The sequence below is a fragment of the Pinus tabuliformis genome, chromosome 3_1 (genome assembly GCF_031772625.1).
Source record: "Pinus tabuliformis cultivar Carrire ecotype Pingquan chromosome 3_1, CPIR1, whole genome shotgun sequence".
NCBI classification, from domain to species: Eukaryota; Viridiplantae; Streptophyta; class Pinopsida; order Pinales; family Pinaceae; genus Pinus; species Pinus tabuliformis.
In genome coordinates, this window is record NC_142301.1 from 820,207,328 (window position 1) to 821,360,760 (window position 1,153,433).

Genomic DNA, 1,153,433 nt, shown 5'->3' on the forward strand with positions numbered 1-1,153,433 from the left:
AGCACTGGACCTGCGAGTTCTTAGTGTACTACAGGAGCACACTATCCCAAGTGGAGCCACTGTTATCACTTAAGAATTTTAATGCCAAAATTTCTCATACTAGCTTGATGGTAAAGATTCGGTGCTAGTCTAAGTTTGAGTTTTTGTTTGCCTTAGAGTCTGAGTCTTAGGAGTCCACTATGCATTCTCATTCACCACTGGTCTCATAATTCACACAATTTCCATGTGTCAGCTCTGTTCAAAGGTTATTATGTGCTACAAAGCTCTCTAGGTGATTTCGTAGACCCGGTCTAGGTGATTTCGTGCTGATCCATAGAAAATCTCACCCAGCTGTCATATCATAATCCTCATCATTAGGTCATTAGCTATCTTGGTATGCACAGGTTGCAAGTTTCAAAAAGAAGCAAAGAAAAGAAATACATTTATGAACTCCAAAGTTTTATTATGAAAAGGTAGTCAACTTCCAGGAGGTCTCTAAAGCAACTGAAAGCCTATTTTGGGAAATGGAAAGAGGTTTTTATTCCTAACAGACTGAACTAGAAAAACCTCCTTCAGTTTCCTCAAATCCATTACGATCTGAGAGAAATTAATGACCAAAGTTGCGCTACGAAACTGCTGTAGGTGCAGTTTTTCATCTCCTGTTTTACACCTGTTTTTCAAAGACACATTCTGGGCGGTAGGGAAGGTGTTTCAAAAAACCAAGATAGGTTTTTGTTCAGCATGGATTGGTTCACAAAAGCCTCCTTCAGTTTTTCCAAATACGTTTTTTGTGAGAAGTTATGAGCTCTGTCCCAAGCCCTATTTTTCAGCCAGAATAGAAGCTTATATCTCATGTCATCTTCACTTACCATTATATTGGCAATGCAAGAAAAAGGAAGCAAGGCATCATGATTTAGTTCCAGAAAGGGGTTGGGAAATCAATCTAGATCAACTTCATACAATTGCAGACAGCAACACAGTGGCAATGGTTGTTATCAATCCAAGCAACCCATGTGGCACCACTTTTACCCATGATCATTTGGCTAAGGTTGCAGAGACAACTAAAAGGTTAGGTTTGTTAATAATCTCAGATGAAGTATATGCTCATATTGTCTTTGGTAAGAATCCATTCATTCCAATGGGATTCTTTGCATCAACTATACCAGTAATTACTCTTGGGAGCATATCGAAGAAATGGATGGTTCCTGGTTGGCAGATTGGTTGGTTTGTGACATGTGATCCAGATGGTATTCTGAGGAAATCTCAGATAACTGAAGGCATTATTGCAACCCATTTAATTGACTAGGCACTAGATAGGTTTGTTGCTGCAGCTGTCCAGAATCCTATGTGTAATCTCTCATTAATGGTTGGCACAACAGATGATTGGTGTTATGTGGAGGCATATGGAAAGAATGGGGTCCATATATATATTCAGTTTGAAAAGCTCCAAGGCACATGAAAAGAGACATTTCAAGATAGCAAAGGGCTCAAAATGGAAAAAATTTGGTCGAAACTGTGTCTTTTTAAATAACTCAGCAGTTTTGTAGTGCGCTACGAAACTGCTGAAAGTGATGATTTCAACATAAATCAAGCAGTTTTGAAGTTGAAGCGGGAAAATTTTGAAGGACAGTTGTATACAACGAGAACACCTGAAGTTACAACAGCCAATCAGACTAGCACAAGTGGAAATAAATAGTTTGAATCAAAAAGTGGCATTTTGTCATATCATAAGGAAATTGAAGCATGTATCAGACAGCTTGAATACATTTTCCTTTTTGTTTTCGAAACAGTGGATGACACGTCATCAAATCAGGTTTCATAACAGCGGACAGCACATCAAAACGTGGCCACTGTTATATTTTGAGGGACAACAATTAAAAAACCGACTTATGAAGATTTGAAGATAATAAAGCCGAGAAGCAAGGATAGTCTCCTAATTTTTTTGGACAGTAAAGAAGATATAGCATCCAAGGTCAACATGGAGCATTAAACACCCATCTCAGCCAAACTAAAAGAGAACCAGATGTCATAGAAAGGAATCATATTAATTATAGCCATCATGCATGTAATATGGAGTTAGAGTCATAATTGATTTAGATCTCTAAAAACTCTAGTCAACACTTTGTTGTATTTATTAAGTAGTTAGAGTTTAAGAGTTGTCAGTAATAGAAGTAGTTTTCGAATTCCCCTCATGCTGGAGGAGGAATCTCGATCAGTTAGAATAAGAGCTCTATATATAGCTGAAACAGCAATGTAATCAGGGTTGGAAATTTTTATGGAAAAGCTTGTATTTGGCCTATGTAAGACTCATTTTCAGTAATACATGCTTGACTTTACTTCTCAGGATTCATGAAGGATTTTTTATGTTCAGAATATGTGATGTTGTCCTTTTCTTAATTCTTACAGTGGTATGGATGTATAATCACTCAGAATTCACTGAATGTGCTCTGACTTCCTGTATACATTTATAAACTGTGTGGTCCCATATGAATTTATGTTCTGAATGTTTAAATGCTGAATGCCTTGACTTCCATGTAGGGTTGAGTTCATTGTTATATTGAGGTGTTGTTGACTCCATAAGCCCAATGGATAGTTTTGTTTAATGTGTTTCCACCATTCATATTTTTCACAGTTGTTCTATAAGAGTTAGCCATCTTATCTTTAATCAAAATCATTAATCCATCAAGAGAGAGCCCTCTCAGGTTGAGGAGGCTAAGCCTCAGCCTAAAGTAGGTTGAAATAGTTACTTAGAGTCAACCTGACCAGCAGCCTATCAGGATCTGATTTTGAGATAACAGGATCAATGACTATCTCTAATGGACAGGAAACCAAACAGCTTACCCTCTATCCTCATGCTACACCCATGATGAATAACGACAATTCTGTATGGGTAGATTATGAGGATGAAGAAACCCAACCTATATTGACTGTCGGACAAGCCTTAACCTTCAAAGATTCTACCGAAGATGAATTAATCAGCAGCTTCATTTCTGAACCTTCTTCGGTCAGCCCAGAAATGTATAATCACTTCACTGCAATCTTAGAATCTGAATCTCAGCAGAACCTGAAAGATAAAAGTTTATTTCAGACAACAGTAGGTAGCCCCTCCAAAAGTACAACAATAGAAATTGAGCCTGGAAAAACATTAAATATAAATCCTAACTTAACTGATAATGAAAAACAACAGTTAATAAAGTTACTCCAGGAAAATAAAGAAGCATTTGCATGGGACTATACAGATATGAAAGGGATCTCCCCTGAGCTATGCACTCACTATATTTATATTAAAGAGGGATCCCGGCCAGTCTGTCAACCCCAGCGGCGATTGAATCCCAATCTAAGGGAAATTGTGAAGGAGGAACTTCAAAAACTCTTGAATGCAGGATTTATATATCCTATATTTGATAGTGAGTGGGTTTCCCCACTTATGATTGTACCCAAGAAAAATGGCAAATGGAGAGTATGTGTGGATTACAGAGCACTAAATAAAGCCACCCAGAAGGACCATTTCCCTTTACCATTCATTGATCAGGTATTGGATAATTTAGCAGGTAAGAAATTCTTTTCATTTTTGGACGGGTTTAGTGGATATAATCAGATTAAGATTGCACCCCAAGACCAGGACAAGACCACGTTTACTAGCCCATGGGGGACCTTTGCTTACAGGGTACTCCCATTTGGACTATGTAATGCTCCAGCAACATTTCAAAGAGCAGTGATAGGGATTTTTTCTGATATGCTAAATGATTCATTAGAAATATTTATGGATGACTTTACTCCTTATGGAGTGACTTTTGAGGATGCACTGCAGAATCTTGAAAAAGTACTTAAGCGGTGTATAGAAGCACACCTTGCCTTAAGCACTGAAAAGTGTCATATGATGATGAATCAAGGTATTGTATTGGGTCACTTTGTCTCATTCCTAGGAATTCAAGTCGATCCAGCTAAAATACAGGTAATTCAGACCCTCCCTATCCCTAAAACACAAACTGATGTAAGAAGCTTTTTAGGACATGTTGGATACAATAGAAGATTTATTAAGAATTTTTCCAAAATAGCTTCTCCTCTATTTGTGTTATTAACAAAGAATGCTGAATTTAAGTGGACTGATGATTGTGAAAAAGCATTTAATGAACTCAAACATCAGTTGTCTGCAGCTCCCATTTTGAGAGGACCTGATTGGGCACTACCCTTTCATATATCCTCTGATGCCTTAGACACTGCAATTGGAGCTGTCTTGGGTCAGGAAGAAAATAGTCTTCCCTATGCCATTTATTTTATCAGTAAGAATATGACACCAGCTGAATTGAATTATACAGTCACTGAGAAGGAATTTCTAGCAGTTATTTATGCTATCAATAAATTTCGACATTATATTACTGGCTACACTACTTTTGTGCATACTGATCACTCGGCCATTAAATACTTGATGAATAAATCAGTCACAAATGCCCAAGTCACCAGATGGTTGTTATTATTACAAGAATTTGACATCACAATTTTAGATAGGCCAGGAAAAGAAAATGTAGTTGCTGATTTTCTTTCTCGATTAAAAACTGATGAAAATGCTCCAGTAGATGATTCTTTTCCTGATGAATATTTATTTGCAGTATCTGCTCACTCACCTTGGTATGCAGACATTGCCAATTATCTAGTTGCAGGAAAATTACCATCACACCTATCACACAGGGAAAGAAGAAAGATCATTCAGCAAAGTGCTAGGTACAGCTGGATAAGCGGGTGTCTTTTCCATACAGGAATCGATCAGGAAATCCGAAGGTGCATTGGTGAAGATGAAATTTATGATGTACTAAAAGCTTGTCATGATGGCCCTTGTGGAGGACATTTTTCAGATAAAAGAACAGCACACAAGGTACTCAGAATGGGTTATTATTGGCCATCACTCTTCAAAGATGCTAGAAAATATGTCAAGGCCTGTGATAGCTGTCAAAGAATGGGCCAGCCTAATCACAGGGATGAAATGCCACTCAATCCCCAGGTAATTCTTGAACCTTTTGAGAAATGGGCATTAGACTTCATAGGTCCCATTAATCCTCCATCCAATCAAAGAGTGTACATATTAGTATGCACAGATTACATGACTAAATGGGTAGAAGCTAAGGCACTCATTAAAGCTAATGAAGAAGCAGTACTAACATTTTTATTTGAAGAAATCTTTGTTAGATTTGGACTGCCTAGAGAATTAGTCACAGATGGAGGACCTCCTTTCAACTCTCATGGCTTCAAAAATACGCTCCAGAAATATCATATTAAGCACAAAATGACTACACCTTATCACCCCTAAGCAAATGGGCAGGTAGAAAGTACCAATAAAGTCATAGAAGCCATCCTAACAAAAACAATAAAGGAGAATAGAAGGGACTGGTTTCAAAGGTTGCCCGAGGCATTATGGGCCTATAGAACTACTTGGAGGAATACTACAGGATTTTCACCCTATGAATTAGTTTTTGGAAAGAATGCTATTTTCCCTGTAGAGTTTGAGATCAAAACTTTAAGAACTGCTTTAGCTGTTAATCTTGATTTGACTGATGCACAGACAGCTAGGTTACAGCAACTTCAAGAATTGGACGAGAAAAGACTGGATGCCATCCATCAAACAACCATGATACAGCAACAAAGAAGCAAGTGGCATGACAGAACCATCAAGCAAAAGCAGTTCCAGAAAGGTAACTGGGCTCTACTTTATGATTCTCGTTTCGAGAATTTTCAAGGTAAGTTAAGAACAAGGTGGTTAGGGCCTTATGAAGTGGATGTTGTTTTTCCAAATGGGACAGTTAGACTTTTAACAATTGATGGAAGCAGAACACCACTACTAGTGAATGGCTATCGACTCCGTTTATATCAGAGGCCTATTTCTAAAGAAGATTTTAAAGCCACTTGCATGGCAATTAAACAGTATTCTTTTCCAGGGGAACTTGCTGTTCCTCAAAGCACTTAAATTTCTGTTTATTTATACATTTTTTTTTAAGGATAGATATTCTTTTTAATTACTAATAGTCCCTGCCAAGGGTTACCATATTATATTTCAGTATTTTGCAGATTTGAGTTGTGGAAGATAGCTGAGAATGAAAGCTTTAAAGGAATCACTTTGCGGACTTGGAACTTCTTGTTGCTGCAACACCAATTCCCGTTGCTGCAATACCTTTTCACGTTACTACAACATCTTTTCTCGATGATGTAACATCACTTCCAGTGGCTGCAACACCAAGCCCCGTTGCTGCAACACCACTTCCCGATCCCGTAATAACTTTTCAGCAATTCTCTCATTTATAAAAACACCAGTCTCCCCACTTCAGCCCCAAGAAACGATTTTTTTTTATAAAATACACCACTTCTTGTGATGATTACGATACTCCACTATCACTTCCCATCATTATTATCAAAAATCGCCGGTATTCTCATGCTCTTAGATCCGCGGTAATCATTATGATCCAGCAAAAGATAAGACAAGACTTTTTGACGCAGCAACCAAAAAGGTAAAACATAAAGGTACACATGATTATGTATGGACATTAAATAATAGTTAATGCGGAGAAGCTGATAGAACTACCAAATAATTGTACTTCCAATCATATCACTTACGCATAGAAAGGGGGGGGATTACCAAAGCGCTTTCATAATTGCATACTACGCCAACTGCCGCCGCCCTTAACTCTCCCGGTAATATGTAAAAGTCACCTTATCACGGCATGTTACCATTTGCAACGGTTTACTCTGAACTGAACTCGGAAACTCGGCTCTGAACTGTGAAATTCACTGAAACAGCAGCTATGGGAGGAAATCTCATCACATATGAACCTGGCACAACAGCACTTCTTGAGCTCTATCCCGAAGTTTATCAAATCTTTCTGCAAGCTGGATGGCTAGATTATTTTAGGAGACTTCCAGACTTTGACGCGCAGCAAGTCCTCGAGTTTGCATGCAATTTAACAGAAGGATTTTCTGTTGTTCAAGGAGTCCAAATCCCAGTCACGGAGGAAGTCATAGCCCAAGTTACCGGGCTACCAGCTAATGGCATACGGTGGTTCAGTAGGAAGCACTTGATCCTTAATGCGCAGCAGGATTTTCTTCAACCAGGCGAGCAGGTGGAACCGAAGGGCAGAGGTGTAGCACTTCAGTCATTGCCTCAACCGTGGCTGAAAGTTGCCGAATTTGTGAAGCAATACCTAACGTACGAAGGCCGGTACCAGGTAATTTACCAACACGATTTCGTCTTGTTGAATCATTTGAGGAATGGTCGGTTGATAAACATGCCATATTATTTATTGGGATGTCTTAAAAATATGTCACGTTACACTGTCAACGCAAAGCATCCGCTTCTTTCCTTGAAACACCACCGTTTAGCTCAATTGCTGATAAATAGAGGCCTTGCCTTAAATAACCCTCCACCCCCCATTAATCCCCATCAAGAGGCAGAAATTCCCCAGCCAGAACATGAAATCCCTCATCAAGAAGAGGAAATTCTTCACCAAGCTGAAGATATACCTCAGCAAGATGAAGAAATCCCTCAGCAAACAGAGGATATTCCTGAGCAAATACCTGATGAAATCCCTCAGCAAACAGAGGATATTCCTGAGCAAATACCTGAAGAAATCCCTCAGCAAACAAAGGATATTCCTGAGCAAATACCTGAAGAAATCTCTCAGCAAGCAGACGACATTTCAGAACAAATTCCCAAAGAAATCCTCCAGCAAACACCCCTACAAGTTGCTGAAAATGAACACTCAGCAGTAGAAATACCCGCGGAAACAACCCCATCCCCTAATATAACCAATCCATCCATTCCCATACTTGGTATTTCTACCGATGACTCTGATGATAACATCCCTATTACCCTGCTCAAACGAAAAATGCAGAGGAAAATTGAAACCCCATCAAAAAGAAGAAGAACTAGGGCTTCGGCTAAAGCAGCTACTATTTCTGCCACTATCCCTATCTTAAAGAAAGCCAGCCTGAAAAGAAAAATGTCTGAATTCCCTGCTTCTCTACCCAAGCAAAGGACTCGATCGTCTGTAATAGCTGAATCTCCTAGCCACACCCCTCCCATCTCGCCATCCATAACCTTAAAAACCCGCATTCCCATCAGTCCTGAAAACTCCTCTCCCTCACCCTTGGAGGCTGAGATGCAGAGTGTTCACAGTTTCGTGACATCATATTTTAAGGCAGCTGATACACAAGAACGAGCTGCCGACACCCAAGGTAATATTGGCCAAGAAGCTGCAACACAAGAAACAACAATTACCCCAGGTGACACATAAGAACCACCTGTTGAAGGTATAAGGGATCAAATTAATATTGAAGCACAACCTCTGCCTCCACTGGAACCTGCTGCTCCACAAGCTCAACCAACCATATCTTCTCTGCAGGAAGAAATTGAATTTCTAAAAGCTCAAATTCAGGACTACCAGGAGGAAATAATAAGGGTCAAGGAAGCCTATCAAAATGAATTTAGCTTGCATATTTTAGCACGAGTAGCATCTGCAGCAGAGAAGAGTAAGGACAATGAATATGTGTGTACCAGTTGTGGTGACATATATACTCAAGCAGGATACAAGATAGTGGCAGAACTAATGAATGAAGTCCCTGCTGTTGTGGTTGAAACAAAAGAACCTGTTGTTACACAGACGGAAACACCACAACCCTCCGTTCAAACAGAAGAACCTATTGTCACACAAGAACCAACAGGCTCTCCAGAAAAGGTGCAGGAGCAGACAGAAGAACCTGTTGTCACACAAGAACCAACAGGCTCTCCAGAAAAGGTGCAGGAGCAGACAGAAGAACCTGTTGTCACACAAGAACCAACAAGCTCTCCAGAAAAGGTGCAGGAGTAGACAGAAGAACCTGTTGTCACACAAGAACCAACAGGCTCTCCAAAAACTGCACCAGAGCAAACAGAAGAACTTGCTGACACACAAGAACCAGTAAGTTCTCCAGAAACTGCACCAGAGCAAACAGAAGAACTTGCTGACACACAAGAACCAGTAAGTTCTCTAGAAACTGCACCAGAGCAAACAGAAGAACTTGCTGACACACAAGAACCAGCAAGTTCTCTTGAAACTATGCAGGAGGTAACAGAGAATAAAGAAGAGGAAAAGTCACCACGGCCTACCCAAATTGCCATGGAACGAGAGGAAGAAATGGTTACAGAAGAAAATCAAGAAGAAAACATAGACTCACCCAGGCCTATTCAAATTGCCATGGTTACAGAAGAAAATGAAGAAGAAAATATAGACTCACCCCGGCCTACCCAAATCGCCATAGAACAAGAAGAGGAAGCAGTTACACAGGAAACAGAAGGAAACAAGGAAAAAGGCATAGACTCACCCCGGCCTACCCAAATCGCCACAGAACAAGAAGAGGAAGCAGATACACAACAATCAATATAGAATATAGAACATGAAGAAGAAACAGTAGCTGGAAATGGAAAGGAAGACATTGGATCATCCCAACCTATTCCAATTATCACGGAGCAGATTACCCTTGTTGATGCCTTTACACAAACAGAACTTCCCTCTGTTAGTGAGGAATGCACAGAAACAGATAGTTTTCAAGAACTAAAAGGAAAATGGTGGAGAGAATATGAGCTGTCACAAGGCAAAGCATTCCAACAGCAAAAGGGGACCTGGTTCAATTATGCATATAAGAACTGGGAAACACTTGAGGAGTGCAAAGCTCAGTACAAAGAAATTAAGGAACTAAAAGCCAGATTGTCCCAGATGTTTGAGTTATTCCAAAGAATACTTGCCACAAGGAAACCCTCTTTCAATTATGCAACATTTTTGAGGGAAAGACTCACATTCTTACAGATAAAGGCTGTCAAAGAAGTTAGACCTCATCAGGTAGTTACATCAGAGCAATTTATGCAAACCTTTGCAGAGGCACCTAAAAATGATCAAAATTTGTTATGCGAACTGTATCTCCACAATGAAGCCATGACCGAAGAAAGAAACATGAATATGCTACCTGTGGTTGGCAACATACAGTTGAGAGCTTTTATCTCCTTTTTAGCCAACCAACTTACATGGCAGAACGCTTTTACCTCAGCTCAACATAATGAACAGAATTGCCTTCTGTGGATTAGGGCTGAACCTCAGAATGCAACCACCTTCATTGCACAACATCAGAGAATGATAAGTGATCCTGAAATGAAGGACCACGTCAGGCAACTACAAGCAGTGGTCCTGAGAGACTGTCAACACTATGTGAGAACTAAGGCTCCCTTGGCTGTCAAGGGAAATAACTTGTTCTGGGAAAACTGCCCCAAGGAGAGGCAGGAATATCACCCTTATAATCCACCTAATTTACAGGCAGCACTCTCAAGGGTACCTTACTATGTTAGATGCATGCAACACTGTGCTGAGAATTGGATTGGCTACAGATTTAAATTTCCACTTCTATGGTTATCTAGTGAACAATACAAGGGTCAATTTGGATCATCCAAAAAGGAAGAAGCAGCAACATGGAGGCAAATACAGACTGTCTGTGGGTTCAGAGATAAGTTTGATGCCACTTCCTATAACTATTGTCTCAGTAATCTACACTGTTCATCCCAATACTTCGATTCAGACTCAGAGTAAGCATTGCATGAGGACATGCAATCTCTTCAGTTGGGGGGGATGTTAGGATTCAGAATTGACCATTTTTGACCTTATATTTTGGCCATAATATTATCCTTTTTCAGTTCAATAGTTGTAAGCTTTGATTACATGATGACTTAATCACCCCAAGGTATGAATTAATTCTCCGCATATCTATATGTTTAATTGTTCATTACATTTTCATGATTATCTTTATATTTACCTTTGGGAAAGCTAACTAAGTGCCAAGTAACCGTTGAACTGTCTAAAGTCTGTAGGAATTATAATTCGCAGTTGCTGTAACACCAGAAACAGCAACTACGCAGTTGCTGCAACACCAGAAGCAGCAACTACGCAGTTGCTACAATCAGCAACGGCAATTATCTAAAGCAGGGGAATGCTATTTTGCAACAACTGGGAATAACAAACGACAACTATCTGAAGATCGCCAGAATTCCGCGCTGACGCAGCATGATCAACAACTGTCCAAAAAGGGCAAAACACAGTTGCTAAAATATCAGAAACAGCACGGGTTTACTAAATCAGCAACCATGGGGAAACAACGAAGGATAAGGCAAGAATCCCAAGAAGACGGTCAAAGTTTGGTTACCAGCTATGTAACAGCATGAAACCTAAGAAAGAATACATTATTGTAATAGTATCCTGTAACTCTTATTTTTGACAGAAAGATTTAACTGAATGAACTGTGATAATCTATTGTAATAGATGTCTCCTCTATAAAGAGGAGACATCTACATTGGAGAAGGGAAAGAAAATAGTTTTGTAAAGGGAATTTTGAAAGACAACAGCAAGTCTGAACTCTCACTGTAATTGAATCTTTTGGCAGATGAATAGAAGATTGTTCTGAGCATCTAATCTAGTATTTGCGTTCTGGGGAATCTTATGAGAGGGACTGGGCCCACCTTCCTCACAAGATTCACCCATTTACTTTTCTGTCAAGTGTGTAAGTGTGTTTGGTAATTTCTTTATGTTGGTACTCTGTTTTGGGATTCTGTAGCATTATCTCTGATAGTTTCCTTTTTGCTGGCACTCTGTTTTGTTAATCATTTAAAACTGTACTTCACCGGTGAATTAGAATTACAGTGTGTATTAGCAATCTGGTTACAGGGGCAGGTGCTGAATGTCCTTGTTTGGAGGATAGGGTCCTGATCCTCTAATAACAGAGCATCCATCACTTTTATTTTTAGATTTGTCATCTTAATTTAACTGCTTTCATTTTATCTTTATAGTACACTGTTATCACATAACGTGAGAATTACGTATACTACAACTTTTTAATGCTTTTAGAGTTAAGTACATACAGTACGTGGTAGCCTTTGAAATAAAAGACTTTCCCAGGTTGACAATTTAATGTGGTACTTGATTGTTAATCAATAAACAAATCAACTAGCCAACAATATCTATAAAAGCTAATTTATCCTTTTACTTAATCAGACATTAGTTATACCTAGATTATCAGATTTATAGATCTAATCATGCGCCAAATATAATAGATCAAAATCACACAATGATACTACTATTCAAGCCTTGAGATCTTGACCCATCAATAGATCTTAACCATCGTGTAATGCTCAGGTTCCTCCTTGATTCAGATCTAGCTGTAACTCACCAACCAATCACCAATATTCCAGATCTTGCTTCTCTCAAGATATTCAACTTATAAGTCGATACCCTTGCCAAATGATCTCCTTCCCTTTTTATAGTCTTAGGCCTTACTCAAACCATGGTCCAAAACCATTGAGAACTAATACTAGGGACCCAATACTTGGGTTCAACACTTTAAATGCAATACCAAGGACCAACCATAAGTTTTCCCACATGTACGCGCTTTTCTTCGCATGAAAGTGCGTGCATACGTATACGTGCCTTTTGATCGGTACAACCGCGTGTATACGCGATTTTGTTAAGATGAACCTGTGTATACCTCATTTTCTTTCATTCTAAGAGCCTGAACTATGATCTGCCCTTTGAGTGAGTTGCCATCAAGGACAACACCTATGCCATAGTGCCAAACCTGTGCCATAATGCCAACATAGAGCAATTCTGGACAACCCTAGCATTGGGATTAACAGTCAAACGTTTTGTAGAGACTTTCAACATTTGAGGTATAGGCTCAACTACGGGCCTCTCAATATGAATTGGTTATGGAATATCAGAAGGATTCTTAGCCTTAGAAGATTCTAGTTCACCATAATTATGTGATCTTGTAGAAACATCAACATGGGACGTTACCATATAGACATTCAATGTAGATTTCCCTTCCTGGTTGCCCCTTGTGGGGGTTCCAGTACCAACATTAGTGCCACCAAACATTTGTTGCCCTTAGGGAAGGATTAGTCAACAAAGTCTGGGAACTCGAAGAACCCTGCTGAGCTAATAAGTGCTGAGAATCCTGAATCTTAGGGAAAATATGGGTAAGATGATCCCCACTGCATAAATTGCATGGGAACTTTACTTTCTTTTTCTATTCCTTCTTTCCCTCCACAGTATCATTACTCAATTTATTCACATTCCCTTTCCCAGTCTTATCTTTCTTCTTACCACATCCCTTCCTCTTCCCATCAAATTGTTGGTCTCCTTTGGGGTTCAAAGATTGGATAGCATTAACTGCTAAAGGTTGGGAAGACATAGGCATTGGTGATGATGCCTACATTGGAGAAGTAGATTGTAAAGACAACTCCTGCAATTGATTTAGCAGGTTAATTGTGCTACTATCAATCGATCCCACAATTACTTCATCATGGGGTCGTGGCTTCAGTTTGGCTAGATTGATCTTCGATCGAGCAGAATGAGGAAAAATATTATAGAGGACTCCAAATTGAGAATATATAAGCTCCAACTCTTGGGCTCTAAAGATGGAATGTTCTTCAATGAACACTCTGGAGAGTGACACATCCTTTGAAAGATCTGGGTATAAAGATTTCAAAAACCATTCAAGAAGGAATTCATTAGGGATATAGGCCTTAATGAACCTCTTTCTTCTGTGCCACTCTTGGATATGGTCAAAAATATGAGTTTCTTTGTCTTGTCAGAAACTGGCTAAAATCTCAATTTCGGCAGCATATCGGACAGACAACCGAAAATGGTTTAAAAACATAGTATCCAGCTCGCCAAATGTAGGAAAGGTAAATCCATTTTAGCTCAATATACCATTTTGCAGCATTTCCAGTTAGGGTGTGTTGGAATAATCTCAACCTAATTGAATCATCGACCAAAGAGTTCGATGAGCACCATAAGTGGAATGTGGTTATATGATCAACTGGATCTTCCCCAGACTTCCCTTCAAATTTAGGAATATTAGATGGAAGTTTGGTGGGAATCAGAGTCCAAGCTAGATTGTATTGGATCAGATTTCTCATTAACTTTTAAATATCTAGAAAGTTTAAAGTTTCCAGGAATGGTAAGCACAAAGGAGCCGAAGAATTCCACCCACCAAGAGCAGAATTTCCAATATTATGAAAAGAGTATCCTAGATTTTGAAAGGTAACAGGTTTCCATGGATTTCTCGTAGAAGGAGCTGAATCATAAGGAAATCCTTATGGCCTAGAAGTATTCATAGGGTATCCACCTCCTACTGTAGGGTTACCATACATAGGGTATTTTCCTCCTGACAGGACATTGAAAGAAGGGGATAACCCCTGATAATGATCACTTGCACCATCTAGCAGAGGAAATACCTATGAGGTCCCGAAAGAAGGGAAGGGCATACTCCTATGCTAACCAAATAAATAGGATGAATTCCTATCCCCTAACCCACTAACAGAAGGATTTGGCCATCCTTTACCTCCTTGGAAAGGATTAACATTTTAAGCGTATCCTAAGTTTAATGATGGATATGACCACTTCCAAAAGCCAAACCCTGAAAGAATGCTGAACCACTTGGAATAGAAGACATAGATGTGGAACATAAGATGGAAAGGTTGAGGGAACTGGTGGAGTCCCACTAGGTGGCATCCCAAAAGGATATGTACTAGTGAAAGAAGTGAAAGTTTGGATGCCTGCACTCGGAACAGGAATGGAGGTAGGTCCAAGAGTTAGTGTACTAGGTGTAATAGTATAGATATCAATAGTACCACCTCCTACAACTAAAGGAGGGGTATGCACACTAGAAGTATCCACAGCCATGGTTATGCCACTAACATTGGTCATCTGGAAAAAAGGAGGAGAGTGAATAGGTCTTGCCGGCCTATGAGTCAGGGTATCCACGTATGATACAACATATGGAAGATGAGAAGGAAGGGATGTCAAAGGAGTCATGGGGGACTGAGGGACGTATTCAATATCAATCTCGTCTTCCGATTGGAAGAGCACCCTAGCAAGGATCGAAGTGTTTCTATCCAAATTATGAACTGCACTAGGTTCACCTTGTGAAATAATACCCCCTAAAGATGGATTAATCTCTGATGTGTCAGCTGCTACTAGTTGAAAATCACCATCATAACTACTCACACGCATTTTAGATGAAGGCTCGATACTCATAGGTGAAAGCCCACGAAGCCTCCTAGACTGATGAACATGTCGATCAACCACTTCTAAATGTTAAGATATTATTTTAAAGACTCAAAAAATAAAAACTTATGGAAATCTAGGTGCAGAGAGCACTCACTAAAAAAATCCCTAAAGATATAACCAAACAAGCAGCTTCCAGGTATTTCCATTCTAGGTGATTAGGATCGGACACGAAAATACAAGAAAGTGAAGATAAGGACCTTCCAAAGATAGTTTGGGCTAATTACGGCCAAGACTACCATCGAACGTATCAGAAACAATTATGTTGGCCTCGAGACAATAGCCTTTGCCGGTGCAAGTACCCAAGCTTCATAAGGGCACCCTCCGGAGGTATTATTAAAGTGATACAATGTATGTCTTAGGTACCACGGGTATTCCCCCCACATTCACCTATGTGGTCCCTAGGATATGAAACTAAGGTCAGTGGTTCGTAATCAGAAGTTGGGCGGAACAGTTGTGGGTGCAGGATCCAACAAGTAGGAGAGGGGTATATCTCTTTCCCTATGTTCACTCGTCCTCATGCTTAACACATGTGTTATAAGAGCTTTCCCCGACATCTTAATGAGACTGGGTTTCACTCTTTAATCAACTTCTATGTTTCATTTTAGAGTGCCCTTGGAGAGTTTACTCTCCACACACCTATTCCAAGGCCCTAAATGCCCTAGACTAGTTGATGTATCTAAGACAAAAAGAAAAATCTAGTTCATTTTAAATTAAGCGGTTGATTTTATTGGTTGTTACTTAATTTAGGGGTAGCAGAAGTGAAACTTATGATGTTATGACACAAAAATAAATCAATACAAAACTAGGCTACATGTGAAATGCAACTTCTTTTTCTTCGATGAAAAGTAGTCTCTACAAGGTTCTATGTGAAAAATATGAAAGAAAAAACTATTTTTCTCTTTTAAATTGGCTCACACATTCATCATCTATCTAGGGATACGAAAAAAGAAATGCCTAAAATGCAAACTACTTAATTCATACTAGAATGCCTAAGTGCAAGATTCTATGGAATGCTCTAAACAAACAAATGTGCTCTTTTAATATCCTAAAGTCAAAATTTGACCAAACAAGGAGAAACAAACATCCAAGAAAAAGATCTCTCAAGAAAAAAAAATTCCAACTTCAAACAAATATTCACACACTTGTTGATAAACAAAAAGATCAAATCAAAGAAAAGAAAGGAAAAAAACAAATGTTTTTTCACTTTTTCCTTTTAAGTGCTTTGAATAAAATATTCAAGAAGAAAAAACAACTAATGACCTCAAGATTAAAATCAAGCGAAAAGACACCAAAGTTCACCAACTATAAACAATCATCGAAATGATAAGATGAGAAAAAGGGAAAAAACACTTGAATAACCTGATCTAAATGACACACAAAAGATTCAACAAACAAAAGATCTAAGAAAACCAAAATATTTCACTGAACCAAAATTGCAAATCTTTCTCAAACCAACAAGAAGAAACAAAAAGAGGCAACTTCAAGAATGCAAATGAACCAATGAGAAGATTGGATCGTAAGGCAAGTTGAAAAATAACTCTATGTTCCAAATGTATAGAATAGTCAGACACTTTACCAAAAGGTTTGCAATCCAAACTCAAAAGTACAAAACTTCACAACATAGCAAACCCTAGGTTGACAAAATATTTTTGTAAAAAGAGACAAAGAAACCGACAACAACAAGAAACCATATCATTCCAGATTGTAAAGGACTCTAAAAGAGATGGAAAGCAAAGATACTTCCCAAAATTGGAGTAATACATTTGAAAAATTCAAATTTTACCAGATATCCACGTTTGTGTATAAGGAAAGTTGTGTGTATACGTGACTGTGTTTGAAGAAACATGCGTGTACGCAAGTTTCTTTGGAAGAAACCATGTGTGTACGCGAATTTATACAAAGAAAAAGGCGTATATGCATAAAAATATGGAAAAATAAAAAGTACACGCCTGATCCAGAAGATCAGATTGACTACCTAGACTAAAAATGAATCAATAAGACTGGATCAAGACATGAACTAAATTCCCTGTCCAAGCTAAAGAACTAACTCCAAAGAGTCCTCACAAATCATGATTGAGACGACAGATGTATATACAATGTGCATGGCAGTAGCTGCTTCAATGGGATATTTCATCCTAATCGAGGGAGAAATTACTAAAACAAGATAGGAAAGCCTAGACCAAGAATAAAAAACACTTCTAAGAAATACAAGACTGTATTCCCCAGTGGAGCCGCCAATTCTATTTGCAGGAGAAACCTCCCTTAGGTAAGGGTGTTATGAAACCAACTCACAAAAATATAGAAAAGATAGATCAATGCATTAGAAATAAGCCTCTTCGAGGGGGCAACCTCCCTTACATTACACACATGAAAAATTCTTGGATGATTCAAATGACAAGATCTCCTTTCTATATATGGGAGTCTAAGGGGTCATAATATGATTAGAACCGACATAACAATAATAATGTAAGGGCACAATAATAACAATAGTGGGCTTCTATGGGGCACAATAATAACAATATGGGGACTACATGGGCACAACAATATAATAAGGGGGTTGCACTAATAACAATAAGGGGTTACACTAGTAGTATAGGGACCTAACGTGCCCCTCTCCTTCAAAAAGTGTTGTCCTCAACGCTTGAGTAGTTCTTGATGCTTTTGTATAAAATTCTTGTCCTCCCATGTGGAATCTTCAATGGGTAAGTTCTTCCACTTGATGAGATACTCTTAAATTGATCGATTTCGTAACTGTTGGGTTCTTGTTTCTGTGACTTCTCCAGGTTCCAATATGATTTTTCCTTCCTCATCAAGTTCTAGCAATATTGTTTGAACTAGGACCTTCTACAACTTTTGAATGAGTGGAGACACCACTTCGTCCTTCTTCCATTTATCCCTTGCTTCGTTTATCCAATCTAGTTGGATAATAGAAACAGCACAAAACAATGCTTCCACATCCTCATCCTTTCTTGAGAGTGCATCTGCCACAACATTTTGCTTCCCTTTTTTGTATATGATTTTAAAGTCATAATCCAACATCTTTGTGACCCATTTTTGTTTCTCTTCAGGAGATGATCTTTGTTCTAAAAAGTATTTAAGACTATCATGATCTATTTTTACCTTGAAGTGTCTTCCCATTAGGTAGGGTTTCCATTTCTTCAGTGCATGTAGTATTGCCAACATTTCCTTCTCATAAATAGCTTTGTGTAAATACTTTCCTTTGATTGGATGAATTTCGAAAGCAATGGGTCTTTCATCTTGCATTAAAATAGCACCAATTCCATTTCCTGAAGCATCACATTCCACAATAAAGATTTTTGTGAAGTCCAACATAGCTAAGACCAGTGCTTGGCACATTGCCTCTATAAAATGTTCGAAGGCCTTTGTTTCTTCTAGAGTCCATGAAAATGCATATTTCTTCGATAATATTGTTAGAGGTGCTGCTATTCTCCCATAATTCTTAACAAACTTGTGATAATACCCTATCAAACTGAGATAATCCTCACAAATGCTTTATGGATGTGGGGTTTTTCCATTCCTTAATGGCTTTAATTTTGCTAGGGTCTACCTTAACACCTTCATGAGATAAAATATGACCTAGTTATTCCACCTCTTGTACTCCAAAGAAACATTTGGAGATTTTTGCATATAATTGTTTCTCATCCAATAGTTTGAGCACCCTTTTAACATGTTGAACATGATCCTTCCAAGACTTGCTATAGATTAGTATATCATCAAAAAATACTAGCACAAATTTTCTAAGGAAGGGTTTGAAAATAGAATTCATCAAACCTTGAAATGTAGAAGGTGCATTTGTAAGGCCAAAAGGCATGACCAAAACTTCATAATGACCCTCATTATTTCTAAATGTTTTTTTTCAGAATGTCTTCAGTCTTCATTCTGATTTGATGATATCCTGAATGAAGATCCAACTTGGTGAAGTAAATTGGTCCGTGCAATTCATCCGATAATTCATCAATAGCAGGAATGGGAAATTTATCTTTAATAGTGAGCTTGTTGAGCTCCCTATAATCCAGACACATGCTCCATGACCCATCCTTGTTGTGCATCAATACTTTTGGAGCAGAGAAATAACTTTGATTAGGTTGAATTATACTAGCCTCTAGCATTTCTGCAACCATACATTCAATTTCACTCTTTTGGGCATAGGGATATCTGTAAGGCTTGATGTTTGGAGGAACACTTCCTGGAATGGAATGAATAGAATGATCATGATCATAGATAGGTGGGAGGCCTTTGGGAGTCTCCAATACCTTGGAATGATTGTCCAAGACTTTTTGGAGATCTCGAGAAATAGTTGATTTCGGTGTGGGAACCTCTTGCAAACATAATTGTGCAATTACACCTCATTTTCCTTTCTTTATAAGCTTTGTCAGTCTGTTAGAGCTGATTATATTTTGTGGTTTCCCTATGATACCCATTAATTCAACTTCCTTTCCTTCCAAATAAAATTTCATGAAAAGTTCTTGAAAATTAAAAGCTATTGTACCCAGGGATTATAGCCATTGGACTCCTAGTACAACATCAACACCACCCATTGGAATGGAAAGAATTGGGCTATTCAATACATATTCTCCCATGGATAAATTGATATTATGGCACTTTCCAGAGAAATTTATGGTTCCTCCATTTGCAACCATCACTTGACACTCTACTGCTGGATATAGGAAGCAATTCAATTCCTTGGATATCTTATAATGAATAAAATTATGCGTACTTCCCGAATCAATCAACACTATTACCTTTTTCTTCTTGATATTTCCTTCTATCTTGATAGTTTGAGGAGTGGTAATTCCGGCCAATGCATTACAAGATATGGTCGGATTCATTTCTTCTTTCTTGATGTGATCTTTCACTTCTTGAAAATTTTTCTTCTTGATATGTCCTTCTATCTTGAGAGTTTGAGGAGTGGTAATTCTTTCCAATGCTTTACAAGATATGTTTAGATTCATTTATTCTTTCTCTAGGGTTGGTTCTTGGTGTATATCCTCTTCTTTTGATGTTTCTTGATCCTTTTCTTCCTCCTCTTCACAATCTATGTAAAATAGTTTCTTCTCAGCACACTTATGACCTTTAGTATATTTGCTATCGCAAATGTAACAAAGTCCTTTTTATCATTTTTTCTTCCAATTGTTGTCATGTAAACCTTGTAGGTTGTAGAAGGATAGAAGAAAAAACACTTCCATGTTTATAGTTGTGAGTGGTAGGATTCTTTTTTTCCATAATTCCACTTTCAATTTTTCTTGCCAACCTGAATGCCTTCTGCAATGAATTAGGTTCCCAAAGACGAACCTCATGTTGAATGTTATCCTTTAAAGTCCCTATGAAGACATCAATCATTTTCTTCTTTGGAATATCATTTACCCTTATATTCAATTTTTTGAAATCCTCAATGTGCTCTGCCATTGAACCCTTTTGTTTGAGATTTATCAATTGGCTAAATAAGGTGTTACTCTTTGTATACTCATAATGTGCTATCATTTCTTCAATGAAAATTGACCAAGTGACAAGTGCTTTACAAGAACACAACCCTTTATACCATAAAAATTGGTCCAACTCTAAATATGAAGATGCAATATGTACCTTTTGTAATAGTTGCACCTCATGTAGATCAAAATATTTCTCCATCTGTAATATCCAATTTATCGGATCCTTGCCATAAAACTTCCTCATATTGCCTTTTCTTGATTTTAGGAGCTTGATCTTGAAACGACTATAACTCTGTAATTTTGGATATTCCAGTTCTAAAATCACGACCTACAATATCCCTTTGTGTCCTCTTTCCAATGCCACTAGTCTGATCGAAATTGGATTCTCCAAGAAATAGATATGCAAAATCTCCCATGATGACCTGATTATATACCTTTTCATAAGAGTGAATTTGTATGAAGTGCCACGTGTCACTATTTTGACATTCGAATATGAAAATTATAAAAAGGAAGCTACGGTCCGTCCTCTTTCTGTAACTTTTTACTAAATTTCAATTTGATTCCTAGAGAGAAAGTTATGACAATTTTCCCAAGGTCACTTGTTTAAGATGTAATTTGGGAGTCTGAAAAAACCCTGACTTCCTCAGACTATATATCTGAAAATGTAGTGAGACAAGATCTGAAATTTGGACCTGAGATTTAGATCGATTTCTTCTCAAATGGGTTTTTTTTTAGCTTCTGAAACTTCATAGCAAACAAGTTATAGCGAAACTTCCATGATGACCTGTTTTAGATGAAATTCTAGAGTTTGAAACAACCCTAACTTCCTCAGATCATATCACCGAAAATATAGCGAGACAAGATCTGAAATTTAGATGTGAGCTTCAGTTCGATTTTATCTCAAATGGGTTTGTTTTTTAGCTTGTGAAACGTTGCAGAAAAACAGTTATAGCGAAAATGCCACAATGACCTATTTGGAGCAGTGAAACCCTAGAATCCAAAGCTCCAATGCCAAATGTTATGAAGCCAACTCACAAAAAGATAGAAAAGATAGATCAACGCATTAGAAATTAGCCTCTTCGAGGGGGAAACCTCATTTACATTACACAAATGAACAATTCTTGGATCATTCAAATGACAAGACCTCCTTTCTATATATAGGAGTCTAAGGGGTCATAATATAATCAGAGTCAACATAACAATAATAATGTAAGGGCACAATAATAACAATAGTGGGCTTCTATGGGGCACAATAATAGCAATATGGGGATTACATGGGCACAAAGATATAATAAAGGGTTGTGCTAATAACAATAAGAGGTTACACTAGTAGTATAGGGACCTAACAAATGGCTGACAACCTCAACATATCAAAGGCAGACTATCAACAAGAAGTCCTCATTCAAGCAAGAAATATATGAAAAATACTATAGTTGGGTTTGTGAAGAATACCGGAAGTCCTACATTTGATGTCGATCCCATAGGGTCCAAGCCCTCTACTTCCTCCAAAGTTTCAAACTTGCAACACAAACCAAAGAAGCATATCCATAGAATGTAGTTCAAAGAATGTGCATAATAAACATGTTAGATCATTAAGTATAGATATATATAAACCGTGATATATTGGACATGAATTATAAAAAACATGAGATCATAACATTTCAAGAACAAGATAGAGCTTCTTTATTGATATTAGCAAATATGAGTGGAAGAATACAACTTGATTCAACCATGGAACCAATGAACCTTCCTCTAGATCCATCCATCCCAAGCCTCAAAGATCACCTCTCAACATGTGAAAAAGGATATCATATAATAGAAGATGAACATCTATGCAAGGAAACAAGGATTTCCTATGATTGGGAATGGAGGAGGCACACGGAAAATCAAACTTGATCTGGGGAGAAAAGGACTATAATGTCAATATCCTATCTCCATCTATGTTTTAGGCCTTCCCATGAGGTGTATAAATACCACCAGAAATCAGTTGATTTAGTTAGGCACGAGCTTCTGTAGGTGGGCTTTCAGTGAAACCCATAAACACCGTCCGATAAATAGGAAAGATTTTATTTTTTTCATATTTTAAATTATGTATGCAAGTTTGGTATTATGGTACCTTCATGTATACACACTTTTATAAGGGCAGAGTTGCGTATGGAATTTAAAAAAATATTTTTTAATAAATTACCAAGTCTGAATGGGAAAGGGATGCCTAAGACCATATAAGAGCATCATAACTATAAGAGTGTTGAATAATGCTATAACACTTGGGGAAGAAATTTCTAATCTGTTCCCCGACAAATTCGCCAAAATATCTTGTAACTCTCAAAGACAGGTCCTGGCTGTGGGGGAACCAGTGCCCCAAACATATTAAGATTGAAGGAAAGTTTTTAAAATTAGTGTCCAGAGTGACACACCATGAGGGATTCCCACCAAAACTTCTAGTTCTGAAATCCTAGTCTTCCAAAACATATTGGCTAGAAGAACTGTGAGAGTTGCAAAGTGATGGACAAAAGGAGAGGCTTGAAGAAAAATAAAGATGATATATTTTACACACAGAAAAATTAAGAATATGTGCATAACTACTGTAGAAATAATACTAAAATATTGAGAAGATATGGATGAATTTACAGTATGGTGGAGTGCCTTTTAAGGCTTCTTTAATTAGGTTTTGTAAGTACTCTCTACTGAAAGACAACATTAGTAAAGTTTTTGAATAAAATAAAGTAGAAGATTCATTACGCTCACACTGACAAAGGAGAAACATTCATGAGAGATGAAAAAAAGAGAAGAAAACATAACTATGACTCCCAAATCTAGAATCAAACTCCAATGTAATCTTCAGATTTCAAAGAGATTTTTATGATTACAATATCAATCATGGAGATATGGGCTCCAAACCTCTATAGGAAGTTGGTTTCCGAATTAAATCCATGCCCCTAGCCTAACAGACTAACTATCTTAATCGGTTCGAAGAACTGAGTTTGGGAACAACTATTCAACTTCCCTCTCTTTTAAAAATATTTAGAAATAAAACAAAAACCTATAAAATATTATATATATATATATATATATAGATATATATAGATAATATTTATTTCCCTTCTCTAAAAATAATACCCCATCCTCTTACATATTAAAAATATATGAAGTCAAGTTTTTTACTATAAAGTGTGTATATGAGCAATGGAATAGAAAATATGTGTGTGGGCCCTAATACTCTTCATCATGCATATGGTCACGAACCACATATAGTTATTAAAGATGTCAAGTAGTCTACAAGAACACCTCTTGTGGTTTATGGAATAAGGAGGAAGTGATGTGATAATGGATATTGACTGTTGATCTCTTTACAAGTAGTTTTGAAACATTGCTTCCCGAGACCATACTTTGGCTTAAACTTCAAACAGTTTGTCCTCCCATGACTCTATGATATTTGGGTAAAAGGACTTCTGGGCCATATATTTTTCTTGGATATCAACTCCTTATTTGTAGTGGAACATGCTTCAAGTCGAAATTTTCGATAGTAGTGGTATACTTCTAATCATTAATCCCAGAAAGCACAAAGTCTTGTTGAACACTGCTTCTTGAGATCCTTGACTATTTGCCAGTGATCATAGGATAATATTCTTTTCCAATAACTCAAAGAAACCAAGCCTTCCATGGTAAGCTATCCGTTGAAAGCCTTGGTGTCGATAGATCTATCATCTTGCCTAGATACAAGGCATTAGTTACAAGCCTATTTTGGTGGGATTATTCCATTGGAAAAAAAATGGCTTTGATTATTGGTGATTAATGAGGTCCTAATCATGACACTCGATCTGAATATTTTGCTGATCAAACTATATATCTGTAATTTTTGAGAGTGTGATTGTACTCCATCTCCAGGTGGTGAACAAGCATGTGAAATATGAGAACGTTACCTTTCAAGCCTGCCATCCCTATAATGCTTTGATTTATGGTTGATGTAATCTTCCTGTTTACTTGATGAAAGACTCATTTCTTTCTCTCCTTGAACTAAAATAACCCATCTATTCTCACTATATTTTTCATGTAATCTTCTTTCTTGATCTGTATCACCATCCTTAGGTCTCAACCTATAAAATTCCATCTCCTTCGTTCTCTCCATTTCACTAACATTTTCAGAATCTCGTACTCTTCTTTTTCCCATACCAATATCTGACCGCTAACCTAGTGAATCATAGAGGGAAATCCTGGATGTAACACATGAATAAGTTAACTTTTCTGTGGAACTCAAAGAGATATCTAATGGAATGAGAGTGCATCCTGAGTTAAATTTTACTTTCTCTATTTTACAAGTTTTATGTGAACTTGAAACCTCTTCATTGTTCCTAAATCACATATCTTTCTGCTTCCTTATTCTTGGACGCTCTTACTTTGGAAAATGATATCATCCTTATATAGATGCGCTATTATGGAGAACTTAAGGGTGGCAACAAGCTTGATGAATTGGTAGCAGTTACATCAATAGTTTTTGTGGCTTCTCTATAAAAAAAGATGAATCATGGACAAATTCACACCCTACAATATGCTCCTTTCTTATTTTCACTTCTTTGACTTCTTGCATATATCACCTTTATGTTTCGATGAACTCACTAAATCTTTTATCACCAAGAATTTTTCCTTGCAAGGAACTTTGGATGGTCTTTTGTGGAAGAGGATGTGAAGCCAAATAATTCCATGAGACTGCTCCTGGTGGAAATCTAGAAAATAAGGTAATACTGAGGGACCCAAAATACATCCCCAACACCAACTCTAACATGCATGGGATTTGTTCCGATTGGAAATGCATTTTTAATTCTTCCCTCACCCCTTGTCATGATTGCATACTCTGTCGCATAGGGATTGAAATGAGGAGAAATAATTGCTCCCGTGTTAAGGTTGACATAGACTATTCCAATGTTAAGCTCTTTCAACACAGGGTAGTCATATCTGTCTACTGCAAGGCTCCATCCATAGTCATTCTGAAATTTGGGCTCCATTAATATATGATACATTGAATGCCAATAACATATACTCCCTTTTGACTATGGGTTCCTCTTGGACATTGTTCATTGTATGTGTGCTAGTCTTAATTTACTATTGTTGTATTTGAAAACTTTTGTCTTTGCCTCAAATCAATGCTTGGATTTGTAATATAAAATTCACTGATTTGAATACATAGATATATCTTCCATACATCCCCAACAATATGCATTTAGGTCGTAGATTCTTACCAACACTCAACAACACCATGCAAACGATCCTTCCAGACGAATTCAAACACTGCTTAATCATTTTTCCACTAGGAAAATAGAAAATCAAAGCAATAATTTTCCTCCACTTCATAGGTATGGCCTAATCGAGCATCCTTATCTTCAAGTTTCCTCAATATCTCCAAAGAGAGATCCTTCTCAAATTTCCTAAGAGGATGTTGATGAGGCCAAATCTATCAGTCTGAAATGATCCATGTGACATATATGCCTGAATTTTTCCTCATGGCCACCTTGCATTTATATTGTCTTTCTAGGAGCTTATAAATTGACTCTCAATTGGAAACTGACTTGTCAATAAATGCAAATAGTGTGCCAACTTCTTGTTCGTAGTAATGATGATGCCTTCACCAATTTTTTCAAATTGAGGCCTTCCAGCTTTTGGATCATACAATTGTGTTCCCTTTATGATAATTGCATGTGTAGGTAATTTAACATCTCATGCTAAAGTTGTTGTTCATACAAGCACTTTTAGCACTCCTCCATAAAAAGATTCTCTGTAAGTCTATGATATGCACACAACATCCCAACAGTATGGAGGCTAAAACTAGACTAGAACAATTCAATAAGTTCTCGATCTCTGGATTGATGCACCTCATTTTTTTTTATTCCATACTGAGGGTGTGTTTCAATTGAAAAGGAACCAATCTCATCATTCCTTTAGGAAAATTCAACCAAAATCCATGCATTTTTCCTAGTATCTTTGTGTGAATACACAAAAGCCATTTCTTGCTAAACACATATTTAAATGGTTCCCGTAAAAATATATTTTCCAAAAAACCCATATGTCTTACCTTTGTAGAGTTGCTAATAAATATTGACAATTGCCATCAAACTTTGCAAATTTAATCATGTGTTGGAGTTTTCTTTTAAAATATTTGACCTTTTAGCTGGGCCAGATTATGCTACAACAGAAACCAAGATAAACCTTACATTTGAATGGTTGGCTTGATACTCTGAATGGTGCTCCTACTCTAAAGAGTGTGAGGTCTAATTGGAACTTCACATTAGGGAGACCACCTATATGTTGGTGGTATCCAATACTGTTAACATTATGGTGCTAGAAGGAGGGATAGATGTTGTGTCCATTGAGTATGTTTTGAATCTCTTATCTTAAATGGCTCTTTCATAAATCATAATCCTGATATGTTTTCCTAAAGAGCTTGATTTTACCATCCCTATGTAAATCATTCATGACTTGTCTCAATTTAAGTTTGAGGGTAAGAGTAAACTAACTGTCCTTGAACACTTCTTTCAATTTATGCACTTTTGTCTCTCTAATGGAATACATTGTATATATGCTATGGGTAGGTTGTTCACCCTCTCATTTGAAGGTTGAGTTAAGAAATGGTGTCATATGTTACTTGCTTCTTTCATCCATTCAATCGAGAAACTTGTTAAGGAGCTTCATGGAGCCTTAACAGGTATGATTATCAATATGTATGTGATATAATTTTTTTCTTAGAATGGAACCTAGTGAATTTGCAAAGGAATTTATTAATCAGTTTATTTACCTTTTCTCTAAATTTCCTTAGTGAGTTATGATTCAGATTTCATTATGGAAAAATTTTAGAATTTGATTCTACTCTCTTTGATATATTTTGAATCCAAACCCTCGGATGATTCTCCCCCCCACCAACGTTTTTAGACCATGGGATACCTCAATCTTCCAACGAGGAACCTATTATTCCTTTTTTTCCTTGTCCTCCTCCTTTTCCAATACCAATTTGCATTCCCCCTGGTGATGATTCTAAAGTCTGAAAATCTAAAAATCGAAATGTTGATATGTCCATTCAACATCCACCCAATTCTTATGATCCACATCCTACTGAGGAAAACTTGGAATGGTTTAGTAATTATATGGATTCCAAAGTGAAAGTTGATCCCTTGGGTTTTCAAGATCATATTAATGCACATAAGTCCAATATTGAATATGATCCAAATGAAAACTTGATTGTCTCTAGGGATACTTTAAAACCTCTACCACATATGTTTCATGATTCCTTTCTTCATGATCCACTTGTTTCACTTACTTCAACTCATAATGATGTTTCACTTATTATTTCAAGCGGTAATAAAGAATGAGGTGGTAGTATTTCACATGCAGAGGAGAAAAGTGTTGAAGATATGTATTATCTTTCCTCCCTCTTTCAAGATGATAATCTTGCCTTTTTAGCTGATCTCCAATCTTTTAATTTTGATAACCGGTCAAATGAATTTGAACCTCACATCCAAGTTGTTACTTTGGGCAACCATCCTCATGATATAACTTTTTCCATTAACACATTTGGTGGTGAATATTCAAGTATATCAGATGATATCTTCTCTTATTTTGAGGGCTTGGATTTGCAAGGTATCGATTCAAAATCTATTTCTCACAATTTACAATATCCATTTGTGAATTGGGATGCTCTTTTAATTCATAATGATCATGAATATTCTTTAATTCATACATCCTTGGATGAAAAATATGAAGTGGTAAGTTGCCATGTTTTTGAATATTTGGGATATCTTGGTCAATCTGAGTGTCATATTGGTATTCCTATATTTGATCATTATTATGATGTTGATCGATTGTTCTTTCAAGTTTAATTTGATTTAAGTACAAGTGTTTCTCCTCCTCCTAAGTATTTCAATCCTTCTTCACCTCTAGCACACTATTCATTGTACCCATATATGTTTGATAAGTTTTTCACACCAACAGCCCCCCTAAATTCTTTCAATCTTTATCCAGATGATCATGGTTGTAATCAGGTATGTGATTGTGTGATACTACAATTAGAGGATGAAAAGATTGAATCTATTATTCATGATTTGTTCAACTGTAAATATTTTGTAATTCAAGAGGAAGATGTTCCAACCATGAATAATCAAGGGATTTTTCCAATCGATGTATTTCAATTCTATATGCATCATGAATTTGATGTTTTTAATATTAAGTTTGATCAAACCAATGGAATTAGAAGTGTTTTCATTGATACCTTTGTTGATAGTGGTGCATGTCTACCTGTTGATGTTTCTAAGCCACCCAAATTTGATGATCCACCATCAGAAAGTTATAAGACCTGTTAGGAAGTCGAGGCACTTTGGCTCCTACTAATGGTTATGTCAAGTCCTCACAATCCTATTGAGATCCCCGAACTAATCTATCTCCATATTTTCACACATAATTATTTCCTTAACATTCATCCATTGGTTATGAGTTCATTCGTAAAAGAATTTAAATATTTTCAAGTGAATCTTTAAGATATAATTTATGATCAAATGAATGGCTCTTCTTTGGTTAGTCCCTTTTCATGTCAACCCCTTGAGCCAAACTAAAGGTTGGAGAGAACATATTTCACGGATCCTTACAGGGCCTGTCATTTTTATGATCAAGATAAGGGTCATTTTGTGTTGGATTATTCCTATTTGTTAGAACCTTCTGAATCCGATAATATTTTTATCTATTTTATGCATATCATGAAGCTAATCATCTCCATGGAACATTTCCTTTTCTAGAGTAATTGCAATTGCTTCAACAATTTAACCGACAAATGACCTTGTGTTACTACTAGGTTTGATTTGACACATGTTTCTAATATTTTGTCAACTCATTATCCTGATCAGTTTCTTGGATTCACAATGTCAATAATTGTATTGAATTCCCTAAGATTTCTTATTGTTGACTTTGCATGTAATTGGATACAAAGGGAACCGATAGAGAATCGAGAAATTTGTATGTTAATTAACCAATCTGATCATAACACTAGAGATTCTCATTATGATTCGAATGCATTAATTGAAAATCCATTTTTCGATAAGTCCCAGGGTCTTCAAATTGGTTATTTTGAATATCAAGATCCAATCACTGAATGGTTAGAGAAATCCTACTTGGCAAGCTCCTATGAAAATAACAAGTTTCAATCATTTTTTATGTTTGCAAGAATTTAGAGTGTAGATGAATGTGTATTCACAAGTAGCCTGGAAGGTTTGTATAATTGAAATTCCAAACAACAAGGTAAAGTTTGAAATTGGATCAAACCAATTTGTATGGAAAATTATTTTGTTAATATGCAAGACCTTCAGTCAGTTGTGCAAGTTTTCAAAGTTCTTATCTTTGCTATTGCACATTGTTTTATATTACTTTTAATTTCTCGTATCTATGTGTTTTCTTGTCGGGAACGATGATCGCTGCACTGTAAATATCATTATACTTAGCCTTGACCTTCTAGCTCATTAGGTTAGGAGTAGGCTTAGTTGCATTTGGTTTCCCTTGCATTGCATCCACCTTCCATATTTCTCTCAATCAAGTCCTTGCATTTGTTTAATTTCTTATTGTATATTTTGCATGTTGTTTCATGTTCCACCTCCCTTTTCTTTGTTCTTTAGTTTTGTTTTATTTTTTTTCATGTATTTCCATTCTTTTTTTTTTCAATAAGGCTTTGCATGAAAGATTCTCTTGTTGGCTCAAAATACAACATGGAAAACCTTCAAAACGGAAATTGTGATGGCGAACATTGCTTGGCTTATTTGTTACTTCTTCTCTGTCTTGGGTTTACATATCTTTAAATTCAATGTTGTCTGAATGGGAAATATGATCCACTCGAATGAAAAGACTTTGGTTGAACTTATAAAGTTCGTATCTATTCTAGGTTCCTCATTCCTCAACTCGGAAGTGTAAGTAAATAATGTTTTTTCTTGTTGATCCAATCGATTAGAGAAAGGTAAGGGGAAAATCGATTAGCAAAAAAACCAATATCATAAGTTATATAAATACTTCTATGAAAGGGAAAACTCCTCTTCTCTCAACAAGTCAAGATTTCTCTTCCACCCATTGAAAATAATTGCTGAAGCACAGTCCTATTAAATAAATAAATAAAGGGTGAAAGAAGAGAAAGATTTCTTGCATACGGAAGTGAAGCAAGTGACTTCACCGAGGTACTTTCCAGAACTGTTAGCAGTGGATCTGTTGGGTTGTGTTATATTCTTTCAACGACTATCCCATGTAGTTAACCGGGGGGTTAGAAGGGGGGCAAAGCCCCCCCTTCATTACACCAATTGCGTAGTGGGGGGAGTCTTAGGGGTTTTGAAGGGTATAGGTAACCCCACTCTAATGGGTCTGGGGCAGCGCCCTAAATTTTTTTGTTTTTGGACCCTATATTAGGTTGGGTAGACCTACCTATGGTTTTGTGCATGATTTTTCACACATGGTTTTGGACGCGATGGTTTTCGGTCCATGGTATCGAATGCTTAGGCATGTATAAATATGTATTGTAACATTGAAAAGAATATAATGAAAAATCAAGCTAGTAGTCTCATTTTTGGGATCTAGGGGAAAATATCTATGTATATGTGTTTTATGTGTTATGCTCTCACATTGTTTATTTTCTATGTTTTAGAATTCGTATGCAGGTAATTTTTGTACAGGGTTAAAACCTACATTTGTTATCGAAGTTGTTTTGGCTTCAAGGGGACACCTTTGGTGCTGAGGGGTTTCGCTTGAGCCTGTGGTAGACCCTGTCTAGTGGGAGATCCGCGGGATCGATTCTGGTAGTGAAAGAAGATGGCGAGCAGTGGAAAGATAAAGATCGAGAAATTTAATGGTCAGAGTTTTGAGTTGTGGAAAATCAAGATGGAGGATCTATTGTTGGATAAAGATCAATGGATTATAGTAGATCCGAGTACTAAACTAACGGGAGTGTCTGATGAAGAATGGAAGAAGTTGGATTGGAAGGTAAAGAGCACAATATGATTGTGTGTCTCAGATTCAGTATTGCTGAATGTATCAGGAGAAGCTACGACAAAGACTTTGTGGGACAAGTTAGGGACTTTGTACGAATCTAAGTCTTTGGTGAATAAACTATTCCTATGGAAAAATCTATATAACTTGAGGATGAAAGATGGATACTTGGTGACAGAGCATCTAAATGCATTTAATACTGTGCTAAGTCAGTTATCATCTGTTGATATCAAAATTTCAGATGAAGATAAGTGCATTAGTTTGTTGTGTTCTCTACCAGATTCGTGGGATAGTCTAGTTATTACAATAGGTAGCAATGCTACTACCATGCAGTTCGATGAAATAGTCTCATCCTTGTTGATGGAGGAGATGAGACAGAAAAATATGGAGAGCCAGAATGGTGATGCCTTGTCTGTACGAGGACGGTCCCTGAATAGAAACAAAAATAAGTCATCGAGTGGGAGATCTAAATCTAGAGGGAGATCTAAATCTCCAAGAAAACCTATAAAGGTGGTGTGCTAGAAATGCTGAAAGGAAGGGCACTACAAAAGGGACTGTAAATTTAAAGCTCCTGACAAAGGAAAGGGATCTGATGATACTCCTTCTGCAGAGGTGAAAACCACCTCAGATGAAGGTGGGGATGTGTACTTCGCTTCTTCAAGTACACATGTAGATCATGAGGCATGGTTGATTGACTTAGGTTCATCCTTTCACTTCACTCCCTATAGAGAGTGGTTTTGCGAGTATGAGAAATATGATGGTGGTGATGTCTTGTTAGGGGATGATAGGAAGGCTAGAATCATTGGTTGCAAAAAAGTAAAGTTGAATTTGCAAGGTGGAAGGGTTAGAACACTTTCCAGTGTTCTACATATTCCTGCATTGGCCAGAAATCTGATTTCTATAAGCAAGCTGGATGATGCAAGTGTAAAAACAGTGTTCGAGAAGGATACCTGCAAGATGGTTCGGGGAGCACTGGTATTGATGCGAGGAGTTCGGATTAGAACTCTGTATAAGCTACAAGGTAGCACTGTTGTTGATGGGTGCAACAGTTCTGTGGTTCGTGAAAGTGGAGCAGAAAATCTAGTGGTCTCTGGAGAGAAGACCATGATGTGGCATCAAAGACTTGGACATATCGGAGAGAAGGGCCTTTGAATACTTCATGGTAAAGGTATGGTAGAAGGTATGAGTAATAGCTCTCTAGATTTTGATTTCTGTGAAAATTGTGTTTATGGGAAGCAAAATCGGGTGAGTTTCCCCTCTAGTAGTAAGAGGGCGAAACATATATTAGAGCTTGTGCACAGTGATGTGTTTGGACCTGTGAAGGTTCCATCACTAGGTAAGTCTGTGTACTATGTATCATATATAGATGACTTCTCATGGAATACATGGATATATTTCCTTAAGAAGAAATCTGAAGTCTTTGACAGGTTTAAAGAATTTAAGACTCTGGTGGAAAACCAGATAGAGAAGAAGATAAAGGTGCTAAGGACAGATAACGGTGGAGAGTTTTGCAGTAAGGAATTTGAAGAATTTTGTAAGAAGTGTGGTATAGCACTACAGAAGACTACTCTATATACACCTCAACAAAATGGAGTTGTAGAAAGAATGAACAAGACGTTGATGGAAAGGGCAAGAAGCATGCTCAGTGGTGCTAGGTTAGGACAGGAATTCTAGGCAGAGGTGGTGGATACAACATGTTACCTGTGTTAGCACCTAAATCTGCCTTAGGCTGAAGGAAGGCAAAAATTAGGGTAACCACAAACCACGCTCGGTCTGGTAGCTAGCCCTACCAGAGCAGGAGAGGGCTCTCTCCGAGTCACGCTCAGTGAATAGATGATAGAAAACGGTCTGAGATGACTTACAATGCAATATTTACCTTAGGCTAGTAAGTGAATAGGGATTCTGGAAACAATTTTGTGAATGAGCGAGCTTCTGGGATGTTATGGGACCGACGCTCAGCAAAGAACATAGAATTTAATACAAAGGCACAGATTATTCCGTGAGACAAGGTAGGCAGAAAATGTAACAATTTAGTTTGAGGTAACGCGACATGAAAAGAATGATAAAGAAAGTGAAAAGGGCATAGTGACATGAATCATTTTCAACTGAAGAGTAACACTAAACATGAAATTTTCCCAGAGGCAGAGCAATAAAATTGAATTCTACCTAATCTCACTCAGAAAATTTCACTGGAAATGAACATGAATTGAATTAGGAAACATAACGAAATACATATGAAAAGATAAGAGACACATTTGCTACACTCACAACCACAAGAATCTCATGAAATAGAGCCGCTGCCTTTCATTAATTCTCTGTCAAAAATACACAGTGAAGAAACAAAGTTTCTTTCCCACAGTCTCCCAGAAGTTACAAGCCAACCAACCCTTTGCAAATAGCTTGCATACAATATATAGAATGTGTAAGGAAGAGATAGAATTCCCAAGGGTTGGGGAGTTACTTGAATCATTACAAAATGGAGATGGAGAGCCAACCATCAACTACAGGTGCAGCGCTACAAACATGACATTTGGCTTGGGGTGACCGTTTGCCTTCCTTCGCCACTTGGATAGAAGCCAATCTGGAGAAAAAACACTTTAAATTCCGCCTTTGGTGCCAAAAAACTGAAGTGTAGATGAGCAGGCCCACTTGGAGAAGTCGTGAACTGAAATTTCGCGAAACAGAAGAAAATTGGCAATTTTTCCTCTATGCGCCATGTCATTTTCTCTGTGCGTCACGCTACTTTGGGGCCTGTTTTGGGGCACTTGAAGGTGTTCAAAATGCGCCCAAGTGGGATTTTTGGAAAGCCTGTCTTGTCTACTTTCTAACCCCACTATAATTTTCAAATTTGGTGCTCATTTTCCCCTCCAAATATTCATTCTCCCAAGACTGCTTTCTGTGTGTCAAAAAAGTGGCAGAGAGGCCATTTTTGGGTTTTTTTGACCTTTATGAGACCCAGATCTTGTCAAAATTTCTTGCCCAGACACCAGTAGTTGTGATTTTCCATGCTAAATCCAAAAATGCAAACCATTCCTCAATTGGAGCCCTAGAATTTTAGTGTCGCGCCAGTGGCGCGACTCATAGGGAGGAATTTCCTGTTTTTTGTCCAAAAAATCACCATGTGACCAAAATTTGCCCAAATTTTTTAAAATTTGAGCTAGAAGTTCTGTATGGGGTGCCAGGCTAAGCCAAGGAAGCCTCAACCAATATTCTAAGCCTATCTTATTCTTTTTCCTGTTTTTCCCTTCTTGTGGCTTTCCTCAATTTTGCTTTTAAACTCCTTATCCAGGCTTGTGCACTCATGTTTCGCACCATGTAACGGAAAGCCATAGGTCTCAATAGAGAAAGGTCCTGGTCAGCTTTTTCCAGCAGCCTCTCCAATTGCATGTTCCTGATCTTGAGATAGGCCTCCTGGTCTTCATTGATAGCCTGCTCCAATGATGTGGCCTGAACTCTTCTCCTTTGAGTAGCTTGGCGATGCTCACGAATGTTTTGAAGCTCCATAATCGTCTGCTGGTCCTCCAGCTGCTTGTTTCTCTGCTCCAGGTAGTTCATGTTCCATTTGGCCCTCTCCAAGTCAAGGGACAAGGAGTCAATCACTGACTGCTACTCCTGGATGATCTCTGTGAGCTCCTCCTTTGTTGGTTCAGCATCTGTCTCATCATCCTGGAGGAGAAAAAACTCAGTCTCTTGCTCACCTGATGGTCCTTCCTCCTGCACTGGCTCCTTACCCTTACCCTACTCCTGTGGTGTTGATGTCAGAATCGAAGCCCCTTCCACGCCGGGTGGAGATAACACTCACTTTGCTGCTGCAAATAAGGGTCTACTGCCTTTCTAATAGGTAATATATACTGGCACAGTGGCAGTCTCATGTTGCTCATACTGATGAGATGGGCCCCCCATCTCATGCTCTGCCTCTGAAACCACCTGTGGAGTGCTGAAGAAGTCACGGGAGATGAAGTCCTCCCAAGCAATACCCTGAAATCCCAACTGATGGTCTACCAAAATCTAGATAAGGGAAAAGTGATAAATGCTGATGAGCTGCTGTCGAGGGGTCTTATGCTGCATGAAATTCATCATCCTCTCTATGTTCCCACAAATGAAAAATGGGAGGCTCATCATCTGCACCCTGGTGAAGTGCATGAGCAAACTGATGTGATAGGCATAAAGGCGAGAAAACCTCCCCCCGCAACTGAAATACTTCATGATCAATCTCATGAGTGGGGCATACTCATCCCTCAAAAATCTGAATGGAAAAACTCTGGTGAGCTGGCTCAAACAACTGTCCTTGATGTAAGGCTCATAATGATGCCTCTCCACCTTCTTTTTCTTATGCCAATGTTCCCCAATGTTTGGTATTCCTGTTGCCACTGTTATGGTTTCCGGTGTCAATGTGAAAGTGACCCCAGCCAGGACAGATTGACCTCCCTATAGATGAAGTGCAAAAAAACGGGCCAACTCATGATGGACTCTGACATTTGCCAACCTTTGACAAAATTCATAACATGCCAAGTGCTGGAAACAAGACATGGCAAGAGGGCATGCCTGCAGCTCAGTGAGGGTTTTTGGCTCCTCTCTAAGATGTCTGCCACTACAGTGATGTCTCCTAGGGGCCCTCTCTCCTGAAGATGTGTCACTGTGGGTCCCCTTCTCATACTCTGATGAAACTTCTGATGCCATTACTGCTGTTTGTACCCTGAGTTTTATGCTGCCCTCTGAATCCAATGGAACTGGTAGATGCTCTGAAAATATGTCACCAAGGGGACAATAAAACAGGGAGTATTAGGAGAGGAATGATGAAATGGGAATAGGGGCTAAAGGGAGCGATTATCAGGGATTTGGGAGTGTTTTGGGTATAGTATTGATGGGGTAGGGTTTGAATTTTTTGAGTCGTAGGAGGAGGGGGGGAAAAGGAATATGATTACAGTGGTGTTAGGGTGATGATAAGGGGAAAATGATGCAGGGAAAATGGTGATAGGGGCAGGGTAGGAGAATACTTTGACAACACTGTTACTGTAGCAAAAACCCTAGGAGCTTGATTTCTTTGTGTCTTCTTTTGTTTACTAAAAAAAAATTTGGCATTAGATTTATACTCATCAAAATCATGGTATTCTTCTCAAGTTTAATGCCAAGAGTGAAGGTAGTTTGTCTACCTCTCAAGTTTGATAGGCATTCACAAAATTTTTAGGCAAATTTGTGGTTTTCTGGGCTTATATCTCTGTGCACCGCGTGCACTACCCAGTGCGCCATGCCAGTGGCATTTTACACTATGAACCGGCTCCTAGTGCGCCGCGCACAATGAGTTCACTGCACCTCCTTGTGTGTGCACCACGCGCTCAGAATCTCACCGTGAATTGCTTGCAGGGGTAGGGAAAGGGTTATGTAGTGGTTTTAGGGTGGGGTTCTTAGGAAAAGTGGTCAAGGGGAGATGAGATAAATGATGGGTGAGGGGACAAGGGGAGTGGAGTGAAACCTTGGTGCTATAATCACATTTTTGTAACCGCAGCCATCATTTTCTTGGTGATTTTTTTCATGGTTGACCTTATGCTTTTGGGTGACATTTAAACATCTCATAAACACCATATCAATGACAAAATTGATGGAGAAGAGGTGTCCACAGGGCCTACCTCTTGTTTTGCTAGCCTTCACCAAGACTTGAAGTGGTTTGGCAATTTTTTATGCCCCTGGCTGTGTGCGTCGTGCGCCAAGCCTTGTGCGCCGCGTGCTGGGTGTGCGTCGCGCCCTTGTAAATTTCCCATTGCAGGCGGGCTGCGTATGCACCGCGCCCTCTGTGTGCGCCGTGCTCCTTGGTGTATGCGCCGCACCCTCGAAATCCAACTCTCACTCACTCAAACGCTCACAATTTCATTTTCTCACTTTTGCAATGTCTCTCCAAAGCTTGCAAGAGCACAATGGCTTTGATTTGGGCAAAACATGTATTTATAGCCTTGGAGGAGATGAATTTGATTTTTGCCTCTTTGAAAACCCCCTTTTCTAATGTTGAGTTTTGCACTTTTTCATTGACCTTCAAACACACTGATTTTCACTTTCCCTTTGACGTTTTGGCTCAAATGATGAAATTTTCGGCACCTCTTTGCAGGGACTGTATGACAGAGCATTTGACCATGTAAATCATAACTGCATTTGAAAATTCAACTAGTGATTTTTTGGAAAATTTAGTCATAATTGACCTTGTTTGACTTTTCTTCAAAACAAAGTTTTGAATAAGAGTCGATGTATCTCCAGGTGATGATGAATCTTCTGAACCATAGTTGTGTAAGGCCTCCCTCTGGCCTGCATGGCTTGTTCTGGACATGTTTTTCAAAGACCAAATTGATGAATTTCTAGACCCAAACATAAAAAATGACTTTGCCCTATAAAGGACCAGACCTGGAATTTCATGAGTTTCGGTGATTATGGACAAAGACCTGAGCCAACAGGGGCTAGACATGAGGGAAAATGACTTAGCATGACTTTCTCCATCAGATCATGGCATGTCCCTAGAGAAATGCAGCTGAGTGAATGGAGCGGGACACCTAAAATTGAAATGCACAAAGAGTTTTGATCTCTAACGGAGGGCTGTCCAGACCGACTCTAACAACCTGGTCAACAGATCACCTTCATCAGTGTTGGAGGATAAGACTCCACAAGAGGTATGGACTGGTAAGAAACCTTCTCTTTCACATCTGAGAGTATTTGGATATGATGCATATGTACATGTTCCAAAGGAGAAACGAACCAAGTTGGATAGTAAATCTGAAACATGCATCTTTATTGGGTATAAGGATGGTTTAAAGGGCTATAGTATTTGGAACCCAGTGACAAGGAAGGTTGTGTACAACTGAGATGTGGTGTTCAGAGAGGTGAAATATGTTATTAAACATGAAGTCCAACCAAAGGAACCTGAGGAGATAGAGTTTGAGCTAAAGGAGGAAGAATCAAACTCTACAACAGAGGAGGAATCAAAGGATGAAGAGCCACAAACTCCAGGTGTGAGAAGATTAGTTCGAGAAAGAAGGCATCCAAAAAGGTATAGTCCATCTACTTTCTGTTCAAACTTTTCTTTATCTATTACTGATGATGATCCCAGAATTTTGAAGGAAACAGTAGATTCAGAGGATGGAAAACTCTAGAAAGAGGCCATGGTTGATGAAATGGCATCTTTGCACAAAAATGAGGCTTGGGATCTAGTGGAGTTGCCGGTTGGAAGGAAACCCATTGGCAGAAAATGGCTGTTCAAGAATAAGATGAATGTAGAAGGAAAGGTTGAAAAATACAAAGCTCGGTTGGTAACAAAAGGTTATTCCCGGAATTGATTTCGGTGATATTTTTTCTCCTGTTGCTAAGGTAACTTCTATTATATCACTTTTATCTGTTGCTGTTGCTTTTGATTTTAAGGTAGAACAGATGGATATGAAGACAATATTTCTTCATGGAGATATGGAAGAGGCTATCTACATGAAGCAACCTGAAGGCTTTGTGGTGAAGGGTAAGAAATAACTGGTATGCAAGTTAAAGAAGTCCCTGTATGGGTTAAAACAGTCACCAAGGATGTGGTATCAGAATTTTGATACATTTATATGGGGACTTGGATTCACCAGAAGCAAAGAAGACCACTGTGTGTATTTTAAATTAATTGGTGACCGTGTTATTTATCTAGTCTTGTATGTGGATGATATGTTGCTGGTTGGAAATGACAAAGAAATTATCCAGGATTTGAAGACCCATTTTTCCTCCAAATTCGACATGAAAGATCTTGGTCCTGCAAACTATATTTTGGGCATGGAAATTAAAAGAGATCAGACAAAGAGTAAGCTCTGGTTAAACTAGAGGAATTATGTCAAGAGAATATTTTACAAGTTTAATATGTAGGATAGTAAACCGATGAAGGTTGCTATTCCTGTAGGTGTAAAGTTATCTGCTGAACAGTGTCCCGAGACACAAGAAGAGGAAGAGGACATGTCCTGTGTTCCATATGAAAGTGTAGTTGGTAGCCTTATGTATGCAATGGTCTGTACTAGACCAGACATTGCACATGCAGTGGGAGTATTGAGCAGGTTTATGTCAAAACCAGGGAAGGAGCACTGGATAGCAGTGAAGCGGGTTTCCAGGTATTTGCGTGGCACTCATGATTATGGCTTGTTCTATCATGGAAGACCAGGATTGGACAGAGTGTTGGATATTCGTAGCTTTGTTGATGCAGAATGGGCTGGAGATTTGGATTATAGAAGATCTACAAGTGGGTATGTGTTTAACCTGTTTGGAGGTGCAGTCAGTTCGATGAGTAAGAAACAATCTGTAGTGGCACTATCAACTACAGAGGTAGAATACATGGAAGCCACTCATGCAGGCAAGGAAGCAGTTTGGTTACAATGATTGTGTTAAAGAATGGGGTTAGTACAGGGAGCTATAAGGATAGACTGTGACAGCCAAAGTGCAATTTTCTTGGCAAAGAACCCTACATATCATTCATAGACAATGCACGTTGATGTTTAGTATCACTTTGTGAGGGATATGATAGAAGACAAAAAGGTGTTGCTGGTAAAGGTGGACACTTTGAAGAATACTATAGATGCATTGACAAAATATGTGAGCTCTAAGAAGTTCTCTTGGTGTAGAGAAAAAATGGGCATTGCAGGGTTGGATAAATGACTAAGCTCTCTTGTGGCCCCTTGTGGAAAGAAAACAACAAGTGGGAGAATGTTGGGTTGCGTTATATTCTTTCCACGACTAGCCCACGTAGTTAACTAGGGGGTTAGAAGGGAGGGAGAGCCCCCCCTTGTTGTGCTGATTGTGTAGTGGGGGGAGTCATAGGGGGTTTGAAGGGTGCAGGTAACCCCACTCTATGGGGTCCAGGGTAGCACCCCGGAAAATTTTGTTTTTGGACCCTATATTAGGTTGGGTAGACCTACCTATGGTTTTGTGCATGATTTTTTGCACATGGTTTTGGATGCGATGGTTTTCGGTCCATGGTTTTGGACGCGATGGTTTTCGGTCCATGGTATTGGATGCTTCAGCATGTATAAATATGTATTGTAACATTGAAAGGAATATAATGAAAAATCAAGCTGGTAGTCCCGGTTTTGGGATCCAGGGGAAAATCTCTGTGTATATGTGTTTTATGTGTTATGCTCTCGCATTGTTTATTTTCTATGTTTTAGAATTTGTATGTAGGTAATACTTGTACAGGGTTAAAACCTACATAACACTAGATATGAAACTCATACTCTGAATATCTTAAACTCACTCTTAATACTACATGTTCTTAGATCAAAAAAATTATGATTTGGCAAGGCTTGATATTTTTTTAAACCAAGGGAATGAAGGGGACTATATCTATAACTAGGTTAAGTAGGGAAGTCAATGTAATCCATAATATGAATCAATACTTCCTGAAAGACTGAGACCTTGCACTTAGAGAATTAAACCTAAACAAAGAAGTTGGAGTTATAATAGTGTGTCGCTAAGTGTTGTCATTGCAATCAACACCCTCCAAAATTTTTCCTACACTTAAATTTTGGAGCCTACTGAGGATCTTACAATCTGTCACTCTATGGTTACTTTATGATTGTTTGATGTTTTGCAAAGCGTTCAATTCTTCTTCTAGTTTCAAATTGTCAAGTCACTTGCACTCAAATGCAAAATTTTCAATGATTTCATGAGAACACTTCCTTTATACAAGCTTGAATAGGCATAACACCATCCATCAAGATATTTATTGTGAGATGTTAAACTCATGTTGAAAGTCAACGGGCACTTTTATTGATAGTCCCCCTCACTTTGTTGTGTTTGTGCTTCTATTTTGTTGAGTTTTCTCAACTATCATCTTTCACGCATTTTCTCTTTCACATTCGTGACTGTCCTTTTGACTTGCTTTCACTTTAATATGTGTCATTTTCATGTTATCTTCACACTTGTAGGTGTCTTTTTCGCAGTTGTTTGAATTTTGCAAGTGTTGTATTATGTTTTCCTCATGTCACAGGTGTCACTTTAGCAGTTTTCACTCCTGCATGTAGCAAAACTTTGCACATCTCCTGAGTTAGTTTTAGCACACTCTTTCGCATTAGATTTTATTACATATCTGATTCATTGGAATATGCACTAGACACATTCTTTCAACTTAGTTCACCTTTTGGTCATAGTCGCCATAGTTGTCGTAACCTAGTTTCTAAGTGTTGTAATGTTTCGTTTCAATTGTTGAACTTAGAACTACATGTTGCTTTGTTGTTGTTTTAAGGTGTGACTATTTTTCATGTGTCTTGTGAATTCCATTAGCTTGTATTGATGGAATTTATGTGTGTGACCCATGTCTGCATCATGTTAGGATGCATTCCTTTCTCCTACTCTTCTGGTCCCACACTTAGCTATTGTGAGATCTCTTCTTGGTCCTTTACCCCAACACAAGTTATAAAGGCATTAATCCTCTTACTAGGTGATAATAGCAACTTATTCATGAGCCTAGATTACATATCTTCCTCCCATACTTGTGCACTAAGTATTTTTTAAGGTCTCCTCCCTCTCACACTGCATTAGTACTTCCTAAGGATAAGTCACCTAGCCTTGTGTTTCCTCCCTCAGTGAAAAATTCATTCCAAATGAATAAGTAGCTAATGTTGGAGGGAATTGCGCCCTCCCAATCTCAAGTGCATTTTGTAAAAATGAAGCGCACTTCAAAACAATGAAGTTCACTTCAAAACAATGAAGTGCACTTCAAATTCTAAGTGAAAACATGCACTTTAGAAGAACAAGGACATTCTATCCCCTAAAAGGCACACTCTAGACAAATAGGGACATTTTTGCCTTCAAAAGTGCACTCTGAGAGCCTTAGCGCACATAAAAATAATGAGCACACTTTGGGATTGTGAGCACACTACCTTGGCTCAAATAACTACACCATCCTTGAGTGCATGGTGCACTCACGAATCATGAATATTCATTCTTCTCTTAGAGTGCATGGTGCACTGACAAAGCACAAAGCCTTAGAGCGCATGGCGCAATCACAAAGCACAAAGCTTCATCCTTCCCTTTGAATGCATGGCATTGTCATGAGGTGTTGGCTTGATGGACCCTAACCCAGGTTCAACATTAAGCAGCCAAGAAAATACCTACACTACTGGCCCTTCTGGAATCAATCCGTGGAGTGTGGACTGAAGTCTCACTAGAAGTACTATGGGGGGATGCAGGAACCAAGTTTCCACACCCTAAGATAATCGTGATGTCGATTTTATATCCTCACTCCGGTATTTACACAGATCGATAAGCCCTAAGGGATTATCAATGTGTTTCCTTTTCCATCTTTCAGAACCTCCACGAAGGTACTCGATTTCCCTTCACGTAGCCTTAGACAATGATTTAGGCACTTACGTGCCTCTTTAACTAGGTTACCGACTTAGTACTCAAATTGTCCTAGGTATTAGCCAGCTTTACCATACAAGTAACATTATCCTCGCATAAACATATATTATTACTTGCATTCATGCAAAATATGGAAACATATAATTTCATGCATCAACTTAACATTATATCTGAAACTTAACATTCAACATAGCATAATCGTAGCATTCATAACAGCAGTAAAATAACAATAAACAGATGGAAAGTACACAATAAGTTTAGAACATCATGATGGGGAAAGCAACAATACAAAAATATCTAGATCTAGGGAGCCCCATTATGAAATTTCACATTGATGGAATTGAAATACCAAACACACTGATTGATCTAGGAGCAGGCATAAACAGAATGAGTAAACAAATCATGGATTCACTAAGGCTTCCTAATCTTCAATAAACACCACATTGTTGCAATTAGCAGATAGGTTTGTAATTAAACCTGATGGTGCGTTAGTATATGTTTATATATCCTTAGGTTCTTTGGAATATCCTATTGACTTCATCGTTTTAACAACCAAGAATAATTTAACATCCAGTAACTCTAGGAAGACCTTGGTTAGCTATAGCTGATGCTTTCATCAGTTATAGATCAGGTGACATGTTTATTGATGAGCCTCAGAAGTGGGTAATTATATGGGCTCATTCGGCCTCTTATTTTGACTTAATCCACCATTCTCATTAGTTTGTTGCATGTTTTTGAATATATTTATGCTAATAGAGTGAATTGGGTTAGTCACTTTGCCATGTAGTCTAATGAATGTTTTATGCAGATTTTTTGGACAATTTTGGACAAAGTCAAGGAATTTATGAGCAAATGGCAGCCAAAACTCGAGGAAAATAGGGAAGAGGATTTGTAGGGGGGGTGTCTCCTTCATTTATGACCCCTTCCCTCAAATCCTCCATCAGCAACTCGGAGCACAAAGGTCCACATTGATGATTCCAAGGGGCAGTCGAGCAAGTAAAGTAGGACTGTTGTTTATCTTCAGTTCTAGGGAGTCGAGTTCCTCGATTTTAGGAGGACTGTTGGAGGTCCCAATTTGTATAAATAAGGAGGCTCAAACCCTCAGTAGGTTAGCCAGTTATTAGTAGGTTTTCATACTTTTGTACAACATTGTGTTCAACTCAGTTTCGAGTTCCTTTTTGAGAACAATTTATGTAATGTAACTGCTATTTTTGATAATGAAGATGAAACAGTTTTTGAGCCAGCATTTATCTCTTTCAGAGGGCTGAAGCTCTTTTTTTAGGGCCCAACCCAAGCTACCTAGCACCTCCTACTATGTACTTATATGCTTTTGCTTCAATTCATGAGTTAATTTCTATTGCATAGATTCATTTTACTTTGTTAGATTAGGTTGCTTTTGATGGTTAGTATAGTTGCTTTTGCTTCAAGTTGCTTAAGTAAGTTACTGTAGTGATAGAAAAAGATTCAAAAAAGCCAACAACAAGCCCTAATCTCCTTTCTCCCTTCGTGGGACTATGATTTGAGGTCAAATCACTGTTGTTGCCACCAAAAACATAATTTTTGCTCTTCCAACAACTGCTAGTGTGATAACTTGATTTGGGAAAGTTGATATTGGTTCAGATTCAGTTTATTAGATAATTTCATGTTCTTTTCCCATATATCTCTCTGCATACCTTTCTATTCATCAGTTACTCTTCAGCATTTTCTGTTTGTAGGTCAGAAATTAGGTCAAGCTAGACAAAGTTCTATTTTCATGGTATAGTTAGTTCTTTCTTTGCTCAGTTTTGATAAGTAAATGTGTAGATCTATTGCAGAACATATCAGCTCACCATACATCCATAGAACAGCCAGCACCAGTCCACTTCTCACAGATTTCCCAACTCATTTGCAACAGTTCGCCAATCTACCCTAATTTCTGTGGTTTTTTCATAAAGCTGCTTTCTTGCCATTTGAACAAATCCAACCGTCACGTTCGTTCTTGATCTTCCTTAACAAGTTCTAGACACCTCAAAACCTTCATCTAGCCTTCAGTTCCCATTTCCTATCATTTTTTCACCTTCAAACCTCCAAAAATAGCTCTCGGCTTCCTCTTGTAGATCCTCCTGTAGATCCCCTGCATCCTCTTGTAGAATCTACTGTGAGTGATTTTTCGAAGTCTGATCGATATGGAAGTCTCTAGAAGGGTACTAGGGACTTCTTATGACCTCTCCACACCTTCCTCCACCTCTACAACAACCAACTCCATCTTTCATTGCCACCAAACCTCTGCACAATCACAACCAGATAAATCACAAGCATAATAATTTCACATAAAAACACTCAAAAGCACAAAAAGATGTTTTCTTCTCATTTATTTTTAGAAGTAGCTTGAATAAATGCAATTTACCTTTTCTGTAGTCAATGGCATTCATTTCTTCAATTTTCATCTCTTTTCTTGCAAAAGTAGGGTTAATAGGTAAATTAGGGTTTGCTAGGGTTTGCGTTACATTTTAATTTTCCTTCTCTTTCTGCAAATAGAATAGCCCCTGTAGAGTTAGCTTTCTTTCATCACAGTCAAAGCTTCTTCTGAGAACTCATAGGAGTTGGCTTAAGCTCCTAGTGAACTTGCGCCAGCTAATCAAGTGACAGCTTGCAGTAAGAGCTAGTACTTGTGCATACAACACCGTCGTTTCCAAGTTTGTTACGAACTACTGGGTTGATAAAAGTAAAGTAGGAAGCACTAGGAGTTGCAACATTATTGCTGCAATACTGGTGCTCACCATCTTTTTGGCGCCGTTGCTGAGGAAGCGTCAGAGTATTTTGTGATCACTGATTTTCTTCTATTTTCTACTGCAACATTCTGCCAAGTAGTTTATTTTAGCAAAAGTAGAGTAGTTGTTTCATTTCAATTCTGCAAAAGTAGATTAGGCATTTCCTGCTTTCATTTCAATTCTGCAATTTAATTTCAACAAGTGTAGATTAGGAATTTCTTGCTTTCATTTCAATTCTGCAATTTCCATTCCAGCAAAGTAGATTAGTCATTTCCTGCTTTCATTTCAATTCTGCAATTTCATTTCAGCAAGCGTAGATTAGGCATTTCTTGCTTTCATTTCAATTCTACAATTTCCATTCCAGCAAAGTAGATTAGTCATCTCCTGCTTTCATTTCAATTCTGCAATTTCCATTTCAGCAAGATTCATTTCAGTTAGTTGCAATTTGTTGTTCAATCCATTTCAATTTTGCAGGTACAAGCAGAAAAAACAAAAATCACCCAAAAAGAGATTTCTTTTCATGCCTCATAGGAACAGAGACAATTTAGGAAAATTCCTACCCAACACCCCCACCACATCACTAAGTCACCCTTCTCTCTTCTTTGGTGGCAGTGATCCAGAAAAACCTATAGGTGAACCTCGAGAGATATACAAAGATCCTATAATAGAAGAAGACCAAGAAACCATTCCTCCTGAGACCATGGATGAAAACATAAACGTTAGAGGAAATGGGGAAAGAATAGAGGGTGCCTTTCCTATCCAGGAGACCAATGGGGTCAGTAAAATGAAAAACATAAGTCCTTCAGCCTTACCTCACTTCCATGGATTGACTACTGAAGATCCTGATACCTTCTTGTTTGAATTTTCTGTTCTCTATCGAACGTATGACTATGCAGAAGATGAGAAGAAGTTGAAACTGTTTCCTTCTACCCTCAAGGATGCAGCGTTGCACTGGTTCATGGGGTTACCTGGAAATAACATCGCAACTTGGGCTCAGATGTAGAAAGCATTCAACAACAAATACCGGGACTACTGTATATCAAAGGATACCAAGGAAGAAATCTTCTGAATGACCATGGGAAGTGATGAGTCCTTAGAAGACTATGAAGAGAGGTTTTAGTTCAGTTATAAAAGGGCCAGGTGCACACTTGACCCCGAATCTCTGAAGTTGGTCTTCCTCAGAGGAGTCCCTAAAGACCTTCTAGATACCGTCCATTTGCTGGCTAGGGGAGACATCTACCAACTACCTTATGATGACATAAAGACTGTGTATAGAAACCATTGTAGGTTAGCCAAAAAGAGAGGTAGGGGAAGTCAACCTTTAGCTAGTACATCCTCATCTAGTTCATCCCTTAGAAGTGAATTTGAGAAGTGGCTGGAATATTTCAAGAGCGAGATGAGGCAGACCCTTACCATGCCAATGGATAGCTTGCATATCAAAATGAAATAAGAGGAAGCCGAGAGGGCTTTGGCCATCTTTTGTCCTAGGTGCACTAGGAGGCACCCTCGGAACGAATGTCCATTGAACTCTATAGAAGTGTGTTCAGTCTGTGAAGAAGACCATCCAATGAAAGTGCCCTTCCTTGCCCAGACTTAATGCTTATCACGGGGCCGAAGGAGCCACTGGACCACTCTATTTCATGAACCAAAGGAGACCACATGGGCCCAAACCTTACCAACAGGGAATGCAAGGGACATTTGAGACCTATTACAACCCCAATCAAGACACTTCCATGCCTTCTTAGGGTCCCCCAGCTCATCCTTCTTGGTCCACACCCCCTCCTTGGTCATATCCATCTCAATACCATGCTCAACAAGTTGCTCATTCATTTCAATATTATGCTCAGCCACAACCTCAATGGAATGCACCACATCAGGGGTGGAGGCCCCAGTACAACTCTCCTCCTACTCTTTTTCCTCCACCACCTGTTCAACCACAACCATTACCTCCTTCTCCACCAAGGAAACCTCAAATACCTACTCAACCAAACCCGAACCCCAATAACAGACAGGCACATTAGATATATAGTGGAGAAACATCATGCTCGACCTATGTTGTGGAGATTTAGGAGATTAACCTACGATTTGGGAAGGTTCCTCTCAGATAACCAACCTACCTCTAAGGAGGATGAGGAGAAATAGGAAATTGAACCAAAGGCCATTCCACCCTTTCTTGAGAGATTAAATAGAACCACACAACCGACCCTAGAAGAAACTAAACTTCTAGGAGAATTAAAATAGTTATGTGTAAAGATACCACTTCTCCAAGCCATAAAGGATGTGCCTATATACAACAAAATGACCAAGGAGAAGTGCTTCAGGCACTCAGGCAGACGCAGGAGAGATGCTCCAACCATTAATGTCATAGGACAACTTTCCAACTTGGTGTTGGGGTAGGTGATCTGTCACAAATATCTAGACCTTGGAAGTCTTGTAGTCGATGTCCACATCAATGGCACCATAATCCCCCATACCCTGATTGATCTAGGGGCTGCCATTCATGTGATGACCAGGGACACTATGCTCAAGCTCAACCTCCAAGGATCCCTGAGAAATACCACAATAGTACTGTAGTTAGCAGACCGCTCCACCGTGACCCTTGAGGGGATTGTGGAAGATGTAATGGTCTCCATCGATTCTTGGGAGTACCCTGCTGATTTCCTAGTTCTCCAGCCAAAGGAAAAGCTCACTAGGTATCCTCTCATCTTGGGAAGACCTTGGTTGGCTACTGTAGATGCCTACATCAGTTGTCGAGCTGGGAACATGACAATCAAGAATGGGCATATGTCCAAGCAGCTAGTCCTATACCCTCTTGTCCAACCTTTGTTAGAACATGACTTACCTCTTTGGTTGGAGGAGGAAGATGAGGATGAAGTCTATTTCGCACCATTGTGTATAGTAGAAGCTACCATGGGGGGCCCACAAACCAAGGATGATATTATTGAAAACTTGATTCAGAATCCACCCCCCAGTGTGTTGCCATAAAAAGATCTGGTGGAAGAAACCCAAGCCAATCCCTTAGTTGATCTCTGTGTGGCTGATCTGACCTCTCTCTGAGTTAAGAATGTGGAATTTGGCCCAAAAAGAACCTTGAAGATCAACTCATCCCTATCCACCTCTCAGGAGAAAGAACTATGTAGCTTATTAAAAAACCACTTGGATGCTTTCACTTGGAGCTATAAGGAGATGAAGGGAGTCCACCCTTTAGTCTGTACTCATCACATTTACATTAAAGAAGATTGTAAATCAGTCAGGCAGCCTCAAAGGAGGATGAATCCAGCCCTTAAGGACATTGTCAAAGAAGAACTGCAAAAGTTGTTGGATGTAGGATTCATCTACCCTATCTCTGACAATGAATGGGTCTCTCTTTTGGTGCTAGTGCCAAAGAAAAATAGGAAGTGGAGAATCTGTGTTAATTATCGAGAACTAAACAAGGCCATCAAGAGGGACCATTTCCATTTACCTTTCATAGACCAAGTGTTAGATGGCCTGGCGGGGAAGAAGTTCTTCTCCTTCCTAGATGGGTTTAGCAGGTACAACCAGATCCAAATCAACTTGGAAGACCAAGATAAGACCACTTTCACTTGTCCTTCAGGTACCTTTGCATACCGAGTCCTTCCCTTTGGGTTGTGCAATGCTCCCACCACTTTCGAGAGAGAAGTACTAAGTATATTTACTGAAATGGTTCATGATTCAGTGGAAATCTATATGTATGACTTTACCCCTTATGGTTCTAACTTCCAAGAAGCTTTGATTAACCTGGGAAAAGTTTTAGCGAAGTGCATTGAAATGAACCTGTCCCTCAATCCTGAAAAATGTGAATTCCTGATGACTGAAGGGACCGTTCTAGGTCATAAAATTTCTCAGCAATGATTACAGGTGGATCCGAACAAAATTGCCATCATCCAAAGGGTCCCACCTCCTCAAAAGGTAAGAGATGTTTGGAGTTTCCTAGGCTTAGTAGGGTATTATAGAAGATTCATTAAGGATTTCAGTAAGCTAGCCTCTCCATTGTTTGGTCTTTTGGGGAAATATGTTGAGTTCATATCGACTGAAAACTGTCAAAAGGCTCTAGATACCTTGAAAAGTAAACTGGCGACTGCCCCAATTTTGACAGTTCCAAACTAGGCCCTACCTTTCCACATTCATACAAATGCCTTGAACAAACTGATAGGAGTAGCCTTATGGCAAGTTGATGAGAAGTTGCATTATGCCATATATTTTTTAAGTAAAAACTTGTCCAAGGTAGAATTAAACTACACTGTAACCGAAAAAGAGCTCCTAGCTGTAGTCCATTCCCTAAATAAGTTCAAACACTACATCACTTGCTATCAAACATTCATACACAATGATCATGCTTCAATTAGGTATTTAATGAACAAACCAGATGTAAATGCTCGTATTATTAGATGGTTACTTTTATTGCAGCAATTTGATTTAACCATTGTTGACAAGCTGGGTAAGGAAAACATTGTTGTTGATTTTCTATCTAGATTAGATCTGCCTGCAGGTGAAGAAGGAATGGTGGATGATCAAATGCCAGATGAAAACCTATTTGCTATGTCAATACTCTCTCCATGGTTTGCTGATATAGCAAATTACTTGGTTTCAGCACAGTTTCGCCACACCTGTCCCCAAAAGAGAAAAGCAAGATTGTGAGGAAAAGTGCTCCATTCACCTGGATTAGGGGCGATCTCTTCAAAATTGGCCCAAATCGTATTTTGAGGCGATGTGTCGAGGAGGAGGAAGTTTTTGATATTCTCCTAACCTGTCATGATGGGCCCTGTGGGGACCATTTTGCAGCAAGGATGACCGCCTTCAAAATTTTGCAAGAAGGTTACTATTGGCCCACTCTTCATTAAGATGTCATGAGATATATCAACCAATGTGACCGATGTCAAAGGATGGGGAAACCTACTCCAAAGGATGAGATGCCCCTGCAACCTCAAGTGACTTTCGAGCCATTTGAGAAGTGGGGCATGGACTTTGTGGGTCCTATCAACCCTCCTTCAAAACAAAAATCTTACATCATTGTGTGCACTGATTATCTGACAAAATGGGTAGAAACAAAGGTGATCAAGGCAGCAACAGAAGAAAATGTAGCTGAGTTTTTTAGGGAGAATATATTCTACAAGTTTGGATATCCAAGAGAATTAGTCACAGATCAAGGGAGTCAGTTTACATCCAATCTGATTGAAGACCTGCTCACACATCACAAAATTAAGCATAGAACATCCACCCCTTATCATTCACAGGAAAATGGACAGGTGGAAGTCACTAACAGAGCTTTGGAAGGAATTTTGACCAAGGTAGTGAGCAGCAATAGAAAAGATTGGGCAGATGTAGCATAAAAACTATGCTGAAGCACAAAATACTGATAGCTTGTACATTGAATGTAAAAATACACACAGGTATTTAATAATAATAATTTATTAATATATATAAAATGTATAAGATGATTTGAATGTACAATGAGGACCCTGCTTTTATACCTTAGCAGGTGACCTTTCGTGAATGGGCATGTCTTTTAGACATGCCTTTTCACTTAATTTAATGACAAATTAACCTAAATAATATTTAATTATTTAATATTTATATTTATTTTATTTAGCTAATTGTTATGAATAATATTCATAACATAGCCTCTCCCTTCGGAAGCTTTGTCCTCAAAGCTTTTAATACTGGGCTTTTCTTCACTCAGTCGCTGTCGATGTATATAACTTGGTCATTGATTCGTCAGGTAGCTTCTCAATACTATTTACTTGGATATATATATATATATATATATATATTTTATTTTTTAACTCTTTTTTTTTATTAATAGTTTTAACAAATTTTTTTTTGTAACTCTATTAATTGTTTTTTATAACATTAATTATTATTATTATTTTTTTTAACTTCTAATAATTTTTTTTGGGAATCTTACTTTTTACCATCTTACCATAGAGGTTGAGGATGTTTTCGAAAATAGTGTCAATCCCTGCGGTAAATAGTTGTTTAAGAGAGCATTCCGTTTGATTCAAGGACGAATAAGGATCTCGAGTCATATATTGCCGCGTGGATAAGTGACAGAGGTGAAATGTACGACTCTCGTAATTGTAATCGAGGGCTTTCAATTACGCGGCTCCTTAATAGATTTTATCATAAACAGGTGCAAAGCCTTCCGGTGTAAATAATTCGTTGAAAATGCCTTATATAATCCTTTTTCCCATATCCTTAATTTACTATATACACAGTATATTAACTGAACGTCTTTATTGAGTGGTATACTTGATGTCATGTCTTTCGACCTGGGGACGTGGCGTTTGATGGGAGACGACAGTAGCATTTTAAACTGAATGTATGGGTGGATGGCTCGTCGGCTATCCGTTTCGGTGTTAGTCTCGTTATCCAAGTCGTCTACATGTTGCCAGGGAGATTGATTTTCCAAAGCACAAGTGAGATGAAGATCCATCTCCCAACCATCGCAACAACAAGGATAGAACCATCCCATTTTTACACACCCTGCATCCAATTCCGACGCATTCTTTCCCCGACGGGTTGTCGAATGGGCACCAGAGTCATCGGAGCAATATACATCGATGTCTCTGTAACCTTTGTAATCTTTAAACAAACTAGACTCGTCAGTCCAGATAAATACATGAAGACTTCTTTCACCTCTGTAACGGAGGGTTGTGTACTCCTGATCTGTGCCATCATAATTACTTGCTTTAAATCTTACTCTAAGAGAGGCAGCTCTAGCAAGAGGCAGATGGGGGCTGAGAAAGCACAACAATATGGCACTATGTGAATGGAAATTCTCTATCTTCATATGCCACCCAGTTGTACGTGTATCAAAGGCAATATCAACCATTTTGATCTTAAACTTCCCCATGATATAACGTACTTCTTGGTCATTGGATATCGATTTATCGTCTGCTTTTGCACTAAAGATGGCAGCTGACAGATTTTCATGTGATGCCAGAAAATGGGAAATGTCATTCCAAATAAGTCCATTGTTACTTGAAATGTGGAGACAATTCAACCATTCCAGCTGACTCAAGCCTTTTATCCTCTTTAGCATCCAACAAGCCTCCGCTTTTATTTCTTCCAATGACGTCAGACCTTCAACATTCAAGGTTTCCAGTGTAATGCATCCATTGATCTTGAGAAATTTAAGATTAAACAGATTTGAAATATTTTTCACTATCTTCAACCTCAAGCAGCTTTGCAAGCTTAGTCTTACTAATCTGGACAGTAACACATTTATCTGCATTAGCCAAAAAAATTTCTGAGAGATCAAGGGTTTCGAGACTGCAATAAAAGCCTTCAGGAATGGATATCTCAAATATGGATGTTTTCTTCAAAGTAAAATCTCTTAAACCACGAAAGCCAACATCCATGGTGTCCCGATTCTCAACAATGAAGATCGCTACCAGAGAATCCTCTCTAACCAAAACTTTCATATTTGGCCCTAAAATTTCCGCTGTTAAGATGTGCTTTAGAGAGTGGCATTCAATCATAATCAACTCTTCTAAACACACCAAATCACCAATGTAATGTTGCAACTCTTTTAACTGTGAACTCCCTATTCTTAGATGCTCTAACATGTCTAGTAGTTCCAACTTCATGGGCAATTGCATCAAATTAGTCCATAGTAAATTTAGGTACCTTAAAGACCTTTGATATGCCATTGCACTTGGCAAATGTACCAATTGAGCACAGCCTTCCAAGTCCACATACTCAAGTGTGGACATTTCTCCCAAAATATCAGTTGGCATGGATAGATTGTTGCAGTCTCTCAACGCTAGATATTGGAGGTGCGTTAATTTGGAGAAGGAATTTGGTAGTTTGGTCAGATTAATGCAGCCGAATAGATCTAAATGTCTTAGGATTTTAAGTTCCGAAAAATCAATAGGTAGTGACTATAAAAATGTGATATTTTTCAACACTATCTTATTCAGGAATTTCATGCTGGTACCTATCCATTGAAGAAAACGGAACTAGAAACAATAAGGTGCTGCCTCGCCTTCCTCTGCACCACCATCTGAGATATTTTTATGGGAATGTTCAACTGCATCGAAGGCCCTGCGGCTGCTCGAGGTACTTGGAACTGTGTCGCTTACATCAACACTCAACTCGCTCAAATGCCAAGGTGGCTCATTAAATCTATGGAAAAACTGCTCTACGTCACCTTGACCCTGTAGTTCCAAAACTCTTAATCTTCGCAGTGAAATAGTATCAGGAAAATTGATGGAACCGAAATTGCACAGGCGAAGCCACACCAAGTCTCCATCCATATCCCACGAACCAAAAGCTATCGGAACTTCAAGAACAAGAAGGTTTACACCTACACCCTTGGTGTAACTAGTCCCATGAGGCTGCTCTTCACCTTTTAGGATCTGAATGCCTTGTATCCTAAAGGAATTTGCTCCACTCTCAGCATGTGGAGCTTCATTCTTACATAATCTGATCACTTCAAAAAGGGCTATGGCTTCTTGCTTCAATATTGAGAAATTCATTTGGGCCAGTTTTGCATGGTCTTTGTCTATCTTCTGAAGTTCTACATCATCTTCCCCATATTGTCCTTCAAGCAACAAATTTCCCTTTATAGCCAATGCTACATCTAAATCATCATTCTCATCCACATCAATATCAACTTCATCTTCATTTTTATTATTTTGATCATTTTTTGTTTCTTTACTGTCACTAGTATCTTCATTATTATTGATTTCCTTTGGACATTCTTTAACTTCTGCACATGATTTTTCTAGACGTTGAAATGCTTCTTGAATACTAAACTATTCAATGTAATCACGATGTGAATGTAATGGCACATTGTGCGGTGAACTACGTTCAAAGGCCTGCATGATTATATTGTGTTCCATGGCTCTGATACCACTGTAGCATAAAAACTATGCTGAAGCACAAAAGACTGATAGCTTGTAGATTGAATGTAAAAATACACACAGGTATTTAATAATAAGAATTTATTAATATATATAAAATGTATAAGATGATTTGAATGTACAAGGAGGACCCTGCTTTTATACCACAACAGGTGACCTTTCGTGAATGGGCATGTATTTTCGACATGCCTTTTCACTTAATTTAATGACTAATTAACCTAAATAATATTTAATTATTTAATATTTATATTTATTTTATTTAGCTAATTGTTATGAATAATATTCATAACAACAGATCGATTGGTTGAGGCCACCTGGGCCTATAACACCACTTGGAAAACCACCACGGGGTTCACACCCTATGAGCTGGTCTATGGGAAGAAGGCTTTGCTGTCAATAGAATTTGAATATAACACCTTAAGGATGGCAGCTCAGCTGGACCTAGATCTCAGCCATGCACAAAAGGAAAGGTTACTTCAGCTAAATGGATTGGATGAACAAAGATTGCAGGCCCTTCTCCACTCAGAGGTAGTCCAAATTCAAAGGAAAATATGGCATGATAGACACCTCAAAGAAAAATAATTCTAGGAAGGAGATTGGGCTCTGTTGTATGATTCCAAATATAAAAATTTCAAGGGAAAACTAAGGACAAGATGGCTGGGACCGTACACAGTAGAAAAATGCAATGACAATGGTTCAGTTCTGATTCAGACCATCGATGAAGAAGCCATCCCCATGTTCGTCAATGGACATCGGTTGAAGATCTATAGGAAACCCCTTTCCAAGCAACAATTCATTGAGAATCTGAGTAAAACAGTGTTGGCAGTGGAGCAGGTCTCTGCCTCCACTCCACCCACACCCTAACAAAAAAAAAAAAAAACAGAAAGAGAAAAAGAAAAAGTAGCGAACAAAAGATCCCTAGGTGAAAACCTCCTAGAGGAACCCAAGGTAGGTAGTGAGGGTGAAAGCCTCCTGGAGGCGCCCCAACTATCTCAAAAAAAAGAGAGAAAAAATGAAGAAAAAAAGAAAAACAAAGAAAAAAACAGAAAAACTAACTTCTTTTGAATGCATTGCAGATTGCAAGAAGGTCACAGAAGAAAAAAGGACATGGCCAGGCTGAATACACCCTTGATAGCTCATTTCTCCATCACCATTGTCTTTTCCCAGGCCCTGGTCTCACTTGTTCTGGAAATTTTGCATCCTACAGGAAGCTTTGTGCATTCTACAGGAGGCTCCTGTAGAAACCACAGAGGGCTTGAAATCAAGTTCAGAAAAGGATCAGAGGGCTAGAAATTTGTCCAGAAGACCTATGGACCTCCCTACCACCATTCATCCTCCTAACTCTCCATTCCATCCCTGCAACACTACATTTCCACTCGCTTCTTTCTTCCCTGCATAGAAAACACAAAAATTCTATTTCTTTTGTTTTTTTTTTTAAATGAAGAATAAACAGCAGCATCCTTAACTTGTTTCTTACCTAGTGCATACTAGATATTTTTCCTTTAGAACCTTCCTCTCTATCTTTTCAGTCCCTACTTAAACCTCAACCAGAAATTTTACAGAGAGAAGCAGTTGCAGGAAATTCTGCAGGATTCCTGTAACAGATGATCCCTTTAAAAAAACAAGCTCCAGAGGTAGAGTCAGTGCAGCTACAGGTGTATACAATGTGCAAGGAGACGTTCCTGATCAAAGCTCATCATCATGAGGTAGCCAAGCCACCAGTTCAGAAGCCATGAGCACCCACAATAGCAACAATCCAAGAACAAAGTGCCAAAGTCAAAACATGCAAAGCATGGTAGCGACTAAGAGGTAAGTGGCTAAAACCGTTCCTCTATTGCATGAACCATTGAGATGGTCGTGATTAAACAAAATTTGTGGCTAGATAACCAGCCATCCTCGTCCAGTTCGAACAAGCCTCATCCAATTCAAACAACGTTCAGTGGATGCAATCGGCATGTGTGTTTAGTCAACTCGGGAATAAAAACTCAAAACAGATAGTAGTGGCGGCGTATAACGAGAATGATGGAAGTGATTGTGGGTAGGTGGCATGAAGTATCATAATGGCACTAAAGTAGGGACCAATGGTCCAGATGGGGATAATGTACCCTTCCTGCCACCTCACCTTGTCACTGCAGAACACGCCATAAGCTTAAGTACGCTGCAGTCGAAGCCTCCACCACCTTTGTTTTCATTTGCATCGACGAGTTCTCAACTGCAACAACTCACCTACCACCTTCAGAACCTCAAAACAATCGCTCTCTACCAGTTTCAAAATCCTTCCGCTTATCAAGCTCTACAAGAGCATTATCGCACTCTACAGGAGCAGAAACATAGTCTACAGGAGCCTTTCTACAGGAAGCCCAGTGAGCAACTCTGCAGAGGGAAAATTTAGGATTTTATGCCAAATTCAAGTTCACAAAAGGTATGCTCAGACAACCCACTCTGCATGTTAATTATCTACAAAAGGTGGTGGATTTGAAATGAAGTACTGAGTTGAAAAAGAAGGGAAAGTGAGAACAGAAGTCTGCTTGTGTTTTTCTGAAATATATATAGTCTCTCCATTTTACTCTCTGCACTAAAAGTTTGTCTCTTTCTCCTCCATGGTATTCTCCTGTATGAAGAAGTGATGCAACCATAGGAAATTAAGCCTGTAAAACAATGAATTTGCATTGGTGGTCTGCTTACTTTGTGAAAAAGAAAAACACAGTCTTGTATACTCTTTGTGTTTTTTTTTTAAATATTGATTTCCTCAAATAGCCTGAGAAGTAAATTAAGGTTGAAAACAGAGTTTGAAAGGCAGGAAAATTACAATTTGTTTTTGTTAAAAAGAGGAAACACGAAAAACTCTCTCTGGTTCTAGAAAAAACCTCAGTTGTTCCTCTGTTTTCGGGTTTGAGAATTTGCTGCCTTCCTCCTCACTTGAGAATTTCCAGCAGTCACTGAACATCATGACAGGGGGTTTTATGAGAAAGGAGCCTCTGAATTCCACCAAATTGCATGAACACCTAGAAGTGGTAGCCCTCTTTACCAAGGAAAATTGGATGCCTTTCTTTGAGAAATTTCATGGGTATGATGAGGAAATTACAGAGGAATTTTTATTGTCTTTAAGACCCCATTCAAAAACCCATGCTACAGTCAGTTTTAGGGGTCTAACCATAGAACTTACACTAGAATTCATCAGCAGAATTACAATTCTTCCACTTGGGCTCCCCTGGAGAAAAGAAGAAAAGCCACTAGGACAGGTTGCTAAAAAGACCTTTTTCTAGCCTGATGAACATCCGGTGGAGGATAAGAATGAGATCAGAAGGACAAGTATACCTTATCCATGGGTGAGGTCAGCTACCAGATCATGAAATATATCTCTTGTGAAGGAAGATACAGTATAGTCTATCTTTATCATTTCCGATTGTTACATGAACTAAGATATGGAATGGACCTACATGCATCTAGGAAACTCAGTCTTCCATATTTTCTCCTCCAATCCTTGATAAAGTGTAGGAATAAATTAAATTTAGGGATTCCAAATCAACTGGCTCACCATGGTCTCATAGAATTGCTGGTGGAGGATGTCCTACACACATACATAATCCCTATAGCCTGGGAAATTTTCGGGAACATGACTAAAGAAGATGACATAAAAACTCTCACTGATGAGCTTAGTCTGTCTGATCGTGAAGAGGAGGAGAAGAAAGAGGAACTTGAGAAGGAAATCCATGAGGAAGCACATAATATTCAAGTAGAAGAAGAAGAAGAGGAAAAAATAGAGAGGAGAGGAGAAACATGACACAACCACTGTTGAACCTAAAGCAGAGAAGAAAACAACATCAAAAGTAGAAAAAGGGAAGACCACAGTAGAGAAAAGGAAAAGGACAAGAACTGAAAAGAAGAAGCCCAAGACAGCTCAGAAAAAGACTGCCACAAGAAAGATAGAAAATCAGTAAGTAGAGGAGAAAACAACACCAGAGACAATAGAAACAAAATCAGAGATAGCAGACATAGGCAAAACAACAGAGGAAGAAGAAGAAAAACAACAAGAATAAGTGTCCCATGAGACACTAGCAAAGGAAGCAACAACTGTTCTTGCTACACTTAGTACTCCAGCTAAGCAGAAAGGGAAAATAAAAAGACAGCCATCTATGTACTTCAAAGCTAGAAAAAGCACCAAAATCAAGATGGGGAAGCCTGAGCCACCTTCGAAAGAACCCATCATCATTGAGGATGCACCTACTGTAACAAAGGAGGAATCTCCCTCCAAAATATCCATCACTTACGAGAGAGGAAGTCCTAAGACCTCTACTTGGAAGGAAAGGATCAAATTAATGGACTCTAAAGTAGTCCTATTGGAGCCATAGGCCTCTCTACAGGAGACATTAGCAAAGCTCAAAGAAACTGAAAAACTTGAAAAGAAGGTAGAAGAACAGACCCAGGAGGAAGATAAGAAAAAAGAAATACCAAAGCCTAGACCTCAGACTAACTTAGACTCCTACTACAACCTTTTGGAAGGTGGGAAGATCATCCCACAAAAGTTTGCAGTGCCTCTTTTCTTCGATTTGGAAAAGGAAAGAGCCCGGACCCATATATGGATGCAGAGCGCAAAATCAAAAGGATTAGAAGACATTGGGCACATGGAGAACAGGTTGAGAGAGATGGGCAAAGAATTAAGCATGGTTAGTCATATAGAAAGCATCAAGAGCTCAATTACATGAAGAAAATGAAATGTTGAAAAAGCAGCTACAAGAAACGGGACCTCAAGGAGGAAATGAGCTGTCAATCTTAAAAGGACAACAACAGAAAGAGGAACCCCTGGTAGATAGTGAGGCAACAAATAGCCAACAACAAGAAGAGGAACCCTAGACAGATAGTGAGACTTTGATGAAACAACAATAGGAAAAAGAATCCCAGGTAGAAAATGAAGTATTGATTTTGAGAAGGCAGCTACAAGAAAAGGAAGCCCAGTTAGCTTGCATGGCCAGCTGAGCAATGGAGGCATTATAGTGCAGGCAGCTAGCCAAATCATATGCACTATACCTCAAAGATCAGTGGCTCCAATTTCAGATTAAAACACTGGCCCATAGGGGCACAATACCTTTTCAGGATTATGGCCAATTTATGCATTTGTGTGATCACAGTTCAGTTGAGGATAAAGTGAAGCTAGCAGAATTTTACCTATATAACATGGCACTTACTGACATGAATTTATGGGATCCAAATGTTCTTGGGAGATTTGCAGCTACTGGCTATGGCTTCCTGTATGAGCCACGAAGAGAAGAGGGCAGTGGAAATCTAGAAAATGACGAAAAAAGAGCTGAGTGAGCCCCTAATGATTAGAGAAGAACCAACAAAACCCTTGGCTCTCATCTATGCCCACCAACACCTTGAAGCCAATTCTCAAGTTTTCCCTGACTATGTTGACAAGAAAGCTCAGGCTATTGCTCATTTCGAGGATATGGAAAGATTGTTTGGTGATGACTACATTCATGCCTGCATGAGAAGGTGGAATACATTGCCACATAGCCTAAGGATCAGGAGTATCACTCCCCAAATAGGATGAGGGAAACCATGAGGAGAGTGCCCCTGTATAAGAACTCAATGCAAAGCTTGAAGGCAAACTGGATTGGCCTTAAATTCAGTCGTCCACTATTGCTAGGACTATTGGAAGGAGTAAAGGAGGAGGAAGAATAGAAACAATGGGAAGAAGTAGATAGGAAAGTAGGTTTCCATGATAAAGAGGAAGACATCACAACAGAGGCTTGGGATGTTAGGAAATCTGTCAGAGCCATTAAAGATGAAGAGTTAGATTAGTTGCTCATAGGATGAGCAATGCATTCAGCAGGGGGGTGATGATGAGCCCCAGAAATGGGTAATTATATGGGCTCATTCGGCCTCTTATTTTGACTTAATCCACCATTCCCATTAGTTTGTTGCATGTTTTTGAATATATCTATGCTAATAGAGTGAATTGGGTTAGTCACTTTGCCATGTAGTCTAATGAATGTTTTATGAAGATTTTTTCGACAATTTTGGACAAAGTGAAGGAATTTATGAGCAAATGGCAGCCAAAACTCGAGGAAAATAGGGAAGAGGATTTGTAGGGGGGGTGTCTCATTCATTTATGACCCCTTCCCTCAAATCCTCCATCAACAACTCGGAGCACAAAGGTCCACATTGATGATTCCAAGGGGTAGTCAAGCAAGTAAAGTATGATTGTTGTTTATCTTCAGTTCTAGGGAACCGAGTTCCTTGATTTTAGGAGGACTGTTGGAGGTCCCCATTTGTATAAATAAGGAGGCTTAGAGCCTCAGTAGGTTAGCCAATTATTAGTATGTTTTTGCACTTTTGTGCAGCATTGTGTTCAGCTCAGTTTCGAGTTCCTTTTTTAGCACAGTTTATGTAATGTAACTGTTATTTCTGATGATGAAGATTAAATAGTTTTTGAGCCAGCACTGATCTCTTTCAGAGGGCCGAAGCTCTTGGGTTAGGTCCCAACTCAAGCTACCCAACACCTCCTACTATGTACTTATATACTTTTGCTTCAATTCATGAGTTAATTTCTGTTGCATAGATTCATTTTACTTTGTTAGATTAGGTTGCTTTTGATGGTTAGTATAGTTGTTTTTGTTTCAAGTTGCTTAAGTAAGTTACTGTAGTGATAGAACAAGATTCAAAAAAGCCAAAAATAGGCCCTAATCTCCTTTCTCCCTTCCTAGGACTATGATTTGAGGTCAAAGCACTGTTGCTGCCACCAAAAACACAGTTTTTGCTCTTCCATGCAACTACTAGTGTGATAACTTGATTTGGGAAAGTTGATATTGGTTCAGATTCAATTGCTTAGATAATTTCCTGTTCTTTTCCCATAGATCTCTCTGCATACCTTTCTTTTCATCGGTTACTGTTCAACATTTTCTGTTTTTAGGTCAGAAATTAGGTCAAGCTAGACAAAGTTTTGTTTTCATGGTATAGTTAGTTCTTTCTTTGCTCAGTTTTGATAAGTAAATGTGTAGATCTCTCGTAGAACATCTTATATCACCATACATCCATAGGACAGCTAGCAACAACCCACTTCTCACAGATTTCCCAACTCATTCGCAACAGTTCACCAATCTGCCCTAATTTCTGCATTTTTTCCATGAAGCTGTTTTCTTGCCATTTGAACAAATGCAACCATCACATTCGTTATTGATCTTCCTTGATAAGTTCTAGACACCTCAACACATTCATTTAGCCTTCAGTTCTTCTTTCCTATCATTTTTCCACCTTCAAACCTCCAAAAAGAGCTCTCAGCCTCCTCCTATAGATCCTCTTGTAGATTCCCTACAATCTCCTGTAGAATTTCTTGTGAGTGATTTTTCGAAGTCCAATTGCTATGGAAGTCTCCAGAAGGGTACTAGGGGCTTCTTAGGACCTCTCCACACCTTCCTCCACCTCTGCAACAACCAACTCCATTTTCCTTTGCCACCAAACCTCTGGACAATCACAACCAGATAAATCACAAGCATAATAATTTCTCATAAAAACACTCAAAAGCACAAAAAGATGTTTGCTTCTCATTTCTTTTTAGAAGTAGCTTGAATAAATGCAATTTACCTTTTCCGTAGTCAATGGCATTTATTTCTTCAGTTTTCATCTCTTTTCTTTCAAAAGTAGGGTTAATAGGTAAATTAGGGTTTTCTAAGGTTTGCTAGGGTTTGCGTTACATTTCAGTTTTCCTTCTCTTTCTACAAATAGAATAGCCTCTGTAGAGTTATCTTTATTTCATCAAAATCAAAGCTTCTTATGAGAACTCATAGAAGTTGGCTTAAGCTCTTAGTGAACTTGCATCAGTTGATCAAGTGATAGCCTATAGTAAGAGCTAGTACTTGTGCATACAACGCCGTCGCTTCCGAGTTTGTTACGAACTACCGGGTTGATAAAAGTAAAGTAGGAAGCCCTAGGAGTTGCAACATTATTGCTGCAATACTAGTGCTTACCATTTATCTCAAATGAAAGTTTTACAAATAAATTTACATTGTATCCACCTGCAAAAACAATAATAGAAATAGAGAGTGAGGAATGGATAGATGATGACGATGATATACAACCCGTTTTCACTACTGAACAAGTAATTGTGGAGGACCAAATTTTAAATCTAATGGAAAATAGTGAACCCTCCTTACATTAAGACCATAGTTGAATCAAATATCTATCATATAGACAAATGTATTTACACTCTATGGAAAAATTTGGAAATTCTTCAATAGAATTTTTTCCAGGGAAAACTTTGAACATTAATGAAAACCTGGAAGAATTACAAAAAAATCAACTGGTAGAAATTTTACAAAAACACTCTTCTACTTATGCATGGGAATACACTGATATGAAAGTAATTAATCCTAAAACTTGCATGCACCATATCTACATTGAACAAAGTGTGAGACTAGTTAGACAACCACAAAGAAGAATGAATCCAAATCTCAAAGAAATTGTTGAGGAATTACAAAAATTGTTGAATATAAACTTCAATAATCCAATATCAGATAGTTAGTGGGCTTCACCCCTAGTAATCATTCCTAAGAAAAATGGGAAATGGAAAGTATGTATCGATTATAGGGAATTAAATAAGGCAACATTAAAAGATCACTTTCCATTTCATTTCATAGATCAAGTTTTAGACACATTAGTAGGGAAAAAGTATTTTTCATTTTTGGATAGTCTTAGTGGATACAATCAGATTTAGGTAGCACCTGAAGATCAAGATAAAACCACATTTACCTGTCCATGGGGAATGTATGCTTACTGATCACTTCCTTTTAGATTATGAAATTCTCTAGCAACATTCCAAAGAGTAGTCCTCGGAATTTTCTCTAACCTTTGTTACCAGGAAAACTAGTGTCTATTCAGAACTGTTAGTCCCACTAAGATGGGTAGCTATCTTAGAAACAAACAAACTAAAGTTACTTGTATTTTCCTTTACGAGAGATAGATGAGAAAGAAGCAGAGAGTACCAACCTCAGTCTTTCACTTGGCTCCTTGCTTGTTTCCTTTCCCCTTTGACAGAATCTCGCCACTGCTTCCTTACTTGTCCCGCTTCAAAGAGCACCTGTAGAGTCAAAGCAACATAATACCATCAAAGCATAGAGATCTATCACTGTAAACAATATAGGATCAGATATATATTGACCATACAAATGCATATATCAACACAATATTTAGAGATACACAAGAATATGGAGGAAAACTCAAATAGCTTTATTGATAGAAGTAGTAGAAGAGAGAATTACAACCACTTGGTCTGACCCAGCACCATCCTCCCAACATGAAATCCCTCTTCACCTCATACAAAGCAAGATCACCCAACAATGTCTTCAAAGAGAAACCAACAACACTTCTTTGCAAATTACCAAATTCCAACCTCTGGATCTTTGGGATGAGGGATCCATATATAGATATTTGCAGGGGGGTGAGTTAGCTTCTGGGATTTCGATTAGTGTCATCTCTCTGATAGTTCTTGGTTCCACTTGGATATTTCATGATCTCTTACTCATCCTTGGGCGAATTCAGGGAGGCAAGCGTTAAATGAGTAGCTTCTAGAAGATTCTCAGGGTCTCCACCTAGCAAACTACTTGTGCCATTTGTATGCTCTCATTCATCGCACCCTACAGAAGGGCTTTCCAGTATGCATCACACTTTTTACATGTGGCAGGTGAGATGCATCGCACCCTTAGCACTGGGCAATCTGTATGGTCCTGCTTTAACCAGTTCTGAGTAGTTTTTCATGGATAACTTCTGGGAGATGATGTAATAAGTTGACCTTGCTCCTTTAGGGTATGAAACAACACTTTTAGGGACTTAGAAGCACTTGGTTTATGGACATATGTGATTGGGGTTACAGTGCCCAAATATGTATATAACAGTTGCCCCCTAAAGCATGAGGTCGTAAATCTTTTGATGTCGGGTGAAATGCTTTATAATGAGGATCCGAGGTTTTTCAAACTGGAAGGTGACCTATAATAAGATACAATACAATACATTATCTTCATAATATTTTCATGATCTAGCTGAGGCGGGCATTCCCATGCTCAGCTTGATAAATTCATTTTCATGTACATAGGACAGACAACCGTCTGTGTGTAGACTGATGATTCTTGTAGAGCCATCATCCCTTAGTTTGGATGATTAGCTGTGCAGCAATGAAGTACATTTGATGTCTTTATTTTCCTGAATATATCGTAGCCTGGATGGATGAAACTAGATTCGGGATCTTCAAAACTCGTTCAATATTCACCCGAAAGTACAAGTTGATCCATGTGAAAAGATGTTCTAATGTCGAACATGGAAGGACATCGCTTGATTACCAGCCAATGATGTAAGCTGTTAATAGGCATGAGAGGAATCACCGATGATGATGATGACCCTCAAGGTACTACAGTACAATTCACATGGTGTGAATACATGAGTCGATGTCGAACACCACACAAAATATTTCAGTCGAAGGCGATTAATGTAAACCTGTCACCAGAAGTGAGAAACCTACCATTGAGGCATGCAAGCTTAAAAGTACTGAAAGGGTTGTTCCTAGGTCAGCTTCTTGGATAATGAGCTGATTTCGACAAGAAGTGACCATCGTAGGAGGGCATTGATGGATCCCACATCTACGACATGGAATGGAGCAAATGATTTTGTAGAGGTGAAAACGACACTGAAATGGATTTGTAGCGTTAACCCCAAAAGTGGATGGTACGGTGGACCAATGGTGATGTGACCGGTGAATGGAATAACCCAACTCGACTCAATCATGGTGATGGAGTGAAAGTGTCATGTTCAAGAGCAACCTGCTACCAATAAAGTTTCTTCAAGTTTTCTTCCCAATTTTCCCTAGTCATTTCTGATCAGTACCTCTTTATTTTTGTCAAGCTTGAGGAGGATAACATGTTCTTGTTCTATAATTTGCCATTCGGGCAAACCTGTCACTATGTTTTAATGAGCCTAGCAGCAGTGAAACTCACTCTTGTCTGAATGGACAAGTTTGTCGCTATTGTTTTAACGAGTTTAGCGACAATGATAAGTCAATCCTTTTCAATTTTAGAGAGTCTGGAAAGAGACGGAAAGGAAACTCCAATATTCCTTTTTCGTAGTATAATCCCTTAAGTCCGAAAAAGTATAAAACAATTCGAAAGGGATGACTTTTCGATATTTTTAACGAGTCAAACAAGACAAATGCTCGATCTTTTTGTGTAATAATCCCTCAGGTCCAAAAAGATTAAAATCTAGAGGAGGGATGGCACTTCCAATCACTTTAACGAGTTGGAGAGGCCAATTGCTTGGCAATATTTTCATATTTTACGAGTCAGATGAAAAGAGCTTAAAGGAGACTCATTTTTTAGGAACGAATGATATTTCGAGTAGCTGCTGGTTCCAGGTGAGGGTTGGAACTTTCCAATCATGGTAGTGTTAGGAATATGGATAACAGAATCATTCATCGTAGCTATTCCTCAAAAGGGGTAAACAATCAAATGGAGGCGTATGATCGGCTAAAACAAAGTGGATGTGATAGTAAGAACACGACCAAGGCTCAAAAGCTGATGATAATGCATTCGCAATGGTTATTTACCGGAGGTGGGTTCATTTTTTAATGAGCTTAAACTCTGGTGGAACATATGCTCATTGTTAGGTTTATTTTTTAATGAGCTTGAACTTTGCATAAAACTGCTCGTTCCAGTCGTATAATAAGGATGTCTCATCGATAGGTTCATTTTTTAGGGAGCTTGCACCATTCAAAATTATGCTCCGAATCCTTTTATTATGTAAGCTAGTAATGACAAATCCTACGAGTTTAAAGGGGTAAGAACCTACAAGCTAAGAAAATAAATGGTCACTTTTCACTTTCATGCAAAAAGGTTTGCATGCCCCCAGGTATAGCGAAGTAGAGTTTCCCAGGTTACCCTTCAATTTGCAGACAAAACTCTTGCTCTGTCGGGAAAGGCATACCTAGGTTACCCTTCAATTTGTAGACAAAACACTTGCTTTGTTGGGAAAGGTATACCTTCTGACAGAGGTATCCTATTCCAGTCTAATCCCATTTTCCTAAACGGATGGGTGTGTTAGACTAGTCATATATCCTTCGCAGAAAACCACCCTATACCTAAAGCTTTTTTGCCGAAGCAGACCAAGGTGCATGCCCCCTGGGTTTCAGTCACAACCACCGAATCACTCGCGTTCATCAGGTGGACGGACTAGAGATTGATGAGACATTCCTTACGGAAAAATACCTGTTAGGGATGGCATTTGACTATTGGCTATGTGTGAACCAAGGAATGGAAGATGGTCTACGAGCTGGACCACTCTTCCTTCATTTGGAAAACACATCACTCGAAAGAGTGAGGAAACAATAGCTCCCATGCTATAAATTTAGTCACACCCAAGGATTAGATTTTAATATAAAAGTCCTTGGACTAGCATTACGTTCAGATAAATGATTTTCCTTCTCAAAGTTATAGGAAAATTTGGAAGGATCCCTAACGGTCGACTGGTTCCTTTGTTGAAGCCTGTTAGATTTTGTATCTCAGGCAAAAGCAATGGCGAACCAAGTGCTTTCCAAGCAATTAAGGAAAGGATACTCACAGAAGCCCCTTCATCTATGATGGTACCAACCATGACCATTCTGTAAGTTTGCACTATGATTCGGAATGGTACATTAGATGGTAAACGAGGTCTGCCTAGTAGATTCCAATCGAAGGAGACAACTAGGTTTCTTAGAGGTGGGACCAAATAAACAGCCGGATACATCTCTGATGAACTTCCTTCATGTGGTAAAGGAACGGGTAAATTTCCCCCATGTTCATCGGAGTCTGTGTTTACGAAAAGAATTTGAACGGTGTTGTTCTCATTCTCTTTGGTGATTGTATCATCTAAAGCTAAATCCTCTAAAGACAAGATGGGGTCGACTGTTGTCTCGACTTGTTGACTTTGGTCCGATGTGGACTCAGAGGGTTCATCTTCAATGATAGGTGCTTCGACCGACAACAAAGGTGCGTCAGTCAGATTTTCAACTAGCAATGGACTCGGCAAGAGTTTCTTGTATCCAAGAGGGAGTCGTTGCGGTGACGTAGGACAGTTATCCAAGACTCTTTTAGCTTTGTCCAGGAAGGGACAACAGTGGAGGGCATGATCACCTTCACACAGTCTGCAAGGAAATTTAGATTTTCCTTTCTATCCAGTGACTTCGTTTTCACTAGTTGACAATGTACTCTCAACATGATCGTTAGAGGTTGACGACACCAGATTGTGCAAGTGAGGAGACCAGTCCCTTAAGATCTGTGGGATGCAAGGACAATCTCGATGATAGTGGTCCCCTTTGCAGATGACAGATGGAGATTTAGGTCTGGATGGTGCAGTGTGTGGATTTTCACTAGACGATGCACGGTTGCCCCTTTTTGCCCTTGGCTCCTTCTTCTTCTTCTCCTTCCCTTTCTTCTTCTTCTTAGTTACTTGGTTTTTAGTTTTACTGTCTTCACCAAGTGAAGAGGAAGAAGGAGGGGGAGAAACAAATGAAGTAGAAGGTTGGGGGGTAGCTCTCGTATCATCTAGTTGCTGATTTGATTACTCAGGAATCATGGTGCTTTGAACAACAGAGGTCGAGAAAAGCCATACCAGTAGGCCAATTGTCAGTCCTGGAAGGGACAATGTGGCCATATGAGGTGCACCAACATCCCCCCAAGAGGAGAAAGGACTAGGATTCCCCCCAAGGGGAAATCCTTGGTTGGCGGACTCCATTTTCTCAACCTAAGATCAACAAGGGAACAGTGACTTTATTCCGATTAAAATAAATTTTAGATGCTTTGACACAACTTGATTTTTCAATTTTTAAGAGTCGAGAAAAAGCTAAAGATGACTCTAGTCGCCTTGATTTTTTATGAGCCTGAAGTGACAAGTGCTCAGATGGACCTTTTCCTTTAAGGAGTCTGAAAAGGAACAAAAAAGACTACTCTAGAAATCTAGATAGAGGGATTACCAAACCAATCACAAAACTGCAGAATAATTTTTATGGTACGGCAGTCAATCTTCCCGAATGTTGTGTTCAGTATTGTGATCGATAGGGCGGCAGACACGGCTTCCTATGGATAAAGGATATAGCCTATTATGGTCTCCCAATATATACTCGACAGTACATGGGAGCACAAGTCCGTACTGGCACTTGTTGTCTCAAAGAGGAGGAATCACCCAACCTACGATGAAAGCGACAGTTACCAGGCTTTACGACGCCGGAATACGTCTCTAGCCTAGACTTCTAGATGTTGTGCGTTAGGTTCCAAAGAGTTTTTATGTTCATTGAATTTATTTTACAGTTGATCTTTCTTAAGAAGTTTTCCTTTAAGGCTCACCGCATGATGTAGATATACAACTCCTAAATATGCAATATAAGATGATAAACAATCGTTTACTCTTCTTTTTGCAATGAAAATCCTAGCTACTAAGGAAAGAGAAACGAAATCCTTTCAACATAGAGCAGAGAGCACACACTAGATGCATTGTCCTAAATCAAAATCAACAAGCAGTCTAAATGCAAATGCACATGCATGTATTTGTTTTCCGCTTTATTAATGTGTGAATGACAAAAAGAATGCTAAGTACAAATCTGAATTATATCTTCTTTCAAAGTGACAGTACTAACGATTTTCTTTTCAAAAAATGAAAAGGAGACAAGACGACACTTTGCGATTTTGAATTGAAAACTGCTTTTGACACTTGAAATACTTTAGATTTTAAGCTTCTGTGGAAGTTTTTTGTAGTGTCATGATCCGGATTATCCACAATTTCTAGTTCATTCTGCCAACGTTTCAAACCCTAAAGGGGGTCCATCATCAGGACAAAACAGAAAGAATATGAGTGAAAGATTATTGAGAGAAGAGAACCTTGCGACCAGGATATAAATAAACAAGAACCCTAATTTTATAAAGACCAACACAAGAGTAATAGTGTAATCAACTATCAAAAAGAGAAGGATTCTTTTCCTTGACTGAAAATGACACTTGCGACACTTTCAAATCAAAAGACGACAGTCCGATTAAACTACCATTTTGTAAATGAGAACTGTGAATGGCGAAAAATACATAAAAAAAACATTCACAAATCTTTGTACAATGGAGGCTGAATGATGCAAAGGAAGGGGGTTTCAACAGTGGTCTACTAATCACAGATAGCAAAACCCCTGAATAAAGCTGAAGATAGTGAAGAAAAAACCAAAATCTGGAGGTAGAAACAGTCTTATCTGATCATCGCACCTGTAACACAGGGAAACAGGGATGCATCTCACCTACTGCACACAGGAGGTGCGATGCATCCAGATTGCCAAGAAGAGAAGGTGCGATGGTCCAGGGACGAGACTTTAACTTGGTTTTTGGTCACAGTCTACAGCTTAGTTCAAGGATTTAGGCCAAGCTAATGATAGTCAGTAAACACAAAGTATAGGGGCTGATCTAATGAGGTTACTTGAGCTACCTCTAGGGCACTTAAGATGTTTTCAAGTCAGTTTTTCAGTTCACAAACAAACCCGGAGATTGACTGAAGCAGCGTTGATCTACTTTGCACTTGCATAGCAAATGTAGTTCAAATTCTAGCTAGCTTAACTTCAGGCTCCGTCTGTGGTTTATGAATCAAACAAATAGAGACAAGCACTCAAACTAATTCATTCCCCAGCGGAGTCGCCATTTTGTTATCGGGAAAACTAGTGTCTATTCAGAACTGTTAGTCCCACTAAGACGAGTAGCTATCTTAGAAACAAACAAACTAAAATTACTTGTATTTTCCTTTATGAGAGATAGATGAGAAAGAAGCAAAGAGTACCAACCTCAGTCTTTCGCTTGGCTCCTTGCTTGTTTCCTTTCCCCTTCGACAGAATATCGCCACTGCTTCCTTACTTGTCCCGCTTCAAAGAGCACCTGTAGAGTCAAAGCAGCATAATACCATCAAGGCATAGAGATCTATCACTGTAAACAATATAGGATCAGATATATATTGACCATACAAATGCATATATCAACACAATATTCAGATATACACAAGAATATGGAGGAAAAATCAAATAGCTTTATTGATAGAAGTAGTAGAAGAGGGAATTACAACCACTTGGTCTGACCCAGCGCCATCCTCCCAGCATGAAAGCCCTCTTCACCTCATACAAAGCAAGATCACCCAACAATGTCTTCAAAGAGAAACCAACAACACTTCTTTGCAAATTACCAAATTCCAACCTCTGGATCTCTGGGATGAGGGATCCATATATAGATATTTGCAAGGGGGCGAGTAAGCTTCTGGGATTTCGATTACTGTCACCTCTCTGATAGTTCTTGGTTCCACTTGGAGATTTCATGATCTCTTACTCATCCTTGGGCGAATTCAGGGAGGCAAGTGTCAAATGAGCAGCTTCTAGAAGATTCTCAGGGTCTCCACCTAGCAAACTACTTGTTCCATTTGTCTGCTCTCACTCATCGCACCCTACAGAAGGGCTTTCCGGTATGCATCACACTTTTTGCATGTGGCAGGTGAGATGCATCGCACCCTTAGCACTGGGCAGTATGTATGGTCCCGCTTTGACCAATTCTGAGTAGTTTTCCATGGAGAACTTCTGGGAGATGATGTAATCAGCTGACCTTACTCCTTTAGGGTATGAAAAAACACTTTTAGGGACTTAGAAGCCCTTGGTTTATGGACATATGTGATTGGGGTTGAAGTGCCCAAATATGTCTATAACAATCTTATTCATGATTGTGTGGAAGTATATATGGATGATTTCATAGTTTATGGAAATTTTTTTGAAAAGGAACTTGAAAATTTAGAAAAAGTTCTAATACGATATAAAGAAACAAATCTTTTGTTAAGTCATGAGAAATGTTTTATGATGTTTAATGAAGGAATTGTTGTAGGTCACCATATTTCAGGAGATGGAATTAAGGTAGATTCATCTAAAGTAGAGGACATTTCTAAATTATCAATACCAAATTGTCAACAAAATGTTAGGAGTTTTCTTGGTTTTGCTGGATACTATAGAAGATTCATAGAAAAATTCACAAAAATTGCATCTCCACTCTTCAAACTACTTACCAAAAACTGTGAATTCAGTTGGGATTCTGATTGTTAAAATTATTTTGAATCTTTGAAAAAGAAAATCTCTTAAGCACCTATTTTAAAAGGACCTAATTTGGAATTTCCTTTCCATATATCAATCGATGCTTCAAACACAACCTTAAGAGCTTTGTTACAAAAAAAGGACCCTACTCCTTATGCAATCTGTTATACCAATAAAAGTTTAACTCCATTAGAGCTAAATTATACTGTAACTGAGAAGGAGTTTTTAGCTGTAGTTCATGCCCTTAATAAATTTAGACATTATATAACTAGCTATGAAACTTTCATTCACACAGACCATTCTTCCATTAGATATCTAATAAATAAAACAATCACTAATGGTAGAGTAACCAGATGGATCTTACTGTTGAAAAAATTCAACATCACCATTCTAGATCAACCTGGAAAAAAAAATACAATTGTTGACTTTTTATCGAGAATTCAATATGATAACAATGATAAACCTGTAGAGGATAAATTTCCTTATGAATATCTTTTTGCAGTATCTACTAAATCACCTTGGTATGCATATATTGCTAATTATTTAGCTACAGGGAAATTACCATTTCATTTTCTCCTAGAGAAAAAGGAGGATAATTCAAAACAATGCATCTTACTCATGGATAAATAAATAATTGTACAAAACAGGACTAGATCTCATCATCAGAAGATGTGTTCGAGAATATGAGATAGTAGAAATACTTAAAGCATGCCATGACGAACCATGTGGAGGACATTTCTCTGACAAAAGAACTTATTATAAGATACTTCTCTTAGGATATTATTGGCCTTCCATTTTCAAGGATACCAAGGAATATGTTAGGAGATGTGACAATTGTCAAAGGATGGGGAGACCTAATCTCTCAAATGAAATGCCACTATAACCTCAGGTACTCATTGGACCTTTTTAGAAAGGGGCGCTAGATTTTGTTGGTCCAATCAATCCACCTTCCAAAGAAAAAAGGTATATTCTAGTATGTACTGATTATCAGTCACTAAATGGGTAGAAGCTAAAGCACTTCCTTTTGCTACTGAAAATGTTGTAGTTTCGTTTCTTTTTACTCGTTTTGGTGTTCCAAGAGAAACTGTAACAGATCAAGGAACATAGTTTACATCTAGAGTAGTTCAAAGGCTCGTGGAACAATACAAAATCAAGCATCAGAATATACTCCATACCATCCACAAGCCAATGGACAAGTTGAGTCTACAAACAAGGTGATTGAAGCAATTATCACCAAGACTGTAAACTTACATAGAAAGGACTAGGTAGAAACGCTTCTAGAAGCTTTGTGGGCCTATAGAACTACATGGAGAAGCACTACATGACGTACTCCCTATGAACTTGTTTATGGGAATCAAGTCTTACTTCTAATAGAGTTTTAGATCTAGACCTATAAAACAATAGTCCAGTTAGATCTTAACTTATTAGAAGCACAAAAGCAAAGGATGGGACAACTCAATGAGCTTGATGAAATAAGACAAGATGCCTTCCAGAAGACCAACCTAGTTAAACAACAGAGATCCAAATGGCATGTCAAATACATCAAAGAAAGAAAATTCCATCCAGGAGATTGGGCATTACTTTTTGATTCAAAGTTCAAGAACTTCCAAGGAAACTTCCAAACTCACCGGCTTGGATCTTATGAAGTTCAAAATGTCTTTGAAAATGGTGAAGTTAGAATCAAGAATATTGAGGAAGAGAAAATTCCTCTGTTAGTGAATGGAAATCAACTTAAACTTTATCAGAAGTGATTGACAAAAGAGGAATTTGTCAAATTTTTCCACGACAACTCAAAATTGAAGATGGTTAAGAGGAATTCTTCTTCTTTTCCACCTGAGAAATTTTATTTTTCTTTATTTCATATATTTATAAACATGAAAACCAACAATTTGTTGGCATGTTTATACAGAAAATTTAAAGTGAAAACCAAATTTTGTTGGCACCTTAAATTTTCTCTTAATCCTTTTCCTAAACATCCCTTAAAAAAAAATAGCTATAAAGTTAGTGACTTTTTGCAGCTCTGGCAAGCTTTTGCAGCTTTGAAAAAGATTTTGCAGCCAATCTGACAAGGACATTTGGTGGCTCAAATTTAAGAAATGATTGACTCCTTCCAAGTGTAAAGTACCTATAAATGACATCAAGTACAAATAAAGGTTAGCAAATAAATCTAAGGTATGTGACACTTTAATTTTACAATAGGGGTTAACATATTATATCTATGAAGTACATGGAAGTAACATTACTGAAAAACCAAAATAATTGTAGTTCATTGATGATATTCCATTTTCAAATCCATTATAATATGCAACCATTTTAACTCCTATCTCATACTCATTTCAGATCCATCAATTTGATCGTTGGATCATTGAATCAAATGAATTCAAATGACTAACTCATCCTCGTGAACCTTCATTGTACTTTCCCATTCTCTCATTCTTTCAATTCATACAGTCTCTCCAGGCTAGAGCGAAACCCCTACTGAGACTATTTTCCTTGTAAAGTAAAACAGTTATTGAAACAAAACATCTCTCACCATGGGCGTTATTATTCAAACAGAGCCAACATGAAGGAAATTTTTGGAAGGATACCCCTAGACTAGAGAATTGTTACAGAAAGCTCAGTGGTTAGATTTCATAGAAAAGTTTTATGGTTTCCATAGGGAGGTGACAAAAATCTTTGCACGATCTTTTGATGGTGCAGAAGTCGAAATAGGCGATGTCATGTTCGCAGTGACAGAGTCCCTGATTGCAGAAGCCACTGGACTGCCCAGAGCCAGAGAAAAGTGGTTCAAGAACAAAGGAATCGAAGGGGAAGACTGGAAAATTTTCTTAAAAAACCCAAGCATGGATACTATTGTCTTTAGAAAGGTATTCCTATGTCTGCCCTCAAAAGTAAGTGGGGAAGTTTGCTCCTTATCCTTCAGAAATTTGTTACTTATGAAGACTGGTTTGGGTGTATGTTTTTCTATCACATTAGACTATTTCCGAATTTCCTTGAAGAACATCAAATGAATATTCCATATTTTCTGTTGAATAGCCTTAAGAAAATGTCAGTAAGTGTTCAGAAGAAAATCCAGTTTATAGACAACACAATGTACCATCATGGGTTAGTAAAAATTTTGATCGAGTTTCATCTTTAAAGCATAGGCGATAATTGGGAAGATTTTCTAGTAAGAAATCACTTTGAAGAGAAAACCCCTGAACAACCAAGTGGTAGCAGAACCCTAAGGGGAAGAAATAGAAAAATTGAGACAATAATAGAACAGGAACCATAACATCAACAAGATTTGTCAGAGGATGATCTACCAATTGTAGAAATTTTGCAGAAATGAACACAGAAAGTCTTAGAAGAAAGAAATCCAGCAAGAAAACAAAGCTTTTACCCCAAATAAAAACCCTGCCTTAGAAAGAAATTCCAAAAGTTAAGGAAAAGAATATTCAAAGGATACCGACCACAGGTTTGAGAAGAAGCACCAGATTGAACACAGTGAAAGAAGCAACCTCAAAAGTTGTAGAGCATATTGATCTTGAGTCAAAAGAGAAATTTGAAGATCTCAAGGACTCTCCAAGAGTATCATTGAGACTATCACCAAGGGTATCACCACCTCCCTTCATTTCACCTCCAAAGAGTCTAGTAAAAAGCCCAGGTATTGATCCTATACAACAAGAAATTTATGATTACATAGAATCATTAGAGAAAAAGGAAGCAACAACCAAAGGATCAATTTAGATCCTAGAAGAATAAATCAACCAGTTTAATGAGCCATAAGAACCTCCAGTATCTAATGTCTTGAAACAAGAAATCTTTGAGCTGGAGACATTAAACAGGTACCTCAAAACTGAAAATCAAACACTGAAGGCACAAAATGGAATTAAAATACCCAAAAGTGATAACCTAATGATTCACTTAAGTCTATGGTATAAAAAGAATAAGAAATTGAAGAAAGAAAACAAGGCCATGAAAAGAGAAATCATTAACCTGAAATACAAGATCCTTATGAGGAAGCCAAGGATGGCAGTAACTACCAAGAAGAAGAAAAAAGTGAAACCTAGATGTGTTGGAAAAGGTATCTAAAGAAATACATAAAAATGACAATTTTGTGTTGTATGAGGACATACAAAACCTCCAGTGTGGGGGAATGTAGAGTCCTGAAACTGCTTTATCTTAGCATCCTTTTTGTCCATATTTACCTCCTTTTTCCTACCACTATCATCCAAATAAATGCAACAAACATAAGGTTTTGACAAGGTAAACATTCATATGTACTCTTTTTCATATTTTGTCAATATGCCTTTTTTTTCTATTAAGGTTTACATGCAGCTACAGAATTGGTCTGGTTCTATAGCTAATCCATAGATCTGTGGCCATTTCCATTGTTGATAGGGTTCGAGTGCTCCAGCTCAACAGAGTATATGGGTAGATAAGGAATGATCCACTCATGGATTTCTTCCTATTTACTCGAGCTAATTCACCAGGAGATCTGCACTATAACACAGTCAACCATGGTGTTCAACAATATGACAAAACATTTGAACAGAGTCTGACTTTTAAGAGATTTCATCGATTTGTTGTTTCAATAGAAAATGGACAAATAAGAGATATGATCTAGTTTTGATAAGGACTGTAGTGAAGTCCTGTAGGCTTAAATTTCTCGTATTGTTAAAAAGAACTCTATAAAAACATTGGCAGCTCTGTGTAAGGGGTGCGCCACCATATGTAGTTTGAGCATCTTGTAGAACTATTTTTCGATTAATGAAAAGTTCTTATTTCATATATTTTATGTGTTGTTGATCTAAGGTGACTGACTGTCTTGTGGAGGGCCCCTGTGTGTAGATCAGGTCTCTGATTCATAGTAATTAGATTTTCCATTTTAGTTTTTATTTCATAGATTTAATTCATGGATGCCCTATTTTCATGCTTTTAAGATGCAGTTCAATGAAGATTGCGACTAGGTTCACTTGATTGATTTCTGTATCATTAATTTCATTTGATTAATACCTAGCATAAAATCAGTAAATTCGTTTCATTAATTTGCCTAGCACAACTTAGTGATTTCATAGCTCAGTAATTTCGTTTCTATTTTTCCTTTTGCATTGAAATAAAGTTGCAGTAGATAAGAGTGACAGTGTTTCTCATCTTTTGAATTCAAGCACATTTCATTTCCAAGTTGATAAATTAGGATTTTCTTTATGTCATTTTATTCTTTCATATTTAGCTTTGTTTATCTGCAGCATAAAAGTTCAAAAACAATTGATAAGTTGAAAGAAAGATTAAAATAACACATCTATTGAAAAGAGTTAAAATCATTATCCAATCATTATAAAAACTCAATTCAATGAGAACTAATTCTAGAGATAACATTTAGGATAATCAATTAATAATAAAATCTTAGGAATAACATCCTAGTATAGATAATAACATCACCTAAACACTAATTCTAGAGTTTGACATTAACTTAGATAACAATAACATAATCACTTTAACAACATAAAAGACTTCTATACATACAGTGCACTTGCACTTCATCAGTTTACCTGCCTTGGTCAATAATTTATGCTTACAATTTAAGAACATTAAATTGACTAAACACTCAAAATTTGAATTTGGTGTAATCAAGGGCTCTCTAGAATGGGTTGAATTGTTCTTTGAAAGGTTGTAATCGAAGCTATTCATGTTTAATGGGTTTCATTATCCTGGGTTCCTTTGGATATCCTTCATAAAATAAAGAAACTTACACAACTTTTTGTATGGGATGGAAATAAAGAAAAGAGGCTATTTTCCTTGAATGTTGGGTCCTCTATAGCCACTCCAAAATCTCTAGGTGGATGGGGTTAAAGAAAAACTCATTTGGCTCTCAAAAACTTTGGTGGCCAAAGGAGTTTGGAAATTAATCAAAGGAACCTATCTTTGGGCCAAAGTGGTGGGGAAATGGCATATATATCCATCTTCTATTATGGAGTGGATCAGTGATCTAGATCTTGGGGGGAGGTCCCCAAGATCTAAAAAATTGAAATGGATCTTGGGGGCAGAGTCCCCCAAGATCTGAAAATTTGAAATGCCAGAAGAAAAAGAGGAGAACACAAAATAAACAAAACCACAAAGAAACTTTTATTATTATTAAAACATATAATAATTCTAAAGGCTACATTGTGGTGGACAATCTATCCTTTTACAAAGTGTGACTTGTTACTTATATCATTTTTTGGTTACAATAACATAGCTAAATTCCATGGGTGGGTAAATACCATGGGTGAATGAATACCATGGGTGGATGTCATTTACAATACCATGGGTAAATTCCATGAGTGGATAAATACCATGGGAGGATGAATACCAAGGGTGGATGCAACTTGAAATACCATGGGTGGGTGCCACTTTCAATACCATGGGTAAATTCCATGGGTGAATAAATACCATGGGTGGATAAATACGATGGGTGGATGCCACTTACAATACCATGGGTAAATTCTAGGGATGGATGAATACCATGGGTGGATGTCATTTTCCACTTGGATCATTCCTCCCTCCTTAAGAATAAATGGTCCCCATTGCGTGAAGTTACTTCATGAGAAGCCTTTGTTGAATATGAGGATCTACTAAAGAGAAGGATTTTGTGTGGTTAACCCATAACAATGATGAACGAAAATATGAGGATAGAGATATCATGTAATTCTTGTGCAGCCTAGAAAATGCACTTTGATGAAGTGTGGATTTGTGAATGACCCATAACCATGACAAATGAAAATTAGAGGATAGAAATATCTTGTAATTCTTGGGACCAATTGTGATACTAATAGTGTGCGGCCTAGCAAATGGACTTTGATGACAAGGATTTTGTGCGATTGACCCATAACCATGATGCTCACTGTTGATGAAGTAGCAGGTGCCTACATAGCTTGGGGCAGGAGGGCATGTCTCCAAAGAAATCAAGACAGATGCTGCTATGATGAAACTGATGAATGTGAAGTAGGTTCTGCTTAAAGTGGGGTGGGAGGGCATGTCTCCAAAGGGAAACTACTCTGAATGCTACTCTAATTATAAAAACTAATTTAAATTGGACATAACTAGGTCAATATAACTCATAATATTTATTACAACCTATTTTTGAAAATAGAATGACCATTATGCATATCCCTATGTGGTTGAAACCCCTATCTGGACATTCTGGAAACTCAGATTCACATTGCAAATATCCCGCTGTCACAAAAATTATGAAAAAATAGTTGATTTTAAATCATTGACATCTCCCTCATTCGAACTCTGATTCAACCAATTTATTTTTTGAAATTGGGTGATTTTTCAAGAGGAGCTCAGATATGCAATCATTTTTCTGAATTTTTTGCACAAAAACTGCAAAAAATGATAGGAGAGTCATCGTCCACAAATTGTCATCAAAAAAATTTCTGCAGCATAGTTGATTTTAAATTAGTATCTCCCTCATCCAGACGATTTTTTTTTTTTGAATTTGAGATTTTTTTTTGCAAGGAATCCAAATCATTTATTTGTTTTTGTAAATTTTTCACTAAAATTTTTAGATATGATCTACAAACTCGCCACCCAAAAAATTCCTGCAAAAAAAATGAAAAAACAAATATTTCAACTTTGTCCAAGAAAGTGCTCTATGGAGGTCATAGCACATGCATGAAGTTTGTTGAATATTTATGAAAAACTTTGAAACTGAAATATGCATCAAACCCTCATTTCCATGGAGCTATAACCTAAATCTAATACCACTGATCAAGATCTTGTGGGGAGGCTCCCAAGATCTAAAAAATTGAAATGGATCTTGGAGGTAAAGTCCCCCAAGGTCTGAAAATTTGAAATGCTAGAAGAAAAAGAGGAGAACACAAAATAAACAAAACCACAAAGAAACTCTTTTTTTTATTATTATTAAAACATATAATAATTCTAAAGGCTACATTGTGGTGGACAATCTCTCCTTTTACAAAATGTGACTTGTTACTTATATCATTTTTTGGTTACAATAACACATGTAAATTCCATGGGTGGGTAAATACCATGGGTGAATGAATACCATGGGTGGATATCACTTACAATACCATGGTTAAATTCCATGAGTGGATAAATACCATGGGATGATGAATACCATGGGTGGATGCCACTTACAATACCATGGAAAAATACCATGGGTGAATGAATACCATGGGTGGATGCCACTTACAATACCATGTTTAAATTCCATGGGTGGATAAATACCATGGGTGAATGAATTCCATGGATGGATTCCACTTACAATACCATGGGTAAATTCCATGGGTGGATGAATACCATGGTTGGTTGTCATTTTCCATTCAAATCAATCAGATCTCCAAGGAAGTCAACCCATAATGGATTATATGGAAGGCCATCATTAACTCTTTCAATATCATTGGGAAATGGATCAGATGGAAAGTAGGGGATGTTTCTAGGCTTATCATTGGAATGATACTTGGATTGGGATAAAAAATTCTATATATTCTATCAAATCATCTGATTCATACTCTTAATACCGACGAAGTTTTTTTTCTTCATCAATCCTCCAAAAAGATTACTTATATTGGCCCACAATCCTAGGAGTCTTCAACAATACTGAATATGGAAGGTGACCTAGAAAATGAATGGATGACATATACTACTTCCTTGCAACAATCTTGTTGGGCATGCATTAAATTTTTTCCACGACAAGACCCATGCATGAAGCCAGGCGGTTAGAGGTGGGGGGGGAGGGGGGGCGGGGGGGTGAGTCCCCTCTTTGTTGCGTAGCGCACAAAGGGGGGGTTGCAAGGCAGTGGAAGCCCCCATATCGAGGGGTTTGAAGGGGGAAGTAGCCCCCTCTATGGGGTTTGGGACAACACCCTAGGGAATTTTTTTTGGGACCCTATATTAGGTGGGTGGACCTACTTATGGTTTTATGCATGGGTTTTGCACATGGTTTTGGGCATGATGGTTTTCTGCCCATGGTATCTTATAGATCCAGTCAAGAGAACTATGGTTATGTTCTGATTCAGGGTTAATGGATTGGGGTTATGAATGCTTTGACATGTATATGTATGTATTGTAACACTGAAAGGAATATAATGAAAAATCAATCTAGTAGTCCTGTTTTTGGGATCCAGGGTAAAATATCTGTGTATATATGTTTTATGCTCTCATCATTGTTTATTTTCTATTTTTTAGAATTCGTATGTAGGTATTTCTGTATAGGGTTAAAACCTAGAAATACCTTATTTATTTTCACTTACTAAGGATCATATAGTATGGCCCTTAGCCCCTTCAGGAGACTACAAGAAAAATATTGGATATTTATCTTTAGCTCTTCCATTTGTTCGTCGGCCTCCCCCTTGATTAGATTCACTCTCTCTCTATACCTCCATGTCAGCACCAGATGCCAAGCAAAATGCAAGCATATAGATGGTAATAACAAGAGGGGTTTAAAGTTACGCAAGTTGTGGTGACCTTTGTGCACTAGGTGTGAATAGTTGGATAGGATCCCTGTGTGACAATTTAGACAATGTGTTCTTCTATCAAAGAGTGTCTAATTCTCCATGCAATCTTGTATATCCTCATGCCCCACAATACCAGCTCCATATTCTCCCCCACACAACTTACTCATAGAGCCACTCTTTTATCAATTTTCCCTAGGGCCACTCCCCATAATGATAGGCAATTATTCCCTCGATTCATTTATAACCAGTCACTTACATCAACCCTAGATTTTTCATGAGTGTAATGCGAAAATACCTTCACCAAGACCCCGAGCTATTTCCTCTCAACTTTGTGTCTTAGCTAGACTCATCGACCCCCTTTCCTCCTCTATACATCACATACCATTGTCGATGAGTTAACAAATGCTTGCATGTTTATGAATGCATGGGTTCCATTTAATGTGTTTGTCTTTGCATGATGGTGAGAAAGGCCCCAGTCCCACCATTCTCGTCAATAACACCCCATCGAAAAAAAAAAAAAAAAAATTAAAATAAAATAATCATATTAAAATTAGAATATATTTCCATTATATATATATTTGAATTTTTTAATGTTAAAATATATTTAAATATCTTAACAAAACTTATAGAATTGGAAAAAAAATATTCGCCATAGGGGTTCCTATTTTGACCCCAGGTGGATGGGGCATCATTGACTTTATTTTTATTTTTATTTTTTATTTTAAATTTCAATGAACGGATAAGATTTAACCTGCGGGAATATAGCTATAATATCCTTTTTCTGAGTCTCGCATCCATGTGAACCCCAAAGTTGATCGGCGAGGTAGAGTAGAATTGTCGATAATGATCATGCCTTCTGCCATATTTGCGGACAAAGTATCAACTTCTTTGAAGAAGGGATTTCTTGCAGATAAAATTTTCAGGGATCATGGCAACAAGAGATCAGATAAAAATAAATAAATAGATCGATATGGCAGTATTTCTACCTCAGATGTTGAGAGAGTAGCCTATTGACTGTGATTCTACCACTAAATTATCGTCAATTGCACATGATTATCTTGTTCTTTTAAAGAATTTAGCTCTTTCTAAAATTGTCTCTATCATAGATTAATAATAAATACTAAATTTATCATCAATTGCACAGAGTTATCCATTTTTATTAAGAATCTAGCTCTTTTTGAAGTTGTTTCTATCATAGATTAATATTAATAACATCAATTGCACAGACTTGTCAATTTTTTTTAAGAATCTAGATCTTTACCATAATCTTTTCTATTGTTTAAGGTTTTACTTTTTTCAGAATAAAGGTGGATATGAGTGTTTCTCATTTTCCCTTTCCAGAGTAAAGGCTAATATGAGTGTTTCTTTTCTTATAAATATTAAAGTTTTCTAGTCAATTTTATTTACAATCAAATGATATTTTTCTTTAAAGCAATTTTTATCTACTAAAAAAGTGATAGAAATCTCTATAAAACTTTGCATAAACTTGTATAACCTCTTTTTTTTTTTTTTCTTTTTTCTACAATTTTCAAAATTAAACATTAAAATATTATTTCTAAGCTTAAAAAAATTTAACCATAAAATTATATTTACAAATTTTAACTTAATTTGAAATAATTTAAATCATTACATTAAAAAAAATTAACTTACACAAAAGTGTTAATCACTCCTATTACATCACTCTACGTGCACTCTACCACCGGTAACAATTTTACTTTTCTCTTATCACACAACACAACCACTTGGAACCACAAAGTTATTAAGAATTTGTTACTATCTAAACTAAGTTTCTCTACTTGTATACCGTAAGAAAATTATTCTCCAAGGGACACATGCTAACTGAGTTCGGTTCAAGTCCATTCCAAAAAAGATTCCATGCTTAACAACAACTTTGTTCAACGAAACGAGAGGGGTCTTTATAGAAAATTATATTTTCCACACTTAACAACAAAATTAAGGTACTTGAAAAGGTTCCCAAATCTTTAATATTTTAATCTTATATGAATAGATGTTATGGTATAACAAGACCAGTTAGAGAATGAAATTTAAGCCTTTTTATTGGTGAACGCGGAGTCTTAACCAAAAAAAACTAAGGTGTTAGTATCAATAGGTATCTGTTTCAACAAATTTATATAAATGTTTCATTAACTAAAAGCTTGTATAACCTCCTCTTTTTTTTATTTTCTAACAATTTTCAAAATTAAGCATTAAAATTTTATTTCTAATCTTAAAAAAAATTTAACCATAAAATTATGTTTACAAATTTTAATTTAATTTGATATACTTCAAACCATTACATTCAAAAAGGAAAATTTAACTTACACAAAAGTGTTGATCACTCCTATTACATCACTCCTATTACATCACTCTACCACATGTAACAATTTTACTTTGGTCATATTGCACAACACAACCACATGGAACCACAAAGTTATTAAGAAGTCATTAAGTGTCTCTAATTGTATACCGTAAGCAAATTCTTTCTCTAGGGACCCATAACAACTCAACTCAGTTCAATTTCATTCCAAAAAAAATATATTTTCCACACTTGACAATAACCTTGTTCAGCGAAATGAAAGGGGTCTATGTGGAAAATTATGTTTTCCACACTTAACAACAAAATGAAGGTTCTTGAAATGGTACCCACATCTTTAATATTTTAATATTATATGCATAGTTTTTATGGTATAACAAGACCAGTTAAAGAATGAAACTTAAGAATTTTTACTAGTGAAAGTGGATCCTTAACCAAAACACAAACTAAGGTGTTAGTATCAAGGGATATCTTTTTCACCAAATTTATATAAATGTTTCATTGACTAAGGAGTGATGAGCAAGAGATGTTACTTTACGAAATTTAAACAAATGTTTCTTTGATGAAAATGTTCATACCAAAGGATATCTACCTTTCCCAAACTCTTAAGTTTTTCTTTAATTAAAATATCAAAATTATATGTACCACTAAATTTATCTATCTACAAATAACAGCTAATATTATTCTTTCTTATAAACTAGCCATTTAATTCTATTTTTTAGATATGAAAATGAAATTTTAATTTATATATCAACCCTATGTAAACCTTGTGAATCTCAGGTAAACATGTATTCCTTTTCAATAGAAGAAAAAAATTATAATATTCAAAACTAATTACATAATCGAAAAAAACGTTGTAAACCTAAACTTTATTACCTATTTTTAAATATATTTTTTTCCCTTTATATAGCTACACTACAAGCTTTTTCCCTCATAGACCCATATGCTTCCCACCATCCTTTTACTTGGATTATTTCCAATGTCACATTCTGACAAATATAGTCAACTATGGTCAACCATGGTCCAATGTCCCATTGTAACAAAAATTGTCTCAAAATAAAAATCAATCATGGTCAACTATGGTCCAACATCACATTGTGAAAAATATTGTCTCAATATGAAAATCAACCATGGTCAACCATGGTCAAATGTTGCTTTCTGACAAAGGGTGTCTCAACATGAAAATAAACCATAGTCAACCATGGTCCAACATTGCATAGCAACAAAGATTGTCTCAATATGAAAATCAACCATGGTCAACCTTTTTTATTTTAGGGTTTATATTATTTATCTTAGGGTTTATATTCCTATGGTTTTTAGTATCAATCCCTTTGGTTTATTATTCCCTTGGGTTTATAATATCAATCTGTTGGGTTTATTAATCTAAGGTTTCATATTCCTAGGGTGTAATATTATTCACAGGGCTTATAGTATCAATATGTTGGGTTTATTAATGTAAGTGTTCATATTCCTAGGGTGTTATATTATTCATAGAGTTTATAATATTAATCCTCAGGTTTAATATAAATCTCTTGGGTTTATAATCATGGTCGACCATGGTCCCACGTCACATTGTGACAAAGATTTTCTCAATATGAAATCAACCATGGACCAACATCGCATTGTGATAAAGATTGTTTCGATGTGAAAATTAATCATTCTCAACCATGTTCAACCAAAGTCCAATGTCAAATTTCGACAAATATTTTCTCAATATGAAAATGAATCATGGTCAACCATGTTTATTTTAGGGTTTATAATATTTATCTAAGGGTTTATATACCTTAGGTTTAGAATATTAATCCCTTGAGTTTAATATTATTCCCTTAGGTTTATAATAAATTGGAGTTTTAGAATTAATCCCTTGGGTTTATTAATCTAACGGTTCATATTCCTAGGGTATAATATCATTCATAACGTTTATAATATTAATGTTAGGGTTTAATATAATTCCCTTGGGTCTATAATGACAGTCGACCATGGTGAACCATGGTCCAATGTCACATTGTGAAAACAATTGTCTCAAAATGAAAATCAACCATGGTCAACCATGTTTATTTTAGGGTTTATAATGTTTATCTTAGTGTTTATATACCTTGGGTTTACAATATTAATCCCTTGGGTTTAATATTATTCCCTCGGGTTTAATATTACCTTGGGGTGTCAAAATTAATCCCTTGGATTTATTAATCTAAGGGTTGATATTCCTAGGGTATAATATTATCCATAAGGTTTATAATATTAATGTTAGGGTTTAATATAAATCCCTTGGGTTTATAATTATGGTCAACCATGGTTCAATGTCACATCGTGACAAAGATTGTCTCAATATGAAAATAAACCATCCTCAACCATGGTCCAATGTCTCATTGTGACAAAGATGTTATGAGAATGAAAATCAACCATGGTCCAACTTCGCATTGTGACAAAGATTGTATCAATATGAAAATCAACCATGGTCAACCATGGTCCAATGTCACATTGTGACAAAGAATATCTCAATATGAAAATTAGCCATGGTTAACCATGGTCCAATGTTGCACTGTGAGAAAGATTGTATTAATATGAAAACCAGCCATGGTGAACCATGTTTATTTTAGGGTTTATAATATTACCTTAGAGTTTATATACCCAGGGTTTATAATATTAATCCCTTGGGATTTTAGTATTAATCCCTTGGGTTTATAATATCGATCTATTGCAGTCTATTAATCTAAGGGTTCATATTCCCAGGGTGTAATATTATTCATAGGGTTTATAATATCAATCTATTGGGTTTATTAATGTAAGGGTTTATATTCCTAGGGTATAATATTATTCATAGGGTTTATAATATTAATCATTGGGTTTAATATAAATCCCTTTGGGTTTATAATCATGATAAACCATGGTCAACCATGGTCCTACATCACATTGTGACAAAGACTTTCTCAATATGAAAATCAACTATGGACCAACATCGTATTGTAACAAAGATTGTCTAGATGTGAATATCAATCATGCTCATCCATGGTCAACCATGGTCCAATGTCGCATTTCGACAAATATTTTCTCATTATGAAAATGAAACATGGGCAACCATGTATATTTAAAGGTTTATCATATCTATCTTATGGTTTATATACATTGGGTTTACAATATAAATCCTTTGGGTTTATACTACCTTTAATTTCAGGGTTCATATTCCTAGGGTATAATATTATTCATAAGGTTTATAATATTAATCCTAGGGGTTAACATAAATCCCTTGGGATTATAATGATGGTCAGTGATGGTGAACCATGGGTCAATGCCACATTGTGACAAAGATTGTCTCAAAATGAAAATAAATCATGGTCAACCTCGGTCCAATGCTGCATTGTGACAAATATTGTTTCAAAATGAAAATAAACAATGGCCAACCATGGTCCAATGTCACTTTGTGAAAAATATTATCTCAATATGAAAAGAAACTATGGTCAACCATGGTCCAATGTTGCATTGTGACAAAGCTTGTCTCAATATAAAAATCAACCATGGTAAACCATGGTCAACCATGGTCTAATGTCGCATTGTGATAAATATTGTCTTGATATGAAAATCAATCATTCTCAACTATGGTCAACCGTGGTCCAACGTTGCATTGTCACAAAGATTGTCTCAATATGAAAATGCACCATGCTCAACCATGGTCAACCGTGTTTATTTTAGGGTTTATAATATTTATTTTTAGTTTATACACCTTGGGTTTATAATATTAATCCTTTGGGTTTAATATTATTCCCTTGGGTTTATAATAACTTGTGGTTTTAAAATTATTCCCTTGGGTTTATTATTACCTTTGGTTTTTAATACCAATCCCTTGGGTTTATTAATCTAACGACTTCATATTCCTAGGGTGTAATATTAGTCCTAGGGTTTATCATATCTATCCTTGGGTTAATATAAATCCCTTGGGTTTATAATCATGGTCAACCATGGTGCTACGTCACATTTTGACAAAGATTTTCTTGATATGAAAATCAACTATGGTCCAACATCACATAGTGACAACTATTGTCTCAATATGAAAATTAATCATGCTCAACCATTTTTAACCATCGTCAAATGTCACATTTAGACAAAAAATTTCTTGATATGAAAATGAACCATGGTCAACAATGATCAACCATGTTTATTTTAGGGTTTAAAACATTTATTGTTGGACATTGGATAAACCAACACTCCTTGTGTGTTTTGCAACATGGACCAACCGCCTCTTGTGGATCCTTATCTTTAACGATGCAATCGTTGACTAACACCTGTGGGTTTTGGTCTAATGGAAATTGTGATTCCCAACAAGCGGTATCAGAGCATGGGTCATGAGTTCGATACACACTCATCTCACGTTGGTGGGGATAATGTTGGACATTGGATAAACCAAAGCTCCCCTTGTGTTTCACAACATGTACTAACCGCCTCTCGTTGATCCTTATCTCTGGCGATGTGATCATTTCCTAACACCTGTAGATTTTGGTCTAACGAAAATCGTGATTCCCAAAATTTATACTAGGGTTTATATTTTACAATATTAGTCCCTTGAGTTTAATATTATTCCCTTGGGTTTATAATACCTTGGGGTTTTATAATTAATCTCTTGGCTTTATTAATCTAAGGGTTCATACTGTTAGGGTATATTGTTCATAAGGTTTATAATATTGATGTCAAGGTTTAATATAAATCCCTTAGGTTTATAATGATGGTCATCCATGGCCAACCATGGTATGATGTCACATTGTGAAAAATATTGTTTTAATATGCAAATCAATCATGCTCAACGATGGTCCAACATCTCATTGTGACAAAGATGGTCTCAAAATGAAAATCAACCATTGTTAACCATGGTCCAACATCACATTGTGACAAATATTGTCTCAATATCAAAATCAACCATGGTTAGCCATGGTCAACCATGATCCAATGTCGCATTGCGACAAAGATTGTCTCAATATGAAAATCAACCATGGTCAACAATGGTCGAATGTTGCATTGTGACAAAGACCATCTCAATAAACCATGGTCAACCATGTTTATTTTAGGGTTTATAGTAATTATCTTTGGGTTTATATACCTAGGTTTTATAATATTAATCCCTTGGGTTTTTAGTATTAATTCCTTGGGTTTATAATATCAATCTACTGGGTTTATTAATATAAGGGTTTATATTCCTATGCTATAATATTATTCATAGAGTTTATAATATAAATCCCTTGGGTTTATAGTCATGATCAACCATGATCCAAAGTCATATTATGACAAATATTTTCTCAATATAAAAATTAACCATGGTCCAATGTCGCATTGTTACAAAGGTTGCCTCAATATGAAAATAAACCATGGTCAACCATGATTATTTAAGTGTTTATAATATTTATATTAGATTTTATATACCTTGGGTTTATAATATTAATCCCTTGGGTTTAATATTATTCCCTTGGGTTTATAATATCTTGGGGTTTTAGAATTAATCCCTTGGGTTTATTATTCGCATGGGTTTATAATATCAATCCCTTGGGTTTATAATGATGGTCACCTATGGTCAGCCATGGTCCAATTCCACATTGTGGCAAAGATTTTCTCAATACAAAAATCAACCATGGTTAACCATGGGCCAACATCCCATTCTAACAAAGATTGTCTCAATATGAAAATCAACCATGGTAAACCATGGTGGACCATGTTTATTTTACGGTTTATAATATTTATCTTATAGTTTATATACCTTAGGTTTATAATATCAATCCCTTAGGTTTATAGTCCTTAGGTTTTTAGTATTAATCCCTTCGGTTTATTATTCCCTTGGGTTTATATTATCAATCCTTTTTTTGTTTATCTAAGAGTTCATATTGCTAGAGTATAATATTATTCATAGGGTTTAAAGTATTGATCCTTGGGTTTAATATAAATCCCTTGGGTTTATAATCATGGTCAACCATAGTCCAACATCATATTGTGAAAATCAACTATGGTAAACCAACATTATTTTAGGGTTATAATATTTATCTTGGGGTTTATATACTTAGGGTTTATAATATTAATCCCTTGGATTTATTATTCCCTCGGGTTTATAATACCTTAGGTTTTTAGTATTAATCCCTTGGGTTTCTTATTCCATTAATATTAATTTATTAATTTATTATATTAATATAACTTAATTTATATTAGTAAAATTAATATAATTAATTAATGTAAATTAATATTAATTAATATAATAAATATAAATAAATTATTAATAAATCAATATAAATTATTATTGATATTAATATTAATATTTTTTATAATAGTTATTTTTTTAATATTATTATTATATATTTATCAATATGCATATTAATATTATCCTTAATAATAGATCTATACCATTACTGCTTATGACAATTTTCAATCACATTTACTGATGTGGTTGTGCTACCATATCTTAAGTTGATGCCTACGACGTATATCAACCATATTTATTAATGTGGTTGTGCTAGTGTTTGTATATATGTATAAGAAAGACAGGTTGCAAAATATAAGTTACAAGATAAATATTTAGTTAGTTCTCATATTCAAATTAGTTAAATAAAAAAAATTAAGATAATAGTTTGTCGATAATTAGTGAGGTGATTAACCTGATGTAAATAAATAAATATGTTATAAAATGTTTTTTTATATGAAATATATTTTTTAAAATTATATAAAACAAATTATTATAATAATTATAAATTAAATAACCCCGGATGCAGGTGAAATATGAGACGGGACAGGAGTGGGTGGCTGGACACATGCCGCCCCTCCGCCATCACGTGGCACCCGCTGCGAATATCTGGAAAGGACGAGGAAGGTTTAAGGCGAGGGGACCTGGAACAGTTAATGTTTGCAAAGCGTATTCGACCCAGCGTAAGGCAGCAGTAATGGCGGTTAGGATCCCGAGCAGGGTAGATGAGGAAGCTGAGAATAAAACAGGGTATGGGCAGGGAATGTTGGCAGTTACACAGTTGGCTGGTCTTTCTGTCGCTGTTGAGATCCCTTCTCAGGTGGTCGGGTTCATCACGCGTTCGGCTCTAGCTTCAGAAAGCCTGGTTCATCTTGTGGTTTGCTGGAACTCTCATCCCTCAATGGTGAGACCTCGACAGCGTATGCTTAGCCGTCGGGGCTCTTCCAGAGGAGGGGTCTCATGCAGGCCTGAAGGGGACAGTGCTGGTCATTGTTGCCACTGCAATCTTGCCAGTTCTATTGGAGCCAACCCCTTGCACTCCGGTCAATTCATGGATGCAGGGGTATCAGGCTCGGCCACCCTGCCTGCCTTTGGCTCCACCATCTTCAATTTTACCAGTTTGACAAACAACCCAAGGATTAGCGCGCATGTCTCTATTCTGTTTATCGAGAACGCTCCAGATGATGATGACCCCATGAATGTTCAGGGGCAAAGGATGCAAGTTGGTGAGCTCCAGTATTGTAGCAATAATGCTACAACTCCTGGGGCTTCCTGTCTCTTAATTTTATCAACCCAGTAGTTCGTACAAACTTGGAAGCGGCGGTGCTATATGCACAAGTACTAGCTCTTGTCGCAGCTGTCACTTGGTCAGCTGGCACAAGTCCGCTAGGGCTCAAGCCAACTTCTATAGGCTCTCAGAAGAAGCTTGCTAATTGATGGACGAAAGCTACTCTCAAAGGAAAGCTACTTTACTTGGCAAAAATGAACTGAAATCAAATCAAAGCATGTAAACCTAGGAAACCCTAATTTAACTAGTCTGGCCTCTACAATGCAAGGAATGTAAATGCAACTTCTACCAATGCTGTCACTACCTCTAATAAATGAAAATGCATGGATCTAAAATACTTGCATCATGAAAGTTATGTTTTTGTATTTTTCCTTTAAGTGTGTGGAATGATTGTGATCTTGTGCTAACTAGGGTTTGGTTGTGCAGATGGGATGGAGAAGGAAGGAAAGTGTGGGATAGGTTGGGGAGGCTAAGAGAGGTCCCTAGGGATCCTTAGCATCCATCCACAGAGGTTCCTCGCATTCAGATGCTCAGCAACCGAGAGAGTTGCCTCCTACAGGATGGCTGTGGAGGATCCTACAGGATACTCTGTTTTCTACAGGATGTCTACAAATGGCTACAGGTTGACCTACCGTGAGTGTTTGGAGTGATGGAGGAGTAATGAAATGGTAGAGGGAGATGTGTAAGGTAGGAATGAGGCTGGTGATGGCTGTAGAAGTGGGAGAATAGGATGAGGGAAGAGTGTATGCAATGGTTTGATGATTGGAAGGATGGAGCCAACGAAAGTTGAAGGAGATGGAGCTATGTGGGGGATGAGAGAGTTGGAGGGTAAATGAGTGAGACAGAGGTTAAATAGAACTTGAGGAGGTGATGAAGATGATAGAGATGCCCTGCACAATGCTCATTTAAACGAATCAATGAATTCTTGCAAACAAACCAAGTCCTAGCTAACTTAATCTATTTTTCAATGAAATAAATGAACATCAGCTTTGTTTGGAAAGAGAACCATGTACTTCATGTGAGAAAGAGCATTCCAAAAGATCTAAATGCATAACAAACTCCTACCAATCGATTCTAAGCATAAAAAGCTACGTTACCCATCAAAACCAACTACCATAACAAAGCAAGATCTAAAGAGCAGATTTTTATTTCAAGAACGCAGCAAACACATAAAGATACACAAGGGAGGTACTGGGTGCTTGAGATGGGCCCAACCCCAAGAGCTACAGCCTCCCATGAAAGATTTAGAGCTGGTGAAAAGCTGGATCCATCTTTATTATTCAAGAAATGAAAAGTACATCAAAACTGTCCATAAGGAGAGCTTGAGAATGAGCTGAAAGCAAAGCTAATCCATGGCCTAAAAATCGAACTACAAGCTAGCTAACTAATGGCTAAAACAAAATGACTAACTAGCTAAACGAATTGACTACCAACTAGCTACCAAAAATGACCAACCACTAGCTAACCAAAATGAGGCCCCAAGCCTTCTTATTTATACAATTTGAGGACCCAACAGTCCTCCTAAAAGTTAGGGACTTGGCTGCCCAAGACTTGGAGTTAACAGCAGTCCAACTTGACTTGCTTGGCTGCCCTTGAGCTGATTGATTCGGTGGCCCTTGAACTCCGAGCTGATGGTGGAGAATTCGAGGTAAGGGCCCATAAATGAGGGGGACACCTTCCTACAAATCCTCTAGCTTGTTTTCCCACGAATTTGACTGCCAAGTGCTCATTAAGACCTTCAAATTTGTCTCCAAGTTGACCAACAAGGCTACACAAAGCACCCATTAGACTTGTTGGCATAATGACTAACCAAATTCACTCTATTAACATAAAAATAATAAAAAACATGCAATAAACAAATGAGAATGGTGGATTAAGTCAAATTAGGAAGTTGAATGAGCCCAAATAATTGTACATTGTTGGGGCTCATCATCACCCCCCTACTGAAAGTGTTGCTCATCCTCTGAGCAACCAAATCTCTCCCCTTGTCTTTGATGGCCTTGGTGACTTCCTTGGCTAGCATTTCGGCCGATTTCTCCTTTGGCTTCCCGCTTTTCAGACTTTCCTGTAGAAACTGTTCTGTCTTCCTGTAGAAACAGACTCTGTCTTCCTGTAGAAACAGACTGCACCATTATATCTTGCTCGGCTGTGGGTGGTTTTCCTTTCAGCTTGGTTGTGGCTATCCTAGACTCAAGCCTGTAATATCTCATCCCGGGGTAAAGCACAAACCATTTCGGGATAAAGCACATAGCCACAATCAAAACTACTCAAGAATCTGTTAAGTGGGGAATGATAAAACCTCATCTTGCTGCAATCAGCCCATACTGTAATTCCTTGGCCCTATTTGCAAGACTTGTCAGCTTCAGGGTTTTACTCTCTGTAGATATGTAAGGAACTTCCACCTCAGAAATGACTCTCCACCAATTTTCGAGCCAACCCTTATAAGCATTCTCATTGTAGCTCCTATTTTCCTTTACCCTGGCACCAAAACTTGATGCTGGGGCTGAATAGCATGACCACAGACAACCGTATTAACTCTCAATCAGTAAGGTAGCTCTCTGATAATGTCCCCTTAGAATATGATAGACCAAGTCATCTGCCACCAAAGACAGGTGCCAATCTTCATAACTTTCCGACTGGCAGCTACACCTTGTTTCAGTCCATCTGTTCATTTTTCACTGCAGCGCACAGGACCTTGCAATCATTTTCAACTGAGAAAAGATCTTGCAGGCTCAGATAAAATTGGCAGTCAATTGTTTCATTTATGGCTCTGCATGTGTTTCAAGGAAAATAAGAACTATAGACACTGCTGAATTCATTTATGTGATCAACATTCTACTGCTCTGTTTTGAATTCATGATGATATTGAAGAGATGGCATCTTTCCTCAACAATTAATTCTCCCCATGTTCCATATTGGTCCAGGATAAATTCAAATTATTTTGAAGAAAATCTCATACAACTCCTAAGAGATGAAAGAACCTACCAAAGGTATTCTTACTCTTTGATTTCCATATCGTTCAATGAAGCCGGGGGATTTCTCCAAGAAGGATTCAAATGAATCACTTCAAAATATACAGCTCTGTCCCATAATCAATTCCCTGGTGAAGACCCACCAATGAAGAAGCATAACATTTCAAATCAGAAAATAATGTTCTATTTGGAAAAACTTCGTAATCTTGAGCTCTTTTCCTCGCTTTCATTCAAGTGCTTCTTTTGCTCAAGACTTCGCGCTTTATCCCTGTTTAGCCTGCCCAAACTCTGCCGCGGAGAAGCAATCCATTTGTTCCTGGGCTGTAGTTGTTTTGCAACAACCTTGACCTCATTTCTTCAAGCTTCTCTGCTCTGCTGCACTTTCCTGTAGAAGACCCCACCCGTTTCCTGTAGAACGTGATTGCATAGGTGGGTTAAAGAAAAACATATGGCCGAGAAAGCTTGGTGGAGGATGACAAGTTAATAGGTTGTGCGGACTTCAATTGATGATGTGGCAAGTGCAGGTGAACAACAGCTGAGCGCTCGGATTTCTGCGTGATTTTTTTTTTTGAGTGAGGTGGCACATACGTGTGCTGGCCCATGCAACTGGTTATCTCCACTGCAGTGTTTAACTATGAACTGTAGTCCTCTGCTTGTAATCACTTACCATCAAGCACGCTGAAGTTTAACTGTTCACCACTGCCCGTTTTCAATTTCTTCCTGAGTTGGCTGAGCACACGTGGCGTATCCACCCACCGAGCGCTGTTGAACTAGATGAGGGTGTCCAGTTGGCTGGCCACCGATTCTCTTAACCACAACCATCTCATTCATTCATGCAATGCTTCGAATTACATTCATGCAACAGAGGAACAAAGTTAAGTCACGTACCTGCAAGTCGTGCGTGGTTGCTTTGTGAAGCGTCTTGCTGCATGCATGTGTTGATCTTCATTTGCTGCATGTATGGTAGCTTGATTGATGATTTATGGCTGTTTTCTCTTGTGCAGGTGCCCTCTGGACGGATGCATGCAACAAACGTTCATTTCCACGTTCAGATTTGCACATTCAAGCTGCTGTTGCTGCATCTTCACCAAACCAGAACTTCTTTTTGCCATTTCTCCCAAACGGCAAACCGGATTGAGCTGAAACTTGGTGGGCATGTTCCTACCATCATTATACATCTCCCATAGTAAATTCGTGATCAATGGATGCACGGATTTCGAGAAAAATGAAAAATGGCTGAAGAATTCAGAGGTCGATTTCTCGGAAACCGTGCATCAGAATCAGCTGAAACTGCTTGGGTAGGCTACTATCATCCATGTGCATCTCCCCATGAAACAGGTTTTGAAACGGATGCACGGTTATGGAGAAAATGCAAAAATGGCTGATGGTGATGGAGGCTGATTTCTTGGAAACCGTGCACCGGAATTGCATGAAACTGCTCAGGCATGTTGTCATTGACCTTGTACAATCCCCCATAAAACAGTTTGTCAAATGGATGCATGGTTCTCAAGTTATGGCAAAAACAAATTTTGCTCTATGTGTTTTTGGCTTCAAGGCATTTTGCATGTGTTTGCATGGTATGACAAAATGAATTTTGGCTGTGATGCAGGTATGGAGATGATGGAGGAGGAGTTGGAAGATTGCATGAGGACTTCTGAACCTTTGAGGAAGCTATCATGCTCGCCAAACCACATTTTGAAATGCATGCCTAGTTTCCCACAATTTCTACAGGAAGATCCTGTAGAAGCACAATGAGAAGCACAAGGAGGTGAAAAAAATGATGGATGAAGGCAAGGGATGGACACACAAGTGCTTGCAGGCCTAACCAATAGACTCCCACCATCAGATTCACTTTTGAAATTGAATTTGGCTCGTCCAAAGGTTCTACAGGATGTTTCCTGTAGAAATTTAGAGCATCCTGTAGAAAACACAGTTTTGAGGAAAGAAGCATAATGACATGAAAAGAATGATGGAAAAGGGGTGAGGAGTGGAAACATAGATGAGTGTAGGCCTCATGGACATATTCCAAGCCTTCAGGTCCTCTTTGGAGATCAATTTGGCTTTTTTGTAAGCTTCCTGTAGAAGATACGAAACTTCCTGTAGAAGGCACAAAAACTCCTTTGACCTTGATTTGAGTGCTCCTCCTGTCATGACACGTCCTCCTTTAACCTGCAATGTCATTGCTGCAACATGAAATGGAGATTAGCTTTATTTTTCTTTTTCTTTTTTCTCTTTTTTTTGAAAAACAACTAGGGCGCCTCATGGAGGTTTTCACCCTAATTGCCTGCCTTGGGCGCCTCCAAGGGAGGTTTTCACCCAAAGATCTTTTTCTCTTTTATTTTCTTTTCTTTCCAACCCATTGACCGCCTCATGGAGGTTTTCAATCAATGAGCCAATCTAAGGCGCCTCCGAGGGGGTTTTCACCTTAGATTTTTATTTTTCTTTTTTCATTTTTTTTTCTTTTTCTTTTTTTTCTCTTTTTTTTCTTTTTTCTACCCTACCCTACTTGAAAAACAAAATCATTTTCAAGTATAAGAATACTTCCAATGGAGCCATGTGCACATCGAGATTAGAGACAAGATGATGTAAAGGCTCGGAATGCATGCTTTGACAACTATCCAACTTTCAGAGACAAAATGATCTGACTTTGAAAGTACAAAACATAGCTGAGGAAGAGAGTACTGCTGCAACTTAGTGACTGTTTGGAACCATGTCTCAATATAGCTTTGATATCCTTGGTTCTTTTGCTGATCTGGATCATTCTTCATGTCACCTTCTAACATGACTTTCTCATCTTCCTCTTTTTGTTGATCTTTCCCTTGAGTACATGGAAGATTTGATGGTAACCATGAGGGATCTTTCTTTATCTTTGATTCTGATGTCTTCTCTTCATTAAGTGCAGCCCATGGTTCTTTGATCTCCTCTTTTGAATATTCTTTTGCTGGATGTGATCCTTCAGTGCTTTCAAGATGATCTCTTTTTTGTAATGCTCTTCCCGAGCTTTGGTGAAGATCATTGGGCTCAAGAGGAGTTGTTTGGATATGTTGTGCCTCAGATTTGCAATGGGGTTGAGCTACTCCATTGCATGGATTTGGAAATGGCACGGGTAGATGAGTGGAGGTGTGAGTTTGAGATGGATATGGATGGCCTTGTGGTTGGTTAGGCATTTGGGGTTGCCTTGGTGGAGGAGGAGGCGATGGTTGTGGATGAGAAGGTGGTGGAGGAAAATGAGCGGGATGAGAGTTATACTGGGGCCTCCACTCCTGATAAGGTGCATTCCACTGAGGTTGTGGCTGAGCATAAGAGTGAAATGAATGAGCAACTGGTTGGGCATAATATGGATCTGTGAAGGAACAAGGAGGATATGACCAAGGAGGAGGTGTAGACCAGGAAGGATGAGCAGGGGGACCCCAAGAAGGCATGAAGGTGGCTTGGTAAGGATCATAATAGGTCTCGGGTGTCCCTTGTAGTTCCTGCTGGTAGGGTATGGGTCCATGTGGCCTCCTTTGGTTCATATAACAGAGTGATTCAGTGGCTCCCTTGGCTCTTTGATATGTAGCTTTGATTCTGGGCAAGGAAGGGCACTGATCTGTAGGATGGTATTCCTCACAGATGAAACACACTTCTAGGGAGTGCATTGGACATTCGTTCCTAGGATGCTTTTTAAGGCACCTAGGACAAAAAATTACCAAAGCCCTCTTGGTTTCCTCTTGCTTCTTTTGGATCCGCAAGGTATCCAGTTGCATGGCAAGAAACTGCCTCATATCACTCTTGAAATCTTTGATCTGCTTTTCAAATTCATCTTTGGATAAGGGACTGCTCCCAACATTTCTGCTTGTAGCCATTTGCTTCAGAGGAATGTTTCTTCTTCTTCTCCCCTAGAGGTTCTTCAGATATGTCTTGATGTCCACCCAGGGGTCCTTTCATCACAGCCATCGAAGAAGAACGTTGGTTGTGTGAAGCAGTGGGGGTGTTGTGAAATCATTTTTCTAACTTATCTCTACTCCTACAAAGCATGAAATAGATTGAACTGCAACTAACTATCTTGCGAAATTGAAATGAAAGCAGGAAAGGACTAATCTATTTTGCTCAAATGAAATTGCAAGAATGAAATGCTAGGCTACGCTTGCGAAATTGAAACACTAATCTACGCTTGCAAAATTGAAATGTGGAATTGAAAGGCTATTCTAGGAAAGCAGGAAATGCTAATCTATGAAAGCAGGAAATACTAATCTAGGAAAGCAAGAAAGGCTAATCTACTTTTGCATAAATGAAATTGCATAATGGAAATGAAATAAACTACGTAGAAGAAGGTTGTAGTAGAAAATAGAAGAATAGCAACAATCACCAATACTCTGCCGCTTCCCCGGCAACGGCGCCAAAAAGATGGTGAGCTCCAGTATTGTAGCAATAATGCTACAACTCCTGGGGCTTCCTGTCTCTTAATTTTATCAACCCGGTAGTTCGTACAAACTTGGAAGCGGCGGTGCTATATGCACAAGTACTAGCTCTTGTCGCAGCTGTCACTTGGTCAGCTGGCACAAGTCCGCTAGGGCTCAAGCCAACTTCTATAGGCTCTCAGAAGAAGCTTGCTAATTGATGGACGAAAGCTACTCTCAAAGGAAAGCTACTTTACTTGGCAAAAATGAACTGAAATCAAATCAAAGCATGTAAACCTAGGAAACCCTAATTTAACTAGTCTGGCCTCCACAATGCAAGGAATGTAAATGCAACTTCTACCAATGCTGTCACTACCTCTAATAAATGAAAATGCATGGATCTAAACTACTTGCATCATGAAAGTTATGTTTTTGTATTTTTCCTTTAAGTGTGTGGAATGATTGTGATCTTGTGCTAACTAGGGTTTGGTTGTGCAGATGGGATGGAGAAGGAAGGAAAGCATGGGATAGGTTGGGGAGGCTAAGAGAGGTCCCTAGGGATCCTTAGCATCCATCCACAGAGGTTCCTTGCATTCAGATGCTCAGCAACCGAGAGAATGGCCTCCTACAGGATGGCTGTGGAGGATCCTACAGGATACTCTGTTTTCTATAGGATGTCTACAAATGGCTACAGGTTGACCTACCGTGAGTGTTTGGAGTGATGGAGGAGTAATGAAATGGTAGAGGGAGATGTGTAAGGTAGGAATGAGGCTGGTGATGGCTGTAGAAGTGGGAGAATAGGATGAGGGAAGAGTGTATGCAATGGTTTGATGATTGGAAGGATGGAGCCAACGAAAGTTGAAGGAGATGGAGCTATGTGGGGGATGAGAGAGTTGGAGGGTAAATGAGTGAGACAGAGGTTAAATAGAACTTGAGGAGGTGATGAAGATGATAGAGATGCCCTGCACAATGCTCATTTAAACGAATCAATGAATTCTTGCAAACAAACCAAGTCCTAGCTAACTTAATCTATTTGTCAATGAAATAAATGAACATCAGCTTTGTTTGGAAAGAGAACCATGTACTTCACGTGAGAAAGAGCATTCCAAAAGATCTAAATGCATAACAAACTCCTACCAATCGATTCTAAGCATAAAAAGCTACGTTACCCATCAAAACCAACTACCATAACAAAGCAAGATCTAAAGAGCAGATTTTTATTTCAAGAACGCAGCAAACACATAAAGATACACAAGGGAGGTACTGGGTGCTTGAGATGGGCCCAACCCCAAGAGCTACAGCCTCCCATGAAAGATTTAGAGCTGGTGAAAAGCTGGATCCATCTTTATTATTCAAGAAATGAAAAGTACATCAAAACTGTCCATAAGGAGAGCTTGAGAATGAGCTGAAAGCAAAGCTAATCCATGGCCTAAAAATCGAACTACAAGCTAGCTAACTAATGGCTAAAACAAAATGACTAACTAGCTAAACGAATTGACTACCAACTAGCTACCAAAAATGACCAACCACTAGCTAACCAAAATGAGGCCCCAAGCCTTCTTATTTATACAATTTGAGGACCCAACAGTCCTCCTAAAAGTTAGGGACTTGGCTGCCCAAGACTTGGAGTTAACAGCAGTCCAACTTGACTTGCTTGGCTGCCCTTGAGCTGATTGATTCGGTGGCCCTTGAACTCCGAGCTGATGGTGGAGAATTCGAGGTAAGGGCCCATAAATGAGGGGGACACCTTCCTACAAATCCTCTAGCTTGTTTTCCCACGAATTTGACTGCCAAGTGCTCATTAAGACCTTCAAATTTGTCTCCAAGTTGACCAACAAGGCTACACAAAGCACCCATTAGACTTGTTGGCATAATGACTAACCAAATTCACTCTATTAACATAAAAATAATCAAAAACATGCAATAAACAAATGAGAATGGTGGATTAAGTCAAATTAGGAAGTTGAATGAGCCCAAATAATTGTACATTGTTGAGGCTCATCACAAGTCAATCCAGAGGAAGCAGAGCAGGCTCTGGATGTTGATATGGAGAAGGAAGCAAAGGCACTGGCTACCGACCCGCAAATTGCCAAGCATACTCAAAGCGTTCCAACGGCAGGAATTGGGGAAGAGGCAGCGACCTCTCCAACTGACGCTGAGCCGGAATACTATGGGTGGTGCCCAATTATGGAAGAGCAACCGGACGAATGATGGCGCCCGCGCTCAAGGTTTGCCTGGTCGTTCAAGTTTCAGTTCGAGTCTATGGCGTTTTATGTTTTGTTATCAATGTCATGTAATTTTTGTTAATGATGTGGGCATGAGCAATCTCCCCTGCGTGGGAAGTAATGGATGGCAAACCTTTTTTTGTGTCCGCTGCCCCTGCGAGGGCCTAAGTCTATGGTCAGCGACAGTCCGTTGCCCCTACGAGGGCGTGAGTATGCTTTGGTGTCTGATGCATTATCGGCTCTTGGGTGTAATGCCCGGAGCCTGTCTCATACTGGTATAGCCATGATGTATTTACGAACTTTGTATATATTTTAATAGATTAGTTTTTTCACCGAGAAAAAGAATTATAAATTAAATAAAGGTAATAATATAAAATAAAATACTATAAGTTAATTATAGTTTTAATGTATAAATATTAATAATTTATATTGTTTATTAATTATATAGATTATATCTCAATTAAAACAATTACAATTACCTTTTTCTAAGTTAAGTATTCACTTTTAATAAACATTTTTAATTTAGTTTGTTTTGTTTGTCAAGTGGTTTGAGTTCATGAGAGATTTCATTAGGCTTGACCTATGGCTTGAGAAATCTCCACCCAGGGCATCTAAGTCATCCTTAACATGATTGGATTTTTTCCCACAGAGTTATGAACTGGTGACGTTCACATCACACAGTGACTTAACAGTACACTCTATCACCATTTATTCACCATCTATTCTACACCCGGTAGGCTATCCTTAATTTAAATTTTAAGAATAAATTAAATATAATAAAAATTTAAATATAATTTAAATTTAAATATAAGTTTTATAAAAAATATTATTATCAACCAATTAATAAAATAAATTTTAGAAAATTATTATTCAAAATTTAGATTTAATTAAATTAAATTTATCAAATTGTAGATACTATTAATGAAAAAAATACTTAATCTACAAAATTATAATTATAATTATAATTATAATTATATATATAGATATAAACCTTTCTAAATTAAATTTTTTTCAATAATTTTTTTTTAATTGATAATACAAATATTTACATAATTAAATATGTCTCACGTGTCTTCATTTTTCACTAAAAAATCTAAACCAATAATAATGCTTCAAGCTTGGAAATAAAACTTTTTATAAATAATTACAGTTTTAAATATCCTTGACATGCCTTGATTTGTCACTAAGAAATGAAAACAAATAATAATGTAACCATTAGGGTGGCTTAAATAAATTTGACTCACTCAAGTTATTATTTGTTTTTAAGTTTTAGTTTTATGAGAAACTATGATTTTTCCCATGGTAGTCATGTGCAAAATAGCTTATTTAAATGCTGAAAGGATCAAGTAAATTGGTCTTCATGATTAGTGGAATCTTAGCAACAATGTCTTTAAATACCACTAATTCTCTTTTTGTTTCATAATCCTGACAATTGGTATCAAGTCCTAGTGAATATCAAAGTTGGTATGGCCTGGTAGAGTATGTATTGTAGAAATTTGTGCAGAGGAAGATACTATTACAAGCCCTAAGAAATAGAAAGAACAAAATCCCATTGAAGAGTCCAAGCAAGAAATACCTACACCAGAGTATGAAGGGAATAAAATCTAAGGAGAGGACACACAATGATAATGTGGACGAGGAAAGGAGAGAGATTTCAAGTAGTGAGAAAGACAAAGTCAAGGTATGAATTAGAAAAGCTAGAGATGTAATAAGATAGTGGTCATAGAGACAAGAAAATGGAGATGGACTCAATGGTTTGAAGTTTAGTGAAGAAGTCAACATGTGATGAGAGTTGCGGTGGTGTGACAATAGTAGTGGTGTGTGAACACCCTAAGGTTTTTGGTCCAAGGCAAGTGTATTTCCCTAGGAAGTTGCAAGACTTGTTTTTCAGGCATACATATTGTTCAAAATCATGGGTTGATGTAAGGCTTTAAGAATTTGATCAAGCATACATGTTGTGCAAGAGCACAAATTGTTGTAAGGCCTTAAGACTTTGGTCATGCATACATGTAGTAAAGTGGCACATGGAGTCATCGAGTTGTGGAATGAACCACTTGGATAGGTAACAAGGTGGCAGGTGTATTGGTATCCTACCTTGAGGGGGGAAATGTGAGATCTCAAGTGAGATGGTTGATCAATGATTAATCTCCCCGAGTCAAGTTTAAGGGGGGGATTGTTTGGGTCGTTTGGGTAAACTTGACTCGCTCAAGTTACCAGTGGTTTTCAGGCTCTAGGTTTATGAGAACCCATGGTATTCAAGTATAATATAGTTTATTTAAAGACAAAAATGCTTGAGGTAAATTGATCCTAGTTACTAGTGGGATCCCAACAATGATGCTTTTAGACACCACCACTATTGTCTTGGCATTTCTTGATCCTAACAACAATAGGATTTTAATTACGTGGATATGCATGCTTATTTTGGAATAAAAGTTTTAGAATTTTAATTTAATTATCAATAACTATTAGGTGGATGGTATAGATTTAACCTCTATATTCTTAGTAGCATACATAAATCAAAGGTTGAGATTTATCTTTAAAGAAGTTATGTCATTTTTTCCTTTCAATTAAATTGATTAATTAAAATAAATTTCATATAAACAAGTGTCTTGTGAAATTAGTTATCAATTTTTGGGCTTATGGTATTGATAATAGATCGCATTGTAACACAACCTATTTACAAATTGAGAATCTCCATGGTAAAATTGGGTAAGTCTCCATTGTTAAAGAATCTTGTTGCATGTTTTTTTAAATATGTATATGTTTAGTTTATATATGAATTATTTTTGTAACTATTAATAAGTACACTAGGACTAAGGATTAACATTGTACATTGTTGGAATGAAAACTGGGGATTGAGAAGGAGAAGCTAGGGTTGGAGTTGAAGACAGGGTTTTGGATTCAGGGTACCATGGCAGGGAGCACAGGGGGAGTGTTGCTCCCTCCTACAGCCGAGCAGTCTCAGGAGGGAGTCAGGACGTGGGAAAGAAACATTTCAAAAAACCACTAGACAAGATCTCAGAAACACGAAGTCAAGGGACATCTGGAAGAAGCGGAGATCAGGATCAGGAAGGGAATCAACAGGAAATGAGAAAAGAAAAGGGGAATGGAGGCAATAGTGAAAGATTGGCTTCCAGTAAAACCACTGGAGTCTGCAAGCCCAAGTCAGGCATTATTCCATGGGTTGTATTGAGTGACCCAGTGATACAAGCTCATAGAGATCATATGACGGAGCATGCAATCATATGCAAGTTCATGGGGTTATGGTCGACGGAGAGGCCGTTACATGTCTGGATAAGGAGCCATTGGAAGGCAAAGGAAGAAATACATTTACATCTGGGGTCTAAGGACTTTTTCGTAGTAGTGTTCACAAGCCTAGAGGACAAAGATAGAGTGTTTGAAGGGGGGCCCTATTTCTATGTTGTAGCAGGGCTCTACATGCTGCCATGGATGATGAGCTTTGTCCTGGAACGTGAAACATTCACATCAGTACCGGTTTGGATTAGACTATATTCCCTTCCTTTGGATTATTGGCTGCCAGAATCTTTGAAAACCATAGGCAACAAGCTGGGACATTTTCTAAAGATCTCAAAGGCAACTCTGAAAGGAAGATATAACACCTTTTCCCGAATATGTGTGGAAGTGGATCTATCTAGAGCCCTTCTAGAAGTGATAATTTTAGAAGTATATGATGAAGAATGGGTGCAGATAGTGGGCTATGAGCACATACTGTTTAGATGCCACAAACGCCATGAATATGGGCATCTATATAGAGACTGCCCCACAATCAATAGGGAAGATAACTAGAAAACCACTATGGAGAGAGATCGTGAGGGTTTCACCAAAGTTGGAAGTAAAGGAAAAGGGGGTAAGTGTCCATACAAGAAGGCAAATGAGGACAGACATACAAGACAAAACAACTTCAAGATCTTGGAGAAAGAAGAGGGGAATAAGGAGACAGTCTAGGACATGGAGAATGCAGCGAAGGAACAGGATAAGGTAGCTAACATGGAGGATATCACAGTAGACAACTAGTAAAAGGATGATATACCAAGCCTGAAGGAGATCAGTAGGGACTAGGAAATGACTACAAGTGAAGCAAGAACATAGGACCATGAGTTAAAGGAGATCTTGGATAGCGAAATCTAGATCTAGAGAAATTTCTGGAACAAGGAAAAAACATAGGGGTGGACTCCATACTAAAAGAGGACTATGATAGAGTACAACAGCTCTTTCTCTAGAGTTCACAAGAAAAGGGAGATGGAGTCAAAAGAAATCATGAAATCCAAGAGCCAAGCGGGGTCAAGATGATGGAGAATTCTTAGGAACAATTTCCAAAGAACTTGGGTAGGAAAAGAGGGAGAAAGAGATAGAATGAACTACTCAACGAATGTGGAAAATTGTTGATCAACTCAGGTAAGATGAAAGATCTTACCAGTTATTCCTTTACTAACCTTTCTTAATGAAGTTCACAACCTGGAACATTAGAGGAATAGGGAATAGGAGGAAACAAAGAAATCTTAGTAACAGAATGAAAGAAGAAAAACCAGACATGGTTTTCATTCAGGAGGAAAAATGTTTGATGGAAAAGATCAGAGATATTCATAATAAGTGGTTATTTAAATATGAGTATTTAGAGTTTAAGGAAAATCACTCGATGAGGGGGATTCTCACCTTGTGGGACCCACAGAAATTTGGAATTCTAGATGCTGAAGCATCCAGGAACTATCTCTCCCTGATATGTCAACTTGTAGGGGAAAACGAGATATACATGATTAAAAATGTTTATGGACCTCAAAAGCAAGCAGACAAACTCAAGCTTCTCACTTCGTTGGAGGAACTAAGAGCAAGACATTGCATCTTGCCCTGAATCGTTAGTAGATTTCAATATGATAAGATCTCTTTCAGAAAAAAAGAGGAGGTACTATACAGTTAGGCAGCGACTCCATGGCCTTCCAGAACTTCATTATGAACATGAGGCTAGTGGGCGCTGAAACAATTAATGGAACCTTCACTTGGAACAACAAAAGGGGAGAGGCTCATCAAGTTGCTTCCAAACTCGATAAGTTCATGATTTCAGAGGACCTCTTTCTCTCATGACTTACCATGACAGCCTCCATTCTTCCCTTTGGAGGATAAGATCATTGGCCTATACAGCTAGAAGCTACCTTTATGGGAATTCCGAGAAACAGAACTTTCAGGTTTGAAAATGCCTGGCTCTCACACCCTAATTTCACCAATTAAGTTGATAAATGGTGGAGAGAGGAGTTGAATATTCAGGGCACAAAAATGTATATGCTCTAGCAGAAACTTAAGCATATCAAATCTCGTCTTAAAGTTTCGAACAAAAATGAATTTGGAGACATCTTCAAAGCCAAAAGAGAAACTGAATTGAAGCTCCAGGAGATCAATCAGATCAACATCACAGATGGATTCATCGAAGAGTGGCAAAAATTAACTAACTCTCTGCAGGAAGAATGGGAGGATCGATGCTTACAAGAAGAAATTTTTTGGAGGCAGAAATCAAGGATACAATGGATCAAAGAGGGAGAAAGAAACACAAAATTATTCCACAAAACCACTATGGCTCACAGGGCACACAACAGAATCACAAAAATCAAAGATTCTCAAGGCATTGAGCTTGTTTCTCACAATGATATGGAATCGGTCCTTGTGCAACACTTCTGCAAAATTGCAAAGGAGCCACTGGAGGATAGATCTAGGTTCATTGATCATTTCACTCGGTACATCCCTCAACTAGTTACCAAAGAGGACAACCACAATCTCAATAAGCCAATATCAGAAGAGGAGGTCAGTGAAGTGATAAATGAAATGCAGAGTGGAAAAGCACTAGGCCCGGATGGATTCAATGTAGACTTCTTCAAAGCCTGTTGGGAAACTGTCAAACATGACATCCTTGAGGTTGTGGAAGACTCAAGAAGATCCAAAAAAGTTTTGAAGGCTCTGAATGCATCATTCATAGCTCTGATTCCAAAGCAAGAAAATGCCATGACTCCGGATGGGTTTCGGCCCATAGCCTTATGTAATGTGGTGTATAAAATTATCTCCAAAGTTATAGCCAATCGACTCAAACCACTTCTACCCTCTCTCATATCAGAGGAGCAAACAGGCTATGTGGAGGGAAGACAAATCCTCAACAATATCATCCAAGCTCATGAGGTAGTACACTCTCTCAAAAACAACAAACAAGCTGGTATGATCATTCAGTTGGACCTCGCGAAAGCCTATGACAAATTGAGCTGGGCTTACATAAGAGCAATTCTAAAAGCCTATGGTTTTGATCAAAATTGGATAAGATGGGTCATGGCTTTAGTTACCTCAACCAGTTTTTCCATACTGCTTAATGGAGCTCCATCAAGGACCTTCACTCCCTCCAGAGGGCTCAGACAAGGAGACCCGCTTTCACCATTCCTCTTCGTCCTCATGATGGAAGGGCTAGGTAGAGCGATTAAAATGGCAAATGCTGAAGGAAGAATTCAAGGTATCAAACTCACCGTGGATGGAGAAGCAAACACTCATCAACAATTTGTCGATGACATAATGTTGCAGGGCATACCTATAGTCAGGGAGGCCAGAGCAATCAAAAGCATCTTAAATGACTTTGCTATGGAAGCAGGAACTGAGGTAAGCCTTCACAAGTCCAAAGTTTTTTTCTTTAACACTAATATTTCTATTTAGAGAAATATTACCAGAATTCTTGGATTTCAAAGAGAACAACTGCCTTCCAAATATCTTGGCATTCCCCTTACTGACAAACTACTAAGCAAGAAAGTGTGGGAACCAATTTTAAATAAACTTCAGGACAAGATCAAAAAATGGACATGTAGATCACTAAATCTGGCAGGGCGCCTTGTGCTCACATAGGTGGTCTTGCAAGCCATTCCCATTTTTATGTTTTCAGCTCTTCCGGCTCCTCAAGGTATTAAGCAGCAAATAAGAAGCATACAAAGGGACTTTCTGTGGGGCAGAGGGGAAGAGAAAAAGAAGTGGGCTTTAGTAGCCTAGGACAAGCTTTGCAAGCCCAAGAGCCATGGTGGATTGGGGCTTCATGATCCTAAGACCCTCAACAGAGTCTCGGGAGCCAAGCTTTGGTGGAGATGGATTAAGGAACCAAATGCCCCCTAGGCTAAGCTTTGGAAACAAAAATATGCCAAGCATTGGCAGGAGAAGGATCACATTAGAATGTCAAGGCAAATCAGGGGCTCCCATATTTGGAACCTTGCCTAGGATAATAAAAACATTGTTCAGCACCATTGTTTTTGGTAAATTCAAGCAAGGGATCTTGCTCGATTTTGGGAGGACAACTAGCAACAAGAACCCAACCTCTATATGGATGAATTTACAGATCTCAAAAGTGACACAAACAACAAAGGTATGGTTCTGGTAAAAGACTTCTGGGATCAAGGAAGGAATAATGGAAAATGGAGGGAGTGGAAGGATATTGGATACTGATCTGATATTCACCCTATGAGTGCCATCAGTTAAAGATTTATTAAACTAAAGGTATTACAAACTCATGTGTTGGTGTGTGTGTTCTGTGTTATTGAAACAATGGGTTGATTAGATTGCCAATACACAGACAATAAAATGGAAAGACAGCAGAGAAATACACCAAGCAACACAAAGACACAAACAATTTTTAATAAGGAGCTCACCCTATTCTCCAGGGCTACATCTCCGGTCTAGCTTCAGTGGTGGACTTGTTTTATTGTGTCTTTCAGTAGAGAAATACAATACAGGACTCAATATGAGTTCTCTTGAAGTAGATTTTGCTTGGTAGGGTGGTTCTTGGATTCCCCAAGCCACTTGGAGTACACAAACTCTTCTTCTTCCTACCAGCTCTATGACCTCTTGGTCTACAGTGGAAAGAGCCAAATTTGATGCTCAGTCCAGACAGATTCCTCTATGGGAAGGCTTGAATCTTCAATCTTTCTAGTGCTCAATGCTGCCTATGGTCAGCTCGTCCCTCTGTCTCTTCTACTTAGCTTTACTGTTCTCTGCATTCAGTCCTCCTCTCAGGGTTCACCGTTCACTGTCTCTCTTGGTTTCTTGGACTCTTCTCAATTCTGACTCCAAATCAACTCTAACTAATTTAACTGTCTCTGTTCACGGCTTTAGCCATTCAATCCCTATACCTGTTCAATTACTCTTCCACCTGTGCCGATTCACCTTCTGTAGCTGTGCTTGGAGTTCCCTGCGTTCGGCGTCATCATGAACGCTCAGGTAGTGGCCACTTATCCTCCTCTAAATGGCACCAGCATGCTTCGTCAGTTCATTTCTTTAGTTACACCGTGGATGTATTCTTCATCCACTGTGGTGGTCAAACAGATTCCAAATCCCTTTAGAACACGGCTTAATTCCCTGTCGATTCCACTTCTTTTCATCAGGTGCAATCTCAGCCGTCTGATCTGGGCCCTCCATATCCGACGCCATATGCACGTTTCACGCGGTTGACTTGCTCGACCGATAACATGTGATCAACGGCGGTTTTCTCTCACCTTCGCCTACCACGCGTCGATCAGTGTATGGAATCGCTCTGCTCCTATCCAAAACCTCTTACCGTTTAAGGGCACCCTGATCAATACTACTGGTTTTCCAACGCGCGGGTCCCGCCTTCGTACATTAGCGTTTTTTTCTTTTTCCTCCTGCGGTTTCTTGGCTCTCGATGTGACTGAGTGCTCATGCTCCCCTTTCAGGGCCCTGTTCGCCTAGTGATGCGCGATTAGCGCTAATCGCGCATCAAAAACCTTGTCCCTTTCCCATTCTAGGGCTCCCAGGGGCTACTTTGGCCTCTTGTGTGGTCTCCATGGGCCTCGGTCAGCACGCTTTGACTGACGTACTCGTTGTTCCACATCTGCTACCATGGCCACTGGTTTAGGGTGTTTTTGATACTGTTTTGGATTTCCTTAGAGATTTGTTCGACCTAATTCAGTCATGGTTCTCGATAGTCTTTCTATGGATCCAATTCAGATCATAGCCTCCCTACTGAAAAGCTTTTGGACCACCAAAAGTTGGTTTTCAAGCATCGACTAAGTGAGGACACTGTTCCTTCACTTTTCCAATCTCAATCCACTTTGTGCTGCTCGACTTTGAACCTTTGAGCCTAATCCTGAGGTACTCAACTTCTCCCCTGCGCATTGTCCTCGCCTTCCTATCCAGCACTGTGTCTTCCTGCAACTCATTGAGGTATTCAGGTAGCACGTCATCAATAGAAGGCAATTGACTTTTCTCTTCAGTGTCCTCAATCATTGAGGGTTCAAACAATCTCAAACAATCCGCATTTATGACTGAGTAGATGTGCATGTAAGCTGGTATATCAAGGAAAAAAACATTTTCACTAATTTTCTCAAGTATCCTAAAAGGTCCATACCTAATAGGCTTTAGCTTTTTACCTTCACCTTGCATCCTGTCCTTTCTAATATACAACCAAACTTGGTCTCCAACTTGAAAACTATGCTCCATTTGATGCTTATCATGCCTAGCCTTATACTTGGCCTGGCTCTTTTCTAGCTATTCCTGTACTGCCTGATGGATATCCTGGATCTGTTCAATGAACCTGGTTGCCTTATCCACATCACTGTGTCCATCGACCATGGTATCTTTACCAAAGACAAAATCCAAAGGAGACCTTGGTGTGAAACCAAAGCAGGTCTCAAAAGGAGATCTCTGTGTAGAAGAGTGTTTGGCTCTGTTGTAAGCATGCTGCACATAACCCAAGTGTTCATCCCAGAGCTTAGGATGTTTACTACAATATCCTCTCAGTAACTGGATCATAGTCCTGGTTACTACTTCTGTTTGGCCATCTGTTTGTGGATGAAAAGTTGTGCTTTTCTTTAATTTGGTGTCCATCAGTTCCCACAGACTAGACCAAAACTTCCCCACAAATCGGGTGTCTCGATTAGATATAATGGAAGTGGGTAATCCAAATGAACCCATACATGTTCAAAGAACAATTTTGCAGTCTGTTCAGCTGTGATTTGTTTACTACAAGGTATCAAAATACACATTTTGTTAAACCTGTCCACAACAACATATAGATAATCATGACCTTTCCTAGATTTAGACAGTCCTCCAACAAAATCCATGGAAACACTTTCCCAAGGGTGAGAAGGAACTCACAATGGAGTGTACAAGACTAGTTTTCTATTGCTGGGCTTGCTTTTAGCACACATGGCACACCCTCTTACATATCTAGAAATTGTCTCATTCATTTTCGGCCAATAGTAGAATCTTTGCAGTTGTGCAACTGTTTTGCTTACCCCAAAGTGACCTGATATCAGAGAAGTGTGCGCTTCCCTAATTATCTTTATCCTCTCAGTTTGTGGAAGGCAAAGTTTCCCACAATGGTATAAGAGTCGGTCCTTTATGTGATAGTCCAATTCTTCTACTCTTTTTCCTTGACTCAAAGTTGCATATACATCTTTAAAATCCATATCTTGAGCATATTGTTCTATGTAGCTTTCATGTAGTACAAAATTATGCTTAAGTATGGTAAATGCATTTATAATGCGTCTAGATAACATGTCTACAACCTTATTATGTATGCCCTTTTATATTTGATGACTAAGTGAAACTGTTGTAGAAAACCCATCCATCTATAACGTCTTGATTGTTGCAACTTAGTTTGGGAGTGTAGATATTGAAGTGGCTGATGATCAGTATGTATTACTATGTCTTTACCCATTAAATAATGTGTCCACTTTTTCACACTTTGAACTAATGCATACAATTCTTTATCATATGTACGATAGTTAACTACTGTAGGATTAAAAGTCTCAGAATGATAACATATGGGTTTATCGTGCTCTGTCAACACTGCTCCCATGGCATAGTCACTAGCATCAGTTTGGATCTCAAATGGTCTTTGTAAATCTAGCAGTGCTAGTATAGGTGCTGTACTTATTTTCTCTTTCAAGGTGTCAAAGGCTTTCTGATGTTTTCCTCCCCACTGAAACACCTTATTCAATCCTATTAAAGCATGTAAGGGAGCTGCAATCGAGGAGAAGTTAGAAATGAACTTCCTCCAATATTGTGTTGCTCCTAGGAAGCTTCTCACTTCTGTAGCAGACCTGGGTTTAGGCCAGTGTACAATGACTACCACTTTAGAGGGATCTATTTTCAATTCACCTCCCCCTACTATATGACCCAAGTAGTTTAGAGATGTTTTGCCAAATTCACATTTTGAGAGTTTAACATAAAGTTTTTCTCTTTTCAAAACATCTAATGTCTTCTTAACATGCTTTAAATTTTCTTCCCACGTTTTACTAAAAATCAGAATGTCATCCAGATACACAATAACAAAATCATCAAGAAAAAGTCTAAGCACATCATTCATTATTCTCATGAAAGGAGCAAGAGCATTAGTTAAGCCAAAAGGCATAACTAGCCATTCATACAATCCCTACTTTGTTTTGAAAGCAATCTTCCATGCATCTTTCTTTGCAACTCTGACCTGATGGTATCCACTGTGCAAATCCAGCTTGGTGAAATAAACAACTTCTTTTAATTGATCTAAAAGATCATCTATGCGAGGAAGGGGATAATGATTTTTTATTGTTATCTTATTCAGTGCTCGGTAATCAATGCACATTCTCCACGAGCCATCTTTCTTTCTCACCAAAACGATTGGTGACCCACATGGTGATGTGCTAGGCCTGATGAAGTCCTTCTCGAGCAACTCCTGCACCTGCTTCTTGATTTCAGCATTCTCTAAAGCAGACAACCTGTACATCCCAATGTTAGGCAATGGAACATCTTGCTGCAAAATAATATCATGTACTATTCCCTTTTTGGGTGGCAGACCTTTAGGTTCTTGAAATAAGACATCATACTCTGAAACAACCTTTTCTATATCAACTTGTTGTTCAGTATTACAGCCCTCAAATGCATTGGTTTTATCAGGTTTCTTTTCCTTTACAACCATCAGTAAGAATTGTTTGCATGAATTAATCATTCTTTTCATTTGTCCTGAGTTTATGAGAGTATAATTATTCTTGAGCTTATGAGCTCTTACAAAGTATTCAATTCCATCTTTAACCAGTAGATACTTGTTCTCAGCTCTATAGAAAATTGCTTTTCTATCATACAAGTAAGGACTTCCTAAAACAATTCCACATATATCCAAAGGAATTATGTCTAACTCAACCTCATCTACAAATGCTAACCCAAAAGAAAACTTTAGTTTGCACTATCTAGTCACTTGTAGTTGTGCTTTATCATTCAATTGTCTTAATGGGTATGGTTTCTTGTGATGTGTAGTTGCTATTCCCAATTTCTTTACAATTGCTTCAGAAATCAAATTAACTTGAGAGCTACTATCAAACAAAGTATCAATCTTTTGATTTTTGGAAATAACTCAAATATGGAAAAGCTCATGTCTTTTTCTCTCATTCTCTTCATCAATAACAGATTGAGCAGAATTACAAGTAGATGCTTCAGAATTCTTACCTCTTATATTGTGGCTGTTATAGTTGTTTCATCTCCCGAGTCTGACCCCACATCTCTCTGAATAGCTATAACTGTCTTCTTCTTCTTGCCCTTGGACTTCTTAGGTCTCATATCTGGATGCAGAATCCAACAATTCTCATCATCATGCCCCTCCTTTTTACAGTGAGTGCATGAAGCTTTGGCTTTCTGCTCAGTGTTAGCCTTCCTTGCTTTCCATTTCAGTTTTCTCTTCTCCTTGCTCTTGCTTACAGTGGGTTGGTATGGTCCCCCAACTTCTGGATTTCCATTCTTTCCTCTAGCCTCTAGATGAGTAGCTTGTATAGATACCTCATCTATACTAGTGGGATTAAACATGAGGATGGTATGCCTTATGTAGCTGTGTAGACCACCAATGTACTTCAAAAGAGTCTCTGGTGAGTTTAGTGAGATACCCAACGTCAATGCTCTCTTTCTGAACTCTTTAGTATACCCTTGTACACTTTGTCCCTTCAACTGCCGAAGAGTTTGCCAACTCATAATGGCCTGCTGCATGTAGGCCAATGGATAGAACTGTTTTCTGATTGCAGAAATGAAGTCACTCCAGACAGAGATGGTCTTACCATGGCTTTTGATATTAGCTTGGGTTCTACCTTCCCACCAAACCAAGGCAGTGCCTCCTAGGCATAGGCTTGTCAGCTGAATCTTACTCTTGTCTGATTTTATGTTCTGTACCCTACAATACACATCAATTTGTCTAATCCATTTGTCCAGTTTTTCAGCATTTAGCTCTCCATCATATATGGGCAAATCAAATTTAACATCTAACTTAATCAAAGATGCTTTCTTATTATGTACAGGGCCATTAGGAGGTGTGAGAAAGTTTTCCTCTCTCCCCTTTCCTTTGGAGTTGTCATGGAAGTGAGTCTCATCTTCTTCTTTCTCTTGCTTAGATCCTGATGCATCTTCCACCTTTTGCTTTCTAAAGTCTCTGTACATTTCTTCAACCATAGACTTTATAGCTAGGAAACTCTCAATGAATTGAGGGTCTGGCTCCATAGAACTTTCTTCTGACATGGTCTTTCGAGGATAGACTCTCCCAATTTCAGGATTAGTTTCCACCAACTCTCCTTCTCCTAATTTGAGCTATGATCTTATGAGCATTCACATCTATACCAACACAAGCTTATCTAAGCTTACAACCTTGAGCTCTGATACCACTTGATCGGATATTCACCCTATGAGTGCCATCAGTTAAAGATTTATTAAACTAAAGGTATTACAGATTCATGTGTTGGTGTGTGTGTTTTGTGTTATTAAAACAACTTGTCGATCAGATTGCCAATACACAGACAATAAAATGGAAAGATAGCAGAGAAATAAAGTAAGCAACACAAAGACACAAATAATTTTTAATGAGGAGTTCACCCTATTCTCCAGGGCTGCGTCTCTCATCCAGCTTCAGTGGTGGCCTTGTTTTATTGTGTCTTTCAACAGAGAAATTACAATACAGGGACTCAATATGAGTTCTCCTGAAGTAGATTTTGCTTGGTAGGGTGGTTCTTGGATTCCCCAAGCCACTTGGAGTACACAGACTCTTCTTCTTCCTACCATCTCTATGACCTCTTGGTTTACAGTGGAAAGAGCCAATTGTGATGCTCAGTCCGGACAGATTCCTCTATGGGAAGGCTTGAATCTTCAAGCTCTCTGGTGCTTGACGCTACCTATGGTTAGCTCGACCCTCTATCTCTTCTGCTTAGCTTTACTTTTCTCTGTGTTCAGTCCTCCTCTCAGGGTTCACCATTCACTGTCTCTCTTGGTCACTTGGACTCTTCTTAATTCTGACTCTAAATCAACTCTAACTGATTCGACTGTCTCTATTCACGGCTTTAGCCATTCGATCCCTATGCCTGTTCGGTTCCTCTTCCGCCTGTGCCGATTCACCTTCTCCAGCTGTGCTTGGAGTTCCCTGTGTTCGGCGTCATCATGAATGCTTAGGGAGTGGCCACTTGTCCTCCTCTAAATTGTGCCAGCATGCTTTGTTGGTTCATTTCTTCAGTTACACTGTGGATGCATTCTTCATCCACCGTGGTGGTCAAACGGATTCCAAATCACTTTAAAACACGGATTAATTCCCTGTCGATTTTGCTTCTTTTCATTGGGTGCAATCTCAGCCATCCAATCTGGGCCCTCCAGATCCGACACCATATGCACATTTCACGTGGTTGACTTGCTCGACCGATAGCGTGTGATCAACGACGGTTTTCTCTCACCTCCACCTGCCACACATCAATTGGTGTATGGAATTGCTATGCTCTTGTCCAAAAACTCTTACCGTTTAAGGGCACCCCGATCAATACCGCAAGTTTTCCAGCACATGGGTCCCACCTTCGTACGTTAGCGTTTTTCACTTCTTCTACCCGCGGTTTCCTGGCTCCCAATGTGATCGAGTGCTCAGGCTCCCCCTTCAGGGCCTTGTTCGCCTAGCAATGCGCAATTAGCACTAATCATGCATCAAAAACGTCGTCCCTTTCAGGGAAAATTTTAAGAACCCCCCCTAAATTTACATGTATAATAAATGGGTGAATCTCCATGGTATATAGGAAAAATGGAAGACGATTTTATCAATAATATGATATGTATATATAATTTTTTGGTGAATCTCTCACGAGGCATGGCGAATATTTTACTCAATTATAAAATCTTTTGTTTATTGAATACACAAATGAAATCATTGCATTTCTTTAAAATATCTTTTGAAATCAAAATTACCGAAATTACATATTGGTAACCTAGTGGGTGTAGGATAAAATTCACCCATGCCATTCACAGAATGCATGAGAAAAAAACCTAATACTATATATAAAACCAAGAAAAATTCAAATTCATCACTTCTAGGGACCTCGTAACCACCCTACCAATACACAAGTATGTTCCTGTTTGCAATTAGAAAAATTACCCAAATTACAATCTGTTTACTCCATCATATGTTGGAAAGTTATAGAAGGATGACTAGTGCAATCAATCCATTCCTTCTAGCCCTGGATTTTTTTTCAGTTTAAAACAGAAGTATACAAATATACTTGTCCAATGTCTATACTTTAACCATTCACCTTAAGATGTTTTTACAATATAATTTCCTAAGTCTATTTAATATCTTCATTATCATAAAAACCAACCTATATCCATCGTAACTCCACATCTACCACTCTTAGGGGGATGAAATCTATTTATCCCTCTAAGCACTTGGTAGACCCAGAATTAAGATGGATCTAAGATGATAAATTTCCCCTTTAAATAGTTTATGCTCACATGAATACCATGGTATTACCATGGGTTATCATAAACCTGGAGCTTAAAAATTACTATTAGTAATTTATAAAAATTAATAAAATTAATAGTTGATTTTTATTTTATTTTTTATTTTAACCAAGCTAAAATGTTCAACATACATTAAATTACAACATCCATTTTTACTCTTGATCGGATCAAATATTTTTTTTCACTCTACGCTAGTTTGCATATCACGATATTTGATACCTCTCGGGGGTTAGTAGATCCTGAGTAAAGATGGCTCTATGCTGGTTTAATTACCCCATTTAAATAGGCTACATTCCATGTGAATACCATGGGTCAATACCATGTGCCATTTTGGTGAATACCATGGGTCAATACCATGTGCCATTTTTATTTTTATTAATACTAATATTAGGGTTAATAATGTTTTTTTTCATGGTATTAATAACAATCTAGTCCATGGTATTTGTCCCATAGTATTTTGCCCATAGGTTTCACCTAATCAAATATTTTTTCACTCTGTGCTAGTTTGCATTTCACGATATTTGATACCTCTCGGGGGTTAGTAGATCCAGAGTAAAGATGGCTCTATGCTGGTTTAATTCCCCCATTTAAATAGGCTACATTCCAGGTGAATACCATGGGTCAATACCATGTGCCATTTTGGTGAATACCATGGGTCAATACCATGTGCCATTTTTATTTTTATTAATACTAATATTAGGGTTAATAATGTTTTTTTTCATGGTATTAATAACAATCTAGTCCATGGTATTTGTCCCATAGTATTTTGCCCATAGGTTTCACCTAAATATAACGCATTTTTTGAGTGTTCGTAAATATAAGGTGACTTATGGAGTAAATATAAAAAAATGTTTTATTTGTTTACCATACCTCTCGTTTATTTATATTTTTATTAATTTACCATACCTCTTTTACAAATATGGTATTTGGCCCATAGGATTCATTTAAATAAAACCTCTTTCCTGAGCCTTCATAAATAGAACGAGGGTTATGGACTAAATATAAAAAGAGGTTTTATTTATTTACCATGTGTCTAGTTTATTTATATTTTTATTTATTTACCATACCTTTTGAGTAAGTATAAAAAGACGTTTTATTTATTTACCATAGCTCCACTTTACTTATATTTTTATTTGTTTACACCCTTGCATGTATATAAGGTGACTTATGGAGTAAATATAAAAAATGTTTTATTTATTTACCATACCTCTCATTTATTTATATTTTTATTAATTTACCATACCTCTTTTATAAATATGGTATTTGGGCCTTTGGCCCATAGGATTCACTTAAATAAAACCTATTCTTGAAAATGGGCAAATGGAAGGTTGTAACTCCTAATTTCAAGGGCTAAATTTACCTTTTTTACCCTCTCCCTTAAAATAAGGTGGGCTATTTTAGGTGATTTGTAAAAATCTACTATGATACAAAATATTTGCCCACTAAAATTTTCTATGGTCCCTTTCCCATTCCAGGGCTCCCAGGGGCTACTTTGGCCTCCTACGCAGTCTCCATGGGCCTCGGTTAGCGCGCTTTGAATGAGGTCCTCATCGTTCCACGTCGACTGCCATGGCCACTTGTTCAGGGTGCTTTTGATATTGTTTTGGATTTCCTTAGAGATTTGTTTGACCTGATTCAGTCATGGTTCTCGACAATCTTTCTATGGATCCAATTCGGATCAGATACAATGATGAAAACCAGTTGAAGACCAAGGCAGAAGCCCTCACCCAAGAGCTAGAGCATAGAAGGATTCTTGTCTCTTCCTAAACGAATCAATTAAGATGGGGTAAGAACACTGAAGGAAACTTTAACCTCAAAGAGGCCAAACAGGAAGTCACAGGATTTAACTTTGTGAATCCTGATTAGATCTGGAAGAAACTTTGGCAAAGTCCGCATTGGATGAAGATAAAGCTTTTCATCTGGCTAGTGCATCAAAGGAAGATCTTAACTTGGGAGAATCTCCTCAAGAAAGGCTTCATTGGTCCTTCCAGGTGTTACCTTTGTGGTGCTCATGAGGAGACGATTGAACACCTTCTCAACCTCTATCCTTTCACTTCAAAGGTGTGGGACTGGGTGGCTGCTATTTTTAGACAAACTGATAGGGATAGTCTCAGCATATCCAACACTCTAAAGAACTAGAGGAAGAACTTCTCAAGGAATGAGATAGTTAATAAAGCCTGGATTCTGGTTCCAGGTTTTATCATCTGGAATGTGTGGAAAGAACACAATAGTCGAATCTTCAAAAACAAATCAAACAAGCCCCAACATATAATTGAGCAAATTCTGAGGTAGCTCAAAGACACAGTAAGAAGCTTGTTGAGGACCCTTCCTAAAGATCCTCCCCTGCCCCATGAGGAGAGAATTTTACTTCACTTGGGTCTCCAGTCTATCAATCCTCTGGGAATAATGAAGGCAGCGAGCCTTATAAACAAGTGTGCTACCATTTGGAAGCCTCCTCCTTATGGTTTCTTAAAGGTTAACATTGATGGAGCAGCTAAGGGCAACCCAGGTTTAGCGGGCTTTGGGGGTGCCATAAGAGACGATCAGGGACAAATACAGATAATCTTCCATGGCCACTTGGGGAAGGCCACAAACAACATGGCTGAGCTCATGGCATTAGAGCAATGCTTGGAAATCTTGGTGAATTCAAGTTTACACAATGTTATAATTGAAGCAGATTCAGAATTAATTATTAGAGCTGCTAAGAAAATTAGCAATGGAACCTCTCCAGATAAAGTGTTGAAGCACTGGAAGCTCTTGTAGGTTTTTTACTATATCCATTTTCACCTACGAACCCTTAAAACTATCATATTTGCTCATGTGAAAAGGAAGGCTAACATGTTAGCAGATCGTTTGGTGAATGAAGGAGTCACAAATAGGGACAGGGATTCTAGGTATGCCTGGGATTCACTTCCCACAAGTAAATTACAGGAGGACTATCTTTGTCAGGCTACCCAGGATATGGAATAATGAATTAACAGGTTGGATCAAAGGGACCCTAAAGAACAGCAGGAGGTTGGAGAACTCCACACAATCTAACCCGCCTTGGTTTGGTTTTTTTTTTCCAAAGTCCGGATTCCCTTTGTTTGAATGATGAAAGGTTTGACTCGGACAGCTCCACAGGATGGGGTAGCCCTCATCATTTGGCTTAGGTGGTGGTTGACAGAGAATCCAGGTGAACGGGATTGGCTCAAGTACTGCCCGCTGGATGGAATTAAGGGACAACACATGGCGAAAGGATGTGTTTGGTTTTTCCGCGAGTCAACCGGTCCAATACCACAAGCGGTATATCGGGTGGGGTCTGAATGGTTTTTGGTTTTTCTGTGTTTGGCTTCGATTCCACTCTTTGAGTGACGTGTGGCGAAGTGAGGTGAGAGAAAACGCCCCCATCGAGTGGTTAACTCACGCGCTTCTCATCCTTCTGATATCCACGATGACCATTGGATCTTCATCTATGGATCAACGGTGGTGATTGTTTGTGTGTTTTGGTTAGACCCGAAATATGTTTAGAGTGTTATGCTTTTAACTTCCGTCGGGTCCATTTGTCAGTTTTCAGGTTGGCCTGTGGTGGGACCTCTTGTGAACCCACGACAAGTTATGGGCTTTCCCTCCATGGTTTTCTAGGCTCATTTGATGCACAGAAGCACTGCCAAATGACCTTGTGCTCTGTTTGGCAGTTCTCCTTGGATTTCTAGTTTAGGTTTCTCTTAGTTTTGGGTGATTGGTTTGGCTTGGCCTGCCCTGCTGACTGTTGGATGCTCGCAGAGCAAGTTTGTGGCTCCTTGTAAATTATGTATATTTGGCTAAGTTTAATAGAAGGTCCTACTCTTACCTGATCAAAAAAAAAGTTCACTAAGACTACAACCCCCTATGGGAGAAATGTTGTCACATTACATTACATTAAAAGAAATAAAATAATAATGGTATAGAAAATTAAAAAACATTAATAAAAAAAACTTTCAATATTCAACATAAATATTGATAACAAAAAAATATTTCAATGATGGCCATAAACAAAACAATAAATAGCATAGATAAAGTAATTTACAATAAAAAATTCTAATTTAGTTCATAAGTGTTGCTTTCTACTTTTTAGTATGAGGGGGATGTGTAATTCCTTCACCATTCAACATGGAGATTACACATTACATCTAAAAATTCATTGATATTACAACCCACTTTGAAGGAGATGTGAAATACATTCCATTTTCAGTTGACATGTGGTACTTAAAAAATAAATATTAATAACAAAAAGCAATCATTGTCAACCATAAATGAAATATTTCATTTCCCATATTAAGTAACATACTTTTATATCAACTTTTACATAGAGAAAAATAAACTAAATGTAAATTGTTTTATTTATTTTTTTTACTTTTGCAATAATATTTCAATTTCCATAATAACATAATTTTAAATCAATTTTATATATAGAAATAAAGAAATTGAATGTAAAAAAATTCTTATATTTTTACTTTTGTAATATGAGTTAGCTATGCAACTCCATACTTGAATGTGTATTTTGAATAAAATATTTGAACACCCCTATTAAATAATATTTCAACAATGATGTCATACTAACGTATATACAAAAAGATAAAGTAAATAAAAAAATTATTTTAATGTTCACTATAAATAAAATATTCCAATATCTTATTTATGTAAAATAATTTAATATCAACTTGATAAATAGTTTATAATTAAGGGTTTGAAGTAAATGTGTAATTCTTTCATTATTTAATATGGAGTTGACATGTAATATTTTACAATAATATTAATAAGAAAAAAAAATCATGCTATATATATATACACACACAAAGAGAGAAAGAGAGAGTGTGTCTTCTTATTTCATAGGTACATGTTCTCTAATCCCCAAAAAGTCTTCCATTGTCAAATATATATACACTGTATAGAGTAGTTAAAAATAAAATTTCTTATTGTTAAAATGTTTATTGGTGTTGTTTAAAATAAAAAAAATGTAGAATTATTATTATACTTAGCAAGGAGTTGACACACGGTATGTATATATATATATATATATATATATATATATATATATATAATCACTGTAGATCCATCTTAAGCTTGGATCTATCAATGGTTTAGAGGAATCAAGGCTCTTGAGTTGTAAACTTGTTTTTTCAAGTTTTGAGTTTGAAAAAAAGTTTACACCTTGAAAGATTTGATCCATTTCAACACTTAGTAAATAGAGCTTAATATGAATTGTAATAACACTTTAAAATAAATTTATAATTCAATTAATTTTTTTTTTTAATTTTAACCATATAAAATATATTGCTAAATATTTTAGTACTTATGATAAATAAATATTTATTTATTTTTATCAATTATTTAATTTATATAATTAAGCTAATTAATGTAGTTTGGAAAAACCCGACATGGGTGCGGCAAAGCAGGACGACACTGCCAGCCCAGCACCACTTGGATCAGGATGGGACGAGCCTCATACAGAGGAGGGTGAGTTCACATGGCCTTAAGCATTGGGAAGGCAGCATGCATAGCCGGAACCTGGACCGGACCATCACCTCCGCATGCTTCAGGTATAGCTGGGCTTCGGCTCCATTTATTGCAGAAGTTATGGCGGGGGAAAGTCGAGAAGAGCTGGCGGCAATCAATCTCATGTATAGCCATGGTCTCGGTTGGAAGTTTCATACGCATTGTTGGTCGGGCGAAGGTGGGTTCTGGAACGCTGTTGGGTCATGCCCGGCTTCTGAGACGCGCCCTCCGCCAGCTCCAAATTGGCTCTTTTCTCCTCTCTCGGAGAACCTGTGCGCTCTCTCTGCTCCATTCCCCATCATGGTGAGACAGTGGTTAATTAGCAGGAGGGGCGGTTCGAGGGGCGGCAGCTCTCGACAGCAAGTCCGGAGGCGCAGCATCTCGGGCTCTCCCTCTTCCTCTGCGGAGAATCCTAGCCATCCCAACACTAGAAGCGGACGAGGTAGAGCAGGCCTTCGCTCTGCTCCATTTCCTCTGCCCCAGCACCCCTCCACCCATACTACGCTCTTCCACTTCCGCAGCACTCTCAACTAGCCTGTTATCACAGCCACCATCGCCATCTCCTTCTCCGAGGAAGAGGTTCAGAATGCCCAGATGCCCCGCCCTGGAGGCGACATGCCTAAACCGGAACCCAGTCACCGCAGAGACCAGCAGAACGAAAGAAGAGACAAGGCAATGGCGCACGGTGGACAGCCCAAGCGGAAAGGGAAGGAGGCTATGAGGGAAAGGCAGGAGGATTCAGAGCCTCAATGTGCCAAGCCAGTCATGGAAGTGGGCAAGATGAACGAGGAGAACACGCAGCAAGCTGAAGGAAGAGGAGAAGGTGAGCCATCGCAGCCAGATAACCGCGAGGATTGGAGCTGCCCGGTGGTGGAGGAACCTGCCACGGAGGAGTTCATCAATCAAATTACCAATGCCAGGTGGCACTTCATATAACGTTTGGTTCCACCTCTATTTTGTCCACGTAGGTACATCCAGTAGGATGAATTGCTGGTTTTTTGTTGTTTTCTTAGCTCTCTACAGAACTCTGAGGAAAATGTTCAATGTTGTCCTTCTTCTTTTTGTAATTCCCGCACTATCAGACTGGTTTCCCCTCTGTTGGGGCAGTATTAGAACCAATTCTTCGGCAAGCTGAGATAGGCGGTTTTCTTTTTACAGCCAGTTCCTCTCCGTAAATATCTTTTTTCCTACTTAGAAAAAAAAAATTGTAGTTTGGGAAAAACATGAAAATTAATATTAATTCTATTCAATGAAATTTCATCACTTAAACTCAGAAGAGGAGTTAAACTAGAAAATCCCGCCATAATTTCACTATATTCGATTTGGATAAGAGGAGTTAAACTAGAAAAGCCTGCCATAATTTCACTATATTCGATTTGGATAGGGTTACACGTCAACTACGTAATGCAATCTGATTTATTCCCGATATTTTCAAATTTGATACGAATCATTTGTTTGTAATGCTTCCTTCATTGAACCCAAACATACTAAAATCCCGTTTGTGCTCAGGGAAGACAAATTCAATAACTTTATTAAAGCGAAGCTTTCCATCTCTGATTTCATGGCCGCCGTGTTTGATTTCTACTTATCGCCATGTGCACGCGTCATTATCTATGTATTAGAAAGGAAAAAACTTATATCAACCATAACGTCACTGGTTAACCACTTTGCTTCCTTTTATTATAACAGAAGTACATACGGTGCAGATCTTCAAACCAAGCTTTGACATTTAATGTGCAGATCTGCAGGATTCTACTCCATAACTATTCAAGTTGACAGTTCTGTTTTCTCAAGAGTAAGTTGACAGTTATATATTAATGCTTACTCCCGTCACAAATGGCAAACCGACATAGAGAAAATGTGACAATGAATAAATAACAATAATGAAATCCGGCCCTACAAATCATTAGATATATGCATATGGGACGGAGTCACGACTAATTTTGTCATTTCATCTGTGGGGCACCGCGGCGGTTATGGTGACAGTCTGAAAATCACAGATTTTCTATTTGATTTGACCAAAATCTGTGATAGTTTCAAACATTGAAGATTATTGGTGTACATTATTGAAAAGGTGCAATTCTTTTGATTCTTCACATTAAATAGAGATCTGTGTCAAATTGAGAGGTCGACTTGATGAGACATTCACGGAATCATTGTCGGCATTTTTTTCTGAAAATTTGTCCAACGATGGACTCTTCACAATATGTTTAGAATCCTATGTTAAATGATATAGATCACGTACTGTTGTCCAGGCCCTATTCATTTGTCTACCGACAATGGTTAATAAGGCTTTTCAATCGGTGGTTAAACATAGCGGCAGTCCGTGACAAAAGTATCATGTCAGGGGTTCTAACCGCCCAATGAAAGACCAGCAAATTTCAAATGCTGCATGTGAAAGAACCATGACAATCCGGGAGAAGATATTTTTGGATCAAATTTGAAAGGGTAGGGTTCACTGAAGCTTTTCATATTGATAAGTTAAAGGAAATAAAAACATTATTTAATTTATTAAAATAATATTCATATATGTTTTAATATTAATGGTTGTTGTCAAAAGGGATTAGATTTAATAATGAAAAAGTGGTGTTTTTTATCATTGGGTAAGGTTGAATTTATGTGGGGCAACATATTTTGGAATTATGGGATATTTTAAGGTAGTATTTAAATATGTGGTTGTATCTAAAGAGAATATGTTAATGATCATTTTATGTTTTAGTGGATTTGTAAGCATAAAAGTGGATCAAAATCTACTCCATATCTATTTTTTGAAAGAGTCAAATCTACCTAGCTTCATTAGACTTTTAGGGGTTTGGTTTGTAAGGTGGCCAAGGTTCGAAACTCATTGTAGTTAGGAGGAGATGACAAAAAAAAAGCCATGTTAAGGTTGTTGTGGCCCAAGTAGGTGTGATTCCCTGGTAATTTTGATTATAAGTTGTGTTTTCTTAGATGATCATTTAGATGCCTAGGTCGCATTTTCTTAAACCACATGATAGTCCCGCATGTCAAGAGTTGCACAGGGAAGACATAAAATGACAAACCAACACAAGAGGAGCTCACAGGTGCGGATCACCAGGAGCTCCTGCAAACAAAATGCCACACAAGCATCACATTAATCTCCAATGTTAAATAGATACAATTTGTTAGGGACAGCAAATCATATCCCTGAATAATAGGAACTGAATGACTAAGAAAAGTATAATGCACAACTATGTAACAATAATAACCTATTCTTCGTTAATTCTAACACTCCTCCTTAATGGAGAAGGGGTTCATAAACACACCTAATATGTCCCTAAACAATTCAAACTTTAGTCTTCCCAGAGGCTTAGTAAATATATCAACCATATTATCACAAGAATTACAATATTCAACACAAATCTCTTTGGATTGCACCTTTTCCCTAACAAAATGAAATTGAGTGTCTATGTGCTTAGTGTTTTTATGAAACACAGGATTGTAAGCCAGTTTGATGGATTTATGATTATCGCAATTGATAACCATAGCTTCTGTCTGTTCTTCTCCTGCATCTTGGAGAAGTCTGTGCAACCAAACTGCCTCACATGCTACTGCACACATAGCTTGATATTCTACTTTTGCTGAGGATAAGGCTACAATATGCTACTTCTTTCTACACCAAGAGATGACCCTGGACCCAATGCTAAAGGCGTAACCTGTAATTGATCTTTTATCATCTAAATTTCCTGCCCAATCAGAGTTTGTATAACCTTTCAAGCTAACATCAAATGAGTCAGAATAGAAAATACCAAAGTCTGAAGTTCCTTGCAGATACCTCAGTACTACTTTCGCTGCAAGCCAATGGTTCTCATGAGGTTGAGTAATGAACTGAATCAAAACACTCACTGCATAAGCTAGATCTGGTCTCGTTGTAGTCAAATAGATAAGACTACCAACTAACTATCTGTACAAAGTTGCATCTGCATATTTCGAACCATCATTCACCTGAAGTTTGTTGTTCTGTTGTAAAGGCACAAATGCAACCTTACACTCATCCATTTTGAATTTAGTGAACAGACTCTTAGCATACTTACCCTGGGACAATAAAGTTTCGCTTGAATCTCTCCAAAATTCTAGACCCAAACAGTAATGCATTTCTCCAAGGTCCTTCATCTCAAATTTCTGTGATAACTACTACTTGATTTCTTGAATGAGATTGTCTGCACTCCCTGTCATGATCAGATCATCTACATATAAAGAAATCAAAACTATCTGCCCCTCATCATTAAACATAGTATACAAATTAGGATCATATTTGCTCCATTTATAACCATGCTTGAGGAAAAATGAATCAATTTTGTCGTACCAAGATCTAGGAGCCTGTATTAAACCATATAAAGCTTTCTTTAATCTACATACTAAATGCTCTTCTCCCTTCTTAACAAACCCCTCAGGTTACACTAAGTATACTTCTTCTTTTAAATCACCATTTAAGAAAGCAAATTTAACATCTAATTGGTGCATTTTCCAATGATGCTTAGTGGCTAAAGCAATAATCAATCTAATGGTATTTAATTTTGCAACAAGGCAAATGTTTCCTCAAAATCGATACCTTCTTTCTAGGAATACCCCTTTGCAACCAACCTTGCTTTATACTTATCAATAGACCCATCTGCTTTAAATTTCAACTTAAATAACCATCTGCAACCTATGGGTTGTTTATCATGAGGAATCTTTACTAGATCCCAAGTATTATTCTTAATAATAGATTCATATTCCTCCTTCATTGCTTCCTTCCATTCAGAACTCTTACTAGCTTCATAAAAATTAGAAGGTTCTGCAATGTTTAACATACCAGTCATGAGCGCACAATCCCTATACCGAGCTGGTAACTGTTTCGGCCTGCTAGATCTCTTGAGTGGTGGGGTGTCAACTATTCTACTCTGTTCTTCTCTTTGTGGACTGAACTCAATTTCCTCCTCTTTATCCTGCTGCCACTGCTGCTGTTGTTGTTGCTGCTATTTTTGTTGCTGTTGTTGTTGATTGATCCCTATTTCAACATCCTCATCTGAAAGTAACGGTACATGCCATTCTTCATTACCTTGAACAAGATTTTCATCATCAACATGTTCATGGAATACTACGTCTCTACTAACAAACACCTTATGAGTAGAAGGATCAAACAATTTATAAGCCTTATAGTCATTGTAGTATCTAATGAAGGTACATTTAATGGCCTTTGAATCTAACTTCTTCCTATTTTCTTTAGGAACATGTGCAAAAACTTTACAACCAAATACTCTAAGGTGACTTACCATAGGCTTGAAGCCAAACAACGCTTCAAAAGGAGTTTTATAATCAAGACTTTTAGTGGGACTCCTATTCTTCAAATATACTGCAGTATTGACAGCTTCTGCCCAAAAACCATTAGTTAGATTCTTACCTTTTAACATACTGCGAGCACACTCCACCAATGTTCTGTTGTTCCTCTCAGCTACTCCATTCCACTGAGGAGTGTAAGGTGTTGTAAACTCCTATTGTATCCCATGCTCTTTACAGTATTTGTTGAAATCCCCTTTCTTGAATTCTCCGCCTTGATCTGATCGAAGAATCCTGATGAACTTTCCTGTCTGCTTCTCAATCATGTTCCTGAACTGCTTGAAATACTCAAAGGCATGACTCTTCTATCTAAGAAAATACACCCATGTGAATCTTGTACAATCATCAACAAAGATTAGAAAATAGTAGGCCCCACCTAACAATCTTGTCTGCATAGGGCCACATAAATCAGTGTGTACAAGTTCGAGTGTATCCCTCTATTTCCTATCTTTAACAACTGGAAATTCATCTCTATGCTGTTTACTGGATGCACATGCTTCACAACCAATATGAAAATTTTTCAAAACAGGAAGACCATCTACTATACCTTTGTTCTCCAACAGAAGAAGGTCACTGAAATTGATGTTCCCAAGTCACTGGTGCCACAAGTTTTCAGCAGACTTATCTGATGACATCAATGCTTGTTGTGGTGTACTCTTCACATCCAGTTTGTAGAGTCCTCCTATACAAATACCTATAGCAATAGGCTTCATCTGGTCCAACAAGTCTTTAATAATACAATAAGATTTAAATAATTCTACCTTGAGATCCTGATCTGTAATCTTTGATACAGAAATCAGGTTCTTCTTAATACCAGGAACATACCACACATCAGATATATTCCTGATCTTTCCATCAGGCAGAGTGACAAGGACATCTCCATGTCCCTTGATCTCATACCCTCTATTATCTCCAAGGTATACTTTTACTCCAGTGTTGGATTCTCTAAAATTTCTGAACCATTGCTTTTTACCTGTCATATGTGAGGAGGCTCCAGAATCTACGAACCAAATATCTGATTCATCCTCCTCAGTGGCTAGTGCAGTCTCAGCCATAAATAATCTCACATCTTGGTTCTGATCTGCATCAACCAAATGACCTGCATGTCTTCTCTGCTTGTACCTCTCCCCATCTGCCTTTTTCTTATGGCAAAATTTAGCAATATGGCCTATCTTACCACAATAAAAGCATTTAGGAGTAGAGTCATGTTTATGCGAGGTCATACCTTGTGGTGTCCTTTTTCGTGATACGCTGCCCTTCCTGTGATCAGCCACTACTTTCCCCTTTGGCTTGAACTTTGTCATCAATGCAAGATCTGGATTTTGAGGTTTGAGAGATAACCTCCTTTCCTCTTCTTGTAGCAAGATCCCAGTGAGTTCTTCAAAGCCTGGAGGCTTTTCTCTTGCATTCAATCCTGTTATAAACATCTGATAATCATCTATCATGTCGTTCATGGTAATTGTCACCCGATCATCATTCGCCACGGTCTGACCGATATCAGTTAGTTTATCTTTAACCTCCTTTATTCGAGATATGAATGAAGAAACAGACTCGTTCTCCTCCATCTTGATGGAGAGAATCTTCTTCCTAAGGTACAAAGTTCGACTGGTGTTCTTGATCTCGTACATTTCTTTGAGAATCGTCCATATGTCATTTGCTGTCTTGTAATCCCGAATGTGAGGGATGATGCAATCTTTGACTGATAACTTGAGGAGAACCTTTGCCTTCATCTCCCTTTTCTCCCAGTCTTGAATTGTTGTATTTGATCCACCAGTTGCAGTAGTCGGCTTGACCTCATCACCAGTGGCAATGCCATAGGCATTCTATCCCTCAAGCAGATTCTAGAGCTTAAACTTCCAATTAGTGTAATTGGAACCATCAAGCTTGTTACTTTCATTGAGATAAGCTTCAACAAATTGATTATTCATCTTAAATGAATAAAATCTTAAATAATTTAAACAGACCCCAGATCTCCTTTACAAAAAAAAATGCTGACCCCAGATTCCTCTTTTTTAAAAGAAAAAACACCCCCTTAATATCAGATAATAATCCCTTCAATCAAAAAAGAACTCCAAATTTTTTAATTAAAGCTTAGAAGAAAAAAACTTCAATTAAAAAAAAACTTAATTATCTGTTCTTAAGGGACCACCGCAGTGAGTAAAAAAATGGCACTTTCAGTTTTCACCAACCAACTTCACCACACCCACATGGAAGCCAATCAACTTAAGAACAAAACAAATGGCAAGGGTCACAATAATGGTGGCCTAAAAAAAAAGACGAATATTGGAGAGTGAGATTTGTCCCTCTTCCACTAACATTGTGACAGGCCCAACTCCTTATAAACACAACTTACACGATGGCCACGCCAACCACAACAGCCATGAAGGGGTTAATCTGTTGTAGCACAAAAATGATTTCAAAACCCGTGCTCACAAGCGGTTAGACACGTTTTCACACATCAGATCAACTCAGATCTCCACACAATGATCCATCTATGGATAGATAGGCTCGATGGCTATTCAATTCTCCTTGCGGCTCTGCTTCACACGCAACTCACGTAGTTGCTCTGGTTTTCTTGTTAGTTTAACACGCAACACACAACTTCCTCTACGACCTTGAGCGATCTCGGCTTCCTCACCTTCTCCTCACAGCTCTGCTTGGCGATCCAGCCTCCTCCTCGACGCAGGTCCAACCTGAACGCCTCCTTCCTGCGGCCTCTTGAATGAGGGTCTCATGTTGCTCCGTAAACTTTCGATTTCCATGATCTCCCTCACCTCTGCGCAATTCAGGGCTCCATGGTGTGCTCTCAAGTAATCTCCACGGTGCCTCCTCTTCTCAAACAGAAGAGCAGAACAAACAGTTTTGTTCATCAGAGCCTTTTTTTCTAGCACACAACACAGTCTTTCCATGCAGCATAGCCGGCACGTTTATCACACAACACAGTTGGCATGTTTATCCACAGGGAAGTCACGAAGCTCTTCACAGTTGTACACGTCAGAGTTGCGACGCTCCACCCAAAGCTCACGCTGAGTTTCCAAAACGAAAGTGTGAGAAGGGTTACAGTGCGGTCGTCGCACTTTTCCACCCAAATCTCGCGACGACTCTGCTACAGTCACACCCTCACTCAGCTTATAGGATTAACAGTCCTATAACTCTCATACCATGTCAAGAGTTGCATAGGGAAGACGTGAAATGACAAACCAACAGAAGAGGAGCTCACAGGTGTGGATCACTAGGAGCTCCTTCAAACAAAATGCCACACAAGCTTCACATTAATCTTGAAAAGTAAATCGATACAATTTGTTAGGGACAACAAATCATATCCTTGAATAATAGGAACTGAATGACTAAGAAAAGTAGAATGCACAACTATGTAACAATAATAACCTATTCTCCATTAATTCTAACACCGCAAATCATGGACATGCTAAAAAAATGAAAAAAAATTGTAAATGTGAAATTTGATCTTTATAATACAAGTTATCATTTTATTAATTTGCTATCACCCCTGCTACTTATGGGACTAGTATGTGGTCAAAGGAACTGTGACCTAGAGGCATCTACATTGTCAAAATCACTCGAGGATCACATACAACCTAGGTTGCACCATCTCTTACATTACTGGATTTTCTTGGTATCTTCTCTTGATTACCATGAGTTTCAAATCCTAGTCACTTTACAAAATGAAACCCTCAAAATCCAATCACACTAATAAGATTTGAAACTAATGTATTGATATATAATGCACATAATACGATTGAATGTATGCATGGAGATTAGAATAAAGAATAAAGGTAAGCCTATTTTTTTATGTGTGGATCAATACAATAAGATGAGATTCTTCAATCCAAACAATTATCCAATGAATTTCAACAATATGGCATAATGTGTTTTGAATATTTCTAACAAATATCTAATTATTAATAAATATATTTTGTTATTGAATAAGACAATCTTATGTATAACCTAATCAATAAAAATTACCAATATTAGTACATACTTTTTAACACTTTACTTCAAAAGATTCATATGAACAATTTTAAAATATTTTGTAATCTAAACATTTAGTAACATCAACCATCACATCAACCATCATATTTTTGAGTTTGCTATTAAAAAAAATTATAATGGTCAAGAGGAAAATTAATGAGTTTTTGATACCTAAATTTGAGATGGGTAATTTTTTTAATTTTATGAGATACATTGAACATACTCAATTTGAGTTTGCTATAAAAAAAATTATATTGGTCAAAAAAGAAAATTAATAGTTTTTGATATCTAAATTTGAAATGGGTATTTTTTAATTAAAAAAATGTTTATTTGTGGTAAAATATGAAATTATATTATAGGAAAAATATCATTTTTTTATTATAATTATGATTAATTGACATAATGTAAAATTTCATAAGTTTCATGAAAACTAAGTTCTCATGACACATATACAAAATCAAGTTGCAATATAAATCTGTTAGGATATTCCGACACATAGGAAATAGTTAAGTACAACTTGGTCTAGTATAGAGTTAGGTAAAGTGTGTTTCTTTACTATGTACATTTTGTAACTTACAATCCGACGGTCACGATATGTAGTGATCCGATGGTTCATTCTCTCCTCGGTATTACCGACACTTGATCCGTGGCTTAACACTCGATTGGTCCATGATCTCTATTTAAAGAGCATGGAGGGTCATTTGTAGGTTAACCATTCATGAGAGAAGCTTATGTAAATTTTCATTCTTTTATTAATAAATTTCCTGAAGTGGCCACGTTGGCTCAAGCCGTGGACTGTTTCTCTCTTTGAGGGTTTTAGCCACGTCAAAAGTACTGGTGTATTGATCTGCGATCTATTTGTGAGCGGTGTCCTTTGGTGTTCTGTCTGAGGAACTTACCCTGTAAATTCCTACATGGTATCAGAGCCAGGTTGAGGGCCGCGTCCATTGGTGATCCAGATCTGAAGCCGGTAGAACTGCATCTGACTACCGTTTCCTAGATCTACTGTTTCTGACTGCTTTTGGGCCGAGAGGACTACTCTGTTGTGTTGGGAGCATCTATTCCAGTGAGGAACCCCTTTCGTTTCACACGAAAAGGTTTCTGATAGCCCTAGCTGCATCATTTTTAAGGTCTGGAGGTATACAGTGTTTATTTGCAGTTTACAGTTATTTTCTCTCTGTTTATTTCGGTTTTCGGTTTATTTAGTTTTTTTATTATCGGATCTATACCTTTCATTTCTGCATATGCTCTTTGCCCTACGACTCTGTGCGATCTGGGAAAATCAGAAACAGAAAGGAAGGATTTTTCTCATGCATATGCTTTTTTCCGCTACGCCTTAGTGTGATCTTGGAAAATCAGAAACATTGAGGAAAATATTTAGTTTCTGGCTAAAGCTAACTTTGAGCCGCAAGGTTCGTTTTTGAAAATATTTAGTTTCTAGCTAAAGCTAACTTCGAGCTGCAAGGTTTGTTTTTTTTGTATGTCCGTGTTGGGTTTTGTGTTTTTTGTTTTGTAGGGAAAAAGAGCTTTCTTAAAGCAAGCACGCAACCCAAAGCATCAACCTCTCTCTCTCTCTCTCTCTCTCTCTCTCTCTCTCTCTCTCTAACTTTTTGTATAGCTCACTTGGTGCAAAGCTAATTTATGAGAGGAGAGGTCTTGGGTTCAAGTCACCATTTTGTGGGGGTGGATTTTTCATTTCCGCACATTCCCGCACTTCGTCGGCGACTTCATCAAATTTTCTTCAAAAAGCCATAACTTCTTCATCCGGAAGCCGTTTTCAGAACCGTTTTTTTTTTAAACAGCCTAATTTTTCGAGATATTTCCATTGAAACACTTAGTTTCAGCATATATAGCTTTAGTTTTTTTAAAAATGGAAAGTCCATGCCAAGTTATTCTTGACAGCACCAACTACTTCCAATGGTGGTCCTACTTTGTGGATTTACTTAGAAGTAAAGGTCTTTACAGAATAGCCACAGGCCAAGAGACCAAATCGAAAGATGAAGACAAGGCAGCTAAATGGGAAAATAGACAAGACCAAGCACGTGGGTTGATAGGGATTTCTTTTTCTCCAGATCTTAGATTCCATATTGCAGAACTTGATACTCCTGATGAAGCAATGAAACAAATTACTAAAGTCTTTGGAATTAAAAATGAATTTAAATCCCATCAACTTGAAAATGAATTGCTTACATTGGACCCCAATAATTTTTCTTGCATTGAAGATTTTTTGTCCAAGTTCAAGACCCTTAGACTTATCTTGGAAGGTATTAAGGTTAAGAAAGAAGATAGTAGCCTTATCTACTCCATTCTTACTAAGTTGGGACCAGCCTATTCTGTGTTTGTTTCCACCTTCCATTCTACAAGAGAAGCCTTCATTTCTCAAGGACAAACCTACAAGTCCCCTTCCTTTGATTCCTTTTGTGATTCTTTAATAAGAGAACAAGAAAAACTCTTACACCTTGGTCTTCTTCATCTTGGAAACTCTTCTAAGAAAGCGTTAGCCGCCCAGCAGCAATCAAATCCAAAGAATCCTAAGAAGTTGTATCCTAAAAAGAATGGTCCTAAACCAAACAAGGGTCCTAAGCAATTTCAGCCTCAAAATGAAAAATCATTTCAACAAAATGATAAGACAAATAAAAACAAAGGGAAGAAGACTGATAGACATTGCAACTTTTGTAATCGAGATGGCCACTTAGAATCCAAATGCTTTAAGAAGATGGAAGCCTTGGAAGCAACAATGAGGAAGCATAACATCCATTTGGAGCACTCTTCAACTTCAACTTCATCTTCAGGAATGGCACTTTCTGCATGTGGTTGTCAAGCATCTCGGTCTGGCTATGCACTAAATGTATCTTCTTCTTCTCGTTCTCATGAGTGGCTCATTGATTCTAGAGCTTCTTATCACATGGCCAAAAACAAAGCCATGTTTTCTTCTTTAAATGATTGTAACACCAAAAATATATATGTTGGTGATGATAGATCTCTTAGTGTTGTAGGGACTGGAACTGTTCATATAGACAATGTTCAGTTTAATGATGTATTATGTGTTCCAACCTTATCCTGCAACCTTCTATCTGTATATCAGATAACTCATTCAGGTGAAGGTAAAATCGTTGAATTTTCACCTCACGATGTTGTAATTAAGGACCTAAGAGATCCTAGACAGATTTTAGCTACTGGCATTGCTGATGATTCTACAAGGTTGTATAAGTTTCACAACTTTGGGTCATCAAATTTTCCCTCAGTATTTGTTGCTCATAATGATGAAGTGAGCAAACTTTGGCATGAGTGATTTGGTCACTTAAACTATCGCTCTCTTCAAAATCTATGTAAAGAAAATATGGTGATAGGTCTTCCAATGGTATCTTGCAGAGATGGTGTTTGTTTTGGATGTGTACTCAGAAAACATCATTGGGACAGTTTTGAAAAACGTGTCTCTTGGCACGCCTCAGCCCCTCTACAGCTTGTGCATAGTGATTTATGTGGTCCACTTCTAGTTGCTTCATTCTCTGGCTACAAGTATTTCTTAACTTTCATTGATGATTTCTCTAGACGCACTTGGGTATACTTCTTAAAACTCAAGAGTGAAGTATTTAACATGTTCTTGGCCTTTAAGGCCTTTGTTGAAAAACAATCTAGACATCAAATTCTTAAGCTAAGATCTGATAATGGCAGAGAATATGTTAAAAACACATTCATCAACTTTTGCACTGAGAATGGAATTCAAATGCAACATATTGTTCCATATACTCCACAACAAAATGGTGTAGCTGAAACGAAGAATCGCACCTTAAAGGAAATGGCTAATTGTATGCTTCAATCTAAAGGACTTAGTCTTAATTATTGGGTAGAAGCAATTAACTGTGAAAATTACATAATAAATCGCACTCCTACTAAGGTTTTAAAGAATATCACTCCAGAAGAAGCGTGGAGCTCAATCAAACCAGATGTAAGTCACTTTCGTGTTTTTGGAAGTGAAGCATGGGCCCATATTCCAGATGAGAAACATAAAGCTTTAGAACCTAAGAGTGAAAAATGTATTTTTGTTAGATATTCTGAAGATGTCAAAGGATATAGACTTATTCCACTTAAGTCCAAAAATTTTATCATTAGAAGAGATGTAAAGTTTGCTGAAAATATATCGGCCTGCGAGCCTAGTTCGGCGGATGTGCCACCTCTCCCTATCTCTTCTACTTTTGAAAATATTTCTTCTTCAAATGATGAAAGCGAGGATGAAAATCCTCCCCCACCTTCTCAGTATCCTCCTTCAGCTCCTCAGCTTCCAAAATGGGTCCGTGCTACTCGGGATGCAGCAGGTGACCTTGCCGGTGATCCTATAGATCAGCGATGTACACGTTCTCAGTTCGAGAGAGCCTCTTATTTACTGGCTCAAGCTTCAGTGAATTATGATCCTGACACCTTTGCAGAAGCTTCAGGCCATCTAGATTGGGAAGCAGCTATGAATGAAGAATATAATTCATTATTGGCAAATGATACATGGGATCTTGTTCCTCTACCATAGGGACGAAAACTTGTTAGATGCAAATGGGTTTACAGAACCAAGTATGGACCAGATGGGAAAGTTGATAAACATAAAGCTCGTCTTGTTGCTAAGGGTTTTTCACAAGTTGAAGGCTTGACTATACTGAAACCTTCTCCCCTGTTGCCAAAATAAACTCTATCCACCTTGTTCTTTCCCTTGCTGCCTCTTTCAAATGGGAAGTCCATTAGATGGATGTTAAATCCGCCTTCTTGCATGGGGACTTGCATGAAGAAATCTATATGGAACAACCTATTGGCTTTATACAAACAGACTCCAGCCTTGTATGTCGGCTTAAGAAATCCCTTTATGGTCTCAAGCAAGCTCCTCGAGCTTGGTATGCCAAAATGGATAACTTTCTTTTAGAAAATGACTTTTCTAGGTGTCATTCTGACAATACTGTCTACACCAAGAAAGTGGGCAAGTCTCTTATCATTCTTGTTCTTTATGTTGATGATCTCATCCTGACTGGTAGTGATCCCAACCTTATAAACCATGTGAAGTCTAGCCTTAAAAGGAAGTTTGAAATGACAGACTTAGGACACTTAAATTATTTTCTTGGTCTTCAAGTCTTGCAATCCAAGGAAGGTATTTTCCTTTCCCAATCCAAGTATGCCTGTGATATTCTACGCCATTTTCACAAGGAAGACTGTAAGCCAGCCCCTTCTCCCTTTCAGTCTGGAGTCAAACTTTCAGTCACTTGTACTTCTCCTGAAGTTGATGCTACCTTATACCATCAACTTGCAGGAAAAATTTTGTATCTAACCCATACTCGTCCTGACCTTTCCTTTTCTGTTGGCCTTGTTGCTCGGTTCATGCAAAACCCACGTGAAAGTCATTGGAAAGCAGCTAAAAGAATACTTCGTTATGTTCGAGGTATAGTTCAGTTTGGGATTCATTACAGTGTCGAAGCATCTCCTCTATTGGTTGGTTTCACTGATTCCAATTGGGCTGGAGACCCTGATGATCGGAAGTCTACTGCAGGTTATGTGTTCACTCTTGGTTCAGGACCTATTACATGGGCTTGCAAGAAACAAGGTGCCATTTCTCTTTCTTCAGCAGAAGCAGAGTATCGTGGTGCCGTAGAAGCTAGTAAGGAAGCCTTGTGGCTTCGTCAGATCCTGTTAGAGTTTGGCTTTCAGCAGCAGCATCCGACTACAATTTGGTGTGATAATCAAAGTGCCATTCAGCTATGCAAAGATCCAGTCCAACATCAGCGCAACAAACACATTGAACTGCACATGCACTTCATCAGAAAGCTCATTCACGACCATGTTCTTGAAGTGCAATATTGTTCAACAGATGATCAAGTTGCAGACATCTTTACAAAGGCTCTCACAGAGGCGAAGTTCACTAAACTTCAATTTATGGTTGGAGTTCAGGAAGTTGTCACTAAGGGGGGATAGGCTCTAGTGCCTCCTTCCTTCTCCTATTGTGTCATATTTGTAAATCCTTCAATCCTATCCCAAGTTGTTCTTAAGGGGGGATGTTAGGATATTCCGACACATAGGAAATAGTTAAGTACAACTTGGTCTAGTATAGAGTTAGGTAAAGTGTGTTTCTTTACTATGTACATTTTGTAACTTACAATCCGACGGTTACGATATGTAGTGATCCAATGGTTCATTCTCTCCTCGGTATTACTGACACTTGATCCATGGCTTAACACCCGATTGGTCCATGATCTCTATTTAAAGAGCATGGAGGGTCATTTGTAGGTTAACCGTTCACGAGAGAAGCTTATGTAAATTTTCATTCTTTTATTAATAAATTTCCTGAAGTGGCCGCGTTGGCTCAGGGCGTGGACTATTTCCCTCTTTGAGGGTTTTAACCACGTCAAAAGTACTGGTGTATTGATCTGCGATCTGTTTGTGAGCGGTGTCCTTTGGTGTTCTGTCTGAGAAACTTACCCTGTAAATTCCTACAAAATCTTTATAAAATATTATTTTAAGAATTATATAATTATTAGAAAAATTTACAAAAATAATCATTTAAAAAAAATGATTTGAAAAAAACCAACTTGCTAATTTATTAAGAAAGCTAATCATAAATTTATTAACGTATACTCAATACTAAGATTAATGACTATAGAAAATTATAAAAAAAAAATTGTGAAAGAAACCCATTACCCTTATATATTACTACATTCAAATATTATATTATATTATTTTAAATTTTTTAATTACATTTAATATACCATCTAAATTATTTATTCTTAAAAATTAAAGATTCATATTCACTCATATGATAACCTAAATTTGCAATAATATTTAATAATTCTCACTTCATCATTAACAAACAGCTTTATAATTTATTTATTTTTTGAAACAGGATAATTTAATACCCTTTTATGAAGGGCTAAAGGGATATTGAAGGATAATAAAGGCTTGAGATTTGATTTTTGGATGTATATATATGGAATATGATAAAGTGTTTAAATCAATACAAGTTGTGTGAGGATTATTATTAGGGTAGAGTGATTTAGTAATGGTAGTATGTTGTTTACAATTAAGAAATATATAGTTAGATTTTGTTTATAATGAAAGTTTATATATCTATATATATAATTTAGTACAGTGTTTATTTTTAGTATTTATATTAATTATTTAAATAAGTAAAGAAGATATGTGGTGGTAGGAATTTTTTTTAAGGAGTCATTGTTTTTTCATTTTAGTTATTTAGTTATATGTTTCTCACAATTATATGACACTCTAAACTTAATTTCTTCTCCAATCTTCAATCTTTCTTTCCCAATGATTAATAGGTATGCATGAATAGTTTGCATATCTTTTGAGAACTCTCAAAATCCCTCTTGCAATCCCACCACAAACATTAAACATAAGTGTACATGTAAATAATAGCACTTTCTATACATATTGTCTTAAACCTACATTAAACTATGTAATAATTGAGCAACCCTCATGTAACTTATCTAAACAATTAGTAAATACCTCATAACATATATCATATATTTTTTTTAACAAGGTCAGGTAGTTTTAATATTACCAAAAAGCTTTGATGGAGCAAGCTCCCATTACAAAGACTGTATTATGAAGAACCTCTAAGCCATGAGATAGGAACGCAGTCTCTTCTCCTAGGCTTGATTTCAGGGCTTCTTGAATTTTTTTGTGAATTCTAGTGTACTTCCTAATAAACTGACCTACTAAAAAGAGAAATTTGCATGTCATGGATTCTCCGAGAGATTTGTAACCTGATTGCCCCTGGTTTGACTGATTCTTCTTGTCACAATTGTCTGGGTTCTCTCCTTCGTTGCTCGAAGAGTTCTCTTCTTCATTTGATTGAGATCATGTGATTTGTTTGCTTGTTCTTCCTTTGTCTCTACTTTCTACTCCGAGTTTCGCTGTGCATCTTCGATTTTGTGTTGCCTGCGGTGCTTCTTCTTTGGCTGTTGATTTCCACTTTCCTTTTGGTATAAATGGGGACCGTTGGATGTGTTAACAGACGAGGTTGTCAGGAGAATATTGGCCAAGAGAAGTTCACAAAGATTGGGGTCAAGGGATGTGCTGTGGGGATTTACCAGAGGCGCAAGAGGAGACTGGAGGAGCCGTCTCAAATGACGATCGTTGAGATCTACGGTTATCGGGATCGAACATGTCTGCGTGTTAACCGAGGAGAAAGGCGGGAAGAAAGGCGGAGGTGGTATATCAGGCAGGATATAAACCATAAGTGGTAAAAGGGAGAGATCGCCCAATTCCATTGACCGGGCGACACGTTGCATCGGAGGTAAGAGAAGAAACCACTTTTCGGGCGGGTAATCTCCATGCTTGTTGACCACCCGAAATCGGTGTAAGTCGTCTGATCCTCTGTGTACAGATCGACGGTGGGGAAGGTTCATGCAGGTTTGAAAAGATAGGCTGATCCGCGACCGTCAAATCGAGCGCTCGATCAACGGTCTTGAATTGATTGGAGATCGGAGAGAGGAGGGGACAGCGATACGGAAAAGGTTTAGGAGAGTGGGCCCGACAAAAATAATAGAATCAAATGAAAGGTTTTTTGAAATCCGAATAAGGTGCACAGGCCAATTTTTCCTTTGTAAAACAATAGAGTTGAAGTCCCTGCCAACGACAAAGTTGTAGGGGGGCCCACTTCTAGCTAGATCAGTCAGGGATTGATATAATGAGAGGGGTAGATGGAGGGCGTAGGTGTTCAGAAGGGATTTGCGCTTGCTAATAGGAGGGAAAGAAGGGAGAAAAGAAGTACGGAGAGAGCATTCTGAATAAACAAAGGGTTGAGGGCTTAAGATGAAGTCTGCATGTTGAGGAGGGTAAACACTGTTGGCTATTAGAGAGGTCAGGGAGGGTCTTTGACACTAGAGAATTATTATAATATCCTGGAAAAAGGAGGTTTTCTCACTGAAATTGTTGCTGCAATTTTTGTGAAAGTGCCTTCTGTTCTTATAATGCTTTATCTCAGCCTGGAACCTGCCTTCAATGAGATAGATTGCAGAGCAGTTCTTATCTTTATTCCTGCGGTTGCTCAGTCGAGAGTCTAGAGTTTCATGCTTTTTCCTTTTATTTCCCATGTTTTCCTGGCTGTTGCTGCAGTGTTGTGTCCTTTGTTGGTTTACGACTATTATTTTTTGATTTATTGCTTTTCTCATTGTGAGATTTCCTTTGGAATTGATTAGCTCGAAGTTTGTGGTTTCGCTGGTTATTAAGGAACTGAGCTATGGTATTCCTCCTGATTTTCATGAACATGCCCTTCATTTTTTTCCACTGCTTGGTTTGCAAAATAATCTGTCAGTTGATTGTGAATTCTCAAGACATGTCTATAGGTTACATCGCTAGAGCCTTCCATGTTCTTCTTAATTCTTCTTGAGATTTTTTTCATGTGCTCATTGCTTGGTTTTTTGTTTCTTGCCATTGCCTCTATTATTATGGCTGAGTCACCAATTATCATGGGATTTTGGATTTCTATTTTTTTTATTATTCTTGTTCCCATCAACAAGCTGTGTTCTTCTGCCTTATTATTTGAGATTTGTCCCAAGCCCCATTCATAAGTCACATTTTCTTTCCCATCAGGATCTAGGATTATTCCTCCTGCCCCTACCTTTCCCGGGTTATACTTTGAAGCCCCTTCAAAATATAAACAATATCTATTCTGATTTTTCCTCCAGTTTGTTAGTTTCTCTTCACTCATTCTTATTTTCCAAATAACTCCTATTCAAAATTTATTCCTATTTCCAAAGGACTTATCAGCTACTGCCAACATTCTTTGCTAAAGATACATTCTTGGAAAAGATGATGAACGTTTTCTTCAGCCTGCATGCATAATAGACATCGTGTTGGGCCTTGAAAGCCTTTTTTTCTTAAGTTTTCACTGGTCAAAATTCTCCCTTTTAAAAGAGTCCAGATGAACATTTTAATCTTAGGCAAACTTTCTGATTTCCATGCTATTTTCCAAGAATCCCAATCTTGTTGATTTGGTTGTTCTTGGAGGATTTTATATCCAGTCTTAACTGTACATTTTCCACTGCTTGGGTCCCAGAGATATTCATCTTCCTCATCCTGGTGGATTGGCACTGCCCCTTTTAAGAACTGCCTGATTTTGCTCCATTGCCCTTCCAGGTCTACCGGAATTGCTGAGATTTTCCAGTCTTGCCACTCCTTTTGGTTCCAAATAGAGATTGAGTGTAAAGTATTGAAGCCTTTACCTTTCATCCACTCTTGTATGTCTTCAATTTCTAGATGAGTCTGAAGTGGTTCTTTCCCCATGATTCTGTCCTCCCAGATTGAAATTGATTTTCCATTGCCTGGAATTTTAGAAATGTATCTACTCATTAATGGAATTGTTTTTTTAACAAGCTTCCAGACTTGGGTACATTGTCTTATTGGGATATTTCCATTAAGCAATCTTTCCTTGGTGCCATCCATATATTTTGATAAAAGAGTCTTTTTCCACCAGCTCCCTTTTCCTATTATTAATCTCCATACTATTTTCATTCCCAGTGTTGCATTCATGAGCCTAGGTATCCGAATTGATAAACCTCCTTGTTCATAAGGGAGAACAACTTGCTCCCACCCAACCAGGCTATATTTTTTGTTTTCTTGCTCCCCCCCTACCACAAGAAACTTCTTAAGATGAGCTCCATTTGTTTGTGGGCACTTGTTGGAGCCATGATTATTGCATATTGTTAGATAGGTAATGCTACAAGGAGTGCTTTGATTAGTATTACCCTTCCTGTCATGTTCAGCCACATCATATCCCAACTTTGAATTTTGTTTTTCATTTTTTCAATTTGTTTAGTCCATATTTCTGTCTTCATGTTCTCTTTTGAAATTGGAAGTCCCAGATAGAAGAAGTGTGTCCATTTATCCTAAACAGGGATGTCTAAGATTTGTGAGATCCTTTGCATAGTTCTTGGGGGGGTGTTCCATCCATATATCCTGCATTTTGCATTGTTTAGTAGCCCACCTGAGACCTGTAGAAATTCATCTATAACTTTTTTGAACCTCCTTGCTATTATTGTTGAAGCCCCTCCCAGCAGCAAAGTATCATCAGCAAATAGAGAATGATTTATTGTTTTAACTCCTTTTGCTATTCTGATCCTTGTGATATTTCTTTCCTTTCTTTGGTTTTCCAAAGCCCTGCTTAAAGTTTCCACCATTATAATATATAGGAAGGGAGAGAGAGGACAACCTTGCCTGAGGCCTCTTGTACTTTGAAAGAAGTCACTTGGCCTTCCATTTATGAGGGGGGCAATCCAAGGAGTTGAAATGCATGCCTGTATGACTTCCATTATATCTCTTGAGAAGCTGAGTTTCTGAAGGACAACCAATAGATATGGATGGCTGACCCTGTCAAATGCATTAGCCATATCTAGCTTGATTATGAGACCTTTCTCTTGCCTTAGCATACTGGAGTGTACAACTTCCTGAACAATAATTACATTATCTATGATTTTCCTGTTAGGCACGAATCCTCCTTGGTTTTCAGATATGATTATTGGAAGTACTTTCTTGATTCTATTTGCAATTATTTTTGTTATTATCTTATAAGAAGAATTGCAAAGAGAGATAGGGAAAAACCTGTTGAAGGTTGAGGGGTTAGCTTCCTTTGGGATTAGAGCAAGATAGGAAGATTTTGTGTTGCCTCCTATTTTTTTTCCTGAAAACATTCTTCACCATTCTTAAGAAATCCTTTCTGATGGTATACCAATGAGATCTATAGAATGCTATTGTGAAACCATCTGGCCCTAGAGCTTTGTCAGGGTGCAGGCTCCATATTTCCGCCACTACCTCTTCTTCTGTGGGATCCTTGCACATTGCAACATTTTGTTCTTTTTAAATTATTTTTTTTGTGTGCTTTAATAAATCTTCACTCTCGGCCATTTCTCCATTAGCTGAGAGTAAGCTTTTAAAGTGCTGATAGGTTGCTTTTTTTAGTTCCTCTGCACCTCTAACCTCTTGGCTTTCAACTTGAATTTTTTCTATTTGGTTTCTTGCCCTTCTTATTTTCATTATGTTGTGGAAGAAGGATGTGTTTTTGTCCCCTGCCTTGAGCCACAAACTTCTGGATTTCAATCTTGCCTCTTCTTCTTCTTTTTTGTTTTCCATATATATTTCCCAGAAGATTTCCTTTTCTCTTAGATAATATTGCTTTCCTTCTTCTCTATTTTATTTTTCAATTTTCATGCTTTCCATTTTCTGCTGTAACTCTTTTTTCTTTTTTAATTTCATTTGCTCTTGCCCATTCCTTTAATTTGGCTCTTATAGTTTTTAATTTTGTTTCCCAAATATACTGGGGTGATCCTGTTACTCTTGGCTCCCATGCTTCCTTGACTAGTTCACTGATTTCTGTGTTGCTGTCCCAAGTTGAGCTGTATCTGAATGGGAGCGGACCCTGGTTTTCCATTTTGCCCATGACTATTGTCACCGGTTTATGGTCAGATGCGGTGGTGTGTAAGATTTTTGATTTTATGGAGCTATGCACTGCTACTATATTTTCTTGTATCAGAATTCTATCCAACCTTTCTTTTATGTTTCTTTTTCCCACTCTTTTATTGCTCCAAGTGTATTTCCCGTTGCTTGGCGGGATGTCTATTAAATTGTGTTGTTCCATTATTTCTTCTAGAATATCCCTGGATGGGTCAGTGTGGTATGTTCCTCCGAACTTTTCTTCTATGCTTCTTACCAAATTTAAATCTCCTCCTAGAATTATTTTCCCAACTTGTATTTCTTTTAGTGCTTCTTTTATGGTGGCCCAACATTGCTCTTTTTCTTTGTAGTGATTTGGGGCATATATGTTTATAACACTGTACCTCTCTTTTGTGCTGATTTGCATTAGATCCGTTTGGATCCAATGCTGATCTTTTTGTATTTTATTAACTCCCATGTTCCTTTTTTCCATATTATGCAAATACATCCAGACTCTCCTGTTGCCTGTATTGCTTCCCCTTCATAATTTCTGATTTTTTTTTAATATTTTCAGTTTCTTGGTTGTTTGTTTTTGTCTCCTGAATCATAAGGATATCTTGAATTTTTTTTGCCAAAATGTCTCTTGTGGCATTTTCTTTGACGATTGATCCCATTCCTCTGCAATTCCAGGAGACCACTATCATTATTTACTTGTTGGGTGATGCATGGCTCCTTTCCCTCTTTGGTGGCTCTTTTCGTTATTTCCTGTGTTCCTTCCTAAAAAAGTTTCCATAGGTTGTTGTGTTCCCAACGCCATTTCCTTTGCTACTGCTTCATCCCTAATTTCTTTGTTTGTCTTTCTTCCTGCTTTCTTTTGATATTCTACATTTGAGGGTGCTTCCTTTGACTGTTTTTTGGTTAGAATTCTGTCTACTGAGGGGGGGAGAGGGGTGTGAGAGTTTGGTGCCAGAGGGGATGTAGGGGGGCTGGGGGTGTGTTGTGGGGATTTAGATCTAGATCTAGATCTTAGTCCAGGGGATGGGGGGGCTGAAGGGTCCAGAGGCTCAAAAGGGTTAAGGTTGGCAAGGGCATTGTTATCTTCTTTGGATGATGAGGGATGGAGATCAGAGGATGTGGAGGGCTGCGAGGAAGATAGATTTGGTTGTTTGTGGACTGCCTTCTTTCTTTTAACCTGTTCCCATTTATTTTCCGGATCTTCAATCTTTTCATTTTCTGTTTCTTTTTTTTTGTACATCTATTTGCAAAATGACCATATTCATGACATCCCTTGCATTTAAAGGGGATTTGTTCATAATCCAGTCGTTGTATGTGTGTCCACTGGTCCACTTTGATTTTGATGGCTTCTGGTAGCCCTTTCCCAAGATCCACTTCTACATAGATTCGGGCGCAAGCATGCATATTTTCCTTTGGCTCGCATCTGTCTATATATTTCCCCATTGCATTTCCTATGGCTTTGACTGAATCATCCCCCCAACAGTGAAGGGGAAGGTGTGGCAATCTGACCCAGACTGGGACAACATTGGGAACATCCATTTCTGGGTCGAAATCTAGCATCCATCTGTTTAGATACAAACCCCTTGTATCCATAAAATAGGGTCCATTCCTGAAAATCAGATCTCGATCCTCCTTGGTTTCAAAATGGAAGGTATAGTAACCTCTTCCACAAAACCTGATTGAGATTTTTCCATCTATTGACGCGGTCCAGTTCCTTTCTACCCATTTTTGCACAGTTTTGGGCGATGGCCATAACCCCGTAAACTGCCCCACTAGTCCACGCTCCGCCAAGGAAAGTGCTGCTCGACGGGGGAGAGCAGGAGGAAGTGAGATTTCAGGGATGTCTTCCAATCTTTTAACGAACTTGGTAACTGAAGGTCTGTTCTTTGCCGGGCCTATTGCAGAGATGAGAGAGGCAAAGGCTTTTGCTGTTCTGTCATTTTCTTGATGTTGGTCTGAGAGAGGTTCTTCATCCTCTGAGGCGTCCATGGTGCCCAAACCCCAGTAGCAGGAGGTTGCTGAGGGGCAGCTACGAGGCTTCTTTCGTCGTTTGCTGGCTAGGGCTATGTATCTCCTTCAGCTAGCAGAGCGAATCCATAACATATATCATATTAAAAAACAAAGGGGTAAACTAAATAATTAGATTATTGTAAATATTAGTCATTATTATCATTATCATAAATTTTGGTTAATAACTATTTATAATAACATTTAAAAAATTAAAACTTTTTAATTTAAAAAAAACATTAATTTTATTTTAATTAATTATTCTTTATTAATGTGATATATATATATATATATATAATTTACACATTTATATTAAAAACTAATTCTGGCTAATTAAGCTAAACGTTGTTATCTAAAGATATGTGGTCATATATGTCTAAAAGGTTGTTTTGAGTGTTTTGTGCTATGAAGTTTGTTTAAATCCCTGAGAATGGAATGTTTGATTCACAATGATATTATTGATTCATGCCCAATGTCTATTTTCCGGCTATTTTTCTACCTTATTCAATTACTCCTACCATCTTGACTCCTCTCGCACTATATTAGTCATTATTTTAATTCATGTCATGGGATGCTATTAGGTTAGCCTCCGTAACCCTCCACCACATCTTCGTCTAATAAAACGAATTACATCAGCGATTATTAACATGCTATCATATCCCTTTTACGTATTTCAATAAGTATAAATGCGATTATTAACATGCTATCATATCCCTTTTACGTATTTCAATAAGTATAAATGCGTTCTACACAAAGCAGATTAGAACTCTCGTTGTTTTGGGGACAACTCAAGTCCATAACATTTGTGCACGCAAAGGAAGATATGAATAACACACCTCAAAGCGTATCTAAGTTAAATATACATATAGAATTTCAACACAATTGAAATGAGCATGGCGGTCTTAATGGCTTTTATTCCATTGCTATGGAGAGTTGCTAGTATATTGTTGCGTGTGTTGTTAGGAGATGTAGATTAATTGGAATATTTGTTAAGAGCTATATACCAAATATCTTGGATCTCTTTGTGACCTCTTCAATATAAAACTAATTCAGAAAATGAATATTACTCACCATTACATCCATCTTTCCTACTAACCTATTAAAAATACCTTTATCTTTATATTACTTATATTATATCACTAGTTATAAGCTACTTTTCTCACCCTTGCACCTATTGTTTTAATAGGGTAGGGAAAATGCCTTTGTTTTCATCCTCATCCATGTAAACATAGAAGCATCTGGAAACTCCAAGAGAAGAGAAAGACAAATTGAAAAGTGGAATGTGCATATAAATTGTTGTGTAGCCCTAAGAGTATTTCTAAAAAATTGATGTAGTGTGGTGCTTGTATAGCAAACAAGTATAGCACACATGATATTGTGTTATATTTGAACGAATAATATTGATACATATCAAATAATAGTAATAAATAATTTATTTTGTCCAAATGGGCATTTTAGAGCCAAATATGATGGTGACGTGTGATTTCATTCGTGTTCAATGTGGAGTTGACACATATTGTTTAAAGAAATTAATAATACTCTAAATAAAGAAACAATGTTGGTTAAAATAAAAACATAAGTGAATATACATATATTTAGAAATTTGAGGAGTAGACAATACACAAATTACACACGGATAATATTTTTTTATTGCATACACTTTTACTCAATTACAATAAATTTATATAATTGGTCTCAAATGCAACTAATTTCAAACATAGATATAGGTTGAGATATTCTCTCAACAAAATCCCAAACCAATTCTAAACTTAGTACACTGCATTAAAAGAAGCATTATCTCCAAGTCACTACCTTAATGGTTATATGTCAAAGACTTAAATCACAAATTACAATAATAATATTGGTCTTTATCTTGTTAGTCTTCATTGAGCCGAGAGGCTCATTCTACAACCCAGTATTATGTGTAACATTGTTCGTCCGTCATCAAAGTTGAAATTTTGCTCATGTAGGCCAATATAAAAATAAAAATAAAAAATTAAATAACAATATAAAACATTTAAGTAATGTCGGCTCATAAAAAAAATTGCACGTGAAGAAATTTTATCCCTCTCGGCTCATGTTAGATCCGTATCTAAAATGGATCTATGTTGGTTAACACTTATACCCACTTTGAAATCTCATAGATAATTCTCTTTCTTCAGCCACCACAACTTCAAGCTTCCCACTTGATCTTGATTTAAAATATAACTACTTTTGACTGTCATTGACGTACTTGTAATAATTAACAATATTGACATACTTCATTTTGCTAAATTACATAGCTTGTTGTATTAGTCAGAAAAAGTAGTCAAGTAACCAAACCATCCTATGAACATGCTCCCATCTATTGGATAAGATAGCTCGATGTATCCTCTAGTTATCTAGGATAGATTTCTAGGTACTGAATGTATTCATAAGTCAATCATATGACTTGACCTCTTCACACACACACACTCAACAACATATATGGATAACCTATAGCTAATGTTCTTGGCTTCACATGACCCATTAGATTTATAATAGGCTATAAACATAATAAAATTAACGATATGTTCTCATGGCACCGTATACAATAAGAACCACCAATTGAATTAGTGTACTATGCTCTATTGTTCAGTTCATTATATATAACTTTAGGAACCAACATAAATAATCATATAGCCATCATAATACCACAAAATCCATAATACTAGCATGGAACTAATTCAAAAAATGGTAATGAGAGCATAGGAAGAGTATTCCCTGGAAAAATGTTTTGGATGACCTATATTACTTGTCTACCCTACGGAATCACCCAAAAAGTCTCTTCATTCTTAGAAAAATCCTGCCAAGTGATGTCACTATGGTCAAAGGGTATTGCTTCCATGACAACTCAACAAAGACAAGTAATGATCCCTCACAATCATCCATAATTCCACACACAAAAACATTCCATAGATCCACTTCCACATATGTAGATCTTAGCTTGAAATGTAACATATGGATAACCTGTATCGTCACTATGAATGCAGAAATATCCATACCTATGCTTATGATGGAATATCGGATGAATTTCTTTCCATAATTTATGGGTGAGGTATTATGGTAAACCCACACCACCAAGAAAATGGTGGTGAATTCCTTAGACTTGAGTGACAAACTAACCATTATGAAAAATCCCTTCTCTCTCTCTCTTCCCTCATTCTCTCCTCTCTCACTCACTCTCTCTCCATCACTCCCTTACCACTCTCTCTCTCTACCTATATATCTCTTTTTCTTTGTTATTCACACTCTCTCCCCCACCTTCCAAATCCATCTCTCTCCCTCCCTCTCTCCTTCTCTCTCTCATGTCCTCTCTCTCTTCCTTCCTCTCTCTCCCTTTCTCTCCCACCTCCCTTTTTCTATCCCCCCATCACTCGCACTAGCACACACACTCTCTCTCCCCTCCAACTCTATCACTATCTCCCTCCCTCTCCTATTCTCTCTCCCCCTCTCTTTGATCTGAATGTGTAAACTTGAAGATTTTTAACAAGTTTGCAAGTTAAATTTATATGTGTTTCAGGTATAGGATCAACTTAATAAACAAATAAATAATTAAATTTAAACCAAATTTTACAACCAAACAGAGACAAAACCAACATATCTGAAACACATAACACAAGCATGATAAAGGAGTTCACCCCTTTCTTGGGCTACATCTCCTGGTCCAGATTCTAATGTAGGGTCTCTTTCATTAAAAATGTTCAAAAGTGTGTTTACATGTTTTACATAGCTCAAATGGCAGAAATGATATCTCCAATGGATCCAACGCTATCAGAAAACCCCATTTTGCTTCTTTTTTCACCTCATTTGGCCAAAAACTGAGCAAGTTATTCTTGTCTCCTCCTTTTTCCAAATTTTGCTGCTAACCATCCTACAATTCAGCCTCAACCTAGCTTGAGCACCCCAAACGTGGAACCGACACACTAAACCTGGCATAATTCTCGGTTAGTGGGTGAATTTGTAGGACCGTTAAGGGCGCCATTAAGCCCCCAATCCCGAAATTCTTGGTCACGTGGTGCCATGTGACCGCATAGGGGGCCGATATACCAGGGCTCTGTCTGGCCCCCATATTTGGCACGTGCCCTTGGTTCCATGCAGCGCAGGTGACCATGGGCTGGCCCCCTCAACAAACACCTTTTCGCAAGCTCCTTTTCTTGTCCATGGTCACATGAGGCCCCATAGGGGTTGGGGTTGGTCCCTTGTGGCTAGCCCTCCGAAGTACACCATGCCTGTGGTTCCAAACGGGTCATACGACTTGGGGCTAGTGTTGATCCCCTATTTTGTATATATTACTATCAGTTCAATCCCCATTTTGACCCCTTTTTGGTACCATGGAACCTATTTCTCTACTAAGTTATTGTCCTAATCCTAGCTCTACTCCCCACTTGAGGTAAACCTTCTCAGTGTTGCATTTAGCTATTCGTTGGTAGATTTAAGTGAATAGAAGTAGCATATTTTTAAACTAACTTATTATTACAATAGAGTGTAGACTCTCAGCAGAATGTGCAGGATGATACCAGAAGAAGCAGTTGATGCATGAAGAATTTCTACTTCAGTACTAAAGGGATATATGCAGAATTGGCACTAATGAAATGGATAAGGTGCAGTACATTCTGGAAGATGAAGTGGCACAACCATAAGAAGAACACATCATGATCTTGAGATCTTCGCCCGATTTCCTTTGGTTGCAGCATATACAAAATTGGGAGTTGGTTACGAGTTGATAAACCAATCCGAGATGGCTGTTCAAACCAACTCACCTGGAAGGAGTAATGTTGTTCAATGGTTATTTTTAGTTTTATGTTTTATTGTAAGTGAATGCCTATAAAGGCAAGGGATGTAATATGTTAAACTGGCACCGAACTTATGAAGCATTTTACTATATGATCACAACCAATTTTAATATAATTGTGATGCTGCTCTTGTTCTGAAGCCGTTTTTGAATGCGTTGATTGGAATGGAGTCCATGTTTTGACTGTGAACCAAATCATTTAGTTACTGTAAGTTATCAGCCCCAGGTGTGGCCGGGCCCACCCATCTAGGATTGTTTGTATTTGTATCAGCAGTGACACTGCGAACTTAGATTCGTTCAATTTCCTTTTCCATTTACAAGTCGGTTTGCATGGATTATTATTGATTGATTGATTAATAGGTGTGATTGCAGAAGTCTTTACCGTTTTCATGAATTGCAATTAGATTTCGGTGTGATTTTGTGCCTTCTGAACCAGAGCCACTCCATCGCTTTGATTTGCCCTCACCTTGAACGCATTGTATGGTCACTGATACATTGATTGGAATTGTCACCAACAGTTGATGCCGGAGTCCTTAAATCTTTCAATAGATATAGATGAATGATGACCTCAATTGAATAGGACAGGTTTTGTCTATTTCCTCTAAATCAACCTCTGTTTCACTAAAAATAATTGACTTAGATCAATCCCAACTGTAGCATTTTAGAGGCACTTGAATATAGGATGGCACTGTCTAGATCATTCAAAGACTTAATGAATTTGATTAAACTATCGAACTAGTAACTTAAATACAAGGATGTCTGGTTTGCATGAATGATTAATTGGTTTGTTTCATTGTGGATTGATGCGCTGTAAATTGGTATATAACATTACAGGAACGTTTTCAAAAGACCAATTCTATAGTTATCATTTATTTCTCCTGTTCATTTAATTGCCAATATCGGTGGTGAATTGAAATGATTATCCTCACTTCTGTGCAAAAGACAGTCTTCTTTGAATGATTGACTCCTTTCTCGGTTCATGTGTTAGGGTGTCTACTTCATGATTAGATCATTGTTATGACTTACAACAGCATAGTGGTAGGGATTTGCATGATTGTAGCATAGAATTAGGTATAGTCTCTAGGATTGATAGCTGGGCATTAAGTAAGATAAGTATCAGAGTTGCTTTCATTTATTAAATCCTGTAAGTGATCCATTGAAGACAGAACAACAAAACAAAGAAATTCTTCCAATTGGTACTTAAACCCTGAACCTTGATCTGGAAATAAGCTCTTAAGTACAAAATGATTGGTTGATTGAAGTACTATCAGAATAGATCACTCATTGAATTAGTAATTGGATTGCTATAGATTAGTGTCATTGTTGCTCTGGGAATGAATGATTATGGCATCAATAGTTTAATAAGCTGAGTGGTTATTATCATAGGATTGTTTGATTTCTTTCAGTAAGAACTGTCAACATAGAATGATTGTTGAAATGATTGAGTGATTTTTCATAGAGAGTCTGGTACCAGCATGCAAAGTTTGATTAGAGTTTGGTGTGAATAGAAGCTAATTTTTGTCACTAGAAATGCATAGTTAAGTACACATTGAATACTAGAACTCGTGAAGATTTTAGGTTAAATTTGATTGTTGGGTTTGCTCATTAGACGATAATATTTGTGAGTATTTATTTCATAAATCATTATAAGGAAATGATTAAACTCTGACCTAGCCTGAACAGAGAAAGTGCAAGGCAATTTGTGCTTACGAACCCCAGGTTGACGACTAATCTTAAGGGATTTAATCTGACAAATTAAACTCTCAACATTTTGGCGTCGTTGTCGGGGAAGTTGTCATTTCTTATTCAGGTAACCATTATTATCAGAGTTTCAAGATCTTGCAGGACTGTCAGAGGGTGGAGAGAGTATGGTAAGACGTGAGTGAAGAGCCACGCATCCACTTTTGTTGGGGTTGCTCCAAAGTCTGACTGATCACTGTTTGTTCTTGATTTCTATTTTCCTTTATCTTTATGCGTAGAAGTACAGGTAGACCTAGGGACAATAAAGGTAGATTTATTTCAAACTCTAAATTTCCTACAACTTTTGGATCAATTAATATACCTGTTTTAACCGCTGTTAATTGATATGCAGGTTTAAGACACGAGGGAGTAAGTGTTGATGCCAACGTGACTTCAGATCAGGAATTCTTTGATCGAGAAGGAAGGATCATACAATAGGTTGTATTTTACAACCACGTAGAAGAACCATTGGAATAGTCAGACCCCTTGGACGAGCAGTCCACCAACATCTACCGTGATCTAATACCCTCGGTCCACACCATAATTAGCAAGCCCCACCGTGTACCTGTTGCAAATATGGAACATTCAGATGGTGAGGACGAAAACCATGATGAACACCATGGAGAAGGGGAAGGCCCTAGATGGAATGTTAACCCATTTCGAGGAAACCAAGAAGAAGAAGAAGTCACTTTCAGATTCCCTATCCTGGATTTGACTCGCGACATCAACATGAAGAACATTCTGATGGCATCTCTACCACTATTCTATGGTAAATCATCCGAAGATCCTGATGCATTTCTCTTTGAATTTGATATTTTATGTCGTAGTTATAATTACTATGAGGCTGCACATAAACTCAAATTGTTTCCTGCCACATTAAAAGACGCAGCCCTTATGTGGTTCATGAGTTTAGGGCAGCATACCATATACACATGGGATGATATGAGGTCAACTTTTCTTAAAAATATCAAGATTTCTGCAAGAGTAGGGACATTAGTGATATCCTTAGGATGTAGCAAACTAAAGATGAAAACTTAGAAGAGTATCTTGAGAGATTCCTATATAACTTTCATAAATCTCGTGGAAGCACCTTAGACCAAAAAATCATCAGAACTGTGTTCCTGAAAGGGCTAAGAGATGATTGCATAGAAACATTGAACTTTCTTAGTGGTGGGGACATTTACAAGAAAGCCTTTGCTGAAATCATTGACCTTTGTCACACCTACTCTAGAAGCTAAGCTAAAGTAGGTAAAAGGCTTCGTGAACTTCAAGAAAATTCTCAAGACTATGTGCAAAAGAAGACTATAGCTAATGCTGTCACCAGAGTTGAGCTGGGGAACCTATTAGAGAATTTCAAAACTGACATCTTAAATACAATCAGCGACTAGCTCGACACAATGAAAGTCAATCAAAAGCATGAGGCTGAAAAGGTAGCTATGGTGATCTTTTGTCCCAAGTGTAGGCGTAAACATGCAGAGAGGGAATGTCCTCTGAATTCCATAGAAGTTTGTGGGATCTACACTCTAGAGCACCCAACCAAGAAGTGCCCATCACTTCTTGGTTTACAGGCCATTTACAAAGGAAATACCAAAACCCTTGACCAAGCTCAAACAACCAAAAGACCCACCTGGAAAGGTCAGAGTCAGAGTTCGTTCCCAGACTCGAATTTTCAAGGATATAGCCAAACCCAGCCTTGGACCTTTCCTGCATCCTACCCCCCTTGGGTTGCTCAACAACCACAAGGTACTGCTTGGAACCAGAATTGGAGAACGAGTCCTTATGTTACCAACTATCAACCCCAATTCTACACGCCTTATCCAAATATGCCGAGCACTTCATATAATCCATCCATGCAAACTTATCAGCAGGCATATAACCCTAACATGTATCAACAACCTACACAGCTGCCACCTCCTTTGCATCAATTATTACCAGCGCCTGCCAACACAACACCTCCTATACATCAATTATTACCTGCACCTACTAACACCCCCCCCCCCCCCCCGCACAAGCACCAGCTAATATAAACCCACCACGACCTACACTGCTTCCTGCACAACCTGTACCTAACCCAAATCACAATAAGACACCTCAACCTGTGCAAAACATAGACATCCAGCCCTTTCCTACATACATGATCACGACCATTCCTATGAATGAAATCCAGTTGCGGTCAGGAAAAATAGTGAATAAAGGGAAATTGACTGTGGTTATTCAAGAAGAGGTGCCCTCCCCGTCATCTGAAAAACATGTGCAAAATGAAAAACAACAAACAACAAAATAAGATTTAACTGAACCACCATACCCGGAGGGACTGATAGTAAAAAAAGAAGAGGTCCCAATCGAATATGACCTGGAAAACGAGCTTAGGAATGTCTGTATTAAAATTCCACTTTTACAAGCAATCCGAGACATCCCTATATACACTAAAATTGTCAAGGATCTCTGCATCAAGAAACCGGGGAGAAAAGGGCATAAAAACTAGAATGTCAAAATTATGAGTCAAATGTCCACGATGATTTCAGACATGCTTGCCAAATACAGTGACCCTGGAAACCCCATCGTCACTATCGAAATAAATGGAGTGCTTCTGCCAAATACTCTTGTAGATTTAGGGGCTGCAATAAATGCAATGACTTATGAAACAATGACATCACTACAATTTCCTAGATTGAAAACCACCCCTATCCTTTTAGAGATGGCAGATAAATCCATTGTCAAACCAATAGGATCCTTGGAAGATATAATAGTCACTATTTCCTCCTGGCAATATCCTATAGACTTTGTAGTCATTTCTCCAAAAACCTCTAGACCTGGACACCCTGTGGTCTTGGGAAGGCCATGGTTGGCAACTGCAGATGCCGTCATTGGATGCAGAAATGGGGAAATGACCATTTCAAATGGATCTCACAATCAAACGTTGTCCATATTTCCACATGCTCAAACAGCTGTTGAAGTACCAGTATGGCTCAAAAATCCTTATGGAGATGAAGACTGCATGTTTCCATTATTAACATTAGAACAGTCTAGAGGTCTCCAGGAACACTCTGATGAGCATGTTTTGCAGCAGTTTCTAGCTGATAGTTCTTGCATCAATTATCCCATCTCATTTAATGGTTATCAACATGTGTTTAGTGATGAGTTTCAGGAAACCTGCCATCCAGCCGTCTTCGCCTCATTTGCAGCCATGGAAGGAAGCCAGGAGCTCACCACAGAACCTGTGGAAATATTTGAAGGGAAAATTCTACATATTGGCACAGGATTGACTGCAGAACAAAAGCAGCAGTTGATGAGTATGGTTCGAGAACAAACCAGAGCATTCGCATGGGATTACTTGGATATGAGAGGTATACATCCAGACACTTGCATCCATCATATTTACACAAATGAAGAAATGAGACCTGTTCAGCAGCTGCAAAGGCGGATGAACCCAACATTGAAGGATATCGTTAAAGAAGAGCTTCAGAAACTTTTGGCCACAGATTTCATTTACCCCATTTCCGATAGCAAATGGGTATCACCTCTAGTAGTAGTCCCAAAGAAGAATGGAAAATGGTGGATCTGCATCTATTACAGAGAATTAAATAAAGCCACGCTGCGCGATTATTTTCCATTGCCTTTTATTGACCAAGTTCTCGACACGCTTGCAGGTAAGAAATATTTTTCTTTTCTAGATGGTTATAGCGGGTACAATCAAATACAAATAGTTGAGGAAGACCAAGAAAATACCACCTTCACGTGCCCATGGGGTACTTATGCATATAAAGTCCTTCCCTTTGGTCTTTGTAATGCTCCTACCACCTTTTAAAGAGTTGTGCTTGCTATCTTTTATGACCTAATCCATGACTGTGTGGAAGTCTATATGGATGACTTCATAGTCTATGGGGATGATTTTCCGCAAGCCTTGGAAAATCTAGAGAAGGTATTGATCCATTGTCAAGAAGCTGATCTGGCCCTTAGTAGTGATAAATGTAGGATGATGCAAACTAAGGGGATTGTTTTAGGCCACCATGTATCCTTTGAAGGAATTCAGGTCGATCCAACAAAAATCGAGGTAATTTCGCGTATCCCTATTCCGAGCTCACAAAAAGAGGTAAGAATTTTTCTAGGGCACGCAGGATATTATCGACGATTCATTGAAAATTTCACTAGAATAGCAACACCATTATTTAAATTGTTAACTAAAGATGTTGAATTTGTATGGAATGTTGATTGTCAACAGGCTTTTTAGGTACTGAAGGAAATATTGTCCACAACTTCGGTGCTAAGAGGACCAAACTGGTCCTTACCCTTTCACATTTGTACAGATGCTTTGGATACCACACTGGGAGCAGTTTTGGGACAAAGGGAGGATAACTTTCCCTATGCCATTTACTTTGTTAGCAAAAATCTCTCTCCCACTGAATTAAATTATACGGTCACTGAAAAAGAACTATTAGCAGTTGTACATGCTATAGGAAAGTTTAGACATTATATTACTGGTTATGAGACATTTGTTCATACAGATCATTCTATTGTTAGATTTTTAATGAATAAACCAATTACTAACGGTAGGATAACTAGATGGTTGTTGCTTTTACAAGAATTTAACATAACTATAATTGATAGGCCTGGAAGGGATAATTTGGCAGCTAACTTTTTATCTCGTTTAAATCTTACGCAGGGAAGCATGCCAATGCCAGTGCCTGATGAATTCCTAGATGAAGCTCTATTTGCCATTTCTACCATTACCCCTTGGTTCGCTGATGTTGCCAATCATTTGGTATCAGGAAAGCTACCTCAGAACATGTCGGCTCGGGAGAGGTATAATATAGTACAAAGCAGTGCTAATTACTCGTGGATTGAGGGAGATCTATTCTATACAGGGCCAGACTTGATTATGAGGCGATGTGTGCGGGAAGACGAAATGCATGACATACTAAGCGCCAGTCATAATGAGCCTTGTGGCGACCATTTTGTCGATAAGAGGACGACATATAAAGTTCTCTGCACTGGATACTATTGGCCTACACTCTTCAAGGACGCCAAGAAGTTTTTTTTAAGTTGTGACGCTTGCCAAAGAATGGGGAGACTAGTGGCCTCTAATGAAATGCCCCTTCACCTACAAATTGCTATTGAAACCTTTGAGAAGTGGACATTGGAATTCGTCGGGCCCATCTCCCCAATGTCAAAAAATAAAAATATATTTTGGTATGCATTGATTACGTCACCAAGTGGGTGGAGGCTAAAGCATTGTATGCCACCACAGAAAAGGCGGTAGTGGAGTTTTTGTTCGAGGACATTTTTACAAGATTTGGGGTCCCTCGTGAAATTGTCACTGACCAGGGCACCCAATTCACATCAAAGCTGGTCAAGGCACTTACAGAGCAATATCAAGTGAAGCACCACAAATCGACTCCTTACCACCCCCAAGCTAATGGGAAAGTAGAGTCCACAAACAAGGTGTTGGAATCCATCCTTACAAAGACAATTCAACTACATCACACAGATTTGGTGGAAAAGTCACTAGAGGCACTTTGGGCTTACCGAATCACTTGGAGAAATGTGACCGGGCATACTCCCTGTGTGCTAGGCTATGGTAAACAAGTACTTCTGTCCATTGAATTTCAGGTAAAAACATTTAGAACAACTACTCAATTAGGCATGAATTTAAACGAGGCTCAAGAGCAAAGATTGATGCAATTGAATGAGCTAGATGAAATCCGACAAGATGCCTACCACCGAACTGCATTAGTACAGAACGAAAGAGCCCAATGGCACAATAAATTCATTAAGAAGAAAGTCTACCGTCCAAGCGACTGGGCCTTATTATACAATAATAAGTTTAAGAACTTCATAGGTAAATTTTCTATCAGATGGTTGGGACCATATGAGGTAATTGAAGTTTTTGATAATGGCTTAGTTCGCCTCTGTACTATTGATAATGATAGGACTTCTTTTGTGGTAAATGGTCATCAACTTAAAGTTTATCATAAGCCACTCTCACGTGATCAGTTTTTGCAAGAAATTCAAAAGGACCCAGGATTGGAGCTGATTCATGCAAAGGACCAGCCCCTTGCTGGTTCAGTTAATTAATTTTTTTATCTATTATATATATAATAGTGGGTTGTCATTTTTGTTATCCATAAGTGGTCCTCCCCACAACCCATGTAGAATAAAGGAGGAATTCACCAGGAGAAAGTTTATCCCTTTAACCAAGCCTGGTGGATTACATATGGAAAAGGAACTTGTGGAGTCTTCTTTGGAAGCCTTCAGACTCTCTAAATATGAAGCTCCTGAGCAATGGCTGATCCAGGCTCGTAAATGAAATGGACCAACAGTAGTCTAGGGATTCCTTGAGTACAAAATTGTTCTTTTTTGGGCTCAAGGAAATGATTACAGAAAGGAAACCTGTGGAGTCTACTTTAGGTAATTCAGACTCTCTAAATAAGAATGCCTCGAGCACTAACTACTTTAGGCTCGTTAAAATAATAAGGTAGTAGTAGCATAGGGATCCTTTGGGCTAAGAATTATTCTTTTCCAGGCCCAAAGGAATAACTACAGAAAAGAAACCCCCCTAGAGCTCTCTTTCTGGCCATTTCCAGCTCCCAAAAAAGAAATGCCCCAGGCAGTCACCATTCCAGGCCTAGTTAAAATCCATGGATGGTAAGTAGTTCCTTTATTGATATAACAAGAAATCTGGTCTATGATATGGAAGCTAGAGATTCCAGGAGGGTGGCAGTTGAACTATACCCTACACTCTGTTCATTTCAGTTGTTTTTATGTGGATCTCAGAATTTGGTTCTACCTAATTCTATTCAAATAACTGTGTTTATGGCTGACCATAATACCTTGGTTTCATAAAGGCCTCTGTGCTTTACTCTGTCCAAGAATGTGGCTCATATTGCACATGAGGGCCTGAGAGTTTTCTTAAAAGAGGGTCCTACAATCCCTCAGCTACTGCCAAAACATACACACGGGACTACCCTACAACATTTTGTATGTGTAAATCAGGGTTTGTCTTATATGCAGTCGAAGAATGCTTGGAACTATCAATTCGCTCAGAATTAAGAACAGGTTCATAGAATTAGTATTCTATCCACCAAGGCATAGCATGTCAATCTTCCAGAATCCGGGCACCACGCACGCAATCGCAGGAGGCATTGTTTAAGCACATGGAGCTCACACTCGACGCAAATCACTTAAGTGGTTGAGGTATGCACTTGTTTTTGCTTGAATTTTACTGATAAGTAGTTAAGTGTTAATCATTTGAAGCATGCCTCGGGATCTATCATATGATCACCATGATCACATATCTTATGCCTCGCCTGTCTAAGTCCCGATTTTATAAACAAATGACCCTCCTGCGATTCATCCTTATTGTGTCATGATGACCGCTCCCCGCTTAACCGTCATTTCGTGATGCCTTTTGTCATCATGGTGGTAACACACTACCTCATCACAGGGGAGCTCCCACGCTCTTCCCACAGATCACATCCCGCACTCAAGTGCCCATGCTTCCAAACAGAGAAGGCGAGACGATTACCATTATGGAACCGATCCCTTGTATCTGATTACCATCATGGAGCCAATCCCCGGTATCAAAGCCATCATCACAACGACTGTCCAGTGGTAGTTAAATAGAGGACGTTTGAAGACAGAGGCAGAGAATTAATCAGAGTCCAGTAGCGCAGTCAATTACAGTTGAACCATAGGTTCCATGGGAGCGGATAGACATGAACCTACCTTCGTTCAGTTCTCCCATAGCCCAGAGTATGAAGGGTGTAAGGCAAGCTTGGAAGAGAAAGGCTGGATTCCTTTTCTTCAAAAATTGCAAGGATATAATGATTAGGTGACGCTCGCATTCGCTTGGAGCTTCAATGGTGAAAACACCCAAGTTGGCAACCTCAGCTTCGGGATCACCGATGAGTATGTGAGTAGGGCAATTGGACTACCAATTGACGGTGAGAAATTTTTCAAAGGTGGCTAATTAGAGGTACCAAATTGCACCATGTTCCTGAAACCAGCTTACAGGTCCATTAGTTGGACAAAGGGAGTGCTTCGTAGCTGTATTGAAGAGCAATGGTACCCACTCCTGACGATGCTGCAGCGCTTTGTGACCTGTGAGGGGAGGTTCGTTGTTGTTTTTCTCTATCATGTTTAGCTCATGGTCCATTTTACAGAAGGTAGACACCTCAATATCCCTTATTTCCTAAGGTTAAGCTTGCATAAGATGGAAAAGGGAATTCAGTCTCATAGCAAAAATCCCGAAACTGCATTATATCACCATAGTTTGATCAAGATTTTATTGGTTGCTGAGCTGAAGAAATGGAAATGGTCATGGGAAGATTTCCTCATAGAGGCGTTTCCTGGGTAAGAAACACAAACTAAAGGCAGACAACGTGCAGTAGGCCAATCTTTGAAAAATGAAGAAGCAATTCTCCCATCCGAGTCTGAGCATACCCATTCCCCTACCCCGGTGTCCGCACCTCCTCCTACAGCCGTAGGTAGCTCGAAGGATGGCACATGAAGAACGTTGGTGGAAAGTCCCATAAGCTCACTTCAGAAAAGGAAGTATGACCGAACAAAACCTACCTGACCTGATCTTAGTCTCATGATCGAAAGTGACATGCCGTAGTCTCCAACAGATCCACCCCTCAAACCTGGAAGCACTGCTCCTAAAGCTAAACAATGGAAACCCCGATTTCCTTCCAAAACTTTCCCAATTCCTATAGCTGAAACTTCGGCTCAAGGTCGCCGTCGGACCCGCAGTATGGCCTTTTCCCCGTAGAACACTGTTGAAGGACCCAACATTGTCCATATCCCTATTTTATCCTCCCACGAGACCAGTCTTCTGTAGTCTCAAATGCCCATAGCAGAAGAGCCCACTGCCACACCTAAACTCCAAATCCCGATGGATATTACACAGGATAAAGAAGCCTTGTCCCCTACCGAACCAACAGCAAGTAGGAACACTACAAAGAGCACCCGACATCCGTCATCTTCTAAGCAGCATAGAGGAAAATCGCCAAGGGGGAGTATCTCGCAACAATCAACAACCCCGACTAAAAACCCTACATTGGATGCTGAGGAGAACTTAAAAATTAGACTTGTGAAGCTGCGAAAAACAATTACCAAGCTTAGGGAATATGCAAACAAATACAAGGTCTTGTTTCATTTTGTAAAGGACATAAATCAACAGGTAAGAGATTCTAATATGAAGCTGTATGTATAGAATGATGCTTTGGTATGAAAGAACAAGCGCCTTATACATTGGAAGGCAGCCAGCAACAAGCCTGCGAAACGATTGAGTACTAAGGGCCTAGCATTGCAATTTCAGAAGTGCTCGCCACATATTGGGAAAGGGATTGAAGTCTTAATCAAGACTGCTAGTCTTTGATAGCAGTCTCCTTCAACTAGTAGTCTACTTTTTGTTGGATGCATGAGGGCATGCATTAGGTTAAGCATGGGAGGATGTTGATCCCCTATTTTTTCCATATTACTATCAGTTCAATCCCCATTTTGACCCCTTTTTGGTACCATGGAACCTATTTCTATGCTAAGTTACTGTCCTAATCCTAGCTCTACTCCCCACTTGAGGTAAACCTTCTCATGGTTGCATTTAGCTATTCGTTGGTAGATTTAAGTGAATAGAAGTAGCATATTTTTAAACTAACTTATTATTACAATCGAGTGTAGACTCTCAGCAGAATGTGCAGGATGATACCAAAAGAAGCAGTTGATGCATGAAGACTTTCTACTTCGGTACTCAAGGGCTATATGCAGAATTGGCACTCAAGTAACGAAATGGATAAGGTGCAACACGTTCTGGAAGATGAAATGGCGCAACCATAAGAAGAACGCATCATGATCCTGAGATCTTCGCCCGATTTCCTTTGGTTGCAACATATACAAAATTGGGAGTTGGTTACAAGCTGATAAACCAATCCGAGATGGTTGTTCAAACCAACCCACATGGAAGGAGTAACGTTGTTCAATGGTTATTTTTAGTTTTATGTTTTATTGTAAGTGAATGCCTATAAAGGCAAGGGATGTAATATGTTAAACTGGCATCGAACTTATGAAGCATTTTACTGTATGATCGCAACCAGTTTTAATATAATTGTGATGCTACTCTTGTTCTGGAGCCATTTTTGAATGCGTTGATTGGAATGGAGTCCATGTTTTGACTGTGAACCAAATCTTTTAGTTATTGTAAGTTATCAACCCCAGGTGTGGCCGGGCCCACCCATCTGGGATTGTTTGTATTTGTATCAACATTGACACTACAAACTTAGATTCGTTCAATTTCCTTTTCCATTTACAAGTCAGTTTGTGTGGATTATTATTGATTGATTGATTAATAGGTGTGACTATAGAAGTCTTTATCGTTTTCATGAATTGCAAATAGATTTCGGTGTGATTTTGTGCCTTCCGAACCAGAGCCACTCCATCTCTTTGATTTTCCCTCACCTTGAACGCATTGTATGGTCACTGATACATTGATTGGAATTGTCACCAACAGTTGATGCCGGAGTCCTTAAATCTTTCAATAGATATAGATGAATGATGACTTCAATTGAATAGGACAGGTTTTGTCTATTTCCTCTAAATCAACCTCTGTTTCACTGAAAAGAATTGACTTAGATCGATCCCAACTGTAGCATTGCAGAGGCACTTGAATATAGGTTGGTGCTGTCTAGATCATTCGAAGACTTAACGAATTTGATTAAACTATCGGACTAGTAACTTAAATACAAGGATGTTTGGTTTGCACGAATGATTAATTGGTTTGTTTCATTATGGATTGATGCGCTGTAAATTGGTATATAACATTACAGGAATGTTTTCAAAAGACCAATTCTATAGTTATCATTTATTTCTCCTGTTCATTTAATTGCCAATACTGGTGGTGAATTGAAATGATTATCCTCACTTCTATGCAAAAGACGGTCTTCTTTGAATGATTGACTCCTTTCTCTATTCATGTGTTAGGGTGTCTACTTCATGATTAGATCATTGTTATGACTTACAACAGCATAGTGGTATGGATTTGCATGATTGTAGCATAGAATTAGGTATAGTCTCTAGGATTGATAGTTGGGCATTAAGTAAGATAAGCATCAGAGTTTCTTTCATTTATTAAATCCTGTAAGTGATCCATTGAAGATAGAACAATAAAACAGAGCAATTCTTCCAATTGGTACTTAAACCCTAAACCTTGATATGGAAATAAGCTCTTAAGTACAAAATGATTGGTTGATTGAAGTACTATCAGAATAGATCACTCATTGAATTAGTAATTGGATTGCTATAGATTAGTGTCATTGTTGCTCTGGGAATGAATGATTATGGCATCAATAGTTTAATCAGCTGAGTGGTTATTATCATAGGATTGTTTGATTTCTTTCAGTAAGAACTGTCAACATAGAATGATTGTTGAAAATGATTGAGTGATTTTTCATAGAGTGTCTGTTACTAGCATGCAAAGTTTGATTAGAGTTTGGTGTGAATAGAAGCTCGTTTTTGTCACTAGAAATGCATAGTTAAGTACAGATTGAATACTAGAACTCATGAAGATTTTAGGTTAAATTTGATTGTTGGGTTTGCTCATTAGACGATAAGATTTGCAAGTATTTATTTCATAAATCATTATAAGGAAATGATTAAACTCTAACATAGCCTGAATAGAGAAAGTGCAAGGAAAATCGTGCTTATGAACCCCAGGTTGACAATTAATCTTAAGGGATTTAATCTAACAAATTAAACTCTCAACAGCTAGCCCCCTACACCTTTGCGCTCGGTCTTCGGAATTTTCGCTCTGTTAACATTTGGGTGTTCTGGTTGTGGACCATGTCTATGGGCTAGGGTAGGCCCTCACCCACAGTCCTATGGTGCAGGGGTGGCCAGGGACTAGGGCTTAGCCCGACCCCTCCCCCATACGCGCTTTCACGAAAATTCAAATACAATTCAAATTCGTAATATAACAAGAGACATGGTGGTGGCACGGTGGTGTTTTCCTTGGTTTCTATGCATGACGTCTAGGTTTTGAAACTCAAGGGTGTTGTTCGACCTCCAAAAATTTTGATTGCCTATTAGGAGGCGACATGGAAGCTAAGGATTGGCCCATGTGGCTCCTCCTAATTGGTTCACCCAAAACAACCATTAACCAATAAAAATAAACTATGCCAACAACAAGTCAATTGATGATAAGTGTCAACCAACCATTGGCTGATGAAGAAACCAGTCAAATGGCCAGTCAACGTACAAACTGTTGAGTGGGTGTACCTGCAACTTTTTTCCAAAACTTTTAGTTATTTCCAAAATCAATCAGAACGCGTTTCTGGGAGCATCTGATGTCAGATTTGAGTGAAACGAGTTGCATTGGATTCAGATCACCGAGATCTATCCAATCATATAGGTTTTGAGCTATGTCACACAATTTCAATTTTCGGCATTATTTTAATCCACTAGATCACTCCTCCCCATTGGAAGCTTTTGGACCTCCAAAAGCTCTTTATTAGTCAACAAATAATTGAGGGTACAACTCGCTCACCCTTTGAGTCTCAATCCACTGAACTTTTCTTCAACTTGTCATTTTGGGATTTTCATGAAAATACATCATTTTCCCTGATTTTGGAGTCCTTGTCTTGCTGTCATAGATGACATATTGGTGAAAATTCCCAGAATATGTAGAACAACAAACTACCTTGGAAGGAATAAACACATTCCCTCCTCAGTATCCAACCAGAGGAAACTTAAATAATCTCAAATTATTCTCACCTTGAACAATGTCATTGTGATGATGCTTACCATGTCTAGCCTTATACTTGGCTCGCCTCTTGACCAAATGTGACCGCCATTGCCATGCACCATCCATTTTCAAATCCAACACATTATGAAACCCAAAAGAAGTTTTGGAACCAATTTCATGTTTGTCAATTTGATTTTGCATTTTCTCTTTTACCTTTGCACTCTCTAACAATGGAATCTTGTTCACACCAATATTCAACAATGATGCATGCTGCTGCAAATTTACTTCATTTTGTTTACCTCGCTTAGGAGGAAACATGGTAGACTCCTGAAACATATTATCACATGAATTAAAAACATCAATGAAATCAGATTTCAAACTTGATTCATATTCTTGAAAGGCTTTAGATTCTTCAACACATTAATGTTTGATCATAAACAATGCAAAGTTCTGACTAGCATTAACAATCCTCTTCATTTGTCTTGCATTTACAAGAGATGCATTCAACTTCTTTTTGTGTTCTATAACAATGTACTCAATCCCATTCTTGAAAAAATGATATTTTTTCTCATCGCAATGAAAAATAGATCTCCTATCATATAGATATGGGCTTCCCAAAACAATACCACATATATCAATTGGAATTACATCAAACTCTACCTTATCTAGAAAGTTTGCAGTGATTGCAAATTTCAATTTACATATTTTTGTCACATGTAATTTTGCATTTTCACATATCCAACCTAAAGGATAAGGTATAGGATGAGGAATGGTTTCTAATTTCAACTTCTTGACAATGTATTATGAGATAAGATTTGCTTGTGAACCACTATCAAACAGTGTATCCATCTTGCTATGTTTTCAAATAACTCTAATATGGAAAAGCTCTATTCTTGTTTGTTCATCTTGAGTTTCATTGAGACAATTTGAAGTGCGAGTACTTGAAATTTCATTACATTTCAAACCCATGGTTGTGATCTTCATTTCATCTCCAGAATCTGAACCTAAATCTTGTTGTGTAGTTGCAACTGTCTTCTCTTTCTCCTTGTTCTGAAACCTTTTGGGTCTCATTTATGGATGAAGTTTCAAACAATGATATTCATCATGGCCCTCTTTGGAACAATTTTTACATGTGATATTTTCTTTCTCCATATTGATGTCAACATTCTTCTTCCCTTTTCCTTTGAACTTAACTTTTCATTTTTCTCCAGTCTCAAAGGAACTCTCACTAGTTTCTTCAGAAATATTTTTCCCTCTTGCCTCTAAATGAGTGGCCTGAACAAAAACTTCATCTAGTTTTGTAGGGTTAAACATGAGAATGGTATGTCTCAAATAACTATGCAAACCTCCAATGTATTTGAGAAAAGTATCTTGTGAGGACAAATCTATACCCAAAATCAAAGCTCTTTTCCTAAATTATTAAGTATAAGATTACACATTTTGCACTTTAGCTTGCCTAAAGTTATGCCAATCCATACTAGATTTTTGCATGTATGCTAATGTATACAACTGCCTTCTTATTGCAACAACAAAATCATTCCAAGAGGATAAAACCTTACCATGTTTCTTCATGTCCTCTTGAGTTTTGGCTTCCTACCGAATTAGTGTTGCACCTTCCAATCTAAGAGAAGCAAGTTGAATCTTGGTCTCATCATCTTTGATTCTTTGTATCCTGCAATAAATTTCAATATGACAAATCCAATTATCTAATCTCTCTGCATTTACCCCTCCATTGTACATAGGAAATTCAAACTTAATTTCAAGCTTAAGAAAAGGAGTTTTTCCATGACCCTTTGGGGAATTTGGATCTGTTTGTGAAAGGGTAGAAGAAGTTGAAGATGAGGATGAAGATGAAGACGTGGATGATGATGATGGAGGTGAAGGTGGTGGTTTGTCACCATTCCCTCCATTCCCTTTTGGAGGCTTGTTTCCTTTTCCTCCATGATATTTTGAGCTTTCTCCATACAGTCTGGAATTCCTCTCCTCATACAGAACTTTAACCATTTCTGACATCTTAAAGAATTATTTTATGAAAGTATTCTCATCTTCAAACATTTCCTTAGGATATTCTTCATGTGCCATGACTATTGAAGATTCAAGAGTGTTTGTTTGTTCTCCTTGAAACAATTTGAGATCTTGGCTCCACCAATTCTCCTTCTCCTCTCTTGAGCTTCAACCTTGTAAGCATCATAAAAACACTTGCAAACAAATCAAATCTTCATAAAAACCTGTTGCTCTCACACCAAAATGATTTGAATGTGTAAAATTGAAGATTTTTAACAATTTTGCAAGTTAAATTTATATGTGTTTTGGGTAGAGGATCAACTTACTAAACACATAAACAAGTAAATTTAAACCAAATTTTACAGCCAATAAGAGACAAAACCAACATATCTAAAACACATAACACAATCATGATAAAAGAGTTCACCCCTCTCTTGGGCTACATCTCCTGGTCCAGCTTCCAATGTATGGCCTCTTTCATTAAAAATGCTCAAAAGTGTGTTTACATGCTTTAAACAACTCAAATAGTAGAATTGATGCCTCCAATGGCTAATGGATCCAGAACTGTCAAAAATCCCTCCTTTGGTTCTTTCTGCACCTCATTTGGCCAAAAGATGAGAAATGTATTCTTTCTTCGTCCTTTTTCCAAATTTTGTTGCTAACCATCCTACAATTCAGCCTCAAACTAGCTTGAGCACCCCAAACGCGGAACCAACGCACTAAACCTAACACAATTCCTGCTTGGAGGGTGAATTTGTACGACTATTAAGGGTTCCATTAACCTCCCAGTGCCGATATTCCTAGACACATTGCACCATGTGACCGTAGGGGGGGGGGGCATATTCCAGGGCTCTATCTGGCCCCCATCTCTAGCGCGTGCCCTTGGTTCCATGCATCGCAGGTGACCATGGGTGGGTCCCCTCGGTAAGAACCTTTCTGTTGGCTCCTTTTCATGTGTGCACTGTTGATCACATGAGGGCCCATAGGGCTTGGGGCTGGTCCCTTGTTTCTGGGCCTTCAAACTACGTCGCGCCCATGGTTCCATGCAAGTCATATGACGTGGGGCTGGCCCCTCAGGGCTACCCCCCTACTCCTTTATGCTCGGTCTTCTAACTTTCAGCTGCTTTAACGCTTGGGTGCAATGGACATGGGCCATGTCCTTGGGCTAGGTTAGGCCCTAACCCTTGCCCCCCCGCCCGCGGTCCTATGGTGCATGGGTGGCCAGGGGCTAGGGCTCAACCCAACTCCTCCTCCATATGTGCTTTCACCAAAATTCTAATACAATTTAGATTCGTCGTATAACAAGAGACATGATGGTGGCACGATGGTGGTGGCCTTGGTTGCTATGCGTGAGGTCTTGGTTTCAAATCCTGAGGGTGTTGTTTAGCCTCCAAAAATTTTAATTAGACATTAGGAGGCCATGTGGAAGCCCAGGATGGGCCTACGTGGCTCCTCCTAATTGGTCCACCCAAACCAACCATTAACCAATAAAATCAAACTATTCCACAACCAATCAATCGATTCCAAGTGTCAACCAACCATTTGCTGATGAAGAACCCAGTAAAATTCCCATTCAGTGTACATACTACTGACTGGGTGTACCTGCAACATTTTTTCCAAAAATTTTAGTTGTTTCCCAAATCGATCAGAATACGTTTATGGGAGCATCTGATGTTGTATTTGAGTGAAATGAGTTGCCTTGGATTCAAATCGCTGAGATTTATCCAATTGTACAGGTTTTGAGCTATGTGACACACTTTTAGTTTTGAGCATTATTTTGATCCACCATATGACTCTTCCCCTTCCATCTCTATGTCTCACTCTCTCTCTCCTCTCCTTCTCTTTGTCTTCCCTCCTCTCCTCTCTCCCTCAATCTTCCTCCATATATCCCTTGTCACTCTCTCTCTATCTACCTCTATCTCTATATGCCTTTGTTATTCTCTGCCTCTCTCTCCCTCCCTATATCCTTCTCTCCCTCTCCTCCTCTCTCTCTTTGTTCCTCTCTCCCCCTCTTTGTTTCCAAGAAAATTTCCCTAAGGAAAGGGTTGAAAGCCTCAATAGAGAAGGATAAGATAATCAACAAATAACACTTAGAAAACCATGCCAAACATACGAATTATCAAGTTTGGATTTCGAGACATACCCAAATGTCCTATGTTTGAAGATTTTCCCGTAGGTTCCAAACCCTTTTCTTCCTCCAAGATGTGAAAACCTACAAAAAAATCATAGAAGCATACACATAATAGATAATTCAATGTGTATACATATTAACATGTTAGATCAACATATAAACTATCATTCATAAGATGATAACATATATACGGAACAAGACATGAGCTTCTTTTTTGATTAACAACAATAATTACAGGAAAGATACACCCTGATCCAAGCCAAAGGCACTGATGAAGCCTTCATCCAGATCCGTCCAGCCCAATCACAATCACAACCTCTCTAATAGGTGCAAGTAGATGCTAGATAAGGATGTTAAGTATCCATGCAAAGGAAACTAGATTTTCCTAGAGACTGAGAGTGCAGGAGGCATGGGAAAAGCAGACATGATCTGGGAGAAATCGAGTATAATTTTGATATCATTCTTCTTGTATGAATTAGGCCTACCCAAGGGGTGTATATATACCACCCCAAATTGGCCGCGGGCTCCTGTTAGTGGGATCTCGATAAAACTTGTAAACCCCACCCAAAAAATAGCATTTTATTTTATTTTTCCGTATTTTAAAAGGTATATGCAGGTATAGTGTTATGGGACTCACGTATGTACATGATTTAGTATGGGAAGAGTTGCGTATGGAATTTGAGATACTTTTTTGTAGTATAAATTCAAGTCTGCATAGGAAAAGGGACTACATAGGGCCATAAAAGAGCATCAGGTCTACATGAGTGTTGAATGATGCTATAATAGATGCCCCCTAATATATGAGGATAGAATGGGAACATGATGGATGAAATATATTAAGTATAGAGAGAGGCTTCATTTGAAAACCGAGGAAGAGATCACCAGATTCCATCCCATCAAATACCTGTGGAAGGAGTTAGAAAGAAAACTCATGTCTGAGGTGGGCATACCCATGCTCAAAATTAGTAAAGCATGTCCATTGATCAAGTATAAAGTGGATCCAGAATGTATACATAAGTGTACAAAAGGAACTTAAGAATACATAGTGGATCATGATATCACAGTCGCGAAAGAACACAACGGAGCTATGTATCAATATCACATATAAAAGAACGTTTGATCAATGATGCTAGAAGATTGTTTGATTAATGATGTTCCATAATTGATCCTTATAAAAGGACCAAGTAATATAGGTGGAATAGTGGTACTGCATAAACTCGGGTGCCAACATATAAGATGTTTCTGTGAAATACTACAACATATAAAAATGAGATGTGTCACTAGTAGAAAACTGAATTAGTTGTCAAATGAACCAAGATGCTGACACTACTCGAGGTCTTCATTGGCTGCAGATAGTACATTTCTACACTATGGTAATAAATGAGTTGGAGTAAACCATGTGAGAAATCGTGTGATTACCGGTCATTGATGTATACTGTTAACAAATGCGAGATAACTCACAAATAATGGTAATGAGTGTCAAGGTACCCGAGTACAATCTAACAAATGTTAATAGATGTACAATCTAATATTATTATATCATATTAAATTAAATAAAACAAAATTAATAAAACAATTTAATATTAATACAAATTAATATTTTTTCATATAATATTAATAAAACATTTTAATATTCTAGAGTTAACCTTCCCTAGGTATAAATTAATTTCTTTTTAGTGTTAATAATAAATTCATTTAGATCTAGGTATTAATTAATTTCATCTTAGAGTTAATTTTAATTTCTTTTAGTTCTAGGTATAAGTTATTTTCTTATTAGAGTTAGTGTTATTTTCTTTTAATTCTAGGTGTAATATTAATAAAACAAAGCTAAATTAATAAAACAAATTAATAAATCAAATTAATAAAATTAATTAAAATTATAAAAATTAAAATTAATTAAAATTATAAAAATTAAAATTAATTAAAATTATAATATTATAAAATTAATGAAATTAATAAAATTAATTAAACAAATTAATAATTAATTAAAATTATAAAAATTATGTCAGCCGACAGTTTGTCATTCTAATTGTTTTATCCTCATCCCTATTTATCAATTCTTTGTTGCTCTTCTGCTCATCATCATTCTCATATCCTGATGATGGATCCCATTTGGGATTTGAAACGTTGGTACAAAAATCTTAAAACTGTGGATTCTCCGGTCATGAATTCAAAAGATGTTTTGAAGTTGAACACTTGAAAGAATCTATCAATCAAAATACATTTATGTATTCTCATTGACGATAGTGAAGGAGTCTGCCATTGATGATTGAAAAGACTACGCTTCTGAAAAAAGGACTCCAAACCTTGTTCCCAAATAAATGAGTTGGAGTCGATGGAAAAAGATCCACTGGAAGGAAGGCATGAATGAATCCCACATCAACTAGCGCAATTGTAACTGGCAGGCCAATAATTTGGAAGAACTCCAACGAAAATATATGAATTAACTATTCTGAATTACATTTTCGACATACACAAGATGTAGCTAGTGCAAGATAGAAATCCTGTTAACCAACCAATAATGAAAGCTAACACAGAGGTGAGGAATCCACTAACACGGTCAAATGGAAACCAATGTACTGCACGAATCCCAATGTGTGTTAATGTAAGCTGACTTTGAACATAATGGAAACCACTGAGTCAAAAATACATAATGTTGATTGATGTTAAGCATAAGGTCACCTATCAATGATGTAAATAGGGCTAGGGTGCAACTCTAGGTATACTCTTAGAGAAATTTGTTGGAGTCGATAAGAGAAGACCCACTAGTAAGAATTCATTGGGGACATTCTTAACCAGCACAAGTAAAGGACCATGTCGCTGATGTGATGCTGAGAATAACTTGAAATACCGGGTATGGCTGATAGAAATGAGTCAAGAGACACCACAAAATGGCCAACAATAGGTTTACTTCCCTTGAACAAAAGCACAACTTGATGTGACTTTATGGTAGCATAAAATAACTTTGTATAAGTTTGCAATGTAGGAGGAATTGAGAAACTCTAAATATGATTGGACGAGATAACCAACCGATGGAGGAATGACTCAAGAAAAAGGTTATGGCTTCCTTAAAGTCAAATTAAATCCCATCCCGATGGAGAAAAGACTCATTTTAAGTGCTTTGTTCAAGGACGACATGACTGACGCTTGCTACCATCAAATGATGATGAAACTATCCCATTTTTGCTTTTCTTTTTTGGATTTTTTTTTTTCATATTTAAATCTTGAAAAAGAATAAATGAATTCCTATAGTACTATGGAGAGAACAAGTGTTAATGAAAAGTGCACTAGTTCCTGGGAATGGAACATTCATATGCTCAAATGCAAGGTGGAAAATGCTAGTCATCAACACTGAGGGGATATTCCCTCCACGGAAAAGGGTGCCAAGTCGCAAAGGCTAATGAATGCATGGTTTGAACTTGCAGAAAAGTCATGGTGAAAAGTGGCTTATACATGAGTCAATGGGGCGTGTGAATGGTCAATTTGCAATGCAACAATACAAATCAACACATGGTATCCTCTAAGGTATAAATTGAGAATAATAGCAAAGAAGAAGAAGAATAAGGCTTCAATGCAATGTCATAGTGGGACTAAAGAGGACTCCCAAACCTACTCAATACTTGTACCATGGGCAACATATGCTAGCAAGGTTCTAATTAGGAAGCCCATGGAAGGAAAGGATCTACCACTATGTTACGATTTTACAAGACGACGAGTGAAAGAGGTTAATAAATCACAACATAATCGGGTCGACCCTGTGGCTAAATATCGCAATATGAGATCAAGATGTATAATGCAATGGAAAAGTGATGTCTTAACCTATATTCTAGTTTAGAATACGATACCTGCCATGATAGGTCAGTGATTGTGGAGTCGAAACAAAAGAAAAATATTAATAAGTGATAAAAAGTCTTCGTCACCGTGAAAAAAACCTTTCCCAACACTCCAAGAAAAGCTCAAAAGTTCATAAAATAAAATAATAAAGTTAAAAAAAAAATGAAATTCAGGAAAGTGTGTTTTATATTTTAATTATAAAATAGAGTTTTAGACACACCCAATTTCAATTTCACCATCCAAGAGTTGAGAAGTGTAACAACCCTGGTGAAAATTCCATATAATAAAGTTAAAAACAATAACCACAGATGAATGAGACACTTATTCCAAGCTGAATGCTTGGCAAGACATCCTAGGGGGTGTTCATTTGTTTTTTTATGGCTAAGGAAATTGGCAAAGGCAATGACTAAGGCATTAAATGTAATTTTTTGCACAATTATTTATGAAAATAATGGAAACTAGGAGAAAAACAATGTGAAGGGTCACATGTTGCATATGAGGAGGAAAATGAAGGAAAATAATGGAAAATGAAGAAAATAGAGGCCTCATCCATAAAAAGGATTCTAAGGATCATTTGGTAACCTTTTGTCAGTTTAGCTTTGGAGCTCTCTCATTATTCTCTCTCATACTCTTGGACACTTTGATTTTTGTTGGAGCAGTTTGGCATTGGAGCAAGAAAGGAAAAGAAGGAAAGATAAAGCAAAGATAAAGCATCTATAACAGGATTCATTATAGGTACCATCTTGCATGTGTATTTTCCTTGCTAGATTTGACATGCATGGGATTGGATGTGTTTATTTTCTACCATGGCATGGGTTTTGCCAGGTGTGACAATATTTTTAGCCTAGCCTTGTTGTTTCCTGATAACTTTGATGAGATGGGTTCTCTCATGCAGTTTATGTGGGATGGACATATTGGATTCAAAGCTGAGTGGGGTGGATCTCCAAATTGAAAAACACATGGTGGTAGTGATCCTTGACCTAGACTGAGGATGCACGAAGCCACTAGCCTAGCAACCTTTGAACCATATTGTGGGTTGTGGTAAAGCCATTTTATGTGCCTCGGTGGGCCTAGGAATCCTTGCTGATGAATGGAGGGATATATGATCAAACCAAAAGGTGGATTTTCTCTCCGTTGGGCCTAGTGATTCCGGGATGGAATGAACGGTAAATCCTAGAGAGTATGTCTCGGTGTATGTCCTAGTGATCCCTAGATCGAAGTGCAGATGCACATTAAAGATTGAGAGACTAGGAGGCACTCAAATTCCTCATGATGTAGGTGGAGAATTCCGGTGGCATCCACATTGATTAATGTTTTTTATGTGTTTTATTGTCACTCACTTCTTTACAAGTTGTCAGTTGTCCTAAATGCCTAACAACAGTGAATTTTAAGCCATTTCCAACACCAAAAAAGATCTTAGAGATAAATCAGACCCTCTCCATTGCCTAGTGGTCCGAAATAGCTTTCCAATGATATATGGAATTCCAACAATGGACTCCTGGAGCTGAAGTTAGAGCAAGTTGAAGTTACCATTGTAAAGCTTGAAAAACAAAGAGAAGTGACCCAATTATGAAGGAAAATCGACTATTGTAGGGGTCCCAGGAATAGGCTTATAGATTATCGACGGGTTATGGTATCGATCGCCAATATCATAGTCCCACCCCTGCAGTTGCGCATCATCGGAACATCAGCATATTGATGTATCAGTGATCAACGAGGTCCTAACTTGAAAGCCTCACAGTGTTGCAATTTGTGATATAGTGTCACATCGCCAGGAGAGGCCGAAAAGAGTTTATAAAGGAAATGCAGGAAAAAAAAACCAAGGTAGGTCCGCCCCCTTCTCTCTCCTCAACGTGGTGGTACAGCTTATAAGCAATTGGCAGTGGGCAGTCTCGTAATTCCACATATCGGGCATGTCGCATCCCGCAGGTCCCACATTCTGCATATCAATGTCCCCATAGTCCTGCAGTCCCCCAGACCTGTAGTCTTGCAATCCAGCAGTGTCGTAATCCCGCAGTGGGCCATTCTTAAGGAATTGCAGGGGTGAAACACACCGATATCACAAATCGTTGATAATTCGGGCCCTTAGTGTTAAAGTGTCAGGGGAGGGCTAAATCAGTTTACAAAGGAAATGCCTGCGAAAATAGGGTCGGGCAGGCCATTTTCTCTCTCCTCTAGGGGGGCCACGTGGAGCCATATGATTGGTCCTAAGAGTTGACATGGCAGCTGATGTCATTCCTGACGTGGTAGTACGGAAGCTGACATGACAGTATCGGTGGACATGTGTAACTCAGTTTCGGCGTTTTCAGGGGTCTTATGAGGCCATTTCTGAGTGACACATGTCACCACTCATCGGGTTCCACATGGAAGTGATGAAATCACCCCGCAGATTGGTGATCGACAGTCACACAAAGTGTGAGATTGTTTTCCCTGCTGATACTCCTGCCCAACTGCGATTGCGATAAGGAAAAGGGTCCCCAGATGCGATGTTTCATAGGTTATATTTTATAAGGATTTCGCGTCTGGGATATCGGTCGATGCGATATAAAGAGTTATCAAAGGAATTCCATGTTATGAAGGAAAAGGTCCCCTGGATAGCAGTTGAGAGCCTTAGTCCCCGAGGGCTAAGCGCTTAGTCACAGCCCACAGTTAAGTGATATGAATAAGCAGAAAGGGGTTGAAGCAAAGGGGGCCCAATGGTAAATGAGAGCACGCATGTTTCATGGTATTTCAATGATAGAGGCACACATCTAAAGGACTTCTTGTTACATCATAAACGTAACCCTAGGTGTATCAAAGCGTTGAAAGGCTTGTGAAGAGCTATTAAGGCAGAAGGGTCGGCAGCTGTGATATTAAATAGAGTATGGGAAATATTAAACCAATATGGGAGGCTCACAAAAACTTAATGACTCGGCATGGAGCCTCACTCCTCTACACAAAAAAGGACTTCTGAGATAGACACTGGCAGGGACCCACTCCCCATTCCACAAAACTGGTCGTTCACGCAGTAAAGGCACAAATGACAGAAAACAACCTCAGCAGCAGTGGAACCCATCACAACATGGATGTGGCTTGATCAGGGGCCTCCAATGGGACAACTGAGGGACACCTGATCCTTCCTCTTTCCATTTTCTTTCTTTGTTCATTAATTTCTGTTTATTTCCAAGAAGGGATCGAATCCAAATTGTAATCGTTTTGGGCAACAACACCTTGCACAGGCCGAGACAGCTAGTCTAGCAGACAGCTGGAACTTTGGCTTAGATATTTTGTAAATTGTAATTCTAGCTCCCCCTCTTCTTATAAAAAGGGGGAAACAACACTTTAATTGGGGTTGGCTGGTTCCAAAATTTATCACCCGCAGAGTCTAATTCTAAGAAGCCATTTTGGTTGAATTTGTTTTTAAGGTGGGCTTCACTGATATCGTGTTGAATGTATGGATTAGTTATTTGGACCCTTTAAGATAAATGGAATTTACTTTTTGATTCCAAGCATGATTAATGTGTAGCATGTTCCTCTCGGCAATCTCATTTCATTTGTGTTTTTCCTCACTTGGAATAGTATAATGAATGCATTTGGTTCCTCTCTAATCTATGGATTTATCTTAGCTGCTCATTAGAAGACAATACATGTGTTATCACTGACCTACATGTGTTATTCACTAGCATTGCAGTACCTATAAAATTATAGATTTACTTGTGTATTTGATTGACCTGTTGGACCTAGGTTAGCTCAGATCTACGTTAGCTTTTGGGAGAGAACGATACCCATGTCATGTTTGGTCTGAAACCTTCTTTTGCACCCCGTTGTTTCTATCATTCCACCTCCTCCCTCTTTCATACTTCTATTGAAAACTCTTTCCTTAGGATTCTGTGTTGTTTACAGCCCTATACATCAAATTCCATATTTTTGTTGTAACATTGCTGCTTAGGATTCTGTTTGTTACATCCCTATGCATCTATTTCCCTCCTTCATTTCCTCCTCTCCACCATTGCTACAAATTTAGTTTTAAGTTGTCTCATTGTTGTGTTTCAGCCACTAGAAGAAGAGGCCATTTCTATTTGAGATTTCCCCAATATATCCCCAGCATTTGGATCCATGTGTTGTCTTGAAACCACCTCAGTGAAGGCTTATTGAACCAAGCCCATCCTATTACCTTTTTACGTGACAATTGGTGTGTTGAAAACCCCTCACATATTATCTCTTAAGAACTCCTCTACTTAAGATGTCATAGGTAGTGGTCTACAATCAACCTAGAGGTTGTCTCTAGGAGGCTTTCTATCTCCCCTATAACACTTGTGCTACTGGTGAGATTTGAAGCGAAAACATCTTTCTGGCGCCGTTGTCGGGGAACAAATTAGAATATTTTTCCCTGGGTACGACAAAATTTTACATTTCCTCTATTAGGTGAGCAAGGGAAGTGTGGGTTGAAGATCTCTCACCTTGGCGACTCCACTATCAATTTTATGGTAAACATCCTGGCAAATCCACTATCCATATCTGTATTTGATCATCTTGGCTTTCAAGAAGCCTCATACTCACTCTGATGCTACAGCAGTCGGAAGCTTTCCATACCTATGAACCTGAGATAACTCATCTAGTGAGGTTTTCGAAATGGCCATTCCTGCATTTCTAGCCAACAAGTTTGCCCCACTGAATTTCTCTTCTATTGTTGGCTATCCCAATCATGTCCCTTCGTTTCATGAGTGGTGTTCCTATTTACCTAGATTCAGTGGGAATATAGACAGAAGGCCTCACCAGCATCTCCAAAATTTCATAACTATATGGAACAACAAGGCATATTTCTTGAAGACATACAAATGAAGTTGTCCATGTATTCCTTAGACGAGGATGCTAGAGTTTGGTACAGAACAATACCTTGTGGCAGCATATATTCCCTTAAAAGTTTTCATATAGAATTCAACCACTACTGCAAAGGACTATATTTACCAAATGCTCTATTTGAAGATTTTTTCACGCATTTTAATTACGAAGACATTCCCAAGTTTGAAGACCCTGCTGAAGATGTTTGTGGACCCCCGCTCGAAGAAAACATTCACTCGTATCAAGAAGCATCACCCACTGGGTGAGGAAGAGAAGAAGGAAACATCATCTAGATTCAAATAAACTCGCAAAGATATTTTTCATTTGAATATGATGTTTCTCCTTCTTATGATGTATATGAATCTGATAGAGAGTCAAGTGATGTAGATCCTCCACAATCCCTGTTATGGGAAGTTGCACAAGAAGAGGAGGCTAGAAAGAGGCTCCCACACATGATGCACAACTTTCACATGGAGAGCAAGCATGTTTGAAGACAAATTTTCAGCAGAAGTATCAACCCCTAACTCAGATGTCACCCTTGATGATTCATCTCCATCCACTGAAATAACTATTTTTTGTTCTAAATCAGTCTCCATGGGAACATACACATAAGATCTAGAAGATTCTTGCAACAGGGAAGACACTTCAATGCCAAATCCAAGTTTTGCAATAGTATTTAAGATTTCAATCAATACATCCACCCCATGCCCCCTCAAAGAAGTAGCATGTCATATCAGCTCATCCAAGGTAGATGATAAGGACCCAGGAGTGTCACCTGCCAAAGCCCATAAGTAGGTTTTTGATGTAAAAAAATTCACAAAAGATCTTAGAGCACCATAATCATTAATAGCTTGAAGTCTAAGGTTATTAAGGCACAAATCATCTAATCATTGTGGTATACAAGCTACTGCATCTGCAGAAGGGAGGACTCCAACCATGATGGCATCCAAAAAAGCATTAGGCAGACCAACAACATCTAGCATAGAATAACAAGTTGGATCTTTATGAATAATATCACTCGTGACTATAGCTGCAAGTGAAAAGACCCCACCACCAAAGTCCTTTGATCTTCTGAATATAGTGCACAAGAAAAATGGCAAAGAACTCTCTTCAGATCATATAGTCATGTAGTATTTCTAGGAGCATATGTGCCAAGAGATAGAGCCCAAGGGAAAGCCTTCATAAGAAGTCTTCTATGATAAGGAACCAATGTGTCAGGTTGAGCAATTTGCATTGCCTCTGACCTAACAACATTCTTCTAAGGAGAATTTCCCTTGGAACCTGATTGTGATTCTCCACTCTACTTCCTTTCTCTTCAAAATGGCAGACTTCAAGCTTCAAGCATGCTATGGTGTTGTCCAAGCCTCCTAAATCCCTAAAGGAGGTTGCATCAGGATTACTATAGTCCATAAAAGCCTCAAGAACATGCACAATAGTTGTTACCAAGTGTATATGTTGTGGATCCAAATGTTTGAGAAGAGGGAGAAAAGTTGGCATTAAACCCACATCACATAAAGCAGTGTAGCCAAAAGAAGAAGTAACTAGAATTGTTACAAGAGAAATCAGTGCTTCTAGTAAAGATATCAAACAATAGGATGATTCACTAGAAATAACTTATTTCCTTCCACAATAGACTAGGTAAGATGCCACAATGTCCTCCTAATGTGATGACATTTAAAATCATTGACTAACAAGAGTTGTCCTAATAGAGGGCCCCCAATACCAATATTGCCAAAATACAAATGTCTTCAAGAATCACATTATCAAATGGTACTAATGTTACAAGTTCATTCACAAACTCAAGTTCATTGGTGAAAAAAGTAGGTAAATCATTAGTGTCATTACTTTCTTGCACCAGCACTATAAAAGCCAGAAGACGAATATAGATGTATTTCTACCTGGTGTCTAGATGTGAAAAGGCTCTTACAAAACGTAATCTTGTTAGTAAAGAAAATCTAAGGCCAATAGGAACCTTGTATTCATCTACTAGATGCTTCCAAAGATGGACATCACTTTGACAATTCATACTCAAATCGGGTATATGAATAACTTGTAGCCCTGGGTCTCTTCATAGTTCCACTTCAGAAACTATCTTCTAAATAGATTAGTCAACATTAAATTCAAAATGAAGGGCAGAACTTAGCTGATATGCAATAGGGTTAGACCCATTTTTAGTAGAACAAGCTAATAGACCAAGACCTTGTTCTTTACCACCTGATCCTTGAGACAAGGAAAACAAATTTGTATTAAAAGAAGTATCTCTAATCAAGCATTCCCCCCTGGTTTCTTTACAAATGTAGCCAATGTTTGTATACTAGAAATTACTACATATGCATCTGAAGAAGCAAGTAAAGTCGAGAGATGCTGCCACATAAAAACAATATATAAGAAATCAACAACAAAACATAAATAGGCATGCATCATTTGAAATGCCACAAGATGGAAAATACATAAAATGAAGGAAACAATTTCACCATGAGTACAGAACAAATCATCACCATAAAATGTGTGCATTACCATGAAAAGTATACAAAACAATAAAGAAAAACTATAAATTACAGAATTCATAACTAGAAGGCTTTTATGGGTAAAGCAAGAGAATTTATATACTTATTGGGATGAGAATCAAAATAGTAGCAAAAATTACCTTATATTGAAATTACAGAAGATAGAGAGAGAACAAATGTCACCTATAACCTATCATCATCTTATTACTTACAGTGGATTTTTAATATATTTGTCAATTTTAGAAACCTTCAAACATTTTTATTGACCAACTCCTTGGGAAAAGAGAGAGAGAGAGAACTTTGGGTAGTAAAAACTTGAAAGTAGTGAAAAAAACCATAATGCATATAAAACCTCAGACTAGGAACATTGATCATTCATAGATATTAAAAAGAGAAGGGAATCAAAGAGAGAAAAAAGGGTCTCTACTGTGAGAGCTACATGTAGGCTCTTAGGATTTTACTTTCTTGAAAGCCTCTATTTTTATATCTGATTAATATGACTTGGTTTGTTGGCCCATTTGATCTAGAAAGTAATGTTATCCTTGATGAAAAATTGATCTTGTCAAAAGATAGACCTCATGATCAAGAATTTGGTGAAATTAAATCATCTCGGGTGATTAATATTTCCAAGAAATCATAATGACCTAATTATTTATTCTTTTTTAAAGTAAAGTGTTCAATGTTGATGTATCAAACCCTTCCACTAGATGCTAATCCTAAGTGATTTCCTAGTTGTATTGTATATTTTGTTCCAGACCTGTGAGGAAGAACTTTTTCCATTGACTCATAAGCTTGACCAAATTCTATGAGAAGAATTGCATTCACATGTTTTCAAGGTGTAATCTATCCTTATGTGCTATATTGTTGTTTATGTCATTGACACTGTTATTTAGTCTTGACATAGCTGCCATGAAAAGGAATTTAATAATGGTTGATATGGACATGTGGATGTGGCTTGTTAGTGTCATTATCTGCATACTTCCATCAGGGATCAAATTTCTCTTTGCATTTTCATTTTAGGGGTCCCATACTGAAATTTTTACATCATTTCATTAGGTCATGTCAAACTGATCCACTGATGGTTGTCTTCTCTTCAGAAAATCTAATTTCTCCCTCATAGAGTATACTTGCTGACCCTTCTTCAGGTTGTCTTCAGTTATGGTTTCATGGTCAATTTGCAATCATGCTTTCATTAGGTCATAGGGCATGTTTCATTAGGTCATAGGGTTTCATTTCCAAGGTCAAGAGAATGATTTAAAGGTGTAAATAAAGGGTAGCAAGGGCATGAGGATGATAAATAAGTCAAGCATGATAGCTTGTAGGTCATAGCCACTATATAATTATCTTGTAAACTAATGTAATTTTCACATCAAAAACATGTTTTTGAGGTGAAAACAGAGTATTTTGAGTTAATTTGTATTTCTTATGTAATTTAAAGTCACTTTATGTAATAAATGATCCCGGATGCACCAAAGCATCTCTCCTTGTTGCAAGACAAAGAAACACTGCAAAGATTAGTTCAAGTTGAACATTATCCACCTGAAAAGAAACAAAGAAGGAAAGGAATTATAAATAGAGTTTTGAAAAAGGCCAAGAAACATTAGAAAGTGGGGTTTTCAAGTGAAAAATCAAAATTTACTCCTATATAAGGTCTCACATTTCATTTTCAAGTTCATCATTCTCATTTGGAAAGCAAGGAGTCAAAAGTGAGGAGAAGAGGAAAGGTTGAGTGAGTTTTGGGCAAAGGAGAAGTGGCGTTGCTCCTCTGGAGGGTGGAGCTGCGAGTTTGGAGCGGTGGTGAAGTGGCACTACACTTCTACTGTCTGGCGCTGCACATTTCAGGTAGGAGGAGTGGCACTGCGTGTTGAGAGTTTGGCGCTGTGCTTCTAGAGATTTCCACAGTGTAAATTTACACTGTGCTACGCTTCTAGAGGTGGCGCTGCGCATTTGTGGGTTGGCGCTGCACGTTGAGTAGAAGGACCAGAAAGGCCTCAAACTTCATAAAAACTTCAAATTCTCCATAATTCCCCATGGCAAATTTCAAACCCTAAATTATCCCTTGGATATGCCTAAACCCTAAACCCCAATTATTCCTCATATCGCCTATCACTAAAACTCTAAACTCTTTCCCTATTACATTCCATAACATCCACATCCCTTTATCCCTCTTCCCAAAAAGAAACATCTCAAACAAACCAAGCCCTCCCTCTCATTTTTATGATTCCTACTCCCTCATTCATTTTCTAGCCCATAAGGTCATCTCCCATCCCCTCACTCCTAAATCACTCTAGATCACTCCATTTATCCCTTTTCTTGGAGTGTACAGCCTCAAACCTTGCAAACATGGATAGAGAAGACCAATATTATGAGGAAGAGGAAAACACCGGCAGTGACAGTTCAACAGATAGACCTAGGCATCATAGAAAACCACACAAGGGAGGCATAATTATCAGGGAAGAACCATCAAACCTCAGAGAAATGCAGACCTCTCAGTTGGCGGTCACTTGTTTCAGACATCTTGGGTGCTATAAGTTCTGTGAGCAGGTAGAGAGAGTTCAACACCACCTTGAGCTCACCAGAATTTTTGTAGCCCATCTTCAGGACAACAAGGTGACTCTTGTTGGGGTGACATTTACAGTTTCACCTTCCATCATTGCAGATGCAACTAGGATTCCAAATGTAGGGGAGAAGTGGTACAAGGCACAGGACCTGAATGAACACTATTATGAGCCTTATATAAAACCCAGGTACAGAAACGAGGCAAAAAGGCTTTTTCCTTTCAGATTCCTTGAGGACAAGTATGCCCCCATGATGAAAACCATCATGAAATATTTCACTTGTGAGGGTAGATTTTCCAGGCTGTATACCTATCACATCAGGATTCTCATTCATTTTACCAGGGTGAGGATGTTAAACCTCCCTTATTTCTTATTCAAGAATATTCAGAAGATGGCCCATTTTGTGCAGAAAAAGCCATACCCTCAGTAAATGAGGAGTCTCTATCATTATTCCTTGATCAAGATGATTTTGATTCATCATCTTAGCCTTCTCAACATCTCTTGGGAGACATTTATTGCTCATGACATGTTTAGGGGTCCTCAAATTCCTCCACGAGTGTCTCAAGAATTAGGGGGACCTTCTAGCAGTGGTCAGGTGAAGACCGATGAGGAGGCCAAAGAAACTACTAGAGCTACTGAGGTGCCTGGGACTTACATGACATATCAGAGGGGCACAAGGAGATTGTTTGCAGCTGATAGGCAAGTGTTTGCTCCACAGGATGTGGAAGGGACCTTGCCTTCTTCATCAACTCATAGGCAAATGCTAGCTCCAAATAATGTGGAAGGGGCTTTGCCTTATTCATCATCATAGCAGGTACAGGTGCAGCAGCTGCACAAAGGGAAGGAAAAAATGCCAGAGGAGAGTTTTGATGATGAGGAGAAAGTGAGGGACTTTGATTTGACAGAGCATGATGAGCTAGAGCAGTGTTATACTCATCATGGTGTGGAAATAATTTACTTAGAGGCTCAGGATGAAGAAACAATAAAGGACATCATCATGTAGGAAAACGAGGCTCAAGTGCAAGCTTTGATGGACAATTTGGAGAGGGCCAAGTATGTCATCACATATTTGGAACAAGAAAAAAGCAGTTGAGGGACAAGCAGGTCCTCATGGAGCTGGAACTTCTCAAGGTAAAACGACAAAGTGACAAAGACGCACAAGCCACTTTGACTCCTATTGAGAAGGAAATTAAAGATGATAGAGAGAATTTTCTTGAGAGATTCAATTGGTAGCTAGAGAAGTTGTTACAGAAGGCCAATAGGGAGAACCAAATGATCAGACACATGGCCTACCATTACAGGACCCGAAACAAAATTTGCAACATGAGGGTCAAAAAGATGAAAGTTAGGCTAAGGCAGGCTCTTGAAGGAAAAAAGGAGGAGGATAGGCTTATATTTCTTGCTAAATATTCCTTGGCTCATCAGGATACTTGATGATGGTGCTTCTCACCAATTTTGGTCAAGTTTGGAAGATTTTTTGTCACTTGCAAATTTTGAAATTTAAAACACAGAAAATCAAGCTCAACGTGCAGTGCCACTGGCACTGCGCTTTTCCTAGGGGCATCCAATGCACAAATGGTTTGTATTTTTGGATTAATATCAATGAGTACATGCACCCTATGGATTTTCTAAGTTTTTGGGGCAAAAATGGTCCACCAAAAGGTCAAAAAACACCCTAAAAATGACCTTTTTGCCACTTTCTAGACACACAGAAGCAGTCTTGGGAGAATCACGTTTTGAGGCTTCCAATGAGCTTCAAATAAATAAATTATAGGTGTTTTGGAAAATATACTTGAATACCTTTCCAATGAGCTATCATGAGCTCAATTTGGATGCCGGGAAGGCCTCCAAAAGGGACCTGAAAGTGGCGTTGTGCGTAGGGCAAATTTGCACAGGATGGCTATTTTTTCCATTCTTTTTTATTGTGTTCATGGATTGTCTCTCATGGAGGATGTTTTACCATTGTAAATGATGAATTTTCATGTAAATATGATGGATAATTAGTAGTATAGGGTAGATTCATTACATTAAAAGTCAATTTGAGCTCAAATGAATCAGTTTTTCACTTTTAGAGGCAAGTTATTAAGATGCCTATATTCTTGTTTCTTGTTCAATGTTGGTTAGATTAGCTCCTCATCTTAAGGATTTGACCACTGAGGATGGAAGGAGGTTGAAACAAATCCTATATCTTCTTCTTATTTCTCATGGTAAAGGGTTGGACTCACCTGGATGCTCAGAACTTGATTGTACATCATTTTGTAGCAGTTTAGCAGGAGATTAATAAGAATTGCAACTATTTTTATGGGATCCATGTGGTATGGAGTTTTAGTACAGTTTTTCCTCTTGTGATCATATGTTAGTATGTTTTGTGTATTCCGTTAATCATTTCATTGCTTCTAAGTGAATGCTTTCAAGTTGATAGGCATAATTCATTACATCAGTGCTCTACTTTGGGAAAATATTCACCATTATATGTTTTCTACAGTTTGGGGAGGATCCATGGTAATCACATGCTTTTCCTAGCCTCTCACCAGTCTTAAACACCTCACCCATCAAGCCCTAGAGTGCTAAAACTTATGCCTACCTTGCCCCATTGAACACCCTGCAATTTTGACCTAATTCCCTAGCCCTAAACTGTCCAGCTCCTCTTGATCCAGCAAAACCACTTCAAAATCCAATCAAACTTTGTGCTACTATATCTAGCCTAATATCCTTTTCCCAATCCAGTCATCTTGCCTGAGATCCTTACGAAGAGAGCCCTCTCCTGGCCTAGTAGGTCTAGCTACTTGGCTAAGCATGGTTTGTGGTTACCCTGGCATTGCCTTCCTTCAGCCTGAGGTTCAATCCAGGTGATAACATAGTGGTGACCATACTAGGGAACGAAAGACTAATCACCCCAGTAGTATCTTTCATTTGAATTCTTAAGTTTATGGATGATGAGTTTTAGAATTTACTAGGATGAATTGGAAAGTTGTAAAGCAATATATAAAACTTAAAAAATTGAGCACACTGGCTTCGAGAAAGTACACTAGGGCCAATCCAGATCCAAATCCTGCCCCAGTAGTGGATAATCCTAACCTGATTTTGAGAAGACTCAAAAGACAAGAAAGTTCAGTCAGTCCAACACCTTCAATAAAAGCAGATTCCTGCCCTAATGAGTGGTTTTTTTTAGAAGACCTTCCCTTTGATCTGTCGTTTGACCTTTCCCTATTTAGAACTAGGTCTGAAAGTGCACTTGATGACATAGTTCTAGATCCAAAGTTTATTGCAGGTCTCAAAGTCCAAAAGGCAAACCAGACAATTGATGAGCATATTCCAAATTCCCCTCAATCATCCCTTGCTACTACTAATATCGCCGAGCTTTCTGAACCAATGTCCACTACCCTTAGTTCACCATTATTCCCTTCAACATCTGAAGTTCATTCCCCACCTCCATTTATACCTTCACTTCCCTATCAACCTACCATTCCCCATCAATCACCTATTACTCCCAGTTCTCCATCAACTACTACATCATCTCCCTGTACCCCAATCCTTTCTTTAAATCCACTTCGCGTTATGGCTGCCTGGTATGCACCCCTTGTTTTACCTCAGAATCTTGGTGCCATGCCCACTGATTATCAAAACAAAATACCTTTCTTTGATGCCACTCAAACCATTACATCTCAGCAACATGTAGATAAAATGAATGATTTCTTTGACCTCCATGAAGTAGAGATTGAAGATGTGATGATGAGATTGTTTGTACAAAGCTTTGGAGGTGAAGTTCATAAATGGTTCAGAGCTTTACCACAACTTCTATCACCACTTTACCAATCCTCCATAGGCAGTTCCTAGATCAATGGGAGGTGAAGAAGAATCCACTTCAGATTTTTTCCGAGTATGAGAACATCAAAATAAATGTCAGTGAGAGTGTGCAAGATTATTGTGCGAGGTTTAATGCAGTATATAACGTTATTCCTGCCAACATTAAACCACCAGAGGGATTGGATTTGCTCAAATTTCCAGACGGTTTCGATGCTGATATGGCATATCAGTTGCGGGAACGTGATCCTACCACACTAGAAGACATGAAAAAGAATGTTGTGAGTGTAGAAGCAAACTTGTTGGCCAAAAGAGCAAGAATGAGATCTGAGAAAAGAGTGACCATGAAAGAAGAAGCATCTACTTCAGATGTAAAGATGGATACATTGATTCGAACAATGGAGAGGATGGTTGACCAGTTATCCATCACAGATAGACCTGAACCACCAATCTGGAATCCAAATTTTAGAGGACAGCAGCAGCCCCAATTCTGAATCAAGTAGAGAGAATAAAAAGCACCAGAGCAACCAGCGCAACAATAGTAGATCAAAACTCCCTTACAACATAATTATGTTCAAGGAATGGAAGAAGAAGATGAGGAAGATCCAGTAATTGAAACAAATCACTTTTTCATTGCTGATGGTATGCCTATATTTCTAACCGAAGATGAAGAATACACAAAAGTTCCAGACATTCAAAGGGATGAGGATTACATCTTAGCAAATGATGTGGTTTTGGAGGCTGAATCTGATGATTATCAGCATGGTTATATGAATGCTTTGACCGCACAGGAGAGGTAGTACTCTTTAAGGAGCAGAGATGTACCGGTAAATCCCATTCAGAAAACAGAAGATGTGCAATCAAAGAATGATTCCTCAAACTCTCAGAAGAAAGGGAAAGAGCTTACTGATCCGAATTCCAGCAAGGTGCCATCAACAAGTATCACTGCAAACAAGAAGAACAATCAGCAAAAAGATAGTGCAACAAAAGAGCAAGCAGATAAGAAGGACATTAGTGTCACAGAGGTAGAAAAAGTTTCATCCTTTAATTTAGAAATTGAAATTTCTAAATTAAAAGTGTCCATTCCTTTGATTGAGCTTGTTAAGAATAGCAATTATAAACACCATGTATCTAGAATATTGCAAATAGATCCTTTGTCAGACATGGTGAATGTCGAGGATGATCATCCTAAACTCATTTTTGGTCCAACCATAGAAGGTTAGCCTGAAGATAATGAAGTCCCTCCCTTTTATCTGAGTCTTAGACTACATGAGTATATTCTCCATAATGTTATGTTAGATTCCGGAGCTTCCCACAATTTGATGCCTAAAGCCATTATGGAAAAGTTGGGCTTGGATATCACCCAAAAATATCATGATTTGTACTCCTTTAACTCTGGTAGAGTTCATTGCATTGGTCTCATCAAATATTTGGTGGTTTCTTTAGATCAAATCCCAGCCAAAACTATCTTAAATGATGTGGTAGTTGCTGATATACCGCATCGATTTGGTATGCTCTTATCTAGATCGTGGGGTGCTAAACTCAAAGGCACTTTACAACTTGACTTCTCTTATGCTACCATCCCTGTTTTTGGTCCATTGACGAAGCTGTACTGGGAAAAGAAAATGAAGTATATGATCACTAGTAAAGAGAAGCTTGTGAATCATTCGATAAATGTTGTACATACTGATTTAGAGTCCTTTGTTTTGTACTCTGATAGTGGATTGAATGATGTAGATATTCAGCTTGTAGAAGTAGATTATGTACCAGAAATTTCCAAGAATTTTAGAGCAGTTCTTAATCAAGAAAAAGAAAAAATAGAAATTTCTTATGAGAAGCCTACACAGTAGCAAAAGGTTAGTGAAGAGCAGAAAAATGAAGTAATCAGCAAAGGTAAGGTTGAGAAAGAAACAAAATTCCAACATCTAGAAGATGAAGCCGACCTTTGGAGCATGGACTTCGATGGTGCTGTGGGTAAGGACGGTGCTGGTATTGGAATTTGGATTCGAAGCCCTACTTTCCAGCCTACCAAAGTCCCAAGTAATGTTAGAGTATGTTCCTACAAGTTAGCTTTTGATTGCTCTAATAATGAAGCGGAGTATGAGGCTTTGATTACAGGTCTTAAAATTTTGAAGAAACTGGATGCAAAAAGGATTTTTGTTTATGGTGATTTAGAGCTAGTGATTAAACAAGTAAAAGGAGAATATGAAGCAAAACATCCGTGGATGAGAGCCTACAGAAATGCAGTTCTGGATATTTTGAGGATGTTTCTGGATTATACCTTGACAACAGTATCCCGGACACAAAACATCATTGCAGATTCACTCGCCACTGTGGCCAGCAATTTGAAGATTCCAATGAATTGTAACAACAAATTTGAAATTCATGTCAAACATAGGCCTGTTGTTCCTGATAATTTGAAGTATTGGCAAGTTTTTTGGGATGACAATGAAATTAATGCCTTTTTGTAGAATGAAGGAAATTTTAAGAATGCTTTCATTGATGATGTTTGTGATTCCGATTGTTATAGACATTTTTGTGCCCTACAACTCCAAGCATGAAATGTCCATAAACCAAGGGCTCCTAAGTCCCTAAAAGTGTTGTTCTAACCCCTAAAAGAACAAGGTCAACAAATTACAGCTTCTCCCAGAAGTTCTCCACCAGAAACTGCTCAGAATTGGTCAAAACAGGATCATTGCAGCTGCTCCACTGGCTAGGTGCATTGCATCTCACCCAAATGCACTGTGAGGGTGCGTTGCATTTCAAAACTCCCTTCTGTAGGGTGCGATGGGTGAGAAATGACAAATGGCAGTGTCATTCCATGAGGTGGAGAGGCAATGGAAGCTTCCAGAATCTTCTCTTGTGACACTTGCCTCACTGAATTCGACCAAGGATGAGTAAGAGGCCCTCAGTCTCCAAGTAGAAGCAAGAACTGACAGAGAGAAGACACTAATCAAATCACAAGCTGACTCATCCTCCTTATAGATATCTATATATGGATCCCTCATCCCAGAGATTGAGAGGCTGGAATTTTGCATATTGTAAGGAATTGTTGTTGGTTTCTAGAGACAAACATCAGATTGTTGGGTGATTTATGCTTTGTTTGAGGTGAAGAGGGGCCTCTTTGCTGGGAGGTTGATGCTGGTGTTGAGTCTTGAAAATGTCATTCATTTCCATTACACTTTCACTATTATGTCCATTATATCACCTCCATTTCACTACTATGTCACCACATTCATCCCACTTTCATTATCATTGGGCCACCTTTATGTTTTTCCAATCTTTATTATTTCTAAGCCTTTTAAGTGAATTTGTGGTTAAACATTAGAAAATAATGTGCATATGCTTATACCTAACAAATGGGTTGAGATTTTTGACATGTGTAGGTTGAAAGGAGGCTTCTAGAAGACCCTTATGTGGCACCCCAAGGACAAATTCGAATTTGAGTGGAAAGAATCATGGGATCATGAGGATATGTGTCACATCTCCTAATTGTATTGTAACTCTAAGAAGACATGTGTCTTATCAGTTCCTATTTTGATTAGGACTCTAGAGGTAGAGGGAGAGATTCATGGATTCTCATTAATGAGATGGCTCTCATCTTTTTGTATAAATAGGAGATCTCTCTCCTTCATTAGTTAGTCCTCTTTAGCTTAGAGTTTGGAATTCTTAAGTATTTTTAGCTTGTGAGTTTGTAGTTCTTCCTTGATGGCTTTTGAAAGCTTTGGAGAGCTTTGTTGTACTTTGTAATTTTGAAGAATTTGAATAAAGCTTTGATGTTCTCAACATGGAAGGAGATGTGAAGTAGATGTCATGGAGCACATTAGAATGTAAGGTAGAGTAGATTTCATTTTGTAAATATTGCTTTGTAGATTGTAAGGTAGAGTAGATTTCATTTTGTAAATATTGCTTTGATTTCATTATGTTATTTGATTGCTTTCAAGTTTGATAGATTAGATTTTTCATTCATGCAATTTTAATTCATGCAAGTGTGTTCAATTTTGCTTTGATTTCATTATGTTATTTGATTGCTTTCAAGTTTGATAGATTAGATTTTTCATTCATGCAATTTTAATTCATGCAAGTGTGTTCAACCGGTTGATTGTAGATTAGTGATGCACATAGCCTTTTAATGACTAATGACATGATAGAATCATCTTGTCCTTCTGCTGAAGCAGCAAGGATACTGGGTCTCATAGTCACTAGCTCATTGTTTAGTTGTTGCATTCTATTTTGATCGTATATTAGTGATGCACATAGCCTTTGAATGACTAATGACATGATAGAATCATCTTGTCCTTCTGCTGAAGCAGCAAGGATACTGGGTCTCATAGTCACTAGCTCATTGTTTGGTTATTGCATTTTATTTTGATTGAACTAGCTATATATTTAGACTTTTGTTTAAATACTAATTCCATCAATAACATGTTTTAAGTTCTTTTGAAGTGCTAAGTTTTGGAAGTTACCATTAGGGACATAGGCCTTGTCTTGAAATCTTTATCCATACTTGTCCTTTAAAAGTATTCTTAAGACCTTAGGATAGGATTTCCATTTGCATTAAACAATTTAGAAAACCAACAAGAAAAAAACCTCAAAAACAACATAAACTATAAAACAACAAAGTAAGAGAAAGGTTAACTAAGCACATATGGTGCACCACACTTCATCAGTTTACGATACCCGGATTGATAATTTATGTAGAGCAATTTAAGCCGTTAAATTGACTAGACAGCTGGGTTGGAACCACTGGTTGTATCTCCTCCTGGATCTTTTCTTGTTTATCAATAAAAACTATTTGAGTTCTCCTCCATGCTTTTGTATCATTGATGCTTGTTACATTTGTATGGTTAACTTAAATCTGATCCTAAGTTGTTTATGAATATAGATCCATGTCTTTGTATAGTGCTCTTCTTCTGTGATCTTACAGGTACTTTGTGAAGCTGGGCATGCAAGGGAGCAGGTAGCTGGAGACTATCAAAGAAGAGAGGGATTGGATCAAAGGATTAGCGCAAGACACAGGTTGGTTCTTTCTATTCCTCTCTATCTATAATTCATAAAGGAAATACAAAAGTAGTTTTTCTCTGTTTGTTTCTAAGGCAGCTGTCACACCTTAGTGGGATAGAGCAGTTCTAAATAGACACTTTTCCCTGTAACAAAATGGCGACTCCGCTGGGGAATGTCTAATTAGTTTGTTTGTGTATCATTCTTTGTTGTTTGTTTCATAAACTTATAAGTATATTTCGAACTGCATTTGCCATAACAAATGCAAAGTAGATAACTGCTGCTTCAATCCATTCACTGGATCTGTTTATGATTTAAATAGTTGATTCACAAACTATCTGATTGCCCCTGTGATAGCTCTTAGATCCTCCTTAGATCTACCCCTGATTGTTGCATTACTGATTGCTTTTTACTCAGCCAAAAACCAAGGACTGAACTGCAAACTGTGACCCGGAACCCAGACAGAGTCTCGTTTCTGGCCCAGCGTAGGTACTATTCAGAGATCTTGAATTTCAGCACACTTCCCGAAGGGGCAACCTGCATTGCATTTCAGATTCTCTGTGTTACAGGTGCGCTGATCAGACTAGCTCTGTGTAGCTGTGGTTCCTGTGCTTCATTCTTTCCAGTTCTATCCCTGAATTTTGCTGCCTGTGATCAGTATATGTCTATTTGAAACCTCTTTTCCTTGTTGTTATTCTGCCTCCTTTGTACAAAAGAACTGTAGATGTTTTTGTGTGTTTGTTGAGTCGTTTACAATTTTCCTTTGCAAAAGTAGCATAATCGTACTGTCGTCCTTTGATTTGAATCTGTCACAAGTGTCGATTTCGATCATAGGAGAAAGTTTGATTGTTGTTGATGGTCGATTATCCTGTTACTATTGCCTTTGGTCTGAATTTGTAATTTTCTAGTGTCAAGAACAAGTGTTCATTTCAAAATTGTAAGGTGTCGTAATCATCTCTCTTTTTGATTTCGAAAAAGAGCTTGTTTATATTTGTCGCTTGAAAAGAAATTCAGATTTGTAAATCAACTTTCTTTTTAGCATCAATACTAAGAAAGTCGAAAACAAATACATGCATGTGCATTTGCATATAGACAGTCTGTTTGGCTTGATTTAGGAAAGTGCATTTACAGTGTGCTCTTTGCTCTTTGTGAAAAGATTTTGTCTTTCTTTTCCCCTAGTAGCTAGGATTTTCATTGCACAAAAGAGATAAAAGTTTGTTTATCATCTTTAGATTGCATTTTAGGAATTACATCTACATCTCGTGGTGAACCCGAAAGGCAAACTTCATAAACAAGATCAACTTAAAATAAATTCAATGAATCTAACAACGCTTTGGAACTTAACACACAACATTTAGAGGTCTAGGCTAGAGACGTATTCCGGCGTCGTAAAGCCTGATAACTATTGTCCTCACTGATGGTTGGGTGATTCCTCCACTTTGAGATGATAAGTGCCAGTACGGACTTGTGCTCCCACGTACCGTCGAGTATATTTTGGGAGACCCCTATAGGCTTAAATCCTTTATCCATAGGAAGCTGTGTCTGCCGTCCTATCGATCGCAATGCACTGAACACAGCATTCGGGAAGATTGACTGCCGTACCGTAAAAAGTATTCTGCAGTTTTGCGATTGGTTTGGTACTCCCTCTACCTAGATCTCTAGAGTAGTCCCTTTCGTTCCTTTTCAGACTCCTTAACGGAAAAGGTCCATCTGAGCACTTGTCACTTCAGGCTCATTAAAAATCGAAGGAGACTAGAGTCATCTTTTGTTTTTTCTCGACTCTTAAAAACTAAAAAAACAAGTTGTGTCGAAGCGTCTAAAATTCATTTAATTCGGAAACATACTTCCCCTTTATTTTAGTTGATCGAGTAATCCGCAATCGTGGAAGAAAGTCAATTGAAACCCCGTCGTTCGCGGAGGCTTATGAGTCAACCGTCTTTGTCTCCGGAATCAAAGCCAGTACGGACAAATCGAACTCGTTTAACCAGTTCCAAATCTCCTATTAAAGTTAGAACAAGTGTTCCAACGACATCAGAGACTCCGGTTACTCCAAACATTTCTGGAATCCCTGCCTCTACAGAAGAAGTTCAGCAGCCACAGAAGGACAGTGATACTGATCCTAGTCTGAGAGTAAACACTTGTGTTACCGAACTAGTTCCATCTACAACCGGTTCAGAGAGTCTTGCTCTTCAAACATCTGTCGCTGCCGATTTCACCCCCTCTTCGGCACCAGAAATATTTTACAGACCTGACGGTCTTCCCCTTCCACCTAGTCTGATTGCCATAGAAGAAATTGTAGAAGATCCTCAAACAAGTACTCCAACGCACTTTGGAGTTGTGATCACTCTATATCCTTCTTCGTCAGAAGTTAGTCTACCACCAGCAGAAGCTCCTGTAGAATCGCTAGGCAATCTTTTGGATAGACTACAAATGTCTGAACAACCGTCAACATCTAGGACTATGTCGTTTGACACCGCGATGGCAGAACTCCCTGCTATCACTCCGACAATGTTCGCCGGTATACCATCTGTCCCGACTAGCTCTCAGCCAGTAGAAGGAGCCCACTCAGGGGCTATTTCGACAGTATGGTCTGTTCCTGTTTGTTCATTTGGAATAATATCCGGAAACTCTTATGTTGAGTCTCAACAAATTGATCCATTTGGAAGTCAATTTGGGCAGTCCGGCCCCCAAGGGAAAAACATTCCCTTGAGTTCTGGATTACCACCGTATGGGGGGCAGTATGCCCTTTCATTATCCCCTTCGGGAGGATATCCGTATGTGAGTTCACAAAAACATTCAGGTTATACTGGAATTACCTCAAGCGGTTGGGTACCTGTACTACCTCAACAACCAAGAGTTGTATATTCGATGCAACAATGCTTACCTATGTCAAACACATCGACTACGCCAGCTATTGTGACGGTGTCACAAGTTCAAACGTTGCCTGTCGTATGCCAACCTCAGGTTTCTCAGGTTGTAATGCAACAGCCCCTTGACCCTGCAACTCAACCACAATCGTCGACTGGTGGAATGACACAGGTTCAGATGGGTACAATTACCCCTCATCTTGGTCAAACTGTTAGTATCGGTCAACAACACATGGCTTCACAACCATGGCTAGTACAATACCAACAACCGCAATTCCAACAAGTATACCAAGGTTCTGAGCAACAAATCTGTGCTAACAGTGGACAGTCGTACATTCAAAATGGTCAAAATCAACCATTTTACAATGGTCATGTCCACCAACCTTACCAAACATGCCAGCATCAAATGCATTATGCCGGTATGCAAAGACCAACTGCTCAGGCAATCCCATCTTACCCTGGGTATGCTTCACCTAACCTGAATCATCAGTTACCATTTGTGGCAACTTTGGAGTTACCTGATTTAAACCGGTTAACCAATGATCCAATTGCTTACGCCCCTTGGTGGCCAATGATTCCGCATAAACTTCCATCAGATATTCCTAAATTCAATGGAAATCTGGGTGAAGATCCATCGAATCACGTGATGACCTTCCATCTATGGTGTTCGTCAAACACCCTAAATGATGATTCGATAAGACTTCACCTCTTTCAGAGGATGTTAACGGGTTTGGCGGCAAAATGGTACATCGAATTTCCTAGAGCTTCGTTCAACAACTTCAGTACCTTAGCCACAACCTTTTTAACCCATTTTCAGTTACCAATAATGTACTAAATAGGAACAAAACTTCTTACCAATTTCAAACAAACGACGACCACTCACATATCTGATCATATACATGAATGGCGATGTCGTCGTAGAATGGTAAAAACGTATGTCCCCGATCAGATCTTAGCTAAATGGTTTATCAAGTCATTACTACCTTCCATCACGGAAGATGTGGCAAAGGGGGGAGTCGTAACAGAAGAGCAAGTTATCGCTCGTTCGCAATATCTGGACTTGATTTACACTCAGTCCGGCACGCTCTATGATAAAATACCTGACGCCCCTAGACCGGAATTCTCAATTCCTCCTCCTCCTAAATCAAACAATGACACTCATGCCGGCGATGGCATGATTGGCACAACAGACATGAAGTCGACAAAGGCTACATCCAAAAAGGCCCGTAAGATTTCAAGTCAAAATGCAAAAGACGAACTTCTTGCTTCAGAAGTAAATGTCGTATCGACAGATAAAGGCAAAGAAACCAAACAACCAGGAAGCAAGAACCTGAAAAATCTTCTTCAAACCCTCCTGGAGATAGGAAACCAAAAAATCCATGCTTGATATGCGATGAGGATCATTGGACCGCAAGTTGTCCACACAGAGTTGAGGTTAAAAAATTCTTTAAGAATTCGAAAACCTCCGCAGTATTAACTGATCCGTTTCCAAATCTAGGAACAAATCTGGTTGAAAGTGGAAATGCTTCACCGTCTCAAGTGCTAATGTTGTCGGTTTCAAAACAGCAAAATGATGCTTTGATATCGATGAGGAACAAGGATTATGGGAATCCACAGCTGTCAAACAACAAGGATAAAGATCAACCAAGTAGTTCGACAACAACTTCGACAGAAATTGTGCCACCCACCATTCGTGAATTGACGATAAAACCGCCAAAGGGAGTAGTACACAAATCAATATTTAATCCCCACGCTAGAGCGACACAACATTATAATATAGTGGAAGATTTGGCCCAATCGCCATCCGCTATGTCGACTCTTGAAGTACTACAAAATTGCCCATCCCAAAGGCAGGCTTTATTATCGGCCATTGGTGGGATTGACCCAAAGGATTCCAATCTTGTATCCTTTGATCATAAAGGATACGATCCTCAATTACCAGCTCAACTAGCTTTCCTTGTTCAAGTGAAAGCCCTCAACAAAACTGTTCATCGAACGATTATTGATGAGGGGGCATCTACATGCATTATGTCGATGAGTTGCTGGAAGACTTTAGGATCTCCACCCTTGTCGCGATCTTCGACGACATTAAAAGCATTCGATGGAAGGACATATACCCCATATGGTATCCTAAGTAACTTGAAAGTTGAACTAGGAGGGAAAACGGTAGAAGTAGATGTTGAAGTCATCGATGGGAATCTTGATTACAACATCCTACTAGGAAGACCATGGATATATGCCATGGCAGCTGTTGTGTCGACCTATTTTAGAAAGATTGCATTTCCCTTTCAAGGAGGGATTACAATTGTCGATCAACAAAACTTCCTCCCCAATGGTTCTCAAGTTACTGGAAGCTTTCCCATGATCCATGGAAGCCCCCATTCGCTTCAGAATATCGGAGTAGGCCTACTAAAAGATCCTATACTAATGGGAACTTTCGCTCTTCCACCCCCAATCAATCTGGCGGAAGTAGCATCGATAGGAACCTGCAACATGATATCTTCTAAAAATATCTCAGAAAATGAGATCAACATGGATCATGCAGTGGTTTTGCCCCCAAGCCCAACGGAAATATTGTAGCAATCAATGTTCCTAGCATGGGAGGCAAACCCAAATCAACGCTCATCAAGCATTTGGATAGATAGGTCCAGAGAATATGGTACCCCTTCAGATCCTTGGTCGCAAGTGCATGTCACCGACGAAGGAATTGTCCAATCTATGGTAATTGAAGGGACACCATGGAATGATTCCCACCATCGTTCCCTTCTTCCAGATTGTGGAGAAGATAATTAAGATGACCTGTATCATCCTTCAGTTTTTGAATTCCTATCAAATATTGTAAACACGGTGGATTCCAAGCGAAACTTGTCCAATATTGAAGAGACTATTGCCATAAATATCTCGACCAAAATAGATGTTGTAGAGAATATTTATGTCGGCAAATGTTGTTCTCCTTCAGAACTAGAGATATATAACGCTCTTTTTCACGAATTCAGAGATGTCTTTGCTTGGTCATATGATGAAATGCCGAGCATTGACTCGAGTATCATTGAACAAGAGATTAAGATGTATCCAGATGTCAAACCAGTACGACAACGGCTACGGTAGGTGCACCCCAAGAAATCCGCTGCCATTAAGGCAGAAGTTGAAAAACTTCTACATGTTGGTTTCATCTACCCGGTTCCTCTAACCGATTGGGTATCGAATATTGTCCCCGTTATGAAAAAACAAGGAACAATTAGAGTGTGCGTCGATTATAGGGATGTAAATCAAGCTTGTCCAAAGGACAACTACCCTACACCCTTCATTGACCAGATAATTGATGAATGCGCCGGATGCGAAATCTTTTCATTCATGGATGGATTCTCCGGGTATAATCAAATAAATATCCGCCCACAGGACCAGTCAAAGACTGCATTTATTTGTCCGTGGGGCACATTCGCATATCGAAAATTACCCTTTGGTTTAAAGAATGCAGGGGCGACATTTCAGAGGGCAATGAATTATGCCTTCCATGACATCAAAAACATCGTTCAACCATACCTCGAGGACCTTCCGGCTCATTCACGAAAGCGGACTGATCACCCGCAGCATTTAAAAGCGATATTTCTACGGTGTCGGCACTACAAGATACGACTCAGTCCACACAAATGTGTATTTTGCGTCAGTTCTGGTCGTTTACTTGGCTTTGTAGTCTCGAAGGACGGGATTCGTCTCGACCCATGTAAGGTCCAGGCAATCATAAATTTGCCTCCACCTTCGAATTTGCTTCAGATTCAGAAACTCCAAAGGAAAGCGAACTTTCTGAGGAGGTTCATTCCAAATTACGCCGAACTTGCTAAAGGTTATACATGTCTTTTGAAAAAGGAAGTACCCTTTGTCTGGGATCAGGTTGCGAAAGCTTCCTTTGATGCTTTAAAAGATTCCCTAATGAAAGCATCATTAATGTACGCCCTTGATTATCAAAAAGATTTTAACCTGTATCTGGCTACAGCGGATATGACCATCGCAATGGTTTTAGTTCAAGAAGTCGATGGAATTGAACATCCTATATATTATTTAAGTAAAAAATTAAATGATACAGAAAGCAAATATTCTTACGTCGAAAAGCTAGCACTCGCAGCTGTTCAAGCGATACAGAGATTTCGACACTATGTCCTCTTTCGGAAAACTACCATTCTATCAGATTGCAACCCCATGACTTATATATTGTCGCGACAGTTGCTGGGGGGCAAATATTCAAAATGGATAGCAATCCTACAAGAGTTTGATCTAAAATTTGTAAAATCCAAGTCAAAGAAAGCTCTAGTTTTCACAGAATTATTGTGCGATCTCCCATCGTCGTCCAATGATGACACATCCGAAGAAACAATCGTGGATGAAAGTTTGTTTCTGATATCTGAAAGCAATGAGTGGTATGGAGATATAATCAGTTATCTCCAAACTCAAAAATACAGGCCAAACACCTCCCACTCCGAACAAATACGTATTCGATACCAAGCAAAAGACTACATGATCGTCGGTGATACACTCTACCATCGTAGTATCAATACAGTTCTGAGAAGGTGCCTCACCCATGAGGAGGCCGAAAAAGTCCTGAATGATTGTCATTCAGGCATGTGTGGGGGGCATCAATCTGGATATGCTACGGCACAAAAAATCTTACGAGCAGGATACTTCTGGCTGACAATGTTCAAAGATTGCATAACCGCAGTCAGAAGTTGCCATGCTTGTCAAATTTTCGATAGCAAAACCAGAAGACCACCCGCACCTCTGCAACCAATAGTTACTATTGGGCCGTTCGCAAAATGGGGCATCGATTTCATGACATGTAACCCCACCTCGACCGGGGGGCATGGGTACATCATAGTCGTAGTTGACTATTTTACCAAATGGGCCGAGGCGATGCCTACATTAGATAATACTGGTGAAACAGATGCCCTCTTCTTTTTCAATCATGTAGTCTCCAGAGTCGGCGTGCCACAGGCTATAGTCACAGATCATGGATTGCATTTTCGCAATCACATGTTGGTCGAATTAGCTTCCAAACTAGGGTTGTCTCACGACAGCTCTACTCCATATTATCCACAAGCCAACGGACAAGTTGAAGCAATCAACAAGGTCCTCAAACGCATGCTGCAAAGGATGATTGGAGTTCACAAAAGAAGATGGCACCTAATCCTCTACTCAGCTTTGTGGGCTTACCAAACATCGGTAAGGAATGCAACCGGGTTCACACCTTTCCAGCTGGTATATGACCTGGAAGTAGTCTTACCAATCCAATGTGAAATCTCGTCTCTCAAACTCGCAATTGATCTCCTCCTCGGAACTTCAGAAGAAGAAGCTCGTTTCTTGGAATTAATCCAATTGGATGAAACCCGTCGTGATGCCGCTTTGGCTAACGAAGCCCATAAGAAATGAGTCAAGGCGCAGTTCGACAAAAATGTCAAACACCGTGTCTTCTCAGAAGGTGACTTAGTCTTGCTTTACGACCAAGAATCCGATAAATTGGGAGCAGGTAAATTTAAGTCTCTATGGATGGGCCCCTATATTGTTAAATGAGTGTTAGCAAAAGGAGCCTATGAGTGAATGGATTATGACGGAATTCCGCCGGCGCAACCTCGTAATGGGTTGTACCTCAAGCGTTACTATGCATAATGGTAACTTGTGTGCTTTTGTTATATTTTTGTTTTCGCTAAAGCGTTTATTTTGGTCAAGTAATCAACTTTTTACATTTGCTGCAGATGTCAAACCTATTGGAGTCATGTGTGGGATATGCCGACGGAGCGAGTCGTAGTTCGTGGGACCTATCCTCTGCAGCCTGGGCCATTTTTTATCCAAGCGGTGAGTTAGTAAGTTTCAGAGGTGTATGTATTGGTCGATCAACGAATAACATCGCTGAATATAGCGCGTTGATAGAACTTCTCTCTGACGCCATCACATATGGTATACATCGACTAATTGTCAGGCTAGACTCACAACTCGTAATACTACAACTCAATGGTATATATTCCGTCCGAAACCCAGCGATTTATCGCATGTTCCTAAGGGTTAAGATTTTGGAAAGACAATTTGATCTTATTCAATATCAACATATTTCCAGAAACTTAAACACATTAACTGACTCATTAGCAAACTATGTTTTAGATAGACATTTGCAACATTTATAAAAAGAAACACACCATCAATGTTTTGCATGTGGATCATGTAGCTCAACCAAAATAATACTCCGAAAATCAAAAATATATATAACTGTTTATGGTTTACACATAATGTTCTGTAACCAAGACAAAATCGGTCAAATGACCCAAAAACTCAAAATGCTAGGGGGCACCCTAGTCTAATGATGCTCGTGATAGCAAGTCACAGCCTGTGCAATCATGCGTAAGAGACGAGTCCATCGTCTAGGCACACCAGTAGTATGCCACTGTAACCGCAAAGGTAGCTCGTCAGTCCTCACATCTGGAATACCGAGAGTGAGGCCCTCAACCTGCTCCTGTAATGCTGTGAGAGTCTCAGCCACATCGAGGTCACGAAGAATAGCCCTTCCGACAACCTCTCCTGCTGGGGCAGCAGCTGGTACTCTCAGTCGAACTATTGGGCAAACGGGACTAACATCTACATGTACACATGAGTTTGATTAAAGTCTTGATAGAATAAAGCACAAGGACATTATAAACAAAAAATGATAAATAGGAATATGGTCAAAGGTTTTACCAATAGCACCCCACTACTCGCCATCCAACAGTACTAAATATGGATCACCCCGGAAGTCCATGCCAGCGTATGGATACTCAGAATAAACCATCTCCTGACGATCAAACCACCTGAAGAAGGTATCAGAAAATGAAATCTGAGACTGGCCAGCATGCCTAGACATATGGTCAACCCATCTCTGCATACATGGTTCAGTAGGAGAAGGTAAATCGAGTGCGATGTATTGCGGCTGCATCAGTGGTATCTTCTCCAAGGCAAAGGTGGTCAAAATAGAACCATACCCAAATTTCTTCAATCACCCGCTATTTATCTTGGTCAATTGTTCTTTCATCACAACAAGTACTGCGTCGCACCAGTTGAACACCTTCGGTTGGAGGCATTCCAAGGCATGCTGCATGTAAGATCGGTTGGCTACATGGAGAGTCGCACCACCGGCCATCCTACCAAAAGTAAACAGAATGGTCCTGAGGGACCTGTCAGTGACATCACGGATGATGATCTTGCCATCTTTACTCGGCTGAGATACTTCTCTGCAGTACCGGCGGACATAATCTCTCACAGAATCGCCTCCTCGGGCCGAACCTGACAAAGAGATGGGGACACCCCACCTCGACAAGCCAGTCAAGAAATAGATGTCTACTACAGTCAAGGGGATAGATTTGCCCTTGATCTGGAAGACTTGATTGGTAGGATCCCAAGCATCGAGCAAATACTGCAGTAAGTTGATCTGCTGTCTCATGCTAGAAATGCGGAAGAACTTTAGCAAGCCCCAGTTCCGCAGCGCGTTCACTGTAACTGGATCATGTAGGGAAAGCATGTCCTCTTCTTCATGCTCACATTCTCGCCATGTAATGGTCATCTTACTCCAAAGATCTCTGAAAAACAAACAAGAGAGGAGTTAGATCCTGATTTTGGTGAGAAACAGGCAAAATTTCCATAAAAAATTGTGCATCAAATTCCCTTTTTGCACCCAACGCACCTGCAGCAGTGTTCTAGGTGCATTGAATGTCAGATAGCCTTTAGACAGGCCAACATTCAATGCAGTTTTCGATACACTGAGGGTGCACTGATGGCAGAACGAGTTCTTTAAAACCCAGGGACTCAGAAAAGCTAGGAATCAAGCTCAAAATGCAAAATGGAAACCATGAAATGAAAGAGCTTAGGTTTAGCTCCTACCTGGTCCAGACGACGCTGAGAATCGTCCACAGAATCTCCCGAAATCAGCTGATGAAAATCGAGGGGGAAAAGCACCTCCAAAGCTCCAACAAACCAAGTTCAAATGAAATGGTAAAATGAGAGGTAAAAAACACTTTTTCATTACTTTTACGTAGTTCAAAGTAAAATATTAGTGTTCTAACTCGTTTCCAAGCATATATTGTTCATTTCTGACTAGTTTGATGAAGCAGTTGAAAATACAGTACGATCTTTGAAAGGACAAAGCTATTTATGGTAAAATCAAAACAAGACTGGATTAATTGAGCAGTTTTAGCACATAGTTCAAGCTCGTTAAAAAATAAACATAAGACATGAGCAAATGTTTCCACCCATGTTTAAGCTCATTAAAAAATGAACTATTCCCCGGTAAATAACCATCGTGAATGTAGTACTTCAGCCGTTAAAGCCTTGGTCGTGTTTGCACCGTCACCTCCACTTTCCATTGGCCGATCATTCACCTCCATTTGATTGTTTACCCATTTTGAGGAACAACTGCGAAGAGTGATTTCAGTAGCCATCCTTGTGACACTGCTGTGATTGGAAATTTCCAAACCTTACCTGGAATCAGCTGCTACCCGTTTTATCACTCATTCCTCAAAAGACAAGTCTCCCTTAAGCTCTTTTCAACTGACTCGTAAAATATGAAAATATTGCCGAGCCATTGGCCTCTCCAGCTCGTTAAAGGGACAGGAAGTGCTATCCCTCCTCTAGATTTTAATCTTTTTGGACCTGAGGGATTATTACACAAAAAGATCGAGCGCTTGTTTTGTTCAGCTCGTTAAAACTATCGAAAATTCATCCCTTCTGTATTGTTTTATACTTTTTCGGACTTAAGGGATTAGATGACGAAAAAGGAATTTTGGAGTTACCTTTACGTTCCTTTTCAGACTCTCTAAAATTGAAAAGGACGGAGTTATCTTTGTCGTTAAACTCGTTAAAAAGATTAATAGCGACAAACTTGTCTTTAGACGAGAACGAGTTTCACTATCGCTAGGCTCGTTAAAACATAGCGATGGGTTTGCCCAAAGGGAAAATTATAGAACAAGCATATGTTATCCTCCTCAAGCTTGACAAAAATAAAGAGGTACTGGTTAGCAATGACTGGGGAAAAATTGGGAAGAAAACTCAAAGAAACTTTGTTGGTAGCAAGTCGCTCTTGAACATTACACTTCCACTTCGTGTCCGAGTTGGGTTGGGTTGTTTCATTCACCAGTCACATCACCATGGTCACGCCATACCATCCACATTTGGGGTTAATGCTACCAATCCATCACATCAGTGTTGCCGATATGTTTAAGAGAAGTCATCCAGAGAAGTCACCTGTGTCTCACCCACTACCATACATTATACTCCATTCTTTCATGACCGCCACCCTGAACCTTATATCACCAGATCGTTTTCACCTCCATCAAAATCATTTGCTCCGTTCCGTGTCATTGATGTGGGATTCATTAAGGCCCTCCTGTGACGGATCACTTCTTGTCAACATCAGCTCATTATCCAAGAAGTTGATCTAGGAACACCCCATTCAGTACTTTGAAGCTTGCATGCCTCAATGGCAACTTTCTCACTTCCGGCGACAGGTTTACATCAATGGCCTTCGACCGAAAGATTTTGCGTGGTGTTCGACGCCAAGTCCTTTATTCACACCACGTGAATTGTACTGCAGTACCTTGAGGGTCATTATCATTATCGGTGATTCCTCTCGCGCTTGTTAACAGTTTACATCATTGACTGCTAATCAAGCGATGTCTTTCCATGTTCGACTTCAGAACATTTCTCACATGGATCGACGTGTACTTCGAGTGAATATTGGACGAGATTGAAGACCTCGGATCTAGTTTCATCCATCTGGGCTGCGATATTGTTATAGACATTTTTGTGCCTTACAGCTCCAAGCATGAAATGTCCATAAACTAAAGGCTCCTAAGTCCTTAAAAGTGTTGTTACAACTCCTAAAGGAACAAGGTCAACAAATTACAGCTTCTCCCAGAAGTTCTCCACCAGAAACTACTCAAAATTGGTCAAAACTGGATCAGTGCACCCTCAACATAGAGGTTTTGACATCCAGCGCAAGTTGTACACACGGGAATTGCGTTTCAGTGCACCTAAATACACTGTGAGGGTGCGCTGATCAATAAAATACAAGTGGCGGAGACAGTTTGCGAGGTGGATGATCATGGAACCTTCTAGAAACTTCTCATGGGACACTTGCCTCTCAAAATCGCCCAAGGATGAGTTAGAGATCAATGAGATCTCCAAGTGGCATCAAGAACTATCAGAGAGAAGACACTAATCAAAAACCCAGAGCTGACTCACACCTCTACAAATATCTATATATAGATCTCTCATCCCAGAGATCCAGAGGTTGGAGGCTGGAATTTTGTTATTGCAAAGAATTGCTGTTGGTTTGAGACTGGAAACATTGGGTGCTTAATGCTTTGAAGGGAGGTGAAGATAGGAATTCCATTTTGCTGGGAAGGAGATGCTGGATTGGAGCCCTCTGGGTTGTATCTCTTCCTGAACCTTTTTATTCATCAATAAAGCTATCTTGGTTTCTCCTATATACTGATGTATCTTTGATGTATAATTGCATTAGTATGTTTAGTTTACTTCTAATCCTGAACTAGTTATGATTATGAATCTATGTCTTTGTGTAGTGTTCTTCTCTTGTGATCTTGCAGAGACCTGTTGAAGCTGGGCGAGCAAGAAGACAAGTAGCTGTGAACTCCCGAAGAGAAGAGAAACCGGATCGAGGGACAAACGGAAGACACCGGTTAGTCCATCCATCTCTCTTCATTCTTAATTCATAAAGGAAGAATACTAGAATAGCTGTCTCTGTTTGTTGCTAAGGCACTGTCACACCTTAGGTGGATAGGATCGTCCTGCATAGGCATTTTTCCCCACAACAAATATATATTCAGGTTAATAAAGACATTAAATGTACGGCATTGTAGCACAGATAATCATCCTATCAAAAGGATGATGGCTCTATCAGAATCATCAGTCTACACTCAGATGATTTTCTGTCCTATGTACATGAAAATGAATTTATAAAGCTGAGCATGGGAATGCCCGCCTCAGCTAGATCATGAAAACAGTATGAAGATAATGTATTGTATTGTATCTTATTACAGGTCTCCTCCCAGCATTGAAAGAACTTCGAATCCTCATAATAAAGCATTTCACCCGACACCAAAAAGTTAACGGCCTCATACTTTAGGGGGCAACTGTTATAGACATTTTTGTGCCCTACAAATCCAAGCATGAATGTCCATAAACCAAGGGCTCCTAAGTCCCTAAAAGTGTTGTTCTAACCCCTAAAAGAACAAGGTCAACAAATTACAGCTTCTCCCAAAAGTTCTCCACCAGAAACTGCTCAGAATTGGTCAAAACAGGAGCATTGCAGCTACTCCACTGGCTAGGTGTGTTGCATCTCACCCAAATGCACTGTGAGGGTGCGTTACATTTCAAAACTCCCTTCTGTAGGGTGCGATGGGTGAGAAATGACAAATGGCAGTGTCATTCCGCGAGGTGGAGAGGCAATGGAAGCTTCCAAAATCTTCTCCTGTGACACTTGCCTCACTGAATTCGACCAAGGATGAGTAAGAGGCCCTCAGTCTCCAAGTGGAAGCAAGAACTGACAGAGAGAAGACACTAATCAAATCACAAGCTGACTCATCCTCCTTATAGATATCTATATATGGATCCCTCATCCCAGAGATCGAGAGGCTGGAATTTTGCATATTGTAAGGAATTGTTGTTGGTTTCTAGAGACAAACATCAGATTGGTGGGTGATTTATGCTTTGTTTGAAGTGAAGAGGGGCCTCTTTGCTGGGAGGTTGATGCTGGGTCGGAACCACTGGTTGTATCTCCTCCTGGATCTTTTCTTTTTTATCAATAAAAACTATTTGAGTTCTCCTCCATGCTTTTGTATCATTGATGCTTGTTACATTTGTATGGTTAACTTAAATTTGATCCTAAGTTGTTTATGAATATAGATCCATGTCTTTGTATAGTGCTCTTATTCTGTGATCTTACAGGTACTTTGTGAAGCTGGGCATGCAAGGGAGCAGGTAGATGGAGACTATCAAAGAAGAGAGGGATTGGATCAAAGGATTAGCGCAAGACACAGGTTGGTTCTTTCTATTCCTCTCTATCTATAATTCATAAAGGAAATACAAAAGTAGTTTTTCTCTGTTTGTTTCTAAGGCAGCTGTCACACCTTAGTGGGATAGAGCAGTTCTAAATAGACACTTTTCCTTGTAACATCGATGAACAATATATTGAGGTAAATCAGATGGAGATTTTACAGCTAAAGGATAATATTATTCCTAGAGGTCTCATACCTTTAGAGGAGATTTTTTATCAGGATGATGTGGCAAGAAAACCGACCTTGGTTCCTACGAACAAAGGAGTTGAAGATGTAAATCTTGGAACACCTGACTGGCCCAAGCTTGTAAAGTTATCAAAAGCATTGTCTCCCGAAGTAAAGGCTAAGTATGTTAGATTACTCTCTGAATTTTTTGGTGTTTTGGCATGGGATTATTCAGATTTGAAAGTGTATGACAAGGATATCATTCAACATACTATTCCTATCAAGCCAAATCAAAAACCTTTTAGACAGAAGTTGAGAAGAATCAATCCAAAGCTTCTTCCATCCATCGAGAAAGAGGTAAATAGATTGTTTAAAGTTGGCATCATTGTTCCAATTAGATTTTCTGACTGGATTTCAAATTTGGTTTTAAAGAGAGATTCCATATAGGCTGGCAGAATTTTTATGCTAGTGGAAAAACCTGTGAACAATTTATGAAACCAATGTTTCGGACTAGCTAGGTGAGTCCATCATCAGGGCAATGAGATCTTTATTTTGATAAGATCTCATTGCCCTGATGATGGACTCACCTAACTAGTCCGAAACGTTGGTTTCATAAATTGTTCACAGGTTTTTCCTCTAGCATAAAAACTCAAATTTAGTTGTGGTATCAAAGAAGACTGGAGAAATAAGGTTGTGCATAGATTTCCGGAACCTCAACAAAGTGTCCTTAAAGGGTAATTACCCTCTTCCTAAGATGGACCATATTCTGCAAAGAGTAGTTGGAGCATCACAGATGTCATTACTCAGGCTATAATCAGATCTTGGTGCATGAAAGGGACCAAGACAAAACTGCCTTCACAACACCATGGGGAACTTTTCAGTATGCCAAAATGCCATTTGGATTAAAGAATGCTGGAGCCACTTTTCAGTGGGCGATGGACATAGATTTTTCTAATGAGAAGGATGTTTTCTTGGTAGTTTATTTAGATGATTTGACGGTATTTTCTGGTTCTGATGATGAGCATTTGCACCACTTAAGGATTGTCTTTCAGAAATGTAGGAAGTTCAGGATTTCTCTAAACCCGAAAAAGAGTCTTTTTGCCATGGATGAGGGTAAACTCCTTGGTCATATAATTTCTAAAGATGGTATTCGCATTGATCCTTCAAGGGTGGAGGCAATCCCGCATATAGATTTTCCGTGCAAAAAAAAGGGGATTCAAGATTTCAATGGTAAGATGAATTTCTTACATAGATTTATACCAAATTTGGTTGAGCATTTACGTGAAATAACTAATATGTTGAAAAAGGACAGCACTGTGAAATGGACCAAGGATTCCATGAAATCGTTCAACTTGGTAAAGTTTGCTTTGACCACAGCCCCAGTCTTGATTAGTCCTGATTATACTCATGATTTTATTATTTTCATTTGTGTCCGAGCACACCATGGCTACGGTGTTGACGCAAAAGAGGGATCAGGTGGAGCAACCCATTGCTTTTTTTAGTAGGACTATTTGAGATGTTTCCTTGCATTATAATACAATGAAAAACAAGCATTGGCTCTTATAAAAGCATTGAAGGATTTCATAGTATACATTCTACATTCACATACTATAGCATATGTTCCTAACGCAGCCGTCAAGGATGTTCTCATGCAAACTGATCCGAAGGGGAGAAGAGGTAAGTGGATAGCAACAATGTTGGAGTATGATCTTGAGATTAAACCTACCAAACTCATCAAAGGACAAGGCTTAGCAAAACTGATGGCTGAATCAAATTTGCATGCTCTAGAAATAAATATCATTGCAGCAATGTCAAAGGATGAAGATGGTGGCTCACTCATTCAAGTATCATAAATGTTTCTCAAATCACCTTGGTATTTTGATATAGTTTATGTTCTTTAGCATCTTTCACCGCCTCCTGGAATGTCAAGGACTAAAGGTAGATCACTAAAACTAAAGTCTACAAAATTTTGCATTTTAAATAGTGCTCTCTATTGGAAAGATCCGGGAGGAATTCTTCTTAATTGTTTGGTTGAAGATGAAGCTCAGCAGGTAATGAATGATTTTCATAGAGGTGATTATGGTGGTCATTTGTTTTGGAAAACAACAGCTAACAAAGTGTTGAGAGAAAGATATTATTGGCCAACTTTGTTTCCAGATTTATATAAGACAGTTATGGGCTACCATGAATTCCAAGTTTTTCAAGGAAATAGGAAGTTGCTTCCTATTCCTTTGAAGCCAGTTGAAATAAATGCACATTTCCAGTAGTAGGGACTTGATTTCATAAGATAAATCTATCCCACATCATCAGCACAACACAGATGGATTTTGACAGCTACTGATTACTTCACCAAGTGGATTGAGGCTATTCTGACAAGGCAGGCCACAGACATGGTAATTATCCAATTTTTAGAATCTAATATCTTGCCTTGTTTTGGTTTCCCTCACAAGATTATAACAGATAATGCAGCAGCATTTAAGTCCAAGAAGATGGTTGAGCTTTGCAACAAGTACAATATTACATTGGGCCATTCCACGACATACTACCCATAGGGCAATGGATTGGTTGAGTCATCAAATAAATCCTTGGTGAATATTATCAAGAAAATGTTGGAGGCAAACAAGAAGAATTGGCATCGAAATCTTGTTAATGCCTTGTGGGCTGACAGAGTGAGCAACAAGAAATCAATAGGTATGTCACCTTTTGAGTTGGTTTATGGTACTGATACAATATTTCCTACATCACTTGCAGTCTCGGTCATGATATTATTACAGGAAGTTGGCAGTGAAGAGGATGATATTCAGTGTAGAATTAATCAAATGATTCACCTTCAACAAACAAGGGAAGAGGTTTCCCAAAACACTTTCTGGTTGCAAGAGAAGATAAAGAAAATTTATGACCGCAAAACCAAAGCAGAAAAGTTTCAGCTGGAAGATGTAGTGCTGTGGTGGGATGCATGGAATGAGGAAAAGGGAAAGCATGGTAAGTTTGACAATTTATGGAAAGGACCGTATAAAATCTCAGCTTATTAAGGACAAAATGCATTTTTGTTAAAGGAAATGGATGGTCAGGAATGTTCAGGAGGGCCAGTGAATGGTAGGCTCTTGAAGCACTACTACTTTTGAGGTTGTTCCCTGAAGTTACTTCACCTTCATTGTATATACCAGTTTGCTTTTCCTTGCAAAGTTTCAAGTACACTGTCATCTGAGCTTGGGGCCCGAAGTGAAGGCTATAAAGTTTGAATGATTAGTGTCAAGTTTGGTTGATTTGGTTTATAGTCAAGTTTAGAGTCAGTCGTGAGTCAGTTTTCAAATTGCATTGAGTCATTTTCACTTTTTTGTTTGTTTGACCATATTTCCCAATGGATGAGGCACTTGGTCTACGTTTTTCTTGACACCTCCAAGGAGTTTCCATCCCCAATAAGGCTAATCTTAGTGTCAGTATCTGCATACTTCCATCAGGGATCAAATTTCTCTTTTCATTTTCATTTTAGGGGTCCTATATTGAAATTTTTACATCATTTCATTAGGTCATGTCAAACTGATCCACTGATGGTTGCCTTCTCTTCAGAAAATCTAATTTCTCCCTCATAGAGTATACTTGCTGACCCTTCTTGAGGTTGTCTTTAGTTATGGTTTCACGGTCAATTTGCAATCATGCTTTCATTAGGTCATAGGGTTTCATTTCCAAGGTCAAGAGCATGATTTAAAGGTGTAAATAAAGGGTAGCAAGGGTATGAGGATGATAAATAAGTCAAGCATGATAGCTTGTAGGTCATAGCCACTATATAATTATCTTGTAAACTAATGTAATTTTCACCTCAAAAACATGTTTTTGAGGTGAAAACAAAGTATTTTGAGTTAATTTGTATTTCTTATGTAATTTTAAGTCACTTTATGTAATAAATGATCTCGACTGCATCGAAGCATCTCTCCTTGCTGCAAGACAAAGAAACACTGCAAAAATTAGTTCCAGTTGAGAATTATCCACCTGAAAAGAAACAAAGAAGGAAAGGCATTAAAAACAAAGTTTTGAAAAAGGCCAAGAAACATTAGAAAGTGGGGTTTTCAAGTGAAAAATCAAAATTTACTCCTATATAAGGTCTCACATTTCATTTTCAAGTTCACCATTCTCATTTGGAAAGCAAGGAGTCAAAAAGTGAGGAGAAGAGGAAAGGTTGAGTGAGTTTTGGGCAAAGGAGAAGTGGCGTTGCGCTTCTAGAGGGTGGTGCTGCATGTTTGGAGCAATGTTGAAGTGGCGTTGTGCTTCTATAGTTTAGCACTGTGCGTTTCAGGCAGGGGGAGTGGCATTTCACATTGAGAGTTTGGCGTTGTGCATTTGAGCCCGGCGCTGTGTGTTTGGAGATTTCCACAGTGTAAATTTACGCTGCGCTGCGCTTTTGGAGGTGGCGCTACGCGTTTGTGGGTTGGCGCTGCGCGTTGAGCATAAGGGCCAGAAAGGCCTCAAACTTCATAAAAACTTCAAGATTGCCCTCTCTTCCCTTCATACAAGTAAGTTGTCCTCCCATACTACATTGTTGGTTTGCATTCAAACTTTTAAACATAATTCCCCATGGCAAATGTCAAACCCTAAATTATCCCATGGTTATGCCTAAACCATAAACCCATATTATTCCTCCTATCACCTATCACTAAAACTCTAAAATCTTTCCCTTTTACATTCCATAACATCCACATCCCTTTATCCCTCTTCCCAAAAAGCAATATCTCAAAAAACCAAGCCCTCCCTCTCATTTTTATGATTCCTACTCCCTCATTCATTTTCTAGCCCATAAGGTCATCCCCCATCCCCTCACTCCTAAATCACTCTTGCTCATTCCCTTTATCCCTTTTCTTGGAGTGTGTAGCCTCAGACCTTACAAACATGGATAGATAAGATCGAGATTATGAGGAGGAGGAAAACACCGACAGTGACAGTTCAGCAGATAGACCTAGGCATCAGAGAAAACCACACAAGGGAGGCATAATTATCAGGGAAGAGCCATCAAACCTCAGAGAATTGCATACCTCTCAGTTGGCTGTCACTTGTTTCAGACATCTTGGGTGCTATGAGTTCTGTGAGCAGGTAGAGAGAGTTCAACACCACCCTGAGCTCACCAGAATTTTTGTAGCCCATCTTCAGGACAACAAGGTGACTCTTGTTGGGGTGACATTTACAGTTTCACCTTCCATCATTGCAGATGCAACCAGGATTCCAAATGTAGGGGAGAAGTGGTACAAGGCACAGGACCTGGATGAACACTATTATGAGCCTTATATAAAACCCAGGTACAGAAACGAGGCAAAAAGGCTTTTTCCTTTCAGATTCCTTGAGGACAAGTATGCCCCCATGATGAAAACCATCATGAAATATTTCACTTGTGAGGGCAGATTTTCGAGGCTGTATACCTATGACATCAGTCTTCTCATTCATTTTACCAAGGTGAGGATGTTAAACCTCCCTTATTTCTTATTCAGGAATATTCAGAAGATGGCCCATTTTGTGCAGAAAAAGCCATACCCTCAGTAGATGAGGAGTCTCTATCATTATTCCTTGATCAAGATGATTTTGATTCATCATCTTAGCCTTCTCAACATCTCTTGGGAGACATTTAATGCTCATGACATCTTCAAGGGTCCTCAAATTCCTCCACGAGTGTCTCAAGAATCAGGGGGACCTTCTAGCAGTGGTCAGGTGAAGACTGATGGGGAGGCCAAAGAAACTACTAGAGCTACTGAGGTGCCCGGGACTTACATGACATATCAAAGGGGCACAAGGAGATTGTTTGCAGTTGATAGGCAAGTGTTTTCTCCACAGGATGTGAAAGGGACCTTGCCTTCTTCATCAACTCATAGGCAAATGCTAGCTCCACATGATGTGGAAGGGGCTTTGCCTTCTTCATCAACATAGCAGGTATAGGTGTAGCAGCTGCACAAAGGGAAGGAAAAGATGCCGGAGGAGAGTTTTGATGATGAGGAGAAAGAGAGGGACTTTGATTTGACAAAGCATGATGAGCTGGAGCAACGTTATACTCATCATACCGTGGAAATAATTGACTTAGAGGCTCAGGATGAAGAAACAATAAAGGACATCATCATACAGGAAAAGGAGGCTCAAGTCCAAGCTTTGATGGACAATTTGGAGAGGGCCAAGTATGTCATCACATATTTGGAAAAAGAAAACAAGCAGTTGAGTGAAAAGAAGGTCCTCATGGAGCTGGAACTTCTCAAGGTAAAACGACAAAGTGACAAAGAGGCACAGGCCACTTTGACTCCTATTGAGAAGGAAATTGAAGATGATAGAGAGAATTGGCTTGAGAGAGTCAATTTGCACCTAGAGAAGCTATTACAGAAGGCCAATAGGGACAACCAAATGATTAGACACATGGCCTACCATGAGAGGACTCAAAACAAAATTTGCAACATGAGGGTCAAAAAGAAGAAAGCTGGGCTAAGGCGGGCTCTAAAAGGCAAAAACGAGGAGGATATGCTTAGGTTTCTTGCTAAAGCTTCCTTGGCTCATCAGGATACTTTATGATGGTTCTTCTCACCAATTTTTTTCAAGTTTGGAAGAGTTTTTGTCATTTGCAAATTTTGAAATTTTAAACACAGCAAATCAGGCTCAACGCGCAGTGCCATTGGCACTGCGCTTTTCCTAGGGGCACCCAATGTACAAATAGTTTGCATTTTTGGATTCATAGTGATGATTACATGCATCCTATGGATTTTCTAGTTTTTTTGGGCAGAACAGCTCCACCAAGAGGTCAAAAAACACCCTAAAAATGACCTTTTTGCCACTTTTTGGACATACAGAAGCAATCTTGGGAGAATCAAGTTTTGAGGGGGCAAATGAGCTTCAAATAACAAAATTATAGGTGTTTTGGAAATTAGACTTGACGAACCTTCCAATGAGCTATCATGAGCTCAATTTGGATGTATGGAAGGCCTCCAAAGGGGACCTGAAAGTGGCACTGCGCGTTGGGACAATGGTGCTATGCGTAGGGCAAATTTGCACAAGATGGCTATTTTTCCATTTTTTTTTGCTATGTTCATGGATTTTCTCTCATGGAGGATGTTTTACCATTGTAAATGATGACTTGGCATGTAAATATGATGGATAATTAGTAGTAGAGGGTAGATTCATTACATTAAAAGTAAATTTGAGCTCAAATGAATCCGTTTTTCACTTTTAGAGACAAGATGTTAAGATGCCTATATTCTTGTTTCTTGTTCAATGTTGGTTATATTAGCTCCTCATCTTAGGGATTTGACCCCTGAGGATGGGAGGAGGTTGAAACAAAGCCTATATCTTCTTCTTCTTTCTCATGGTAAAGGGTTGATTCAGCTAGACGCTCAGACCTTGATTGTACATCATTTTGTAGCAGTTTAGCATGAGATTAATAAGAATTGCAGCTATTTTTATGGGATCCATGTGGTATGGAGTTTTAGTACAATTTTTCCTTTTGTGATCATATGTTAGTATGTTTTGTGTATTCCGTTAATCATTTCATTGCTTCTAAGTGAATGCTTTCAAGTTGATAGGCAGAATTCATTACATCAGTGCTCTGCTTTGGGAAAATATTCACCATTATATGTTTTCTACAGTTTGGGAAGGATCCATGGTAATCACATGCTCTTCCTAGCCTCTCACCAGTCTTAAACACCTCACCCATCAAGCCCTAGAGTGCTAAAACTTATGCCTACCTTGCCCCATTGAACACCCTGCAATTTTGACCTAATTCCCTAGCCCTAAACTGTCCAGCTCCTCCTAATCCAACAAAACCCCTTCAAAATCCAATAAAACTTTGTGCTACTATACCTAGCCTAATATCTTTTTCCTGATCTAGTCATCTTGGCTGAGATCCTTACGGAGAGAGCCCTCTTCTGGCCTAGTACGGCTAGCTACTTAGCTAAGCGTGGTTTGTGGTTACCCTGTATTTGCCTTCCTTCAGCCTGAGGTTCAATCCAGGTGATAACATGGCTCACAAAAATGTCATTATGATCTTGTTGGAATGTTCTTGGAAATGATCAGTTATAAATGGTGGTTATAATTTATCAGATGACCAGTGATGGCATATGTATGGCTAATAGAAATATGCACAAGAACTCTATTTTTTGGTTAAATTTTATAGTTTTAATGTTGTGATTTTTGAATGGTCTTGATTCTTAATTTTGGATTCTCCTTTTTATTTTTATAGTTATATATATATATATATATATATATATATATATATATATATATATATTTATATATTTTTATATTTTTCTGTACTTGCCATTTCCCTATTGTATATGGATCTTGGCTTTTTGAAAATTTTCCATATCTATATGTGTTCTGATAACTTAGGTTGGGGTTGAACTAGGTTCTCAGGATTTTTGGTTAAGTATTGTCGTGATTATGATCAAACCTAGACTTACAACCCACCTAAGGTCTTTTTGTATGCAAAAATTTTGTTGTGATTTGATATGTAAAGGCTCTAGGAAATGGCACTCATTGCAATGAGACCTCCTTACTTTTTTATTTTTTGGTTAGTAAAACAGTTAAATTATAGTATATTTGTTAGATGTTCTAGACCATGGTAATAGATTCTATATTCAAATAATCTCCTAAAGCCCTAGGTATCTTTTAGCTTTACAACCTATCAAAACTGCAATCTTCAAAGGCTAGAAATTGAAATGCATACTGCAGAAAGTATATGACAAAAATCTCACAGGTTCGTCCCAAATCACATCATTCTTTACGATGGTAGAAAACAGATTAACAATGTTGTAGATAGACCCTAGTTATTTTGAATGGAGGTTTAAAAAAATGACTACTTAAACTCTACCGTGAGTCCTCCTAGTAGAATAAGGTCATCTAGGTTTTACAGTAAAAGCATATCCAACCCTTTGGTCAATTCCCCACCCTCGATCTATTTATGGCCTTGTGATTAGCAACCTCAACCTGCACGAAGAAACTGCTTTTAATGGAGTGCTTTAGGAAGACATAAATACCCCACTGGTATCTGTGTCCTCTACCTAAGATTAAGTTCCCTCGTGTGCTTTATCTAAAGCTAGGAAAAAACAATGTAAAAACATCTTTCATAATTATGAAAAATTCAACTCACAAATAGAAAAAGTAGAAAATTATGTGTGTGTGTCTGACCTTGATCCTTGTAGTAGGTCAGTGATAATCATTAAACCATCAACAGTTTAATGCACAAATAACGTCAAAGATCCAACAATTATAACTTGTAGCATTGTCATCAAATGATCAACTATAACATCAACCTTAAAGTTTCAAGTTTTAATAGATAGCCTTTGTCATCAACAAACTGAAACAGGGCATCTTAACAAAAGATTTGTAATGTGCAATTGACAGTTCAAACTTTAACTGTCATATGATGTTTAATAGGCCATAATAAATATGTATCTCTTAGTTCTCGAATATGAAAAAGACAAATAATTATACTATTTACTAAGCTTTCTTAAGCCTTTTTCCATCAACAATTTCTAATTTCTTTTGTCGTGGTCTAGTAGCAACAAGATTGTTTTGGAAATGTGAGGAATCATTCCAGGAACACACTTCCCTCTAAAATGAGTTTTGGGAGCAGAAGTATGGTCGGGGTTGGGAGGACAGGGGTGGGGGGGTGAACTTCCACATAGATAGGGGAAATCGACTTTAGTAAAACTAGGAAAGAAAATAGCTAAATCTTCACTGGAAAAAATTAGAATTGTAGTCCCTCCATAGAAAATTTCTTCCATAGTCAACGTGTCATATGGGACTGAATATTTCTCTTAACAACTTCAGTTGAAGAGACTGATGTTGCAACTGCAAGGTATGCCCTAGTCTGTAACAGGTGCCATAGCTGGAGGATTGTTCCAAGGTATAAATGCTGATAATATTCATATAGATATTACAGAAAATTTATAAAATTTATTTCTAGTTTGAAACATACAGGTTCATCAAATCATGAATGCTTCAAACCAAAATCAGGGGGCTCTCTCCTTTGTTCCTATTACCAAGATGCTTGACCACCTGAATACATAACAAATTAACAAATTGCAAGTATTTTTATGAAGCAGTGAAGGCACAAACCTTGCGAATCAGAATGAAATTTGCAAGGGATGGGATTTATATGACAACCCTACACACAAAAATAACCAATATACTTGATTAGTACAACCATAATTAAGATATCTAGCTAGCTGAGGTCAAAAATAGTCATGGGAAAAAAATTCCACGTGTCATACAAAGATATACCTAACCAAGAAAGTTGGCCACTACTGCAGCTTTGCACCTTCACAAAAAACAAAAAATGATTGGTTCACATGTTAAAATCATTGGGGTAGTTAGTGGGGCAGAGAAAAATTCTCTTTTCACCATGTATGGTTTCATTGCTTGGAAAATTAGAGTTTGGTTAGTTGGATCAATAAAATTATATTGTGGATACATTCTAGTTTTGAGGGCTGTAATGTTGACTATAATTAAGGACTTGGTGTTGATGAGTTAAACTACATCTCCTTAAATCTGAGTTGTAGATGGTAAACCTCGTTATACTATTGATGTGGATACTATTGGTGAAGTACTTCTAGTGAGAGTTGACCACCTTGAGATACTTGGCCATGAAATTGAACTCAATATTATCCTTTTGGGGGCAGAAGCATGGTTGGGGTTGGGGGGGAGGGGTGGGGGGGTGAAATTCCACATAGCTAGGGGAAATCTACTTTCGTAAAACTGGGAAAGAAAACAACTAAATCTGCACTGCAAAAAATTAGAATTGTAGTCCCTCCATAACACATGTCTTCCATAGTCAATGTGTCATATGGGACTGGAGACTACTCTTAACAGCTTTAGTTGCAGACACTGATGTTGCAACTGCAAGGTATGCCCTAGTCTGTAATAGGTGCCATAGATGGAGGACTATTCCAAGGTATGAAAGATGATAATATTCATATATATATTGCAAAAAATTTATAAAATTTCTTTCTGGTTTGAAATATACGGGTTCATCAAATCATGAATGCTTTAAACCAAAATTAGGGGGCTCTCTCCTTTGTTCCTATTACCAAGATGCTTGACCACCTGAATACATAACAAATTAACAAATTGCAAGTATTTCTATCAAGCAGTGAAGGCACAAACCTTGAGAATCATAGTGGAATTTGCAAGGGATGGGCTTGATATGACATCCCTACACACAAGAATAGCCAATATACTTGATTAGTACCACCATAATCCAGATATTTACCTAGTTGAGGCCAAAAATAGTCATGGGAAAAAAATTCCACATGCCATACAAATATATACCTAACCAAGAATATTGGCCACTACTACGGCTTTGCACTTTCACAAAAAACAAAAAATGATTGGTGCACATGCTAAAAGCATTGGGGTTGTTACTGGGGTAGAGAAAAATTCGGTTTTCACCATGTATGGTTTCATTTCTTGTAACATTAGAGTTTGGTTAGTTGGATCAATAAAATTTTGTTGCGGATACATTCTAGTTTTGAGGGTTGTAATTTTGACTATAATTAAGGACTTGGTGTTGATGAGTCAAACTCCATCTCCTTAAATATGAGTTGTAGACAGTAAACTTTGTGATACTATTGATGTGGATACTATTGGTGAAGTACTTCTAGTGAGAGTTGACCACCTCGAGATACTTGGCTATGAAATTGAACTCAATATTATCCTTTTGGGAGTAGTTTTGGGAGCAAAAGCATGGTTGGGGTTGGGGGAGAGGGGTGGGGGAGTGAACTTCCACATAGCTAGGGGAAATCTACTTTCATAAAACTGGGAAAGAAAACATATAAATTTGCACTGCAAATTAGAACTTTGGTCCCTCCATAACACATGTATTCCATAGTTAATGGTCATATGGGACTGGAGACTGCTCTTAACAACTTCATTTGCAGAGACTGATGCTACAACTGTAAGGTATGTCCTAGTCTGTAACAGGTGACATAGCTAGAGGACTGTTCTGAGGTATAAAAGCTGATAATATTCATATAGATATTGCAAAAATTTATAAAATTTCTTTCTAGTTTGAAACATACATGTTCATCAAATCATGAATACTTAAAAAACCAAAATCAGGGGGCTCTCTCCTTTGTTCCTATTACCAAGATGGTTGACCACCTGAATACATAAAAAATTAACAAATTGCAAATATTTCTATCAAGCAGTGAAGGCACAAGCCTTAAGAATTAGAGTGGAATTTGCAAGGGATGGGCTTGATATGACATCCCTACACACAAGAATAGCCAATATACTTGATTAGCACCACCATAATCAAAATATTTAGCTAGCTAAGGCCAAAAGTAGTCATGGGAATAAAATTCCACGTTCCATACAAATATATACCTAACCAAGAAAGTTGGCCACTACTGCAACTTTGCACCTTCACAAAAAACAAAAAATGATTGGTGCACATGTTAAAATCATTGGGGTTGTTAGTGGGGCAGAGCAAAATTCTCTTTTCACCATGTATGGTTTCATTGCTTGAAACATTATTGTTTGGTTAGTTGGATTAATAAAATTTTGTTGTGGATACATTCTAGTTTTGAGGGTTGTAATGTTGACTATAATTAAGGACTTGGTGTTGATGAGTTAAACTCCATCTCCTTAAATTTGAGTTGTAGATGGTAAACCTCGTGATACTATTGATGTGGATACTATTGGTGAAGTACTTCTAGTGAGAGTTGACCACCTTGAGATACTTGGCCATGAAATTGAACTCAAGATTATCCCTCACTAGATTTTAGCCATATCCCAAAAAGATTTTCTTAACCTCCATATAAATATTAAATCTAAGGGTGAATATGGATTTATGGGATAAGTGTGTGATATGGTGGTGGGTTTCTCTTCTTCTTTGACATTTTTGTTTCTTGTCTTTGTAACTTCCCTACCATCTTTAATATATTGACCAATCATTTCAAGGCTCTCTTTCACTTGGGAAACTATTCTCGAGAAACCACATTGAATGCTTCTATCTTGGGGCAATGAGTGATAATGTTTACTTCTTAAAGGAAGGGCTAGTAGGAATTTGGTTGAGATGTGGTTTTCCATGGTGGACACCACTAAGAAGAAAGGTGATGCAGATGCAAACAATGTGGGAAGGAAGGTGGCACAGGGAAGTAGAACATGCACACATAACATATTAATGTGGTCAGTTCAAGGGAGATGGTAGAGTGGGGGATATGAAGATGTTGAGGATCCTTGTTATATATAATTGGTTGTTTGTGGGAAATTCGAAGTTAGAATTGTTGACCATGAAGCTTAGAAGTGTGTGAGCATTATTTTAATTAGATAAGGATATTGTGTGTCAATTATAAGGAAAACCTTAGGGGATTCCCCTTTATTTCTCAAAATATCCAGATGGATAGCAGCTCAATTGTTAGCCACAATAGTAGTTGGTAACCTATCGCAACTTAGTAAGACTCGAATGTTGGTTGATATAGTACTAGAGACCTCATGGTGAATGGTGCCTTGAAATAATTAAATGAATCCACTGGTTAGTGAACACAAATATATAGCTGATAGGAAAGCTAGTTAGGGTGTGATAACCATTAATGAGTATCATGATTATTCTTGGAATCTATGAAAATAAATGGCCGCAGAGATTGTGTCTCAGCCAGTGCTAATGTTTAACTTCATTCATTCAGGGTGGTGTCTGGTGTTCACAGGATTCTTCATAGCAGAAGTTTTATAGTGGTGGTAGTTATCCCCCTTAAGCAAGAGACGCAAATGTACAATTTGCCTCTAACAGGCATCTATCAGTTCAACTTTGTTATCTCACTAATCTTATCCTACTTGTATTATTTTTGTATTGGCATCTCTACCTGCAGTATCCCAGTTTACTAGTGTTCCACATCAGCCTGTAAGTGTCTAGCAATTGAAAATTAAGCACTCTAGTATTCTGGAAGGTTGTAAGAAGGAGTGGACTAAGTCCTTCCTGTTGCTTTTGGCCTTCGAATACTCATCGATAGTACTATATATGCTTTCCTACAAGTTGACTCCAAAATTCTAACTGTCAAGCTCTAATTGGGAAATGGATCCATTTAGCTCTAACCAAGAAAATTTTGATCGAATTGATTAGTTTCTAACTTGCTATATATGTACCCCGAATGGATATTTATAGAGTTTTTCTAGTGGTGTTCCATATAATTTTCTTTACTTGCATGGATGGTTCTTTAATTTTTTACTACGGTGTTAATATAATCCACCTTACAAAATATATTGAAAGCACAGGTTGTAAGGTCAATAATTTGGTTTTTTTTTCCAATAAAAAGGAAATTAGATAAGTGATTTGGACATGAATAAGAGATATAATGGATCATGAGAATGCAACTAGGATTTTCTGCAAGAAAAAGTCATGAGTTGTGAACACAATTTCCTTTGAATCATTTGGAAACAATTACTGCACAACCATTCCAGACTATTGTTCCTGATTCAAATTACAACTCAACTTCCCCATTGTCTAATTCTCATACACATCCCTCCATTTTATTAAATTTGAATACATAATACACAAATTTGTAATTCTATGAACCAAACTATAGAGCTACAAATCTGAAAACCATCTAAACACTTCTAAAACTAGCAGATTGCATAAACTCAAAATTTTGATTTGTATATTCAAAGGTACAGACACCGCATAATACGAAAAATTAGAATACAGTAGAGAACTAAATCTACAAAACATTTTTCTAGGAATAATGGAAAACAAACAGAATGTGCAAGAACTCAATCACATAATTTTCCATTACTTGCAAAGAATAATTATAAAGCAATTGTTCATAACCCTGATTGTCTCACTACTCCAGTGAAACACCCTACCATTATTTTATAGATAAATAAGGCTTTGGTTTACAAGGAAATTCCATCATTGTTGTGGTGTGTCTTCTCTACAAGATGAAAAAACACTAACCCTAGATGCCTCGAAAGAGTGCACCTGACTTGCAAGAGAATATTGCCCATAATAGAGTGCCTCCTTACCTAGGAAAGTGTGCCCTAATCTAAATCTAGCTACTTTCTCTTCCATGCACTTTTCCTAGAGATGGAAACAATGCCCAAAAGACTGAAAAGGAACTGAAACAACACTTCTAAAAATGGAATTCCAGTGCCTAACTAAACTCAGAGACATGCTAAATATGACACTATTGAAGTTTGGGATAGCACCTCACTCAAGACATAACGGATCCGAGCATGCATGTATACATCAACCACAAGATGCCTACAAAAGTAATGTTCCTACTCTAGTGTTCCTAATTAATGCACTTCAACCATCCACAGAAAATATTGTTGCACAGTGACCAAGGTGCAGAGAACCTGTTGGATATGATGAATTGGATCCTAAAGGATAATTCCTTCTAAGCTATAGGTAAACTAACACATTGTTAAAGTCAAGGACCCCTCAAAGCTCAACCACTCTTACCTTCTTTGCCTCCTCACCTTCCTTCGGAAAATGAAATAGCTAAACAATTTCATCCAAGTTCTTCTATACATGATGACTGGTTTCAAACATTGTTAGGCTTGCTCTTACATGTTACCATGAACCCATGATAATGTGGAGCAAGTGGAATGGGCAAGTGAAAGTCCTATGTGAGCCGCAACTACTTAGCCCAAACAGTTCTCTGAATTTGATAGTGTGCTATTGGTAGTGTTCTCCCTATTTATGGATGGGAAAGAAAATAAAATCTGAGTCTAGCCACCTATTCCTACTCATTAATAGAGAGACAAACAGTTATTGGCCTGTTACACTAAAAAATGTCACCATGACTACTTACAGTTAGTATGGCTCAAATCAACAGTCATACTACCCTTTTTAGGCAAGTCTTATGCCTCTGCTATCCATCTCAAACTCAAAGAAGAGAGAAAGTCTTGTAGGAAATGTGTTTATCTCTGGGGTCGCAGGTTCTCTCAAGCCTTACCTGCGGGGACGCTCACAATGTTCACAAAGTCTGCGTCTTTGGACGCTCTGTATGTCAAAGGACAGGTGCGTCCTTCTGTAAAAGGAAAAATGCGCAAGTTTCATCTTAAAAAAGTTACTTGTGGTTACTTCTAGAACTTTCTAGAGGTCGGTTTGATGAAATGGATGCGCCTCCAGTTGGTTCATGTATCTCTATTAAGGGGGAACTTATCCCATCAATAAGGGAGCTATCCCACCCAAAGAGGGGGATTATCCCATTGATGGTGGACCTGAATAACCTCTTTACAGCACTATAAATAAAGGCATTGAGCCAGAGGGAGGAGAGGTTGAAGCTATACATTTTCTTTGGGTAAATGCTGCAGGAATTAGGACTCCCATTTAGAACTTTGTGAGGAGAGATTGTCTTTGCTTGATTCTACTTGGAAGTGGGTGAGCTTTGTCAAAGTAGAGGAAAACCCTTGATGGACCCTGGGAGGAACTTGCACAACACCAAGGCCAGGTTGTAAGAGTTTCTTTGTTTCGTTATTAATACAAACTGGTTCATTTTTCTCAATAGCTTGTGTTAATGAGTTATTTCATGTGTTCCTTGGTCTGCATGTTGAATATATGTTTTATTATATGAGATGCAAGTGCTTGGTAATTGTTTGATTGTTTGTGGTTGCAGGAATTGATGTGAAGGAGGAGCTCATCCGGATCGGCAAGGACGGACTACAACAACAGCGTTTTGGAATAAGGTAAGCCTAAACACTTGTAGTTTTCATATTTTAAAAGATGTATTTAGAGAAAGATTGCTCCATTTTGTCTTGTTTATCGCTAGAGAGTTTAGACTCCTAGGGAGGTCAGTTGTGCCCGCACAAACGACTTTTTCCGCCATGACAAATTGGCGACTCCACTGGGGAATCCATTAATGAGAAAGTCTTTTCCTTTGTGTGAACTTTGCTCTGAGAAAATCATTTTTATTTTCTGGTTTTTGACTGTGAGAATTAGTATTTGGGTGGCTTAGCTTTAGATTTAGTTAGATTTGGTTTTTCTTAACTTTTCCAAAAAGACGCACCCTCTGAGTGCTGCACAGTGCGTCTTTGGACGCGCTGTTGCCGTTTGCACAGAGCGGGCCCGCGCCTGTTCTAACGGGTTGCCTGCGTCTTCCTGTAGAATTTAGGAAAACTCCATTTTTGCTTTAATTGCTTTTAGATTTTGTTTTTTCTTAGTGTTTTCTGCCCAGATCCTTTAGTACCCTGTCAAAAATTTTCACCTGAACTTGTTTTGTGAGCTTTGAGTGTTTTAGTGGATTTCAACGAAGTTTAGGCCTAGGGTTTGATTTTTGAATAGGTCCTGTAGTGACTTTGACGGTAGAAAGTTGTCCAACCTTAGATCTCTCTGGCTTGTCAGCCTTCTTAGAAGTCGGGCCTGTCGTAAAGTCTCCTTGTGTGAGCAGCTTGCCATTTAAGTTGTCTTTTGGGTCAAATTTCGAATTACTTGTTTATAAAGTGTTGATTTCCATTTTACAAAAGAACAAAAAGATTAGAGTTTTGTTTTGACTAGTTTTTGGTTCTGCAATAAGCTAGTCCTTGATTTGATTGTGATCAAGTAAAACACCTTAGAATAATCATTGTTGGCTTTGCCTCATTAGGATTAATTAGGGTAATTTCCTTTTGCTTTGTTTTGTTTTTTGAGCGAATTTTCATAGATTTCATAGTTTGCAATTGATTTTTATTAAAATAGATTTATGTTTTTCGTTAAATAGGAAAAATACAAAAACATCTTCTTTAAAAGTCTTGTTTCAAGTAGCCTTTTGTTTTTGAAAGAGAAAAAGAGTTTTTTCGTGCAAGTAAAGAGTGGTCATGTTTTTATGCTTGGAAAAGACAAACGAATTGTTTCTTTGATTGTCCTTAATTAAGAAGTTGCTTTTATAAAAAGTGCATTCTCTCAACTTTTTAGTTAAGCAATTCATCGAAAAAGTAAAGTAGTGGGTAAATCATCCTAGGTCCATTTTGTAGTGGTTTCGAGTCGAGTCAACACACCACTGGTTTCAATTCCATCACCTTTTGACTTAAGAAACAACCTTAAAAGTAACGCTTAAATTAAAATCAATCTAGTAATTTTTATTTTTCTAGGGCTCTGAAACACCAACATAGCTTAGGCTAGGGTCTTGGAGTAGGTGAGTACTTAACTCTCCAAGACTACAAAACCAAACAGATAGTTTATCTTGAGTAGAATAAATCCAATTGTTTCAATTGCATTCTGGGAAAGCTCCTCTTAAAGGAGAAGCACGAGCTCGTGTCCGAACCAGTGAGGGGATCATTCCCCCCTCGTTGGGAACGACGCCAGACAGTACGTATTACAAACGGTAAACCTCGGATTAACCATTGTCGAGGAGCCAGGGGTCACTTATCGGTAAACCTTGGATTAATGTCAAGGAGCCGGTAAGGGGATTGAGCTTGTTACTCTGCCCTTGCGTGCTGTCGGAGTTTAGATTGTTCCCCCAGGTGTAATTGTTGTGATTGGTAACTTTAGTGACCATAATCTTTAGGGTTCTACCGAGGTGACGGTGCAGGGAAGGTCCCACTGTACCTGGAACAGACGTCGGTTATACTCACTTGGATTTTTCGGGGGGTTCACTTCACTTCGAGACGGTTAAAGTGGAGGAACTTGTGCCGGTCTATTCATTAAGCAGGTTGCCGGGGTAACTGTTCCACCCGCCATTTCTGTACTGAATCCAGCGAGGTTGGATTTCATCACCAACTAGCGCTTTTGGTCCAGAAGACTACTGTTTGTGTTTGGTTTGACGCTCTAGATTCTTTAGGCGTGTGCTTCAAATTTGTTTGCTTCTTTAGAAGACTTTAGGTGGTTTGATTTGAAATTTTTACTTTGTTTTCGTGTGTTGTAGTTAAAAATCTTTAATTGTGGCGGAATTACCGAGACAGTCCCGTAGACTTCGGGGACAGTCTCCTGAAGTTGTTTCTGTGGCCGAATTGTTGAGAAGATCCCGTAGACTTAGGGGATCACCTCCTCGAGACGACCCGGGTAATTTAGAAGGTTTAAAGGTCCTTGTAACTCCTCCTAGTGACAGTAGAGTAGGTTCACCTGAAGAAGGAGAATCTTCCTTGGTAGTCCATCCAGATTACCAAAGTTTAGAGACAGGTTATAATCCCGAAGCTGTTACAGTTTCCGAGCTTGCTGGTAGTTTTTCATCTGCCAGTGAAACAGGTGAGGAACCTGAAATTTCCGAACCTGTTACTCCAACTTCTAGTGTTCCAGATTCACCAAGAATAGAAAGAATTATCACCGAAAATCTTCCTACTGGTTTGATTGCTATAGAAGAACTTGCTCCAGAGGAGGATATAGGTGTCTCTAACCTTGAAGGTCAACTTACTATTGATCTAAGGGAGCGTGAATCCATCTTTTACAGTCCTCCTAGAAGTACTACTTGGTACCTTTCGTTAACCAATTATTTGGACAACTTAGGGGTAGGTTTTTCTCCACCTCGTACTCCTTTTCCACCTAGAGGTATTTACACTCCTGTAAATATGACTGGTCAGTCGTCCGTGTTTACTCAAAGTCCTGAATCTTTTTTACACGGCGGTCCTTCTATTCCCACTAGGTATCAATCTCTTTCTGGTACCTTTGCGGGGGCATCTCCTCAACCCGTTGATCGTGGGTTATTAATTGGAAACAGTGGTAATGTACCATTGGGTGTAGGAGACATTTACATGATGTCAGGTTCAGTTCCCATTTCTCAACCTCAAGGTGGCCAATTACCGCCTGGGGGGCAACCGCAGTTAACGCCTGGGGGGCAACCTCAAGGTACACAAATCGTGTCTGGGGGGCAACCTCAAAGTCAGTATGCACCTATGGTGCAATACGTGCCTCAAGGTCAACCCCAACCTCAATATGTACCCCAGGGTCAACCCCAGTATCAATATCAACCTCAAGGATGGCAACCTCAAGGATGGCAACCTCAAGGGTATCAACCCCAAAGTTATCAACCTCAAGGGTACCAACCTCAAGGTCAAGGTCAACCCCAGTATCAGTATTTACCTCAAGGTTATCAACCTCAAGGTCAATACTCGAGTCAAGGTTATCAGCCGCCTCAAGGTCAATCATATGTTCCAAGTTTGGGAACTGCACCTTACAATTATCAATCCTACCCTCAATCCGGTTATGGATCTCAGTATCCTCAACCTGTTACGGGTCAATACCCTGGAATGTTAGTATGGGATCCATCACAGGGTCAACAGGTGTTGCAGCCAAGTGTACAGATGGTTCCTCAAGCTGGACAACCCGTAGTTTCTGGTCCAACCCAGCAACCGCAACCTGTCCAGCCAAATGTTCAAACTTCTGTAACTTCGGTAGTTACTCAGCCGCCAATTGCACCTAGCACTCCATCTCAAACGGCTGCTACAACTACCGCTACATCTACCATACTTACTTCTGGAGTATCGACGGCTCCAGTTTCTACTGTCTCTGTTACCATACCTCAGACATCTTTACCGTTGTCTGGATCTACGATTCAAACCACGGTCCAGATGCCTATAGGTCAGCCTGGTATAAGTACGGTTGTTACTACTCAACCTCAATTTGTTCAACCTCCGTACCAGGGACAGTACCAACATGGGCAAGCTGTCCAACAACCGGTTTACCAGTATCAACCGTATCCTGGGTATACTTATCAACAACCTCAACAACCCCAGTACGGTCCGGTTAATCCTGGTTTTCCAGGAGGATATAATATCCCAAATGCGACTCCTGTTCCTAGTTATCCTGGATATCCTCCTCCTGGGGCTGGTATTGTGACCCAGAGTTTTAGAGATCCTAACCGGCAGTTACCGTTTATCGCAACTTTGGATTTACCAGACTTGACGCGCCTAACGAATGATCCAATTCAATATCTTCCATTCTGGCCGCCAATGCCAAACAAGTTGCCCAGTGATATACCCAAGTTTGAAGGTAAGTCTGGAGAGGATCCGTCCAATCACGTGATGACTTACCACCTCTGGTGTGCTTCGAATTCTATCTCAGATGATTCCATCCGCTTACGTCTTTTTCAACGTACACTCATTGGTCTCGCGGCCAAGTGGTACATTGAGTTACCACGGGCCTCTTTTTACAACTTTAGTTAGTTAGCTACGTCGTTCTTAACTCACTTTCAGTTGCCGGTCAGATACGATAACGGCACGGAGTTATTAACTTCACTAAAACAATTGATGTCCACGTATATTTCTGATCACATTCATGAGTGGAGACGTCGTAGGAGGTTAGTGAAAGTTTTTATCCCGGACCAAATCTTAGCTGAATGGTTTGTCAAATCATTATTACCGAAGATTACTGAAGATGTAGCTAAGGCCGGAGTAGTTACTGAGGAGCAAGTCATTGCTTAGGCACAATACCTTGACTTAGTTTACACTCAGTCGGGTACATTACACGAGAAGATTCTGGATCTTCCAAAGTCGAATCAAATCGCTGCTACTCCTTCGGGATCTCATGCCGCTGATGGTATGATTGGTATCGTGACTACAAAGAGCAAGAAGAAGTCTTCCAAGGCTTCGAATACTCCAATTATCACTTTGCCTGATTCTCTGACAGGAGAGTCTTCTCCTCCTGAACTTACCGCCGATATTCACGCTGTAGAAACATCTACGGCCAAATCAAAAAACGGTGGAAAGAAGAAAGGAAAGAAGAAGGCTAAAGCAGACAAGGCTCCGAAGGAGAAAACAGAAAAGTCGGAAACCAATGACGAAAAGCGCAAACCTCGATATCCTTGTCTTATTTGTGAAGAGGATCATTTTACGAGAGATTGCCCTCATCGGGCCGAGGTTGTGAAAATAGTCAAAGGTGCTCCCACTCCTGCTGTGTTAAAAAATCCATTTCCGGAGCAGGAGAATAAGATGATAGGTTCTTCTTCGAATGCCAGTGAAGAACCCATTTTGATGATGTCTCATGTGAGGATTGCGACTCGATCGCAAGATTATGGTAGTAAGAATCCTGTTGATGGTAAAGAAGTAGAATCTTCTCACTCTAACCCATCAACCTCAGCTCCTGGTTCCGATCCACTACAGATCGAAAAACCTAACCCAGACTTAGTGATTAAGCCGCCCGCCAAGGGTGTACTTCGAAGGTCTGCTTTCAATCCACATGCGAGAGCAGCCCAGAATTACAACATTGTTGAGGACTTAGCTGTTTCACCCTCAGCAATGTCGGCATTAGAAGTGCTGCAATCATGCCCAGTGCAACGAAAATTGCTTTTGTCGGCTATCGGAGCTGTTGATGTTCAGGATCCAAATCTAATGATCTTCGATCTAGAAAATAGTACACCGCGTCTCCCCCATCAAATGGCTTTCCAAATTCCAGTGATAGTCAAAAACAGACCTATTCATCGGACTGTGATTGATGAGGGAGCTTCTACGTGTATTATGTCGATTCAATGTTGGAGATCCCTTGGTTCTCCTTCGTTGAACCAATCCCCCACCATCCTTAAGGCCTTTGATGGCCGTGGGTTCCGTCCGTTTGGTATTCTACAAGAATTGCCTATAGGGGTAGAAGGTAAAACCGTTAGTCTGGATGTGGAAGTGGTTGATGCCCCTCTAGACTACAACCTTCTTTTGGGTCGAAGTTGGTCATATGCTATGACAGCGGTTGTTTCATCGGTCTTCAGAATAATCAAGTTTCCACATAACGGTAAGATCGTGACTATTGATCAGCTGACATACTTTTCATCCGACCCAGCCTCTTTAGAGAGTATCCAGCATGTCGGTAAGACGACAATCCCTTATAGGGACGTTGGTGTAGGTTTAGTTAAGGATTCCGGTTTACTGGGAACTTTTCCTCTCCCTCCACTCAACGTAGGCCCTTCATTTGCGACAATTCATATGATTACATCAGAAAATATTGTTTATGAGGATCCTTGGATTGTCCCATCTGACTCTGAGATAGACTCATTCGGTGATGCTATGCCTTTGAGTCCATATGAAATTGCTTATGAAGCTGTCATGTCTTTTACTGACTCGCATTCAACCGAAATCGACCAAATGAATGTGGTCAGTGAAGAATCACTTTTCACCTCAACCTTAGAACGGATAGCATTTCCCGAAGTCGTGTCATCTGACGAACAACTTCGCGAAATCCTAAGTGTAGATGATCTACCATGGGAGGATCTCCATCACAGATCTTCGTTTTTACCTAAGGATGATGCATTTGAAAATGATTTTTCATCTATCTTTACCGCTGAATATGTCAAAGACGCTCAGGATCCAACGAAACATTCTGATTCAGAGCTGAATTTAGGGAATATTTCTCGTACTATTCCCATTGATATTTCAGTGAAGCCCGGAATTGAGGAGAACATTCATATAGGTGCCGCATGTACTGAAGAAGAAATCCAAATTTACAAGGCCCTATTCCAAGAATTCCGCGATGTGTTTGCCTGGTCTTACGAGGAAATGCCGGGAATCGATCCTGCCATTGTTGTTCATGAAATAAAGACCTACCCGGATGCTAAACCCGTCTGACAACGGTTGCGTCAGATTCACCCTCGAAAAGCGGCTGCGATTAAAGCAGAAGTCGAAAAGCTGTTGAAAGCAGGTTTCATTTATCCGATCCCGTTAACGGATTGGGTATCGAATATTGTTCCAGTCAACAAGAAACAAGGAACAATAAGAATCTGTATCGACTATAGGGACATAAATCGAGCTTGTCCAAAGTCAACTATCCTACGCCTTATATCGATCAAATTATTGATGATTGTGCCGGAAGTGAAATGTTTTCCTTTATGGATGGTTTTTCGGGCTATAATCAAATCAATATTCTACCTGCCGACCAACCAAAAACGGCATTCATTTGTCCATGGGGGACATTTGCTTATTGCAAATTACCTTTTGGGCTTAAGAATGCCGGGGCTACTTTTCAACGGGCGATGTCTTATGCATTTCATGACATCAAGCACATTGTGCAACCCTATCTCGATGATTTGCCTGCTCATTCTTTACATCGAGCTGATCACCTTGTCCATCTACGAGCAATCTTTATGAGGTGTAGGCATTATCGAATTCGGTTGAATCCCCACAAGTGTGTTTTCTGTATAGAAACAGGTCGATTGCTGGGATTTGTTGTTTCAAAAGCCGGCATTCGCGTCGATCCCTCGAAAGTCGAGGCTATCATCAAATTGCCTCCTCCTTCGAGTTTGCGCCAACTCCAAAGTTTGCAAGGGAAAGCGAACTTTTTACGCCGATTCATCCCAAACTACGCCGAGGTCACTAAAGGTTTTACACGGTTGTTGAAACAGAACGCACAATTCTTTTGGGACGAGATTGCCCAACAATCTTTTGATGCACTTAAACACGCGTTGACCCATGCACCGTTGTTGCATCCTCCCAACTACAACCAGACTACTTCTTATACCTCGCAGCTTCGCATTCCACCATTGGAATGGTGTTAGTTCAAGAAGATGAATTCGGAGCGGAGCATGTGATATATTATCTTAGTAGGACCTTGAATCCCACTGAGCTAAAATATTCGCATGTGGAGAAATTGGCCCTGGCAGCCGTTCAAGCTGTCCAGCGTTTTCGTCACTACATTCTTCTCCGTAAAACTACAGTTATTTCGGATTGCAACCCTATGATTTATATCTTGACAAAACAATTGCTAGGGGGCAAGTACTCTAAATGGATTGTTATCCTGCAAGAGTTCGACTTGGAGTTCGAGAAGTCCAAGTCTAAGAAATCCTTAGTTTTCGCGGAATTGATGTGTGATTTCCCTAGTGCTGACACAGAGACTGTGGCAGAAGAGTCCATTGCGGACGAATCTTTGTTTCTTATCAGTACTATAGATCCGTGGTACGGGGATATAATCATCTATCTCCAAACCAAAACCTTTCGGCCTGAAGCTTCCAAAGCGGAACGTCGAAAAATTCGGTTTCAATCCCAGCCATACAGAATTATTGGAGATACACTTTATCGCCGGGGGGCAGACTTAGTTTTTCGACGTTGTTTAACTCACGAAGAGGCTGAGAGAGTTTTGAATGATTGTCACTCTGGAGCATGTGGCGGTCATATGTCTGGGTATGCCACAGCTCAGAAGGTGTTGCGCGCTGGTTATTTCTGGCCGTCTATGTTTAAGGATTGTATCATTGCCGTCAGAAAATGCCACAACTGTCAAGTGTTTGATCGCAAGATGCGCGCTCCACCTGCTCCTCTCCACCCTATAATTGCCGCTGGTCCATTCGCCAAATGGGGTATCGACTTTATTACTTGTAACCCTCACTCGGCCGGGGGGCATGCGTATATCATCCTTGCGGTTGATTATTTTACTAAGTGGGCCGAGGCGATGCCTACATTCGACGCAAGCGGCAAAACAGCTGCAGTTTTCGTATTCAATCATATCATAACTAGGTTTGGTGTCCCACAAGCAATCATTACTGACCATGGGAGCCATTTTCGAAACATCATGATGACTGAGCTTACAAGCCAGCTTGGTTTGCGCCACGATAGCTCTACTCCTTATTATCCGCAAGCCAACGGTTTGGTTGAGTCTATCAACAAAGTTCTGGTTATCATGATCCGACGAACCATTGGTGTTCATCGGTCGAATTGGCACAACATGTTATTTTCCGCGCTATGGGCATACCGGACCTCAGTGAAAAATTCAACAGGGTTCACTCCTTTCCAGCTAGTTTATGGCTTGGAAGCTGTGTTACCCATTGAATGCGAAATCCCATCACTTCAAATGGCTGTCGAATTACTTCCAGCTACTTCCGAAGAGGAGAAACGTTTATTATACTTGGCTAAATTAGATGAGACTCGACGTGACGCTACATTGGCAATCGAGACTCACGCGAAACGAATGAAAGCTCAGTATGATAGAAATGTAACCCCTCGAAGTTTTTCGGAAGGAGACCTAGTACTATTATATGATCAAGCTAACGATAAGCTAGGTGCTGGAAAATTCGTTCCTATGTGGCATGGACCCTACATTGTAAAGCGAAAGCTAGCAAAAGGGGCTTATGAGCTGGTTGATTTTGATGGGGACTCTTTGGGTAAACCCAGAAATGGACTTTACCTAAAGAGGTATTATGCTTAAATGGTGGGTTGAGAATTTTTTAGATAGGTTAGATTTTCTTTCTAGCTAGCGTATTTGTTAGTTTAGTCAGTGTGCTTAGCTTAGAGAGTGTGTTTTTTCGTCATTATTCTGGCTTATCTTGGTTTTACTCTTGATATTGCAGATGTCGACGCCTCTCCAAACATACATTGGATTTGCTGATGGTGCTTGTCGTAGTACACGGAATATCTCTTCCGCAGCTTGGGTTATCTATTCGCCCTCTGACGAGTTAGTTTCTATGCATGGGGTAAGCCTCGGTCAAACAACGAATAACATTGCAGAATACAGTGCAGTGGTTGAATTATTATCCGAATCTATTTCATTTGGAATTCGACGTTTGATAGTGAGGTTAGATTCTGAACTTGTTGTATTACAGCTTAATAGAGTTTATGCCATTAGAAATCCTGTGTTATTAAGGTTGTTTTTGAGAGTGCGTCTCTTGGAACGTGAATTTGATTACATTGAATATCAGCATATTCCAAGGTCTTTAAATACATTAGCAGATGCAATTGCTTCTCGAATGTTGGACAGACATTTACGATAATCATGCAAGTAAATTTAAAAAACATTTCATCACATATGTTAAACAAGATAAGCCGGTAATAGTGATATATATATAGATAGGAGTGTGTCAAAAAATATACATCGTCTTCGATCATAGGTTGAAAAACACCTTATGATCGGCAAAAATGATAAGTACAAAAAGTCAAAATGTCACATGTGACTACAAAAGTGACTAGTCAATCACTGGTGGTGCTCTCTGTATGACACCACTGCACGGGCTACCTTACGCAAAAATCTCCTAAACGGTCCAGGGACCGCGACTACGAAGCGCTGAAGCCTGGTAGGAATGTCGTCCATAGTAGTCTCAGGTATATCTGCCGTGAGACGCTCTAGATCATGCTCCAACTCAGCTAGTACTTCTGTAGCCGCATCCTGTGGGGCCGGTACCGGTGCAGCTGGATGTAGTCTATCAAAAGGCCGGAGGTTGGCTGGACGCTGTGGACCAACATCTGCATTTTGAAAATTTTACTGTTAGTTTTGAGACGATATATATGAAAAAATAAAAAAAATACATAATTAGAAAACTTGTGAAAAATAAAGTACCTCTGTCATCCCATTGTTCTCCCGGTGGAAGAACCATGTCCGGATCACCTCTAAAATCCACTCCGGCATACGGAAAGTCCTGTATCGAAAAAACCTGGTCCTCTAACCAGTGAAAGTAACTATCTGAGAATCGAACCACCGCCGTGCCCTCGTCAGGATGCCGGGCCATCACCGCAACCCATCGTATCAGCTTTGGCTCCCGAGGACCCAAGATATCAACAGTGAGTTGCTGAGGGATCAGCATTGGAACTCTCTCCAAGGCAAAGCTCACGACTAGAGGCCCATATCCAAAAGTCTTTAGTCGTCCGTTCTTTGCCTTGGTCAGTTGGCTCTTCATATGAGCCGACACAGCTTCACACCAGTTGAAAATGGTGCCTTGGTAACAGTCAATTGCCATCCGCATTTGGGATCCGGAAGCAATGTGTAAAGCGGCCGCGCCGCAAATTCTGGTAACCGTGAACGCTATGACTTTGAGTTCACGCAGAGTGATGTGTTTTATCTCTATGCCTTTCGAATGGTGAGCCCCAGTTGTGCACCACTCGTCGCGGAGACTATCAAGGGATTGGCCACCCGGCCTAGTCCCCGCAAGACTGAGTTGCTCGCCTCTGTTCGGCAAGCCAGTGAGAAAGTATACATCCGAGGGCTCTATCTCGAGCTGGTGCCCTCCTATGTAAAAGCATTGTTCTTGAACGTTCCATCGCTCAACCAGCCATTCCAAGAATCTTACCTGGCCCCTCATGCCCGGTATGGTCCAGTATTTGTATAACCCGCATGCTCTTAGGGCATCCAGGGAAGGTTGATGATTTATTGCAACTTCATCATCCTCTACATGCTCTCGTTCTCTCCAATCTAACATGGTTAATACCCTGCACATCAAAAATAGCAATTAGAAATTGATTTGGGAATTTTTGGTAGTTTTTTGAGGGAGTTGGGGTTTTGAAATGCGCACTTCTCGGAAGACGCACCCCGGCTTTGTAGCACAGGGCGCCCGGACGCGGCTGGCCTGAAGGCGGGCCGCGTCTTCCGACCATTTTCCCATATGAGAAAAAGTCGGGGGACGCGGGTCACCCGAAGGGCACCCGCGTCCGCCGAGAGGCGCATTCCAAAACCAAAACCCCCCCAAAAAATGAAACTAAGACCTAAAAATTAATTCTAAATGGATAGAAATGCAGAGTAGGATGTGTAAAATACCTGGATAAGACGGCGTTCGATTCCGACGGTCGGATTTTCTGCAGCGACCACGGGAAATTTTCTTGTCAAAAGCTCCTTTTTCAACCTCAACAGTGAAACGGTAAAAATGACATGGTAAAAGGTCTTTTTATAGGTTTTTTGGATGAATTAGTTCATTTTTTACCATGAAAAGGTATTTCTCGATGTATTTTTGCCTATTTTAAACAGGTATGAGTAATGTGTTGCTTTTGTGCAGGACAAAGGGATCTCGAGGGAAATTGTAATTTTTCACAAACAAAAATATCAGAGTCATCTTTTAAGCCCTTTTCTGACTCCTAAAACATGAAAAGATCGCCGAGCGTTTCTTTTACACTCGTTAAAACGGAATTAAAAGACGGTCCCCTTTTAGCTCTTTTCTGACCGCAAAATCAGGAAAAGATTGCCGGGTTTTTGTCGTTTCAAACTCGATAAGGAAATAAAACGACGTGTCCTTGATCGCTTTTTACTTTTCAGGTCAACGACACTATTATGAAAGTACTCCTTGGTCGCAAGATCAAGCGGTTCCCCCAGGTATTATTTTATACTTTTTCGGGCTTGAGGGACACAAATGTACGAAAAAGTTCAACGTGGAGTCTCCTTTAGTTTTTTCAGACTCTCTAAAATTGAAAAACGCCGAGTTTCTCCTATACTGGGCTCGTTAAACTTTTACAGTAGAGGACCTGTTCAATTACAAACAGGAACGAACCACTCCTTCCTAGGGTTCGAATTTAAACTAGGTTGGACTCGTCCGAAGGATGAGCTTATAATCAAGCATATGTTATCCTCCTCAAGCTTGTTAAAAATAAAGAGGTACTTGCCAGAAATGGTGGGGGAAAAGAGAGAAGAATGAACCTGTTTGTTACCTTTTGTCTCGAAAGAAACTTTATTACCGCTCTTGAACACGACACTTTTCATTCACCTGGGTTGGGAAATCTTTTACCTCACAGTTGATCAAACCACTTTGAAAGTCTTTAACCGGGTTTCGAGGATTAACTTTGAGTTATTCATCACCAAGCCATCTGTCATGTCGTTATCTGTTCAAGAGGTCTGCAAGCAAAACTTTCACCTGCAAAATACTTGTCATCCATTTGACCATCCTTGAGTCAGTCCTTACAGCAACATTTCTTCAACTTGAACAATGATTTCGTGTTGCGGGCTTGCCTGCAACGGGTCGCTTTCTATCGACATCAACACATTATCTAGAAAGATGACTTAGGAATCGACAGTACCTTGAAGTCTGCATGCATCAATGGCAGGTTTCTCGCCTTTGACGTCAGTTTACATCATTGACTTTCGATCAAAGGATTCCGTGAAGTGTTCGACATCAAAACATCTATTCACATTTCACGGGTTGTGCTTGGTACTTTGAGAACCATTGACATTACTGGTGGTCCCTCTCACGCTTGTTAACAGTTTGCATCATCGACTGGTAATCAAGTGGTTTCTAACATGTTCGACATCAAATCATTTAATCACATGGCTAGAATCGTACCAATTCGGGAAGTAGAAGTGAAGACCCTGGATCTAGTTTCTACCATCCAGGCTGCGAGGAGTTTTGTATTCATTATCTATGTAGACTAATCATAAACAGATGGCTGCGTCCATACTGTGTCTACAAAAGTCTATAAAAATGATGTACTGCAAGATCATTCCTGTATCAGAGTAGTTAGTCCATTAGTTAAAGTTTTGAATCTGAGTATGGGAATGCCTACCTCAGTGATGATATAATCTTATACATGTATTTTGTGTTGAAAATTGCAGGTTCCAACCAGGTCATCCACAAGACAATCCTTGAAATGATAAAGCGCTTCACCCTTCCTAGAATTACAAAACCCTAATCTATTCCAGGCTTCGCACTTTAGGGGGCAATCTGTTACACTAAAAAATGTCACCATGACTACTTACAGTTAGTATGGCTCAAATCAACAGTCATACTACCCTTTTAGGCAAGTCTTATGCCTCTGCTATCCATCTCAAACTCAAAGAAGAGAGAAAGTCTTGTAGAAAATGTGTTTATCTCTGGGGTCGCAGGTTCTCTCAAGCCTTACCTGCGGGGACGCTCACAATGTTCACAAAGTCTGCGTCTTTGGACGCTCTGTATGTCAAAGGACAGGTGCGTCCTTCTGTAAAAGGCAAAATGCGCAAGTTTCATCTTAAAAAAGTTACTTGTGGTTACTTCTAGAACTTTCTAGAGGTCGGTTTGATGAAATGGATGCGCCTCCAGTTGGTTCATGTATCTCTATTAAGGGGGAACTTATCCCATCAATAAGGGAGCTATCCCACCCAAAGAGGGGGATTATCCCATTGATGGTGGACCTGAATAACCTCTTTACAGCACTATAAATAAAGGCATTGAGCCAGCGGGAGGAGAGGTTGAAGCTATACATTTTCTTTGGGTAAATGCTGCAGGAATTAGGACTCCCATTTAGAACCTTGTGAGGAGAGATTGTCTTTGCTTGATTCTACTTGGAAGTGGGTGAGCTTTGTCAAAGTAGAGGAAAACCCTTGATGGACCCTGGGAGGAACTTGCACAACACCAAGGCCAGGTTGTAAGAGTTTCTTTGTTTCGTTATTAATACAAACTGGTTCATTTTTCTCAATAGCTTGTGTTAATGAGTTATTTCATGTGTTCCTTGGTCTGCATGTTGAATATATGTTTTATTATATGAGATGCAAGTGCTTGGTAATTGTTTGATTGTTTGTGGTTGCAGGAATTGATGTGAAGGAGGAGCTCATCCGGATCGGCAAGGACGGACTACAACAACAGCGTTTTGGAATAAGGTAAGCCTAAACACTTGTAGTTTTCATATTTTAAAAGATGTATTTAGAGAAAGATTGCTCCATTTTGTCTTGTTTGTCACTAGAGAGTTTAGACTCCTAGGGAGGTCAGTTGTGCCCGCACAAACGACTTTTTCCGCCACGACAAATTCCATCATTGTTGTGGTGTGTCGTCTCTACAAGATGGAAAAACACTAACCCTAGATGTTTCGAAAGAGTGCACCTGACTTGCAAGAGAATATTGCCCATAATAGAGTGCCTCCTTACCTAGTAAAGTGTGCCCTAATCTAAATCTAGCTACTTTCTCTTCCATGCACTTTTCCTAGAGATGGAAACAATGCCCAAAAGACTGAAAAAGAACTGAAACAACACTTCTAAAAATGGAATTCCAGTGCCTAACTAAACTCAGAGACATGCTAAATATGACTCTGTTGAAGTTTGGGATAGCACCTCACTCAAGACATAATGGATCCGAGCATGCATGTATACATCAACCACAAGATGCCTACAAAAGTAATGTGCCTACTCTAGTGTGCATAATTAATGCACTTCAACCATCCACAGAAAATATTGTTGCACAGTAACCAAGGTGAACAAAACCTGTTGGATATGCTGCATTGGATCCTAAAGGAGAATTCCTTCTAAGCTATAGGTAAACTAACACATTGTTAAAGTCAAGGACCCCTCAAAGCTCAACCACTCTTACCTTCTTTGCCTCCTTACCTGCCTTCGGAAAATGCAATAGCTAAACAATTTCATCCAAGTTCTTCTATACATGATGACTGGTTTCAAACATTGTTAGGCTTGCTCTTACATGTTACCATGAACCCATGATAATGTGGAGCAAGTGGACTGGGCAAGTGCAAGTCCTATGTGAGCCGCAACTGCTTAGCCCAAACAGTTCTCTGAATTTGATAGTGTGCTATTGGTAGTGTTCTCCCTATTTATGGATGAGAAAGAAAATAAAATCTGAGTCCAGCCACCTATTCCTACTCATTAATATAGAGACAAACAGTTATTGGCCCAAAAGTTATGTTGATTGGTTTTCTTTGCCCAGGGTCTTGTTTGTCAATTTGATTCAACTTTGTTGAAAAGATCAGATGCAACTATTACTATAAAACATATCCATTGTGCCAACTTCGCTGCAATAATTTGCCCAATTTTTGACAGGAGGTTATGGTGCCTTGCTGCTTTACAGTCCACTAAAAATTAGAAATGACAAAGGGGCATTCCAATACAGGTTTACTTGCCAATGGGATGTTGATTTAGTAGTGAGAAATCAATAGTTGGTTATGTCATAAGCCATACACCAAGTCTCCTATCTAGGGAAAGTCCTCCCATCACCGACTATGTAATTAGGACTAGGTGAAAGTGCCAGGTGACTTTGATGGAACAACTCCCCCTATTTTTTTGTGAGATATTAGATAAATAAGAGTTTGACCCTTTCCCAAAGGTTGTTGACTTCAGGGAAGCTTTCATAAGAAATTTAAATTATAAAGCTCAGTTGACACAATAGAAACTTTAAAATACACATTTTACCAGAAGTTTTCAACAACAATAGAAAATGTAACCTAACTTACTACTCTAGTGGATAAATAGCCTAAATCTCCACTCAAGTATACCAATATTAAGATCTATGAAAATGGTACCCTGAAATCCAAACTTTGCTATAGAGTTGAAGCATAAATTTAAGAAAATTGGAGAAAAACCTTTCTTGCGTGTTGTGCAATAGAGGAAAACAATCTTTAGTGATGCATGTATATCCTCACACACGACATTCTACCAAACGGACAGATGATGAGTCAGTGAAACATGATTAGATCACCTAGATTAACTATGTTAGACATAACCAGAATGGATACAGAACAACTGTAGGATATGCACTCCTTCAACTTTGTTGTTTCCAAGATTTTCATAAACCAGTGGAGTGATGGACTTTTGAATAGTAACTATGGTTCATTTTTCTGCTCTTTGTTGTAGCTTTGCAAGCCAAGAGGAGATATGCCCTGACATCTATAATTTGGTCTAATATTACTTCCCTAGATTCTGAAGAATAACATAATACATAGAATAATTGAGAAACCGATTTCCCAACAAAGTGATAATATTTTAATGGACAATGGAGTTTCCCAAATACCAACAACTTTTAGCAAATCTATATCTCTCAAGCTACTGCTATAAATATACGCAAATCCAAAAATTTATTCACATTCTTGTGCACTATGATGTTCTCCATACAAAACCATGTAGAGGCTACGATAACATAACACCAATGACATGCAATAATACTCAATTTTGAAATAAAGCCCATTAAGTCCGAGTGTTGAACTTGGGAGCTCTGATACCACTTGTAACACACCACCACCCTTTGTTTTTTTTTTTGGGTCTTCCATAAGTGTTCAAGATGTTTCCTCATTGCGACTCTAGTGTTCTTCTCTCACATCAGTTAAAAGAAAAATGCTTTTTGATCCTTTAGGGTTTGTCACAATCACAAATTTTCTTACCTCCTTTAGGATCAAATACTATCCCTAGTATAATTGTGAACAACTCTAAGACCTAGTACTCCAGGACAAGGAGATAAGGTGATGAAAAGTGTCAATAGAAGGAGCAGGTCCAACATGCTACCCATATCCAAGATAATATGGTCAAAACAATGTATAAGAGGGCCCTCTCCTTCCCCTATTTATATAAGAGGAAAAGAAAGCCAACAACGTAAGGTAAGCTTAAGCCTCTGCAGGCAGCCCAGTCTTGTACAAGATTGTAATCCCTCAATAAAAAAAAGGGTTGTAGATTTCTAGGATAAATAAGGAGAATAGTAAAGTAAACAGCATCAACACCCCCATCTCTGAGTAGCCATGACTCATGATAGCCACTTGTCCTCACTCTAGATTGATTTTGTAATAGTTTGTTCTAGACAATCTCTAAATTTCTTCCACATATTCCAAAGGAAACTATTATTTGTGATTGTTAAATATGTTTGAGTATATTTTCCCTAAGAAGTGAATGATAGTTGGTAAAGAGACTCGTTGCAGTAGAAAAACTGTTAGTTTTTGTAGCATTGGATGTGTTCTAGCCACGAAATTTGGTGGAGAGGATAAAATACATGTATTCTCCATAACCCATAAACCGTTTTTGGAAATTCCACCTAGAGATGACTTAATTATATTTATTAATAAGTTTTTAATATTTCCTAAGTCTAAACTTAGGAAATATGATTAATTAAGTAGAATTAATTAAGTCATGGTGTTAATGTTCCAAAACTCACACGGATCGACATGGAAATAATCTAGGCCATCGACTATTTTTTAATCTTGGTTGTTGGTGCCCCAAAATAATATTATAAGAAGAATTCGATGGGTAAATGGAGAACATATGAGTGTAGTTACTCAGTTTCCCAGGAAAATCAATTTTGTTAGTGGTTGAAGTTTAGCAGAGGAGATAGAGCCAAAGGGTGAGTTGCGGGAGAGAGAGAGAGAGGGTATCAGCAGTGGTCTGGGAAGTGCAGGATGAATTCAGGAAGAGAAAATGTGAGGAGAGACGCAATCCACTAGAGCATTGCGTAGTCACTGCATAGAGCGTGACACAGAGATACCAACATATGGGCAGAGGGTCCATCCCAGGGCTAGGGAGTCGCTGTGGTGAGTAAGAAATTTGTTACTAAATTTCTCTTAGTATTTTTCCTGTGTTTTACTGTCTAAATTCTTGTACTTGAATTATTGCTGAAAAACTAATAAAAAAACCCTCATCTATTGCACCAGTTTTCCCAAGTTGGGTTTTTCCAGGGACAATTGTCCAAAAATAATTGTGTCAATGTCTTTATATGTGTGCTAGAATTTTTCTAATTTTCTAGCATTTATTTTTCTTCCATGGTATTTGTTTTGTGACTGTTACAGTGTATATGTTTCAATATTTTCCGTAGGAAACTGAAAATAATTTGTTTAATTCATTTAACAAATAGAAGAAATATTATCAGTCGTTGAGTAGGATTCTGGGTTCAAAATTCTCACAAAAAGGTCCATTTTGGGCATTTTTCTTGGCAACAGAAAGCCTGGAGGTAAAGATATTTGTCAAGATATTCCCTTGTTGTATTCATTAGTATGGGACTATACCTTGACTATGGGGCACTCACATCTCTTTAAGGGCAATCATTTGTTTTCATGATAAAAGAATGATGATTGGGAGCTCTTTGGTAAAGGGACCTAGAGTCCTTACTGCTCCAAGAATTTGGTTGGATTGTTATGGAACACAAGAACTTGATTTGCAACATGGTATAGTTCGTGTCCTTGGCCAGGGATCAACTGTATACATTTTGGAAGCCACCGAGGTAGCTTTAAGAAAACAAGTTTTGCATGTAGAGCACACTTTTATCTCTCTAACTATCAAGAGTAAATCAAGCATTGTTTGTAACCCTCCCCTCGGCACTAGGAAACCATTGTCCCTTAGAATTTGAGCATTCATAATCCTTGTCTATGGTTGGTCTCTCAAAGCTTATATTACTACTGCTACATGAGCTAGATTTGGGGTCATCATCATAAAAATCACTATTGTTACAACTCCAATCAATGTAATAGATTTCAACTAATCTCTACAGTAGGAAACATGTTTATTAACCAGACATATATATTATTGTATTCAATTCTGCTTTACAATCTAGGTAACAAAGGGAAAAATGATTTTTTTTTTACGTATCTTCATATTAGAATTAAGTTATCAATTCCCTTCACATAACACCTGTTCCAATAGTTCTATAATCATGGTAATGCAATCTAGTGTTGATATGATGCAAACAATCAACAAAGAGAACAACTGCTACCCCTAACTTTATCAAACTCGCCACAATTCATCAACTATTGAGAAGTCAATTCCACAATGGATAAAACCCTCAAAACTAAATGGGAAACCAAGCTTCAAATGAATGCTCATTTGTTCATTTCTGTAATTCTTCTAGTTACGATGCAATTTTTGGCACTAGTGCCTCGTGTTTGAAATTGAATGCATAAAACTTCCAACCCAGCTAACCCCAACAGAGTCCAAAATCTAAAATAATAAACCAAGAAAACTTCATCCCATTGGAGCCTTGGTTCGTAGTGAACTAGCGTCTTGATTTAAAACTAAAGTGGGGTGTTTCATATCTACAAAATGTAGTCCAGGGAAAAATAATTTTGGCCTTTTGATAGTTGTTGGCCCTTGGTCCCAAAAGTGGACCGGAGGAGAGCCAATGGCAACTCGGTAAAGGGCTCGACACAGTAAATGCCAGTGTTATTGGAAAGGAGGTATATGCACCCATATTTGTTAATCATTGTCCACACTACATCATCTATGCTCTACTCTGAGCGCTCATCGCCTTCCAACAAGTGCACACCAGGATGCTTGTCGAGGCCTCACGTTGATGCCAAGGATCGAGCCGTGGCTATGATTCAAAATTTATGCTAAGAAACACAAGGGCCAATGCATAGTTAATACCTCCAATTGTGCATCCTGTGACTATCATCACATTGGGTTACTCTGCCATGGAGAGAAAATATTTAGGTTTGGTTTTTTAGTGCTATGTATGTTTGAATCGCAACTCGACTTAGACAATAGACATGCTACTGCATTAGGACACAAAGTGTGGACACCGAACAGTGGTGATAACATGATGTATAGCCTGTGGCAAGGTGAGGACACCAACCAACAAGTGAGAAACACAATCAGCAATAACTTTGACTCAGGGATTGAGAAAAATCCCCACTGTGGAACAAAGAGCACAAAGTTTATGGATCACAATTGCTAACAATCGCTTGTTTGCCCGGAGATACTCAAAGCAGGGCCCCTTTCTCCTGTAAGCAGTTAGGATGTATGCATCGAGGTGTTGTTACCCCAACATATTATACATAAGCTCATTTCATATCGACCCCAACACACTATATACACGCCATATACAACACAGGCAATACATTATATATTGTTACCTCTGTAACATAACCCATAACTAGATTTTTTCCTGGCATTATTTAAACATAGTTCACTATACAACACGGCATGCACATTACACATTTTGATCCTCTGTAACATAACATTACAAGAGCCACAATGAGGACTAAGATGAGAGGAATACTTATCTTATTGAACCACAGGAAACTGAGTGAGGGACGAGATCTCTCCCAACCTTAGGCAAGTTGCAAATTGAACTCTCTCTTATGCAACTTCCACCCCCAAGCTAGACTCCAGGGTGTAACAAGTTGCTCCAAGGGACTACTCTCGTGACAAAAAATAAGACGATTTTTCCTGAATCCCCTTGCCTGATGGACAAAGCGCTTTCTTTTGGGCATTGTTGAACTTGCACTCTCCCCCCTTTTTTTGTCTTTTTGTCATCTATTTTGGTTGGTTTTTTTTCCTTGTATTTCCACCAATCATATGAAGCCAATTTATAGTTTAGTTTCATATTTTATTTTATGTTTGTTAGCCTTGTCATCATTGGTTGACTTGCCCAATCTTGTAAGCCAATCATCATCATACAACCTTCCCTTTTTGCTTTCCATGTGTCAATATTCATGGCTTGATAGAAGAAATATATTATTCCCCTAGCAGCCCCCCCTCAACCATGGAATCAGTGTCCCTTGCCTCAACCCTTATGCCTATATTTTTATCTTTCATATTTTACAATCTTATATGGTGAAAAAAAATTTGGGGTTGTCACAAATATGCAGGTTATATTTTTCATTTTTCTCTTATACCAAAGCATTAGGTCCATCAAAAAGATTCTAACATGAGAGATTTCTTTGTTGTCAAAGGAACAAACCTGTTAAAAACTCTAATGCACATCTAGCTATTAGTAACACCATCTGAGGGCATCAACGAAGAGTAGTAAGGGGATAACAAACTCCTCCCTGGATCCATAGTTTAAGAATGGTTGACTTGAGAGTACTTACTTTTCCATTATCCTATCCCTGATAAATCTTCTTTTTGTGCTCTATTTATCCTTCATCTATCAAACTTTCTAAATTCTTACCCTCACACAATTTCAATAATAACTTATTTTCAATAAAAGTGCCCCTCCTCTTTGGATTTTCATTGGGAAGCCCTATCATGTGATCACACCTACAATATGACTACCAAGTCTCATTTGATCTGGTATATAAAATTCCTAACAGAGTTAACAAGGCCTTGATTCGCTAATGATATTGACGAATTGTTAAATTATTTACTAACATTCCATTCTTGTTATGCTCTACCTTGTTTGAATGGAATGCTCAAAAGAGATGCAACCAGATTAAAGCCCTGCATGCAAATTGTGGTGAACATAGTCCTCAGAAATGGAATATAAATCAATTGAGCTATGTGTTATTTATTGCAATGCCTCGGGGTGTGTTTGGGAAGCACTTCTAATAGATAAAAATAAGCCAAAAAACTTGAATCCTAACAGGGTTCCATACCCATTAATAAGTAGAACTTTGATCCTAGAAATATCATTAAATGCAAGAGTGCAAGAGGAAGAATTCACCAAAAATTATTCTTTTTAAACCATAAAACAATGGCTATTTGTCTAACTCAACAGTCATTGTTTATTGTAAAGTTGGTCCTTATAATCAATATATTTTGAGTATTCAAAGAAGACATTGAACAATGATATAAGATTGAAACAAAAGTTGTTTTTACTTACCATGTCAGACTTTGAAGCAGTGCCCTTGCATATAATTAGTGACTGAAGAATTTCCATTGCAACATTCCCAACATTTGTGTTCATGATTACTATTGTTCCTCTCCCTAATCCTTCAAACTCTGTTCCCAAGAATTCATGGTAATTGGTTAGAAAGTGACACTAAACTTTTATCATAAACTTGTAAATGCAACTCAAAGTAGAGATTATAAATCATAACAAAGGAGAACTATCAAATCTCCTCGGGTCCAGACCACAAAGCAACGAGATGACCACCAGGACTATTGAATATTAAAGAATCATTTTGCATCAAAGAAAAAAACCAGGTAAAATTGGATGTGGAGGTGAAATCGCAAGGATAATCTTCAAGTCACTCCCCTTTGTGATATTAGACTAGACAAAGCTATGGACAATGTACGGTTTATGGCACTTTGTTGATAATGTTGGACCTGCCAACATTCAGGGGATCACCTCGGTATGAAGTCCCAAATAGACCTCACACTGTTTGGTGTAGGAGTCCCATCTGGTATGATGGCCTAGTTGCCATTATCTTAAAGATTTGCCTCAACTCTTCCTTGTCAGCAGAGGAGAGTGGTTTGCATTTTCTTTCGAGAAGTGAGGTTCATGTGCCTGGTGATTATAAGTGTCACTTGTGTCAATGGTTCTTTCACCATAGAGGGAGAGGGTGGGAGTGAGTCCCAAGTTGGTTGGGATTAGTCTCAACTCTTATAGGAACACACAGCACAATGGGACATGCATAGCTTTTGGTGGAACAGTCCACATGGATGCAGTAGACACAACACACAAGGTAAGATAACACGTATAACTCTCAACAGATTAGTCCACGCAAGTGTAATGGTTGTTATAGAAAGTTTTTTGTGAAAGGTATTTCTGATGTTCGAGAGATTAGTGAACACGGGTGAGACAGCATTAACATCATATACAACACATTTTCATTAACATATATGTATTACAACAAGTGAATTAGTTCAAGTGTTAAACACAGTTTAAAGCAACATGCATTACAAGTGTTTAATATTAGTCTTACAATAGTTACAATGCATGTGTGAAAACGTGTTGGCCTAATAGCAGGCTTATGAATTAAGAGAAAGTTTCAAGACACATCATTACAACATACATCACTAACCCCGTGAGCGGGGCATTGTATCCACTACTTACTACTCAAACAAAAGATTACAGACTCTCAAGGCTATGTGGGAGGAGATGAGGTGAAAAAAAGTCCTTTGCATGTACAAATGAGGGGGTATTTATATCCAAGGATGAAATTGACCCTTGTGGTTGTTTGACTACCCTCATGACTGTTTGACTTCCATGACTTTTCAACTTTACATGACTCTTTGTACAACAAGTGGGTCTCTTGGACTTCCACGTTACATTACATTGATTGACAGTATGGCCCACAATAGAGATGTGGATGACATGACTTGACATGATAGTACTGGTACATTCGTGCTGCTGCTGGTGTGCATGTTGAGCTGCAGTGCTGTTGGGTGATGGATGTCCTCATGGTGTATCACAACTTCACCTCCACATGCAAAGTGTACGGAGTCTTCGATGTCATTGGTTCGCTTGATGTTGCATTCACACATTTCTCCTTGCTTGTATGTTGGTAAGCTTGACAAGTTCATCTGTTTGCAAAAGGTGCATGTTCGTCCATCTGTCTGTTCATGAACACACCTTGAATGTTTGCTCGTTTGTCTGTCCGTGAACACATCTTTGCATGATCATCCATTCGCGAGCACATTCCTTTGCATGCATCATCTTTTTGTCCATTTGTGAACCTATCCTTCTGCATGTGCTCCCTTTGCTCATCCCATTCATCGTCACAAAATTTTTGTTTGTGTACTTGTGTCTGTAGTCACTCATGACGAGATGACATCAAATCCATAAACCTCCTAGTATACCATGATGCATGATCATTTTAGATGCAGGTGACCGAGAGAGGTGACAAGGTTGCAAGGTGGGATGGAGGATCTGGGTACTGCTGATGAAAACTGCCCAAGAGTCACTGGGTGATGAAGATGGGCAATCTGGATCGACAGGGATTGTATGTGGGGTCTTGCTCAGCTGGAGGACAAAACTACGTAGTTTTTGAGAGGAACAGTTCGAGCTGTAGAAAGGCTGGGCAGGCAAAATCTGCACAATTTCTGGAACGAGCAGGCAGTGGGAGCTTGGAAACAAAAATTGTGCAATTCCTAAGGGGAATTGGCAATCAGCTGCTAGGTCACTGTCAGCAAAAACTACGAAATTCCTTAGGGGAATTGGTAGTCAGCTGTCGAGAGCTTGGCAGCAAAAACTGCGCAATTCTTGGAGGGAACTGTGAGTCGGCTGCTGGTGGGAAAAACTGCACTGATGCTCAGAGGCTGGCCTGCTAGTCACCTCTGCATAGTTCTGAGCTGAGCAGACTGGGCAGTAGAGGACTTTCTCATGAAAACTGTGCAATTTTCTGGGTGAGCAGCTGGTTGACTGTCGGGAGGGATGGCTGGGAAAAATGCGCAATTTTCTAAGGGAGACAGGGATGGGCACTAGGTGTCCATCTGGGTTGTATGCGAAATTTTCTCAATCAGTAGAGCGGGCAAGGTCTGTAGCCTCTACGTAATTTTTTAGGGAGTCAGTCCTCGAGTGGTTGCCGGGTCAAACTCTTAGTTGACCAGCATGAAGTTTGATTGATTTTTTTGTGGACATCGCAACTTGAAATGGCTTGCTTGGTGTGTTATATGGAATTTGCATCTATGGATAAACACATTTTCCCTAGTTGGGTAGCTACACCTAGAACAACAGAAAGCAAGTAGTTTAAACTTTTCCTATTATAGATAGATGAGATGAAGTAACTTACTTGTAGTCTTTCGCTTCCTTGATCCCCTTTGAATTGCTCATGTCGCTCCCACTTGAACTAAATCTTCTCAATTGGTACCTGTTTCAACAGAAACAAAAACAATAATGATCAAAGCATACATGATATATCTATTATAACCAATGGAATCGAAGACATTGAAACACATAATCATCATAGATATGAACAAGAATATGAGAAAAGGAATTAAAACTTTATTAATGTAGAAGGAAGAGTTTCACCCAATACAGTTCAATCCCATGTCACTCCTCTAGCTTCAGTCCAACCCTCGCCACATCAAAAGCACACTAATCCAGCAGAATAACATTGCTTGACATGAACTCAAATCTCAAACCAATAGAATTTCTCTACAATATTTAGATTCTGCCCCCCTGATCACTATGATGAGTGCTCAATATATAAGGAAATGGAGGTGGTTTTGTCATAAATGAGGGTATTGAATGGCCTTCCAAAATTGGAGTTAGTTTCCATGGAGAAAGGGATGAGAGGATAGGAGGTTAATTGATCCATAGACTATCCAAATTCGAGCTCATAGGAGGAGATAAGAGATGGGATGCTTCTAGAATGATCTAGAATCAAGTATTCAGAGAATCCAATGTGAATTTCGCTCAGTCTCGCCTAGCGTAGGTCAAAGAGGGCCTAAGTGCACTGCAGTGTAGGCCTGAATGGGCCTGCCTACTATGAAGCATAGTTACCCTTGACCAAGGCTACGCTAGTGTCCCAAAGGGGCATTTCAGCAAGGCTTCAGGCTAGGAAACTTTCATGGATGGAAGAATTCAATGAGATGACTTGTCTAGGGCATGTAACAACTGAATTAAGGTTTGATGAGCCCTAATTGTACTGATCTGAATGTGAGGAGTGATGTGCCCAAATAGACTTGTAACAGTTTCCCCCTTAAGCATGAAGTCAAAAATGATAATGTTGACTGATGTGCTTTACGATGTGATGGGGAGGATTTGAAGCAGACGGTGAACTACATTGCTTACAATACATAACATCATGATATTTTAATTTTCTCATGAATTGCTGAGGGAAGTCATACCCATACTCATCATATAAACTTTTCATTACATATACACAAATCAGATAGTTGTCTACAGATATAGACCCTTGATAGGATGACCATCTATGTAAATCCATCGTACAGATGATTTAGTACTCTCCTGAAATCGCAACTCGGATGGATGAAACTAGATCTGGGGTCTTCTATCTCGTCTAATCGTTCACTCAAGTACAAGTCTAGCCATGTGAATATGTGATCTGAAGTCGAACATGGGAAGACACCGCGTGATTACCAGCCAATGATGTAAGTTGTTAATAGACGTGAGAGAGATCATTGATAATGATAATGATTCTCAAGGTATTGCAGTACATTCTGCATGGTGTGAATAAATGTTTTGATGTCGAACACCATACAAAGTCTTTCAGTTGAAGGCCAGCATTGTCAACTTGTCGCCAGAAGTGAGAAACTTTCCATTGATGTATGCAAGCCTCAAGGTACTGGAAGGGTGTTTCTAAGTCAACTTCCTAGATAACGTACTGATTTTGACAAGAAGTGACTCGTCACAGGAGGGCCCTCATGTATCCCCCATCAATGACACGAAATGAGTGCAATGATTTTGGAGACAGAATTGACTGAGGACACAAGGTTCAGGAATGGTGGTCATGAAAATGAAGGTTTATGAGTATTGCAAAGGATGAATTTTACTAAGTGACTTCTCTTGAACATGTCAGCGACACTGAATGAACTGGCAGCATTGACCCAAAACCAAAGTGATGGATGGTGTGATAGACCATAGGTATGATAACCATCAAGCAGATAACCCAACCCAAATAGTCAAAGAGATGGAGTGAAAGTGTGATGTTCAAGAGCGACTTGCTACCATAAAGTGATTTATCCCTTTTCCCATTTTCCCTAGTCATTGCTAATCAGTACCTCTTTATTTTTTAACAATATTGAGGAGGATAACATATGCTTGTAGTATAACTCCACCTTTCAGGTGAATCCATCGCTATGTGATGTTTTAACGAGCCTAGCGAAGGTAAAACTCGGTCTTGTCATGATGGACACGTTTGTCGCTATTTGATGTTTTAAGGAGTTTAACGACAATGAGAACTTGGTCCTTTTCATGTTTAGAGAGTTTGAAAAGGGACAAAAATAAAAATCCACAAGTTCTTTTTCATAAATTTTTCTCTCAAGTCTGAAAAAGCGTAAAATAATACAAGAGAGAACCTATTGACCATGTTCGATCAATGTATTCCTTTTCCGTAAATAATCTATCTCAGTCCGAAAAAGGGTTAAACTTATACTGAGTAGATGTCGTTTCCAATCCGTTAACGAGCTGAAAAGGACAAGCGCTTGACAATATTTTCATATTTCAAGAGTCTAAAAAGAGCTTAAAGAGGAATCCACTTAGAGGAACGAGTGGTCTCTAGGATAGAAATTGGTTCCGGTGATGTTGGAACTTCTCAAAACATGTTGATTTATGTGAAAAGGTTGGTTAATAAGACCACTCATTGCAACTGTTCCTTAAAAAGGGTAAAACAACCAATTGAAAGCGTATGATTGGCCAAGCAGATAGTGATGATGGAAGGAGAAAAACCAAGGCTCATCTGATGGGAGAGGCTGATAGAATGGAAATCACGAGGGTTAAAATGGACACGGGTTCATTTTTACAGAAGCTTGAACCATAGGGAACTATGCTTGGATTTGGTTTCATTTTTACACAAGCTTGAAACGAAAAACTATGCTTGGATTCAGTTTCATGTTTACACAAGCTTGAAATGAAAAACTATGCTTGGATTCAGTTTACATGCCCCGAGCATTATGACTCGATTCTAAGTGCATGCCCCAGAAGCTTCATCGCATTCACCTAAGTAGACTACTCATGGCTATGAGGTGGATGGAATGAAGGTTCATATATGAGATCAAGTGAAAGAATCGACTCGGATTTTACGAGATCTAATCAAAATCTAGAATTGGAACTTTGCTCCAGGGGACCTTGTTTCATTTTTAATGAGTCTGACACAGGACAAGGAACTCTGCTCAGATTCCTTGTTTCATTTTTTAACGAGCTTGACACAAGACAAGGAACTATGCTCTGATTCCCTGTTTCATTTTTAACGAGCTTGACACAAGACAAGGGACTATGCTCATGGGACTTGTTTCATTTTTTTAATGAGGTTGACATAGTAAAATAACTATCCTCATATTCCTTGTTTCATTTTTTAACGAGCTTGACACAAGACAAGGAACTATGCTCATACCCTTTGTTTCATTTTTTAACGAGGTTGACACAAGACCAGGAACTATCCTCATATTCCTTGTTTCATTTTTTAATGAGCTTGACACAAGACAAGGAACTATGCTCATGATTCCTTGATCACGACCCATAAGAGGTCATGACTTCCAAGAGGTTCTCATCAGATGGGAGAACAATGCTCTGGAAGGGATACGTAGCAAGGAATCCATTAGAGAGATCTGGTTCCAATGCCCCTAATACATAATTCACAACATCACGGAATTGATCGTCAGTTGATGTAGGCAAGGAACGGGTTGCCACATAATTGACCCGTGGTGAGGAAGATACCATTGGGATAAAAGGACAATTTAGGGAAGATGGTTGACTAGAACCCATATTTGGGCTGGGAAATGAAAGCTGGTCAACGGTGACAATTCTTCCTTCATGCGGGAAACACATCACTCGAAAGAGTGTTGAAACAATAGCTCCCATGCCATAAACATAGTCGCACCCAAGAATTAAATTCTAGTCTAAAGGGCCTGGGACTACCATCACATTGAGATAAACAATTCTTCCTCCCAAAGTAATAGGCAACTGAGGAAGGATCCCTAATGGTTGAATGGTTCCTCTGTTAAAAGGCAACAAATTCTGGGTAACAGGCACAAGTGGCGATGAAACGAGAACTTTCCAAGCAGTAGAGGAAAGGATACTCACAAATTCACCTTCATTTATAATAGTGCCAGATATAATCATATTATAAACCTGTACTATGATCTAGAAAGGCACATAAGAAGGAAGACGACAATGTGCCAGTCAATTCCAATCAAAGGAAGTGACTTGACTACTTGGAGGGGGTACCGTAAGAATGGGAGAACTAACCCCTTGAGTTACGAGAATGGGAGGATTTTCCTCCTGTCTTGATGGAACAGGAGGGTTTCCTCCAAGCTCATCGGAATCTGAAGAAATGAAAAGAACCTGAGTGGTATCATACTCACTCTCTACGAGAAAGGTATGATTAACTGAAGGTTAAATCGAGTCAACTATTTCCTCGACCTGTGATTGGTCAGGGATAGAATCATGGGATTCACATTCAGAGAGAGTGGGTTTGACCAACGTTTGATTGGGTCAGTCACTTAATCGACTAGTGAAGGATTAAGGGAGAGTCTCCTCTAACCAGGCGGAAGTCACTGCAGATAAGCAGGACGGTTATCCAACACTTTTTTGGCTTCATCCAGATAGGGACAAAGGTGAATGGGGTGATTCCCTTCGCATAACCTACAAGAAAACTTAACTTTACCATTCTTTCCATGAACTTTACTACCACTAGTTGATGGTGTGTCACCAGCATGATCACCAGAAGTTGATGACACGAGATGATGTTAACGAGAAGACCATCCTTCTAAGGTTTGAGGAATACCAGAACAATTTCAAAGAAGATGGTCTCTCGTACAAAGTTTGCATGGATATCGAAGTTTGTGAGGCTTATCGGATGCTTTCTCATCAGAAGTTGCATTCAAAGCAATGGTTGCTTGGTTGCCCCCTGCTCAATTTTATTCTTCTTCTTCTTCTTCTTCCCTTTCTTCTTCTTCTTATCCACCTGGTTACTAGTGACAATACTTTCACTAGGCGAAGAGGAAGAAGGGGAGGAAGAAACAACCGACGAAGAAGGTAAAGGGTCAACTGGAGGTTGATTTTGTCCAGTTGTAGGAATATTGAGTTGCGGGGCCAAGGAGGTTGAGAACAACCATACCGACAAGCCGATGGTAAGTCCTGGAAGGGATAATGTAGCCATATAAGGAGCACTAATATTTTCGATAGGAGGAAAAGGACTAGGATTTCCAACAAAAGGAATTCCTTGATTGGTGGACTCCAGAGTTGTTGCCATATGTCTCAAACTAAGATCAACTAAGGAGTGACGTGGAGGATTTTATCTGTGGTCAGTTAATTTTATTTTAATCAAAATAAAATAACAAAACAAAAGAGGGATAATCTAGGCAAAAGGATTACCAAGTAACTGTGAACTGCAATATACTACCTCAGTAAACCAAGGACTTAACATACATGTAGGCAATCTCCCCGAATGTTATTTTTGGTGTACCAGAGTATATAAGGTGGCCGACTCGGTTACCTATGGATGGATGGAAACCTAATGTAGTCCTCCCATATATACTTGAAAGTACGTGGAGGCCAAATCCGTGTTAGCGTTGTCTAACGCAAAACCGCATAATGAGAGCATTCCTTTATACTTTTCATACTATAACACTGCCCTATATACCTGAAGGTACATGGATGAGCTACGATATACTTATGTACGTGGAATGAGGTATCACACTTAGAATGTATCGCAGACAATTAGCAACAACTGCTATGTTTAACAATGCCAGAACACGTCTCTAGCCTAGAACCTCTAAATGTTATGCGTTAAGTTACAATGCTCCATTAGGGTAATTGAGATAACTTTTAAGGTGATCTTGCTTAAGAGTTTGTCTTTTAGGTTCACCGCGTGATGTATTTGAAATTCCTAAAATGAAACTATGATGAGAAACATTCTTTTCATTTGATTTGAACAATGAAGACCTTAACTATAAGGGATAGAGCAATCAGAATGTTTAATCAAAGAGCATAGGGCACATCTAATGCAACTTTCCCTATACTATTCCTACAAGCACACACAAACCTCTAACTGCATAATGCATGTTTTTTATTTTCATTTCCCTTAATGTTTAGATGAACAAAAGGAGACTAAATGCACTTACAATCAATCAATACTTTTCACAAGAAATGAAGACTTTACGGAAGTTCCTTTTACAAAGAAATGAAGACTTTATGACACTTCCTTTTTCAGAAAAGATTAATCGACTATAAGCTAACTTTGACAATGAATTGATAATGATAAATAAATCACTTAAGAAACACTAAAAAATCAAGGCCAAAGTAGGGCTAGGAGGAGAAATGCAGCTTGATTTCAGAACCATAGAAAACATTGATCTTTCAGCAAACAAAATCAGAAGCAAGTTTGGAAAAATCAAACCAAAGGTGGGTTTTTTAGCATAAGAGGGATCAACGTAGGCTAGAGTGGGAGATAGTGCACTATAGTACACTGTCTCTAAGCTAAGGCGGCTCTGCAACGCACTATGTCAATACCAACACTGCGCTAGTGCCAGAGAATCAAATCAGGAGACATTCAAGCACAATTTTTTGACCAAACACACTTCAGAATGACTGAAATAAGATCAATGAGGTCAAGCAAAGTCTACTAGGATGTAATATGATGAGGGTAAGCTACTAGGAATGATAGTTGTTCCCCAGTGGAGTTTCCACTTTGTTATATGGAATTTTCATCTATGGATAAACACATTTTCCCTAGGTGGGTAGCTACACCTAGAACAACAGAAAGAAAGTAGTTTAACCTTTTCCTATAGTAGATAGATGAGATGAAGGAACTTACTTGTAGTCTTTCACTTCCTTGATCCCCTTTGAATTGCTCCTGTTGCTCCCACTTGAATTAAATCTGCTCAATTGGTACTCGTGTCAACAAAAACAGAAACAACAACGATCAAAGCATATATGATCTAACTACTCTAAACCAATGGAATCGAAGACATTGAAACACATAATCATCTTAGATATGAACAAGAATATGAGAAAAGTAATAAACACTTTATTAATGTAGAAGGAAGAGTTTCACCTAATGCGGTTCGATCCCATGTCACTCCTCCAGCTCCAGTCCAACCCTCGCCACATCAAAAGCACACCAATCCAGCAACATAACATTGCTTGACATGAATTCAAATCTCAAACCAACAGAATTTCTCTACAATCTTCAGATTCTAGCCCCCTGATCACTATGATGAGTGCTCAATTTATAGGGAAATGGAGGTGGTTTTTTCATAAATGAGGGTATTGAATGGCCTTCCAAAATTGGAGTTAGTTTCCATGGAGCAAGGGATGAGAGGATAGGAGGTTAATTGATCCATAGCCTATCCAAATTCGAGCTCATAGGAGGAGATAAGAGATGGGATCCTTCTAGAATGATCTAGAATCAAGGAATATTCCCAGAATCCAATGTGAATTTCGCTCATTCTTGCCCAACGCAGGTCAAAGAGGGCTTAAGTGCACTATAGTGCATGATTGAATGGGCCTTCCTACTCTGCAACACAGTTACCCCTGACCAAGGCTATGCTGGTGTCCCAAGGAGGCATTTCAACAAGGCTTCAGGCTAGGAAACTTTCATGGATGGAAGCATTTAATGAGATGACTTGTCTAGGGCATGTAACAACAGAATTAGGGTTTGATGAGCCCTATTTGTATTGATTTGAATGTCGGGAGTGATGTGCCCAAATAGACCTATAACATGGTGCTTCTATGCTGTTCTGGGTGAAAGTCGATTGATTCGATGGCGGGGTGATGGTCCAACTGTCAGAGGGGAATCTAGTCATTAGAACTTCAACAAAGTGGCTAAGTGTGTGAACGAGTGAAAGATGCATACGTGATCTTACAAACACACACTTACATGACTTGACCACGAGACGACTCAAACCATCTAGACACACATGCTCAATATGAGTGACCGACGGTATAAGTGACAATCATGACACTTGTGATTGATCGTTGGTCGACCATGATGATGTTTGCCTAACAGTGAATGTGACTCCATTTGTGAGTGCTATTGAGCCGCTAGTTTGTCATTATTATTATCACTCTTTAATGCCTATTTCATCCATTTCTACCATTATTTATCACGTCATTTATCATACTTTATCATATAATTCCATTTTATAATTATTTATGCTCTTATGGATAAATATTATTTTTTCTCCTTTATTTTTAATAAATTGATTATTATGCATGTTTTTACCAATGATGGTTTATTAATAAATTTTTTGTAACTTCACTCACCATTTTAGCCTCCAAGATATTTTCCAGATTGCATATTTGATCTCCAGCTCATCATTAAATGTGCCAACTCATAAATTCAGTGGAATAAGAAGTGAAAGTTTTGCATTGGACGTTTTGGGCAAATGGAGAAGAATCTGGAAAATACGAAACATGGGTTTTGTTCAAAACGAACCATATTAGTTTTGTGATGAGTTATTTTCCCAAATTTGGTCCGTATTAAGAGAAACGGAAGATTCTCTAAAGACATTTTTTTGAGATTCGCTGTTGCGGCCGGTTTCCAAATTATCTCAGTTGCAATACCAAATTCGACCTGTTCCTGTTGAATGCTGGTGGAAAGATATTTTAGACATGATCTTGCTGATCAATTTGTTGTGAACAATCCAATTTTGTAATGGGAATCATATTGTAATCATCTTGGTTGTAACTTCTCTTTTCTCTTTGTGTATTTAAATCAGAACAGAGATCAAAGAGAGGGAAGAGATTATTATAGGGATTATTAGAGATAGGATAGGATAGGATAGGAGGAAAGGGGATGGATCTCTATTATTTCAAATTGTAAATTTAATTTACAGACTTGTGCTGTCAAGAGAACGCGATCATATTGTAATGTTACTCAAGTTCAATGATTAATATATAATTTGAGGTTGTTGTTCATTTGCCTTATCTGAAGTAAACTAGCAGTGTTTGCTGGTGGCTAAGGGCCCGACCTCTGGTGGATTTAACTGCTTCCTTTGTGCCATACATTTCTGATTCTCACAAGTGTGATGGTTTGATAGTTTTCTTGCTTTATGTGATTTGATTTCCTTCGTTGTTTATTGTTTTCTTGTATTGACAGAATATCTTTGCTTTATATGATTTACAGCACTGTCGATTCCATTTACCTTCATTGCAGATTGAATTACTTTCGAATTGATTTAATCAACTGTAAAGGGTTTAATTATTGCTATTGGACTCTCAGATTGATATCATTGCTATTTGGATTATTTAATGAGGATTGAGTTTGACTTAGATTAAATCAGTTAAGAAGAGATGAGTTATCACTACTGTACTCTCAACTAATGCTGCTATTACTTGCATTGCTGTAAGATTTGATTTCGTTAGAGGATTGAGTTTTCTTTAATTGCAATTGGAATTCATTAGATGCATCCATTTACTCTCGTATTAAAATATCTATACTACATTTTAAGAAACATTACTCTCTGAGATTATAGCGTGCACATATTGTGTACACTCTTGAAATAATAGGACTTGCTTGGGTTGATGATTAATGTGGGATAATTAGGAGTTTTAAAAGGCACCTTTTATCAACCAACATTTTGGCGCCATTGCCGGGGAGATTGTTGCCATTTCACAGAGAGTGATGTACGTTTGATATTTTCTGCTGGGAAAGAATTGGGTATTAAAAATGGAAGGTAAGAACCTACATAATGAGCAAGTAAAGTGCTTGCTCCTCTGCCCGCTTTTCAGCACAATTGCATAGAAGTTGAAGTAGGTGTTTGATGTTTGTCTGCTGTGAATGAATTGGGTATTAAAAACAGAAGGTAAGAACCTGCATAACGAACAAGTAAAGTGATTTCTCCTCCACCCGCTTTTCAGCAGAATCTCCTAGGAATTGAAGTAGGAAATTTAGAGGTAGAACTTTTGAAAACAATCTCATAATTCCACTCAAGTAGTGATGTAAGCACCACCCATTTCACTAACCAATTGACTGGAACATTTGAAAGAGGAGCCTCAAAGAAACACATGAAGAACATCTTCTATTATGGTAAGAAATGGCTCACATTGCAACTTTTGAATTTCCTATCAAAGATTTAGGAGGAGTGACACAAATGCACATAATTTTTGACAAATGAAGATCCAGATATATTCTTATTTGAGTTTGAAATACTTTGTAGAGGATATGATTATTGTACTAATGATCAAAGATTGAAAGTGTTTCCTCTTACTCTAAAAGGAGCAGCTCTCTGATGTTTCATGAGCCTAGGTGGGATCTGCATCCAAACATGGGAGGACATGAAGAACATATTCTTGAAGAAGTACCAGGACTATTGCAAGGACAATAAAGATATTTTTGATATGATACAAGGAGAAGATGAAAACTTGGAGGACTATGTGGAGCGATTTCGATACAACCTTCAAAAATCAAAGCATAAGTATTTGGAAAAAGAGATATTAAAAACACTCCTACTCAAAGGAATCAAAGATGAATTTTTAGAACTCTTAAATCTGATAGGAAAAGGTGATGTTTTTCAGTTGTCATATGATGATGTTTGTGAATTGTGCATAAGATATTCAAGAGGAATTTCTAAGGCTGGTAAGAATTCTAGAGAATTTTCTTCTTTCTTTTCCAAATCTGTTACAAGAACATGAGACAAAAGACCTGAAATCAATGTTTTATTTGAAAATTTTAAAGTTGATTTTATTAGCTCTCTAAATTCAAAATTGGATGTTTTGCAGGTTCAGAAAAATCAAGAAATTGAAGAAGTGTTTTTCCCTCATTACTGAAAGGAGCATCCCATAGATAGTTGTTCTTCCTTATCTAGGATGGAAGTAGCATATCAAAGAGATGAGGAAGCTGCAACAAGGTCAAAACCATGGAAATCATGGCCTACAGGTATGGTTCAAAACACTTCCTCTCCATTCTCTTACTTGCATAATCCATTATGGAATACTCATGTGTTAGGGCAGTCATGTCCATCTCAATATAACCCCCACAAATCTTGTCTACAAGTTTGGCATGGTTCATCTTATGATTGCATGACTACTCTCCCTCATCTTATAGCACAAACACATCCTCTAGATTCTCCACCATCTCTTCCACAACATCTTGCTTTCCTATCAAAATCATCCACTCAACCCAATCAACTACATCATCAAAATGCTACATTCCGTACACAATTTTCTGTTCAACTCATTCCACACCCTCACCATAATAAACCAGTACAACATGCTTACAGTGTTGAACTGCAAAATTTACCTACCCATCCCACCCATTCTATCTCGCATGCGCCATTGGAGAAAACTTACAATGAGATTCAAAATGTTTTAAATTCAAAAATTGTAGAAGTTAAGAAAATGAGGTTTCTTCTAGTTTGCATCAACAAGTCGTTTTAAAAGCTCAAGAACTTCATCATATGATGGCTATGGGAAATCAAGAAGGTAAAGGATATATTGAATATTGGTTTCACTCCATCATTTGTTTGCAGCATCACTCCACACTTCAACAATTTTTGATACCATCTTTTCAAGGGAAGTTGGCTTCTCATACCCTAATATTTATTAACATGCATTTTTCAAATTTGGGTATGTGCATACTTCAAGTCTTATTTCAAAAATGGATCCAGGAAGTACTCTTATACGTAATCATATTCATTTTTCAAATCAGAATAGGTTAGTGTAAAAAAAAAAATAAGGACATAAATAAATACATTTTGTTTTTTTGTAAAAATAGTTGTTTTTGTTGCAACACGATGTGGAAATCAACATCGGTGATAAATGTTTTAATTCATTTGTGTATGTAGATGAATTATAATGGAAATAACAGTTCGAAAAACACTCATATTAATTTTTATCACCGATTTGGAAAAAATGCTTGAATATCATATTTTTTGGCTTGTGGGCTTGATGAAATTTTTGAAAATATAGTCGGGACAGTCATGTTTTGAGGGGCCAAAAGAGAATATTTTTAAAACCTGTTTCTATTCTAAGTAGCCATTGATGTCTAATTTTCAACCCAATTTGAATCACTCAATTTGGATTTGAAATGAAAACATTATAACCAAAACATTGACAGGGTGTCTAGTAGGCAGCTTAGGAAGAGAGTTGGGACAGTCAGTTTTTGGAGCTCTAAATGACTATATTTTTAAAACATGTTTCTATCCTAAGTAGCCCTTGATTTCTACTTTCCAACCCAATTTGAATCACTCAATTTTGATTTGAAAAGAAAATGTCATAACCAAAACATTAACATGGTGTCTAGTAGGCAGCTTAGGAACAGTGTTGGGACAATCAGTTTTTGGAGGACTAAATTACTATATTTTTAAAACCTGTTTCTATTCTAAGTAGCCCTTGATATATAATTTCCAACCCAATTTTTATCGCTCAATTTGTATTTGAAATGAAAACGTTATAACCAAAACATTGACTGGGTGTCTAGTAGGCATCTCAGGAACAAAGTTGGGACAATTGGTTTTTGGAGGCCTAAATGACTATATTTTGAAAATATGTTTCTATGGTATATTCCTCTATGAATATAGTTTACAAATAAATTTGAATCACTCATTTCTAATATCGTATGAGAAAGTTATGACCAAAATACTGACTATCTATTGTAAATCAGCACTCTTAAAACTTTGTTTTTCACACTGTTCATTAGAGTATTTGACCTATCAAATCTTCTTGTTTTAAAAATCTGTTTCTACTGGTGATAAAAAATTGAATTATCTCTCATTTGGCTTTTGAATCACTCGAATCAGAACAAAAACAAAGGAGTTGTGATTAAAACACTGCTGGTTAGTATGATTGGCCACTACTCTCCTGCAGGTAATAAATAAATTTTACTTTGTTATTTTTTCCGTGGATTTGTTTTATAGAGTAACTATTTATTAGTTTTTTGCATAATTCTTGGATTAGGGGAGCCTGATCACCTCTCTTTCTCCATGATTTAATGTTTTATTGCAGGTAGACACTCATTTTTTGCGGGTCTTAGGAGAATAAAGAAGGTCAATTTATGGACGAGTGATTCTTGAAAGAAATTTCAATGAAATAAGGGCATTTCATCCAATTCATTACCTAACGAGTTCATACAAAAGAAATGAAGAATTGATTTCCATTTGAAGATTCAAGTCACTGCTGCCAATACATTTTTCCAAGAGATCATTTTTTCCGATTGACAAATTGATATTCCCTTAAGAAATAACATCATAGCTGTTGTAACTTAATTTATTTATTTACATACTGTTTTAAAAATAAAGTGTTGTTTCTTTTCTAATTTGTCTTATGTTTTGTGTTTCAGGTGTTTCTTACTTCAAATTGTAGTTTTCGCTCCATTGACGATTGAACGATGAGGACCCCACCATGTAAATTCTCGCTGCATAAGGTCACTCTTTGACAACACTAGTCTCGTAAAGAATTTATTTTTGAAACTTGTACATACAATTGTTTCTATTTTTTTTCCTTTTTCTATTCGTTTGTATTTGATTAGAGTGGTAGAGATGATTGTTTGTTGTTTTTTTTTCTATTTTTCTCTATTGCTCCCTATAAGGAACAACACTTTTTTTGCGTGTATTTTTTTTTTTTTGGTTGTTCCCTATAAGGAACAATTGCTATTCCCTATAAGGAACAACACTTTTCTGTGTGTAGATTTTGATGTTCCCTATAGGGAACAACTGTTGTTCCCTATAAGGAACAACACTTTTTTGTGTGTAGTTTTTTTTTTGCTGTTCCCTATAGGGAACAACACTTTTTTTAGTGTATTTTCTATTGTTCCCTATAGGGAACAACTACTATTCCCTAAAAGGAACAACACTTTTTTTGTGTGCATTTTTTTGTGTGTATTTTTTTGTTATTCCCTATAGGGAACATCACTTTTTCGTGTGCATTTTTTTGTTGTTCCCTCTAGGGAACAACACTTTTTCGCGTGCATTTTTTTGTTGTTTCCTACAAGGAACAACCACTGTTCCCTATAAAGAACAACAGTTTTTCGTGTGCATTTTTTTGTTGTTCCTTATAACATTTTTTCGATACATTTTTTTGTTGTTCCCTACAGAGAACAATTGTTGTTCCCTATAGGAAACATCACTTTTTCGTGTGCATTTTTTTGTTGTTCCCTATAGGGAACAACACTTTTTCATGTGCATTTTTTTGCTGTTCCCTACAGGGAACAACTACTATTCCCTATAAGGAACAACACTTTTTCGTGTGCATTTTTTTTGTTGTTCCCTATAGGGAACAACACTTTTTCGCGTGCATTTTTTTTATTGTTCCCTATAGGGAACAACACTTTTTGGCGTGCATTTTCTTTGCTGTTCCCTATAAGGAACAACAATTTTTCGAGTGTTTTTGCTGTTCCCTAAAGGGAACAACACTTTTTCGAGTGTTTTTTGTTGTTTCTTCAAAGGAACAACATTTTGGGAGTATTTTCGAGAACAACCGTTCCTTCCTCTTATGGGATTATTCCTAGTTCATCGCAACCACATTTTACTGATTCCCTTTCATGGCATGAAGTACACTACTTCTATGAGGACAAGAATTATGGATTCTATTGAAGCAATTTAATATCATTCACGTTATGATCTTTAATAGGACAGCTCCTTGATGATAGATTCTTTTCAAAAGGGACACAATTATTTATATACTACTTCACTGCATTGTTTTCTGTTGTACATGATACTAATTGATCATCTTAATACCATGATGGTTCCACCTTTCCTGGTTATAATCTTATCTCTCTGTAATAAATGAGATTATGGGTATATTTTTTTCTGTTGACATGTTCAACTTCTTCCACCATCCCTACTCTTAAAGAGTACTGAGCCTCCCTCTATTTATCATAAAAATGTGTAATAACAACAAAATTTTGTCTTCAGATAGAAGATAGGGGGTCTCATTAAGACCCAGCCTACCATGTTCATAAGGATGTAGCGAAGTGACATTGCCACTGTGGCCACCACACCAAGGTTATGATCCATTGGATAGTCAAAATATCCTTGGAACAGGAGGTCTCATCACAAGCCGGCCTGATTACTTTTGCCACACCCCAGTGAATGGCAGTGTCGTTATCTGGTTACCACGCCAGCACACTGATCTCTTCTATAGAATAGCTTTGGAACTCTCCATTTATAAATTGAGGATCCTGGCTCATATAGGTTAAAAAGCAACCCTGCCAAGGCTATGGACGCCTGCTGAAACTAGAGGCTCTTCTTATGGTATTGAAGTTATATCTTATCGTCAATTATTACTATAATACCCTTTTCTTATTCTCTCTTTTTATCAGAGAAGTTATTTCCTTAATTTTTCCCTGTTTTGAACCTTTACGCATGAGAAATTGTTTTCTGATCAATCGCATCATTTTCAGCTAGAATACCGTCAACAAAGCATCTTTTTGGCATATTGTTGTCCTTTTTCTTTTTCGCATAACTTATCATCAATCCAAAGCATCCTATCTCTTATTCATAACTATGTTTACACACTTTTCTCTCATTATAACCATACCTCTCGTCGTCCTATCATTGATATGTGTACTCTGCTTCATTTACTGTCGTATTGTTCATTCCCTTGCCTTGCCATCAGCACAACACCTTTCATATGCTTTATGGTCATGGAATCCCTTTTCCAATTGGAGGGGGGAATGTATGCATTATGGGATAGCATGCGATATAATTACTGAACTCTGCCATAACTTGATGATTTGACAAAATATTAGTATTGCATTTATACAAAAGTTTTTCTGATTGAAATTCTTGCATGCATCTTATCTGTTGCTATTCAAAACTAACATAGTGGATTCAAGAAAATTGCATGCCGAATAGTGAATTTTTTACAGGAGAATAACAAGTATGGGCGGAATTATATTCGTAGCACAACCACACTATTGCAACTAACAGAAGAGGCTCGGGAAACTCGCCAATGCGAATAATTGTTTAGACATGATGTGCTTACCTGGATTCCACCTTTTGCATCACTTTTAGTATCCGCTTAGCCTACATCAACTTCAACAAATGCCAGTCCATACATGTCATTCCATATTTTTCTTTTCGGAGGTAGAAATTGAGGTAAAACAACATAATTTCCTGATTTATTACGAATTTGGGAGAATTTTATGAAAATCCATTGAGCATTATTTACAATCATTCATTCCACATCTTTACCACTTCCCATTTTTCAAAGACATAGCTTCTTTCAGTTTGGGGGAGTGTGCCTTTCATTTATTTATTTATTATGACCATGCCATTCATATTCTTTATCATCCATTGATCTTCTTATTCATTCTCAACACCTCCCTTATTCCATGTTGTTTTACACCAAGCATAGATTTCAACAGATGGTAGCAACCACCTCAATTTGTTTTCTAGCATTGCATGAGGGCATGCTAATTCTCCAGTTTGGGGGAGGAATTGCTACACATGATGAATGTTTTCTACTTTCTTTCTCATTTAAGGCATACAATTTCATTTTTATACAGTGCAGAAATTGATTGGTGTATATCTTTAAAACTATGAACTAAATTCTTGTGATTTTTGGATAACAAAGAGGTATCATTAAAATACACAAACCCAAAAAATTTCAAGTTAAATTAGTTTGTCAAATTTCAGATATCATGCATTGTCACCTACAACCATTTTGCTTATATCTCATGATCCCTGCATCAAAACGATCTAATTTTTGGATCATAGAAGCATTAATATAGTAGAAATCTACTTGCAAAATTTCAGCAAAATTTGGTTTGTAGTTTTTGAGAAAATGGTTAATGGAGTTTGTTGTTACTTATATCATATTTTGCTGCAACTTCATATACATATAGTTGAATGTCAATGTAAAAATTGTTACGCCTTCATCAACATTGCTAAAATTGAATATTCATTATTTGAGGAAGAATTCATTTATTCCATCCATTTCATGAGTTGGGATGAACAATTTTTGTATTATTGTTTGGTTAATACAGAGGCTTTGGGTTGCATGAGGACATGCAATATATTCAGTTTGGGGGTATGTTGGGCCGCTAGTTTGTCATTATTATTATCACTCTTTAACACCTATTTCATCTATTTCTACCATTATTTATCACGTCATTTATCATACTTTATCATATAATTCCGTTTTATAATTATTTATGCTCTTATGGATAAATATTATTTCTTCTCCTTTATTTTTAATAAATTGATTATTATGCATGTTTTTACCAATGATGGTTTATTAATAAATTTGTTGTAACTTCACTCACCATTTTAGCCTCCAAGATATTTTCCAGATTGCAGATTTGATCTCCAGCTCATCATTAAATGTGCCAACTCAGAAATTTGTTGGAATAAGAAGTGACAGTTTTGCATTGGACGTTTCGAGAAAATTGAGAAGAATCTAGAAAATCCGAAACATGGGTTTTGTTCAGAATGGACCATATTAGTTTTTTGATGAGTCGTTTTCCCAAATTCGGTCTGTGTTAAAAGAAACAGAAGATTCTCTAAAGATGTTTTTTCTGAGATTCACTGTTGCGGCTGGTTTCCAAATTATCTCAGTTGCAATACCAAATTCAACATGTTCCTGTTGAATGCTGGTGGAAAGATATTTTAGACATGATCTTGCTGATCAATTTGTTGTGAACAATCCAATTTTGTAATGGGAATCATATTGTAATCATCTCGGTTGTAACTTCTCTTTTCTCTTTATGTATTTAAATCAGAACAGAGATCAAAGAGGGGGAGAGATTATTATAGGGATTATTAGAGATAAGATAGGATAGGATAGGAGGAAAGGGGATGGATCTCTGTTATTTCAAATTGTAAATTTAATTACAAACTCGTGCTGTCAAGAGAATGCGATCATATTGTAATGTTACTCAAGTTCAAATATTAATATATAATTTGAGGTTGTTGTTCATTCGCCTTATCTGAAGTAAACTAGCAGTGTTCATTGGTGGCTAAGGGCCTGACCTCTGGTGGATTTAACTGCTTCCTTTGTGCCATACATTTCTGATTCTCGCAAGTGTGATGGTTTGATAGTTTTCTTGCTTTATGTGATTTGATTTCCTTCGTTGTTTATTGTTTTCTTATTTTGACAGAATATCTCTGCTTTATACGATTTACAGCAATGTCGATTCCATTTACCTACATTGCATATTGAATTACCTTCGGATTGATTTAATAAACTGTAAATAGTTTAATTATTGCTATTGTACTCTCAGATTGATATCGTTGCTATTTGGATTATTTAATGAGGATTGAGTTGACTTAGATTAAATCAGTGAAGAAGAGATGAGTTATCACTATTGTACTCTTAATTGATGCTATTATTACTTGCATTGCTGTAAGATTTGATTTCGTTAGAGGAATGAGTTTTCTTTAATTGCAATTGGAATTCATTAGATGCATCCGTTTATTTTTGTATTAAAAGATCTATACTACATTTTAAGAAACATTACTCTATGAGATTATAACGTGCACATATTATGTTCACTCTTGAAATAAGAGGACTTCCCGGGTTGATGATTAATGTGGCATAATTAGGAGTTTTAAAAGGCACCTTTTATCAACCAACAAGTGCAATAGATATTTTCATAGCGAACAAAACAAGTACACATGAAGAAAAGACTTTGAGTATAACCAGAACATGGTCGCAAGCATGACTTTGACATCAACATGCAAAACCTTGGGTGAAATGATCAAGCAAGGTGGGTACAAAGACTCCCATGAGCTCATAGAGTGAACTCGAGTGTGTGCAGTCATCAAGTGAAACCCTCAAGGGAGGATCCAAAATTGGGTGCAGGCCAAAATTTTGGAGGGTGGTTATAGCCGCTACAACACTTTGCTACACACTGGTAGAACTCCAGCTTCTCTCTTTTGGTTCATTGATACCACAAGGCATTGGTCTTTCAGGCAGTATTGAATTGATGTGTGGGTTACTCCAGATTCCCCAATTACCTCATGGACATACATGGTTCACCTTTTTCCAACTCACTCAAACATAATCAAAAGTTCAGCTTGATCACAGTGTTTCGAATTTGAAAATGGTAGTTTAGCTCGTGAGTTGAAGATTTTCAGAGTATAAGTTTTCATCTCTGGTGTTGCTCCACTGCCAGCAAGCCTAGAAAGTACCCCGGTGGAGTCACGTGTTGCTCCACTACCAGCGAGCCTGGTCAGTACCTTAGTGGAGTTGTATGCTTCACCTCTCTACGCAGGAAGCCTTTCTCTTCTTTCGCCTTTGTATTTTTCAAGAGGACTGTGCATAGGTATTTATTTATTTTTGGGGTGGAAGAGGGATCCCTACTTATTGAGAGAAGAAGAGGTTGTTCCTTCAAAGGAGCATGTAAGAACTCTGACATAGGTTTTCTCGTTTAGATTTTCCCCTTCTCTGTTTCTATTAGTTGGATGAGCTTGAACGCATAAAGTAGAAGTCCAAGTTTAGGCATGGGGCTTCCCAGTGTGGACACAGGTTCATGGTTGGACCAAAACTTCCCTTCCAGATGGATCATATTTTATGTCAAGACTTCATCGGCCGAAGGTTATAACCAAGCATAGAGAAGATGGACACAAGACTGGCCAAATGCTGTAGTGTCACAGGTTTCTTCAAATCTTAGCCACATACTCTATTCAAAAGCCAGAACGCAATAGTTGGCAACACTTATTTCCAGAAACAAAAATAGTAAGGTATCAAGCCAACAAAACAAATGTAAACAAAAATAGTAAGTAGAACAAACCGAGTAAGAACAAATATAGTAAGAAAGGCAAACAAAATGAAAACAACATATAGCAAGAAGACTATGTACATGGCACAAGGTGCAGCCTAACCTACTGTAAATAATTCTTGAGATCTTGGCCATTGACAGGAAGGTTTTCAACCCTCCCGTTAAGTGATTGCAGCCAGTACGTGTGTGGGCCAAGCTTCTCCTGGACTATGTATGTATTTTCCATCGATGTATCATGGATTGAAGGCAACAAGTTCTTACATAAGAGGCAGGATGATAGATAACCAAGTATTGATAGTTGTACAAGTCCTCATGTACTTCACCTAGCTTGTTTTAAGAGTCACACATGATCCATGCGAAACTAACCTACGGACATAAACAAGCAAAAAAACCAAAAATAAAAGCAAGAAGCAGAAGCAAATGCGTATGCAAAGCGAGTAAGCAAACAAACAAGCAAGCAAGAAAACACACAAAGAAAGAAGCAAACATGCATGCAAGAAAACAACTCAAAGAAAATACTACTCCTACTCCTAAGCTAACAGTGCATGGGTCGTCTCATGTGAAGTGATACTTCCAATGCAACCACCGACACATTGGTCGACCCATGTTGGTGAAGGCATGGTTTTCGATCATTGTAGTTGCGCAAACTAGCAAGCATGAAAGATATAATGATGAAGACGTACACACTCCGAGGTTACAAGCATCCACAGAACAAAAATGAGTGAAAGTGCATTTCATGCACTTTGTGGACTTTCCATGGTGTTATGCTACACTACGTACAAATGTTGAGTGTATGCATTCTCTTTACCGTGACTGTCAAGCAAACATGAGAAAGGTAGACCACTTACGTTGTGCAAGTGTGACTGTTGTGTAAGATTCCTCCAATGCATGAGCGATGGGATCATGTAGTTCTAGTGGAGGAAGCGAAATATAGGTGTTTGGTTGATATTCAATGGAAAGAAGAGAGTGATGAGGAGCCTTGCATGTTTCAACAATTTCCTGATCGGAAGTGAAACCAACCTTAGGACAGCAAGCACCTGACATAACCATCAACTCGGGCTAAAGTGCCTCGACAGTCTAGGGGGTTTCAACATCGTTGACAAATAGATCATCGTAGACCAATGTCTTAGACAGATTAACAACGATTGAATCAACGTCATGATCGGATGAAGAAGTAGAGAGATCACAAAAACCAAGATCACAAAACTCAGGATGTTTGTCGGCATCCTCATGATATAATGAATCACGCAGAGGGGTAGATAAGAAGCAAGGATGTTCACCCTCTGTGTTTTCATAAATGACAGATGACAGATTGGACGGATTTTCGGAGGATGGTGTGTCCTCTTCGCAATGTAATGACAGATTGACATTCGACATGTCCTGTGAACGATCGGAAGTAGGAACATCTGGGAATGAGTTTTCCCATGGGAAATCAATAGTGGAAGAATCATAAGGGATGTCAGGATAGAGTGAGTGAGGCGTGGATGGAAGGGAGTTATCCTTGACCATAGGTTCTTCTTTAGATCCCGCACACACTCATCATGAATAATGGCACAGGTTGGATGCATAACACCAACTCCATCGTCAACTGGATCCTCATTCACAACAGGTGAGGAGTCCGGAACGGAAGAGCATAGGATAGTACAATCCAGAGGATCGACAGAATGTGGGGATGGAGGTTGATGGAATGAATCAACATGACAACCAACAGGCTTGCAAGCCAAATCTACGTAGATATCAAGAGTAGGTGGGGTGGGAGGGTGTGACATTTCAACAGATGTGTATGCATGTTCTCCCACATCACTTTGCGGTGGTAGATCTGTTAAATGAAGTGAAGGCGAACAATCACTTGTGAAAACAAATGTGCCTACTTGTGATTGTGCAGCTCCATCACTGAGGTATGTTGAGCAGAATTCAAATGATTTCAAGAATAACAGATTCTCTGATATGTAAAGAATATACTCAAATCTTCCATCGAGAAATTCCCAATCAATTTCATCTTCAGGAAATCGATATGTAAGATTGCAAAAGCGTGTGTCAAACTATTCAACAGATTCATGAGGTGCTTTTCGTAATTCTATAATTTCTTTGTCGAGTGCTTTACAGTTAAAGTGATTGAAAGCAAGGTCTATCTCTGCAACCAGATGAGGAAGGGAATGAATATATTTTTCAGGCAGCGTGGCACACTAGTGCATGGGGTGTCCTCGAAGTGTGTAGATGAACAACACACAGGTCATGTATTCTTCAAAGAATCCATGTCTTTTGCATGAGCCTATAATGTCGACCGCGTGCCTAACCAAGGCTACATAGCCTCCTACATCATATGTTTTATGTGACAATTTATCTAAGAGCTCTTCCAAGATTTCAAAGTTGCTTCCATAAGACATACACTCCGAAAGAGAAACTTTGTAGTTGGTCATGATAGATATGCAGAGATTCAAAATAGATTGTGAGGACTCAGCTTGTCATCTGGCCCTCCTTCTAGCGCCAAAAATGTTGATGGTGTTATAGACATTTTTGGACACTGCAACCCCAAGCATAAAATGTCCATAAACCAAGGGCTCCTAAGTCCCTAAAAGTGTTGTTCTAACCCCTAAAGGAACAAGGTCAACTGATTACAGCTTCTCCCAGAAGTTCTCCATGAAAAACTACTCAGAATTAGTCAAAACAGGATCATTTCACCTGCTCCATAGGCAAAGTGCGTTGCATCTCACCTAAGTACACTCTTTGGGTGCGTTCCATTTCGAAAGCCCTTCTATGGGGTGCGATGGGCGAGAAGTGACAAATGGCAGTGTCAATCCGCGAGGTGGAGAGGCACAGAATCTTCCAGAAACTTTTCCTGTGACACTTGCCTCTCTGAATTTGACCAAGGATGAGTAAGAGATCATCAATCTCCAAGTGGAAGCAAGAACTATCAGAGGGAAGACACTAATCAAATCACAAGCTGACTCATCTCCCTTACAGATATCTATATATGGATCCCTCATCCCAGAGATCCAGAGGTTGGAATTTTGCATCTTGTAAGGAATTGTTGTTGGTTTCTTGAGGAAACATCATAGTGTTGGGTGATCTAAGCTTTGCATGAGGTGAAGAAGGGATTACTTTCTGAGAGGATGATGCTGGGTCAGAACAACTAGTTGTAACTCTCTTGGCTCTTTCTTGATTATCAATAAAGCTATTTAAGTTTTCCTCCATACTCTTGTGTCATTTATGGTTCATGCATTTGTATGGTCAATTTACATCTGATCCTAGAGTGTTTATGATAATAGATCCATGTTCTTGTATAGTGTTATGCTACTTTGATTCTACAGGTACTATGTGAAGCTGGGTGTACAAGGAAGCAAGTAGCAAAGGACTATCAGAAGAGAGAGGAATCGAACTAGGAACCAAGCGCAAGACAGAGGTTGGTCTCCTTTATTCTTCTCTCATCTATATTTCATAAAGGAAAACGAAAGTAGCTTTACTTTGTTTGTTTCTAAGGTATCTACCACACCTTAGTGGGATTAGCAGTTCTGCATAGACACTTTTCCCTGTAACAAAATGGCGACTCCGCTGGGGAGCGACTAGGTTGTTTGTTTATCTACATTTTTGTTTACTTTATAAACTTACAGATGGAGCCTGAAGTTAAGCCAGGAAGCTTTCGAACTGCATTTGCTATGAAAATGCAAAGTAGATAAATGTCACTTCAGTCAATCTCTGGGTTTCTTTTATGCATTGAACAACTAATTTACAAACTCTCTAATTGCCTTTGTGGTGGCTCTAGTAACCTCCTTAGATCTACCCCTGTTGTTGATTTACTGATTACCACTTGCTCGGCCAAAATACCTGAACTAAACTGCAAACTGTGACCCAGAACCCAAGCAAAGTCTTGTCTCTGGCCCAGCGCAGTCTCTGTTCTGTGAATCTGAAATTCAGCGCACTTCCCGAGTGTAGTAGGTGCACTACATTTCAAGTTCACTGTGTTACAGGTGCGATGATCAGACTAAGCATTGCTCCTCAATTTTGGTTTCTGTGTTCATTCTTTTTAGTTCTATTCATGAATTTTGCTGCCTGTAGTCAGTATAGCTCGGTTTGAAACCCCTTTCCTTGCTGATATTCCGCCTCCATTGTGCAAAGAACTGTAAATGTTTTTGTGTATTTGTTCAGTCATTTTTAGTTCTCCTTTGCAAAAAGAATAACGTAATTGTACTGTCGTTTCTTGATTTGAAAGTGCCGCAAGTGTCGTTTTCAGTCATAGAAGAGAGTCTGATTGCTCTTGATAGTCGATTACTCTATTACTATTGTATTTGATCTGAATTAGTAGTCTTTCTAGTGTCAAAAGCAAGTCTTCATTTTGAATTTGAAAAGAAACTTGTTAGTAATTGTCGCTCGAAAGTAATTCATATTTGCGCATTAGCTTTCTTTTTATCATTCACATATTAAGAAGGCTGAAAACAAATACATGCATGTGCATTTGCATTTAGACTATTTGATTGGTTTAATTTAGGATAGTGCATATAGTGTGTGCTCTTTGCTCTTTGTGAAAGAATACTGTCTCTCTTTCCTTAGTAGCTAGGATTTTCATTGCACAAAGAAGATAAAAGATTGTTTATCATCTTAGATTGGATTTTAGGAATTGTACATCTACATCACGCGGTGAACCTGAAAGGAAAATTTCTTAAGCAAGATCAACTATAAAATAAATTTAATGAATCTAACAACGCTTTGGAACCTAACGCACAACATCTAGAAGTCTAGGCTAGAGACGTATTCCGGCGTCGTAAAGCCTAGTAACTGTTGTTCTCACTGTTGGTTGGGTGATTCCTCCACTTTGAGACAATAAGTGCCAGTACGGACTTGTGCTCCCACGTACCATTAAGTATATTTTGGGAGACCATAATAGGCTTAATCCTTTATCCATAGGAAGCCGTGTCTGCCGCCCTATTGATTGCAATGCATTGAACACAACATTCAGGAAGATTGACTGCCATACCATAAAATGTATTCTGCAGTTTTGCGATTGGTTTAGTAATCCCTCTACCTAGATTTCCAGAGCAGTCCCTTTCGTTCCTTTTCAGACTCCTTAACGGAAAAGGTCCATCTGAGCACTTGTCACTTCAAGCTCATTAAAAATCGAAGGCGACTAGAGTCATCTTTTGTTTTTTCTCGACTCTTTAAAATTGAAAAAACAAGTTGTGTCAAAAGCATCTAAAATTCATCTAATTCGGAAACATACTTCCCCTTTATTTTTAGTTGGTCGAGTAATCCGCAATCGTGGGAGAAAGTCAATTGAAACCCCGTTGTTCACGGAGGCTTACGAGTCAACCGTCTTTGTCTCCGGAATTGAAACTATTACAGACAAAGCGAACTCGTTTAACCGGTTCCAAATCTCCTGGTAAAGTTAGAACAGGTGTTCCAACAACATCAGAGACTCCGGTTACTCCAAACATTTCTGGTATCCCTGCCTTTACACAAGAAGTTCAGCAGCCACCGAAGGACAGTGGTACTGATCCTAGTTTGAGGGAAACACTTGTATCACTGAACCAGTTCCATCTACAACCGGTTCGGAGAGTGTTGTTTCCCAAACATCTGTTGCTACAAATTCCATACCTTCTTCGGCACAAGAAATATTCTACGAACCTGACGGTCTACCTCTTCCACCTAGTCTGATTTCTATAGAAGAGATTGTGGAGGATCCTCCATCTAGTACTCCATCGCAATTTGGGGTCGGGATCACTCTGTATCCTTTTTCATCAGAAATTAGTCTACTGCCAGCGAAAGCTCCTGTAGAATCGCTAGGTAATCTTTTGGATAGACTAGAAATGTCTGAACAACCGTCAACATATAGGACTGTGTCGTCCGACACAGCGACGAAAGAACTTCCTGCTATCACTCCAACAATGTTCGCCAGTATACCATCTGTCCTAGCTAGCTCTCAATCGCTAGAAGGAGCCCACTCAGGGGCTATTTCGACGATATGGTCCATTCCTGTTTGTTCATCCGGAATAGTATCTAGAAACTCTTATGTTGAGTCTCAACAAATTGATCCTTTGGGATGTCAATTTGGGCTGTCTGGTCCTCAAGGAAAAACCATTCCTTTAAGTACCGGATTACTGCCGTATGGGGGGCAGTATACCCTTTCGTTCTCCCCTCTGGGAGGACAGCCATACGGGAGTTCACAACAAAATTCAGGTTATGCTGGAATTACATCTAGCGGTTAGGTACCGATACTACCTCAACAACCAAGAGTTGTATATTCGATGCAACAGTGTTTACCTATGTCAAGTATACCAACTACGCCAGCTATTGTGACGGTGTCGCAAGTACAAGCACTGCGTGTTGTATGCCAACCTTAGGTTTCTCAGGTTGTAATGCAATAGCCTCTTAACCCTGCAACTCAACCATAATCACCAACTGGTGGAATGACATAGGTTCAAACAGGTATAATTACCCCTCATCTTGGTCAAACAGTTAGTATCGGGCAACAACACATGGCTTCACAACCATGGCTAGTGCAATACCAACAACCGTAATTACAACAAGTATACCAAGGATCTGAGCAACAAATATTTGCAAATAGTGGGCAGCTGTATATTCAAAACAGTCAAAATCAACCATTCTACAATGTTCATGCCCACCAACCTTACCAAAGTTACCAGCATCAAATGCATTATGCTGGTATGCCAAGACCAACTGCTCAGGCAATCCCATCTTATCCTGGGTATGCTTCACCTAACCTGGATCAACAATTACCCTTTGTGGCGACTTTAGAGTTACCTGATTTAAATCGCTTAACAAACGATCCAATCGCTTACGCCCCTTGGTGGCCAGTGATTCCGCATAAGCTTCCATCAGATATTCCTAAATTTAATGGAAATCCGAGTGAAGATCCATCGAATCATGTGATGACCTTTCATCTGTGGTGTTCATCAAACACCCTAAATGATGGTTCGATTAGGCTTCGCCTTTTTCAAAGGATGTTAACTGGTCCGGCAGCAAAATGGTATATCGAATTGCCCAGAGTACCCTAGCCACAACCTTTCTAACCCATTTTCAGTTACCGATAAGGTACGAAACAAGAACGGAACTTCTTACCAATTTCAAACAAACAACGGCCACTCATATATCTGATCATATACATGAGTGGCGACATCGTCGTAGAATGGTAAAAACGTATGTTCCTGATCAGCTTTTAGCTAAATGGTTTATTAATTCATTATTACCTTCCATCACAGAAGATGTGGCAAAAGGGGGAGTCATCACCGAAAAGCAGGTTATCGCTCGTGCACAATATTTAGACTTGATTTATACTCATTCTGGCACGCTCTACGATAAAATACATGATGCTCCTAGACCGGAATTCTCAGTCCCTCCTCCTCCTAAATCAAAAAATGACTCTCATGCCAGCGATTTTGTGATTGGTGCAACAGACACGAAATCGACAAAGGCTACATCTAAAAAGGCCCGTAAGATTTCCAGTCAAAATGCAAAAGAAGAACTTCTTACCTCGGAAGTAAATTCCATCTTGACAAATAAAGGCAAAGAAACCAAGCAACCAGGGGGCAAGAAGAAAAGCAAAGGCAAGAAGAAGAAACAGGAAGAATCATCACCTGAAAAATCTTCTGCAAACCCTCCTAGAAATAGGAAACCAAAAAATCCATGCTTTATATGCGATGAGGATCATTGGACAGCAGATTATCCACATAGAGCTGAGCTTAAAAAATTCTTCAAGAATTCAAAAACCTCGGCAGTATTAACTGATCCGTTTCCAAATCCAGGAAAAAATTTGGTTGACAGTGGAAATGCTTCCCCATCTCAAGTGTTGATGTTGTCGGTTTCCAAACAGCAAAATGATGCTTTGGTATCAACAAGGAACAAAGATTACGGGAATCCACAGTTGTCGAACAACAAGGATAAATATCAACCTAGTAGTTCGACAACAACTTCGACAGAAGTTGTGCAGCCCATCATTCCCGAGTTGACAATAAAACCGTCAAAGGGAGTAGTACACAAGTCGACGTTTAATCCTCGTGCTAGAGCAGCACAACATTATAATATAGTGGAAGATTTTGCCCAATTGCCACCCGCTATGTCGACACCTGAGGTACTACAAAATTGCCCATCCCAAAAGCAGGCTTTATTATCAGCCATCGGAGGGATAGGCCCAAAGGATTCCAATCTTGTATCCTTTGATCATAAAGGATACGATCCTCAGTTACCAGCTCAACTAGATTTCCTCGTTCAAGTGAAAGCCCTCAACAAAATTATTCATCGAACGATTATTGATGAGGGGGCATGTACATGTATTATGTCAATGAGTTGCTGGAAAACTTTAGGATCTCCAACCTTATCGCGATCTTCGACGAAATTAAAAGCATTTGATGGACGAACATATACCCCATATGGTATTCTAAGTAACTTGAAGGTTGAACTAGGAGGGAAAATAGTAGAAATAGATGTTGAAGTAATCGATGGAAACCTCGATTATAACATCCTACTCGGAAGACCATGGATATATGTTATGGCTGCTGTTGTGTCAACCTATTTTAGAAAGATTACATTTCCCTTTCAAGGAGGGATTACAATCGTCGATCAACAAACTTTCCTCCCCAATGGTTCTCAAGTTACGGGAAGCATTCCAATGATCCATGGAAGCCCCCATTCGCTTCAAAATATCGGAGTAGGCCTACTAAAAGACCCTATATTAATGGGAAATTTTTCCCTTCTGCCTCCAATCAATTTGGCGGAAGTAGTGTCAGTACGAACCTGCAATATGATATCTTCGATTAAAAAGATCTCAGAAAATGATATCAACATGGATCATGTGCAGGTATTGCCTCCAAGCCCAATAGAAATATTGTAGCAATCAATATTCCTAGCATGGGAGGCAAACCCAAATCAATGCTCATCAAGCGTTTGGATAGATAGGTCTAAGGAATATGGCACCCCTTCAGATCCTTGGTCGCGAGTGCATGTCACCGACGAAGGAATTGTTCAATTAATGGTAATTGAAGGGGCACCATGGGAAGATTACCACCATCGTTCCCTTCTTCCGAATTGTGAAGAAAATACTCCTAATGACCTTTATCATCCTTTAGTTTTTTATTTTCTATCAAATACTATAAACAGGGTGGATTCCGAGCGAAACTTGTCCAACATTGAAGAGACTATCGCCATAAATATCTCGACCAAAACAGATGTTGTAGAGAATATTTATGTTGGAAAATGTTGTTCTCCTTCAGAACTGGAAATATATAACGCTCTTTTTCACAAATTCAGAGATGTCTCTGCTTGGTCATAATGAAATGCTGGGCATTGAATCGAGTATCATTGAACACGAAATCAAGATGTATCTAGATGTCAAACTAGTATGAAAACGGCTATGGAAGGTGCACCCCAAGAAAGCCACTGCCATAAAGGCAGAAATTGAAAAACTTCTCCATGCTGGTTTCATTTACCCGGTTCCTCTAACTGATTGGTATCAAATATCATCCCTGTTATGAAAAAACAAGGAACGATTAGAGTGTGCATCGATTATAGGGATGTACATCAGGCTTGTCCAAAAGACAACTACCCTACACCCTTCATTGACCAGATAATTGATGAATGCGCCGGATGTGAAATCTTTTCATTTAAGGATGGATTCCCCGGGTATAATCAAATAAATATCCGTCCACAGGATCAGTCAAAGACTGCATTTATTTGTCCATGGGGCACATTCGCATATCGAAAATTACCCTTTGGTTTAAAGAATGCAGGGGAAAAATTTCAGAGGGCAATGAATTATGCCTTCCATGACATCAAAAACATCGTTCAACCGTGTCTCGATGACCTTCCGGCTCATTCGTGAAAACGGACTGATCATCCGTAGCATTTAAGAGCGATATTTCTACGTTGCCAACACTACAAGATACGACTCAATCCACACAAATGTTTGTTCTGTGTCAATTCTAGTTGTTTACTTGGCTTTGTAGTCTCGAAAGACGAGATTCGTCTCGACCCATGTAAGGTTCACGCAATCATAAATTTTCCTCCACCTTCGAATTTTCTTCAAATTCAGAAACTCCAAGGGAAAGCAAACTTTCTGAGGAGGCTCATTCCAAATTATGCCGAACTTGCTAAAGGTTATACACGTCTTTTGAAAAAGGAAGTACCCTTCGTCTGGGATCAGGTTGCGCAAGCTTCCTTTGATGCTTTAAAATAATCCCTAATGAAAGCATCATTAATGTACTCTCCTGATTATCAAAAAGACTTTAACCTGTATCTGGCTGCAGTGGATACAACCATCGCAATGGTTTTAGTTCAAGAAGACAACATAATTGAACATCCTATATATTATTTAAGTAAGAAATTAAATGATACAGAAAGCAAATATTCTTATGTTGAAAAGCTAGCGCTCGCAGTTGTTCAAGTGATACAGAGATTTCGACACTATGTCCTCTTTCGAAAAACTACCATTCTGTCAGATTGCAACCCCATGACTTATATATTGTCGCGACAGTTGCTGGGGGGAAAATATTCAAAATGGATAGCAATTATACAAGAGTTTGATCTTGAATTTGTAAAATCCAAGTCAAAGAAAGCTCTGGTTTTCGTAGAATTATTATGCGATCTCCCATCGTCGTCCAACGATGAAACATCCGAAGAAACAATTGTGGACGAAAATTTGTTTCTGATATCTTCAAGCAATCCATGTTATGTAGATATAATCATTTATCTCCAAACCCAAAAGTATAGGCCCAATACCTCCTGCTCTGAACAAAAATGTATTCGATACCAATCAAAAGACTACATGATCGTCAGTGATACACTTTACCGTCATGGTATCGATACAGTTCTACGGAGGTGCCTCACCCATGAGGAGGTTGAAAAAGTCCTGAATGATTTCCATTCAGGCGCGTGTGGGGGGCATCAATCCGGTTACGCTACAACACAATTTTTTTTACGAGCAGGATACTTCTGGCCAACAATGTTCAAAGATTGCATAACCGCAGTCAGAAGTTGCCATGCTTGTCAAATTTTTGATAGCAAAACCAGAAGACCACCCGCACCTCTGCAGCCAATAGTTGCTGTTGGGCCATTCGCCAAATGGGGCATCGATTTCATGACATGTAACCCCACCTCGACCGGGGGGCATGGGTATATCATAGTCGCAGTTGACTATTTTACCAAATGGGCCGAGGCGATGCCTACATTAGATAATACTGGTGAAACAGCTGCCCTCTTCTTTTTCAATCATGTAGTCACCAGATTTGGCGTCCCACAAGCTATAGTCACAGATCATGGATCACATTTTCGCAATCACATGATGGTCGAATTAGCTGCCAAATTAGGGTTGTCTCACGACAGCTCTACTCCATATTACCCGCAAGCCAACGGACAAGTTGAAGCAATCAACAAGGTCCTGAAGCGCATGCTGCAAAGGATGATTGGAGTTCACAAAAGAAGTTGGCACCTAATCCTGTACTCAGCCTTGTGGGCTTACCGAACATCGGTAAGGAATGCAACCGGGTTTACACCTTTCTAACTGGTGTATGGCCTAGAAGCAGTCTTACTAATCTAGTGTGAAATCTCATCCCTCAAACTCGCAATTGACCTTCTCCCTGGGACTTCAGAAGAGGACGCTCGTTTCTTGGAACTAACCCAATTGGATGAAACCCGTCGTGATCCCGCTTTGGCTAATGAAGCCCATAAGAAACAAGTCAAGGCGCAGTTCGACAAGAATGTCAAACCCCGTGTCTTCTCAGAAGGTGACTTGGTCTTGCTTTATAACCAAGAATCCAATAAATTGGGGGTAGGTAAATTCAAGTCTTTATGGATGGGCCTCTATATCGTTAAGCAAGTGTTAGCAAAAGGAGCCTACGAGTTAATGGATTATGACGGGATTCCACTGGCACAACCTCGTAATGGGTTGTACCTTAAGTGTTACTATGCGTGATTTGGTGTGGTAACCTATATGCTTTGTTACATTTTTGTTTTCACTAAAGTATTTGTTTTGGTCAAGTAAATTCACTTTTTACATTTGTCGCAGATGTCGAACCTATTGGAATCTTTAGTTGGATATGCCAACGGAGCAAGTCGTAGTTCGCGGACCCTATCTTCTGCGGCCTGGGCCATTTTTGACCCAAGCGGTGAGTTAGTAAGTTTCAGAGGGGTATGCATTGGTCAGTCAACGAATAACATCGTTGAATATAGCGCGTTGATAGAACTTCTCTCTGATGCCATCACACATGGCATACGCCAACTGATTGTCAAGCTAGACTCACAACTCATCATACTACAACTCACTGGTATCTACTCTGTCCGAAATCCAGCTATTTATCGCATGTTCCTAAGGGTTAAGATTTTGGAAAGGCAATTTGATTTTATTCAATATCAGCATATTTCCAGGAGCTTAAACACATTAACTGACTCATTGGCAAATTATGTGTTAGATAGACATTTGCAACATTTATAAAAAGAAGCATCTCATCAATATTTGCATCAGGATCATGCAACTTAACCAAAATAAAACTCCGAAAATCAAAAATATATATATAACTGTTTATGGTTTACACATAATGTTCTGTAACCAAGACAAAATTGGTCAAATGACCCAAAACTCAAAACGCTAGGGGGCACCCTAGTCTAATGATGCTCGTGATAACAAGTCACAGCCTGTGCGATCATGCGTAAGAGCCTAGTCCATCGTCTTGGCACACCAGTAGTATGCCGCTGCAACCTCAAAGGCAGCTCGTCAGTCCTCACATCTAGAATACCGAGAGTGAGGCCCTCGACCTGATCTTGTAATGTTGTGAGAGTCTCGGCCACATCGAGGTCGCGAAGGATAGCCCTTCCAACAGCCTCTCCTGCTGGGGCAGCAGCTGGCACTCTCAAGCATACTACTGGCCGAACACGACCGACATCTGCATGAACACATGATTTTTGATCAGTCTTGATAGAATAAAGCACAAGGACATTATAAAAGAAAAATGATAAACAGGAATATGGTCAAAGAATTTACCAATGGCACCCCACTGTTCGCAAGCTAGCAGTACCAAATCTGGGTCACCCCGGAAGTCCATACCAGCATATGCATACTCGGAATAAACCATCTCCTGACGATCAAACCACCTGAAGAAGGTATCAGAAAAGGAAATCTGAGACTGACCAGCATGCCTAGACATATGGTCGACCCATCTCTGCATACGTGGTTCAGTCGGTGGAGGTAAATCGAGTGCAATATACTGCGGCTGCATCAGTGGTATCTTTTCCAAGGCGAAGGCGGTCAAGATAGAACCATATCCAAAGTTCTTCAACCTCCCGCTCTTCACCTTGGTCAACTGTTCTTTCATCACAAGGAGTACTGTGTCGCACCAGTTGAACACCTTTGGTTGGACACATTCCAAGGTGTAATGCATATAAGATCGGTTGGCCACATGAAGAGCCGCACCACCAGCCATCCTACCAAAAGTGAACAGAATAGTCCTTAGGGACTTGTCAGTGACATCTCGGATGATGATCTTGCCGTCTTTACTCGGCTGAGATCCCTCTCTGCAATACCTGTGAACATAATCTCTCACAGATTCACCTCCTCGGGCCAAACCTAATAAAGAGATGGGGGCACCCCACCTCAATAAGTCGGTCAAAAAATAGATGTCCACTATAGTCAAGGGGATGGATTTGCCTCTAATCTGGAACACCTGGCTGGTAGGATCCCAAGCATCGAGCAAATACTGCAGCAAGTTGATTTGTTGTCTCATGCTAGAAATGCGGAAAAACTTCAGCAAGCCACAGTTCCACAGTGCGTTTACTGTAACCGGATCATGTAAAGCAAGCATGTCCTCTTCTTCATGCTCACGTTCTTGCCATGTAATAGTCATCTTGCTCCAAAAATCTCTGAAAACAAACAAGAGAAGAGTTAGATCCTGATTTGGTGAGAAACAGACCAAATTTCCATCAAAAACAGTGCATAAATTTCCTTCCTTGTGATCATCGCACCTACAGTAGTGTTCTGGGTGCATTGCATGTCAGTTGGCCAGTAGACAGGCTAACATCCAATGCACCTTTCGATACACAAGGGGTGCACTGAAGCCAGGGCGAGTTTTTCAAACCCAGAGGCTCAGAAAAACCAGAAATCAAGCTCAGAATGCAAAATGGAAAGCATGAAATGAAAGAGCTCAGGTTTAGCTCCTACCTGGTCCAGACGATGCTGAGAATCGTCCACAGAATCTCCCAAAATCAGCTGATGAAAATCAAGGGGGGAAAGCACCTCCAAAGCTCCAACAAGCCAAAGTTCAAATGAAATGGTAAAATGAGAGGTAAAAGCACTTTTAAATAACTTTTTACATAATTTGAGTAAAATATTAGTGTTCTAACTCATTTTTCAAACATATATTGTTCATTTCTAACTAGTTTGATGAAGCGATTGAAAATGCAGTATAATCTTTGAAAGAACAAAGCTATTTATGGTAAAGTCAAGAAATGACTGTTGTATCGAGCAGTTTTAACGCGGACTTCATGCTCGTTAAAAAATAAACATAAGCAATGAGAAAATGTTTCCCCCAACGTTTAAGCTCAATAAAAATGAACCAATTCCCGGTAAATAATCATCGTGAATGTAGTACTTCAGCCTTTAAAGCCTTGGTCGTGTTCCCATCATCACCTCCACTCTGTATTGGCCGATCATTCACCTCCATTTGATTTTTTACCCCCTTTTGAGGAACAACTGCGAAGGGTGATCCCACTAGCCATCCTTGTAACACTGCCGTGATTGGAAAATTCCAAACCTTACCTGGAATCAGCTGCTACCCAATTTTATCACTCGTTCCTCAAAGACGAGTCTCCTTTAAGCTCTTTTCATCTGACTCGTAAAATATGAAAAGGTTGTCGAGCCATTGGCCTCTCCAGCTCGTTAAAGGGACCGGAAGTGCTATCCCTCCTTTAGATTTTAATCTTTTTGGACCTGAGGGATTATTACACAAAAAGCTCGAGTGCTTGTTTTGTTCGGCTCGTTAAAAAGTATCGAAAATTCATCCCTTCTATATTGTTTTATACTTTTTCAGACTTAAGGGATTAGATGACGAAAAAGGTATTTTGGAGTTTCCTTTACATCCCTTTTCAGACTCTCTAAAATTGAAAAGGACTGAGTTATCTTTGTCGTTAAACTCGTTAAAACCTAATAGCGACAAACTTGTCCATAGCAGACAAGAACGAGTTTCACTATCGCTAGGCTCGTTAAAACATAGCGATGTGTTTGCCCGAAGGGAAAATTATAGAACAACCATATGTTATCCTCCTCAAGCTTGACAAAAATAAAGAGGTACTAGTCAACAATGACTGGGGAAAAATTGGGAAGAAAACTTGAAGAAACTTTGTTGGTAGCAAGTCACTCTTGAACATGACACTTTCACTCTGCATCCAAGTCGGGTTGGGTTGTTTCATTCACCGACCACATCACCATGGTCCCATCACACCATCAACATTTGGGGTTAATGCTACCAATCCATCACGTCAGTGTCACCGATATGTTCAAGAGAAGTCACTCAGAGAATTCACCTGTGTCTCACCCGCTGCAATACATTTATGCTCCATTCTTTCATGACCGCCACCCTGAACCTTATATCACCAGATCATTTTCACCTCCATTAAAATCATTTTCTCTGTTCCGTGTCATTGATGTGGGATTCATTAAGGCCCTCCTATGACGGATCGCTTCTTGTCGACATCAGCTCATTATCCAAGAAGTTGATCTAGGAACACCCCTTTCAGTACTTTGAAGCTTGCATGCCTCAATGGCAAGTTTCTCACTTCCAGCGATAGGTTTACATCAATGGCCTTCGACCGAAAGATTTTGCATGGTGTTCGACGCCAAGTCCTTTACTCACACCACGTGAATTTTACTGCCGTACCTTGAGGGTCATTATCATTATCGGTGATTCCTCTCGCGCTTGTTAACGGCTTACATCATTGGCTGGTAATCAGGCGATGTCTTTCCATGTTCGACTCCAGAACATCTCTCACATGGATTGACTTGTACTTCGAGTGAAGATCGAACGAGATTGAAGACCGCGGATCTAGTTTCATCCATCCAGGCTGCGATATATATTCAGGGAAACAAAGACATCAAATATACATCATTGCTGCACAGATAATCATCCAATCAAAGGGATGATGGCTCTACCAGAATCATCAGTCTACACTCAGACAATTGTCTGTCCTATGTACATGAAAACGAATTTATAAAGTTGAGCATGGGAATGCCTGCCTCAGCTAGATCATGAAAATATTATGAAGATAATGTATTGTATTGTATCTTATTACAGGTCTCCTCCCAGCTTGAAATAACTTCGGATCCTCATGATAAAGCATTTCGCCCGACATCAAAAAAGATTAACGACCTCATGCTTTAGGGGCAACTGTTATAGAAATTTTTGGACAGTGCAACCCCAAGCATAAAATGTCCATAAACCAAGGGCTCTTAAGTCCCTAAAAGTGTTGTTCTAAACCCTAAAGGAACAAGGTCAACTGATTACAGCTTCTCCCAGAAGTTCTCCATGAAAAACTACTCAGAACTAGTCAAAAAAGGATCATTTCACCTACTCCATAGGCAAAGTGCGTTGCATATCACCTAAGTACACTCTGTGGGTGCGTTGCATTTCAAAAAGCCCTTCTATGAGGTACGATGGGCGAAAAGTGACAAATGGCAGTGTCAATCCATGAGGTGGAAAGGCATGGAATCTTCCAGAAACTTCTCCTGTGACACTTGCCTCTCTGAATTCGACCAAGGATGAGTAAGAGATCATCAATCTCCAAGTGGAAGCAAGAACTATCAGAGGGAAGACACTAATAAAATCACAAGCTGACTCATCTCCCTTACAGATATCTATATATGGATCCCTCATCCCAGAGATCCAAAGGTTGGAATTTTACATCTTGTAAGGAATTGTTGTTGGTTTCTTGAGGCAACATCATAGTGTTGGGTGATCTAAGCTTTGCATTAGGTGAAGAAGCGCTTACTTGCTGAGAGGATGATGTTGGGTCAGAACAACTAGTTGTAACTCTCTTGGCTCTTTCTTGATTATCAATAAAGCTATTCAAGTTTTCCTCCATACTCTTGTATCATTTATGTTTCATGCATTTGTATGGTAAATTTACATCTGATCCTAGATTGTTTATGATAATAGATCCATGTTCTTGTATAGTGTTATGCTACTTTGATTCTACAGGTACTCTGTGAAGCTGGGTGTACAAGGAAGCAAGTAGTAAAGGACTATCAGAAGAGAGAGAAATCGAACTAGGAACCAAGCGCAAGACAGAGGTTGGTCTCCTTTATTCTTCTCTCATCTATATTTCATAAAGGAAAATGAAAGTAGCTTTACTTTGTTTGTTTCTAAGGTAGCTACCACACCTTAGTGGGGTTAGCAGTTCTGCATAGACACTTTTCCCTGTAACAGATGGTGCTAGACCCGCCAACATTCATGGGATCACCCCGGTATGAAGTCCCAACTAGACCTCACAACATTTGGTGTGGGAGTCCCATCCGGTATGATGGCCTGACTGCTGTTATTTTAAAGATTTGCCTCAAATCTTACTTGTTAGCACAGGAGAGTGGTCTGCTTTGCCTTTCAAGAAGTGAGGTTCACGTGCCTAGTGATTGTAAGTGTCACTTGTGTCAATGGTTCTTTCACCATAGAGGGAAAGGGTAGGAGTGAGTCCCAAGTTGGTTGGGAGTAGTCCCAAATATACTAGGAACACAAAACACAACGGGACATGCACAACTTCTAGAAGAACAGTCCACACGGATGCGGCAGTCACAACACACAAAGTAAGATAACATGATAACACTCAATGGATTATTCTATGTGAGTGCAATGGTTGTTATAGCAAGTTTTCTGTGAAAGGTTTGTCTGATGTCCGGGAGAGTAGTCAACACGGGTGAGACAGCATTAACAGCATATAAAACACATTTTCATTAACATATATGTATTACAACAAGTGAATTAGTTCAAGTGTTAAACACAGGTTAAAGAAACATGCATTAGAAGTGTTTAATATTAGTCTTACAACAGTTACAATACATGTGTGAAAATGTGTTGGCCTAATAGCAGGATTCTAAATTAAGCGAAGTTCCAAGACACATCGTTACACCATACATCACTAACCCCATGAGCAAGGCATTGGAGCCACTACTTACTCCTCAAAGAAAATATTACAGACTCTCAAGGCTATTTGGGAGGAGCTGAGGTGAAAAAAATTCTTTTGCATGTACAAATGAGGGGGTATTTATAACCAAGGATAAAACTGACCCTTGTGGTTGTTCGACTACCCTCACGACTATTTGACATCCATGACTTTTCGACTTTACATGACTCTTCGTAAAACAAGTAGGTCTCTTGGACTTCCACGTTACATTACACTGATTGACAATATGGCCCAAAGTAGAGATGTGGATGACATGACTCATGACATGACTCGACATGATAGTGCTCGTACATTCATGTTACTGTTGGTGTGCATGTCGAGCTGCAGTGCTGCTGGGTGATGGATGTCCTCATGGTGTGTCACAGCTTCACCTTCGCATGGAAAAGTGCACGGAGTCTTCGATGGTCATTGGTTCGCTTGATGTTGCATTCACACATTGCTCCTTGCTTGTATGTTGGTAAGATTGATAGGTTCATCCATTTGTGAAAGGTGCATGTGCGTCCGTCCTTTCATTCATGAAAACGTCTTGCATGTTTGCTCATCTTTTCGTCTATGAACACATCTTTGCATGATTATCCATTCGCGAGAACATATCTTTGCATGCATTGTTTTTTCGTCCATTGGTGAACCTGTCCTTCTACATGTGCTCCTTTTGTTCATCCCATCCGTCTTCACGTCATGTTTGTTTGTGTACCTTTGTCTACAGTCACTGATGACGAGACAAAATCAAATACATAAACCTCCTAGTCTACCATGATGCATGATCATTTCAGATGTAGCTCACTGGGAGAGGTGACAAGGTTTTGAGGTGGGATGGTGGCTTCAGGCACCGTTGATGAAAACTATGCAGGAGTCACTGGGTGATGAAGATGGGCAATCCAGATTGATAGTTACTGTCTGCGGGGTCTGGATCAGCTGGAGGAAAAAATTGCACAGATTTGTATAGGATTAGTTTGGGTTGCGGAAAGGCTGGGCAGGCAAAATATGCACAATTTCCAAAATGAGCGAGCAACCGGAGCTTGTAAGCAAAAACTGCGTAATTCCTGAGAAAAACTGGCAGTCATCTATTGGGTCACTAACAGCAAAAACTATGCAATTCCTGAGGGGAATTGGTAGTCAGCGGGCGGGATCTTGGCAACAAAAACTACGCAATTCCTAGAGGGAACTATCAGTCAGCTACAGGGGGCTGCTGCTGGGAAAAAATTCACTGATGCTAGGAGGCTGGCCTGCTGGTCACCTCTATGTAGTTTCTAAGCTAAGTGGACTGCTATGTAGCAGAGGACTTGCTCATGAAAACTGCACAATTTTCTGGGTGAGCAGTCGGTCAACTGTCGAGAGGGCTAGCTAGAAAAACTGTGTAATTTTCTGAGGGAGATAGGGATGGGCACTAGGTGTCTGTCCAGCCTGTCTGCGCAATTTTTTCAGTCAGTGGAGTGGGAAAGGTCTATAGCCTTTGTGCAATTTTTGAGGGGAGTCAGTCTCGGGGTGGCTGTTGGGTCAAACTCTCTAGTTGACCAGCATGAAGGTTGATTGATTTGCTTGCAGACATCGTAGCTTGAAATGGATTGCTTGGTGCTTCTGTGTTGTTTTGGGTAATAGTCGATCGAGTTGATGGTGGGGTGATGGTCTGGCCGCCAAAGGGGAATCCATTCGTCAGAACTTCAACAAAGTGACTAAGTGTGTGAATGAGCGAAAGATGCATACATGATCTTGCAAACACACACTTACATGACTTGATGATGAGATGACTCAAACCATCCAGACACACATGCTCAACATGAATGACTGATGGTGTACGCGACAAGCGCGACACTTGTGATTTATCGTTTTTCAACTGTGACAACGTTTGTGCGATAGTTAATGTGACTTCGTGTGTGAGTGCGACAAATGTTTTCATAGCGAACACAACAAGTACACACAAAGCAAAGACTTTGAGTATAACCAAAACATGGTCGCAAGCATGAATCTGACATCAACATGAAAAACCTTGGGTGAAATGATCTAGCAAGGTGGGTGCGAAGACTCACACAAGCTCATAGAGTGAACCCGAATGTGTTCACTCATTAAGTGAAACTCTCAAGGGAGGCTTAAAAATTGGGTGCAAGCCAAAATTTTGGAGGTTGGTTGTAGCTGCTACAACACACTTGTATATTACCTAAAACTCTATATAGATAGACAAATTTAAAAAGTGCAGGTCTATAGAATTCAATATTTGGAAAGAAAAAATTATTATAAGTGAAATGTTTATTCGCTGAAGCAAAAACATTCAACTGTATTTTTTATTTGCTTTCGTGTTGGGTTGTTCCAGCTTTGAGGAAGAACTATTTTTCACTATGATCTTGCAAGTTCAACTTTTAGAGTGCCAGGATCTCTGGAAATATTATTGTGGCCATGTGCTATTCCAATGTCCTCCATCTTTCCCCCTTTTGTCACCTCACAAAGCAAGTGCACCGATGAGGTCAGTCTATACTCGTACTTCACATTCAAATAATTCTATGCCATTTTTAACTTATAAAACAAATGACGACAAAACCCTAAAAATGGTTGCAGCAGCTTCATTTAGCAGGAGGATCATGACATTGGAGCTCTGACATAGAAACCCTTGTAGAAATTTTGAATAATATAACACTTATTCATAGAGATTATCCTGATTATACACTATTTTCGGAATGCATGCATAATACATAACCTCCTCTACCATTGATCATCAATTTGCGGAATTAAAAAGACAATCGCATGCGCACATTGAAACATCAATCACACATATCAACACAGTATGTGATGGGGAAAGCATACAGCTGAAAACCCCCAACTATCTGTATATTATAATGATAGAGAACATGTAACAATACATGGTACAATACTCCTCACAAGTACTCAGTACTATCTCCACATGCTACACACAAACTAGCTCAGATTTGAACAAGTCACGGGTTCAAATCTCCTCCACTGTTTGCTTGCCTCTACTACGCAATCCAAGTTGAGAATGGATCAGATCCAAGTTCGAATTCCCTTGGCTTCTACTGTGCAATCCTCATTGGAAATCTCAATCAATGATTGTGCAAATCTCATGCATAGCTATAGTCACAACTGATAGTAGTACCCACCTCTAACACTTGTCTCCACTGAACTGTCCATGCACTGAGTTAACTGATGTATTCTTTAGTTGATTTATGAGTTAATAATTAGTGAATTAATTAATAATGAATTCACACAACTCATCACTAGTGTATTTGTCAGTTAGACTAAATACAACTAGTTCAACTAAGTCAAACTGAACACAACTCCATCAACTCCTCAATCAGCTCCACCAAACTCAATCACTTGAGTTCTAACTGAAGTCCATCATGCAATAGCTCAAAAAACCCATAGGAAAAGCATATTTCCTTCTGGAAGTTGCATGTGCCACATCCGTAGCTCGAACTGAAGTGCTGCAAGAGGATAAGATAATGTTTATAGTCCAAATATTATTAAGAGCTAATAATATTCGACTGTTCTATTTTTTTACTGGCAGTCTAAAAATAGACTCTGCCCATATGTCTAAAAATATAGGTCCATCTATTTTTACCAACATGACCAATCATCCTTAAAATAGCATCCTGCAACTCATATACCATGATCCATATGTCTAAAAATAGACATAGTCTAAAAATAGACTTTGCGCCAAAAATAGCCTGCGGGCCCACTTAGTGAAGGCGACTTCTTTTCACTAAGCTCCATCACCTTGTTGCATTTTCAACACTCCCTCTCAACAAGATATGGATTATCTACAACCCCTATCCTGCCCCTGTGGTATTCGAATTTTCTCCTGGTGGGCGCCTTCGTCAAGATATCAGCATCCTGATCCTCTGTGGGAATGTATGAAAGTAACATGATTCTCCGTTGCACACAATCTCTGGTATGATGGTACCTGATGTCAATGTGCTTGGACCTATCATGAAATACTGGATTATCCGAGAGTTTAATGCAACTCAGGATATTACAATAAATCACAATAGGCTCCAAGTGTGACCTGAACAACTCGACTAGGATCTTCCTCATCCATATAGCCTCGCATGCAGCCAAACTTGCTGCCATATACTCGGCCTCTGCTGAACTGAGTGCCACGGATCTCTGCTTCCTGCTATACCAAGAAATTGCTGTCGACACAATACTGAAGATCCCTCCAGATGTGCTCTTTCTATACATTGGGCTTCCTACCCAATCTGCATTCGTGAAGCCACACAACTTCACCTCATCCTCCTGTCTGTACCACAATCCATATCCCGATGTGCCTCTGAGATAACGCAATACATGCTTGCCTGCCTTCTAGAAGAGCTTGGTTGGCTTAACCATAGCTTGTGAAAGTTGGTTAACAGCATAGCATATATCGGGTCGTGTATTGACCATATACATAAGCAACCCCACCAATTATCGATAAACAGTGGCATCCACTACCTCTGCTAAAGTAGCATCCTCCTTCCTCCAACCTCCAGGAAGAGGAGTATCAACAAGCTTGCAGCAATGCATGTTGAACTTCTCCAGTATCTCTCAGGCATACTTACTCTGAGAAAAAAAATAGTCCATCACTGCGCTGCCAAATTTCCAATCCCAGGAAATAATGAAGGAGGCCCAAGTCGTTCATCTCAAAATCTCTAGCAAGATCCTCCTTGCATGAAAGTATCAACATCTCATCTCCCGTCAAAATAAAATCATCTACATAAAGTACAATGATCAAAAACTTACCCTCCACCACTATCTGGTATAGGTTAGGATTCGCCTCACTCTTGGAGAATCCAAGTCCGGTGAAATAATTGTCTATCCATGTGTACCAAGCACGAGGTGCTTGTTTTAACCCATACGGCACTCTCTTGGGCCTGCACACATGCGATTCACTGCTGAAGATCTCGAAACCTTTGGGCTGCTCTATGTACACCTCCTCCTCAATGACTCCGTTGAGGAACGTAGTCTTCACATCCATCTGATGGATGTGCCACCCCATCTGTGTTGAGAGAGCAAGAACCGTCTGTATGGAAGAATACCTTGCGACAGGTGCAAAGGTCTCCTCATAATCAATCCCCTCTATCTGTGAGAAGCCTCGGGCAAAAAATCTTGCCTTGTACTTCTCCACACTCCTGTCAGCTGCCTGCTTCACTTTGTATATCCATCTTGAACCCACCACTGATTTCCCTTCCGGTCTTGGGAAAATCTCCCATGCACTGTTTCTGACAATCGAATCATACTCTTCCACCGTGGCATCTACCCATGCGGGATCCTCCACAGCTTCCTCGAAAGAGGATGGCTTAGTCACGACACATTTTCTCACAAGAGCCATGTATTCAGTGTACTGATGGGGTGACTGTCTCTGTATGCACTGTGCTGTAGGTGGTCCTACAACCTTCTCTGCATCTTGAGCCAGTCGCTCAGCTTCTGTAGTGCGATTTCGCCCTCTGATGGTTAGCGCTGCATGAGTGGTCTCTTCCACTCCATGAACTTCATCTTGTGGCTGATCCACATCCTGAAGCTCATCCTTAGGAACTAATAGCTCTTCATCTGCATGCAAGTGTGGCTCCCTCTCAAGCGAACACTTCATGGCTTTCTCCTCCTGAAATTTGATATCCCGTCACACAACATTCTTGCGACTGTCTAGCAAATACACACGATAGTTGTGGGGCGTATCAGTGTACCCCACAAATATCCCAACCTCTGCGGTCGGCTCCAACTTCTTCCTAGCATCCTTCGTCACATGCATGTAAACAGGAGAACCAAAAATCCTCAAATGGGAAATATCAGGCCTCTTACCAGAATAAGCCTCATCGGGTGTACTCATGCCAAGTATCTTGTGAGGACAACAGTTCTGCACATATACTACAGTATTGCATGCCTCCGCCCCCAAGTGAAGGGGTAGGCCCTGATCATGCAACATCGCCCGTGCAGCACCCACGATCGTTCCGTTCTTCTGCTCAGCAACCCTATTCTACTGTGGGTTATGGGGAGCTATGAGCTCTCTTCGAATCCCTTTTGCACTGCAGAAGTCCTTGAACTCGCCAAAGATGAATTCACCACCATTTTCACTCCTAAGAGCCTTCACCTTCTTCTCCGATTCCTTCTCGACTAGTGCTTTGAACTCACAAAACTTTGAGTATGTCTCACTCTTCTTCTGCATGAAGAAGATCCAGCACTTTCAAGAGAAATCATCAACAAAGATCACATTGTACTTGTGCTTTGCTGTCGAAGCTACTGAGAAAGGTCCACAAATGTCTGTGTGAATTCTCTCAAGGATCGTTGTGGCGCGACTATCCTTCTCATGAAAGGTGGCTTTCATAAATTTTTCCCAAAGTACACCCCTTGCACTGATCTGACTGCGCAAGAGTGCCTTTAGGAAGCCTAGTAGAAATCTGTTGTAGTATCTTCAAAGCTCCATGCTGAAGGTGGCCCAAACTCCAGTGCCAAAGCTCGCCATCATCCCAGCTCACCACTCCTTCTACCTTACATGCCATTGTTGTGCAGCTATCAACATGCAATTGATAAAGGTTCTTGACTCGAACCCCTATCTTCCGGGTTTCTCCAGTTGTCTTACTGCGCAGGAAATCCTTTCCCTCGCTGAAGACAACATCATATCCCTTGTCTTCTAACATCGCCACAGAGATAAGATTCTTCTTCAATCCTGGAACATGCATCACTTTCTTCAATATGAAGGGTTTACCAGACTCCCTCTCAAAGGAAATGGTACTGATATCGGTCGCACTATATCTACCATCATCACCCATCTCAATGTGCACTCCAAGATCTTTCTCATCCAGCTCAGAAAACAAATCTCGATCTCCTGTCATGTGAAAAGGCACACCACTATCCAAGAACCATACTGATCCCATCACACTTGATACCAAGCATGTGATCAGTTAAAAATCCAGCTCAAACTGCGAGGCTAAGGCCTCTCCCACTGCAGATCCAACAGCTTGCTTATTTTTCTTCTTCTGCGGACAATTTGTGGCATAATGTCCGTGGTAGTGACAGTGAAAGCACTTCACCTTGGACATGTCCTGCTTCTTGCCTTTCGCACTGGAATGAGAAGATTTCTTGTTGTTCCCCTTCTTTGCTTTGGCAGCCAAAGCACAACTTTCTTCATCAAATGCCTTTGATGAAGATTCGTCCCTGGTATTCCGCCTGATCTCCTCTTGCACAAGATCAGACCAAAGTCTCTCCCATCCTGGAAATTTCTCTTGACCATTGACAGAGTCCTAATAGGAATGCCAAGTCTTCAGAAGACCAAGGAGAGCCAAGCTCACCAGGTCCTCATCATCGACAGTCACCCCCACACTTCCCAGTGCATCCCGGCATTGGGTGAACTTCATGAGATACTTGGGCATACTGTCTCCTTTCTCACACTTAATATTTCTAAGTTTATCCTTGAGCGCCAACTTCCTCTAGTCGCTGTTGCTTTGGAATAAATCTATCAACGCTTTCCACATCAAGTATGGAGAATCCTTCATGCCCTCCAACAGAATCCTTCGACAGTTTGTTGTCTTCTTTTGCCAAGCCTCAACTTGAGCAGCATCAATAGGCTTCGGGACATCAGCATCTATGAACTCCTTCAACCCATTGTCATCTAACACTGCCTCCATCCTATCTTTCCATGCAATATAATTCGAGTTTCCTTCAAGGGCATACTCCAATCGCAATCCGTTGAAAGACATTTCAACTTCGACACCAAGAAAACACTACTGCAAATTCGAATTCCACCAGCTCAAAACTCAACCGCTTCTGATCTTAAATTTGTGAGAACAAAGTATTTCTCATACAGATATTGACTGTATGGGAGTTTACTGGATATCTCACCTTCCAAAAGAAGGATGAATCCAGAGGCTACTTGGCCCAATTACATACTCTTCCTGAAGAAATAAAATGTAATCACTTTCTGAATAATAGATCTGATGATCAATTTGGCTCCCATACCATGTAGAAATTTTGAATAATATAACACTTATTCATAGAGATTATCCTAATTATACACTATTTTCGGAATGCATGCATAATACATAACCTCCTCTACCATTGATCATCAATTTGCGGAATTAAAAAAACAATCGCATGCGCACATTGAAACATCAATCACACATATCAACACAGTATGTGATGGGGAAAGCATACAGCTGAAAACCCCCAACTATCTGTATATTATAATGATAGAGAACATGTAATAATACATAGTACAATACTCCTCACAAGTACTCAGTACTATCTCCACATGCTATACACAAACTAGCTCAGATTTGAACAAGTCACGGGTTCAAATCTCCTCCACTGTTTGCCTGCCTCTACTGCGCAATCCAAGTTGAGAATGGATCAAATCCAAGTTCGAATTCCCTTGGCTTGTAGTGCGCAATCCTCATTGGCAATCTCAATTAATCATTGTGCAAATCTCATGCACAGCTATAGTCAGAACTAATAGTAGTCTCACCCTTCCACCCACCTCTAACACTTGTCTCCACTGAACTGTCCATGCACTGAGTTAACTGATGTATTCTTTAGTTGATTTATGAGTTAATAATTAGTGAATTAATTAATAATGAATTCACACCACTCATCACTAGTGTATTTGTCAGTTAGACTAAATACAACTAGTTCAACTAAGTCAAACTGAACACAACTCCATCAACTCCTCAATCAGCTCCACCAAACTCAATCACTTGAGTTCTAACTGAAGTCCATAATGCAATAGCTCAACTAACCCATAGGAAAAGCATATTTCCTTCTGGCAGTTGCATGTGCCACATCCGTAGCTCGAACTGAAGTGTTGCAAGAGGATAAGATAATGTTTATAGTCCAAATATTATTAAGAGCTAATAATATTCGATTGTTCTATTTTTTGACTGGTAGTCTAAAAATAGACTCCACCCATATGTCTAAAAATAGAGGTGCATCTATTTTTACCAACATGACCAATCATCCATAAATAGCATCCTGCAACTCATAGACCATGATCCATATGTCTAAAAATAGACATAGTCTAAAAATCGACTTTGCGCCAAAAATAGCCTGCGGGCCCACTTAGTGAAGGCGACTTCTTTTCACTAAGCTCCATCATCTTGTTGCATTTTCAACACTCCCTCTCAACAATATATGGATTATCTGCAACCCCTATCCTGCCTCTGTGGTTTTCGAATTTTCTCCTGGTGAGCGCCTTCGTCAAGATATGAGCATCCTGATCCTCCGTGGGAATGTATGACAGTAACATGATTCTCTGCTGCACACAATCTCTGATATGATGGGATGAAGATCTGCAACGCACAACGAAAGGAATGGGATGTGCACATACCTACAATACTATGGGCTTATAGGACTACTTGTAAGAAGCTAACAGGGCAAACATCGTTCAGATTGGTATATGGTCTAAAATCTTTAATGACGATGAAGTATATTGTGCCTAGTTTGTGCATAGCAGCTCTCATAGGTATGGCAGATCACGAGGCCTTGGAGGAATGGCTCGTGCAGCTAATGGAGCTCGAAGAGGATCAATTTTTGGCAGGATTTCATCAACAAGTATAGAAGGAACGTGAAAAAGTGTGGCATGATCACCATATCAAGCTTCACACTTTTAAGGTAAATGATCTTGTCCTATTATATGATAGTAATTTCACTAAGTTTCTAGTGAAATTCTAGATGCATTGGCTATGACCATATATTATCAAAGAAATTACAGATGGAGGCACAGTTCAGCTCACGAAGCTGAACAAGGAACCTTTCCTGGGAAGAGTGAATGGGAGCAGATTGAAGTTGTATACAAGGGATCCTACACAATGACTATATGGCAACAGGATGGTCTTAATGCTCCAGGTAGTTGCAAGGGAGCATAGGACTATAAACTACACTGCCCAATTTGAAAGACAACGTAGCAAGGAGGTTGCGCGGAAAGTGACAGAGAGGCAACCTATGAAGCTGCACGCAAGAAGCTGTGCCATGGAGGAAGATGTCACGTATCATAGTAGGAAATTGATCGTTGAAGTTACTATTCATGACTTGACAGCCAGAAGATGGTTAAGTGGAGTGGGGTGGCAGCATTTAAGGCAAAAATATTTGAAGATTTGCCACCAAAACAACATTTATTGTCATAATTTTGGGGCAATGGTCGGATTTGAATTCAAAAGTCCCTATAAATTACGTGTGCCAATCCAGCGAAGAACACTTTTCGCTCTCAGAATTGTTAGTGAAATTCGTTGTCTATCGCCTATGAACCGATCGACTTGGGAATATTTAGTCGTGAGAACCGTGTTTGCTAAGTTGTCTGAGATAAACCAAAAGTTTATTCTTGACAAAATTCTTACACCAAGTCCTGCTGAAACTGTGAGTACTGGCGATGTTGCCTCTGAGGCAGCTGCCTCGGAAGTTGTAAGTATGGAAGCTCCAGCTCCTGTGCCTATGGTGCTGAGGTCACCTAGGCCGAAGCCTACACCTACTAGAGAAACCCAACCAGCCAAATCAAAGAAGGACAAGTAGAAGAAGTTGATGTCATTCCGCGCTTCCTGAAGAAAGATAAGCAGCTAGAGAAGGTAGTGGACCTGGAGGCAGAAGAAGCCCAGGGAACTGAAGATATTGATGCTGAAGGAGCAGAACCTATAACAAGGCTCCCTGAGTATATCCCTCCATGGAAGGGAAAAGAAAAGGTCATGAAGGACCCAGATTCTGAGAAGTTCACCATATCTATACCCCTGCTACTTGACTAGGTCCCGTTTGAAGGTCCTCAGCTCGCGTGATCCAACTGTTGAAAATGGAGGATTGGGACCTCGTAGACCATGCTAGGTTTCCACACTTAGTGATGAAAAAGTACATGAGGTGGGTCTACAATGTGGAGTCGGGTGTTATCGCATTGGAAATGGAGGAATGGGTCTATGGTGTCGAGCATTCAGGGTTGCTCAATTTGCTATGGGTGCCACATTATCACTACACCCCCATTAACACAATATGTGTGCACTAGCTTCTCACAATGGTGCACAATGGTTGTTTATGTTTGGGAGGGCCTATCCCCATCACAAACATGCTTATTCAACATGTCATGCACTTGCTTTATAAGGGCGCGAACCTAGTCAAGGAGTTTGGCGGAAAGACTGGGGAAAAGGACCTTGTAGAAAGGATGAAGAGGGATTATGTCCTCCTTAAGAAATCATGAGGATATTAAATTCTTTTTATAACAGACCCGATAGTTCAATTGGTTGCCTAGATCTTAATAAGGAACGTAATGAGAAAATGTCATGCGGACGAAGTTCCGACGCCTGTAGTTTTCCTGGCTGCAGAGTGCGCGAATGACATGCAGTTTAATTAGGCACGATACCTCTGTCAAGAGTTCTTGGTGAACTTCAGTGAGGCCCAAGACGAAACCAAGACATTTCACTACGCTTGGTTGTTACTGTCAATCATGATAGTTTCACGGAAATTGTTGGAGGATAACCAGTTTCCTCCACTTGAGGAAGGATTATCGAAGGCAATGCAGTTTGCTTCCTTATGGTCTACAAAGGATGCTGTGCGAATCACTGAAACAAAGATATTTTGGGTGCTTATGGAAATGGATCTCCGCATGGCCATCAATCAGCGTCCAAGGTTGTCCCCAACCTTGTTCGCGCAGCTGTTAGCCTACGCAACATTCAAGGTTGACTTCCACAGAGTATACATTCAAGCGCGGAAGGATCCAGCAAAGGAATGGCACAACTTGCCATATTTGGTGAGAGAAATAGATGTGTAGGAGGTCGTCGCGAATGGATTGCAGGGTGGCATGCCCCATCAGACTTAGCTGCAGGACCAAACATGGGTGCAGAAAGTTTTGTCACACAAAAAAGAAAGGGGGTAGCTAAGCATGCTGCGCATAACCTGGAAGCATAGAAAAATAAGGAAGTCACTGAAAAGGCTCATGTGGAGCAATAACGCGTTGCCAAGGAGCAGGCGGAATAGGAACAACATGAGTCACAAAAAGGTGACAAGTCATCTTTGTTGGAGATAGAGGAGGAAGAACTTTCAGGGCAAGGCGACAGAGGAGATGAGGGGCAGAGCACCCCATTCATTCTAAATAAACGTGGCAAGGCCCAACAGGAAGGTACAAGGAAGAAACAAAAATCGAATAAGTCACAGGTTAATCCCATGGTGTTAACGAAAGGTGAGCTTAATGAGATCAGTGACAAAATTAGGGATACAACAACCGAAGTGCTGCAATAGTTTGAGAATCAATACATGCAGATGGTGGGAAGCGTCCAAAAGGATCTCCGCGAGCTACAGATCCAAGAAAGCAGACTACAGGTAGGCACCAGACAAGCGAGTGCGGAGAAAGTGATCCTGGCAACTGGGACGAGCCAAGAAGCAGAGCTAGTAAAGACCCTCAACCTCAGAACTATACCATTATTGGATAGGTCCATTCGCGCAGAGTTTGTTGACGACCGCATTGTCCTGAGTACAATCAATAACATTGGACTGAATATAGTAGTGCTCTCCAACGAGACCCTCCACGTGTTGCATGCAAGGGTGGCAGATGAATTGAGAGCCTGGGAGCAGCGTGCCTTCAACCTCATCAGTGAGTACAGAGTGAACAATGAGAAGATGTTTGCTGAAAAGACACAGGATTTGAAGGAAAAGGAGGCACTTCAAATGCGTAGTTCAAGTCTAGAGTCAGCAGTAGTAGAGGCATGTAAGATAGTACCTAAAATTTACATCCCATAGGATGCACAGCCAGAAGAAAATATTAGAAAACTAGTTGATGTTGTGTGCGAAGCTAAAGCAGAGGTTGGCCGAGTCTAGTTTGAGCTCAACATGAATATCACAGAGCTGCAGTTAAAGTTGTATCCCGCAACTCTGCCTAAGGTCCGGGAGCAGCACGGAGCCGTGATAAAGGAAGGCATGGCTACCTTGGATGCCGCAGTCACTGATTGTACACCATTGTTCGTGCAAGCTATGGAGTTAGTGACCAATCTGTAGGAGGATCCAAACCTGTAGACATTGAACACAAAAGTAAGGGAGCTGCAGCGGAAATATGATGGAGTCAGGGCGACTGCGCTCTCCATAGTGCTAGCACAACGCCTTGCTAAATTACAGGAAGGAAATCATCTCCTAGTATTGGTGGAGGAATCACAGAAGAAGGAGGCCTTGCTAAAGGCTAGGTTACAGCCTTGGTTAGAAGAAGCTTATCAAGTCACGACTACCATTCAGGATAAGCTTAAAGGGTTGCAACAGAAACAATAGATGATGAGGCTAGCTGTAGAAGGACCAGCTATAGAAAAATTGGTTGAGGAAGTCAAGAAGGAAACAACGTAGAGCATTGCCGAAGTTGCAGTGATCTAGGTGGAGCTGGGGGATCTTCACAGTAAGATCGCAGTGCCAGTCAAGTGACTTGAGGGTGAGTCACGATCTTTGTGTTGGGGGCCTGTTGGGATGGGGTCCCCTAGGTCATTTTTGGGGTTAAAATAACCCAAGTTTTGATACAGTCTTGTAATTAATGTAAAGTCTCTACGATTTGTGGATGTGGAGCACGTAGATGATTAGGAGTCAAAGGGGTTTAGCCCCTTGTTTTATGTAAAGTTTGAGTCAGTTTTGAGATCCACCCATGGTCCACAGACCATGGCATTGTATGAAAAAGGCTATAAATAGGTGTGTCTTAGAGATTCTAAGGCATAGGTGTTTAAGAATGAAGAGTATGATGAAGTGATAGTGAAGAGAAGGGGTCAGATAGGAGAAGAAAGGCTCTGGAGTTGAGTGCACAAAGGCCTAAGTAGAGTCCGCAACTGAATGCATGAACCCCTGCAGCTGTGTGCATAGGGTAGTTTTGAGTCTATAATTTTGAATTGAAGATCAATAAAGATAGTTTCCAAAGAATTCTTGCGTATTTTTGTTATCTATGTTAATGTGAAATGTTGTCGATGAATAATGTGTTTTATGGAATATTGATTAAATATTGAGCGATGCTCTTTAATAACTGTTAATGTTGTACGCAATGAATGTTTAAGTAATTTCACGAAGACTCTAATGTTTACTAATAACTTAAGTAAATCTATGCGAACCCTAATATAGTACTGCTCTCTGATGCGCGTAAGTAGATAGATTGACTGCTAAAGGTCCACAAAGACCGATCATAGACCTTCGCAAAGGTCTGAAGGCCATTTTAACAGAGTTACAGTAGTGTGACCTAAGAGTGTATTGATCTGCGCGAAGGTTCGCGCAGATCTAAGGTGCTGGAAGACATCACACTAGTCTCTAGATGCAAAGACTTGGTTCTTGGATCCCCCCATAGTAATTTGGGTGAGACTGCAGCCTGTGCTATGTGGGTTGTTGCCGAAAGGGCTAGTAGTATTGGGATTTGTTGGTTGGCGCAGCTAACTCTAAACCTAGGTCAGGATCCCCTAAGCCAACAGTAATGGTAACACTAACTGACAATTTCACATCCGGTTGTAGAAGTTGATCTTTGAGCAGGATCCACCTTGCATGTCCCAAGAAATGATGGAGACAATATTTAACATCGCAGATTGGTATGCCTCATCTATTAGCACCTTCATCAGAGTGTTTGGTGGAGAGAAGCCTCTGCATGTTCTACTAAGGTATGCCATGGACAAGATGGTCATGCAAGAGGTCTCATATCACCTCTCCATAGGGTTATCATCAAAACTTCACATGAAGAAGAAGTCACCATGGCCCACCCTTCCTTTGCGGATCAGATTGTATGATATTAAGAGCTTGAAAGGTGATGATTATGAAGCTAAGGAGATATCAAAGTTTATGTTCGGCACGGAATACTTCAATCCGTATGATCCCCACGGTATTTTTAAGAACCATTGTGCGAAGGTGTACCATCCATGGATCCATGGGACATTCCACTGGAACGAGGAGGATCCTTGGAGATAATGTCACAATGAATCAAGGCTCCATGAGCTGGTCAGTATAGCCACAACTTGGAAGGCTTCTCTGTAGGCAGCAACAGTGCAGGAAGTGAAAAAAACAATAGTAATAAGTAGCAATCCAGTGCAGGACAAGGGAAAGAGGAATATTTTCGAGAACCCAGAGGTTGAGCAAAGCTACAAGATGAGATCATATCCTATCATTGATAAAGCATCTTTATGTTATGAAACCAGCTCAAGAAAAGATAGAAAAGAGAGATCAACGCCTTAGAATTCAGCCTCTTCGAGGGGGCAACCTCCTTTACATTACATAAATGAACAATTCTTGGATGATACAAATGAAAAGACCTCCTTTCTATATATAGGAGTCTAAGGGGTTATAACATAATCAGAGCCGACATAACAATAATAATGTAAGGGCACAATAATAACAATAGTGGGCTTCTATGTGGCACAATAGTAACAATATGGGCACTACATGGGTACGTCAATATAATAAGTGGGTTATGCTAACAACAATAGGGGGTTACACTAGTAGTATAGGGGCCTAACATGCCCCTCTCCTTCAAAAAGCGTTGTCCTCAACGCTTGAGTAGTTCTTGATGCTTCTGTATAAAATTCTTGTCCTCCCATCTGGAATATTCAGTGGGTAAGTTCTTCCACTTGATGAAATACTCTGAAATTGATCGATTTCGTAGCTGTCGGGTTCTTGTTTCTGTGACTGCTCAAGGTTCCAATATGATTTTTCCTTCCTCTTCAATTTCTGACAATATTGCTTGAATTGGGATCTTTTGCAACTTTTGAATAAGTGGCCATACTTCTTCATCCTTCATCCATTCATCCCTTGCTTCGTTTATCCAATTTGGTTGGATAATATAAATAGCAAAAAACAATGCTTCCACATCCTCATCCTTGAAGAGTATTCTCATTCGGTAAGGTCGCCATTTTTTAAGTGCATGTAGTATTGCCAACATTTCCTTCTCATAAATAGCTTGCTTGAGATGTAGCAGTAAAAATACCCAATCACCTACATCAAAACATTTTTCACTACGATGTTGATCTACCTGTTGTTTCGTTTGATTTTGCACCGAAGTGGCGTTATCCTTTAAAAGTTGGAGAACTTGCTGTTGATGTTCGATGTGATCTTTCTCTGCTTGAACCTTTTTCTTCTTGATATGTCCTTCTATCTTTTGACGAGTGGTAATTTCTTCCTGTCCTTTACAAGATATGGTCGGATTCATTTCTTGATGCTCAATGTGATCTTTCACTTCTTGAACATTTTTCTTCTTGATGTGTCCTTCTATCTTGATAGTTTGAGGAGTGGTAATTTCGTCCATTTAATTACAAGATATGGTTGGATTCATTTCTTCTTTCTCGATGTGATCTTTCACTACTTGCACCTTTTTCTTCTTGATATGTCCTTCTATCTTGTGAGTTTGAGGAGTGGTAATTCTTTCCAATGCTTTACAAGATATGGTCTAATTCATTTCTTCTTTCTCTGGGGTGGTGTCCTGGCGTATATCCTCTTCTTTTGATGTTTCTTGATCCTTTTCTTCCTCCTCTTCATATTCTATGTAAAATAATTTCTTCTCAGCACACCTATGACCTTTAGTGCATTTGCTATCACAATTGTAACAAAGCCCTTTTTCTCTTTTTTCTTCCAATTGTTGTGGTTTAACCCTTGTAGGTTGTGGAAGGCTGGGAGAAACAACACTTCCATATTTATAATTGTGAGGGGTATGCTTCCTGGTTTCCATAATTTTTCTTTCCATTATGTCACAAAGCCCTTTTACTCTTTCCAATTGTTGTGGTGTTGCTCTAAAGAAGGTGTTGCTCTTTGTATCGTCATAATGTGCTATCATTTCCTTCGTGAAAATTGACCACGTAACAAGTTTTTTACGAGAACAAAGCCCTTCATACCATAAAAATTGATCTGGTTCTAAATATGAAGATGCAATACATACCTTTTGTAACAGTTGTACACCATGTAGATCAAAATATTGCTCCATTTGAAGTATCCAATTTACCGGATCCTTGCCATCAAACTTCCTCATCTTGCTTTTTCTTGATTTTAGGAGCTCGACCTTGAAACGACTGTAACTTTGTACTTTTCAATCACCTAGTTCTGAATTTGTGACCTGCAGTAGCCCTCTGTGTCCTCTTTCCAATGCCACAAGTCTGACCCAAATTGGATTCTCCAAGGAAGAGTTATGCGAAATCTCCCACAGTGACTTGATTATAGACTAGTTCAGTAGAGCGAACTTGTACGATGTGCCACGAGTCACTGTTTCGACCTTTGGATCTGAAAAACACCCACACGAAACTAAAGTTCGTCCGCTTTCTGTACCTTCTTACGAAACTTAAATCCGATCCCCAGAGAGAAAGTTATGACGATTTTCCCCAGGTCACCTGTTTTGAATGTAATTCAGGAGTCTGCAAAAAGACCAAATTCCTCAGATCATATCTCCGAAAATATCGTGCGAAAAGCTCTGAAATTTGGACCCAAGGTTCAGCGCAATTTCTTCTCAAATGGGTGTTTTTTGCAACTTTTGAAACGTCACAGAAAAAAAGTTATAGCGAAAATGCCACGATGACCTGTTTGGAGCAGCGAAACCCTAGAATCCAAAGCTCTGATACCAAATGTTATGAAACCAGCTCAAGAAAAGATAGAAAAGAGAGATCAACGCCTTAGAATTCAGCCTCTTCAAAGGGGAAACCTCCTTTACATTACATAAATGAACAATTCTTGGATGATACAAATGAAAAGACCTCCTTTCTATATATAGGAGTCTAAGGGGTTATAACATAATCAGAGCCGACATAACAATAATAATGTAAGGGCACAATAATAACAATAGTGGGCTTCTATGTGGCACAATAGTAACAATATGGGCACTACATGGGTACATCAATATAATAAGTGGGTTATGCTAACAACAATAGGGGGTTACACTAGTAGTATAGGGGCCTAACATTGAATCAAGGCTCCATGAGCTGGTCAGTATAGCCACAACTTGGAAGGCTTTTCTGTAGGCAGCAACAATGCAGGAAGTGAAAAAAACAATAGTAATAAGTAGAAATCCAGTGCAGGACAAGGGAAAGAGGAATATTTTCGAGAACCCAGAGGTTGAGCAAAGCTACAAGATGAGATCATATCCTATCATTGATAAAGCATCTTTGGCAGTAGAGGCAAAGAGGTAGCAGAGAATAAAGAGGGTAGAGAGAAGGAAGAACTAAGAACAAAGGTTGGAGGAAGAAAAACATAAGTTTCAGGAAACAGAGAATGAGTTGAAGGAAGAGCAGGAGCTGAGAAGGAGAGAAATGGAAGAGAAGCAAAAATAGGAGAAAGAATAAAGGAAAAGCATGACAAAAAATCAAATACTGACCATACAGGTTGAGGATTTGGAACAATGGGTAGCTAAAGAAGAGGGTGAACAGATGCAAGATCAGGACCTTTCTTAGCAGATTAAGCAACTGATTGAAGTGTCATACAAGCAGATGGGGGATGAGCTACAGAATGAAGACACCAGCCTCATGCCAAGAGCATTCAAGGTCACCTCTTAGACTCCCTCACCTCTACTGTTAGAACCAGTCCCGAGTGAGAAAGGAGAGGCTTTTCTCCTTGATGATGATCTGGTGATGGATGCGTTCAATCTTTCATTCGACGAGTTATAAAAGAATATTGTACAGGCGTGGAGGAAACACTTTCTGGATGATCACGCGTCACTTGCATTCGTAAAGGAAAGGATGATAGTGTCAGATGTCAGACAACATCCAGTTGCCATTGTTGATGCCACCTTGGCCTATGTAGGAGCCACAAGCTCTAATGTTAAGTTCCTATTGGCCGTGAATGAACAAATGGAAAACAACTTATAGGTAGTCAGGAAAGAGACAGAAAAACTCAGAGAGCAGAGCACATTTTTCGCAATGGAAGAAATGAGGAAAGAGATACTTGATGAAGTATCAACACTTGAGACTACCATGTGGAAGCTCTATTTAAAATTCTTCACCATGCATAAAGTTTTTATCCATGTGCATGGCTTATAGCAACAGAGCAAAAGTTTTGTTCACACTCTCATGGAAATACATGTTTCCATCGCCCATGTGCAAGAGTGGACAATGCGGTCCAAAGGGGCCCCGCTTCACTTGCAAAAGATGATGAAGTCTTAGGTAGAGGTGGAGAAAGCAAAGGTATGGATTTTGATCCAGAACTCTAAGCAGATTGCCCCATTCATCCCCAGCATATAGGCCTCATATGCATGGTTGTACAAGAGTTTGGATGTCATGGTGAGAATGCACATGATCCCTTCATTCGGTTCCCCCACCGAGGGTAAACACAAGAACCAAGTTCAACTAGAGATCGACAGGTACATGGAGTAGCTAAGGTGAGAGACCACCAGGGATGACTTGGAGCTCAATGCACATAACATGTAGAAGTACATTGGTGGTCCCATCATGGTCAACACCATGTTTCACATGCTTTAGGATGAGTTGGATACACGTTCCAAGACCATATACCTAGATTCTATGGATACAAGAGTCCACTAGCAGATAGACACCATCAAGCATTTTGGGGACATCATCTCACAGTACCAATCTTGGCATGAGTATGTATTTCCCAAGACTTCAGAGTCATAGTGTTTTGTCTTGTTAGGTTTTCTCTAGACTATTTTGTCTCACATGGGTACATGTGGAAAATGTAATACTATTTGTAAATGTGTTGTACGTGAAATTCCAAGTGTCATTAGTGGAATATGAAAGGTCATCATATTATGTAATGAGTTATTTTTAAAGAAGTTGAAGAGTCATGAGGGTAGTCAAAGAGTCACAAAGGGGAATGTTAAGGGTCGCCCCATACTTTGTTATAAATAGAACCTCATAACTCATTGAACAAGCTTTTGGGAGCCAAGATTTTGGCTAGGCTTAGGCTTAGAAAAGGCTTAGGAGTATTGTGACGAGCCTTGGATTCTCCACAACGTAGAGCGAGTATACTTCTTTGGAGGAGTAGGTGTTCTTGAATGTAATGTTCCACTATTGGGGCTAGTGGCCATCAATCGTGTATGTATGGATGGAACATTCACTTATAATAATAATAACAAAGCCAACATGCTTTCATGCATATGTTGTTATTGTAGTTGGACTATTCTGGTTGCTTTAGAAATGTATGTTCTTTAATTTAAGCATTTGATTATGAACTAGTTTGTATGCAATTGTATGAATCTTGTTGAATGCGTGTTGTTGGATTAACCTGTCACTTTAATTTTTTGAATATTCCACATTTTAGCTTGTGATTTCATTCCACTCGTGTGTTACTTTCAAGCTATGTAATATTACATGCTTCTAAGGGGCACACTTCCTTTTCTCCTTTGTGTGCTAGAACCCCCATTCATGTCACTTGACTCACCACAAGGTCACACACTTGCTTCCACCCAAAGTTATGATACTCATCTCTATGCACTACCACAGTCAAGGCATTACATTACCACCCACTATTGGGACTCCTACTCCAAATGGTCTGAGGTCTAGTTGTGACTTCTTACCAGGAAGAACCCTGAATGTTGATAGGTCCAACACTGTCAACATTTCATGCACTAGAAGGAGGGCCAGATGACATGCTGAGGCCTTGAAGTCTGTTTTGAATTTCTGCATGCCATTTGTGACTTATGTCCTAATCAAAACACCGACATGTTTTTATCACGCTATTGATTTCAACGTTCTGGTGGATGTTATAGATGACTTGTCCAAATACAAACTCAATGGCGATAATGGAACACCCCTGTTTTGGCACACATTTGCCTTTGGTGTCTTTTGTGACAGGCATGATGCCCCCTTGGATGACATTTCCTATGGGTTGTTCGCTTTCACGTTCGAAGGGTGTGTTAAGAAATGGTTTCACTCATTGCCCACAACCTCTATACACTCTTATGATCCCATGCTTAAATAATTATTTTGTGCTTTCGTGTTATGACCGGAAAGCACTCAATTGCAAAATTGTAAAATTGCAAAAAGCACCTGATGAATCTCTTCAACACTTTCACGACCATTTCCTTCATTACTGTTATGAATTTCCTAAAGATGAAGTTGACTAGAAATTTCTAGAGGGAATATTTCAATATCTTGTTTACATTTCTGAGAATCGGCATGAGTTACAAACTTTTGACTCTCTCCCAACATACCTTGGTGTTAGAGCTTTAGAATCTGAGATGAATGAAGTTTCTATCCCAAGTGACCCTCTGTCCCCTTCTAATCAAGCAACTCTAGCTCCACGAGATGAGGTGGGAGAAGTTGTGAACCCACCTATTGATCTGTCACCACCTTCTCCTACCCGATGTGTTCCGGGTTTCTGGATAGATTTAGACTACAAGCCTGATCGTTTTCACGTTATCTCATCCGCTTAGCCTCCATCCTCTATTTCCCTTTATCCTCCAAATTTTAGTGCGTTGTGTTCATCCATTCCAGATTCCACATGTGATGTTCACGAGGATCAAGTTTTGGACGGAGTTGGTGTTGGAAAACCAACCTATTTTATTATCTTTTATGTGCATGTGTGGGACCCTGAACAAGAATCTACGGTGAAGGATGACCTCCTTATGTCTTCACCTCATCCTCTTTATCCTAACACTTTCCACGGTTCCGCCATTTCTGTACCATCTTGTGAAAATTCATCTCCGGATGTTTCCAATTTAGATCATTCATAGAACACGTGAGATGTTAGTCTCTCATTCGATTGCGGAGAGGACAAATCTCTCTTCCTAAATCCACCCAATCTCTCATCTTACATTTCCAAAAACTTAGAGGGTGAAAATTCCTTTTTTTCATTGCCCTCTCTTTACGATTCATCAGATCATGAGGATTTCGTTGTTCATCTCGAATTTTCTGATTGTGGTTTTCGTGATCTTTTCACTCACTCGTCCGATCCAGATTCTGATTCACCTGTTGTTGATCTTTCTAAGCCACTGGTATTTGATGATCCATCTTTTGATGAAGTGGAGACCCCTCAAGATGTTGAGGCACTTCAGCCTGAGATGATGGTTATGTCAGGTTCTCGTAGCCTTGAGGTTAGTTCCACTTCCGATCAGAAATCTGGTTAATCTCTCTAGGCTCCTCATCACTCTTATGTTCACATTGAATATCAATTTGTTTCACAGATTTCACGTCCTCCACCAAAATCACACAATCCTATTGCTCATACATTCGAGGATTCATACGTAGCAAGCACTATCGTGAAGTGAAATATTCTTATTTCTTCAAGTTTGCTCATTTTTCATGTTTAAAGGAGTGTACATGCTTGTCTTCCAGTGCAATGCGATTATACACCATAATAAAACTGCAAGGTGCCTTTCATGTTCTTTCAAGATTTAATTTTCTGTGGATGCATTCAAGCTTTGAACGTTGTGGTTTACATTGTTTTATATTTCTTTTCTATTGGTATGCTTGAATATCTTTCTGGTCAATCATGTTGATGCCTACATGGTCAACCAATGCGTCGATGGCTACATTGGAAACATCACTTCACGTAAGTTGGCACGTGCTCTGCTTAGATTAGTAGTAGGTGTTGGGATGGGGTCCCTAGGGTCAAATTTTGTAAGTAAAAGTCAAGTTTTGTTAAAATATGTAAAGTCTCCGATGAATGTGGAGGTGGAGCGCAAAGATAATTAAGAGTCAAAGGGTCATTAGTCCCTTGTATGGGTAAGTGATAGGTCAGTTTTGAGACTCACCCATGGTCCACGAGCCATGGTATTGTAATGGAAAGGCTATATATAGTTGAGTCATAGCGAATCTTATAAGATAACTTTTGATAGAGAATCATTGTAAGGGAAAGGTGCTAAGGTAGGAAAATTTTGTTTCCTGTACTTAGGCAAAAGGGGAAGGCTCCTGAAGTTGAGTGTGTGGAGACCTTGGCAAGTCTGCAGCTGAGTGCGCAAGAATAAGAAGTATGTATCTAAACGTTACATCTTAATAAAGACTGATTTTGAGCAACTATGTGCATCTATGCCTTGTTTATTTACTTTTGTTTAAGTTTATGAATCTTCTCACTTTGATCCATTTATGTGAATTAATGCTTAATTTCTACGTGGAACAGATAGATCTGTAATGCTTATGCATAATTAGTATAATTAACCCCCTTCACAGAGATTGGGAAGTCCTTAGAGAAATATGTAGTAGTTAACTGGTCGGAAAGTGTAGATCTGCACGAAGGCAGATCTAGATCATAAGGGCTTCAGAATATATAGTTTATTGCGTGAAAGTAGTAAATCTGTCTCTTTTATGCATGTTAAGTACAAGTAAATACCTTCGTGAAGGTATGAATGTCTGTTCGATAAAGTTGCAGCAGTAGACAGTCGGAAGGAATAGGTCTGTGTGAAGGTAGATCTAAGCTATAAGAAGTTTTGTAAGACCATCACACAGGCCTCTGGATGAAGAAACCAGGTTCTTGCATCCTCCAATATTGCTTCGGGTGAGACTGCAGCCTGTGCTATGCAAGTTGTTGCCGAAAGGGCCAGCAATTAGGGTTTTGTTGGTTGGCGTAAATAAATCTAAACCTAGGTCAAGGCCCCGCCTAAGTATAGGAAATAAACTTTTCCTACCTTAGCACCTTTCCCTTACAATGATTATCTATCCAAAGTTATCTTCTAAGATTCGTTATGACTCAACTATATATATCCTTTCCATTACAATACCATGGCTAGTGGACCATGGGTGAGTCTCAAAACCAACCTATCACTTACCCATACAAGGGACTAATGCCCCTTTGACTCTTACTTATCTTGGAGGAGACTTTAAATTCTTTAATAAAACTATTACAAAACTCGACTTTTACTGACAAAATTTGACCCAGGAACCCCATCCCAGTAAGCCCCCAACACAAATATGGTGACTCGCCCTTGTGTCACTCAACTGGCTTCTCCACTTTATGGCAGAGTTCATTGAACTCCATCTTCAAGAATTTAAGGTTTGTTGTGCTCTGGACAACATCCAGTTGCACTTATTCAACCAACCTCTCTGTAGTTGGCCCCTCCAAAGCGAGGCGCATAGTCCTTTGTGTCTACAAGAAAGTCTTCAGCTTCTCTTGGATAGCCAAAGTAACCTGGCTTATAACATGGGAACAGATTAAATATTGTGTTGATATGCTCCGGAGTTTGAGCGTGTTCGTATCCTTGCCGAAGCACATTGAGGAGTGGCAGGAGGAAACTATGCAAGTAGAGTGACCACACAGAAGATTCTGTGCATAGGGTTATGGTGGCCAATAGTACATAAAGATTCTAAGGAATTTTGTAAAGAATGTGATGCTTGTCAAAAGACAGGAAAGCCACCAAGAGATGAACTGACCTTAAACCCTTAGGTTTTGTTACAAGTATTTGACAAATGGGCAATTGACTTTGTAGGTTTGATACAACCACCAGGAAGGAAGACAGGTGCGTGATATATTATTACTGTGATGGAGTACTTAACCAGATGGGTAGAAGCGTAACCGGTGAAAGATTTTAATGCTTTTACCACTGCAAAGTTCCTATTTGAATACGTCTTAACATGGTTTGGATTCCCTAAGGTATTGATGAGTGATAGGGGTACGCATTTCCTAAATGAAACAATCAATGCAATGCTTGAAGAATTCCAGGTTTACCATCAAAAGAGTACGCCCTATCATCCCCAAGCTAATGGTACAGTGGAAGCGTTCAATAATATTTTGGAGAATGCAATGAAAAAGGTTTGTAACGCTAAGAGAAATGATTGGGATATACACATCCTGGTGGCTCTATGGGAATATAGGATGACGTGTAATAAGTTGATCGACCAAACTGCATTTTGGTTATTCCATGCAATCGAGGCAATGATTCCTATGGAATATATTTTTCCAAGCTTGTGCATTGCGGCTTTGACAAAGATGACGGATTGCGAGACATTGGAGGAATGGCTCACGTAGTTGATGGATCTTGAAGAAGACTAGTTTCTTGCAGGATTTCACCAGCAAGTGCAAAAGTAACGCGAGAAGGCCTAGCATGATAGGCATAGTAAGTTGTGCACTTTCAAGGTGAACGATTTGGTTCTACTCTATGATACTAAGTTCACAAAGTTTCCGAGAAAATTCCAAATGCACTGGCTAGGCATGTATGTTGTTAAGGAAATCACAAATAGTGGCGCAATTCAGCTTGCGAAGCTGAATGGAGAAATATTTCCAGGAAGGGTGAATGGAGGTCAGTTGAAGTTGTATACATGGGATCTTGCCCCTGCGCAATGACTTTATGGTAGCAAGACAATCTTAGTTCTCCAGGAAGTTGCAAGGGAGAGCGGGACTATAAACTACATTGCTCCAAGAAGAAGAGAACACAGTAAGGAGGTTGCACGACGTATGCAAGGGGTACAATGGAAGAAGATGAGACAAAAGAAGTTGCGACAGAAGAAGATGCGATGGATGAGCTACACCATGAGGGTTGGGGTCGTGCAGCCGGGTCCAAAACTAGCCATTGAAGTCACTGTTCATGATTGGATAGCAAAAATCTCGTTAGGAGGAGCGGGTAAGCAACAGTTATGGCAAAAATATTTGGAGATCTGCCACCAAAGATGCATTTATGATAAGAAAATGGAGGAACAGTCGCATTTGAATTTGAAATCGCCTATAAATCTAGCATGTTGGTCTGTTGTAGAAAACTTTACCTTCTAAGAATCCTGTATGAGCCCTATTGTTTTCAATTTATGAATTGATAGGTTTAGGAGGATTTAGACTCAAGCCCAGCATTTTTGAAACTACCTAAGTGGAACTCGAAGCTTATCCTTGAACAAATTTCCAAGCCAGTAATTTTCGAAGCCGTTGTCTCAAGCTGAAGCCATTGAAGTGGCATCAACGGAAGCTACGCCATCTGTTCCTACAACGCTGAGGTTTCCTAGGCTGAAGCAATCGGCTTCTAAGGAGAAGCATAAGAAACCACAACCTGTACTAGTGAGGAAATCATCAAGGAAGAACCCCATGGAGGTTTGACAAAAAGAGAGGAAGGACAAGGCGAAGAAGCTGGAGGAACCCATGGATTTGGACGTAGAAAAGCTCTGTGTTGGAGTTCAGGAATTGGATTCTAATGAGGCCGAGCCTATCACTAGGATCCCGACGTATATCCCTCCATGAAAACGGAAAGCGAAGGTAACCAAGGACGTAGATTCGGGAAAGTTCATGGTCTCTACGCCACTACTATCGAATGAAGTGGTATTTGAAGGTGTGTTCTTAGTGCGTATCCTTGTGTTAAAACTGGAGGATTGGGACCTCGCTGATCATGAAAATTTTCCGCATTTGTTGACAAATAAGTACATGACCAAGATTTACTACGAAGAGACGAGGGTCACCAAGCTGGAACCAATGAAATGGGCAAAATGGGTCGAGCAAGCCGGATTACTACATATGTTGTGTGTGCCACAATTTCACCAGTCGATTATCAATACCATATGTGTGCGCCAGTTGCTCGCACTGGTGCACGATGGGTATTTGTTGTTAGGCGAACCCGTTCCTATAACAGACATGTTGATCCATAGAATTACGAAGTTTCCCTATAAAGGGGCGGATCCAGCTAAGGAATTTGGAGGCAAAATAAAGGAGAAGGAACTTGCAGATAAATTGAAAACTAAGTATGGATTGGTCAAGTAGTCGCGCGGATATTCTATCTACTCTATTGCATACCCAGCGGTGTAGCTTTCCACTCAAATTTTGGCTAGGAAGGTCATGAGAAAATTTCACGTGGACGAGGTTTCGGTGCCAGTAATTTGATTGGCTACACAATGCACAAAGGGGGTGCAGTACAAATGGGCACAGTACCTTTGCAAGGAGTTCTTAGCAAACTTCCATGAAGCACAGGAGGAAAGCAAGGCATTTCACTATGCCTAGCTCCTGCTACTGATTGTACTAGTTGCATGGCAACTACCAAAGGATAGTTAGTTCCCTCCATAGGATGAGTGGTTACTAGAGGTAGGGAATTTCACTTCATTGTGGGTGATGAAGGATCCAAAGAGGATCACGAAGTGAAAAGTCTTCTCGATACTGGTCGAGATGGACCTCCGTACAGTGATAAGTCATAGGCCAAGGTTGTCTCCAACCTTGTTTGAGAAATTACGGGCCATCACGTAATTTAAGGCCAATTTTCATAATGTATCTATTCGTGTAAGGAGAGACCCTAAGAAGATATGGCACAAGATTTCGTACCTACTTACAGAGGTTGATGTATAGGAGATTGTGGGAACATGGCCATCAGAATGGCAACAACCCACATATCTTGGCGTAAGTACTAGCAAAGGTGGAGAAATCTCTTCCATGTAGCCGACATCTACACATAAATGGAAGGAAGCAACATAGGAAGCAGCGCGGGAGTTGTCCGAGCAGAAGAAAAAAGAAGTCGTTGTTAAAGAAGTTGCTACTAAGGTAGCATCTGACAAAGAACGCACTGTAAAATAGGTCATAGTAGAATTCGAAGCATTTGCTTCCCAACATACTCAAGAGTAGGAACAATTCAGGAATGAAGGAGGTGATGGAGACAAGCATAGCACTCCCTTCAAAGTGCAGAAGCGGGCCAAGGAGATGACCTCTTGACCAAGGAAGAAACAAAAATTAGACAAATAGGCACACGCATATCCAATGGTCCTCACTAAGGGGGACTTGGATGAGATTGGGGACAACGTCTGAGACACCACGATAGAGCTTTGGACTCAATTTGAGCAGAAGTACATGCAAATGCTAGGGAGCATCCAGAAGGATCTACGTGAGTTACAAATACAAGATGGCAGAATTTAGGCAAGCGTGGGACAAGCGAGCGGGGTTTAAACAAGCCTACAGCAAGCGAGCGTGAGTGTAATGGAACCAGAACAGATTCTCGGCCTCAAATTCATTTCCTTGCTAGAAGGAACATTACGCGTAGAGTTAGAGGAAGATAACACCCAGCTCAAAAAGATCAAAGGTGTGGGTATGAATTTAGCCACATTTCCACTTCAAACCCTCCACGCGCTTCATCAGGGGGTCTTGGATGAGCTTCGAATCAGAGAATAGAGTGCGCTATTAGTGATTAGCGAAGTTAAAATGAACAATGAGCAGATCTTCGTTGAAAAAGTTCGGGCTCATAAGGAAAAAGAAGAGTTATCTGCACAAAGCTAGAGCCTAGAAGCAACAATTAAACAAGCGTGTCACTCAGTACTGGATCTAAACATTCTAGAGGATGCAGTTTCTTCAGCAAAGGTTCAGAAATTGGCAGTTGTAGTATGACAGTCTAAGGAGGAGGTAGGATGAGTTACTTTCGAATTCTAGATGAAGATCGCAGAACTACAATTGAAACTGCAGCCGACTACTCCGCCCGAGGTCATGGTGCAGTGCTACATAGCCATCGGAGAACACATGTCTACATTGGATAGTGCAGTAATGGGCTACAATTGCCTCTTTGAAAATGCAATTGAGCTATGGACCATTTTGTAGGAGGACTCAAACCTGTAGAGATTAGGTATAGAGATCAGAGAGGCACAACAGAAAGTTGATGAGATCAGGATGACTACATGCATTTTGGTGCCAGTCCAGCACTTTGTGCGTTTACAAGGAATGAGGGTGTTGTAGGCACAAGATGAGGAGATGCAATGCAAAGAACAATTTTTTAAGGCTCGGATTCAACCATGGACAGAGGAAGAGAGCCAAGTTACCCTGGCTATCCAAGAGAAGCTAAAGACATTCCAACTGACACAAAGGACCATGCGCCTCAAGATGGAGGGGCCAACTATAGAGAAGTTGGTTGAAGAAGTGCAGCAGGTCACCATCCAGAGCACAATAGATATTTAAGTCTTGACTATGGTGTTGAGTGAACTCTGCCATAAATTGGAGAAGTCAGTTGAGTGACTCGAGGGTGAGTCACCATATTTGTGTTGGGGGCCTATTCGGATGGGGTCCCTGGGGTTAAATTTTCTCAGTAAAAGTTAAGCTTTCTAATAGTTTTGTTAAAGAATGTAAATTCTCTTTGAAATGTGGAAGCAGAGCGCGAAGCTAAGTAAGAGTGAAAGGGGAATCAGTCCCTTGTATGGATAAGTGATAGGTCAGTTTTGAGACTCACCCATGGTCTATGGGCCATGGTATAGTTGAGTCATAGCGAGTCTTAGAAGATAAATTTTGATAGAGAATCATTGTAATGGCAAGGTGTTAAGGAAGGAAAAGTTTGTTTCCTGTACTTATGCAAAAGTGGAAGGCTCCTGCAGCTGAGTGCACGAAGAACTTGGCAAATCTGTAGATGAGTGCATAGGCCCTACAACTAAGTGTGCAAGGATAATAAGTCTGTATCTAAATGTTACATCTTAATAAAGACTGATTTTGAGCAAGTTTGTGCATTTGTGACTTGTTTATTTACTTCTGTTTAAGTTTATGAATCTTCTCTCTGTGATCTGTTTATGTGAATTAATGCTTAATTTCTGTGTGGAATGGATAGATTTGTAATGTTTATGCATAATCAATATAATTAACCCCCTTCACAGAGATCGATAATTCCTTAGAGAAATCTGCAGTAGTTAACTATAGATCTGTGCGATGGAAGATCTAAATCATAAGGGCTTCAGAATATATATTTTATTGTACGAAAGTAGTAAATTTGTCTCTTTTATGCATGTTAAGTACAAGTAAATACCTTCGCGAAGGTCTGAAGGTTTGTTCAATAAAGTTGCAGTAGTAGAGAGTCGGAAGGAATAGGTTTGCGCGAAGGCAAATCTAAGCTATAAGAACTTTGGGAAGACCATCACACAGGCCTCTGGATGCAGAAATCTAGTTTTAGCATCCCCCAATATTGCTTCAGGTGAGACTGCAGTCTACACTACACAGGTTGTTATCGAAAGGGCTAGCAGTTAGGGTTTTGTTGGTTGGCATGAATAACTCTAAACCTGGATCAGGCCCCCTTAAGCCAATAGTAGGAGTAGTGTTTTCTTTCTTGTTCTATTTTGATTTGCTTACTTTGTTTTTCTTTGTCTTACTTATTTCCTTGGCTTGTTTTTTTGTGCACCCATAGGTTAGTTTCTACATGAAACTGTGTTTGGCTTTTTGAGACAAGCAGGGTGAAATCTAAGAGAAACTTGTACAGCTACCAACACTTGGTTATATTTCTATTCCCTCTCTTTATGAGAACATTTCGTTTCTTTTAGTTGATGACACTCTAATGGAAAATATGTTCCTTTCAGAGAGAATCATGGTGAAAGCATGATGCTTGTACTCTTAACTAGTACTACCTACTCTAATTGGTTTTCTATATTAGGTTAGCCCTTGTCAACTCAGTCAAGTAGAGGAAGGAGAGGAGGAAAACCTTAACAAGTATGTTAGAGGTATATATAAACATCCTTCTCTGAAGGGAAAACCTCTTCTGCTCTCAATAAGTTGGGATCCCTCTTCTGCCTGATGAAATAAATAAGTTCCTACACATAGTTCTTAAAAAAAAAAAATGAAAAAATAAAAGCGAAAGAAGAGAAAGGCTTCTTGCGCAGAGAGGTGAAGCAAGTAACCCTACTGGGGTACTCTCCAGGCTCACTGGCAGAGGAGAAATGTTTTTGTTTCTGAAGCGACTCCATCAGCGTACTGTCCAGGCCTACTTGCAGCGGAGCAACACCAGAGATAAAACTAAAACTCTGATCGTCTATATTACTTGTGAATTTATATACCCCTCATCCCCAGTCGAAACAAATCAGTTTGACTTGGCTTGGTATGTGTGATGCTGATAAAGAGAATGGTAGGGACTATATATTTAACTCAAGCTATTGCAGAAGCTATGACAATCAAAGAATCGAACAATACTTCGGGAAGAGTTAGACTCACTTTGCACGAGACAAGTTCCATACAGAGAGCTAGAGTTCTACAAGTGTGTCTTCAATGTTGTAGTGGCTACAACCACCCTCCAAAATTTTTCCCATGCTTCATTTTGGAGCCTCCCTTCTAAATTACAGTAGCTTATCTTACACTGACCGAGGTGCTTTGTTTTTATTGAGCCTCATATTTGCATCATGGATTGTGTTTTCTTACTTGATTTTTTTCTAACCCACAAGTCGATCTCTTGACTTAGTTTCCACCCAGTTCTGGGCTTGCCTTAGAGAACTGTGTAATCCTTGAGGGAAACTATCCTTGCTCTCAAGAATTTCGCAGTCGAGGCTTCAGTGATCCTTCAGCTCCAAAATTTCCCAGATCCAGTTGACAGGCAGCCTTCATCTCGGAAGTTGCGTAGAGCTTGAAAGGCATCATAGAGCCACTCAACCCAAAAATTGTGTAGAAGCCTCTTGATAAGAAGTTGTTGAGTGCATGAGCCAGTGACTTGCCCAGTCCATCCTAGAACTATGCAATATCCCTGGGAAATGCATGGTAGCTTTTCTCAAAAAAGAAAAAAGAAAAAAGTGAAAAAGAATCCCTAGAAAATATGGATATATTTTTAGCGCCCTGGAGGAGACACTTCAGTTATTTTGGGAACTACCACCAAGTGTTGTTTATTCATTGATTTTTAGCCTTCGTGTCATAAACCCTAAATCGACCAAATTTATTTAATCAGCACAGCTAGAGCTCATTTTCACATTTGACCTTGGAGGTCCGGTATCCCTAAGGAGATCAAGGAACCATCAATGCAATCATCGTTGCTTTTCCGAGTAAGTATTTATTTTCTATTTTTTGTCACTTTTTCTATTGCCTTTTCTTGTTTAGCTTGTGAGAGTGTTGTTTCACTTTTTTTATTGAATGAATGCTAGTGTTTTAACTTGTTTTGTCTTGTAGAAGTGCTTTTTTAAGTTTTGCATTGCTTTTCCCGAGTGTCGAATGTGTTAGTGTTAGTATTGTTTACCTATCAGCAGTGATCAAAATATGATTTTACCAAGTCTTTCAGAAGTCTCAAGGTCAAATTTTATCATGTCACTAGGTTTTCAGAGTAAAATTTGGTCACTGGATAGTTTGTCTAGGAAGGTCTTCATTCTTTTGGAAAAATCACACATGTTGGTCACCTACCTCACTTAGATGAAGGAATCATAATAAAAATGATGTTTTCATTATATCAATCATCATCATTAACATTCCACCCAATCTCATGTATTCATTAAGTCATTAGGGTTTCAAGGTCCATCATCATCATGTGTAAATCCAGCATTGAATGAATCACAATAAGTAGATCTTCGGCATAAATTTGATGAAATTTCATAAGTTATCCATTGTTGAAATATCAAAGGTTCCAGAAGAATACCTCTCACTGTTCAAAAGGTAAAAAACAACTTAGGTTTTAGCTCTCCAAAGTGGCTCAGTTCTAAAGGTGAAAAATCAAGTTTTGAAAAGGTATGTGGGGCCCATTTCATTTCAAAAGGGAATCATGCTTCCCTATAAAAACTCAAAAGTTACCAAATTCATTTCATTTACGTTCTATTCCTAAAAATTTCCCTACCATCATTTCCATTCCTCAAACCCCTCATTTCATCTTTTCACTCATTCCTCACTGTTTTTTCCATTTTCCTGCTTCTAGGGTTTCTACCATCATGGAGGGAGATTCTTCACCAGAGAGGAAAAAACACCATAAAGGAGGCAAAATCCTTAGATATGAGCCTACCAACTGCAATGAAATCAACTCATCACCCTTCATCAAGTAGTGTTTTGAAGATGTAAATTGTCTAGAGTTTTGCAAAAGGGTATGTGAAGTAGGTTTTCATGAACAGTTGACAGATTGGATCGCCACTCATCTGAAAGGGGAAAGGGCCATCATAGCTGGGGTTGAGTTTACATTTTCAGTGGCTGCTATTTCACTTGCTACAGGGATACCTGATCATGGAGAATACTGGTTTAAGGGTATGAATTTGGATCTTGAACATTACAGGTCCTTCTTGAAAACACCCTACAGGGAGACCCATACACACATCATCCCATTTAGGTACCTGTTGGAGAAGTATGCTCCATTAATGAAGGTTTTCATGAAATTTTTCACCTATGAGGGAAGGTTTTCTAGATTGTATGCCTATCACATCCATCTTTTAATGCACTTGACAACTCAAAAACCTCTCAACATGTGCTATTATCTATGTAGAAGCCTTGTCAAAATGTCTGATAAGGTACAAGAAAAAGAACAATACCCTTGTCTTTTTCATCATAGCTTAATAAATAATGTAGTTGTCCATCACCTTGCAGAGAAAAACATGACATGGGATTCTTTCATAGAAACAACTTTGAAATGGCATGAGACTAATGTTTCAGTTCAGCATCCAAACATACCAACACAACAGATGGAAGTAGGATCATCAAGCCAATCAGTGGAGGTTCCTAAGGCACCTAGACCTGAGGTGACTAGAATGTATCAAAGAGGAAAAAGGGTTGCATTTACTTCTCATCTTAAGAAAGGGGCCAAGCCTACTACATCGATAAAACATGGATCACAGGTACAGGATAAAGACTTGATTGAGCATGAATTTGAGTTGGTGGACTTGGAAAAAGAAAATTCACCTTCAAACATGCAGTAGATCATCAAAGAGAAATATTCTCAGATCAGAGAAGTTATGGACAACCTTGAAAGAGCAAGGTTTTTTATCTCATTCCTTGAACAAGAAGATAGTCAGCTCAAAGCTAGACAACTCATCATGGAGAAAGAGAAAACTAAATTTTTGCAGCAAGTAAGAAAAGGAGAAGTGGTTTTGGAGCCTAGTGAACCTAAGGAAACAGAAAAATAAGGCAGGAAAAAGAGGCCAAGGACCAAGGGACTCAAGAAGGCATTGAAGGAGGAGAAAGAACACATTTTGCTAGATGAAGACCTAGACATGGAGGACATAATTTCCTTGGAGATCAATAAGGGCAGAGAGTATTGGTTGGATAAGGTCAATGACCACTTGGAAAAGCTTCTTGACAAATCCAATAGAGATAACCAACTACTAAGGCATATGGCACATCAATATCAAACAAGGAACATGACATGTAACATCAAGCTCAAACAGTTGAAAAACAAGCTCAAGGAAACCCTAAAAGACAAAAATGAGAGGGATAACTTAGAGATTCTTTCTGAAGCATCCATGAGGGCTTGACATACATCATTTTTCAGCTCATGACCAATTTTGAATGAATTCTGAGCATTTTTTCTTTTTTGGTTATTTTGGTGCCAAATTTAGAAAATTGGCTAGTGGCGCTGCGCTTTTTCCTCAGGCATATAAATGAAAAATGGTTTGCAATTTTTGAAATCTCGTGGAATCCTCTCAAAACCCATTTCATAAGATTTCTTAGAGAGGGCCTAAATTTTGAGAAAAAGGAGAAAAAGGGATCAAAAATCAGCATTCTGCCCCTCTTTTTGACAGGCGTTGCGCTTCTGGAGATACCTTGGGAGAATGAATTTTTGAAGGCCTTTCCATGGGTCATTTTAGAAAATTTAAGTTGTTCCAGAAACTAGATTTTGAAAGCTAGTTGACCATTCTTTCATATATTCATTTGGACCTCAGGAAGGCACCTTAAAGTGGGCTTAAATTTAGAACTACGCTTCTACAAATTTCTGTGTTTTTCATTTAAATTTCACTGTGTAAATTTCCTAGTTTTCAGTTTGACTTGGTCAAAGTCAAAACTCTTGATGTAATTGAAGTTAGTTCAAGGTTAGATGATGTAAGCATGAATAAATAGACATGATAGGTTTCTTTTATGGTTTATTAGGCCTCATTAAGGAAGCAAAATCCAAAACAAAGTCTACAAGAAGTGTTTGTATTTGACCTTCTCACTCTCACCTGTTGGTTGAGAGAATCTTGGAAATAGTTCCACCACCTAGGAATTCAACTCTTGAAGGTGGGGAAGTGGTTCAATTGATTCTATATGTATCATTTCTCATTCAGAGAGAGGGGTTGGACTTTTGTGGAGAAGGCTTGTATCTTATGTTCTCTTCAGCTAATACAGGAGCAGTTGCAGCTATATTTCAGGAACTCTAGTTCAGTGAGTCTATGGTGTTGTTTCCTTTTTCTATTAGTTTCTAATGGATAAATCATCTCTCTTTACATGATTTATCTTCTTCCTATGAATTTCCTTGCAGTTATATAGACATAAATCTTGAATTTAAGCTCTGTTTATGTGGAATTCATACTTGTGTTTCTTTTCTTCTAAAGCTAATGAATTCATGCTTTTACATGCTCATTAGGTTCTCTTAAGCTCAAAAATATATACTACATTGAAAAACACTCTAAGTGCACCATAACATACTAATATCTAGCTCCTATTTATACTTGTCTCTGCATACTTGAAGCCTTGACCTAATTACCTGTTCTAAACCCTAGTCCAGCAAACCTAAAAAACCTAAATTCACAAATACTCAGAACAAACTTATATATCTAGCCTAAAACTTGTTTCTTTACATATATATATATATATATATATATATATATATATATATATATATATATATATATATATATATATATATATATATATATATATATATATATATATATATATATATATATATATATATATTCATTGACAAATCCTTTTAGAGATCCCTCTCTGGTTCAGTAGGGCTAGCTACTGAGCTGAAAGTGGTTAGAGGTTACCTCTTTCGATCTCCTCCTTAGCCTAGGAAATTGTAGGGGATAACAATTTTGGCACCGTTACTAGGGAAAGGATTGATAAATCATTCTTGGGAATCATTTTAGAGCTTTCAGTAAAATTGGTTCTATAGTTGATAGTTTCCAGTATCTAAAGATAGGCTGATTTTACAAATTTCATCAATTTTAAGGTGTGAAAAAGAATTTTGGCTCCTAAAAGACATACCAGGTCAAATCCTGACCCAAATCCACCTTTTATTGTTGAAGACCCAGAATATTGATCAAAAAACTCAAGCTAACTATCTCTAAAAGTGCAGTTCGAAAAATAAAAAGGACAAGTTCTTTGCCTAAAAAGTTATTTTCTTTTGGGCAGCTTCCGGATATTGAGTTAGAATTGTCTCTTTCAAGGTCAAAATATGAGTCTTTCATTTCTAAAGTGATATCTAAACCTCTTCAATTTGAATCTCATTCCCATTCTTCATAATCTCTATCTGCTAGAGTTGATCATGAGTTGTGGTTGAATTTTGACAAACTTCAAAGTCTTGCTGACCAGCTCCAAATCACTACTGAAAAATCCTATATCCAATATCATCTTGAATACTTAACTATTGTTTCATCCTCTACTACACCTCCAAATACATCTACTACATCTCCAAATACCTCAGCTACCTCATCCCTTCTTCCACCACCTCCATTAGTGTCATCATATTTACCTACACAACCCATTGTAGTACCTCCACCACCTCCAGCAATCATGGCACGATTTGCACCTCTTATGCTACCTGCTCAACTTGCTGCTTTACCTCATAACTATGGTCAAAGACTCCCTCTATTTGATGGAAGCTCAGAAATCACAGCCCAACATCATGTTGATAAATTGATAGATTTTATCGATTTGGAAGAAATTGATGAAGATGATGCTAAGATGAGAATAATAGCTCAGAGTTTTTTCGGAGATGTGAAGAAATGGTTTCACAATTTGGCTGCTAATTCTATCAATAATTCTTAGAGATTAATAGAATTGTTCTTAGCATGTTGGCAAGAAAAGAAAAATCCACTACAGATTTTGGCTGAGTACAATTCTATGAAAAGGAATCCAAATGAGATAGTCCAAGAGTTCACAACAAGATTCAATTTGGTATACAATTCTATTCCTGATGATATGAAGCCTCCACCTAGTCTAGCACTTCTCCATTATCCTGATGCTTTCGACCCATACATGGCATATCATCTCAGGGAGAGAGACCCTGCAACTCTTGAAGAAATGCAACAAAATGCAGTAAGTGTCGAAGCTAATCTGCTCATCAAGAAATCCAAATCAAAGCCTGAGAGGACTGAGAAGAAAGTTGTTTTTAAAGAAGAACCCTCATCATCTTTAGATGTAAATCTTGACACTTTGATCAAAACCATGGAAATAATGATGGATAGAATATCCATAACTGATCGACAAGCGGAGCCTTTAGTGAGGAATCCAAACTTTCATGGCCAGCAACAACAACAGTTTAGAAATAGACAGAAAGAGTAGCGAAATCAAGATCCTCAAGGACAAGTAAGAGCTCCATTTCAGCAAAATTATACCGAAGGCCAGGAAGAAGATGAAGAAGAGATTGTAGAAGAAAATCATTTCTTTGAAGAAGATGAGATACCTACCTTTTTAACAGAAGAAGATCAGTTTTCTGAAGAATCTTTCATACCAAGTGATCAACAACTTGTACTTGCAAGTGATGATCTATGGGTTGTACAAATTGAAGAATACCAAAGAGGATATCATAATTCTCTTAGTCATTTGCAAAAATAGTACAACTTGAGGAACATAAATGTACCTGTTACATTGAACCAGAAGAGGAAAAATGCATAGAAAGACACACAAAGCAAAGAAGCAGCTCCTGCAAATTAGAATAAAGAAAAAGAGATTGTCATACTGAGTCGGGATAAAACTAATGAGGCCTCTACCAGCAATGTGAGAAAAGATAAGGAGTTTCAAAGTGAAAGTCATAAGAAGGAATCTCAAGCTAAAGGGCAGATTGAAAAGAAGGACATCGCTGCAAAAGAGGTAGAAAAGCAATCTAATTTATTTAGTTTGGAAAATGAAATTTCTAAGTTGAAAGTTTCAATTCCTCTCATTGAATTAGTGAAGAATGATAAGTATAAGTTTCAGATTGCAAAAATTCTTAAGGTTGACCAGATGTCAGATACAGTGAATGTGGCCGATGATGAGCCAACAATTCTTTTTGGTCCAGCCTTAGAAGGAAGTCCTGAAGATAGTGAAATTCCACCTTTTTATCTTAGTCTCAAACTTCATGACTTTATCCTCCATAATGCCATGTTAGATTCTAGTGCCTCACATAATCTTATGCCTAAAGTCATCATGGACAAACTAGGACTGAGTATCACTCAACCTTATCATGACCTCTACTCTTTTGATTCGGGTAGAGTGAAATGTCTTGGCCTCATTAAAGATTTAGTAGTGTCCTTGGACCAAATTCCCACCAAGAATGTGCTGATGGATGTAGTGGTCACTAATATTCCTCCTCGGTTTGGTATGTTGCTTTCAAGGTCTTGGGGAGAAAAACTAAAAGGCACTCTACAGCTTGACTTTTCATATGCTACTATCCCAGTATTTGGGCAACTCAGAAAACTCTATCGGGAAAAGAAGATGAAATTCATGATCAGTAGTAAGGAAAAACCAATAAATCACCCTATACATGTTGTGCATACTGATCTTGATTCTTTCATTTTGTATAGTGATATGAATTCAGTCGATGATGAAAGTCAGCTTGTAGAAATTTCAGAAGTTCCAGATGTTATAACCAGTGTGCAGAAAGTTATGATTGCTGAAGGGAAAGAGATGAATGAAGAGTGTTTGTAGCCAGTAAACCCTCTTGAAAATATTGTTGAGATAGTGCAGAAAACAGAGTGTCTTGAGACAGCCATCCATCCTCCAAAAGATCAAACAATTCAGCCTTCAGAAATCCTTTTTCTGGATGAAGAAAATGGTCTTTGGACCATGGAGTTTGATGGTGCATTGGGAAAATAAGGAGATGGGATTGGTGTTTGGATCCATGGTCCATTACATCAGTCATGTAAAATTCCACGCAATGTAAGAATGAGTTCTTACAAGTTAGATTTTGATTGCTCAAACAATGAGGTGGAGTATGAGGCATTGATTGCTGGCCTCAAGATTCTGAAGAAGTTGGGAGCAAAGAAAATTTATGTTTATGGCGACTCCGAGTTGGTAATCAAACAAGTAAAAGGGGAATACTAGGCCAAGCATCCAAGAATGAGAGCTTATCGCAATGTTGTACTTGACATCCTCAAAACTTTTACAGAATATACTTTGTCTCTTATTCCTAGAACTCAGAATGTTATAGATGACTCTCTTGCTACTGCAACTAGTATGGTGAAGATTCCCATTCACTCCAATCATAATTATTCTATCCATGTCAAACATTGCCCAGTTGTTCCTGATAATATGAGATTTTGGCAAGTGTTTTGGGATGACAAACAAATCAACAATTTTATGCAATTGGAAGGTGAATTCTAGAATTCCTGCATTGATGATACATCCAATATGAATGATCCATAGATTCAATAAGCTGAGATTGAAATATTGCAGCTGAAGGACAACAACATTCCAAGAGGTCTTGTACCTTTGGAGGATTTGTTTGATCGTGACGATGTTGCAAAAAATCCCACCATGGTTCCCACAGAGAAAGGTGTTGAAGATGTAAACATTGGTGCAATTGACAAGTGTAAGATGGTCAAAGTGTCAAAGTCACATAGCTTTAACGACAGAATTTTCTAATGTATTTGCTTGGGACTATTCAAATCTGAAGTTTTATGACAAGAATATCATTCATCACACCATTCTGGTCAAGTATGATCAAAATCCATTTCGCAAAAAACTAAGAAGGATTAATTCTAAGCTGCTACCATCAATTGAAAAAGAGGTAAATAGGATTTATACTTCTATTATCATAGTTCCTATTCGATTTTCTGAATGGATGTCTAATCTAGTGCTAGTAAGAAACAAGAATGGGGAGATTTGTCTTTGCATTGATTTCAGAAATTTAACCAAAATGTCCCTGAAAGATGATTATCCCATACCAAAGATGGATCATATACTTCAAAGGGTAGTTGGGTCTTCCAGGATGTCATTCCTAGATGGATATTCTGGGTACAATAAGGTTTTGTTGCATAAAGATGATCAGCTGAAAACAACCTTCACAACACCATGGGGTACATTCATGCATGCCAAGATGCCATTTGGATTAAAGAATGCAGGAGTGACTTTTCAGTGGGCTATGGACACATCTTTCACTAATGAAAAGTATGTATTTATTGTTATATATTTAGATGATCTCACAATTTTTTCCAAGTCTGATAAAGATCATTTACATCATTTGAGAATTGTTTTTTAGTAATGTAGAAAATTTGGTATCTCACTCGATCCAAAGAAGAGCCTATTCACCATGGAAGAAGGTAGGCTACTAGGACACATTATATCCAAGGATGACATTCGCATTGATCCTGCAATAGTTCAATCCATTCAACAATTAGATTTCCCAAGGAACAAGAAAGAAATTCAGTCTTTTAATGGGAAAATCAATTTTTTTGAGAAGATTCATCCCCAACCTCATTGAACATTTAAAAGAGATGACAAACATGTTGAAGAAGGACAATGAGGTAAAATGGTCTTTAGAGGCTAATAAATCTTTCCATGCAGTCAAATTTTCATTATCTACTGCTCCTATTTTGATTAGTCCAGATTATACTTCAGATTTCATCATTTTTTCATTTGCCTCTAAGCATACATTAGCAGCAGTCCTAATGCAAAAGAAAGATCAGAAAAATGAGAAACCTATAGCATTCTTCAGTTGCACAATAAGAGATGCAGCACTAAGATACAACATAATTGAGAAGTAGGCTTTGGCATTGGTGAAAGATCTCAAATACTTCTGAGTTTATATTCTCCATTCTCACACCATTTCTTATGTTCCCATGGCAGTGGTAAAAGAAATTCTTGTGAAAAAAGATCCTGAAGGCAGAAGGGGAAAATGGATTGCAACCATGCTAGAGTATGACTTGGAGATAAATCCCACAAAGCTCATCAAGGGACAAGGTTTGGCTAAGCTTATGGATGAATCTAATCTACATGCACTAGACATCAATTTGATTGCAGCACTTTCTGAAGAAGAAGAAGAAGACGCATAATTATAGGTGTCCGATATGTTCATTTCATCTCCATGGTATTCCAACATTGTTTGTGTCTTACAAATTTAAATCCTCCACCGGAAGTTCCTAAAGGTAAAACTAGATATTTAAAGTTGAAAGCTTCAAAGTAATGTGTTATTAATGGTGTGTTGTATTGGAGAGACCCTGGAGATGTGCTCCTGAACTATTTAGTAGAAAATGAAGCAAAGGATGTGATGAAAGATTTTCACAAAGGTGACTATGGTGGCCATCACTTCTAGAAGACTACAGAAAGTAATATTTTGAGGGCTATTTTCTATTGGCCCGCTCATTCTTTTGATGTATATAAAACAGTGATGAGTTGTCATGAATGTCAGATTTTCCAATGAAAAAGAAAACTTTTGTCATTACCCTTGCAGCCCATTTCAATTTCACCTCCTTTTCAACAGTGGGGTCTTGAATTCATTGGCGAGATTCATCCTTCATCATCAGCACAACACAAATGGATCTTGACAGCCACGGACTACTTTACAAAATGGATTGAGGCAATCCCAACCAGGCAAGCTACTGATTCTGTTATCATTCAATTTATTGAATCTAATATCTTGTCTAGATTTGGCTTCCCGCAGAAAATAATCATTGATAATGTTTCTGCCTTCAAGTCAAAAAGGATGGTGGAGTTCTGTGCTAAGTACCATATTGTATTGGGACACTCCACTACTTATCATCCACAAGGGAATGGTCTGGTTGAATCTTCCAACAAATCTTTGATCAACATCATCAAGAAAGTTTTAGAAGTGAACAAGAAGAACTGGCACAAAAAGCTCATTAATGCTTTATGGGCAGACAGAGTCAGTACTAAGAAATCAATAGGTATGTCTCCTTTTCAGTTGGTGTACGAGATTGACACAGTTTTTCCTTCATCTCTTGTTGTCCTGGTCATGAAAATTTTGTAGGAATTGGACAGCGAAACCAATGATATGCAAAGAAGGATAAATTGGATGATCCATCTATAGAAGACTAGAGAGGAATTTTTTCAAAACACCTCTAAACTTTAGGAAAAAATCAAAAGATCTATGACCGCAAGACAAAGGAAGACAATTTCAATTTGGGAGATGTGGTTCCTCGTTGGGATGCTACGAACGAAGAAAAAGGAAAACATGGAAAATTTGAAAAATTGTGGAAGGGACCCTAAAGAATTTGAGCTTTCAGACGGAAGAATTCTTTTCTATTGGAGGAAATGAATGGAGAAGATTATTCAGAAGGAGCAATCAATGGTAGGCTTCTCAAGCACTACCATGTTTGAAACAATTTCTGCAAATTGTCACCACCATTGTACATACTGGTGTATTTTTTATGTTCCAGTGTCTAAGTGGCCATCATAGGAGTTTAAAGGCCAAGGAGAAGGCCATCAGGCTTCTTTGATCAGATGTTGCTTTTATTTTACTTTAATAGTCCTGTCATGTCAAATAGTTAGTCAATTTTCAGTCAGAGTTTAGTTTTCTACATTTTGATTCCATTTCCCAATGAATAAGGTTACTTGGTCTACGGTGTTCTTGACACCTCCAAGGAGATGTCATCCCCAACTGGAGCCAATGTTAGTGTCAGTCTTGTTTTCCTGTCACCAGTGATCAAATATGCTTTTACCAAGTCTGTCAGAAGTCTCAAGGTCAAATTTTATCATGTCACTAGGTTTTTAGAGTAAAATTTGGTCACTGGCTAGTTTATCTAGGAAGGTCTTCACTATTTTGGAAAAATCACACATGTTGGTCACCTACCTCACTTAGATGAAGGAATCATAATAAAAAGGATGTTTTCATTATATCAGTCATCATCATTAACATTCCACTCAATCTCATGTCTTCATTAAGTCATTAGGGTTTCAAGGTCCATCCTCATCATGTGTAAATCCAGCATTAAATGAGTCATGATAAGCAACTCTTTGGCATAAGTTTGATGAATTTTCATAAGTTCTTCATGGTTGAAATATCAAAGGTTCCAGAAGAATATCTCTCACTATTCAAAAGGTAAAAAGCAACTCAGGTTTCAGCTCTCCAAAGTGGCTCAGTTTTAAAGGTGAAAAATCAGGTTTTGAAAAGGTATGTGGGGCCCATTTCTATTCAAAAGGGAATCATACTTGCCTATAAAAACCCAAAAGGTCCCAAACTCATTTCATTTGCCTTCTATTCTCCTTTATTCATCGAGCTCTCCCCTCCATTGGCGAAAAAAACACGGGTTTCTAGGCAAATTTGGTCAAAAATTGGTGGCGTTGCGCTTCTAGAGACTGTGTTGTGCTTTTGAGGTCAGCGCTACGCTTCTCAACACTGCGCTGCGCTTCTAGACACTGTACTGCACTTGTGCTAGAGCAGCCTGAAACCTTTCAAAACTCACCCAAATTCAATTTTGGAGCTTGCAATATAATTTTTTGCTAATCTAAGCCTGTCCACAAGTAAGTATAACACTTTGCTTACCTTTTTCCTTTAGCAAGATGAATTCAAATGCAAGTTCTCTTCATCTAGGGTTTTAGGTGAAATTTTCATGTTGTAAGCTAGGGTAACTGATGGTTTGTCTAGTTTTGATATTCTAAACATGTAAATCTTCCACCTCACACCTCTGTACATGTTTAAAATACACTTTGATTCACTAAACAACCTATAAATCATCAAATTGCCTTACCTTTAACTAAACCCTAGCTCATACCTAGTAGTTTGAGCAGATTTCCTAGAAGCTCTGTTTTTCAATTTCTCATAAGCATTCTTTTCCCTCATTTCACTTCATTTAAGCTTCATGAGTTGCTTGCAATCCCTATTCATCTCCTAAAAATTTCCCTACCATCATTTCCATTCCTCAAACCCCTCATTTCATCTTTTCACTCATTCCTCACTATTTTTTTCCATTTTCCTGCTTCTAGGGTTTCTACCATCATGGAGGGAGATTCTTCACCAGAGAGGAAAAAACACCATAAAGGAGGCAAAATCCTCAGATATGAGCCTACCAACTGCAATGAAATCAACACATCACCCTTCATCAAGAAGTGTTTTGAAGATGTAAATTGTCTAGAGTTTTTGAAAATGGTATGTGAAGTAGGTTTTCATGAATAGTTGACAAATTGGATCACCACTCATCTGAAAGGGGAAAGGGCCATCATAGCTAGAGTTGAGTTTACATTTTTAGTGGTTTTTATTTCACTTACTACAGGGATACTTGATCATGGAGAATACTGATTTAAGGGTATGAATTTGGATCTTGAACATTACAGGTCCTTCTTGAAAACACCCTATAAGGAGACCCATACACACATCATCCCATTTAGGTACCTGTTGGAGAAGTATGCTCCATTAATGAAGGTTTTCATGAAAATTTTCACCTGTGAGGGAAGGTTTTCTAGATTGTATGCCTATCACATCCGGCTTCTAATGCACTTCATAGCTCAAAAACCTCTCAACATGTGCAATTATCTGTGTAGAAGCCTTGTCAAAATGTCTAAGAAGGTACATGTGAAAAACAAAGAACACTACCCTAGTATTTTTCATCATAGCTTGATAAAGACTGTAGTTCTCCATCAACTTGCAGAGAAAAACATGACATGGGATTCTTTCATAGAAACAACTTTGAAATGGCATGAGACTAATGTTTCAGTTTAGCATCCAAACATACCAACACAACAGATGGAAGTAGGATCATCAAGGCAATCAATGGAGGTTCCCAAGGCACCTAGACCCGAGGTGACTAGAATGTATCAAAGAGGAAAAAGGCTTGTGTTTACTTCTCTTCTTGAGAAAGGGGCCAAGTTTTCTACATCAGAAAAATAGCAGGATAAAGACTTGATTGAGCATGAATTTGAGTTGGTGGACTTGGAAACAGAAAATGAGCCTTCAAACATGCAACAGATCATCAAAGAGAAAGATTCTCAGATCAAAGAACTCATGGACAACATGGCAAGAGCAAGGTTTGTTATCTCATTCCTTGAACAAGAAAACGATCAGCTCAATCTAGACAACTCATCATGGAGAAAGAGCAAACTAAATTGTTGTAGCAAGCAGGAAAAGGAAAAGCAGTTTTGGAGCCTAGTGAACCTGAGGAAACTGAAAAACAAGGCAGGAAAAAGAGGCCAAGGACCAAGGGACTCAAGAAGGCATTGAAGGAGGAGAAAGAACACATTTTTCTAGATGAAAACCTAGACATGGAGGACATAATTTCCTTGGAGATCAATGAGGACAGAGAGTATTGGTTAGATAAGGTCAATGACCACTTGGAAAATCTTCTTGACAAATCCAATAGAGAAAACCAGCTACTAAGGCATATGGCACATCACTATCAAACAAGGGACATGACATGTAACATCAAGCTCAAATAGTTGAAAAACAAGCTCAAGGAAACCCTCAAAGACAAAAATGAGAGGGATAACTTAGAGATGCTTGCTAAAGCATCCATGAGGGCTTGACATACATAATTTTGCAGCTCATTACCAATTTTTAAGGAATTCTGAGCATTTTTGGGTTTTTTGGTGCCAAATTTAGAAAATTTGCTTGTCACAGAAGCGCAATGCCTTGGCACTGCGCTTTTTCCTAAGGCATATAAATGACAAATGGTTTGCGATTTTGGAAAGCTCATGGCATCCTCTCAAAACTCATTTCATCATATTTCTCAGAGAGGGCCTAAATGTTGAGGAAAAGGAGAAAAAGGGGTCAAAAATCAGCATTCTGCCCCTCTTTTTGATAGGTGTTGCACTTCTGGAGACACCTTGGGAGATGAAATTTTGAAGGCCTTCCCATGGATAGTTTTAAAAAGTACAAGGTGTTTTGGAAACTAGACATGAAAATCTAGTTGACTGTTGGGCACGGGATCCCCCAAGGCACGTTTTGGGGCTTAAAGCCCAAGTTTTGACTAAGTTCGATGTAAAAACTCCATGATTTGTGGGCGCGGAGCGCGAAGTTGTAATTGAGTCATAGGGTTGTTGGCCCTTACTTTTGTAATGTAGTGTCGGCTTGATAGTTCTAACCATGGTTCGCAGACCATGGATTGTATAAATAGAGCGAGGCTCTAAGTGTAAAGGGACATGGAACAATCTAAGAGAAGATGATGAATTGAGTCTTAGTCGAAGCGTCGAGTCGTGTCTTTGGGTCATAGAGTAGGAGAAGGCTCTGCAGCTAAGTGTGAAGATGCCTAGTAGTCTATAGTTGAGTGCGCGGAACCCTGCAGCTGAGTGCGCAGGGTGGGTTGAGTCTGTAACCGATTGAAGTATTAATAAAGAGAAGTTTTACATCATTTTTGTGTATCATTTTCTTGTTCTGTGCATTGAATGTATTGGGTATAAATTCCATTTTTGTTGTTTATATGATGTGCAAACTTAGTAGAAGATAAGTAAGATCCGTAGTGTAACTTAGGAAAAGAGCACAGATCACTGCCTTAGCAGTGCGGAAGCACCTCAGCCCCTGGTTAGGGCTACGCGAAGGTGATTATAACAGATCGCGAAGGCCTCGCAGGTCAAGAAAGTGCGTGAAGTGACCTACACGAAGGTATTCATAGTTGGACTAAATCGACCCCTCAGACATCTCAAGGGTGCGAAAACTTGGTTCCAGCATCCCCCCATACTGCTTTGGGTGAGACCTGAGTCCGTGCTCCGTGGGATGTTACCGAAAGGGCCAGTAGTACAGGGATTTGTTTGGCTAAATAACTCCAAACCTGGGTCAGGCCCCATCAAGCCAACAAATGGTTCCGTTGTCGGGACCAGAATCTGGATAGAGATGTTTGATGTCATATCATTGGAATCCAACTAAGAAGGAAATTGAAGGTTGGTTGGACATCAGAATTCATGAGTACACGGCGTAGGAGAATAGGAATCCGTGACTCATAAAAGAAGAGTGGTTAGATTGCTACCTGTAGACAAAGATCCACAAAATTTGCTTTACATCTTTCCCTACTGAGTTATACGAGTGGATCGTGAAGCTAGCTGATAGCCAAGGAAGGTGGAAGCTCGACAATCCTATTGTGTGGACCCCAGAGTTGGTGCATATATTGGAAGCATCAGAGGATAAGATTGTGCGTGCAATTGATCACTGGCTTGATTAGATTATAGGAGGATTCATTACTAAGTTCATAGTAGATACTTCATTGATCTACGGCGAGGCAGAGCGACACTTTCTCAAAGGACCGTGAGGTAAGTACGTAAAGTCTCTGAATACTTGGATTAAAATGTTATTGTGTGAAAAGAGGGTTATGCAATTACCTTGATGTCCAGAGCTACGTGAAGTGGAAAAACCCACAGAAACGAAGGAAGTAAGGGACCATAGAGTAGCCCTTTGATTTCACCTGCACGAGGGGACGAGGAAGAGCTCGCGAAGGTCTCACCGTGAAGTGCAATCAATTTGATAAGGCATAGGATTCTGCACATACCACCTCCACCCACACCACCACCAGCTTCACTGCCTTCACCTCCATCTTCACCCGTACAACCTCCGCCACCACCACGAGTCAATATGGCAAGCGCGATAAAGTTTCCTGTATTCGAGGGAGTAGGAAATGAAGATCCAGACCATTTTTGGTTCATGATAAGAGCCGTATGGGAAGCAAAAAGAATTAAAAATGATAATATAAAGAAAGCGATGCTGGTCAGCGCTCTGCAGGATCGCACGCTGACCTGATATATTAAGCATTCTAATGACAATCCAAATGCAGGGATTGCGGATATCCAAATTGCACTGAACAGAGAATTTAGCAGGCCGAAGTCAGAGGCACAGTCGATCATTGGATTCAAAGAGATCACAATGCTACCAGGCGAGACTCCTTGGGAGCTGGATCAGAGGCTGAAGTGCACGATTCGTGAAGCTAATATGACTTTGATGGATGGAAAACACCACGAATGGTTTGTAGCATCACTAATGCCACATTTGAGGAACGCGTTGTTGCAACAAAGGCTAACGACTCAAGCAGAGGTCTTGGAGATTGTGATGAGGTTGCATGAGACCCAGATATAGGATCCTAACTTGGGAGTTCAGCAGATCCACGTGCAGTTGAAAAACTTATGCCTTGAGATGCAAAGTCTGAAACAGGACAGAACAACCTGACCAGAAGTGCGCGAAGAGGTATGGTGCGTTAAATGTAAGGGTCAGGGTCATGACAAGGACCACTACCTGGTGTTCACGAATTACCTCGCGGGAGGAGGACCAATGCCATTAAGACTGGAGGCACAAGTAGGACCTAGCGCAATGCCTGCTTTGTGGTGTATGATTTGTCAAATAGGAGGAAAGCATGCTACGAACAACTACCATTTGTTACAGAAGTACACACAAAATTCGCAACAGTTGTTCTGTAATTTTTGTAGATCGGTTGGACACGATGAGCGCACTTGTAGAAGCTATGAGATGATGATGGATAGAAATCCCACCCACAGATTTTAGGCTGAATCACGGCCCCTTGACCACAACACAGGAGTGGTGCGAGTGAGGCCGAGGTGGAGGAGGACCTGGAAGAGGTCGTGGACAGCTAATATGCTACAATTGTGGAGGGCCAAGACATTATGCCCATGATTGTATGAATCCAATGCGTCCATCATGTTTGTATTGTACCTTGTTTGATCATGAGACGAAGGATTTTCCTACGCTGATAGCTAGGATACGCGACAAGGGAGTGCTACCACCTCCCCCGACTCAGAACCTGTAGATGATGAGGTCTGAGCCACGCGAGGAAGATCCAAATGTGAACATTGTGCTTCGAAGTGGAATTACGACGGGAGATGATAAAGGAAAATAGCCCGAAGATAGTACTTGGGTTCGCAAGGCTTCGACAAAAGAAGAAGAGTTTGATTTGGAGTGCACTAAGGAAACCTTCATGGAAGCTAAGAAGAGCTTCGCTAATGCCTCCACTTCAGGAAGAAAAGATAGATCGGAGCCAGAAATGGACCCATCTATGCTTACGACGTTCCTAGAAACATGCATGAAACTACTGCGTGACAATAAGGCTGTAAAAGGATTGCAGGAACTCATTAACAGATGCGCTGGGACTGCGCTAGGAGAACCACACGTAGTCCAGAAAATTGGAAAGCATGTGATGAGGACAGGAAGGGAAATGAGGTTAACCATGCATATTAGAGAATATGAGATGGACTAGGTAATTCTAGATTTAGGATTAGATGTGAACATTCTGCCGAAGCAGACATGCGAGCGCATGGGAAGGCCTACGCTGCAATGGTCTACTATCCAACTACGAATGGTGAACCAGAAAAATATAATACCTATGGGGAGATTGCAGGGAATCACAGTGGATATTGAAGCAGCAAGCGCGCTAGTAGACTTTGAAGTGATATAGATTGTTGATGACAGCAATCTCTACCCCACACTCTTAGGAATTGATTGGGCCACTGACATGAAAGGGGTGATTAATTTGAAGAAGCACAAGGTGATTTTTGAGAAGACGTCTATGCGCGTAGTTATTCCCTTGGACCCTGCTGAGGGATCGCGCTATACAGAGCCAGTGCGCGACTATGAAAGTGACAACGATTTGGATTGCATCTACAAAATAGCCGCGCGAGAGCAAGACTGGGTAGATCCCACCGCAGACGGATGGATCTCATGGGAGTGCGAAAGCTCCTGTACTTCAGATTCAGATGAAGAGATAGAGTGATGGCAGAATCGATTGCACGAGGTAACCATACTGAACTGTAATATGATGACAATATCATTGCGTTTCGTATCGACAGAAGTGAGAGATCTCCCTATTTATGATGGATTAGGTGAGGTAGATGCTTTCTTGGACAGATTTGAAAGGGAGGTGCTAGAAAAGCAACGTTTTCAGGCCTTGAAGTGGGTACTGTGCGTTATGCCTGCGAGGTGGTGGGGTACACAGTAAGGAAGCTTTGAGGACTGGCGTGAATGTAGGAGAATGATGCACATTCATTTTGGGAAGCCTAAGATGCGACTAACAGATAAATATGATGGACGGGATGGTCCACACGCGCATCTGTCCAGGTGGGTACAGGCATATGGTAAAAAACCTACGCAAATGCACATGCACTTCGCATTAGGGAATACAGTAAATAAGCATGTGCTGGTGGGGCAATTGCACGAACGGTCCCTGAAGTTGGAAGGACAGAGTGTGGAAAGAACAAGTGCCCAGAAGGTTACCCACGCAGAAGCATTTAACAAAGTGTGCGAAGCACTGAATAAGGTATGTAATGCGTAGCGAAGTGATTGGGACCTGCGTGTACCAGTAGTATTATGGGCTTATAGGATGACATGCAAGAAACTGATGGGATAAACGCCTTCTAGGCTGGCCTATGGAGAAAACGTTGTAATGCCGATGGGGTATATTATGCCTGGTCCGCGCATAGCAGCGCCCATGGGTATGAAGGTTCGTGGAGCCCTGGAAGAAGGGGCCGGGTAGCTGGACGAGGAAGACAATTTGGGACTTGATGAAGAGATCCAACAGGGTAATCTTAGGCTCCAAGAACTCATGAATGAAAGATCTTGGTTAAGGGAGAAAAGTGCTCTGGTGGACGCAGAAGTCAAGAAGCTTGAGGAAGGAATCAAGAAGGATTTTCTCGATAAGAAAATTGTGGTGATAAAACAGGATGCACACGATTATGTTTACAAATTTGGGGACTACCGCTGAGAGTTGATTAGCTTGATGCCTTGGATTGGACCGTATATTACTAAAGGGATCACCGATGGTGGCATGATACAGATGGTAAAGTGCATGATGCAGATAGTAAAGTTAAAGGATGGACTTTCCTAGAAAACGTAATTGATGGTCGCTTGAAGCCATATACAGGTGGCCCGGCGACCTGACTAGACGTGGGAAGCACAGTCTTAGCGCTCTAGGAAGTTGAAAGGAGGTGCGGGACTATAAAATACCTTGCCTGAGAGCTGCGCAATGATGAGAATGTGTGCAGGAGCAAAGTGTCATGAGGTCTGCGACAGCGCAAGGGTGGCTGTGCTGCTGCACGGGTTGGCTAGAAATTGAGCGTTATAGTCACTATTCATGATGTGATGCTTGGTTTGAGATCAAATGGAGTGGGCGGTAAGAATTAAAGGTAGACTGTATGGGCTAGATTTGGGAAAATCTGTTGCCAAGGGAGCATTAATGAACCAGATTTGGGGGGAACGGTCGAATTTGAATTCAAAAGGCGCTATAAATTGCAAAGGGCTACCCAGAAAACAACACTTGGCCATTTGAGAATTGAGCTATTGCGTGCCCAAAGATCTATGAACCTAGATCCATTTGATTTTTTGAAGTTGAAGGTGTTGTTTGAGCACTTACCTGAGCCGTTGAGAGATTTGTGGAGCAGCAGTATGACAACACCAGAGGAAGCCATGGATATCGGCAAAATGACCACTGAAGAGGCCACGCAGGCCATAACAGTAGGAGATGCCCCTAAAAGCGTCGGGATAGTCATGGAAATCCCTAAATCGCCATGCACACTGAGGGCCAAGAAGGATAAGCAGCCTATGATTCTGGTGCACGTGTCCCCTCAAAACCCATTGAGAACTAAACTGACCATGGAAGAAAAGGGGAAAGCAGTTAATGTGGAAACCGATGAGGAGGAGGAAGACCTTGAGGAAATCCTGATGGAAGAGGAGGAGGAACAATAAATGGAGGAAGAAACTGAGGGTGCAGACCCTTAGACCAGACTTCCCATGTATGTTCCTCCATGAAAGGGAAAGGAAAAGGTGCCCAAGGACTTAGATGACAGCAAGAGCTCTCTGTAGACTGCGCTGCTACCTGACGATATCATTTTTGCAGGAGCACACTTGGGATAGGTGCTGAGTCTAAAGTTTAAATAATGGGATCTCATGGACCACGAAAAGTTCCCAATCTTGGAAACCATGCAGCTCATGAAGCCGAAGAAAAAAACTGCAGTGAGAGTTGTAGAGTTGGAGCCACACAAGTGGTTGCGAGGGGTAGAGAAAGCAGGGTTGTTGAACCTGCTCTGGTTGCCGCATTACCATCGCACCCTAGTAACTATCTTTGTCATCAGACAACTGCTTTGCCTGGTGCATGATGGGTGTTTGTGGTTGGAGGATCCCATCCCTATCATGGACCACCTGATTCATAGAATTACCTAACTCCCTTGCAAGGGGGAGGACCCATCGGATATTTTGGAGGGTAAGAGCACCGACTTGGCCATCGCAGAGGCCATGAAGGCAAAATTCAAGCTCGAGAAGAAGAAGAAAGGGTACGTGATCTCCAGTATCAACAACAATGCAGTAAAGGTTGCGATCGAGATGTTGGCTGGCAAGGTTATGTGGAAGTGCCGCGCGGATGAGATGCATGCGCCGGTGATAGCACTTGTCGCGCAGTGTGCAGAGGGTGTCTAGTTTAATTGGTCAGAGTACTTGTGCAAGGAGTTCTTGGAGAATTGTGCGAGGCACAGGAATAGGGGAAGACCTTCCACTATGCATGGATTTTGTTGTCCATAGTGCTGGTGGTTGGGGAATTTCATGAGGTTAGCCAGTTCCCCCCAATTGAGAGGGATATTATAGAGGCAGCAAAGTACGCTTCGTTGTGGGCCACTAAAGATGCGTGAAGGATCCGATATAGAGAGATATTTTGGGTGTTCATGGAGATGAAAATTAGAATGGGATTAACCGCAAACCACGGTTATAGCCCATTGTCTACAATAGCCTACAAAGATTCACGGAGTTCAAGGCAGACTTCCACCACGTCTATGTCAGGGCACGCAAGGACCCCATGAAGAAGTGGAATCAACTCCCGTACCTGGCCATGGATGATGTCCTATTCGTTGTGCTGGAGTCATGGCCACTGGGGTGGCATGCTCCAACCATCTCCACGATGGAAACAAAAAAGTATGCTACACAGCAGAAGAAGGAGGACACAAAACTGTGGATGGCGCAATTGGCAGAGAAGAGAAGAAAAGAGGCAGCAACAGCTGAGCAGCAATAGGCAACAGAGAACGAATGTGAGGGCCATCAGTCACCCTCGCCCGAGGCAGACCCTGAGATAGAGGAAGGTGGCGCGGACCCAGAAACAACATCTACAAAGTTAAAATGCCAGTGCCTGAGAGAGCAGGTGGGGCCGCGAAAGAAGTTGAAATCTTCTAATACTTCTTTCGACCTGATCACCCTCACAGAAGGATATCTCCATGATATAGGGGAGATGGTGCGCGATGTCACCGCGGAGGCCCTCCAGCAGTTGGAGGAGGAGGATAAGATTGTGTTGGGGGCCCTTCGGGCACAGATTCAGGAGTTGCAGGTGTGCACTCCCCAGGCTGGTACTCTCTCGACTATCCTCACAGTAGGAATGACCACGACTGAGGAAATGTTGTACGCCCACACGACCAACACAATAGTGCTGCCAGAGGGGGCACTGGTTACAGAAAACGAGGCCGATAGGCCTACGGTCAGTGCGTTGAAAGGAGTAGAAATCAACATGGTTGCGCTCCCTCGGGAGACACTCTATGTCTTGTAGGACGGGGTGACTGTAGAACTGCAGGCCAGGGAGGGCCGCGCGCTACAGGTGTTAATCGAACAAAGAATCAATATGGAACAACTAAGCCTGCAACGCGATGACATAGTCGCGCAGAACTGGTAGAAGGTGCAGGTGGTTGAAGAGGCCTGCTAGATGGTCCTTGAGTTGGCCATCCCAGTAGAGGCACCAGCAAAGGTGCACATCCAGAGGTTATCAACAGGAGTGCTCGAGGCACGAGAAGAGATGACCAAGGTTCAGTTGGAGCTGAACCTTCAGATATGGTTGAATGCGTAGCCTTCAACTTCTCCAGAGGTAAGGGAACAGTGCGCCGGCACCATCACGGCTGGAATAGAAGAGATCAACAGTGCAGTGAAGGACTACACCAAAGTTTTGGAAGAATCGTTCGAGGTCCTCACTGCTCTATAGGAGGACCTGAACATACAACGCTTGGAAATAGAGGTGCATGAGCTACAACAACGGTATGAAGATGTCAAAGTGACCACGTAGACGGTGGCCCTAGCATAGAGGCTTGCACGAATGCAATAGAAAAAGCACTTAAGGAGCAAGTAGACAGAACGCCACACAAAGAAGCGGTTCTAAAGGTGCGCGTCCAACCATGGATGGACGAGGCCTTCATCATCACAGCAACAATTGAAGGAAAGTTCACGTAGATGCAGGGGATGCAGGAGCAGATATAGGGAAGTAGTTTAGATATTGTGGTCTTCGAACAACGTGTCCAGGAGATATAGCAGGCAACTGCTCAGTGCATTGCCGACCTTGCAGCAGTTCGAGCAGAGTTGAGAGGTCTCTGCGCGAAGATCTCCACACCGACATAGTGACTCAAGGTCAAGTCACGATGTTTGTGTTGGGGACCTGTTGGGCGTGGAATCCCCCAAGGCAATTTTTGGGGCTTAAAGCCCAAGTTTTGACTAAGTTCGATGTAAAGAATCCACAATTTGTGGGAGTGGAGCGTGAAGTTGTAATTGAGTCATAGGGATGTCTGCCTTTAGTTTTGTAATGTAGTGTCAGCTTGAGAGTTCTACCCATGGTCCATGGACCATGGGATTGTATAAATAGAGCGAGGCTCTAAGTGTAAAGGGACATGGAACAATCTAATTGAAGATGATGAATTGAGTCTTAGTCGAAGCATCAAGTCATGTCTTTGAGTCGTAGAGTAGGAGAAGGCTCTGCAGCTGAGTGTGCAGAGGCCTAGTAGTCTGCAGTTGATTGCGTGGACCCCTGCAGCTGAGTGCGCAAGGCGGGTTGAGTCTGTAACTGATTGAAGTATTAATAAAGAGAAGTTTTACATCATTTCTATGTATCTTTTTCCTGTTCTGTTCATTAAATGTCTTGGGTATAAATTCCATTTCTGCTATTTATATGATGTGCGAACTTATATGAATGTGTTGAATAAGCGAATATAAGATAATCATATATTTACATGAAGTTAAATAACAGTTATAAGAAGATAAGTAAGATCCACAATGTAACTTAGGAAAACAACGCAGATCGCTGCCTTAGTAGCGCGGAAGCACCTCAGCCCCTGGTTAGGGCTGCGCGAAGGCGATTATAATAGATCATGAAGGCCTCGTAGGTCAGGAAAGTGTGCGAAGTGACCTACACGAAGGTATTCATAGTTGGACTAAATCAACCCCTCAGACATCTCAAGGGTGCGGAAACTTGGTTCCAGCATCCCCCCATACTGCTTCGAGTGAGACCTCAGTTCGCGCTCCATGGGCTATTGCCAAAAGGACCAGTAGTACAGGGATTTGTTTGGCTAAATAACTCTGAACCTGGGTTAGGCCCCATCAATCCAACATTGACCATTCTTTAAGATATTCAGTTGGACCTCAGGAAGGCACCTTAAATTGGGCTCAATGTTGGCGTTGTGCTTCTGCAAATTTCATTGTTTTTTATTTAAATTTCATTGTGTAAATTTCCTAGTTTTCAGTTTAACTTGGTCAAAGTAAAAAATCTTGATGTAATTGAAGATAGTTCAAAGTTAGATGATGTAAGAATGAATAAATAGACATGATAGGTTGTTTTTATGGTTTATTAGGCCTCATTAAGGAAGCAAAATCCAAAACAAAGTCTACAAGAAGTGTTTGTATTTGACCTTCTCACTCTCACCTGTTGGTTGAGAGAATCTTGGAAATAGTTCCACCACCTAGGAATTCAACTCCTAAAGGTGGGGAAGTGGATCAATTGAGTGTATATGTATCATTTCTCATTTAGAAAGAGGGGTTGGACTTTTGTGGAGAAGGCTCGTATCTTATGTTCTCTTCAGCTAATAGAGGAGCAGTTGCAGTTATATTTCAGGAACTCTAATTCAGTGAGTCTATGGTGTTGTTCCTTTTTTCTATTAGTTTCTAATGGATAAATCATCTTTCTTTACATGCTTTGTCTTCTTCCTATGAATATCCTTGCAGTCATATAGACATAAATCTTGAATTTAAGCTCTATTTATGTGGAATTCATACTTGTGTTTCTTTTCTTCTAAAGCTAATGAATTCATGCTTTTACATGCTCATTAGGTTCTCTTAAGCTCACAAATATATACTACATTGACAAAAACTCTAAGTGCACCATAACATACTGATATCTAGCTCCTATTTATACTTGTCTCTGCATACTTGAAGCCCTGACCTAATTACCTGTTCTAAACCCTAGTCCAGCAAACCTAAAAAACCTAAATTCACAAATACTTAGAACAAACTTATATATCTAGCTTAAAACCTATTTATTTATATATATTTATTGACAAATCATTTGAGAGATCCCTCTCTGGTTCAGTAGGGCTATCTACTGAGCTGAAAGTGGTTTGAGGTTACCTCTTTCGATCTCCTCCTTAGCTTAGGAAATTGTAAGGGATAACAGAATGCATTACCTAGTTTTTTCACTAAGGATCATCGTTACGGTGACTCTATCCACATGCATCATTTTCCTTTAGTTTTCTTGATTCTTGCCCTTGTTTTACTTGCATGCATCATTACTCAATCAGATCTACATCTAGGATCACAACATCCTTCAAATATTCTCGTTTTCACACTCCTCTTGGGCAGATATCGGCTTCCCTTGTCCATATCTCTCCTTCCCTTGCATGCACTACACATGTAGGGAGATCAAGATCCAACCTTAGCTTCTAGAATTGCGCAGAGGCTACCTTGACCTAGCTCCAATTGTGCACTACACAGTTCGAGGAGAAAATATCCCACCCTGGCCATTAAGACAGTGTAATGTGCAGTCTCTCCTGCCCTGCACCCAGACTGGACTGCGCATTTTGCAGTTCCAATCAGTAAGGCTCCCCTACTGATTGTCGGGACTACACAATGCGCAATTCCACCAAGTAGCCAGTCACCTATGTGAACCAAGATTAAGCAATCCTTCCCAACAATTTCCTAGTTTGTTGGTTGGTCTTGTCTTGAAGTGATTTTGGTTTTATGCTAACATTTGCATGCCATGAGTGTCCTCTCTGTATCCGGGTACAGTATTTGTTTATCATCTCTCTAGCAGTTAGAGTTAAGATGGCTTCCAAGAGAGCTACATCAAAGGAACTGTCGAGAGTAGTACTGGGGAAGAAGTTGAGTAGGTGTTGTTTAACTTGCCAGTTTATGCAGACACCCAACTATTCATTGAGAAGGGCATGAGGTTGACATGGTAACAAATCAAGGATATCTTTGCAGAGGACTTCAAGGAGGAATTAGAGGACCGACAGGTTTATATCAGTATCTAGTAGTCAAGTTTTTACAAGGTTGCATGCAGGTATCTCGCCTTCCCATGTGTGGACATTAGCAGTTGGATTGTCTCACACACAGATCTAGAAACCATGATACTAAGAAGTGCCAGTGAGATAGAGCTTGCCACTTTCAAGGGGAATAACTATCATCAGATGTATCATTTACCTCAGACAGAAAGGTGCATGGACACACTTTTCTATGCCATGCATAGCTAGGTGAACACGGGAGATATAGTCAAGCGCTAGGTGCAGTCAAAGTTCGGGAAGACACCTAATCATGTTTACAAGACGAAGTCTCTCAAGAAGGCCTACCATTTCTTGATCATATTTTCATGTCGAATATATGGTCAAGAGAGCACGGAGACCCTTCCTAAAGTTTGGGTGGTTGTATTGGACCAGTTGGTGAGTGATGGAAGGTCGTTCAACTCGTCAGACTTGTTGGATTATCAGTTGAAAGTCCAAGTGATAAACACCCAGAATCCACCAAAGGATGAGCAAGCGAGATTCTACATGTCTACATACTTACTAGATGCAATCTTGGCCTAGGAATAGTTTCCTAGCATGAGTTGTACGTGGACACCGAAAGAGACTGTAGTCAATATTTATTGCAAGTTTCTTTCTAACTGAAGTTATCGAGGGGTAATGGCAAGGATGATTGACCATTTGATCATCCCGTAGTACAATTTGATCTTTGAGCAGGATCCACCTTTCATGTCCCAAGAAGCGATGGAGGTGATACTTAACATTTCATATTGGTATGCCTCCCCCGTTGACACCTTCATTAGAGTTTTTTTATGGAGAGAAGCATCCGCATGTTCTACCAAGGTATGCCACAGACAAGTTGGTCATGCAAGAGGTCTCATATCACCTCCCCACAAGGTTATCATTAGCACTGCATAGGAAGAAGAAGGCACCATGGCCCACCCTTCCTTTTTGGATCGGATTATACAATATTAAGAGCTTGAAAAATGTTGATGTCAAAGCTATGGAGATATTGAAGTTAGAGTTTGACACCAAATACTTCAATCTGTATGACCCCCATAGTAATTGCAAGAACTACTGTTCGAAGGTGTACTATCCATGGATCCGCGAGGCATTCCACTGGCACGAGGAGTATCCTTGGAGATATTGTCACAATGACTCCAAGCTCCACAATCTAGTTAGTATAGCCACAAATTGGAAGGCTTCTTTGTGGGCATCAACAACATAGGAGGAAACAACAATAGAAGAAGTAAGAAACATTTTGGTGCAGCAGAAAGGTAAGAGGAAGATTATCGAGAACCCAGAGGATGAGAAAAGCCACAAGATGAGAGTAGATCCTATCACTGAGAAAGCAACTTTGGTAGCAGACGCAAAGAGGAAGCACCAGATAAAGAGGGTAGAGAGAAGGAAGAAAGAAAAGCAAAGGCTAGAGGAAGTAAAATGGAAGTTGTAGGAAACAAAGAAGACGTTGAAGGAAGAGCAGGAGATGAGAAGGGGAGAAAGAGAAGAGAAGTAGAAACATGAGAAAGAGGAAATTGAAGGCACGACGACACAGAAAACAACACCCATATAGGTTGAGGAATTGGAACAACCGACAACTGAAGAATAGGGTGAGCATATGTAGGATCGAGAGCTTGCTCAACAGATTAAGCAACTAATTGAAGAGATGGAAATGGAGTTGGGGGATGAGCCACAGAATGAAGACACTGACCTCACGCCAACAGCACCTGAGGTCACCTCTCAATCTCCCCCACCTCCAGTGTCAAAACCAGTCCTGAGTGAGCAAGGAGAAGTTTTTCTCCTTGATGATGATCCAATAATGGATGTGTACAGTCCTTCATTTGACGAGTTGCAGAGGAAGATTATACAGGCATATAGGAAACACTTTCTGGATGACCACATGTCACCTGCATTCAGAAAGGAAAGGGTGATAGTGTCATATGTCAGACAACATCCGGATTCCATTGTCAATGCCACCTTGGCCTATGTAGAAGCCACAAGATCTAATTTTAATTTCATGTTGGTCGCGAATGAACAAATGGAAAAGAACTTGTAGGTGGCTAGGAAAGAGGAAGAAAAACTCATAGTGCATAGCGCAGTTTCAGAAATGGCAGAAATGAGGAAAGTGATACTTGATGAAGTATAAACACATGAGACTACCATGTGGAAGTTGTATGACAGAATGGTCACCGTGCATAAAGAAGTTTTCCATGTTCATGGCTTATCACAGTGAAGCAAAATGTTTGTTCAAACTCTGAGAGACATACATGTTGTCATCGCCCATGTGAGAGAGTGTACAATGCAGTACAAAGGGGCCCCAATTCACTTACCAAAGATGATGAAGCCTCAAGCAGAGCTGTAGAAAGAAAAGTTCTGGATGTTGATCCAGAACTATGATTAGCTTGCCCCATTCATCACCATAATACATGCATCATATGCATGGTTGTACAAGAGTTTGGATGTCATGGTGAGAATGCAAATGATCCCTTCAATCAGTTCCCTCATAGAGAATAAACACAAGAACCAAGTCTGGCTAGAGATCTATAGGTACATGGAGGAGCTAAGGCGAGGGGCCACTAGGGATGACTTGGATTTCAGTGCACATAACATGTAGAATTACATTGGTGGTCATGGCATGGTCAACACCATGATGCACATTCTTTAGGATGAATTGGATACAGGTTCCAAGACCATATACCCAGATGTTATGGAGGCAAGAGTCCACTATCAGAAAGACACCATCAATCAATTTGAGGACATCATCTCATAGTACCAAGCTTAGCATGAGTACGTCACCGAGAAGCATCAAGTATAGGTTGTCGAGTTGGTATTTCCCCAAACTTCAGAGTCATAGTGTTTGTCTTGTTAGGCTGTCTCTAGCCTATTTTGTCTCAAATGTGTACATGTAGAAAATGTAATATTATATGTAAATGTGTTGTAAGAGAAATTCCAAGTGTCATTAGTGGAATATGAAAAGTCATCACATTATGTAATGAGTTATTTGTAAAGAAGTTGAAGAGTTGTGAGGGTAGTCAAAGAGTCACAAAGGGGAATTTCAAGGGCACCCCACCCTTTGCTATAAATAGAACCTCATAACACATAGAACATGATTTTAGGAGCCAAGATTTTGGCTAGGCTTAGGCTTAGAAATGGCTTGGGAGTATTGTGACGAGTCTTGACTTCTCCACAACATAGAGAGAGTATACTTATTTGGAGGAGTAGGTGCTCTTGATTCTAATGTTCCACTATTGGGGCTAGTGGTCGTCAATGGTGTATGTATGGATGGAACTTTCACTTATAATAATAATAATAGATCCAACATGCTTTCATGCATATGTTGTTATTGTAGTTTGATTATTCTGGTCTCTTTAGCAATGTATGTTTTCTAAATTACATCTTTGCATATGAACTACTTTCTATGAAATTGTATGAATATTTTTGAGTGCATGTTGTTGGATTAATCCGTCACTTTAATTTGTGGACTATTGCACATTTTAGCTTGTGATGTCATTTCGGTCGTTTATTCCTTTCAAGATGTGTACTATTACAGGCTTCTAAGGGATACAATTCCTTTTCCCCTGCATGTGTTAGAACCTCCATGCATCTCACTTGACTCATCGCAAGGTCACACACTTGCTTCCACCCAAAGTTATCATACTTATCTCTACGCGCTACCGCGGTCAAGGAATCACATCACCAACCACTCCTGGGACTCCTACTCCAAATAATTTGAGGTCTAGTTGGGGCTTCTCACCGGGAAGATCCCCTAAATGTTGGTGGGTCTAGCACTGTCAACAGTCCTATAGCATGGCACTCATCCATAAGATAAATCCTTGCTTTGATTGCACAGATGGGTTGGAAGATCAACTAGATGAATGTGAAAGAAACATTCCTTAATGGAGTTATTGAGGAGGAGGTTTATATTGAGCAACCAGAAGGCTTGGAGGCTTTTGATAGAAATTATCATGTGTGGAGACTGAAGTGAGTGTTGTATGGTCTCAAGAAAGCACCTCGTTCTTAGTACACCAGGATCGATAGTTATCTCACCAGTTTGGGCTTCACCAAAAATGAAGTGGATGCAAACCTCTATCATATTTTGTTAGAAAGTAAATTGTTGATTATTTTCCTATATTTTGATGACTTTATTTTGACTGGTGGTGAGAAGCTAATCATATCTTACAAGGAGGACCTTGCAAGAGAGTTTGAGATGAATTACATGGGTCTCATGCACTACTTCCTTGGATTGGAAGTATGGAAAGGTGATGGGGAATTGTTTTTCTGTCAAGGAAAGTATGCCAACTAGATACTTAATAGGTTCCACATGGATAGTTTCAAACTCATGGAGACTCATCTAGCGACCAACTAGAGGAAGGAGGATGCCACTTCAGGTGAGGAAGTGGATGCAACTATTTACTGGCAATTGGTGGGTTCACACGTGTATCTTTTGAACACATGACCAGACATGTGCTTTGTAGCCAATCAGTAGACCCAATATATGGTTAGACCAACCAAACTATTTTGGAGGGAATCTAAGCATGTTTTGTTCAGAGGCACTACCCAGTTTGGACTATGGTATAGACGGACAAAGGGAGTGAATTTGTGTGGCTTCGCTGTTGCAGATTGGTTGGGGGGTCCATCAGACTGTAAGAGTACATTAGATGTAATTTTCAATGTTCGATCCGAAGCTGTTTTTTGGTACAATAGGAAGAAAATATATGTGGAACTCATCTCGGTGGAAGCAGAATACATTGTTGCAAGTCAATCAACATGTGAGGGAATCTGAATGAGAAAGATACTTGTTGGCTTGTTTGGTCAAATGATGGATCCAACTATGATTTATTTTTATAATTAGAGTTGCATCAATCTCTTTGAAAATCCTTTTTTTCATGATTGATCCAAGCATGTTGATATTTGGTATCACCATCTACGATATTGTGTGCAGAGGCAAATTATGTTGTTGTATTACATTCCAACAAAGGAACAAGATGCTGAGATTTTGACAAAGGCCTTGTCGAGAGGGAAGTTTGAGTTCCACATGTGCAGGATAGGGGTGGTTTATAATCCCTTTATTGTTGACAGGGAGTGTTGAAAACACAACAATAAAATCTCAGTTTGACTTTTCCTTGGTCAAACTAGAGAAAATTCGAATTTCTATTTCCGCAGATATCTTGGTGGTAGTTAACTAAGGTGGCATGGCACTAGTCACTCAGTTAAATTAGATAATCTGAATTGGGGAAGCTTCAGCTCAATTTAGTATGATTGATTTCTAATTTGTAGAAATCTATTTCAATTAATTTGAGTTATTGTGAGTTAAACTAGTTCTACCTGTCAGAAGAACTAGTGGAGGTCAAGTTGTGGAAGTGGAATGTCAACAACACTCAGTGATCAACTAGCTAACTAATCATTCAGCCAACAATAATTGTTGTATGCAGAGAATTTGAGTTACCCAATTGAGATGAAGATTCTAGGGTAATGTACTATCAATTGTATCATATTCCCATGTGTACAGGTGGTGCATGTAGTCAGAGGAAGGACATATAGGAGTTGCACAATTCAATAGCGGGAAATTCCTAAATAATAAGGGCCAATTTCCTAGAGTAAAAACACAAAATAAATATGAGATTGTAGGGCTTGAAAATTGGCTAAGTGTTGCCTAGATTCAGTAAGTCAGGAAAAGGGATATACTATAGACTTGCAGGGTGTGTTCAATCTTGAGGAAGCATATGTATTTCATCTCTATTCTCTAATTAATGAAATATAGATAGTAAGGGGTTTTCAGCAGTTTCTTTACCCTAGATAAATATTTGTGCATGTGTGATGTTTCCTTTTGCATGTCTATGATTTTTGTTCTACATGGTGAATTAACTTCTTCATATCAGTTGAGTAGCTTCAAGTCTTGTGATTTAGTAAATTTCATGAGTAGTTTTGAATCTACACATTAATCTCTATAGATAGGACTTATATTGAATCCCCAAATTTCTAAGGAATTTCAAGCTTATTGTATAGTTTCTTAGTGTAATCCAAGGATTTTTTGTATGTTCTTAACATGGAATAAATTTTACCAAATTATTTATAGAGGTTTAGAAATATTCCAGATCCTAAGAGGCTTAGAAAAATCTATCCCCAATTAGGCTACCTCTTAAAATAATATGAGGAGATGGGCAATGGCCAAACCCACAATTTTACAGAATTGTATGAGATTCTTCTCACTCCTAATCCATCCTCCAAGCTCTTACAAATATAAAAGCCATCATTATAGTCTTTCTCTTGAGGAAACAAAGTCCCCACAATATTTATTTGTCAAGATCATTTAGATACACTTATATACTTATACACATTCATAAATATATTTACATATTCATACTTAATATGTTTTACATTGTTTGAGGCTCTTGTATACTGACAAAAACATTCTAATGTTGTCCCAACTAGGGTATTTTACACAACTTTCTAAGCCTTTAGTGAAGGACGAAATTTTAATTCTTCTGGCTTCCGAGTAGGGATACAACACAATTATTCCATCACATAACTAGCCTAATAAAGGAAAAATGCTAATAGATACATGAAAAGCATTAAATCTCATTTTATCTTATACATTCTACTTCATAAAACCACACATATTTAATTTATTATAGGTAACATAATTTAGAGAATGCCTTTGTTTATAAATTCCATTCACAAAGGAAGTAAAATCTAGTAACTAAGCATAGTTAAACATTGTTCTAACTCATCCACATAAGAATACTTAGTATCCGAGCATAGTAATATTAAAAAAAAACTATACTGTAACATTATTCCATTAACATAACAATAGTTACACTTATCTGGGTCACTTAAACTTGAATAGGAACTGAAGAAGGGAGAGCCACCATCCACCCAACCATAGGCTCAGCTACACTACAGTCTTGCTTGCATCTATCCACAATAAGATAGATCTGATGCATTAAGAGGAAGAATCCCTTAGGGATTAGCAGGATTTAAAAAAAGGTAGAGAATATGAAGTAAAATTTCCTTCACATGTAGAAGTCATCATGCGGAAGTTCGACTACTCAGCCAAGACCTATTAACAATTCACAGTTTTTCAACAATGTGATTACATGGCACAAAGGTAGTTCTTCTCTAATCCAAAAATTCCTTAATACTTCCCTTTTTTAATGATTTATATGTACATATAAAACGAAATTACTAAGAATTTTTTCCTTTCTCTCTAGCTCAAGCTAGGAACTCTAACTTTGACTTTCTTACCCAATCTGGTAATTGGAAAATCCACACAGGCTTCTTTAATTTTACAAGGATTTAAATCGCATTTTATTAAGAGTCATAGTATCATCACCCATTTGTGTTTTTTTGTTTCCTTTCACTAGTTATCTCTCTTTATGCATGACCATGTAACTCTGAAACAACAATTTCTTTCACTCAATCTGCAATGACATAGACATTTCTCTACTCATTTTCAAATTTCCCAACCACAATCTATCTACATAAGAAAATGTGGCCCTTATGTTGGATTACATGATTTATTTGTAAGGCTTCATATGGTTACATTTCTCATACCTCCAGAAGTAGTCATGTATCACCCCCATTCTTCTCATAACACTTGACAGTTGGGTAGCTCAACTACCAAATCTAAAATCTAGAATTAATGGAAATCTACCCTTATATTTACGATGGATAGAAAAATTCCCGATTCACTCTCACAACTCCTCAAAAAAATAATTTTTAAGGAATTAAAAATGAAACATAATGTAAATATGAATGGATGCCAAAAGTGTAATCTTATATGTGCAACTAGACCAATCCTCTCTAGGGTTTAAAATGGCCCACACAATCTAGCTACCATATTTCAGAATATTCTTAATTTCAATGCTTTTACTTTGAGGAGTACATGGTCACAAACTCCAAATTATTTATTTTACCTAGTCTTATCTGCATAGCATTTCTACTAATCTTGTACATCCTTCAAGTTCTACATGATTTTCACAACTTGCTCTTCCATTTGATTGAGTAAATCTAGCTCAACAACATATCTATCTACTAGGTTGTCCAAACTCATAGGTGTGTAAAATTTCCTACCATACAAGGACCCGAATAGCCTCATATTCAAAGATTCTTGATACCCATTGTTATATGAAAACTCCAACAAGTGCAAATATTCTTCCCATTTTGATGGTTTGTCCATCACATACATCCTCAATATATGTTCAATCAATTGATTAACCCTATATGTTTTTCCATCTCACTTTGAATGATATGTTGTACTATAGTTCAAATTTCTTTCAAATCTTTTGAACAATGCTTTCCAAAACTGTGATGTGAACTTGGGATCCTTGTCTTAAAAAATTCCTTAGGCACTCTATGTAGCCTATCAATTTATTTCATGTACATTTCAGCAATGTTTTTTGCCTTATGCATCAATGGAAAATTTCAAATAGTCTTAGGAAAATTTAAAATAAAATTTATTGAAATAATGTCCCACTTCCACTTAGGAATGGGTATTTTTTGTACCAATCCCAACACATGTCTATGCTCAACTTTATCTTTTTTTCATTCCAAGCACTCACTATGTAATTAGCTACTTTAATTTTCAAACCTAGCCAAAAGTATTGACATTTTATAGCCAAAAATGTTTTCTGGTACCAAGGGTGTCTATCATAAAGTACCTTGTGCATCTCACTTAGCACTATACTTTTCATCCCCTCAACATTTGGCACATAAATTCAACCTTTTCACATGAAGGTTTCATCCTTTTTCAAACCATAAATCTTGCACTTTGGCTGTAAATTACCTTGTTGTGGATACTCTTTTATTCTCATGTGTTGTTGATATTAGTTTTCAACCTCTAAAATTCTAATTTTAAAATCACATTTGTGCATAATTATGGAAATATCGTGCATTATATGCATCCTTTGTTGAGTGCATTGACTACCTTATTTTCCTTTCCTTTTATATTATTGATTTCAAAATCATAGTCAACCATAAATTCATGCCATCTAATTTATTTGAAATTCCAAGTTGATTGTCCAAACAAATGCTTTAGACCATTGTGCTCCATTCTCAATTTAAATATTTTTCCCATAAGATAATGCATTCACATTTTCAAAGAATGAATAATGGTTCCAACTACAAATCACGAGTCGCATAATTCCTCTCATGCTCCTTCAGCATGTTTAATTCATAATATATTACATGCCCATTTTGCAAAACGAATCCTCTAATCCCTTCCTTGCATGCATCACTACACACAATAAAATCACCATTTGGATCAGTTATCCCTAATATCAGTGCACTTGTTATTATAATTTTGAGAGGCTAAAGTGTCTCACCACTGTTGGAATTGATGTAGTTGTTAGTGTAGGCATTGTGTTGTAGTGATTGATGGTTGGAATTGATGTCAACCTGGGCATGTATTACAAATGATTGTGTTGCAGGTGGTTTGAGCTTTGATATATGGTTTGTGGCTTGTTACAGATGGATTTTTGGTTTGTGCCACTAGTTGTAGATGTTTTATTCTTGTAGGTGATTTGGCTTGTTTTATGTTTTCTTGGTTTATGTCAGATGTTTTGGAGTCGAGTTGTTTTCAATTCTGTTTGAGAATTTTCTTTGGTTTCCTTATGTATCTTGCATATTTCATGCGTAGAGTATTACCATGGTATATGAATTCTTGGTAGTAACATTACCATGGTATTGGTATGTGTGTGGAGTAGGTTGGCATATGATATTACCTTGGTGCATATAGTCTTGGTATTGACATAACCATGGTATTTTCCCATGGTATTTTTTTGGAGATTACCATGGTATAGGAGTATGTGGCATTGGCATAAACATGGTAATTATCTATGTTATTTACTTGGAGATTACCATCGTATAGGGGTCTGTAGTATTGGAATAACCATGGTATTTACCTATGGTATTGACTTGGAGATTACCATGGTACAGGGGTCCATGATATTGGCATAACCATGGTTTTTACCCGTGGTATTTAATTGGAGATCACCATGGTACAAGTTTCTGTGGTATTGGCATAACCATGGTATTGCTTTGAATATTACCATGGTACATGTATATTATCTATTGACATAACCATGGTATTTTCTTGTGGTGCTGGCTAGGAGATAATTGACGATAATTTGGCATACACTAAAAAAAAAAAGGAAAAAGTACTGAGTTGTTTTTTTTCTTTTTGGTGATGGTTGAGTGAGAAAGGAAGAGTGTGTGTGAGAGAAGAATATTCTGTGTAGGTTGTGCATGGATTTTTTCATAAAATCTACAACATTTTACAGCAGTAGTAAATGGCAGTAGAAGTGTGATTCAACTAGAATTTTATGCAGCAATATGGTGATGAAGGAAAGCTTCTAGATCATTTCCTATATGATTTATCATTATATTTTCATAAAATTATATTTTGTGTATGCAACATGTATTATTGATGGGTTTTTTTAGTGATTGAGTGAGGTATTGAAAATTGTTTAGGGTGATTATTGCATTTGTTTTCAACCTATATTGCTAGAGGTTATTGTGTTGTTCTATTTGAGTAGTTCATATTGACTCAAGTATCAAAATGAATGAAACGAGTGTCACATAGAAGAGTGTAGTGGGGGCTCCGAAAAATTAAATATAGAGAACATATTTCTTCATGAATCCAATCGAAGTTGGGTGAGGCTCATTGGGCATGGTGGCTTCCAGTAGATGAGGTCCATAGAGTCCTGAGATGAGGATCATATTTCTTCATGAATCCAATCGAAGTTGGGTGAGGCTCATTGGTCATGGTGGCTTCTAGCAGATGGATGTTTTTAGAGTCGTGAGATGAGGATCAAAGTACTGAATGATAGTATCCTATAATGTATTTTTTATGTATTGAATTGCTTGACGAATAATAATTTTTTGAGTAGCATAGTAGTAGCAGTGGGTGGGTTTTCCACCAGAAATATCTTGTTCCCTCTTGTGCATGTTTATCTGGTTGATTTTATGGTTCACATGTGATGCTCTTGGTGTAGCTACAAATTAAGATTTATTATTTGTTGAGTTTTGTAATGTCTTATGTGATCTTATCTGCTAATGGGTGAATGTAAGTGTGTGTGAATTAGTAATTATAAAAGAATTGAAAAGTTTTATAATTCCTATCACTACTAATTCACCCCCTGTAACATCCCTAGTGAAAATTCCATGTAATAAATTTAAAAATAATAACCACAGATGAATGGGACACTTATTCCAAGCTGAATGTTGGGCAAGACATCCTAGGGGGTGTTCATTTGGTTGTTTATGGCTAAGGAAATTGGCAAAGGAAATGGCTAAGGCATTAAAGAGGAAAAATGACATTTTTGGCACATTTATTTATGAAAATAATGGAAATTAGGAGAAAAAGGAGGTGAAAGGTCACAGGTTGCATGTGAGGAGGAAAATGGAGGAAAATAATGGAAAATGAAGAAAATAGAGGCCTCATTCACAAAAATGCTTCTGAGGATTAGTTGGTAACCTTTTGTCAGTTTAGCTTTGGAGCTCTCTCATTATTCTCTCTCTCTCTCTCATACTCTTGGACACTTACAGTTTTCTTGGAGTACTTTAGCATTTGAGCAAGAAAGGCAAAGAAGGCAAGAGGAAGAAAATATCAAGCAAGGAAAGGAAGAATCAAGCATCTACAATAGGCTTCATTGCAGGTATCAACTTGCATGTGTATTTTCCTTGCTATATTTGGCATGCATGGGATTTGATGTGTTTATTTTCTACCATGGCATGTGTTTTTCTAGGTGTGGCAGTATTTCCAGCCTACCCTTTCCATTTCCTAATAGATTTGATTAGATGGGTTCCCTCATGCGGTTTGTGTGTGATGGTCGGATTGGATTAGGAGTTGAGTGGAGTGGATATCTGAATTTACAAACACATGGTGGTAGTGGTCCATGAACCAGACTAAGGGTGCACAAAGTTAGTGGCCTAGTAACCCCTAAACTAGACTGTGGCTTACTATAAAGCTAGATTGTGTGCCTCAGTGGGCCCAGGAATCCTTGTTGGTGAATGGAGGGATATATCGTAAAGCCAAGAGGTGGATTTTCTCTCCGATGGACCTAGTGATTTTGGGATGGAATGCACGGTAAATTCTAGAGAGTATGTCTCGGTGTAGGGATTAGTGATCCCTAGATCGGGTTGCGAATGCACGGTAAAGCCTGAGAGACTAGGAGGCACTCAAATTCCTCACAGTGTAGGTGGAGAACTCCGATGGCATCCACATTGATTGGTGCTTTTGATCTGTTCTATGAGTCCCACATTCATTCTTGGAATATGGCACGGGGGTGATTGGTTGAAGAGAGATATGGCTCAACCAATCTATGTTCGGGTGGAACATGGTAGTCCCATCTCCGGTCAGTTCATTGTATTTATTAATGAAAAATTCATTCCATTGATTTTCATGTGTAAATGTATTGGTGCATATATGGATTTTGATGGCTGATATGTTTATTGTAATTATGTTCCTATTATGCTGGTTATATGTTCATTTTATGGCAGCATATATGTTCCACTCTCAACATGTTTTTACTTGTATTTGAATGGATATTATATGTATGACCTAATAAGTGATAAGGCAACAAATGACATGAGGAAACAATTGTTCATGGTGATTCTCAGATAAATAAGAGATCGCTACACTTAACTCTATGGTTTACACTTGTAGGTTACATGTTGATGATATGTTTGATGAAATGCCTGTCATGGCTAGTAGGGGTCTCGTTAAGGCATGGATCAAATATTTACTTTTGCATCATTGTTTCCCTATACTTTACTTAATTTTGAGCTTTCATTCCATTTTGGGTAGTGGCCTGGGCTCTGGGCCTGAAAAGGTTGCTCAAATCTCATATTCGTTGGCATAGAACTGGTAAGTTTCGTTCACAATCACTGGAATGTAGGACTATGAAGGCGACTTTAGGTCTCTGTTTGCTCCCTTACCCATAGCATGAGAGCAATTGAGCCTTAAATTGTCCAGAACAGTAGTGGGACCCAGGTACAGTCTATCTGAGTGGTTGACTTGTCTCATAAGGGTTTTGTTTATGATGTTGGATGGTTTTGTATGATGTTCCATCAATTCAACTTCCTTAAGGTTACCTAGGAGGTCAAATCTGATCATAGTAGCCTCTCATCTCATGTTTACCCCGGTTGGCATGGTTACTTGGGTGGATGTGGGAGGAGGGTGTTACAGAGTGGTATCAGAGCATGGTTCAACTCTCAGACTAAATGGGTTGAATGTGTGTTGGTCATGCATGCATGTCAGTTGCATGTGTGTCTCTTACACTTATATACTTGTTGCATTTTCTTGATGATGGATTAGGGTTGTAGTATGGTTATCATGGAGAATTTGATGTTGATTTCGTGAAGAGTATTCGACATGAGTATGTGACTAATTGTATATGGTTATTTGTCACTTACATGTTGATTTTATGTCACCTACTTACATCCTTGTATGTTAGGTTACATTTTAAATATTTTGATTACATGCATCAGTCTTGTCGATTAATTACAAGAACTCATAATTATGTTCGACTACATGTTGTTATGTGTATTTGTAGTTGGTTAGGCATTTATTATGCATATTTTCGGTTGCATGTAGAAATGTGTACAATGGGGTAATGGTTTTTTTCATGCATGAGGTGATGACATGCATTGTTGATATGGCCTTGCATTGATATTAGAGTGATGTTTATGTGTTGATTCATTTATTTGTGCATGTCTATACGTTGTTATTATTATGTTATACATGTATCATGTTGATTTGGTGATCTTGCAGACAAGGTATCCTCCCCAAGCTATACTAAGGTACGTCAATTTATTGTGATTTGGTTTATTTGACATATTATGCATTGTGCGAAGAAAGAGAGAAAATGTCTAGCAAGGTGGTAGACTACGTACAATCTCCCTGTGCATCAGTTGAGCAGCGTGGTGTGGGGAATACTTCTGATTTGGATGATACATTAAGGATCTTAAAGGAAGAGATAACGAGTTGTAAGGCAGATAATGACTGGATCATTTAGGCACAAGAGAAACAGGCGGAGGTTAATGCTATACTTCTTCAGAGTTTTTCGTACTTGCAGGGACAAGGGTTGCTTTATATCAGCCATGAACATGAGGATGGGACTAATGGATCATATGGAAGTAGATCTCCTGGTAGACACGGGTTGGATAAATCTGACACGGTGAGAGATTTCAAGTTGTTGGACACTCCAAAAGGGAGGGGTGATGAGTACATGTATTATTCTAGTTCTGGTTCTGATAGACATCATGATCACCATCGTTATCATCCATACAAGAGGAATGATAGAGGGTACTTGCCAACTGAATTAAGAAAGAAAAACCACCTACTTTTGATTGAAATGTGAAGAACTGAGAAGATGCAGAGGCTTGGATACTTGGCATGAACAAATTCTTTGAGTTGCATGAGTACATAGATAACATGAAGGCCTAGATAGTTATATTTAGCTTGAAAGGTAAAGCAAACATCTTGTGGGAAGATGTTAAGCAGGTTAGAGACATCAGGACAGATGACTTTAGTTGGCAAGAATTCAAGAGGCTTTTTAGGAAGAACTTGTCAAAAACGTACTATGAAAACAAGGCTAAATAGTTCTATGAGTTAAAGATGGGATCAATGACAAACGAAGAATATACGACCAAGCTTCTTGAGTTATTGAGGTATGTACCTTATCTTACTGATGAGAAGGCTAAATTTCAGAGATATGTCAGTGGTTTTCCATTAGCATTTATAGATCACTTTGAGTATGATGAGCCTTGGTCACTTGAGGAAGTTATTGGGAAATAAAAACATTGCTATGAGAAATCAAAGCGTAAGAATGAATCTCAGCACAGATGGAAAGGAAAAGATAAAAGTAGATGTAAATGGAAACCTTAGAGGAAAATGCCTCAACATGCAAATGGGAAAGAAAATGTGGCACCGCAATAGATATTTAATGCAGCTAGACAAGGACATGGGCCATGATAGCAGTAACAGCAGCATATAGGTGAGGGAATTAGTCGGTTGGATTGTTGGACATGTGGTGAGGAGAACCTTACGATATATTGTCTACAACATCAGGGTGGAAGACCTAAGGTATACAATGCACAGGAAGCACAGACTGTTGGGGATGTTGGTCAGAGTATTCCACGTATCTATGCAGCGGTGGAAAACTGGAAAGAAAAACACTAGGCATCTATCACTGAGATGGACAATAAGCTTTGTGATCAAGTTATTTCTATTTTGATTGACCCTAGATCTAAGTATAGCTATGTTAGTCCTTACTTGGTGGAGAAGTTTGGGTTGAATAAGGATTTGCATGCAGAGTCTTGGTTAGTGCAGTTGGCTAAAGGTATGAAGAAGCGAGTTCATCATTAGGTAAGAGCTTGAGCATTTAATTTGAATGGTATGCCTAAAACAACACATTTGAATGTATTACTGTTGGGTTCATACAATATTTTATTGGGAATGGATTGGTTGTATCTACATACAACCAAGGTAGACTGTTATGAAAAATCTATTGAGTGTGTGGATGACAATGGGGAACTAAGAGTCTTGCAGGGTAAGAAGAAAACCACATCAGTTAGGATGGTGACAACTATGCAAGAAAAGTGTAGCTACAAGAAAGGGTTCAAGCTATTTGTAGTACACATTTCTAGTGAAAAGGGTAAGAAGGTTGAGGGTGGAGATGAGTTGAACAGGTACTCATTGTTGCAGTAGTTTAGCAATGTATTTATTGAGTACATTACAGAGTTGCCACCTCACATGGAAGTAGACTTTTCAATTGAGTTAATGCTAGGGAAAACTCCAACATTGAAAGAACCTTACAGGATGAGAACACCTTAGTTGGTTGAGTTAAAATTGAAGCTGAAGGAAATGTTGGACAAGGGATACATTAGGCCAAGTGTATCACCTTGGGGTGCATTGGTCTTTTTTGTGAGGAAGAAATATGGTACCCTAAAATTACGCATTGATTACAAGCATTTGAACAAAGTGACTATCAAGAACAGGTAACCTTTGCCGAGGATTGATGACTTATTTGATCAGATAAAGGGAACAACAATGTTCTCAAAGGTTGACTTGAGATCCGAATACCATCAGGTACGCATCAAAGAGGAGGACATTTACAATACTATGTTCAGGACTAGGTACGGGAATTATGAGTTTGTTGTTGTTCCATTTGGCTTAATTAGTGCTCCATCTACATTCATGTGTTTGATGAATAGTGTGTTGCATCCACATTTGAATAAGTTTTTTATTGTGTTCATTGGTGATATGCTAGTATATTCTAAAAATGAGGAGGAGAATGCCGAGCACTTAAAATCAATATTGAGGTTGTTGAGAGAGAATCATTTGTATGCTAAGCTTAGCAAATGTAGCTTATTTCAGACTGAGGTACATTACTTGGGACATGTTGTCTCCAAGGAGGGCATTGCAGTAGATCCAGAGAAGATAAGGGCCATCATGGAGTGGGTAGCTCCTAAGAGTGTGGATGAGGTGAGATATTTCATGGGTCTGGCAGGGTATTATAGGAGTTTCATTGGGAACTTATCAGAGATTTCTTATCCCATTACATCATTGCAGAGGAAAGGTAAGAACTTTGAATGGACTGAAGAGTGTGAGGCTAGCTTTGAGCAGCTCAAGTAGTTGTTGACACATGCACTAGTGCTACAGATTGCAGATTTAGACAAAGAGTTCGTAGTATGTACAGATGCTTTCAAGAGAGGACTTGGTGGAGTCCTTAAGCAGTATGGACAAATGGTATGTTATGAGTACCAAAAACTAAATGAGCATGAGCAGAACTACTGGACGAATGATCTTGAGCTAGGAGTGATTATACATGCATTGAAGACGTGGAGGCGTTATCTTCTTGGAAGGAGGTTTGTGCTTATGAGTGATCACATTGGGTTGAGGGTTTTGTTTGACCAACTAAATCAGAATGTCAGGTAGACTAGATGGTTGGCCACGATCAGTGAGTTAAACTTCGAGACCAAGTACATCAAGGGTAAAGAGAACAGGGTGGTAGATGCTCTTAGTAGATGGGTACAACTACATCACTTGGAACCTATGAGCTCCTATGGGACGCACTTACAGGATAGGATCTTGTAGGTAGGACAGTAGGATGTCAGGTATATGGAGATTGTGCACAGGTTGAAGCATCGTGATAGTACAGGTACAGGCACATGTAGTGGTATATGTACAGGTGGCAGTACAGGTACAAGTGGTCGTATAGGTATAGGTGCACAGGGCATGGACTATTGTCTTACACCAAAGGGTTTGGTCAAGTTCCAAGACAGGATATATGTATCGGATAGCAGTGAACTCAAAAAGGTGATCTTGAGGGAATTTCATGCGAAACCTTATTTGGGTCACCCAGGTTATTAGAAGACACTCACAATGGTGAATAGATATTACTATTGCACGAATTTGAAGAGGGATGTAGCAGAGTTTGTGGCTATATGTTTCGACTGTCAGTGAGTGAAAGTAGAATGCAAACATACAGGTGGACTACTACAGCCGATCATTATTCTAGAGTGGAAACGGGAGGTCATTTCCATGGATTTCATTACAGGGTTTCCAAAGATAGTGAACCAGCATGATTCCATCATGGTCATTGTGGAAAAGTTAACAAAGGTTGCACACTTTGTTCCGGTGAAGTCTACGTTCTTAGCTAGTGACATGACACAAGTATTCATCTGGGATGTGGTTAGACTACATGGCATACCAAAGAATATTGTGTCAGTCAGGGACACAAAATTCACTTCCAAGTTTTGGAAGGAGCTATTTGTAGGTTTGGGCATCGATTTGGCCTTCAAAACAGCTTATGTTGGGCATGGAATCCCCCCACGGCATGTTTTGGGGCTCAAAGCCCAAGTTTTGGTCAAAGGTTTTGTAAGACTCTGCGAATTGCGGACACAGAGCATGAAGTAGAGGTTAAGTCATAGGGTTGTCCACCCTAAAGTAATGTAATGTAATGTAAAGTCATGTTGGCCTACCCATGGTCTGCGGACCATGGGATTGTATAAATAGAGCGAGGCTCTAAGTTGTAAAGATAGCTAAGGGAGAAGAGTAAGAATGGTTTGAGCTTAGAGTAGGATTCTAAGTGTACTGGGTCATAGTAGTAGGAAGAGGCTCTGCAGCTGAGTGCGTAGAGGCCTAGTAGAGTCTGCAACTGAGTGCGCAGGCCCCTACAATTGAGTGCGTAGGGCGGTGTCAAGTCTGTAATCGGGATTGAAGATTAATAAAGAGAAGTTGATTCTTATTTTTGTGTATTTGTTGTACATTGCCTTCTTTACGTTTATATTGGTTTATTTATCGCGCGCACTGATATGATTGATGAATATGTTGTAATAATCATTAGTCTTGCATAAAAAAGTTAAGTAATAAGATAATAACATACTAAATAGCAAGGAACTTGGGTATTCTACGGGTTGTGCCCCGACTAGGGCTGCGCGGAAGCAGCACCACAGGTTGCGAGGGGATATCAAGTGCACGTAGCAACGGGTCAGACCGCAGACCTCCAAAATCCCATCAGACATCCCCAGGGTACGGAAACCTAGTTCTAGCACCCTCCCATACTACTTCGGGTGAGACCTCAGTCCGCGCTCTGCAGAATGTTGCTAAAAGGGCCAGTAGTACTGGAATTTTCCTGGCTAAATTACCTCTGAACCTGGGTCAGGCCCATACACGCCAACAGATGGTTCTGTTTCCGGGACCAAGATCTGCATAAAGGATGTCTGATGTCGTGCCACTGAAATCCAACAAAGAAAGAAATTGAAGAGTGGTTGGATAAAAATATTCACGAGTTTGCGGCGCAGGAGAATAGAAACTCACGAGTATCTAAGGAACAGTGGTTGGATTGCTGCTTGTATATGGAAATCCATGAAATTTTCTTTGCATCCTTTCCTTCTGAACTATATGAGTGGATTGCGAAGTTAGGAGATAGCCAGGGAAGGTGTAGGCTTGAAAAACCAATAGTGTGGACTCTGGAATTAGTGCTTAGACTAGAAGCATCAGAAGATAAGATAGCACGAGCTGTGGACCATTGGCTTGACCGTATAATAGGAGGATTTATCACTGAGTTCACGGTAGACACGACTGTCAACTACAGTGAGGCGGAGCGACGTTTTCCCAAGGGACCGCAAGGTAAGTATTTTAAATCTTTGAATACTTGGATTAAGATGATATTGTGCAAAAAGCGGGTTGTGCGAATAAATTAATGTTTGGAACTACGTGAAGCAGGAAGATCTACAGAAGAGGAATTATTGAAGAGTTGGAAAATAGTCCCTTAATTTCGCCCTCGCGGAAGAGCGAGGAAGAGCTCGCGAATGTTTCTCCGAGAAGCGCGGTCATTTTAATAAGACAATGAATTCCGCATTTACCAACTCCACCCACACCACCACCTGTGTCACCCGCCTCACCTCCATCTCCACCCACCCCACTGCAATTCAGTATGGTGAGTGTGATCAAACTATGGGTATTTAGAGGAGTGGGAAATGAAGATCCGCATTAATTCTGGTTCGTGGTCAGAGCAGTATGGGAAGCACAGGGCGTCATGGATGATAATATTAAAAAGGCTACCTATTGAGCGCGCTGTAGGATCGCACATTAACGTGGTATATCAAGCATTCTAATGACCACCCGAACGCAGGAATTGCAGAGATCCAGGTCGCGCTGAACAGGGAATTTAGCAGGCCAAAGTCAGAAACACAATCAATCATTGGGTTTAAAGAGATCGTGATGCTCCTGGGCGAGACCCCCTGGGATCTGGACCAAAGGCTGAAGAGTACGAATCGCGAAGCCAATATGACATTAACAGATGCATATCATCATACATGGTTTGTAGCATCTCTGACACCACACTTAAGGACGGCGCTATCACAGCAAAAACTTTCCACCCAGGCCGAAGTGTTGGAGATGTCAATGAGATTGCATGAGACCCCTATACAAGACCCTGGGTTGGGATTCCAACAAATCCATGCGGAATTGCAGAATCTATGTCTGGAAATGAAAAGTTTGAAATAGGACAGGACACCTTGACTGGAGGTGCATGAGGAGGTATGGTGCATAAAATGCAAAGGCCAAGGGCACGACAAGGACCACTATCCAGTGTTTGCAAACTACTTGGCAGGAGGAGGGCCAATGCCATTAAGAACGGAGGCATAGGCAAGGTCGAGCGTGACGTCTGCATTATGGTAAGCGATCTACCAGATAGCAGGGAAACACACCATGGATAATTTTCATCTGTTGCAGAAGTATACGCAGATGTCCCAACAATTGTTTTGTAATTTCTGCAGGTCGGTAGGCCATGACAAACGCACCTGCCAAAGCTATGAACTAATGATGGATCAGACTCCTACCTATAGGGTGCAGACTAAAACGCGAGCCCTCAACCCAAATATAGGGATGGCGTGCACTGGGTTTCAGGGGCGCAGTCGGGGTCGAGGTGGAATGGGGCCAGGAAGGGGTCGCGGACAAATAATTTGTTACAATTGCGGAGGGCCAGGGCATTATGCCCATGATTGTACAAACCCGACAAGGATATCATGTCGCTATTATACTCAGTTTGATCATGAGGCAGAAGACTGCCCTTCATTGATAGCAAGGATGCACGAAAAGGGGGTACTCCAGCCCCCTCTGACTCAGAATTTACAAATGATGAGGTCTGAGCCGCGCGAAGAAGACCCAAATGTAAACATGATGCTCAGGAGTGGTATGACAATGGGAGATGATAAAGGGAAGCAGCCAGAAGAAAGCATGTGGGTTCGCAAGGCTCCTACAAAGGAACGAAACTTTGATCTAGAACACGTGAAGGAGACATTCATGGAAGCTAAGAAGAGCTTCCCGGAGGCCTCCACTTGAGGTAGTAAGGATCAACTAGAACCAGGGATGGATCCTTCAATGCTAACTACCTTTCTGGAAACATGCATGAAACTATTGCGCGATAGCAAGGAAGTCAAAGGACTATAGGAATTGATCACTAGGTGCGCGGGGTCAGGAGAACCACGAGTGTTGCGAAAACTTGGAAGCATGCATTGTGCACTGGAAGGGAAATGAGGTTGACTACATAGATTGGTGAGTATGAAATGGATCAAGTAATCATAGATCTGGGGGATGCAAATGTACTAGCAAAGAAAACATGGGAATGCATGGGCAGACCCATGTTACAATGGTCCCCCATTCAGTTATGGATGGTGAACCAACAGAATATTTTGCCCATGGGAAGATTGCAAGGGGTAATAGTCGATATTGAAGGTGCGAGGTCGTAGGCGGATTTTGAAGTGATAGAGATTGTTGATGACAGCAATCCCTATCCTGCGCTACTAGGAATAGACTAGGCTATCGATATGAATGGAGTCATAAATCTGAAGAAGTGAAAAATGATCTTTGATAAAAAGTCACTACGCTTGGTAGTACCACTGGATCCAGCCGAAGGAACGCGATACATTGAACCAGTGCGCGACGACGATAGTGATGATGATCTCGACTGTACCTACAAGATAATTGTACAAGGAGAGGATTGGGTGAATCCAACTATAGATGGAAGGATTTCATGGGAGTGCGAAAGCTCCTGCACTTCCAATTCAGATGAAGAGATAGAGTGATGGCAGAATCAGCTGCATGAAGTAACAATGCTGAACTGCAACATGATGATCAGATCATTGCATTGCATGACAATAGAGGCAAGGGAGCTGTCGACGTATGATGGATTGTCAGCGGTGGATGAATTCCTGACCAAATTTGAAAGCACAGTACCAGAATAGTAGTGCTTCGATGCGCTGAAGTGGGCACTATGCACAAAACCTGCATGATGGTGGGGTACGCATCAAGGAAATTTTGAGGACTGGCACAGATGCAGAAGGATGATGCACCTACGTTTTGGAAAACCATAAATATGACTAGTAGACAAATATGATGGACGAGATGATCCACGCATGCACCTCGCGAAATGGACCAAGGTCTATGGGGAAGAGTCACAGCCTAAATGGGTACATTTATTCTACCGTACCGTGGACATCATACCCATGAATTGGTATACGGAAACGGAGCTCCACCATGGTACAAGTGAATGGGATGTCTTGTGTGAGGGATTCTTGTTAACGTTCACATTTGAAGATCATTGGTCAGATATTGTTGATGATGTGCTACACGCAGTAAAAGTCGCTATCTTCAAAATACCACAAGAGCCAATGGGACTACTTTAGCCAGAATCAGTGAAACAATTAAGCAGTGCACTAAAGTGTTATAACGTGAATGTTGAGGACGATGATGAGGACCCACGGAACATTAACATTTCAAAAACAGAAGGCTCTTGTGAGATTCACGGACCATCCCTTGAAGACCCTGACATCACCACACCGCTAAAGACAAAGCAGGTCAGCATTGGAACGGAGGCAGAGTCAAAGTACGTAACGCTTGGGAACTATTGGGATGATGCCATGGTCGATAAAGTCGCTGAGTTACTCCGCAAATACCAAGACTTGTTCCTGACCAAAATTACGGACTTAAAAGGGATCGTTGGTGATTTAGGGATGATGAAGATCATCCTGAAACCTGACGCGAAGCCAGTTAAGCAGCGACATTACCACTTGAATCCAAAGTATAAAGAAAAGGTTTGTGACGAATTAGACAAAATGCTCTTAGCTGGAATTATTGAACCAGTGGAAGAATCCGATTGGGTGAGTCATATGGTAGTACAAGAGAAAACAGAAGGGTGAAATAAGAATATGCATAGACCTCAGGAAGCTGAACGACGCCTGTGTACATGATCCACACCCAACACCATTCACAGATGAAGTACTATAGAATGTTGGCGGTCACAAAGCATACTCGTTCATGGATGGATTCTCAGGGTACCATCAGATCAAGATCACGCCAAAAGATAGGAGCAAAATGACCTTTGCAACAGAATGGGGTTTCTTTCAATACACCGTCATGTCGTTCGGACTGAAGAACGCGCCCGATATATTCTCGCGCATCATGGTAGCTGCATTCAAAGAATACATCCACAAGTTTTTGGAAGTCTATCTAGATGACTACACTATTTTTGGATTAGTTAAGCACCATGTAGCGAGCTTACGTTTGATGCTGGATACTTGCCGCTGACACCAGATTGCACTGAACCTAAAGAAGTGCACATTCCTCGTTCCCTTTGGAAACCTACTGGGACATGTGGTCTGTAAACAAGGACTGATGGTGGACCCTGTGAAGATTTCCGTTATCCTAAATTTGGAAGCACTGTGAAGTGTTAAACAACTGCGCGCTACCTTGGGACACATTGGATACTATAGGAAGTTCATCAAAAGTTATGCCCAAATAACCGCACCGATGGAAAAGCTATTGAAAAAAGATGTTACATATTGTTAGAATGATGATTGCATGAAGAGTTTGGATGTCCTGAAGGGGAAACTAGCCTCCGCTCCAATCCTGGTCTTCCTGAAATGGGACGTGGAATTTCATGTACATGTTGATGCGTCGTGTATCGCGTTGGGAGCTGTACTCACACAGGAAGGCGTGGAGGGTGTAGATCACTTGATCACGTTTGCGAGTCGAAGATTGTCCAAAGCAGAAAAGAACTACTCTACCACTGAGCGTGAGGGGTTGGAAATGGTGTACGCGCTCCAAAAATACTGACACTATTTACTTGGAGGACATTTCAAGATGTATACCGACCATTCTGCGTTGAAATACCTGGTGAATAAGCCTGTGTTGGGGGGGTGAATATGCAGATGGCTTTTACTATTTCAAGAATATGATTTTGAGGTCATAGTCAAGTCGGGATGCTTAAACGTAGGACCAGACCACTTGTCACGAATTGAGACGGGCGAGGAACCAACAAATTTGGAGGAGGGACTACCTGATGCACAGATCTTTGCAGTACGCATCGCAGACAGACACTTCGAAGATATAATCCATTTTCTAACAACAGGGACTGTGCCGAAGGAGTACTCAATCCAACAGAAGAAGGAATTGGTGGTGCGCATGGCAGACTTTTCTGTCATTGCGGGCACCTCTACAAGATGGGCAACGATGAGATATTGCGAAGATATGTACCTGAATTTGAATGAGGTCAGATCCTTGCAGAAGCACATGGGGGCACTACAGGAGGACACTATGTAGGACGCGTGACCACACAGAAGATTCTTCGCACCGAGTTATGGTGGCTGACTCTGCACCAGGTTTCGAAAGCGCACTATAAGGCCTGCGATATATGTCAAAGGACGGGAAAGCCATCACGAAGGGATGAGATGCCACTAAATCTACAAATGACACTACAGCCGTTTGAGAAATGGTCAATCGACTCTGTGGGCCCGATCAAACCTCATGGAAAGATGGGTGCGTGCTACATCATCACCACGACGGAGCACCTGACACGATGGGCGGAAGCGCAGCCGGTGAAGGACTTCATGGCCGCTACAGCTGTAAAGTTTTTGTTCGAAAACATGTTGACATGATTTGGCTGTCCGAAAATCTTAATGAGAAATCACGGAACACATTTCCTTAATGAAACCATCAACGTGCTCAAAGAAGAATTCCAGGTGTATCATCAGAAAAGTACACCGTACCACCCACAGGCCAATGGAACAGTAGAGGCATTCAATAAAATACTGGAGATTGCGTTGGCCAAAGTATGTAACGCACAGCGGAACGACTGGGACCTACGCGTACCTACTGTGTTATAGGTGTACAGGACAACGTGTAAGAAGTTGACGGGACAGAAACCCTTCCGGTTGGTCTATGGCACGGAAGCTGTCACACCGATGGAATACATCATACCTAGTCTGTGAATACCAGCGCTCATAGGCATGACGGACCTCTAAGCTTTGGAAGAAAGGCTCGCGCAATTAGAAGAACTCGAGGAAGAACGGTTTCTGGATGGATTTCACCGGCAGGTACAAAAGTAGCGTGAAAAGGCCTGGCATGACTGCCATATCATGTTGCGCACCCTCAAGGTAAACGACTTAGTGCTACTGTATGACAGTAAGTTTGAGAAATTTCTGGAAAAATTCAGAATGCACTGGCTGGGACCATATGTGGTGAAGGAGGTCACAGACTGAGGTGCGGTCTAGCTAGTTAAACTTAATGGATAACCCTTCCCAGACAAAGTAAACAACAACTGCTTGAAACCCTACATGGGTGGGCCGGCTCTTTGACTAACCAGCCGCAGCATAGTCTTCGCGACCTGAGGAGCTGGACAAGGGCGCAGGACTATAAACACATGTACCAGAAGCTGGTACCGAAGATAGGATATGATTCAGTTGTAGATGATTCAAAAGTAAGAATGCAGCAGGTCCAGCAAACCGCAAAACAGTGCACCGCAGACCTCCGGGCAGTACGAGACCAGTTGGAGGGGCTTTGTGCCAAGATCACCGCACCAGCAGAGTGACTCAGGACGAGTCACGATGATTGTGTTGGGGGCCTGTTGGGCATGGAATCCCCCCACAGCATGTTTTGGGGCTCAAAGCCCAAGTTTTGGTCAAAGGTTTTGTAAGACTCCGTGAATTACGGGTGCGGAGCGTGAAGTAGAGGTTAAGTCATAAGGTTGTCCACCCTAAAGTAATGTAATGTAATGTAAAGTCATGTCGGCCTACCCATGGTCTATGGACCATGGGATTGTATAAATAGAGCGAGGCTCTAAGTTGTAAAGATAGCTAAGAGAGAAGAGTACGAATGGTTCAAGCTTAGAGTAGGATTCTAAGTGTATTGGGTCGTAGTAGTAGGAAGAGGCTTTGTAGCTGAGTGCGCAGAGGCCTAGTAGAGTCCACAGCTGAGTGCATGGACCCCTGCAACTGAGTGTGCAGGGCGGTGTCGAGTCTGTAATCGGGATTGAAGATTAATAAAGAGAAGTTGATTCTTATTTCTGTGTATTTGTTGTACATTGCCTTCTTTATGTTTATATTGGTTTATTTATCGCGTGCACTGATATGATTGATGAATATGCTATAATAATCATTAGTTTTGCATAAACAAGTTAAGTAATCATATAATAATAGACTAAATAGCAAGGAACTTGGGTATTCTACGGGTTGTGACCCGACTAGGGCTACGTGGGAGTAGGACCGCAGGTCGCGAAGGGTCAAACGACGGACCTCCAGAAGCCCATCAGACATCCCCAGGGTGCGGAAACCTGGTTCTAGCACCCTCCCATACTACCTCGGGTGAGACTTCAGTCCGCGCTCTGCGGACTATTGCCGAAAGGGCCAGTAGTACCGGGATTTTCTTGGCTAAATCACCTCTAAACCTGGGTCAGGCCCATACAGGCCAACAACTTATCATTCGTAGACAGATGAAATGACAGAGAGGGTCAACAATATATTGGAGGACATGTTGAGGATGTATGTGATGCATCAGTAGAGGAAGTGGGAAGAGTATCTCCCTTTGGTTGAGTTTTCATACAATAACGGTTATCAAGAGTCACTAAGGATGAGTCCTTTTGAGGCATTATATGGCTGGTGTTGTAACACGCCCATTAGTTGGAGTGATCTCATTAGCAGATTATTGTTTGGACCAGATATGTTGGTAGACATGGAATAGGAGATGCAGGTGATCAAGAAGAATCTCAAGGCAGCACAAGATAGGAAGAAGAGTTATGCAGATACGAATAGGTTGTTCAAGGAGTTCCAGGTTGGGGAACATGTGTACTTGTGTATCAAACTGAAGAATAGCTCCTTGCGGATTGGATCATGTGCCAAGTTGGCGCCATGATTTTGTGGACCCTTCAATATCATTGAGAGGATTGGGCCAGTAGCATATCGACTTGCACTACCTCCAACAGTGAAAGTCCATGATGTTTTCCATGTCTCATTACTTAAGAAGTATGTTAAAGATGTTGATCATTTGATTGAATGGTTTGTATTGTAGGTGGAACCAGATGGAGAATTCCAGTTGAAGCCTCTGTGTATATTGCAGAAAAAGGTGCTCATGCTCCAAACAAGCAGTAGAGAAAGTTAAAGTACAATGGAAGCACTTTGGGCCCAATGAAGCTACATGGGAGATGACGGATCAGATGCAGGCCATGCATCCTTCCTTGTTTTCCGGTTGAGGCAAAGCAACCTTGATATGGTGGTTTGGTAGTTGCTTTATGGTGGTTTAGTATTTGCTTATGATGGCTTGGTATATGCTTTATGGTGGTTTAGTACATGCTTTATGGTGATCGATATATGCTTTATGTTGGTTGATACATGCTATATGATGCTTTGATATATGCCTTATGATGTTTTGATATATGCTATATGATGTTAGTATATGTTTGATATATGTTTGGAAATGATTTGGCATATGTTTTGGTATATATAGTGTTGATGATGTTGCTATATATACACCTATATATGGATGTAAATACTATAACGAATTGTGTTATAAAGATCCACTATGTAGTATGGGTGTCATGTTATTACAGTTATGTTACTATGCTATCATGTGGTTATGTTATCATGATGTTATGATGTCATGTGGATTGACACTCAACAGGATGATCATTGTAAATATCGTAATGAGTTGTGATATAAAGCTCCACTATGCAGTATGTTGTCATGTTGTCATGATGTTCTTCTCTTGAGGAGATCTCTCATTGTAAATATTGCATCGAGTTGTGTTATAATGCTCCATGAGCAGCATGCCTTCTTTTAGTAGGTTGTTGAGGTATATGTGTGAAAATCAAAGATGGTGTCCCCCAAGGGGGAGGGTTCTGTAACAACCCTGGTGAAAATTCCATGTAATAAAGTTAAAAACAATAATCACGGATGAATGGGAAACTTATTCCAAGCTAAATGTTGGGCAAGACATCCTAGGGGGTTTTCATTTGGTTTTTTATGGCTAAGGAAATTGGTAATGGCTAAAGAATTAAAGAGGAAAAATTACATTTTTGGCACATTTATTTATGAAAATAATGGAAATTAGGAGAAAAAAGAGGTGAAAGGTCACATGTTGCACGTGAGGAGGAAAATGAAGGAAAATAATGGAAAATAAAGAAAATAGAGGCCTCATTCATAAACATGCTTCTGAGGATCAGTTGGTAATATTTTGTCAATTTAGCTTTGGATCTCTCTCATTATTCTCTCTCTCTCTCATACTCTTGGACACTTAGAATTTTCTTGGAGCACTTTGGCATTGGATCAAGAAAGGAAAAGAAGGCAAGAGGAAGCAAAGATCAAGCAGGGAAAGGCAAGATTAAGAAGCTACAACAGGCCTCATTACACGTATCAACTTGTTAGGTCCCTATAATACTAGTGATGCCCCCATTAATATTGTAGTTGTATCCCTTATTAATATTGTTGTGCCCCTATTATCCCCATATTGTTATTACTATGCCCCATTGAATCCCTCTATTGTTATTTTTGTGCCTTTATATTATTATTGTTAGGTCGACTTGGTTATATTGTGACCCCTTGGACTCGTATATATAGAAAGGAGGTTTTTTCATTTGAATCATCCAAGAATTGTTCATTTGTGTAATGTAAAGGAGGTTTCCCCCTCGAAGGGGCTGAATTCTAAGGCGTTTATCTCTCTTTTCTATCTTTTTGTGAGCTGGTTTCATAACATTTGGTATCAGAGCTTTGGATTCTAGGGTTTCGTTGCTCCAAACAGGTCATCGTGGCATTTGTGCTATAAATTTTTTTCTACGGTGTTTCAGATGCTAAAAAAAAACAAATTTGGGCCGAAATCATTATGAACCTCAGGTCAGAATTTCAAAGCTTGGTGCACTATATTTGCGGAGATATGATCTGAGGAAGTTGGCCTTTTTGTAGACTCCCGAATTTCATTCAAAATAGGTGACCTAGGGAAAATCGTCATAACTTTTGTTTTGAGCACTAGATTGAAATTTTGTAAGAAGTTACAGAAAGAGGACGGACTGTATTTCTCTATGTATATTTTTTAGATCCGAAGGTCAAAACAGTGACACGTGGTACTTCATACAAGTTCGCTCTTCTGGAAAAGTCTATAATTAGGTCATCTTGGGAGATTGTGCATAACTCTGACTTGGAGAATCTAAATTTGATCAGACTGGTGGCATTGGAAAGAGGACATAGAGGGCTACTGCAGGTCGCAATTTTAGAACTGGATGATCCGCAATTACAAGGATACATCAAATTCAATATCGAGCTCCTACAAAGTGAAAAAAAGGTGTGTAGTTTTTTTTTAAATTTTGCATAAGCCTGGTTTGAAAAATTAGTTTGAAGGAATTCAAAGGGCATAGTAAAGAATTATTATCGGTAATTGATTCCCTCAGGAAAGAAAATGCAAACACCTAGTAAGAAACATGAAATCTCTAGCATGACTCATGAAGAAGAGGAAGAAATGCAGCATGATATATCAAAATTATGAGACCAAGTACAACAAATGTCACTCGCAAAAAAAATAACGGAAGCTAAGATGGATGGTTTAAAGAAAGGCGTAGAAGTTAAGATGAATGACATGGAAGCTAAGATGGATGGTATGGAAGCTAAGATGAATGGCATGGAAGCTAAGATGAATGGCATGGACGCTAAGATGGATGACATGGACAATAAGATGGAAGAATTGAAGATAAATTTGAATAAGTTGCTACAAGAAATGGTCACTAATGGTGAAAGGGTAGTAAAGGAAACTCATGATGAGAACAAAAGAAATGTTAATCATGATTTCATAGACTCTAATGTTGGATTGAAGATCCACCATATTCCAAAAATTGATATGAGGAAGTTTGATGGCAAGGATCCCGCAACATGGATACTACAGATGGAGCAATTTTTCGATCTCCATAATGTGCAAAACACACAAAAGGTACGTATTGCAACTTTATATTTGGAACCAAATTAGTTTGTATGGTATCAATGGCTTTGCTTTCGTAAACAAATTGTCATTTGGACAATTTTTACAGAAGAAATGACAGCACATTATGAGGATACAAAAAGAAACACCTTTTTTAGCCAATTGATAAGTCTCAAACAAAAGGGTTCAATGATGGAGCACATTGAGGAGTTCCAAAAATTGAACATAAGGGTAAAAGATATTCCAAAGGAGCATAGGATTGTTGTGTTCATAGGGAATTTATAGGATAATATCCAACATGAGGTTCGCCTTTGGGAACCTGATTCATTGGAGAAGGCATTCAGGTTAGCGAGAAAAATGGAAAGAAAAATTATGGAAACCAGGAAGCCTACCACTCACAACTATAAAGATGGAAGTGTTGTTGCCCTTAGCCTTCCACAACCTATAAGGTTGACATGAAAACAATTGGAAGAAAAGAGAGAAAAAGGGCTTTGTTACAGTTGTGATAGCAAATACACTAAAGGTCATAAGTGTGGTGAGAAGAAATTATTCTACATAGATTGTGAAGAGGAGGAAGAAATGGAACAAGAAAGGTCAAAAGAAGAGGATATACTCCAGGAACAAAGCCTAGATAAAGAAGAAATTAATCCAACCATATCTTGTAATGCATTGGATGGAATTACCACTCCTCAAACCATCAAGATAAAAGGACATATCAAGAAGAAAAAGGTAATAGTGTTGATTGATTCAGGAAGTACCCGCAATTTTATTCATTGAAAGATAACAAAAGAATTGAATTGCTTACTATATCCTGCACCAGAGTGTCAAGTGATGGTTGCAAGTGGAGGAACCATAAATTTCTTTGGAAATTGCCATAATATCAAGCTATCCATGGGAGAATATGTATTGAATAGTCCAATGCTTTCCATTCCAATGGGAGGTGCTGGTGTTGTACTAGGATTCCAATGGCTGCAATCCTTGGGTACAATAGCTTTTAACTTTCAAGAACTTTTCATGAAATTTTCTGTGGAAGGAAAGGAAGTTGAAATAAGGGGTATTGCAGGGAAACTGGGAAAGATAATAAGCTCTAGTGGTATGACAAAGCTTCTAAAAAAGGAACAACGAGGTGTAATTGCACAATTATGTTCACTAGATGTTTCTAGATGATCATATAAAGAAGGCGACACTAGTCAGTGCTCTGCAAGATCGCACACTAACCTGGTATATTAAGTACTCTAATGATAACCCGTATGCTAGAGTGGCAGACATCCAGGTAGCACTAAATAGAGAATTCAGTAGGCCAAAATTTGAGGCACAGTCGATTGTGGGCTTCAAAGAAATCGCGATGCAACCAAGCGAGATGCCCTGGGAACTAGATCAAAGGTTGAAGTGTACAATGCGTGAAGACAAGATGAAATTGACAGATGGAAAGCATCGCGAGTGGTTTGTGGCTTCGCTACTACCACATTTAAGGGCTGCGCTATCATAGCAGAAGGTAACAACTCAGGTAGAGGCCTTGGAGATTGCGATGAGACTGTATGAAACTCTGATGTAAGATCCAAACCTGGGGGTTTAGCAGATCCATGCGCAACTGAAGAATCTATGCCTTGAGATGCAAAGTTTGAAGTAGGACAGGACGGTTCAACTAGAGGTGCGCGAGGAGGTATGGTGCTTGAAATGTAAGAGTCAGGGTCATGACAAAGACCATTACCCAGTCTTTGCAAACTATATTGCAGGAGGAGGACCGATGCCTTTAAGGCTAGAAGCTCAAGCAGGACCTAGTGTGGGGCCTGCATTATGGTGCACTATTTGTTAGGTAGTTGGAAAACGTGCCACATATAACTTTCACTTGCTACAGAAGTTTGTACAGACACCGCAATAGCTGTTTTGCAACTTTTGTAGGTCAGTAGGGCATGATGAGCATACTTGCAGGAGCTCAAAATTGATGTTGGATAGAACTCCTGCCTATAGGGTTCAGACCAAAATGTGACCCCTTAACCAGAGCACAGGGATGGCGCGGAGAAGATTTCAAAGGCGCGGAAGAGGTCGAAGCAGAGGGGGCCCTGGTAGAGGTCAAGGACAGTTGATTTGCTACAATTGCAGAGGACTAGGACATTATGCCCGTGATTGCACTGACCCAACACGTCCGTCGTGCAAGTATTGGACGATATTTGATCATGAAATAGAAGATTGTCCTATGCTCATAGCTAGGATACGTGACAAAGGGGTGCTACCACCTCCACTAACTCAAAACCTGAAAATGATGAGATCTGAGCTGCGCGAAGAGGATCCAAATGTAAATATAGTGCTCAGAAGTGGAATTGTGACAGGAGATGATAAGGGGAAACAGCCAGAAGATGATACATGGGTTCGCAAAGCTCCAACAAAGGAGGTTAAGTTCGATTTGGAGTGCGCATGTGAAACCTTCATGGAAGTGAAGAAGAGATTCGCTGAGGCCCCCACCTCAGGAAGCAAGGATAAGCTTGATTTGGAGTTGGACCCCTCTATGCTTACAACTTTCCTGGAATCCTGTATGAAGTTATTGTGCGATAGCAAGGCTGTGAAGGGGCTGTAGGAGCTAATAAATAGATGCACTAGAAACACTCTGACTGAGTTGCGCATAGTGTGAAAGATAGGGAAGCATAAAACAAGGATGGGATGAGAAATGAGACTAACCGCGTAGATAGGAGAGTAAGAAATGGATCAGGTTATTTTGGAGTTGGGGTCAGATGCGAATGCCCTATCGAAACAAACTTGGGAAGGGATGGGGAGACCCGCACTGCAATGGTCTTCGATCCAGCTAAGGATGGCGAATCAGTAGAAGATCATCCCCATGAGACGACTGCAGGGGGTGACTGTGGATATTGAAGGTGTGAGCGCGTTGGCTAACTTTGAAGTAATAGAGATAGTGGATGACAGCAATCCCTATTCTGTGCTCCTCGGAATTGACTGGGCTACCGATATGAACTGGGTAATCAATCTGAAGAAGTGAAAGATGATCTTTGAGAAGAAATCACTCCACATAATAGTACCCCTCAATCCTACTGAAGGATCGCGCTATACTGAACCAGTCCATGATTATGAGAGTGATGACGATCTAGACTATATCTATAAGATAACAGTGCGAGACAAAAATTGGGTGAACCCCACTACGGATTGATAGATTACACGGGATCGTGAGATTTCCTACACTTCAGACTCTGATGAAGAAATAGAACGTTGGCAGAATCGGTTACATGAAGTAACTACGCTGAATTGCAACATGATGACCCGATCGCTGCATTGTGTGTCCTCAGAGGTGAGAAATCTACCTAGTTATGATGGTCTAAATGAGGTAGATATCGTTTTGGATGCATTTGAAAGGGATGTACCAGAAAAGCAGCGCTTCCAGGCGTTAGACTGGGCACTATGCGCTATGCCCGCAAGGTGGTGGGGTACGAATAAGGGAAGCTTTGATGATTGGCACGAATGTAGGAGAATGATGAGAACTCGCTTCGGGAAGCCGAAGATGCGAATGAAAGACAAGTATGATGGGCAAGATGATCAGTGCGCGCATTTGGACAAATGGGCCCAGGCTTATGGAGAAAAGCCCCAACTTGAATGGGTGTACTTGGTCAATAAGCCTGTGTTTGGGGGGGGGAATCTGTAGGTGGCTCTTATTGTTCTAGGAGTATGATTTTGAAGTTGTTGTGAAGCCTGGATGACTGAACGCGGGACTAGACCATCTGTCGTGCATCGAAACAGGGGAGGAACCCACTAACTTGGAAGAAGGATTGCCTGATGCGCAACTATTTGCAGTCCACCTCACAGATGGTCATTTCAAGGATATAATACACTTCCTAATGACAGGTACTGCACTGGAAGGATGCATTGTCCAGAAAAAGAAGGAATTAGTGGTGTGCGCGGCATATTTCTCTGTCATTTCTGGGCATCTGTACATGAGGGGGACTGATGAGATATTGCGGCGGTATGTACCTGAATTCGAAAGAAGAAGTGGGGGCGTCACAGGAGGACATTATGCAGTAAGAGCAACTGCATAGAAGATTCTACGCGCAGTGTTGTGGTGGCCAACCCTTCATCGGGATTCAAAAGCATATTGCAAGTCATGCGATGTATGTCAAAGAACTGGCTAGCCATCATGAAGGGATGAGATGCCTATGAATCCACATATGACATTGCAACCCTTTGAGAAATGGGCAATATATTTTGTGGGACCCATTCAGCCTCAAGGAAAGACAGGAACAAGGTATATTATCACCGCAATGGAGTATTTGACTCGTTGGGAGAAGGCACAGCTTGTGAAGGATTGCACAAGTGCGACCACTACAAAATTCCTCTTTGAACATGTATTGACGCGATTTGGATGTCTGAAGATCTTGATGAGTGATCACGGTACGCACTTCCTGAATGAGATGATTAGCGCGCTGACGAAGAAATTTCAGGTATACCACCAGAAGAGCACACCTTATCACCCACAAGCTAATGGGACAGTGGAAGCGTTCAACAAAGTGCTTGAAAATGCGCTGACCAAGGTTTAAAATGCTCATCGAAGTGATTGAGACCTACGCATACCTGCAGTTCTATGGGCTTATTGAACGACATGCAAGAAGTTGACTGGACAAACCCCTTTTAGGCTTGTCTATGGTGTTGAAGCAGTGATCCCAATGGAATATATTGTGCCTAGCATGCGCATCGTAGCACTCACAGGTATGATGGAACACGGAGCCCTAGAGGAGAGGCTCGCACAGCTGGATGAACTGGAGGAAGAGAGATTTTCAGCTAGATTTCACCAACAGGTCCAAAGCAACGCAAAAAGGCATGGCATGATCGACACATCAAGCTACGCATGTTTAAGGTAAATGACCTGGTTTTGTTATATGATAGTAAGTTTGATAAATTTCCAGGGAAGTTCAGGATGCATTGGTTAGGGCCTTATGTCATTAAGGAAATTACCGATGGAGGTGCGGTACAGCTGGTCAAATTAAATGGAGAACCCTTCCTAGGAAAGGTGAATGGCAGTCACTTGAATCCATACACGGGCGGTCCAGACATGTGACTAGATGAAGGTAGCACAGTCTTAGCACTCTAGGCAGCTAAAAGGAGGCGCGATACTCTAACTACATTGCCCAGGTTTGGAATTTGCGCGATGGGAGGAACATGCGAAGCAAGCGGTAGCTCAGTGCACAGCCGAGGTAGCGATCATACGGGTCAAGTTGGATGGGCTTCGCTTAAAGATCTCCGTGCTTACTAAGTGACTCGAGGGCGAGTCACGATGTTTGTGTTGGGGCTTGTTGGGAGCGGGATCCCTCAAGGGCAATTTTGGGGCTAAAAGCCCATGTTTGAGTTAAATTTTGTAATAAAATGGTAAAGTCTCCGCATATTTTAGTCGCGGAGCGCGAAGGTGTTATGTGTCATAAAGGGTAGTCTGCCCTTAGTTTTGTAAAGTAAATTCGGTTGTAAGAGTTCTACCCATGGTCCACAGACCATGGGATTGTATAAAAAGAGCTAAGCTCTAAGTAGTTTTAAGGAGAGAGAAGAACATAGAATGATGGATGATGTAAGAGAGACGTAGCTCTAAAGTAAGAAGTCTAAGTCTTGGGTCGTAGCATAGGTAGAGGCTCTGCAGCTAAGTGCGCAGAGGCATAGGATAGAAATTAGCAGTTGAGTGTGCGAACCCCTACAGCTATGTGCACAGGGCATACAGAGTTTGTAAACACTTGAAAGATATCAATAAAGATAAATATTCGGCAATTCCTATGTCTTTGTTCAGTTATTGCATCTTGATATATTATGTATGAATTTCCTTTATTATGCTTATGTGATGTGTGAATGAATGCAATTATGTTGAATAATTGAACGCAATTATGATTATCTATTTATGTGGTGTTAACTACAATTGTTTGATAAGATAAGCAAGTCACTTAGATTAATTGGGGAATTTGCATGGCACGTTGCCATAGCAGTGTGAAAGTACCTGAGTAGCAGGTTAGGGCTGTGCGAAGGTCGATCGTATCCTTTCACGGAGGTATTAAAGGATGGAATAGAGGGTGTGTCTTGCAAGCCCTAGAGTGAAGCAACCTGCGTGAAGGCAAGGATAGAGGGAATCAAACAACATCGCAATCATCTCAGGGTGCGAAAACATGGTTCCAGCATCCCCCCATACTAATTCGGGTGAGACTTCGGTCTGCAATCCGTGGGATGATGCCCAAAGGGCCAGTAGTGTAGGGATTTGTTTGGCTAATTAACACTGAACCTGGGTCAAGCCCCCTCAAGCCAACAAGTAGGGATCACTTTTAGTTTGGGATTTATATAATCTTTTGAAGAAATGAAAAAATGTTGCTAAGAATAAATAATTTTGAAAAAGTTCAAACTCTTCACTTGGAAAATGTGACTATTGTGAAACCAAACAAAGCTTCAAACCTAGATTCACTAGTAAACGTTTGGGGTTATATGTAACAATAGATCACCTTTATCATACACCCTTCAATCCTATGCCCAAGTGGTTCATTTTTTTCATTTTTTAAACCTGCATTGGGGGGAGAATGAAGAGAGATTATTGCTTGTAGGACTAGATTACTTGGTAAATTGGTATATTGACAATTTATTCTCCAATTTTTCTAATTTTATTCTTAAAACCTATTGTTTTTAAATGATTTTTATCTTTCCTTCTCTTCTCACAATACCTTTTAGTTTGCATTGGATTTTAATTCAAATGTTTCATGAATGAGATATATGAATACAAATATAATACCATCCTTGTTATAGAGATCACTTTTAATTTAGGATCTATATAGTCTCTTGAAGAAATGAAATATTGTTGCTAAGAAGCACTGATTTTGAAAAAGATTAGATGCTTCACTTTGTAACTGGAGAGATGAAATTATATATATATATATATATATATATATATATATATATATATATATATATATATATATATATATATATATATATATATATATATATATATATATATATATTTTGTTTTTTACATTATTAAATTAATAAAGTAATTCCATTTATTTAGTAGTATGGTACATTTTCTTGAAATAATTGATTAAATACAATAATTTTGTACAAAGAAGATTAAAATATATTAACAATTTTGAATTATCATATTGGAAAAATTATAAGAATAAATTATTTTAAAAAACTCAATATTGTATTTTATTAACCTTTTATAGAAATATATAACCACACATTATAAGTATATAATACATATTTTAAATGACAATTTTTAAACACTTAAATTATAATATATCATTAAAATTTATATGTAATTATTTAATTTTTTTGTCACCATCTAGTCATGATTTAACATAAAAGATAAATTTAAATTTTTTGCTTTAAAATTTATATATAAATGAATTAATTTTTCATTGTTAACATAGGATCATATTTAAAACGTAAAATGAAATTGAAGTGAAAATATTTTACAAATTGCATACCTTCAACTAGTTTTCAAATTTCTTATCCTTTACATGGGGGTTCCTTTATTGGGTGTTCTCAATTGTGGGGTTGGGAATTCCAACCACTATGTCCCATTGATGTGGCCATATCATTTGCAACTACTCATGCAGATTCGGTCATGTCCAGGCCGAAGCTAACAGGGCTAACAGCTTCACTGAGCTTATTCATCACATCTGACAGCTGGTCCATGACATATTGGACTGAGCCAATGCTAAGTACAAGTAGTATCATGATCAGCATTGGGTGCCACACAGGTTCTAGGTGGGCGACAAAGTTTGGTTACATTTGCAGAAGGAGAGCCTTTTTGGGACCCGCCACAAATTTCACCCACTTCGATATGCATCGTACACCATCACCAAGGTTGGTAGGGGACAATTCCTTCGAGCTCAACATTCCACCATTACTTGGCCTACACCCAGTATTCAATGTGGACAGACTAAAACCATACTTTCCCCCATTGTTGGACACATTTGACATTGTAGAGTAGATGACACCAACAGAGCTCAACCCAAGCTGCACTGAACAGGCCACAACTGACAGGATCATGGACACACAGATTAAGAACACTCTCCTATAGAGGATCCAGCTATATCGAGTTGTAAAAGAAGGCCAACTCCTTCACCAGGGCAAGTGATTCACCAGGGACCAGGTTAAAAATAAATTTCCTCACTTCATGGAGGCTTTGCATGCAATGTGGAACATTGCTTCCTAAGGGGGGAGGAATGATCTAGGTGGATATTGGTGGCCACCTAGATATTCCACCTATACCTTCATTCAGTTTCATTTTTTTCCTTGATTATAACAGCATTTACTAGTTTTAGCAATTATTTGGGTCCTGAATTTCAAGAGTTGTTTTGACCCCCTAAATGGTTTTCTTTTGAGGTCCACAATAGGTCCGGAGAAGGCCCATATCCATTATATGACCAAGTTACGACCCCGAGAATTTGGTTGCCCAACTAACCCCAACGAGGCCCACAAACTCTTAGTGTTCCATCCCCTGGGGTTATGGTTTTTTGTTGTTTAGGGTTTTCCCTTATTGCTCAATAATAGAAAGGCCCTTGAGCCTCATTGTAACACAGTTCAGAGGCATGTAGTTGCCACATCTCTTCTCGTAGATAAGCTACCATCACCGGAGCTAGTTTATTTCCATCATGTATGTAAGCATATTTCAGTTCTTTGATATTAATGAAATGAAGTTTTATTTCTACTGTATCTCCGTGTTTATTTTTTTATCTGTATTTTGTTGCATTCATGTATAAGTCTAGATCATACTTATCTTATCCAAGGGAAAAATTAGGACTGTGATGGAAATTGCAAGTGTCATAAAGTGGGTAAAGTAAACAACGAGTCATTTCCCTTAACCTTTTTTACCCTAGTTAACTCTAGTAGTCATTTTTAGGTATTTTTCCCTTCCCTGGGATTTCTGAGAACTAGTACAATGTGGTCACCTTCATTGAGCATGAGCCTCTTCTATTAAATGAGATTCCCCCACTTCTTCCTCAATGTCTCAACTCGTAACAATTATCCTTTTACCCAATAATAACAATGTATGCAAGATCATGTTTGAACATGGGTGATTTAAAAGTATAATATGTATGCCATTAACAAGTAATAATACCCAATAGTAATGTATATGTATTCAACCATAATATTCATGAAGAATTGAGGGGGATACAACACATGCCATTATCAAGTAATGTCGATGCTCATTAATGACATAAAAAAATATTAATTCTCATTATATAACGAGAAACCACATAGTTCTACATGTCTAACATGTCCTATTACCATTTGAAGAAATCAAATAGGAGATACAATATCTCCAAATTCATGCATAATTACCAAGACTAGGAAGGTTTGTGTCACTAATAATAGTCATCTAGTAAATAATCATCATAATGATCATCTAGGATATTATCATTAACAATCATCAATATTTATTATCTTGTAATACAAAATTGTCAATGATGTAATAATCCATAATCATTAGTACACATGGAGGCATGATCCTTCATCATAATCAGTAACTATATGTACATCAAGGGCGTTTTCTCATCTTATGTCCTCAAGAGAGTACCTACACATGTCAATTTATGAGCGTAAGTTAATATCATAGTGGAATAAGTAAAAGGAAAATAATGAGTCCACATGTAATCACATTGAAAGTAACTAATGGATATCTCAAGCCATAATTCAAAAAGAAACTATAATCCATCAATTTGTGATACAACCACCCTACCATACATACCACTAACACTGATATAAAGGAGAGAGTGGAGCTTCCACTTGGTTTTAGGGAAAATTTGAGAAACTCTGGGATGAGGAAATTGATGATTAAAGGGGGTGGAGAGCCATTAGGTTAATTATGGTTTTACATATTGATTTTTTTAACATATAGATATAGATTATTAAGTTACTTTAATTATGTTTTAGATAAATTTTACCAACAGAATGTCAAAGAAAATTAGAGTGACAATCTGCAATTAATTTATCAAAGATTAACTTTTAGTGAGCTAAAAACCTATTAATGAATATAATAAAGATAATTTTTGAATTAAATCACCTATAATTTATTTATGTAGGCGTTGAAGATACTTGGGATGAAGAAGTGAATTTGACAAGTCTCCAAAATTTATCAAAATTGTTAACAAACCTATACATGATCAAATTCAAATAACACTAGATATACTACCACGAAAGTTAAATCAATGAAAGTGATGAGTAGAGAGACCCAAGTTCCTTAATGGGAAATGACACCTCCCTTTTCCTGACTATGATGGAACCTCATTTGATATTGTAGGGTTGAATTGTCTAAGGCATGGATGGAACTATGCAAATGAAGATGACCTAGGATGAATCAAAATTCCTCTAATGTTGGAGCCAAGATAATCAAAAAATATACCTATATATGTGTTGGATATGATAGGTATAAGAAATTTAAAACATGGGATAGGTGGAAGAGAACAAAATCGAGATGCATCAAAAATCTAGGAGAATTATTATGCGCATAACAAAAGGTAGAAGATAGATTCCCAATGCCTAAGAGTGTTCAAAAGAATCAAATATATTTTAAAATGAGGAACAAAAGGCATAAATATGCAAGGGAACAACATAAAGGCACATGATTACATGTCCAATTAGTCATTGCAAGGTCCAAATTTTAAGACAATCATACTAGCATGTGATTTAACTGAATACAACAAGTTTACATCATTATGCCATGGGTTTTTAGTTCAAAATTGCCCTTGTATTCATTTAATCATAGAACACATGCATGGTACCTTCTTTATCAGCTTTATAGTATTTTTTTTCTATAATTTTAGGAAAGGGAAACAGGTTTCAACTGACTTTGAACCCATAAGAAAAAATTAAAATATTAACAATGTAAACTATCAAATGAGAACCGTACGAAGTACCCATTTTTTTGAGGTAGCAAAAAATCATCCGATTTTGAAAAGCATTGATTCAGAACACACCTTTTTTTTGGAGCATATTTTTAACACTTTTAATTTTCTTATGTATCAAATATGAATATTTTTTTTTAAATCTTAGTGATTTTCATGCAGATTTTGATAAGGGTTGATGCAACATCAACCCCTTTTAGAGGACTTATTTTTAACACTTTAAATTTTCTTATATATCAAGTATGAACATTTTTTTTAAACGTTAGTGATTTTCATGTTGATTTTGAAAAGCATCAACATTTCTTTAAGGCATTTTTTGACACTTTAAATTTTCTTATGTATCAAGTAAGAACAATTTTTTTTAAATGTTAGTGATTTTCATGCTGATTTTGAAAAGCATTGATACAACATCAACCCCTTTTTTTAGAGGGATTATTTTTGACACGTTAAATTTTTAATGTATGATTAGGTGATCAAACTTGTGCTCAGAAATGAAAGTGCCCAGAACTTGTTGAAACTAGTGCCAAATCAAAGTGCTCATCATTCTAAATCCAATGATATTCATTTCACCTCAATCTGACATTGTATGCTCAAGTTATCGCATGTTGATCGTTTGGTGAAACAACTAAAATTTGAGCACAATAGTTGACCCGAAAGCTGACTGGGATTCCGTACTATTGAGTCATCAGGGTGACTGTGTAGGGTACGACCCAATCACAAGCTTCCAAGTGTCATCCTCTAGTTCATTGGCATGTGGTGAAATCTGATTGGTTGAGTTGTTTCTGCGTGGACCAATGAAATGGGCACAGATTGAATGGGCACACATTGTATATGGAGGAAGGGGCTAGGACTAAGCCCTAGCCCATGGCCAAAACCCACACCATAGGACCGATGGAGGGAGGCAAGGGCTCAGGGCCTAGCCCCAATGCCAAGCCAAAGTCACATGCTACAACACATGACCACAAGCAGAAGCTTGGAGGGGGCCAATCGTTAGGGCATGGAGCAGGGGCCAACCCCAGGGCACATGCGCCCACATATGAACGCACACCAAGAGTAAAGGAGCTCTGACAGGTAGGGTGGGTGTTAAGGCCCAACCCATGGACCCATGACCCCATGTAACCATTCGCCCATAATTTAAGGACTAGGTCATCAAGGGCGGGCGTTAAGGCCCAACCCTCGACTCTATGTGGCCACATGGCCAAGATTTTTGCTTTCAAGGGGTTAGAGGACAATTTACTGGCCCAACAAATTTCACCAGCGAAGCGAAAATTTATCACTCAATTAGTGATGTTCAGGGAAGAATTGTAGGATCGTTAGCCAGAAGGGAGAAATTGTAGGATGGTTAATAGTCAATTTCATGGATGAGCTTGTAGCTCATAAATTTTTGTGTTTTTCACAAATTATAGTTTAGGAAGAGGCTATTTGGGGGTTTTTGGATGCTCTAAATCCATTGGTGACCTCTGTTTTATGTTTTGGGCACATATATATGGCCTTTTTATAGGTTGTAGGCTAAGGGATGTATGGATCAAACAAGGATTGGTAGCATTTTCTGAGGGTGTTAAGCATGAAAAAGACCTTGTAGGGGTTTATTCACCTTCTCAATTCATTTGCAGCAACTAATACTTGAGGTGTTTCTGCGTGGACCAATGAAATGGTGCCACGTGGCCCAGTCATGGGTTGCCATGTGGCACCCCGTTTTCATGAAAAATATTGGATTGGGTCAAACAATACCCCACAAGATTCGAACATGAGACCTCATGCCCACAAGTCCAATGACCTACCACTATGCCACACTTTAGTCCTTGTTAATCATAGTGGCCAACATATATTTGAATGGGTGCACATTGTATATGGGGGAAGGGACCAGGGCTAAGCCCTATCCCACGGACACACCCCACACCACAGGACTGGAAAAGGGAGTCAAGGGCTCAGGGCCTAGCCACAGTCACATGCTATAGCACATGACCACATGCGAGAGTTTGGAAGGGGCTAACCCCTAGGTCACGGAGCGGGGGCCAACCCCAGGGCACATGCGCCCACACATGACCATGCGCTAAGAGGAAAGGAGCTCTGACCGGTAAAGCAAGGATAAGGCCCGGCCTATGGACCCATGACCCCATGTAACAGTTCGCCTAGAATTTAAGGGCTAGGCTGTCAGGGGAGGGCGTTAAGGCCCAGCCCTCAGCCCTATGTGGTCATATGGCCACGATTTTTGCTCTCAAGGGGTTAGATGACAATTTAACGGCCCAACACATTGCACCTGTGGAGGGTGAATTTGTCGCTCAGTTAGCGATTTTCAGGGTGAAATTGTAGGATTGTTAGCTAGAAGGGCGAAATTGTAGGATGGTTAATAGTCAAGTTCATGGATGAGCTTGTATCTCATAACGTTTTTAGTTTTTCACCAATTGGAGCTCAGAAAGAGGCTACCTAGGGGTTTTTGGATGCTCTAAATACATTGGTGACCTATGTTTTATGTTTTGAGCACATCTATATGGCCTTTTTTCAGGTTAGAGGCTAAGGGATGTATGGATTAAACAAGGATTTGTAGCATTTTCTAAGGGTGTTGAGCATGAAGATTACCTTGTAGGGGTTTCTTCACCTTCAGAATTCATTTGCAATAGTTGATACTTGCAAGGTTCAGCTCTTGGAAATTTTTATCTCTATATCAATATGAGGGAAGCTTGCATTACGTCATTCTTTTTGCAAGTATTCTCTTTTTTCAGATGAGGTATAGGGTCTTTTTATAAGACTCCTTGTATTGTTATAGTTTACATGGTGATTGCATGTTGTCATGTTGTTTTTATGTGAGAGTTCTCTGCAGGAGAACATTTCCTTAAAGGGGAAATAGCCACATGGTCATCATCATACTTTATGTACTTCAATTTTACACTCAAATATTAGTGATCTAGTCATGTTGACAAACCCAGACATGTAGCCTAGGAGGGGTCAACTCCGTCATCAAATTTTGTGTTGCTCTTATTTATGTCTACATGAATTATATGTGTTATGTTCATTGTGATTAACTTGCACATCAGAACTAATTCATGTTTGAAGGGACACTAAACAAACATGTTGTTTATGAAGACCATTTTCATGCTTGCAAAGAGTCAACACGATCCTAATGGTTTTTTTGTTTCATTTGAATTTGGAAAGAGAGGCAAAATTGACCTCCTCCACTTTCAAATCAATGTATTAAACGTGGATACTTTTTTTTTAATGTTGTTGATTTTCAAGCAGATTTTGAGAAGAATCAACATTTATTTTCGTCAAGGCATATTTTCGACACTTTAAACTTTCTTTTGTCCTAAGTATTCAAAATTTTTTCTAAATGTTGATTATTTAACCATTTTTCAAGTTGTCTTAATCCTCCTCTTGTTTTTCATCCTAAGATATTTGTTTTTTAAGGGTTTTCCAAACTTGAGTGTTTTGTTTTTCTTTACAATCTTTTTTATAATGAAATTTTTATTTTTTTTTGCAAAGTTTTAAAAAAATAATAACAATAATATTTTGAGGTTAGGATTTTTTATATATTTATATACTGTTAATTAATACTTCAATACACAAAAAATAATTGTTACTAAAACATAAAAATTTTAAACACTTGACAAAGAATAAACATTTTTCATATAGATATTTTAGGAATTTTTTGTTAAAAATGACATGTTAAAAAAAAAAAATGAAAAAAATGAATAAAAAAGTTGGAAAAATAGCAAACTTTATGAAATTTTTATGAATTTTATATCCAAAGATGATAATATTTGAAGTTTTTTTTTTCGCAAAAAAATGATTCAGATAAAATTTTAAGTAAAAATAACAAAAACAAATATTAAAAAAAAATCATACAAATAAAAAAAAAAAAAAACAATTTTTTATTAAAAATAAACATTAAAAACATAAAAAATTAAAAAATAAATTAAATTAAAAAAAAAACCCATTGAAAATAAAATAAAATAATTATAAAAAAAACATTAAAAAACAAATTGAAAAAAAAATCATTAAAATAAAAATTAAAAAAATATTAAAAACAATTAAAAAAATTAAAAAATTAAGTAAAACTATATATATATATATATATATATATATATATATATATATATCTATATATATATAAAAGAAAATTTATTAAAAAAGAAAAAACAATCACAGGCCCCACCCAAGGCCTGGAATCAGACAAGCCCACCCAGGGGGGACGAGGGGATACACGTATCCCCCTCCCCTTAGATCGCGGTCCCTTAGGCCCCTTGTGTCATGCCCCTATCCTCGCGATGATCTTTCAACTACACATAGGCAGTTGCGACACGCTACCCAATTTCTTTTCACCAATACTAATGAGTACGGGCTACGCCTAACATTCAACACTTAGTTATTTTTCTTCAATTATACTAAGTATTCATCATTTTTACACAGTGGAAATAACATTCATCATCATCATCAAATATATGCACAACAGATAAATCTTCTCTTAATGGGAGGGGAAACTCCCTGGTTAGAGTATGCCCAAATAATAATATAACAATCTTTTACAAGTATTTTATGTATACAACCTTTGCCAGGAAACCCCAAGATTCACCTTAACAATTCCACCAAAATCAGCAATTCGACATGATCGTTTAGGGTCGCCCACTCCGGTCGCCCTTTCATTGAGCAGTGCCCTCACTTTGTTCAGACTTTCGTTCAGCCTGTCATTTAGACTTCCGTTTAGCCCGTCACTCAAACTTTTCTTCGGTCTGTCGTTCAAACTTTCGTTCAGCCCATCGTTCAAACTTCCGTTCAACCTGTCGTTCAGACTTCCCTTCAGCTCGTCATTCAGACTTCCATTCGGCCCGTTGTTCAGACTTCCGTTTAGCTCGTCGTTCAGACTTCCATTCGGCTAGTCGATCAGACTTCTATTCAGCTCGTCGTTCATACTATCGCCCGACCCATCGTTCAAACTTCCATTCAGCCTGTCATGCAGACTTTCGTCCCGCTCGTCATTTAGACTTCCATTCAACTTGTTCTTTAGACTTCCATTTGGCTCCTCATTCAGACTTATGTTCAGCTTATCATTCAAACTTCCGTTCAGCTCCTCATTCAAACTTCTATTTGGCTCGTCGTTCATACTTTCATTCAGCCTTGGCTCGATACTGTGCCCCTTGATCTGCCTGCACCTCGCCTTTCTTTGTTCACTCTCCTCCTTAGCTTGTCCACCTTATGTTTGAACTCACCTTTTGGATGCTTGATTTGATGCCTTTCCTCCATCAAGTCACCCTCTATATATATGTGACCTTCAAGAGTCAATGCGGGTTGGCCTACACAGGTCAACCATACAAGTCACCACATAAATTATAAAACATGCGTCGGTTCATCCAACTCATCACTCCGCACATCGGCCCACCGACTCATCAGTTTTTCGAAACTTCTTATAAACTCGTCGCACGTTCCCATACTTGTTCTATTTTCTGATTTTTTATTTTTTGACTCTCCTAATGGATCGTTGCAACTCGTCATTGCACGTTTGCCCAGACGCATTTAACCAAACGCACCTGCTCGTCACAAATTCTCACCTCATCGCCTTTAACCAAGATTTTTCCACCCCTCCGTCGCTCATTGCACATTCTCAGCTCATGGGCGTGACATACTCCCCCACTTTAAATGGTTGTCGTCCTCGACAACACCATCATACGACATCGCAAATTCTCGCTAGCTCCAACATCTATAAAAATGTCCATGTTGACCACCTCTTCTATGCCATCACATAAACCATCAAGGTTCATGTCTCCATGAATAGGAAAGTCTCCTCAATCCATGATCATCAACCACATCCATCGCAATCTCCACATGCTGCCCCACCATGGAAGGTTGGTCCCTCCAACTCAAGCTACATGCTATCACTGCAACATATATCGTTTCTGACTCCATCATGTACCATCCTCATGTGAACTGTTGCTATGATACTCCAACCCAACTCAAACATATCTCGATACACTTCCGGGCCCAATGATTTGAACTAATCGGGTGATTAGTCCAACTGTCATGCTCAAACCATGAGAATGCACCTCCTCATGCCATCATGGTCATTTCTCTCAGCATCCTGTCACAACATCAACTCGATCAAGAATCCATCCCATCTCCATCAAAATGTAAGTAATCATGCCCAAGTCCATGAAGTAATCTCCATCTCATCTGTAAAATGTTTTCCATGATGTTGGTGTCAATGTTTTGCATGTCAATCAGTCACATCTATCCAAACATCATCATCCATATGTGTGTAAGATCCATCTCCTCAAAATGAAGATATCCTCTCATCAAACCAACTCTCAATGTGACACATCGAAGTCCATGAAGGAACCTCCATCATATATGTAATGTTCCATCCCTCAAGTCTGTCAAAGGACAATTATACACCTGTCTCATCATCCATGTGTTGCCCATGGTCATAAACCAATCAGCTACCATGTATCAAAAGTGGTCAAGTCTCGGCTCAACCCATGCCCAAGTTTTACCACCAAGGCATCATCAACGCTGCAACTCCATCAACTCCAAAGTGTCTCATCTCGATCATCCTCATCAAGTAACTCTCCCGAACACACCCATAAATGTGCTCAAAAGTATTCATCCCATATCGCATCAAAATCAGGTACACCTGACCTTAGCTCCTCAATGCATCAGATCCTCCAAGACCACTATAATATGAAGTCTCCAATAGCTGCAACAATCTCAAGTCATCATAAGTTCCATGAATCATCTCCATCCAACATCTTGGAAAGCATACATGTCTCGGTCTCAAATGCCACTGCAAGATGCCTCTACTGTCCATGTGGTAGGAATACTCTCATAGTTTGCTCACAAATCCAACCAGTCCATGGCCCTGTTGTACAAGAGTGCACAACATCTTCATCGAATCATAAGTAAAATGTCCCCACGTCGCATCAAAAAATCCATCTGCACAACATCACTTCCTTGGCACTCCTCATTGGATGCCCATAAGTGACATCTCTATATAACAGAACCTGCATAATGTCCCTGCATAGTGTCTGCCATGCTCCATCCATCCAACTCGATGTCCATGACTCAAGTTGCCCATGTTGTCTAACTAGGTAGACCCATCACAACATCGGTCATCTCATCATAGTCCTCAATTAGGTTTAGTCCACTCAGCCACTCAAACCATATAGATCATCAAGTCAAATAATAAAATTTCCTTCCATCATCGCTCCCCTCTTAAAGGTCCACCAAGACTGCCTCTTGGTCTCAGCCATGAAGAAGTCCACCCAAGTATCATATCATCAAAACTCAAGTGTGTGCCCTTTCTCCAATCTGTCCATGAGTCATGCTGGGCACTTAGCCAATTCTCCATATGGCTAAAGCATGACCCATCCTTTGCAATGATCATCATGTTCCTCCCTTGTCACAAGCATTTTCACCCCCTACCATGAGGTCAGAAATTGATCCAATAAGCTCTGCAACAATCAATGTTCCTTGCTTCTCCACACAAGGTCTCATCGTAGACATCCATGGTAAGGTTTTCCATCACATCGGCAAATTGTCTTTTCCCTTCACTGCATATGGCCCATCCTCCAAAAGCTCCAATGAAACACAAGTAGTAATAGGAATACTTACTTCATCATGAGGCTCCTCCATGTGAGTGCCTTCATCCATCAGTGTCTGTAATAGTACGATCCTGGTCCAACTTGAGCAATTGGAAGTGCCTCAAGTTCTTCCTCCATCATTGTCACATCTGCAACATCTTCATACATCACAACTTCCCCTTCTTCATCATCAGAATCTGTAGCTACATCCTGCTCCATTGCCCAACCAAGTCGAAGAAGTTCGTCTTCAACATTCCTTTCCAAGACCTCAAGTTCATCTAGAATCCGTGGGTTCTCTTCTTTCATGAGCTTCAACCTGTATAAGGTAAGCAACAGCCTCCCTTGGAATTCTTCCCAATTTACCATGTCTAGTCGTTCATCTTGGCCCAAGCACAATGCTCCACCTATGTTAAACCTGACACGAAGTGCAGTAGTAACACTTCAGTCTGCAAAACTCGATCCTCTGAATCAAGCCTCTGATACCATTTGTCATGAAGTGTAGTGGGATCAACTTCTCTTCAAATATCCAATGGGCTCTAATGAAATTTGTCATGAAATGCAGTGGGATCAGCATAAAACCATTTTCCAAATCAATTATGGTACCATCTTTCATGAAGTGTAGTGGGATCAGCTTCAACTTGTTTTCCAAACCTGGCTCTGATACCATCTGTCACGCCCCTATCCTGGCGATGATCATTCAACCGCACATAGGCAGGTGCAACAACGCTACCTAATTTCTTTTCACGAATACTAATGAGTACGGGCTACACCTAACATTCAACACTTAGCTATTTTTCTTCAATTACACTAAGCATTCATCATTTTTACATAGCAGAAATAACATTCATCATCATCATCTTATATATGAACATCGGATAAATATTCTTTTAATGGGAGGGGCAACTCCCTGGTTAGAGTCTACCCAAATAATAATATAACAGTATTTTACATATACAGCCTTTGCTAGGCAACCGCAAGATTCACCTTAACAATTCTGCCAAAATCAGCAATTCGGCCAGATCATTCAGGGTCGCCCTTTCTTTCAGCAATGCCCTCACTTTGCTCAAACTTGTGTTCATCCCGTCGTTTAGACTTTTTTCAGCCCGTCGTTTATACTTTCGTTCAGCCCATCCTTCAGACTTCCATTCAGACCATTGTTTAGACTTTCATTCGGCCTGTCGTTCAGACTTCTGTTCAACTTGTCGTTCAGACTTCCATTCAGCTTGTCGTTCAGGCTTCTATTCAGCTCTTCATTCAAACTTCCCTTCTTCTCGTCGTTCAGACTTCTATTCGGCTCGTCGTTCAGACTTCTGTTCAACTCATCATTCAGACTTTCGTTCATCTTGTCGTTCAGACTTCCATTCGACTTGTCACTTAGACTTTCGTTTGGCTCGTCATTCATACTTCCGTTCGGCTCATCATTCAGACTTTCATTCGACTCATCATTCAGCCTTTCATTCAGCCTTGGGTTGGTACTTCGGACCTCGGTCTTGCTTGCACCTCACTCTTCTTTGTTTGCTCTTCTCCTTAGCTCATCCACCTTACGTTTGAACTCACCTTTTGGATGCTTGATTTGATGCCTTTCCTCCATCAAGTTGCCCTCTATATACATGCGACCTTCAAGAGTCAAGGTGTGTTGGACTACCCAGGCTGACCATATAAGTCGCCACATAAAATATAAAAGATGCTTCGGTTCAACCAACTCATCGCTCTGCATGTTGGCCCACCAATTTGTCGATTTTTCGACACTTCTTATAAGCTCATCACATGTTTCCATACATAGTCGATTTTCTGATTTTTGGTTTTTCAACTCTCCCAATGGCTTATCGCAACTCGTCATCGCAACTCAGCATCGCACGTTTTCCTAGGAGCGTTTAACTGAATGCACCTGCTCATCGTACATGCTCAACTCGTCACCTTTAACCAAAATTTCACCACCCCTCCATCACTCGTCGCACATGCTCATCTCATGGGCATGAACTACTCCCCCACTTTAAATGGTTGTCGATGACCATCATACGACATTGCAAAGTGTCTCTAGCTCCAACATTTGCAAAAATGTCCATGTTTCCCACCTCTTCTCTACCATCGCATAACCCATCAAGGTTCATGTCTCCATGAATAGGAAAGTCTCCTCAATCCATGATCATCAGCCACATCTGTTGCAATCTCCACATGATGCCCCACAGTGGAAGGTTGGTCCCTCCAACTCAAGCTACATGTTATCACCACAACATATATCGTTTCTGACCCCATCATGTATCATCCTCATTTGAATTATTTTTATGATACTCCAACCCAACTCAAACATATCTCGATACACTTCTAGAGCCCATGATTTGAACTAGTTGGGTGATCAGTCCAACTGTCATGCTCAAACCATTAGAATGCATCTCCTCATGCCATCATGGCTCATTTCTCTCAACATCCTATCACAACATCAACTCGATCAAGAATCCATCCCATCTCCATCAAAATGTAAGTAATCCATGCCCAGGTCCATGAAGTAATCTCCATCTCATCTGTAACATGTTGTCCATGATGTTGGTGTCGATGTGTTAGATGTCAATCAGTCGCATCTATTTAAACATCATCGTCCATATGTGTGTAAGATCCATCTCCTCAAAATAAAGATATCCTCTCATCAAACCGACTCTCAATGTGCCACATCTAGGTCCATAAAGCAACCTCCATCATATCTTTAATATGCCATCCCTCAAGCCTGTCAAAAGACAAGTATACACCTATCTCATCATCCATGTGCTTCCCATGGTCATAAACCAATCAGCCACCATGTATCAAAAGTGGTCAAGTCTCGGCTCAACCCATGCCCAAGTGTTGCCACCAAAGCATAATCATCGTTGCAACTCCATCAACTCCAAAGTGTCTCATCTCAATCATCCTCATCAAGTCACTCTCCCGAACATACCCATAAATGTGCTCAAAAGTATTCATCCCATATCGCATCAAAATTAGGTACACCTGACCTTCGGCTCCTCAATGCATCAGATCCTCCAAGACCACTATAATATGAAGTCTCCAATGGCTACAACAATCTCAAGTCATCATGAGATCCATGAATCACCACCATCCAACATCTTGGCAAGCATACATGTCTCAGTCTCAAATTCCACTGCAAGATGCCTCTACTCTCCATGTGGTAGGAATACTCTCATAGTCTACTCACAAATCCAACTAGTCCATGGCCTTGTTGTACAACAGTGCACAACATCTTCATTGACTCATAAGTAAAATGTATCCATGTCACATCAGCAAATCCATCTGCACAACATCACTACCTTGGCACTCCTCATTGGATGATCATCATTGACATCTCTATATAAGAGCACCTGCATAGTGTCTATCATGCTCCATCTATCCAACTCGATGTCCATGACTCAAGCTACCCATGTTGTCTAACTAAGTAGACCCATCACAACATCGGTCATCTCATCCTAGTCCTCAATCAGGTTTAGTGCACTCGGTCACTCAAACCATATATATCATCAAGTCAAATCATACAAGTTCCTTCCATCATCGCTCCCCCACTAAAGGTCCACCAAGACTGCCTCTTGGTCTCAGCCATGAAGAAGTCCACCCAAGTATCATATCATCAAAACTCAAGTGTGTGCCCTTTCTCCAATCTGTCCATGAGTCATTCTGGGCCACTTAGCCAATTCTCCATATGGCTAAAGCATGAACCATCCTTCGCAATGATCATCATGTTCCTCCCTTGTCACAAGCATTTTCACCCCTACCATGAGGTCAGAAATTGCTCCAAGAAGCTCTGCAACAATCAATGTTCCTTGCTTCTCCACACAAGGTCTCATCGTAGACATCCTTGGTAAGTTTTTCCATCACATCGGCAAATTGTCTTTTCCCTTCACTACATATGGCCCATCCTCCAAAAGCTCCAATGAAACACAAGTAGTAATAGGAATACTTACTTCATCATGAGTCTCCTCCATGTGAGTGCCTTCGTCCATCAATGTATGCAATATGTATGATCTTGGTCCAACTTGAGCAATTGGAAGTGCCTCAAGTTCTTTCTCCATTGTTGTCACATTTGCAACATCTTCATACATCACAACTTCCCCTTCTTCATCATTGCAATCTGCAGCTACATCCTACTCCATTTCCCAACCAAGTCGATGAAGTTCGTCTTCAGCATTCGTTTCCAAGTCCTCAAGTTCATCTCGAATCCGTGGGTTCTCTTCTTTCATCAACTTCAACCTATATAAGGTAAGCAAGAGCCTCCCTTGGCATTCTTCCCAACTTGCCATGTCTTGTCGTTCAGCTTGGCCCAAGCACAATGCTTCACCTCTGCTAAACCTATCACGAAGTGTAGTAGTAACACTTCACTCTACAAAACTCTATTCTCTAAATCAAGCCTCTGATACCATCTGTCATGAACTGTAGTGGGATCAACTTCTCTTCAAATATCCAATGGGCTCTGATACCATTTGTCACGAAGTGAAGTGGGATCAGCGTAAACTCGTTTTCCAAATCAGTTATGATACCATCTATCACGAAGTGTAGTGAGATTAGCTTCAACTTGTTTTCCAAACTTGGCTCTGATATCATCTGTCACGCCCCTATCCTTGTGGTGATCTTTCAACTGCACATAGGCAGGTGCGACACCACTACCCAATTTCTTTTCACCAATATTAATGAGTACAGGCTACGCCTAACATTCAACACTTAGTTATTTTTCTTCAATTACACTAAGCATTCATCATTTTTACACAACGGAAACAACATTCATCATCATTATCATATATATTCACAATGGATAAATCTTCTTTTAATGGGAGGGGAAACTCCTTGGTTAGAGTCTACCCAAATAATTACATAACATTTTTTTACAAGTATTTTATATATACAACCTTTGCGAGGAAACCCCAATATTCACCTTAAAAATTCTGCCAAAACCAATAATTCGGCCTGATCGTTCAAGATCGCCCTTTCGTTTAGCAACGCCCTCACTTTGTTCAGACTTTTGTTCAGCCCGTCATTCAGAATTTTGTTCAGCCCATCTTTCAGATTTTCGTTTGGCCTATGGTTCAGACTTTCGTTTGGCCCGTCATTCAGACTTACGTTCAACTCATCATTTAGACTTATGTTCGGCCCATCATTCAAACTTCCATTCAACTCGTCGTTCAGACTTCCATTCGGCCTGTCGTTCAGACTTCCATTCAGCTCATCGTTTAGAATTTTGTTTGGCCCATCATTCAGACTTTCGTTCGATTTGTCGTTAAAACTTCCATTCGGCTCATCGCTCAAACTTTCGTTCATCTTGTCATTCAGACCTTTGTTCAGTTCGTCGTTCAGACATATATTTGGCTCGTCGTTCAGGCTTCTGTTCGGCTCGTCGTTCAGCTTCGGTTCAGTACTACAACACTCGGTCTGCTTGCACCTCGCATTTCTTTGTTTGATCTTATCCTTAGCTCGTCCACCTTATGTTTTAACTCGCCTTTTGGATTCTCAAGTTGATGCCTTTCCTCCATCAAGTCACCCTCTATATATATGCAACCTTCAAGAGTCAAAGTGGGTCAACCTACCTAGGCCGACCATACAAGTCGCCACATAAAATATAAAAGATGCGACGACTCACCCAACTCGTCGCTCTACACGTTGGCCCATCGACTTGTCGGTTTTTCAACGCTTTTTATAAACTTATCCCACGTTCCCATACTTAGTTGATTTTCCGATTTTTGGTTTTTCGACTCTCCCAATGGCTCGTTGCAACTCGTCGTCGCACGTTTTCCCGGGCGCGTTTAATTGAACGCACCCGATCGTCGCACATGCTCAACTCATAACCTTTAACCGAGATTTTTCCATCCCTCTGCCACTCGTTGCACACGCTCAGCTCGTGGACGTCACACCCTGGGTGGGGCCGTGTATTTATTTATTTTTTATTTTTTTCAATGCATTTTTTCTACTATTTTTTATTTTTTTATTTTAATTTTATTAATTTGTTTGATTTCTTTTATTATTTTTTTAATGTTTTATTTTAATGATTTTTTCTAATTTCTATTGTTAATTTTTTTTAAATTTGTTTAATTTTTATTTTTTATTTTTTTTTTTTTTAATGCTTTATTTACGTTTTTCTTTTTATGTTTTTTTATATCTATTTTTTTTCTTTAAGGGTAATTTTTATTTTTTATGTTTTAATATATTTTTTTATTTACTTGTTATTATTTTCTAAACTTTTTGTTTTGTTTTTTTGTTTTTTTGAATGTTTTAATTTTTTTTGTTTTGTATTTTTCATTTGTATATATTTACATATTTATTTATTATTTTATTTTTTTCCGCAAGGTCCATGTCAATCCTCGACTAGCAACCTGGCCCCATTATGTGTCAATTTGATAGTTGATTTTAAAATCTTCATTATAATGAATCAAATTCACCCCCACAATTTGTCAATTTTATGGTTGATCTTTAATTTTAATTGTAATGGGTCGAGTTCACCTAGACTATGTATCAATTTGATGTTTTATTTTTAAATTTTTGCTGCAATGTGTCAAGTTGTCTTAGACTAAGATTTTAAAATAGTTATATTTTTATCATTTAAAAAGGGAATTGCTCTTGGTATAATGGCTCTTTCATTCAGGCGTTCATTTCTAAAATGTCGTACAATTTTTCCATAATGTCATGGTTGAGATATGTTGAAAACTTAGGGTTTTCTGTAGTCATGATCTTTAGTTTTAATTCCATGGTTGAAAATTTGTCAAAATTTTAAGGTTTTTCTGAGTTGTGATATTTTATCTATAATGCTATGGTTGAAAGTAGTTATAAGTGTTTTATCGTTAACACCATGTCTAGAAATTGCTGGAATTTTAAGGCTTTTCATAGACGTGATATTTTATCTTTAATGTCATGCCTAAAAATCATTGGAATTTTAAGGTTTTTCGGAGTTAAGATTTTTTTTTCTTAACACCATTGCTAAAAAAATGTTGAAAATTTACCCTAAAAAAAAGACGTTATTTTCAGCATCAACACTTTTCATTTTCAGGGTGTTTTTTGCACAAAAAAAATTGGCTTTTACTGCCACTTTTAAAAAAAAATTGAAAATTTATCCAAAAAAAAAATTAAAATTAAAAATTAAAATGTTATTCCAAAATCAACACATTTCATTTTCGGGCTAACTTTTCATGTTTTTTTTAGGGTTTTTTAGCTAGATTTCTCATTTTGAGTTTATAGTTCTCATTTGATAGTTTACTTTGTTTATTCAAGTCATCCTCAACCCATCAAGAAGAATCTTAAGTAATCATGGACCTGATTAGGGGCTTGCACTTCAAACTGAATGCACAAAGTTAAAAAATACTCCAAATGAATTCCTTTATGGTCAAAAGGAGATAAAATAACAACCAAAAACTAAAGACCCAGGGATTGGAGGTGGAAATTGACCTTATCAAAGAAATAGACATATCTGGGAAGATGCATTTAGGTTAAGGTATAAGGAACTCAAAGAATGTGAATCATAAAATAAAAGGATTTTAAAGAGATATCATGTCATCATCGGGCCAATAAAATATGAAAATATTGCAATAGTAGAGTGCACATTGTTCCTCTAGGTGGGTAGGTGTAAGTGATTACTCAAGTGTGAATTTCAGAAACTATATTATACAACATATTAGACATTATTTTAAAACATGTGAGACAAACACTGCTTGGATTTTTTATAAATTACTTTAACGAAAAGTATCAACATGTTGGAACTATGAAGACAATACATGAAATGAGCAACCTTGTAATAGGGTCAACATGAGACTATGTTAGAGTACACCAACACCAAGTTCTATACCTTATGTGAAAAATCAAATATCAAGGACTTTGAGTAGCACTTGGTTCTCAAATGTTATAGTAGTCTCTACATATACACCTAAACTAAAATAGAGTTTCTACAAATACTTTCACTAGGTCTATTATTTTATCATTATATCATAACTTAAGATTGAGGAAAAATTTAAGCATATAAGTGAGAAAAACCAGGGAAAATTTTAAAGATGAAAATTTATCTTAAAATTTAGAAACCTTGGAAAACCTTATAATTCTTAATATATAAATTGTAAAATGTATAGTAATATATTTGTAAAATTACTTAAATTTCTAATTATTTTTTATATAGTCTATAAAATTTTGGTGACTTTTGAAGTAAAATAATTTTATACTATAAAATGTGGGCAAATCATTTTTAGAAAAAATGGAATTTAGTGAATCTTTTTTATAGAAAAGACATGAAAAAATAGCCTACTTACAAATATTAGCCCCTAAAATTTTCCCTGAGAAAGAATGGAGCACTAAAAATCAATGATAACAAAGGAAGGGTAAATTCAACCCCTAACTCTCATAACAACCACTATAAAAATAATAGCCAACCCTAAGACAACTAGTCAAAGTATTATGCAAATAACAAGAATATGAAGTATAAGAAGGATGCATGCAAGTGGCGTGACACTCATAAAATCACTATGCACAATAATGATGAATTTCATGCTAGACATCCATTATTGGAAGACATGAAAGCCTTGGAATTTGATTTAGAAATGATGCTACTATATGCCTTGGATAGGGAAAACAAATCATTGATGAAAAACCTAGTGTGACTACTGCCAGTATAAAGGTCCAATAAAGGGAACTTGAGGAAAGTTAATGCCTCTTCCACCCATAGATGTGGGTGAAAGGGACTAAACATCATGTCATTATTGATAGTGGTAGCTAGAAGAACTTGATCTCAATCAGTATTATTAAGAATATAAGTTTCCAATGATGTTTCACATAGAGCTATAGAACATTAGTTAGTTGATCCAAGGATGATGCATCCATATGAGTCAACATTGTTTCCTACAATAGGACATAAAACCCTTCAAAGATAAGGTATTATGTGGAATTCTCCTTTTTGAAGTTTGTGATGTTCTTTTATGACAATAATATATGTGGAGTTGACATGTTGCTTTTGAATCTAGGCCTCATAGTATTATTGTCTCCCTAGGAGATAAGCTCTACAGGATATGAGAGGTATACCCAACTACCATAATATATTTTATTATTTCTAAGAAATAAAAGAAGATAATCTCTTAGAATTTTAGATTTTTCCTCTTCATGTTCTAGTGGAAAGAGCAGGTAAAATCATTGTGACCACCAAGGAACTTGCAAAGGGTCCCTCTATGCAATATAGATAGGTATATAAATTGCAGGTGAAACATATATACATAAATGTTAACTTCACCTATGAAATTCCTCTACAATGTTAGGTAGACATGAATTTGTCTTGGCACTAGGTGTTTCTCTTTCAAATGACCTTGTGTAAGGATACTCTCTTATGGATAGTGAGGAGAATGAATACTAGATAATATATAAGGACCACATTTGAGGAATATCCTCACCCTAATGAAGCTTTATTATGTTGGTGGTTTATAAGAATGATAGGACATGGAAACTATGTTCTGAATATATAGCCTTGAATAAAATCAAAACCAATAATTCATATTCAATCCCTTGGATTTATGGTCTTCTCAATCAAATAAAAAGTGCTAATTTTTTAACAACGTTGGTCTTAAGTAATGATATAAATACATGTCAATCAATTCAATTAATGTATGGAAGGCAACCTTTAACTCTACATAAGGTCTCTCCAAGTGGTTTATCATGCCCTTTAACTTGACTAATGCACCACAACATTCATGAGGACAATGGATTAAATTCTATGACCATTTACCAATTATTTTGGGGTCGTTTATCTAGAGGACATCCCTATACTTTTGAAGAGCATATGAAGCACATTCAACAAATATTGAGCACCCTATAGAAACAAAAGATGTATGTTAACTTGGATAAATGTTCATTCTACATGTAGAGATTTCAATATTTAGGGTGCATCATAGATGAGCAAGTTTTCCATGTGGATCCAACCAAGATCTAAATCGTTATCTATTGGTCAAACCTGAATACACCAATTGAGCTTCACATCTTCTTGGTCTTGTCAACTATTTGTGCAAGTTCATGTTAGGTTTCCCTCATATTTCTTAGCCCTATCTCCATATGACTAAAGGTGAAACTAATACTAATTCTATTTAGGTAGAGGTACAATATAAAGAATTTCAAGAGTTTAAAATGTTACCTCTACTTGATGCTACTCCTCATTATTTCATATAATACCAACCATTTGAAATTGGGACAACCACTTCATCTTATTTTTTTATGTACTAGTCACTCCACATTGATATTTGGTCATTTATCAAAACAAGATTGTTAGTAATGAAAGCATTATATTTTGGAAATGGAAATGACCATCCACATTAACTATAGGATTTTTTAAATTTATGTAGACACGATGAAAATTATAGTATCATCACCATTAAAAGTGTTACATGTACCTTTGATAATTCTATTAGAACATCAAGATAGTATGATAAGGGAAACACTAATTAAGTATAAAACAACATTAATTGACTTCTAGTTGTGCCACTAACTATAGTTCTTGATCCTTGGGGATATAATAGCTTGGAGTTGCATCTATTGGAAGCACTCCTAACTCTTCTACTACATTTCAGACATTGGTGGCAAGTAAACAACTATTAAAATTTTACCTCTAGGATGGAATTTTATGTCATGAGGGTCATGTCTTTAGTCCCTATTGTGAGTATGAGAATATTATTTAGATTGTGTACTACAATAGTGTGGCAAGGCACTTCAACAAGGAGAAGATGCTGACAATGTTGTATAATTGTTTTATATGGCTAAAGATCTGAAAACAAATTAGCAATCATATGAAATCATACACTACCTATACCATCTCTAAACATGTAATTAAGAACCACAAGTTGTACACTCCTATGCCCACTCTAAATAATCCTTTGACATCAATATTTATGTAATTGTTTCAAATATGTCATCAGTAAGGCATGGCCATTATTATGTTTTTGTGGTTGTTGATTAGATCTCCAAGATGGAAATTTGGGTCACTTTCAAGAAGAGTGTCCCAAAAAATTTCCATTCCTAAGCTCTTTTTCAAACATGTTTGGGTTCAATTTGGGTTACTCAAGATTATTATCTCTAATACGAAGAATAGGTTCCTAAGTGTCTTATTGTCTAGTCTTTGGTTAATGATGCACATAAATTAGAGATATCTTAACTATTTTCCATATTTATTTGATTTATAAATGAATGTGTTCAATAATATCATTAGGTATATCCTCATAATGTGCAAGTCCAAACATCCATGTAAATGGGGTGAAATCCTTCCTTATGTTCATATGTTCTTGAGGTTCAATCCATTTACCCCAATTAACACAAATATATCCATTACATGTACATAAGAATAATCCTCCTATTCTCAAATTGAATAAGGTAGAGCAAGAAAATTTTCCGAATAGGTCTAGTGCATCCAGCAAAAACTTCATAACATTTTGTAGAAATCCAATACCAAGTACAAGCAAAAACATAATCAATGTAAGGTTCTACAGAATTTCTAGGTTGGCGATAATATATGGTTACACTTGTAAAATGAGCAAGTCACAAGCCTCTCACAAGAATCTCAAACCACTCAAATATGGGCCTTAACGTCATCACCAAATTTGTGGGAAATAATGCTCTTTAATTAAAATTTCCACCCTTGAAACACACCCTTTCTTTAAGACGTAGTCATTTCAATCATACCTTCCTTCTTTAATGGACAGGTCCCAAATATGGAAAAGCACTTGGCAACTTGCTGACAATGTTGGGAACCACCAACACATAGGGGGTCTCCCTGATGTGAAGTCCCAATTAGACCTCACATTGTTTGGTATAGAGCCCCATCTGAAATATGTCCCGGCTACCATTATCTTGAATATTTTCCTTGGTTGCAATAGTTAGCATATGAGAGAAACACATGTGTACTATCAAATGAGCAAGTAAGTAAGCCTTGTGAAATTTTCAATTACATAATGTACCAAGGTTCTTTCACCAAGAGAGGAGAAACTGAGTATTTAGAAGAAAAGTAATAGAATTATTCTAATAAAGACATGTGCACATACATATGAAAGAATCGTTAACCATCTAGCGAAATAGTTCACATAGACATAACGATCATTAAAGAAATTACAACACACATTCAACAAGATAAGCACCAAATCCAATGAAATAGTTCAATTTCTTTAGTACATGAAAAAAAAACACATACCACAAACATCTAAAGAATAGTCTTACAATATTCATGATACATGCGTGAAAGTGTGTTGGCTCAATGAGCTTCAAATTATTAAGTGAAAGTTCCAAGATACATGGTTACAATGAGACACCACTAGCTCCAATAGTGGAGCATTAAGCCACTACTTGCTCCCCAAAAGAACAATCTTCTCTCTAATGCCTAGTTGGAGAAGCCAAGGTGAAAAGTATTTTTCTTGAGTAATGAGGCTTCTTTTATAACAAGAGGGATGACCTTTCATATCCCCATGACTCTTGAACTACCCTCATGACTCTTGGAATTCTAACATGACCTTTGAACTTCCACAAGAATTTTGGACTTTTCCTAGTGACTCTTTTGTCCATATGTGACTCTTGGACTTCCACATATTTACATTTACAATATTTTCCAAAATTACATCATCATGTGACGACAACAAGACAAGTCATTGACATTGATGACTTAGAACCCGGTGACTTGTAACATGAAGTTCTTTAATAAGTGATGACATGACCACTATGTCTTCAATACTTGTAACAAGTCTTGAATTGTAGTTGTCTTCTACCCTGCAAAGGGTTTAGAGAGATTATGGAGTCTCCATGGGTCACTTTGATCATCACAATCCAACATCCCTTCAACTGTCGCAACATGATTCCTTTGTGCCTTTGCCTTCATAATTCTCCTTTAGATATATTCTCTTGACAAATCTCCTCAACATCATTTACCATGCTTATTGAAAACATTTGTACTTAAGGGTCACTCATGGCAAGCAAACATTAACCTGAAAATATCCTACTTTATAATGATTCATGCAATGTATCGACTATGGATCAATAATGTGCAAGGGAGAGAGAGAGAGAGAGGGGTCTTTCTAGAATAGATTTCACTTACACGAGACATGGAGGCAAGTACCATTGACTAAGATGTTGCCATGTGTGGCTCTGGAAGAGGAGGAGGCATGGTGAGCACATGGCACAATTCCAAGAGGCAAGGTTGTAGGGACTATTCATAAACACTGTGCCATGCACGAAGGAGGAAGGATAGGGCCATAAAGAGGGCATAGGGTATAGTTCCAAGGCACAAGGATGGGTATCGCTACTTATCGGTAGTGCGCAATGTGTTGCACTGGGAGGGAGAGCCAGGATTGGTAGAGAGGAAGAGTAAGCAACAAGGAAAGGGGAGTTTACTTACTAGAATCACGTAGTGTGTAGGAGAGTGAGAGGAGGATCAAAATGGTATAGGGAACACTTCCAACTGACAAGGAGGTTCAATGCTAGGCTCTAGAAGTGTGCAGTGTGCTCTTCCTAGCCCAAAGGAGGAGTTGCAAGATCTAGAAAAATGACTAGTACGGAAGGAAAAAACATGGAAAAACACAATGACTTAGGAGAAATATCAAACATTATACATCTCAAATCATCAAAAAAAACCAAAAATGACCTAAAACTAAGAAATATACATCACAATTCCAATTCACAAACATTCTCCATGTGCAACAAGCAAAACATTAGCAGTTGCAACACATAAGTGTTGTTTTGTGACTAGAAAGTGGGTTATTGCCCAAAAGTGTGCTATAGTTATTATTGATGATCCAAAAACACTTAGGAAGGGACATGCACACTTGAAAAATGTGCAAAAACATAAAGCAAAACTTGATGACCAAAAGAGACACTTCACATAATGACAGGTTGGGTCCAAAATTCAAACATAGCCAAAATTTTGGAGGGTGTTGTAGCAGCGACAACACTTGGCAACACACTAGACGAACTTTAGCTTCTTTATCTAGGTCTATATTTCAACACAAATTCTAGCCCATCAATAAGTATTGACTCATCATAAGGATCATCATAGCTTCACCACTTATCTCGATTTACCACATGGATTCTCCTATTTTCTTGGCTCAAACACATTCAAAGATATGTCAAAACTCGATTGTTTCGATTGGGAAAGGATAATAATGTACCGAGATTTTGGTAACTAGATGTTAAGCACATTACCTGGTGTTTCTTTACTGCCAGAAAACCTTTTCATTACCTTGGTGGAGTCACCTCAAGGAACCACAAGCGTTTATTCACTGTCAACATACCTGTTCAGTGCCCTGACAAAGTTGCTTGCTTCACCTCTCTGTGTAGGAAGCCTTTCTCTGCTTCACCTATTTACTTAGTTACTAATATAATGTACAAAGGCACTTATTTATTTGAAGGTGGAAGAGGGATCTTGTCTTATTTATATGCAATATAAGTTTTTACTTGTTTAAGGGATTCATATAATATCTGAATTTGATATGCTCATTTTAAGGTTTTCTCCTTTCCTTTCTCTACTCGGTCAAATCGACCCATTAATGCACCATTAAGTAAAATTCCAAGTGAAGAATGAATATCCAAAGGTACTGGCATCATAGGTCCATTAAGATTTTTCCATTCTTCATGGATCATATTTTCCATCTGGACATCACTTGAGTAAAACACTTAGACCCAAACAAAGAAGGAGACTTAACAGATAGCCAAGCATTGTAGTTTTCACAAATCCCTTTTGATTTCCACCATATTGTTCTTTTATGCCATACATACACTCTCACACAAGGTCTTGTTTATGTACATTTACCAAACAAATTGGAAAGAAACATGATACATGACGAGATAAACAACAGAAGGCAAGAAAATAAAATTATACATAGGAAGGAATGCAACCCAGGGCTGCTACTCGAAGTAATGATTAAGACCTTGACCATTGACAGGAAGAGGGTCAGTCCTCTCATCTAAGGATTTCAACCTATAAGAATTGTAGCCAATATTTTCAGTGATGGTGTAAGGTCCAATCCATAGAGATTGAAATTTAGTGTGCTTTCCCTTCTCTTCATGGGCCTTGTCCCACTTTAATACTAAGTCTCCCACATCGAAATATTTATTCCCTGCAGACTTATTATCAAACCAACTCTTGATTCAGTTTTGGTGTATGGAAAACTTTTCTTTTGCTTTGACACTTTCTTCCCCTAACTTAAGAAGAGTATCTATGTTATTCTGAACAAGGAAACATTGCTTTCCTTGAGACTCCTCAGAAAGCTACAAGGATGGAAGGTATATGTTCGAAGGAAGGATAGCTTATTTTTCATATACAAGTAAGTAGGGAGAGGTCTTCAAAGAGGGTTTGGGAGTGACATGGTCAGCCCATAATGCATTCACCAAAGTATTATGTCAATTCTTTTTTTCAAAGAAAATGGTTTTCTTGATAATGCAAATTAGATTTTTCTTTGTAGACTCAAATTTATATTATTCCCCTGAGGGTAGTAATTTGATGCATGCTTTAGAAAAATATCATTTTCTAAGGAAAACTCATAAATATTTAACGAATAAAAATAAGTTTCATTATCAAAGACAAGTAATTGTGGGAAAGCTAAACATGGTTATGATGTTCTATTTGAGAGATTGGATGACTTCCCAATCATTGACTTGTCTTAAAGGAATTTCTTTAGCCCACTGAGTGAAATAATCAATTGTGGTTAACATGTAGCGGTTTTTCTTTGATGAATGAGGAAATACTTTGTTGATAACATCCAATCCACACTGTCGAAATGGTTCCTCAACTTTTATGGGTAGCAATGGGGAGGCTGATTTTTTATCATGGCCAACACACCTTTGACAAACTGGGCACTTACGGGCATAGCCGTGAGCATCCTTAAATAATGTGGGCCAATAGTAACCATCCCTCATCACCTTATGAGTAGTGGTATCACCTAAAAAGTGCCCACATGTTGGTCCATCGTTGTTGGGTATGTGTTATATTCTTTCCACGACTAGCCCCACATGCAGGGGGGTCACAGGGGGGCGGAAATCCCCCCTATCGAGGGGTTTGAGGGGGCCGGTAGCCTCCCTCTACAGGGTCTGAGGCAATGCCCCGGGGAAATTTTTTTTGGACCCTATATTAGGTGGGCAGACCTACCTATGGTTTTGTGCATGGTTTTCGCACATGATTTTGGGCATGATGGTTTTTTGTCCATGTTATTTTGTAGACCCATTCAAGGGATCTACAATTATGTTCTAATCCAGGGTTAATGGATTGGGGTTTATGGATGCTTCGAAATGTATATATATGTATTGTAACATTCAAAGGAATATAATGAAAAATCAATCTAGTAGTCTCGGTTTTGGGATTTAGGGGAAAATCTCTGTGTATATCTATTTTATGTTTTATGCTCTCGCTGTTGTTTATTTAATGTTTTTAAAATTTGTATGCAGGTAATTTCTGTACGGGGTTAAAACCTACATTTGGTATCAGAGTTTTTTTGGCTTAAAAGGGACGCCTTTGATGCTCGGGGTTTTTCTTAGGCTTGTGGTAGACCCTATTCAGTGGGAGATCTGCGAGATCGATTCTTGTGGTGAAAGAATATGGCAAGCAGTGGAAAGATAGAGATCAATAGAATTAATGGTCAGAGTTTTGAGTTGTGGAAACTCAAGATCGAGGATCTGCTGGTGGATAAAGATTAGTGGATCATGGTATATCTAGGTACTAAACCAATGGCAATGTCAGCTGAAGACTATGTGAAGTTGGATCGGAAGGCAAAAAGCACAATATGGTTGTGTATGTCAGATTCAGTATTGTTGAATGTATCAGGGGAAGCTTCAGTGAAGGATTTGTGGGACATGTTAGGGACTTTGTACCAATCTAAGTCTCTGGTGAATAAATTGTTCCTATGAAAAAAGTTTTATAACCTGACGATGAAGGATAGAGACTCAGTGACAGAGCATCTAAATGCCTTTAATATTGTGGTAAGTTAATTGTTATCTATTGATATAAAAATTTCAGATGAAGATAAGTTCATCAATTTTTTTTGTTCTCTACCAGATTTGTGGGATAGTCTAGTTGTTGCAATAGATAGCAACGTGATTTCCTTACAGTTTGATGAAATAGTCTCATCCTTGTTGTTGGAGGAGATGAGATGGAAAAATACGGAGGGCTGGAATGGTGATGCCTTGTCTATACGAGGATGGTCCCAAAATAGAAACAAAAATAAATCCTTGAGTGGGAGATGTATATCTCCAAGAAAACCTGTAAAGGTGTTCTGGAAATGCGGAAATGAAGGGCACGTCAAAATGGACTGTAGATCTAAAGATCCTAAGAAAGGAAAGAGATTTGATGATTCTCCTTCTGTAGAGGCAAAAAACACCTCAAATGAAGGTGGGGATGTGTACTTGGATTCTTCTTCAAGTGCACATGTAAATCATGAGGCATGGTTGAGTAACTTAGGTGCATCCTTTCACTTCACTCCCCACATGGAGTGGTTCTACAAGTATGACAAATATGATGGTGGTGATATCTTCTTAACGGATGACAAGAAGGCTAGAATTGTCGGTCACAGAAAATTCAAGTTGAAGTTGCAAGGTGGAAGGATTAGAACACTTTTGGGTGTTCTGCATATTCCTGCATTAGCCAGAAATCTTATTTCTGTAAGCAAGTTGGATGATGCAGGTGTAAAAATAGTGTTTGAGAAAGATACCTGAAAGATGGTTCGGGGAGGACTAGTATTGATGCGAGGAGTTTAGATTAGAACTATCTACAAGCTTCAGGGTAGCATTGTTATTGATGGGTGCAAAATTTATGTGGTTCCTGAAAGTGGAGCAGAAAATCTAGTGATCTCTAGAGAAAATACCATGCTATGGCATCAAAGGCTTGGACATATTGGAGATAAGGGCCTTTGAATACTTCATGGTAATGGTATGGTAGAAGGTATGTCTAATTTCTCTCTAGATTTTAATTTCTGTGAAAATTGTGTATATGGGAAGAATAATCGAGTGAGTTTCCCCTCTGTTGCTAAGAGGGTGAAACAACTATTAGAGCTTGTGCATATTGATGTGTTTAGACCTGTGTCGGCTCCATCACTGGGTAATTTTGTGTACAATGTATCATTTATAGATGACTTCTCAAGGAATAAATGGATATATTTCCTCAGGAAGAAATCTGAAGCCTTTGATAGGTTTAAAGAATTTAAGACTCTAGTGGAAAACCAAACAGAGAAGAAGATAAAGGTATTGAGGACAGGTAACGATGGAGAGTTTTGCAAGAAGGAATTTGAAGAGTTCTGTAAGAAGTGTGGTATAGCACGGTAGAAGGCTACTCCATATACACTTTAGAAAAATGGATTTGCAGAAAAAATGAACAAGACATTGATGGAAAAAGAAAGAAGCATGCTTAATGCTGTCAAGTTAGGACATGAATTCTGGGTAGAGGCAGTGGAGACTGAATGTTCCCTGGTCAATAGATCACCTTCATTAGCGTTGGAGGATAAGAATCCACAAGAGGTATGGACTAGTAAGAAACCATCTCTTTCACATTTGAGGGTATTTGGATGTGATGCATATGTACATGTTCCAAAGGAGAAAAGAACGGAGTTGGATAGTAAATCTAAAAGTGTTATGAAACCAGCTCACAAAAAGATAGAAAAGATATATCAAGACCTTATAAATCAGCTTCTTTGAGGGGGAAACCTCCTTTACATTACACAAAATGAACAATTCTTGGATGATACAAAATGACAAGAGCTCCTTTCTATATATAGGAGTCTAAGGGGTCATAATATAATCAGAGCCGACATAACAATAATAATGTAAGGGAACAAAAATAACAATAGTGGGCTTCTATGGGGCACAATACTAACAATATAGGTACTACATGGGAACAAAAATATAATAAGGGGGTTGCACTAATAACAATAAGGGGTTACATTAGTAGTATAGGGACCTAACATGCCCCTCTCCTCCAAAAAGTGTTGTCCTCAATGCTTGAGTAGTTCTAGATGCTTCTGTATAAAATTATCATCCTGTTATGTGGAATATTCAGCGAGTAAGTTCTTCCACTTGATGAGATACTCTGAAATTGATCCATTTCGTAGTTGTTGATTTCTCAGTTCTGTGACTGCTTCAGGTTCCAATATGATTTTTCCTTCCTTTTCAAGTTCTGGAAATATTGTTTGAACTGGGATCTTCTACAACTTTTGAATGAGTTCCCACCCTGCTTCGTCATTCTTCCATTCATCCCTTGCTTCATTTATCGAATTTGGTTGGATAATTATACCCACCTCTAGCATTTTTGCAACCATACGTTCAATTTCACTCCTTTGGGCATATGGATATTTGTAAGGCCTGATGTTTGGAGGAACACTTCCTGGAATTAAATGAATAGCATGATCGTGATCAAGAATAGGTGAGAGGCCTTTGTGAGTCTCAAATACGTTGGAATGATTATCCAGGACTTTTTGGAGATCTAGAGAAATAGATGATTATGATGTAGGAACCTCTAGTGAATATAATTGTGCAATTACATCTCATTGTTCTTTCTTTAGAAGATTTTTCATTCCGTTAGAGCCGATTATCTTTCCCAGTTTCCCTGTGATACCCCTTAATTCAGCTTCCTTTCCTTTCGAAGAAAATCTCATGAAAATTTCTTGAAAATTAAAAGCTATTGTACCCAAGGAATGTAGCCATTGGACTCCTAATACAACATCAGCACCACCCATTGGAATGGAAAGCATTGAGCTATTCAATACATATTCTCCCATGGGCAGCTTGATATTATGGCACTTTCCCTATAAATTTATGGTTCCTCCACTTGCAACCATCACTTGACACTCTGATGCTAGATATAGGAAACAATTCCATTCCTTAGCTATCTTACAATGAATAAAATTATGGGTACTTCCGGAATCAATCAACACTATTACCCTTTTTCTTCTTGATATGTCCTTATATCTTGATAGTTTGGGGAGTGGTAATTCCAGCCAATGCATTACAAGATATAGTCTGATTCATTTCTTCTTTCTCTGGGGTTGGTTCCTGGTGAGTATCCTTTTCTTTTGACATTTCTTGATCCTTTTCTTCTTGATATCTCACTGCTTGAACCTTCTTCTTCTTGATATGTCCTTCTATCTCGAGAGTTTGAGGAGACGTAATTCCTACAAATGTAGTACAAGATATGGTCATATTCATTTCTTATTTCTCTAGGGTTGGTTCCTAGTGTATATCCTCTTCTTTTAACGTTTCTTGATCCTTTTCTTCCTCCTCTTCACAATCTATGTAAAATAATTTCTTCTCAGCACACTTATGACCTTTAATGTATTTTCTATCACAATTGTAACAAAGCCCTTTTTCTCCCTTTAATGTATTTTCTATCACAATTGTAACAAAGCCCTTTTTCTCTTTTTTCTTCCAATTGTTGTGGTGTCAACCTTGTAGGTTGTGGAAGGCTAGGAGAAACAACACTTCCATGTTTATAGTTGTGAGTGGTAGGATTTCTTGTTGCCATAATTTTTCTTTCAATTTTTCTTGCCAAACTGAATGCCTTCTCCAATAAATTAGGTTCCCAAAGATGAACCTCATGTTGAATGTTATCCTTTAAAGTCCTTATGAATCCTCTACTTCTCTGGAATATCATTTACCCTCATATTCAATTTTTGGAAGTCCTCAATGTGCTCTGCCATTGAAACCTTTTGTTCAAGATTTATCAATTGGATAAAGAAGGTGTTGCTCTTTGTATCCTCATAATGTGCTATCATTTCCTCCATGAAAATTGACCAGGTGAAAAGTAGTTTATGAGAACAAGCCCTTTATACCATAAAAAGTGATTCGGTTCTAAATATAAATATGCAATACATACCTTTTGTAACAGTTGCACATCATGTAGATCAAAATATTTCACCATCTGTAGTATCCATGTTATGGGATCCTTTCCATTGAAATTAATGTCGATCTTTGGGATATGGTGGGTCTTCAATCCAATGTTAGATTCTATGAAATCATGATTAACATTTAGTTTTTTCTCATCATGAGTTTCCTCTACTACCTTTTCGTCATTAGGAGGCCTTTCTTGTAGCATATTTGTCTCACCTTCATTCAAAACTTCCATGTCTTTCTTCAAAACTTCCATGCCTTTCTTCAAATATGCTTCCATTAAACTATTTATCTTAGCTTTGATCGCATTCTTCAAATCATCCATCCAATTTTGCTTACTAGGTGTTTCTATTTTCTTGATTCGAGTCATTATTTTTCTTGTTTTTAGGATCTCGATCTTGAATCTGTTGTATCTCTAAAATTTAAGATCTCCAAGATCTAAAATTGTGACCTACAGTATCCCTCTAAGTCCTCTTTCCAATGCCACTAGTCTGATCAATATTGGATTCTTCAATAAAGAGTTATTCCAAATCTCCTGCGATGACCTGATTATAGACTGGATTAGTAGAGCGAAATTGTAAGACCTTCCGTGTGTCACTGTTTCAAACTTCGGACCTTAAAAAATACACAGACAAGTACATTTTGTCCTCCTTCTGTAACTTCTTACAAAATTCCAATTTGAGGCTCAGATAGAAAGTTATGACAATTGTCCCAAGGTCACCTGTTTGGAATGTAATTCGGGAGTATGAAAAAACACTAAATGTCTTGGACCGTGTCTCCGAACATATAGCGCAACAAGATTTGAAATGTGGCCCGAGCTTCAACAATATTTCAGCTCAAACGGGTTTTAATTTTAGATTCTGAACCTTCGTAGAAAACAAATTATAGCAAAAATTCCACGATGACTAGTTTGAGATGGAATTTTGGAGCTTGCCAAAACCCTAACTTCCTCAAATCATATCTCCGAAAATATAGTGAGACAAGATCTGAAATTCTGACCTGAGGTTCAGAACAATTTTGGCTCAAATGGGTTTTTCGTTTAGCTTCCGAAACATCACAAAAAAAAAAAAAAAATTATAGCGAAAAGACCACGATGACCTGTTTTGGAGCAGCGAAACCCTAGAATCCAAAGCTCTAATACCAAATGTTATGAAACCAGCTCACAAAAATATAGAAAAGATAGATCAACACCTTTTAAATCATTCTCTTCTAGGGGAAACCTCCTTTACATTACACAAATGAACAATTCTTGGATGATACAAAATGACAAGACCTCTTTTCTATATATAGGAGTCTAAGGGGTCATAATATAATCATAGCCGACATAATAATAATAATGTAAGGGCACAACAATAACAATAGTGGGCTTCTATGGGGCACAATACTAACAATATGGATACTACATGGGCACAAAAATATTATAATGGGGTTGCACTAATAACAATAAGGGGTTACACTAGTAGTATAGGGACCTAACAAAAAGGTTCATCTTTATTGGGTATAAGGATGGTTTAAAAGGTTATAATCTTTGGAACCATGAAACAAGGAAGGTTGTGTACAGTCACAATGTGGTGTTTAGAGAGGTGAAAGATGTTATTAAACATGAATTCCTACCAAAGGAACCTGATAAGATAGAGGTTGAGCTAAAGGAGGAGGAATCAGATTCTACAGTAGAAGAGGAATTAGAAGATGAAGAGCCACAAACTCTAGCTATTAGAAGATCAGTTAGAGAAAAGGAAGCCAAAAAGGTATAGTCCAGCTGCTTTATGTTCAAATTTTTCTTTATCTATTACTGATGATGATCCCAAGACTATCAAGGAAGCAGTAGATTCAGAGGATGGAAAACTATGGAAAGATGCCATGGTTGATGAAATGGCATCTTTGCACAAAAATGAGGTTTGGGATCTGGTGGAGTTGCTAGCTGGAAGGAAACCCATTGGAAGCAAATGGGTGTTTAAGAAGAAGATGAATGCATAAGGAAAGGTGGAGAAATACAAATCTCGGTTGGTAGAAAAATGTTATTCCCAGGTATCTGGAATTGATTTTGGTGATATTTGTTCTCTTGTTGCCAAGGTAGCCTCTATTAGATTACTTTTATTAGTCGTTGCTGCTTTTTATTTTGAGGTAGAACAGATGGATGTGAAGACAACATTTCTTCATGGCGATCTGGAAGAAGAGATCTACATGAAGCAACCTAAAGTCTTTGCGGTGAATGGTAAGAAAGAACTGTTATGCAGGTTAAAAAAGTCTTTGTATCAGTTAAGACAGTCACCAAGGGTGTGGTATCAGAAATTTGTTACATATATACGAGGACTTGGCTTCAAGAAAATCAAATCAGATCACTGTGTGTATTTTAAATTAATTGGTGATCATGTTATTTATTTGGTCTTGTATGTGGATGATATGTTGTTGATTGGAAATAACAAAGAAATTATCAAGGAATTGAAGACCCAAATGTCCTCCAAATTCAACATGAAAGATCTTCGTGTTGCAAACTAAATTTTGGGCATGGCAATTAAACGAGATCGGGAAAAAAAGAAGCTCTAGTTAAACCAAAGGAAGTATGTAGAGACAATATTGCGGAGGTTTAACATGCAAGATAATAAAACGGTGAAGGTTCCTATTCCTGTCGGTGTAAAGTTATTTGCTGAACAGTGTCCCAAGACACAAGAAGAGGAAGAGGACATGTCCCATGTTCCATACGCAAGTTCAGCCAGTAGCCTGATATATGCAATGGTCTGTACTAGACTAGACATTGCACATGCAGTGGAAGTATTGAGCAGGTTTATGTCAAAACTAGGGAAGGATCATTAGACAATAGTGAAGCGGTTTTTAGGTATTTGTGTGGCACAAGTCATCATGGTCTGTGCTACCAAAAAAGACCAGGATTACATAGAGTTTTGGACATCCATTGATTTGTTGATGCAAACTAGGTTGGAGATCTGGATCAGAGAAGATCTACAAGTCGGTATGTATTTGACATGTTTGGAGGTGTAGTCAGTTGGATGAGAAACAGATAATCTGTAGTGGCACTTTCAACTATAGAGGCAGAATACATGGTAGCCACTCATGCAAGCAAGGAATCAGTTTGGTTGTGGAGATTGTGTTCAAGTATGGGATTCTTACATTGAGCTATACGGATAGACTGTGACATCCAAAGTGCAATTTTCTTGGAAAAGAACCATGTTTATCATTCAAAGACAAAGCACATTGATGTTCAGTATCACTTTGTGAGGGATATGGTTGAGGACAAAAAGGTGTTGTTGGTAAAGGTGGACACTTTGAAGAATGTTGTAGATGCATTGATAAAGTCTATGAGCACTAAGAAGTTTTCTTTGTGTAGAGAAACAATGGGCATTGCAGGGATGGACCAACGAATAAGCTCCCTTGTGGCCCCCCGTGGAAAGAAAACAACAAGTCGGAGAATGTTGGGTGTGTGTTATATTATTTCCACAACTAGCCCCACGCGTGTAGGGGTTGTAGGGGGGGCGATAGCCCCCCTATTCATTGCACCAGGCGTAGAAGGGGGGCCAACAGCCCCCCTTCTTGAGGGGTTTGAGGGGGGCGGTAGCCCCCCTCTACGAGGTCCGGGGCAACACCCCAGGGAAAAAAATTTTGGACCTTATATTAGGTGGGAAAACCTACCTATGGTTTTGTGTGTGGTTTTCACACATGGTTTTGGGCATGATGGTTTTATATCCATGGTATTTTGTAGATACGGCCAATGGAACTATGGTTATGTTATAATCCAGGGTTAATGGATTGGGGTTTATGGATGCTTCAGCATGTATATATATGTATTGTAACATTGAAAAGAATCTAATGAAAAATCAATCTGGTAGTCCCAGTTTTGGGATCCAAGGGAAAATCTTTGTGTATATATGTTTTATGTTTTATGCTCTCGCCATTGTTTATTTTATGTTCTTAGAATTCGTATGCAAGTAATTTCTATATGGATTTAAAACCTACAATCATAAATATCTCTTAACAACCTTTCTAAATTTGGAGGCTCTAGACATCTGAGCATGACCCCATTATGGTTCTTCTGAAAAAGCACACCATGCACAAGTTGGTAAGATAAATCGTTAAGTCATATTTCCCTCTTTTGTTTGGTCAATAGGTGAGAAGGCAAGGTTTCATACTCTAAGTATTGTTGTATTTCTGCATACCAAGACATGGTTTTCCTGGTAGGAGAACTAGCTCAACGTTATACATATCTATCTCTTGTTCCCACCCAAATCCTCTTCTGGTGAATCCATTGCTTTTTCTATGAGATGGTAGAGTCCATGGCCTTTGATGGTATGAAATGATTTGAATTCAACACCATATTCATGTAGGCACGTCATCCAGTTCGCCCTCCTCTCACCTAGATTTTATTGTGCAAGGAGTGATCTAACTGTTTGGTGGGTTACATAGATAACAGTATGGGATTTCAGGAGGTAAGGCCTAAAATTCTTAACCACCTTGTACACATCATATGATTGCTTGTTAATGGTGGGATAATTTATTTTTAATCCATATAAACTAGCGCTCATGAAGGATATAGGGTTCCCATTTCCTTTATCATCTTTCTGTGTTAACACTACTGCAATGGACATGTTAGAAGCAAAAATGTATAACAGGAAATCTTTGTCAAAATATGGACTGTATAAGGTTGGAGCATCAGTATCGGCTTTCTTGATTCGGGAAAATGAATCTTTCTCCCTCTTTTCCCATTTATATATGGAATCCTTTTTTATCATCTCCTGTAATGGCTTAATGATCTGTGTGTAATCGGAGATAAATTTGGGTAGAAAATTAATCTTTCCCAGGAAGAATTTCATTGCTTTATTTTTCACAGGAAAAGGATTTTAGAAATAGTCTTGAACCTCTATGGTTCAACCTTGATTCCACCCTTAGCGGTAATGTGTCCTATAAGATTACCTTCAAACACACCAAATGTGATCTTCTTCGGTTTAGTGATATTTCATACTTGCGACATCACTCAAAGATATGCTTTAGATGAAAAATGAGATCAAAAATTTTATTAGAAAATATTGTTACGTCATCCAAATAGATTACCACACTTTATCCAACCAATCCTTCAAACATGATGTCCATGGCCCATTGAAATGTAGCACCAACGTTAATGATTCCAAATGGCATGTGCTTGAAAGGAAAAGTTCCCCACTTCGTCCTAAAGTTGGTTTTCAATATTTTGGTTCTACTACTAGGACTTAATCGTATCTGGAGAATCCATTCAATAGCAAGAACATTTCCAACTCAAATACCTTCTGGAGTATCAGCTCTATAGATGGCATAGGGTAGTTATCCTTATCTGAAGAACGACTAAGGTCGTGAAAATCAACACACAAACGTATATCACCAGGCTTTTTCCTTATAGGAACTAGGTTGGAAACCAATTTGGAATGACAAACTTTGAAGATGATCCAAGCATCCAACAACTTCCTTAATTCCTTTTGAATCAGGGGTCCGAGCATTGGATGAACTTTCCTTAGATTTTGTTGAAATGACTTCACCCCTTCTTTAATAGGAATCACATGTTGGATGATATGTGTATCATATGTCTTTAGATCATCATACATCCATGAGAATACATCTCGATACTGTCTGAAAAGACGAATGAAATCCTGTCATTCTTGAGGAGAAAAACATGTACCTAGGTTCACATATTTCGAATCTTCTTCAATACCCAAATTGAATTTTTCATGCAATAACGTTTAGCTCTGAGTCTTTGTATTCACTAGTCCTATGAAATGGTTTTGTAGGTCATAATTTTTTCAAGAGGTACCACACCTTTGGGCATAGTATTTCCCTTAGCTACTTGAGCTGCTTTCTACAAGGCCTTTTCATTCTCATCTTCTTTAACAGTCACATATTTGAAAGCATATGCACTGGCCATGAAGTGCAGTATCTATTGGTCATCATTAAACATGTCGAAGTTAGTTACATTATTGGGAATAGATGGCTTATAAATAATTTCTATAGAAAATCCATCTTTTAATGGTGACAACGCAACAACTACATTGGCTAAAATATTTTCGGTGGAATTACGAATTCTAGGAATAAAATTAATATTAAATGCTTTAAATAATGAAATGAGATGCCATACCTCTTATTGGTAGTTTTTCAAATAAGGTGAAACACAATGAATGGTATTCTGTACCTGATGGGTAACAACCTATGAATCACTTATTACCTTGGGTAATTCCACCTTGACTTATATGGCCTTCTTTAATCCCAAAATGAGTGCTTCATATTCAATAGTGTTTTTCATGCACTCGAACTCCAAGTGGCATGATAAGATATACCTTTTATTTCAAGGGTCAATAAGAATACAACCAGCTCTATAACCATCTTGAGTCTTAGAACCATCAAAATATAAGGTCCATATGTCATTGGCTAAGGGGTTAGTTCCTACACTAGTAGTATGTACATATATGTTACAAATTTCATTAACACCAATTAGACTACAACGAAGGAGATCCAAATGTGTATCAAATGGTACAGGGGATGGATGTGCTTGATAACATCCATGGTCAACCTCTAGAAAGCAGTTTCCAAAAATGACATGTGCAAAGTTGATTGGCTCGTTATGTCCCTCAATCATTGTCATGGTATGTTTCATATAAGGTTCACTCTATACACAAATCTAATTATTTATGCCCTATCAAGGAATCCATATATTTGACCAGTCCATAGAAAAGTATCCTTGTAGTTTATTAGACCAGTCTCTACTTAGAAGCAAACCATAGCCTTCAGGAATGTATACAATAACAATATTGATGCATTGGTGAACTCTATCTTCTGATGATAAATGGAAGATAAGATTATTAAGTTCACCAATTTCATGGAAAATGATTTGTCCAGTTGTATGATTCGGGCATCAGTCTTTACCCATTTGGCATTAATCTTCTTGGTGATAGATAAAGGCATGACATTTGTAGATGCACTAGAATCAACGAGACAATTATGGACATTATAGTTAAAGATTTCAAATGTTAAAAGAAAAGGGGGTAGGTAGTATGGGAATTTAGATTAGCAATGTTAACTACAGGTTCAATAATACCATGAGACTTACCAGTCAAGGCTTGAGAAGCAAAAACTTCATTACCTGATGGAGGTTTTAATATAAATGCTTGGATGATCTGTTCTTGTTGTCCTGTTACCTTCACGACCTCAAATATTGGGATGTTGGTTGGAGCCCTTTTCATATCCTCAATAATCTTATAATCAATCTCTTCCTCCTTAGCAGGTTGTCTCAAAGTGTTAGGCATTTTAGCTTTTTTCGGAGCCTCAATATTAATCAACTTATTTTTATGAGAAGGAGAATATATAGAATTATTTTGTGAATTATAAGAAGGATTAGTAGGTGGTAAAATTTTCTTTAACAACTCCCCTTTAAGTTCTTGCTCAGAAACTGATCCTTTTCTCCTCAAGTTGTATCATTGAGCTGCTTATTGCGTAGGAGCTTCACTCTTTGTGGGTTCATCGCCAGTTTGTTTATCAGTTCTGAATATAACATCTACTACATTAACTAAGTGACTAGCACCTAAAATTTCCTTTTTCATGGTTGGTTCACTTGCTTCTTCAGTTTGCTTAGATTTCTCCTCTGCTAATAAAGTGTCTATGAAATTGGTCATCACAGAATTCATGTTTTGATTGCATTGTGGACATATTTTCTCTGAATGCCTCTCTTGATAGAAAGTACAAAAGTTTTCCATGCCCAAGCTTTCAATATTAAACACAACATTAGAGCTCTGTGTAGATTTGGTCAGTTGATTATTTTTATTCTTAAAGAAAGGCGACGTGAAAGACTTATTGTTGGTAGATACCTCACTTGAAGTTTTCTTTAGTTTAGATACGTCATTATTGAGCAACTTCAAAGACTTAGCCAAGATTTTCATATCAAAAGAATATTTCTCTTTGTTTTAGTGGAAGAGGCTTGAGAATTCTTACTAGTGCCTTTGGAGTCCTTAGAATCTTCATGATCATCAATAGCTCCAATAGAACGCAAGTCCTTCTCAACAATAATTGCTTTTACAAAGTTCAAAGATAATGTGTCCTTTGCAGCTCTTTTAACAAATACAAAAATATTAGTAGGCAAGGCAGCAATGTAATAATATTTGGTAATGGAATCATGCGGTTGAACATCAGTGGGGAACTTATTCAGTAAATGTGTAAATATTTGATTAAAATCCTTTACTTTTTCTTTGTCCCCCATTTAATATTTCCAAGTTCTTTTAGCAACATGGCAAGAGTTTAATCGTTGAAAAATTTATCTAAAAACGACATTTTAAACTCCCTCCAATTATGGACTAAATTAGGAGGAAGACTGTGATACCAAACTAATGCTTTATCTTCCAGAGTGTACAAAAAAAGTCTACAAGGAACATCATCAAAACGTACCTCTATCATTCATAAGTGCATATAGAAGTCATCAATATGGTCTTCAACTTTTGTCTTCTTATCAAGATCAAACTTTGAGAGAAACTTTTTCGGGTGCTTAGGCATATGATGAATATTTCCTAGAAGAGAAAGACGCCCTTGGACCATCGAGTCCTATTGATCATCAACCATGTCTTAGTTTTCCTCCTCTTCACCCTATGATTCTAAAGAGTCTTCTCCTTCACACTTCAAATCCTCATTATAATAAGGATGGTCTTCTTCTCCTAGTTGTTCTTTGTCAAAGAATGAAAAATCATCACTATATTGATTTTCCTCAATAGGTGGAAGATCCCCTTGTCGATGTATTCCTTAAATAGGATCAACTAACTCTTCAAGGGTTGCAATAACCAAGTCTTCCACTGAAGAAACCAACACACCACCGCAAGTTGTCTATTTCTTTATTGGCTTATGAGGAAGAATATCAATGATAGAAAGTAATCCAAGAGCTCTTGCAAACTGACGAGTAATAGGGCGGATTTTCCAAAGTTGATTGTAAGTGACTTCAAAAGTACATTCTATACTTATGTGAGAGGACTCTCCTATCTCAATAATGTGAGTTGGAGTTGAACTCAGACCATTGCTACCTTGCACGGAAGGTTCTTTGTTAGAATATGGTGAATAGTTAGCCATAAAAGGGTTTCCCTCCTTCTAGAGCCAGAACGTTCATGGTGCTAGAAACCACCAACACACATGGGGTCTCCTTGATGTGAAGTCCCAATTAGACCTCACACTGTTTGGTATAGGAACCCCATCCAGAATATGGCCCGACTGCCATTGTATTAAATATTTTCCTTGGCTACAATAGTTAGCATAAGAGAGAAACACGTATGTAGTTTCGAATGAATAAGTAAGCATTGTGAAATGTTCAATTGAAAAATATATCAAGGTTCTTTAATGAGGAGAGAAGAGAAAGTGAGTCTATAGAAGAAAGTAATAGTACTATTCTAATAAAAGCACACACACATACATATCAAAGAATCGTTGACCATATAGAAAAATAGTTCACATAGAAATAATGATCATTAAAGCAATTACAACACACATTCAACAAGATAAGCACCAAAGCCAATTAAATAGTTCAATTTCTTTAGTACATGAAAAGCATGAACACATACCGCAAAAATATAAAGAATAGTCTTACAATATTCATGATACATGCGTGAAAGTGTGTTGGCTCAATGAGCTTCAAATTATTAAGCAAAATTTCCAAGAGACATGGTTATAATGAGACACCACTAGCTCCAATAGTAGAGACTTAAGCCATTACTTTCTCCTGAAAAGAACAATCTTCTCTCTAATGCCTAGTTGGAGAAGTTAAGGTGAAAAGTCCTTTGCTTCAGTGATGAGGCTTCTTTTATAAAAGAGGGATGACCTTTCATATCCCCATGACTCTTGGATTTCTAACATGACCTTTGAACTTCCACAAGACTTTTGGACCTTTCCTAGAGACTCTTTTATCCATATGTGACCCTTGGACTTCCACATATTTACATTTACAATATTTTCCAAAATACATCATGATTTTCTTGTTGGAAATAATACTGAGAGGGGGGGTGAATCAGTATTATCTAGCAATTTAACAAATCTTCCTTATTTGATCTTTTGAATTATTCTTGCATATCAGTACCATAAAATAATGAGCATGAATAAAGAAAATAGACAGTCACACTAAAGAACACAAGATGTAAGGTGGAAACCCAATGTGGGAGAAAACCACCTGCTGCAATATGTCTCTATCTTCTTTCAATTTAGAAACTTCTTTTACAATGATTTTGTACTGGTGCAGTCCTTTACCAGTACGCAGGCTGCAACCTGCAGAGAGCTACAACTCTCTCTCTTTCTCGTTTTCCAGTCTACTCCTGGAAGGGAGCTACAACCCCCTACTTCTTTTCATAAAGCATCAGATGATCAACAAGTACATAACAGATATAGACCACTACAGATATCAGATCAGCAATAACAGAACTAACCCAGAACACCTTATCAACAGAGAAATTCAATCAACAGAACATCTTAAAACAGAGACGCCGTTTTTCCTTCTGTGGCCTGCGACCAGACGCAGTAAACCTTCTGCTACTCTGCGTCCACACGCAGATATCCTTCTGCTGCGCTGCGTGCCCACGCACTGTTCCTTTAACTGCTCTGCGTTCTGTTGCTTCAGGGACGCACCCAAAGATACTATCGCGCCGCGTCTTTTGCTACAGAGACGCACCTGAACACACTATCGCGCCGCGTCTTTTGCTTCAGAGACGCACCTGAACCTTGATCGCTCTGCGTCCCCACGCAGATCTACAGTCACTGCGCTGCGTCCCAGACGCACCTGAACTTCGTCTGCCCTGCGTCCCCACGCAGATCTCCAGACTCTGCACTGCGTCCCGGCGCACTTTTCTTTCACTGAACCTGCATCCCTTCAGATATAAATGATATGAAGACTTCAGGACTAACCCAAACAGTCAGATCTACAGATCTGATCATGCGCCATAGAGATCACAGTCCATTAGAAGATTCGCCCTCTTAGATCTGGACTAGATCTCACCAAATAAGATATTCAACCAAAGACAATGCCCAATCCAAATGAACTCCTTTGCTTTATATAGGCAAGCTCCTCCCCAAAACATGGAACAATACCACGAGCCGACACCATAGAAACACAAAACCGTCGGCTAGATACCACACAAGAAACCCCCACATGCTTTTTCTCTGCCTTGAAATGTGTGCACTGGGTAGACGCACCCCCTGAACGGTTGGCCAGCGTCGCTGGACGCGGACCCTGCATGGTGTACCTGCGGGTACGCACCTCCTGAACTGGTTTCCTGCGTCCTTCTTAATTTTCAACAAACTGAGAGACTTGCCACTGGAGTTGCCATCAAGTACAACATCTGTAACATACAGTCATACCAGAAAACATAATGCCAACAATCTCCCCCTTTGGACTTGATGGCAACCTTACAAACTTCAGCTTCATTCTCCCCCTTTGACATCAAGGGCAAAGGGTATGCTCCCCCTAAGCTCATGCTCCTCCAGATCTGCAACAAATAACCAGAGATCCACCATGAAAGAGATAGAGACATATTGCAGCTATTTCCAAGATCTCCTTCTCCATAATGCCAACAATGCATTATGTGCTCCCCCTGAGCCTGTACCACCAATAAGAAGATGTTCAACAATAAGATGATGCATCAACAACCCCCAGCTTTTGCCTGAGGTATTCAAACGTGTCCCTGGGCAATGGTTTGGTGAGAATATCAGCAACTTGTTCCTTGGAAGGAACATACTCCAACTTGACTTTCTGTTCAAGCACTTGTTCCCGGAGAAAATGGTACTTGATTGGTATGTGCTTGGTTTTTGAATGCATAACAGGGTTCTTTGAGATGCTGATTGCACTTGTATTATCACATAAGATGGGGATTGGTGGTGTACAAGTGATTTGAAAATCCTGCAAAGTCTGCATCATCCAAAGAAGTTGGGTGCAACAAGATGCAGCAGCAACATATTCCGCTTCAGCTGTAGACAAGGCGATCGAACTCTGTTTCTTGCTGAACCAAGATACCAGTCTGGAACCCATAAAGAACGCACCACCACTTGTGCTTTTCCTGTCATCCACGCTTCCGGCCCAATCTGCATCTGTATAAGCATGAAGAGTAAGATCTGTATCTCTAGGATACCATAAGCCATAATTTTGAGTCCCTTGAAGATATTTGAAAATTCTCTTCACTGCCTGAAGATGAGTCTCCTTCGGATTTGCCTGAAATCTTCCAACTATTCCAACTGCATGCATGATGTCCGGTCGGGTACCTGTCAAATATAGTAAACTTCCAATCATAGATCTGTAGGTTGGTTGATGTACTGCTGCAGATTCATCATTTGCACTGAGACTACATCCTGTGACCATGGGTGTACATACTGGTTTTGCATCTTCCATGCCATATTTCTTCAAAATCTGTTTGAGATACTTGGTTTGAGATAAAAAGATTCCTCCTTCCTTTTGTTGGATTTGCAAACCAAGGAAATATGTCAGTTCTCCTAGCAAGGACATTTCAAATTCTTTCTGCATGACCGAGGCAAAACTTTGACTCATAGCTTCTTCATTGCTGCCAAAAATAATGTCATCTACATACACAACAAGTATTAGCAATTTGTCATTTTCAACTTTTATATACAGATTGCTATCTGCTGAACCTTTTGAAAAACCTTGTTGATGAAGATATTTGTCCAACCGGTAGTACCAAGCCCTTGGAGCTTGTTTGAGACCATAGAGAGCCTTTTTCAATCGGCATACAAGATTTGGATCATTTCCAAGAATGAACCCATCTAGCTGTTCAATGTACACTTCTTCTTCCAAGTCTCCATTCAGAAAGGCTGATTTCACGTCCATTTGAAATACTTTGAAGTTTTGAAAACTTGAGAGAGCAAGGAACATTCGGATGGCCTCAAGTCTTGCAACAGGAGCAAAAGTTTCTTCAAAGTCTATTCCTTCTTGCTGCGCATACCCTTTACAAACAAGTCTGGCTTTGTTTCTAATTACTTCTCCATTTTCATTCAATTTATTTTTGAAGACCCATTTTGTTCCGATAACATTCTTATCCTTTGGTCTAGGAACCAGCTCCCAAGTGTTGTTCTTTTCGATTTGCTCAAGTTCTTCATCCATTGCTTTCACCCAACATTCATCTTTGCATGCTTCTTTCACATTTTGTGGTTCAGTAGAGGATAGTAATGCCAAATAGCTTGAGGCTTCTGCAACTGTTCTTCTTGTTTGTACACCTGCTTCTTTCTGCCCCACAATCTGAGATTCTGGATGATTCTTCTGAACATATCTGGATGGAGTTTTCTCTTCTATTCTTGTCTGCTCCTCTGGTTCTTCTTGAGGTTCTTCTTGAGGTTCTTCTTGAGGTTCTTCTTCTTCATCATTCTGTCTTTGAGGGTAGCCTTCATCTTCTTTGATATCTTCCCAATGTACTTGCCTAGGAATGTATCCCTTCTCATCAACCACCACATCAATGCTGTCAACAATTCTGCCAAGTCTTTTATTGTAGCACTTGTATGCTTTGCTATGTGGAGAGTAACCAAGAAGAATGCCTTCATCTGCTCTAGGTTCAAATTTGCCAAGCTGCTCATCAGTATTCTTGATATAGCATTTGCTCCCAAAGATTTTGAAGTGCTTTACCGAAGGAGTTTTACCACTCCAGAGCTCATGAGGAGTTTGAGTGCTGTTCACCCGGACATTTGTCTTGTTGAGAATAATAACCGCAACATGTGCAGCTTCACCCCAGAAAGTTGCGGGAGTTCCTGATTCATCAAGCATAGCACGAGCCATTTGTTGGATTGTTCTGTTCATTCTTTCAACAACTCCATTTTGCTGAGGAGTTCTAGCTGTAGAGAATTCTCTCCTTATGCCATGTTCATCACAGAAATCGAAAAATTCATTTGAAGTAAATTCCCCACCTCTGTCGGATCTGAGGCACTTAATTTTGTGACCTGATTCATTTTCAACCAAGGCTTTGAAGGATTTGAATTTTTCGAAAGCTTCATCTTTGTGCTTCATAAGTCCTAACCAGACAAACCTGGAGAAATCGTCAATAAATAATATCAAGTATTCCTCTCCTCTAGGTGTTCTTTTCCTGAATGGACCACATGTATCTGTATGTACTAGCTCAAGAGGCATGCTAGCTGATCCTTCCTTCTCTGGAAAGTTAGTCCTGGTTTGTTTTCCAAACTGACATGATCTGCATATGGTGTTGTCAAGAATTTTGATATCTGGAAGATCGCGAACTGCCTGATATTTGCATGCTTTCCTTATTTGTGAGAAGCTTAGATGTCCCAACCTTCGATGCCATAACCAGTGCTCTTCATCCTTGCTCAGATAGCATTGTTGTTGTCCTTCTTCAAATATGTACAGATTATTTGGAGTTCTTTTGCCTTTGAGTACTGTTTTACCTGTATCAAGATCACGAACAAGACATCCATTCGATCTGAAAATAACCTCGGTTCTTTGATCACACATCTGGCTGACACTTAGAAGATTATGCTTCAATCCATCAACATACAAAACATTTCCAGCCTTGACCTTTTCTTTTAAAGGAGCAATCCCTTTTCCTTTTATAGTTGCAGGAGTATCATTTCCAAAAGAAACTTTCTTTCCCTTTTCTAAAGTAGAATAAGATTCAAGTTTTTCTTTATCACCTGTCATATGTTTCGAACATCCACTGTCAATGTACCATAGATTTTCCTGTCCTTCTGCATAAAATGCTATCCCACATCTTTCTGTTTGAGGTTCCTTTATTCTCCATGTTTTGGTGCTTGTGGCTTGTTCCTTTTTCCGCTCTTGTTCCTTTTTCTCCTGAAACTTGCTCCTGCATTCAGAGTCTTCATGACCAAAATTATTGCAAATAGAACATTCAACTTCATTTTCAAGAGCCGAAAAGTTGTTATAGGTCCTTTTTGTAATCCCTGTCATACTTCTTTGTTTTTGAGCTTCCCTAGTCATGATTGTTTTATATGCAACACATTGAGCTGCTTTGTGACCAAAGTTATGGCAAGAAAAGCATTGTCCATTGAAGAAGCTTCTGCGGTTATTGAATCTACCAGCCAACTGATTGTAATTTCTATTTTCATCTATTCTTGAACCAAACTGAGAAGATTTTACCTGTGGCTGGTTGTAGCTTTTGTTCACCCTTAAGATGGATTGCCCCTGATAGTTTCTGTTTGTAATTCGTCCCTGCTTTACCTGATTATCTTCATTGTTCTTCTGCTCATTTCTTCTTGCTGCATCAAGATAACTTTTTGAGGTGGATGCTTGAGAGGTTTCTCCATTATAGCCCAAACCTGTCTTGTTTAGAGGAGACTGCTGCACATTGATAATCTCATCCAAAGTTTCAGATCCTTTGACAAACTTAAGATTAATAGCTTTTGTTTTCTCAATTTCTTTTCTGAGACCAACAATTTCACCTTCTAGTTTTTCAAGATGTTTTTCCTTTTCATCAATTTGAAATTGTAGAGTATCAATGATCACATTCTTTTCTTCTATACATCTCTTGAGTCTAGTAATTTCATCATAGAGATTATCCACATCTACAACATCCTCATAATCATCATCTTCAAATGCCATTAACAGCTTATATTTATTACCTTGTTCATCTTCATCACTGTTTGATAAGCCATCACTATATTCATGGGTGTAGTAGCTTTTCTTATTTGCACTTTGTTTCTTGTTCCATCTAGCAGGTTCCTTTCCTTTATCCTTATAAGGACATTTTGCAGCATAATGACCTACTCTTCCACAAGCAAAGCATTTAAAAGGTAGCTTACCTCTGAACCTTCCAGAACCCCTTTGAAGATTTCTGACAAAGTTTGATTCTTCTTCCTCTTCTTCTGGAACATGGCTTGCTTCATAGTAATCTTCTTTGCCTGATGCCTTAAAAGCAGCTTCCCTTCTGTCTGATGGACCTCCCTTTCTCATTTCATAAGCAGTTAGAATTCCATGTAGCTGAGACATAGTGAGAACACGGAGATTTTCCTTTTCTTCTATTGCAGATACTTTAGATTCAAACTTGGGGGATAATGATCTTAGAATTTTTTCAACTACTATAGCCTCTTTTATTTCTTCACCCAAATTTTTCATACAATTAACAATCTCATCTACCCGAAGAAAATAATTAGCCACACTTTCATCATTATACATCTTGAGAGTCTCATATTGAATCCTGAGAGTTTGAAGTTTAGCTCGTTTTACCTGTTCATCTCCTTCATAGCTCGTGACCATTTTGTCCCATATCTCTTTTGCTGATTTGAAGTGCATTACCTTCATGAATTCTGTTTGGGATATACTTCCTAATAGAGTACTGACTGCTTTTGCATTTGTTTCATACTTCTTTTTCTCAGCTGGATCTGTAGGAGTAGCTGAAGGAAAAGCATAGCCTATTTCTACAATGTCCCAAACTTCTGTACCAAGAGATTGAAGATATGCAGTAACTCTTACCTTCCAATAATTGAAGTTTGTCCCATCAAAAATCGGTGGCCTCATTGATGCTTCTCTCTCGTAGTTTCTCATGATGAACGATCTACCTTCAAGCGATCAAGCTTCTCTGAAGGACCTGCTCTGATACCAATTGTTGGAAATAATACTGAGAGGGGGGGTGAATCAGTATTATCTAGCAATTTAACAAATCTTCCTTATTTGATCTTTTGAATTATTCTTGCATATCAGTACCATAAAATAATGAGCATGAACAAAGAAAATAGACAGTCACACCAAAGAACACAAGATGTAAGGTGGAAACCCAATGTGGGAGAAAACCACCTGCTGCAATATGTCTCTATCTTCTTTCAATTTAGAAACTTCTTTTACAATGATTTTGTACTGGTGCAGTCCTTTACCAGTACGCAGGCTGCAACTTGCAGAGAGCTACAACTCTCTCTCTTTCTCGTTTTCCAGTCTACTCCTGGAAGGGAGCTACAACCCCGTACTTCTTTTCATAAAGCATCATATGATCAACAAGTACATAACAGATATAGACCACTACAGATATCAGATCAGCAATAACAGAACTAACCCAGAACACCTTATCAACAGAGAAATTCAATCAACAGAACATCTTAAAACAGAGACGTCGTTTTTCCTTCTGTGGCCTGCGACCAGACACAGTAAACCTTCTGCTACTCTGCGTCCACACGCAGATATCCTTCTGCTGCGCTGCGTGCCCACGCACTGTTCCTTTAACTGCTCTGCGTTCTGTTGCTTCAGGGACGCACCCAAAGATACTATCGCGCCGCGTCTTTTGCTACAGAGACGCACCTGAACACACTATCGCGCCGCGTCTTTTGCTTCAGAGACGCACCTGAACCTTGATCGCTCTGCGTCCCCACGTAGATCTACAGTCACTGCACTGCGTCCCAGACGCACCTGAACTTCGTCTGCCCTGCGTCCCCACGCAGATCTCCAGACTCTGCACTGCGTCCCGGCGCGCTTTTCTTTCACTGAACCTGCATCCCTTCAGATATAAATGATATGAAGACTTCAGGACTAACCCAAACAGTCAGATCTACAGATCTGATCATGCGCCATAGAGATCACAGTCCATTAGAAGATTCGCCCTCTTAGATCTGGACTAGATCTCACCAAATAAGATATTCAACCAAAGACAATGCCCAATCCAAATGAACTCCTTTGCTTTATATAGGCAAGCTCCTCCCCAAAACATGGAACAATACCACGAGCCGACACCATAGAAACACAAAACCGTCGGCTAGATACCACACAAGAAACCCCCACATGCTTTTTCTCTGCCTTGAAATGTGTGCACTGGGTAGACGCACCCCCTGAACGGCTGGCCAGCATCGCTGGACGCGGACCCTGCATGGTGTACCTGCGGGTACGCACCTCCTGAACTGGTTTCCTGCGTCCTTCTTAATTTTCAACAAACTAAGAGACTTGCCACTGGAGTTGCCATCAAGTACAACATCTGTAACATACAGTCATACCAGAAAACATAATGCCAACATTTCCACATCATAATGTGACGAAAACAAGACAAGTCATTGACATTGATGATTTGAAACCTAGCGACTTGTAACATAAAGTTCTTTGAGAAATGATGACACTGCCAACATGTCTTCAATACTTGTAACAAGTCTTTCATTTTAGTTTCCTTCTACCCTCCAAAGGATCTAAATATTTTATGGAGTCTTCATGGGTCACTTTGATAATCATAATCCAACATCCCTTCAACTATCACAACATGGTGCCTTTGTTCCTTTGCCTTCACAATGCTTCTTTGGATAGCTTCTCTTGACAAATCGCCTCAACATCATTTTCCATGCTTACAGAGAACATCTGGAGATAAGGATCGCTCATGGAAATAAAACATTACCCCAAAAATATCCTACTCTATGATGATTCACACAATGTACCGACTTTGGATCAAAAATGCGCAAGGGAGAGAGAGAGGGCCTTCTGGGTGCAAAGCACACTTTCAGGAAATAGGGAGGAAAATATTGTTGACTGAGACTACACCATGCACAACTTTGGAAGAGGAGGAGGCATGGTGAGCCCATGGTGCAGTTCCAAGAGGCAAGGCTGCAAGGACTATTCACTATGACTGTGCCATGTGTTAGGGAAGAAGGTAAGGGCCATAAGGAGGGTGCAGGGCACATTTCCAAGGCCGAAGGAGGGGCATCACTACTTATCGAAATTGCACAATGCACTAATTTAGGAGGCAAAGACAGGACTAGCACTAGGAGGAAAAGTAAGCATCAAGGAAAGGAGGGCTTGCTAGCTAGAATCGCACAATGTGCAAGAGAGAGAGAGAGAGAGAGAGAGAGAGAGAGAGAGAGGAGGTTCAGAATGGCTCAGGGAACATTTCCAGTTGACGAGGAGGACCACTACTAGGCTCTAGAAGTGCGTAGTACACCCTTCCTAGCCCAGAGAAGGAGTTGTAAGATAAAAAAAATTATGACTAAGTATGGAAGGGTAAAACATGGAAAAACACAATGAGTTAGGAGCAAGATCAAGCGTTATACATCTCAACTCATCAATACAACTCAAACAAGACCCAAAACTAAGAAATATACATCAAAACACTAGTTCAAAAACATTCTCTAAGTGCAACATGCAAAACATGAGCAGTTGTGACACATAAGTGTCGTTTTGTGACTAGAAAGTGTTTTATGGCCCAAAAATACGTTATCTATATTCTTGATTATCCAACGACACTTAGGAAGGCATGTCGACACTTGAAAGATGTACAAAAACATAAAAAGACACTTGACGACCAAAATCGACACTTCACATAATGACAGGTAGGCTCCAAAATTCAAACATAGCCAAAAATTTGGAGGGTGTTGTAGCAGTGACAACACCACCATAAGTCACTATCCTAACTACATTAAACATGATACAGTGGACCAAATCACACAACATCAAGTTGAAAAGTGTTTTCCAAAGTATTATACAACTCCTCCAAGTTGTCAATGTAGGGCAACTTTTTCATAAGTGTAAGTAATTCATTGGCACCGAGATCTAATAGATGTTCCTACATCTACTCAAGAACTTGAAGCAATGGAGATCATTCCTACTCAAGGGGAAGCATTGATCTAATTGACTATCTAGGGCCATCTTAGAAAGGGTTTTGATGGTATTATTTTTCAAGTGATGAAATTTTCATGTAGTTTTTAGGGTCTTCTAATATGTTTTTCAAGATTATGATGCCAAAGAGTTAAAGACATGCCTTAGTTTGCAGATTATTTTTTCTAATTAGCTAAAAAATACTTCAAATAAAGTAATAATGAATAATGAGTAAAAATTATGACCTCAACAAGGTTTCATTTTCTGAAACAACTAAACATCATTTAACTCAATATTCTCACTTCACCCTCACTTTAGATAATGATTATGATTTTTATATTTTAAAGTTTTTGACATTATTGAGGAGAGAGATGCTCTAAGCTTAATATGAGGGAAATGTTGTGATGTAATGTTACATTTAAAAATAATAAAATAATACTTACAATAACAAATTAAAAAACAGTAATAACAAAAAAAATCAATGTGGTCCCTAAATAAAATACTTCAATTTCCACCTTAATTTTACATTCACTTTATATAGAGATAAAGTAATTGAAAGTAAAGGGAAGAAAAATAATTTACTTTTTAATATTAAAGAGATATGTAATTTATTCACTATTTAATATGGAGTTGACATATGTCATGTAAAAATAATATAATTGATATTAGATGATATGCAATTCACTTTAAATTTAGTTGGCTTCTAATAGTTGAAGTAAAAATGTACTAATATAGATATAGATATAGATGAGAAAATCCTATAGATATAAGTTTTTTAGTTTCAAATATTAACATTTAATGTGTAGAATGTGAATAATAAATAAAAAAGTCAACTATTTATATACTATATAAATAAAATAAAAAAGGAATATGTGTGTGTGTGTGTTATAAAAAAGTTCAATATAGTTTTTATATCTAAAGAGAAATAATTTTTATTCCATTAGTAAGTTCTTTCAAAAGAGTTGTAATTCATTCATTTTTAGATATGGAGTTGACATGTAATATTTTGAATATTAATAATAAAAAACATATATATGTAGAAAATAATTATAGAGAGAGTTATGAACATATGTTTTCTACTTCCAAATATGATTGGAACATGTATTAATATTTTAATGTGTAGAATGTAAATTGCAAATATAATATTTCAATGTGATTTATGTATATACTATATGAATCAAATGAATTATATATATATATATATATATATATATATATATGTGTATATATGTATATATATATGTATATATATATATATATATATATATATATATATATATATATATATATATATATATATATATATAACTAAAGTCTAATGAATATTTCATTAGTTAAAAAAGTTAGTATGACTTTTAGATATAAAGAGAGAGAATCTTTATTCCCGAGAGATTTGTAATTCATTATAACACTTTAAATATTAATAACTAAAATAATTTTATATAAAGACTTTTATGCATATATGTTTTCTACTTCTAAATATGATTAGAACATGTATTAACATTTTAATGAGTAGAATATGAATCATAAATAAAAGATTTCACCATCAACTATAATATATATATGATTAGTTAAAAAAATTACTATGAATTTTATATATATAAAGAGAGAATTTTTATTCCATTAAGTAGTGTTTTAGGGAGATTTGTAATTTATTTTATTTAATCCAAATTTGACAGGTAAGATTTTAAATATTAATGAGAATATATATATATATATATATGAAAAAATTTAATATGGATTTTATATATATAAAGATAGAATTTTTATTAATAATTTTTTTTGGAAGATTTGTAATTCATTCATTTTTTAATATGAAATTGACATGTAACATTTTAAATATTAATAATTAAATTAATATATATATATATATATATATATATATATATATATATATATATATATATATATAAACGTGTAATATTTTAAAAAATATTTATAACAAAAATAATTATATAGAGAGATAGTCCTATGGACATATGTTTTTTATTTTCAAATATGATTAGAGCATGTAATAACATTTTGATGTGTAGAATGTTAATCATAAATAAAATATTTAAAGGTCAAGTTTGTATATAGACATGTAACATTTTATATATATATATATATATATATATCTGTGTGTGTGTAATATTTTTAAAAATGTTTATAACAAAAATAATTAGAGCGTGTAATAATATTTTGATGTGTAGAATGTTAATCATAAATAAAATATTTGAAGGTCAAATTTGTATATACTATATAAAATAACATAAATATGTGCGTACCCCGGATGCGGGTGTTAGCACGTCTGGCAGGGAAAGGCCACATGCCAAGCATGTGCCGCCTCGTGTTCAATTAAGGTATTCATCGCCTCCTGCCGCCGAGGAATGAAGAACAGATACGCGAGCTCAGTGCATTCAATGCAACATAAGGTGAAGTGCTGTGGTCGCAGAGAGCAGTTATGGAGGGCAGTTATCGAGAGAATTTTGAAAGGTTTAAGATGGGTGAAGGATTATTGCAGGTCCATTCGCAAGGTAAGGTTCACGCAGTGCAGGCTCTTGAGGGCAATCTTCTTGTGGGCAATCTTCTCCTTCAGGCTTCAGCTCCTGCTGTCACAGACAGCCATCAAGAAGCCAAGGGACATCTCGAGTTCGAATTCCCTGTTGGTTGCTGTTTATGTGCTATTAAGCTTCGTCCCAGATCTGTTGGGAGGGGTCTCAATTACGTGGGGGGGCGACTCAAGCAGGGTAAATCTTCATCTGACGCTCTGCTCCACGCCACCAGCATCACAGCAAATATGGTCAGACCAAGGCAAAGGTTGCTCAGTCGGCGAGGCTCCGCTCGTGGAGGCTCTTCGCGCCACCCTGCTGCGGAATCCCATCACCACTGTTGTTGTTGTTATTGCCACAGAAGGGCAGGGGCCACTCCCATACAGGTTAGTCAATTTATGGATTCGGGCAGTCCCAGTGCTGGACCGCCCCCGCTGCCAGCGTTTGGAACTGCCATTTTCACCCTCGGCAGCTCGAGGAATAATGCCCGCATCAATGCACACATCTCGGTCCTATTCATTGAGGACTCTCAGGAAGATGAAGGCGGTTCGGGCAGCAAGGAGGCGCTCCCAGATGAGCAACCGGAAATTGTTGAGGAAGAGCCAGAGGGAGTACCTGAGCAGACTCCCATCCAACCTCAGGAGAAGGAGGCGTCGACCTCCAAGAAGGCCGCAGCGGAAGAGTGGGAAGGCTTCCCTGAAGGCCACGGGTGGTATAGAATTCTCGAGGAGAAGCCAGAGGAATAGCATCCAGCGGCACGCTCCGTCATCCTCCTCTTTTGCTCAGGTCTGGTATAAGTCTTAAGTCTCCGTCTGCGTCTGGTATAGGCCAAGTGTTTCTGTCTGGGTCTCTCTAGTTCATATATATGTTTATGTATGCCATAGTCCTGCTAGCAGGACTCGTAATTATGCTGTCATAGGTCCTCTGTCGCCCCTGCGAGGGAAAAATCTTTGTTTTTGTTCCGAAGCCCCTGCGTGGGATGTTTTTGCATGGTCTGATTACAATTTTGTGTTATGTCATGGGTTGGAAGAGGTTATGTCTGGTAATGCTGCCCCTGCGAGGGCTAATACTGAGTTGCGAACTGCTAACCCAAAGAGCCACAGTCGGCCTTGGGCAACCTGACTTTCTGATTGTAATGTTTTCCTGTACATAATATAATAGAATAGTATAGCTTTAACGAGAAAAAACATAAATATGTGCGTATATATATGGTTAAAACATTTTATTATTGTGTTGCTCAAAATTAACATAGATCCATCTTAATTTTGATTCTAAAAAAAACTAATGTACTTGTAATATCTTGTTATAAACATTTTATGAATTAACATCTACAATACATATCCTATATATAAAAAAAAAAACTACTACTTTAATATCATTATAACAAATTTTTTTTTCATAAAAAATAATTACTTTAATGCAATAACTACCCCTTTATTTAGTTAATTAATTTAATGCAATAACTGCTACTCTTTTAACTACTATGTAGAATAGTGTTGTTTTACATACCAAACCATTCATTGATTTAATGTAATATTTTACATTACGAGGCTTTCGCTTAGTTAGACCTTACATAAAGCTAATGTGGTTCAACAGTAGTTAACACTGTAGTTAAACTTATGCAAAATATAATGCCATGGACATCTTCGATTCTCAGACGTAAGTGAACTGCACAAAATCTTTGTCCTCTTTGCCTATTAAGAAAGTATTTATGGTACAGATACATGAAGATAAAGTGGTCAAATGCACTGCCCGAGATACTTTAGGTCAAGGTCACCTCGGTATTTGATAACCACAGTGGTTAACTATGAATTAAGGAGTAAAGCAATCTTTGTCACACTAGGAGTATGGCACTTTTTGTCACACCACAACATTTTTTTGGGGGTAACTAATACATTCCTTTTTCTAAGGATGAAGCAATGTGGAGAGTACTGATGTGGAAGAAAATGCCAAGAGAGGAGATGCCAATTTACTTCAATTATTGTATCAACGTGATAGCCAGAAGAACCACGAGGTAGAAAGAGCCCACAACCCCTAATGATACCTGGAGAATCTTGTGGCTTTGTCTGTTGGTAGTTGGTGTCAAACCGTGATGGACTATTGGCCACAAAATGGTAAAAATAATATTTGGGAGGGGGGGGCGACATTGTTAAACCATGGGTTTATAACTTTATATTAGCCAGGAGGGGATCAATTAAGGCATAACAAGCGCTTTCTCTGATTCTTCATTTATGAAATCTGCATCCAATGTGTGGGTAGTTTCAGACATTTCACTGTCGTTTGCAGAAATGGCAAATGGAACGTACAGTTGTGGTTTTATGATCCTGTTGACTTTCAGATCATACTTGTGAATTTTACTGAGCAGTTAAGCCAAGAAACAACTTGTTACCTGTCAGTAGTTACAAGTCGGATTCATTCAACAGTGATCTCCTATAATCTATTTAATAAGGGACACATCCCACCCATTTTCTGCAACGGAGAAACTCATTTCCATTAGCTTGCAGCTGAACATCTGCAAGAGCCATAAGTCCATCATGGCATTCATTAGGGAGCTTCCATTACTGGTCCTTGCATTTATGCTAGTCCTTTCAGTTGCTCATATTCAAGTATCAGAAGCAGCAGGGAGGCCTCAGTCCTCTCATGGCACTGCTTATCCTCTTAGATCTCAGCTCTCTGCTGTGAAGTTTAATCAAGCCTTTGACGTTCTATGGGGTCCTCAGCACGAACAAGTCTCCAATGACGAGTCTGGGATTACCATTTGGCTCGACAGGACCTCTGGTAACTCTTGTTTTTTTGTTTCTCTGTGACTAGTATTGTCTAACTGCTCACTTCATATACACAGATGGCCATATTTTGAAACTGTATTATGTGAATATGTATTGCAGGAAGTGGATTCAAATCACAGCGGGCATACGACTCAGGCTACTTCAGTGCAGCTATTAAGCTGCAGGCTGGGTATACTGCAGGAGTTAACACTGCATTCTATGTAATTCCATTTCTTTTTCCTCCATTCTATTAATATGTTAGGGGACCTGTGCTTTGTATTTATTTGAATCCAAACCCCTCTCGTTTCAAGCATTAGTGCATCATCTAACACTAAATTAGCCTGTGCAACTTTTAGAGTTCGCCTATGAATCCTGTTTAACTGATTTTTTGCAGTCTTTATGTTTTTTATTTGGTTGGTTACTAACTCAATAATTTTGGTTACTAACTCAATAATTTAATAAACCATGTGGAAAGGTTTGTATGATATTCAAGTCATTCTTCTTCCATTGTTTTGATGATTTTACTATTGTGCCAATGGCTCTAACCTCTAATATCATATTAAATTAGCAGCTCTTAAATGGAGAAGAAATTGTTTTTTTTTTTTAATTAATTTGTGTGTGAGTCTGTGGCTATTGCAGATTTGGAAATCCCAGGGGCATGGAGGAAAGTAAACTGTTAACTTTGCTCTAAGTCCATTGAATATTCCAAATCTACAATCAAAATAGGAATATCCCAAATTTTATAAACCAACTATAAAGGTTTAATCCCTGCTCATATCTCACAGTTTTAAGTTCTACTTTGTCTAGCTGTGGTCTTGTCCAGCTGTGATTTAGTGTTCTGTAAAAATTCTGTGTGTGTTTGATTTTTAGAATTGATATCTCTTCACTCTGGAAAAAGTTTTTAACAGCTTTTAACAAGTATCTGTTTAAGCCTAGTAGATTGTAATTTGGGATTTTATCAGATCTTATGATAATGATTTAATATTTTACACTTACTCTATCAAGATCCTAACAGAATATTTTGTTTTTTACTCATTTTTATGTTTTATTATTATCAGTTATCATTGTATTTAATTTTATCTTTAATTTAACTTCATTTCTGTTAAATTTGTATTATAAGATTTACCATTTATATCAGATTTTGTCCTTCATAGCTGCTAACATCTCTTACAGGCTCACTTCGTAATTTCACAATAGTTCACAGTTAAAAGCAGCTATGTTTTGGTTCCCATTTTCATTTATTGCATTTATCAGGAGGGTTCTGGGAATCTGGAGACATGCTATTCATTTTTTCAGCTTTCTTTCACCATCAACAGTACCACTAACAACCACCAACAGTACCTATTCCTGTAAACAGGGTCCCTTTAGGTTTTGAATTTGGGTTGGTGGTTGAAAGATGTGTATGATATTTTCTTGTCTTGATTTTGTATCTTAGATGGGTATGTAACTAGCTTCTTAGATTTTAATGTGTTTTTATAATGAATCATTATTTGTTTTCAATAATTAATAACATCTATGTAATAGAAAAAGTTAATTATATAATAAAATTTGAAATATTTCATAATTGATGATATATATTAAAATTTGTGTAATCATTATTACACAGCTTGATGATAGTTTAGTATTTTAATTACATATATAATTATAATTATGTATATAAGTATATTGTGTGAAATTTAAGAATAATAAAAATTTAAAAAATGATTAAACACACTGTATATTGTTTTTTTATTTAACTTGATTTATATATAAATATTTATGTTTTAGTACAAATTGTTAGGTTAATATTGGACATTTTGGAATGTCCCTTTTTTCAAGATGGCAGATGGCAGTTTTTATTTGACAGCCAAAATGACCAAATTCTAGAATCTTGTAACTTCCCATATTTACAATAGTGTCTTTGATCTGAATATATATTTAAAAATATACCATTCCATCTGCTTACTGAAATCGATATGAATATATATTAAAAAATATACCATTCCATCTGATCACTGAATGAGATATATTCATAAATATTGCATGTAAAGGACTACGGACAAATACAGATTGCTTGTTTGACCATAAAGTGACAGTTAAGGGCAAACTGCCCATATATGTAATTTGACCTGTCTGTCACTCCCTCGTCAGAGAGCAGAGAATATCCGACAGCATTATACTATTTTTATCCAATATTTTATTTGATATTTTCCTTGATATTTCCCTGCATTTGCACGGTGGGAATCAGAATTCACTGGACATAAAGCATTTTGGTTTTGTCTTTTATCCTTCGAATCCAATCTTGCTGAAGTTTTCTTTTGTTCTCTTATCCGTGAAGTATTTTTAGTTTGTCTGTTTTCTTGGGTATCTCTATTGCAGCTTTCAGACAGTGTACCAGTGGAAATAATGGGCATTAATATGAAGTTTTTTTGTATTGGCGCTGCAGTTATCGAATAACGAGGTTCATCCGGACTCCCACGACGAGATAGACATTGAGTTTTTGGGAACAATACCAGGGCAACCATATACCTTACAGACCAATATCTATGTACGAGCAGCAAATGGGGGGACAGAGAGGATTATCACGGGGAGGGAGCAGCAAATCCACCTCTGGTTTGACCCCACCAGCGATTTCCACCGTTACAGTATTCTTTGGACCCCATCTAAGATTGTGTAAGTAAAGCGAATATGCATCAATTTAGTGAATATATAACTATGGAAAATATTAAGCCTAGTATATCTTTTTATTTATTTTTATTGAATATTAAATTTTTGGAGGCATGTAGTGTAGGAAGATACAAGTAATATGAAAGCAAGTTCCATTACCAATTCGGGTCTTTAGAGTTTTAGTGTTTGGAATCCATTTGTATTAGTCTTACCCATGTTCAAATTTCTGAAGACATTACCCATACGACCTTAGTGTAAAATGATACAAGCAATATGAAAGCAAGTCCCATCACCAACTCTAGCCTTTAGAGTTTTAATGTTTGGAATCCATTTGCAGTAGTCCTACCCATGTTCAAATCTCTAGAGACTTTGCTCATACCACCGTAGTATAGGAGGATACAACCAATATGAAAGCAATTCCCATCACCAACTCCGGCCTCTGGAGTTTTGGTGTTTGGAATCGATTTGCAGTAGTCCCATCAGTTTTCAAATCTCTGGAGGCGTCACCCATATGCCAGTGGCGTCACCCGTGTTGTAGGAGGATACAAGCTATATGAAAGCAAGTACCATCACCAACTCCAGCATATGGAGTTTGTTTCGGTGTTCGTTTGAAATCTATTTACAATAGTCTCACATCATGACCAGCCTCTGGAGTTTTGATGTTTGAAATGCAAATTTGCAGCAATCCTACTGCATTTTTTTTAATTTAAATATTGGAAAATCTATCATAACTCAATTGTCAAACTACAGTAGAGACAGATAACACTAACTACTATCCGCTAATACATTTAACTTAAAATTAAGTATTTCATCTGTCACCGAATGTTGTTGTGGGTCATGTGATGATACAATCATTCAAATGTTGTTGTTGGTCATGTGATGATACAATTATTAAACTATTGCAGATTCTCAGTGGACAATGTCCAGATAAGAAAGTATTCAAGGACGGGCTCGGCTTTCCCCACAAGGCCCATGTGGCTGTACGGATCAATCTGGGATGCATCTTCTTGGGCTACAGACAATGGCAAATACAAGGTCGACTACAACTACCAACCATTCGTAGCAAGATACACAGACTTCGTCCTCACCGACTGCACACAATCAAGGGCAGCAGAATGCTCATGAAAAGAACAACAATAATAAATTACAATAAACATCCAATACAAATATATCAGTGGATTCATGCGGTATTCGGCGCTACAAGTGTATATAATTATATCCTCTAAGCAAAGTCAGAATCGGCATCCATGGTTGGCTGTGTGCAGTAGGAGTATAATCTATTATTAAAAGGGTTGGTCCCACTATATGTTTATCCATAAAAGAGTTTGTATTAAGAAGGCCCCCACTTCTCTATTTCCTACCCTAAAAGCCTGAGCTAGATTGAGATAAAAAAGAGTATCCTGTACGTGTACGAACTGTAATGTTCCAGACCAGTATTGTCAACTGTTATACCGGAAGCGGTAAGAGCTCTCCTGTGTATTGTGATTTGATATTAGTAAATATAAAGGGATGGATGTTAACTGTTTCGAAATTTGATGCGTGTCGGAATTCGTGGGCTTGAAAAACTTGATAAATCTGGTGCTGATTTACTGTCCGAAACACGACGCCCATTCCAATCCCACATATATTTATGTGCGCCGCACTTTCAAGATATGTATTCATGGATTTTCCGAATACGCCAATCGTTTATCGAAGATCAAGAAAAACTTCAAACATTATAAAAATTTCCTAAATACCTCTCTAACTTTCTTAAATAGCTGCATTATAAAAATTTCTTAGATATCTATTTTTGAGCTTAAAAGTTTATTTTACAGCTTAGTAAATTGTGAAAAAATAGATCTTTTTCCGCACATGTTAGAGTTTAAGGTTTTTTTTATGGTACTCTTAACTGAAATTTAGCATAGATTTAAAATGAATTGAGTTTAACTTATTAAAAATTTGAGTTAAACTTATTAAAAAATTAAGTTGAAATTATTTAATCTTCAGAATTCAATTGAAATTATTTTATCTTGAAAATTTAAGTGTTAAAATTTTTCAGAACACTCAATTTCTTTATTTATTCAAAAACGTATTTTAAATAATAAAAAATCACAACCTTATTTAAACACGGAAAAAACTATTTTATTTATAAACTATACAACACTTTTTTTAATAAATAATAAAATATTTAATTATTATTTAAATTATGTAAAACCAAAATTTATTATTATTATTATATTTTGAAATGTAACTTTAAAAATATTTAAACATTCACTTCATATATTCCTATATAAAAGTTTGAAATTTATAAACAGTTAGATTCACTAAATACGTGAGGTTTTTAAAAGCTTTTCCGTGCATTATTATTATATATATATAGTTTTAAAAAAATTATAAGCTTTTTTGGATAATTATTATATATATATATTATTATTTATTAGTTAAATTATATTTTGAAATGTAACTCTAAAAGTATTAAAACATTCTCTTCCTATGTGATTGTATGAGAATCCTATGTAAAAGTTTGAAAAGTATAAATAGTTAAATTGACTAAATACACGAGGCTTTTAAAAGTTTTTTCTTGGAGAATTTTATTTTATATATTTTTAAGAAAAATATACAGTCTACCCCGTTAAGTTACCATCTAATGTCAAAATAAAAAAAATAAAAACTGCTCATATTTTTATTTATTACCGGTATAAAATGATTGGATCCTTTTCGAAAAAATTAAGATAAAACAAACTCACAAAACATTTGGTAAGCAAGAGTTTCTGCTCTACGCCAATTTAAAAGGGAATGGGTTTCCTTAAAAGGCTCATAAGCTATGTTCAACTCGTTATAGATGTGAGCAAATGATACCAGTCCTCATAGATGTGAGCAAATGATACCAGTCCAAATTCTAAATGTAATCCTTGAGTTTGATTTTAAATGGGAAAAAATTCTTTAAAAAACTCATTGCAGAGGTAATCCTTGAGTTTGATTTTAAATGAAAAAAAATTCTTTAAAAAACTCATTGCAAATGAATACCATTTCAAATTTTAGGTAAGCTATGAATACCATTTCAAATTTTAGGTAAGCTATGCTTAGCTCATTCCAGATGTGTGAGCAGATGAATAACGTTCCAAATTTTAAATTAATTCTTGAGTTTGATATTTTGGTTTGGAGTTGTCTATAATGCGACTTTTTGGAGATTTCGGTGACAGAATCCGGTGGAAGAAATTGAGGTTAAATCTTGATTTGTTGCAGTGAAAATGGTTTTTTAACTGCATATTTGGATTCAACACCCTGGAAAACCCCTGGGACGCTTTGATTGTGCAGAAACTAGCTATCAAACTTGCGATTCCAATAAATTGCTGCCGGATTTTGACCGGAAAGACCCATTCAGGAAAGGCTTCCAAAAAGTCGCATTATAGACAACTGCTTTTGGTTTTTGACTTTGTTGTCGATTTAGGTGAGGGACACCACTTGTTGTGTGTCCTCCCTTCCACGTCATCAAGTACATGCATTCGTTCACGTGAATCATATGCTAGGTATCTTACATGGAAGGTGAGATCCCGTTAACTTTTTAGCATTGCCCTTGGTCATTTTCAAGGTTGTTTAAGGTTTGTTTTCACTCAAACGTTGGAGGTGGTATTATGCCTTCGCTTATGTTGTTTGGGCTTGATGTGTGGGCGTTTTGTTGCTCAGAATCTTGTGATAATGGCTTTCATTTCCTGTGTTATTGGTCTTAGATGGTTGTCATTTTCTTTGTGTGCAGTTGTTTCAACAAGATTATAGGGGGTTTACCATTTACGGGGTTGTCGCAAGTCATTTATCCCTTGGCGGACTGTTGCAAGTTGCTAGTGGCACACCAAATTGTTCTAAATTTGTTCATGTTCAGAGTTATTGCAAATTTCATTAGGTCGAATGGTTGATATGGAGGTTTCATGCTCCAATCCTATTTCATGAAGGTAAGCCTTCAAATTCTGCAATTATTTTTGCATGGATTTCTCTTGGGTTTTCTCAAACTATAACCCCACCATCTTTTTTTGGTTGCAGGAATCTGTTGCAGGTAAGCTTTGTTTAGGTGTTCGAGGCTTCATCACTCTTGCAGCGATGTGTGGGTGTGGTAGTATGGATGTCATAGAAGGCTCTCTAGTAGGATATTAGATCCTACCAACTCATAATTTCTGTGTTTTATAACACATTCTATCCTGCTGGATATTGTATTCTGGGCCTTATGGATCTGTTTTCTTTTGTTTTGTGGAGGTAAATTGTTGTTATGGCACTGATTTTGGTTTTAGTTTTGGTTTTGGTTTTGTGGAGGGTAAATTGTTGTTATGGCTATGTTATGGCTCTAATTTTAGGCTTATGGTTCTAATTTTAGGGGTTTCGTTTTAAGGTTCAACAAATAATTTGTTGAATATTGCTTAATTCGACTCGAGAGTAATGTTCAAGTCGTCTAAAAGTTAACCTTGCCTGATTTTCAAAATTCGACTCGATTATGTGAATTTCAAGTCTTTAGGGTTAGGGTTTTATATGGGGTTGGGGTTTGTGAAACGTTAATTGGGAAGGTTTGTGCGTGATTCTTATTTTATTCTACCAACTCATAATTTTTGTGTTTTTTAACACATTCTATCCTGCTAGGAATTGTAGTTTGGGTGTTATGGCTCTATGTTTTTGGGTTTTGCGGAGGTAAATCGATGTTATGGCTCTGATTTTTAAGGGTTTAACAAATAATTTGTTGAATATTGCTTAATTCGGCTCAAGAGTAATGCGTTCAAGCCAACAAAAAGCCAACCTTACCTAATTTCCATGGCTAACCTTCCCTAATTTTTGAAATTTGACTCGATTATGTTAATTTCAAGTCTTTAGGGTCACAATTTTATATGGGGTTGGAGTTTGTGAAGCATTAATTGGGAAGGTATGTGCCTAATTCTTATTTTATTCAACCAGTTCACAATTTTGATACATTTTATTCCGATATTCTACTAGGAATTGTATTTTGGGTTTTATGGCTCTATATTTTTTGCTTTTGTGGATGTAAATTGCAGTTATGGCTCTGATTTTATGTATTATGTAAATTGATGTATTTCCTGAATGACAATCTTAGATGAAATCCTTATAGTCAGTTTTGATCTAAAGGTTTTCTCTAATCACAAATTCATGAAATATTTTCTTTCAACTGAATGTCATCCATCCAACCTCATTATACAACCATATACATAGTGGAGAGAAGTGGGGTTCACATCCATGAGTGAATATAATGATTGACCTCTCCTGAAGCTTATGACAGACTACATGCCTTTCACTAAAGTCGTTGTTGTGATTAATGATAAGACATGTTTAACCATATGCATCTCTATATGTCATATTTATAGTATTTTCTAGGATATTCATGGATATGCATATTAAGGGCCCTTCCTTCATATAATTTTCTCTTTTATTTTTTGTTAGGGCAAACTCTGTTTTGTCCTGTGGGAAGCTATGACGTATGAACCACATCTTTGTGTTGTTGAAGCCCCACTTCAATGTGCTTTTTCCTTTCTTTCAAAAACTTTGGACCATAGGCTTCATTTGTGCATGTCATCCTTGCATAGGGGCCATGCTATTATTTTTTCTTATACCAATTTTATCAAGTGTATCTATGAGGATTGATAGAATTTTCTCTTGAATTAAATATGGTAGCTTTGTTATTAAGAGGCATTATGTTTCAAGATGTTGTCAAGGATTTTTGGCTTCTAATATATTTGTAATTCAATTTGTAGTACTTTCGACTATTGACATAAAAAGTCCAGGTTCTAGTAATTCCTTTTTTCCATATGTTAAATGTTGTTGTGACTCTCATTGGCACCATTTTCGAATAACATTAATATATTAGTGTCAATAAATTTTGTGATGAGAGTAGCTTATTCTTTATCAAGTTTACTTGTGGTGAGAGTAGCTTCAAGTCGTATTTTTCATACAATTTGTGATGAAATTGCAGGGCTTTTTTCAATTACAATCTTTGAACCAATCGTTGTTGATTTGAAGGAAAATAATTCTTTGTTCACGACCATTTAGAAATGATTCCGTCTAACACTGTCTTTGAATAACATTAATATATTAGTGCCGATAAATTATGTGGTGAGTAGCTTATTCTTTATCAAGTTTATTTGTGATGAGAGTAGCTTCAAGTTGTATATTTTCTTCCATCTTTGATGAAATTGCAAGGATTTTTTTAATTATAATCTTTGAACCAATCGTTGCTGATTTGAAGGAAAATAATTCTTTGTTCAAGACCATGTAGAATTGACTCTCACTAACACCATCTTCGAATAACATTAATATATTAGTGTCGATAAATTATGTGATGAGAGTAGCTTATTCTTTATTAAGTTTATATGTCATGAGAGTAGCTTCAAGTTGTATTTTTTCTTAGATTTGTGATGAAATTGCAGCGATTTCTTCAATTACAATATTTGAACCAATCATTGTTGATTTGAAGGAACATAATTATGTGTTCACGACCATTTAGAAATGACTCTGTCTGACACCATATTCGAATAACATTTATATATTAGTGTCGATAAATTATGTGGTGAAAGTAGCTTATTCTTTATCAAGTTTATCTGTGATGAGAGTAGCTTCAAGTTGTATTTTTTCTTCGATCTGTGATGAAATTGCAAAGGATTTTTTTAATTACAATCTTTGAACCAATCATTGTTGATTTGAAGGAAAATAATTCTTTGTTCATGACCATGTAGAATTGACTCTCTCTGACACCATCTTCGAATAACATTAATATATTAGTGTCGATAAATTATGTGATGAGAGTAGCTTATTCTTTATTAAGTTTATATGTCGTGAGAATAGCTTCAAGTTTTATTTTTTCTTCGATCTGTGATGAAATTGCAGGGCTTTTTTTAATCACAATATTTGAGCCAATCGTTGTTGATTTGAAGGAAAATAATTATTTGTTAATGACCATGTAGAATTGACTCTCACTGACACCATCTTCAAATAACATTAATATATTAGTGTCAATAAATTAGGCCCTGTTACATGAATATGTATATAGTTTGCTACAAGTTAAAATAAATTTCATTAAATAGAGCCCGATCTTGAATATGAGTAACAATGTCGAGTGTAGGTGAAACTTAAATAAAATTAAATGTCATCATCCTACAAAGTGAATTGCTTGTTAGATTGTAAACATTTGGTAGTTGGTTGAAGGAGATAACATCCTATGTGGATGCCTGAGAGAACATTCTATATGCTACCCAAAGCAGTCATACATAGATTATATCGGTATACAAAATGGCCATCCTTACAAAAATCCACATCCTAATGTGGTTACACCAAAAAAACATGACACCCCTTTACTTTATGGCCTCTTGAATCTTCATTGATTGTGTGGTATACTTTCTTCCCATCCACTTTACTTTGATCATATTTTCATCTCTAGTTATAACAAGACAGTTGTGAATTGGTTTGATTAAAAAAGATTGAAATTGTTTGATTCAATGGAGTCATGAAATATCAAAAAAATCCACATCATAATTTGGTTACAACAAAAGACATATCACACCCCTATTCTCGATGGCCTTTAGAATCTTCAGTGCCCAAACTTTTTGAGTTCCATGCTTGATTCAAGTAGGTTTTCCTACCTAATAGTGGTTTATTAGGATATGTTGCATTTCTTCCATATGATTGAGTCCAATTTTCCCCTTGTAGCCATGGAGAAACTGAATGCCCATAACTCACACTTGCGCTACTAACCCCTGCATTAAGTGGAGGTGTCTGATAAGAATACATAGGATCGACACCTACACTAGTAGGAATATAGCAAGTAGGTAAACCCCCATTCTAATATTGAGGCACTTGAATGTTTATGAGGTCTTGGAATAATGGTGTTTTATCTGCAATTTGGTCCAGTGTAGTTGACATCATCTTGGTTTTATTAACTATGCTTGCATAATTGTCAACTATGATCCCTTGTTCTCTTTGAAGAAATTTTTGAGCCTTTCTTACTTCATTTTCCTACCTTGCCAATTGTTTTTGATGGTCCTTCTCTTGCCTTACTTTCTCTCTTTCAAGACTTTCCTCTGCTTGAAGTTGTGTTGCAAAAATATTTGTTTCCTTCTTTGCTTTGGATAAACTTTCCTTTTTCTGTTTTAATTCCTAAATTTCAAGTTTATTTTCTTCATACTCCACTAATATGGTTATATAAGTTTTTGAGGTGAGTAACTGTGAACTTCAACCCAAACAAAGACTACGTGGTGTTCCATGTTTTTTTTCATTGACATTATCTCTACTGGTAGCTTTAGGAACTGACCAAGTAACTTTTCATTCCCTTCCACCTACATGTCAATTGTTGACACTTTCCTTTCAATATTTGGGACAACTTATTGAACTATATTGTTCTCTTCATATGGTTCCTCATTATGTGCACTATCTTCTTCCATTGATCTATTGTCCACAAAAAAATGAACAATTTCATTGTTCAATTCTGTTGGTTGTGAAGGCATGTTCATGCTTTCTTCATTGGTTCTTGAGACACCATGTTTGTTTATATTCATCATGGCTTCTACTCGACATGATGGTGGGGTTAGTTGGCTTAGCAATGTCAATTGATCATTGTTGTCTCCTAGTGCAATATCAACAATGTCTTTTTCAACCACATTATCATTGTTAATTTCATGATCAACATAGTCATTAAGAATATCAACAGCGGAAGTTCCATGTGCTTTAGTTGGTAGAACAACCTCCATGTTATTGTCAATTGGTTCATGATTGTATTGTGTTTCACTTACATGTTCATCATCATCACCATATAAGTGTCCTTGAGAGAGGAAAATTATATTATCAGTTGCAACTGCATCTTCCTATTCATCCACTTCTTCTCGCATTTCGAAATCTACTTGGACATGCCCTTCTCCTTGACCATTTACCTAAAATGCATGGTTACAACTAGTATCATGCACAAGAGCATCATAGTTCAGTGACCATATTTTATTCCTCATAAATCCAACCTTGATATTTGATGTTGTGAGAGCCCTTTTAAAGGATTTACTTCCAAGCTCTTCTAGCTCAAACCTTTTCTCCCCAACCCTTGGATTTTTTGCCATCCATGCAGTTCACTCTAATCTGAAATAGTTCTTGAAAGGGACAAACACACTGGCATCAAGGGATTGTAATCTGTGAGTGGTATGAGCAGGCAATGTTAACAGGTTGACGCCCATATTATTTTCCTCCTCAATTGTTTACACAACAATGTGGCTTTCATGAACATCTAAAATCAATAGGTGTATGTTCTCAGGTGAGACACCACCCAATATAGATGCAGCAAAGTGACAAAGCCATTTTTAAAAAGTTCCTTAGTCATCCATGCATGGGGATGCATAGCCATGTATGAACTTGGTTCATAGTTTTGTATATATTTTTTTCAGTTGATTTTTACCTTTGAATAGATAGAAGCATGGGATTGACGCACCAATTACATTCACACAACATAGAATAGTTATCCACTCCCTGCTCTTAGGAAAAATCTTTGGCACATTTCGGCTCCCTCTCTTAGAAATTACCCGCATGCCACAATTCCTTCCCACCTATAAACATGTTTCGTCACAATTCCATATATGGTTTGCAACATAAGAATAATTATTGTATGCATTAGAAAGAGTTTCCTAGAACTTAGATACAATTGGAGGGTGTAAATTTAAAGCTTTATCTTTGTCAAGGCCCTAAAATGTATGCAATACAAGGTCTAGATGCCTTTTTTTAAACCCAAACCACCATGATATACTAGGAAATCCGTCTTTGAATGGATTTGGCCTCCCCTAACATATTTGAGCAACTATAGATTTGAGTTGTATCAACTTTAGCCCATGTCCCAATTGGAACATCTCCTTACACTACTCAACCACCTCAGCCTCTTCCTCTTCAGTCATAACTAAGAGACCCTCTACGTTTTGTATGAGTGAGCCCATTTATCCAATAATAGATGTAAATTGATGTAAAATTGCCTTGTAAAATGTTGTAATTTCATAGTCAATCTGGGTCGTTCATTAGGCAAAAATATGATGGTAGAAGTTATGTTTAATTTAGGGTTTTTCTCCCTAAAAGGAAACCCCTCGCTATATATGAGGAAATTGTATTGCGTTTATGTAGATATGTATTCTGAGCGAGAAAGAGAGAAGAGGAAATTACAGAGGATCTAATGTAGGTTGTATCTCTTCAGTTTGCTAGATAATATAAAAGGAAGGACTAGTTGTTTTTCGTAGACGTAGCCCAAATTGGGTGAACCACGTACATCTGTGTCTCTCTTGTTTTATGCATTTTCCGTGTTTATATTTCTATAATATTTTATGTGTTCCATTTCTCTATAATATATAATTTTCTAACAACTTCGGTGAGGCATCTCAAGGTCTTTGGTTCCACCTATTATTCTTTGATACCCAAGGAACATAGAAACAAACTTGGTGCAAGGAGTTGTAAGTGTATCTTCTTATGGTATTCAAATACCTCCAAAGCATCCTGTCTTTGTGATGAAGTTAATAAGAAGTTTATAAAGTCTAGCGATGTGACATTTCTTGAATCTTCCAAGACTAACTATGTTGTTGAGCGACAACTTGATCACTTGGATAGATTCAGACATGTAAAATCTTTTTAAGAATTCGATAATGAGATTTCACATCTTGAAGGGGGGATTCTTATACTGGATCAATCTATGGAATCTTCTTTTGAAACACTCTCCCCCCCATAGGAAGTTCCAACCACTGATGACACTTAGAGTGATGTGATTGACAGAATAGGGAGACTAAATCTTGATTCAACCCCAACTCAGTCAACTGAGCAGCTTGGGCCATCTCAAAAAGGTCCTCCAAAATGGTTGACATTGACACTTGAAAGAGTTCATCCTGATGAGATTAGAAAAACAGAAACAAGAAGCATAACCAGGAAAAATGGAGGTGATGTAGAGGATTATGATTCACCTATTGATATGGATGTTTCTTATGATTGTGAATTGATTTTTTCTATAGATTTTGAACCAACTTCTTTCAAATAAGCCACTTCTCATGATGAATGGAAAGAAGCGATGTAGAAAGAATATGGTGGCTTGATAAAGAATGGCACCAGGAAGCTGGTTCATCCTCCATTGGGAACCAAACCAATAGTGGGTCTACAAGAACAAGTATAAGGTTGATGGTTCACTTGACAAGCACAAAGCCAGGCTTGTGGCAAATTTTTTTGCATAGAAGGAAGGGGTCGACTATGAGGATAATTTGTGAAAATTTGGTTACACGAATCCCTATTGCAACAACTCATTAGATTTCTCCTACTTGTTAATTTCAGAATCAAGTTATTTACAGTGTTACAGAGTAAATATCAAAATAAAATCTATTGCAACCTTCACAACATAAAATACTAGGAAAAATAAATGTAATGAAAAATATAACCACAATGACAGTTATTTTTGGACAATTGTCCTTGGAAAAACCCAATGTGGAAAAATCGGTGCAGCAGATGAGGGTTTATTTTATTAATCTTCAGCAATAATTTTTGTACAAGATATGGATAGCCAAAATAGAGGAAGAATCACTGAGAGAAATTTACTGATGAATTTCTCACACTCCACAGTGATTTTTTGACCCCAAAGAGGACCTTCTACCCTTTTGTTGTCCTCAATGTGTCACTCTCTGCGCAGTGACTACGTAGTGTCTATGTCACTCCTCTGCGCTGATAAACTGCATCCCTCCTCTGTGTTGTCTCTTCCAGATATGTCCTACACTCTCTGACTATTTTTGATGCCCTCTCTCTCCACCCACAACTCACTCTCTGACTCGATTTTCTCTTACCGAACTTCAGCCATTGAGAAAATCAATTTGCTTCAGCAACTGAGTATTATGCCCTAGTGTGTTCTCCATCTACCTATCTATTTCTTCTTATAATCTTGTATTGGAGAATCAACGACCAAGATTAAAACATAATCGATGGCTAAGATTAACTATAAATCAATCCATGTATTCTTCTATAAGATTCTCACCATAAATTAATTAATACCCTTTAATTATCCATATTTCCTAAGTTTAGACTTAGGAACCATTAAAAAAAAAGATAATTATTTTAATTAAGCATCTCTACGTGGAATTTCTAGAAACATTTTCTGGGTTTTGGAGAATACATGTATTCTAACCTCTCTACAAAATGTTGTCGCTAGAACACATCTGTTGCTACAAAAATCAACACTCCCTCTTAACGAGAAATGTGTTCTAGTGTTGCAACTCACTGAAGCAACATCTTCTATTTGCATCATCTCCTGTCACACTGCTGATTTCTGGCTATTGCTGCCCACCAACTACTACCCAACTCTAATATGAGTTACATCTGTGCTGCTACTGATATTGTTGAACTGTTATTAACTACTGCATCTGCACTGCAACTCCATTCACCTGCTCCTGCTGAGAATCTATTGAAACATATTCTCCAACATAACCATCTGTTCTCTGAATTAGATGAACTTATCTCTCCCTAGATATTTTGTGAGTATTTCTACTACCTGATCGCCTATGGGCACATACTGTAGTTGGATTGCCCCACGTTGAAAAAAATATTTGATGAAATGACATCTAATATCAATGTGCTTTGACCTATCATGAAATACTAGATTCTCAGAGAGTTTTATGCAACTCTGATTATCACAGTAAACACTAGTCACTCCCATTTTCTTCTTGAACAAACTCACCAGTAATTTCCTAAGCCATATGGCTACGCACGTAGCCGTGTTGGCTGCCATATATTTTTCTTCTGTTGAGCTTAGTTCTACTGACTTCTACTTCCCATTGCACCAAGAGATCATCCCTTATCCAACATTGAAGCATTACTCAAAGGTACTTTTCCTATCCACTGAACTTCCTTCCCAATCTGCATCTGTGAATCCACTCAACCTGAGGTCATCTCCTCGAGTATATTTCAACTTGAGTCCGACTGTTCCAGACACAAATTTGAGAATGTGCCTAGTTGTTGCCCAATGTACCCTTTTTGGATCCACCATGAACTCGCTAAGGGTATTGGCAGCGAAACAAATGTTTGGCCTGGTGTTGACTAGATACATGAGTGACCCAATTAGCTGCCTGTACAAAGTGGGGTTAACTTCCTTTTCCTTGATGCATCTATCTTTTTCCAAATGGTAATCATGGGTGTTGCCAATGGGTTTGCAATCTCGCATTCTGAATCTCTTCATAATTTTTGTAGCATATCTCCCTTTCCCAAGGAAGATCTCCCCATTCTTCTTCCAAACTTCCAACCCCAGAAAATAGTGCATCAACCCCATATCCTTCCTGTCAAATTCTACTGCAGGGTTCCTTTTGCAGTCCTTTATGAGCTTCGATGATCCTGTAAAAAAAAATCATCTACATATAAAACTAGAATGAGAGGCTCATTCTCCACCATCAAATAATAAAGATTGGGATCTGCATCACTCTTGATAAATCCCAACCATTGCAAGTAACTGTTAATCTGACCGTACCATTCCCTGGGTGCTTGGTTAAGCCCATACAAGGCTTTATTCAATTTGCATACATGAGTGTTCTTCTCATGGGTTCTGAAGCCTTCATGTTGCTCTATGTATACATCTTCTTCTATCACCCCTTTCAAGAATGTTGCCTTGATGTCCATCTGGTGAATTTCCCATCCCATCTGTGCTGCTAGGGATATGACGGATCTGATAGAGGTATATCTGAAAACTGGGGTAAAGGTCTCCTCATAGTCTATTCCTTCTTTTTTTCCATACCCCTTTACCATGAATCTAGCCTTATACTTCTCTACACTGCCATCTCCAACATACTTGATCTTGTCGATCATCTGGAACCCACAACTGATCTATCTTCTCGTCTAGGCACCACCTCCCAAACATCATTTGTCATGATAAAATTGTACTCTTCTACCATGGCATCCACCCACACCTGATGTTGTGTGGCTTCATAAAAAATGGAGGGTTCTGCAACCTGGGCCACCAAGGCCTGGTATATGTTAGGTTGCCTGTGTTACCTCTTGTCAGTTTTAGGAGTTACAAAAAACTCTTCTACGTTGTTCAAGGTCTGACTCACTTCCCTACTAATCTTGCCACTAGTGGTGGGAGGTTCAATATGTTCCTCCTCCTATTCATGTTGCTATGTCTGCTGAGAACTGCCTGGACCTCCTACTACTGAGGAGATTCTAGTACTAGTCATTGTACTCGAATTCAGTGACTGTCACTCTGCTTGTTCTACCTATGGTCCATGCTACTGCTAGACTAATGGAACATCTGATGACTGATCTCCTATAGGCATCTCTCGAAATTTTTTGAAAGCTCTATCTTCCATGAACTTTACATCTCACCTCCCTACAATCTTCCTACTACCAGGAATGTAGATTTTGTATTCCTTTGGGGTCCTCACTATATCCTATGAGATACCCCTTTTCTATAGAATTATCCAACTTATTGTGCTTCTCATCTGGAATGTGACAATAGATCACACTCCCGAATATCCTCAAATGACTTGCCTTAGGTTTCTTCCTGGTGAAGACTCCCTCTGGCATTTTCTTCCCTAAAGCTCTGTTAGGTGTCGTGTTTTGAATGTACACGGTTGTGTTGCATGCTTCTGCCCATGGAAATCTAGGCAAATACTGATCATACAACATAGCCTTTGCTGCCCTGACTATTGTTTTGTTCTTCCATTCTGCTACTCCAATATGTTGTGGATTGTAAGGAGTTGTCCACTCTCTTTTGATACCTTCCTTTCTGCACAAATTTGTGAAGTCTTTATCTGTGTATTCTCCACCATTATCTGAACGTAGTACCTTGATATTTTTCCCTGTCATGTTTTCTATGAGAGCCTTGAACTCTCGAAATCGATCAAATACCTCATCCTTGGTCTTTAAGAAGTAGATCCAAATTTTTCTAGAATGGTCATCAATAAAGGTGACGAAATACTCGCCACCTCTAAGAGCTCTAGTGGACATAGGGTGCAAATATCTGAGTGTATCAATCCCAACATGCCATTGGCTCTATTGTCACTTCTGGGAAACGTTTCTTTTACGTACTTCTCAAGTACACATCCTCGACATAGATCATTGTCCTCGGTGTTCAGAGCTAGAACTCCTTTTATAGTCTCTCTGAGCATCCTAAGTTCTCCATGGTGCAAGTATCCCATCCTCCTGTGCCATAGTTCGTTCAGATCCTTCATACTATTGTTATTACTTCCTATCAGTGCCATTGGATATTTGATCTGCAATCTATATATTATGTTTCTTCAAGCTCCAATCTCTCTCACCTTCTTCCAGCTAGGATGCTTGACATATACTTTCTTTCCCACAAATTATACATTGTATACCTTGTCATACAACTGGGATACTAAAATTAGGTTCATACCCAATCCTGGCACATGCAGTACATTCATGGCGCTAGTGTCAGTTCCTACTTCCGTCTGAAAATATATGGTGCCTCTCCCTACTAGATTACACTTAGTTCTATTTCCCATAGTGATCTGTAAGTCCATTTTCTCCTCTTGATAGCTAAAGAAATATTCCCTTACTCCAGTCATGTGAGCTGAAGCTTCGCTATCAATATACCAGACACCAGTTGATGTCGATCCTGACAGACATGCAAAATCATCTTCCAATATGGAAGATAATTCTGAGAATTCTTGACTATCCATAATTCCTTGTACTAGCTACAAAATACACGTCTTTCTCTACGTGGAAACTACTGCACTACTCCCTTTGCCTCTAACAAATCTCGATCTAGAAAATTTTATTCTTTGTCGACTCATGCAGAGAATAAATTTCCCATGAAAATTTTTCCACCTAGCCAATGGAATGTGCAACCTCTCTGGGGTTTTGAACTACTGCCTATGTAGTGATTTTGAAATCCTTGCTTCCATTTGCAACCAATCTCTTCTTGCTTTACCAGTGATATGATACCATATGAAAATTTGGTTACCTGAATCCCTATTGTAGCAACTGATTAGATTTCTCCTGCTTGTTAATTTTTGAATCAAGTTATTTATAGTGTTACACAGTAAATATCAAAATAAAATCTACTGCAACCTTCACAACATAAAATACTACGAAAAATAAATTCAATGAAAAATATAACCATAATGACAGTTATTTTTGGACAATCGTCCCCGGAAAAACCCAATGTGGGAAAACCGGTGCAACAGATGAGGGTTTCTTTTATTAATCTTCAGCAATAATTTCTATACAAGATATGGATAGCCAAAATAGAGGAAGAATCACCCAGAGAAATTTACTAATGAATTTCTCATACTCCACAATGATTGTTTGACCCTGAAGAGGACATTCTTCCCTTTCACCGTCCTCATTGCATCATCCTCTACGTAGTGATTGCGTAGTGCTTGCATCACTCCTATGCGCTGATGAACTGCATCCCTTCTCTGTGTTGTCTCTCCTAGATTTTTCCTAAACTCTTATACTATTGCTAATACCCTCTCTCTCCCACTTGCAACTCACTCTCTGACTTGATTTTCTCTCACTGAACTTCAGCCACTGATAAAATTTATTTTCTTGAGCAATTGATTATCTATCCTGGTGTGTTCTCCATCTACCCATCGAATTCTTTTTATAATATTCTATTGGAGCATCAATGGCCAAGATTAAAACATAATCGATCGCTAAGATTAACTAGAAATTGATATATGTCTTCTTCTAGAAGACTCTCATGATGACTTAATTAATACTCATTAATCAACCATATTTTCTAAGTTTAGACTTAGGAACCATTACAAAAAAAGTTAATTATTTTAATTAAGTCATCTCTAGGTCAAATTTCCAGAAACGATTTTATTGAAATATGGCAACAATAATATTCCAATTTAATTTGTCCTTGAATTAAATTGTGAATTAAAATCGAATTCAGTCTTAACAACTACTTGGAAATAATTAATTAATTTATTTAAAAAAAATAAGTTGGAAAAATTCAAGTTAGAAGTCTTTCCGATGTCATGCAAGAGTTATCCCTTAAATTAAGGAGATAAGATTGAGTTATATTTGAGTTGTAATTAGTTAACTCAGTTTACTGAATTAAGTCCAATTAAATTAGTTCCAAACCGTTTGAGGAACTAATAGTGAGTTAATAGACAGTTGATGCATTAATGCACTCAACTAGTGCTACTCCAGTTAACTGAAGATTCCCTCATCAAAAACTCATGCATGTCTATTCTGAGAAAGACCCAGTTGAGATTAATGTTCAAGGACATTGTACTCTCAATTGCATGTGTTTTCTCATGGAGAACACTCATGCATGCAGTCAAGGATTTATCCTTGAGGAGAAGTTTTGAAGGGAGGGTTTTCCACTTGGTAATAGGAGATCATCCACTTGGTATCAGAACGATATTTGTAGAAATTTATGCATGGTATCAGATCTGTGAACAATATGCTGAAAAGAGAATTCGAAGTTTGAAGTTCAGTGTTGCAGGTGCAAATCGAATTCATATCATACTTCAAGGTTGGACAATGGAATTCTATGGCTTGAGAATCGAGTATGCCTTGGAAGGTAGCTCTAATTACATAGCATGGAAAGATAGAATGGAGGTTGTATTAGAAGACAATGGTTTGAAGGAATTCATTGATCAAGAATCCCAAAGCCAGCTTTAACTAATGCACAAGAGTTGGTTGAGTTAAAGAAGTGTGTGGTGAAGGCAAGACGAATCATCCTTGAGGGAGTTTGAGACCTTATTGTCTCAAGTCTCCATGGGAAGGATACTCCCTTTTCAATGTGGAAGACATTGAAGGACCTCTACCAGAACAGTAGAGACCAAAGGAAATTGGCACTCAAGGATAAGTTTTGAAGAATCAAGATGGAGAAGGGTGATACTATTTCCACATATCTGAACAAGCTCACCACCTGCAGAGATGAGCTTGGCAGTGTGGGAATAACTACTATTGATGATGATATGGTGAGCCTCGCTCTCCTTGGCCTTCCAAAGAGTTGGAATAGCTACCAGGACTCTGTGAATGGAAGGGAGAAACTGCTGTATTGGGAATGACTGTGGTCGGATCTTATGTAGGAGGAGATCAGGAGCAGCACACGGGATGGTTCTTCATCCAAGAATGATGATGAAGAAAATATGGCCTTAGCAAGTAAGGCAAGGAAAGGGAAGGCGAAGGCTTCCCATTTCAAATCGAATTCTTCTCATGGTGGGAAGAAGAGTGACATGTCTAAAGTAAGATGCTTTAATTGTTACAAGATGGGACATTATGCAACTAATTTCCCATTGAAGAAGCCCAATAAGGGATCCTCGGAAGAATTGGAAGGTGAGGGATTAGCCTCTTAGTTCGAAATGGAATTTACCCTCATCACATGCATGGTGTCATCGATGATGGGTTGTGTCTGGTATCTTGACAGTGGAGCCACATTCCACATGACTGGTGATAAAAATTTATTCAGTGCCTTGGAGGAGAAAGACCTCAATATGCGCATAGAGATGGGTGACGATGTAAGGTGTAGTGTTTCAGGAGTGGGCACAATTGCTTTTCAGAGGGAGCATGGAGCTCCTCTCACCTTGACAGATGTGATGTATGTGCCTGGACTGAAGAAGAACTTGGTATCAGTCACGATGTTGGAGGACAAAGGCTACGATGTTGTATTTAGTAAAGGAAAGGCATTCCTAAGACACATAGACATGGGTCAGATCAAGAGGATAGGGATTCGAGTGAAGAATCTCTATAAACTAGAGGTAGATGATTATGCAGCATTGAGTACGAAAGCAGGATTGGTGTAAAGCCAAGACATTAGCGAGTTGTGGCACAGGTGGTTGGGCCATTTGCATCATGGGGCTTTGAAGATAATGCAGCAAATGTCTACAGGACTTCCCAAAGGTAAAGCTAAGCAAGTTGACACATGCAAAGGTTGTACCTTTGGAAAGTACACCAAGTCTTCCTTTCATGATCGAGACAGTCGAGCAGAGGCTATCTTAGAGCGAGTTCATAATGATTTGTGTGGACCATTCTCGATGGCATCCATAGCGAAGCAAAGGTATTATGCAATTTTCATTGATGACTATTCTCGTAAATGTTAGATTTATTTCATGCAGAAGAAGGACCAAACTTTCACAAAGTTTTGTGAGTTCAAAGCTTTGGTCAAGAAAGAGTCAGGGAAGAAGATCAGGGCCTTGAGAAGTGACAACGGTGGAGAATATGTCTCTCAAGAGTTTAAGGACTTCTGTGAAGTGGAAGGAATTAAACGAGACTTGACGGCACCTCATAAGCCATAGCAGAATGGGGTGGCCGAGAGGAAGAACAGAACTATTGTAGGGGCAGCACGAGCAATGTTGCATGAACAAGGCCTACCACTTCACTTGTGGGTTGAGGCATGCAACACAATGGTCTATTTGTAGAATAGAAGCCCACATCACATACATAGGATGAAGACACTAGAGGAAGATTTCTCTGGTAAGAGACCAGATGTGGGTCACTTCAGGACCTTTGGCTCATCAGTATATTTCCATATGACAAAGGATGCACGGAAGAAGCTTGAGCCGACAATAGAGTTGGGGATATTTGTGGGGTACACTGATACACCTCACAACTATCGGGTGTACTTTCCTACTAGTCGGAGGACAGTGGTTCACATAGATCTCAAGTTTCATGAGTAGAAGGCCATGCGAGTTTCCCTTGAGAGGGAGCTCCAACTACAGGCTGTGGAGGAACTATTGGTTCGTAAGGAGGAGGAGCCTCAAGCTTATGCACAATAGCCACATGCAGAGGTTCCAGGAGTGGAGACATCCACTCAAGCAGAGTCTTCCAGAGATGGACGGAAGCGCACAAGAGAAGATGACAAATTGTTGGAGGATGCGAGAGAGAATGTGGGAAAACCATCTTCTCAACACACGCAAAGGTCACCTAAGAGGTACACTGGATACATGTCCCTTGCTAGGGAATGTGTTGAGACTGAGCCATATTCCTTTGAGGAAGTAGTGCAATAGCCGATTTGGGTTGATGTTATGGTGGAGGAGTATGACTCCATAGTTCGTAACAGTGTTTGGGATGTGGTTCCGAGACCAGAGAACAAGTTAGTTGTGAGTTCCCGTTGGCTTTATAAGGTAAAGCAGGCTACTGATGGTAGTGTGGAGAAGCATAAGGCAAGATTTGTTGCCGTGGCTTTTCATAGGTTGAGGAGGATCATGTTGCTGCAGTATATTTTGACAGAGGAACAAGATGCTGACATTTTGACAAAGGCATTGTCAAAGTGTAAATTCGAGTTCCATAGAGACAGGATCGGGGTGGCAGATAATCCCTTTCTTGTTGAGAGGGAGTGTTGAAATATGGCAACAAGAATATTCCAATTTAATTTGTCCTTGAATTAAATTGTGAATTAAAATCGAATTTAGTCTTTACAGCTACTTGGAAATAATTAATTAATTTATTTTAAATTAATTAGTTGGAGAAATTGAAGTTAGAAGTCTTTCTAAAGTCATGCAAGAGTTATCCCTTAAATTAAGGAGATAAGATTGAGTTATATTTGAGTAATATTTAACTCAGTTTACTGAGTTAAGTCCAGTTAAATTAGTTCCAAACTGTTTGAGGAACTAATAGTGAGTTAACAGTCAGTTGATGCATTAATGCACTCAACTAGTGCTACTCCAGTTAACTGAAGATTCCCTCATCAGAAACTCATGCATGTCTATTCTGAGAAAGACCCAGTTGAGAGTAATGTTCAAGGACAGTGTACTATCAGTTGCATGCATTTTATCATGGAGAAAATGCATTCATGCAATCAAGGATTTATCCTTGAGGACTGCGTAGTTTTGAAGGGAGGGTTTTCCACTTGGTGACTGGGAATCATCGACAAGGAACAACGCAAGGAAATATGAGCTTGGAGGGCAGAGAGGAAGGCTAGAGAGAAGCCAAGATTTCCTGTGAGCATCTGTGAGGATTGTACTGAGAGCTGGCTAGCTGTGAGAGCTAAGGCTTTGTATAATTCCTATTTATTTCCACCATGTATGATAATACAATAGTGTGGGGTTTTTAGTTGAAGCTTTCCCCTAAGTATTTTCATGTGTATTGTGCCATTGATTCTTCTTCTTCTGGTTATATTTTTCAACTCGATCTTTAAGCTTCCGCAAATTGATAGTAGAAGTAGGTTATAGTATTATGCTTTGATTTATATTGCATTATTAGGTTAACCTACACAAATTTTCTATAGATTTCTGGGTTTTGGAGAATACATGTATTCTAGCCTTTCCACAAAATTTCATGGCTAGAACACATATGATGCTACAAAAATCAACAAATTCCCCCTCCTCCCCCCTCTCCCCGCCACAGCAAAATGAGCTACCATACAGACACTCTTTTCCTTGGCAACACATAACAGTTGGAAAGTCCATCAAATGGATGTAAAAACTATTTTCTTAAATGGATATATGAAAGAGAATTTTTTTTGTGTCCCAACCAGAAGGATTTGTTGTGAAGAGTTGAGAACATAAAATATGCAAGCTTGTAAAATCCTTGTATGGCCTCAAGCAAGCTATGCAAGCGATATGAGAAGTTAACTAAGCATCTTCTGAAACTCAACTTCAAACATTATGATCTTGATGATGCAACTTTGTTTGTCAAGAAAGTTGGAAAAAATTTGTATATCTTGTGGTGTATGTAGATTATCTTTTGATGATAGGGAACAATGAGAGCTATATTACATCCATAAAGAAGGAATTGAGGAAAGGTTTTGAAATGACAGATTTGGGATATGTTCACTACTATCTTAGTATTGAAGTAACTCAACATCTGAATTTTATATTTCTCTCTTAGAAGAAGTACATTGGAGATGTGTTGAACATGTTTGGCATGACTGAGTGCAATCCTTTTACTACTTCGATGGAACAGAACTTAAAGCTCACATCCACTGAAGGAAAATAATTTGACGATGCAACAAAGTATATAAAACTTGTAGGAAGTCTCAACTAGCTGACAACTACCAAAACAAACATTTCATTTATTGTTGGAATCCTTTCCAGGTTTATGCAAAAGCCTTGTGAGGGACATTGGTCTGCTGTGAAAAGAGTTCTAAAGTACTTGAAGGGAACTCAAGACTTTGGACTTAAGTATACACAGGTGGGTGACTTTAGCTTGATTGGATATTGTGATTCAGAATTCGATGGAGATAAATAAATTGGGGTATCTACTTCAGGTTATGCTATGAGTATTAGATCAGTAGTTTTCTCCTAGAGGTCATGCAAACAATCAGTCCCAGCAGATTCCACAATTGAGGCAGAATATGTGGCAGCAGCTGAAGCAACAAAGAAAATTGTGTGGCTCAGGAAAATTCTGAAATATTTGCAGGAGAAACAAGTGCATTCAAATCCTCTCATGATTGACAACACTTCTGCAATAAAATTGGCCAAGAACCCAAAGTTCCATGATCGAACAAATCATATCAATACAAGATACCATATGATTCGACATCATGTTGAGGCCAAGACAATTCACCTAGACCATCTCATGGATTTGAGCACTGAAGCAATGATATTTACATATTGTGCAGACTTAAATGAGTTCATATGGAACATAAAGGAAGTAGTAGAGTGTAGAAATGCAACGAAAACAACCAGGTTAATTTGACAGGCTTGAGGGAAGAAAATTATGAATGAATGGCTTGGAAGAATTGCGTACATAGAAGAGAACCTGATGGAAATTCAAGACTGACAATCAGAACACTCTCCCTGAGGAAGCAATATGGTACAAACCTGGAAAATACAACAAGTTACCTTTTCTGATACATTGTTAGCATCAAATGAAGACTTCTATCCCAGGCAATGAAGCTCACTTTCACAAGCTGCCCACCAGAGGTCAAATTGATATGTTAGCGCAAACCTTGGTTTTCAAACTAGTTATAATTTCAATGAGGAAACCCAATGTGCATCAACATCATTATGCAGTCTTGAATATAGGAGTTGTTTCCAATCAAGATAGATACCTTTATAAAGTATATCTTAATGACATGTTCTAGTCATTTTTCAAGCCATTTTGGATTATTCACTGGGCTGTACAATACAATTTTTTTTTTCTTAGACAAGGATTTCATGATATTCATTAGTCTTGTCCAAATTCTAAGGGATATGGTATATGGAGGTATATTGAGAGCCTACATACTTGAAGACTTCTGAAGACAAAGTTGTACGCCAATCAATTTCTTTTGCAGTGATATTATTGTGAAATGGATAGAATGGGTGTTGTATTAGAATTACTTAATACTATAATACATTCTACTATGGTCAATAAAATTATGATTGATAAAGACCTTGTCATAGATAGTCAAACCTGTTTGAAAAGTGTACAAGAAAACATTGAATTTTGTAGTTGGAGTCTCAGCTTTAGCAAGATGAGCTACAACAAAAAAAGCATAATTCTGAATTGTTTCCTGTTTAGAAAAATCCTCTGTTCAATATTGAGACAGACTTTCATTAGCAACAAGAATATAAAGTTGAGGTTGATTCAGTTCCCAATTCAAGAGAAAATTTACATGCAAAAGCATAAATTCAGTTTGCACTTCTGAAGCCCATCATCAGACCTTGGGAAGAGCTTATCCACAACAAGCACAAAACATGTCTTGGATATGATAATGAGGTTTCCTTTCATATTCCAGATTACTCAAAGCCCATTCAATTTTAGAGTGTTGGATTCCTTCATGACGGTTCACCTTCAGCTGTTCCAGATTCTGCTCCTCTTCCACAACAACAACAACAGATTGTGAAATGCCAACACTGTGATCGAGTTGGCCATCTGAAAGATCACTGTTTTTATCTTCATCCATGTAAGCACTGTCATAAAACTAGTCATTCTTCAAACACATGCTTCAGAAACAAACCTCCTGCAAGAACAAAGATTCATCTTGGATGGATCGCTTCTTGGCAATGGGCATCAACAACCAAGAAAATATTTCAGTCATATGTCCGAACTTGTTCTAGAGTATTGAACAGTGTTGCAGTTGATTTTTCTCCAGCATCTCACCTTGTATCTGACAGGGGGAAATGATAGTTATCTACAAGCTTCAAAGCCACATCAAGCGAGCCTGAGCCACAACCTACCATACCAGATTAAGATTTGTAGCCAGAGACAAATATTCTCTTGAACATGCCTTCACTCGGTGATGCCTCTTCAAAGAATTGGGGACACTTCCTCTAGCAGAAGACTTCAGCTTCTTGTGAGTTTTAGAAGAGTTCCAGGAATTTCATTAAGCATTCCAGAGTTGTTGGTCATCTTTAAACCATCACAGGTTGAGACCTCCCTTTTCAAGTTGAGGTTCTCCCTTTTATGCGAGGTGAAAAATCCCTTTCAAGGTTGAAGGTTTCCCTCTTCAAAACATTAGGAGCACTTCCTCTAGCAGAAGACCTCAGCTTCATGCTAGAATTGGAAGAGTTTCAGGAACTGCACTAAGCATTCCAGTGTTGGTGGTCATCCTTAAACCACTGCCCTTTATACCAACATTTCAAAGAGCACATTTAACCTAGTGCTGGCATGCTTTTTTTCACATTTTGTATTACAAATCTCTTCTTGGACTCTTACATAACCCTTCGAATTAAGGGGGGGGGGGGGACTGTTGGACACCTAATCCTCTAAGGGTTGGTGTGGAAGCTGCATAGTCTAAGGAAGTCCAAGAGACCTTGGAATATGAAACCAAAGGCCATGTGAATGTACTATAAATGTATATCATTGTCAATAATAAACACACACTCATGTTTATCATTCATCTTTTGTGATTGTCATGTATGTTCCCTAACAATATTTAACTATATCAATAACTATTTTTTTGATAACTTGTTTTTCCACTTAAAATACCATGCCTGTATTTGCACTTGGAAAATTATTGCTATTGTGTTGAAATTGACCTAGAATTGGTTATATGTCTTCAATTATATCAATAAATGTTTTGGATAAAATGTTTTATGTGTTATAATAAAATGATGTAGACGTTGGAGGAATTTCAAATAAAACAAGTGACACTTGGTTCATTTTCTGGTTAAGATGTTGATCTCATCTAGTTCTTTTTTATAAATTGTTTTATGATTTAAATTGTTCAACCTCATGTCCATGAACATTGACTTTACCAACATAAAAATTAATCAATCAATTTCTATTTAATGGTTAGTTATTCTCGTATTGTGGGAATGGTTCTTAGTTTTCCAATATTGTTATTCCTATAGATAACAATCTCCAAGCATGAAGGAAGTTGTAGGCTTTCCTTGCTAAAGGAATTTAGCAACTCAATAGAAGCTCTAGGCTTGCCTTAGTAATGGTTAGTGATTCTCATATTGTGGGAATGGTTCTTATTTTTCCAATATTGCTATTCCTATAGATAACACTCTCTGGGCATGAAGGAAGCTCTATGCTTGCCTTAGTAAAAGTTTTATTGAACTGGTAATTTCCTTTAAAAATGTTGAGCCTCATGTCCATGAACACTGACTTTACAAACACAAAACTCGATCAATTGCTTTGTAAGGGTTCTTGACCCAAGGCAGATAAGAAAGTTAATTTCCATTAGAGATTTAGCAATAATAATTGGACTCATTCATTAATCTTGTTTGTCTAATGGCAATCTAGAAAGACTCACTTGGTGAATCTAGGAAGAAGCCAACCAATTTGAATCCATGCGTTTTTCCAAGTCTTAGAGAAAGGAATCAATAAACCTATGTGTTTGGCCAATAAATCCTCATGCTTAGGTTGTGGAACATTGAGGATAAAAGGGGGGGTATCCTTCTCCACAGTTTCTTAATAATTTTTGTTAATTCCTAATCCAAAGTTACAGATGTCATCATGTTAGGTCCCTATAATACTAGTGATACCCCCATTAATATTGTATTTATACCCTTATTAATATTGTTGTGCCCCTATTGTCCCCATATTGTTATTACTATGCCCCATGGAATCCCTCTATTGTTATATTTGTGCCCTTATATTATTATTGTTAGGTCGACATGGTTATATTGTGACCCCTTAGACTCCTATATATAGAAAGGAGGTTTTGTCATTTGAATCATCCAAGAATTGCTCATTTATGTAATGTAAAGGATGTTTCCCCCTCGAATATGCTGAATGCTAAGGCGTTGATCTAACTTTTCTATCTTTTTGTGAGCTGGTTTCATAACATTTGGTATCAGAGCTTTGGATTCTAGGGTTTCGCTGCTCCAAATAGGTCATCATGGAATTTTCGCTATAACTTTCTTTCTGCGACGTTTCAGAAGTGAAAAAAAACCCATTTGAGACAAAATCGCACTGAACCTTGGGTCTGAATTTCAGATATTTTTGCGCTATATTTGTGGAGATATGATCTAAGGAAGTTGGTCTTTTTGCAGACTCCTGAATTACATTCCAAACAGGTGACCTGGGGAAAATTGTCATAACTTTCTCTCTGAGCATCAGATTGAAATTTTGTAAGAAGGTACAGAAAGAGGATGGACTATAGTTTCTTGTATATATTTTTTAGAGCCAAAGGTTGAAACAGTGACATGTGGCACTTCATACAAGTTTGCTCTTCTAGAAAGGTCTATAATTAGGTCATCTTGGGAGATTATGCATAACTTTTCCTTGGAGAATCCAATTTGGATCAGACTGGTGGCATTGGAAAGAGGATGCAGAGGGCTACTACAAATCGCAATTTCAGAACTGGATGATCCGAAATTACAGAGATACATCAGATTCAATATCAAGCTCCTACAAAGTGAAAAAAGGTGTGTAGTTTTTTTTTTAATTTTTGCATAAGCTTGGTTTGAAAAATTAGTTTAAAGGAATTCAAAGGGCATAGTAAAGCATTATTATCGGTAATTGATGCCCTGAGGAAAGAAAATGCAAACACCTAGTAAGCAACCTGAAAGCTCTAGCATGACTCATGAAGAAGAGGAAGAAATGCAACATGATATATCAAAATTATGAGACCAAGTGCAACAAGTGTCACTTGCACAAAAAGTAATAGAATCTAAGATGGATGGTTTAAAGAAAGATGTAGAAGCTAAGATGGATGGTTTAAAGAAAGGTGTAGAAGCTAAGATGGATTGTTTAAAGAAAGACGTAGAAGCTAAGATGGATGGCATGGATGATAAGGTGGAAGAATTGAAGATAAATATGAATAAGTTGCTACAAGAAATGTTCACTAATGGTGAAATGGTAGTAAAGGAAACTCATGATGAAAACAAAAGAAATGTTATTCATGATTCAATAGACTCTAATGTTGGATCGAAGACCACCATATTCCAAAAATCGATATGAGGAAGTTTGATGGCAAGGATCCCGCAACATGGATATTACTGATGAAGCAATTTTTCGATCTCAATAATGTGCAAAACACACAAAAGGTACGTATTGCAACTTTATATTTGGAACCAAATCAGTTTGTATGGTATCAATGGCTTTGCTCTCGTAAACAAATTATCACTTGGGCAATTTTTATAGAAGAATTGACAACACATTATGAGGATACAAAAAGCAACTCTTTTTTTAGCCAATTGATAAGTCTCAAACAAAGGGTTCAATAATGGAGCACATTGAGGAGTTCCAAAAATTGAACATAAGGGTAAAAAATATTCCAGAGGAGCATAGGATTGATGTGTTCAGAGGGACTTTAAAGGATAATATCCAACATGATGTTCACCTTTGGGAACCTAATTCATTAGAGAAGGAATTCAGGTTAGCAAGGAAAATGGAAAGAAAAATTATGACAACCAGAAAGCATACCACTCACAACTATAAAATGGAAGTGTTGTTGCCCCTAGCCTTCCACAACCTATAAGGTTGACACTGTTAGTGTCAGTCTTTGCAGCCTTCCTCCAGTGATCAAATATGCTCTTACAAAGTGATTTTAAGGTGTCAAGGTCAAATTTTGTCATTTTAGTGAGTCTTCAAGTAAAATTTGGTCACTAGGTATTAGGTCTAGGGTTTGCTCTTACTTTTGTCAAAGTTTTCAAAATGTCGGTCCATGTCACCATTTAGATGAGTGTGTCATCATTTAGATGGTTGTCATCATCATTCCAGGTTCCGTTGGGTCATTTTATACCTTGCTCATGCTTCAGTTGTGCCTAGGTAAGGTTCATTTCCCTCTCCTAGGGTTTTGGAGGTAATTTCTCTTGGATGGTAAAATCATCAGTAAGAATTGTATCCTGATGTTCATATACCTTCCCCTATCCATAATGTACCTTTCTAAATACTTCCCATCACTGAGATCCCCCAAATTCCTCATTTTCGCACAAACCCTAGTTTCTTGCTACAACTTGAGAATTTTCAAGGCTAGGCCTGTGTTTTTCCTTTTTGGACCCCTTCCCCTCACTCAAACTTTGAAATTCCACTTTCCCTTGTGTCCTAACATCCCTCCCTACTTCTCAAAATTTCCTCAAGAATGTAGAAGCCCCGTATCCCCTTCATTTCGCTTCATTTCCACAAATCCCCCGTTCCACACATCGGGGTAGGTTTTACTCAAATGATGTTTTTGAGCAATAAATGATGAATTTGGGAAAACTGAGAGATATTTTTGTCCAAAATAGGACAAGGAAGAAAACAATCCTTCAAGTTTTACACAGGTTCCATGGTTTTAGAGAAATGTCAAAAATACAGTTGCCTCGGGAGAATTGATGAACCTCTAAAGTGACCTTGGGAAAATCAAGTTTTCTCATAGCTTGTTTGGCAAAATGACTTTCTTGATGAGTCAAATGATAACTAGACACAACTTCCTTTCCAATGAGCTATCATGATCTCAATTTGGAGTTGAAGAACACCTTCAAAAGTTGACTGCAACAGCACTCTGCCTTGAGGCAGCCTCATTTGGCACATTTTTACCAGTCTTGAGAGATTTGATTTTTGATTGGGAAAATGAACTCCAAATTGAAAACTTAAAGTTTTTTTGGAAATTAGACTCAAATAAATTTCCAACGAGCTATCTTGTGCCCAATTTGGACACTGGGAAGGCCTCCAAAAGTCTTTTGCAAAAAGGCACGGCGCACCTTGGTAGTGGCGCGACGCACTTAGGGGTCCGCAGCTGTCACAAAGGAAAAGTGCGGTCAGGTCCGCTGGATACATGAAAAATGGGTGAGGGACCGTAGGTAATACACAGAGGAAGTGAGGACCTAGAAATTTTTGAGCAAAACAGGCTTTTCTGCCCAATGCGTCGTGCCACTTGGCGTGCACTTATGATTTGGACATCTTCTGGAGGAAAATTTGATATTTTTGGATTCTTCATGAAAATTTATGCATTCTCAGGAATGGCCGAGAGATTTCATCAAGTTTTGGGTGGCCTAAAGGGTCAAAAACACTCAAAAAATGACCTCACTGCCCCTATTTTGACACACAGGAAGAAGTCTTGGGAGATTGAAGTTTTGGAGGGGCAAATGACATCCAAATCTAGAAATTCCACTTGGGTTGGAAAGTAGACAGGCAGGGCTTTCCAACGAGCTATCTTGGGATCAATTTGGACTTCAAGAAGTGCCTCAAAATCAGCTCCAAAGTGGCACGATGCATAGAGAATCAGGCACGACGCATAGAGGATTTTTGCTCAATTTTTCACCTTCTAGCTCAGAAATTCGGCCAGTTTGACTAGTTTTGCTTTTTGGTGTAATTTTTTATCTACCATGATGTAATTTGATGAACATGGTGTAATTTTGGAACATTTTTACTTGTTCTAGAATATTCATTCACTAAAAAGTGAAAAACAACTAAATGAATCAGTTTCCTAGCATATAGAGGCAAGTTGTTGGATTGCCTAGATTTCAGTTCCTTATTTAGAATTGGTTGAAATAGCTCCTAGAATGATGAGCTCAACCCATAGAGGCAAGGGAATGGGTTTGGTTTGTATATATTATGTAATTTCTAAGTCATTTTCATGGTTGGACACTAGGGATTGCTTTTGCATATCATTGTACATTCTATCTCTACATTTTTGGCTGAGGAAAGACTAGGGTTTTGCAGCACTGTTTGGGATCCATGTGGATTTATGTTTTGATGGTGTTCTTATCTAAGTAATTGTAAGTTAATTAGTGTTATGTGTATCATTTTCCTGTCTCTTCTTCTGAATTTGAACAAATGAGTGATTAAGGTAGAATCCATTAACTGCTATGCTCTGCCTTTGAATTTGTTTAAATTTCCATGTTTTCATCTGTTTAAGGAGAATTCTTGAGACTCTCTTTCTCTCCTTAGCTCCTCACCAGTATGATCTATCCATTTCATTCAATTTAAAGCATCAAAACGATTGCCTTCCTTTCCCCAACCAGAACTCTGTAGAAACTGTGCCTCATCCCCAGACCCGAATTTGCCTTTCCCTTTTTCCAACAAAAACCTCCAAAACTCAAATCAAATCCTTTGTACTTCATACCTAGCCTAAAATTAGTTTGTTTCTCAGTCATCTCAAGCCCCATCGATTATCTTTCGCTGAGATTGACCCAGAGAGATCCCTCTCCTGTCCTCGTAGGGCTAGCTACGAGGCTGAGCGTGGTTTGATGTGGACCTAGAACCTTGCCTTTTCATCCTGAGGCAAATCTAGGCGCTAACATAGTGGCGACTCCGCTGGGGAAGAAAATGGTTTTCTTGTTGATGTCATTTGTTTTATAGCTACAGACCGAGCCTGAAGTTATGCTAGGTAGCCTTTGAAACGCTTTTGCTTTGCATTAGCGGAAGTAGATAAACGTTGCTTCAGTCAATCTCCGGTCTAGCTTGTAAACGTGACATCTAACTTGTTAATTGCCCTAGTACATGTATCAGGTTCAGATCTGATCATTGATGGTGGACAACGATTAGAAATAAGAAGGCTGAAATCATTCACCTGGCGACTCCATTCACTAAAAAATCCAGAAATCAATGCTTCATGGTGACTCCACTGCAGGAAGATCAGTAGCTTTAATATTTTCAAGATGGAACGGGTTGCAAGAAGATACGCTCCCATGAGCCGAGATCACATTCCAGGTTTTCCAAATAAAATTCCTAAGGTAGATTGGCAAAAGAATTTTCCTATGTTTAAAGATGATGATAGGAAGGATGCTGCCTTACATCTGGTTAGATTTCACATACATATTCGCAAGTTGAAGGTTGATTTTCCTGAAGATTGCTTGATGAAGATATTCATGGCCACTCTGGAAGGTGAAGCCCGATCTTGGTATGAAATTTTTTCGCCTGCTTGTATTTACTGTTTAAAGGATTTTCATGCCATGTTCTTTGAAAGGTATAAAGAATGTTATCCATCATTAAATCTAGTTCAGAACTATTGCAAACATGCTTATAGTTTTATTGAAAATCTTGAGAAAGTTTATGAAGATGATGACTTCATGGATGATGAGATCATGGAGGCCCTGTATGAAAATCCGTTTCAGTAGCATAAAAAGAGCTTAGAAGATACTCATCAAGATGCTCAGCAAACTTTGCAGCAAGATCAAGATCTTGGTACAATGGAAAATGATGAAAGAGAAGGTTTTGTTTCAGATTTGTCCATAGAGGAAGACGATATGCAGGAAAGTCAAGTTTCGATTTCAGAAGGTGATAAAGTCAAGTCAGCTATTTCAGATCTAGATTCAGATAGTGACAATCAAGAATACCTTGTGCTAAATCCCATGAAGGAGAGCTCTACTATTGAGATTGTTCTCAGTTCATTAGAACACAGCCTTCATGAGGAGGTAATCCAGTCAGTCCTTGAAAAATAGAATGAGATCTTTGTTCAAGTAAGTGAAAAATATTCTTTTGATAATTCGGTGGTAAATGATAATTTGGATAATTTGATTGCCATGTCATATGAAGATGATCAACAATGTTTCCAAATTTCAGAAGATCAAGATTGTCATTCAGATTTTTCATATTTTAAAATGTTATTTCAAGAAGACAAAAATCGCTTGAGCAAAACAAAACAGAAACTATTATCTCCTCTGTCTGAAGATGAGATAGATCAACTCTTGAAAGGTCATGTTACAGCCCAAGCTAAAGCAGATTTGCAGTGCACACATGGTCAAGAAAGTGTTGGTGAAACTTCTTCCTCTTTTGAAAATGATGACGGTCTTGTAATTAGTTTTATAGATCAGCAAACAAATAATATTTTCTTTCACAAAGATGATAAGGTTGTCATGTTTGATAATCTTGAAGATTGTTTTTTGTTTAAGAATGACCTAGACCATGAAGTTGAGGAATATGAGCTTGAGAGAGACAATATGCTAGAATTTCTCATGGTCAAGGAATTTACAGCTAACACTCAGATGGAAGAAGCTTATATCTCTCTGTGCCTTCCTATCACTCAACAACCAGTGGTTCTTCCAGATTAGAATGAAGGGAGTACTTGTATTTTTGCTGCTGGATCTCAAGACAAACTAGTGCTTCAAAATTTTCAAGATCCTTTCGACATTCTTTTGCAAGCACCTGAGAATATGAATGTTGGCTGGTTCATTATCATAAGCCTTGGTTTCAGTGGTTATTGTGAGTTTCCTACATGTACATTGTTCTGCCTGCTCGGGGAAAATGAGAGTAGAATTTCAGTATGTAGCCATCTGCTCGATTGGTTACATTGGAAAGTTCATTACACATGATTGTACATATTTCATTAGTATGCAGGTGGTTGTCATCATGATTTGAAATCTTGATGGACTGTTGCCCTTCAATAAGCTTTGTAAGTACTTGTTTTAGTTAAGTCAGTCATGAGTCATTTGTGAGTTAGTTTTCAGTCTTGTTGTTAAGTTAGTTTGTGTCGGTTTTTAATCATGCATTTTAGCTTGAGTTTTGACTCCATTGCCCAATGGATGAAGGCAATGTCTGCTCTCCCAAAGATCTGCCGTTCTTAGCACCTCCAAGGAGATACCATCCCCATTGCAGCCAATGTTAGTGTCAGTCTTTGCAGCCTTCCTCCAGTCATCAAATATTCTCTTAAAAAGTGATTTTAAGGTGTCAAGGCAAATTTTGTCATTTCAGTGAGTCTTCAAATAAAATTTGGTCACTAGGTATTAGGTCTAGGGTTTGCTCTTACTTTTGTCAAATTTGTACAAATGTCGGTCCATGTCACCATTCAGATGAGTGTGCCATCATTCAGAGGGTTTTCATCATCATGTTAGGTTCCATTGGGTCATTTTACACCTTTTTCATGCTTCAGTTGCGCCTAGGTAAGGTTCATTTCCCTCTCCTAGGGTTTTGGAGGTAATTTCTCTTGGATGGTCAAATCATCAGTAAAACTTGTATCTTGATGTTCATATACCTTCCCCTATCCATAATGTACCTTGTTAAATACTTCCCATCACTGAGATCCCCCAAATTCCTCATTTTCACACAAACCCTAGTTTCTTGCTACAACTTGAGAATTTTCAAGGCTAGGCCTATGTTTTGCCTTTTTGGACCCCTTCCGCTCACTCAAACTTTGAAATTCCACTTTCCCCTTGTCCTAACATCCCTCCCTTCTTCTCAAAATTTCCTCAAGAATTTAGAAGCCACGTATCCCCTTCGTTTTGCTTCATTTCGACAAATCCCCTGTTCCACACATCGGGGTAGGTTTTACTCAAATGATGTTTCTGAGTAATAAAAGATAAATTTTGGAAAACGGAGAGAGATTTTTGTCCAAAATAGGCCAGGGAAGAAAAACCTCCTTCACGTTTTACACAGGTGTCATGGTTTTAGAGAAATGTCAAAAATACAGTTGCCTCGGGAGAATTGATGCGCCTCTGAAATGAGCTTGGGAAAATCAAGTTTTCTCCTAGCTTGGTTGTCCAAATGACTTGCTTGATGAGTCAAATGATAATTAGACACAAATATATTTCCAATGAGCTATCATGAGCTCAATTTGGACTTCAGGAAGTGCCTCAAAATCAGCTCCAAAGTGGCGCGACGCATAGAGAATCAGGCGCGGCGCATTGAGGATTTTTGCTCAATTTTTCACCTTCCAGCTCAGAAATTTGGCCAGTTTGACTAATTTTTCTTTTTGGTGTAATTTTTTATCTACCATGATGTAATTTGATGACCATGGTGTAACTTTGGCACATTTTTACTTGTTCTAGAAGATTCATTCACTAAAAAGTGAAAAACAACTGAATGAATAAGTTTCCTAGCATATAGAGGCAAGTTGTTGGATTGCCTAGATTTTCGTTCCTTATTTAGAATTGGTTGAAACAGCTCCTAGAATGATGAGCTCGACCCCTAGAGGCAAGGGAATGGGTTTGGCTTGTCTATATTATGTAATTTCTAAGTCATTTTCATGGTTGCACACTAGGGATTGCTTTGGCATATCATTGTACATTCTATCTCTGCATTTTTGGCTAAGGAAAGACCAGGGTTTTGGAGCAGTGTTTGGGATCCATGTGGCTTTATGTTTTTATGGTGTTCTTCTCTAAGTAATTGTAAGTTCATTAGTGTTATGTGTATCATTTTCCTGTCTCTTCTTCTGAATTTGAACAAATGAGTGATTAAGGTAGAATCCATTAATTGTTATGCTCTGCCTTTGAATTTGTTTAAATTTCCATGTTTTCATCTGTTTAAGGAGAATTCTTGAGACTCTCTTGCTCTCCTTAGCTCCTCATGAGTTTGATCTATCCATTTCATTCAATATAAAGCATCAAAACAATTGCCTTCCTTGCCCCAATAAGAACTCTGCAGAAACTGTGCCTCATCCCCGGACCCGAATTTTCCTTTCCCTTTTTCCAACAAAAACCCCAAAAACTCAAATAAAATCCTTTGTACTTCATACCTAGCCTAAAATTAGTTTCTTACTCAATCATCTCAAGCCCCATTGATTATCTTTTGCTGAGATTGACCCGGAGAGAGCCCTATCCTATCCTCGTAGGGCTAGCTACAAGGCTGAGCATGGTTTGATGTGGACCTAGAACCTTGCCTTTTCAGCCTGAGGAAAATCTGGTCTCTAAAAAACACCACAACAATTGGAAGAAAAAAGAGCCAAAGGGCTTTGTTACAGTTGTGATAGAAAATACACTAAAGGTCATAAGTGTGCTGAGAAGAAATTATTCTACATAGATTGTGAAGAGGAAGAAGAAAAGGAACAAGAAAGGTCAAAAGAAGAGGATATACTCCAAGAACAAAGCCTAGATAAAGAAGAAATGAATCTGACCATATCTCGTAATGCATTGGCTGGAATTACCACTCCTCTAACCATTAAGATAGAAGGACAAATCAAGAAGAAAAAGGTAATAGTGTTGATTGATTTAGGAAGTACCCACAATTTTATTCATTGTAAGATAGCAAAAGAATTGAATTGCTTCCTATATCCAGCACTAGAGTGTCAAGTGATGGTTGCAAATGGAGGAACGATAAATTGCTCTGGAAAGTGCCATAATATCGAGCTATCCATGGGGGAATATGTATTGAAAAGCCCAATGCTTTCCATTCCAATGAGAGGTGCTAATGTTGTACTAGAAGTCCAATGGCTACAATCCTTGGGTACAATAGCTTTTAACTTCCAAGAAATTTTCATGAAATTTTATGTGGAAGGAAAGTAAGTTGAATTAAGGGTTATTGCAGGGAAACCGGGAAAGATAATAAGCTCTAACGGTATGAAAAAGCTTCTAAAAAAGGAACAACGAGGTGTAATTGCACAATTATGTTCGCTAGATGTTTCCACATCAAATTCATCTATTGCTCCAGATCTCCAAAACGTCTTGGACAATCATTCCAAGTTATTTGAGACTCCCAAAGGTCTCCCACCTATTCGTGACCATGATCATGCTATTCATTTGATTCTAGGAAGTGTTCCTCCAAACATCAGGCCGTACAGATATCCTTATGCCCAAAAGAGTGAAATTGAATGTATGGTTGCAGAAATTCTTGAGGTTGGTATAATTCAACCTAGCCAAAGTTCTTTCTCTGCTCCAATAGTATTGGTGCACAAGAAGGATGGATCATGGCGCATGTGTCCAGATTATAGGGAGATCAACAAGCTCACTATTAAAGATAAGTTTCCCATGATGAATTATTGGATGAATTGCATGGATCAATCTACTTCACCAAGTTAGATCTTCGTTCAAGATATCATCAAATTAGAATGAAGACTCAAGACATTCCAAAAACAACATTTAGAACTCATGAGGGTCACTATGAGTTTTTGGTCATGCCTTTTGGCCTTACCAATGCACCTTCTACATTTCAAGGTTTGATGAATTCCATTTTCAAACCCTTCCTTACAAAATTTGTGTTAGTATTTTTTGATGATATACTAATCTACAACAAGTCTTGGAAGGAACATGTTGAACATGTTGACAAGGTGCTATAACTATTGGAGGAGAAACAAATATATGCAAAAAGATACAAATGTTTCTTTGGAGTACAAGAGATGGAATATCTGGGTCATATTGTATCCCATGAAGGAGTTAAGGTAGACCCTAGCAAAATTAAAGCCATTAAGGAATGGGAAATCCCCACAGCCATAAAGCATTTGCGAGGATTTCTCAGGTTGACAGGGTATTATCGCAAGTTTGTTAAGAATTATGGGAAAATAGCAACACCTCTAACGACATTGTTGAAGAAAGATGCATTTTCATGGACTCTAGAAGCAATAAAGGCCTTCGAAAATATTAAAGAGGCAATGTGCCAATCACCGGTCTTAGCTACACCAGACTTCACAAAAACCTTTATTGGGGAATGTGATGCTTCTGGATATGGAATTGGTGTTGTTTTAATGCAAGATGAAAGACCCATTACTTTCAAAAGTCGTCCAGTCAAGGGAAAGTATTTACACAAAGCTATTTATGAGAAGGAAATGTTAGCAATACTACACACACTTAAGAAATGGTGACCCTACCTAATGGGAAGACACTTCAAGGTAAAAACGGATCATGATAGCCTTAAATACTTTTTAGAAAAAATATTATCCTCTGAAGAACAACAAAAATGGGTCACAAAGATGTTGGGTTATGACTTTGAAATCATATACAAAAAAGGGAAGCAAAATGTTGTGGCAGATGCACTCTCAAGAAAGGATGAGGATGTGGAAGAATTGTTGTGCACCATTTCTATTATCCAACCAGATTGGATAAATGAAACAAGGGAGAAATGGAAGAATGATGAAGAAGTGTGGGAACTTAGTCTAAAGTTACAACAAGATTCCAGTACATCTGATACATTTAGCTAGAAAAATGATTTGTTATGGTACAAAGATCGCTTATACCTCTGTAAGAATTCCCAACTCAAACAAAAGATTCCAGAAGAATCACATGCTTCTCCCTTAGGAGGGCACTTAGGGTTTTTAAAAAATTACCACAGGGTTAAGAAGGAATTTTTTTGGGATGACCTTAAATCAGATATTCAAAAATTTGTAGCAGAATGTTTGGTATGCCAACAAAATAAAGTTGAAACAATTAAGAAACCAGGTCTATTATAACCTTTATCCATTCCAATCCAATGTTGCGAGGAGGATTCAATGGATTTTATCACAGGTTTACCCAAGTTTGAGGGAAAGAGTGTCATCATGGTGGTAGTTGACAGACTTACCAAGTATGCACACTTTTGTGCATTATCACATCCATTTAAAGCTAGTACAGTTTCTATGGCATTGATGGAAACAATTCAAAAGCTACATGGAAACCCAAAAATTATTGTAAGTGACAGAGATCCCATTTTTACAGGAAATTTTTGATAGAATTATTTTCTTATCTTGGTACTCAGTTAGCTCATAACTCATCTTATCATCCTCAATCTGATGGGCAAACAGAGATAGTAAAAAAATGTTTGGAAGGATATCTTCGTTGCTTTGTATCTAATAAACAGACACATTGGGTCAAATGGTTGCCTCTGGCTAAATGGTGGTATAACACTTCCTTCCATATTGCAACAAAAATGACCCCATTTATGACACTTTATGGATATCAGCCACCATCCATCACATCATATTTAAGAGAAAATTCTAAGGTTCAAGCAGTGGAACATCACATCGAGCATCAAGAACAAGTTCTCCAACTCTAAAAGGATAACCTAGTGTTCGCTCAGAATAGAATGAAACAATAGGCAGATCAACATCGCAGTGAAAGAAGTTTTGATGTAGGTGATTGGGTATTCCTATGGCTACAACATATAAACAAATGTCCCTCAAGCAAGCTAAGAAGGATAACAAATTGTCACCAAAGTATTATGGTCCATACAAGGTGTTGCAAAATATTGGTACTATGGCATACAAATTGGAGCTTCCTACAACTTATCGAGTGCACCCAGTGTTCCATGTTTCATGTTTAAAGAAGGTTATAGGCGACAAGCTCCCAATTCAAACAAATTGCCAGAACTTGACGAGGAAGGAAAAATTATATTGGAACTGAAAGTAGTCATAGAAACAAGAACTCGACAACTATGAAATCGATCCATTTCAAAGTATCTCATCGAGTGGAAGAACTTATCCACTGAAGATTCCACATGGGAGGATGAGAATTTTATACAAAAGCATCCAGAACTACTCAAGCATTGAGGACAACACTTTTTTGAAGGAGAGGGGCATGTTAGGTCCCTATAATACTAGTGATTCCCCCATTAATATCGTAGTTGTATCCCTTATTAATATTGTTGTGCCCCTATTGTCCCCATATTGTTGTTACTGTGCCCCATAGAATCCCTCTATTGTTATTTTTGTGCTCCTATATTATTATTGTTAGGTTTGCTTGGTTATATTGTGATCCCTTAGACTCCTATATATAGAAAGGAGGTTTTGTCAATTGAATCATCCAAGAATTGTTCATTTATGTAATGTAAAGGAGGTTGCCCCCTCGAAGAGGCTGAATTCTAAGGCGTTGATCTATCTTTTCTATCTTTTTGTGAGTTGGTTTCATAACACATCATATTGCCAAGCCAAGTGGCCCATTGAATTTAAGATGTAAGGTTAGAATTTGAAAGATTTAAAACCTCTATACCAATGGACAATTCAACCTTTATGCATAGAATCTCTATCAATTCAATTTTGTTGTAACCCGAAGCTATAAACACCCTCAATTCATTTCTAGTTTTATATCCTCAGAGGTGGTAATCCTGGCAGCATCTCCTCCTAATCCGTGTTCAATGAATTATTCGAGTGTTTCGCAACTTTGCTAACTGAAAAGATGAGTAGCTCTATAAATTTTGCAATTGTTCCTTTGTGTTCTTTGGTTTCAAATTGGCAGTGGAAGTGTGGTTCACTAAGGATAATATAAAGGATGACTTGAAGTAAGGGATTCTTAGTAGTTTTCTTTAGAGATTGGAATGTATAGAAAACCATAACGGTCCAGGGCGATGCATCATTTATGAGATCACTGAGATTAGTCATGTTTTTCATTCAAAGACGAGGCTTTTTTGCAAACAACAGGACCTCTATTTTCACTATAACATAATAAATTCATGCTCAGGAGGAAAATCATAAGAGTGGGCTTACAATTATAATGGAAACTCTGATGCAGCAGAAGAGATAGATTGAAAACTCAAGGGGCTGAGTTTTGTGTTCTGCATCAACAAGTTTCAAATTCATCTAGGAGCCCTCAATCAACCAACTCCAAAATCAGAATGTCTATTAGTTCAGGTGTTGAAGAAAATAGTCAATAGGAATGCCCTATATTAACTTCAAGACTTCTCATGTTTGGTAAAGTTGGTATTTTTTGAGGTGTCTTGTTCAAGATTTATACAAGCATAAAATTTTGGACACCTTTTATAAAAACAAATTTCAAGATTTGGAACAAATATTAAACTAATTTTAGAACAATCCTCTTTAGTCATTTTTCTAAACATGGTAAAAAAATATTTCCAATGCACAAAAGAAAAAAATGGGTGGCTAGGAAATATTTCTAAGGAGTTTTCCAAAACTTCTGTTCTTGCAAAAGTGTCATAGTAGAAAACACGGGGTCTAAGAGTAGTTTCCACCAACACAACCTAACAGGTATAAATGTAAAGAACTTTAGAACCAAAAAAAGAAAAAAATAAATGAGATAAATCTCAGAATGTAACCACTATATCTACTCAAATTAAAACAAGTTTAAACTATTTGATGATTTTAGAACCTTGAAATGTTCTACAAGATATAACCATTTGGTAAACTTATTAGAAGATTATACACTACATCCCGTAAATATTTAAGACTGCAGTTGTGTAGTATGGTTCCTTGTTGCAAGTCAATGGCTAGTTGGGGTGAGAATTTGTTTTAATTACATGGTTCGAAAAATAATATCCACTACTCTATGAGGTATATCATATTTATGTTCTTCCATGGGGGCTTCATGGAATGAACCTTTGACATATCATGTGCATTCGTGGCATATTAAACAATACCCTTAATTTGACTACATATTGGAAAATAACTCTAAAAATCACATTATTTAACCCCCTACCAATACAAACCCAATATGACTTCCCAAAAAAAACTCCTACTTTCACTAGATATTGTAGATATCCATTTTTTTTATTAACATTTTTTATATGCCTTTATACTTTTTCATTAACTTTGAGCTCAATTTTTTATACCTTCCAATAGAAAAACCCTTTACCCCCTATATATTCCCCAATATATCATGTCATTTTTTCCTCAATATATATCCCCCAATATAAATGCACGTGGTATGGTATTGTTCCCCAATGAGTCCCCCATGTGTTCTTCAAGAAAGATCATTTGCAAATGGTATTGATCAATATGACAAGAAAGTTATCAATAATAGTGTGGCACACTGTTAACAATATGTTGAAGTCTGAAATTTGAAGTGAAAGTTATGATTCAGTTGTTTATAGTAGTCATTTGTTTTTTATAGTAGTCATAGGAGATTGGCATTGACTATTTTCTCTGGATACTTTAGAACACTTGTTGATCTCCGTAATCTTTTTAAATTCAATGAACAATAAGAAAAATAAGAGAAGGGGAAATAACTTAGAAAAAAGATCAATCAGTATGTAAATTTGAAATAAATATTGATAAGCTTCAATCAGTTTGGACAAAGATCCACCATTATGAGAAACTTAAAACAAATCCGTGATAATTAAACTGCGAAAAAACTAAAATAAATAACCTGAATTCACTATGAAATGTTCTGTAATGCTATGTCTCCACGACTTCTGAATAGTTTGAATGTTACAAATGTAACTTTAGCAAGGGTTGAACTTCTTTAATAGTTTTTTGCACTTGAATTTGATTGGTATCAAGGATTGACATGGATTGCAATCTCTCATTTTTGAATGTGTGATATGGATTGATTTGGATGTGATCCAATGACTGAGAATTTGTTATGGTTGATCCTTGTGCTTTGATCTGATTTGTTTTAATAGGAAATTTAATGGGTTGGGTGTCATTTATTGAATTTAATGGGTTGGTGTCATTTGTTGAACATAGTGGGTTGAATAGTTGAATAACATAATAGTTATGGCTGACACAAGTCAACTATTTATGTTTGTAGGTATGAATGTGCATTTGAGATATATAGCTTCAGTTCAATTTAGTGGGGGTTGAAGTGATGGGTACTTTGCATTTATGGAGTAGACCATTTTGGAAGGGTTTATAGTTTTATTTGTTTTGGAATTGGGACAAGATGTTTTGTACTCTTGGTATTTAAAAGCCTATTTATGGATAGTTGTGGACTAAGTCTGTATTTTGGGAAATTTTAGACATAATATTTTTGCACTTAATGTTATATATTTTTGTTTAAATATTGGTTGCATGTCTCTCAATTTCTGGTGGCTTGGGGGACTAGTACTATAACAACTACTAATACGTGCACAACATTAAACATCTCTCTCTTACTAATTTATTAATTTGGAATTTCCAAAAAACTATTATTAAAATATTCAATCTTCAAAAATTAAAAAATAAAAATAAAAAATCCACAAAATTACAGACTTAGATTTCGAATTTTATCCATGACCAAATTAAAAAAAAAAAAAAAAGCAGCAAAATCACACACTTAAATTTTGAATTTGAACCGTAACCAAAACCATATTTGACATTAAAAAATAAATAAAAAATCACTCCAATCTCACATCACATATAATTCCCTTTACAGACCCATCAAAATAACCCGTTGGAATGCCAAAATCTAAAGAAAGATTAGTCTCCAAATATTTATGTGCTTGGGCTAGATCTTGTACTCTCTCGTTAGCCTTTCTACTCGACTTGCAACAATCACACGAGGGACCAGTAGGGACCAGTTTGTTGCAATAATAAAATTCTTGTCTTACCAAATGAAATATTAAAAAAAATGAAAAAGACCTAAAGAGTTTTATTTACCTTATTATAAAAAGGTGATTATTTAATTGTTTGTTAAATTGAAATTTCTTTTTTTTTTATGGTTTGAATTATGTTTTAAAAATATAAATAAACTCAAGGATTTTAAAAGTATCTTAACATTTCTTAAATATATTATGATGTAAAAAATTGTATGTTTTTTTTGGTCTGGTTCAGATAAGATTTTTAATCAATTTTTTTTTAAGAGTTAAGAATATTATAATTTTTTTATTTTCTAAATAGAATTTTGAATCTATTTCTTAAAAATTAGCAAAATTAAATTCTAATTTAAAATAAATAGTACGATTTACAAGTCCAAGTATTCATGAGTTTTTAATCCATTTCTTAAAAATTAGCAAAATTAAATTCTAATTTAAAATAAATAGTAAGATTTACAAGTCCAAGTATTCATGAGTTTTTAAAAATGTTAAATTCTTTTATATATTTAAAATATAATATAAATGATTAAACATGACAATTTTATAAATTAGCACAATTATATTGGTAAATGTAGTTGATATGCATAGATAAAAATCATTTTTTTTTTAAATTAATGGTGCTAGTATACATGATGCCATTTGTTATTTGATAAATTCCATTGTAATTTCATAATTAAATTAGATAAATATAAAAAGATAAACATAGATTTAAATATAAAAATCAATAATATTTGAAACTCCATCATTGATTATAGAAAAACGGTTGAGAATATATTATCTTTCTTTTATGGATAAGATGAAAATTTAAATCACATTTTTTTTATTATCTATTAACCTTAAATAAAAATGTCTATCACTTTATCATCAATTATTAAAAAAAATACACTCTCTCATTAAACTAAAACTTTAAAATTAAAATACAATCTAATTGAATCTAACTAAAAATCTAAACACAATTTAATTCAATCTGATTAAATTCTCTTTCATGAAAAGGTGATTAATTTCCATAACCAGGGGTTGTTGAAGATATTTGAACACAATGTAATTGAATCTAACTAAGAATTTAAACACACTTTAATTGAATCTAATTAAGTTTTCTTTCCATCAAAACGAGATTGATTAAGTGGGGGTTGTTGAAGATATTAAAATTGTAGTTGTACATCTGATTGATACATGATTGTACCAGAATCCTATGCAAAAGTTTGAAGTTTATAAATAATCAAAATTTGATTTTAATTTAAATTGATTGCGCGTGAGTTAGGGTTTTATAAAGTGGGGTTTGGTAAGTCATTCATTTAATGATATTCGGTAAAGCTAACACGACGGGTGTATATATGTTTTGTAATTTGTTTTAGTGGCCAGCGTTAAGGTAATTTAGGGTACGGTTATAAATCGCTCGATAGATTTTAGACATTATTGGATTTATTTATTTATTTTGTTATATTATTTAAATTTAAATTTATTGGAGAGTGTTTAAATGTTATTATTTTTTTTAAATAGAAAGAAAATTTATTTTTAGTTGCCAAATTACTAATAAATATAGTTATTATTAAAATGTAGGTTGATTTATTATTGTTATTTAAGAAAAACTGCGTTATTTATGATTATTTATGCAGGATTTAATTTTTACTAAATAATTTTAGATTTTGAATTGTTAACCTATTTCTTTATATCCAAAACAAACAAACTTTTAAACAAGTAAAAATAATTATATAAATTTATATTTTAAATTTATGTTTATTTATTTTTATTATATTTTAAAAAATGATTTTTCTTTTAAAAACCAAAAAAACTTTATTATGAGTTTCTTACTCATCATGATATCTCTGTTTTACCATTGTTATGAAGTTCCTCATACATATCATGACATCATGACATTTTTTTAGGAGTTAAGATATTTCAACAATGAAATATAATAATATATAAATTCAAATATTGTGCGTAAAAATATCATGATATCTCTTTTTTACCATTGTTATGAAGTTCCTCATACATATCATGACATTTTTTTGGAGTTAGATATTTCAACAATGAAATATAATAATATATAAATTCAAATATTGTGTGTAAAAATATAAATAATAGCAACGGAAATAAGTAGCATGAATGAACAATCCATTATAAAAAAAAATTAGTAATTTTATTGTGGGGAAAAGGCAAATTTTTTAAACATAAATAAATATAGATTTCTTCTTTCTTTTCTTCTTTTTAATTTATTTATTTTATGTTTCAATATCATTGTTTTTATTGATGGAAAGGGTAAGTCTTATTCAGATTCATATTGATTTAATATTTCTACATTAAATTATTGATGGATTTTTGTGCAATGCTTTTTAATCATTGTTTAATTGAAAAAGTTGTATTCATTGTTTTGATTACAAATATTATTGTAATAGTTTCAGGGTAAAGTTTCATGTAATAAATAATAATAAAGGCAAAATAAGACAAAGATCCTGAGATACATATTCCAAGTTAAATTTTGGGCAAACAGTATAGTGAGCATCACTTTTGGTTTATTTATGGCTATGGAAATTGGCAAAGGAATTAACAAAGGCAAAGAAGCATTAATTGACATTTAATTATGAAAATAAAAGAAATAGGAAAAAATGAAGGTGAAGAGACATAAATTTGCACGCTAAGGAAATTAGAAGGAAAATGAAGAAAAATGAAGAAAATGGGACATTGATAATAAAAAGGCATAAGACAAATAGTTCACAACTTTTTGTCAGTTTTTGCTTTGGATTAGTTTCAGAAAGAGAGAAGAGAACAAGCAAGCAAGAAAAGGAAAGCAAGGAAGGAAAAGGACAAGCAAAAGAAAGCGAAGGAAAGCAAGGAAGGAAAAGGACAAGCAAAGGAATGTGAAGAAAAGCAAGGAAGGAAAATGACAAGCAAAGGAAAGTGAAGGAATGCAAGGAGAAGGTTGGATCAACAACTTCAGCAGGAGGATTGTGCATGTAACAGGTTGCATGTGTGATTTCCTAGTTGAGGCATGAATCCATGGTACATACATTTGTTTATTTGGTTCATTTGATGTCATTGGCATGGGTTTTTCCTGATTTTGACAGTGGTTTCATCCTTGCCTTGCCATTTTTGGATAGCCATGGTGTGATGGGATTCATTATTGGTTGAGATTTGGACTGCCAGAAGGTTTTGGAACTAGGTGAGGTGGTCTCAGGAAAATTCCTAAGGGTTACGAGTGGATATGGTTTTCTCTGGGAATCCCTCGATAGGTGGGTGGAGACAAGAAAATTCCTCAAGGTATGGTGAAGGAATTTTGAGGCATCCAAACTTGGTTTGGTTTTGTGATCTCAAAACTAGTTGAGGTGAGATCAAAGTGACTTGAGGGTGGAGGTGGTTTAAACTCTAGAGTCCCTAGATGATTATGTCTTGGTTTATTTCATGAGATCCCATAATCATGCTTGGAATATGGCACGAGGGTGATTGGATGAAAGAAAGAATTGGTTCAACCCAATTTACGGTCGGGTGATATGTGGATGTCCTTGACTTGGTTGGATTTTTCATATGTTTATAGAGGTTATTTTTCCTATTGTGATCTATGAGAACTTGTGCTTCTTATTATGTTTATTTTATGGTTGATTTGTCATGGTTAATATTCTGTTTATATGCTAGTTATAAGCATGGTTCTATGATGTCCTCTAGCTATGGCTCTTGTTCAATCATTTGATAAGTATTTGAATGTTTGATGAACGCAAGGGCTAACAAGTGTTGTTGCAGCTACTTGAGAGGGCATTAGACCTTCTTGGTTATTCTCAAATGAAGTTCATAGATTTATGATCAAATATGCATTCAATACCTTAACTTATATGTTCACCATATGTTTGATGAAATGTTTAATGTATACTAGGAACTCTAAGTCAAGTTCTTGCTTCAAGTTGATTGTTTGGCATTGTTATCATCTCAATCATGATTCTAGAATGTTACGGGCAATTTTGGGCAGTGGTCTAGACGCTACCCTGGAAAGGTGGCTCAGATCTTAGAACTGTTAGCACAAAATTAGGGAATTTAGGTCATAACCGCATGGAAGAAGGCATATGAGTGAAATTATAGCCTCATAATTACATGCGTGGCATGTCAAGGGTGCATTTATGGAGTTAGGTTAGTGAAAAAGGGTTCCAAATCAAGGATTCATCGCTTGGGGTGGTTATATGGATCCTGAGTGATTTGTAGTGTTTTAAGGATATTAGGAAGTTTTTAGTTTGTAGGCCCCACTTTCATCACTGGAACTTGGAGGTTGGGTCATGTCATAGTAACACTCAAATCACATTTACCCTCGAGAGCTTGTAGAAGAAGGTAAATGCGGGGTGGTGGGTTACATATTGGTATCAAAGCTTTCAGGTTCAAACGCTTGGACTGGACGGGCTAGATGTGATTTTTATGCATGCATTGTAGTGGCTATGGTTGTCATGTATACAGTCGGTGTTACAATCTGAGTTATCATGCATGATGTCGATAAGTTGATATGTTGGTGTTATTATATATATAGATGTATATAATGATAATCTAGATTGGTTTGTGTAGATGAGATAGCCTCCCCTAAACTTCATTAAGGTATGTTTGATCATGTTTTCTATTTGGTTGATCTAAAATGGTATGTTTGCAAGAAGAAGAAGATAAGATATGATGAGAAAAATGGTGGATTACAACTAATGTGACTCTCCTTATAGATCAGTTGGGCAGCAAGGAGATGAGTACTCTCTTGATATAGAAGATACACTGAGAAGTCTAAAGGAACAAAACTAGATGTTGCAAGACAAATAATGATAAGATAATTGAGTCACAAGAAAGACTTTCCAAAGCTTAGGAAAAATAAGTTGAGGTTAATGTAGTGATCCTTCAAAGATTATTGGATTTGGAGAGACAAGGACAACTAAGGATTAGTCATGGACATGAGGAGAGGACTAATGGGGCATATGATAGAAGGTATTGATTAGGATATAGGTTGGACATGGATGACATAGGTAGAGGTGGAAGATGGTTGGATACACCTGACATGAGAGGTAGTGCTTATGGGTTCTATTCTAGTTATGGTTCATAGAGACATCATTTTCGTCACCACCATCATCCTTATAGGGGGGGTAAGAAGCAATACTTTTCAAATGAGTTCAAGAAAGCCAAGCCTCCTACATTTCATGGAGAAATGAAGAAAACGGAAGATGAAAAAGCATGGATTCTTGGGATGAAGAAGTTCTTTGAATTGCATGATTATACAGAGAATATGAAAGACAATATAACTATTTTTAGTCTCAAAGGAAAAACAAATATCTGGTGGGAATACGTGAAGCGTGTCAGAGGCATCAAGGTAGAAGAGTTGAGTTGGCATGAATTTAAAAGACTCTTCAGAAAGAAGTGGTTGTTTGAGAGATACTATGATGGAAAGGCCAAGGAGTTCTATGAGCTAAAGATGAGTTCTATGAATGATGAAGAGTACACGATGAAGTTTCTAGAGTTGTTGAGGTATGTGTCTTACCTCAAGGATGAGAAGACAAACGTTCAAAGGTTTATTAGTTGACTTCCATTATCATTAAAGGATTGGATTGAGTATGATGAGCCTTGGTCATTGGGAAGTTGAAGGATTGTTATGAACAGTTGAAGCGCATGACTAAGACTAAGTGTGATTGGAAAGGGAATGAGAAAGATAAAGGACAAAGAAATCATAAGTGGGGCACGCCTTAGGATGCAGGTGAGAAAGAAAATGTGGCTCCTTACAAGTAGTTCGGTGTAGCTGAAAAGGGACATGGATCTTAGCTTGGAGAGAAAAAAAATAAAGGTAGTGGTGAAGAACCATTGTAGTGCTGGATTTATGGTAAAGACCACCACAAGAAGGATTGTCCATTGTACCAGGGTGGAAAACCTCATATATACAGTGCTTAGGAGGCATATATAGTTGGGGATGTTGGTCATAGCATTCCTCAAATTTATGAAACACTTGATAACAGGTAGATGGATCACCAGGAATCCATTATTGAGATGGAATGTAATCTATGTGATCAAGTTGTTTCCATTTTGATTGATCTTAGATATAATTATAGTTATGTTAGTCCTGACCTAGTGGATAAGTGTTTCTTGAATAAAGAAGTGCATGCATAATGTTGGTTAGTGAAACTGAATAAAATGACCAACGAAAGAGTTCATCATTGCGTGAGAGCTTGTGCATTTGAGCTAAATGGCATGCCTACATCATCACATCTAAATATGCTTCCATTAGGTTCATATAGTATGCTTTTGGGCATGGATTGGTTGTTTACTCACAGGACAAAGGTAGATTGCTATGAGAAGGATATTGAGTACCTAGATGATGATGGACATAAGAGACTCTTGCAGGGAAAGAAGAAACCTACATCAGTGAGGATGGTCACAACTATGTAGGCTAAGCGCAGTTGCAGGAAAGGGTGTGTATTACTTGTAGTGCATATTTTGAGTGACAAAGGAAATGGTGTTGAGGATGATGAATTCTTGAAGAAGTATCTTGTTTTGCAAAAATTTTGGGATGTGTTTCTTGTAGATATTTCTAAGTTGCCTCCTCATCGGGAAGTGTATTTCTTTGTTGAGTTGGTACCAAGAGAAACACCAACATCAAAGGCACCTTAGACGATGAGCACTCTAGAGATGGTGGAATTGAAGTTAAAACTTAAAGAAATGCTTGATAAAGAAGAAGGATGGCACTCTCAGGCTGCGTATTGAATACATGTAGCTGAACAAGGTGACAATCAATAATAGGTATCCATTCTTGCAGATCGATGACTTGTTCGATTGGTTGAAGGGAGCAACAATATTCTCGAAGATTGATTTAAGATTAGGATATCATCAGGTGTGCATCAAAGAAGAAGATGTATACAAGACTGCATCTCATACTAGGTATGGGCATTACGAGTTTATGGTGGTTCTGTTTGGTATTACTAATGCTCCAACCACCTTTATGTGCTTGATGAACAATGTGTTGTGTTCTTATCTAGACAAGTTTGTGATAATGTTCATTGATGATATATTGATATATTCTAAGCATGAGAAAGAGCATGCAAAGCACCTGGAAACAATATTAAGATTGTTGAGAGAGCATTAGTTGTGGTCCAAGCTTAGCAAGTGTAGTTTCTTTCAGACTCAGGTTCATTACTTGGGGCATGTTTTTTATAAGGAAGGTATAACAGTGGATTTGAAAAATATTAAAGTTATCATGGAGTGGCCAACTCCTAGTAATGTGGATGAGGTTAGATCATTCATGGGACTAGCAAATTATTACAGGAGGTTCATAAGGAACTTCTCATGGATTTCCTATCCTATTACATCTTTGCAGAGAAAAGGAAGGAAGTTTGAATGGTCCGAGGATTGTGCAACTAGTTTTGAGCAGTTGAAGCATTTGCTTACAAAATCTCCAGTCTTGAAGATTGTAGATCTAGATAAAGAATTCGTGGTATGTACACATTCTTGCAAGAAAGGACTTGGTGGAGTCCTGATGCAGGAAGGACAGGTGGTATGCTATGAGGCAAGGAATTTGAATGGGCATGAGAAGGACTATGTGACTCATGATATTGACTTGAAAACTATCATTCATCCCCTAAAGATGTGGAGGAATTATCTTGTTAGCAAGAAGTTTATTCTAATGAGTGATCATAGTGAACTGAGGTATTTGTTTGACCAACCCAGTTTGAATGTTAAGCAACCTAGATGGTTGGCTATACTTAGTGAGTTTGACTTTGAGGTTAGATACATTAAGCAAAAGGAGAAATGGGTTGCAAATTATCTCAGTAGGAGAGTGTAGATGAATCATATTTCAAATGTGAGCTATTATGGGATAGATTTGCAGGAGCAGATCCTATAGGAAGGAAAACATGATGATAGGTACCAAGAATTGAAGCAGAGATTACAACAACAGGGTGAAGGTGATAGGGATGAGGAGTATCACCTCACAACAGATGGGTTGGTCAGATTCAAGAATAAGATTTATGTGTTGGATAACATTTAGATCCAAAAGATTATCTTGAGGGAGTTTCATGTCAAGCCATATTCAGGTCACCCGAGATATCAAAAGACATTGAAAATAGATAAGAGGTTCCATCATTGGCTGAACTTGAAGAAAGAGGTGGTTGAGTTTGTTGCTAGATGTATGGAATGCCAGTGTATAAAAGCATAGTGTAAGCATCCAGCTAGTCTATTTCATCATATTCTAATTCTAGAATGGAAATGGGAGGTCATTTCCATGGACTTCATTACAAGTTTTCCGAGGAAATAGAGGCAACATGATTCCATCATGGTTGTGCTTAACAGGTTGAGTAAGGTAGCTCTCTTCATTGTAGTAAAGTCTACTAATTCAGATAGTGAGGTATCTCATATCTTCATTAGCGAGATAGTGATGTTGAATGGTGTTCCCATGAAGATCATATCAAATAGAGATGCCAAGTTCACTTTTAGGTTTTTGAAGGAGTTGTTTTCAATCTTGCGGATAGATTTGGATTTTTGTGCAACTTATCATCCACTGACTGATGGACATATAGAGAGGGTCACAAGCTTCTTGAAGACATGTTGAGGATGTATGTCATTTATCAACAAAGAAAGTGGGAGGAGTATCTTCCAATAGTAGAGTTTTCATATAATAATGAGTATTAGGAATCCTTGAGGATGAGTCCATTTGAGGCTCTCTATGGAAGGAGTTTTTTAATACTCCTATCAGCCAGAGTGATATAGTGAACAAGGTTCTGATTGGAATGAATATGTTGGATGGGATGGAGCAAAATATGTAGGATATTAGAAGGAATTTGAAGGTAACACATGACAGACAAAAGAGTTATATAAATTAGCAAATAACATTCAAGGACTTTCAGGTTGGGGAACATGTGTACTTGTACATTAAGCCCAAGAGGATCTCCTTGAGGATTGGATCACATGCCAAGTTGGCACCTCGATATTGTGGGCCTTTTGAGATCCTTGAGAGGATTGGACCAGTGGCCTACATAGTTGTACTACTGCTAACAGTGAAAGTCCAGGATGTTTTCCATGTTTCATTGCTTAAGAGATATGTGCAAGATATTGATCATGTGATTGATTGGTCTATATTGTAGGTGGAACCAAAGGGAGAGTTCTATCCATAACCTCATTGCATATTGCAGCCACAGGGGCTTCACGAGGGATACCATACCACATGTGTTCACATTGGGAGATATATATTGAGGAAAAAATGACACAATATATTGAGCATATAATAGGGGGAAAAAGGGATTTTGTTGGCTTGTTGGGGCCTGACCCAGGTTTAGAGTTAATTATCCAAACAAATCCCTGTACTACTGGCCCCTTCGACAATAGTCCGTGGAGCACGGACTGAGGTCTCACCCAATGTAGTATGGGGGGGTGTTGGAACTAGGTTTCCACACCCTTGAGATGTCTGAGGGGTTGATTCGGTCCAACTGCTAGTCCCTGCATGCAGGTTTCTTCGTGCACTTCCCTTGCCTTTGTGCCATGATGTATTCACCTTCACACAACCCTAACTAAGGGTTGTGGGGCTTCCGCGTTGCTGGAGTAGCACTCTACACTATTCCCCTAAGTCACACTCGAGATCTTACTTATCGTCTTACACCAATTAGTTATCTTCACGTAAATGGATTCCTTATGTTATATTTATTTATACAGCACATTCGTATGAGTTCGTGCAGAAAATAAATAGTAAACTTGCAATTCATACCCAATAATACATAAACCAGGAAAAGATACATAGAAATATGATATAACTTCTCTTTGTTAATGCTTCCAATGGTTATAGACTCGACTTGCCCTACGCACTCAGCTGCAAGGGTCCACGCACTCAGCTGCGGACTACTAGGCCTCTGCGCACTCAGCTGTAGAGCCTTCTCCTACTCTACAAATCAAAGATACAACTTACACTTCGACTCAATCAACTCCTTAGACTCATCGTGCTTCTATAGATAAATGTCCTTTCTACTCTTAGAGCCTCACTCTATTTATATAATCCAATGGTCCCTGGACCATGGGTAGATCTTTCAAACCGACATTACATTACAAAACCAAGGGCAGACAACCCTGTGACTCTATTATGACTTTGTGCTTTGAGCCCACAAATCGGGGAGTCTTTACAATGGACTTGGTCAAAACTTGGGCTTTAAACCCCAAAACATGCCTTGGGGGGGATTCCATGCCCAACAGGCCCCCAACACAAACATCAAGACTCACCCTCGAGTCAGTCTGTCGGTGTGGATATCTTCATGCAGAGTCCCTCCAACTCTTCTCGAACAACTGCAAGGTTCACAATGCACTGAGTAGCTGCCTGCTGAATCTCTTGTAGCCATTGTTCCTTGACCGCAGTGTCAGAATTGCTTCCCTGCATTTGTTCCTGCGTTCCCTGTATTTTTGCGAGCTTGCCTTAAATTGTTGTTGTAATGACGAAGGCCTCGTCGATCCAAGGTTGAACGCATGCCTTCAAGACTGCTTCTCTGTGCCATGCTGCATCAACGTACTCTTTCAGTGCTTTGGCCTGTTGCATTCACGCGAGCCTCTAAGTGAGGGCCACCGTCTGTGCGGTCCCTTTGACATTGTCGTACTGCTGCTGGAGCTCACGTGCCTTTGTCTCTAAGCACTAGGTGTTAGGGTCCTCCTGCAGATTAGTGAGGACCTTGAATGACTCCTCCAACATTCTGGTGCAGTCCCTTATTGCATTGTTGATCTCTTCCATCCCCGATTTAATAGCGTTGGCGTGCTATTCTCTTACTTTCGTAGGGGTGGATGGCTACGCCTTCAACCGCATCTCTACTATCTGAAGGTTCAGTTCCAGCTGAACCTTGGTCATTTCTTTTTGCGCCTTGCGCACCCTTGCTACTAGTTTGTGGATGCGCACCTCTGCTGGTGTGTCTGTTGGGATGGCCAGCTCAGGGACCCTCTGATAGGCTTCTTCTAGTAACTGTACCATCTGCCTATTTTGTGACACCACTTCGTCGTGTTTCAAGCTCAATTGCTCCATGTTGATCTTTTGCTTGCTCAACACTTGCAACGCGCGGCTCTCCCTAGCCCGTAATTCTATAGTAATCCTATCCTGCAACACATAGAGCATCTCCCATGGGAGCATAACCATGTTGATCCCTATCCCTTTTAGTGTACTAACTGTATGCTTGTCAGCCTCATTTGTTGTAACCAGTGCCCCCTATGGCAACACTATGGTGTTGGCTGTTCGAGCGCGTAGCATTTGCTCAGTTGCAGCTGTCCCTATTGCGAGGCTAGTTGAAAGGGTACCAGCCTAAGGAGTGCGCACCTGCAACTCCTGAATCTGTGCTCTGAGGGCCCCCAACACAATCTGATTCTCATCCACAAAATTATTGAGGGCCTTTGTGGTGACGTCGCACATTGTTTCGCCTATTTCGTGTAGATCACCCTCAGTAAAGGTGATTGGGTTGATCGACAACTTGGATGCTTTCACCTTTTTGTGTGGCCTTGTCCACTCACTCAAGTGTTGATGCCTCAGTAGTGTTGATGCTGTTTGTGGGTCCACGTTGCCCTCTTCTTCCTCTGTCTCCATCTCTTTCTGTTGCCCATGCGAAGGCGACTTCTGGACCTCGTGCGCCTTCTCGGCTACCTCCTTTGCTGCTGCTGTTGTGACCTTTTTCTGTTCTACTACTATCTACTCAGTGTCCTGCACCTCCTGCACTTTTGCTGCCACGGCTTCCTACCTTCTCTTCTTTACCAACTGCGCCATGCGTAGTTTGGCCTCCTCTTTCTTCTTCTGCGCAGCAGACTTCTCTACTGTCGCGATGTTTGGGGTGCGCCACTCCGGTGTCCATGTCTCATGTACATTGAAAATTACATCATCAATGGCTATGAAGGGTTGCTCGCTCCATTTCTTGGTCAGGTCTTTGCGCGCACTGATATATATGTTGTGAAAGTCCACTTTAAATTCTGCATAACTTTTTCAGCTGTTATAGACAGTGGGTGATAACTGTGGCTTGCTGTTTATCCCCATTCTGATGTTCATCTCCATGAACACCCATAATATCTTATTGTCACATATTTGGTTCACATCTTTCGTGGCCCACAACAAAGCGTACTTCACAGCCTCTAGCAGATCCCTGTCAATTGTGGGGAACTAGCTATCCTCTGGCAGTTTCCCTGCCACTAGCACTATGGATAGTAGAAGCCATGCATAGTGGAACGTTTTTCCTTGTTCCTGGGCCTCATGGAAATTTTCCAGGAACTCTTTACATAAGAACTCGGACCAGTTAAACTGGACCCCCTCCGTGCACTGCTCAGCAAGTGCCACCACTGGTGTGGGTACCTCGTCTGCGCGACACTTGCGCATAACTTTACTCGCCAGATCTGTGTTGACACCCTGATTGCTTTGTTGTTGATATTGGAGATCGTGTAGCCCTACCTCTTCTTCTCCAGCTTGTATTTCTTCTTCTTGGCCTCCACAATGCCTAAATCACTGCTCTTCCCCTCCGAGATATCTACAGAGTCCTCTCTTTTGCAAGGAAGCTGGGTAATGTGATGGATTAAGTGGTCCGTGATGGGGATGGGATCCTCCCGCCACAAACACCCACCGTGCACTAGGCAGAGCAACTACCTGATGATGAAGATCGTCATTGGGGCGCGGTGGAAATGTGGCACCTAGAGCAGGTTTAATAACCCTGCCTTTTCCACTCTGTGTAACCACTTTCGCGGCTCTAATTCGATAACCCCCACTGTGGTGTTTTGCTTGGGCATCATGAGCTGCATGGTCTCTAGATGAGGGAACTTCTCGTGGTCAGTGAGATCCCAGTATTAAAATTTCAAGCTTGGCACCCATCTTAGGTGCGTGCCCTCAAAGATGATGTCGTTCAGGAGGAGTAGAGTCTAGAGAGAGCTCTTGCTCTCGTCGAGGTCCTTGGGCACTTTTTCCTTCCCCTTCTACGGAGGGATATATGTGGGCATCTTGGTTGGAGGATCCATAGGGTCAGTTACTTCCTCCATGCCCTAATCCTCATCTTATTCAATTATGAGGTCCTCCAGGTCTTCCTCCTCCTCGTCGGTTTCCAAGTTAACTGCTTTCCCCTTCTCTTCCATCGCTAATTTGGCATGTAGTGGGTTGCGCAGGGACACACGGACCGGAATCATTGGTTGTTTATCATTCTTCGGCCTCGGCGTACACGGCAATTTAGGGATTTCTACCACAATCCTAACACCTTCAGGGGCATCTTCCATGGTCAGGGCTTGTGCGGCCTCTTCGGCAGTCATCTCTGTAATTTCCTTAGCTTCTTCTAATGCAGCAATCTTGTTGGTCTAGAAATATCTCAATCGCTCAATCAAGGGCTCACTCAATGCTCTGCACAGGGAAAACAGGTCTTAGCTCAGAATACACAGGGCATATGACAGATCAATTCGCAATGACCAAGTTTTGTTTGCTAGGAAACCCTTTGTAATTTATAGAGCCTTTTGAATTTGAATTCGAACATTCACCTAATATTTAGTTCATTAATGCTCCCTTGGCGGTATATTTTCCCAAATCTTGCCCATAAAGCACATCTTAAATGCCTGCTGCTCGCTCCCTTTGGTCTCAAGTCAAGCATCACATCGTGAATAGTGACTCCAACAGTCACTTTCTAGCCAACCCACGCAGCAGCACAACCACCCTTGCGTGGTCGCGGACCTTGTGATACTTTACTCCTACGCATAGCTCCAACATCGCATAGCTCCCGGGAAGAGTAGTTTATAGTCCCACACCTCCTTTCAACTGATTGGAGTGCTAAGATTATACTTCCCATGGCTAGTCAGGTGGCCACGCCACCTGTATAGGGTTTCATCCAGTCATCCATCAAGTTTTCTGGAAATTACCCACCTTTTATTGTTACTAGCTATGCTGCACACTTTATCATCTACATTATTCCACCATGGTTGATCCGTTTAGTAATATGCGGTCCAATGCAAGGCATCAGGCTAATCAACTCTTAGCGGTAGTCCTCAAATTCGTCAAGGGAATCATGTGCACCCTGTTTTATCACCCTAGTCTTCTTATCGAGAAAATATGCCTTTATCTCGTCCTCAAGCTTCTTGACTTCCGCTTCTACTAGAGCGCTTTCATCCCTTAATCATACCCCTTCTTCAATAAGTTCTTGGAGCCTAACGTCACCCTGTTAGATTTCTTCATCAGGTCCCAAGTGTTTTGCTTCATTCAGCTGCGTGACCCCTTCTTCCAAGGTTTCGCGAACCGTCGTATCGACCGGTGCTGCTATGCACGGACTAGGCACTTTACACTCTATGGGGATTACAACGTTTGCTCCATACTCCAGCCTCGGAGGTGCTTGCTCTGTTAGTTTCATTCCTAGGAAAGCAAGTAAAGTGTGCAAAAAATAACTTAGTAATTGCATGTATCAAATATTCAACCATTCAATATTGAAATATGATTAAATCAATTTCTTAGAATGATGTTTAGGAACATCAGTTAATGCAATTAAATGAGGATCTTAAAAGAAAATATAAAAGCATGAAAAAGTAAAGCTCAATGATTTCATAGGTTGAATATTCAATCACCCAATTTGAAGTCACCTTCTTGGCCTAATCCTTTATTCAATTATACAATGAATTGATGGTTTGATCTAAGAAAGTAAATAACAGAATATGAAAGGAAACTAAATAACTATGAGCCTTGCCTCAAACTCAATCCAATTAGAAAACACATAAATCTTCCCTATTGAAATGTTTTTAGAAAAGCAAAGATTACACAGTCATTCTAAAACTAATAAGAAGAAAGAAAATGAACTTTAAACTATAAAAGCAATTAAATCTCACAATCATTAGATGGCCATTCCAATGGTGTTTGAGGATGGAAAGTGAAGAAGCTCCATATGCAAGAAAAACTAAATCTTCAAATCTCCAAGTATAAGCTCCAAATTCTCTATTAAAAACATGAGAGTTTCTCCAACTTTACACTTGCCTTACAAAGGAGAAGACTCTCCTATTTATACAAAAACATAAGAAGCTACCCTATTTAATGAAGATCCACTAAAATCTCATATAGTTACAACCAAATAGTTGATAATGAGACACATATCCCCTAAGTGTCTCATAGAGTTCTAATCCAAATAAGAAATGATGAGACACCTCTTAGAGTTACAATCCAAATAGGACACATATCGTTCTTTGACCTTTATCCAAATCTCCTTTGAAGGGATTTCGAATTTGAGCATTGGAGGCCACATAAGGTTGTCTTTGAAACTTCCAAATGACCTACACATGTCATGAAACTTAGGCCACAAATATAGATACATGAAACCATGTTAATTTCCTAGATTTTAATCATAAATTCACTTTAAACACATAAAATAAATAACTTTGGTAAATAAGGATCCTAACCCATATATTTATGAAAATGGTGGCTAATGAAAGGTTATATGTTATGGAGTTGCGGCATGTGAGTGAAATGGTGGCGATAAAGGTGAAAGTGGATGTCATTTTGAAGACATTTTGGAGGCCCAACATACCCCCCAACTAGAGTAATTGCATGTCTTCATGCAAATATTGCATTAATTCCTTTGATTTGCTTGCAATGTCTTTGCTTTTGCATTTGACAATTTTATTTATTTTTGCAAAGTATTCCTTGTCATAAATTGCAACATGTTTGGTTGCTTCTTGTGTTTCAACCAGATTCTAATTGGTATTGGTTCATGTGTTTCAATACCTTGTTTCTTTTTGTTGCAGCAAGATTCATTGAACATATTTAAGAATGCATCTTTAAAATCAGCCACATAGTGTGCTCTTAATTTAGACATTATTTGCAAATCATATAACTTTTTAAATTATAATGAAATCATAATTGATTAGGACAAGTATGTTAGGATGAAATGAAAATGTGTGATGGTGTATGATGTATGAATATGAAATGATGTCCCTTCCCCCCAACTAAAGATATGACAATGTGAAAGAGGAAGTGAAGAATTTCCCAAAGTTACAATTTTAGTATTTTAAGGAATTGCATGACTAAAAATTAGAACAACACATACCTTCACTGACCTTCAATGTGCATGAGTTATGGAAATTGAAGAGTGTGGCTGCTTCTAGATCATGGAATGAAATGTAGAATTCATCTGCTTCTTGGTTGCATAAATGGTGGATGAGGTTGTGAAGTGAATTCTTTATTTCTACTGCTAAATCTATTGTATCTGTTGCAAAATGCTGAAATGATATAGCCTTCAATCATTATAAAACTGATGGTACAACTCTAGTCATGCGAAGAAATATGTCGGTGTTGAGCATGAAGAGAGGTCATTGGATTACCGACCATTGATGAATGTCGTTAACCAATGTGAGGCAAACTCACCATTAATGTCAACGAGTTCCAAGGTGCCTAAGTACATCTTTCAAAGGGCGAATAAATGAGCTGATGTCAAGCCACTTGTAAGATCCAACGATGAAGGGACATTGATGTATTTCCATGATTGTTGGCGAGAGAGCCTGTCATTAAGGCATACAAGCCTCAAGGTACTAATGAGGACTCTAGCCCTGAACCTAGATAATGTATCGATGTCAATAGGCCAAGGCTTGTTAGAGGGAAGGCCTTAAGGAATCCTCCATCATCTAACACGAGCATGAAACAATGATTTTGAAGGACGATGGATATAAAATTTTGTAGTGGATCAAGGTTTATTTAATGGAAAGGAAAATGACGAGTGAATGGAAGTTAAAAGGACGAATCAACATGTAAGCAAGCTGAATGTCTTTATGAAAATGGGTTATGAGTTAGTGAAATCAAGGTAGGAAAATATAGTTTCTATGAATAAAAATGAGTAGTGAAGGAAAATGAGATGAGAATTTTATTGACTGACTAAGTGAAATGCAATGCGATTGCAAATGAAATGGGATGAAGGTTTTATTGATTGAAGGAGTATGGATGCAATGGAAACACTAGCATTTGAAAGGCTTGAAATCACTGGATTTGATATGCATTAGCATGTGCTCATGCATTGATGTTTCATCTTTGTTGTTTCTCTAATCAGTTTCTTGTGAAATAAATGTGGTCTTTGAGAGACACTATTTGCTCACGGTCATCTGTTCTTCCTCTTGGAACATGCGAAAAACTAGTACTTCTTCTCCAATGGATTGTAAAGTTATCAAAATAGAGAGGTGATCAATTTCTCTATTAATTACATTTACATTAAAAAAATAAGAATCGGCACTATTAAACAAGTTCATGAAAGAAAACCAAGAAAGTTTATACTTGTGTCGAAAGTAGTGCCTCAAGTTACTTGTTGTTTCTTTTCAACAATTTCTTTATTCTTTACGATTTCAAAATCTAATAATAGCTTCCTCATTTTGTATATCTTGTTGAGATCTTTCCAACAATGCTTGAATCATCAAATTCCAATGTCGTATGAGAAAGTTAGATTGTTTTGAATTTTTTATGAAACAATGAAAATTGTCATGTAAAATGTGGCATGGGAACATGATGCTACAGTGAAAGATGATGTAAGCATATGAAATGAAATTTTGATTATGAATTTTTGGTTAGAATGCATTGTTTGACAAATAAATCATTGAGTTAAATGCATAGCTACAGAATTGTCGATTAGCTACAAAATCGATGTTCAAATGCAGAATGTGCACAGTTTCTGTAGCTAAAATCCTGAACAAACAACCAAAGTGAGTAAATAACCAAAAATGAATTCAAAGAGCAAGAAACAATGTTGTGGTTTATTGGAGCCAAAATCCAGTGATAATTGCAATGCCTCTTGTCAAATTTACATCATTCCCACCAGATATCGTTGACTCTTCGTTGAGTAAAGGGATTTCTTTATGCTCTTGGATGTTAATGTGTATAGATGGAGCAAAAGCCATAACAAAAATGAAAATCAACTCTACTTATAGCAAGACTAGTTGAGAAAATGTGACATCATATGTTAACAGGGTCTTCAGTGCCACAAAAATGCGTATAAGATATTAATTCAATACCCCTGCATGCTCTTAGATTCTCATTTACCCAACTAGATTAGTGGCCTGTAACTTCTAACTGTAGCCATTAACCATACACTGTTGGATAGGTATTGACTTTAGCGGTGAATTAATAATCAAATCAATCAATCACTGTTGTAGCAGAGCTGCAGACTAATGTTGACCATGGATAGACGATATTTCCATCAATGAAGCCTCCTTTGTCGCTCCTTTTTAGACGTTTTTCTTCTGTGGCAGCGAATCCATGGATTTAGTGACAAAAAATCACAATCCTCATTCCTCAAACCACCATAGCACCCCAAAATCGGATTTGATTCTTGCATGGCTGCAACTGTTGTCTTTGTGCATTAATTAAAACTATTTTTTTTTTCATGCAGTCAGTGAAACAGGGTCCCAAATAATCTCAGATTTCTCTCAAACGGTTGCGAAATTGAGGAAACCGTTTTTGTGATATCTAATTCACCTTGTTCCCAAAAAACCCCATGTCTTGGATTTGTCTAATTTTCCTCGTTTTTCTCGAAATATATGTTTTAAAAATGAAAATTTTCCAGTTGTTACGCATTTCCTCTACAAGTATTGCACTCAGACTTTCTGGGTTTGATTTGTTGTTTGGTGGCTCTCGAGGCTAGTTATGTATCTATCTAGTAAGGAGATACACATCTAATGGATTTCATCAATGCACTGATTCTGCTTCTTCCATAAGCATGGATATAGACGCCTCTGTGCAAGCCTTCAGAACATTTAGCGTTCTGTCAACTTTCGGCTAGATGACATCATTTCAAGTTACTAAGTATTAATACTTAGATGCATATATATGAACGACATCTTGTTTGGGAAAATTGAAGCAGCCAAGTTACTTACCTCAGGATCTTTAGGGACGAAGTCGATAGGACTGGCCACATGAAAAAATTCATCAAAGCCATGAATGGAAGCCACGAAACTACTATCTAGTAGATCCATTATGAAGAGTGGTGAGCTCCAGTATTGTAGCAATAATGCTACAACTCCTGGGGCTTCTTGTCTCTTAATTTTATCAACCCGGTAGTTCGTACAAACTTGGAAGCGACGGTGCTGTATGCACAAGTACTAGCTCTTGTCGCAGCTGTCACTTGGTCAGCTGGCACAAGTCTGCTAGGGCTCAAGCCAACTTCTATAGGCTCACAGAAGAAGCTTTATCAATGATGGACGAAAACTAGCTCAAAGAAGACTAATCTACTTGGCAAAAATGAACTGAAAGCAAATCAAAACATGGAAACCCTAAGAAACCCTAATTTAACTAGTCTAACCTCTATGATGCAAAGAATGTGAAGGAAACTTCTACCAATGATGCCATTACCTCTAATAAGTGAAAATGTATGAATCTAATCTACTTGCATCTTAAAAGACATGTTTTTGTATTTTTTCTTTAAGTGGATGGAGTGATTGTGATTTGGTGCTTATTAGGGTTTGGTTGTGCAGATGTGATGCGGAAGGAAGGAAAGCTTGGGAAAGGTTGGGGAGGCTAGGAGAGGTTCCCAGAGATCCTTAGCATCAGTCCCCAGAGGTTCCTCACGTTCAGAGGCTCAGCAACCGAGTGAGTGGCCTCCTACAGGATGTCTGCAGGGGATTCTACAGGAAACGCAGGGGTTTCTACAGGAAGTCTACAAATTGCTACATGATGACCTACCGTGGGTGTTTGAAGTGATGGTAGAGTGATGGAATGGTAGGGGGAGATGTGTAAGGTAGGAATAAGGCTGGTGATGGCTCAGGAGTGGAGAAGTAGGATGGAGAACGAGTGTATGAAGTGGGTTGATGGATGAAAGGTGATAACAACAAAATGTCTAAACAATGAAGTTACGTGAGGAGTGGAGGAGTTTGGGAGATAACAGAGCGGAGCAGAGGTCGAGGATGTGGTTGTATGCGTGATCAAGATGAAGAAGGAGGTAATAGAATGGTGAAAAGCAGTGTAAATGAAACAAATGGCTTATGACTGTCACCAAGATGAAAACTCATTAACCTAAGCTACCTGAACTTAATGAACAACAAGATAAAGCGTGTAGAGAAATGTGCATGAAGCAGTGATGAAGGTGTATGGTGCAAGAGTGAAGTGCATGGAAAGATCTATCATAAACGAGACTATGTTGCAGCATGTATAACGTGAAGAACTGCGTATTTTTGTGGCTGGTATAGGCTACACTCCAATCTCCAAACAGAGATGGCAGTGGAGACTTCCTCAACCTTTTATGCTGGAGCTCCAAGAGATTATATCTATCCTCCTATCAAACTTAAGCAACTGAAAGCAAATCACCATAAACTAGTCCTATCTATGCTCATGAAAACGACTAATTTACCAAACTGTGAATTCGAATTGCATGTGAAAATAAACAAACTCAAAGTGCTGGAACGAAATGCAAACACATTACAACACTGAGGAGATCTATTGCTCTCAGGTTGGGCCCTAACCTGAGAGCTATAGCTCCTTGAGAAAACTCAGAACTAGATCAAAATCTGCCTTCTTTATTCATAATCTGATGTCATGCCAAACTTGGCTTACAAAAAGAACTACACCGAGCTGTGCTCAAAAATTACAATAGTAATGCGAAAGTTTCAACAACCTATCAAAGGCTACGGCCTCCATACTTATGCAAAAACGATCATCCAACAGGTGTCCTTGATTTTAGGAGCTCGGCTGTCCAACTAAAGTTTAACTGCTGATCCTGTAGGACAGTCATAACTGTTGTTCCTGTAGAACAGTTATAACTGCTGTTCCTGTAGAACAGCTGGCTGCTTCTAAGCTCGGTGGGGAGATGGATTGGAGCTCGGAGCTATGGTGGGAATCACGAGGAGGGTCCCAAGACTATGGACATCCTCTCCTAAAAACCAGCAGTGCCACCTCATTGTCTCCTTGTCTCCTTTTCACGTGGTCTTTTCTCCCTTTTAATGCAAAAACCTGAAATCATAATGCATTAGTCACGTAGATAAAATGTCTACCCTTCTTCCTACAAACAACACGAATAAACTAAGAAATGCATGCATAAGCAGTAAAAAGTGAATGGTTTGAGCAAAACAAGTAGGCCAAATGAGCCCAAATTATACCAAAAATTGGGGCTCATCATCACCCCCCAGCTAAACTATTTGCTCATCCTTGAGCAACTTTGCCTCGGCTCCTCGTCTCTGGCCGAGAACTAGAGCTCAGAACATGCTTTTCCTTTGGTGGTTCTGCCTTTTCTGCCGAGGGTGGCGCTTCTTCCTTTCCCATTTTTGGCGGCCCTGCCTTTGCTGCCCCTGGTGGTGACGAAGGTGATGCTTCCTTCCCCTTTCCTATTTCCTTGAGCCAGGCTTCGGAAGGCGACTGACCTATCTTTCGTGTCCAGGAAGTTATTTTTGGGCTCCCCTTTTCAGGGGTAGCTGATGTTTTAGAAGGGGTTCTTTCACTGGGTGAAGCAGGGACGTCCCCTGAAGTGGTTTGGCTGCTGGGTGGAGGCTGTGGCTTGCCTGTGGTCATCCTCTTGCTTTTCCTGGCTTCAGATGGTAGAGGGGTCTCCCTCTCCCTTTTCTCCTTCGGTTTTGGAGGTGTGCTGAGGGCAGCCAGTGCCGCTGCTGCCTCCTTTTCGAGAATGCCAGCCTTCTCTTTCTTGCATTTTGATCTCTTAGAGCTCCTTGTAGAGGGCCCCTCCTTTTCATATTTTGGGCTTCCTGTGGAAGACCCTGCTTTGCCCACTTCCGGGCCTCTAGTAGAAGATTCTTTCTTTCCCGCCGTTGGGGTTCCTGAAGAAGGCCCTCTCTCTGCCTTCAGACTCTCTGTAAGAGGCTGTTTCTTAATGACTTTCGGGCCTCTTGTAGAAGCCCCTTTTTCCAATTTCGGGCTTCCTGTAGAAGCCCTTGTCTCCGTCTTTGGGCTTCCTGTAGAAGCCTGTGTTTGCACTTTCGGGCTCCCTGTAGAAGCCTTTGTCTCCATTTTTGGGCTTCTTGTAGAAGCCTGTTCTCCAACGATTTTTGCGCTTCCTGTAGAAGCCTTGGTCTTTGCTCTTGGGCTTCCTGTAGAAGCCTGCTCCTCACTGATCTTCGGGCTTCCTATAGAAGCCTTTGTCTTTGTTTTCGGGCTTCCTGTAGAAGCTTGTGTTTGTGTTTTCGGGCTTCCTGTAGAAGCCTGTTTTTGCTTTCCTGTAGACACAGGTGTCTTCACTTCCACTTGCTTGCCTGCTTGAGTTTTGCTTTTTGCTTTGGGTGCAGGTGCTGCTGAGGTACTTGGGCTGACGTGGGCCACCTCTGATTTTTCCATTCTGCTCTTCATCCTCTTTTCCCTTGCTGACAGAATAGGTGTGCCACCCTTTTCTTTGTCCTTCTTTCCCTCAGCCACTGCTTCCTTGTCTTCACTGCTGGAGGAGCCACTATCTTCGACTAGCATTTTTATGTCCCCATCTCGTGTTAGATTCCTAAATGACTCCCAGGAGAGGGGAACTTTATATGAGTGCAGTGCATCCTCCACAAGCAATTTGATCAGCCCATGGTGTGCCACCTGATCTAGGATGCCATCTTTCATCTTTGTAGCACACTCCATTAAGGATTGCAACAGGAAATAAGGAATGCTTAATTTCTTTTCTACAGGAAGCTCACTCCGGTGCCTCAATTTGGTAAGCAACCAGAAATGATACCCGTAGACGATGCTATAGCGGCCCTCACAGGTTATATATTTCATTATTTGGAGGCTGACTTCGTTCCAAGGTGGTAACAAACTAGTCCTTCGTACTCCATTCTTATCCTCCGAGAATTCTTCCTCAGGTGGAAAGAATTCTTTCTTTGCTTGCTGGCTCTGCTTTCGTTCTTCCTTGTCCCATGGCAAACCCATAGGGAATTCTGTAATCCGACTGATGTACTATGGGGTAATCTTGAGGCTTAGGCCCCTGAAGGTTACGGTAGCTAGTGTCTTATATTTCGGCCTTAAAGCCTGCAGAAATTCTTCAGCTACTTCATCATCGTAACCCTGCAACTTATCACAAAAAGACATCCATTGAACCCTTGTGAATAGTTCTACCACCTCCTGATTTTCTCTTAATTTGGTGGAATCTGTGGGTTCCCACCTGATAAACCCACCCAGCATGATGAACACGGGGGTTTTGACTAAAGGTGACAAATGCAAAGGAGATTCGGTCTATTTTAGGCAGAGCATGCATACAATTCACAAAACACAGTCTAATTATACTGCTATCCTGTAGAAGCGATAGTATAGGCACAGCAATCCGATATTTTTATGACCAGACTGTGAATAATGATCTTGCCACCTTTGAAAGCCAATTGCGGAAGGAGTTTCAGGGTTACCTTTTTTTTGCCACCTTTTCTTATGTGAGGAATTCACCTTCCTGTAGAACTGCGTTCCTGTAGAGACTGCTTCCTGTAGGACTGCGTTCCTGTAGAAACTGTTCCTGTAGGAGCAGTGTGCAAACTTCGGGGAGGACTGTAGTTGGCCAGCGGTCGAGATGTGCTTCACCGACGTTCTGGTAGCCGAAAGCTCGGCGTATCAACGTGCAGAGGAAATCAGAAGAGCCACTCGAGTTTTGAAGTGGAGGTTGATGAATACATGCGCATAATCTAGCTGATTAGATTTTGAATCGGCGCAACTCGTGGCGCGGGGGGTGAGCTGTCCCCGCCGGACCGTTGGGCGATGTCACCCATCATTCGCCTGCATATTCACTCGCTGCCGCATTCATTCCCACAGATCTGCCGCTGCCCTTTTCGGTTAAACTCGTTTCTCGGTTGACGGGACTATCCTCACGTGCGTGCTGCGCATTTTCTTTGTCGTGGCTGCCACCCAAGCATTCGACTATACCATAAATAGCCGACGTGGCCAGTCAACTGGCCACGACCGCTTAACCATTCATTTCTACGCCATGCAAACAAATCAAAGCAATACTCATGCGATTTGGTGGAAGGAAGGGTTGAGACACTTACCTGCGCGCGGCTGCACACGATTTTTCGGTTTTTTAGACGACGGGGAGCGGATCTACCTGCTGCATGCGGCTTACACGGTCCCGGAGGCTCATGGTTACAGGATGCTGGCGATGGAGTGGATGATCTGGTTGCCTGCGCCCGTGTGTTGTTTGCAGAGGGCGGTGCTGTGAATGGTATCCACTCATGCAGGTTTGACTGTTACAGGATTCCCGCGGGGTGCCTTGTAACAGTCTCGCCTCCTTGGGTGCATGCTGCACGACGATGGATAGAATCTTCTGATCATGCTCCCGGAGCTTCTGATGCTCGACATAGATGTGGTATGAGCTCTCGGTGCTTGTTTTTCTTTGACAAATGGCTTTACCACGAGAACTCATTGATCTGGTTTACTGGTGCAGGGATCTTGGTTGCATGGCGACGAGGATGGTGGAGCAAGGTAACAACAATGTTCAGGGGTGCCAACAGTGGCATGCATGCATCCAACCCATTCCTTAGTCGCTAGATCTCCCTTTGAAACAAATTTTTGGCCGTCCCAAGCTTCTACAGGAAGTTTCCTGTAGAACACAGAGCTTCCTGTAGAAATTTTGCACTTTCCTGTAGAAAATCTGCGTCTTCCTTGAAAAAACATTGGGATTCTTGGAGGAGGTGCTGGTGAGGTCCCTTGATAGCATGATGAGGGCCCTTGGCTCGGATTGGAGAGGCTTCTTCTCCTCCATAGAACATCTGCAACCTGCATGCAATTTTCATATTGTGCTTATTATTTTTTCTTTTTTTTTCTTCTTCTTTTTTTTTGGAAAGATAACAGGGGCGCCCCAAAGAGGTTTTCACCCTTGCCACCTGCCCTGAGCACCTCAGAGAGGTTTTCACTCAAGGATCTTTTTCAACCTTTTCTCTTTTTTTTTTTTTTGAAAAAGCAATAGGAGCGCCTCAATGAGGTTTTCACCCCTACTACCTACCTTGGGCGCCTCAGAGAGGTTTTAACCCAAGGATCTTTATTTTTTTATTTATTTATTTTTTCAGATCTTCTTTCAGGGTGTGCCAGAGGCAGAGGCAGAACCCTTCTCTATGACCAATACAGATTTCTCCATAGTTTTGATAAACTCTTGTCTTGAGACAGGTCTCTTGTAGATCTTCAATCGATGCCCATTGACAAGCATGGGAATGGCTTCCTCGTCAATGGTTCGAATGAGGACAGATCCATTGTCATGGCATTTCTCCATTGTATATGGTCCTAGCCATCTGGTTCTCAGCTTCCCCTTGAAATCTTTGTATCTGGAATCATACAACAAAGCCCAATCTCCCGGCTGAAATTGCTTGTCATGGAGATGTTGGTCATGCCACACCTTCCTCTGAAGTTGAACCACTTCTGAGTGAAGGAGGGCCTGCATGTGGTGCTCGTCCAGGCCATTCAGCTGCAGCAGCCTTTCTTGTTGTGCATGGCTGAGATCTAGGTCTAGCTGAGCTGCCATCCTCAAGGTGTTGTATTCAAACTCAATGGACAGCAAAGCTTTCTTCCCATAGACCAGCTCATATGGTGTGAAACCGGTGGTGGTCTTCCAAGTGGTGTTGTAGGCCCACGTGGCTTCTACCAGGCGATCTGCCCAGTCCTTTCTACTGCTGCTCACCACTTTAGTCAAGATCCCTTCTAATGCTCTATTGGTGACTTCCACCTGCCCATTTGCTTGAGGGTGATAAGGGGTGGAAGTCCTGTGCTTGATCTTGTGATGAGCTAGGAGATCTTCAACCAGGTTGGAGGTGAACTGGCTCCCTTGATCGGTGACCAGCTCTCTTGGATAGCCAAACTTATCGAAGATGTTCTCTCTTAGGAACTTGGCCACCTTTTCTTCTGTTGCTGCTTTGATTGCTTTGGTCTCTGCCCACTTTGTCAAATAGTCAGTACACACAATGATGTAAGTCCTTTGCCTCGAAGAGGGGTTGATTGGGCCCACAAAGTCCATGCCCCACTTCTCAAATGGCTCAAGAGTCACTTGAGGTTGGAGAGGCATCTCATCCCTTTGGGTCAGTTTCCCCATTCTTTGGCATTGGTCACACTGACTGACATATCTTCTGACATCTTGATGAAGTGTGGGCCAATAGTAGCCTGCCTGTAGGATCTTGAAGGCAGTTCTCTTTGCTGCAAAATGCCCTCCACAAGGCCCATCATGACAAGTGAGGAGGATATCAAAGACTTCCTCCTCCCTCACACAATGCCTTAAGATCTGATCGGGGCCAAGCTTGAACAGGTTGCCCCCGATCCAAGTAAATGAGGCACTTTTTCTGATGATTCTGCTCTTCTCTTTTGAAGAGAGGTGCGGAGGGAACTGTGTTGAAACAAGATAGTTTGCTATGTCAGCAAACCATGGAGAGAGTACTGAAATAGCAAACAAATGTTCATCAGGCATCTGGTCGTCCACTGTTCCATCCTCATATGCAGACAAATCCAATCTAGATAAAAAGTCAGCAACAACATTTTCTCTACCTGGTTTATCAACAATGGTTAGATCAAACTGCTGCAATAAAAGTAACCATCTAATAATATGAGCATTCACATCTGGTTTATTCATCAAATATCTAATAGTAGCATGGTCAGTATGTACAAAGGTCTGGTAACTAGTAATATAATGTTGGAACTTGTTCAATGCATGGACCACAGCCAAGAATTCCTTCTCGGTTACAGTGTAATTCAGCTCAGCTTTGGACAAGTTTTTGCTAACAAAGTAAATGGCATATGGAAGTTTCTGCTCAACTTGTCCTAACGCTGCACCTATGGCTTTGTTCGAGGCATCGGTGTGGATGTGGAAAGGTAGGGCCCAGTTTGGACCTCTCAGGATTGGGGCTGACACCAACTTGTCCATTAACTCATTCAAACTCTTCTGACAATCGTCAGTCCACTTAAACTCCACATCTTTTGCCAATAGGCCAAACAATGGTGAGGCTAACTTGCTGAAGTCCTTAATGAATCTCCGGTAGTATCCTGCTAATCCCAAGAAACTCCGGACATCCCTTACCTTTTGAGGAGGTGGAACCCTCTTGATGTGAGCAATTTTGTTAGGATCCACCTGCAATCCTTGGGAAGAAATGGTATGGCCTAGCACGGTCCCTTCAGTCATCAGGAATTCACATTTTTCAGGATTGAGGGACAGGTTCATCTCAATGCATTTGGCTAGGACTTTTCCCAGATTGGACAATGCTTCCTGGAAGTTGGCCCCATAAGGAGTAAAGTCATCCATGTATATTTCCACTGCATCATGGACCAGCTCCGAGAAGATGCTCAAGACAGCTCTCTGAAAGGTAGCAGGAGCATTGCATAGCCCAAAGGGAAGGACTCGGTAGGAAAAGGTACCCCAAGGACAAGTGAAGGTGGTCTTATCTTGGTCTTCCGGGCTGATTTGGATTTGATTGTACCCGCTAAACCCATCCAGGAAAGAGAAGAACTTCTTTCCTGCCAGTCCATCCAACACTTGATCTATGAAAGGTAGAGGGAAATGGTCTTTCTTGGTAGCTTTGTTCAGCTCACGGTAATCCACACAGATTCTCCACTTCCCATTCTTCTTGGGAACCAACACTAGAGGGGACACCCATTCACTATCTGAGATGGGGTAGATGAATCCGACATCCAACAGTTTCTGCAATTCTTCCTTGACAATGTCTTTAAGGGCTGGATTCATTCTCCTCTGAGGTTGCCTAACCGGTTTACAATCCTCTTTGATGTATATATGATGGGTATAGACCGAAGGATGGACTCCTTTCATTTCCTTATAGCTCCAAGCAAAAGCATCTAGGTGGTTGGCCAACAGATTACACAGCTCCTTTTCCTGGGAAGGAGATAAGGAGGAGCTGATCTTCAATGCTTTCTCAGGGCCGAACTCCACATTCTTGACTCTAGGAGTAACAGGGTTGGTTGTACAGAGATCCACTAAGGTGCTAGCTTGGGCATCCTCCACCAATTCCTCTAATGGTAGTGCACTGGAAGGTGGATTCTGGATCAAGTTCTCGATCAAGTCATCCTCGGTTGGGGGGTTTCTTCTAGTGGTATCTAGGGTACACAGAGGTGCTGAATACACCTCGTCTTCTTCTCCTTCCTCCAACCAGAGTGGTAAGTCATGCTCTAAAGAGGGTTGGGCAGGAGGGTATAGGACTAGTTGCTTGGACATGGGACCATTTTTGATGGTCATGTTTCCTGCCCGACAACTTATGTAAGCATCTGTAGTAGCTAACCAAGGCCTTCCCAAAATGAGAGGATATCCAGTAAGCTTGGCCTTTGGTTGCAGAACTAGGAAGTCTGCAGGGTATTCCCAAGAATCAATGGAGACCATGACATCCTCCACAATCCCTTCGGGAGTCATGGTGGAGCGATCTGCTAATTGCAGTACTGTCGAGGTCTTCCTCAAGGAACCCTGAAGATTGAGTTTAAGCATGGTATCCCTGGTCATCACATTGATGGTCGCCCCCAGATCAATCAAGGTGTGGGGGATAATGGTGCCATTGATGTGAACCTCTACTACAGGACTTCCAGGATCTAGGTACTTTGGGCATATGACTTGTCCTAGCATAAGGTCAGACAGTTGTCCTATGACATTGATAGTTGAAGCATCTTTCTTCCGTCTGCCTGGGTGTTTGAAACACTTCTCCTTAACTAGCTTGTTATATATTGGCACATCCTTGATGGCTTGGAAGAGTGGGATTTTTACACACAACTACTTGAGCTCACCCAAAAGCTCATCTTCTTCTGGGTTAGGTTGTGTGGTGGCTGTTAGTCTCTCAGGAAAGGGTGGAATAGGCTTTGGTTCACTCTCCTGATGGTCTTCCTCATCCTCTGGGGGAGGAGGCTGGCGATCTGGAAGAGTCTTTCCAGATCTAAGATTGATCTCCTGGATCTCCACAGCATAGGTAGGGCATGAGGTTTCCCCAGTGTATACCTGTTGGGCCTGTCTATTGTTGGGGTTCGGGTTCGGTTGAGCAGGCATTTGAGGTTGCCTTGGAGGAGCAGGAGGTAATGGTTGAGGTTGCACTGGTGGTGGAGGAAAAATGGCAGGAGGAGTGTTGTATTGGGGCCTCCACCCCGACTGAGGTGCATTCCATTGAGGCTGTGGCTGGGTATGTGAGTGATATGGATGAGAAGTAGGTTGAGTGGGGTACTGAGGTGGATAAGACCATGGAGGAGGCATGGACCATGAAGGATTAGCAGGGGGACCCCAGGAAGGCATAGGAGTTGACTGGTTGGGGTTGTAATAAGCTTGAGATGCCCCTTGCATCCCCTGCTGATAAGGTCTAGATCCTTGGGGCCTCCTTTGGTTGAGGTAATAGAGAGGCTCTGTGGGAGCTTCGGTCCCTTGGTACATGGCTTTAAACCCAGGTAAGGTTGGACACTGATTTGTGGGATGGTCCTCCTCACAAACGAAACACACTTCAACCGAATGCAATGGACATTCGTTCTTAGGGTGCCTCCTTGTGCACCTAGGACAGAAGACAGCCAAGGCTCTCTCAGCCTCTTCTTTCTTTTGCTGAATCCTGAATGTATCAAGCTGCATGGAAATGGTTTGTCTCACCTCACTCTTAAGATCTTCTAATTGGTTTGCAAGCTCATGTTTGGAGAAAGGGACACTAGTTGAGAGGTGGTTTCCTCTACCTCGTTTCCGAGCTGCCCTGGAGTGGTTTCTAAATACAGTCTTGATGTCCTCATAAGGCAGTTGGTAAATGTCCCCCCCAGCTAACATGTGAAGGGTATCTAAGAGGTCTTCAGGGACTCCTCGGAGTAGGACCAACTTGAGGGATTCAGGGTCAAGTGTGCACCTGGCCTGCTTATAGCTTAGTTGGAACCTCTCCTCATAATCCTCTAGGGAATGGACATCCGAAAGATTTCCCCCTTTGTTTCCTTGGACCTACAGTAATCCCGGTACTTGGTGTTGAAAGCTTGCTGCATTTCAGCCCAAGTGGTGATACTATTCCCAGGTAGGCCCATGAACCAGCATAGTGCTGCATCCTTAAGGGTGGAAGGGAAAAGTTTCAACTTTTGCTCATCTTCGGTATAGTCATAGGTTCTACAAAGGACAACAAACTCAAACAGGAAGGTATCTGGATCTTCAGTGGTCAACCCATGGAAGTGAGGTAAGGCGGAGGGGCTAATGTTTTTCATTTTCATCTCTCCATTGATCTCTCGGATGGGGAAGGCACCTTCTATTCTCTCATCTTCTCTTCTATTGTCAGCCATAGCTTTAGATGGATTGGTCTCTAACTCTTCTTCTACTATAGGGTCTTTGGATATCTTAGGATGTTCACCTATAGGCTCTTCTGGGTCACTGTCACCAAAGAAGAGAGAAGGGTGACTCAGTGATGTGGTGGGGGTGTTTGGTAGGAATTTGCCTGATCTATCTCGGTTCCTACGAGGCATGAAATGGAAAAGACTTTCTTTTTCTTTTTGCTTGCTTTTGCTTTGCTTTTCTCTTGGTACCTGCAAAACTGAGACAGATTGATCTACAACTATCTATGAAAGATGCAAAATTAACTGAAAGCAGGAAAGAACTAATCTATTTTGCTCAAATGAAATTGCAGAAAGGAAATGCTAGTCTATGAAAGCAGGAAATGCTAATCTATGAAAGCAGGAAATGCTAAGCTATGAAAGCAGGAAATGTCTATGCTATGAAAGCAGGAAATGCTAAGCTATGAAAGCAGGAAATGTCTATGCTACTTTTGCATAATGGAAATGAAGTAAACTACTAGCAGAAGGCAAGAGTAAGAAAGTAGAAGAAAAGCAACAATTACTAATACTCTGACGCTTCCCCGGAAACGACGCCAAAAAGATGGTGAGCTCTAGTATTGTAGCAATAATGCTACAACTCCTGGGGCTTCCTGTCTCTTAATTTTATCAACTCGGTAGTTCGTACAAACTTGGAAGCGACGGTGCTATATGCACAAGTACTAGCTCTTGTCGCAGCTGTCACTTGGTCAGCTGGCACAAGTCCGCTAGGGCTCAAGCCAACTTCTATAGGCTCACAGAAGAAGCTTTATCAATGATGGACGAAAGCTAGCTCAAAGAAGACTAATCTACTTGGCAAAAATGAACTGAAAGCAAATCAAAACATGGAAACCCTAGGAAACCCTAATTTAACTAGTCTAACCTCTATGATGCAAAGAATGTGAAGGAAACTTCTACCAATGATGCCATTACCTCTAATAAGTGAAAATGAATGAATCTAATCTACTTGCATCTTAAAAGACATGTTTTTATATTTTTTCTTTAAGTGGATGGAGTGATTGTGATTTGGTGCTTATTAGGGTTTGGTTGTGCAGATGTGATGCGGAAGGAAGGAAAGCTTGGGAAAGGTTGGGGAGGCTAGGAGAGGTTCCCAGAGATCCTTAGCATCAGTCCCCAGAGGTTCCTCACGTTCAGAGGCTCAGCAACCGAGTGAGTGTCCTCCTACAGGATGTCTGCAGGGGATTCTACAGGAAACGCAGGGGTTTCTACAGGAAGTCTACAAATTGCTACAGGATGACCTACCGTGGGTGTTTGAAGTGATGGTAGAGTGATGGAATGGTAGGGGGAGATGTGTAAGGTAGGAATAAGGCTGGTGATGGCTCAGGAGTGGAGAAGTAGGATGGAGAACGAGTGTATGAAGTGGGTTGATGGATGAAAGGTGATAACAACGAAATGTCTAAAGAATGAAGTTACGTGAGGAGTGGAGGAGTTTGGGAGATAACAGAGCGGAGCAGAGGTCGAGGATGTGGTTGTATGCGTGATCAAGACGAAGAAGGAGGTAATAGAATGGTGAAAAGCAGTGTAAATGAAACAAATGGCTTATGACTGTCACCAAGATGAAAACTCATTAACCTAAGCTACCTGAACTTAATGAACAGCAAGATAAAGCGTGTAGAGGAATGTGCATGAAGTAGTGATGAAGGTGTATGGTGCAAGAGTGAAGTGCATGGAAAGATCTATCATAAACGAGACTATGTTGCAGCATGTATAACGTGAAGAACTGCGTATTTTTGTGGCTGGTATAGGCTACACTCCAATCTCCAAACAGAGATGGCAGTGGAGACTTCCTCAACCTTTTTTGCTGGAGCTCCAAGAGATTATATCTATCCTCCTATCAAACTTAAGCAACTGAAAGCAAATCACCATATACTAGTCCTATCTATGCTCATGAAAACGACTAATTTACCAAACTGTGAATTCGAATTGCATGTGAAAATAAACAAACTCAAAGTGCTGGAACGAAATGCAAACACATTACAACACTGAGGAGATCTATTGCTCTCAGGTTGGGCCCTAACCTGAGAGCTATAGCTCCTTGAGAAAACTCAGAACTAGATCAAAATCTGCCTTCTTTATTCATAATCTGATGTCATGCCAAACTTGGCTTACAAAAAGAACTACACCGAGCTGTGCTCAAAAATTACAATAGTAATGCGAAAGTTTCAACAACCTATCAAAGGCTACGACCTCCATACTTATGCAAAAACGATCATCCAACAACTGTCCTTGATTTTAGGAGCTCGGCTGTCCAACTAAAGTTTAACTGCTGATCCTGTAGGACAGTCATAACTGATGTTCCTGTAGAACAGTTATAATTGTTGTTCCTGTAGAATAGCTGGCTGCTTCTAAGCTCGGTGGGGAGATGGATTGGAGCTCGGAGCTATGGTGGGAATCACGAGGAGGGTCCCAAGATTGTGGACATCCTCTCCTAAAAACCAGCAGTGCCACCTCATTGTCTCCTTGTCTCCTTTTCACATGGTCTTTTCTCCCTTTTAATGCAAAAACCTGAAATCATAATGCATTAGTCACGTAGATAAAATGTCTACCCTTCTTCCTAAAAACAACACGAATAAACTAAGAAATGCATGCATAAGCAGTAAAAAGTGAATGGTTTGAGCAAAACAAGTAGGCCAAATGAGCCCAAATTATACCAAAAATTGGGGCTCATCAAAGAGCTTGATCAACTTCTCCCCAGCGTCTTGTTCAACTATTATTCTTCAAATAGATTATGGTAGCTTCGATTCTTATTTCTAAAATTGTGAATTTTTATAGAAATGATTAATGGTTCTTAATTTCAGGCAACTAAGGGTTCAAAGTGAATGTACTGGAACCTAAAAACAGGGCTTTCACTGTGGTCTTGAGATGGCTTTTTTTATCGATCTTCGCTAGGTAACAAAGATAGAATCCATGTCGAGACGATTCCAGATATGCCCATGTGGCCGATTTCTTCATTTGACACCTGTAACCTGCTAAACCATGGAAGTAGGTTTGGAACACACAATTAGTTGCAGGAAAGGTCACGTTCCATAGCTAATTTGCAAAAACTTATTCAAATAGCAAAAACATAAACAGGACCCAATGTTTTGAAGGTCACTACAAACCATAACGAGTCAATTGGCCGGCTGAACCTACCAAAGTAGTTGGATCGGAACAGAACCACCCTACAAATCTAATTCGACTCCTATTTGGTGTGAACAACCAGACTAGCTGGCTCGTATGATATAGTTCAGAACACATGCAAAGAATATTAGAATTTAGAACTATTTTTGAACTATGTTGCACAATCCGCAGCCTCTTCGAGCATGATTTATTTTTTATTTTTTATTATGATGGATTTTTGAATTTTGGATTCCAAGATAACAATTTTTTTTTTCTTTGGAGGTCGCATTAAAGCCAATTATCAATTGATCATTTTTATTTAAAATTCTACATTTCCCTTATTCAAAAACATGAAGATTTTTTTTTTTTTGTTACTTTTTTTATTGAAAATTTGACATGATTTTTTTTTTTTTTGTAGAATCAAAATGTGTTTTTTTTTTTATTTTTTTATTGAAAATATTTTTGTGAGTTTAATGAAGAAACTCAAGAAAATAAATAAAATTCTAGAATATTTTAAAGTCTAAAAACTTAAAAAAAATGCAATCAAGCTTGATTTTATTTCCTAGTTTATCCTAGAAAGTTTTTTTTTTTTTTTTCTTTTTTTCTTTTTTGATAAGTATATGAATGTTTCCAATGGAGCCATTTACAGATTAAACTTTCTGAAATGTTCATATCTAAATTTGCAAAATGTACCTGATTGTGCATGAGGACATGAGAAATCATTTTAACTTTTAGATTTGCCGCAAGGATCTTTTGAAGAATTGATGAATATTGTGGTGTAACCGCTTCTTGATACAATTCCTCAATGTAGTCTTTGGGCTACATTCTAGATCCTTTGTCCATAAATGGTTAGTAAAAATAAAAACAAATAAAACACATTCTAAACTGGAATTTAGTTCTTATGCACACTTCCTCGGCAACGGTGCCAAAATGTTGGGGCAAAGTGATTGCCTATCATTGAATTTGTCAACCCGGGGGTTTCGTAAACTTGTGAAGCATGCATGCACTGTATGTGCTAAAAATTGTCTTTCAATTTAGATCAATCTAACCATAAAATAATGAAAACCAGTTCATCTAATCTATGAAATCAAATAATGAAAATGAAATTCAACTAACCTGTGAAATTGAAAACAACTAATGTATGCTTAGTTACTCCAACATTCAATTATGAAGTGTTACCTTCTTGAGATGATGTGTAAGAAACTATTTATACTTTAACTTCTAATGTCCTAGAAAAGCAAGTAAAGTGTGCAGAAAATATCTCAGTAGTTTCATGTATCAAATATTCAACCATTCAATCTTGAAATATGACTAAATCAATTTCTTAGAATGATGTTTAGGAATATCAGTTAATGCAATTAAATGAGGATCTTAAAAGAAAATATAAAAGCACAAAAAAGTAATGCTCAATGATTTCATAGGTTGAACATTCAATCACCCAATTTGAAGTCACCTTCTTGGCCTGATCCTTTATTCATTTATACAATGAATTGATGGTTTGATCTAAGAAAGTAAATAACAGAACATGAAAGGAAATTAAATAATTATGAGCCCTTGCCTCAAACTCAATCCAATTAGAAAATACATAAATCTTCCCTATTAAAATGTTTTTAGAAAAGAAAAGATTACACAGTCATTATAAAACTAATACTAAGAAAGCAAATGAACTTTAATCTATAAAATTAAATCTCACAATCATTAGATGGCCATTCCAATGGTGTATGAGGATGGCAAGTGAAGAAGCTCCATATGCAAGAAAAACTAAATCTTCAAATCTCCAAGTGTAAGCTCCAAATTATCTATTAAAAACATGAGCATTTCTCCAACTTTACACATGCCTTTCAAAGGAGAAGGCTCTCCTATTTATACAAAAACATAAGAAGCTACCCTATTTAATGAAGATCCACTAAAATCTCATATAGTTACAACCAAATAGCTCATAATGAGACACATATCCCCTAAATGTCTCATAGAGTTCTGATCCAAATAAGAAATGATGAGACACCTCGTAGAGTTACAATCCAAATAGGACACATATCCTTCTTTTACCTTTATCCAAATCTCCTTTGAAGGGAATTAGAATTTGAGCATTGGAGGCCACATAAGGGTGCCTTGGAAGCTTCCAAATGACCTACACATGTCATGAAACTCAAGCCACATATATAGATACATGAAACCATGTTAATTTCCTAGTTTTTAATCATAAATTCACTTTAAACACATAAAATAAATAACTTTGGTAAATAAGGATCCTAACCCATATATTTATGAAAATGGTGGCTAATGAAAGGTTATAGGGTTATGGAGTTGCGACATGTGAGTGAAATGGTGGCAATAATGGTGGAAGTGGATGTCATTTTGAAGACATTTTGGAGGCCCAACAGGTACAACTACGCACAGAGACTTTCTCAAAAATCATCTTGTGCTTCTTTAGATTTATCACCCCATTCATGTCAGTGTCCCAATCGATTGCTTATACCACAGAGTAGGGATTGTTGTCATCAACAATCTCTATCACTTCAAAATCTGCTAGCACGCTTGCTCCTTCAATATCCACTGTGATTCCCTGCAATCTTCCCATAGGTAGGATCTTTTGTTGGTTCGTCATTCGTAGTTAGATATGAGAACATTGCAGCGTAGGCCTCCCAATGCACTCCCATGTCTGCTTTGGCAGAATGTTCGCATCTGATCCTAGGTCCAAAATCACTTGGTCCATCTCATATTCTCCAATCTGCACGGTCAATCACATATCCCTTCCCATCCTTGTCGCGTGCTTTCTAATCGTCCAGACTATGCGCGGTTCTCCTGGCACGGTCCCAGTGCATCTATTTATAAGTTCCTGCAATCATTTTATAGCCTTGCTGTCGCCTAGTAGCTTCATGCATGTTTCCAAGAACATCGTGAGCATTGATGGGTCCATTTCCGGCTCCGGTATGTCTTTTCTTCCTGAAGTGGAGGCATCAGTGAAGCTCTTCCTGGCTTCCATGAAGGTTTCCTTAGTGTGCTCCAAATCAAAGTCTAGTTCTTTCGTTAGAGCCTTGCAAACCCAAGTACTCTCTTTAGGCTGCTTGCCTTTGTTATCCCGTGTCGTAATTCCACTTCAGAGCACAATATTCACATTAGGGTCTTCCTCGTCTGGATTATACCTCATTATTTGCAGGTTCTGAGTCGGGGGATGTTGGAGTGCTCCCTGGTCGCACAGATGCACTATTAGTGTGAGACAATCCTCCATCTCATGATCAAACAATGTACAATACAAGCATGAAGGACGCGTCGGGTACGTACAGTCCCTGGCATAATGCCCTGGCCCTCCGCAATTGTAACATATCAGTTGTCCATGACCTCTTCCAGGTCCTCCTCCACCTCAGAATCATCCACGCCCCTGAAATCAAGTTCGCGTCATCCCTGCGTTGTGGTCAAGGGGCCACATTTTGGCCTGAACTCTTTAGGTGGGAATCCTATCCATCATCAGCTCATAACTTCTACAGGTGCGCTCATCATGTCCCATTGATCTACAAAAATTATAGAACAACATTTGTGAATTCTGCATGCACGTTTGCAACAAATGGTAGTTATCCCTAGCATGCTTTCCTCCTATTTGACAAATCGTGCACCACAATGCAAGTGCTGCCCTGGGTCCTGTTTGTGGCTTCGGTCTCAATGGCATTGGGTCTCCTCCCACGAGTTAATTCATGAACACCAGGTAGTTGTCCTTATCACATCCCTGTCCCTTTCACTTTATGCACCATACCTCGTCGCGCACTTCTGGGCGAGCTGTCCTATCTTGTTTTAGACTCTGCATATCAAGGCACAAGTTTTTCAACTGCATGTGAATCTACTGAACTCCAGGTTGGGATCCTGTATTGAGGTTTCATGCAGTCTCACCACGATCTCCAAGGCATCGGCCTGAGTTTTTAGCCTCTATTGTGACAACGTGTTCCTTAGATGCAGCGTTAACGATGCTACAAACCATTCGCGGTGTTGTCCACCTGTCAACGTTATGTTATCTTCGCAAATTGTGCACTTCAGTCTCTGATCCAACTCCCAAGGGGTCTCACATGGTAGAATTTTAATCCAAGTGTTCAAATACTTAACGTACTTACCTCGCGGTCCTTTGAGGAAGCATCGCTCTGCCTCGCTGTAGCTTACTGAAGTATCTACCGCGAATTCAGTAATGAATCTTCCTATAATTTGATCGAACCAGTGATCAACAATGCGCGCGATCTGATCCTCTGATGCTTCCAATCTGCGCACCAATTATGGAGTCCACACAATAGGTATGTCAATCTTGCACCTTCCTTGGCTATCTACTAGCTTCACTATCCACTCGTACAACTCAGTAGGGAAATATGCAAAGAAAATTTTGTGGATCTCTGTGTATAGGTAGTAGTCTAACCACTCTTCTTTTGATAGTCGCGGATTCTAGTTCTCTTATGCCACAAACTCGTGAATCTTCCTCTCCAACCAATCTTCAATTCCTTTCTTAGTTGGATTCCAGTGATACGACATTAAACATCTCTATGTAGATCCCGGTCCCAACAACGAACCATTTGTTGGCTTGTTGGGGCCTGACCTAGGTTCGGAGTTAATTAACCAAACAAATCCCTATACTACTAACCCTTTCGGCAATAGTCCGCGAAGCGCAGACTGAGGTCTCACCCAAAGTAGTATGGGGGGTGTTGGAACTAGGTTTCCAAACCCTTGAGATGTCTGAGGGGTTGATTCGATTCAACTACTAGTCCCTGCGTGCAGGTTGCTTTGCACCGTGATAAATTTGCCTCCGCATAGCCCTAACCAGGGGCTTTGGGGCTTTCACTTTGCTAGAGTAGTGCTCTACACTATTCCCCTAAGTCACACCCGAGATATTACTTATCTTTCTACACCAATTAGTTATCTTTGCGTAAATGAATGCCTTATGTTATATTTATTTATACAACACATTCATATGAGTTCGCACAACAAATAAATAATAAAATTGCAATTCATACCCAATAATACATAAAACAGGAAAAGATACACAAAAATATGATATAACTTCTCTGAGCGAGAAACAGAGAGGCAAGACTGTGAGAGAAAACAGAGGATATTACAACAGATCTGCTGTAGGTTGTGTCTCTTCATTTTGCTGGATAATAAAAAGGAAGGACTGGCTGTTCGGGGTGGACGTAGCCCAAACTGGGTGAACCACGTATATCTGTGTCTCTCTTGTCTTATGCATTTTTTTTGTGTTTATATTTCTGCAATATTTTATGTGTTCCATTGCTGCGTAATATATAATTTTCTAACAACTGGTATCAGAGTTGAAGGTATATTTGGCTGATAAACTCGCAGGAAAGAAGGGTTCCTCATTCGAGTGGGAGCAATGGCGGAAGATGTAAAGTTTAGGGTTGAGAAATTTAATGGCCAAAACTCCTTGATATGGAAGATGCAGATGGAAGATTATCTGTATTAGAAAGATTTGTACCTACCATTGAGTGGAAAAACAAAGAAGCCGACAGCTATGACAGATGAAGAATGGAACCTTCTTGATAGAAAGGCACTTGAAACAATACAGTTGTGCCTCGCTACGTCAGTCGCCTTCAACATTTCAAAGGAAACAACGACAGAGGGTTTGATTTAGGCGTTGTCAAAACTATACGAAAAACCCTCGGCCTCAAACAAGGTATTTCTTATGAAACCGTTATTTAATATGAAGATGTCGGAAGGTGGATCTATTGCAGATCATTTAAATGATTTTAATACAGTTACAAGTCAGTTAAGTTCTGTAGGGGTAAACTTTGAAGATGAAGTTAGAGCTCTGTTATTCTTGTGCTCATTGCTAGAAAGTTGGAATGGTTTAGTAATGGCCATTAGTAACTCTATCTCTGGATTTAGTACTTTAAAGTTTGATGATGTTTTCGGTGCTATCATTAGCGAGGAAATGTGACAGGAAAGCTCCCGCGAGACATCGGGTAATGCTATGAGTGCAGAGTCTATGGGAAGAAAAATGGAAAGAGGAAAGAGCTTAGGATATCGCAGTAAATCAAGGAAAGTCAGATCCAAGTCCAGATCGGGGATAGTGTGCTGGAAATGAGGAAAGAAAGGACACCTAAATAAAGACTGTAGATCTCGGAAGGGAAAAGAAGGAGATGCACGACAAGAAAACAATCATGAAGCAAATGTGACAGGTGAGGTGTTACAAGATGCTTTGATTCTTTCTTTCAAAAATATTACTGATTCCTGGGTGGTAGATTTAGGGGCCTCATTCCATGCCACACCTGATAAGAAATACTTTCATGACTATGTTCAAGAAGAATTTGGACAAGTTCGTTTGGGTGATGATAAACCCTGTAAAATTGTTGGAATGGGTAAGGTTCTTGTAAAACAACAGAATGGAAACCAATGGCTACTAAAGGAGGTAAGGCATGTTCTAGATCTGAAGAAAAATTTGATTTCAATAGTGCAGTTATGCAGTGAAGGTTTTGTGACAACTTTCACAGATAAAGCTTGGAAGGTCACCAAAGGATCCCTAGTAATAGAAAAAGGCGAAAATGTTGGTACATTGTATTTATGCAATGGTATTTCTAACTCTGTTAATGCTTTAACTTCCAAAGGAGCAGATGCAGCATTATGGCATCACAGGCTCGGACACATGAGTGAAAAGGCGATGAAGATTCTTCACTTAAGGAATTTGTTGCCGGGTTTGAAGAATGTTGATTTGGACTTCTGTGAGAATTGCATTTATGGAAAACAGAAGAGAGTCAGATTTCTCAGAGTTGGGAAAGAAAATAAGAGCGAAAAATTAGAGCTTGTGCATACAGATGTATGGGGACCTTCTCAGGTATCATCTCTCGGTGGCTCTCATTATTATGTTACTTTCATTGATGATGCAACTAGAAAAACTTGGATTTATTGTATTAAGAATAAATCTGATGTATTTGATACTTTCAAGAAATGGAAAGCTTTGGTTGAGATTGAAACAGGAAAGAAATTGAAGTGTCTCAGATCAGACAATGGAGGTGAATATTGTAGCAAAGAGTTTGATAGGTACTGTTTAGAGCATGGAATTCACAGAGAGAAGACAGTTCCAAGAACACCACAAGAAAATGATGTGTCAGAAAGGATGAATAGAACAATCATGGAGCGTGCAAGGTGCATGAGATTGCATGTAGGATTGCCTTTACAGTTTTGGGCAGATGCTGTAGATACTGCTGTTTATCTAATAAATAGAGGGCCTTCAAGTTCTTTGGATGGTGGTGTTCCAGAGGAAGCATGGACAGGTAAAAAGGTAAACTACTCCTTTTTAAAGCCTTTTTGGTTGTGAGGCCTTTGTCCATATTGATAAAGAAAATAGAACAAAGCTTGAGGCAAATTCAAAGAAATGTACCTTTACTGGATATGGTGTTAATGATTTTGGTTATTGCTTATATGATTACGAAAATCACAAAATCATTAGGAGCAGAGATGTAATATTCAATGAAAAGGTCTTGTATAAGAATCACTTGTAGGAAAAGAAATAGGAAAAAGAAAACAAGGAATAAGCATTTCTTGATGAAATCACTGAAAAAGTAAAGGTGCTTGAAAATAATAATAATCAGCAACCACCACAACAACAATAGGCACCCCAAACACCTGAAAGTGGTGTTAGAAGATCTATTAGGATAAGTACACCCCCTGAATGATACTCTCCTTCATTATATTATTTATTGTTGACTGATTCTGGTGAACCTAAATGTTATGAAGAAGCAATGCAGGTTGAAAGTAGGAAGAAGTGGGAGCTAGCCATGGAAGAAGAGATGGAATCCTTAATGCATAACCAAACTTGGGACTTAGTCAGGTTTCCTACAGGTAAAACTACATTGCAGAATAAATGGATTTACAGGCTGAAGGAAGAAGATGGAGGAAAACAGAGGTACAAAGCTAGACTTGTGGTGAAGGGGTTTGCATAGAAGAAAGGTATTGATTTTGATGAAATATTTTCTCCTGTTGTTAAAATGACTTCAATCAGAACTATTCTAAGTCTAGTAGCAGTTGAAGATTTGCATCTTGAGCAGTTAGATGTAAAGACAACCTTTCTACATGGGGATTTGGAGGAAGAGATATATATGCAGCAGCCACAAGGATATGAGGTAAAAGGGAAGGAGAAACTAGTGTGCAGGTTGAAGAAGAGCTTGTATGGCTTAAAACAGGCTCCGAGGCAGTGGTATCTAAAATTTGACAAGTGTATGTCTGAACAAGGTTATACTGGATGTCACTTTGATCATTGCGTTTATCTGAAAAATCGAAATGATGGCAGCTATATTATATTGTTATTGTATGTAGATGACATGCTTGTTGCAGGGTCTAACATGTAGGCAATAAATGTGCTCAAAAGAAAATTGGAAAATTCATTTGCAATGAAGGATTTAGGAGTTGAAAAACAAATCCTTGGTATGAGAATAACTAGAGACAGGAAAAATCGCAAATTAACATTTTCTCAGAATGATTACATACAAAAGGTGTTGAAAAGATTTAATATGCACAATGCAAAACCAGTTAGTACACCTTTTGCTAGCCATTTCAAACTTAGTAAGGAAATGTGCCCAAAGACCCAAGAAGACATGGATTATATGTCTAAAGTTCCATATGCATCACTAGTTGGAAGCTTAATGTATGCAATGGTCTACACAAGGCCTGATATTGCACATGCAATGCGAGTTGTAAGTAGGTACATGAACAATCTAGGAAAGGAACATTGGATGGCAGTGAAATGGATTCTTAGATATTTGAAAGGTACCACAAATCAAGCATTATGCTTTGGTGGTTCAAACATTTCTCTACAGGGATATGTTGATGCAGATATGGCAGGTGACAGAAGCAGAGTATGTTGCTGCTACAGAGGCTAGTAAAGAAATGATTTGGTTATAAAGGTTTATGGGTGAATTGGGTAAGGAGCATGATATGGGAACGTTATATAGTGATAGCCAAAGTGCCATTCATCTTGCAAAGAACTCAGCATTTCATTCTAGGACTAAACACATATAGCTCAAGTACCATTTCATACAATTAGTGTTGGAAGATGGAGAGTTGAAGCTGGAAAAGATACACATTAGCCAGAATCTTGCAGATATGCTAACAAAAGTTGTAACCAGGGAGAAACTGAAAATATGCTCAGTTTCAATTGGCCTTCAAGGATGACGATGAATATGAGAAACAACCAGGCCCAAAGAGGAGTCATTGTCTAGCAAATGAAGCAGTGGTGGAGTTGCTATAATCATTCTCCAAGTGGGAGATTGTTGTGTGTGGAGCATGATTGTTCAGAGGTCTTTGTTTCAGCGGGATGTATACCCCAGGAAGTTTGTACACCCCTCCATGTGGGGGGCTGCAAGGGGGACTTTTCCCCCCCGTGGGTGTCCATGGGGGCCAATCCCCCCAGCTGGGGGGTCCGGGGGCCAGCAGTCCCCTGGCAGGGGCTCGGGGGAAGCGCCCCCAAAGCCAAAAATAGATGTAAAATTGCCTTGTGAAAGTATAGTAATTTCTAGTCAATCTGTGCCATTCATTAGACGGATGATCTGACGGTAGAATTTATGTTTAGTTTAGGGTTTTTTTCCCTAGAAGGCAACCCACTCTCTTTGAATGAGGGAATTGTATTTGAGGCTGTGATATAGATGTGTATTCTTTGAGCGAGAAACAGAGAGGCGACATTGTGAGAGAAAACAAAGGATATTACGGCGGATCTGCTAAAGGTTGTGTCTCTTCATTTTCTTGGATAATAAAAAGGAAGGGCTGGCTATTCGTGGTTGACGTAGCCCAAACTGGGTGAACCACGTATATCTGTCTCTCTTGTCTTATGCGTTTTTTTTTGTGTTTATATTTTTGCAATATTTTATGTGTTCCATTGCTCCGTAATATATAATTTTCTAACAAAATTGAGTAAGTTAAAGTGCAGTGGAAGCATTTTGGGCATGATTAAGCTACATGGGAGATGGCTAATCAGATGTGGGGTTTGTGTCCTTCATTACTTGCTAATTCAAGAAAATGAGTTTTTGGTGTGTATATATATATATATATATATATATATATATATATATATGGTTGTAAATATCTCAATGAGTTGTGTTGTAAAGCTCCAATAAGCGGTATTTTTGATGTGTTTTCAGTGGTTTGTTGGTCATAGGTGTCATAGAAAATCGAGAACAATGTTCCCCTAAGTGGGAGGGGTTTGTAACAACCTCAGGTTAAAGTTTCAAGTAATAAAAGATAATAAAGGAAAAATAAGACCAAGGTCCAGGGACACATATTTCAAGATGAATGTTGGGAAAACACTATAGTGGGAAGAAATATTGGTTTATTTATAGCTATGGAAATTGGAAAAGGCAAAGAGGAATTAACTAGCATTTAATTATGAAAATAAAGGAAAATTAGAGAAAAGGAAGGTGAAGAGATATATTTGCATGCTAAGGAAATTCGAAGGAAAATGAAGGAAAATGAAGAAAATAAGACACCAATAATAAAAAGGCATCAGATAAACAATTCAAAAACTTTTGTCAAGTTTTTCTTTGGATTAGATTCAAAGAGAGAGAGAGAGGAGAGCAAGAAATCAAGCAAAGGAAAGAAAAGGAAAGCTAATAAGGAAAAGGATAAGCAAAGGAAAGAAAAGGAAAGCTAAGAAGGAAAAGGATAAGCAAAGGAAAGAGAAGGAAAGCAAGGAGAAGGTTGTATTAGTAGCTTCAGTGGGAGGATTTTGTAGGTAATAAGTTGTATGTGTGATTTCCTAGCTAAGGTGTGAATACATGGTATATACATTTATTTATTTGGTTCATTTTCTCTCATTGGCATGGGTTTTTCCTGCTTTCGATAGTGATTTCATCCTCGCCTTTCCATTTCTTGGATAACCATGGTGTGATGGGATTAATTATCAGCTGAGCTTTATATTTACAAAAGGTTTTGGAACTAGGTGAGGTGGTCTTAGGAAAATTCCCAAGGGTTGGAGGTGGAGATGGTTTTCTCTGGGAGGCCCTTAATAGGTGGGTGGAGTGTAGGGATAGGGTCCCCTAGGGCTGATTTTGGGGTTAAAAGCCCAAGTTTTGGGGCAAAAAACCCAAGTATTTGTATGTAAAGTGTAAAGTCTCTACAATTTGTGGTCGCAGAGCATGTCGATGTAAAGTGTCATAAAGGGTTTCCACCCTTCTTTTCTGTAAGTTGTGTTGGCTTTAGAAGATCCACCCATGGTCCACAAACCATGGGATTGTATAAAAAGGAGAGTCTTAGAAGAGTCTAGGGAAGATTTTGGTAATAGATGATGAATGTAATGGGTCATTATAAAAAAGAGCGAAGAGTCTTAGAGTAGAAGAGAGGTTTTGTAGCTGTGTGCATAAAGGCCTAGTGTAGAAGTCTGTAGCTGAGTGCACGGACCCCTACATCTGAGTGTGCAGGGTAGTTAGATTCTGTAAGAAGATTTGAAGCCTTAATAAAGAAGACTACTCTAGAAATATCTGTGTTTGATCTATTTTCTGTTATGAATGAATGTGATTATGTTATGACAAATAATGGGTTTATGATTTAATGCTATATTGATGCACAAATCTACATGTCTTACATCTCTCTGCAAATAATAATATCTGTTTATGCAAAGAACATATTAATGCCTATTGAAGTTATCAAATACATAAGCCAATCGGAATAAATACAAATGTAAGAGTAGTTACAAAAGCACGTAAGTGGTTGATTCACTTGGTTAGGGTCCATGAACGACAGTAATAGACCTTCGCGAAGGTCTAGAGGCCGATTAAGGGAAGTATATCAATAAGCCCTAAAAGGCTTATCGATCTGTGTGAAGGTAGAGTTAGGACACAAAACAACATCACTACCATCTGTGGGTGTAGAAACTTGGTTCCAACATCCCCCCATATTGCTTTGGGTGAGACTTCAGTCCGTGCTCCGTGGATTGATGCCGAAAGGGCCAGTAGTGTAGGGATTTGTTTGGATAAATTAATGCTAAACCTGGGTCAAGGCCCGCTAAGACAAAAAATGGTTTCATTGCTAGGACTAGGATTTGCATAAAGAGATGTGTGATGTTGCATCAATTGAATCCAACTAAGAAGGAAATTGAAGACTGGTTGGATATGAAGATCCACAAATTTGTAGCGCAAGAAAATAGGAATCTGCGATTGACGAAAGAACAATGGTTAGATAGATATCTATACATAGAGATATGTGAAATCTTCTTTCGTTCCGTCCTTGTTGAATTATACGGGTGGATTGCTAAAGTGGCAGACGACCAAGGAAGGTGGAGGCTTAACGGTCTGATAGTGTGGACCTCGGAGTTAGTGCAAAGATTAGAAGCCTCAGAAGATAATATCACATGCAATGGCTCGATCATATCATAGGAGTATTTGTGATAGAGTTCATGGTCGATACTTCGGTCAGTTATAGTGAAGCAGAGTGCCGCTTCTTCAAGGGACCGCAAGGTAAGTATTTAAGGTCTTTAAATACTTGGATTAAGATACTCTTGTGTGAAAAGTGGGTTATGCAGTTACGTTGATGTTTGGAGCTACATGAAGTGGAAAGATATTCAGGGACAAAGGAAGAACAGGCCCTAAATATAGCTTGCTAATCGACTCTCCTCTGAGTGACGACGAGGAAACAACACAAGCTTCACCGCAGAGCGCTGTTCAGTTAATAAAACGAGGGTTCCCGTGAATACTCCATCCACCTACCCCACGTTTGCATTCACTTCCACAACATACACCTTCACCCACATTGCAACCACCTCTGCTGTCATTCAATATGGCGAATGTAGTAAAGTTGTCCGTTTTCAAGGGGTTAGGAACTGAGGACCCGGATTAGTTCTGGTTCATTGCAAAGGGCACATGGTAGGCTCAGGGTAGAATGGATGATCATATGAAGAAAGCAATGTTGGTCACTGCTTTAGAGGAATGCACGGTGACATGGTACGTTAAGTACTGCCCTGATAACTTGATGGATTCATTAGCAGATATTCAGACCGCGCTGAATAAGGAGTTTAGTAGGCCTAAGTGTGAAGCTTAATAAATTGTGGGATTCAAGGAGATCATGATGAAGCTTGGTGAGACACCCTAGGATTTATATCAGAGAGTGAAGTGCATGATCTATGAAGCCAACATGAATCTTATGGATGGGCAGCACTATGAATGGTTTGTGGATTCAGTCTTGCCTCATTTGAGGGTTCATTTTGTTATCACTCAGATTTTTTCCTTAGAAGTTATCAAAGAAGGAATAGTGAAAGGCGTTATAGAAATTTTTAGGCACTGCAACCCCAAGCATAAAATGTCCATAGACCAAGGGCTCCTAAGTCCCTAAAAGTGTTGTTCCAACCCCTAAAGGAACAAGGTCAACTGATTACAGCTTCTCCCAGAAGTTCTCCATGAAAAACTACTCATAACTGGTCAAAACAAGATCATTTGACCTCCTCCATAGGCAAAGTACGTTGCATCTCACCTAAGTACACTCAGTGGGTGCGTTTCATTTCAAAAAGCCCTTCTATGGGATGCGATGGGTGAGAAGAGACAAATGGCAGTGTCAATCCGCGAGCTGGAGAAGCATGGAATCTTCCAGAAACTTCTCCTGTGACACTTGCCTCTCTGAATTCTACCAGGGATGAGTAAGAGATCATCAATCTCCAAGTGGAAGCAAGAACTATCAGAGGGAAGACACTAATCTAATCACAAGCTGACTCATCTCCCTTACAGACATCTATATATGGATCCCTCATCCTAGAGATCCAGAGGCTGGAATTTTGCATTTTGTAAGGAATTGTTGTTGGTTTCTTGAGGCAACATCATAGTGTTGGGTGATCTAAGCTTTGCATGAGGTGAAGAAAGGCTTACTTGCTGAGAGGATGATGTTGGGTCAGAACAACTAGTTGTAACTCTCTTGGCTCTTTCTTAATTATCAATAAAGCTATTCAATTTTTCCTCCATACTCTTGTGTCATTTATGTTTTATGCATTTGTATGGTGAATTTAAATCTGATCCTAGATTTTTTTATGATAATAGATCCATGTTCTTGTACAGTGTTATGCTTCTTTGATTCTACAGGTACTCTGTGAAGCCGGGTATACAAGAAAGCAAGTAGCAAAGGACTATCAGAAGAGAGAGGAATCGAGCAAGGAACCAAGCGCAAGACAGAGGTTGGTATCCTTTATTCTTCTCTCATCTATCTTTCATAAAGGAAAACGAAAGTAGTTTTACTTTGTTTGTTTCTAAGGTAGCTACCCGCCTTAGTGGGATTAGCAGTTCTGCATAGACACTTTTCCCTGTAACAAAATGGCGACTCCGCTGGGGACCGACTAGGTCGTTTGTCTATCTACATTTGTTTACTTTATAAACTTACAGACAGAGCCTGAAGTTGAGCCAAGTAGCTTTCGAACTGCATTTTCTATGCAAATGTGAAGTAGATAAATGCTGCTTCAGTCAATCTCCGGGTTTTGTTTATGAATTAAACAACTGATTTACAAACTCTCTAATTTCCCTTGTGGTGGCTCTAGTAACCTCCTTAGATCTACCCCTGTTGTTGATTTACTGATTACCACTTGCTCGGCCAAAATCCATGAACTGAACTGCAAACTGTGACTCAGAACCCAAGCAAAGTCTCGTCCCTAGCCCAACACACTCTCTGTTCTGTGAATCTCAAATTCAGCGCACTTCCCGAGTGTAGTAGGTGCGCTGCATTTCAAATTCACTGTGTTACAAGTGCGCTAATCAGACTAGACATTGTTCCTAAATTTTGGTTTCTGTGTTCACTCTTTTCAGATCTATTCCAGAATTTTGCTGCCTGTAGTCAGTACACCTCTGTTTGAAACCCCTTTCCTTGCTGTTATTCTGCCTCCATTGTGAAAAGAACTGTAAATGTTTTTGTGTATTTGTTGAGTCATTTTCAGTTCTCCTTTGCAAAGAAGTAACGTAATTGTACTGTCGTTTCTTGATTTGAAAGTGTCGCAAGTGTCATTTTCAGTAATAGAAGAGAGTCTGATTGCTCTTGATAGTCGATTACCCTGTTACTATTGTATTTGATCTGAATTAGTAGTTTTTCTAATGTCGAAAGAAATTTTTCATTTCCAAATCGCAAAGTGTTGTCATTGTCTCCATTTTGATTTTGAAAAGAAACTTGTTAGTAATTGTCGCTTTGAAAAGTAATTTAGATTTGCGAATTAGCTTTCTTTTTATCATTCACATATTAAGAAGGCTGAAAACAAATATATGCATGTGCATTTGCATTTGGACTGTTTGATTGGTTTGATTTAGGACAATGCATATAGTGTGTGCTCTTTGCTCTTTGTTGAAAGAATTCTGTCTCTCTTTCCTTAGTAGCTAGGATTTTCATTGCACGAAGAAGATAAAAAGACTATTTATCATCTTAGATTGCATTTTAGGAATTGTACATCTACATCATGCGGTGAACCTGAAAGGAAAATTTCTTAAGCAAGATCAACTATAAAATAAATTTAATGAATTTAACAACGCTTTGGAACCTAACGCACAACATCTAGAAGTCTAGGCTAGAGACGTATTCCGGCGTCGTAAAGCCTGGTAACTGTTGTTCCCACTGTTGGTTGGGTGATTCCTCCACTTTGAGATGATAAGTGCCAGTATGGACTTGTGCTCCCACGTACCGTCAAGTATATTTTGGGAGACCACAATAGGCTTAATCCTTTATCCATAGGAAGCCGTGTCTGCTGCCCTATCGATCGCAATGCACTGAACACAACATTCGGGAAGATTGACTGTCGTACCGTAAAAAGTATTCTGCAGTTTTGCGATTGGTTTGGTAATCCCTCTACCTAGATTTCCAAAGCAATCCCTTTCATTCCTTTTCAGACTCCTTAATGGAAAAGGTCCATCTGAGCACTTGTCACTTCAGGCTCATTAAAATTGAGAGAATGGAGTCAACCAACCAAGGAGTTCCCCTTGGAGGAAATCCTAGTCCCTTCTCCTCTTGGGGAGATGTTGGTGCACCCCACATGGCCACATTGTCACTTCTAGGATTGACGATTGGCTTACCCGTATGGCTTTTCTCAACCTCCGTCGTTCAGAACACCACAATTCTTGAACAATGGAGTCAGCAACTAGACAATTCCAGAGTTACTCCCCAACCCTCTACTTCGTCCAATTCTTCCTCTCCTCCTTCCTCTTCCCTTGATGAGGCTGATAAAGCCAAAAATCAAGTACCAGAGAAGAAGAAGGAAAAGAAGAAGAAAGAGAAGAAGAAGAAGGAGCCAAAGGCAAAAAGGGGCAACCAAGCGTCGTCTAGCGAAAATCCACACACTGCACTGACTAGGCCTAAATCACCATGTGTCATTTGCAAAGGAGACCACTACCATAGAGATTGTCCCTGCATCCCTCGGATCTTAAGGGACTGGTCTCCTCATTTGCACAACCCGGTGTCGTCAACCTCTGATGATCATGTTGAAAACACACCGTCGACTAGTGAAAGTGAAGCCCCTAGACAAAAAGGAAAGTGCAAATTTCCTTGTAAACTGTGTGAAGGCGGTTACACCGTCCACCATTGTCCCTTCTTAGACAAGGCTAAAAGAGTTTTGGACGATCGTCTGGTTTCACCGTTATGACTTCCTCCTGGATATAAGAAACTCTTGCCGAGTCCGTAAGTAGTTGTAAATCCGGCTGACCCTCCCAGGTGTTCGGGCGAAGCGTCTATCATTGAAGATAAACCATTTGAACCCATACCAGACGAAAGTCAAAAGGTCGAGGCGGCAGTTGACCCGGTCTTGCCTTCAGAGGTTCCATCTTCAGATGATATAGTCACCGAAGAGAACAAGGATGACACCGTCCAAATTCTTTTCGTAAACACAGAATCCAATGAACATGGGGGCAATTTACCCATTCCTTTACCGCAGGAAGGAAGTTCGTCAAAGTCATACCCAACCGTCTATTCGGTCCCACCTCCAAGCAACCTAGTTGTTTCCTTTGACTGGAATCAGCTAGGCAGACCTCGTTTACCAGCTAATGTACCATTCCGAATCATTGCTCAAGTAGATAGAATGGTTATGGCCTGTACCATCATAAATTAAGGGGCTTTTATGAGTATCCTTTCCTCGACTTCTTGGAAAGTGCTTGGTTCACCATCGCTTTTGCCTGAGATGAGAAATCTAATAGGCTTCGGCAAAGGAACCAGTCGACCGTTAGGGATCCTTCCCAATGTGCCCATAACATTGAGAGGGAAAACCATTCACATGAACGTAATGGTAGTCCAAGGACCCCTGGATTATAATCTACTCCTTGGGCAAGACTATATTTATTGCATGGGAGCCATTGTCTCATAACTCTTTAGAGTAATGTGTTTTCCGCACGAAGGAAGAGTGGTCAAGCTCGTAGACCAGCTTTCATTCCTCAGTTCACGCATAGCAAATAGTCATATACCATCCCTAAATGGTCTTTTCACACAAGGAATGTCTCATCAATCCCTAGTCCGTCCACCTGATGAGTGCTAGTGATTCGGGGGACATGACTGAAACCCAGGGGGCATGCACCCTGGTCTGCTTTGGCAGGAAAACTTCAGGTATAGCGTAGGTTTCCGCGAAGGATATATGACTAGTCTGACACTCCCGTATGCAATTGGAAAAGGGGGTTGGACTGGAACAAGATTCCCTCGTCAAAGTTATGTGAATGGTGGCGTCTGCGCCACTCGCCTTTGTCTATTTCGGTAGACATTGCCGAAGAAGTTTTTGTTTGCGCTGTGAATAGAACAATCTTTGGTAACCTGAAAGAGGTAGGCCTTTTTGGCAAAACAAATGTTTTGTCTACGAAATTGCGGGGTAACCTTGAAACTCTATGTCTCTATACCTGGGGGCATGCAAACCTTTTGGCATGCAAGTGAAGAGCGACCATTTATTTTTTATATTTGTAGGTCCTCTAACCCTTTAAACTTGTAGGATTGGTCGTTTCCTAACTTTCATAAAGAAAGGATGTAGGGCAAAGTTTTGAAATAATGTTATTTTTATATGAGACATTCTTATTATACCACTGGATTAATCGAGCAGTTTTAATGCGGAATTCATGATCGTTAAAAAATAAACACAAGCAATGAGAAAATGTTTCCCCCATTGTTTAAGCTCAATAAAAAATGAACCAATTTCTGGTAAATAATCGTCGTGAATGTAGTACTTCAACTTTTGAAGCCTTGGTCGTGTTCTCATCATCACCTCCACTTTGTATTGGCCGATCATTCACCTCCATTTGATTGTTTACCCCTTCTCAGGAACAGTTGCGAAGAGTGATCCTCTTAGCCATCCTTGTAAAATTGCCGTGATTGGGAAATTCCAAACCTTACCTGGAATCAACTGCTACCCAAATTTATCACTCGTTCCTCAAAGACGAGTCTCCTTTAAGCTCTTTTCAACTGACTCGTAAAATATGAAAAGATTGCCAAGCCATTGGCCTCTCCAGCTCGTTAAAGGGACCAGAAGTGCTATCCATCCTTTAGATTTTAATCTTTTTGGACCTGAGGGATTATTACACAAAAAGATCGAGCGCTTGTTTTGTTCGGCTCGTTAAAAGTATAGAAAATTCATCTCTTCTATATTGTTTTATACTTTTTCGGACTTAAGGGATTAGATGACGAAAAAGGATTTTTGGAGTTTCCTTTACGTCCCTTTTCAGACTCTCTAAAATTGAAAAGGACTGAGTTATCTTTGTCATTAAACTCGTTAAAACCTAATAGCGACAAACTTGTCCATAGCAGACAAGAACAAGTTTCAATATCGCTAGGCTCGTTAAAACATAGCGATGGGTTTGCCCGAAGGGAAAATTATAGAACACGCATATGTTATCCTCCTCAAGCTTGACAAAAATAAAGAGGTGTTGGTCAGCAATGACTGGGGAAAAATTGGGGATAAAACTTGAAGAAAATTTGTTGGTAGCAAGTCGCTCTTGAATATGACACTTTCACTCCGCATCCAAGTCGGGTTGGGTTGTTTCATTCACCGGTCACATCACACCATCCACATTTGGGGTTAATGCCACCAATCCATCATGTCAGTGTCGCCGATGTGTTCAAGAGAAGTCACTCAGAGAATTCACCTGTGTCTCACCCGGTGCAATACATTTATGCTCCATTCTTTCATGACCGACACCCTGAACCTTATATCACCAGACCGTTTTCACCTCGATTAAAATCATTTGCTCCGTTCCATGTCATTGATGTGGGATTCATTAAGGCCCTCCTATGACGGATCACTTCTTGTCGACATCAGCTCATTATCCAAGAAGATCTAGGAACACCCCTTTCAGTACTTTGAAGCTTGCATGCCTCAATGGCAAGTTTCTCACTTCCGGTGACAGGTTTACACCAATGACCTTCGATCAAAATATTTTGCGTGGTGTTCGACGCCAAGTCCGTTATTCACACCACGTGAATTGTACTGTAGTACCTTGAGGATCATTATCATTATCGGTGATTCCTCTCGCGCCTGTTAACAGCTTACATCATTGGCTGGTAATCAGGCGATGTCTTTCCATGTTCGACTCCAGAACATCTCTCACATGGATCGACTTGTACTTTGAGTGAAGATCGAACAAGATTGAAGACCCCGGATCTAGTTTCATCCATCCGGGCTACGATATATATTCAGGAAAATAAAGACATCAAATGTACATCATTGCTGCACAGATAATCATCCAATCTATGGGATGATGGCTCCTCCAGAATCATCAGTCTACACTCAGACGATTGTCTGTCCTATGTACATGAAAATGAATTTATAAAGTTGAGCATGGGAATGCTCGCCTCAGCTAGATCATGAAAATATTATGAAGATAATGTATTGTATTGTATCTTATTACCGGTCTCCTCCCAGCTTGAAAGAACTTTGGATCCTCATGATAAATAATTTCACTTGACTTCAAAAAAGATTAACGACCTCATGCTTTAGGGGGAAACTATTATAGACATTTTTGGGCACTGCAACCCCAAGCATAAAATATCCATAAAACAAGGGCTCCTAAGTCCCTAAAAGTGTTGTTCCAACCCCTAAAGGAACAAGGTCAACTGCTTACAGCTTCTCCCAGAAGTTATCCATGAAAAACTACTCAGAACTGGTCAAAACAGGATCATTTCACCTGCTCCATAGGCAAAGTGTGTTGCATCTCACCTAAGTACACTCAGTGGGTGCGTTGAATTTCAAAAATCCCTTCTATGGGGTGCGATGGGCGAGAAGAGATAAATGGCAGTGTCAATCCGCGAGGTGGAGAAGCATGGAATCTTCCAGAAACTTCTCCTGTGACACTTGCCTCTCTGAATTCGACCAAGGATGAGTAAGAGATCATCAATCTCCAAGTGGAAGCAAGAAATATCAGAGGGAAGACACTAATCAAATCACAAGCTAACTCATCTCCCTTACAGACATCTATATATGGATCCCTCATCCTAGAGATCCAGAGGCTGGAATTTTGCATCTTGTAAGGAATTGTTGTTGGTTTCTTGAGGCAACATCATAGTGTTGGGTGATCTAAGCTTTGCATGAGGAGAAGAAGGGCTTACTTGCTGAGAGGATGATGCTGGGTCAGAACAACTAGTTGTAACTCTCTTGGCTCTTTCTTGATTATCAATAAATCTATTCAAGTTTTCCTCCATACTCTTGTGTCATTTATGTTTTATGCATTTGTATGGTCAATTTACATATGATCTTAGATTTTTTATGACAATAGATCCATGTTCTTGTACAGTGTTATGTTGCTTTGATTCTACAGGTACTCTGTGAAGCTGGGTATACGAGAAAGCAAGTAGCAAAGGACTATCAGAAGAGAGAGGAATCGAGCAAGGAACCAAGTGCAAGACAGAGGTTGGTCTCCTTTATTCTTCTCTCATCTATCTTTCATAAAGGAAAATGAAAGTAGTTTTACTTTGTTTGTTTCTAAGGTAGATACTCGCCTTAGTGGGATTAGCAGTTCTGCATAGACACTTTGCCCTGTAACACAAGGTAACCACAAAACTAATATTTTAGACTCAGGTTCTAGCCAACCTAAGTCCAGAGAGGGCTCTCTCTTTATAATTTAACTTTGTTTTGAATAAGATTTTAGGCTAGTTCTTAGTGTTCATGATTGTTTTGTTTTGATTGGATGGTGGAATTAAGGAAATAGATGGGTAGAAAAAATATTTAGGCAATTGGGATATGGATTCAATCAAGAAAGGCTTAACTGGATCTGATCTATCACTAAGGTAAGAGTCCATAGGGTAGGATAGCACAGCAAAAGAAAATCTGCAGGTTTAAATGGATGAAATTGTCCTAACTAGGGCAAAGGGCAATGAAGAATCCTTAACTAGGATTAAGATGAAGAAAGGAAGGATGGTCAGTAGCAAAGGGAAATGAATAATCCTTTACTATGGACCAAAGGGGGGGTAAAATACAGAAGTAAGGGAGAAATTAAGGATTCCCAGACCAAGGCAGTTTAGTAGAAAGCATAAAGAAAGCAAACAGTTAAAACAGAGAGAACATAAGCTAATTCTGATGATATCATTCCTTGTTTGATTTTAAGATTTCGTAAGAGACACATATGAACATTCATAACATAAAGAGAATACAATATTTAAACACGAAGAGATAATACTTATTTGTTCCAACTGTGCACAAGACTCCAGTGAAATTTCCTTAGCTTTATTTCATTTCCAGCAAAACCAGTCCAGTATTGAGTACAATAGCTCCTTGGCTCCAAAATAAAATGTCTACACAAATGTATTTTAATCCACCCTAATTACATCAATTTGTGAAGTATTTATACAAAAATTGTTACAAAATATCTCATAACCATATGAGAATTATTCTAGGAAATAGAAAATGTATTTAACACGAAGACAGAGATAGATGGAGAATTGTTTTCTTACTGTCCCTTTTATTGTGATTGTGATAGCTGTTGTAATTCAGATTTGGCTCTTTCAGTTGCTTTGTAGTTATGTTCTGGAATCACTTTCTATATTGACCTACTGATACTCTTTACCTGTTCTGCTTTGACCCTGTATTACCTATTTTACCTGGCAGCCATGTTTTACCATGTAGATTTACTACAGTAACTTATAGTAAATCTGTAAGTTTAGTCCACCATTCACTGTCAGGTAATTTCATCCTTATCATTTTCCTGTATATCTCGTCAGCTTCTATATATTTAGCAAAATTTGGCTTGCTTGTAAACAAGTGCTTGACTTCATGTTCTATGTAAAACAGATTTTCAAGGCCATCATATAGTACTTTTCCAGTGGGCAAAGATTTCACCCCTAAAGTACTAGCTTGGTTTCTGGCTAGCTTGTTTAATCTTTCAATGTAATCTTCCTGGGTCATCAACTTGTCATGTATTACCATAGGACTAGGAAGTCCTTTTTCTCTTAAGATGCCATACTTTGTCATAAAACTGTCAATGTCTGCTTGGATGCTCTGACATCTTTTCTCCAAATTGAGCATCAGGTTCCTCTTGGTAAGAACCTTCTTTATTTCAATGATGGTGGTTGTTCTATCATCAATTTCTAATTCATCCAACTGGTACCTGTTTCTACTGTTTAAAAATGTGATCAATTGATTGGCTTCTTCATGTTTATCTCCTAATTCTTCCACTATCTTGTGGATTACTTCTGTGGCTACTTTGACTAATTCAGTCTGTTCAAAAATAATCTAAATATAAGGAAAAACATCATTGATGGAATCAATGATGTTGGCCCAAAGAATTTCTTTCATGTCTCCCAATGGCTCTTGCAATGTTAAGTCCTTTTCAAGGACTTTTATCCTTTCTACCATCCTTTGGTTCTTCTGAGCTTCTTCTTTCTACTGTATTTGTGAAAGTTTACAATTTGTCTTTAAACTTGACACTTTTTCTCTAAGTTTCTTAAGCTCAGTGGCCTGGATACTCAATTCCTTCATGGCCTTGATCAATTCAATAGTATTTTCTATTGGTGTCCCTGTGCTTGTTGATGTACCTGTGCCTGCTGATGTACCTGTTACTGGAAACATTGTAGCTGGTGGAAGTGTGGGTGCCAAGGCAGTAGCCAAGGTGGAGGGCATTGCTGTGGAGACTATAGGAATTACAGTCTGAGGAGTGGTGGCCAACTCACTCTGTTTATTTTGTATCAAATTATCTAATTATTTCTCTGTCTCCTTTAACTGTTCATTTAGCTTAAGGACTAGGTCCATAATCTCTTCCTCCTTCTGCGTTTCCAACACTTCAGCTGTCTGAGGATGATGTAGAGGAGGAATTTTGAGCTGCTTCTTCAGTGCAGCTATGTCGTCATTTTTCTTCTTTATAAGCTTCTCTACAGCTTTCACATAGTTGGGATCATGTCTCTGTTCTATGACCAAGTCCTCTAAGGAATTTATTTTGGTGTCTTTGGTCTGTGAAGAGGCCTTCTCCAACTGGAATTGTGCTAATATATTATTCAGCGAATTCTGGAGTTGGTGGGCTGCAATTGCTTTATTGGTCAAAGTGGAGTAGACCATTTCACTAGTTTGCTCATGTAACTCGATTTGGTCAATAAGATGGATATCCTTGGCCAATACTTCAAAATCTATCTTAAGATAATCTGCCATTGATTTGGGTTGCTGTGTATTTGGTTTCAAAAAATTCATTTGCATTTTCCCTTGTTTTATGTCAAAGGCTGACATTAGCCTTGTTTGGTTTGTTGGAGCCATTTTCAAGTAGTGTGCATAACTTTGCACCTTTAGCCTTTCATTCCTGGCCTTGATTTCTTTATATTTCTCTTTGATATCTTGGCTCTGGCCAGTAGGAGCCCTGAAGGAAGATACTTCCACACTCTGTTGTCTTTCCAACATTTGAGCCCGTGAGGTGGAAGGTTCTTGTGTGCCTCCTGAAGGAGTGGTATGCATGCTTTTTGTTCTCTCTGCACCTGTAGTTCTTGCTGTCTCCTCAGTGTATTCTTGCTCTGAAAATGGATTCAACCTCTACCTTTTAGCATAGGTTTGGGCAGCAGGTCTGCAGGAAGGAGTGGCCTCCTCTCTTTCTCTTTTGAGGTTCCTCTCCTCATTTAGAGGAGTCTACAAAATAGGAGGATTGCTCATGATTTGTTCTGGCTGAGCAAGTTCCTTTGAAATCTCAGGTTGTTCTGATTCTTCTAGCTGTTCTGAAAGTCCTGGTTGCTTTGATGGCCTTGGTTGTTCTGATGGCCCTACTTCTGTTGTTTTCCCACTATGTCCCTATGATTGCCTCTAAGATTGAGACTCTCCTGGCACCTATACAAATGAATCCACATCAAGTCTTCTGTCTACATCTATAAATACATTATCAACAACAACCTCTGTGCTATCTCGATCTATCAAAGTGTTTTCCACCCATTCAGATTGATTAGCATACTATTCAATTTCAGGGATCCTATGGTGGATGTAAGGAGATAATTTATTCTTTTGTCTCCTATTACAAATGAAGTCTAAGGGGTCATAATTCCATATAAAACTCTGTTTCAGTTTCAACCTTTGGAGGATTTCATCTGCTTCCTTTCCTGCTTCCCTACTATTACATATGAATGGGCCAAGCTGATCCTTTATCCTAAGTTGAGCCTTTTTATTGGCTTTTACAAAATGCACCTCATCTGAATTGATCATTTGTCTGTAGTACTCCAGGGCAAATAATCTCATAGGGAGGTATTTAGGCAGTTTGTAGGGAGCCAACTCACATCCATAGATTCTGATTTCAGTGTGGTTTTGGTACAAGTACCAATCCCCCACTTTATATTGCTTAGACAACTGTAGGACCCTCCTGATGTCTGCATTGATTATAGGGGGAGGGCTTCCTAGTAGCATAGTTGTCATAGGGTACACAAAGAGATCTATGAAGTTAGTATAAGAATATTGAGAATCAAATTGATGGATTAATGAAGTCTAGAAGATCACTGATCTGGGGTTGCCTTTGGTATCAAGCTTTTGGAGGGCAATTGGAAATCTATCAGCTTGATAATACAAGAATAAATGATATAGAACTAAGGAATATTTAAACACTCTTTCATTTTCCAATCTCATGAATTGATCATGCATTTTTTCAGCAATAAACTTAGCATAGTCAAACATGACGGCTGTTGGTTGGCCAAGAGAGTAGATGGACATAAAGAATATTATGACGTCATCAAAAAATTCACTTGTGGTGTAGCCTAGCACACTGGATATCATGTCTATGATTTCTCGGCCAAGGTTGGAGAATATAGTCCATAGGTAAGGGATAGGAGCCTCTGGGGTGTATTTTTCTTCTCTGATGAAGGTATGGAACATTTGAGGAAGTCTGATTGAGGTGAGCGTAGGGTATTTTTTTAACATATCTCCAATGGAAATAGGAGTTAGGCTCTGGCTAGGTTGTAGTTGTAGCATTTCGTTAATAGATTCAACAGTGATGGTAAATAGAACAGACTAGTCAGGGGTTCTCACTACCCTTTGGATGCGATCATAGTTCATGTGGCAGTAATGCACAGTCTCTGGGAAAATATGAACTTCGGGGAACTGGTACTTGGGTAAACCTGATTCCCAAAGTCCAATGAGGTCTGCATGATTCAGGTATTGGTCTCTGTACTTGTAGAATAGTTTCAAAGGGGATTTTGAGACAGAAGTATCTTTAATTTGGAAATCTTTGTCTACAAGTGGGAGATGATCTAAATCCCTATGAGGAGTCATAATGGGCATGATATTCAATGCAATTGGGGCATCCATCCTTGGTTCTTGTGGATTCAAGGACGGGGGCAAAGGGTTTCAGAGAATTTTGGGAAAAACTAGTCTAATTCAGGTATTTTGAAGTCACTAGGCAACTTATTTCACTAAATTACTTAGTATTTGGAGCAATTTAGTTCAGGTTTGGTAAGAAAATAGGGTTTCTCAGTGAAATTGGGGTAAATACCTGGTTTTAGTTGTTGAACGGAGTAATGGCAACTATGCACTATTTTCAGGAAGCGCACACAGTTGAAAGGTGGTCAAGAATTTCAGTAGGTTCAGTCAGTTGATGGTTGGTAGCAGGTTGATGGTTTGAACGTACTCTATGCTTTGCATGGAAGTCAAAATGTTCTTTTTCATGATAAAACAAAAAAACTATAAGTTTTTTGGTTTTATGCGTAAAGTCAATGACTTTGGTGGGTACATTGGGAAAAGGACAGTTGGCACCAATAGGGGATGTGACGTTTTGGCATGTAGCGGAGGTGATAAGAAAAATCCATCACACCGCTTTTTGGGATAGGTGGTTTTGGGGGGAGGCCGCCTAATCCCATTCATCGGGTGACACATAGCGGCGGGGTGAACAGTGAAACCGCTCACATCAGGCGGGTAAAGGTCAGCCTTCGGAGGTCGCCCAATATGAGTGTTAGGATATTCCGACACATAGGAAATAGTTAAGAACAACTTGGGATAGGATTGAAGGATTTACAAATATGACACAATAGGAGAAGGAAGGAGGCACTAGAGCCTATCCCCCCTTAGTGACAACTTCCTGAACTCCAACCATTGGAAGTAGTTGGTGCTGTCAAGGGTAACTTGGTATTGACTTTCCATTTCAATGGAAACTGAAGCTAAAGATGCTGAAAATGAGTGTTCCAATGGATAGATCTCGAAAAATTAGGCTGGTTTAAAAAAAATGGCTCTGAAAACGGCTTCCAGATGAAGAAGTTATGGCTTTTTGAAAAAAAGTTGTTGAAGTTGCCGACAAAGTGCGGGAATGTGCGGAAATGAAAACGTCCGCCCCCACAAAATGGAGACTTGAACCCAAGACCTCTTGGGTATACTTCTTAAAACTCAAGAGTGAAGTATTTAACACTTTTTTGGCCTTCAAGGCCTTTGTTGAAAAACAATCTGGACATCAAATTCTTATGTTAAGATCTGATAATGGCGGAGAATATGTTAAAAACACATTCATCAACTATTGCAATGAGAATGGAATTCAAATGCAACATACTGTTCCATATACTCCACAACAAAATGGTGTAGCTGAAAGGAAGAATCACACCTTAAAGGAAATGGCTAATTGTATGCTACAATCTAAAGGACTTGGTCTTAGTTTTTGGGCAGAAGCAATTAACTGTGCAAATTACATAATAAATCGCACTCCTACTAAGGCTTTAAAGAATATCACTCCAGAAGAAGCATGGAGCTCAATCAAACCAGATGTAAGTCACTTTCGTGTTTTTGGAAGTGAAGCGTGGGCCCATATTCCAGATGAAAAGCATAAAGCTTTAGAACCTAAGAGTGAAAAATGTACTTTTGTTGGATATTCTGAAGATGTCAAAGGCTATAGACTTATTCCATTTAAGTCCAAAAATGTTATCATTAGAAGAGATGTAAAATTTGATGAAAATATATCGGCCTATGAGCCTAGTCCGGCGGATGTGCCACCTGTCCCTATCTCTTCTACCTTTGAAAACATTTCTTCTTCAGATGATGAAAGTGAGGATGACAATCCTCCCCCACCATCTCAGGATCCTCCTTCAACTCCTAAGCTTCCAAAATGGGTTCGTGCTACTCGAGATGCAGCAGGTGATCTTGCCGGTGATCCTACAGATCAGCGACGTACACGTTCTCAGTTCGAGAGAGCCTCTTCTTTACTGGCTCAAGCTCCAGTAAATTATGATCCTGACACCTTTGCAGAAGCTTCAGGCCATCTAGATTGGGAAGCAGCTATGAATGAAGAATATCATTCATTGTTGGCAAATGATACATGGGATCTTGTTCCTCTACCAAAGGGACGAAAACTTGTTAGACGCAAATGGGTTTACAGAACCAAGTATGGACCAGATGGGAAAGTTGATAAACATAAAGCTCGTCTTGTTGCTAAGGGTTTTTCACAGGTTGCAGGCATTGACTACACTGAAACCTTCTCCCCTGTTGCCAAAATGAACTCTATCCGCCTTGTTCTTTCCCTTTCTGCCTCTTTCAAATGGGAATTCCATCAGATGGATGTTAAATCTGCCTTCTTGGATGGAGACTTGCATGAAGAAATCTATATGGAACAACCCATTGGCTTCATACAAACAGACTCCAGCTTTGTATGTCGACTTAAGAAATCCCTTTATGGTCTCAAGCAAGCTCCTCGAGCTTGGTATGCCAAAATGGATAGCTTTCTTTTGGAATCTGGCTTTTCTAGGTGTCATTCTGACAATACTGTCTACACCAAGAAAGTGGGCAACTCTCTTATCATACTTGTTCTTTATGTTGATGATCTTATCCTTACTGGTAGTGATCCCAACCTTATAAACCATGTGAAGTCTAGCCTTAAAAGGAAATTTGAAATGACAGACTTAGGACACTTACACTATTTTCTCGATCTTCAAGTCTTGCAATCCAAGGAGGGTATTTCCCTTTCCCAGTCCAAGTATGCTTGTGATATTCTATGTCATTTTCACATGGAAGACTATAAGCCAACCCCTTCTCCCTTTCAGTCTGGAGTCAAACTTTCAGTCACTTGTAATTCTCTTGAAGTTGATGCTACCTTATACCGTCAACTTGTAGGAAAACTTTTGTATCTAACCCATACTCGTCCTGACCTTTCCTTTGTTGTTGGCCTTGTTGCTCGGTTCATGCAAAACCCCCGTGAAAGTCATTGGAAAGCAGCTAAAAGAATACTTCGTTATGTTCGAGGTACAGTTCAGTTTGGGATTCATTACAGTGCCGAAGCAGCTCCTCTATTGGTTGGTTTCACTGATTCCGATTGGGATGGTGACCCTGATGATCGGAAGTCTACTGCCGGTTATGTGTTCACTCTTGGTTCAGGACCTATTACATGGGCTTGTAAGAAACAAGCTGCCATTTCTATTTCATCAGTAGAAGTAGAGTATCGTGGTGCCGTAGAAGCTAGTAAGGAAGCCTTGTGGCTTCGTCAGATCCTGTCAGAGTTTGGCTTTTAGCAACATCATCCAACTACACTTTGGTGTGATAATCAAAGTGCCATTCAGCTATGCAAAGATCCAGTCCAACATCAGCGCAGCAAACACATTGAACTGCACATGCACTTCATCAAAAAGCTCATTCATGACCATGTTCTTGAAGTGCAATATTGTTCAACAGATGATCAAGTGGCAGACATCTTTACAAAGGCTCTGACAGAGGCGAAGTTCACTAAACTCCGATTTCTGGTTGGAGTTCAGGAAGTTGTCACTAAGGGGGGATAGGCTCTAGTGCCTCCTTCCTTCTCCTATTGTGTCATATTTGTAAATCCTTCAATCCTATCCCAAGTTGTTCTTAAGGGGGGATGTTAGGATATTCTGACACATAGGAAATAGTTAAGTACAACTTGGTCTAATGTAGAGTTAGGTAAAGTGTGTTTCTTTACCGTTGTACATTTTGTAACTTACAATCCGACAGTCACGATATGTAGTGATCCGACGGTTCATTCTCTCCTCGGTATTACCGACACTTGATCCATGGCTTGACACCCGATTGGTCCATGAATTCTATTTAAAGCGCATGGAGGGTCATTTGTAGGGTAATCCGTGCATGAGAGAAACATAAGTAAATTTTCATTCTTTTACTAATAAATTGCCTGAAGTGGCCGCGTTGGCTCAGGTCGTGGACTATTTCCCTCTTTGAGGGTTTTAACCAAGTCAAAAATACTGGTGTATTGATCTACGATCTGGTTGTGAGCGGTGTCCTTTGGTGTTCTGTCTGAGGAACTTACCTTGTAAATTCCTACAATGAGTGTCGACTGTTGGATCTGAAGGGGTTAGATCGCACGGTGATCGGGGCGATGATTTGATCAGATATTTAATGGAGGGGCCCGACGAGGTTTTAATGAGTGGAAGGATTAATTAACTGTGGATTAGAGAGGCTTAATGATGTCGGGGCTGATTTGATTGGCGGGGACAAATTATTAATTAATCACTGATTGATTCATTAATCTCTTTAATGTGGTGGTGGGTCACGGTTATTAATTAGTCAATGATCGACTTAATTAATCCCTTTAAATTATTTACTAATAAGGTTTATGTTTCAAACCTTGGGGGTGGGATATTATCATATGGATTTTAATAAAATATATGGGGAAGGGTTTATCTTTGGAAGCTAATAAATATAATTAAAATTAGGAGTTAATATGAATGGAAATGAAAAATTGGATTTTGCACTAAGTCTAATGTTTTTGAAACTTATTTTCATTTTCGCATTTGCACATTATAACTTAGGCTAAACGCATATTTGTGGGTTTTTGTGAAAAAAAGGGGTTTTGTATAGGGGTAATTACTTTCCCTAGGCAAATGGTGATTTCACCTTAGGAAAAGGGATTTTTTTAGATGAAATGAATGAATTATGGAGGGGGTGAATGTTGGGGAGGGGGCTTTAGTACTTAGACCCTATAAGTTATTGGGCCAAGGGTCCGGTCCTTCTAGAATTCAGAGAAATTCTCTAAGCCCCTTTAACTTAAGGTTTTAGGTACTTTTGACTTTGCTGATGAGAAATTAATAAGATTAAAGGTAATATGAATGGGGAAATTAATCACTTGACTTTGTGTAACTGCTCAATTATCATCCATACTTTAGCAACTTGATGATGAAAGTAAATGATATGATCATAACTAATCATTCATCACAATTCTGCAACCATTCAACTACTTACCCATCTACTCATCCTACCATTTTTTCTACTCTTTATTAGGGTGCACTTAAGCTAGCAAACCCTTATCAAACATTTTTCTTTTCTTTTATAATAAAAATCTATCTAAGTCTGTCCTTATTACATCTAAGGGCTCATATTAAACTTTTGAGTTCCTTTTATTTACTCTACCTAATCTAATTATCTGTCAAGTTTAAATAGTTTGGTCAGATCTTATTCTCTATCTCTAAAAATGAAATTCAAAACATGGAATAAATTAAACTTCTTGGTTACCATGGATTTGTGGCATGAATAACAAGTTGCACACAATCATTACTATGCAAAAAAAGTAAATAGTAGTGGCATTTGGACTTGCACACTTTCATTGTCTTTTCTTTCTTGGGGTTCATTTTTTCATCTTTTTTTTGACATTTTTTAATCTTTTTGTCCCTTGATTTTTATTTTGGGACATACCCTCTTTACATTTTTTAATTTTTTGATTTTTTGAATATGGAAACATTTGCAGAAAGCAAAGGTATGTACATATTATAGATTTGACCTTAGCCATTAAAAAATTATGACACCTATTGGTATCAGAACATAACACGTTTATCGCATCAAAAGATTGGGACCCAGGAAGAAGCCCTGGATATTGAAATGAGATTGCATGAGATGGCAATGCAAGATGCTAATTTGGGAGTTTAGAAGATTCACACGTAGTTGCAGAACCTTTGCCTAGAGTTTCAAAATCTGAAGAAGGATAGAGTAGTTTGTCTAGAGGTGTGCAAAGAAGTTTGGTGCCTGAAATGCAAAAGCCAGGGGCATGACAAGGATCACTACCCAATCTTCATGAATTATGTTATAGCAGGGGAGCCAATGCCTCTGAGGCTCAAAGCTCAAGCAGGTCCAAGTACAAGGCCCGCGGTATGGTGTGCTATCTGTCAAGTGGTTGGAAAACATGTGACAGACAATTATCACCTATTGTAGAAATTTGTACAGACACCAAAACAACTCTTCTACAAATTTTGTCAATTGGTGGGTCATGATGAGCATAGCTATTGTAGTTATGAGCTAATAATGGATAGAACAATTGCATATAGAGTGCAGGTAGAAACTCGGCCTTTATATCAAAGTGCTAGAGGAGCACGAGGAGGATTTCTAGGGCCCGGGCGAGGTCGAGGTGTTGGAGGACTTGGTAGTGGTGAGGACAGGTGATTTGATACAAGTGTGGAGGACCAGGACACTACGTGTGAGAACGCACAAACTCGACATGCCTATCGTGCAGATACTACACTCAGTTTGACCACGCAACAGAAGACTACCCTGCATTACTAACTAAGATACATGAAAAAGGGGCACAATGTCAGCAACCTATCCAAAATCTACAGATGATGACGGCTGAACCCCGCGAAGAGGATACTAATGTGAACATCGTGCTGTGAAGTGGAATGACGACTGGTGAAGACAAGGGAAAGAAGCCTGAAGAAGGTGAATGGGTTCGCAAAACTCCAAAAGAGGAGGTTGGCTTTGATTTGGAGTGCACAAAGGAAACCTTCGTGGAAGAAAAGAAAAGCTTTGTTGAGGCTTCTACCTCAAGAAGTCGAGATAAGAAATCTAAAGAAATGGACCCATCCATGCTTACTACATTTTTTGAGACCTGTATGAAGTTGCTTCGAGATAGCAATGTCGTAAAGGGATTACAGGAGTTGATCAATAAATGTGCTGGTAATACTCTTGATGGCCCGTGCATGGTTAGGAAGATTGGTAAGCATAAGGCAAGAACAGTGCAAGAGATGAGACTCACCGCACAGATAGGAGAATATGAAATGGACCAAGTTATTAAGGATCTAGAGTCTGACGAAAATGGTTTTCCTAAACAAACATGGGAGAGAATGGGGAGACCTTCACTGTAATGGTCTCCTATTCAATTGAGGATGGAAAATCAGCAAAAAGATTATCCCCATGGAAAGATTCCAGGGAGTGGCAGTCGATATCGAAGGCATGAGCGTGTTGGCTGATTTTGAAGTGATAGAGATTGTGGATGACAACAATCCCTACCCTGTGCTCCTTGGGATCGACTGGGCTATCGACATGAATGGGGTGATTAATTTGAAGAAGCAGATGATTTCATTTGAAAGAAAATTGCTCCACATAGTAGCACCGTTGGACCCTGCAGAAAGGCCGCACTACACTGAACCAGTCTGTGATTACGAAAGTGATGACGATTTGGACCAAATTTATAAGACAAGGACATGAGATCAAGATTGGGTGAAACCGATAGCTAATGGATGTCTTGCATGGGACCAAAAAAGCTCCTACACATCACGCTTAAATGAGGAATTGGAACACTGGCAGAATTGATCCAAAATGGATCTAACATAGACTTATAAGTCTATGAATTTTCCTCATAGAGGAAAAATGGAAGTCAAAAGATGCTCCTGGAAATAGTCTCGTTGCAGAGATCTCTTCATTCTGAATCTAACGCAATTTGAATGGGCTAAAATGGACTTCAGATGAAGAGGTTATTGCAAAAAGAAGATTTCCCATTATCCTTAGAAAAGGAGGCAAATCCTTATGAAAATGGGCTTAAGGCCTTATATGCGTTCCTTAAGGAAATCGCATCAGAAAGGTTCAAAGGGGGGATGCGATATGCGATATGCAATGTGCGGTATGCGATGTACGATATGCGATCTGCGATGTGCGATATCAGTGATCGAAGCGATGGAGATAGCAGATCGGGGAATGCAAAAGACTAGGAAGCATCAGACACATGCAATGTGTGATTGCGATTAGCGATCATGGCATGGACCCAATGAGGCTTATGAATGCGATTGAATAATATTTGAAATCTGGATTTATGGGATTTCAGTGTATTTCCGTGTATTTTGGTTTTTGGACCTTACACAATGCGATTGCGATATTGCAACCAAAGGCGGACCCGATGGGATTATAAGCGCGATTGCATATTGTTTGAAGTTCGGGGTTAAATCCCATAATGTGTTTTTCATGCATTTCCCTGTGTATTGCCGTGATGTGTTTGAATTCAGGATTTCGGGAGAAGGAAGGAAAAATGATTGGGTTACCCCGTGTTTCCATTCCTTTCAATTCGAAAAATGGATTCTTTGATCAACAATCGGGCTTCCATGCTTTTGGGAGGTGAAAACAAATTTGTTTTAAACACACAGAGAACATAGTTAACGAGAGGCTTCAGTGAATGTGTGGGTAGAGTAAGGATGCTGGGGAATCCATTGGAAGGCCCAGTGAATGCTCAGATGCCATAGAAAGTAGAGTGCTTAACAGAGCATAGCCATTAGATGTTGGAAAGGTAGAGCCAAAGCGCTTAACAAATCCAGAGCAAGAGCTAGAGCCAAGAGCCAGAGCTAGAGCCAGAGTCAAGATCCAGAGCCAGAGCTAGAGCCAGAGTTGAGATTTAGAGCCAGAGTGAGAGCCAGTGCTGAGAGCCAGAGCTAAGAGCCGAGAGCCAGAGAGCCAAACGACCAGGGATAAAAATGGTATTCTAAACCCAATGGTTCAATTGTAACCTATTGGAGTTGAGTGCGGAACTTGTAAAAGAATTTAGCCATAATTCCAAAGAGTCTAATCGAGTTGATTAGAGCTCAAGGAGACGTAGCCCAAGAGGTTTGGGTGAAATCCATATTATATTGTTGTTATGTGAGATTGCTTATTGCTGCATTGTTGTTTGTTGTTATATGTTTTTATATCAGTTTAAGAAAATCAACTTAAAGCACATAAACAATTAAAGACAAACACAAGCATACACCTATCTCAAGCACTTTTAATTCCGAAATTATCAATCATAAGCATGGATTTGGGGAATATATATAAGCTTTGGAGTGGGAGAGGTTATTGTAAGCTGACAAGAAGCCTTTAGGTCCCCTTTTCAGATCAGGCGGTATCAGAGCCCTATATCAGAGCATCAGGTTGATTAACCCCACCTTCAAATAAGATTATATATACCTAGTTATATTAGAGCATCAGGTTGATTAACCCCACCTTCAAAGAAGGTGATATCAAAGCAAAGTTATACCAGAGCAAGTGGTATCATGAAGCAGATGGTATCATGATGCAAGTGGTATTAGATCAGAATGCTTGATTGACAGAGCAATCTATATGCTTGTTTGACTTGAAAGGTGTTCAAAAAATAGAAAGAATTTAGTTGTTTGATTTTTTGTAAACTTACTATTGTGTGAGTTTGCAGAGGTGAAAGCTAGTGTTAGCTAAGTCTAGGAGAGGACAAGAAGGAATAAGGGTTGAAGGAATTCTTCTTATCCCAAAGGACCTCAAAGAAATCCTTAAAGCACAAGAGGTTTGTTGCAAAAGGTTGCTTGAATAAGCTCTTTGTTAATCTTGTTGGAAGTTCTTTTGATCATTTTGATAATGACTACTTCTACAAGTAAGTCCTCAAATTCTTCTTTCTTCACAAGATTCTTTGATGAAGACATGAAGTAAGACTTGTTCATCATGATGGATATGGTGAGAGAAATGTATGAGGATGGTAGGAAAAGAATCATACCTACAAAGCAGTTAAATTCCATGAAGGAATGGAAGCAGTTGTAGGAAATGGAGAGGCAAATTCATATTCCAAATATGAACCTAAAAAGGATGCATGAGTTGGAGACACAACTCCTTGTTTACAACTAAGCCTTGGTCAAGTATCAGCTTGAAGAAGATGTAATCAATTCTTTTTTGTCTTCAATTTCCTCTAAGAATGTTTATGTTGGTTCTTTTGAAAAACATACCAGAGGCATAGGTTCCAAGTTAATGTCCAAGATGGGCTATGAAGGAAAATGCTTGGGCAAACATGCATAGGGTATTGTTGATCCAATAATGGTTGAGGAAAGGCCTAAGTATTTGGGTCTTGGCTATGGACAATCTTATGGAGAAAGTTCCAAAGCTGCCATGAAGACAATTGAAACAGTTCCATGAAGGAGCTTCATTTCAGGTCTTCTACCTCAAGAGTGTGAAGATTGTATTCTTGGGGAATGCAATAGTGTGAAGCATACTTTGTAGAAAGAAGGTGTCTATCAGCATACACTTGAACCAGAGATTTGTGGAAACTCTGAAACCATTGAAGAGGTTGATGGTGTTCCAAAGGGAACTACTTATTCATTCAATTCACCTCCTCATGAAGGCAATAAAGGTGAAAGAGAAAGGTATAAATCTGGTTCTAATCACATTCCTTTTGATTATGTTCAGCATGGTAAATTTCCATATAAACATGGAAAAAAAATTGCATGTTCCTTTCGTGGTTTGGTTAACCATAATGTTTCTAGATGTTGGAAGAGAATGGCCACATATAGGAAACTTTTGAAGGAAAGGAAGAAAAAAGCCAAAGGTCCATTGGACAAGGCAAATCATGCTATCAAGAAGATGCATATGTGTTGCAATTACTACCATAAGCAAGGACACATTGCTGAAAAGTGTTGGACTTTGAATCCAACAATGCTTCCACGAAACTTGAAGAAGGTGGAAAGATAAAATGGCAGGAATGGAAAGAAAGATTCCATGAATGATGTGTTTTAGGATGATTCACATGTTGATGCTAATGTGCAGACAAAGGAAGGACCTTTGAAATGGATTGGTAAGAAATGGTTAGAATTCTTATCCAATTAAGATTGCATGTCTATTGATATAATGCATCTATTTGCATTTCTTTGTTAATGGAATGCAAGTTTCACGATTTTACCAAGAAGGTGAATGGAAAAAGTTGAGTAGGAGACTCAGTTTATTGCTGCAACATTGTATTCATTTCAACTTCGAAAGTACAATGTGCTTAAGTGAAAATTGAAAGATGAAATGCATGCATAAGCTTGATATGCATGAACATAGGGATGTTGATGATTTCCTTGTATTTAAACATGTATGTGTGATTAATTTGAAGGGTTGATTACTTTGTTGTAAACATTCATGTAATGTTAATGTTGACTTGGAAAAAGTTGATTTGGTCTCCAAGATGGAGATAATGATGAAGTGTTTCATCTTTGAAAAAGAACTTTAGAATTATTTTTCTACATGCTTTACTTGAAGGGTCAATTTTTTTAAAGGCATTTTTTGTTGGCTTGTTATCTAGCCAATCATTTGTATGCAGATGTAAAGACATGGGGGTGTTCACAAGATGTGAAATCTCTTTCTTTTGTTGAAGCAGGAGTTTAGGCCATCCATTTGTTGTCTGTAATCCTGTTGTTGTTAATAGTTGTTGTTGACATTATGTAAAATAGGTACAAATGAAAATTTTGTGAAGAAAATGTAACTTCACATTGGTTTGGGCCACCTTAGATCAATGATCAAGGTAGAGAAGTTCAAACTACCTTCTGTGATCTTATCAGCAGGAGTTCTACAGGAAGTCAAGGAGGAAGACAGTGCTTCCCAGGAGGACAAGCACATCCAGGAAGGAAGTGTTCAAAGGCTTTGGTTCAGAGGCACTATGCAAGGAAAGTGTATGGAGGCTGAAAGAAGAGGGTGATGTACTCTCATTTATTGTTCAGATTAGTATATCATTCTTTTGGAGTCCAAAAGCTTTTTAGTGGGAATGTGTGATCCAAAATGGATCTAACATAGACTTCTAAGTCTATGAATTTTCCTCACAAAGGAAAAATGAAAGTCAAAGGATGCTCTTGGAAATAGTCTCATTGCAGAGATCTCTTCATTCTAAATCTAACGCAATTTGAATGGGCTAAAATGGACTTTGGATGAAGAAGTTATTGCAAAAAGAAGATTGCCCATTATCCTTAGAAAAGGAGGCAAATCCTTATGAAAATGGGCTTAAGGCCTTATATGCGTTCCTTAAGGAAATTGCATCAGAAAGGTTCAAAGGGCGGAGTAGTAGGCCTTAAGGGCTCCCTGATAGTGATCTCCTATATATCACATCAGAGGAAGGCCTTCATGCGATATTGGAACCCCGGATAGAGTGACTTGCGATTGCGATGGATCGACGAATGGGATCGCAACCAATACAAAGGGCCATTACAAATGTGATATGCCGATGAGCGATATTTGTGATCGAGCGATCAGAGGAGTAGAGACACAGTCCATTGGGCCGATGTGATACGCGATGTGTGATATCGGCGATGGGAGCGATCGGAGATTAGAGATCGGGGAATGCAAAGGACTGGGAAGCACCAGACCCATGTGACATTCGATTGTGATTAGCGATCAAGGCACAGACCTGATGTTGTTTATGAACATGATTGAATAATATTTGAAATCCAGATTTACGGGATTTCAGTGTATTTATGTGTATTTGGGCTTTTGGACCTTACACAATGCGATTGGGATATTACAACCAAAGGTGGACCCGATGGGATTATAAGTGTGATTGCTATTGTTTGAAGTCCGGGCTTAAAGGCCATAATGTGTTTTTCATGCATTTCTCTGTGTATTGCCATGACATGTTTGAATTTGGGATTTCTACAAGAGGAAGGAAAAATAATTGGGTTACCCTGTGTTGTCATTCCTTTCAATTGGAAAAACGGATTCTTTGATCAACGATCAGGCTTCCATGCTTTTGGGAGGTGAAAACAAATGTGTTTTAAACACACAGAGAACACAATTAACAAGAGGCTTCAGTGAATGCATGGGTAGAGTAAGGATGCTAGGGAATCCATTGGAAGGCCCAGTGAATGCTCAGATGCCAAAGAAAGAATAGCGCTTAACAGAGCATAGCCACCAGAGGTTGGAAAGGCAGAGCTAGAGTGCTTAAAAAAGCCAAAGCGAGAGCTAGAGCCGAGAGCGAGAGTGAAGAGCTAGAGCTAGAGCTAGAGTCGAGAACTAGAGCCAGACCGAGAGTGAGATCCAAGAGCCAGAGCCAAGGGCCGAGAGGCAGAGAGCCAAACAGCGAGGGATAAAAATGGTATTCTAAGCCCAATGGTTTAGTCGTAACCTATTGGCGTTGAGAGTGGAACTTGTAAAATAATTCAGCCATAATCCCAAAGAGTCTAATCAAGTTGATTAGAGCTCAAGGAGACGTAGCCCAAGAGGTTTGGGTGAACTCCATATCATATTGCTGTTATTTGTGATTGCTTATTGTTGCATTGTTATTTTTTGTTATATGTTTTTATATCATTTTAAGCAAATCAAATTAAAGCACGTAAACAGTTAAATACAAACACAAACATACACCTATCTCAAGCACTTTTAATTCCGCAATTATCAATCATAAGCATAGATCTGGGAAATATATATAAGCTTTGGAGTGGGATAGGTTCTTATAAGCTGACAAGAAGCCTTTAGGTCCCCATTTCAGATCAAGAATATATTGCACAAACTATCTATACTATGATGTAAAATTATGACCAAATTGCTGTGCTGCGTATCATTGGAGGTAAGAAGTCTTCCTTACTATGATGGTTTAATTGATGTTGATAAATTTCTGGATGCATTTGAAAGGGAAGTTCCATAGAAGCATTGCTTTCAAGACTTGGACTTGGTTCTACACGCTACGCCTACAAGATGGTGGGGTATGCATAAAGGCAACTTCAATGGATGGCGCGACTATAGAAGAATGATGAGGGTGTGGCTTGGTCACCCAAAGATATGGTTGACATAGAGATACAATGGAAGGAGTGATCCACATGATCACTTACCCAAATGGACTGATGGTTATGGAACATAACCACAACTGGGGTGGGTGCATCTATTTTGTCACACCTTGGATGTAATACCTATGAATTGGTACTTGGAGACAAATCTCTGCCATGGCATAGACGAATGGGACATTTTGAGACAGGGATTCTTGATGAAATTCAGCTTTGAATGTGGATTTGAGTGCATTGATGAAGTGTTGCAGGAGGTCAAAGCAGCGATCTTCAGAATACTACAGGATCCCTTAGATTTGATTCAATCGGATTGGACCACCCAGTTGCGCCATGCGATGGAGTGCTACAATGTGACTGCTGAAGAGGAGGATGAGGATCCGAGGAACATTAATATCCTAGAGATAGAAGGACACCGTGAAGTTGAGGGGCCATAGATACAAAATCTAGATATCATCAAGCCGCTGAAAACAAGAGAAGCGAACATCGGGATAGAGGTAGAGTTGAAGTTTGTGAAGATAGGAGACTACTGGGATGATGCTGCGGTGGATAAGGTCACTGAGTTGGTCCGCAAATGCTAGGACTTGTTCCCTACAAAGTTCTCAGACTTAAAGGGGATAATAGGGGACCTGGGAGTTTTTAAAATTACTTTGAAACAGGACGCGAATCCGATCAAGCAAAGGCCTTACTGCCTCAATCCAAAGTATAAAGAAAAGGTGTCCTTAGAGTTGGATAAAATGCTTGTGACATGTATTATTGAACCAGTGGAGGAATCTGATTGGGTGAGCCCAATAGTAGTTTAGGAAAAGAAGCAGAAGGATGAAATAAGGATATGCATAGATCTTAGGAAGTTGAATGACGCTTACGTGCACGATCCTTTTCCGACTTTGTTCACCGATGAAGTGTTGGATAATGTAGGAGGACAGGAAGCATATTCATTCACTGATGGGTTCTCAGGGTACCATCAAATCAAGATCGTGCCGAAGGATAGAAGTAAGATGACCTTCACAACTGAGTGGGGATGCTTTCAGTGTATTATAATGCCTTTTGGACTGAATAACGCACTGACGATCTTTTCACGCGTAGTCATTGCAACATTCAAGGACTTCATTCACAAGTTTATGGAGGTATACTTTGATGATTAGACAGTGTTTTGGCTGGTGAAACGCCATGTAGCTAGCTTATGCTTGATGCTGGATACATGTTGAAGGTATCAAATCACACTCAATTTGAAGAAATGTTTGTTCTGTGTTCCTTTTTGGAATCTTGCTGGGCCATGTGGTGTGTAGACAAGGATTAATGGTGGACCCTGCTAAGATAACAATTATAATTAATTTGGAGGTGCCAAGAAGTGTGAAACAATTGCGTGCAATGTTGGTGCATACATGATACCATAGAAATTTCATCAAGGGTTATGACCAGATTGCACGCTGATGGAGAAGCTGCTAAAGAAGGATGCTACATTCTATTGGAATGAAGAATGTCAGTGAAGCTTAGATGCATTAAGGGAAAATATGGTCACCGCACCGATCCTAGTCTTCCCAGATTGGAAGAAGGAATTTCATGTGCTGGTGGACACGTCATGTACTGCACTCAGAGTAGTACTAACATAGGTGGTGAGGGGGAGTTGGATCACCCTATAACATTTGAAAGTAGGAAGTTGTCTAAATATGAGAATAACTACTCAATGACAGAGCGTGAAGGTTTGGCTATGGTGTATGCGCTCCAGAAGTTTAGTCACTACTTGCTTAGTGGACACTTTAATATGTATACAAATCATTTTGGATTGAAGTACTTGGTTAACAAGCCCGTGTTGGGGGGGAAGATATGCAGATGGTTGCTGCCGTTTCAGGAATATGATTTCGAAGTCATTGTGAAGCCTGGGACGATTGAATCCAGGACCAGATCATTTGTCGCACATTGAAACATGAGACAAGCTTACTAATTTGGAGGATATGCTGCCTGACATGCAACTCTTTGCAGTGCACATAACTGACAATGACTTTGTAGATATCATACAATTCCTCATGATGAGGACAGCTCCAGATGGGTATACTAGTCAAGAAAAGAAGGAGTTGGTGGTGCGCACGGTAGACTTTTCTGCCATTGCAAGACATTTATATAAAATGGGCTCGGATGAAATTTTGTGACATTATGTACCTGAGTTTGAAAGGAAAAACATCCTCGATGAAGCTCATGGAGGGGCTACAGGAGGGAATTATGTAGGAAAAGCAATAACGCAGAAGATTTTACATGCTGGGTTGTGGTGGCCAATACTGTGTTATCACTCAGAAATTTCTCTAGAAGTTATTAGAAGAAAGAAAATGATTGAAGTAACCACAAACCAACTTTTGAGCATAGGCTCTAGCCAACCTAGGCTCAGAGAGGGCTCTCTCTATATGATTTATCTTTGTTTGTTGGGATTTCAGGCTAGTTATGAACGTTCAGGGGGGGTTTTTGATTTGTATTGAAGATTGGATGGTGGGATTCTTGACACAGATGGATAGAATGATGTCTTCAGACCATTGGGCTATGGAGTCAACAGAAGGGCAACATAACTGAATCAAATCACTAAAGGGAATGTTCAAAGGGCAAGCTAGCAAAGTAAAATGCAGGTCTTTGGGACAGGGAGGATGAAATAGTTTTAATCGCGGTGAGAGAGCAATTAAGAATTCTCAGATCGGGATATAAATGAGGAATAAAGGGTAATCGAAAGAAAAGGGAAATTAAGAATCCTTTGATCTAGATTAGCAAGAAAACAACCTAAACTAAGGAACAATTAAGAATTCCTTATCTTAGATATCAGTTGAAAACATTTATATTCCTAACTATTAAAACAGAGTGTAATTAAACAAATTATGAGATATTGTTCCAGTTATAGCATTAAGATTCAGAAATACATTAAATATTGTGGAAAATTTTTAAGAAAGATAACAATAACATGAGAAAATAATTGTCTACACTTCGCTTAACACATGAATCCTCTGAAATATTTTGTCTTTATTCATCAATCCAACGTGCTGGCTCAGTCAATGGTACAATAGATTTATAGTCTTTTGATCAAGAAGTATATAGAAATTTCTAAGAATCCACCCTACATACTTCTAATTGTGAAGTATCTATACAAAAATTATTACAAAATATCTCAAACTAACTTGAGATTTAATGTAGGAAATAGAATTATCTTCTAGCAAGAAGATAGAGACAACTATTGAACTACTTCCATGTTGTCCCATTTATTTTGGTACTGCAGGCCTTTATGGTTTGGTTTTATCCCTTTATGCTCTTTGCTGTTTGAACTTTCACGCTGGAGGCTTTAGTCAATTTAGGCTTTCATCTGATACACTTAGACACTGATATTGTTTGACCCTGCTGACCTATTTTCATCTTTTCACCTGGCTGTTTTACTTCTACCATTTTACTACATTTTCCTTACAGTAAATCAGTCAATTTTTCCCACATTTCAGGATTAGGTAATTGGATCTTCAACGTCCTTCTGTATATCTCATCTGCCTCATTGTACTTGGAAAAAGTAGGCTTATTGATGAACAAGTGTTTTACCTCATGCTGGAGGTAAAACAAGTTTTCAAACATGTGGTATAGTACTTTGCCTACTGGCAATGCCTTCATTGAAGATGTGTGATCTGAAATTGAGATATTAAATCAATATTAAGGTATTATAGACTCATGTGCAGCAATGCCCATATTATTTAGTGCAATGGATAGAAAAGATTGTGAATAATATAGACAATGAATAGTTATAAACATAATAAACAGACACATCAACACAAAAAATAATCAAGGAGTTCACCAAACTTCCTGGCTACGTCTCCTAGTCCAGCTTTTAGTGTTGACCTCTATATTATGTCTTCAAGAACATAGTTTATAGGTGTGAGCTCAATCAGAGCCATAACACAATGATAGTGATATTACACAGGGATTTCACTCGAAAACTTCAAGTCTAAAGAGTACACAGACTCTCTCTCTTAGTTCCTCTGATCAACTATTCATAGCTACTTTTTCTCTGACTCTCTATCTCTGAGCAACTACTTCTCCCTCTCTGTCTCTGCCATTGACTGGTTTTTAAGCCTCTTGGCCCTATCCATTCACCTTCCTTTTTTGCTCTCTGCCTCTCAGCCTTTGTCCCGTCATCTCCCTGCCGAGCGTTAAACACTCATTGCAAAACACTTAAGGCATAGAGGTAGCCGTTCACAAACATAAAGATCTTGGGTGCGGGTGAAATCCCTTGAAATTACACTTCTCTGTTTACACAGAGAAATATCGAGAAAAAACTAAAAACATAGGAAATCCCGACCGAAATGCCAAAACCGGACTTCAAACGATATAAAGTTTGCCACATAATATTTTCGGGTCGGCACTTGATCGCTATCGCAAGTCCATCATTGATCCATGATCTCCCAATCCAACAGTTGATAGCCATTTCGGTTGGCCTATGTGCACATAGATTACCCACCCGAAAAGTGGTTTTCTCTCTCCTGCGATGTGCTATGTGTCGGCCAGTGTATGGGATCGGGCGGAGCCTCTCCAATACCACTTACCACCTGAAGTCCACCCGAAATACCATTTACCACGGAACTAAAATGATGTGAAGCCGTATTTATAAATCTTTCGGGTCTGCCATTCTATCACAATATCGCATTGCATGTGGCCAAACATCAATACACCGGAAAATACAAAGAAATCCGCAAAAACCAGATTTCAAATATATTTAAATCGCATCCATAATCCCTATCAGGTCTAGCCTTTATCGCATCTCGCAAGGCTCATGGTCCTCTTGGCATCACCTGTTTGTTATATTGTGATGAGATAAGTCGCAATCGCATATCGCTTATGTCTCTGGCCTATGGTAATTCCTTCCCTTTTAAATCTACGATGCGATATACATGGTCTCTATCATTGATTTGCACACCGATCCGACGGTCCACATTATATCACTGGATCATAGTCACAACTCACTCAAGGTTAGCGCCGCTATGCCCCACTGACCTCCGCTGATGCGATATCACCGATTTGATCTGGACCATTGATTGGCCCAATCTAACGACTCCTATGCAATGCCATTTGAACCTCCGCTTCGCTCTATTTCCACCAAGTCTTAGTGTTTTTCCATGCGATGGTGTTTTCGGATATTTGAAGACTTAGAGGTTTAGAGGGTTTTGGATCATTGAGATACTCAGGCAACAAATCCCCAATAGAAGGCAACTGACTTTTCTCTTCAGGATCTTCAATCAATGAAGGTTCATACAATCTCAAGTTTTCTGCATTAACGATTGAATAGATCTGCATATAAGCTGGCAAATCAAGGCGAAAAGCATTTTCACCAATTTTATCGAGTATCTTGAAAGGTCCATACCTTATTGGTTTTAGCTTCCTACCTTCACCTTGCATTTTGTCTTTGCTGATGTACAACCAAACTTGATCACCAACTAGGAAACTATGCTCAACTCGATGCTTGTCATGTCTTGCCTTATACTTGGCTTGACTTCTTTCTAGCTGTTCCTGTACTGCCTGGTGAGTTTCCTGGATTTGTTTAATGAACTTGGTTGTTTTGTCCACATCACTGTGTCCATCAACGGCTATGTCTTTACCAAATACAAAATCCAAGGGAGACTTTGGTATAAAACCAAAACAAGTCTCAAAAGGAGATCTTTGAGTAGAAGAGTGCTTGGCACGGTTGTAAGCATGCTGCACATAACATAAATGCTCATCCCAAATCTTGGGATGCTTGCTGTAATAACCTTTGAGCAACTGGATCACTATCCTATTGACCACTTCTGTATGACCATCTGTTTGTGGATGAAATGTTGCGCTCTTCTTCAATCTGGTGTCCATGAACTCCCATAGCTTTGACCAAAACTTCCCAACAAATCAAGAATCTCGATCAAATACAATAGAAGTGGTTAACCCAACATGAACCCATGCATTCTGAAAGAACAACTTTGTTGTTTGTTCAGCTGTAACCTACTTGTTACATGGTATCAAAATACACATTTTACTGAACCTATCCATAACAACATACAAATAACCATGACCTTTCCTAGACTTTGGCAATCCCCCAATAAAATCCATGGAAACACTTTCCCAAGGACGAGAAGGAATTGGAAGTGGAGAGTACAAGCCTAATTTTCTACTACTTGGTTTGTAGCACACATTATACATCCTTTGATATATCTAGAAACTATCTCATGCATTCTTAGCCAATAACAAAACCTTTGCAATTGTGCAATTGTTTTACTTACACCAAAATGACCTGATATAAGAGATGTGCCTGTCAAATTATGTTAACTCTTTCAGTTTGTGGAATGCATAACTTTCCCAAATGATATAAGAGTTGGTCCTTTACATAATAATCCAATTCTTCTACTTGCTTTCCATGACTTAAAATTTCATATACATCTTTAAAATCTACATCTTGAGCATATTGTTCAATGTAACTTTCATGCATTACTGAGTTATGCTTAAGTATAGTAGATGCATTTATGATTGGTCTTGATAACATGTCTGCAACCTTATTGTGTATGCCCTTCTTATATCTGATGACAAGATGAAATTGCTGTAGAAAACCCATCCACCTATAATGTCTTTATTTCCACAATTTAGTTTATAAGTGCAAATATTGAAGTGGTTGATGATATGTATGTATGATTGTTTCTTAACAAATTAGGTAATGTTTCCACTTTTTCACACTTTGTACTAATGCATACAATTCTTTATCATATGTGGGATAATTAATTACTACAGAATTAAATGTCTCAGAATGATAGCATATGGGTTTTCTGTGTTACATCAACACTGCTCCCATGGCATAGTCACTGGCATCTATCTCAATCTCAAATGGATGTTGAAGATATGGCAGTGCTAGTACTGGTGTTGTACTAATTTTCTCTTTTAAGGTGTCGAAGGCTTTCTGCTATTTGCCTCCCCATTGAAACACCTATTTCATAAAGCAAGTAATGGAGCTGCAATAAAAAAAAAGTTAGCAATAAACTTTCTCTAGTATTGTGCTACTCCTAGGAAACTCCTAACCTATGTAGCAGATTTGGGTTTAGGTCAATTCACAATGACTTCAACCTTAGAGGGATCTATCTTCAATTCACCACCCCCTACAATATAACCCAAATAATTTAAATATGTTATGCCAAATTCACATTTTGACAGTTTTACATAGATATTTTCTCTTTTTAAAGCATCTAAAGTCTGCTTTACATGATTTACATGGTCTTCCCATGTCTTACTAAAAACAAGAATGTCATCTAAATAAAAAATTACAAAGTCATCAATAGATGGTCCGAGTACATCATTCATAACTCTCATAAATGTAGCAGGAGCATTAGTTAAGCCAAAAGGCATAACCAACCATTCAGAAAGTCCTTGCTTTTTCTTGAAAGTAGTCTTCCATGCATCCTATTCTGCAACTCTAACCTGATGATAACCATTTTGCAAGTCTAACTTAGAAAAGTGAACTGCTTCTTTCAATTGATCTAATAAATCATCAATACGAGGAAGAGGATAATGATTCTTGATCGTTATTTTATTTAGTGTTCTATGATCAATGCACATTCTCCATGAACTATCTTTCTTTCTCACAGCACAATTGGAGATCCACATGGTGATGTGCTTAGTCGTATAAACCCTTTATCGAGAAACTCCTGTCCCTACTTCTTTATCTATGCATTCTCTAAAGCTGACAACCTATACATTCCAATGTTAGGTAATGGAGCATCTTGTTGCAAATAAATATCATGTACTATTTCTCGCTTGGGTGGCAGATCTTTTGGTTCTTGAAATAGAACATCATACTCTGAATTTTTTTAACTAAATCAGCTTTCTTTTTAGAATCACAACCTTCAAATGCATTGGATTTTTCAAGGTCCTTTTCCTTTACAACCATTAGTAAAAATTGCTTACTTGAATTCACAATTCTTTTCATGCGTCCTCAGTTTATGAGAGAATAGTTATCTTTGAGTTTATGAGCTCTTACAATATATTCTATTCCATCTTTAGTGAGTTGATACTTATTGTTAGCTCTATAGAAAATAGCTTTCCTATCATACAAGTATGGACTTCCCAAAAAAATACCACATATATCCAATGGAAATATATCTAACTCAACCTCATCTACAAATGTTGATCCAATAGAAAACCTAAGTTTACATTGTCTCATTACTTGTAGCTTTGTTTTATCACACACCCAACCTAATGGATATGGCTTCTCATGAGGTTTTGTTTGTAACCCCAACTTCTTTACAATTGTTTCAGAAATAAAATTTACTTGTGATCCACTATCAAACAAAGTATCAATCTTATTGTGCTTGGAAATTACTCTAATACGAAAAAGCTCATTTCTTTCCCCCTCATTATTTTCATTATCAATAGATTGTGCAAAATTACTTGTGGATGGTTCAAAATATTTACCTTTAATACGTGTGGCTATAACTGTTGTTTCATCGCCTGAATATGATCCCAAGTCTTGCTGAATAGCAGCGACATTCTTTTTCTTCTTACCACCAAACTTCTTACGTTTTAGTTCTGGATGCAAAAACTAGTAGTGTGCCTCATTGTGTCCTTCTTTCTTGCAATGAGTGCATGAAGGTTTATCCTTCTTTACAATGTTTGGTTTCCTCTCCTTCCATTTCAGTTTATTCTTTTCCTTGCTCTTGCTTACAAAATATTTAGATGATCCCCCAACCTCTTGGTTTACATTCTTACCTCTAGTTTCTAGATGTGTGGCTTGAACTGATACATCATCTAAGCTAGTGGGATTAAACCATGAGAATAGTATGATTTAAATAGCTATGAAGACCACCTATATACTTCAATAAAGTCTCAGGTGAATCTAATGATATACCTAGAGTTAAAGCTCTCTTTCTAAATTCTTGAGTATAACTCTGTACACTTTGACCCGTCAACTAATGAAGAGTTTGCCAACTCATGATTGTCTGTTGTATGTAAGCTAAAGGATAGAATTGATTTTTGATAGCAGAAACAAATTCATTCTAGGTAGAAATTATTTTACCATGTTTTTGCAGATTAGCTTGTGTCTTGCCTTCCCACCATACTAGTGCAGTTCCTCCAAGTCGAAGGCTAGCCAGCTAAACCTTCCTTTCTAAATCAACATTCTGTACCCTGCAATATACATCAATTTGTCTTATCCAATTATCTAGCTTTTCTACATTGAGTTCTCCATCATAAATTGGCAAATCAAACTTCACATCTAATTTGATTAAGGAAGTTTTCTTCTTCTTCTTAGAAGAGATAGAAGCAGATGAGGATGATGAAGGTGGTGATGGAGGAGATGGCGGAGGAGGCATTCCTCCTTTTCCTTTTCCTTCTAGAGAGGCAACTAGAAATGGTTCCTCTACTCCTTTGTCTCATTTAGGTGTTAAAGTGCTTCCACCTCGACCCTTCTTAAATTCCAAATACATCTCTTCCACCATAGCTCGGATTGTCATAAGACTTTCTATAAATTGAGATTCTGATCCTAATGGAGCTTCTTCTGCTATTGTCCTCTGAGAATAGACTCTTCCAATCTCTGGATTAGGCTCAACAAGTTCTCCTTCTCCTAGTCTGAGCTTTAATCTAGTTAGCATTCAAAATCTAGCACAAGCTTGTCTAACCTTAACAAAACCAAAACCGAATTCTCTGATACCACTTGATCTGAAAATGAGATCTTAAATCAATATTAAGGTATTACAAACTCATGTGCAAGAATGCCCATATTATTTAGTGCAATTGATCTAAAAGATTGCGAATAATATAGAAAATGAATAGTTATAAACATAATAAACACACATATCAACACAAAAAATAATCAAGGAGTTCACCAAACTTCCTGCCTATGTCTCTTGGTCTAGCTTTCAGTGTCGACCTCTATATTATGTCTTCAAGAATAGAGTTTACAGGTGTGAGCTCAATCAGAGCCATAACACAACAACAATGATATTACACAGGGATTTCACTCGAAAACCTCGAGTCTAAAGAGTACACAGACTCTCCCTCTTAGTGCCTCTGATTAATTGTTCATAGCTATGTTTTCTATAATTCTCTGTCTCTCAGCAACTACTTCTCCCTCTTTGTCTTTGCCATTGAGTGGTTTTTAAGCCTCTCGGCCTTGTCCGTTCACCTTCCTTTTTGGGCTCTTTGCCTCCCATCCTTTGTCCCTTCATCTCCCTGCCGAGCGTTAAACACTCATTGCAAAATGCTTAAGGCATAGAGGCAGTCATTCACAAACAGAAAGATCTTGGGCGCGGATGAAAATTCCCTGAAATTACACTTCTCTGTTTACATAGAGAAATACTAGGAAAACAATAAAAACACAAGAAATCCTAACTGAAACACCAAATCTGGACTTCAAACGATATAAAGTCTGCCCCTTAATCCTTTCGAGTCCGCGCTTGATCGCTATTGCAAGTCCACCAGTGATCCACGATATCCCAATCCAATGAATGACAACCATTTCAGGTGGCCTATGTGCATGGAGATTACCTGCCTGAAAAAGCAGTTTTCTCTCTCCTATGGCGTGCTACATGTTGGCCAGTGTATGGGATCAGGCGGAGCCTCTCAAATACCACTTACTGCCTGAAGTCCACCCAAAATACCGTTTACCATGGAACTCAAATTATGTGAAGCCATATTTATAAACCTTTTGGGTCTACCATTCTAGCGCAATATCGCAATATTGCATTTCATGTGGCCAAACATCAATACACGGGAAAATACAAAGAAATCCACAAAAATCATACTTCAAATATATTTAAATCACGTCCATAATCCCTATCAGGTCTAGCCTTTATCGCATGTTACAAGGCCCGCGGTCCCCTTGGCATCGCCCCTTTGTTATATTGCAATGCGATAAGTCGCAATCACATATCGCTTGTGTCTCTGGCCTACGGTAATTCCTTCCCTTTTGAATCTATGATGTGATATACGTGGTCTTCCCTGTTGATCTACGTGTCGATCTGACGGTCCACGTTATATCACTGGATCGTAGTCGCAACTCACTCAGGGTCAGCGGCGATATGCCTTGCTGACCTCTGCCGTTGCGATATCACCGATTTTATCTGGACCGTTGATCGACCTGATCCAATGGCTCTTGTGCAGCGCTATTTGAACCTCCGCTTAGCTCTATTTCTGCCAATTCTTAGTGTTTTTCCATGCGATAGTGTTTTTCGATATTTGAAGACTTAGAGATTTAGAGGGTTTAAGATCCATTTTGGATCAATGTGCTAGCCCGTTCTTTTGCTAGCTCTTTGAGTTTTCTATTGTAATCTTGTTGTGTCATGAGTTTTTCATTTATCACTAAGGGACTGGGTAACCCTTTCTCTCTAAAAGCTTGAAACTTGGCCATAAATCTATCAACTACTACCTGCATATTTTGTCATTTTCCCTCCAAGTTTAACATCAAGTTTCTTTTGGAAAGGACCTTCCTCACTTCCAGAATTGTTTTAGTTCTATCCCCTATATCTCATTCTTGAAGTTCATACTTGTTTTTACTGTTGAGGAAGTGGATAAGTCTAGTAGCATCTTCAGGCATCTTTCCCAACTCTTCCTTGACTCTTTGGATAGCCTCTATGGCCATCTTTATTAGATCTATCTGTTCAAAAATCACTTGAATGGATGGCCAAATATCATTGACAGAGTCAATGATATTGGCCCATAGCAGTTCCTTGGCTTGCCCAAGAGGTTCTTTGAGTGTTAGGTCCTTTTCCATAGCTTTTATTCTCTCATTCATTCTGGCAGCTTTCTGCACTTCTTCCTTGTGCATGATTTTGGCAAGCTTGTAATTTGTTTCCAAGCTTGTCACCTTTTCTTTCAGTTTGTTCATTTTTGTAGCCTGTATGGACATTTCCTCCATGGCTCTAACCAATTTTGCTGCCTCTTCCCCTAATGTACTTGCTGCTGATGTAGACGATGCTGAAACCTATTTTGCTGTGGCCATAGGAGCTGTTGGAGCCAATGAGGCTGCCAATGTAGAAGGAATGGTTGTTGAGACTGTTGGGATGGAATCCACTGAGGTAGTGGCAATATCAGTCTACTTCAATTGGATTAAAGTGTCCAATTCCTTCTCTGTTTCCCTTAATTGATCATTGAGTTTTAGGACTAGGTCCATCAATTCTTCATGTCTGGTTTGGCTCTCCAAGACCTCTTGTGTTTGGGGATGTTGTAGTTGAGGTATCTTCAATTGTTTTTTAAGTGCTGCAATGTCATCATTCTTTTTCTTTATCAGCTATTCAGTGGCTTTAATGTCTTTGGGATCATGTCCCAATTCAATCACTAAGTCTTCCAAAGACTTAATTCTGGTGTCTTTGGCCTGTGAGGAGGCCTTCTCTAACTAATATTGAGCTGAGATGTTGGTCAATGAATTCTGCAATTGATGGGAAGTTATGGCTTTACCTGTAAGGGTGGAGTAAATCATTTCTCTAGCCTGTTTATGAAACTTAATTTGGTCTATGGAATGAATATCCCTTGCCAACACTTCAAAATCAATTTTCTTGTAATCTGCTGATGTCCTTGGCTATTGTGTAGTTGGTTTTATGAAGGACATATGTAGTTTTTCCTCTTTGATGTTGAAAGATAACATCAATTGGGTCTGATTGGTAGGAGTGAGTTTGAGATACTGAGCATAAGTTTGGGCCTTCCCTTCTCATTTCTCATCTTGATCTCTTTATATCTATCTTTTATATCCTTATCCTTATCAATAGGCCTACTGAATGAGGATACTTCTACGCTTAGCTACCTTTCCAAAATATGGGTCTATGATGTGGATGGCACCTATGTTTCCCCAGATGGAGTTGTGCCTTTACTTCTATCCAGCTCAGTATCATTTATTTCTACTAAGCCTTCTGTGTCTTCCTGCTCTGAAACAGGATTTAGCCTAGGCCTTTTGCTCTGACTAGTCCCATATTGTATATTTGATGTGCCCATTCCTGAACTTGAGGGTTCCTCTCTGGTCCTTTTTGTTGGCATTATGGCTAAAGTGTTGTCCTTGATGGCAACCTATACAGGTGATGGATCACAGTACAACCAGTCAGTAGCAAAGATTAATGAGTAGCCTCTTAGATTGGAAGAAAATGAGGGGTACGCAGGTACACCTTACAGAAGGTGCGTACACGCAGGTCTATCTTACATAAAGTGCGTACATACCCGGAGTTATCCCGTTCATGAAGTGCGTACCCCCAGTTCACTTAATTCAAGGCAGAGAAAATCACATGTGGGGTTTCTTATGTTTAACCCTTGGTATTTAGCCGACGGTATTGTGTTATTATGGTTTTGGCCCGTGGTATTGATCCATGATTTGAGGAAGAGCTTGCCTATATAAAGCAAAGGAGATAATTTGGCTTGGGTATGCTTTTGGGTTGAACATCTTATGAGAGCTAGATCTGAATTATTATGATCTCCTGGGAGTAATGTTTAGATCTAAATAAGGCGAATCCACTGATGGATTGAGATCTCTTCGGCGCATGATCAGATCTGTAGATTTGACAGTCTGGGTTATTCTTGAAGTCTTGAAATTATCTATGCCCGCAGGTACGCAAGTGCAGTGAAAGAAAAGTGCGGAGATACGCAGGTTCAGAAGTGCTGTAGGTGCGCAGATACACAGGTTCAGAAGCACTGCAGCTACGGAGGTGCGCAGGCATTTCATTGGACACAGAGCGCAGGCACGTAGGCAATCTATGAGGCACAGTGCGTGGGTACGTAGGTGCGCTGTTGGGAACAGTGCGTACTTGTACGCAGGCATTATATGGGTGAAGCTACGTACTTCTTTTGAAATCTATTTAGCTGTCCATGTTTATCATTGCTGTGTTCTGGGTCTTGATGTGATGTCTGGTTTCTGATATTATGGTCTGATAACAGTATTATGAGAAGTGATAGAGTATGTTTCAGTTTTGATAGATGAATGAATCGGGTTCATAATGACTTATCTTCATGTGATCTGATGGACTAGATCTGGTTGATGACTCACTTGTATATGTATGGATCTAGTGCTTGGGTGATTCAGAAGCTTGTTTATGATGTTTGGATGAAATGTGGCCTTTCAGATTATGTGTTGTGCTTCAGTGTATCCAGTATGAAAATTGATGAAACGTGGTATCTGGAGGAGAAAATATTGTAGGCTGGCGCCTACGTACTAGTATCTAAGCTAGTACAAGAGCTAAGGGAAATCTTTGGAGCATTGTAGCAGGTAGCAGCCTGCGTACTAGTAAATGGATCGGCTAGTACAAGAGCAAAGGGGGTTGTAGCTCTCGTACTGGTATAAGACTGCACCAGTACAAATATTGTAAATGGATTTTCTTATTTAAGAAGAAGATTGAGATGACTTGCAGTAGGTGGTTTTCTCCCGCATTGGGTTTCCACCTTATATCATGGTGTTCATGTGTGTGCCTTATGTGTGATGATATTTTCTATGTTACTGCATCTGTTAACTGATAATATGGTTGATAATGTTCTAATGCACTCATTGAAGATCAATTAACTTAATCATAAGAAGTTGTGGAAGTAGCATATATGAATCTGATTATGGAAATGAAAAGGTTTTATTAATGTGATAATACTGATTCACCCCCCCCCCCCCCCTCTCAGTATTATTTCCAACAATTGGTATCAGAGCGGGTCCTTTGGTAGAAGCTTGATCGCTTGAAGGAGATCCGTGGAACAATGGGAAAGAAGCTTAAGCAGAAAGCTCATTAGAAAAAGAAGGCATCTCAGAAGAACTATGACAGTGGGAGAATCGATTGGGGATTAGGCATAAGAAGCTCTTCAGATTCAGAATCAGATTCAGAATCATTATCAGGTATGAATGTGTTATCCTTTGATGTTCCAGCTATATTTCCTTGTGAAAGTGATAGTGAAACTACTGAACTTGCTCTTATGGGTGAACAAGAAAGATATCAAATAGAGGCAGAATTTAAAAGGCTGATAGACAAGATTAGAGATCAATAAGATCTATTGAACAAAAGGGAATGTGACTTCAAAGAAGAAGCTACCAAACTAAAGGCCCAACTAGAAGAAGGAAACAAGGTAAGAAAACTACTCAAGGACAAGGAATACCAATGTCAAAAATTGCAGCATGAAGTGACATCATTAAGAAAAGAAGTCAACGAAAGAAGCACAACCATCAAGAAACTCAAAGATAGATCCAGCTACTATGAAACTCTTGAAGCTACAATCCTCTCACTAAAGGGAGATCTTGAAGAGTCAAAGAAGCAGAATGAAGATCTACATCAAGCAATTGAAAAACAAGACAACGAAGTCATCAGCTTAAAATCCCAGTTGGAATGTGCCTTCCAAGTTCGTCAAATGCAGCAGGATCTGAATGAAGAACAAGAAAAGGAGATTCTCAAACTAAGGGAACAAATGGAAGAAGGAAGAAAAGTTGAAGAAGATTTGAAAAGGCAATCTCTTGAAAAGGAAGAACAACTTCAGGTTGAGGTTAATATCTTGAAAGGTAAAATAGAAGAAAAGGATAAGCTTTTATGATTTCAAGATAGCTCTAAAATCTTGGATGATATTCTTAGTAGTCAAAGGTCTCCTGCTATAAACAATGGTCTTGGTTTCTATGAATCTGTCGAAGGTGAATCTAGTTCACAAGGTGAGGCAAGGAACTCTAAAGAGAAATCTAAAATGATCAACGAAGAAATGAAAGATCAATCTCATCATCAACCAAGGAAAGAGATTCCTCAAAGAAAATCCTTCACTCCTCCTATGAATAATGTTGAATGTTATGTATGTCATAATCTTGGACATGTTGCAGCTAAATGTAGAAGAAGAAGGGTTCAAGATCATTATGCAGAAAGGTCATCTCAATCAAGGTACTTTTATGGATATTGCTTTGCTTGCAATATGTTTGGTCACAAAGCTGCTGATTGTTATAGGAGGAATATGAAACATGTAAGATGTTATGCATGTGACAAGCTTGGACATATAGCTAAGGAATGCAGGAACAAAGTGTGGGCACCATATCAAAAGGAGAAAATGTCATCATCACGCTTGAAGATATGGAGGAAAAAGGAAGTACAGTTAGAAAAAGGCGGCACAGCACAACGTACAGACAAACCAGAATCAGAGGGAGCTGAAAGTACAAAACTTCAGTGTCTTGAATCTCATATGCAAACTCAATGAAGGAAAGTCGCATATATACGCGAATTGGATTCTGCACAATCACGTATATGATTGTTTGAAGAAAGGTAGTAGGAAAAGTGAAGTTGATCTATGAAGTATGATCTCTCGAGCACAAAATCAGATCTGAGTATCTGACAGATGGCACCAGTTTAGGGGGAGCATATGTTCTTAATGCATTGTTGGCATTATGGTCCTTGGTGATGATGCTTATGATTCATCTTGCTATGGTTATGAGTTGTTCACATGGTTCTTGGATCAGATTTGTGGTTGATTCTGTAATGGTGCTTGCATAGAGTCTTTATTATTCTTGGCACATATATGGATGAGGATTGTTGGCTGGACACATGGATGATTATTCAAAGTTTCATTTTGAAGACATGATGATGATGAGATCTTACCTATATGATGATAGGTTGTTTCGTACATATGTTGATTAATGCAGATGCTTCCTTTTGATGGCTCTTGGTTCATGTAGATCTGGATGGTTATGAATGAGTTGATGCAGAAGTACCTTGCTGTTGACAGATACTATGAAGCAGATCATACAGTGTTGTTGCTGATGTTTATCTTAGGTGATTGGTCTTTACTCATGATGTAATAGTGGGTCTCTATTGTAGTTATCTCTTCAGGTCATGTAACGGCCTATGTTTCCCCACTATGCCTGGGATGAATGATGTTATCATATGTAAACTTTTGATGTATCACCATTGTGATGAATGTATGTATTGAGTCTTTTGGTGATAGGAAGGTCATTTATGATATATAGAGTCATGTTCTTCTTGTAGAACATCTTTTTGCAGACCTTGCTTACAGTCAGGGGGAGCTTGAGCATGAACAACACTATATAGCAGAGCAAACATCTCAGCTTGTTCTCAGAAAGAGCATGATCAGATTGGTGCACCATGGCATATACAAAGGGGGAGCTCATTCAGAGACTTCAGCAGATCTGGTTTATAGTCAAGGGGAGCATGTTCTTAGGGGGAGCATAACCCTTTGCCCTTGATGTCAAAGGGGGAGAGTGATTTGGTGTTGTTGCCATCAAGTCCAAAGGGGGAGATTGTTGGCATTATGATGCATGTGTTGTACTTGATGGCAACCCTCTCATAGAAGATCATCTCACTTGTATACATTCAGATGAATCCACAGAAGAGATGGATGTAGGACAGTTCAAAGGGATCAGATGACAGTTCACAAGTAAGCTTTGCCATCAAGTCCAAAGGGGGAGATTGTTGGCATTATGGCTAAAGTGTTGTCCTTGATGGCAACCTATACAGGTGATGGATCACAGTACAACCAGTCAGTAGCAAAGATTAATGAGTAGCCTCTCAGATTGGAAGAAAATAAGGGGTACGTAGGTACACCTTACAGAAGGTGCGTACACGCAGGTCTATCTTACATAAAGTGCGTACATACCCGCAGTTATCCCGTTCATGAAGTGCGTACCCCCAGTTCACTTACTTCAAGGCAGAGAAAAGCACACGTGGGGTTTCTTATGTTTAACCCTTGGTATTTAGCCAACGGTATTGTGTTATTATGGTTTTGGCCTGTGGTATTGATCCATGATTTGAGGAAGAGCTTGCCTATATAAAGCAAAGGAGATCATTTGGCTTGGGTATGCTTCTGGGTTGAACATCTTATGAGAGCTAGATCTGAAATATTATGATCTCCTGGGAGTAATGTCTAGATCTAAATAAGGCGAATCTACTGATGGATTGAGATCTCTTCGGCGCATGATCAGATCTGTAGATCTGACAGTCTGGGTTATTCTTGAAGTCTTGAAATTATCTATGCCCGCAGGTACGCAAGTGCAGTGAAAGAAAAGTGCGGAGATACGCAGGTTCAGAAGTGCTGTAGGTGCACAGATACGCAGGTTCAGATGCACTGCAGCTGCGGAGGTGCGCAGGCATTTCATTGGACACAGAGCACAGGCACGCAGGAAGTCTATGAGGCACAGTGCGTGGGTACGCAGGTGGGCTGTTGGGAACAGTGCGTACTTGTACGCAGGCATTATATGGGTGAAGCTGCGTACTTCTTTTGAAATCTATTTAGCTGTCCATGTTTATCATTGTTGTGTTCTAGGTCTTGATGTGATGTCTGGTTTCTGATATTATTGTCTGATAACAGTATTCTGAGAAGTGATAGAGTATGTTTCAGTTTTGATAGATGAATGAATCGGGTTCATAATGACTTATCTTCATGTGATCTGATGGACTAGATCTGGTTGATGACTCACTTGTATATGTATGGATCTAGTGCTTGGGTGATTCAGAAGCTTGTTTATGATGTTTGGATGAAATGTGGCCTTTCAGATTATGTGTTGTGCTTCAGTGTATCCAACATGAAAACTAATGAAACGTGGTATCTGGAGGAGAAAACATTGTAGGCCGGCGCCTACGTACTAGTATCTAAGCTAGTACAAGAGCTAAGGGAAATATTTGGAGCATTGTAGCAGGTAGCAGCCTGCGTACTAGTAAATGGATCGGCTAGTACAAGAGCAAAGGGGGTTGTAGCTCCCGTACTGGTATAAGACTGCACCAGTACAAATATTGTAAAAGGATTTTCTTATTTAAGAAGAAGATTGAGATGACTTGCAGCAGGTGGTTTTCTCCCGCATTAGGTTTCCACCTTATATCATGGTGTTCATGTGTGTGCCTTATTTGTGATGATCTTTTCTATGTTACTGCATCTGTTAACTGATAATATGGTTGATAAAGTTCTAATGCACTCATTGAAGATCAATTAACTTAATCATAAGAAGTTGTGGAAGTAGCATATATGAATCTGATTATGGAAATGAAAAGGTTTTATTAATGTGATAATACTGATTCACCCCCCCCCTCTCAGTATTATTTCCAACACTTTTGGGGTTCTTTTCCTCATTTTGAGGAGTTTTCATGAAAGGAGGGGTGCTCATTGTTCTTTCTAGCTATTCATGTACCTACAGAAATGAGCTCTCATCAAGCTCTCTTTCTAAGTCAATCAAGGTATTCTCTACATTTACCTTTGTACTATCCCTGTCTACAAGAGTGTTTTCCACCCACTCAGATTGATTGGTATATCCTTCTATCTCTGCTATGGGGTGATGAATATAAGGTCCCAACTTGGCCTTCTTTCTCAATCTAGTCATAAACTCCTGGGGGTCATACCTCCACATGAAACTTTTTTGGAACTTCATTTGCCACAAAATTTGGTCTACCTCCTGCCCTGCCTCTCCAGAATTGCAAATGAAGGGGCCTAACTAGTTTTTGACTTTAGATTGTGATATTTTCTTAGCTGAGACAAAATTGATCTCATCAGAGTTCATTATTTGTCTATAGTTCTCTAGAGCAAATAACCTCATGGGGAGGTATTTGGGTAGTTTATATGGTGCAAGCTAGCAACCATAGATTCTTATCTCTGTGTGATTTTGGTAAAGGTACCAATCTCCCACTTTGATTTGTTTAGACAACTGAAGAAACCTTTTGATTTCTTGACTTATTCTGGGTGGAGGGCTTCCTGTCAGCATGGTCATGACTGGATGAACAAAAGAATAAATGAAATATGTATAGTTATATGGTGATTGAAACTTGTGGAAGAGTGGGGTCCAAAATATCATAGACCTGGGATGTCCTCTGGTATCCAGCTTCTGAAGAGTGAAAGAAAATATGTTTGGTTGATAGTATAGGAACATATGAGTATTTAAATACTATCTCATTGTGAATTCTGGTGAACTGTTCATGCATTCTTTCAGCTATGAACTGGGCATAATCATACAAAACAACAGGAGGCTGTCCTGGGGTGTAAATAGACATGAAGGCTAGGATAAGCTCATCGACAAATTCATTAGTGGTGCAGCCAAAGATGCATGATATCATAGTGAAAATTTGCTTGCCCCTTTTAGAGAAAATGGAAGAAACATGTGGAGGGGGATCTTTGGGAATATGCTACTCTTCTACAATGAATGTCTTAAATATTTGGGCTAACCTAGATAGACTCAATTTGGAGTACTGGTCTAACAAATCCCCAATGGAGAGTGAGGTTAGGTTTGGGCCTGGTTGGAGCTATAACATCTCATTGATTGATTAAGCTGTAATGGTGAACAAAATCTTTTGGTCAGGGGACATAATAGCTCTTTGGCCATGAATGTAATAGGAATGGCACATATGGACAATTTCAAGGAAGACATGCACTTGGGGAAATTAGTCTTTAGGAAAATTGGATTCCCAGAGACCAATGTCATCAAAATGGTTCAAATATATATCCCTACTCAATCAATGAAGTTTGAGTAGGACCTCATATGCACTGGTATCTTTGATTTGGAAATCCATGTCTGCCAGGGGAAGGTGGTCTAGGTCTAGATGGGGAGTTGTGATTGGTCTAACATCCATGGCAACAGGTGTAGTGATAATTCAATTCTTGTGGATTTGAATTTGGCTTTAAAGGTTTATTCAGGGTTTTTAAAATGGAAACTAGAAACTTTCAGAAGGGTTTGGTCACTGGATTTTAAATTTAAAGTAATTTTCAATTAATCTTACTTAATTAAAATTCTTCAAGAGTGAACGTTTTCAAATTTAGAAAGAGGGTTTGGTAATTCGTTCACAAATACCTAGAGTTTAGGTGAATTGACTCCAAATTGCTGTTCTGGATGACGATAGAAGGTTAAATGGGCTCTAAGAGCTTTGTAAGTGGTCTCCGCATCTTCTTTGAGGACTGGAATGAGGTTAGTTGGTAGTTTTTAGGTTTGCAGTGTCACACTGGTTCACAGAGGTTTACAAAGAGCTTGAGCAGAAAAATAGATGGAAAAGGGCTTCCCGACCTTTTTATGGAGCAACGATCAGTTTTTGGCGATAAATTTTATGAATAAACAATAGGTGGTTTATCAGGTGGAGTAGGGAGGCGATTTCTAAGGCCATTGCACCGCTTATGAGGGTCAGGCAGTATTTAGGAGGGGTCACCCGATCTACTCCAGCGATTGACACGTAGTAGTCAGGGGGCTAGGGAAAACCGCTTTATCAGGCGGGTAACGATTGGCCATCAGGTGCAACCGATATGCCTGTGGACCATTGGATGAGGGGGATGGTGATCAAATGGCCATCAGGTGAGGGAAGTGTGCGGGCAATAAAATCATGGGTTTCGGGGGGGGGGGGGGGGGGGGGGGGGGGCAGTGCTTTAAACTTCGGTGGTATGGGATTATTTATAGGTTAATGATGGGTTAAAATGATCGGGCGGGGCTTAATGATGGGATTAATTGGTTTTGTTAGGATATGGGATAAATAGTATAGTTTATAATTAAACTAAGGGTTGGGATATTACATAGGGGATTTAATTAATATAAGGGAAAAGGTATTATGGGATTTATATAATAAAATTAAAAATTAATATGAAATTGGCGAAGTGGGTATATCCTTAGCATAATGTAAAATTTAATATTTGTGCACTTTATTTACATACACTCAATACTTAGGATAAGATGTTTTTGTGGGTTTTTTGAATGAAAATAGAATTTACATGGGGGTTTTCACTTTTCCTAGGAAAATGAAGTTTATCCTTAGGAAAAGGGGTTTTATTAGGGTAGTGAGGGGGAAATGAATTTCATGAAGGGGGTTCCAACACTTTATATCCATAAGTCATTAAGTTGAGGGTCCGATCCCACCAAAAGTCATAGAAATGCTCTGAGCCTCTTTGACTTGAAGGATTAAAAGTACTAGAACATACTCATGGATAGGAAATTAGTAAGGGGAAAAATGAATGAGGGGGAGTTAAACATGTTAACTTGAAAACCTTTGTTTTTGCTTCCATAGTTGATCATACATATTGATATATGTGTCTAAGCATGATGCATGTGTTTTGATCGAACCAATTTTATACTTTAGCAACCTTTCTTCTACTTACCAATTACTTACCCTACCATTTTTTATTCATTTTATTTGGGTGCATTTAGACTCGAAAACCCTTAACATCCATTTTTCTTTTGAAATGTAATCTATTTAATTCTAACCTTATATCACCCAAGGGCCAAGATTAAACTTATGAGCTCCTTTTATTTTCTCTACCTATCTAATGATCTGCCAAGATTAAATTGCTTGGTCAGATTTTATTCTCTAACTAAAAACATAAAATTAAAAACATGGAATAACCAAGATTAAACAATTTGATTACCATGGATTGTGGCATGAACAACAAGCTGCACACAATCATTATTATGCATAAAAGTAAATAGTAGTGGCATTTAGACTTGCACACTTTCATGGTCTCTTTTTTTCTTTTGGGGTTCATATATTTTCAATTTTTGACCTTCTCTTTTCTTTTTGTCCTTTGATTTTCTTTTAGGACATACCCTCTTTAAATTTTTTAATTTTTAAATAATATGGAAAACATTGGCAGAAAGCAAAGGTATGTACAATATTACAAGGCTTAACCTTAGTCATTCAAAATTATGACTCCTATTGGTATAGGAACCTAACAGTGGTTCCACTTGGGGATGGAATTTTCTAGTGAAATGTCAAGAACTCTAAAGACCAGTACCCTTTGAATTGTTGTTGTTGTTACCTTGCAAAGTGTCCTTCTGTGAATCTGCATTATTGATACTTATGACAGTGAATCTTTTAAAGCTTAGGGCCTTCTCTTCGGGATTCAACTTCAAAGATCGACACCCAATCCAAACTAGACTTTGTAAAAAAAGTATGTACAAATCAGAAATGAAAATTAGTAACTTGGTTCAAAGTAATGTTTAGCATTCGACCATTCACTGGCCCACCTTCTGTATCTGTACCATTAATTTCTCTCAAGAAGAAGGCATTATTTCCTCTGTAAGAATAAATGACATAGGGACCTTTCCATAGGAAATCAAATTTCCCATGTTTTCCTTTATCTTCCCTCCTTGAATCCCACTTGAGCACTTTGTCACCAATGTAGAAATCTTCAACTTTGGTTCTCTTATCAAAAATGTTTTTAATCTTTTCCTGCACAACTTCAGACTTGACATAGACCTCTTCTCTAGTTTTTCCTAGATGAATAGTTTGGTTGATTCTTCTTTGGATACTATTTGGTTCAACCTGCAATTCTTGAAGTATCTTCATTACTGGTACTCCCAAAGAGTATGGAAAGACAACTTCCATCCCATAAACTAGTTGATAGGGAGAAGTACCAATTGATTTGTTAGTAGTCAATCTGTCTGCCCATAAGGAATTGACTAGTTTTTTATTCCAAGTTTTCTTATTTTCCTTGATCTGAAAATGAGATCTTAAATCAATATAAAGGTATTACAGACTCATGTGCAGGAAGACCTATATTACTTAGTGCAATGGATCGAAAAGGTTGCGAATAATATAGACAATGAACAGTTAGAAAACATAATAGACACACAGATCAACACAACGAATAATCAAGGAGTTCACTAGATTTCTTGGCTATGTCTCTTGGTCCAGCTTTCAATGTCGACCTCTATATTATGTCTTAAAGAGCAGATTATTACAAGTGTGAGCTCAAACCGAGTCTCAACACAACAGTGACAAAACAACAGGGATTTAATTGAAATCCTCAAGTCTACAAGAGTACACAGACTCTCCCTCTTGCTCTCTGTCTTGTGCTTTATCTCTATATCAACAACTACCTCCTCTTGTCTCTACCATTGAATAGATTTTAAGCCTATTGGCACTGTTGGTTTGCATTCCTTTCTCGGGCTTTCTGGCTCGGGGTCCCTGTTCGTTCATCTCCATTTTGAGCATTAAACAATCATTGTAAAATGCTGAAGGTATGGTGGCCACCTATTTGTAAAACCCATAAATTTATTTCTCTGTTTACACAGAGAAATACACAAAAACATAGAAAAATCCGACAAAACAGACCAAAGCCAAAACTCAAAATATATTGAATCCGACCTATAATCCTATCGGGTCTGTGTTATATCACTATCACAAGCCCCTTTGTATTTCACACCATTGATCTACCTGTTCTCCGAGCCAACAACTAACAGCCATTTCGGGTGGCTTATGTACATGGAGATTACCACCTGAAAAGGTGGTTCTCTCTCTCTCCTGCGGGATGCTACGTGTTGGCCGATATACAGAATCGTGTGGAGCCTGTCCAATACCACTTACCGCCTGAGGCTCACATGAAATCTCGCTTACCATGGAACTCAAATAACATAAAGACACATCTATAAACCTTTCAGGTCCGACTTTATCGCTTTAGGTCATTTCCTTTTATATTTCAGTTTTATAACGGAAATGTGCTAATACACAGAAAAGCCCGACAAACACTTTTATGTTGGAACTCAAAACTTATAGAGCCACATTTATAAACCTTGCCGGGTTCGCTTTTATCGCTATCACAAGTTGCATGTTCCATAGGCCCCGCTCCTTTGTATTGCTATGATGAGATATTGCGATGTGATATTGCAATGTGATATTGTGATCGGCGATCGCATATCGCTAATCCTCAAGCCCTCGGTAAGTCCTCCTTTATGTTATAGCGATGCAATATTGTGAGTTGATCAGGGTTGTTGATTTGTGCGCTTGATCAACAGTGCTCATTAAATCGCACTAATTGCTATCACGATTTCCGTAGCGCTGCCTCCGATATACTCCGCTGGCCTTTACCGACTGCGATCCGTCGATTTGATCTGGACCGTTGATCGGTCCGATTTGACGACTTCTGTGGAGTGTTAATTCCACCTTTGCTTAGCTCTGTTTTCTGCTATTCTTTCACTATTTTCCCTTGTGATAGTGTTTCTGATGGTTAATATACATGAAGACTTAAAGGTTTTAGGATCCATTTTGGATCATGCCTTCCCACTGAAAAGCTTTCGAACCACCAAAATTTGGTTTTTAAGCATCGATCAAGTGAGGATACAACTCCCTCACTTGTTTAACTTCTATCCATCGTGCTTTTATTGGGTTTGAACCTTTGAGCCCTATTCTCAGGTATTGAACATCCTCTCCACGCATAGTTCTCACCTTCCTGTCCAGAACTGTATCTTCCTATAACTCATTGAGATATTTAGGCAACAGATCCTTAATAGAAGGCAATTGACTTTGCTCTTCAGGATCTTCAATCAATGAAGGTTCATACAATCTCAAGTTTTCTGCATTAACAACTGAATAGATCTACATATAAGCTGGCAAATCAAGGCAAAAAGATTTTTCACCAATTTTATCAAGAATCTTGAAAGGTCCATACCTTATTGGTTTTATCTTCTTACCTTCACCTTGCATTCTGTCTTTGCTGATGTACAACCAGACATGATCACCAACTTGGAATCTATGCTCAACTTGATGCTTATCATGTCTTGCCTTGTACTTGGCTTGACTTATTTCCAGTTGTTCCTGTATTGTCTGGTGAATTTCCTAGATTTGTTCAATGAACCTGGTTGCTTTGTGCACATCAAAGTGTCCATCAACTATTATGCCTTTACCAAAGACAAAATCTAAGGGAGACTTTGGTATAAAACCAAAACAAGTCTCAAAAGGAGATCTCTGAGTAGAAGAGTGCTTGGCACAGTTGTAAGCATGTTGCACATAGCACAAGTGCTCATCCCAAAGCTTGGGATGCTATTTGTGGATGTTGTTGGACCACTATCCTGTTGACCACTTTTGTCTGACCATCTGTTTGTGGATGAAATGTTGTTCTCTTATTCAACCTGGTGTCCATCAACTCCCATAGATTTGACCAAAAATTCCCAACAAATTGAGAATCTTAATCAGATAAAAAAGAAGTGGGTAAACCAAAATGAATCCATACATTCTGAAAGAACAAAGTTGTTGTTTGTTCAACTGTAACCTATTTTTTATAAGGTATCAAAATACACATTTTACTAAACCTATCCATAACAACATACAAATAATCATGACCTCTTCTAGATTTTGGCAATCCCCCAACAAAGTCCATGGAAACACTTTCCCAAGGACGAGAAGGAATTGGAAGTGGAGTGTGCGAGCCTAATTTTCTATTACTAGGATTGCTTGTAGCACACATAGTACACCCTTTGATATACCTAGAAACTGTCTCATGCATTCTTGGTCAATAATAGAACCTTTGCAATTGTGCAACTGTTTTACTTACACCAAAATGACTTGATATAAGAGAAGTATGTGCTTCTCGAATTATGTTAGCTCTTTCAGTTTGTGGAATGCATAACTTTCCTAAATGATATAAGAGTTGGTCCTTTACATAATAATCTAATTCTTCTACTTGCTTGTCGTGACTTAAAGTTGCATATACATCTTTAAAATCTACATCTTGAGCATATTTTTCAATGTAACTTTCATGCATTACTGAGTTATGCTTAAGTATAGTAGATGCATTTATGATTGGTCTTGACAACATATCTGCAACCTTATTGTCTATTCCCTTCTTATATCTGATGACAAGATGAATTTGTTGTAGAAAACCCATCCACCTATAATGTCTTGATTGCTACAATTTAGTTTGTGAGTGAAAATATTGAAGTGGTTGATGATCTGTATGTATGATTCTTTCTTTACCCATTAGGTAATGTTTCCACTTTTTCACACTTTGTACTAATTCATACAATTCTTTATCATATGTGGGATAATTAACTACTACAGAAGTAAATTTCTCAAAATGATAACATATGGGTTTTCCGTGTTTCATCAAAACTGCTCCCATGGCATAGTCACTGGCATCGATCTCAATCTCAAATGGATGTTGAAGGTCTAGCAGTGCTAGTACTGGAGCTGTACTAATTTTCTCTTTTAAGGTGTCGAAGGCTTTCTGTTGTTTTCACCCCTACTAAAACCCCTGTTTCAATCCCATTAAAGCATGTAATGGAGCTGCAATCAAAGAAAAGTTAGCAATAAAATTTCTCCAGTATTGTGCTGCCCCTAGGGAACTCCTAACCTCTATAGCAGATTTGGGTTTGTGCCAGTTCACGATGACTTCAACCTTAGAGGGATCTATCTTCAATTCACCACCCCTTACAATATGACCCAAATAATTTAAATATGTTCTGCCAAATTCACATTTTGACAGTTTTACATAGAGATTTTCTCTTTTTTAAAACATCTAAAGTCTGCTTTACATGCTTTACATGGTCTTCCCGTGTTTTACTAAAAACAAGAATGTCATCTAAATAAACAATTACAAAATCATCAATGAAAGGTCTGAGAACATCATTCATTACTTTCATAAATGTAGCAGGAGCATTAGTTAAGCCAAAGGCATAACCAACCATTCATACAATCCTTGCTTTGTCTTGGAAGCAATCTTCCATGCATCCTGTTCTACAAATCTAACCTAACGATAGCCACTTCGTAATTCTAACTTAGAAAAGTAAATTGGTTCTTTCAATTGATCTAATAGATCATCAATATGAGGAAGAGGATAACGATTCTTTATTGTTATTTTATTTAGTGCTCTATAATTAATGCACATTCTACATGATCCATCTTTCTTTCTCACCAGCACGATCAGGGATCCACATGGTGATGTGCTTGGTCATATAAACCCTTTTTTGAGCAACTCCTGTACCTGCTTCTTTATCTCTGCATTCTCCAAAGCTGACAACCTGTACATTTCAATGTTAGGTAATGGAGCATCTTGCTGCAAACAAATATCATGTACTATTTCTCTCTTGGGTGGAAAACCTTTTGGTTTTTGAAATAGAACATCATACTCTGAAAAAGCTTTAACTAAATCAGCTTTCTGTTTAGAATCATAGCCTTCAAATACATTTGATTTTTCAAGACCCTTTGCCTTTACAACCATGAGAAAAAACTACTTACTTGAATTCACAATGCTTTTCATCTGTCCTGAGTTTATGAGAGAATAGTTATTTTTGAGTTTATGAGCTCTTACAATATATTCAATTCCATCTTTAGTGAGTTGATACTTATTTTCAGCTCTATAGAAAATATCTTTCCTATCATACAAGTATGGACTTCCCAAAACAATACCACATATATCCAATGGAACTATATATAACTCAACCTCACCTACAAATGTTGATCCAATAGCAAACCTAAGTTTACATTGTCTCCTTACTTGTAGCTTTGTTTTATCACACACCCAACCTAATGGATATGGCTTCTCATGAGGTTTTGTTTGTAATCCCAACTTCTTTACAATTGTTTCAGAAATCAAATTTACTTGTGATCCACTATCAAACAAAGTATCAATCTTATTATGCTTGGAAATTACTCTAATACAAAAAAGATCGTTCCTTTCCCTCTCATTACTTTCATTATCAACAGATTGTGCATAATTACTTGTGGATGCTTTAGAATCCTTACCTTTAATACATGTGGCTGTAATTGTTGTTTCATCACCTGAATCTGATCCCAAGTCCTGCTGAATAGCTGCAACATTCTTTCTCTCCTTACCACCGAATTTCTTAGGTCTCCATTCTGGATGCAAAGACCAGCAGTGTGCCTGATCGTGTCCTTCTTGATTACAATGAGTGCATGAAGGTTTATCCTTATTTACAGTGTTTTCTTTCCTCTCCTTCCATTTCAGTTTCTTCTTTTCCTTATTCTTGCTTACAGAATATTTAGATGTTCCCAAAACCTCTGGGTTTACATTCTTACTTCTAGCTTCTAGATGTGTGGCTTGAACTAATACATCATCTAAGCTAGTGGGATTAAACATGAGAATAGTATGCTTTAAATAGCTATGAAGACCACCTATATACTTCAATAAAGTCTCAGGTGAGTCTAATGATATTCCTAGAGTTAAAGCTCTCTTTCTAAATTCCTAACTATAACTCTCTACACTCGGACCCTTCAACTGGAAAAGAGTTTGCCAACTCATCATTGCCCGTTACATGTAAGCTAAAGGATAGAATTGCTTTTTGATAGCAAAAATAAATTCATTCCAAGTAGAAATGATTTTACCATGTTTTTGCAGATCAACTTGTGTCTTGCCTTCCCACCATACTAGTGTAGTTCCTCCAAGTCGAAGGCTAGCCAGCTGAATCTTCCTCCTTTCTGAATCAATGTTTTTCACCCTGCAATATACATCAATCTATCTTATCCAATTATCTAGCTTCTCTGCATTTAGTTCTCCATCATAAATTGGAAAATCAAACTTCACATCTAATTTAATCAAAGAAGTTTTCTTCTTTTTCTTATCAGGAATTGTTTTATGTGAAGAAGATGACGAGGATGATGAAGGTGATGATGGAGGAAATGGTGGAGGAGGCATTTCCCCTTTCCTTTTGCCTTCTAGAGGGGCAACTAGAAAAGGTTCCTCTGCTCCTTTGTCTAGTTTAGGTGTTGAAGTGCTTTCACCTCGACCCTTCTTAAATTCCAGATACATCTCTTCCACCATGGATTGCATGGCCTTAAAACTTTCTATAAATTGAGATTCTGATTCCAATGGAGCTTCTTCTACTATTCTCCTTTGAGAATATACTCTTCCAATCTCTGGTTTAGCCTCAACAAGTTCTCCTTCTCCTAGTCTGAGCTTTAATCTAGTTAGCATTCAAAATCTAGCACAAGCTTGTCTAACCTTAACAAAACCAAATGCTCTGATACCACTTGATCTAAAAATGAGATCTTAAATCAATATAAAGGTATTACAGACTCATGTGCAGGAATGCATATATTACTTAGTGCAACAGATTGAAAAGATTGTGAATAATATAGACAATGAGAAGTTAGAAAACATAACAAACACACACATCAACACAACAAATAATCAAGGAGTTCACCAGACTTCTTAGCTACGTCTCCTGGTCCAGCTTTCAGTGTTGACCTCTATATTATGTCTTCAAGAGCAGATTATTACAAGTGTGAGATCAAATTGAGTCTCAACACAACAGTGACAAAACAACAAGGGTTTACTTGAAATCCTCAAGTCTACAAGAGTACACAGACTCTCCCTCTTGCTCTCTATCTTCTGCTTTTTCTTTATCTCAACAACTTCCTCCTCCTGTCTCTACCGTTGAATGGCTTTTATGCCTATCGGCACTGTCAGTTTTCATTCCTTTCTTGGGCTTTCTGGCTCCTGGTTCCTATCTGTTCATCTCCGTTTTAAGCGATAAACAATCATTGTAAAACATTGAAGGTATGGTGGCCACCTGTTTGTAATGGAAAGGACCACTGGCACGGGTGAAATCCCAAAAATTCATTTCTCTATTTACACAGAGAAATACAAAAAAACATAAAAAAAATCCAACAAAACAGACCAAAGCCAGAACTCAAAAGATATTGAATCTAACCTATAATCCTATCGAGTCCGTGTTATATTATTGTTGAAAGCCACTTTGTATTTCACACCGTTGATCTGCCTGATCTCAAATCCAATGGCTGACAACCATTTCGGTTGGCTTATGTGCATGGAGATTACCTACCCGAAAACGCGGTTCTCTCTCTCATGCGGGATGCTACATGTCAGTTGGTGTATGGAATCGGGCGGAGCCCGTCCAATACCACTTACCGCCTGAGGCCCACCCGAAATCCCGCTTACCATGAAACTCAAATAACATAAAGCCGCATCTATAAACCTTTTGGGTCCGACTTTATTTCTTTGGCCATTTCCTTTTGTATTTTGGTTTTATAACGAAAATGCGCTAATACGCAAAAAATCTCGACAAACACTTTTATATCAGAATCCAAAACTTATAGTGCTACATTTATAAACCCCATCGGGTCCACCTTTATTGCTATCGCAAGTCACATGTTGCATAGGCCCCGCTCCTTTGTATTGCTCCGATGTGATATCGCAATCGGCAATCACATATCACTAATCCTCAAGCCCTCGATAAGTCCTCCTTTGTGTTATAGCGATGCGATATTGTGAGTTGATCTGGGCCGTTGATCTGCGTGCTCGATCAACTATCCTCGTTAAATCGAGCTGATCGCTATCACGATTTCCATAGGGCCACCTCTGATATACTCCGCTGGCCTCTCTCAATTGCGATCTGCTGATTTGATTTGGACTGTTGATCAGTTTGATCCGATGACTCCTACGCAACTTTACTTTCACCTTTTCTTAGCTCTGTTTTCCGCCATTCTTTCACTGTTTTCCCGTGCGATAGTGTTTTTGATAGTCAATATACATGAAGACTTAGAGGTTTTAGGATCCATTTTGGATCAGTCCTCTAGTAACTTCTTAATGATGTTTACCAGGATTTTGTTTGAGGATTCTACCAGTCCATTACCTTGAGGGTAATAGGCTGTGGAATGGCCAAGGGTGATATGGTATTTATTGCAGAAATCTATCATTCTTTTGGATTTAAAGGCTACTGCGTTATCAATAATGAGCTTATTTGGACATCCAAATCTTGATAGAATATTGGTTTCAAGGAAGGTTATGATAACAGTATCTGTGGCTTGCCTTGAAGGTATGGCCTCTATCCATTTTGTGAAGTAGTCTGTGGCTGTGAGGATCCATTTGTGTTAGGTAGAGGAGGGTGGGTGAATTTCACCAATGAAGTCTAAACCCGATTGCTGAAAAGGTATTTCTACAGAGATTGGCTTGAGGGGTAAAGGTAAGAGCTTTTTCTTCCCCTCAAAGATTTGGCATTTGTGGCAGGAGGTCACATATTTTTTGACATCATCAAACAAGGTAGGCCAGGAGAAACCATCTCTAAGATTTTATATGCAGTGGTCTTCCAGTAAAGGTGTCCTCCACAGTCACCTACATGAAACTCTTGTAAAACCTTGTCAAATTCTTCTTTCAATAAGAAATTGAGAAGAATAACTTCATGATCTCTCCAAAATAGAGCATTGTATAATATACAAAATTTCAATGATTTCATCTTCAAAAACCTGCTTTTAGTCATCGATAATTCAGGAGGAGCTTGTAAATTCAGCAAAACATTATTAATATCAGCATACCAAGTTGATTCAATAAAGGGCTAACTGATTAGTGGAGTTGCCATCTCCTCTTCATTATCTATTGTTGCAATAAAGTTTATATCTAAGGCCTAATAGTCTGATTTAGCCATGAGTTTGGCTAAACCTTGGCCCTTGATTAACTTAGTAGGTTTGATTTCTATATCATAATCTAAAATATTATAAATCCACTTTCCCCTCTTTCCATCAGGACCATCTTAAGTTAGGATGTCTTTAACTACTGAATTAGGAACATAGGCTACTATATGAGAATATAAGATGTATACCCTAAAATCCTTAATGGCTTTGACTAAAGCCAAGGCTTGTTTTTACATTATATTATACTTCAAGGGGGAATCTCTTAGGGCTTTTCTAAAGAAAGCAATGGGTTTTTCATAGCCCTGGTCATTTTTCTGCAATAGAACTGTCGGGTGGATAAATCGTTCTTGCAGACAAGACCGATCTCCCTAGTATCTATGGATATCTAGCGACAAGCAAACCAAACAAATTCTATCTTTCTCTAAATATGCGATTTATAAATAAAGGCTAATAGATGTTTTAGGCCTACCTCGAGTCCAGTGCTAGTTTGTGGAAGCCACGCTCCGTTTGTCCAAATGAGCTCCCTTTTAAAGAACCTACAAAAACAAACAGACGCACATATCACATAACACCTGCATAGCCAATATAATAAACCATATTTATCATGATGATCAAGGAATTCATGAAATAAACCATAGAAGACAATTTATTGAGAAAAATGAATCTGATTTTATTAACCTTAATCAAAGAAGAACTTTACAACCTTGGTGCCTTGATGTTGTACAAGCTCCTCCCAGGGTCCAACAAGAATCTCCTCTACTTTGACAAGTGTCACTCTCTTCCCAATGAAGCCAAAAGGTATGTAATCTCTCCTCTCAAGCTCAAATAGGAAGTCTAAATTCCAACAACATTTACCCTCAAAAATGTTTAGATTTCAACCTCCCTAGCAACCAGCCCAATGCCTCATTTATAGTGCAAAGGAAGGAAGTTATTAGGTCAACCTTCAAAGGGATAGAGTCCTCCTTCAAAGGGATAAGCTCCTCTCATCAAGGGGTTAGCTCCTTTAGTTATGGGATGCATGAACCACCCGAGAGCGAACCAACCATGTCAATATTCCTTCTAGAAGCATCCAGAATTTACCCAAAGTGAGTTTTTAAGAATAAACTTGCGCCTTTTTTACTTTCACAGGGGTCCGCACCCACTCCTTTAGAGACAGAGTGGGCAGGTCAGCAGGTAACATGACCAAGGGGTGCGGAACCGCAGGTAATGGTAATAGAAAGTGTGGAACCAGAGTTTTATAGATTTTCAAAGACTTTCTCTCATTTTTAAGGCTTGACATGAAGAGCTGAGGTTTGAGACTTGCAAAGGAGGGCAGTATGAGTGGTGATAGACTCACACTGACTGCAGAAAGTCATGGTGACAATATTTTGTGTAACAGATTGCCCCCTAAAGTGCGAAGTCTGTAGTAGATGAGGATTTCATTTATCATCTAAGAAGAGTGAAGTAATTTATCATTTCCAGGATCATCTTATGGAGAGCTTGGTTGGAACCTGTAAAAACATGCAATGCAGAATATATATATGAGATCATATCATTGCTGAGGTAGGCATTCCCATACTCAGATCAAAACTGACTAGAAAACTAACTAGACTGCTTTGATGTAGGAATGATATTGTAATACATCACAAGTATAGACACATGTAGACACAGTATGGGCATAGCCATCTGTTTATGTATAGTCCACTGTATAATGAATACAAAATTCCTCGTAGCTTGGATGGTGGAAACTAGATCCAAGGTCTTGATTTCTACTTCCTGAAATAGTACGATTCTATCCATGTGAATGAATGTGTCGAAGTCGAACATGGTAGAAACCACTTGATTACCAGTCAATGATGTAAACTATTAACAAGTGTGAGAGAAACCACCATTAATGTCAATGGCTCTCAAAGTACTCAGTACAATCCATGAAATGTGAATAGATGTGTTGATGTTGAACATGTCACGGAATCCTTTGATCGAAGGTCAATGATACAACCTATCGTCAAAGGCAAGAAACCTGCCATTGATGCATGCAGATCCAAAGGTACTAACGATTTCTAGATCATATTTCTAGATCATATTTCTAGATAATGAGTTGAAGTCGATAGAAAGCGATCCGTCATAGGCAAGCCCACAACACGAAATCATATATCAAGTTTGAAGAAATATAGTTGCAAGGACTGACTCAGGGATGGTCAAGATGGATGACAGATATTTTGTAGATGAATGGTTTATTTGCACTTACCTCTTGAACACATAACGACACTGCAGATGGTTTGGTGACAATTGACCCAAAGCTACTACCCAGAAACTGGCTGAAGACTTTCAATATGGTTCGATTAACTGTTAGGCAAAGGATTTCCCAACCCAAGTGAAAAAAAAGTGTCGTGTACGAGAGTGGTTAAATTTTTTTCTGAGACACAAAGTATGACAAGCAGGTTCATTTTTCTCTCTTTCCCCCACCATTTCTGGCAAGTACCTCTTTGTTTTTGACAAGCTTCATGAGGATAACATTTGCTTGATTATAAGCTCATCCTTTGGATGAGTCCAACTTATTTTAAATTCTAACCCTAAGAAGGAGTGGTCTGTTCCTGTTTGTAATTGAACGGGTCCTTTACTGGTAAATTTTAACATGTCCAGTATAGAAGAAACTCGACGTTTTGCAATTTTAGGGAGTCTGAAAAAACTTAAGAAAACTCCATGGTTGTCCTTTTTCGTTAATTTGTGTCTCCCAAGCCCGAAAAAGTATAAAATAATACTTGAGAGAACCGCTTGACCATTACGATCAAGGAGTACTTTTCATAATTAGTGTCTCTGATCCGAAAAAGTAAAAAAGTAATCAATGACACGTCATTTTATAACCAATATCGAATTTGAAACGACAAAAATCTGACAATCTTTTCATGTTTTTACAGTCAGAAAAGAGCTGTAAGTGGACCGTCTTTTTAATTCCATTTTAACGAGCTTAAAAAGAAAAACTCGGCAATCTTTTCATATTTTAGGAGTCAGAAAAGAGCTTAAAGGTGACTCTAATGTTTTTTGTCAAAAATGATCAATTTTGCCTGAAAAATCTGTTATCCTACACAAAAACTCAAACATTACTCATACTTGTTTAAAATAAATAAAAATGCTTCAAAAGTTACCTCTTTAAAGTGAAAAATAAACAAATTAAAAATTCATTTATTCAAAAAAGCTTATAAAAAGGGCTTTTGTAAATTCATTTTTACCGTTTGACTTCAGAGTGAGAAAGAGAGCTTTTGGGTAAGAAACTTCCCGTGAAGATTGTGGAAAATTCGTCTGTTGGAATCGAACACCGTCACCTCCAGGTAATCCACATCACCTTAATCTTGCATTTCATACATTTGAAATTTGTTTTTAGGGTTTTATCTTTACTTTTTTAGGAAGAAATTTGTTTAAAAACCCGCTCGTGGGGGTTCGCATGCGCAGCATGCGAAAACTGCGGACCCCAACTTTTTCGTATGCAGAAAAAAGTCAGGGGCCCGCACCCGCTATACAGGCAGAGTGTGGACATACACACTTTCTCTAAATTAGAGGGTGTGGTCCCCACGACATATGTTCTAAAATTCCAAATTTTCCAATATTTTCCCAAAAACTTTGATTTAAGATGTTCTAATCCGCGTTTTCTTTGAATGTAGGGTATACATTATGCTTATTTGGTGGGAACGGGAGCACGAAGATGTGGATGCTACTGCACTAAATCATCAACCCTCAATAGATGCATTGAGGGCATGCGGGCTATATAAATTCTGGGCCATACCTGGTATGAGGGCCCAAGTAGACTTTTTGTAGTGGCTAGTGGATAGGTGGAATGTGCAGGACCAGTGTTTCATTATTGGTGGCCACCAGCTCAAAATAGAGCTGGAATACATTTACTTTTTGACTGGTTTTCCTAAGAGAGGTGAACAATTGACTCTATTCGGGACTAGGCTAGGTGGCCAGTCTGTCGATAGCCTCCGGCTAGAGTTTTGTAACGACTAAACCAAGGACAAAGGGATTGATATCAAAACCATTTCCCATCCTGAACTCAAAGTGATTGCATTTACTATCACCAGGCTCTGCGGAAGCGCAACACTACATATGGCCACTGGATCCCAAATGTGGATGGCAGTAGATTGCTTTCGAGGCACCGTCTTCAACTAATGCGAAGCTGTGTTGGCTAATGTAAAAGGCCAACTGACTAGAGCAAAGAACGGACAACTGAAAAACTTTGGATATGGTTTCTTAGTTGTGAGCTTTGGTCTAGAGAGGGTCCCAATGTTGGTCCCACAACATCTTTCCGTTGAAGCTGGACTTCCCCGAGAGCCCAAACTGATGCGTTGGGTTGCAGTTATGGCCCGTCATCCTGAGGAGGGTTCAGAGGTTGTTCGATTTCCTCTTGAGTATTTGCATTGGTTGGGGAACCAAGTTTTCGTGATTCAAGATTTTCCTTATGCTGGGATGGATTATTGTTGTGACCCAGACATGGCTCTTCCACCAGGAGAGCAATGGGATGACTCAGGTAAAATCATTTTCAACATTTTTCTAATTTAATTTTTTTTGTTTTTAAATCGTCCCAAAATTGATAGTAAAAAGTTTCAAATGTAGCTGTAGGTCCATGGCGACCAACCACTATCCGGCCCTATGGGAGGAAACAGCCAGCTGCAGCAGCACTAGCCCCACGGGACGAATCTATAGAGACCTTGGCTGAATTGGAAAACCATCTAGAGCATTTGACAGCAGACATTCTAGAGACTAGCATAGATGACATTCCTCTTAGGCTATAGCGCTATGTGATTGGGGTCCCAGGACCTTTTAGGAGGTTCCTTTGTAGGGTGGCTCGTACAATGGTTTCTTATCGTGATCATCACCAGTGATAGGATGATCGCATGTTGTAGACTCATATGACATTTTATCTTTTTGCACTCATTTTTGCTGATCATAAGGTGTTTTTCAACCTATGATCGAAGACGATGTATATTTGACACACTTCTATGCTATGCTATATCACTATTACTGGCTATCTTGTAAAACATGTTATGGAATGTTTTTAAATTTACTTGTTTGATTATTGCAAATATCTACTTAACATTCGAGAAGCAATTGCATCTGCTAATGTATTTAAATATCTTGGAATATGCTGATATTCAATATAGTCAAATTCACGTTCCAAGAGACGAACTCTCAAAAATAATCTCAATAACACTAGATTTCTAATGACATAAACTCTATTAAGCTGCAATACAACGAGTTCAGAATCTAACCTCACAATCAAACTCCGAATTCCAAATGAAATGGATTCAGATAATAACTCAATCACTGCACTATACTCTGCAATGTTTTTCATTGTTTGACCGAGGCTTACCCCATGCATAGATACCAACTCATCAGAGGGTGAATAGATAACCCAAGTTGCGGAAGAAATGTTCTGTGTATTACGACAAGCACCATCAGCAAAACCAATGTATGTTTGGAGAGACATCGACATCTGCAATATCAAGAGTAAAATCAAGATAAGCAGGAATAATGACAAAAAACACTCTCTAAACTAAGCACACTTTTCTAATCTAAAACACACCAGCTAGAAAGAAAACTAACTTAACTAAAAATCTCCACACCCAGATTTAAGCATAATATCTCTTCAGGTAAAGACCATTTCTGGGTTTACCTAAAGATACTCCGTCAAAGTCTACCAATTCATAGGCCCCTTTTTCCAGCTTTCTCGTAACAACATAAGGACCATGCCACATGGGTACAAATTTTCCAGCGCCCAACTTATCATTTGCTTGATCGTACAGTAGGACTAGTCTCCTTCCGAAAAATTACAAGGTGTAACATTTTGATCATACTGAGATTTAATACGTTTGGCATGAGTTTCGATTGCTAGTGCAGCATCACGTTGATTCTCATCTAGCTGAGCCAAGTACAACAAATGTTTCTCCTCTTCGGAAGTGGCTGGAAGTAATTCTATGGCCATTTGCAATGACGGGATTTCACATTCAATGGGTAACATAGCTTCTAAACCATAAACTAATTGGAAAGGAGTGAAACCAGTTGATGTTTTTACTGAGGTCCGATACGCCCAAAGCACTGAAAATAACCTGTTATGCCAATTCGACCTATGAATCCCAATGATTCGTCGGATCATAATGACTAGAACTTTGTTGATGGCTTCAACTAGACCATTAGCCTATGGATAATATGGAGTTGAACTATCGTGACGTAGGCCAAGTTGGTCTGTTAGTTCAGTCATCATAATATTTTGAAAATGACACCCATGATCAGTGATAATCGCTTGTGGAACACCGAACCTAGCAATTATATGATTAAAAATGAAAATCGCAGCAGTTTTGCCGTCTGCCGAAAATGTAGGCATTGCCTCGGCCCACTTGGTAAAATAATCTACCACAAGGATGATATATGCATGCCCCCTAGTCGAGTGAGGGTTACATGTAATAAAATCGATACCCCATTTTGAAAAAGGACCGACGACAATTATAGGGTGGAGAGGAGCAGGTGGAGCGCACATCTTTCGACCAAAAATTTGGCAGTTGTGGCATTTTCAAACCGCGTTAATACAATCTTTAAATAAAGACGGCCATAAATAGCCAATGCGCAATATCTTTTGGGCTATGGAAAACCTAGGCATATGACTACCACACGCTCTAGAGTGACAGTCATTTAGAACCCTTTCAGTTTCCTCATGAATTAAACAATGTCGGAAAACAGAGTCCGCCCCATGATGATAAAGTGTATCTCCAATAATTTTGGATTGTTGGGATTGGAATCGTATTTTTTGACACTGAGATCTTGAAATTTCAGGTTGAAAGGATTGGGTTTGGAGATAAATGATGATATCTCCATACCATGAATCAAGAGTGCTAATTAGAAACAAGGATTCATCCACAATGGGCTCTTTCGCCATAGTTTCAGTATCAGCACGCAGGAAGTCACACATCAACTCCGCAAAAAATAAAGATTTCTTTGACTTAGATTTTTCAAACTCCAAGTCAAATTCCTGCAGGATTACAATCCATTTGGAATACTTGCCCCCTAGCAATTGTTTTGTCAAAATATAGATCATAGGGTTACAGTCGGAAATTACAGTAGTTTTGCGTAGTAAAATGTAATGACGAAAACGTTGGACAGCTTGAACAACTGCCAGGGCCAATTTCTCCACATGTGAATATTTTAGCTCAGTCGGATTTAAGGTTTGACTAAGGTAGTAAATCACATGTTCACTACCGAATTCATCTTCCTGAACTAACACCATTCCAATGGTGGAATGAGAGGCGACGAGATATAAGAAGTAGTCCTGGTTGTAGTTGGGAGGATGCAATAACGGTGCATGGGTCAATGCGTGTTTTAGTGCATCAAAAGATTTGTCAGCTATCTCATCCCAAAAGAATGGAGTATTATGTTTCAACAACCTGGTAAAACCCTTTGTTATCTCGGCGTAGTTAGGAATGAATCGATGTAAAAAGTTTTCTTTCCCTTGCAAACTTTGGAGTTGGCGAAGAGTCGAAGGAGGAGGCAATTTGACAATAGCTTCAACCTTTGAGGGATCGACATGAATGCGACTTTCGAAACAACAAATCCCAGTAACCGACCCGTTTCTATACAGAAAACACACTTGTGTGGATTCAACCTAATTCGATAATGCCTACATCTCATAAATATTGCTCGTAAATGAATGAGATGATCGGCTCTACGTAATGAATGAGTAGGTAAGTCATCGAGATAAGGTTGCACAATGTGCTTGATGTCATGAAACACGTAAGGCATGGCCCTTTGAAAAGTTTCTCCGGCGTTCTTTAGCCCAAAAGGTAATTTGCAATAAGCAAATATTCCCCATGGACAAATGAAAGCCATTTTTGGTTGATCAGTAGGTAGAATGTTGATTTGATTGTAACCCAAAAAACCATCCATGAAGGGGAATACTTCACTTCCAGCACAATCATCAATGATTTGATCGATATAGGGAGTCGGATAATTGTCTTTTGGACAAGCTCGATTAATGTCCCTATAATCGATACATATTATTATTGTTCCTTGTTTTTTGTTAATAGGAACAATATTTGATACCCAATCCGTTAAGGGAATTGGATAAATGAAACCTGCTTTAAGTAATTTTTCAACTTTTGTTTTAATAGTAGCAGGTTTTTACTGGTGAACCTGACGCAAACGTTGCCGGACGGGTTTAGCGTCCGGGTAAGTTTTGATTTCATGAACAACAATTGCTGGATCAATTTTTGGCATTTCCTCATATGACCAGGCAAACACGTCGCGGAATTCTTGAAATAGGGCCTTATATGTTTGGATTTCATCTTCCGTACAAGAGGCACCTATATGAATGTTTTCAACAATTCCAGGTTTAACTAAAATGTCAATAGGAATAGTTCAAGAAATATTTACCAAATTTAACTCAGAATCAAGATTTTTCAATGGATTCTGAGGTTCCTTGACATAATCAGTTCTAAAAATAGATGAAAAATCATTTTCAAAGTGATCAATCTCAGGTAAAAATGAAGATCTATGATGAAGATCTTCCCATGGTAAATCATCAACAGACAAGATTTCACGAATTTTCTCATCAGTGTGAACAAGTTCGGAAAACATTGTTGAATCTAAGTTTGATATTGAAAGTGATTCTTCATGGACCACATTCATTAAGTCAATTTCGGTTGAAGAATGGTCAGAAAACGACTGTACGACCTGATACACAATTTCATAGGGACTCAAAGGCATAGCATCACCAAATGAATCCATCTCAGATTCGGAAGGTACGATCCAAGGATCATCATAAACAATGGTGTTTGATGAAATCATATGAATGGTTGCAGTATAAAGCGATACGTTGGGAGGAGGAAAGGAAAAAGTTCCCAGTAAACCAGAATCTTTAACTAATCCTACTCCAACATCCTTATAAGGGATAGTTGTTTTGCCGACATGCTGGATAATTTCAGAAGATGCTAGGTCGGATGAAAAGTAAGTTAGCTGGTCTATAGTTACGATCTTTCCATTATGAGGAAACTTTATAAGCTGAAAGACCGATGAAACAACAACAGTCATAGCGTAAGACCAACTACGACACAAGAGAAGGTTATAATCTAGAGGGGCATCAACCACCTCCACATCTAGATTAACAGTTTTGCCTTCAACCCCTATAGGTAAATCTTGTAGAATGCCAAAAGGATGGAACCCACGGCCATCAAAAGCCTTCAGAATCGTCGAGGATTGATTAAGTGTAGGAGAACCAAGCGATCTCCAACACTAGATCGACATAATACATGTTGAAGCTCCCTCATCAATTACAGTCCTATAGCAAGGTCTGTTTTTGACCAACACTGGAATCTGGAAAGCCATTTGATGAGGTAAGTGAGGTGTACTATTTTCTAAATCTAAGATTATAAGGTTCGAGTCCTGAATGTCAACAGCTCCTATAGCCGACAATAGCAATTTACGCTGTGCTGGACATGATTGTAGCACCTCCAAAGCCAACATTGTTAAAGGTGAAATAACTAAATCTTCAACAATGTTATAGTTCTGAGCAGCTCTCACATGTGGATTGAAAGCTGACTTTTGAAGTATACCCTTGGCGGGCGGTTTGATTATTAAGTCTGGGTTAGGTTTCTCGATCCGTAGTGGATCGAAACCGGGAGTTGAAGTTGATGGGTTCGAATTAGAAGATTCTGCTTCCTTACCACCAACAGGACTTTTACTTCCATAATCTTGCAATCGTGTTGCAATCCTAACATGGGACATCATCATTATGGGTTCTTCTAAGGCATTTGAGGAAGAACCTCTCATCTTACTGTCTTGACTAGGAAAAGGATCCTTCAAGACAGTAGGCGTTTGAGAACCTTTGACGATTTTCGCAACCTCAGCGCGATGAGGGCAGTCTCTTGTAAAATGCTCTTCGTCACAAATGAGACAAGGATAATGAAGTTTACGTTTCTCATCAGTAGATTCCGTTTTATCTGGTTTCTCTTTTGAATTTTTATCTGATTTATTTTTCTTCTTCCCCTTCTTCTTACCGTCGGATTTTGATTTGGCCGTAGATGACTCTACAACATGAATATCGGCAAAAATTTCCATGGAAGAGTCTCCTATCGGGGAATCTGGTAAAGTTATGATAGAAGAAGAATTCTTGGAAGAATTCTTCTTACTTTTGGTATTAACTATACCAATCATACTATCAGCGGCATGAGACCCTGAAGGAGCTGCAGTTATCTGATTTTGTTTAGGAAGGTCAGGGATTTTCTCGTGTAACGTACCTGACTGCGTATAAACGAGATGAAGGTACTGAGCTTGAGAAATTACTTGCTCTTCAATAACAACTCCTGCCTTAGCTACATCCTCAGTGATTTTCGGTAATAATGATTTAACAAACCATTCTGCTAAGATCTGATCCGGAATAAAAACTTTCACTAAACGTCATCGACGTCTCCATTCATGAATGTGATCTGAAATGTAAGTGGACGTTGACTATTTTAATGAAGTTAATAATTTCATGCCATTGTCATATCTGACAGGCAACTGAAAATGAGTTAACAACGAAGTAGCTAATTGAATAAAGTTATAAAAAGTGGCTCGCGGTAACTCAATGTACCACTTGGCCGCAAGACCAATTAGAGGGCGTTGAAAAAGCCGTAAACGAATTGAATCATCTGAAATGGAGTTAGACGCACACTAGAGGTGATAAGTCATCACATGGTTCGATGGATCCTCTCCTGATTTACCTTTAAAATTTGGGATGTCATTGGGCAACTTATTCGACATTGGCGGCCAAAACGGAAGATAATTAATGGGATCGTTCGTAAGGCGCGACAAATCAGGCAAGTCGAAAGTTGCAATGAATGGTAACTGACGATTAGGGTCTCGAAAACCCTGGGTCATGAGACCAGCCCCAGGAGGAGGATATCCAGGATAACTAGGAATTGGAATTTCATTTGGGATATTATATCCTCCCGGAAAACCAAGATTAACCGGATTGTGCTGGGGTTGTTGAGGTTGCTGATAAGTATATCCAGGGTATAGTTGATACTGATAGACTAGGTTCTGCACAGCAGGATCGAATTGGTACTATCCCTGGTACGGTTGATAAGTAAATTGAGGTTGACTTGTGACAATCGTACTTGGACTAGCTTGTCCTACAGGCATTTGAACCAAAGTCTGAATTGTGGGTCCAGACTGAGTTAAAGATGCTTAAGGAATTGATGTAGGAACAGTAGAAACCGGAGCTGTCGATACTCTAGAAGTAAGTGGGGTAGATGGAACATACGTTGCAGAAGTTGCCGCAGTCGTTTGAGGTGGAGTTCAAGGCGAACTAGGCCTAGGATGAGAAACTACAGAAGATGCAGAAGTTTGAATAGTAGGCTGGACAGGTTGCTGGGTTGAACCAAAAACCAAGGGTTGTCCAAATTGAGATGAGAACTGCACATTCGGTTGCAAGATCTACTGAGATTGCGATGGATCCCACACTATGTTCATTTCGGGGTATGGACCCATAGAAGGTTGAGCATATTGAGGCCCATAACCGGGTTGAGAGTAGGATTGATAATTCAAAGGTATATTTCCAGCTCCTCTGGTCTGTGAAACCAGAGATTCTAGGTTCGATCCCCAGTGGAGTCGCCATTTTGTCGGGTGGATAAATCGTTCTTGAGGACAAGACCGATCTCCATAGTACCTATGGATATCTAGCGACAAGCAAACTAAAAAAATTCTATCTTTCTCTAAATATGCGATTTATAAATAAAGGCTAATATATGTTTTGGGCCTAGCTCGAGTCCAGTGCTATTTTGTGGAAGCCATGCTCTGTTTGTCCAAATGAGCTCCCTTTTAAAGAACCTGCAAACACAAACAGGCACACATATCACATAACACCTGCATAGCCAATATAATAAACCATATTTATCATGGTGATCAAGGAATTCATGAAATAAACCATAGAAGACAATTTATTGAGAAAAATGAATCTGATTACATTAACCTTAATCAAAGAAGAACTTTACAACCTTGGTGCCTTGATGTTGTACAAGTTCCTCCCAGGGTCCAGCAAGAATCTCCTCTACTTTGACAAGTTTCACTCTCTTCCCAATGAAGCCAAAAGGTATGTAATCTCTCCTCTGAAGCTCAAATAGGAAGCCTAAATTCCAGCAAAATTTACCCTAAAAAATGTTCAGATTTCAACCTCCCTAGCAACCAACCCAATGCCTCAATTTATAGTGCAAAGGAAGGAAGTTACTAGGTCCACCTTCAAAGGGATAGAGTCCTCCTTCAAAGGGATAAGCTCCTCTCATCAAGCGGTTAACTCCTTTAGTTATGGGATGCATGAACCACATGGGAGCGAACCAACCACGTCAAGATTCCTTCTAGAAGTGTCCATAATTAACCCAAAGAGAGTTTTTAAGAATAAACTTGTGCATTTTTTACTTTCACAGGGGTCCGCACCCACTCCTTTAGAGACAGAGCGGGTAAGTCCACAGGTAACATGACTAAGGGGTGCAGGACCGCATGTAATGGTAATAGAAAGTGCGGAACTAGAGTTTTATAGATTTTCAAAGACTTTCTCTCATTTTTAAAGCTTGACATGAAGAGCTGAGGTTTGAGACTTGCAAAGGAGGACAATATGAGTGGTGATAGACTCACACTGACTGCAGAAAGTCATGGTGACAATATTTTGTGTAACAAGAACTGCAGCAACTGTGTGCTCAGAAGTAAGGGAAAACAAGATGAAATCTCTGTCAAATTTAGGACTGATTAACACAGTTGTTTTAGTCAAGGCTAGTTTAATGTCTTCAAAAGATTTTTTTAGCCTCAATAGTAAATTTTATGGTGGACTCATTTTTTAGCATGTTGTTTAGTGATCTAATTAACTCTGCCAGGTTAGATATAAATCTTCTAAGAAAATTATTTTTTCCTAAGCAAGCTTGTAACTCTTTAATGTGCTTAGGGTATTTTATTTGCAGGATGGCTTCTATTCTAGCAGGTCTATGCTTATATCATCTTTTGAAATTATGTGACCTAACAACTTTCCTTCTTCTAACCCAAACAAGGACTTTTTGGGGTTTAAGGAGATTCCAAATTTCCTGCATTTAATAAAAACTTGCCTTAGATGATCCAAATGTTGATTGTCATATTTTGAAAATACAGTAATATCATCTAGATATATCACAAGGAAATCATGAATTTCTTTTGAGAAGGCTATATTCATAGCCCTTTGGAAAGTGGCTCCTACATTCATTAGCCCAAAAGGCATTTTCACATACATAAATGTGCCCCAAGGAGTAGTAAAGGTAGTTTTGGGTTGGTCATTTGGATGAACCAAGATTTGATTGTAACTAGAAAACCCATCCAACAATGAGATTCTGGTTGATCCAACTACTCTCTGTAAAATGTGATCCATTTTGGGGAGAGGGTAATTGTCTTTTAGTGGCACTTTGTTGAGGTTTCTGAGATCCACATAGAGTCTAATCTCACCAATTTTCTTTCTAGTTGGTACCAAGTTTGAGACCCAATCAAAAAATTTGATTGGTGCACTTATTTTGGCATCATACATCTTCTAAATTTCTTTTCCGATTGCAGGTAACATGACAGGATTAATCCTTATAAGTTTTTGTTTTAAAGGCTTTTGATTTTCTTTAATAGGAATTGTGTGTTGGATGATGTTGGTGTCATAGGATTTGAGGTCCTCATAACTCCAAGCAAAGACATCTTGAAATTCTTTCAACAACTCAATGTATTTCACTTTTTCAATTGGGGGTAATGATTTTGAAAGTTTTACCAATTTAGGATTTTCTTCGGTGCCTATATTAAATTCCTCTATATCAAACCTCAAAGGTTCCATTTTAGGTTTCCTAGGAACATCATTTGAATCAAATAAATATTCTAGAGGGGTTAATCCCTTTGGTAAGAAGTTATCCTTGAGATTAATTACTTCAGTTTCTTCAATGATTATTTAATAAATCTCAGTTTACTCTAAGTTATTTACATCTAATTTGGTAAATTTAGTTGGGTTGAGTCTATCTATTTCGTCACCTTCTATCTCATTTATTTCTATCTCATTCTTAGTGTCAAGATCTATTGATGTATCAATATCTATATTGTTATTGGTAAATTATTCTTCAGAAATTAAAAAGTTATTTATCTATTTATCATTAGAAAATATTTTCCAGTTCTTCAAATTATCTGGAATTGCAGGTCCGTGCCTAACTTTAGCAGTGTACTGATGGTTAGGTTGGAATAGTAATTTACAGGTGCTGACAAACATTGCTAAACTATGGGCTTGCATGTTGTGTTTTCTAGGCATTACTGCAAGCTTTGTTTCTAGGAAAATGTTAAGTATTTCTACGATAGTTCCCCTATTACAACTTAATCTAGGGTCCTTTGTCATATATACAACATCAATCTGTTTTACAATTAGTTCAGAGTCTCCCATGACAGAAACTGTTTTAGCTCCTAGATTCCTAACTAACTTAAGACCTAAAATTAATGCTTCATATTCAGCCATATTATTGGTACATTTAAAATTCAATCTATATGCATGGCCTTCTGAGTAATTATTTTCCAGATTATATATCCACACTCCTACTCCTACTCCTAATCTATTGAATGATCCATCAAATTCTAAATGCCATAATATCTCATGATCTGTATTACACTATCTGGTGCAACAAACTTTTCATTATTTACAACTATTTGACCATCTTGTTCATTGAACAATTATGTAGTCTGATTAGTTTCATTTTGTGTAGAAACTGCAATTTCTTTTGGTTATGTATTAGTATTGTCTAAAATTTGTTCTTGTGTTTGATGATCATTATACATGATAAAAGAATTGATATTTGAGTTTATGATGTAGATGGGAAAGTTTTGAGGCCGATCCTGGCTATTTACCATATATTTCATTAAGGTTTCTCGGTATAGCTTCTTTGGTTGTCCAAAAAAACACATTGTTGCATATGACATATCTAGTTGTAAGAATCCCTAAAGTTTGGCTCTCCATGATCTGGATAACAGCATGCCATACTTTGGTGGGATGTCAGCAACTACAATATCCGTAAGGATGATTTTGGTAGGATATTGGAATAAAGTGACACAAAGGTCTTTAATCAATCCTAGACACTTTACCGGACTAGAGTCAAATGAGAATAAGACTTTGTACGACCTTGTAATGTCTAGGTTTAATTTCTCCAGCACTGATTTGGGAATTAAGTTGTGGGAGGCCCTAGAATCCAACATTGCATTGTGTAGAATTTTGTCGTGGATACTAAGGCTATTGTAAAAAGGAGGAACTCCTCCTTCTAATAGTTTTCCATTAACATCTAGGCCAAATATGAGTTTTGGTTGGCCATCAAACAAGTTGACTGAATCCTCATTTTCAACAATGTTTAAGGTCTGGGTTATTTGTGATTTATAAGTTTCATTCTTGATTAGTTCTATTAAAGGAACTGAAATATTTAGCTTTGCTATCTCTATTCCCAAATTGAATGGCAAAGAGACTTTTTCTATTTGAAGGTTTTGAACTTTTGCAGCAGGGATTTGAGTAGGCTAGTCTTCTTTTCCTTTATTGGGGACCTCCTTATGTGGATTTTCAAATTTGATGTTTTGAGCTTTGTCCACTGGTTCCTTAGGTGGAATTGAAGTGGATGGTTGATCAACAGAAGGATGATCAGAGGTTATGTCTACAATTGTGGGGCTAGAAGGTTTTGGGTTTTCCCTAGGGAGAATTTAGAGGACCTTTGAAACAGGGGCTTCCTTTATTTTCTTGGGTTGATTTTGTATTGTTTTCTTGGTTTGGTCAGGGACATCAAAATTACTTTTTCTTCATAGATTATATTGTTTATGCACTTCAAAAATGGCAGAATCATATCCTTGTTTGTAATCAAATTATGTATTTCTAATTGCTGTAGCATATACAGTTCCTGCCCATCCTGGGTTAGAAAAACAGTGTCCTCATCATTTATTCCCATCAGGTTAATTTGTGTATCTTGTTATGGATCTTATGGATGGGATGCCTCTGCATAATTTTCTTGAAAAGGAAGCCTAATGTTCTAATCTGGCCCATTTCTCCCAATGTTTTGAATTTTTTCTAAAATTTGGGTTTCTAACTGGAGGTGCTTGTTGGTTATCCCATTGAGGTTTCCTCTCCATGCTCTCTATTCTATCCATTAGTCTTTCCATACTTTTGGCTAAACTATCTATTTTAATGTCAGATGGTGAAGTTTCATCCTTAGTAGTTCCTCTCCTTTCATTTCTAACTCTAGCCCTTTTAGCTAACAAATTAGCTTCTACACTAACAGCTACACTTTGCATTTCTTCTAATGTTGGGGGGTTTCTTTCCCTATGTTGGTATTCCATATCTGTGTCAAAACCATCAGGGAACTTTATTAATGCTAAGTTAGGTGGGGGTCTAAGGTTAATTGGGATTGCGTTATATATATTATTGAATCTAGTGTGGTAATCTTGAATAGTTTGATTAGGTCCCCTTCTAATATTCTCATATTCTGAAGGAATTTGTAAGGTATTCTTTTTATTTTCCCACCTATCAATAAACAACCTTTGGAAATTTGCTAGGTTTGTAATATGGTTGACATGAAAGGCTTTAAACCACTTCTTGACATCACCAGTCAAAGTTTGGGCAAAGAGTCTCATCTGGACATCAACTTCATCTATTTCATGTAGTTCAAAAAGGTCAAATATCTTGTTTACATGTTGCTGGGTAGTGTAATGACCAATAGCATCAAATAGGAAAATCTTACTCTAATAATATGTGGGCATAGCATGAATTTGGGCAAGTAAAACAAGAGGAGCATATATGTTTGCCATCGTTGTAAGTTGGGAGGCACTTTGATGTGGGGTTGAGGTACTTGGAGATGATGCAAAAATGGATGAAGAACTAGGACTGGTAGATGATGAATGAGTAATGATAGGTTGGTGAGGGAGTGTAGGTATAAATGTTGGTGAAGAATGGACTTCAGAAGGTATTATTGTTGAAGTTGAGGGGAACAATGGTGAATTCAAAGTAGTGGACAATTGTTCAGAAAGCTTAGGGGTAGTGGCAATATTAATGGATGACTGTGGAGATTTCAGAATGTACTCATCAATTTATTTGTTGGCTTGTTGAATTTAAAGGTCTGCAATAAAATTAGGATCTATAACAATTTCATCGATTGAATTTTCAGATTTTGTTCTAAATAATGAAAGATAAAATGGTACATAAAAGGGGAGTTCTTCTAAAAATAACCACTCATCAAGACATGAATTAGCTTTAACTAATGGTATTTGGCTAACCAAACTTTCTTCTTTTTTAGATTTTCTTGAAATTAGGTTGGGATTATCAACTACTAGGGCAGGGTTTGGATTTGGATTAACCCTAGTAAAATGAGTCTTCCTAGAAGCCAGAATTTCAAAATTTTGATTGTTTTTGTGAGATTTTTCAAAATAACTTCTAAAAAATAACTTTAAGAGGCTTAGAATGTAGATTTAGAATTTTCTTAAATATTTATTAGGACTAAGGATTCGATGGTCCCCGGTATGGTCGCCACTTTGTTATCACTAAGAAATTTCTCTAGAAGTTATTAGAAGAAAGAAAATGACTGAGGTAACCACAAAACAACTTTTGAGCATAGGCTCTAGCCAACCTAGGCTAAGAGGGGGCTCTCTCTATATGATTTAGCTTTGTTTGTTGGGATTTCAGGCTAGTTATGAACATTCAGGGGGGGTTTTGATTTGTATTGAAGATTGGATGGTGGGATTCTTGAAATGGATGGAAAGAATGATGTCTTCATATTATTGGGCTATGGAGTCAATAGAAGGGCAGTAGAACTGAGCCAACTCACTAAAGGGAATGTTCAAAGGGAAAGCTAGCAGGTCTTTAGGATAGGGGGAATGAAATGGTTTTAATCAGGGTGAGAGAGAAATTAAGAATTCTCAGACTGGGATATAAACGAGGAATAAAGGGTAACCGAAGGCAAAGAGAAATTAGGAATCCTTTGATCTGGATTAGCAAGAAAACAACCTAAACTAAGGAGAAATTAAGAATTCCTTAACTTAGATATCGGTTGAAAACATTTATATGCCTAATTGTTAAAACATATTGTAATTAAACAAATTCTGAGATATTGTTCCAGTTATATCATTAAGATTCATAAATACATTAAAGATTGTGGAAAAACTTGAAGAAAGATAACAATAACATTAGAAAATACTTGTCTGCACTTCACTTAATACATGAATCCTGTGAAATATCTCGTCTTTATTCATCAACCTAGCTTGCTGGCTCATTCAATGATACAATATATTTATAGTATTTTGATCAAGAAGTCTATAGAAATGTCTAAGAATCCACCCTACATACTTTGAATTGTGAATTATTTATACAAAAATTATTACAAAATATCTCAAACTAACTTGAGATTAAATCTAGGAAATAGAAATATCTTCTAGCAAGAAGATAGAGACAACTATTGAACTCCTTCCATGCTGTCCCATTTATTTTGGTACTGCTAGCCTTTATGGTTTGGTTTTAGCCCTTTATGCTCTTTGCTGTTTGAAATTTCACGCTGGAGGCTTTAGTCAATTTAGGCTTTCATTTGATACACTTTGACACTGATACTCTTTGACCCTGCTGACATGTTTTCATCTTTTCACCTGGCTGTTTTACTTTTACCCTTTTATTGCATTTTCCTTACAGTAAATTAGTCAATTTTTCCCACATTTTAGCATTAGGTAATTAGATCTTCAATATCCTTCTGTATATCTCATCTGCCTTAGTGTACTTGGAAAAAGTAGGCTTATTGATGAACAAGTGTTTTACCTCATGCTGGAGGTAAAACAGGTTTTCAAACATGTGGTATAGTACTTTGCCTATTGGCAATGCCTTCATTGAAGATGTGATAGCCTGTTCTTTTGCTAGCTCTCTGAGTTTGATGTTGTAATCTTGTCATGTCACGAGCTTCTCATTTATGACTAAGGGACTATGTAACCCTTTCTCTCTCGAAATTTGAAACTTGGCCATAAACCTATCAACTACTACTTGCATATTTTGGCATTTGTCCTCCTAGTTTAACATCAAGTTTCTCTTTGAAAGAAGCTTCCTTACTTATAGAATTGTTTTAGTTCTTTCCTCTATATATCATTCCTAAAGTTCATACTTGTTTTTACTATTGAGGAAGTGGTTAAGTCTAAGAGCATCTTCAGGCATCTCTCCCAACTCTTCCTTGACTCTTTGGATAACCTCTGTTTCCATCTTTATTAGATCTATCTGTTCAAAAATCACTTGAATGGATGGCCAAATATCATTGACATAGTCAATGATATTGTCCCATAGCAGTTCCTTGGCTTTCCTAAGAGGTTCTTTGAGAGTTAGGTCCTTTTCCATAGCTTTTATTCTCTCATTCATTCTGGCAACTTTCTACACTTCTTCCTTGTGGATGATTTTGGAAAGCTTGTAATATTTTTCCATGCTTGTCACATTTTCTTTTAGTTTGTTCATCTCTGTAGCCTGTATGGACATTTCCTCCATGGCTCTAACCAATTTTGTTGCCTCTTCCCCTGATGTACCTGATGCTGATGTAGACGATGCTAAAACATGTTCTGTTGTAGCCGTAGGAGACATTGGAGCCAATGAGGCTGCCGATGTAGAAGGAACGTCTGTTGAGACTGTTGGGATGGCATCCACTGAGGTAGTGGCAATATCAATCTGCTTTAATTGGATTAAAGTGTCCAATTCCTTCTCTATTTCCTTTAATTGATCATTGAGTTTCAGGACTAGGTCCATCAATTCTTCATGTCTAGTTTGGCTCTCCAAAACCTCCTATGTTTGGGGATGCTATAGCTGAGGTATCTTCAATTGTTTTTTAAGTGCTGCAATGTCAACATTCTTTTTATTTATTAGCTGTTCGTCGGCTTTAATGTCTTTGGGATCATGTCCTAATACAATCACTAAGTCTTCCAAAGACATAATTCTAGTGTCTTTGGCCTACGAGGATGCCCTCTAACTAATATTGAGTTGAGATATTGGTCAATGAATTCTGCAGTTGATGGGCAGTTATGGCTTTACCTATAAGGGTGAAGTAATCATTTCTCCAGCCTATTTATGAAACTCAATTTGGTCTATGGGATGAATATCCCTTGCCAACACTTCAAAATCAATTTTCTTGTAATCTGTTGATGTCCTTGGCTGTTGTGCAATTGGTTTTATGAAGGAAATCTATAGTTTTCCCTCCTTGATGTCGAAAGCTGACATCAACCAAGTCTAATTGGTAGATGTGAGTTTGAGATACTGAGCATAAGTTTGGGCCTTCAGTTTCTCATTTCTCATCTTGATCTCTTTATATCTATCTTTTATATCCTTATCCTTATCAGCAGGCCTACTGAATGAGCATACTTCTATGCTTAGCTGCCTTTCCAAAATTTGGGTCTGTGATGTGGATGGTCCCTATGTTTCCCCAGATGGAGCTGTGCCTTTACTTCTATCCACTTCAGTATCAATTATTTCTACCGAGCCTTCCATGTCTTCCTGCTCTGAAATAGGATTTAGCCTAGGCCTTTTGCTTTGACTGGTCTCATATTGTGTATTTGATGTGCCCATTCCTGAACTTGAGGGTTCCTCTCTAGTCCTTTTGGGGTTCTTTTAATCAATTTGAGGAGTCTGCATGATAGGATGGGTGCTCATGGTTCTTTATAGTTGTTCAGGTACCTGCAGAAATGAGATCCCATCAAGTTGTCTTTCTAAGTCAATCAAGGTATTTTCTACATCTACCTTTGTACTGTCCCAGTCTACAAGAATGTTTTCCACCCACTCAAATTGATTGGCATATCTTTCTATCTTTGGTATGGGGTGATGAATATAAGGTCCCAACTTGGCCTTCTTTCTCAATCTAGTCATAAACTCCTAGGGGTCATACCTCCACAAGAAACTCTTTTGGAATTTCCTTTGCTACAAAATTTGGTATATCTCCTCCCCTGCCTCTCTAGAATTGAAAATGAAGGGGCCTAACTGGTTTTTGACTTTAAATTGTGATCTTTTCTTAGCTGAGGCAAAATTAATCTCATCAGAGTTCATTATTTGTCTATAGTACTCTAGAGAAAATAACCTCATGGGGAGGTATTTGGGCAGTTTATATGGTCCAAGATGGCAACCATAGATTCTTATCTCTATTTGATTTTGGTAAAGGTACCAATATCCCACTTTGCTTTGTTTAGACAACTGAAGCACCCTTTTGATTTCTTGACTTATTCTAGGTGGAGGGATTCTTGTCAGCATGGTCATGACTGGATGAACAAAAGAATCAATGAAATCTGTATAGGTATATGGTGATTGAAACTTGTGGAAGAGTGGGGTCCAAAATATGACAGACCTGGGCTATCTTCTAGTATCCAGCTTCTGAAGAGTGAAAGGAAATATGTTTGGCTGATAGTATAGGAACATATGGTAGAGAATAGATGAGTATTTAAATACTCTCTCATTGTGCATTTTGGTGAACTGTTCATGCATTCTTTTAGCTATGAATTGGGCATAATCCTACAAAACAATAGGAGGCTATCCTGGGGTGTAAGTAGACATGAATACTAGGATAATCACATCGACAAATTCATCAGTGGTGCAACCCTAGATGCATGATATCATAGTGACATTGTGCTTTCCCCTTTCAGTGGAAGAAACATATGGAGGGGGATGTTTGGGAATATGCTACTCTTCTACAATGAATGTCTGAAATATTTGGGCTAACCTGAACAAACTCAATTTGGAGTACTGGTCTAACAAACCCCCAATGGAGAGTGCGGTTAGGTTTGGGCCTGGTTGGAGTTGTAACATCTCATTGATTGATTCAGCTATAATGGTGAATAAAATCTTTTGGTCAGGGGACATAATAGCTCTCTGGCTGGGAATGTAACAGGAATGGCACATATGGACAATTTCAGGGAAGACATGCACTTGGGGAAATTGGTATTTGGGAAAATTGGATTCCCAGAGACCAATGTCATCGAAATGGTTCAAATATCTATCCCTACTCAAACAATGAAGTTTGAGTAGGACCTTATATGCACTGGTATCTTTGATTTGGAAATCCCTGTTTGCCAGGGGAAGGTGGTCTAGGTCCAAATGGGGAGTTGTGATAGGTCTGACATCCATGGCAATAGGGGCAGCCATAATTCATTTCTTGTGGATTTGATTTTGGCTTTAAAGGTTCATTCAGGGGTTTTTAAATAGAAATTGGAAACTTTCAGAAGGGTTTGGTCACTAGATTTTAAATTTAAATTAATTTTAAATTAATTTTAATTCATTAAAATACTTCAAGAGTGAACGTTTTCAGATTTAGAAAGAGGGTCTAGTAATTCATTCACAAATACATGGAGTTTAGGTGAATTAACTTCACATTTGTGTTCTGCATGATGGCGGAAGGTTGAATGGGCTCTGAGAGCTTTGTATGTGGTCTCCATAGCTTCTTTGAGGATTGGAATGAGGTTAGTTGGTAGTTTTAAGGTTTGTAGGTGTTGCACTGGTTCGCAGAGGTTTACAAAGAGCTTAAGCAGAAAAAAAGACGGAAAAGGGCTTCCCGACCTGTTTATGGAGCAATGGTCACTTTTTGGTGGCAAATTTTATGAATGAATAGTAGGTGGTTTATCGGGTTGAGCAAGGAGGAAGTTTCCTAGGCCATTGCACCACTTATGAGGGTCAGGCGATATTTGGGAGGGGTTACCTGATCTACTCCAGTGATTGACATGTAGCACTCGGGGGGCTGGGGAAAACCGCTCTATCGGGCGAGTAACGATCGGTCATCGGGCGTGCCGATATGGCTATGGACTGTTGGATGAGGGGGATGGTGATTGGACGACAATTGGGTGAGGGAAGTGTGCGGGTGATAAAAGCATGGGTTTGGGGGGGGGGGCGCAGTGCTTTAAACTTCAGAAGTATGGGATTATTTATAGGTTAATGATCGGTTAAAACAATCAAGCGGGGCTTAATGATGGGATGAATTGGTTTTGTCGGGATATGGGGTAAATAGTATAGTTTATAATTAAACTAAGGGTTGGGATATTACATAGGGGATTTAATTAATATAAGGGAAAAGGTATTATGGGATTTATATAATAAAATTAAAAATTAATATGAAATTGGCAGAGTGGGTATATCCTTAGCATAATGTAAAATGTAATATTTGCGCACTTTATTTACATACACTCAATACTTAGGATAAGATGTTTTTGTGGGTTTTTTGAATGAAAATAGAATTTACATGGGGGTTTCTAGTTTTCCTAGGAAAATGAATTTTATCCTTAGGAAAAGGGGTTTTATTAGGGTAATGAGGGGGAAATGAATTTCATGAAGGGGGTTCCAACACTTGATATCGATAAGTCATTAAGCCGAGGGTTTGGTGCCACCAAAAGTCAAAGAAATTCTCTGAGCCTCTTTGACTTGAAGGACTAAAAGTACTAGAACATAATCGTGGATAGGAAATTAGTAAGTAAGGGGAAAATGAATGAGGTGGAGTTAAACATGTTAACTTGAAAACCTTTGTTTTTGCTTCCATGGTTGATCATGCATATTGATATATGTGTCTAAGCATGATGCATGTGTTTTGATCCAACCAATTTTATACTTTAGCAACATTTCTTCTACTTACCCATTACTTACCCTACCATTTTTTTCTTCATTTTATTTGGGTGCATTTAGACTAGCAAACCCCTAACATCCATTTTTCTTTTGTAGAGTACTCTATCTAATTCTAACCTTATATCACCCAAGGGCTCAGATTAAACTGATGAGCTCCTTTTATTTTCTCTACCTATCTAATGATCTGCCAAGATTAAATTGTTTGGTCAAATTTTATTCTCTAACTAAAAACATAAAATTCAAAACATGGAATAACCAAGATTAAACAGTTTCATTACCATGGATTGTGGCATAAATAACAAGCTGCACACAATCATTATTATGCATAAAAGTAAATAGTAGTGGCATCTAGACTTGCACACTTTCATGGTCTCGTTTTTGTTTTTTGGGGTTCATATATTTTCATTTTTTTACCTTCTCTTTTTCTTTTTGTCCTTTGATTTTGTTTTAGGACATACCCTCTTTACATTTTTTTATTTTTAAATAATATGGAAAACATTTGCAGAAAGCAAAGGTATGTACAATATTACAAGGCTTAACCTTAGTCATTCAAAATTATGACTCCTATTGGTATAGGAACCTAACACACTGCATACAGATTCCAAGGCTTACTGTAAGGCATGCGATGCATGTCAAAGGACAAGCAAGCCATCGCGGCAGGATGAGCTGCCTCTGAATTTGCAAGTGTTGTTACAACCATTTCAGAAATGGGCCATTGATTTTTGTAGGCCTGATTCAACCTGCAAAAAAGAAGATGGGTGCATGGTATATCAACACTGCGATGGAGTATTTGACCAGATGGGTGGAGGCGCAACTCGTGAAGGACTGTACAGGGGAAACAATAGCAAAGTTCCTCTTTGAATATGCGTTGAGTACGTTTGGTTGCTCGAAGATTTTGATGAGCGATCATGGTACACATTTCCTTAATGAAACGATCAGCGCACTGACGGGGGAATTCTGAGTTTATCATCAAAAGAGCATGCCATATCACCCGCAGGCTAGTGGGATAGTTGAAGCATTTAATAAGATATTGGAGAACATGCTGACAAAGGTTTGCAATGCATAAATGAATTATTGGGATGTGTGTGTACCTGCGGTGTTATGGGCTTACAAAACTACTTGTAAGAAATTAACCGGACAAACACTCTTCAGGCTAGTTTATGGCATAGAAGCTGTGATACTAATGGAGTATATTGTACCTAGTCCACACATAGCGGTGTTCACAGGAATGGCGGATCGCAGAGCCCTGGAGGAGAGGCTCGCGCAGCTGACAGAGCTTGAAGAAAATAGGTTTTTGGCTAGATTCCACCAGCAACTTCAGAAGGAGCGTGAAAAGGCATGGCACGATCGACACATCAAACTACGCAACTTCAAGGTAAACGATTTGGTTTTATTATATGACAGCAAGTTTGATAAATTTCCAGGAAAATTTCAGATGCATTGGCTGGGACCATATGTCATCAAAGAGATTACCGATGGTGGAGAAGTTCAATTGGTGAAATTGAATGTAGATCCATTTCCCTGAAAGCTAAATGGCAGCCAATTGAAGCCATACATCGGGGATTCAGCCAGATGACTATATGATGGAAGCACATTCTTAGTGCTCCAGGCAGCTAAAAGGAGGCGCGGGACTATAAATTACACTTGCTGGGTTGTAGAGATGCATGATTGGGGGATTGCATGGGATGGAAGCATGTCACAACATCAATAGAAGCACAAAGGGAGCTATGCTATAGGAGGAGAGACTGCGCAGGGCAGCTAGAAAGTGATCGTTATGGTCACTGTTCATGATTTGATAGTGAGAAAATGGCTAAGAGGAGTTTGGGGGGGGGGGGGGGGACATTTAAGGCGGAATCTAAATGTGATATATTTGAAAATCTGCCGCTAGTATAGAATTTATGAATGGATTTTGGGGAAAACAGTCGGATTTGAATTCAAATTTTCCTATAAATTATAGATGGTCGCCCAACGAAAAACACTTTGCATTCTAAGAGTTGAGGTGTCGAGCTATTGGTTGCACATGAACCCTGCGAGTTTTAAGGCTTTGGTGGCCAATTCAGTGTTTGATAGGTTGCCTAAGGAAACCCAGGAGCTCCTTAATATCCTGATGTCGGCACCCATGGAAACTGTAGTGCTGTAGGATCGATGGCCTCTGAGGAGATACCCCTGAGGTCGTAAGTGTGGAGATGCCTGCCGCAGTGCCAAAATCACCAAGGTTGCCTAGGCCGAATCCCATGTTGGCAGGAGAGGCTTTCAAGATGAAGAAGGAAAAACAAAAAGTGACACAACTGGTGTGAGAGTCACCAAGGAAGCACCAGAAGAAAGAGAAGCCCACCGCGCAGGAGAAAGGCAAGGTGGTAAACCTAGAATTCGACAAGGGTGCTGAAGAAACTGGTATGGGCGTAGAGGGTATTGACATCGAGGGTGTAGATCCTATCTCAAAGCTACCAGAATACATTCCTCTGTGCCGAGGTAAGGTGAAGATCCCAAAGGACCTAGACGAAGGAAAGTTTATGCTTAATACACCCCTATTGCCAGAAAATATCGCATTTGCAGGCCTGTGCTTGGCACTCGTCCCCCAACTAAAAATTGAAGATTGGAACTTGGTGGACACAGCGCGGTTCCCCCACCTTGCTAATGATAATTTCATGCAGAGGGTATTCTATAAGGATTTGGGTGTCACCACATTGGAGCTGGTAAAGTGGATTTGTGGGGTGGAGAAAGCAGGATTGATGAACTAGCTATTGGAGCTGCATTACCACTGTGCGCCCATAAATTTGATAGTTATCAAATAGTTGTTATGCCTAGTGCACGACGGGTGCATTTGGTTGGAGGAGTCAATCTCTATAACCGATATGATGATCCATATGATCACCTTGCTACCCCATTCAGGAATAAATCGGGCTAAGGAATTTGGCGAAAAAGTGGGTAAGTGCAACCTTGCCGAGAGAATGAAGGAAAAGTTTAAGCTTGTCAAGAAGTAGCGTAGATATTCAATTTCAAGCATAACTGGCCCTGCGGTGAAGGTATCCACCCAGATATTGGATGGTAAATTAATGAGGAAGTGTCAAGGAGATGAGGTGTCGACACCAATTGTTTCATTAGCAGCCTAGTGCGCGGAGGGCGTATAATTCAATTGGGTGTGCTACCTGTGTAGCGAGTTCCTTGCAGACTTCAGGGAGGCACAGGACCACAGCAAAACATTTCAATAGGCATGGATGTTTCTATTGATGTTGTTGGTCACGTGGCATTTGTCGAAGGACAGTCAATTTCCTTAGATCGAGATACGTTTTCTAGAAGCAACGAAGTTTTCTTCGCTATGATCCACGAAGGACACTGAGTGGGTTTGCGAGAGCAAGGTCTTCTAGGTTTTGATGGAGATGAGCATCAATATGGAAATAAATTTCAAGGCAAGACTATCACCAACTGTCTTTGAGCCATTTTTGGGATACGTGGAGTTCAAAGAGGACTTCCACTGTATCTCCATTTGGGCGTAGAATGACCCAGAATAGAAATGGTATGATCTCCCATACCTTGCGATAGATGATGCCATAACAACGGTCCTTGATTGTTGGCCAACTGAGTGGCACATGACCTCAAATTTATCAACTGGGTCTAGTAAGTCCACAAGAAAGCAGAAGAAGGAAGAGGCCCGGTCGAAAATGCAGCAGTTGGCTGAAAAATGGAAAAAAGAGATTGAGGAAAAAGAAATAGAAGAAGCAGAGTGTGCTATGAAAGAACAGTAGGAAGAGTGCGACTCTAATAGAAGTCATAAGTCTCCTTCACCACAGACAAAGGAAGAGGAGCAATCTGAATGGGTTGGTGGAGACCATGAGAGCACCCCCTCTCAGGTGAAGTGAAATCGGGAGTAGGATAACGAAGGGCCATGGAAGAAGGCCAAGGCTACAAAGTCGTCGCTCGACCAGATCACCTTGACAAAAGGTGACCTAGATGAAATTGGGGATAAGGTCAGGGATACGACTATGGAACTGCTGCTGTAGTTCAAAAAATAGTAGAAGCAAGACTTGTTGGCCATTCAGAAGGGTCTGTGCAAGTTGTAGATCCAAACTACTCAACTGCAGGCCGGTGTAGGGCAGAGTAGCGCAGCTTCACCTAGTTTGGTGCTGGGGACCATTGGAGCAGTAGAGATGGTTCACTTCTTGGATCCTCGGGCCATTGCACTACCTGATGGAGCCCTAAGTATGGAGAGAGAGGCTGAAAAGGCTGCGTTTTGTTGGCTGCTCGAATTGTTTATTAATTAAATAGTCGGGTACCACATTAAATTGTCAACCCGGGAAAGTCCTTCTGTTTCAAAGGTGACCTCATACTGTATGAACTTAATTCTAAAAGCATTAAAGGCTGTAGTATAAACAAATCTACTTTCTATCAAACCCTTACTCTGTGTTATAGCAGTTATGATCTACTGCAGAAATGAAATGAAAACAGTTAACTAAAGGTAACAAATCTGCAAAAAGCAATAATGGTTGTCTTGTAACAGAGGATCAGGACCCTATCCTCAGAGTAAGGATGTTCAGCACCTGCCCCTGTGACCAATTTGCCAATGCACACTGCAAATCCTAATCACCGGTGACACACTCTTTTACAGCGCCAATTGATCAAGAAAACAGAGTATCAGCAAAGGAAAAATATCAGAAGCAATGCTGCATAGAAATCACACACACACTCAACAGAAAAGAAATGGGTGAATCTTGTGAAGAAGGTGGGCCCTGTCCCTCTCACAAGATTCCCCAGGACACAGATGCTAAGTTAAAATACTCAGAACAGTGCTTTATTCATCTGCAAAAATGTCAAATTACAATAAGGATTCAGACTTGTTCTGCACTACAATACCCCTGTTACAACTTGTTCTCCCCCTTTCTAATGTAGATGTCTCCTCTTTATAGAGGAGACATCTATTACAATAGATTGTCATTATTCATTTAGTTGACCCTTTTGTACAAAAATAGGAAATCAATTCCTGTTACATCATGTTGTTACAACAGTGTGTAATTTTATCATCTTTGTTAATCGGATCCTTTTGCTGTTGCAAAGCTGGTAAACCTCGACCGTCTCTTTGAGATCCCCGTACTGTCCTTGGCTGTTCCACCATTGTTGTCGATTTGGTAAATCTCAACTGTTCTCGTGAAGTTCTCGTGCTTCTCCTAGTGTTCCAATATCTGCGACTATGTTTTGCCAATTTTGGACAGTGGTTGATCATGCTATGTCAGCATCTGCAACGTATAGTTCTGGCAACTTCAGACGGTTACTGCTCCTGCTAGGAAATTGTTGTTCCAGATGTTTCAGCCATTGCAAAATGAGGTTTTACCTGCTTTATTCAGTTGTTGCTTCTGTTATTGTAGCAACTACACAGTTGTTGTTTCTGGTGTTCCAGCAACTGTGAATTATAATTCTGCAGACTTTAAACAATTTCATCAATTGTCAGCGACTTAGTCAACTTCCAAAGATTAATTATAAAGATAACATGAATATGTGTTGAATAATTAAACATATAGCAATGAGGAGAGTTACTTCATACCTTTGGAATAATTAGGTCAAAATGTTATCAAGGCTTTCAACTTATGGGCTAAAGAGGGTAACATAATGACAAAATACAAGGTCAAAAGTAGACAATATGGAGTCCTAACATCCCCCCCAACTGAAATGGTTGCATGTCCCCATGCAACATTTATTCTGAATCGGAGTCGGAATACTGGGATGAAGAGTGTAAGTTGCTGATACAGTAGCTAAAGAAGGTGTTGTCCATCCTATTTCTGAACCCACAGACATTCTGTATTTGCTGCCATACTGCCACCTCCTCCTTTTTGGTCAGTTTATAATGAGCCTTATATTGCTGACCAGGTAACCACAAGAGCGGGAAATGAAAACAGTACCCAATCCACTTTTCAGCACACTGTTCCATACATCTGACATAATGAGGTATGCGTGAAATTGCTACTGGAAGATTGAGGGGATTGTAAGGATGATATTCCTGTCTCTCTTTCGGACAATGCTCCCAAAATAAATTGTTTGCTTTGATGGCCAGAGCTCCCTTTGTTTTCACATAATGCTGGCAGTCCTGCAAGACTGCTGCTTGTAGTTGCCTCATATGATCAAGCATGCCTGGTTTAGTCAGATTCTGTTGATGTTGTGCAATGAAGATGGCTGCATTTCGTGGTTCACTTCGAATCCAGAGGAGGCAATTCTGCTCATTATGTGTTGCTGACATAAAAGCATTTTTCCAAGTAAGTTGGTTGGCTAGGAAAGAGATGAAAGCTCTTATTTGGATATCACCGACGATAGGGAGTATATTCATCACTCTATCTTCAGGCATGGCCTCGTTGTGAAGATAGAGTTCACAGAGCAAGTTTTGATCATTATTTGGTGCTTCTGTGAATGTTTCAATAAATTGATCAGGTCTAGCAACTTGAAAGGGTCTTCCATCTCTGATTGCCTTTATTTGTAAGAACACTAAGCGTTCTCTCAGAAATGCTGCATAGTTAAAAGAGGGTTTTCTTGTAGCCAGTACCCTCTGGACCAAGTCAAAGATATTGGACAACCTTTCTTTTAATTTCCTATTTTCTTTGCGTTGAGCTTGAAACTGTTCAAGTGCATCCCAATTTTTGTATGCATGGCTGAACCAGATTGACTTTTGCTGTTGGAATGCCTTCCCTTGTGAAAGTTCATATTCTGTTCTCCATGTGTCCTTTAGTTCTTGAAAACTAGAGGTCTCAGTGTGAGCATTGCTGACACAGGGAGGTTCAGTCTGTGTAAAGGCATCAGTAAAGGATTTCTGTTCTGTAATAGTTCGGGTAGGCCGGGGTGGTTTTATGTCCTCCTCTACAATTCTTGAAGAACCTGCTGGTTCTTGTGTAGCAGCAGGTTGTTCTGTTTCTTCTTTTGCCATTCTTAGAGAGCCTGCTGGTTCTTGTGTAACAGCAGGTTGTTCTGTTTTGATTACAACAGGGGAGGTCTGTGAGCTGGCTCCAGTCATTGGAACTTCGACTATCTTGTATCCCGCTTGAGTGTAAAGCTCACCACACTCACTGCACATATATTCATTGTATTGACTCTTTTCGGCTGCAGATGCTACCCGTGCTAAGGTGTGCAGATTGAATTCGTTTTGATAAGATTCCTTAACCATTATTATCTCCTGTTGATAATCCTTAATTTGAGACTTTAAAAACTCAATTTCTTCCTGCAGGGAGGCTAAGGTGGCCGGGGCTTGTGTAGCTGCAGATTCCAGTGGAGGCAGGGGTTGTTGTTCATTATCAATTTGATCATTGGCATCCCCAACAGGTGGTTCTTGTGTATCACCTGTTGGGTCAGTGGCTGGTTCTTGTGTATCAGCCACATGCAGGTCATTATCTTCTTGTTTCCCAACAGGTGGTTCTTGTGTAACACCTGTTGGGTCAGTGGCTGGTTCTTGTGTAACAGCCACTTGCCCAATATCATCTTGGGTGTCTATTTTGGATTTTTCGGCAGCTGGTTCTTGTGTAACAGCTGCCTCCTTTAAAGAAAATAATGTCACAAAACTGTCAATGCTTTGCATTTCAGCAGCAGAGGGTGAGGGAGATGAATGCTCAGGGCTAGTTAGGATGCGGGATTTTAGGATGATGGGTGGGGAACTAGGGATAATGGTTTCAGTTGCTACAGATGACCCTGTTCGTCGCCTTGGTAAGGAGACAGGAAAATCAGTGATTTTTCTCTTACCGCTACTTTCCTTTAAAATGGGAGAACTATCAGCAATAACAACTTCTTTAAGTGAAGCCCTGGTTCTTCTTCTTTTTGGTGGGGTTACAATTTCCTGCTGCTTTTTCCTTTTGCAAAAGATGATGGGGGTATTATCATCGGAATCATCGGTGGAAATATGGAGTACAGGGGTGGATGGTTGAGCTTCATTGGGGGATGGGGTCCTCTGCAGGGGTGTTTCTGCTGCTGATTGTTGATTTTCAGCCGCTTGTTGGGAAATTTCTTGGGATATTTGCTCTGATTGTTGGGGAATTTCCTGGGATACCTGCTGGGGAATTTCCTGGGATACCTGCTGGGGAATTTCCTCTGCTTGCTGAGGAATTTCTTCTATTTGCTGAGGAATTTCCTCTATTTTCTAAGGAGGATTAATGGGGGGGGGTGGGTAGTTTAGAGCAAAGCCTCTATTTATCAGAAGTTGGGCTAAGCGATGGCATTTCAGGGAAAGGAGCTGATGTTTCGCATTTACAGTATAACGTGACATATTTTTTAGACAACCCAATAGATAATAAGGCATATTTATTAACTAACCATGCGTCAAATGATTTAACAAAATGAAGTCGTGTTGGTAAATTACCTAATAACGACCTTTGCATGTCAAATATTGCTTAACGAACTCCACAACCTTTGGCCATGGTGGGGGTAGTGACCGCAGTGCGACCCCTCTGCCTTTGGCTTCGACATGTTCGCCTGGTAGGAGAAAGTCTTGCTGCGCATTCAGAATAAGATGTTTTCTACTAAACCAGCGCGTACCATTGGTTGGTAACCCAGAAACTTGGGCTATGGCTTCTTCTATCACCAGAATTTGCACTCCCTGGACAATGGAAAATCCTTCTCTTAAGTTGCATGCGAACTCCAGAACTTGCTGTGAGTTAAAATCCGGCAGTCTTCTGAAATACTCTACCCATCCTGCTTGAAGAAAGATTTGGTAGGCTTCCGGGTAGAGTTCCAGCAATGCTGTTGAACCAGGTTCATGCGTAATTAGATTTCCCCCCATAGTTGTTGGTTCAGACAAAATACACAGTGCAGAGCCGAGTAGCCGAGGTCGAGACAGAGTAAACCGTTGCAAATGAGGTTATGACACGGTAAGGTACAGTCGAGGTGACTTAGATACTACCGGGAGAATTAGGGGCGGCGGTGATTGACGTGTTATGTCATCATTACGATATTTTGGTAATCCCCCCAAATCTACGGCTGAATGATCTGATTGGTAGTACAATGATTTCGGTAGTCGTATCAACGTCTCCACATTAACTATAATTTAATATCCACACTTAAACATGCATACCTTTATATTTACCTTTAGTTGTTGCGCCATAAAGTCTTATCTTGTCTTTTGCTGGATCAATAATGATTAAAAAGGGTCTAAAATTATGAAAATACGGGCGGTCTTTATTATTGGCAGGAAGTAGTAATGGAGAAATGTAATTATCGGGGTGCATGGCTAGTTCCTTTGATGAAGAATGATATGTTCCATTAAAATAATGGTTCATTTTTCGGGAACACAAATGAGGAAGTTGGTACTCTTTCGTAAAAGAATGAAAAAGATTGGTGTTAAGAATTGGAATGTGGTGTTTCAGCAACGAGAAATGGTGTTGCAGCAACGGGAAGTGGTGTTGCGGCAACAGGAAATGGTGTTGCAACAGGAAGTGGTGTTGCAGCAACGGGGAAATGGTGTTGCGGCAACAGGAAATGGTGTTGCAACGGGAAGTGGTGTTGCAGCAACAGGGAAATGGTGTTGCGGCAACAGGAAATGGTGTTGCAACGGGAAGTGGTGTTGCAGCAACAGGGAAATGGTGTTGCGGCAACAGGAAATGGTGTTGCAATGGGAAGTGGTGTTGCAGCAACGGGGAAATGGTGTTGCGGAAACATGAAATGGTGTTGCAACAGGAAGTGGTGTTGCAGCAATAGGAAGTGGTGTTGCAGCAACAGGAAATGGTGTTGCAGCAACAGGAAGTGGTGTTGCAGCATCGGGAAGTGGTGTTGCAGCAATAGGAAATGGTGAAAGGAACGATTTATGGTATGAAAGATGTTCCTAGGCTGCAAAGTGATTCTTTTGGAATTTTTGTTCTCAGCCATCCTCCGAAACTAAGATCTGCAAAATAATTAATTGTAACATGGCAACACTTGACAGGGATTATTAGTTAAAAAAAATCTAATCTAAAAATAAATACATAAACAGGAAATTAAGTGCATTGAGGGATAGCAGATTCCCCCAAAAAGGTATAGTGTATATCTGTCATGCAAGTAGCTTTGAAATCCTCTTTAGAAATAGGCCGTTGATACAAACGGAGTCGATACCCATTCACTAATAATGGTGTTCTGCTATCATCAATCGTTAGGAGTCTGACTGTTCCATTTGGAAAAACAACATCTACTTCATAAGGTCCTAGCCACCTTGTTCTTAATTTCCCTTGAAAATTACCTCTTTGGAACTGCTTGTGCTTAATATTTTTGTCATGCCACCTAGTTCTTTGCTGTTGTATCATGGTTGTTTGATGGATGGCATCCAATCTTTTTTCATCCAATTCCTGAAGCTGCTGCAACCTGGCTGTTTGTGCATCAGTCAAATCAAGGTTAACAGCTAAAGCAGTCCTTAAGGTTTTGATCTCAAATTCCACAGGAAAAACAACATTTTTACCATAGACCAATTCATAAGGTGAAAAACCGGTAGTGTTTCTCCAAGTAGTTCTGTAAGCCCATAATGCTTCAGGCAACCTTTGAAACCAATCCCTTCTATTCTCCTTAACTGTCTTTGTTAAAATGGCTTCTATGACTTTGTTTGTACTTTCCACTTGCCCATTTGCTTGGGGGTGATAAGGTGTAGTCATCTTATGCTTAATGTGATATTTCTGGAGCATATCTTTGAAGCCATGAGAATTAAAAGGAGGTCCTCCATCTGTGATTAATTCTATAGGCAAACCAAACCTAACAAAGATTTCTTCAAATAAAAAAGTTAACACAGATTCTTCATTAGCTTTGATAAGTGCCTTAGCTTCTACCCACTTAGTCATATAATCTGTGCAAACCAATATATAAACTCTTTGATTGGATGGAGGATTGATGGGACCTATAAAATCTAGCGCCATCTTTCAAAAGGTTCAAGTATTACCTGGGGGTTAAGTGGCATTTCATCCCTGTGATTAGGCTGGCCCATTCTCTGACAGCTATCACAAGCCCTAACATATTTCTTTGCATCCTTAAAAAGTGAGGGCCAATAGTAACCCATTCTGAGAACTTTGTGTGCTATTCTTTTGTCTGCAAAATGCCCTCCATAAGGGCCATCATGGCAAGCCTTCAATATATCATAAACTTCATCTTCTCTGATGCATCTTTGAATTTCCTGTTCGAGTCCTGTGTGAAAGAGACACCCACTTACCCAGCTGTACCTAGCACTTTGCTGAACGATCTTTCTTTTCTCTCTGTGCGATAGGTGTAATGGTAGTTTTACTACAACTAAGTAATTGGCAATGTCCGCATACCAAGGTGAGTGAGCAGATACTGCAAATAAATATTCATCAGGAAAAGAATCATCTACTGGAATATTTTCATCAGTCTTTAATCGAGAAAGAAAATCAACAACTACATTTTCTTTACCTGGCCGATCTACAATTGTGATATCAAATTCTTGTAATAATAATAACCATCTGGTAACTCGAGCATTTGTAACTGATTTTTTCATTAAATATTTAATGCCTGAGTGATCAGTATGCACAAAAGTAGTGTAACCAGTAATATAGTGTCGAAACTTGTTAATAGCATAAATAACTGCTAAGAATTCTTTCTCGGTGAATGTATAATTAAGTTCAGCAGGGGTCATATTTTTACTAATAAAATAGATAGCATATGGAAGATTGTTTTCCTCTTGACCTAAGACAGCTCCTACTGCAGTGTCTGAAGCATCAGAGGATATATGAAAGGGGAGTGCCCAATCAGGTCCTCTTAAAATGGGAGCTGTAGACAATTGATGTTTAAGTTCATTAAATGCTTTTTGACAATCATCAGTCCACTTAAATTCAGCATTTTTCATAAGTAACACAAACAAGGGAGAAGCTATTTTAGAAAAATCTTTGATAAATCTTCTATAATATCCAGCATGTCCTAAAAAACTTCTTACATCAGTTTATGTTTTTAGGATAGGCAAAGTCTGAATTACTTGTACCTTAGTCGGAAACTTGAATTCCTAGGAATGAAATAAAGTGTCCCAAAACAATACCTTGATTCATCATATGACATTTTTCAGTACTTAAGGCAGGATGTGCTTCTATACACCTTTTAAGTACTGTTTCAAGATTTTGTAAGGCATATTCAAAAGTCACACCATAAGGAGTAAAGTCATCCATAAATATTTCTAAGGAATCATTAAGCATATCAGAAAAAATTCCTATCACCGCCCTTTGAAACGTTGCTGGGGCATTACATAGTCCAAATGGAACAACTTTATAGGCAAAAGTTCCCCATGGGCTAGTAAAAGTGGTCTTGTCTTGATCTTGGGGTGCAACCTTGATCTGATTATAACCACTAAACCCATCCAAAAAGGAAAAGAATCTCTTACCTGCCAAATTATCTAGCACCTAATCAATAAATGGTAATGGAAAATGATCTTTCTGAGTAGCCTTATTCAGAGCTCTATAGCCCACACACACTCTCCATTTTCCATTTTTCTTAGGTACTATCACTAATGGTGAAACCCATTCGCTATCAGATATAGGATATATGAATCCTGCATTCAACATTTTTTGAAGTTCCTATTTCAAAATTTCCCTTAAATTGGGATTCATTCGTCGTTGGGGTTGGTAGACTGGGCGAGATCCTTCTTTAATATAAATTCGGTGAGTACATAATTCAGAAGAAATTCCCTTCATATCTGTGTAATCCCATGCAAATGCTTGTTTATTTTCGTGGAGTAACTTCATTAACTATTGTGTTTCAGCATCTGTTAAGTTAGGGTTTATATTTAATGTTTTGCCAGGCTCGATTTCGATTGCTAGACTTTTGGAGGGGGTGTCAGCTGATGTCTGAGATAAGTCTTCAGTTTTAAGATTCTGCTGTGATCCAGATTCCAAGATTGCAGTCAAGTGATCATGTAATTCAGAGTTAACCGAAGAAGGTTCAGAAATAAAACTACTAATTAATTCATCTTCGGTTGAATCTTTAAAAGTTAGGGCTTGTCCAACATTCAAAATGGGTTGAGTCCCATCATCCTCATAATCTAACCATACTGAATTATCATTGTTAATCATAGGTGTGGAATGAGGGTACAGAATAAGCTGCTTGGTTTCAGATCCATTAGAAATTGTCATTGAGCCTGACTTGCAACTAATGAAGGAATCTGTTGTAGCCAGCCAAGGCCTTCCTAAAATCAATGGATGACCCCCCAACTTATTTTTGGTCTGTAACACAACAAAATCAACTGGGTAGTTCCAAGATTCGACTGAAATTATCAGGTCTTCAATGACTCCTTCAGGTTTGATTGTGGAGCGGTCAGCCAGCTCTAGAATGGTTGGGGTTTCCCTAATAAAAATTTTTAACTGCAATAACTGTGCTGTTTCAAGTGTCATGATGTTTATTGCAGCACCGAGATCTACGAGAACTCTAGAAACAAAGTTTTTACCAACTTGAACTGTAACTGTAGGGTGACCAGGGTCACCATATTTTACAGGGGGTTTTTTTTCTGACATTAGAGCAGCTAGATCACCCATCACATGCACTGTGAGGGGGTCCTTAGCTTTTCTTCAAGGTTTCTTAATACAAATATCTCTAACAGTTCTAGCATAAATCGGTACATCTCTTAGTTCTTGTAAAAGTGGAATTTTAACATATAAATTCTGCAGTTCTCCTAACAAATTAAAAGCAGGTGGCTCAAGTGTTTTGGTAAGAGCCAAACGTTCAGGGAATGGTGGCTATGCTGCTTCAGCAGTATTTTTAGAGGGTGTTTCAACTATTTCAACATTATTATTAGAGGATGATCCAACTGTTTCAGCATTAGATGATTTTTCTTTTCTGATTTCTTCTTTATCAGAATCAGAAGTGATGTCATCAATAATAGGTTCAAGTATTCTTCCTAAGCGTAAATGAATGTCATTGCATTGCAGAGGGGAAACTAGTTGGTTTTGAACATCAATTACTTGCAGAGCTTTATTATTATTCGGGTTGGGGTTAGGTTGTACAAGAAGCTGAGGTCTTATTGTATGATTATTAGGTGGTGCATTTGATGGTAAGGAGAGAGATTGTTTATACTGAGGTAATTGGTTTGGAAATGGGATCTGTGGAGCTGTCCAATTCAGGTTCTATTGATAGGGTTGTTGTAAATCCCAAGGATTCCACATTGTAGGATCAACAAAAGGAGGGTTTGCTGCATGGGTCGGAAATTCATTTGATTAAAGGGTGGGTACTGCATTTGATTGAAGGTTGGGTAATTTGCTTGAAAAGGAGAATGATTATTCCAACAATTAAATGGCATGTTAGAATTCATACCTTGTCCCCGTGGTTGCCATTGCGTTCTCTGTGTGAGGAGGTACACTGCTTCAACTTCTTCTTCAGTTGGCTACAGTTCTTCTTTTATTCCTGGCAGAGAAGGGCATTGTAGGGTCTCATGGTCTTTTTCACAAATAGTGCAAATTGGTACCTTGTCCAGGGGACATTCCCTTAGTGGGTGTTTTTCCCTGCATCTAGAGTAGAAAATAGCCAGAGCGGCTTCTGCTTCTGCCTGCTTCTTTTTAACCTGCAAGGTATCAATTTGTGAAGCAAAAGAGCTTAACATTTCAGTTTTAAATTCTTCAAGTAAGTTACCTATTTCGGCCCGTGTTGCTCCTCCACTTGCTGATTTCTGGACTCTTGAGTATGTACTGTCTCTGCTCTTTGGTCTGCTTGTTGCTCCTCTTGAACATCTTTTACAGAGATCGATAATCTCATCATAGGATTCCTTAGATATGTCTCCTTTTCCAAGCATGTTTAACATATCTAAACAGTCATCTCGTACCCCTCTTAGGAGTATTGACTTGAGAATATCCTTACTCATATCAAGATGATCAGATCGTTGTAAGTTATATTGTAATCTTTCCACGAAGTCTTCTAGTAGACTTTCGTCCTCTTTCTGAGTCATCTTGAATAATTCCTCGTTTCTTTCTCTTGTTCGACAATAATCTTGGTATTTAGCCAAAAATTTCTCCTTCATCTGATCCCATGTTGTAATCACATGAGCTCCCAAGCTCATGAACCATCTTAATGCATTCCCTTTTAATGTAGCTGGAAACAGTTTTAATTTCTGAGCAGAATTAATATAGTCATAGGTTCTACACAGTATATCAAATTCAAAAAGGAATTCGTCAGGATCTTCTGTGGATAACCCATGGAAGTTGGGTAATGGTAAAAGTGGGATATTCTTCATAGGAGTTGCTCCTCTGGGGAGATCTCCAATGGGGAATTCCAGGGTGGAGAGAGAATTTTCTCCCCTTCCCTCTATTCTGCATCCTCCACCGAAAAGTCCTTCATTGTTATCCTCCATTGGTTGTTTCCCTGATGTGCTTGCCCGGTCTTCGGAGTTTTCTGTTGGGATTTCGATGTCCTACACTGCTTCCTCCACCTTAACTTCCTCTATTGGTTCTTCTATTGGTCATTCGTTTTCTTCCACTGGTTCCTCAGTGTATTCTGATGGTTCTAGAACCCTCTCTGGCCCCACTAATTCCTCTGTCTGAAAATCTGTCTGAGAAGAGTGTTGGATCTGTGGCCTCCGAGAGCTTAACCTCTGGGATGTCTCAGCTTTTGAAATAATATCATCAATAAAAGTTTTTCTTCCTCCTCCTTTGCCTTTTCCATCTAAATGGTTAACCTTCTTGCATCCTCTCATGCATCATGCCTTTCTAAAGAAATAAAAACATGTTAATACCTTTAAAATTTTCAGTCGCCTTCCCCGGCAACGGTGCCAAAATGTTGGCTGCTCGAATTGTTTATTAATTAAACAGTCAGGTACCACATTAAATTGTCAACCCGGGAAAGTCCTTCTGTTTCAAAGGTGGCCTCATACTGTATGCACTTAATTCTAAAAGAATTAAAGGTTGTAGTATAAACAAATCTACTTTCTATCAAACCCTTACTCTGTGTTACAGCAGTTATGATCTACTGCAGAAATGAAATGAAAACAGTTAACTAAAGGTAACAAATCTGCAAAAATAAATAATGGTTGTCTTGTAACAGAGGATCAGGACCTTATCCTCAGAGTAAGGATGTTCAGCACCTGCCCTTGTGACCAATTTTCCAATGCAAACTGCAAATCCTAATCACCAGTGACACACTCTTTTACAGCGCCAATTGATCAAGAAAACAAAGTATCAACAAAGGAAAAATATCAGAAGCAATTCTACACAGAAATCACACACACACTCAACAGAAAAGAAATGGGTGAATCTTGTGAAGAAGGTGGGCCCTGTCCCTCTCACAAGATTCCCCATGACATAGATGCTAAGTTAAAATACTCAGAACAGTGCTTTATTCATCTGCAAAAATGTCAAATTACAATAAGGATTCAGACTTGTTCTGCACTACAATACCCCTGTTACAACTTGCTCTCCCCCTTTCTAATGTAGATGTCTCCTCTTTATAGAGGATACATCTATTACAATAGATTGTCATTATTCATTTAGTTGACCCTTTTGTACAAAAATAGGAAATCAATTCCTGTTACAGCATGCTGTTACAACAGTGTGTAATTTTATCATCTTTGTTAATCGGATCCTTTTGCTGTTGCAAAGCTGGTAAACCTCGACCATCTCTTTGAGATCCCCGTACTGTCCTTGGCTGTTCCACCATTGTTGCCGATTTGGTAAATATCAACTGTTCCCGTGAAGTTCTTGTGCTGCTCCTGGTGTTCCAATATCTGTGTCTGTGTTTTGCCAATTTTGGACAGTGGTTGATCATGCTATGTTAGCGTCTGCAACGTATAGTTCTGGCAACTTCAGACGGTTACTGTTCCTGCTAGGCAATTGTTGTTCCAGATGTTTCATCCATTGCAAAATGAGGTTTTACCCGCTTTAGTCAGTTGTTGTTTCTGGTATTGCAGCAACTGCACAGTTGCTGTTTCTGGTGTTCCAGCAACTGTGAATTATAATTGTGCAGACTTTAAATAGTTTCATCAATTGTCAGTGACTTAGTCAACTTCCAAAGATTAATTATAAAGATAATATGAATATGTGTTGAATAATTAAACATATAGCAATGAGGAGAGTTACTTCATACCTTTGGAATAATTAGGTCAAAATGTTATCAAGGCTTTCAACTTATGGGCTAAAGAGGATAACATAATGACAAAATACAAGGTCAAAAGTAGACAATATGGAGTCCTAACACGTTCAGGAACATTGGTCTTAATTTGGCTATACTCCCAAGCAAATTCCTTCACACACTGCAAGCAGGTGTGATCACAGAGCTAAGAGCCCAAGAGCAGCGAGCACTGAGTGTGATCAACAAGCATAAGGTTAACAACAAACAATTGTTTTTTGAGAAAACATCCGCGATAGAAACTTAGAAGAAGGTATAGGAGAAGAATGAACACACAACAATGGTGGTAGCAGAGGCATGTAGAACTGTTCTGGAACTACAAGAACCTCTGGAGGCCAAGATTCGTAATTTGGCTGCAGGTGTGCATAATTCTCAGACCAAGATGGCTAAGGTTTAGTTTGAGTTGAACCTCAAAATTATAGAGCTCAAGTTGAGGGCACAACCTTTAACTCCACTAGAGGTCAGAGAACAGCACGAGGCAATTGTCATGAATGCAGTTGCTGCAGTAGATACCGCAGTGGCAGATTGCACTATGCTCTTCAAGCAATTGTTGGAGGTACTTACTAGTATGTAGGAAGATCTAAACCTGTAGAGGTTAGCGACCGAGGTGAGGGAATTGAAAGAATAGGATGATGCAACACAGTGAAGAGAGGAAATACTCAAGGCTAGATTGGGGCCTTGGATGGATGAGGCTTATGTGCTCACCACCACCATTGAGGAAAATTTGACTAGCCTGTAGACGACACAACAGAAGATCGAGGAAGATAGCGTAGGACCAACAACAAAGCAGCCGGTAGAGCAGGTTAAGCAGGCAATGACGCAGTGTACTGATGAAGTTGCATTGGTGCAAGTGGAGTTGGGAGGTATTCGTAGCAAGATATTTGCACCAACAGAGTGACTTGGGGGCGAGTCACCATATTTTTCTTGGGGTCTTGTTGGGACAAGGTCCGATAGGGTCGATTTTGGGGTTAAAAGCCCATGTTTTGGGGCAGAAATCCCAAGTCTTTGTATTTAAAGTGTAAAGTCTCCCCAATTTGTGGTCCACGGACCATGGGATTATATAAAAAGGAGAGTCATAGAAGAGTCTAGGGGATATTTTCGTAATAGATGATGAATGTAATCAGTCATTAGCAAAAAGATCGAAAAGTCTTAGAGTAGAAGAGAGGATCTGTTGCTGTGTGCATAGAGGCCTAGGGTAGAAGTCTGCAACTAAGTGCGAAGACCCCTGCAACTAAGTGCGCAGGGTAGTTAGAGTTTGTAAGAAGACCTTAAGCATTAATAAAGAATATTACTCTGGAAATATCTGTGTCTGATCTATTTTCTATTATGAATGATTGCAATTATGTTATGCTGAATAATGGGTTTATGATTTAATATTATATTGATGCACAAATCTACATGTCTTACATTGTTATATGTTCGCAAATAATAATATCTATTTATGCGAAGAACATATTAATTCCTATTGAAGTTATCAAATACTTAAGCCGATATGGGTAAATACGAAAGTAAGAGTAGTTACAGAAGCGCGTAAGTGGTTGATTCGCCTGGTCAGGATCCACGAATGACAGTCATAGACCTTCACAAAGGTCTAGAGGATGATTAAGGGAAGTATATCAATAATCCCTAAAAATCTTATCGATTTGCGTGAAGGTAGAGTTAGGACACAAAACTACATCATTACCATCTCTGAGTGCGAAAACTTGGTTCTATTATCCCCCCATACTGCTTCAGGTGAGACTTTAGTCTGCGCTCTGTGGATTGATGCCGAAAGGGCCAGTAGTGTAGGGATTTGTTTGGCTAAATTAACACTGAGCCTCGGTCAGGGCTCGCTAAGTGAACATGGAGACAGGAAAGTTCCTTAAGGTATGGTGAAGGAATTATGAGGCATACAAGAATGGTTTGGTTTTGTGATCTCAGGACTAGTTTAGGTGAGATCATAGTAGCTTGAGGGTGGAGGTGGTTTAACCTCTAGAGTCCCTAGTTGATTATGTCAAGGTTTATCCCATGGCATCCTACATTCATGCTTTGAATATGGCACATGGGTGATTGGTTGAAATAAATATTTGGTTCAGCTCAATCTACGACTAGGTGGTACGTGGAAGTCCCTAACTTGGTTGGATTTTGCATATGTTAATAGAAGCTAATTTTCATATTTTGATCTATGAGCACTTTTACTTGTTATTATGTTGATTTGAAGGGTTATTTGATCTATATTTAAACAAGAACAAAAAAAGTTACAAATATAAGCATAAATATAGAGGTGCAGTAGAAATAACATTTCATTTCATTAATATCAAATACTAAAATATGCATACAAATAGAATTGAAATAAGACTAGCTCGGGCGATGGTAGCTTATCTCTCAGAAGAGGTGTGGCAGGTACATGCCTCTGAAATGAGTTACAATGAGGCTCAAGGGCCTCTTTATTATTGAGAAAAAAATAAAACCCTAAACAACCAAAACCCTAACCCGAGGAGTTGTAACACTAAGAGTTTATGGACCTCGTTGGGGTTAGTTGGACAACCAACTTCCCAGGGTCATAACTTGGTCATATTATCTCTATTTGATGTGTATGATATTTCATTGGAAATATCTCTACGAGGACTATAACAGCCGATGTGAATTCTATAGCATCACTGAGAATTTTTTCCAAAAAGAAATGTCGTTTAGGGCTTCAAAATGGATCCGAAAGTTTAGGACTCAAAAAACTGCCAAAAATAGTAAACTGTGCTACAATTAAGGAAACTAAAAAATAAAAGAAAAAATGGTGTGGGTCCAAGTAGAATAGGTAGGTTTCTACCAATATCCACCTGGATCATGATTTTTCATGGTTAATACTATGGTTATATGCTGGTTATAGGCATGGTTCTATAATGTGCTCTATCTATGGCTCTTGTTCAATGATTTGATAAGTATTTGAATGGTTGATGAATGCATGGGCTAACAAGTGTTCTTGTGGCTAATTAAGAGGGAATTAGACCTTCTTGGTGATTCTCAGATGAATTTCAAAGATTTATGATCAAATATGCATTCATGACATGTAACTTATATGTCTACCATATGTTTGACGAAATGTTTAATCTATACTTAACACTCTATGTCAATTTCTTGCTTCAAGTTTGTCTGTTTAGCATTGTTATCATCTCAATCATGGTTCTGGAAAGTTGCAGGCAATTCTAGGTAGTGGTCTAGAGGCTATCCTAGAAAGGTGGTTCAAATCTTGGAACCGTTGACATAGAATTGAGGAATTTATGTCATAACCACATGGAAGAAGGATTATGAGTGTGGTTATAGCCTCATAACCACATGCATGGCATTTCAAGTGTGTGTTTATGGATTTAGGTCAATGAAAAAGGATTCTAGCGTAGGGATTGATCACCTAGGTTACAATTATTAACAATGATTTATCTATGTAATAAAAAATTTAAAATTGATACTTGATCTCCATGAATCTTCATAAGGATGGGATGTATAACCTAATAGGGAGGTTATGGACAACATGGAAACAAAATCCATGCATAAAACTATAGGTAGATATATATCTGAGTATGTCATTCAATCATGAAGGTTTAAATATTCAACTTATATATGCTAGAAACCGGGACAATATTGAGAACGGGGGCTTAATCAATATTGTAGGAATTTTAAAAACTTCTTTTACTTGTAAAAGATATTAGGTAACTACTGAATACTTTATCAATTAATTAAGATGAGAATAGAAATAATCAATCATTACAAGAACAAATCAAATACATAGATTCTTCAAACTTTCTTCAAATTACTTCACAAAGGAAATATTTTACTTGTTGTTAAAAAGTTCTTTCGCTACAATCAGAAGGAAGCTACTACTCCCTGATTTATCATCTACCACAAAAAGGAGCTACAACCCCTATTTTATCATCTACCACTGAAAGGATCTCTAACCCCTACATGTTTTACTAGCAGCTACTAGAAGGAGATAGAACCCCCAATATGCAAGCTACAACTTACTTGACCTCAATGATTCATCTTTCATACCATTTTCAAACTCAAATCATGAAGGCCATTACCTTACATAAACTAATAATTTTTTCTCTTCAATCACTCACCTCAATCACCTTCAGCAATCTCGAATCACTAATTAACTCACCAACATTCACCAACACAAATAACACAATACACACATCTTGTAAATTCGATTACGCTTTTAAAGAATTTTGGATTGATATTTTTTGTCATTTGAACTTTAGTCATATTGTACTTTAACACTTGCATGAATATTTATTTTTCATTTGTCCTACTTCAATCATGTCTTTTGAATGTTCTCTTTAAACTTACCTGTCTCTTCAAGAAAATATGAGTTTAACTGCTAATATTCTTAATTTTGGTAAGTTACAGGATTTAATAGAGGTTTTTCTAAATTTGGTGAATCACCAAATTTAGTCGTTTTTCAATTTCGCCTTCAAAATATCTATGTCACTATATATGCCACCAAGTTGTTCGTGCCTACATTTTGATATTATTTTTAATGTTTCAAGTTTAGTGTATTTTCACCAAATATGGCGTATCATGCCAAAGTTTAACATGCTACTGACCTATTCATACATAAGTCTTCAAATATAGCTCAAAGCACTTTAAACAAAACACTATAAAACATTTAACTTGCCACATTCCCTTCTTAGATATAGCCTCGATGGAAATAATAAACAATACAACTTCTTCTCACCCATGGTTTTACCATTGCACGACACCTAGTCCTAGTGCCTTCAGCTTTAGCCCTTAGTTCTTATTTCCCATATTTCACAACAACTTCCACACATGTGGTCTCGATGTATGCATAGAACCAAGTTGATGTGATTTTCCTTAGCCCCCAACATATTCTCCTCAATCCACATTTCCAAATTCATTTAAGGTTGGATCTCTTGGATTATGTTACCTCTAGCTCGACCCTGTCAAATGTGTTCTTTTCATTGGTCGCCAGGATCTGTTGTGTATGCCGTCATGTATCAAAGATGAATGAGCCTGGAAGTACGTCCTGTTTATTTCCTTCCAGGGTGACACCTCTAAGCTAACATGTCTCAACCACTTTCTAGTTTGTTCTCAACTCTACCATTGTCTTCTACCATTTCTTGATGTTGAATCAACCCAAAGAGACCTTACTAGCATTAACTTTCAAACCTCAAGGATCCTTCTTTCGGGATGATGTGTCTTGGTGGGAACCACCACTAATGTTGTGGATCAATCAAATTCTTGTCAAGGTGAGTTGTTAAGCCACATTTTATGCCACCTTGTCCTGGAGCTGAATCATCTGAGATGCCTTTGCATGAACTTCATTTGATCCTTCTATGGAAGCCTTGTTTGGGTGATTCCATGTGTACATAATTATTTCCATATGATGCCTTCTGAACATTGACACATGTCACCCATATTTGGCCCACTTGACAACCTAAAAGTGCCAAAAACACATGCCACATGTCCCTTATGCTAACATCATGCTGAGATTATCATGAGTAAATAAAAAGTTGCCACTTGCCTTCATTAATTCATCCATGTTGTCTAGGGTTTGGGTGAAAGGGGTTGTGAGCCTTCTTTTTTCATTAATTTATTTATTAAATAATTAAGGGTCCTTGGCCTTATTTCTTTGCTACATCAACTTATGCCACGTTTCTTGACCCTACGTCATCTCAGGGCTTCATTTCTAAGCACTCCTTTAGTTTCTCTAGGGAAGGTCTCCTGGGGTGATTTGTCTCGTGGGTACCTCCCACTTTTATACTCCACCAATGAATTCCATTTATGCCTTCTCACTCCTCCCGACCTTACGTCATCTCAGATACTTCCTTTATGCATAAATTTGAACCATTAAGGGAAAATCCACTATGGATGTGTGAACTATTGTCTCCTCCACTGGCCAATGGACTCTCGCTCCCTACTACACTGTTCAACCATGTTTGGAATCTCGATGGTCGAGGAAATTTTTGGGAATTCTTTCAAACAAAAATCCTCATCATACTAGACCTTTTCTGACACTTAAATTTTCTTGTGAAATCGTGAGAAATACATATTATAAATAACTTCAACAAACCATCAACATCAAACAAGGAATAAATAATCATGAAGAACACATAAACAAATGATATGATAACATAGTTTACCTAGTGTGGGCTATGTCTCTGGGCCCGGTGTCAAAAGTAGGGAGTCTGCTTCATTAGTTGTTGCAAGAATATGATGAGTACATGATGTAATATTTAGATTGTCACGTCTTTCAACGAGACGTTCTCCTACAAAGAACTCCCACTCACAAGTTGTTGTCCTTCAGCATGACAAGGAACAATCTCACATAATGTGGCATACCATGGTCCTCTCACAAAGTGGCATACATGGATCTCAAATTCAAATTATCATCTCAACAAAAAACAAATGAACACATGGAAATAATGCGCCTTATACCTCCAAGTCTGGGGATTACCTGAAAGTTGGCTACTCTAATAACGAAACAGCTTGTGCCATTGTGTTGATTGGAAAATCATGAAATCTTAGTATAAATAAACCTCTTTCTGTCACGATCAAATCTAGGCTCCCCTGCAATCTTTTATATTCCTCATAAGATTCTCTTTTGAGCATGGATGAAAAATTCACTACTTAAACGAAGAAATAGACTACACCATCAGACTCTTGATGAAAAATCGATTCAAGTGAGTATAAACTCGACATGTTTCTGACACTGTCCAAATCCCTCCCCCTCCTCCAAGAGAATATTAAATATTTCTCAAAGATTCCTCATAGATAATATTCTTTGGAACATTCCCTAACATATGCTCTGACAATATTCCTAGAATCTTCTTGAGATTCATGTCTTCATTAGCTAGCATGCATGCTCATCTTTCATGTATTCTCTATGGTTTCCTTTGAACCATTTGAATGTCATTTTATAACAAAGTGTGAGGGTGAATAAGACAAAGTATGTGGTTGGCACAGAGGTTTGCATAGTCATATTAAGTTACTTATTGATGGGGAGGTTTTCGGTTCAAAACCCATGGACTCCCAATTTTGCTTTAATATGGTTTTAAAGCCCAATTTTGGTTTTAACGCAGTTTTCAAACCATATAATATAAGGTAAGAATATGTCGATATTGTACCAACTCCTCAAACCATGAGAATAAGACAAAAATGAAGGTTACACCATCCCAAAGCCACTTGGGCCTAATTTGAGGTGCCATGTGGCAAGCTCTCATTGGTCCAAATCATATGCCACCTCTGCCACCTACTTGTAATGTGTCGACTTGTGGTGTTGCTACATCAACTATTGACTTTGCTGCCATGTGTCATCTGTATGGCCTGCCACGTGGAAGAATGTTGACTTCAACTTTGAATTTTTCCTAGTTTGAATGGAAATTTGATTGAGCACAAATTTCACATATGAAAGCATATTGAGGCATCATTTACACTGTTGGAGTGAGGAAGATGAGCTCTAGGCTCTGGAATTTTTTTTGATGAAATATGAAGACTTTGATTTTTTAAATTTTTTGGAGCCACCTAGATCATTCCTCCCCACTGAGGAGTTGTTGGTCCTCCAAAACCATAAACAAAATCTGAAATATAATTTACTTCCTCATCTGCACAACAAGTGCCCTAATAGGACACACTTACTTCTCCTTCACATTTGCACTTCAGAGCCATAAATGATGAACCGATGCCTATATATTATGCAAACTTGTAGTGCAACCTTGAAAAATACATGTTCTTTTACTAGATCAAACATGACCCAAGAAAACCCCATACTTGGCAAGAGTTTATAACACACCCTTTGGTCAAGTTTACATCAAAATCATAACATAAACTAATACCCAATTATCATCTACAATGGCCAAAAACTAGAACTAGGTTGCATTCATAAGTGATGGAAAAGCATTCATTACTTTTACAAACATATCGCAACATGTGATTTACAATTTTTTTCCAAACTCAACAACTTAAATATTCTACCGATTTCTTACTCAACAAAGTGAAAGGGTCATCTTTCTGGAGTTGATTTGATTGTTGAACAACTTCACTGATAAGTTCCTTCTTAGGTTATTTATCGTCTTTTGGTCGCTTCTCTGGATGGAGCTCCCAACATGTGTCTATCTAATGTCCACCCTTGTTTCAATGGCAGAAACAAATATTCTTCCTCCATACCTGCTTAACCTTCTTCCTTCTCTAATGTGGAGAAGGTGTTTCATGTCTTGTCTTCTTTCTTCCCGCCATTCATTTCCAACTCTTCGCAACAACTTGGTTATACAAGCCACAAAAACTACATGGTTTTCTATGTCACAAGTTATGTTCACCATTAACAATCTTCTTATAATAAAAAATAACATTAGCATAATGAGACCTCTTATACCTTGGTTGGTTGTTTCTGGTGGAAATCTGGCAAGAATATCCTCTTCTGCAATGCTCACAATCATGAGAATATTGTTATGTGTTTTCAACATCCTCTCTCCTCAATGGTTTTAGAAATGGATTGGATTCTTTATCTGAAGAATCCCTTTCTTCTAATGCCTTCAAGAACTCTCATTCAATGTACCCCAATCCTACAAATTGAGGCCTTTGTACAACCTCCAATGGCTAAGTCATTCCTTTCCCATTGTTGTAGGGAAAAGTATCCGACTCGGATGACCCTAACCCACTCTAAGGGTGACAGTTCCTTAGCAACAACTGTAAGACAAACTACTGAAGGTTTACTTCTTTATGAAAGCAAAAGAGGATGGAGAAAGCACTAACCGTTGCCTTGCGCTTAATGTCGAATCCAAACTCTCCTCTTTGGCTGCTTGTTCCTAGCTCTTTGTCCTTCTGCTCGCCCAGCTACAATGAGATCCTGCACAATGACAAAGAAGGAAACTACAAGAGGCATGCAATCATAACTGGTTCATGGATTAGTGTAAACCAAACATGCAATCATCACAATATATAACTGAAACAAGAGCACATAGAAGAACCTCAATAGCTTTTATTAATGAAGAAATAAAGGTTCTGAGAGGATTACAACCATTGCAGGCTCCAACCCAGCAACACCTCCCAGCAGAAAGAATTGCTCTTCTTCACCTCTCTCAAACAATCACCCAATAACTCAAGAATGAAACCAACAGCATATCATTACTTTGCACCAAATTCCAGCCTCCTGAGCTCATAGGAGAGAGCTCAATATATAGATGAATTGAGAAAGGATGAGTCAGCTTGCAACTGATGTGTAGCTGCCTTGTGTCCTCTCTCTCTTCAGTTAATCTTCAATTGATCTTCAGTTCTTGAGTCCACTTGGTGAACCTTGCTTCCACTTGGAGAAACAAAGCCTCTGACTCATCACAAGGCGAAATACCTGACCCAAGTGTCATTTTTGGAAGATTCCAAAGCAATGACTCACTGTGCCACATGTCCAAACTCGCCCAACGCAGGTGGGCTTTGTTCTACCTGCTTTGCAACGCAGGTACACCATGGAGCAGTTGTGTTTCAGCGCAGAAGCCTAGTGGAGCACCTGCTTTGATTTCAGGATTGCTTGTTTTTGAGTGTTTTCAGGTGGAGAACTGATCTGAGAGCTGTTGGTTTGCTGACCTTGTTCCTCTAGGGGTAGGAACATCATGTTTAGGGAACTTTGGATCCCTTGGATTATTGACAATTCATGCTCATTGCTGTAAGGCACAAAATTGTCTATAACACCCATGAACACCAAGTCCTCCTCCTTTATACCCCATCTTGGCAAGGAGTCTCATGTCGGTTCCTGAAATGGGTACCTCAAGGATTCTAACAAAAATAACCTCACGTGAAAATGAAACTGAAGAATTAACAACATTGTTTACCTCAGTTGTTGATTCTGAAGTAGGTGATGCTGGCTTCACTAAGCCTTCGTTGCACTTCAACTTTTCCAATGCCTCTTCCATGGCTTGTAATTGAAGCTGCAATATACGATTCTCATCTTCTACTTCATGTAAAAGTCTCTTCAATTTAACATTCTTTGCTTGATGGATTTTATTGATATCCTCACTTGAATGATGAGAAGAAGATGAAAAAGAAGAATATTCACACGAAGATGGAGATGGAGCATCATCCTTTGATATCTCTTTGTATTGTTCCTCTTTTGCCACTTTCTCTTCATAATATGCATACATTAAATAGAGATCTTTGTGATCCTCCATTTTCCTTGTTGTTTCATACTCAATTCACAATCCCTGGAAAAAAATTCAAATTGCTCTGATGCCACTTGATTCGAGAAATTTTTGTGAATGATTTCAAACAAAATTCCCCATCATACAAGACCTTTTACAGACACTTACATTTTCTTTGAAATCATGAAAAATGCATATTATAAACAAATTCAACAAACCATCAACATTAAATAAGGAAAAAATAATCATGAAGCACACATAAACACATGGTATGATAATGAGTTCACTCAATGTGGGCTACATCTCCAGGCCTGGTGTCAAGAGTGGGGAGGGCACTTCATTAGTTGCTACAAGAAGATGATGAGTAAATGATGTAATCTTTGTCAATACAAAGATGAACCTCTTTATCTAGAGTGGCATGTCTCTCCATGAGTCGTTCTCCTACAAATAACTCTCAGTCACAAGATGTTCTCCTTCAACATGACAAGGAAAAATCTCAGATAAAGCAACATACAATGATCCTGTTAGGTCCATATAATACTGCTGATTCCCCCATTACTATTGTCATTTTATCCATTATTGCTATTTTTGTGCCCCATAGAAGCCCAATATTGTTATTTTTGTGCCCTTATATTATTATTGTTATGTTGTCTTGATTATATTGTGACCCCTTAGACTCCTATATATGGAAAGGAGGTTTTGTCATTTGTATCATCCAAGAATTTTTCATTTGTGTAATGTAAAGGAGGATTCCCCCTCGAAGAGGGTGATTTTTAAGTCGTTGGTCTATATTTTCTTCTATTTTGACAGTTGGTTGCATAACATTAGGTATCAAATCTTTGGATTCTAGGGTTTCCCTGCTCCAAACATGTCATCATGGAATGTTTGCTCTAACATTTTTCTATGACATTTCAGAAGCTAAAATTAAAACCCATTTGATCCAAAATTTGGATGTACCGTGAGTCCTAATTTTAGATCTTGTCTCACTACATTTTAGGTGATATGATCCCATGAATTTAGTGGTTTTTCAGGCTCTTGAATTATATCTCAAAGTGACCTGGGAAAAATAGCCATAACTTTCTCTCTGAGCATCAGATTGAAATTTCATAAAAAGGTATAGAAATAGGACGGACTGTAGTTTTTTGGGAATTAGTTTTAGGTCTAAAGGTAAAAACATGACACGTGACACTTCATAAAAGTTTTCTCTATTGAACAAATCCATAATCAGGTCATCATGGGAGATTTGGCATAACTCTTTCTTGGAGAATCCAATATTGATCAGACTCGAGGGGTTGGAATGACGAAGTAGAGCGATACCATAGGACCGAATTTCAGACCTAGGAAATCCACAATTACAGAGATACAACAGATTCAATATTGAGCTCCTACAAAGAAAAAAAAGGTGACTAGTCTTTTTAAAATTTTTCATAAGTTTAGTTTAAAAGATTATTTTGGAGGAATTCAAAGGACATAGTGAACCATCATTATCATTAATTGATGCTTTGAAGAAAGAAAATGTAAACACCTAATAAGAAACTTGAAAGCTCTAGCGTGAATCATGAAGAAGAGGAAGAAATGCAACATGATATATCAAAATTACGAAACCAAGTGCAACAAATTTCACTCTCACAAAAAGGAACAAAATCTAAGATGGATGGTTTAATGAAATGCGTGGAAGCTAATATGGATGGCATGGAAGCTAATATAGAAGCAAAAATTAAAGGCAAAATGGAATATTTGAAGATAGATTTGACAAAGTTCCTACAAGAAATGTTTACTAATGGTGAAAGGGTAGTAAAGGAAACTCATGACGAGAACAAAAGAAATGCTAATTATGATTTCATAAACACTAACGCTAGATTGAAGAACAATCATGTTCCAAAGATTTATATGAGGAAGTTTGATGGCAAGGATCCCATAACATGGATACTACAAAGGATCAATATGTCAATCTCCATAATGTACAAAACACACAAAAGGTACGCATTACAACTTTATATTTGGAACCCAATTAGTTTGTATGGTATCGATGGCTTTTCTCTCCTAAACAAATTTTCGCTTGGGAAATTTTACAGAAGAAATGATAGCATATTATGAGGATACAAAAACAACACATTTTTTAGCCAATTGATAAATCTCAAACAAAAGGGTTCAATGATGGAGCACATTGAGGACTTCCAAAAATTGAATATAATGGCAAAAGATATTCCAGAGGAGCATAGGATTGATGTGTTCATAGGGAATTTAAAGGATAACATCCAACATGAGGTTCTACTTTGGGAACCTGATTCATTAGAGAAGGCATTTAGGTTGGCAAGAAAAATGGAAAGCAAAAGTATGGCAACAAGGAAGCCTACCACTCACAACTATAAAGATGGAAGTGTTGTTTCCCCTCACCTACCACAACCTACAAGGTTGACACCATGACAATTGGAAGAAAAAAGAGAAAAAGGGATTTGCTACAGTTGTGATAGAAATACACTAAGGTCATAAGTGTGGTGAGAAGAACTTATTTTCCCTAGATTGTGAAGAGGAGGAAGACAAGGAACAAGAAACGTCAAAAGAAGAGGATATACACCAGGAACAAACCCTAGAGAAAGATTTAATGAATCTGACCATATCTTGAAATGCATTGGTCAGAATTACCACTCCTCAAACTATCAAGATAGAAGAACATATCAAGAAGAAAAAGTTAATAATGTTGATTCATTCAGCGAGTACCCATAATTTTATTCATTGTAAGATAGCCAAGGAATTGAATTGCTTCCTATATCCAGCACCAGAGTGTCAAGTGATGTTGCAAATGGAGGAACCATAAATTGCTTTGGAAATTGCCATAATATCAAGCTATCCATGGGGGAATATGTATTGAATAGACCAATGCTTTCCATTCCAATGGGTGGTGCTGATGTTGTACTAGGAGTCCAATGGCTACAATCTTTGGGTACAATTTCTTTTAATTTTCAAGAACTTTGCATGATTTTTTTTTATTTTTTATTTATTTATTTTTTTTCGGAAGGAAAGTTGAATTAAGGGGTATCATAGGGAAACAAGGAAAGATAATTAGCTCTAATGGAATGACAAATATTATAAAGAAATAACAATTAGGTGTAATTGAACAATTATGTTCGCCAGAGGTTACGACATCGAAATCATTTATTTCTCTAGATCACCAAAAATTCTTGGACAATCATTACAAGGTATTTAAGACTTGCAAAGGCATCCCACCTATTCGTGATCATGATCATGCTATTCATTTGATTCCAGGAAGTGTTCCTCCAAACATTAGGCCTTACAAATATCCATATGCCCAAAAGAGTGGAATTGAATGTATGGTTGCAGAAATTCTAGAGGCCGGTATAATTCTACCTTGTCAAATTTCTTTCTTTGCTCCAGTAGCATTGGTGCACAAGAAGGATGGATCATGGCGCATGTGTCTGGATTATAGGGAGATCAACAAGATCACTATTAAAGATAAATTCCCCATTCCTATCATTGATGAATTATTGGATGAATTGCATGGATCAACCTACTTCACCAAGTTGTATCTTCATTTAGGATATCATCAAATCAGAATGAAGACTGAAGACATTCTGAAAATAACATTTAGAACTCATGAGGGTCATTGTGAATTTTTGGTCATGCCCTTTGGCCTTACCAATGCACCTAGTTTTCCATGTTTCATTCTTAAAGAAGGTTATAGGTGACAACCTCCCAATTCAAACAATATTGGCAGAACTTGATGAGGAAGGAAAATTCATATTGGAACTTGAAGTAGTCATAGAAACAAAAACTTGACAACTACAAAATTGATCAATTTCAAAGTATCTCATAAAGTGGAAGAACTTACCCGCTGAAGATTCCACATGGGAGGATGAGAATTTTATACAAAGGCATGTATAACTACTCAAGCGTTAAGGAAAACGCCTTTTTGAAGGATAGGGTCATGTTAGGTCCATATAATACTAGTGATTCCCCCATTACTATTTTAATTTTATCCCTTATTGTTATTGTTGTGCCCATATTGTCCACATATTGTTATTGTTGTACCCCATAGAAGCCCACTATTGTTATTTTTGTGCCCTTATGTTATTATTGTTATGTCAGCTTGATTACATTGTGACCCCTTAGACTCTTATATATAGAAAGGAGGTTTTGTCATTTGTATTGATCTGGATTTAAATAGGAACGTAACAAATTACAGAGATAACCATAAATAAAAATATGCAGTGGAAATAATACTTCATTTCATTAATGTAAAATACTAAAATATGCTTACAAACAGAAATGGAATAAACTAGCTAGGGCGATGGTAGCTTATCTCTGAGAAGAGATGTGGCATCTACATGTCGCTAAACTATGCTACATTGAGGCTCGAAGGCCTATTTGTTATTGAGAAACAATGCAAAACCCTAAACATCCAAAAACCTAGCCGTAGGAGATGAGGCGCCAAACTATCAGACCCGTTTTGGGTAAATTGGTATATCAACTTCCCGAGGTCGTACATTTGGCATACAATCTCCGTTTGATGTGCACAATACCTTGTTAGAAATATCTATATGAGGACTACAAATTTGTGATGAGAAACATCAGTCCATGGACTCATGTTACTCCCAATTTTCCCAAAAAATTTTGTTTAGGGCCTCAAAACAGCTTTGGAAGTTCAAGACTTGAAAAACTGCTAAAGATAGTAAATTGTGCTACAATTAAGGAAACTGAAAAATTGAAAGAAACAATGGTGGGGGTCCAAGTGGAATTGGCGGTTGGCCAAAAATATCCACCTGGATCATTCCTCCCACCTTAGGAAGCAATGGTCCCCATTGTGTTGAGGTCCTCCATGAGATGAGGAAACTTCTGCTGAACTTGGTCCTTCGTGAGCCACTTGCCCTGGTGAAGGAGTTGGCCTGCGTTGACAACTTGATACAGTTGGATATTCTACTGGTGAGTGTGCTTGATCTGCCTATACATGATCCGATCAGTTGCAGCTTGTTCCATGCAATATGGATTTAACTCTATTGGTGTGAGATGTTCTGTAATGTTGGATGTGTCTAGTAATGGTGGAAAGTATGGCTGAAGGTAGTCCACATTGAACACTGGGTGCAGGGCAAGGAATGGGGGAATGATGAGCTCAAATGCATTGTCTCCCATATCCTTGGTAAGGGTGTAAGGACCATATCGGAGTGTTCTGAGTTTCCGATAGGCTTCATTAAGGTATTCCTTTTGAAAATGAAACTAGACTTTTTCGCCCACCTGAAACTTGTGTGGCACCCAATGTTGATCATGTTGCTAGTTGTACTTGGCATTTGATTTCTCCAGAATGTGGTGGACCTGCTGGAAGATATTTTGGATGTGCTCAATGAAGTTGTTTTCCTTATTTATTTCAGACTAGACATGAGCCGAATCTGCCTGAGTAGCTGCAAATGGCATGGCCACATCAATGGGACATAGTGGCTGGAATCCCAGGTCCACCTGAAAAGGGTTTTATCCAGTCAAGTTGTGGAGAGCCAGATTATAATTGTGCTGAACATAGGGGAGGCTCTCATCCCATGTGCGTGGATGCTTTGAGTTGTACATGCACAAAATGTGTATGATCATCCTGTTGACAACCTTTGTCTGGCCATCAGTTTGGGGATGGAAGGTTGTGGACTTAGTGAGTTTGGAGTCCAAAATTGACCAAAGACTAGACCAAAACGTACTGAGAAACATGCTGTCTCGATCTAAGATGATAAACTGTGGGATCCCAAAGTGTACCCACACTCATTCAAAGAAGATTTTAGCAGTGGCTTCTACTATGATATTCTTCTTGCAGGCCGCCATAATGGCCATGTTTGAGAACCTGTCGATGACCACAAAAACACAGTCGTTTCCATGCTTAGTAGAAGTAAGGCCCAATACGTAATCCATTGAGATGGATTTCCAAGGTCTACTAGGGGTAGGCAAAGGAGTATAGAGGCTTTTCTTCCTGATGGTTGGTTTGGCAATGGCGCAGGCAGTGCAAGATCTGATGTACTTCCTGACATCTTGTCAAAGATTCAGCTAACAGAAATACTTCTGCAGTACTGCCACCACTTTCTCGACCTCAAAATGCCTAGCAACCCGATTGTAGTGTGCTTCCCATATCATCTTGGCATGCTCACTTGAAGGAACACAAAGGTGACCGATGTGGCTGTCTCGATCTAAGATGATAAACTGTGGGATCCCAAAGTGTACCCACACTCATTCAAAGAAGATTTTAGCAGTGGCTTCTACTATGATATTCTTCTTGCAGGCCGCCATAATGGCCATGTTTGAGAACCTGTCGATGACCACAAAAACACAGTCATTTCCATGCTTAGTAGAAGGAAGGCCCAATACGTAATCCATTGAGATGGATTTCCAAGGTCTACTAGGGGTAGGCAAAGGAGTATAGAGGCCTTTCTTCCTGATGGTTGGTTTGGCAATGGCGCAGGCAGTGCAAGATCTGATGTACTTCCTAACATCTTGTCAAAGATTCAGCTAACAGAAATACTTCTACAGTACTGCCACCACTTTCTCGACCTCAAAATACCTAGCAAACCGATTGTAGTGTGCTTCCCAAATCATCTTGGCATGCTCACTTGAAGGAACACAAAGGTGACCGATGTGGCATAACAAGGCATCCTGGAGGTGAAAATCTAGAACATGCTGACCCTCTAAGAGTGTCTAGTATGTGTGGCCGAACTTTGGGTTGCTTCTGTAGAGAAGTGGCCAATCAGAAATCTTGTGCCCACAAGAGTTGAGCACGATGATTAACACCATGATCAGAAGTTGACTGAGGTAGTCTGCAACCTTATTGGTGTTTCCCTTCTTATACTTGATATTCAAATTGAACTGTTGCAGGTATATGGACCACTTTTGCTGGTGATCATTCGGCAACTCCCCTTACATCTGTATGAACTGTAGGGGCTAGTGGTCTATGTGGATGACCATTTCCTTCCCCAAAATGTAATGCTTCCATTGTTGAAAGGTCTGCACAATGGAATACATCTCTTTTTCATAAGTGGGATACTTCTGAACTGTGTTTGAAAGTGTCTCACTGTGATATGCCACTGGATGCCCATGTTGAGTAAGGGTTTCCCTAATAGCATAGTCAAAGGCATCTATCTCGATCTCAAATGGTTGTTGCAAGTCTGATAATGCGAGCACTGGTGCCGAGAAGAGGTAATGTTTCAACTCTGTGAATGCCTTCTGTTGAGATTCAGACCAAAATAATTTTTCTTTCTCTCCTCCCTTGGTGATTTGACTCAAGGGCCAAGTGATATGAGAAAATCCCAACATGAATCTGTGGTAGAAGTTGGCAAGATCTAGAAAACTGCTTTGTCAGAGTGGTTGGAGATGGCTAATCCTGAATGAATTGGATCTTCGCTGGATCCACATGCACCCCCTGTTCATCAATAATGTATCCCTGATACTGAACTTGGGTCATGCCAAAAGCGCATTTCTCCAAATTGGCACATAACTTGTGTTTCCGTAGTGTTTAGAGAACCTGTCGGATGTGGTGGAGGTGCTCTTCCCAAATTTGGCTGAAGATCATGATGTCACCAAGTATGTTATGGGAAAATTTAGTGTCTTTTCGAATGACTAACCCCTAGACCTAGTAGCAAGTCTAGAACAACAGTTAAAGTAATTCCATTTCTTTTCCTATAGCTAACATATAAAAGAAATGGGAGCAAAAGAACCAACATGTATCTCATGCTCGATCCCTCTTCCCTTTAACCACTTTCACTGCTCCCTTCCATAGTTAACTCGCTTGAAAGGTACCTGCACACAAGCTAAGATAGAAAACCATCAAAGAATACATATTGATATGTTAACTAAACATATTATAGAATCAAAAGTACAATATACATCACCTAACACATTAATGGAAAAAGCATAAAACTCTTTATTCATAGAAACGAAGATTACAAACCATGTAGATGCATGTTCGATTCAGCGTCATCCTCCCATCTTCAAACCCTTCTATCCTCATGGAAACAACAATTTGACATGATAACATTACTCTCTCTACTAATCTCATCCAACCAACATTTCCTTAGCTTAAGAAGTCTCAACCTTAGACCAGCCTTGAATGCCTAGTCCCTTTATAGCTAAAAAGAGGAGGTTAGGCCATTAATGGCCCTCATGAATGCTTTGCCATATTTGGGAAGTGGTTCCATGGAGGAAGGGATAATGGATTAAGGTTCATTCATCTCCTTCCTCATCCAAAAGTGATCCCAATCCTTCTAGAAACCTCTAGAAGCATCCATTGGATGAGGAATCCAATGGATTTATTAGAAAAATTCGATGGATCTCGCCCATCGGAGGTGATACAAAGGCCAGGTGCTATGCATAACACCCTGACAGTGTAGTGCCTGCAATTCATTGTAGCCAGATAGAAGCCCACCTATGATGATCTCCTTAGGGACATTTTTTGGATGAATGGTGTCATGAAACTCTTGGGAGGCAAGCATGGTGTGGGTTAACTTTATTAGGGAATGAAAAGAACTGAATTAGGGGTTGATGGACCCTAATCATACAGATCTAGAAGCTGGGGTTGATGTGCCCAAATTTTCTTGTAACAGTTGCCCCCTAAAGCATGAAGTTGGAAATAACCATGTCGAGTGAGATGCTTTACCATTTGGAGAGAAGGCTTCGAAATGGAAGGAGACCTGCATCAGTTACAATACATATATCATGATACTTTGATTTTTTCTCACAATTTAGCTGAGGGAAGGCATACCCATGCTCAACTTTATAAACTTTCATTACATGTACAAATATAGCCATCTATAGATATATACCCATGAATGGATGACCATGAATGTAAGGCCATTGTACATTTGATATAGTACTCCTGAAAAATATATTGTAGCCCGGATGGATGAAACTAGATCCAGGGTCTTAAATCTCATTCAATCTTCACTCAATGTACAAGTCTAACCATGTGAATAAATGATCTGAAGTCAAACATGGAGAGACATCGTTTGATCACCAACCAATGATGTAAGTTGTTAACAAATGCGAGAGGAATCACTGATAATCATAATGACCCTCAAGGTACTGCAGTACATTCCGCATGGTGTGAATAATTTAGTTGATGTCAAACACCATATGAAGTCTTCCGGTCGAAGGCCAGTGATGTCAACCTATCACCGAAAGTGAGAAACCTACCATTGATGTATGCAAGACTCAAGGTACTGAAGGGGTGTTTCTAAGTCAACTTCTTGGATGATGTGCTGATGTCGGTAAGAAGCGACTCATCGCAGGAGGGCCTTGACGTATCGCACATCAACGACACGAAATGAAGTAAATGATTTTGGAGATGAAACATCGACTGATGACACAAGGTTCAGGAATGGTGGGCATGAAAATGAAGGTTTATTGTATTGTAAAGGATGAAGTTTTGAACTGAATGACTTCTCTTGAACATATCAGCGACATTGAAGTGAATTGGTAGCATTGACCCAAAACAAAATGATGGATGGTATGATAGGCGAATGGTGTGATAACCATCAAGCTGAATGACCCAACCCACATAGTCGCGGTGATGAGATGAAAGTGTCATGTTCAAGAGCGACTTGCTACCATAAAGTGTTCCCATATTTTTCCCATTTTCCCCGACCATTTCTGACCAGTACCTTTTTATTTTTCATAAAGCTTGAGGAGGATAACATATGCTTGTTGTATAATTCCACCCTTCAGGTGAATCCATCGCTATTTGATGTTTTAACGAGTTTAGTGAAGGTGAAACTCGGTCTTTTCTAGATGGACAAGTTTGTCACTATTTGATGTTTTTAACGAGTTTAAAGACAAAGATAGATCAGTCCTTTTCACATTTACAGAGTCTGAAAAGGGACTAAAAGGAAACTCCAAAAGTTCTTTTTCATAAATTTGTCTCTCAAGTCCAAAAAAGCATAAAGCAATACAAGAGAGAACCTATTGATCATGTTTGACCAACGAGTACCTTTTTCGTAGTTAATCTATCTCAGCCCGAAAAAGGGGTAAAAATATACTGAGTAGATATCGATTCTAATTTGTTAACGAGCTAGAAACGAAAAGCGCTCGACAATCTTTTCATATTTAGAGAGTTTGAAAAGAGCTTAAAGAGGACTGGATTTTGAGGAATGAGTGGTGTCTAAGGTAGCAACTGGTTCCGGTGATGTTGGAACTTCTCAAAACATGTTTGATTGATGTGAAGAGGCTAGCTAATAAGACCAATCATTGCAAATGTTCCTCAAAAAGGGTAAAACAACCAAGTGAAAGCATATGATCAGCCAAAGGGAGGGTGGCGATGGGATGAAACCAACCAAGGCTCATATGATGAAAGAGGCTTATAGAATGGAAATCATGAGGGTTAAACTGGAAATGGGTTCATTTTTAGACAATTTTGAACCATAGGGAATTGTGCTTGGATTCATTTTCATGTTTACACAATCTTGAAACAACAAACTATGCTTAGATTCAATTCCATTTTTATACAAGCTTAAAATGAAAAGCTATGCTTGAATTAGTTTACATGCCCCCAACATGATGAAAAGGACAGTCTCTGGTAACTAGATGGAATTCATTGCGGTGAAGCAGGACGGTTATCCAACACCTTTTTGGCCTCGTCCAGATAGATAAAGGTGAATGGGGTGATTCCCTTCACATAACCTACAGGGAAACTTAACTTTACCACTAGGTGCATGCCCACAAAGCTTCATTACATTCACCTAAGTAGACTACTCACATCTATCAAGTGGATAGAATGAAGGTTCGTTTACGAGATCAAGTGAAAGACTCGACTGGGATTTTATGAGATCTAATCCAAGACTCGAATTGGAACTTTGCTCTAGGGGTCCTTGTTTCATTTTTTAATGAGCTTCACACAAGACAAGGAACTTTGCTCAAGTTCCTTGTTTCATTTTTTAATGAGCTTGACACAAGACAAGGAACTATGCTCATATTCCTTGGTTTCATCTTTTTAACGAGGTTGACACAAGACAAGGAACTATCCCCATAGGCCTGTTTCATTTTTTTAACGAGGTTGAAACAATAAAAGAACTATCCTCGAACCCTTGTTTCATTTTTTAACGAGGTTGACACAAGACAACGAACTATCCTTGGAGGCCCCTGTTTTGTTTTTTAATGAGGTCGACACAAGACAACGAACTATCCTCGGATCCGTTTCATTTTTTAACGAGGTTGACACAGTAAAAGAACTATACTCTGATCTTTCAATCACAACTCATAAGTGGTCATGAAGGAGAGATCTGGTTCCAATGTACCCAGTACATGATGCACAACATCATTGATGTAGGTATGGAATAGGTTGCCACATAATTAACCCGTGGCAGGGATGATACCATTGGTATAAAAGGACCATTTAGGGAAGATGGTTGACTAGGAGCCATATTTGGATTGGGAAATGAAAGTTGGTCAATAGTGACAGTTCTGCCTTCATGCAGGAAACAAATCACTTGAAATAGTGTTGAAACAATAGCTCCCATGCCATAAACATAGTCACGACCAAGAAGTAAATTATAATCTAAAGGGCCTGGGACCACCATCACGTTCAGATAAATGGTTTTCCCTCCCAAATTAATAGGTAACCAAGGGAGGAAACCTAATGGTTGATTGGTTCCTCTGTTAAAATCCAATACATTCTGTGTAATAGGCATAAGCGGTGGCGAATCAAGCGCTTGCCAAGAAGTTGAGGAAAGGATACTCACAGACACACCTTCATCTATAAAAGTTCCAGATAAAATCATATTACAAACTTGTATTATGATCTGGAAGGGAACCTAAGAAGCAAAGTAGAATCCTGCCAGTTGATTCCAATCAAAGGAAGTGACTAGACTACTTGGAGGGTGTGCCGTAGAAATGGGAGGATTAACCCCTTGAGTTACATGAACAGGAGGATTTTCCTCCTATCTTGATGGAATAGAAGGATTTCCCCCAAGCTCATTTGAATCCAAAGAAATAAAAAGAACTTGAGTGGTATCATGTTCACTCTCTTTGGGAAAGGTACGATTTACTGAAGGTGAAATTGGGTCAACTATTACCTCAAATTTTTGATTTGGGTCGGGTATAGACTCATAGGATTCACTTTCAGAGAGAGTGGATTTGACCAACGATTGATTTTGGTCAGTCAATTCATCAACTAGTGAAGGATTTAGGGAGAGTTTCCTATAACCAGATGGAAGTCACTTGCGGTGAAGAAGGACGGTTATCCAACACTCTTTTGGCTTCATCCAGATAGGGACAAAGGTGAATGGGGTGATTCCCTTCACATGACCTACATGGAAACTTGACTTTTCCCTTCTTTTCATGATCTTTACTACCACTAGTTGAGGGTGTGTCACCAACATGATCTCCAGAGGTTGATGACACTGGATGATGTGAATGAGAAGACCATTCTTCTAAGATCTGAGGAATATTAGGACAATTTCAAAGAATATGGTCTCTTGCACAAAGTTTGCATGGATATAGAACTTTGCGAGGCTTGACAGACGATTTCTCATCAAATGTGGCATTCAAAGCAATGGTTTCTTGGTTGCCCTTCTGCTGAATTTGCTTCTTCTTCTTCTTCTTCCCTTTCTTATTCTTCCTAGCCACTTGGTTACTAGTACCAATACTTTCAACAGGCGAAGAGGAAGAAGAGGAGGAAGAAACAAACGAGGAAGAAGGCAAAGGGTCAACTTTAGGATCAACTGGAGGTTGATTTTGTCCAGTTGCAGGAGTACTTGATTGTGGGGAAATCACGAAATTTTGACCCAAGGTGGTTGAAAACAACCATACTGGCAAGCCAGTGATAAATCCTAGAAGGGACAATGTAACCATAAATGGAGCACCAATATTTCCAAACGGAGGAAAACGAGTAGGATTCCCATCAAAAGGAATTTCTTGATTGGTGGAGTTCGGATTTGTCGCCATATGTTTCAACCTGAGATCAAATAAAAAACAAGCTTGGAGGATGTTATCCATGGTCAATTAATTTTTATGACACTAGAATTTAACTTTTCTTTTTCATTTTTTAAGAGTCCAGAAAAAGCAAAAGATGACTCTAGTCGCTTTTGTTGTTTAATGAGCCTGAAAGGACAAGTGCTCAGATGAACCTTTTCTTTTAAGGAGTTGAAAAGGAACAAAAGTGACTGCTCTGGAGATACTAAGAAAGAGGGCTTACGAAACTAATCACAAAACTGCAATATACACCTTGGTGGTAAATTAAAGAGAAATTACCAAGGATTTACCATATGGCAGTTAATCTTCCCGAATGTTGTGTTCGGTGCATTGTGACCGGTAAGGTTACAGATTCGGCTTCCTAGGGATAAAGTATTTAATCCTATTAGGGTCTCCCGCTATATACACAATGGTACAGGGAGCATAGTCCGTACTAGTACTTATCAATTCAGAGAGGAGAAATCACCCAACCTCAATGAAAACGACAGCCACTAGGTTTTAAGATGCCGAAACACATATCTAGCCTAGACACTTCTAGATATTTGTGTTAAATTCAAATGCATTATTAGGTTAATTGAGGTTAATTTTAGGTTGATCTTGCTTAAAATTTCCCTTTGGGTTTCACCACGTGATGTTTTGAAAAATTCCTAAGAATGAAATTAGAATGAGAAGCACTCTTTCCATTTTGCTTTCAACAATGAAAATCCTAACTAATAAGGGATAGAGAAAACAAGTACTTTTTGGATCAAACAACAAAGAGCACTCACTAATGCACTTCCCTAACCATTCCTTTCAAGCACATAGATTCAATCTCTAAGATGCAATTACATGTATTTCTTTTTCTTTTCAGTTCTCCTTAATGTGAATTATGCACTAAAGAAACAAATGCGCAATGATTCAAAAGTTTTTTTCACAAAAATGTTGATTTATGAAAATTTGTCTTAAAGGTAAAGGAAGACTAAACGACACTTTCAACTTTAAGGAAACAAAGATTTTCGACACTTCAAAACAATCGACTGAAACTACTTTTGACTAAGGACTGCAAATGATAAACAAATACATAAACAAAGATTTAACAATCTAGTCTAAAATGGGTCGAAACAAGGAAACAAAGACTGCTTTCAGAGACAAGAACTCACCTAAATCCAACATACAATTCAAACAACTGAAAATTGACTTAAGGATTCAGCTCCTAGATGGGAAACCTGCTCCAAAAGGAATCATCGCAGGCTAGAGTGAGGGATAGTGCAATGCATAACACTGTCTCAGTTGAAAGGGTGCCATTCATTGCACTGTCACAGTTACAGAGCTGTGATGATTGCAGAATGACAATTTCATGCTTAAAATTGACTCAATTTCAGTGAATTGGACTTAAATTCAATGAAAAACAGAGGGTAAAGTATGTCAAAGTGTTCTAAGAGATTGATTAGCTATATAACGGATACAATCGCTCCCCAGCGGAGTCGCCATTTTGTTACGGGCAAATTTAGTGTCTTTCCGAACGACTAACCCCTAGAGCTAGTAGCAAGTCTAGAACAAAAATTAAAGTAATTCCATTGCTTTTCCTATAGCTAACATATAAAATAAAGAGGAGCAAAAGAACCATCATGTATCTCACGCTTGATCCCTCTTCCCTTTGACCGCTTTCACCGCTCCCTTCTGTACTTAACTCGCTTGAAAGGTACCTGCACACAAGTCGAGACAAAAAACCATCAAGGCATACGTATTGATCTGTTAACTAAACATATTATAGAATCGAAAGTACAATATACATCACATAACACATGAATGGAAAAAGAATAGAACTCTTTATTCATAGAAAGGAAGATTACAACCTATGTAGATGCATGTTTGATTCAGTGTAATCCTCCCAGCTTCAAACCCTTCTCTCCTAATGGAAACAATAGTTTGACATGATAACATTACTCTCTCTACTAATCTCATCCAACCAACATTTCCTTAGCCTAAGAAGTCTCAACCTTAGACTAGCCTTGAATACCTGGTCCTTTTATAGTTGAAAAGAGGAGGTTAGGCCAATAATGGCCCTCATGAATGCTTTGCCATATTTGGGAAGTGGTTCCATGGAGGAAGGGATAATGGATTAAGGTTCATTCATCTTCTTCCTCATCCAAAAGTGAGCCCAATCCTTCTAGAAACCTCTAGAAGCATCCAGTGGATGAGGAATCCAATGGATTTATTGGAAAAATTTGATGGATCTTGCCCATCGCAGGTGATACAAAGGCTAGGTGCTATGCATAGCACCCTGACAGTGTAGTGCTTGCCATTCATTGTAGCCAGATAGAAGGCCACCTACGATGATCTCCTTAGGGACATTTTTTCGATGAATGGTGTCATGAAACTCTTGGGAGGAAAGCATGGTGTAGGTTAACTTCATTAGGGAATGAAAATAACTGAATTAGGGGTTGATGGACCCTAATCATATGGATTTGGAAGCTGGGGTTGATGTGCCCAAATTTTCCTATAACAAAGTATACCACTACAAATAAGTTGGTGAAGGGCCGCAAGATGTCATCCATTAGCCTCATGAAGGTTGTAGGAGCATTCGTCAACCTGAAAGGCATAACCAGCCATTCGAAAAGGCCCTGCTTGTCTTTGAAGGTAGTCTTCCACACACTGGTGGGTTCAATTGGTACATGGTGATATCTTAACTTCCAATCGATCTTGCTGAAAAAAATTTCCCCCTCTAATTGGTCCAGAAGGTCATCAATTTGCGGGATCGGGTACCTATTGAGGACCGTGTTCTTGTTCAGTGCTTGATAGTTAATATGAAGTCTCCAAGTCCCATCCTTCTTCTGTACCAACATGATCGGGCTCCCATGGGGAATGAACTCGATTGAATGTGACCTTTCTATAGTAGCTCTTGAATATACCTCTTGATTTCATCGTTCTCCAGAATGGAGCACCGACATATTGGCCCATTTGGCAATGACGCACTTGGGGTCAGATCGATGGAGTGCTTGACTTGACAGTGTAGAGGAACCCTTGCGAGGGAGGTGAAGATGTCCTCGTACTCCTCCACAACCTTGCCCATCTATTGTTGTCATGCATAGGGGTCATGTTTGGAGGTCATGGCCACCGTATTCTACTTTCCTTGAGGACATATAGTCAGGAAAACAAATTTCCTAGTTTTGGAAATGAGCTTACTGCATTGTTTTGTAGTAATCAAAGAGATGGTGGTAGGTGGCGCTACCTCTGCTATCCTGTACAACTTATTTCCCAAAGTAATAATAACAACATGATGCCTTGACTCATATACAACCACAAGTATGGTTGGCCTAATAATACATCACAAACATCAAGGGGAGAAACGTCACACAATACCTCATCCGTGAAGGGCTTGATGCTGTATGGAAGGCGACACTGCTGGCTCATGCGAAGATCCCATCCTTGGTGAAACCACCCGATGGTGTACGGTTGTGGATGTGTTGTGGTAGGTAAGCCCAGCCGCTTCACGACCTCTGCAATAATGAGGTTCTTTTGGGTTCTATTGTCAATAATGAACTATAGCATGGAGCCCTTTATCCACATATGGCATTGGAAGAAGTGCTCCTCCTTGTTTGGATCTTCGGGTTCCTCCTTCTATATCTTCATGGCGGTAATGGTGGCGTTGGGATCCAGATCGATAATTTGGTTCCCTGTGTCATTGCCCTTATCAAGTTCTGACTCAGAGTCTGAAAATGCATCTGATTCCGAATACTTTAGCTCAGCCACTATTGACTGCTTGGCCAGACACTCACTTATGGAACTCACACCACTTTCGCGTGTCCTTCTTCGTCTTTGTGGTGTTGTTCTTTGCTTGCGGCTTTGGCAGGTTGTCCTGGGCCACCCCACTTTGGATTTTTCCTTTGTTCAGTGGTTTTGGGGTGCCTTTCCCTTACTTTGAATTTGCAGATCCAAAGTCTCACTTCTTCTGTTTAAAGTTTTGCTTGATCTTGACAGCGTATCGATATGCCGCATAGAGAGAGGAGATGTCCAGGAACTCCATCTCATCTTGGATGTACCTATGTAGGCAATCAGGGTATTTGAGTACCAAATGCAACTTAGAATCCTTGATACCTAACTTTGTGTGAAGGGTATGAAAAATATTGGTAAACTCCGGCACATATTGGTCCCTTCTCTACCGCAGTGTGGTCCACTTTATGTATTTATCCTCATAGCTTTTGATAGGGTGGTACTGCTCCTTGATGGCATTCCAGAATGAATTCCAAGTGGGTGTGGCTGAAAATAGTGAGGTTGTACTTTCATCCTTCTGCTCGCAGTAGGTTTCCCACCAGTCCTTAACGTGGGGGGTGGCTGTGAGAAGAGCGAAAGTAATCTTTTCCCAGTCGGAAAAATCATGAACAAAATAATACCCTTCTAGCAGATTTAATCATTTATCTACAGTGCCTGCATCTATCTGACTGTCAAATATGGGAATGTCAAAGTTAACTTGTACCTTAAAGGGTGTGGCACTTCTGGAGTAGCTGCTAGAAGTAGATGTGTCACCCCTGGGTAGCCGTTGAAGGATCTAGGAAAAGTTGTCCATCATTGCATTCCTTTTGTCGCTTGAGGGCCTCCTCGAGAAAGAATTTGATAGGATATCCTACCCCCTCATCTTTCTTTTCATCCGCCATGGGAGGCCGTCAGGATTTGTGAGGCTGGTCTTGCAAAGGTTCGACCAGTTCAAGCCCTAACTCCCTATATCCCAACCTTGTTGGGGACATGCAAACAAAAATAGAGAAGGAGTAGATTGCTCTGATACCACTGATCCGGATTTAAACAGGAACGCAACAAATTACAGAGATAACCATAAATATAGATATTTAGAGGAAATAATACTTCATTTCATTAATGTAAAATACTAAAATATGCTTACAAACATAAATGGAAATAAACCAGCTAGGGCGATGGTAGCTTATCTCCGAGAAGAGATGTGGTGGCTACATGCCTTTGAACTATGTTACAATGAGGCTCAAAGGCCTATTTATTGTTGAGAAATAATGGAAAACCCTAAACATCAAAAAACCTAAGCCTAGTAGATGAGGCGTCAAACTATGGGCCCTGTTTTGGGTAAATTGGTACATCAACTTCCTGGGATCGTAACTTTGGCATACGATCTCCATTTGACGCACACAATACCTCGCTAGAAATACCTATCCGAGGACTACAACTTTGGAATGAGAAATATCAATCCATGGACCCATGTTTCTCCTAGTTTTCCCAAAAAATGTTGTTTAGGGCTTCAAAACGGCTCCAGAAGTTCAGGGCCTGAAAAACTGCTAAAAATAGTAAATTGTGCTACAATTAAGGAAATTGAAAAACTGAAAGAAACAATGGTGGGGGTCCAAGTGGAATTGGCAGGTGGCCACCAATATCCACCTAGATCATGTATCATCCAAGAATTGCTCATTTGTGTAATGTAAAGGAGGTTTCCCCCTCGAAGAGGCTAATTTTTAAGTTGTCGATCTATCTTTTCTTCTATTTTGAGAGTTGGTTGCATAAAATATCCTCTCATAAAGTAGCGTACATTGATCTAAAATTAAAATCATCATCTCAGCAAAAATAAAATGAAAACATGGCAATAATGCACCTTATACCTCCAAGTCTAGGGATGACTTAAGAATTGATTACTCTGATCAAGAAACATCTTGCAACATCACGTTCCTTGTGAAAAACTGTGAAATTTGAGTATAAATACGACCCCTTATGTCACTGTCAAATCTTGGTTCCTAGGGAATCTTTTGATTGCTCACAAGATTCTCTTCTAGGCATGGGAAAAAAATCCACTGCTCAAACGAAGAAATGGATTGCACCATCAGAATCCTAGTGAAACACTAATTCAAATGAGTATAAACTCGACATGTTTTTGGCACTGTCAAAACGCCCCCAGGGAATCTTAAAGATTCGTCAAAGAGAATATTATTTGGAATATTCGATAACATATTCTCTGACAATATTCCTAGAATCTTCTTGAGATTCATGTCTTCATTAACCATTCTTTGGAGTCGTCTACCGAGGCAGAGTAATTGCCTATATGGCCAAAAGTGGTCGGAATCCGGGAAAAAAAATTCAAAAAATCTTGTAGAGGCAGTGTTTGAATCATGTTTTTGATGGTAGAAATGGATTCAACACCATCAAAAACGTCTAGAACACCTAAAATTTTGACGTTTAACAAGTATAACTTGGATTTACAAAAATCCTTGCTGGATTTTCTCTAAATATGACCAGAATTTCCATAACTTTCCGGGAAATTCCTCCAGCTAGTTAGACTACGACCCATTCTTCACCCTCATCTCTCATGTATTCTCCATGGCTCTATTTAAACCTTTTGAATGACATTTTATAATAAAGTGTGAGGGTGAATAAGACAAAGTGTATGGTTGGAATCATCATATTAAGTTACTTGTTGTCTGGGAGGCTTTGGGTTCAAAACCCATGGACTCCCAATTTTGCTTTAATATGGTTTTAAAGCCCAATTTTGGTTTTAATATAGTTTTCGAACCATATAATATATGATAAATGTATGTCCATATTATAAAGACTCCCCAAACCATGAGAATAAGACAAAATTGGAGGTTGTACCATCCTGAGTTCACTTGGGCCTAATTTTAGGTGCCATATGGCACCATGTGATTGGGCCATGTGGCAAGTCCTCATTGGTCCACATCATATGCCACTTCTGCCAACTACTTGCCATGTGTCGACTTGTGGTGTTGGGACATCACCTGCTGACATTGCCGCCATATGTTATCTGTACGACCACTCATGTGGCAGAATTTTGAATTTGACTTTTTCCTAGTTTGACAGGAATTTTGAATAAGCATAACTTTCGCATATGAACTTGGATTGAAGCATCATTTTTGTTGTTGGAATCAGGTAAGATGAGCTCTATGCTCTAGTATTTCTTTCGACAAAATCTGAAGACTTTGATTCTTGAGCCTTTCTGGAGCCGCCTGTATACCCTGACCGGGTTCTACAAGATCGGTGGTTGGAGGTTAGAGCAATTTTCCTACTATGTTCCTGCTTCGTCTCTCTAAGTCCTAACCCTCAACTAGGCTAAGGTCCTAAGTTACAACCCTTTCCAAATACACCACCGAGTTTGGCAAGACACCAAACCTGTACTGTTTTGACCTTTCACCAATTTAGCTATGCAACTTTTGACTTTGGGGGTATATAACGTTGACTAATAATAACTGCTTATCTAGGAGGCCATTTTTGGACTTCCATATACCACTATAAATCTCTTTTAAAGATCTATCCATCTGAGTGGATCCCAAGTCCATTTGAGCTAATCTAGTGAAGTGAAAATGGTTTCAAACTCACTGGACCCATCATTTCCCTTTCCATACTTAAGCCGACCTTGTTTACAACCACCTGTGCATTTGAAATCATCTTCTTAACCTTTGCCGTCGATGAAAACATATTATAATATTCTCCCCCTTTGGAAATGATGACAACACCATAATAAAACAAAACAACACCACATAACTCAATCATAAAAACAAAAGCAAGTGTACTCCATAATTCTCTTCTTCACCTCATGTGAATGTTGCTCTTTAGTGGAATGTTTCTTTGTGGTTTTTCACCTTTAATGTGCTTATCCTTCTTTATTGTACCTCCCCCCCTTTTAATTTTGTCTCAGATACATCTCCTTCTCTCTGATTTTATTGTTTGAGGTCCTTATCTCCCATTGACATCAATGACAAAGAAACTAATGGGCTCCCCTTGCTACCTTTCTCCCCTTGTCAACAATATTCCCCTTTCTCATGGATCCTTTGGACCTAGAAGCTTTCTTTTGATATGGTGAGTGATTTTCTAGCTATATTTCTTCCTTTTGAGTAATATCTAGTGGAGGGAGGCAAGAATAACTACTTCCAATCTGTTCCTTAAATACTCAAATTTATCCCTTGGGAGAGGTTTGGTGAATATATCAACTACCTGCTCTTTTGTAGTTGTATACTACAACTTAAAAATCTAATTTGAAACTTTGTATCTTAATAAATGGTACTTTATTGGAATGTGCTCTGTCTCTGAATGAAAAACAATATTATTAGAAATGATGATGACACTTGTATTATCCCAGATGATAGGAATAGGTTGATCATATAATACTTGTACATTTTGTAAATTTTTCTTCATCCATAAGAGTTAAGTACAATATGAAGTTGTTGTTATATATTAGGCTTCAATAGTAGAGAGAGATATCGAAGCTTTCTTCATGCTCAACCATGAAACAAGGCATTCTCCAAGAAAGAAAGCACCACCACTAGTGATCTTTCGGTCATGTACATCACCTTCCCAATCAGCATAAGTGAAAATAATTAGTGAAAATCCAATACCTCTTGGGTACCAAAGTCCATAGTCCATTTTGGCTATTAAATATATGAGCATCCTCTTATCTAAAAGGAGATGACTCTGTCCAGGGGTTGCTTGAAATCTTCCAACAATACCAACTTCCTTCATAATGCTTGGTCTTGAGGTTGTCAAATATAAGAGGCTTCCATTGATATATTTGTATAAAGTCTGATCCACCTCTGGTGATTCATCAGTTTTGTTCAGCTTGCATCATGTAACCATTCAAGTAGTTACTAGAGAACATTCCTGCATGCCAAATTTCTTCAAAAATTCCTTGAGATAATTTCTTTGTAAGATAAATATCCCTTTGAGAGGCCATGCAATTTGTAAACAAAGGAAATATGAAAGTTCTCCAAGAATAGACATCTTGAGTTCAACTTTCATATTAGTTGCAAACTGGAAATTTAGTTGATTTGAATCACAAGCAAACATAATATCATCAACATAGACAACCACCACTATTAATTTTCCATTATCAATTTTCACATACAAATTACTATTAATTGTGCCTCTTTTAAAACTCTTTTAAAACTGCACTTGAGAAAGTAACTATCCAACCTGGAATACCAAGTCCGTGGGGATTTCTTAAGACCATACAAGGCATTTTTCACCTTGCAAACATAATCAAGATTATCTGACAACTGAATACCATCTAGATTCTCAATGTAAACTTCTTCCTAGAATTCTCCATTTGGAAAAGCATATTTTACATCCATCTGATATATCTTGAATCTCCTGAAACAAGCATATTCCAAAAACATTCTAATCACCTCTAGTCGAGCAAAAAAATAAAAGGTTTCATCAAAGTGCAAACCTTTAATTTATGCATAGCCTTTTCACACTAATATTTCCTTGTTTATTACCACTTCACCATGCTCATTTAATTTGTTCCTAAAGACCCACTCCATGCCAATAACATACTTACTTTCTAGTCTAGGATCAAGCTCCCAAGTATATTTTTTATTGATATACACAAGTTCTTCATGTATAAATTTTAACCAATTATCAACCTTGCTGTCCTATGGAACATCCTTAGGTTCCATAATCGATAACAAGGCTACATGAACTTGAGTAGGGTGTTTTAATAATGTTCTTCTTGACTGTACACTTGTATTTAAATCACCAACAATTTGATCATTTGGGTGGTGTTTTTACACATACCGTGAAGGATCCTTGGATTGAGGACTAATATATTCTTCAATGTCTTCATTTGAAAATCGCTCATCATCCTTATCATCATAGTTAACTGGACCTTTGGAACTAATATTCTCTATCTGATTGTGTTCAACATCAATATGTTCATCAACTTTAACATCAAAAAAATCAAATATCCTCTTTGTCGTATTGTTCTAGCATCTATAGCCCTTTCTATTTAGAGAGTATCCAAGAAAAATACGCTCATCAACCATTGCATCAAAATTACCATGCTTTTCATCATTCCTTTTGATATAACACTTGCTTCAAAAATACTCTAAAATTCTTGACTCTTGCAGGTATGCCATACCAAAGCTCATATGGAGTCTTGTCACTTTTTGGTCTGAAACGAGCTTTGTTGAGAATCATGACTGTTGTGTGAATGTCCTCAACCTAAGATCTATGCTGAACATTTCTTTCTGCCATCATAGCTCTAGATAACTACTGAATTGATCTATTGACTCTCTCTACTACACCATTCTTCTAGGGAGTTTCTACAATGGTAAACTACATTTTGACGCCATTTTTCATGCAAAAATCATCAAATTATTATGAAGTAAACTCACCTCCATTATCATACCTCATTCTCATGATTTTACAATCAATCTCATTTTCATCAATGGCTTTAAAGTCATTAAACTTTCCAAAGGCTTCTGATTTTTCTCTAAGGAATGAAACCTACCCTATTCTACTAAAATCATCAACAATAGTCATAAAATACAATTTACCTATGGGTTTCTACATTCTTTAGGGTCCACATTGTTATGGCCTAAATCTACCTCAGGCTAAGGAAGGCAGGTCTAGGGTAACATCAAACCATGCTTAACCTGGTAGCTAGCCCTACCAGGTCAGGAGAGAGCTATCTCCTTGTCAATCTCAGGAAAATATAGCAAATGAGGCTTGAGATGACTGATGTAAAGACTAATTTTAGGCTAGGTATATGCTCAGAGGAATTTGATTGAGTTTTATGTTGGTTTGCTGGATTAAAAGTCAAAGGCAATTTTGGGTCCAGGGAATGGACTTAGTCTTGCAAAGGTTTATGTGGGGCGAGGTAGGAAAATGCTTTAGTACCTTGAATTAAGTGAAATGGAGAGTCTTGAGACTGGTGAGGAACTAGAGAGGGCATGAAAGTATCAGGAATCCTCTTCAAATGGTAGAAAACATGTAAAACCAAATAAACCCTAAGGTAGAACACTGCAACATCAATGATTTCCACCTTTATACGTGATTCATTTAGTTAAGCTGAAAAGATAGAGATGATGGCACAGTTAAACACATGTAAACTTGAATCAAAGAAGAAAAAACAATACTAAATCAACTTGCCACAAGAATCCCACAAAATACTGCAAACCCTGGTCTATTTCCTTGCTAAACTGCAGAGATGAATGTACAATAATTCTCAAAGCATTCACAAGAGTTAAAACTTTACAAATGACTGAAAAAGTACTAGATATAGGCAAAAAACTACCCATGCTAGCATTTAGGGGTCGAATTCATGAGTTTAGGAGATGTTCCAACAAGATCTAAACTAAGAATTGAAAAATAGGCAGTGGAACAACTTGCCTCTAAAACCTAGGAAACTAATTCATTCAACTTTAAACAACCTACAACTAATGTATCTACCTTATCAAGTCAATTTTCATCATTCTTACATCAAATTACATCAATTTTCATCATATCAGCTCATAGATTTGACCATAAGAGTGAAAAAGTCAAACTAGAAGAAAACTAGACGAAAAACAGAGTTTTTGAGCAAAATTGACACTTTTTCATCCTGTGCGTAGTGCCACTTTTTTTGTGCATAGTGCTTTTTACCAGGTGAATTTGTAGGCCTTCCCATTCACAAAATTTGCTCCAAGTGGACTTGTTGGAAATTTATATCTGTATACCTTCTAGGACAAGTGGAATTTTTGAATTTGGTGTCCATTTGCCCCTCCAAAAATCAGTTCTCCAAACACTGCTTCCTGTGTGGCCAAAAAGTTGCAAAAAGGGCATTTTTGAAGTGTTTTTGACCCTTTTGGAGGCCCAAAACTTGTCAAAACTTCTCGGTAGTTTCTAGGCATGCATAATATTTCATGAGGAATACAAAAATGTAAATTTTTCCTCCAGAGGAGGTCCCTATCAAAAGCGAGCGCTAGGTGGCGCTACGTACCTGCCAAAAAAACCTGTTTTTTCCTTAAAAAATTCAAAATTACCAAAAAGTTTGATAAATTTCAAGAAATTTAGCATGAGTGATCTTCATCAAGTACTATGTTTGGCCAATGAGGCTTTAGCCAAGATCTTGAGCTTATCTTGTGTCGTGTCGTAAAAAGGATCTTTTTCACCTCTAATTACCTCACATTAACTTGCCAATCCAGGAACGATTTGTTATTTCAAAGAGTGTACTAAGTTTGAGGTTGTCATTTGTCAGAGTAATGTTAGTAGTATAGTTCTTAGAATACAAGAGTAAATGGATTCTTAAAACAAGATCTACTTACAGCAAAGCACTTGAAAGCCTAAATCATGCATTTAGAAAACTAAGCGTTTATCAGTCAAGGGTCCAGTAACAGTAACTCATCCCTCTATAAAATAATGTAATTAAAGATAATCAAGGAACAGATCATCAATCTGGGAACTAGACAACAAATATCAATGCCCACTACAGTTTCAGATCATTCTGCACACCAAAGCAATGAGAACGCACATAACAGGAAATGGAACAACAACTAAGAAATGGAACAGCAACTAGAAAATGTAACAACAACTGATTCGTATAAACAACAACACTTTAATCTACAGGAATAAGTGTAGCAATCATATCCTACAAAAATCAGATAGCAATCTTTACTATAGGAATAAATCGGACAGCACACGGAAATAGAACGACAACTGATTAGTAATGAAATATAGAACAACACTTGGAACCAAACGTAAATGCACAATAAACTAAGATAAATAACAAACACGTCACACCTTAGTATTGAGAAAAATAGTAATCTGATTTCGGTACTACAAATATCAATATTAGTTATAAAGAATAACGATTGTAATTCGTAATGGAACAACAATATTAGTTGAATCAGCAATCGCAATTAAATGTAATCTATAGATGAATACAACTAATACCAATTTATGACTGTTAGAACATGGGTACTCTGTAATTGAACATCAATAGCATTCTGTAAAGACTGGAAATGTTATATTAATGATTAAAGGAACATCAATGTGTTAGAGAGTCAGAATGAACAATCCGACATTCCTATCACAGAGAACGATATTACTCAGTCGAACATGAATCAAATATAACAAAGTCATGATGTAAAATAACAATACACATCAGATAACCAAACAAAGCTGATAATGAAAACCACACACGAACTAAAGCTAATGATATAGGAGCAAGTGTTCCACGAGGGCTGGGCCCTTAGCCTCTAGGGACACACCGCTTGAAATTTACTCCAGGATCAAAGACGGAACAACAACCAGATTTATATTAAAGCATTAAAACAGAGCTACAACGAATCATTTCTCAATGAGGGTCGATGATCAAAGTTTCAAATACAGAGAAAAGTTACATAGAAAAATAACAGCAGATCATCACCCGGGCTAGCAATGCTGCCCCTTTTTATAACAGCTAAAGCAGAGATATCAAGGATGCAAAAATATTTGAGGCAGCGATCCCTCAGGATCAAAGGATCCTGAAGGATTCTCTAAACTGTTAATTCCTAGTTATCCATTTATTTTCTTGCGCCGAGTCGACATCTCCTTTTACTTTCCTTGGCTGATATGTTTTAATTTTAGATTGCCTTGTTTGCATATAATTCCCCGCCAAAGGGACAACAGTTAACTTGGCCCTGTCTTTTTCTTTGGAACGACAATCTTTCGTTTTTCCCTTTTCCTGCATAAGAAATAACAATTATTAGTGTTTTTGTGTTGCGTATAAATCCTATAGATTTTTTCATGATTTCTTATTATCTACCTAGTTCATGATACAAAGAGGTTACGAGTTCTAAAGAAAAGATGACAAAATAATCAATCAAAACATACCTTCTTCATTACCCCACACACCCCCCTCTTTACCCTTTTTCATGCCCTCATGAAGACATTGTAGTTGACATGTAAGGCAGTGGGAGAGTAGGCTGGAGATGGGATCTCATGTGGTGGTCTACAGCCATGATGCCTAACTAGGTGTTCAAAAAGATGGCATTTCTGACCCTCAGGCATCTGATATAGGGCTTGGTATCCAGGTGCAGGGTGCCAAATAATCAAACTCTGAAACCTATATCCTAACCAAGATGGCCTTGCCCTCAAGATAATTTCGCCATAGAGGTTCAAGCGATCGGTAGCTAATTTGAAGTTCTCATAATTAAATGGTTCCCTGAGTTGAATATTCGGATTAGAAATCTGATATCAAAATTTAGCAGCATCAATGGAAAGGTCTTTAATAGTGAAAAAATATTCTATTCCTTGCTGATTGATTGTTGTATAAATGGGTCCTAATGCTTCAATCACGCATGGAGTCCTCATGAGATTCCTATTTTTCCTCCATAACTGCACTCGATTTCTAGGCTTAGCTCTTACCCATAAATCTAATCCGTTTTCTTGTCTTTGGAAGGCATTATAGGCTTTAAGCCATTTAATTTGATTAACCCCAAACGAAATAAATGTCTGCAGTTGGATATCCCCAACGAAAGGGCCAGGGTTCTTCTCTGTCTCTTGATCTAACACAAGGTTATGCAGATAGAATTCACACAATAATCTTTGAACTTTTACTCCATAGTGCTTACAACAATTTATAATCATCAATAGTATTAATTTGTATAAGGGCTCCTGCTTTGACAACCTTAATTTTCAATTGCAAATATCGTTCCTTTAAAAACAAGGCATAATTCTTAGCAGGGGATCTACATGCTAGGATGTCAGTGTACAAAGAGCATAAGGTACCCATCTTCTTGATAACTACATCTAACCTATGAGTTACCTTTGCGACTTTTTCTTATTCCTTTCACCATCCTTGAAAGGCCTGGCTTTCGAATAAATTGACATTCCTTAGTTGTTGTTGTAATTCTTCATACTTTTCTCAAGAAACTGCTTGTTCTGTGATTTTTTCTACTGCTTGCTGAGCTTGTACCAAACCCACTCATAGGGTTACTATCCTCAGATCACTATCCCACATGGTAGTGGTAAGCAGAAGATTCACTTGAATCTTCTTATTGCATTTTCTTGTGTTCATGGTTCGTAATTCTTTGGAGGGTTGTGCCTCTGTCTGAACTTCTTTGTCACAGGCCGACATATCATCTATTTGTACTTCAACATGGGTAACAGCTGGATGTTGTTCCTTTTGGTTTTGAACAACAGGCTGGACTTGAGTCCTCCTTACCTTTTTCTTGAGGGGTCTTACCTGAGTGGTTGCATGTCTTAGCCCCGAAGTCCTTTTTACTCTCTTTCTAATTTTCAAAACCCTAATTTTTTGTCGAAGTTGAGCTATCACATTCAGTAATCTTTTCCGTTCTTTTTGTAATATTCTAATTTCTTATGTTTTCTTAGAAGGAACAGCTATCTGTTTACTTAGGCCTGGACTGTTATCTTTGCCAATTCCCTGGTTTTCTTCTTGGGGTGCTCCTTCGTTGTTCTATTCGGGTTGCTCAGGAGTAAAAACCCTAGCTGGCTCTATTATTTCCTGCATAACTTCTTTTTCCACTCCTTCTTCTCCATGAAATTATTCTAGTGCACTCTGGCTGGGAACAGATTGTTCCTCTTCTGTATCTTCATCACTTTTCTCTCCTGTCATACTTACATCATTAACAAAATGATTCTCTTCGTTTTCTTCCTCGTTGTGCAATTCTTCGGGTGAATTTTTGTCCTAAGCAGAATGCTCCTTTAATTCTTCTTCAATATGGAGGCCTAGTGGGCTGAGAGGTTGGGAATATTCACCCATATTGGCCAGAATTTGGGCCAATTCGTCCTCTTGCAATGGATTTTGCAATGGGCTTTCTTCGCGTTGTTCTGTCTCCGCCTCCGCCTGCCCAGGCTACTTGGTCTCTTCCTCAGTTTCTTTTTCCTCATTTCCTTTCAATTCTTTCTCATTCTCTCCTCCTTCCAATTGTGGGGGTTGCTCATCCCCAGAATCATCTATCTCCACAGGTTGGCTGGTATTCCTTTGGAGATTTTCCAACCTCCCTCTAATCCATGCCAATCTAACTGATTTTCTCCATTTCGATAGTCTATACGGTGTACTGGTAGCATGTTTTTGTTTTGGGCTTGGCAGAGCTAGTCCCCCATCTATTATGGCAATTAGCTCTTCCCAACTGCTCTATTGCTGAGCAAGACTGTGGCTAACTATCAGTCGTATCAGCCCATGGTGACTTACTACTGATTCTACATGTTGTGACTTTTTCATGCTTCAGGCAACATCATGAAGTAATGAATTTAAAAATGCAGGTAAGTGCACAGAGCATTTCTGTTTTAATACAGCTAAGAGTTTAAGGTGTCATGGTCTTACCACGTCTTTCCTGTCTTCACAGGTGATGTAGCTCTGGATGACTTTCGCCAATTCTGCCCATGGCTCTCCTAATGTTGTTGGTAGAATTCCCTTTCCTTTGACTATCAGGTTCTGGCCTTCATCTCGGAAGATTTTTATAATCTTTCGCAGTCTCTCCTTCTTTAGAGTCCACATAGGTCTAGTGGCTCGCAGTCCCGAGACTTCTGCAATTATGTCATCGGTGATTGCTATGTGTCTTCCCCTTACTATGGAGTGATATTCTTGCAAGTTCTGCAAGAATTCTATTGCTACGGTCTCATTGGATTCCTGTAAACAATTAAGATAGACTAACCATCCTGCCCTTGCTAGGATTTCCTGTGCAGCATCAGAGACTGTCAATACCTGTGGTTCTCTTCGAATTGACCTTCCTCCCATGCTTTAGCTCACTATAAAAATGCAGAGACGGCAATGGAACAATAGGCTGTTCAAACTGTTAGAAACACAGAGAAAATAACGAAACAACAAGGCTCGTTCAAATCTTACTAATTGCTACAGAGTATAATAAAGAAATAGCTTAGAAATAGCAAGGCATGCAAATTGAAAAATGAGATACCGTTAAGCCTTGCTATTCCCAAGTAAAATTTTTCCAAATAATAGTCTGACACATATGCCAACAAATTATGAGGTCAGCCTCCCCCTTGCAATGTGACAGGCCATCCTCGACCGTTAAATGAGGGAGCGGCGTGCTGATCTGCCATGGTACAAAGTCATCAAGGAACAACGTATGTGAACATGCCATGTTTACAAAAGGAGCAGGTTTCTGAAATCGAGGCGTATAATAGGATCGCTTAACAAATAAGAGAATGCTCTGATATGATGCGAGGCTGGGAGGATAGGACAACTGACTTGCACAACCAATCTAATGCGGTCATTATCGACTTTTTCGTCATGATTGGTTATGATAGATTTTTCATGTGTTTAATGGTTCGGGGAAGTGATATACATAATCTTATTTGAGAGATTACAAAGGTATAAGATAGAGAAGGGTGTTAATGATTGCTATTGGTGTATAAAGAATGTGACTTCAATACCAATAACAGAGCTCTACTGTCGATAGGTGTCCATAACCTTAACAGAGTTGTTTGTTTCACCCATGGAACCATGATCCTTTGTTTATGCTTAGGGAGTGTTGTTCCATGTCAAAATGGAGGTCATTATGCTAGCTTGGTAACCAGTTAAACCATAATGCCATTCACTATGAAGGAGTGAAAGGTGGGCATGCCGGCTTGTAATGAGACCTCCTGTTCCATGGGCTCTTTGTTTTTCTGATGTGCCTCTTGGATCATATCCCTGGTGTGGTGGCCATGGTGGGAATGCCACTTCACTTCTTCCTTATTATCATGGTAGGCTGGCTCTTGATGAGACCCCCTATCCTGCATTTGACAATTCATATAAATAAGTCATATAAACATTTTTTCTCCTTTTCTTTTCTAAAGCACTTTCCTATTTATACACAAAGGGTGGTTCAACACTCCTTAAGAGTGGGAATGGTGGAACAAGTCTTAACATCCCAATAGAAAAATATAGACCCTTTGTTCTTATTCCTTAATATTATGGGAATTTAAAAAGAACTAGCATGATAAAGCTAGCCAAACATATCAGTATTAGTAGGATAATTACAGCAAAAGTGATGGATAATTGTGTCCTCTCCTCTTTCCTCCCATCAATTCATAGCAATTTCTTATAAAAATAGCGATTTTATATAACTTGTTGATTTCATTATGCTCTAGCTTTGTATCCATTGCATAAGCATATAGTTGTGCCCCAAAAGACTGGAATTAGGAGGAACGATAGGTGTCTTTAAATTGGAACAACAAGGAGAACAAGCATAAGTAACAAGGATACGAGAATGTTGTCATTTGAAAAAGGAAGAGAAAAAATAAATACAAGTGTTGTTCCTTTGAAAAAGGAACAATACAAAATGCAAGTGTCGTTCCTTTGGAAAAGGAACAACAAAAACCAAAAGTGTTGTTCCTTTGGAAAAGGAACAACAAAAACCAAAAGCGTTGTTCCTTTGGAAAAGGAACAGAAAAAATGAAAATTCTAATGTCGTTCCTTTGGAAAAGGAACAGAAAAAATGAAAAGTTTTGTTCCTTTGGAAAAGGAACAATAGAAAACTCAAATGCCATTCCTTTGGAAAAGGAACAACAAAAATCAAAAGTGCCATTCCTTTGGAAAAGGAACAACAAAATGAAAGTGAAAAAGGAACGATTGAAACAAAAGGTGTTGTTCCTTTGAAAAAGGAACAACAAAACAAAAATGTTGTCCCTTTGGAAAAGGAACAACAGAAACAACAAAAGTGCACACAAATGTTGTCCCTTCAGAAAAGGAACAACAAAAAACGACAGTGTTGTTTCCTCTAAAAAAGGAACAACAGAAAAAAAATGCAAGTGTTGTTCTTTTGAAAAAAAAGGAACAACAAAAATGATGGAATTGCTGTTGCTTCGAAAAGGAACAACAAAGTGTAAATACAAAAATATGTAAAGAGAATGATTTAACAAAACAAAGAAATTATGTACAAAGTGTAAAAACAGGTGAATCACTTAATGAATCATAGGTGAGGAAGATTTCTCTTCCTCCTATAAAATTTGCATATCGGAATCTTCGCGGAGTTGCTGGTAGAAGGATTCCCGAGTAAATGGTTTGCGGTATAATCAAACTCGGAAGCCATTTAATTTAAAGGTATGTCTAGATCTGTCAATAGTGACTAGAGTAAGGGTGCCATTATCATGTAACTTATGGATTTCATATGGCCCAAGCCAGTGAGTCTGAAGCTTCCAGGCAAAATCTTGAAACCTGGAATTGTATAAGAGCACCCATTCTCCCTTGCAGAAGACTATATTTTTAATGAAAGCGCCATACCATTTAGCTCGCTGCTGTTGGATCAATGCAGTGTGTTGGAGGGAAGAGAGCCTGATTTCATCCAGCTCATTGATCTGTTGTAATCTATTAATCTGTGCCTCATTTAGATCTAAGCCGACTTCTTGTGCCATTCGCAGTGTTTGGATTTCGAATTCTATGGGAAAGATGGGTTGCTTTCCAAACACCAATTGGTAAGGTGAATAGCCAGTAGTGCTTCTCCATGTTGTTCTATAAGCCCACAAGGCTTCTGTTAGTCTTGCAGCCCAATCACATCTATGTGACGCAATGGTTTTTCATAAGATTGTTTCTATTATTTTATTGTTGCTTTCTACTTGACCATTTGCCTGTGGGTGGTATGGAGTGGTAATTTTGTGCTGGATATGATAGTTTTTGAGTGTTGCAGCAATCTTTTTACCAGCAAATTGTGGTCCACCATCTGTAATTATAACTCTTGGAAGCCCATATCGCACAAATATATGGAACAGGAACTGTATGACAGAATCCTCTATAGCTCTCGGCAATGCCTCTGCTTCAACCCATTTGGTGACATATTCTTTTGCTACCAAAATATATGTTTTCTGGTTCGAGGATGGGTTAATTGATCCAATGAAATCGAGGGCCCATCGCTAGAATGGTTTAATAACTAGTTGTGGGTTCAGGGGAATTTCGTTGGACTGACCAGGGCGTCCTACTCTCTGGCAATTGTCACAGGCTTGAATGAACTTTTTTGCATCTTTGAAGATCGTGGGCCAATAATACCCTATTTGTAGGACCTTATGTCTAGTTCTATGATCAGCGAAATGTACGCCACATGGTCCGTCATGAAAAGCTTTCAAAATGTCAAAAATTTCATCCTCGCGGACGCATCTCCTGATGTGCATATCTGCCCCTGTATGGAATAGGTAGCCCCCAATCCAAGAAAATCAAGCACTTCACTGGACAATCTGTTTTCATTGATTGGGGTTCAGATGTTTTGGTAATTTACCTACTGCTAAGTAATTCGAAACATCAACATACCAGGGTGTTTTAACAGTGACAACAAACAAATGCTCATTTGGAAATTGATCTTCAACTACTGCTGTGTCCACTAGTTTTGGCATTCACGAGAGAAAGTAAGCTACAGGATTTTCTTTCTAGGTCTATCCTTGATTGTAATATCAAATTCCTGCAATAAAATAAGCCATTTAGTTATTCTACCATTTGTGATTGGTTTATTTTCTAAATATTTTATGGCAGAGTGATCTGTATACAAGATAACAGGATATCCAGTAATGTAATGCCTAAACTTCTTGACAACATGTATTACAGCTAGAAATTCCTTTTCAGTAACAGTATAATTCAATTCAGCAGGGGATAAATTCTTGTTAATATAATAAATTACATATGGTTTTTTATCTTCTTCCTACCCAAGGACTACTCCAATAGATGTATCTGAGGCATCTGATGCAATTTGGAATGGCAGGTCCCAATTTGGTCCTCGAAGGACTGGGGCTGTGGACATAAGCTTCTTTAGATCCTGAAAAGCACGGTCACATTTTTATATCCAAAGAAAGTTAACATTACCTGTTAGTGCATATAGAGGTGCAACAATATGCGAAAAATGTTCTATAAACCTTCTATAATAACCAGAAAATCCAAGAAAACTGTGTACTTCTATTTGAGTGGTAGGAGTGAGAATTAGCAAAATTATTTGAATTTTGGCTAGGTCTACCTATATGCCAGCTGTTGAGATATAATGGCCTATAATAAGTCCTTCAGTCATCATCATATAGAATTTTTCATGGCTCAAACAAAGCCTGGTGGCAATGCAGCGTTGCAGGACTTTTTCTAGTGTGTCCAATGCTGGGTCAAAATCATCTTCGTATGGTATAAAGTCATCCATGTTACTTCGAGCCCTTCATTATTAAGTCTGAAAAGATGCTGAGGATAGCCCTTTGAAATGTGGCAGGAGCATTGCATAAGCCGAAAGGTAGAACTCTATAGGAAAATGTTCCCCAAGGACAAGTAAAAGTGGTTTTGTCTTGGTCTTCAAGGGCAATCTGAATTTGATGTATCCACTGAAGCCGTCTAAGAAAGAAAATAATTTCTTCCCTGCCAAGGTGTCTAATACTTGGTCAAAGAATGGAAGGGGAAAGTGGTATTTTTGTGTTGCTTTATTTAGCTCTCTATAACCTACACAAATCCTCCACTTTCCATTCTTCTTTGGTACCACAACAAGTGGAGAGACCCATTTACTATCGGAGAGAGGGTAGATGAAGTTGACATCTAAAAGTTTTTGAAGTTCAGCTTTTACATCATCTTTTAGATGAGGATTAAGTCTCCTTTGTGGTTGGCGAATAGGTCTCGCATCCCTTTCTATGTAAATGTGGTGTGTACATAATTGGGGATCAATTCCTTTGATATTAGGGTAGTCCCATGCAAATGCTCCTTTATTTTTCCTCAATAGTTGGATGAGCTTCTTTTCTTGCTCGAAAGTCAAGTTGGCATTAATGTTTAAAGTCTTTCCTGGCTCAATTTCTACAATTTCACTATTTGAAACAGAGGTAGTAGGTATTGTTTGATCGTGTGTATCTTTAAGAGGATCTTCTTCTAATTTATTATCAAATGTTGCTTCTATCATGTGACATTGTATGTGGGATCTCGGTTCAACTTGGCTAATAAAATTATTAATGGCATCATCTTCTGTTTGGTCTTTGAAATCAAGGGCATCTTCTATGGTTAATGGAGATCTAATATTTTCGGTGAGGTATGATACATGATGCTTGTTAGTTTTTATTATTGTGACACTTGGCTACGTTGGAGGATATAAAGCTAGGTTCTTGATATCTACCCCTCTAGTTATGGTCATATTGCCTTGTCGGAAGCCAATATAAGCATCGGCAGTTGCAAGCCAAGGTCTTCCTAAAATCAATGGATGTCCATCAAGTCAGTTTTCGGGGTTTATTATTAGAAAATTGGCTGGATACTCCCAGGAGTCAACCGATACCATGACATCATGTAGTGTGCCTTCTGGACTAACCACAGATCGGTCAGCCAGTCCTAGTAAAGTAGAGGTCGGTTCTACTGATGTAATGCCCAATTTTTGGCAAGTGGTGGTTGTTAAGATATTAATTGTAGCTCCTAGATCAATTAAGGCATTTGCGAAGGTTTGACCATAGATTTGTACGGTTACTATTCAATTTTCTGGGTCTTCGTATTTAACAGGTGTTTCTTTTCCTGATAATAAGTCGGATAGAGTGCCAACTACTTGGACTTTTGGGTTATTTTTTATTTTCCTCCTTGGTTTCTTTATACATAATTCTTTGATAGTCCTTGCATATATGGGGATGTCTTGAATGGCTTGGAGGAATGGGATTTTTATGTACAGATTTTTTAGTTCTCCTAGAATATCAAAATTAGGGTGTTGTATAGGTCGAGGTATAATTAATCGCTCTGGGAATGGGGGAGAGGATGTGGTTTTTGGGTCATGAATTTGTTGTCTGGTCACGTCCTCTTCTTGTAGCGGTTGTTCTGTAGGTAACTGATTTTCAACTTGAGTTGTTTTATCTCCCTCTGTTTCGATGATATGCCCAGATCTTAATTGAAGGTCATTACACTCCCTTAGATCGGTTCCTATTTCTGGTGTTTCCACTATTTGAATAGATTGGACCGGTTTGTTATTCGGATTAGGGTTAGGTTGGGCTGGGAGTTGCAGTCTTAAATTAGACTGGGGGTTTTGTTGTAAGGTTGGCAGTGTCGGTTGTGGGAGTGGAATGGTTCTTACTGGTTGATTCATCGGTCTTTTCCAGTTTGTCTACTAGGCTTGACTCTATGAGGTAGGAGTGGTCCATTGTGCTAGATATACGTTGTTTTTCCAATATGGTTGGGTATAGGGAAAATTTGGCCAATTGGGTTGGCTTGCTTGATTTAGCCATGGAGATGATGAAGGAAATTTTGTTGTGACTAACTCGGGAAGGGAGGTTGATTTTGCCACATTCTATTATATTGTTGAGCATGATATTGTGGAGGTTGAAAAGAAGAATTTGGGCCTGAAAACATACCTGATTATCATGGCTTCCATTGACAGTGTTGACTGAGTAGATACACTAGTTCTGGTTCTTCTTCTGCTTCCTTGTATCTTGCTTTCAATCAAGGAGGTGAGGGGCAACTCTCTGTAGAACGGTCTTCTATACAGATGGCGCAAACTTGGACTGCATCTAATGGACACTCCTTATGGCTATGTTTCTTTCTGCATCGGGGACAGAAGATTGCCAAATTTTGTTATGCCTTTGCTTGCTTTTGTTTGGCCTGCATAATATCAAGTTGTGTTGTCAGTGTCCCCAATATGTCAGTTTTAAAATTTTCTAATAAATTTCCAATTTCTGCACGAGTTACTCCTTCTGCTGAAATTCTATTATCTCTTACAAACCGATCATGTTCTGCTAGTTTTAGTCTTGTGCTGCCTCTCAAGCTCCTGATACATAGATTAATAATGTCAGCAAAATTTTCCTGATAAATATCTCCTTTTCCCATAATATTCAGTGTTTCAATCCATTGTTCCTTCATTCCCCTAATTAATGTTGTTTTTAACACATTATCAGGTAAGGGTAATGATGCATAAGGAGATCTTTGAAGATTATACTAGAAACGTTCAACATACTCTTCTAATGTTTCATTTGGTCTAGCTACCATATGAAATATTTCATCTTTTAACTCTCTAGACCTACAATAGTCCTGATATTTTTTTAGAAAAGATTCTTTCATTTGATCCCAATTATTTATAACACCACCACCCAATCCCATAAACCATCTTAAAGCAACCCCTTTTAATGTAGAGGGAAATAATTTCAGTTTCTGGGGATCGGTGGTATAGTCATATCCTCTACACAGCACATCAAATTCAAACAAGAATACATCCGGATCTTTTTATTTAAGGCCATGGAATGTAGGGATATGCTGAAGAGGAATTGCTTTCATAGGTGCATTAGCTGCAGTATCCACAATGGGGTATTGCAGTGTAGAGGTTTGGGTGTTTGGCTAGTTTTGGCCCATTTCGTCAAATATATGCCAATAACCTTCTGGGATATCTAGGAGGGTATTCCTAGGTTGTCGAGGGGGAATGTCTCTAATGGGAATGATCGTGACAGCACTTCCTTTATTTGGGATAATGAGAGTGCCTAACCTCTGGGGGGATTCAGGTTCGTAAATTTCGTTATAAATGATTTTTGCAGTACTTCCCTTATCTGGACTGCTTAATGGCTGAATTACCCCAAGGGGAGATCTTGGTTCTTCAGTCTCTCCAGTTTCTCCTCTTCCTTCACAGAGGTTGCTAAGGTTCCTTTCTTGTAATGATTTTGGGCTAGAATTTTTGATTTCTTGAAAATCTTGCTCTTCGGTTTGACTATGCACGTCAGCAAAGGCTACAAATGGTGATCCTATGGCCTGATGGGAACTAGTAGGTTGTCTAGAAGTAACTTTTCTAAGTCCTACTGAAGGTTGAGATTCTTCCTTCTTAAGGATTTCATCTATAAAGGTCGATTAGCCAAAGGCCACCAGCCCCTTAGCTTTATTAGGCTTCAGTAGAGGTTTAGGGTTCTTTTCAGGCTTTTTCTACTTAGTCATGCACACAAATCAAATGCTAGGTTCTACCCAAACAGAATAGAAACAAATCTGCAGGAAAGCAGGCAGGGGAGCAGGGCTCTTACATACTCCACACGCAGGTTCTTACCTTCCATTTTTAAAACCCAATCCTTTCCTAACAGGATCTTACACTACTCTGAAAAGAGACAAATGGCTACACTCTTCCCCGGCAATGGCGCCAAAATGTCGAGCCATAAAAAGGGTATTTTTCACCTCTAATTACCTCACATTAACTTGTCAATCCAGGAACGATTTTTTATTTCAAAGAGTGTACTCAGTTTTAGGCTGTCATTTTCCAGAGTAATGCTATTAGTATAGTGCTCAGAATACAAGAGTAAATGGGTGCTTAAAACAAGATCTACTTACAGTAAAGCACTTTAAAGCCTAAATCATGCATTCAGAAAACTAAGCGGTTTATCAGTCAAGGGTCCAGCAACAGTAACTCATCCCTCTGTAAACTGATGTAATTAGAGGTAATCAAGGAACAGATCATCAATCTAGGAACTAGACAACAAATGTCAATGCCCACTATAGTTTCAAATCATTCTGCACACCAAAGCAATGAGAACGCAAATAACAAGAAATGGAACAACAACTAGGAAGTGGAACAACAACTAAGAAATGGAACAACAACTAGAAAATGTAACAGAAATTGATTCTTATAAACAACAACACGTTAATCTACAGGAATAAGTGCAGCAATCGTATCCTACAAAAATCAAATAGCAATCTTTACTCTAGGAATAAATCGGACAACACACGAAAATAGAACGGCAACTGATTAGTAATGAAATATAGAATAGCACTTGGAACCAAATGTAAATGCACAATAAACTAAGATAAATAACACACACAACACACCTTAGTATTGATAAAAACAGTAATATGATTTCGGTACTACAAATATAAATCTTAGTTATAAAGAATAACGATTGTAATTCATAATGGAACAACAATATCAGTTGAATTAGCAATCACAATTAAATGTAATCTATATATGAATACAGTAATACCAATTTATGACTATTACAACATGGGTACTCTGTAATTGAACAACAATAGCATTTTGTAAAGACCGGAAATGTTATATTAATGACTAAAGGAACAACAATGCGTTAGAGAGTCGGAATGAACAATCTGACATTCCTGCCACAGAGAACGCTATTACTCAGTCAAACATGAATCAAATATAACAGAGTCGTGATGTAAAATAACAAAACACATCAGATTACCGAACAAAGCTGATAATGAAAACCACGTAGGAACTAGAGATAATGATATAGGAGCAAGTGTTCCACCAAGGCCGAGCCCTTAGCCTCCAGGGACACGCCACTTGAAATTACTCCAGGATCAAAGATGGAACAACAACCAGATTTATATTAAAGCATTAAAACATAGTTACAACGAATCACTTCTCAACGAGAGTCGATGATCAAAGTTTCAAATACAGAGAAAAGTTACATAGAAAAAGTAATAACAAATCATCACCCGGCCTAGTAGTGCTGCCCCTTTTTATAACAGCTAAAGTGGAGATATCAAGGATGCAAAAATAGTTAAGGCGACGATCCCTCGGGATCAAAGGATCCTGAGTGATTTGCCAAACTGTTAATTCCCAGTTATATATTTGTTTTCTTGCACCGAGTCGATATCTCCTTTTCCTTTCCTTGGCTGATATGTTTTAATTCAGATCGCCTTGTTTGCATATGGTTCCCCACCAAAGGGACAACAATTAACTTAGCCCTGTCTTTTTCTTTGGAATGAAAATCTTTCATTTTTCCCTTTTCTTGCATAAGAAATAGCAGTGATTAGTGTTTTCATGTTGTGTATAAATCCTATAGATTTTGTCATGATTTCTTATTATCTACCTAGTTCATGATGCAAAGAGGTTACGAGTTTTAAAGAAAAGATGACAAAATAATCAATAAAAACATACCTTCTTCAGTACTCCACATCTTGCTCCTCAAAGTTTTCCTCAACTTTGCTTTTAGGCTCCTTATCCTTGCTTTGCAAATTTTGTTTCGTGCCAAATAGTGATAAGCCATGTGTCGCAATATCTTCTTCTCCTTATTGGCTTTCTCAGGCAGCTTCTCCAAGTGCATATTTTCCCTCTCTAGCCAAGATTCTTGGTCAGCATCAATCTCTTGCTCAACCGGTGTCAATTTGACTTTCCTCCTCTTTGCTGCTTGCTTGTTTTCCCTTACGGTTTGTAGCTCCATGATTGTCTGCTTATCCTCCAACTACTTGTTCCGTTGCTCAAGGTAATTTATGATCCACTTAGCTCTTTCAAGGTTAAGAGATAAGTCATGAATGTAGGCTTCTTGTTCTTTGATGATCTCCTTAAGTTTTGAGCTTTGGGAGCCCAAATTAGTATCCTCATCCTGAATCAAAATGAAATCTCTCTCCTGAATTTTAGAAGTCCCTTCATCATGCAATGGTTGTTTCCTTTTATCTTGTACCTACTTTTCTAAAGAAGAAGGCAAAGCCCCTTTCACCCAAGGTGAAGATAGCATTTTCCTATGGTCTGATGAAGGAAACGAGACCCCTTCCACCCTAGGTGGAGATAGTACTCATTTGGTAGCTACAAATAATCTCCTAGTGCCCTTTTCATAAGTGACAAATACTAGCACACCTGTAGTTTGAGTCTCATGAACCTTTTGCTGATTTGAAGGCCCTCATGCCACTTGAAATACTGATGGGGTCACTTGAGGGTTTGTGAAAACCTCATGTGAAATGAAAGCATCTCATGAAACATTCAACAAGCTCAGCTGATGCAAAACAACAATATTGATCAATGAAAACTGATAAATGTTGTTGTACTATTTATGAGGTTTTGTTTGCACCAATGTGGTCATTTTCTCAATATTTCTGCATATGAAATAGGGGAGGTTCATCATCCTCACTCTAGTGAAATGCATCAATAATCTAACATGATAAGTGTACAAGCGAGAAAATCTCCCTTCACAGCTGAAGTATTTGATAATGAGATTCATGAGTGGAGCATAAGTGTCCTGTAGGTATCTGAAATGGAAGACCCTACTGATTTGCTTTTGATAACTAACCTTGATATAAGGCTCATAATGCTCTTTTCCCACAAGGTGTCCTTTATTCCACTGTTCACCCACATTAGGAATACCTATTGCTTTAGCTATAGTTTCAGGTGTCAAAGTGAAGGTAACACCTGCTAAATTGACCTGGCCATTGTGAAGATGAAGAACAAATAGTCTAGCAAGTTCATGGTGATATTTCACCCTTTCCACCATCTCACAAAACTGGTAGCAAGACTGATGTTTAAAGCATGTTACTGTAAGAGGGAAAGCTAGTAACTCTGTGAGTGTAGTGGGCTCGCCTCGGATGTGTTTTCCTCCCTTATGTGGTTTTCTTGGTGCATGAATCTCTTGGGAGGAATCACTCACAGTTTCCTCATCACTTTCATAAGCTGAATCTATTTCCATATTTGCCACTGTATGGTGTAAAATGATGAGTATGAAGAAATTTTATTTGAAGAACGATTGATGAGTGGGACTGATGAGTGGAGGATTTTGATGCTAGTTGTAGGGTTATTAAGGAGTGATAAGGTTTTGTGAAAGAGGATTAGGGTTTTGGGAATAGTGGGAATTAGGTGTTAGGGTTTTATGGTTTTGGGGATAGGGGGTAGGATGAGTGTAAATGAGAGAGGGAAAGGGAAATGAAATTAGGGAAATTCAGTGGAGAGGAATGGGATATGTGAAAATGATGTAGGGGAGTAAAAACAACAACTATGACAAAATTACAAAACCCTAGACAGTTTTGCAATGCAACTGTGCAACAAATTAGGGTTTTATTTTTCACATATAAAAACACCATCAAGGAGGAATAAATCTCTTGCAATGGCAAAATGGGAGGTTTTACTTACTTGAGGTATGATATTTGCACGGTTTAGAGCTTTAGAAGGTCGATTGAAAGAATTTTTTGGCATAGTAGACTGGTGCGCTGTGCCAACACCCAGGTGCACCACGCTAGTTCAACTCTATATGCAAATTCTGTGCCCAGTGCATCGCGCCGAGCAGGTGTGCCGCGCCTATGCCCAAGTGTGCCACGCCAAGAAAAATTTCAAAACTTTGCTGCGATTTCCCTTTCTTCACCTCAAATCACGTTTTTTTCCTTGTTTTCTCACTTTAGCACAAAAATGATGTCTTCAACACATGGAGCACTTTATATACAAGTGAGCTTAATTTTTCATTTAAAAAACCCACTTTCTAAAGTTTTCTTTTTCACTTTGTTCTTTAAAAACTCTGTTTTGCAGTTTGGCTCTCTTTTTGACATTTGATGGACTAATGCTTGGATTTTCTTGTCTCTTTTGCAGGAGCTGGAGTGCAGGAGTTTGGCAAGGTGACCCAGGGCTGCAGTTCTGAACTTATTACATATAGGAAAATTAAAATTACATGAAATTTTTATACATAGAACATAAAACTCTATTTTTCCTCAAAATAGGGTTTTGAGGAAAAATCAATTACTGAGTATATCATAATTTTGATGCTGAGACCTTATTAGACCTCCTCATGTGCCTGCTGACCATTATTGAGCTTTTACAAGACTATGATGACAAACCCTAGACCTAATGAGACCTAAAACCCTAAAAATGGCTTTTGCAAATGTAATGACAAAAGATGACTATAAATGAACTAAACTTGTAAAAATAGGTCAGTCGGTAAAGGCCATGAGGGAAAATTGATAATGAGCCACTACCATTAGATGATCCATGATCCTAATCGAATGCAGCTGATCAGATGAGACACCTAGAATGCATGCAAAAAGAGAATTTGATCACTGATGGAGGGATGAAGATATCGACTCTAACACACATAAGTCCATATGAACTAGTTGTAATGGCTTGGTTGATGAATTATCCTTGGACTTGAATGGAATTTGAACTTGCCTTCCCAACTAATAAGAATTGAAAATAGAAATTTCAGTCTTTGAAAGCTTTAACAGATCTCTCACACCTTTCTTCTTTCCCAACTTGACTATTTGTTCAAAATTCAGATGTCCAAGTCTTCTATGCCACAAACAACTCTCATCAATATTTGACAAACACCTATCTGTCTTCTCTTTTAGAACATAGACATTACTTTTTGTTGTCACAGCTTCAAATATTATTTCTCAAGTTCCCACATACATGATTTGGCAACTTTTAGCCTTGAAAATCACATCATAGCCTTGGTCACACATCTAAGAAACACTAAGTAGATTATGGTTCAACCCACACAACAGAATTTTGAGGTAAAAAATGGGCCTCAAAACAAAAATGAACAATAAAAATAAGATTTATAAGAACCAATAGGATTCAATATGATGATGTCAACCATGGGTGTTGATTCACCATTTTTGGACTAAAAAGGTAAAAAGATTAAAAAAAATAAAAACAAAAATACTTTTTCAACTCTTATTTTCATTTTATCTCCCTATGATTTTAATCAAATGTTGAGTGATAACATTCGTTAGATGAGGAATTTAATTTTGCATCCAAGGAGTGCCCATGGTGCATATTTTTTATGGATCCTACTACACAAAAAATGTGAGATATATGAAAACAAACATGTTTTATCATGTATTCTGTAATAGCCTCCTCCCACATCTACCCAAGAAACTGACCAGTTGGGGTAAACATGTGATGAGAGGCCACTATGATATGATCTGACCTCCTAAGTCATGTTAATGAAGTGGAACCAATGGAAGCATACCATATAGACATTAACCATTAGCTAAAGGACCCTTAGGAACATATCCAATGCTTTAGACAACTTGCCTTGGGGTCCCACTGAGATTTTGGACAATTTAAGGCTCAGTCGCTCCCATGCTATAGGCATGAGTGTGACTAGCAACTCAAAGTCACTCTCATAAGATTTCCTTCCAATGATTAGAGATTAAAAATTTCAGTGCTATGCCAGCGACTCTAAAATTTGAGCCACTTTTTCAGGCCTAGAGCCCAGGTCACTGCCCATAATTGAAATGTTGGGCGCGGGATCCCCCAAGGCAAGTTTTGGGGCTTAAAGTCCAAGTTTTGACAAAGTTCAATGTAAAGACTCCGCGATTTGTGGGTGCGGAGCATGAAGTTGTAATTAAGTCATAGGGTTATTTGCCCTTACTTTTGTAATGTAATGTCAGATTGAGAGTTCTACCCATGGTCCATGGACCATGGGATTGTATAAATAGAGAGAGGCTCTAAGTTATAAAGACATCTAAGATCGAAGAATCTAAGAGATGATGAAGCATTGAGTCTAAAGCGTAAATTCGTGTCTTAGGGTCGTAAAGTAGGAGAAGGCTCTCCAGCTGAATGCGCAGAGGCCTAGTAGTCTGCAACTGAGTGCGTGGACCCCTGCGGCAGAGTGTGCAGAGCAGGCTGAGTCTGTAATCTTTGGAGAAGTAATAAAGAGAAGTTTTACATCAATTCTATGTATCTTTTACTATTTTCTTCATTGAATGTATTGGGTATAATTTCCATTTCTATTGTTTATATGATGCGTGAACTTATATGAATATGTTGATAAAGCAAATGTAAGGTAATGTATCTGGTTACACAAAGATAAGTAAGATCTACAATGTAACTTGGGGAAAGCGCAGACCACTGCTTTAGCAGCACGAAAGCACCTCAACCCCTGGCTAGGGCTGCACGAAGGCAAGTATAATGAAGCACGAAGGCCTCACAGGTCAGGATAGTGTGCGAAGTAACCTGCGCGAAGGTATTCACAGTTGGAATAAAATGACCCCTCAAACATCTCAAGGGTGCAGAAACTTGTTTCCAGCATCCCCCCATACTGCTTCTTGTGAGACCTCAATTTGTGCTCCACAGGCTATTGTCTAAAGGGCCAGTAGTACGGGGATTTATTTAGCTAAATAACTCTGAACCTGGGTTGGGCCCCATCAAGTCAACAAATGGTTCCGTTGCCAGGACTGGAATCTGCATAGAGATGTTTGATGCTGTATCATTGGAATCCAACTAAGAAAGAAATTGAAGGTTGGTTGTATAGGAGAATTCACGAGTTTGCAGCGCAGGAGAACAAGAATCCACGACTATCAAAGGAAGAGTTGTTAGACTATTACCTGTACACAGAGATCCACGAAATTTTCTTTACATATTTCGCTACTGAGCTATACGAGTGGATTGTGAAGCTAGCAGATAGCCAAGGAAGGTGGAAACTCAATAATCCTATTGTGTGGACCCCAGAGTTGGTGCGCAGATTAGAAGCATCAGAGGATAAGATTGCACTTGCTGTTGATCACTAGCTCGATCAGATTATAGGAGGATTCATTACTGAGTTCACGGTGGATACTTTAGTTAGCCATAGCGAGGCATAGAGACGCTTTCTCAAAGGACTGCGAGGTTAGTACATAAAGTCTATGAATACTTGGATTAAAATTTTATTGTGTGAAAAGAGGGTTACATAATTACTTTAATGTCTAGAACTACGCAAAGTGGAAAAACCTATAGAAACAAAGGAAGTAAGGGACCAGAGAATAGCCCTTTGATTTCACCTCCGCGAGGGGATGAGGAAGAGCTTGTGAAGTTCTTTCCGTGAAGTGCGATCAATTTGATAAGGGAGAGGATTCCACGCATACCACCCCCACCCACACCACCACCAACTTCACCCCCTTCACTTCCATCTTCACCCGTACCACCTCCGCCACCACCGCGAGTTAATATGGTAAGCACGATAAAATTTCCTATTTTCAAGGGAGTAGGAAATAAAGATCAGGACCAATTTTGGTTCTTAGTAAGAGCTGTATGGGAAGTACAGGGAGTTATAGATGATAATATAAAGAAACTGACATTGGTCAACGGTATGCAAGATCACACACTGCCCTGATATATTAAGCATTCTAATAACAATCCGAATGCAGGGATTACGGATATCCAAATTGCGTTGAACAAAGAATTTAGCAGGCCGAAGTCAGAGGTGCAATTGATAATTGGATTCAAAGAGATCACAATGCTACCAGGTGAAACTTCTTAGGAGTTGGATCAGAGACTGAAGTGTACAATTCGCGAAGCTAATATGACTTTGATGGATGAACAACATCGCGAATGGTTTGTAGCATTGCTAATGCCGCATTTGAGGAATGCGTTGTCACAATAGAGGTTAACAACTCAGGAAGAAGCCTTGGAGGTCGCGATGAGGCTGCATGAAACCCCGAGACAAGATCTTAACTTGGGAGTTCAGTAGATCCACACGCAGTTGAAAAACTTATGCCTTGAGATGTAGAGTCTGAAATAAGACAGGACAGCCCGACCAGAAGTGCGTGAAGAGGTATGGTGTATTAAATGTAAGGGTCGGGGTCATGACAAGGACCACTGCCCGGTGTTCATGAATTACCTCATGGGAGGAGGACTGATGTAGTTAAGACTGGAGGCACAAGCAAGACCCAGCGCGGTGCCCACTTTGTGGTGTGCGATTTGCCAAATAGGAGGAAAGAATGCTACAGACAATTGCCATTTATTACAGAAGTATTCGTAGAATTCACAACCATTGTTCTGTAATTTTTCTAGATCGGTTGGACATGATGAGTGCACTTGTAGAAGCTATGAGTTGATGATGGATATAACTCCCACCTATAGAGTTCAAGCTGAATCACGGCCCCTTGACCAGAATGCAGGAGTGTCTCGAACCAGATTTCAGGGGCGCATGCAAGGCTGAGGTGGAGGAGGACCTGGAAGAGGTCGTGAACAACTGATATGTTACAATTGAGGAGGGCCAGGACATTATGCCCATGATTGTACGAATCCAACACATCCATCATGCCTATATTGTACCTTGTTTGGTCATGAGATGGAGGATTGTCCTATGTTGATAGCTAGGATGCATGACAAGGGAGTGCTACAACCTCCCTCGACTCAAAACCTGCAGATGATGAGGTCTAAGCCACGCAAGGAAGATTCAAATGTAAAGATTGTGCTCCGAAGTGGAACCACGATGGGGGATGATAAAGGAAAATATCCTGAAGATAGTACTTAGGTTAGCAAGGCTCCGACGAAAGAAGTTGAGTTTGGTTTGGAGTGCACTAAGGAAACCTTCATGGAAGCTAAGAAGAGCTTCACTGATGCCTCCACTTTAGGAAGCAAAGGTAGATTAGAGCCAGAAATGGACCCATCTATGCTTACGAAATTTCTAGAAACATGCATGAAGCTACTTCGTGACAGTAAGGTTGTAAAGGGATTGTAGGAACTCATTAACAGATGCGCTGGGACTACGCCAGGAGAGCCGTGCATAGTACGAAAGATTGGGAAGCATGTGACAAGGATGGGAAGAGAAATGAGGTTGACCATGCAGATTGGAGAATATGAGATGGACTAGGTAATTATGGATTTAAGATCGGATGCGAACATTACGCTGAAGCAGACATGGGAGTGCATGGGAAGGCCTACATTGCAATGGTCTCCTATCTAGCTGCGAGTGGTGAACCAACAAAAGATAATACCTATGGGGAGATTGCAGGGGATCACCATGGATATTGAAGGAGTGAGCGCACTAGCAAAATTTGAAGTGATAGAGATTGTTGATGACAAGAATCCCTACCCTGTGCTCTTAGGAATCGATTGGGCCACTGACATGAATGGGGTGATTAATTTGAAGAAGCACAAGCTGATTTTTTAGAAGAAGTCTCTACGCGTAGTTGTACCTTTCGACCCCGTTGAAGAATCGTACTACATAGAGCTGGTGCACGACTATGAAAGTGATGACGCTTTGGACTGCATCTAAAAAATAACCACGCGAGAGAAAGATTGTGTAAACCCCATCGCAGATGGATGGATCTCATGGGAGCGCAAAAGCTCCTGTACATTAGATTCAGATGAAGAGATAGAGTGACGGTAGAACCAGTTACATGAGGTAACCACGTTGAATTGTAACATAATGACAAGATCATTTTGCTGCGTATCAACATAAGTGAGGGATTTGCCTACTTATGATGGATTAGGTGAGTTAGATGCTTTCTTGGATAGATTTGAAAGGGAAGTGCATGTTAGCACCCAGGTTGTTCCCTATGACTCCCAAGGGAATACGGCCGGGGTAACCACTAACCAATCTTTGGATCACAGTTTCTAGCCAAACTGTAATCAGAGAGGGCTCTCTCTTTATGATTTGTCTATGTTATGATGGTGTTTTAGGCTAGCTATTATGCTCAGGTTTTGGTTTATGTTTTGGTTGAGGGATTTCTTTCAGGTCTTATGATATACTGTTTAGAGAGTAAAATATCATTGGGCAATGGAGTCTGGAGTTGTGAAATGCTTAGAAATGAAGGATTGGTGGTGCTCAAACTGCAGGGCCAATTTTGTATTTCAGACAAACAAATTTAGCTTAAATGGTGATGTATGTCAACCAATAGAAAGAAATTAAGAATTTTCTATTAAGCTGGTGAGGTGAAAGTGAAACATGCTGCACAGAAGCAAACTTGAATTCCTGTGACAAAGGCCACTGTGAAAGATGTATTCTGAAAGTGCAACAATTAAGAATTACACTTATCAAGATTGCATCTGAAGAAAACATTCATTATCAACAGAGATTGAACTCAGGGTACTCAATGAATAAATCCTGAAGTTATTCTTTTTCCTTGTTGCTAAATATTTAAAATTAGATAACATATGGATTTTAACAAACGAAATACATAACAGAGAGAGTTACAGAGACTTATTGTATGATGAAATACACAGGAATCCAGCAGTTTCCAACAGACACCAGGACGCATTTAGCACTTCAGAAATCCGAGAAATTCCATCACTTTCTTTATTAACTTCTGAAAGGATTACAGCATAAGAACTTCTTCAGGAGAAATCAACAACAACCCTTGCAAGCTCATGCGAAGGGGACTTTATAGAAATGCTTATACAAAATATCTCAGGCATTGAGTCATCTGAGAGAGAAAATATCTTCATAAATTCGTACAGAAAGTAGAAAAGAAGTTATTACAACTTTGAATGCAACATAAATGCTCTTTATGTCTGTCAGAGGATAATTTGACCTTTGGAGGTCATTGAGTCGGTTGAACCGTTTTGCTTTAACGCTGAAGAATGTGTCTTTATTTCTTGCTGCGCTGTATTTTCTCGGCCCTGCCACCTGTAGTTTTCTATTTCTGCTTTGTTGGCCGATACATCTGCTGAGTTGGCTTAGCTTTAATCCACAATGCATGCTGATTTTTGTTAAACTGTGCTCTGCATGACAACTGATATTTTTTAAAAACAAAAATTGGTGAGTGGCCCCCTGTCTACAAAATCTTCTGTATTGCATTTGTCCACCAGTCTTGCGTAGGGAGTTGATGCCTGAGAATGGCATCCATTGTCTCCTCTGCCTCTGTATACTTGTAGAAATTGGCAGCCACCCCAAACAGGTGATTGATCTCATTCATTATAAAAAATAGATTCTCTACTCTGTTATAGAGAGTCTGTCCCGTGGCTGGCCCTGTTTCCTCTGAGGTGCTGGGCTTCTCATTGATCTGACTAGTGGCAAATGTGTTGACCCTTTTAGCATACTGGTCATGTGTGAACAATCTCCCTGCGCTGTTCAGTAAGCCAGGGAGCCCTCTGCTTTCTAATACCTGAAACTTTTCCAAAAACCTGTTCACCTCAGTCTGCATATCCTGGGTTCTTCTTTCCAATGTCTGCACTAAGTTTCTCAGTGTGAGAACCCTTTTGACCATTTGGATAGTCTCAGTTCTATTTGCAATTCCCATGGTAGCTAACTGAGAACTTGTTTTATGGTTAAGTACATTCATCATTCTGGTGGCCACTTCAGACATATTGCTCAATAAAGCTCTTGATCTGTGAACCTCCTTCTGTGCCTTTGGGATGAGCTCTAGTTGCTCATGGATAGTTTCAATATATTTCCATTGCTCATTGATAGATTGACCAATGTTAGCCCATAGCACTATTTTAAGTTCAGCCACCACCTTATCTAACTTGAGCTCATTCTCTAGCTCTTTTATTCTGTTTTTGAGGGCTTTCACCTCCCTGTCCTTCTCTGCCACAGTTTGTTTGGATTTCTCATACCTATCATTGATCTTGGCTAACTTTTCCCTGGTCTCTTTTAACTCTGTCATTTGAGCTTCCAGGATTTGGATTTCATTCTTCAGCTTTTGCATATCCAGGCTTTGGGCCTGCTCTGTAGTTGTTGGCGCTGCTGAAGTAGATGTTGCTGTCTGTTCAGTCTGTTGAGGAGGAGGAGCAGTGATAGGAGCAGTTTCCTCAAGATTGATGATCTGAGGAGGAGGCTGAGAGGTCTGACCCTCTTCTCTTTGTTTCAATGCTGCTTGCAGGGCCGCTTGTGTAGCCTCAGATTCTCCCAATTTCTCTTGTGCCTGAACAAGCTGTTTATAAATGGAAATCAACAAATCTGTGGTATCCTGCTCATGCCTTTGTTGGGCTACCTCATCTGTCTGAGGGTGAATGGTAGCTGGGAGTTTGATTTTCTTCCTCAAGGCAGCCATGTCAGCATCCCTCAACTTCAAGATTTCCTGTATTCCTGAAATATCTTTGGGATCATGCCCAATTTCAATGATTATGTCTTCCAAGGACCTTATTCTGTTGTCCTTCGCCTGGGATGATGCCCTCTCCAATTCCAGTTGAGAGGCTGTGGCATTAAGGCTGCTCTTTAGCTTGTAATTTTCTAATGTTTTGTCTGCCAAGGAGGCATACACCATCTCACCAGTCTGTTTGTGCAGTTCAATTTTATCCATTGGGTGTATGTCTTTGGCCAGGACCTCCAGGTTGGTCCTGAGGTAATCTGAGGCAGATTGGGGATGCAGTGCTGTGGGCATAAAATGACTCATGATCATTTTGCCTTCACTTACATCAAAGGCAGACATAAGTCTTTGCTGATTGGTGGGAGCCATGTTTAACAGATGATTGTACAGCTGTATTTTGATAGGATCACTCCTCCTTTTGATGTCTATAAATTGCTGTTTGATGCTTACTTGTCCTTCTTTTTGCTGGCTGGAGGAGCTGACCTCCCCTCCCATAGTCCTGTCCTGTTCCTGCTGGAAGGAACTTGCTGAAGCTTCTCTACTGGGTGGGCCCATGCCCAATGCTTGTCTTATTGCTATGTCATCCTCCGAAAAGTCATTCAATCTTTGTCTTTTCTCTCCCTGGTTGATAGATGAAGTCAGAGGAGTTTCTCTATCCCTTTTTCTGCTTAAGTCCTCCTTCTGTGGAGTTTGGAGGACCGAGGCATCAGTGGTGACTTCTGGCCTAGGAGGCACTATGTTCTGAGCCTGTTGCTCAGTGGAAGTTGGAGTATCAATTACTCTTTCCTGCTGTAAGGGCTGCTGTCTGTCATGTTGCCCTTCTTCTTGCTGCAATCCTTGTTGCTGTTGTTGCTCTGTCTGCTTCTGCCTTTCTTTATCTGCCCGCTCTTGAGTCACAGGAAGTGACTGCTCCTTCTCTTGATGTGGTTGTTCTGTCTCCATTTCCTTTTCTTTGCCTTTGCTGGATATATTTTCAGTGGCCTTGGTAGTTTGCTGTTTGGCAGTTGAGGAGGATGCAGCTACTCCTGCTTGTGTGCTTGGAAGTGTGAATACCTGTGAACAAAGTTCAAGGTCAGCCATCTTCCTTAGATTCCTTAGTGCCCTCTTGTTTAGCTCTTCTTGTGACATGGGCTCTTCTAAGGTCCCTCTCCTCCATTTGTCTTGGTTTGCATATTTTTCAATGTGAGGGATACTATGGTGATCATAGGCAGATAACTTATATTTGAGCCTCCTCATAGATATGAAATGATTAGGGTCATAGGGTACCCATAGGAAACTGGTTTGCAGGCCAAGGGCCTCAAGCATTCTCTCTGCTTCCCTCCATCCTTGCTCCCTCTCATTATAGATAAAATGGCCAAGTTGGCTTTTCACCTTCAACTGTGCTTTTTTGCCTTTTCCTGAAAAGTGAAGCACATCAACTCTGCCAAATTGCCTAAAGTACTCTAGGGCAAATAGCCTCAAAGGCACATACTTAGGTAATTTGAATGGAGGTAGATCACACCCATATATCCTGATGACAGTGTGGTTTTGGTAGAAGTACCAATCCCCAATGTTGTAAGCTTTGGACAGCTGAACAATTCTCTGCATGTCATCAGTGAGTCTCGGAGGAGGTGAGTTCATCAGCATTGCCATAGCTGGATGGATGAACAGATCCATGAATTCACAGTAAGTGTATGGAGACTCAGGTCTAGTGTGGAAGACAGAAGACCAATAGACCACTGATCTGGGATTGCCTTGGGCATCCATTCTTTTGATTGAAAAATGAAATTTCTCATGTTGATGGTACAAGATCAAATGGTAAATGTAGGAGGTGTATCTGAACATCCTATCTCTCCTCAAATTCATCAATTGCTCATGAATCTTGTCTGATATGTAGGTGGCATAGTCATAGCAGATTGGTGACTTGCCAGGAGCAAACATAAGCATCATTACCAGCACAGTTGCATCAATATGCTCAATTGAACTATATCCCAAGATGGGAGAAATCATATCTGCAAGGTCTCTGCCCAACTCATTGAGATATACATAAACAATTGGAGGGTACATCACAATGTCAGAGTTAATGTATAATTGATTAAGTTTGATAATTTGAGCATCTGTCAGTTTATCCCCTTGTTTTATCAGGTTCACTAGTGACAAAGGGACCAACTTCTTCTGAGGGTTGAAGCAAAGCATGTCTCTGATAGCTTGAGGGGTAACATAGAAAAGTACTGAACCAGATGGGTCAACAACAGCCCTCGGAGAAACATCATATTGTTCAGCACACAGGTGGATTAGTTCAGGGAACTGGTTGACCTGAGGGAGTTTGAAAATAGGGAGGAAAGAGTCCCATAAGCCCAATATATCTGTCCCATTTTCATGCTTGGCTTTCAACTCATTCAACAGATGAATGTGGAATTTGCTGCTCATAAGAATTTCTTCTGTAATTTGGTAATCCATATTTGCCAAGGCTTGCCATTTCAAGTTCCTTTGAGGGGCATTCAGAGGGTGAACATTTAGTACTACAGGTGTCTCCATTGCACAAGAGGATTTTGAATTGAGTGCAAAGTGGTTTTAATCGAGCAGGAGAGTACAGAGGAATGTCTCTTTACCAGGGAGGTGAAATTATCAGGAACAGAGAGTAGTTCTAGTAAATAGCAATTGAAATACTATTTGCAGTGCAAAATAGGACAAATGTTTGGCCTCACTCTGTCTCTCTCAGTAGTTAAATTCAGTTTGAATGAGTCTGCCACGATTGCGCAGACAGAGCTTGGTTTTTCAATGAAAATGCAGTAAAACAAGGCTCAGCTAGTTTTGTTCGAGTTCACAACTGTCAAAGGGGTAGGTGCAAGGATTTCTGCCGGTGAATTCAAGAGTTTTTTCTGTTATAAGCTCTTTTGAGGAAATAACAGACAAAGCAGGTACGTGAAGGATTTATAGCGGAAAATACCTGGTGAGGAGTAGGCAATGGTCACGAATGACAGTGGAATGGCGCGCCGCCGGTCTCCTGGTCAGGTTCTGTAGGTTGGCGGACTTTGGACGTGAAAATCGCATGCAGGCACAACAAAGTCTATTGTGATAAAAAGGGAAAAAAACACGAAATTTCACCATAATATTGGTTTTTTGGACTTTGGCGCATTTTTCTGCTGACGTCAGCATGATGTCATAGGTGGGGTCAGGGCCGGTTGACGTCATAGGTGAGGTGGCGGGCTTTGATTGGTCCACAGGGATGGTGAGGTGGCAGGATAGATCGGTAGATGGTCGGGCGCAACGGTTGACGTGACGGCATGGTGGCAGTGACGTGGGATGATGTGGAGGTGACGTAGTATAGGCGGAATAGCCGAAACCGGAAACAGCCAGCGGTTTCATATCGCACCGCTTATGGTACGGGGGGGAATCTGTCAGACGTACCTCCGACGAGCTGTGGTGGGGACGCGTGGCTGCCGAGTGACATAACCTTTTTACGGACATCGGAAGATATCCGTCGGATGTGAGACCCGCTCCGATATCAACGATGACCGTCGGATCTGGAGGGCCCGATCCAACGGCTGTCGGGGGAGTGATGTGATCGGTAGATATGGCGGGTAAACAATGGACGTCGGAGCCGCTCCGATGCGATAAGAGCCGTTGGATGTTCAAGCTCTGATCGGACGGCGGTCGGGTCGATGACATGCATAGTGGATATGGCAAAGGCGCGGCATTATTTAATAGTTATTTTCGGGATGCGCGCTTAGGCGGAGGATCATCGGGGTATAGTGTTTTAGTAAGGTTTTCAATGTATTTTGAAAAAACAAATATATGCGTCGAGACTTTGGTTTAAGCGGCAGAAGTGGGTTTTTTGGATTTTTTATGATTTCAAAGGGGTTATGGGCAAAAGGGGCTTGTATAGGGTTTTTCTTTGCAAATAATGGTTTGATGAGTGGACTGACTTTGAAGCAAGGGGGGGAGATGAGGTATAGGTTCATCCAAGTGGCCAGATGTCACTTTGATCCCTGACATAGGACTTATTGGCTATAATGCCAAGGGGAGGGGTATTTATACAAAATTTGGGGTTTATACACCATGGTGTTTAATATTAGTAGGGGAAAGGTGATATAGGGGATTTTTATAGTAAAGTTAGAGTTAATATGGATGGGGGGGGTGGATGAAGGGGGAAAACACTAAGTTTGTTTGTGAAATACTTGGCTTAAAGAGTAGATCAAAATGAAAAGATTTTTACACAAGCAATGTGGCTTTTGAATGAACAACAACCACAATGAAACCATAATCTTCTTCCATGAATCTCAGCTGATGAGGGGATGTTAGTAATGAAATGGAAAGGGGAAGGAGGGAGGTTAGTCATGCTTCCTGCTGCAACTTGATGAAGAAGAACACCTTGTCAATTGATTGACTTTGCTTTGGTAAACATAGTTAACACATCTGCAATGGTAAAGGTAACCTTTCTGCAACTCCAACTACTTACCCAGCTACTTGCCTAGCATTTTTATTTCTTCTTGGAGGGTGCACTTGGACTTGCAGACCCTTACTTGCCTTTTCTTTTCTTTGGCTTTTCTTTTGTTTTTTCTATCTACTTCTACCCTTATTTCTTCCAAGGTCCCAGATTAAGCTGTTGGGAGCCTTTTTTCTCTACCTAGACTACTTGTCTGCCAAGATTAAACAGTTTGGACAGACTCCTTTCTCTATTCTATAACTGAAAAAATTTAAAACATGACATGGTCCAGATTAGACTATTGGACCATCCATCAAAATTTAAGTCCATACCAAGCTATAAGCATAGATTGGATTCTCTTGGAAATATGTGATCTTTGAATCATCAAAACAGAGCATATTTGGCCCTTTCATAGCCAATCATGAAATATGAAACCTATTGGTATAGGTAGCTAACAGTGGCTCCACATGGGGATGGTGTTTCATTTGAAAGACCAAGAACAGCAGGTTAGATTGCCTTGCTCCTTGATTGCTCTTGTCTATCTTGTAGTTTGCTGCTTTGAAGTGCCCAAATTGTGTGCTTCTCTTCTTGGTAGACCTCTGATTCTTTTCACCTTTTGCTGATAATTAATAACACTTGAAAAAACTGCATTTTTACAATCTAAACAGAAAATAATATATACATCTGCATATATACAAGGGAACCCTGAACTGTACTCATGGGAAATAGTCGAAATAGTGCTTCAGCATCCTGCCATTCACAGGACCTTCATCCAAGTCAGTTTCACTAAGACTTTTTAGGAAGTAAGTGTTGTTACCTTGCACTGCTTGGACAGCAAATGGTCCTCTCCATAAGGAATCAAATTTTCCATGTTTTCCTTTGTCTTCTCTCCTTGCATCCCACTTGAGGACTTTATCACCAACATTAAAATCTTCTGCTTTGGTTCTTCTGTCAAAGGCCTTCTTTAGCTTTTCTTGTAATACCTGAACTCTGCTGAAAACTTGATCTCTGGTTTGCTGCAGACATATGATTTGATTTATCCTTCTTTGCATATCATTTGGTTCAGCTTGGCTTTCTTGAAGAAGCTTCATAACAGGCACTCCTAAGGATGAGGGGAATTTGGCCTCTAATCCATAAACCAACTCATATGGGCTGGTCCCAATTGATCTCTTGGTTGTTAGTCTATCTGCCCATAAGGCATTCACAAGCTTCTTATGCCAATTCTTTTTGTTCTCTTCAAGTACCTTCTTTATAATGTTTACAAGGCTTTTGTTTGATGATTCAGCAAGGCCATTTCCTTGGGGATAGTATGCAGTAGAATGGCCCAAAGTAATATGAAATTTGTGGCAGAAGTTCACCATTTTCTTGGATCTGAAAGCAGCAGCATTGTCTGTTATTATTTTGTCAGGACAGCCAAATCTAGCCAGTATGTTGTTCTCCAAGAACTGAATGATTACTGAATCATTTGCTTGTCTACATGGGGCAGCTTCAATCCACTTGGTGAAATAGTCTGTTGCTGTTAGAATCCATCTGTTCTGTCTTGAAGATGAGGGATGAATTTCCCCAATGAAATCCAAACCCCATTGTTGAAAAGGTCTCTCTGTTGCAATAGGCCTTAAAGGAAGTGGCAGCAATTGCCTCTTTCCCTCAAACACTTGGCATTTACGACATGATGTGATGAATTTCTTGACATCAGAGAACATGGTGGGCCAGTAGTACCCAGCCCTTAGTATTTTATCCACAGTGGACTTCCAGTACAAGTGTCCACCACAGTTTCCTGCATGAAACTCTTGCATGATATTGTTAATTTCATTTTCAATTAAACAGTGCAGCAATATACCTTCATGGTTTTTCCAAAGAAAATTGCCATCCATCACACAAAATCTTGATGTTTTCATTTTTAAGAACCTACACTTAGTTTTGGACAGTCCTGGGGGAGCACACAGGTTTTGTAACACATAACAGATATCAGAGTACCAGGGGGATTGTTCAAAGGCTTCATTGATCTTTGGAGTCGCCAGCTCTGGTTCACTGTCCAGCTGATTGATGTCTAAGGCTTGAAAATTTGTATCTGTCATTAATTTGGCCAAGCCTTGCCCTTTTATTAGTTTTGTAGGTTTTATCTCAATGTCAAATTCCAAAATGCTGGCAATCCATTTTCCTCTTCTGCCTTCTAAATTTTCTTGGGTGAGAATGTCTTTGACAATAGGACTTGGCACATATGCTATAACATGGGAATAAAGGATATAAATCCTAAAGTCTTTAATAGCTTTGACTAAAGCATAAGCTTGCTTTTCCATGATTTGATATTTTAAAGGTGCATCTCTGAGAGCTTTGCTAAAGAAAGCAATTGGCTTCTCATTTCCTTGGTCATCTTTTTGTAATAGAATAGCAGCAATAGTATGTTGGGAGGCAAAAGAAAAAATGATAAATTCTCTGTCAAACTGAGGATTGGTCAAGACTGGGGTTTGGGTAAGGGCCAATTTTATACCTTCAAAGGCTTGATTGGCTTCAACAGTCCATTTGACTTTTGAATCCTTTTTTAGCATGTTATTCAATAATCTGATTAGTTCTGCTAGGTTTGGGATAAACCTTCTTAAGAAATTGATTTTTCCCAAGAATCCTTGCAACTCTTTGACATTTCTTGGGTGAGGCATTTGTAGGATAGCCTGTATCCTATCTGGGTCAATCCTTATGCCTTCCTTTGAGATGATGTGTCCTAATAGCTTGCCTTCTTCTAAACCAAAGAGGGACTTCTTAGGATTCAAGGAGATTCCATATTTTCTACATTTTAGGAAGATCTGTCTAAGATGTTTTATATGTTCTTGGTCAGATTTTGAGAAAGGTGTAAGGTCATCTAGATAAATGACTAAAAAGTCATGAATCTCGTTTGCAAAAGCAATGTCCATTGCTCTTTGAAATGTTGCCCCTGCATTTTTCAATCCAAAAGGCATCTTTACATATTTGAAAGTTCCCCATGGGGTCGTAAATGCTGTTTTGTCCTGATCATCAGGGTGAACTAAGATCTGGTTGAAACCTGAAAATCCATCCAGTAATGAGATCCTTGAGGCCCCTACCACCCTTTGAAGAATGTGATCCATCTTGGGTAAGGGGTAGTTGTCTTTTAAGGATACTTGGTTCAGATTCCTTAAGTCCACACATAGCCTAATTTCACCGGTCTTCTTTCTTGTAGGGACTAGGTTGGAGATCCATTCAGAGAATCTGATTGGTGCTATGATGCCTGCCTTGAACATTTTTTGTACCTCTTGTTCCATTGCTGGGAGAAGCATAGGATTGATTCTCCTCAGTTTTTGTTTAAAGGGCTTTTGATCAGGTTTAAGAGGGATAGTGTGTTGGATTACAGAGGTGTCATAGGATTTTAGGTCCTCATAGCTCCATGCAAAAACATCCTGGAACTCTTTAAAGAGGTCAATGTATTTTGGTTTTTGGTCAGGAGGTAAGGAAGCAGATAGTTTAATTATCTTGGGCTTGTCACCTGTACCTATGTTACATTCTTCAATGGCTGCATTTAGGGGCTGCATTTTTGGTTTTCTGGGAATATCATTTGAATCAAAGATGTCCTCTAGTGGGGTTAGGCTTGTTGGTAAAAAATTGTCTTTCAGCTCAATGATTTCAGTTTCAGCATTGGACATTTCCTCTTCATAGTTAACTTGTTGAATTTGTTGGATGTTTTCTATATTGAAAAGAGTTGGATTCAGCATTTGTTTTGCAGTTCTAGGTGATATTGGCTGAGTAGTCTGTTGAAACTGTATTTGTGATGGACTTGCTCCATCAAGTATTTGTGATTGACTTGCTGTCTCAAGTATTTGTGATTGACTTGCTGTCTCATTATCAATATTTAATCCTGCAAATTCTTGCTGCAGAGTTAAAAAATGGTTTATTTGCTTGTCATCCTCAAATACTTGCCAATCATTAACATTGTTTGGAATAGAGGGTCTGTGTTTTACCTCAGCTGTAAAACAATGATGGGGCTCAAAGGGAAACTTGCAGGTACTTGCAAAGGTGGCTAAACTATGAGCATGTAGATTGTGGGTTCTGGGAATTTTAGTAATTTGGAATTCAGAGAAAAAGTTTAGTACCTCAGCAACAGCAGACCTATAAGTCCTTAGTCTTTTGTCATTGGTGACAAAGTTTCCTTTCACTTGTTGGATAACTAAATCTGAATCACCCATGATTGAAACCCTGGCAGCTTGTAAGAATTTTGCCAACTTGAGTCCTAGTAAAAGAGCTTCATATTCTGCCATGTTATTAGTACATCTGAAATTCAATCTATAGGCTCTGCCTTCTGCATGACTATTTTCTTTATTGTGTACCCAAACTCCAGCTCCTGCCCCTAATTTGTTGACTGAGCCATCAAATTCAAGGAACCATAGAATATCTTGTTGGGAAGGAGATTTTATGATCTGTTCATGGGCTGGTAATGTAAGTAGCAGTTGTGGTTTTTTCTCTAGCTTGTCTTCTAGGACAGTCTCCTTGTTTGATTGGATGTTCTTGACAACTAAGGCAGCAACAACATTTAGTGTTTGATTGACTGTTGTTTCATGGGTGATACTACTTTCATTTGAATCTTCCTCTTGTATGAATATCTTGGTTTCAACCTCACCTTTTGAGGGAGTAGTGGTGTCATTGAAGAGAATGTATGAGTCTATGTCTGAATGGACAGCATATATAGGAAAATTTTGAGGTTTTTCTTCACTGCTGACCATGTACTTCATTAGTGTTTCTCTGTACAGTCTTTTTGGTTGCCCAAACACAGAGATGGTGGCATATGACATGTCTAATTGTAGGGAACCTTGGAGTTTGGCCCCCCATGATCTTGACAACAACATCCCATACTTAGGTGGGATATCAGCAACTACCACATCCATTAGGATTGTCTTATTTGGGTATTGAACTAGAGACACACATAAGTCTTTTATGAGACCTAGACACTTGACTTGGCTGGAGTCAAAGGAAAACAGATCCTTATATGGTCTTGTTATGTCTAAATTCAATCTCTCCATGACTGCTTTTGGCATGAGGTTGTGAGAGGCACCTGAGTCAAACATTGCATTGTGTAATATTTTATCATGAATATGTAAACTGACATAGAAAGGCAGTACCCCTGTGACTACTGTTTTTCCATCCACTTCTGGGCCAAACAGGAGTTCTGGGGTGTCATCCAGCACATTGACATCATCTTTGTTGCTAGTGAGTTGAAGGGACCTTTTGATTTGCAGTTTATAGATGTCATGCTTGGATAATTCCAAGAGAGGAATAGCTATCTTTATTTTGCCAATTTCGGTTTCTAAGTCAAAGGGTTTTTCAGATTGGGCCTTGGGGTTGTAGGTGACAGTCCTTTCTTTGTTCATTAAATCTCCTTCTTGATTTTTATCTTGACTTTGAGACTTATCCTTTTTACTCATCTCTTGAGGAGTAACATTTAAATTAGGATGAGAAGATGAAGTAGCCACAGGCTGCTGTCTTAAGGACAGTGGCTCAGTGATCTCTTCAACAATCACTTCTTCTGTAGGTGAATTTAGTTTGTCATTAGGTTCTGTGACTATAACTCTTTCAGGCTGCTGATTATCCTTTTTCTTTTCAGGCTGGCTGACATTCACAGTTCTGCTCCTTAGCTTGTATTGTTTATGGACTTCATAAACAGCAGTGTCATAGCCTTGTTTAAAGTCAAAGGATTCCCCTGATTTAGTTTGGAACAGTTTGATTTCCTCATCCTGATGGTCTTCTTGTGTTAAGAAAACTTGACTTTCACCATCTAGGCCTATTAAATTAATCTCTGGATCTTCATTGGGTTCTGCTGATGTGGAAGCTTCTGCATAATTTTCTTGGAAAGGGGGTCTTATGTCTTGATCAACACTAGTTTTGCCAATACCTGGGTTTTGAGTTCTCCTAAAATTTGGATTCCTAGGAGGGTTGTTTTGTGTTGCTTCCCATGATGACTTTCTTTCAACCGATTCCACTCTATCACCTAATCTTTTCATTCCATTTAGTATGGCATCAAGCTTTTGATCAAAGGCAGAGGGTTCCTCTTTGAAAACAGTCCTCTTTTCCAACCTTGCCCTGTTTCTTTTGGCAATCAGGTTGGCTTCCACTGTGACAGCAACCCTTTGGGCCTCTTCCAGGGATTGACAGTCTCTTTCTTTCAACTGATAGGCCATGTCAGGGTCAAAACCATCAGGGAATTTGTACAAGGCTAAATCAGGAGGAGGCCTTAAATTCTGCGGAATTGAGTTATATACATTGTTAAATCTTGCACAATACTCCAAAACAGTCTCTTGGGGACCTCTTTTGATAGTGTCATATTCCCCAAGTATGTGGAGAGGATCTTTCTTCTTCTCCCATCTACTAGTAAAGGCTTGATACAGTTCAGCAGGAGTTGCAATGGAGTTTGCATTCAGGGATCTAAACCAAGTTCTTACATCCCCAGTTAGGCTTTGAACAAACATCCTCATTCTGACACTGTCATCATCTATTTCATAGGTCTCAAAATGGTCTTCCATCCTCTTGGCATGCTGGGCAGCTGTCAGAGGTCCATTGGAGTCAAAATATGAAATTTTGGTTTGGTAATCTTGGGGTAGAGCTGCAGCATTAGCTGGTATCTGCAGTGGTGCATATCTGTTAGCCATATTTACAGGGTTTGGAGGATTAACAGGGGCAGCTGGGATAATAGGAACAGTGGGTATCACGGAGGTAACAAGTAGGGGTGAACCTAAAGTGTTGTTTAAGGGAATATGTGCAGTGGATGAAGATATGAGAGGGGGACTTTGAGATGTGGATGGTGAACTAGGGGAACTAGGGGTAGATCGGAAAAGGACCTTGCACGGGGTAGATATAAGGCTAGGATGATCTGAATCTGAGGTTACATCAGCAGGCTGCTCCTGCTTTTGCTGCCTCCTAATGTTTCTTGGGATGGTATTTGGATTATTGACAATGATAGGTGGATTAGGGTCAGGATTTGCCCTAGTATGCCGTGGATTTTTCTTAGGAGCCAGTTTCTAACTGTTTTTTAGGATTTTGCAGGAAATTTTTATATTTGCAGGACTGGATGAAGATTTTGGAATGGCTATATATTCTCAGAGCTAAGATGAAGATTCCCTAAACAAGCTCCTCCCTAAAACTGTTAATGTGATACAGAAACAGATTAAAGGCCTCTTGACTTATTTCAGGCTTGATAGTAGCTTATGGAAGATATATAGTAATTAAAAACCTCAAGCACTCCCCAGCGGAGTCGCCATTTATGTAAGCACCCAGGTTGTTCCCTATGACTCCCAAGGGAATACGGCCGGGGTAACCACTAACCAATCTTTGGATCACAGTTTCTAGCCAAACTGTAATCAGAGAGGGCTCTCTCTTTATGATTTGTCTCTATTATGATGGTGTTTTAGGCTAGCTATTATGCTCAGGTTTTGGTTTATGTTTTGGTTGAAGGATTTCTTTCAGGTCTTATGATATACTGTTTAGAGAGTAAAATATCATTGGGCAATGGAGTCTGGAGTTGTGAAATGCTTAGAAATGAAGGATTGGTGGTGCTCAAACTGCAGGGCCAATTTTGTATTTCAGACAAACAAATTTAGCTTAAATGGTGATGTATGTCAACCAATAGAAAGCAATTAAGAATTTTCTATTAAGCTGGTGAGGTGAAAGTGAAACATGCTGCACAGGAGCAAACTTGAATTCCTGTGACAAAGGCCACTGTGAAATATGTATTCTGAAAGTGCAGCAATTAAGAATTACACTTATCAAGATTGCATCTGAAGAAAACATTCATTATCAACAAAGATTGAACTCAGGGTACTCAATGAATAAATCCTGAAGTTATTCTTTTTCCTTGTTGCTAAATATTTAAAATTAGATAACATATGGATTTTAACAAACGAAATACATAACAGAGAGAGTTACAGAGACTTATTGTATGATGAAATACACAGGAATCCAGCAGTTTCCAACAGACACCAGGACGCATTTAGCACTTCAGAAATCCGAGAAATTCCATCACTTTCATTATTAACTTTTGAAAGGATTACAGCATAAGAACTTCTTCAGGAGAAATCAACAACAACCCTTGCAAGCTCATGCGAAGGGGACTTTATAGAAATGCTTATACAAAATATCTCAGGCATTGAGTCATCTAAGAGAGAAAATATCTTCATAAATTCGTACAGAAAGTAGAAAAGAAGTTATTACAACTTTGAATGCAGCATAAATGCTCTTTATGTCTGTCAGAGGATAATTTGACCTTTGGAGGTCATTGAGTCGGTTGAATCGTTTTGCTTTAACGCTGAATAATGTGTCTTTATTTCTTGCTGCGCTGTATTTTCTCGGCCCTGCCACCTGTAGTTTTCTATTTCTGCTTTGTTGGCCGATACATCTGCTGAGTTGGCTCAGCTTTAATCCACAATGCATGCTGATTTTTGTTAAACTGTGCTCTGCATGACAACTGATATTTTTTAAAAACAAAAATTGGTGAGTGGCTCCCTGTCTACAAAATCTTCTGTATTGCATTTGTCCACCAGTCTTGCGTAGGGAGTTGATGCCTGAGAATGGCATCCATTGTCTCCTCTGCCTTTGTATACTTGTAGAAATTGGGAGCCACCCCAAACAGGTGATTGATCTCATTCATTATAAAAAATAGATTCTCTACTCTGTTATAGAGAGTCTGTCCCGTGGCTGGCCCTGTTTCCTCTGAGGTGCTGGGCTTCTCATTGATCTGACTAGTGGCAAATGTGTTGACCCTTTTAGCATACTGGTCATGTGTGAACAATCTCCCTGCGCTATTCAGTAATCCAGGGAGCCCTCTGCTTTCTAATACCTGAAACTTTTCCAAAAACCTGTTCACCTCAGTCTGCATATCCTGGGTTCTTCTTTCCAATGTCTGCACTAAGTTTCTCAGTGTGAGAACCCTTTTGACCATTTGGATAGTCTCAGCTCTGTTTGCAATTCCCATGGTAGCTAACTGAGAACTTGTTTTATGGTTAAGTACATTGATCATTCTGGTGCCCACTTCAGGCATATTGCTCAATAAAGCTCTTGATCTGTGAACCTCCTTCTGTGCCTTTGGGATGAGCTCTAGTTGCTCATGGATTGTTTCAATATATTGCCATTGCTCATTGATAGATTGACCAATGTTAGCCCACAACACTATTTTAAGTTCAGCCACCACCTTATCTAACTTGAGCTCATTCTCTAGCTCTTTTATTCTGTTTTTGAGGGCTTTCACCTCCATGTACTTCTCTGCCACAGTTTGTTTGGATTTATCATACCTATCATTGACCTTGGCTAACTTTTCCCTGGTCTCTTTTAACTCTGTCATTTGAGCTTCCAGGATTTGGATTTCATTCTTCAGCTTTTTCATATCCAGGCTTTGGGCCTGCTCTGTAGTTGTTGGCGCTGCTGAAGTAGATGTTGCTGTCTGTTCAGTCTGTTGAGGAGGAGGAGCAGTGGTAGGAGCAGTTTTTTCAAGATTGATGATCTGAGGAGGAGGCTGAGAGGTCTGACCCTCTTCTCTTTGTTTCAATGCTTCTTGCAGGGCCACTTGTGTAGCCTCAGATTCTCCCAATTTCTCTTGTGCCTGAACAAGCTGTTTATAAATGGAAATCAACAAATCTGTGGTATCCTGCTCATGCCTTTGTTGGGCTACCTCATCTGTCTGAGGGTGAATGGTAGCTGGGAGTTTGATTTTCTTCCTCAAGGCAGCCATGTCAGCATCCCTCAACTTCAAGATTTCCTGTATTCCTGAAATATCTTTGGGATCATGCCCAATTTCAATGATTATGTCTTCCAGGGACCTTATTCTGTTGTCCTTCGCTTGGGATGATGCCCTCTCCAATTCCAGTTGAGAGGCTGTGGCATTAAGGCTGCTCTTTAGCTTGTAATTTTCTAATGTTTCGTCTGCCAAGGAGGCATACACCATCTCACCAGTCTGTTTGTGCAGTTCAATTTTATCCATTGGGTGTATGTCTTTGGCCAGGACCTCCAGGTTGGTCCTGAGGTAATCTGAGGCAGATTGGGGATGCAGTGCTGTGGGCATAAAATGACTCATGATCATTTTGCCTTCACTTACATCAAAGGCAGACATAAGTCTTTGCTGATTGGTGGGAGCCATGTTTAACAGATGATTGTACAACTGTATTTTGATAGGATCACTCCTCCTTTTGATGTCTATAAATTGTTGTTTGATGCTTACTTGTCCTTCTTTTTGCTGGCTGGAGGAGCTGACCTCCCCTCCCATAGTCTTGTCCTGTTCCTGCTGGAAGGAACTTGCTGAAGCTTCTCTGCTGGGTGGGCCCATGCCCAATGCTTGTCTTATTGCTATGTCATCCTCCGAAAAGTCATTCAATCTTTGTCTTTTCTCTCCCTGGTTGATAGATGAAGTCAGAGGAGTTTCTCTATCCCTTTTTCTACTTAAGTCCTCCTTCTGTGGAGTTTGGAGGACCGAGGCATCAGTGGTGACTTCTGGCCTAGGAGGCACTATGTTCTGAGCCTGTTGCTCAGTGGAAGTTGGAGTATCAATTACTCTTTCCTGCTGTAAGGGCTGCTGTCTGTCATGTTGCCCTTCTTCTTGCTGCAATCCTTGTTGCTGTTGTTGCTCTGTCTGCTTCTGCCTTTCTTTATCTGCCTGCTCTTGAGTCACTGGAAGTGACTGCTCCTTCTCTTGATGTGGTTTTTCTGTCTCCATTTCCTTTTCTTTGCCTTTGCTAGATATATTTTCAGTGGCCTTGGTAGTTTGCTGTTTGGCAGTTGAGGAGGATGCAGCTGCTCCCGCTTGTGTGCTTGGAAGTGTGAATACCTGTGAACAAAGTTCAAGGTCAGCCATCTTCCTTAGATTCCTTAGTGCCCTCTTGTTTAGCTCTTCTTGTGACATGGGCTCTTCTAAGGTCCCTCTCCTCCATTTGTCTTGGTTTGCATATTTTTCAATGTGAGGGATACTATGGTGATCATAGGCAGATAACTTATATTTGAGCCTCCTCATAGATATGAAATGATTAGGGTCATAGGGTACCCATAGGAAACTGGTTTGCAGGCAAAGGGCCTCAAGCATTCTCTCTGCTTCCCTCCATCCTTGCTCCCTCTCGTTATAGATAAAATGGCCAAGTTGGCTTTTCACCTTCAACTGTGCTTTTTTGCCTTTTCCTGAAAAGTGAAGCACATCAACTCTGCCAAATTGCCTAAAGTACTCTAGGGAAAATAGCCTCATAGGCACATACTTAGGTAATCTGAATGGAGGTAGATCACACCCATATATCCTGATGACAGTGTGGTTTTGGTAGAAGTACCAATCCCCAATGCTGTAAGCTTTGGACAGCTAACGAATTCTCTGCATGTCATCAGTGAGTCTCGGAGGAGGTGAGCTCATCAGCATTGCCATAGCTGGATGGATGAACAGATCCATGAATTCACAGTAAGTGTATGGAGACTCAGGTCTAGTGTGGAAGACAGAAGACCAATAGACCACTGATCTGGGATTGCCTTGGGCATACATTCTTTTGATTGAAAAATGAAATTTCTCATGTTGATGGTACAAGATCAAATGGTAAATGTAGGAGGTGTATCTGAATATCCTATCTCTCCTCAAATTCATCAATTGCTCATGAATCTTGTCTGATAAGTAAGTGGCATAGTCATAGCAGATTGGTGACTTGCCAGGAGCAAACATAAGCATCATTACCAGCACAGTTGCATCAATATGCTCAATTGAACTATATCCCAAGATGGGAGAAATCATATCTGCAAGGTCTCTGCCTAGCTCATTGAGATATACATAAACAATTGGAGGGTACATCACAATGTCAGAGTTAATGTATAATTGATTAAGTTTGATAATTTGAGCATCTGTCAGTTTATCCCCTTGTTTTATCAGGTTCACTAGTGACAAAGGGACCAACTTCTTCTGAGGGTTGAAGCAAAGCATGTCTCTGATAGCTTGAGGGGTAACATAGAAAAGTACTGAACCAGATGGGTCAACAACAGCCCTCTGAGAAACATCATATTGTTCAGCACACAGGTGGATTAGTTCAGGGAACTGGTTGACCTGAGGGAGTTTGAAAATAGGGAGGAAAGAGTCCCATAAGCCCAATATATCTGTCCCATTTTCATGCTTGGCTTTCAACTCATTCAACAGATGAATGTGGAATTTGCTGCTCATAAGCATTTCTTCTGTAATTTGGTAATCCATATCTGCCAAGGCTTGCCATTTCAAGTTCCTTTGAGGGGCATTCAGAGGCTGAACATTTAGTACTACAGGTGTCTCCATTGCACAAGAGGATTTTGAATTGAGTGCAAAGTGGTTTTAATCGAGCAGGAGAGTACAGAGGAATGTCTCTTTACCAGGGAGGTGAAATTATCAGGAACAGAGAGTAGTTCTAGTAAATAGCAATTGAAATACTATTTGCAGTGCAAAATAGGACAAATGTTTGGCCTCACTCTGTCTCTCTCAGTAGTTAAATTCGGTTTGAATGAGTCTGCCACGATTGCGCAGACAAAGCTTGGTTTTTCAATGAAAATGCAGTAAAACAAGGCTCGGCTAGTTTTGTTCGAGTTCACAACTGTCAAAGGGGTAGGTGCAAGGATTTCTGCTGGTGAATTCAAGAGTTTTTTCTGTTATAAGCTCTTTTGAGGAAATAACAGACAAAGTAGGTACGTGAAGGATTTATAGCGGAAAATACCTGGTGAGGAGTAGGCAATGGTCACGAATGACAGTGGAATGGCGTGCCGCCGGTCTCCTGGTCGGGTTCTGCAGGTTGGCGGACTTTGGACGTGAAAATCGCATGCAGGCGCAACAAAGTCTATTGTGAGAAAATGGGAAAAAACACGAAATTTCACCATAATATTGGTTTTTTGGACTTTGGCGCGTTTTTCTGCTGACGTCAGCATGATGTCATAGGTGGGGTCAGGGCCGGCTGACGTCATAGGTGAGGTGGCGGGCTCTGATTGGTCCACGGGGATGGTGAAGTGGCAGGACAGATCGGCAGATGGTCGGGCGCAACGGTTGACGTGACGGCATGGTGGCAGTGACGTGGGATGATGTGGAGGTGACGTAGTATAGGCGGAATAGCCGAAACCGGAAACAGCCAGCGGTTTCATATCGCACCGCTTATGGTACGGGGGGGAATCTGTCAGACGTACCTCCGACGAGCTGTGGCGGGGACGCGTGGCTGCCGAGTGACGTAACCTTTTTACGGACATCGGAAGATATCCGTCGGATGTGAGACCCGCTCCGATATCAACGATGACCGTCGGATCTGGAGGGCCCGATCCAACGGCTGTCGGGGGAGTGATGTGATCGGTAGATATGGCGGGTAAACAACGGACGTCGGAGCCGCTCCGATGCGATAAGAGCCGTTGGATGTTCAAGCTCCGATCGGACGGCGGTCGGGTCGATGACATGCATAGTGGATATGGCAAAGGCGCGGCATTATTTAATAGTTATTTTCGGGATGCGCGCTTAGGCGGAGGATCATCGGGGTATAGTGTTTTAGTAAGGTTTTCAATGTATTTTGAAAAAACAAATATATGCGCCGAGACTTTGGTTTAAGCGGCAGAAGTGGGTTTTTTGGATTTTTTATGATTTCAAAGGGGTTATGGGCAAAAGGGGCTTGTATAGGGTTTTTCTTTGCAAATAATGGTTTGATGAGTGGAATGACTTTGAAGCAAGGGGGGGAGATGAGGTATAGGTTCATCCAAGTGGCCAGATGTCACTTTGATCCCTGACATAGGACTTATTGGCTATAATGCCAAGGGGAGGGGTATTTATACAAAATTTGGGGTTTATACACCATGGTGTTTAATATTAGTAGGGGAAAGGTGATATAGGGGATTTATATAGTAAAGTTAGAGTTAATATGGATGGGGGGGGTGGATGAAGGGGGAAAACACTAAGTTTGTTTTTGAAATACTTGGCTTAAAGAGTAGATCAAAATGAAAAGATTTTTACACAAGTAATGTGGCTTTTGAATGAACAAGAACCACCATGAAACCATAATATTCTTCCATGAATCTCAGCTGATGAGGGGATGTTAGTAATGAAATGGAAAGGGGAAGGAGGGAGGTTAGTCATGCTTCCTGCTGCAACTTGATGAAGAAGAACACCTTGTCAATTGATTGACTTTGCTTTGGTAAACATAGTTAACACATCTGCAATGGTAAAGATAACCTTTCTGCAACCCCAACTACTTACCCAGCTACTTGCCTAGCATTTTTATTTCTTCTTGGAGGGTGCACTTGGACTTGCAGACCCTTACTTGCCTTTTCTTTTCTTTGGCTTTTCTTTTGTTTTTTCTATCTACTTCTACCCTTATTTCTTCCAAGGTCCCAGATTAAGCTGTTGGGAGCCTTTTTTCTCTACCTAGACTACTTGTCTGCCAAGATTAAACAGTTTGGACAGACTCCCTTCTCTATTCTATAACTGAAAAAATTTAAAACATGACATGGTCCAGATTAGACTGTTGGACCATCCATCAAAATTTAAGTCCATACCAAGCTATAAGCATAGATTGGATTCTCTTGGAAATATGTGATCTTTGAATCATCAAAGCAGAGCATATTTGGCCCTTTCATAGCCAATCATGAAATATGAAACCTATTGGTATAGGTAGCTAACAGTGCCGAAAAAGTAATGTTTCCAGGCTTTGAAGTGGGTATTGCATGCTACGCCCATGAGGTGGTGGGGTACGCACCAAGGAAGCTTTGAGGACTGGTGTGAATGTAGGAGAATGATGCGCATGAATTTTAGGAAGCCTAAGATGCGACTAACAGATAAATACAATGTATGGGATGGTCTGCATGCGCATCTGTCCAGGTGGGTACAGGCATATGGTAAACAACCTACAAGGATGCACATGGACTTCGCGTTGGGGAACACGGTCAATAAGCATGTGTTACACATGTACGCAGAAGGTTACACATGTAGAAGCATTTAACAAAGTGTTCGAAGCACTGAACAGGGTATATAATGCACAACGAAGTGATTGGGACCTCCGCATACTAGCAGTTTTGTGGGCTTATAGGAGAACGTGCAAGAAACTGACAGGACATACACCTTCTAGGCTAGCCTACGGAGCAAATGATGTAATACCGATGGAGTGTAATATGCCTATTTCGTGCATAGCAGTGCCCGTGGATATAACGGTTTACAGAGCCTTGGAAGAAGGGATCGCGTAGCTGAATGAAGAAGAACGCTTGGGGCCTGATGAAGAGATCCAACAAGGTAATCTTAGGCTCCAAGAAATCATGAATGAAAGAGCTCGGTTAAGGGAGAAAAGTGCTCTGGTGGAAGCAGAAGTGAAGAAGCCTGAGGAAGGAATAAAGAAGGATTTTCTCGATAACAAAACCATGGTGATAAAATAGGATGTGCATGATTACATTGACAAATTTGGGGACTGCCGCTGAGAATTGATCAACTTGATACCTTGGATTGGACCGCATATTACTAAGGTGATCACAGACAATGGCGCAATGTAGGAATTAAAGCTAAATGGAGAACCTTTCCCAAGCAAAGTGAATGGCAGTCGGTTGAAGCCATACATGGGTGGCCCGACTGTCTGACTAGCCGATAGAAACAAAGTCTTAGTGCTCCAGGTGGCTGAAAGGGGGCGCGAAACTATAAACAGATTTAGGGAATGTAGGAGTAGATACAGGAACGCAGTTCAAATACAGTGGTCTCCGAACAACGCATCCAGGAAATAGAGCAGGCATCCCCTCAGTGCGCTGTCGACCTTGCAGCTGTTCGAGCAACATTGGGAGGTCTCCGCATGAAGATCTTCGCACCGACAGAGTGACTCGAGTGCGAGTCACGATGTTTATGTTGGGGGCCTATTGGGTGCGGGATTCCTTAAGGCAATTTTTGGGGCTTAAAGCCCAAGTTTTAACTAAGTTCAATGTAAAGACTCCGTGATTTTTGGGCACGGAGTGCAAAGTTGTAATTAAGTCATGAGTTTGTTTGCCCTTACTTTTATAATGTAATGTCGGCTTGAGAGTTCTACCCATGGTACACGGACCATGGGATTGTATAAATAGATTGAGGCTCTAAGTTGTAAAGACATCTAAGATCGAAGAATCTAAGAGATGATGAAGCATTGAGTCTAAAGTGTAAAGTCGTGTCTTAGGGGCGTAAAGTAGGATAAGGCTCTGCAGCTAAGTGTGCAGAGGTCTAGTAGTCTGTAGCTGAGTGAATGGACCCCTACAACTGGGTGCGCACGGTGGGTTGAGTCTGTAATCTTTGGAGAAGTAATAAAGAGAAGTTTTACATCAATTGTGTGTATCTTTACTGTTTTCTACATTGAATGTATTGGGTATCATTTCCATTTCTGCTATTTATATGATGCACAAACTTATATGAATATGTTGATAAAGCAAATATAAGATAAAGTATTTGTTTAGGTGAAGATAACTAACTCTAAGTATGGGGGATTTACGCAGTGCATTATATTAGATATCATTTTTGGGATTCAACTGCGTTAAGTAAGTCATTCAAACGTATGACCATTTCCATGAGAGGTAGTCGTAACTGACTAATTTCTCATGATTTTTGAATAGTTCACTTAGCACTCATTGCATCGGGTGATGCTCACAGGGGTGAAGAAGTGGGATTGAAATAGCATAGATCGCTGCTTTAGCAGCGCGAAGGCACCTCAGCCCCTGGCTAGGGTTGCACGAAGGTGAGTATAACAGAGTGCGAAGGCTTCGCAGGTTAGGATAGTGCATGAAGTAACCTACATGAAGGTATTCATATTTGGACTAAAACGACCCCTCAGACATCTCAAGGGTGTGAAAACATGGTTTTGGAAACCCCCCATACTGCTTCGGGTGAGACCTCAGTCTGTGCTCCATGGGCTATTGCTGAAAGGGCCAATAGTACAGGGATTTGTTTCGATAAATAACTCTGAACCTGGGTCAGGCCCCATCAATCCAAAATGAACCATCTCTTCAGATCAATAAAATTACATGGAAATGATAGTACTAAAGAAAATTCTTTTTCAAGACCTTGAATGGACCCCTACTATCCATGATGGGCATTTCGTTGAACATATTGTCATTGTGTAATCTATAAGTGCAATTAACAATTTTGAGCATAGGGGTCTCATACTCAGCTCAGAATTGCTAAGAACCATTGATTCCTCAACACATTAATTGCCATTCCATCCATTAGGTCATAGATACATTAATCATTCAATTATAATTAAAAATATGAGGGAAGCCATACATGGATGTTGTCATAAAATGCATACATAACCAACATAATAGGGACAAAAATACTCATGAAAGTACAACCATATATACCACATGCAATCCATCAGAATTCTGATAGAAATACAAGGAGAAATAACCTTTCATTAATGATGCAAAATCCAAACCTGGGATGGGACTTCCACATTCCACCCGACCATAGAATGGTTGAGCCAAATGTCTCTTCAGCCATTCACCCCCATGCCATATTCCAAGCATGAATGTGGGATCTCATAGAACACATCAATAAAAAATGATCCAGGGCTTCCAAAGGCCATCCACCTCAACCCATCAAATATTTATTCCACCTCGCGGTCGGACGTCACCAAACAATCATCAAATCGGTCTCTATCCTAGCCATCTAGGGCTCCAGAGCGTTAGTCCAACCTGGTTACGAGACTAGTAACTCAACCCACAACTTTTACCGGGCTCTAGATCATTTTTCCAACCAAGGCTACGAGACTAGTAACTCAATCCACCAAGGGCTCTAAATAATTTGTCCAACCCAAGCTACGGGACTAGTTGTTGGAAAACACTTGGGTTGGGGGGGTGAATCAGTATTCCTTAGAAATTAGTACTTTTAAATCATTACAACCCATTAGTTAATCTTCAATTATCATTAATGTTTATGCAGTAACAACAGTGAATAAATGAACACATGAGGCACAACAATTTTAGGTGGAAAACACCCTCTGGGTCAAAAACCACCGAACGCTTTTCTAATAATTCTTTAATCTTCAACTCCAATTGAAAAGAAAGCTCCAACTTCCTAGAATCTAGTAAAATATTCTTCTCTAGCTCCCATTGGATGGATGCTCCAATGCTCGAGATTCTTCAATAGTCAACTAACAGATGCCCTAGCACCCAATGAGCTACAACTCACCCTAGCACCACCCTGCCACCCTATAGAAGAATAAAAGAAGAATGGACTCCCGTACCAGGTAAAATGGTCCACTTTACAATGATATAGAATGATTTAGAAGAAGAAGACACACTAGACCATAACCCCAACTATGACACAACCACCTAATGATGATCTTATACCTTCCGACACTGCCTCTTCAAGTCTTGGAAGATAGACAGTTGTACAACTTTTACAATGATGCTTTTACAATGACTTTGTACAATGATACTTTTACAATGATTTTATGCAGTGCTTCCCACTTGAAGACTTCATGTGGTGAACTTATTGTTGTTGTTCTGCACCTTGATTGATGCTCTTGTCATGCTACCCTTTCTCACTCTTCAGAACATTAGATTATGCATTGAGTCTTCTCTTGATGAATATATAATACCTACAAAAAGTCTTCAAAGAAATACCCATGACATGATAATAGAAAAGCATACCTCATCCTGCAGAACATTTGTCAGTGCTAAACAAAAAAAAAAACAAATTAGAGTAAAAAGAAACTAATGCAATTAAGAGATGAACATGCATATACAAAATATAATTACTTGTGTCTTACCTTTGCTGCATAATTTTTCTGCACCTTGCCCTTTGATACCCTAGAAAGTCTGGTCATTTACACCTCTTGACAACACTTGATCTAGTTTTTCTTGCCTTATAGGAGCACGATATTTAATCTGATGTATCTATGTGATTTCAGATCCCCAAGCTGTGATCTTCAATTTTGTAGAAGCCCTCCAAGTCTTTTTTCCAATGCCATAGGTCTGATCCGATTTGGACTCTTCAAGATAAATTTATGCCCAATCTCTCACAATGACCTAATTATGGACTAGTTCAGTTGAGCAAACTTGTAAGATGTACCACGTGTCACTGTTTCCTCTTTCGGCTTTGAAATTGATACAAAGAATACTAAAGTCTGTGCGTTATTTGCCACTTTTTAAAGAATTACAATCCTCTTCTTTGAGAGAGAGTTATGACGATTTTCCCAAGGTCACTTCTTTGAGATGAAATTCGGAAGCTTGCAAAAACCATAACTTGCACAGATCATATCGCTGAAAATATAGTGAACCAAGATTTGAAATTTGGTCACAACGTTTATCAGTATTACAAATCAAATGGGTTTTAATTTCAGAATCTAAGACTTTGCAGAAGTTCAGTTATAGAAAAAATGCCATGATCACTACATTTGGAGGATATATGAGATTTCGTTTTATAGAGTTGATAGGGGCTTCTATAGAGAATGTTGGAGGGAATTTAGGAGCATAAAAAATGATCAATTATTGACTATTCAATTAACAAAACCAATTATGAGTTCCATGCCACAACCCCATAGGGTTTTAGCCCACTAACTAGGGTTGCTGACTTCAAACATGAATATCTCTCAAACCGTGAATAATTACTTGGCGTACCATATCTTAACATCTCGACGAGTAGAAATAATTTAGAATATCTTTGACTCAAAATATATTAAGTTGTCAAGTCAAAGTTCCCTTTCAATATCAGGGTAGCCCCTGGTGCTGCTTGGGTTGACATCAATGACAACCTCAGATCATCTTTAGATCAACAATCTCCCCCTTTGGCATTGATGGCAACACAAGTACTCCTTCTGCGATCAGGGCACCTCTTCCTACTACCTTCTCCTCCCCTTTGATGTTAATGGCAAAGGGTAACTCCCCCTGACACACAACCATTCCCGCTTCCACTCCCCCTTTATTTTCTAAATAATTAAAATCTAATGAGAACATGGGAGAATCCCAAGCTTCTAGCGAAGATATTCAAATGCTTCACAAGGTAAAGGTTTAGTGAAGATATCAATGATTTATTCTTTTGTACCAACATATTCAAGTTTGATATTGTTTTCAATGACTTGTTCTCTAACAAAATGATATTTTATCAGAATGTGTTTTTTTTAATGTATGACAGGTGTCTTGGAGATGCTGATGGCACTAGTGTTATCACATAAGATGGGAATAGGCTCACTGAATTGTACATCCAAAGGACTTGAGTACAGCAAGCTACCATTGCAATGTATTCTACTTCCGCTGTGATAATGAGATTGAGGTTTGCTTTTTGCTCAACCATGATATGAGACAACCACCTAGATAGAATGTTTCTCCATTAGTACTCTTACGATCATCAATGCTTCCTACCCAATATGCATCTATAAAGGCTTTAATAATGAGATTGTTTCCCTTGGGATACCACAAGCCATATTCTGTTGTGCCCTTTAGATATCAAAGAATTATTTTTGTGACAATAATTGTGATTCTTTTGGTGCTACTTGGAATCTTACTACTTGTCCAACTTCTTGCATGACATCTGGTCGAGAGGTTGCTATATATAGAAGACTACCAATCATAGATCTGTACAACCTTGGATCCACATCCTTAGATGAGTCGTCTATGCTCAATTTTCAACCTGTTACCATTAGAGTATGGACAGGTTTGCTATCTTCCATTTTGAATTTCTTGAGCATTTCCTTGATGTACTTGGCTTGACATATAAATATTCCTTTCTCTTGCTGAGATATTTGAAGCCTTAATAAGTATGTCAACTCACCAAGTAAAGATATCTTGAACTCACTTTTCATCTTTGTAGCAAAGTTCTTACTTAGTTAATCATCATTGCTACCAAAGATTATATCATCCACATATACCTCAACGATTGTTAAATTATATTTGTACATAAAAATTTCTATCAGCAGTACCTTTCTTGAACCCCTGTTGATGTAGATATCCGTCAAGACGAGCATACCATGCTTTGGGAGCCTGCTTGAGACCATACAGAGCCTTCTTTAACTTGCAAACATAGTCTTCTTTATTGGGTTGTGTTATATTCTTTCCACGACTAGCCCACATAGTTAACCGAGGGGTTAGAGGGGGGGCGGAGCCACCCCTTCGTTGCATCGATTTCTTAGTGAGGGGGTAACAGGGGGTTTGAGGGGTGTAGGTAACCCCACTCTATGGGGTCCGGGGCAGTGCCCCGGAAAATTTTGGTTTTGGAACCTATGTTAGGTTGGGCGGACCCATCTATGGTTTTGTGCATGATTTTCACATATGTTTTTGGACGCAATGGTTTTCGGTCCCTGGTTTTGGACGTGATGGTTTTCGGTCCATGGTATTGGATGCTTTGGCATGTATAAATATGTATTATAATATTGAAATGAAAATAATGAAAATCAAGCTGGTAGTCCCGATTTTGGGATCTAGGGGAAAATCTCTGTGTATATGTGTTTTATGTGTTATGCTCTCACATTATTTATTTTGTGTTTTAGAATTCGTATGTAGGTAATTTCTATATAGGGTTAAAACATATATTTGGTATCAGAGCTGTTTTGGCTTCAAGGGACGTCTTTGTTGCTGAGGGGTTTCGCTTGGGCCTGTGGTAGACCCTGTTCAGTGGGAGATCTATAAGATCGATTCTGGTGGTGAAAGAAGATGGTGAGCAGTGGAAAGATAGAGATCAAGAAATTTAATGGTCAGAGTTTTAAGTTGTGGAAACTCAAGATGGAGGATCTGTTGGTGGATTACAGTAGATCCAGGTACTAAATCAATGGGAGTGTCTGATGAAGAATGGAAGAATTTGGATAAGAAGGAAAAGAGCACAATAAGATTGTGTGTCTCATATTCAGTATTGCTAAATGCATCAGGGGAAGCTACGGTAAAGTCTTTGTGGGACAAGTTAGGGACTTTGTACTAATCTAAGTCTCAGGTGAATAAACTATTCCTGTGGAAAAATTTGTATAACCTAAGGATGAAAGATGGAGATTCGGTGACAGAGCATCTAAAAACATTTAATACTGTGGTAAGTTAGTTAGCCTTTGTTGATATTAAAATTTCAGATGAAGATAAGTGCATCAGTTTGTTGTGTTCTCTACTAGATTTGTGGGATAGTCTGGTTATTGCAATAGGTAGCAATGCAACTACCTTGCAATTTGATGAAATAGTCTCATCCTTGCTAACGGAGGAGATGAGACAGAAAAATATTGAGAGCCAGAATGGTGATGCATTGTTTGTATGAGGACGGTCCCAGAATAGAAAAAAAAAATAAGTCATCAAGTGGGAGATCTAAATCTCCAGGAAAACCTGTAAAGGTGGTGTGCTAGAAATGCAGAAAGGAAGGGCACTACAAAAGGGACTATAAATCTAAAGCTCTTGATAAAGGAAAGGGATCTAATGATGCTCCTTCTGCACAGGCAAAAACCACCTCAGATGAAGGTGGGGATGTGTACTTGGCTTCTTCAAGTACACATGTTGATCATGAGGCATGGTTGATTGACTCAATTGCATCCTTTCACTTCACTCACCATAGAGAGTGGTTCTGCGAGTATGAGAAATACGATGGTGGTGATTTCATCTTAGGGGATGATAGGAAGGCTAGAATCGTTGGTCGTGGAAAAGTAAAGTTGAAGTTGCAAGGTGGAAGGGTTAGAACACTTTCAAGTGTTCTGCATATTCCTGCATAGGCCAGAAATCTAATATCTGTAAGCAAGTTGGATGATGTAGGTGTAAAAATAGTGTTCTAGAAGGATACTTGCAAGATGGTTCAGGGAGCATTTGTATTGATGCAGAGAGTTCCGATTGGAACTCTGTACAAGCTGCAAGGTAGCATGGTTGTTGATGGGTGCAACATTTCTGTGGTTCCTGAAAGTGGAGCAGAAAATCTAATGGTCTTTGGAGATAAGACCATGATGTGGCATCAAAGGCTTGGACATATTGGAGAGAAGGGTCTTCGAAAACTTCATGGTAAAGGTATGATAAAAGGTATGAGTAATAGCTCTCTAGATTTTGATTTCTGTGAAAATTGTGTATATCGGAAGCAGAGCCGGGTGAGTTTCCCCTCTGGTGGTAAGAGGGCGAAACATAAATTAGAGTTTGTGCATAGTGATGTGTTTGGACTTGTCAAGGTTCCATCACTAGGTAAGTCTGTGTACTATGTATCATTTATAGATGACTTCTCAAGGAATACATGGATATATTTCCTTAAGAAGAAATCTGAAGTCTTTGACAGGTTTAAAGAATTCAAGGCTCTGGTGGAAAACTAGACAGAGAAGAAGATAAAGGTGCTGAGGATAGACAATGATGAAGATTTTTGCATTAAGGAATTTGAAGAATTCTATAAGAAGTGTGGTATAGCATGGCGGAAGACTACTCCATATACACCTCAAGAAAATGGAGTTGCAAAAAGAATGAACAAGACATTGATGGAAAGGGCAAGAAGCATGCTCAGTGGTGTTGGGTTAGGACAAGAATTCTGGGTAGAGGCAGTGGAGACAGCATGTTACCTGGTCAACAGATCACCTTCATCAGTGTTAGAGGATAAAACTCCACAAGACGTATGGACTGGTAAGAAACCCTCTCTTTCACATCTGAGGGTATTTGGATGTGATGCATATGTACATGTTCCAAAGGAGAAACAAACCAAGTTGGACAGTAAATCTGAAAAGTGCATATTTATTGGGTATAAGGATGGTTTAAAGGGTTATAAGCTTTGGAACCCAGTAACAAGAAAGGCTATCTACAACTGAGATGTGGTGTTCAGAGAGGTGAAAGATGTTATTAAACATGAAATCCAACCAAAGGAACCTGAGAAGATAGAGTTTGAGCGAAAGGAGGAAGAATCAGACTCTACAGTAGAGGAGGAATCAGAAGATGAAGAGCCACAAACTCTGGGTGTGAGAAGATCAGTTTGAGAAAGAAGGCAGCCAAAAAGGTATAGTCCATCTGATTTTTGTTCAAATTTTGCTTTATCTATTACTGATGATGATCCTAGAACTGTGAAGGAAGTAGTAGATTCAAAGGATGGAAACCTCTGGAAAGAGGCCATGGTTGATGAAGTGGCATCTTTGCAGAAAAATGAGGCTTGGGATCTGGTGGAGTTGTCTACTGGAAGGAAACCCATTGGTAGTAAATGGGTGTTCAAGAAGGAGACAAATGGAAAAGGAAAGGTGGATAAATACAAAGCTTGGTTGGTAGCAAAAGGTTATTCCCAGGTGCCGGGAATTGATTTTGGTGATATTTTTTCTCTTGTTGCCAAGGTAACTTCTATTATATTACTTTTATCTATTGCTGTTGCTTTTGATTTTGAGGTAGAACGGATGGATGTGAAGACATTATTTCTTCACAGGGATGTGGAAGAGGAAATCTACATGAAGCAACCTGAAGGCTTTGCGATGAAGGGTGAGAAACAACTAGTATGCAAGTTAAAGAAGTCTCTGTATGGGTTAAAATAGTCACCAAGGATGTGGTATCAGAAATTTGATATATTTATATGGGGACTTGGCTTCACCAAAAGCAAAGCAGATCACTATGTGTATTTTAAATTAATTGGTGACTGTGTTATTTATTTGGTCTTGTATGTGGATGATATGTTGCTCGTTGGAAATGACAAAGAAATTATCCACGATTTGAAGACCCAATTTTCCTCCAAATTCGACATGAAAGATCTTGGTGCTGCAAACTATATTTTGGGCATGGAAATTAAAAGAGATCGAGCAAAGAAGAAGCCCTGGTTAAATCAAAGGAAGTATGTTGAGACAATATTGCAGAGATTTAATATGCAGGATAGTAAACCAGTGAAGGTTCCTATTCCTCTAGGTGTAAAGTTATCTGTTGAACAGTGTCCCAAGACATAAGAAGAGGAAGAGGACATGTCCTGTGTTCCATATGCAAGTGTAGTCGATAGCCTGATGTATGCAATGGTCTATACCAGACCAGACATTGCACATGCAGTGGGAGTATTGAGCAGGTTTATGTCAAAACCAGGAAAGGAGCATTGGACAATAGTGAAGCGGGTTTTCAAGGATTTGGATGGTACTAGTGATTATGGTTTGTGCTACCAAGGAAGAACAAGATTGGACAAAGTGTTGAATATTCGTGGCTTTGTTGATGAAGACTGGGTTGGAGATATGGATCAGAGAAGATCTACAAGTGGTTATGTGTTTAACCTATTTGGAGGTGCAGTTAGTTGGATGCGTAAGAAAAAATCTGTAGTGGCACCATCAATTACAAAAGCAGAATACATGGCAGCCACTCATGCAAGCAAGGAAGCAGTTTGGTTGTAGAGATTGTGTTCAAGTATGGGTTAGTACAGGGAGCTATAAGGGTAGACTATGACAGCCAAAGTGCAATTTCCTTGGCAAAGAACCCTACATATCATTCAAAGACAAAGCACATTGATGTTCAATATCACTTTGTGAGGGATATGATAGAAGACAAAAAGGTGTTTTTGGTAAAGGTGGACACTTTTAAGAATACTGTAGATGCATTGACAAAATCTGTGAGCTCTAAGAAGTTCTCTTGGTGTAGAGAAACAATGGGCATTGGAGGGCTAGTTAAATGACTAATATCTCTTGTGGCCCCTTGTGGAAAGAAAACAACAAGTGGGAGAATGTTGGTTTGTGTTATATTTTTTCCACCACTAGCCCACGTAGTTAACTCAGGGGTTAGAGGATGGGTGGAGCCCCCCCCTTCATTGCACTGACTGTGTAGTGGAGGGGTCACAAGGGGTTTGAGGGGTGTAGGTAACCCCACTCTATGGGGTCCAGGGTAGCGAACTAGAAAATTTTGTTTTTGTAACCTATGTTAGGATGGGTGAACCCACCTACGGTTTTGTGCATGATTTTCGCACATGTTTTTGGACGCGATGGTTTTAGGTCCATGGTTTTGGATGTGATGGTCTTTGGTCCATGGTATTGGATGCTTTTCCATGTATAAATATGTATTATAACATTGAAATGAAAATAATGAAAAATCAAGATGGTAGTCCCGTTTTAGGATCTAGGGGAAAATCTCTGTGTATATGCGTTTTATGTGTTATGCTCTCGCATTGTTTATTTATTGCATTTTAGAATTCATATGCAGGTAATTTTTGTATGGGGTTAAAACCTACATTCTTTTTATGATAGTAGAAAACCTTCAGGTTGTTCGATGTAAACTTCTTATTCTAATTCTCCATTCATAAATGTTGACTTAACATCCATTTGGTAGACTTTTATTTTTCTTGAGCATGCATAGGCGAGAAACATTCGAATGGCTTCCATTCTGGCAACTGGTGGAAATGTTTCGTTGAAATCAATTTCTTCCACTTGTGCATAGCCTTTTCAAACCAATATTTCTTTGTTTTTGGTAACTTGTCCATCTTCATTCAATTTGTTCCTGAACACCCATTTAGTCCCAATGAAATTTTTATCTTTTTGTTGTGGAACTAATTCCTAGGTGTTATTCTTCTCGATTTGAAGATCCATCATTTCCAAAGGACATAGTTCCATCCTTCTTCTCTTTCAAAGATACAAATCTTTTTCTATCTCCATTCAGATGCGTTGAGAAACCGCTATCAACATACCTCACATATTTGTTGTTTTGAACCCTGAGAGCTAGAACACAATGTTGAGAATGCAACAAGATGATGGAGCTTAGTGGAAAGGATTTTCCTTCACTAAGTGGGCCCGCAGGAAAATTATGGTGCAAAGTCTATTTTTAGACTATGTCTATTTTTAGACATATGGATCATGGTCTATGAGTTGCAGGATGCTTTTTATGGATGATTGGTCATGTTGGTAAAAATAGATGGACTTCTATTTCTGGTTCACAGCAGTGGGATCAAAGTCTATTTTTAGACTACCAGGCTAAAAATAGAAAAGTCAAATATTATTGTCTCATAATAATATTTAGACTATAAACATTATCTTATCCTCTTGGAGCACTTCAGTTTGAGCTACAAATGTGGAACATGTAGCTGTCAGAAGGAAATACGCTTTTCTTATGAGTCAGTTGAGCTATTGCATGTAGGACACCAGTTAGAACTCATGCATGTGAGTTCTGTGGAGTTGGATGTGGAGTTGACGGAGATGTGTTCAGTTTGACTTTGTTAAACTAGTTGTAATTAGTCGAACTGCAAATAGACTAGTGATGAGTGATGTGAATTAATTGATTAAATTAATTCACTAATTATTAACTCATAATGCAATTGAAGAATACATCAGTTAACTCAGTGCATGTACAGTTCAGTGGAGACAGGTGTTAGAGGTTGAGATTGCTATCTATAGTTGTGCATGAGATCTTGCACAATCAATAGATTGAGTATGCCCATGAGAATTGCTCAGTATATGCCCAGTGAAATAACCTGTGCTCACGCTATTTCCAGTGTGAGTGATTTTCACTTGGTATTGTGTGTAGAGGAGGCAGGCAAAGCAGCGGAGGAGATTTGAACCTTTCGGATCTGAGCTAGTTTTGTGTGTAACAGTTGGAGATAGTACTGAGTACTTGTGAGGAGTATTGTACTATGTATTGTTACATGTTATCAATCATTAATATACAGATAGTGTGGGGTTTTCCGCTGTAAGATTTCCCCTGGATACATACTGTGTTAATGTGTGCATGCGATTGATGTTGCTAAATTGATGATCAACGTAGAGGAGGTTATGTATTATGCATGTATTCCACAATAGTGTATAATATGGATAGTATTTGTGAATAAGTGTTTATTATTCAAAATTTCTACATGGTATCAAAGTTGTTGATCATCAGATCTATTATTCAGAAAGTGTTTACATTCTATTTCTTCAGGCAGAGTATGTAATCGGGCCAGGTAGCCTCTGGATTCATCCTTCCTTTGGAAGGTGAGATATCTGGTAAAAGCCCATACAGTCAATCTCTGTACGAGAAATACTTTGTTTTCACGAATCTTAGATCAGAGGCGGTTGAGTTTGGAGCTGGTGGAATTTGAATTTGCAGCAGTGTTTTCTTGGTGTCAACGTTGCAATGTCTTTCAACAGATTGTGATTGGAGTATGCTCTTGAGGGCAGCTCGAACTATATTGCATGGAAGGACAGGATGGAGGCAGTGTTGGATGATAATGGGCTGAAGGATTTCATAGAGGCTGATGTCCCAAAGCCTACTGATGCTGCGCAGGTTGATGCTTGGCAAAAGAAGACAACAAAGTGTCGAAGGATTCTGTTGGAGGGCGTGAAGGATCACATTGTGTCCAGCTTGCATGGAAAGGCTTCTCCATACTTGATGTGGAAAGTGTTGACAGATCTATTCCAAAGCAAGAGTGATCAGAGGAAGCTGGTGCTCAAGGATAAACTCAGAAACATCAAATGTGAGAAGGGAGACAGTATGCCCAAGTATCTCACGAAGTTCACTCAGTGCAGAGATGAGCTGGGAAGTGTGGGGGTGACTATCGATGATGAGGACTTGGTGAGCTTGGCTCTCCTTGGTCTTCCGAAGAGTTGGCATTCCTATCAGGACTCTGTCAATGGTCAAGAGAAATTTCCAAGATGGGAGAGACTTTGGCCAGATCTTGTGCAGGAGGAGATCAAGCGGAATACCAGGGATGGATCTTCATCAAAAGGACCTGATGAAGAAAATTGCGCTTTGGCTACCAAAGCAAAGAAGGGGAAGAGCAAGAAAGCTTCTTAGTCTGGTGCGAAAGGCAAGAAGTAGGACATGTCCAAGGTGAAGTGTTTTCACTGTCACCAGCACGGACACTATGCCACTAATTGTCCGCAAAAGAAGAAGAAAAAGCAAGCTGCTGGATCTACAGCAGGAGAGGCTCTAGCCTTGCAGTTTGAGCTTGATTTTTCATTGATCGCATGCTTGGTTTCAAGTGTGATGGGATCGGTGTGGTTCTTGGATAATGGTGCGTCTTTTCACATGACAGGAGATCGAGATTTGTTTTCTGATCTGGAGGACAAAGATCTTGGAGTGCACATCGAGATGGGCGATGATGGTAGATACAGTGCGACTGGTATCAGTACCATTTCCTTTGAGAGGGAGTCTGGTAAACCCTTCGTATTGAAGGAAGTGATGCATGTTCCAGGATTGAAGAATAATATTATCTCTGTGGCAATGTTAGAAGACAAGGGATATGATGTTTTTTTTAGTGAAGGAAAGGCTTTCCTGCACAGCAAGACAACTGGAGAAACCTGGAAGATAGGGGTTCGAGTGAGGAACCTTTATCAGTTGCATGTAGATGGATGCGCAGCAATGGCATGCAAGGCAGAAGGATTAGTGAGCTGAGATGATGGCGAGCTGTGGCACAGGAGATTGGGTCACCTTCACCATGGAGCCTTGAAGATACTGCAACAGATCACTACAGGGCTTCCTAAAGGCACTCTTGCGCGGTCAAATCAGTGCAAGGGGTGTACTTTGTGAAAGTTTGTGAAAGCCACCTTTCACGAGAAGGATAGTCGCGCCATGATGATCCTTGAGAGAATTCACACAGACGTGTGTGGACCTTTCTAAGTAGATTCGACAGCAAAACACAGGTATTATGTTATTTTTGTTGATGATTTCTCTCGTAAGTGTTGGATCTTCTTAATGCAGAAGAAGAACGAGACATAATCAAAATTCAATGAGTTCAAAGCACTAGTCGAGAAGGAGCTGGGGGAGAAGGTGAAGGCTCTTAGGAGCGATAATGGTGGTGAATACATCTCTGGCGAGTTCAAGGATTTCTGCAAAGTAGAAGGGATTTGAAGAGAGCTCATAGCTCCCCATAACCCATAGCAGAACGAGGTTTCTGAGTGGAAGAACAAAACGATCGTGGGTTCTGCACAAGAGATGTTGCATGATCAGGGCCTACCCCTTCACTTGTGGGTGGAAGCATGAAATACAGTAGTTTATGTGCAGAACCGTTGTCCTCACAGGATACTTGGCATGAGTACACCCGAGGAGGCTTATTCTGGTAAGAAGCCTGATCTTTCTCATTTGAGGATTTTTGGTGCTAATGTTTACATGCATGTGACGAAGGATGCCAGGAAGATGTTGGAGCCAACCGCAGAGGTTGGGATATTTGTGGGGTACACTGATACGCTCCACAACTATCGTGTGTATTTGCCAGACAGTGGTAAGACTGTTTTGCGACGGGATATAAAATTTCAGGAGGAGAAAGCCATGAAGTGTTCGCTTGAGAGGGAGCTACACTTGCATGCAGATGAGGAGCTATTAGCTCCTAAAGATGAGCTTCAGGATGTGGATTAGCCACAGGACGAGGTTCATGGAGTGGAAGAGACCACTCATGCAACGCTAACCATCAGAGGGCGAAAGCACTTGACAGAAGCTGAGCGACTGGCTCAAGATGCAAAGAAAGTTGTAGGACCACCTACAGCCCAACGCAGGCAGAGACAGTCACCTGATCAGTACATTGGATACATGGCTCTTATGAGAAAATGTGTTGTGACTGAGCCATCCTCTTTCAAGGAAGATGTGGAGGATCCCGCATGGGTAGACGCCATGGTGGAAGAGTATGATTCGATTGTCAGAAACAATGCATGGGAGATTGTTCCTAGACTGGAAGGGAAATCAGTGGTGGGTTCGAGATGGATCTACAAAGTTAAGCAGGCAGCTAATGGGAGTGTGGAGAAGTACAAGGCAAGATTTGTTGCCCGAGGTTTTTCACAGATAGAGGGGATTGATTATGAGGAAACCTTTGCACCTGTCGCAAGGTATTCTTCCATATGGACAATTCTTGCTCTCTCAGCGTAGATGGGATGGCACATTCATCAGATGGATGTGAAGACTACATTCCTCAATGGAGTCATTGAGGAGGAGGTGTACATTGAGCAGCCCGAAGGTTTTGAGATGTTCAGCAGTGAGTCACATGTGTGCAGGCTCAAGAGAGCGCTATATGGGTTGAAACAACACCACGTGCTTGGTACACACTGATAGACAACTATTTCACCAGACTTGGATTCTCCAAGAGTGAGGCGGATCCTAACCTATACTAGATTCTGGTGGAGGGTAAGTTGCTTATCATTGTACTTTATGTAGATGATTTGATTCTAATGGGTGATGAGCTGTTGATACTTTCATGCGAGGATGATCTTGCTAAGGAGTTTGAAATGAAGGACTTGGGCCTCCTTCATTATTTCCTGGGATTGGAAATTTGGCAGCGCAGTAATGGACTATTTGTTTCTCAGGGTAAGTATGCTCGGGAGATACTAGAGAAGTTCAACATGCATGGCTGCAAGCCTGTTGACACTCCTCTTCCTGGAGGTTGGAGGAAGGAGGATGCCACTTCGGCAGAAGAAGTGGATGCCACATTTTATCGACAGTTGGTGGGGTCGCTTACGTATCTGGTCAATACACGACCCAATATATGCTATGTTGTTAACCAGCTTTCACAAGCTATGGTTAAGCCAACCAAGCTCTTCTGGAAGGTGAGCAAGAATGTATTGCATTATAAGAGAGGCACATCGGGATATGGATCTTGGTACAGATAGGAGGATGCAGATTGGGCAGGGAGCTCAACGGACGACATCAGGTACCATCATATCAAAGATTGTGTGCAGCGGAGAATCATGTTACTTTCATACATTCCAACAGAGGATCAGGATGCTGATATTTTGACGAAGGCGCTCACCAGGAGCAAATTCGAATACCACCAAGGTAGGCTAGGAGTTGCTGATAATCCATATCTTTTTGAGAGGGAGTGTTGAGAATGAAACAAGATGATGGAGCTTAGTGGAAAGGAGTCGCCTTCACTAAGTGGGCCCGCAGGCAAATTATGGCGCAAAGTCTATTTTTAGACATATGGATCATGGTCTATGAGTTGCAGGATGTTGTTTATGGATGATTGGTCATGTTGGGAAAAATAGATGGACTTCTATTTCTGGTTCACAGCGGTGTGATCAAAGTCTATTTTTAGACTGCCAGGCTAAAAATAGAAAAGTCAAATATTATTGTCTCATAATAATATTTAGACTATAAACATTATCTTATCCTCTTGGAGCACTTCAGTTTAAGTTACAGATGTGGCACATGCAGCTGTGGGAAGGAAATATGCTTTTCTTATGAGTCATTTGAGCTATTGCATGCAGGAGATCAGTTAGAACTCATGCATGTGAGTTCTGTGGAGTTGGATGTGGAGTTGATGGAGTTGTGTTCAGTTTGACTTTGTTAAACTAATTGTAATTAGTCTAATTACGAATAGACTAGTGATGAGTGATGTGAATTAATTGATTAAATTAATTCACTAATTATTAACTCATAATGCAACTGAAGAATACATCAGTGAACTCAGTGCATGTACAGTTCAGTGGAGACAGGTGTTAGAGGTTGAGATTGCTATCAGTTGTGACTATAGTTGTGCATGAGATCTTGCACAATCAATAGATTGAGTATGCCCATGAGAATTACTCAGTATATGCCCAGTGAAATAGCCTATGCTCACGTGATTTACAGTGTGAGTGATTTTCACTTGGTATTGTGTGCAGAGGAGGCAAGCAAAGTAGCGGAGGAGATTTGAACTTGTGACTTGTTCGGATCTGAGCTAGTTTTGTGTGTAACAGGTGGAGATAGTACTGAGTACTTGTGAGGAGTATTGTACTATGTATTGTTACATGTTCTCAATCATTAATATACAGATAGTGTGGGGTTTTCAACTATAATCTTTCCCCTGGATACATACTGTGTTAATGTGTGCATGTGATTGATTTCATTGTTTTTTATGCTGCTAAATTGATGATCAACGTAGAGGAGGTTATGTATTATGCATGTATTCCGCAACAGTGTATAATCGGGATAATCTCTGTGAATAAGTGTTTATTATTCAAAATTTCTACACACAATTATCAGTGTTCTTCTTCTTCCATGTTTGTTCATTCCATGGCTTTGAAGATTCTTCTGGAGGATTTTCAAGTTTGCAGTCTCTAGCTATGTGTCCAAAGTTTCGACATTTGTAACATTCAATATTACTTCTTAAATGTTCAAATATATTGATGTTTCGTTGAGCCCTGGGAGGTTCATATTTGACAAATCTCCTGGAATTATATTGGTTTCTAGGGTACATTTGACATTCTACAGCTTTATGAACAAATTTTCCACATGAATATCAATAGCCATGAAAAAAATGTTGGTACCTAGATGGAAATCTTCATCCGGGAATTGTCTTCCAAGGTTTTTCTTGCAAATCTTGTCCAATGAAGTCTACGTTCCTGTTAGATTTCACAGGTTCATTGTATTTTGTTGTGAAGGTCCTACTTCTTCTTCTTAGTAACCGAGGCCAGTTATGTCATTGTAAGATCGTTGATTGTTGATGAGTTCTTCCAACGCCCTTGAGCTGATGGCATAGTTTTAGATAGTTTTTCCCTTCTTCACTTACTTACGTAGCAAGACTACTTCGGCTTCTAATGCTTCCCTTTCTCGGTTGCTTTCTTCCAACTTCTTTAGAAGTGAATCTTCAATACATTTGTGTTCTTCAACTTCAATTTTGAGACCTTGAACTTGTTCTTTAAGAGTGTTGGACTGGATCTTCTCAGCGTTGAGCTCTTTCATAAGCTTGATTGCCTCCTTAGAAAATTCTTCTATGGTCAACCCTTCTTCTTCGTTGTTTGATTCCTCTTATTTATTGTGCTTGGCCATAAACAATACTCTCTCATTGGCTTCTTCTTCACTGTCACTCTCTTCATCGGATGATGAGCTATCTTCTTTAGAGAGAAAGTTCCTTTTGAATCCTTTCTTCTTGCTTTGCTTGTTGAATTTCTTAAGGCCTTTCTTTCCTTTTGAGTTTCCATCAGTTTTGTTCAGACATTTTGCTGCAAAATGCCCAACCTCACCACAACCAAAACATATCAATGGAAGTTTACCTTTGAATTTGACCTTACCAATTTTTAGTTTTCTCGTAAAGTAAGCATATTCTCCATCTGAAAAACCTTCTTCACCATCTTCCTTTTCTTCACACTTGCAGGTGTAGGTGTAGGTCTTTTCCTTTGAAGGTTGTTTGTCCTTATTGGTTTTATTATATGCAGCAAACACAGTTTCTAGATGTGAAGTACCCTCTTCTTCATCAAGTCCCATTTCATATGCTATGAGAACTCCATGTAATTCCACTTTGCTGAGTTTGTCCAGATTTGCACTGTATTCTAAGACTAATACCTTTGGGTTGAATCTTCCTGGTAACGTTCTAAGAATATTTCGTATAATAGTCTTCTCATCAACAGGCTCTCCCAATCCTTCCAGAGTGTTGGTTATTTCATCAACGTGTTGGAAGTATGCAGCAATGTTGTCATCTTCTTTCATTCTGAGTTGCTCAAATTTTTCTCTGTAGATTTGAAGCTTTTCTTCTTTGACATTTGAGTCACCTACATATATATTCTCAAGCTTGTCCCATACATTTTTGGCAGTTTTACAACCCAACACCTTATGATAAGAAGATTCAATAAGTCCACTGATAATGATATTCTTTGTTTTTGTATCATTTACCAAATTCTGCTTACCTTGTTCATCCACAGTTGGTGTAAATACATTTTGGACATTGTCCCATACTTCGTAACCTTGTGCCAAGAGATAGACCTCCATTCTTCCTTTCCAGAGTGCATAATTATTTTCATTGAATAGAGGTACACCATTCTTGGCATGCTCAATGATCTCCTTCGAGTTGTTAAACTTCTATTGAAGGAACCAAGCTCTGATACCAACTGTTGGAAAATACTGAGAGGGGGTGGCGGGGGGGGCGGGGGTGAGTCAGTATTCCTTAACAATTAGTACTTTTAAATATTTTCAGAGCATTATTTAATCTTCAATTATCATTAATGTTTATGCAGTAACAACAGTGAATGAAAGAACACAGGAGGCACAAAAATTTTAGGTGGAAAACCCTCTCTAGGTCAAAAAACACCAAACTCTTTTCTAATGATTCTTTAATCTTCAACTCCAATTGAAAATAAATCTCCAACATCCTAAAATCTAGAAAAGAATTCTTCTCCAGCTTCCACTAGATGGACACTCCAACGCCCAAGATTGTTCAGTAGTCAACTGAAAGGATGCCCCAACACCCAATGAGCTACAACTCACCCTAGCACCACCCCACCACCCTGAAGTTTTCATAGGCTTGAAACTGTTGGTGACTTCATGCACTAGCCTAGCAACAACCTACCACCCTATAGAAGAATAAAAGAAGAATGGACTCCTGTGCCAAGGAAAATGGTCCACTTTACAATGATATAGAATGATGTAGAAGAAGAAGACACACTAGACCATAACCCCAACTATGACACAACCACCTAATGATGATCCTAGACCTCTCGACACTGCCTCTTCAACTCTTGGCAGATAGACACTTGCACAACTTTTACAATGATGCTTTTACAATGACTTTTTACAATAATAATTTTACAATGATTGTATGCAGTGCTTCCCACTTGAAGACTTCATGTGGTGAACTTATTGCTGCTTTTGTGCACCTTGATTGCTGCTCTTGTCATGCTACCCTTTCTCACTCTTTAGAACATTAGATTATGCATTGAGTCTTCTCTTGATGGATATGTAATACCTGCAAAAAATCTTCAAGGAAATACCCATTACATGATAATAGAAAAACATATCTCATCTTGTAGAACATATGTCAGTGCTAAACAAAAACAACAAATTAGAATACAAAGAAACTAATGCAATTAAGAGATGAACATGCATATACAGAAGATACATACCTGTAGAAGCCCTCTGAGTCTTCTTTCCAATGCCACAAGTCTGACCCAATTTGGACTCTTCAAGGCAAAGTTATGCCCAATCTCTCACAATGACCTAATTATGGACTAGGTCAGTAGTGCGACATTGTACGAAGTACCAGGTGTCACTTTTTCCTCCTTAGGCCCTGAAATTGATACACAGAAAACTACAGTCCATGTACTGTCTGCCACTTCTAACATAATTCCAATCCTCTTCTCTGAGAGAGAGTTATGACGATTTTCCCAAGGTTACTTATTTGAGATGAAATTTGACAGCCTACAAAACCCTAAATTCCACATATCATATCTCTGAAAATATAGCAAACCAAGATATGAAATGCGGTCATGGAGTTCATCAGGATTGCGAATCAAATGGGTTTTAATTTCAAAATCTAAGAGATATATGAGATTTCTTTTTATAGAGTTGAGAGGGGCTTCTATATAGAATGTTGGAGGGATTTTAGGAGCTTAAAAAAATATTAATTATTGACTATTCGATGACAAAAACCAATTATGAGTTCCATTCCACAACCCCATAGGGTTTTATCCCACTAACTAGGGTTTCTAACTCCAAACATGAATATCTCTCAAACCGTGAAGAATTACTTGGCGTGCCATATATCAACGGAAACATCTCAATGAGTAGAATCTATCTAGAAGATCATTGACTAAAAATAGAGTAAGTTTTCTAGTCGAAATTCCCTTGCAAGATCAAGGTAGCCCCTGGCGTTGCTTGGGTTGACATCAATGACAACCTCAAATCATCTTTGCATCAACACTAGTAACTCAACCCAAGTTGTTCTAGGGCTCCATTGCATTTTTCCAACCAAGGCTATAGGACTAATAACTCAACCCAAGCTAAGGAAACTTGAGAACCAACAAAAACACAAGAAGGAAATAAACCCACAATCACCATGCTTATCTAGGAGATGGCAAGGCTAGGAAATCCACTATCAATCCCAGCCATCCTCCATGCCAATGACAGATCACAACCAACAACCCACATGCATATTCCATGCATGCTAACACTAGTGAGGGAAACATATATGCAACTTGGTACCTACAAAAAACTTTGACGTAGCTACTGATCCCGATGCCTTCTTGCATTTTCCTTCTCTTCCTTTATTTTTTTGCTCCAAGAATCCATGTATTCCACACCCACCAAGAATGATCCAAGATAAATTTAAGTCTCCAAAAGCATGAGAGAGAGAGAGAATAATGAGAGAGCTCCAAAACTGAATCGAAAAAAGGTTACCAATTGATGCTTAGAAGCGTTTTTATGAATGAGGCCTCTATTTTCTTCATTTTCCATTATTTTCACTCATTTTCTTCCTCACATGAAACCTGTGACCCTTCACCTCCTTTTTCTCCTAATTTCCATTATTTTCATAAATAAATGTGCCAAAAATGCCATTATTGCTTTCCAAAGCCTTAACCATTGAATTTTCCAATTCCTTAGCCATAAACAATCACAAGTGATCCCCATCACTAGGAATTTTCCCAACATTCAGCTTTGAATAAGTGTCCCATCAACCATGGCTATTATTTTTCCTTTATTCACTTTTATTACATGGAATTTTCGCTAGGGTGTTATAGAACCCTCCCCCTTAGGGGACACTGTCTGTAGTGTTCAATCACACATATACCTCAACAACCAAATAAAACAAGACATACTGTTCATGGAGCTTTATAACACAACTCGATGAAATATTTACAATGAAATATCTTCTCAAAAAAAAAACATCATGACGACATGACAACATACTGCATAATGGAGGTTTATAACACAACTCATTACGGTATTTACAATGATTATCTTGTTGAGTGTGAATCCACATGACATCATAACATCATGATAACATAACCACATGATAGCATACTAACATGACAACATAATCATAATAACATGACACCGATACAACATGGTGGAGCTTTATAACAGAGCTCATGGTGTTATTTACATCCATAAGATGTGTGAATATAGTAGCTGTTATAGACATTTTTGTGCCTTACATCATGAAGCATGAAATGTCCATAATCTAAGGGATCCAAAGTCCCTAAACATGTTGTTCCTACCCCTAGAGGAACAAGGTCAGCAAACCACAGCACTAAATAGCAGTTCTCCACCTGAAAACACTCAAAAACAAGCTAATTCTGGATCATGTCAACTGCTCCACTGAGCATCTGCGCTGAATGTCAACTGCTCCACTGTCTACCTGCGCTGAATGTCAACTGCAAAGAAGGCTACCTGTGCTGGGCGAGTTGGGACATGTGGCACAGTCATTCCTCAAGGTGTCAATGCCCAGGAAGCTTCCAAAATGACACTTGGATCAAGGAATTCGACTGGTGATGAGTAAGAGGGTCTAGATCTCCAAGTGGAAGCAAGAACCTCCAAGTGGACTCAAGAACTGAAGAATAACTGAAGTGGGAGAGGACACTAGTCAGCTTCATGCCAGCTTCAAGCTGACTCATCCTTTCTCCAAAACTCCTATATATAGAGCTCTCTCATGAGGTCTAAGGAGGCTGGAATCTTGTGAATGTAAGGAAGTGCTGTTGGTTTGAGTTTAGAACTATTGGGTGATTTGCTTTGAAGGAGGTGAAGAGGAGATTTCTTTCTGTTGGGAGGTGATGCTGGATTGGGCCTTTATGGTTGTATCACTTCCTGAACTTTACTTCTTCCATTAATAAAGCATTTGAGGTTCTTCTATATGCATGTGTCTCAATGGTGTATTGTTATACTTGTGTATTTGATTTATTCTAATCCTTGAATCAATTATGAATGTATGCTTCTTGTAGTTTCCCTCTCTTGCCATTTTGCAGGATCTTGGTGTAGCTGGGCCAGTGAAAGAGCAAGGAGCTGGGAGCAAGCAACAAGGAGAGAAGATTGGATCAACCATTAGCGAAAGACATCGGTTAGTGGATCTCTTTCTCCCCTATTTTACTTTCATAAAGAAGAAATCTTAGATAGCTTTGCTTCGATTGTTGCTGAGGTACTATCACCCTTAGAGTGGGATAGGGTCATTCCGTATTGGATACTTTTCCCAACAACAAATTGGCGACTCCGCTGGGGATCGTATCTTGTTGGTTGTTTGTGTTTTTGCTATTCATTTCCTAAACACAGGGAGTACCGAATCGAACTGCATTTGGATCTTTCAAATGCAAAGTAGAGGGCAGCTACTCTAGCTCAGTTTCTGGGCATGTTTATGATTTGAAGAGCTGATCCACAAGGACTCTGAACAGCTCTTAGTGATAGCTTTTCATCCTCCTAATTACCCTTTAGTGTGTACTTGATTGATAGCTTCTGATTTGGCCAAAAACTGTGAATTCTTGAGCAATCTGTAACCCGGAAACTGAGAAAAACGAAAGTTTATCTCTTCATTGCAGGCATTGTGAAGGCAGTCTGCATTTCATCGTAGGTCCCGAAGGGGCTACCTGCGCTGAATGTAAAACTGATAGTGTACTACCTGCGCTGAACCAGTTTTGCCTTGTGCTACTGGGGTTCCCTGTTGTTTATTGCCCTGTTTTCATCCTTGTTTTTGCAGCCTATTATCAGTCAATGTACCTATCTGAAACCACTTTTCTTTGCCACTATTCCTCCTCGGTTGTATAAAGAAACTGTATTTATTCTTTGTGTATTTCTTACATCATTTGCAGTTTCCCATAACGAAAGTGAACTAGTCTTGCTGTGGCCTCTTAGATCTAGACCTGTGATAAGTGTCATTTTGATCTTAAGAGTTAGTTTGTTTGCTGTTCATAGCTGATTGAGCTTTTGCTTTCGTCATATGGTTTGAATTTATATATTTCTAGTGTCGAAACAAGTAAATCTTAAGGTGTCTTTTGATTTTGGACAAAGCTTGTTTGCTTTCACTTGAAATTGAATTCAAAGTTATACAACAGCTTTCTTTTTGTAATACATCAACATTAAGAAAGAGAAAAGAAATACCTGCATTGTGCATGTGCATTTTGACAGCTTGCATGTTGATTTAGGGAAGAAGTGCATTAGTATGTGCTCTATGATCTGTGTGAAAAGATGATGTCTTTCTTTTCCCTCAGTAGTTAAGATTTTCAAAGTTGAAAGATTGAAAAGCTTGCTTATCATCTTAGACTGCATTTAAGAAGTTGTATTATACATCTCGTGGTGATCCATAAAGGCAAACTGCTAAGCAAGATCAACTTAAAATGAATTGAATTTACATAACAACACATTGAAACATAACGCAAACACATAGAGGTCTAAGCTAGAGACGTGTTCCGGCGTCGTTAAACGTGATATCTTAGCGTTGGGTGGTTGGGTGATTCCTCCACGGTGAAGCGATAAGTATCAATACGGACTTGTGCTCCCACATACCGTCGCGTATATATTGGGAGACCCCTATAGGAACAAAGCCCTTATCCATAGGAAGCCGTGTCGACTGCCCTACTGATCGCAATGCAGTGAACACAGCATTCACGAAGATCGACCACCCGTACCGTAAAACGTATTCTGTGGTTTTGCGAAAGGTTTGGCACACCCTCTGCCTAGAACTCCAGAGCAGTTTCTTTTGGCCTTTTTCAAACTCTATAACTGAAAAAGTCCATCCAAGCATTTGTCACTTCGGGCTCGTTAAAACATCGAAGGAGACTAGAGTCATATTTAGCTTTTTCTCGACTCTTAAAAAGTGAAAAAGCAAGTTGTGTCTAAAGCGTCGTTATAAAATTTATTTTAAACAGAACATAATCACCTCCTATTCCTGCGTTGATCTGTAGGATGAGAACATGGAACACCCCAACCAAGGAATTCCACATGATGGAAATCCTAGTCCTTTCTCCTCTTGGGGAGAAGTTGGTGCGCCCCACATGGCCACATTGTCGCTTCCAGGACTGACAATTGGCCTGCCAATTTGGCTATTCTCAACCAATGTAGTTCAGAACACCATGGTTCCTGAACAGTCGAGTCAACAGTTAGATCAGTCTAGAGCTGCTCACCAACCTTCTACTTCCTATAACTCTTCCTCCAATCCCTCGTCTTCGCAAGGTAGAGCCGGCAAAAGCCAAGCTCCCATGGAGAAGAAGGAGAAGAAGAAGAGAGAGAAGAAGAAGGAGGAGCCTAAGGCGACTGGGGGCAAGCAAAAGACATCTGACAAAAATCCACACACAGCACAGACCGGGCCTAAATCGCCATGTGTCATATGTAGAGGAGACCACTTCCATAGAGATTGTCCCTGTATTCCCCGGATACTAAGGGACTGGTCCCCTCGTTTGCACAATTCGGGAGCATCAACCTCTGATAGCCATGTTGAATGCTTACCGTCAACCAGCGAAAGCGAAGGTTCAAGACAAAGAGGGGGAGCAAGATTCCCCTGCAGACTGTGTGAAGGCGATCACGCCATCCACCGTTGTCCCTTCTTAGACTAAGCGAAGAGAGTTTTGGAAGATCGTCCGGTTTCACCGTTGAGACTTCCTCCTGGATACAAAAAACTTGTCCCAAGTCCTTCGTTGGTTGAGAATACAGCTGGCCCGCTCAAGTGGTCAGCTGAAGAGTCAGTCATTGAAAATGAACCTACTGAATCCAGACCGGATGAGAGTCCAAAGGTCGAAACGACAATTGACCCGGTTCTTCCTTCAGAAGTTTCATCGTCAAATGACACCGTCACTGAAGATTCATCTTCAAATGACACCCTCACTGAAGAGAATAAGGATGACACCATCGAGATTCTTTTCATCAACACAGACTCTGACGAGCATCAGGGCAATGCGCCCATTCCTTTATCGCAGGAAGGAACATCGTCAGGGTCATATCCGGCCGTGTATTCGGTCCCACCACCAAGCAACCTGGTTGTATCCTTTGATTGGAACCAACTAGGCAGACCCCGGTTGCCAGCCAGTATACCATTCAGGATCATGGTCCAAATATACAGAATGGTAATGGCTGGACTATCATTGATGAGGGGGCATCTGTGAGTATCCTTTCCTCTATTTCTTGGAAAGCACTGGGTTCCCCGGCGCTTTTGCCTGAGATAAGAAATCTCTCAGGTTTCGATAAAGGAACCAGTTGACCATTAGGGATCCTCCCCAATGTGCCTATTACATTGAAAGGGAAGACCGTTCAAATGAATGTGATGGTCGTTCAAGGACCCTTGGATTATAACCTACTCCTTGGACGAGACTATATATATTGCATGGGAGCAATAGTCTCCTCACTCTTTAGAATAATGTGTTTTCCACACGAAGGAAGAATGGTCAAGCTCGTAGACCAACTTTCATTTCCGGGATCACGCATCGCAAATAGTCACATACCAACCCTGAATGGTCTATTCAATCAAGAAATGTCTCCACCCGCAGTCCTCCTTCCCAATGAGTGCGAGTGATTCGGAAAGATGGGACTGGAACCCAGGGGGCATGCATCCTGGTCTGCTTCGGGCAGAGAAAACCCTGGGTATAAGGTAGGTTTCCGCGGGAGAATATGACTAGTCCGTACCCCGTCCGTAGAGGAAGACGGGTTGTTCTGGAACAAGATTCTTTTGTCAAAGTTATGTGTTTGACGGAACAGGGTCATTCACCGTTGTCTATTTCGGTAGACATTGCCGAGGAAGTGTTTTGTTGAAAAAATAACAGGACAATCTTTGGGTAACCTGAAAGAGGTAGGCCTCTCCCGGTAAAACAAATGTTTTATCTGCAAATTGAGGGGTAACCTTGAAATTGTACCTTATACCTAGGGGCATGCAACCTTTTGGAGTGCAAGCAAGGGCGGCTATTTATTTTTTAAATTTTTAGGTCCTCCCTTTAAACCTGTAGGTCTAACCCTTTAAACTCGTAGGATTAGTCGCAGCCGAACTTACATAAAGAAAGGATGTGGGGCAAAAATCTAAAAGTTGTCGTTATTTACAGGAGACTTTCTTATCTTATGACTGGTAATCGAGCAGTTTTAGCACATAGTTCATGCTCGTTAAAAAATAAACATAAGATCGAGCAGTTTTACCGCGGAATTTATGCTCGTTAAAAAATAGAAAAGCGAGATTCGAGCAGTTTTAGCACATAGTTCATGCTCGTTAAAAAATAAACATAATAATCGAGCAGTTTTAGCACATAGTTCATGCTCGTTAAAAAATAAACATAAGAATCGAGCAGTTTTACCGCGGAATTTATGCTCGTTAAAAAATAGAAAAGCGAGATCCGAGCAGTTTTAACGCAGAATTCATGCTCGTTAAAAAATAAACATAAGCATTGAGCAGTGTTTTGGCACATTCAAGCTCATTAAAAAATGAACCCAGTACCGGTAAATAACCACTATGATCGTAAATCTATCAGCCATAAAAGCCTTGGTCGTGTTTGCACCTATCACCTCCATAATCATTTGGCCGATCGTTCACCTCCATATGATTGTTTACCCATTTTGAGGAATAGCTGCGAAGAGTGATTTCACCTAGCCATCCTTGTGACACTGCCGTGATTGGAAAATTCCAACCTGTACCTGGAATTTGTTGCTATCCCTGTATATCACTCGTTCCTCAAAAGACGAGTCTTCTTTGACCTCTTTTCAACTGACTCGTAAAATATGAAAAGTTTTCCGAGTTTTGGCCCTCCAGCTCGTTAAAGTGACCGGAAGAGCTATCCCTCCTCTAGATTTTAATCTTTTTGGACCTGAGGGATTATTGCACAAAAAGGTCGAGTGCTTGTTTTATTCGGCTCGTTAAAGTTATCGAAAACTCATCCCTTCTGTATTGTTTTATACTTTTTCAGACTTAAGGGATTAGATGACGAAAAAGGAATTTTGGAGTTAACTTTCTGTACCTTTTCAGACTCTCTAAAAACGAAAAGGACCGAGTTTTCCTTGTCGTTAGACTCGTTAAAATGATTAAATAGCGACAAACTTGTCTTTAGACGAGAACGAGTTTCCCTATCGCTAGGCTCGTTAAAACATAGCGATGGGCTTGCCCGAAGGGCAGGTTATAGAACAAGCATATGTTATCCTCCTCAAGCTTGACAAAAATAAAGAGGTACTGGTCAGAAATGACTGGGGAAAAATTGGGAAAACCTCAAAGCTTTAATGGTAGCAAGTCACTCTTGAGCATGACACTTTTCCTCCGTACCACATCGGGTTGGGTTGTTTCATTCACCGGTCTCATCACCATGCTCTCGCCAAACCATCCACATTTGGGGTAATGCTACCGATCCATCGCATCAGTGTCGTTATATGTTCAAGAGATGTTGTTCAGAAAGAGTCAACCGTGTCCCATCCACTGCCATACATTATCCTTCATCCATTCATGACCGCCACCCTGAATCATATTTCACAGATTGTTTTCACCTCCACTAAAATCATTAGCTCCGTTCCGTGTCACTGATGTGGGATTCATTAAGGCCCTCCTTTCACGGATCGCTTCTTGTCGACTTCAGCTCATTATCTAAGAAGTTGATCTAGGAACAACCCCCGCAGTACTTTGAAGCTTGCATGCCTCAATGGCAAGTTTCTCACTTCCGGCGACAGGTATACATCAATGACCTTCGACCGAAAGATTTTGCGTGGTGTTCGACGTGAAGTCCTTTATTCACACCACGTGAATTGTACTGCAGTACCTTGAGGGTCATTATCATTATCGGTGATTCCTCTCGCGCTTGTTAACGGTTTACATCATTGACCGGTAATCAAGCGATGTCTTTCCATGTTCGACTTCAGCACAATTCTCACGTGGATCGACTTGTACTTAGAGTGAAGATCGAACGAGTTTGAAGACCCCGGATCTAGTTTCATCCATCTGGGCTGCGATATATATTCAGGAAATATAAAGACATTTGACATGTACATCATTGCAACAGATGATCATCCTACTCAAAGGATGATAATTTCAACAGAGAATTATCAGTCTACCATCAGACGATCGTCTGTTCTATGTACCAAAATGAATTTATAAAAGCTGAGCATGGGAATGCCCGCCTCAGCTAGATCATGAAAGCAGAATGAAAAATAATGTATTGTATTGTATTTTATTACAGGTCACCTCTCAACGATTGAATGAACTTCGGATCCTCCTGATAAAGCATTTCACCCGATAAACGACCTCATACTTTAGGGGGCAACTGTTATAGACATTTTTGTGCCTTACAACATGAAGCATGAAATGTCCATAATCTAAGGGATCCAAAGTCCCTAAACATGTTGTTCCTACCCCTAGAGGAACAAGGTCAACAAACCACAGCACTAAATAGCAGTTCTCCACCTGAAAACACTAAAAAACAAGCTAATTCTGGATCATGTCAACTGCTCCACTGAGTATCTGCGCTGAATGTCAACTGCTCCACTGTCTACCTGCGCTGAATGTCAACTGCAAAGAAGGCTACATGCGCTGGGCGAGTTGGGACATGTGGCACAGTCATTCCTCAAGGTGTCAGTGCCCAGGAAGCTTCCAAAATGACACTTGGATCAAGGAATTCGACTGGTGATGAGTAAGAGGGTCTAGATCTCCAAGTGGAAGCAAGAACCTCCAAGTGGTCTCAAGAACTGAAGAATAACTGAAGTGGGAGAGGACACTAGTCAGCTTCATGCCAGCTTCAAGCTGACTCATCCTTTCTCCAAAACTCCTATATATAGAGCTCTCTCATGAGGTCTAAGGAGGCTGGAATCTTGTGAATGTAAGGAAGTGCTGTTGGTTTGAGTTTAGAACTATTGGGTGATTTGCTCTGAAGGAGGTGAAGAGGAGATTTCTTTCTGCTGGGAGGTGATGCTGGATTGGGCCTTTTATGGTTGTATCACTTCCTGAAGTTTACTTCTTCCATTAATAAAGCATTTGAGGTTCTTCTATATGCATGTGTCTCAATGGTGTATTGTTATACTTGTGTATTTGATTTATTCTAATCCTTGAATCAATTATGAATGTATGCTTCTTGTAGTTTCCCTCTCTTGCCATTTTGTAGGATCTTGGTGTAGCTGGGCCAGTGCAAGAGCAAGGAGCTGGGAGCAAGCAGTAAGGAGAGAAGATTGGATAAACCATTAGCGAAAGAAATCGGTTAGTGGATCTCTTTCTCCCCTATTTTACTTTCATAAAGAAGAAATCTTAGATAGCTTTGCTTCGATTGTTGCTCAGGTACTATCACCCTTAGAGTGGGATAGGGTCATTCCGTATTGGATACTTTTCCCAACAACAGTAGCATTACCAAAAATATATACCAAAACATATACCAAAATATATATCAAAACATATACTAAATACCATATCTAAGCATATATAAAAACATCATATAACATATAACAACCCATCATAAAGCATATATCAACCACCATAAAGCATATACCAAACCACCATATCGAGGTTGCTTTGCTTCAGCTGGAAAATAAGGAAGGATATATATCCTGCATCTTATCCGCCATCTTCCATGTAGCTTCATCAAGCCCAAAGTGATTCCATTGCACTTTAACTTGCTCAATTACTTGGTTCCAGAGCATGAGCACCTTTTTTTGCAATATACACTAAGGCTCTGACTTGATTTCTCCATTTGGTTGCACTTGCAATACAAACTAGTCAATCACATGATCAACATCCTTAACATACTTCGTAAGCAAAGATACATGGAAAGAATCGTTGAATTTCACTATCGGAGGCAATGTAAGTTGATAGGTTACTAGACCAATCCTCTCAATAATGTTAAAGGGTCCACAAAACTGTTGTGCCATCTTAGCACATGATCTAATCCACAAGGAGCTCTTCCTTGGTTTGATTCACAAGTACACCTGTTCCCCAACCTGGAACTCCGTTAACAACCTGATTCAATCTGCATAGGTTTTCTACCTAATCCTATGTTTCCTTTAGATTCTTCTTGATGACCTAAATTTCTTGTTCCATGTCTACCAACATATCTGATCCAATCAATACCCTACTAACCAGATCACTCCAACTGATGGGAGTGTTACAACTCCACCCATACAATGCCTTAAAAGGACTCATCCTCAATGACTCCCGATAACCATTGTTGTATGTGAAATCTACCAAAGGGAGATATTCTTACCACTTCCTATACTAATGCATCACATACATCCTCAACATGTCCTCCAATATCCTGTTGGACCTCTCTATCTATCCATATATCTGGTGATGATAAGCTATGTTGAAGGCCAACTCTGTGCTCAAACTTGTAAATCACTGTCAAAACTTGGAAGTGAACTTCACATCCCTATTTGACATAATCTTCCTTGGAACACCATGCAGTAGAACCACATCTTTGATGAATATTTATGCCACATCGCTAGTTGAGAACATAGACTTCACCGGAATGAAGTGTGCAACCTTTGTTAGTCTATCCATAATGACCATAATGGAATCATGCTATTTCACTATCTTTAGCAACCCTTTGATGAAATCCATGGAAATGACCTCCCATTTCCACTTTGGAATCATGATCGGCTATAGTAGTCCACCATATGCTTACATTCTTCTTTCACTCACTGTTAGTCGAAACACCTCACCACAAACTCTGCTACAACCCTCTTCAAATTTGGCCAATAATAATATCTCTTCACTATTGTCAGTGTATTTTGATAACTTGGGTGACCTAAATAAGGTTTCTCATGAAACTCCCTAAAGTTCACCTTCTTGAGCTCACTATTATTAGGTACATATATCTTATCTCGGAACATGACCAATCCATCAGTTGTAAGACCATAATCCATACCTTGTGCACCTACATCTATACCTATACTTGTACTTGTATATGCACCTATACCTGTACAGTACCCTGTTGCAACTTGTGCACAATCTCCATATGCCTAACATCCCACTGACCTTCCTATAAGATCTTATCCCATAAGCCTATCGCATAGGAGCTCATAGCTTCCAAGTGATTTACCTATACATGTCTATTGAGAGCATTTTCCACCTTTTTCTCTTTACCTTTGATGTACTTGATCTCAAAATCAAACTCGCTGATCATGGCTAACCATCTAACCTAAATGAAGTTCATATTTGACTGATCAAACAAATACCTCAACTCAATGTGATCACTCATAAATACAAACCTTGTGGAGTAGCAGTATCCTTTCTACAGATAGGTACAGTCCCTCTAGCCCAAGAGAGTGGGTCTAGCCACTAAAAATACAATCTAATGTAAATTTCCTTAGATTAGAATTGAATAAGAGGGCCTACCTCTTATAACATTGATCCACTTGATGGTGATCTTGCTTCCTTGCTTTGACTTCCTTTTGTTCCTTTCGTTCAAATACCCGAAACAAACACTCAAGAAAAAACAACAAACGTGATAGCATAAAATCGAATTCAATCTACTTAAAAGGTCAAGGAGTTCTAAGCTATCAAATGTAATATTAAACACGATATAGGAAATACACCATTAGTTTTATTAATATAAACTTCAAAGAGAAATATGAACGGAGCCTTAATGTTACAAGTTCCCTTTGGCGTGTCTCGGTTCCAGCACCACTATAAGCATATCATGATTCACCCTCAAAACAATGGAAGTTCAAGTCCTCTTCCCCTTTGCTCCAAACCAAATAAAACTAAAGGCTTATTCTTCCTTCACACACAAACTAGAAAGCTAAGGTTCTTAAGATGGCTATCAATATTTTCATATTATTTTAGCCCTTTCATTAGCTAGCTAAGGTTATAAAAGGAGGAGTTTATATAGCTTTGATAGAGGGTAAATGGATCTTCTTATGATGGGAGAGGCCTAATCCCTTTTGGTTTGTTCCATTTTAATAGGGGAAAGGAGCCCAAACAATCTCTCTTGGCTCTATCTTGCCCAACCATTTACTAGACTTCCATTCACAAATCTTCTAGACCTGGAAGCTTCAATTCCATTTTTAAAAACTTGCCAAAAGAGGGTCGACACGGGCCATGAATGGCTTACTAGTGCCGTTCGGCGCTAGGTCCAATGTTAGACTATGCAAATCAACGTAGGAAAGAAACTGAGTGCTAGCGCCAGTCTTGAAAAATAAGTTTGAAGGAATATTCTTGGGAAATGATGTAAGAGGGAAATGTTCTACAGATGAAGAGGGATGTAGGAACATCTTATGCATGGCAAGAAAGCACATGAGGGTCACTATAGAGGTCCTCTAGGATCGAGGAACAGGGAGTACAAGGACAATGAGAAAATACTGTGTAACAGATGCCCCCTAAAGCATGAAGGCCGAACAAGAGTCAGGGGTGAAATGCTTTATGAGTAGATGCATGGAACTGGAGACCATCATTGGAAAACTTGTAAGCAAGCATAGATACATATACATCACTGAAATATTAGATACATGAATCATGGTATGGACACAGCCATCCAGAAGAAGATCATGTAAATGGATCCAAGTTATGGGCACAGCCATCCAGTAAGAAGGATCATATCAAACCCAAGGTATGGTCGCAACGATCCAATAATGAGAAGGATCACATATAATAGACTCATGGTATGGCCATAGCCAACCATTTGAAAGAGACATGTATGTCAGCATGATCATATCACATTGCTCTACAACCTGGAATTGTCTAATCTGAGCTCAGGGTCTTGTGCTCCAACACGACTCGATCAAAGTACAAAATCTAGCATGCAAATAGATGTGTTGACATCGAATATGCTAGAAAATTACTTGATTATCATTCAATGCTATGAAATTTTAACAAGAGTGAGAGAAACCACCAATAATGATAGTGGCTCTCAAGGTACTAGAAGCACAATCCATGGAGTGTGAATAAGGAAATGAAGGTGAATGCCCATGAAGTCACTAGATTGAAAACAAATGATGAGAAGTTGTCATCGAGTGCAATGAACTTTCCATTAGGGCATGCAAACTCTAAGGTACTGGAAGGGCATCTCTCGGTCAACTTCCCAAATAATGAGGTGAAGTTGATAGGAAGTGATCTTGTCAAAGGAGGGCCATGATGTATCCCACATCATCGACACAAGACAAGGGATGCAATGATTATGGATGATATAGAGAATCAGGAATGAGTGTAAACTGCAGAAGGATTAACTCTTGAACATATTGGCGACACAAGTCTGGAGTTTGGAAGCTTTTGGAGCGATAAGATTGAAGGTCATGATGACATGGTAGAGATTAAATGGAAAGGAAAAAAATGGTGGCCCAAACCCAGGAAGGTCAATGATGAAGTGAGGATATCCAAACCCGACACAAAGCAGAAGAGTTTCATGTTCAAGAGTGACAAGCTTCCGACACAAATGGTAAAAATTTCCCATTTTCCCCCACCATTTCTGCCAGGTACCCCAATTATTTTTTATCACAAGCTTGAAGGGGATAACATATGCTTGTAATGTAAGTCCATCCTTCAGATATATCCGACCTAGTAAGATTAACGAGCCCTAGGAAGGAGAAGCTCGTGTCTGTCATGATGATGAATCCGATGTCATTAAAGTTTAATGATTTCAACAATGGGAAATATCGATATCTTTTTCATGTTTATAGAGTTTGAAAAAGACACAGAAAAGAAAAATCAAAAAGGTCTCTTTTCATAAAGTTGTCTCTCGAGCCCGAAAAGGTAGGAAAAAAATACTCAAAAGAACCTCTTAACCATGTTAGCTAAGGAGTACCTTTTTCTTAAATAGTTTATCCCAACCATAAAAAAAGGTAAAGGACATTTTGAAACCATTTACAAGGTTAAAACGACAAGAAATTGACAATATTTTCATGTTTTGAGAGTCAGAAAATGGCTTAAAGCGGACTCCCCATTTTTATTTTCTTTAACAAGTCAAAAAGGGAAAAATACTTGGCAATTTTTTCATTTCAGTTTTTTACGAGTGAGGAAAAGAGCTTAAACACGACTCTAGTTTTGCAACACCATCGGCAAACCATCACTTGTCACTACACAAGAAGTAAACGTATTATCCATTTCCAAGGAAAAAAGGTGAAAAAATGCTTTTAAAACACTAAAACACGGTGAAAATTTTATAAAAGGGAAAAAGTTAAAGCATTTTCACCATTTACCTTATTTACCTCATTTGGAGTAATTTTTACCCACTTCTACCCTAAATCTTCAAGAGAGGATTGCGGCGGATCCAGGAGGCTGATCGATGAACCGTCTACTGCAAGTAAGAGCCGAAGCCTTAATATTTGCATTAATACCTGTTTTACGAGCATTTAGCCATTTTTTCAGGGATTTTTAAGGATTCCTTAAAAAACAAATTCACCCTTAGTCAGCTTTCCCAAGAATCCCATGGAAAGCCTTTCCAGTTAGTTCAGCGTAGGATGGATGCTCTTCATAAGCTTCAGGAAGAAAGGATGAAAGTAAAAGAAAAATTCACACCACACCAGAACTGTATCAAAAGATGGTTCGATAAGAAGTCTGAAGGGAAAGCTAACTTCAATGTTGGTGACTTGGTTTTGAAATGGGATAAGTCCCATGAAGAAAAAGGCAAACATATGAAGTTCTAGTCCATGTGGATTGGTCTTTACAAAGTTCGAGAGAAGCTTGGCCCACACACGTACCGTCTACAATCACTTGAAGGGAGGGTTGACAACCTTCCTGTCAACCTCCAAGATCTCAAGAATTATTTCTAGTAGGTCAGGCCATGCCCCGTTCCATGTACATAGTCTGCTTGCTACTTGTTGTTTTAATTTTGTTGCCTTGCCTACTATATTTGTTCTTATTTGTTTTGTTCTTCTTACTAATTTTGTTTACGTTTGTTTTGTTTGCTTTATACCCTACTATTTTTGTTTCCAGAAATAAGTGTTGCCAACTACTATGTTTTGGATTTTGAATAGATTATGTGGCTAAGATTTGAAGAAACTTGTGACATTGCAGCACTTGGCTAGTCTTGTATCTGTCTTCTCTATGCTTGGTTATATACTTCAACCAATGAAGCCTTGATGGAAAATACGAGCCGTCCACAAGGGAGTTTTTGGTCCAACTATGAACCCGTGTCCACATTGGGAAGCCCCATGGCTATACTCAACCTTCTTCTCTGTGTGTTTAAGCTCATCCAACTAGTAGAAACGAAGAAGGAGAAAATATAAATGAGAAAACCTATGTCAGAGGTCTTACATGTTTCTCTGAAGGAACAACCTCTTCTGCTCTCAATAGGTCGAGATCCCTATCCCTATGCAGAGAGTTGAAGCATTCAACTCCACCAGGGTACTGAACAGGCTCGTTGGCAGTGGAGCACGGCCTGTTTTCCCGCGTGACTCCATCGGGGTACTGTCCAGGCCTGCTGGCAGTGGAGCAACACCAGAGATGAAAAATTATACTATGAAAATATTCAACTCGTGAACTAAACTACCCTTCCTGAATTCAAAACACTGTGATTAGGCTAAAATTTTGATTGCGCTCGACTAAGTTGGCAAAACGTGGACCATGTATGTCCATGGGGTAAGTGGGGGAGCCGAAGTAACCCACATAGCAATTCAATACTCCCTAAAATACCAAGTCCCTGTGCTATAAATGAACCAAAACAGAGAAGTTGGAGTTCTACCAGTGTGTCGCCAAGTGTTGTAATGGCTACAACCACCCTCCAAAATTTTGACCTGCACCCAATTTTGGAGCCTCCCTTGAGAGTTTCACTTGATGGATGCACACACTCGAGTTCACTCTGTGAGCTCATGTGAGTCTTCATATCCTCCTTGCTTGATCAGTTAACCCAAATTTTTGCATGTTGAGGTCAATGTCATGATTGCAACCATGTTCTGGTTATACTCAAGGTCTTCGCTTCTTGTTTACTTGTTGTGTTCGTTATGTAAGACATCTATCACACTCACACAAGGAGTCACATACACTATCATGCAAGCGTCGTCATGATCGACTGATGATCAATCACAAGTGTTGCACTTATATCTTACACCGTTGGTTAGTTTTGTTAAACATGTGTGTCTGGATGGTTTGAGTCATCTCGTCGTCAAGGCATGTAAGTGTATGTTTGCAAGATCACTTATGCATATTTCACTCATTCACACACTTAGTCACTTTGCTGAAATTCTGACAACCAGATTCCCCTTTGACAACCAGAGCATCACCTCGCCATTGACTTGATCGACTATCACCCAGAACAGTGCATAAGCACTAAGCAAGCCATTTCAAGCTGCACTGTCCGTAATCAAATAAATCAACCTCCATGCTGGTCAATCGGAGAGTTTGACCTAGAAGCCACCCTAGAATTGACTCTTCTCAAAAATTGCACAGAGGCTACAGACCTTTCTTGCTCCACTAACTAAGAAAATTGTGCACAAAGGCCAGAAAAACACCTAGTGCCCATCCCTATCTCCCTCAAAAAATTGTGTAGTTTTTCAAGCCAGCCCTCGCGACATTCGACTGGTTGCTCACCCAGAAAATTGCGCAGTTTTCATGAACAAGGCCTCTGCTACCCAGTAGTCCACTCAACTCAGAAATTGAGCAAAGGTGACCAGCAAGCCAGCCTCCTAGCATCAACACAGTTTTTCTTGGTAGCCGACTGATAACTCCCCTCACGAATTGTGCAGTTTTTGTTGCCAAGCTCCTGGCAGCAGACTTCTAGTTCCCCTCAAGAATTGTGCATTTTTTCTGCCATTAACCCAACAGATAACTGCCGATTCCCCTCTGGAATTGCACAATTTTTGCTGCCAAACTCTCGTTGCCCACTCATTTCAGAAATTGCACAATATTTTCCTGCCCAACCATTCCGCAGCCTGGATTGTTCCTCTTAAAAACTACGTAGTTTTTTCCTCCAACTGAGCCAGACCCTACAAATAGTGACTATTAATATGGATTTCCCATATTCATCACCCAGTGACTCTTGTGTAGTTTTCATCAAAAGTGCCCCGAGCCTCCATGCCACCTTGCAACCTTATCACCTCTCCGAGTCATCTTCATCCAAAATGATCATGCATCATGGTAGACTAGGAGGTTTATGGATATGATGTTGTCTCATCATGAGTGACTATAGACACAGGTACACCAACAAACAGGGTGCGACGATGGATGGGATGAAAGAAGGGAGCACATGTAGAAGGACAGGTTTTCCAGCAAACGAACAGATGATGCATGCAAAGAGATGTGTTCGTGAACAGATGATCATGAAAAGATGTGTTCGCGGACAGACGGGTGAGAAAACATGCAAGATGTGTTTAGAGACAGACAGATGGATGAACATGCACCTTTCACGAACAGATGAACATGTCAAGATTACCAACATACAAGCAAGGAGAAATGTGTGAATACAACATTAAGCGAACCAATGACCATCGAAGACTCCACACACTTTACCATGTAGAGGTGAAGTTGTGACACACCATGAGGACATCCATTGCCTAGCAACACTGTAGCTCTACATGCACACCAGTAGCAGCACGAATGTACCATCACTGTCATGTCGAGTCATGTCATGAGTCACATCGTCCACATCTCTACTGTGGGCCATACTATCAATCAATGTTATGTAGTGTGGAAGTCCAAGAGAATCACTTGTTGTATGAAGGGTCATGTAAAGTCGAAAAGTCATGGAAGTGAAACAGTCATGAGGGTAGTTGAATAGCCACAAGGGTCACTTTCACCCTTGGCTATAAATACCCTCTCATTTGTACATGAAAAAGGCTTTTCACCTCATCTCCTCCCACATAGCCTTGAGAGTCTGTGATCTTCTATTTGAGGAGTAAGTAGCGGCTCCAACGCTCCGCATGCGGGGTTAGTGACGTATGTTGTAATGTTGTGTATTGGAACTTTTGCTTAATTCAGAAGCCTTCTCAGTGACCAACACATTTTCATAGATGTATTTTAACTGTTGTAAGACTAATCTTGAACACTTGTAATTCATGTTGCTTTAATCTGTGTTTAACACTTGAACTAATTCACTTGTTGTAATACATATATGTTAATGAAAACATGTTATATATGATTTTTACGTTGTCTCGCCCGTGTTCACTACTCTCCTAAACATCAGACAAAAATTTCACATAAAACTTGTTATGGCAATTGTTTCACTCATGCGGACTAATCCATTGAGTGTTATACATGTTATCTTCCCTTCTGTGTTGTGACTGCCGCATCCATGTGGACTGTTCCACCAGAAGCTATGCACAACCTATCATGTTGTGTGCTCCTAGCAGAGTTGGGACTTCTCCTAACCGACTTGTGACTCACTCCACGGTGAAAGAACCATTGACATAAGGGACACTTAAAATCACCAAGAACACGAACCTCACTTATCAAAAGAAAAATTGGACCACTCTCCTGTGTTGCCAAGTAAGAGTTGAGGAAAATATTTAAGATAATGGCAACCAGGCCATCATACCGGATGGGACTCCCACACCAAACGGTGTGAGGTCTACTTGGGACGTCATACCGAGGTGATTCCTTGAATTTTGGTAGGTCTAGCACCATAAAGAGGCCTATAGAAATTCTGTCAAAACCACCACTAGGTTCACTTGTTTCCACCTCGTTTTGGAGAGGAGGTAGTCTTACCAATCGAGTGTGAAATCCCCTCCCTCCATCTTACTATTGAACTCCTCCCAAACACCCAACCTCTAGAAAAATGACTTATCATGCTTGAGTGTGCCAATGAAGATCATCGTGTTGCATTTCAAACCATTGAAGCAAATAAAAAGTGCACCAAAGATCAGTATGACCGAAAACTCTACACTCATACCTACTACGAAGTTGATCTTGTTCTGGTCTATGACCAAGCTCATGATGTCCTGGTGCACATAAATTTTGAACCATTATGGCTAGGACCTTACATCATCTATAAGGGTTTGGGCAAAGGGGCATACCTTTTAGAGGGTCAGGAAGGAGAGTCCTTCCTAACCCTCGCAATGCACTCTACCTCAAAAAATTTTACCCATAGGATTTCCCATTCAAATACATGTATATTTCTATTTTTCTTTCATTTAGGTAGCTTTCATCCCCCACCATCTTATTCATTGTCTTCTTGCATCTTTTAGATGGATCCATCATCCACACCTCATATCGGTTATGCCGATGGTGCAAGTCACTTCTCCAGGAATCTAACCTTAACAGCGTGGGCGATTTTCACCCCCTTGTATTCGTTAGTCCACTCCAACAATGTTTGCATTGGATCTGCCACAAATAACTAGGTTGAATATGATACTCTAATAGGTTTGAAAGCTGATTCCCTTGATCATCACATCCTTCACCTTCATGTTTGTCTTGATTCCTTTCTACTTGTCATGCAATTGAAAAATGTTTATCATGTGCGTAATCATGTGCTCTTTAGAAAATATCTATGAGTTAAGATTTTGGCACGTGAATTTGAATCCATTACATTCAATCATGTTCCTAGAGCCCAAAATTTCTATGTAGATACCATTGAAAATAATATTCTAGATTGGAATTTATCACATGCATATACAACAAGGCATCCATAACATACAAAAATTGTGAACTACTATCATCACAAAATGATGCGTAACCATATTATGTATCATAATATCCAACATATAGTGTTTGGGTTCCACTACTCTAAATACATTTGACATGCTCATTCACATGTTATAACAAAACAAAAATGGGGACCCACGTGTCCCTATGCCTAATCATTATCATCTGGAGGCTCCCGATCCAATCGCTCCATCCCACCAACCCGTAGGTCTTGAATTGCCTAACCGGCCATAGCAATGTGCCTCGTGATTCCTCCCCACTCTGAGGGAAGACTAGTGTACTCATCTATATACATATGTTCCAACTCATGCCACTTGCACTCCATCACCCCGTTTAATAGAACATGGATCCTACATCAGAGATCCTCCAGTAGAGCATCACTGCCTAATCTCTACTGTGATGTAGAATCAACATGATATATAGCCCTAGGCACTGCGGCTCGTCCTATATATCCTATCAGCCTCACCAGTGCTATATCGACATACACAAAGTTTAGAAATCATTACCAAATACACATATTTATTAAACTATAAATTCATTAAACATATTTAAACTTTCACTTAGCATATGGACCCCATGCTCATCCTAGTGGAAGTGGTAAGTCAGGATATCCCTGATAGTTCATTCCAATATACAAATAATCATCTATGTACAGTAGAATCTGGTATTAATGTGAAAAGAACTTAGTTCCGGACACCCGTCCGACAACCCCTCTTCTACCTCATCACAATGACTTCCCCTGGTGGCGCATCTTGGGCTCCTTTGGGCCCCCATCACAGATCTGTACATGAGGGGATATAGTTGGGATATTCTCAAAGAAGAATGAGCATAACACTGACCCAAAAGAATGGTTATCATTGGTCCTTTGTCTACATAGTGTCAACTATCAATTCAATGACAACAACATCATTTGGGCCCACCCATAGTAGGTCCCTACCAACCCACGCTCCACCAACATCATTTCCCCCCAAGTGATGTGATGGAAGTCATGGCTAACCAAGATCCGCAATAATCCTACAGCTATAGCTCATGTCTCAAGCCTCTCTCATTTGAATGGTCATGGCCTTTGCACAAACACTCAGCACACATTGATGATCAATAAACTCTCTTATATGTGTCCCACGAGGTAGCATTGGATGTATCTCCCCCACCACCTGTTGGGGGTGAGTGGGAATCATGTGAGAAAATATATGTCCTAGATCATGATCTCAATATTGTGCCCTTGTACTATAAAGGCCTCCTGATCTAGGTCCCAGTAGCTCACAATCCTCGATATCAAAGGCTCCCCAACCCTCTTCAATGGGTTTTCCAAGAATTTCAGCACCCCATAATGTTCCAAAACCCCTATAACTACTTGATTCCGTGAATATCAGCATGAATAGTTTCCAAATATATTTGTTGCCATAACATCTTTAGTTCTTACACACCTACAACATACCATTATGCTTTGTTAACTCAAAGTGAATGGCACACATCACGGGTTCACAACTTCAACTCAATAGAGACCCCCATCATGTTTTTCCTCTTAGTCCATAACACAATTGTTGCCCTCAAAACTACATTAGATGCACTTCTTGGCCTAGTTTTTGAATTATAGAATGCATATTAGGGCCCAAAAAGTGTACTCTGACCATGAAGAAGAGTAGGGGTTTCCCCCCAATGCATTGAAGCCCTAATCTAGAAATCCAATCCACAAAAAATGATGAGTAAGGTTAGGCCACCTACCTCCAACTTGTGGATCCTGATTCTAATGGTCATCTTGTCTGCTAAGATCTCCATAATATTTAGGGCCTTCTCCTCCTCTCAAAATTCTCCAACAGCTCACTATGAAAATTAATTGGATTTGGGGGCAAGAAGCCCTTTTATAGGAGAAACCCTGGTTTTTTTGTCACCCATTGCGACCAAATCAAAGATTGGTTTGATGAACCATCAACACCATTGGAAATCTCTCACTGATCTCTATAATGGGTCTCCCTTTGTTTTTGGTAATTTTACACTTCACCAGGAAACCATTTTTTCCATGAGGTCTCACTTTGTCACCTATTAAAATCGAATTTCTTAATTTGATAAATTTATACTTTGGTAACACTTTACCCACACATTGGTTGACTCACATGCCAATTTTCATCATGAGTAACCATCATTTACTTATGTTTTGATGGTCCCCTATGGGCCTCCCCCATGTGGCAGTGTCATCGAGTCACCGTTGTTCAAATCATCCGAGATGAGACCTCTTTGCATCTATGCAGTCTGTTATGAGTCCCCTTGAGTCCATTTATAGTGTTCCATACATATTTATGTTGCATTCATCCCATTGTGTTTATATTTGGCCTCTAACTATACTTATCCATCTTTGAAAAGCCCCTATCTCAAAAATTGATCATCCCCTCTAGAATCAAGTCAGTCGCTACGAGGTGAACCATGTATATTATGCTCAAACAAGGGAAGTCATCAAACCACCTCTCATTATGTTTCTTTCCATCATCATCCTTGGTGTCAGTCCATCAGTCGCTCTACTATGATACCTTGTGCCTTTGTTAAGGATTCCTCATTGCCTTAACTCTAGCGAGCCCTATTCTGTTGACTTCAACACATTTATTCCAAAAGTGTGGTCTAGAGGGCGGTGTACCTTGGTTCCAACCTTCATCTTTGTTCGGTGCCTCGGATCAAGAAAAGGGAATCATCATTTCCCTTTGAATTGGTTGTTTCTCACATGCTCGATGCCAACTCATTATCGCACAATTGAGAATCGTACACTTGATGGTTCGATCATACAGACAATTGTCCAAGTGATTCCTAGGTGTGTGTGAAATGTTCCAGACCTCATGAGGGGGTGGCCCTTCACATAGTGCCGCACATGCTCAGATGTTCTCAAATGTTGATCCAACCTCAAATGCAGTTCCGCATATGTGATCGATTCAGTCTTAGCTACTTGCAGTGCCCGCAACATGCATGTCTCCTTCAAATGATCCATTCATATCTTCAAATCCCTCTCTTTTTCAATAGAGCTTCTTTGTTTATGGTTCCCCCCCACTCAGAATGTCATATCGAGGGGCATTATATCTCATTTACTCATATTTTATTATATTTAGTCTATGCCTATGTCTTCCTAGGCACATTATGTATATGGGATTCATTGTGTTAAATTTTGTAATTTTTCAATGTCGTATGAGTTACTTTAGCCCAATTTATCCTTTTCCTTAACAATGCATCCAATTATTAGTAGTATAATCAATCATAAACATAACTGAAGAATGAACAATATAAGCAGTGATAGAGAAGACAACAACACACAACCATAAGAGACAAGAGATTGGTCCAAGACCAGGGAAAAACCCCATAAGGGGGAAACCCTTTCAAATCTTCTTCTTCTTTAGTAGATCATCATAAAAAGTTACAGTAGTGACTACAATGAGCCCAATACATATAATCAGCAACAGGTAACAATAAACTAGATCTACAAATCTACAAATCTATTATAAAAATAGAGATACTCAAATCTACCAATCTACAGTAGAGAAACCCAGATCCACAGATCACTGATGTCGAGATGTCAAAACCCTAGATCTAAACTGGGTCACTATCATTAACACTGTCAGTGTGCGAGGTAAAACTTTATGGTCACACTTATGAAGACAATATGCGGGCGACTGTAATAGCAAAGTTTCTCCTAAGAGGTCTCTATGCCTGTCACTATGGATCTAAACAACAAATATCCAAACTCACTATTGGGATAGGGTCCCTAGGGTCAATTTTGGGTTAGTTTAACCAATTTTTGAATATAATTTTGTAAATAATGTAAGTTTCCACGAAATGTGGAAGCAGAGCATGCATCTAAGTAGGAGTCAAAGGGGATTTAGCCCCTTGTATGGGTAGGTAATAGGTTAGTTTTAAGACTCACCCATAGGTCACAGGCCATGGTATTGTAAGTGAAAATTTTATATAGAGATGAGTCATAAAGATTTGAGAAAAATAAATAAAAAATAAGATTATTGTTTTGGGCAAGTACTAAGGCATGAAAGCTCTATTTTCTTATGCTTAGGCAAAAGGGGTAGGCTCCTACAGCTGAGTGTGCGAAGACCTTGGCAAGTCTTGAGCTGAGCGTGTGGGCCCCTACAGCTAGGTGCGCAGGATGGAAAAGTCTATAATTTGAAAGCTGAATATAATAAAGAATGATTTTCGAACAAACATCTTGCATTTGTGTCTCATTCTTATTTATTTTTAAGTTTATGCGTTATTGCTTATTGATCTATTTTATGTGGAATAAAGTGTAATTGCTACGCGAATGTGTTAAAACCTTAATATATATGCATGAAATAAGTAATGATCTAGTTTTTTGAAGGTCTTAGCCAAATCTGTATGATCTCTATTTGAATCGGGTAGATCTGCACAAAGGCAGATCTAGAGTTAGTATTTACTACGTGAAAGTTGTTAGTCTGCTTCTTTTAGGCCTATAAAGTTTGATCGTAGACCCTCACGAAGGTATGAGGACCCTTTTCATAGAGGTGCATTAGCGGACCATAGGAAGGAATAGATATATGCGAAGGAAGATCTGAGCTATGAGGGCTTTACGTTACTTATCACACAGTCTCTGGATGTAGAAACCTAGTTCTAGCATCACCCAATACTGCTTCGGGTGAGACTGCAGCTTGCGTTATGCAGGTTGTTGTGGAATGGGCCAGCAGTTAGGGTTTTTTTGGTTAGCTCAAACAAGTATGAACCTTGGTCAATCCCACTTAAGCCAACAAATGGTTTCATTTTCGGGATTGGGATCTATCAAAGAGATGTGTGATAAATGGTTTCCTACAAAGAAAGAGATTGAGAAGTGGATTGGCCGAAAAGTGCACGCGATTGTGGCTCAAGAGAATAGGAACCCTAAATTATCCAAGGAGTAGTGGTTGTAGAGAGTTTTATACAGAAACAAGACCGAAACATTCTTTTGTTTCTTCCCTGATGAACTACACAAGTGGTTGTCTAAATTGGCCGATAGTCAAGGGACGTGGAGGCTCGATGAACCTATAGTCTGGACTCTTGAAATGGTATGACATATAAAGGCATCAAGAAGTAATATCACGCGGGTTATGGATCATTGGATTGATCACACACTTGTAATTTTTGTGACTAAGTTCACGATTGATAGAAATATCAGCTATAGCGAAGAAAAACGAAGGCTCTTTAAGGGACCGCGCGTAAGTACCTGAAATCATTGAAGACTTGGATGAAAATGTTTTTATGTGGAAAAATGGTTATGTAGTTACCTTGATGTTTGGGGCTACACAAAGTGGGAGATTATTTAGAAGAAATGAAGGAACAAGATCAGAGTACAGTCGCTCATTGAACTCCCAGTGACGATGAAGGGATAGTGTGGACTAAACCGCAAAGTGCAGCTCAATTAATTAAGTAGGATATCCTGAGGATACCTCATCCATCCACTCCACCTCTACCTCCACCTCCACCTCGTACACCTAAACATTCACCTCCTCCACCTCCACTACCACCATTCAACATGGTGAAGGCAATGAAGATGCCAGTTTTTAAAGGGATAAGGAGCGAAGATCCTAAACAATTCTAGTTTGTTGCAAGAGATGTGTGGACAAAACAACAGATTATGGATGATAGAATTAAGAAATAACATGTGGTCACAACCTTACAAGATATAAAATTGACACGGTACATCAAGTACTGCATTGATAACCCCACCGTGACATTAGTAGAGACCCAACAAGCATTGAACAAGGAGTTTAGAAAGCCTAAGTCAAAGGCGCAATCGGTGACTAAATTTAAATATTCGACAAAATGTAAATGAGACACCTTGGGATTTTGATCAAAGGTTGAAATGTCTGATCAGGCAAGCCAATATGGTGATTACAGATTCCTAGCATCGCAGCTGGTATATAGTATCAATCTTGCCGCACTTAAGAGTGCCTCTATCACAACAAAAGATAGCAACGCAAGTAGAAGCCTTCGAAATTGTGATGAGGCTAGACATCTTGCCCATACAAGATACAAACCTTGGAGTGCAACAGATTTACTCATAGTTGGATAGCCTTCATTTGGAGTTACAGAGCCTGAAGAAAGGAAAGGAAGCCCAACCGGAGGTGTGTGTTTAAATGTGGTGCTTGAAATGCAAGAGACATGGACACGATAAGGACCATTGCCCGGTTTATAAGAACTACCTTATTGGGGGAGGGCCCGTTCCCATGAAACCAAAGAATAATGTTGGGCCAAGCACAGGAGCTACACTATGGTGCGATATCTGTCAGGTTACGGGATAGCACGCAACTGATAATTTCCATTTACTACAGAAGTTTGTACATACCCATCAACATTTATTTTACATTTTTTTGTAAATTTGTAGGTCATGACGAACACCATTGTAGAAGTTATGAGCTAATGATAGAAAGAACCCCTACCTACCAAATGCAGGATGAAATTCAGCCTCAAGTTTAGGGTGCAGGAGCAGCGCATGGAGGATTCCAAGGCCAAGGATGAGGAAGAGGGGACAAAACTAGTCGAGGACGTGGCTAGGTAATTTCCTATAATTGTGACGAAGCAGGACTTCGCGCGAGATTGCACAAACCCCATGCATCCATCATGTCAATATTGTCAACTGTTTAACCATGTGATAGAAGAATGTCTGGTCCTTATGGAAAATATGCAATAAAAGAAGGTGTAGCCACAAAAACCTACAAAGAACATCCAAATGATGAGGGCAAAGCCTCACGAAGAAGACCAGAGCATAAATATAGTAACAAGAAGTGGTATGGGCACTGATGTCGATAAGGGTAAGAAACCTGAGTCTGATGGTTGGGTGTGCACGGCTGCTGAAAACGAAATAGACTTTGACATTAATCGCGCTAAAGAAACCTTTATAGAAGCAAAGAAGAACTTCATTGAGGCCTCCACCTTGGGAAGTCGGGGGAAAATGTTAGACACTAGTACGACACAAGAGGTATATCATTTGGTATTAGCTACATTTCTGAAGACCTGTATGAATTTACTACATGATAAGAAAGAAATAGAAGGATTGCAAGAGTTAATGGACAAATGCACAAGTAAAGAGAAGACCCCTATTGAGTAGTGTACCATGAGAAAAATTGGCAATCATAAGAAGTGAACGGGGTCTGAGATGAGGCTGACCATGCAAGTAGGAGAATATGAAATGGACTAGGTAATCTTGGATCTGGGATATGATGCAAATTTCCTACCTAAGAAAATGTGGTAAAGGAAGGGGAGACGTGCACTACAATGGTCTCCTATTTAGTTACGCATGGAAAATAAACATAATATTATTCTAATGGGGCACTTATATGGTGTAATGGTAGACATTGAGGGTGCAAGAACACAAGATGACTTTGAGGTCATTGAAATAGTGGATGATAGTAACCCATACCCCATGCTACCAGAAATTGACTGGGATTTTGATATGGATGCGGTAATCAACTTGAAGAAGCGGAAAATGACATTCAAAAGGAAATCACTCAAGGTTATAGTGCCACTAGACCCTGCAGAAGGAGCACATTATAATAAACTTGTTTGCGACTTTGTGGAAAGTGATGATGATCTGGATCAGATATACAAGATCACAATGCGAAATGAAGATTGGATCAATCCTACAGATGATGGATAGATTGCATGGGATAGGGATATTTCCTGCACCTCAAATTCGGATGAATAGCTTGAACACTGGCAGAACTAGTTGCATGAAGTATCTATGCTCCATTGCAAAATGATGACCAAATCATTGCGATGTGTCTCAACTGAGGTAAGAAATCTTTTGCAATATGATGGTTTGATTAATGTGGATATTTTTTTAGATGAATTTGAAAGGGAAGTACCGGAAGAACATCACTTCCAAGCACTATAGTTGGTACTTTGCGCTACGCCTTCCCTTTGGTGGGGTATGCACAAGGAAAACTTCACTAGATGGAAGGAATACATAAGAATGATGAGATTAAGGTTTGGATATGCTAATACATGGATGACAGAGAAGTACAGTGGGAAGTATGATCCACATGATCATTTGGCATGATGGACTAAGGCCTGGAGGACAGAACCACAACCAGAATGGGTGCACATTTTTTGTCATACTTTAGATACAATTCCATTGAACTAGTATTTGGAGATGGAGCTTCTCCATGGGATAGCTAAATGGGACATCTTAATGGAGAGATTCATGTTGAATTTCATATTTGAGGATGTGTTTGAATGCATTGATGAAGCGCTATAGGAGATAAAAGTAGTTATATTCAGAACTCCTAAGGAACTGGTAGAATGGGCTCAACTGGATTGGAGTACATAGCTACGCCATGAGCTAGAATGTTACAATGTAACTACTAAAGAGGACGAAGAAGACCCACAAAATATTAATATTCCATAGACAGAAGGACAACGTGCAGTCGAAAGACCGAAAGGTGTGAACTCGGAGATATCAGAACCATTGAAAACTAGACAAGTAAACATCAGATCCAAAGCAGAGTCTAAGTTCACAAAGATAGGAGACTATTGGGATGAAGATACAGTTGCTAAGGTGGATAAATTGTTGCATGAGTACTAGGATCTATTCCCAAAAAAAAATTTAGATTTGAAGGGGATCGTTCGAGATTTGGATGTTATGAAGATTATGTTGAAATCAGATGCAAAGCATGTCAAGCAAAGACCTTATCGGCTCAATTTGAAGTATAAAGAAAAGGTGTGTGAGGAGCTTGATAAGATGTTGGATTCCATTATTATTGAATGCATATAAGAATACGATTGACTAAGCCCAATGGTTGTCCAAGAGAAGAAACAAAATTGTGAAACCAGGATATGCATGGATCTACGAAAGTTGAACGATGCATGCATGCACAATCCATTTCCAACACCATTCACAGATGAATTACTAGAGAATGTGGAGGACAGGAGGCCTATTCATTTATTGATGGCTTTTCTAGATACCATCAAATAAATATCACGTCGAAATATTGAAGCAAGTCAACCTTCACGACAAAGTGGGGTTTCTTTTGATATACCATAATGCCATTCGAATTGAAGAACGCACCTGCATTTTCTCTCAGGTAGTAATCGCAAAATTCAAGGAATTTATCCATAAATTTTTGGAGGTTTATTTTGATGATTGGAATATGTTTGGGTTGGTGAAGTGCAATTTTGTGAGTCTGTGCCTTATGCTGGATACATGTTGAAGGTATCAGATCACGTTGAATTTGAAGAAGTGCATATTCTGTGTGCCCTCTGGAATTTTTCTTGGCAATGTAGTATGTAACCAGGGATTGATGGTGGACCCTATGAAGATCACTGTGATTGTGAATTTGGAGGCTCTTAGGAATGTAAAACAGATGTGTGCGACATTAGGGCACACTGGGTACTATAGAAATTTTATCAAGGCATATGCTCAGATAACTGGGCCAATGGAAAAATTATTGAAAATAGATGCGATGTTTTGTTGGGATGAAGACTGTCCGCATAGTCTAGATGTCTTGAAGGAAAATATGGTAACTATACCTATTTTGGTTTTTGCAGATTGGAAGAAAGAATTCCATGTGCATGTAGATGCCTCTTACATTGCACTAGGTGTGGTATTAAAATAGGCAGGAGAAGGAGAAACTGATCATCTGATAGCTTTCACAAGCAGAAAGTTATCAAAGTTTGAGAAGAATTATTCCACTACAGAGCATGAAGGGCTAGCGATGGTCTATGCGTTGCAAAATTTTTGGCATTATTTGTTGGGCGGGCACTTTAAAATGTATAGATATCACTCCATGTTGAAGTACCTGGTCAATAAGGCTGTGTTGGGGGGGGGGGGATCTGCCGATGGTTATTGTTTTTCAAGAATATGACTTTCAAGTGATCGTGAAGCATGGAAGACTGAATTCAAGACTTGACCATCTGTCAAGAATTGAAGTGGGCGAAGAACTAAATAGCTTGGAAGAAGGACTGTTAGATGTGCAGCTCTTTTCGGTGCATGTTGCAGGTCACCATTTTGTTGATATCATTTAGTTTTTAACTATGGATAAATCTTTGGAAGAATATTCTACTCAGCAGAAGAAGGAACTAGTAGTCCGCTCTGTAGATTTTCAGTGATTGTAGGTCACTTGTATAAGATGGGAATAGATGAAATACTACGAAGGTATGTTCCTCAGTTTGAACGCACTAGTATCCTCGCTGAAGCACATGGAGGAGTGGAAGGAGGTCATTACACAGGAAAAATGACCGCGCAGAATATTTTGCGCATTGGGTTATGGTGGCCAACATTGCATAAGGATTCTAAGGAATACTGCAAGGCGTTTGATGCTTGCCAAAGGATGGGAAATCCCTTGCGAAGAGATGAATTACCTTTAAATCCTTAGGTTTCATTGCAGGTATTTTATAAATGGGCCATTGATTTCATATGTCTAATACAACCACCAAGAAAGAAGAAGAGCACACGATATATCATTACTGCAATAGAATATTTAACCAGATGGGCGGAAGCACAACTAATGGATGATTGTACAATTACCACCGTGGTGAATTTTTTTGTTTAAATATGTCTTCATGTTGTTTTAATGCCCTAAGATATTAATGAGTGATAGGGGTACACATTTCTTGAATGAGACGACCAATGCGATGGTTGAAGAATTCCAGGTATACCACCAAAGAGTGAACCCTATCACCACATGCGAATGGAATGACAAAATATTGGAGAATGCATTGACAAATGTCTACAATGCGTAGAGGAATGACTAGGATATGCACATACCAGCAGTGCTATGGGCATATAGGATGACCTGCAAGAAATTGACAGGCCAAACACCATTTAGGTTGGTCTATGGGATTGAAGCAGTGATGCCAATGGAGTATATTGTGCTAAGTCCATATTGCAACTTTGGCAGAGATGACGGCTCACGAGACCCTGGAGGAATGGCCCATGCAGCTGATTGAGTTAGAAGAGGATCGTTTTCTTGCAGGATTTCACCTGTAAGTGCAAAAGGAAAGCAAAAAGAATGGCATGATATGCATATTAAGCTGCGCGCTTTCAAGGTGGATGATTTAGTGCTACTATATGGCAACAAGTTCACGAAATTTCCAAGCAAATTTCAAGTGCACTAGTTGGGACCATATGTTGATAAGGAGATCATATATGGTGGCACAGTTCAGCTCACGAATCTGAATGGGGAGTCATTCCCTGGAAGAGTTAATGGGAGCAGGTTGAAGCTATATACAGGGGATCCTACCCCTGTGCAATGACTACATGGTAGGATAACAATATTAGTAATCTAGGCATCTGCAAGGGATTGTGGGACTATAAACTATGCTGCCTGAAGTGGAGAACAATATAGTAGGGAGGCTACGCGATGGAAGAAAGGAGTGCGAAGGGTGAATCTGCGTTGGATGCGGTGTGCCATGGAGGATGGTATCATGCAGATGGATCCAAAATTAGTCATTAAAGTCACTATTCATGATTTGATGGAAAAAAATCCCATTAAGAGAAGCAGGTAGGCACCATGTATGGTGAAAATATTTGGAGATATGCTGCCAAAGATGCATTTATGATCTGAAAATGGAGGGATAGTCGAATTTGAATTTGAAAACCTCTATAAATATGGCATGTTGGTCCACCAAAAAACACTTTTCATTCAGGAGACTGTGTATAAGCTCTCTTGTTCTAGCTGTATGAATCAAAAGGTTTGGGAGGACTTAGTTTCCAGTCTGACATTCGCAGCACTGCCTGAAATTAACTAGAGGATTATTCTCGCACAAATGTCTACTCCCGCCAGTTCTAAATATGTAGTTTCTCAAGCAGAAGGTCTTGAAGTTTTATCTATGGAAGTTGTACCCCTTGTTCCTAAGGTGTCGAGGTCACCTTAGCCAAAGAAGTCGGATGCAAAAGAGAAGCAAAAGAAACCTATACTAGTGAGGCATTCATCGAGGAAGAACCCAGAGGTTCAATAGAAGGAAAAGAAGGATAAGCAGTCAGAGAAAATTGTGGACCTGGAGGAAGAAGAATTCCATGATGGAGTGGAGGAATTGGATGCTGAGGAGGGCGAGCCTATCACATGGCTCCCGGAGTATATCCCTCCATGAAAAGCAAAGACAAAAGTAAACAAAGACCTTGATTCCAGAAAATTTATGGTCTCTACGCCATTATTGCCAAAACAGTTCTTTTTTGAAGGCACGATATTAGCGCTCATTCCGGTGCTAAAGATGGAGGATTGGGATCTCTCTACCCACAAGAAATTCCCTCACTTGGCTACTAATGAATACATGATGAAGATTTATTATGAAGAAACTGGGGTTACACAGCTGGAACCCATGAAATGGGTAAGAGGTGTTGAGCAAGCCGGGTTGCTGCACATGCTTTGCATACCACACTTTCACAGGTCGATTATCAACACTATGTGTGTGCACCAGCTACTTACACTGGTGCATGATGGGTTATTATGGCTCGGTGAACCCATCCCTATCATGAATATGCTCATCCACAGGATTACAAAGTTGCCCTATAAAGGGGTGGACCCTTCCAAGGGGTTTGGAGGGAAAAGTGGAGAAAAGGAGTTGGCAGATAAGATGAAAGATGAATTTGGATTGATCAAGAAGTCGCGAAGATATTCTATCTGATCCATTCAAGACCAGGTGGTGTAGTTCGCTACCCAAATTTTGGAGGGGAATATTATGAGGAAATGTCGTGTGGACAAATTTCTGGTGCCAATAGTATCGTTGGCTGCCTAGTATGCGAAGGGAGTAAAATACAATTGGATGTGGTATTTATGTAAGGAATTCCTTGCAAACTGCTGCGAAGCACAAGAGGATGGCAAGCCATTTCATTATGCCTGGCTCCTGTTGCTAATTTTACTAGTAGCATGGTGCCTACCAGAGGATAGTCAGTTTCCTCCGTAGGAAGAAAATTTACCAGAGGCAGAGAATTTTGCTTCACTGTGGGCGACAAAGGATCCAAAGTGGATCAAGGAATCCAATATTTTCTAGATTTTAGTTGAAATGGACCTCCACACAGTAATTAGTCAGTGGCCAAGGTTGTCTCCAACCTTGTTCAAGCAGTTGAGGGCCTTCACAGAGTTCAAGGCCGATTTCCATAATGTATCAATCAGGGTGAGGAGGGACCCTAAACATATATGGCACAAGTTGCCATACTTAGTCTGAGACATATGTGCAGGAAATTTTTTGGAGTTGGCCAACAAAGTGGCTCCAACCCACGGATGTTGGTGCATGTACCAGTACGGGTGGAGAAATCTCTATTGTGCAGAAGTGAAAAGAAGAAGCATAGAAAGTGGTGCAAGCATTGGATGAGCAGAGAAAGAAAGAAGTTGTTGATAAGGCAGCTACTGAAAAAGAGCGTGTTGCAAAAGAGCTTGCTGAGACAGAGTGCACCAACACAGAGGAAGTCAATGCTTCGACTTCCTAGCATACTGAGGAGTAAGAAATGTTTGAGTAGGGTGGACATGGAGGAGAGGAGCAGAGCACTCCCTTCACATTGAAGAAGCGTAGTAAGGAAAAAACTATTAGGCCAAGGAAGAAGCACAAATCAGATAAAAAAAGCGCATTGACCCGATGATTCTCATAGAAGTGGATCTAGATGAGATTGGGGAAAAAGTAAGAGACACCACAATAGATTTGTGGCAGCAATTTGAACAATAGTATATGCAGACACTAGGGAGTGTCTAGAGGGATCTGTGTGAGTTGTAGATCCAAACAGGCCAAATTCAAGCAAGCATAGGGAAAGCGAGCGAGGTGCAAGCAAGCCTAGCACAAGCGAGAGAGAAAGTATTGGAGTTGGAATGGACTCTAGACCTCAGAGTCATATCCTTACTAGAAGGATAAGTCCACACAAAATTAGAGGAAGATCGCGCTCTGTTGAGAAAAATCAAATACATCGAGGAGAACTTAGCCACGCTTCCACTTCAGACTCTCCATGCACTACATCATGGGCTTTTGGATGAGCTTAGGATCAAAGAGAAGCACACACTTGTATTCATCAATGAATTCAGGGTAAACAACGAATAGGTGTTTGCAGAGAAGGCTCAGGCTCTGAAAGAAAAGGAAGATATGGAAGCATGAAGTTAGAGCCTAGAAACAAGGATAACATAGGCATGAAATGTGGTCCTAGAGTTAAATATTCTAGAAGATGTCGTAGCTGCAACAAATATTAGGAAACTTGCTGCTACAGTCTGTGCATAAAAAGATGAGATAAGAAAATTCATGTTTGACTTCCAGATGAAGATAGCATAATTACAGCTGAAGCTATGACCGATGACTCCGCCAGATGTCAGCGAGCAGGGTAGTGCAACCATTAAAGAACATATGGATACTTTGGATATTGTAGTTAAAGGATGTGATTTCCTCTTTAATGAGGCCATCAAATTATGGGATAGTTTGCAAGAGGACCCCAACCTGCAAAGGTTGAGCACAGAAATCAGAGAGGCCCAACAGGAGTATGATGAGATCTGGGTGACTGCACACACATTGGCGCCAGTCCAGCACTTCGCATACTTACAGGAAGGAAAGGTGATACAAGCACAAGTATAAGAATTACAACAAAAAGAATTAGTTTTCAAGGCTTGGCTTCAACCTTGGACAGAAGAGGCCAACAAAACTACTCAGACCATTTAGGAGAAGTTGAAAGATCTACAACAAACTCATAAGATGATGCAGCTTGAATTAAAGGGTCCAACTACTGAAAAGTTGGTCGAAGAAGTGAAGAAGGTTGCAGTACAAAGTACCACGAGGCTGAACGCATTGAAGGAGTAATTCAGTGAGCACCTCCACAAAGTCAAGAAGCTAGCTAAGTGACTCGAGGGCGAGTCACCATATTTTTGTTGGGGACATGTTGGGAGAAGGTCCCTAGGGTCAAGTTTGGGTTAGTTTAACCAATTTTTGAATATAATTTTATAAAGAATGTAAAGTATCTTTGAAATGTGGAAGCGGAGCGCGTAGCTAAGTAGGAGTCAAAGGGGCTTTATCCCTTTTTATGGGTAAGTAATTGATCGGTTTTGAGACTCACTCATAGGTCATCGACAATGGCATTGTAAGTGAAAATGTTATATATAGATGAGTCATATGAGTTTAGAAAAATAACTAAAAAATAAGATTATTGTTTTGGACAAGTCCTAAGGTAGGAAAACTCTATTTTCCTGTGCTTAGGAAAAAGGGGAAGGCTCCTGCATCTGAGTACATGGAAACCTTGGCAAGTCCCTAGCTGAGGTGCAGGCCCCTACAGCTGGGTGGAAAAGTCTGTAATCTAAAATCTGAATATAATAAAGATTGATTTTGGAATGAATATATTGCATCTGTGTCTTTTTCTTATTTATGTTTAATTATATGCATTATTGCTTATTGATTTGTTTTATGTGGAATAAAGTATAATTGGTGCACGGATGTGTTAAAACCTCAATATATATATGCATGAAATAAGTAATGAACTAGTTTCGCAAAGGTATTAGACAAATCTGTATGATCTCTGTTCGAATCAAGTGGATCTGTGAAAAAGGCAGATATAGGGTTAGTATTTACTACGTGAAATTTGTCAGTCTACTTCAGACCTTTGCGAAGGTCTGAGGGAAATTTTCATAGAGTTGCAGTAGTGGACCATAGGAAGACATAGATTTGCATGAAGGAAGATCTGAGCTACGAGGGAATTAGGTTACTTATCACATGGCCTTTGGATGGAGAAACCTAGTTCTTACATCCCCAAATATTTCTTCGAGTGGGAATGCAGCCTACGCTATGCAGGTTGTTTTCGAAAGGGCCAACAATTAGAGTTTTGTTGGTTGGCGCGAAAAACTCTGAACCTGGGTTAGGCCCCCTTAAGCCAATAGTCACTCCCTTGCCAAGCTATCTAAACAAATGATCAATGCAAAGTCACACTCATGCAGTGTTACCCCAGCGATCGACAAAGGAAAGTTGCTCCCTAGGCTACCTGAAGCCAATGACCAAAGACCAGAACCTTTTGAAGGCAACATCGCTCCCTTTGAACTACCTCCTAGTGACCAGAGAGCCAAAGTCTCTCTCTTACCCACTCTGTGCCAGTGACTATGGACGAAAAACTTTAGATCTATTCCAGCGACCAAGATCCAGAATACCCTAACTCAGAGAGAACCTTTCGCCTATGATCTCAGACCCAATGAGGAATTTCGCTAATGAACCTGTGCTAGCGAAGACAAAGTAGAAGAAATAAAAACATAACCTGAGTGTGTGTCCAAATGATATTGAGGCCACTTCCTTTTATAGGATTCTTGAGGTTTTACTTGGGGTTAAGAATGACCCAACCAGTTACCCAAGTGGTTGGGGCCGACCCATTCCATAATGAATGAATTAATAAAATAATTTAAAACTTAACTTCACTTGACGAAATCAAGTGATATTTAGGTCTATTTTGATCCTCTCAAAAATAGGAATTTAATGCAAGCATCTGGTTGAAGGGAAACTTAAGTACCCCTAGGGTCCTTTGGGCTAAGACTCTACCAGACTGAAAATTGCTTATTCAAAGAAACACACACACAGCCATTATCTTTACTTTAAGCAAATTCTAATGTTAAGGGTATGTACCTAAGGTCCTACGTTCGAGAAGGCCTTTAGGGTCCAAACCCTTCTTGGAGTTCCCTTCTTCTTCCTTTGACCTGTAAAACAAACAAATCAAAGAACACAACAGTACATGGACCAATACTTATATATATACCATCTTCATGATATAAAGTTAGTTATAAAAATCTTTAAGTAACTACTTGCATAAGAATTCAAGACAAGAATCTCATAAGCATAAAGAAAGATTGTTTCGGGAACCAAGACGTGTTTCTTTTATATAAAGGCAAATAAAGTACATATAACGGAAATATATCACCTGAAACACCTTCAACAGGCTCCAAGCAAAGCTTCCTCCCGGATTCGTTCCAGCCTCAAGCCTCCAACAAGAGCTCCTTCCAAGTCTTACTCAATGATGACATAAAGGATAAATGATCACCAATACACATGGAAACAAGGGTTTCCTATGCAAAATGGGGGAAGTGCAGAAAGCACCAAGGACTTCAGACCTGGTCTATGGGGAAAATCTCAGCATAATAATCTTGCTCTTCTTTTCTCTCTCCCTTAGGCCTTCCCTTTGATGTCTTTTTATACCATCTCCAAAGTAGTTTTTTATTTAGGAGTTGGTTGGGAACAGTTGGGCCGCGGGCACTAACAGGTGATCAGTAGGTAAAACCCACGATCTCCGCCTGAAAATAAGGAATTATATATATTTTTAAGTGTTTTAATACGTACACACGGGTTGGGTATACACAGACCCGCGTGTACACGCGTTTAACTCAGGGCAATGTCGCATATAGGGAATAAAACACTGTTTTTTAAATTTTTGGACCAGGTCTGGAAGGAGGGGTTGCCCTAGGCCATGAGTGCAGCATCACAAACCATAAGAGTGAGATTTGGAGCTATAAGAGATGCCCCCTAATGTATGAGGTCAGAAGGGGAACATGATGGCCAAAATATATTATGTAAGTACATGGAAAGGAACTCTGTCGAAAAACCGAGGAGGACTGCACCAGAATTCAGCTTGCCAAGCCACCGAAAGGAGATCAGAAAGAAACACTGTCTGAGGCGGGCATACCCATGCTCAGGAAAAGTAAAGCATGTTTGCATAGCAAGTACAAGCGGATCCACTATAAATGACTTGAAGATACATAATGGATCATCTGATCATAATGAGTAAGTACATGTCTGAATATCACATATAAAACTGTCAATGATGCTGAAAGATGCAACGGATCACTGATATCAAAGACTGATCCCAAAAGGTACCAACTGAACATGATGGAATAGGATGGTACTACACTGCAAACTCAGGTGCCAGCATATAGAATGTCGCCATGACTGACTGCAACATATAAGGTGGAGTGGTATCAACTAGCAGTAACAGGAGCAAATGTCAAGTGAACCAATGAATGCTCATACAACCTGAGGTCTTCACCGACCGCCGTGGTACATTTCTACACCATGGGAATAAATGATCTGAAGTCGACCATGTGAGAAATCATTTGATTACCGGTCATTGATGTATACCGTTAACAAACGCGAGACTACTCACCGATAATGATAATGAGCGTCAAGGTACCCAGTACAATCTAACAAGTGTGAATAGATGAGCTGAAGTCGAACACCTGTAAGAATCTATCGATCAGGAGACAATGATGGTTTCCCACTGTCGATAGCGAAGGATCTGCCACTAATGACTGCAAACCCCAAGGTACTGCCAAATGGACTCTAGATCTTTGCCCCAGAGCAATGAGTCGGAGTCGATAGGGAAAGATCCGCTAGAAGGAAGGCATTAAGGCATCCTCCATCAATCTAGCGCGAGTGTAACCCGTAGGCCAATAATGTGGAAGGAATCGGACGAAAAAGATGTAGTAACCCAACCGAAGTACGTTTTCGGCGTACACAAGATGTGGCTAGCGCACGACAGAAACCCTCTGAACCAACCAATAATGAAAGCTGACACAGAAGCGAGGTATCCACCAATAGGGTCAAATGGAAACCAAGGTACTGCACGAATCCCAGTGTGTGATAATGTATGCTGATGTCGAACACAAGGGAAACCACTCAGTCAAAGACCCATGATACTGATCGATGCTGAGCACAAGGTGACCTATCAATAATGAAAATAGGGCCAGGGTGCGGCTCTAGGCCTGTCCTCAGAGCAAGGTGTTGTCGTCGATAAGGACAAGACCCGCCAGCAAGAAGTCAATGGGGACCTTCTCAAACCGGCACGAGTAAAGGACCAATATAACTGATGTGATGATAGACATGACACTGAAAACCAGGGATGGCCGACTGAAAAATGAGTCAAGAGACACCGCAGAAAGGCCGACTCAGGCTAACTTCCCTTGAACAAAAGCACGACTCAATGTGACTATGTGGCAGTTTATGATGAATCTGTATAAGTTCGTCATGCAGGAGGCACGAACGAACCCTCCATATGATTGGAAGAGATAACCAATCGGGGGAGAACTGACTCGATAACAAGGTTATGGCATACCTAAGTCAAACTAAATCCCACCCATGCGGAGGAGACTTTGTTTTGAGTGCTTTGTTCAAGGGCGACATGACTGACTCTAGCTGCCAACAATAAATGGAAATAATGTCCCTGTTCCCGCTCTTTTTTGGAATATTTAATTTTTTTGTCTTTTTCTGATAAGCCGGAAAAAGAATAAAAGAATGCTATGGTACAGTGGAAAGAACGAGTGTCGGTGAAACATATGATCTAGTTCCTGGGAAAGGAACGTTCCTATGCTCAATGCAGGGAGGTGAAAACTGGTCAGTGACACTCAGAGGTATGTTCCTTCCACGGATCTGGGTATGTCAAGATGCAGAAGTCAAAGGTATGCAAGGTTGATTTTGCAGATGTCATGGTCAAAAGATGGCTTAAACACGAGTCCAAGTGAAGCCAGCTCTAGGCCAAAAGGTGCAAATGGTCAACATGCAATGCAAAAGTACAACTTGACACTCATAGGAGCCTCTAGGGTATATGGCCAGAACGAAGTGGAGAAGCAAAGAGGAATGAGTCTTCAACGCATAAGTCATGGCGGGACTACAGAGGACTCCCAAGCCTACTCAAAACGAAGCAGCATGGGCAACAAATGTCAGTGAGGTGCTAACTAGGATGCCCATGTAAAAGGATGGCTCTACCATCGTGTCATGATTTAAAGAATCGGCGAGTGAAAATGGCTTACGAACCATAACACGATGGGGGCGACCCTATGGCAGATGTATCGGTCAAATGGAGGCTAGTATGCATAATGCAACGGAAAAATGGTGTCCCTAACCTATATGCCAGTGAGAACACAATACCTGCCATGACGGGTCAGCAGTCATGGAACCATCTCGAACCGTCGAAAAATGTCCAAAATGTCCTGAAAAACAACCCTATCTTGACATTCCAAGCTCCCAAGTTAAAAGTGACATGAAACCAAACAAAATAAAATTTTGAAAAAAATTTTGCATTTTCAAAACTTATAAAAAGAAATTTTGGACTTACCATTTTCACCGTTTGACTTGGAGAGCAAAAATTGTGGAGCAAAAGGAGCAAACTTCCCTGTGACTTATTCAACCGTTCAAACTTGCCGAAAACTTCCAGGTAAGCACTAAACTTGTCTTGCAATTAATTGTGATAGTTTTTAGGAAGTTTAATTGATGTTTTACCGTTGGATTTTTGCAAAAAATTCCTTTGTGGCGTACACGCGGGTTGGATATATAGAACTCGCGTATACGACGGCCCTACATGCGACTGTATACAAAGGAACCCGCGTGTGCGCAGCAAACTAATGTTATACACAAAACTAACGGATGAAAATGATTTTTTTCTTCCAGGATGACTCTCACATGGCGTGAAAGAGAGCACTCAGCTGTGGATAGTGAAGTTATGAACAATGATGAGGCATTAGATGCCCTACGGGGATGCGGGTTGCTAAAATTCTTCAAATTGCCAAATATGAAAGCCAACACGCGTTTGCTCGAGAGACTCATTGATTATTGGGATGTCGATGAGGAAGCATTCATCATTGATCAGATGCCACTCAGGGTAGAAGTGGAAGATATATATTTTATCACGGGCCTTTCCCGAAGGGGAGAGGTAGTTCATTCCCGGGGCAGGACACGGAATAGCCTCAGTGTAGATGACTATGTACAAATTTATTGCCCGGGTCATCGGAAGGTTGGGAGCCAGATCTCTATCCCACATGTGGCGAGTTTGTCACTCAGGATAATCTTGTTCACCATAGGTCGAGTGAACGGATCATCCTCACTACATCAGGCGTCACGGGTAAACATGAGCGTGGCAGTGGACTGTCTCACTACAGTGTTTGACTGGTGTACTCCTCTCCTTGCCAACATGAAGGAACAACTCACTTCTATCAGGAGGGAACAGACCAAGAACTTTGGGTTCGGAACCATCTTGTGCACTTTCTTCTTCGATAAGGTTCCTGCACTCCGCTCCAGGGTAGCAGTTTCCATCAGTAGTCCACGTGATCCACGCATGGGCCAGTGGGCTGACTTGATGAAACGTCTGGGGGGTGGGGAAGTCCCTAGGAATGCATTCGACGATGATTTCTTTACCTAGTGGGAGCAACAAATCATCGCCGTGGATGATTACCCCTATGCCAGACTGGATTTCCGAGGAGATCCTGATCTAGTGTTACCACAGGATGCGGCATGGGGTGAGATTGGTAAGATTTTTTATTTTTATGATTTTATGATTTTTTTGGATTTTTCAAATATAATGATGAGCTTTGAAAAATATTTTTTGATGAGATTCAAATGACTAATATGATGATCATGTTCCAGACATTGGGCCCGTACGACCAGATGGATTCCCGCGGCATGGACGGCGTGGCCGAGGAGCCGAAGAGGCGGCTGCGGATGCAGAACGGACCTTAAACAACGTCCAGCGACACTTGGCGAGACTGAGCTGCCAAGTACCGATGGCCGAGATAGAGGACCTTCCTCCAGATATGCAGCGTCATGTGGTTGGGATGCCACGTGACTGGGTTCGCATCTTTCGGCGCGTGGCCCACGCTATAGTTACTTATTTAGCTGCTCATCCAGAGCCGAGGCATTAGATATGCCTGACATGATTATGGGCATTTGAGTCCCAATTTTGTATATTTTTGGACACACATATGTACACTCGAGACGCTTTGTGATATATATATATATATATATATATATATATATGTACACTCGAGACGCTTTGTGATATATATATATATATATATATATATATAGATATATATATATATATATATATATATATATATATATACAGTTTGACTTTTTGATGCGTGATTTTATGATGATGAATGATTGATATGCCAGTCTAATGCTTGATTAGCGATAGAATCAGCTAACCAATTTTGAGATCTTGGAATGCGCAAATAATTAATGTAAACAAATGATCTTTGCAACAACCTCACCCTTAAATATTGGCGATATAATAAAGGATCCCTAACCCGATAAATGTTATTTAATTGAGACACTATCAATTGAGAATCAAGATATACTACCAACGAGTCGATCCCATAAGAGATTGCCTCAGATAATAAATTGATAACAGCTGTATACTCGGCCATATTGTTTGAAGCAGGACCGATACACACGCCTTTCGATATCATCAACTGACCAGTTGGGTAATAAAGTACCCAAGCTACGGAAGCAAGATTCCGAGTGTGCCGACTAGCACCATCGGCGAACCCAAAATAGACCGAATCATCCATCAGCACCTGCCACAGCAGACCAAAAAGCACTGATATCAGAAAACGCTCGACAATATATGTATAAATATATACATAAAATACAAAGAAGTCATCGCCCAGCATAAACTAAGAAAAGTACTTCTTTAGGTAGAGCCCATTTCGGGGCTCTGCCAGCTTGTTTCCTTCGAAATCAATTAACTCATACGATCCTTTTTCTAAAACTCGTTTGATAATGAAAGGACCGTACCACATAGGCTTAAATTTTCCTGCCCCCAAGGCATCCTTATCTTGGTCATAGACCAAGACAAGGTCACCTTCAGAAAAGATACGAGGACGGACAGACTTATCATACTGTGTTTTGACCCTTTTCTTATGGGCCTCATTCATCGTGGTGACATCTCGACGCTGCTCATCGAGATGTTCCAAGTGAACTAGGCACTCCTCGAGACTTGAAGTCTCAGGAAGAAGCTCAACAGCCAACTTTAGAGATGGGATTTCACATTCAACTGGAAAGATAGATTCCATCCCGTAAACCAACTGAAAAGGAGTAAAACCAGTAGCCGTTTTGACGGAGGTTCGGTATGCCCAAAGAGCCGAATACAACATAGTGTGCCAATTGGACCGATTTTTATCGATTGTCCGTTGGAGTATCGTCTTAAGAGTTTTATTGACCGCCTCGACCTATCCATTGGCCTGAGGATAATAAGGGGACAAATGCTCCTGACGGAAACCTAATTTAAGAGCCAATTCGGACATTAGCTGGTTTTGGAAATGACTGCCATGGTCAGTGACAATCTCCCTTGGGATACCGAATCTTGAGATAACCTGATTAAAAAGAAACAAAGCTGCCGTGTCACTGTCATTCTTATAAGTAGGCATGGCCTCAGCCCACTTCGTGAAGTAGTCTACAACCACGATAATGTACTTGTGATTCGCCGCTGAAGGCGGATTACAAGTCGTAAAATCAATACCCCACTTAGTGAAGGGACCGACGGTGACAACAGGAAAAAGGGGAGCTGGATGCGCGCGCATCTTGCGAGTAAAAATTTGACACGGGTGGCAGCGTTTGACCGCTTCCACACAGTCCTTAAAGAGTGAAGGCCAAAAGTAGCCGGCACGTAAGATGCGCTGGGCTGTAGCAAGCCCTGATAGATGACCACCACAAGCTCCACTGTGGCAGTCATTAAGAACAGACTCTGCTTCCTCTAAGGTTAAACAACGTCGAAGAATTGAATCAAACCCTCGACGGTATAATGTGTCACCAATGATAACATAGTTTTTAGCCAGGTGACGTAACTTGCGACATTCATCCTTGGAGAAAGTAGAGGGAAACTTCGAAGTCTAGAGATAAAAAATGATATCTCCATACCAAGGGTCTTGTGAAGAGATGAGGAATATATGTTCGTCGGGTAAACTTTCCTCATAAACAATATCCTCTCCACAAGGAAGCTCAGAAATTAGCTCCGCGAAGACCATAGATTTCTTAGACTTGGCGGACAAGAATTCGAGATCGAATTCTTGTAAAATGACTATCCATCTATTATATTTGCCCCCAATCACTCGCATACTGAGGACAAGTTGAAATGGATTGACCGCTGCTAAGACAAAAGTTTTGCGTAGCAAAATATAATGACGGAGCCTCTGGACAGCATGGACAGCTGCCAAGGCCAATTTCTCAACCGGAGAATAGCGGAGTTCAGGACCTATTAAGCCTCGGCTCAAATAATAAATCACGTGCTTGACAAGAGCATCGTCCTCCTGAACTAGAACCATACCAATGGTAGATTCTGCTGCGGCGAGATATAAAAGGAAGTCTCTACCATAATCCGATGGACTCAAAAGAGGGGCAGAGACTAATGCCTTTTTCAAAGCATCAAACGAACGTTGCGCAAAGTCGTCCCACACAAATGGAACTCCTTTTCGTAGCAAACGCATGAACCCTTTAGTGATCTCGACATAGTTTGCTATAAACCGTCTTAAGAAATTAGCCTTCCCTTGAAGACTTTGAAGTTGACGAATTGAGGACGGGGGAGGCAACTGAACTATTGCCTCAACCTTGAAGGGATCAACCCGAATCCCTTCATTGGACACAATAAACCCTAACAGTCGACCAGATGTAACCGCGAAAACGCATTTATTGGGATTCAACCGGATTTTATAGAAACGACATCGCTCAAAGACTAATCGAAGATGACTAGGATGATCAGTTCTCTTTCGAGAGCGAGCAGCGAGATCATCTAAGTATGCCTCAATGACATGTTTGATGTCATGGAAAGCGTATGACATGGCCCGCTGAAAAGTGGCTCCAGCATTTTTAAGACCAAAAGGAATCTTTCGATATGCAAATGTACCCCAGGGACATATGAAGGCTGTCTTATGTTGGTCTTCAGGACGGATAGAGATTTGATTATAACCCGAAAAACCTTCCATGAAGGAAAAAATTTCATTATCCGCACACTCGTCGATAATCTGATCAATGAATGGCGTGGGGTAATTGTATTTCGGACAAGCCTTGTTTAAGTCCCTAAAATCAATGCATACTCGGATTGTTCCTTGCTTTTTGTCCACAGGGACTGGGTTAGAAACCCAATCCGTAAGAGGAACAGGGTATATAAAACCCGCCCTTAGCAGCTTCTCAACCTCAGCTTTGATAGCTGCTGCTTTCCTAGGGTTAACCGGCCGAAGCCTTTGACGAATCGGTTTTGTGTTTTCGTACGTCTTGATCTCATGTTGGACTATAGAAGGATCAATGCCAGGCATTTCCTCATAAGGCCAAGCAAACACATCGCGATATTCCTTGAATAAGTCGGTGTAAATTTGAATTTCTTCAGGGGAACACTTAATTCCGATGAAGATATTCTCGATGATGTTAGGATCCTTAGAGATGTTTATAGGTATCTTTTTTGAAATTACCGACATATTACCTTCGGCACGTACGTGTGTTGGAGCCAAAGGGTTCGACACCGTACAAACATCACTACCAACGAGCTCGGAGAATCTAGATTCTACTTCCCGCAATGGAGGAAGAAAATATGAACGATGGTGTAAGTCTTCCCAAGGTCGATCTATACCCATCATTACTTCGAGGATTGCCTCTTCAGAAGGTAGAACCGAATTTAAGCAATGCAAGGCAGAGGTAGAATCAAAGCTCCAAGCCGGGGCCACATGACCATCTAACTCCTCTTCGGAAAAAGGAGTAGAATGGTTATCTGCAGAGTCTACGATAGACTGATATCTAAGCTCAGCTGCAGATATAGGAAATGCCATTCCATTAACTTGTCCTTCAACTAATGTGGTCGTAGGTGAAGGCAAGGTCCAAGGGTCAGAAAAATAATGAGTTCGGAAGAACTCTTCTCGAGGAGACTCCTTGGATGATGAAATATCATTGATTCTTGCAAGAGGAGAGGGAAGATCAAACGTACCCATCAATGAGGAATACATCCCTACTCCTAAATTCTTAGTCGGCGGGCGAGGGTTATCCACCAAAGGAACAGTAGAGTCGGAGCTTGCTTGAGGATCGATTGGGGAATAGTCCAATTGATCAACCTTAACGATTTTCCCCTCATGAGGAAAGCAAATGACATGAAACAGAGTCAACACGACGGCTTCCATCTCGTATACCCAGTTCCTTCCTAATAGGAGATTATAGTCTAGGTTAGCATCTACGACTTCAACTTCGATATTAACGACCTTCCCTCCAACACATATAGGAAAGGCTAGGATAATCCCATGCGGCTTGTGAGAATGGCCATCAAATGCAGTTAAGACGGTTGGTGAAGGAACAGCCGAAGGTGAACCAATAGCCTTCCAACATGACATGGACATGACACATGTGGAAGCTCCTTCATCTATAACAGTGTGAAAAATATTGATTTTCCGGTATGTAGACTTTATCTGAAAAGCCATATGATGAGGGAGTCTCTTTTTGACATTTGACATGTCAAAAGAGAGCACTAAAGAGTTAGCTGGATCGACTGCTCCAATGGCGGAGAGTTAAGCACTTCTCTGAGACGGACACGACTGGAGAACTTCCAAAGCGGACATAGCACATGGGCTTTGAGCCAAATCCTCCACAATGGAGTAATTTTGGGCGGCCCTATCAGTAGGGTTAATCGTCGCGCGTTTGGCGGAACCTTTCGGTATCGTAGGTATAGTCTCAACAGGGGGCCGCTCAATGTGAAGGTCATTACCTCCAGGAACAGTTTTATCCTTAGATGTTTCGGCTTCACCATAATCATGTGACCGAGTAGTCACATGGACATTTGAACCCATCATAAAAACATTTGATGCTTTTTCCCCTTCCTGGTTGCCCCCTGAGGAGGTCCCAGGATTCGAATTTGTGCCAGCAAGAAGTTGCTGCCCTTGGGGAAACGGGTTAGTTAACATAGCTTGCGAACTAGAAGTCCCTTGCTGTCCTAACAAGCACTGAGCATCTTCAATTCTAGGGCAGAGATGAGTTAGATGGTCCCCACTGCATAACTTGCAAGGAAACTTAACTTTCTTTCTCGACTCACCTTTACCACCACCAGCGTTGTTGCCGGATTTATTTGCATCGGGCTTCCCATCCGAGTTCTTTTTCTTAGCACGTCCTTTCTTTTTCCCATTGGAATTTTGATTTCCTTTGGGGTTATCGGATTGGACGGCGTTAATTGGAGAAGTTTGGGAAGCAGGAGGATTAGACAATGTGACTTGGTTGTTAGAAGCAGTTTGCAAAGACAACTGTTGCAATTGATTCAAGAAGTTCACTGTAGATGTGTCTACAGACCCAATGATACCGTCTGCGTGCGGACCTGGCTTCGGCTGAGCTAAATCAACCTTAGATCCAGGAGCATCTGGCAAGTACTTTTAGAGGATCCCAGACTGAGAGTAAATCAGTTCTAACTGCTGGGCCCTGAAAATGGCTTGCTCCTCACAATCGACCCCAGACATGGAGACATCCTTGGAGATCTCAGGTTGCAAAGACTTCAAAAACCACTCTAGACGGTACTCCGGAGGGATTTCAGCTTTGATGAGCCTCTTCCTCCGTCTCCATTCCTGAATGTGATCAGAAATGTGGGTTGCCTTATCCAGACGAAAGGTGGCCAGAAGTTCAGTTCCGGCATCATAGCGGACAGGCAACTGGAAGTGATTTAAGAAGATATTGGCTAAGTCAGCGAACGATGTAAAGCTGCCCCCTGGCAACTCTATGTACCATTTAGCCGCATTACCAGTCAAGGTGCGCTGAAAGAGTCTCAACCTAATTGAATCCTCGATGAGGGAGTTGGATGAGCACCACAAATGGAATGTGGTTACATGATCGCCCAGATCTTCACCACTCTTCCCTTCGAATTTTGGAATGTCCGAAGGGAGTTTGGTTGGGACCGGAGGCCAGGCCGGATTATACCTGATTGGGTCGTTTGTTAACTTTGTGAGATCTGGCAAGTTTAACGTTGCCAGAAACGGAAGCCTAGGAGGACCTAGGGGATTCCACCCAGACTGGGCAGAACTCCCAAAGTTCTGAAAATATTGTCCTGGGATTTGGGAGGCACCAGGCTGCCCGAAGTGACCAGTAGAACCGGCTGAACCAAAAGGCAAGCCTTGTGGTCCAGCAAAATTCGGAGTTTGACCAACTCCTGCCGTATAACCTTCGTAGCCCGCAAAGTTTCCTCCTAAAGAATGGTAAGGAGTTGATAACCCATGATATGGGTTCCAAGCCGAAGCAAGGGGAGGAATACTTTGAAACGAACTAACCATGGTGTATGGCCTATTCCCTTGTTGGCCGATAAATGGATTCCCAGTTCCTGCACTACTAACCCTAGGGTTATTCCAACCTTGGAAAGGATTGCTGCTTTGTCCTATAGAAGAAAAAGGCATGGATCCTACCGTCGAGTTGGAATGTGGTATATGACCACTTCCGAAAGGAAAACCTTGGAATGAAACCGATCCGCCCATCATGGACGTAGCAGCACTAAATGGAACCGATGGAATACCTTGTGATTGGGTGCCAAAAGAGAAGAGTCCAATACTAAAAGCATTGGTTTGGGCATTTCCACTCGTGGATGGAATGGAGGTAGACCCAAGTAGAGATGTTCTCGCAAAATATCCAAACAAGGAAGTGGAGGGGATGGAAATGGTTCCTCCCCCTTGCACCGATGTAGGGGTTTGCATAGTCGCAACACTCGTAGAAACCATGCTTCCAGTAGTGGTCATGAATGGTAAGCACGTAGCGTAACCTGGACTTGTTGGTCTATGTGACGGAGTCCCAACGTATTGCAATACGTCTGGATGACTAAATGGTAGAGGAGAATTTGGAACCACTAATGATTCTGAAGGTTCTTCTACCTCTACGTTATTCTCCGTTTGAAAGCGAACTCGAGAAAGGACTAGAGTGTCCCTCTCTTGCTGAGAAGTACCAGGCCTTGCTTGGCCGCTAATATCCCCGAGAGGAGGACCAATCCCCGATGCGTCAACCGGCGTGGGACGAACCCCACCGGTAGTACTGCCTCTGCGCCTTCTAGGAGAAGGCTCTAAACTTGGTGGCGAGAGACCACGAAGTCTTCGAGACCGTCTTGGAGATCGGTCAGCCACTTTGAATTTTTTGTTATGATCTAACTAAAGACTCAAAAAATTAAAAGCTAAGCCGACTAGGAGCACAGAGCACACACTATAAAGTCCCTAAAGATACAGCCAGTCAAACAACTTCCAAGTAGTTCCGCTCTGGGTGATTAGGACCGGACACCAAAATACGAGAAAGTGAATCAAGGGACCTTCCGAAGATAGTCTAGGATGATGAGGGCCCAGTCCTATCAGCGAAGGTATCAGAGGAAGTTACGCTGACCTCCTAACAATAGCCTGCGCCGGTGCAAGCCCCCAAGCTTCGCAAGGGTTCCCTCCAGTAGTACTGTCGAGAGTGATACAACGTCGACCTCAGGTGCCACGGGATTCCCCTCCGCAGCCACCTATGCAGATCCCTAGGAGAGGCAACTATGGATACCAACTCGTCGCAGAAGCCAGGCGGAACAGTCGTGAGGTAAGTTCGGACAAGTAGGAGAGGGGGTTACTCTCTTCCCTGTCTTCATAGACCCTCGTGATTAACTCCCAGATCCGAAGCTTTCCTGGTCTTCCTAACGCTATTGGATTTACTCTCGTTAATCAGACTCTTATGTTTGACATTTTATGTGGCCTTGGAGAGTTAACTCTCCACTCGCCTAATCCAAGGCCCTAAAATCCTAAACTTGTTGGTGTAACTGACTAAAACAAAAAAGTTCTATTGGATTTTAATTTAGCGCTTGATTTTATTAGGCTGTTCTTTAAGTCACAAGGTAATGGAGATGAAACTTGTGGTGTTTTTATGGACGCAAAAGAAATTAATAAAACTTAGCTACATGCACATGCACTTTTGTTTTCGATGAAGAGCAATTTCTATTAGGTTCAGAGGTACTTCTAATATAAACAAATTTTCTTTTTCTTTTCAGACTCCACACTCACAAAAACTAACAAAACTAAATATGCCTAAAAAGAGATGCAAATCTATCCTAATGCAAGAACTATATGTGGATGCAAGATTTAAAGACTACTTCTAAAAACAAAGAAGGAAAGTTGCTGCTTTACCAAATTTTGTCTTGCCACTAAAATGCTTAGATAGAAGATGATGTGTTACCAATCATTTCGTCCAAACAATAAAAACAAGTTTTAAGATAAAAAAAAAGCACTTTCACTTCGCAAAAAAGGAAATGAAATGAAAAGCAAGTTTAAGAAAGCGAAACTCAAAACTTTCAAAAGATTTTCTTTCGATCAAACCAAAAAGTTTTTTTCAAAGGAAAGCTCTCAAAAATACTGACACCAATGATTGATAAATAGGCAACCAAACACTTTTGTGAATTGAAACCTTTCAAATGATGAAAACTCAACAAAAATAAATGTGTTTGAAATCGCTTTTGACAATCAGAAGCAACAATGAAAGTCCAAAAGATCAAAAGACAAGTTTCAAGAAAATGGTAACAAACAACTTTCCCGAAACGAAGGAGCAAATGGTCACAAAAATGGTTTCGTTAAGCAAACAAAAGGGTCATCAAAACAAAAATGAACACAAAGCTTGAAATCCAATCTTCCTACTCTGCCAAAACAGAGCAGTCAAGATGCTTAACCAGAAATCTTGTGTGTCAAAATCAATGACGCTTGCAATCAACGAAAACAAGACTAATACTCCTTATAACTAGAGAGAGTTCAGAAAAAGATGCCCCCTGTTAAACAGAGGACTGTTACTGGAAAATGACTGCTTGAAACTGACCCAAACCACTAGACAAACATTCAGCAAAAAGAAAATTTATAAATCTTGAAAATTATATGGTATACGCGCCTGCAGTGATGTGCAGAGTGCGTGTACACGCGACTGTAACTGAGGAAACCTGCGTATACGCGGGTTCACTTAGTACAACTTGTGTATATACGCTTCTGTAATCCAGCAAAATGGTGTATATGAAGACTTTCAAGAAAAATAAAAAACACAGACTGAAAAAATTGGAAAAGCTTAGAGTTCAAGAACAGATCAGACAGTCAGAGTCAACAAACAAAGGGGCTGAGCCTTGATTGGCTTGAAGACTACCCAAACTAGGAACAACAGGAGTGTTATCCCCAGTGGAGTCGCCAATTCTGGTTGAAGGGAAAGTACCCCTAGGGTCCTTTGGGCTAAGACTCTACCAGACTGAAAATTGCTTATTCAAAGAAACACACACACAGCCATTATCTTTACTTTAAGCAAATTCTAATGTTAAGGGTACGTACCTAAGGTCCTACGTTCGAGAAAGCCTTTAGGGTCCAAACCCTTCTTGGAGTTCCCTTCTTCTTCCTTTGACCTGTAAAACAAACAAATCAAAGAACACAACAGTACATGGACCAATACTTATATATAAACCATCTTCATGCTATAAATTTAGTTATAAAAATCTTTAAGTAACTACTTGCATAAGAATTCAAGACAAGAATCTCATAAGCATAAAGAAAGATTGTTTTGCGAACCAAGACGTGTTTCTTTTATATAAAGGCAAATAAAGTACATATAACAGAAAGATATCACCTGAAACACCTTCAGCAGGTTCCAAGCAAAGCTTCCTCCCGGATTCGTTCCAGCCTCAAGCCTCCAACAAGAGCTCCTTCCAAGTCTTACTCAATGATGACATAAAGGATAAATGATCACCAATACACATGGAAACAAGGGTTTCCTATGCAAAATGGGGGAAGTGCAGAAAGCACCAAGGACTTCAGACCTGGTCTATGGGGAAAATCTCAGCATAATAATCTTGCTCTTCTTTTCTCTCTCCCTTAGGCCTTCCCTTTGATGTCTTTTTATACCATCTCCAAAGTAGTTTTTTAGTTAGGAGTTGGTTGGGAACAGTTGGGCCACGGGCACTAACAGGTGATCAGCAGGTAAAACCCGCGATCTCCGCCCGAAAATAAGGAATTATATATTTTTTAAAGTTTTTTAATACATACACGCGGGTTGGGTATACACAGACCCGCGTGTACACGCGTTTAACTCAGGGCAATGTCGCGTATAGGGAATAAAACACTGTTTTTTAAATTTTTGGACCAGGTCTGGAAGGAGGGGTTGCCCTAGGCCATGAGTGCAGCATCACAAACCATAAGAGTGAGATTTGGAGCTATAACAGCATCATCTTGGTCATCTGAGTTGTCCAATGTGGAATTTTAACGAATTTGCAAAAATTAACTCTCCCTCTCAACTAGGGAGAATTCCAGTTATTCATATCTTTGCATCATCCTGTCCAGTTATTGTAATGCTTAACTATCTCTTCTCAAATTTAACTACTAAAACTTTCTCTGATCTACAAGAAGACGAATTTATTGTTGGAGGGGAGCTTAGTCTATCACCCTCTATCCATCAGGTTGATGTCTAGAATCTCTGTTATCAGGCTGCCACCCGGATTATCATCATCAATCTTCATGAGAGAGTACATCATCAGGGCGAACATCTCAACATGGAACCATGTTGGGGAGAAACAGATTCCACCCATATCGAGAAATAGGATAAGTCTCCTCATAGGGGAGTACACCCTCAACCTTGAAATCTCATCGGGGAGCTTACTGTCAACCTGGAATCATATCGGGCTATCTCAACCCATCCTATTTCCTACTAATCTTCCCATCAGTGGTAGAACACATGCATCATAGTCAACTTGGGTTGTACAATCAAAACTCATTGGTCAAAACGAGGAGTGGTATTCCCATCTAGCTAACCTGCTTGAGGGTATGATGCCAAATGGAGTATACTCTGCAAATACCAAGAGAGGAGAAACATCCTCCAACCCTATAAAGATATGGGACCAACATTATTCAACCCTAGGTAATAGATAGGGTACTGCCCTATTGTCCAAAGATCCCTCAACCCCTGGAGCCCTGTATCTCAATTCGTCACCCTAGGAGCTCAAGCAGGGTGGGAAGAGCATGATCGATGTCCTCAATCAACAGTACCCCTTATCTGGAGGGGATACGTCCATCAGTCCAAGTTTTTCTATGAAGAAAAAGAATTTTCTCTTCGGTAATGCCTTGGTGAGAATATATGCACTTTGATCATCTGCTGATATGTGTTGGAGCTTGACAACTCCTCTCTACACCATATCGTGAATGAAGTGATATTAGATATCAATATTCTTGGAATTTTCATGGAACATAGGATCTTTTTCCAAATGTATCCCACTCCTGTTGTCACAATATATTACAATGGTGTCTAGGACCTACGCAAATAGCTCTCCAAAGAGATTTCTTAACCATACCGCCTCGCAATTAGCCATGCTAGCAGTGATATATTCTTCTTCAGTTGTTCTCAAAGATGAAGAATTTTGTTTCCTTCTCATCTAGGATATCATGGGAGATCTGAGGCTAAAACAACATCCAGATGTACTTTTCCTGTCGAAATTATTTCCAGCCCAATCAACATTAGTATATCCATGAGCTAAACATTTCCTGCAAAATATCTCAGGCCAAGTGTAATTAACACATGCAAGGATCTTAATATTGTCTAGAAGCTATCCAATGTGAGTGGTGGGGCTCATTCATAAACTAACTCAGAGTGTTTACAATGTATTTCCCTTGCGAGAGAAAAAATTCACCAGACTTTTGCCACACTTTGTGAAATTTCCTAGTCCAAGGAACCCCTACTCTAGCAAAAACTGAATTTACTTCTCCTACTTGATTTTAATATACATTATCAAGTTATTTTAAGAATACTAAAGTAAATTACTTCTGTAGTCTACACTACTTTAAATTTTATTACATGAAACAAAAAACTGAGTAAAGAACAAGATACATAGGACATAGTTATTTTTGGACAAAATCATCCCCAAAAAAACCCATTGTGAGAAAACTGGTGCAGAAGCTCTAAGGGTTTTCTATAATTAAGAAGTAATTTTGAATACAATGTTGGATGCCCTCCTGACAATCCAGGGGCAGAGAAAATACAATGGCAGAAAAATGAGTGAGTTTTCCCTCACTTCACCTAACAGATTCTGGTTGATTCGGTAGTAGAACTAGCTAACCCTGACTATCTCTGCGTTGGCCTTGCATAAACCCCGTGTCAGCCTTACAGGATCCACGTCAGCTTCTGCGCTGTCTCTTCTACCTTCTATGTTAAACTTCCTGGTTGTTCTGACAGTGCACTGGCAGTTCTGGCTTTCTGCATAGAGTAGCTTCTGCTTCTACGCTGGCCCTTCTAACTCTGCACCAGGCCTACATGGGCCCAGATTGGCCCAACGTCAATCCTTCTAGCTACTGCACTGCCTCCACTAGTGTCTCTCCACCTCTTTGTCCAGTACTCCCAAACTATCCCTACCCCACTATTGCAAAATGATCACTCAGTTCGAATTCTCAGCTTCCTTGCCCCAGAAATCAAACTCCATATCAATTCGTTCTCTCTATGTGTCTTTCTAAATGAACCCCAAGCATCCTTCTTATACTTTTCTCGTTGATACTTCAACGACTGAGATTAAGTCTCTAATCAACGACTAAGATTAAAACTTGACTTGATCCTCCTTCTAGATCATTCTCACCCATATTTTGATTAATACCCATTAATACTTTAATTCTCCTAAGTTTAGACTTAGGAACCCATTAAAAATATTAATTATTTTAATAAAATACAATCCGGGTGGAATTTCACAAAATCGTTTGTAGTTTCTTTAGAACTCATGTTCCTTAGCCTCTCCACCAATTTGCATGGCTAGTACACATCTGATTCTACCAAAACTAACACTCCCTCTTAGCAAGGAATGTGCTCTAGCAACAATGCCCAACTGCATGCCACTTTGTTTATGAAGCATCTCCTTTCTACATTGTTGCTACCACCAACAACATGCTACAATTTCTACTATATTGTTGCCCATGACATTTCCACTACCACTGTTGCATTTGTACTACATCTCCCTCTGCATCTGTTGTTAACACTTACACGGCTAGCTTTGCACTGTGTCATTTTCCAATTACTATTGCTCAACAATGGAAAAGAATCCAAAATTTATGAACTAATTGTGTTCAGCATAATACCATGAATGTTGGAATCTGACTACTACTATTTTCTGATCCTTTGAATATTCTGAATTGCTGATGACTTCTGCATTGATGCCAACCTTGCTCTGCTCAGTCTCTAGTCTCACACTACTGCATCTGCCTCTCCAAACAATCCAATGCATCATCTGACACTAAGTCCATCTCACTACTGCTAAATATTAGGCTCTCGTAGGAAGGAATTGATCCAAGAGGTGGTCTCCACAAGGATCTTGCTCACATGTAGTCCTCCCAACTACAGTTCTATATCACCCCATTTCCCTCCTTAAGATGTGTGGGCACTCATGGTAAACTCATCATCGTCAATATTTGCTAGAGCAACCCTAGGATCATGTTTCTCATCCTTATCCTTTTGCTTCAAAGGACAATGGGATGTAAAGTGGCCAATCTTACCAAATCTGAAACATTTCACCTACGAAATGTCCTTCTTTCATTTATGCTTTTGTTGTCCCTTTGATGCTAGAGCTGCATTCTCCTTCTACTCCTCCTTGGTCTTCATGCCACTCCCACTACAACTATTGATGTTGACTTTAACCAGATCCCTCCTTAATTCTTCATGTTGAAGGGCTACCCACATCTCCTCCCATGAAGGTAGTCTTCCCCTGCCCAATATACTTTGGACGAAGACTTTCCATTCATCCGAGACTCCATTCAAGGTCATCCTTACCATCACGGTAGATTGAGGAGTAGACCCCACTACAGAAATATGGTCTATGGTGTATTTAATACGTTAAAGATAGGAGTTAACCCCTTATCCCTTCTGCATCAATGTCCACTGCAAATTTTGTTCTAAGTACATCTTCCACTGTTTGGAAGAGCCTTCCTATGTTGAAGACAAAGCTTCCCACATCTCTTAGGTCGTATCTTTTCCCTACAAGCCCTACAAGTGTGAGACAACATGATCTCGAACTCAATTGAGTATGAATCTCTTCACCTTCCCATGCTTGGCCTTATACTTCTTCTTCTTATCATTTTCTGCGGGAAAAAGCACAACACTCTTGATGTAGGGTTCGAGATTGTACTCCTCCAAAAAAACTAAGATTCTAGTCCTCCATATGACATAGTTGGAAGCTCCTTCCAACTTGTCCTGATCTCTGATCCCATGTGATGCCATCTCACGCAAACTTTCAAATTGACTCCTCTAGTCACTGCTCAGCATTGTTTCCCGGTAAGTGATAAATTTGAACTTTTGGAAAGAAAAGTTCTCTCAAGATAAATTCCTCTTCTATGTGTCTTCACTCTTTTCCAACAGATTTCTACCTCGAAAAAAACTGTGTCCTTTGAGCACTGCACTGAGGCTCTTTGTCACTCACTCTACTACTACAAACTCATGAACTGGAAATCATACCTCTCTCTCAACTCTCTTAAAGAGATATTTACTCGGAATCTCTACTTCCCAGAAAATACTACACAATCCCTTCAAGGGGATTCAAATTACTACCAAATGCAGCGATTGGCCTCTCTTCTTAGTGTTGGATCTTCTCTTCCTGTTTCAAAATCAATCCTCTGATACCATGTGAAAATTCCTATTCCAAGGAATCCCTACTACAACAAAAACTGAATTTACTTCTCCTACTTAATTTTAATATACATTATCAAGTTATTTTCTGAATACTGGAGTAAATTACCTATGTAGCCTACACTACTTTAAGTTTGATTACATGAGACAAAAAACTAAGCAAAGAACAAGATACATAGGACACAGTTATTTTTGGACAAAATGGTCCTTTGAACAACCCAATTCAGGAAAACCAGTACATTAGCTTTGAGTGTTTTTTATTATTAAGCAGTAATTCTGAATACAATGTTGGATGCCCTCCTGACAATCTAGTGATAGAGAAAATACAATGGGAGAAAACTGAATTAGTTTTACCTCACTTCACCTGACAGATTCTGGTTGATTCGATAGCAGAATTTGCTAACCTCGACTATCTTTGTGTTGGCCGTGTGTAGGATTTATAGGCTCTGCATCATCTTCTGTTATGTCTATTTTGCCTTCTGCGTGAACCTTCTTGGTTGTTCCAACAGTTCTAACTTTCCGCATGACAGCGTCTTTTACCTCTGCACTGGCCCTTCTGGCTCTGTGTCAGGCCTGCGTGGGCCCAGATTGGCCCAACGTCAATCCATCTAGCTATTACACTGCCTCCACTAGTGTCTTTGTGCCTCTCTATCCAATGCTCCCAAACCATCCCTACCCCTCTACTGCAGAATGATCACTCAATTTGAATTCTCAGCTTCCTAGCCCCAGAAAGAAAACTCCAAATCAACTCATTCTCTCCGCGTATGTTTCTAAATGAACCCCAAGCCTCCTTCTTATACTTTTCGCGTTGACACTTCAAAGGCTGAGATTAATTCTCTAATAAATCGCTAAGATTAAAAATTTTCTTGATCCATCTTTTAGATCATTCTCACCCATATTTTGATTAATATCCATTAATACTTTAATTTTCCTAAGTTTGTACTTAGGAACCCCATTAAAAATATATATTATTTTAATAAAATACAATCTGAGTGGAATTTCACAAAACGGTTTGTGGGTTCTTTAGAACTCACTATGCCTTAGCCTCTCCACCAATTTTCATGGCTAGAGCACATTCGATGCTACCAAAAATTAACACACTTTAGGGCCCAAAAAGTAGTGCATAAGACCAAGGTCTTTATTTTCAAACTCAGAGGCTATATTCCTCTTACATTCGATCATCATAGGCTCACTAGCTATCAAAAATAGACCGTCAACATAAAAAACCAAAACCAGTGGCATATCTTGGATTACCTTGGAGTAGAGGTTGGGATCGACACTGCTTCTTATGAATCCTAGCTTTATTAAGTAGCTATCAATACACACATACCAAGCTTAGGGAGCTTGCATCAAACCATACAATGCCTTCTTTAACGTGCACTCATGTGTTTTCTAGTCTTGCACTGGAAATCCTTATGGTTGTTCAACATATACCTCTTCCTATAACATGCCCTGGAGGACAGTGGTCTTTACATCCATTTGATGAAGAGTCCATCCTTGACTTGTAGCAAGGGAAACTATATAGCGGATGGTTGTATATCGAGCTACAGGAGAAAATATGTCATCATAATCTTCTCCCTCTTTCTAAGAGAAGCCATGAGCCATGAACTTGCTTTATATTTCTTGATGTTGTCATCACTTCCATGCTTGATTTTAAACAATCATTTCTAAGTCATGACAGACTTCCCTTTCGGTCTAGTTACAATATCCCAGACATCCTTTTTCATAATTGATTCATATTCTTCAGCCATAACATCCTTCCAAACTTGTTCTTTTACTGCTTCTTCGAATGAGGACAGTTCAGAATGAATCATAATACTCATTGCAACAACATATTCGTGATATCTACAACGTTGTTTCCTTTCTTTAAATTATCTATGGCTGGGGACATTCCTTTCAGTATCCTGTAAAGTGTCGTGGAGCCATGTTGGTCTCTTCTTAGAGGGAGGGTCACTTGAAGGAGGAACTAATAGATCCATAAGATCTATGGGATCATCAACCATATCAGGTTCAGGTGCAACCGGACCATCCAGAATATCCTAATCATCATTCTCTTCCTTGGGAGGAGGAAGTGGAGGAAGATCTCTTACTTTTCAAAGAGTTGCATCTTCATCAAATGTTACATCCTTTCCAATTTTGACCTTTCTATGACCAGGAATATAAATTCTATAAGCTTTAGAATTATCACAATAACCCACAAATGTACCTTTTCTGCCAGTAGCCTCCAGTTTGTTTCTTTTGTCTTTCAGCACGTGAAAATATATTGGGCATCCAAATACACAAAAATGGCTGATATCAGGTTTGATCCCTGTGAATATTTCTTTAGGAGTCTTGTTTTCCAATGCTTGATGAGGCACCCTGTTATGAATATATACCGCAGTATATGTAGCTTCAGTCTAAAGGAATTTTGACATCTTTTGATCACGGAGCATAACATAGACAACTTCTAATATAGATCTCTTCTTTCTTTCTGTGAGACCGTTCTGTTCAGGAGTATATGGCACAATCGTTTCCTTTTTTATTTTGTCTTTCTTGCAGAATGCTATGAATTCTTTTGACATGTATTCTCCTCCATTGTTGGACCTGAAGACTTTGATTCTCTTACCTGATTAATTTTCGATCAATGCTTTGAATTCCTTGAAATTTTTGAAGGCTTCATCCTTGTGCTTAAGATAATATATCCATGTCTTTCTTGAGAAGTCGTCAATGAAGGTAATGTAGTAGAGATGACCACCAACAGAATGCATATATCCGAATGAATGAGATGAAGAATGTCATAAGTTTTGTTCTTACGTGAGGGAAATGGTCCCCTTGTTTTCTTTCCACTTGCACAACCTAGGAAGAATCCATCATGCTGAGCCTGAACATCGGGAATAGCAGAGGCCAATTTCTTCAATTTCAGAAGTGAATCATAGTGAATATGAGACATTTTATGGTGCCATAATTTTCTCAAGTAATTTGTATTATGAGCCAATGCAAGGAGAGGTCTTTCTATGACCCTGTACATTTCTTCAAATATCAATCCTAGTGTAAAGGAATCTTTCATAGATGAATCAGTATGCCAAGATATAAATTTACCTATGATGAAGGAAACCCTCATCCCTTTGTCTTCCATTGCAGATACAGATACTAGATTCTTCATTAATCTTGGTACATACATGACATCTCCCTAGAATTTAGCTAAAACTTAACGGACACAAAACCTTTCACGAGATGAGTAGAATTGTCTCCAACAATTATCTTTAACTTAGTCTCCCCCTCTACCATATCAGGGAGGAATTCTTTATAACCAGAGAAATGATGAGTGGCCCCACTATCAACTAGCCAACTATCCCACGAATCTAGTGGAGAAGAACTAGTAAGAGAAAAAATGAGAATGTATTCAGATTTATTTACAGTGTTACTTTCATACCTTGGTTCCCTTTGTTTCATTTAAAAAGGATAATGTTCTTCACGGTCACTTGAGGAGTCTCTTCTTCTTCTCTCATCTCGTATGTCCCGATTTTTTCTTTGATAGCCTTTTATTCCTATGTTATTGTAGTTGTAGCGTGATTTCTTTCCTTTCTTAGGATAGTCTCGAGCATAATGACCTTTCTTATGAAAATTGAAGAATTCAATATGATATTTCGATCTCTCATTCTTCCATTTTGATTTTTTAAATATGGGATTCCTTGAAGAACTTCCACTTTTCTTCTTCCTTTTGCCATGAGTTATGTATGTTGTTGGTTCTCCTTCTTCATGCTTTTGAATTCTTCCTCTTGCTATGAGCCTGGATTCTTCTTGAGTGAGTTTTCCCATGATCTCGTCATATGATGGAAGGACATTACTATTTTTGATGATAGTAATGAAGGTTTCCCATATAGAGGGGAGACCTTTAAGAGTCACTATTACCAGTTCCACGTCAGGTATATTTTCTTCAACTCTCTACAATTGATCTCTAAGACGAGAGATCCTCATAATGTAATATTGAATAGTTTCTCCTATGTTCATATTGAATTCCTTGAGTTGATATTTCAAGGTAATGATCTCATTTAGGTTATTGAATTCATACATGTTAGTTATCTTGTCATACATATATTTGAACTTTATTAAATTCCCAACATAAGAAAGTAAATGGTCCTATAAACCATCAGCTATAATTTTCTTTTCTTTAGAATCACCTTTCTTGTACCTATTCTTGAGTGTAGCAAAAGCATCTTCTGAAGGCTCAGGTATACTCCCTTGAACATATTCCAGCACATCATGGTTTTCAGCTATGATCTCCAATCTAACTTTCCATGCAACAAAGCTTGATGCATCACCTAGTTTTGAATGCTCCTAGAAAGTAGATGATGACATCTTGACTTTGAATTAGGTGATCTTCTTTCTGAAGAATAGGGATTCAAGACTTGTCTTCTCTTGGGCTTCACTTTCACTGGGGCTTTGATACCATGTTAAATTTTGTAATTGTTCAGTGTTGTATGAGTTACTTTAGCCCAGTTGATCCTTTTCATTAACAATGCATCGAATTATTAGTAGTATAATCAATCATAAACATAACTGAAGAATGAAAAATATAAGAAGTGATAGAAAAGACAAAATCAGACAACCATAAGAGATGGCAGGTTGGTCCAAGGCCAAGGAAAAACCCCACAAGGGGGAAACCCTTTCAAATCTTCTCCTTCTTTAGTAAATCATCATAAAAAATTACAAAAATGAGTACAATGAGCCCAATACATATAATCAATAGCAATTAACAATAAACCAAATTTATAGATTTGTTATAACAGCAGAGATCCTCAAATCTGCCGATCTATAGCAAAGAAACTCGGATACATAGATCACTAATGTCGAGATGTCAAAACCCCAGATCTGAACTAGGTCACTATCATCAACACTATCAGTGTGTGACATAAAACTTCAAGGTCACACTCACAAAGACAGAATGCAAGCATCTGTAATAGCAAAGTCACTCGTAGGAGGTCTTTGTGCCTGCAACTATGGATCTGAACATAAAATATCCAAATTCGCTCCCTTTTCGGGTTGTTCGAGCAACCAATCAAGGAAAAGTCACACTCATGTAGTGCTATTTGAGCTACCGACAAAGCGAAGTCGCTCCCTCAGCTACCTGAAGCCAACGACCAGAGACGAGAACCTTCTGAATCAAAGCCGCTCCCTCTAAGCTGCCTCCCAACGACCAGAGAGAAAAAGTCACTCTCTTACCCACTCTGTGCCAACGAATATGCTTCAAATCTATGCTAGTGACCAAGATCTAGAATACCCTAACTCAGAGCAAACCTTTCACCTATGATCTCAAACCTAATGAGGACTTCCATTGATGAACCTCTATGATCCAAGACAAAGTAGAAGAAATAAAAACATAACTTGAGTGTGTGTCCAAATGAGCTTAAGGTCACTTCCTTTTATAGGCTTCTTGAGTGTTTACTTGGGGTTAAGAATGACCCAAGCAGTTACCCAAGTGGTTAGGGCCGACCCATTCCATAATGAATGAATTAATAAAATAATTTAAAACTTAAAATTATCTTCACTGAATTAAGTGACCTTTAGATCCATTTTGATCCTCTCGAAAAGAGGAATTTAATGCAAGCATCATCTTGATCATCTGAGGTATCCAATGTGGAATTTTACTACAGTTGCAAAAATTAACACATCGTATTATTTTCTAGCCCATTCATGCCAACATATCATGTATCATGTACTTTGTAGCTTAGTCCCACATTGTTCAACTCACCATTATTCTTTGTACTTATTTATCTCAACAAGTATGGGTATGCCTCCCCCGCCTCATTTGAGATCATGTACTCCAACATAAGAGGAAACTTCTATTAGATTAGTAGGTATCACCCCCTCCATTTTTGTCCTTCCTTGCATTGCTTTAGTTCTGTCTCTCTCTCTCTCTCTCTGACTCCCCTTTGGTGTCTCGTGGAAGCGTAACCTACAACATATTTCAGTGATACAATTTTTTCATAGCACTCATATGTTGGGGCGAAGTCTGTTATCATCAAAAAATAATCACCTAGCCATTTCTAACTAGGCGGATCGAAATACACCATGTAGGATTAATTTTATCATAGTAAAATCACTTTCACCATGGGAAATAATTTAGTAGACCATTTTTATTAAATTATTTCTGATTAAAATTTAAAAACCACATGAAAATAATTGAATAAATCATTATTTATTTAATTTTCCCTGGGAATAATTATTAAATAATTGTTTGATAATTATTCCTTGTCACATTTGATAAAATCACCTAGGAATAATTAAATAAATCACTAGCTAATTATTATTCCTTGATTTTATTATTGGAATAATTGTTAAATCATTAGTTAATAATTATGTTAATTTCACACAATTCTTAATCCTCGCAAAATAATTAATAAATCATTCTATTTGTTAATTATTTTTATATAAATATATTTGACCACTTTGAATATCTTTTCCCTCTCCAAAAATATAACAAAGTATTCCTAATGTTAGGTCTTGATTTAGTCACTATTATTTTATTATTGTAGATTTTCGAGAACGACCCAATACTTTATATAAATAAGAGGGTTTTCCATTCATTCTTCACCATGATCATTATCATCATCACCACTATCATCTTCTTGAATTTGAGCTCGCACTTGAGTTCTACACATTGTTTTGGGTTTTTCACATATTGAGAGAGAGAATCGATTACTGAAACATCAAGGACATCAAAGGACCCAACCCACTGAGGGGAATTTGTAGACCCTTATGTAAATTTCCTTCACGAGGTGTTATAAATAAAGATTATTATTCATCTAAAAGTATTTTCATATTTGGTTATTACATTGTATATATATTGTTGTTTATTGTTTTGGATCGCATGTCTTTTTGTTGTAGGTTTTTCTCATTTTATTATTGTAGCTTTGAAGTGTAAGAAAATAAAAATTGTTAGGGTCACTTGTCACCGGTGAATTAAATGGAATGTTTTTAGTACACCTTCCAGTAAATTTCATACTAACAGCTAGCATTTTTGTTAAGTCCTCTATTGTTGCCAAAATGCCTTCTCCTAGACACTTCATGCATTCTTAGTTGTTTCTACCCAATACATCTTGTTTTCATGCATGCCATCTATTATTTCATATCATAATTTTGCAGGGGGTGCTAATAGGTTGCTTTCAACACCTTTGGCTTCAAAAATAATCAAATTGATGAGGTGGGAAATTTTAGGCCCTCATGGAACATTAGGAGCTCTAATACCTTAGCTCGCATCTATGGAATACTCCATCTAGCTAGCACATAAAGGAAAGAAAATAAATTTGCAAAGGTATAATGTTTTTGTTAAATGTCGAGCAAGTTCCAGGATGGATCACCATCCACCTCTGCACATATAGCCCCCTGAAATACTTCGGGGGGGAGGGGGGAGACAAGTAACCTATGCGATAAATAGATCGACGCTACCCCCCAAAGTTGAATAGCCAAAAAAGCAGATATTCCACTCCAACAACCCATATTAATTATGAGGGGTCACGACAGGATCCTGCCGCCAATTCTTTCACCTGCTAGAGGAAGGTGGGTACTACCCACCACATCACAATCCCGCCAATTCCATTTTTCAAGCAAGCGATGAAGGTAAAGGTAAAATGGTAATCGTCCCCCACCCCCCGCCCTGATTCCTTCCACCTATTGCCTATGACCACCCAATCGTCTACCGCAACTTGCTCCCTTGTGACGTCAAACGATCGTTGGCCCCATCCATCTATCAAAACCTTTCTCGCTTCAGATATTTTTTTTTTTTCCTATGCAACTCCTCTTGCCGTTGGACTGCTCTGCAATGTAGTTCACTCACAATTTGATCTAGAACTCCCCTCCAAGATTGTTTTCATATATCACTCAGTCAATCAGGTAACTTGTTAGCCTTCCCCACCTACAACTTGTTTCATTTTTTGTTAATAATGAAGAAAGGAACCCCCAAGACCCCAAATCCTAGGAAGTCAAACCCTCCGCTAATGTCAAACCACTAATGGACATAGAGGTACAAATTACGAACCCCACTTGTGATAACCATTTTTCGGACCTCCGTTTCAACCTGTATGGCCACCATTTCAGAATAGAAGACTCATTCCAAGTAGTTGATTCAGGTTTATACTAACAAATTTTTCCCTCTTTGTTTTATTTCCTTGTGTTTATTTCTTGGTTAATTGTTGCATACATTGAAGAAAAAAACTATTATCTCTTTCACTAGAGTAAAAATCCTAGAGGTGATCCCTGAATTGATCGAAAAATATTTGATTTACCCAAGCTCCCCTGAACCCTAGCAATTCACAAAAACCACTTTGGTCTACAGTTATACTACCCTCTCAGTTTTTGAGCAACAGTCCTTTCTACAAATGGCCTTGACCCCTGTCTTCCAGTCCTTGCCCATTGCTAATAATTTCCCAATAACTATCTTTACAGATTTTGTGCAGCCCATTCTATCTATAATTTCTCATATTTTTGGGGATGAAAATGAAAATATGGCCAATAAATCCTCCCTATGATTTTTGAGGGAGATGATGCAGCCACAACACCTATTTGACATACCTTCTTACTTGTTTGAGTACATGAAATTCCAATTGCACCATTTTCCTATGACCTCCTACTTCAGATACTATTCTCTACTATTTTATTTGTTTGTGTACACCCATGTAGATGAGCTTGAGTTCCTAGGCCTCAGTCTAATGGCTCCAAACAATTAGAGGAAGTTTGTTTTTGACTAGGATGTTGTTGTTAGGAGGAGACTAGATAATGATTTCTATTCCCAATTCATATCTTCCTACATGCCCATTTCTCATAAAATTATTCACAATGTTTCCCCTCCAAGAATCCTCCCTCAACAAAAAGTAATCCTTCAACACAGCAAGGACACCAGGGTGGGAGATTGGTATTTGTTTTAGGATTACACAGAGATTAGGTTTTACGGGTGTGAACTTCCTCCTTACTTCTTTCCTGTGTTCATTCCAATAAGGATATTTGCCCTAGAATTCATTAGACATTCTCAATGTGGACCAAGTAGACTTTTTCCCTGCTAAAAAGGGGTACATGCTCAAGTTGGGTAAGCATGTAGGCCCTTTCATTATTAACTCCAGACATGCCTTCATGACATCTAAGGAACTACTGAAATAAATGAATTTTGGCATGGGAGATGTTTGGCATTATGATCCTCATGGTGTCATTGCAAAGAAAAGGGAAATCATAAAGGCTTCAACCTATGATCACGAATGTAGGCCTGAGATTGAATAGAAGGCTAACCTTGATTCATGGCTTATTAACACATAAATGGAGATCGGGACTCCATCAACAAAAGAAAAGGCACAGAAAGGGATCGTTGATGAAACAGGGGATGTGGAAATGGAAGATGTAGACACTAGCAAAAAGCCCAAGACCCAAGAGACATAAGAAGAAGAAATCGAGACTAGGTTGGTGGAGACAAAACTAGACCAACCAGGCTTCCAGGTGACTTTGGAAGACCCATTGCAAATTGTTGCCTCATCATCTTGAGAGGTAGCCATTATGAGTCCAGTGGGAAGTGCAACTATGAATTAGCCAAGTTGGCGTACTGGAAAAGAAATTGAAGGAACAAGAATATTAGGGAAGAGATGCAGTATGGACATCGAGAGAAATAAAATGAAATTCTCACTGCATCACCCATTATCACAGTCATTACCATTAGGCTCCCAGTTCAAAGATCTGGATTTTTATTTACTTGACAAGCATCCCTCTACTTGATAAGATCAACTTCCACAAGAAAGTGGGAGAAATGTTGTACAATGAGGTAAATCAGAATGCCATTACCATAAGAAAGGTCAAGAAATTGTTGGAGAAGGTTGCAACCGAACTGAAGCAAGAGAGAGCTAATTCTAGAGCTCTATACATGTAGAATGAGAATTTGAAAGAGTTTATTATGAAGTAGGGAGTGAAACTAGAGGAAAAAGACACATTTAAGACCTTACTCCAAAGCTCAAAAGAATAGATTCATGACTTGAGGCACACGCTAAAGATGCTAGTCAACAAACATGTACAGCCCAAAGAACTTGCACATGTGGAGGAAGAGAAAGAGATCCTGGCTAAAGAGCTGATTGAGAGGAATGATGAGGTGGTGGCTCTCAAGCAGTAGGTATCAGAGCTCCAACATAGGATAGATACTCACATTTGTGCAGTACCTATGCCTAAGAACCCTGAGGATCCCACAAAACAGCTCACAAAGACCCTTACAAAGCTCTAACTCTCAGAAGGAGAACTTAAGAAGGTGCACAACGACTTAGACACTGCCTAGAAATCCCTGGTACAAAATGAAAAATAGCTCGAGACTGCCAAGACCAATGCATAACTGATCAACAAGAACTTTTAGGTAGCTAATCAAGAGATTTCTGAGCTGAAAGATGGACTAAAACGAAATATTTCCTCTTACAAGATAAACAACTGATCTGAGATGAGATAATAGAAGATATGAAGAACAACTGGGAACACATAACTTTGATGGATTAGCAAAAGATTGTGATCAAAGATTATGAGTTCTTCATCCTAATTTCCAAAGAAGAAGGTGAAAAGAATGCCTAGACTGCTATGAAATTTATCCAGTATGTGAATGAGAATCCACTCACTGAATTGAGGGCCATAGATGTGGTGGATAGGGTGTCTACAATCATGAATATTAACAAAGTAATCTAGAAGGAGGAGGCTAGAGTCAAAGTTGAAGAATGTCTGGAAGTTGTTCTGAAGGATGTGTCTACCTTTAAGTCAAAGTTTAAGGAGAGAGTTCTAGTTGGGTTTCCCAATTGTTGGGATTTCGTGGGAGTCCTGACCTCATGGGAAAAATACAGTTAGATGTTGGTAGAGGCCAAAAACAAGATCGATTCATCCCATTAGAATATTGATACCTTGAAGGGTAAGACTATGGTAAATTACTTGAGAAGATATTTTCAACTGCTAGGGTTGTTGAAGAGATTATTATGTCCCAGGTTGAACTATGCAGGGCTTACTAGTCTTAAAATTGTCTATTAGTTGTTCTTTCATGCTCCTCTACCAAGTCTAGCACTATGGCAATGTTGTGATCAGTTCGTTAATCCTCTACAACTCTAGATCATTGATCCAACAACGCTGCCTCCTATACCAGACCATTATCATTGAAGATATTGTTGATTGTGTCAATCATGATGCTTTGTTATTCTATGTTTTACGCAAATATTTTATTTTCAAAGAATCAATACCAGTTAACTAGGACCTGGCTAGTACAATTGTGCCACTAAGAACGCTTATATATTTTTCTTATGATGATGCACTGTAAAATCAAGAAAGAATATTTTGTAATGGGTGCTCTTCCTAAGGCCCTATAAAAATAATTTATGATATAGAATGAAGGGTTCCCAATCATCTAAACAAGTCCCCAATTCACCACCTCTGTAACACCCTCCTCCCACATCTACCCGAGAAACTGGCCCGTCAAGCTAAACATGCGATGAGAGGCCACTATGATAAGATTCAACCTCCTTGGTGACTTTAAGGAAATGGAATCAATGGAACATCACATATAGTCATCCAACATCACCCAAATAACCTTCAGGAGACAATTCAACCACTTAGACTCCTTATCCCTAGATCCTACTGCTGTTTGAGAAACTTAGGGCAGGGTAATGCTCCCTAGACACTGCCCAGGCAAGTTATTCTCATAACTAACACTCCCCAGACACTAACAAGGTTCTTTATAACCCTTCCTAGTCACTGCCCACTGCCTAGGCGAGTTAGTCTCAAACTAATGCTCAGTTTTGCTAGCATTCCAGGATTTGAGCCACCTTTTTCAACCCATAGCTTAGGACACTACCCAGAATGGAATGATCACTTAGAATTAGGAAGGATGAAAGGAAACAAGAATACAAAAGAAATAATATGAACAAGATCATAACCAGACCCCTACTAGCCATGACAGACATTTCGTTAAACATATCATTAACATGTAACCTATGGGTGTAAATAACATAATTAAGTGTAGGGATCTCATACTTATATGAGAATAATTATGAACCATTGTTACATCATGCCATCTGCTGCATTATCCTCCATTAACTCACAAACACATTATCCATTAATATACAACAAAAAACATGATGAGAGCCATACGTAGCTATTGTCATGAAATGTGCATATAACTAGCATAATAGGAACGGAAATGCAATAAACATATCAACCATCAAATCCATAAATACATCAGTACCTTTGCACATGAAAATCAAAGGAACATATTTCTCATTGTTGGGCATGGAATCCCGCCCACAGCATGTTTTGGGTCTCAAAGCCCAAGTTTTGATTAATATTATTGTAAAGCTCCGCGAATTACAGGCACGACATGTATGTTAGAGTCATAGGGTTGTCTGCCCTAAATTTGAATGTAATGTTGGCCTACCCATGGTCCGCAGACCATCGGATTGTATAAATAGAGTGAGGCTCTAAGTTGTAAAGATAAGAATGAAGATAATAGCATCTAAGGGATAGAATGAGATAGCAAAGCATAGAAGGAGAGTCTAAGTGTATCTTGGGTTGTAGAGTAGGAGAAGGATCTGCAGCTGAGTATGCATAGGACTAGTTTTCCGTAGCTAAGTGCATGGACCCCTGTAGCTGAATGCGTAGGGCAAGATAGAGTCTATAACCCAAGGAAGAGAATAATAAAGAGAAGTTTTATCTGACTTTTGTGTATCTGTTCTTGAATTATTACATGTTTGATATCAGTTGCTAATGTACTATTTATTTACTGCACGCACCTGTATGAATGATTTATATTGCTAAGTATATGTTTCACATGATAGTAAGCTAAGCTAATAACTAATATCAGGTTACTAGTAAGGACTTGGGTAATAACATTGTTCGGCCCCCAAGTAGGGCTGCACAAAGGCAGCATCTCAGACTGCGAGGTATGGGTAAGTGCGCGTAGAAACATGCGCACAGGGTCGAACTGCAGACCACTTGAACTCCTCAAACATCCCCAAGGTGCGGAAACCTAGTTCTGGCACCCTCCCATGCTACTTCGGGTGAGACCTCAATCTGCGCTCTACGGACTGTTTCCGAAAGGGCTAGTAGTACTGGGATTTGTTTGGCTAAATCACCTCCGAACCTAGGTCAGGCCCCAACAAGCCAACAAATGGTTCCGTTGCCGAGACCGAGATCTGCATAAGGGATATCTAATGTCGTGTCACTGGAATCTGACAAAGAAAGAAATTGAAAGGTGGTTGGATAGAAAAATTCACGAGTTCGTGAGATAGGAAAACAGGAATCTATGAGTATTAAAGAAATAGTGATTATAGCACTACTTATATACAGAAATCCATGAAATTTTCTTTGCATCCTTCCCCTCTGAGTTATATGAGTGGATCACGAAGCTAGTAAACAGTCAAGGAAGGTGTAGGGTCGATGGACCGATTGTGTGGACTCCAAAAGTGGTGCGCAGACTAGAAGCATTGGAAGATAAGATCGTCCACGCTGTGGAGCATTGGCTTGATCGAATTATAGGAGGATTTATCACCAAGTTCACAGTAGACACGACAGTCAGCTACAGTGAGGCAAAACGATGCTTCCTCAAAGGACTGCGAGGTAAGTACATTAGATATTTGAGCACTTGGATCAAAATGCTATTGTGTGAAAAGCGGGTTATGCGAATAAATTGATGCTTGGGACGATGCGAAGTGGGAGGATCTATATAAAGAAAGGTAGCACAGAGATAGAAAATAAACCCTTGATTTCGCCTCGGCAGGGAAGCAAGGAAGAGCTCGCGAAAGTTTCACCAATAAGTGCGATCAGTCTGATAAGGTAACGAATTCCCTGCATACCACCTTCACCTACAGCACCACCAGTTTCACCAATGCCACCTCCATCTCCACCCACACGACCTCCGCCACAATCACAGTTCAATATGGTAAGCATGATAAAATCATCGGTATTCAGAGTAGGGAACGAAGACCCGGACAAATTTTGGTTCGTGGTAAAGGCCGTATGGGAAGCATAAGGAGTCATGGATGAAAATATAAAAAAGGCAAAGTTGGTAAGCGTGTTTCAGGATCGCGCACTAACATGGTACATCAAGCATTCTAACAACCATCTAAATGTGGGGATTGCAGATATCCAGGCTGCACTGGACAGGGAATTTAGCAGGCCAAAGTCAGAGACACAATCAATTATCAGGTTTAAGGAAATTTTTATGCTTTTAGGCGAGACCCCATGGGATTTGGATCAGAGACTGAAGAGTATGATTCATGAAGCTAGCATGACCTTGATGGATGGACAACACTGCGCATGGTTTGTAGCGTCACTAACGCCGCATTTAAGGATGGCACTGTCATAGCAGAAGTTATCCACCTAGATCGAAGCTTTGGAGATTGCAAGGAGACTGCACGAGACCCCGATACAAGATCGTAGCCTGGGATTCCAACAAATCCACGCGCAACTACAAAATTTGTGTTTGGAAATACAGAGCTTGAAACAGGATAGGACAGCTCGACCAGAGGCGTGTGAGGAGGTATGGTGCATAAAATGAAAGGCCAGGAGCATGACAAGGACCATTGTCCAGTCTTCGTGAACTACCTAGCGACAGGAGGGCTAATTCCATGGAGACCAGAGACACAAGTAGGGTTGGAAGCGGCACCTACATTATGGTGCGCGATTTGTCAAATATGAGGAAAACATGCTACGGATAATTGTCATCTATTACCGAAGTATATTTAGACGTACCAACAATTGTTTTGTAATTTCTGCAGGTCTGTAGGCCATGATGAGTGCACCTATAGAAGCTATGAACTAATCATGGATTGGACCCATTCCTACAAAGTGTAGACCGAAACTCGAGCCCTTGATCCAAATGCAGGAATACTGCACGCTGGATTTTAGGGACATGGACAAGGTCGAGGTGGAATGGGACTAGGAAGGAGTTGCGGACAGCTGATTTGTTAAAATTGCAGAGGGCGAGGGCATTATGCTTGTGATTGTAAAAATCTGACGAGAGCGTCATGTTTATATTTACTCAATTTGATCATGAGACGGAGGACTGCCCTACACTGATAGTGAGGCTGCGCGATAAAGGGATACTCCAGCCTCCCCCGACTCAGAATTTGCAAATGATGAGGTCTGAGTTGCCAGAAGAGGACCCAAATGTAAACATCATGCTCTGAAGTGGTATTACGACAGGGGATGACAAAGGTAAGTAGCCTGAATAAAGTACATGGATTCACATTGATCCTACAAAGGAACGTGAATTTGATTTGGAGAGCGCAAAGGAGACATTCATGGAAGTTAAGAAGAACTTCACACGAAGGCCTCCACTTCAGGAAATAAGGATCAAATAGGATTGGAGATGGATCCTTCAATCCTCACTACCTTTCTAGAGACATGTATGAAGTTGATACATGACAGCAAGGCTATGAAAAGACTGCAGGAGCTTATCACTAGGTGCACTGGGTCGGGAGAACCACACATAGTCCAGAAGCTCGGAAAGAACACATCACAAACAAGAAGTGAAATGAGATTGACTGCACAAATTAGGGAGTATGAAATGGATTAAGTAATTCTAGATCTAGGATTGGATGCGAGTGTGCTTCCAAAGTAGACATGGGAGCGCATGGGTAGGCCCATGTTGCAATGGTCCCCTATTCAATTGCGAATGGCAAACTAGCAAAAGATCCTACCGATGGGAAGATTGCAGGGAATAATGGTAGGCATCGAAGGTGCGAACGCACTTGAAAATTTCGAAGTGATAGAGATTCTCAATGATAGAAGTCCCTATCCCGCACTACTGGGAATAGATTGGGTCGCTGATATGAACGGAGTGATAAATCTAAAGAAATGCAAAATGATTTTTGAGAAAAAGTCACTGCGTGTATTGGTACATTTAGACCCTGCGAAAGGAGCGTGCTATAGAGAGCCAGTGCACGACGATGAGAGCGATGACGAGCTAGACTGTATCTAAAAGATAACCACTCAAGAACAAGATTGGGTTAATCCTACAATGGATGGCTAGATTTTGTGGGAGCGCAAAAGCTCCTGCACATCAGATTCAGATGAGGAAACAAAATGATGGCAAAATTGGTTACACGAGGTAACCACGCTCAACTACAACATGATGGTAACATCACTAAACTGCGTGATAATAGAGGTAAGGGATCTACCTATGTATGATGGGTTGACAACTGTGGATGAATTCCTAAACAAATTTGAAAGCACAGTGCCAGAACAGTAGCGGTTCGATGCTCTGAAATGGGCAGTGCATGCTACGCCTGCAAGATGGTGGGGTACGCATCAAAGAAGTTTTGAGGATTGGCTTGGATGTAGAAGAATGATTCACTTATGATTCGAGAAGCCTCAGATGTGGATGGAAGCCGGGTATGATGGACGAAATAGCCTGCGCACCCACCTCTCTAGATGGATACAGGTGTATGGTACGCAACCGACACGAATGCACACTGTCCTCACAATAGGAAATAGGAACAACAAGCAGGAACATGCAACACGAGGGTGTGAATGACAAAGTATGATAAGACCAAGCACACCAAAGATCATACTCAGGGAAGCCTTTGACAAGGTGTGCGAAGTGCTGAACATAGTCCACCATGTGAGACGTACTGACCGGGATTTGCACATATCAGTGGTTCTGTGGGCTTATAAGACCATGTTCAAGACCCTGACCACGCACGCAATTCTAAAGCTAAAATATGAAGCAGGGGCTGTAATCCCTAGAAAGCATCTGAAGCCTAGTCCGCGAATAGTAGCACCCGTAGACATGACAGTTCATGAAGCACAAAACGAAGGAATCACATAGCCACGAGAAACGTAACACATAAGACTTGACGAAGAAATCCTACGGGGAAACCTTAGACTTTGCAAACTTGAAGAAGACCGGGTATGACTAATGGAGAAAAGCGCTTTGATGGATGCAAACGTCAAGAAGCTGGAAAACGAAATAAAGGAAGCATTTCTGATCGAAAAATTGAGGATGGTAAGGCAGGGTGCCTACGATCATACTGACCTTGGCTTGGACCACATATCGTCAAACGTAGTGACCAGGGTAGCACATTGCAAATAGTAGAGTGCACGATGTCGATCACCACAATGGAAGATGGGGATTCTCTGTGAACCATGATCGAAGGCGGGATAGAGCCCTGCACGGGTGGTGTGACCACCTCACTAGCCGTAGGAAGAATAGTCTTAGCACTCCAGGCAGCTGAAAGGGAGCATGTGACTATAAAATATTCTACCTGGGAGATGCGCGATATTGGGGATGCACACAGAAGGAGAGCGTCACAGGGTCCGTGACTGCGCACGGAGGGTTGCGCTGGCATGCAAATTGGCTAGAAAGTGACTGTTGGTGTCACTATTCACAATGGGATGTTCGATTTGAGGCCAAATGGAGCAGGTGGCGGGAATTTAAGACACGATTTATGGGCAAGTTTTGGGAAAATCTGCCGCCAAGAAAGCATTAATGGCCCGAAATTGGGGGGAACGCTCGAATTTGAATTCAAAAGGTGCTATAAAACACAAAGGGCTGGCCAGTGAACAACACTTGGTCATTTGAGAATTGAGCGCTTGAGTAGAGCACTGAGCATTGAGAGTTAATCGATATTTGAGCCCCTAAGTTCGTGAGAGACAACATACATCCTAGATATGATGACGACCACTAAGGAAGGTTTGGGAATCAAATAAGTAACCGCTAGTGAGGCTGCGCAGACCCAAATGGTGGAGGATGCTCTAAAGGGCATCAGGGTGGTGAAAAAAATCCCCAAATCACTGTGAATACTGAGGCCCAAGAAGGATAAACAGGAAATGGGTCCAGTACGCATGTCCCTAAGAAATCTAGGACACAACAAACTAACCATGGCAAAGAAGGGGAAAGTAGTCGCAATAGAAACGGATGAGGAAGAAGAAGACTTGCAGGCACTGATCATCGTAGAAGAAGAAGACGAAGACATGGAGGAGGATATCCAGCCATCAAGATCTGCAACAAAACTGCCCACGTATGTCCCTCTGCGGAAGGGGAAAACCAAAGTGCCGAAGGATCTGGGCAAAATGAAGAGTTTACTCCAGACCCCGATCCTCCTAGATTGCATTGTATTTGAGGGCACACACCAAGGATGCATACCAACCATGAAGTTTGAAGACTAAAACCTCGTTGACCGCGAGAAGTTCCCTCATCTGGAGACCGTGACTTTGATTAAGCACAATACTGAGGGGACGATGATAACGTTAGAGCCATGGAAATGGCTGCGCGGCGTGGAAAAGGCTAGGTTGTTGCACTTATTATGGATACCACATTTCCACCGTGCACGCATCATGATTTTCGTCATTAGGTAGCTTCTCTACCCGGTGCATGATGGGTATCTATGGCTGGAGGAGCCTATTCCAATCACGGTGGACCTCTTTCACCGGATTTCTCGGCTCCCCTATAAAGGAAAGGACCTTCTGACCATAGCCAGAAAAGGTAGCGATTTGGCTCTTGCAGAAGCCATGAAGGCGAAATATAAGCTTGAGAAGAAGAAGATAGGCTATGCCATCTCCAACATCAAGGACAAAAGGGTGCGCGTAGCAACCCAACTCCTGGCTAGCAAAATTATGAGAAAGTGTCGTGCTGATGAGGTACTGGTGCCGATGGTTTTGCTAGCTAAGCAGTGTGTGGAGGGTGTCCAGTTGAACTGGTCCGAATTCCTCTGCGAGGAGTTTTTGACAAACTGTCGCGAAACCCAAGAGCAGGGTAAAACCTTCCACTACGCGTGGTTTCTATTGTCCATATTTCTAGTAGTCGGAGAACTGCCGGAGGACAATCAATTCCCCAACATTGACAGATAGTTGCCAGAGGCCGCGAAGTATGATTCGCTCTAGGCCACCAAGGATGTGAAACAAATTCGTGACACTAAAATTGTTTGGGTGCTCATGGAGGCGAGCATGTGGATCAATCGGAGGTTGCGCCTGTCATCTACGATGCACAATAGTCTGCAGAGTTTTGTAGACTTCAAAGCTGATATGCACAACATTTACATCAGGGCGCGAAAGGATCTGGAAAACTAGTGGACGAAGCTACTGTTTGTAGCCACTAGCAACGCGATTTTTACTATCTTGGAGACATGGCCTCCCGAATGGCATGCCCCAGACCTAGCAGAACTAGAGAAGGTGGTAGCCTAGAAGGAAAAGGACAATGCTAAGCTGTGCATCACTCAATTGAAGGAGAAAGGCAAAATGAAAATCAATAGCTGAGGTAAGGGCAATGCGAGAAGCGACATAGAAAGTAGTGGAGCAGAAGAAGGCCGCAGAAGCAACAGCCATAATGCAGACAGCAGAGGCAGCAGATGAGGGCCAAGCAACGTCCTTAGGACAAGAGGTAGAGGAAAAAGAAATAGCAGAAGGGAGCGTGGACCCAAGGGCCGCGTCCACACAGTTAAAGCGCCCATGCATTGCAGAGAGATTGGGCTCAAGGAAGAGGGTCAAGGCCTCGAAGTTGGCCATTGACCCGATCACCTTAACCGAAGGTGATCTCCATGACATTGGCGAGATGGTCCGCGATGTCACAACTGAAGCATCAGGAGTTCATGTAAGAGCATCAGACTATGTTGGGAGCCCTCAAGGTGCAGCTGCAGGAGTTACAGGTGCGGCCCCCTCAAGAAGGCACCTTGTTAACACACGTCAGAGTCGAAACTTCCACAATAGAGAAGATGTTGTGCGCAAGGATGGAAAATACAATAGTGTTGCCAGAGGGAGCTCTAGTTCCATCCAATGTGATGGATCAGTTGTCACTTAGCATGATGAAAGACCTTGGCCTTAACCTAGCTACCCTTCCCTGGGAAATGTTATATCAGTTATAGGATGGGATAATGGCAAAGCTGCAAGCCAGGGAGAGCCGCATGATCTAGGTTCTTAGTGAGCAGAAAATAAACATAGAATAGTTCAACTTGCAGCACAACGAATTTTTGTCGCAAAACCAATATTTGGTGTAGATGGTAGATGATGCTTGCCAACGAGTCCCGGAGCTAGCCATCGTAGCAGATCTATCGGTAGAAGTGTAGATCCACAGTTTGGCAACTGGAGTTCACGAGGCCAGAGTAGAGACTACAAAGGTTCAGATGGAGCTGAATCTCTAGATCATCGAGCATAATGACCTTTCTTATGAAAATTGAAGAATTCAATATGATATTTCGATCTCTCATTCTTCCATTTTGATTTTTTAAATATGGGATTCCTTGAAGAACTTCCACTTTTCTTCTTCCTTTTGCGATGAGTTATGTATGTTGTTGGTTCTCCTTCTTCATGCTTTTGAATTCTTCCTCTTGCTATGAGCCTGGATTCTTTTTGAGTGAGTTTTCCCATGATCTCATCATATGTCGGAAGGACATTGCTATTGTTGATGATAGTCATGAAGGTTTCGCATATAGAGGGGAGACCTTTAAGAGTCACTATTACCAGTTCCACATCGGGTATATTTTCTTCAACTCTTTGCAATTGATCTCTAAGACGAGAGATCCTCATAATGTAATATTGAATATTTTCTCCTGTGTTCATATTGACTTCCTTGAGTTGATATTTCAAGGTAATGATCTCATTTAGGTTATTGAATTCATACATGTCAGTTATCTTGTCATACATATATTTGGACTTTATTAAATTCCCAACATAAGCAAGTAAATGATCCTATAAACCATCAGCTATAATTTTCTTTTCTTTAGAATCACCTTTCTTGTACCTATTCTTGAGTGTAGTAGAAGCATCTTCTAAAGGCTCAGGTATACTTCCTTGAATATATTCCAGCACATCATGGTTTTCAGCTATGATCTCCAATCTAACTTTCCATGCAGCAAAGCTTGATGCATCACCTAGATTTGAATGCTCTTAGAAAGTAGATGATGACATCTTGACTTTGAATTAGGTTATCTTCTTTCTGAAGAATAGGGATTCAAGACTTGTCTTATCTTGGGCTTCACTTTCACTGGGGCTTTGATACCATGTTAAATTTTGTAATTGTTTAGTGTTGTATGAGTTACTTTAGCCCAATTTATCCTTTTCATTAACAATGCATCAAATTATTAGTAGTATAATCAATCATAAACATAACTAAAGAATGAAAAATATAAGAAGTGACAGAGAAGACAACATCAAACAACCATAAGAGATGGCAAGTTGGTCCAAGGCCAGGGAAAAACCCCACAAGGGGGAAACCCTTTAAAATATTATTCTTCTTTAGTAGATCATCATAAAAAGTTACAAAAATGATTACAATGAGCCCAATACATATGATCAATATCAAGTAACAATAAACCAAATCTATAGATTTGTTATAACAGCAAAGATCCTCAAATCTGCTGATCTATAGCAGAGAAACCCGGATCCATAGATCACTAATGTCGAGATGTCAAAACCCCAGATCTGAACTAGGTCACTATCATCAACACTATCATTGTGTGACATAAAACTTCAAGGTCATAATCACAAACAAAGGATGCAAGCATTTGTAATAGCAAAGTCACTCGCAGGAGGTCTTTGTGCCTGCGACTTTGGATCTGAACATAAAATATCCAAATTCACTCCATTTTCGGGTTGTTCAAGGAACCAATCAAGGCAAAGTCACACTCATGTGGTGCTATCTGAGCTACCAACAAAGCAAAGTCACTCCCTCAGCTACCTAAAGCCAACGACCAGAGACGAGAACCTTCTGAATCAAAGCCGCTCCCTCTAAGCTGCCTCCCAATGACCAGAGAGAAAAAGTCCCTCTCTTACCCACTCTGTGCCAATGAATATGCTTCAAATCTGTGCTAGTGACCAAGATCCAGAATACCCTAACTCAGAGTGAACCTTTCACCTATGATCTCAAACCTAATGAGGACTTCCATCGATGAACCTTTGCGATCCAAGACAAAGTAGAAGAAATAAAAACATAACTAGAGTGTGTGTCCAAATGAGCTTAAGGTCACTTCCTTTATAGGTTTCTTGAGTGTTAACTTGGGGTTAAGAATGACCCAAGCAGTGACCGAAGTGGTTAGGGCTGACCCATTCCCTAATGTATGAATTAATAAAATAATTTAAAACTTAAAATTCTCTTCACTGAATTAAGTGACCTTTAGGTCCATTTTGATCCTCTCGAAAAGAGGAATTTAATGCAAGCATCATCTTGATCATCTGAGGTATCCAATGTGGAATTTTACTACAGTTGCAAAAATTAACACATCGTATTATTTTGTAGCCCATTCATGTCAACATATCATGTATCATGTACTTTGTAGCTTAGTCCCACATTGTTCAGCTCACCATTATTCTTTGTACTTATTTATCTCAGCAGGTATGGGTATGCCTCCCCTGCCTCATTTGAGATCATGTACTCCAACATAAAAGGAAACGTCTATTAGATTAGTAGGTCTCACCCCCTCCATTTTTGTCCTTCCTTGCACTGCTTTAGTTCTCTCTCTCTCTCTCTCTCTCTCTCTCTCTCTCTCTCTCTATGACTCCCCTTTGGTGTCACGTGGAAGTGTAACCTACAACATATTTCAGTGATAAGATTTTTTCATAGCACTCATATGTTGGGGAGAAGTCTGTTATAATCAAAAAATAATCACCTGGCCATTTCTAACTAGGCAGATTGAAATACACCATGTAAGATTAATTTTATCATAGTAAAATCACTTTCACCATGGGAAATAATTTAGTAAACCATTTTTATTAAATTATTTCTAATTAAAATTTAAAAACCCCATGAAAATAATTGAATAAATCATTATTTATTTAATTTTCTCTGGGAATAATTATTAAATCATTGTTTGATAATTATTCCTTGTCACATTTGATAAAATCACCTAGGAATAATTATATAAATCACTAGCTAAATATTATTCCTTGATTTTATTATTGGAATAATTTTTAAATCATTATTTAATAATTATGTTAATTTCACACAATTCTTAATCCTCGCAAAATAATTAATAAATCATTTTATTTGTTAATCATTTTTAAATAAAGATATTTGACCATTTTGAATATCTTTTCCCTCTCAAAAAATATAACAAAGTATTACTAACGTTAGGTCTTGATTTAGTCAATATTATTTTATTATTGTCAATTTTCGAGAACAACCCAATACTTTATATAAATAAGACGGTTTTCCATTCATTCTTCACCATGATCATTATCATCATCACCACTATCATCTTCTTGAATTTGAGCTCCCACTTGAGTTCTACACATTGTTTTGGGTCTTTCACATGTTGAGAGAGAGAATCGAATACTGAAGCATCAAGGACATCAAAGGACCCAACCCACTGAGGGGAATTTGCAGATCCTTTTGTAGATCTCCTTCACGAGGAGTTATCAATAAAGGTTATTATTCATCTATTTGGTTATTAAATTGTATATATATTGTTGTTTATTGTTTTGGATCGCATATCTTTTTGTTGTAGGTTTTTCTCATTTTATTATTGTAGCTCTGAAGTGTAAGAAAATAAAAATTCATGTTAGGGTTACTTGTAACCGCTGAATTAAATGGAATGTTTTTAGTGTGCCTTCCAAGAAATTTCATACTAACAGCTAGCATTTTTGTTAAGTCCTCTATTGTTGCCAAAATGCCTTCTCCTAGCCACTTCATGCATTCTTAGTTGTTGCTTTCCAACACATCTTGTTTTCATGCATGCCATCTATTGTTGCCTATCATAATTTTGTAGGGGGTGCTAATAGGTTGCTTTCAACACCTTTGGCTTCAAAAATAATCAAATTGATGAGGTGGGAAATTTTAGGCCCTCGTGTAACATTAGGAGCTCTAATTCTTGAGCTCGCATCTATGGAATACTCCATCTAGCTAGCACATAAAGGAAAGAAAATAAATTTGCAAAGGTATAATGTTTCTGTTAAATATTGAGCAAGTTCTTGGACGGATCACCATCCATCTCTGCACATCTAGCCCCTAGAAATACTTCGGGGGGGATGGGGGAGATAGGTAACCTATGCGGTAAATAGACCGACGCTACCCCCCAGAGTTGAATAGCCAAACAAGCGGATCTTCCACTCCAACAACCCATATTAATTCTAAGGGGTCACGACAGGATCCTGCCACCAATTCTTTCACCTGCTAGAGGAAGGTGGGGACTACCCACAACATCACAATCCTGCCAATTCTATTTTTCAAGCAAGCGATGAAGGTAAAGGTAAAATGGTAATCGTCTCCCACCCCTCACCCTGCTTCCTTCCACCTATCACCTACCACCACCCAATCATCTTCCGCCACTTGTTCCCTTGTGACGTCAAATGGCCATTACCCCCATCCATCTATAAAAACCTTTCTCGCTTAAGTTTTTTTTTTTTCCTATGCAACTCCTCCTGTCGTTGGACTGCTCTGCAATGTAGTTCACTCACAATTTGATCTAGAACTCCCCTCCAACATTGTTTTCATATATCACTCAATCAATCAGGTAACTTGTCAGCCTTCCCCACCTACAACTTGTTTCATTTTTTGTTAAAAATGAAGAAAGAAACACAAATACCCCAAATCCCAGGAAGTCAAACCCTCCGATAATGTCAAACCAATAATGGACATAGAGGCACAAATTACGGACCCCCCTTGTGTTAACCATTTGTCGGATCTCCGTTTCAACCTGTATGGCCACCATTTCAGAATATAAGACTCATTCCAAGTAGTTGATTCAAGTTTATACTATCAAATTTTGCCCTCTCTATTTTATTCCCCTGTGTTTATTTCTTGGTTAATTGTTGCATACATTGAAGAAAAGAACTATTTTCTCTTTCACTAGAGTCAAAATCCTAGAGGTAACCCCTGAATTGATCCAAAAATATTTGATTTAACCAAGCTCCCCTGAACCCTAGCAATTCACAGAAACCGCTTTGGTCTACAGTTATACTACCCTCTCAGTTGTCGAGCAACAGTCCTTTATACAAATGGCCTTGATGCCTGGCTTCCAGTCCTTACCCATTGCTAATAGTTTCCCAATAACTATCTTTACAGATTTTGTGCAGCCGATTCTATCTATAATTTCTCATATTTTTGGGGATGAAAATCCAAATATGGCCAATAAATCCTCCCTAGGATTTTTGAGGGAGGTGATGCAACCACAACACCTATTTGACATACCTTCTTACTTTTTTGAGTTCCAATTGCACCATTTTCCCATGACCTTCTACTTCAGATACTATTCCCTACTATTTTATTTGTTTGTGTACACCCATGTAGATGAGCTTGAGTGCCTAGGCCTCAGTATGATGGCTCCAAAAAAGTAGAGGAAGTTTGTTTTTGACTAGGATGTTGTTGTTAGGAGGAGAATAGATAATGATTTCTATTTCCAATTCATATCTTCCTACATGCCCATTTCTCATAAAATTATTCACAATGTTTCCCCTCCAAGAATCCTCCCTCAACAAAATGTAATCGTTCAACTCAGCAAGGACACCAGGGTGGGAGATTGGTATTTGTTTTAGGATTACACAGAGATTAGGTTTTATGGGTGTGAACTTCCTCCTTACTTCTTTCTTGAGTTCATTCCAATGAGGATATTCACCCTGGAATTCATTAGACAGTCTCAATGTGGACCGAGTCCACTTTGTCCCTACTAAAAAGGGGTACATGCTCAAGTTGGGTAAGCATGTAGGCCCTTTCATTATTAACTCCAGACATGCCTTCATGACATTTAAGGAATTACTGAAACAAATGAATTTTGGCATGGGAGATGTTTGGCATTATGATCCTCATGGTGTCATTGCAAAGAAAAGGAAAATCATAAAGGCTTCAACTTATGATCACGAATGTAGGCCTGAGATTGAATAGAAGGCTAACCTTGATTCATGGCTTATTAACACATAAATGGAGATCGGGACTCCATCAACAAAGGAAAAGGCACAGAAAAGGAGCGTTGATTAAACAGGGGATGTGGAAATGGAAGATGTAGACACCAGCAAAAAGCCTAAGACCCAAGAGACATAAGAAGAAGAAATCGAGACTAGGTTGGCGGAGACAAAACTAGACCAACCAGGCTTCCAGGTGACTTTGGAAGACCCATTTCGAATTGTTGCCTCATCATCTTCAGAGGTAGCCATTATGAGTCCAGTGGGAAGTGCAACTATGACTAAGCCAAGTTGGCGTACTGGAAAAGAAATTAAAGGAACAAGAATATTAGGGAAGAGAAGTAGTAGAAAATAGAATCATATTCATTTTCATACCAAATCATAATTCTATCTACTATGGACATCGAGAGAAATAAAATGAAATTCTCACTGCATCACCCTGATCCGGATTTAAACAGGAACGCAACAAATTACATAGATAACCATATACTCAAAGATGCAACGGAAATAATACTTCATTTCATTAATGGAAAAATACTGAAATATGCTTACAACCAGAAATGCAAATAAACCAGCTAGGGCGATGGTAGCTTATCTCTGAGAAGAGATGTGGTGGCTACATGCCTCTGAACTCCCTTACAATGATGCTCGAAGGCCTATTTATTGTTGAGAAACAATGGAAAACCCTTAACATTCCAAAACCTAAGCCCAGGAGATGAAACGCCAAATTGTGGGCCCCGTTTGGGTAAATTGGTACATCAACTTCCCGGGGTCGTAACTTTGGCATACGATCTCCATTTGATGCATACAATAGCTCGTTAGAAAGATCTATCTGAGCACTACCACTTTGGGAAGGGCAACATGGTCCATGGACCCATGTTGCCCCCATATTTCCCAAAAAACGTCGTTTAGGGCCTCAAACGGCTCCAGAAGTTCAGGACCCGAAAAACTGCTAAAAATAGTAAGTTGTGCTACAATTAAGGAAACTGAAAAATGTTGAGAGAAACAATGGTGGGGGTCCAGGTGGACTTGGCAGGTGGCCACCAATATCCACCTGGATCATTCCTCCCCCCTTAGGAAGCAATGGTCCCCATTGCATTGAGTTCCTCCATGAGATGAGGAAACTTTTGCTGAACTTGTTCCCTAGTGAGCCACTTGCCCTGCTGAAGGAGTTGGCCTGCTTTGACAACTTGATACAGTTGGATATTCTATTGGCGAGTGTTCTTGATCTGTGTGTCCATGATCTAATCAGTTGCAGCTTGTTCCATGCAATCTGGATTTAATTATGTGGGTTTGAGCTATTCTGCAATGTCGGATGTGTCTAGCAATGGTGGAAAGTATGGCCGAAGGCGGTCCACATTGAACACTGGGTGCAGGCCAAGGAATGGGGGAATGCTGAGCTCAAATGCATTGTCTCCCATAGCCTTAGTAATGGTGTAAGTACCATATCGGAGTGGTCTCAATTTCCTATGGGCTCCATTAAGGCGTTCCTTTTGCAAATGCAACCAGACTTTGTCGCCCACCTGAAACTTGTGTGGCACCCGATGTTGATCATGTCGCTGCTTGTACTTGGCATTTGATTTCTCAAGAATTTCATGGACCTTCTGGAGAATATGTTGGATGCGCTCAATGAAGTTGGTGGCCTTATCTGTTTCGGACTGGACATGAGCTGAATTTATGTGAGTAGCTGCAAGTGGCATGGCCACATCAATGGGGCATAGTGGCTGGAATCCCAAACCAACCTCAAAAGGGCTATGGCCAGTGGAGCTGTGAAGAGCTCGGTTGTAGCTGTGCTGAACATAGGGGAGGCTCCCATCCCATGTACATGGATGCTTTAAGTTATACATGTGTAGAATGTGCACAATCATCCTATTGACAACCTCTGTCTGGCCATCAATTTGAGGATGGAAGGCTGTGGACTTCGTGAGTTTGGTGTCCAGCATTGACCAAAGACTGGACCAAAATGTGCTGAGAAACTGACTGTCCCGATCTGAGATGATAGACTGTAGGATCCCAAAGTGCACCCACACTCATTCAAAGAAGAGTTTAGCAGTGGCTTCTGCTGTGATATTCTTCTTGCAGGCTGCCATAATGGCCATCTTCGAGAACCTGTCGACGACCACAAAAACGCAATCATTTCCATGCTTAGTGGAAGGAAGGCCTGACATGTAATCCATGGAGATGGATTCCCAAGGTCGACTAGGGGTAGGCAATGGGGTATAGAGGTCGTGCTTCTTAATGGTCGTTTGGCAATGGCACATGCAGTACATGATCTGATGTATTTCCCAACATCCTATCGAAGATTCGGCCAATAGAAATAATTTTGCAGTACTGCCACTGTTTTCTCGACCCCGAAATGCCCAGCAGCCCGACTGTAGTGTGCTTCCCAAATCATCTTGGCACGCTCGCTTGAAGGAACACAAAGGTGACCTAGGTGGCATAACAGGGCATCCTGGAGGTGAAAATCTGGAACATGCCGACCCTCCAAGAGTGTCTGGTATGTGTGGCAAAATTCTGGGTCACTTTTGTAGAGAAGTGGCCAATCAGAAGTCTCGTGCCCACAAGAGTTGAGCACGGTGGTTAACGCCATGATCGGTGGACGACTGAGGCAATCTGAAACATTATTGGTGCTGCCCTTCTTATACTTGATATTCAAGTGGAACTGTTGCAGGTATGTAGACCACTTCTGATGGCGATCATTTTGCAATTTCCCTTGGGTCTGTATGAACTGCAGGGGTCAGTGGTCTGTGTGGATGATCGTTTCCTTCCCCAAAATGTAATGCTTCCATTGTTGGCAGGCCTGTACAATGGAATACATCTCTTTATCATAAGTGGGGTACTTCCAGACTGTGTCTGAAAGTGTTTCACTATGATATGCCACTGGATGTCCATGTTGAGTAAGGACTGCCCCAATAGCATAGTCAAAGGCATCTGTCTCGACCTCAAATGGTTGTTGTAAATCTGGTAACGCGAGCACTGGTGCCGTGCAGAGGCGATCCTTCAACTCCAGGAATGCCTTCTGTTGAGGTTCAGACCAAAAGAATTTTGCTTTCGCCCCTCCCTTGGTGACTTGACTCAAGGGCCAAGTAATATGAGAAAACCCCAACACGAACCTGCGGTAGAAGTTGGCAAGACCTAGAAAGCTGCGGAGCTCTGTTAGAGTGGTTGGAGATGGCCAATCCCAAATGACTTGGATCTTGGCTGGATCGACATGCACCCCCTATTCATCAATGATGTATCCCAGACATTGAACCTGGGTCATGCCAAAAGGGCATTTCTCCAAATTGGCACATAGCTTGTGTTGCCGCAGTGTTTGGAGAACCTGTCGGATGTGGTGGAGGTGCTCTTCCCAACTCTAGCTGAAGATCAGAATGTCATCCAAGTATACCACTACAAAGGAGTTGGTGAATGGCCACAAGATGTCATCCATTAGCCTCATGAAGGTTGCAGGAGCATTCGTCAATCCGAAAGGCATAACGAACCATTCGAAAAGGCCCTCCTTGGATTTGAAGGCAGTCTTCCACACATCAGTGGGTTCGATTGGTACCTGGTGATATCCTGACTTCAGATCGATCTTGCTGAAATATTTCGCCCCCTTTAGTTGGTCCAGGAGGTCATCAATCCGCGGGATTGGGTACCTATTACGGACAGTGATCTTGTTCAGCGCCCGATAGTCAATACAGAGTCTCCACGTTCCATCCTTCTTTTGTACCAACACGATCGGGTTCCCATAAGGCGATGAACTCGGACAGATGTGACCTTTCTACAAGATCTCCTGAATCTGCCTCTTGATTTCATTGTTCTCCAGAACGGAGCATTGATAAATTGGTCCATTGGGTAGCGGCGCACTTGGGGTCAGATCGATGGAGTGCTTGACCTGACAGTGCAGAGGAACCCCTACAAGGGAGGTGAAGATGTCCTCGTACTCCTCCACAACCTTGTCCATCTGTAGTTGTCGTGCAGAGGGACCCCGTCTGGAGGCCGTGGCCACCGTCTTCTTCTTTCCTTGAGGGCATATCATCAGGAAAACAAATTTCCTGGTTTTGGAAATGATCTTACTGCATTGTTTTGCAGTGATCAAAGAAATGGCGGTAGGTGGTGCTACCTCTGGTATCCTGTACAACTTATCTCCCAATGTAATAATAACAGCATGGGGCCTTGATTCATACACAACATGTCGCTTCCACAAGTATGTTTGTCCTAATAATACATCACAAACTTCAAGGGGAGCAATGTCACACAATACCTCATCCGTGAAGGGCTTGATGTTGTATGGAAGGCGACACCGCTGGCTCACGCGAAGATCTCGTCCTTGGTGAAGCCACCCAATGGTGTATGGTTGTGGATGTGTTGTGGTCGGTAAGCCCAACCGCTTCACGACCTCTGCCGAAATGAGGTTCTTTTGACTCCCACTATCAACAATGAACTGTATCGCGGAGCCCTTTACCCACATCTGGGAGTGGAAGAGACGCTCCTCCTCCTCTGGATCTTCGGGTTCATTTTTTTGGATCTTGGCGGTAGCAACAGTGGCGTTGGGATCCGCATCAATGATCTGCTTCCCTTTTTCACTCCCCTTATCGGGTTCTGACTGAGAGTCGGAACATGCATCTGATTCTGAAACCTTTAGCTCAGCCACCAGTGACTGCTTGGTCTGACACTCACTTGTGTTGTGAGTGGAGCTCTTATGGAACTCACACGATTTTCCAGTGTCCTTTTTCATCTTCGCGGCACTGTTCTTTGCTTGCAGATTCGGCGGGTTGTATTGGGCTGTCCCGCCTTGGGTTTGTCCTTTGTTCTGTGGTTTCGGGGCACCTTTCCCCTACTTTGGATTCGCAGATCCAAAGTCTCGCTTCTTTTGTTTAAACTTCTGCTCGACCTTGACGGCATATCGGTATGCTGCGCCGAGCGAGTAGATGTTCAGGAATTGTATTTCTTCCTGGATGTCCTTGTGCAGGCAGCCACGGTATTTGAGTATCAAATGTTGCTTCGAATCCTTGATACCCAAATTTGTGCGAAGGGTATGGAAAAGATTGGTGAACTCTGGCACGTCTTGGTCCCTTTCCTGCCGCAGCGTGGTCCACTTTATGTATTCATCCTCATAGCTTCCGACAGGGTAGTACTGCTCCTTGATGGCATTCCGGAATGAATTCTAGGTGGGTGCGGCTGAAAATAGTGAGCCAATACTTTCATCCTTCTGCTCGCAGTAGGTTTCCCACCAGTCCTTGACGTGGGGGGCTGCTTTGAGAAGAGCGAAAACAATCTTTTCCCGACTCGAAAATTCATGAACAGAAAAATAACCCTCTAGCAGATTTAACCATTTTGATTTATCTACGGCATCTGCATCTATCTAACCCTCGAATATGGGGATTTCAAAATTAACTTGTACCTTAAAGGGCGTGGCGTTTCCAGAGTAGCCGCTGGAAGCCGATGCATCGCTTCTGGGTAGCCGCTGAAGGATCTGGGCAAAGTTGTCCATCTTCGCGTTCCGTTGTCGCTCAAGGGCTTCTTCGAGCAAGATTTTGATGGGATCTCCTGCCTCTTCGTCTTTCTTCTCATCCGCCATGGGAGGCCATCGGGATTTGCGAGGCTGGTCTTGCAAAGGTTCAACTAGTTCAAGCCCTAACTCCTTATATCCCGACCTTGTTGGGGACATGAAAAGAAAAACAGAGAAAAAGCAGACTGCTCTGATACCACTGATCCGGATTTAAATAGGAACGCAACAAATTACAGAGATAACCATATACACAAAGATGCAGCGGAAATAATACTTCATTTCATTAATGGAAAAATACTGAAATATGCTTACAACCAGAAATGGAAATAAACCAGCTAGGGCAATGGTAGCTTATCTCTGAGAAGAGATGTGGTGGATACATGCCTCTAAACTCCCTTAAAATGAGGCTTGAAGGCCTATTTATTGTTGAGAAACAATGGAAAACCCTTAACATTCCAAAACCTAACCCTAGGAGATGAAACGCCAAACCGTGGGCCCCATTTGGGTAAATTGGTACATCAACTTCCCGGGGTCGTAACTTTGGCATACGATCTCCGTTTGACGTGTACAATAGCTCGTTAGAAAGATCTATCCGAGCACTACCACTTTGGGAAGGGCAACATCGGTCCATGGACCCATGTTGCCCCCAGATTTCCCAAAAAACGTCGTTTAGGGCCTCAAAACGGCTCCAGAAGTTCAGGACCCGAAAAACTCCTAAAAATAGTAAGTTGTGCTACAATTAAGGAAACTGAAAATGCTGAGAGAAACAATGGTGGGGGTCCAGGTGGACTTGGCAGGTGGCCACCAATATCCACCTGGATCACACCCATTATCACAGTCATTACACTCAGGCTCCTAGTTCAAAGATCTAGATTTTTATTTACTTGACAAGCATCCCTCTACCTAATAAGATCAACTTTCACAAGAAAGTGGGAGAAATGTTCTACAATGAGGTAAATTGGAATTCCATGACCATAAGCAAGGTCAAGAAATTGTTGGAGAAGGTTGTCACCAAACTAAAGCAAGAGAGAGCTAATTCTAGAGCTCTATACATGCAGAATGAGAATTTGAAAGAGTTTATTGTGAAGTAGGGAGTGAACCCAGAGGAAAAAGACACATTTGAGACCTTACTCCAAAGCTCCCAAGAAGAGATTCACGACTTGAGGCACAAGCTAAAGATGCTAGTCAACAAACATGTACAGCCCAAAGAACTTGCACATGTGGAGGAAGAGAAAAAGATCCTTGCTAAAGAGATGATTGAGAGGAATAATGAGGTGGTGGCTCTCAAGTAGTAGGTATCAGAGCTCCAACATAGGATAGATACTCACATTTGTGCAGTACCTATGCCTAAGAACCCTGAGGATCCCACAAAACAGCTCACAAAGACCCTTACAAAGCTCTAACTCTTAGAAGGAGAACTTAAGAATGTGAAAAATGACTTAGACACTATCTAGAAATCCCTGGTTAAAAATGAAAAATAGATCGAGACTACCAAGACCAATGCAGAACTGATCAACAAGAACTTACAGGTAGCTAATCAAGAGATTTCTATGCTGAAAGATGGACTAAAAGGAAATATGTCCTCTTACAAGATAAACAACTGATCTTAGATGAGATAATAGAAGATATGAAGAACAACTGGGAACACATAACTTTGATGGATAAGAAAAAGATTGTGATCAAAGATTATGAGTTCTTCATCCTAATTGCCAAAGAAGAAGGTGAAAAGAATTCCTAGACTTCTAAGAAATTTATCCAGTATGTGAATGAGAAGCCACTCACTGAATTGAGGGCTATAGATGTGGTGGATAGGGTGTCTACAATCATGGATATTAACAAAGTAATCTAGAAGGAGGAGGCTAGAGTCAAATTTGAAGAATGTCTGGAAGTCATTCTGAAGGATGTGTCTACCTTTAACTCAAAGTTTGAGAAGAGAGTTCTATTTGGGTTGCCCAACTGTTGGCATTTCGTGGGAGTCCTGACCTCATGGGAACAATACAGTTCGATGTTGGTAGAGGCCAAAAGCAAGGTTGATTCATCCCATGAGAATACTGATACCTTGAAGGGTAAGACTATGGTAAACTACTTGAGAAGATATTTTCAATTTTTGGGGTTTTTGAAAACCTTATTATGTCCCAGGTTGAACTATGCAAGGCTTACTAGTCTTAAAATTGCCTATTAGTTGTTCTTTCATGCTACTCTACCAAGTCTAGCACTATGGCAATGCTGCAATCAGTTCGTTAATCCTCTACAACTCTAGATCATTGATCCAACAACGCTGCCTCCTATACCAGACCATTATCATTGAAGATATTGTTGATTGTGTCAATCATGATGCTTTGTTATTCTATGTTTTACGCAAATATTTTATTTTCAAAGAATCAATACCAGTTAGTTAGGACCTAGCTAGTACAATTGTGCCACTAAGAACGCTTATATATATTTTTTTATGATGATGCACTGTAAAATCAAGAAAGAATATTTTGTAATGGGTGCTCTTCCTAAGGCCCTATAAAAATAATTTATGATACAGAATCAAGGGCTCCCAATCATCTAAACAAGTCCCCAATTCACCACCTCTGTAACACCCTCCTCCCACATCTACCCAAGCAACCGGCCCGTCAAGCTAAACATGCGATGAGAGGCCACTATGATAAGATTCAACCTCCTTGGTGACTTTAAGGAAATGGAATCAATGGAACATCACATATAGTCATCCAACATCATCCAGATAACCTTCAGGAGACAAGTCAACCACTTAGACTCCATATCCCTGGGTCCTACTGCTATTTGAGAAACTCAGGTCAGGGTAACACTCCCTAGACACTGCCTAGGCAAGTTATTCTAAGAACTAACACTCCCGAGACACTGAAAAGGTTCTTTATAACCCTTCCTAGTCACTGCCCACTACCCAGGCGAGTTAGTCTCAAACTAATGCTCAGTTTTGCTAGCATTCCAGGATTTGAGCCACCTTTTTCGACCCATAGCTTAGGACACTACCCAAAATGGAATGATCACTTAGAATTAGGAAGGATGAAAGGAAACAAGAATGCAAAAGAAATAAGGTGAATAAGATCATAACTAGACCCCTACTAGCCATGACAAGCATTTCGTTAAACATATCATCAACATGTAACCTACAGGTGTAAATAACATAATTAAGTGTAGGGATCTCATACTTATATGAGAATCACTATGAACCATTGTTACATCATGCCATCTACTGCATTATCCTCCATTAACTCACAAACACATTATCCATTAATATACAAGAAAAAACATGATGAGATCCATAGGTAGCTATTGTCATGAAATGTGCATATAACTAGCATAACAGGAATAGAAATTGAATAAACATATCAACCATCAAATCCATAAATACATCAGTACCTTTGCACATGAAAATCAAGGGAACATATTTCTCATTGATGGGCATGGAATCCCCCCCACAGCATGTTTTGGGGCTCAAAGCCCAAGTTTTGAGTAATATTATTGTAAAGCTCGGCGAATTACAGGCACGAAATGTATGTTAGAGTCATAGGGCTTTCCGCCGTAAGTTTGAATGTAATGTCGGCTTACCCATGGTCCGCAGACCATCGGATTGTATAAATAGAGTGAGGCTCTAATTTGTAAAGATAAGAATGAATATAATAGAATCTAAGGGATAGAATGAGATAGCGAAGCATATAAGGAGAGTCTAAGTGTATCTTGGGTTGTAGAGTAGGAAAAAGCAGTTGAGTACGCAGAGGACTAGTTTTCTGCAGCTGAGTGCACAGACCCCTATAGCTGAGTGCGCAGGGCAAGATAGAGTCTGTAACCAAAGGAAGAGAATAATAAAGAGAAGTTTTATCTGAATTTTGTGTATATGTTCTTGAATTATTACATATTTGATATCAGTTGCTAATGTACTGTTTATTTACTGCGCACACTTGTATGAATGATTTATATTGCTAAGTATATGTTTCACATGATAGTAAGTTAAGTTGCTAACTAATATCGAGTTACTAGTATGGACTTGGGTAATAACATTGCTCGACCCCCGAGTAGGGCTGCACAAAGGCAGCATCTCAGACTGCGAGGTATGGGTAAGTGCGTGTAGAAACGTGCGCACAGGGTCGAACCGTAGACCACTTGAACTCCTCAAACATCCCCAAGGTGTGGAAACATGGTTCTAGCACCCTCCCATACTACTTCGGGTGAGACCTAAATCCGCACTCTGCGGACTGTTGTCGAAAGGGCTAATAGTACCGAGATTTGTTTGGCTAAATCACCTCTGAACCTGGGTCAGGCCCCAACAAGCCAACAAATGGTTCTGTTGCCGAGACCGAGATCTGCATAAGGGATGTCTGATGTTGTGTCATTGGAATATGACAAAGAAATAAATTTAAAGGTGGTTGGATAGAAGCATTCACGAGTTCGTGAGATAGGAAAAAAGGAATCTGTGAGTATCAAAGGAACAGTGGTTAGAGCACTACTTATATACGGAAATACACAAAATTTTCTTTGCATCCTTCCCCTCTGAGTTATATGAGTGGATCACGAAGCTAGTAAACCATCAAGGAAGGTGTATTATTGATGGACTGATTGTGTGGACTCCAGAAGTGGTGCGCAGACTAGAAGCATCGGAAGATAAGAATGTGCACGCTATGGACCATTGGCTTGATCGAATTATAAGAGGATTTATCACCAAGTTCACGGTAGACTTGACAGTCAACTACGGTGAGGCAAAACGATGCTTCCTCAAAGGACTGCGAGGTAAGTACATTAGATATTTGAGCACTTGGATTAAAATGCTATTATGTGAAAAGCAGGTTATGCGAATAAATTGATTCTTGGGACTAGAAGAATTGGGAGGCTCTATATAAACAAAGGTAGCACAGAGATAGAAAATAACCCCTTGATTTCGCCTCGGTAGGAAAGCAAGGAAGAGCTTGCGAAAGTTTCACCAAGAAGTGTGATCAGTCTGATAAGGCAACGAATTCCCTGCATACCACCTCCACCTACACCACCACCAGTTTCACCAGCATCACCTCCATCTCCGCCCACACCACCTCCGCCACAATCACAGTTCAATATGGCAAGCATGATAAAATCATCAGTATTCCGAGTAGGGAACGAAGACCTGGACCAATTTTGGTTCGTGGTAAAGGCTGTATGGGAAGCACAAGGAGTCATGGATTAAAATATAAAGAAGGCAAAGCTGGTAAGCATGTTTCAGGATCGCGCACTAACATGGAACATCAAGCATTCTAACAACCATCCAAATGCGGCGATCATAGATATCCAGGCTGCACTGAACAGGGAATTTAGCAGGCCAAAGTTAGAGACACAATCGATTATCAGGTTTAAGGAAATCGTTATGCTTCTAGGCGAGACCCCATGGGATTTGGATCAGAGACTGAAGAGTATGATTCGCGAAGCCAGCATGACCTTGATAGATGGACAACACTGCGCATGGTTTGTAGCATCACTAATGCCTCATTTAAGGATGGCACTGTCGTAGCAGAAGTTATCCACCTAGGTCGAAGCTTTGGAGATTGCAATGAGACTGCACAAGACCCCGATATAAAATCCTGGCTTGGGAGTCCAACAAATCCACATGCAACTGCAAAATTAGTGTCTAGAAATACAGAGCTTGAAACAGGATAGGACAACTTAGCCAGAGGCGCGCGAGGAGGTATGGTGCATAAAATGCAAAGGCCAGGGGCATAACAAGGACAATTGTCCAGTCTTCGTGAACTATCTAGCGATAGGAGGGCTAATTCCATTGAGACCAGAGGCACAAGCAGGGTCGAAAGCGGCACCCAAATTATGGCGCTCGATTTTTCTGATAGAAGGAAAACATGCTATGAATAATTGTCACCTATTACTGAAGTATACGTAGACGTCCCAACAATTGTTTTGTAATTTCTGCAGGTCTATAGGCCATGATGAGTGCACCTGTAGAAGCTATGAACTAATCATGGATTGGACCCCTTCCTACAAAGTGCAGACCGGAACGCGAGCCCTCGATCCAAATGAAGGAATAGTGTGCGTTGGATTTTAGGGACGCAGACAAGGTCGAGGTGGATTGGGACTAGGAAGGGGTTGTGGACAGTTGATTTGTTACAATTGCAGAGGTCCAAGGCATTATGATCGCGATTGTACAAATCCGACGAGAGCATCATGTTTATATTTACTTAGTTTGATCATGAGACGAAGGACTGCCCTACACTAATAGCGAGGCTGCACGATAAAGGGATACTCTAGCCTCCCCCGACTTAGAATTTGCAAATGATGAGGTCCGAGCTGTGAGAAGAAGACCCAAATGTAAACATCATGCTCCGAAGTGGTATTACGACAAGGGATGACAAAGGTAAGCAGCCTGAAGAAACTGCATGGGTTCACAAGGCTCCTACAAAGGAACCTGAATTTGATTTGGAGCGCGCGAAGGAGACATTCATGGAAGTTAAGAAGAGCTTCACGTAGGCCTCCACTTCAGGAAATAAGGATCAACTAGGACCAGAGATGGATCCTTCAATGCTCACTACCTTTCTGGAGACATGTATAAAGCTGCTGCATGACAACAAGTCTGTGAAAGGATTGCAGGAGCTTATCACTAGGTGCACTAGGTCGGGAGAACCACGCGTAGTCCAAAAGCTCGAAAAGCACACATCACGAACAGGAAGTGAAATGAGATTGACTGCACAAATCAGGGAGTATGAAATGGATTAAGTAATTCTAGATCTAGGATCGGATGTGAATGTGCTGCCAAAGCAGACATGGGAGCGCATGGGTAGGCCCACATTGCAATGGTCCCCTATTCAATTGTGAATGGAAAACCAGCAGAAGATCCTACCGATGGGAAGATTGCAAGGAATAATGGTAGGCATCGAAGGTGCGAGTGCACTTGCAGATTTCGAAGTGATAGATATTTTCGATGACAGAAATCCCTATTCCACGCTAATAGGAATAGATTGGGCCACTGATATGAATGGAGTGATAAATCTAAAGAAATGCAAAATTATTTTTGAGAAAAAGTCACTGCGGTAGTGGTACCTTTAGACCCTGCGGAAGGAGCGTGCTACAGAGAGCCAGTGCACGACAATGAGAACGATGACAAGCTAGACTGTATCTAAAAGATAACCACTCAGGAATAAGATTGGGTTAATCCTACAATGGATGGCCAGATTTCATGGGAGTGTGAAAGCTCCTGCACATCAGATTCAGATGAGGAAACAGAACGATGGCAAAACCGGTTACACGAGGTAACCACACTCAACTACAACATGATGGTAAGATCACTACACTGCATGAAAACAGAGGTAGGGGATCTATCTATGTATGATGGGTTGACAATGGTGGATGAAATCCTAAACAAATTTGAAAGCACAGTGCCAGAACAGTAGCGGTTCGATGCTCTAAAGTGGGCACTACATGCTACACCTACAAGATGGTGGGGTACGCATCAAAGATGTTTTGAGGACTGACTTGGATGTAGAAGAATGATGCACTTATGATTCGGGAAGCCTCAGATGCAGATAGAATCCGGGTATAATGGACGAAACAGCCTGCACGCCCATCTCTCCAGATGGGTACAGGCGTATGGTATGCAACCAACACGAATGCACACCATCATCACAATAGGAAATAGGAACAACAAGCAGGAACAGGCAAGACGAGGGTGCGAATGACGAAGTATGATAAGACCAAGCATGCCGAAGATCATACTCAGGGAAGCCTTCGATAAGGTGTGTGAAGTGCTGAACATAGTCCGCCAGGTGAGACGTACTAACTGGGACTTGCACGTACCAGTGGTTCTATGGGCTTATAAGACCATGTGCAAGACCCTGACCACGCACGCAATTCCGAAGCTAAAATATGAAGCAGGGGCTGTAATCCCTGGGAAGCATTTGAAGCCTAGTCTGTGAATAGTAGCACCCATAGACATGATGGTTCGTGAAGCACAGAATGAAGGAAACACACAGCCACGAGAAACATAACACATAAGACTTGAGGAAGAAATCCTACAGGAAAACCTTAGACTTTGCAAACTTGAAGAAGACCAGGTATGACTAATGGAGAAAAGTGCTTTGATGGATGCAGAGGTCAAGAAGCTGGAAAATGAAATAAAGGAAGCATTTCTCACCGAAAAACTGAGGATGGTAAGGCAAGGTGCCTATGATCATACTGACCTTGGCTTGGACCACATATTGTCAAACGTAGTGACGAGGGTAGCGCATTGCAAATAGTAGAGTGCGCGATGTCGATCACCACAATGGAATATGGGGATTCTCCACAAACCATGATGGAAGGCGGGATGGAGCCCTGCATGGGTGGTGTGACCACCTCACTAGCCGTAGGAAGAATAGTCTTAGCACTCCAAGCAGCTGAAAGGGAGCGTGAGACTATAAAATATTCTGCCTGGGAGATGCGTGATATTGGGATGCACGTAGAAGGAGAGCGTCACAAGGTCTGTGACTGCGCACGGAGGACTGCGCTGCCGCGCGAATTGGCCAGAAAGTGACTATTGGTGTTACTATTCACAATGGGATGTTCGATTTGAGGCCAAATGGAGCAGGTGGTGGGCATTTAAGACACGATTTATGGGCAAGTTTTGGGAAGATCTGCCGCCAAGAAAGCATTAATGGCTCGAAATTGGGGGGAACGCTCAAATTCAAATTCAAAAGGTGCTATAAAATACAAAGGGCTCGCTAGTGAACAACACTTGGTCATTTTAGAATTGAGCGCTTGAGTAGAGCACTGAGCAGTGAGAGCTAATTGATATTTGAACCCCTAGGTTCGTGAGAGACAACATACAACCTAGATATGATGACGACCACTAAGGATGGTTTGGGAATTAAAGAAGTAACCACCGGTGAGGCCACGCAGACCCAAATGATGGAGGATGCTCCAGAGGGCATCAGGGTGGTGACAAAAATCCCTAAATCACTACGAACATTGAGGTCCAAGAAGGATAAACAGGTAATGGGTCCAATACGCATGTCCCCAAGGAATCCAGGACATAACAAACTAACCATGGCAGAGAAGGGGAAAGTAGTCACAATAGAAACAGATGAGGAAGAAGAAGACTTGCAGGCCCTGATCATCATAGAAGAAGAAGACGAAGACATGGAGGAGGATATCTAGCCATTAATCTCTGCAACAAAACTACCTGCATATGTCCCTCTGCGGAAGGGAAAAACCAAAGTTCCGAAGGATCTGGACAAAATGAAGAGTTTACCGCAGACCTTGATCCTCCTAGATGGCATTGTATTTGAGGGCACACACCATAGCCGCGTACCAAGCATGAAGTTTGAAGACTGGAACCTTGTTGACCGTGAGAAGTTTCCTCATCTGGAAACCGTGACTCTGATGAAGCAGAATATTGAGGGGGTGGTGATAATGTTAGAGCCATGGAAATGGCTGCGTGGTGTGGAAAAGGCTAGGTTGTCGCACTTATTATGGATACCACATTTCCACCGCGCACCCATCACGATTTTCGTCATCACACAGCTGCTCTACCTAGTGCATGATGGGTATCTATGGCTGGAGCAACCTATTCCCATCATGGTGGACCTCATTCACCAGATTTCTCGGCTCCCCTGTAAAGGAAAGGACCTTGCGACTATAGCCAGAAAATGTAGTGATTTGGCTCTTGCAGAAGCCATGAAGGCGAAATATAATCTTGAGAAGAAGAAGATAGGCTACGCCATCTCCAGCACCAAAGACAAACGGGTGCGCGTAGCAACCCAACTCCTGGCCAGCAAAATTATGAGAAAGTGTCGTGCCGATGAGGTACCGACACCGATGGTCGCACTGGTCGAGCAGTGCGTGGAGGGGGTCCAGTTCAACTGGTTCGAATTCCTCTGCGAGGAGTTTTTGACAAACTGTCACGAAACCCAAGAGCAGGGTCAAACCTTCCACTACACGTGGTTACTATTGTCCATATTTCTAGTAGCTGGAGAACTACCGGAGGACAGTCAATTCCCCAACATTGATAGAGAGTTACTAGAGGCCACGAAGTACGCTTCGCTCTAGGCTACCAAGGATGCGAAACGAATTCACGACACCAAAATTTTCTAGGTGCTCATGGAGGTGAGCATTGGGATGTGGATCAATCGAAGGCTGCACCTGTCACCTACGGTGCATAATAATCTGCAGAGTTTTGCAGACTTCAAAGCTGATATGCACAAAATTTACATCACGGCGCGAAAGGATCTGGCGAAGTAGTGGATGAAGTTACTATTTGTAGCCACTGGCAACACGATTTTTACTATCTTGGAGACATGGCCTCCCGAATGGCATGCCCTAGACCTGACAGAAATGGAGAAGGTGGTAGCCCAGAAGAAAAAGGACAATGCTACGTTGTGCATCACTCAATTGAAGGAGAAAAGGAAAAACGAAAAAACAACAGCTAAGGTAAGGGAAACGCGAGAAGCGGCACTGAAAGTAGTGGAGCAGAAGAAGGTTGCAGAAGAAGTAGCCGTAACGCAGGCAGCAGAGGCAGCAAACGAGGGCCAAGCAACATCCTTAGGGAAAGAGGTAGAGGAAATAGAAATAGCAGAAGGGAGCGTGGACCTAGGGGCCGTGTCCACAAAGTTAAAGCACTTGCGCATTACAAAGAGATTGGGCCCAAGGAAGAGGGTCAAGGCCTCGAAGTTGGCCATTGACCCGATCACCTTAACCGAAGGTGATCTCCATTACATCGACGAGACAGTCCGTGATGTCACAAGTGAAGTGCTTCAGGATTTCATGCAAGAGCAGCAGACTGTGTTGGGAGCCCTCAGGGTGCAGCTGCAGGAGTTACAGGTGCGGCCCCCTCAAGAAGGCACCTTGTCAACACACGTCAGAGTCGGAACTTCAGCAATAGAGAAGATGTTGCGCACAAGGATGGAAAATACAATAGTGTTGCCAAAGGGAGCTCTAGTGCCGTCCAATGTGATGGATCAGTTATCACTTAGCATGATGAAATACCTTAGCCTTAACCTGGCTACCATTCCCTGGGAAACGTTGTATCAGTTATAGGATGGGATAACAGCAAAGCTGCGGGCCAGGGAGAGCCGCATGATCCAGGTTCTTAGTGAGTAGAAAATAAACATAGAATAGCTCAGCTTGTAGTGCAACGAATTTGTGTCGCAGAACCAACATTTGGTGTAAACGGTAGATGATGCTTGCCGACGAGTCCCGAAGCTAGCCATCGCAGCAAATCTATCGATAGAATTGTAGATCTATAATTTGGAAATTGGAGTCCGCAAGGCCGAAGTAGAGACTACAAAGTTTCAGCTGGAGTTGAATCTCCAAATCATCGAGCTGTGGTTGAAGTCGCAACCTTCCATTCCCCTGGAAATCGAAGAACAGCGTGCTAGCACTATTACAACAGGGTTGGAAGAAACTGGAAGTGCAATGCACGACTCTATTGGCATGTTGGAATAGACACTTGAGGTCCTCACAAATTTGCAGGAGGACCCCAACATCTAACACCTGGAGACAGAGGCGCACGAACTCCAGTAGCAATACAACAGTGTCAGAGGTACTGCACAGATGGTAGTTCTCACTCAGCGGATTGCAAAGATGCAGCAAGCCAAGGCATTAAAGGAGTAGGTGGATGCGACATGCCATAAGGAAGTAGTTCCCAAAGTGCGCATTTAGCCATGGATTAACGAGGCCTTCACAAGCACGATGAATATTGAAGGGAAGCTCGCACACATTTAGGGGATGTATGCATAGATGTAGGGCAGCACGCTGAACATGGAGGTTTCAGAAGAACGGATGCATCAGGTTCAACAAGTAGCAGCTCAATGCATTGCAAACATCGGGACCATTTGAGACCAGTTGGAGGGACTTCGCGCCAAGATCGCCTTTCCGACAGAGTGACTCGAGGGTGAGTCACGACGTTTGTGTTGGGGGCCTGTTCGGCATGGAATCCCCCACAACATGTTTTTGGGCTCAAAGCCAAGTTTTGAGTATTATTATTGTAAAGCTCTGCGAATTACGGGCACGAAATGTATGTTAGAGTCATAGAGCCGTCTGCCATAAGTTTGAATGTAATGTTGGCCTACCCATGGTCCGCCAACCATGGGATTGTATAAATAGATCAAGGCTCTAAGTTGTATAGATAAGAATGAAGATAATAGAATCTAAGGGATAAAATAAGATAGCGAAGCATAGAAGGAGAGTATAAGTGTGTCTTGGGTCATAGAGTAGGAGAAGGCTCTGCAACTGAGTGCGCAGAGGCCTAGTTTTCCACAGCTAAGTGCGTGGACCCCTGAAGCTGAGTGCATAGGGTGGGATAAAGTTTGGAACTGAAGGAAAAGAATAACAAAGAGAAGTTTTATCTGAATTCTGTGATCTATTCTTGAATTATTACATGTTTGATATCAATTGCTACTGTACTATTTATTTACTGCGCGCACTTGTATGAATGATTTATATTGCTAAGTATACGTTTCACATGATAGTAAGCTAATTTAATCAACTAATATCAAGTTACTAGTAAGCACTTGGGTAATAACACTGTAAGGCCCCTAGTAGGGCTGCACGAAGGTAACATCTCAAACTGCGAGATACGGGTAAGTGCACGTAGCAACGTGCACGTAGGGTCAAACCGCGGACCACTTGAACTCCTTAGGCATCCCCAAGGTGCGAAAACCTGGTTCTAGTACCCTCCCATACTACTTTGGGTGAGACCTCAGTCTGTACTCCGCTGACTGTTTGGCTAAATCACCTCTAAACCTGGGTCATGCCCCAACAAGCCAACACTCACTAATGAATGCAATGAACCAACCAGACATGGGACTACCTCGTTCCACCTGACCGTAGAATGGTTGAGCCAAATATATGTTCAGTCATTCAACCCCATGCCATATTCCAAGCATGAATGTGGGATCTCATAGAACACATCATTTAAAACTCATCTAGCGCTTCCAGAGGCCATCCACCTCAACCCATCAAATAGTGATTCCACCTCATGGTCAGACATCACCAAAACCATCATCAGATTGTTATCCATCCAAGCCTTCTAGGGCTTCCAGAGCGTTTTTCCAACCAAGGCTTCCCCAATTAGTAATTAAACCCACATCTTATAGTATTATTATGTAATAGGTGACAATTGTGGTATTATGGCTAATGACTATGAGTTCACTATGCATTATGACATGATTGCTAGTCTTGGTAAAGGTTGATTTCAAATTGATAGATATGATTGTCTTGATATTTGGAACATGTGTCTGACATTTGTAAACAATGTAGGAAACATGCTTGGTATTAGAATGACAAGGTAATAGTTGATGTGTTTATATAACTAACAGTTAGGTGATCTGAAAATGCATAACAACACTCAATTGCAGCAAGGAAAAGGTCAAAGAAATGAATTGGGAAAGAATTATTTTGGCTATGTTTGGAAACCCTAATTCCAAATGAATGAGTGCTTTGCATACAAGAAGTCTTCTTAACCTTAATATTGTTTGAAATTATGTGGATATGTGCTAGATTCATGAACTTGTATTTGACAAGTATATTAGCTAGCCTCTAGTTACAAGTGGATTTGTCAGGGGAATTGGAGTCCCTTTAGAGATGGCATGGATGTGTTCAATTGCAAGCAACGTGCTTGGCACAACAAGGTAAGGTAACCAATGTATTGTTATGTTTATTTAAGCATTGATAGTTATGTGTTGATGGTAGTATGATGCAAGGGATTCCATGGAAAAGAAATTTCCATAGAATCTTGAAGAAGGATCAGGCTGAGATTTCTATTAGAAGCACTGGGAATCATGGGGATTGAGTCATGGTGTCTATTTTTAGTCTTCTGATTTTGGTATTTTAGTGATTTGTTGTGCTTGATTACGGTTTTGTTTGCATCTTGTGCACAATCATGCCACTTTGTTTGTGGTGTCATATTGTTGTTGGTTTGTCATGGTTTTCTTCTTGTTTATTTCTTGTCTTGCCTTTTATATTTGGGATCTGGGGAACTATTTAGGAAAGAGGAAAGTTAATGGAGACTAGGGAGAGCTGAATGAAACCCAACATGTGATGTAAGACATGGATGAAGCTTGGTGCATGTATAAGGGAAACTGAAGGCAAGCATATAACAACTAGGTGGATTGGTTGAGTCCATTGGTGTAAATGGATGATGGTGGGACAATCATGAGAAAAGTAATCAAGCAAGGTAAATTAAATAGATTTAAGGCATCATATGCCTTAACTACATTGGGAATTGTTGTGTTCGATATTGCACATGCATTGCACGAATAAAGGAAGTTTTCTTAACCTTGACCTTATGATATCTGGTAATTATGTTGTGATCATGATTATGTCGATGTATATATATGTATACATATATGTATAAATATATGTATGTAGGTGTGTCGTTTTCTAATGAGATCATGACTATTTTGTGCTAATGTTATATATATGTATCTATGTATGTATATATGTCACTATCTGAGAGGGTCATTAGGAATCGTTCTTGTGGATGAATGATTGTTTATGTAGGTGAATGGCATGAAGAGATTCCTAGTTCACGAGGAATCAAGTGGGGAGAGTAGTCTGACATATCTCTGAGGTCAATATCATGTGGATATGAATTGATATTATGTGATTATACTATCTCTACGTTTACGTTATGGACAAACTAATGCTAAGAGATACATCAACGAAATGAAAATAGCGTGATGGGCAGCATGCTAGGATAAGAATGGATGGTGAAGATACACTAGAATCAAGGTTGCTTGGTAGAGAAAGTGTGGCTTTGGACGTGTGGTACTACTGTTGTGCATATATTGTATATGTTTTACATGTTGCATCTGTGATGTTGTGCGCATGTGGTGTTGTGTATATATAGTGTGTGTACATGTTGTTATGCAATGTTATGTATAGGGTGGTATACATAGTGTTGTGTGAATATTTCATACGCAGTGTTGGCCATAGATGGTTCTATGTACATGTTGGATATGCAGTGCTATGTACATGTGGTGTTGCATGCTTGTTGTACATGTGGTTCTATGTACATATGGTGTTGTGTGCATGATTGTACATGTGGTGTTGTGTGCATGTGATATTGTGTACATGTTGTACAAGTGGCATTGTGTGCAGGTGGTGTCGTGTACATGTCATGCACGTGCTACTATGTACATGTGGTATTGTGTACATGTTGTACAGGTGGTGCAATGTACATGTGGTATTGTGTACACATTTTTCATGTGGTGTTGTGTACATGTGATGTTGTGCACATGTTGTGAAAGTGATGCTTTATACTGGTGGTACCATGTACATGTTGTACATATGGTACTTGTGTATATGTGGTATTGTGTTCATGTTTTACATGTTGTGTCACAGTCATGCAATACCATGTATGTGCATTGTGTAGTCATAATATCATGACATATGTATTTATTTTGTTGTAGATCAGGTGTAGGTGTATGTATTGCATTGTGGTGTACACCAGATGTAGGTGTATGTATTGTGTTTTGTTGTACATTGGGGGTAGGTGTATGCATTGGATGTTAGGTATAGGTGCATGTATTTCATGGTGTTGTATGACATGTGTGGTTGTATGTGCCTGATGCACACTATGTGTATGTGCACAAGGTTGAGGAGAAGGCGGTGGGTGTTTTTCGAATGTGGCAACCGATTTGGAGTGTGTACGGAATAAATACAAAGCTAGAAGCTAAGGATTGATTAAAGGATAATTATAGTATTTTATTTCAATTTTATTATGCATGTGATCTACAATTTTGGTTTATGATGATTGCATTTGATTCATGATTTTGATATATGATGGTTATGTTTTGAGCTAACCTAATGTGATATTTTTATACATGTTGATTTGGTCAAAGATGCTAGTTTGACTTGTTGTGAGAGGAAGTAAACAAGATTGCAAGTGTACCTTATTGACGAGCTACCAATGAGGTATGGTGTTATTTTATTTCAATTTATTTTAACTCTAATGGAAGTTATGTGCTTGGTACAGGAAGCACGGAAATACCCAGTTAGGTGGTTGAGAATTAACTACAAGAATGAGAAGCAATAGTGAAAAGAATTGGAATAGGTAGCAGTATGTTGGTAAAGCAGTTTAGGAGCAGGGCCATTATGGGACACTAGTACCCAATAGTGTCCATTGATTTCCATGAGCATGCTATGACTGGTATTATGGTTTTGAGGCAGGTATATGCATTGGTTGATTGATCTTCTGATGCGAAGAAGCCTTGCCAAAGGATGGATCGCCCGGGATAGGAGACGTTGGGGAACTTGGAAGGTGAGTGACTCCACCAAATGGGTGACTAGATTTCCTAAGGGGTTGTGTAGCAAAGAAGGGAAGGCCGAGGATATGTTTTTTTTGGTCATTAGCATTGCCAGATGGAATCATATGCACATTGGGATTGCGCCCTAGAACAATGAGCCGGTAATTGTTCACTGAGAGGATAAGTGGTGTAGGATTATAACATTGGACATTGGATGCAACTTTGAATTTGATATTGGATTCTGGACTTCTTGGGAAGGAGGTGAATCCTAGTACCACTTTTGAGGGTGGAGGTGCGAGCCTCTAGATTCCCTTTTGATTTATACAGGCATAGTATTTAGAAAATGTGCATAAGTGTATATGTGGTTATTGTAAATACCATAATGAGTTATGTTATAAAGCTCTAGTAAGCGTTATGGTTGTTATCTTGTCATGTTGTCATGATGTTTTGCTTTTGGGTAGGTTTTTCTTTGTAAATACTGCAACGAGCTAAGTTATAAAGCTCCATGGACAGTATTTTTTATGTTTAACAGTTTTGCTGGCGTATAGGTGTGGTTGAAAACTAAGGATGGTGTTGCCCAAGTGGAGGGTTCCATAATAGTACTGGTGAAAATTCCATGTAATAAAAGTTAATAAAGGAAAAATAAGACCACGTTTAATGGACACTTATTCCAAGTTGAATGTTTAGAAAAGATATCGTAGTGGGCATCACTAGATGTGTTTATGGCTAAAGGAAGTTGGCAAAGGCAAAGGAAAAGACATTAAAAGGGAAAAGGGAATTTTTGGCACATTTATTTATAAAAATAAAGGAAAATAGGAGAAAATGGAGTTGAAAGGTCACAGGTTGCATGTGAGGAGGAAAATGAAGGAAAATAATGGAAATTGAAGAAAATAGAGGCCTCATTGATAAAAAGGCTTCTAAGGATCAATTGGCAAGATTGGTTAGTGTAATCTTGGTTAGTTCAATTTTGGAGCTCTCTCATTATTCTCTCTCTCTCTCTCTCTCTCTCTCTCTCTCTCTCTCTCTCTCTCACTCTTGGACACTTAGAATTTTCTTGGAGCACTTTAGCTTTGGAGCAAGGAATGAAAAGCAGGCAAAAGGGAAGGAAGGAAAGAAAGGAGCAAGCAAGGAAGAGCAGGATCAAGTAGCTTCAGTAGGAATACTTGTAGGTAACATATTTCTTGTGTGATTTCCTAGCTAGTTTTGACATGCATGGCTTTGCATGTTGGTGTATGGTTCTCTTCATGTCGATGGCATGGTTTTTCCTGGTTATGACACTGGTTTTCAACCTAGCCTTTCCTTTTTATGAATACCATGGTGTGTTGGGACGTTGATCTCAGTTTTGAGCTTTGAAATTGCTAGATGGATTTTAGAATCCAGGGTGGAGGTGGTCTCAAGGTTCATTCACAAAGGCCTAGGAATCCCTTGGCTAGTTTTGGCAGGATACACAGTAAAGCCTTAGGGATGTGTCTCAATTTAGGTCCTAGTGATCCGAGATTGGATTGCAGTAAAGGCTGAGAGACAGGGTGACAGAAAATTCCTCAAGGATAGTGATGGATTCTATATGGCATTCCAAGTTCGATTCGGTTTTGTGATCAGAGCACCAGTTTTGGTGTGATCACAATTTGGTGAGGGTGGAGGTGGTTTAGCTTCTAGATCCCCTTGGTTGTTTTTTTATTGGCTTTTCGATGAGATCCCACATTCATGCTTGGAATATGGCATGTGGGTGACTGGTTGAAAGAATGATTTGGTTCAAACATGTCTACGTTCAGGTGGTACATGGAAGTCTTGAACTTGATCAGATTTGCCTATGTTTAACAAAAGCTAAGTTCTCTTTCGTTTTTTCTTATTAATATGTGGATTTAATGATTGTTATATCATTTCTATTTTCATGGTTTAATGTTGGTTATAAGCATGGTTATATGGCTAGTTATTTTCATGGTTATTTCATGTATTTACTTGTAACTGAAAGGATAATGGATGCAAGACCTAATTGATGTCATAAAAGTTCAAGGGAGAAGGTGGTGATCCTTCTTGTCGTGTCTCATAAGATTTTTCAGTCATTCATGCTTTGTCTTGTATCCTAGAATTATAGATTGCATTGAAGCCAACTGTTTGACAAAATGTCAGTCCCGGTTGGGGATGGTCAGGCCTAGCCCTAGAGTTAGTTTTTGGTTTATTAGTCTTGTCATCATATTTTTAACGGATTCTGGAAGTTACAACAAGTTATGGGCAATCGTCATAATTATGGGCTTGAAAATTATCTTAAATCATGGGGACTCTAGCAAAAGTCTGCTAGAAATAGTCCCTAGACGCAGGCATGCAGGCTTATGGCAACATCCAAAGCTCTCTAGATGCTAGCATGCCCATAGCATGGGAGCGTCCAGAGGTCTAATAGCTTAAAAACATAGTGGGACCCAAGGGCATGATACCTGTGTGGTTGGGATCGCTCTTGGGAGTGTTATTTCTGACGTGGAAGGTATGTTTGATGGGCTTTCATCAATTCCACTTCCTTAAAGATACCTAGGAGGTTGAATCATATCATAGTAGCCTCTCGTCACATGTTTACCCCAGTTGCCCGATTACTTAGGTAGATATGGGAGGATGATGTTACAAACTTATTTGTTCAACTACATTATTAAACATCTTGATTCCACTATTTAACTTTTAAATCTACAAATTAAGGAAATAACCATGGTATGTGTAAGTGATTTACTTTAAATTCTAGATGTTACTACAACACACATTACCTCACAATAGGTACCTTAACAATGATGAGAAGGGATATATGTCACTTTCTTGTGAATACTATTTAGATTGACATTGTCTTTTGTATGGTTACATAGCTCTCATGTGGGTGTGGTTTAGGTGTGTAGGTATGTGTATAATTTATGTGCCTCTTATATTAGGCACATCAATTATTTGCATTAGTGTGTCTCATATATGTGTTAATGCATCAATTATGTGTCAACGCATCAATTGTGTATGTGTGTGAATGCATTACTAAAATGGATGAATTTATGTGTTTGCTTATGTTAGGTCCCTATATTACTAGTGTAACCAATTATTGTTATTAGTGCAACCCCCTTATTGTATTATTGTTCCCATATAGTCCCCAAGTTGTTATTATGCTCCATAGAAGCCCACTATTGTTATTGTTGTGCCCCTACAATATTATTGTTATGTAGGCTCTGATTGTATTGGGACCCCTTAAACTCCTATATATATAAAGGAGGTCTTTTCATTTGTATCATCCAAGAATTGTTCATTTTTGTAATGTAACGGAGGTATCCCCCTCGAAGAGGTTTATTTTGAAGTCGTTGATCTATCTTTTCTATCTTTTTGTGAGCTAGTTTCATAACATTTGGTATCAGAGCTTTGGATTCTAGGGTTTCACTGCTCGAAGTAGGTCACCATGGAATTTTCGCTCTAAATTTTTTGCTACGAAGTTCTAGAAGCTAAAAAAAACGCATTTGAGCTGAAATCGTTCTGAATCTCGGGTCTGAATTTCAAATCTTGTCTCACTATATTTTCGGAGATATGATCTGAGAAAGTTAGGGTTTTTGCAAGCTCCATAATTCCATCTCAAATAGGTCACTGTGGAATTTTCGATATAATTTGTTTTCTACGAAGGTTCAAACTCTGAAATTAAAACTCATTTCATCCTACATCTTGGTGAAGCTCGAGCCCAGATTTCATACCTTGTTTAGCTATATTTTCAGGGATATGGTCTAAGACATTTAGGGTTTTTGCAGACTCCCGAATTACATTCCAAACAGGTGACCTTGGGAAAATCATCATAACTTTCTCTCTGAGAATCAGATTAAAATTTCGTAAGAAATCACATAAAGAGAATGGACTGTAATTTTTTGTGTATTCTTTTTAGTTCCGAAGGTCAAAACAGTGAGACATGGCAGGTCGTACAAGTTTTCTATACTGAACGAGTCTATAATCAGCTCATCGTAGGAGATTTTGCATAACTCTTTCTTGAAGAATCTAATATTGATAAGGATGGTGGGGTTAGAAAGAGGACTCAGAGAGCTACCACAGGACGCAATTTCAGAACTTGGAAATCTAAAATTATAGAGTTACATTCATTTCAACATAGAGCTCCTAAAATCAAGAAAAAGTGATATGAGGAATTTTGATGGCAAGGATCCGGTAAATTGGATACCATAGATGGAGCAATATTTTGATCTACATGATGTGAAACTGTTACAAAAGGTACATATTTCATATTTATATTTAGAACCAAATCGATTTGTATGGTATAGCGGGCTTTTTTCTCATAAACCACTTGTCACCTGGTCAATTTTCATGGAGGAAATCATAGCACATTATGAGGATACAAAGGGCAACACCTTCTTTAGACAATTGATACATCTCAAACAAAAACGTTCAATGGAAGAGCACATTGAGGACTTCCAAAAATTGAATATAAGGGTAAATGATATTCCAGAGAAGCAAAGGATTGATGTCTTCATAGGGACTTTAAAGGATAACATTCAACATGAGGTTCGTCTTTAGAAACCTAATTCATTGGAGAAGGCATTCAGGTTGGGAAAAAAAATTAAAAGAAAAATTATGGAAACAAGGAATCCTACCACTTCCAACTATAAATATGGAAGTCTTTTTGCTCCTAGCCTTCCACAACCTAATAGGTTTAAACCATAAAAATTGGAAGAAAAAAGAGAAAAAGGGCTTTGTTACAGTTGTGATAGCAAATACACTAAAGGTCATAAGTGTGTTGAGAAGAAATTATTTTCATGGATTGTGAAGAGGAGGAAGAAAAGGATCAAGAAACGTCAAAAGAAGAGGATACACACCAGGAACCAACTCTAGAGAAAGAAGAAATGAATCTGGCCATATCTTGTAAAGCATTGGCAAGAATTACCACTCGTCAAACTCTCAAGATAGAAGGACATATCAAGAAGACAAAGGTTCAAGAAGTGAAAGATCACATCGAGCATAAAGAAATGAATTCGACCATATCTTGTAATGCATTGGCAAGAATTACCGCTCCTTAAACTCTCAAGATAGAAGGACATATCAAGAAGAAAAAGGTTCAAGCAATGAAAGATCATATCGATCATCAACAACAAGTTCTCCAACTTTTAAGGATAACCTCACTTTGGTGCAGAATTGAATGAAACAACTGGCAGATCAACATTGAAGTGAAAGAAGTTTTGATGTAGGCGATTGGGTATTTTTACGGCTACAGCCATACAAAAAAATCTCCCTCAAGCAAGCTAAGAAGGATAATAAATTTTCACCAAAGTATTATGGTCTGTACAAGGTGTTACAAACAATTGGTACTATGGCATACAAATTGGAGCTTCCTGCATCTTCCCAAGTGCAACCAATTTTCCATGTTTCATGCTTAAAGAAGGCTATAGGTGAGAAGATCTCAGTTCAAACAATATTGCAACAACTTGACGAGGAAGGAAAGATCATATTGGAACAAGAAGCAGTCACAAAAACAAGAAATTGATAGCTACGAAATCAATCAATTTTAGAGTATCTCATCAAGAGGAAGAACTTACCTGCTAAAGATTCCACATGGGAGGATGAGAATTTTATACAGAAGCATCCAAAACTACTCAAGCATTGAGGACAACACTTTTTTAAGGAGAGGGGCATGTTAGGTCCCTATACCACTAGTGTAACCCCTTATTTTTATTAGTGCAACCCCCTTATTGTATTATTGTGCCCATATAGTCCCCATGTTGTTATTATTATGCCACATAGAAGCCCACTATTATTACCGTCGTGTCCCTACAATATTATTGTTATGTAGGCTCTGATTGTAATGGGACCCCTTAGACTCCTATATATAGAAAGGAGGTCTTGTCATTTGTATCATCCAATAATTGTTCATTTGTGTAATGTAAAGGAGGTTGCCCCCTCGAAGAGGCTTATTTTGAAGTCGTTGATCTATCTTTTCTATCTTTTTGTGAGCTGGTTTCATAACATCTTGTGCGTCATTTATGTGTATGAGCCCACTACTTGTGAAGTCTATTGATATATAGAAAAAACCTCAATTAATATTCTATCTATGAGAACTTATTGGTTCAACTAAAATATTAAACATTTTGATTCCACTATTTAGCTTTTAAATCTACAAATTAGGGAAATAATCATGGTAGTTGTAAGTGATTTAATTTAAAGTCTATATGTTACTAGAACATACATGACCTCACCACAGGTGCCTTAACAATGATGAGAAGGGTTGTCTGTCTCTTTCTTGCAAATACTATTTAGATTGACGTTGTCTTTTGTATGGCTACATAATTTACATGTGGGTGTGGGTAGGTGTATAATTTATGTGCCTCTTATATTAGGCACATCAATTATTTGCATTAATGTGTCTCATATGTGTGTTAATGCATCAATTATGTGTAAGTGCATCAATTATATGTGTGTTTGAATGCATTACTAATATGGATGACTTTATGTGTGTGGTTGTGCTTCATTTATGTGCATGAACCCATTACTTGTGTGTATGAGTGTGTCACTTATTCACATGGATAGGGTGTATGAATTAGTTGGACAAACATTAGTCTAAACAAATCAAACACTATTTGTTTCATAACATGCTAAAATATTGGAAAATTGTGAAGTCTATTGATATATAAAAAACACCTCAATTAATATTCTCTCTATTAGAACTTATTGGTTCAACTACATTATTCAACATCTTGATTCCACTATTTAACTTTTAAATGCACAGATTAAGGAAATAACCATGGTAGGTGTAAGTGATTTAATTTAAAGTATAGATGTTACTAGAACATGCATGACCTCACAATAGGTAACTTTAACAATGATGAGAAGGGATGTCTGTCACTTTCTTGTGAATACTATTTAGATTGATAGTCTTTTGTATGGCTACATAGCTTACATATGGGTGTTGTTTAGGTGTGTGGGTAGGTGTATAATTTATGTGCCTCTTATATTAGGAAAATCAATTATTCGCATTAATGTGTCTAATATGTGTGTTAATGCATCAATTATTTGTGAGTGCATCACTTATATATGTGTGTGAATGCATTACTAATATGGATGACTTTATGTGTGTGCTTGTGCGTCACTTATGTGCATTAGCCCATTACTTGTGTGTATGAGTGTTTCACCTATTCACATGGACAAGGTGTATGAATTAGTTAGACAAACTTTAGTCTAAGCAAATCAAACACTATTTTGTTTCATAGCATGCTAAAATATTGAAAAATTGTGAAGTCTATTGATATATAAAAAACACCTCAATTAATATTCTCTCTGTGGGAACTTATTGATTCAACCACATTATTAAAGATCTCAATTCCACTATTTAACTTTTAAATGTACAAATTAAGCTAATAACCATAGTAGGTGTAAATGATTTAATTTAAATTATAGATGTCACTAGAACACGCATGACCTCATAATAGGTAACTTTAACAATGATGAGAAGGGATGTCTGTCACTTTCTTGTGGATACTATTTAGATTGATAGTCTTTTGTATGGCTACATAGCTTACATGTGGGTGTGGTTTAGGTGTGTGGGTAGGTGTATAATTTATGTGCCTCTTATATTAGGCACATCAATTATTTTCGTTAATTTTCGTTAATGTGTCTCATATGTGTGTTAATGCATCAATATTTGTGAGTGCATCAGTTATATATGTGTGTGAATGCATTACTAATATGGATGACTTTATGTGTGTGCTTGTGCGTCACTTATGTGCATGAGCCCATTACTTGTATGTATGAGTGTGTCACCTATTCAGATGGATAGGGTGTATGAATTAGTTAGACAAACTTTAGTCTAAACAAATCAAACACTATTTTGTTTCATAACATGCTAAAATATTGAAAAATTGTGAAGTCTATTGATATATAAAAACCACCTCAATTAATATTCTCTCTATGAGAACTTATTGATTCAACCACATTATTAAACATCTCAATTCCACTATTTAACTTTTAAATGTAAAAATTAAGCTAATAACCCTAGTAGGTGTAAATGATTTAATTTAAAGTATGGATGTTACTAGAACACGCATGACCTCACAATAGGTAACTTTAACAATGATGAGAAGGGATGTATGTTGCTTTCTTGTGGATACTATTTAGATTGGCAGTCTTTTGTATGGCTACATAGCTTACATGTGGGTGTGGTTTGGGTGTGTGGGTAGGTGTATAATTTATGTGCCTCTTATATTAGGCACATCAATTATTTGCATTAATGTGTCTCCTATATGTGTTAATGCATCAATTATTTGTGAGTGCATTAGTTATATATGTGTGTGAATGCATTACTAATATGGATGACTTTATGTGTGTGCTTGTGCATCACTTATGTGCACAAGCCCATTACTTGTGTGTATGAGTGTGTCATCTATTCACATGGATAGGGTGTATAAATTAGTTAGACAAACTTTAGTCTAAACAAATCAAACACTATTTTGTTTCATAGCGTGCTAAAATATTGGAAAATTGTGAGGCCTATTGATGTATAGAAAGCACCTCAATTAATATTCTCTCTCTAAAAACTTATTGGTTCAACTATAAGAAAAACATATTTTTAACCAATTAAAAACATTTTTATGTCTTATTCCAAGATCAAAAACAATTTCAATCCAAATAGTATTCACAAGAAAACGACCAGCATTCCTTCTCATCATTGTTAAGGTACTCATTATAAAGTAATGTGTGTTCTTGTAACATCTAGAGTTTAAATTAAATTGCTTACCCCTTATTCCACTATGGAGATTCCAAATTGGTAGTCAATGGTGAGCACTGATGAGAAACGGTGGAACATGGGTTTGAAAGGTGTCCATCTTTTAGTTGAAGAATTGAAAGACGATGCAATTATGACAGACCGAACCACCGAGCCTAAAGCCCATTAAAACACATGGAGAATCTTGCACCTTTGTCAGGAGGTAGCTGAGTTTAGGCCGTGATAACGATCTGCCACAGAACGGTTATAATTATTTCGAGCCACAACAACGTTAAACCATGGTTTTATATTAGCCTAGCAGAAAACAAGCAAAGCATAGGAAGCACATTCTATGATTCCTCGGAATTCACGTGTGAGTAACCTTAGAGTTGTGTTTCTGACTAGCATAAATGTCCAATGAAAGTTATAGGTGTGTATTTATGATTCTCTTCTCTTTAAACCTCAAAGTTCTGAAGTTTCCTGATCAGTGGTCAACAAAGAACGTGCTACCTGTCAGTTTCTAACCGGTGCCATTTATTCATAAACATGGATCTCTTATGATCTATTTAATGCAAGTTACATCTCCCATATTTTCTGCAACTGTGAAACTCATTTCCATTTAACTTGCAGCTGTTCATCTGCAAGAGCCATAACTCCATCATGGCACTTATTAGGAAGACTGCACTGCTAGTGATTGCATTTGTACTGATCCTTTCAGAATGTAATATGCCACTATCGTCAGAAGCAGCGAGCAGGCCTTACTCCTCTTATGGCACGGCTTATCCTCTTGCTTCTCGGCACTCTGCTGTGAGGTTTAATCAAGCCTTTCGTGTTCTATGGGGTCCTCAGCACGAACAAGTCACCAATGACGATTTTGGGGTCACCATTTGGCTGGACAGGACCTCTGGTAACAATTTTTTTTGGTTGTAATTAGTTAGTGTGGTTTGAATGTATTTTTCTTATATTTCATATATATTTTAAAGCAATGATCAAGCCAAACATCATATTAATATGTTATGAAATTAAATCGAGATAATTATATTTTGCAGGAAGCGGATTCAAATCACTGCGGGCATATAATTCAGGCTACTTCAGTGCCGCTATTAAGCTGCAGGCTGGCTATACTGCAGGAGTTAATACAGCATTCTATGTAATTGCATCTTCCATTTACCTTATTCTACTCTATGTGTACTCATGTTTACGTTATTTTGTAATTCTGTCTGTAGAGCAACGGTACTCAGTATTCATCTGAAAGGTCATCTCGGTCCCGTCATTATTGAAACCATCACAATTGAGTTTTTTAAATCGTGGGTTTTATGTTTTAATGGTTATTAACACGCTTCTATATCTATATCTATATCTATATCTATATCTATATCTATATCTCTATCTCTATCTCTATCTATGTCTATTTCTATATCTATGTCTATATATATATATATATATATCGTAAAAATGTTAGTTTGTTAGTTAAGATTTAAGTTTATACTGTTTCACTATAAATAATATTTTAAAAATAATTCTTAAGAAGTATAAATGAATCTCTTATATTATATTATATTAGAAATTTTAAAATATATAAAAATTTAATAAATAATTATTTCTATCCATAAGATTCTAAAATATTTCCATAATCCAATATCTACAATCCAAGATGACCTCTCATCAAGAAAAAGTTAGCGAAAAAAAACTGAAGTATTCTGTCTTCTTCATGTTCTTTCTTCGTGAGGAAAAATGGAAAGAAAGTCAGTGGAAAGTATTAGCTTTTTTCTAGATGGGTGAACTAAAAGTCGAGGTAATTTCTCATTTCTCTCACTTTCAATTTGTTGAACTGTGGTTTTGTAAGTGGAATGTTACCTTACAAATAGCTTAGCCAGATTTGCTATCAGTTAAAAGCTTTTATATGTGAGAATGCTGATCTCCTAAAGTTGTTTCCAAAATTAACATGAGATGCTTTATTTTAACAGTTTCTTTTTACAGATTGTTCTGATGGCACAGTAAGTTTTCATTTTCATTCCTAGGTTTCATTTGCTTCTCATCAATGTTGGGTTTCATTTTGCCTTTTATTAGTTAAATTTCTGGTAATTAAATTCTGTTAAGTAGTTTTTGTTTTTTTAATTTATATTTCATTCTAATCTCTCTTATTAGTTCTGTTGTATAGTTTTTTTTTTAATATCTTATTAAAGATTTAATGATTTGAGTTTATGTAGTTGGTGGATTTAATTATTTTATATTAATTTTTTTATTATATAAATATATATTTTTTAATGTATATTTCGTTCCTATATTTTTCTATTAAAGATTTAATGATTTGAGTTTATGTTGACAGTGGGTTTACTTATTTTATTTTAATTTTAGTAAACATCACTTGAATAACCAAAATTTATTTTATTTAAAATTGTATATTTAAGTTTTTTATATTTTAAAATTTATTTTATATAATTTAAATTAATAAAAAATAAATAAATGATAAAATATTAAATTCATAGTATTTTATGGGTTCAACTTGCTCATAACTGTTTTTTAATAATGGTTCAAATAATGATGTGATTAAAAAAATAATAATGATATTTATATATTAATTTTTTTATTGTTGAAATTTTTTTATTTTAATTTAAGGTGGATGAGGACCTATTGACTTTTATTTTTTATTTTTTTAATTGATGGTCTAGATTGTTTCTCAAGGGAATATGCTTAGCATATGCTTAGTTTGAATGTTTATCAAGGGATTGATTCTCAAGGGAATATGCCTAGCATATGCTTAGTCTTAATGCTTATTAAGGGTTGTAGTGTATTACAGAGTTTATTGGGTTGTATTAACTTTATTTAAAAATTAAATTCCTACTAAGTGGTTCCTAGGGATTTGAGGTTATTTCAATTCTAATAAGTTCCTTCATGATAAGTTCCTCATTATTATTTATAACATTCATTTATATAAGCAAATTTTATTTAGCAAAATGGTGTATTTTATAACAAGATGTGTAATTTTTTTTTTCTTAAGTTAAAGTTGATCCATAACATTTTTATACATGATTAATCAAATAAATGTGTGTATTGGTAAATCATTCTTAATATTGCAATATTTTTTTTGTTATATTTATAAAACTTTAGACTATATCAACTACATTAACATTTTTAATGTAATTGTACTAGTTATAAATTTATTTAATATTATGAATTTATATAAAATATTAAAATGGTATAACCTGATATCAAATTAATAATCATTTTCTACTCTCTTTTTTTTTCCTTTCAAAAGTATATATCTCTATATGTTTAATATTAAAATATTGTTTTTGAAATGAATTATATTCAAATTTAATAATCAAAATTTTACATTTCAAATTTATAATTAAAAAATAAAGTTATATTATTAGAATTACAATTTTGTTAATATAGGAATTTCCCCAACAATAAACCGTTATGATTTTATAGTTATTGAGTTTAGGTTTTTGTGATCCATATCAATTTAGAGAAGAATCTTTGGCGAAAATCACATAGAGATAAATTTTTGTCGAGGCGTTTCGAACCAACTTGTCGTAACGATGAATCACAATAGTTGGTTCGAAACACGTCACAATAGTTGGTTCGAAACACGTCGACAAAAAATTATCTCTATGTGATTTTCGCCGAAAATTCTTCTCTTAATTTTATAGTTTTTGAGAAAATCTGTCCAAAAAAATTGTGATTTACTTAATCAGACTTTCGATAATTTTGTTCACCAAATTCCTCTCAAAACAACTATTTTAGTCACGTAGAACAACTGTAACAACCAACCACAAGACTCGAACCCCTCCGTATGAAGCCAAACTCCCACCTATAGTCAACAAAGCCCTCTTCACTAAGCCAAACATTTCCTGACAACATTATACCTTTTTAACTAATCGCTTAATGACTTACTTCCTCACATTTGCACGGCCGGGGTCAGAATTTCTGTCCTCGCCATGTGATCTTTATGCTGTGTTTTTAGTTTGTGTTTCATCATTCAATTCCAATTGGCTTACAGTCCTGTCTAGGGTATCCTTGTACGGAACGTACCAGTGAAGTTAATGGCCATTATTATTAGTTTTTAGGTCAACAGCCAGGTTCAGCTAAACGATTTCTCTACTTATTAACATTATTTTGTTAAAATAATAAAAAACTGACACAAAGTTGTAAAAACTAACGATTTTGATAAGTATTTTAGATTTGAAATTTGTACCCTAATGAATGCACTTGAATTTTCCTTGCAGTTATCGAACAACGAGGTTCACCCGGACTACCACGACGAAATAGACATTGAATTTCTGGGAACAATACCAGGCGAACCTTATACCTTACAGACCAACATCTATGTAAGAGCTGGAAACGCGGGCAGCGGGAGGATTATCACGGGCCGAGAGCAGCAAATCCACCTCTGGTTTGATCCCACCAGCGATTTCCACCGTTACAGTATTCTCTGGACCCCATCTAAGATTGTGTAAGTGAAACAAATATAAATTACTCGAAAGCAAATCAATCAACTATTTCTTGTGTTTTAATGCCACGTACCATTATATGTAATTTTTACTCATGTGATGCTGCAATTATTATATCATGCAGATTCTTTGTGGATGGTACCGCAATAAGAAAGTATCCCAGGAGGAACACCTCTACCTTCCCAACAAGGCCTATGTGGCTTTACGGATCAATATGGGATGCATCTCCCTGGGCTACAGACAACGGGAAATACAAGGTAGACTACAATTACCAGCCATTCGTGGCCAGGTACAAAGGCTTCTCCATCACCGACTGTACACACTCAGAGGAGGCCCGATGCCAATGAACAGAGTTAAAACCGGCAAATTAAGTTAATTTAGTAAGAATCAAGAATACATATGTTTTGGTTACAGATGATTTAATCAAATATTTGTTGGGAATAATAACAATTTTCCCAATCTAATCTAAACTCAAATTTAAATAATATGATTTATAAAATTTATATTTTACTCATTTGATTCCAGGTTAATGTAACACTTTAAATGAGATAATAAAATATGTTCTTAACATTGTTACAAGTTAGTACTTAAGTATTAAGGGGTTTTGATCATGTATTATATTAGATTTATTTTTTGGGATTCAATTGTATAGTTATTGGTCTATGACTATTTTCCTGAAAAATAATCGGGAATAATAAAAAAATCTTATAAATTTTAATATTTAAATTTTAATATTTAATTAATATCTAATAATATCTTATAAATCTGTGAGGTTGTATATTTTATTTGCATCAGGTTGTATATTTTATTTGCATTCCAATAATAAATATATTTATGAGTGCGGTGGAAAAGAAGCTTGATACATAGGCTTCTCTCCAAGTTTTTTGAACATAGGAATAAAATCTTCAATCAAATTAAATAATTGGTTTCTTTAGGTCCTATAGACCAAAGTTTGGTCCAGTGGACTTTCACCATCATCGTCATCAAATAAAGCAAATAAATAATATGCATGTTAAAATATGAAAATGTTTTATAAATTTATATATTTGTAAATGTTTACATATTTTAAGAGTAAATAGAGTAAATAAATAATGTGCATCTTGAAATATGAAAATGTTTTATAAATTTATATGCTTGTGGATGTTTACATATTTCGAGAGTAAATAGATAATATGCATGTTGAAGTATGAAAATGTTTTAATATTATTTGTATGGTAGTTATATGTTATGGTGTTTTAAATTTTTTGAAGTTTTGATTTTTTCAAGTTAAAATTGGCTGAATTTTGGGTAAGATTGTGAGTTTTGTTCGTTGAAAATTCATTTTGAAATGTATTATTTTTGTTTTGAGAGATTATATTATTTAAATTTGTAATTTAATTTCAAGTAAATTAAAATATAGAATAATTAAATGAGAATGATATATATATATATATATATATATATATATATATATATATATATATATATATTTTTAGAGATTATGCTATTTAAATTTGTAATTTAATTTCAGGTAAATTAAAATATAGAATAATTAAATGATAATTTAACATATTTATATATAAAAAATTATATTATAAGAAAAATAAAATATAAAAAGGAAAATAGAAATATATTAGTCATAAAAACTTGTATATTTATATATTATGTGTAACTATTTTATCTACATTAGAACCTTAATCATTATTTAAAAAAATGATCATATAGATGATTTCTAAATACTTTTCTTTAGAAAATTTAGTCTAAAACTCTCGGGTAAATTATACTTTAGTATTAGTTTTTTTTATTTTTTTTATAATTTGCATAAAGCTCACTTTTCTGCATACTTAAAATATACTACATTTTCCAATATTTTTGATTCTATAATACAATAGCATGATCTATCAATATAACTAAAATACATTATATTTTTCTCTTAGTATTTTCCAATATTTTTGATTCTATAATACAATAGCATGATCTATCAATGTAACTAAAATACATTATATTTTTCTCTTCTCTTGATACTAAGATTAGTTTTCAACTTCAAAGTGGTTCAAGTTCGACTTTCATGAAATCATTCTATCTCAATGTACTTGTTTCCTTCTTTGATTTTATTGATCTTATGAAATAAAATACACTATATTTTTTTCACTTGATACTAAGATTAGTTTTTAATTTAAAAGTGGTTCAAGTTCCACTTTCATAAAATCATTCTATCTCTATTACTTGTTTCCTTCTTTGATTTTATTGATCTTATTTTCATACGATCATATCAACCTTTCATAACAATAAAATACAACATTTAACTTTTTTTTAATTAACATTATTGATTTCAATTTATCTTTCCCTCTCATTAAATATTCTTTTCTCCTTTATTTCAAAATTACCATCACTGTTAAAAATATTCCTAAACGTACTTATTAAACAGTGAATGCCCTTGTATAAAAAAATACTAACGTTTAGTATTGATCGTTCTCAAAATTAAAATGTATAAATGGTATAAGAAAGGAAATATTCTATTAGTAGATTATGGTTTCTTTTCAATTTGAGTAGTGTATACTGTTATTTATCTATCTATGTTAATGGATGATAATAAAATTATTATTGTGATTTATTTTCTCTTAATAGAGAAGTGTGAAATGTAATATTGTTTTCCAATATTAACATAAAAATTTGATTGTAATATTTAAATTTCTTTAAAAATATAAAAATACAATTATTATAATATTGATATTTCTTTTATAATATTATAATTTTAATAATAACATATTGTGCATTGGACCAAACCGCTATTAATCATGTTTAATTGTTAAACAAATTTCACATAGTTAAATTTACAATTTCAAATGATCATTAGTATTCCATAAGTTGTAAATAATAAAACCCATGAAATATGAAAACAATTATTCACAAAATATGTGATAGTCTTTTCATCATTTTTACAAAGTCTAAAATAACATATATCTTTATTTACAAAGTTTGGATTCTCAACCTACTTCATTTTTTTTTGGCAAAAAAATTGCAAACAAATTTTGAATTCTATGTCACTGGAATTCATTGAATATATTCTTATATTTTTATTAATTATTTTGATAGATTTTGCTATAATATAATGTTAAATTTTTATTTGGATGAAAATTTAAAGAAAATTTCTAGATTTAAGGAGGCACATAGTGATGGTAAAAGTTTTTTTTAAAATAAATGTAAAGGATAAAAAATGAGTAGAAATAAAAAATAATTAATACAAAATAATAGGTAGGAATTTTACACTCCCCAAGTGTAGGTTTATGGAACTTAGAACAAGTATAAGGTTGATTTTAAATTAGAGTTTTAAAAGATATGCTTATTTAAATTTGACATAATTTTTAATTGGAAAATCTAAATTTCAAAATTCAAAATTTCTTGGATGATGGAAAGATAGTAGAGTATATTAAGAAAATGGAAAGCAATTATGGATTATTATTGTTAAGAGGGTGAAGCTAGATGCTAAGAATTTTGGTTGAAATCCAAATAAGAACTAATGCTAATAGCTTAGTTTAGAGGATGTGGTTATGAAATTTATCCCATGGAGTGTTTAAGAATTGCAAATAGAATTCATTCTTTTAATAAGTCACTAATGAAGGGGATTAAGGAAGTTAAACAAGAAAAATATGAGTTAAGGGAATATTTAAAAATGAAAGATGGAGAAATCAACATGTTATGTAAGCATAATTGAGAACTTCTTAATAACGTTAAGAATTTCAACAAGGACATATTGTAAGTTTTAACCCTATGACATATTGTAAGTTTTAACCCTATACTATTAATTGCTGCAAACAAATTCTTAATAAAAATAGAAAATGTACAGTGGCAAACATACAAATTTACACACATATTTTATCTTGGAAACCCAAACTTGGAAAAACAAAAACATATTTTTTTCTTTATATATCCCATGGCATACGTGATCCAATAATGTACGGTGGCAAACATACACATTTACACACATATTTTATCTTGGAAACCCAAACTTGGAAAAACAAAAACATATTTTTTTTCTTTATATATCCCATGGCATACATGATCCAATCATATTTACCAAAACTACAAAACCATGGGAAAAAATACCAAGTGCCATTAAATTGCTTTTAGAAAAACCTTGGGCTGAAAACTACCGATAACAGATGCAAAAAAATGCCCAACAAAACTTTCCACCTACATAGCCCCATCCAAGGGGGATAAAAAAGCCCCTTTGGGACCCCCCTTTGTTCATGGTGCATATAATTCGTGCAAAGAATATAACACATATCCAATATTCTCCCACTTATTGTTTTCTTGGCATTAAGTGGGGCACAAGAGTAAAAAGTAAAAAATTCACCGTGGAGATGCCCATTATTTCTCTACAAAAAAAAAAAAAAAAATTAGTGCTCTTAGATTTTCTTCATGCATTTGCCACATTCTTCAAAGTGTCCACCTTTACCAACAACACCTTCTTGTCTTCAATCATATCCCTCACAAAAGTGATATTAAATATCAATATGTTTTGTCTTTGAATGATAAGTAGGGTTCCTTGCCAGGAAAATTGTGCTTTGGCTAAAAATCTATCCTTATATCTTGTTGTATCAACCCCATACCTTAACACAACCTTTGTAACAAAACTTCTTCCTTGCTTGTATGAGTCATTTACATGGACTCAATTTCTATAGTTGAAAGTGCCACTACAAACTGTTTCCTACTCATCCAACTCATAAATCCTCCAAATAGGTTAAGCACATACCCACTTGTAGATCTTCTATGATATAGATCTCTAGTCCAATTTGCATCAAAAAACCCATATATGTCCAACACTTTTGTCTGGTCATGGTCTTCCTTTGTATCACAATCCATAATGAGTAGTGTCATGCAAATACTTGGAAACCCTCAATACTATTGCCTGATGTTGCTTCCCTAGTCTTGACATATACCTGCTCGATACTCCCACTGCATGTGCAATGTTTGGTCTTATACAAATCATTGTGTATATCAAACTTCCAACCACATTGGAATATGTAACATGGAGCATGTCCTTCTTCTCTTCCTGTGTCATGAAACACTAATCTGCATATAAAATTATACATACATGAAGAGGGACCTTCACCAATTTATTTTCCTACATATTAAACCTCTGCAACATTATATCAAAATACTTCTTTTTATTTTAAACTACAGTTTCCCCTTTGCCCAATCTATTTAAATTTCCATGCCCAAAATGAAATTTGCAGCAATGAGATCCTTCATTTCAAAATTAGAAGACAAGTGCGTTTTCACTTCTTGGATTATTTTCCTATAATTTCCATTTAACAACATATCATCTACATATAAGACAAAATAAGTTAGATGATCACCAACTAATTTAAAATACACATATTGATTCACTTTGCTCCTTGTGAAGCTAAGTCCTTGTATATATGTATCAAATTTTTGATACCACATCCTTGGTGATTGCTTCAACTCATACAAGGAATGTTTCAGCCTGCATACCAAATATTTCTCACCTTTCACTACAAATCCTTCTTGTTGCTTCATATAGATATGTTCTTCCAAATCCCCATGTAGGAGTGTTGCATTCACTCCATTTGTTTAACTAAAAATCAAGAGTAACAATAATAGATAAAATAAATATAATAGAATATAACTTTACAACAAGAAAAAAAATACTACCAAAGTTAGTTCCCTACATTTGGGAATAACCTTTTACTACTAACCGAGCTTTGTATTTCTCCACTTTTCCTTCTTGATCCACGAGGATCCTAAAAGGCCAAATTTTCAAAGTCCTTGAAAAACAGAGAAATCTATCTTAAATCGAATAACTCATCAATTTGAATCTAATGGAGTGAATCACACATCGATCTGATATCGTATGAGAAAGTTATGGCGAGCTGAAGTTTTTGAGAAATAACTAAAAATTTTGCAGGCATGATCCATAAGGATGACACATGACATTGACACCAGTAACATAGATGTTGACTTCATCCATATAGGTGATGACTTCAGTAGGGTGAAATGGCAGTATGATCGACAGGGAGCCAATCGGGTAACGACCAATGGCAGGTGATGCCAACAACCCAATTAGCAACCCAGTCAAACATATGGACCAATCAGATTACGACACATGGTGCTCATATAGAAGCTTGTCGGTTTCCTTAACAAGGTGAAAATTTTCACCTTTGCGGTAGTCGACATTGGCCATTTTGTCACCTGATTAATTTGCATAGTGACCTCAAAAAAAAGTCGTGGGGGGGGGGGGGGGGGGGGTGGGAAGGGGGGGGGGGGGGGGGGTGGGGTGGGAAGGGGAGGGGCGGGGGGGGGGGGGGGGGTGTGGCAAGGGGAGGGGCGGGGGGGAATGCCTATTGGGATATATTACATAAAATATTAAAAAAAATTATCGTCGGGCAAAGGGTGGCCAAACCCCACCATCTGACCCGCAATTGTTATATATATTTATATTAATAAACCAACGACAGGAGTCGAACTCACCCGACGGGATCATTGGCGTCAATGCAAAATCCAAACCAAAAATTAAAAGTAAGCCAAGTTTAACATACCATGCACCAACCAATGGGCTTTAGTTGGTCCGCCCGTCCACCCATATAAGACCCTTCAATCCAAATCTAAATAGGGGGGATGCCACATTGAGCAGCACGAGAGGACCAAAACCGACGAAATCATAGCCTGTAGAACCCAGCACAACCAAAACCATGCCCCTCCTGGGCATGATTTTTGAGAAATATTCCTTGGAATATTCGGGAATTTTCCTACAAAGAATCTTGCAAGGAATTTAAAAGATTCCCTAGAGCCCTAGAGGTCACCAACAAAGAGAAAGGCCAACTTTATTGTCATTTTTCACGACTTTTAACCATGAACTCAATGGTGCCGTCTATTTCTTCAATAGAGATGTGCATTTTCAGGTCATCCCAAGAAGTGGAGGTATAAGGAGTCATTTTGTAATTGCATGTAATTTTATTTCGTTGAAGATTAATGAAAGAGGCCTCCCCACATTGAGTAGGGCTCGGAGACGTAGCCCACACTAAGTGAAATATGTTATCAACTTGTTTTGTGCCTTTGTTTTCTCATGGTTGCATTTGAATTCTACTTCTTTTATGTGTATTCATCATATGGTTACATGCTCTTTTAAATGAAATTTGGTATGCATCCTTGAAGTAAAAGATTTAGGTCAAGTTTCGTATCAAAGAGGGTCTTCTTTATGTAGATTACATGAGTGAATGCTAACCAGGAACAAACTCCAAAGAGTTGAAGGAAAACTCAAATCCTTTGATCCCAACGCAGGGCATTCAACACGAAGACGAAAAATGGTAGATGAGGAAGCTCAGTTGGAGGAAGATAAAAAAAATTGCAAGGCCTTTTACGACATGGTTAACAAATTTGAAAAAATGTTTACAGAGCATGAGAATACAATGGAATAGAAGGAGAAGAGAGAACCAAATTATCATGCCTCAGTAAATCGAGGAGATGGAGGAGAGCCTCTTGAACCTCCCTCTCCATCTTCCAGTGAAAGTTCTTCTTCTTCGTCTTCTCATCACTCAAACAAGCATCATACAAATGCATCTAAAATGACATTTTTTTAAGCTTGATGTTAAGTTTGATTTTCCCACATATAGCAAAGAATGTAGTGCAGAAATGTTGAACAATTGGATCAGACAGATTGAGGTCTCTTTCCAAATTCAACAGATCGATGAAGATTAGGCCAAGATCAAATTAGAATCTCTTCGACTAAGTGGCACTACTCTCATCTAGTGGGAGAGAAAGTTGCAGAAAGGTAGCAGAAATTTGGGTAATATCCTTTCCTCTTGGTACAATTTTGTTTCTGCATTAAAAGATCAATTTTATCCTTTGGGCTATCGACAAAAGACTCTAATGGAATGGAAAAATTTAGGACAAGGCAAGGGTCAAAATGTGCAAAGCTTCACAGAAGAGTTTATAAAACAAGCTTTAAACTTAGGCATTCCACTTAATTCACCAGAAACTGTAACAAATTATATTCGTGGTTTACATAGTTATATCATGCATTCTTGTTATTGTTTGAGCCTACTACATGCGGCTAATGTGAATTCCATTCACCTTCGAATCAGGGGAAAGAATGACAAGGAGGATCATCCCAAGACATCATCTTTCAAACCCCATAATGGCAAGTTAAAAGTAAAAGGTAAGGGAATGGAAAAGAAAGAAGGTACAACTAAGAAGGAAGGAGGAGAAAAGCCATCTTGCACACATTGCAAGAAGGAGGTCGTGATGATGAACACTGTTGGAAGTTGCATCTAGAATTGAATCCAATGACATTTGGTGGAGATGGAAAGAAAACGACTGTGGAAACCGTGTAGTGGGACATTGGGTTTGACTCTGGTGATGAGACATAGATCACAAAAATGGGCATACAAGGTAACCTTTCTCTTCATGCTAATGAAAATTTTAAAATGCATGCACGTTCAAGTTCTTCAGATGAGTCTCTTGCTAATGAATGGAAGAGGAGTGAATTGTTCCATATTAGGGTTGCAGTGAAGCATACTAAAGTTGAAACCTTATTTGACCTAGGCTCTCAAGTAAACTTGATTTCATAATCCATTTTTAAAAAGTTAGGGTTGGAGACCAAGCCTCATCCAAAACCCTACCCACTTGGTTGGGTGTGTGACAAATCAAAATTGCATGTAACCAAGAAATGTAGGGTTAAGTTTGTGATTGCATCAAAACTTGTAAACGAAGTTTATATTGATGTTGTACCTTTGGATATTTGTGGCATTGTGTTGGGGAGTCCATATTTGTATGACAGGAAATCGGTTTCTTCCGGCATGAAAACAAGTACCACCTCACAAAAGATAAGGTGGAGTATATTGTCACAGCTCATCATGTGAAGATTAGTGAAATTCTTGTAAGTGCAGGTATGATGAAGAGATTAATTAATTATAGCAAAGGGTACATGCTCATGGTTATGAGAGAAAAATATGCAAAGACATTTGAAGCTTTCCAAGGTTATGATCCCACTGATGAAAATAATTATATGAAATTGTTTCTAACTATAATGGGATTTTTCAAGAACCAAGTGAGTTTCCTCCAAAGCGTGAGATCTAAAATGAGATTTATCTTCAAAAAGATGCTCCTTTACCAAATATTGGTATGTACAGGTTTTCATCCATTGAAATGGTGGAGATAAAGAAACAAGTGCAGGAATTGTTGAACCAAGGAGTCATAAGGCCAAGTTCTTCTCCATGTATCTCACCCATAATGTTGGTGCCAAAGAAGGATGGCACATGGAGGATGTACATGGACTACTGGGCACTCAACAAAATAACAGTGAAGAATCGGTACCCTCTCCCTCACATTGAGGATTCATTAAACCAATTCAAAAATGTTGTCTATTTCACAAAACTAGACTTGCACAGTGGTTATCATCAGGTCAGGATTGTAAAACATGATGTATGGAAGACTACATTCAAGAAAAAAAGGGTTGTTTGAATGGCTGGTAATGTCATTCAGACTATGCAATGCTTTGGCTACATTCATAAGGGCGTTGAATGACATTTTCAGACCTTTTCTTGATGATTTTGTACTTGTGTATCTTGACGACATTCTTATTTTCATTAAAACATGGGAAGATCATGTGAGTCATGTTAAAAAGATTCTTGATGTTTTAAAAAAAGAAACATGTATGTCAAAATGTATTAGTGTGAATTTGGTAAGACCTCTTCAGTTTACTTGGGTCACATTGTTGGAGGTGGAAAGATAAAAATAGATCCTTCTAAAGTTGATGTGATCATAAAGTGGCCTAAGCCCACCAATGTTACAGAGATTCATAGCTTCTTGGGTGCAGTTAAATATTGGATAAGATTCAATGCCAACTTCCTCGCTATTGCAACCCCCTTGTATGCTTTGACGAGTGTGTAGTGAAACTTTTAGTGGGGAGGAAAGCAGTAGAAAGCCTTTGATATAATAAAAGAGAAGATCATTACCACACACATTTTTCCTTACCTGACCTCCAAAAACCTTTTGAAATTGAAACCAATGCTAGTGGGTACGCCATGGGAGCCTTGTTGATGCAGTAGAGGAAACCTGTATATTACCATTTAGAGACATTCTCCCAAGTTGTTGTGAACTATCCCACATATGACAAGGAGTTGTATGCCTTGGTACAAATTGTAAAGAAGTGGAAGCATTATTTGATTGGAAAGAAACCATCATTCACATAGATCACCAGCCCTTGCAGTACCTCCAGTTGTAGACCAAGATTCAACAGCCACGTCATTTTAGATGGATGGGGTTTATTCAACAATTTCATCTGGTAATAAAGTACAAGAAGGACACTAGTAAAAAAGTGGCACATATGCTCTATCATCCTCCTATTTCTACATCTATTGTTTTTCAAAATACTTCTTTATCTTTTGAAAATTATGTTGAACAATATGTTGTTGATGAAGATTTTAAGGAGATTTATGCAAATCTGACCCATGGATCACAGGTAAACAATTACCATTTACAGGGAAAATTGTTGTACCACCTTGGGAAACTTTGTATCTCCACCATTGAAAGAATACATGTAATTAGAGAGGCACATACCTCCCTTGTTTAGGGTCATTTCGGTGTAGGGAATTTTTTGTGTCATTTGCATAGGTTCTGTTATTGGCCTCACATGAAAAACATTGTAACAAAATATGTAAAGGGATGTGTGATGTATTCATTTTTCAAGCCCACTAATAGAAAATTTGGGCTCTACAGTTGTCCATGGGAAAGTGTGTCAATGGAATTTGTTGGCAGTTCTCCTTTGTCTAGGAAAGGTCATGACTATTTGTATGTCATTGTGGATCGATTTAGCAAAATGTGTGTCTTAATGCATGGTAAAAAGAAGATCACTACAGAACAGACTTCTCATCTCTTCCTCCAATTTGTATGGGTACACTTTGGGTTTCCCACATCCATTGTTTCTAATCGGGGCTACCGTTTACTTGGGGAGTTCTTGATGAGTTTGTGGATAATGATGGACATCAAGCTGAAGAAGAGTATGACATTTCGTCCATAGACCGGAAATAAAATAGAGGTTGTCAACCACACAATGATACATTTACTATGAGGCTATTGTGGCAAGAATCCCAAGTTGTGGGATGAGCCACTTCCTTACGCACAAAATGCATACAACATGCCTGTGCATTCATCCACTCAGAGTTCACATTCGAGACATGTTTTGGATATTTTCCAAAGGAACCTTAGACAAGGTCTTTATGAGAGATGGAGATTCCAGTGAGAAAAATGAAAAGGATAAGGCATGAAATTTCATTCATAGGATTCAGATGATTCATAAGGTAGTGTAGGAACAATTGGAGAAAAGCAAGCTCAATATAAGGCTCAACATGACAAACAATGAGTTTATCACCATTTTCAGGTTAGAGACAAGGTGTGACTCCCTATCAGCAAAGACATAATGAAATGGGAAGGAAAGAAGTTGAAACCAATATGATATGGTCCTTTCACCATATCAGAGAAGATTGGAGACAATGATTTTCATCTTGATTTTCCTCCTTTGATCATGGACACCGAGGAGGTTGGACAGGTTCCTATAATGGATGATTTTGTGCCTTTATACTTGGAAAAGCTACCTATAGATATCATTCTTAACAGGAGAACTAGGACTTCATCAAGGGGAGATGTGGAGTACCTTCATATTGGCTTCAAGATAATGCATCCAACTAAGGCCCATTGGATTGAAAGGGAGAAGTGAGGGAGAAATTCGCTCACTTTCCAATTGTGTGATAAGGCTTTTGGTGGCTCAAAACCTCATTAATGGGGAGGAATGATCCAGGAGGATTGTAAAAGGCCAAATTTTTCAAGTCCTCTAAATGTAACTAAACCTATCTCAAATCGAATATCTCTTCATTTTAAATCCAACAATGTAAACGACACCTCGATCCAACATCATATGAGAATGTTATGGCTCGTTGAAGTTTTTGAGAAACAACTAAAAATTTTGTAGGCAGGACCCACAGGGATGACACGTGGCACTGATGTTAGTAGTATGGATGCTGGCGTAATCTGTACGATTGATGACACATGGCGGGTGATGTCAACAACCCATTCAGCAACCTAGTTATACATTCAAACCAGTTGGATTGCGACACCTCATGCCAAGTCCTCAGCTTGTCTGTTCCCTTAAAAAGGTAACATTTTTCACCTTTACGGTAGTTGGAGATGACCAATTTGATGCCTGATTAATTTCCACAGTGACCTCAAAAAAGCATTAGCAACAAAAATCCTCCTTGGGCTGTATTACATAAAAAATAAAAATAAAAGAAGTTGTCGACTGGCTGGCGATCAAACCCCACCGATCAACCGATGGAAGTTATATATATTTATATTAATAAACCAATGTCCAAAGTAAAACCTTCCTGGCAAAATCGTTGACGTTGGTGCAAAACCCCAACCAAAAATGAAACAAAAACCAAGTTTAACGTGCAAGTTGGGGGCTTCAACCCCGGGTCTCCCAAGCCCAAATCTAGGTGGCAACCAATGGACCAAGTAGTGGGGTTTGGTTGGTCCACCTGTCTGTCCATATAATCCCCTTCAGTATAGCGCCAAATAGGGGGAAGACCACTTAGAGCGGCGCTAGGGAGCCATTGCCGATGAAATCATATCCTGCAGAACCTTGCATAGCCGAAATTGTGCCCCACCTAGGCGTGATTTTCAAGAAATATTCCTTGGAATATTTTGGAATATTCTTGCATATAATCTTGCATGGAATCTAAAATATTCCCTAGAGCCCCAAAGCTCACCAGCCCAGAACAGGGCCAACTTTATAGTCATTTTTCATGATTTTTCACCACAAACTCAACAATGTAATATGTTTCTTCAATAGAGGTGTGCATTTCCAGGTCATCCACGGAAGTGGAGATATAAGGTGTCATTTTGTAATTGCATGTAATTTTATTTCATTTAATATTAATGAAAGATTCCTCCCCACATTAAGCAGGGTCCAGAGACGTACCTCACACTAGGTGAACTCTGTTATCAACTTGTTTTGTGCCTTTGTTTTCTCATGGTTGCATTTGAATTCTACTTCTTTTATATGTATGCATCATATGGTTACATGATCTTCTAAATGAAATTCTATATGCATCCTTGAAGTAAAATATCTGGATCACTTCTACATTCAAATTCTTTATAAACACCCATTTGCTACCAATGGGTTTTTTTCTAGTTGGAAACTCCACCAGATCCTAAGCCTCATTCTTCTCCAAGGCCACCATTCTTTAACCATGTACCTTTTCCATATTTTTCCATCCTCTGAATCGACTACCTCCTTAATAGTTCGAGGATCATCATCAATAATAAACAACACAAAATTTAAATGGAACTTGGGTGGATTATACCTCTCTTTCTTTCTTCCATCCTCATCTAATATCCTTAAAACTATAGTATGTGGTTTCTTCTTTTGATTCATCTTTTGTATACTTTTAATCACCATCCTTTACTTCAATCTCTATCTTCTCTCATTCTTTCTCCATTAGGAGGAATTTCTGTTTGATAACATCTTTCAATTTTTTAAATACCACAAGTCGACTATACACAACCCTATTTGTTTTTGGGTTCCAAAGCTTGTAACCTTTGAAACCATATTTATATCTAATAATGATGCACCTTTCATATTTTCTATCAAACTTAGTTATTTTTTACTTTAGAACATGTACATATGCATCATAGCCAAATACCCTAAGATGTGTGAGAAATGGTTTCTTACTAGTCCATACCTCATGTGGAGTCTTCTCATCTGATGCTGATGAGGGTGATATATTTACCAAATAACATGCAATATCCACTTCCTTTGTGCAAAATTCTTGTCCTAACCCAACATCACTAACCATGTTCCTTGCTTTTTCCATTAATTTTCTATTCATACTTTCTTCAAATCCATTCTATTGAGGTGTGTGGGGTAGTCTTTTGTCATGATATACCCCACTTGTTACAAAACTCTTCAAATTTCTTCCCACAAAACTCTCCACCATTATCCATCCTCAACACCTTTACTTTATTCTCTCTATGATTCTCCAACAGAGCCTTAAATTCTTTAAACTTGTTAAATACTTCAGATTTATTCCTCAGAAAATATATCCATGTTTTCCCCAAGAAGTTATCTATAAATGAAATTTAGTACATATATTTACATAGTAATGGAACCAATACATGTCTAAACACATCACTATGTACTATTTTTAGTACTCCCTCTATCCTATTAGCGCTAGAGGACAATCTCACCAGATTCTACTTCCCATATAAAAAATGTTCACCAAAATAAAAATATAAAGAGAAATTAAAAATATCTTCTACCATACCATTACCTATATTACTCAAAGGCCCTTCTCTCTGATATGTCCGAGTCATTGATGCCACAACATAGCCTTCTCTCTAGAAGCTGCAAGAGTTTTTCCTCCTTCTGCTCCACTCTCAAGAACAATAGAACTATTGCACCCATTACTAATAGTTCTTCCCAACAACTTATACAAAGTTCCAACCCAAACTCCATTCAACAATAAAATTTATCCTTGAACCATATTGTAGATATCTTTCTCAAACATTGTTTTACACTTGCATTGCTCATCTTGCTTACATAAATCGTGTTTTTGCTAATCTTGAGATTTGTAGAACACAAAGGAGTGCCTTAATCCTTCCATCCATGAGATTAAACTTGAATTTTCCTCATCCTATGATTCTTGTTGTTTAGTTGTCTCCTAATAAAACATCACCACCATCAAACCTTTCATACTTGCAAAATTACTCCCCCTGTGAGGAGTTATATGAAAAGAGGTGCCTAAGTTGACTAGTCATGCCTCATGATCTACTTATGTACCTAAATAATCCAAGTACACATCCCCTCCTTCATCTAAGGAGGTTTCTTCTTCTATAGAACGAGCATCTTCATATCCCTGCTCTTTCTTTGCAATTTTGGTTTTCCAATGTTTCTTGTAATGCCTTTTCTTTCCACGTCTCCAACATACCTTAACAAAATTTCCCAGAGATTTCAATCTTCCTCTAGATTTAGATCTCCCACTTGAGGACTTATTACTATTTCCATTTTGGGAACTCCCTCTTATAGGAAAGACATATTGGTTCTAGCTCTCCATGTTTTTCCATTACATCTCCTCTGACAAAAGGGATGAGACTTTCATCAAATTTTAAGGTAGTTGCATTACTACCTATAAAAACAACCTGAATATCCTACAAGTCTAATAGAGATATTAATAAGCTAATACTCTTATCCTCATCTAAAATATTAATATTAATATTTAACAATTGACTCACTATAGTATTGAAAGAATTCACATGCTCTATCATTGATTCTCCATCCCTCATCCTCGTGTTAATTTTTTTTTGTAGAAACAATTTGTTCACCAGGGATTTAGAATGATGCAAAGCCCATAACTTGTCCCATAAATCCTTTACTACAACTTCCCTTGACAAGCTCAGTAATACTGAGTCTAAGAGACACAATCATATTTTTCTCTTTACCTTTCAATCTAACTTCATCCAGTCTTTTGTTGACATCCTCATCGGTGTAGAGCCTAGATACAAAACAACCCATTTGTCACTATCCTCTAACAAGTATTCTATTTTTAGCTTCCACATCTCAAAATGCTTCCCATTTAATTTCTTGGTCTCTATTAATGAATTTCTCACCATTTATTTTCAACATAAGGATCACTCTCATATATCTCCCACAGTAATAGGGTCTACCATAGGCCCGAGCCAAATCCTTTAGCCACAAAGGCATCCCCTTGAAGCTAGAAATTCTATAATACCAAATGTAAGTTTTTAACCTATACAATTAATCACTGCAAATAGATTCTTAAAAAAAATAGAAAAGATACCGTGGAAAACAGACAAATTTAAACAAAATTATTACCTTGGAAACCAAAATCTAGGAAAATCAACAATTTTTTTTCATTATATATTTAGTACAATATTAAAATACAATATATATCCCTAGCCAAACATGAACCTCCAACCCAACCATATTTCTTTAATTGAAACTACAAAACCATGGGAAAAAGCACCATGCACCAAAAAATCATTTTTAGCAAAATTGTGGGCTGAAAAATGCCAAAAACGGACTTCAAAAACCATCTTCCCCTTTTTTCATGGTGCATGTATACCGTGAAAAGAATATAATACATACCAAACACCTATAATGGGTAGAATAAAAAATAATTACTAAGAGAATGAATGAAATTATTGAAGTATCCATGAAAATTAAAGATATCAAATAAGAAATGCAAGAGATAACTGAAGAAGAAAAAATAAACAAATGGAAAATATCACTTTCCAATTTTGGAAGGAGAAAGAATAAGCTCTAGAAGAAGCTCACGAGATGATACTTGAAGAATTTTAGTTTAATATTGAGAATGTCAAAGTCAAATATGATGGAACTATCTTAAAAAAAGCACTAAGAAGAAATCATAGAGGATATAGCATGTCATTATCTTTGAAGGCAACACTAATCATATTGTGTGTATATTGAAGGAAAACCATCATAGGTGAAACCATATCGACACTCTCATTATCGGGAAAGTTTTCAACAAATCCATGAAGACTAGGATCATCGTTATGGTGGAGTAAGATGGAAATTCCAATTATATTCATTGGATATGGTACTAAAGAATCACTAATTAATGAGATGTTATGAAAGACTAACATTTACAACAAATTCAAGAAGTTACAACAACAACATATGAAATTGAATGCAATAAATACCTATCAAAGGCTAATATCAAAATGAATTGAATTTGTATGGATGGATCATCACTAATGGTATCAAGGGAGTAGGCATATAAGGACATACAATTACTTGGTTTCATTACATGAAATACCCTTAATTGTAAATATTTGAGGAAAATATTTGCAAAGGAGGAAACTATGATATAGCTCAAAGGGAGAAATGTATTAGGATAAATGTATATGTAGTCTGATAAACATATATGCAGTATTGATCAAAATAATAAAGGAACACATGTGTTATAGAGAGAATAAGTATATATAGAAGTGAAAGATAGATATTATTGAGATGGATATTTAATTTGGATATATGAACTTATTGTTGGAAATAATACTGAGAGGGGGGGTGAATCAATATTATCTAATCAATAAAACTTTTTCATTTTCATACTCAGATTCATATACACTACTTTAGTTAAGTATACCCACGTATATATGCGACTGTGTCTATTGCAACTAGCGTATAACCATTAAAATCATGATTCAGTTATGTGATCTTCAATGGGTGTATCAGAACATTATTAGACATATTAACAGTCAACAGTAGCAGTAAAATAGATAGATCAACACACATAAGCAACACACATGAACACCATGATATAAAGTGGAAACCCAATGTGGGTGAAAACCACCTGCTGCAATTCGTTTCTATCTTCCTTTATTAAAAAAATTCTTTTACAATGTACTGGTGCAGTCCTTTACTAGCACGCAAGCTACAACCTGTAGAAGGCTACAACCTTCTCTCATTCTCCAAACTCTCCTGGAAGGGAGCTCCAACCCCCTTTGCTCTTGTACTAGCTAAGATACTAGTATGTAGGCGCCGACCTACAATGTTCTCTCCTCCGGGTACCACGTTTTATACATTTTCAGACTGGATGCTCCTGAAGCACAACACTGTAATCTGAAGGCCACGTTTCATAAAATTTTCATACTGGACCCATAAATATCATTGAAGCACAAAACAATAAATATTAGCATCATCAATCTCTGAACCACTGAAACCCTGTCAACAACACAGTCACCAGAACACAGATCAGAACTCTGCAATAACAATCAGAACCAACTGTACTATCAAAATCATGCATCAGAGTGCATACGCTACTTGGAAGTGCCGAACCTACGTGTATACGCAACTTCATCAAGATGAACCAGCGTATATGTCATTAATCACTTATTCATAACTTTGCTGCGCTTCCTGACTTCAGAAATAACCAGATCATGACATATACAAGGATAATATATGCGTTAGCACCCAGATCTAGTCCATCAGATCTCATAAATATGAGTCATTATGATCCTGATCCAATATTAGTTCTCATCCATCAATACTGAAGCTAAACACAATTAGCCAAACAAGATATGCAGAATACTGACACCTTTAAACTGTCATCAGAACCCTTTAACAACCAGAACCACCTGTAACTTCAAATATCATAGCTCAAAAGGTATACGCTACTACAATGAACTCAACCTACGTATATATGTGCTTACACCAAAGCCAACCCGCGTATAGATCTATAAATATTCAATCATGACTTGCAGTGATTACAAACTTAAGTTATACCCAGTTCAGATCATTGCATGCGTCAGTATACAGATCTAGAATAAACATAATCAATCATATAGAGATAGTTCATTTCAAACCTTTTGATCCCGATCTATCCTTAGATCTTGTTCTCCATCCACCGGTGAGATCCCTCCTCAGCTCAGATCAAGCAATGCATCATCAACCCATAACCTGCATACTGGATCTCATACTTCCTCAGATATTCAAGACATTTCAGATGCCTTTGCCTAATGATCTTCCTCTCCTTTTATAGTTTTAGGCCTTGCTCAATACCCACGGACCAAAACCATAATAAAACAATACCATCGATCCAATACTTGGGATCAACACTTATGGGTGCAATACCACAGACCAAAACCATAGGTCTAGATACCACGGACCCAAAAATAAGCTTTTCAACATGTACGCGTTTTTCCGTGCATGAAACGACGTGTATACCCTACTTGGTATATAGCGAACCTGCGTATACGCGACTTGGTATATAGTGAACCTGCGTGTATACCTACTTGGTATATAGCAAACTTGCGTATACGCGACTTGGTATATAGTGAACCTGCTTGTATACCCTACTTGGTATATAGTGAACCTGCGTATATACTCTTCTTTCTTCATTCTTTGTAGTCTGATCATCAATGCTTTGCTACTGACCTGCTGCACTATAATCTGTCATTTTTCCATCAAGGAAAACACTTGTATCATAATGCCAACAATCTCCCCCTTTGGACTTGATGGCAAAGCTAACTTGTCATACTGAGAACTGTCATCTGATTCCTTTGAGCTGTCCTTCATCCCATGTATTTTGTCACATCTGATATCTCTTCTGTAGATTCATCTAGTTATATATAAGTGAGTTGTTCTTCTACGAGTGGGTTTCCATCAAGTACAACATATGCATCATAATGCCAACAATCTCCCCCCTTGGACTTGATGGCAACAACACCAAATCACTCTCCCCCTTTGACATCAATGGCAAAGGGCGGACCAAGATATTTTCTTTCCCTAATAAACATTCCGCTATCCATACTCCCCCTGAGTATCTGCTGAAATCTCTGAGTGAGATCCCCCTTTGTATATGCCAGGTTGTACCAATCTGTCCATGCTCCCCCTAAGTACATGATGAATCTCTACTCTGCTGAAGTGTGCTAATCATGCTCCCCCTAACTGTAGGCAAGATCTGCAAAAGGATATTCTACAAGAAGAACATGACTCTATACATCATAAAGGACCTTCCTATCACCAAAGAATCATACATAAATCCATCTCTCAACCAAGTGAGGATATACAAAAATCGACTCATCCACCCAACCAAGTGGGGATACATCAAAAGTTTACACATGATAAAGCAAGAACATTACATCTTCATCCCAAGCATAGTGGGGAAACCAATACAGGCCATTACATGACCTTGACACCATGAAAGAGATACCACAAAAGAGATATATGAAATAGAGACGAAATATCTAGAGCAAGACTTATGAAAGTCACCAATAACTGATATCAGCATCATCTGTCAATCACCATTCAGATCAGCAACCAAGAGATCCTTCTGTTCTCCTTTTGCCATTGTTCCACCTAAAACTAACAACAACTGTGAACTAGAACCAAAAGCTTCTAAGATAATGCCAACAATGCATCATTGGAAGTTTATCTGCTCCCCCTGAACCTGTGCCAGATGGTATCTGTCAGACTCATATCAGAATCTTTTCATTCTGAGTTTGACCCACTGATTTCCTTCAAATTATCATATACGCGACTGTATCCACATAAACAAGCGTATATACGCGGATAGTCCTTATGAAACTCGCGTACAACCATTTCCATATCAACAACCTGTAAATGTCCTGTAACAAGGTATGTCTGAACATAGATGTCAACTCCTCCTTTTAAACATCATCATGAAATCATTCACATTATATGTGAAACCACAATAGCCATTACATCAACGTCAAGATCTACATGATCCAAGTATCATTACTTGGGAATATCTGCATCAATCGACATATGTAAGTATCAACCTATCATCATATAGATAAGAACTCATCATCATGTCTCCAACAAAGCAACTTTGAGTAGTCATCCATGTATCAGCACTATGTATCTTGAGCTCAAGCTCATTTGACAAAACTTCTTGAGATCATCAACATCAACAATCCTTATCCACAAAAGTGCCTGCATCATAACTGTATGATCTTTATTCATATGATGACTGCAGCATATGAGTGACTCATCATCAAGTGAGGAAGATGCGTATTCAAGCTTTGTACTTCTCCTTATCCTTATGAAGATCACCATGTAAGCACCATATATGCATCATCAAAGAATCAACCATAAATCTGATCTGAACATCAACTATGTAGCCCCAAGAATCATATGAGACTTTATCATGGACAACTCATAACCACATCATAGCAAGATATATCATTTAGCCATATAAGCATCATCACCAAGGACTATTAACCATAGTGCCAACAATGAATTATTAAAGGAATATGCTCCCCCTCAACCTGTGCCATCTGTTAGATCTGATCATGCATATATCAGCAATAAGCATCAAGATATCATCATCATCAAGTTAGGATCAAAACACTTCTAGACATCTTACAAGTATCAAAACATTTCCACACATCCTCAGTAGATTGTAACTATTAACCAATATAACAAATAATGGACTGAATCATATCACATCCTTTTTCTGATCCTGTCCCCACTGCTTTTCCTCATACTAACATATACGCGACTTTGCAGTGTATAACTTGCGTATATATGCGACTTCCCTTTATGGAACTTGTGTATGAGATTTATGATACTGAAGTTTTATACTTTCAGCTCCCTTTGAGTCTGTTATGTCTGTGATGTACTGTATCTGAGTACATTGTGATGTGCCACATCTTTCTGACTCTACTTCCTTCTTCTTCCATATCTTCAAGTGTGATGATGTTTTCTCTTTTTGGTGTGATGTCTGTCCTTTGTTCCTACATTCCTTTACTATATGTCCAAGCTTGTTACATGCATAACATTTTACATGTTTCATATTCCTCCTGTAGCAATCTGCAGCTTTGTGACCAAACATATTGCAAGAAAAACAATATCCATTAAAGTACCTGGAATGTGATGATCTTGAACCATTTTTCTTCTACATCTAGTTGCAACATGTCCAAGATTATGACATTCATAACATTCAATATTATTCATCTGAGTAAATGGCCGACTATTACTTCCATAGATAGGAGTAAAAGATTTTCTTTGAAGAATCTCTTTCCTTGATTTTTGACCTCTCATCTCTCTTATCTCCTTGTTGATCATTTTAGATTTCTCTTTAGAGTTCCTTGCCTCACCTTGTGAACTAGATTCACCTTCAACAGATTCATGAAAACCAAGACCAGTCTTGATCTCAGGAGACCTTTGAGTACTAAGAATATCATCCAAGGCTTTAGTACTATCTTGAAATCATAATAGTTTATCCTTTTCTTCTAATTTACCTTTCAAGATATTTACCTCAACTTGAAGTTGTTCTTCCCTTTCCAGACATTGTTTTTTCATGTTTTCTTCAGCATTTCTTTCCTCTTCCATTTGTTGCCTTAGTTTGAGAATCTCCTTTTCTTGTTCTTCATTCACATCCTGCTGCATTCGACGAATTCTGAAGGCACATTCCAGCTGATATTTTAAGCTGATAACTTCGTTTTCCTGTTTTTCAATAGCTTGGAGTAGATCTTTATTCTACTTCTTTGTTTCTTCAAGTTCTTCCTTTAGCGAGAGGGTCATAGCTTCAAGAATTTCATAATAACTGGATCAATCTCTGATCTCCTTGATTGTTGTGTTCTTTTCAATGACTTCATTTCTTAGATATGTTACAAGTTCATCCTGCAACTTTTGATATTTGTCCTTGAATAACTCTCGTTGAGTCTTTAGTCTAGTAGCAGCTTCTTTGAAGGCACCATCCTTTATGTTCAAAAGTTCTTATTGAGTTCTAATTTTGTTTGTCAGACTTTTAAATTCTTCCTCTATTTGATATCTTTCTTGTTCACCCATCAGAGCAAATTCAGTTGTTTCGCTATCACTTTCAACTTTTCCAAATGGATAGATAGGTGGAACATCAGAGGATAGCAAATTCATACCTAATAGTTCATCTTCATTTTGAAATGATTCTGAATCTGAATATGAAGAGCTTCTTATACCTAATCCCCAATCGATTCTCCCACTGTCATAGTTCTTCTGAGATATCTTCTTCCGCTTATGTGCTTTCTTCTTAAGCTTCTTTCCCATTGTTCCACGGATCTCCTTTAAGCGATCAAGCCTCTACCTAAGGACCTACTCTGATACCAATTGTTGGAAATAATACTGAGAGGGGCGGTGAATCAGTATTATCTAATCAATAAAACTTTTTCATTTTCATACTCAGATTCATATACGCTACTTCAGTTAAGTATACCCGCATATATACGCGACTGTGTCTATTGCAACTAGCGTATAACCATTAAACTCATGATTCAGTAATGTGATCTTCAATGGGTGCATCAGAACATTATTAGACATATTAACAGTCAACAGTAGTAGTAAAACAGATAGATCAACACACATGAACACCATGATATAAGGTGGAAACCCAATGTGGGTGAAAACCACCTGCTGCAATTTGTTTCTATCTTCCTTTATTAAGAAACTTCTTTTACAATGTATTGGTGCAGTCCTTTACCAGCACGCATGCTACAACCTACAGAAGTCTACAACCTTCTCTCGTTCTCCAGACTCTCCTGGAAGGGAGCTCCAACCCCCTTTGCTCTTGTACTAGCTAAGATACTAGTACGTAGGCGCCGGCCTACAATCTTCTCTCCTCCGGGTACCATGTTTCATACATTTTCAGACTGGATACTCCTGAAGCACAACACTATAATCTGAAGGCCATGTTTCATCAAATTTTCATACTGGACCCATAAATATCATTGAAGCACAAAACAATCAATATTAGCATCATCAATCTCTGAATCACTGAAACACTGAAACCCTGTCAACAACATAGTCACCAGAACACAGAGCAGAACTCTGCAATAACAATCAGAACCAACTGTACCATCAAAATCATGCATCAGAGTGCATACGCTACTTGGAAGTGCCGAACCTGCGTGTATACGCAACTTCATCAAGATGAACCAGCGTATATGTCATTAATCACTTATTCATAACTTTGCTGCACTTCCTGACTTCAGACATAACCAGATCATGACATATACAAGGATAATATATGCGTTAGCACCCAGATCTAGTCCATCAGATCTCATAAATATGAGTCATTATGATCCTGATCCAATATTAGTTCTCATCCATCAATACTGAAGCTAAACACAATCAGCCAAACAAGATATGCAGAATACTGACACCTTTAAATTGTCATCAGAACCCTTTAACAACCAGAACCACCTGTAACTTCAAATATCATAGCTCAAAAGGTATACGCTACTACAATGAACTCAACCTGCGTACATATGCGCTTACACCAAAGCCAACCCACGTACAGATCTATAAATATTCAATCATGACTTGCAGTGATTACAAACTTAAGTTATACCTAGTTCAGATCATTGCATGCGTCAGCATACAGATCTAGAATAAACATAATCAATCATATAGAGATAGTTCATTTCAAACCATTTGATCCCGATCTATCCTTAGATCTTGTTCTCCATCCATCGGTGAGATCCCTCCTTAGCTCAGATCAAGGAATGCATCATCAACCCATAACTTGCATACTAGATCTCATACTTCCTCAGATATTCAAGACTTTTCAGATGCCTTTGCCTAATGATCTTCCTCTCCTTTTATAGTCTTAGGCCTTGCTCAATACCCACGGACCAAAACCATAATAAAATAATATCATCGATCCAATACTTGGGATCAACACTTATGGGTGCAATACCACGGACCAAAACCATAGGTCTAAATACCATGGACCCAAAAATAAGCTTTTCGACATGTACACGCTTTTCCGTGTATGAAACTGCGTGTGTACCCTACTTGGTATATAGCGAACCTGCGTATGCGCGACTTGGTATATAGTGAACCTACGTGTATACCCTACTTGGTATATAGTGAACCTGCGTATACGCGACTTGGTATATAGTGAACCTGCGTGTATACCCTACTTGGTATATAGTGAACCTGCGTATATACTCTTCTTTCTTCATTCTTTGTAGTCTGATCATCAATTCTTTGCTACTGGCCTGTTGCACTATAATCTGTCATTTTGCCATCAAGGACAACACTTGTATCATAATGGCAACAATCTCCCCCTTTGGACTTGATGGCAAAGATAACTTGTCATATTGAGAATTGTTATCTGATTCCTTTGAGTTGTCCTACATCCCATGTATTTTGTCACATCTGATATCTCTTATGTAGATTCATCTAGTTATATATAAGTGTAGATTCATCTAGTTATATATAAGTGAGTTGTTCTTCTACGAGTGGGTTTCCATCAAGTACAACATATGCATCATAATGCCAACACTCATTGTGGTTATTTGTTGGAATTTCTTCTACTCTATAAGCATTTATTGTGTAATTTATCTCTATTTTCTCATTTGGATTTATTTTCCACATTCACATTTTGTGTTCATCACATGTAATGTAGTTTATTATATTATTTAAGGATTTATTACATAACAACATGAAATTTCAATAGCATAATTTTCTATATTAAACTCCTTTAGCTAACAAGGATGTATTGGCCATGTGCCGTATTATCTTGGAAACTAGTCAAATGTAATCCTTGTAAGTTACACGAGTACTTAACTAGTATCATGCACCATTGACGCATATTTTATGTGGTGAAACTCTTTTCATGGCAAAATAAACAATAATATCTTATCAAGAAGAGACTCAGTTTCAAAGTTGTGTGAGAAGGGTGCATTCTGACATTAAAAGCATCTACAAATAAATCATACATATTTCTCATATGGTTTCAATCACTATGACTTAGTTTCATATTTTGTATTTTTTCTTAACAACAATGTTTTAGATTCATATGTTATCACTAATTCACTTTTTGAAATATATTTCATTCATGATATTGTTTTTTATACTCTTCCATTTTTTTCGTATAACTTATTATATTTTCATCTACAAACATCTATCACACTACCCTTATTTATTCATTACGTTCTACAGTATTAGTATTCTCAACATTATCAAACATAAATACATTTTATTAGTATTCTCATCATTATCAAACATAATTAAGCTAGCATGAGACAAATCACTAAATTCAATGTACTAAAGGAAGCTACACTATCACCTATTGGAAAAATAAATAATTTTAAGGAAAGACACAATAACTATATGCAAAAATCAATGTATCATACAAAGAAACTTAAAAATAATCCACATGGAAATCAATCTATCTAAAAATATGAACTTAAAAACTTGATCGTAATCAATAAATTTAAAATAAAATGCAATAACAATAAATTAAAAATAAAATGTAATAACTCTATGTTTAAAATATTAATATTAAGTGTTTTTTAGAAATTGATGGAAAACAAAATTTAAAAAAATATATATGGAATACTATGAAAAAAAAAATTGAATTTGGAATTTCTACAAGTAGAATACTATGGGTTGGGTTGGATACTAGGCCAGAAAAAATACTTAAGATAAATATACATAAGTAAAGTGAATATGTTTCAAGTTATATATAAAGTTCCATCTTCAGCATTAGTTCCAATCTAAAGTTCTAGATAGTGAGCTATATTTTTATTGTTATATTAATATTGTCATATAAACATTTTAATTATAATGGTATTTTTTTCATATATATATTAAGAGACTTATATATATATATATATATATATATATATATATATATATATATATTTGTTCTATTGTAAAAAGAGGATGCTTTGCTAAAGATCTTTATCTTGGGATACTTTGTTAAAGATCCTTATTTTTCATTCATGATCTATTTCTCAATGTGTAAGCCCTTTTCTCTATTTTCAAGCTATTTTGGTATTTTTTTTGCCTAACATTTGATAATAAAGGCTTGATCTTATATTTTATCTCCTTCAATCAAGACATATTAATATTTTCAATATGATTTATTTTGAGTAAATGAAGATGAAATATCAGGGTAGGTAGTCAAAATTTCAAGTTCTTGTTCATTGTATTTTTGGAGATATAGCCTATGGAATATATGGTTTGTGAGTAACATTGAAATTTGTTTTAAATTATTGATCTTGGAATTTTCTATATACCTCCTTTTTTTGGGAAGTTTTAGATAGTAAAATTTTCAGGAAACTAGGAGAAATTTTAGGCTATAGGTGGTAATGATTTTAGGTTTCATTCATTACAATTTCAAATGTAGTGTCTATAGAAAATATGGTTTCTGACTAATATTTAAATCATATTTGAAAGTGTCATCTTGGAATTTTCTCTATAGTTTTTTAGTGAAGTTTTAGACTCTAAAATTTTAAAATAATGAGAGTAAGTAGTGAATTGCGTCTTGAAATTTTTTCATATTTTGAATCAATATATTTGATCAAACATATCTTTTGGAGTTTAGGGTTTTTTACTCATCTTGGAATTAGTTTGAAATGAGTTATTTGGGATTTTTAAATGTTACATTATTCAATGAAATTTCATATTATGAAAACTTTTAGGAGTTTAAGAAGAGATATCATGGTAATACATGCTAAAATTTCATACTTATGAGAGCTAAAATTTTAAATATGCATAAGGACAAATATCAACCATATAGAAAATCTCTAAATTAGGGTTGTAAAGGCATATGTCTTACAATTGATATATATTTTGATTGGAAGATGTGCTTTTTATGATCCACAATATTTGATAAAGAGAAAAGGAGGAGAATTATTTTTTTGCTGTTACCCCACATGGCTAAGGGTTTTCAAAAGAATAGTAGACCAATTAAACCTCTAGGAAGCTCACACGTGACATCTGAAGAAGGTGAAGGTTTAAAAATATATATTAACACAATTGAAGAATCAAATAGATGAAATGAATGGTAGTATGCTGAAATTAGTTGATTTATCATGTTCTAAGGAAGAAATTAAAAAGGAAATGGAAAAATTAGTGAATCAAATCATACAACAATTACAAAATTCCATCATATATACATGTTGATAGGATGTAGAAGAGAAGAGAGTGTATGTAGAACACTTGGCGTATAAGAGAAGAGAGAGCATGTATAACAAAAATCAGCATAGAAGTGAAGAAAGAGAAAATAGAACACCAGAGGACCCATGTGAACACATAACTAGAGGTTTTTTAATGCAAAACCATTGGAGAAGAACTTTGTGTCAAGAAACTAGCATGGAAAAAATGGATGAATCCTAGGTGTGATTGAAACCTGTGCTTTTCCCTTTGACTATGTTGAGAGCCTTGATTGTATGCCTATGTTAGACATCCAGTGGGAGGATCAGAGGAGGATGAAGCGACTCAGATATTGATGATTAAGATGATAAACCACTAATGTAAATGATTGATTCTTAAGGATTAAGGGCATGTGAGGGATCAAAGTGGTATTAGAGTGAAGGTTCAACACTAGAAAGTTTGGGATAAAATTTAGAGATTTCGTATAACATGGTATCAAAGTGAAGGTTCACCATTGGGCCTTTGTGGATTAAATTTGAGGCTCTAATATAGAGTGGTATCAGGGAGAAAGTTCAACACTGGATATTTGGGGATAAAATTTGGATATTTATTACAGAGTTCCAAAGTGGATCATGTTTGAGTAAGAGTTCAACACTAGAAATAAAGAGGCTCACACAAACACAAAGGATACAAAAATAGTTTGAGAGTTTAATTGTTGTATACACATGTGTAATGATGTTAAAATTACAACTCATATGACTAATGTTCAGGTTGATAGTTGATATGATATTTTGATTCTAACCTCCATGCTAACTGGGATTTGATTTTTCAACTAGTTACATATCAACATGATTCTTACATATATGCCAAGGTGATGATTAAATTTAGTTATTTGTGTTAGATGTGGCTAACAGTCATGTGTGTGAAATAACATAGAGTCTTGTGTGTGAAATAAATAAATAAATGAGCAACAAAATAGTAGAGTATAGCATACACAAATACTATCATCATAAGGAAGAGGACTCAATGGGAAATAGGTTAGAGAAAAATTCCCTTGATTTGATGGAGACCCTCAAAATTTTGAGAGTTGAATTCAGAGTTGTAGAGAATACAATGAGAGGATTGTCCAAGCACATGAAAGACAAGTAGAGGAAAATGCAGTGATCTTTAAAATTTTGTCATATATAAAAAGAAAAAAGAAACATGATCTTGCTACCATCTATCTAGGTAGACACAAATCCAAGCAAAGTCCTTTAGAAATTCAGAAGCAAAGACTGCAAGCTGATAGAGTAGAAGTAAACGAGTTAAGAAGGAGGCACATGTAGGCTAGTGAAGGCACGGTGAGGGAAGAAACCCCTCTCATCACTCTAGAAAGAGAGTCGAGCAACCATAAATATTTCTTTAGTGTGGCAATAAAGATACACCATTAGCAAAGGAGAAGCAATAAGAGCTCAATGTTATACAAGTTCAAGAAAGGAAAATCCCCTACCTTTGATGGAGAAATTAAAAGGTCGAAGAGGAAAGATCTTGATTATTGGGAATGAAGAAATATTTCAAATTCCATGATGAATTTGAAAGTATGAAGGCTAGAGTGGTCAATTTCATATTGAAGAGCAAGGATGACATGTGGTGGGTATATTTGAGAAATTTCAAGTGCATTAGATAAAAAGAACTACCATGGAGAAAGTTTGAAAAGTATTTCTCTGAGAAGTACTTTTTTGAGAGGTACTATGATGGAAAAGTTAAAGAGTTCAATTAGTATAAGCTAGGGAAACTTACTGTGGGTGAATAAAACAACTAATTCTTATAATTTTTGAGCTATGTTCCATACATTAGGGATGATAAATTGAAGATTCAAAGGTACCTTAGTTGGTTACCATGACCTTATCAAGATAGGATTGAGTTTGGTGAGTTGATAATCTTGCAGTATACCATCTGAAAGGCTAAATATCATTACGATCCATACAAGCACAAGGTTCAATTCTGATCAAACTAGAAGGGGCATGACAAAAACAATTTTAAGTGGAAAGGATAAAAACCCTTAGGATGCAAGGAAGAAAGGAAAGTTGTAAAGTTCATCCCTCCTGTTAAGGGTGAATTCTAGAAAAATATCACTATTGCCAATAAAGATGAACCTACTATATTAGTAACAGAGGAAGCCACATAATTTAAGTGAGGACACCTATAGTGTTGGAGATGTAGAGAGAACCACTTGGGAAAGGACTGTCCTCACCAACAAAAAAGAAACAAAAGGTTGTATGTAATCCAAGAGGAAACAAAAGTGAATGATGTGGTCTAGAGTGTGACTCAAATTTATGTGGCATTGAATAACATGAAAGTATATCATTAATCATTGGTGATTGAAATGGAAGGTATGGTTTTCAACCAACTTGTTTCAATTTTAATTGACCCAAGTTCTAATTTTATCCATATCAAATTGGAAATCAGAGAGAAGTGTGCTCTATAAAGGAAGAATGTTATCACCTAAAAAATGATCAACTAGCCATTTTCTACTAGGTTGATTTAAATGCACCATGTAGTATGGTTTTTAACACATTAAAACCCACTTTCACCGTAGGAAATAATTTAGAGAACTATTTTCCTAAATTATTTTTTATTAAAACCCAAAAAATCCATAAAAATAATTAAATAAATCATTATTTATTTATATTTCTTTCGAAATAATTATTTAATGAATTATTTCTAAACCATTTTGATTAAATCATCTAGGAATAATTAAATAAATCATTATTTGTTTATCCCTTATTTCTCTCATGAGATAATTATTAAATCATTATTTAGTAATTATATCTAACTCATTTTAACCATATCTCCTTAAAGTAATTAAGAAATCATTTTTTATTTATTAATTACTTTAACCATTTTCTAAATTAACTCAATAAATCATTATTTTCTAGTTATCTTACTAAATAAAGATATTTGACCATTTCAAATAATCTTTCCCTCTCTAAAATATAATAAAATATTCTTAACTACTAGATCTTGATTTAGTCTAATAATATTTTATTAATTTTCTATATCTAGATCTATCATACCATTTTGTCATAAATAAAGAGGTTGTCCCTCATTCTCTACACATGACCATTTCATCGTCGTCACTCTTGTCCTATGACATTTGAGCTCCCACTTTTGAGTTCAAGCCACCATCATCTCCTTTTGCCCACTTCATCCATTGATATATAGAGATAGTTGTAGCTAAAGCACAGGGTGACAAAGAGACCATCCCATGAAGTGGGATGTTGTAGATCCAAGTATGCATATTATCCTCATCATGCGTAATCAATTTTATCTTATTTTAATAATAATAAAAATCATTTATGTTCTAATGGGTGTCTTTCATTTTCTCTGTCGTTATTTGTTGCTCTATTTGCATGTCATTTTTTACACGGTTTACAATATTTGTTTTGCAAATCTGAAGAGAACATGTAGTTTCTAATCATTGTTATTAGGGATATCTGTCACCAATAGCAAAAAAAGGGATTTTTTCTCACTTGCTATAAAATTCCTTTCTAATAAATGGTGACTCCACTGGTGTAAATATTAAGAACCCTGTGACTGTTGCTTCAACATTTTTCAACGTTTCTATTTCTCTCACTTTATTTCTATCTTTGTATTTTTAGTATTTTTGGAAGAAATTTAGTACTTCTAGGTTTTCTCTTGTCTTTTGCAAGTCACAAGAACCAGTCGCACAAGAGATGAAAACTTCTTATCCATATCTACAAAGAAGGATTCTTACGACAACATAGTTTTTGAGGGAATATCTGCAATGACCAGCATAGTTTTAGGGCCATAACCTATGCTATAGTGTGGGAAATAGGTCAAAACCTGTGCTGCCTCTTTTTTCTAGTTTTTTCTTTCATTTTTGAGAATTTTTCTAAGAGTTTTGTTTGTGTCGGGAAGGGTTTCTCCTCTATTCCTTTATATCTCTAGACTTGGATTATCTTATATTTTCTTTCCATAGGTGCAAGGTAACAACTCCTTGGGGTTCGGAGTACACCTCTGTCATTTGGTAAAGAGTCTGCTAAGTTTAGGAGTCTAATATTCATAATTTTCAACTGTTGTTTTCTTTTAATTTTTAGTCCTCTTAGGCCTTAGTTGCATCACTTTGTTTTACTTTGAATCTTATGTTGAATTTCTTCTTTAGGATCCTATTAGGTGTCCTTCTTTTCTCAGTTTGTTTTCTGCTCTTCTCCAACACTTATCCCATTCTCTTTGCTATTTTTTTCTACATCATTTCTGTAGAAAGGAATATAGCTCCTAGACACCCTTAGAACTAGGTATCTTGGTCTTGTGTTTTATTTGGGTTGCTTGTCTTGTCATCATTTTTATGTTGTCTTCATAGCCTTTTTGGGTGGGAAATAGTGTGTTTAATCTTATTGTTCATTTTCAGTATAATTTGTAGATTTACACTTTGTTTTTCAGCAACATATGACATCTCAAAACATGATTTAATTAACCCATAGAAACACACATCTACAAACACACCCACCCACCTAAAGAGAACAAGAGTTTGGTTAGCACCTCTAAGCCAAGACTTTTAAACTCTCACATTAAAAACATAACAATACACATAGATTTAAGCATACTTTGGCATCAGGGAAAAACAATCTATTAATTAATTTAGGTTCGATGGTATAGTCTTCCAATAACAACCACCAATCATTTACAATGATACATATAAGTTTTCCTTGTAGGGATCCTGAAAATTCTCCACACTCTCATGGTCAAAATTGAAGTGCATGATAAACTTATTTGAGAGGGGGTTAGGCTTAAGTCATGGTGTGAGCAATTCTCCTTGAAGCTACCGAACTCATAGGCAAGGAATCCAATGCTAGAGACACACTACTAAGAAGCCCAATATTCGTGCACCCCTATGGGACAAAGGTAACTTAGTAGCTAATCTTAGGAAAACACATTATAGGGGTCACCTCACATTTGCCCCAAAGTGAGGAAGAAGGTCTCCAAATATCTTTGAAATATGATCTAATATATCCCCAGTTAGGTTATGTGTATGTCAAACTCCCCGATCTTCCTAGGCATGGTGCCTCTTCTATACCAAGGGCATCCCATGTCACCAATGGTATTTTTGGGTCCGTATCTTACCCTCAACCATCACCATATTCTCAACCTCATATGAGTTATGGTCAACCTCAAGGACCAGTTCCACATACTCATATCCTCCTACTAATCCTTCATGCATTCACATTTATAAGGCATGAGATATAGATTTGAGGCTTCTACAATCTTCATTTTCTGTAGTGATGTCTTCGAGAGTCGTCGCATTCATGATTTTATTGTATTGACGTTTTGAACCAACCTTTGTGGTTCATCATCAAGATCAGATGTGTGAAAAAATCAGAAAATAATGGAGCAATAAATAGAGGATAGGGTTGGGATGATAATATATGGATCCGACAGGTTTGCTAATGTTCAGAAATAAATTTAGTTTACTTGATTAAATATTTAAGGTTTTTTTTTAATTTAATTTATTTGATATTTGTATGTTTATATTTTCATGATGTTTATTATTTTTATTAATTAATACTTGATAGGGAAACTAAGGTTTATATAAAATTAAAATTATTTGAATATAATTTTAATAAAATCTTAATAAAAAATTTAGGGTTCTTGATTAATGTTATTAATTCAACTATTATAATGTTATTTATTCAAATATTGTGATGTTATTAACCAAAAGTTTTTGTATTAATTATTTTAGTTGACATTAATTAATACTTAATGTTATTTATTCAAACATGATATGATGTAATAATTATGATGCTATAATGTTTCAAATATTATAATGTTTAACTAAAAGTTTCAGTATTAATTAATTTGTTGAATTATTGATGTTAAATTTATTTAGTTTCAACATTAATGTTTTAAATGTTGCAAGATACTTAAAACATCTAAATTTTTATAATATAACTAATTTGGTTATCTATATATTATTAATTGAATGTTTATTATATTTCTCTTTATTAATTAATAATTTTTTAGATAAATTGCTGAGGAAGTTCCTCGGTTCTGATTTTAGATTAATACTATGTATCGATCTATAAAGGTTTAAAGGTTTCTGGTTATTCATTAATAATGTTTATTAATTAATTTGGCTTTCTATATATTATTAATTGAATGTTAATTATATTTCTCTTTATTAATTAATAATCTTGAGATAAATTGTTTAAGGAAGTTCCTAGATTTTGATGTTAGATTAGTATTAAATGTTGATTTATAAAGGTTACCAGTTTTTTGTTTAGTACTTGATTAGGTTAATTAAGGTTTGAATGAACTAATTAAAATATTAATTTAATGATTTTAGGGATAGGTGAACCATCAAGAGATAAAGGGGCCGGGAGTACCTAGGGGATAGTAGAATCCCCAGTTAGTGTAGGAATCCAATTGTCACTAATTTTCCAACCATCATCACGGTTGAGGTTATCAGGGTGTTTTCCTATTTTGATAGCTTCTCTAAATTTTCTATGGTGATAATGATCGATTTTGGCCAAAAAACTAGAGTTTTCAATGCAAATGTGATTATTGGTTTTACTAGAGTGCTCGGCCAAAGCTGAGGTTTTGGAGCGGTTATGTTTGATGTGAGCAGCATGCTCTTGAATCCTAGTTAATATAGAACAACTAGTCTCACCAATGTAGGATTTTCCACATGAACATGGAACCAAATAAACCCCTTCGTGGTGCTTAGGATCAATGGGATCTTTTACTAATTTTAGACATTTTCTAATTGTATTCAAGGGTTTGAAAGTGGTTTTTATATTATTCTTTTTTAAAATGTGTGAAATCTTATCAATGGTGCCTAGAATGTAGGGAAGGTGAACCTTGCATGCACAATCATCCAATGGTTGTTTCCTTTTAGGATTCTCCGCTTTTTTGAAAGCTTTGATTCCTTAGTGTTTTCTATATCCATTCTTTTCAAAAACATCTAAGAGGTGGTTCTTCTCTTGATCAAAATTATCATGATCTAAAATACGAACTGTCGTGGTAGCTAGAGTGTTGAGCACCCCGAGTTTCTGAGCAAGATGATGGTGAGATTTGGCATGCACATAGTGTTCTGTGTGGATTTTCTTGCGATAGGCCTGGTGAGATATTGAGCCATCTTGGTTTCTCTTGATTAGGATGTTAAGAAATGGAAGACAACCATTCTCTTCCACTTCCATTGTAAACTTGACATAAGTTGATTGACTGTTAAGGTGCTCTAGGAATTTGTCCAGGTTTTCTTTTCCATGAGGCCAAATGATGTAAGTGTCATCCACATATCTTTTCCAAAGCTTAGGTTTTAAAGGGGAAGACTCAATGGCTTTGGCTTCAAAATTTTCCATGAAAAAATTGGCAATTATGGGGGATAGAGGTGATCCCAGGGTCACACCACAAGTCTATGTGTATATATCATCCCTGAAGCTGAAAAAGGTGGATTTTAGACAAACTTCTACTAATTTAGTTGTGTCAGAATCAATGATTTTGTGGACTACTTCCATTACTTCATCTATAGGAATACTGGTATGTAGCGCTTTTACATAAAAAATTACCAAGATGTCATTTTGGTCTATTTTTATGTGTTTGATCTCAAAATTGAAGTGATTGGAGTCCTTGACAAAGGAGCTAGTGTTTCATACCATAGGTTTAAGCTTCTTAGCAAGATGTTTCATGAGATGGTAAGTGGGACCTCCGATGGTATTGACTATGGGTCTAATGGGGATACCTTCCTTGTGAATTTTAGGGGCTCCATAGATCCTATGGGTGTAGGGATTGGTTTCAATAAGATTCTTGATATTGTGTTCATTTCTCATTTTTATTAAGTTATTAAAACTTTTTGAGATCTTCCTTATGGGATTATTTCATAATTTAATGTAACAACCACTATTGGTTAAGTGGTCTATCATTTTCTCATTGCAATCTTTTGTGTTCATTATAACAGTGGCACCACCTTTGTCTGCTTTTAAGACTACAATGTTAGGGTTTTGGTTTAGGGCTTTGAGAGAAAGGTATTCTTGCTTTGAGATATTTCTTCTGGGAGGTTTAGCTTTTCTGAGGATGATTGGACAATCATGTCTAATGGTCTCTTTGATACTGTCAGGTAAATTCTTAATCCCATACTCAATGTTGCATAAAATTTCTTCTTTGGGGATGGTGCATGGGGAAATAGAAAAATTCAATCCTCTTTCAAGTAGACCTAAAGTGACTTTGTTGGGTCCCTATAATACTAGTGATTACCCCATTACTATTGTAATTGTACCCCTTATTAATATTGTTGTGCCCCTACTATCCCCATATTGTTATTACTGTGCCCCATAGAATCCCTCTATTATTATTTTTGTGGCTTTATATTATTATTGTTAGGTCGGCTAGGTTATATTGTCACTCCTTAGACTCCTATATATAGAAAGGAGGTTTTTTCATTTGAATCATCCAAGAATTATTCATTTATGTAATGTAAAGGAGGTTGTCCCCTTGAAGAGGCTGAATTCTAAGGTGTTGATCTATCTTTTTTATCTTTTTCTTGAGCTGGTTTCATAACATTTGGTATCAGAGCTTTGGATTCTAGGGTTTCACAGCTCCAAACAGGTCATCATGGCATTTTTGCTATAACTTTCTTTTCTGAGAAGTTTCAGAAGTTGCAAAAAAAACCCATATGAGAAGCAATCGCGCTGAACCTCAGGTCCGAATTTCAGAGCTTTTTGCGCTATATTTGTGGAGATATGATCTGAGGAAGTTGGTCTTTTTGCAGACTCCTGAATTACATTCCAAACAGTTGACCTGGGGAAAAGCATCATAACTTTCTCTCTGGGGATCAGATTGAAATTTCATAAGAAGGTACAGAAAGAAGACTTACTTTAGTTTCTTGTATGCATTTTTCAGATCCAAAGGTTGAAACAATGACTTGTGGCAAGTCGTACAAGTTCGCTCTACTGAACTAGTCTATAATCAAGTCACTGTGGGAGATTTCACATAACGCTTCTTTGGAGAACCCAATTTGGGTCAGACTTGTGGCATTGGAAAGAGGACATAGAGGGCTACAATGGGTCACAAATTCAGATCTAGATGATTTGAAAGTACAGAGATACATTAAAGGCAATATCGAGCTCCTACAAAGTGAGAAAAGGTGTGTATATTTTCTTAAATTTTTGCTTAAGCTTTGTTTGAAAATTTATTTTGAAGGAATTCAAAGGGCATAGTAGAGCATTATTATTGGTAACTGATGCCCCAAGGAAAGAAAATGCAAACACCTAGTAAGGAACCTGAAAGATCTAGCATGACTCATGAAGAAGAGGAAGAAATGCAACATGATATATTAAAATTACAAGACTAAGTGCAACAACTGTCCCTTGCACAAAAAGGAACAGAATCTAAGATGGATGGTTTAAAGAAAGGCATAGAAGATAAGATGGATTGTTTAAAGAAAGGTGTAGAAGCTAATATGAATGACGTGGAAGCTAAGATGGATGATTTGAAGATAGATTTGAAGACAGACATGGAAGAATTGAAGATGAATATGAATAAGTTGCTACAAGAAATGGTCACTGATGGTGAAAGGGTAGTAAAGGAAACTCAGGATGAGAACAAAAGAAATGTTAATCATGATTCCATAGACTCTAATGTTGGATCAAACACCCACCATATTCCAAAAATCGATATGAGGAAATTTGATGACAAGGATCCCGCAACATGGATATTACAGATGGAGCAATTTTTCGATCTCAATAATGTGCAAAACACAGAAAAGGTATTTATTGCAACTTTATATTTGGAACCAAATCAGTTTGTATGTTATCAATGGATTTGCTCTCGTAAACAATTTATCACTTGGGCAATTTTTACGGAAGAATTGATAGCACATTATGAGGATACAAAAAGAAACACTTTTTTTAGCCAATTGATAAGTCTCAAACAAAAGGGTTCAATAATGGAGCACATTGAGGAGTTCCAAAAATTGAACATAAGGGTAAAAGATATTCCAGAGGAGCATAGGGTTGATGTGTTCATAGGGTCTTTAAAGGATAACATCCAACATGATGTTCGCCTTTGGGAACCTGATTCATTAGAGAAGGCATTCAGGTTAGCAAGAAAAATGGAAAGAAAAATTTTGGCAACCAGGAAGCATACCACTCACAACTATAAAGACGGAAGTGTTGATGTCGCTAGTCTTCCACAACCTATAAGGTTGACACCACAAAAATTGGAAGAAAAAAGAGAAAAAGGGCTTTGTTACAGTTGTGATAACAAATACACTAAAGGTCATAAGTGTGCTGAGAAGAAATTATTCTACATAGATTGTGAAGAGGAAGAAGAAAAGGAGCAAGAAAGGTCAAAAGAAGAGGATATACTCTAGGAACAAAGCCTAGATAAAGAAGAAATGAATCCGACCATATCTTGTAATGCATTGGCGAGAATTACCACTCCTAAAACCATCAAGATAGAAGGACAAATCAAGAAGAAAAAGGTAATAGTGTTGATTGATTCAGGAAGTACCCACAATTGTATTCATTGTAAGGTAGCAAGAGAATTGAATTGCTTCTTATATCCAGCACCAGAGTGTCAAGTGATGGTTGCAAATGGAGGAACAATAAATTGCTCAGGAAAGTGCCATAATATCAAGCTATCCATGGGAGAATATGTATTGACTAGCCCAATGCTTTCCATTCCAATGGGAGGTGCTGATGTTGTACTAGGAGTCTAATGGCTACAATCCTTGGGTACAATAGATTTTAATTTTCAAGAAATTTTCATGAAATTTTCTATGGAAGGAAAGGAAGTTGAATTAAGGGGTATTTCAGGGAAACGGGGAAATATAATCAGCTCTAACGGTATGACAAAGCTTCTAAAAAAGGAACAAAGAGGTGTAATTGCACAATTATGTTCGCTAGATGTGTCCACAGTGGAATCATCTATTTCTCTAGATCTCCAAAAAGTCTTGGACAATCATTCCAAGGTATTTGAGACTCCCAAAGGTCTCCCACCTATTCGTGATCATGATCATGTTATTCATCTGATTCCAAGAAGTGTTCCTCCAAACATCAGGCCGTACAGATATCCCTATGCCCAAAAGAGTGAAATTGAACGTATGGTTGCAAAAATGCTAGAGGCTGGTATAATTCAACCAAGTCAAAGTTCTTTCTCTGCTCCAGTCGTATTGGTGCACAAGAAGGATGGATCATGGCGCATGTGTCCAGATTATAGGGAGCTCAACAAGCTCACTATTAAAGATAAGTTTCCCATTCCTGTCATTGATGAATTACTGGATGAATTGCATGGATCAATTTACTTCACCAAGTTGGATCTTCATTCGGGATATCATCAAATCAGAATGAAGATTGAAGACATTCCGAAAACAACATTTAGAACTCATGAGGGTCATTATGAATTTTTGGTCATGCCTTTTGGCCTTACCAATGCACCTTCAACATTTCAAGGTTTGATGAATTCAATTTTCAAACCATTCCTTAGAAAATTTGTGTTAGTATTTTTTGATGATATACTAATCTACAGCAAGTCTTGGAAGGATCATGTTGAGAATGTTGACAGGGTGCTACAACTATTGGAGGAGAAACAATTATATGCAAAAAGATCCAAATGTTTCTTTGGAGTACAAGAGGTGGAATATCTGGGTCATATTGTATCTCATGAAGGAGTTAAGGTAGACCCTAGCAAAATTAAAGCCATTAAGGAATGGAAAATTCCCACATCCATAAAGCATCTACAAGGATTTCTCGGGTTGACAAGGTATTATCGCAAGTTTGTTAAGAATTATGGGAGAATAGTAGCACCTCTAACAACATTATTGAAGAAAGATGCATTTTCATGTACTCCAGAAGCAACAAAGGCATTCGAACATCTTAAAGAGGCAATGTGCCAAGCACCGGTCTTAGCTACACCAGACTTCACAAAAACCTTTATTATGGAATGTGATGCTTCAGGAAATTGAATTGGTGTTGTTTTAATGCAAGATGAAAGACCCATTGCTTTTGAAAGTCATCCAATCAAGGGAAAGTTTTTACACAAAGCTATTTATGAGAAGGAAATGTTGGCAATACTTCATGCACTTAAGAAATGGTGACCCTACCTAATGGGAAGACACTTCAAGGTAAAAACGGATCGTGATAGCCCTAAATACTTTTTAGAACAAGGATTATCCTCTGAAGAGCAACAAAAGTGGGTCACAAAGATGTTGGGTTATGACTTTGAAATCATCTACAAAAAAGGGAAGCAAAATGTGGTGGCAGATACACTCTCAAGAAAGGATGAGGATGTGGAAGCATTGTTGTGCGCCATTTCTATTATCCAACCAGATTGGATAAACAAAGCAAGGTAGGAATGGAACAATGACGAAGAAGTGTGGGCACTTATTCGAAAGTTACAACAAGATTCCAGTATGTCTGATACATTTAGCTAGAAAAATGATTCGTTATGGTACAAAGATATCTTATACCTCTGTAAGAATTCCCAGCTAAAACAAAAGATTCTTATGGAATTGCACACTTCTCCCTTAGGAGGGCACTCAGGATTTTTAAAAGCTTACCACAGGGTTAAGAAGGAATTTTTTTGGGATGGCCTTAAAGCAGATATTCAAAATTTTGTGGCAGAATGTTTGGTTTGCCAACAAAATAAAGTTGAAACAATTAAGACATCGGGTCTATTACAACCTTTATCCATTCCAAGCCAACGTTGGGAGGAGGCTTCAATGGATTTTATCATAGGTTTACTAAAGTCTGAGGGAAAGAGTGTCATCATGGTGGTAGTTGACAGACTTACCAAGTATGCACACTTTTGTGCATTATCACATCCATTTAAAGTTGGTACAGTTTCTACTGCATTTATGGAAACAATTCAAAAGCTACATGGAAACCCAAAGATTATTGTAAGTGACAGAGATCACATTTTCACTAGAAATTTTTGGACAAAATTATTTTCTTGTCTTGGTACTCAGTTAGCTCATAGCTCATCTTATCATCCTCAATCTGATGGGAAAACTGAGATAGTAAACAAATGTTTGGAAGGATATCTTCGTTGCTTTGTATCTGATAAACATACACAATGGGTCAATGGTTGCCTCTGGCTAAATGGTGGTATAACACTTCCTTCCATACAACAATAAAAATGACCCCATTTATTGCACTTTATGGGTATCAGCCACCATCCATCAAATCATATTTAAGAGAAAATTCTAAGGTTCAAGCAGTGGAACATCAAATTGAACATCAACAAAAAGTCCTCAAACTCTTAAAGGATAACCTCGTGTTGGCACATAATAGAATGAAACAACAGGAAAATCAACATTGTAGCGCAAGAATTTTTGATGTAGGTGATTGGGTATTCCTACGGCTACAACCATATAAGCAAATGTCCCTCAAGCAAGCTATGAAGGATAATAAATTATCACCAAAGTATTATGGTCCATACAAGGTGTTGCAAAAGATTGGTACTATGGCATACAAATTGGAGCTTCCTGCAGCTTGTCGATTGCACCCAGTTTTCCATGTTTCATGTTTAAAGAAGGTTATAGGCGACAAGCTCCCAGTTCAAACAATATTTCCAGAACTTGACGATGAAGGAAATATTATATTGGAATCGAAAGAAGTCATAGAAACAAGAACTCGACAGCTACGAAATCGATCAATTTCGGAGTATCTTATCAAGTGGAAGAACTTATCCACTGAAGATTCCACATGGGAGGATGAGAATTTTATACAGAAGCATCCAGAACTTCTCAAGCATTGAGGACAACACTTTTTTGAAGGATAGGGGCATGTTGGGTCCCTATAATACTAGTGATTACCCCATTACTATTGTAGTTGTACCCCTTATTAATATTGTTGTGCCCCTACTATCCCCATATTGTTATTATTGTGCCCCATAGAATCCCTCTGTTATTATTTTTGTGGCTTTATATTATTATTGTTAGGTCGGCTAGGTTATATTGTGACTCCTTAGACTCGTATATATAGAAAGGAGGTTTTGTCATTTGAGTCATCCAAGAATTGTTCATTATGTAATGTAAAGGAGGTTTCCCCCTCGAAGAGGCTGACTTCTAAGGTGTTGATCTATCTTTTCTATCTTTTTCTTGAGCTGGTTTCATAAACTTGGTCAATCTAGGTATTGTAGAGATTTATTATAAACTTACCTTCCCAGCATTGGATGTCACTATCTCACTGCTTGCCTCAATTCTTGAGTTGTGGATTCAGTGTTATCGGGGTTATTGTTCCCAATGTTCAACATTGAATCAGTCGTTGTTTCATATGTTTCAATCCCTTTGATTTCTATTTCAGTGGATTTGAGCCTAGTGCCATCGGTCTCATCGCACTTCATAGCAGTCCCTGTGGTCTTGTTGTCCAATTGTGATGTTGATCCTTGTGACGTAGGATGCTTTACCCCAACAAATGTTATGTGTCTCTTGTTAGCTATTTGGCCTGTGTTTTCATTCACACGTTCCAACTTCGTTGTTTCAAGCTCATTGTTTGCTGTTTTGATTCCAATTTCTGCCATCATAGAGAGTTTAACATCCTTGTCAGCAGTTTCATCATACGTATCTGCAGTTCCATTTTTCTCACTACTCAGCAACATTGGTAATCGAATGTGTGGTAGATCTATTTCATTTTCCATAATCACGTTGTCCACCACATTTAAGCTTGATTTCTGTGTTGCAGATTGCTCCATCTCACCTGCGTTAGTCAAAACAGCTATTTTAAGCTCAATATTTGTTGTATTCATAATGTTTTTGTCAGTGTTCCCATCACACGTAGATCCGTTCTTCATAACGTTGTTTCTCAACACACTTTCTCAAGTATGTCATACTCATTTTCCCATCCACATCAATTGATACCAGGGTCAACTATTACTCAGTCCGGTTACTAGAACATTACTGTGAATCCTTATTACCCATATGCACTGCTTAGTGATCTAGCCCCAACAACACCAACACCTCAACCTCCCATGCCTCAACCACCTTTGTCATTGCAACAAAAACCTCCTCAAGGCTAATTCTATGTGCAACAGAATGGCACCCCTCCCCCAATCCCAAGAGAAGGAACAATGGGAAAGGTAACTAGAATCATCTATCTCAAGGAAACCAAGGGAACCAAGGTCATCAACCTAATCCTAATAAGGGTGTTCAGTCCAAATCCACAATTCAGTAATAGGGCATACAATCCAATAAGAACAAATCACTTCGAACCAATCAACCTTGTTCTTGTTGCAGAACTTATGGACATTACACTCACAAGTTTCCCCTCCTCCCTTAGATGTGCAAAGCATTAGAAGACCAAGAAGATACCTCTAGAGGGAAGTAGCCTATCATTCCATTCACTCCTTCTTCCATGTAGCCGATAGTGATTACCAACCCATTCCCATGTGAAGGGTATGTGGCCTCTCAAACTAGATAAAATCCTCCACCTCTCTCATCTTTTCAGCCTAGGAATGGATCATTTCAAATTAGTATGATGAATTTTTATGATATTAACCTTAAAACTCAATCGTGCCAGTATGAAAAACCTCTTGAGAAGTCAACAACTGATGCTCAATCTAATGTTTCCACAAAGCCTCTTTCGTCACCAAACGATAGCTTACAAATCCATCGGCCTAAGAGGTCCAACCAAAGATTACCAAAGGACTATTACATCAAAACACTACCAATTCTCAAGTCATCCATACTTACAATATAATAGATGACTTAGCACAGTCTCCTATTGTTATGTCAGTGTTGCAAGTCCTCTGAACATTCCCATCACAAAGAAAATATCTACTATCTACTATAGGAAATGTGGACCTTCACACTATTGTATGATTGTTTTTTATGTTGATACTGTAGATCATCCTCTCCTTCCTCCCTCAAATGCTTTCTAGATACTTATCTCCATTAAGAACGTTGTTTTTCAGTGTGTATTATTGACGAAGGTTCCTCCACTTATGTGATGACTACTACTATATGGAAACAACTCAGTTCCATAAGCCTTTCACCATCCACGATCACTCTTCATGTGTATGATGGTTTCCCCTCGCAACCCCTTGGTCTCTACCAAAATTTCCCCATCTAGGTTGTCCAAAAATAGGCCATGGTTGATGTTGAAGTTATCGACACCCATCTTAATTATAACCTATTTCTTGGTCATAGTTTCATGTATGCCATGAAAGTGGTTGAATATCCTCTCTTTTTCACCATGTTATTACCCCATAATGGGAAATCATCACCATCAAGCAGCTGACGCACTACAATCCTCAATCCCAAACCTCTCCTGAAATTTCATATCTTCGACAATGGAAAAAATCCCATGCCTTCTTTGACCTTGATCTCTCCATGAGTCTATAAAGATTCCACGTTTCTTGGGGCATATTATGGACCACCACCTATTCCCAATGAGCCTAGATCTTCTAGGTTTTTCATGCTTCAAGCCTCACGTGCCACCAAAAATGAGTCTGATACGCATTCTCAACAACCAACTCCCCAACAACCTGTTGCTCAAGATTATTTTGGTGCCTTAGGAGGAGTCCATCCTAGCCACCATCCGTTTGGTCAAATACCTTTCATGTTCCTTCCACCCAACACCTTTTCCACCCTAGTGATGGTTGTTGGTTTCCATAATTGTCTTCTTGTTAGCCCTACCTTTATCCTAAATCATGCTACCCTAACCCCTATTTTACAATTAAAGTAAGCCTTTTACACATGGTTCATGGTTCCTTGTTATGATTTTCTTGGACATGGATTACATAACATTATTAATTAAAGAGGTTGAATATGCATGTATTTCCTTGTAACTTATCTATCTTACATTTTCTTAAAGGCATGATGAACAATTGTCACTAATCAAAGTTGGAGTTGGTTGGTGTAAGATCTGATATTCTTGTAGCCACCGTAGTTCTTGCACCAAATGGACAATCGGTCGATTCACTACAGATTAGCTCCAAAAATATCATAGTTGTTAAGGAATAACACACATCTATTGCTGGGGGACTTGTTCCACTTCTTGTATCAGGCTTGGAGCGTTACAAAGATGCTAAAGATGGAGGTAGCTCATGTTTGTTGTGTTTTCCTGTTAAGTCATCCATTACGGCCAAGAGCCGAATATTCATGTATAAAGTAGGATTCTAAAATAGGTTATGTTAGTGATACTGGGAAGAAACTGAGCTAGAGTGACCTTGTCAAAATGTTCACAAAGTTATCCAATGCGATCTTGAGTGGCTTTGAGTCCCGAATCCATTCTTTTATCCATTTCTTTTATTTTTGTTCAAGATTCTTTGACAAATTCTTTCAAAACTGAAGCTGAGAAACTCATATCATTCAAATTCTTATTTACACTATTTACAACAACTTGTATAGTATCAAAGAATTCTTGTTTCTCAGTGGTTTTAGCCATATTCATTTCAAGCCCTTAATTGCAGAGTTTGTCCAATTGATTTTTTCACTGGATTTCTCTATCCTTCCATCTATTCCTAGGGTTGAGTCATCTTTTGACACTAAAGGAATGGCTTTGGTAGTGTTTGCTGCTTCTCCTAGCACAATTCCCTTAAATGGAGGGAAACTACTACTAGTTTCTAGCTTTCTTCCATCGCAAGATGTCCAACAATGTTTCTGTGTAGATGAAGATTCTGCATCTGCCATCTGTACTTCTGTTTGATATCCTAATTTCCTCCAGGTATAAAAGGAGATCCATGAGTTGGTGTTGTTCATGAAATCTTTCCATTGTAGAGAAAGTCTATTTTTCTCTTGAGTATTTGTACTAAGACCAAATTCTTGGGCCTCACGGTGAGTACACAGATTCCAATTTAGCATATTCTTCATCCATTTTGCATGTATTCTATTCTTTGGGCATTTGTCCATAAGAGAGAAAAAGTTATACATCTCTAGTTTTGATGGCTTTTTGCACTCTAAAGGAACAAAGTTATGGAATCTTGGCAAAGGAATTATACTGTCAAGTTGTTCAAGATATCCTAAACCATATCACTGAGTTCCAGGAGGATGCATCTTACTAAACATTTTAGTAAGATGTGGATGTTCATTTTTTAGAGAAGGTAACTCATGTATCATCATGATAGTATCATTAGGAAATGGTATATCTACACATTTAGGATTTGGGCAGGAATTTGCAGAAGTGGTAGGAGTTGCACCAGTCCTAGGATTATGGTTTTGATGCATTACTAGATCAGCAAGGGACTGTAGATGGACTAGTGATTTGCAAGCAGGACACTTGACTTCTAAACAGGGAAATTGTAACATTTGGGCAAGCTCAAATAAATCAACATGCAAACAATTTATAGATAGTTGTGGAGTATTTACAAATGAAGGTGGATGATCAACATGGTATTTTGAAGCTATACATGCTTCTTGAATTTATTTTTTGTCAATAGTAGACATTCTAGGAAAAGATAGAGTAGTTGTGGAGGGTCCTTCCTGGATCTGAGCAGTTGTGATGTTCTGAATCTTCTGAGATTGTGGTAGGTCGACTACCCAATTTTCTGGAAAACTCAGATCTTCCCACTTGATAGTCTGATGCTCAATTTTCTGGTTATGAGCATCAATTATAACAAGGGTACTTGACTTAGACTCTTGGTTGGGTGTATGTAGAATGGTGGGATAGAGAGTATTTGTATGTCTAAAGCATCCTCTGGTATGTACTGCAATATTTGTTCTTTTTCTTTTCATGTCAAACCCATTGGTTTTGATCTGTAATTGAAGGATATCTTTGATATGTTCATCAAAGACATATACTGAAAAATTAGGATGACAGTCAAACCAAACTGGACCATTTGACAAGGGAGCAACAATACCTCCAATTAGGGAGTCTGTATATTTGTTGTGAGTTAAATCCCTGATTGTTGCTAAGACATAAGTATTCAATCCTCTATGGGTTAAGGCATTGATTCCAACTCTTATACAACCAAGATGTAAGTATGAAGTACCATGTCTCTGGGCTTCTTCTTGTAGTTTCTTTGGATTCAGAAGAGAGATGGTCTGAATCAATTCAACATTCTCTTGTATTGTGCTAACACATTCTTTAACTATGACTCGTGTGATAGCTCTTAAATGAAAGACAGACAAGTCAGAATAGACTTCCGATGGGCTTATTGAAGGTGAAGCCCAATGGGCTGAAGGCTAACTTTCTACTATCTCTAGATCTGTAGAGTTTACTTATGATGATGATGCAGAGTGAAATAAATTTTCCATATCTAATTTATTATTTTGTTTTTCTTCATTTTGAAGTTCTCAAAAAGAAACAAATCTTCTCATCGATTCCATTTTTAGAGAGATTTATAGAAAAATACCCATATGAACCAAACGTTACTTGCTTTGATACCAATCTGGAGCAGGGGCTTCCTCCGAAGGAGAAAATGAAGCTAGTTTTGCAATTTCTATATCTTTTGTGATGAATACACGAACCTGTACCAGATTTAAGAAATAGATGCAAATCTGGTTTGAATCTCGAACTTTACATCTTATTATTCCCACTGTGCCTTACTTTGTTCTATAACTCCCCTTCTTGCGATTAATGTTATTATTTATTGTAGACTAACAAAATCACAATTATAAAGGTAGTTAATATATAAATGTATATAGAGATTATTTTATTTACATTACTTATTATTTCAATTATTTCAATTATTTAATATTAATATATCAAAACTATACTCATCATTTCAATCATCACAATTATTTAAAGGTAATATATCAAAAATTATATATATATATATATATATATATATATATATATATATATATATATATATATATATATATATATATATATATATATATAAAACTTTATTTTAAAATATAGTTCATTTTTATCTAAATTATTATTAATTTGTTTTTTAGTATATGGTTTTCTACCCGGATGCGGGTGAATTAATGGATCATTAATGGAGTGGCTCATCAGCACTAGCGTTCGGTCCTGCAAGTGGCAGGATTGCACACTCCTCCACGAGCTCTCATGGTTAATGCAGGCTCACACATGACATCAGATGCTCAGTCTGCATTTTGAATTTATTGTTCACTTTAGTCGAGGAAATACTCCTGAGCTTTTATTCATGGTTTTATCGTCACTCCCTTCCATTATCTACTCCTGGTCCTTCTGCTATTGCCCGTGTCAAACTCAGAATTCTTGCAGTAGATCGACTGCAACCATCAGTGTTTGGCTTGGAGGGGCTTTTGCTGTGGAAGCTAAGCGTCCCCTATCAAAGGCCCAGCTCTGCTATCTGAATTCTGAGCGGTTTCCCTTCAAGTCGTCTTGCATCCCTTACCACGTTACCTGCTATGCTTTGGTCTCCATTCGCTTCCTGACCATGGTGCGCAACCCCATGCGAAGTCACTATGGTGGTAGTCGTGGTGGTATGGGGCAGTCTCAGCCTGTTCCTTCGTCTGATATCCCTGTGGCTCCTGCGTCTCCTCCTTCATCCCGTGCTAATCCACCTCAGCCCAGTTCTGTCTGCAAGCCTTTCCCGCATAACACCTTCCAGACCACCCATTTCAAGTTTCATAGCCGCCTCAACAAGCCTATTCTCTCGGCCAGCATTACCGTCATCTTCGCGGAGGAAGAGGCTCTGCCTAGCGTTTCAGTGCACACCTCGACATCGAATTCTCAGAGCGACTAAGGCAGCTAGCAGCATATGGAAGATGATGGCAATGTGATCAATCGTGGTGATTTGCATGACAAGGGGAAAGCTCCTGATGACGCTTAGCCACCAGATGGCAATTTCCAGGGGGTGTTGGGCTTGGTTGACCCTGCTGATAGTTCTTGTGGCAACCGTCGTTCGTCGGCTCATCCAGGTGGCAGCGGTATGGATGACGAGGCAAAGGCGGGCGATTTATGGGTTGGCAATGCATGCCCGGTTGTGGAGGAAGGTCCGGACCAGGACGCGGTCGTTTGATGCCTACTGGGCCCTGCTTGCTCCCCCAGCATTTCATTTTGGCTCCCCAGGTCACTTCGTTGTGTTTCTTTGGTTCTGGTAGTGTCTTTTGCTATGGGTCTTTGGTTCTGCAGATGTTTTTTTGGCCTATGGGTCTTTGGTTAGTATAGACAGCTTTGCTAAAGGCTATCATCTAACCTTTCTTTGGTTTATCGATATGCTCAATTCTCAATGTATGGTTTTTGGGCATTATGTAACTAGTTTTCCCAACCTTGAGATAGTTTTGATGAGCTGAAGGCTAGTTTCTACTCTCCTCTAAAGTTTCGACCTCCTTGTAACTTTATTTTTATTTCCTATAATACAATTAGTCTTTACCGAGAAAAAAAAAAGAAAAAAATATATGATTTTCTATTAATAATATTAATAATTTTTTAATAATAATAAATAATATTTACACTATAATAATATATAATGATTTTTAACGTAATCAGAACAATTGGAACAGTCGAAGGTGAGTTGTGGTATAGAAGACTAAAGGAGTGTTACTTGAACTTGGATGATAAAGATATTCCCTACCGCTTCCCGTGCCGTTTGCATAGAACTCATGAGAAATAACGAGAAATTTCGAAAATTTAGAATTTTTGAAAGGCACACGTTTTGAAATGTAATACACACAATGTAATGTAACGCACATGCTCATAGGACTTGAAACTAAAACATCTCATACTAATTTTTAATTTCATGTTCTTTAATCTTGATACATACCGTGGTTAGTATGGGTTTTGGTTTTTGAGAAGTTTGATGCTTTAGCCATGTGTAAATTTATTATTAGTTTATTGGCCATCTATTTTTAATTTTATATTTTTATGTTTGAAACCGAAAGTTATGACTTTTTATTTCCCAAATTTTTAATTTGATGCATTTGATTATGACTAAACTAAAATATTCAAAATATATGAAATTTTGATGATTTTTACCCCCAATTTCAATATAAATCACACTTATGGTGTAACAAATTACACATAAATAATATACCACTAAAATTTCCACTCAAAACATGTATTACATAAAGAATTTGGAATTGAATGTCATGTGTGACAAATATGATAAGCGATTACATAAAGAATTTGGAATTGAATGTTAGACAAAATGACTTCTCTCAACCAAAAAGATAAAAATAGTGATCTACAAAAGCTCCCATCTCCATGATGCTTGCGCTGAAAGAATCATTGTAATGATGTTTTTTCCTTCGTACAAGGATAAACCATATAAATGATGGCTTGTGTAAACAACATTGCTTTAATCTCTTTTTTGTTTGTGAGACATGCATAAATGTCATAAGAACTCTGCATCAAATATAAGTGCATGCATAAATTATAAGCCGTACACCATGAATCACCCTAGTATCAAGATATAAATGTACTTTTTCCGTCTATTTTTAATTAAATAATCTAACCAAGTTCAAAATTATTATTCTTTTATGTAATTTGTAATGTTGCGAAAAAACAAAAAAAAAAATCATAATTTAATCCTTAATTGATAATAAGGATATTTAATATTGATAGTTACCAGGGATGTGTTTTCGTCAATTCTATATCAATTATACCACCTAAAACAATTTATTATGAAAAATTTATAGAGAGTATCAGAATACCAAAATAATTCGTTAATAATATGATCAATCTATAATGAGACACTGAGAATTATGCTCAAAAATCAAAATCGTTAGAATGATGTGGAGCATGAACGACTGAGTAGTGCTCGTCGTCTTGAATCTGACACAACTTGTTTCGCGTGAAACAGACACCGTATTCTCCCCAAAACGCGATATGTTCATTTTGTCAAACAGGTAAAAATTTTGCAAGTGGTGACAGGGATGCTGATTGGGCATTCGTATAGCCTAGTAAGCAAAATGAATATTTTTGATATATTCTTATGGTATATTCCTTTGGCATATTCTTCAGAATATTCTAAAGCTCGGTGGCATTGTTCTATTGGTCCACGTGTCTTTTGTTTGGGCCAATGAGATGCTGACACATGGCTAACCCTAAGGCCGCCACGTTTCCTCCTCGTCTTAATGCAAAATTTGTTATGGCGGGCAGGGTAGAGGCCACCTCGACCCTGCGACCTCCCATAGCATAGACCAAAGAACTCACTAACGCATCTGCATTGTGTTTCTTAACATGTAAGCGAGGCGGGTTCATAATAAAGTTTATTACCGCATGGTATGGGGGGCAAGCAGACTTAACTGCCCCCCATGTCAACGCTAACCACTATTTAACATAATCACCGACGATCACCGCAAACGTTGGCCGCTAACGGTCGCTGCCAACGAGCCTCCCCATGTGAACGCTCAGCTACCCTTTTAATGTGACCGCTGATGGTCACCACCAAGCTAACCACTAGCCTTAACCATTGGGGGGCCTCTACATGTGAACACGCTGTCGCAAACTGCTAGCATGTTATGTAACCGCTAGAGGGAGGGGGCCAGCGCCAGAGGCTAGCCCTTGAGCATATGGCCCCCATATGACCAATCTTTTGGTTTTTAGGCCTCGGCGGAAAAATTAACGGTCCTACAAATCTGTCCAAAAATCAGTGAAAATGTCGCTCCGTTAGAGCACTTGGCGGGAGAAATTATAGGATGATGTCGGATTTTGTGCAATTTGTAGAGCGAATAGTGGAAAAACTAGGAGAAGTCATAACTTCTCTAGTTTTCAACCAAATTGGGTGCAAAAAGAGGCTAGATAGCCATTTTTGGACATTCTGGACTCATTGGAGTAGGTTTCAGAATCAAAGGATCACTTCTAGATAATATTTTTGCAAATTGAAGCCTATGGGTGCCATGGTCAACCAAAGTGTTGATTTAGTTGTGGAGGAGTTTGAAGATGGAGATGACTTTGCAGGGGTTTTCCAGCCTCCATATGCTTTTTCAATAGTTATTACATCAGTTTTGTAGCTTTTATTCCTCTTTTCTCTATGTGCTTTGGAGAAGAGACTTGCATATGTACTTTGAGTGGATTATTGTATTGTTGATGCTCAATGAAGTTGGAGTATGGGGTCTTGGTTTAAGATGCCTTTCTTTGTTGAAAATTTACATGTTTGACTACAAGTTTACATGTATATGGAGTGATAACTTTTCAGAAGTTTTTTCTTTGAAGGAGAAACTAACCAACCCATTTCTCAACACTTTATGTACTCTTCTTTTTCTAAACATTGAGCATAATGAGAAGGGGTCATGCCATTAGAGTTGATCTAAGGAGATGTAGCCCAGGAGGGGTGAACTCCTTTAAGAATGGCTAGTGTATTACTAAATGATGCATGCTTCAATTTCATGTTTAAAGTTTTTCATGACATTAACTTAAGGAAACACACATAAAAGCTCATTTTTTTACTTGCTATTTTGGAGTTCAAACCTCAAGCACATTATTGTATTTTGATGAGGATCTTAGCATAGAAAAATAATATTCCACATTCAGATCAATCTAGAAAATGATTAATTTTAAAGAGACTTTTTTAGTTCATAAAATACAAATTTATACATATAATTTTTGACGAAAAAAATAGATAATTTTCTATATCTAAAGAGGAACTATGTAGATCTAACTAATTTCCATATTTAACCTTAACAACTAAACTCTTCTAGAGCTATATAGATAACACTAACTATTGGGAGAAATTAATTAACATCCCTCAATTTCTACTATTACAAATAGTAACACAAACAATTCTTAATTGCCAAAGCTAAACTTCTGGTGAAAATGTCAACTAATTGGTCTTGAGACTTAGATAAATATAGGATTATGTTGTCATTGTTAACATGATAGTAAAAAAATTGATAATGACTATCATTGAGTTTACTTTTACAATGAAACATGTGACCCTTGGATAGCGCAATGGCTAAATTATTGTCAAAAAACATGGGAATTAGCTTCTCCTCTTCATATGAAAAATTGCTTAAAAGTATTCTCGACCATACAGTGTGACAAATTGCTATTATAATTACTCCATACTCCCTCTTAGTTGAAGATATCATGATAATGGGTTGTTTCTAAGATGCTCATCAGATTAAACATCTCCCTAAATAGATTTCATAACCATAAGCACTCGTCTAATCATTAATGCTACTTGCAAAATCAAAATCTATGTACCCAAAAAAATATTGTCTTTGGAAAAGGAATATCAAATTCAATAATCTATTGTACCTACAATATACTTTAAGATTGTTGGACTAACCAATGACAATCGTTGGCAAACTCTAGACATGAATTTGGAAATTAAGATTACTCCCTATAAGATATATGGCATGGAAACTATAATATACATGAGGTTTCTTATCAATGTTTTGTACAAAGTAAGATGGAATGTTGATCCCTTATAGACTTTACTTAACTTTCCACTTATTGCAATTATGTATTTTCTAATTTTCTTTTATCCATTACGAAACTTTTCAAAATATCAGCGATGCACTTTTGCTAACAAATAAACAAGTCATGTGAAAATTGCTCAACCTCAATTTGCAAAAAATAATTCATAAGACGAAGATCAATGATTTCCACTATATCTCTGTGGTTTATTTTGAAATCATCCAATATTGAGATTATTGTCTATATCATATCGTCAACATAAAGGAAAACAATAAAAGTATTACCTTGATAATATAATTCTTGCTTGAAAGCATCCTCTTCCTCCTCTTCCTCTGCTTCTATATCCTCAACCTCTTCCTCTACTAATCAAAGACTGGGATTCAAATGCACTTTCCAAAGATTCACTACCTACATTGACTTTTGTTTAATGTGTCACGAGTTGTTCTACAAAAAATTGTGATAGATCTTTAGACTTAACTATGGATATTTCAAACACACACACACACACACACACATATATAAAGGTTCTTGAGTATTTTTTCAACAATATTTTGATCTATAATGTTTTTCCCATATTCTCGAAGCTACTTGACAATGATCATGACTTATGCCATAAATGATCTATAGAGTCCGAGTTCTTCATATGAAGGGTTTCATAATTATTTCTAGGTATCTACAATTTGGTATTTTTTACTCTATTCATGCCTTTTACTTTGTTTATTTGTTGATTGGTTGTCTCAAGGGTATCACATGCTTGCTTAGCATGATCAATTGTTGCAAAGTCATAAAAATTTGCATCTTCTATCATTTGATGGATAAACCATAATACCTTTCAATCTTCCTTTTTTTTTTCAACAATAACTTATTTTTATACGTTTGTTATTGCGAGTAAGGTTGTCTAATTTGATTATATAAACACAATCACTATAATATTCCAAAATTCTTAGAGACCAAAAAAAACTTCTTCATTTGATTGACTAGAGATCCTAATTTACATTATCAAAATTGGGCCAAACTATTGTCCTTAAATACTACCATATACCATTGACTCCATTTATTATCAAATTCACCACAAAAATGAAGTGGTCTTCTTACTCTAAATTAATTATCTAACTCCGCTTAAATTTAGATTCCCCTTATTTTTTGGTTCACTTTTTAATATAGAATATTTCAATTTTTTTAATAAAAACACTTTATATAAAAAAATCTTTTAATAAACCAGCATTTTATTAACCAATCCACTTGTTTTTTTTTAATAGAAACGCCTTATATAAAAATATACTAATAAACCAACATTTTATTAACAAGTCCCCTCGTTATTTTTCTTAATACATGGTTCTTAACATTTGTACGCCCTTCAACATGCATTGTTCTTAATTGAATCAACCTAAACCATGGTGAGGTAAAATCTTAATCACTACATTTTAATATTCACTTTGGTCCTTCGTGCCTTGGATCTAACAATGGCGTTGATGGTTTGATCAAAGTCTACTTCGTTTGATAGGGAATTAAGCTCAAACTCTACTTCATTTGATAGGGAATTAAGCTCAAAATCTACTTCATTTGATAGGGAATCAAGCCGAACTACTTCGGGAAATTGTCCCCTTCAGAGTTTTATTTATTTGTTTTTATTTTCTTTCCCATGCAAAACTCCTTTTCCTATTTCAAACTTTACATGTTATCCGATTATTGGTCAAACCTGCAACTTTTTTCATATAATTGAAATGATGATTTTATCTCCTTTCTCTATTTCAAATCTTACATGTTATCCAATCATGGTCCAATTTCTTTCATTCTTTAGTTCAAAACTTACATGTTATTCAATCATTGGTCAAACCTCGCACGTGGTCGTGTAGCCCGAGTGTTTGGACGGATGTCTTGCCGCCTCCCAACCCGGGATCGACTCCTGCTGCATGTTGGCTGTTCTTTAGCATATGTTCGCCATTCTGCTTCGTTGTTCCGGTAGCTATCGTGTCTATCATGCATCTGTACATATCGATAATGTAAATATATTGTGAATAATTGTAAAAAAATAGACTCTATATAGCTTCAAAGGGAGATAATCATACTTTGATACCATGTCAAAATCATATAGAGCAACCAAACACTAAGATGCTTAATCTAGAACTTGAAATATTATATTTCACTGATTTATAAAACATATATTTATACATAAAGTTTTAAGAAAAACGCATTTAAGATAACTCTTTCAAAATAGATAGAAAAGAATTATCACAAACTAGCTAGCATAATCAACTTTATAACAAGGCACTTAAATGCTTTTTAGATAACACTAACTAGTATAAGAAACTAGACTATATCATATATTAATAATGTGTAAAGGAGCATACTTTAACTATTACTGAATAAATTTGAAATTTAATCCCTTATTATATTTTTATATATTTTAGGAAGTCATTATAACTTTTCGTAGCAGTTAAAATTATTTATAATAAATTTACGTAATTTTTAAAAAACTTTTAATTTTAATCTCATACACAAACTAAAAAGATAATTTTTTACTTACAATTTACGTTATTATACATGGTCTGTACAATTTAAGTTATTATACATGGTCCGTGTGGGATTAGGGTAAAACCCTAGGGGGTTTTTACTACAATTTACTGCAGACTGCATGAACCCTGTACCGACACCGCCTACTGCTGCCTGTCGTTACCGTTCTTCCTTGCCCGTCGCTTTCGGCTGTCGTTTTCTGGTTGGGATTATGGGGGACACTATGGAGGTTGAAGAAGTCGATTATTCCGAGGAGCCCTTTCCGGACCGGGTAATATTTGGGAACCCCTGTTTCTCATCGACGGTATCTGCATCAGTTCCGGTTCCTGAACCGCCACCGCCCTTACCTTCGCCTGTGGTCACTCTCCCTGAGCATTGCTCTGTGCCTCCTCCCTCGGGGTCACTCTCGCTTGATTCACCAGCTTTGGATATCCCTCCCCTCTCTCCGGGCACCCTGCACATACTATCAGCGAACACCCCCCCATCGCCCTCCTTCGACCCTCACCTGTCCTTTTCTACTTTCTTCTATGTTCCCCCTGTGGACATCCCGGTTTCTGTGGCGGAAAACCCTCCATCTTCAGCCCATTTGCCATTGGGTTGTTTTGAAACCCCAGTGGTGAGGGTTAGATCTACAAAACTTACCCCCCCGGAAGGCATCCCAAACCCTTTGGTCGACCACCCTTCTGCTCCTCGCTCGGGTAAGAGAAAGACCAAGTGCGTCAAGGCTACTACAAAGGATATCACCATCAGGTTCGGCGAGACCTCTGCTATTGGGGAGGCTACTATTATGGCTAGTACGGTGCTTGTTGGACATGTACGAGGTAGGGCGTACTCGGCCAACAGACTGACTCAATGGGTCAAGGAGATTTGGGGAGGAATTCTGAAGGAATTGCCAGAGGTTCATGTCCTGCCCAGGGGGTGGTTCTCTTTACACTTTGCGAAGGAAAACTACACTGATTTGGTTCTTGCCAGGTACTGGCACATCGAGATGGCTCCGGTTCTACTCAAGAGGTGGAGCCCTTTGTTTGACCCTGAGCGAGAAAAAATCGGGGCAGGACCCCTTTGGGTTCGATTGCCAGGACTCCCATTACATTACTGGTGCGAGGAAGTCTTTATCCAGATTGGAAATGCACTAGGCACATATTTGGACCATGATCACACCTTTGTTGAATCAAAAAACAGAACCCTAGCTCGCATTCTGGTCCACTTGGACACTCGCAAAGGCTTGGAGGAGAAGATTACGCTTCAGTGGGGGAAGTACATCAGGGTATAGATCTTGGATTATGAAGGGGTACCTTTTCGTTGCAGACATTGTCACAAGGTGGGACACCTCTTCAAAGATTGCCCACTCAACAGGAAATCAGAGAAAACACCAAAGATGACACCCACGCCATCCAGAGTTAACTCACCAGTGGGTACTCATTCCCCTACCATGGAACCTACCCCCTCGACGATCTCTCCCACGCTCAAGTCAGTGGAGGCTGGGCACAGGCCATCATCGTCGCTACTGACCAGGGCTCGAGCTACTGTTGAGGCTACGAAAGTCTCGGGTATTTCTCTGATCTCTCCTACCTCATCTAATGATTATAGCACATCTGTTGTTGCATCTTTAGTTCATACATCCATGGCACACTGCATCATGACGACCCCTCCCCTTATCGCCACTACTGCCCCCTCTCTCCTATCACCTTCTACATCCTCCATCTCGCCATCATCCTCTAGGGTTTCATCTTCACATCATTATTTCCTCCACTCCAATAGCCATGCTAATGATACCCTAGTCAGACAATCTGGTTTAAGTCTTACCATACCAAGCTCTGTGCATCTGCCATCCTGGGGTAGAAAGTCTGATCTCTCCAAAGCTATCAAGCGAGCTAGGGCAGAGGTAGCCTCTGGCCGCCAATCCACTCTTGACGGGGTTCTTAGAGCAGTGAATACCCCGAGAGGAGTTCCCCCATGAAGTGTCTGTCTTTTAACTGCAGAGGCATGGCTAGTGCCTCCAAGAAACTAGCCCTGCAGAGACTTTTTGAGGCAGACCCGATTGACATTATTTTGCTACAAGAAACTCTTGGCATGGCTGATCACATCACCCGTGCCTTACAATCTCTGGCCCCGAGATGGTCTTTTGTGGCTATGGATGTTGTAGGGAGATCTGGGGGACTGGCCATTGGTTACAACCCTCGCTCCATCAGGGTTGATGCCTCTTGGGGAGGCTCAGGTTTCATGGGCATAGATATCTTCTCAGCTGAGCTCGGGAAAAATCTGAGGATCGTGAATGTATACGGACCCTGTCATCAGAGGGAACATTTTTGGCAACATTTTTTAACCCTCTCGATCCTTGCTTCTGATCACATCATCATCGGAGGGGACTTAAATTTTTCCTTGGGTTTGAGAGAATCTTGGGGGTCTTCGGCCTAAGTGGATGCTATCTCAGGGTACATGACAAATCTATTGGAACAAACAAATTTTGTAGATGTTCCCATGCACAAACCCCTACCCACTTGGAGAAATAGAAGGGTGGGAGAAGTTACTCTAGCTCGCAGACTAGACCGATTTTTAATGAAGAGCCCACTCTTACAACATCTACACCACTACAAACAATGGGTGGGCTCAGGGGGCTTATCGGATCACTCTCCTATATATCTAGAAATCCTGGGACCTCATCATAAGCCTAAAGCCCCATTTAAATTCAACCATGTCTGGTTGCAGGACCCTGCATACATCAGTTTAGTTATGGGTTTCTGGTCTGCCAACCCCATCAATAGAGCAGAATCTTTGGTGAAAGGTTTTTGTAATAACCTTTCCAAGCTTAAACATCTCTCTATAAACTGGGCTAGAGAGAAGTTAATTCGGGAGAACTCTCAGCTGACCCAAATTGAATCTGAGCTGAGCTCTTTACTTGATGAAAGAAGTCTGGGTTTCATCACTGCAGCAGATAAAGCACATTTGATAGAATTGGAAAATCAGAAGGCTCACATACTAAAGGAGCGCGAGGAGTCCTTGAGACTAAGGAGCAGAGCCATATGGCTGAAAGCTGGCGATGATAACACCAGATTCTATCAAAATTATGCAAAGGGGAGAAAGGTATCAAATACCATATGGAAACTTCCTTTACCTGAGGGAGGATTTGCTGACTCTTTCAACAAGCTCTCTCACCTGGGCACTAATCACTTCCGGAATCTATACAAGAGTCCTCCTGGAGAAAATCTTGCTGATATTATCAATGTGGCTGGTCATTTTCCAAGATTTGTCAACGATGAAGAAGCTGAAGAGCTTTATGCTCCGGTCACCTCTGGGGAACTTGAAGGCACGTTAAAATGGTTCAAGAAGGATAAGAGTCCTGGGCCGGATGGCTGGACTATTGAATTCTATCTTGCTTTCTATGAGATCTTGGGGCAGGATCTATTGAAAGTGGTGGAGGAGAGTAGAACTACGGGATCGCTATACCATGCCATCAACTCGACCTTCATTGCTCTCATCCCAAAGTCCGATTCGCCATCCTATTTTGATGATTATAGGCCTATTTCCTTGTGTAATTGCCTATACAAAATTATATCTAAGATCATTGCTAACAGACTCAGGCCTATACTATCCCGGCATATTGCCCCTCAACAATTTGCCTTCCTTGATTCTAGACAGATTCACGAAGCCATTGGATCGGCACAGGAAGCAATCCACTCTATTTGGACCAGACAATTGAAGGGCATCATTCTCAAAATTGACCTGTCAAAAGCCTTTGATAGGGTCAGCTGGCTATACATTAAGATGCTTCTCATCCATTTGGGTTTTCCACATAATTACATCACCTGGATCATGGCCTGTATCACCACTCCCACCTTCAGTGTCCTCATAAACGGCTCGGCATCTCACTTCTTTCATTCTGAAAGGGGGCTTAGACAAGGATGCCCTCTTTCTCCTCTCCTCTTTCTTATTGTCATGGAAGGGCTCAGTCGACTCATTGCTTCGGCTAAAAGGGCAGGAGACCTTTGCGGCCTCAAGATTTCTGATGATTGTTTTCTCACTCATCTCCTTTTTGTTGATGATGTGCTTATCCTGCTGGATGGAAGCATCCGCGATTCCCGCACTTTCTCCAAGATTCTACTCCTTTTCTCGTCCCCACTGGGATGCTTGCCAATCAAACAAAATCTACCATCACTTTTTCTCGTACTTCTGTCCATGAATCCCATTTTGCCCATCAGCTTTTTCCTTATAGTATTCACCCCTTGGATAGAGGTCTAAAATATCTGGGCTTTTGGTTAAAACCTACCTATCAAAAGATTGTTGATTGGGTCTGGCTTGTCACAAAGCTGGAGAAGAGACTGTCCACCTGGAGTCATAGATATTTATCCAGGGCGGGCAGACTTGTCCTCATCAAATCGGTTCTGGAAGCTACCCCAGTATTCTAGATGGCACTTGCATGGATCCCCAGGAATATCCTATCTCGTCTGCAGCAACTGTGCAATCGATATCTATGGAATGGGAATCAAGACAAAAGAATTTTTGCCTGGATTAGTTGGAAAAATATTGCACTGCCAAAGAAGTGGGGTGGATGGGGTTTAAAAGATCTCCCTCTATTTGCGCAAGCCCTCGCTGCAAAAATGGGATGGACCCTGCTGACCGGTCAGAACCTATGGACCCACATTACATATCATAAATACATCTGGCCACAGAACATCATGGATTGGGTTCGTCTGCCTAGGTGGCCGATGACAGGCATCTCATCGGTGTGGAAGGCATTGCTTCACTCCCTCCCACACATTCGAGACAATCTGGTGTGGAGAATTAATGATGGATCCCTGGCTCGGATTGGCATAGACCCATGGACTGGAGGTGGAGGAAGACATCTGCTCTCTAGAGACCTCATTCAGTATCTCCACTCTCACGAGATCAGGGTTATTTCACACATTGCAGATCCACAAAACACAGGTATTTTCTCACAAGCATGGAAATCTGCTCGTCTTCTTGGTCTACCCCCTCGCTGGCATCAGGAATGGCAGGATTACATATCAGCGCTTACTGAATCTCACATCAGGATTAAAGAAGGACCAGACGAACTTATATGGAGTCAGGCGGAGAATGGCAGATACTCTCCAAAGTCTGGATATATTTCCTTGATCCAACACAAAAGACCTGAACAGGTTACAAGCTGGTGGAGAAACATATGGAAACTCACAGCACCGCCGCACATCAGATTATTCTTCTGGTGTATTCTCAGAGATAAAGTACCCACGGGGGATCACCTCCTTCACAGATCCTTTTTTGGCCCAACCTGGTGTATATTATGCAAATGTGCATCTAAATCGACCGAGCACCTTTTCCTGCATTACAGCACCATTCACTCACTTTGGCAAGATTTATCCCCCTCTATTCGATTTACTACGTAGTGGGCAAGCATCAACCTTGGTAATGCTTGGGATGACTAGTATAATAGACGTAAGGGATCAAAATTACAGTCCCTTCCTCTGATTGTCAGTTGGTATACCTGGCTGGCCCGCAATCGTTACAGCTTTGAAAACAGACCAGCGAACTGGCCTCACATCGTGGCGGGTATAATCTCTGCATATAACAAACTGCCTGACCCACCGCCACCCAGAGAATGCAGAACACATGCGCCGCCAAACATTGACAAAAGCACCCCTTGGGCATTTTTTGATGGTGCTACAAATCAGCGGGGCTGTGGGGGAGGTTTCTTTCTATACATCAGTGAACAACATTTCTACAAGGTAAAGATGGGATTAGGAGTGGGAACAAATAACTTTGTTGAACTCATTACCCTCCATCATTTACCTCATTTCTCTCTGGGGCGTCATTGAATCAATTTAAATATCGTTGGGGACTCAAAGATCATCATAGACTGGTTCAATGGCATTACTGCATGTCACATACACACACTCAATAACATTTTGAATGAAGTTAATATGTTCAAGGCTAAATTTAACAATATCTCTTGCAAACATATCTACAGGGAGCATAACTGCAGTGCTGACCAACTATCCAAGGAGGCCACGACATTACCCAGAGGAGAGTGGTTGATACAAGAGAAAAGGGGGACAGATGAATACCACTATTTTCATCGACCATATATAGACCATCAATACCAGAGGGACATTAGTCCCTGATCTTTTTAGCTGTTATTTTGTTAAATACTTTAAAAACAACAAAATTTTTGCAATGTATATAGGCTTATATATATAGTTTCATATTCTGAATAGGCCCTACATGGCTCTTATACAGGCTTATACAGGGACAAAAAAAAGATAATCACAATGAAAATATGCAAGATCGCCCTGCGTGGTGTATTTGGACAACTATTAGTACAAAATTTTGTGGCAGTCCGTGGTGATTCAGTTATAACATATGCAACAACATCTACAATATGTAATTTTTCTATAAATTAATGAAAAAACACGAATTTTTCTAGTGGAAAAAAGTTATTATACATTATATTCAATATTTTGATGAAAAATTCAATAATTTAAAAATAAAATATTATTAAAGTATAGTAAAATTTTAAGGGAGCATAGCATCAAACTTATTGATATCTAACCTTTGCCTTTGTATGAATATAGTGTAAAGAAAAAAAATTAGGGAAAAGATTAATTAGAAGATTTGTATCTAGATTATTGTGAAGATAGTTATGGGTATGGTAGAATCATATATTTAATTATGATATAGTTGTTATAGTAATGTATTGCTATATAAATAAATCAATTGTATAATGGAAATATATATGGAATGATTTAGTTAATATATTTATTATTTTTTATGAGTTTTTTAGGTAAATTTCTAGTGTCTATTTGTTTATATATGTTTATGTATATTTGATGTGGGTTATTGAAAGCAACAATTTTTTTCAGAGTTAGAGTGACCCTAACTTCCTCGTGGACTGTGTAGAAACATGAGTGTGATTGGGAAACTATTTTGTTTCTTTTAAATGTATAGCTAAGAGTTATTATATGTAAACTATTGTGATATGATTATATCTATGAGTGAAAGATGAATAGAGATACCCACTGCCATGATGGACAAAAATAAAAGAATAATTACAATTCTTTATACATAGTAATTTGTACTACATGGTCAAAACAATTTATAGACACTGATCCCATAGAAATGGGATAAATGATTTGACATAAAATAAGAGACACTCAGTCATCCTCACCTACATAGGTTGATAGTCCTTAAGAGGAAAGTATCCATGGTCACTTTGATTTTCTCATAAGTTTAATTTTATTTCTAGGGCTACGTCTTAGTTTGACGTAAGGAGACTAAAAAAATAAATTTATTTTGGGGGTGTGACTAGGTTTTGATATCGAGGCTCTTGAGAGAAGTGTCATGGCTCTACCATAAAAATAAAAAATAAAAACACTCAAAATGCTAAAAATGGTGTTTGAGAGTATGTGCAAATAGAAAGAAACTCGTCAAACTGAGATGGTGACATGAAAATCTAAGTATTAAGAACTGTAAGATCAACATAAAATTGAGAGACATGTAAGATCAACATAAAATTGAGAGACATTTAACCATTGAGTGTGAGTGAGCATTAAACTACTAAATATTATTCATTGTACACTAGAGATGAATGACGTCATGGGCCTAATATGAGACCTTAATTGCTAGCATTATGGACTTAACTAAATGAAACAAGATCATTGCGTGGCAGCAAGTCCCTGCCGCAAAAAAAGTCTATGCCCAGCCTCTGCAGCCAATTCCCATTGAAGATCAGCATAGGTCTCAAAATGTTGCAGGTTCTTCAGTGTTCCTGCGTCTGTAGACCACAACTTTAATTGCTACTGACTTCTATATATATTTGGAAAGCGCTGGGCGGCGAGATCTATTAGTTGTCGATTCAATGGAGTTCGGTTCCTGCAAATGGAGTACCCATAGTTTCTGACCGTAGGTTCCGCAGAAGAAGGTTCCGTAGTGCCCACTCGTCTTTCCTCGGTATAAGAAGACTGCGTTGCCCAGTTCTCTTGGCCTCTCGTCGTTCAAGTGCTTGTTCCTCTGCATAGCGTGTCTGGAAGTGCTGGAGAGAGAATTAGAGGGCTCTCATCGAAACCCCGGAGGCACTGCCGCATAAGTGATGTAGGATTACTCCTCCTAGAATTGCCATGATAAAACACTAGACGTATATGTTAGTAAAACTTCTTTATTATATGGAAGCACTCATGCTTAGTTGATTGAGTATCATGCACTAGCCATTTTCTATCTAGATATGCTTGGATGTTTCCCTAACTGGAACTAGCTACGCACTTCTACCGAAGTTGTATTGATCAAGTTTACCATTCACATCTAAGGTCGTAATAGTAATAGGTTCATGCAATCCATAAGTAAGAACTGGTGTAGCATGCAAATGACTGAAAGCAGCATGAGTTACATGAGACCACTACACGTTGAAGTAATCACGCGCGGTTAGATCTTACACTACACGGGTTAGTAGAATCATTGGAGAAATACTCTGTTGTCTACGGAGTAACCAGTAAATACCATATTCTGTCAATTATTAAGTAGTAACAGAGTCAAATAGTGGAATAGTCACGAGCTTGAACAATGAAGCCGTAATCAATGGTGACTAAGTCATAAAAGGTATCCAGCCAGGTCAATAGTAAGCTGTAATCACGACTATGTTACCCCTGGATAATAGAGAACTCGATTTGTCGACCATGATAACGTTTTCTTAGTAACACGTAAACCATGTTCTGATAATGAAACTAACCACTCTTGTCTTACCATGATTACAAATTAAGTAAAAGCATGGACGCGATGTCTACTATCAAGGGCGTAGTAATATAACCCATTAATTTCTATTCGTGAAGAGCTGCTAGCCAGAAATTAAGCTATTACGTGTGATTGAATTACTGGTAAAACAGATTGCTTAAAGAAAGACAAGAGTATTTCATCACCTGAAAAGTCACATGCATCACTATTCCTTACAATGTAAATCATGGAAACAATAAGAATTTACAACCTGGAATCGATACGTGATGACTCGCATAAAACATAAACAATACCATGCTAATATTGTGATAAGTTGAAGTGTAAATTCATGCATGGACTAATTAGGCTCACATCTAGCACTTATATGAGCTTAACTGTTGTTGGCAAAAGTATCCAATACGGAATGACCCTATCCCACTCTAAGGGTGATAGTACCTCAGCAACAATCAAAGCAAAGCTATTTGAGATTACTTCTTTATGAGATGTAAGAGAGAGGAGGAAGAGATCCACTAACCGATGTCTTCCGCTAATGCTTGATCCAATCTTCTCTCTTTGCTGCTTGCTCCCAGCTCCTTGCTCTTTCACTGGCCCAGCTACACCAAGATCCTGCAAAATGGCAAGAGAGGGAAACTACAAGAAGCATACATTCATAATTGATTCAAGGATTAGAATAAATCAAATACACAAGTATAACAATACACCATTGAGACACATGCATATAGAAGAACCTCAAATGCTTTATTAATGGAAGAAGTAAAGTTCAGGAAGTGATACAACCATAAAAGGCCCAATCCAGCATCACCTCCCAGCAGAAAGAAATCTCCTCTTCACCTCCTTCAAGCAAATTACCCAATAGTTCTATACTCAAACCAACAGCACTTCCTTACATTCACAAGATTCCAGCCTCCCTAAACCTCATGAGAGAGCTCTATATATAGGAGTTTTGGAGAAAGGATGAGTCAACTTGAGCTTGGCATGGAGCTGACTAGTGTCCTCTCCCACTTCAGTTATTCTTCAGTTCTTGAGTCCACTTGGAGGTTCTTGCTTCCACTTGGAGATCTAGACCCTCTTACTCATCACTAGGCGAATTCTCTGATCCAAGTGTCATTTTGGAAGCTTCCTGGGCATTGACACCTTGAGGAATGACTGTGCCACTTGGCCAAACTCGCCCAGCGCAGGTAGCCTTCTTTGCAGTTGACATTCAGTGCAGTTACACAGTGGAGCAGTTGACATTCAGCACAGATGCTCAGTGGAGCAGTTGACATGATCCAGAATTAGCTTGTTTTTGAGTGTTTTCAGGTGGAGAACTGATATTCAGTGCTGTGGTTTGCTGACCTTGTTCCTCTAGGGGTAGGAACAACATGTTTAGGGACTTTGGATCCCTTAGATTATTGACATTTCATGCTTCATGCTGTTAGGCACAAAAATGTCTATAACAGTTGCCCCCTAAAGTATGAGGTCGTTTATCGGCTGAAATGCTTTATCAGGAGGATCCGAAGTTCATTCAATCGCTGAGAGGTGACCTGTAATAAAATAAAATACAATACATTATTTTCATTCTGCTTTCATGATCTAGCTGAGGCGGGCATTCCCATGCTCAGCTTTATAAATTCATTTTGGTACATAGAACAGACGATCGTCTGATGGTAGACTGATAATTCTCTGCTGAAATTATCATCCTTTGAGTAGGATGATCATCTGCTGCAATGATGTACATGTCAAATGTCTTTATGTTTCCTGAATATATATCGCAGCCCGGATGGATGAAACTAGATCCGGGGTCTTCAAACTCGTTCGATCTTCACTCTAAGTACAAGTCGATCCATGTGAGAAATGCGCTGAAGTCGAACATGGAAAGACATCGCTTGATTACCGGTCAATAATGTAAACCGTTAACAAGCGCGAGAGGAATCACCGATAATGATAATGACCCTCAAGGTACTGCAGTACAATTCACGTGGTGTGAACATAGGACTTGGCGTCGAACACCACGCAAAATCTTCCGGTCGAAGGTCATTGATGTATACCTGTCGCCGGAAGTGAGAAACTTGCCATTGAGGCATGCAAGCTTCAAAGTACTGAGGGGGGTGTTCCTAGATCAACTTCTTGGATAATGAGCTGAAGTCGACAAGAAGTGATCCGTCAAAGGAGGGCCTTAATGAATCCCACATCAGTGACACGGAAGGGAGCTAATGATTTTAGTGGAGGTGAAAACAATCTGTGACATATGATTCAGGGTGGTGATCATGGATGGATGAAGGATAATGTATGGCAGTGGATGGGACACGGTTGACTCTTTCTAAACAACATCTCTTGAACATATAACGACACTGATGCGATGGATCGGTAGCATTACCCCAAATGTGGATGGTTTGGCGAATACCATGGTGATGAGACCGGTGAATGAAACAACCCAACCCGATGTGATACAGAGGAAAAGTGTCATGTTCAAGAGCGACTTGCTACCATTAAAGCTTTGAGGTTCTCCCAATTTTTCCCCAGTCATTTCTGACCAGTACCTCTTTATTTTTGTCAAGATTGAGGAGGATAACATATGCTTGTTCTATAACCTGCCCTTCGGGCAAGCCCATCGCTATGTTTTAACGAGCCTAGCGATAGGGAAACTCGTTCTCGTCTAAAGACAAGTTTGTCGCTATTTAATCATTTTAACGAGTCTAACGACAAGGAAAACTCGGTCCTTTTCATTTTTAGAGAGTCTGAAAAGGTACATAAAGTTAACTCCAAAATTCCTTTTTCGTCATCTAATCCCTTAAGTCCGAAAAAGTATAAAACAATACAGAAGGGATGAGTTTTCGATAATTTTAACGAGCCGAATAAAACAAGCGCTCGACCTTTTTGTGCAATAATCTCTCAGGTCCAAAAAGATTAAAATCTAGAGGAGGGATAGCTCTTCCGGTCCTTTTAACGAGCTGGAAGGCCAAAACTCGGCAAACTTTTCATATTTTACGAGTCAAGAGAAATGAGCTCAAAGAAGACTCGTCTTTTGAGGAACGAGTGATAAACAGGGATAGCAACTGATTCCAGGTACAGGTTGGAATTTTCCAATCACGACAGTGTCACAAGGATGGCTAGGTGAAATCACTCTTCGCAGCTGTTCCTCAAAATGGGTAAACAATCATATGGGGGTGAACGATCGGCCAAATGGAATGGAGGTGGCAGGTGCAAACACGACCAAGGCTTTTTATGGCTAATAAATTTACGATCACAATGGTTATATACCGGAATAGGTTCATTTTTTAATGAGCTTAAACTCTGGAGGAAACTCTTGCTCAATCTTATGTTTATTTTTTAACGAGCATGAACTATGTGCTAAAACTACTCGGATCTCGCTTTTCTAGTTTTTAACGAGCATAAATTCTGCGGTAAAACTGCTCGAATATATGGTCAAATTTTGATTTTTTACCATTACTAGCTTTTCTCTTTTCAAGGATAGTACTGCATTTTCAATTGCTGCAACAAACTTTGTTAGAAATGAATAATATTTGCATGAAAATGAGATTATAACCCTAATATTTCACTTTGAACTACGTAAAAAGCTATTAAAAGGTGTTTTTACCTCTCATTTACCATTTCATTTGCATTTGGTTTGTTGGAGCTTTGGAGGTGCCTCTTCCCCTTTGATTTTCACCAGCTGATTCCGAGAGATTCTGCAGACGATTTTCGGCGCCGTCTGGACCAGGTAGGAGCTAAACCCTAGCTCTTTCTTTTCATGGTTTTCTTTTCCAGTTTCATGCTTGTTTTTCAGTCTTTCTGAGCCCCAGGGGTTTTGCCAGGGCACCCTAGTTTCAGCACAGGTTCCCCATTCGAAACCTACGCTGAATGTCAAGCTGCCTTAAGGTAGCCTGACCTTCAACGCAGGTGGGACACTCTCTGCCTGTGCTGGGCTCAGAAAACTGGGTTTCCAAGTCATTTTTTGATGAATTTTCGCCAGTTTTTCACCAAAATCATGAACTTACTCCTTCTCTTGTTTGCTTTGCAGGGAACTTTGAACAAAATGTCCCTTACATGGCGAGAACGAGAACATGAAGAGGAGGACATGATTGCCCTCCATGACCCAGTCACGGTGAACGCGCTGCGGAACTGTGGCCTGCTGAAGTTTTTCCGTATCTCTAGCATGAGAGCACAGATTACTTTGCTGCAGTATATGCTTGATGCTTGGGATCCTGTTAACCAAGTATTCTAGATTAGGGGAAAGTCCATCCCCTTGACTATAGAGGACATGTACTTCTTGACTGGGTTGTCAAGACGAGGTGCCCCCATTTCCTTGTCAGGTACGGCCTGGGGGACCGATTCCACCAGAGATTATGTCCGCCAGTATTGCAAGGAAGGTTCTCAGCCGAGCAGAGATGACAAGATTGTTATCCGTGAGATTACTGACAGGTCTCTTAGGTCCATTCTGTATACCATTGGTAGGATGGCCGGTAGCGCAGCTCTACATGTTGCCAACAGATCTTATATGCAGCACGCCTTGGAGTGTCTCCAACCGAAAGTATTCAACTGGTGTGATGCAGTACATGTTCAGATGAAAACTCAATTGACCAAGGTAAAGGACGGGAAGCTGAAGAACTTTGGATTTGGTTCTATTCTAACTGCCTTTGCCTTGGAGAAAATCCCACTGATGCATCCTCAGTATATCATACTCGACTTGCTTTCTCCGACCGAGCCACACATGCAGAGGTGGGTTGATCACATGTTTAGGCATGCTGGTCAACCTCAGATTACTTTTACTGAGGCCTTCTTCAGGTGGTTCGAGCGCCAGGAGATGGTCTTCTCCGAGTATCCATATGTGGGTATGGATTTCCGAGGCGATCCAGATTTGGTGTTACCGGATGGTGAACAGTGGGGCGCTATTGGTAAACTCTTTGACCATATCACTATTTACTGTTCTTATTCATAATGTTGTTGTGCTTTATTCTATCAAGACTTTTAATCATACTCTTGGGTGCATGCAGATGTTGGTCCTGTTCATCCAGCAGTTCGTCCGAGATCGCCAGCTGTTGCTCCGGCAGTGGAGCCTGCTAGGAGAGCTATCCTCCGCGACCTTGACGATACTGAGACCCTTACAGCTGTGCAGGAGCAGGTTGAGAGCCTTACTCTTGGCATTCCCGATGTGAGGATTGATGAGTTACCTTTACAGCTACAGCGACACACCACTGGTGTGCCTCGACGATGGACCCGTCTCTTGCACATGATTGCACAGGCCGTGACGTGCTATCATGAGCACCACTAGGCTAGGGTGCCCCCTAGCATCTTTTTGAGTTTTAGGTCATACGACCAATTTTGTCTTGGTTACAGAACATTATGTATGAACTATAAACAGCTTATATATATTTTGATTTTCGAGTTTTATTCTGTTTGAGTTATATGATCCATATGTACAACCTTTGATGATGCATCCCTTTTATAAATGTTGCAAATGTCTATCTAACACATAGTTTGCTAATGAGTCAGTTAATGTGTTTAAGTTCCTGGAAATATGTTGATATTGAATTGAATCAAATTGTCTTTCCAAGATCTTAACCCTTAGGAACATGCGATAAATAGCTGGATTGCGAACAGAATATATACCATTGAGTTGTAGTATTACGAGCTGTGAGTCTAGCCTGACAATTAGTCGGCGTATGCCACGTGTGATGGCATTAGAGAGTAGTTCTATCAACGCGCTATACTCAGCGATGTTATTCGTTGATTGCCCAATATACACCCCTCTGAAACTTACTAACTCGCCACTTGGATCAAAAATGGCCCAGGCTGCGGAGGATAGGTTCCGCGAACTACGACTCGCTCCGTCGGCATATCCAACACATGTCTCCAGATGGTTCGACATCTGCAACAAATGAAAAAGGTGGATCACTCGACCAGAACAAAGACTTTAGCGAAAACAAAATACAACAAAAGCATGCAGGTTACTATTTAAGCATAGTAACGCTTGAGGTACAGCCCGTTGCGGGTCTGCGCCAGTGGAATTCTGTCGTAATCCATTAACTCGTAGGCTCCTTTTGCTAACACCCTTTTAACAATATAGGGGCCCATCCATAAAGACTTGAATTTACCTGCTCCCAATTTATCGGATTCTTGGTCATAAAGCAAGACCAAATCACCTTCTGAGAAGACACGGGGTTTGACATTTTTGTCGAACTGAGCCTTGACTCGTTTCTTATGGGCTTCGTTTAAGCGGCATCACGACGGGTTTCATCCAAGTGGATTAGTTCCAAGAAACGAGCCTCTTCTTCTGAAGTTCCGGGGAGAAGATCGATTGCGAGTTTAAGCGACGAAATTTCACACTGGATTGGCAAGACTACTTCCAGGCCATACACCAGTTGAAAAGGTGTGAACCTGGTTGCGTTCTTTACCGACGTTCGGTAAGCCCACAAGGCTGAGTACAGGATTAGGTGCCACCTTCTTTTATGAACTCCGATCATCCTTTGCAACATACGCTTCAGGGCCTTGTTGATTGCTTCAACTTGTCCATTGGCTTGCGGATAATATGGGGTAGAGCTGTCGTGAGATAGCCCTAGCTTGGCAGCTAATTCAACCATCATGTGATTGCGAAAATGCGACCCATGATCTGTAACTATAGCCTGTGGTACGCCGAACCTGGCGACTACATGATTGAAAAAGAAAAGGGCAGCTGTTTCACCAGTGTTATCCAATGTAGGCATCGCCTCGGCCCATTTGGTAAAATAGTCAACAGCGACTATAATATACCCATGCCCCCCGGTCGAGGTGGGGTTACATTGCATGAAATCGATGCCCCACTTGGCGAAGGGCCCAACAGCAACTATCGGCTGTAAAGGTGCGGGTGGTTGTCTGGTTTTGCTATCAAAAATTTGACAAGCATGGCAACTTCTGACTGCGGTTATGCAATCTTTGAACATGGTTGGCCAGAAGTATCCTGCTCGTAAGATTTTTTGTGTTATTGCATATCCAGATTGATGCCCCCCACACGCGCCTGAATGACATTCATTCAGGGCTTTTTCGGCCTCCTCATGGGTAAGGCACCTCCTCAGAACTGTATCGATACCACGATGGTAAAGTGTATCACCGACGATCATGTAGTCTTTTGCTTGGTAGCGTATACGTTTTTGTTCGGAGTGAGAGGTGTTTGGCCTGAACTTTTGGGTTTGGAGATAAACTATGATATCTCCATACCACTCATCGCTTGCAGATATGAGAAACAAACTTTCGTCCACGATTGACTCTTCCGATGTTTCATCGTTGGACGACGATGGGAGATCGCACAATAATTCCGCGAAAACTAGGGCTTTCTTTGATTTGGACTTCAAAAATTCCAGATCAAACTCTTGAAGGATTGCTATCCATTTTGAATATTTGCCCCCTAGCAACTGTCGCGACAGTATATAAGTCATGGGGTTGCAATCTGACAAGATGGTAGTTTTCTGAAAGAGGACATAATGTCTAAACCTTTGAATCGCTTGGACAGCTGCAAGCGCTAGTTTTTCAACATAAGAATATTTACTTTCTGTATCATTTAAGTTTTTACTTAAATAATAGATAGGATGTTCAATTCCATCGACTTCTTGAACTAAAACCATCGCAATGGTCGTATCCGCTGCAGCCAAATACAGGTTAAAATCTTTTTGATAGTCCGGGGCGTACATTAATGATGCTTTTACTAGACAATCTTTCAGAGCATCAAAGGAAGCTTGCACCACCTGGTCCCAGACAAAAGGTACATCCTTTTTCAAAAGACGAGTATAACCCTTAGCAAGTTCTACGTAATTTGGAATGAAACTCCTCAGAAAGTTTGCTTTCCCTTGGAGTTTCTGAATCTGAAGAAAATTTGAAGGTGGAGGCAAGTTAATGATTGCCTGACCCTTACAGGGGTCGAGACGAATCCCATCCTTAGAGACTACAAATCCAAGTAAACGACCAGAACCGACGAAAAACACGCGTTTGTGTGGATTGAGTCTTATCTTGTAGTGTCGGCAACGTAGAAATATCGCTCTTAAATGCTGCAGATGATCAGTCCGCTTTCGCGAATGAGCTGGGAGGTCGTCGAGATAAGGTTGGACAATGTTCTCGATGTCATGGAAGGCATAATTCATTTCCCTCTGAAACGTTGCCCCTGCGTTCTTTAAACCAAAGGGTAATTTTCGATAAGCGAACGTGCCCCACGGACAAATAAATGCAGTCTTTGACTGGTCCTGTGGGCGGATATTTATTTGATTATACCCGGAAAATCCATCCATAAATGAAAAGATTTCACATCCGGCGCATTCATCAATTATCTGGTCGATGAAGGGTGTAGGGTAGTTGTCCTTCGGACAAGCTTGGTTTACATCCCTATAATCGACACACACTCTAATCGTCCCTTGTTTCTTCATAACAGGGACAATATTCGATACCCAATCGGTTAGAGGAACCGGGTAGATGAATCCAGCATGGATGAGTTTTTCAACTTCCGCCTTAATGGTAGCGGCTTTCTTGGGGTGCACCTGCCGAAGACGTTGTCTTACTGGTTTGACATCAGGATACATTTTAATTTCATGTTCAACGATACTCGAGTCAATGCCTGGCATTTCATCATATGACCAAGCAAAGACATCTCTAAATTCGCGAAAAAGAGCGTTATATATTTCCAGTTCTGAAGGGGAACAACCTTTGCCGACATAAATATTCTCTACAACATTTGTCTTAGTCGAAATATTTATGGCTATAGTCTCTTCAATATTGGATAAGTTTCGCTCGGAATCCACCGTGTTTACAGTATTTGTTAGGAATTCAAAGACTGAAGGGTGATAAAGGTCACTTTGAGTATCTTCTTCGTATTCTGGAAGAAGGGAACGATGGTGGTGATCATTCCATGGTGCCCCCTCAATCATAATTGATTGTAAGATTCCTTCGTCAATCCCATGTACTTTCGACCAAGGATCTAATGAGGTACCATATTCTCTAGACCTATCTACCCAAACGCTTGACGAGCGTTGATTTGGGCTCGCCTCCCATGCTTGAAACATTGATTGCTACAATATTTCCAAAGGGCTTGGGGGCAAAACCATTGCATGATCCATGTCGACCTTCGTGGAAGATATCATGTTGCAGGTCGCTGCAAACAGTATATTTCCCATATAAATAGGAGGTGGTAGTGCGAAAGTTCCCATCAATGTGGGGTCTTTCAATAATCCTACTCCGATATCTTGAATCGAATGGTTGCTCTCATGGATCATGGGAATGCTTCCTGTAACTTGTGAACCATTAGGGAGGAAATTCTGTTGGTCGACGACCGTAATCCCTCCTTCAAACGGGAATGCGATCTTCCTAAAATAAGTCGACACAACAGCTGCCATGGCATAAATCCATGGTCTTCCCAATAGGATGTTATAGTCAAGATTTCCATCAATGACCTCAACATCAATTTCTATTGTTTTTCCTCCTAGTTCAACTTTCAAGTTATTAAGGATACCGTATGGGGTATAAGTCCTTCCGTCGAAAGCTTTTAATGTCGTTGATGATCGCGACAAGGTTGGAGATCCTAAAGTTTTCCAGCAGCTCATCGACATAATACATGTTGATGCTCCCTCATCAATAATTGTTCTGTGAACAGTTTTGTTGAGGGCTTTCACTTGAATAAGGAAAGCTAGTTGAGCTACAACTGAGGATCGTATCCTTTGTGATCAAAGGATACAAGATTGGAATCCTTAGGATCAACCCCACCAATAGCTGATAACAACGCCTGCCTTTGGGATGGACAATTTTGTAGTACTTCAAGAGTCGACATAGCGGATGGCGATTGTGCCAAATCTTCCACTATGTTATAATGCTGCGCCGCTCTGGCGCGAGGATTAAATGTCAACTTGTGTACTACACCCTTTGGCGGTTTTATTATTAATTCATGGATGATGGGTGGTACAACTTCTGCCGAAGTTGTTGTCGAACTACTTGGTTGATCTTTACCTTTTTCGTTCGACAGCTGAGGATTCCCATAATCTTTGTTCCTTGTCGAAATCAAAGCATCATTCTACTGTTTTGAAACTGACAACATAAGTACTTGTGACGGGGAAGCATTTCCACTATCAACCAGATTTTGACCTGGGTTGGGAAATGGATCAGTTAACACAGATGAGGTTTGGGAACTTTTAAAGAACCTCTTAAGCTCAGCTTTGAATGGGCAGTTCTTCGTGTAATGATCCTCTTCATCACATATTAGACATGGATAATTTTGTTTCCCTTTCCCAGGAGGGTTTGAAGAATTTTTTCCAGGGGATGACTCACCCTGTTTCTTCTTCTTCCCTTTGTTTTGTTTCTTCTTGCTTCCTGGTTGATTGGTTTCTTTGCCTTTATCTTCTGATACGGAATTTACTTCCGAAGCAAGAATTTCCTCTTTTGCATTTTGATCTGAATTCTTACGGGCTTTCTTTGATGAAGCCTTTATCGATTTCGTGTTTGCCGTGCCAATCACACCGTCACCGGCATGAGAGTCACTATTGGATTTAGGAGGGGGAGGAATTGAAAATTCCGGTCTAGGGGCGTCGGGTATTTTGTCGTAGAGCGTGCTGGACTAAGTATAAACTAAGTCCAAATACTGTGCACGAGCAATAACTTGCTCCTCTATTACGACTCCCCCCTTGGCCACATCTTCCGTAATAGCAGGAAGTAACGACTTTATAAACCATTCAGCTAATAGCTGATCGGGAACATATGTTTTCACCATCCTACGACGACGACGCCACTCATGTATATGATCAGATATATGGGTGGCAGTTGTCTGTTTGAAGTTGGTTAATATTTCTGTTCCCGTTTCATACCTTATCGGTAATTGAAAATGGGTCAAGAAAGTCGTGGCTAGGGAACTAAAATTGTCGAAAGAGGCTCTTGGCAATTCAATATACCATTCAGCCGCTGGACCCGTCAATGTCCTCTGAAAAAGGTGAAGCCTTATCGAATCGTCGTTTATGGTGTTCGACGAACACCACAGATGAAAAGTCATCACGTGATTCGATGGGTCTTCACCTGGATTTCCATTGAATTTAGGAATGTCAGATGGAAGTTTATGAGGAATCGCTGGCCACCAAGGGGCATAAGCAATCGGATCATTTATTAACCGGTGTAAATTAGGTAACTCTGGAGTTGCCACGAATGGCAACTGTTGATTCAGGTTAGGCGAAGCATAACCAGGGTACGATGGAATCGCTTGAGCAGTGGGCCTTTGCATACCAGCATAATGTAATTGATGTTGGTATGACTGATACGGTTGGTGGACTTGACCACTGTAAAGTGGTTGGTTTTGACCGTTTTGGATATACGGTTGTCCACTGTTCGCAAAGATCTGCTGCTCAGAACCTTGGTACACTTGCTGGAATTGCGGTTGTTGGTATTGTACAATCCATGGTTGTGAAGCCATGTTCTGTTGTGCTATGCTAACCGTTGGACCAAGGTGTGGGGTAATTGTACCCGTTTGGACCTGTGTCGCCCCACCAGTTGGCGATTGTGGTTGTGACCCATGGTCAAGCGACTGTTGCATTACAACATGAGAATTCTGAAGTTGACATGCAACAGGTATCGCTTGAACTTGTGACACTGTTACAATAGCCGGTGTGGTTGGGATGTTCGTCATAGGTACACACTGTTGCATAGAATATACAACCCTTGGTTGTTGAGGTAGCATAGGTACCCAACTACTTGATGCAATTCCAGTATAACCTGAATACTTTTGAGAACTGCCGTATGGATATCCTCCCGGAGGAGGTAATGAAAAGGCATACTGCCCCCCATACGGTAGTAATCCGGAACTCAGAGGGATTGTTAGTCCATGAGGACTGGATGACCCAGATTGACCTCCATGAGGATCACTCTGTCGAGTTTCAACGTAAGAGTTTCCGGATACTACTCCGGATGAACAAACTGGAACGAACCATACTGTTGAAATAGTCCCTTGGTGGACTCCTTCTAGCGGTTGTGAGCTAGTTGGGACAGCTGGTATGCTGGCAAACATCGTCAGAGTGACGGCAGGGGCTTCTGCTGTCGCTGTGTCATTTGACACAGTCCTAGATGATGACGGTTGTTCAGAAATTTTAAGTCTATCCAATAGATTGCCTGGCGATTCTACAGGAACCTCCACTTGTGGTGGATTAACTTCTGATGAAGGAAATAGAGTGACCCCGACTCCAAAATGGGTTGGAGTACTTGCTTGCGGATCTTCTGCAATTTCCTCTATCGCAATCAAACCCGGTGGAAGAGGAAGACCGTCAGGTCCGTAAAATATTTCTGGTGCCGAAGAAGTGGTTGTTTCGACAGCGATAGTTGTTTGAGGAACAATACTCTCTCGACCGGTTACAGATGGAACTGGTTTAGTTATACAAGTACTTGCCCCCAGACTAGGATTAGTATTACTGTCCTTCTGTGGCTGTTGAACTTCTTCTATAGAGGCAGGGTTCCCAGAAATGTTTGGAGTAACCGGAACCTCAGATGTAGTTGGAACACTTGTTCTAACTTTTAAAGGAGATTTTGAACCGGTTAAACGAGTTCGCTTTGTCCGTACTGTTTTCGATTCCGGAGACAAAGACAGTTGACTCGTAAGCCTCCGCAAACGACGGGGTTTCAATTGACTTTCTTCCACGATTGCGGATTACTCGATCAACTAAAATATTAAAAGGGGAAATTTGTGTTTCCGAATTGAATGAATTTTATTAGACGCTTTTAGACACAACTTGCTTTTTCACTTTTTAAGAGTCGAGAAAAAGCTAAAGATGACTCTAGTCTCCTTCGATGTTTTAACGAGCCCGAAGTGACAAATGCTCGGATGGACTTTTTCAGTTATAGAGTTTGAAAAAGGCCAAAAGAAACTACTCTGGAGATCTAGGCAGAGGGTGTGCCAAACCTTTCGCAAAACCACAGAATACGTTTTACGGTACGGGTGGTCGATCTTCGTGAATGCTGTGTTCACTGCATTGCGATCAGTAGGGCGGCCGACACGGCTTCCTAAGGATAAAAGATATATGCCTATAGGGGTCTCCCAATATATACGCGACGGTACGTGGGAGCACAAGTCCGTATTAGTGCCACCGACTCTCAGGAGGAATCACCCACCTTCTTCGAGATCGACAGTCACTACGTTTAACGACGCCGGAACACGTCTCTAGCTTAGACCTCTATGTGTTTGCGTTATGTTTCAAAGCGTTGTTAGGTTCATTGAATATATTTTAAGTTGATCTTTTTAAAGTTTGCCTTTCAAGGTTCACCACGAAATGTTTGATACAAATTCCTAAATGCAGTCTAAGATGAGAAGCAAGCTTTTTCAATCTTTTCGACTTATGAAAATCTTAACTACTGAGGGAAAAGAAAGACATCATCTTTTCACACAGATCAAAGAGCATACACTAATGCACTTTTCCCTAAATCAACATGCAAACTTATCAAATGCAAAATGCAAAATGCAGGTATTTCTTTTCTCTTTCTTAATGTTGATGTAATACAAAAAGAAAGCTGTTGTATAATTTTGAATTCAATTTCAAGTGAAAGCAAACAAGCTTGTCCAAAATCAAAAGACACCTTAAGATTTACTTGTTTCGACACTAGAAATATATAAATTCAAACCATATGACGAAAGCAAAAGCTCAATCAGCTATGAACAGCAAACAAACTAACTCTTAAGATCAAAACGACACTTAATCACAGGTCTAGATCTAAGAGGCCACAGCAAGACTAGTTCATTTTCGTTATGGGAAACTGCAAATGACATACGAAATACACAAAGAAAAATACAGTTTATTTATACAACCGAGGCGGAATAGTGGCAAGGAAAGTTGGTTTCAGATAGGTACATTGACCGATAACAGGCTGCAAAAACTAGGGTGAAAACAGGGCAATAAACAGGAGGGAACCCCAGTAGCACTAGGAAAAACTGGTTCAGCGCAGGTAGTACACTGGCAGTTTGACCTTCAGCGCAGGTAGCCCCTTCGGGAACTGCGCTGAAATGCAGACTGCCTTCACAGTGCCTGCACTGAACAGATAAACTTTCGTTTTTCTCAGTTTCCGGGTCACAGATTGATAAAACATTCACAGTTTTTGGCCAAATCAGAAGCTATCAATCAAGTACACACTAAGGGATGAAAAGCTATCACTAAGAGCTATTTAGAGTCATTTTGGATCAGCTCTTCAAATCATAAACATGCCCAAAAACTGAGCTAGAGTAGCTGCCCTCTACTTTGCATTTGAAAGCTCTAAATGCAGTTCGATTCGGTACTCCCTGCGTTTATGAAATGAATAGAAAAAACACAAACAACCAACAAGATACGATTCCCCAGCGGAGTCGCCAATTTGTTGTTGGGAAAAGTATCCAATACGGAATGACCCTATCCCACTCTAAGGGTGATAGTACCTCAGCAACAATCAAAGCAAAGCTATTTGAGATTACTTCTTTATGAGATGTAAGAGAGAGGAGGAAGAGATCCACTAACCGATGTCTTCCACTAATGCTTGATCCAATCTTCTCTCTTTGCTGCTTGCTCCCAGCTCCTTGCTTTTTCACTGGCCCAGCTACACCAAGATCCTGCAAAATGGCAAGAGAGGGAAACTACAAGAAGCATACATTCATAATTGATTCAAGGATTAGAATAAATCAAATACACAAGTATAACAATACACCATTGAGACACATGCATATAGAAGAACCTCAAATGCTTTATTAATGGAAGAAGTAAAGTTCAGGAAGTGATACAACCATAAAAGGCCCAATCCAGCATCACCTCCCAGCAGAAAGAAATCTCCTCTTCACCTCCTTCAAGCAAATTACCCAATAGTTCTATAATCAAACCAACAACACTTCCTTACATTCACAAGATTCCAGCCTCCCTAGACCTCATGAGAGAGCTCTATATATAGGAGTTTTGGAGAAAGGATGAGTCAGATTGAGCTTGGCATGGAGCTGACTAGTGTCCTCTCCCACTTCAGTTATTCTTCAGTTCTTGAGTCCACTTGGAGGTTCTTGCTTCCACTTGGAGATCTAGACCCTCTTACTCATCACTAGGCGAATTCTCTGATCCAAGTGTCATTTTGGAAGCTTCCTGGGCATTGACACCTTGAGGAATGACTGTGCCACTTGGCCAAACTCGCCCAGCGCAGGTAGCCTTCTTTGCAGTTGACATTCAGCGCAGGTACACAGTGGAGCAGTTGAAATTCAGCGCAGATGCTCAGTGGAGCAGTTGACATGATCCAGAATTAGCTTGTTTTTTAGTGTTTTCAGGTGGAGAACTGATATTCAGTGCTGTGGTTTGCTGACCTTGTTCCTCTAGGGGTAGGAACAACATGTTTAGGGACTTTGGATCCCTTAGATTATTGACATTTCATGCTTCATGCTGTTAGGCACAAAAATTTCTATAACATTAACCATTAAGCTTTCCGAGCGGATGAACTTGTAAAGCTGTTACTCATACTAGTATCTAGTACCTGTCATAATATACATAGATGTAGAGTCAAATATAATAAGGGTTTTCTCAACGCATTCCACTCTTTAAGCTGCATTGTACTTCGTGTTCATAATACACTCTAACTAAAGCTCAGCGTTTTCATCTGGAACATACTTGCCATTACACGTAACAGTCAGCAAGAGTACTGGTTAGGCTCATTAAGGACCGTCATACCTGACCATTAATTAAGCTCTTATCATACTGGAATGAATCTCCTTTTTTAGTAATTCTACAACTTTTCACATGGTTAACACGCTGAATGTGCAAGGTATATTAACTTGGCTCAACGTACTGTCATTGATCAAATTACAATTTGTATATATAACTTATGCATGGTAGATCGCTTACCAGGCTATGTGTAATACATTATTACAGGTTGGAGTACTTTAACCGTAGTATGCGGTATAATAAACAGCTGAACGGTGAACGTAATTGTAACGCCGATAAATGGAATTGAGTTGACAGTGTGTAACGATTTGTAAGGGCCTTATGGACAAGTATGTAAGCTGCTCGTCTGGTCTTTGCTTTCATATCTTGCTTCAGGGGAGAGTGCTATAATTCATATACTTGCCTAAAGAGAATTGCCAGTTCCAGAACACGGACATGATGACTCGAACCATGCCAACTACGGGTTCTCTTATAATAAACACCCCCTATAATAAGCTTTTTCGGATCCACCGGAACAACCTGACCTGGGTACCTCCAACCAGGTGGGTGCCTTAATACGGAGCCCAGAATAAGGAATTAGTGAACAGGCTGATCGGACTTTAGAGAATAGAAACGAACGATAAAGAAGGAATTCAATGAAAGGCCTGTAGAGCTTCACACCCGGCTGGATTGCTCTCAATCTGAAAGGTCATATGGTAGTCTTGTTGTTAAAACAAATTCACGCAAATACACTGGAATATTGGTTAGAGTGGTGATTTAAACCTTAAGTACTATGCCCAAAATCATGTGACTATCTTTGTCTTTTTTTCATATGATCTATTTGGTTAATGACCATGCTAATGTTTGAACAAACTCTTCTATTAATACGTTATAAATACATTAAGCCTCAAAAGGAAACTAAGCTCTAATGAGTGGAACGTCTGGGATTGGGATTGACTTTTGGTTTACATAAGCGCTGAAGAATGTGTTTCCCATATTTGAATGTCCCAGATTCCGCCCTTGGCATGCGCGACTCCATGCGAGAAAGGGTGATCTTGCTACTCCACGCTGCGATGACAGGTGGCGAAGAAGATACCTCATAAAAGTACCACAACCCTCAAAGCACGTTTAAGAAATCACCTTCAACAAATGTCATATATGGCTTGACACTTAGTCAATATGCATTCAAATGCCCATGCAGGCTGGCAGCAATGCTTAGTTTTATACTTTTGGTCACGTTTCAAGTCTTTCAGTTTTACATTCATATCTGAGTGGTTCAGTTTTACATTCATATCTGAGTGGTCTCATAGGAATTAGATAACGGGAATTGCAGGGCCGTGAGATGCGCTTCGTAAATATCCAGATATAGTGCTCTGCAACCTATGTTTTCTCCTTTGAATGTCTGGATGGAGCACTTCTTAACCTATGATCTCCTCTGAACAACATGCTTTCAGATAATAATTCAATTGATTCTTGAAATCCCTTGGTCATTTACATCTCTTTCTGATATTAGTCTGTATATATTGTGCAACATATATTCCTAGCAATCATGTGTTTGAACTTCTTGAATTGCAAACAAAGAAGACGACCCAGAGGATATTGAAGCGAGCTATCAATATCTGCAATCGATATGGTATGAAGGCAGAAATCCATGTCATCATTGGCAAGGACAAGGAGAGGATATGTGAAGCCGCAGCCAAATTGGGGGCACATTTTCTGGTTGTGGGTAGCCATGGACATGGCAATTTTGTCAGGTATTTAATCACACTTGTCCTCAACATCTATGCTCTTCGGCCTAATTTTGATGATGAATTGCGCTCTTAATTAAGTCGGTGTCGGTGTTATTGACAATTTGCAGAGCAATCAAGGGAAGTGTGAGTCATCACTATGCTTAGAACGCTACCTGCCCTGTCGTGGTGGGCAACAAAAAGGTCCTTGAAGGGTAGAGAGGAGCAATTCAATCTTGTGCCTCTGGCTTCCTTCCATGGCTGAAGGAAGGATTCTGAGCCTTTGGCATGCGGAAGGTTTTGTGAAGCTTGAGATTAAGTAGAAGCATCTTTAAAAGTAATTGGAGTATTGTAATTAGTCTAGTGATGTATGATCTCTTCAGCATGTAAGGAGGATTCAAGTTGTTGCGGGGAGGAAAGAAGGGCAATGCCTACCACTTAGTCTTGACTGCAGATATAGATGAGCAGAGCAGCACCGCGCAGCTAGAGCGAAGGTAGAGTAAGCAGCACAACCAGTTGAATCCATGTTGTTAGCTGGCAGTTGATTGAACCCGCGTATGTTGGCCCAGCAGCTAAGAAAGCAAAGGCATGGGTTCCAGTTCTAGGTCCAGAGACAGTTCGCCTATTACCTGCACTTACACCTCTGGGCCATCGAGCTACCAAGGGTCAATAGCTTGTAGGGGCCATTGCATATGAAACAGAAGAAGAAATGATGTTCTCAAAGCATATATCTCCCAGGCAGGGGCTACCGAAGGAATGAAATCCTCCTAGTCTCTTCAAGGATTTCTGTCAGGTATTTTGCATTCGCTCAGTCTTTTCAAGGTTTCTGTCAGGTATTTTGCATTCGCTCTGCAGTTCTCCATAATCAATTTGTATACCTGTAGCATCCAAAAGAATTTTAGGTTAATTACAAGTGTTATATTTCGTTTAATATGAATTACATACATATCCATTGTCAGCATTCAGACTTCAAAGCTGGTTTCCGACTGAATTAGTATGAAAATGAATTTTAACAGCGTTCTCTATTTCATTGATGCTACTTACGATTTCTGTAGACGATTCCTGTCAAAGTCACCTACAGGTCAAAGTCGCCTGCAAGAACCTAGTAGCTTCTTCCATCTCTAGATGATGAAGGCTGAACTGGGATTCCTGTCAAAGTTGCCTGCAGGAACCGAGCAGCTTCTTCCATTGTGGCATAGTCGAGATAGCCGAGACAGCCTCAGAGATGGCTTACCAGAAGGAAGAGATCCTAAATAGACTACGATCCCAGCACGCCCGCAAGCAAGGAGATTGCCGAATAGGTCGATTCAGTACACGCATGGGCATCTTCATGCAAGGCCTCCTCTCGCCACGCCCATGAGCCCTCCTCTCGCCACACTCAACTTCATGCAAGCTACCTGTCTTCCCATCTTCATGCAGCAACCAAAGTTTATAAAACCTTTTTATAAAACGTAGGCAATGAAAAAATAATAAACATTAAAAGTTACAGAATTAATGTTAGCATTAATTCAATTCTAGTTTATGGGAAGTAAACGGGAAGTAAACTAATGAATATAACCTATGTTTTTGCCTCCCCGCCTCGGGAAGAGGCCAAATAAGATGGTGGAAGAGGTTGCTGTGTAAAATATTACGAGCTTGATTACAAACTTTGGTTATTGCTTATGGTTAAGCAGCTGAACTAATGCTTATGCCCGACATTTCGATTACTATAGTCCCTGGCCATTGCCAGATGGCAGGGACTAATAAGATAGAGTTTTCCATTTGGGATCAAATTGATTTAGAACATAATGAGATTCTACAAGATTTCATGCAAAAGGATGAGGAAGCTAAAAGCTATATTTTCATTGATGTTGAAAGGATGAGGTGTTTCTTATTATTATTTATTTTTCTGAATTGTAATCCATGAAAAAATTATGGTTATTTTATATATCGTTCCAAGTATAAAATATTTTTATTAAAAGGACAAAAAGAATCCAATGCAATGTAAAAACACTTAATATGAATGCAAGGTCCTCATATTGAAATTGTCAAATTCCATTTTGAAAAGTCAAACCAACGTCAATATTGATGGTTAAGAGTCTAAGCCAAAGTAAATGTTGAACAAAAATTAAAGTCATCATGCATGTAGAAGGTTAACATTATGATGTAAAGAGTCAAGATGAATTTTTTTGATACATAGAGCCAAAGTAAATTCAAATTCGAGTCCACATACAAGTTGAAGTTTCTCATTATGTAGTGAAGACATCAAAATTTTCAAAGTCAAAAGTAAAGCCATCTCAAATCGTGACAATGATATGTCAATTAAGTTTTCCAAACCAAGGTCACAAGTGTCTTGTTGGACCTTAATCAACTCCAACAAGAAACATTTTTGTACACATATAATTATAGGTATTTATTAGAAATGATGACAACATAAAGAAAAATATTGATGAAGAGAGGAAAAGATGTAGATTCTATAACATAAGAAGATGATAGAGGAAAGCACAAGTAGCATGAATAAAAGAAGATGTGAAAATAAGGAAGAAGAAGATGAACTCATAGGCATGAACAAATGAAGCAAGAGGCAAGAAAAAGAAACAAGGACAATCGAAAAAGTTTTAAGCATGGAAGGAAAGAAAATGAAGCAAGAGGCAAGAAAAAGAAACAAGGACAATCGAAAAAGTTTTAAGCATGGAAGGAAAGAAAATGAAGCAAAGAAAGGTGTGAACAAATAGTACTATTTGTTCAAAAGTTAAGATGGAAAAGTGGTAAATACATAAAAAAAAATACATCCTTATGAAATTATCTTTCTTTCACACTAAATTTTTAATCATGGAAAAAATGGTCCCAAGATAGTGATTTTATAAGTGATATATTAACCTTAAATGAAATTTTGAAATTATAAGTACTTGATTCAAATATTGATGTAAACCTTAATAAGGAAAGTATACCCTCATGATTTGCATGTTGAATGGTTTGTGGTAAACAAAAGACCGCTTACCATAATAGAGGAAGGTTTTTTTTAGCCAAAAACCATTTGATGTAATGTATGGTTCATGGTAAGTTGAAACTACTCGAGAATTGTAATAGTTAAGGGTAAGCCGATGTAAACTGTAGAGGATGTAATGGTTGAGGGTAATCTAGAAAAAATTAGAGTGTAGTTATGGGTAAGCCAAAGAAAAACTAGGATGGTGATTGAGGATGATGCAAGGGGGGTGAAAACGTTTATGACTAAGGAATTATTGCTAGACCATGTACAAGAAGAATTTTCTGAGAGAATTTGTAGATACAACGGCTTACATCTCATGTATTATAATGAAAATTTACTTCAAGAAATGTGATGTTTATATTTCTCAATTATAAGATGAACATTGAAGAAGATTGAGCACGAAGATTGAAGAAGAACAAAGTTGTGTAAGAAACAAAAGATGAAGACAAAATACTAGAAGATGATGAATGCCAATATATTTTAAGGGATGGTGACTTTTTTATATGGACTTCAACTAACATGATGATTATATTTTGCAAGATTAACATTGAAGAAGATTGATGGTGAAAAATGAAGAAGACAATAAATGTGCAAAAACAAAAGCAAAAGACCAAAAGATGAAGATTTCATAAGGCAAAAAAATAAAACAAAGAACATCAAAAGCAAAGATCATAGAAGATGGAAATGAGATCAACTCAAGAGAGACTTAAAGTTTGTATATTGAGATTACAAGTATGGGTGATCGGAACAGCCCAAAGCTCCGCAAGGTTTTGCACAACAAAGATTTTAATTAACACAATATTATGTTAATCACTGATTAAATGATTAAACAATGATCAATTTGTGGATTAAACAACTGTGGTTTGTGACTTGACTTTGGATGTTTCTAGACTTTGGTAAGGTGGAAATTGTGACTATATTTATTATTACTGTACTAGCGCCTTGGTTTGCATTTCCCACTCCTCGGTCCTTGCCAAAACCCTTCCCCCTACTGTTGCTCGGTCATTTCTGCTCTTCGTTTCCTCAGTGCCGAGGGTTTGCTCTGGTAATTCTTATGTTGCCTTTGTATGATGCTATGCTGCAATTATGTGCGCGCCAGTCAGGGGCTACTCTGCCTGAGAGTAAGGCACCTGCATTTACCTGGGTGACTTGTGGTCTCGGCTCCTTGTGCACAGGATGGTAATTCTATTCGTCTGTATGAGTATATGTTTATATTTCTCGTGTAGCTGCTTGACTTATCTTTACTCCACGGTTATGGTTTGTCCAGAGGTCGTTTTTCTTGGTTAAACTCAGTGGTATTGTGCATGCATTCAGGTTGCAAGCGGTGGCACTCTTCTGTTTTCGACTTCACTTCAGGTAACTTCATCCGTCCATGATTTACTCTATTCCCTTTATTGTTCTATCTCTAACAAAACTCGCTCCTTTGTCTCAGTCGGTCTCCGAGGTTTGTGGCTCAATGGCCTATGCTCTGTCTCCGTTGCGAACCCTCCAGGTAAAGAAAAGAAGAGATCTCTCTCTCTGTGTATGCACTTATCCGCTACTTTTTCCTTTCATTATCGACAACTAGGCTCACAATCTTGTCCTGGTTCACTTGCAGGTTGGGGGTTTGCTAATGGGCATGCTTGGCGTAGTCACCTCAGCTTTTACTTGGTAGGCTCTGTCACTGTCATCAATTTCGTTTTTAAAATTAGGGCCTGTAGGTTCTGATGGTCTGGTTTCCTCAATACTTGTTCGTTGATGTCCCTCTGTTGTAGTCAAGTGTCCTGGGTCGATTCGATGTAGTCTCTCTTGTGTTTCGCTACTTGGTATCTGTAAATTTGTATACAATGGAAGCCATCCCAAAACCCTCGTCTAGGGTTTGTTGGTCGTTAGGCTTTGTGACTTCTTGTAGGGTTATATTAGGACACTGTTATGTATATACAGGCATTTCATTTTATAATGGAAAGAAATTACAGAGAATTTGTTTGCTTTGGGTTACCTCTGTTCTAAATGTGGTTGCTCGACTTTTATTTTTCTCGTTCTGGTTTGTACTCCCTCGAACCATGCCTGGTTATCTTGATTATGGATCTTGTCCGTTAATGGCCAGCCTTAGTGCTGGGAATTATTGTGTGGTTTCCTTATTAATGTCTGTTACAGATGGACGGATTCGAAAATGAAAATGTATTCTCTGTCTTTTATTATTGTGTGCATATACTCGTTTCGTTCGAACTTCTTGCAATTGTTCTTGTCTGTTTCAGTCGTGGTCTCTCTTAATGGGTTACCAACCCTCGTTCTAGGAATTCGCGTACAGTCCTTGTTGTTTGAGTTCTATTCCTTTAGAGAAGAAAATGAAAGAGAAAGTCTGCATGCACCATATCGACTATTCTGATTGTTCAATGATTAGGAAACAATAAAGAAATATTCAGATGGCTGTTGCTAAACCCTTTGAATGATTTACAATCTTCCATTTATACCTTTTGTTCACAGTTGCCTGAACTACACGTAGTTACTTTCAATTTCGATTCTATTAGTTATGCAACTACTTATGCATTCAGTTCTACTTGCATTACAAGATCTCACACTTTACATGTTTGTCATTTTTTCTAAAATGAATGAAACAGTTATATAACTATTTGTTTATTAAAGACAGACAAGACAGTGACCCTAACTGAAACTGAAATTAAAAAAAAAATGAAAATTCCTACCTTCTACTTTGAATTTTTAAACATAAAGAAACCAATCATTCTTAAATCCTTCCACCTTGGCAGATACCAAGACCTGGTCATGGTGCCCAGCTAGATGCTCCTGCATCAGGCTCCCGAGGTAGAAAGAAATCATGACTCCGGCCCATGAGCTTCTCGGCTGAAGAACTCGCCTACTCTATCTGCATAGCATCAAGCCATGAACTGTCCTCAATAGAATAGTTCTTCCACTTGACCAGATATTGCAAATACTCCTTCCACCAAATTTGTTTGGTCACTTGATTGTCGAGGATTCTCTCAACCTCAGGAGGCTTAACATAAGGCATTTGTCTCATCCAAGTTTCACTTCCATTTTGGGTGTCTCATGTAGGCCATGTGGTTCTGTCTTCTTCTTCTAGGTCAACAGTGTAGGGAAATAGATCTGCTACATTGAAGATGGGTGAAATGCCTATCCCTGGTGGTAGCTGTATTTCGTAGGCATTCGCTGAAAATTTCTGGAGAACTTTGCAAGGACCTATCTTCTTGTACTTCAACTTATTGTATGCACCTCTATGGAAGTGTTCCTTGCACAGATGCGCGATGACTTCATCTCCCAAAACTGCACTTCCCTTCGTTTCAAATATGCTTGCCGTTTGTATTTTTTACTGTTGTCCTACAGTTTAATTTTCACCTGCTCATGCAAATCTTTCATTGTGTTAGTGAAATCTTCCCCATCTACACTTCACCTTTCTTGTTGTCTTAGATCTCGCAACTCATGCACTCTGCGAGGATGCATGTCATACAAGATCTGAAAAGGACTACAACCCATGTTGCGATTGGGCGAGTTGTTATAAGCGAACTTTGCCTAGGCAAGTACTTGATCCCACATTTGCGAATTCTCACCAATCAAGCTTCGTAGCAGGTTACCAAGACTTTTGTTTACCACCTCTGTTTGCTCGTCGGTCCGCGGGTGATAAGCAGAGCTGTAACTCAACTGTGTGTCCATCTTCTTCCACAGGGTGCGCCAAAAGTGCCCTGTAAACTTCACGTCCTTGTCAGAGAGAATGGACATAGGCAAACCATGTAGCCTGACAATCTCTGTAAAGAACAAGTGGGCCATGTGAGTGGCATCACTAGTTTTTCTACAAGGGATGAAATGCACCATATTCGAAAACGGTCCACTACTACCATCACTGAGCCATAACCCCGTTGTGTCCTTGGTAGACCCAAGACGAAGTCCAAGCTGACTGAGTCCCATGGTCTTCTTGGAATGGGCAATGGTGTGCAAAGTCCTACGTTCTTACTGTGACCTTTTGCTAACTAGAACACTTTACATCTGGTCACAAATCGTTGTACATCCCTTCGCATTTTTGGCCAAAAGTAAAAACGGATGAGCTACTCTAATGTCTTGTCTATGCTGAAATGTCCGGCTAGACCTCCACTGTGCTTCTCCCGAATGATATTCTCTCTCATTGAGCAGTCAGGAATGCATAGTTGTCCTCCTCTAAACAATAGCTTCTCCTGCAAATTATAGTCCAACCATGGACTATTGTCTCTCACCAAAGGATTCGGGCACACTTCGTAAGCCTCCTTAAAATCTGTGTCAGTCTGATATAAATCTTTCAAGTGCTCAAAACCCAGCACTTGTATAGTACTCTCCTGCAAGAGTAATGCCCTCCTACTCAATGCATCTGCCACCTTGTTGGCATGCCCACTAATGTGTTTCAGGACAAAGGTGAAACTCTGCAAATATTCCACCCACTTGGCATGTTTGTGATTCAACTTGTGCTGTTGCATCACATACTACAGTGAAGAATTATCCGAGGACAAACAAATTCATTCCCCAGCAAATAGTGTCTCCAATGCTTCAGTGCTTGGAAGACAACATACAACTCCTTGTTGTAGGATGAATATTTCTCCCTGCTTTCATTCAACTTCTCACTGAAAAAGCAACATGTTTATCCTCCTGGCTAAGTACAACTCTAATAGTCGTACTGCTTGCATTACAGCGAACCTGAAAAAGCTTTTTAAAATTTGGCAATCTCAGTATCAGTCTCTCTTTGATCTTCTTCTTTAGTAGCTGAAAACTTCTCTCTGCTGCATCAGTCCATTGAAAAGGCTAATTGACCTTTTTGATAGTGTCCAACATAGGTGCGTAGATTTCACTAAAATTTCTTATAAATTTTCAGTAAAAGCTCGCCAGACCATGAAAAATACGTACCTCAAATAAGATTTTCGGGGATGGCCAATTGACTATCACTGCAACATTCTCTGGATCCATCTTCAGCTCATTTTCGGCTATTACAAAGCCCAAATAAATCAACTCTTTTTGCAGAAAAGTACACCTTTTCAGATTTATCAGCAGCTTATTTTGCCGCAATTTTTCCAACACTTTTCAAACATGTCGAAAGTGTTCCTCCCTTGTCTTGCTGAAAATTAATATGTCGTCCAAGTACACTATCACAAACTTCCCGATTTATTCTTTCAGCATATCATTCATTAACCGTATAAAGGTACTAGGTGCATTGCTCAGTCCGAATGGCATGACTAGCCAACCATACAGTCTCTCGTTAGTCTTGAAGGTTGTCTTCCACTCATCCCCCTCTCGAACTCAAATCTGATGATACCGACTTTTTAAATCGATCTTAGAAAAATATGTTGCCCCACTTAGGCAATCCATCATGTCATCCATCTGTGGTAGTGGAAACCTATACCGGATGGTGATCTTGTTGTTGGCCCTCGAGTCTATCAACATCTGCCATTCTCCTCCTTTCTTGGGAGCGAGAACTGTTGGAACTTCACAAGTGCTCAAACTCTCCCTTATCAACCCTTTGTCTAGTAGTCCCTGCACCTGCTTTCTAATCTCCTCATTCTCTTTGGGGCTCATCCGATATTTTTCCTTATTTGGAAAACTTGCTCCCGGTATAAAGTCAATATGATGACTTATCCTTCTTTTGGGGGGCAATCTATCTAGCTAGTCATTCACCACTATATCGGTGAACTCCTGCAACATCTGTTGAATTTCTGTGAGTAAATATGACACGTATGTGTGTAGTAGTATGTCTTTGCTCTTCTTACAGTAACATAGCTCACCTCGCTATCCTCAACTTGTTTCAGAAACTGATTTCCACTTACTAACAATACTCTTGTCTCACTTGTTCCCGCTGTCTCTTCATCTTTGATGGGCACAAGTGTATGCTTGATCCCATCTTTGACAAACTTATAATAGTTTGTCTTCCCGTCATATACCACCTTCCTGTCATACTGCCATGGCCTACCTAGTAGTATGTGACATACATCCATCGGTATTATGTCACAAATGACCTTATCCTTATATCTTCCGATATGAAACTCCACTTTCAATTGCTCATCTACCAACAACTTATGGCCTTTTTGCAGCCATGAAACTTTGTAAGGGGTGGGGTGTTTCAATCGCATCAACCCCAACTTTTCCACCATCTCTGTGGCCACCAAGTTATCTATACTTTCACTGTCAATATTCAGCGTACAAAACTTACCGTGTGACTTACAAACCATCTGAAACAAAGCTTTCCGTTGAGTTTTTTGAGCTATTTTTTTTTTGCTGGTTTCAGCAACACCTTGTTCAAAACTAGGACTTCCCCTGTTTCTAGCACATTTTCTGCTTCTTGGGGAGGTGCCTTTGCTTCTTCTGGTTGTGCGACATATGCACCCCTCTGTCTAGCTTGTTTTGCCTTAGGTCATTCAAACAGTCTGTGTCCCCACTTGTGACACCTGTAACGTTGAAAACCAGCTCCTCTGCCTTGGTCATTTCCCTTGCCTTTCTGATATGGCATACCACCTCTCATACTGTCAGCTTTTCCTTCTATTCTGGAAGCTTTAGAACTGCTGCCTTCTTCACTGCCACTAATAGTTTGCCCTCTGCCATAAGACTCTCCTCTTCCTTTGCTGGTTCCCCATCCTCTCCTAGCATTTTATTTTCTGGCAATTTTCTCTTCTGATTTCATAGCACTCTAATATGCCTCTTCAATGTTCTTTAGAGAAAGAATACTAATTTCATCTAAGATTTCTAACTTAAACCATTTACATACCTGGTTGTTTTCTCCGAGGTGTACTCTATATAACCGACCCTTAAGTTCACTCGATAAAACTCTTTAGTGTACTCCCTTACTGTCATTCCTTTCTGTTTCAGATTCTACACTTGCTTGTGTAGTGAAATCTGGTAATCCTTAGGCAGAAATCTGCCTTTCAACTTGGCCATCATCCTGGACCATTTCTTGATCGGCAACTTGCTCAACCTCCTTCTCTCTATTTGGACACTGTCCCACCACATCGTTGCGTGCCCCTTCAAATTTGTGGCAACGAACTTAACTCTACGGTCTTCACTAACCTCTTCACAATCAAAATACTTATCCAGCTCACTGATCCAGTCCAACAGAACCTCTGTCGACAAGCTGCCATCATAATTTGGGAGTTCTGTTTTTGGTTTGCTTCTCACCAATAGGACCGACCTCAACAACCTCATTTCCGGTCTTTCTTCATCTGATCCATCTGTTGTTGCTATAGCTTCTTCTTCACTATCATCACCTACCTCTAGATCCCTTCTTCTCTATGCTTCAACTGCCCTCAAACGGGCAGTAAGAATCTTGATCTCCTCTCTCAATCTTGCCTCTTCTATCCTTTGAACACCTCTTCCATGACCTCGCCTTCCTACCTCCATTTCTGAAGTCAATTCCAAACCCTACTCTGATACCACTATGATGGGACCAGCCCAAAGCTCTGCACGGTTCCACGCAACAAAGATTTTAATTTACATAGTATTACTTTAATCACTGATTAAATGATTAAACAATGATTAATTTATGGATTAAACAACTGTGTTTTGTGACTTAACTTCGGATATTTCTGGAAATTGGTAAGGTTTCAATTATCACTGTATTTATTATTACCGTACTAGAGCCTTGGTTTGCGTTTCCCACTCCTCGGTCCTTGCCAAAACCATTCCTCCTATTGTTCCTAGTTCATTTCTACTCTTCGTTTCTTCAGTGCTAAGGGTTTGCTTTGGTAATTCTTATGCTTCCTTTGTATGATGATATGCCGCGATTATGTGCGTGCTGGTTAGGGGCTACTTTGCCTGTGAGTAAGGCACCTGCATTTACCTGGGTGACTTGTGGTCTCAGCTCCTTGTGCACGGGATGGTAATTCTGTTCGTCTCTGTGAGTGTATGTTTATATCTCTCGTGCGACTGCTTGACTTATCTTTACTCCATGGTTATGGTTTGTTCTAAAGTCGTTTTGCTTGGTTAAACTCAGTGGTATTGTGCATGCATTCAAGTTGCAAAGTGGTGGCACTCTTCCATTTTCGACTTCACTTCAGGTAACTTCATCTGTCCACGATTTACTCTATTCCCTTTATTGTTCCGTTTCTAACAAAAATCACTCCTTTGTCTCAGCCGGTCTCCGAGGTTTGTGGCTCAATGGCCTGCGCTCTGTCTATGCTGTGAACCCTCCAAGTAAAGGAAAGAAGAGAATCTCTCTCTATGTATGCACTTATTCGCTACTTTTTCCTTTCATTTTCGATGACTAGGCTCACAATCTTGTCCTGGTTCACTTGTAGGTTAGGGGTTTGCTAATGGGCGTGCTTGGCGTAATCACCTCAGCTTTTTCTTGGTAAGCTTTGTCATCATCATCAATTTCGTTTTTAAAGTTAGAGCCTGTAGGTTTTGATGGTCTGGTTTGCTCAATACTTGTTTGTTGAGTCCCTCTGCTGTAGTCAAGTGTCCTGGGTCGGTTTTATGTAGTCTTTCTTGTGTTTCGCTACTTTGTATTTGTCAATTTGTATTCAATGAAAGCCGTCCCAAAAACCTCGTCTAGGGTTTGTTTGCTCGTTAGGCTTTGTGACTTCTTGTAGGGTTATACTCAGACCTTGTTATGTATATACATGCATTTCATTTTATAATGGAAAGAAATTACAAAGAATTCTTTTTCTTTGGGTTACCTCTGTTCTAAATGTGGTTGCTCAACTTTTATTTTTCTCTTTCTGGTTTGTACTCCCTCAAACTGTGCCTGGTTATCTTGATTATGGATCTTATCCGTTAATGGCCAGCCTTAGTGCTGGGAATTCTTGTGCGGTTTCCTTGTCGATGTTAGTTACATATGGACAGATTCGAAAATGAAAAGTATTCTCTGTCTTTTATTACTGTGTGCATATACTCATTTCGTTCGAACTGCTTGCAATTATTCTTGTCTATTTCGATCGTGGTCTCTCTTAATGGGTTACCAACCCTCATTCTGGGAATTCGCATACAGTCCTTGTTGTTTGAGTTATGTTCCTTTAGAAAAGAAAATGAAAGAGAAAGTCTACATGCACCATAAAGACTATTCTAGTTGTTCAATGATTAGGAAACAATAAAGAAATTTTTAGATGGCTGTTACAGATGGATTCGAATGAATAAAAATTGTCTGCTCTCTTTTTATTACTAATGCTTGTATGTTGAACCCTTTGAATGATTTACAATCTTCCATTTATACTTTTTTGTTCACAGTTGCCTGAACTGCACATAGTTAATTTCAGTTTTTATTCTATTAGTTATGCAACTGCTTACGCATTCGGTTCTACTTGCATTACAATATTTCACACTTGACATGTTTGTCGTTTTTTCTAAAATGAAAGAAGCAGTTCTATAACTATTTGTTTATTAAAGACAAACAAGACAGTGACCCTAACTGAAACTGAAATTAAAATAAAACAAATTCCTACCTTCTACTTTGACTTTTTAAACATAAAGAAACCAATCATTGTTAAATCCTTCCACCTTGGCAGAGACTAACACCCAGTCATGGTGCCCTAGCTGGATGGTCCTGCATCAGGCTCCTTGGGTGGAAATAGATCATGACTCCGGCCCATGAGCTTCGAGATTGAAGAATCCACCTGCTCTATCTGCCTGGCATCAAGCCACGAACTGTCCTCAATATGACGATTCTTCCACTTGACTAGATATTGCAGATACTCCTTCCGCCGAGTTTGTTTGGCCACCTGAGTGTCGAGGATTCTCTCGATCTCGGGACGCTGAACATAAGGCATTTGTCTCATCCAAGTTTCACTTCCATTTTGCGTGTCTCGTGTAGGCCGTATGGTTCTGTCTTCTTCTTCTGGGTCAACGGTGTAGGGAAACATATCTGCTACATTGAAGATGGGCGAAATGCCTATCCCTGGTGGCAGCTGTATTTTCTAGGAATTCGCTGAAAATTTCCAGAGAACTTTGCAGGGACCTATCTTCTTATACTTCAACTTATTGTATGCACCTCTAGGGAAGAGTTCCTTGTGTAGATGCACGAGGACTTCATCTCCCACATTAAATTGCACTTCCCTTCGTTTCAAATTTGCATGTTGTTTATATTTTTGGTCGTTGTCCTACAGTTTAATTTTCACCTGCTCATGCAAATCTTTCATTGCATTAGCGAAATCTTCCCCATCTGCACTTCACCTTTCTTGTTGTCCTAGATCTCACAACTCATGCACTCCGCGAGGATACATGCCATACAAGATCTAAAAAGTACTACAACTCGTGCTGCGATTGGGTGAGTCATTATAAGCAAACTCTGCCTCGGCAAGTACTCGATCCCACATCCACGAGTTCTCACCAATCAAGCTTCGTAGCAGGTTCCTCAGACTTCTGTTTACCACCTATTTTTGCCCGTCGGTCTGTGGGTGATAAGCAGAGCTGTAACTCAACTGTGTGTCCATCTTCTTCCACAGGGTGCAAAAGTGACCTGTAAGCTTCACATCCCTGTCAGAGAGAATAGACTTAGGCAAACCATGTAGCTTGACAATCTTTGTAAAGAACAAGTAGGCCATGTGAGTGGCATCGCAGGTTTTTCTGCAAGGGATGAAATGCACCATCTTCGAAAACCGGTCCACTACTACCATCACCGAGTCATAACCCTGTTTTTCCTTGGTAGACCCAAGACGAAGTCCAAGATGACTGAGTCCCATGGTCTACTTGGAATGGGCAATGGTGTGTAAAGTCCCGTGTTCTAACTGTGACTTTTTGCTAACTAGAACACTTTGCATCTGGTCACAAATCGTTGTACATCCCTTTGCATTTTTGGCCAAAAGTAAAAATGGCTGAGCTACTCTAATGTCTTTTCTATGCCGAAATTTCCAGCTAAACCTCCACTGTGCTTCTCCCAAATAATATTCTCTCTCATTGAGCAGTCAGGAATGCATAATTGTCCTCCTATAAACAACAACTTCTCCTGCAAATTATAGTCCAACCATGGACTATTGTCTCTCACCAAAGGATTCTGGCATGCTTCGTAAGCCTCCTTAAAATCTGTGTCAGTCTGATATAATTATTTCAAGTGCTCAAAACCCAGTGCTTGTATAGTACTCTCCTGCAAGAGTAAGGCCCTCCTACTCAACGCATCCACCACCTTGTTGGCCTGGCCGCTGATATGTTTCAAGGCAAAGGTAAAACTCTACAAATATTCCACCCATTTGGCATTTTTTTGATTCATCTTGTGATGTTGCATCACATACTGCAGTGCAGATTTATCCGAGAACAAAACAAATTCATTTCCCAGCAAATAGTGTCTCCAATGCTTCAGTGCTTGGACAATAGCATAGAACTCCTTGTCGTAGGATGAATATTTCTACCTGCTTTCATTCAATTTCTCGCTGAAAAATGCAATAGGTTTATCCTCCTGGCTAAGTACAGCTCCAATAGTCGTACCACTTGCATCACAACGAACCTGAAAAAGCTTTCAAGATTGGTCTCTCTATGATCTTCTTCTTTAGTAGCTGAAAACTTCTCTCTGTTGCATCAGTCCATCGAAAAGGCCGACTAGCCTTTTCGATAGTGTCCAACATAGGTGCACAAATTTCACTAAAATTTCTTATAAATTTTTGGTAAAAACTCGCCAGCCCATGAAAACTACGTACCTCAAATAAGCTTTTCGGGGATGGCCAATTGACTATCGCTGCAATCTTCTCTGGATCCATCTTCAGCTCATTTTCTGCTATTACGAAGCCCAAATAAATCAACTCTTTTTGCAGAAAAGTACACTTTTTCAAATTTATCAGCAGCTTATTCTGCTGCAATTTTTCCAGCACTTTTCAAACATGTCGAAATTTTTCCTCCCTTGTCTTGCTGAAAATTAATATGTCATCCAGGTACACTATCACAAACTTCCTGATGTATTCTTTCAACATTTCATTCATTAACCGCATAAAGGTACTGGGTGCATTGCTCAGTCCGAATGGCATGACCAGCCACTCATACAGTCCCTCGTTAGTCTTGAAGGTTGTCTTCCACTCATCCCCCTCTCAAATTCGAATCTGATGATACCCACTTTTTAAATCAATCTTAGAAAAATATGCTGCCCCACTTAGGCAATCCATCATGTCATCCATCCGTAGTAGTGGAAACCTGTACCGGATGGTGATCTTGTTGATGGCCCTCGAGTCTGTGCACATCCACCATTCTCCTCCTTTCTTGGGAGCGAGAACTGTTGGAACTGCACAAGGGCTCAAACTCTCCCTTATCAACCCTTTGTCTAGTAGTTCCTACACCTACTTCCTAATCTCCTCATTGTCTTTGGGGCTCATCTGATATGCTGCCTTATTTGGAAAAATTGCTCCAGGTATAAAGTCAATATGATGACTTATGCTTCTTTTGGGGGGTAGTTTATTGGGCAAGTCATCCACCACTATATCGGTAAACTCCTACAACATTTGTTGAATTTCTGTGGGTAAATATGACACCTCTATGTGTATCAGTACCGTCTTTTCTCTTCTTACAATAGCATCGATCACCTCGATGTCCTCAACTCGTTTCAGAAATTGTTTTCTGCTTATTAATAATACTCTTGTCTCACTTGTTCCCACTGTCTCTTCATCTTTGATGGGCACAAGCATATGCTTGATCCCATCTTTGAAAAACTTATAACAGTTTGTCTTCCCGTCATGTACCACCTTCCTGTCATACTGCCATGGCCTGCCTAGCAGTATGTGACATACATCCATTGGCATTATGTCACAAATGACCTCATCCTTATGTCTACCGATATGAAACTCCACTTTGCATTGCTCATCTACCAGCAACTGATGGCCTTTTTGTAGCCATGAAACTTTGTATGGGGTTGGGTGTTTCAACCGCTTCAACCCCAACTTTTCCACCATCTTTGTGGCCACCAAGTTATCTGTACTTCCACTGTCAATAGTCAGCTTACAGCGCTTACCGTGTGACTTACAAACCATCCGAAACAAAGCTTTCCGCTGAGTTTGTTCAGTTGTTTCTATGGCTGGTTTCAGCAACACATTATTCAAAACTAAGGCTTCCTCGGCTTCTAGCACATTTTTTGCTTCTTGGGGAGGTACCTCTACTTCTTCTGGTTGTGCGACATACACACCCCTCTGTCCAGCTTGTTCTACCTCAGGGCATTCAAACGATCTATGTCCCCACTTGTGACACCTGTAACATTGAAAACCAGCTCCTCTACCTCGGCCATTTCCCCTGCCTCGCTGATATGGCCTACCACCTCTCGTGTTGTCACCTTTTTCTGCTATTCCGGAAGCTTTAGAACTGTTGCCTTCTTCATTACTACTAGCAGTTCGCCCTCTGCCATAAGACTGTCCTCTTCCTCTGTCGGTTCCCTGTCCTCTCCTGGCATTTTGTTTTCTGGCAATTTTCTCTTCTACTTTCATAGCACTCTGATATGCTTCTTCAATGTTTTTTGGAGAAAGACTACTAATTTCATCTAAGATTTCTAACCTTAAACCATTTACATACCTGGCTGTTTTCTCCGGGGTATTCTCTATATAACCAGCCCTTAAGTTCACCCGATAAAACTCTTCAGTGTACTCCCTTACTGTCATCCCTTTTTGTTTCAGATTCTGCACTTGCCTCTGTAGTGCAATCTGGTAATCCTTAGGCAAAAATCTGCCTTTCAACTTGGCCACCATCCTGGACCATCTTTTGATCGGCAACTTGTTCAACCTCCTTCTCTCTGTTTGGACACTGTCCCACCATAGGGTTGCATGTCCCTTCAACTTTGTCGCAATGAACTTAACTTTATGGTCTTCACTGACCTCTTCACACTCAAAATACTTATCCAGCTCACCGATCCAGTCCAACAAAACCTCTATGGACAAGCTGCCATCATAATTTGGGAGTTCTGGTTTGGGTTTTTTGCTCACCAATAGGACCGACCTCAACAACCTCATTTCTAGTCCCTCTTCATCCGATCCATCTGTTGTCACTACAACTTCTTCTTCACTATCATCACCTATCTCTGGATCCCTTCTTCTCCCTACTTCAACTACCTCCAAACGGGCAGTAAGAATCCTGATCTCCTCTCTCAGTCCTTCCTCTACTATCCTTCGAATACCTCCTCCACGACTGCACCTTCCTACCTCTATTTATCAAGTCAATTCCAAATCCTGCTCTGATACCACTATGATGGGACCAGCGCAAAGCTCCGCACTGTTCCACACAACAAAGATTTTAATTAACACAGTATTATGTTAATCACTGATTAAATGATTAAACAATGATTAATTTGTGGATTAAACATCTGTGGTTTGTGACAAAACTTCAGATGTATATGGACTTTGGTAAGGTGGAAATTATGACTGTATTTATTATTACTGTACTAGCGCCTTGGTTTGCATTTCCTGCTCCTCTGTCCTTGCCAAAACCCTTCCTCCTATTGTTGCTCGGTCATTTCTGTTCTTCGTTTCTTGAGTGCCAAGGGTTTGCTGTGGTAATTCTTATGCTGCCTTTGTATGATGCTATGTTGCGATTATCTGCGTGCTGGTCAGGGGCTACTCTGCCTGAGAGTAAGGCACCTGCATTTACCTGGGTGACTTGTGGTCTCGGCTCCTTGTGCACAGGATGGTAATTCTGTTCGTCTATGTGAGTATATGTTTATATTTCTCGTGCGGCTACTTGACTTATCTTTACTCCACGGTTATGGTTTGTCTGAGGTCGTTTTGCTTGGTTAAACTCAGTGGTATTGTGCATGCATTCAGGTTGCAAGCGGTGGCACTCTTCCATTTTCGACTTCACTTCAGGTAACTTCATCCATCCATGATTTACTCTATTCCCTTTATTGTTCTGTTTCTAACAAAACTCGCTCCTTTGTCTTAGTTAGTCTCCAAGGTTTGTGGCTCAATGACCTGTGCTCTGTTTGCGCTGTGAACCCTCCAAGTAAAGAAAAGAAGAGAATCTCTCTCTCTCCGTATGCACTTATTCACTACTTTTTCCTTTCATTATCGACAACTAGGCTCACAATCTTGTCCTGGTTCACTTGCAGGTTGGGGGTTTGCTAATGGGTGTGCTTGGCATAGTCACCTCGGCTTTTACTTGGTAGGCTCTGTCATCGTCATCAATTTCATTTTTAAAGTTAGGCCCTGTAGGTTCTGATGGTCAGGTTTCCTCAATACTTGTTCGCTGATGTCCCTCTGCTATAGTCAAGCGTCCTGGGTCGGTTTGATGTAGTCTTTGTTGTGTTTCGCTACTTTGTATCTGTAAATTTGTATTCAATGAAAGCCGTCCCAAAACCCTCGTCTAGGGTTTGTTGGCTCGTTAGGCTTTGTGACTGCTTGTAGGGTTATACTTGGACCTTGTTATGTATATACAGGCATTTCATTTTATAATGGAAAGAAATTACAGAGAATTCATTTGCTTTGGGTTACCTCTATTCTAAATGTGGTTGCTCGACTTTTATTTTTCTCGTTCTGGTTTGTACTCCCTCGAACCGTGCCTGGTTATCTTGATTATGGATCTTGTCCATTAATGGCCAGCCTTAGTGCCGGGAATTCTTGTGCGGTTTCCTTGTCAATGTTTGTTACAAATGGACGGATTCGAAAATGAAAACGTATTCTCTATCTTTTATTACTATGTGCATATACTCGTTTCGTTCAAACTGCTTGCAATTATTCTTGTCTATTTCGGTTGTGGTCTCTCTTAATGGGTTACCAACCCTCCTTTTGGGAATTCGCATACAGTCCTTATTGTTTGAGTTCTATTCCTTTAGAAAAGAAAATGAAAGAGAAATTCTACATGCACCATATCAACTATTTTGGTTGTTCAATGATTAGGAAACAATAAAGAAATATTCAAATGGCTGTTACAGATGGATTTGAATGAATAAAAATTGTCTGCTTTCTTTTTATTACTGATGCTTGTATGTTGAACCCTTTGAATGATTTACAATCTTCCATTTATAGTTTTTGTTCACAGTTGCCTGAACTGCGCATAGTTACTTTCAGTTTCTATTCTATTAGTTATGCAATTGCTTATGCATTCGGTTCTACTTGCATTACAAGATTTCACACTTGACATGCTTGTCATTTTTTCTAAAATGAAAGAAACAATTATATAACTATTTGTTTATTAAAGACAGAAAGACAGTGACCCTAACTGAAACTGAAATTTAAAAAATAAAAAGGCAAATTCCTACCTTCTACTTTGACTTTTTAAACATAAAGAAACCAATCATTGTTAAATCCTTCCACCTTGGCGGAGACCAACACCCGATCATGGTGCCCTAGCTGGATGCTCCTGCATCGATTGCGGGGGGGGTATGAAGGGATTAACTCGATGTTGAATAAGTATATTGAATTATTTTAATTAACTAGAATAAGCATATAAGTTTACCTAAAAATTAGAGATAACGAAATAAAGAAAAGCTAAGGATAAAGATGATTTGAGAAATTGAGGAAAAAAGAGAAAAGTTAGGAATGAAGATGAGTTGAAAAATTTATAAAGAGATTATTGAGGAGATACTTATGCATATTGTTTGAACTAAATATATAATTATCATATAATTGTTTTTAAGCCAAGGTAAACAACCATAAGAAATTTGAATCTTAAATCTCTCAATTTACACTTCTTAAAACTATTATTGCCCATAAAACTTAACATAAAAAAATCACATATTATTATATAAAAAACCAATTATACATGTTGTATATATTTGTTATTGAATCCAACATATAACACACACAATAATATTTTCACAATATATTAATAATATCAAATAAAAAATATAATATACGACCTGTACGGATATCAAAATCATAATACAAACGAACTACTATGACTTGCTAACAACAATGCTTTGAATACTACAGTTGGCACACGTAGTACTAAACAATTTACTCCATGGCTAAACATGTAATGTTACGGATTCTAATCCTGTAGATAGAATCTAAATGGGGTAAACAAAGTAACCATGGATGGAACTGACTTTCCTTAACAGGCCAATGTTGCAGGCATGCTTCAACCTTATTGGTTTTTTAACTAACATATCTGTATTGGCATGTCAAACTATAATTTACTAACAGATTTCATGTTTTTGAGCAATTGATGGCGGTCATTAGGCGGGGCTGACGTGGAAGTCTAAGTACTGGGCGACGAATGGCTCGTAATTGTAGTTGACCTTGTATTTCCCGTTATCTGTAGCCCAAGAAGATGCATCCCAGATCGATCCGTATACCCACATTCGCCTTGTTGGGAATGTGTTGTCGTTATTGTTGGGATACGTTCTTATTTCGACATTGTCTACTGTGAATCTGCACATTATAATAATTATTGAATTTAGGTTTCTAAGTATGTTTTTGCCCATAATCATATATATAATATTAAATTAGAAAAAAAATCAGATGTCTATCAGTTCTACTTACACAATCTTAGTCGGGCTCCAGAGAATACCATAATGGTGGAACCCCTTGGTGGGATCAAACCAAAGGTGGATTTTTTCCTCTCTGCCCGTCACAACCACCCCACTTCCGATGGCTGGGGATTTTACATAAATGTTGGTCTGTAAGGTATAAGGTTCGCCTGGTATTGTTCCCAGAAATTCGATGTCTATTTCATCGTGAGCGTCTGGGTGTTCCTCGTTGTTCGATAACTGTAATGCAGATGCAAAAAATATTTGAAATGTAATTCTTATTTTTATTTAAAAAATTTAATCCCTAATAGTTGTGAAATTAAAATCAAAATACCTAAATAATAATCCAATAACCATTAACGCATAAAATCTGACTACAATTGTAAAGCAGAAAATCTAATTACTCTAGGAATCAAAAAGAAAAAATCAAACGATGATAAGAATTGAAAGAACAAAATCGAACGATGATAAGAATTGAAAGAACTGGGGCTGAATTATTCCAAAGCTTTGGTCAGAAAATCTAATTAGTCTAAGAATCGAAAAGCAGAAAATCTAACTATGATAAGAATTGAAAGTACTGGGGCTGAATTCTGCCAAGCTTTCGTCTGGACATGGAAAATGAAGTGGATATTGCCTAATAATCGCAAAGCCGGCATCATTGAGCTTTGCGGTAACTATAATTGAGCTTTGATGTAAGTATAATTGTTTTGTGGTAATATTATATAAACTATGTCATTCAATTGTTAATTAAAGTATGTGATTGAATGTTCAAATTGTTAATTTAATTTTGGAATTATTTATGTGATGGAATCCACTTATGTCATACTAATTTAGATTTATTGTTGAATTTTTTAATATAATTAAAAAAAGTTAAAGAGGTATTTATAGGTTTTGGAGAAAGTGGCACAATAAGGGGTTGCAAGAGGGGTTGCAAGAGGGAGAGAGGTGTTCTATGTCTTCATGGAAGTCAAAGATGCAGAGTATTTATGGATTATAGGATGAATAGAAAATAACCAAAAGTATTCATAGAGCTTAGGATGCATGACAAAGAACCAAGTTGAAACACATTCCCTCTACAAAAAGATTCAGTGAGCCAAAGAAAAATCAGATAACTGAATCCCTCCCTATTCAACATTTGGTAAAGGGACTTCTCTTAGCTAAAAAAATATTAAAAAATCTTATAAAAATAATTAGAGAAGCAACAAAAACAATTCTTTTCAAATTGGAAAGGCATGCTTTCTGGCATAATTTGGTGGAGAGAGGTCTCTTTAACTTTGATAATATGATATTTACTGGAGATTGAAATCTTACTATCTCTCAACAAGAGATTTGGGGGACTGGTGCAAGTTAGATTCTAAGCTTGACTATTTTAGACAACTTCTTTTTATAGATTACAATTTGGTGGACATTCTTCCACAACCCATTATGCCAACTTGAAATAATGGTAGATCTAGCCCGGTTGGCTTAGAAAAAATGTTGGATTGATATTTGATGAAGGAGCAGTTTCCGCATGAGACTGGTATATGTATATCTTGGGTGACTCCATCAAAGTTTTTCGATAATTCCCCTATCAAAGTTAACTGGCCTATTGCAATTACCATTATCATGTGACTCTGGTAGTTGGATTGATATTAGCTTAACTTCTACTGGATAGAAAAGATCTACACTCGGAACGACAAAAGGGCATAAAATGTAATAAGAGGAACGTCAAGTTACATAGAATGAAGTGTCAACTCCTGCAGTATAGCCAGCCTGCAGCTTAATAGCGGCACTGAAGTGGCCATATTTGTATGACGCCAGCGATTTGAATCCGCTTCCTGCATATTCACCCATATTTCACATGAATATTCAGGTTTAAAATATGGCCATTTTGTTTACCAAGGGTGCGTATACTTGTCAATCAAAACAAAACAAATTGCAAAAGAAAGGAAATAAGACAATACTAATCAATAAAAAAACAAAACAAAAAGCAAAAGCAAAGAAATAATTACCGGAGTCCCTGTCTAGCCAAATTTCTATCCCAGATTGGTCTCTGGAGAGTTTTTGGTGGTTAGAACCCCATAGAACACTAAAGGCTTGATTAAACTTCACAAAGCCAGTGAGCTGAGAAGCATGAGGATAAGTAGTGACAGCAGAGAAAAAAGGCCTGGCTGGTACCTGTGATGATACTTGGACTTCACAAAATGAAAGGGCTAGTGTGAATGCAAGGACTGGTAATGCGAGCTGTCTAATGAATGACATGGTGATTCTTGCTTATGATCAGCTCGAAGTCAATAGAAACAAATCTCTATTGAAAAAAATGTGATGTCAGTTGCTTTAAATAAGTTGTCAGGAAACCCTAATGAATGAATCAGGCTTCTTAAGCACCGACAAGTCCTCCTCGACTTCACTGCTCGGTAAATTCCATAATTTGAGCTTAAAGTCAATAGGATCAAATAATCACTGTCCGTTTTTCATAACCCTACCATTCATTGAACATGTCCTTAATCACGAACAAAATTCAAAGATCACCCACACATAAATGCTCGCCTGATTTGTAGGGATTAGTGTGTATACAACAATAGTATATACACACATAAATACAGGGAATTATCTATTAACGTCCCTGTTTACCGCGAATAAGCGGGGTGGCGGAATGACTTTTCAAATGACAACTGTCATAACCCTATACCCACGTTACCCTACAGATTCAGTTTTCACAGGCGATCATGCGGCGTCGTCGTCTCGCTGTTTCTATTTCTGGTCCGCAGCACGGGCAGATCGTTAGCCCGTAGATTGTATGCAAAATCCGTGCCGATGCGAACACTCTCGATAGCTGGAAATAGAAGCACCGATCGAGCAGATCTGGCATGCCATGGAAACTATTTCATTTCATGTTCTTGAAGTGTTCCTGAGTCCATTGGCATGCCATGGCAGCTAATATTTTTTATATATTAGTTAAAATTTAGCCTAATTTTTTAAGTTTAATTTTAATTATTATTATTTAAATTTATATATTCGTTAATTAAATTATATATATATATATATAAAACAAGATTTTTAATTATATCTAAAAAAAACCATAATTCATGTGAAACTTAAAAGATATTTTTTTTAATTAATAAATCCAATGAAAAAATGCATAATTATTTTGGAATAAATCTCAACTTTTGATTTGTATATACTATTAGGAATATTTTAAAATACCCTATAGATAAACCCCTACCATCCACTTAATAATTATCAATAATTAAATTAAAATTTTAGAAGTCCTATTCCAAAATAGACATGCCTATCAACATAATAAGATAAGTTACAAATATATTTACATTCCTAGGCATGTTTATTTTGGAAAGGTTTGAATTTTAACTTAATTATCATTAACTATTAAGATGATGGTAGGGATTTAACCTTCACAAAATATTTAAAATATTCTTAATAATATTCTCAAATCAAAAGTTGAAATTTATCTCTAAACATTTTATATTTTATTGTCATTTTAATTAAATTAATTAATTAAAAAATATCATATAAACAAGTGTCATATAAAATAAAAGATGGTTTTTTGGGCATGTGATATTGATAAGTTATGGTATTGGCTTGGTATTGTAACAAAGCCTATTTACAAATTAAGAATCTCCATATCGAAGATTGAATCTATATGATTAAGAATATTGTCACTGTTTTTTCTAAATGTATATATATTTAAAGTATATGTTAATTTTTTGATCTAACATGAGGGATCCAGTTTTTTCACACGCAAATTTTTTATGAGGCAATATTATTTACATGTTTAAAAAAAAAAAGAGATTTATTTTCTTGTTTTGTTTTGGGTGATATGAACAAAATTTCAACTTTGATTAGTTTTGATTTTAGCAATGTGAAATGTATAGTGAAACAATTGTTTTGATATTTATTATGGATTGATGTCTATTCACATTTACCAACCATTTAATTTATATAACTACTACTTTAACTTTTAAAGATAAAATAAATATAATGCAATTTTTTTAAATATTATTAATAATATATATTTTACGCTTCTTTCTAAATTATCAAATTATCTATATTTACTGATCATTGATCATTTATATAGCTTAAATAGTTTAGTTTTCTATTTCTTTTATGTTTATATAACAACCTCTCACAGATGCTAAATTATAGAAAGCCTCATCATTTTTGGTGAAGTTAACTCTGAAGAGAGTCCAATTCTTTTTGGTTTATCAAAAATTATTTAAAAACAATCATTGATCTAATTTATTAGTATTTCCATTACCAACCTATAATAATAATAATAATAATAATAAAAATCATGATGTAATAAAAGCAACAATCTTTTCTATAATGTTAGTTTAACACCATCTTTCTCACATTAAACAATAGAATTTTTTTGATTTGATTTAATAATTATATAATGGCCTTTTAATAGATAAAATGAAAAACTTTTTAATTAAAACTTTACATTTTTAGTCCCTCCCATCTGGCAATGGCCAGGGACTATAGTAATCGAAACGCACAATGTTAGCATTAATTGAGCTGTTTGTGAGCTGCTTGTTACCATCAATTCGTGGATTATAATGAAAGTTTTCAGATACATAATCATTCACTATTTTATTTGGCCTCTTCCTGAGGCGAGGAGGCAAAAACTTAGGTTATATATATTTATGTTTTTCTTATCATTGATACATCAACTATAGATTAGCTTAATGCTAGCATTAATGCTCAGCATTTAATGCGTGGGATTTGGGATGTTCATGCTTGCCTATTGCCTAATGCTTCAGATGTAAAATTGTCTTATTTTACACAGACAGGTGGTCTCTGTGGCTTGCATGAAGATTGCATAAAGATGAGCATGGCGAGATGGCGAGAGGAGAGGAGGGTTGCATGAATATGTGCGTGGCCACAATCTCACTACCGCGTGAACCAGAAGTTTGGTTACACCGCATTCAATTCGAGCTGGGCAATGGAGAGTTTGATAAGCCATAAAAGAGAAGTGTGTCCGAATTGTAGCGGGTAAACTCTCTACTGGATTCGGGATTAGCTGTCCTTCTGAGTCTCGAGCAGGTTGACCAGGGGATAGATCAATCCTTACAGAAGCTTCAATCTCTTCCTTGGCTTCCTTTGGTAGATGATCCCACCAGTTTTTCAGTGTACCGACAAATCCTTCAGTGATAAGTCGATATGCAGTTTCAACTTCATTCTTCCCGTGAAGATAGGCATTTGAGGCTGCGATCATCATGCCTAACATCCTATTAATCTGTTCAGGATGAAGGCCATCAATGCTCCAGGGATAGCCGCCCTAAGGGAAATGACACTAGCTAACCCGAACGGAAGACAAGGATCACATCGATAAGAGCAAAAGCAAAGACGGCTTATGCCGAATATCTTGAACTCACACCAGACTTTCATACCAGTAAATCGAAGATGTGCCGAAAATAGAACCTGGAGCCAACGGGATCTGGAACGGGTCCAATTCGATCTGCATCTGGATCTGGCAACTGGCTGAAACTTGATCCAGCATCCTCACTCGTTCGAAAGCTAGCAGCCTGGGTTGAATTAGCAATTTACCTTGTTTAAGTAGCAGCACATCTAGATGCAGATACTTATCGAGATGGAGATTCAACTCAGCAACAGCTATGGATACTGAATTGTTGTGCAACAGCGATGGATACCGAATTGTTGTGGATACCGAATTCAAATGTAAGGATAAAGATAATTACCTTCCTTTGTGGCTTCTGTAGCATACTACAGTCACCTCTTCTTCATTCTTATTATGTGCTTCTGATGTGCTTCTGATATGGGCTGTCCTTACTGTTGCCCTTTCCTCTTCTTCATTCTTATTATGTGCTTCTGATATGGGCTGATGTGCTTTTGTTTATTTTGACATGCTTCTCCAACTTTCTCTGACTCTAAAGACAGTGTTCCAACAAGAGGTTTAGAAACAGTTCAAATGACAAACCCTCTGATACGAGTAATAGCAGGCACTGAGTCGACTGAGCTACTCAACTGTGGATGCTGTGCATTTTGGCATCAAAAAATTTAATACTATATCTTTCGCTGCCCCTCGAATGACAGATTCAAGCACCCTTGGTGACAGAGCGCCTTTCACCGCATACACAGAAGAGAGAAAATGCTCTAAAGGGGAGCTCGAATTTCCAGTGTTCGGGTGGGAGTCACAGACTGCCATGTCTAAACGTAAAATCGACCTCAATCCCATGCCAGAAAAACACCAATCTACTTCCCGCGCAATGCCCCAAAAGCTGCAATGCCACAAAATCTATCTTGGCTTTGAACAGCTCCAACTCCTGTCTGCGAGTATCATTGAAGAAAGGGAACTTGTATGCATGTTCATTTTCGTCTCTTCGTCTGTCCATTGCCTCTGTTTTCCCATTTGTTTCGTCTCTTCATTTACCCATTGTCTCTGTTTTCCCATCCTGTTGGGAAAGGGATCATAATAACAGTCACATTGTCGTGTGCTTCTGCATGTGTCATTGTGGGCATGTGTTGGTGTGCTTCTGCGTGTCAATATGTTCTTCATTTTGTTATAATTATGGCATTTGTAATTAAAAGCGAGATTAATAATTAACTTGTGACTATAGAGCTTGATTACAGCTTCTTGGTGTTCCTCTAGAGTGCCCGGGTCCACAATAGGCTTAATCAGAATTTTTTTATTCTCTTGTATAGCATTTATATTGTTTCTAATAACCCGTGTGTGCTTCCGTCTAAAAGTCATAGGACAAAATATTTGTAATCTTTTTCATGTTCATTATTTTTATGTTGACAACAAATTTTCGATCTGAAACATATATCAATTACGTCTATCAATTATGCTGCCAAATGAAATGTATTATAAAGGTATCAAATGTGATCTGTTCTATGAGTGTGAATGTCGGCGTTCCTTTAACATGATGTTGACGTTGCTAAGAACATCGAATTTATGCTAATATTTATAATTCTTGCGGTCATTCATTCCTATGCATCTACAAAAATATCAAGTTCAATTTATTAATTTGCAGAAATATAAATATACTGTAAAGTGTTAATGTTGAATGCACAAAATATACGACATTAAATAATTATTTTCTGAACCGATATTTTTCCCAATTTGTCATTTTTATACGACCAGGTTCAAGTTGCAAACCTAATTAAAATAGAAATTTGCTTTTTTGGTGGGCAATTTTTTAACTTTACTTGAAATATTCCCAACATCAATTTATTTTTGGTAGGCAATTTTTTAACTTCACTCGAAATATTTTCAACATGAACCCTAGAGATAAAGATGGTTAATTATGAGTGTGCCATTCTGAAATCAACCAACTTTAAAACACTTTATTTAGAATGAAATTGTTTACAACTCCATTTTTATCACCATGAAATCATTCAGTTTTTGCAAATTTTGAATTAACAAAGTTTCAAAATCTTTATTTAGAATCACATGTTCGAGAAGTGCAGAGTTTTTGTCTTTTTCCCTCCCGTAAAGTGATTCAGTTGTTACAAATTTCGACATCGAAGGCCATTTTCAGGGTACTGTAATGCACGTGACCGTAATGGTCTTTGCATCTCTTGCTGCCAAAGTTGATGTGGTGGGGGAGGTTGTGGTATTATAAATTGAGGTCTGTCTGTAATGTTAATTGGACCTTCAATCTATACCACATCATCTTGTTCATCTGGGCGTTGATCCTGCATATCCCAAGCTACAGGGGGAGGTCCTCGGTTTTGTGTGTATGATAAAATTAGTTGATCCATCCTTTCCCCAAACTCACTCGCTAAAATTGTTGATACACTTTGGCTGCACACAAACCAACAATGTACAATTATCTTCATATTCAATAGTGTCCACTTCTGTGTTTTTTAATCCTCCCATTCAACAAATCAATGAGCTTAAAAACATACAATGCACCATTACAAACCTGCTAAGAAGCTCCCTGATTTCCATGTTGTATTCAATTGCATCCTCTACACTTTGAAAATCACTGATTATGTGCACAGTATGAAGATTTTGCCATGTATTTGATACTCCAGCTGAGTGATCTTGCCAGTCTCTGACTAATTCCTATGAAGAAATTTCTTGCCAATCAATGTCCTATGAAGGACCTCCTTGCCACTCCCTAGTTGCATGTTATGAAGCATCATCCCTTTCCCATTCCCTTTCTATGTCAGAGCCACTTCCTTGCTAGTGCATATCTACACCTTGCAAAATACCATTCCAGTCTATCTGTACTCCTTCAATGTGACCGCTTTGCCAGTCATCGTGCCCAACCTCTGTGATATTTTCCTGCTAGTCTTGGGGCTGTTACACTAAAAAATGTCACCATGACTATTTACAGTTAGGATGACTCTATCAACAGTCATGCTACCCTCTTAGGCAAGTCTTATGCCTCTGCTTTCCATGTCAAACTCCAAAAAAAGAGAGAAAGTCTTTCTAAATGTATTTATCTCTGGGGACGCAGGTTCTCTCAACCTTACCTGCGGGGACGCACCCAATGTTCACAAAAGCTGCGTCTTTGGACGCTCTGTATGTAAAGGTGCAGGTGGGTCCCCCTGAAAAGGTTAAAATGAGCAAGCTTCATCTTTAAAAAGTCACTTGTGGTCATTTCTAGAGCATTCTAGAAGGTTGTTCGACGTGTATTGAGCACCTCCAGATGGTTCATGCACTCCTACCAAAGAGGAACTTATCCCATCAATAGGGGAGCTATCCCATCCAAAGAGGGGATTATCCCATTGATGGTGGACCTGATTAACTTCCTCTTGAGCACTATAAATACAGGCATTGGGCCAGAAGGAGAAGAGGTTGAAAGCTATACATTTCTAAGGGTAAATGCTGCAGGAATTAGGACTCCCATTTAGAAGCTTGTGAGGAGAGATTGCCATCTTTGCTTGTTCTATTTGGAAGTGGGTGAGCTTTGTCAAAGTAAAGGAGAACTCTTGATGGACCCTGGGAGGGACTTGCACAACACCAAGGCTCAGGTTGTATTTGTTCCTTTTGTTACCTATTAATGCAAATGAGTCCATTCTTCTCAATAACTTGTTATTTATGAGTTGTTTCATGTACTCCTTGGTCTATGTGTTAAATATGTTTTATTCTATGAGATTATCAAGTGCTATTTAATCGTTTGATTGTTAGTGTATGCAGGTTTCAAGGTGAAGGAGGAGCTCATCCGGATCAGTGGAGCTGGACTGCTACAACAGCGTTGGATTACAGGTAGGATCTAAACACTTGATTTCCCGTATAGTAAATGCATGGTTAGAGAAGGATTGCTCTTATTTGTCTTGTTTGTCACTAGAGAGTCTTAGGCTCCTAGGGAGGTTGGTTGTGTCCACACAAACGACTCTTTCCGCCTGACAGGGGCCAAACCTCTATGTTATTTTCTTGCCAGTCCTGTTCCCTGTCCGCTAATGTATTTTCTTGTGACTCCCTTGTTTCTCCCAGTGATGCATCTGCTTGCAAACCCCCTTCATCCTACATGACAACTTGCCCGTCTGTGCTTGCTACTAAGGATACATTTTCATTCAGAATTTCATCATTTCCCCTTATATCTCCTACCTGATCTCCTCTGCTTGCAACCATGTCACTTTCTTCTGATATCTCCTACCCGATCTCCTCTGCTTGCAACCATGTCACTTTCTTCTGTACCACTTTCAGACTCATTCTGAATGGTTTTTGTTTCTCTAGAAACAATGGACTCCTCAATTTCAGTGCCAGACAAGTTTCTAGAGTCATTGGAATGGTTTATAGGCTGAGCCCCAGTAGTACTGTCTAAATTGAGTCAGAAACCTTCCCTGATGCTCAAGCAGATATATTTATGAGATCATGCCAGAATGTGTATATAGAATTCCAATACAGACAACAAACAAAATGCAAGTACTAAAACACATTTCCCATGCCAATGTTCACAATCTTCGTTTCTTGAACAACTCAGCATGTCCAGAGTGTGAGAGTTTGGCTTGGAGTTAACAAAAACACGGTTAAAAACTTGGCAACAGAAATCATTCAGATAGAGGGTTGTTCTTTTCCTTTTGGCATGTATATTTTTACATGGGCAATTTTTTCTATCTACACACAAGTTGGACTCACCAAGCAGTGGACAACCTATGAGTATTTTTAGGTCTGACTTGCAACTGGCAAGTTTGACTTGATAGAAAACTCAGGACTGAATTCACTGAGCTCAGCATCCAATACTCAGGCTTAGGATGTCTTGAATTTCAGTGCCAAACAAGTTTGTAGAGTCATTGGAATGGTTTACAGGTTGAGCCCCAGTAGTACTGTCTAAATTGAGTCGGAAACCTTCCCTGATGCTCAAGCAGTTATATTTATGAGATCATGCCAGAATGTGTATATAGCATTCCAATATAGACAACAAAAAAAATGCAAGTACTAAAACACATTGCCCATGCCAATGTTCACAATCTCAGTTTCTTGAACAACTCAGCATGTCCAAAGTGTGAGAGTTTGGCTTGAAGTTAACAAAAACGCGGTTAAAAACTTGGCAACATAAATCATTCAGATAGAGGTTTGTTATTTTCCTTTTGGCATGTATATTTTTACATGGGCAATTTTTTCTATCTACACACAAGTTGGACTCACCAGGGAGTGGATAACCTGTGAGTATTTTCAGGTTTGACTTGCAGCTGGCAAGTTTGGCTTGTATTTCATAGTTCTGGGTTCCTTTACTTACCGCACATTCATTTCCCATCTCCATACGCTCGGGGATATCTTCTATTTCCTTAGCATGTCTTTTTAGAAAACTTAGGATTGAATTCACTGAGCTCAGCATCCAATACTCAAGCTTAGGATGTCCTTCTCGGCACTCGCCCATCAAGTATTGATGGAACCAGTCCCTTGCTTGATGATAATTCAGCAACAATCATTCGAGTGTCAAACCAACCGGTGTATAGTGTAATTCCAACAGCCAGGCAGTGTCTATAGTCATAGACCCATATTTCTTATTCTTTGTTTTGTTCGAATGGGCACTCACACTAGAACCTATAGCTTATTCGCTGGAGCTCAGGGTAGGGGCTTTATACCTTGGGCCAACAACAATGACAACATCAAATATTGATTGGAAGAATGTATTGGTCTTTGCAATGCTCAAAGGTATGTTGCTCCAGATGGTTCGGGAACAACTAATGGCGGGTCAACTGTTGGTGGTGCTTATAGCTCAATCTAATCGGAGGGGGGGGGCTAGAAAGGGGCATGATTAGAGAAAATTGTAATGGCTGGATCAGAACTTCGCATGGCCACAAACTCTATACAGGAGCATGATTTGACCACCCTTGACCTCAAAGTTTACCAGCTAATAAAACCTCAAAAAACCATCAGTCTCAACTTGTCATGAATTGAATGATTCTTTGGGTAATCGTGGGTCTAGATGCGAGTCAGAGCTAGCCACCCAAATGATTTCAGAACGAAGGAAAGGGATGACATCCGGCTTAAGTCTCAGAGTTATTAGTTTGATACAAACACTAGCACTATGAACTTGCTTTGCCCACAATTTAACAACACTACCATCACTATCACTATGAACTTGAGAGGCTTCCTAAATTTTCTAAAAAAATCCCCAAGGCAGGGACTAGCTGTGATGCAGCCTCCCTTGTTTAATTAGAAATATACCATGTATCTAATACAAAAAAAATGATATGTCACTATGCATATTACCGTTATGGACATGGACTATCTTATTAATTTATTGATTTATTTATATTTGATACTATGTACCTGGACTATCTTATTAATTTATTTGATTTATTTATATATTATCAAATAGAAAATAATATTATTAAATTTGGCATAAAAAATAATGGCCCTTAGTTTCCTAGTAATGATGTTGTAGCCTTGAGGATCTCAAATTTAATATGTCAATGTGGTACATATAAACTTAAGAGGTAGTATCACTTATTATGTATGCAATTTTTCCTTTTCTTTAACGCACACTAATATATGAGATCTATGATTATCTTGATTAGGTGAATATATGGGTAATGCTTATAGGTTGTCATTTTGAATGGTTTGGAAGGAGGTGAAGATTCAAGAATTTATGTGGAAGAATTGCATAATTAAAGTTGTGGGGAATTAGAGGAAATTGTGTTTGCAGAAGTAAAATTACTTTAAAAATATAATCGTAGGAATTTAAACTATTTTAATAATAGTCAGAGAATTATTTCACAAGGAAAATAATTTTATATTAATGTTTTAGAAAAGTAAAATAATCCAAAAAACTAAATTAAAATAGGATAATTTGAGATACTGTAAGAAAGCATGTAATTATGACAATTTCTGCCTCAATTTCTTTCCATTCAATTAATCATGTTAATTGAACAAGTGAGATGTTTCATAAATAACCAACATGAAATAACTCGTGGGACCATGGCATCCAAAACCTTAACGTCAGATAAGAAATTTCACTCATCCATTGTCCAATTCCACCTCACATGGCTATTACTAAATATTTTGAGGAATTTTCTCTATGTAGATGTAGACCAAAGTCTTTGCCCAAATATGTTCTCGAGAATACCTTGCAATCCATAACCACACCCTCCTCATTAACAATGAGCTCTTTGTCAAACCATGTCTATCAAATGTGTAATAAAGTGCATTAAGACTATAGAACTAGATAGAGTAGCAATGTGGATAATAGAGGGAAGGAAAGAGAAGCATAGAAGAATGGGAATGTGATAACCCTGCCTAACCCCTGTGTTGTAATGTAGGCTTGTGAATATTGACGCTAGGGTTTCTCTGGAAGTATCCACATGATTAGGGCAATGGACCAAGTTATGATATGTTAAGGTCAAAGTGCCTATATAAAGTGTACGAGGATTCTGAGAATAGGTTGGTGAGGAAAATGTTATATTATGAGGCTTGTGTGTTGATGTAGTCATATTAGACATGTTAGATATGTTTTTAGGGCCACTGTGCTCAAATATTTTATGTCAGTTTTGGCTAAGTGATCGAAGGGCCGAGTTTGTAAATAAAATGTAATTATTCATATTATTAATAAAATAAGGTCAGTTGTGGAGCCCACTCCATGGAAAATAATATCGGAGGTGAAACTTTAAAGAAAAAGTCAATAGATGGGTTGTTAGGGTGACAAAGTGCACATAGTGCCCATGTGGTCTTGGAGGGTGCCACATGGCAAGGTAAATCCATGTAGCTAAAAAGAAAGGTAGGTTCCTATGAGAGTTATGATTAATTTAGTTTTTCAGTTGGTCATTTAGTCTTTGTGACTTGTAGCCAGGGATTCTTGAGGATTGGACTCTAGAACTGGTTGAGGTGTGGTTATTTAGTTAACCATTCGAATTGGATGAAACTTGGTTCTAGAGCTTGATGCTCTCGTTTTGTGAGCCCTAATGGATGTAGGAGCCTAGTAGATCCAATTATGGCTTGGTGGCCATGGAGTTCTGGTAGAACTCAGAGATGTGGTTATTGAGTTAACCACACTGAATTGGATGCATCCTATTTAGGTGAACCCTAGTGGCTCTGGTTATTGCTTGGTTGCCATGGAGTTCTAGAGGGGAACTCAATTCAGATATAGTCAGTAAGTCTTGGTTGGGACTTTTGAATCGACTATAGAGTTATTATAGTTTTGGATGTTTGGTACTTGGACACCTGGACAATAGGAGAGGTCCTAGAACTGTAGGCTCGGACTATTCTAGCCAACCATAAGTCTCCTTGGAAGGTGGGAATTGTAGAGGGACTTGGGCTATGCTACTTGGGTGGCAATGAGGGCAATGTGAGCCTGTAGCTAGAGACTCGCGTTGTTGGGGTTAGTGCCATGACCAATGTAATATCCCCAATCGACTGTTGGAAGACAAAAGTTTCTTTCCCTTAGGATAGCAACAAGGGGAGTTGTGAGGACTCTCGATTTATAATAAAATGGGAAAAGAAAGGGATTTTTAAGGACGTGGTATTTCCAAATGTGTTTTTTTATGGTATTTTCTGGTGGTATTCGTCAATGGTATTATGTCAATTCTAGAAACTTGGAGAAAACACATTGGAAAGCTATAAAGGAAGAAGGAAGGAGGAAGGGAAGCTATGGAATCTAGGATTTTCTTCTTGGCATTTTAATTTAAGGCTCACATGATTTTCAAGTGAGAGTTTCAAATGAGATCCTCAGGTAGCTTAGCTTTGGTGGGCATTACTACAACCCTAGTGGAGTTTCTTATGCATTTCAAAGATCTAATCATAGGTTGCAAAATATTATCTACTCTGTAGTTTATTACAAGGTATGTCTTCTCCATTTTCAGAATTGAATGATTTTGTTGCCTCAGGATGAGTGGGTTTTAAGTTTGTTGTTTTCCTTTGGAGCAACAAATTCCAAAATTATGGCATCTAGGGCCAAGAGCATATTCAACGCAGGGATCAAATTGCAAGAAATAAATCTATTGGGGGAAACATGGTTATAAAGACCAAGATTCCTTCCATTACAACCACCAAGTGAGACTAATGAAGGCTCCAATATAGAGATAGATTATGCACTTGTGGAGCTAAGATTTTTCCATCTGAAAGAGCGAGGGACTGATCGCTGCATGAACACAAATTCTAGAAAGATGATCTACACTTGCATAGGGAGGCTGATTGTTATCAAGCTAACAAAAACATATTAAATATCTTATGCTATCTCAGTGATCCGACACACAGGAACTCATGTGCTCTGGCTGAATCATTGCATGCTAGATGAATTGAAGGGAGGATCAAACCACTAGTGCATTGACTCCTAACCAGATCAAACACTTTAATTCCAAGAGATCAAATTATTTTGAGTGCATCTTACTGTATTAATTCCATAGGAGATCGCACAATCATCGTTGGTGTCAAATCTCGTTGTGGGTTTTTCTATAAACATCCTTATGTGTTCCATGTGATGGCATATGATATGTTTTATAATGCTTCTAAGATCATATATTTGATAGTGGATTAATTAAATAAGGATTGTATCTTGTGAGGAAACTCCTCTCAAGTGTTCTACCCCAAATTGTATCCCCTGCAATTTTCTCAAATAAAGTTAAGAATTTGTCTCTCTCCAAATTTTAATAGAATTTGCGGTCTCATCAAAATAAAGATTGCTTGTCTTTTTTTAATTAAAATTTTTATATAAGAAGGGATTATAATGGAATCAGGTGGAGATTTGGCTTAACTAAATATAGGCATTTTACCCAATGGAATTTTATAGTGGTATCAAAGCCATAGTCTTGGCTAGTTATGGGATGTGAAGCCAATGCACAAGAAGGAGATGCAACACTAAATCATATCTGGAGTTCTCCCAAGTTGTAGGATACCGATTGAGAAAATTCAAAGTAAATTCAAAATATAGTTCTATAATTCAAGAGAAACCAAATTTAGAATCTTTAATAACCCCCCTTTGTTGGAAATATTAATATTTTTATTGTTTGCTAAAATTAAACTATGATGACAAAAAAAAATTGAAGGATGATGAAATAATTTTCTATATAAATGTTTTTAAAATAAATAAGTAATAAATTGGAAAAACTTGAAAATTGAAATTTTCAAATGAGATTCTATACATGATAACCTTGATTAGTAGTTTAGAAATAATTCTCTATAAAATTAATGGATGGGAGAGAAAGATCTATTAAGTGCTTAGCTGGAGATAAGTGTTAAGCTAGGATTGGTATAAAGCATCACTGAGGGTAAAAGTGAGCTTTTGGTTTGAAAAATAACCCACAAAAGATAGATTCCACTTGTGCAAAAATCCCACGTGGAAAAGGCAAAAATGCCTATTGCAAGGATCAACAGGTTGTTGATATATTGGCAAAGGAAATCTTTGCTTGGGGGTGAACTGAGGAGAAGCAGTTCTACAGTTGGGAGGAAAACAATGTTCTATTTTCAAGTGAATCCTATCGACATATTGTTGGTTAGATTGTGATTTCTTTGATTAACATTAAATGTCGGTACATATTACTTTGTATTTGTGAATCGAGACTTAAGATGGAATGCAGGATAGGATGTAGTAACATAATGGGTATTTTTAATCTCATTCGTACTGGAAAAAGAAAAAAAGGTTTATAATTACTTGCAATTATAAATGAAGAAGATGTCGTTGTAACTTTACTGATAGGATATTTTTATGTTATGAGTAATATGGATTTATAGAACATAACATCATGGTATTATTATAAATAGGCTCTATTTTACTGCTAATGATTCGAGATCTTAGAGTAACACTCTTTTATTATGAGAAATGATATAAATTCACAGTTCATAATTGTTTGTAGATTAGGTGCTAAAAGCTTAAGAAATAGAAGGCTGATTTAAGTATGTCTACAACACAGAGCACTAATATACATATATATTACAGCATTATTGGTAAACTAGGAATTATAAGCGTAAAAGAAAATATCACAAGTGATTTCCCTACAAGATATTTGCGCAGAGAGAATTGAACATATGCATGAGATTATATCCAGGCCTCTCAACAACTATAGAAACTTTGCATTAAATTATAGCTAAAGAATCTCTTATGCTAATTATGATCACATCTTAAACAGAGAGGAGAAATACATGTACAACAAGCATATACATATGTATCAAACAAATATGTGAAATGATAAATTGTGAATTCTGACCGTGAAGATCATTGTGCCTTAGGACAACACTTACAACATAGAGTTAAGAATGATGTGAAGTGCCTTACTCATGGCCATGTATAGGGACCACATGTTGGCATTAGCTGTGAGAGAGAGAAATGACTTAGGAAGAAAATATTACAATGGCTATAAGTCGCTAACAATAAGAATTTGAGGAAACTTTTCATCCTCTACATCTATATCTATTCTAGCATGGACATTGGGAAGAGCAAGAACATACATAGGAAACGACAGTAAAGTATTAACTAAAGAACCCGTAAATACATAGTGTCAAAAAAATAAACACAAAAAATTCATAACTTTCAAGTAATAGCAAATCACGACAATTCAGCTGGTTCAATAATGCTAAACAGAGTTTCATTTCCTTACCAGTTGCAATGTAGAAAACAAAACAATACATATATTTATGGTAACAAGGAACTAGAAATATATAACAATCTAGAAAAAATAAGTCCAATAAAACTTATAGAATACCTATATCAAAATCAATATATTAACGCAAGTGTCACCTACCACTAGAAAACCAAAGAGAGTGTGAGTGGAAGATCTCAATGTTACTTTTAATTGAAAAAAACATAGGAAAACAAGAAGCCATCTAGGTAACTATTCATAAATTTCATACAAAGCCAAGGGATGGCATGTAAATTCCTTTGAGAAAATATATTCGACACTATTCAATAATTTATAGAGTAGGCACCAAAGTTAAAAATTACAGTGCCATTAGGATAAATGGTTGACCATAAGCCACTAGTTAGATGCAAGAAGAAATGAAATAAGGACTCGAGTATTCCCACAAGGTAAGAGATGGACTACACCCGGTCACAAGTGTTATCAATAAGAAAACTGTACATAGCTACAGGTAGATAAAAACAATAAGCACATATTCATAGCATTCTTAGCATCCAGTCCTAGTAGGATGAAGGTATAATCGACTTGGAGGAAGGTAGCAGGAAAACCAATTAACGAAAGGAAACGTGAACCCTGTGAATAACACACGTGAACCATAAAGTAATGAAAATCTGGGGTACTTATGAATAGAACCAAAAGGGAGACAAAGTAAGAACCAAGACCCATGAATTATAAAGGATAACATGCACTAGATAGATTTTTTCCAAAGTAAATAACTAGATCATGAAAATATAGTACCAGTTGAATTAAGGAGGTTGCGCATGGAGTTGGAGGAAGTCAAAAACCAAGAAAAGAAGCAAGAAGGTTAGTGTAAACCCTTGCACGAGAAAGAAATAAATTACGTTAACAAAGCCTCAAGGATTTAGTAAAGGAAGGAAAACCGTTGCCTGTTGATGCCTTGTGACGGACCCTTGTAATAAATTGAGAAGCCTGTGAAGTGACCATAGGGGGGTGACTTGAATCGACACACCAGGCGAACCACAACCATTGTTGAATTGCAACTTTGTATGATAGGAGAATAAATGTAATCAGAATTAGGCATCACTCATATGAAATTTATAGGAAAATAACACACATTAAGGAAACCCCTTTACCTGTAATAACCCTCCAAGACCAAACCTTGCCTCCAAGGAGAAAAATTGACCCATAATATGTCATTATGAGCAATGGATATTGCAAATTGTGGATATTGTAACTGGAAAATAACCTAGGTGTACATAAGCTTCTAATGCCAATGACACGTACAAGAGAGAAATAAACCAGTGAACAGGAGCAAGGGTCTTGGAAGATTCAGAGTAACATAAGAGGGAAGGATGGCTATGCCATAAGGAAACACATAGCTCCGATTGGGGTAAATGGCTAAATATTATCAGAAACTAGGTAATAAGGTTCTGCAATCCATTCTCCTCGAGTGTGGTGATATCAGTGATTGAGAGCGAGAATGGGTTAGGGAAAAAGTCGATCAGGCTTACCTTATTTTCTCCCACTGTCGATTTGCATACGGTTTCATCACGAATGTGGAACACAAATATAAATATACCTAAACCATCACATTAAGGTAGTGAGGTGGCAAGCTTTAAGTGGTGCATACAACACCCTAACTCGACCAGGTAAAGGCGGTGACTAGGGTTTAGTATCATGGTTTCAAATCATATAATATACCAACCCCACGTGAACCACTTCAGCACCCATTTCAACACCTAAATTAAACATTAATATTTTGCATTACATACATTAAATATTGGCATATTTCAGTACATAAATTAAGTAGTAACATATCTCATTACATAAATTAAACATTAGCATATAACATTGGCAGGGGTATTAGCCAAATATAAATGCCTAGGTATAAGGTGAAATATAATCATGTTTGCAACCCAAAGGGAAGCAAGGTATGCTTAAATACACATATAGGTTTGGCCCCATCATGGGAATAGGCCAAATGCAACCATCCACAATCACGATGCTTGCAAAAACCTAGCCTAGGAAGTTTTTCATGTAAAAAGATTAAACATAAGAATGAATGCCATAATGATGAAAGTAAATTAGTGGTGCATCTGACTTAGTTAGAGTCAATATTGTTCTTACAAATGGAGCAAGTTAAACTATGGTATTATAAAGGAAACAAATATATATATATATGTGTGTGTGTGTGTGTGTGTATTGGTATTTATAATATTGAAATAATGGGAGATGTCACAAATGGTACCAAAGCTCATGTTCTTCACCGAGCCTTAATGAACCACCACAACAGGAAAAGTACATTAAACTAACAAGTGATTTATTTTGCTATGTTAAAGCAGGTTGATTAAGATAGGGATATACTCAGCAAGATATCTGAAGACACACCTGCCATTCTAGCAGGGGATGGTCTATATGTAGAACTGGGGGAAGGAGCTACCCCAACCACTAATCCATTCATGGAAGTTATACAAAATATACAACGAGAGTTGGAACATCTAAGGGATAGTAATGAACATTTGATACATGCTAGCGAGGAATAAGAAATAATGATTAGAATTTTGACAAAGAAATCAAGCCAAAAAATAGTGGAACTAGGGGTATTGAAAGAAGATGGGTTAGAAATTGGAAAATTCAAGAGTGAAGGGGAGTCAGACAGAACGTATTCCCAAAAATCTAAGCAGAAGAGATAGACGGAACTCCAAGAAGATTTCTGAAAGATTAAGCTTGCTACATTCGATGGGGAGAAGGAGGTTGTGGAAGCCTGGTTATTGAATATGACCAAGTATTTTCAAGTTTATGATTGCGAAAAATAAAATTTGAAAGGCAAGTTACATATTTATCAAATTCAATGGAAAGCTTCTTTATGGTGGGAAGAGGCAAAGAGTGTACAATTGCTAAAGGAAAAAACAATATTATGGGATGACTTCTTTGAACACTTTAGAAAACGCTACTTAAGTGAGTGATATTATGATGATCGTGCCAAAGAGTTTCATGAGTTAAGACTAGGAAAAATCACCATGGATGAGTTTGTATCTAAATTTACAAACTTACTGAGATATGTCCCATATCTTAAGGAGGAAAAAGATAAGGTGCAGTGGGTCATAAACTACTTGCCTACAGTTTACAAGCAACGAATTGAGTTTGATAACCCAAAAACAATGGATGAGGTTGTGAGGAAGGCAAGGTTATATTACCACCGATTCCAAAGTAAGGGGGAATTGTCGAAGACTTGGCATAATAAGAATAGGACCAAGGCCAAAATGGGAGGAAGGTGACCAAAACCAAGATATCTTAATAATTTTGGGTGGGATCATCAGCAGAAAAGTTTTGACAAGGTGAATGTAAATCAACAAACAAATTCCCAAACATGGTCAAATATCATAGGTTTGAATGCTAGGAAAGGTAACGGAGACAAGCAGAAAGGATCACTAAAAGGATGGGGGTGTGATGAACCTCATTTATTAAGAGATTTCCCACACAACCCCAGGTCTTTAAAAAATATACAATCTATCCACAAAGCTACTATAATGAATGACTTGGCAAGGAGAATTATGAGAATAAGTGGAGCTCTGGAGGATAGACAATCGAAACACCAATCCACATTGATTGAGTTAGAAGGTAATCTCTCCAACTAATCTATCTCTGTTTTAATTGACCCTGGAGCTAGTCTAAGCTATGCTGGACCACAAATAGTAGAAATTTGTTAACTGGAAACTGAAAAATATAAAACAGCTTGGCTGGTACAATTGGTAATCGGTAACAAGATAAGAGTCACTAGCCAAGAGAAAAAATGTCAACAAAATTTAAATGGATACTTGAACACAGTAGATTTAAATGTACTCACCCTTGGGTCTTATGACATATTAATTGGAATTAATTGGCTGGAGTGGCACACAATTCTTATAAACAGCCTAGCAAAAATTGTGACTTGTGTAAACCCGCAAGGAAAAAATCAAACCATTTAGGGTGTGCCAAAACCAATATCAGTTAGGCAAATCACAACCCTTCAAATGAAGAAGAGTTCCCGGAAAGTGTTAAGGTAATATAATATAGGAAATCAAACTCTGATTGTCTAGTTATTTATTTTAGGAATATGATAATAAAATTTAGCCTATGAATCACTAGGTGTCATAGCCTAAAGGTTTTCTTGTCCAAAGAGACATTTAGTTCTTGAAGTCCTATTGCTAAGACAAGTTTTTTGCATATAAAATCCACGTCAAATAATGTTGTAGGTGTATTCACAGTAAAGTGTTCAGAAGAAGCTTTCCAAGAGACTTTAATCTAGACTTTACCAGATTTTCTCGTTGTCACTTTCCCCTTAATTTCCTACCCCCTCCTAAACAACTTATTACCTACCCCAACCCCTGAAAACCATTATCTATGATGATTCAATTCTTTTAAAATGTGGTGGTAAACGAAATAAGGGAAAATTCATACATTTTTGAAATGGGTTTACGGATGGGAGGTTTACAGGTGAAAGTAAAAGGAGGTTGAGTAAAAAAAAATTACAGAGAAGAGGGATATGGTTTTTGCTAAGGTATAAAAAGGAGATGCACAAAAAAATGAAATTTTGATAAATACTTATCCAAAGATTTTACAAGAGTAAAAAGAGAAAGTAAAGATACTTTACCATTCATGGAGAAACAACACATGGATTTTGAAATCCACGGGAAGGAAAAACAAGACATGGTTTTTAAAATCTGTGGGAAGGCAAAACAACAAAAAAAAATACAGAGAAGAGGGATATGGTTTTTGGTAAGGTATAAAAAGGAGAAATGCACAAAAAAAATGAAATTTGGATAAATACTTATCCAAATATTTTACAAGAGTAAAAAGAGAAAGTAAAGATACTTTACCAGCCATGGAGAAACAACACATGGTTTTTGAAATCCATGGGTAGGAAAAACAAAACATGTTTTTTAAAATCTGTGGGAAGTCAAAACAACACATGGTTTTTAAATCCATGGGAAGTAAAAATGACGCATGGATTTCAAAACAAGAGGATTTTTTATTAAATCATTCAAAGAAATATTTTGAGATTTTATTTTATGAAATTCATTTACAGGGTTAGCCAAAAATTTGAAAATATTATTTAGAATATTTTCTTCCCAAATATTTTGGGACAATGATGAAGTATTTAAAGATGATGAATTCAAAGACTATGGGAAAAAAGGTTCAACACATAAATTTGATTTAACTCCAAAATACAAATAATTTATTGAGAAACTAGGTGGAAAACATCAACAAAAATGCAATTATTTCCAAAATTTTGGATCAGAAATAACAATCAAATGAAAAACTACATGATACAGGTGGTAGGCTTAATCAGGTTTGAAAGAGAAGCTAACAGAGGATCAACATTAATGAACCAATTTCCAAACTTGAAGCCTGAATATTTTCCAGCAGTTCTAGATTTCCTGCAAGTTTTTCAATGATTGTTTTTAATCTTTGGTTTATTGTGCAAATTTTTTCAAGAAGTAGCCACAATCAACAACAGTTCACTTTAAAGTTTGAATAGGAGATCATAAATAGTCTGTATTTTCTATTACTTAGTTCTATTTTGGAAATATCTACATGATTTTAGTAGATATAATTTTGTAATAAATTTTATTTGAAGTTTGAATTTATTGGAGACAAAGTCTATAAATATTTTGTAATAACTCTTGATAAGGTCAAAAACTATATGAAGAAAGCATGTCTTTTGAGGTAAGTTGTACATGTACTGAAGTCATCAATTTTATTAATTCATAAAGTTTGTTCCAAGATTCTTATGTCAAGCAATTGGTGATGTCTCCTCTCATGTGAAATTGTAATTTTCTCAGTTTTCCATATGCTTTTCCGTCTCTATTGTTTAAAGAAGATTAAGGGCTGAATTTTTTTAAATACACTCTGCTCTAGCTTATAAATAATATTTATGTTTTCACTCTGATATTAAGTATAGAATTCATCCTAGCATGCTTTTTATTTAATTGAATCTAAATCTTTTCATCCCATTCACTCCACAATTGATCTAAATATCCAAAAGCTCGCCTACCTTGCCCTATTACATTTGTTCTGTCATTTTTGTATATAATCACCCCAAGACTCATGACTCCATGCCCAATGGACTTTCCCTGTAGTTTTCGACCATATCTTTAAAAAACCAAACTAAGAACTCAATAAATGGCATAATGTCTTAAAACATAAATCTAAATGAGAAAGAGAGATCGCTTTCTGAAGTTGGAAGGGCTCGATCCCAGCTTTGCAAGTGGTTTTGTGGTTACCTCTGGGTTTCGCTCCACGGCCTTGGGAAATTATAGAGTGATACCATTCTAGCGACCATATTGGGGACGAAAAGGTTTCATCTTCCCTAGGAAATATTATCAAGTTTCAAATTTGGTTGTCGATGGTGGAAAATAGTCAGACATATGAAGGCTAAAAAATTCACCTTGCGACTCCAAATGGTTACAAGCTGATCTAATGACTCCAATGGCAGCAAGATCTAGAAATCAATATGAGTTCTCAATTTAGAAGGTATGCTCCTATGCATCACAGTCATATTCTAGGATTTCCAAATCATATGCCTAGTTTAAGTTGGGAGACTTATTTATCTACCTTCAAAGATTAAAAAAGAGATGATGTTGCTTTGCATCTAATTAGGTTTCATATACACATCCATAAGTTTAAAGTTAAATTTCATGCAAATTTTCTTGTGGAGATGTTCATGGTGCCTTGGAGGGAAATGCACAATCATGGTATGAAAGCTTACCAAGTAATTGTTTATATTCTCTTAGATTTTTTCATACAGTATTTTATGAGAGATATAAAGAATATCATCCTTCTTTGTTGCTAGTCAAAGATTGTTACACACATGTTGACAATTTTATTGAGGATTTGGATAGTTTTTATGAAGATGGTAAATTTATGGATGATGAGATTATAGAGGCTATTCATGAGAGACCTCTCAATCATTAAGAAGATGAAGAAGCTGGTTTCTATGACACTCAAGATTTTTTTTATCAAGTAGTTATTTCTCCCATGATTGAAAATGAAACAACTATGAATTTTAATGGCCTACTTTCACATGAACTTGTTGATGACATTTCATAGCCTTTATAAATTTCAAAAGAATATGATAACAAGTAGCCCAGTTGTAATGAAGAAACATAGCTTATAGATGATAATTTGCAGCAACCTTCTTAGATTTTCATAAATAAAAATGATCATTCTAGTTGCCTTTCATTCCCTTCTTCTACTGAGTTCTTAACTCAGGAAAAAATTCTGAAAATCAAAATTCTAATTTTGCTAGCATAGAAACTCAGGAAAGCCATGATCCATCCATTATTTTCAGAAATAATATGCAACAAGTTTGTTCCTTTAATATTAATGTAGAAATTTCTGAAGAGCGGATTTATGAAACTACATTCACAAAGATTCTCAGTAATGAAATTATTCAGGATAACTATGAAGTAGAGCAGATTGTTTTAAACTTCATGGGTGTATAAATTTTTGTTATTAAATATGTGGTTGCCTCAATGGAAAATTTTCCTTCAGGTTCAGATAAGAAGAATTTGCTGAAGAAGAATAGGTTGTCCTGAAACCTATGGATGTTATTGTTGTGGATGAATTGGTTCTTTAAAATGGAGATAGCAAGATTGATGAAAAAATTACTCCCTTTTCTTTAGAAAACAATCCTTTTGCAGATCATCAAAACATAGCTTTTCATGTTTTTAAAGATCCTTTAGTGATTTTGTCGCAATCATCAAGGAAAATGGTTGTTTTCATGTTTGTGGATTATGGTCAACAACTTCGGTGGCAATTTGGGTTGCCAGCCTCATATATTTTCTTCATGCTCATTACAAGTATGAGCAGAACTCAGTCAAGTAGCCATTTTCTTGATTGGCTACATTAGAGAGAAGAGATCACCTAGTTTATATGCTTCCAACAGGTGTGGACAACCATCATCAAAGTTTGAAGCCTGAGGAGAATCCCCTAAGACTTTGATGATGTGTTGTCAAATTTTTTATTTATTTTACTGTTTGCAGCAAAGCTTTTAGTTTGCATTGTACAGTTCAGATTCCAGTTTGAAGAATGGATTTGCTTAAGTATGAAGATTTGAACAGATTACTAGTGGATTTTAGTTGCAGTGTTTTCATGGAAAAGCATGTTGTAGGTTTGGGATCAGCCCAATGGATTAGGCTACTATTCTACGGTGTTCTTGGCACCTCACAAGGAGGATGCCATCCCCATTGGAGCCAATATTAGGGTCCTATAATAGAGGTAATCAAACTCTAAGTGTCTAGTTATTTATTTTGGGAATCTGCTGATAAAATTTAGCCTATGAATCACTAGGTGTCATAGCCTAAAGGTTTTCTTGTCCAAGGAAACATTTAGCTCTTTATGTCTCGTGGCCAAGACAAGTCTGAATATTTGGGATACTTTTTGCATATAATTTCTAGGTTAGATCATGTTGCAGGTGTTTTCACCATAAAGTGCTCAGAAGTACCTTTCCAATGGTATATTTGGTGCTTCAAACCAACTTTCAAATCAAAAGATAAAGCAAGTTGAAATTTGCTCTTCAAAATCAGAAAACAAAGAAAAAGGCCTAAGTGTGAAATTATTTATTTAAAATATTAAACTTAATCTAAAATAATAAATAAATCTAATCTATAAACTTTAGGGAACAACATTTATTTATCACGTGTCATCTATAGTCAAAATAGAAAAAGTCAAATCAAATTTATGACCCCACCCCGCACTTCATACACTAAATTCATGCCTCGAGACATGTGAATATTTAATCCATGGTTATTAATGGATTTCAACGGGGGTAGGGAGGGGGTTGCCGGTTCTACCTTTAACCTAACGCCCCCCTTAGAAAAGTTGTTTTCACTTTTACCAGGTTTTATAGTTGTCATCTTCCCCTTCATTTTGAACCCCCTCTCCTAAACCACTTACTACCTACCCCACCCCCAAAAACCATTATCTATGATGATTCAAATTTTATAAAATGTGGTGGGAAAGGAAATAAGGGAAATTTCATATGTTTTTGAAATGGTTTTACGGATGGGAGGCTAAGTAAAATGCGACTAAGATGAAGGGATATTTTTACAGGTCATATATTTATGAAATAAATTTACAAGGTATAAAGAGGAAAAATGCATGGAAAATGAAATTTGGATTAATACTTATCCAAAGATTTTATAGGAGTAAAAGGGAAAGTAAAGATATTTTACCAGCTATGGAGAAAAAACACATGGTTTTTAAAATCCATGGGAAGGAAAAACAAGGCATGTATTTAAAAACAAGACATGGATTTCAAAACAAGAAATTTTTTTATTAAATCATTCAAAGAAATATTTTGATATTTTATTTTATGAAATTCATTTACAGGTTTAGCCAAAATATTTGAAAATATTATTAAGAATATTTTCTTCCTAAATATTTTGTGACAACCATGAAGTATTTAAAGATGATGAAGTCAAAGACTATGGGAAAAATGTTCAACATATAGATTTTATTTAACTCCAAAATATAAATAATTTCTTGAGCAACGAGGTGGAAAAAATCAATAGAAATGCAATTATTTTCAGAATTTTGGATCAGAAATATCAGTCAAAGGAGCAACAAGTTGATACAACTAGTAGGGTTAATCAGGTTTGAAAGGGAAGCTAGCATATTCTGTGAAAACAAATTCATCCATTCTAGATTCCAAGGTAGAGGATTAACATTAATGAACTAATTTCCAGACTTGAAGGTTGAAGCTTTTCTAGCAGTTCGATTTCCTACAAGTTTTTCAGCGATTGAATTTTATCTTTGGTTTATTGTATAGATGTTTTCCAAAAGTAGCCATAGTCAGCAATAGTTCACTTTAAATTCTGAACAGAAGATCAGAAATAGTTTGGATTTCCTATTACTTAGTTCTATTTTGGAAATATATACATGTTTTTAGTAGATATCATTTTGTAATAAATTATATTTGAAGTTTGAATTTATTGGAGACAAAGTCTATAAATATTTTTTACTAAGTCCTGATAGAGGTTGCAACTTGTATGAAAAAAAGTATACCTTTTGATGTAAGGTTTTCAGATACTGAAGTGATCAATTTCATTAATATAGAAATTTTGTTCCATGATTCCTATGTTAAGTAATTTGTGATGTCTCCTCTCATGTGAAATTGTTATTTACCCAGTTTTCCATATGTTTTTTGTCTCTATTGTTTAAAGAAGATTAAGGGATGAATTTGTTTAAATACACTTTGCTCTAGCTTATAAACAATATTTATGTTTTCACTTTTAAATTAAGTATAGAATTCATCCTAGCATGCTCTATATTCAATTTAATCTAAATCTTTTCATCACATTCACTCCACAAATGCTCTAAAGATCCAAAATCTTGCCTACCCTGCCCTGTTACATATATTCTGTCGTTTTTGTATTTGATCACCCCAAGACTCGTGAATCCATTCCCAATGGGCTTTATTTGCATTTTTCTACCAAATCTTCAAAAAACGAAACTCAGAACTCAATAACTAGCTTAATATCTTAAAACATAAATCTAAATTAGAAAGAGAGATCCCTCTCTAAAGATGGAAGGGCTAGATCCCAGCTTTCCAAGTGGTTTTTTGGTTACCTTTGGGTTTATCTCCACAACCGTGGGAAATTACGAAGTGATAACAAAAAGGATGCTAAATATGCATGGTTTAGGTAGAAGAAATTGAAAAACAAAGGAGAGAGATAAAAGTGAATAGTGTTCTAATTATTAATGAATACCTAGATTTCATTCCCAAGGAGATTCCCAGTTTACCATCCTGTCGAGATATAGAATTCTCCATAGACTTGGTGCCTGGTTAGCCCCGGTGTTTAGAGTACCTTACAGGATGAGTCCAATGGAATAGATGGAGTTGAAGGTGCAGCTGCAGGAGCTGCTAGGTAAAGCGTATATTAGGCCTACTATGTCATGGTCGGGAGCACCTGTACTTTTTGTTGAGAAAAAAGATGTCACATTTAGTATGTGCATTGATTGTCATCAACTAAACAAGCTAACTATACAATATAAATATCCCCTACCTCACATTGATAATTTATTTGATCTAGTAAGGGGAGCCACCATCTTTTCCAAAATCAACCTAAGGACAAGATATCATCGGTTCATAATTAAGAATGAGGATATTTATCAAACAACATTTAGGACCTGATACGGACAATGCGAGTTTGTAGTGTTACCATTTGGTATTACAAATGCTCCATCAACTTTCATGTGCCTAATGAACAATGTACTCAACAAATATTTGGATAAATTTGCACTAGTATTTATTGATGATATTTTGGTATATTCCAAGAATGAAGAGGAGCATAAGGAACACTTAAGGCTGGTGCTACAAACCTTAAGAGAAAATAAATTGTATGCTAAATTTAGTAAGTGTGAATTCTATAAAACTAGAATACAATATCTGGGGCATATCATTTCAAAGGAGGGGTTAGAAGTTGATCCAGATAAAGTGAAGGCCATGGTTAACTAGCTTATACCCAAAGATGTAGTTGTTGTTTGGTCATTTATGGGACTTGTAGGGTACTACCATAGGTTTATTGAAGGTTTTCCAAAATAGCATATCCCATTACCTCTCTACAAAAAAAGCGGAGGGGGGTAAAATATGAGTGGATGGTTGAATGTCAGATGATTTTTGATAAATTGAAACATTCACTCACCACAAATCCTATCTTAAAATTGGAAGATAGGAGTTGTACACATGCATGTATGGAGGGGCTAGGAGGAGTTTTGTTGCAAGATAATTCTGTAATAGCATATGAATCAAGGAAGTTGAAGATTCATGAAAGAAATTATGTTGTATATGATCTAGAATTAGATGTTACTATACACACTTTGAAAATGTGGATGCATTATTTGTCAGGTAAGAAACTCACTGTGTTAGCAAATCCTTTCAGCTTAAAGTATTTATTCAACTAACCAGACCTTAATGCAAGACAGGCTGGATGAATGTAATTTCTCAATGAATTTGAATTCGATATTAAGCACATGAAAGGGAAAGAAAATAAAATAGTTGATTCTCTAAGCCAACACAATCACAACTTAATGGTGATAACTGTTAGTAGCATTAAACAGACTTCTTAGAGAAAATTAAAGATTTTATGCATAAAGATTCAAAGTATTTGGAAATAAAACAAAAAATGTAGCAAGTTCATGTATCGGGCTATGCAGAAAATGTGGAAAAACTGCTAACTTATAGAGGGAAGTTGTATATACCCAATATATCAGAATTGAAAGAGATGATACATTATGATTCTCATAAGAAGCCATTTTTAGGATATTTAGGATACTATAATATGATCAAAACATTGAGGAAAACTCTCTTTTGGCTAGGTATGAAAAAGGAAGTGGCAGAGTATTTATCAAAATGTATAGAGTGTCAACAGGTTAAGGTCGAACATCAACACCCTGCTGGGTTGTTGAATCCACTACCTATTCCTGAATGGAAATGGGAGATAGTATCCTTAGATTTTATAATAGGATTACCACGAAAAAAAACAACATGACTCCATTATGGTAGTAATGGATACATTAAGTAAGGCCACCCATTTTATACCTATACAATCCACCTATGGAACAACCCAAATTTCTAATATATTTATGAAGGAAATCTTCCGACTACATGGAGTGCCTAAAATGATAGTATTAGACCGAGATGCCAAATTCATCCAAACTTTTTGAAGCGTATTATTTGGAAACATGGGTACTAAATTAAATTTCATCACGACATACCATCCTCAAATGGATGGATAGATTGAAAGAGTCAACCAAATTCTAGAGGATATTCTCAAAATGTATGTGATGGATAGGCCTACCAAGTGGGAAGACTATTTACATTTAGTTGAATTTGCATATAATAACAATTATCAAACCTCCATCAAAATGAGACCCTTCGAGGCTTTCTATGGAAGGAAATGTCATACACCCTTGAGTTGGAGTCAACCAGAGGACATATTGATATTGGGGCCAAATTATTGTAGGAAATGGAACAGACAGTGCGAAGAATTTAGCAGAATGTTAAAGCAGTGCAGGGCCGAAAAAAGAGTTGTGTAGATAAGAAAAGAACATATAATGAATTTCAATTCAGGGATCATGTTTACCTGAGGTTGAAACCTCATAAAGGTACTGTGCATACAAGGTCTTATTCAAAATTATCCCCATAGTTTTGTGGACCATTTGAAATTTTAGATTGAGTCAGACAGTAGCTACCAATTAGCTTTACCTAGTCACATTAAAGTTCATAATGTCTTTCACGTATATTTATTAGAAAAATATGTACATGATAGTACTCACATTATTGATTGGAAAATGCTATAGGTGGAACCCGAAGGCAATTTCCTGCTAGAATTGTTATGTGTTCTAGATAGGAAAGAGACATGGCTATGGAATCAAGTCACTGCTCAGGTTAAAGTGCAGTGGAGGAATTTTACTTCTGAGGAGGTCACATGGGAACCAGAAAAGGAAATACAAAGGAAGTACCTAGCATTGTTTCAACACCCATAAACTAAAATTTAAACACCGAGGACAATGTAAATAAACGGGAGGGAGAATGTAATAACCCCCCTTGATTGGAAATATTAGTGTTTTTATTGTTTGCTAAAATTAAACTATGATGACAAAAAATTCATGAAGGATGATGACATAATTTTGAATATAAATGTTTTATAAGTAAATAAGTAATAAATTGGAAACACTTGAAAATTGAACACTTTCATATGAGGTTCTATAAATGATAAACTTTCCATGATCGGAATTCTAGAAAGAATTTTGGATAAACTTAATGGATGGGAGAGAAATATTCATTAAGTGCTTAGCTGGATATAAGTGCAAAGCTAGGATTTGTATAAAGCATCACTGAGGATAAAAGTAAGCTTTTGGTTTGAAAAACAACCCACAAAAGAGGGATGCCACTTGTGGAAAAATCCCACATGGGAAAGACATAAACTGATTATTGCAAGCATCAACATGTTGTAGATATCTTGGCAAAGGAAATATTTGCTCGAGGGTGAATTAAGAAGAAGTAGTTTTATGGTTTGGAGGAAAACAATGTTTTATTTTCAAGTGAATCCTCTCAGCATATTTCTAGTTAGATTCTAATTGCTTTGCTTTAACATTAAAGGTTGGTACATATTACTTTGTATTGTGAATCGAGAGTTAAGATGGCATGCAGGATAGGATGTAGTAACATAATGTGTATTTTTACTCTAATTTGTACAAGAAGAAGAAAAAAAATGTTTAGAATTACTTACAATTATAAACAAAGAAGATGTCATTGTAAATCTATTGATAGGATATTTTTTTGTTATGAATACTATGGATTTATAGAAAAAAACATCATGGTGTTATTATGAATAGACTATGTTTTTATTTCTAATGAATAGATATCTTACAGTAACACACTTTTATTATGAGAAATGATATATATTCACAGTACAAAACTTTTTGTAAACTAGGTGCTAAAATCTTAAGAAATAGAAGACTGATTTAAGTAGATCTATGGCACAAAGCACTGATGTACATATATACTACAATATTATTGGTAAACTAGGAATTATAAGCATAAAAGAAAATATCACAAGTGATTTCTCTATAATAGATCTATGCAGAGAGAATTGCACATATGCATGAGATTATATCCAACCCTCTAAACAAATGTAGAGACTATGCATTCATGTATAGCTAAAGAATATATTATGGTAATTATGATCACATTTTAAATAGAAAGGAGAAATACATGTATAGAAAAAATATACATCTGTAGCAAGCAAATCTTTGAAATAATAAACTATGAATTTTGACTGTGGAGATCATTATGCCTTAGAACAACACTTACAACATAGAGTTAAGAATGGTGTGAAATTCTTGACTCATGGTTGTGTATAGGGACTACGTGTTAGCATTAGCTGTGAGATAGAGAAATGACTCAAGAATAAAATATTACAATGGATACAAGTCGTTAATAATAATAATTTGAGGAGATTTTTCATCCTCTACATCTATATCTATTCTAGCATGGACATTGGGAAGAGCAAGAACAAGCACAAGAAATGATAGTAAAGTATTAACTAAAGAACCCGTAAATACATAGCGTCAATAAAATAAACATAGAAAATTCGTAATTTTCAAGTAGTAACAAACCACAACAGTTCAGCTCGCTCGATAACGCTAAAGAGAGTTTCATTTCCTTATTAGTAGTAGTGTAGAAAACAAAACAAGTCGTACATATATGGTAACAAGGAACTGGAAATATATAATAATCTAGAAAAAATAAGTCCAAAACAAAACTTATAGAAGACCTATATCAAAATCTATAAATTAACACAAGTCTCACCTATCATCGGAAAACCAGAGACAGAGTGTGAATGAAAGATGTCAATGTTATGCATTTTAAATTAACAAAAACATAGGAAACAAAAGAATTCATGTAGGTAATTATTCATAATTTTGATACAGAACCAAGGGAGGGCCTGTACATGCCCTTGAGAATAAATATTCAATAATTTATAGAGTAGGAACCAAGGTTAAAAATTGCAGTGCCATTAGTATAAATGGTTGGCCATAAGCCATGAGTTAGATGCAAGAAGAAACAAAACAAGGACTAGGGTATTCCCAATAGGTAAGAGACGGACTGCACCCGATCACAAGGGCTATCAACAGGAAAGCCAAACACAACTACAGGCAGATAAGAATATTCATAGATTTCCCAGCATCAAGGTCCCAATAGGATGAAGACATAACCAACATGGAGGAATAATTAACGAAAGGAAACACAAACACTATGAGTAGCATGCATGAACCATAAAGTAATGGAAATTTTGGGTAGCTATGTACAACACCAAAAGGGAGATGAGTAAGAACCGATACATGAGAATTAGAAAGGATAACATGCATTGGAAAAATATTTTTCTAAAGTAAATAACTAGAACATGAAAATACAATACATGTTGAATTAACGAGGTTGTGCCTAGCGTTGGTGGCATGCACAAACCAAGGAAGGAAGGAAGAAGGTTAGTGTAAGCCCTTGCACTAGAAATAAATAATTTACCTTAACAAAGCCTCAGTGATTTAGGAAAGGAAGCAAAATGATTACCTGCTGATGACTTGTGAAGGACCCATGTCTCAAATTGAGAAGCTTGTGAAGTGACCATGGGTGGTGTCGTGAATCAACACACTAGGAGAACCACAACCATTGTTGAATTACAACTCTGTATGTGGAGAGAATAAAAGTAAGTAGAATTAGAAATCGCCCATATGAATTTCATAGAAAAATAATACACAGTAAGGAAATCCCTTTACCTAAAATAGCCTGCCAAGACCAAACCCCTGCCTCCAAGGAGAAAAATCGACCAGAAGATGTTATTCTGAACAATGGATATTTCAAATTGTGGAAAATGTAACTAGAAAATAACATAGGTGTACATAAGCTTCCAGTGCCAATAGTGTAGACATGAGAAAAAGAAACTAGTGAACAGAAGCAAGGGTCTTGTAAGAGTCAGAGTAACATAAGAGGGAAGTATGGCTATTCCATAAGGTAGCACATAGCATTGACTAGTGTAAATGACTAAACCTTATTAGAAACTAGGATCCTCCCTAAGCACTGCAGCATCAATGAATGATAGTGAGAAGGGGTTAGGGAAAAATCCAGTTAGGGTTACCATATTTTCTCCCTCCACTTACTTTCATATGCATTCATCGTGATCATTGAACGAAAAACTGGACATACTTGAACCATCACATGAAGGTGGTGAGGTTGCAAGCTAGAAGTGGTGCATACATCACCCTAACTTGACCAGGTAATGGAGGTGATTGAGGTTTAGGATTATGGTTTTGAATCATATAATATACCAACCCCATGAGAACCAATCTAGCTTCCATTTCAACACCTAAACATTAATATGTTTCAATACATACATTAAACATTGGCATATTTCAGTACATAAATAAAGCAGTAGCATATCTCATTACATAACTTAAATGTTAGCATATAACATTGGTAGGGGTATTAGTTAAATATAAATGCCTAGGTATAAGGTGAAATAAAATGATGTTTGCAACTCAAAGGAAAGGAAGGTATGATTAACTGGGTGTATAGGTTTGGCGCCATCATGGGAATAGGCCAAATGCAACTATCCACACTCACTAGGCTTGCAAAAACCTAACCTAGGAACTTTGGAAGATAAAAAGATTAAGCATAAGAATGAATGTGTTGGACACCTAATCCTAAAGGGTTAGTGTGGAAGCCGAAAAGACTAAGCAGTCCAAGAGACCTTGGGATCTGAAACCCAAGAGTCACAACATTGTATTATAAATGTACATCTCTTGTTAATAAAAAAACGAACTCACTAATTTATCTTTCATACTAGTCTTGCTGTCCATGTGAGTTTAACATGGTATCAGAGCCACTTGTTTTTCTATGGCATGTTATGTGCCTGGCAGTCCTGGCCCTCTGCCATATTCTTTTCAAACGCTGCCTTATAATGCATTTGTCTGCATAAACGCATATGTCCACAATATTCTCTGCGCATATTCCTGACATAGCGCTGCCACTGCTGAGTCTATCGCTCCTCTGTCCTGAGCGCTGCATCCGTCCAGAGTATTACTGATTCTCTGGGCATCATTGATTGACTGCGCCTCATGATTCTCTGCGCATCCGTTTTACCTTGATTTCCCTGAGCGTACTCCTTATGCATCGGTCTGGTTCTCTAATGCATTGATGATCTTCTCACTGGCAATTTTCTCGTTGATCTCTGCGTTTTTTTACTCTGCTTCCTTGGCACGTTCTGCATCTTCAGACAGAGAGCCGTTACCCTTTTTCTGCAAAATTTTTTGAGCTTCCATCATTCTTCGCTTCTTGACGGGGATATACTCTACGGCTTTTTCTGAAGGGTTTTCGATATTTTCTCTGCTAAATTTTGAGTCCATTGGCTATCCTCACTCAAAGACCCGCGGTGCCTTCTTTCAAACAAGCCCACACGAGTTTTGTGTCTGCTCCTCCTCCACCATGTTTTTCAACTCACTGCTCTCTTGCATCAAAACCATCTAGTTGATTTAACAGCTCCGACATGGTACGCTGAATTTCTTACAGAAGCGGGATCCTCTTCACTAATCAACGTGGTCTAGTTGAAAACTGATGTGAGTGTGAAGCATATGTGGGAATGAAACATACCTCTCGCAACTGATGGCTATGGCGTCCCCGGCTTGGTACCTCATTTTATCGAATCCGTAATTTTCTGCAACTGATGAATTGGTCTGCATTAACCGTATTCACATCCAGAAGCTTGGCTTCTTCTCTGCCGATGAATTTGTATATTGTGAAACTATCGGAATTGGGCTGATCTTGAAAGTATAGGCTGCACTTATGGAGGTTGAGAAGTTGCAGAAGGAGAACAAGAATTACAAGAAAGAAATGGAGGAATGAATGTATATCTTCTGTTTGCAATCCCATTACAATTATCTGCGGCCTTCTACACAGGCAGAATCTGTTAAGATAGTAAGATCATGGTATCGGATTTGAATCTGCAGTGTCATTCTCGGTGAATTCAAGCCAGGCATCGTGGAGATTGTTTCAGCGAGGGGAGTATAGAGTTCCTGGGTTCGATTCGATGTCCACCAGTTGCCTGTGCAGCGTTATGTGGTGAGCAAGGCATTCATTTTATCATAATTCTGTGTCTTCCTTTTGAAGGTTTCAACTATCGTATAATTGGTTCTGAAACAAAAACAAAACAAAAAAATCGATCACGGTAATCTTGATTTTCTATCGAGCTTTGAGTATGCGCCTAGCAAACCAGTATCTGAGAGCTTGCTCCTCTTCAATCATGATTGAAGTGAGAAATGGTGTTTGGTGGTATCGCTCACTTACAAAGGTTGCATTTTCATGTCCTGACTTCTGTCACTTACTTTGAAATCACCAAAAGCTCTTCCAAGTTTCATCGATTAGGGCAAGCTACCATTTACATAAATTTTCAGAGCTCGACCAAATACAACAATATCAAGAAGGGAGTTCGCACCAGGTAGATTAGTACCATGAATGGATGCATATGATGCTTCTCCAGCAGCTAATAATCCATGTATAACAACATTAGGGTTATCACCTATGATATTCACAAATCATTAGGCTGAGTTGATACGTATTTGCATTCAGATTTGGAGACAAATTTATAAAGCGTTTTCAGCGGATTTTCTATGTGAAACTAGAGGGACGAATTCTCCATTAATTCCAAGTTCAAATCTTCTACAAATCAAGAGGGTCGCGCTAGTTTATTCAAGGCCAAAATATTTTGTCAACAAAGTTGTTCATCTACTCTCATTCACTCAGGTTGAAGACTGAACTATTAGTGCATTTCAGAGATTAATGTGCCCAGGGAAGAGGCTGAATTTTTCAGATTTAGTAGCAAAGTTTTATCAGTGAAAAAAAAAGGGGGGGGCAAATTCTTAAGAACCAAATTTCTTTCAAAAATTCTCCAGCAATTGAAGTCCATTTGCACTGTATTTCTTGAATAAATGACTGTCTAAAGCTTGCATCCTTGCTGATATATATTTCAGAGTATTCATAATGGAGAAACAAATATTTTATTTGTTGTAGCCTTTGAGTCTCATTGTTTGGGAATGCGATTTGGAAAATAATTGTAGAGTTAAAATCTTGCTTTTGGTTCATTCCTCAAGAAATAATATCACTTGATTGTTGTAGTTTTCTGGGAGAGCAAATTTTGAGAATACCTTGCAGTGACATTGGTTCATAGCTGTGAACAAATTTTAAAGTATAAGTTTAACATCGGAGAAAATGGCCAGAATCAATGAAGTATTAGAGTTCCTCAGAACTCTAATATTGTCTACTACTCATGATGCATTAAAAGTCAGCAAAGTTTCTCTCACAGACATTCAGGTCTGTCTACAAAATGCACAGGAAAATATTGAGTTTTTGCAGTTGGAGACAAAGCTACAACAAGAAGAATTACAGCACTGGAGTCATCATTCTGAACCTGTTTCTGTTCAGAACAATGAAACAGACTCCCATAAACAACAAAACAATATTGTTGAAGTTCATTCAGATCCAGTGCCCAATAAAGCAGCAATTGTACATGCAGATCCAGAAATTCAGTCTGCACCTCCCAAGCCCATCATCAGACCTTGGGAACAACTTGTCCACAACAAGCACAGAACTGGTCTTGGATATGACAAGGACTTGTCCTTTCATATTCCAGACTATGCCAAGCCCATTCAGTTTCAAAGTGCTGGATTTATTCATGACAGTTCACCTTCAGCTGTTCCAGACTCTGCCCCTCTTCCACAGCAACAACAAAAACAACAGATCGTGAAATGCCAACACTGTGACCGAGTTGGCCATTTGAAAGATCACTGTTTTGATCTTCATCCATGTAAGCACTGTCATAAAACCACTCATTCTTCAAACAGATGCTTCAAAAACAAACAGCCTGCAAGAACAAAGATTCATCTTGGATGGATCGCTTCTTGGCAATGGGCATCAACAGCCAAGAAGATATTCCAAACACATATCAGAACTTGTTCCAAAATATTGAACAGTATTGCAGTTGAGTTTTCTCCATCTTCTCACCTTGTATCTGACAGGGGGGGAAATGATGGTCATCTACAAGCTTCAAAGTCACATCAAGCGAGCCTGAGCCACAACCTGCCACACCAGTTTCAGAGTTGTAGCCAGAGACAAAGATGCCTGAACATGCCTTCAGTTGGCAATCTAGGACACTTCCTCTAGCAGAAGACTCCAGCTTCTTGCCAGATTTGGAAGAGTTCCAGGAATTACAGAGTTGTTGGTCATCCTTAAACCATCACAGATTAAGAACACTTCCTCTAGCAGAAGACTCCAGCTTCATGCCAGTTTTGGAAGAGTTCCAGAGTTGTTGGTTATCCTTAAACCATCACAGGTTGAGACTTCCCTTTCAGGTTGAAGTTTTACCTTTTATGCGGGGTGAGACCTCTCTTTTATGGTTGAAGGTTTCCCTCTTTAAAACAATAGGATCACTTCCTCTAGCAGAAAACTTCAGTTTCTTGCCAGTTTTGGAAGAGTTCTAGGAACTGCACTAAGCGTTCCAGTGTTGGTGGTCATCCTTAAACCACTGCCCTTTTTACCAACATTTCATAGAGCACATTCAGCCTAGTGCTGCCATGCATTTTTCCAAATTTTGTATTACAGCTCTCTTCTTGGACTCATACATAACCCTTCGGATTAAGGGGGGGAATGTTGGACACCTAATCCTAAAGGGTTAGTGTGGAAGCCGAAAAGACTAAGCAGTCTAAGAGACCTTGGGATCTGAAACCCAAGAGTCACAACATTGTATTATAAATGTACATCTCTTGTTAATAAAAAAACTAACTCACTGATTTATCTTTCATACTAGTCTTGTTGTCCATGTGAGTTTAACAGAATGGCATAACGTCGAAAGTATATTAGTTGTGCATCGAACTTAGTTAGAGTTAGTATCGTTGTTACGAAATAGAGCAAGTTAAACTATGGTATTATAAAGGAAAAAAAATTGGTATTTACGATATTGAAATAATGGGAGATGTCATAGAATTTGTACAAATTAAGAGACAAATATGAGGCTTGGATGTTTCATATCAATATTCAACATCAACAAAGTATCTGGAGGAGGCAAGGAGAACAGTCAAAAGGTGTGTTCGCTTGAAGAAACCTCTAAGGTATAGTGAGGAAATGCTCTCAAAGTATTTAAGAAAGCATACACTTGTGAATGGAATAGAAAGAGAACCATTTATGGATCAAGATGAGGATGTATTGAATGATTCAATAAGATTCATGAATAAAAGTAAATATGAATGACATCCACCAAAAATTTTCAATCTCAAAGAAAGTGAATGTCCCAGGGCTTCTATTTTGGAGAGAAAAAATTTAGAATCTGAAGATATCCATATTGTTGTGAGAAAAAATTCACATCAGTGGGGTAATCCAATTCAAACGCAAAACAATAATTTATAACCTCAAGATTTCAACAATGTTGTCACAGAGAAATAAGTACAATCAAGTGATCCAGTTCAACCGAATGAAAATTCTTTGAAGTGGGAGTTATTTAAAGGGACGATTTTTATCCCCGTTCAAACAAAATTTGACACGGTTTTTTGTCGACACTCAAATGGTGGTCCATTTCATTTTAACTCCTGTTATTTTTCAAATGAGGTCTAAAAAATTAAATGTGCTTCCAAATTTTGGAAACCCGTAGAATTCAAATGCAAAAACTACTCAGTTACCTTAAACAGAGGATAGTTCAAATAGAAGAGGTATGGATGTGGCATTGGCTTCTCAAAGTAATGCACAAGAAGGTGTACAATGACCAACATTGAGAAAGGGGGATCAATTTCTTCACCCAATGGTGGGGCCTACATTTGAAGAAACTATTGGTGAGGAAGAGGATAATCATGATACACAAAAACTAGACATACATATGGCACAACCCCCAACCATTAGTAGTTCTCTAGCATCAAATGTATCTGGACTACAATTTACATCAATTTTGGCTAGCATTCCTGTGATAAATTTTCTTGTGGAGAACAGATCGAAACATCTATCATAGGGAATCATCCTTCAACCCTCTCCAGGTGAAGTTCTATCTTTTTTTTCTCTGGAAGGTCCTTCAACTTTGATCATAGAATGAAGTATTGAGGCTGCCATGTGTGGGGATCATTGTCATCTAATCCGCAGTCATTTTGAGTTTTTATCTAGGAAACAAGTAAGAAAATGAGACAACACTTTCTCAAGAGTTATTTGATCAAGGAAAGTTTGATATCCAATCATACATTCAAAGAAGATATGAGATTAAAGAGTCCCAATCAACAAATCAAACCCATTTTATGTTATGGACTCTGAAGGTTGTGTTACATACAAAAAGAAATATGTGGATTTTGAATCCATGTTCACACATATGCCTTTTCATGAATGTTGTTGTCATGGGTCCAGGCTTCATGCCATTGATCTTTCTAATAACAAGTAGTCAATAGTCCAGATGGAGCTACAAGAATCTCATTTAGCGTTAGCAGAAGCCAAAGATAATATTGTGGAATTATGGGCTCTTCAACATCTTGTTTGCTCATACAAGAAAATTTGGGTTGTTGAACTATTGCAGGACAAGCATCGATTGCAATGGATCATTCAAGTGGCTGGAAGTGAGATCTTCACAACTAAGACAAATGAATTTTCTTCAATTTCTCCTAAGATTGAGCAAGAGTGATCTTCTTTCCACCATTTCATGTCGTCATCACTTCATGCTACTATAGAGACATATGAGGTCGTGATGGAAATAAGGCATTGCTTCAGTCCTATGTTTCACTGCTCTTGGGAAGGTCCACCATCTTATCACAATTATTGTGAGTTCAAGCATGCATACTTTCCCTCTCCAAGACAATTTGAAGCAAACTTGAGCTTTACAGTTAACACTGAGCTAGAAAATGACATTTGTATTCAAACTGCATGTATTGAATCAGGGTCCTTAAATACTTAAAGTGTAGTAAATGAGCGTACATGAATTATCAAAATGATAAGAACCAAACATACACAACAAAATATTTCATATTCTGAAGAACAATATTTCCATGACTGGCCAACAACTACTGCACCTATCTAGAATATCTTTGCCAAGGAAATGTGCAATAGAAGGAATAACCATATTTTTTTACATACCAATCAGGTTGAACAAGAGTTTTGTAAATCCTTTTGGACGTTGGAAGGATGCCAATATGAAAGGGAATGCTTGTTCTCTCCTAATATTCAAGCTTCAGAGGTTTCAAAATATAGTAATTGTGTTCAAGATAAAATAACTCCTGCAACACCACTCGTAAATATTTTGGCTGATGTCAAAGAACATAATAAAGAATGTGTTCTTTCCTTTAGAGAGTCCGAATTTCGCTTCTCTCTAAATCTTGCCCCATATTATGATCCAAGTAAACTTATCATAACTGTAATGAACTCAAAACCATATTGCACAAGGTTAGGATCTGGTGACATGAACATGGACAAGTTATATGTTGAGATCTTATGGGATATTAATCCTATGAAGTTTATAAGACATACCAGCATGCCTTGGAGTAAAGTCCAATACATTATATGGGCGATAACATATTTTGGTAGGGATGAGGAATTGGAAATTATAAAGATAGTCTTTGAGTTTTTGGTTGTTGCACTCACTACATGTGATATTCAAGTAATTTTCACAATAAACAACAACAACTATGCACAATTACAGGTTGAAAGATTGACAAGGGACTATTTCTTCTTCTTGAAAACATATATTCCATTGGACAATGCGATCTTAGCATGCTTTCATATGAATTTGGAGGGATATCTACACTAGGATGGATTGTTTTTTACAATAATAGAAAATGGCAATGGGGAAGAATTTAGTAGAACCAAAATAAGACCATACTTATGAAAAAAATCATTTTGCTAGAGCCTTTGTGAAACTGGAATTGATGCATAGATTCTTAATTTCTTGAGGACAAGCAATTTTGGGTGGGGAGGACACTAATATCCCCAACCGATTGTTGGAAGATGACATTTTCTTTCCCTTAGGCCAGCAACAAGGGGTGTTTTGAGGACTCTTGATTTATAATAAAAGGGGTAAAGAAGGAAATTTTTAAGGACATGGTATTTTCCAAAGTTGTTTGTTGGTGTTATTTTCCATTGGTATTCACCGATGGTATTATGTCAATTCTAGAAGCTTGGAGAAAACACGTTGGAAAGCGATAAAGGAAGAAAGAAGGAGGAAGGGAAGGTATGGAATTTGGGATTTTCTTCTTGGAATTTTAACTTAAGGCTTAGGCGAGGATTCAAGCAAGTCTTTTGGGTGAGATCCTTAGTCAATCTAGCTTCAGTGGGATCCAATCTCACCCTAGTTATACACCCTCCATCTTCATGGGCATCATTACCACCCTAGTGGAGATTCTTCTTATGAATTTGAAAGATCTAGTCATAGGTTGCAAAATATTGTATGCTCCATAGTTTATTGCAGGGTTTGGCTTCTCGATTTTCAGGGTTGAATGCTTTTGTTTTCTTCGGAGGAGCGGGTGTTAAATTTGTTGTTGTAGCTTGGAGCAGCGAATTCCAAAATTGTGGCATCTAGGGCTGATATCATCTTCAACATAGGGATCAAACTGTGAGAAATAAATCTATTGGGGAAAACATGGTTATAAAGATCGAGAGTCCTTCCTTTATAGCCATCAAGTCATATTAAGGAATCTGGTACAAAGATCGATTATGCACTTGTGGAGAAGGTATTTTTCCATCTGGAAGAGCGAGGAACTGATTGCTGCATGAGCATGAATTTTGGAAAGTCGAGCTACACCTGCATAGGGAGGCCGACTATTATTTAGCTGAAAACAACATATTAAATCTCTTATGCTATCTGAGTGATCCAACATGTGAGAACTCGCACACTCTGGCAAAATCATTGCATGCTGGATGAATTGAAGGGAGGCTCAAATGTTGATTCCCTGAATATTCGGGGAATCAGCAATCGACTTAAGCTTAGGGGGCTCAAACCACTAGTGCGTTTACTCCTAACCAGCTCAAATGCTTTAATTCCAGGAGATCAAATTATTTTGAGTGTAGCTTACTGTATTAATTCCATAGGAGATCACCCCATCATCGTTCGTGTCAAAGCTGTTGTGGCTTTTTCTATAAACATCCTTATGTGTTCCATGTGATGGCATATGATATGTTTGCATAATTCTTCCAAGATCAGATATTCAACTGTGGATTGATTAAATAGAGATTAGATCTTGTGTGGCAGCTCCTCTCGGGTGTTCTACCCCAAATTGTATCTCGTGCAATTTGCTCAAATAAAGTTCAGAATTTGTCTCTCTCAAAATTTTAATAGAATCCGGGTTCTCATGAAAATAACAATTTCTTAACTTTTTTATTTATTAAAATTGTTATAGAAGAAGAGATTATAATGGCATCATGTGGAGATTCAACTTAATTAAATATAGGCATTTTACCTAGTGGAATTTTACAGCAAGGGATTTATTGTTTTTTTTACAACTGTTTCCTATCGAGATGTAGTCCCAACTTAGAGGTGATATGGGAATCGATTGCGTCATGTTTTGACTATGTGCCTCTTGAATTGAAGAGGAAATTCATCATATAGAATCTCAGGAGTTTGGTGAATGACACTATCTTTTTTATTCTGAAATCGACAATCATGGCCTTCAATGGTTCCCAGTTTCATAAGGTATAGAAAAAGTAGGTTATATTTTCTTCACTCCTTGCCAGTCCACCATCAGTTGGGCATGTTGTTCAGAATGGTCTTAAGGGATAAACAAATGTACAACTATAAACTTTTCCTTGGCTAGGAGCACATCAAACAAATTCTCCATCATCTTTGGTAATGGCTAGATGATATAAATTCTCGGTTGGTTAGAGTGGAAGGTTAAGTGGTCTTTGATTCAGCATTAAAAGACTCGTCCAACCCCATGGTGGTACCATGTTTCCTTATGTTGGCAATTCTCATAACCTCATAGTTATATTTTTTGACTAACTTTGTGGAAAGTTACTGAATATTTCTTTTGATCCAACAATTCATATTGCAATTGGTCATGTTTTGGTCATAGATCCCAGTCTTTCTAAAGCGACATAGTTTTTGGGCAACAATTGCAATTTTTTCTATTCGTCTATTCTAGTGTCGAAAGAAATTTCCTTCCCTCTTTGAACATGGTGCTTAAAGGACTTTCATGGATGTGTTCACCTCAAGTTCTTTTGGCATTAACCTCCAGAGGCGCACTGTGGTTTTATATTTCAGAATTTTCTTTGGATTGCAGACAATGACTTCATAGCCTCTGTACAGTTATTGGATGTTGGTTTATAATGATCCGGCTTCTGTCAATTGGTCATGTTTTGGTCACAGATCCTAGTCTTTCTAAAGTGGCATAGTTTTTGGGCAACAGTTGCAAGTTTTTCTATTCGTCTATTCTAGTGTCGAAAGAAATTTCCTTCCCTCTTTGAACGTGGTGCTCGAAGGACTTTCATGGATGTGTTCACCTCAGGTTCTTTTGGCATTAACCTCCAAAGGCCCACTGTGGTTTTATATTTCAAAATTTTCTTTGGATTGCAGACAATGACTTCATAGCCTCTGTATGGTTATTAGATGTTGGTTTATAATGATCATGCCTCTATTTATGTGGCTTTTGTCTATGTACTATAGTTGGATGTTGGTTTATGATGATCATGTCTCTGTAATGTTATTGGATGTTGGTTTTGAAAGACTTGATGTCGCTTTTGGTTCCTCTGTCTACAGCAGTGGATGCTTTGGTGGCCATGTCGTCTTGTTATCTTCTGATCTATCTGTCTAGAAGATGTATATATAATATTTTTGTTATTAATAGAAATCTTTCATATTAGTTCAAAACAAAATCGATAAAAAGAACATCACATGATTTACGAACAAAGGTTCCCATGAGAGGGTCTTCAATTATAACATCACATGATTTATTGACAAGGCTTGGGTGAAAGGATCCCCAATTTAATATGGTTACCTTTATAACAAGTAGCCTAAACAGGCCACAATTTGGCCCAAAAAACAGTGGAAAGCCAGGCAAGATTTTGAAAAAATCGTGCAATTTTTTTTTGGAAATCTTGGTTACCAATGCCAAGCTTCAAGATTTTAGGTGCTAAAGGGGTCATTGATGGTGCTGAATCCATTTCCACCATCAAAAAAATAGTGTAAACACTACTAGGATTGGATTTCCTGAATTTTTTCATGAGATTCCTCCAAGAATTCGATCATCTAACAAAATTGTGACTTTCATAAACAATGTCCTTTTATAACAAAGTTTAAATGGCTTTTCGCTTTAATATTTTTTAATTTAATTTTAAAATTAAATTATTATTAACCTTTTATTAATTTAAATATAGTTTATTAATTTAAATGGTTTATTTTTTAACCTGATAAAAAAATAAATAAATCACTTGATTTATTAACACGGGTTGCCTCTAGGGTTGCTTATTTATAATTTAATATCCAATAAGATTCTAAATTTAATATAATATTTTTTTAACGTGACTTCAAAATTAAATTATTATTTATAATTATTAATTTAAATTATTTATAGTTTTCAATAAAATATATTATTTTAGTAAAATATATTATTTTTAAAGCGAAGGAACATATATCTACCTGACCCAAAAATGAAAGATAACTTTTTTTATAAAAACAATCAATAAAATATCAATTACTATGGCTGGTTACTTACAAGTATGGCACTATACAACAATTGCTAAAATTAATTTCAATTGTTATGGCTGGTCACTTACAAGTATGGCACTATACAACAATTGCTAAAATTAATTTCAATTGCTATGGCTGGTTACTTACAAGTATGGCACTATACAAAAATTTGAACTTGAATAGATCGTCAACAGATCATCAATAAACTTTTATAGATCGTCAATAAACTTTGATCAATGAACTAGGCCTCATAACAACCTACAAGTCCTACCAGACTTCACTGTTTAGTAAATTCCATAATATGAGCTTAAAGTCAATAGGATCAAATGATCACTGTCCATTTTTCACAACCATACCTTCCATTGAACGTGCCCATCACAAACGAAATTCAAAAATCAGCCACACGTAAATGCCATATATGTAGGTTAAACCTTAAGGCGCCTGATTTGAAGCGATTAGTGTGTATACAACAATAGTATATATACAGGGAATTAGCTATTAACGTCCCTGATTGCGACGTATAAGCTGACTGCCGGAATGGCGTCTCAAATTTAACAAACTCGATCTGCACGTCTTCCTCCATTAAAATGACAGCTGTTCTACAGATTCAATTTTCACAGGCGATCTCGCGGCATAGCCGTGTCGCTATTTCTATTCGTGGTCCGTAGCACAGGCAGATCGTTAGCGCGAAGATTGTATGAAAAATTAATACTCTCGATGGAAACAGAAGCAGCAATCGAGCATATCTGGGATGCCCTGCCGACTATTTCATGTTCTTGAAGTGATCTCGAGATCTAAACCTTATTGCATGACCTGGCCTGCAAAACCCTAATCCTGATAATCCTGGCACGCGAACCACCGACTGTGGAACACTTCTCTTGTATTATCTATATAAGTCTTGTGGGGACGGTTTGTTGTTTTTGTTTTTCTCCCTCTCTTGGTTCGAATTTCAAGCTATCGCAAGTTTGTTTATAATGTAATTATCTACTTTGACCCTGACCTAGGAATAGCAGGTAGCTGTTGTTCACCTGGCGATAGCAGATAGATATTGTTCATGGACTTAGTTAAATGACAGAATGATACAGTAAACTACCTTTAAAGTAACCTTCTGTATTTTGGTTGCTATTTTGGCGTAATTTACAGCGATAGATACGAGTGACATACATATCTCATAACATAACGGGCTTTTGTAACAGCACAAGCGCATAATTGTTGCTCTTTAACAGTTGTCTTTGTTTCAGGTTCGATGGCAGCATACTATTGCATTGTCGCAATGGCAACACGATCTACTACCATGGTGGCTACCGGGGGTGGGTCTGATGGGTTTACTATGAATTCTGCGGAGCGGTTATTATGAATGCATATGTGAGTAATTTGATTCCAAATTTTCTGGAATATTTTGGGAATATGAAATATAAGGGTGACGATGAATAATTACACTTTTCTCATATAAAAGATCATTTTCTATACGGTGCTGGTGTGTTCACTGTGTTGGTAATCCGTTAATCAAGTTATCTCTTAGATGTGAAGTTTCAATTAGGCCTCACACCGTTTGGAGTAGGAGCACTATCCAGAGAATTGGCCCGGTTGCCATGTATTCTTAAAGATATGCCTTGCCATATATTCTTAAAGATATACCTTGGCTTTGGCTGTCAGCAAGTGAAGAGTGCAAATGCACCTTCAAAAAGAAAGGGGGTGTGCCTAGTGAGGGTTCAATCTTTAGTGTGTCAAAGTGTTTTCATTGCGGGGGAGAAAAATTGAACCTCTAAGAGAGAGGTAGTAGTACCACCCTAGTAGAGACACACATGAACAAGAGAAATCTGTACAACATCAAGTGGAATGGTCCACAAAGATGTGACAGTCATTGCAACCAATGTAACAAGGAGGATTTGTCTAATATATAGTAGAATAGTCCATGATGATGCGACAACGATAATAACAATTAAAACACATTCTCAATATGATAAGTACCAAAATAACTAAACTAGTTCAACTACTTTAGCACAAATGAAAGAAAACATGAATTACAAACACTCACATAATAGTCTTACAAATATCCATAATCCATGCATGAAGAACATGTTAACCCATAAGACTTCTTATATTAAATAAAAGTTCTGAGACACAAGTATACAATGAACACCACTAGCTTCAATAGTGGAGCATTGGAGACACTCTTTGCTCCTCAAAAGAACTAACTTATCTCTTTAATGCCTTGTGGAAGGAGCCAAGGTGAAAATTCATTTGTTCATACAATAAGGGTGTATATATAACCAAAAGATGATGCTTCACCTTCCTTGTGACTCTTTGACCACCCTCATGACTATTTGACTTCCTATGACTTTTCGACCTTACACGGCTCTTCACATTCCGAATGCTTCCTTTGGACTTTCACTTTACAATACATTTCGAATATGTAATTACATAATCCAAAATAATGATGTGGCATATGATGACTTGAGATAGGACATGACATGGCACTAATGACATGAACTACATGATTATGTGACAATGGCGAGTTGTCCTTCTTACCACTTTCTTTGTGTCTTCTTGAAAAGATGATACATGTTCTTCTTCCTCCTTATGACATGAAGATGAGGAGTGTTCCATGTGATCTTGATCTTGATCTTTTGTTAGACTCTGTTCGTTCATCTTCTCGCTTGATCATCTTATCTCTTCAACTCCATATGTGTCTTCTAGCATGTCCTCCTTCTCCATCTCCTTCTTCATCATCTTGCCATCGCATGATAGAGTATTTGTGTCTTCAATACACTCATGACAAGATGATATTAGATCGATAAACCTTTAATCTAAGATGTTGCATATTGATCCATTGACTGAGCCGAAACCGGATAACAGAATCGGAAAGAGACTCAATGAATACATAATTGCACATCTCAGGGAATGAGTGGTGAACTTGAGCCTTGAGACTATGTAGTGCATAGCTCAAGCTAGGCTGAGGAAGAAAGTTGTGCACTCTGGGAGCTCAGGGTGATAGGCCGAGGGCATGGGCACTAGATTATCCTATTGCACAGTTCTGGAGGATAGATGAGCCCAAATTATAGCGCAATTGCTCATATCAGGGAGTCAGTGGTGAGCTTGAGCTTTGAGATTACATAGAGCGCATTCCATGCAATACTAGGGAGACAAACTGTCTAGTTTCTAGACTCAATGAGCTTAAATGTCGGGTTTTGCACTACTTGGGAGAACTGAGCAGTTCTGGGAGGTAGAGGAGGCTAGGCCATTAGGCAATTGTGTAGTTCAAGAGCTCAAGGATGAGCTTGAGGTGAGAGACTGCGCAATCCGCAGTTAAGCTAGGCTTGGAGTATAAATTATGCAATTCTGGGAGGCAAGGCTGGCCTTGAGCATTGGAATTGTGTAGTGCACTAGTCCTAGGAAGCAAGAGCTATGAATTGCACAGTTTCAAGGGATAAGGATGTAGTTTGAGGTTTAGAACTATGTAGTGCACAGTTGAGGAAGCTTGAATGAGGCTATGTTACTAGGGAATTTGTTATGAAACTAGCTGAAGAAAAGATAGAAAAGATAGATCAACGCCTTAGAATTTAGCCTCTTCGAGGGGGCAACCTCCTTTACATTACATAAATGAACAATTCTTGGATGATACAAATGACAAAACCTCCTTTCTATATATAGGAGTCTAAGGAGTCACAATATAATCCAGCCGACCTAACAATAATAATATAAAGCCACAAAAATAACAATAGAGGGATTCTATGTGGCACAGAAATAATAATATGGGGGTAATAGGGGCACAACAATATAAATAAGGGGTATAACTACAATAGTAATGGGGTAATCACTAGTATTATAGGGACCCAACATGCCCCTCTCCTTCAAAAAAGTGTTGTCCTCAACGCTTGAGTAGTTATGGATACTTCTGCATAAAATTCTCATCCTCCCATGTGGAATCTTCAGCGGATAAGTTCTTCCACTTGATAAGATACTCTGAAATTGATCGATTTCGTAGCTGTCGAGTTCTTGTTTCTGTGACTGCTTCTGGTTCCAATATAATTTTTCCTTCCTCGTCAAGTTCTGGCAATATTGTTTGAACTGGGAGCTTGTCGCCTATAACCTTCTTTAAACATGAAACATGGAAAACTGGGTGCAATCGAGAAGCTGCAGGAAGCTCCAATTTGTATGCCATAGTACCAATCTTTTCCAACACCTTGTACGGACCATAATACTTTGGTGATAATTTATTATCCTTCTTAGCTTGCTTTAGGGACATTTGCTTATATGGTTGTAGCCGTAGGAATACCCAATCACCTACATCAAAACTTCTTTCACTGCGATGTTGATTTGCCTGTTGTTTCATTCTATTTTGTGCCAACACGAGGTTATCCTTTAAGAGTTGGAGGACTTGTTGTTGATGTTCGATGTGATGTTCCACTGCTTGAACCTTAGAATTTTCTCTTAAATATGATGTGATTGATGGTGGTTGGTACCCATAAAGTGCCATAAATGGGGTCATTTTTGTTGCTGTATGGAAGGAAGTGTTATACCACCATTCAGCCAGAGGCAACCATTTGACCCATTGTGTCTGTTTATCAGATACAAAGCAACGAAGATATCCTTCCAAACATTTGTTTACTATCTCAGTTTGCCCATCAGATTGAGGATGATAAGATGAGCTATGAGCTAACTGAGTACCCAGACAAGAAAATAATTCTTTCCAAAAATTTCCAGTGAAAATGGGATCTCTGTCACTTACAATAATCTTTGGGTTTCCATGTAGCTTTTGAACTGTTTCCATAAATGCAGTAGAAACTGTACTGGCTTTAAATGGATGTGATAATGCACAAAAGTGTGCATACTTGGTAAGTCTGTCAACTACCACCATGATGACACTCTTTCCCTCAGACTTGGGTAAACCTGTGATAAAATCCATTGAAACCTCCTCCCAACGTTGGCTTGGAATGGATAAAGGTTGTAATAGACCCGGTGTCTTAATTGTTTCAACTTTATTTTGTTGGCAAACCAAACATTCCGCCACAAACTTTTGAATATCTGATTTAAGGCCATCCCAAAAAAATTCCTTCTTAACCCTGTGGTAAGTTTTTAAAAATCCTGAGTGCCCTCCTAAGGGAGAAGTGTGCAATTCCATAAGAATCTTTTGTTTTAGCTGGGAATTCTTACAGAGGTATAAGCGATCTTTGTACCATAACGAATCATTTTGCCAGCTAAATGTATCAGAAGTACTGGAATCTTGTTGTAGCTTTCGAATAAGTGCCCACACTTCTTCGTCATTCTTCCATTCCTCCTTTGCTTCGTTTATCCAATCTGGTTGGATAATAGAAATGGCACACAACAATGCTTCCATATCCTCATCCTTTCTTGAGAGTGCATCTGCCACCACATTTTGCTTTCCTTTTTTGTAGATGATTTCAAAGTCATAACCCAACATCTTTGTGACCCACTTTTGTTGCTCTTCAGAGGATAATCTTTGTTCTAAAAAGTATTTAAGGCTATCATGATCCATTTTTACCTTGAAGTGTCTTCCCATTAGGTAGGGTCGCCATTTCTTAAGTGCATGGAGTATTGCCAACATTTCCTTCTCATAAATAGCTTTGCTTAAAAACTTTCCCTTGATTGGACGACTTTCAAAAGCAATGGGTCTTTCATCTTGCATTAGAACAGCACCAATTCCATTTCCTGAAGCATCACATTCCACAATAAAGGTTTTTGTGAAGTCCGGTGTAGCTAAGACCGGTGCTTGGCACATTGCCTCTTTAAGATGTTTAAAGGCCTTTGTTGCTTCTGGAGTCCATGAAAATGAATCTTTCTTCAATAATGTTGTTAGAGGTGCTGCTATTCTCCCATAATTCTTAACAAATTGCGATAATACCCTGTCAACCCAAGAAATCCTCGCAGATGCTTTATGGATGTGGGGATTTTCCATTCCTTAATGGCTTTAATTTTGCTAGGGTCTACCTTAACTCCTTCATGAGATACAATATGACCCAAATATTCCACCTCCTGGACTCCAAAGAAACATTTGGATCTTTTTGCATATAATTGTTTCTCCTCCAATAGTTGTAGCACCTTGTCAACATGTTCAACATGATCCTTCCAAGACTTGTTGTAGATTAGTATATCATCAAAAAATACTAACACAAATTTTCTAAGGAATGGTTTGAAAATTGAATTCATCAAACCTTGAAATGTTGAAGGTGCATTGGTAAGGCCAAAAGGCATGACCAAAAATTCATAATGACCCTCATGAGTTCTAAATGTCGTTTTTGGAATGTCTTCAATCTTCATTCTGATTTGATGATATCCCGAACGAAGATCCAACTTGGTGAAGTAAATTGATCCATGCAATTCATCCAGTAATTCATCAATGACAGGAATGGGGAACTTATCTTTAATAGTGAGCTTGTTGAGCTCCCTATAATCTGGACACATGCGCCATGATCCATCCTTCTTGTGCACCAATACTACTGGAGCTGAGAAAGAACTTTGACTCGGTTGAATTATACCAGCCTCTAGCATTTCTGCAACCATACGTTCAATTTCACTTTTTTGGACATATGGATATCTGTACGGCCTGATGTTTGGAGGAACACTTCCTGGAATCAGATGAATAGCATGATCATGATCACGCATAGGTGGGAGACCTTTGGGAGTCTCAAATACCTTGGAATGATTGTCCAGGACTTTTTGGAGATCTGGAGAAATAGATGATTCCAATGTGGAAACATCTAGCGAACATAATTGTGCAATTACACCTCTTTGCTCCTTTTTTAGAAGCTTTGTCATGCCATTAGAGCTGATTATCTTTCCTGGTTTCCCTGCAATACCCCTTAATTCAACTTCCTTTCCTTCCACAGAAAATTTCATGAAAAGTTCTTGAAAATTAAAAGCTATTGTACCCAAGGATTGTAGCCATTGGACTCCTAGTACAACATCAGCACCTCCCATTGGAATGGAAAGCATTGGGCTAGTCAATACATATTCTCCCATGGATAGCTTGATATTATGGCACTTTCCAGAACAATTTATTGTTCCTCCATTTGCAATCATCACTTGACACTCTGGTGCTGGATATAGGAAGCAATTCAATTCTTTTGCTACCCTACAATGAATAAAATTGTGGGTGCTTCCTGAATCAATCAACACTATTACCTTTTTCTTCTTGATTTGTCCTTCTATCTTGATGGTTTGAGGAGTGGTAATTCTCGCCAATGCATTACAAGATATGGTCGGATTTATTTGTTCTTCATCTAGGCTTTGTTCCTGGAATATATTCTCTTCTTTTGACCTTTCTTGCTCCTTTTCTTCTTCCTCTTCACAATCTATGTAGAATAATTTCTTCTCAGCACACTTATGACCTTTTGTGTATTTGCTATCACAATTGTAACAAAGCCCTTTTGCTCTTTTTTCTTCCAATTGTTGTGGTGTCAACCTTGTAGGTTGTGGAAGACTATGGGCAACAACACTTCCGTCTTTATAGTTGTGAATGGTATGCTTCCTAGTTGCCATAATTTTGCTTTCCATTTTTCTTGCTAACCTGAATGCCTTCTCTAATGAATCAGGTTCCCAAAGGCGCACATCATGTTGGATATTATCCTTTAAAGACCCTATGAACACATCAATCCTATGCTCCTCTGGAATATCTTTTACCCTTATGTTCAATTTTTGGAACTCCTCAATGTGCTCCATTATTGAACCCTTTTGTTTGAGACTTATCAATTGGCTAAAAAAAGTGTTGCTTTTTGTATCCTCATAATGTGCTATCAATTCTTCTATAAAAATTGCCCAAGTGATAAATTGTTTACGAGAACAAAGCCATTGATACCATACAAACTGATTTGGTTCCAAATATAAAGTTTCCATACGTACCTTTTGTGTGTTTTGCACATTATTGAGATCGAAGAATTGCTCCATCTGTAATATCCATGTGGCGGGATCCTTGCCATCAAACTTCCTCATATCGATTTTTGGAATGTGGTGATTCTTCGATCCAACATTAGCATCTATGGAATCATGATTAACATTTCTTTTGTTCTCATCATGAGTTTCCTTTACTACCTTTTCACCATTAGTAAGTATTTCTTGTAGAAAATTAGTCAAATCTGTCTTCAAATCTGCCATTCATGTCTTCAAATTGCCCATCTTAGCTTCCATGCCATTCATCTTAGCTTCCACGCCATTTATCTTAGCATCTGTTAACTTTTGTGAGCGTGACATTTGTTGCACTTGTTCTTGTAATTTTGATATATCATGTAGCATTTCTTCCTCTTCTTCATGAGTCATGCTAGAGCTTTCAGGTTCCTTACTAGGTGTTTGCATTTTCTTTCCTCGGGGCATCAGTTACCGATAATAATGCTCTACTATTCCCTTTGAATTCCTTCAAAATAAATTTTCAAACCAAGCTTAAGCAAAAATTTAAAAAAATCTACACACCTTTTTTCACTTTGTAGGAGCTCGATATTGCCTCTGATGTATCTCTGTACTTTCCAGTCATCTAGTTCTGAACTTGTGACCTGTAGTATCTCTTTGTGTCCTCTTTCCAATGCCACAAGTCTGACCCAAATTGCATTCTCCAAGGAAGAGTTATGTGAAATCTCCCACAGTGACTTGATTATAGACTAGTTCAGTAGAGCTAACTTGTACTACATGCCGCGAGTCACTGTTTCGACCTTTGGATCTAAAAAACACCCACAAGAAACTACAGTTTGTCCTCTTTCTGTACCTTTTTACGAAATTTCAATCCGATCCTCAGAGAGAAAGTTATGACGATTTCGCCAGGTCACCTGTTTTGAATGTAATTCAGGAGTCTGCAAAAAGACCAACTTCCTCAGATCATATCTCCGAAAATATCGCGCGAAAAGCTCTGAAATTCGGACCCAAGGTTCAGCACCAATTCTTCTAAAATTGGCTAAGGGTGGGACTGAAGAGATTGATGGGAACAATATGAATTGACTGTGATCACACACTTGAAACACTTTGATGGCACAACAACATAGATCATCTAGAACATGTTAACAACATATTTCCCTCAATGTGACAACCTTGCAACAACTTTATGACAAGTACAACACTAAAGGTACACTTTGTGATGAATATAATGACACTTGTGCAACAATCCTAAAAACTTTGGGAATCAATGCGACTAATGTTTACATGGCTATACCAACTCATTTACACAAAGGTAACCCCTTGTAACCACCAAAATAAGCATACATACATTGTGTGACAGCTAACATGCAAAAAGATGCAAATTACTAAAGTGTGAATGACTCTTGCAATATGTGGACAATAGTGAAAGTAACACATGCCAAACAAAAGATAACATGAAAACGACACTAGTTAGATGAAGGAAAGTGAAAGAAACAACCAAAAACATGAAAATGACACTTGCGAAAACAAAGGTGCACGAAAGTGATAGTTTTCAAAACTCACCTAAATGGAAGTACAAATGCAACTAGAATGTGAGAAATTGTCATTATCGGTGTGCACTAGCTATCGACATGGATTGAACATTGCACAAGAATGGTCTTGATGGAACATGATATGCTTGTCCAAGCTTGTGTAAAAGGATGCTTCCCCTTCCTTGTGACTCTTTGACTACCCTCGTGACTGCTTTACTTCCTATGACTTTTCAACCTTACATGGCTCTTCATATTCTGAATATGTCCTTTGGACTTCCACTTTACAATACATTTCGAATAGGTAATTACATAATCCATAATAATGATGTGGCATATGATGATTTGTGACAGGACATGATATGACATTGAAACTTCATGATGATGTGACAATGCCGAGTTGTCCTTCTTGCATCTTCTTTCTTTGTGTCTTTTTGAAAATATGGTACATGTTCTTCTTCTTCATCCTCCTTATGACTTGAAGATGAGGAGTGTTCCATGTGATCTTGATCATCATCTTCTGTTAGAGTCTGGTGTTCCTTCGTCTTCTCACTTGATGATCATCTTATCTCTTCAACTCCATATGTGTTTTTTAACATGTCCTCCTTCTCCATCTCCTTCTTCATCATCTTGCCATGGCATGATAGAGTACCTGTGTCTACAATCGACTCATGACAAGGTGATATCAGTCAGATAAACCCGTAATTTAAGATGTTTCATATTGATCCACTGACTTAGCCGAAACTGAATGCCACGCTAGGAAAGAGGCTCAACGACTGCGCAATTGCGCATCTCAGACAATCAGAGGTGAGCTTGAGCCTTGAGATTGTGCATTGTGTAGTTCAAGTTGGGTTGAGGAAGAACACTTTGCACTCTAGGAGCTTAGGGTGAGAGGCAGAGGGGATGGGAAATGGATTAGCCTATTGCACAATTTTGGAGAACAGATGAGCCTAAGTGATTGTGCAATTGTGAAATTCAGGGAATCAATGGTGAGATTGAGCCCTAATACTGCATAGTGTGCATTTCAGGAAGGATTGGGGAGACAAACTGCGTAGTTTCTAGACACAATTAGCTTAGCTACAGGGTTTTGCACTACTTCGGAGAACTACACAGTTCTAGGAGGTAGAGGAGGCTTGGCAATAACATAGTTACATTGTTGAGAAGATGAAGGATGAGCTTGAGGATAGATACTGGTGAAATGCACTGTTAAGTCTAGGTTGGGAGGGTGAATTGTGTGATTCTAGGTGGAAAGGTCAGGCTTGAGTACTAGAGTTGCGAAGTGCAACAGTCCTGCGAAGCGGGAACTGTGAATTGCACAATGTCAAGGGATAATAATGCAACTTGAGGGTTATAACTGCACAATGTGCAGTTGAGGAACGCCAGATGAGGCTAGGTTACTGGGGAATTTCTAAAAATTAACTAAGTGTGGGACTGAAGAGACTGATGTGAACAATTATATGACTTGATTGTGATCACACACTTCAAACAATTTGACGAAACAACAACGTAGATCATCTCGAACATGCTAACAACATATTTCCCTCAATGTGATAACCTTGCGACAACTTTATGACAAGTGTGACACTAAAGGTAAACTTTGCAAAAACCATGACAACACTTGTGTGACAGTGCTAAAAAACTTTAGGAATGAGTGCAACTGATGTTTACATGGTTATACCAACTCATTCACATAAAGATAACTCCTTGATGCCACCCAAACAAGCATAGATACATTGTGGGACAGCTAACATGCGAAAAGATGCCAATTACTAAAGTGTGAAAGACTCTTGCGATATGTGGGAAATAGTGAAAGTAAATCATGCTAGAGCAAAGATGAAATGAAAATGAAACTAGTTAGAGTGCAGGCAAGCAAAAGCGATAGCCAAAAACATGAAAACGATATTTGCGAAAATAAAGGTGAGTGAAATCGAGAGTTTTCGAAATTCACCGAAATGGAAGTACAAACACATCTAGAATGTGAGAAACTATCATTGTGAGTGTGCACTAATTGTCGACATGGATTGGAAATCACACAAGCACAAACTTGATCAAATGTGCTTGTTATCGGGAAATCTAGTGTCTATGTAGAGCTGCTAGTCCCACTAAGGCTGGTAGCTACCTTAGAAACAAACAAACTAAAACCACTTTCATTTTCCTTTATGAGAAGTAGATAAGAGGGGAAAGAAGGAGACCAACCTCTGTCTTGCGCTTGGTTCCTTGCTTGCTTCCTCTCCTTTCTAATAGATCTTTGCCACTCGCTTCCTCGTCTACCCAACTTCAAAGAGCACCTGTAGAATCAAAGCAGCATAACACTATCAAAGAAAATAGATCTACTATCATAAAAAATATAGGACCAGATATATATTGACCACACAAATGCATATATCATAAATCATACAAGAATGTGGAGGAAAACTTGAATAGCTTTATTAATAATCAAGAATAGCAAAGAGGATTACAACCAATTTTTCTGACCCAGCATCATCCTCTCAGCAATAAATCCCTTCTTCACCTCATGAAAAGCTTATATCACCCAACACTATGATGTTATACCAAGAAACCAGCAGCACTTCCTTACAAGATACAAAATTCCAGCCCTTGGATCTCTGGGATGAGGGATCCATATATAGATGTTTGCAAGCGGGGTGAGTCAGCTTTTGAGATTTTATTAGTGTCCTCTCTATGATAGTTCTTGATTCCACTTGGAGATTGATTATCTCTTACTCATCCCTGGGCGAATGCAGAGAGGCAAGTGTCACAGGAGAAGTTTCTGGAAGATTCCATGATCCTCGACCTTGCAGATTGACCCTGCCATTTGTCCACTCTCGCCCATCGCACCTCACAGAAGGGCTTTTTAGTATGCATTGCACCTCCCATGTGTATTTAGGTGGGATGCAGTGCACTTTGACCGTGGAGCAGGTGAGATGGTCCAGTTTTGACCAGTTCTGAGTAGTTTTTCATGGAGAACTTCTGGGAGAAGATGTAATCAGTTGACCTTGTTCTTTTAGAGGTTGGAACAACACTTTTAGGGACTTAAGAGCCCTTGGTTTATGGACATTTATGATTGGGGTTGCAATGCCCAAAAATGTCTATAACAGTTGCCCCCTAAAGCATGAGGTCGTTAATCTGATGATGTGGGGGTGAAATGCTTTATCATGAGGATGTGAAGTTTTTTCGAGCTGGAAGGCGACCTGTAAAAAGATACAATACAATACATTATCTTCATAATATTTTCATGATCTAGCTGAGGTGGGCATTCCCATGCTCAGCTTTATAAATTATTTTTCATGTACATAAGACAGACAATCATCTGAGTGTAGACTGATGATTCTGGTAGAGACATCATCCCTTGAATTGGATGATTATCTGAGCAGTAATGATGTACATTTGATGTATTTATTTTCCTGAATATATATCACAGCCCGGATGGATGAAACTAGATCCGGGGTCTTAAATCGCATTCGATATTCACTCAAAGTACAAGTTGATCCATGTGAGAGATGTTCTGGAGTCAAACATGGAAAGACATCGCCTGATTACTAGCCAATGATGTAAGCTGTTAACAAGCATGAGAGGAATCACCCATAATGATGATGACCCTCAAGGTACTACAATACAATTTACGTGGTGTGAATAAGGAACTTGGCATCGAACACCACGCAAAATCTTTTGGTTGAAGGCCATTGATGTAAACATATCGTCGAAAGTGAGAAACTTGCCATTGAGCCATGCAAGCTTCAAAGTACTGAAAGGGTTGTTCCTAGATCGACTTCTTCGATAAGGAGCTGATGTCGACAAGAAGTGATCCGTCATAGGAGGGCCTTAGTGAATCCCACATCAATGACACGGAACGGAGCAAATGATTTTAATGGAGGTGAAAACGATCTGATGATATAAGGTTCAAGGTGGCGGTCATGAAAGAATGGAGCGTAAATGTATTGCAGTGGATGAGACACAGGTGAATTCTATGAGTGACTTCTCTTTAACATATCAGCGACACTGACATGATGGATTGGTAGCGTTAACCCAAATATGGATGGTTTGATGGACCCATGGTGATATGACCAGTGAACGGAACAACCCAACTGACTCGGATGCAGAGTGAAAGTATCATGTTCAAGAGCGACTTGCTACCAATAAAGTTTCTTCAATTTTTCTTCCCAATTTTTCCCTAGTCATTGCTGACCAGTACCTCTTTATTTTTGTCAAGCTTGAGGAGGATAACGTATGCTTGTTCTATAATTTTCCCTTCGGGAAAACCCATCGCTATGTTTTAACGAGCCTAGCGATAGTGAAACTCGTTCTTGTCTGTATGGACAAGTTTGTCGCTATTCGGTTTTAATGAGTTTAATGACAAGGATAACTCAGTCCTTTTCAATTTTAGAGAGTCTGAAAAAGGCACGTAAAGAAAACTCCAATAATCCTTTTTTGTCATATAATCCCTTGAGTCCGAAAAAGTATAAAAAAATACAAAAGGGATGAATTTTCGGTACTTTTAACTGTTTAGTCAATTTAGTGTTATCTAAATTGCTATCATAAATTGTCAACCCGGGGCTCGTAAGCTGATGAAGTGAAGGTGTACAATATGTACTTAAGTAACCTCTTAGATCTTTTTGTCGTTTGGGGGTGTTGTTTGTGGTCAATTTATCTTCCTAAGATGGAGTGATGATTTTATAAACAGATGAGTGATAGTGTGTGTAAGGTGATTTCTAAATGAGTGAGTGTGTGTTACTGGTGATTTCTAACTACCTTCTAAACTTTCAAAGAAAGAGCTTGAAAGAAATAACTTGAAATGAAACTGAAAGCAAAGCATAAAAACCACTTTCTAATGGCACTAGTCACTACTCGTGCTGCTGCAATAAAAAGGTAAGAAAAACCACTTTAAAGACCAATTATAATGTTCATCTCTTCCTAACACCCTGCTTCCAACATATAGTACTATGTGAAACACGATTAAGAAGTAGTTAGAGATAAGTCTAAAAAGTAATCAAGCTCTAAGATGACAAATTATAACACCACTGTGCCTCTCTTCAACATTCTGCTTCCAACATACATTGTAATGTGTAACAAGTGAAGAAAGAGTTAGTGATATAAGTCAAAAACTACTCAAAGCAAGCTGTAATTTATTAGTATTCTGATCTCTTAAAGATGAACAACTTATGATAAAGAGACCATCAATATGTTAGCATACAACTTGAGAAACTAAACTAGAAATCAAGCTAGAAAAACAGAGTAAAGGCAGCAACTATGAATATGACAACTGAAAATACCATCAGAGATAAAGAAAATACAACAAAGACACACAATCCCGGGCTAACACCTACAAAAAACAATCCTGATCAGTTAAAGTAAATGCTGGAAATGAAATGACAGTGAAAATAAATCAAAATTGTACATGTTTTAAAGAAAAGGAAAATTGCTGAATTCGAAAGAAGGAAATGGCAAGAACATAAAGGTAAAATTACTGTACAAAGACTGTTATGAATGGGGGCCCTCCATCCACAAAACCCAAGGAAAGATCAGCTACTTGAAAGAGTCAAAACAACACAGTCTTCTATTAACTCATATGCAGAAATTACAGTAAAAAGTGCTGAAACAGAAGCTTCAAAACAGAGTTTCTGGATACGCTAAAATTGCAGCAATTACATAAAAAAAATAACTAAAGACTAATCCTTAAGCGTGCGCAGATGCTGGATTTTATAGGCGTATGAACAACTGCCTACTGCGTAAAACATGAAACTAGAAATTAACTGACAGTCATGCTAATTAAATGGTTCAGCAACACGTAAACAGGTTCGTGTGCTATCTGGAGGGTACGGTCGTCATGGATGTTGAATCCAAGGTTGGATCCTGTCTCCCATAACCTGCGTAGTGTGGAGGAATCGCCATCTGGAGTGACGTGACCTTTCAGCTTACGCAGCACCGTTTGAGCTGGCTTTGTTGACCGAAGTTTGATCCATGTTGACCGGAGGTGTGCGTGGCGTTGTTGACCGAACCAGTAGCATAGGAACCTTTAACACCTTCATTCCCACGTGCCCATGTGATTCGTTTTTCAAAATGAAACGTGGAACATAGAGATCAATGAAAAGACTGCGGAATGACTAGATAGTTGCGGAATTGCTGAATGGCTGCGGAATTGCCAGACAGCTGCGGAATCTCTGTGCATATGTCAAAAATCTAGACAAACAGTCAAACATTAGCAAAGTTAACCAATCATGCTTAAAGACATCAAATGTAATGATCTGGATAGGTTTATGAGGAAAATAGGGCAAAAGAGAGGGATAAGTGAGGAAAAGCTGTAGGTAATGATAGATAATTAGGTGCAAGTTAGAGGCTCTACATACCCCCACTACGAGGGTGTTGCATGTCCTCATGCAACGAAAACATTGTTTAATCTACCTGCTGAGATGCCTCTGCTAGGACATCTAGTCTTCTCCTCTTCCTCTGTGTAGCCACATTGACTCTTGGTTTCCTCACCAAGCATCTGAATTTTAGATTGACCAAAGCTCCGCTTAGCTTCCTGCATTTCTTCTTTAGCTTTCTGTTTTTCCTTTGCCAAAGGCCCAGATGAAGCATGGTATTATCGTGGATCATCTTGTCCACCTTAGCTTGCTCCTTCAATTTTTCATTCTCTTGTATGATGTGGCGATTTAAAACTTCAAGCTCAAAATTTTCCTGTTTGAGTGAGTGGATTTGCTGCTCAAGAGGTAGAACAGTGCTTGGACCAGCAGCAGCTTGTTCTAATGTCTCCAGGTAATTATAAACCTTCTGCTGATCTGGGTCAATCTCTGGTGACCTCTTTGGACTAGGATCATGCTCAAATTCGGGTTCATGCACAAAAGGACTTTCCTCACGTGGAGGACTAGTCTCAACATGCTCAACATGTGGAGGGCTTTTCTCAAAGTCAAGTCTTGTAGCAACCTTTTCAGGTATGCTCAAGTCAATAATGAGTGACTCTTTATCCTTTGTGGCCCCCACTTTGCCTTGTAGCCTGCTGCTCCTCTTCACAGTGGTGATGCTCTGTTTTTCCTTTTGTTGCTTTTGCTTTTGTTTTTGCATCTTCTTGGAAAGGGCAGCCTCATGAAGTTGGGCCAATCTATGTGCTAATGGCTGAGTGTCCTCTTCACTGGAATTTTCAGGAGTAAGGTAGGTTTCTTGGGCTATAGCTTTTCCTTTATCTTTCTTTTGTCTCTTCCTACTCTCCTTTTTCTTTTGAGCAGCCTCTTGGACAATTTCTTGCAGGGTTTCTGTAATGATTTCTTGGGCTGTTTGGTCAATGTCTACAGCAGGCTCAGGGTCATTTTCTTTTTCAGAATGATGTGCAACAATTTCTTCTTCAACAAGGTCTTGGACAGTTTCTTCTTGGACAACAATTTCTGGGGTAATTTCCTCTCTTCTTTTCCTTCTACTCTTTTTAGGCACTTGAGGTGAACCACCAGAGGTTTCCCCTATCTCTTGGAAATGATTCCTTACAAGAAATCTTTCCCATGTATCTCTTTTTGCTTTCAACTGTTCTTCAACTAGTATCTTGACAAGCCCATGATGATACAAATGTGGCTCAATGTTTCTTGGGTTTCTTTGGACTATTGAGCACATTTTTCTAAGGCTTGAGAGTAAAAAGTATGGAAGGTTAATGTCATGCTCTCCTAAGAAATGCATCATAATTTTGGCATGGTAAACATATAGAATTCCAAACCTTCCCTCACATGTAAAGAATTTTTGTACTAGTAGAATCAAAGTTGTCCATTATTCTTTGACAAGATTAACAGGGATTCCCTTTGTAAAAATGCTAGTGTCCATACCTGGATTCTTCAGAATTTGCTTCCATTGCTGGTCTTGTACTGATCGGTTTTTGAACCATCTCTCCCCAGTTTGTGGTGGTGAAGTGGCCTGTGCTAAACTACTTTCGGTGACTGTAAATTTCAGATCTCCTATCTCCACTTGGTTGTCTTTGTCTTTGAAAGAACGTGCAAAAGCCTTGGTGACCTCTCTATGGTAACCCTTGAATTTTTGGATGCACTGGAGCCAATTTGCCTTCTGCAAAGCGTCTTTGACTTGGGGATATCCTTCCAGAAATTTAGAGCCCTCTGGCTCTGCCCTCAAAAGTTTACCCATCAGCTCTCTGGCTTGCCTTACAGCTCTGTTTTAATACTTTGGAGAAAGGGTTATACGGCTTCAACAGTGGCTTCAACACAATAGATTTACAGCTTCAACATAACAGCCATAATACACTCACAACAGTGGTCAAAGTTTAGCAGAGGAGAAAAAATGAAACAGAGTATGGTTACGGTGGCAGAGTAGTGAATAAGGCATAGCAGTGGAAAACAAGGGAAATGCGGAAGTGAATCAACAGCGTGAATGAGATTATGCGTAGGAGGGTTATGAATAACGGGAAGAAATGGTTAAGTCCCTTAGACATCGGTCATGAGTGTACATTTGGCTGCGGAATCATAATGCAGAGAGCCGTAGTACAATTGTCTACGTCACTCAGGTACAAGAATTTAAATGGAAGAGCAGCCGTGCTTGAGTTTTAAAATCATGATGAATAGGGACTGTCAAGGTTGAGGGATACGTGGATTTCCGGTCAAGTAATGGAAAGGATTGGTAATCATTACATTAAATGGCTAAAAACACAATCCCTAAACCATGCAAAATGTTATAACCGTAGGTTTAGAAATTAGATCATACCTCATGTATCCGTGCTTTGATTCCTTCTGCTCATCTGATACTAACATTTCATTGTTTATTGCTGCTACATGACCTTTTTTTAATTTTTGCTGATGACTTTTGGACTGCAGATTCCTTCTTAAAATACACTGTGTTTTTTATGCAGGTGCAGAAAGTGTATCGGCTGCGGAATTGGGATGTTGGCTGCGGAATTGCTCCTCAGCTGCGGAATTGGGATGTTGGCTGCGGAATTGCTCCTCAGCTGCGGAAACTGCAGTGATACCCTTTTGTCTGCAAAAAACAACTTTAGATGTGTGAAATAAATCTGACAATGACTTTATTGGTGAGATGGAATGTAATGGATGGATGGATGGAAAGGAATGAGGTGGAGTAAGAGTGATTGGATGAATGAGATGGTGAATGAAGTGGATGAAATGGCGAAATGAGATGGAACAAGGAAAAGAGAGATTTTTTTTTTTTGGAAAATGTGAGGTGTCAGGTGACCCTGATTTTCACCTCAGATTTTCTACATAAGACTGCCAATCAGAGATTGGTTTTCAGGCTTACACATTTATTCCTTTTTTTCTTTTTTTTTCTTTTTCTTTTTTTTTTCTTTTTTTTTTTTTCTTTTTTCTTTTTTTTTTCAAAAACCAAAGATTAGGCTGATGGAGGAGAAGAATCCTTCTCCACCAACCTGATTGCAGAATCTTTTTAAACAACTTGACAAATTCCTATTTTGAGAGTGGCTTCTGGTAGATCTTCAAGTGATGGCCATTCACAATAAGAGGGGTATGAAATTCATCAATAGTTTTCACTCGAACTGCTCCATTGCTAAAGACTCCATCAACCTCATCTAGCCCAAGCCAATGAGTTTGAAATTTTCCTTTGAAGTCTTTAAACTTTGAATCAAACAATAGAGCCCAATCCCCTTTCTGAAACTTTCTTTCTTTGATATGTCGATCATGCCATTTAGTTCTTTGGTGCTGAACTAGATCGGTCCTTAGAATTGCATCTTGTCTTATTTCATCTAGCTCATTTAGCTGGTCCATTCTGTGTTTTTGGGCTTCCGAGAGGCTCATCCCCAATTGGACTGCCATCTTGAAGGTCTTGATTTGGAACTCAATGGGGAGCAGGACTTCCTTCCCATAAACAAGTTCATAGGGAGAATGTCCTGTGGTGTTCCTCCATGTAGTTCTATAGGCCCATAAGGCTTCAGGAAGCCTTTCCGCCCAATCTCTTCTATGAAGATGAACAGTCTTGGTGATAATGCCTTCAAGAACTTTATTGGTAGATTTCACTTGGCCATTTGATTGCGGATGGTATGGAGTAGATTTTCTGTGCTTGATCTTATATTCCTCCATCAGCTTCTCCATCAATTTAGATGTAAATTGGCTTCCGTGATCTGTCACAATTTCCCTTGGGACACCAAAATGAGTGAAAATATCCTCAAAAAGAAATTGAACAACTGAATTTTCAGTGGCAGAAGGCAATGCCTTGGCTTCCACCCACTTAGTAACATAATCAGTACAAACCAATATGTACTTCTTTTGCTTTGATGGTGGATTAATAGGTCCAATGAAATCTAGAGCCCATTTCTCAAAGGGTTCGATGCATACCTGTGGCTGTAGTGACATTTCATTTGAAGGAGTTGGTCTCCCAACTCTTTGGCAGCTGTCACACCTTCTAACATACTGCTTTGCATCTTTAAAGAGAGAAGGCCAATAATATCCTAGAGAAAGGATTTTATAGGCTTTTCTCTTGTCAGCAAAGTGCCCACCGCATGGTTCATCATGACATGCCTTAAGGATGTCAGGCATTTCATCTTCCCGAACACATCTTCTGATTATACAATCTGGCCCTGTTTTGAACAATTCATTAGAAATCCAAGAATAATGTGAACTCTCCTGAATGATTTTCCTTTTCTCATTAGGAAATAAGTGTAGAGGTAGCTTCCCTGTAACTAGATAATTAGCAATATCTGCATACCAAGGAGTCTTGGTAGTTACTGCAAACAAGTATTCATCCGGAAACTTATCTTCTACTGGAGAATCTTCATTAGTGTTTTGGATTCTAGACAAGAAATTAGCTACTATGTTTTGTTTTCCAGGTCTATCTAACACAGTAATGTTGAATTCTTGTAAAAGTAAAAGCCATCTTGTAACTCTGGCATTAGTAACAGGTTTGTTCATTAAATATCTTATGGCAGAGTGATCAGTATGGACAAAGGTTTCATAGCCAGTTATGTAGTGTCTAAACTTGTTGATCGCATGTACCACAGCTAAGAACTCTTTTTCTGTAACAGTATAATTTAACTCAGTGGGAGTCAAATTTTTACTGGTGTAATAAATGGCATAAGGGATCAAATCCTTTTGTCCCAAAACAACTCCTAGAGCTGTATCTGAAGCATCAGTAGAAATGTGGAAAGGGAGTTTCCAATTTGGCCCCCTTAAGATGGGTGCTTCAGATATTCTAGTCTTTAAAGCTTCAAAGGCAGGCTGACACTCAGGATCCCATTTGAACTCACAGTCTTTGGTAAGCAATTTGAAAAGAGGAGATGCTATCTTAGTGAAGTTTTCAATAAACCTTCTGTAATATCCAGTAAACCCAAGAAAACTTCTAACATCCTTTTGGCAATTTGGAACAGGTAACTTGGAGATGACTTCCACTTTGGCTCTATCAACCTTAATTCCATCTCCTGAAATATGATGTCCTAAAACAATCCCTTCAGTAAACATCATAAAACACTTTTCATGACTTAAAGAAAGATTTGTTTCCTTACATCTTATCAGTACTTTTTCCAAATTTTCCAAAGCTTCTTCAAATGTATTACCGTAAACTGTAAAATCATCCATATAGACCTCTACACAATCATGGATTAGATCTGAGAAGATACCTAGTACAGCCCTTTGAAATGTAGCGGGTGCATTGCACAATCCAAAAGGGAGTACTCAGTAGGCAAAAGTTCCCCAAGGACAAGTAAATGTGGTTTTGTCTTGATCTTCAGGTGCCACCTGAATTTGATTATACCCAATAAAACCATCCAAGAATGAGAAATACTTTTTACCTGCTAAAGTGTCTAGTACCTGATCAATAAAAGGTAGAGGGAAATGATCCTTTAAGGTTGCCTTGTTCAATTCTCGATAATCAATGCAAACTCTCCATTTACCATTCTTTTTGGGCACTATAACCAAGGGAGAAACCCATTGGCTATCTGAAATGGGGTAAATGAAGTTTACCTTGAGCAATTTCTCGAGTTCTTCTTTCACGATTTCCCTAAGGTTTGGATTCATCCTTCTTTGTGGTTGCCTAATAGGTCTGCTGTTTTCTTCAATATAGATGTGATGAATACAAGTATTAGGATCGATTCTTTTCATGTCAGTGTATTCCCATGCAAATGCAGTAGAATGTTTTTGCAAAAGTTTGGTTAATTTTTCTTGTTGTGGTCCTTCCAAGTTTCTATTAATGTTCAATGTTTTTCCTGGAAGGATTTCAACTGTAGAACTACCAAACTCTTCCATTGAGAAGAGAGACATCTGTCTAGAGGAGAGATAGTCAATGTCCGCATCTAACTGAAACTGTGTAGAGTCATATTCTAAAGGTATTTCAAAATTTTCTAATGTATTTAGGATTTGACTGTCTTCACTGATCTCAGAGATGGTTAGAACAGGTTGTATAGTATCCTCATCATCGACCCACGCATCTTCTCCTATTTCTGTTATTGCCTTTGCTGGAGGATACAAGTTGAATTTCTTGGTGGAATTACCAACTGATATGTACATGTCCCCAGACCTACAGCTGATAAAAGCATCAGCTGTTGCTAGCCAAGGTCTTCCTAAGATAAGAGGATGTCCTCCTAGATTGTTCTTGGGAGTTAAAATCATAAAATCAACTGGATATTCCCAAGAGTCTAGGGAGACTGGAATGTCTTCCAATACACCATCAGGTTTAATGATTGATCGATCTGCAAGTTGCAGTAAAGTAGGTGTAAAGAGAAGGTTAGGAAGCTTTAACTGATCCATGGTCTGTCTACTCATGATGTTGATAGCGGCTCCTAAGTCAATCAAAGTATTTGGGATTTCAACCCCATTAATATGAGTTTTGACAATAGGGCTACCGGGATCCACATACTTTTGCATGGTAATCTTACCCATCATAATGTCTGCAATTTTTCCAACTAGATGTATCCTTTTGGTATCTCTGGTTCTCTTTCCTGTTTTCTTCAAACTCAACTCCTTTATTGTCTTTGCTAGAATGGGAATTTCCTTAATGGCTTGTAACAAGGGGATCTTGATACAAACATTCTTCAATTCATCTAGAAAACTATAGTCAGGCAACCAAATTTGCTTTTCCACTCCTTTGTCAATTTGTAATCTTTCAGGAAAAGGAGGTGTAGCTGAAGATGTCGGTTCCTCCACTATGGGAGTTGTGGGGGTTGATTCTTTTTCTTTTTCTTTTTGAATATTTTGGTTTTGAAGTGATACTTCAGAACCCTTATTGACTTGAAGAGATTCTCCCTCAGAAATGCTTGGCTGTTGAACATTTGTAGAAGGTTGATCTAGGATTCTACCTGATCTGAGTTGTACTTCATTGAGAGGAACAACCATATAGGTAGGGAATGGTTGACCTTCCATCATGTAAGAATTTTGAGGGTTCCTATTATTGGGATTTGGTAATGGATGAGAGGGAAGTTGATTTGACTTCTGCTGGGATTGAAGCAAGAGTTCAGAATTTTGATTTTGTGGAGGAGGTTGTTGTTGTTGAGGGTATGGCAATGATATTTGTTGACCTTGATTTGGAAGTTGTGGAGCTTGCTGATTCTGAAAAGATGGAGGATATTGATAGAATTGAGCAAATCTCCCATAAGGATTTTGCATGCTTTGCATCCATGCTTGAAAAGGATTTTGAGGTTGAGGCCAAGGTTGTTGCCAAGGATTCCAATTTGGTTGGGGTTGAAAATTCATAGAGTTGTTAAACCCTTGATTCTGTTGCCCTTGCCAAGGTCTCCTTGCAACAAAACAGAGAGATTCAAGTGTATTTGGATCTTCTTGAAAGACTGCTTTGAGGCCAGGAATTGAAGGACAATCCTTGGTCTCATGAGTTTCTGAGCAAATTATGCATGTTTCTACAACGTGTGCATCCAAGGGACATTCCCTTAAAGCATGTTTCTTTCTACATTTCGGGCAAAAAATGGCTAAAGCCTCAGCTTCTGCTTTTTGTTTATTGTGAATCTTAAGGGTATCTAATTGTTCACTAAGACTCCCTAAGATGTCAGTTTTGAATTCATCAAGCATATTGCCGATTTCAACCCTACTTACTGATGCCGTTGCAGATTTATTTGCTCTAAGGAGAGAAGGATCTCTAGGCCCTTTTTGAGTTTTTGATTTGCCCCTTGAGAGATGGATACATAGTTCTGCTATATCATTGAGTGAAAGTTGAGATATATCCCCTTTCCCCATCATGTTCAAGATATCTATCCATTCATCCCTAATGGCTTTTAATAGGAGGGCTTTTAAGGTCTCTTCATCCAAATTACTCATTTTTGCTCTTTTTAGGTTATATTGAAATCTTTCAAGTAAATCTTCTAAGCTCTCATCTTCTTTTTGTATCATTTTAAATACCTCTTCCTTGTGATTAGTAGGCATACAATAGTCCAGATACCTATCCAAAAATGTTTGCTTCATTTCATCCCAAGACCTAATGGATTGAGTGAGTAACCCCATGAACCATTTCAAAGCTTGATCCTTCAATGTTGAAGGGAACAATTTGAGTTTCTGCGAGTCATCCAGATAGTCATAAGTTCGACACACAACTTCAAACTCAAATAAAAATGTTTCAGGGTCCTCAGTTCTTAACCCATGGAAATTTGGGAGGACAGATGGCGATATGTTTTTCATAGTGGCTTGGGAATCCTCATTAACAATGGGAAACCCAAATGAGTTATCCCCATCTCTATTTCCTCCTCCAATGGGACCTCTACCTCCTCCATTGTTGTTGTTTCCTCCTCCTCCTCTACCTCTACCTCTACCACCTCCTTCTTCCTCTGCCATGATGGTTCCCCTAGGGATTTCAAAATCTTCTGGTTCTTCTACAAAGGGTGAATGAGAAGAGATTTCTCCTTCTTCTTCATATGATTCTACTTCCTCAATTACAATTGGTCTTTCTGTAGGAGAAAGAGAAGAGTCTCTTCCTGGCTCAAATTCAATAGAAGGTGTGGGAGAGTCAATTCTTGGCTCCTGAATTCCAGGAATTCTAGGGCTAGGAGTGTCGGTTGGAGATGAGGGAGGTGTTTCTTGTCTATCCCTTGAAGCAGATGGGCTTGTAAAAATTGAACTTCGAGCTCTAGCTAAAAACCTTCCCCTAGAATCTCTAGCTCTATGCATGTCATTTTTTATTATTTTTCTTCAAGTCAACTTAATAGTTCTTTTTCTGATCTTCCAGGTCACTCTAGGTGCAAGAAGAGAGCATACTCAAGAAACTACTAAATCAATAACTTTATCTTTTCTGATCCTCCAGATCACTTTGAAGTGCAAGAGGAGAGCATACTTTGATAGGTTATCAACTTCTTTCCTTGAAATTTTATGTTTTGTTTTTTTTTTTTAAGAATATGGCTACTTAATTTCACTTCCCCGGTAACGGCGCCAAAATGTTTAGTCAATTTAGTGTTATCTAAATTGCTATCATAAATTTTCAACCTGGGGCTCGTAAGCTGATGAAGTGAAGGTGTACAGTATGTACTTAAGTAACCTCTTAGATCTTTTTGTCGTTTGGGGGTGTTGTTTGTGGTCAATTTATCTTCCTAAGATGGAGTGATGATTTTATAAACAGATGAGTGATAGTGTGTGTAAGGTGATTTCTAAATGAGTGATTGTGTGTTACTGGTGATTTCTAACTACCTTCTAAACTTGCAAAGAAAGAGCTTGAAAGAAATAACTTGAACTGAAACTGAAATCAAAGCATAAAAACCAGTTTCTAATGGCACTAGTCACTACTCATGCTGCTGCAATAAAAAGGTAAGAAAAACCACTTTAAAGACCAATTATAATGTTCATATCTTCCTAACACCCTGCTTCCAACATATAGTACTATGTGAAACACGATTAAGAAGTAGTTAGAGATAAGTCTAAAAAGTAATCAAGCTCTAAGATGACAAATTATAACACCACTGTGCCTCTCTTCAACATTATACTTCCAACATACATTGTAATGTGTAACAAGTGAAGAAAGAGTTAGTGATATAAGTCAAAAACTACTCAAAGCAAGCTGTAATTTATTAGTATTCTGATCTCTTAGAGATGAACAACTTATGATAAAGTGACCATCAATATGTTAGCATACAACTTGAGAAACTAAACTAGAAATCACGCTAGAAAAACAGAGTAAAGGCAGCAACTATGAATATGACAACTGAAAATACCATCAGAGATAAAGAAAATACAACAAAGACACACAATCCTGGGCTAACACCTGCAGAAAACAATCCTGATCAGTTAAAGTAAATGCTGGAAATGAAATGACAGTGAAAATAAATCAAAACTGTACATGTTTTAAAGAAAAGGAAAATTGCTGAATTCGAAAGAAGGAAATGGCAAGAACATAAAGGTAAAATTACTGTACAAAGGCTGTTATGAATGGGGGCCCTCCATCCACAAAACCCAAGGAAAGATCAGCTACTTGAAAGAGTCAAAACAGCACAGTCTTCTATTAACTCATATGCAGAAATTACAGCAAAAAGTGCTGAAACAACAGTTTCAAAACAGAGTTTCTAGATACGTTAAAATTGCAGCAATTACATAAACAAAATAACTAAAGACTAATCCTTAAATGTGCGCAGACGCTGGATTTTATAGGCATATGAACAACTGCCTACTGCGTAAAACATGAAACTAGAAATTAACTGACAGTCATGCTAATTAAATGGTTCAGCAACACGTAAACAGGTCTGTGTGCTATCTGGAGGGTACGGTCGTCATGGAGGTTGAATCCAAGGTTGGATCCTATCTCCCATAACCTGCGTAGTGTGGAGGAATCGCCATCTGGAGTGACGTGACCTTTCAGCTTATGCAGCACCGTTTGAGCTGGCTTTGTTGACCGAAGTTTGATCCACGTTGACCGGAGGTGTGCGTGGCGTTGCTGACCGAACCAGTAGCATAGGAACCTTTAACACCTTCATTCCCACGTGCCCATGTGATTCGTTTTTCAAAATGACACGTGGAACATAGAGATCAATGAAAAGGCTGCGGAATGACTAGATAGCTGCGGAATTGCTAAATGGCTGCGGAATTGCCAGACAGCTGCGGAATCTCTGTGCATATGTCAAAAATCTAGACAAACAGTCAAACATTAGCAAAGTTAACCAATCATGCTTAAAGACATCAAATGTAATGATCTGGATAGTTTTATGAGGAAAATAGGGCAAAAGAGAGGGATAAGTGAGGAAAAGCTGTAGGTAATGATAGATAATTAGGTGCAAGTTAGAGGCTCTACATTAACGAGCCGACCAAAACAAGCGCTCGATCTTTTTGTGTAATAATCCCTCAAGTCTGAAAAGATTAAAGTGTAAAGGAGGGATAGCACTTCCGGTCACTTTAGCGAGCTGGAGAGGCCAATTGCTCGGCAATCTTTTCATATTTTACGATTCAGTTGAAAAGAGCTTAAAGGAGACTCGTTTTTTGAGGAACGAGTGATAAATTCGAGTAGCAGCTAATTCCAGGTAAGGTTTGGAATTTTCCAATCATGGCAGTGTCACAAGGATGGCTAACAGGATCACTCTTTGCAGTTGTTCCTCAAAAAGGGTAAACAATCAAATGGAGGTGAATGATCGGCCAATACAGAGTGGAGGTGATGATGAGAACACGACCAAGGCTTCAAAGGCTGATGATAATACATTCACGATGGTTATTTACTGGAAATTGGTTCATTTTTTAATGAGCTTAAACTCTGGGGGAACATTTTCTCATTTCTTATGTTTATTTTTTGACAAGCTTGAATTCCGCGTTAAAACTGCTCGATCCAGTCGTATAATAAGGATGACTCATTTAAAAAAATGGCATTTTTTCAAAGCTTTTCCCCACATCCTTTATTTATGCAAGTTAGGAAACGACCAATCCTACGAGTTTAAAGGGTTAGAGGACCTACAAATTTAAAAAAATAAATGGTTGCTCTTCGCTTGCATGCCCCCAGGTATAGTGAAGTAGAGTTTCCAGGTTACCCCTAAATTTGCAGACAAAACTTTTGTTTTATTGGGAAAGGCCTACCCTTTAAACGATGTATCTTATTCCGGTCTAACCCCATTTTCCTAAATGGACGGGTGTGTCAACCAGTCATATATCCTTCGTGGAAACCTACCCTATACCCAAGGTTTTCCTGTCGAAACAGGCTAGGGTACATGGCCCCTGGGTTTCAGTCATATCCTCTGAATCACTCGCGCTCATCAGGAGTACGGACTAGGGATTGATGAGACATTCCTTGCGTGAAAAGACCATTCAGGGATGGTATATGACTATTTGCTATGTGTGAACCGGGGAATGAAAGCTGGTCTACGAGCTTACTCTTCCTTCATGCGAAAAACACATTACTCTAAAGAGTGAGTAGACAATGGCTCCCATGCAATAAATATAGTCACGTCCAAGGAGTAGATTATAATCTAGGGGTCCTTGGACTACCATTACATTCATGTGAACGGTTTTCCTTCTCAATGTTATCGGCACATTGGGAAGGATCCCTAACGGTCGACTGTTTCCTTTGTCAAAGCCTGTTAGATTTCGCATTTCAGGAAAAAGTGATGGCGAGCTAAGCACTTTCCAAGCAGTTGAGGAAAGGATACTCACAGAAGCCCCTTCATCTATGATGGTACTGGCCATGACCATTCTATATATTTGAGCAATGATTCGAAATGGCACACTAGCCGGTAAGCGGGGTCTGCCTAGTAGATTCCAGTCGAAGGAAACAACTAGGTTGCTTGGAGGTGGGACCGAATAGACGGCCGGATACGATTCTAACGAACTTCCCTGCGGTAAAGGAATGGGTAGACTGCCCCCATGTTCATCGAAGTCTGTGCTTACGAAGAGAATTTGAATGGTGTCGTTTTTGTTCTCTCCGGTGATTGTATCATCTGAAGATGGATCCTCTGAAGGCAAGACTGGGTCAACTGCCGCCTCGACCTTTTGACTTTCGTCTGGTGTGGATTCAGAGGGTTCATTTTCAATGATAGATGCTTCAGCCGACCACAACGATGTCTCAGCCAAATTTTCAACTAGTGACGGACTCGGCAAGAGTTTCTTATATCGAGGAGGAAGTTGTACCGATGAAACCGAACGGTCATCCAAAACTCTTTTAGCCTCGTCTAAAAAGGGACAACGGTGGACAGCGTGCTCGCCTTCACACAGTTTACAAGGAAATTTACATTTTCCTTTTTGTCTAGGGGCTTCAGTTTCACTAGTTGACGGTGTATTTTCAACATGATCATCAGAGGTTGATAACACTGGATTGTGCAAACGAGGAGACCAGTCCCTTAAGATCCGAGGGATGCAAGGACAATCTCGATGATAGTGGTCTCCTTTGCAAATGACACGTGGCGATTTAGGCCTGGACGGTGTAGTGTGTGGATTTTCGCTGGACGATGCATGGTTGCCCCTTTTCGCCTTTGACTCCTTCTTCTTCTTCTCTTTCTTCTTCTTCTCTTTCTTCTTCTCAATTACTTGATTTTTGGCTTTACCAGCTTGATCAAGCGAAGAGGAAGGAGGAGAGGGAGGACTGGACGAAGTAGAAGCTTGGGGGGTAACTTTGGTATCGTTTAGTTGTTGACTTGATTGTTTAGGAATCACGTTGTTTTGAACGACCGAGGTTGAGAAGAGCCATACGGGCAAGCCGATTGTCAATCCTGGAAGTGACAATGTGGCCATATGGGGTGCACCAACATCTCCCCAGGAGGAGAAAGGACTAGGATTTCCCCCAAGGGGAACTCCTTGGTTGGTGGACTCCATTTTTCTCAACCTAAGACCAACGCAGGAAAGGTGATATTTATTCCGATTAAAATAAATTTTAGACGCTTTGACACAACTTGTTTTTTCATTTTTTAAGAGTCGAGAAAAAACAAAAGATGACTCTAGTCGCCTTCGATTTTTAATGAGCTTGAAGTGACAAGTGCTCAGATGGACTTTTTCCTTTAAGGAGTCTAAAAAGGAATGAAAGAGACTACTCTGGAAATCTAGACAGAGGGATTACCAAACCAATCGCAAAACTGCAGAATACTTTTTACGGTAGGGTAGTCAATCTTCCTGAATGCTGTGTTCAGTGCATTGCGATCGATAGGGCGGCAGACACAGCTTCCTATGGATAAAGGATAAAGCCTATTGTGGTCTCCCAATATATACTCGACGGTACGTGGGAGCACAAGTCCGTACTAGCACTTATCATCTCAAAGTGGAGGAATCACCCAACCAGCAATGAAAACAACAGTTACGAAGCTTTACGATGCCGGATTACGTCTCTAGCCTAGACTTCTAAATGTTGTGCATTAGGTTCCAAAGCGTTTTTAGATTCATTAAATTTATTTTACAGTTGATCTTGCTTAAGAAATTTACCTTTCAGGTTCACCGCGTGATGTAGATATACAATTCCTAAAATGCAATCTAAGATAATAAACAATCATTTAATCTTCTTTTTGCAATGAAAATCCTAGCTACTAAGGAAAGAGAGACGAAATTCTTTCAACATAGAGTAGAGAGCAAACACTATATGCACTGTCCTAAATCAAACCAACAAACAGTCTAAATGCAAATGCACATGCATGTATTTGTTTTCAGCCTTCTTAATGTGTGAATGATAAAAAGAAAGCTAAGCGCAAATCTGAATTATTTTTCAAAGCGACATTACTAACAAATTTCTTTTCAAGACAAAATGAAGACAATGACGACACTTTGTGATTTTGAATTGAAAACTTGCTTTCGACACTTGAAAAACTACTAATTCAAATCAAATACAAGAGTAACAGTGTAATCGACTATCAAGAACAATCAAATTCTATTTTATGACTGAAAACGACACTTGCGACACTTTCAAATCAAGAAACGACAGTTCAATTACGCTACTTCTTTGTAAAAGAGTACTGAAAATGGCTCAAAATACATAAAAAAAAAAAAAAAAATTACAGTTCTTTGCACAATGGAGGCGGAATAATGGTAAGGAAGGGGGTTTCAACAGAGGTATACTAACTACAGAAAGTAAAACTCCTGAATAGAGCTAAAAATAGTGAACACAGAAACCAAAATCTAAGAGCAGAAGAGGTCTTGTTTGATCAGCGCACCTGTAACACAGGGAAAGTGAGATGCAACGCACTTACTACACTTGGGAAGTGCGATGCATCCAGATTCCAGAGAAGAGACAATGCAATGGTCCAGGGACGAGAATTCAACTGGGTTCCAGGTCACAGTTTGCAGCTCAGTTCAGGGATTTAGGCCAAGCAAGTGGTAATCAATAAATAAATCATAGGGGTCGATCTAAAGAGGTTACTAGAGCCACCACAAGGGCAATTAGAGAGCTTGTAAATTGATTGTCCAGTTCATAAACAAAACCCAGAGATAGACTGAAGCAACATTGATCTACTTTGCACTTGCATAGCAAATGCAGTTCGAAGGCTAGCTGGCTTGACTTCAGGCTCCATTTGTAAGTTTATAAATAAACAAATATAGACAAACAAACAATCTATTCACTCCCCAACGGAGTCGCCATTTTGTTATCAGGAAATCTAGTGTCTATGTAGAGCTGCTAGTCCCACTAAGTCTGGTAGCTACCTTAGAAACGAACAAACTAAAACCACTTTCGTTTTCCTTTATGAGAAGTAGATAAGAGGGGAAAGAAGGAGACCAACCTATGTCTTGCGCTTGGTTCCTTGCTTGCTTCCTCTCCTTTTGGATAGATCTTTGCCACTCGCTTCCTCGTCTACCCAGCTTCAAAGAGCACCTGTAGAATCAAAGCAACATAACACTATCCAAGAACATAGATCTACTATCATAAACAATATAGGACCAGATATATATTGACCACACAAATGCATATATCATCAATCATACAAGAATGTGGAGGAAAACTTGAATAGCTTTATTAATAATCAAGAATAGCAAAGAGGATTACAACCATTTGTTCTGACCCAGCATCATCCTCTCAGTAAGAAAGCTCTTCTTCACCTCATGAAAAGCTTAGATCACCCAACACTATGATGTTATACCAAGAAACCAACAGCACTTCCTTACAAGATACAAAATTCCAGCCCCTGGATCTCTGGGATGAGGGATCCATATATAGATGTTTGCAAGGGGGGTGAGTCAGCTTTTGAGATTTGATTAGTGTCCTCTCTCTGATAGTTCTTGATTCCACTTGGAGATTGATGATCTATTACTCATCCCTGGGCGAATGCAGAGGGGAAAGTGTCACAGGAGAAGTTTCTGGAAGATTCCATGATCCTCCACCTTACAGATTGACCCTTCCATTTGTCCACTCTCACCCATTGCACCTCATAGAAGGGATTTTAAGTATGCATCGCACTTCCTGTGTGTATTTAGGTGGGATGCAGCGCACTTTGACCATGGAGCAGGTGAGATGGTCCAGTTTTGACCAGTTCTGAGTAGTTTTTCATGGAGAACTTCTGGGAGAAGATGTAATGAGTTGACCTTGTTCTTTTAGAGGTTGGAACAACAATTTTAGGGACTTAAGAGCCCTTGGTTTATGGACATTTATGATTGGGGTTGCAGTGCCCAAAAATGTCTATAATAGTGCTATGTTTATCCAAGCTTACGTAAAAGGATGTGCTCGTGAACTTGTTTTGGACTGAGCATGTGTGAGAAAGTGATCTTGACACTTCTGATCCAAGCAGGGAGCTCAAAATCATCAGCTAACCAAGAGGCGACTATGGAATGACCGATCGTAAAATCCACATTAGGCTCCAAAATTTTAGTGTACGCAAAATTTTGGAGGTTGTCTGTCACAACAACACTTGGAGACACATTAGTATAACTCAAGATTCTCTTCCTTATCAATTCTTTCATGCAGGGTCTAGTTCTTCATGTTGTATTTTTTCATCATTGAGATTACTGACACATCCCTACTTACATAATGCATAAACATAGTCCCCTTCATTCCTTTACTCGGTTAAACACAAACATAAAATCAACGATCACACAATGTATCGAAACAGGATAGGGAAATGAAGTTTGCGAGCTTTAGATATTCAATGTATAGTTTTTCATCTCTAGTGTTCCTTCGCTTCCAGCAAGCTTGGACAATACCCCGGCAGAGTGACTTCAGGGACACAAACATTGCTCCACTGGTAGCGAGCCTGGATAGTACCCCGACAGAGTTTCTTGCTTCACCTCTCTACGTAGAAAACCTTTCTATTCTTTCACCATTATTTATTTATTTATATAGGACTGGGCATCGACACTTATTTATTTCATGGGTGGAAGAGGGATCTGGTGGGCTCCAGTATTGTAGCAATAATGCTACAGCTCCTAGAGCTTCCTTCTCTAATTTTATCAACCCGGTAGTTCGTAACAAACTTGGAAGCGACGGTGTTGTATGCACAAGTACTAGCTCTTGTCGCAGCTGTCACTTGGTCAGCTGGCACAAGTCCACTAGGGCTCAAGCCAACTTCTATATGTTCTCAGAAGAAGCTTTCTAAATGATGAACGAAGGCTATCTCAAAGGAAATTAACCTACTTTGCAAGAATGAACTGAAAGCCAACCAAACATGCAAACTCTAGTAAACCCTAATCTGACTAGCTTAACCCTTATGATGCAATGGTGGGAATGCAACTTCTAGAAATGATGCCACTGCTTCTAGTGAGATGAAATGCATGAATTTAAACCACTTCCATTGAACAGAACACGTTGTTGTATTTTTGCTCAAGTGGGTGGAGTTATTGTGATTGTGCTTCTTACTGGGTCTTGACTGTGCAGGGGTAGTTCAAAAGGGAGGAAGGCTTGGGAACGGTCAAGAGGATTCTAAGAGGTTCCAGGGGATCCCTCACATCATTCCACAGAAGTCCACAACGTTCAGGTGCTTGGAAACCGTGTTTGCAGGCTTCTACAGGATGTCTGCAGGGGATCCTACAGGAAACTCGGGATTTCTACAGGAAGTCTGCTAACTTCTACAGGATGTTCTACAGTCGGAGTTTTGGGTGATGGAGGAGTGAAGGAGCTGTATGGATGGATGGGTAAGATGAAAGAGGAGCTTGTGATGACCTATGGACAGAGGGGTGGGATGGAGAGAGAGTGGATAGAGCTGGTTGGTCTAGAGGAGGGTAGTAGTAGTGGAAGGTTAAAAAGATTGAGCAACGTGGATAGTAGAAGGGTTGGAAGGCAAATGAGCTGAACAGAGGATGAGTAGGTGGCTTAGGCATGGTTCAGAAGGATAAGAACACGATGAAGTGGTGTTGCGCAGTGTAAATGAAAAAAATCACCCTTATCTTGCATGTAAACGAAAGTTCACCAACCTATTCTAACTGTGTTATTAGGAATCAAAGAACAGCAATCTAAGTTTAAAGAAAATTCGTGCATGATGCTGAACCAAAGAGTCATTACTCAAGATATAATCACATGGACAATTCTTCAATCGAAAACATTACATCAATACTTGCATGCATATGTTAAAACAATGTTTTTGGCAGTTGGCACGGTCTACACTTCCGGTCCCCAAACAGAGGTGAAAGTCAGCATGAATTCAACCTTTTTGAACTCAACGTAACTTCAATCTCCCTGAGCTAATTCTGAACTACTGAAACAACTGCATTCATGAAACTAACCTACATAACCAAACCGAAACAGTCAACTCAGCAAACTGTATTTTTCAAGTGCATGTAAAGGAAAGAAATGCAATGATAAAAGAAAGACAAGTAACAATACAAAGGAAAAGGAGGTCTATTGCTCTCAGGTTGGGCCCTAACCTGAGAGCTATAGCTCCCCTAAGAACTCATAATCGAATCCAAATCTGCCTGCCTTTTATTAAAATATCATAATCATGAGTCTAACAACATGCCAAAATTGGCTTACAAAGAGCAAAAACAGAGCTACAGCTCATAATTCAAAGGCTACAACAAAAGTTCAAGAGTCTCATCGAAGGCTACAACCTTAATATTTATACATGATGAGGGCCAAGCTGGCCTCCTCAATTAGTGGAGCTTGGCTATCCAACTAAAAGTAAACTGTTGTTCCTGTAGAATCCGTTGGCTGCCTTCTAGCTCGGTGGTGATAGCTGTTGGAGCTCGGAGTTGGGGTGGAGATCATGAGGAAGGTCATTCAAGGCTGTGGACAACCTCCCTATAAACCCGCAATGCCACCTTGGCTGTCTCCATTTGCATGGCCTTTGCTCCATTTAATGTCAAAAAACCTGAAATCATCATGTATTAGCCACATAGGCATAATGACTGCCCTTCTTCCTACAAATAACACGAATATACTAAGAAATGATGCATAAGTGATAAAAAAAGAAGGGTTGAGCAAGGTAAGTAGGCCAAATGAGCCCAAATTGTTACCAAAATTTGGGGCTCATCATCACCCCCCAGCTAAAATATTTGCTCATCCTTGAGCAAGTAGTCCAACTCTTCATCATTCATTGCCTTTACTGCTACTCTTACATCCCAAGCCTCTGTAGTAGTATCCTCCTTGCTGATGTGAAACCTAGCCCTTCTGTTTACCTCGTCCCACTGTTCATTATCATCTGTCTCTGTGTTGCCTTCCATCAAGCCTAGCAGCAATGGTGGGCTGAGTTTAAGGCCAATCCAGCTGGCCTGGAGGTTTTGCATGGATTTCTTATAGAGGGCTACCCGTACCAGAGCTTCCCTCATCTGGGTTGGGGTATGGTACTCACGGATTTTCAGACTGTGTGCCAATGTATTCCATCTGCGTGTGCATGCTTGGACAGCGTTGTCTCCTAACAGTCTCTCCATGTCCTCAAAATGAGCTATGGCTTGGGCCTGATGATCCATATATCTCAATGAAGCTTGAGGGTCAGTGGACAAATGTTGGTGTGTCGAGATTAGTGCAACTGGATCTCCTAGTTCTGGTCTGATGAGCAATGGCTTGTTCAGCTCTCGGTTCATGATTGCTTTGGATTCTGCCGCTCTTTTGTCCTCATGGTTCAACCATGAGGCAAATGCCAATAATTGCATATCTCCCAAGGCCGTATTGGGATCCCATGAAACTTCATTAGGCAGGGCCAGATTATGGAGGTAGAACTCCGCTAATTTGGACCTATCCTCTGATGAGCTAGTACTGTAAACTTCAGTGAATTGTTGCGGGTCTTGGAGCTAAGAGATACCTCTTTGTGCCAAGGTATTGATCTGAAATTGCAGCCATTGGTCTTTCAAGTACAAGCCATAGGATTTGGCTAGCTGTCTGCATTGGATAGCATCCATGGCCTAGCTGGCCATGCAGGCCAATTGTGATTCTTTCTGCTGCAGCTGTTCTCTGAGAGCTTGCACCTCAATTTGTGCTTGCTGTTCTACTTCCTGTAGAAGTGTGGTTGGCTCTCCAAGACCGGTGTTCAGTTCCTTTTTACCTTGCTGTTCCTCTGTGGTGTCCTTGGAGGATGTACCTGTCCCTGCCCTCAGCTCCTGTAGCTGCAATCTCAGCTTCTGGTTTTCTTCCTGTAGAAACACGCGTTGGCAATTTGCCACGTGTTTGGCCATGGAAAATTCACTTCTGGCTTCCTTGAGCTGCTCCTGTAAGGGACCTATGTCCGCCACCCCCTTTGACTTGGCTATTTTCATCCACGTGTGTGTACGGACTCTTTCTTCCTGTAGTGCAAAAAACAGTGGCACAGTAAATTTCTGAGGTATAATCTTTCCAGCCTCTAAAAAGTTGTAGTATGAACTCAGACTTGGCTGAGGGCTGGGCTCTGGTATATGCTCTTTCTCCACTTCCTTTGGTGGCTCTACTTCACCCTCCCTTGGTGGTGATAAGGACTCTTCTCCTTCCATTCTCTCAGTTTCTTTAAGCCTGGCTAAGGTATCCTTTAGAGCATTCTCAGCATCCTGTAGCCGAGATTTTTCAGTCAATTGGTCTAATCTTTCTTGCCACGTAGTTTTCTTCGGGCTCCCCCTCTCATAGGTGACTGATATCCTCGAGGGGGACCTTTCCTTGGGTGAAGTAGGGGCATCTTCAATGATGATCGGGCTGTTGGGCGGAGGCTGTGGCTTGCCCGTCTTTATTCTCACACTTCTTCGAGCTTTAAAGTATAGAGGGGTCTCCCTCTTTCTCTTCTCCTTTGGCTTAGGACGCGTGCTGAGGGCGGCCAGCACAGCTGCTGCCTCCCTTTCACGAATGTCATCTTTCTTCTCCTTGGGTTTCACTTTTTCAGGGCTTCCTGTAGAAGACCCTGTTTTAGTCAATTTTGGGCTTCCTGTAGAAGACCCTTTTTCAATAATTTTCGGGCTTCCTGTAGAAGCTGGTTTCGGCTTTCCTGTAGAAGCCGGTTTCGACTTTCCTGTAGAAACAGGTGTCGCCGCCTTGGTTTGCTTTGCTGCATGGGTTTTGCTTTTTGACGTGGTTGCGGTCACTGTCGAGCCACTCTTGCTGATGTGGACCTTCTCAGCCTTGTCCACTCTGCCATACAACCTATTCTCTCTTGCTGTCAAGATGGGTGTGTCATCTTTCTCCTTGTCACCCTTTTTCTCTTGTTTCTTTTCCTGCGTTTTCTTCTGCTCTGTGGTCAGGGTCTTTTGGCCTTTTTCTTTCTTTACTGCAGCCACTGACTCTTTCTCCTCACTGCTAGAAGAACCAAGCTCTTCGGTTAGCATCTTTATGTCCCCGTCCTTTGTCAAATTTCTAAAGGCTTCCCATGAGAGAGGAACCTTGTATGTGTGGAGCGCATCCTCCACAAGGAGTTTGATCAGTCCATGGTGGGCTACCTGGTCTGGTATGCCTTCTTTCAACTTGGTTGCACACTCAATCAGAGACTGTAGTAGAAAGTAAGGGAGACTAAGCTTGTTTTCTACAGGTAGATCCATCTGGTGCCGCAATTCAGTGAGTAACCGAAAGTGGTACCCGTATACAATGCTAAAACGGCCTTCGCAGGTGATGTACTTCATAATTTGCAGGCTCACTTCATTCCATGGTGGCAGTAAACTAGTTCTACGAACCCCATTTTTGTCTTCTGAGAATTCCTCCTCTGGTGGAAAGAACTCTTTCTTAGCTTGTTGGCTCAATTTCATTTCTTCTTTATCCCATGGTAATCCCATTGGGAGCTCCGTAACTCGGCTGATGAATTGTGGGGTGAGTTTGAGGCTCAGACCCCTGAAGGTAACGGTGGCCAATGTTTAAGATTTCGGCCTCAGAGCTTGCAAAAACTCTTCTGCCACTTCGTCGTCATAGCCCTGCAATTTGTCACAGAAGGATATCCATTGCGCTCGTGTGAAGAGCTCCACCACCTCAGGATTTTCTCTTAACTTTGTTGAATTAGTGGGCTCCCTTCTGATGAACCCACCCGGCATGGTGAAAAACTGTTGTGTTAGCTGGAGGTGGCAAATGGGGAAGAAATTCGGTCTACTGGGACAGAGTGTAGGATTACGCCTCTGTCATGCACATAATTCACGAAGCTTACCCCCTGCAAACCTTTAACACAGCTAATTACACTGACATCCTGTAGGACGATAGTTCATGCACGGCAAACAACAATTGCAACAATTTTCTGCGACTAGACTGTAGACGACGATTCTGCCACCTTTAAAAACCAATTGCATGGAGAGTTGAGGCTTACCTTTTTAATCCGCCACCTTTTGACGTGAGGAACCCGACTTCCTGTAGAAACAACTTTCTTGTAGGAGCAGTGCGTGATTTCCGAGGGATACTGCAGTGGGTTTGCGCTCTTGGTGTTGCTTCGCAGGCATTCTGATGGCCAGAGACTCGGAGTATCGAACTGCAGAGGGATCTGGATGATCACTCGAGTCGCAAACGGTGAATGATAAATGCATGGGGTAGCAATCTAGCCGATTAGATTTGAATCGGCGGAATCCGTGGCACGGGGGTGAGCTGTCCCTGCCGGACAGTTGGGCGACGTCACACCATCATTCTTCTGCGAGTTCCCTTACTGCCGCATCATTCCCCGCAGATCCGCCACCGCCATTCTCGTTAGAACTCGTTTCTCTCTGAGTGGATGGTTCTCACGTGTCCACTGCCCGTTTTTTCCATGGCCACCATTCACACATCCGGCTCGACCAGCTGACTGGTCGACGTGGCCAATAGATTGACCATACAACTGCTCAACCCGTCCATTTCACACTTGCAAACATTTTCAAAGTAAAATTCATGCAATTCGATGGAAGAAAGGGTCGAGGCACTTACCTGTGCGGCCGCAACATGATTGTTCAGGCTCTTGGACGACGATGAGTGGATTTATTTGCTGCTGGTGGATTTGCACAGGCCCGAAGGTTCATATTCACAGGTCGCTGACGATGGATTTGATGCTTCAGCTGCATGCGCCCACGTTTTCATTGTTTATGGTGTGCACTCTAGCGGGATTAACTGTTACGGGACTCCTGCAGGATGTCCTGTAACAGTTTCTTCCTCCTCGGGTGCATGCTGCACGATGAAGGCAATGGCCCCACGATCACGCTCACAGAGCTCATGGATGGCTGGGATGGATATGGTAAGACATATCAGCGTTTTTTCATCTTAAAAATTGCTTTTCTCTTGATAACTCAATGATCTGCTTTGATGGTTCAGGTAACTTCATTGCATGTCGACAGGAATGGTAGAAAGAGGTGACAGCAGTGTATAAGGGTGCCAATAGTAGCTTGCATGCGTCCAAACCGATCCTTAGTCGTTAGATCTCCTCATAAAATGAATTTTGGGCCGTCCCGAACTTCTACAGGAAGCTTCCTGTAGAAATACAGAACTTCCTGTAGAAAGGTTGCATTTCCTATAGAAAGTCTGCACCTTCCTGTAGAAAGTCTGCATCTTCCTGTAGAAGACTCAAGCCATGATGAAATTGTGCACATACCTTGGAGGAAATGAGTATTCTTGGAGGAGGTGTTGGTGAGGTCTCCTGGCAGCATGATAAGGATCTTTTGGCTTTGCGTTACAAGACCTCCTCTCCTTCATAGAACACCTGCAACCTGCATGGATTTTCACATTATAAACTTGTTGTCCCTATCTTTTTGCTTATTGTTTTTTTTTTTTTTTGAAAGATAACAGGGGCGCCTCAATGAGGTTTTCACCCTTGCCATCTGCCTTAAGTGCCTCAGAGATGTTTTCACTCAAAGATCTTTTTTAAATCTCTTTTTTTTTTTTTTAAGACAATAGGGGCGCCTCAATGAGGTTTTCACCCCTACCACCTGCCTTGGGAGCCTCTGAAAGGTTTTCACCCAAGGATCTTTATTATTTATTATATTATTATTATTATTATTATTATTTTAAATCTTTCAGGGTATGCCCAAAGCAGAGGCAGAACCCTTCTCTATGACCAATACTGATTTCTCCATAGTTTTGATGAACTCTTGTCTTGAGAGAGGTTTCCTGTAGATCTTCAATCGATGCCCATTGACAAGCATGGGGATGGCTTCCTCATCAATGGTTTGAATAAGAACAGATCCATTGTCATGGCATTTTTCCACTGCATATGGTCCTAGCCATCTGGTTCTCAGCTTCCCCTTGAAATATTTGTATCTGGAGTCATACAACAGGGCCCAATCTCCCGGCTGGAATTGCTTGTCATGGAGGTGTTGGTCATGCCACACCTTTCTCTGAAGTTGAACCACTTCTAAGTGAAGGAGGGCTTGCATCCAGTGCTCGTCCAGTCCATTCAGCTGCAATAACCTTTCTTGTTGTGCATGGCTGAGATCTAGATCTAGCTGAGCTGCCACCCTCAAAGTGTTGTATTCAAACTCAATGGACAACAAAGCTTTCTTCCCATAGACCAGCTCATAAGGTGTGAAGCCGGTGGTGGTCTTCCAGGTGGTGTTGTAAGCCCATGTGGCCTCAACCAGGCGATCTGCCCAATCTTTCCTACTGCTGCTCACCTCTTTAGTCAAAATCCCTTCCAATGCTCTGTTGGTGACTTCCACTTGCCCATTTGCCTGTGGATGATAGGGGGTGGAAGTCCTATGCTTGATCTTGTGGTGAGCTAGCAGGTCTTCAATCAAGTTGGATGTGAACTGGCTCCCTTGATCGGTGACCAGTTCTCTTGGAAAGCCAAATTTGTAGAAGATGTTTTCTCTTAAGAACTCGGCCACCTTCTCTTCTGTTGATACCTTGATTGCTTTATTCTCTGCCCACTTTGTCAGGTAGTCAGTGCACACAATGATGTAAGACCTTTGCCTCGAAGGAGGGTTGATTGGACCCACAAAATCCATACCCCACTTCTCAAATGGCTCAAGAGTCACTTGAGGTTGGAGAGGCATCTCATCCCTTGGAGTCAGTTTTCCCATTCTTTGGCATCGGTCACATTGGCTGATATATCTTCTGACATCTTGATGAAGTGTGGGCCAATAGTAGCCTGCCTGTAGGATTTTGAAGGCAGTCCTCTTTGCTACAAAATGTCCTCCACAAGGCCCATCATGACAGGTGAGAAGGATATCAAAGACTTCCTCCTCCCTTACACAACGCCTTAAGATCTGATCAGGGCCAAGCTTGAACAGATTGCCCCCGATCCAAGTAAATGAGGCACTTTTTCTGATGATTCTGCTCTTCTCTCTTGAAGATAGGTGCGGAGGGAACTGTGTTGAAACAAGGTAGTTTTCTATATCAGCAAACCATGGAGAGAGTACTGAGATAGCAAACAGATGTTCATCGGGCATCTGGTCATCCACTGTTCCATCCTCATCTGCAGACAAATCCAATCTAGATAAAAAGTCAGCAACAACATTTTCTTTACCTGGTTTGTCAACAATGGTCAAATCAAACTGTTGCAACAAAAGTAACCATCTAATAATACGAGCATTCACATCTGGTTTATTCATTAAATATCTAATTGCAGCATGATCTGTATGTACAAAGGTTTGATAGCCAGTAATATAATGTCGGAACTTGTTCAATGCATGGACCACAGCCAAGAATTCTTTCTCGGTTACAGTGTAATTCAGCTCGGCTTTGGACAAGTTTTTGCTAACAAAGTAAATGGCATATGGAAGTTTTTGTTCAACTTGTCCTAAAGCTGCCCCTATGGCTTTGTTCGAGGCATTAGTGTGGATGTGGAAAGGTAGGGCCCAGTTTGGACCTTTCAGGATTGGGGCTGACACCAACTTGTCCTTTAATTCATTCAAAGCCCTCTAACAATCGTCAGTCCATTTAAACTCCACATCTTTTGCCAACAGACCAAACAATGGCGAGGCTAGCTTGCTGAAGTCTTTAATGAATCTCCGGTAATACCCTGCTAATCCTAAGAAACTCCAGACATCCCTTACCTTTTGGGGAGGTGGAACCTTCTTGATGAGAGCAATTTTGTTAGGATCCACTTGTAACCCTTGGCAAGAAATGGTATGGCCTAGCACAGTCCCTTCAGTCATCAGGAATTCACATTTTTCAGGACTAAGGGACAAGTTCATCTCAATGCATTTCGTTAGGACATTTCCCATATTGGACAACGCTTCCTGGAAGTTGGACCAATAAGGAGTGAAGTCATCCATATAGATTTCCACCGCATCATGGACCAGCTCCGAGAAGATGCTCAAGACAGCTCTCTGGAAGGTAGCAGGAGCATTGCATAGCCCAAAGGGAAGGACTCGGTAAGCAAAGGTACCCCAAGGACAAGTGAAGGTGGTCTTATCTTGGTCTTCCGGGCTGATTTAGATTTGGTTGTACCCGCTAAACCCATCCAGGAAAGAGAAAAACTTCTTTCCTGCCAGTCCATCCAACACTTGATATATGAAAGGTAGAGGGAAATGGTCTTTCTTGGTAGCCTTGTTCAGTTCTCGGTAGTCCACACAGATTCTCCATTTCCCATTTTTCTTGGGAACCAACACCAGAGGGGACACCCATTCACTATCTGAGATGGGGTAAATGAATCCGGTATCCAAAAGTTTTTGCAGTTCTTCCTTGACAATGTCCTTAAGGGCTGGATTCATTCTCCTCTGAGGTTGCCTAACTGGTTTACAACCCTCTTTGATGTATATGTGATGGGTACAGACCGAGGGATGGACTCCTTTCATCTCCTTATAGCTCCAAGCAAAAGCATCTAGGTGACTGGCCAACAGACTACACAGCTCCTTTTCCTGGGAAAGAGATAAGGAGGAAATGATCTTTAACGTTCTCTCAGGGCCGAACTCCACATTCTTGACTCTGGGAGTGACAGGGTTGGTGGCACAAAGGTCCACTAAGGTGCTGGCTTGGGTGTCCTCGACCAATTTCTCTAAGGATAGTGCACTGGAGGTGGATTCTGGATCAAAGTCTCAATCAAGCCATCCTCAGTTGGGGGGTCTCTTCTAGTGGTATCTAGGGTGCACAAAGGTGTTGAGTACACCTCATCCTCTTCTCCTTCCTCCAACCACAGTGGTAAGTCATGCTCTAAGGAGGGTTGGGTAGGAGGATATAGGACGAGCTGCTTGGACATAGGACCATTTTTTATGGTCATGTTTCCTGCACGGCAACTTATGTAAGCATCTGCAGTGGCTAACCAAGGCCTTCCCAAAATAAGAGGATATCCAGTAAGCTTTGCCTTGGGTTGCAGAACCAAGAAATCTGCAGGGTATTCCCAAGAGTCGACAGAGACCAAGACATCCTCCACAATACCTTTGGGAGTCACATTGGAGCGATCTGCTAGTTGCAGTACTGTCGAGGTCTTCCTCAAGGAACCCTGAAGATTGATTTTGAGCATGGTATCCCTGGTCATCACATTAATTGTAGCCCCCAGATCAATCAAGGTGTGAGGTATGATGGTGCCATTGATGTGGACATCTACTACAGGACTCCCAGGATCTAGGTACTTTGGGCAGATGACTTGTCCTAACATAAGGTCAGATAGTTGTCCTAAGACATTGATGGTTGAAGCATCTCTCTTTTTCCTGCCTAGGTGTTTAAAACACTTTTTCTTAACCAGTTTGTTGTATATTGACACATCCTTGATGGCTTGGAGAAGTGGTATTTTCACACACAACTGCTTGAGTTCTCTCAGAAGCTCATCCTCCTCTGGGTTGGGTTGTGTGGTGGCTGTTAGTCTCTCAGGAAAGGGTGGAATAGCCTTTGGTTCACTTTCCTGTTTGTCCTCCTCGTCCTCTGGGGGAGGAGGTTGGCGATCTGGAAGAGTCTTTCCAGATCGAAGATTGATCTCCTGGATCTCCACAGCATAGATAGGGTATGATGTTTCCCCAGTGTATACCTGCTGGGCCTGTCTATTGTTGGGGTTCGGGTTAGGTTGAGCAAGCATTTGAGGTTGCCTTGGAGGAGCAGGAGGTAATGGTTGAGGTTGAACTGGTGGTGGAGGCAAAATGGCGGGAGGAGTGTTGTACTGGGGCCTCCACCCTAACTGAGGTGCATTCCACTGAGGCTATGACTGGGCATGTGAATGATATGAATGAGTAGTGGGTTGAGTAGGGTACTGAGGTGGATAAGACCACGGAGGAGGCAAAGACCAGGAAGGATGAGCAGGGGGACCCCAGGAAGGCATAGGAGTCGATTGGTTGGGGCTGTAATAAGCTTGGGGTGCCCCTTGCATCCCCTGCTGGTAAGGTCTAGGTCCTTATGGCCTCCTTTGGTTGAGGAAATAGAGAGGTTCAGTGGGAGCTTCTGTCCCTTGGTACATAACTTTAAGTCCAGGTAAGGTTGGGCATTGATTTGTGGGATGGTCCTCCTCACAAACGAAGCACACTTCAACCGAATGCAATGGGCATTCGTTCTTAGGGTGTCTCCTTGTACATCTAGGGCAGAAGATAGCCAAGGCCCTCTCAACTTCTTCCTTCTTCTGCTGGATCCTGAATGTATCCAGTTGCATGGCAATGGTCTGTCTCACCTCACTCTTAAGATCTTCTAATTGATTTGCAAACTCATGCTTGGAGAAAGGAATACCAGCTGAGAGAAGGTTTCCTCTACCTCGTTTTCGGGCTGCCCTAGAGTGGTTTCTGAACACAGTCTTGATGTCCTCATAAGGCAGCTGGTAAATATCTCCCCCGGCTAACATGTGAAGGGTATCTAGAAGGTCTTCAGGGACTCCTCAGAGCAGGACCAACTTGAGGGATTCAGGGTCAAGTGTGCACCTGGCCCGCTTATAGCTAAGTTGGAACCTCTCCTCATAATCCTCTAAGGACTCATCATTTCCTATGGTCATCCGAAAGATTTCTCCCTTGGTTTCCTTGGACCTACAGTAGTCCTGGTACTTGGTATTGAAAGCTTGCTGCATCTGAGCCTAAGTGGTGATACTATTCCCAGGTAAGCCCATCAACCAGCGTAATGCTGCATCCTTAAGAGTGGAAGGGAAGAGTTTCAGCTTCTGCTCATCTTCAGTATAGTCATAGGTTCTACAAAGGACAGAAAACTCAAACAGGAAGGTATCAGGATCTTCAGTAGTCAGTCCATGGAAGTGAGGCAGAGCGGAGGGGCTAATGTTTTTCATTTTCATGTCTCCATTGGTCTCTCGAATGGGGAAGGCACCTTCTATTCTCTCATCTTCTCCTCTATTGTCATCCATAGCTTCAGATGGGATGGTTTCTAATTCTTCTTCTGCTATAGGATCTTCGTATATCTCAGGAGGTTCACCTATATGTTCTTCTGGATCACTGTCACCGAAGAAGAGAGAAGGGTGACTCAGTGATGTGGTGGGGGTGTTGGGTAGGAATTTGCCTGTTTTATCTCGGTTCCTACGAGGCATGAAATGGAAATACTTTTTGATTGCTTTTGTTTTTTTCTTTGGTACCTGCAAAACTGAAACAGATTGATCTACAACTAACTATCTTGCTGAAATAAGAATTCAGAATTGAAATGAAAGCAGGAAAGAACTAATCTACTTTACTCAAATGGAATTGCAGGAATGGAAATGCTAGTCTACGCTTGCAGAATTGAAAGGCTAATCTATGCTTGCAAAATTGAAATTGCGGAATTGAAATGCTAATCTATGAAAGCAGGAAATGTCTATGCTACTTTTGCAGAATGGAAATGAAATAAACTACTTGGCAGAAGGCAAGAGTAAGAAAATAGAAGAAAAGCAACAATTACTAATACTCTGACGCTTCCCCGGCAACGGCGCCAAAAAGATGGTGGGCTCCAGTATTGTAGCAATAATGCTACAACTCCTGGAGCTTCCATCTCTAATTTTATCAACCTGGCAGTTCGTAACAAACTTGGAAGCGACGGTGTTGTATGCACAAGTACTAGCTCTTGTCGCAGCTGTCACTTGGTCAGCTGGCACAAGTCCGCTAGGGCTCAAGCCAACTTCTATATGTTCTCAGAAGAAGCTTTCTAAATGATGAACGAAGGCTATCTCAAAGGAAATTAACCTACTTTGCAAGAATGAACTGAAAGCCAACCAAACATGGAAACTCTAGTAAACCCTAATCTGACTAGCTTAACCCTTATGATGCAATGGTGGGAATGCAACTTCTAGAAATGATGCCACTGCTTCTAGTGAGATGAAATGCATGAATTTAAACCACTTCCATTGAACAGAACACGTTGTTGTATTTTTGTTCAAGTGGGTGGAGTTATTGTGATTGTGCTTCTTACTGGGTCTTGACTGTGCAGGGGTAGTTCAAAAGGGAGGAAGGCTTGGGAACGGTCAGGAGGATTCTAAGAGGTTCCAGGGGATCCCTCACATCATTCCACAGAAGTCCACAATGTTCAAGTGCTTGGAAACCGTGTTTGCAGGCTTCTGCAGGATGTCTGCAGGGGATCCTATAGGAAACTCGGGATTTCTACAGGAAGTCTGCTAACTTCTACAGGATGTTCTACAGTCGGAGTTTTGGGTGATGGAGGAGTGAAGGATCTGTATGGATGGATGGGTAAGATGAAAGAGGAGCTTGTGATGACCTATGGACAGAGGGATGGGATGGAGAGAGAGTGGATAGAGCTGGTTGGTCTAGAGGAGGGTAGTAGTAGTGGAAGGTTAAAAAGATTGAGCAACGTGGACAGTAGAAGGGTTGGAAGGCAAATGAGCTGAACAGAGGATGAGTAGGTGGCTTAGGCACGGTTCAGAAGGATAAGAACACGATGAAGTGGTGCTGCGCAGTGTAAATGAAACAAATCACCCTTATCTTGCATGTAAACGAAAGTTCACCAACCTATTCTAACTGTGTTATTAGGAATCAAAGAACAGCAATGTAAGTTGAAAGAAAATTCGTGCATGATGCTGAACCAAAGAGTCATTTCTCAAGATATAATCGCATGGACAATTCTTCAATCCAAAACATTACATCAATACTTGCATGCATATGTTAAAACAATGTTTTTGGAAGTTGGCACGGTCTACACTTCCGGTCCCCAAACAGAGGTGAAAGTGAGCATGCATTCAACCTTTTTGAACTCAACGTAGCTTCAATCTCCCTGAGCTAATTCTGAACTACTGAAACAACTGCATTCATGAAACTAACCTACATAACCAAACCGAAACAGTCAACTCAGCAAACTGTATTTTTCAAGTGCATGTAAAGGAAATAAATGCAATGATAAAAGAAAGACAAGTAACAATACAAAGGAAAAGGAGGTCTATTGCTCTCAGGTTGGGCCCTAACCTGAGAGCTATAGCTCCCCTAAGAACTCATAATCGAATCCAAATCTGCCTGCCTTTTATTAAAAGATCATAATCATGAGTCTAACAACATGCCAAAATTGGCTTACAAAGAGCAAAAATAGAGCTACAACTCGTAATTCAAAGGCTACAACAAAAGTTCAAGAGTCTCATCGAAGGCTACAGCCTTAATATTTATACATGATGAGGGCCAAGCTGGCCTCCTCAATTAGTGGAGCTTGGCTGTCCAACTAAAAGTAAACTTCTGTTACTGTAGAATCCGTTGGCTGCCTTCTATCTCGGTGGTGATAGCTGTTGGAGCTCAGAGTTGGGGTGGAGATCACGAGGAAGGTCATTCAAGGCTGTGGACAACCTCCCTATAAACCCGCAATGCCACCTTGGCTGTCTCCTTGTCTCCATTTGCATGGCCTTTGCTCCATTTAATGTCAAAAAACCTGAAATCATCATGTATTAGCCACATAGGCATAATGACTGCCCTTCTTCCTACAAATAACATGAATATACTAAGAAATGATGCATAAGTGATAAAAAATGAAGGGTTGAGCAAGGTAAGTAGGCCAAATGAGCCCAAATTGTTACCAAAATTTGGGGCTCATCAGGATCCTGACTTATTGAGAACAGAAAGGGTTGTCCCTTCAGAGAAGCATATATAAGTCCTCTTATATTGGTATGCTTGTTTACATACACCCTTGTCCTTCTCTACTTATTTGGATTAGTTTGAAACATTGAAACATAAAAACCTGAGTGTAGGAATGAGGTTTTCAAAATAGACATGGTGGCTATGGTTTGACACAAAGTTTTCTTAATGTAAGCATCATATTTTCTATTAGAACATCATCGACCAAAATATGTAACATAGAAAAGGAAAAATGACGGAGAGTTAGCCAAATGTTGAAGTGCTACAAAATCGTTTTCTATTTTGCCATATTACCTTTTGGGCTAAGAAATAATCTCCATGTATGGTCTTACTGATGGAACAAAAAAAGAAAAGACACAATACAACAAGAAAGGAAAATCGAAGCATAAGAAAAAGAGGCTAAACCAAAACATAATGCAAGACATAAGTAAGAAGACAAGAGAGACTAAAGAGAATAAGAATGGGATGAGTGCAAGAGAGGGAAAACTAAGATGCAGCTAATCCTACTCCTAACCTGGCAGCTAGAAGGTCACATATAATGTAATTTCCAATGTAGCCACTATAAGTGTTCCCGACTTGTAATAACAAATAAGCGACCGATTAAAGAAAATATAAAACAATGTGCAATAGAAAATATAAGAACTTGAATAGCTTGCATTTGAAGGTCTCACTTGTGAGTAGAAAGATAAACCATAGCCACCACTTCTAACCAATTTACATTCTTAGCCTTTTGATGAGAACCTTCATTCAAAAAACCTTAGAAGCTTCTTGTGAATGTGTCTTCATCTACAATAAATTATTTAGCAAGTAGAAAGAAATAACGAAATTTGTCATTTTTGTGGGAGCTTGCGAGGTAATTTTCCTCCAATCATTCAATGATTGGATTGTACAATTTGTCACAATCCTCTTGAAAACCAAAAAATCTTTGATAATATGAATTCTCAATTACAGGCACAAGATTACAATGATAATCTCGTGAGGGAAAATAAATATGATCACATTTAGTATGCGTGCTAGGTCAATTAGGGCTTGACATAACCATCTGCGAGTGCGGAAGTGCCTCAACCGCTTGACAAGTACCTAGATAGTGAGATGTTAAATCATGAAAATCAAAGGATGTAAAATGAATATCATTGGATGTGTTTATGAGAAAATAGTAAGTTGAACGAAAATCATCAAAAACAGAATCACGATCAGATACGCTAATTAAAGCATCGAACTCCCAAATTGTAATTACCAAATATAAATCAATTTGAATAGCCTCGCAAATGCTTTGCATAATAGAATAATACTCCTCATGTGAAGAGTGTAACAAGTCATTTTCTTGTAACTGGTTACAGTTTGTGCTAGCATCGTAATCGCCGAAAGGAGTAAAAACGAATGCTAGTATAACAAACACATGAAACCAGCCAACATAAGACAAGTGAAGAAGAATGTGATTCGTCAAATAATTTATGTGTTCATTGATGCTCAAGAGGATATTCATAATAAGGATCAGGAGCTAATTGTTTTCAAAAGAGTATAACAGGTATGACTCCTTTGGCCAAATATAATATTTAGAATAATCAACTTCGCAGTTCCATGATTCTATGAGAGATATACATTCAAAACTTGAGTTTGATACAAGAAATTTTAATGAATATGAATCATCTTAAATCCAATCATAAATTAAATCTTGAAGGTTTGAAAGATCATTTCCTCAATGCCAAATATATTTCAAGAAATAATTTATGTTAGGGGTTTTATCAAAGTTGTAAGATCCTGACATAAATGTCATATAAACAAGTTTCATATAAGGTGGATACTCAACTTAATTAAATATAGGAATTTTACCGAGTGGAATTTTTTAGTGATATCAGAGCCACAATCTTGGCCGGTTATGGGATGTGAAGCCAAGGCATAAGAAGGAGATGCAACACTAAATCGGATCTAGAGGACATTACGGAAGAGAGAGGCGAAATAATTAAAGACCTAGAGGATTCTAGATTTGAAAATGCTCTTGATAGGATTACTTCAACCTAGGAAGCAATCATCCAACTTCTCACCAAAATGCCTTGCATAATAGAATCATCTTCCTCACATGAAGAGTGTAACAAACCATTTTCTCATAACTAGTTACACATTGTATTTCCATCGTAATCACCAAAAGGAGTAAAAATAAATGCTAGTATAACAAAAACATGAAACCAATCAACGTAAAACAAGTGAAGAAGAATTTGATTCATCAAATAATTCATGCATTCATTGATGCTTAAGAGGATTTCAGTTGTAATGAAGAAAAAGATTAGCATCAGAATATTCACAAGAAGGATTAGGATTTTATTGTTTTCAAAAGAGTGTAACAGGTATGACTCCTTTGGACAAAGATGATCTTTAAATAATCAACTTTGTAGTTCCATGATTCTATGAGAGATATACATTCAAAACCCAAGTTTGATACAAGAAATTTGTATGAATATGAATGATCTTGAATCTTATCATAGATTGAATCTTGAGGGATAGAAAGATCATTTAAGCAATTCCAAATATATTTCAAGAAATAATTTACATTAGGGGTCTTACCAGAGTTGCGAGATCTTGACATAACCATCAACAGAAGTTGAAGTGCCTTGACTCTCTCGAAAGTCCTAGAACCTTCAAGGATTGTAAAATCGCACTCTAAAGATGGAACCAGATCATGCATGGTGTGAGTATAACTACTTTCACTGATTTGGATGAGATCACTATTAACTATATGGAAACAATCTCTGTCATTGATTTGATTAGATTTTACAACTTTGACAACCAAATTACTCAAGCCGAAAGATTCTTCTAATTGCAAATCTAGAGACGGAGAAATTTCATGAGCAAGATGATTTCAAGACTTGTCTTCATTCAAAATAAGAGATGATACATGATCAAAAGGATAATAAATGATATGATTATGTTGTTTTTCATCGTGGATAACCTCACTACCTTGTGTCAATTGAGAAGTGAACTCATGCGATGAAGTACTTGAAGTGCATGGAGTATGTTCATCGCATGTAGATGCATTGCAAACGGTAGAGAGCAAGGGATAGTGAGATGAAGATGAAGTTTCAATCAGAAATTATTCTTTGACAAAATCAAATTCTATATCTAAATTAAAATATCCATGAGAAAATGAAATATCGAATGATGCACGTGGGCATTCATCATCTCATACATCAATAAAATCATTGCCATCAGAATGCTTGTTGCCCAAGACTGCATATCTAAACAAATTGATTTCTTAGATTCACTACTGAGATTAACCAATTCGATATCAGCCAAGAATGAGGAAACACCATCTTCACACGTAGGATTTTGAAAAAGAGAATAAATATTGAAAGAATCTTCACCTTCCTATTGCTCTAGCTATGTAATGTGACTATATTGAACCCAACCACAATTTGAACCAACAACTTGAAAATTAGGAGAGCGCAAAAAACTAGTAGATGGAGCATATTGATCACGTGGATCATAGTACAAAGCATCACATCATGTAGATGATAGAGGATGACAGAAATCTAAATTAGATTCAAGACTACAGTTATGAGTGTTAATACCATCTTGTGTAATGGAGGAGTTAGTCTTCACCGTGGGCTTCATGAGCCATTGTGGGGTCTCCTCCATTGAATCTAAGTCATGACAAGTGGAAGAAGAATGAGAAGATGGATTAGGAATTTTATTTTCAGATTTCTAAACTTTATTATCATCGCATAAAGACACCCTCATTGGAACAGGAAAAGGAGGAGGACAAAGAAAAAAAGGCACAGTAAATTCCTCCTCTGAAATTAGAGATGTTTCATGATTCACAAGATTTGGGGAAGTAGAAACATCAGGGGGTTCAGGTTTAACGTGCAAAGAGACATGAACCAAATGCTAAAGCATTTGTTTAAATAAATCCCAATTTGCATCTTCTTTAGGAAATTCATAACAAAGGTGAAGGAATTGGTTAGATAAATTCTCAATTGATTCATCAAGATTGATTCTTAAATGATTGTTTCTTTCATAAACATCTCAATAATCATACCTATCAAAGGCTTGATAAATATCCTTGATGAAATGATGGAAAAAATGGATGGAATCGGGTGGTAAAATGATTGATTAACATGACCTTCAAGGGTGAGGAAGAAAAGCACAGAAGAAAACTCTTCATTGTTTATTTCGTAAGATTTACAAAATTTCATAAAATCAGAAATGTGTGCAGTCATGGATGTTCCATCCTCACCATCAAACTTTAACTGAGGCAAGTGATAGAGAGGCTCATCTGGGATTTGAAAATTGATAAATGGATAAATTAGAGAAACACCCCGGGATTAATATTTGAGGATGATCCATCTGAGATAAGAGGCTCAAAAAAGACTCAATGGACACATATTATCATCTCACCCTCCTGCTAGCGCCAGTAGTTGATGGTGCTGGAAATCCATCAACCAATAGGTCTCCCCGATGTAAATTCCCAATTATACCTCACACCATTTGGAGTAGGAGCCCCATCCAGAATATTGGCCCAATTGCCATGTATTCTTAAATAAATGCCTTGCCTCTAGCACTCAGCAAGAGAGAGGAGTGTGAATGCGCCTACGAAAAGAAAGGGGGTGTGCTTGGTGAGGGTTCAATCGTATGCATGTCAAGGTTATTTCAATATGGAGGGGAGGAAAGGTGAGCCTCTAAGAGGGAAGTAGTAGTACCACCATAGTAGAGATACACATGAACAAGAGAAATTTGTACAAAATCAAGCAGAATAGTCCACACAGATGCAACGGTAATTGCAACCAATGTAACAAGGAATATTTTTCTAATATCCAGTGGAATAGTCCATGAGGATGCGAGAACGATAATAGCAATTATAGAACATTCTTAATATGATAAGTACCAAAATAACCGAAATAGTTCAACTACTTTAGCACAAATGAAAGAAAACATGAATTACAAACATTCAAAGAATAGTCTTACAAATTTCCATAATCCATGCATGAAGAACGTGTTGGCCCATATGGCTTCTTATATTAAGTAAAAGTTCCAAGACACGTGTATACAATGAACATGACTAGCTCCAACACTGGAGTGTTGGAGCCACTCCTTGCTCCTCAAAAGAACTAGCTTATCTCTCTAATGCCTTGTGGGACGAGCCAAGGTGAAAAGTTGTTTTCTCATACAATGAGGTTGTATATATAATCATGAGGTGATGCTTCACCTTCCTTGTGACTCTTTGACTACCCTCATGACTGCTTGACTTCTTATGAGTTTTTGACATTACATGGTTGTTCATATTCTAAGAGTGTCCTTTGGACTTCCACTTTACAATACATTTCGAATAGGTAATTACACAATCCACAATAATGATGTGGCACATGATGACTTGTGACAGGACATGACATGGCACTGATGACATGAACTACATGATGATGTGACAAATTCGAGTTGTCCTTCTTTTTGCTTCTTTCTTTGTGTCTCCTTGAAAATATGGTATAGGTTCTTCTTCTTCCTCCTCCTTATGACTTGAAGACGAGGAGTCTTCCATGTGATCTTCATCTTCATATTCTTTTAGATTCTGGTGTTCTTTCGTCTTCTTTCTTGATGATCATCTTATCTATTCAGCTCCATATGTATTTTCTAGCATATCCTCCTTCTCCATCTCCTTCTTCATCATCTTGACATAGCATGATAGAGTACCTATGTCTATAATCCACTCATGACAAGATGATATCAGTCTAATAAACCCCTAATCTAAGATGGTGCATATTGATCCACTAACTGAGCCAGAATTAGATGAGAGGATGGAAAAGAGGCTTAGTAACTGTGAAATTGCACAACTTAAGTAGTCAGGGGTGAGATTAATCCTTGACACTACATAGTGTACAGTTCAAGCTCAAATGAGCATGAAAACTAAACAGTCTGGGAGCTTAGGGGGACATGATAAGGGTGTGGACACTAGATCAACCTATTGCGCAGTTCTAGAGGACATATGAGCTCAAGTTATTGTGAAATTGTCCAACTCAGGGAGTCAATGATGAGCTACAGCCCTGAGACTATGCAGTGCATAGTTCAGGCAAGACTGGGGAGACAAATTGCACATTTTCTGGACTCAGTGAGATTAGCTACATGGTTTTGCACTACTTGGGATAACTCCACAGTTTTGGGAGGCAGAAGAGGTTTGCCATTGCACAGTTCAAGAGCTCAAGGATGAGCCTAAGGCTAGAGATTGCACAATGTGCAGTTAAGGCAAGACTAGGAGGATGAATTGCGTAATTTTGGGAGGCAAGTTCGGGCTTGAGCACTGGAACTGCAGAGTGCAACAGTCTTGGGAAGCAATAACTATGCATTGTATAGTTTCAAGGGATAAGGATGCATCTTGAGGGTTAGAACTATGCAATGCATAGTTAAGGAAGGCCAGTTGAGGCTAGGTTGCTGGGGAGTTTCTGAAAATTTGCTAAGTGTGGGACCAAAGAGACTAATATGAACAATGTTATGACTTGACTTTGATCACACACTTGAAACACTTTGATGACACAACAACATAGATTATCAGAAACATGCTAACATATTTTCCTTAATGCGAAAACCTTGTGATGACTTTGTGACAAGTGTGACACTAAAGGTACACTTTGTGACGACCGTGACGACACTTGTGAAACAGTGCTAAAAACTTTGGGAATGAGTGCGACTAATGTTTACATGGTTATACCAACTCATTCACACAAAGATAACCCCTTGAAACCACCAGAACAAACATATATACATTGTGCGACAACTAACATGAGAAAAGATTTCAATTACTAAAGTGTGAACGAACCTTGTGATATGTTGATGACAGTGAAAGTAACACATGCCAAAGAAAAGATAACATAAAAATGACACTAGTTAGAGTGAAGGCAAGCAAAAGTATATCCAAAAACATCAAAACTACACTTGCAAAAATAATGGTGAGCGAAAGCGACAATTTGCAAAACTCACCGAAATGGAAGTACAAACGCAGCTAGAATGTGAGAAACTATCATCATCAGTGTGCACTAATTGTCGACATGGATTGGACATTGCACATGCACAATCTCGATGGAACATGTTATGTTTGTCCAAGCTTGCATAAAAGAATGCTCTCATGAACTTGTTGCATACTAAGCATGTGTGAGAAAGTACTTTTACACTTCCGATCCAAGCAGGGAGCTGAAAAGCATCATCAGACAAAGAAGCGACTATGGAACAACTGATCGCAAGATCCATAGTAGGCTCCAAAATTCGAGTGTATGCAAAATATTGGAGGGTGTCTGTCGCAGAGACAACACGGTGGCTATGCAAATGAAACTCAACTCTATTTATGTTTTTCTATGGCTCATGTATACACTATGATGCTATCCATGTTTGAGTTTAATCTTTAGATGGTTTCTAATTATTATATATTTGGTTGAAATTTGGCTTAATTTTTTTATAGTAAAATATTGATTGTCAATATGTAAAATAGGTTTTTAATTATATATAAATTCAGTATTTTAATAAATTCATGAAGAGTTAACAACTTGATTCCAAAATATTCTAAAAAAATTAAACTTAAAAATTATCCAAAAGAAACTCTCTAAAACATATAATAAATAAACTACCTTCTCGTTTAATTGTAAAATTTAAAACAATAAATTAGTGGTATCCATGTAAGTTTTAAAATTTCACACTCTGGGTACATTTCTTGACTTCGACAAATCTTATGTTCAATCCAAGAATCGGACGTTGGCTCGCATCCTGGTTCACCTGGACACGAGAGAGGGTTTGGAGGAGAAAATCACCCTAAAATGGAGGCACTATACTAGGATTCAGATCCTGGACTATGAAGGAGTCCCTTTCTACTGCAGGCAATGCCACAAAGTAGGGCACATCTTCAAGGACTGCCCTCTTAACAAAAAGACAGAGGATTCCTTGCCAGCTCCTGCAGTGTCAAAGGGTAAGGCAGCTTCCAATCCTAGACGTGCCCCAAATTCAGCCCCTCAAGTTTCAACTTGGGAAGGTACTTCCTCGGCCGCTGAGGACTCGTGCAAGGCTCCATCACCTCCAATGACTCGATCCCGAGCAGCTGCTGAGGCTGCAAGGAAACCGGATACTTCTTCCTCCTTCTTCCCTACTTCATCTGTTTCTGTCAATTATAGTGCATTACAAGACTCTGCATTCATTGGAAACTTTTCTCCCTCCATTACATGCGCTATCTCCATTCCCCCCCCCCTTATTTCCACCACTGTTCCATCTGTACCTCATTTGTCCTCCCCGGAGCGTTCGGATCCACCTCACCCGTATAACCTCCGATCTCACCCTAACTTGGAGAGCCATACCCCTTTCAGTTTAGGGCTTGGCTCCTCTATCACTGAACATGTGATCCAATCTACTCGTGGCCGAAAATCTAATCTTAAAAAAGCCATTCAAAAGGCTGGGGCTGAAGTTGTCTCTGGAAGGCAATCCACACTAGAAGGGGTTCTTAGAGCTGTGAACACCCCTGAGAAAGTTCCACCATGAAATGGCTTTCTTTTAACTACAGGGGTATGGCTAGTGCCTCCAAAAAACTAGCACTTCGTAGGTTATTTGATGCAGAACCTGTGGACATCATAATGCTGCAAGAAACCCTAGGAGATGCCGACACAATCAGCAAAACCTTAACTTCCCTTAAACCTGGTTGGCATTTTATCTCCCTTGATGCCACAGGTAGATCAGGAGGCTTAGCCATCGGATATAACCCTCGCTCCATTAAAGTTACTGCATCTTGGGGAGGGGCAGGGTTTCTCGGCATGGATACCTTCTCAGCTGACCTAGGGTTAAGCATCAGGGTCATCAATGTATATGGCCCTTGTCAACAGAGAGAGGAGTTCTGGCAGCATTTTCTTGACCTGGAGCTCACTTTGAAGGACAACCTGATCATCGGAGGAGACCTCAACTTCTCCATTGGTTTTGGGGAATCGTGGGGTTCCCATGCTCAAGTTGACCCCCTCTCTGGATTTTTCATGAACTCCCTGGAGCAGCATAACCTCTCTGATGTCCCCATGATCAAACCCTTGCCCACCTGGAGGAATCGAAGGATAGGGGATGCAGCTCTGGCAAGAAGGCTGGATAGATTCTTAATCAAGGTGCCCATGTTACAACACCTATATCGTTTCAAACAATGGGTGGGCTATGGGCGTATCTCTAACCACTCTCCCATATACTTGGAGATCCTTGGTCCTGATCAAAACCAAAGGCCCATGTCAAATTCAAGCATATTTGGCTAAAAGATCAAGATTACTGCAAGATAATCTTTGATTATTGGAGGGAAAACCCTATCTCCAAACACAAATCATTGGCTGAAGGGTTCTGCCATAATCTCTCTCATCTCAAACAATTATCCATTTCCTAGGCCAAAGAGAAAAAATAGAGGGAGGAGCAGATACTCTTGGAGATTGAATTAGAACTAAGTATGCTTATGGATGACAACAATAAGGGGTTCTCATCTGCTAATGACAGAGATCATCTTATTAAGTTGGAGAAACAGAAGGAAAAGATTTTGAAGGACAGAGAGGAATCCTGGAGACTTAAGAGCAGGGCTATCTGGCTACAAGCAGGGGATGATAACACAATGTTTTTCCAGAGCTATGCAAAGGGTAGGAAGGTAGCAAACACCATCTAGAATTTGCCCAGCCCAGATGGAGGAGTGGCTGACACCTTCAAAAAGCTATCTCTCCTTGGTACCTCTCATTTCCAAAACCTCTATAAAGCTCCCCCTGAGACCAATCTAGCAGAAATAATTAAAGTGGCAGGCTTTTCCCCCCGGTTTGTAGACGAAGAGAAGGCAGAGAGCTCAACTCACCTGTCACTTCAGCTGAGCTAGAAGAGACCCTGAAGTGGTTTAAAAAAGATAAAATCCCAGGCCTAGATGGATGGACTATTGAGTTCTATTTGGCATTCTATGAGATCTTGGGATAGGATCTGCTCCATGTAGTGGAGGAATGCAGGTCCTCTAGCAAATTATATGATGCCATCAACTCCACTTTCATTGCCCTCATTCCCAAATCGGACTCCCCATCATCATTCAATGACTTTCGTCCTATCTCCCTCTGCAACTGCCTCTACAAAATCATCTCCAAGATTATAGCCAATAGGATCTGGCCTATTCTTTCTCTGCATATCTCCCCTGAGAAATTTGCTTTTCTTGAAAATCGCCAGATTCATGAAGCCATTGGCACAGCGCAAGAAGCCATTCACTCTATCAGATCCAAGAAGTTAAAAGGTATCATTCTAAAGATCGATCTAGCGAAAGCTTTTGATCGTGTTAGTTGGCTTTATATCAAAATTCTCCTGATTCATCTTGGCTTCCCTCATCTTTTTACCACTTGGATCATGTCATGCATTTCCACTGCCTCCTTCAGCGTCCTCATAAATGGATCCGCTTCACACTTCTTTCATGCTGAAAGGGGTCTTAGACAAGGCTGCCCCCTATCGCCCCTCCTTTTTCTCATTGTCATGGAAGGGCTTAGTCGCTTAATTGCTTAGGAAATCCAAAATGGCCGGTTTTATGGGCTTAAAATTGCTAATCATTGCTACCTTACACATCTCCTATTTGTTGATGATGTTCTTATTTTCTTGGATGGTAGCATTCGAGACTCTATTTCTTTCAGCAATGTACTTTTACTTTTCTCCCGGGCAACTGGCATGTTGGCAAATCAAGGAAAATCCACCATTACTCTTGCTCACACTTCCATCCATGAATCCAAATTTTCCCAGCAACATTTTCCCTTCCACATTATTCCACTTGATCAAGGCTTCAAATGTCTCGAGTTCTAGGTCAAACCCCTAGGTCAGAAAATTGTTGATTGGATCTGGTTGGTCATCAAACTAGAGAAAAGATTAACGAACTGGAGCCATCGTTTTTTATCCCAAGTAAGGAGGCTAGTGCTAATTAAATCAGTTCTAGAGGCTATCCCAGTCTTCTAGATGGCCCTAGCTTGGATACCCAGAAGTATCCTTGCTCGTCTCCAATAGATTTGTAGCAGATATCTTTGGAATGGGAACCAAGATAAGAAAATTTTTGCGTGGGTCAGTTGGAATAAGATTGCATTACCCAAAAAGTGGGGGGTATGGGGATTAAAAGATTTACTAGTTTTTGCACAAGCAATGGCTGCCAAAATGGGTTGGACTCTCCTTTCCAATTAAAACCTTTGGACCTCAGTAACATATCATAAATATATATGGCCTCTTCAAGTGATGGACTGGGTCAAAATGCCTCGATGGCAAACAACAGGTACTTCATCGGTTTGGAAAGCCCTGATAAATGCTCTTTCGATTGTCTGAGGTCATCTAGCCTGGTGCATAAATGATGGAACCAAAGTGCGCATTGGTTAGACCCCTGGATAGGGGGAAGGGGACACTTCCAGCTTCTAAGAGAGCTTATACTTCACCTAAATCAAAGAGACATCAGGGTCATTGAGCACATTGCTAATCACAATAACACGACTCTATTTGGGCAGGCTTGGAAATCTGTAGATGAGCTCAATATCCTGCCACATTGGCATCAGTTGTGGCATGACTACATCTCTGCATTAAGAGAATCCCACATCAGAATAAAGGAAGGGCCCGACGAAATAATGTGGTGCCTCACAGACAACAAAATCTATTCCCCAAAGGCTAGATATCTAGGTTTGATAAACAACAGAAAGTCAATGGTTGAATTGAGGCTTATGTGATCCATAACAATTATAAGAAGAAATTTCGGCGTAAATCACATGCAGAAAATCTTTGTCGATGTGTTTTGAACCAGCTAGTGTGGTTCATCGTCAGGACAAGTTGAGTCAAATCATGGTTGCATATTAAATAGGGAGAGCAAATCCTCCAAACGGCTAGGTTGACTAGGTTGACCAACAATAGCTAGATAATATTATAATGTTAAAAATTTAAAAGGTGATAAAAATAATATTATAAATATAGCAATTAAATTATAATATATTGTATATTCGAATGTAATACTATATTATTTTAGTCAAAAGGTAATAAAAACTAATATTATAGTTCTAGTAAAAAAAAATTAATATATTATGTATCCAAAAGTGATTCCATTTTATTTTAATCATATATTATTCTTTGGTTATTAATATATTTCATTCCTTATTGATTTATATATTAGGGATAAGTAAAGGGGTTTTTTTAGTGTGTTTTTCTTCGGTTATTAAATTCTTGGAATTGACTTCAACAAAAATCTAAGGTGGAATGGTTGTAGAAAGAAAAGAACTTTGGGGGTTTGGAAAGAATTTTATGCTGTTCAAAATAGGTGTAGAGAGGCAAAGTTATGGGACTGGAAAACCACTCAAACTCTTTTAGTGCTTCTAGTGATTTTGGTGATTCTCTATGGTTGTGAACTATGGGCCAACAGTACATTCGACATGCAGTGGAGACAAATTGAGAAAATTCAGAAGCGTTTGATTACAAAAAAATTCAAGATTAAAAGTGCAGTTCCTTATGCTATATTGTTAAGTGAAATAGGGACTGCTTCTATTGAAGCAATTGCTATGGTGCGAGTCATAAGGTATTTAAAAAAAACTGCACAAATAGAAGAGGGTAGATGGCCTAAGGTTGTCTTTAATGACAGATTGTTCAAGAGAAAAATTACTTCGATGCAGCAAAATAACAAATGGTTTAGTAAATGGGGTATTTGCTTGAACAAGTGTCCCATAAAGAACAAAGAGATAAAATATTTTGTTGTGGAAAAGTTCCACAAGTGTACTTGGGATAAGGAGCTAGGAAGAAAGAAAAAGTATTATATTGAAGTGTTTATTCCCACTCATAGTCATCAACCAAAACCATACATAGAGGCCAATATCTATTGGAGAGCCAAAATTCTTATTGCTCAATTAAGGAGTAATTCTCATCAACTCTGTTGTGAAACAGGGCGCTGGAAAAGGCCAAAAGAAGTGTGGGAGGAAAGAGTATGCATTTTTTGTTCTTCCGAAAAGTGGAAATAGAAAAACATTTCATTTTAGAATGTGAGGCCTTCAAAGACAACATGGAAAATTATGCAGGTATGTTGATAGCTAGCTCTTGGGATAATCTATTTAGCGAGGGGTTTGTCGAGAAGCTAGGAGCATTTATTTTGAGGTTTCATAAAAAAAAATGCTGAATACATCAAGCAGATGAAGAAGAAATATGTCCCATAGGCTATCTTTAGCCTCGTGGACATTAAAATAGATTCTTTCTTTATTTATTTCTTCATTCAATGTTTTTTATTTTCATAAACCTATTTTTTTATGGCCCCCATGTGAATCTGGAAAAGTTATGATAAATCACCAACTTCTTCCAACCAAGATCTTAGTTCACAGTAATGAGCTCCAACTTTTATATATGTATAAACATTATGTGTTACAATTCTTTGACATGTTTTTAGAAAAGTGCTTAGTCAATCAATCACCGGCTTCTTCCAACCAAGCTCTTAATTCACATTAAGCAAGCTACAACTTTTATATACATATAAACATTATGTATTACAATTCTTTGACATGTTCTAGAATTTTTAAATGTAATATATATATATATATATATATATATATATATATATATATGTAATTAATTTGGGAAAAAAATTATTGCAAATATTGAATATTTATATGTTTATTTATAAATTTAAATATGAGATTGCTTTAATTTATATAATGAACAAAATCATATAAATACACATTTATTCATTAATTTTATTAATTTTTTTATATGTTTATTAATTATATGTTTCGAAGTCCTCATGGGGGTGTATGATCAAATACTATTAAATTTTGAAGGCGCGAAGGTATTCTCTCCAAGGGAAGTTCTGAAAGACCAATATGAGACCTAATTGTTGGCATTATGATTCAAGTGTTGTCCTTGATGGCAACTCACTCAGAGGTTGGTACAGGTGATGGCAACTTAATCAGAAGACAGATCTTAGTACAACATGCCAAGGAAGTTCATATACGCAGGTTCGTTAAGCCCAAGTTGCGTGTACACGCTAGTTGGCTTCAGAAAAAGCGCATGTATGTGGAAAAGTACCTTTGGTCCATGGTGGTTAGTCCTTGGAATTTGTGCCTATGGTTTTGGACCATTGTGTCTCGACGGGCGAGTCGATCCCTAGTTTTGAAGTTGATGGTATTATGTTACTATGGTTTTGGCTCTTGGTATTGAGCAAGGCCTAAGGCTATATAAGGAGAAGAAGATCATTAGGCAAAATCATCTTTCGACAAGGCTTGAATATCTAAGAGAGAAAGAGATCTGATATGCAGGTTCTGGGTTGCTTGATCTAAGCCAAGGAGAGATCACATCGGTTGATGGAAGACTAGATCTAAGGATAGATCGGGATCTAATGGTTTGAAATGCACTATCATGATATGGATGATTATGCGTATTTCTAGATCTGCATATTGTCGCAATGTTATGTTCTGGGTCTAACTGATGTCTGGTACAGCTGCAAATTGAGAAAGTTTATTTTTAGATCTGTACGCAGGTTGGCTTCGGTAAAAGCGCGTGTATACGCGGGTTTTGCTCATTGAAGTAGCGTATATCTTGAAGCCTGATTTTGGGTTTACAGTGGGGTCTGACTGTTATTGCAGAGTTCTGTAGTCTGCTCTATGTTTTGGTAACTGGTGATTGACAGGGTTCAGTAATTCAGTGATTCAAAGTTTGGTTGTTTTATGCTTCAATGATCTGTTGTGAAAGTTGAATGAATTGAGGTCTACAGATTGTAATGTTGTGCTTCAGGAATATCCAGTCTGAAAATGTATGAAAGGTGGTACCTGAAGGAAAGAAGATTGTAGGTCAGCACCTACGTACTAGTATCTTGGCTAGTACAAGAGCAAAGGGGGTTGGAGCTCCCTTCCAAGGAAGTTTGGAGAACGAGAGAAGGTTGTAGCCTTCTGCAGGTTGTAGCCTGTGTACTGGTATAAGGCTGCACCAGTACAAAAGATTGTAAACTGAAGTTTCATATTAAAGAAAGATAGAGACAACTTGCAGCAGGTGGTTTTCACCCACATTGGGTTTCCACCTTATATCTTGGTGTTCATGTGTGTGGCTTTTGATCTGTTCTGTTATACTGCACCTGTTTACTGTTAATGTGATGAATAATGTCCTGATGAACTTAACTGAAGAATAAGCTAACTAAATTATGAGTTTTCTTCTTATACGTTGTTTTATTTAGTCACAGTAGCGTGTACACGCTGGTTCACCTAACTGAAGTAGCGTATATGTTTCTGAGCATTGAAAAAGTTTGATTGATCTGATAATACTGATTCATCCCCCCTCTCAGTATTATTTCCAACACTAATGACAAGTGGGATTCAGGTAGTCAGGTGCCTAGCTCTTCAAGAAATCAGTGCATGTTAAATTGAGAATAGGGCCTTCATTTGGAAAAAACTTTGGCAGGTTATGGGAGTAACAGAAGGTGGTGAGGTGGTAGATGACTATGCACAGGAGATTTATCTATGCATTCCCGCTCTCTAGTGCATTGCAAGTAGACTTGTATATGTCAAGAGGAGGGAAGGCATCCAAGTCATGGTTATGCGAAGTATCATTTGGATCTGGGACCTTGGTGTGGGATAGTGGCCTGGTGTGGTGTGGAGCAATTGGTCATGGTCTAGCCTTGAGGCAGAAGAGCTTCGGTTCAACTCTCAAACTCTTATGGGCTAAGTAAGTGGTTAAGCTTTCATTTCCATCTTCTAGCGTTATGTAGCTTGCAGGGTGAGTCTCTTGTTTGTGTGGGCTTCTACTTATGGTAGTTTCTGGAATTTCTAGAGGGAAATAAAAAATTTATCTTTTGCTTTGTTTTGGTGGAATATACCTAGATTAACTCGGAGAGTTAATTTTGAAACCTACTATTCAATGGGCTTTCCGTCGAGAGCACCATCCTCAGGTGGTGATGGTTCTAATGCTTTGGCGGAGGTATTGGATTCTAGGAGGGCCTCCTTTGGAAAGGCTCTAGTTTTATTCGGTTGGTCAAGGGATAAAATGCATGCTTCTTCTCGGTAGGGAGTTGGTTGTAGTTTGTCACGACTCCCTAAGGAGTAGTTGGTCTGAATTTTGGTGGAAGGTATTTGTGGGAGTCTTATATAGGAAACGAGGTCATGTCAAATGTGGGGGGGCTCCCCGCGGAGAAGGGGTAGGACATGAAGGAAGGGAGGGTGAGGGGGTCCTAAGGTGGTATTGGATGGTGACTTGGCTCAATTCCAGCTCCTCATCTCATGAATGAATCACCCTCCTTGGAGACTATAGCTAGACAAATTCACAGTGCCATAGTGAGTTTGGATGAATTGCAACAACAACAACATGATGATGGAAACAAAGTGACTTCCTTCATGAACTATCTACAACATAATCAGTGCGTGATGATGGATAGATTTGATTCGGTTCATAGAATATAGTGATGCATCACGGAGAGGTTCGATTTGATTGAAGGCGGAATTAATGATTTGGAGTTCCATGCGCAAGGGGGACCTAGTCCTTACAATCCTATCAAGATGGGCAGGCCCCGATTCATCCTTGTAATCTATAATGCAAACTTTTCATGTATGTATACCCTATGTATTTTAGCACTTAAGTGTATTTGGGCCATGTCAACGTTCTAGTTTCTGGCATTTTTTCTGGTCAGAGTGAGGTCGGGAGAGAATGGGTTCCATTTCTAATCTTATGTAAGGTTTTGAGGAATTAATGAAAGCAACTTGATCAACAAAAAAAATAAGTTATATGTTATGAAATATCATGATTATTAATGTGAATTATTATTATTTAAATTTGTTTTAATGTGATATGCACGTTAATATTTTTTCCTTGAAAAAATTGTTTGTAATTTTATTAATACAACAAACTAAATTGAATCAATTTTTTTTATTATTATTAATTCAAATGTTATTTTTATTTTTATTTTTAATTGAGCTAATATTATGTCTTATTATTATTATTATTATTTGATACTACAAATCTCTCCCAAATTGAACCAACATTTAAATGTTTACACTCATTTAAGGACATTACAACAACTCCCCTTATAGTGGGATGTAAAGAGGTTATCTAGGAAATAATGAAGGATACTAACTTGTGGTAAAGATCCTTAATTACATACTAATCCTACTTATTTTGGTGGAAAGATTTTCTTGATAAGCATTGATTCTATTATTTACATGAGTATATATTTATTTGTTTATATTAATCCATGAGATATAAAGAATTTTCATATGGAATTCTAAACCTAACATAGACTTATATAATATTTGAATCAAATTTTTATTGAGTTGAAATTTAAATGGTTACACTCATTTACAGACATTACAACATTCTGTTGGGTACCAAATCAGGCCATCTTTCTAACCATTTCCATTACCCTTTTTGACCTTTTTGTACTCATTTACCTATGTTGTTATGTTAAACTTACAAGGTAAATACCCCCTTACTTGTCCAATTGGTATATTTTAATTAATGAATTAAAAACGCATGGAATCTATCTATTTGCAGTGCTGAATTATGTGTTTGATCATAGCATGGAGAACAAGAACCCTCACTTCAGCATATCACAACAGATCTGGTAACAGCCAGCCAGAAGGAGGTCGCACAGCTCGGGGAACAGGCTCCTTGAAATATTCTTAGGCTTTCTTTCTATCTCAGACATCTGATGTTGATACCGTTTCAACTGATGTACATCTTTGTATCTACAGTTACTATGTTTCCAGGAGATCTGTTAATCTCCCTCACTGTGTATAAATTGCAGGTTGTTCCTGTGAATGGGGGTTCTCCCATCAGTATTGTAAACATTTGTTACCGAGTAATAAAAGATCATCCATTTTGTTGTTCTAGTCTTTTCTGTGGCCAATGTAGCCCTGATCAGAGAGATGGGCCCGCTCTTCTAATCAGGTGCTGCGTCTTTGTGTGTGTGTGATTTATTGGTTTATGTTTTTGTTGTAGTTCTTTACTGTTTATAGACATTTCTGTAGTTTTATAAATTGTTAATATTACAGTCATGTTTTGAATCTTAACCCATGATCCCTTGGTTGGAAAGGATTACGCGTTTTCCCCTACATATACCTTGCACATTGCCTTGAAAGAATATGCACCCGGATTAATAAATTAATGTTGGAACAAGGTGGGATAATCACCTCTACCTAGATACCAACATTTTTGGTGTCATTGTCGGGGAGGCTAACAAGGTGCAAACAACGATTTGGACCGACCAAAGGGTCAACCTCTCGTCCTGGGGAGAGAACAAGTTTTCTCACTCTGCTTCAGGTCCTGAGCATAGGTACTCTTTTTGCTTGTTTATTTTTGTTTTTCTGATGATTTTGGGCCATTCTCTTGCCCTGGGGAGGGAGGAGTCTTTTGACGCCCTGCTCCAGGCCTTGAGTTAGAATTATTTCTTCTTAACCTGTGTGTGATTTCTTTTTGGGAAATCCCTAGCTTTTACCTGGGGAGGGACAGGTCTTTTGACACCCTGCTTCAGATCTAGGAATATTAGGGCTTCCCATGGTTTTTGATTGTTTTTTGTTCTTGTCCCTGGGGAGGGAGGAGTCCTTTAACGCCTTGATCCATGCTTGAAAACCCTAGATTTTTGGTTATAGGTGCCTTTCTTTTTGTGAGTTCTTTCATCTTGGGGAAGGAACCATCTTTTGACACCCTACTCTAGGATTGAAGCATTGTAGTTTCATACCAAGACCCTCTATCAATCCAACTTTTGTATGAACAAAGAACCAAATAAAAGGGGTAGAGGGAGAGCCCCAAAGAGGGGAAGACCAGACCTGGGAAGAAAAACTTATATACAAGAGATCATAGCAAAGGCTGAATCCGAAGCATCCTCTCGCGTAGCTGTGAGACCAGGATCAAGAAGGGTGAAGTCAAAAGGACAATCAGTGGAACAACCAGCATCAGCTGTGGCATCCTTTGGTGACTCAACACAATAGATTCCTCTAACTGTGGAGGAAACATCTAGCAGTAGACCTGATCCAGAGAATCTTGTGTTGGTGTTAGTAGAGGAGGAAGTTACAAGCAAAGCATCGGTAGAGTCAGACTGTTCTAGTAAAGGTAAGGGAGTTTCAACTGAAGGATCAAGCCATCAGGCCACAGGAGAAGGAAATGAGGAGATATTTACATCACCAAGGGACCGGAGAAGTGCTACCAAAGTAATTCGAGTTCCAGTAGCAAAGAATCCTCAACCACTCTCTACAGAGCCTGTTGAAATCCCCAGTGATTATTGGAAAATATTCATGGATCCTACAAACTCCACCATCGATTTCCCTATTGGAGATCTAGGAACCAGTGCACCTACAAAGCCTATTCCATTAGCAGCTCTACCAACCTTCCATGGGCTTATCTCAGAATACCCCGACACATTTTTATTTGAGTTTGATATAGTATGCCGAGGGTATGACTATACAACAGATGCTTAGAAGTTGAAGATTTTCCCTTCCACTCTAAAAGGGACGGCTCTCCAATGGTTCATGGGCCTTGGAGGAAATTCCATTTCCACATGGCAGAATATGCAGATGGATTTCCTGGAGAAATACCAGGATTACTGTAAAACCCGGAACATTAAGGAGGAATTCTTCAAGTTCACACAGAAAGAAGATGATAGCTTGGAAGATTGTGTGGAGAGGTTCAGCTACACCTTACAGAGGTCAGGTCATTCTGACCTGGATAAGGAAATATTAATATCCTCCTTCGATCCCTTTGAGAAAACTTGATGGAACTACTGAAAATTGTGGGAAAGGGAGACATCTCCAAGGATAATTTCGAAGATATTTGCAAATTATGTATTCAGTGCTTAAGGGGGCTTGCAAGAAACAAGCAGGGGATCTGTTCAGTAAAGGGATCTGGCAGGGCTGTTACAAAAGTAGAAATTGGAAATTTTCTAGATAACCTGAGAACATATATCCTTAGTACCCTATCAACACAGATGGACACTTTGCAAGTAAAACAAAAGTAGCTAGAGCTGGACAAGACTATGGCAATATTTTGTCCGAAGTGCAGGAAGAAGCACTTGGAGAGGGAATGTCCACTAAATTCCATAGAGGAATGTGTGATCTACGAGCTCAATCATGCTACAAGCTCATGCCCTTCCTTACCAGGCTTGAAAGTAGTATTTCAAGGAATGGGGGAGGACACGGAGCAGCCGTACCTCATGGTATCTAGGAAACCATGGCAGCCTCTACCACCGATGGGAAATCAAGGTATGTACCTGGATCCATCTTAGTATTTTAAAAATTGTAATATGAATACTCAGACCATGCATTATCCTCCCATGTGGCCTTAATACCAGTACCTACCTTGGCAGCAGGGGAATCCCCAAGCCAGTACGAGCTCTTCATGGGCTCCAACCTGGCGAGGATCCACTCCTGGTCAGTTTCCTCCGCCAATGCCATAGCTTCAGCTTCAACTGCCCTCCAATGTGCCTCCTGGTAACCAGCCTACCCGTCCTCAGCTCCCAATGCAGCCTAACCCTAACCCCAACAATAAGGGAGCTCATCAAGCTGATGTTCTTAACTTGCCTTCATATAGTATCTCCACTGTAGAGTTGTATGAAATGAATCTGCGATTAGGTCGGACAGTTAACATCCAACCTCCTCTAGTTATCATTGAACAGCTTGATAGTGAAGGTAAGGAGGCAGAGCCAGTCAGTAAAGAGCCAAAGCAAACCGATAGAACCCAGACGCCTCCTGTCAAGCAGCATCAATCTGAACCACCTTACCCAGAGAGATTAATCATGAGTAAACCAGGTCCTCAATCTGAATTTGATTTATTAGGAGAATTGCAGAACTTATTTGTTAAAATTCCCTTATTACAAGCTATGAAGGATGTGCCAATCTATGCAAAGACTCTTAGGGAATATTGTTCAAAGAAACCTGCCAAGAAAATTAAAGATCCCCTCACTATACATGTTATGGGAAAGTTGTCGGATTTTATGATGGGAAAATCAATGCCAGTGAAATATGGAGATCCGGGGAACCCGATCTTGACAGTACAGATTAATGGGGTAGAGATTCCAAATGTGTTGGTAGACCTGGGAGCTGCCATCAATGTCATCACCACTGAAACTATGCATGCGTTAGGACTTCGTAATTTAAAGCATACACCTACAATACTAGAATTAGCAGATCGATCTACAGTCAAACCTGTAGGGAAGTTGGAAGATGTGACAATTTCAATGGATTCATGGCATTACCCCATAGACTTCCTAGTATTACATACACAATCTTCAGTGGGTGGTCATCCCCTAATTTTGGGTAGGCCATGGTTGGCCACTGCAGACGCTTACATTGGGTGCCACTCAAGGAATATGGTCATTTCTAATGGGCATAACACTAAGAATTTAGTGTTGTATCCACCCGCAGAACCAAATTCTCCTATAAAAACAGCAGGCAGTAAGAAGGTTGTATCTGCAGTGGAGGTTGAAACAGAAGATGAAGAAGTAAGACCCGTCCTTACTATCGGACAGGCCCTACAATTGAAAATGGAATTAGAAGATGATGTAATCACTTCCTTCATGGATGATCCTTGTTCCATTTCAGAATCGAACCAGTAGATCCTAGAATCTATCCTAAGTTGTGAGACTCAGGAAACTATGGAAACAACAGGAGGATTAGAGGAACCACCTGTTGATGCACCTCATGAATGTATGCAAGTGGAATTGGAACCTGTGAAAACCTTGAATATTAATCCGAACCTGTCAAAATCTCAGAAGGAACAACTTATAGACGTTCTGCAGAAACATAAAGAGGCCTTCGCCTAGGATTATATAGATATGAAGGGAATCCCTGCCAACTTCTGCACCCATCACATATACATCAAGCAAGATTGTCGTCCTATAAGACAACCTCAGAGAAGGATGAACCCTACATTGAAGAATGTGGTGAAAGAAGAACTTCAAAAATTACTAGATGTAGGTTTCATCTACCCTATTTCAGATAGCCAATGGGTCTCACCATTGGTAATGGTCCCCAAAAAGAATGGAAAATGGCGGATCTGCATAGATTATCGAGAATTAAATAAGGCGACGCAAAAATACCACTTTCCCTTGACATTTATTGATCAAGTGTTAGACACATTGGCCAGTAAGAAGTATTTCTATTTTCTGGATGGGTTTAGTGGATATAACCAGATCCAGATTGCTCCTGAGGACTAGGACAAGACCATGTTCGCATGCCCTTCGGGGACATTTTCATACTGGGTTCTTCCTTTTGGTCTGTGTAATTCTCCTGCAACATTCTAGAGGGAAATTTTGGGAATCTTCTTTGACTTGATAGATGAAGTGTTGAGATCTATATGGATGACTTTACTCCGTATGGGGACTCGTTCATGTTGGGATTGAAAAATCTGGAAAAATTTCTTGCAAGGTGTATACAAGTGTGTGTCTCTCTGAGTAGTGAAATGCCACATGATGATGGAAGAGGGAATCGTTCTGGGACACTTGCTCTCAGCTGAAGGGATCAGGATGGATCCAGCAAAGATACAAGTAATTCTACACTTCCCAACACCCAAAATGGCCACACAGGTAAGCAGTTTCATTGGTTGTGCTGGTTATTATAGGCTTTTCATAGAAAATTTTGCAAAAGTAGCACACCCACTGTTTCAATTACTAATGAAAGATTCATAATTTGTGTGGACAAAAGATTATGATGCAGGGTTTACAAAAATTAAAGAGTTAGTTTGCAGTGCTCTGATCCTTAGAGGACCTGACTGGGCATTACCTTTCCACATTCATATGGATGCCTCTCATACAGCAATTGGTGCAGTATTGGGACAACAAGAGGATAAGGTACCTTACATAGTCTACAATGTTAATAAAAATTTGGCTCCTGTTGAATTAGACTGCACAGTGACTGAGAAATAATTTCTTGTTGTCATTTATGCCATCAACAAGTTTTGGCACTACATTACCGGGTATCCTACTTTTGTGCACATAGATCATGCAGCCATCATGTATTTAATGAACAAACCTGTTACCCTTGGTCGCATTACAAGATGGTTGTTGCTACTAGAAGAATTTGATATCACTATAGTAGACAAACGAGGGAAAGACAACGTCGTTGCAAATTTTTTTATCTAGGATAGAACATGATGGTAAGGAAACACAAATTGAAGATGATTTTCTGGATGAGCATCTTTTTGCAGTTTCTGCTAACACTCTGTGGTATGCAAATATTGCTAATTATCTCGATATAGGTAAAGTGCCTTATCATATGTCCTATAAGGAGCAAAGGAAGATCATTCACTAGAGTACCCGATATTCATGGATGGCAGGATATCCCTTCCATACGGGAGTTGACCAACAAATTCAGTGTTGTGTGGCAGGAGATGATATTTTCGAGATATTAAAAGCTGCACACGACGGACCTTATGGGGGACATTTTTTAGACAAAAGAATAGGTCAAAAAGTACTGTAAATCGGATATTACTGGCCCGTCACCTTTCGTGACGCTCGGGATTACGTTCAGAGGTGTGATAGCTATCAACGGATGGGACAACCTGAGAAAGCAGATGAAATGCCCCTACAGCCCCAGATAGTCCTTGAACCATTCGAGAAATGGGCCATCGATTTTTTTGGTCCCTTAAACCCACCTTCGCATCAGAAGGCTTACATCTTGGTCTGTACTGACAATGTAACAAAATGGGTGGAAGCTAGAGTGGTCACGAGGGAAACAGAGCAAGTAGTTGTAGACTTCCTTTTTGAAGAAATATTTGCCAGGTACGGGACTCTAAGAGAAATTGTATCAGACGATGGATCACAGTTTACATTTCATATGATAGAAAAGCTAATGCAGAAATATGGGGTCAAACATCGAGTGACAACCCCCTATCATCCAAAGGCGAATGGACAGGTAGAAAGCACAAATAAGGTATTGGAAAATATCTTGACAAGGACAATAGCAAGCCATCACCGGGACTGGGCACAGAAACTTTTAGAAGCTCTATGGGCATATAGAACAACATGGCAGAATACAACAGGGTTTTCTCCATACGAATTAGCCTATGGAAAATCCCCCTTGTTTCTGGTGGAATTTGAAATTAGTACACTCAGAACGGCTCTGGAAGTAGGCCTAGATTTACCAGAAGCCCAGAAACACCAACTGGAACAGTTGAATGAGTTGGACGAGATTCGAACAATGGCTCTCCAGAAAACTATTGCAGTTCAACAGCAGAGAATGAAATGGCACGATAAATTTATCACAACTAAGGTGTTTCATGTGGGGGGTTGGGCATTACTATATGACTCTAGATTTAAGGATTTCAAAGGCAATCTCTACACTCAAGGGATGGGCCCATATCAAGTGGACGTATCGTTCAACAATGGAATGGTTAGACTAAGTACAGTAGATGAAAACCATACCTCGTTCTTGGTAAACGGACACCGTCTTAAATTATACCACCATCCAGCCTCTAAAGATGCTTTTGTTAAAAATCGTTCTGCTTCATCTGATTTAATGGTCATTGGAAAACAAGATACCCTCACTCTGCTGTAATATATATATATATATATATATATATATATATATATATATATATATATATATATATATATATATATATATATATTTCTATTTACTTGTTTATCTTTTGCAAGAACAACAAAGAAATATGGCGAGGAGAAATGTAACACTCGGTGTTGTCACTTCATCAGTCATTAAGATATTGTTATATTTCACTGGTGTGTACCACTATGTGTTGTTACTACACTAAGTGTTGTTACTACACTAAGTGTGGTTATTTCATTAAGTGATGTTACTCGGTAACTAATGTTACTCTGTAGCTGTCGTTATTCCACTAAGTTCCATGACTCCACTAAGTGTTATTACACCGTAGCTGTTGTTACTCCATAATTGCCATTACACCATAGCTTTTGTTACTCTACAACTGTCGTTACACCGTAGATTCCATTACTCCATAACTGTCATTACATTGTAGCTGTTGTTACTCCGCAACTGTCGTTACACCTTAGTTTCCGTTACTCCATAATTACCATTACACTAGCTGTTGTTAATCCGTCGGGGCTGTTACTCCATAACTGCCATTTCACCATAGCTGTTGTTACTCCATAACTGTCGTTACACCGTAGCTGCTGTTACTCCATAACTTGTTGGAAATAATACTGAGAGGGGGGGTGAATCAGTATTATCAGATCAATCAAACCTTTTCAATTTCATACTCAGAAACATATACGCTACTTCAATTAAGTGAACCCGCGTGTACACGCTACTGTGTCTAATGAAACTCGCGTATATCCAGAGATCTTATAATTCAGTTATCTTAATCTTCAGTAAATGCATCAGATCATTATTAATCATATTAACAGTAAACAGGTGCAGAATAACAGAACGGGACATCACACAAGAGCCACACACATGAACACCATGATATAAGGTGGAAACCCAATGTGGGTGAAAACCACCTGCTGCAAGTCATCTCAATCTTCTTCTTAATAAGAAAATCATTTTACAATATTTGTACTGGTGCAGTCTTATACCAGTACGGGAGCTACAACCCCCTTTGCTCTTGTACTAGCTGATCCATTTACTAGTACGCAGGCTACTACCTGCTACAATGCTCCAAAGATCTCCTTTAGCTTTTGTACTAGCTTAGATACTAGTACGTAGGTGCTTGCCTACAATCTTCTCACCTCCAGGTACCACGTTTCATCAATTTTCAGACTGGATACACTGAAGCACAACACATAATCTGTAAGGCCACTTTTCATCCAATTTTCATACTGGACCCATAACTATCATTGAAGCTCAAAACAATCATCAAACTCTGAATCACTGAAACCCTGTTAACAACAGTCACCAGAACACAGAACAGATACAGAACTCTGTAATAACCATCAGATCCATCTGCAACTTCAAATATCAAGCTTTACAATGTATACGCTACTTCGATGAATCAAACCCGCGTGTATACGCGCTTTTACCAAAGACAACCCGCGTACAGATCTAAAAATAATTTCTCATAACTTGCAGTTGTACCAGACATCAGTCATACTCATAACACTTATAGAACTATACATGCGTCAGTATGTAGATCTAGCATAAGCATCATAAAGATAGTTCATTTCAAACCATTTGATCCCGATCTCTCCTTAGATCTAGTTCTCCATCAACCGGTGAGATCTCTCCTTAGCTCAGATCAAGCAATGCATCATCAACCCATAACCCTGCATACTGGATCTAATGCTTCATCAGATATTCAAGACATTTCAGATGCACTTGCCTAATGATTTCCTTCCCTTTATATAGCCTTAGGCCTTGTTCAATACCAAGAGCCAAAACCATAGAAATCCAATACCATCAACTTCAAAACTGGGGATCAACACGTCCGCCGAGACGCCAAGGTCCAAAACCATAGGCACAACTTCCAAGGAATAACCGCCATGGACCAAAGGTACTTTTCCACATACACGCGCTTTTGCTGAAGCCAACCTGCGTGTACACGCGACTTGGGCTTAACGAACCTGCGTGTATGAACTTTCTCTTCTTCTTATATTCTGATCATCAATTCCTTGCTGCTGACCTTCTGTACTATGATTTGTCATCAGTGAGGTTTGCCATCAAGGAAAACACTTATCTCATAATGCCAACAATCTCCCCCTTTGGACTTGATGGCAAAGCTAACTTGTCACACTTAGAACTTATCATCTGATTCCTTCGAGCTGTCCTCCATCAGTCACATCTGATATCTCTTCTGAAGATTCATCATCTGATTCCTTTGAGCTGTCCTCCATCAGTCACATCTGATATCTCTTCTGAAGATTCATCATCTGATTCCTTTGAGCTGTCCTCCATCAGTCACATCTGATATCTCTTCTGAATATTCACCCAGTTATACATAAGTGAGATATTCTTCTATGAGAGGGTTTCCATCAAGTACAACACATGCATCATAATGCCAACAATCTCCCCCTTTGGACTTGATGGCAACAACACCAAATCACTCTCCCCCTTTGACATCAAGGGCAAAGGGTGGACCAAGATATTCTCTTCTTTTGCTGAATCATTCCATTGTCCATACTCCCCCTGAGTACCTGCTGAAATCTCTGAATAGTCTCCCCCTTTGTATATGCCAAGGTGTACTAATCTGTTCATGCTCCCTCTGAGTACATGCTGAATCTCTGTTCTTGCTGAAGTGTGTTGATCATGCTCTCCCTGACTGTAAGCAAGGTCTACAAAAGATGTTCTTCAAGAAGAACATGACTCTATACATCATAAAGGACCTTCCTATCACTTAGGACTCATACATACATCCATCTCTCAACTAAGTGAGGATATTCAAAATTGACTCATCCACCCAACCAAATGGGAATACATCAAAATTTTACATATGACAACCAATCACATTGCATCAATCATCCCAGGCATAGTGGGGAAACCAAAATAGGCCGTTACATGACCTTGACATCATGAAAGAGATACCACAAAAGAGATATATGACATAGAGACGAAATAACTAGACCAAGATTTATGAAAGTCACCAGCAGCATCTGATAATCACCATTCAGATCAGCAACCAAGAGATCCTTCTGTTCTCCTTTCGCCTTTGTTCCTCCTGAAATCAACACCAAATGTGAACTAGAACCAAAAGCTTTAAGATAATGCCAACAATGCATCATTGGAAGATTATTTGCTCCCCCTGAACCTGTGCCAGATGATCTCTGTCAAACCTATATCAGACTTTCTGCAACCAACATCTATCCCTGCTGATTTCCTTCAAAACTCCATATACGCGTCTGCATCCACATAAACAAGCGTATATACGCAGATATCCCTAACGCAACACGCGTACACCATATACGCGACTATCCCCTTGTAAAACGGCGTATGCACGCGGATATCCTTTAAACAACACGCGTACACAAATTTCCATATCAGCAACCTGTAAATGTCCTGTAGAGAATAGGTCATCAACCTATAACAAGGTATGTCTGCATCAATTCATCCCTTTGAACAGAATTCAGAGTCATTCACATTGTATCATGTGTGAAACCACCATAGCCATTTCATCAAGCTCTACATGATCCAAGTATCATTACTTGGGAACATCTGCATCAATTAACATATGTAAGTATAAACTTATCATCATATAGATAAGAACTCATCACCATGTCTCCAATAAAGCAACTTTGAGTAGTCATCCATGTATCAGCATTATGTATCTTGAGCTCAAGCTCATTTGACAAAACTTCTTGATATCATCAACAGCAACAATCCTTATCCACAAGAGTGCCTGCATCATAACTGTATGATTTTTATGCATATGACAAAAGCAGTATATGAGTGACCCATCATCAAGTGAGGAAGATGTATATTCAAGCTTTGTACTTCTTCTTGTCCTTATGAAGATCACCATGTAAGCACCATATATGCATCATCAAAGAATCATCCATAAATATGATCTGAACATCAACTATGTAACCCCAAGAATCATATGAGATTTTATCATAGACAACTCACAACCACATCATAGCAAGATATATCATTTAGCCATATAAGAATCATCACCAAGGATTATTAACCATAATGCCAACAATGAATTACTAAAGGCATATGCTCCCCCTCAACCAGTGCCATCTGTTAGATCTGATCATGCATAAGCATCAAAACATCATCATCCTCAAGTTAGGATCAAAACACTTCTAGACATCATACAAGTAACAAAACATTTCCACACATCCTCAGCAGACTGTAGCTATTAACCAATAGAGCAAATAATGGACTGAATCATATCAGATCCCTTTTCTGAGCCTGTCCCCACTGCTTTTCCTCAGACTGACATATACGCGACTTTGCAGTGTCGAACTCGCGTATATACGCGACTTCCCTTTAAGGAACTTGCGTATGAGATTCAGGACACTGAAGGTTTACACTTTCAGCTCCCCCTGAGTCTGATATGTCTCTGCTGTGCTGTGTCTCAGTACATTGTGCTGACTGTACTTCCTTCTTCCTCCATATCTTCAAGTGTGATGAGGTTTTCTCCTTTTGGTGTGATGTCCATCCTTTGTTCCTGCATTCCTTTGCTATATGTCCAAGCTTGTTACATGCATAACATCTTACATGTTTCATATTCCTCCTGTAGCAATCAGCAGCTTTGTGACCATACATATTACAAGCAAAGCAATATCCATTAAAGTACCTTGATTGAGATGACTTGTCTGCATAATGGTCTTGAAGTCTTCTTCTTTTACATCTAGCTGCAACATGTCCAAGATTATGACATACATAACATTCAACATTATTCATAGGAGGAGTAAAAGATTTTCTTTGAAGACTTTCTTTCCTTGGTTGACCTTTCATCTCCTTGTTGATCATTTTGGATTTCTCTTTAGAGTTCCTTGCCTCACCTTGTGAACTAGATTCACCTTCAACAGATTCATGAAAACCAAGTCCAGTCTTGATAGCAGGAGACCTTTGACTACTAAGAATATCATCCAAGACTTTAGAACTATCTTGAAATCGTAAAAGCTTATCCTTTTCTTCTATTTTACCTTTCAAGATATTTACCTCAACTTGAAGTTGTTCCTCCTTTTCTAGACATTGCTTCTTCATGTCTTCTCCATCTTTCCTTTCTTCTTCCAACTGATGCCTTAGTTTGAGAATCTCCTTTTCTTGTTCTTCATTCAGATCCTGCTGCATTTGACGAACTCGGAAGGCACATTCTAGTTGAGATTTTAAGCTGGTGACTTCGTTTTCTTGTATTGCAATAGCTTGGAGTAAATCTGTATTCTGCTTCTTTGATTCTTCAAGATCTCCTTTTAGTGCGAGGATTGTAGCTTCAAGATTTTCATAGTAGCTGGATCTATCTTTGAGTTTCTTGATGGTTGTGCCTCTTTCGTTGACTTCTTTTCTTAATGATGTCACTTCATGCTGCAATTTTTGACATTGGTCTTCCTTGTCCTTGAGTAGCTTTCTTACCTTGTTTCCTTCTTCTAGTTGGGCCTTTAGTTTGGTAACTTCTTCTTTGAAAGCACATTCCCTTTCGTTCAATAGATCTTGTTGATCTTTAACTTTGTCTGCAAGCCTTCTAAACACTGCCTCTATTTGACACTTTTCTTGCTCACCCATAAAAGCATGTTCAGTAGTTTCACTATCACTTCCATCACTTTCACAAGGAAATATAGTAGGAACATCAGAGGATAACACATTCATACCTGATAATGATTCTGATAATGATTCTGAATCTGAAGAGCTTCTTATACCTAATCCCCAATCGACTCTCCCACTGTCATAGTCCTTCTGAGATGTCTTCTTCTTCTTATGAGCTTTCTTCTTAAGCTTCTTTCCCATTGTTCCACGGATCTCCTTCAAGCGATCAAGCTTCTACCAAAGGACCTGCTCTGATACCAATTGTTGGAAATAATACTGAGAGGGGGGGTGAATCAGTATTATCAGATCAATCAAACCTTTTCAATTTCATACTCAGAAACATATACGCTACTTCAATTAAGTGAACCCGCGTGTACACGCTACTGTGTCTAATGAAACTCGCGTATATCCAGAGATCTTATAATTCAGTTATCTTAATCTTCAGTAAATGCATCAGATCATTATTAATCATATTAACAGTAAACAGGTGCAGAATAACAGAACAGGACATCACACAAGAGCCACACACATGAACACCATGATATAAGGTGGAAACCCAATGTGGGTGAAAACCACCTGCTGCAAGTCATCTCAATCTTCTTCTTAATAAGAAAATCATTTTACAATATTTGTACTGGTGCAGTCTTATACCAGTACGGGAGCTACAACCCCCTTTGCTCTTGTACTAGCCGATCCATTTACTAGTACGCAGGCTACTACCTGCTACAATGCTCCAAAGATCTCCTTTAGCTTTTGTACTAGCTTAGATACTAGTACGTAGGTGCTTGCCTACAATCTTCTCACCTCCAGGTACCACGTTTCATCAATTTTCAGACTGGATACACTGAAGCACAACACATAATCTGTAAGGCCACTTTTCATCCAATTTTCATACTGGACCCATAACTATCATTGAAGCTCAAAACAATCATCAAACTCTGAATCACTGAAACCCTGTTAACAACAGTCACCAGAACACAGAACAGATACAGAACTCTGTAATAACCATCAGATCCATCTGCAACTTCAAATATCAAGCTTTACAATGTATACGCTACTTCGATGAATCAAACCCGCGTGTATACGCGCTTTTACCAAAGACAACCCGCGTACAGATCTAAAAATAATTTCTCATAACTTGCAGTTGTACCAGACATCAGTCATACTCATAACACTTATAGAACTATACATGCGTCAGTATGTAGATCTAGCATAAGCATCATAAAGATAGTTCATTTCAAACCATTTGATCCCGATCTCTCCTTAGATCTAGTTCTCCATCAACCGGTGAGATCTCTCCTTAGCTCAGATCAAGCAATGCATCATCAACCCATAACCCTGCATACTGGATCTAATGCTTCATCAGATATTCAAGACATTTCAGATGCACTTGCCTAATGATTTCCTTCCCTTTATATAGCCTTAGGCCTTGTTCAATACCAAGAGCCAAAACCATAGAAATCCAATACCATCAACTTCAAAACTGGGGATCAACACGTCCGTCGAGACGCCAAGGTCCAAAACCATAGGCACAACTTCCAAGGAATAACCGCCATGGACCAAAGGTACTTTTCCACATACACGCGCTTTTGCTGAAGCCAACCTGCGTGTACACGCGACTTGGGCTTAACAAACCTGCGTGTATGAACTTTCTCTTCTTCTTATAGTCTGATCATCAATTCCTTGCTGCTGACCTTCTGTACTATGATTTGTCATCAGTGAGGTTTGCCATCAAGGACAACACTTATCTCATAATGCCAACAATCTCCCCCTTTGGACTTGATGGCAAAGCTAACTTGTCACACTTAGAACTTATCATCTGATTCCTTCGAGCTGTCCTCCATCAGTCACATCTGATATCTCTTCTGAAGATTCATCATCTGATTCCTTTGAGCTGTCCTCCATCAGTCACATCTGATATCTCTTCTGAAGATTCATCATCTGATTCCTTTGAGCTATCCTCCATCAGTCACATCTGATATCTCTTCTGAAGATTCACCCAGTTATACATAAGTGAGATATTCTTCTATGAGAGGGTTTCCATCAAGTACAACACATGCATCATAATGCCAACATAACTGTTGTTACACTGTCGCTGTTGTTACTCCATAACTGTCATTACATCGTAGCTGTTGTTACTCCATAACTGTCGTTACACCATAGTTTTTGTTACTCCGTAACTGCCGTTACATCGTAATTGTTGTTACTCCACAACTGCCATTACTCCACAATTACTGTTACTTTGCTGGTGCCACTACTTCAGAACAGCTATTACTCACTGTTGCTATTACTCACTGTTGTTGCTACTCATTGTTGTTGCTACCCGCTGTGTTGTCACTCCGCCAGGTAAGTCCGCAGGTACATCTCTGTCATTTTATGGATTTAATTAAATATTCCAAAAAGGACAATTAAACGTGTCGAGGACGACCGTCATTAAGTTGTGGGGGCCGGGGGGAGGGGGGGAACAGTCATAATGAATGACAGCGTACCACGAAAAATCATTTAGTACACATAAATCCCACCTAACCGAATCTAATGATTTCAGTACTTTGTAATCATATTTTTTTAAAAGCATTGGGATGCGGATTCACATGAACCAAGTCATATCAATCATTTTCCCCACACGCCGCATTTAATTTTCAGAACACACCATAGTACCATCTTAACTTGCCATTATTTCCAAGCGTACCAGTACTAGACTTGTCATTATTTCCATACGTACCAGTATTGTTCATCCGATCGTTCCCAAATCAACCATGACATTATTTCAATCTCCAATGGTTTGGAGACCTGTCACTCTCCCTTGCCAACCAACTACAGTTGACGTGCTGATTCTGCCTTCGCAACAATGGGTGGTCGATCTATTTGACATGAACCTGAGAACATAAGGGCAGTTCAGAATAATCAGGAGGTATGGCAGGTTTTCCATAATGTAGGATGGGATGTGTATTTTGATAGGTTGAGGGGGTTAAATGAAGAAATGATAGTGGAATTTTCATTGAACTTGGGAGAAGGAGGCTCTCGGGTTCGTGGAATTGAGATCCTCGTAACAAAATAAATAATCGCAAAAGTCAGCGGGCTTCCTCAAGTTGGGCAATGATGGTTTGTGAGAAGAACTACCCTTCCAGAATTCCCTAAGGCCTTCCTTCAAGCCAAAGAGAGTATAGCACAGAAAGGTTGGGGGTATGATAGAAATTCGCTACCATATCTATGGGGAGAAGTAGCAGAATTTGTCATAAAATATATGACGTGCGAAGGAAGATACTCCACCATCTTCAAATACCATCTCTGCATATTAGCTCACCTACGATTCCCATAGGCAGAAGCTTTCTCCATGAATGTGCCCTACTTTCTGCTAAGGAGCCTTCACTTAATGGCACATTCAGCTCAGGGGGCACGACAGGTATTGGCGGTCATCACTCATCATGGGTTGGTTTGGCTGCTAATAATGAACGCCATCGGAGAGATCCCAATTCCGTGGGAGTTGTTTCAGGACTCCATGGAGGAACAAATAGCAGCTGTTATGGCTGCTAGGGCAGAAGAACTTGAAGCTATGGAGGAGGATCCTATAGAAGATGATTATGTCGACCAGGAGGAACCAGAAGAAATGGAGATGGAAACAAAGGAACTGGGGGATGAGGTAGCTCCCCAAGAACAAGCAGAAATTATGGAGGCAATGGAAGATATGGGGGCTGATGCAGAAAGGCCCACTAGTACCACGAATGAGGTTGTCCCACAAGAACCAGCTTCACCCATGGAACTAGCAGAGCAAGTTGATGATATGGCAGTCATGGGAGTAGACCCACAATAGGCCAGCGTGGGCAAAGCGGTCGATATGGTGACCGAAGGAACCCCACAAGGATCTCCTGCCACCATGGAGATGATGGAGGAGGACAATCTAGTTGAAGAGGAGGTCATGACCACTCCGACCATGGAACTCGGAGAAGAGGAAGGACAAAGACAAGAAGGGCCCAGAGTTGAGGAAACCATGGGACCCATGGAGGAAGCAGCAGGAGAACCAGGGCACGAGGTTGACACTGAACCACAAGAACCAGCGTCAACTTCGGGGCCAAACATAGAATATGCACCCCAGTTCCCTTTCTTTGCCTTGATTCCAAGAGGAGCGAGGGTAACTCATTCCCCTCGACAGGAAGAAAAAGAAGATTTTGCAATTCTGGTGGCTCTGAATCTGTTACAAAGGCCACAAACTTACAGAGTGGAAGCCACATAGGTGGTGGGTACCTTGGAGCAAGAAAGGAGAAAAGAAATTTTGGAGGTTGGAGAACTGGGAGGAATCCCAACAAACACATCAGTGGGAGAGTATCTCACCAGCACATCGACAGTTGCGGTGTGTGTGCACGAAGAGGAAATCATTGTTGGAAAAAAGGAGGGACCAAGTGAAATGGTCTCGACGAATGAGCCAATGATACAGTCAAGCAAGGGGGCTATTGGGCACGAAATAAGTGAAGAAGAGTGAGCAGGGAAGGAAATTCCCCAATCAACATAGTAGAAGATGTTTCGAGGGATTTGTCTCTGACTGAGGAAATACTAGTTAAGCAAGAGTGGATAGAGCTGTGTGAACAGCGAAGGCTTCCAATGAAGCAAAAGTATCAGTTGCAACTCAAGGAGACGATGCAACTCAAAATAGAGGTAAGAAAACTAATAAGGAAGGTGCACAGAATGCATAAACAAATAAAGAAGCACAAGCAGCAAGCCAAAAAGTCCAAAACTATCAGGGCTAACGCAGAAACCCAAGTAGACAAGATAGTCATGACCTTTACTACCACTCAGACAGACCCGATCGAACGACTGTTTGAAGATCGGTAGTATGCCTTAGCAGCTGAAATACAGTCCTAGAAATCTACTACGGCTCAATGCAAAAACGAGATAAGAAGGACTGAGGAAAGGACCTCCACAACCATCTTTGGATATGTTGAGCGCATGGATGTTATGAGGTTATGACATGCGAAGCAGCAACTCAAGATGGAGCAGCTGGAAAAGAAAGTGGCAGAATTGAAGGCCGACAAGGAGCAGATGTTCAATCTGGTGCAAGAGGTTATGGCATGTCGTCCCCCTGCTTCTTGTTATTCCTTATTTTTGCACGAACTTTTCCTTTTATTTTGCATGGAAAGTATTAAGAATGAGATCAGCTATGATATGGAGGATGGTGTGCACTTCCTCTGAATTTTGAGGGGTCACGATGTACCAACACAACATCTGATGTGTGAGTTTTACTTGCACGGGTACCTATTGCGGCTGGACAGAGATTTTAACCCGGTCCCATATGTGGGGGACATTCATTTAAGGGCCCTCACCTCTTACGCTTTTAATCAGATTCACTAGCAGAAGGCTTGTAACACTTTTGAATCCAATCAAGTTACAAATCCATTTATAGTAAGAGGGGAACATGAGAGGTCAGACACAATGTTCAATGCGCACAACACCTTTCTGGGGATTGGGGGAAATAAAGATATAATGGTGAGGACACAAAGATGGTGTCTTGATCTTTGTGTCAAGCTACTCACCACATTTCAAAAAGAGGCCCTTGGTTGCTGTCAGAGGACGTTGATGATGTCACCTACAACTGTCCAGAATAGAGAACCTTTTGGAGCACCAAATTTTGCACGAGTACTTACTATAGTGCCTAGTTATATGGCATGTGTCCAGACATGTGGGACCCGGTGGATGGGGCTCCGGTTTTAGTTTTGTGTTCTCTGGTTGCCTGTCGTAATTTATACTCCAGCTTATAATGTCCCAAAGGATTGGTGGAAGGAAGTTGTCCTTTGGATGGATTTAAAGTTCCAGGGACAGAAATGACTGCAGAATATGATCTTGCCTAGCTTCATGAAACCTACAGTCCACGGAACCTAGATTTGCGAGGGCGACAAACTGCATGAGGACATGCAAAAGGCTAGTTGGGGGGAGATGTTGGGTACCAAATCGGTCCATTTTTCTGACCATTTCCATTACCCTTTTTGACCTTTTTGTACTCATTTACCTATGTTTTTATGTTAAACTTACAAGTTAAATACCCCCTTACTTGTCTAATTGGTATATTTTAATTAATGAAGTAAAAATGCACGGAGTCTATCTATTTGCGGTACTAAATTATGTGTTTGACCACAGCGTGGAGAACAGGAACCCTCACTTCAGCATATCGCAACAGATCTGGTAACGGCCAGCCAGAAGGAGGTCACACAACTCGGGGAACAGGCTCCCTAAACTATTCTTAGGCCCTCTTGCTATCTCAGACATCTGATGCTAATACCATTTCAACCGATGTACATCTTTGTATCTATAGTTACTATGTTTCTGGGAGATCTGTTAATCTCCCTCGCTATGTATAAATTGCAGGTTGTTCCTGTGAATGGGGGTTCTCCCATCAGTATTGTAAACATCTATTACCGAGTAATAAAAGATCATCCATTTTGTTTTTCTAGTCTTTTCCATGGCCAACGCAGCCCTGATCAGAGAGCTAGGCCTGCTCTTCTGATCAAGTGTTGCGCCTTTCTATGTGTGTGATTTATTGATTTATGTTGTTCTTGCAGTGCTTTACTGTTTATAATTATTTTTGCAATTCTGTAAATTGTTAATCTTACAGTCATGTTTTGAATCTTAACCCACAAGCCCTTGGTTGGAAAATATTACGCATTTGCCCCTGCATATACCTTGTGCGTTGCCTTGAAAGGATACACACCTGGATTGATAAATTAATGTTGGAACAAGGTGGATAAATCACCCCTACCTGGATACCTACAATTTCCCCATATTAAACTATGAAATGTATCTTGACACAATTATATATATATATATATATATATTATATATATATATATGTATGTATGTATGTATGTATGTATGTATGTATGTATGTATGTATGTATGTATGTATGTATGTATATATATATATATGTATGTATGTATATATATATGTATGTATATATATATATATATGTGTGTGTATATATGTGTATATATGTGTATATATGTATGTATATATATGTATATATATATATGTATATATATATATATATATGTATATCTATATATGTAGGTATATATATACATACATACATATATATATATATATAGAGAGAGAGAGAGAGAGAGAGAGAGAGAGAGAGAGATCATTTCTTAAAATAACAAAATTTATTATATATCATTTAAAAAATTAATAATTTTATTTCTTATAATCTAGTTTCCATGAGATTACAAAAATAAATCCAAACAATGGACTCAATTAATCAAATCATTTTCTCAAACTATGTTGGTTACTCGCCACTACTTGGAATAATGCTTACAATAGTATATAGGTAGGATTGATTTTTTGGTTGTTGGAGTTTTGTTGAGATATTTTCTCACAATACTCTCCTTGTTTGGAATCTGTTGGATCTCATGAGCACTATTTATATGGCTTGTAATTTGGCTTTGAAAAGTAATATACGGATTGATTTGTGAGTAATTTGTGCACCATGTCTTCTCCTCAGATGTTTTACTTGGCATTAGAACCTCTACTAGCCTGAATCCCAAAAGGAGGGCCAGGAAGTTGTGAAAATTCTAATATTTGATTCTCTGTAAATCATTAATTTAGAGTAAAGTGTGTGCAAGTACATAGTTTACTCTTCTGTTTGAGTGATTTATATTACGGTGTGTGTTAATGGAGCCACCTATTGGCACGCGAATTACTGGGAATAAATGCAGATAATAAGAATGAAACAGAGTTGTCTGTAAAAAATCGTTGGCTGTCATGTGTTCAAAAATAGAATTACAGTATCATTTGGCCCGTGAAGTTTCTAAATCAAGCTTTTAAGAACAATAATGTCATCAACCTTGATCTCACTAGATTCTTTGAGAAAGAGTCGAAACTCTCAATTGTCAAAGATAGAAGCGTCTTGAAGCCATGGATCTTGATCCAAAGTTGTTGTGGAGTGATCATTGTAGATTAGACATGGATGGAGGAAGCCATGGTGTGGGGATAACGATTAGCACTGTTTGTAAAGATATGGATTTTACACGGTAAATACCTATGGATTGTAAAAGAATAAGTTAAAAAATGTTTGATAGAGTGTCTTCTTACTAGTGTAACAACCCTGGTAAAAAAATCATGTAAAAAAAAGTATAAGACCAAGGTCATGGGACATGTACTCCAAGTTGAATGGTGGGAAAAACATCCTAGTGATCATTCATTTGGTTTATTATGGCTAATGAAATTGACAAAGGAAATGACAAAGGATTTGGAAAGGCAAGAGGCACCGTTTGGCATTTATTTATCAAAATAATGGAAACTAGGAGAAAAGGAAGGTGAAAGGTCACAGGTTGCATGTGAGGAGGAAAATGAAGGAAAATAATGGAAATTGAAGCAAATAGAGGCTTCATTAATAAAAAGGCTTTTGAGTATGAGTTCAGAGATTTTTGTCAGTTTTAGCTTGGAGCTCTCTCTCTCTCTCTATTTTCTCTATAATACTCTTGGACACTTAGATTTTTCTTTGAGAACTCTTGGAGGAGTGTGGCATATTTGGGATTTGTAAAAAGAAGGCAAAGGAAAAGTAGGAAAACACAAGGGGACAGCGGGGTCAATGTATACATCTGAATTGCTTTAAAGGTATCAAGTTACATGTATGGTTCCCTTGCTAGTTTTGGCATGCATGTTGTTTCTTAGTTATGATATGTCATTGGCATGGAGGATTACTTGGATTGACAGTGGATTTTCCTAGCCTTGTTATTTCCTGGATATCAATGGTGTTGTGGGTTTTATCTTTTTTTTTTTTTTTGGTTGGTGCTCTTGTTCTTGTGGCTATGGGTTAAGTTATTAGTTAATGGATCCTTGGTTGGAAAAATTCTCTAGAAGCCCTACAACAACTTGGGTTGAGTTACTAGTCCTAGAATCCTTGGTTGGACAAACACTCTTGAAGCCCTGTAATAACTTAGGTTGATTTACTAGTCCTAGAATCCTTGGTTGGAAAAATGCTCTTGAGGCCTTGGTGGGTTGTGTTACTAGTCTTGGAACCTTGGTTGGACAAACACTCTTGAATCCTGGTGACAATTGTGGGTTGACTTACTAGTCCTGGAGCGTTGGTTGGAAAAATGCTCTGGAATCCCAATGACAACTCTGGGTTGAGTTACTAGTCTTGGAAGTCAGGTTGGAAAAAATACTCTAGAGCCCTGGAAAACTTGGGTAGAGACCAATCTAGTTAGGGTTAGTGATGTTTAGCCATGAGTTGAAATCATTGGTTGAGGGTTGTGGTGATTTGGCCTCTAGAAGCCCTGGTTTGGTTTGACTTGATTTGTTTCATGAGATCCCACATTCATGCTTGGAATATGACACATGGTTGACTCGCTAAAAGAGAGATTTGGTTCAACCTAGTCTATGGTTGGGTGGTACAAGGAAGTCCCAGACCTGGTTGCAATTTTAATATGTCAATAAGATTTATTTTCCTCTTGTATTTGATGGGTAAATTTACTTGTTATTGTGTGGTTTATATGGTTGTTATATGGTTATTATATGGTTTTTATTTGTGGTGTTTATATGTTGGTTATATGGTTGTTATATGGTTGTTTATATGGTTGTTATATGGTTGTTATATGGATGGCAGCGGTGAAGTATGGTTGTCATCATGTTTTGATTAGTAAATGAATGAACAATGAATATATGACCTAATAATTGATAATGTATCTATTTTGATAAGGCATCAATGCTTCATAGTGATTCTCAGATAAGTATGAGTCCCCTATGCTCATATCTATTGTTATGACATGTTTAAAGAAATTCCTATCATAACTAGTAGGGGTCTAGTCAAGTCATTGATTAAATATTTACATTAGTACATTTTTTTCAATATTATTTATGATTTCTGGAAGTCTCATGGAGTTGTGGGAAGTGGCCTAAGTCCCGGCCCTTAAAATGTGGCACAAAACCCGAGGTCACTGGGACAAAACTACCTGAGAATGTCTTCAATCATTAGTAAACATTTTTGTGCGAGTGACTGGAGGGTCTCAGTCACATTATTTCCTTTTCATGGGAATGACTGGGGTGTTAGGTTAGTGAAAAGGTAAGTTGCCTCAGGGGTTAATTGCCTAGAAAGTTTGGTTGACTCTTGGAGGTTTTGTAGCATGTGTGGAAGGTAAGTTTGGTTTAATATAGTTGGTTCCACTTCCTTAACTATGTAGGAATTTACAGGGTAAGTTCCTCAGAAAGAATACCAAAAGGATACCGCTCACAACCAGATCACAGATCAATACACCAGTATTTTTGACGTGGTTAAAACCCTCAAAGAGGGAAACAGTCCACGACCTGTCCCAACGTGGGTACTACAGGCAATTTATTAATCAAAGAATGAAAATTTACATAAGCTTCTCTCATGCACGGATTACCCGAACAATGACCCTCCATGCGCTTTAAATAGAACTCATGGACCAATCGGGTGTCAAGCCACGGATCAAGTGTCGGTAATACCGAGGAGAGAATGAACCGTCGGATCACTACATATCGTGACCGTCGGATTGTAAGTTACAAAATGTACAACGGTAAAGAAACACACTTTACCTAACTCTATACCTAACTCTATACTAGACCAAGTTGAACTTAACTACTTCCTATGTGTCGGAATATCCTAACATCCCCCCTTAAGAACAACTTGGGATAGGATTGAAGGATTTACAAATATGACACAATAGGAGAAGGAAGGAGGCACTAGAGCCTATCCCCCCTTAGTGACAACTTCCTGAACTCCAAGCATATATCGAAGTTTAGTGAACTTCGCCTCTGTGAGAGCCTTTGTGAAGATGTCTGCAACCTGATCATCTATTGAACAATATTGCACTTCAAGAACATGGTCATGAATGAGCTTTCTGATGAAGAGCATGTGTAGTTCAATGTGTTTGCTGCGCTGATGCTGGACTGGATCTTTGCATAGCTGAATGGCACTTTGATTATCACACCAAAGTGTGGTTGGATGCTGCTGCTCAAAGCCAAACTCTGATAGGATCTGACGAAGCCACAAGGCTTCCTTACTAGCTTCCACGACACCACGATACTCTGCTTCTGCTGACGAAAGAGAAATGGAAGCCTGTTTCTTACAAGCCCATGTAATAGGTCCTGAACCAAGAGTGAAGACATAACCGGCAGTAGACTTCCGATCATCAGGGTCACCAGCCCAATCAGAATCAGTGAAGCCAACTAACAGAGGAGTTGCTTTGGCACTGTAATGAATCCCAAACTGTACTGTACCTCGAACATAACGAAGTATTCTTTTAGCTGCTTTCCAATGACTTTCACGGGGGTTTTGCATAAAACGAGCAACAAGGCTAACAGCAAAGGAAAGATCAGGACGAGTATGGGTTAAATACAAGAGTTTTCCTACAAGTTGACGGTATAAGGTAGCATCAACTTCAGGAGAAGTACAAGAGACTGAAAGTTTGACTCCAGACTGAAAGGGAGAAGGGGCTGGCTTACAGTCTTCCATGTGAAAATGACGAAGAATATCACAAGCATACTTGGACTGGGAAAGGAAAATACCCTCCTTGGATTGCAAGACTTGAAGACCGAGAAAATAGTGTAAGTGTCCTAACTCTGTCATTTCAAATTTCTTTTTAAGGTTGGACTTCACATGGTTTATAAGGTTGGGATCACTACCAGTAAGAATAAGATCATCAACATAAAGAACAAGGATGATAAGAGAGTTGCCCACTTTCTTGGTGTAGACAGTATTGTCAGAATGACACCTAGAAAAGCCAGATTCTAAAAGAAAGTTATCCATTTTGGCATACCAAGCCCGAGGAGCTTGCTTGAGGCCATAAAGGGATTTCTTAAGTTGACAAACAAGGCTGGAGTCTGTTTGTATGAAGCCAATGGGTTGTTCCATATAGATTTCTTCCTGCAAGTCCCCATGCAAGAAGGCAGATTTAACATCCATCTGATGGACTTCCCATTTTAAAGAGGCAGCAAGGGAAAGAACAAGGCGGATAGAGTTCATTTTGGCAACAGGGGAGAAGGTTTCAGTGTAGTCAATGCCTTCAACCTGTGAAAAGCCCTTAGCAACGAGACGAGCTTTATGTTTATCAACTTTCCCATCTGGTCCATACTTGGTTTTGTAAACCCATTTACATCTAACAAGTTTGCGTCCCTTTGGTAGAGGAACAAGATCCCATGTATCGTTTGTCATCAATGAATGATATTCTTCATTCATAGCTGCTTCCCAATGTGGATGGCTTGAAGCTTCTGCAAAAGTGTCAGGATCATGATTTACTGGAGCTTGAGCCAGTAAAGAAGAGGCTCTTTCAAACTGAGAACGTGTACGTCGCTGATCTATAGGATCACCGGCAAGATCACCTGCTGCATCCCGAGTAGCACGGACCCATCTTGGAAGTTGAGGATCCTGAGAAGGTGAGGGAGGATTATCATCCTCGCTTTCATCATCTGAAGAAGAAATGTTTTCAAAAGTAGAAGAGATAGGAAGAGGTGGCACATCCGCCGGACTAGGCTCGCAGGCCGATTTATTTTCATCAAATTTTGCACCGAAAATGGAATTCAAATGCAACATACTGTTCCATACACTCCACAACAAAATGGTGTAGCTGAAAGGAAAAATCGCACCTTAAAGGAAATGGCTAATTGTATGCTGCAATCTAAAGGACCCAGTCTTAGTTTTTGGGCCAAAGCAATTAATTGTGCAAATTATATAATCAATCGCACTCCTACTAAGGTTCTAGAGAATATCACTCCAGAAGAAGCTTGGAGTTCCATCATAGTGGCCTCTCGTCACATGTTTACCCCAGTGGATCGGTTAGCTTGGATAAATGTGCGAGGAGGGTGTTATAGAGTGGTATCAGAGCATTGTTAACCCCTTGGACTGGATGGGAAGAATGTGGATTTTCATGCATGCATGTAGGCTATATATGTGCTTGTTATGTATGCATGGTAGTGGTCATTGTTACAATTGTGTTTACATGTAGGAGTTTACTATTTTTTTGTTGGGATGTGTTTGTCATGAATGCATGACAGTTGTATATGAATTTATTATGCATGTCAATGTCTATATGTTGTTATGTGTGTATTGTCATGGTTATGGTTATGCATGTATAGTAGGTTAGAGATGCATTGTGATGGTCACTATTGTGGTCTTGTGTCATCATGATGATATTTATTGCTATGATGTTAATGTGTTGGCTAAAATAAAGCAGGATATGCAAATCATCAAGTGAGGTTGCAACATAGGACCTCGGGGTAAGAGAAAATCGTCATATACGTTTGTATGGTGGGAATGCAGGTATGTTTTTAAATGGTTGTTATAAGAATTAGGGTTATGTACATGATTTTCATTTTATTGTTGTTGTGGCTACATGAATGATAAATGATAGTTGGTCAGCACCGTCATATGCATATGTGTTAGATAGTCATGCATGGTAGTAACTTGTTGTTATATGCATTGTTGTTGTTGTTATATGTTAGTTATCTTGATGATTTTATTATATGTTGTTGATGAGTATGTTATATGTTAACTTGTTGTTTCTATATGATAGTTAACTTGATGATTAGGGTTATTGCATTAATATATTGATGTTATATGTATTGTGTTGATCGAGATTGGTCTGTATATATTGTTATGGTTACGGCATTCAGGTATGAGATGATATAATTGTGATATTGTGTCGCGTTAATCTAGACTCACTTGTGCAGATGTGATAGCCTCCCTTGAGATATATTGAGGTATGAGTTTGATTATTTCATCAATTTGGTTTGTCTAGCATGGTATGTTTACAAGTTGATTGAATGTTTGATTAATTTCATGATATGAATATGTGTTTATAAGATTTCTTGAAGGATTGGTTTTGTTTTAAGATGGTTGTACTAACACACTATGTGCTGAGACAATTGATATGTACTTGAGTGCAAGTGAGTGCTAGTTTTAGTGTCATGATTTATGAATATGAGTTTATTGTTGATTATGACATGGTTGATAGTCTTGGTAAAATATAATTAATAGATATGATGTCTTGATTTTTGGAACATGTGACTAACATGTGTTAGCAGTTGCAGGGAAACATGATTGGTATGCGACCAGGTAATAATCAATTTGTTTATATAACTAATAGTTGGGTGATGTGACAGTACATAGTAAGACTCGATTGCAACAAGGTAAAAAGGTAAAAGAAAGGAATTGGATGAGAATTCCTTTGGCTATGTTTGGAAACCGCAATTCCAAGTGAATGAATGCTTTGAATACAAGAAGCCTTCTTAATCTAGATTTTGTTTGACATTATGTAGATATATGTTATATTCCTAAACATGTATTTGACAGGTATATTAAGCTATTTTTGAGTTATGGCTAGATTCTTCAAAGGATTTGAGTCCCTTGAGAGATGGCATAGATGTGTTTAGTTGCAAGACAACATCCTTGGAACAACAAGGTAAGGTAACCAGTGTATTGTTATATTTATTTATACACTCACAATTATGTGTTTATGGTATTATGATGTGGGTATTGCATGGAAAAAGATACAGCCATGAAAAATTGAAGAAGCCTCATGTTGAATTTCCCTTGGAGGCATTCAGAACCCATGAGATTGAGTCATGGTGTTTGTTGGTAGTTTTGCACCTTCAGTATTTTGTGATTTGTTTGAGCTTGATTTATGTGTTTTGATTGTGTCTTTTGCAAGGCCTTGCCACCTTGTTTGTGGTGTCGTGTTGCTATTGGTGTTTCATGGTTTTCTTCTTGTTTTTTCTTGTTATTTCCCTTATGTTCGAGGGTCTTGGGAATTGGTTGGGAAGGAGGAATTTAATGGAGCTTGGGAAGAGTTGAATGAAGCCCAACATGTGATGTAAGGCCAGATGAATCTTGATGCATGAATAAAGGGCAGTTGAACATAAAAAAATTACAACTAGTTGGATTGGTTAGGTCCATTGGGGTAAATGGATGGTGATAGGACAATCCTGAGAAAGGTAATAGAAAAGGTAAAGTCAATGGATTTAAGGTGTCATATGCCTTGGATAAGTTGGTAACTGTTGTTCTCAATGTTGTGCATGTTGTTCATGGTAAAGAGAGTTCTCTTAACCTTGACCTTATGAGCACTAGTAATTATTTTTTGATCATGATTATGCTAATATGGATGGCAGAGAGACACTGGAAGCAAGGTTGCTTGGTAGAGACAGTTTGGTTTTGGATGTGCAGTTCTACTGTCGTGTATATGTTGTGCATTGTGTATATTATGTGATTATACCTATGGTGTTGTGTGTCTATTGTATATATGGTGTTGTGTGCATATTTCATATGCAATGATAGGTATAGATGGTGCTATGTACATTAGCTGGATATGCGGTGTTGTGTACATATTGTATTGTGCACATGATGGATATCCAGTGTCGTGTACATATGGTGTTGTGTGCATGTTGGATATGTGGTGCTATGTACATATGGTGTTGTGTGCATGTTGTACATGTGGTGTTATGTACATATGGTGTTGTGTGCATGATTGTGCATATGGTGTTATGTGCATGTGGTGTTGTGTACATGTTGTACATCTGGTGCAGTATGCAAGTGGTGTTGTGTAAATGTCATTCATGTGGTGTTTTGTACATGTGGTGTCATGTACATGTCGTACATGTGGTGTTGTGTACAGGTGGTATTGTGTACACGTTCTAAAGGTGGTGTGGTGTACATGTGCCACTATGTACATGTTTTGCAGGTGGTGTCGTGTACATGCGATGTTGTGCACACGTTGTGCAGGTGATGTTGTGTATAGGTGGTACTGTGTATATGTTGTACTATATGGTAATGGTGTACATGTGGTATTAAGTGCATGTCGTACAAGTTGTGTTGTGGGCATGTGCTACTACATATGTGCATTATGTAGTCATGGTATCATGCAATATTTATTTGTTGTGTTGTACTTTGTGTATGTATATTTGTTGTTTTATACATCGGGTGTAGGAGTATGTATTGTGTTTTGTTGTACACCAAGTGTAGGTGTATTTGTGGTGATTATATTACGTGTAAGTGTATGTATTATGTGGTGTTGTACACTATGTGTGAATGTATGTGTTGTGATGTACATTGTGTATATGTACGTGATTGAAGAAAATAAAAATACATTGGGTGTTTGTTGGGTGTGGCAACTGATCCAATGTGTGTATGCAAAGGACAAAGGAAAAAGGTATAAGAAAAGGATCAATTAAAGGATAAGTATTAGTATTTTATTTTAGTTGTATTATTCATGTGATCTATGATTTTTATGGTTACTTGTGATCTACGATTCTAGTTTATGATTCTTGCATGTGATTCATGATTTTGATCTATGATGGTTGTGCTTTGAGCTAACCGGATGTGATAGGTTTATACATGATGATTTGATCAAAGAATTAGTTTGACTTGTTGTGATAGGAAGTAAATAGGATTGCAGGTGTACCGTATTGACAAGCCACTATTGAGGTATGATGTGAAATTATTTCAATTCATTTTGAATCTAATGGGAATTATATGCTTGGAATAGGAAAGCATGGAAATGTTGGGACTAGGTGGTTGAAATCGACTGTCAGAATTAGCAGCACCAATGAAAGGAATTGGAACAAGCAGTAGTATGTTGGTAAAGTGCTTCAAGAGCAAGGCCAGTGTGGGACACTAGTACCCAAAAATGTCGATTGATTTCCATGAGCATTTTATGACTGGTATGATGGTTTTGAGGTAGGTATATGCCTTGGTTTTTGGACTTCCGATGTGAGAAAAACCTTGCCAAGGGAGACGTCACCCGAAGAACTATGTAACAAAGAAGGGGATGCCTGCTAAACTTGGAAGGTGTGTGATTGCATGGAAGGGAGTGCCCAGATTTCCCGAGGGACTATGTAGCAGAGAAGGGAAGGTTGGGGAATGTATTTGTTTTGGTAATTATCATTGCTAGATGGAATCAGATGCACATTGGGAGTGTGCCCTGGAAAAATGAGCCAGTAATTGTTCACTAAGAGGATAGTGGCACAAGATTGTAGTGTTAGACATTGGATGCGGCTTTGACTTTGGAAATGGATTATGGACTTACTTGGAAGGAGGTGAATGCTAGTACTACTCTTGAGGGTGGAGGTGTGAGCCTCTAGATTCCTTTGTTGTTGATGCGAGTATCGTATCCTTTTATTTGATGGTTAGAGAAAATGTACATATGTGTATATTATTGTAAATATTGTATCAAGCTAGATTTATAGAGCTCCATAGACAATTGGTTATTGGCTGGTTGAAGAAAATGTGCCCAAGTATATGTTTCATGTTTCAGTAATGGTCATTGTAAATACTACAACAAGTTGTTTTATAAAGCTCCATGGGAAATATGTTTTGCTTTCAGTGGTTCTACTAGTTATAGCTGTCATCCAAGGGGGATGGTTATGTAACAGCCCTGGTCAAAAATTCATATAAAAAAATATATGACCAAGGTCATGTGACATGTATTCCAAGCTGAATGGTGGAAAAAACATCCTAGGGGTGTTCATTTGGTTTATTATGGCTAAGGAAATTAGCAAAGGAAATGGAAAAGGCTTTGGAAAGGCAAGAGGCATTATTTGGAATTTATTTATGAAAATAATGGAAAATAGGAGAAAAGGAAGGTGAAAGGTCACAGGTTGCATGTGAAGAGGAAAATGAAGGAAATTAATGGAAATTGAAGAAAATTGAGGCCTCATTAATAAAAAGGCTTTTGAGGATCAGTTTAGAGACTTTTGTCAGTTTTAGCTTGGAGCTCTTTCTCTATTCTCTCTATCATAATCTTGGACACTTAGTCTTTTCTTGGAGCACTCTTGGAGGAGTGCGGCATATTTTGGATTTAGAGCAAGAAGGCAAAGGAAAAGAAGGAAAGTGCAAGGGATAGTGGGCACTCTTGGAGGAGTGTGGCTTATTTGGGATTTGTTGAAAGAAGGAAAAGGAAAAGTAAGAAAGCACAAGGGAACAATGGGATCAGCGACTACAACTAGATTTCTTTGCAAGCATTGAGTTTCTTGTAAATGGTTTCCTTACTAGTTTTGGCATGCATGGTGCATGCATGTGGTTTCCTGGTTATGATATCATGTCATTGGCATGGAGGATTGCCTGGATTTTCCTAGCCTTTCCATTTCTTGGATAGTAATGTTGTTGTCAGTTTTATCTTTTATTTTCAAGTTGGTGCTCTTACTCCTTTAGCTATGGTTCGAATTATTAGTTCTTGGAGCCTTGGTTGGACAAAATATTTGGAAGCCCTGTAATAACTTGGGTTGAGTTACTAGTCCTAGAAGCCTTGGTTTGACAAATTCTCTGGAAGCCCTATAACATCTTGGGTTGAGTTACTAGTCATGGAAGCCTTGGTTGGACAAACACTCTCGAGCCCTTGGTGGGTTGAGTTACTAGTCCTGGAGAATTGGTTGGACAAATGTTATGGAAGCCCGATGACAGCTATGGGTTGAGTTTATAGGAGCCTTGGTTGGACAAATACTCTAGAATCCAGATGATAGTTGTGGGTTGAGCTACTAGTCCTAGAAGTCGTGTTGGAACAAACTCTCTAAAGCCCTGGACAACTTGGGTAGAGACTGATCTAGCGATGGTTAGTGATGTCTCACTGTGAGGTGGAATCATTAGCTGAGGGTTGAGGTGGTTTGGCCTCTAGAAGACTTGGTTTGATTTGGCCTGATTTTCTTCATGAGATCCCACATTCATGCTTAGAATATGGCATGGGGGTGACTCACTAAAAGAGAGATTTGGTTTAGCCTAGTATATGGTTGTATGGTATGTGGAAGTCCTAGAACTAGTTACATTTTGCATATGTTAATAAGAGCTCTTTTCCTCTTATATTTGATGCGTAAATGTACTTGTTATTATGTGGTTTATATGGCTATTATATCCTTGTTATTTATGTTGTTTATATGCTAGTTATGAGCAAGTTTTATGGCAGTGATGATGTATGGCTCTCATCATGTTTTGATTAGTAAATGAATGAACAATTAATATATGACCTAGTAGTTGGTAATTGATTTATTGTGATAAGGCATCAATGCTTCACAATTACTTTTAGATAAGTATGAGACCCCTATCCTTAGGTCTATTGTTATGATATGTAGAATGGATATTTGTGACATGTTTGACGAAATTCCTACCATGGCTAGTAGGGTTATAGTCAAGTCATTGATTAAATACTTACATTAGTACCTTTGTTTCAATGTTATTTATCATTTCTGGAAGTCTCATGGAGTTCTAGGCAGTGGCCTGAGTCCTATCCATGAAAAGGTGGCACAAAATCTAGGGTCAACTACCTGGAAAAGTCCGCAGTCACTGATAGGCCTTGTTCTGGGAGTGATTGGATGGCCTTAGTCACACTCTTGCCTTGTCATGGGAGTGACTAGGGTGTTGGGTCAGTGAAAAGGCAAGTTGCCTCAGGGGTTAAGCACTTGAAAAGGTTGGTTGATTCCTGGAGGTTTCTAGCATGTGTGGAAGGTCAGTTTGGTTTAGTTTTGTTGGATCCACTTCCTTAACTATACATGTGGAGTTGAATCACATCATAGTGGCCTCTCGTCACATGTTTACCCCATTGGACCAATTAGCTTGGGTTAATGTGGGAGGAGGATGTTACAACTAGTTTGATGGCTCGATGAACATTAGTTCGAGTCTTAATATTCTTTAGAGTTTTCCCACTAACAACTTAACGCATGAACAATCCTCTTTCTTTCTACAAAGGTTCTCGACATTCAGAGGAGTTGTGATAAAGATGACATTAAGGTTTCTGGAAGACAAAAGTTCACAGAGTTGCATAAAAGATTATAATGTGATCCTGTGAAAGTAGCAGAAACAATATAATGTCAACATTTCATTCCACCATTGCGTTAAGGATTTGTAACATAATTGAGATTGCCTTTGGGATGCCTGAAAAATTTACCAAGGGAGGAATATGGTTAACATGATTTAACACAGGCACAACGATGATTGCGTCCTCCAAATGCCAGTCACAATATGATGGTTTTCTAGATGATTTTTGTTTTTGTGTTATTGCTACAAATCTTCTTGCACCAAGGATGGATGTTGTGGTGACTTGTTTATTATTTGATGATAACAAATAATTTCATAGTTTAATGTAAAATGATGGTTGTTTATCTTCTTGTTGTAATATTTGTGAAGTTTTCATTATTTTTCTAAAAGCACAAAATTTATTGATGAACAGAGGAATATAATTAAATTAATGGTTCTTGACAGTGCAGAGAGAACGCTTTTCTAATTTGATTGTGTGAGTCTGTTATATGCTGATTTCTTTTTGTGCTTTGGGATTCAGGAGAATCAGTTACAGGTTATGTTATGATATCCATGTGTGTAGAAAGGTTAGTTGCATAATTGACTATTGGATACACTCAGTACTTAGACAACTTACCTAAATAACTATGAAAAGTGTATTTCCCTACATTTTGATAGATGGAAGTTTTTCCATAGGGTGGTCTAGTATCGAGGTTGTCCTTCAGGAGATCGAGAAGTGTTAATTATACAAAGTTCGTCGAAGATGGTCAAAGGTGTTTTTGTTTTAAATGGAGTTGAAGTGACTCCTCAAAGATAAGGCGGTGAAGAAAGAGTGATGTTTGCAATATTCTAGAGGGAATGTGCATGCTTATGAAGAACAACCAAACTGATGTGACTATATGTAAATTATGATTCTTGTAATAATATTTGTAATGATGTAATGTGAGCATTAAAAGGGGACTTGGAGTAATTCTTATAATAGTATACAGGTAGGATTCGTTTTTTGGTTGTTGGAGTTTTGTTGAGAGAATTTTTCAACAATATTCTCCTTGTTTAAAATATGTTGGATCCCATAATCACTATTTATGTGTCTTGTAATTTTCCTTTGAATGTAATATATGAATTGGTTTGTGAGTAATTTGTGCACCATGTCTTCTCCTCAGATTTCTTACTCACTCTCATGGCTATGAAAATATGAATATAAACCCAAATAATTAGAATCAATTATTTAAACCATTTTTCCAAATCATATTGTGTACTGGCCACTCTCGTAGTTATTGGTTTAATAGCATTATGAAAAATGAAAACTATGATTTTAATTTTAAAAAAAAAATGTGTGCAAAAGGAAAAGGAAATTAATAATATGGGATGGATATATTTTGTAACTGACATATTGAAGGCTTTTGAAGACCGGAAACTGAAGTATTCTCTCCACGATGAAGCTAACAAAAAGGTGAGTAGATATCGTACATGGAAACAAACAAAAAGGGCAACACAAATCGTACATGGAAAGAAATTGTTTTGGATGGGTAGAGTTAAGGTTAGTGATGTTCATGATATGTTAAGAATGGGTTCTAACAAAAATATGAATTTTAGTATAGGGAACACAAAGGGAAGAGTTGGAAGGGAACGAGATGTTATTAGAGTGACTCTTCCCCCACTCTCTCATTAACATAGACATTGAGAATTGGAGGTGGCCAATACACATATCATATGCCCATAAGTTCATGGGAATAATTTTGTAGTACTTGATAAGTTGAAAGATGGGATCTCATGGATTAACTCAGTAAATATATAGAGTATACTCGAATAGAAAAGGGAAACTCAATATAAAAATGAAAACCATGGTTTTTTAAGTAAATCAAAATAAATTAAATTTGAGGAAAAATTAAGATTATGTATTTTAATTTTTTTTAAATATAAGTCAAATTTATTTATATTTATTATTATTATTACTTTTGAAAAGATTGGAAAACCTGAAAATGTGAGGGTTTATGAAAATGATGATGATGAATAATGTTTATTAAATTTTATATGATTTTATAGGACTTTAAGTAGGTAAAATATTAATTGGAATTTTCAGCATTTTATTTACACACTCAAAATGAAGTGAAATAAGTGTTCCCAGTAGTGGTTTGGTTGATTTTAAAGATTAAGAAGGTCCATAGTTTGAAAAATATTTTGAAAAATAAATAGAATGTGAGTATAAGATGGTCAATATAAGATAAAGTAGTTTTCATTTTCAACCTCTTAGAATCTCATACATGATGGACTCTTTCATCCCATGGAATTTTGGGAATTTACCAATGCCCAATTTCACTATATTGAGTCCATGAAAATTAGTTCTTGAACTGTAATGTTCATTTTATTCTTAACACTTCTCAAAATTGAAAGCTAATTTTCATTTTCAATATTGTGGTTGATCACCTCCTCATAACATATTAGTTTCCTTTTTCCCTCTAACTCTTTATTGCCTCACAATTTCTTCTTAAATTTAGAAGTAATAATATTTTAAATGTCATTCATACTTTGTAAGATGATCTTCTTCTTTATTCCCTTATAGTATATCAAAGGCTAGGCATCCTTATACCACTCTCACTTGAGCTAAAGATGAGGGTTTTGTCTAAAGTTAGAAGAAAATTTAGGAAACCTCTTAAAATCTATGTTATATAAATTCTTCTCATACATAAGATGCCTAATCCTAACCATGCTTTCAACAAGGTAAAGGCTTGCTTCAATTAAGAGGATAGGGTAGGGAATATTTACTTTAATCTTGAGGTTATAGGTTATAAACTCCTTTTGAATATGTTTAATCTTCCTCCACAAATCCATAGATATATTGCAACCTTAAATCTCACAACCATATCAACTAATGAGTATCGATAATCTCAAAGAGAAGATTTTTTTATCCAAAATCCAAGATTTTCCAACTTACAATTATCTTCAACCCCATAGTAAGTTTTCCAAACTCCACTTATCCTTTCCTAATGTTATAATTATAATTTGAGCTTCTCATGGATGTAGATTCTTAGATATTTGTATGAAGGAACTTCCTCCGAGAAGCAACTATCATAAATGAAAATATCGTAGATGATATTTTTGGATTTAATTATCATGACTTTATTTTTGTCGATACTAATAGTCATACCTATCTTGAAGGGTTCTCAGTTTCTTTCCAATATCATAATGGCTTCTTTACAAAATAAAATATCATCAACATAAAGGAAAACAATTATGACCATATCACTCAGCATGGGGCTAACACATCCTACATCTTCCAAATGCTCTTCTAGCTTATCAATGTATATACAAAAAAGGGTAGGGGATAAAAGACACCATTGCTTGACTTTGATAATGCATTTAATATCTTTTAACTAACCCTCAATGGTACTAAGCTTGGTAGTAACATTCTCATACACTATTTTCCAAGCAACCCTAAACTAAAGAGGAACAGTTGTCTCTTCTAGCCTCTCCCATAACTTTGTCATAAGAACATTGCCAAGAACTTTTCTAAAGTAAAAGAAATAATAGAAGATTTTAGTTTTATTATTGCAACATTCCTCTGCATTTATTCTAAGAGTAACAAAATGGTTTGAGCTTGAATGATATCTCCCAATCCCAGCTTTTCTTTTGGCTCTTTTACCATGGATTTCAACCCAAACGCTAATTTTGTTTTCCCAAATAAACTCATATAGATCAAGCTAAAATGTGTCTAATCATAATGGTTTTATAATTAGAGGGATTTATTTTATCCCCGCTCTTAAAGATAGTCATAATAAGGCTATGTGTCCAAGGATTAGGAAATACTTACTTCTTTGCCAAATTAAAGAGCTTGTCTATGTTGGGAATGAGAATAGGTTCTCCCATTTTAAAAATTTCAGCTTGGTAGGATTCAATTTCCTTAGCTTTCCCATTAACAAGCTACTTAACCGCACTTGATGTATTCCAAAGGAAGTATATCATCATCTATAGGGGCATTCTAGATAGTGTCCATGGCATTAGACAATTCATACAAGTTCTTAAGTTAAATATTTTGGTTTTGCAAGGGAGTCAAATACGTTTCTTTAGTCTACTGGACATGAGTTTTCCTTCAAAACTTTTCACGGTTAGACTTAGAGAGATGTAAAAAGTTCTCTTTCTTTCTACTTATATGGTATCTTTTCTTTCTTTTAATAAGAGATTTGTACATATTTAATTTATCAAGTTTTAAGGTTTCCTTAGGGTCATCCTTAATGACCTTTCCAAGCAATTTTATAGTCATTTTCATATCAAGGTTTGGTAGATTTATTATTCTTTTTATATGACACCTTCATAGAGAATTTTCTGATGGTAGTAGAGAGAGTTGTGGTAAAATTATGATAGATATTTCAATTTTATCCATATAGCTTAAGAAGTATAAATCCCTCTTTAAATCCTTTAAGAAGAGATCCATTTTACTCTTGTCAAAAAGTAGGTGGCTTTGAGTCTCGCTATTCTCAAACATATCCTTATTGTGCATGACAAACTTTAGTCCTAAGGTTAAAGGTCCATGATTAGGCTCATGTTCATTTAAGAAGTCAAAGTTTACAATTTGGTTAAAACATGGATATCCAATATCGCAAAATCCACAACACTACTGCCAAGCCGATGAAATCATCTGGTTGGAATTTGACCACTTGATTACGTCATTACATGTATGTATGTATGTATGTATGTATGTATGTATGTATGTATGTATGTATATAAACTACAAAAACCATAATTACGTGAGTTTCGTGCTCATATAACAAGGGTTTGATTCCAACCACTACCACTATAACCTCTAGGTGCTTAGGCATGCCTCTTATGCAAACAAAATCGCTACAATGATAACCTAAAGGTGCCTAAGTATGCCGCTTTAGTTAACACTCATTAATGAAAAGAATTTAAACTTTGAATCTCATAATTTACATAACACTTCATGACAAGATTTTGCTATAAACTTTTATCATTTAAAACATAATTCAAATTACATTTTTTAAATATCAATAATTTTATTATTACAATATACTTTAATCTTTATTATATTTATAAAATTATGGAAATCTTGATTTTTATAATTATGAATATAATTACAAAATTAAAATAATTAAAATTTTATTAATTTTGTAATTGAGTTTTTATCAATTTTGTAATTAAACTTTTATATTTTTTATAATATGGATTTTAAAAATATAATTATAAAAGTAAAGTTATATTATTTATAAATTATTATTAAAATAATAATTTTGGAATTTCATATTAATTCCAAAGATATAAAATAATTATTAAAATATAAATACTTTATTATTTAAAATCGAATTACTTTATCACCCTCCGAATCTCTTTTATAAATTTTAATATGTTACTTTGTTCAATTTGTAATAATTTTACTTGGAGGTTGGTTTCTTTAGAAATAATAAATGTGTGATATTGTTACTATTTTTATAATGATGTTGACACAATCTATATACAAAACATGGTGTTAAAAGCATCATAAAGGAATATCATTCTAACATGTAAAAACATATTAAGCAATATAAAAATACAAAAGTAAGGAGTTAAAAATTGGGTAAAGGAAAAGAAGAAAAGGAGGCATGAGAGTGGACAAAAAATTGGGTAAAGGAAAAGAAGAAAAGGAGGCATGAGAGTGGACAAAAATAATAAAATATAGAAATGATGTGATCATTTCTAATTTTTTTTTGCCATCTCAAACAATCAATTCCATTCAAAAATAAAAAAGGAAGGATCACATTAGATTTGCAAAAGCAGAACAATTTAAAATAAAAATAAAAACAAAACAAAGGAATAAAGTTGTAAAATTAGCAATATTGTAATCAGTAAATCCACATTAAGGGGCTGGTATAGGTCAATAAGAATCACCCATAATTCAATCATAAATAAATTGAAATAAATTAAAGATTTTGTGGAATACATTACTGAGTAATTCCCTACACCTTCATGACTCATTAATACACAACCAAAACAGCATTCAAAAATTCATTAAATTAATGGCCGATTAACTCAGTGCACCTTTCCCTCTTCTTAAATAATGGCGTCCACTATCTAATCCATTGCATGTGACCTCTACATGTATATTCTCTAGACTCTTTGCTCCACTCGGCCACTCATTTCTATCTGGCGGGCGTCCCCTATCTGATCCATTGCATGTGGCGGTCGTCCCCTATCTGATCCATTGCATGTGACCTCCACATGTATGTTCTCTCGACGAGTCTTTGACATTGACATCCACCACCTTTTCTAATGAATAATATAACATTCTAACGGTACTCATGCATCCTTACGATTATACAACGGAGGTGCCCCGCACATTCTTAAACATTAATATTTTATAGTTGTAATTAAGAATTATTATTTGACAGTGTTTTTAAATAGGGTCGTTGACATTTTAATTTAAATATAAATTAAAATATCAATAATTACAAGATATTTGATAGGATATAATTTTTATGAAATATTTTGGAATAATTTTTTTTTAAGTTTTACTACATTTTTATCATGTTTAATATATTATTTTGAGATTCTGATCCCAGTGGAGAATGAATTAATGATTTCACATTAAAGATTTCTTTAACATAACACTTGATAACAATTTACTCTGATCCGGGTGGAGAATGAATCAATGACTTCACATCAAAGAGTGCTTTAACAAAGCACTCGATCACAATCTATCCAAGACCCCATAGACGAAATATTTTAGAATATTATTTTTAAAATAGTTATGTTTTTTTTTAAATGAATTGTTTAAATAATAAAGTTTACATATTGATAAATTATTTATGAAAAAATATGAGACATATGATAGTATTTAACTTTCCAAAATATACTTGGAGGAATGCGAACGACGTCGGGAGACCTGGTTCTAGGGTTTAACAAAGGAGGTAACTATGGAAGCGCAGGGAGGAGGGAGCTCCACTCCCTCCTACAGTAATGTAGTTTCAAACAGAGGAAGGGCAAGGAAAAAGAACAAGCCTCCACACTCCTCAGAGGACACGACAAAAAATACTGAAACCCAGAAGGCAGAATGCAGCAATACCCATGCAGAGCAAGGGACCCACAAGGAAGACCGACAGGAGGAGAAAGCAAAAGACAGAGGTCAGGGAACAGAGAATAGAACCAATATGGGGCCCAGTAAACCCAAGACCAATACTAAACTGCAGGTAATATTGAATGATCCAGCTCTAGAAGAACACAAGGATCATATGGCAAACTATGATATAATATGCAAGTTCATGGCAATCTGGCCGACAAAGAAAGCATTGTACACTTGGATAAAATACAACTAGAAACCAAAAGGGGAGTTAAATATACATCTTGGATCCAAGGCTTTTTTCACAGTGGTGTTCACGAACATGGAGGACAAAGATATGATTTTTGAAGGAGGACCATACTTCTATGCGGCAACTGGTCTATATATGCGGCCATGGATGATTAACTTTGTGCCGGAGCGAGAAACATTCACATCGGTACCGGTATGGATTAGTCTCTACTCTTTACCTCTAGATTATTGGATGCCAGAGTCTTTAAAAGCTATAGGCAACAAATTAGGTCATTTTCTAAAGATTTCAGAGGCAACACTATGAAGTAAGTATCCCTCCTATGCCCGTATATGTGTGGAGATGGACCTATCAGGAACTCTTCCAGATGAGGTCATTCTAGAAGTCTATGATGACGAATGGGTTCAGACAGTTGACTATGAGCATATCTCGTTCAGATGTCGCAAATGTCATGAACATGGACACCTATTCGGGGATTGTCCTCTTAATAAAAGGGAGGAACACATAAGCACCAGTAAAGAAAAATACCATACAAGTTTTACTAAAGTGGGAGGAAAAGGGAAAGGAGGGGGGAGGAAGATACAAAAGAATCCCAATGATAACAAAACAAGAAGTCACAATAGATTTGAGATCTTAGAAGAAAGAGAAGAAGATGAGGGTAATCAAAGGAAAATGGAGAATCAGGCAGAAAGGGGGAAAGGACAAGAGACCAGCATGGAGTTCACACAGGAACATAATGAACATACAACAGACCCATTGAGCACCATGGAAACAGAAAAAGACCATGAAATGACTCAAAGTGAAAGTGGTACAGAGGACCAAGACTTACAGGAGATCCTGGAAAGGGAGAACCTAGAGCTAGAAAAGTTTCTAGAACAAGGAGAAAACCTGGGAATAAACTCCATACCACAGGAGGAAGTAGACAAGGTACAAAAGATTTTCCTTAAAAATTCACACCAAAAAACGGTAGGAGTCAAAAGAGGACATGACAATCAGGAAAACAAGGGGGCTTCCTCAATAGGATTAATAATGGGAAAATTGGCAAAAAACCCAAACAAGAAGAGAGGAAGAAAGAGATAGAAAGAATTGCTGCTAGAGTGTGGCAAACTCATGATTGACTCAGGAAGGATGAAAGACCTTTCAGTTGCTCCTTCAAAACCCCACCTCAATGAAAATCACAACTTGGAACATCAGAGGACTAGGGAGTAGAAGAAAACAGAGAAATCTAATCAATAGGATCAAAGAGGAAAAACCTGACATACTGTTTATACAGGAAACCAAATGCTCAATGAAGAATGTTAGAGAAAAACATAGCAAATGGCTAAATAGATATGAATATCTTGAGGTCAAGGCAAATAAATTTGTTGGTGGCATTCTCACTCTATGGGATCCTCAAAAATTTGGTATGCTTGACGCAGAGGCGTCCAGACACCACCTTTGTTTGATTATCCAACCTGTAGGTGACAGGCAGTGTTACATGATCACCAATGTCTATGGTCCTCAACCAATGGAGGACAAACTTCGACTCCTCACTACACTAGAAGATATGAAAAAGAGATACCAAGCTTTACCCTGGATTCTAGGGGGAGCTTTTAACATGATAAAATCACTCACGGAGAAGAAAGGGGGAACTAGAACACTTGGTCGGGATTCAGTTGCCTTCCAGAACTTTCACACCAATATGAAACTGGTTGATATGGACACTAGCAATGGTATTTTCACTTGGAATAACAAAAGAGGTGGCTCTACCCAAGCAGCCTCAAAATTAGATAGATTTATTATCTCAGAGGAACTTCTACTCATGGGGAGTGGCCTGATAGTGTTCATCCTTCCTTTTGGAGGTTCAGACCACTGGCCCATCCAATTGGAAGCTTCTTCAATTGGTAAACCAAGGAATAGCCCCTTTAGGTTTGAGAATGTTTGGCTCACGCACTCAAATTTCCTCACAAATGTTGGAAAATGGTGGAAAGAAGAGCTACACTTGCAAGGTACAAAGATGTTCCTTCTACATCACAGGCTCAAACACATTAAAAGCAGACTCAAAGAGTGGAATAAAAATGAATTTGGTAATATCTTCAAAGATAAAGGAGAAGTGGAAAAGACACTGAAGGAGATAAATCAAATTCTTATCACAGAAGGCTACATAGAGGAAAGGAAAGAGATAGCATAGTCACTTCAGCATGAATGGGAAAACATATGTCTACAAGAGGAAATTTTCTGGAGACAGAAATCCAGAGTCTAATGGATTAAGTAAGGGGAGCGAAATACCAAATTCTTTCACAGATCCACCATAGCTCACAGAAACAATAATAAAATTGTGAAACTTACAGATCATCATGGTGTAGAAATAAACACTCATGAAGAGATGGAAGAGGTTCTAGTTCAGCATTTTCAGAGAATTGTTGAGGAAACTACAGCAAATAGATCACAGTTTACTGAAAAATTTACACAGTACATTCCTAAACTGGTCTCTAGAGAAGACAATTACAATCTCAATAGACCAGTGACAGAGGAAGAGCTTGAGGAAGTCATCATAGAGATGCACAATGGGAAAGATCCAGGCCGAATGGCTTCAATGTGGAATTTTTCAAGGCATGCTAGAGGATTGTAAAGCATGATATTCTGGAGGTAGTGGAAGATTCATGCAAATATAAAAAAGTCTTGAGGGTGCTCAATGAATCTTTCATAGCCTTAATCCCCAAACAGGAAAAGGCCACCTCTCCGGATAGATTTAGACTATAGCATTGCAATGTGGTGTACAAAATAATATCCGAAGTAATTGACAACATAATCAAACCTCTCCTCCCCACCCTAGTGTCTGAGGAGCAAACGGGCTATGTGGAAGGGAGACAAATTCTGGATAACATAATTCAAGCACATGAAGTGGTTCATTCACTCATCACCAATAAGCAGGCAAGGATGATCATTCAGCTGGACATAGCGAAAGCCTATGATAAACTTAGCTGGACGTACATAAGAGCAGTACTAAAAGCATATGGCTTTGACTATAATTCGATTAAGTGGGTCATGGCTCTTGTTACCACTGCTAGCTGTTCAGTTCTTCTCAATGGCTCTCCCTCCAAAACCTTCAAGCCTACAAGAGGTCTCAGGCAAGGTGATCCTCTTTCCCCTTTCCTTTTCATTTTAATGATGGAAGGGTTAGGTAGAGAAATCAGAGTTGCTAAGGAGGAAGGAAGAATTCAAGGTCTGAGACTCACTAGAGGAGGGGACACAGTGACACATTAGCAATTTGTGGATGACACTATGCTTCAAGGCACACCTACAGTGAAGGAAGCCAAAGCATTCAAGCTAATTCTGCATGAGTTTGCTATGGCAGCGGATATTGAGGTAAGTCTTACTAAATCAAAGATCTTCTTCTTCAATACTAATATTTCGATTCAAAGAAATCTATCCAGAATTTTGGGTTTTCAAAGAGATTCATTGCCCTCGAAGTATCTTGGAGTTCCCCTAACTAATAAACCATTGCACAAGGACATCTAGGAGTCTGTTTTAAATAAATTGAAAGACAAAATTAGCAGGTGTACAAACAGAGCCCTAAATCTAGCAGGGAGGTTGATTCTCACTAAGGCTATCCTCCAAACCATCCCTATCTATATGCAATCAGCCATTCCGACACCAACTTGGGTCAGTATTCAAATAAGAAACATTCAAAGAGACTTTCTCTAGGGCAAAGGTGAAGAAAAGAAGAAATGGGTGCTAGTGGAATGGGAAAGGGTATGCAAACCTAAATCCCATGGAGGCCTAGGTTTACATGACCCATAAATTCTAAACAGAGTTATGGGAGCTAAAGTTTGGTGGAGATGGCTAAAAGAAATACAATCCCCCTGGGCAAAACCATGGAAGCAAAAGTATGCAATGAATTGGCATGATATGAACCTCATAAGAATGACAGGACAAGTAAAAGGTTCTCAAGTTTGGAACAGGGCCTGGGAGAACAGAGCCCTAGTCCAAAAACATAGTTTCTGGGAGATCAGAAGTGAAAATTTGGCCTGGTTCTGGGAGGACAATTGGCAGCAGGAGGGAAATCTCAGTAGTGAGGATTTAGCAAGTATCCAAATAGATACCGTCAGCAAAGGATTAAGGATGGTTACTGACTTTTGGGATTAATCAATGAACAATGGAAAATGGAGAATTTGGAAACTTCTAGTTTATAATGAGATGAACATGCTGAATACTCAAGCTACATCCCTCAAAGGTCTTTTGGAAAAAAGGAAAATCTTAATCTCAACCTCGGATGATCAATTAAGATGGGGAAAGAACAAGGAAGGTATCTTCACCCTTAAAGAGGCCAAAAGAGTAGCCACAGGGCTTAACTTTCCAAGCACTGACAAGACTTGGAAAAAACTCTGGAATAACCCTCATTGGATGAAGGTCAAACTGTTCAAGTGGCTGGTTCATCACGGAAAGATTCTGACATGGGATAATCTAAGGAAAAGAGGATTTGTTGGCCCCTCAAGATGTCACTTCTGTGGACAACAGGAAGAAGCCACAAATCATCTCCTCAACAGATGCTCCTACACTACCACACTATGGAACTGCGTTGGAGATGTCTTCGAGTAAATGGACAGGCATGAAGATGACATCATTGCTACGCTGAAACACTGGCGGATTTTTTTTTTCAGATAATGATACAATAAACTCAGCTTGGGCGTTGACTCCAGGGTTCTTAATCTGGAATGTATGGAAGGAGCGCAACAACAGGATTTTCAAAGACAAAATGGGCCGAGTGAGTAGCATCCTAAAGCTAATCCTTAAACAACTCAAGGAGACTGTCCACTCCCTGGGGGGTGTTTCTACTGGAAAGCCCATAGGACACAGAGAGGCCAGAATCGTGGAAAAGTTGGAGCTTCAAGTTCATCTCCCCCAGTGTCCTCTACAGATCAACAACAACACCTCAGAAGGTAAAGCTTTCTGGCAACTCCCTTCTCAAGGTTTTTTAAAATTTAATATAGATGGTGCCTCAAAAGGAAATCCTGGAGAAGCAAGTTATAGAGGGGTCATGAGAGATGAGGAGGGAAACATACAGGTCATTTTCTACAGTTATCTAGGGAAGTCAACCAACAATATGGCTGAACTCATGGCGATGGAGCTATGCTTGGAAATATTGTTCAAACACAACATACATAATGTCATCATTGAGGCTGACTCGGAATTAGTAATTAATTCGGTCAAGCAGATAAGTGCAGGAGCAGTACTAGAGAAAATGTCAGGTCACAGGCGACTTCTGCAAGTCTACCAAAGAATTCAATCACACCTAAGAATTCTAAGAACTCTTAGGTTGTGCATGTTCACGGGGAAGCCAACAAAATGGCAGATTGGCTTGCTAATGAGGGGGTTAGAAGCAAGCTTACTGACATGTGTTGCTGGTGGGAGGAGGTAACGGATGATAGAATGAGAGATGAATGCTCAGCGCGGTCCCTCAGCGACAGACAACATTATCAGAATAAACAACGAGACAGTATTTCACTTCATGTCAATGAAGCATAAGTATTTCTCAGACGCTGAGCATTGTAAGTTCTCATAGGAATCCTGGACAGAGACAGTCAGAGGGCCAGAGGATTTCTGCTCAAAAGGAAAAAGTAATGAGGAAATGGGCTACTGTGAAGTAGGACATTCCATGCACGAGGTGACCCTTCTGGGCATGTCGTCCTCGTGTAACACATTGGAGGACAGAGGATCAAGGAACCAGAACTAGAAACTGCTCGAGAGAAACCACACGTATCGGGCGCCCCTTGACCCAGAAGCAGTTTTCCTAGATGGTAAGCGATGCCACTTAGCAAGCGACGCATGGCGGGGGAAGAAGAGAGAATACTACCCTCATCACGTGGTATTCCTCAGGCTTATCGTCGGCACGATGTTGATAGTGGTCGTCAGATCAGGAGGGGGGAGATCAACAACCATAGTTTTTCATGCAAGTTTGTGGGTCCAAAAGGTCAAAGCTGCTTATGGTTTACCACCTTCATCGGGCGCCATCAAAACAAAAGATGGTTTTCAAGGAAAGCCAGCGATGCCACTTAGTGAGCAGCATGTGGCGGGGGACGGGAAAGGAATACCACCCTCATCGCACGGTATTCATCGTGCTTTTAAGCTGCGCGATATGGATACTAGCCGTAGGATCAGAGGGAGAAGATTGACAACCAGCGATGGTCGAGCAGTTTAGGGGATTTTCCGGAGGCTATTGCTCTGCGCGATTTGGTTTTAGTCCGCCGGTTAAAAAGGAGCCAGATCAATGGTGGCTAACTTGTAAGCGGACTTTGGGGTCCACGTGCATGCTTAAGGTTCTAGGGCTGTCTTGGCCTTGGTTTTAGTTTGCCTATGGGCGGGTTTTTTCGGGCACATTGCATATTTTTCCCTCTTCCTTTGTGGGGGTTTGTGCCTCTATGCGTTTGTTGTAACCTTGGTAAATTATTTTCTTACTTAAGTCAATAGAAAGACCGTCTCTTACTTAAGCAAAAAAAACTTTTCAAAATATACTTGGAAATTTAATTCCTACTTGTCTTAGTTGTGGCTTTTTTTATGTGAAGGAGTTTGTTCTTATTCCTTAGGAGTTGTTAAGATCTACATGTTTCCTAGATTGGTGCATGGTTAAGATATTCTCTCAACCAAGTGATTGTGTGTCCAAGTTAATTTACCTATCTTGAGACAACACTTTATCTATATATGTAATTGTATTTGATCAATGAATTAGGTACGTATTATCAAATTTTATTAAATATATCATAAAAAAAGTCATGTTTCATGTGAATATGCATGTGCCATGTGAATATGCCTAAACAATTGACATTTTTGCCTTGAACATGTTAGTCTATTTTTGGTTAAATTTGGTTGAAATTTTTAAGAACTTAAGTTACACTTGTTAAATTTTGGAATTTAGGATGTCTCATGAGTTTTTGATGACGTTGAATCTATTTCTAATGTTAAAATCATAATTGAAATATTAAAAATTTAAGATTTTGCAATCCAAAAATTGTCTAAATACAACCAAAAGAAATATATTCCAAACTAAATTATGAACTTAAAACTTAATAGATAACGTTATGGGTTATGTTTTTTTTTATCCAACAATAGCTCTTCATCATATTATCACATAGATTATTTACTAGTTAAAAATCTAAATGGTAAATAGTAAAGTGAAATAAATGTATCTTTAAGAAAAGTCTTAACTCCAACTTAATTTCAGAAGCTCACGCTGGAGGATATGCTTCTTAATTTCATAACTACATGTGTTATTTGATCAGTCCTGGTCGTTTTTCAATTGTAGTGAATGTGAAATACTAAACCAGTTTAACAAGGATAAACATATCTATTTATAAATAGAATGACTTATATTGAAGGATGTGTTTCTTATATTCCATATATTATTGCACCATTAGTTATAATTGCAGAGATTATTATGAGATTACAAAAATGTATTCGTATCTTAATTTATAATTATAGAATCAAAATTTAAGATTTATATATATATATATATATATAATTTTACCCCTTTTCAATAGGATTTGTCCATAAACAAATATGAAAAAAATATTTAAATACATAAAACTTGATCGAAATCATTTTCAACCTACGATCACAATTTAGTGATGTTAAATTTTCGGAAAGGCGAAGCCTCTCTTTCCCACCATTAATTTAATAGCCTTATCGTAACACCCACAAAATTATCGGTAGACAATTCGACAATGCAACGCATTAGGGTGACGGGCGACATGGATTAGCTAGATGGGCTAAACATACTGTGAAGCGTCCAAAACATCGGACAAATTTAAACAAAAACCTCTACAAATGGTGGAACCGACAACGCCGGGATTTGGAAATCATCCCGGCGGCATTGACGCGATCTCTCAAGTCACTCCTACTGATATCCCTAGTTTTAAAAAAATGAGATTAAACCCTTGTTGAAATCAATAGAATGATTTGTATTTGTTTTCAATTTGAATTTTGCTACCGAATTTAATTAAACACATTTTAAATACGATTAAACCATCGGTGAATTATTTCAGGTTCAGATTTATATTTAATATAATTTTTTCTAATGAATTAAAATGAATAAATTCAATTTGGTTTTATACTCGGTGAATTTTAAATGAATAAATTCAATTCAATTTGGTTTTGTGCCATGTGAATTTCAAAATTCAACCACTACTACACTAAGGGTATTTTTGAGACATTTTTTCAGACAAAAGAAATCTTTTGTTTCAAAAACTCATTTTTTGTTTTAGTTATTTTACATTAAAAATTAATATCAATTGATTTGTCTTAAATATAAATTTTAAGACAAAAATAGGTTGAGACAAAAATATTTTAAGGCAAAGTTTTATATTTAAGACAAAAATAGTTTAAGACAAAAGTAGTTTGAGACACAAATATTTTAAGACAAAACTTTATATTTAAGACAAAAATAATTTAAGACGAAAATATTTTGAGACAAAACTTTATATTTAAGACAAAAATAGTTTGAAACAAAAATTTAAAGACAAAACTTTATATTTAAGACAAAAATAGTTTAAGACAAAATTATTTTAAGACAAAAACAATTTAAGACAAAACTTTATATTTAAGACAAAAGCATTTTGAGACAAAAATATTTTAAGACAAAACTTTATATTTAATACAATGACCACTTTAGATCAAACATATGTTTAATACGATATTTCACTTCGAATGAAAATGGAGGGCAGCGCTGAGTTTCAAGGTGATCTGTGCACGCATTTTGAATTGGAGCTCTCATGCCCCTGCTTCCTCGGCCCCTGCAGCCCTCCGCAGGCCCCCTGCTTGGCAGCCCCTGCTACTGGGCTTTCAATCCTTCCCAACATCCCCGCAATCGGGCTCTGCCTCCCTCCTCCGGCCAGTGCTACTGCTGGCACAGCGTCCGCATCTGGGTTTTGCGATCGCAGAGGAGCATAGCCACCGCCATGAGTGCACCTGGGGGTGGGGAGCCTTCTCCCATCCCACCAATCTTTTCAGAAGAAGCATTTAGAAGATTGCTCTCGCAGAAAGGGAAGAAACGTTTGATTCGAGAAGTCCCGAAATTCATCAAAAAACTAGAGGAAATTCCTGAGATCGCCCTGCTAGAAGACCAATCGATAAAAATCACCCTAGCCCTAGTTGACAGAGGGTTGGTAGGAAAATTTATGGGACGCTAACCCTCTACAAAAACAACAAATCACTGGATCCAACACAACTGGAGGCCCCAGCTGGAAAACAATGCGATCTGCTATGTTGTTGGAAGAGAGTATTTCATTTTCCAGTTCACCTCCAAAGAAGATGGACATTTGGTTTTCAGAAACGGTCTGTATTTTATGGGAAATCAAGGTCTGTATCTTAATAAATGGACCCCCGACTTCAATTCCTCAATCGATACCCCTAAAGAGGTCCCAGTCTGGGTCCGGCTTCCCAATCTTCCAATCCATTACTGGAGCTATCACACCTTGCAGAAGATTGGAAATGGCCTAGGTCGTTTCATTGACAAAGCAAATAACAAGGGCCAATATACTTGCGGAAGAATCTGTGTGGAAGTCGATCTGGAAGCTGGACTGCCCAAAGCGGTAAAACTTACAGTCGGAGAATGGCATCACTATCAAAAATTGGAGTACGAGCAACTGCCTTTCAAATGCAGAACCTGTCATGAACATGGGCACTTCCAACGAAATTTCCCAAAAGCTCCAACCTGGGAAGAAGTGGACAAAGAATGATGGAAAGAAATAAAAAAGGGCAAAAGTACATTACAAAAATACATAAAATCCACATTTCATGATCAGGACAACAAAGCACATGCAGTCCTAGAAAGGGTCCACTATGATGTTTATGGACCTTTCTCAACAACCTACACCGTCAAACAAATATTTTATCACTTTTATTGATGACTTCTCACGGAAGTATTGGATCTTCTTTACGTGCAATAAAAATGAGACATTCTGAGTTCGTAAAATTCAAGACGCTAGTTGAAAACGAAGCTAGCAACTATTGTAAAAATATATATATAATATATATATATAACCACTTTTCAATAGGATTTGTCCATAAACAAATATGGAAAAAAATAATTTAAATATATAAAACATGATCGAAATCATTTTCAACCTACGATCACAATTTAGTGACGTTATATTTTCGGAAAGGCGAAGCCTCTCTTTTCCACCATTAATTTAATAGCCTTATCGTAACACCCACAAAATTATCGGTAGACAATTCGACAATGCAACGCATTATGGTGACGGGCTAATCCATGGGCTAAACATATTGTGGAGAGTCCAAAACATCGGACAGCTTTTAAACAAAACGTCTACAGATGGTGGAACCGACAACACCGGGATTTGGAAATCATCCCGGCGGCATTGACGCGATCTCTCTCAAGTCACTCCTACTGACATCCCTAGTTTAAAAAAAATGAGATTAAACCTTGTTGAAATCAATAGAATGATTTGTATTTGTTTTCAATTTGAATTTTGCTACCGAATTTAATTAAACACATCTTAAATACGATTAAACCATCGGTGAATTATTTCAGGTTCAGATTTATATTTAATATAATTTTTTCTAATGAATTTAAATGAATAAATTCAATTTGATTTACCGAATTTTGAATGAATAAATTCAATTCAATTTGGTTTTGTGCTAGGTGAATTTCAAAATTCAACCTTAAAATTAGTGACTCAGACCCCACCGAATTAGATGCATCTCATATGGGTGAGCTCTTGTGTCTAGGAGTTTGGTGGCTTTAGTTATGGGTGAGTTCTTGTGCCTCTAGGAGCTTGGTGGCTTTAGTTATGGTTCGATGGTTATGGAGTTTTAGTTAGCAATTTGGTTGGGAGATAATCAATGAGTCTTTTTTGGGCTGTGGAGTTATTATGGTTTGGCTATTTGGCACTTGGATGACTCGACAACATTACAACTATTGGAGCTATAGGCTAATACCATTCTTACTAAGTGTAAGTTTCTTTGGAAGGTGGGAACTATTTAGGGACTTGAGTTGCACCGCTTGGGTGCCGAGGATGTGGCTACTAGGTTGGTGTCATGGCCAAGGTTTTGTTGTTTGTTTTATCACTATTGCCTAACGATCACTGCATTCCTAACTAAGGGTGGCCTATGGTTGAGTTTACGAACCACACTATCTATGGTTAGAAGGAACATGGAAATCCCCTAGCCAATTGACTTTTGATACAGATAAGTGTTTCTAGTTCCATGACATATTTTGTATAAGTTAATGTTTTTTTATAGTAAACTTTAAAATGAGAATTTGCACTATTTTGTGTGCCATGCATTATAATTGTGTGATGTTTGGCTGTAAACTCTGGTTCAAGTTTGGTATAATTATATTAATTATATGCACTATGTGTGATTATATATAGCTATACTTCTATGTGTCATGTTTAATTATTGTTGTTTTTTTATGTTAAAACTATAATATTAGAATTATATCAAATTTGATATTAGAATTATGTCAAATTTGATATTGATGTACAAATACTTCTATTATGTTATTCCATTACATTTATATGTGATGTATAATAATTACATGATATGTAGTACTACATTTTATAATAATTATATTTTCCAAATACAAGATAAAAATGATAGCAAATTCTAATGTAAATACTTCTTAATTATGTTTAAGCAGTACTGATTGAGTGGTTACCGGACTACCCAGAGACAATACATGGAGTAAACCCAAAATAGAGTCTACAATTAGAAGAAATAAAACTCACACGAAAATCACACCTACTACTAAGAGGCACCGACAAAGATGGGAAGGAAAAAGAGCCAAAATAGAAGGTCCTTGCCAAAAGCCTTTGAATCCAAACTAGTAGCCACATAACGAAACTGCATGTACTTGCACCCAAGGGGCTAAACGCCATAATGACAACGAGCTCAATTGCAGGTAAGAATAGTGCAGTTTATGTAGATTGTCTCAGTCATATGGCCCATCCCTTCAGCAATAAGAACCAACTGCTGCTATAAATTCTTATGCTGTGGTTTAACACCATGTCTTCACTCATGGTGCGAGAAGGTGGCACGTCAGCCTCTCTCGGTGGTAGAGATGAAGGCGTCCTCACCCTCCCCACCATCGTGCAATTGCTGGTTACCAATATGGGTAAAATAATAATTTTAAAGGTAATATTCTACAACAATTTTAATTTCTTTTTATTTAAAATATTATTTTACGGTTCATTTTACTATGCATGTTTATTTTTTTAATGATTTAATATATTATTTTAATCAGACTAAAATATATATGTATATTGTAAATTTTCATTGAAGTTCTTATTTTATATAAAATAATTTAATTTATTTATAATAAAGATAATGGCGATTATCATTTATTGAAATAAATTTTAATTGATGGAAGTTAAAATTATATTTTGAATTATTTAATTATTTAAAAATATATAAAAAATTAAAATAAATTTAGTTTCATTTTGAATCTATTAAGTAAAAGGATTTAGAGGAAAAATTTACATCTAAATAAATTATTTTTTTAATCATTTTGTAAATTCACAATTAAAATTGATCTAAGTTAGTTCTTAACAATATTATTTATATTTTATATAAATTTCGCATAGAAATATTTTTAACTTTAATTTAATTTTATTTTATATATATATATATATATATATATATATATATATATAATAATAAAATTAAAGTTAAAAATATTTCTATGCGAAATTTATATAAAATATAAATAATATTGTTAAGAACTAACTTAGATCCATAAATAATATTTTTAACTTTAATTTTATTTTATATATATATATATCTATATCTATATATATATATATATATATATATATATATATATATATTACATTTAATAAGTTTTTTCTAGTTATTAAGTATATATTCTAAAATAGCATAGTTTTTAATGTAAAATAAATAAGGTGGTATATTTAGGATTTTATGATTGTAACATAAAAAGACATTGACAAAATTTTCATTACTAAAATTTATTTGAATGTGATATGTATGTTATGATTTTTTCCAAAACAAAAATGTTTATAATTTTATTAATAAAACAAAATTACTATGTAAAAATTGAATTGAATCCATTTATTATTTTTATTTTTATTTTTTTAACTAAGTTGATATTACATCTTATTATTATTAAGTTTTGATATTTCAATATATCTCCTAAATTGAACAACATTTATAAGCAATAACTCTAAATAGATATATTTATTTGTATAGATATATATTTATTTGTTCATGTGATATAATGAATTGTCATATAAAACACTAAATCTAGTATGGAATTATATAATCTTTGAATCAAATTTTTATTAAGTTGATATTTTGAAAATTATACTCATATACAGATACTATAACATCTATTCTTATTAAACTGAAAAAAAATAGATTTTAAAATTTAAAATACAAGAAAAATAACATAATTTCTATATTCAAACTTCTACTATCCATAATAAATTAAGCAATATAAAATCTTTATTAATATTAATAAAAAAATTAATATTTAGAATCTAATTACTTTATATGAATCTCGTTTATAAATTTTAAAGTGTTACTTTGCTACTTCGTTGGCTGCGTAACTGCGTAAGAAATGATAAATTTATGATATTGTCACTATTTTTATAATGATGTTGACACAATCTATATACAAAACATAGTGTTAGTAGCATGATAAATGAATATCATTTAATATAAAAATATATCATGCAATATGAATTTACAAATAAGGAAAAAGAAAAGAAAGTATTAGAGTGGACAAAAGGAATAGAAGGGGTCACATTAAAGTTGCAGAAGCAACCATTTAAAATGAAAAGAAAATCAGAAACAAAGGAATGTGTCACATTAAAGCCTTAAAATTAGCGATATTTGAATCAGTGCATCCACATCAAGGTGCTGGTATAGGTGAATACGAATCACCAATAATTCAATAATAAATAAATTAAAGATTTTGTGAAGACCATTACTGAGTAATTCCCTGCATCTTCATCACTTATTAATAGACCACCAGAACAGTATTAAAAAATTTCACAAAATTCATGGCTGATTAACTCAGTGCACCTTTACCTTTTCTTAGATAATGGCGTCCACTATCTAATGGTGACCTTTACACGTATATTCTCAGGACTCCTTACTCCACTCCGGCGACTCGTTTCTAGGTGGCTGACACAAGTATTTGACATCCACCACCATTTTTGTAATGAATAATATAATATGCTTACACTATAATTTTCAGTCACCGGACGCTACTCATGCATCCTTACGATTATAAAATGTGGGTGCCCCGCACATTCTTAAACATTAAGATTTTATAGTTGTAATTAAGAATTAAGGTTTGACGTTGTTTATTTTGAAATAGGGTTGTGAGAATTTTAATTTGAAGATTAATAAGTATTAATATTAGACAGTATTGGTTTTTAAATATTTTTTTATGAAATATTTTTAATATTATTTTTTATTTTTTTAAAATAATTTTTTTTTTATTTAATTATAATAAATATCGAAAATAAAATAAAAATTTAATTTTCTAAAATATATTACAAAAGAAATGTTATACGAAATATGGATATGTGTTATGTTAATATGAATACCAATCAAACTTATTCTAAAGAATTAACTTTTTCTCACTAAAATGTTGGTTTTCTTTCATAGATATTTTGTTAAATTTAAAAAAACCAGATTATTGTGGAATTTGGGGGTGCTCAAATATATTTCAAACGAAATTGCCCTTACTAAACAACATATATGAGTTATGGTTTTTTTTTTACTATATATAATATTAGTAAACCATTCAGGGCTATATTTGAAATTGCCCTTAGTAAACACATATATGAGTTATGGTTTCTTTTTACTATATAATATTAGTAAACTATTCAGGGTTATATTACTTATTATAGCAAAAATTTATTTACAAGTTACAAATTTAAATAGTAAAATGAAATAAATGCATCTTTGTTATATGAATTCAATAATGGTGTATACCCAGGATGGTCCAGAGAGTTTAATAATAACTTTCCACTTAGATTCCAGTGGCATAACATGATTATGTTGAAAAATCCTGGAAAAAAATTCTATGTACGAGTATGCCGGGGCTTCTTAATTCTATGGACGACTATGCCGGGGCTTCTTCAGTACTGAAAAAAAGAATTCAATCAAATTTCGGTTTTGTAACTCTACTTCATTGGTTGCCCTAGTCATCGCGGCCGGTGGACTGGTGGTGGCGATGCTGATGGGCATGGATGGTGCTGCGGCAAGCTGCAACAGTGAATACAAACTCTGTGTCATGGACGTGCAACACGCAGAAATACCAAGTGGGAATCCTTTCTGAAGCAAAATACTACCTTCAACGGATACCAACGGTGGAGCACCAACTGCATACGGGCACGCAATCTGCAAATAGTCAATCTCTTAATCGAGACGAGGGTGAAGACATGAGAAGATCCCTTGCTGGTAAGGACGATGGGTTTCATGAGCCCACGCACTGAGGATGTATTTCATAAGCTCACGCTGAAGATATGTGTCTTAATTTCATAACTCCATATTAATTTCATAAGCTCACGCTGGAGGATATGTTTCTTTATTTCATAACTCCATATTAAGTTCATAGCTTTTTGATCCGTCCCTGTAGTTTTTCAGTTGTATTGAATGCGCAATAGTAAGCCGGTTTAGTAAGGATAAAATATATCTATTTATAAATAGAGCAAAGTTATAAGTTTATATGGAAGGATGTGTTTCTTATATTCCATATATTATTGCACCAAGAGTTATAATTTCTATGATTATTATGAGATTACAAAAATATATCAGCGTCTTCTTAATTTGTAGTTATAGAATCAAAATTTGAGATTGATTCTTTATATACATAGTTATACCGGTACTGTTCTTAGGCATTGGATAGCAAGTACCCTAAGTTTTTTTTCTCGAGCTTGGGAGCTAACCGGTACTTTGGAGCTTTTTGGGAGCTTCACTGCAATAAATTTTTGAAGTTTTGGGAGCTTTAATGCAATGAATAATTGCAAACTTAGGTGTATTTGACTTGCAACTCATCGAACTGTGCAAAGGGAAGGGTATGTTGTTGGTTTAGATTTGGATATGGGTCTGGAACTAAGAGAAACAACCCATTTATGGAATGTCATTCTATCCAAATGAAGATGAGGCGTCTGGCCTATGGTGATCTTTCTCATTGTAAAGCTATTCATTCTCCTCATATACAAGTGGATGCATATAAAAGCATTTAGATTCAACAAAAGATGGAATACTAAAGAAAAAAATAGTTGAAATTATGAAATATAAATATTATTAAAAAAACATTTTTTAATTCAATTTTCATATTTATTTAAGTATAAAATATATATTAACTTGGAAATTTATAATTTTATTATACAAACTCTCTTTAAAATAACATTGGTTTTAAACTCTAGTGTTTTATTTTTTTAATTATTATTAATATATATTTTATTTTTTCTTATCTCTATATATATATATATATATATATATATATATATATTGGTGAGGTTACATCAAGGGCGAGGAATTGACCTAGTGACTTAACATATAACGTTGCATTAAATCACTTAATAATCGAGTAATAACAACCTTTTTTCCAAGTTTGGGAGTTCTGCATGTTTCTTTGCTCGAAAGGAATTTGATTGGCAAATTGTTGATAGATTAATATTTTGATTTTTTTTTGCAGTGTTTCAAAGTTCAATCTTTTACATATTTCTTTGCAAGATGGAATTTCATTGGCAAGTTTTGGATGGAAATAAATAAATTATTTTATTTTTATTTTTAATATATAATATTGTTGTCACTCCCAATTTGGCGTTTCTTGTAAATTTGGGCAAAACTTCTAGCTGTACCGGATACCCCGTACCAAAAACTTGTGTAAAATATATATATATATATATATAGCTACTTGAAATTACAAAAATATATCAGTGTCTTCTTAATTTATAGTTATAGAATCAAAATTTGAAATTGATTATATATATATAAATATATGAGCGTCTTCTTAATTTATAGTTATAGAATCAAAATTTGAGATTGATTTTATATTTATATATTTATATATAAATATATATAAATATACTTGGGAATAGGCTATATCTATAAACATAATGAAAAGAAAGATTATTTTATTATTATTTTTTTACTAAATAATAAATTAAGAAATTAAAATATTACCCAATACATTAAAAAGGAAAATTTTAAATTTAAATAAAAACAAAACTTAACAATAAGAATAAGGACATTTAAAGTTATAAAACTTAAAGAAGTAAGGATTTTAAAGAGAATTGATAGAATAAAACTTTTTAAGTGAGGCCACCTTTAAATGATTTTGCAAAATATATGAGAATGTCTTATTATATAACATAATAACTTTTACTTAATTACAATTGGTTCATATACTCAACTACAATTGGCTCATATACTCAACTATAGATGATTTATATTGAAAATAATGATTTCTACACAGTCTTAATATTCTATTATTTAGGGCTCTATATAATCTAAAACATTCATTTCTCTATTAGCTCTAAGTCTTTCCCTTAATGGAGAAATTAATTATTTATCATACCTAACTTGTCTTTACATAACATAAACATATATTTTCCTAGACCATAAGTGAGACACTACTCACTTCGAATTATTTATCATTCAACCAAAGTCTTGTTTTTCTTTTCTAAGCTCACCATAAGCCTCCTAATATGGCTTTTCCCGATCACTTGTGGTAGATAACAGTCCAGGGAGTCCAAACTTTCTCTCACTACTTCTAGTGTCAAGCATCTGAGCATGAGATTCTTCCCACCTAGACAAGATTTTATATACGTCAATGTGCTCCTTGTGAGTCACCCATGAGAGCTTATTATCCTGAATGTTAAGAATATATAATATGATATGTTTTGTCCTCCATAAGTTAATTTGGAGCTTTGAGATGATGACTGCCTTGGATAGGAATTTTTAGTTCTTTTAAACAAACTCGTGTTTCCTTTCTATCTTTGTTGCCTTGGTCATCATTTAGATCTTCAACAATAGGTTCCTGACTCAACTGGTTACACCTTTCCTCATGAACAATTGGTAGCTCTTTAATCACGGGATCCTATAAAATAAACTATGGCTCCTGATACTCCTGGTCATCAATAAAACCACATTGTTTTTTGGAGAATTCTACTGACTCAAAAATACTACCTGGCCTGAGAATGTTTCCAAAAGGACTTATGAAAAAGGCATCATCGAAAAGGTCAATGTCTAAGAAGCTAGAAAAATACGCCATACATCTCTGAGCTTTATTTGCACACCTCCTTTACTAGCTTAGTCCCATGCAGCACTATATAATGTTGATACACCTTAGGTTTTCACTTCCTCTAGTGCTCAAGATACAAGTAGATCTACCCATGCTCAAAACACAAAAAATGTGTCCCAAAAAGAACTCCAGTGTCACCTTATGCAATTATACAATTAACCACAGATCCCTGCAACAATCACTCATAGATCCCTGCACAACAGAATAACCAACATGTTTTGTGATGCCTCTCACCCGATATGATCTACTCCATGCAAAAATAAAAAATAAAAAACACTACCTAGTTATGGCTTGACCACAGCCTCATTCAACAAGTTTTGCACCAGCCAGGGAAATAGATCTTGGTATTAGAATTTACTCTCACAAATTTGTATGGCATAACCAAAGTTGTTGCCAATAGTAATCAATGCAGTCAAAACGCTGATCAACACACACTTCACCACAAAGAAACTTGAATTAGCTCTCACTAAGATTGATCAACACAAATCACACTCTAAAATCAAATATGTGATTCGGTCTCTTGGATCTCGACCCTAAAGCTCTAATACCAACATAAAGAAATAATGTAACCCCTGGTTGATTTTCGATGTAAAAAGAATAATACCAAGGTGATGGAACACGTATTCCAAGCTGAATGGTGGGAAAAACATCCTAGTGGGTGTCACTTTTGGTTTATTATGGCTAAGGAAATTGGCAAAGGCATTAGCAAAGGTAAGAGGCAATAATTGGTATTGTATTTATGAAAATAAACGAAAAGAGGAGAAAAGGGAGATGAAGGCTCACAAATTTGCATGAGAGGTAAATTGAAAGAAAAATGAAGTAAAATGAAGAGAATAGAGGCCTAAATGATAAAAATGTTTTAAGAATTAGTTCATGGATTTTGTCAGTTTAGCCTTTTGAGAGTTTTTTGTTGGAGCTCTCTTCTATTCCCTCATTCACTCATACTCTTGCACACTTAAAGTATCCTTAGAGCATTCTTGGAGAAATTTGACATACATTAGATTTGGAGAAAGAAGGCAAAGGAAAATGATCTGAATTTAAACAGGAACGCAACAAATTATAGATATAACCATAAATACAAAGATGCAGCAAAAATAACACTTCATTTCATTGATATCAAATGTTGAAATATGATTACAAACATAATGGAAATAAGACTAGCTTGGGAAATGTTAGCTTATCTCTGAGAAGAGATGTGGCGGCTACATGCCTCTGAAATGTGTTACAATGAGGCTCAAATGACTATTTATAATTGAGAAACAATGGAAAACCCTAAACATCCAAAAACCTAAACCTAGGAGATGAAGCGCCAAACTATGGCCTCTGTTTGGGTAAATTCGTACATCAACTTCTCGGGGTTGTAACTTTGGCATACAATCTCTGTTTGACCCACACAATACCTCGTTAGAAAGATCTATTCGAGGGATACAACTTTCGAGTGGCCAACATTATTTAATGGCCCATGATGGCCCCGATTTTCCCAAAATACGTCACTTAGGTCCTCAAAATGGCTCCAAAAGTTCTGGACCCGAAAAACTGCCGAAAATAGTAAATTGTGCTACAAATAAGAAAACTGAAAAACTGAAAGAGACAGTGGTGGGGGTCCAAGTGGAATAGGTGGGTGGTTACCAACATCCACCTTGATCATTCATCCCCTCTTAGGAAGCATTACTCCCCATTGTGTTGAGTGCCTCCATGAGATAGGGAAGCTTTTACTGGTGAGTGCTCTTGACCTATGTGTCCATAATCCGCTCAGTTGCGGCCTGTTCCATGCAATCTGGTTTAACTCTATTGGTGTGATTTGTTCTGCAATGTCGGATGTGTCTAGTAATGGTGGGAAGTATGGTCGAAGGATGTCGACATTAAACACTGGGTGTAGGCCAAGGAATGGGGAGGTCAAAAGCATTGTCTCTCACAACCTTGGTAATGGTGTAAGGAACATATCGGAGTGACTTGAGCTTCCGATGGGCTTCGGTAAGGCGTTCTTTCTGCAAATGCAACTAAACTTTTTCGCCCACCTAAAACTTGTGTGGCACCCGATGTTGATCATGTCGCTACTTGTACTTGGCCTTTTCCACAATGGAGCTGCGATAGGTTGGCCTGTTGGGTAGAGGTCCTCCGGGAGTCATATTGAACGAATGCTTGACCTATTATGCAACGATAACCCTATGGATGAGGAGAATATGTCCTTTTATTCTTTCATGACTGTATCCACCTTCTTCTACTGTGTGGAGGAACCCTTTCCAGGGGCGATAGATGTGGCTATGATCTTCCCCTTACTTTGAGAGTGAACTAGAAAGAAAATGAATTTCCTAGCCTAGGAGATGATCTTACTGCATTTCTTAGCATAGATCAAAGAGGTGGCGGTAGGTGGAACTCCCTCTGATATCCTATATAATGTATTACCCAAAGAAATAATAACAGAGCGAGGTCTAGACTCATATACAGCATGTCGCTTCCACAAGTATGGTTCTCGTAATAATACATCACAAACTTCAAGAGGAGAAACACCACACAGTACCTCATCCGTGAAGGGCTTGATGTTGTAGGGAAGGCGACACTACTGGCTGATGCGAAGATCTCATCCTTGGTGAAGCCACTCGATGGTGTGCGACTACGAATGCGTTGTAGTCGGTAGGCCCAACCGCTTCACAACCTCTGCTGAAATGAGGTTCTTTTGGCTCCCACTATAGATAATGAATTTCAGCGGTGAACCCTTTACCCACATCTGTGAGTGGAAAAGGCGCTCCCCCTCCTCTGGATCTTCGGGATCATTCTTTTGGATCTTGGTGGTGAAAAAAGTGGCGTTGGGCTCTGCATCAATAATCTCCTTCCCTTTGTCATTCCTCTTGTTGGGTTCTGACCTAGAGTCGGAACATGCATATGATTCTGAAGCCTTCAACTCAGCCACCAACTACTGCTTGGCCCGACACTCACTTGTGTTGTGACTGGGGCTCTTATGGAACTTGCACCACTTTCCTGTGTCCTTCTTTGACTTCGTGGTGTTGTTATTTTCTTGCGGCTTCGATGGGTTGTCTTGGGTCACCCTACCTTAGCTTTTTCCTTTATTCTTTGGTTTGGGGGCACCTTTCCCTTGATTTGGATTCGCAAATCCAAAGTCTCGCTTCTTTTGTTTAAACTCCTACTTGACCTTGACAGCGTATCAATACGTCGTGCCAGGCGAGGAGGTGTCCAAGAACTCCATCTCATCCTAGATATACTTGTGTAGGCAAGTACGGTATTTTAGTACTAAATTCTGCTCAGAATCCTTAATCCCCAACTTTGTGCGAGGGGTATGAAAATTATTGGTAAACTCCAACACGTCTTGGTCCCTTCCCTGCTGCAGCATTGTCCACTTTATGTATTTATCCTCATAGCTCCTGACAGGGTAGTAATGCTCCTTGATGGCATCCCGAAATGAATTCCAAGTGGGTGCGGCTGAAAATAGTGAGGATTCCCTCTCGTCCTTCTGCTCATAGTAGGTTTCCCACTAGTCCTTGACATGGGGGGTGACTTTAAGAAGTGCAAAAGTAATTTTTTCCCGGTTGTAAAAATCATGAACAGAAAAATATCCTTCTAGAAGATTTAACCATTTATCTATGGTGTCTGCATCTATCTAACCTTCAAATATGGGAATTCCAAAATTAACTTGTACCTTAAAGGGTGTGATGCTTCCAGAGTAGCTGTTGGAAGTAGATGTTTCACCCTTGCGTAGTCGCCGAAGGATCTGGGCAAAGTTGCTCATCATCGCATTCCTTTGTCGCTCGAGGGCTTCTTCGAGAAAGATTTCGAAAGGATCTCCTACCACCTCGTCTTTCTTTTCTTCCCCCATGGGAGGCCATCAGGATTTGTGAGGCTGGTCTTGTAAAGGTTCGACCAGTTCAAGCCCTAACTCCTTACAACCCGACCTCGTCGGGAACATGCAAAGAAAAACAGAGAACGAGCAAACTGCTCTGATTCCATTGATCCGAATTTAAACAGGAACACAACAAATTACAAATATACTATAAATACAAAGATGTAGCAGAAATAAAACTTCATTTCATTAATATCAAATATTTAAATATGCTTACAAACAAAATGGAAATAAGTCTAGCTTGGGTGATGGTATTTTATCTCTAAGAAGAGATGTGACGGCTACATGCCCCTGAATTACATTACAATGAGGCTCAAAGGCCTATTTATTATTGAGAAACAACGAAAAACCCTAAACATCCCAAAACCTAACCCTAGGAGATGAAGCGCCAAACTATGGGCCCCGTTTGGGTAAATTGGTACATCAACTTCTCAGGGTTGTAACTTTGGCATACGATCTTTGTTTGACACACACAATACCTCATTAGAAATATCTATCTGAGGACTACAACTTCCGAGTGGCCAACATTAGTCCATGTCCCATGTTGGCCCCAACTTTACCAATAAACATCGTTTAGGGCCTCAAAACGGCTCCGGAGGTTCAGGACTCAAAAAACTGCTAAAAATAGTAAATTGTGCTAAAATAAGGAAACTGAAAAACTAAAAGAGACAGTGGTGGGGGTCCAAGTGGAATAGGCGGGTGGCCACCAACATCCACCTGGATTAGAAAAGTAGGAAAGAACAAGGGAATAGGTGGATCAACAACTACATCTAGATTGCTTTGGAGGTGTGAGGTTGCATGTGTGATTTTCTTGCTGATTTATGAATCCATAGTATATTCATGTGATTTTTTGGTTATGTGTTATCATTGGCATGGATATTTGCCTAGATTGACAGTGGTTTCAACCTTTCCTTTCTATTTCGTGGATAGACATGATGTTGTGTTAGGCCCCTATAATACTAGTGATTCCCCCATTACTATTGTCATTGTATCCATTATTGTTATTATTGTGCCACTATTGTCCCCATATTATTATTAGTATGCCCATAGAAACCCACTATTGTTATTTTTGTGCCCTTATGTTATTACTGTTATGTCGGCTTGATTATATTGTGACCCCTTACACTCTTATATATAGAAGGGAGGTTTAGGCATTTGTATCATCCAAGAATTGTTCATTTGTGTAATGTAAAGGAGGTTTCCCCCTTGAAGAGGCTGAATTCTAAGGCGTTGATCTATCTTTTCTATCTTTTTGTGAGCTGGTTTCCTAACATTTTGTATCAGAGCTTTGGATTATTGGGTTTCACTACTCCAAACAGGTCATCATGGAATTTTCGCTATAACTCTGTTTCTGCGACGTTTTAAAAGCTAAACAAAACCCATTTGAGCCAAAATCATTATGAACTTTGGGTTCGAATTTCAGAGATATCATATGTGGAAGTTAGGGTTTTTGCAGACTCCCAAAGTACATTCCAAACAAGTAACCTGGGGAAAATCGTCATAACTTGTGTTTTGAGCATCAGATTGAAATTTCGTCAGAATTTTCAAAAAGAGGATGGCCTGTAGTTTTCTGTGTATCAGTTTCAGGTACTAAGGTCGAAACAGTGACATGTGGCATGTCGTACAAGTTCGCTCTACTGAACTAGTCTACAATCAGGTCACCGTGGGAGATTTGGCAAAACATTTCCTTGGAGAATCCAATATTGATCAGACTTGCAGGGTTATAAAGACAACTCAAAGGGATACCACAATATGCGATTTCAGATATTCAAGATCCGCAGTTACAGAGATGCAACAGATTCAATATCAAGATCTTACAAAGTGGAGAAAAAGGTCGGTAGTTTTTTTAAAATTTTGCATAAGCTTGGTTTGAAAAATTAGTTTGAAGGAATTCAAAAGGAATAGTGAAGAATTATTAGCATTAATTAATGCCCTAAAGAAAGAAAATGGAAACACCTAGTAAGCAACCTGAAAGCTCTAGCATGACTCGTGAAGAAGAGGAAGAAATGCAACATGATATATCAAAATTACATAACCAAGTACAACAAATTTCACTCTCACTAAAGGTAAATGAAGCCAAGATGAATGGCGTGGAAGCTAATATGAATGACATGCAAGTTAAGATGGATGGCGTGGAAGCTATGATGGATGGCATGGAAGCTAAGATGAATGGCATGGGCGATAAGATGGAAGAATTGAAGATAAATTTGAATAAGTTGCTACAAGAAATGGTCACTAATAGTGAAAGGGTAGTAAAGGAAACTCATGATGAGAACAAAAGAAATGTTAATCATGATTTCATAGACTCTAATGTTTGATTTAAGACCCACCATGTTCCAAAAATCGATATGAGGAAGTTTGATGGCAAGGATCCCGGAACATGGCAAGGATCCCGCAAAACACACAAAAGGTATGTATTGCAACTTTATATTTGGAACCGAATCAGTTTGTATGGTATCGATGGCTTTGCTCTCGTAAACAAATAGTCACTTGGGCAATTTTTATGGAAGAAATGATAGCACATTACGAGGATACAAAAAGCAACACCTTTTTTAGCCAACTGATAAATCTGAAACAAAACGGTTCAATGATGGAGCACATTGAGGACTTCCAAAAATTGAACATAAGGGTAAAATATATTCCAAAGGAGCATAGTATTGATGTGTTCATAGGGAATTTAAAGGATAATATCCAACATGAGGTTCACCTTTGGGAACCTGATTCATTGGAGAAGGCATTCAGGTTAGCAAGAAAAATGGAAAGCAAAATTATGGCAACTAGGAAGCCTACCACTCACAACTATAAAGATGGAAGTGTTTCCACCCCTAGCCTTCCACAACCTACAAGGTTGACACCACAAAAATTGGAAGAGAAAAGAGCAAAAGGGCTTTGTTATAGTTGTGATAGCAAATACACTAAAGGTCATAAGTGTGCTCAGAAGAAATTATTCTACATAGCTTGTGAAGAGGAGGAAGAAAAGGAACAAGAAATGTCAAATAAGAGGATATACTCCAGGAATAAACCCTAGATAAAGAAGAAATGAATCCGACCATATCTTGTAATGCATTGGCTGGAATTACCACTCCTCAAAATATCAATATAGAAGGACATATCAAGAAGAAAAAGGTAATATTGTTGATTGATTCGGGAAGTAACCATAATTTTATTCATTGTAAGATGGCAAAGGAATTGAATTGCTTCCTATATCCAGCACCAGAGTGTCAAGTGATGGTTGCAAGTGGAGGAACCATAAATTGCTCTGGAAAGTGCCATAATATCAAGCTATCCATGGGATAATATTTATTGAATAGCCTAATGCTTTCCATTCCAATGGGTGGTGCTGATGTTGCACTAGGATTCCAATGGCTACAATCCTTGGGTACAATAGTTTTTAATTTTCAAGAACATTTCGTAAAATTTTGTGCGGAAGGAAAGGAAGTTGAATTAATGGGTATTGCAGGGAAACCAGGAAAGATAATCAGCTCTAACGGTATGACAAAGCTTCTAAAGAAGGAACAACGAGGTGTAATTGCACAATTATGTTCGCTAGAGGTTCCCACATCGAAATCATCTATTTCTCCATATCTCCAAAAAATCTTGGACAATCATTCCAAGGTATTTGAGACTCCCAAAGGTCTCCCACCTATTCATGATCATGATCATGCTATTCATTTGATTCTAGGAAGTGTCACTCCAAACATCAGGCTGTACAGATATCCCTATGCCTAAAAGAGTGAAATTGAACGTATGGTTGCAGAAATGCTAGAGGCTGGTATAATTCAACCTAGTCAAAGTTCTTTCTCTACTCTAGTAGTATTGGTGCACAAGAAGGATGGATCATGGCACGTGTGTCCGTTTTATAGGGAGCTCAACAAGCTCACTATTAAAGATAAATTTCCCATTCTTGTCATTGATGAATTATTGGATCAATTGCTTGGATCAATTTACTTCACCAAGTTGGATCTTCGTTCAGGATATCATCAAATCAAAATGAAGACTGAAGACATTCTGAAAACAGCATTTAGAACTCATGAGGGTCATTATGAATTTTTGGTCATGCCTTTTGGCCTTATCAATGCACCTTTTACATTTCAAGGTTTGATGAATATCATTTTCAAACCCTTCCTTAGAAAATTTGAGTTAGTATTTTTTGATGATATACTAATCTACAACAAATCTTGGAAGGATCATGTTGAACATGTTGACACGGTGCTCAAACTATTGGAGGAGAAACAATTATATGAAAAAAGCTCCACATGTTTCTTTGGAGTACAAGAGGTGGAATGTCTAGGTCATATTGTATCTCATGAAGGTGTTAAGGTAGACCCTAGCAAAATTAAAGCCATTAAGGAATGGAAAATCCCCACATCCATAAAGCATCTGCGAGTATTTCTCGTGTTGACAAGGTATTATCGCAAGTTTGTTAATAATTATGGGAGAATAGAAGCACCTCTAACAACATTATTGAAGGAAGATGCATTTTCATGGACTCCGGAAGCAACAAAGGCCTTCGAACATCATAAAGAGGCAATGTGCCAAGCACCCGTCTTAGCTACACCAGACTTCACAAAAACCTTTATTGTGGAATGTGGTTCTTCAGGAAATGGAATTGGTGTTATTTTAATGCAAGATGAAAGACCCATTTCTTTCGAAAGTCATCCAATCAAGGGAAAGTATTTACACAAAGCTATTTATGAGAAGGAAATGTTCGCAATACTACATGCACTTAAGAAATGGCGACCCTACCTAATAGGAAGACATTTCAAGGTAAAAACGGATCATGATAGTCTTAAATACTTTTTAGAACAAAGATTATCCTCTGAAGAGCAACAAAAATGGGTCACAAAGATGTTGTGTTATGACTTTGAAATCATCTACAAAAATGGAAGCAAAATGTGTGGCAGATGCACTCTCAAGAAAGGATGAGGATGTGGAAGCATTGTTGTGCGCCATTTCTATTATCCAACGAGATTGGATAAACGAAGCAAGGGAGGAATGGAAGAATGACGAAGAAGTGTGGGCACTCATTTGAAAGTTACAACAAGATCCCAATACATTTGATACATTTAGCTGGAAAAATGATTCGTTATGGTACAAAGATCTCTTATACCTATGTAAGAATTCCCAACTCAAACAAAAGATTCTTATGGAATTGCACACTTCTCCCTTAGGAGGGCACTCAGGATTTTTAAAAACTTACCACAAGGTTGAGAAGGAAATTTTTCGGAAAATTGAAACAATTAAGTCCCCAGGTCTATTACAACCTTTATCCATTCCAAGCAAACGTTGGGAGGAGGTTTCCATAGATTTTATCACAGGTTTACCCAAGTCCGAAGGAAAGAGTGTCATCATGGTGGTAGTTGATAGACTTACCAAGTATGCAAAATTTTGTGCATTATCACATCCATTTAAAGCCAGTACAATTTCTACTACATTTATGGAAACAATTCAAAAGCTACATGGAAACCCAAAGATTATTGTAAGCGACATAGATCCCATTTTCACTGGAGATTTTTAGACAGAATTATTTTCTTGTCTCGGTACTCAGTTAGCTCATAGCTCATCTTATCATCCTCAATCTGATGGGAAAACTGATATAGTAAACAAATGTTTGGAAGGATATCTTCGTTGCTTTGTATCTGATAAACAGACACAATGGGTCAAATGGTTGCCTCTGGCTGAATGGTGGTATAACACTTCCTTCCATACTACAGCAAAAATGACCCCATTTATGGCACTTTATGGATATCATCCACCATCCATCACATCATATTTAAGAGAAAATTCTAAGGTTCAAGCAGTGGAACATTACATCGAGCATCAACAACAAGTTCTCCAACTCTTAAAGGATAACCTCACGTTGGCGCATAATAGAATGAAACAGCAGGCAGATCAAAATTGCAGCAAAAGAAGTTTTGATGTAGGTGACTAGGTATTCCTATAGCTACAACCATATAAACAAATGTCCCTCAAGCAAGCTAAGAAGGATAATAAATTATCACCAAAGTATTATGGTCTGTATAAGGTGTTGCAAAAGATTGGTACTATGGAATACAAATTGGAGCTTCCTGCAGCTTCCCGAGTGCACCCAATTTTCCATGTTTCATGTTTAAAGAAGGTTATAGGTGACAAGCTCGCAGTTCAAACAATATTGCCAGAACTTGACGAGGAAGAAAAAATCATATTGGAACTGGAAACCGTCACAGAAACTAGAACTCTACAGCTACGAAATCGATCAATTTCGGAGTATCTCATCAAGTGGAAGAACTTATCCGCTGAAAATTACACATGGGAGGATGAGAATTTTATACAGAAGCGTCCATAACTACTCAAGCCTTGAGGAAAACACTTTTCGGAAGGAGAGGGACATGTTAGGCCCCTATAATACTAGTGATTTCCTTATTACTATTGTCATTGTATCCCTTATTGTTGTTATTATGCCCCTATTGTCCCCATATTTTTATTAGTATGCCCCATAGAAACCCACTATTGTTATTTTTGTGACCTTATGTTATTACTGTTATGTCGGCTTGATTATATTGTGACCCCTTAGACTCCTATATATAGAAGGGAGGTTTATTCATTTGTATCATCCAAGAATTGTTCATTTGTGTAATGTAAAGGAGATTGCCCCCTCGAAGAGGCTGAATTCTAAGGCGTTGATCTATCTTTTCTATCTTTTTGTGAGCTGGTTTCCTAACATTTGGTATTAGAGCTTTGGATTCTAGGGTTTCACTACCCCAAACAGGTCATCGTGGTATTTTCGCTATAAATTTTTTTTGCGATGTTTCAAAAGCTACACAAAAAACACATTTGAGCGTTAACTCTCATCTCATGTTTACCTTGGAAGGCTGGTGAAATTGGGTAAATGTGGGAGGGGTGGTTACAGATAAGGACTAGAGATAATTGATAGAATGGATTTTTTTATTAAACTGGGCCCATGCCAAAATTCTCATGAAAACATACATGACACTCTCTAATTATATATCATAATAAATCATACTAAACTACAACAATGACTCATATTGAAAACAACGAGTTCCACACAACTTATAACATTTTATTAACGTGAGTTCTACACAATATAGAATATTCATTTTTCTGTTTACTCAAGTTCTACACAATCTAAAACATTCATTTCTCTATTAACTCTACGTGCAAAATGGCATATTTGCAAAATATTATAGAATATATAAGTAACATAAAAATGATTGTTTTCTTCGACATAAAAAAGTACATTAAAAATAACAAAAATGAACATGATGTAGTAGTAACTTGACTTTCTACTTAACGTCCCTAATGATTACTTTGAACTAATCTAAGTACCAATGGTTCTCATCTAGGGTATGATTAGGGATGGGGGATTCCCTCTATCTTCTCCCTCGTCTCTTGGATTATGAGGAATTCCTACATGATTATCATCACCTTCTCTCTTTTGTGAAAATTACATCAAGGTATCTACCAAAAATTTCTCTTTTAAAATAGTTATGGGAGCTTGAATAAGATAACCACATCAAATTTGGAACTTCATTTTAGATTTAGTAGATCGTGTGGGCTCTCACAACGGAGCATAGAAAGAATATTAATAGTTGCAACACAACATAATCCCTAACTCTATTGCTAATTAGTTGATTAAGGTTGTGCAAAAGGAAATCTCTACAGTCATTGCAATGAAATCTTCCTCCACTATCGTTTTACCTGCATTTCTGCATAGTCCTATTTTTTTGTTTCCATAATCATTTCCACAATTTGTTGCCACTTTTGGTAACTATTGATTCATAAATTTGTTGCCTCTTTTTGGTAGCTATCAATATGCTAATGCAATTAATGCAGTGAAAGACATTCCGTTTCCATAATAAGTGAGTGGTAAGAATGTGAAACATTTGCTAAGAAGATAGGGTTTTCAACTTACTCTTTAAACCTTGCAAATTACAAGACCTTTGTAGCGCCAACTCATTCAAATGAAATATTGTTGAACTTTAAATTGGTGTCAATGATTAAAGTTGATGTCTCTTCCTCGTCTATGATCGTTGTGCAAAGGTGCGAAGGAAGCACAATGAAAACTTCCTCCACACTCCACACACATTCCCCCTCACAATTATTTTCCTTAAATATATTAAAATAGTGAATCATTCGTAATGTTTACTTCCTCCCTCCTATTCTCTCTTTTTATGCACAATAAAATTATAACTATCAAATCTTCCCAATCTTGTCATTTGTTTATGGAAATAACTTTATTGTATTACTCATTGATCCTCCAATAGCAGACCCCATTGATTGTGATGGTCAATATGACCAAGGATCCTAATAACTACCAAATTTTCCAAATCTTATCTTAGAACCTTAATCATCAATTTATATAAACAGGTTTAATGTATTGTTTCTTGATCCTCCATTAGCGGGCTCCCTTAATTATTATCATCATTTTGACTGACAATGGAAATTAATTAATAGAAGATGGGGTGCAATGTTTGGAATGATTGCGTAGAATCTTCTTTTTACTATAGCACTATAGCTTAGGCTAAATACTACAGAAATATATCTTAGGCTAAGGACTATAACACTTTGACCACAAAGGAATTTGACGTCATGCTCAGCAAAATATGTGTTATGGTTAAGACAAATGAATCCATTTGGGGATGCTTAGAATTCCAATGTTAACAACTAATCGATGTAGTATCCAAGCCATGGTGCAGTAGAATTTAGAGGTTTGAGGCACACTGTAATGCCTATGCCCTCATGATAAGTAACACACCCAAAATCCCATTGAGGGGTCACAACCCTAATCTGGTTGAGGGATTCTGCATGTGTGGCCCTAAGATTGGTTGTGTTGTCCCACACCTGGGCGCACCATAGGTGCACCAAGGTTTGGGCATAGTGTGAGTATATGTACCCTTGGTGTGGGTATGCATTGTGCATGCTCTGGCCACATTACACTTGTTACATAAATTAAATTTCCCTCTTTACAATTTGATTTCTTTAAAGCTTTCTATTTCTTAACGGTTCTTCAATTTGACTTGATCCTTCTTGATACAAAAGGATCAAACATCTATATTGAATAGCTATAGAGAGTTTCCACTATTATATATGTGCTCTTACCACATTACGAAAATTATTTTACACTTGATAGCTACTCAAAATATACTAAGAAAGAAAATGTACTTTTACAATTCTATTGGATTGAAATTATCTAATAACATAGTGCCCCATCAATCAAACTTGCAACTTGTCACAAGTTCAAAGATGTAGTTCAGGTTCATATAACTTCCTTATGATGATTTTTGGGCCCTATCATCTAAATGGAGCACAAAACATTATCTTGTGACACCATTGTGAGTTTGCAATAAAATGATAAATACCAAATTATGCAAAGTAGCCAATACATAGTCATTTTGTTGTTTCATAAACTCATGCAACTTATGGGTTGTAGTAGCACAATTTGCAAGGAAAATCTTAGGCCATATATTGATGAGTTCATTCACTGAAGATATTTTTGAATGTTAGTTTCAGAAGTATAGGAGCTTGTTTAGGGACTGAAAGTAACCATTTCCACATATAAAATGGAATCCCTTCGAAATAAGAAGAGTGATGCCCAACTAATGCACAATCAAATCAATTGAGAGGATGGCCAATCATGGAAGAATTTAGGATATATGATTATGTATGTACAAGTTTTATTAATGAAAGGAAGTTGCATTTTAAAATTTCCTTTGAATGTTTGTTTAAATTTTGAATATGATAATTCTGAACAAATGATAGATGAAGGGGAATTACATCTTAGAAAGGAGTGAATCCTATGCCAACAAGGTTCGAGAAAATATGATGTGGAAATAAACCTGTGCATTTGATGGTTCTCTGTATTTGAATTTGAGGGTCATGTGTGACTAACCCCGTAGGATGAGTGAAGGACTCATTATATCATATATTCATATGTGTGAAAGGGAACCCTGTTTCTGAAGAATATTGTGTGTAGATTTGGGGTTCCATACTATATGTATTAATTTTCCTTTTGAGCATGTGTACTTTGGTTACTAAAATCATCTCATGTGAACATTATGCTTACATTACCTACTAAATGTTGACCTAGTTCAACAATTTTTTTTGTTGAGAACAATGGTGTTTCTTCACTTGTTGATCTGTCTGATTAAACTTTAGCCCAAGTATATACCATAAATCATAGTGTCTTCTATTTTCTATTTTTGAAGTAGCAAATCCCTAATTCCTTCATTGACTTTTATTCGGGTTGAGGCATCTCATCCTCCTAGTCTGATTGTTGTACAATTATGTTCTGCAAAGGTTGCAATTTCTTTGGCATATGAGTATGCATGAGAAGTCATATGTTCTCGTAAAAGTTTTTATTGTTCTAGCACCCATCCAAACCATAATGGAGCATTTCCCATACCTTTGGCTAGATGTAGAGAGTGTGCAATTATCGTCCAATACTATCATCCACATGCTTGGCTAAGAAATTTATTAATGCTAGTTGTTAAATTACTAAATGACAAGCAATTTGTTAGATGAACGTCAAATCAGATTTATTTGTATATAGTAGTCTAGCAGGTCTTGAAAATTCAATGTGGTTGTTTTGAAACAAGTATGAATGTGATTTGTTGACTCTTTTCAGTTTTTCCTCTCCCAGCAATGATATACAATACTTTTACATGTGACCATAAACTTCTTCACAAGATAAAAAAAAACTTTGGCTCCACAAAAAACTCAGGGAGGTGGGAGAGCAAGAATTCAACTCAAACTTGGAAAAAGCTTGGAAAAACTTAACTAATCTATCTAAGAAGAATGACACTTTTTTTCCTGTTTGGGGTATATAAACATATAGAGGGCTCCACCAAATTTCATTAGAATTGTGAGTCAAATTGATTGACCTATGAAAACTTGGTGAGTACATGCAAGATAGAGTTTGACCTGTGAGTACTTGCATCTCAAACTCGCTATTAGTGATTCAAACTAACTAGTGGAAAGTTTGACATGTTAACAAGTCAGATCATTTTATTTTCTATGCTAAGTCAAGTTTGAATTGGGAGTACTAGTCAACTTTACTGAGTTTCGTAACAATTTTCCATACCATCACGAACAACCCCTATGAATGCTTCTCCTATCTTAAGAGTCAGCTCAAATTTATCCTTAAGCATATTTAAAGCTTTAGGATGGAGGTGTCCCATCGTTGCTTGATAAACATGATAAACAAGCTACAAAAGTATATAATATTTTCAAGTTAATTTAGGTGCAGAAGCATAGACACAAAGATGCATATATGTAAAGCATGTGTAAGCAATAACACTGTTAATTGGAATAAATAAATTTAGGGTAAAAATTTTCAACATATAAGAAGCTTTCCAAACATTATGCACTTCATAATTACAGGAAAGAACCAAGGGAATTATCTTAAACTTACATCCAATGACTTGGACTCCAAATGTTGATGCTTGGTTTTTCTTACACTCTCATCAAAATAAACTGCTTCTGTGTCATAACTGCAAAAATAGTTGCATTATTCAAAAATTTAAATAATTGCAATATATTACAACAAAATTTTGTAAAGAAATAAAAAAAAGGGATACAGGATTTGTGAAAAGATTGAAAATATAAATGCATATAGAAATCCTTTTGATATTCATCTTCAACTTTATCATTTCCAATTACTTCCCTTTTTCTACTTCCATTAGTATTTCTAGGACATGACTTGAGGGATATAGTGTTACATATTTTAGGTAGGCATCCTAAACACTCATGCCTTTATTATTGAGTAATAGCTCTGATGAATTTTCATGGACACATCACTTGGAACTCCATTCATTAGATTAGATTGAGTTGCAAGCTTCAGAATATTTGAGTAGGATACCATAACATCAATTTTGTTGAGGTTTAGATTAAAATAGCTTTAGCTACTTTTAAGATTTGAAAATAGAAGAATCACATGGAAACTATCATTAAACAGATGAAACAACAAGTATATAAGATTGGGGTGTTTCTAGAATAGCCTAAAATACAACTATTTTGCAAGTAAAATATTTTGAATGGCTTCACATCTTTTGGTGAGTTTGCTTGAATGACTGGAAATTGCCTAAATCAAGACATAGTTTCCACTTCACATTAAATGCATAATACAATAACAAAATTCTAGTAGAACCTACACCGCATAATAGGTTGGGATTGGTTTCATTATTTCAACGGTTGCATATGCTGGAAAATTTCACACAATCGGTATTTACAAAAATCACAATAGAGGGAAGGTCCCTCTTTCTCACCTCTATGGAGGAATATCATTTCCTTCCCACACCTGAGTGTTCCACCATATATTAAGAAGTTGCTAAATTGTTACACAATGGCCAAATTAGAGGGAAATCCCCACAAATAATCTGATGATACCTTCTAGGATAACAATGTTTATCCAACACTCTTATACATTGTTAAGACTTTAAGAGAAACTGGTGAAGAAATTTGTTGACAGAGAAATTGGGTATGAAGCAATCATGTTGCTAGAACTTTGGTTGTCTCGACTCTCAACTCTCCCTGCTTTTTCCTCTTTGTTGCAAGGTAGCAAGCTAATAAAAAGACCATATTTTTTTGTCATGCAAGATTTGGAGTTTTGTTTGGTGACTCTTGCATGGTTATGATGGTGCTCACTCCATGTAAGCAACAATGTTTCCTCACATATTGGAAATAAAATATTGTAACATGGCCCTAGAGAGTGTCAAATACTAGTCACCAAGGTATTAAAACTCTTATGACTCTTGGGAATAACTCTCATGAAGCCCCATGGCCTTGGCTGCCAAGAAGAAACCTTCTCACATGGAATAGATGTTTTTTTTAACATTGTGTGGTTTGTATTTGGCTGGTCATTGGTGGAATATCTTGTTTTTTAGCCTAATTGTCTTTTTTGTTTGGAGTTTGCATATTTTTTAATTGTAAAATTTATTTTTAAAGGTTTTCCAAGTTGATGGCCATGTTATGGTTAATATGTTGGGAATGTGAAGTCTGCAACACAACCTTAGATGATTTTTGGTCCACAACATTCTTTATTCCACCACAAATTTCCTCGACTCACATGAAACCCCCAAGGCCCTCGTTTCCCGAGTTCATTAGTTCTTTTTGTTGACTGTAAATATTTCCAATTTATTAATTTACCCTTTTCAGAACTAATTCATTTGACAAAATGAAATGGTTCCAAATTCTAGAAAAGAATTTGGAATAATTAAGAAAATGTTTTTGGTAGTAATCACATAGAAAAAAGATTTGTCAACACATTTCGAACCATCCAATGTGGTTCATTGTTAGGACAAGATGAAGAGGCAAATCATGACACCAATTTAAATAGAGAGAAATGTAGAGATCCTTAGTCAAGCTAACGGCTATAATAAACGATTGGTTTTTGAAAAATAATATTTTAATATGTAACATTAATTATTAAGATCAAATTATATTAAATAAAATCTAATAATAAGTTAGGGTTCGATATATGGTTGAATAATTAGATTAAAAAGAATTAAAAATCAAAAGTTAAACAAGAAACAAGGAGCAAAGTCCTAACAATAATTAATGGAGTCAAGATCCTAAAAAAAATCGGAAAATCTTCCAACAATGTAAATAAAATCAAAACTCAAGATAATTAGCACTAGAAAAACCTTAAAATGCAAGGTCAAACATAAAACTAGGAGCCAAGGCCCTAAAAATAAATAGAGGAGCCAAGAAAAAAATAATGAAGAAATCCAAGTCAAACAAAATAAGGAACAAGGCCCTTCAATTAAAGGAACCAAGATTAATGAAATTAATCATTTTTTTGAAAAAACAAAACATAAAAACCTTTGAAAAACTAGTAAAAGACAAAAGATATAAAGGAACCAAGATTAATGAAATTAATCATTTTTTTGAAAAAACAAAACATAAAAACCTTTGAAAAACTAGTAAAAGACAAAATATATAAAGAAGATAAAAATATAAAAATAAAATAGGATAAATTATAACATATATATCAAAATAAGAGAAAAAAAGGAAATTAAAAGAAATATACATCCAATAAAATTAAACTAGGAAGATAGGACAGGGACCCAACTTCTGTTGATTTTCCAACCATCGTCTTTGTTCATATTATTGGGCCTTCTTTCGATTTCTAGGTCTTCCCTGAATTGTTGATGATGGAAATGACTAATCCTAGCAATGATGCGGGCCTCCTCAATGCAGATGCGATGCTTATTTTTTCTCCATGTTCATCCAAAGCAAAGGAGCGGGTCCTACCATGCTTGATGTTAGCGGTGTACTCATGAATCCTTTGATTAATTGAGCGATTGGTCTCACCTATGTAGGGAGTCCCGCAAGAGAAAGGGATAACATAACACCTTTCATATTTTTAGGGTCTGCCAAATCTTTTACAGATCTTAGGGAGCTCCATAAGGTATTTAGATGTCTAAAGGTTGAAGGAACCTTATGCTTCCTTAATATCTTCACAATCTTGTTAGTGGTTTCTTGGATAAATGGGAGATGCACCCCTAAAAATCGATCCTTGGGTTCATTCTTAATCTTAGGACCTTTTTCGGCTTTGAGGAAAGCCTTAGTACATTGGTGCATATTATATCCATTATTAAGGAAAACCCTTAGGAGGTGAGATTTCTCATCACTAAGATGGTTATCATCGGAAACTCTTAAAGCTCTAGTTGTTAAAGTGTTGAGAACACCAAGCTTTTGAGTTGGGAATTGATGATACTTAGCATGAAGATATTGCTCCATGTGAGTTTTCTTCTGAATTACTTGATGAGAAAAAGAGCCATCTTCATGCCTTGAAAGGAGGACATCAAGGAAAGGTATACTACCATTGCTTTCATATTCCATGGTGAACTTTATGGAACTATACTGATTGCTAAGATGATGGAAAAAAAGTTCAAATTTTTCCTTACCATGGGGCCAGATGACACAAGGATCATCAACAAATCTCTTGCACATTTTAGGAAGAATTCGAGAAGAGGCTAAAGCCTTTGATTTAAGTTCCTCCATGAATAGATTAGCCACCACAAGTGAGAGGGGGTAACCCATGGCAACACCAAAAGTTTTTTCATAGAATTCCCCATCAAAAGAGAAGAAGGCAGAGGTGAGACAGATACCAACTAATCCAGTCGTATCAAGATCCATAATACACTTGATGACTTCAATGGCCTCATTGAAAGGGACATTAGTGTACAGGGATACCGCATCGAAACTCACAAGTTTGTCATTAGGATCAAGCTGAATATCCTTTAACTCATTAACAAATGATGAGGATTCCTTGACAAAGGAATCTGTAAGACCAACCAAGGGTTTAATCTTTTGGGCTAAATATTTAGCAAGAAGATAGGTCGTCCCTCCTATAGTGTTGACAATGGGTCTCAAGGGAGCCCCTTCCTTATGAATCTTTGGAAGGCCATAGATTCTGGGGGTAAGAGGGCTACTTTCAATAAGCTTATGACTAAAAGAGCTAACCAAGTTACTATATTTTATAGCAAGATCCACACTTTCAGAGGTCTTCTTTAAAGGGTCCTTATTAAGTTTCATGTAGCTCCCGCTATTACAAAGGTGGTCCAACATTTTCCTTCAGTGATAATCTTTATCTAAAATAACCACAACACCACCCTTGTCAGCTTTGAGAACAACAACATCCTTGCTATTGTTCAACGACTTGAGAGCGTCAAACTCAAGTTTGCTAATGTTGTTCTTGGGGGTTTTTTCCTTTCTAATGAAAACAACATAGTCCTCTCTATGATATCCTTAGTGATGTTCATTAAGTCTCTAATACCATATTCAATGTCACAAATAATATCATCGAGCGGGATCTTTCTATGAGCAAGGGAACAATTTAAACCTTTCTCCAACAAACTAAAGACTAGAGGGTCAAAAGAAAAACACGAGAGATTAACCACCCTATTACTAGAGGAAGAAAAATAATTATTACAAACATTATTACTTGAAAATGAAGGCTTTCTATTGACCAAATTATTATTATTATTTGTAATATTAATATCATTATCAATTTGGGAATGAGAATCAACATTTTTATTGTTATTCATATACATAATCAAACTATTCTTATTAATATTATTAAATTTCTTATTAAATAGAATATTTTTATTATTATAATTATTATTATTAGTATAAACTTGTTAATTAACCTTATTATTAAATTAAATATTATTATTATTATATTTATAAAGTCTATTATTAAATATTTTTTCATTAAATGAAATAATAGAACCAAAGTCCTTAAACGACCTCGATTCTGCCACCTCCGTCCCGTAATCAGAGTCAACCACGTTGTAGATTAATGGAGACCGAGAGAGGATAGTAGAGAGAGTTGAAAGCATCAGATCAAGGAGGAGCTAAGGAGGAGAATGGCAACAACTTGGAGATTTTCATCAATGAAGGGTTTCCATTCACTGATGGGATGAGAGAGGAGCCACCTATGCTATCTATTAATGGAGGCTGAGAAAGGAAATTTGAGACAGAGTTGAAGGCATTAGATAGAGGGGAAGTAGAGGAGGATAACGCCATCAACTTGGAGTTATCCACCAACAAATGACTATGACTCATTGATGGGAGGAGAGAGGATCCAACAATGCTATCGATTAATGGAGGCTCAGAGAGGATATTCAAGATGGAGTTGAAAGTGTCGGATCGAGGGGGGTTGAGGAGGATAATGCCATCATCTCAGAGTTATCCACCTACAAATCGCTACCATTCACCGACAAGAGGAGAGAGGAAGCGGGGGCGGGATGGTCAATGGAATATGGGGAGCATCTAAGTGAAACATAAGAGACAGAACTAGGTGAATATCTAGCAAGGTCAGGCAGTCACTAGAAAAATAAGGCCGACAGCCGATGAGGGAAGTAGAAGTAGAGGGAGTAAAGAGAGGCTCGCTCGATGAAAAACCAGGCCCGAGAGAATCTCCTTAATCCAAACCACCAGCAGTCACACCAGTTGATTTAACTCAGGAACTGACAACGTTGGAAATGGCAAGATGATCAGGACGAAAGGCGAGAACCATGGAGTGGGGATAACCCTAAAGAGGGGAATTCACGGGGTTATATCAATCGATAATTGAGTCAGCTACAGATCCACAATAATCACTTTTGATGGAGGAGGAGCGAGACATGCAGTGAACCTAAGAACGGAGAGCAGAGACTTGATTATTACTTACTTTGCTTTGGGAAGAACCATGAAAGAACCCAAAATTATAAGACGAAATAGATTTCTCCGACAACTTGCAGAACTTCTTGGACTGTTTCACGTTCCAGATTTCTTCAGTGCGCATGGATTTTAATGCCGAGCACGCCTCGATCTGTAACCAAAGGGAAGAATATATCACATTAGAAAGCTCCAAATGAAAAGAAATCAAATTACGCGAAACAAAATCAAGAACCTTTCTGATTCTTCCAATCTCCAAGCGACCAATGTCATACTAGCATTAAAAAATATACAAAGGTAACTAGAATTATTAAGAGGGTGTTTAATCTGACCAAATGAAGGAACAAGGGACGAATCTCTACATCGCTTTAGAAATTCCATATCAATCTTTAACTTAGAAACCCTTAAGCGTGACTGTTCAAAATGGTGAAAACTTTTTAACCACAATGGCCCTTCTATGTAGGGTAATAATTTGTGAATTCGGGGTTCTATGATCCATATTGAATAATTAAGAAAATATTTGCGGTAGTATTCACATAGAAAAAAATTGTTGACATGTTTCGAACCATCTAGTGTGGTTCATCGTCAGGACAACATGAAGAGGTAGAACATGGCACCATTTTAAATAGAGAGCAATGTAGAGATCCTTGGTCAAGATAACGGCTATAATAAATGGCTAGTTTTTGAAAAATGATATTTTAATATGTAACATTAATTATTACAATCAAATTATATTAAATAAAATCTAATAATAAGTTATGGTTAGACATATAGTTAAATAATTAGATTAAAAAGAATTCAAAATTCAAAATCAAACAAGAAACAAGGAGCAATGTCCTTACAATAATTAATGGAGTTAAGATCCTAGAAACAATAAAAAAATCTTTGAACAATGTAAATAAAATCAAAACTCAAGATAATCAACACTAGAAAAACCTAAAAATGCAAGGTCAAACATAAACAAGGAGCCAAGGCCCTACAAATAAATAGAGGAGCCAAGAAAAAATTAATGAAAAAATCCAAGTGAAATAAAACAAGGAACAAGGCCCTTTAATTAAAGGAGCCATGAATAATGAAATTAATAAAATATTTGATAAACTTCTATCTATCTATATATATATATATATATAAACCTTTGAAAAACTAGTAAAAGACAACAGATATAAAGAAGATAAAAATATAAAAAAATAGGATGAATTATAACATATATCTCAAAATAAGAGAAAAAAGGGAAATTAAAAAAAATATACATCCAATAAAATTAAACTAGGAAGATAGGACAGGGACCCAACTTCTATTGATTTTCCAACCATCGTCTCTATTCAGATTATTGGGCCTTCTTTCGATTTCTAAGGCTTCCATGAATTTTTTATGATGGAAATGACTAATCCTAGCAATGACCCGGGCCTCCTCAATGCAGATGTGATCCTTAGTTTTTTTTGCATGTTCAGTGAAAGTAAAAGAGCGAGTCCTACCATGCTTGATGTCAGTGGCGTGCTCATGAATCCTTTGATTAATTGAGTGACCAGTCTCACCTATGTAGGGATTCCTGTAAGAGAAAGGGATAACATAAACAACTTTCGTATTTTTAGGGTCCATCGAGTCTTTCACAGATCTTAGGGAGCTCCGTAAGGTATTTAGAGGTCTAAAGGTTGAAGGAACCTTTGTTTCCTTAAGATCTTCGCAATCTTGCCAATGGTTCCTTGGATAAATGGGAGATGCACCCCTAAAAATCGATCCTTGGTTTCATTCTTAATCTTAAAACCTTTTTTAGCTTTGAGGAAATCCTTAGTACATTGGCGCCTATTGTACCCATTATTAAGGGAACCCCTCAGGAGATGAGATTTCTCATCACTAAGATGGTTGTCATTAGAAACCCTTAAAGTTCTAGTTTCTAAAGTGTTGAGAACACCAAGCTTTTGAGCCAGAAAGTGATGAGACTTAGCATGAAGATATTGCTCTGTGTGAATTTTCTTTTGCAATACTTGATGAGGAAAAGAGCCATCTTCTTTCCTTGAAAGGAGGATGTAAAGGAAAGGTAGAATACCATTGAAATAAATTGATATTTAAGTACATTCAGATATTTCCTCAGAACCTAAAAATAATTCTAATCAGAGAGACTGACAAATAGGACCTACATAACGTAATGGAATTCCACTTCAATAGAGTGTTTGTTTGGCCAGTTTTTCCTATTTTATTTCAGTAGCCTAAATTTCAATTTTATTTATTGAACGAAGAATGAATTTTTCAACCATGAAATTTTTTACAGATCCATACTTATCTTGAAGTGTAACAACCTTGGTGAATCTGTCTCATAATTAAAATGCCAACTATAAAATATTTGACAATTTTATGCCAAAATATTCAAGTTTCTAGGGATTTTATATATAGTTCCTATAAGAGTAGTAGTCAAGATCATCTACAATCTGAACTAGGGTTTTGCTTTAGGGTTTTGTCGTTGGTCACCATGGCGGGTGCAGAGGAGGGAGTTCAGCTCCCTCCTACAGTCAAGTGGTTGTGGATAGAAGCAAGGGAGATGGATCACATCGCTTCAAGAAACCAACGGAGATGGTAACAGAGGCTACGAATACAGAAAAAACGGAAACCATCAGACCTCAAGGATAGGAAGAGAATCATGAGGAAGCTAGTAAGGAGAAGAGGACAGAGGTTAGCAGTCAGAAAGTTGCTCCTATGAGTACATCTGGGGTCTGTAAACCCAAGTCGACCACTATTCCTCGAGTCATTTTAAGTGACCCAGCGATGCAGGTGCACAGAGAACACATGGCAGAATATGCTGTTATCTGTAAATTTATGGGGATTTGGCCGATGGAGAAGGATTTGCAAGCATGGATAAGGAACCACTGGAAACCAAAGGGGAACATTAACTTGCACCTTGGGTCCAAGGGCTTCTTCACGGTGGTGTTCACAAGCTTAGAGGATAAAGATAGAGTGTTCGAGGGAGGACCCTATTTTTACGCTTCTGCAGGCCTTTATATGAGACCATGGGTAATGAACTTTGTCCTAGAACAAGAAACTTTCACCTCGGTGCCAGTATGGATAAGACTCTACTCCCTTCCTTTATATTATTCGCTGTCGGAGTCTCTAAAGGCTATTGGCAATAAGCTAGGGCATTTTATAAAGATCTCAGATGCTACTCTAAGAGGAAAATACACTTCCTTTGCCCGAATATGTGTGGAAATGGACTTATCTGGGGAAATTCCAGATGAAATCATTTTAGAAGTGTATGACAAAGAATGGATACAGGCGGTGGACTATGAAAACGTCCCATTTAGGTGCCGTAAGTGCCATGAACATGGGCACCTATACAAGGACTGCCCATTGAACAAGCTGGAGAGCAATACGAAAGCCACTACAGGCAAGGATCCTAAAGGTTTTACTAAGGTTGGGGGTAAAGGGAAAGGAGGCAAGTGGTACCAAAAGAAAATTAATGAAGACGGACAACCGAGCCACAATAGTTTCAAGATCTTAGAAGAAGAAGTCGAAAACAACGGGACAAACCAGGAATCAGAGAATATTCCCACTGAGAAGGAAAGGGATGCTAATATGGAGGATATACCAGAAGACAGAAAAGAAAAGGATTATATGTCTAGCATTATGGAGCTCAGTAGGGACCATGAGATGACCCCAAGTGAGGCTGGAACGGAAGACCATGAACTACAGGAGATTCTAGAGAGGGAGAATTTAGATCTAGAAAAGTTTCTGGAGCAGGGAATCACCAAAGGGGTAGACTCTCTGCCAAAAGAGGAGTTTGACAGGGTTCAACAACTCTTCCTTTAGAGATCACAAATGAAGTGTTCTGGAGTCAAAAGAAACCATGATAGCCAGGAGAATAGGGGAGTGAAAACGATGGAGGATACACCGATGCATTCTTCCAAGAACCCGAGTAGGAAAAGAGGAAGGAAAAAACAGAATGAGTTGCTGACCGAATGTGGGAAACTTATGATTAACTCAGGTAAGATGAGGGATCTCACTAGTTACTCCTTTACAAACCTTTCTTAATGAAGCTTACAACTTGGAACATTAGGGGTCTAGGAAGTAAAAGGAAACAAAGAACTCTTAGCAGTAGAATAAAAGAAGAAAAATCAGATATGGTTTTTATTCAGGAAACAAAATGTTCGATGGACAAGATCAGAGAGATACACAGAAAATGGTTAATCAAGTATGAGTATCTAGAGGTTAAAGTGGATAACTCGGCGGGTGGGATTCTTACTCTATGGGATCCTCAAAAACTTGGAATCCTGGATGCTAAAGCTTCTAGGAACTATCTATCACTGATGATTCAAACTTTGGGTGATAAGGAGATCTACATGATCACTAACGTCTACAGTCCTAAAAAACTAGAAGACAAACTTAAGCTTCTCACCTCCCTTGAGGAGCTGAGAGAGAGATATCTGGATATGCCCTAGATTCTGGCAGGGGATTTCAATATGATCAGATCTCTTACAGAGAAAAAAGGTGGTACCAGAACACTAGGCAGAGACTCCATTGCCTTCCAGAACTTCATGAATAACATGGGGCTAGTGGACACAGAAACAGTAAATGGCACTTTTACTTGGAATAATAAGAGGGGAGGGGCTTCTCAAGTCGCCTCTAAATTAGATAGATTCATAATCTCAGAGGACCTCCTTCTCACAGGCCTTGATATGTCAGCTTTAATCCTTCCCTTTGGAGGCTCAGACCACTGGCATGTCTAGCTTGAAGCTACTTTTATGGGTACACCGAGGAATAGACCTTTTAGGTTTGAAAATGTCTGCCTCTCACCCTGACTTCACCAGCAATATTGACAAATGGTGGATGGAAGATATGCTCGTTCAAGGCACTAAAATGTTCATGTTGCAGCAGAGACTTAAACACATCAAATCTAGGCTTAAAGATTGGAACAAAAAAGAGTTTGGTAATATTTTTAAAGCCAAAAGAGAAGTTGAGCAGAAACTCCAGGAGATTAATCAGATCATCATCTCAGAAGGTTATACTGAGGATCGAAAAATTCAGGCTGACTCTCTTCAGAACAAATGGGAAGATCGGTGCATGCAAGAGGAGATTTTCTAGAGACATAAATCGAGGGTGCAGTGGATTAGACAAGGAGAAAGAAACATGAAGTTTTTTCAAAGATCAGCCTATAACAGAATTTCAAAACTTAAAGCTTCTCAAGGGAAAGAGCTTGTCTCTCACAAAGAAATGGAATCTGTCCTAGTTCAACACTTCCTTAGCATAGCAGAGGAGCTTCTCGTCGACAGAACTCAGTTCATTAACAAATTCACAAAGTTCATTCCTAAGCTTGTAATCAGGGAAGACAACCACAATATTAACAGGCCAGTGTCTGAAGAGGAGGTTAGTGAAGTTATCAATGAGATGCAAAATGGGAAAGCTCCTAGCCCTGATGGTTTCAATGTGGACTTCTTCAAAGCTTGCTGGAAAACAGTCAAAAAGGATCCTTGATGTTGTGGAAGACTCTAGAAGGTCCAAAACTATTTTGAACTCTCTTAATGCCTCTTTCATAGATTTGATTCCAAAGCAGTAAAAAGCTATGACACCGGACAGATTCAGACCCATAGCCTTGTGTAATGTGGTGTACAAAATTATTTCCAAAGTGATCGCTAATAGACTCAAGCCTCTTCTTCATGCTCTCGTCTCAGAGGAGCAAACTGGATTTATGGAAGGAAGACAACATCATCCAAGCTCACAAGGTGGTACACTCTCTTAAGAGCAATAAGCAAACTAGTATGATCATGAAGCTGGACCTAGAGAAAGCTTATGATAAGCTAAGCTAGTCTTACATCAGGGCAGTGCTAAGAGCTTATGGTTTTTACCACAACTAGATAAGATGGGTTATGGCCCTTGTATCCACGGCTAGCTTCTCCATTCTACTTAACGGCTCTCCCTCTAGAACCTTTATGCCTTCTAGGGGTCTCAGAAAAGGGTATCTGCTCTCCCCCTTCCTCTTTATTCTCATGATGGAAGGGCTACGCAGAGTGATCAAAATGGAAAATGTTGAAGGAAGAATCCAGGGTCTGAAACTTACCCCGGATGGTGTTGCTTCTACTCATCAACGATTTGTTGATGACACAATGCTGCAAGGCATTCCTACGGTCAAGGAAGCCAGAGCTTTCAAAAAAATCCTGAATGAATTTGCCTTGGCCGCTGGCACAGATGTAAGCCTCGACAAATCAAAGGTGTTCTTTTTCAACACTGACATTGCTATTTAGAGGAACCTCACCAGAATTCTTGGGTTTCAAAGGGATCAGTAACCTTCCAAGTACCTTGGAATGCCTCTTACTGACAAACCTCTAATCAAGGGAGTGTGGGATCCGGTAACTAATAAAATTCAGGACAAAGTTAGGAAATGGACCTACAGGTCTTTAAATTTGGTGGGGTGTCTTGTGCTTACAAAGGCTTTCTTGCAGGCTATACCCATTTTCATGTTTTCGGCTCTTCCTGCTCCCAAAGGAGTTATGCAACAAATTAGGAGTATTCAACGCGATTTTATTTGGGGCAAAGGGGAAGAGAAAAAGAAGTGGGCTTTAGTAGCTTGGGACAAGCTCTGCAAACCTAAGGCCCATGGTGGTTTGGGGCTTCATGACCCTAAAATCCTCAGCAGAGTTTCGGGAGCCAAACTTTGGTGGAGGTGGCTCAAGGAATCGGCAACCCCTTGGGCCAAGCTTTGGAAACAGAAATATGAAAATAATTGGCAAGAGAGGGATCATATTCAAATGTTAGGGCTCATCAAGGGCTCCCACATTTTGAACCTTGCTTGGGAGAATAGAGCCATTGTCCATCAACATAGTTTCTGGGAGATCCGAGCTAGGAACCTTGCACGGTTTTGGGAGGATAACTGGTAGCAGGAACCAAATTTATTTAGAGAAGAACTAACTACTCTAAAAAATGACACTGACAACAAAGGTTTACTTATGGTAAGTGACTTCTGGGATTAGGTAAGGGACACTGGTAAATGGAGAATGTGGAAGGATCTTGGTTATAGTGATGAGAGTCCTTTGAAGGCGCAGGTGGATTCCCTTGTTCTTGACCTGGAGTAGAGGAAGATTTTGGTGTCATCCTCGTCTGACCAACTGAGATGGGGTCGAAACACCGAAGGAACCTTTAACCTCAAAGAAGCTAACCACAAGGCCCTAAGTTTCGATTATCCAAACCCTGATCAGGTTTGGAATGACCTCTGGCAGAACTTGCAATGGATGAAAATCAAGTTGTTTATGTGGTTGGTTCACCAAAAGAAAATTCTCACATGGGAAAATCTTCTGAAAAGGGGATTTGTTGGCCCATCCAAATGCCATCTATGTGGCTTATAGGAGGAGATGATGGAACATTTACTAAACCTCTGCCCCTTCACCTCAACCTTGTCGGATTGGGCGGCCTCAGTCTTCAGGAAAACTGATAGGGATAGACTCAACATCACCAACACTTTGAAGAATTAGAGGAAATAATTCTCAGGCAATGAAATCATTAACAAGGCTTGGACTCTGGTTCTAGGCTTTATTATCTGGGATGTCTGGAAAGAACACAATGGCAGGATTTTCAAGAACAAAATAGGCTCAACCCAGAACATCATTGTCCAAATTTTATGATAGCTCAAAGATACCGTAGGATCCCTTAAGTGAAAATTTCCTAAGGACCCTCCATCACCCCAGGATACTAGCACACTGCTGCAGTTGGGTCTCCATTCTCTGGTTCCCCAAGGCATTAACAAGGGTGTGAGCAAAAAAACTACTGGTAAAGATATCTGGCAACCTCCTCCTCATGGTTTTTGAAAATAAATATAGACGGGGCTTCTAAGGGCAACCCAGGGATGGCTGGATTTGGTGGTGTCATAAGAGAGGAGCAGGGGCGCATAAAGGATATCTTTCATAATCATTTGGGGACTGCCACTAATAACATGGCGGAGCTCATGGCCTTAGACCAATGCCTGGAAATCTTGATCGAGTCAAATTTACACAATGCCATCATTGAAGCTAACTCTGAATTGGTCATTAATGCGGCCAAGAAAATATGTAATGGAACAGCACCTGGAAAAGTGTCGAAACATTGGAGGCTTTTGCAGGTATTTCAGCGGATTCATTCCCACTTGCGAACCTTAAGAACCATAAGCTTTGTTCATGTGCAAAGAAAACCCAATATGTTAGATGATCGTCTGGTGAATGAAGGAGTGTTATGTAAGGAAAGCTATATTCGGTACGATTGGGATTCTATACCCTCTTGTAAACTACGTGATGATTGTCAACGATAGGCTGCCAAAGATATGGCGCACTTCCAGACCATGAATAATGAGCAGGAGGAAGACTAGCGGAAGTAGGAGAGAGCGAAAGTCCTTGAGCTTGGTTGAAGTGCCACAGTAAATCCTAACCGTAAAAACTCAAATGAAGAGAAGAGAGAAGAAGTGAAGTGTTGATGCACAGTAACCGTTGGATCTAGAAGATCAACGGATGAGATTTGTTCATGATGGGTGGCCAAGATTAAGTTGCATAAGATGGAGCTAAGAAATGAACGGCGGAGATTCAATCTAAGTACTGGCGGAAGGTGAAAGGCGAGAATCGATCTAGACCGTCAGATCGACATGGTGGATCAACAGTGATTAGTAGACTAGCGAGAGTAGGAGAGAGCAGAAGTCCTTGAGCCTGGTTGAAATGTCGCAGTAAATCCTAACCATCGATCCCACAGTCAATGCTTACGTCATAGTCAACTATAGGGGTCGAGAGCTAGTTAATCCGTATGCTAGATGAAGGGCCGCAGACCGTAGGATTTAATGGCCTTCGTCATCCAACAGATATCGAGCTGTAAAGAGATCGAACTTTAACCTCAAGGGTGGACCCGAACATTTATAGATTAAGGTTGTATAATCCTTATCGGCTCCGTAAGGTTGTTAAATGTCGTGTAAGTGGTCCGAGGTGATGTCATTGTGGACCGTTGGATCAAATGGGTTTTGATCTATGGTGCTGGATCACCGAGAAGCTCTGTTGATCAGAGGAAGTATTAACCATCGGATTGAAGGTAAGATCGATGGTGGAGATTGAGCGATAAGGCTTGGGTGAGTGGACCCAAGAAGATTATAGGCATGGTTTCAATTTATTTGAAGTCCGGATGTTATCGCATATCGCATGCGAGAGCAATGAAATCACATGATGGTGTGATGCGATATTGAGACAGTCGTTGATCTGGCGGACGAGATCAACGGTGGAAAAGGGAAATCGCATATCGCAAGTCAGGAATCCTGTGTGCATATGCTTTTGAGTCTTTGTAACTCCGTGATGTGATATATGATTTTGGGTTTTGTTGACCCTATTGTCTGTTAACCATCAACAGGTCTATCTTTTGCTGGTCTTTACACTTGTAAAGATGTGTACCATATGTAATCTTTTTATCGGTTAATTGAAGGCTCCACTCTTACTTGACCAAATATATAGTTCCTATAAAATTTTGGCAATTATTTAAGTAATAGAAATTTATCCTAAAGAGTGTGGGTGAATCATTTTTGTTAAAACATGGAAACTTGCAAATCATTTTTTGGGAAAAAAGGAAAATTAGCAAGAACCTTGAAATGTTCCCTTTGTTGTAGGAATGTGAATATATATTTTTTACTATTGTTTACATTGATAAAAAATGTTATTGGGAAAGTTGCATATGTAAATATTTCTATGCAAGAAACACTTTTTTGGTGAAAATGGAAAATTTTACATCATATTCTTAATGGTTTCCTCTCTTGCAACACTATGCTAATGAGGAAAACACAACAAGACCATTGTTACTAGTGACAACATTAGTTGAGAATACGGTGTTGAAAAATCCAATCCATGTAGATATTGACCTGAAAGTTGTTGGTGTTGTTACTTGGGTTGGCCACTTATCACTTGAGATTGAAATGATGATAAATCAACCACCTGAGGGTATTTATATCAAAATAGCTTATTGTTATGTGTTCCTATTGACACTAAATCTAAATCAAATCTATATTGAATCCATTTTGAAAATCAGGTAGCAATAATTATGTCTCATAGCGTCTAGTGTTGGGTGCAACCCAACTTGGCCTAGATTTTGGGGAGCGGAGTGTGAAGTAAAGGATGCAGTGAAGCGCGAAGTGGACCACGCAGTAGAGCAACAGAGCGCAAAAATGGACCGCACAGTAGATATACCACGCGGTATATGGGCTTCATAATGGGTTGAAGCCCCTCCCTTTTTGTAAAAGAATACTATTTTGTAAATGATGAATGGTTTTTGGAACATAATAATTTGTATTAGCGGAGTCCATAGTATATGGACCATGGTATTGCGATGATATATCCCTCGATGTAATAGTATATATAGGGATGAATAATAAAGAAGGAGATAGTCTTAAAGAATCACATCATGTATTGAATGGTTGTATCTTTGTGAGTTGTGGTTTGGGGCAAGAAGGCGAGGCTTTTCAACTGAGTTCACAGAGGCCTAAGTCTGCAGCTGAGTGCACGGACTGCCTGCAGTTGAGTGCGCAGGCTAAGAACTGTTTGTTGTACAAATTCTCTATTATAAGAAATAGTTCTTGTGGATGTAGTCCCACATTGGGATGAACCATGGTAAAATCTGTGTCTTCATGTGTTTATTTTCTTATGACCTGTTGTAGCATAGCATTTTATTACAGTTTCACTTTAATTTAGTACAGTGAAGTTTCATGGATATATATGATGTGTTTTAAGTGATGAATGTAATGTGGCGAAGTAATGTATGAATGTGAAGTAACTTATGAATGTTAAATATAAAAATATCAGAAAAAATAACACATCGCATCATCCCTTAAGATTGTAGAAAGGTGATTCTGCATCCTCCCATAGTCACTTCGAGTGAGACTGCGATCTACTTGCAGGTCTTTGTCAAAAGGGCTAGTGATTGAGGGTTTTATGGTGCACAGTAAAGAGTTGAACCTGGTTCAGCCCAAACTAAGCCAATAAATGGTTCCATTGTCAGGGCCGCGATATGTTTATGTGGCATTCGTCGAAGAAGGAAATTCAAGATTGGGTAGAACATAAGGAATGAGAATTTGCAAATAAAGAGAATATAATCCCTAATATATCATCTGAAAGGTAGTTACAGGAGTATATTTTCGAAGATCAATACAAAATTTTCTTCGGACTGTTTCATGTTGAGATGTACGAGTGGATATCAAGGTTGACCGAAAGAAAAGATTGTTTTAAAGGAGACGAACCTAAGGAGTGGACCCTTGAACTTATACAATAACTCAAGAACACTAACAATAGGATTTCAAGAGTTGTTGATTTCTGGATTGATAGCATGTTGGGAGGATTCATTACTTAGTTCACGATAGACTTGACTATGTCCTACAGCAAAGTGGAATGAAAATTTTTCAAGGGACCATGAGGTAAGTACTTGAGATCTCTAAAACTATAGATTAAGATGCTTTTTTGCGAAAAGGGAGTTTTACAAATGTAGTCATTTTATTATTTTACTTATGTTTGGGGGAAGATTCGAAGAAGAGACTAGAACAACACGAAGTGGAAAAAGATATAGAATAGACACTAGAAATAGATCTCGTGTCCAAGATCCAAAGACTTTCATAGAAATTGACTATATCCCTATTTTGAGCGAATATAAAAGTGAAGAAATCCTCCTCGAAAACCTCGAAGTAACTCCGCAGTATTCACCCTTCCATCCTGAAAGTTCACCGAAGCCATAATCGAGTAATATTCAGGGTGCTTTTGGTTTTTCCCATCCCCCTACCCGTGCTACCCCCAATACCCCTCCCTTAAGAATCCCCCTCCCCCTCCCACTCCCCCTCCGAGAAAAAATATGGCTGATGATACTAAGATACCTATTTTTAAAGGAACTGGATTGGAAGATCTGGAACAATTTTGGTTTTTATGCGAAGAAAGTCCATGATGAAAATATAAAGAAGGTGCATCTTGTCATGACATTCATATATAAAGCATTGACATGGTACATGAATTATTTAAGAAATCAGATCAAATCATTCGCAGACATTAAAACAACATTGGTAAAAGAATTCAAGAAACCGAAGTATGAATCACAATGTATAACAAAGTTAAAATAAAACAAACAAAGGCCTACTAAGTCTGTTTGGAAATTTGACCAGAGATTCAAGGTATTATTCAATTAGGTGAGCTTCGACATAGCTCCACGGCAACATAAGACATGGTTCATAGCTACGTTGCTGCCACATATCATATTGCATTTGACGCAATAGAAGATAGAAACTCAAGCCAAAGCTCTAGAGTTGGCAATGAAATTACAAGCTTCACCTATGGGAGATACCAATGCAGGTATGCAATAGATTCGGAGTCAACTAGCAAATTTGACTCTATAGTTACAAGATATGAAGGAAAGAAAGGAATTCAGAGAAGAAGTGTCATGTACGAAGTGAAAATTAGAAGGCCACTCTAAAGAACAATGCCCTCTCTTAAGAAATTACATGGCTAGTGGAACATAGAATCCTTTAAATTCCGGATCCAACCTATGGTGCAAGATATGCAAAACTAGAGGCGAACATTGCTTAGAAGATTTTTATTTGTTACAAAAATATGTGCAGACTCCTAGGAGCCTATATTGCAAGTTTTGTAAGTCGGTAGGACATGATGAGAACCAGTGCCAAGCTTATGAACTAATGATGGAGCGCGTTACTCACACTTATAGAATGCAATCATAAGAACATGGACATGATGATAATGGACAACATTGTAGTCAAGGTGGTTATCAAGGAAGAGGTTGAGGTGGTGGAGCTGGTCGAGGACATGGATAGATTATTTTCTATAACTACAGCCATCGAGGACACTTTGCGAGAGATTATCAGAATCCCACTACGACATGTAAGTATTGTAAAGCTTTTGATCATGTAATTGAAGAATGTACGGTACTTATGGAAAAAATGCAATAAAAGGGAAACCAACAACTGACACAAAATATCCAGATGATGATTGTCGAAAGAAGAACCAATGATCCTAGAATCAATATTATTACGAGAAGTGGAAGTGTGACCCTTGATGACAAAGTAAATGCAAAGAAGGAATTTGGAACTGCATCGGTTAGAAAGATTGTTGAAAAAGATCCTGCCTTTGATATTCATAAGGAAAAAGAGGTGTTTATGGAAGCCAAGTGAAGCTTTATGGATGTTGGAGCTTCAACATCTAGTGCACAGCCAAAAAATAAAATTAACTGTGACATAGCATCAACTTCGACATAGGAACAATATTGGACAAAAGATCAAGAATCAGCAAAACAAGGAGGTATTTTAAAGTCTTTTCTACAATCTTGTATGAAGTTATTACGAGATAAAAAGGTTGTATAAGGACTTCAAGAATTAATAGATTCATGTGCATCTAAAGAAATACCATGAAGTGAGTTGTGCACAGTGAATAATTTGCATCAACAGAAGAGAATAGGAAGAGAAATGAGGCTTAGTACGCAGATAGGAGACTATGAGATGGATCACGTTATTTTAGATCCGGGATCTGAGGTTAATGTTGTGACAAAGCAGACATGGATTTTAATGGGTAAGTCGAAGTTATGGTGGCCACCTATTTAGTTAAGGATGGAAAATCAGCAGAAGACTATCAGGTGTAACAGTAGACATTAAAGGAGTTCACACTACAGCTGAATTTTAAGTAATATAAATGGTGGATGATAGTAACCCCTATCCTGCATTGCTTGGACTTGATTGGGAATTTGATAACATGGCTATAATTAATCTAAAGAAGAACAAATGATATTTGAAGGGAATAATGTGAGGGTAATTATTCCCTTGGATCCATCAAAAGGAGAAAGGTATACAAAGCCACTTAGAGAAGAGTATTGCGCAGCTGATATAGATAATATCTATCAATTGACAACAAAGGAGAAATATTTTGTTAACCCTATTGCATAGGGAAAGTTAACTTGGGAGCATGATAGTTCTTGTGCATTAGACTCAGAGGAAGAATTGCATATTTGGCAGAACATACTACATGAAGTATCTACAAGGCATTGTGCAAGAATTTCCAAATCAGTCTGTTGCATGACATATAAGGTATGAAGCCTACCTTCTTATGATAGCTTGGGTGATGTGAATGTTTTTCTTGACGATTATGAGGAACAGGTTCCAGAAAGTCAAAGATTGTTAGCTTTGGATATAGCCCTAAAATCTACTCCTGCTAAATGGTGGGGTACACATAAGAAGAATATAGAAGGTTGGCAAGAATGTCAAAGGTTGATGTGGATAAGAATTGGTCAGATAAACACAGAGATGGAGTTGAAATATGATGGTGAAACTAGTCCCAGTGAGCATATATGGTTATGTATTACCGCATGGATGGAGATTCCACAAAAGGAATGTGTACATGGGTTCATTCATACATTGGACACAATTCCTCAGATATGGTACTTAGAAACAGAGCTTTGACACGGTATTGCAAGCTGGTAAGATATGGTTGATGGATTTATATTGACATTTAGCTTTGAAGATGATTGTCCATATATAGATTCAACCCTTCAGAAAGTTAAGAAGAAGATCTTTGAGGATTTAGCTCTAAGGACATGGCAACAACCTGATTGGGTTGCGCAAATATAACATGCACTAAAATGCTACAACCTTATTGCAGAAGAAAAAGAACATCCTCGTAACATTGACATAACATAATCAGAAGGACACCCCGAATTAAATGGACCTGAGCCAAAGATACCAGATATAAAAAAGCTAGTAAAGACAAAGAATGTAAATATAGGATCAGAAGAGGAACTGAAGTTTGCAACTATAGGATTTTATTGGGATGAAGAAACAGTCAGAAAAGTGACATAATCGCTTCATGAATATCAGGAGTTGTCACTAAGTATCCAGAAATGAAGAGTAAAGTAGGATATTTATGAGTTATGAATATCCCCTATAAGCCTGACTCGAAGCCAATCAAGAAAATACCTTACAGATTGAATCTGAAGTATAAGTAGAAGGTAAAAGTTGAATTGGATAAGATGATAGCAGCAGGAGTCATTGAACCTGTGGAAGAATCAGAGTGGGTAAGTCCTATGGTAGTACAAGAAAATAAAAATCAGGGAGAAATCAGGATCTGTGTTGATTTGAGGAAGTTAAATGATGCATGCTTACATGATCCTTTCCCTACCCCTTTCACAGATGAAGTATTAAACAATGTAGGAGGTCAGGAAGTTTATTCATTTACAGATGGATTTCTAGGATATCATCAGATTAGGATTGCACCTGAAGATCAGCATAAGACCACCTTTTCTACAGAATGGGGATCATATCAATACACAATGATTCCTTTTGGACTAAAGAATGCCCCTGTTATATTTTCAAGAGCAGTGGTCACAACTTTCAAATAATATATCCACAAGTTTTGGAGGTATACTTTGATGATTAGAGAATATTTGGTTTGTTAAGAAAACATACTAGAACTTTAAGGTTTATGATTGATACGTGTAGACAATATTAAACTCCCTGAACTTAAAGAAGTGTATATATTGTGTACCTTTTGGTATATTTCTGGGACATATTGTTTGAAAGCAAGTAATAATGGTGGACCCTGCAAAAATTTCTATCATTGTGAAATTACCTCCATCGAAGACAATAAGATAGCTTTGCACTACATTGGGACATACAGGGTATTATAGGAAATTCATCAAAGGGTATGCGTAGATCACTACGCCTATGGAAGAGTTTTTGAAGAAAGATGCCATTTTTCAAAGGGATGAAGAATGTCAAAAGATCCTCGACATATTGAAGGAAAAGATGGTAGCTTCTCCTATACTAGTATTCCCTTATTGGAATAAGGAATTTCATGTACATGTGGATGCTTCTTGTATAGCTTTGGGAGTAGTACTAGCACAACCTGGTGTAGGTGAAATTGATCATCCTATAGCAATTGCAAGTAGGAAAATATATAAAGCTTAGAAGAATTACACAACTATAGAAAGGGAAGGATTGGCAATGGCATATGCCTTGCAGAAGTTTAGACATTATTTGTTGGAATCACATTTCAAGATGTTTACAGATCATTTTGCATTCAAGTATTTGGTTAATACACATGTTTTAGGAGGGAATATTTGTAGATGGTTATTGTTGTTCCAAGAGTATGACTTTTAAATTATTGTTAAAATAGGAAGATTGAATGTAGAACCTGATCATTTGTCAAGATTGGAAATAGGTGAAGAACCAACTAGTATAGAAGATAATCTCCCTGATACACAGTTATTTGCAATCAAAGTTGCAGATGATCATTTTGTAGATATTATTCAATTTTTGAACACATGAATGACTCCTTCAGAATATACTACAAAGCAGAAGAAAGAATTAGTGGTGAATGCAGTTGATTTTTCATTGATAGTATGACACTTATATAATATGGGACCAGATGAGATACTGCGCAAGTATGTTCCTGAACATGAAAGGAAAATCATTCTAACAGAGGCTCATGAGGGTGCAGCTGGTGGACATTATGCAAGAAAAGCTACTGCACAGAAGATTTTGAGAGCAGGATTGTGGTGGCCTACACTACATAGAGATGCAAAGGAGTATTGCAGAGCTTATGATATGTGCCAAAGAATAGGAAAACATTCAAGAAGAGATGAGATGCCACTGGTACCATAGGTTACATTGCAGGATTTTGATAAATGGGCTATTGATTTTGTTGGACCTATCAATCCACCTGGAAAGAGGACTGGTGCGAGGTACATAATTACTGTAACTGTTTATTTGAAAAGATGGGCCGAAGCACAACGAGTAAGGGATCGCAGCACAGAGACTATTGTGAGTGACCAAAGATCTTAATGAGTGACCAAGGTTCACATTTCTTGAACAAGACTATTGAAGCATTGACTAAAGAATTTCAAGTTTATCACCAAAAGAGTACTCCTTTTCACCCTCAGGCCAATCGAACTATGGAAGCATTCAATAAGATTTTGGAGAATGCATTTACTAAGGTACGCAATGTAAACAGATATTACTGGGACCTTAGAATTCCAGTAGTATTAGGGCATTATAGGACTACATGAAAGAAGTTGACAAGTCAGACACCCTTCAGGTTGGTTTATCGAGAAGAAGTTGTAATGCCCATGGAATACATTGTCCCTAGCTTAAGGATTGTAGTCTTTACAAATATGGCAGACCCTGACATAATGAAGGAAAGAATGTTGCAGTTGATTTCTTTGGAAGAAGATAGATTTATAGTAGGATTCCATCAACAAGTACAAAAAGCAAGAGAAAAGGCCTGTCATGATAGGCATATTAAGCAAAAGAAGTTCCATGTAGGAGACCTTGTTCTCCTCTATGATAGTAAGTTTGTGAAGTTCCCAGGAAATTTCAAAATACATTGCTTATGCCCATATGTTATCAAGAATATTACTGATGGATGCATAGTTCAGTTAGCGAAGTTAAATACAGAGTTGATTCGAAGAAGACTAAATGGTAGTAGGTTGAAGTTGTACAAGGAAAACCCTACCTCTATAGCTTCACCCTGACAAAGAAATGAGAAAAGTATTAGTGCCACCGGCAGTTGAAAGTGGGCACTAGACTATAAACTACGCTGCAAAGAGAGCTTCAACGTAGGAAGTTACTTCACCTCAATCTGGGTTATGTCAAAGTTCATAGAAGCCACGACAGAAGATGAGATATGCGTGATAGTGTGGAATGTGTCGAAGTTCGCCGGAAAATAGAAATATTATCGTTAAAAGGGAAAAATACATAGAAATTTTCATTTATGAGGACATATTGGCAAGATCTAAGGATAGATATGCAATTAATGAGCAAATCTGAATGCAATTTGGACAAAATCAAATCTAATGATGGGGTTCAAATTTTAGAATTGCTATAAATTAGCCGTCACTCACCCAGATTAAGAAATCTATTGAATTGAGAGCTAAAGTGTTCATAGTGCGAAAAAATTGCAAATAATTTCCGCATGAACATCCTTTCAACTGAATAATTCGTGTGTATATTCAACGAAAGAGGCATAGAAAGAGTCATGGAAGCACTCGTCGCAGCAACCACTGGTACGCTCAAAGCATTTGCTGAGATGCCCACGGTAGAAACGCCCGTAGTAGCATCATCTACAACACCATCACCGCAGAAAGAGAGGAGATCCCTAAGAAAGAATATGGCTAAGGAAGTGAGAAGAAACAAGAAACAAGATAAGAAACCCGCTAAACCTCAGCAAAAGCTTGAGCCAATCAAAGACAGTGATGAAGGAGTGGGGGAGATTTAGGTAGAGGAAGGTGGCGCAATATTTTTATCACCCCTACCACCATACATCCCGCTGAGGAAACCAAATGCTAAACCTATAAAAGAATCAAAAGATGCGAAGTATGGCACATTTACACCCTTGTTGCCCGAAGCAGTACCCTTTAAAAGAGAAGCATTAGGAGAAATTTTGCAGCTCAAGTTCGCGGATTATGATTTTAACGATAGGAAGAGGTACCCTCAGTTCACACCAAACCGATATTTGAAACAGGTGCACTACCCAGACAAGGGAGTGACGAGGTTAGAGCCAAAACAATGGGCGAACAGGTTGGCAGAGTCAGGACTGATAAATATGTAACAGCCCTGGTGAAAATTCCATGTAATAAATGTTAAAAGCAATAACCACGAATGTCTGGGACACTTATTCCAAGTTGAATGTTGGGAAAAACATCTTAGGGGGTGTTCATTTGGTTGTTTATGGCTAAGGAAATTGGAAAAGGCAATGGCTAAGGCATTAAATGGCATTTTTAATTCATTTATTTATAATGAAAATAATGGAAATTAGGAGAAAAAGGAGGTGAAAGGTCACAGGTTGCATGTGAGGAGGAAAATAAAGGAAAATAATGGAAAATGAAGAAAATAGAGGCCTCATCCATAAAAAGGCTTTTGAGGATCAGTTGGTAACATTTTGTCAGTTCAATGTTGGAGCTCTCTCTCATTATTCTCTCTCTCTCATACTCTTGGATAGTTAGAGTTTTCTTAGAGCACTCTTTGTGGGTGTGGCATACTTGGATTCTTGGAGTAATAAGGCAAAGGAAGAGAAGGCAACCATAAGAAGGCATCGTCATCAGCAGCTACATCAGATTTTCTTGCAGGTACCAAGTTGCATGTATGATTTCTTCACTAGTTTGGACATGCATGACATATGCATGTGGATTCTTGGTCATGATCTTTCATTGTCATGGAGGATTGCTTGGATTGATAGTGGATTTTTTAGTCTTTCCGTTTCCTGGATAGCCATGGTGATTATGGGTTATTTTCATTGTTTTGTTTTGGTTGTTTCTCATGTTTCCTTAGCTTGGGTTGAGTTATTAGTTCTTCTAGCCTTGGTTTGAAAAATTCTCTGGAGCCCTGTAACAACTTGGGTTGAATTACTAGTCCTGGAGACTTGGTTGGAAAAATTCTCTGGAGCCCTTGGTGGGTTGAGTTACTAGTCCTAGAGCCTTGGTTTGACAAACGCTTTGGAGCCGGTGGCAGTTGTGGGTTGAGTTACTAGTCCTGGAGCCTTTGTTGGAACCAACACTCTAGAGCCCTGGATGGCTAGGATGGAGACCTTGGCTGGAACGAATGCTCTGGATCCCTTGATGGGTTGAGGTGGATAGCCTCTGGATGGCTAGGTTGGAGACCTTGGCTGGAACAAATGCTCTGGAGCCCTTGATGGGTTGAGGTGGATAGCCTCTGGAAGCCCTGGAT

The 1,153,433-nt window shown here is 38.7% G+C and overlaps 4 protein-coding genes across 4 annotated transcripts; 3 read left to right on the forward strand and 1 right to left on the reverse strand.

Annotated features, from left to right (window-relative positions):
• Window positions 1-154,600: 154,600 nt before the first annotated feature.
• Window positions 154,601-158,160, forward strand: LOC149190016 (uncharacterized). Its single transcript, XM_089410410.1, has 4 exons — window positions 154,601-155,735; window positions 155,943-156,007; window positions 156,749-157,066; window positions 157,300-158,160. Exons 1-4 carry the CDS (start codon window positions 154,601-154,603, stop codon window positions 158,158-158,160), a joined length of 2,379 nt encoding a protein of 792 aa, XP_089266536.1.
• Window positions 158,161-436,095: 277,935 nt separating this feature from the next.
• LOC149190017 (putative xyloglucan endotransglucosylase/hydrolase protein 32) lies at window positions 436,096-440,586 on the forward strand. The gene is made up of 4 exons (XM_089412003.1): window positions 436,096-436,419; window positions 436,527-436,627; window positions 438,832-439,058; window positions 439,958-440,586. Exons 1-4 carry the CDS (start codon window positions 436,176-436,178, stop codon window positions 440,175-440,177), a joined length of 792 nt encoding a protein of 263 aa, XP_089268129.1. The 5' UTR covers window positions 436,096-436,175; the 3' UTR covers window positions 440,178-440,586.
• Window positions 440,587-839,483: 398,897 nt separating this feature from the next.
• Window positions 839,484-843,851, forward strand: LOC149190018 (putative xyloglucan endotransglucosylase/hydrolase protein 32). Its single transcript, XM_089413335.1, has 4 exons — window positions 839,484-839,782; window positions 839,925-840,025; window positions 843,108-843,334; window positions 843,457-843,851. The coding sequence occupies exons 1-4, from the start codon at window positions 839,536-839,538 to the stop codon at window positions 843,677-843,679; spliced, it is 798 nt and encodes a 265-aa protein (XP_089269461.1). The 5' UTR covers window positions 839,484-839,535; the 3' UTR covers window positions 843,680-843,851.
• Window positions 843,852-944,540: 100,689 nt separating this feature from the next.
• On the reverse strand, window positions 944,541-950,012 carry LOC149190019 (xyloglucan endotransglucosylase/hydrolase protein 31-like). The gene is made up of 5 exons (XM_089410411.1): window positions 949,972-950,012; window positions 946,826-947,082; window positions 946,551-946,651; window positions 944,848-945,074; window positions 944,541-944,736 (listed from the first exon to the last, which is right to left on the reverse strand). Exons 1-5 carry the CDS (start codon window positions 950,010-950,012, stop codon window positions 944,541-944,543), a joined length of 822 nt encoding a protein of 273 aa, XP_089266537.1.
• Window positions 950,013-1,153,433: the final 203,421 nt, after the last annotated feature.

Coding starts and splice junctions, on each gene's coding strand:
- LOC149190016 (XM_089410410.1), top strand. CDS start 154,601: ATGATTTCAGACATGCTTGCCAAATACAGTGACCCTGGAAACCCCATC. Junction 155,736..155,942: donor AGTTCTCGACACGCTTGCAG/GTAAGAAATATT, acceptor ACTGTGTGGAAG/TCTATATGGATGACTTCATA. Junction 157,067..157,299: donor ATAAGAGGACGACATATAAA/GTTCTCTGCACT, acceptor TACGTCACCAAG/TGGGTGGAGGCTAAAGCATT.
- LOC149190017 (XM_089412003.1), top strand. CDS start 436,176: ATGGCATTCATTAGGGAGCTTCCATTACTGGTCCTTGCATTTATGCTA. Junction 436,628..438,831: donor GAGTTAACACTGCATTCTAT/GTAATTCCATTT, acceptor TTGGCGCTGCAG/TTATCGAATAACGAGGTTCA. Junction 439,059..439,957: donor TGGACCCCATCTAAGATTGT/GTAAGTAAAGCG, acceptor AAACTATTGCAG/ATTCTCAGTGGACAATGTCC.
- LOC149190018 (XM_089413335.1), top strand. CDS start 839,536: ATGGCACTTATTAGGAAGACTGCACTGCTAGTGATTGCATTTGTACTG. Junction 840,026..843,107: donor GAGTTAATACAGCATTCTAT/GTAATTGCATCT, acceptor TTTTCCTTGCAG/TTATCGAACAACGAGGTTCA. Junction 843,335..843,456: donor TGGACCCCATCTAAGATTGT/GTAAGTGAAACA, acceptor TATATCATGCAG/ATTCTTTGTGGATGGTACCG.
- LOC149190019 (XM_089410411.1), bottom strand. CDS start 950,012: ATGAAGTTGAAACTGCATATCGACTTATCACTGAAGGATTT. Junction 947,083..949,971: donor GACTTATCACTGAAGGATTT/GTCGGTACACTG, acceptor ATCATAAGCAAG/AATCACCATGTCATTCATTA. Junction 945,075..946,550: donor GAGTTGACACTTCATTCTAT/GTAACTTGACGT, acceptor TCTGCATTACAG/TTATCGAACAACGAGGAACA.